The sequence below is a fragment of the Triturus cristatus genome, chromosome 4_2 (genome assembly GCF_964204655.1).
Source record: "Triturus cristatus chromosome 4_2, aTriCri1.1, whole genome shotgun sequence".
In the NCBI taxonomy this organism is placed as follows: Eukaryota; Metazoa; Chordata; class Amphibia; order Caudata; family Salamandridae; genus Triturus; species Triturus cristatus.
The window spans coordinates 422,159,393-423,312,825 of record NC_140586.1 but is presented as its reverse complement, the minus strand read 5'-3'; the positions used below and the strand labels follow the sequence as shown (position 1 = coordinate 423,312,825).

Below are 1,153,433 nucleotides of genomic sequence, written 5' to 3'. Positions count from 1 at the left end.
TTTGTTCCTGAATTATTCTCCCTACCATAAAGCCTTTCTGATCAATATTAATCAGGCTTGGTGCCAATTTTGCCAGTCTCCCTTCCAGAATGCCCATAAAGATCTTATAATCGGCATTCAGCAGGGAGATCGGGTGGTAGGAGTCAGCCATTAGGTGATCCTTTCCTGGCTTCAATATTAAAACAATCGTGGCCTCCTTCCAAGATCTGGGGATCGCCCCAGTGGAGCTATAAACTGAGATAAATAAAGTGTCAGTTTTCCTATATCCTCCTGATTAATAAGGCTCCTTTCCGCTTCAAGTTCAGATATTCTATTCTCCAAAGTCTGCATTTCCAAGACCTTAGTTCTATTCTTGGAGCTTATTAAGCTGTGTAACGAACCTCTCAGATTGGCCTTATAGGCGTCCCACACATATTCTATTGAAGTGGAGACTACATTGATGTTAAAAAATTCAAGAGAAAACTCTCTGGTTGACTGAATAATTCCTCAGTCTGGTAACATTGTTCTGTTCAGTGTCCATCTTGATTGTTGGACAGTTATTGTTTATGGAATATAAAAACAGAAGGGGGCATGATCAGATAAATGGCTCGGCAGTACAGATATACTGAGGAAGTTTTCTAAGATCTCTCTGTTTATCAGAACATAATCTATTCTGGAGGAATGATGGTATTTTTTACAGTAAAAAGTAAAACCCTGGGCACTCCCCATCTTAGCTCTCCAGAGATCTACCAGATTTTTATGTTTTGTAATAAGTTTTTCATGACCGTGCGGGAACGCGGGTTCCCTTTAACATGGCTCAGATTGGATCTATCACTTACAGGATCAAGCCGGATATTAAAATCCCCGCCTATTACCAGAGGAGGATTCACCCTAATCAGATTATCTTGTAGTTTAGCCAGAAAAGTTGGGTCATCTATATTGGGGCCGTAAAAGGATGAGCAAGTCATTTCTACCCCCTCGAAATCCAACTGGGCAATGATCCATCTGCCTGTTTGGTCTGTCTGAACTGATTTGATCATGCAGGGGACCCCTTTCTTTACCAGGATTGCAACCCTGCGACTATTTATTGATTGTTGAGAATGACAGAAACATTGTATCCAAGGAATTTTGGAGAAAATTGTCTGTGACTCTATTTGATTTAAATGGGTTTCTTGCAACAAGCAGACCCGTGCTGGTGACAGCTCTAGATATTTAAAAATCAGTCTCTGTCTCCTCGGGCATCTCAGGCCATTTAAGTTCCAGGAAATAAACTGAATACTACGATCCCCTTTCATTTTACCTTTCCACGGCCTGGACACCTTTTGCTGGCGTTGAATGGATATCCCTTATTAACAAGTGTGATGAGGAATATATTTTAACAATTTTTCTCCCACTTTGCACCCCACCCAGTGCTCCCCCTTCCCACGCCCCTCCCTTCCAGAACCTCTGTATCCCCTGAATCCCCCTACACCCTGAGGAACCCTCCCTTCCAATTGGCTTATCCCCCTCCCACGCCCCTCCCTTCCAGAACCTCTGTATCCCCTGAATCCCCCTACACCCTGAGGAACCCTCCCTTCCAATAGGTTTATGCCTATTCGGGCACTACTCCCCCGGGCTATAAACAGTTACATTACATCTATTAAGTATAAAAGACAGGAAACCAGGCTCTCAAGAAACCTCTTCATTCTTCCTTTACTCCCCTCCCTGTTTTCCATGCTGTATTTTAGCGATGAGGGAGTCTACTTCTTCTGTAGAGCGGATCATATACATGTGGTTATTCCACATCACTCGCAGTGTAGCGGGGAACCTCAGTTGGACTTTTGCCCCTAAACTGTTTAGCTCTGCCAGTCTTTTCCCCAACTGCCACTGTCATTCAGCCGTTATGTGCAAAATATCCGATCTAATGGAGAAAGAGAAGGGAGATAGATCTGAAAATGGGGACAAGATAACCCCTTCCTTTAGGGCAGAATCTGCTCTTTAACTGAGTATGATAGAAAATTTACCAATACTTTCCGGGGTTTCTGCCTTCCCAGGTTTCTTTGGGCCCTCTGGATTTCATAGTTAAGATCGATGTTAAGATGGTTCTTTAGAACTGTGCCTTTCAATAAGGTAATCAGAAACCCCTTTATATCCTCTACCTCCAAAGCTTCAGGAATATTTAAAAATTTAAAATTATTTTTCCTTGAGTGATTCTCCAAACTTTCAAGATCGTCTTTCAGTTCTTTATTTTGCGTAGATAGTTTCGCCAGCTGTGAAATGGCAGACTCAATCGCATTTTTCAACTTGGGGATTTCCTCTTCAATTGCCTCGGTCCTCGCAGTGACCTCTTCTAACCTCTGAGCAAGAGCCTCACATGATGTCCGAATAGCCACCTGGTTCGCCTCCGAGACTAGGAACCTGTTCGCCAGGTCAGCTTGATTCGCCTCGGACACTGTGAATCTACTTGTCATCTCATCTTTCATGGCCAAAAGGAGGTCAGCAAGGGAGTGTGTATTTGGTACTGAGGGATTCTGGGGTTTGAGAGGAGGGGTGTAAGGGTTTTGTTGCTCTGGTCATCAGAGCTGTTTGAAGCCTCCATTTGCACTGTAGCCTGCTCCTCTCCCTGCTCCTAACCGACCTTCTGTACCGGTTCTTGCTCAACCCAGCCCCTTCCCTCTCCTCGGACCTGATCTTGTTCCTGATCCTGAGCCTGGTCTGAGTCTCGATCTTGCTCCTTCTGTTTCCCCAACACTAAAAATCTATTAGTAAGACTAATTGCCGGGTGTACCTTCAGTTCCGAGTTAATTATTTTGACAAGTTCTGGAGGCTTAGAAATTTCACCAGGATTTGGGACAATGTTTTTATCTTGAGCTTCGCTATGCTCACTAAATTTGCCCCCAACTGCCTTCACTTTTAGAGCTTTAAGGGGAGGAGAGGGAGTGAGAGGTGGTACTGGAATCAGTATGGGATTGGGAGTGATATCTATACTGGGCTTAGGCATGCTTTTTGTCCCAGGTTGAGATGAAGGAGGGGACTTTGGTTCTGTAGAAGAATGAGACATAACCTGGTAAAAGGTTTTCAGTGACAGGGTGATTTTTGATTTAATATAAGTTGCTTTTTTGTCGCGAGGTTTTGCCTTACCCTTTTGAATTTTAGCTTCCACTGAGGTTACTAACCTACTGGTGCTCCCCCCCTGTTTATTCTGTCTTCCAGAGGTTCCGCCACAGGTGGAGTAACTCGCGAGGGTAGGACTGAATGCATGTTCACTGTGTTAGATGCCAGGTGAGCTGCCCTTGCATGCAGTGAGTAACTGCTCAGTTTGGGGGGGACGTTCCCTCCTAAAATACAGCACCCCTCTCCATACACTCAGGGAAACCTTCCCCCAAACTGTCCCCCACTGTTGTTGTCGGTATTCCTTTTATTCCTTTATTGACTTTTGGAGACAGAAACCTACTATCAGCTGTCACAATTACCGCTGTCCCCTGCACTAGGTTTCCTACAAGCAGAATATCCGGAGGAAACAAAGTGTCCTCACAAACCTCCCCGGGGTGACCCACCACGACAGGACCCCCCTACCTGCTCAGGAACCGGGCAAGAGACCTCCAGGCTGCACGTTCTTCCCCTCGCACTGCACAGCAACAGGGGGAAAAGCTAGCTACGTCTCCATACACTCGTGGCGATCCCCACCTCCAGCACAGCTTCCTCGCGGCAGCTCCGCCCCCGCCACCGCTGCCTGAGAATCCCAGGAATGCTAGAGCGTCGACCACCGACGGAACGTCCTGCGCTGACCGGAGCGATCCCCCTCGCATTCCAGATGCGGAGAGGGATAAACTGCACACAAACGTCGCTTTCTTGGAGGAAATATCCATACAGGGAAATAGTAAGTTATTAAAGCTGATTGGGAATACTTAGAGATGCTTATCTGAGCCTTGGTCTCCTGACGCCATTCGAAGCGCGGAGGAGTGAGCCCGTGGCCGTTTAAGCTGCGGCCGCCATGTTCCTCTCGAAGCAGAGGACCGCGAGGTTCCCCTTCAAACATCGGTATGGAACTCAACTCCACTTGCTCACGGTATAGAAGATTGTTTTGAAGCTTCCTTTAAGATACTTTACAGATATATCAAGCCCGCTAGCTTAAAGAAGAAACACTTTTTTGTGCTTAATAGGCTATATTATACTCCGGCCAAAATCGCCAAATTCTCTCCGGTGCCTTCTCCAACCTGCCCCAGGTGTAAATTAGATAATGCGGACGACATCCATATCTTTTTCGAATGTTCCGAGTTACCTTTTTTTTGGAAGAACGTGGGGGAATCTTTAACAGCTATCTTTGAAATCGATATAGAGATCGATCTCCACCTTGTGATCTTTGGTAAAAATGATTTAGTAAAGGGGGCGCTCCCGCAGACCCATAAGGGTTTATTGTTATATCTTATCATCCTGGCCAGGAGGGAGATCTGCATTAGATGGAAAGATCCGACCCCGCCGGACAGAGAAAGTTAGTTAAAAGCTGCGCTGAGGATGGCACGGCTAGAGCAAGATGGCAGAGGGGATATGCATGATAACATCTGGCTCTCATTGCTAACCTGGGGACAGAGCCTCCGATTAATTACCTGTTAAATTTTGGTGAATTAAGTGGGTCCTATGATTACACCAGACCTCAAACACGTGAGGAACGCTATGTCGGCCTAGACAAAAGCAGTTAGCCGAAGGGTGCTCAGGTTCAAAATAGTCGGCCTGTAAAACCTGCTAACGTCTTTGTTGAGATGAGGACAAAAAAAAAACAACTAGCCCTGAGCAATATAAACCTGTCTAATTGCTTGATTATGCTGGTAAACTCTATGGTTGAGTATTTCTGACCCACATTCAGGGTTGGGTTGGCTTGATAGCCATGCTCTCTGATATCCAGAATGAATTCAGGAAGGAAATTAGAATGGTGGACCAGGGTATACAATTATCGCTATACAAACTCTGTGAAGCGCTCTGATACCTTTGAGTCAAGTTTGCGCTATATAACACTCAATAAATAAATAAATAAATATCTGAAGCCTCTGAAATAGGACCACTTCCAGACGATTCCATGATACATGACTTTCACGAATTTAAAATCAGCTTTCATTCTAGTTGATAGGCATCATTTGTGGCATGCATTCATCCAGGGCCTGATTCACAAAGGGCCTCCGCACTTGTGTCGGAGACCCCGCAGTCATCATGGAGTCTCCGTGCTCGGGGCAGAATATTCACAATGAGAATTCTCTTTGTGAAGATTCCGCCCCGAATGCGAGATCTCCCCACGACTGGTACACCATTGGTACAGAGGCCCTTTGTGAATCAGGCCCTCAGTCTGCAGGGCCTAAACATTGCAGCAATACAGAACCTCCGCTAAGATACAACTCCTAGGTCCGGTATGGCCCATGCAGTTGGTGCTCTGAAAATTTTCCAATGAGGATCGGTGTGGGCCATGGGTCTGCGTCCTTGCCCCCCAAATGTTTCACCTTTTTTGAATGATGTTGGCACTAATCTGGAAGGATTTGCAATTAAAACATTCCGATACATTTGTCTGCTGCGCTATTTACATTGAGTGAATTGTCTGTGGAGTAATGTGCTACTTAACCAAAGGTTTCGCAGTGTACTGTATCAAGAAGCAGCTGATTATAAAAGTTTCTAAAAAAAATGATTATAAAATCAGTATCCAGCCTCAGAGAAATTTCTTTTGTTAATAACCAATTGCTGGAGTTAGTGGATTTAGGTATATTTCTCGACTTAATATGGGTTGAGCATGGTTTGATATTTTGAGCCAAACCGTCACTGCCGTGTTAAGGTGCAAGCAAGTGTATAGAATTAAAGCGGTGTCAACATTTATTTATGGGGTGGAGCCATGTAAATGTTAAGGTACTACAGAAAATGGAGAACAATTTCCTGAGATATGTTCTGTGTTTGGGATCTGGTACCCTCATAGTGGCTTTGTGCTTTGAATAGAGCATTTTACCCATTGCTGATGTCATTGTCTTTTGCCATATACTAGATTGGGTCCACTCTCATAGAATCCTAAAGCTGTACTCTGTCAGAGATCACTGTTAGAGGCTACAACCTGCAAGGGAGCAGTTACTATTTGTTGTATGTCCCATATTAAAGACACATTCAGGGCAATATGTGTTGGCTAACTCTGGGAATAATCCACTTTTATTCATTGAGATGTGATTAGTATAACCAAAGAGGAATTCTGATCCTCAAAACCATGGAAGCCTGCCAGAGTGCCAAAATTGACTTTATGGTGCCCTATCTCTAAGGATAATACTGATCTCAAAATGCACTTAAATAGGATTCACCCTGAAGAAAAGCACACTTTCTACACTAAGGGGTCGATTCCGATCCTGTATTTTTCTTTCCCGTACGACTCGTATCCGTAATTTTTCCCGTACGAATTGTACAAGTCCCGTCCCACCCGTGAAGTACGATTCGTGCGGGAAAAATACACACAGATCGGCCCGATCCGTACGGATTCGATTGGGAAAAGTTGTACGAGACGGACCCGGACACTTTTCCGTACGAATCAAAAAAATACAGTCCGAGCGTACAAGTACGATCCGGACCGGCTTTCCGATTTAGGATTCGTACGGAAAATGTCCCGTACATGGGGAATGACTTTACCCGCTACAAAGCAAACTTTCTACGACTCGTATCCCGGGAAAAGTAGTTCCCGGGGTGCGTGTCGTACAGGGGTATGAGTCGTACAGGCCCCCCCATGCATGTGTACGCACCTCACAACAACATCACGTATGTACGCACCTTACAACAACATCATCATTGCATATGTACAGTGCATACCCCAACATCGTGTATGTACGCACATCACAACAACATCATCCTGTATGTACGGTGCGTACCCCAACATCGCGTCTGTACACACAGCACAACAACATCATCGCGTATGTACGGTGCGTACCCCAACATCGTGTATGTACGCACCTCACAACAACATCATCGCATATGTATGGTACGTACCCCAACATCGTGTATGTACACACCCCACAACAACATCATCGCGTATGTACAGTGCGTACCCCAACATCATGTATGTACGCACCTCACAACAACATCGCGTATGTACACACCTTACAACAACATCATCGCATATGTACGGTGCGTACCCCAACATCGCATATGTACGCACCTCACAACAACATCATCGCGTATGTACGGTGTGTACCCCAACATCGCGTATGTACGCACATCACAACAACATCATCGCGTATGTACAGTGCGTAGCCCAACATCGCGTATGTACACACAGCACAACAACATCATCGCGTATGTACGGTGCGTACCCCAACATCGTGTATGTACGCACCTCACAACAACATCATCGCGTATGTACAGTGCGTACCCCAACATCGCGTATGTACACACCCCACAACAACATCGTGTATGTACGGTGCGTACGCCAACATCGCGTATGTACACACCTTACAACAACATCGCGTATGTACACACCTTACAACAACATCATCACGTATGTACGGTGCGTACCCCAACATCACGTATGTACGCACCTCACAACAACATCATCGCGTATGTAAGGTATGTACCCCAACATCGCGTATGTATGCACATCACAGCAACATCATCGCGTATGTACGGTGCGTACCACAACATCGCATATGTACGCACAGCACAACAACATCATCACGTATGTACGGTGCGTACCCCAACATCGCGTATGTACGCACCTCACAACAACATCATCGCGTATGTATTGTGCGTACCCCAACATCGCGTATGTATGCACCCCACAACAACATCATCGCATATGTACGGTGCGTACCCCAACATCGCGTATGTACGCACCTCACAACAACATCGCGTATGTACACACCTTACAACAACATCATCGCGTATGTATCCAACATCGCATATGTACGCACCTCACAACAACATCATCGTGTATGTACGCACCGTACATAGGCAATGTAAAACAGCACAAGGAGAGTCTATTCGACTCACACAACACCACAAAACACGTCTACAGTGCACAAAACATCGAAATGACTGACCTGGCCACATCCAAACAGGCAAACAGCGGGCCAAACTCACAACCACCCCTTATAACACACCCACCAACAATTCAAACTGAGGCCCACCCACAAATGGACCAATAAAAAGGGCCCACACACACAAACCATGAGCCTTTGCAACAGACTCACGGCATCTAGAGAGCACACTCCAACAACTGCACCCATCTACCTTAACATATACACCTTCACACAACCTCCTTCACACATACCCCCCTCTTCACATTCAGACACACAACTTCACATTCAGACCCACACACCCACAACCATCCACACCCTCACCCCACACCATGCCCACAGACGAGAATCCAAAGTTCACAAGGGAGGAGCTGGAGATCCTTGTCAATGAAGTCATCAGAGTCGAGCCACAGCTGTTTGGAACATTGGTCAGACAGACCAGCATAGCCGAAAAATCACGCCTGTGGCAGAGGATTGTCGATAGGGTGAATGCTGTTGCACCCATCAGAAGGACCAGGACTGAATGCCAAGCCAGGTGGTACGATCTGCGGAGGGCAGTCAAGCGAAAAATGAATGACGAATACGCCCAGAGCAACATCACTGGAGGTGGTGGGCCCCGCAGACCAGTACATTTCCATCCCTGGGAGGAGAAGGTGCTGGCCCTGCTTCCGCCGGTGGGAGTACATGGACTTCAAGGAGTTCCAGAGCCTGGTGAGTACACAAACAACTTATGTAACATGGGAGTAATGGCATCCACACCCCACCTACACAAAATGCATGAAACTACCTCCAAACACTCACTGGCCATAACCATAGTCAAAAACAACACCAATGCCACTAACATGTGTATGCCCCATTGAGAAAGCAAGGCCATGCTATGTCCCATGCTACACGAAGCACTAACCCAAGAATGGATGTCCGGTATGCTGGGAGGGTGGGTGTCACAAAACGCATTGTTGAACTCTAAATCAGACACAATTGCCCTCATCCCATATGGCCCAGGTACATACCCATGCACCATGCTCAATGCACAGGGACTGGGAAAGTACTGAGAAGATAGCTGACACTGGGCCCTGGTGTAGGCAGCACAAGGCCCTCCTGTGACCAGTGCAAACACAAACACCAAGACAACAAGGTCAGATATCTAGGACAGGAACTCACACTCACTGTCATGGCAGCATGCTCCATGGGGGTACAGCTACATCACCTGGGAGCCCCAGTGCAAAATCACACTACAGCCACCAGCAGGCCCTGTCACACACACCCCTTACACAAGCAGACACCCCCGGGACACGCAATGGATTTACCCACTGTCACAATGGACATGTAACACAACAAGATCAATACATAGCCGAAGAAGCATCCAAGCCAAAAATCAACAAGTCAAAGACTGAGGAACACGTATCAATCTGTCCCCCGCAACATACCCATCCACAAGTGAACATTGAGGAGAATGCTAGGCACATACAACTACCTGGAGGAACAGTGCCAACTAGAATGTGTATGAAACATGGATGTTGCATGAAACAGCATTAACATTGACTGTCTCTCACACACAGGGCAACGTGAGGAATCTCCCCCCAACAATGGGGGTGAAGAATCACAGCCCCAGGCTCAGGAGGAACCTGATCCCACCGGCAGCGACGCCTCTCAACACTCCGCGGATGACCCCAACCAACCTGGACCCTCTGCTGTCCAAGCCCCTGCAGCACCTCGTTCAGGAACATCTGTGCCAACCACCACCCCAATTCCTGCCACATCCCATGAGACACCGAGGAGCCCTGCCCGCAGTGAATAACTGAGCCAGTCTGACCATGAGGGACAAGGTTCGCCGGGCACCCAGGAGGAGGCAGACAACACCACCCCTGCCATCCCTTAGGGGTCCCGTAGACCCGATGTGCCCACAACGGCTGGCCAGGCTTGTGTGGGCAGGGGTGGTGGAAGTGAAGGCAGGCGGAGGCGAGAACCTGACCAGCCAGTTGAAGAGACCGGTATGTCACACATACACAACATCATGGAGGCATACTGGCGTGACACCAGGGAGATCAGCCAGGTAGTTGGGACACTCACAGAGATAAAGGGGACCATCACAGAGATGAAGAACCAGCAGGCCGAGCAACATGCCAGTCAACAAGAACACCAAGGACGGATGGAGGCAAGACTGGCTGAGCTCCTGGCGGTGCAAAGGGACACAAGCCATTCACTCTGTCGGATCGCAGACAACATGAGCAACCCTCCCTGTGCCACCAGGCGAAGACCACCACCAGCCACAGGGAGGGAGGAGGAGGAGGATTTGTCCGACGGAGCGTTCCAAACATCGTCAAGGCCTGCATCTGAGGGTCCCCTGAGGAAGGTGGGTCATCCACGGAAAAGACCATGAAAGGCAGTGGGCCATCCACATCACCTAGGTCACCTGGCCTGGCACCTGGCCTTCATGTGCAACAGCATCACCTCATTGACTGACATTCTCTGCCACATGGACTTGCTGGTCACAGTCTGACCAATGATGTCAAACACTGTGGTCTGGACTCTGCTGCTTTCAAATGCCAAGGATCCCACCTCCCCCTGGGATCATTGGATTCTATGGTCCCTGTATTGCACCTTTTTCTTGCAAAATCACGCCCCAGACCTATAATAAAAAAAATAATAATAATTTGATGTTGCAGTCATTTCGCTTGAGTCCACAACATAAGTGTGGGGATATGTCAAAGTATGCCTGAGTGTGGAACTAACTCCAGCCATGCATACACTGGGATCTGAGTCCGGTCGAGGACACACCTGGATCACAATGTATCATCAAATACAGACAAGGAGCCCAATACTCACCCGTGATGGCCTTAAGCTGCTGAGGGGGGGCTTGCAATACTGCTCGGACAGACCAATTTGGAAGAGTATCATGAAGGCGTAGAGGTCATGGGTCATGTGGAGGTGCCCGGGGAGGGAGTCCCAGGTCTGTTTGGCGAGGTGGGAGAACTATCTCCTGCATGCAGTTGTTCTGTGGATGTGATGAATGGTGGCCAGGGCAAGGTTGTCTGCACGGAGTTGGGCCAACGGGGTGTTGGATGACAGATGTCCAAGGTCGGTTTTTGGTCTGGGGTTGTGGACTGCCTCCTGAATGTGGGTGAGGAGTCTGAAGGTGATCCTGCAGCAGACAGTGAGCCATTGTAGCTATCTCAGGTGGACGGTGATGTGGCTGGGGCGGGGGATGTTGAAGATGAGGTGTGCGGATGCACCCTGGATGTGGAAAAGTTCTCCTGCAGTTTTGCTGTTGTACCTCCGTACAGGGCGTTGCTGTAGTTGACCCGGCTGGTGTCGTGGACCTTGGTGATGGTCTGTCTTGCCTTGGAGTGGATCTATCTGTGGATCATTTGCAGCATGCAGAGGGTGTTGCAGCATGAGGTACAGATGGTGTTGAGTTGCATGCTAATTGTGAGCGGTGAGTCCATGATGAACACCAGCTTGCGTGCGTGGTCACTGGGTGCTGGTGCAGTGCCCAGGCCGGTGGGACACAAGGAGTTGACCCAGCCGTAAGGGGACAATCCTCAGATGATGACCTCAGTCTTGTCCAAGTCCAGCCTCAGGTGGCTGATGTTCAGCCATTCGTCAACGGATCTCATGCCTTCTTGAAGGTTGGATCTGGCAATGGCTGGGTCTTTGGTGAGGGTGAGGAGCAGCTGGGTGTCAATGGCATACGAGATGATGATGAGGACGTGTTCGCATGTGATGGTGGAGAGGGGGGTCCTGGAGACATTGAAGATCGTCACGCTGAGAGATGAGCCCTGGGGCATGGGCCAGATGACCCCAGTGTACCACATGCAGAAGGGTGGAGGCCGACTCCCTGGGCCTTGCTGGTGATCTACTTGTTGATTTAATCCTGGGCCCTCCTCTGGATACCAGTGTTTTAGATGTGTGAGCTGACTGTTTGGTAGCACATGGTGTAGAATGCCGTTGAGAGGTCAAGGGGGGTGGTCTTACCATTGTTGAGCAGGGCAAAGTTGTCGTTGGTGGTGGCAATTATGACGGTTGCAGTGGTGTGATTACTGTGGAAGATGGTCTGGTGCCGGTTGCCTGGAGCTGTTTGCGTGGAGGAAGTTTGTCAGTTGCTCGTTGAGTGTCTTCCTGATGACATTTGCTGGGTAGGGAAGCAGGGTGATGTTCCAGGAGTTCCTGCGGTACTGCCGTCCACTGTGTAAGAAGGGCCTGGGTCTCTGCATGCCTCCAGCTCCCATGGAATGTGGCAATCTCAAAGGAGACATTCATGACGTGCTGGACGTGGGCTTCAAAGATGGGGAATGATGTGGTTGAGATGTTGTGTGGGAAGGGGCCTGATGGAGAGCCAGAGTGGATGGTGCACATGAGCCAGGTGGTGTATTTGCTGCTGACGGAAGTCCAGAACCTGAGGGGGGTTTGTCCCGCGGATAATGGTGCTGTCTGCCTCTGTGTGCCAAGGCCGTCGTGTATGTCCATGAGCTTGGAGTGGTAGAAAGTTGCAAGGGATTTGATCTGCCTTGCAAGGGTGGGGTGTCTTTTGGATGGAGAGCTGCTGTCAGTCCACTCACAATGCTGATGATCAACTTTATGTTGTGTGTTTTGGTGCATCGGCCCTATCTGAAGGATCTCCACTTGTCCTTGCTGATGATATGGTGATGGCTGTGTGTGGCGTTTTCCAGGGCTGTAAGGTAACTGATGGTTCTTTGTGTTGCAAGGTTTGCACAAGAGTCCGGCTAGATCTGTATGAGTCCAGTAGGTCTGCCTTGTCCCAGGTGGCTTAACTGTTGTTGTGCTTCACAGGAAAGTCCGTCAATGTGGCAAGATTGTTGGATCAGTTGCTGATCCAGTGTGTGAGGTTGTAAGGTGTTCCGGGGGTGTTGGTTCGAGTGTCCCACACAGCCTGTCTGTGGTGACTTACATCAAGCATCTTTGGGGGATCGGTAGCGGGGTGTGGGGCAGTGTGTTGCTTGTCGGAGACATGGATGCAAATGTTGATGGACCAATGATGGATGGTGGTGTGGTTCTCCTCCAGCAAGAAGTTACTGGCCCCCAGCCACATGTAGCCTGTGGAGGTGAGGGCGTGCGTGCAGATGTACGTGTTGATGGCTTTGAGGATTTGTGGATGTAGGCCTGGAGATCTGTAGATGAGAGTTACTCTGAGGGTTGCCAGGGGGTTGGTGCGAAACCGGATTTGTGACTCTGAGGTTGTACTTGTGAATAAATTGCAAGTCATCCGCCGGGATTGTTGGTGCCGTCCCTGCGGGTGATCTTGTATTCGTCAGAGATGGCAATGAAGAAGTTGTGTGCTGAGGATACTTTTATCCAGGTTACTGTCATGAAGGTGATGTGTGGGGCTGTTGTGTTGAGGAGGTAACAGAGTCCAATGGCGTGCTGGTGGATGGAGCGGGAGTGGAGTAGGAGGCACATGACCTGGTTGTTCTGACAGGGTCTAGTAGGTGGGGCAGCGCTGTGTAGGCAGTCGGAGTTGCACACTCAGCATGCAAAGGTGTCGTGTGTGCGCTTAGGGGTTGCCTGATAGCAGGCGGTTGCTTGTCTGGTGGACATTGCTTGGAGGGTGGCGGCAGCATGAGCCTGTTGTGTGACGTGGGTCATGCAAGGACCCGAGGGTCGTGCACTGTGCACCTTGCAGGCACAGACGGTCCTGCCTTTGGCAAGGCGTCGGCGTAACAGTGGCACAGACAAGCTGCTGGCTGCATTAAGAAAGGGTGGAGGGGGAAGGGAGGAGCATTTTGGAGGCGTGTGGGTTGCAGAATCAGGGCACTCGGTGGGGCGGTGCCGCAGGTGAGGCTGCAGCAGGCGGAAGGGGTGAGAAACTAGGCAAAAAGTAGCACACAGAGACAAGGAGGTCAAAAAGCCACCGTGCAACAGGTGTATGTAAAGGAAGGAGTGTCAGGTTACTCATGGGTCACTCCGAGAAAATGTATGAAGAATCAACAAAAATGACAGCTACAGGATCAGGCAACAAAATGCAGAGCTGCGCACAGGAGACACACTGTCAGCAGGCGTTGACGTCCCGTTGTGGGGAGCAACCTGCACAAATACATACACAACAAGGTACTTCATGCACAATAGAGATTATTAGCCATGAAGAAATGCATGCATGTTGCCGAAGTACACATACACTCATATGCTCAATCTTTGACAATTATGCCATAGATGACGCATGCAAACTGGCAAGAGATCTGCAGTGACAGAGATGAGGCATTTTGGATTGTGCTGAACACCTTTATTGCACAAACTCACACAAAGGGAAATGCATCCATACGAACAGACTCACAGGTCAGCTGACAGAACATGTGGGACATACGCTGGACCCCCCCTTCACAACACGGATGTTGTACATACCAATGAACTGGCACACAAGTTAAGGGGATGAACCAAACACATCCTGCTGCACACGGAGAGGCTGCAATTCACCATAGAGCCTGTTGTTGTGATGTCCCACACTATGTCCACCCGTAGCATCCTCAATGTTTCAGAGGCAAGGTTTACGCACATTGATTCCTTCATCAGATTCCACACTCCACTACAGATGACTGTCAAGAAGGGTGACTATCATGTCATGGGAGTGATGCTACATGTTATATGCTCCATGGTGAGAAGACATGTATGCATGGTACCACAACATGCACAGAAGCAGTCCCCACACATTCCCAACCCGTACCACCACCAAAAAGCCTTGCTGCAATCTTTACCCAAACTGACATTTCCACATGTCCGTGCATGGAATGCTGATTCAGCACACGTTGCAATCCTCATGAGGAATAGCAGGACGACAAAGATGACACGAGCAGACAACAGGCGCAAAAACCTGGGAATGACAGACACACAAGAAGTCACCTAAAACAAATCTCGCCGCAAACAAGGTCAGTTACAAAACATGGCAAAAACCAAAGGAAATGATGGACGGAGTGTTGAACATTGCAAGCACTCACCCCCAGTCAACTGATCTGGGTTTAATCCATCACCGTTCTTTAGCCCACTCTGCCACCGCAGTTCAGACATGGCCATATGCAAATCAGTCTGACCCTGTGCCTCATGGGAACAGTCCAGCCCGAACAGCCAAGCCATGTCTTCCCTGGACCGGAAACAAGCTTCCTAGGACCGGTTTCTGACATTTCAGCCGTCTTCAGCCAGGCTTGCTTGAATCCAGTGGCAAAGTGAGCAAGGGACTCACGTCTGAGCATACCCTGCCAACTTATGGCAAACACAGCAAAAACCAAAGGAAATGATGGACGGAGTGTTGAACATTGCAAGCACTCACCCCCAGTCAACTGATCTGGGTTTAATCCATCACCGTTCTTTAGCCCACTCTGCCATCCCAGTTCAGACATGGCCATATGCAAATCAGTCTGACCCTGTGCCTCATTGGAACAGTCCAGCCCGAACTGCCAAGCCATGTCTTCCCTGGACCGGAAACAAGCTTCCTAGGACCGGTTTCTGGCATTTCAGCCGTCTTCAGCCAGGCTTGCTTGAATCCAGTGGCAAAGTGAGCAAGGGACTCACGTCTGAGCATACCCTGCCAACTTATGGCGAACAAAGCAAAAACCAAAGGAAATGATGGACGGAGTGTTGAACATTGCAAGCACTCACCCCCAGTCAACTGATCTGGGTTTAATCCATCACCCTTCTTTAGCCCACTCTGCCACCCCAGTTCAGACATGGCCATATGCAAATCAGTCTGACCCTGTGCCTCATGGGAACAGTCCAGCCCGAACTGCCAAGCCATGTCTTCCCTGGACCGGAAACAAGCTTCCTAGGACCGGTTTCTGGCATTTCAGCCATCTTCAGCCAGGCTTGCTTGAATCCAGTGGCAAAGTGAGCAAGGGACTCACGTCTGAGCATACCCTGCCAACTTATGGCGAACAAAGCAAAAACCAAAGGAAATGATGGACGGAGTGTTGAACATTGCAGGCAACCCCCAGTTACAAAACATGAACAATGTTGGACACATGCAAATTTCAAATAAAGTCTCTCCGCAAAACTGTGTGGCATGCCATCATCACTCGAGTGACACATCAGTACACACATCAAAGTCACTTTGCATTCAGTCTGCTGGACACACACATTGCAACACATGCCACTCAATGCTACAAGCTTGCACAATCATACCCAGTGACTCACAATTATGAGAAGAAGTTGCGTATGAGCTGACTCCGGATATCATCCTCCTCCTCCTCATCACTTGCCTCGTGACCAAGCCCAGGATTCTCCACGGGTGGATGTTGCTGCTCATCAGGATCAAGGATGAGTGGCACTGCCTTCTCAATGGCCATGTTGTGCAGCATGCAGCACACAATGAAGATTTTGCACACCTTCTCCGGTGCATATGGGAGGGACCAGCCTGTCTTGTCAAGGCACTGGAATCAGCTCTTCAGGAGGCCAAATGTCCTCTCAATCACTCGCCTGGTCTGCCCGTGTGCATTGTTGTACCGGTGATCTGCGCTGTTCTTGGGTTGCGGAGAGGTGTCATTAGCCATGGCATGTTGGGATATCCAGAGTCCCCTTATCATGTAAATAAGTGGGTCAGGAGATGCTGTAAGAGCCAAAGATACCGTGACACACAGGACAAACAGAGTATACCCACCAACAAGACATGCTCGTTCGTTGTGCAGCCGCAGCATCATATGTGGCACCCTGCTACGCCTCATGATGTAGGCATCGTGTGCTGATCCTGGAAAACGTGCACAGACATGGGAAATCAGCATGTTAGCAAGACACACCACAAGGGCATTTATTGAGTGGTAATGTTTACGATTGCGATAGGCTTGTTCCTGTGCCTGTGGTGGTACCAAAGCCACATGTGTCCCATCAATGGACCCAATGACATGGGGCATCCCTCCCAGGGCATATAACTCACCCTTGACATCAGTCAACTCCTCAGGAGTAGGAAATTTGATGAATTCATCAAGGTGCTCCAACATGGCTGCCAAAACATCATGCAGGACACGGCTGAACATTGTCTGTGACATCCCACCAACATCAGCTATGGTCAATTGAAACGTACCTGTGGCAAAAAAATGTAGGGCTGCCATCACCTTCATCTTGGGGGTCAGCGCAGTAGGATACCTGTGTCACGGTTGGAGGTGTGGTGCCAGCTTGTCGGTCAAGTCCTCAATCAACTGTCGAGTGAATCTGTAACGTCGGATGCAGGCACGTTCCCTCATGGCAGCCAAGTCTGGCATTGGTCTTGGGACAGGCGGTGCCCTGCAAGACATTGTTAGGAATAATGAAGATTGAGAGTCTGCCAACATCAATGTCAATGAACATAGCACATGCTAAACTGCTACTAAACATCAGGTAACTATGGAGTCTGGTGTGTGCAATACATCCAGGACACATATGCCAGCTTGCTGGCACTCCTACGAAAAGCCAGATACACCTGTTGATTGTCAAGTCTACATGACATGCCCTGAAATGAGCTGGGGGCAAGTCTGAGTGAACAGCCAGAGATATCACCGGAGTGACACACATCCACATAGCTGCATTGGAACGATGTCATCTCATCCAGACAGTTGACTGCAAGGCACACGCACAGGTCACATGGAATGTCAAATGTACGTATGAAACACATTGCGATGAAGGGGTACACGTGACAACAAATAAACACAGCCATTCAGACAACGGTGACATGTATGCCTGGGAAAATATGATGTCCAATGCACACAGACCCTACAGCCGTGGGAATCCACATGTGGCATGGTGTGCGTAGATGTGTGCCATGCCCATCTCCACACAGACCCATGCTGGATGCACCAACAGCAGATGCAGTTGACGGAACACTAACAGCAAGCTCATGGGAACACATGACACACACCTGACATAGTCACATAGGGGCACGCTGATCGTGACATGTCAGTTGATAGAGTGTCCCTGTCCCTGGCATCAGGAGACAGGTGAGGGTGGTGATGACTGTGCCATCCCACTGCTGCTGTGCATGACCCAGTTGGACTACAGACACACATGTGGCAAGTGTCAAGGTGGTGTGTGCCACATAGTGCCCCATCACACATGACATGTGTACACAGGTCATCACACATCAATTGTGCAACTAGATGAGATGACCTGTGAAGCATCACTGGCTGACACACCTAGGGCCTGCACATGAAAGTATGTAATGACAAGTACTTGATGGACAACCTTGTGCGACTCGTAGCCCTCCATTCATTGCGTGTGTACGGTCCTTATCACTGTTCTACTGGTGCCATAGGGGTACGTGTGAAACGCACCGTACACCCGCATTCATTGCGTGTGTACGGTCCGTATCACTGTTCTACTGGTGCCATAGGGGTACGTGTGAAACGCACCGTACACCTGCATTCATTGCGTGTGTACGGTCCGTATCACTGTTCTACTGGTGCCGTACGGGTACGTGTGAAAGGGACCGTACACCCGCATTCATTGCGTGTGTACGGTCCGTATCACTGTTCTACTGGTGCCGTAGGGGTACGTGTGAAAGGGACCGTACACCCGCATTCATTGCGTGTGTACGGTCCGTATCACTGTTCTACTGGTGCCGTAGGGGTACGTGTGAAAGGGACCGTACACCCGCATTCATTGCATGTGTACGGTCCGTATCACTATTGTACTGGTGCCGTAGGGGTACGTTTGCAACGCACCGTACACGTCCACTTCTGTTGTTGCGGTATGCAGGGGTTGCTGGCCACGCCCCCCCAAGTGACCAGACCCTGGTGGTAATGTATCGGCTCCATATTATAGGTTTGGATTTGGGTATGGGGTATGTTTCCTGCCCCTCACCCCCACTCTGGCCCCCTGGTGTTGTTCTCACCTTCTGCGGCCTGTGCGTCGGGTCCGGTGCACCAGGTCGTAGGCTAGGAGGACCGGGATGACACGTACGATGGGGTTCATGGCGTGTACGTCGCGTACCGGGGCTCTGTTGCGTATCGGTTCGCGTAGGACTCTGCTTTTCCGGCTGTGTTTGGCTCCCGTAAAAAAAGACCCATACGGAGTGACGTAGGGACAAATCGTACTTGCTGGGCCGGAAACCACTGCTTGAATACGTCCGGACGTCGCGTACAAGCTGTTCCAGATCAGCATAGTTGGGTTTTTTTTACCCGTACGGTCTTTTGTACGAAACGTACGGAAATAGGCTTTCTGTACGAATCGTACTTCCTAGGTTGTATGGAAAGTTTACTGGGTACGAGTCGTACAGAGAAAACGATCCGTACAACGATTCGCACAGCCTTTTTCCAGGATTGGAATCAGCCCCTAAATGTAAGCTCAGAATTTAACCAATGAAAGGGTATAAAGTCAAATGGATCAAAGTAGAGGTTTTTGATGACCATTGTGATAGCAGTCTGGTGGAGAGAGAAACTATTTTTTACCAAATCAAAAAAGGGGGTTCATTGTTCCTGAGAGATAAAGATATGAGAAAGATATGTAAGTCCTGAACAGGACATTAAGGACAGTCAACAGGACAGTTTCTTGTTGCCCTCACAGACCCCTAGGGATGTCATGCTTCATCATCGGGCAGGTGGTCTATGGCACTTCTTCAGGACCAAAAAGGGTAATCAGCCTACCCCACACTTAATTCATTATGGACATTCCCCCTAATTGTTTATAGTTAAAATAATCGTCCAACCTAGAGAGGACGAGAAGAGAAAAAGTGACAAACAATGACAACATCAAGATTATTATGTTTCTGGCATAAGACCTACTTATTAACCAGAAGGTCCCTAATGGTGGACCACTGTGTTAATCAGGAGTTGGAATAGTTACCAGATTTAGAAACATATACACACATACACATAACGAGTGAGTCAATCATGTGTCAGCTTGTGTTAACATCCTTAAACATTTTGTGATGTTAATCATGTGTCAGCTTGTGTTTGACATCCTTTAACTATCTGTGATGCCACAGATTCATTTTGACTCCTTAATGCCCCGTGATGTGTGGCCAATGCATTTTACACACACTGCGTTCCTAAGATCACGCATCAATAGGTGAGATAGGGCATGCTGTAGCACTAGCGTGAATCGTCTGCATGTACCACATTCACGAATTATACAGCCTTATCTAATTAGAAGATATGCTATGCCTCATCAGTTTGGGTAGAGGTTGCGCATGGCTGATGTCTAAAACAAAGTCATAGAGAAAGGTGTGCTGTGAACAAGTCTATCTCAAATGCGGGGGATGCCGTCTGTCAGCTCTGGCCCCCATTCACTGGAAATAGTTGCCAGATGGAGTACTCACGTTTTAGAAGTAAGCCCTGTTCGCTATATCTACCCTCCTCCTCTGCTCGCCTGGATCAAGGCAGTGCGGGAGGGGCGGTCTGTTTATAAAGGAAATTAAAACAGGCAGCTGGCCCGTTTCCATGGTGTTTCCGGAAGACAGCAGCACACATGTCTGGCAGCCATCTTGGAGTGGTGTACATAGGGGCCAATTCCGATCCGGGTCGGAAGGGCACCGAACGCGATCCGGCTGGAAAAAGTTCGAGCCGTACGCGTGTTTTCCGCCCGACTCGTACAGCTGTACGAGCGAGCCAGTACGATGCGAGCTACATGAAAATCACCGACAAAGTTGTTTCCGGGTCCGAACCGCTCCGTACGTCTCGGTCGTAAGCTAACCATGGCGTGCAATGGATGTGATTCACGACCGAGCCAGTACGATGCACGCGTCGGACAGCCTGTGCGAGCCGGAGTGTCCGGCTCGCAAAAGCTCCTGGAGTTGGATTTCGGGGGTCCGCGTCGGACCCCCGACACCCGCAACCGTACAACTCGCACACAGGGGGAGACCCAAGGGTCTCCCCCACACAGGCATGCACGGCGTGGATGGCACCGACGCGTACCCACTGTAGGGGGCGCACTTGTTCGAGACGTACCCATTCAGTCAATGGGAGCACATGTACGCGTCGTACAACTGGCTCCCATTGACTTCTATGGGAGTCCGACCGAAGCGAGTCCGACAGCATACGTGCGCATCGTACTGGCTCGGTCGGACTGTAGGGGTCCGGTTCGGTCGGAAAACACTCCGGATCCGACTCAGTCGGAGTGCTTTCCGACCTGGATCGGAATCGGCCCCATAGTGTACACTCTCCATTTACTGATCGAATGTCAGAATGCTGAGTGGTATGGCGCTGCAGTCTAATTTTAAGTTACATTAAAATCCAAAATCATTTAATCATTTAAAGTGATGGTGTGGTTACACACGTTGGGTGATATTCAGCCACCTTATTAAAAAATAAAGGGAGCGTATGTGTCTTATAAAGTGTTGTATAGGCAAATGTATTACAAGCCCTAATTGTCAGGGAGATGTATCTACTAGCTACGGGAGTAATTACAGTTAAGGTTATTCCAAAGGAGGCTGATATGGCATAGTTGTGCCAGTTGGGTGGTTCATTAATGAAATAAGGGTTCTTGGATTAAGTAGGATTTAATATCACTAGCATACAGTTCAATCCTGGGTTTCTCATAATTTAAGCCTTTAGTGTTTGTATGAAGATGGAAAATATAGTGTTGTTTCCTTCTGAAGAGCGAGGTAGCATTCCACATTGGTCTGGCTTCCAAAATAGTCCATCTTAAATCCTCTGGTGAGTGCTTCAGCTCATTGAAATGTTTGCACTTTCTGGTTGTGCTGCACCCACATCGCATAGTGCTCTTATGTTCACCTATCCTGATTTTGATAGCCCTGGTTGCCATTCCTATGTAGTAGAGGTTACAAGAACATGTTACCAGATACACGCAGTTCTTTGTGTTACAGTTAGGAAGTTGTTACTGTGTCCACGTAAAGTTGGTGCCCAGCTTCAGTTCTTTTGAATGTTGGGTAGAAGAGCATGCACTGCAGGACCCACATCGGTAATGTCTGTTTACAGAAGGGAGTGCCCATAAAGTATTTTGTGCGGGGACCTTTTTGGTTTGCCGTGTGGTGTGTGCCAGATGATCTTTTAGGATTTGGGTTCTTTTAAATGCAAACCGGGGACGTGCTAGGTGCATACAACCTGCATTAAGGATGTCCCAATGTTATTGACTCCGTTGGACTGTGGAGTGAATGTGGTCACGCACGTGATAACGTCTTCAGTTGGTCTTGTGATGTGATGTTATCCTGAAGGGCATCCTGATTGTTGTCGCAGGCTCTTTTCTCAGCCTGTCTAATATCTTTCGTCAGATAGTTCTGAGCCAAGAGGTTTTTACTCAAGGCTTTGGCTTGCTTTTCATAATCTCCCAAGGAACTGCAGTTCCTACGTAGGCACAGGAATTGTCCAAAGGGGAGGTTCTCACATAGATCTTTGAGATGATGGCAGTCAAATGGGAGTAGACTGTTACAGTCTGTATTTTTCTTATGGTCTTCATGTAGAGTTGACCTTGGTTAATGGAGATCCAGAATTGGTATTTCCTTATCAGAGTGTGATCTAGTGAAATCCAAAAAGGGGTCCAGAGAATTAATCCATTCACTGAATTCATGACAGCTGATCTTGCCACCTTTCCAGAAGACAAGAATATCATCTATGTAGCGCTTCCATGTGATGGAAGGTGAGAATCTGTGCTGTGTTTCAGACTCGGCCATATACAAGCAGGCCAGACTTGGGTCAAATGTACTCCCAATTGACGTCCCTTGTGTTTGATGGTACAGCTGAGTTTTGCACTTAAAGAAGTTGTTTATCAGTGCCAGCATAGTACATTCCATGAGGAAGTCAACAGGTGTTGCAGTCGTTAGGGTGGCTGCTCTGAGACATGTGTCTATAACTTCAATTGTGGCATCCTGGGGATGTTTGTGTACAGTGCTTCTACATCGAGGGTCATCAAAATGTTGATCTCCTTCGAGTTGTCCATATTGGTGATCAGATTGAGGACATCTCTGGTGTCTTGCAAGATTGAGGGTATGTTCTGTAGCAGGGGACGAAGGGAATGGTCACAGAATTGGCTGAGTGGTTCCAAAAGTGATCCAATACCAGAAACAATTTGTCTTCCTGGAGATGGGTGAATGCCTTTATGTATTTTAAGTAATACATAAAAGTATAGTGTCTTTAGATATGTATCCACTAGAAATTCTGCTTCATGCTGGGAAATCCACTCCTGCGTCTCCGCTATCGTGACCATGGACTTAATGCGTGTCATCAAGGTGTAGGTAGGGTCTGTTTCCAATTTTTGGTAGTATCTCGTGTTCGCCAGCTGCCGGAAACACTCCTGATCATAGTCTATCGCGTTTGAAATCACTGTGGCCCCACCTTTGTCTGCTGGTTTTAAAAAGACCGTGGGGTCTTGTGTCAGGGCAGTAAGGGCTCAATGTAGTCTTGATTGTAAGTTGTCGTATGGTCTTGATGCTCCTAGTCTACTTGTTTCTTTTAATACAGCTTTCTCGAAATTAAGGATTTCACTCTGTGTCATTGCTGCAGTAGGGGTAAATCTCGATGGTGCTCTCAATCCAGAGTCCTGATGGTCAGGAGTTTCCTTGTCCTGGAAAAGAGATCACAGTCAGATTTTTCTGAGGAATTGATGTAGTTCCCCCGTTAATCTGAATTAATCTTCTGTTGGAGTTGGGACGAAGCCAAGACCTTTTTGTAAAACAGCTTCTTCATCATCTGTGAGAAATCAGTCCGAGAGGTTCACAATCAGTTATTTTCGTTGACAGTCTAACTTCTGGTTTGTCTTTGGGTTTCTGTCTCTTGCCAATGCACTTGCTTGTGATTGCCTATTCTTCTTACCCTGCCCCTGCTCCGGCCTCTGCCCCAAATGGTTGAGGGGTGGGTTGTTGGAAGAAGGGCTGTAATGATATCTGTGGTCCTGTGAATCCCGGGTACCACATTGTTGTGGGGCCTGAAAAAGGGGGGGCTTAATATCCATACATTGGAGGTGCTGAGAGTAGTCCTTGGTGGCTGCTCTTGCCTCCCCTCCAGCTGTCATTACTCAATTCACTATTTGAAGAGTGGTATGGCTTGCAGGATGATGTAGAGCCATCCTCAGAGGAGAGGTCACTCCCAGATGGTTGGAAGTCTTCTTTGGTGTATGGGAGAATATTTTCTTTATCAAAACTGATGTCCTTTTGTAGTTTTAATATTTTCTGTTGCATGATGTAATCCTTATGCTCATTAATGTCTAGATGTATGTCTGCCAAGTGTGACTTAAAACCTGAGATACTCATCCCTGTCTTAAATGCATTTTCGGTGATGTTAATCCTGATGATTAGCGCATCTGACAGGTGTTTGGCAGTATTAATAACTAAGACCAGTCACTCTTGTGTACACTTCCAGGCTATCTGGCTCCTTTCACATTTGAATATGATATCTTCCGAGAACAGCTGGGGTGCTGTGATCACTATTAGTCCATTCAGTGCTATATTAACCCAGAGATATGCTGTCGTTCTCGAACCATGGAGTGCAATCTTTTTACTTCATGCTCTTCTGCGCCAAGATAACATTTGTTTGTGGGAAATGGCTTGCCCCACTCTTTAAGCTATATTGTGGACCGTATCCTAATGCATTGGCATTGTACCATAAAACGGACCAATCAATGATCTATTATGCAATAGCTTTTCTATTCGGTCCACTAGGAGGGGTACTGGTAGACATAAGCAGTAGCGGCCCGTGGTGAGAGTGCTGCCGGGCGCTGACGTGGGTTGGGGGTGGCGCAGGGTGGGGGGTAATAAACTACGGATTACAGCCGATTAGTGGTAAGTAAACATATAAATAAATAAAACGAATTTCGTTGCGCGTGCTGCATCTCATTTGGCGATGCAGCGCACGCAACGAAATTTGTTCTATTTATTTATATGTGTACATACTTCTAATCGGCCATAATCCATAGTTTACTACCCCCCACCCTGCCCCTTCCCTGCCCCACATCAGCACCCGGCAGCACTCCCACCACGGGCCGCTACTGGACATAAGCAAAAGTAATAGTTTCCCTCCTTTCCTTCCTATTAGTAGAAACAGTAAACTTATTTATGCGTATTTCGACTTCATTTTACCTAGTGTTGACTGTGGGACTCCTGGTTTGTTGTTGGATTTCTGTCTCTTGCCAATGCACTTGCTTGTGATTGTCTCGTCTTCTTCCTTTGCCCTAACCCCGGTCTCTGCCCCAAAAAGGTTAAGGGGTGGGGTGTTGGAAGAAGGGTTAAAATGGTTGCTGCGGTCCAGGGAATCTCGGGTACCATATTGGTGTAGGGCTCGCAAAAGGAGGGGCTTGATATCCATACATTTGGAGGTGGTGGGAGGAGCCTTTGGTGGCTGTTCTTACTAACCCAGCTGTCATTACTCGATTCACTATTCGAAGAGCGGTATGTCTTGCGGGATGATGTAGAGCCTTCCTCAGAGGAAAGGTTACTCCCAGATGGTTAGAAGTCTTCTTTGTTGTATGGGAATATTTTTTCTTTATCAAATCTCCTGATGTCCTTTTGTAGTTTTGATATTTTCTGTTGCATGATGTAATCCTTATGCTCATTCATTTCTGCATTAATCTCTGGCAAACGTGACTTAAAAGCTGAGATACTTGTCCCTGTCTCAAGTGAATTTTCTGAAATGTTAATCCTGATGATTAGCACATCTGACAGGTGTTTGGCAGTATTAACGATTAAGACCAGCCACTTGGGTGTACACTTCCAGGCTATCTGGCCCCTTTCACGTTTGACTATTATATCTTCCGAGAACAGCCGGGGTGCTGTGGTCACTATTCGTCCATTTGGTGCAATATTGGCCCTGAGCTATTCTGTCATTACCACACCATGGAGTGCATGGAGTTACTTCATGATCTTCTGCTCCAAGACATTTGTTTGTGGGAAATGGCTTGACCCACTTCTAAAGCTTTATTGTGGACCAAAGTATCCTAATGCATTGGCATTGTGCCATAAGACTGACCAATCAATGATCTATTATGCAATGGTTTTTTATACTCGGTCCACTAGGAGGGCTACTGGTAGACATAAGTAAAAGTGATAGTTTTCCTCCTTTCCTTCCTGTTAGTAGAAACACTTAACTTATTTATGTGCTATTCGACTTCATTTTAACTAATGTTGACTGTGGGTCTTGATGCTTAAAAGGTTTCATCATTCTTCTGTACTTTATTTGTGTTTATTGTTATATATTTTCATTGTTAGGAAGAGTGGCTACCATAAGTGAAATATTTTAGCTAGCAAAAACTTTGGTAAGCAAACTTTTATTTTATTGATGTAACATATTTTAGATTCTATGTAAATGTTTGTCAATAGACGTATTTATATGGCTTGAGGGGACAGCAAAGTTAATAAAATGAAGAATACGATAACCTTAATTAAATATGGCACCTGTTGGTTCCACTCTCTTAGGACTCTTTTGGGCATATTTACAAGCCCTGTGTGCTACCGGAATGTCACATTTTGTGATGTTCCGGTGGTGCAAGGAGATAACCCATAAGCATTCTGCTGCACACATAGAAAGAGGAAAGTGACTCTTGCGAAGGTGTCCTTCCTGCAGAAAAACAATCAAAAACAATTGTGCGAACAACACAGACACCCTTGAACCATGGTGCAATGGTGCCTGCAGTGGTGCAAGGCAGCAAAATGTGCGCGTTCCTGTCCTTTCGATGGTGTAGGGCACCGCAAAAAAAGTGATATGCGATGCTGCCCTTTGCCAATTCCTCCTAGATATGCCCCTGATTTTACAATTTATTTCTTGCTTTTCTATTGTGTAAAAAAGTCCGTTTTGTACTGTGGCCCTCTTGTCCCTCGCAAAACGTGCAAAGAGCCCATTTTTATCTGCCTGTGGAGCAATGGAGCACTCCTGATCCCGCCCCGCAGGCCAGAAAAATGGGCACGTTCCAGGATCGCCCACACCTTTTGCTTCTCCTAAAAATAACTCTCATCCCAGCTTTCCACTGTTGTCAGGAGTAATGTCTAGTTTACCGGCATGTGCCATGCACCTCAGGTGCATGTTTAGCCTATCGCTGAACGGGCTTTACGTCCAGATTCCGGGGCAGGGTCTGGCAGAGTGGCCACATGTTCAGCAGACGTGAGCTCATGCAGTCGGAGGAAATGCTATTCACGGAAGAAGAATGCCATTGTTCAAATACTATTGTCTTTTATCTGAAATCGATTGCTTACTTTGTCATATTTGTTTCCTCCCAGACAAAAACATACATTTCTGTCAGCCCTTCGGTGACGAATAACACTATGACGAATGAGAGGCAAGGGACTGCTGAGCATCTTTGCTGACTCCGTTTCCGGGTTCATTTACATATTTCCAATGAAAACAGCGGGGCAGCACTGGATCATAGAGTTGATTATCTTTGTGCTAAATCTCTACATGCACGTTCTGGTGGTTCGCCCATCTGTTATTGTGACAGATCTGTGAACCGAGTGGGGGTAGTGCACCTAAAAAGAGTACAATCCAGAGCTGGAATTGGGGAAAACACTGGGGAACAATATGTGGTAACGAAAAGGGGTTACGTCACGAGGGTGGAGACACAAAAAATGGCAATAAGGACACATGTTACAATATATCAGTTATGTCTTAGTCAATTGGTCCCTTGGCATGCCCCTTCCTAATAGCGAGTCGCAAACCCTATTTTGCGAGTCAGCAAAAGGTTACCGGCTCGCAAAATAGGGTTTGTGTATGAGCAGACCAATTGTGATGTCGTAAAGGGGCCAATTTCCTGCTTGAGACCGCAAAATATGTCATACATCTGGCCCTCTGAGTAGTAGCACTATAAAAGTATTACATAAAACAAGTAATTAGTAAGTACTTCTTAAATTGTTATTTGTGCAATTACTCATACACAAAAATACACCTGATATTCTTACAGTGCATGCATATTTCTTACAACTGAAACAACAGGATTGTGTGTTTCTCTTTACCTGACTTGTGCGAAACCAGCAGTCATCAGTGATGTAATTTAACATGTCATGAACGATATAATATGTGAAGTCATATGCAGATCATGGTGAGGATAGCAAGTTGTAGTTAGCTCAGTTAGCTATAGTTGGTGAATTTCAGTGGTCTTTTTGGTTTTTAAAAGTTAGTTTTTAAATTATTATAACACTTAACCTTCTTTTTTTCAGTCAATTTCTACGGGTTTTGTTTTTTAACAAAAGCTAAAATCTTATTTCCTTATTCAACTATAAAGTTAAGTTTACCCTTTGCTTTTCCAGTGACTTTCTGAGGCTTTTTCCACCCAAAGTAAAACATAACGTTAACCTTTGTTATTTTCATTGAATTTCTGGGGGTTGTTTTGCTCATAAAGGTGCCAATTCCGATCCGGCAAAAAAAATTTGCGTACGACTCGTATCCGTATATTTTCACGTACGAATTGTACAAGTACCGTACAAACTGCGAAGTACGATTCGTACGTGAAAAATACATACGAATTGCGTCGGGAAAAGGGTACGAGAGGGAGCCGGAAATTTTTACGTCCGAATAGCGTCGGGGAAAAGTGTACGAGAGGGAGCCGGACATTTTTACGTGCAAATCGTAAAACATAAGTCAGACCGCGCAAGTACGATCTGTACCAGCCGTCCGAATACACAACCGCATGTAAAAGGCCCCGTACGGAGCGAACGCTGTAGCACACATGTACACGGGTAAACTTGTGCCTGGATACGAGTCGTACAGCCCCCCCTCCCCCTGCATATGTCAGCACCGTACCCCCGTATGTCAGCACCGTACTCCCCCCTCCGCACCGTACCCCAGGACCGTACACCAGCCCCGCACCTGTACGCGCCGCACCCCAGGCCCGTCTCCCAGCCCCGCACCTGTACGCACCGTACCCCAGGCCCATACCCCAGCCCCCCACCTGTAAGCGCCGCACTCCAGGCGCGTACCCTAGCCCTGTACCTGTACGCACCATACCCCAGGACCATACCCCAGCCCCGCACCTGTACGTGCCGCACCCCAGGCCCATCTCCCAGCCCCGTACCTGTACGCACCGTACTCCAGGACTGTACCCCAGCCCCCCACCTGTACGCGCCGCACCCCAGGCCCGTACCCCAGCCCCATACCTGTACGCACCGTAGCCCAGCCCGCACCTGTATGCACCATACCCCAGGCCCATCTCCCAGCCCCCCACCTGTACACGCAGCACCCCAGGCCCGTAACCCAGCCCCGTACCTCTACCAACCATACACCAACACCGTACCCCTGCCCCGCACCTGTACGCACCGTACCCCAACACCGTACCCCTGCCCCATACCTGTACGCACCGTACCCCAACACCGTACTCCAGCCCCCCACCTGTACACGCTGCACCCCAGGCTCGTACCCCAGCCCCGTACCTGTACGCACCGTACCCCAACACCGTACCCCAGCACCCTCACCCAGCATCGCGTATGTACGGACCTTACCTACGCGAAAAAGACTCGTACAGAACCAGGACACTGTAAAACAGCACAAGGAGGGTCAATTCGACTCGCACAACACCACAAAACACGTCTACATGACAAAATACATCTCAATGACTGACCTGGCACATCCAAACAGGCAAACAAAGGCCCTAAATCACAACCACCTCTTATAACACACCCACCAAAAATTCAAACCCAGCCACACCCGCAAATGGACCAATAAAAAGGGCCCACACACACAACCCATGAGCCTTTGCAACAGACCCACTGCTGCCAGACCCCACAGACAAACAACTGCACCTTACTTACACCTTAACTACACCTTAACTTACACACCTTCACACAACCTCCTTCACAAACACCCCCTCTTCACATTCACACACACACCGTCACATTCACACCCACACACCCACAACCATCCACACCCACACCCCACACCATGCCCACAGACAAGAATCCAAAGATCACAAGGGCGGAGCTGGACCTCCTTGTCAACGAAGTCATCAGAGTCGAGCCACAGCTGTTTGGAACATTGGTCAGACAGACCAGCATAGCCCAAAAAACAAGCCTGTGGCAGAGAATCGTCGATAAGGTGAATGCTGTTGCGCCCATCCGAAGGACCAGGCATGAATGCCAAGCCAGGTGGTACGATCTGCGTAGGGCAGTCAAGAGGAAAATGAACGAGGAATACGCCCAGAGTAACATCACTGGAGGTGGGCTGCCCCGCAGACCCGTACATTACCATCCCTGGGAGGAGAAGGTGATGGCTGCTGAGGGGGTGAATGCAATACTGTGCGGACAGACCTATTTGGAAGAGTATCATTAAGGCGTAGAGGTCATGCCTCATTCGGAGGTTCCCGGAGAGGGAGTCCCAGGTATGTGTTCCCAGGTGGGAGAACTATGTCCTGCATGCTGGAGTACGGGGGATCTGAAGAATGGTGGCCAGGTAAGGTTGGATGCACGGAGATGGCACTACGGGGTCTCGGATGACAGTGGTACAAGGTTGGTTTTTGGTCGGGGTTGTGGCCTGCCTCCTGAGTGTGGGTGGGGAGTCTGAAGGTCATCCTGCAGCACACAGTGATCCATTGCAGCTATCTCTGCTGGACGGTGATGTGGCTGGGCGTAGGATGTTGCAGCTGAGGTGTGCAGATGCAGCCTGGATGTGGACAATTTTCACGGGAGTTTGGATGTGGCTGCTCCGTAGATGAATGTTGTCGTGGACCTGGGGGATGGTCCGTCTTTCCTTGGAGTGGATCTATCTGGGGATCATGTGCATAATTCAGAGGGTGTTGCAGTCTGAGGCACAGATGCTGGTGATTAGCATGGCAAATGTGAGCAAGCAATCCATGATGCACACCATCTTGTGTGCGTGGACACTGGGTGCTTGTGCAGGGTTTTTGTGGGTGGGACACAAGCAGTTGACCCAGCTGTCAGGGGACAATCCTCAGATGTTGACCTCAGTCCTGTACAAGTCCAGCATCAGGTGGCTGCTGTTCTGCCATTCATCAATGGATCTCATGCAATCTTGAATATTGGAACTGGCAATGTGCGCGTCCTTGGTGAGGGTGAGGAGCACCTGGCTGTCAATGGCATACGAGTTGATGATGAGGTTGTGTGCGCATGTGATGGTGGAGAGGGGGGTCCTGGACACACTGTAGATTGACACGCTGAGAGATGATACCTGTGCCATGTGCCTGACAACGACACCATACTACATGCAGAAGCCTTGAGTCCCACTCCCATGGCCTTGCCGGGGTACAGAGCCGGTGGGGAGTAGGAGGGACATGACCTGGGGGGTGTGACAGGGCCTGGAAGGCGTGGCAGCGCTGTGTAGGCAGTCGGAGTTGCACACTCATCATGCAAAGGTGTTGTGTGTGCGCTTAGTGTATGCCTGAGAGCAGGCGGGAGATGTGTGGATGGACATTGCTTGGAGGGTGTCTGCAACATCAGACTGTAGTGTGATGTGGGTCATGCAAGGACTTGAGGGTCGTGCAATGTGCACTTTGCATGTGCAGACGGTCCAGCCTTTGGCACCGCGTGGCCGCAACTGTGGCACAGACAAGCTGATGACAGCCAAATGAATGGGTTGAGGGAGTAAGGGAGGAGCATCTTTGATGTGTGTGTGTTTCCAAATCAGGAAACTTCGTGTGCCCTTGCTGCAGTGGCTGCAACAGCAGGGTGGCATGTCCTGGGAACTATGCCACAATTTCCACACAAAGACTAGGATGTCAGAAAGGAATACTGCAACAGGTGTATGTAAAGGAAGGAGTGACCGGTTTTCAATGGCACACCCAGAGACAAAGGATGCACAATCACCAAAGATGACTGACACCGGATCATGAAACTGAAGGCCGAGCTGCGCACAGGAAACACACCCCAGAAGGTGTTGACGGCCCGTTGTGGGGACCAACATGCCAAAACACATACACAGCCATGGACTTCATGCACAATAGAGAATCAAATACATGAAGAACAGCATGCAGGTTGCTAATCTACACATAGACTCATATGCACAATCGTTGACAACCATGCCAGAGATGCCGCATGCACAGTGGCAAGAGACCTGCATTGACAGAGATGAGGCACCTTGGAGGGTGAAGAACACCTTTATTACTCAGGCTCACACCTATGGAAATGCATCAATATGAACAGACTCACAGGTCTTTTGGATGAACATGTGGGACCTACACTGGACACCCCCTTCGCACCACAGATGCTGTAAATCCATTGGACTGGCACACAAGTGAAGGGGGTGAGCCAAACATCCCCTGCTACACACGGAGAGGCTGCAATTTCCCATTGAGCCTCTTATGGGGAAGTCCTACACTATGTCCACCCGTAGCCTCCCGTATGTTTCCGAGGGAAGTTGTACACACATTGATGCCTTCATCACAATCCACAATCCCATAACAGATGACTGTCATGAAGTGTGACTATCAATTCATGTGAGTCATGCTACATGTCATGTGACCCATGGTGAATCGACATGTATGCATAGTAACAAAACCTGCACAGGAGCAGTGCCCACACATTCCAAACAACTACCACACCCAAAATGCCTTGCTGCAATCCTTACCCGAAGGAGACTTTTCACCATGTCCGTGCATGTAACGCTGATTCAGCACACGTTGCAATACTCATGAGGAATAGCAGGAGCACAACGATGCCACGAACAGACAGCATGCGCAACTACCTTGGGATGACAGACACACAAGAAGTCAGGAAAAAGATAGTCATCCGCATGCATGGTCATGTACTCCACATGACTAAGGTTGACACCATGCTAGTTGTCAATTGAGTGTGTCAGCTACAATGTGTGGAATGACATCAGCACTCGAGTGACACATCAGAACACAGCTCTAAGTCACTTAGAATACAGTCAGCTGGACACACACATTGCAACACATGCCACACAAGGCTCCAAGCGTGCACACTCAGACCCAGGGACTCACCATTATGAGAAGAAGTTGCATACGAGCTGACTCCGGATGTCCTCCTCCTCCTCCTCACTTGCCTTGTGACCAAGCCCGTCATCCTCCATGGGTGGATGTTCCTGCTCATCAGGATCCAGGATGAGTGGCACAGCTTTCTCCACTGCCATGTTGTGCAGCATGCAGCACACGAGGAAGATTTTGCAGACCTTCACCGGTGCATATGGGAGGGACCCGCCTGTCTTGTGGAGGCAACGGAATCGGCTCTTCAGGAGGCCAAACGTCCTCTCAATCACTCGCCTGGTCTGCCCATGGGCGTTGTTGTAACGGTGATCTGCAGCTGTTCTGGGGTTGCGGAGAAGAGTCACCAGCCATGGCATGTTGGGATAGCCAGAGTCCCCTACATGGAAACATCATGTGAAGAAGTGGGTCAGGAGATGCGGTAACATACAAAGATACCGCTAAATACTGGACAAACAGAGTTTACCCACCAACAAGACAGGCTTGTTCGTTGTGCAGCCGCAGCATCATTTGTTATGTTATTTTCATTTCATTTATACAGCGCACAGCTACTCGGAAGTGTCCCGGCGCTATAGACCGCTGGGGAACCCGTCCTGGCTATCCCTGTGAGATGGTCCCTTTCTGGGTATCTCCATGGTGAAACCAGGCATCCCCGGCGTCTGTGGGGGGCCGTTGTAGAGATGAGGCAAGCTTAATGCCCAGAGTTGCCGAGTGTGTTCCTGGTTAGAGTAGGTACCGAGGCGAGAATTATGAGTCCATTTTGACCCTGGTCCACGACCCTGCCGCGTCGGGAATTGAACCCTGGTCCCTGGCCGATTCTCTGCTTACGGATCTGCCACCTCTAACCAGTGAGCCACACCTCTCCGCACCCTGCTGCGCCTCATGATGTAGGCATCGTGTGCTGACCCTAGAAAACGTGCACAGACATGGGAAATCAGCATGTTAGCAAGACACACCACAAGGGCATTGATGGAGTGATAATGTTTACAGTTTCGATAGGCTACCTCCTGTGCCTGTGGTGGTACCAAAGCCACATGTGTCCCATCAATGGACCCAATTACATGGGGCATCCCTCCCAGGGCATAGAACTCATCCTTGATACCTGTCAACTGCTTACGAGTTGGAAAATGGATGAATTCATCCAGGTGCTCCAACATGGCTTCTAACACATCATGCAGGGCACGGCTGAACATGGTCTGGGACATGCCACCCACATCAGCTATGGTGAATTGAAACGTACCGGTGGCAAAGAAATGTAGGGCTGACATCACCTTCAACTTGGGGGTCAGTGCATTCGGATAACTGTGTCACGGTTGGAGGTGTGGTGCCAGCCTGTTTGTCAGGTCCTCAATTAACTATTGGGGGAATCTGTAACGGCGTATGCAGTCACGTTCCCTCATGGCACCCAAGTCTGGCATTGGTCGGGGGAGAGGCGGTGCCCTGCAGAAATTTGGAAGGAATAACGAAGATTGAGTACATTACTACACCAATGTCAATGAACTGAGCACATGTTCAACAGCTAATACACATATTCTACATACAGAGTCTGTTCTGTGCAATACATCCTGGAAACGTATGCCAGCCAGGTGATACTCCTACCAAGATCCAAACGTGGATTGTCAAGGTCTACATGACATGCCATGAAAGTAGCTGTGGGCCAGTGTGAGTGAACAGCCAGACACATTACAGGAGTGACATACATCCACATATGTGCATTTGAAGGATGTTATCTCATACAGACAGCTGGCAGCAAGCTAGATGCACAGGTCACATGTCATTGAAAAAGGACAGACCACACACCTTGCCATGAAGGGGTACATGTCAAAACTTATCACACAGACATTGAGACTACGCAGATATGTCCTCAGCTCGCAAGTCCCTGTTCGATGCATACAGACACACGTTACGTGTGATTCCACATGTGGCCTGGTGTGCGTAATAGTGTGCCATGGCCATCTACACACAGACACACGTTGGATGCAGCTACAGCAGATACAGTTGACGGAACACCAACAGCAAGCTCATGGGAACACATGACACACACATGACATATTTACATCGTGGCACGCTGGTAGTTAGATGTCAGGTGTCATCATCCGTGTACCTGGCATCAGGGGACAGTTGCGGGTGTGGGTGACTGTGCCATGCCAGTGATGCAGTGCTTGACAAGTTTGTACTACATGCACACATGTAAAAGGTGTGAAGGGGAAGTGTGCCACATAGTGCCCCATCACACATGACATGTGTACACAGGTCATCACACAACTATTGGGTTAAAACATGAGGAGACATGTGCCACATCACTGCCTGACACACCTAGGCCCTACACATGAAGGACTGCACTGACAATGACTTGATGTCCATCCTTGTGCGAGTCTGACACCTCCATTCCTTTCCTGTGCGCCTCCTATCACCAGTGTAAGCTGTGAAACGCACCGTACACACGCTCTGAGGGCGTGTGTACGGTCGTATCACTATATAGGGGTTGGGTAGGAGTACGCGTGTGTGTACGGACCGTACACACGTACGTGTACACACAGGTCCTATCCCTATGGTAGTGTTGCCGTAGGCGTACGTCATAGTGATACGGCCCGTACACGCGTGTGTAGGGGTCGTATCCCTATGGTAGTGTTGCCGTAGGCGTACGCCATAGTGATACGGCCCGTACACGTGTGTGTAGGGGTCGTATCCCTATGGGAGTGTTGCCGTAGGCGTACGCCATAGTGATATGGCCCGTACACGCGTGTGTAGGGGTCGTATCCCTATGGGAGTGTTGCCGTAGACGTACGCCATAGTGATACGGCCCGTACACGCGTGTGTAGGGGGAATGGCTTAGGTCTGTCATGCAGAGCATGATGTGGTTCATGTGTGCACTCCTCACTTGCATTGTGCTTACTGTGACATTCACTGCATGGTGCATAGCACATTCAGCATGGCTAATACTCTTGGCCATTCTTGTTCTATAGTCCTGAGGTGATTCAGTGTTCCCCCCGGTGTGACAGGTGACTGTACCCACAGATGTGTGTGAGTTTAGTGGAGCTGTGGTGAGAGTGACCAAATGATGTGTACGCCCCCTGGACATTGATGTGTGTGAATGTTCCTTGTCATGTGGGTGAGTGTCTATGTGGAGTGTTGCACCACAGCTGCATGGAGGAGGCAACTGCTCAATCCATCTGATGTAAGAAGTAAGCCGTGCTGTGTGTCTGACAAGCTGGGCTAGCCCCACACCTGTGACAGCCCCCAGGCAAGTGGCACATGTGCAGAGTGATGTTTGCATCCGCTGTTGCCACTGGCATGTGATTTATCTGTGCCTGTGTGCCTGTGTACTCTGCTGAAGTTGGGTCAGTGGCCTGGGGCATGTGACTGCTTGGAGGTGCTGTTCATCAGCCTTGTGTTGCTTGTGATGTACAGTGTGTGCCATGATCAGGGAGTGTGTTGCACCCCTCATGTCACCTGTGTACTTTCAATGCCATGTAGTGCATTGGGGCTTACACAGAGGCGAACTTCCCTATGACGAAGGTGCTATTAGTTAGCAGCATGCTATGCCCTGTTCAACAAATCAAAGATGTTCTAATGTGTGTCTCTGTGACATGGAGCAGGTGTAGTGATCTATTCTCACTTTGACATCCTGACAGGTAACCGCCTATGAGAAGGGGAAGATATGGAAGCGGGCCGTCAGGGCCGTGATCTCCGTGGAGGGTCGCAGTCAGCGCCTGGCCCAGGTGAGGAAACGCTGGCAGGACATCCGGTCCTGCTGGGGGACTCACCAGCACGAAAACACGGCGGGCGCCGGCGCCTGACCCACCAAATGAAGCGTGTCCTGGCGGTGGTCTTCCCTGACATGGATAGGCGGTTACAGGAGAAGCAGCAGCAGCAAGGGGGTAGGTACATGTGTGTCTGTTGTGTGTCACAAGGTTTGGAGGTGCTCAGTCGCATGGATACACTGCCAGGGTTTATATGTGCAGTGCATATCCTGTTGCCCCTAGTCAACCGCTGCTGTTCTTCCTCCCTTTCCCTCCTTGACATGTGTTCCCTGGTCTGTGTGTAATCACTATTGCACATGGTCATCTAGGCTGCAAGGTCATCATGGTGCACAATGCTTTCTGCATCATGTGTGGGGGTGGTCTGTGACATGTGTTGGTACCTTGCCTGTGCCCTGTCCTGTCCACTCATTTGGGGGTCCATAATTGTTGGCACTGTCCTGAGGCTCCACATAGGAGTGTGAGGTTTTAAATACACACCCTTGCAGCATGCATGACCAATCTAGTGGCCTCAGACATGATGTGCATGAGTGGGAGATATGCCCAGGGCCGGGACCAGTTACAGTCAGATCATTCCAGGACCATGGAGCAGTGTGCCCACTACTGTCCCATGAGACACCTGATCCTAGGAATCATGTGTGGCATCACACACTGTGGGCAGTCTCTGTGTGTTCAGCATAGTTTGGCCTCTGTGGCATTGTTCCCTGCCCTAATTTGTATTAACGTAAAGTGTGCTACATGTGTCCACTGTACAGGGTGACCCCATTAGGCTTGTGCATACTCACACTGGGCAGTGCCTGTGTGTCTATGTACAACTATCAGTTGATGGTTGTTTGTCACAGATATATGTGTGGTCAGCCTCACGAGGTGATGAGTACATTTAGGAGTTCTTGATTCCCCTTTAAGTAAACACAGATTGAGAGGTGTAACTACTTGCTCTGTCTCAATCACATTGTCTCATGTATGGGGGGTTTGTGCAGGAAAGGCATACATGTCAAAACCTTATGTCTCCTTGCCAGGTCTGACCTGTGTGTGCTAATTGTCTGGACTGACACTCAGCGTGCAGTGACCCAGACATGTTGTGCAGGGTGTCATGTTTGTGCTTTGCAGCATGTGTCAAAAGTTACAATACATGTTTCCAGCTTATCCATTATTGGCACCGGTGTGTGCTCCCGATGCTATGTGGTTTGGTCTGTGTGTGCTGACATCTGTGTCGACATTCTTCGTTCCTATCAGGGTGTCTCCTCAGTGCAGGTGCTCCTTATTCCAACACTATTTCAGGGCCATTAGATAATGCATTGTCCTGTGTCTGGACATGTGTGACAATCCACATGACAGGTAGTGTGTCAGATGTGTAGCCAACTGTGTTACATGGTACAGATGGCCATGTGACAGGTGGCATGTTTTAAGTTGTCAATCAAGAAGTCTTGTACCTTGGCACTCACTACACTTGTCAACATGACCCAATAGTTTCGATGCTTCACTTTGATTATTGTGAAGGGCAATAATGTGCCTGCATGACAGATGTCTTCCAAGGAAGTGCACAAGAAACCACCTTTACACTTTGGGGGAACACGCTGGCACATTTCAAACAAAGGCACAGTTCAGTCCAAAATTTGTTCTGGAATTATACATATCAATGTTCCCACAGTGTCTTTGCATTTGGGTTAGTCCTTGGTTGTTGCTGATGCCAACTTACCGGTGTCCAGTCATCTGGACCACCGTGGTGCCATGTATATGTACTTCCTGATACCACATTTCTTCTTAACAATGGCTTCTTGGCATCAGGCTGGAAGCTCATACAATGACTGTGTAAATGTAGTTTTGTGTGCACCTCCTTGTGTGACTTCTGATATTCATGCACATGTGTGTTCTGTCAATTGTGTAAAGTTTTGTGATTCCCAATGGATCAGAAAGTATTTATTTGGATTTTCTAAAGTACTCACAGGTCTATGAGTGTGGGGACACCTTCAGCATTGGTGTCTGTTATTTGGCATTGGGTGCACCAATACTGTTTCGTTCACAGTGAGCAAGGGGTGGCATGCCTTCATAGTCTGGCTGTGCTCCACTGTTCATAGACACTAGCTTCTCTGTATAATTAGATATCCAGTTATTTGCTGTTGTGTCCTGATTTTCATTATTTAAGGTGGCATGGTGGGTGAACCAACTGGGGAGTGCTGGACTTACATATGTGCGGAGTCATCTAGATGTTACTCATGATGCATTTCATGATCTGCACTGTGACCTATTATGTTTGGACTCATGTGTCAGATGTACACAGGTGACTGATTATTTCCTGTCTCTTCACCTTGCCCACAGCATCATCGGGGGACACCGAGGGAGACATCTGCACGGACGTGGAGGAGGGATCCAGCACCAGTGCCACCACTCCTGGCGAGTCGGAAGCATCAAGTGGCACGGAGGGCGAGGGGAGTGCGGCAGAGGACCTGGGTAGTACCAACACAGACTACGACGCTGATGGGTCTGAGGCTGAACTCCCTGAGGGGGCGGAGGCTGCTCCAACAGATGGCAGCAGCACTACAACTGTCACCGCCCCCTCCATTCCCATCACCGCCCTCCCAGTTGCTCCAGTCCCTTCTGTCCTTGTAGGGCACCAACGTGTCTCCTTCGTGCCAGGCACCGTACCCCCTGCCCCTGTCTCCCCTGCTGCCCTAACCGCCGAGTCTGTGGACATTCAGCAGCAGTTGCAGGTTGGGCAGACATCGATCCTGACTGTCCTCCATGGCCACACCACACTGCTGACACAGATGGTATCGTACATGGAGGGCATGTCATCAGCGATGTCTGACCAACAGATGTTGCTGAGGTCCATGGACTCGTCACTGACGGCAGCAGTGGGTCTCCTGCACTGCTTGGTCCCCCCACCTACCCCTGCACCATCCACACTTCCCACTCCCATGCCTGTCCCAAGCACACACATACATTCCCAGGCAGGCACCACACCAGACACAGCCAGCACACCAACAGGGAATGGCAAGCGCACACCACCAGTCACGCACACTCAGGTGGTAGAAGGCACACCCACTGGGTCTAGGGCACACAGGCAGACACGCAGCCACAGTCGGAGTTCGCATGCCTCACTCCCCAGTCCCTCCAATGTCACTCCCCTTGGCTCCCCTGCCCCACATTCTGAGAAGGAGGCCTACTTGGCTGTGCTGGGCCTCAGCCCCTCAGCCCCACAGCTTCACCATTGCACAAACGGGCAAGGCACTCCATGGGTAGGTGAGTTGAGTCCCCCCCTGTCCACCACCTCCCCCAGTAGCGCTGCAACCCATCCCTCCGCCCCCCCCTCCTTGAGGCCTGTGGTTCATTCGGGTGCAGGGGAGACGCTGGCAGAGCTTGCGGACGTGTGCAGCACCATACTAACCTCCACCTTTGCCGCTGCCCCACCACCTGTGGTGGAGTCGTCCGTCCCTGCACCCACAACACCTACCCTTCCCCCTCCTGTCCCTGCAGTGCCTGGTCCTTCCCCACATGATGCCCCCACCCCAGTCGATGAACCAGAGGTTTCGAATGTGCAGGCAAGCTAGGGGAGATGTGTGGACATGTGTTCCCCCCCCCAGGACATCGTATCTGGACTGGCCTATGGCCTTTGTACATAGTGTCCTTTTATACATTTTATTTTACTGCTGAATAAAGCATTTTGTTTTCCCTTTGAACACGATTGCTTTTCAGGTATTGATGTTGGTGCTGATGCTCCATGAGTTGAGGTGATGATCATGTGTTAGGTGTCTGGGAAATGTTGTAGTATGATGCTCATGGGGTGGACCCTGGTATCTGCGTGCCATCACAAGGTCTCTGCAAAGATTCTTTGCTCGTGTATGCTCTTTATGTTTGGAGACATTGTCCCAAGGAGTGTTCCTTCCTCTGTGGCACCTGACATCTTCCCTGCAGGGAGTTGCACAATTGTTGTGCTGCCCTGTGTCTACATTTCCTTGGTGGCTGACGGATCACTTCAACTAGGCCCATGCCTGCTCAGCAATGTCTCCGGCTACATCGTCTGTGCCATCCTTGGTAGTCACTGTACTTGTGTATAGAGTATGTTGCCATGCCTCCATGTGGAAATTGTCACTTTTCCACAATATGCATGTGTGTACTCCCAGCCTAGCACACAATTGGTACTTGTTCTGCAGGGTATTTGGTCACCTGACTGACAATTGTGGTCATTGTATCTGTGGGAAGTCCACCCTATTCCTTCCATGGGAGACAACTACTTGGTGGCTGTGCCAGCACCTGTACATTCCTATCAGTCCTGGAATGTGCGTGACAGTGTGTATTCCCTTTGGCTCTCTTAGTTTAGTAGGCTTTCACATAACTATGGAGTCTTGTGACATGTTCTCAGTGTGTGTATTGTGCTGCATCCGCCAGGGGTGGGTATGCATGTGTCATTTGTCCTCACACCCAAATGTGGTGTGTCATGCCGTGGGGGAAAGACGTCCATCCTCATGGGAGTGGGACACTGCTGTCAGTGATGTGTTGATATGGCACTCTCAACATTTTCACACATTGGGGATGCGTTCATGAACCCATTGAGTTGTGGTCATCTGAGGATGATGCACCCACCACTCATATGTCAGGACTATGCTGGGAATCCTCTGCACCCACCCCCATGTCTCTGTCCACTGCTGGTATTCCTCTGCACCCACCCCCATGTCTCTGTCCACTACTGGTGTTCCTCTGCACCCACCCCTCATATGTCTGGGCACTGCTGGGAGTGATAGGCACCCACCCCTCACATGTCTCTGTCCACTGCTGGTATTCCTCTGCACCCACCCCCATGTCTCTGTCCACTACTGGTGTTCCTCTGCACCCACCCCTCATATGTCTGGGCACTGCTGGGAGTGATAGGCACCCACCCCTCACATGTCTCTGTCCACTGCTGGGAGACCTGGGCACCCACCCCCATGTCTCTGTCCACTGCTGGGAGTGATAGGCACCCACCCCTCACATGTCTCTGTCCACTGCTGGGAGTCCTCTGCACCCACCCCATGTCTCTGTCCACTGCTGGTATTCCTCTGCACCCACCCCCATGTCTCTGTCCACTACTGGTGTTCCTCTGCACCCACCCCTCATATGTCTGGGCACTGCTGGGAGTGATAGGCACCCACCCCTCACATGTCTCTGTCCACTGCTGGGAGTCCTCTGCACCCACCCCCATGTCTCTGTCCACTGCTGGTATTCCTCTGCACCCACCCCCATGTCTCTGTCCACTACTGGTGTTCCTCTGCACCCACCCCTCATATGTCTGGGCACTGCTGGGAGTGATAGGCACCCACCCCTCACATGTCTCTGTCCACTGCTGGGAGTCCTCTGCACCCACCCCATGTCTCTGTCCACTGCTGGTATTCCTCTGCACCCACCCCCATGTCTCTGTCCACTACTGGTGTTCCTCTGCACCCACCCCTCATATGTCTGGGCACTGCTGGGAGTGATAGGCACCAACCTCTCACATGTCTCTGTCCACTGCTGGGAGTCCTCTGCACCCACCCCCATGTCTCTGTCCACTGCTGGTATTCCTCTGCACCCACCCCCATGTCTCTGTCCACTACTGGTGTTCCTCTGCACCCACCCCTCATATTTCTGGGCACTGCTGGGAGTGATAGGCACCCACCCCTCACATGTCTCTGTCCACTGCTGGGAGTCCTCTGCACCCACCCCCATGTCTCTGTCCACTGCTGGTATTCCTCTGCACCCACCCCCATGTCTATGTCCACTACTGGTGTTCCTCTGCACCCAGCCCTCATATGTCTGGGCACTGCTGAGAGTGATAGGCACCCACCCCTCATATGTCTCTGTCCACTGCTGGGAGTCCTGGGCACCCACCCCCACATCTCTGTCCACTGCTGGGAGTGATAGGCACCCACCCCTCACATGTCTCTGTCCACTGCTGGGAGTCCTCTGCACCCACCCCATGTCTCTGTCCACTGCTGGGAGTCCTCTGCAGCCACCCAGCCACCCACCCACCCCCTTGGTGCAGTACACTGCTGTCCTGTGCATACACACACACCAATATACAGCTCATATGCTGCACCAGGCCCTAAGCCAACATTTGTGGCGTGTGTACGCCTTGTATCCATTCTGTACTAGTGCCATAGGGGTACGGGTGAGACGGACCGTACCCCCACATTCATGGGGTGTACGAGCCGTACCCACACTCTGGGGGCGTGTGTACGGTCCGTACCACGCGTACCCCTACATCCCCACTCCAATGGTGGTACGGGCCGTACCCACGCTATGAGGGCGTGGGTACGGCGCGTACCCCTACATCGCCACTCCAATGGTGGTACGGACCGTACACATGCCCCCGTACCACCATTGGAGTGGGGATGTAGGGGTACGCGCCGTACCCATGCCCTCATAGCGTGGGTACGGCTCGTACCACCATTGGAGTGGGGATGTAGGGGTACGTGCCGTAACCACACCCCCAGAGTATGGGTATGGCCCGTACCACCATTATCATGGTGACGGGTACGCGTCCACGTCCACTTCCGTTGCACGTACCCCTACGTCACCACTCCAATGGTGGTACGGGCTGTACCCACGCTCTGAGGGCGTGGGTACGGCGCGTACCCCTACATCACCACTCCAATGGTGGTACGGGCCGTACCCACACTCTGGGGGCGTGGGTACGACGCATACCCCTACATCACCACTCCAATGGTGGTACGGGCCGTACCCACGCTATGGGGGCGTGGATACGGTCCGTACCACCATTGTCGTGGTGACGGGTGCGCGTCCACTTCCGTTGTGATGGTACTTAGGGGTTGGTGGACACGCCCCCCCCAAAGTGACCAGACCCTGGAGGTCATGTATGTACAGGACATATTAACATTTTTACTTGGGTGGGGGTTGAACTTGAAATATTTTCCACCCTCTACCCCAACAAACACCTCAACACACACATAAAAATAATTACAAAATTTCCATAATTAATTTAACATTATTAAATTATTATCAATTAACAACAACTTATTAATTAATTGAAATTAATTTACTTCCCACCCTTTACCACTATAAACCCCACAACTCACATCTCTAATTAATTACACAATTTCCATATTTAATTTTAAATTAATTAATTACCATTAATCAACAATTATTAATTAATTTTAAATTAATCACTTCACACCCTATTCCCCTATAAGCCCACAAACGACTCCTACATAATTGACACAATTAACATAATTACCAATTAATAATTATCAAACAATTAATAATTAATTAATCATAAATGAATTACCACAAACAACACTATACAATAGAAATAATATAAATATTAATAAATAAAAAATAATTAATTACTTTTATTAACATTAAATTACTTCCCACCCTATTCCCCTATAAACCCACAAGCCACCCCTAAAGAAATAACACAATTAACATAATTATCAATTAATTCATCAATAAAAATGAATTACCAATTAATAATTAATTACTAAAACATAATTATAAATACTAACAAATAAAACTTATTAATGACCCTATTATAATTAAATTACTTCCCACCCTATTCCCCTATAAACCCACAACCCGATCTTAAAAAAAAGAACACAATTACCTTAATTATCAATTAATTAAAATGAATAACCAATTAATAATTAATGTAAAAAGATTATTCTAAATACTAATAAATAAAATAATTAATACTTTACTATAATTAAATTACTTACCACCCTATTCCCCTATAAACCCACAACCCGCTCCTGAAAAAATAACACAATTAACATAATTATCAATTAATTAATAAAAAAAATAACAATTAATAATTAATTAAATAATTATTTATAAATACTAATAAATAAACATTATTAATTACCTTATTATAATTAAATTACTTCCCACCCTATTACCCTATACACCCACAACCAGCTACAGAACTAAAACATGTAATTAACATAATATTAATCACTTCTAAAAATTTCACACATACATTAAAAATAAAGAAATTTCTTTAACAAAAAAATTAGATCACATACTTTTAAAATACATACTAAATACATCACACTAATATAAAAATCGATATTATAAACAACAATATTTTTACTAATGATATTACTGACTTCGATATAAAAAAAACAGTATTTCTTACCTTACTGTCGATATTTTGGACCACGATATTCTTACAGTTGATATTCTTGTATCACGATATTATGGTAGTTCAATATTTGCAACTCGATATTCTGTCTGTGCACCAATGTATAGGTGAATTAATGGGTGTGTGAGTAGCTGTTGGGGTATGTGTGGGACTGTGAGTGGCTGCATGGGTTAGTGACTGGTTGTATGAGTAGCTTTAGGGGTGAGGGAGTGGTTGTGTGAGTGCCTGTATGAGTGAGTAAGTGATTAATGTATTCGTTCGTCTTTGATTTCTTCCCTGAGACCTCTGCGAAACAGGGTGACCACATTCGCTCAACCAAGATGGTTTCTGCTGCCAATTCACGAAAATGGGTAATGATGCCTAATGCATCTTGATTACCTTCTTGATGTCATGCAAGGTATCATTGGCAGAGGACTCAAGGTTGGAACTTTGTCTGAAGGGCTCTATGGATGAGTGAGAGGTTTTGTGAGTACTTGTATGGGTCTGTGAATGGGTATGTGAGTGGTTGTGTGGGTGTGTCAGTGGATGTATGAGAAGTTGTATAGGGGTGTGAGTGGGTGTGTGAGTGCTTCTGTGGATGATGTAATCTGTAATGTCATCAATGATGTCATTTAAGATGTCATTAGTGGTGTCATCCGCCATGTCACTGAACATGTCATGAGTGATGAAATATGTGAGGTCATGAGCAGTGCATTCTGGGGGCATAAGTTATAGCTAGCTCATGGATCTATAACTTCTGCATTTCACTGGTTTTGTACAAGTGAAATGTTAACCTAACTATAAAGTCTCTGTAACCTTTGTTTTTTTCTGTGAATTTCTAAGGTTTTTTAAATTCTATTTCCTAACTATAACATCCCTGTAATCTTTGTTTTTTCTATGCCTAGGTGTAAAATTCTGCTCTGCTCATGGAGTTTCCGGAATTCTGCAACTCTGTGTTCCAAGGAGAAAGTGGAGTTACCGATAAATCCACACTGCGCAACGGAAGGGAATTTTATTTTTCCATTGGCTCACTCGTCACGTCATTTCGAAAGCATGTGACTGTGGGGGACTTGCTTGTCACAACAATAGGGGCTCTTGGCCCCCAAAAACCCTCAGCTGCCAAGGGGAGTTCATCCACCAACCAGTAGTGTGCCAGGAGGCCCTTGGGCAGAGTGGTTGAGAAAGAGGGCGGGGTGCCCGACACAGTTTCAGCAATCCAGCTCTGGGGGACTTACTTGTCGCAACAATAGGGGTACTTGGCCACCAACGACCCTCTGCAGCCAAAAGAAGTTCATCTCCCAACCAGGAGGCCCTTGTGTAGAGTGGTTGAGAAAGAGGGTGGGCCTCCGACGACATCTCAGCAATCTGGCTGTAGGAGACTTACTTATCGCAACAATAGGAGTTCTTGGTCCCCAACGGCATAGTGTACCACCATAAAGGCATTTGCAGATTCGCTTCTATCAAGACCAGGATTAAGTCTGTTTCTAGGTAGGGTTGGAAAACACATCTAAAATGTAAAGAGGCGAAGGTGCAGGGATACCTCCATGGAGAAAATTTGTATCCCTCTGGAGATTACAAAATATTAAAGTGTGAATTTACTTATACATTCCATTTATACATGAAGAAATATACACAGGTACATTTTTTGTGTTGAATGGGTTACGTAAATGAGTTCTCTTGGTAATCTGCAATTGTTGCAGATTCTCTGGATTAGTGCAGGTATTTTTTGAGAATTCCAAAAAGCAGAATTGAACTCAAGAAAGGATCAAATTCTTGTAATTAGAGTCTACTGGTACTTCCCAGCAGGACTTCAATGCAATTAGTGGGAGTGCACTGCTACTTGTTTGCGGGTCTATAGGGCTTTTAATGAGAGAATATAAATATGTAGCAGCAGAACATCAATAGTTTTACTGGGTGAGCACTGGTAATTCTCAACAGGTCTACAATACTTTTAATTTGCTAGTAGTGGTACTTCTCATCAGGACTGTGATCAGGAAGAGTCTGATATTTTTAATCAGCTATAAGTGGTACTTTTGAACGAGACTAGAATGATGATAATGAAAGAGTAATACTACTTCTGCTGAGGACTCCAGAACCTTTAAAGCAGTTGTAATTGTACTTCTCAGAAGAACTGCAATTGATTTAATGGAAGATCATGTGTACCTTCCAGCAGAGCTCTTGTACGCTCTAGTGAGCAACTACAAATACTTGTCATCAGGCCACCATTAATTTTATTGGCAGGGGGTAGCAGACTGAAGCCTTCGGCGCAGGACAGTAAAGCACTTAATGGAGACTTTTAATACTTCTCCACAGGACTCCAATTCCTTTATTAGGCGAGTGTTGATAATAATCATTCAGCAATAGCCCTTCCATAATGGCTGAGGGGCCACGTCCCCGCACATTTTGAACACTAAGGGGTCTATTAGGATGGAGGGCGGTGGCCCCACCACGGTGCCTGCGGTGGCGGAAAACGCTTTTTTCTGCACGCCAGTAGCGGGCCTAATGCCCGCCATATTAGTATGGCCCAACACTGCCAATTTCCCGTCCGCCGCGGTGCGACGCGCACCGCCATCAAAGTGCACCCACCACCGCGGCAGTGGGAGCCAATGGAGACTAACCGCCGTGTGGAATGACATCCCGTCCACTGTACAAATCAGGGTGCCCAAAAAAGCCAATCACACCGCAGCGGAGAAACCGCACAACTAGAGACGGCAGAAGCTCGATAGCAGAGCGCGAATCCTGAGTCCCGGTCCCGACCGCAATGGATCCAGCTCTTCACGTCTTTCCGGTGCTGTACCTCACCAGCAACTCATGGACCATCACGGACGCCGCCGCAGGTATGCAACTACACAATCCCGCACACAACCACAACACACAACTCATGGGCTGATACAGGGTCCCTGGCCACACAAGACACCCTGGTGGGGACAGAAACACATACACAAGTGTACCCACACATGTCCTACCTACCACCAAGTCACCCCTCTGCAGCCAGGTCACACATCACCGCGATCCCAAGTAATGTCCCGGTCATGTCACCGCAGTGGTGAAGACAAGGGAAAACATGCGCACAATGCAGAAGGCAGGGCCAGCGCCAGGCATAGGAAGGGCATAAAGTACCCAGGGCCACACTGCCCCACTCCACACACTGCCCCCCCCACATGAATGGACATGCCATGTGCACCCTCCTGTGCACCCCCATGCCCAACACCAAGCTAGGTGAATCCACACCCTGCACCACACAACAAATGACTAGTGAGACAGCCACAGCAGGAGTGGCTGCAGAGGAACACACAGCACAGAAGGACGGGCCCAGGGCAACCCACACACCACAAAAACACCACATTCATGGCAAGAAAGCTGAGTACAAGCACAAAATGAACACACACACATACAATGAACAAACATCCTACTGGACACACAGCCTGCCAAGTCACACAGACATACCCCACACTGACACATAGCCACTTACACATACCACATGCCACCAGCAATGGAGCACAAAATACAGGAAAGCCAAAGTGAGGTGCACACAAATGGGAGGCCAAGGAGACAACCAACAAGCATGTGTACATCACATGCAAGAAAAGGAACAGAGAACAACACCCTCACCCCATCAAAGCACACATGGCTGACACAGTGAGTGAACTCAAACCACAGTCACCTCAGTGCAACAACTCAGGGACACAGCAAGGCAACCCATGTATAGGCACAGGGTTGAAAGGAAGGCCCTGAAGTCAAACTGTGAACAGCCACACATATGTACACAACAACTACACAGGAGTATGCCAGCAGCACAACACACAGGGCACACTGACACACTCCATGACTGTCAAACACAAGTAGGATTCTTCACACATACCCCCCTCACACCTGCAGCACACACCCCCAGTGTCAGACACACAGAAGGGTGTCAATAATGTCCAGTCAATACATGACAATACATGTCCCTCAAATCTTGAGGTGCAGGCAGGGAAACATGTAGAGTAGGGTACACCCCCCTTCACCCTAGGAAACAGCATGTTAGGCAGTGCATGACCCAACCCCACACTCTCAGGCACATACTGCATCAGACCGACTACATGTGTGCCCCCCTGCACTCTCACCCCCACTGTTGAAGACTTACCATGACATTTGGGGCACCATATAGCCTTGGGTACTGTGTGAGCACCTCGTCCACCAGGACCTCCAGCTCCTCGCTTGTGAAGGGACTGGCATGGATCTTCTCAGTCCTTGCCATCACTGTGGACATGAGACAGCAGCGGCGGCAGTGGGTGGTGAGCGGTCTCAGGCAGCAGTCCCTGGAGGCAGCAGCAGGTGAGGGGTCCCAGGCAGCAGTCCCTGGAGGCAGCAACAGGTGAGGGTTCTCAGGCAGCAGGCTCTGTGAGCAGTGTAAATGTGGGGTTCTCTCCCACACATATATAGCCCCTGGTGTTGTTTCAGTGGTCCTAACCTGCTGCAATTGGTGTTCCAGGTCAGCCTTTTTCAAATGCATCCAATGACCAGCTCTGCGATTTTCAAAATTGCATGATGCCACCGCGATAACGGATCCCATTGGCTGTAAGGGCACAGTCCATGGCGGTGATGCACCGCAGGGGCCATGTGGTTGCTACCGCAGTTTGGGTGCCATACAGTGACATGGTTGACCGGGATTTGGGTGGTGGAGCATGACAACCGGCATTTGGCAAAACATATGTATCCATCACTACCGCGCTTGTGTCCTGGGCATTGACGGTGACACACCGCAGGGGCAAGGCGATAGCTACCACGGTTTGGGTGCCATACAGTGACATGGGTGACCGGGATTTGGGTGGCGGAGCATGCCATCCACCATTTGGCAATACATATGTATCTATCACTACCGCGATTGTGTCCTGGGCATTGGCGGTGACACACCACAGGGGCCAGGCGATAGCCACCATGGTTTGAGTGCCATATAGTGACATGGGTGACCGGGATTTGGGTGGCGGAGCATGCCATCCACCATTTGGCAATGCATATGTATCTATTACTACCTCGATTGTGTCCTGGGCATTGGCGGTGACACACCGCAGGGGCCAGGTGGTAGCTACCGTGGTTTGGGTACCATACAGTGACATGGGTGACCGGGATTTGGGTGACGGGTGACTGTGACAGCACCAATAGACACATCATGCTGTGTCAATGGCCATCTGGCAGTCATCCACAGTGCATAGTGTCCCCATGGTTGATGGCACGTCATAGTGCACACAATGCCAATGTGCCATGTGCCCCACTGCTGACTACACATGCCATGTTTGTGTATGTGATTTCTTAGATTGGCATGTGCTCCCTCACATGTCATTTGTGATATTGATGGGCATGTACACAGGACAGTGTTGTTATTGTGTCCGTCAAAACATGAGATGATGTGCCCATCTCATGATGTATTACATTGATATGTGTCCACTTTCATCTCAACTAGGAGGACACCAAATCTGCATTGTCCCTTTACAGTGCTGGCAGACATGGAGAATGAGGGGATCATCTGGAAATTCCGTCTGGATAGAGCCACCCTACAGACCCTTTGTGCTCAGTTGGAGCCCCACCTGCAGCCTCGTAGAACATATCCAACAGCTTTCACCCCCACGTCTAAAGTGATGGCGGCCCTGCATTTTTTTGCCACTGGTTCGTTCCAGCACATGGTGTCTAGCGCCGGTGGGATGTCGCAACCATGTTCAGCATGGTTCTACGGGATGTCCCGTCCGCCATGATGATATACAAGGACACATATATCCATTTCCCCGGGGGGCAGGAATTGGCTGCTGTGAAGGAAGATTTGTATCCTCTTGGACACATCCCCCATGTTGTTGGTGCTATTGATTGCACCCATGCTGGGCTTGTACCACCACAGGCACGTGAGCACATCTACCGGAATCAGAAACATTTCCACTCCATAAATGTGCAGGTGGTGTGCCAGGCAGACATGATCAGCTCGCACATGTGTGCCAAATTTCCAGGCTCGGCCCATGACTCCTACATCCTTCGGAACAGCATTGTACCACAGCTGATGGCTAATCTCCTTCCCGAGCGTGCATGGATTGTGGGTGAGTATGCCTAGTCAAGTAGCGTGCTGTGTGTGTGTGACAGGCTGTCCTCTAACCCAGCAACATTGCAATGTGTATCTGTGTTTGTCACACATAGGTGACTCTGCATATCCCAACCGTCCTTGGTTACTGAGCCCACTGCGGAATCCCAGGACACCAGCTGATGTCCGCTACAATGATGCCCATGGGAGGACACGAGTCAACAAAAACTGGGTTTAGGCATACATCAGTAAGGACTAGCCTGAAAACATAAGTAACAAAAGAATTACCAGTACTGAGAAAAACTTTATTGTCCGCCTTTCTTTAGCGGAGGATTATATTGAATGGAAACAACATAAGCCTTTAAACTATTTTTTCATCTGTTTAATATATTTGTTTCTTCAATTATTTCGTACTGAATTTTATTTTTCAGTTTTTTAAATGTTTTTTTAAGAGGATAAGTTACAAGCATATAACTCAAGACAAACATTAGCTGTGAACATATAAAACTTTATCACTACAGACACACACAATATTTTTCAGATCTATTGTACCATACATTCATTCACATACCATACTGCGCAGTTTCACACATACACATTACCACACACCAATCGACAAATGTTTTAGATTCTTATAAGGAATATTTTCATAAGGGCCATAGAGGCATTTTTTATCAAAATTAAACAAAAAAATGCGAGTTTTTAAAGGGTTATTTTAAACTCTTTTGGCCCAAAAGCTATGGTCGACGCGTTTCAAGCCCCGTCTATTCTTGGGGCTCTCATCAGGACCTAGAAGCTAAAAAGACAGGGAAAAACTTAGTACTACTAAACACCTCTGCACTTTACATGCAACTATGCAACATGCCTATTTTTTACCTTTTTTCAAAAAGGGGGGAACATGACATCCAGGGTAGTCTTAAGACCTACGACAAAAAGGAACCAATTACAATGAGCACGGCTAGAACACTATTCGTACAGTCATGCATTCAGTTGGATTTTTCAAACGCACATGCTTACTTTATGTGTGTCTTGTCTCGTCTTGGAGGTATGATTATTTAGCTGTGAAGAACGGGAATGAGGGGATTAGTTTGGATGAAATCGCCGGTTGTCTGAAAATTAGAAAGCTGCACTTAGTAACTTACTGATTGCTGCTCGAAATCTCCTCGCTGGGAGTGGCGTATCGTAAGAGAATGTTTCTACTGATGCTGAAACAAAGAAATTCCGAAATCAACACCTACTTCTATGAACAGGATTCTTATGGTAGTTTGAAAAGAGGAGTACGAAGTACCTTCATATTTACAGCGGTCGCGACTCTTTAATGTCCGTGTCCACGTGAAATATCTACAACTTCGTTTCACTCTGTTGCTGCAAAAGGAGGGAGGGATACTTAGTGACACTCCGCGTACTGTTAGATTATTCTATGTTCAACTACAAAAGGATTCCCGCTTATTTACCTTAGAGTCTTGAAAACTTCTTTCCGCGGTGGAGACAAATCCTTCTGTGTTCCGCATTTAGACAGGAAGTCTCGTGAGATTTAAGAATCCAGCTCAGTAGTCCGAATATTCATGGGACTTGTAGTTCGAGTCTCGCGGACTCACGTTTTCTCTTATGGGATTTATAGTAGAGGACGCATTTTCATTTACACTAATGTTAAAGGTCGTAGTGAATATCTTCGAGGGGGATGACCATGGGATTAGCAGCGTAGGCAGGACCTTCCTTTATCTTAGGTTGTATATTTCGGAAAGTTCGTTCAAGCCATTCACAGCTGTATTGAATTTTATAATTAACAAGGCTTCTCTCCTTGACAATTTTATGTCAATATCTCCTCCTCTTGAATCCTGTTCTACTTTAGAGATCACCGTCCATTTGAGATCTTTGATCTGATGGTTGTGTGTTTTCCAGTGATTAACTAGTGGTGCGTTGGGTACATTCTTGTTAATTCTTGATTTGTGCTGGGAGATCCGGGCTCTGATTTCTTGACTTGTTTTTCCAATGTACAGTTGGTTACATGGACATCTTATTCCATAGATTACGGATCTACTTCTACAATTTGTGAAGGATTCGTGTTTCCAATGGATTGAACTATGAGTCAACAACGTCCCTTCTTCCGTCGAATCACAGCATAAGCAGGTCCCACATCTATGGTGGCCTGCTATTGGTGGAAGTCCTACATAATCTCTTAACGAGATTTGTTTGGTCGTTGGCATTGCTGCTCTTATCACTTGGTTCGCAATACTACGATCTTTTTTGAATGCAAAAAGTGGGTTTTCATTCAATGACTGATCCAGGTATTTGATCAGATGCCAGTTTTGATTGATTACTTTTTTTAGATTGTTGGAATTAGGACAGAAAGTGGAGACGCACACTATCCTTTCAGAAGGAGCCTTGACTTTCTTTTCCAACAGAGTTTCGCGTGGGGTCCACCATGCTCTTTTCATTGACTTTTTAAGTAATTTTTTGGGGTAGCCTCTTTTTTTTAAGTTGTCTAATAGCTTCCCAGTGTGATGTGTATATTCGTCTTTGTAGAAACAATTCCGTCTAATTCTAAGGAATTGAACAAAAGGAAGATTCTCTTTTAGATTCCTTGGGTGGCTACTTGAAAAATGTAATGCTTTATTGCGATCGGTTGGTTTTTTGAATAGTGTAGTGACCAGTCTATTTTCAGCTGGGTAGACCTCCACGTCTAAGAATGGAATTTTTATCTGGGAGTGGTTCATGCTGAATTTTATTTCTTGGGTTTGATTGTTTAGCCAGTTGAAGAATTGTTTTAAATTGTTTTCCGTACTTGTCCAAGTCATGAAGACGTCGTCAATATAGTGCATCCAATTGCCAATCCAGATGAAAAATGGATTGGCATTGTAGACAAATTTCTCTTCATACTTAGCCATAAACAGTATGGCTAATTCTGGGGCGAAAGGACAGCCCATTGCGACTCCTCGAATTTGGAAATAATAATCGCCATTAAAGTTGAAATAATTTTTCTTTAGGGCAAAACTAGCTAGTTCCATGATAAATTCTGTTGGCACTCTTGTTGGTCTTGGTCTGCTTTCCAGGAATTGATTAATCACTGCTAGACCTTCATCCTGGGGTATTTGAGTATAGAGGGAAACTACGTCTAGTGTCACTAGATAGTTTGTCTCCGCATTGAAAGAAAGTGGCTCCAATTTATTAATAAAATCTGTCGTGTCTTGCAGAAATGAGGGTACTTCCTGAATGAATGGTTTAAGGAAGTGATCTACAAATTTAGAGATGGGTTCTAACAATGAATCGCAGCCTGAGACAATAGGTCTACCTGGAGGTGTAGACTCATTTTTATGAATCTTTGGAAGAACATAAAACAATGGAGTCCGTGGATTTTTATTCTGTAGGAATTCAAGTTCTTTTTTATTCAGAAATCCTTGTTCAAAGCCTTTTTCCAACCATGGGAACAGAGTATTTTGTAACTCCACTGTTGGATCTTTGTTAATCTTTCGGTAACAGTTATTATCTTCTAGTTGTCTCATTACTTCAGAGGTATAGTCTGCACTATCCCACACAATGATTGATCCGCCTTTGTCGGCCTGTTTAATTATTATGGAAGTGTCTTTTTGGAGATTGGCTAAAGCTTGCATTTGGTTTTTTGTGGTGTTGAACCATGGGAGGACACGTCGTGTGTTGGAGCGCACCTTTGTTCTGCTGAAGTTACGTTTCCGATGCCTGGACAAGACCGGAGGTGCACTGATGTACTCGCCCGGGAAGGTGTGTCAGATTGTAGTGCCATGCTGCATGCTCCACAACCTAGCCATTCGCAAGGAGATCCCCCTGATCTAGGATGATGATGAGCAGCAAAGGCCCCCGCCTGCAAACCAACCTGTGTCCAGTGATGAGGACAGTGGAGAGTAGGAAGGTGTTGACCTGCGTCAACAGCTCATCACCCGCTACTTCACTTGAAGGTGAGTGACAATGTACAACGGATCCATTGTCTGATGATGTTGCTATTGTTGTGAAAGTGTATGTGGGCTTTGTGACTGCAGCCAGTTGTTGACTCAGTGGTGGCTGACAATGTTTCTTGAACAGGGCAGTTTTGTACTTCGACAGGATGTGTATGTCGGCACTTGTTGCCCATTGTGATGTGTGCATGTTGGATTATCTTGATGGTAGGTGTTGTGTGATGTCTGTGATGCCACACCAAGACTAGTGAATGTTGTTCTGTTGTGTTTTCCTTGGTGCCTTCAACCTTTCCTTGCCTACATACATTCCATACTCCTGGTACATTGTAATCATGTTGAAGACAGTACATCCTGGAATAAAGACGGAGCAGACACAACAACATGGGTGTAAGGATTTATTATTTACAATGGTGACATGTGAGGGGGTGAACATTTACATTGAGGTGATTAGTGGAGCAGTGAGTTGACAGTTGTGGTAAATGAAATAATCGAGTAGTCACAACATTTATGTGGTGACCCAGTCCAACAGACAGATACCATTTACAAGGCAGTGTGGGGAAGGACAGTCCAAAAAGTCAAAGCTATGGTGAAGAGGGTTGCCATAATGGCTGACTCCGTGACTGGCGTTTGGCAGGTGCTTTGCCTCCAGTTACTCCCAGGGGTTTCTTCGGACAGCCCCTTCATCTCTTGGCAGGGGGGGCCCTGCTGTAGGGCCAGTGGGGTCTGAGGACTTACCCCTTTCTGTGGCCGCAGGGGAGGATGGTGAACTGTCATCTTGCAGCCCACCAGAGGAAGGTGGAGGTGTTGGTTGTGGTGCAGGCCTGTCCCTCAGTACCGCCACTTGCTGGCCCAAGAGGTCCACAATTTGTCCCATGCAGGTGTTGATGGACCTCATCAGCAGGATGAGCTCACGGAACACTTCTTCCGACCGGCCCGTTCGTCCCTGGGCACGTTCATATGCCCCCAAGGACTCTGTTATTGTGGTCCAGGGATTGGGTCCCAGCCTCTTAGTGTCTGTGAGTGACCCTGCCCCTCCCACCTTCCCTGCTGCCAGAAACCTGTTGCCTCACCACTGAAGGCACCTGCATCCTCTCCCTGCCCTCCTCAGTCGGTGGGGTGGGGTGGTCATCCTCTGGGACAGGGGGGAGTGTTGCAGGCAGCACTTGTGGTGGTGGTGATGTTGGTGGTAGTGGTGATGGTGGTGGTGGAGGACGCACAGGCCGTGACAGCAGGGGCCTGCCGAGACATTGGTATTGTAGCAGATGTCGTGGGGGGACGATGGGGCCCTGGGTCCTGTTGCGCCCTGGCACACTGATCGAGCTCATCGTCCAGAGAATCCAGGGAGTCAACATCCGAGAGTCCATGTACCAGGGGGGAGACTGGCTCTTCAGGATGCTGGTGTTGTCCTCTGCAGTGAGTTCTTGGTCACCTGTGGGTCAGATGGGAGATGGTCATTGTAGTGCACCCCAAAAGCTTTGTGTTAGCTGAATATCATTCACTGTTTGTACACCACACAGTTGACTAATCATCACATTTTGTTCTATGTGCACTACTGTGCCTCCTGACATGATGCTGTGGTACAAGCATTACTTGTCCATGGTGTGAGTTGTCACTACCTACCATGCGCAATGTGCATTATTTGTGAGTACAGGGACATGTTGTCATCTAGGGAGTAGCGCAACAACAAATTTCGGTGAAGACTATTTTAGGCTTACTCTTCCCTGTCAGACATTACATCTGGGCATGGACTGGCCATTGTCATCTCCTGCATACCTTGGTCTTGTCATGTGCATATCTTGATTTGTACCACCAACCATGCTTTCTTGTTTCTCATTTGGTCCTTGCTGCTCTGGCCCCATGGCACTTACACATGGAATTCAGTGATGTGCATGATTGTGCCCAGACTTTCTTCTACATGTGCATTGGTGTGCCACACTTTGGTTGCTGTGACAGTTTCATTTGCTTATCTGTGTGTACACTGTGAGTGGCAATAGGATCAGTGTGTATGTGTGTGCAATGAGAGGGCTGTTATTGACATGTGGCACCATGCTTTTTGAGGAGAATGGCTGTGTGCACATACTGGCTACTTACCTGTTATGTTTTCACATTTAGCTTTGACCTGACACATCTGTGTGTGTGTGGTGTAGGCTTGCATCCTGCTCAGGGGTGTGACAAGCAAGCATGATATGTCTACCTACCTTTAGTTTGTTTGTAGTGATACAATGGCTGACACATGCAGCTGGGTGGGAGGGAATGTTCCATCGTGATGTCTGGGGGACGAGTCTGCTTGGGTGAGTTGTTGTTCAGGCATCACACCCCCAAACAGACCTCCCAAGACTGGAACTGCTTCTGGGTGTGGAGTGCTCTATCCTGCTTGTGTTGGGACAGGGCTGCCTGTTGGTAGTTGTAGTGCTGCCCCGCCCCCCCCCAAGACCTCACTGTGAAGATGGCTACCTACCTGTTAGATGACTATCAACAATGCAATGGCTGCAACATGCTTTTGGAAGGGGGTGGTGCTCCATCGTGCTCAGGTGTGGGACAGGGGGCATGGTGGGAGTACTAGTGCTGGACTCCCACCCCCAAACAGTACTACCTTGGTAACTGGCTAACTACCTGTTAGTTTGTTAGTAGTGGGACAATGGATTCCAACTGCTTCTGGGTGGGGGTGGTGCTCCATCATGCTCAAGGGTGGGACAGGGGGCCTTGTGGGAGTTGTAGTACAGTCTTCACACCCACAAACACCCCTTACTGTTAAGATGGCTACCCACCTGTTAGTTTGTTAGTAGTGGGACAATGGCTTCCTGATGCTTCTGGGTGGTGTGGAATGCTACATCCTGCTCTGGGGTGGGACAGGGGCGTGGTGGGAGTTGTGGTGCAGGCCTTCCACCCCCACACAGCCTTCATGGCAAGATGGCTACCTACCTGTTAGTTTGTTTGTGGTGAGCCAATGGATTCCAACTGCTTCTGGGTGTGGAGTGCTCCATCTTGCTGAGCTGTGGTACAAGGGGGCCTGGTGGAAGTTGTTGTGATGGCTGCCTGTGCACATGCCCCCATGGTGATGTTGCTAGCTATGTTTGGGGTAGATGTGAGTGAGTGAATGCTGGATCTGTGAGACATGTGTTGGGGAGTGTGTGGTGCATGTGAATATACTTGGGCCCAGGAGGTGTAGCTTTGTAGTTGTGCAAGACAGTACATAGCAGTGTGGTGGTAATCATTTGTTTGTACTTACCAGCCTCCACTCCCCCGGCTCTTCCTGTGAGACTCTCTGGATGCAGTATGTCAAGCACCTTCTCCTCCCATGCATTGAATGGTTTTGGTGGGATGGGAGGGCCACCGCCAGTCCCCTGAGCCAGCTCACGGTTCTTGCTCCTCTTCTGTTTGACAACCCTCTTCAGGTCATGCCACCGCTTCATGATTTCATTTTTTGAGCACGGGATGGTCCTACTGCATTGACCTTATCAACTATCCTCGCCCACATTTGTGCTCTTGTGGCTAATGGTGTCTGTTGGACCAGGCTACCAAACAGCTTTGTTTCCACTCCGACTATCTCATCTACTATAACTGTCAACTCACTCTCTGTGAATTTTGGAATTTTATGTGTGGCCATGGTGTGTGATGTGCAAAGGGGTTATGGGTGCAGGGGTGAAAGTGGTGGGGGTGATGTGTATGGCGTGTGATGGGCAGGGGGGTCAGAGGTGCAGGTGTGGAAGTGGTGGTGGTGCTGTGTGTGGTATGAGTAGTGCTGGTGTGTTGCTTTGCCTATCCTTTGTTCTCAGGGTTTGTGGCCTTCAATCTTGGAATGATGCAAAGGATTGTGGTCAGGGAAGGGGCTGGTTTTATACTGAGCTATGCGGGAGTGTCCAAATGGGGTATTACTGTCAGGTGTGTTGTGTAGGTTGTCCTGGGATTTGTATTTTTGTATTTGCCATGTGGTTGTGTCATTGGGGTGTGTTCTGTGTTTTTGGGGGCATGTTTGCTGTGTGCACTTTGTGGCCATATTTTGTGGCTACAAGAGCTCCACTGGCTGCCAATCAGAGAAAGGGTTCTTTTTAAGTCCCTCTGCTTAGTTTATAAAGCAACCCACGGGATGGGCCCGGTCCCTCGAGACAGCTGCGCTCCGCCAATGCTTGCTTGTTGGCACAACCCAGGTTCAAACAAACAAGGATGGGCGGGAGAGCCTTCAGTGTTGTGGGTACTGCTCGGATGTGGAACGAGCTCCCACAGGGGATTAGACAGACGAATTATCTAATGGAATTTAGAAAGAGCCTTAAGACCTGGCTCTTTCCAGCAGCCTGATGGCCCCTGATCGATCCCTCCCCTCAGCACTAGTGATTCCGTTTTGTCAGAGCGCCTGGATACCCGTAGGGTGACAGCTTGCGCTATACAAATAATAATACAATACAATACAATTTGTCACGGGGCGTCCGCAGCGGTGGCTGTGCTGCAGCTCTTCCACCGGCTCTCCCATTCATCACTGTTTGCGACCGCGGCAGTCGGAAACTGCGGAACGTACTGCGTGGGCATTGGGGTTATCCTAATTTGAATTGCGGGGTCTCCGATGTCCTGGCGGCGGTTTGATTGTTTAACGCTGTGAATGCAACAGCCACGGACGGGTTTTGGCCATCTCCGCCCGCTATGGGCGTTTTTTCTTGGCCTTGTTCAGCCACGGTCGGTGTTTTTTGGCAGTTGTTCCTAATTTGGACGCCGGATTTCCCACGGTGTCGGCGGGCGGTTGATTTCTGGATCCATGGCGGGCGGAAAACCACCCCGACCTTATAGGCCCCAAAGAGTGTTTGTCAGGGTGAGTAAATGTCATCCTGACTATTGGAACTGGTGGTCTCTAGTGGGCAATGGTTTGTACCTTTGCCCAAATTTGGACCCTTCTTTCTAATCAGGCTAAGGGGGACACCATTCTAAAATAAACTCCTGGTCACCCCCTTGGTAGCTTGGCACGAGCAGTCAGGCTTATCTCAGAGGCAATGTGTAAAGCATTTGCACATAACATATAGTACTACAGTAAAAAACTACAAAAGGACACCACACAAATTTTAGAAAAATAACCAATATTTATCTGTGCAAACAAGACCAAAACAATAAAAAGTCCAACATACAATAATCAAAATCTGTTCTCTGCAACAATAACCTTAAAAATGCAGCTCCTTGAAGTCAGTAGTTTTGTCTGGTGCTACTGTGGTGCTGAAAACAACCAAATCTAACTGGGTCGATCAACCGTCTCGGTGCGGACCAGTGTCGGTGTCAGAAGACATGTAAACAGTACCATGGTGGTGTGTTCCGGTAGCGGCGGTTGTAGAGGCTGCAGTTTGAGCAGAGCGGTGCGGCGAGCAGTGCCCTCAGATTGCCGTGCAGGCAGTGGCTTGGAGGCGGTCGTCCAACGGCATTCGGTGAGACCAGGGCTGCAGTGTGAAGCAGTGCGGGGCTTGTTACAGTGCTGGCGGTCAAGGTGCAAGTTTCGGCGGTGGTCGAGGATTGATGGTCGATGGAGCTGGCTTCGGTGGGTGGCGGCTGAGGTGTGGGACAGGGCGGTGTGTGTGTAGCTTACGAGCTGTGCCCCCAGACCATGGTGTAGATGGTGATGGTGATGTCAGCTGGCCACGGCATTGTCGGTGAGACCAGGGTGGCAGAGTGAAGCGAGGCGGTGCAGAGTGCAGTGCAGTGGTGGCAGTGGTCATCATCGTCGGTGAGACCAGGGTTGTTGTGCGAAGTGCGGCGCTGCCTTCCGGTCACGGAACCGCCGGAGGTCTTGGTGACGGCATCGGGTTGCGTTTTCCCTCTCGGACAAATGAGACACGTGGTCCCAGAGGTGGTACCCAGGGGTAAGTGAAGTCTTTGCTGTTCCTGAGACTTCGTGAACAGGAGGCAAGCTCTATCTCAAGCCCTTGGAGATACTCAGCAAAAAGTGAAAAAAAGTTCAGTTCATCCTTTCACTGCCCAAGGCAGAAGCAGCAACTGCAGGCCAACCCAGCAAAGCAACAAAACAGCAATGGGGCAGTACTCCTCCTGGTAGCCCTTCCATCTCTTCTCCTTGGCAGGTTCCTTGATCCCAGCGAGTTCTAAAATTCTGGGGTCTGGGCCCCAATATGTATACACAGTTTTTCTTTGTTCTTTTGGGTAGAGTGTATCTGTGCTCAGCCCAAACCAGTTCTATCCTCTCTCGTCCAGCTTCCTGGCAGGAGGTGGAGACAGCATTGTCCAAAGCAGACCAGGACCATTCAGTTGCAAGGAAATCTCCTCCCACTACTCTAAATGCAGCCCAGGTCTCTTCAGCCCAGCCCTGAACCACTATCCAGGAATTGCAGGATACAACTCAACCCCCCCCCCCAGTGGCTGTCTGAAGAGAATGCACATCAGCAGCCCATGTCACTCCAAAGCGAGAGAGTTAATCCACAACCCAGCAGAGGTACACAGGATGGCTAAGCAAGAAAATTCCCACTTTCTAAAAGTGGTATTTTCAAACACAGAATATAAAAGTCATCTTTACTAAAAGATACATTTCTACATTCTGAGTTCAGGCATACTAAACTTAATTCTCTATCTTGTCTCAGTGGGAAGATATACTCATAAGATGTTATAAGTAAACTCTTGTTCTATCCTATGGGACAGATAGCCTTTCAATAGTGAAAAACGAAATACACTGTATTTCACTATCAGACATGTCACCCATACCAGTACATGTCCTACCTTTCACATACACTGTGCACTGCCCATGGGGTACCTTGGGCCTACCTTAGGGGTGACTTACATGTAATAAAAGGGAAGGTTAGGCCTGGTAAGTGGATGCACTTGCCAAGTCGACATGGCAGTAAAAACTGCATCCAGACACTGCAGTGGCAGGGCTGAGAACCCTCTGAAAGTCTGCTTGTGTGGGTAGCACAATCAGTGCTGCAGGCCCACTAGCAGCATTTGATTTACAGGCCCTGGCACTCTCAGTGCACTTTGCTAGGGACTTACCGGTAAATCAAATCTGCCAATCATGGAAACACCAATCCATAGACATAATTTACCTGGAGAGCATATGCACCGTAGCACTGAATAGCAGTGGTAAAGTGCCAGGAATCATAAAACAGGGTCAAAAACCAAATAGTCTGGGTGTAAACCCGCTGAAAAAGCCAAGTCTAACTCTGACAGACACTCTTTATTTTCAAGTCACGCTAAATGTGTAGGCTCCTGGCTGCCTGAGTTGAACTTTGCTGTGCTGAGGATGTCACAGCTCCTGTGGGTGTGACATTCTCAGCTCGGCAAAGGTCCTCGAGGATCTCTCCCTTGTGATGAGGGGGGGCGTCAGTGATAGCCATGCACCTGGACACTTCAATTTTAATCCCTGAAGTGCCCAGGGCCAAGTGTCAATCACTGACATCTCATCACAGAGTGGATGGAGTCAGCAGTCTCTCTGACCCATCCTGTTCTGTGACAAGGTAGGGACTACGGCCTCCTCTCATTGGCTGACCTGCTGAGAGGAGGCAGCAGTCCCAATGCTCCTGGCACCTCTGAGGCCTCCCTCTCTGAGAGCTGCAGCAGAAAAGTGTTATGTTTTAATTGACTGTTTGCTGTGTGCGTGTATGTATGAATGTATGTGTATTTGTGAGTGGGTCTTGTGAATGGGTGTTGTGCATGTCTGCATGTGAATGCATTGGTAAAAGTGAGTGTGCATGTGTGTGTGGGCTTCCCTCTAAGCTGTACTTACAGGCCGCCACTAAAATCACCAGTATTTCATTACTTGTAACAGAAGAGTATTGGTACTTGGCAACCACATGCTAGTATATTTAATTAAAGAGGACTTGCACTTCTCTGTTTTCCTCAACATTTAAATGGAAGAGCATTCTCAGAAGGAGTGGGGTTCTAATATTTAAATAAAAGAATAGTCATACTTTTCAGTGGTACTTCAATACTTATAAGGGTATTAAATCACTGGAATTCTTAGCAGGAAACAGATGGCCCTATTTACAAACTGCACTACGGTCCAAAATATCACAAATTTGATGTAAATGTATTCCAGAAAAGCATTGGAGTACGTCTACCACCACATATGGCCACTAGCTAATACTGCAAAACACTTGCATGGAAAATAATGGAGCTAGGCCTTTAAAATAACATCACATGGGAAACAAGGTTAAAATACTAACAGTATTTAGACATTTTTATTTTATATATTCATAGTTTTAAATTAATAGTTTAATTATTCAATAAAAACATGAAATTATAATTTTTGTGTCTTAAAAAATTAAAAATCATTGACATTAATTAACCATAGCATTTAATTAAGGTGCCGATTCCGATCCTGTAAAACCCGGGAACGAATGGTCGTACGGAGCGTTTTCTTCGTCCGACTCGTACCCGGGAAAAACACCTTACAAACTCGCAAGTACGATTCGCACAGAAATACCATTTCCGTACGAGTCGTACAAAAGACCGACCGGCAAAAAAATACATACAAATCTGACTCTGGACGGCGCATACGCGACGTCCGGACGGAGTCAGGCAGCGTTTTACGGACCAGCAAGTACGATTCGTGCCTACGTCACTCCGCACGTAGCATTTTTTACGGGAGCCAAAAACTGCTGGGAAATTGAGGACGACGCAAAGAAGGAGCACCGGTACGCGATGGACAGCGACGGACCCCAACCTACGCGTCATCCCGGCCCTTATAGCCTACGACCTCGTGTTCAGAAACCGACGCAGACACCGCAGAAGGTCAGAACAACACCCAGGGGCAAAGGGGGGGGTGCAAGGGGCATGAAACATAACCCACACCCCACAAAAAATAATATATCCAGCACATTAATTACCTCCATGGTCTGGTCACTTCGGGGGGCGTGTCTACCAATCCCACGGCCCGCCACAACGGAAGAGGACGTGGACGCGTACCCGTCACCACCACAATGGTGGTACGGGATGTACCCACGCACCTCATAGCTTGGGTACGGTCCGTACCACCATTGCAGTGGTGATGTAGGGGTACGCGTGTATGGCCCGTACCCACGCCCCCAGAGCGTGGGTACGGTCCGTACACGCGTACCCCTACATCACCACTACAATGGTGGTACAGACCGTACCCACACCCCCCCAGAGCGTGGGTACGGGCCGTACCACGCATGCCCCTACGTCACCGCCACAATGGTGGTACGGCCTGTACCCACGCTCTGGGGGGCGTGGGTATGGGCCGTACCACGCGTACCCCTACGTCACTGCCACAATGGTGGTACGGCCCGTACCCACGCCCCCAGAGCGTGGGTACGGGCCGTACACGCGTACCCCTACATCACCACTGCAATGGTGGTACGGACCGTACCCACGCCCCCCAGAGCGTGGGTACGGGCCGTACCACGCGTACCCCTACGTCACTGCCACAATGGTGGTACGGCCCATACCCATGCTCCCCAGAGCGTGGGTACAGGCCGTACCACGCGTACCCCTACGTCACTGCCACTATGGTGGTACGGCCCGTACCCACGCCCCCAGAGCATGGGTACGGGCCGTACCACGCATACCCCTACAGCCCAATTACATGATGGATACAAGGCGTACACACGCCACGGATGTAGGTGTACGGCTTGGTGCAGCACATCAGCTGTAAATTGGGGGTGGTGTATGCCCAGGACAGCAGTGTACCACAGCAAGGGTGGGTGGGTGCAGAGGAATACCAGCAGTGGACAGGGACATGTGAGGGGTGGGTGCCCATCACTCCCAGCAGTGGACAGAGACATGGGGGTGGGTGCAGAGGACTCCCAGCAGTGGACAGAGACATGGGGGTGGGTGCAGAGGACTCCCAGCAGTGGACAGAGACATGGGGGTGGGTGCAGAGGACTCCCAGCAGTGCCCAGACATATGAGGAGTGGGTGGAGAGGACACCCAGCAGTGCCCAGACATATGAGGGGTGGGTGCATATCACTACCAGCAGTGGACAGACATATGAGGGTGGGTGCAGAGGACTCCCAGCAGTGCCCAGACATATGAGGGGTGGGTGCAGAGGACTCCCAGCAGTGGACAGAGACATGGGGGTGGGTGCAGAGGACTACCAGCAGTGGACTGACATATGAGCGGTGGGTGCAGAGGACTCCCAGCAGTGGACAGAGACATGGGGGTGGGTGCAGAGGACTCCCAGCAGTGGACAGATACATGGGGGTGGGTGCAGAGGAATACCACCAGTGGACAGGGACATGTGAGGGGTGGGTGCAGAGGACTCCCAGCAGTGGACAGAGACATGGGGGTGGGTGCAGAGGACTCACAGCAGTGGACTGACATATGAGGGGTGGGTGCAGAGGACTCCCAGCAGTGCCCAGACACATGAGAGGTGGGTGCATATCACTACCAGCAGTGGACAGACATATGAGGGGTGGGTGCAGAGGACTCCCAGCAGTGGACAGAGACATGGGGGTGGGTGCAGAGGACTCCCAGCAGTGGACAGAGACATGGGGTGGGTGCAGAGGAATACCACCAGTGGACAGGGACATGTGAGGGGTGGGTGCCCATCACTCCCAGCAGTGAACAGAGACATGGGGGTGGGTGCAGAGGACTCCCAGCAGTGGACAGAGAAATGGGGGTGGGTGCAGAGGAATACCAGCAGTGGACAGGGATATGTGAGGGGTGGGTGCCCATCACTCCCAGCAGTGGACAGAGACATGGGGGTGGGTGCAGAGGACTCGCAGCAGTGGACAGAGACATGGGGGTGGGTGCAGAGGACTCCCAGCAGTGGACAGAGACATGGGGGTGGGTGCAGAGAAATACCACCAGTGGACAGGGACATGTGAGGGGTGGGTGCCCATCACTCCTAGCAGTGGACAGAGACATGGGGGTGGGTGCAGAGGACTCCCAGCAGTGGACAGAGACATGGGTGTGGGTGCAGAGGAATACCAGCAGTGGACAGGGACATGTGAGGGGTGCATGCCCATCACTCCCAGCAGTGGACAGAGACATGGGGGTGGGTGCAGAGGACTCCCAGCAGTGAACAGAGACATGGGGGTGGGTGCAGAGGACGCCCAGCAGTGGACAGAGACATGGGGGTGGGTGCAGAGGACTCCCAGCAGTGGACAGAGACGTGGGGGTGGGTGCAGAGGAATAACACCTGTGGACATGGACATGTGAGGGGTGGGTGCCCATCACTCCCAGCAGTGGACAGAGACATGGGGGGCTGTACATCATTATCAGATGACCACAACTCCATGGGTGTATGTACGTATCCCTAACTTTGGACAATGATGATAGTGCCATAACAACACATCACTGACAGCAGTGTCCCACTCCCAGGAGGATGGCTGTCTTTCCCCCACTGCATGACATACCACATGTGGGTGTGAGGACAAATAACACATGCATACCCACCCCTGGCAGATGCAGCACAATACTCACACTGAGATCATGCCACAAGACTGTATAGTCATGTCACTGCCTAATAAACTAAGAGAGCCAAAGAGAACACACACTGTCACGCACATCCCAGGACTGATAGGAATGTTCAGGTGCTGGGTCAGCCACCAAGATTGTTGGACTTGGCCCTTCTGGCAGGTTCACCCCCGAGACTTTTTGCTTTTTATTGGTGACTTGGTGTAATGGATTTTGGTTTCTGCGCACTTTACCGCTGTGTCTCAGGGTAAAGTGCGTGCGTGTGTTGAGGTTGGCCTGCCCTCCCATAGGAATGCATGGGGGGATGTATGGGTCCCGGTAGTTCCTGATGCGTGGGGTGTGCAGGCCCGTGTTTGGTATGTGCGGACTCGTGGGAGTGAATGCTGCGCGTTGATGTGTGCGGCGTGCATGTACCTGGTGTGGAAGTGCCACTTCTAGAAGTGGGCACTTCAGTGTGCAGTCTGAAATGTGTGGCTTGTCTGGCGATTGGCTGGTGAGGTCAGGTGACGGACTAGGGAATTCCCCAGAGTCAGGAGGAGTCACCCAGTGGTGAATGGGGAGTTAGCATGTTAATGGCTGGGGAGGAGTGTACCTGGGTCCTGAATAGGACAGGGCTTCCCCCACACAATGCTGGCGCCGGCCCCTGTGGTGCGTCTAATGACCCTAGCCCTGCCAGTGAATAGGGAGAGGGGCTGAGCAAAACAAAGTGCTCAGGAACCTGTTGGAACTGGTTCGCCCCTCCCCTGCACCTTAGACAAAGCCTTGTACTGTATAAAAAGGGGCTGTGTCCCCTTACCTGTGTTCTCTTCCAGGATCCACTTGAGGGGGGGCCTGCTGCTGCTGGGCGCCAGGAGAGACCGCCACTGGGGACTGCCTCCCTGCTGGAGGGCCCTGTGAGCTGGCTCTGGGCCCAGCCTTTGCCCCCTGCTCTCTGAAGGACCTTTTTTGTTGCTGAACACTGCTTGTAGCGCCTGGGAGCGCTTTCTGGACTTTATAGCGCTGGGCGCGCTGTTTTCCTGGACTGACTGTCTCTCAGAGCCTGGGAGCGCTTTTAGGATCCTTGGTAGCGCTGCGAGCGCTGGCTCACCTTGTAGCGCTGTGAAGCGCTTTGATTCAGCTTGCGGGTGCCCACCCCGCTTATTTGCTTATGATTGCGGCGGGTGCCTACCCCGCCGAGGATTGCATTCACGGAGGGAGCCCACCCCTCTAATCACCGAGATCACCGCTGCAGCCCGGTTCGTGACCGGAAGTCAGGCAAGCCTGGGGGCGTGCCGCGGGACGGAAGCCTCGTTTTGAAGACAGGAAGCGGACGGGAGCCTACCCCGCGCTCCTGTGCAGCGAAGATCCAGGCGGGAGCCTACCCCGCGCTGGACGGAGGAAAGGAGTGCGAGAGGAGCTGGTGCGGAGGGGGCGCGAGGCACATTGTCGGTGCCTGCCCCTCCGCGTGACTAGAAGCCCCGGCGTGGAGAGCGGAGACGACGCGGGAGTCCCCGAGCAGCCCGGTGAGTGTTTAGCAGGGCTGGGGGACTCCGCGCATGTGCTGGGGGTGCGGGGGCAGTGATCGAGCCCCGGGAGGCTCCAAAAGTTGCCACAGCATGTCTCGAGCCCCGTGAGGCTCTAGGGGGGCCTTGTGTGTAAAGAGTCCCCCGTGTGGGACTCCAACGAACGGAGGCATTGTGGTGACTCGAGTCCCTGAGAGGGACTCCAACGAAGAGCGCAGTGAACGCTCCGACCTCGGGGGCATGTTGGTTCAGAGCCGTGAAGGCTCCCGGGGCATTGTTGTTTGAGCCCAGTGAGGCTCCAACGTTGTGCAGAGCCACGAGGGCTCTAGAGGGCATATCTTTAATGAACAGAGCCCAGAGAGGGTTCCAGAGGCACGCAGAGTGCCTGAAGTTCGTTTTCCAGCTGCCCAGCACTTAGTGGGCAGCTGCCACGTTTAGGTGGGGGACCATTCTTGTTTTAGTCTGCGCAGCTGGCGCAGCTCGACTGAACGCAGGGCGCCCTTGCCCCTACCAGGCCAGTTGGCCCAGGGACTGCCACAGGTGGTGGCTCATGTGGAGTCTTGCGCAATTGTTCCTACTTGCACCTCTGAATGTGTGTTGATGCATCATATGCCATTGCTTTTACACCTCTGAATGTTTTATGCATCATGTGTGTTCCTTCCTTGCACCTCTGAATGTGTTTTGATGCGTCATGTGCCATTGCTCTACACCTCTGAATGTTGTAGGCATCATGGGTAACGTTCTATTGCCCCTACAGGTATTGTGATACGTAGGTGGTTGTTGCTTTCTCCTAGTACAGGTGGTGCTAGTGAGGTTCTAGTTCCCTGCGTGACAGTCTCCTAAAGTAGTTAGGGTTACGTAGGTGGTACTTCCCCGATACCAGTAAGTACTGGTTGTGTGCTATACAGATTATTTTTGTGCTACAGTGATTTTATATATTTTGTGTGCTAAATATCTAAAAAGTGCTAATTCCTGACAGTGGTCCAGGTGGCCCTGTCTTGTACATAATCCCTTGTAAATTCTGCCCGTGCCTGTTGGCACATTGTAAAGTGTGTGTTTTTATCTAATGTGTTGTGTATAATACAAAGGTTATTTTTATAGAATACCTTGTGTGGAGTTTCCTTTGTGGTGGGCCTTGGGTGTTGTTGCTGGGTGCGCGCGCAAACGCTTTACACATCGCCTCAGAGATAAGCCTGACTGCTCGTGCCAAGCTACCAAGGGGGTGAGCAGGGGTTATCTTTGGCGTGTAACTTCCTTGCCCTGACTAGAGTGGTGGTTTCTGCCTGACTTTGGCGCAAGCCTTAGCCAACCAGAAATCCCAGGTCTAACATTGGTGATCAGCGGTGGGATTTTGACTTGCGTTTGCGCTGTACCGCAGCAGCGACTGGCTACACCACAAAACTCTGCATTAGATAAATCACATTTTAGGGATTATTGTTTTTGAAGTTCCTTTATTTCCCCTGAAGGTATCATTGTGTAATTGTGTCCAGTACATTTGTCCCCCGCCCTGCGCCCAGAGTTTGGTACCTGTGTCACGTGGTGGTCAGGTTGAGGGATCAGGGGTGGTAGAAACTGCCTTACCAGTCCGAGGGGAGGGTTGTGTGTGGATGGTGTGTGTGGCATTAGACAGTGAGTGTGAGTTCTCCAGGATAGAGAGCTCACTGAAACCTTTTGTGAATTGTGTACTCCTGTGTAGCTCCAACCCCCAGGTTCCTTGTGTTGAACTCTTCTCAGGAACGTCCGCCAAAATGGAGCCTGCTTTTAACTTCTGTAGTCTGTTTAGGTACAGTAGGTTGGAGCTGGTAAGGTTCTGTGAGGAGAGGGACATAGAGGTGGGTGAGTCAGATACCCAGTCCAAACTGAGGGACAACCTGATCCTTTGGCAAAAGGAGGAGTGGGAGCGAGAGCGCAGCGAGGAAGATAGGGCCCGGGCCGCACGCCGAGAGGGTGGTGGGTCTGAGGGGAGCCCTGAGGAATCTGAGGAGGAGGAAGGTTACCTGACAGGGACGCCAGTAGAGAGTGAAGACCCCATAGATAGGGAGTCCCTTGCTGGGTCCAGTGTCAGGAGCAGCACCCCATCCCTTTCCCTGTCCCCAGAGGAGTGGGTAGATAGGAGGGAAGAGAGGGAGCATCAGCTGGCCATGGAGAAGCTCAGGTTAGAGCATGCCTGGGGGATGGCGCAGCTGACTATAGAGGAGAAAAAGCTGGAGACCGAGAGGGTCTTAGCGCAGGAGAGGATGGCGGAGACTGAGAGGGCCTTCGCCAGGGAGAAATCAGCGCTGGAGAGTAGATTATCCCCTGCGCGCAGTCTTAGTTTTCTGGGCTCCCCAGGGAGGGTTGAGTCCAGTGGTGGCAGCGAGATAGATTTCAGTATAGGAAGTCCCAGTTCCCCCAGTCTGGTACCTAGTTCCCGAGAGGAAGAATGTAGGTTGAAATTCAGAAACAGTAGGAAGCTGTCTCACCAGACTTGGGACGAGTTTTTGGGTGAATGTGAGGAGGCACTGGACGATTGGGCGAGTCTTAACCCGAAACGCAGTTATTCCACCATGTATGGTCTGGTTGTCAAAGAGCAGATGCTCAGGAGTTGTTGTCCCGAGCTGCGCCAACACCTGTTGGAGTATGGGTTTGCTAGTCCAGGGGACCTTGCAGAGGAAGCAGACCGTTGGGAAAGGGCCCAAGGTTCGCTAGAGTCATTAGGGTGTGACTCCAAAAGTAGTGGTTCAGGGATCTTCCAGCCCAGCGTGGTGGAAGAGGCTCCGTGTAGCCCAGCTAGGTCCCAGTATAGCGAGGAGGGTGTAGGGGCTTACGGCCTGGCTCAGTGGAGCGGGAGTAAGTGGGTGACTGAGGGTCCCCAGACGTACGAAACCCTGCCTCAGGACTTGGGTGGTTTCATGAGGGAACACCAAGTTGGGGACCTAGGCTGTCCTGTTAGCCCATTTGAGGAGGATCACCTAGTGAGTAGAGGACCGGGAGCGCCTGTAAACAGGGCTCCTGTGGTTCTAGTGTCTGGCAGTACCGCTCCAGTAGGGAGGGTACAGAAGTCCAGCGAGAGGAGTGGCATGGGGCTGTGTTCCCCGGTGGAGGAGCCAGTGGGTCAGAGACCAGCCGGGAGGGCTGAGTCTCCTAGAAGTGACCATGGCGACTACACGTCTGGCCTGGGGGATCTTCGCGCACTGTCAGGTGGACAGGGGACGGGAGATCTGCGCCAGGCAGACGGTCATGCAACATATGAGGCATATGTTCCTCTCGGGGGGATGGTGTGTAAATCCCCAGAAGTCCTGGAGTGCCAGGCAATTATTCCACCGAAGGTTTTAGACCGGAGGTTGGAAGGCCAGGTTCAGGAGCAGCCTGACCTGAAGGGTCTGACTACTGTAACCAGTGTCCTGACCGGTTCTTCTTCCAGAGGGACCGCCCCAGTTGGTAGGGAGCAGGACTCTGGAAGGGGGTGCAGAGGGTGGGAGAGCCCACCTCTGACCCCGGTGCAACCTGAGGGGTTAAACCCTAGGTTGGTAGACCAGTTCTCAGGGAGGGGTCCTGAGCTGGTTGGTGAGTTATGTTACGGGGTCGCCTCTCAGAGGAAGAGAGGGCGGAACCCTAGGAGAAGAGGTAGGGGGAGGAGAGCCTCACCCGTGACTTTTAGTCAGTCTGAGGGTACGGACCCTAGGCTGGAGGATCAGTGGCAGTTTAGAACTGCCCTGATGAGGGGTAGAGTGGAAAATGGTCACTATGTGCCAGGGGTTACTACCCCCCACTCTGTGGTTAGGCAAGGACCAGTGGCGCCTAGGTGGTCTAGGGCCTGGTCCTGGCCACGGACAGCTGAGGAGTACCAGGGGGGTAGCCCAGTTGGTCCGCCGAGTTTTTTCAGAGGAAACCCTGTGAGTTCAGAGTGGCGTAAAACCGGAGAGTGTCCCTGCCGTTGCGGGCCTGCGTCCGTGTTTTATCGCCCCAAGCAGGGAAGACCATCACGGTGGTGATTGGTCTACCCTGCGTTTTGGCTGGAAGGGGGTCGTGTTGGACTTGGCCCTTCTGGCAGGTTCACCCCCGAGACTTTTTGCTTTTTATTGGTGACTTGGTGTAATGGATTTTGGTTTCTGCGCACTTTACCGCTGTGTCTCAGGGTAAAGTGCGTGCGTGTGTTGAGGTTGGCCTGCCCTCCCATAGGAATGCATGGGGGGATGTATGGGTCCCGGTAGTTCCTGATGCGTGGGGTGTGCAGGCCCGTGTTTGGTATGTGCGGACTCGTGGGAGTGAATGCTGCGCGTTGATGTGTGCGGCGTGCATGTACCTGGTGTGGAAGTGCCACTTCTAGAAGTGGGCACTTCAGTGTGCAGTCTGAAATGTGTGGCTTGTCTGGCGATTGGCTGGTGAGGTCAGGTGACGGACTAGGGAATTCCCCAGAGTCAGGAGGAGTCACCCAGTGGTGAATGGGGAGTTAGCATGTTAATGGCTGGGGAGGAGTGTACCTGGGTCCTGAATAGGACAGGGCTTCCCCCACACAATGCTGGCGCCGGCCCCTGTGGTGCGTCTAATGACCCTAGCCCTGCCAGTGAATAGGGAGAGGGGCTGAGCAAAACAAAGTGCTCAGGAACCTGTTGGAACTGGTTCGCCCCTCCCCTGCACCTTAGACAAAGCCTTGTACTGTATAAAAAGGGGCTGTGTCCCCTTACCTGTGTTCTCTTCCAGGATCCACTTGAGGGGGGGCCTGCTGCTGCTGGGCGCCAGGAGAGACCGCCACTGGGGACTGCCTCCCTGCTGGAGGGCCCTGTGAGCTGGCTCTGGGCCCAGCCTTTGCCCCCTGCTCTCTGAAGGACCTTTTTTGTTGCTGAACACTGCTTGTAGCGCCTGGGAGCGCTTTCTGGACTTTATAGCGCTGGGCGCGCTGTTTTCCTGGACTGACTGTCTCTCAGAGCCTGGGAGCGCTTTTAGGATCCTTGGTAGCGCTGCGAGCGCTGGCTCACCTTGTAGCGCTGTGAAGCGCTTTGATTCAGCTTGCGGGTGCCCACCCCGCTTATTTGCTTATGATTGCGGCGGGTGCCTACCCCGCCGAGGATTGCATTCACGGAGGGAGCCCACCCCTCTAATCACCGAGATCACCGCTGCAGCCCGGTTCGTGACCGGAAGTCAGGCAAGCCTGGGGGCGTGCCGCGGGACGGAAGCCTCGTTTTGAAGACAGGAAGCGGACGGGAGCCTACCCCGCGCTCCTGTGCAGCGAAGATCCAGGCGGGAGCCTACCCCGCGCTGGACGGTGGAAAGGAGTGCGAGAGGAGCTGGTGCGGAGGGGGCGCGAGGCACATTGTCGGTGCCTGCCCCTCTGCATGACTAGAAGCCCCGGCGTGGAGAGCGGAGACGACGCGGGAGTCCCCGAGCAGCCCGGTGAGTGTTTAGCAGGGCTGGGGGACTCCGCGCATGTGCTGGGGGTGCGGGGGCAGTGATCGAGCCCCGGGAGGCTCCAAAAGTTGCCACAGCATGTCTCGAGCCCCGTGAGGCTCTAGGGGGGCCTTGTGTGTAAAGAGTCCCCCGTGTGGGACTCCAACGAACGGAGGCATTGTGGTGACTCGAGTCCCTGAGAGGGACTCCAACGAAGAGCGCAGTGAACGCTCCGACCTCGGGGGCATGTTGGTTCAGAGCCGTGAAGGCTCCCGGGGCATTGTTGTTTGAGCCTAGTGAGGCTCCAACGTTGTGCAGAGCCACGAGGGCTCTAGAGGGCATATCTTTAATGAACAGAGCCCAGAGAGGGTTCCAGAGGCACGCAGAGTGCCTGAAGTTCGTTTTCCAGCTGCCCAGCACTTAGTGGGCAGCTGCCACATTTAGGTGGGGGACCATTCTTGTTTTAGTCTGCGCAGCTGGCGCAGCTCGACTGAACGCAGGGCGCCCTTGCCCCTACCAGGCCAGTTGGCCCAGGGACTGCCACAGGTGGTGGCTCATGTGGAGTCTTGCGCAATTGTTCCTACTTGCACCTCTGAATGTGTGTTGATGCATCATGTGCCATTGCTTTTACACCTCTGAATGTTTTATGCATCATGTGTGTTCCTTCCTTGCACCTCTGAATATGTTTTGATGCGTCATGTGCCATTGCTCTACACCTCTGAATGTTGTAGGCATCATGGGTAACGTTCTATTGCCCCTACAGGTACTGTGATACGTAGGTGGTTGTTGCTTTCTCCTAGTACAGGTGGTGCTAGTGAGGTTCTAGTTCCCTGCGTGACAGTCTCCTAAAGTAGTTAGGGTTACGTAGGTGGTACTTCCCCGATACCAGTAAGTACTGGTTGTGTGCTATACAGATTATTTTTGTGCTACAGTGATTTTATATATTTTGTGTGCTAAATATCTAAAAAGTGCTAATTCCTGACAGTGGTCCAGGTGGCCCTGTCTTGTACATAATCCCTTGTAAATTCTGCCCATGCCTGTTGGCACATTGTAAAGTGTGTATTTTTATCTAATGTGTTGTGTATAATACAAAGGTTATTTTTATAGAATACCTTGTGTGGAGTTTCCTTTGTGGTGGGCCTTGGGTGTTGTTGCTGGGTGCGCGCGCAAACGCTTTACACATCGCCTCAGAGATAAGCCTGACTGCTCGTGCCAAGCTACCAAGGGGGTGAGCAGGGGTTATCTTTGGCGTGTAACTTCCTTGCCCTGACTAGAGTGGTGGTTTCTGCCTGACTTTGGCGCAAGCCTTAGCCAACCAGAAATCCCAGGTCTAACAAAGATGTTGTCTGTCATGGAAGGAATAGGGTGGAGTTCCTACAGATACAATGCCCACAATTGTGAGTCAGGTGTTCAAATACCCAGCAGAACAAGTACCATATGTGTACTAGGCTGGGATTACACACATGCATTGTGCGGAAAAGGGACAATTTCTCCATGAAGGCATGGCAAAATACTCTATACACAAGTACAGTGAGTACCAAGGATGACACAGACGATGCAGCCGGAGACATTGCTGAGCAGGCATGGCCAGAGTTGAAGGGATCCATCACCAACAAAGGAAATGTAGACACAGGGCAACACAACAATTGTGCAACTCTCTGCCGGGGAGATGTCAGGTGCCACAGAGGAAGGAACACTCCTTGGGACAATGTCTCCAAACACAAAGAGCATACACGACAAAGAATCTTTGCAGAGACCTTGTGATGGCACGCAGATACCAGGTTCCACCCCATGAGCAGCAGACTACAACATTTCCCTGAAACATAACACATGCCCACAATCCCAACTCCTGTAGCATCAGCATCAACATCAATACCTGAAATGCAAGACTTTTAAAAAGAAAATGCTTTATTCAGCATGAAAATAATAATGTGTAAATGAGACTATTCACAAAGGCCAATGGCCAGTCCATATCATCAGTCCTTGGGGGGGACACATGGCCATGCGTCTCCCCTAGCTTGCCTGCACATCACAAGGCTGTGTCGTCGACAGGGGGGGGCATCATGTGAGGAAGGACCAGGCACCGCAGGGACAGGAGGGGGAAGGGTAGGTGTGGTGGGTGCAGGGACGGACGACTCCACCACAGGGGGTGGGGCAGCGCCAAAGGTGGAGGTGAGCTCGGCGCTGCACACTTCTGCCAGTTCTTCAAGCGTCTCCCCTGCACCCGGAGAAACAACAGGCCCCAAGGAGGGGGGGGGGGTCGGCGGGATGGGTTGCAGCGCTACTGGGGGAGGTGGTGGACAGGCTGGGGGACTTAACTCCCCTACCCGTGGAGTGCCTTGACTGTTTCCGGCCAGGTGAACTAGTGGGGCTGAGGCCCAGCCCAGCAAAGTAGGCCTCCTTCTCTGAATCTGGGGCAGGGGAGCCAAGGGGAGTGACATCGGAGGGACTGGGGAGTGAGTCATGTGGACGAGGACTGTGGCTGCGTGCCTGCCTGTGTGCCCCAGACCCAGTGGGTGTGCCTGCTTCCCCCTGAGTGTGCGTGTCAGGAGGTGTGCGCTTGCCCTTACATGGTGGTGTGCTGCTTGTATCTGGTGGGGTGCGTGTGTGTGGATGTCTTGGTGTGCTTGGGACAGGCATGGGTGTGGGACTTGTGGATGGGGCTGGGGTAGGGGGGGAGGCAGCGCTGCAGGTGACTCACTACTGCCGTCAGTGACGAGTCCAGGGACCTCAGCAACACCCGTTGGTCAGACATCGCTGATGACATGCCCTCCATGTACCACACCATCTGGGTCAGCAGTCTGGTGTGGCCATGGAGGACAGTCAGGATCGATGTCAGCCCAACTTGCAACTGCCGCTGAATGTCCACAAACTCGGCAGTGAGGGCAGCAGGGGGGACAGGGGCAGGGGGTGCGGTGCCTGGCACGAAGGAGACACGGTGTGGCCTAGCACGGACAGAAGGGACCCGAGCAAGTGGGAGGGCGGTGATGGGAATGGAGGGGGCAGCGAGAGATGTACTGCTGCTTTCAGCTTTGGGAGCAGCCTCCGCCCCCTCTGGGAGCTCAGTCTCGGACCCGTCTGCCTCGTAGTCAGTGTTGGTACTGGGCAGGTCCTCCACCTCCCTCCCCTCGCCCTCCGTGCCACTAGATTCCACCGACTCCTCAGCAGTGGTGGCACCACTGCTCGATCCCTCCTCCACGTCCATGCCGGTGTCTCCCTCGGTGTCCTCCGATGATGCTGTGGGCAAGGTGAAGAGACAGGAAAAATCAGTCACCTGTATACATCTGACACATGAGTCCAAACAAAATAGGCAACAGTGCTTATCAGGAAAGGCATCATGAGTAACATCTAGGATACTCCCCACATATGTAAGCCCTGCACTCCCTAGTTGGTTGACCCACCATGCCACTTGGAAACAATGACAATTAGGACACAACAGCAAATAACTTGAAATCACAAGGTCATGAGAAGCTAGTGTCTGGGATCAGTTGAGCACAGCAAGACTATGAAGGTATGCCACCTCTTGTTCACTGTGAACCAAACAGTATTGTCGCACCCAAGGCCAAATACCACATGCCAATGCAGAAGGTGTCCCCACACTCAGAGACCTGTGAGTACTTTTGACACCCCAAAGAAATACATTGTGACTCCTGGAGAATCACAACCCTTTACACATTGGACATGTCTAGCATGTGTGAATGTGGCACTCTGTGAACACAACACACATGTGTCTGTATAGCAGAAGTCACACAAGGAGGTGCACACCAAACTACATGTACACAGTCATTGAGCTGCCAGACTCATTCAAATCAGCCACTGTTAGGCAGAAATGGCGTATCAGTAAGTACATATACATGGCACCACGGTGGTCTGGATGACTTGACACTCGTAAGTTGGTATCTGCAACAACCAAGGACTAACCCAAATGCTACCACACTGTGGGAACATGTATATGTAGGAACTCCAAACAAGTTTTGTTCAAACTGTGCCTTACTTTAAAATGTGCCAGCGTGTCCCTGGAAAGTGTAAAGGTGGTGTCTTGTGCACTTCCTTGGGAGACATCTGTCATGCAGGCACATCATTGTCCTTCACATCAAAACAACAAGGTCAAGCATATGAAACATTGAGACATGTTGACAGGTGTAGTGAGTGCCAATCGACATTTTCTCTGAGTAACAACTTGAATAATGCCATTTGTCACATGGATATCGGTCACCTCATCACACAGTTGGCTACACATATGACCTACTGACTGTCATCTGGAATGGCACACATATCCACACCCAGGACAATGCATAAGCTAATGGGCCTGCAATTGTTTAGCAAAAAAGCCTAGCTGTACTGTGGGTTCCCCCTCATGGCAAGCCAGAATGTACCCACAGATGTCAGCACACAAAGTCACAACTGTGTAGCATCTGAACCACACACAGGTGCCAAAAATGTACAAGCAGGATACATGATTGTCAAAAACTGACACAGGCAATGAAACACGAACATTAAGCACTGGCCAACATCACGGGGGCACTGCACGATGACTTTCTGTACTGCAAATCATCACACACAAGTCAGAACTGGCAATGAAACATCAGGGTTGAACATGTACGCCCCTCCCGCACACACCCACCCATACCTGAGTCAATGTGACTGATACCGATCAAGAAGTGACACCTCTTATTCAGGGTTACAATAACTGTGCTTGAAAACTAGCTTCATTAACACGACATCACCTTGTAGGGCTGCCAAAACATATTGCTCACAAACAAACATCAACAGATTGTTGTGAATAGCCATACAGGCACTGCCCAGTGTGAGTATGCACAAGCAAACTGGTGTATCCCTGTCCAGTGGACAAATGTATCACACATGTGAAAACTACTACCTAGGCCAGGGAACATTGCATCAGAGGCAGAGCCATGCTGAACCCACAGTGAATGTGCACAGTGTTGGATGACACACATGAGTAGGAGGGCAGGCTGTGTCAGGGGACTGTAGTGGGCACACTGCTCCATGGTCCTGGAATGAGCTGACTGTTACAGGAGCAACCGTCCCGGCACTATGCATATATCCCACTCATGCACATCATGTCTGAGGCCACAACATTGGTAATGCATGGTGCAAGTCTGTTCATTTGAACCCTCACACTCCTATGTTGAGACTCAGCATCAGTGCCAACAATTATGCACCCCCAAATGACTGAACAGGACAGGCCACAGGCAGACCACCCCCACACATGATGCTGAAAGCAGTGTGCACCTTGATAAACTGGCAGCCTAGATGACCATGTGCAATAGTGATAACACACAGACTAAGTAACACATGTCAAGCAGGGGAAGGGAGGAAGAACAGCACAGGTTGACTTGGGGGAACAGGATATGCACTGCACATATATAGCCTGGCAGTGTATCCAGGCGACTGAGCAGCTACAAAAGCTGGCGACACACAACAAACACACATGTACCTACCCCCTTCCTGCTGCTCTAACTCCTGTATCCGCCTATCCAGGTCAGGGAAGACCACCGCCAGGACACGCTTCATCTGGTGGGTCAGGCGCCTGCGCCTGCCATGCTTGCGAGGAGCCTCCTCCTTCAGCATGACCCGGGCGATCCTCCGGGTCCAGCACCGGATGTCCTGCCATCTCTTCCTCACTTGTGGCAGGCGCCGACTGCGACCCTCCACCGATTGCACGGCCTTGACGGCATCCTTCCAGATCTTCCCCTTCTGGTAGGCGGTTACCTGTGTGGATGACAAAGTGGGACAACATCACTACACCTGCACCATGTCACAGAGACACACATTTGAACATCTTAGATGTGTTGAACAGGGCATAGTATGCTGGCAAGTAATAGCACCTTAGTCATAGGGACTTTTTCCACTGGGGACGCACCAATGCACTACATGGCATAAGTACACAGGTGGCATGAGGGGTGTGAAACAATCCCTGATCATGGCACACACTGTGCATCCCAAGCAACACAAGGCTGATGGACAGCACCGCAAAGCAGTCACATACCCCAGGCCACTGACGAAACCTCAGCAGAGTACACAGACACACACAGGCCCACATCAATCACCTGCAATTGGCAACAGCAGATGCAAATCTCACTCTACACATGTGCCACTTGCCAGGGGGGGTCACAGGTGTGGGGCTAGCTCAGCAAGTCAGACACACAGCACGGCTTACTTCACACATCAGATGGATTGAGCAGTTGCCTCATCCATGCAGCTGTGGTGCAACACTCCACATAGACACTCACCCACATGACAAGAAACATTCACACACATCAATGTCCAGGGGGCGTACACATCATTTGGACACTCTCACCACTCTCACCACAGCTCCACTCAACTCTCACACACATCTGTGGCTGCAGTCACCTGTCACACCGGGGTGACCACTGAATCACCGCAGGACAAGAGAACAAGAATGCCCAAGAGGATTAGGCTGGCTGAATGTGCCATGCACTATGCAGTGAATGTCAAAGTAAGCACCTGGACACAATGCCAGAAGTGACAGACACAATAAAGGTGCACAGGCAAAGGTAGTGGAGTCAGCACTCAGCTGCTCCCCTGGTCGACCATACAGCATGGGGTACCGTGGGAGGATCACATCCAGCAGGGCCTCGTTCTCCTCCTGGGTGAAAGGCTGGGCCCTCTCCACAGTCCTTGACATGGTGCCAGAGGGAGACAATACAGCAGCAGTGGTATCGACTGACATTTTGTGCAGGCAAATGCCCTCTCATGGGTTCTGCCTGCCTTATATCTGCCTTGCTGGCCTATTCCATTTACAGGAGTACAGAGTGATTGGTCAGACTCATTTGCATCCTACGTTTCCTCCAATCCCTTTAAACATACACCAGTGACAGCCTTCGCATCTTTCGATTTTGCAGCATCATGTCAAGTCAACAACCACTTTGCAACAATGTATAATGTGGCCAACTGCTTTTTCCAGACCACATGATGTTAAATTTTGAACTTGAATCTCGGTATCCATGACAACCAGCATGCATTTAGGCCCTAATACTTGTCCCTCATGTGTCCCCATTGTAATTCTTAAATCCCCACACAGGTACGGCTCGTTTCACACGTACCCCTAGGGCACCATCACTACAGTGATACGGCACGTACTCACGCGTGTACAGGCCATACATGCGTGAGTACGTGCCGATCACTATAGTTGTGTTACCGTAGGCCCTAGTGATACGGCACGTACTCACGCGTGTACGGCCCGTACACGCGTGAGTACGTGCCGATCACTATAGTTGGGGGTACCGTAGGGCCTAGTGATACGGCACGTACTCACGTGTGTACGGGCCGTACACGTGTGAGTACGTGCCGATCACTATAGTTGGGGGTACCGTAGGGCCTAGTGATACGGCACGTACTCACGCGTGTACGGCCTGTACACGCGTGAGTACGTGCCGATCACTATAGTTGGGGGTACCGTAGGGCCTAGTGATACGGCACGTACTCACGCGTGTACGGCCCGTACACACATGAGTACGTGCCGATCACTATAGTTGGGGGTACCGTAGGGCCTAGTGATATGGCACGTACTCAGGCGTGTACGGGCCGTACATGCGTGAGTACGTGCCGTATCACTCGGACCTACAGTAACACAACTATAGTGATAGGCACGTACTCACACGTGTACGGCAGGTACTCACGTGTGAGTACGGGCCGTACACACGCCCTCAGAGCGTGTGTACTGCGTTTCACAGCTTACACTGGTGATAGGAGGCGCACACAAAAGGAATGGAGGTGTCAGACTCGCACAAGGCTAGACATCAAGTCATTGTCAGTGCAGTCCTTCATGTGCAGGGCCTAGGTGTGTCAGGTAGTGATGTGGCACATGTCTCCTCATGTTGTGGCACAATAGATGTGTGATGAGCTGTTTACACATGCCATGTGTGATGGGGCACTATATGGCACACTTCTCCTTCACACTTTGCACATGTGTGCATGTACGACACACGTGTCAAGCACTGCATCACTGGTATGGCACAGTCAGCAACACCCGCAACTGTCCCCTGATGCCAGGTACACGGATAATTACACCTGACATGTGACTACCAGTGTGCCACGATGTGATTATGTCATGTGTGTGTCATGTGTTCCCATGAGCTTTCCGTTGTTGTTCCGTCAACTCCATCTGCTGTTGCAGCATCCAACATGTGTCTGTGTGCATATGTGCATGACACACATATACGCACACCATGCCACATGTGGACTCACACGTTACATGTCTCATGATGGTCCGAAGATGACTTCCTGACATGAGGAAACATCTGCGTTCTCTCAATGTCTATGTCATCAGTTTTTGACATGTACCCCTTCATGGAAATGTGTGTTATCTGTCCTTTTTCTGATGACATGTGACCTGTGCGTCTAGATTCCCGCCAGCTGTCTGTATGAGATGACATCCTTCAAATGATGATATGTGGATGTCTGTCACTCATGTAATGTGTCTGGCTTGTCACTTACACTGGCCCACAGCTATATTAATGGTATGTCACGTCAACATTGCCATGCAACTATTGTGGCTGGCTCTTCGTAGGAGTATCACCTGGCTGTCCTACGTGTCCTGGATGTATTGCGCAGCACAGACTCTGTATTAAGCAGATGTGTATTAGCTGTTGAACATGTGCTCACTTCAGTGACATTGGTGTGGTAATGTACTCACTCTTCGTTATTCCTTCCAAATCTCTGCAGGGCACCGCCTCTCCCCAGACGAATGCCAGACCTGGATGCCATTCGTGAACATGACTGCATACGCAGATACCGCTTCTCGCAAGAGTTGATAGAGGACTTGACCCGCCGGCTTGCACCACACCTCCAACCACAACACAGGTATCCTACAGCTCTGACCACCAAGAAGATGGTGATGGCAGCCCTTCATTTCTTTGCCACCGGTACGTTTCAATTGACCATAGCTGATGTCGGTGGCATGTCCCAGACAATGTTCAGCCGTGTCCTGCATGATGTTTTAGAAGCCATGTTGGTGCACCTGGATGAATTCATCCATTTTTCCACTCGTGAGCAGTTGACAGGTGTCAAGGGTGAGTTCTATGCCCTGGGAGGGATGCCTCATGTAATTGGGGCCATTGATGGGACACATGTGGCTTTGGTACCACCACAGGCACAGGAGGTAGCCTATAGAAACAGAAAACATTACCACTCCATTAATGCCCTTGTGGTGTGTCTTGCTAACATGCTGTTTTCCCATGTCTGTTCCCGTTTTCCAGGGTCCGCACACGATGCATACATCATGAGGCGTAGCAGGGTGCCAGAAATTATGCTGCAGCTGCACGCGGAACGAGCATGTCTTGTTGGTGGGTATACTCTGTTAGTCCTGTGTTTAGCGCTATCTTTGTATCTTACAGCATCTCCTGACCCACTTCTTCACATTATGTTTCCATGTAGGGGACTCTGGCTATCCCAACAAGCCATGGCTGATGACGCCTCTCCGCAACCCCAGAACAGCCACAGAACACCGGTACAACGACACCCATGGGCAGACGAGGCGCGTGATTGAGAGGACGTTTGGACTCCTGAAGAGAAGATTCCGGTGCCTCCACAAGACCGGCGGCGCCTTCCCATATGCCCTGGTGAAGGTCTGCAAAATCTTCATTGTGTGCTGCATGCTGCACAACATGGCAGTGGAGAAGGCCGTGCCACTCATCCTTGATCCGGATGAGCAGGATCATGCACGCGTGGAGGATGAAGGGCTCGGGCACGGGGCAAGTGAGGATGAGGATGAGGACATCCGGAGTCAGCTTATCCGCAACTTCTTCTCATGATGGTGAGTCCCTGTGTCTGAGTGTGCATGCTTTGAGCCTTGTGTGGCATGTGTTGCAAGGTCTGTGTCGAGCTGACTGTGTGCTAAGTGACTTGGAGGTGTGTTCTGATGTGTCATTCAAGTGATGATGTCATTCCACAATTTTTAGCTGGGACAAAAAATTCATTAAGGGCATGGTGACAACATCATTCCTGTAGAGTACATGTACATGTCTGCGGATTACTAGCTCTTCACTGACTTGTTGTGTGTCTGGCCTCCCCAGGTTCTTGCGGCTGTCGTCTGCTCATGTCATCATTGCCCTCCTGCTATTCCTCATGAGTATTGCAACGTGTGCTGGATCAGAGTTACATGCACAGACATGGTGAAAAGTCATTTGGGGTAAGGAGTGCAGCAAGGCATTTTGTGGGTGGTACGTGTTTGTGATATGTGGGGACTGCTCCTGTGCATGTTGTGTCACCATGCATACATGTCGACTCACCATGGGCCACATGACGTGTTGCATGGCTCCCATGAATTGATGGTCACACTTCCTGACACTCATCTGTAATGGTTTGTGGATTCTGATGAAGGCATCAATGTGTGTATAACGTCCCTCAGGAACATACGGGATGCTAATGGTGGACATAGTGTGGGACATCCCCATATGAGGCTCAATGGGGAATTGTAGACTCTCCGTGTGCAGCAAGGGGTGTTAGGCTCAACCCCTTGTGTGCCAGCTCAGTAGGATTTATCACATCTGTGTGTTGAAGGGGGTGTCCAGTGTAGGTCACACATGGTCAGCCAAATTACCTGTGAGTCAGTTCCAATTGATGCATTTCCCTTAGTGTGAGGCTGAGTAATAAAGGTGTTCGTCACACTCCAAGGTGCCTCATCTCTGTCAATGTAGGTCTCTTGCCACTTTGCATGCGGCATATCTGGCATAGTTGTGGAAGATTATGCATAGGAGTCCATGTGTAGTTTAGCAACATGCATGCAGTTGCTCATGGACTAGGCTCCCTATTGGGCATGAAGTACATGGTCGTGTATGTTTTTTGGCATGTTGGTCCACACAATGGGCCATCAACAGCTGCTGAGGGTGTGTCTCCTCTGCGCAGGTCGGCCTTCAGTTTCCTGATCCGGTGTCATGCTTCTTTGGTGATTGTGCATGCATTGTCTCTGGGTGTGTCATGTGACACTGGACACTCCTTACTTTACACACGCGCCTGTTGCAGTTGTCCTTCTGACATCCTAGTCTTTGTGTGCAAATTCTGTCATTTTGCAAGGAGATGCCGCCTGCTGCTGCGGCCCCTGCAGCAAGGGCCCACAGGGTATCCAGATTTGGCTACACACACGCCTCCAAGATGCTCTTCACTTCCTCCCTCCACCCATTCATTTGGCTGTCCTCAGCTTGTCTATGCCACTGTTGCCAAAGGCTGGACCATCAGCACATGCAAGGTGCACATTGCACCACCATCCTGTCCTTGCATAACCCACATCACACTACAGTCTGATGTATCAGCCACACTCCGAGCTATGTCCATCCGCACATCTAACGCCTGATGTCAGACATACCCTGGCCACACACACGACACCTTTGCATGCTGAGTGTGCAACTCCAACTGCCTACACTGCGCTGCCCTGCCTTCCAGGCCCTGTCACACCAACCAGGTCACGTCCCTAATACTCCCCACCGGCTCTGTAGCCCAGCAAGGGCATGGGAGTGGGACTCAAGGCTTCAGCATGTAGTATGGTGTCATCGTCTGGGACATGGCAGAGGTATCATCTCTCAGCATGTCAATCTACAGAGTGTCCAGGACCCCCTTCTCCACCATCACATGCGCACAGCACCTCATCATCAGCTCGTATGCCATTGACAGCCAGGTGCTCCTCACCCTCAACAAAAACACAGACATTGGCAGTTCCATCATTCAAGTATGCATGAGATCCATTGATGAATGGCTGAACACGAGCCACCTGAGGCTGGACTTGTACAGGACTGAGGTGATCATCTGAGCATTGTCCCCTTCCAGCTGGCTCAAGTGCCTGTGTCCCACCCGCAAGAGCCCTGCACAAGCACCCAGTGGCCACACACACAAGATGGTGTGCATCATGTTTGGCTCGCTCACATATGCCATGCTAGTCCACAGCATCTGTACCTCATGCTGCAATGCCCTCTGCATTATGCACATGATCCACAGATAGATCCACTCCAAGAAAAGACAGACCATCCCCCAGGTCCATGACAACATCCGTGTCAAATACTGCCCTGCCCTCCACGGAGCAAGTACATCCAAACTCCCAGGAAACTGGTCCACTTCCAGGGGGCATCTACACACCTCAGCTTCAACACCCTGCGCCCCAGCCACCTCACCGTCCACCATAGATAGCTGCAATGGATCACTGTCTGCTGGAGGATGACCTCCACACTCCCCACCCACACTCAGGAGGCAGCCCAAAACCCCGACCCCAAACCAACCTTGTACATCTGCCATCCTAGATCCCGTTGGGCCATCTCCGTGCATCCAACCTTGCCCTGGCCACCGTTCTTCAAATCCACCGTACTCTAGCATATAGGACATTGTTCTCCCACCTGGCCACACATACCTGGGACTCCCTCCCCGGGAACCTCCACATGAGCCATGACCTCTACGCCTTGATGATAATCTCCCAAATAGGTCTCTCCGCACAGTTTAGCAAGCACCCCCTCAGCAGCCAGAGGCCATCACAGGTGAGTGTTGTGCTCCATGCCTACATTGAATGATACCTTGTGACCCATGTGTGTCCTGTACCAGACTCTGATACCAGGGTATGGATGGCTGGAGTTAGTTCAACACTCAGGCATAGTTTGACATTTCCACACACATATGTCGTTGAATAATGCAAAATGACAGGAACGTCTCATGACCAAAGTGATATATTTATTTGCGGTGGGGTACGTGTTTTGGTAGATGAAATTAGGTGTTCTACCGGGGGAATAGAATCCAAAGTTCACAGGGGGAGATGGTATCCTTGGCATTGGAAGTCATCAGAGTCCAGGGCACAGTGTTGGTCATAATTGGTCAGACTGTGACCAGCAAGTCCATGTGGCAGAGAATGTCATTGGATGAGGTGCTGCTGTTGCGCCAGAGGGCCAGGTGCCAGGCCAGGTGACCTGGGAGATGTAGATGGTCCGCTGACTCTCACGGTCTTTTCCGTGGATGACCCACCTTCCTCCGGGGACCCTCAGATGCAGGCCTTGATGATGCTGGGGACGCTCCGTCAGACGAATACTCCTCCTCCTCCTACCTCCCTGTGTCTGGTGCTGGTCTACGCCTGGTGGCACAGGGAGGGTTGCCCATGCTTTGGGCGATCTGACGGAGTGATTGGCTCATGTCCCTGTGCACCGCCAGGAGCTCAGCCAGTCTTGCCTTGATCCGTCCTTGGTGTTGTTGATGACTGGCATGATGCTCGACCTGCAGGTTCTTTATCTCATTGAGGGTCCCCTGCATCTCGGAGAGTCTTGACACGACCTGGTTGATGCCTCTGGTGTCACGCCGGTATGAGTCCAGGATGTTGCGTATGTGTGACATACCGGTCTTCCGAGCTGGCTGGTCAGGTTCGCGCCTCCGCCTGCCTCCACTCCCACCACCCCTGCCCACTTGAGCCTGGCCTGCCCTTGTGGGCACATCGGGTCTACGGGACCCCTGAGGGATGGCATTTGCAGGGTTGCCTGCCTCCTCCTGGGTGCCTGGAGAACCTTGTCCCTCCTGGTAAGACTGGCTCTGTTGTTCAGTGTGAGCAGGGCTCCTGGGTGTGTCCTGTGATGTGGCAGGAATGGGGGTGGTGGTTGGCACAGATGTACCTGACGTAGGTGCTGCAGGGGCTTGGGCACCAGAGGGTCCAGGTTGGTCGGGGTCATCCACGGAGTGGTGAGAGTCGTCGCTGCCGGTGGGATCATCTTCACGCTGAGCCTGGGACTGTGATTGTTCCCCTCCATTGTTGGGGGGAGGTTGATGACGTTGCCCTGTGTGTGAGAGAGAGACAATGTTAATGCTGTTTCATGCCACATCCATGTTTCATACATATTCAAGTTGTCACAGTTCCTCCAGGTAGTTGGATGTGCCTAGCATTCCTCTCAATGTCCATTTGAGGATGGGTATGTTGCGGGGGACAGATTGGGATGTTCTCCTGAGTGTTTGACCTGTAGATTGTTGGCTCTGATGCTTATTTGGCTATGGATTGGTCTTGTTGTGTCACATGTCCATTGTGGGAGTGTGTAAATCTGTTGCCTGCCCCGGGGGTGTGTGCTTGTGTTAGGGGGGGGTTGTGACTGGGCCTGCTGTTGTGTGAAGTGTGAGTTGTCATTGGGTCTCCCAGGTGATGTGTCTATCCCCTCATGGTGCATGCTGGCATGACAGTGAGTGTGAGTTCCTGTGCTAGATACCTGTGCTTGTGGAGATGGTGTACAGTGGTCCCAGGAGGGCCTTGTGCTGCATACAGCAGGGCCAAGTGTCAGCTACCTTGTCAGTACTTTGCCAGTCCCTGTGCATTGTGCATGGGTATGTACCTATGCCATATGGGCTGAGGGCATTGGTGTCTGCGTCTCATTTTCACAATGTGTTGTGTGGGGCCCACCCTCCCAGCCTCCCGGACATCCAGTCTAGTGTTTGTGGTTGTTGTAGCCTTGGACATGGCCTTGCCTTGATTTGTGAAGGGTGCATGGAGACGTTAGTGGCATGATCGTGGTTTTTGAGGGTGGTTGTGTGCGGTGAGTGCTTGGGGGAAGTTGCGTGCATTTGGTGTATATGTGGTGTGGACCCCATTGCCCCATGTTACGTAAGTTGTTTGTGTACTCACCAGGCTCTGCGACTCCTTCGACTCCGTGTACTCCCACCGGCGGTAGCAGGGCCATCACCTTCTCCTCCCAGGGATGGTAGTGTACGGGTCTGCGGGGCGGCCCACCTCCAGTGATGTTACTCTGGGCATATTCTTCGTTCATTTTCCTCTTGACCGCCCTGCGCAGATCGTACCACCTGGCTTGGCATTCATGCCTGGTCCTTCGGATGGGTGCAACAGCATTCACCTTATCGACAATCCTCTGCCACATGGCAGATTTTTCAGCTATGCTGGTCTGTCTGACCAATGTTCCAAACAGCTGTGGCTCGACTCTGATGACTTTGTTGACAAGGAGGTCCAGCTCCGCCGTTGTGAACTTTGGATTCTTGTCTGTGGGCATGGTGTGGGGTGTGGGTGTGGGTGTGGGTGTGGATGGTTGTGGGTGTGTGGTTGTGAATGTGACGGTGTGTGTGTGAATGTGAAGGGGGGATGTTTGTGGAGGAGGTTGTGTGAAGGTGTGTGAGTGAAGGTGTAGTGAAGGTATGAGTAATGTGGAGTTGTTTCTCTGTGGGGTCTGGCAGCAGTGGGTCTGTTGCAAAGGCTCACGGGTTGTGTGTGTGGGCCCTTTTTATTGGTCCATTTTTGGGTGTGGTTGTGTTTGAATTTTGGTGGGTGTGTTATAAGAGGTGGTTGTGATTTGGGGCCTCTGTTTGCCTGTTTGGATGTGCCAGGTCAGTCATTGAGATGTATTTTGTCATGTTGACGTGTTTTGTGGTGTTGTGCGAGTCGAATTGACCCTGCTAGTGCTGTTTTACAGTGTCCAGGTTCTGTAAGAGTCTTTTTAGCGTAGGTACGATCCGTACATACGCGATGCTGGGTGAGGGTGCTGGGGTACGGTGTTGGAGTGCGGCACGTACATGCGGTGGGGGTATGGTGCGTACACGTGCGGCCCTGAGGTACAGCGCGTACATGCGGAGGTACGGCACGTACATGGGGGGGTTAGGCGCGTATATGCGGTGGGGGTACGGTGCGTACACGTGCGGGCCTGGGGTACGGCACGTACATGCGGAGGTATGGCGCGTACATGGGGGGTAAGGCACGTACATGCGGTGGGGGTAAGGTGCGTACACGTGCGGCCCTCGGGTACGGCGCGTACATGCGGAGGAACGGCGCGCACATGTGGGGGTATGGCGCGTACATGGGGGTGGGGAATGTGCGTACATGGGGGTATGGCGCGTACAGGTGCTGGGCTGGGGTACAGTGCGGACGGGGGGGTAAGGCGCATACATGGGGGGGTACGGCGCGTACATTGGGGGGGTACGGCGCGAACAGTTGCGGGGCTGGGGTACAGTGCGGAAAGGGTGGTGTACGATGCTGACATATTTGGGGGTGGGGGGGCTGTACGGCTCGTACACGGGCATGAGTTTACCCGTGTACATGTGTGCTACTGCGTTGGCTCCGTACGGGCTTTTTTACGTGCGATTGTGTATTCGGACGGACGGTCGGGATCGTACTTGCGCGCTCGGATTTGTGTTTTACGATTTGCACGTAAAAATGTCCGGCTCACTCTCGTACACTTTTCCCGACGATTTTCGGACGTAAAAACTTTCCGACGCACTCTCGGAGACTTTTCCCGACGCTATTCGTAGTTATTTTTCACGTACGAATCGTACTTGCCCGTGTGTACGGTACTTGTACGACTCGTACATAAAGAAATACGGATACGGGTCGTACGCAAATTATTTTTAACGGATTGGTATCGGCACCTAAATGTACTAAATATTAATTACAAAATAAAAATGCTAGGAAGGGTTGATTTTTTGTTCAGAATTAAATATTCATAAAATAAGTTAATATTTCAAATATGTTATTATATAATATACTTTAATTTTGGACACATAGGGGTCTATTAGGATGGCGGTCGGAAAACCACCCTGACCGCCATGGTAGCGGAAATCAACCGCCTGCCGGTACCGCGGCAAAACCGGCGGTTCGATTAGGGTCAACTGCCAAAACGAGGTGGAACGAGGCCACCAGAGACTGCCCGTAGCGGGCGGTGCAGGCGAAAATCCGTCTGCAGCGGTCAGATTCATGGCGGAATCACACCAAACCACCACCAGGACAGCGGAGAGACCGCACGGAAAATTAGGATATCCCCGATGTGACAGCGGTACGTTCCACTAATTCAAACCGCCGGGGTCGCAAACAGTGATGAATGGGAGAGCCGGCGGAAGGGCTGTAGCATAGCCATCAACACGGATGCTCGGTGAAAAAAATGGCAGCCGACAAAACAAATTCACAACAAGGCCTCCACATGCACACAGCAAACTAGCCCTGCCCCCAAAAACACCTAACACATCCCAATGACACATCCCCATGGCAAAATCAAAAATACAAATCCCAGCACAACCCACACAACACACCTGACAGCAATACTCCGGTTTGACACTCCCACATAGCTGAGCATAAAACCAGCCCTTCCCTGACCAGAATCCTTTGCAATAATCCACAACTGAAGGGCCCAACACCAGAGCACAAAGGAGAGGCACATCTGCACACATCACACCACCACAATAACACACACACCACCCACACCACCCCACCACCCCCACAACTGCACCTCAAATCATTAGCACATCACACACCATGACAACACAGAAAATGCCCAATTTCACAGAGAGTGAGTTGTCAGTCATGGCAGATGAGATAATTTGAGTAGAACCACAATTGTTTGATATCCTGGTCCAACAGACACCATTAGCCACAAGAGCACAAATGTGGGCAAGGATAGTCGACAAGGTCAATGCAGTAGGGACCACCCCGCGCTCCAAAAAGGAAATTATGAAGCAGTGGCATGACCTGAAGAGGGTTGTGAAAGAAAAGAGGAACAAGAACAGTGAGCTGGCTCAGAGGACTGGTGGTGGCCCTCCCATTGCACCCAAAACATTCACTGCATGGGAGGAGAAGGTGCTTGCCATACTGCATCCAGAGAGTCTCACAGGAATAGCGGGGGAAGTGCAGGCTGGTAAGGAAAAACAAATGTAAACCATTACTCTGCCATGTACTGCCTTGCACAACTACAAAGCTACACCTCCTAGGCCCAAGTACATTCATATGCACCACAAAACCCAACACAGGTACCACAGAGGTAACATCAACTCCATCTAAATCACCCCAAAGGTAGCCAGCAACATTCCCAGGGTTGCATGTGTACAGGCAGCCAGCACTACTACTCCCACCATGCCCCCTTGTTCCCCAGCCAATCAAGATGGAGCACTCCCTCCCACCCAGAAGCATGTGTCAGCCATTGTACAGTTCACCTCCACCTAACAGGTAGGTAGCCATCTTCCCAGGTTGTGCTGTTTGGGGGTGGGAGGCCTGCACAACAACCCCACCAGCCCCCCTTGTCCCAACCCTGAGTAGGATGGAGCACTCCCTCCCACCCAGAAGCATTTGGCAGCCATTGCATTGTTCACCTTCACCTAACAGATAGGTAGCCATCTTCACAGGAAGGAGTGTTTGGGGGTGGGAGGCCTGCACTACAACTCCCACTAGCCCCCTTTGTCCCAACACTTAGCAGGATGGAGCACTCCCTCCCACCCTGAAGCATGCGGCAGCCATTGCATTGTACATCCTTCACCTAACAGGTAGGTAGCCATATTATGCTCACTTGACCCACCCCTGAGCAGGATGGAGCACTCCCTCCCACCCAGAAGCATGTGGCAGCCATTGTATGGTTCACCTTCGCATACAAGGTAGGTAGCCATCTTAACAGGGAGGGGTGTGTGTGTGTGTGAGGTCAGCACAACAACTCCCAACAGTCCCCCTTGTACCACTTCAGAGCATGATGGAGCACTCTCTCCCACCCAGAAGCATGTGGCAACCATTGCATTGTTCACCTTCACCCAACAGGTAGGTAGCCATCTTCACAGGGAGGAGTGTTTGGGGGTGAGAGGCCTGCACTACAAGTCCCACAAGCCCCCTTGACCCAACCCTGAGCAGGATGTAGCACTCCACCACACCCAAAAGCATGTGGCAGCCATTGCATTGTTCACCTTCACCTAACAGGTAGGTAGCCATCTTATGCTCTCTTGTCCCACCCCTGAGCAGGATGGAGTACTCCCTCCCACCCAGAAGCATATGGCAGCCATTGTATTGTTCACTTCACCTAACAGGTAGGTAGCCATCTTAACAGTGAGGGTTGTGTGTGTGTGTGGGAAGCCAGAACAACAACTCCCAACTGTCCCCCTTTTACCACCTCTGAGAAGGATGGAGCACTCCCTCCCACCTCAACATCATGGCACGATGCACATCACTGTGCAGACATACAATGTGATAAATAGTTAACTGTGTGTTGATTAACCTGTACATAAGATTCATCGAACACCAAGCTTGAAGTGTGCATGTCAATGACCATTTCCCCTCTGTCCCACAGGTGACCAAGACCTGACTGCAGAGGACGACAACATCAACCTGCAGAGCCAGTCTCCACCCCCGGAACATGGACTCTCGGATGAGGATTCCCTGGACTTCGAGGACGCGGAGCTCGAAGCCGACACATCTGGTGAGCCAGGGCGCAACAGGTCCCAGGGCACCACTGTTCCCCCTACCACCTCTGCAGCAGCAACAACATCTACACTGACCCCTGCTGCAATGACCTGTGCGGCCTACACCACCACCACCACCACCAGTGCTGCCTGCAACACTCTCCCTGCCCCAGAGGATGACCACCCCACCAACTGAGGAGGGTAGGGAGAGTAGGCGGGTGCCTACAGTGGTGAGGCAACAGGTCTGTGGCAGCAGGGCAGGTGGGAGGGCAAGGGTCCGTGGAAGTCAACAGGACACTGGGACCGAAGCCCTGAACAACTTTACCAGAGACCTTGGGGCCTATGAACGGGCCCAGGGACGAACGGGCCGGGCTGAGGGAGATTCACGTGAGCTCCGCCTACTGCTGAGGTCCATCGACACCCGCATGGGCCAAATTGTGGACCTCCTGGGCCAGCTAGTGGCGGTTCTGAGGGACAGGCCTGCCGCACAACCAACACCTCTACCTCCCTCCGGTCGCCCACAGGATGACAGTTCCACATCCTCCCCTGTGGGAACGGAGAGGGGGGACTCCTCAGACCCCACTGGCCCTGCAGCAGAGGCCCCCCCTACCAAATGACCGAGGGGCCGTCCGAAGAAATGCGAGGGAGGAACCCATGGCAAAGCACCTGCCAAACGCCAGTCAAGGAGCCAGCCATTATGGCAACTCTCTTCCCTATTGCATTGACTTTGTTGACTGTCCTTCCCCACACCACCTTGTTAATGGCATCCGTCTGTTGGACTGGGTCACCACATCAATGTGGTGACGACTTGATTGTCTCATCTACCATCACTGACAACTCACAGCTTCACTATTCATCTTTATGTTTTAAATGTCCACTCCCCTGTCACATGTAACCATTGTAAATAGACACACCTTACACACATATGTTGTTGTGTCTGCTCCGTGTTTATTCCAGGATGTGCAGTCTTCACCATGATTACAATGTGCCTGGAGTATGGAATATTTGTAGGCAAGGAGAGGCAGAAGCAACCTAGGAAAACACAACAGAACAAATTCACTAGTCAGGTGGTGGCATCGCAGCCATCACACAACACTTGTCATCAGGGTACTCCAATCTGCAAAACATTACAATGAGCAACAGTACTGACATAAACATCCTGTATCTGTGCCAAACTACCCTGTCCCAGAAACATTGGCAGTCAGCACTGAGTCAACAACAGGCTGCAGTCACAAAGCTCACATACACCTTTCCAACAACAACGACATCAGTTGACAATGGCTCTGTTGTACATTGTCACTCACCTTCAAGTGAAGTAGTGGTTGATGAGCTGTTGACGCAGGTCAACACTTTCCTCCTCTCCACTATCTTCGTCACTGGACATGGGTTGGTTTGCAGGCGGGGGCCTTGGTTGCTCATCAGCATCCAGGAGCAGGGTGATTTCCTTGCGCAAGGCCAGGTTGTGGAGCATGCAGCATGCAACTGCAATCTGACACACCTTTTTGGGCGAGTACATCAGTGCACCTCCGGTCTTGTCCAGGCAGCGAAAATGTGACTTCAGGAGACCGAAAGTACGCTCCACCACACGACGTGTCCTCCCATGGGCATCATTGTAGCGAACTTCAGCTGGTGTCCTGGGATTTCGTAGTGGGCTCAGCAACCAAGGACAGTTGGGATATGCTAAATCACCCAGGAATGAGATACACAGAGCAACATTGTAATGTAACTGTGGCAGAGGACAGCATGTCACACACACAGCACGCTACCTGACTCTTTATACTCACCAACAATCCATGCATGCTCCGGAAGCAGTTTATCCATCAGTCGGGGCACAATGCTGTTACACATGATGTACAAGTCATGGGCCGAGCCTGGGAATTCGGCACAGACGTGTGAGATGATCATATCCACCTGGCACACCACTTGCACATTGATGGAATGGAAATGCTTCCTGTTCCTGTAGATGTGCTCACGTGCCTGTGGTAGAACCAGGCCAACATGTGTGCAGTCAATGGCACCAACAACATTGGGGATGTGCCCAAGTGCATAAAAATCTCCCTTCACAGCCCCCAATTCATGCCTCCTGGGGAAATGGATATATCTGTTCTTGTAGATCATCATAGCGGACAGGAAATCACGTAGTACCATGCTGAACATAGGTTGCGACATCCGACCTGCGCTGGACACAATGCACTGGAATGATCCAGAAGCAAACAAATGCAGGGCCGCCATCACCTTAGACATTGGTGTGAAAGCACTTGGATATGTCCTGCGAGGCTGCAGGTGGGCTCTAACATAGCACATATGTCTTTGAGGGTGGCTCGATCCAGACGGAATTTCCGTATGACCTCCTCATCCTCCATGTCTGCCAGCACTGTGAAGGGACTATGCACATTTGGTCTCCTCCTAGGTGAGATGAGAGTGGACACGTGTCAATACAATCCACCAGGAGATGTGTCCGACATCTTACGTTTTGACTAACACAACGCCAACAATGACTAGCATCACAGTGCAGCTTACAGCATGTTGGACCCGGCCTCGTGGCATGGTCCTTACCCCCGTGGATTGTGCCCGTTCCCCGCCCCGGCCTTCACGGGCCACCCTTCTGAACTGCACCGAGGCCCTTCCTCCTGAGCGGCACGAGGTAGCATACCCTTCGTGGCTCCGCCATCTTGTTGGCACCCACGTGACTCTGTGCACCAGCCAGCGCGACCCCGCTCAACCCGGCCTCGACCCCAGCGAAGCCCCGACATCGAGGCACCACGAACTGGCCAGGGGGTGCCGCAGGAACCATTCATCGCCCCCGGCGGAGGACAGTATCGATGGGACCCCCAACTGTCCTCCCCTCTCGAGGTGTGATCGCCCTGCAACTCCCTTGGGCCTGGCGCCTCTCCTGCTGGGCGTCTGGCCACCTCCACCCGGCCTCTCCGCCCCCACCGGGCGCCTGGGTCCGGACATCAAAGGGCTCCAGACCTATATCTGGGGCGACCCCGCCACAGATCGGCAGTTGTATCCCGGAGTCGAGAGCCCTGCTGATTGAATCGCGGCTGACCCTACGGAGAAGAACTCTTGTCGGAACCATCATGAGCCCTGCTGACTGAGTCGCGGCTCCTTCTTGTGAACACTTTGAACCCACCTGGAACATCGGAGCCCTGCTGACGCTGTCGCGGCCCAACCTCGCTGAAACCTCCCTCGGAGCCCTGCTGACGACGTCGCGGCTCGAGCTGAGCAGAAACCATCTTGAGAGCCCTGCTGATTGGATCGCGGCTCGCCACAAACTGTCCGCCAGAGCCCTGCTGACGCCGTCGCGGCTCGACCCCTCCGAGATCCGGAGGTCCTCCAGCTTGAGGATAAGAACTGGGCCCCAGGTACCCTCGTACCGCACTCCTGCCAAGGACTGTCCCGCTACCCCTACCCTTCCAAAGAGACACTACGACTTTTGGTGGATCCCTCGATCCCTTCGTGTAAATATTGACCTCGTAACCTTTTTATTGCTGATAAAGAATCGCTTGTCTTGAGACAACCTCCTTGAGTCCTGTGTGGTGGTGTTACTGTGCCAGTACGTGATAGGAGAAGGATCTCTCAGGAGACTTCTCGGCAGCGCTCGGCTACTTCATACAGTGTGAGGGCCCCCCTTGGTGGTCTCGCCGACTCCTCGGGGTCCGCCTTCCAACATTTGGTGGCCAGTGACGGGATCCGAGCCGAACGCAGTACGTACCAGCCAGTACCCACTAGCTACCCATCCAAACGTACAGTAATCATGAGCAGCCAGGAAAACAACGCGACAATGGAGTTCCAGCCCGAACGGCTGGAAGAATATACGCACAAAGAGTTAAAACAGTTCTGCAAAGACAAAGGCATTGCAACCACCGGCCTAAGTACCAAAGAGGACATGCAGAAAGCTCTGAGGACATGGCTGGAGGCCGGGGCAGGCCCCTCCCAGGAAGAAGGTCCCTTACCCCTGACTGAGACCTCATCAACCGCACGGACTCCGGCAACCGGAGGAAGAAAGAGCCTAGAAACCGGCCTCTCCGAAGAAGAAATACGAGAGCGGGAGAAGGTCCGGAACCACGAGCTAGAGCTCGCATGACTGCGGCTGGACGGCGAACTCCAGCTGGCGGAAAAGAAACTGGCCCTAGAACAGCTACGGCTTCAAGAGGAGATAGAGGAGAAGAGGCGACACCGGGAGTTGGAGGAAAAGAAACTGACCCTTGAGCACGAGCGCAGTCTCAAGGAGCTCGAAATCAAGGCCAAGAACGGAGGGACCAACGCCCCCAGTACTAGAGACACTCTACCGCCTGCCGAGACCAAGGTACATATCCCGAAAGAGGTCGTCAAGGAGTACTACAAGAATGACGACATCCAACAATGGTTCAAGGCCTACGAGGTGGCCATGACCTCTCATCGGGTGCCCCGAAAAGACTGGGGTGCGGGCCTGTGGGGGCGGTTCCTGAGTGAGGGTCGAGACACACTGCTCCAGCTACCGGAGGAGGTGATGACCTCCTACGATCACATGAAGGAGGCTCTGCTCACCCGCTACGGGCTAACCGCAGAAATGTACCGCCAGCAGTTCAGAGACTGCAAGAAAATCCCGGGCACCACCTGGGTGGAATATGTGGACTTTTTCAGTCGGGCCCTAGAAGGGTGGATCAGAGGTAGCAAAGTAGCCACCTACGGGCAGCTGGTCGACCTCATCGTGTGGGAACATCTCTCCAACAATTGCTTCGTGGAACTGAGACAGCACCTCCTCGACAGCAAAATGACCGACCCGCGAAAACGCGCCGTCGAGGCCGATCGATGGGTCAACTCCCGGGTCCCCCGGAACTCAATGGGGGAGTACCAGAGGAACCCCACCAGACCCCCCCGCCAACGCGGTGGAGGGGGAGGGCTGAACAGGAACCGAGACCCTCCCGCCGGGGCCCCCAGGAGTCCCCCTCGAGGGCCACAGCAGCAACAACTCTCCCCGAGCCTAGCCCGAAGGGGGGCGCCCCCGGTCAGATCCGGACCACGGCCATCAGTAACGTGCTACGGCTGCCAACAAACCGGACACTATGCCAGCGATCCGGTCTGCCCCCTGAACCGAAGAAACGGGGCCGGCGGGCTGCCGCCCTGGGAGAAGGAGAAGAGGAAGAGGAGACCCTCGACCAAGGGACCACTGAATGGGAGCTGGCAGCCATGTCCCTGGTCTGCCTGGGTAGCCGAGAAATGGTACCCTGCACCCCCATCCCAAGCAACACCCAGAAGTACCGGCAGCAGGTCACGGTCAATGGACAACGGGCCGAAGCCCTTCGTGACACCGGCGCCAGTGTCACCGTTGTCCGCTGCCACCTGGTGACCCCCGAACAGATCCTACCGAATGTGCTGTGTCCCGTCCGGACGGCCGACAACAGCGAAAGCCTGTGCCAGATGGCCCTGGTCCCCTTCGAGTGGGGAGGGGTGACGGGCCTGCTGAAGGTGACGGTACGCGACGACGCCCCCGTAGACTGCCTCCTGGGGAACGACTTGGAGAGTTGCCCCTGGGCTCAAGTAGAGCGACGAGAGCACCTCTGAATGCTGGGACTATCTGACTGGGCCTGTGCCATCACCTGGTCCATGACCGCCCGGGCCCCCCGCTCATCCTCGGCCTCCGGGGCCGCCCAGCCCGAGGGGCTCGCACCACCTCCCGCCAGCAGCGAGGGGGGCGGACACCGACCCTGGACCTAGTGAATCCTCCCCCGAAGAGATGGCTTCCCCGTGCGCCCTACCAGAGCTGACACAATGGCGACACGAAGGGGGCCCCACCCGGGAGCAGTTCCAACAAGAGCAGCAGTCCTGCCCCACTCTCGAAGGGGTCCGCCAACAAGCGTCCGCCCAAACCAACGGGGACTAGACCGGCACCCACTGGGTCTACTGGGCCGAGGGCCTGCTATACAGTGAGCAGAAAGTGGCAGAACTCGGGGCCAGCCGAGTGTTGGTGGTCCCCCTCCGCTTCCGGGAGTTCCTGCTCAACCTGGCACATGATGTGCCCCTCGCCGGACACTTGGGGCAAGACAAAACGTACAGCCGCTTGGTGACCCACTTCTACTGGCCTCGGATGCGGAGGGACGTGGACAACCACTGCCGGTCCTGCCAGACCTGCCAAGCCAGCGGGAAGACGGGGGGTCGGGTCAAGGCCCCCCTCCAACCCTTTCCAGCCGTCAGCACCCTGTTCGAACGGGTCGGAATCGATATCGTGGGGCCCCTGGACCCCCAGACCGCCCTGGGCCACCGCTTCATCCTGGTCCTCGTGGACCACGCCACCAGGTACCCGGAGGCGGTCCCGCTAAGAACTGTAACGGCCCCCGTGGTAGGCCGGGCCCTAATGGGGATCTTCTCCCGAGTGGGATTTCCCCGCGAAGTGGTGTGCGACAGAGGCACGAGCTTTATTTCCAGATACATGCGGTCCCTGTGGCAGCAGTGCGGGGTCACATACAAGTTCACGACCCCCTATCACCCTCAGGGGAACGGACTGGTTGAGCGGTTCAACAGAACATTAAAGGGAATGATCCAGGGCCTAGAAGAGCCCCTCAGGCGGAGATGGGATGTCCTGCTGCAGTGCCTCCTGTTTGCCTATCGGGAGGTCCCGCAAAAGTCCCTGGGGTTCAGCCCGTTTGAACTATTGTACGGACACCCGGTCCGCGGATCGCTCAGCCTGGTCAAAGAGAGCTGGGAGACGAAGCCCCAAGGCACCCCTCCTGACGTCTACCGATACCTCCTGACCCTCCGAAACCAGACCCGCAAGTTCCGAGCCCTGGCCGAAGCCAACCTCGAGGCCAGCCAGGAGGACATGAAGCGCTGGTACGATCGGAACTCCTCCACCATAGAATTCGAGCCAGGTCAGAAGGTATGGGTCATGGCCCCGGTTGAACCCGGCGCCCTCCAGGACAAGTGGACCGGGCCCTTCAAGGTAGTGGAGAAGAAAAGTCCCGTCACCTACCTGGTCGACCTGGAGTCCCCCCGGAACCCCCTCCGGGTCCTACATGCTAACAGGCTAAAACCCCACTTTGCTCGGACCGAACTGAGCCTGCTACTGGCGACCGACGAGGGGGGCGAGGACGACTCCGAGCCCCTGCCCGACCTCTTGCAGTCCAACGTCCATGATGGAACAATCGAGGGTGTCCAACTTGCCTCTTCCCTGACTCCGGAACAGCGCAACGACTGCCAGCAACTGCTGCAGGACTACGCAGCCCTCTTCTCCCTCACCCCGGGGGTGACCCACTGGTGCGTCCACGACGTCGACACCGGGGAGAGCCCCCCCGTGCGACACAGAGCCTACCGGGTACCCGACCGAGTGCGGGCATGCATCCAGGCCGAAGTAACGAAGATGCTGGCCCTCGGGGTCATCGAACCCTCCGACAGCCCGTGGGCCAGTCCTGTCGTCCTGGTGCCAAAGGCCGCAGCTCCCGGCCACCCCCCGGAGTTGCGATTCTGCGTGGACTACCGAGCCCTGAATGCAGTGACCAAGACGGACGCCCACCCTATACCCCGGGCCGACGAACTCATTGACCGCTTAGGGGCCGCTCGCTACTTGAGCACGCTGGACCTCACCGCCGGGTACTGGCAGATCCAGCTCACCCCCGGCGCCCAAGAAAGATCCGCCTTTTCGACCCCGGATGGGCAGTACCACTTTCGGGTGATGCCCTTCGGAATGAAGAACGCCCCGGCCACTTTTCAAAGACTGGTGAACAAGGTTTTGGCCGGGCTTGAGGCCTTCAGCGCGGCCTACCTAGATGACATTGCCGTGTACAGCAACCACTGGGCAGAGCACCTCCTTCACATTAAAGCCGTCCTGGCCGCCCTCCAGCGGGCCGGGCTCACAATCAAGGCCAGCAAATGCCAGATCGGCCACGGATCCGTGACCTACCTGGGCCATCAAGTGGGGAGCGGGCAGGTGGCCCCTCTCCAACCAAAAATAGATGCCATCCAGGCCTGGGAACCCCCCACTACCCAGACCGCTGTCCGGGCCTTCCTGGGTCTCACCGGATACTACCGGCGGTTTATCCGGGACTATGGGAGCATTGTTGGCCCCCTCACAGAGCTAACGTCCAAAAAGCAGCCCAAGAAGGTGCACTGGACACCCCGCTGCCAAGCAGCCTTCGACACCCTAAAGACCGCAATGTGTACTGCCCCGGTGCTACAGGCCCCTGACTACAATGGGGAGTTCGTGGTGCAGACGGACGCCTCCGAGTATTGGATCGGGGCCGTCCTGTCCCAGGCCGATGAAAAGGGGCTCGACCGACCAGTGGCCTTCATCAGCCGACGGCTACTGCCCCGGGAGCAACGATGGAGCACCATCGAGCGCGAGGCCTTCGCTGTGGTGTGGGCCCTTAAGAAACTCCGGCCCTACCTCTTCGGTACCCACTTCCGGGTCCAGACCGACCACCGGCCCCTGCGGTGGTTAATGCAAATGCGGGGCGAGAACCCCAAGCTGCTGCGGTGGTCCATCTCGCTACAAGGGATGGACTTTGACGTTGAACACCGGCCCGGCAATGACCACGCCAACGCCGACGGCCTGTCCCGCTTCTTCCGCCTTGACGAGGAGAATCCCCAAGGAGATGGGTGACTCTCCATGCCTTCGGCTGGGGGGGACGCCTGTTGGACCCGGCCTCGTGGCATGGTCCTTACCCCTGTGGATTGTGCCCGTTCCCCGCCCCGGCCTTCACGGGCCACCCTTCTGAACTGCACCGAGGCCCTTCCTCCTGAGCGGCACGAGGTCGCATACCCCTCGTGGCTCCGCCATCTTGTTGGCACCCACGTGACTCTGTGCACCAGCCAGCGAGACCCCGCTCAACCCGGCCTCGACCCCAGCGAAGCCCCGACATCGAGGCACCACGAACTGGCCAGGGGGTGCCGCAGGAACCATTCATCGCCCCCGGCGGAGGACAGTATCGATGGGACCCCCAACTGTCCTCCCCTCTCGAGGTGTGATCGCCCTGCAACTCCCTTGGGCCTGGCGCCTCTCCTGCTGGGCGTCTGGCCACCTCCACCCGGCCTCTCCGCCCCCACCGGGCGCCTGGGTCCGGACATCAAAGGGCTCCAGACCTATATCTGGGGCGACCCCGCCACAGATCTGCAGTTGTATCCCGGAGTCGAGAGCCCTGCTGATTGAATCGCGGCTGACCCTACGGAGAAGGACTCTTGTCGGAACCATCACGAGCCCTGCTGACTGCGTCGCGGCTCCTTCTTGTGAACACTTTGAAGCCACCTGGAACATCGGAGCCCTGCTGACGCTGTCGCGGCCCAACCTCGCTGAAACCTCCCTCGGAGCCCTGCTGACGACGTCGCGGCTCGAGCTGAGCAGAAACCATCTTGAGAGCCCTGCTGATTGGATCGCGGCTCGCCACGAACTGTCCGCCAGAGCCCTGCTGACGCCGTCGCGGCTCGACCCCTCCGAGATCCGGAGGTCCTCCAGCTTGAGGATAAGAACTGGGCCCCAGGTACCCTCGTACCGCACTCCTGCCAAGGACTGTCCCGCTACCCCTACCCTTCCAAAGAGACACTACGACTTTTGGTGGATCCCTCGATCCCTTCGTGTAAATATTGACCTCGTAACCTTTTTATTGCTGATAAAGAATCGCTTGTCTTGAGACAACCTCCTTGAGTCCTGTGTGGTGGTGTTACTGTGCTAGTACGTGATAGGAGAAGGATCTCTCAGGAGACTTCTCGGCAGCGCTCGGCTACTTCATACAGTGTGAGGGCCCCCCTTGGTGGTCTCGCCGACTCCTCGGGGTCCGTCTTCCAACACAGCACAACACACAAGTAGGGCACCTTCAGCTACAACATCCGTACACATGTCCAATTTTCACACAGCTAGCACCTCCTAAACAATATCAGACTATGTGAATGCCCAAAGGGAAATGGCCACATCTTGCATGATCAGTCCTGGGAGTAGTTCCTACAGCATATGTGTGAAACAGCAACACTACTGTCTCCTACCTAGTTGCTGTACCTGCCACACCTTCTTGCATAAGTCGAACCGGGCACACATCAACAACACAATGAGCCCAGTCTGTGCGTAAACAACAAGTCTGTGCATGAGCCACAAGTAGACAGTCAAATATGCACGATGGGTAGTGAGACATTCATCACTGTGACTTGCTCTGCCCTCTCAAACATTAACATGTGTACCCATGACAACACTGTTCTGTGTACATGCCCAGCAATATCACAAGTGACATGTGAGGGAGTTCATGCCAATGTTTAAAATCATATACACAAACAAGGCATGTGTAGTCATCAGTGGGGTAAATTTTACATTGGCATTGTGTGCACAATCATGTGCCATTAATCATGTTGCCACTGTGCACTGTTGAGAACTGCCCATTGGCCATTGACACAGCATGATGTGTCCACAGGTGCTGTCAAAGTGCTCCACCACTCAAATCACGGTCATTCTTAGCAATGTATGCCAGCCATATCATGGTAGCTACAGCCTGGCCCCTGCAGTGTGTCACTGCCAATTCCCAAGCCACAATCGCGGTAGTGATAGCGATAGGTGTATTGCCAAATGGCGGTTGGTATTCTCCGCCACCCAAATCATGGTCATTCTTAGCAATGTATGCCAGCCATATCGCGGTAGCTACCACCTGGCCCCTGCAGTGTGTCACCGCCAATGCCCAAGCCAAATCGCGGTAGTGATATGTGTATTGCCAAATGACGGTTGGCATGCTCCGCCACCCAAATCACGGTCATTCTTTGCAATGTATGCCAACCATATCGCGGAAGCTACCGCCTGGCCCCTGCTGTGTGTCACCGCCAATGCCCAAGCCACAATCGATGTAGTGATAGTGATATGTGTATTGTCAAATGGTGGTTGGCATGCTCCACCAGCCAAATCACGGTCATTCTTAGCAATGTATGCCAGCCATATCGCGTTAGCTTCCGCCTGGCCCCTGCGGTGTGTCACCGCCAATGCCCAAGCTACAATCGTGGTAGTGATAGTGATATGTGTATTGTCAAATGGCGGTTGGCATGCTCCGCCACCCATATCACGGTCATTCTTTGCAATGTATGCCAGCCATATCGTGGTAGCTAGCGCCTGGCCCCTGTGGTGTGTCACCGCCAATGCCCAAGCCACAATCACGGTAGTGATAGTGATATGTGTATTGCCAAATAGTGGTTGGCATGCTCCGCCACCCAAATCACGGTCATTCTTAGGAATGTATGCCAGCCATATCGCGGTAGCTACCGCCTGGCCCCTGTGGTGTGTCACCGCCATGGCCCATGCCCTTACAGCCAATAGGAACCACAATCACAGTAGACTAATGCAATTTTGAGAATTGCGGTAGGCGGGCTCCGCCACCGCGGGGCCGGTCATTGGATACAATTGAAAGATGCACGACCGCGGTAGCAAACGCCTGGCCCCTGTTAGTGTGTCACCGCCATGGCCCATGTCCTTACAGCCAATGGGAACTGCAATCGCGGTAGACTAATACAATTTTGAGAATCGCGGTAGGCATGATCCGCCACCACGGGGCCGTTTATTGTATGCAATTGAAAGTAGCGCCACCGCGGTAGCGAACGCCTGGCCCCTGCGGTGTGTCACCGCCATGGCCCATGCCCTACAGCCAATGGGAACCGCAATCACGGTAGACTAATGTAGGTTTGAAAATCGCAGTAGGCGTGCTCCGCCACCGCGGAGCTGGTCATTGGATGCATTTGATAAAGGCTGACCTGGAACACCAATTGCAGCAGCTTAGAACCACTGAAACTACCCCAGGGGGCTATATATGTGTGGGAGAGAGCTTCACATTTCTACAGCTCCCAGAGCCTGCTGCCGGATACCCCTCACCACCAACTGCTGCTGCTGCTGCTGTCTCCAGAGCCTGCTGCCTGACACCCCTCACCACCAACTGCGGCTGCTCCTGTCTCCAGAGCCTGCCGCCCGACACCCCTCACCACCAACTGCAGCTGCTGCTGTCTCCAGAGCCTGCTGCTTGACACCCCTCACCACCAGCTGCTGCTGCTGCTGTCTCCTGAGCCTGCTGCCTGACACCCCTCACCACCAGCTGCTGCTGCTGTCTCCTGAGCCTGCTGCCTGACACCCCTCAGCACCAACTGCTGCTGCTCCTGTCTCCAGAGCCTGCTGCCTGACACCCCTCACCACCAACTGCTGCTGCTGCTGTCTCCAGAGCCTGCTGCCTGACACCCCTTACCACCAACTGCTGCTGCTCCTGTCTCCTGGAAATAGTGATGGCGAGGACTGAGAAGATCCGGGCCAGTCCCTTCACCACCGAGGAACTGGAGGTCCTGGTGGATGAAGTGCTCACACAGTATTGGAGGCTATATGGTGCTCCAAATGTCATGGTAAGTGTTTCAGAGTGGAAGTGAGAGTGCAAGGGTGCACACATGACATTGATCTGCGTAGTATGTGCCTGAGAGTGTGGGGTTGTGCCACGCACTGCCTAGCATGCTGTCTCCAGGGGAAAGGGGTGTGTAGTCTATTTCACACATTTCCCTGCCTGCACATAACAATTGGAGGGACATGTATTGTCTTGTCAGCCATACAGTGACGCAGCAAGATGGTAATGCAGGAGTCAGGACATTAATTGCTGGTGTGAATGGATGTGTGGGTCCCTGATGTCCTTCACAGGCTCATCTGTGGCCTTAGCAAGGGTTTACATCCAGAGGGTACTGATGGAATTGTGTCTGACTCAAAATTTGCATCATGTATAGGTCAGCACTATGCTCAGGACGTTAATACCAGAGGGTGACACTCTTGGTGGTAATTTACCTATGACACAGTAGATTGTAGTACTTTTGTGCACAGCCCTTTCCATTTCCACCAGCATGTGTACTGACTGGCATGTGTAGGCACTGTTTACGCTCTCAATTTGTCCCATTATATGACATTTCTGATGCCCCACGTTGGACTTCAGTGTGATCCCACCTGGCCTGCACATTCACTGCCCAATCTGACAAGGACACATCACTGAATGTAAAGAGTGTAACATGTATGTTGTTTGCTAGACTATCCATGAAAGAGCCATCTCACCCTGTAGATTGCACACGACAGGCCTTGTGAGAAGGGTGTCACGGTCATTCTTAGCAATGTATGCCAGCCATATCGCGGTAGCTACCACCTGGCCCCTGCGGTGTGTCACTGCCAATGCCCAAGCCACAATCGCGGTAGTGATATGTGTATTGCCAAATGGCGGTTGGCATGCTCCGCCACCCAAATCACGGTCATTCTTTGCAATGTATGCCAACCATATCGCGGAAGCTACTGCCTGGCCCCTGCGGTGTGTCATCGCCAATGCCCAAGCCACAATCGAGGTAGTGATAGTGATATGTGTCTTGCCAAATGGTGGTTGGCATGCTCCACCAGCCAAATCACGGTCATTCTTAGCAATGTATGCCAGCCATATCGCGTTAGCTTCCGCCTGGCCCCTGCTGTGTGTCACCGCCAATGCCCAAGCTACAATCGCGGTAGTGATAGTGATATGTGTATTGTCAAATGGCGGTTGGCATGCTCCGCCACCCATATCATGGTCATTCTTTGCAATGTATGCCAGCCATATCGTGGTAGCTACCGCCTGGCCCCTGTGGTGTGTCACCGCCAATGCCCAAGCCACAATCACGGTAGTGATAGTGATATGTGTATTGCCAAATAGTGGTTGGCATGCTCCGCCACCCAAGTCACGGTCATTCTTAGGAATGTATGCCAGCCATATCGCGGTAGCTACCGCCTGGCCCCTGTGGTGTGTCACCGCCATGGCCCATGCCCTTACAGCCAATAGGAACCACAATCACAGTAGACTAATGCAATTTTGAGAATTGCGGTAGGCGTGCTCTGCCACCGCGGGGCCTGTCATTGGATGCAATTGAAAGATGCACGACCGCGGTAGCAACCGCCTGGCCCCTGCAGTGTGTCACCGCCATGGCCCATGTCCTTACAGCCAATGGGAACTGCAATCGCTGTAGACTAATACAATTTTGAGAATCGAGGTAGGCATGATCCGCCACCACGGGGCCGTTCATTGGATGCAATTGAAAGTAGCACGACCACGGTAGCGAACGCCTGGCCCCTGCGGTGTGTCAACGCCATGGCCCATGCCCTACAGCCAATGGGAACCGCAATCACGGTAGACTAATGTAATTTTGAAAATCGCAGTAGGCGTGCTCCCCCACCGCGGAGCTGGTCATTGGATGCATTTGATAAAGGCTGACCTGGAACACCAATTGCAGCAGCTTAGAACCACTGAAACTACCCCAGGGGGCTATATATGTGTGGGAGAGAGCCTCACATTTCTACAGCTCCCAGAGCCTGCTGCCGGATACCCCTCACCACCAACTGCTGCTGCTGCTGCTGTCTCCAGAGCCTGCTGCCTGACACCCCTCACCACCAACTGCTGCTGCTCCTGTCTCCAGAGCCTGCTGCCCGACACCCCTAACCACCAACTGCAGCTGCTGCTGTCTCCAGAGCCTGCTGCCTGACACCCCTCACCACCAGCTGCTGCTGCTGCTGTCTCCTGAGCCTGCTGCCTGACACCCCTCAGCACCAACTGCTGCTGCTCCTGTCTCCAGAGCCTGCTGCCTGACACCCCTCACCACCAACTGCTGCTGCTACTGTCTCCAGAGCCTGGTGCCTGACACCCCTTACCACCAACTGCTGCTGCTCCTGTCTCCTGGAAATAGTGATGGCGAGGACTGAGAAGATCCGGGCCAGTCCCTTCACCACCGAGGAGCTGGAGGTCCTGGTGGATGAAGTGCTCACACAGTATTGGAGGCTATATGGTGCTCCAAATGTCGTGGTAAGTGTTTCAGAGTGGAAGTGAGAGTGCAAGGGTGCACACATGACATTGATCTGCGTAGTGTGTGCCTGAGAGTGTGGGGTTGTGTCATGCACTGCCTAGCATGCTGTCTCCAGGGGAAAGGGGTGTGTAGTCTATTTCACACGTTTCCCTGCCTGCACATAAAAATTGGAGGGACATGTATTGTCTTGTCAGCCATACAGTGACGCAGCAAGATGGTAATGCAGGAGTCAGAACATTAATTGCTGGTGTGTATGGATGTGTGGGTCCCTGATGTCCTTCACAGGCTCATCTGTGGCCTTAGCAAGGGTTTACATCCAGAGGGTACTGATGGAATTGTGTCTGACTCAAAATTTGCATCATGTGTAGGTCAGCACTATGCTCAAGACTTTAATACCAGAGGGTGACACTCTTGGTGGTAATTTACCTATGACACAGTAGATTGTAGTACTTTTTTGCACAGCCCTTTCCATTTCCACCAGCATGTGTACTGACTGGCATGTGTAGGCACTGTTTACGTTCTCAATTTGTCCCATTATGTGACATTTCTGATGCCCCACGTTGGACCTCAGTGTGATCCCACCTGGCCTGCACAGTCACTGCCCAATCTGACAAGGACACATCACTGAATGTACAGAGTGTAACATGTATGTTGTTTGCTAGACTATCCATGAAAGAGCCATCTCACCCTGTAGATTGCACACGACAGGCCTTGTGAGAAGGGTGTGGGATTGTAAGATCATGTCCCTCAATGTGACATCCATGACACAGTGAGCCATTCACAGGGCAAGGGCATTGTTGGCTGTGCAGTGTTGGACACAGTGAGTCTGCCCCTAAACATATATTGAAATGTAATGTATGTCTTGATCACCCTCAAACTGGATAGTAAATTTGGGCAGCCTACACATAGCTTTCTATGCTGGCATCCTGTATGTGTATGAGATGGGCAGGTACTGTGTCCACCCTCATATCTGCATGCATTTTCGCATGATTGTCCCATGATAATTTACCATGTGAGATGCTGTATTGTCTCTGCTAGACATATCTGTGAAGTTGGGCTGAATTAGTATCATGCTCTTGTACTGAGAGATAGTGGTACATAACACTGTGTCACTGATTTTTACCCCTCTTGTCTCCCATGCCTGCAGCTCAAAGTCCACCAGCATACGGCCGTGTGGAGGGCCATTGCATGCAAGGTGAGGGCTCTGGGTGTCTCCAACCGACAGCGCACACACTGTCACAAGAGGTGGGATAACATCTGCCGGCTGAGCAAAAACGCGGCAGAGATGACGCTGGGGCTGCTCCCTCGGACTGGCAGGTTGGCGCGCAGGAGCATGACATCACTAATGACCCGCATCTTAGCTGTGACACAGCCTGAGCTGGATGTACGTTTTAAGGAGCATCAGCAGCAAGCTGAGGGTGAGTATTCTGGGAAGGGTGACTTTGGTTGTGAGTGGCTGCATGTGTTCACAGCCTGGGCCAGCGATGGGCTCTGTGTTGTTGGTAGTGTGATGCAGTGGCTTGTAAGTGGCCTCTGTGTTGGGTGCAGTTGTCATGCATTTGCCCTACCTGTACTTTCTTATGTGATTGGAGTAATGGTCCTTGACATTGCATTCTGAGTCATGGCCTTCTGGCATCGTCTGCATTGGGGTAGTCAGGGACATCCCATGGAAGGGAACGGCAGTGTGCATCATCTGAGTGTGCTTTCATCAATGTGTGCATTGTCTGATGTCAGAATTGTGAGGACTAGACATCTGACACCAATGTGCAACTGTAGTTGTGCCTGGTTACACAGAGCCACCGGCAGGCTATTTGGCTGTGTGGTCATCACATGGCTCACTTATGCCACGTTTGCATGATAACACGCAAAATTTGATTTTAGAATTGAGGTTGCACAATGTTACTGCACAGGGTGGTGTGCAACATGGGGATATCATCATCTTGTTGTGTGCTTTGCTTGCATATGATAGTTGTGTTGAGGCCACTGAACTGACCCTAAATCTCGGTCTCATGCAGCATCTCACTTGGGCACGGAAGGACATGGGATGGACACCAGTGGTGAGGCATCAAGCACGACTGCTACACACGAGCACAGTGAACCTGATGTGACCAACGCCTCGGAGGGGGACAGGAGTCTGCTTGAGGAATCACAGCCAGAGACACCAACCTCAATGTCATCTGACGCCAGCAGTGACACAACTATGTTGGCGGGCACAGGGAGCGGGAACTCTGCCTCCTCTTCCACCACACAGCATCCAGTGCCCACCCTTCCAGCTACTTCCACTATTGCTGCCTGTGTTCGCACCAGTAAGAAGGGAAGATTATCCTTCACCCCAGGCACCGCTGCCCCTGCCCCAGTCTCCCCTGCTGCCATCAGTGTTGAGTCTGTGGACCTTTTGCGCCAGCTGTGTGTGGGCCAGACAACTCTCATCAACGCCTTTCTAGACCACGACTAAAAGTTGGCACAGGTCATTGCTTTCATGGAGGGCATTCATTCAGATGTGGGTGGGCTACAACGGACTGTCCAGTCTTTGTCCTCTTGAGTGATGGCAGCCATTCAACTGACACAATCTCAGAGTCCAGCTCCAGTCCCTTTGGCCACCCCCCTGCCAGCGGCTAAATCTGACGATAGTGACCACACACCACAGACCTCAAGGTCAAGATACAGCACACGCAGCACACAACAGCAGCAGCCCAAGCAGTCCAGGGCGCAGATACCATCCCCCCAAAAAACTAAAGCCACCCCAGATCGCAAAAGCCCTTCAGGAGACACCCAGGGCCATAAAGCCAAGAAGCAGGCCTCAGGCTCACATGCCTCAGAGGCATCCCCAGCCAAGGACTATCCTGTCCCAAAAGCATCTCGCAATGACAAGCATACAGTTGCCCTGCCCGCTGAGAAGCTGGTGCCTGCTAAGAGTCCACATAAAAAGAGCTTCAAGTCAGATTCACCCACAACCTCAACTCCCAATCAGAGCCCTGTGAAGCAGGGAAAGGAGGGCACCGTAGGGGTACACCTGATAAACAGGGGATGGAGGGGCAAAGGCAAGGCCAGGCCAAGTGTACTGCTGGATCCAGCATGTCCCCAGAGGGAGGGCCACCGGCTGCACCTGATGCAGCTTTGGTGGAGAGTGTGCCTGTTGTGCCCGCCCCACTTACCACTCCTCCCAAGACAGGGAAGCCATTTAGAATCCCCAAGAAGTGGAAAGGTACCCCTCCACATTCTCCCACCCACACTGTATCTCATGGCAGCTTGACTCCACCTCCACATGCCACCACCCGGTCCAAGCAGCCCTCCGGCTTCCAAAGCCACTGATGCCTCTACCTCAGCTGGGCCTCTCTCTCCCCAGTCCAGTCCTCCAACTGTCCCGACACTCAGCCACCTCCCAGGCCGACTGACAGCCAAGTCTGAGTGGAAGTCCCCCTCACACACCTGTCTCTCCCACAGCAGTGCCTAGACTGCCCATTGTTACCGCCCTGACCGTGTTGCTGACCATGGCAGGGTACAGTCTCACCCATTCCCTGTGCAGGATCTCATGTACCTAATCTGCACTTTGTACTGGCCACTGGCCTTGATGTTCACTGCTGTTTGCCCATTCCCTGTGCAGCTTCTCATGTACCTACTCTGCAACTTGGACTGGCCACTGGCCTTGATGTTCATTGCTGTTTACCCATTCCCTGTGCAGCTTCTCATGTACCTACTCTGCACCTTGGACTGGCCGCTGGCCTTGATGTTCACTGCTGTTTGTCCATTCCCTGTGCAGGATCTCATGTACCTCATCTGCACCTTGGACTGGCCACTGGCCTTGATGTTCACTGTTGTTTGCCCATTTCTTGTGCAGCTTCTCATGTACCTCATCTGCACCTTGGACTGGCCACTGGCCTTGATGTTCACTGCTGTTTGCCCATTCCCTGTGCAAGATATTATGTACCTCATCTGCACCTTGGACTGGCCACCGGCCTTGATGTTCACTGCTGTTTGCCCATTCCCTGTGCAGCTTCTCATGTACCTCATCTGCACCTTGGAACAGGCCACTGGCCTTGATGTTCACTGCTGTTTGCCCATTCCCTGTTCAGGATCTCATGTACCTACTCTGCACTTTGTACTGGCCACTGGCCTTGATGTTCACTGCTGTTTGCCCATTCCCTGTGCAGCTTCTCATGTACCTACTCTGCACCTTGGACTGGCCACTGGCCTTGATGTTCACTGCTGTTTGCCTATTCATTGTGCAGGATCTCATGTACATACTCTGCACTTTGTACTGGCCACTGGCCTTGCTCTTGTCTACTTTTGGTGCCTATCTGTGTAATATGTGAATAAAGACAGTTACTCCTGTTGTCTGCTTTGTCAGTGTCCTTGCTAAATAAAGGGTTTTCTGTGTGGGTATGGTTTACTGTGACACATGCTCTGTATGCCACTTCAACATTGCCAATGGCTTGTTTCACTTTTTCAGGGTTTTCCAGAGGTGACAAGCACTTCAGTGATCAGTTGTGAAAGTGCATTCCTCTCTTTTCAAATAAACCTCATTACCCTCTCTCAGGCACCTGTATGTAAATGGTAGTTACCAAATGTAATGCAGGAAAGCGGTACTCAATGGTTCGTATCTGCCTAGGGCATAATGCTTCATACATGAACTGAACTTAAACAATGGAAATGGTAAGGTGATTAAACCATGGATAAGCCACACAGCTGAGTTCAATTCGGCCACAGAGAATGGTAAAGGTTCCAACTTTTCAATATGCAATAATGAGTATGTTGCATCCTTCATGGACATGAACTGTTGTTTATCAGTCAGGTTAAATGGCAGGAATAAAGATGAGGTGTTCATGTAGTCCCAAGGATCTTTCCCAGCCTTCAATGTTTGTAAAGTCCATGCAAACTGCATTATAGAACGCAGTTGTTTTTGACCATGGTATAAAACAGACATATCATCCTGAACAATATCCACAACAGACGAAACAATATTATCTAACGTGTAAATTCTGAAAGAAAGGGTGTTAATGCTATTATCGATGACAGCTAGTACTTTTTCTAAATTGACTTGATCAATAGCCCGTAATCTAGAAGCAGCTTCAATTTGAGATAATTTCCAAACTTCGTTGTAAACAGCATACACCCGTCTTTTGGACCTTCCACCCACAGGGCCTCTAACAAAATCATTTAAATCTACCTTGTCATGCAATTTTGATAAATGAAGTTTAAAAGATTCCAAGGTGGAATGTTGCAGCCAGGTTTGACATAACTTTCCTACAGAATAGGTAGTAACAGAATGGGAAGATTCAAACCGGGGGTCCACCCCTGTGTATAGCCGGGGTACAGACCCAGAAAATGATGTTGACAGGAATTTGAGTTTTTCTGCCATATTAACCACCCTTCAGGGTCTAGGTTGGAAATGTTGAAGGATGTATTAGTAATAAATGACTGCAATGCATCAAGGGACAGATCAGTGTGATTATCCCATCTTGGATAAGCGCCCAGATCAGGAATAGTAGGGGAATTCAATTTTTTTGAAGTAGCCAATCCAAAGCAGGTGGTTTGAAAAATGGTAGAATTCAAAAACAACATGTGGTTTGGGATAAGGCAAGCACGATGCAGAGCTTCCGTACCTTGTACCTGCCATGCTTTAGAACCCCAAACAGATTTAAGATCAATGGAATCTTTCCACAGCTCATAGCCCCCTATAGCTAATTCATCCATAAAGGACTTGGAATACAATAATTTAGTGTGGGTCAGTCTAACTTTGGAAGCTGACTCTGCAGCCATTTTAAAATAAAAGGCTTCAGGTTTAGATACAGTCAGTAAAATATGTAAATTTGTTCACTAGAGTTTTGGAGCTGCCTTCAGTGGGCGCTGGACAATGTTCCCATTGTGTAAAATTGACAATATTTCTAAATGTATTTGCTTTATGCAGAAAATCATTGCCACAGTGTTGATAGCAAAACAACTCTCCATAATTTGCTGTGTCTAAATACAAATCTTCAGCATCAAAAGCAGCATAATATTTCAAATCAGAAAAAAGAGCCTCTACGGCTTGGACATCCCAATCATCAGAGCATTTATTTTGTTTCACAACATCCCCCATAGAAACACAAAGCACATTTGGAACATTTATCACCTCTGTGGGACCATGAATTTGAAATTTGACAGCATACAATCCCATCCAACACAGGCCAGGCAGTATTATTCACAAAAGTCTGGTCCCTTGTCATGATGTGTGATGAGGAGTGAGGTGCTAAAGTTCCATCAATTAATCTAATTGTAGATCTTTCGGTGAGATAGTGTCCATCTACTAGACGAAAAAAGAGAACCACAAATCCAATAGACATAAATAAAAAAAATAGATATGAGCACCAGCCAAATGTAAGTCCAAGGGGGAATTAAAAAATGTCTTTTAAACCAAGCAGCAAAAATAGTAATTTTCGATGGGGCATTGAAAGTCATAGAGTTAGTGTCAAATGAAAAACGTGACTGGTCAACTGCACTTGATTGTAAACCAGGCAACGACACATCTGTGGGATAAGTATACTCAGTATCTTCAACTGGACCACCAGCCGGTGGAGGCAATAAAGGATTAGTAACTGTATGCATCTCGAGGGCAATGTCAGGCCTGTTGGTAGTCGCCGGAGCCAAAACTGAATTTCCAAGCATTGCTGGACAAGAGACCGCTGGAGTCATACTAAGAAGAATTGGCCACTCGTTGTAGTTTGACATTGTCAATGGAGATGTACCCGTTATCCTTGCAACCAGGAAGTGGAGGTAAAATGACTGTTCTTGTACCCTGCATGCCAAGCACTGGAACTGGAGCATGATAAGAGGGGCCAAACTCCTTCTTGTTCTCCACCTTCTCACAGACCAGGTCACCAACTCGCGGTAGCCAGCCCACCACCGGAATCTGAAGCGCAGCATCAGTTGTGGAGGGCAAGTGTTCCTTTGCAAGACTGTCTCTGGTCTCTTGTAGATTCTGTAATACAGCAGAGTGATCATCTATGTCAAAGGGTGCGGCCGACGCCGCCATGTCTACACCATCAAGGTCCGGGACAAACAGCTTTATGCCAAAGAGCATTTCTTATGGGGTCCGCCCACCCAGAGACCTTCTAGGGAGATTATTAAGTGCACACTGAACGCTATACAAATGGGCAAACCAGTTCCTGCCAGTACCTAAAACCCTAGCTGTCAGGGATTGCTTTAAGTCACGGTTCATTTGTTCCACAACACTATTGCCCTCAGGCCGGTATTGGCGACGAAAATTTGACCTGGACCCCAAAGATCTCCTGGCATCCTTGTACACCTTAGAGGCGAACGCTGGACCTTGGTCAGAATGGAGGGTACCACACGCAAAAATTCCCACAAAGACACGCAAATCCCTGATGACAGTTCGAGCATCAGCACTCCGTTGTGGCCAGACCCATAGAAAACGTGTGCATGAATCCACTGCAACTAAGATGTACTTATACGCAGTATCAGAGGAGAAAGGACTGCAGTGATCTAAATAAACACACCCAAGTAGTTTATTAGATATGTACAACTGTGTTTGTGGCGGACGCGCAGCAGTCGAAGGTTTAATCTGCTGGCAAATGTCACAATTAAGGACATAAGCACGGGTCTGTTTATACAATCCGCGCCACCAGTAACGTTGTTGTAAGATAGTAACAGTCGCCGAAATGCCGGCATGGGTAGAAGCCATACCTTTGTGAGCTGCTGTTATCAAAGAAAGTCTGCAGTCCGCGTTGGGAATCAATCTGTCACCAACGTCGTTAATTCTCACATAGGGAACGTTATCAGGACATAAATGATAAGAGTATTTAGAGGGGAAACCCCAAGGGTAATTATCACCCTTCTCTGTTGCAGCAATTGCTGCCAAGATGTCATCATCAATCTTACTTTTGGATCTTGTAACTGCTGTTACTAGATATGTTGCCACTGCTGTTTTCGCTGCTTCGTCAACTAAACTGATTCCAACAGCGTGGACGCCTACTCGCTGGTGCCCATGAGTATGAATTACATTCACGAGTGGCAGACGCTGTTTAAGTTCTGCGACTTGAACCCAAAGCATTTTATGCTTGATTGTGCTACCTTTGGAATCACGGTACCCATTTGAGACCAAAAGAATAAATTGTCTTTGAAAGACTGAACACAGTAAAAAGAGTCACTCACTATAAGAGTAGTAACTCGAGGATCAGCAAACTCCAGTGCAAGCACCAGAGCACGAAGCTCTGCCAACTGAGCCGCACAATCACCCAATGTCTGCGTATGCACGACATCAGATTTGAATTAAGCATTCACAAAAGTACCAGCCACAATTGTGCAGGCCGCCAAATAAGCATGCTTAGGTTCCGTCGCCGGTTGCACCGAACCGTCAGTGTAAATGGTACAGTGGTAATCCTCAAGCGGGCGCAAGGACAGAGGAGCTGGATGAACAAATTCATACTGCAAGTACTCCTGAGTCTGCAATGAGGCATCAAAGATGTAAGTGACATTCGGCGATGTCAAAGAAGTGGCCCATTGTATCCAACGCGGATGCAAAGCTTTAGAATTTGGTACACTGGCTTTCATTACTGCCTCTAGAGCAGGATACGGTGTGACAACCAACATGCGTTTCCCTTGCGACAGCGCTCTCTCTTTCAGAATCGCCATCTGCACTGCAGTCAAAACTTTTTCGACAGTGGAAAAGCGCATTTCAGCCGAAGTATACAAGTGAGACTTGTAAGCAATGGGGTCTGTGTCGCCCTCATTGAACGTTAAGTAGGTGAAACCCATCGCGCCAGGCACAATTCTTATTACCAGGTTTGTGTGGTTATCACGCGTCAGTAAGTATTTTGAAGCAAGAAGATCAGCCTGCAAAGATTGCAGGATAGCTGAATGTTCTGGCAGCCAGCTCGATTTGGAAAAAGTAGGTTGTACCAAGGCATATAGTGGCTTGATACGCTGGGCAAAATCGGCAATGTAAGTACGCCCAAAGTTCAAAAATCCCAGCAAAGACACTAGCTTTTTCAGAGTTGTCGGAGCACGCAAACATGCGCATTTCTCCAGGAAGTGAGGTGCTAAACCTCAACCTTCGTTGTTGAGTTCATAGCCCAAAAACAACACTGTATACTCTGCAATGTGTGATTTTGCAAAGTTAAATTTGTAACCGAAGTCCGCAAACATGACAATGATGCGGTCAACGCGACACAGATGCGGCCATAATTTGTCGTCTGTGAGATAAATATCATCAACATACGAGTACGCATCAGGGTCAATGCTCTCTAACAGAGAGACTACACGTGCAGCAAAGACACCAGGACTCTTTTTTTAGCCCACGTCTAATATTTTAAACTGTTTCTGTTTCCCGCCGGAAGTAAAGGCTGTCCATTGACTACTAATAGAGGACAGGTTATGGCTATAAAAGCCATTGGAGATGTCAAGTGTGGCCTTAAACCTTTTTCTCACAAGACTATCAACGAGGGCAGAACTGTGGATGTTTTGTACCGCACAGGTTCGACAATGAGAGTTCAAATGCCGATAATCCAAAACTAGGCGGTACGACCCATCAGGTTTGGTTACAGAAAAAAGAGGATTATTCATGGTTGACACACATGTTTCAATTACACCTTCTAATTCCAATTTTTCAAGGATGTCTGCGATGTGAGATCTAGCTTCACGGCGCATGGGATATTGGGGTTGTGGCTGGGGCATAGACCGTAATGGAATCTCATGACTTGGCGACAACTTATCCCTCCCAACCTGAGTACGGTACAACGCCGGAGCAAGTACCTCAGCCCACTCTTCTGCAAAGTTCTGAGCTTGCTCCTTTCTTTGGCATAGTGTGTGCAAAAGATAGGAGGATTACCTCCTCCCCTCTGGGAGCTGCCAAAACGAAAGCTGGGGGCCAGCTTACCTCTGCTAACAGAATCCAAATCTGTGTGGGTGGGAGATCCCTTCCCTTGGGTGTGAGCACTTTTAAAACGAAACAAAAAGTTTCTCCTGAGGAGTATTCAAATGATGTTCACATCAATCTTTGTTGATTAATCGTTAAAGGTTTTATTCATCATTTTATCCATGGTATACGAGTTCTTCTGCCATCTTGTAATTTCAGACGCAGCAAGCGTTCATGATTAAATGCTTCTAAACCCAATGCATTTCAGGTCCAATTTGACCCTTCTTCTGGGGTCTGCAATACATGAATAGCCAAAATCAGTATAAGTATTTCATCAACTCATAAATACAAACTTATAGTTTCAACCCAGTAAGTTTGATTACATAGGAACATGTTAAATAGTTATCACAAGTTAATGCAATTTCTTCACTCACTCATGAAATCAAGTCTGTAAAGTTCCACTACATGAATATGATAAGACATGACACATTGTATAGTTAAACCCAAATGCATAGTACTCAACATGTTTTTTGGGAATGCCCCATATAATCTGTCTAAACACATATACAATGAAACAAGCTTAAAAACGTTCCCCAAACATAAGTGCAATATTCACAGAAAAACAATGTTCACAGAAAAACAAAAACGGAAGGTTACGTAGTAACCCCGTAAGAAATAATGGGCGCTACTGTGATTTTCACAATCATGAACATGAGCGCTGGAGCTGGGAAAAATGCCTGATCATGTTTCAAAAACAGTATTCGTCATAATCTGCGGACATTCAAAGTTCCGTATGAAAGGGATATTTAACCGCTTTGCGGACGAAAATACAATGTCCGCGGAACACAACGTATCTTTGAAAAGATACATAGAATCGGAATACGATATTAGTCAATGACTGAAATTCCAACAAATATGCGGATATGGAAGCGCTGTTGCTATTACGAAAGATTTTTTAAGGGAGCCCTTTGACTATAAAGCAGATTTAACTAAAAACTAATATCCAGATTGAGAGAACACTTACGTTAGCTGCTGTAAGATCGAACGCGGGAAAAGTCTTCTCCGTTAGCCGTTATTCTCATGGCTTTGCTTGTTTACGTAGCAAACGTGAATTTGAAAGCGGGAAATCTTAAAGCAACAGTGGTCTGACAAGTGCTAAAGACCGCTATGAAACTACCTGGACCATAATGCTAGATTCTATGTTGGTTATAAAATGAAGTGCTCTCATGTCTCTATTCAGCAATAATATGTGAAACTGATGCAAATATTAATGCAAAAGAAAAGAAAAAAGGGGGGAACGCGATCGATGTCTATAAACTACCAATGTGCCCCGTTACGAATGTGCTAGACTAATTATAATATGTGCTAAGTATTTTTAGAATGGGACAAGAAATTAAATGCTACATGCAAGATTCTATCTGCTGGCCGCAAACAGGATTCCTGGGAGCATGTGTCCATCAATATAAATTCGAACTATGCTGGAAATCGAATGTTTCAGGTTAATTGCACCACATGATCCATAATACATTTCACAATGGCATAATATATGGGTAAACAGAGTATGTTAGTCATATGTATAGAATGAACAAGAACCACAATAAATCTTTTCTTTGACAAGAACATCCAAACAAAATAATTGTTTATGTTTGTATGTGAGTGAACTCATGAACATAAGTTCATGAAAAGCATGAAAGTTCAATCCGATCATTCATCCCGGACGGTTGCATAGATTGCAATTTCTTGATCCAAAAAAATTCAGCTTGTAATAATTGTTTTTGTGGATCCATAAAAGTACATGGCTGGACTACTTCTAAAATGGTGAATTTTAGTTGAGAGATTTGATGGTTGGATTCATTCCAATGAGCTGCCACTGTAGATTTCAGATTTTTTTGCCATCTGTTACTTTTATGTTCGGTAATGCGGACTTTTATTTTCCTTTCTGTAAGTCCAACATATGTTTTGCCACAGGGGCACTTAATTACATAAATGACGTTCTTAGTGTCACACGTGCTAGTATGTCGCAATGCAATTTTAGTGCCTTTCGTTGGATGAAAAAATTCATTACCCACGATCACATTGTTACAATGCGTGCAGTTCTCGCATCTTTGCATACCCTTACATTTCTGATGATTATCTACTTTTTTCTTTTTTGACAGAAAATCCTTAATGTTTTTGCCACGCTTAAAAGCAAATGTAATTTTCTCATCATATAGATTGTGTAAATCGGGTTCATTTTGTATCAGACTCCAATGTTTCATCATTGTGTTTTTGATTTTCTTTGCCTTCTTTGTTCTTATCTGCTAACAGCATGTCATATGTAGAGGTCATATGTTCCCAAAAAATCCCTTTTATGGTACGTTGTATGTCACCTTCAATTAAAAGGACTATGTCATATAGTCTGTCAGGGGGAACCACTCTAGTATCAGCAGTTTCTACAGTAATGAATGTGTCAGTTGCTGTCGCCTTCAGATATGGACGCAGTGCTTGCCGCACTATTATAACCTCCGCTGCGCTGTCTAGCAGCGTTAGTGCCCATGTCAGGTTCTGAAGCTGCGTTCTCACTATCTGTGGCATACCTCGCTGTTAGTGAAGCAACTTTCTTCTTCTGAAATGGGGGTCGTTGTCGTGCAAATTCGTCCTGCTTGCCTTTACCATCAGCTGGACAGGGCTGTTCACATCCTTGGGCGGCACCCCGACCATTGCCACGGTCTCCTCCACCAGACTGTGAGCCCGATGTTTCCTGTGAAGAACGAGGAGAACGTTGTTCAGGAACCTGAAATCTATCAGGAGACCTAATTCTAGTGCGATCGCTCAAGTCATATGTGCGTTCAGTAGTCGCTTGAACCGGTGACACGGGACGAGACTCCTTTTTCTGTTGCTGCTTCCCCTGTTTTTTAGTTTTCCAATTTTCTTTAGGAAAACTGAACAGTCGTCCTTAGAAGACGTCACCGTCTTAGTTGGCGGTTGCGTTGTTGTTTGAACAAAAGGCTTAACCCCTAAACTATTGCGGCCAATGTTCTTATAAGCCTCCGCAATAATCTTTGGTAACTGCCGGGGTTTATCGACGTCGGTGACAAGGTGCTGCGCATTCGAACCTTGAAAGTTAACCGCATCTCCCTTGATGTTAGCAAGGATTAGTGTGGCCACTACGTCAAACACGCTGACAAGCCTCATTCCTAACTCAACCGCCGCCTCTGGACCGTGTTGATCCTGAACACGCTTGATCACGGAGGGCAGTACAGCCATAGACGGCATGCCAAAGCACTTCGGAAACACTTTACCCCAGTTGTCACAATCAGCCACCTCTGGGACTAAGTCTTTCTGCAAACTAAAGGTGAGGATCCTGTGTTTTTCCACAGGAGTAGAATTCGGAAATATCGCTTCCAGCTGGTCAAATTTCTCAGCAAGCCAATAAGGCATATTGTCCTTATTCTGGAGGCGCTTGCCCATTACCGAATTAACCATGACCGGACTAAAAGTAATCCTGGCCGGGCCAGCTGGCTGCGCCACAACCCCAGGTGCCCCTACCTGGACATTGCGAGAGACTTATTGCACTAAAGCCCTATGTACCGTAAACAAGGCAGTATGGAGCTGACGTAAGTCATCTACTGGGGCTTGCAAATAACGTGGATGTGGTGTAAACCCGGCCAAGACTGGCCAAGTGGCCCCTGGAATGGACAAGGGACCCAAACGAACCGGTGTAACCGTGTGGGGGAGGGTGCCATTGAACCAAATACGATGCTGCCAAGCAGAAATGGGAATTTCCTGCGTCCTATACGGCGTGTAATTAGCCGGGACTGCCGTAGGAGTGTATGTGTGAAATGTATTATCATCCACATTCACCTCCGGCAAAGTAACCCAAGAGTAAAATAGCTCATAGTGATGTGATGCATCGGCACTCACTACAAAGATAATAGACATCCCATCATCAGGCACCCCGAACTGCATCAAATTGCGCCGGAGAGGTGCGCGACTATGCGCTGCAATAGCGACTTCAGCCATAAGGACACAGAGAAGAAAAACAATCTATATAAACAGTAGCACAAAAAAAGGTATAAGTTAAAATGAAACCTTTTTAATTATCAAGCTTGAGAGAACCTATATATTAATTATTTAGGTAGGTTTAAACCGTCACTCCCGTCAACCGAAAACAAGAGTGAAGGTATTGTGGACTAATATAAGCACTACTAAGGCGTCTCAATCATAAGACCAAAACGTTGGGTGCGCCATGTTGTGGGGATTCTGCTCATGCACAGAACTATGCACAGGAAACCAGGACCTCAGTGAATTGTGGTGTACCAAAAAACTCACCTCAGTACCCAGAACCCCTTATCCGACTAGCATCAGTGTCTCATTCGTTCTCCGTATCATTTCGAAGCTACCAATGATTAGACAACCCAGAACAAGCGACTTAGAATACTCTCAGGAAAGGTGAGAATCAGAAACACCTTTTTGTTATTATTCTCATATCAGTCCACAATAAGAATAATCACAGACACAGTAAAGTTTAAAATGTTTATTTTTAACAACGTGCTCTAAGGTGCAGTACTTTGGCTAATATAAGCAGGCAAATGATTAAAAGCAAAACCATCAGCATTGTTACAATACCATAGAAAATGAAGGTAGAAATCATATTACAAATGATAGTGGAAAACAAGTCCTATAATACTTTGTGAACCACCCTCCCTTCACTAGTAAACTAGTTTTATAAAACTAATAGAAGGTCTCTAGGCTTGAATGGGGAACCCCACACCTCAAAGATCAGCTTAGGTGAATCACATCACAGGATCAGCTCTGCTCTCTGTGTCTGGAAAGGTTTTTCTCCAAGTGTCTGAATCATGCATGCAAATGCAATATTAAAGGCACCCGAGTTTCAGATATTTGCAGCTGCGTGCGTGTTGTGTCTAGAGCGTGGGCCGATCAACCTGAATTCAACAGCATACATTGTTATTTGACCTTGATGGCTTCTGCACACAGTGTTCAGACTAAGGTCGCGGTGCACGTCTAGGGATGTGAACAACAGACCGTTCTCATGTGAAGAAAAAGCAAGCAAGCAGTTTTACTTGTAATAACAGCTACCTGCAGTGTCGTGTGCAAAAGCAGCAAAGTGGCGTTTTACATCTAAAGCGCTTATGCTAACATAGCAATGTGTCTATATAGAACCCCGTCTCCACTACAGCATGTGATGTACACATGCTTAGTGGTTAGCTCCTTGGCCTTCCATTTGTGTGCACCTCACATTAGCTTTCCTATTTGTTGTCCTCCATTGCTGCTGACATCTGGTCTGTGTATGTGACTGTGTGTCAGTGTGGGGTATGTCTGTGTGACTTGACAGGCTGTGTGTCCAGTTGAGTGATTGTTCAGATTCTGTATGAGTGTTCATTTTGTGTTTGGACTCAGTTTTCTTACCATGAGTGTTGTGTAGGTGTGGTGTGAGGGTTGCCCTGGCCCTGTGTTTCTGTGCTGTGTGTTCCTCTGCATCCCCACCTGCTGAGACTGTCTCCCTAGTTGTTTTGTGTGTGGGTTCACCTGGCTGGTTATTGTGCATGGGGGAGCACAGGAGAGGCACATGGCATGTCCCTTCATTTTTTGGGGGCCCTAATGTGTGGAGGGTGGAGGTGTGGCCCTATGATCTTTGTGCACTGCCCATGCCTGGCACTGGCCCTGCCTTCTGCATTGTGCGCATGTTTTCTGCGTCTTCACCGCTGCGGTGACGTCACTGGGACATTGCATCAATATCACGATTGGTGGGTGAACTGGTTGCGGAGGGGTGATTTGGTGACAGGTAGGACATGGATGGGGAAACTTGTGGATGTGTTCCTGTCCCCACCAGGGTGTCTGGTGTGGACAGGAACCCTATATCTGCCCATGAATTGTGTGTTGTTGTTGTGTGCGGAACTGTGTTATTGCATACCTGTGGCGGCTTCCGCGATGGTGCATAATTTACTGGTAGTGTATCAGGTACAGCACCGGGAAGACATGTAGAGCTGGATCCATTGTGGTCGGGACCGGGTGGAAGGGACCGGGAATCTGGTTTCGGACTCTGCAGTCTTGCTTCCGCCGTCTCTGGTTGGGTGGTTTCTCTGCTGCGGTGCGACTGGCTGTTTGGGACATCCTGATTTGTACAGTGAACGGGACGTCATTCCGCACGGCGGTGGGTCTCCATTGGCTCCCACTGCCGCGATGGCGGGTGGATTTTGATGGCAGTTTACGTCGCACCGCGGCGGACAGGATATGGGCTATGTTTGGCCATACTAATATGGCGGGCATCAGGACCGCTGCTGGCGTGCAGAAAATGGCATTTTCCGCCACCGCCAGCACCGCGGTGGTGCCTCCGCCCGCCATACTAATGGGCCCCATAATGTGCTGTAACATTTTATTTTGTTCGATCTTGGTTAAATATTTATTTTAAATTATTTTACAATTATATTTTACATTGTAAAATTCCAAATATGTTTTTTAAAGTAAACGTTATTAATTTTCCCTTTATTTTTCCATAGGAAGATCTCCGTCTGATAGCAGAGCTCTCCACCTACATGTAAGATGCTATTAGAAGTAAATTTGCCTTTGTGAACAGGCTGCAATGTGCTTAGTGGGAAAATACTAATACTAATGGTGAAACAGGATTCCCATGCACCCCAATGCAAGCAAGAAAAACTGTCCCACGTTTGGTATTAAAGACAGAAATAATTGGGGCAGAAGGACCCTTACAACCCTGAGACCTTGTACCACTACACCTGATCCACTAATGATAGCTAAACCCGTAATGTACCGAAGTGGGTATTAAAGTATGCATTATCAATATAGGGCATATTTGAGAGCCTTCTGGCTTCTGTTGACAAGGATTCTGTTGATGTGGTATTGTCTTGAGCAGTACTTGAAATGGAAAAACAAAAGTGCAGGTACACTGTAGCAGAGTACATGCTTGTTTCTGAGAAGTGATGGTACTCTCCAATTAAAAGCATAAAGACTTTCTTGTGGAGTGCCGGTACTCCACCTCTTATCTACAATGTTAATATAATTGGAACAGAAAATAGAGATAGCCCTCTTTGATCCGTGTACGGAGTTGTGAGTCTGGATTTAGAGTGTCACTGAAATATCTCATTGCGTTGCATGGTAATGTATACTTATGAGCAGAACCACTTCTCCAGCTCGAGGTGATTGAGGCCATGATAAAGCTCACGCGGCCCCACAGATGTCGTGGTGTGATTTCCTTAAGACGTCAGAGGAAGGCCTGGAAGGAAAAGAGATGAAAGCCAGTCGTTGTGGGAAAGAGCCATGTGCCGGAGAAACCAAGTGCCCCGAAGCAGGAAGCTGGGCTGATACAGATACCGCCCTCCAGGTTCCAGACTTCTTTCTAGTCATATCATTCTCCTGCTAAGTGTGCTTATAGCAGTTGCTTCTTTTTGATCTGTCCCCTGCTCTTTTTCTATCCTTTATTCGCAAATGGCACATGCCACACCTAATAAGCATTGGCAAAGCCAAAAGGTCTGGTCTTAGTAAACATGCATTTGTTTTTATTTATTTGTTCAAACATATACTGAGTGCAAAACAATGGCAAAAAAATAAAAGTAAATGAGTGACCCAGCAGCCCTAGCACTTTAGACATGGCTCTAATGTGCACTTCTTTACAGGAAGCTGTGCTCATGTCATTGTGTCCATCACAGTCCAAGAAGACCAATGGAAGAAGTTGGGTCGCCCATGAGGGGTGCCATGGAGGGTGGAAGCAAAATATGAATAACACTTGACTAAATCGATTGGTTAAAAGGGGCTGACCGAAAGTGCAAAACAGCAATGCCGAGATGTGTGCATTTTTAATAATTTTTTTTCTGCAAAACATGAGGTTTATGAGACAACTAGTGCTGTCTTCACGTCAGACCGAAAACAAGCATTGGCAAGGCCAATAGGTCTCCCCTACTCCAAAGCTATTGGCTGTGCCAATGTCTTTTAGCCATGTGTACAAAAGCGGGGCTGTGCAGCAAAGCTACAAGTACTGTTAAAAGAAAAGCGCTGAACGCATCATAGCACTTTCATTCTAACTTTACTTTTAGCCATGCTGCATAGCTGTGCTGCTGTACAACAAGTCTAAAAGACATTGGCAAAGCCAATAGCTTTCGCATGGGCAAGACCTATTGGCTTTGCCGATGATTGTATTTCATCTCGGACTGAGAGCTCATGTCCGAACTCCACCTGTTGCATGTTACATGTCTCTCTTTTACGTGTATAAGGATAATTCAGCTGCAACATTACTGAGCACCAAAGGCTAGCTGCCTCGGGCAACACATTTAAAAAGAGCGCTTTTCACTGCAAGTGACTATATACTTCGTTTTGCTTGCTTATTTTTAAAGCGGTAATGGCTTCTTCTGATAATAGGAAAATCACCCCATTTTACATCTTTTCTTTCTGAAACGGACACATTGTCATTGGTGCATCGCTGATGGGATGCAACAGTTTTCGACTGTGAAAGGGTTTTCCCTCGCCTTGACTCCAGATGCACTAACTGTCTGGGTGTGCCAGGTCACGTTGCTGGGTGTCCTAGCAGGGCCGGCTCTAGGGCGGTGCGATCGGTGCCACCGCACCGGGCACTGACTTGGGGTGGGGGCACCATCTTCATCGTTTTCAAAGCACCGGATGCCGAGTACTTTGTCCCCGCAATAAAAATGACAACTCAGTGATTAATGTTCTTCCTGGAGAGAGTCCGGAGCTTTGTCTACTGAAAGTTTTGACTGATCATAGGGCAGAGGGTTAACATGCCTGCTGCAAAGAGCGTATCCCATTAACATCACAAGGTGCATTTAATTTAAATAAGTCAATGGGTTACAGATTTTGTCTGAGATCCTTTTCTTACTTGCAGTTTATAAGTTAAACTCTTAATATAGAGCAGTGAGCTATTAACTGCCATCACAAGCTGCATGCAAACTACAAGGAAAAGATTAAAGCAATATATTTTTTGCACAGAGTTTCGTTGTCCTAATATTGCAAAAGGGGTTCATTTGTGTAGAAATCAATTATTTTTATTAAAGAAAACCCCTAACAATGGTGTTACAATTTAAATTCTGAATTTGTGCTTTTCCAGTCCAAGGACTCTTAAACTATACTGCCTACCAGTATGGATGAGTGACTCCTACCCCTTGTAGGCCTCTGTCTTATGTAACATTTCCTATATACTGATTTTCTCAGTGATGATTGATTGTCTCTGTGCAATGCATGCGTGATGTAAAGTTTTTTGACATCTTAAACTGGCATAAGTGGGGCTATAAAACAAAATGATTCTAAGAGACAGTGATTATGGAGGCTTGAGGGGCACTGTCAAATGGTGGTAGTGAGAGAATCTGTGGTAAAGGTGGTCATTGGGGGGGGCGCCAACAAACATTGTCACACAGGGCGCCACCAGTACTAAAGCCGGCCCTGTGTCCCAGATCACTTGGAAGGATGTGCCAGGGTACATAGCTGGTTCTGTGTGCCAAGTGGTGCGGGTGGGGCATGGACCACATGGTAGGCTGGGAGCAGTAGCGGCCAGCAACATAAAAATATGGTAGGGCGAAATGCCCCAAAACTCACCATATATTTGTTGAATCCAACCAATCCAGGAGCTGCAGTGCAGCTTCAGAATTGGTTGGAGCAGGCTCACCCAGTGCTCATTTTAAGGCTTGGGGCCTGTGGCTGCAATCCCTCGGCTGTTTTTTCAGTCCAAGGATATCAGGCTTTGAAGTGCACATGACAGATTGGGTGGCTGTAGACAGCCGGCCAATCTTTCATGTGCACTGTCAGGAGGCTGACGTAAGTGCAATTGCACTAATCAGCGCTGCCCCCTGCCCTTGCACTGAAGCAGCGCAAGCCCGCCACACATTATAAAATGGCAGTGGCGGCTCCTCGAGGGTGTGCTGCAGGGCGGTGGGGTGCGGCGGGGGAGCGGAGGGGCAGGGTGGGGACTAGTAAACTCTGGCTTATGGCCAATGGAGTTAAGTAAATAAATAAATAAATAAATAAAATTACATTACGCTCACTGCAATGCCAAATGGCGATGCAGCGCGCGCAAGGTAATTCATTTTGTTTATGTATTTATTTACTTCACTCAGTTCGGCCGTAAGCCGGAGTTTACTAGTGCCCACCCTGCCCCTCCCCTACTCTGCCCCGCTGCCCCGCAGCACTCCCTCGAGGAGCCGCCACTGTAAAACGGTATTTATTACCATTTTATGAATGTGTGTGCCTGCTGCGCTGGCAGCAGGCGGGGCGATGCTCCTCCGCTGGCTAGGAGTGAACTGCAACAGGCCAGTAATAAAAGCGCTATGACGTGGCCAGTGCTGGCCATGTCATAACAGTTTTTTTCTTATGGCGGGCAGGGGGGTACAGACAACGGAAGAGTGGGAACTATGAAGCAACACAAACAAGGGTGGGATGGGAGGAGAAGAAGAAGCAACACAGCTAGGTAGAGGGAGGGAAAGAAGCAACTGGGGTGAGAGAGCACGAAGCAACTTGGACAGGAAGAATAAAGAAAATAGTACCTGAGTCACAGTGAGCAGTGGATGGACAGAGGAAGAACACACTAATTAAAGAATATTACCAGTACTTAGTCCATGCTCCAAATGAATGAATAGGGAATGACATCAGCAAGTGTTGGCCAATTAGGAGCCAGAAAATAAAAGTGACAATGAAGGCCCTTGCAGTAAACAATATGTTTCACAGAGACAGCGCATGCGCTGTAGGCAGGTGAGACCTAATGAGTGTGTCCCAGCCCAAAGAAAAGGCACTCACCTCAAAATGCCCCACCCCCACCAACACTTTTCATTACCAGAGCACTCCATATGTCCAGTTGTGGCATTTCATTCAATAGCCTAACACATTCTAAGAGCTAGCCTTGATCCACTTCTATGCACTTGTGGCACAAACCCTGAACGAAATATCAGTGGTCAGCAAGGCCAAACTGCCTCAAGCCACCCATCACTGTCATCCAGGCCGGTGTCCAGCCATCAACACTCTGAATACTGGGACTTGCAGTTTTCCTTTGCAGTTATAAACAAGGGACTGAACTTCATAGGATCTGCGCAGGACTGGCGGGAAGCCCTCCTGCTGATTCGTGGACTTTGGCAATCCTCCACTAATGCCATCGTGTTTTTTGACAAACCCAGGTTTGTCGCGTGCGTCACGTGCGCACTTCATGTCCGCACAGTAATCAAGAGCTACGGAAGTGAGCGGCGATGAAATCACCACTTCCTCTTGCGCCGATGGAAGGAGAGGCATTCCTGCCTTTTAATTCCTTTGTCTTCGGGGCATTTTTGGTATTTCCTTCAGGAAAGCGTAGGTTATGACCTCGGGCCTTCCTCGACGAACAGGCTTCACTTTCCCACAGTCCTACGTACAAAGGAATGGAACGCTGCACACTGTAAAAGGTAATGCTGGCGGCTTAGCAGGCTGCGGGCCTCAGAGACCTGAAAAACGAATCTGCTAGCTAGGCAGCAGGGAAGGCAAGATGGCGGACATAAAAGTGCAGTATTATGGCAGCTTTACAGCAACGTGTGCTAAAGCAGCAAATCTGGTGACCTTGTACACAATGCCATCATATCTGTAACTCTCATACTTGGGGTTTTAAACCAAAATAAAACTTTAAAAAACACCAGCGAAATTCCAGTTCCCAATTGATTGCAAATTGTTTTTGCATGATGCAATTATGGAAGCTGCGTTTCTGACACAGGACGAAATACATTTTTAGAGAGTAAAAACAACAAGAGAATTTCAACAGGTTTAAAGAAAACTGAACTCAAACTCCTTAGTCCTTCAAGGGACAGCTGGAACCCCGAGTAAAAAAGGATATCGGCTTTGGTGATTTCCGAAAGATTGGTAGCAATAATAAAAATGAATGTTGGAAAGGTGGGATCCCTTTACATTTAAACAGATTGCAATGAAAAAATGTTACATGTTGGATACAAGTGGAACATCTCATACTTTCCCAGGATGTCTCTCACCTCTTTTATTAGAACTAGTAGCTCACACCTGGTTCGCACTTTAGTTAACTCAACCTGAGTAAAAAAAAAGGCTTGTGAAAATATTTTCCACAAAAGTCATTTTTGTTTCAATTATTAAAGTCACATGGTTGAAGGTCAAAGTCTCACAACAGATAGGAGTCGCAACGCTGTGGCATTTTCTTCAAAGCTGGCCGCACATGTACCTAATAGGAACCATTGGGTACTGTTCAACTTGAATTTCCACCAGAGTGTATTTAAAACAATCTGGTCAATATTGTATGTTTCTGTGATGAGCTCTGCTTAAAAAAAAAGATGTGCGGTGTGATTTTATAAAGCTTACAATTAGCAGGCATGTGCTTGGCTTTTGAGCAACAGTAGGGGTGATTCAAGCCACAAATTTTAGATGTTGGAATGGGATATATGACACTTTAAGAGATTTAAGGACAGTACAGTAGATAACCTCCTCTGCTCCAGATCTAACGTTTGCAGTGTATGCTTACAAATGATGTAAGGCCCTCACATCCCACAGACATGTGGTGTTTCATCAAAGACTTACCTTGTGAAATAGGAAGTTAGACTGCCTAATCGGTGCCTTGTGCACCGCATAACAGTGTAAGCGTGTTTTCCTGTTTACTGAAGTGGACTGACAGACCACAAGTTGTGTGTACACATTTGATGCACCCGCATACCAATTTATATATTCTCAAGCACCAAACCCATACTCTCAAAGAACTACATACCCACATTTTTATCCCAGCGGAGAGTCAAGATCACCCAAAATCCACAACTGATTAGTTCAATTAAAAATACAAAAATCAGTTTATTAAGGTTTAAAAGTCAATAATACTGTGTGCAAATTGAAGAGTACAAGTAAGGAACATTTAAATACTATTTTATAAACTAGAAAAAACAAACCTCATTTTAATTGCACTCAAAATACGGCTACAAAGGCAGTAATGCTTCTAGAAAAATGCATTCCTCTTCTTCATCAACAAACTGCGATTAAAAGATCCACCCTGAACACCAACGTCTCTGCCGCCTGCTCTCCTTATGCAGGGTGGGCATAGAGCTTGTCACAGGTGCATGCCCAGGGCCGTTCCACAGGTTTAAATAGGCAGTATTAAATAGAGTATTAACACTGACTCTGCAGCAAATACATTCAGAGAATAAAAACAGTACTTATGACAGAAAAGTATAAAATGCATTGACGTCGCTGAAATGCTGAACGACCGCCTGAAACACAGATTATGGTATAAGTGCTGAAAACTGTCTTGCAAAGTGTTAAGGCAAGTGCATTTAATAGGTCATCACAACTGCTAATTTATTGCTTTCCCTTCTCTAAAGAACTTCAGTTTTTCATTTGTGTTTCCACATCCCACCTAGTGGAGACTTAAAATGCCTGTTTAGTAAACCAGTGATAATAACAGCTTGAAATAACATTGCTTAATCATCTCTTCCCCCTTGCAGCCCTGCTCTTAGCAGCAAACAATGTCAAACCTCAGGGCACTGTCATTCATGCAAGGCAGCTGTCCACAGTGGCCTTGAGACACTGTTTGGTAGAAAACACTGCAGACCTCACAAACTGCTCAAAACTCAGGGCCTGGTTCACAGTACTTTCTTGCAGGAGTAGGTGTAATTTGCTCCTAAAAATTCAGGATTATGTCAGGAGTAAGTCAAGAGTAAGTCACACCTGCTCACAGACAAATCATTTTGAATCAGTTTGGACTCAGCGTACAAAGTTTAACAACTTCAAATGTTCTATGAGGGCAGTGAAACAACCCTCCCCTCTCACAATATCCGCGACATACATTCCCCAGATTTCATGTAAGGTTTCCTTAGTAGTGTATGAGATGCAGTTCTCAATATTTCGGGGCTATTTCTCAAAGATTTTCAGGGCTCACTTTTGACTTAAACCAGGAAAAATGAAGAATTGATGCATCTGTAAAGTATGCAGTATTCATATAAGTACAATGGATATATGGGTAAGTGTATTTGACATGCATATGCCTTCATTAAGAACTCTTCGTTTTGACAATGGCATATCAAAGCGGGTGTTCAGAGAGGAGTGTCAGTGAAAGGACATAGGAAATGCAATGCAGCTGCAATTACCACCCACAAAGGCGTAATTTACACCCACATGGAGTTGGTATCTGTGCAGCTGAAAGCGAGGGAAAGTGAACGTGTCAGTCCATTTTTCCAGGTTGTGTGAAAGAAGAGAGGCATTTCAGGAAAACAAACTGGGCATTGTGAAAATTCCACATTTTTCTGAAAACTAAGCTTGCAACATTGATGCACTGCGTGCACTACGTACATGTGCAATTAGGAAATCAACATACATACCCCTTGTGCAAGATTAGGGTGAAATGTAAATCGGGTGTGAAAGTTTGAACAAAACCTTTCACAAAGGCAGGCACTTAGTTCCAGTAATTTCATCAGAGATGGCATTTAAGATTGTCCAGCTCACTGCAGTTGCATTTGGGGGCGCTGTGGTGGACCATCCACATTCTTTCAATTGGACATCCCGTCCCATAGCGAACACCTCGAAATAAGAAATAATGTAAGCACAGCTGTAGCTGTACAGAGCTGGGACATACTGGCTGATTATGTGTTCACTGCAGCTCAGGCTTCCCATGGCCCTGGGGGGCAGCTGGTGAGCAACATGCCCTGGCAATTCCTGCTACCGATAGTCTCGCCCTTCGGGGGGGCTTTTCTGGTGGCTAAAACTTGCACTGCACAACTGCTGAGTAGCCACCTTTTAACCACCGCTGTTCACGGCTCTGAGCGCATCTGGAATATCTTCATACCCCTGTGCAGGGCTGCTTTCTTTCTCTTTTTAGAACTTTGCACATTTGAACATCACAACATTTGTAACATTTTAAAATAAATGATTGCACAAAGTTGTGGGATAAACGTCACCTGAACTGTGCACACTCCTAAAGGAAAAGAAGCTTATTTAAAAAAAAAAAAAGGATTTGCAGGAAAATGTACGTGAATACTCAAAAAGTAGGAAACTACACATTTGTTGATAAGTTATATAATGCATACTTTACAGCTACATCAGAACGTTTGTAAATCCCCCCTCAGTTGTCAAAGTGGAGTAAGTGCTGTTGGACAAGTGGAGAGTGGACTTGCATGAGAGGAAGAGACATACAGAGATGCACAGAGACATAGAGCCTCATTCAGAGTTTGGTGGACAGGTTACTCTGTCACAACTTGCCTGATATCCTATCCACCTTATTGCAAGTACCGTATGATGTAATGCACTTGTAATAAGGTAGACAGGATATCCGTCACATTCGTGACAGAGAACCCCATCCACCAACCTTCTAATCAGGCTCATTTTATGCCTTGTCGCAAGTCATGCATTCTACCTCCAACCACTCCTGGCTTTTTAGCCTGTGGCCCTTTACTTGGTGGGGCTTGTAAACTCATATTTAGAATGGGAAGAAGGAAACTATATGTCACAGGTTGCAAAAGTGGAGTCAGCCAAAAAGACAATACTGTTTCTTGGTGTTATACATGACATGGGGCCATGCACCAGTTATGAGTGTTAGAAGGAGCCAAGGATTTTGGATGCAGCGTCCAAAATGTTCATAATTGGACACAAACACCCGAAAATACCAGCAATGCAGAACATACATTTAAGCTGAAGTGCACCCCATATTGGAGTTCATGGAAAAGACTATTCCTATGCATATATGATAAGGGTGTTTCACTTTTCACGTCCTATGCAGTGGAGTCCAAGCCACTTTGTTGTGTTTGACATAGTGCACCATTTGGACAAGTGCCCTCCAATGTTTTCGATTTGGGGCCAACTCAGTCGCTGAAGGGAATTCCCACCAATCACAATACACAGTCCATTGAATGAGCAATTACATGGATGACTTTCACAGCTTCGTTGTTATCAACACTGGTGGTGGTTAAACACTGAGCAGTTTATCTGAACAATCCATAGCGAACAGTGATTGCCAAAGTTTCTAATGATGCCAACACTGTCCACAACCCAGTTCCAAGCAGATGGTATATGACCCATTGTGTGACACCACTAAATAATCTTTAGCATATGTGTGTTACTCCAGCAGAGTCTTAGAACTCTGTACCTATAAGCTTGGGTCAGTACAAAACTGGTGCTGGTTTCTACTGCAAAACTCCAGTCTTCCAAAACAAACTAATACTGTCCGCCACTGTCCTCCATTTCACATCCCTTGGCCACGAAGATGCATGGCATACCACTAAAGGCCATGCAGAGTCTTACTTCTTCCTTGGTGCAAGACTGAAAGGTTTCTCAGAGAAAATTGTTCCCCTCCAGGACACACTGTTCTTCTCTGTGAACTCTATCCCTTCCATACTTGCTTATCCATCCTTAACTTGAATGCTACATGTCCTGATACAGGCTATCATAGCATTCCTTGATTAAGCTGGTAGTTTTTCATAGAGCTTGCCCTAAAAAACTCTTCAGAGGTTTCAAGAGGATGAGGTCATATTGCCAGAAGACATGATAGTCTCATGGTGTCCCCCCTCCTCCTTCTGTGGATGGGAATTGTCTGATTTAGTCCGGCTGAACTCAACCCCTTTGATGATGGGCCTCTTGAATTTTGGCCCAGAGGTCAGGGCCGAGCAGTCGCAGGAGACCATCTTAATGAAGGCCCTCCTCATCTCCTTGTTAGTCAGTGTGTAGATGATAGGGTTGGTGGCAGAGTTCAGCACCGCCACAGCCAAGAAGTATTCTGCTTTGAACAGGACGCTGCAGGTCTTCACCTTGCAGCCCACATCCAACAGGAGCAAGATGAAAAGGGGCGACCAGCAAACGATGAAAGCGCTCAGGACGATTATCACAGTTTTTAACAGGGCAAGGGACTTTTCTGAGCTGCTGCTGGACTTGACAGAATTTTTCCTAAACGTAAGCCTGCGGCTCCTAGTCCTCACCATGTGGTAGATTCTGGCGTACAGAATGACGATGGACATGAGCAGCACGCTGAAGACGGTGGTGCAGGCCAGGAGGTAATGCTTGTGGTAGAGCGGGAGGACAGTGGAGCAATGGTGTAGGGCGTTGATGCAGTTCCAGCCCATGATGGGAAGCCCCCCAAGAATCAAGGCGACTATCCAACAGGCGCTTATCAGAAGGAAGGATCGGCAGCTGTTGCTTCCATTGTGGAGCTTCATTTTCAGCATGGTGATGTACCTCTCGATGGCGATGGCAAGGAGGCTAAAGACTGAAGCCGAAAGGGCTACGAACATGCTGCCTTCTCTTACCATCCACTGGGCCGGCGTCAGATTGTACGTGTTGTGCCCAGACAGCAAGATGTTGGCGGTGTAGACCGCGCCAGCCAGGAGGTCCGAGAGCGCCAGGTTCCCCATGAAGTAGTACATGGGCCGGTGGAACTTCTTGGTCCTCCAGATGGTGAGTAGGACTAGCACGTTCTCCAAGATGATGAAGGCGCAGACCAGGATGAAGAGCACAGATGTGGCCTTCACCCCACCTTCTTGGCTGTTCTGCTTCAGTTTGCCCGTATAGTTGTAATGCGTGGTGATGATGTCATAGTTGGTGTAGTCGCTGAGGCGGTTGGGGACCACTCTGACGGGTGGCACGTTCGTGGGCGCCATCGGAGCGGCGGTTCTCCACTCAGGCCACAAGGGGGCTCCCTCGAGCCACTGGTTCCACGGTACCGTTGCCTGGACGAGCTGCGCTGCTGGAGGACTGCTTCCAAAGAGCTGTCCCTCTTCCCGCCCTAAAAAGACAAGAAATTATTATGAGGAGACTCAAGAAAAGAGAGATTGAAAATGAATTCAGTACAAAGCTGCTATATAGGTCACGTTTCGGAAATTAGCGATATATAAATAACATGACTCAGCTTCAATCAGAAAATACAGCTCCACGGAAACACAAATCGAATTCACAGTACAATCTGAAATCACTGAATTATAGTAAAATCAAAAAATTCACAGGAGTTGGTTTTGCAGTAGCATCACGAAATTGCGGCGCCTGTTTTACCACCTGCCGCCCCAAAACGAACAGCGTACAGTATTGCGCGAAATAACAATTCTGTCTCAACCCACACCGAGAACTGACAACGCAACAGCCGTACGGGAATGTTGCTGCTGCTGCAGAATCCGAGTTTCACAAAAGTTCTGCAAGAGACAGTCACTTCGTTACAAGAAGCCCACAAAGGAGGCGCGCCCTGTCCGGTGCGGTGTGAAACACACACGCATACCACATTGAACGAGAAAGCTGGTGTCCCCTGCAGGCGCCCAGGCACGCCAGGTTTACCTTACCGGACGGGGAAATGTACCGTCCAGCAACGAAACCACCGGGCCTGCCCAGCCAGCAGCACACAAATATCAGGTGTGGGCCGGCGATGCATAATTATGAGGCTTAAGACGGTTTACAACCCCCGACATAGTCTAATAAATGCACGTGCATCATGTCGTTTAGAAAGGGCGAACTAAACACGAAGTTGTTCGACATCTACTCCCAAAGAGGAAAAGAAATCAACATTTGGTCAAAAAAGAGGCTGCGACTCACAGTGCAGAAAGACCCCAGAGTTGGACTGGCCTGTCAGGCATACTGGCAGTGCCAGAAGAGCTGCTCTGTCAGGTCACCGTGTTTGCCGTTTGCTGGCTGTCTCTTGGCATGTTATACGCTCCTGCGCCGATATCTACTGCTAATATCCCTGGTTTTGCCACAGCCATTGCCTGCTGCAAGCACAGATGCATCCAGCCCATCACAGCTTGCAAGACTCCTATACCGCGTCTTTACACGTTAAAAACCGTCCTGATTTCCAGAACGTGGGTCACTTCGTTTAGTTATCTGATGCGCTAATGGGGGCTACAATTACTTTAGTGCGCGGGACTAGTTTCTGCCCCTGTACGACCTCAGTATGACATCTCCTCCATGCCAAGCCCTCTCGGCTGTCTCACCTCTCAGTGCCAGGGATGCTCTGGGATGCTGCGCAGATAAAGTTACAAAGGCGGCTTCACCTCCCGGTGCCGATCTCTGCAGGAGATGCTCTCAGAAGCTGCCGGTTGGGGTGGGAGGGCTTCTCATCTCTTTCTTTTTCCCTGCGTCTCTCAGGTGCCTCAGCTGAAAGAGTTGGACCTATCAGGAGATGCTCACAGTAGCTGCCGGTAGGGATGACGGAAGGCTACCTGGTACCTCACTTCGCCCCGTCGGTGTGCACCGGGGATGATGCGCTCACAACTGCCGATAGAGATGCACAGACTGGTCCCGGGTGAATCGCCCCTCTGCACCGGTCCTTTCTGAAGAATGCTCTCAGAAGCTGCCGGTGGAGATACACTGCTGCTCTCTGTTCTGCCCCTGCTCTTCAGCCAGCCCAGAGCTCCCTGCAGCAGGGCGGGCTCTACTTTACGAACACGTTTCCTCCAGGGGGGCTCCACCCCCAGTTCCTATCTGCCCTCTCTCTATCCTCGCAACGTCCTCTGCGTTGTAGCTGAAAAGAGAACTTACCGCTGCTCAAGTGACGCGTAATCGGAGACCTTTATGCGCTTGTGTGTGGTGGCGCTGGGCTCGTTCTTCTGCTCCCTGTAGGGGTCGGGCACTCCACGGGCAGCGATGCCAGCTCGGCTCCCCCTGCACTGCCCTACTGCGTGCACGCACAGAGTGACTGCTGAAAGTTTGCTAGAGTACTGAAACGGAAAGGATGCCAGAGGAGTGTCTATGTGTCGAGAAATCTCGGCTCCCCTCTATGTCCCCTCTAGCCCCTCCCTCCTCTCTCTCATTCAGCGCTCAGCAGCAGTGATTCATGTTGGAAACCAAGACAAAGGGGCTGGGGCCCGGGGACGTTTTGTGATTTTGCCCCTAACGACCCATGGGAGCCGCGGGAAGTTTTAACCCTCGCTTGGATGCCGAAGAGCGTTTACACATTATTCCCACACGGCTCCTAGCTCCACTCCGCAGAGCCACCCCCTAAATCTGGGGGTCACTGTCAAGTTTACAGGAGACGAGGATTGGAAATTAGATTGAGGCCAGGGTGCTTCTGTCCTGTGCACACGTTGTGTTAGTCCGGCACGATGCTTAACAGACATGTGGTGCGGCGCAGCCCGGCACCTACCTTTCAGGGCCACTTTAACCCGAGGCTATGAGTGTATGTGAGATGGAATTTTCAGGTGCCCCTCGCCACATTCTGTTGGTTTTCTCTATCATCTAGAGGAACCATAAAAATGAGGGGACTTATTTATAAGCCCCTCGCGCTGCTGGTGCGGTCACTTTATGTGATGCATATTTACCAGGCAGCACTAAGCCACTTTTTTTTGGCTTAATGCTTAATATAATTCACGCTAACAGAGTTTTCTGCGTTAAAGGGGGGGTGCAATGGGTGTTGCTGGGGCGTTCCCAGCAACATCCATGGCATTTTGACACGGCCCCAGATTTACGAGAAATCGTAACTCTGAGACAGCATCAACAACGTTGTGCACCAGTGCTGGGGAAAAGAACAGGACTGTCTGAAAGATAAGGGTCATTCTTGCCCTTTTCTTTTGCACAGCAGGAAGGCCTGCGGCGCTACCCTATGGCGAAAACTCATAAGTGGTACACATGTAACCACACGCGGAGAGAATTAGGCTGTGACTGATAGATGTACTCGTCTTGAGATCTTTACAGATTTACATCCGCTTTACCTGGACCTTCGTACTACTCGGGATTAAACTGCTTCCCACACTTCTTTCATTGATCGCTTCCGGTCCGTTCGAGTGTTTTGACCTACTGGGTCGGAATTACAACCAGGTTTGAGGTCTGACATATTTGCCGTAGTAAGAGAAGCCCTGAAGAAGTCGGGGTTTTTTGTGCCCCATGACGAAACACGTGTTGGCTGGTTGGAACATCTGAACTCGTCATAAACAGAAAGACTGATTATACATCTTTACCTTGTGGTCCCTCATTTTCTTCAGATGTTTAGTTGTATGGATCTGTCTTGAAACAAATGCTATTACTCGTATCACACAGATTTTAACGTGTGCACAGTTTGTGTTCTGTTCATACAGTGGGCCGTGGCCCACCACCTGAGGGTTTAGGGGTTTTCTCCCTCTCCTGTGGCACCGTTTCAGATATATTTTGTTAACACTATACGTATAGACGTAAATAAAGAGAGCGCCCAGTAACAACCTGACAGAACAAATAACACCCCCCTTTTGTAAATTATCAAAACTTATAAAGGAGGTCCGAGATGTCAAATTGCATCTTATCAGGCAGTGGGGTCTCTAGAAGTGAATTTTAGGGGGTCACATACTAGGCCTGGGGGAAACAAATACAAGCGTTGATCGCAGGGAGAGAGAGAATGTGTGTGTATGTATGTATATATATTCACTGAAAGAAAACAAAGGTTAAAGTGATGTTACAGTTAGGTGTGATAATAAGATCTGATTTTTTTTAAACCTTAGAAATTCACGTAAAAAAATAAAGGCTAAATATACGTTATAGTTGGGTGAATATATCGGTACCACCATAACGTTTTGAACTAAAAAAAACACAGAAATTCACCAGCTCTAGTTAGCAGGGCTAACTATAACTTTCACCCCGACACGCACTGCTTATGATCTCACATATTACATAACTCAGGACATGTTCTGTGACATCATTAATGACATCGCTGATAACATCTCAAATGGTTTGCTTATAACCTTGAACACTGACAAATCTTCACAAGACTTTCCCCCAAAAATCTCATCTACCTCAGCTCCTTCCTCAAAAGTTTTTGGGTGAGCTGTGAAGCAGGGGCAGAGAAAAAGAGGGGGTCCCAAAGCACATTCTTCCCATTCCTTTTTCCATAGAAAAATTAGGCATGGCAACAGCCAAAACATCTGCCCACAGTTATACCACATTTGGCAGAAAGCAAGGTCTTGGTCTAGAAAACATGCTTTTTGTCATTTGTTGTATATCCATTCAGTAGTTTTGGAGAAATTAAGGCTAAAAACCTTTGTATATTTTATGCTGCGGAGGATCTTTCAGAGCTGATAGATATCAAGGTGAGATCTGATTGGTTGCCACCATATAAAAAAAGTTGTGGCGTCAGTCATCTTAGGACTCAGAGACTCAGTCCCCTGTACTAGATTGAAGAGAAAAACAAGCATTGAAAATGCAATAGGTCTCCTCTTTGATTAAGTTAAAGCCATTTGCTTTGCTAATGGTATTGTATAGCAAAGCAAACGGCTTTAACTTAATAAAAGGCAAGACCTATTGCATTTTCAATGCTTGTTAAAATGGTATCCCTACCACGTTTGTTATGTCGGCGGCGGTCCTTTCCATACAACATCCCCCCTTCATGGTGCAACACAACTGAATGCGATCCTAAATAGGTTTTGATGGCAAGGAGGGGCGATCCGGGTTGCACTCCACGCATGCACACAATCAACCTATTGCAGCGGCAGATATATATGCATATTGCTCTGCCTCTCATCTCCTGGTAGTTAACTAGTGGTGGTTTGGGTCTCAGTCTGATCCAGCGTACACAGTGGAGCGGCTGGCAATGACGGACACTGCCTTGCAGAAACTTCTTTAGCTGTCATGAAATGATGAAATTTAGCGTCATATGTAATGTATTTGCCGGGCTCTGCCCACTCTGTACCTTTAAAAATGAATAAAACTTGTAGTGAAAACACATTTTTTAGTTTGTCTACAGGTAATTTTAGCTGTTCACACATTGGATCCCACCACAAAGCACTTATCAAAATCACCTATACTTGGCTAACAATTTAAAAAGATCTGCGACAAGAGCTGGGAGCCACCCAGAGAAAATTGAACATCTTGGCTGGAAGAGTAGCAGACCCTATTACAAATCTTGCAATTTCCATTGGTGAGGGTCTAGAGTCCTGATCACTAAAATGTCAAACTGTAGCATAATGGGGTCTTTTAGTTAAGAACAAACACGCATAAGTATTCTCCATAGGGCTCATTATATTCTAGAGTATTTGGTGTGTAATGAGCTTATAATAATTCCCTCTCAATCTCAATTAGTGGTGGTGACAATATAATCATTGAAATTTTATCCAATTTATCAGGATAAGGATTCTAAGACAGCACAATCTCCGAGAACTCGCTTTTCTTACGGGAAAAGTAAATTAGTTGCCAATGAACAGAATATTACAGTTGTTTACATCTTGTTGCAGCAACAACAAGAAAAAACCCAAACTTCTGAGCAGCATTGCCATTTAGGCATGCGTTCAAAATGAACTCATAAGAGCTTAAACAAAAAAATGAATTGCCAAACTAATGTAGCATGAGCAAAGTGCCTCTGTGGAGTACTTTACAATTGCAAAACCACAAAGAAAATCACAAAATATTGACCTTTAGGATAACGGATATATTTCACCCTCTTTCACTCAATAGTTCCCACTACCTTATTTGTGAACTCTGGGAAAAGAATAGGTAAATTAAATTATGTTGGCTAAAATAAATGAATTAAATGTCAACTGTTCATTGTACTTGGACATAACTCATAGAAGGAACAGTTCTAGCGTGTCAGGGTCCGAATAAGAGAAACCCAAAGCAGGAGAGAAGTTCTTCATATTAGTCAAGGGTGGGCATGTGGACCAAAAAGATGACTTGAGGATGCCAAGACGGTCTAAAACAATTTGCGCGACTTATTTCCAAATATGCTGATGGCTTGGCTCATGTTACGGCTTTAGTGCCTAGCTAGCCAGAACCTTGGTTAGGCTCTGCTCACGTCTCCCTATATACTCGTCTGCTCGCTCAGCTCCTAAGGTTTAGTACTGCGACACATACAAAAATAGTTAAATGTCCGTTATTTTTAGTAGAGGTGGGTGAGCCACTGGAAGCTCGAGCCAGGCTCAAGTCTGAAGCATGGCACAGGCTCAGCTCGGAGTCCTGTTGGAGCCTCGAGCCTATATCAAGCTGCACTTTCATGTGGCTTCTGCCAGCCATGCTCGCTCTACCCTCATCCAGAAAGAGGTAAACAAAGCATTAACATATGAGGTACAAATGAGGGAAAAACAGACAACTTTTTGGTGCCTGATTGGTCCAAAGTAAAACCAGAAAACCTGCATTGATCGCTGCTTTCTGCTTAACTAAATTGTGTGATCTTGGGCAAATATTTTTTTTGACTGATCCTTCTTATTCTTCACTCTCACAAATGAAAGCGCCTACATATACATGCGTGTACAACACAAGCCGTACGAAAACGTAATGTGTTTGAACTAATAGAGAATAATGTCGCTCTATCTGTAAAAACGCTTCAGTCGCATTTATACACCTGTCAACACACAAAGACACTCGCGGAGACACGCACAAACACGCCGTCTGGATGAAACACCGTGCACGAATCGTCCCAGTGTCAAAAGAATAACTTCAAGTGAAACTGAAGACGAAGAACACAGCTACAACCAGCCTTTTCAGTCACCCACGCGTACAACTGAATCGCATTGAAGACATCTCAGGGGAAGTAAAGGGCCAGCAAACACCAATTTGTCGGTCTGGTTCAGAATCCAATTTGTAAACTAGTGTGCCTGATAAACAACCTACCATGCCAATCACTTAAGAGCATTTCGTTTTTTTTAAACACTATAATTATGATTTCCATGTATAACATACAATACAAACTTTACATAATGCACCGAGGCACTCCGGTTTATTTTCGCCAGACAAGAGACGTGGGTCAGAGGAAGACACGGGTAATTTGGGCAGGATCACACAACGCCGAGCAACACCAACCAACTTGCGAACCCGGATCTCTGGTTCCGAACAGTGCAGTTTAATTACCAAATTAATGTGCTCATAACCACACGAAACCAGACACACTGTATTTTTGGAAGACGCGAAAAGTGAGGGTCGTTGCGTAAATGAATTACTCAGGTCAAAGCTTCCTCATGCACCCTACTCACTGCCGGCCGACACGTTGCGTGGCCCTCAGCGACCAGAGACAAACCTTCCACTGAGTGACTGACAATAAACCTGCAAAGCACGTACACATATCCACTGGGTCCGTCCACACCAATAGTACAAAAAATCACAAAGTACATACTAGTTCACATAATACAGAAGCAAGTGGCCACCAAAACTGGGATCCGGACAGCGAACCTGTGGTGTGAGGCCGCGCTGTCAGGAGCAGCAGGAGGCAAGGTCGCGCAGATGAGGAGACTGACTGGCAGCAGCGGATTCAGAAACAGAGCATCAATGAAGTGAGACTTACCGGGGGCCCAGAGAGGAGTGTGCGACATCTCTCAGCTCTGCTAGGGTTCTGAGCAGGCAGCTTTAACACTCCGAGGCAGGGGTCACAAGGGGCATGTGCGGGAGATAGAAAATCGACCCGGCCAGTGCATGCTCACACCACCATGGGTTAGACACGCTGAGAGGGGGGCCCGTTCCAGCGAGCGTGCAGCACGCACCACACCATGTCACTGTTGCGCACAAGAGCAAATAGCGAGCGCTGATGGGCAGCACTGTATGTTATAGATCAGGCTAAAGAGTACCGAGATGACGCCGCAGAATAACAACCAGCAGTTGATGGCTTGGCTCGTGTTACGACTTTAAGTGCCTAGCTTGCCAGAACCTTAGCTAGACTCGGCTCGCGTCTCCCTATATATTCGTCTGCTCGCACATCACTATCAGAAATAGCAACGTAGGGTACACATCAGCCAAAAAGCTGCTATTATCCATCCCTGCCAAGAACACCCTACCCTCTGTCTTTCCTTACCCCTACGAGCGCTCTGTCCTCCAACAACTTCCTTTTACGGGCGATCACTGCCTTCAAAATGTCCATCATGGTGCTGCCAGCGAACAGCCAGACGTCTCACGACCCCTCTAAGCTCCCTTAACAACAAGACTGTAAACACCACGCGCCACCGCAGGGTTGTGCGCTGTGTACATGAAAGGACTGTGGTTTAGAACCCCTAGGGTGTTTGTTGCTTCTGTGCATTCGGGATGTTTCGGCCGTGAACACAGCAAGACGTCCTGCGAGCTCGGATTTGTGCCCTCACAGCAGCGGCGATCCTTTGAGTAAAATGCTTTCAACTCTTGCCAATTTATGAGTTTTGTCTCAGAAGAGAAAGGCTTCATAAACAACAATGTTTAGATCAGATTGTCTCATAACTACAGATGCACCGTGTTGTAATATAAATAGCTACATGGCTGGCCAAATGTTTGCAAAGGAAAACAAGAAGGCAGACTGAAAAGCGCTCGCCAGGCAGCCACGGTTTATTTTTGCATCGCGCTTTCAAAAGTGAGAGTGAGATGCAAAAATAAACACGCGGCGGAGCTTGTCTTTATGGGGCCATGTGTTTGAAACACATGGCCCCATAAAGATAAGAAAGCTTTTGCGACAGGAGGAAGGCAGACAAGCCCGTCCAAGTGGTCCGTCTGAAAAATGGAAAAGTCTACGTCACAAAGTGCTCTTTCCCAATGGCTGGCCACTGTTTAGCATAAACGGTGATGCCAGCCAATGGGAAAGAGGGGCGGGGCTTGAAGCCCTTTACAGAATTCCCTCAGAATCATTAAATCTCGCCGAGCGAGCTGCGCATGTGCGCAGCCACGCTACCCGAGACCTAAAAAGATAAAGAGGGCAGAGTAGAGATAACCTGCCCCTACCTATTTTTAGGTCGAGCCTAGCGCAGCGTGCATGCTCTGCTCTAGGAAATCAGCCTCTTGGAATCACTTCAGCTTTTCTACAAGCCCATGCGTGTGGTGCTCACAAGCTATTGGCCTTTGAATCTGGCTTCAGCATACAATTGGCCAAAGGCATGTGGATGTCCTAGCTTTTTGGGAAATGTTTACTCCCAGAGCGTTTTGCTCTCGGGAGCCAGCAGCGGCGCACAGGGGCCATCTGTTTTTAATTAGCAGTGGCACACAGTGTGCCATCTGTTTTGGGTCAGATTTCATAGGTAGTTTTTCATTTAGCTTTCACGCGGCCACGCTTGTTCGTTTACCTTTTGCGTGGCCGCGCTTGTTAAAACCTCCTCTCCTATTGTCCTTCTTTTTTCAATGGACGAACTGCTTGTATACCGGAATGCTGAGATAACCAACTCACGGCCTCTGAAAATGCCTGCCTTTTCTCTTCTCTGGCGTGTAAAATGTGCCTTATTTTTGTCGCCTCGCACACTGGCACTTAATTACAGTATCCGAGTATCGTTCGGTTGAATGTCGAGGTTTGTCTATGACTGCAGGGCAGCATGAACTTCAATCGCTGTAGGGGCTGCTCCGCTTTTCATCCTTACCAGGTCGGTAAACCAAGTGCTATTAACTCGCAGCAGTTCAAGACTGTGTCAGAAGCACGAGACGATGCAGTACATGACCGTCGTGGAGTTATTATTATTAAGCTCGTGCTTGCAGCATAGTGATGCGAGGGAAGGCTTTAATAGCATGAGACCTCAGCCTGTCCACTGATGCATTGTTTTTTCCAGTTTAACCCCTGGCTCTCCTGCTCCCGCCAGTGCCTACAAAAAGAGCTCCAAGACCAGCTTTGGGTCGAGTCCGCGCTATATAAAACTGCAAGAAAAGCTTTGTGTGTGTTCGAGGACACGTTGTACTTCATCGATGTCACTGAAATCGGACGGTGACGGTTCTGGTGAGGGGCTGGCCTATGGCTTACGAATAAGGAACGGAAGGGGGGAGAGGGGAGGGGGTTTTCAGAATGCGTTATGCAGCAGGGACTGCGGACTCCTGTGGTAGGGTGTCCACGGAAAGGTGGGTACAAACTTCTGGTGACAGCTGTTAAGTATACAAAAACCCCACAATTGGTGCTTGACTGCGGATCAATCAATATGCCTTTACAGGCTCGGACCGATGTCTGTACAGTGACTTGCGGCCGCTGTTTGAAAAACATGTGAGATCGCGTCTAATTGAATAAAGAATCCTTCTTCGGCCGTGTGTCATGGAAGGTAGCTTAACCAACAGAGCATTGCCTCTTGCATCTTACATCTTGCGGTGACCGTCCTCCAAATGCACGAGTTTCTCATCTGCTGTCACACCCTCCGTGTGCATCATCCGTATATTGCTTCTCCTTTCCGCCTTTCCATTCTCCCTCTCTTGTTCTTTTTAATGAGGGTTTTGTAGGTATTAGAGCTGCAGCCAGACAATGCCAGTATTGATCAAAACTCAATTTACAAAATGAGGCGTTTAAGAGCGTGCCATAACTGTTAGCATGGTTTAGGACTTGCTGCCGCTTTTCATTTGTATTTTTCGTCACCATCGGTGGCCTCCTCGAGTAAGCCACTGATGACAGCTTGTGGGCGGCACAGGTTTGACCCTGTCGTTGTATCGAAGCAGTTGTCATTTGCTTAGCATCATACATTCTTCATCGTACCATGCCAATTTTTGGGGGACAGGGCTTTTTTTGGCTACAATGATCACTGGCTGGTAACAGAGAGGACATTACATGGACCAGCCCCCAGGGAGCTCCCGGTCCTGAAAAATCAAGCAAAAGCTTATTTCTCCAACTGGGTATGTCTGTGCCTTCCATGCGGTGTGGGTTGACAGAACACAGAAGCAAATCTGCACATAGCAAACACCTGGTCCGATGCCTTCTAGCAGTTAATCAAGGTATCAATCAATTTCTGACATAACAATAATTATTACTAATGTGCTTGCATATTCATTTATTTGATGGCTTTTTTTGACAGCATATGAATTGTCTTCCACCATTGATTTACCCCAAACTTTAATATCCTAAATGGCTAATGTAATAGATAGTGTGCTGCCTGGCTAAAAACGTATAAGGTCCCAAAGGCGAGACCTATTGGCTATGCCAATGCTTGTTAACATGGCGAGGGGAGTGTGCAGCACCCCATATCAAGCCTGTGAATATGCCCAAGGGGCCTCATCCCCCAGTGCCAGTGTATTTTTGATGGGGAGGAGCCATTCTTGGAGTCCCTCTCCCGGAATACCGAATATGGGGACCCCATCCCCCAGAGCCCAACTGCTGTGTTCCGGAGACCCCATTCCCCAGTATACCAGCGTTCCCTGCCTGTGGAGTGTGGACATACCCTGCCGGCACTCTCCCCGGGAAGAGAACAGAACTTTCCTCCTGCCTAGGCACGATCAGTGAAAAATGCTGCTCTCACCCGGGCAGGAGCAAAGGAATGATGCTGGCTCAAACCAGCATCGAATATAGTGCTGGGTGGGGAGCCAGCTGGGGCCACGTGGCCTTTGGCCTTTGATTTAACAAAGAAAAGGAAATCTATACTTACCTTCATGATATTTCGCTAGCTGGTATTTTGGCTATGATATTATTTGTATTATTATTACTGTGATTACTCATCACAGGAAGTCCTTTCTACAAAGCTGAATGATTCCCCTGCTTTTTTTAATCTGTTCCATAGGGACAGGAATACGTTCATATTGTTCCAATAAGTAGTTTGAAATCTTTCTCTCTTCCCCCTCTGTCACTATATTTGGGGACAGCTTCACCACACAAAACCTATACACAGGGTTAAAGAGCTCCCCTAAAATTAGGGTTGCAGCCAACATTGGTACTCAAACCTGACTAATGTGATGAGGAGACTTTTGTGAATGTGGCTTTACTCTTGCGTTCAGGGGCTGCAGTGTCGAGATACCCAGGAGCTGAAATACTGCAGTACAGAGCAGCTGCTAGACACTTTGAAGACTGTGGAGGCAGACAAGGGAAAACACTTACCTTTTGGCATATTTTATTGGAGCTTAACAGCTCCCTGCATCTGCTAGTGCTGCTTGTTGTCTTCCCAGGGTCTTGATTCTAAAAGGGAAGTCCCTTGCCTAAAAAGTTGCAGGGGGCTTCAAATGGGCTCCCCACGTAGTCCGGTTCTGGGTTTTCATTTTCCTGCTCTTCCCTTTCCAATATGGGTAACTTTTTCTTTAGTTTCCATTAGGTTTCCCAGTCCATCATGGGGGATCGTCACATAGTGTTTTATAATTTCTTCTTCCTGTTTTCTCATTATATTAAGGTTCCAGTTTGGTTGGCAAGTGCATCACAATACAGCTGTGTTTCTTTGGCAGTACTTTGTTCTCGTCTTCTGCTGCTTGCTGGTTCTTGTGCTATGAGATAATTCTTCTGGGAATCTCTCCTGTGCTCTGGAATCCTCTAATCGCCTTTTGAAGTTCTTCATACAGCAAGGATGTTTCTTATGTCTATGTTTTTTCCTCCTGAAGACTGTGACACTTTTTAATAGGCACTTTTTTAAAAATCACATTTACCACCTGTGTGATTACATGGATGTATCAGGAATTAGTCACCTGTCCAAGTTCCAGCTTTGAACATTAACTCAGCATATAGTTGGGTTTTTAGTTGGCAGAGGTATGCACCCTGTCCAAGTAAGGACCACAACCCTAGTCAGGGTAAGTCAGATACACTATCTATATTTACCTCTGCTCACCCTCTGGTAGATTGGGACAGAACAGTCAGGCTTAACTTAAGAGGCAATGTGTAAAGTATTTTTGCAACACTTAAATAACAGTAACACAGTAAAAACACCACAAAACACTCCACACCAGTTTAGAAAAATAGAGAATATTAGTCTGAGTAAAGAAGGCCAAAATGACAAAAATCCAATAAGTAGAATTTCAGATATGAATAAAAAATAAATAAACTGCAATATAGTGCCTAAAAGTCAATAGCGCTTAGGGGTTACTTGAGGTTGCGTTGGACCAGGGTAAATCCAAAGTTTCTGCCCGACCTCAATGGAGGGCAGGCCGACTACAGAACCAACACAGGGCCCGCTGAAAAAGTACCTTGGATTGAGCAAGATTCAGTGGCGACGACTCAATGCATCGGTTCCGGTTCATGCAGTTAAGTCGATGTATTGAAGTCAAGACTCGCAATCAGGTCCCATGGAGTTGTTGAACCCCTTACGATGCAGACACTGTGTTGTTGTCAAGCATCGCAGCGGTGTTCTCAGATCGATGCTGCATCATCGTTGAACTTTGTAGATGGGTCCTGCATCGTCGTCGAGCTGCACAGGGATGTCGTCGGATTGGCTCTGCGTATGTGTCTAAGGACACTGTGTCAGTTCCTATCAGTGCAAAGTTGCCACTGTGTCAGTTTCTGCAGGAAAACATCTGCAGAACCCACTTTAAAGGCCCAGAACTGGATTGGAACCTCTTGACAGGATAGGACTCACAGTTGGCAGAGTCCAGCAGCTGAAGCAAAGTTGAAGGAAATCTTTGATGGCCCTGAGACTTCAAGAACAGGGGGCAGGCAAGCAAGCCCTTGGAGAAACATGGGTTCAAGGATGTAGAGAGCAAGTCCAGTCCTTCTCACTCCCAGTCAAGAAGCAGCGGGCCAGCACAGCTAGGCCGATAACAAAGTGGAATGGCATTCCCTCCTACAGCAGACAGCAGGCAAACACAGCAAAGCAGTTTTCAGGGAGGCAAGCGTTTCTAGCGCACAGCAGCTCTACTTTCTGGCAGAATGTCCATGGTTCTAGCAAAGTTCTGATTTGGTGGTGCCATGGATTCAGTACCTTTACCTAGTTATGCCTTTGAAGTGGAGAAGACTTCAAAGAGGCCTTTGAAGATAACAAGGTCCCTGCCTTTCCTGCCCTGTCTCCCGACTCACTACAGGGTGGTATGCAGATCTTTGAGTGGGGCAGGCACAGCCCTCTTCAGTTGCATGTGCCAGCTCCTCCCTCCTAATCTACCTCAAGAAGGTCAATTAGCCTGGTGATGGGCCATGGGGATGCAGATGTCACACCCCAGCTGCCTTTGTGTGATTGTCTGGATGGAATGCACAAAGCAAAGCGGTCACCCAACCCAGTTATGTTTTCAGAGACAGACAGAGGCACAGAATGTATAAAGTAAGAAAATAGCAACTTTCTAAAACTAAAAGAAACCTATGATGGACAGAATGCTGAACAATGCAAACATTCACCCCAGTCACAAAAATCTGGCTTTAATCCATTGTTCTTTTGCTCACCACACCACCCCAGTTTGGACCCAACCATATGCAAATCAGGATTGACCCTGCTACTCATGGGAACAGACCAGCCCGAACTGCCAAGCCGGGTCCTCCCTGGATCGGAAACAAGCGTCCTGGGACCGGTTTTGGGGCATCACTCCTTATCAGCAAGGCTGGCTTGAATCCAGTGGCGCAGTGAGTGTGGGACCCACGTCTGGGCATACCCTTGTTATGTTATGTTATGTTATGTTATACGACATTTATAGCGCGCACGGATACTCAGGAGTGTCCCGGCGCAGGAGCCAGTTGGAAGAAGACAGAGGGGCATGGGACGCGGCAGGATGTTAATTAAAAAGCAATGGTTTTTAACTGCTTTTTAAACAGCCTGAGGTCCTGGGTGTTTCTCAGATCATAAGCATTCCAGGCTTTGGCTGCCCTGAATGAAAGGGAGCTACCCCCTGTTCTAGCAAGGCGGTAGTGCAGGATGACGATGAGGCATTGTGCTGTGGAGCACAGATGTCTTTGAGGCACATAGAAGTTGAAACTCCTCCTAAAATAGGGGTGCCTAGCTTTTTATAAGGCACCATGGGCAAGAGTGAGGGCCTTAAACAGAAAATGCTGCCCCACCGGGAGCCAATGCAAATCCCGGAGATGTTGTGTTGTACTAGATCTGCCAGAAATGCCCAACAGCACTCTTGCTGCTGCATTCTGAACGGTCTGTAGATTTTTCAGCTGATAACCGGGAAGACCAATATATAACGCATTGGCGTAATCGACGCGCGACAGGATGAGGGCACGAGTCACTATTTTCTGCGCTGGTCTGGGCAGTAATGGCAGAAATTTTCTGATTAGCTTCAATGTGCCGAAGCATACTCCGGACAGATTTTTTATCTCTGAGGTCCTCACTGAACCAGACCCCCAGATTCTTCACTGGGCTCCCCGTTGAGTTAGGCATAAGGTAACCCGCAGGCCAAAGGTCCTCCCTGAAGTGCGGAGGGAAGGACCCATAAAGGAGTACCTCAGACTTGTCATCATTGCATTTAAGCTGACCCTCACACTTTGGGCGACACAAGCAAAAGGAAAAAATGCTCGACGGAATAATGAACAATGCAAACATTCACCCTCAGTCACAAATATCTGGGTTTAATCCATTGTTCTTTTGCTCACCACGCCACCCCAGTTTGGAACCAGCCAAATGCAAATCAGTCTTGACCCTGCTACTCAGAGGAACAGTCCAGCCCTAACTGCCAAGCCGGATCCTCCCTGGACTGGAAACAATCATCCTGGGACCAGTTTTGGGGCATCATCCTTAATCAGTCAGGCTAGATTGAATCCAGTGGTGCAGTGAGCACGGGACCCACGTCTGGGCATACCCATCCCACCTAGGGCAATACAAGCAAAAGGAACAAATGATGGATGGAATGCTGAACAATGCAAACATTCACCCACAGTCACAAAGATCTGTGTTTAATCCATCATTCTTTTGCTCACTGGCAGTTCTTGCTGGACTGTTCCAATGTGGAGCAGGGTGCAGACTGACTTGCATATGGCAGGGTTGAAACTGGAATGGCACGGGGAGCAAACAAATAATGGATTTAGGCCCAGATCTCTGTACTGGGGTGGACGATTGACATTCTTCAGCATTTTGTCCTTCAATTGTTCCTTTTGCAACTTTTTAAAAGTGGCATTTTCAGACTTGCAATTTAAAATCTGACTTCACCATAAGTTGTAATATTAAATTGTGAGTCAAGAATCACCAAACTCCAAATCTCTATCTTTTTCCAATTGGAAATTACACTTAAAAGATTGTTTAAGGCTCTCCCAATGTTAACCTGTGGGAGAGATAGTCCTTGCAGTAGTGAAAACAAATTTAACAGTTCTTCACTACCAGGACATGTAAAACTAAAAAGTACATGTCCTACATAGTAAATACATTGCACCCTGCCCACAGGGCTGCCTAGGGCCTGCCTTATGGGTGACATATGCAACAAAAGGGATGGTTTGAGCCTGGCAAGTATATGAACTTGCCAAGTCCAAATGGCAGTTTAAACTGCACACACAGGCTCTGTAGTGGCAGGCCTGAGCCATTTTTAAACGCCTACTGGAGTGAGTGGCACAATCAGTGCTGCAGGTCCAGTAGTAGCATTTAATATACAGGCCTTGGGCACATGAAGTGCGACTTACTAGGGACTTCCAAGTAAAATAATTATGCCAATTGTGGACAAGCCAATGTTACCATATTTTAGGAAGAAAGCACATGCACTTTAGCACTACTTAGCAGTGGTAAAGTGCCCAGAGTCCTAAAGCCACCAAAAACAAGGTCAGAAAAAAGGGACGAGGAGGGCCCTGCACTCAAGGCAGGGGCCTCGCACTCATCACTGGACCTCTGCAATGACTTACTTCAGTGCGAAGGTCCCACCATGAGCGCTGGCCGCCACACTACGACTATGGGGCCTACGACACAAGTGCTTTGTAAATCAGCACCCTAGATTTCAGCACTAGTTTTACTGGCCCCTGACTACAATAAAGAGTTTGTTGTCCAGACAGATACCTCAGAGCAAGGGATTGTGGCAGTATTGGCACAAGTAAATGAAGAGGACCAACGTCAATTAGTTGCCTTCATTAGGAGGCGACTACTACCCAAAGAGCAAAGATGGAGTGCCATTGAGAGGGGAGCCTTTGCTGTGGTCTAGTCCCTAAAGAAGCTGACACCATACCTGTTTGGTACTCACTTCCAGGTTCAAACAGACCAAAGACCTCACAGATGGCTCATGTGGATGTGGGGGGGAGAACCCTAACTTGTTGAGGTGGTCCATTTACCTACAGGAATGGACTTCACAGTGGAACAACAGAACTGGGACTTCCCATGCCAATGCAGATGGACTTTCCAGGTTTTTCCACTTAGATGATGAGGGCTACCAGGGCGTAGGTTAGTTGCCCATCACCTTTCGTCTGAGGGGGAGGGGCATGTAGGAAAGGCATCCTTTTTGCCTGATCACCCCCATTTTCTGACTGATGCTGGTGGCTACTGTAGGAAGCTGGCTCTGATACCAAAGTAAGGTATAGTGTGCACAAAGTTCAATGGATGCCCAAAGGCTCACAGAGGTAAAAGTAGATAATACCTTACTCTCTATTTGTGGTAGTGTGGGCGAGCAGTAAGGTTTATCAGAGGGTAGGGTTAAGAATTTATTGTACACACTCAGGCAAGAGATTATGTCACACACTCAAAAACTGAACTCAGACTAATTGTTGTAAAAATATTTCTTTTGTTGTCTTTTATTTTTAGAACCAAGCAGGACTTGGTACAGGTAAATAGAATGGTACTTTTCATGACAGATCGATCAATAAGCAAGCGGGATGATAATGACTTTTGTTACAGGTTTGTAAAATATTCAAATACAGTTGAAATTACTATTGGATTGCTTTTGATTACTTTTTAGAATATTTTTTTAGATTACTTTTTCTACTCAGTGTGATATTCCTTGATATCACACTGGGGCATTTTCTAGATAAAAGGTAAGAAAACAGTTTCCATAAAACAACAGTTTCTTATGTTAACATAGAAACACCCTCAACTCTCAAGTTTACAGTGGAAAACAGTCAATGTAATCCTATGGTGTAAAAATGAGGTTATCGGTTTGCAGGTAAGAAAACAGTCTTTAGGGTTCAGTTTCTGGGGATAGAACAAGGGTTCCCCCAGGGTCAAGCATGCACTCAAAAAGCACCCTCAGAGGCACTAGGGCAGTCGGGTGCAGAGTGCTGAGGCCCAATGTTAGCATATGGGGTTAGGGGGGCTATTGGTTGGTGGCTGCTCTCGAGCAGGCCACAAGGTTGAGGGAGCACAGCTCCTAGAGTTAAGCTTCGGGCAAAGGGGATCCATGGTAGCACACAAAGTATACCCATGGCAGCACCGGGGCAGCAAGGTGCAAGGTGCTGGATTGGTGTTGGGTGCCCTGTTGTTTTGAATGGGAGATCCCCTGTTGGAACAAATACTGCAGGTCCGGGCAAGGAGGCTTACTGGAGGTGACCAACAGTTGGAGAGGTAAATTGGGATGCTGGGGGTTGCCTCGACACCATCAGTTGGGCCACGTAAGGCCGTGGGGCATCGGATGCAGGGGTATCTTGAGGCCTCAGGTTTTCCTTACCAGCTCCTGTCACACTGTCACATTGGGGGACCCTCTAGATGGAGGCTGCAGGCATCGTGGAAGGGGTGAGGTAGGTCAAGGGTTACCAGGGCCCAAGTCAGGATCGTTGGTGAGACCTTCTTGTGGGGTTAGCCACTCAAACCCAGGCTGTGGGCGTCTGGTGCAAACTGGTGCAGACTCGCGGATTCGGCTGCAGCCAGAGTCTGGTTCTTGAGCAAGTCCAGTGCTCACGGGAGACAAAGTCTTTGTAGGGAAGGGAGGGCAGGTCCTCTGAGTTCTGGGGGGCTGGTGGCTGCAGGACATGCTGGGATTCCGCTAGAGCAAGTCTAGGTCGGGACAGGCCGGTAGGGCTGGGGCCAAAGAAGTTGGTGTTCTCTTCTTCCTTCTTCTTTTTCTTCTTGCTTGTTTGAGGAGGTAAGGTTCGGGGTTGCCGCTAAATACTAAATTTATGGGCATTTCTGGTAGTTACTGGTTGCGACCGATGGGTCCCTTCCTTGGGGTGAGTGCACCCCCTTTTATGCAACCCTCCAACGGGAGGGAGGGAGGCATAAGCCTCACTCTTGTTGGCTGGGTCCCCCCATCTTCAAGATAGCGGGGACTGAGAGTTGGGCTTCGCCTCGCCTCCCCCACCTGAGGGATGGGGTTGGCAAAGGTGCGCACACCTCTCCTCCTATCTTGGTTTTCCAGCTGTTTCTCCCTCCCACAGAGGGGGTTATAATTAATGGGGGCCATTCGCTGGGAGCAGCAAATGGCTGGGTCAGCTCACAAAGGCGGCAAGCCTTAGAAGCTTCCCCTTCGTGGACCCTGCCCATCCTGGGGAAGGAGGCTTGGCAACTCTACCCAGGATGTGCTTTATTGTCTGGGATGGCAGCTGGTGAGCAGTCAGTCAGCCAGGACACTAGAGGTATGTCATTTTTCAGGGGGCATCTCTAAGATGCCCTATGTGTACATTTGGCATTAAATCCCACACTGGCATCAGTGTGGGTTTAATGTGCTGAGAAGTTTGATACCAAACTTCTCAGATTTCATTAAAGTCACTGTAGGGGTACAGGGCTCATGCACCTGTACCCTCACCAGTGGTATAGTGCACCCTGCTAGAGAGGTGGCTTATCTGTGCCGTAGGCAGTGGATTGTAGGCATGGCACAAAGGCATGTGTGCCATGTCGACTCCTCACTTTTCTCTGCACCAAATCACGCAGCCTGCAAGTGTAATGTGTGCGTGTGTAGGTACAGGGCCTCTAAGAGTGGCACAATATTTGCTGCAGTCCTTAGAGGCCTTCTCTGGTCACGGTGCCCTTGGTACCCATAGTACCCTTTACCAGGGACTTACATGTGGCCAGGGTGGTGACAATTGGGGCTGCAAAGGTACAGTTTTAGGGAAAGAACATAGCTGGAACCCAGGGCACACTTAGTCAAAGAGCATCAACATCAGGGAAAAAGTGGGGGACAACTGTGCAAAAAGGAGCACTTTCCTACAATTACTGACTCTAAATGTGCCCTGGGCTCTGCTGACCAGGCCCAGGACCAGTGCTCTGTCATCAAAGGTACATGTTAAATGGCATAATTCTAATTGACAAAGTCAACCTACCTGTAAATCCCTAATATATGGTAGGGCACGTAGATTTGGAGACCCCAGTGGACTTAATGAACCTTCAGTGTGTAATCCTGTGGTGTCTGGTATCATTTTAAAGCCAGACCTACCTTGCAGGCTGGTTTTTCAAAATAAAACAATGTCCAAATTTGATTTTGGAATTAAAACTACTTTCAAAGTCCAAAACTACATATTTCTTACTTAGAAGTCACCCCTAAGGTCTACCCTAAGTGCTGCAGTGGTAGGGTGCCTTGTTACAAAAAGCAGGGACAGTATAAAAGATGTTTTATATGCCCTCATAAGGAAAAACAGCCAGAAGTCGCTTTTCCCTACTGTAGTGCTGATAGCCACTTAGGCTAACATGGGGAAGGCTTTATTAAATTTAATGAAGACTATCTTTGTATTGGAGCTAACTAGCAATACCATTCAAACAGTGATGGCCGGCACAGGTAAACGAGATGGGGCGGTGGGGTGGGGTGGGAGCAGGGGGAAGTCGACAGATGACAGAATAGGTATAATTAAATGAATAAATAACACCTATTCCATCGTCCGTCAGCTTCCCCTCTTCCACGCCCTACCCCGCCCCACCACGCTTACCTGTGTCGGCCCTGCTGATTTCAAAGTGTCACATTAATGGCCACATTGAATTCAACAACTTGCCAAGGGCAGATTTAACATAACTATTAAAGGAAAGTAGTTTTAGAACTTACTATCCAGACATTACCTAAAACAGCCCTGTAGCAGCCTCTTCTGATTGGTCAGCCTTTGAAAACCGGAGCCAAGCTGCTCCCTGAGTAGATGTGAAGGGCCCTGGACTGCAACAATACAAGCAGTAATTACAGCGCACAGCTGTGAGAGTATCACACAATATGGCGGAAAATCAAGGTCTTACCTTCTCTGAGAACGAGATCATTGAGTTACTTGCTGATCCTCCTTTTTCATTGGACATAAACATCTCTCAAACAATAGCACAAACCACTGACTGGGATGCACTAACCGAAAAGGAACGCAATAGGATTCGCACCATCTTACACGGTGTAATCCTTACCGAATATCTGCGCACCAACACAGCGCCCAGAGGTTTACTTGTAACCAATGTCCCCAGGATTTTCCTGGAAGATGCCACCTTCAGGAAAGACTGGGCGCAAATAGCGTGGCACTGCACTAGAGACTGGCTGGTGCTCATCATTAAAACCGCCAAACTTCTCTCATACGCCATGATCATCGAAATACAGGCCACCGAAACCCATTTTAAGACCACTATTACATCATACAAAAAATAGCTGGAAGAATCCAACAAGGAGCTTACGCAATACAAGGAATACCTCACTCAGGCAAAAATCAACAAATTCAGAAAGACCTGAAGAAATTCAGTTACACCAAGATCTACCCATACTCTGATGATAATTACACCGCCCCTCAAAGACAAGACAGATCGTCAGACACGTCAGGGGACAACACCTCCGTATCCAGCGATTCCAGCACAGGCTCGACTCGACAACAAAGAAATCGAGGACACACACAACGCTGGCAACAACCATGGGGGACACCACATCAGCACACCCCAAACTTCGGACCACCAGCCTTTACACACCCTCATCAGAACCCCTACTTTGGCTGGCCACCTATGTACCAACAGGCACCACAGGTCTTCTTTGGACTTTGGAGGCAGCCTTTTTTAGGCCAAGGCAGGCGACCCAGGGGCTGCAGGAGAAATCAGCAGCAAGTACATTGGTCGGACGAAGACGGCCCAATGAGCGCAGAGCGGACACCGTTAGAGACAACACAGGAACCCGAATCCCTAGTGTTCAACTTGTCCTCCACCCCTTTAACCACAATGGAAGAAAGAGTACTGAACAAAGGACTCTCCTTTGTTCCAACCAGACGAGTGGACAAATTCCACCTACACATGGAGTTGGCTGAGTTTTTTTGCAAATTGAAGCTCAAGGCCTTCTTAGAGAAGCAACAGCCATCTGACAACCTGGAGAACACGAACGAGACTGGTCTCCGACTCAAGTCTACTTTCACCCCCCCTCCCTCCAATATCCCAGTTGAAGTGTCAACATTTGAACAAGCAGTATACAATGAGGTAGATAAAGTACAACAACCAACAACTTTCAATAATCTCTCAAAACAAGAAAGAGAAGCTCTACAGAACCTCCAAGAAAACCCTAACATCACCATCAAACCGGCAGACAAAGGGGGAGGTATAGTCATCCAGGACAAGCGGGACTACACTGCAGAATGCCAAAGACTACTCGGAGATGCTTGCAACTACAGACGCCTCTCACAAGACCCAACCGAGGCCCTTCAAAACACCATCATGAACATGGTCCAGACAGCAGAGAACCACCATTACATCTCCAAACAGGAGGCCGACTACTCATGCAAGAAAAATCCCAGAGCACCGTATTGCTATACGGTGCCCAAAATCCATAAAGAAGCAAGTCCCCCACCCGGACGCCCCATAGTGTCCGGCATAAATTCACTACTGGAGCCACTCTCCAGGTTCTGTGACGTCTTCTTAAACCCGCTGGTACAGAAAGCATCAACCTACATCAAGGACACGAAACATCTATTATCGCTAATCAAGGACATGACATTTGATCACACCACACAATTGCTAGTGGGCCTAGACCTAGAGAGCCTCTATACGAGCCTTCCTCAAGATGCCACCCTGAGAGTCCTCGACGAGATGTTGACCAGATCACCCTGGGAATATTCCATCCCCAGAGAATTTGTCTTACAGTGTGCCACACTGGCCCTCAAAGAAAACTATTTTGAGTGTGAGGGTACCTACTACCTACAAACGAATGGTACCTCAATGGGCAGCGTTTTTGCCCCCAGTGTGGCAGGCCTTTACGTGTATCATTTCAAACTTACCCACATCCTCACTTGTGACAACCCATACAAAGACAACATACAGCTATGGCGTTGTTACATCGACGACATCCTGATGATATGGACAGGCACACAGGACTCCCTGACCCTCTTTCTCAACTGGCTTAATGAGCGTGACCCTTTCCTCCGGTTTACCAGCACTGCTAGCAACAAAAAACTACCATTTCTGGACCTAAACATAGAGGCAGTGGAGGGCACGCTAAAAACATCCACATACTACAAACCCACTGCCAGGAATTCACTGTTGCAGTTTGGGAGTTTCCACCCGCGCTCACTCAGGGAGAATCTCCCCTTTGGGCAATTTTGCGCATTAGACGAAGCTGCAGCTCCACTACCGACTATCACCAGCAATCAGCAGATCTGGCACTAAAACTCCAGGAATGTGTATACCCTGACAAGATAATAAAGAACACCAGAAAACGTGCTAGGAACCAGACCTGGGAAGCACTCTTGGAAGAAACCATACGACCAGAAACACCAACACCGTTGACCTGTGTCACAACATACAATGGCATTTCCAATCATGTAGCATAATAATACGCAAAAACTGGAGGATCCTTAACACCGGCACCAGGAACTGGACTCCACCCCTATTTGCCTACAAAAAAGCGAGTAGTCTGAAGGACCAACTGGTTTCTACCCGCCCCAAACCTGTGACACCTTCGCTCAAGAATACATTACACGCAGCTTGGGGCCTACCCCGTGTGGTCGGCCACTACCCCTGCAGTGACTGCAGTGTCTGCCACCTAACGGAACACAGCAAAACGCTGAATATGGAGCCCGGAAAAATCTGGCAACATTTGACACACACCAACTGTAATTCAACCAACTTAATATACCTCATCGAGTGTCCATGCAAACTCAGATACGTCGGCATGACCACAAGAAAAATACGAACCAGAATTGTGTAACATAGAAGTACGATCGTCTGTAAAAAGACTAACAGCAAGCTCATGGACCACTACTTACAAGTAGGCCGCACACCGAATGACATGCTCTGGACAGTCATTGAACAAATACCACCTAACCAGACCAACAACGAAAAAACGCTGCTCACTAAGGAGCAACGCTGGATTTACCGTTTTTCAACCCACATCGAAGGGCTGAATGACAATATACCCTGGAACAGCTTAAGTCGCTGAATGAACCTTACTAACATTGATCCTCCTAAACCTCGACACCAGCCTAGTGGGTCGACCACGCACCGTGCGTACATACATACACCTCACGCACTGCACCGATAGAATACAATGACCCTAATCGTGCCAAGACTAACAGACGACCCGCCATGACCCACAAAGTCATGACTGGTCTGTGAGCTGCAATATGCTGCCCACCTACACCATCTTAGTAGACTTCGTGAGTGCCCACACTCAATCAGATTACATACTCAACCACTAGCTTGAATCTAAACTAAAATAGCTAACACGTTGCATTCACATTACCCATATGGGATTGTCTCTACCACCAGGGGCCACTTGAGTTCCGGCCTTAGCAAACATACTGCAGATCTAAATAATCCAGGGCCAACGAACAATATACACGCACACCTAGCATTGTGGCTGGGTCTGCCACCCAGAACAGCTGCACGTACGTGCCCTTTGACAGCAGACGCGTTCCTTCCCCGCTATGCAACATGACGCTTATGTTCTCTTCACTACTATAGACACAGTCAGTATAAACATTGTGATTGTATCTGACATGCCCACTGCGTCAACACCTACGACAGCAGACGCGCTTTTCACTTTTCTTTCCCCGCAAATGAAGCATAACGTTTTTGACCTACTCCGGTCATTTGCACTTGACCACACTTAGATTATGATTATAACATAACTGTATTGATGAGCGTAGACACAGACAGCATGAGTGTTTCTTCTGTGTCTGTTCTTTCATTTTCCTTTACCAGACGCTACTCACATGAGAAGCTACGCCCCGACCACAACGGGATTCAGCTGTGAACCATAGAGCCTACTTAAACAGCACCGTAGCTCAGTCTCATTCTCGACGGAGCTCCAGGCGGGACACTATAGGTGCAGCAGCAGATCCGGTGACTACACCAAGTAAGTGGGAAACGGGAGAGCCTCGCAACGCGGTACCGCCACCGGGCTTCCCCCGAGTGAGCACACTTTACCGCTTGCTGAGAGCACCTATTTTCCCCATACCAGCACGCTAATTTCTAGTTCTCTGTACCCCTATAGAGTGGTTGAGTATCACAGATCCCCTCCGGAGACTCATGATGTTTGTGTTTTGTATTTAGGGAGTAAGCCCTCACTTTCTAATTTTAATTTCCCTAGCCTTGATCACCATTGCATCTCGCAAATTCCGCCCTCAGGTACTAGCACCATTACCGCATAATATGACTACCCGGCATTTTATCTCACCTACCGACACATTCCGCCCACGCACTATCGGTTTGAACCGCTCACATTTAGGCACCAGGTACCACTACCTTCATTTGTGTGCCTAAATCATGTGGCTCATGAATTATGTGTCTTTGTGTTTGTTCTTTCTCCACAGGTACAAACCGAGAGGAAAACCTCCTCTCAAATATACAGCACCTTAGCGAGTGCTTCACATAAGATGCTCACTACATGTTAACCCCTTGTTTCACCCCTTTACACATAGGTCCTGAAGAAAGCCAGTTTTTTTACCCCGAGGCCTGGCTGAAACTAGTTGACCACACAGGACGTGGGAGACCATAAGTCTCTCCAACCACGTCCAAAAGCCTTGTTTTTAATTCTGCCTGGGGCCTATTTAATAAATGAATGGACTGGGACCTCCAGGACACCTTCTTTTAACCCCACACAAATCACTTCACTGCACACTCACTTAACAAAACCTGCTCCGCTGTAATCAGGCGTCGTAGCACACCTGAGGCACACTCGGTGCCTCAGGTGGGGCCCGATGATGAAGCATGCCACCAACTAGGTTGGTGGGTGAGGGCCTTCCTAAAAAAACAAAAAGTTTTTTCCTAAAAAACAATTGTTCCTTTTTTTGAACTACCAGACACATAACCTTTCCAGGTAGCTAGCTCTTGTTGATTAAATATACTGCAACAATGCAGCCATTTGGTGGGAGGAGATTTGCTTCATGGAGAAGCCTGGGAGTGGAAATGAGGGGGCTGGTGAGATAAGCTGGACTTCGAAAGCAGGAGAACGGATGGCAAGGATCCAGGTCATCCCCACTTTCTTGAGACCCAGCCAGAAGGAAAAATACCTGTCTCATTAGATTAAGAAAGGGGATGGCAGGGGAGTATAGTTGGCCACACCATTGGATTGTGTTACACAGACACACATACCAAGGAGAGATTATCTTCATTTTGATTTTTCAGAGAACAAGGCATTCTGGGTCAAAAATAAACCACACTTTGCAGGAAGTGGTCATAGCAAAGAGAGTTAGCTTTAACCCTATTGGTTAGGGTGACCCCCTCCTGCCGCCCAGAATGGTGGATAAATATAGAAGACCTGCAGGAGCTTACCAAAGCACTGCCTGAAACAACAGAAAAGGAAGGACTGCCCCCGCTGAACCCCAGGAATTCACCATAGAGCCTGCACTATGAAAGAATGCACCTGCTGCACTCACAAGGCTCCACCAAGAAAATACTGTGCCTGTCTCAAAGGAGAAGGAGTGGACTCCCTGATCAGCAACAGGTACAACAAAGCTGGAAAAAGTAACCTGAAAAGTCAAAGAGAGGATTATCCCTTCTGAGCAGTTGCAAATGGATTTTCCTGAATGGCACAGGTTGGCCCCACTGAAATCTCCGGAACTCCTCACCATTGACGCTGAGGACACAGACTTCCAGAGGCTCACAGAGGCATCACACTACAGCAGGCCACCGTGGCTGAATCGAACTCCAGATCCGAAGAACTTGAGGACTCGTCTTCGAGAAAAAAGCTCCAAGAAAAAGATGAAGTCCATATGTGAACTTTTGACTGGGACCCAGCTCTCAGCCTATCGGACCCGTGCTCCATCGCAGTTGGCCTACAACTTTGACTTTACCTGGTCCAGCACAACCAGAAAGCCGCAATAGGCTCTTAAAGCATTTTGAACTAGAATACACAATTTTTGATTTAATCTTTAAAAATTCTTATCTCAAGTTCCTTACATTGGATTTTTGTTGATTTGGTGTAATTTTGAAGATAAAAGATATTCTCTATTTTTATAAATTGGTGTTGGATTATTATTGAGTTGTGTCTTTTACTATTTACTGTTTTTGTGGTATCAAATGAATTATACATACCTGTCTCCTAAATTAGTCTGACTGTTTGTTTGCTATGCTACTAACGATTGAGCAAGGATTCATTTGGTGGGACTTCACTGCACCTATTAGTGACCATGGTATAATACTAGCTGAGGGTGAACACCCCCACATACAAATAACCCACCTTCCTACAACCATGAACACTGGAACATGAGCTCTCGTATACTCTACAGGAACATGCTCAGCTTAGGATAATATTTGTTTTTCCTAGAACTATCATTCATAGTGAAGTTGGGTCTTGATGATCTCGGGAACTTTCCATCTGCTTCCTAACCTTAAGCGTACCCATGCTAATTCTCCTTAATTTTTAGCAGCCATGGCCTGTTCATATGGGCAAAGGGGCCACACCCCCTCACCTTTTTCTTGAGAAGAAGCAGGCCAGAGTTTTTAACTGTGCTGGAGCAAAGTCACCAAATGTGACGCAAACGTGTCAAAGTGTTGATTCGGTATTTACTTTGCTAGAAAGTTGCCTAAAAATAATGCAAAGTGGGGCTTTTTGCTACATTGCGCCATGAAGGTGGTGCATGGGCGTTCACATGCAACCACCCCCATGGCTTTTGACACAAAGCCATAGCAACTAACATTTGTATACATAGTTTTGCACCAAAAATATGCCTCCTTGAGTCAAGTGTAAAGTTTCAGAAAAGCTTCTCTTTCTCCAAACATTTCAAACTTTGGGGGATATTTATAAGGAAGTGGCGGAGCGTGTAGTTAGCCTCCCTGGCTTAATGACATGCTCCGCCACTTCAGAAACGCAAGGCTGCACCATATTTACAAGGATATGGTGCAGTCTTGCGTTTCCCCCTGCGATGAGCGCCAACCCTGGCACCCTTGCACCAGAGTGCAAGGGTGTCTGTGTGCACAGGAAGATTGTTTATGTGTAGGAAGGTGTCCCTTCCTGCACATAAACAATCCTAAAATGCAATTCTGTCACTTTCATGTGTGCTGCTTCTTGCAGCACACACGAAAGTGACAGAATTGCAGTTTTTTAAAAGGTTTGTTTATGTACAGGAAGGGACACCTTGGCATTTTGCTTTTTAAGGCAGCACACATGGAAAAAGTAAAAACGAGGAGAAATTATGCATTTCTCCTTGTTTCTCCAATTTAGGACCAGGGTTTTCCTGGTCTTAACTTTGGCGCTGACTCCTTTGTACGCCACCCTTGAACACAGGGGTCAGCGTCAAATACAATGGGTGTTGCGGTGGAACGCCCACCACAACACCCACTGAACGCCCCTTTCACGCTAACCATAGCCTGAAAGGGTGCCTTATGTAAAAGGCAGCGTTAAGTGTGGCTTAACACTGCCTTGTACATTAGGCGCAGTCCCTATCGCCACCACAACGTCATTATAGGTGACGTTATGATGGCGATAGGGGCTTGTACATATGCCCCTTTGTATGGGTGCTGTACTCTACAGCACATGTACAAAGTGGGAAAAGTTTAGAAAGTCTAAGCATAGTATTTTGTACCGGAAGGGCAGCCTTCGAATACAAAATCTATACCTTCGCAGTATATGTGAGGCCCTAGGCAGCTGAAGAAATGCCAGCGCTTGGGCAGAGAGCAGCCACGCCATACCTTAGAAGATAAGCCACTATCCTTCTCTCTGCTTTTCATGCAACATCTTATATAATAGTAAGTATCTCTCCCATTTAATGTATGAGCCTCAGAAGACGACGTATTTTTCATAAATAAAACGTAATTTCAGAAAATGTGTCCTGTATACATTTGCAGGTGTACTGCCTGTCTCTGTGGAAGCGCGTGAGCCGAGGGCTGCTGCCTCTTGTAAACAGAGAAACCACCTCCCGCGCTCGCATCAATCTCCATCAGTTATCTGGTTTCTGAACGACCACACCTACCCAGATGACTCAGATAACGGGCGTCGCTTACTGCCGCTCGTGCCTAGGACGCCTCGGGTTCCTTCAGAAGCCACCTTTTGCTAAATTAACCGTTAATAAAAACAGAGGCGTAAGACAAAACTCCACCACTACCCTGGCACGCTCATGTCTGCAAGTGGCATGTACGAGAAAATAGCCACTGACTTAAACGTATTTTGTTTTCTTCTTTTTTTTTCCATAGTCCTCATAACACCACCGTAAGCGGCTTAAAAGTATTTTGTCTTGCAGGGTGCCAAGGGCTCACACTGTTGCGTCATTTGTGTGGGAGTGGCCTCTCTGGCAGCCTGGAACTGCCAGATTGGCCAAAGTAGAAACGTCCATGTGCATAAAGTGGGTGAGCGCTTCTCTACTCCAATGAACGAACGTTTAACTGTTCATTCACTGCAATGGAAGCGTTTCTTTTATTTACTAATGAAAGGCTAAGCGATGGAATGGGAGGAGTTTGTGTAATGAATCCCCATTCCACTTCCTGTTGATGAGTCAAATTCTGGAAAGAGTACTCAATTAGATTCCATCTATGGTGCATGCACATCATGATACTACAATGTTAAAAGGTTCCAAAGTCACCAGAAGATCGAAATTGCAGAACGGGGCATAAGGAATGAGGTTAATTCTTGCCATCACTGTGATGTGGATATTTAGAATGTCTCCCTTATTTCTCTGGATACTGGCATGATACCATGCACACAGCCAACAGCTCTTTGGTTCAGTACAACTCATGCCTGCTGGATTGGCAGTAAGGGGCATCTGCATTTGTGTGTAAATCTAGTTGCTTCAGAAATGTGTGCAGTAGAAAGTATTCTGCAGCTGTTAAACATGATTGTGCACGCACAGACCCATCCTACGGTGCTGTCAATTGGCTCTTGAGCACTGGAGAAATGTGGGAACCTTTGTCACATGTAAAACCAGTGTATCGGTAAACAAAGGCCAAAATAAAATAGTTCTAGTTTCTTGTGTAGAATTCATTTCCAAGCATGAACGACACGAGGACCTCATTCAGTAACCAACATGTGTAAAAAATATGCAAAACAGGGGTACAACAACATGGGTGTCAATTCAGCAGTGTGTCAGAGGTTACGGAAGAGAGAACCACACCAAGTTTGATCCTCTGTCATAAACCTAAGCTCCTCAAAGCCTCATATTTTCCACTCATGGCTTAGATGAAAGATGGGGAGCGGAAGCTACTGCCAGAAAACACAACTCTTATAGATCTGTTTTTCATGTGTACCGTGGGCCGGGCCATTGCCCTTGTGGTGATAACACAAAGGCAGGTCTTACAATATAGAGGTGGCTGCACGCAGAGACCTGTGATGGTCTTCAAGGATGTGTATCAGTCACCATGGCTACACCAGAGATGTGACTGTACATATGAACGTTTTGGGATCTGAATACACATTTCTGCCAGTGGGTGACTGTACCACCCAAGATTGCTGCATGGAGAGTTTTGTGTGGTGCGGTTCACACACATGGAGCAGACGATGAGCCTCTGCCGGAAATCACCTGAAAAGTAAGGATATGGGGAGGTGGTTCCAGGCGGCCATTAGAGGCTACGCCTGCACGGTGAGCAGCCAAAATATCGAAAATAAAATATCTACCTACACTAATATCGAGTTTTAGATATCGAAGGGACAGAATATCGATGTCAATAATATCTATGGACAGAATATCGACCCTAAGGTAGGTATTTTAATATGGATGTTAGTAATATCGAAGTTAGTAATATCGATATCAAATATATCGATGTTACTAATATTGATGTTACTAATATCGATATTTATATTATTGTTATGTATTTTATTATGTATTTAATATGTATGTGTTATATGTTTTTTGTTAAGTGTTCTACTGGTTTTAAAATATATGTATACAATTTTTATATGTTAACAATGGTTTTTTAAGTCAATTTTGTGTTTTAGTACCATAGCGGGTTGTGGGTTTATAGGGGAATAGGGTGGGAAGTAATTTAATTATATGGAATTAATTATACATTTTTAGGAATTATAAATTAATTTTAATTAATTTTTGCGTTTAAGTTCTGTAGCGGGTTGTGGGTTTATCGGGGAATAGGGTGGGAAGTAATTTAATTATATGGAATTAATTATACATTTTTAGGAATTATAAATTCATTTTAATACATTTTTGCGTTTAAGTTCTGTAGCGGGTTGTGGGTTTATAGGGGAATAGGGTGGGAAGTAATTTAATTGTAATTAATTAATAATTTATTTTCATGTATTAGTATTGATAATTATATTATTGTTAATTAAGAATTAATTGGTAATTAATTTTTATTAATTGGCAATTAGTTTTAATTAGTTGATTAATTGATAATTATGTTAAGTGTATTATTTTATTAGTGGAGTGTGTTGTGCGTTTATAGGGGAATAGTGTTGGAAGTAATTGAAATCTAATTAAGTAATTATTCAATTTGTTGTTGGGTATTGATAATTAATTGGACAATAATTATTAATTGGTAAATATTTTAAATTATAATATTTTGGTTATGAAAAATAATTAATTGTTGATTAATCATTAATTGTGAATTAAATATAATTAAATATTATGCATTGATATTTCTAATTAATGTATTAATAAGTAATTATTAATTGGTAATTAATGTTTAATAGTTATTATTTTGGCGTATGAAAAATATTTAATAGTTCAATATTTTTTAATTGGTAATTAATGTTTCATAATTATTATTTTGCGGTATATATTTTTTAAAATTGTTAAATATATTTTAATTGGTATTTAATTTTTAATAATTCATATGTTTTTGGTTATTAAAAATATTTTATCATTTGATATTTATTATTTGGTAATTAATATTTATTAATTGTTATTTATTGGTATTTATTATTAATGTATTGTTAATGAATTATTCTTTGGTAGTTATGTTTGTAATAATTATTTATTGGTATTTGTAAATAATTTTGAGTTATTTAATAATTAAATCACTAATTATTTTAAATAATTATTTTATTTATAAGTATGTTATTTTTAACTTCTACGCTATCCAACACTTTCCCTACTGTTGCACTCTCTTGAGTTGGAATAGTAATTTTTACCCCTACGCTATCCAACACTTTCCCTACTGTTGCACTCTCTGGAGTGGGAATAGTAATTTTTACCCCTACGCTATCCAACACGTTCCCTTCTGTTGCACTCTCTGGAGTTGGAATAGTAATTTTTACCCCTTGGCTATCCAACACTTTCCCTACTGTTGCACTCTCTGGAGTTGGAATAGTAATTTTTACCCCTACACTATCCAACAGTTTCCCTACTGTTGCACTCTCTGGAGTGGGAATAGTAATTTTTACCCCTACGCTATCCAACACTTTCCCTACTGTTGCACTCTCTGGAGTTGGAATAGTAATTTTTACCCCTACGCTATCCAACACTTTCCCTACTGTTGCACTCTCTGGAGTTGGAAGAGTAATTTTTACCCCTACGCTATCCAACACTTTCCCTACTGTTGCACTCTCTGGAGTTGGAATAGTAATTTTGACCCTTACGCTATCCAACACTTTCCCTACTGTTGCACTCTCTGGAGTTGGAATAGTAATTTTTACCCCTACGCTATCCAACACTTTCCCTACTGTTGCACTCTCTGGAGTGGGAATAGTAATTTTTACCCCTTCGCTATCCAACACTTTCCCTACTGTTGCACTCTCTGGAGTGGGAATAGTAATTTTTACCCCTACGCTATCCAACACTTTCCCTACTGTTGCACTCTCTGGAGTGGGAATAGTGATTTTTACCCCTACGCTATCCAACACTTTCCCTACTGTTGCACTCTTTGGAGTTGGAATAGTCATTTTTACCCCTACGCTATCCAACACTTTCCTTACTGTTGCACTCCCTGGAGTGGGTATAGTAATTTATACCTGTACGTTATCCAACACTTTCCCTATTGTTACACTCCCTGGAGTGGAAATAGTAATTTTTAGTTCTACGCTATCCAACATTTTCCTTACTGTTGTTTTTTTGGAGCTGGAGTAGTAGTTTTATTGTCGGTGCTATTTAATATTTTTTGTATTATTTTAGCTAATGTAATATATAATTATTTTAACAATATTAAAATTAAATGTAATTTTTTAAATGTGTTATATATAATTATTTAATTTTTATTCATGTTATTGTTTTATGTGTATGATGTATTTGTAATTTATAATAATTTTAACAAGTTATAATTTATTAAAACAATTATTAAAACTTATTATTAAGTAAGTATATATATTATATATTATATGTATATGTTTAATTAATGTTTTATTAAATTATATATATAAATTATTAATTTTAAACATTATAAAATTTATTTAATTATGTTTATTTTATTTATAAGTATTATTTGGTTTATTTTACATATTTTTTTTAACTAAAAAATACTCTATATTTTTAATAACGATATTTTTGACATTCTATATTTTATTTTCGATATTTTTGTACTTACCATGTTGTAGATAGGATGTCGATATTCTTGTCATCGATATATTTGCTCCGATATTTTTGTAGGTCGATTTTTTGACCTTCGATATTTTGTCAGTGATTCGCCTGCACACTAGAGGTAGCTTTGCACAAAGACTCATTACTTCTGTGTACCTGATGCCCCAAAAGCATCCCTTTTGTCCTGGATGTGCTTTCCCTCAGAGCCTTGAGGCTTTGGGTCGTATGTGTGTGCCAGTGATTCAACATGTTTTCTGATGAAGGCAACACACTGACACTTACGGGCAGTGCCAACATGAGCAATAAAGATACGATTTCACCGTTATCATGGCTCCACACTGTGGCATTCATGAGGCTGGTCCTACACAAGCACCATATTACATGTACCCATATATACACCCTTGAGTTGGCTGTACACAGAAGCTTGTAAGAATCGTGGCTCCAGATAGCGATATGTGGTGTCTGGTCACATATTTACATCAAAGGAAGAATCTCCTCATGTTTGAGGCAGCACATAACATGTCATCCATACCTTACTGGCATTGAATCTCTGCTTCAGATGGCGATGTCTTTCCATTTCCCTTGTAATTGTCTCCCTTCTTCAGTGTTACACTACTCCCTGTTCCCTCTAGGGTTGTTACCTCTTTCAGTGTGTTATGTAGTGTTACATTGGGTTTATTTGTGTGGCACACCTGTCACCTGGGTCTCCTGTCAACTATAGAAGGGGATGTGCAGCACTGTCTGGGATCTATAGGAAGAGCCATCCTTTCCGTTTTTAGCAAATTCTAGGATGGAGCTGGTAGCTCTAATAAGGTTGGAGAGATCATTCCATGCTTTTGGGGCCAGGTAGGAAAAGGTGTTGCCCCAGAGCATGGCTCAGCGGATGCAGGGGGCATGCACGAGGAAAAGGCTGGCCGAGCGGAGGTGTTTGGTTAGAGTGTGGAACGGAATGTGGCTGTTGAGGTATGCTTGCCTTGATTGTGTAATGCCTTGTCAGTGTGTGTGAGGAGTTTGAAGAGAGCACGTTTTGGAGATAGGAAGCCAGTGGAGGCTGTTGATGTTTGGAGATGTGTGTGTAAAGTAATTGAGAGTGAGTCTGGCTGCTGTGTTCTGTATGACTTGGAGCCTCCTGGTGAATTGAGCGATGGTATGATGTAAAGGGCACTGCCATAGTTTAGTATGCTGGTGATTAGGGCTTGGGTGATGGATTTTCGGGTGACCAGCAGGAACAATCTGAAGTCTTTCCTGCAGAGCTTGAGGGTGTATAATCAGGTGGATGTGACCGTGTTGATTTGGTTGGACAGTGAGATTTGATTTTTGATCGTGATCTCAGGTTCCTGGCTGAGTTGGTTGGGGGTTATTGGTCCTAGCTCGAAGGGTCTAGGGGCCAAAGACCAGGGAAAGGTGCCTTTTCCACATATGACCACTTTCATCTTGTCGGTATTGAGTTTTTGACAGTTGTTATTCATCCAGTTCACAAACTCAGAAAGTTCACTGGCTGTCTGCAATTGTTTGTAGATAGGGTTTTGCGTCAAAAAGCATGGGTGGTTGCATGGGAACGCCCATGTATCACCCATGTAATGCCCCCTTGGTGCTGAGTAACGCAATCAATGCTTTGAGCTGCTTTGTGTTACTTGTAGGGCACTTTCCAACACGAAACAAGTTTTGCGCTGGAAAGCTAATTGGTAAAAAACATTTTGTGCTGGTTAGCGTCACCTTTGTAATGCTAACCCAGTGCAAAATGTTTGAAAATCTACTCCAATGTTTCGATGTGTCATCAGCTACAGAGCTATTCCAAGATGTCATTTGAAGTATCATACAGCCTGTCATGAAGTCTTTCAATTTCAATGATGACATATTGGTTTTTGGAGCTACATAGAGGGAGCATGACAAAGCTCTCATGCAAGTCTGGCAGGTGCTCGCTGATGCCTGTTTAAGTTTGAATGCCCAGAAATGTGAGTTCCATAAGACAAACTTAAAATTCTTTTCCATATCTTTTCTGATGGGGGCATGACACCCAATCCAGCTAGAGTGCGAGCCTTGCCAAGGTCCACTCCCCTGAAGATACTCCCATGTTACGTTCATTCCTTGGTATGGCCAGCTATTGCTCTAGATACATATGAGACTTTGCCACTGTATCTTTTCTTTAGTCACATGAATACAAGCAAAACTTCCAGAAAATCAAACAAGCTATTGAGAACGCTACTGAAATGGCATATTTTGATCCAAAGCTTCATACTGAGGTTGGTGTTGATGCTAGCCCTGTCTGGATGGGAGCCATCCTTACATAGCACAGGGGACACTCAAATGCTCAAAGACGTATTGTGGTGTATGCAAGCCGAAGATTGTCCCAGACTGAACGTGCTTATTCATAACCTGAGAAAGAAAGCTTAGCAGTGGTGTGAGCTTGTGAACATTTCCATGTATTTGTGTATGGGAAGCCATTCACAATTGTGACTGATCATCAAGCATTGGCAACCTAAAAGCAAAAATGTCTCCTCGCATTGAATTTGGGGCCTGTGAATACAAGAGTAAAATTACACCACTGTGCATCATCCAGGGAAAGATCAGAACTCTGCCAACTACTTCTCACAAGTGTCTCTACAATACCCTGGCACCCATTCTAAGACAGCTGAAGCGTACACACATTTCATAGTGAAATCAAGCACCCCAGCAGCAAATTTCATTGGAACAAATGATCACGGCCACAAATCAAGATAGTGACATGCTGAAAGTGAAAGACATTATTACCCATCAGTCTTGGTACCAGCACCACCTTCCTCTTACCAGTGACCGCGAATATCAAAAGTTTAAGTATGTCAAAGATGAACTGTCCATTACTCAGGTATTATTCTGAACGGTTCAAAAATTGTCATTCTAGGGAGTCTGAAACAACAGATAATTGAAGTGGCCCATGAAAGACATTGTGGAATTGTTGCCGCCCAACAAGCTCCCCAAAACCAAGTCTGGTTTCCACATCTCGATGAAAGAGTTGAAAGAGAAATAAAGGCCTGTCATCTTTGCAATTGCCTGTCATCAAAAAATGCCTCAACACCCGTTAAACATGTCAGAGTTGGGGGGCGTGGCTTGCACGGCAGAGCTAATGGCTGCCTGATTCCGTCGCTCCGTCTGATCGGAGAAAGAACACTGATCCCGGATGAGAAAATGAAGTGAGAGGGACACAGCGACTGAAAATATAACCATTGGAAGAGCCACTGCCAATGAGGATACCATCACGACGACCTCCGGTGCCCGAGGAAGGGGGTGCGCAACAGGGCACAGTGAATACTTACTAACTTAATGGTTACTGAGCCCATCGATCGAAGCGATTGAAGCACAAATCGAAAGTGAAAACTGCCGCTCGCCGGGGGGCCTGATTTTCAAAATGGCACCTGCCATGCAATGATCACAGATAAGGATCTCCCAACATACCAGCTCACACAAGTGACCGCATGGTTATGGTCATAATGGCAAGCTAGAACCCGTTCAGGCGACCCAACAAGGTACTGCTAGCTGGGCACCCTTTATCTTCTTGACGGCGCGAGGGTGCCCGCCTTATGCTTGACTCCAAAATGGCCGCTATGATATTCTGACTGCGCACTAAATCGGGGTACTTACAGCTGGCACAATCCTGGCTGGGAAATGGCTGTGGTCTAGCATTGCCAGAAGCATTCCCACACTGTAGCAGAGCGGTACGGGGGCTGGGTGTCGAAGCGGCGACTCGCAGAAAATCTGCAGGAAAGGCCGACAAGGGCCTAAACAACCAGAACACAACCAGGATACAACAACCATGATGCCCGTCGAGGGAAGATAACAGCAGGAAGGTATCTGGAGGGCCAGGAACACCAAAGAAATCCCAAAATCCCCAAAAAGAAAAAGAAATGGCAGACAGAGAATCCAGGCTACACCAACAACAACTAAAAAAGAGTAAGGGTGAGCCAGCAATTTCAGACTCCCGCTCAAAATGAAACCGGACATTAACGGCACCCTGGACATGATACTAAAAAAACTGGCGGATGTCCATGATCTAGGTAAATCCACAAAGCACACCACTGACGCTATTCAACTGGAAATAGCGTCCGTCAGGGCAGACCTAAACACAGTAAATAATAGGCTGGCAGCGACCGAGCAAAGAATCAGTGATATAGAGGATATCACCGCCAACTCAAGTCACGAGGTGAAGACGTTAACAAGACTTACCTCAATACTACGAAGACAAACAGCGGAGGTGGAAGACCAAAATCGACGGGGAAACATTTGCATACTGGGGGTCCCGGAGGGCGCGGAAGACCCAGCAGGCTCATGCTTAGCCTTCCTAGAGGATTGGATCTCTAAACTTACCAATGTGAAGTTTGACTGTCAGTTTGAACTGGACCGTGCGCACAGAGTACCCACCTTTAAATCCATGGCAAGACAAGCAGCCCGGCCCATTATCTGCAAACCACTGCGATCTCAGCACACGAATGCTATCCTTAATCATGCACGAAAAAATCATCAAATTATCTGGAATGGGCATAAGATCATTTTCACACAAGACTACTCTAAGCCTACCGTCAACACCAGGAAGGGATTTCTTGCCTTACGCGACAAACTTAGGAGCAAAACCATGCAGTTCTCCTTCGTTGGTCTCACAAAATTCAGGATATCTGATAGCGGTAGACAGCACTACTTCAACGACCCTTACGAGCTTGCGTCATTTCTGGAAGCCCCAACAGTTCACGACATGGAAGCTTCCCAATCCGCCTCTAGCAAAGAAGATCCTCTCCTGACCCGGGCACGGGGTGAAGAAGCAGCCAGCACTGCATTGGGCAGACTAAGTTCCTTAACCACTATTAATATTCACTATTAATAAGGGAAGCCTAACCACTATCTACCTCATTATCTACCTCATCTTAACAATCACCCTATGATGCTGTCATCACTACAAAGGAAGAATCTCAAATAGTTTATGGACCTTTACTCGTATCCTTTTACATATGTTACAATGTGAATTATGCCTCTGGACACCATAATTGGGATGTGTCAAACAAATATAGTATACTCATAAGGAGATCTACGATATAGTTTATTACAACAGTTGCTCTCCAAAGGACGGAATGACGATCCTGCTGTCGCACCTCCTACATACGAGGTTTGCAGGGATGTGAGGGACAGGAGGGGAGGGGAGGGCGGGGCGGGAGAGGGGAGTGGAGGGGGGGGGGAACCGCAAAGGGAGCCGAATGCTCTGTGTAGTGACTGGATATCCGCTTCGGGGTTTCTCAGTCTTTGCTTCCCATATTGCTTTCTCTATTTTCTAGCTTCTTTTCTCTTTTCCACCTCGCTTTCTTCTCTAAACGGTGTTTGGCACTCCTTGATGCACGGCCAATTAGTGAGTTTTGGCATGCAAGAACAGCCGGAAAAGCTTTTTAGACTGTATACAAGACACGTGAGAAATGCACCCGCACTATACCTAGTTGGAGGGGTAACGGTCATTTCTTTTCACCTTTTTCCCTCCTGGGTCTTGGCAGCGATTTTTTTTTTGGCTCCTTAAAGTTAGAATCGATGTATCTACCACATATTATCTTAACTGTTGGCCTCCAGTAACGCACTCACCCTGGCAACTGACCTCAACACAGTGTCCCTAAGTGTCAAAGGTCTTAATCACCCAATTAAGCGCCGGAAAATTCTGGACTACCTAGCCAAAACTAAAGGGGATATAATCCTACTACAGGAAACCAAGCTGTCTTCAGATGATGCCAAACTCATTAGAGGTAACTGGATCTCACAGATGGCTTGCTCGCCTGCAGATAAAAAGAAACGGGGGTAATTACTCTATTATCAAAAAGATCCAACATCTCTCTAGACTCCCAGTCTCACGATACGAGGGCAGACTCCTGGTTACACACCTGAGAAGGGGGGAGGAGCTAATACACGTAGCAAACATAAACAGCCCAACACTGATGACCCAACCTTTTGGTCTGAGGTGTCCTTCACGCTGGAAGGGTTCCCCCAAAATGAACTCATGGTAATAGCAGGGGATTTTAACATCCCATTAGACCACATAACGGATAGACAATCCACCTCCTAATACCACCCTACGAGCTCACACGCTGTACTCCAAAATATCTGCTCCAAATGTAACCTTAAGGACGCATGGCACCTCCAACACCCAGATACTAGAGACTACACCTTCCACTCTAATCCCCACAACTCATACACGAGGATAGATTATATCGTTATCTCTGGCTCCCACACACGACTAATCGAACACTCAGACAGAGCCCCAAGGCTAGTGTCGGATCATTCATGTATTAGCCTAAAATTGGCAGAGTTTCACAACGATTTGACAGCGATGTAATTTCGGACCCTGCTGACAAAAAAAAGATCGAGGAGGCTATAATAGACTATCTTAAGCATAACGACACTCTGGAGACTAGCACTAACATACTCTGGGATGCACTGAAAGCTACCATCAGGGCCACAATAATCGAAATCAAGACAAGAATCAACAAGAGTACCAATCGCAGATTAACCCAGCTGAAGCAGGAGATCAAAAAATTAGAACTGTCAAACGCTATGTCCTTAGAAGATAGCAAGCTCCTCGCTCTGCTAACACAAACAAAATATGAATACAACAAAATCCTAATTGAGAGGGCAGGTTTGTGGATTAATAAATATAAAGCTCTTAACCATGCGAAGCTAATAAGGCGTGGAAACTTCTTGTTCTCAAACACAAAAGGAACCAGTTTGTCATAACATCCATTAAAGACTCTAACAATAAAGCCCACACCAAACACAAGGACATCCTTAGGACCTTTAAAGAATTCTATCAGAAACTTTATAAAAAATGATCAGGCCCTCAACGTAGAAGAGTGTACCAAATACCTCAAACAACTCAGCTTACCGCAGCTGAACAGAGAGGAGACAACTAGGTTAGGACAAGAAATTAATTGCACAGAGATTGAAATGGCAGTTAAATCATTAAAAGACAACAAAGCCCCTGGCCCGGATGGGTTCACAGCCTCTTTCTACAAGACCTTCTTAAACCAGCTAAAACCAACCATGAAACAAGTCTTTAACCACACAGCATCTAAAGGGACCACGCCATACACTATGTCGGAAGCTAACATAATAGTCATTCCCAAAGAGGGGAAGGACCAGCTCCCACCGAAAAACTATAGACCTATATCCCTGATTAACGTAGACTGCAAAATATATGCTAAGATCTTAGCGGTCAGACTTAACTCTGCTCTCCCAAAGCTAATAATTAACTCCCAGGTTGGCTTCCTTCGTACTCGCATGTCTAACGATAACACTCGTCTACTGTGCCACATTCTAGAGAATGCTGTCATTAAGTCTGAATCTGCAGTAGCTATCACTTTAGACACCAAGAAGGCCTATGACAGGGTTTTGTGGGCTTTTTTGGAACGATGTATGCAATCCTTCAATCTAGGTGAGGGCTATATACGTATGGTTATGGCCCTCTATGGGAACCCATCAACCCGTATTTTTGTTAATGGTTCGCTGTCTGAGCCCTTCACATTGCAACAAGGTACTAGACAGGGTTGCCCACTATCCCCATCCTTATTTTTACTGGCATTGGAACCCCTTATCCAGGACATCAAAGCAAACTCTAAAATTAAGGGGGTGGATATCAATGGTGTACAAATAAATTAGCAGCTTACGCAGACGACATACTAGCAATAACAGAACAGCCTAGGGCATCAATTGCAGCAATATTCCGGCTTTTCAGGATATAAACTCAACAGAGAGAAATCAGAACTCAACCCAGTAAACATCCATTGCACGAGAGACATCCTGGGAGAGTCAGGGCTAACATGGCAAACATGCTATTTCAAATACTTAGGTATAGAGTTTGGTAGCAACTTAATAGATACACTACACCACAATGAGAAAACAATACTAGAAAAAATAAGGAAGCCCCTGGCCTCTTGGTCACCTAAATTCATTACATGGTGGGGCAGAATTGAAACTATTAAAATGATGATCACCACGATGGTTAACTACCTCATTAGAATGCTCCCGCTCCTTCTTACTGATGACTTCCACCGCAAACTAGATATCCTCATCTCTAAATTCCTCTGGCACGGGAAGAAAGAAAGGATCAGTATAAAGACTGGACAAAATGCTAGGAGGGGTTAACTTAGCGGATTTCAGACTATATCAGCTGGCTTTCCTGGCGAAATAAGGCTCATACTGGATCTTACCACCTACAGGCTACACCCCGGTCTGGCAAGAGGTGGAGAGGGCCATTCTCAATAACCTAAGCCCTCTTGCATTGCTAACAACAAATAGACTATACCCACATACCTCCAAGCCCATTTTTGAAAACACAAACATCGCACTGCTTAGGGTTGATAAGAATCTGAAAAACAGTATTAAGGGTTCTAAAATGGAATCACTCTGGGCCAATAGCAAGATACTATACAAAGGCAAAAGACTATCCCTTGACACATGGATTAAAAAAGTATCCTTTTCCCTTATCAACCAGAAAACTCCTCATATCCAGTCACATTCTCAGACCTTCAATCGAGATATAGTCTAGATGACATTGAATTCTATAACTTCCTGAAAATTAGAACGGCCCTTTCAAAATCCAAATTATACACCACCCAACCATCAATTTCACTGTTTGTGACAAACATTAACAAACTGGGCCACCAGGTCTCGCAGATTTACAAACTCCTCCGTCCAAAAACTTCTAAACTTAATGATAAGACTATAGCCTTTTGGGGGCAACTGTCTCCTGACCCACCAAATGAACAGGAATGGTCCGCACTATGGAGATCCGTCGCACGAAATAAGATCTCCCCTGTTTACTCCCAAACCAAATGCTGGCTTCTACGCAAGGCATTCTGGACCCCTGCCCGATTATTTACATTAGGGCTCCAAAATGATGCAACATGTTGGAACTGCAACCAAGAAACGGGGGACTTAGCCCATCTTATCTTTCATTGTTCATTACTTAAGTCGTTTTGGGACAACATTTTTGCCTTTGTAACAGGTTTGTTTAAGTGTACTATGGACAGAGAATACTTTAACCTACCCATGGCCTGTATAGACACCAACTTGAGAACTGACTCTGACAAAGATCTACTTGATCTGTTGCTAACATCTGCGGTAAAAATGGTTCTTGCCAGCTGGAAGCACATGAGGAAGACATCTTACAAAAGCTGGTAAACTGGATCATCCACCTCAGAGGGGCAGATAACATAGCTTTCCAAAACTCTCCATGGAGACCTTCATCCAGGATGATGTGGAACTCTTTGGACACGTATCTAGACTCTTACGAACCTCCATGAACTATGTGCCTACCATCGATCCATATCCTGTACCGTTATTGACGCACCACCTGTATAAATGTATTTAAGTGTACTAACCATTGTTACCTGTACTAGGCTGCTACACTATGATGGGCCTGCCAATATGTGACTGCTCTGGTGCCAACATATGCATAGAATGTTGGAAGTGATTGATACAGCTCGACTAGCCGTTGCTCTTCCTTCCCTTCTCTTCTTCTTTCTTTCCTTTTTCCCTTCTTTTGCCTGTCCTTTCGTCTTCTATTATTGATCAATAGGGTTAGTCTCATGCTAACCATATATGCGCAGTACCCTCACTTTATAACTATATATGTATAACTTTGCCGTGATATTTTATGCTAACCCTGCTACAAGCTTTCTGTCTGACCTCGTGAAAATAATAAAAAATGTAATAAAAAAAAAAAACATGTCAGAGTTGCCAATTCATGCATGGGAAAAATTGCAGTGGACTTCTTTGGTCCTCTTGAAAACGGACATCACTTGATAGTGACTGTTGATGAATATTACCGTTTCCCATTCATCGAAGATCTCTCATCTACCACTCGAGAACATGTCATTGAGAGATTAGACAGTATTTTAGCTACCTGGGGTGTTCCTGTCTTCTTAAAGTCTGACAGCGGCCCACTTTTTAACAGTTGAGAATTCAGAGACTTTCTCAATCATCTTAATGTGAAGCATCAGAAGAGCACCCCTCTTTGGCCACATGCTTGCATGCCTGTGCAGGATAATATTCTCTGAACCGGCTTGCTTACATTTCCACTTCGTAGGCATATTATCAACTACCTTGAACATTCTGTACAAGGGCTAAGTTCACTGCACAAATTGTTGTTGTTTGTTATTGTCTGTTCGTCAACAAAGCTATCACAATAGCATCAACAATAGCGGCCTGACTGGGACTTCGGCATGGCAACATGGGTGATGTTTATTATATAAACAACATCACTCCCTTGTTTAGGTAATAATAATACCGCCATTTATAGAGCGCAAACAGCTACCTCAAACAGAGGTGTCCCGGCGCTATAGCAGTGGGCTGCCCGCAGAGATGACACAACAGCAGAAAACCCTGAGAATATTAGCCTCGGCTGAAACTCCACGTTTTCACTACTTTCCTAAATAGTGGCTCTGATTCAATATGGTGAATGTTGTTAGGCAGGGGGTTCCAAAACTTGGTAGCCCCAACTGTGAAAAATCTACCGCCTAGTCGGACTTTCCTAACTCGTGGAGTACAGAGCAGATTTTGAGACTTGGACCTCAACAAACGATTCTGCTTGTAGCTGCATAACCGTTGTTTCAGGTAACTGGGGCAATTACCATGGATTGACCGGAACGCCAAAGTCAAGGCCTTAAACTCAATTATTCTTGCCACCGGCAACCAGTGGAGCTCTTTGATATGGGAAGAGATGTGATGACGAAATGGTACACGTCTAATCAGTCTCGTAGCCGCATTCTGTACCATCTGTAGTTTTTTGACTAGGTACACTGGCAGGACCAAATAAAGGGTGTTGGCATAGTCCAGCCTAGATGTCACTGTGGCATGGACTATGACTCGGCGGCAGGGGCGGCTGGTGACATTTGAAAGTGGCGGGGCGTAAAATGCTTGCAAAGGAAGCAAACGAAAGTGTGAGCAGTCGCGAGGGGGGTGGGTCAGGTGCAGGGGGGTGGGGGGGGGTCGCATGGGAGAATAGTGTTTGGGCTGAAGAGACGTGGATTGCAGTAAACAGCAATAGTGAGCATTGGAAAATATTTCTTAAAGGAAGTTAGAATTACGAGAGATAAGGAGATTTTGCTGGCATAGTGAAATGCTTGAATAAAATACCCTGTTTTCCCGTGCCAGGCCAGGCACACCTGGTTATCATGCACTAATGAGTACTCTACGTCGCAGTCCTTTTTCTTCAGAATGCTCTATCGTCCTGATAATAAGAGAGGGGGCCCAGCGGGGAATTGAGTTTTAAGTTCAGAAGAACAGAAAAATGTAATTTCCATTATAGCTTCTGCTCACACGTGGCTCAAGCAACCAACGCAAGCTTACCCAAATAACGGTTCATTTTCCCCAAATCCGAATAGCCAAGCGAACAGTTCCTGCCGCAGTTAACCATCTCGTTAACGTGACAGGTAAACGCCGTTTAGCGATCAGGGTTTGCGAACACCAGGTCAAATAACACGTACGAACATTGTTATATTTCGAAATACCAATGCTATTAATACGCCCATGTCTAACACTAAAGACACATTTTATAAACACTACAAACAAGCCTTATACATTTAAAATTAAGAGGAAAACTTACCTGACCGCCTCTGCTCCTGGTCCGCGTTGGCGCCTCTGCCCTCTTCGAACTGGAACAGCACGTCAGCACTGCGTGGCAACCCCTCAGCCAATCCTGGCGCTGCTGCAGCGCCAGGATTGGCTGAGGGCACAGCCTACTCCTCGCCCGCCGCCTGCCCATTAGGAGACCGAGGGGATCCTAATGGGCATGCGCAAGTCCGTGAAAACACAAGTGTGCATGACTGGGCACGGGCTAAAAATTAGCTCACCATGCCCACTCATGCGCACTTGTGCTGCAGTGCTGCCAGGTCTGACAATGCATGTCAGTCAACATGACGCGGGACCGCCCACGGTCCGACGTCATGCTGACTGACATGCATTGTCAGTTCTCCCCACCCTTGGTGTCTCTGAACTTAAGTAAACTAAGTTCAGAGACACCGAGGGAGCTGCGGGCGCGGGCGGGTGCACGGGGGGGCAACGCCCCAACACCCCAATGGACGAACCGCGCCTGCTCAGCGGCAATCCTCCGGCAGCATATGTAAAAATGTCCGCACATTTATTAGTTTGCTGAAACAGGAGGCTGTCACCTGCCGAATTTGGGGAGAGAAAGAAAGATCTTCCTCCCACTTCACTCCCACATTTTTTTCTATACCTACTGGGACGGGAGGTGACCCCATTTCCACCGGCCACCACAGATCTGATACTGGTGGCAAGTCCTTGCCGAAAAACAGCACTTCCGTTTTCTCAGCATTGAGTTTGAGTTTATTGTTATTCATCCATAGGGCAATGTCTTTCAGACAACCCTTAAAACTCTTGAAAGAGTCCTCTGACTGATCCTTAAAAGAAAACACCAGCTGGGTATCGTCGGCATATGATATTGCCTTCACTCCCCATTTGGCTATAAGTGAGAACAGCGGGGCCAGATATATATTAAAAAGAAGCGGACTCAACGCCGACCCCTGAGGTACTCCACACCATAAATGTTTAGGTTCAGACTGATGGGGTTGCACGGCAACATTCTGTGTGTGATTGTTGAGGAATTACTTCAGCCAGGCAAGGACTGCCACCCCCAATGCAGATGTCCTGGAGTCGCTGAACCAACATTAAATGGTCTACCATGTCAAACGCCGCCGATAAATCCAGGAGCACCAGCATCGCTGACGCCCCTGAATCTACCGACATTCTCACTGACTCTGTCACCTCTGATACAGCTGTCTCTGTACTAAAACCGGGCCGGAAACCAGATTGAGTATCAGGTAGAGTCAGTGGCAATCAGAGGTCACCCCATGCCAGAATTCCAGCTCAGCTCATTCCTGTTTACCTCTAACGAGGGATGCTGCCCAGCTCTCCACCAAGATGGGTACCCTTATGATACTTACTCACAGGTAATGGAGGAGTTAGATCACCCTACAGGGATTCTGGCAGATTCACCCACCCTGGGCACACTAGGCTAGGTAGTGTTAGGTAGGAGTACAATATATTACAGTACTTATATGCAAGCACACATTTTCTGTAGCAGCACAATGGTTGAGCTTCTCCATTCTCATCACTTTTTTCTGTTTCCTTCTATTGATTACTGCAGCGTATGTATTTTACTCAGGACTCACAATGCTTCAATATTGAAACTGCATGTTGTGCATTTCTTGTGTAACTCTTTAGGTATGCATGAGTAACCAAATGAAAAGATTCTATATCTGTTACCACAGTTCCTTGGGGGTCAGGGTTGTAATGCTATGAGGTTGCAAAATCCATTTGTTACCGTGTCAGGTTTGGGGCACAGCTTGTGTACTATAAGCTAGCAGAGCCAAGGCCAACATATCCTGATGGTGTGTGTGAAATCAGTCTTGCATAGTTCTGAAGTTTATGTTGTCCAACGAATGCACAGTTTTTACTGAGAAAGTATACGCAGTCCAATATGGTGCCACCAACATTCTAGCTTGGGTTCTTATTTAATGGATCACCAGAGTAGTTTTCTTTTGTGTACCCAAAGACCCCTACTCACCAACTAATTGGAGATGTCCATTGTGTTAGGGAAAAATCCTCCTCAGCTGAGTAAAGAACCCCTATGTAGTGGTTGTAAGTTGTTCAAGCTTGAACCTTTCAAAGGATCATACCATAGAGGTACCCTTTGTGAACTCCACATATTCATACGGCTGATGATGATGATGCAGAATTTAATTGAGTAAAGTTACTGTCAGACGAGAGGCAGTTCTGTTCTGGATTGCACAAAAAACAACCAGCTTGAAACACTGTTTTTCCCTATATGGGACCCCAAGAAAAACATAGAATTCTGACAATATGCTTGCCAATGTGGATGGCTCCCCCAGAGTCACTTGGGGTACAGTCTTTGCTGCAGTATATACCAGAACACATGGTACACCCTCATTAGCTGTTTTGCCAGAGGTTCTTAAACAGATCCAAAATGAGTACAGGGCAGCCCCTGCCTTGGATCTGGAGATGAAACTGATGAGCAACTTTGCTGCAGTATCCGCCATAACGTAAAGTAACATTATGGAGGAAGCAGCATCATTGGCTATACATCGATGACTCACAAAATTAGTTCCGGGAGGCCAGGAGCGTGGATTTCCTACACTTATTGAGGAAACCTATGCAACACTAAGTAGAGATCATTTGGGAGCCAGACCTAGCAAATCACAAATTAGGGGTAATTCTGAAAAGGATAACCTGAAGCAGGCATCAGAGTCTTCTACTAAGAAGAGGTGGGATAATAAGAAAAATAATGAAAAGACTAAAACAAGGGGTGGATCTCCTCAACAGGAGTCCACTGAAAAATGCTAGAATTTGCAAAACTGTGATAATATTAAAATGCCTGATAGGTATGAGGATACTGATACATGTTTCTCTCGTTCCTTTCAGGATTCATCCTGAAAGCGCTTGCAGAGAGGGGGAAGATCAGAGCACAGATCAGAGTAGTACGCAAAACCAAAGAAAGACTCACACAGCTCTTCTGATTCTATAAAACAGGAAGACAAACCCAAACAGTCCATGCCTCAATAAAAAAAGGTATCTGGCATTAAAGTCAAGCATGCCACAGATATTGAGGACATAGCTACTAAGTGGGGAGTGGGCTCTGACCATGCTGGACAGCGCAGCAGAAGTCACAATAGTTTCCCAGAATCTTATGGAGTGTCTGGTGGCAGCAGCAACAAGTGACTATATAAAGGTGGAAACACCAGATAGGAGACTGAGGGGCTAATTTACAAGCCCCTTGCACCACCAGTGCATCACTTTTAATATGGGAAAAAGTGATGTACCGGCGGCGAAGGGGCTTGTAATTAAGCCCCTAAGTATCTTGCATCAATTATATGAATTGCAACTCAAAATGGAGGGACATATACAATGTATCATAATTTCTCTTTTGGGAGAAATTGTCATTCGCCTATGACATTCTCTTGGCTGAAAAGGATTAGCCACCAAAGTTTATCATGGGTTGCCCCAAAGGAGAAACGGTAACTTTACCAGCTTTTTCTGACCTCATCCCAGACGCAGTTAATCACTCAAATGTCAAGGAGTGGGCCTTAGCGCAAGCTGCAGCGTTATATTGCAACCATGTGAGGTGGGATGATGGTTCCCCTTATCACATCATACCTGTGAGATCAACCCTACAACCACAAAAACAATACCCCATTAAACAGGCTAAAAAAGAAGGTTAAAGAGATTCCCACACAACTTGAATATCAAAGTGTAATAGAAAGTTGCACCTCCCCTATGAAAAATCCCTTGCTTCCAGTAATGAAATCAGACCATTCATATCATTTAGTGTTAGATTACAGATACTTGAACACCGCTACATGCACATTCTCTGTACAAAACATGCACAGTGCGGCACTAATGAATAACATAGTACAGAAAAAATACGAAACCACATTACGCATTTCCAATGGATTTTTCTGCCAAAATATAGCACCTGAAAGTAGGTAATTGACCACATTCAGTGCTCTGGGTTCTCAAAGCAGTTATTTTTATTGCCTTAAGGGTATACGGAAATCCCCGGGCTGTTTTCAGCACAGGTTACAGAACTTTTGCAAGATTTTAATGGCCAGGCATTGTCCTATGTCGATGACATATACCTAATGGATGATGACCTCTCAATTCACTTGACTAGAGTAGATCGCATAGTTTGGGGATTTGCTCACATTCGCTACAAATTTATTTTAAAAAAACCGAAAATAGCCTCTATCAGTATCCTGTTCTGGAATATGAGTTGTCAAGTGAAGTCAGAAGCCTTGCAACACATTTCTTACAAAAATATGCACTTCTCCAACCACCAAACAGATTAAAGAAACTCCAATCAATATTGGGTTTCCTAAATCTTGGAAGAACATACATTCCAGACTACGCTGAGTGGGGAAAACTATTCTAAGACTTTATACATCTAGAGTTTTCAAGCGCACATTGGACAACTGAACACGCACAAATCCTATGGTCAGTACAAGCTGATATGTTAGCTTAAAAACTCTTATACACATGTACTAACACTACAAACCTAGTGTTCCGTATAATTTTGAGTGTATCACTATACACCTATGTCACATTCAATGAAGGAGACACTGTACTTGTTGTATACAAATCACATTTATATACTAATGCAGAAATGAGTTTTGCACCAAAAGAAAAGATTCTGGCTGCAGTACAGACTGTTGTGGTGAGAGAGAGATCATTGGCTCAGGGGAAACGCATAAATGTTGTGACTCCAGTTCCAGCCTTAGAGGTTGTTACAAAGGCCAGCATTCCTAATGCAACACCTTTAAATCCACAATGGATACAATGGGCCAACTCACTGACAGCAACAGATGTAGATTACAGATTTGACTGCACACTACAAACACAGGCATATCTACAATATGAAAATGAACATCCTTAGCCTAATGAAGTCATGCCTCTTAATCTGTATAATTACATGATCTATGCTGATGAGTCTGTACAGCCTGCTGTAGGGACAAAGCACCAAAACTCTGCCGCGTGTGCAGCAGTTAAGATTTGTGTGCAGGTTGTTGAATTCCACCCTCATAAAACCTACATGCAGTCACTTGGTGATTGCATAGCACAGCTGGCTGAACTGAAAGCTCTAATTCTGGCACTTGAGAATATGGATCCCGGATTCCCCACACGTATTGTGTGTGATTCATATCATTGTGTCCAGTCTTATAACGGGTACTTACACTACTGGAGCCAGAATCGATTCAGAGATTCCAGAGGGCACATGATAAAGAACAAGCTGCTTTGGGAACAGGTGGCAAAACCAAAAGCATATTTGCCACAGACTCATGTGATTCACATTTTGAGTCATCAGCATGTAGGAATACATGTTGCAGGGAATTCCATAGCCGATGAAGCTGCAAAAGCAATAGTGCAAACTGCTGCAGATTACTCGTTCTAGCACGAGACCAGATGAAGACATCATGACTGCTTTCAACGCTATGCATGATTGCACCCACTTACGAAAAGGTTTTCCAACTAAAGTGTGCAAAACATTCCATTTGCTCATTTTCCTGGAGTGGGAAATAGAGTAATACCAAACTCAAATCACAGGTTAGGGTTAATCCTAGCAGCACATAAGGGAACTGCATCTGCACACGCAGGGGTGGCAGTTATAATTTCATTATTGCAGCAACGCGATTAGTGGCCAGCTTTATACAAAGGACTTCTTCCTCAAATGTTACATCTGCCAGCAGATGAAGGGTTCTACCACAGCGCATCCACCACAGACACCTGTATTGAACCCAGACAAGCTTCTGGCTTGTGTTTATCTGGACCACTGTGGCCCCTTACAATCAGATGGGGCTTACAAATACATCTTGGTAGCAGTGGATTCCTGCTCTTGATTCCTATGGGTTTGGCAACAGTGATCAGCTGATGCCGGAACTGTTATAAAAGACCTGCAAGTCTTCATCGGCACATATGCAGTAGCCACATTCAATTTGGACTAGGGTCTGGCCTTTGCCTCCAGGGCGTACAGAGATACCATGGGAAAATTGGATGTGACTGTGCGATACTCCTCTCCCTACCATCTCGAGGGAATCACAGTAGTGGAGAGGAAGAACTGTGACTTAAAGCAGTCTTTAACAGCTAGTGTATTAGGTTCAGGTTGCAGTTGGTTTAGCCACCTGTATGGGGTCCAGGGAGCCCTCAAAAATCTTCCTAGAAAATCCCTGGGTGGTAGGACTCCTTATGAGATCCTGTTCGGGGTTCAGATGTGGGTTCCAGAACCCGACAGTCCCAGCACAGTGGCAGTGAAAACACAGTTTGACATCAGTGAACATTTGGATGGTTTGAAGGAACTGAACAACTTCCGAAAAGTTCACAGTAACATCCAGCAGAAACGTTCTGCCACTGGTGAGTGAAAGAAGTTCCAGCAACTCCTGGTTGGATTCCAAACATCGTGGATCTGGCACAGGAGAAGATAGTGAACAAAAAGGAATTTGGGACATCCTACAGAGCACCTGTACCTGTCCTGACTGTTGAAGGTTCCATGACTGTACTTTTATCACCCCATTCTCACAGTAAACATAAGAGATTTGCGTCAATAGATCTCATCAAACAACATCATATGGCTGGTTATACACAGTAGGCCAAGAGGGCTCCTGGGTAGTTACCTGTCTCCTTTCACTACCCTACAGGAGGTCCAATTAAAAGCTGTGATGAAGCTTCTTCTCCCCGGCTGGGGACAGCTAACACTGAAGTAACACTTCTTCCAGTTATATCAACAAATACCATACATCAACATGTACGGAAACACAGATTCCACTTCTGCAAACAGACAAAGATGGTATCTACTGCAATGTACCAACATTAGAGTCAACTCCCAGTGCTACACAGCCTCCAGAGCTGCTTAAAAGTGATCCAACATCCTCCAGGTACTTCATCGACTTTGATGAGTTCTCTTTAGATTCGTCTGACCTCTACCGCCCCAAGGGATATGCCTTTGGATTACAGTTTTGTTACTTTCCCTCTACCTTTGGATTGGTTTTGTGACAGTCTTTTTCTTGCTTCCGAATGGACATTATATCCCGGAGTACTCTGCAGTTGAACTGGTGAACTTGTTTTTAACACCCCATCTTCATCACACAAAGTGCGAAGAGACCTTTCCCTGGTGAACATTTCTACTGTTCTGGCTCCTGATAGAATTGATTGGGATAAGGTATCATATGTGATATATTTGGACCGAATGAAACTCTTCAGATTCCATATGTATTGAGGATTTCCTTACATGCTGTTGTCACTCCTAGTACTAGCTCTGATGATTGGAACATTAATACAGTACATGAAATGCTAGATGATCTAGAGCATTCTACTGTTTTTAATACTGAAGAAGTGTATAATGGTAGTTCCAATTATGATGAAATGTTCTGTTTTCAACATTATGGTCACCATTTTTTGCATAAAAGAAGTATTCCACATTCATTATTTAATTACACACAATGGGAACACTGCCATGCACCACCAAGGGGTAGCTCAAAAACATTTGCACAGAAGTTTGGGTTTTTTCTGGTCACAATCCAGCTGACTTATGAGAGTCTTATTACTATAAAGTTACACTTGCAAAGGCAAAGAAAAATATGCTCACTGACATGAAGTTGATTTACTCTGCATCTTTTCTTTCACAGCTGTCGACACAAAAGTATGGTTTTTAGTGAGACACTGTTGATTTAAAATCTATTTGGGGAACTAGAGATTGGTAGGTTCAGGTAGAACAAGGCTTTATTTAGAGTATGCCTTATACCACACCAATTGATTTTCCTGAACAAAACTGTGCAGCAAACATCCTGTCTTGGCCTGGCCAAGATAAAAGATTTAAACACCAAACATTCCCACATTTGCACAATTTGCGGATTGGCAATGGTTCAAAAATTACATGAAGGAAACATTAGACAAAATGCTTCGCAATGGAACATACGATTCTTCACGTATCAGTCAAGAGGGATTATTAGTGTGGCTGTTAGACATCAATGGATGTAGGTAAACTTTTCTTGGCAACACCAGGGGGTTTAGGATCAATAGACCCGAACCGCGTTACATGCGGATACAACACTTGGGTGGGAACAACATACAGTGCTGGGAAGTTGTGCCTTGATTGCCTTAAACATTCAACATTCAACACTTGTCCTTTCTTTCTGATGGCAGGGTGCCTCAGGACCTTTTGCTAGGGCCTCGAAGACCACTTCAAAAGTGCTTTCTGTATGCTATACACAATGAAGCGTGTAAGGTTTCACAGCAGGAAGCTGCTGAGAAATGCGTGAAATTGACAAGGCAAATTTAGAAAGGGCTCTGGCAGTAGTTGACAATGGTATGACCAATGTATCCACTAGGACAGTGTTTCCCAAACTGGGGTCCGAGGACCCCCAGGGGTCTGTGGCTCATTCCCAGGGGGTCCACAGGCAGCAGTTTTAAAAGTACTGCAAAGTTCCTTGTAAAATTAGCAGTTTTCGAGCAACTATAAAAGTGTCAAGAAAATGCCAGTGATTAATGTACCTGCTGGAGAAAGATGAGTGTTTTGTCCAGTGGCAGCTTTGACTTTTCTAATGTGACACAGAGGGTTAATATGCCTACTGCAAAGAACGTGTACAATGCATTTTAAAAAAGAGTATTTTAAGTGCATAGGTCAGTGGGTTACTGATTTTGTCACAGAGATTCTTTTGTCACTGTGCAATTCATAAGGGACAATCGTAATCTAGCAGTGTCCTATAAACTGTCATCAAAGAGCTGCTTGCAAACTGCATGGTAAAAGTTAGCTACATATGTTTATTCCCAGTCTATCATTATCCTGATGCTGCTATGTTCCCACTTCCTGCACATGAACAATTTTGTAATGCCGTTTTGTCACTTCTATGTGTGCTGCCTAATGCAGCACACATGGAAGTTACAAAACGTCATTTTTATTAAAGATTGTTTATGTCCAGGAAGGTGGCCCTTCCTGCACATAAACAATCAAAGGTGTTTTGCTTTTTCTGTTGGAAAAAGCAAAAACGAGGAGAAATAAGGCATTTCTCCTCATTTCGCCAAGTTAAGACCAGATTTTTCATGGTCTTAATTTTGGTGCTGTCTCCTATTTAAGCTGACCTTGTAAATAGAGGGCAGCGTCAAAATCAATGGGTGCTGGAGTGAAACGCCCACTGCAACTCCCACTGCCCACCTTTTTCACGCTAAGCATTGCGTGAAAGGGGGCCTTATTTACAAGGCAGCGGTAAGCCACAATAAGTGGCCTAACTGTGCCTTGTAAATAAAGCGAAGCCCCTATTGCCACAGGAACGTCGCAAAAAGTGACGTTCCCATGGCGATAGAGACTTGTAAATATGCCCCTAAAATCCTTAGTAATTTGAGTATTTGTTTTGTGTGCACACGTGTGTTTATTTTTTTCGAATTACTGTTTTAATGTTTGAAATTTAAATCCTACAAATTGCTTAAGGGTCCCCGGCTTCCAGTGGGGACTCAATGGGGGTCCTCAGGAGTCAAAAGTTTGGGAACCACTGCACTAGGATATACTCTCTAGGTAACAATGTGTCATCTGCAATCGACATTATACAGAGTGACATGTCTTCTTTACAACATGGGCAGTCGCAGCTTAGATCTATCATGTTGTTAAATTGGACTCTACAGACACATCGTGCTGGTCGCGTTCCATGGAAACACCGTAACACCACTAGCTTGGTTTTACCTTACAACCTTACAAAACAACAAACCATCATGGCAAAGAACGACCCAACATACACTATGTTACACATAGAGAAGTTAGAAAAATTGCCATTCGCGGTTGCAGAAATACCTTCTACAGATTGGATAATCTACGGCTTTATTTCTCTGCCAATTTCGACATTTCACTTCCAATACTGCTTACAACACTATCAAGTGGGAAGATATAAATCGCTAGGAGAGGGGTATTTACCTGAGTCATGAATCTTACCTTTCAAATACCGGTGTAGGAATGGTGAAACTGAGGACTTTCTTAGAGAGACTGACTGCGAGAGTACCTTGGGACATTCGTTAGTTTGCAGGGAAGTTTTGCTTCATGGCTCATGTAATGCATCTATGGCAAACTTGTCATGTTATCTGAAGGGTTCTCCAGCTGCTGTGAATCGTCCAGTTTTCTGATTACTCTCTAATGGGAGTTATTTGTTGTTGAATGATCAAGGCTGCTGTGGGATGAAACCAGGAATTACCTATCGGGTGATGGTTCCTGCAGTCGTGACCTGTTGTACGCAAGTACTGTTTCCACCTTCCCGTATAGTTTAGGATGCAATACTTTGGCCTTTGATAAAGTTTTTGAATGTGCACCTTGATGCTTTAAGCAGACTGAAAGACTTATTGTTCCAGAAGGATGTGGCCTTAACATCTGCAAGGGAGACGTTTGATCTTCAAGTTGCAAGGTCTTCTGAGATACAGTCGCTACTCCACACTAATTTCACACACCATTTCGGAGAGCTTGTGCTCTGCATTTTTCACATGTCTAGTACTGCGGGGGTACCACACTTTTTTAAAACAATTGGCTCCTGGTTAGTTAGTACCATCCAGACAGTCTTCTGAGTTATTTCATCATTCATACACTCAGTGCTTGTAAGCATTTTTGGAGGCTTACCACTTGTCCTGTTCCTAGTTGTCGGGACTGTGCTTTTATTTTTTCTGCTCTGCAATGGATGTCTCATTACGAGGCGAAATTGGAATGGTACTACCACATGTACTCCTGTGTCATGAACTAATGATACAGTACTTTGGTGCACCCTTACTTCAGGAACTCAATGGCCACCGGTTCTTGTCCTTTCGGCCCATCTGACTACATTGCATGCAACCTGTATTCTGCTGTCTGCTGTGCACTTTTGAGGGTGCCCTGAGCATATACCTAGAAAAGCAACTGGTTCAATCTCCGAACATAGAACTGCTGTTGGGTCCCCTAAAGGCCCATTTGTACAGTTATCCGTTGCGCTTGCCGTTGCTTCTAAATGCATTCTATGAGCCTACCTGGTATTCTTCAGATCCTGGTGATCTGGATCCTGACTCGTTTTCTGTGGATTCCTTACTGACCGTTTCTCCATTGGCAGACGCTGAGGGGATGGACAGGGACATGTTAGTTCTATGGATCTGATACACTGGGTACCTCTGGGAACATTGCCTGCGGTTGCTGGGAACAGCAATGTTTTGTCTGCGCCTCGGAACACATAAACAATTTGGCAGTTTCGAGCTGTGGGACTTTTTAATTCAGCCATGTTTTTACCGTTCTAAATTGCTTTTAAACTGCACCTTATTATATTGATTTTAAAATAAAGAGCATAATGCTTTTTATTAGTTTAGGTTTCTATGCCTCCACATATATTTTTAGCATTATTTGTAGGAAGCTTTTTTAGTCATCTCACGTCCAAGGAGTGGGTGTCAGTTGGTCACATTTTAGGCCCGGATAGAAGCATCACCATTTTACATCCTTAGGTCTTTAAGTTGCCTTCTTTTCTAAAGCACAATGACATTTGACACACATTTGCTTGCGTGCTTGTGAAGGATAATATTCTCTGAACTGACTTGCTTACATTTCCACTTCGTAGGCATATTATCTAGTACCTTGAACGTTCTAAACAAGGGCTAAGTTCACTGGTTAATATTTTGTTGTTTGGTATTGTCCATTCGGCGATGGAGCTCTCACAATAGCACCAACAACAGCGGCCTGACTGAGACTTCAGCATGGCAACATGGGTAATGCTTATTATATAAATGAATCACGCCCTTTTTAGGTAGAGCAGCATTTCGCTGGCACTGACAGGTCGCCCCATGTTGGAATTTAAGTCCAGCTGATTCCTGTTTACCTGTTCTCCACCAAGACAGGCAGCCTGATGACACTTACCCACAAAGAACGGGGGAGTTAGATCACACTACATGGATTCTGACAGATTGACGCACCCTAAGCACACTGATATAGGTAGAGCTAGGTATGAGTGCAATACATTACAGTATTTATATGCAAGAAATTACTCTCTGTAACAGCAAAATGGTTAGCTGTTCACCTTCACCATTCTCATAATGATAATAACTTCTATTACTTATTACAGTGCACATATTTTACTTAAGACTCACAATGCTTCAATAAATATTGAAATTGCATGTAACCAAACGAAAAGGTTGTAGATCTGTTACCGCGATTACTTGGGAGTCAGGGTTGTCATGTTCTGAGGTTGCACAATCCATTTGTTACCTTGTCAGGTTTGAGGTATAGATGGGACACTGTGAGCTATCAGGACTGAGGCCAACATATCCTAATCATGGGCGTGGAATCAGTCTCGCACAGTTCTGAAATTTATGTTGTCCAACCAATGTTCAGTTTTGACTGAGAAAGTATAAGCAGTACCATTTTCTCTACCCCCTCACTCGACTACAGGTGAAAGCCCTGCAAATTTGATGTTCGGGAGAGACATGACAACCAAGTTGCTTCAATTGACGAACAGACGAGCAAATAGCGAGGAAGAAACACGCATTAAAGACTTGGATCATAAGAGAAAAATGAAGGCCGATGCAGGCATGAGTCAACATGCAAAAGATGTCACTTTCACTAGCGAAGATCGAGTGCTTGTTCGTCAGAATAAAAACACAAGTCTGATGCTCCTTCCGATGCTGAACCATTTCATGATGTGTCCAGCAAAGGACACATGGTGACTGCCCAGCGTCCTGGAAAGTCCATTACATGAGAGTCCTCGCATTTCCGACAAGTGACTCATCACTCGTCAGGCACAGATGTCATTGTAAAGCCTGAGTCCGAAAGGACAATTGAAGAACCCCTGACTGTTGCTGTTTCTCCATCACCAATGTCAGTCATGGACATTTCTGCCTGTCACCAGCTTCCGAAGACATGGTCATGACGTAATCCCCCTACTATTTGCAAAACAGAAAATCGATTTCTTAAGGTAACTAGTTCCTAACTATAACTACTCAGTGGTGACCACCACTGTGTAATATATATACATATATACATACATTTACACATACATAACACTTACATTCACACAACTATTAGTGAAGTGCAAAGTTCAGTTTCCGTATTTTTACCACAGCACAGTGAAACTGGCGGGAGAAAAACAGTTTACTGCCTTGCGAGTGCATGTAACAATGACTTTATATAGGAAACCAACTATGCTAAAAGTCAGGAAACTCTCAATATTATTTTACCTCAAGGGCATGAATGTAATACTTAAAAAAAAATATCTTGCATCTTCAGCGGGATCCGGCCCATTTTCTTTTTTTAAAATGAAGCACAGTCTCCTGCGCCTCGCTCATTATCCACCCTGGGGGTGCCAGGTCCTTGGGACACTTTTCTTATATAATGGAGGGGTGGCATACAGTTTTATAAATGGGGGGCTCTTAGACCCCCCCTAAGCCCTCAGGATTGCCACCTCCCCGGGTCTTCATCTATAGACTAAACGGGGCATGCTGACCCTTCGGCAGCCCTCAGGGGCCACCACCTCCCCGGAATATTTCAATTTACATAATGCTGGGGGTAGCAATGACTCCCCCCGCATCCCTGGGGACTGCTACCTCCCTGCGGCTTTCAATTCACATAATGCACGAGGGCTGCCTGGACCCCCCAAACTCTGGCGACCGCTACCTCCCCAGGGCTTCATCTAATAAACAGAATGGGGGGCCACATGGACCCTCCCACTGCCTTGGGGTTGCCACCGCACCGAGGGCTTTCTATTTACATAATACAGAGTGTACTCCCCACAGCTCCAGGGACTGGCATTCCCCGGGACATTAACCCAAAAAAATGCAGGGGCAATGTAGCACCCTTGCATCCCTGGGGACCACCACCTCCCCAAGGTTAAATCACACAATGGAGGGGGTATGGCCTTCGAAGACCTCTAAGCAATTGCGCTGTCTGGTACTTTCTGGAGGTAAGAGGTGGAGTTGTTGGTCCCCAAGGATGTCCTTGTGGGCCAACTCCTCCTCCTACTCCTCCTCCTGTTACCTTCAGTAAATCCCACACTGCGAGATTGCTGAGAGGTCTTAGTGGCCCACCTCCTTTCTTTACCACTCTACTAGTTGGTGCATGAAGTCCCCTTGGCTGCTGAGGGTCCTTGGGGGCCAGAAAGCCCACCTGGTACTTTCTATAAGTCCTACACAGTGGGATTCTCGAGAGCTGTTCAGAGGCCCCACCCGCTTTCTCCACTACTCTGCAAACGGCATTACTACTTAAAAAAAACATAAAAATTCACTGAAAAAAACAAAGATTACAGGGATGTTATAGTTGGGAATTTGCATTTAAACAACCTCAGAAATTCACTTAAAAAAACAGAGTTTACAGGGCCATTATAGTTAGGAAATGGAATACAAAAACTTAGAAATTCACTGAAAAAAACAAAGGTCAAAGAGAGGTTATAATTAGGCTCAGGTTCTACTCGTACAAAACCAGTGAAATTCAGCAGTTATAGTTAGCTGAGCTAACACTAACTCATGCTCCCACAATGCACTGCTTATGACCTCACATATTACATCACTCATGACATGGTCAGAGACATCACTGATGATATCACTGTTGACATCATCCACAAAATCACTAATGCATCCACTCACCTATACAGTCACTGACGCAAGCACATACTCACCCATACAGCCACCCTCACATTCACTCATTCACCCATACAGTCACTCATATACCCCATCACTCACCTGTACTGTTATTTCTTTTTTTTGCAGAGTTTTATATAGCGCAAACTTGACCTGAATCCAATCAGGTACCAGTTACGTTACATCAGGACACACATTCATTCTTTGTTAGGCACGGGGAGATTAAGTGATTTGCCCAGAATCACAGGATGTTCAGCGTCATAACCGTTAGGCCAACTCCTCTCCTATGTCTTTCACCTACCTAGTTAATCACCCATAAACCACTGACACATTCCCTCACCTTCACAGCATACAAACACTCACTCACCCATACAGCCCCTCAGACACATACATTCACTAACCCATACAGCCACTGACTCACCCCCTCACTTATCAATACAGGCAGTCACACACACCCTGACCCACCGACACAGTGACACAGACACCCATACAGGTACTAAGACAACCAATCAATCACACGTACAACCACTCAAGTGCCCATTCACACACCCATACAGCTACTTAGACACCAACTGAGAGGCTGATACTAACATTCACACAACCAGTCACTCATCCATACATTCCCTGAGGCACCTAATCGCTCTATTATACAGTCAGTCTTGCACCCACTGAATCATCCATGCAGGCACTCATACACCCATTGATTCACCAATACGCCTTGGTATATATATTTGACACTCAAACTTTTTTTAAACACTCACAGTCACTGGATGATGTCATCAGTGGTATCATCAGTGATGTCATTTGAGATGTCATCAGTGATGTCACTGACCATGTCATGAGTTATGTAATATGTGAGGTCATAAGCACTGCATTGCGGGGGCATGAGTTATAGTTATCTCAGACAACTATAAATGCTGAATTGCTCTGGTTTTGTACTAGTGAAATCTGAGACTAACTATAAAAACAATTACAAATATATACAATTAGAGCTCTTCAATGAGTCCTCAAAGTGCTTGGATCTGGTAGCACTGAAAGAAAATATTACAACCTCCATTTCAGTACTTATGGACTCAGTCCCTGTGTCCTGAAAATAAAAATAGAATAAGGTATAAGAGTTCGTGGTAAGGGAACCCTGACCCTTTGGACCTTGTGGGAGGCCCCAGTAGGGCCTCCCCTGGAGTTGAATTGAAAAAAAAGGTTTTGTGTTTGGGGCACCGCAATCCTGCAGTAGTGCTGCGGGTGCCAGCGCTGGGTCCTGGACTCCAGCAGGAGTCCCAGGGGAATCAACATGGCCCCTTGACTCCCACAAGAGTCCTGGGGATTGGTAAATGTTTCTTTAATTAAAAAAAAGGATTCTGGTGTCCGTTGGGGTAAGTGATGTTGGCCATCTGTGGGGGGTTGGATGCATTGCCTGGCCACAGGCCCGGTTCTGCAGCCAATCCCCCGCAGCTTAAGGCCAAAGACTATTCGATGCAGAGCGTTGGCAAAGTTAGGTATGGTAATAAAATCTTACTTTACATTTAAAAAAACTAGAAAATCACTGAGAGAACCTCAGTGTTAAAGTGATGTTATTGTTAGGTGAAAGGTTAAATTAAAACATAACATTTTAAACTAAAAAACACAGAAATTCATTAGCTAAATTTAAATAAAGTAACTATAGCTTGCACCCTCTTCGTGTGCTGCTTATGACCTCCCATATGATATCACTCATACCATGTCCTATAACATCATTGATAACATCACTGATGACATCTGAAACTATATGATGGAGGCGGGCAAAGAAAAGGGGGATTCTAAAACACATTTTCCCCATGCAGGTTCCCAAAGGAATTTTAAGAAGTCTTTTAGGAAAATAGCTGAACAGAGAAATTTGACAGAAAGCTAAATCCTTACTGTTCAAGTGTGCTTTTTATTTGGTGTAAATCTGTTCAGCTGTTTTCACAAACTTAAGGTTCAAACATTAGTGATATCTGGATGGTTGGTCCTGCAGGAGTCCTGCGGTACTCTATTGGTACTGCAAATTAAAAACATAGATCATTCTGATTGGCTGAGAGAGAAATTGTTTGCACTGGCCTCTGCAGTACCACATACCGATTTGTCCCGCAGTACTGAGGAATCTGATTGGTTAGCCACAACACAAACAGAGATGTTGCAGTCGTCCATACAGGACATGGGGACTTTAGAGGTTTGTAAATGATGCATCACATAGCTTTCAACATGTACAAATAAGTTTGCCTCCAGAGCTTACACTATCTCCATTATATGGACCCATATGTGTACAGTCAGTAATTGTATGCTGTATTTGACTATGGTGTTATCAGTGGTATCATCAAAAATATAATTTGAAATGTTATCAGTGATGTCATCAATTATGTCATTTAACATGTTAAGAGTGATGTAATATATGAGGTCATAAGTGATGCAAGGCGGGGACCACGTTATAGTTAGCTCAGTAAACAATAACTTCTGAATTTCAGTGTTTATTATTGTTTTAAAACATTAGTTTTTATGTTACTACAAGGTCTGACTATAGCGTCACCTTAACCTTTGGATATTTCACAAAACGAAAAAAAAAATATATATATATATATATATACATACATATATAACAGTTGCATGAACTGCAAAAACACGGAGCCCCCCCCCCCCCTAGCAGCTTGGACTGCCATTATGGTGTGTTATGCTGCATTGGGGAGAGAGGAGGTGATATTGTTCGCCTGATTAAGGAGTCAGGTGAGAGGCTTTTGGTCGTCCTGCTGGGCGCTTGAGCTGGAGTGTGGTCCTTATCCAGTAATCTGGGACATCACTTGATGTGAGGAGTGTCTTTGTCACTGTATGGACACCCTTCAGGACTACATCTACCAGCATGCTCCTGCCTGGCAGGCTGAAAGTGCGAGTGGTCAGCATACCACCCATTGGAGGAGGAGCGTGAGGACACCATAAAGGGAGCAGTTTTCTACTCACCTGCACCCCGTTTGACCATCACAGAGAGCGCGGAGCCCCGGGAACAGGCACTGATGAGAGCCATTTGAAGGCTTGAAACACGTCTGCCTTAGTGTTTCAAGGGACTGCCAGCACCATGCGCATTTTATTTCAATAAAGCCCTTGCTTTTAACTCCGGAGTGTGCCGTGCTCTTTCTTATCCTGGAGGAGGTGTTGGTTATATATATATATATTCACTGAAAAAAACATAGGTTTCACACACGTTATAGTTACGAATTAGCATTTAAAAAACCTTGCAAATTCACTTAAAAAACCATAGGTTTCACACGTTATAGTTAGCTGGACATTTCACTCGTAAAAAAACAATGAAATTCCCCCGTTATAGTTAGTGCAGGCAACTATAACTCACGCGACCGCAATCCTCTGCTGATGACGTCAGATATTACATCACTGTATTTAGACACTTATTTACCCATGTCTTCTTCCATTAACCCCTTCCCCACTCATGACGGAACCACTCCGTCATGAGCCACGGTCGCCGTGTGCTCATGACGGAGTGGTTCCGTCATGCTGCGGCCGTTGGCGGCCGCACCGCCCACGCGGCGCTAATTCCCCGCCTGTGCGGGCGATTAGCGCAGCGGGCGGAGTCATGACGGAACCACTCCGTCATGAGCACAGCTCAACCGCGGCTCATGACGGAGTGGTTCCGTCATGAGCACCGCGCCACCGCGCTGCCCCCAAACCCCCCCCAGCGCTGCGGCGGAATTCCCGCCGCAGCGAAAGGGTTAATCTTTAGCTATACATATATTACAAATATTTATTTTTCATAAAGACACATATGTCATCAGTGATGTAATATCTGACGTCATCAGCAGAGGATTGCGGTTACGAGTTATAGTTGCCTGCACTAACTATAACGGGGGAATTTCATTGGTTTTTTACGAGTGAAATGTCCAGCTAACTATAACATGTGTGAAACCTATGGTTTTTTAAGTGAATTTGCAAGGTTTTTTAAATGCTAATTCGTAACTATAACGTGTGTGAAACCTATGGTTTTTTCAGTGAATTTGTACGGTTTTTTAAATGCTAAGTTATTTATTTATGTTTTTTTTTTTTCAGGTTTTTCACCGTGCGCGCATTGTGAAATTATTATTTTTTTTTTTAAATCGCGAGGTGCGCGCACCATGCGTGGTCGGTGCACTTCGCGCACCGTGCACGTGCTGTGGGCGCTCGGTGCGCTTCGCGCACCGAGCACCCACGGGTCGTAGTGCGTGCCGTGCGCGCTGAGTGCGCGCACCTCGCGATTTTTAAAAAAAATTATTGTTTTTTTCTCCCTTGGGGGTCCTTCTGTGACCCCATGACCAAGGCTAGAGGGTCAGGAACTGTCCACTCTGCCCCCTTTTCACGTTCTCCACCTTTTTTTTCACCCCCTCAGACTGCGAGAGACAAAATGGCGGCCGACACTGCCTGGTTTCGACCGATTCGAATGTTTACCGACATCTAACAACCAATCAGAATTGCGCTCGTGCACGGCAGGGTGTGCGCACAGTGCGCGCACGGTGCGCGCGTATAGGTATTGATATGCTTTTAAATGCTATTTTCTCAGGAAATACTGAACAGATTTACACCAGACCTGCAAAAGGCACTTCCTTGACCTTATGGCTACCTCTCTGCCAAATTTCACGTAATTCTGTTCAGCCGTTCGGGCTGTAGCTGCGACTAAAGGTCCTATGGAAAAATGCATGGGGAAAACGTGTTTTGGGACCCCCCCTTTTTCTCGGCCCCCGCTTGACGAATCACCCCGAGACTTTCAGGGTAGGAGCTGAGCGGAGCGCCCCATTAGTTTTGAAAATTTCGCGAGGATTCGTCAACCGGCACCAAAGTTATTCAAAATAGAATTTTGAAATTTCCTATGGAAACTAGGTTGTAACTATAACTATCTACTGGCGACCGCCAGTAGATAATATATATATAGAGGATCGGAGACAAACCTTGCGACCGAGACAGCCTCCTATGAAGCAAGGGCAATCAGAACACGCCGCAATCGCAGTAGGAGGGAGAGGCGGAATAAATACCGCAAGAGGTTTCAACAGAGGGTACAGGGGAAAGAAATGGAGAAATCAACAATCATTCCAAACCAAACAGTAATTAATTTGACTCAAGAAAAATTAACCAATGCTGAAATCCAAATCCTTGGTTTAGGACTTTCATACTGTCCTACTAACAACTTTTCTTACAATCATACAAGAATTGATCTTTACAAATTTGTTAGAAAAATCAAACTCAGAAAATTCTATCAACTGAATAAAAAAGCCCCTGGACCCAAAATCACTCCTGTGAATAGAGTAGCTGGCGAGCCCCTGCAAGTCAATGATGTTCCGTTGCTTCAAACATTCTTTCACCTCTCTGACTCTGATTCTACAAATGATGAAGCTATGGCGACTCAAGATCAACTGCTCAACATGGGCATCATTAGTAACCAACCTGCCCCGAGTCCTTTTCGCCCCCCTTCCACTTTTTTACCTCTTATGCAAAAAGATGCAATTGACATTTTCAGTGAGAAAGTTATCGAAGAGCTGAAACAACTAAATCGAGGTATTAACTCTAGAACTAGAAGTCACAATTTCAAGAGTGTTCAATACTTTACTTTGATCAACAAATTGAAGCAAAAATGTGATATTATAATCAACAAAGCGGATAAAGGTGGCAATGTTGTCCTCTGGCATAAAGATCAATATTGTGCAGAAGCAATGCGCCATCTGAGTGATAACACTTGCTACCGCAAATCTTCACGACAAGAGTTACGACTTGTTCAAGAAACTATCACTAAACATTTATTACAATGAAAAAGACAAGGCTTTTTAACCAAGGATGAATTTATTTACTTAAAAGTAGACTTCCCAGTGAACCCTGTCTTATATTTTCTGCCTAAAGTTCACAAAAATATTGATCCTGTGCCTGGGAGACCTATAATACCAGCGCAGAAAAGTCTTCTTCAAATGATGTCCAAGTATGTGGATTATTTTCTTCAGCCTTTTGTTTTTGCCCTTCCTTCTTTTGTCAAAGACACTCCTGACTTTCTTAATAAAATCAAGAATATTTCATGGGAGCCAGATTACCTGCTAGTCGTGATGGATATTGAATCCTTATACACTAGTATCAACCACGCAGATGGTTTAGCAGCAGTGCAGTATTTTCTTGCGCAAAGAGATATTATTATGTGTGATCATAACAAAATGCTGCTAAAGATGATCGAACTATGCCTCTGCAATAATTTCTTTTTGTTTGGTACAGAGGTGTACCAGCAGCTGCGAGGTGTGGCTATGGGGGCTTGCTTCTCCCCCAGCTACTCATGTTTACATGTGGGCTGGTGGGAGGAGCATGTCCTCAGATTGCGCAATCAAGCCACATGGACTGCTAATGTGATGTACTTCTGGCGCTACATCGATGATATTTGTATGATTTGGAAGGGTGACAAACAAAGTGCGCTAGAATTTGTTGATTCCATCAATGTTAATAACCTAAATCTTAAATTCACTGCTACCATTGATAATGCTAAAGTGGAATTTCTGGATATGATTCTTTACGTTAGCAATGGCCAACTTCACACTAGACTACATCGGAAAACCACCGCAGGGAATTCCATTCTTCATGCGGATAGTGCTCATCCCCATCACACTATTCGGAGTATTCCCTATAGCGAATTCCTCAGGATTCGCCGAATCTGTAGTGAGGAATCAGAATGCCAAACTTGCCAATCAGAAGCCTATGCTCGTTTCCTCACTCGTGGTTATTCTAAAACAATTTTGGATTCTGCGCTTACCAAGTCCAATCTGTTACCTAGGGTAGATCTCCTTATTGTTAAAAAAGCACAAGTGACACCTTCTTCACAATCTAACGGTGAGACTGATTTAACCAACATCAGATTTGTTACCACTTACAGTCAGCAAGATAAACAAATTCGCAAAATGATTTATACACAGTGGCCTATTGTGCTCACTGACATGACACTTAAACCTATTTTGTCAGAATTGCCCGCGATTACTTTTAGACGGGCGCCCTCTATGAGGGATGCCCTTGTCAAATCCAGTCCTGAAGTCTCCCCCCAAAAAACTTGGTTGACTAAAAAAGGCTTTTATAAATGCAATTCCTGTCGTGTATGCACTTTTGCCACTAATAGCACTGATTATACTACTGCATTTGACAACAAGAAAGTACCAATTCGCGACTATCTCACGTGTCGTACAGAGTTTGCGATTTATAAACTGCGCTGTACTTGTGGCCTTGAGTACATTGGATGCACGAAGCTCCCTGTACATAAACAGATTTTACAACATGTCAGGGCTATTGTTAATTCAGACCCAAACTATCCTGTGGCGAGACATTTTAAAATGGTCCATGATAACAAACTTAAGGATCTAGAATACACTGTGTTAGGGGCTGTTCCTAATTCGGTGAGAGGAGGCAACCGTGAGAAAACCCTCCGCCAATTAGAGACTCATTTTATCATGTCCCTTGACACTAAGATGCCTTATGGCCTTAATAATAGTGAGGACTTACATAATTTCCTGTAATACGCCTCACCTTAGTCTACCCTGTCTGGACTCTTGCCCTGTCCTGTCTTAATTACGCTGTAGTTATTTTAAACTATGTATAACAGCTCACTTGTGCTAACTGTGTCATTTATTTTTACTTTTTATCTACCCTTTGAAATTCACTGAGAATTTTCTCTATGTACTCTGTGTTAGGTTCTCAATACCTACCTCCGTATATTTGTTCAGGCTTGAACAAATTTTGCTTATTGCCTCATTCTAACTACGTTAGCTATTAGCTTTTTATACTTTGCGCATTGCACTTTTTTGACTCCTTGGTGGCTTTTTTGCCATTTTGATAGACTTGACAGTTTCCTTTGTGAGAATTGTTTCTCTGTATTGCTGCTTCTACAACTATCTCTGTATATCAGATTTAGATTGGCAATGTTTATCCTTAGTACTGTATATTATATGTTCATTGGTATACCATCATGATATTCATTCATGTTATATGAGTTTTATCTGTCATCTTTTTAACAATATGCTCATTTGCACAGTGTCTTATAATTCCAACTGTTAATTTTATTGCTATATGTCAATTGTTATTGTCCATTGTGTTCATATTTATGTCCCTTTGGCACTATGCACTTGCCTTTGACTTAGCGGTATTTGCACAATTATTCTGATTTTTGGCACTGGCCTCAGATTCAGCAATATTTGCACAATAATTTTGACTCTTTGCACTTGCATCTTTTGCACTCAAAACAGCAACTTTGCTGATTTTACTACATTTCTGATGAAACTTGTCTGTGATTTTTAATGGTATTTTACAAAGTGCTATTTACTGTGTTTGTAAATAATATTTGCCATAATTATTTGTAACATCTTAGCAGCTTTAAAGTATTGGATTTCATTTAGTTGCTATTAACTACCAATACGGTGTTTATGGACTGTCGGTAGTTTCAAGGTTTGACACAACATGTATCAGGAGTCTGTTGTTTAGTTTCACGCACACATTAAGGTCTATTTCTAAAGTAATTTGTGCTTGTGTGTTAATTTATGCATGATTGTTCCCGAGCGCGTCATGTGATCAAGCTCGCGGATGCGAGCGAAACGCGTCATGGTGGACACTATGTCCGACGATTGCAATGGACTTATACTTGCCTTTGCCTAAATAAATAAATTCTTGCACCGATTCCGGATTCCTGTCTACACTTATCAGCGTGAGCACGTCGTAGAGGTTCCTGCCAGCGTTCTTCCCGCCTGTTGGCTGTCAGTCAGGCGGTGCTGGATTGGTTTTGTGATATATATATATATATATACACACACACACACATATATATATATATATATTCACTGAAAAGAACGATGGTTACAGGGACATTATAGTTAGAAATTCAGCAGTTATAGTTAGCTTAGCTAACTATGACTCGCACACCCACAATGCACTGCTTATGTCCTCACATATTAGATCACTCATGACATGGTCAGTGACATCACTGACAACATCACTCATGCCATCTCAAATGACATCACTGATGACACCGCTGATGGCATCATCCAGTGACTGTGAGTGTTATTAAAATGTTTATGAGTCTTAAATATATATACCAAGGTGTATTGATGAATCAGTGGGTGTATGAGTGCCTGTATGGATGATTCGGTGAGTGTGGGACTGACTGTATAAGTCAGTGATTAGGTGTCTCAGTGAATGTGTGGGTCACTGACTAGGTTGTGTGAATGTCTGTATCAGTCTGTCAGATGGTGACTAAGTGGCTGTATGGGTTGGTGAGTGGGTACGTGAGTGGCTGTATGGGTGATTCATTGGTTTTCTGAGTACCTGTCTGGGTGCATGAGTATCTGTGTGGGTAGGTGAGGGTGTGTGTCACTGCCTGTATAGATGAGTGAGTGGGTGAGTTACTGGCTGTATAGGTTAGTGAGTATGTAAGTGAAGGGCTGTATAAGTGTGTGTCGGTGAGCAAATGGATGTGTCAGGTCTATACGGTTGAGTAACTGGATATGTGAAAGGCAGTATAGCTGAGTATTGGAGTATATGAGTGACTGTATGTGTGAGTGAGGGATTGTGATAGTGGCTGTATGGGGTGCATGTGTGAGGGGCTGTATTGGTGAGTGAGTATATGTTAGTATCTGTACGAATAAGTGAGTGGGTGTTTGTATAACTGTATATGTAAAGTAAATGGCTGTGTGATTGACTCTATAGGTGAGTGAGTAGGTGAGTGAATATCTTTATGATTCACTGATGGTCTGTGAGTGGCTGTATGGGTGTATGAGTGGATATATCAGTTGCGGTATTAGTGAGTGAGTTGGTTTATGAGTGGCTGTATGGGTAACTGAGTAGATGTGTGTATAGATCTATGAATCAGTGAGTGGGTGTGTAAGTACTGGTATGGGTGTGTCAATGGTTTGGAGAATGTTAGTGTAAAAGTTGGAGTTGGTGTATGAAAGGTTATATTGGAGTGTGAGTGGGTATGTTAGAGATTCTATGGATGATGTCATGAGTGATGTCTATGGGAGGTCATAGGCAGTGCATTGCAGGGGCGCGAGTTATAGTTAGCTCAGTTAACTATAACTTCTAAGGTTTTTTTAATTCTATTTCCTAACTATAATACCCCTGTAACCTTTGTTTTTTCACTGAATGATCGTGCCTTTTCCATAAAGTGAAAACACAGTATTTTACACACTAGGAGTTTATTTCTATACACTTCAAACTCATGTTTTTCTAGTGTATTTCCAAAACAGCCATCTCTAAAACATATTTTCCTTTTTAGCGGTGACTCCGGAGATTGCAATGACGTCGGTAATCGTGATCCCTGCGGACACGTCGCGAAAGCGGAAAATAAAGCAGGCATTCAATAGCCACCCACAAATCCAAAAAAGTATAACTATATCATTAATTCTAACCATCACAGGAGATCACTCACTATATAAATAACTCTTTAAAAACATTTATCAAAATTTAAATATCTCTATAACAATGCGTACGAAAGATTCATTGATTTAAAAAAATATTTTCACTAATATTCGTGACGACATTGATAGTTGCGATATCCCCGCAATGGCACACGCAGGACCACACTGGTGATCATGGCGTCATCACGAATATCGCGCTCAATTAAAAAATTTATCTTGGACTCATAACTTGTGTCACTAACACCCCCATTTCTCAACCATGGCTTCAGAGTATCTCCACCTTGTCCTCTTATGTGGGCTTTCATACAAATTTTCAGCCCCGGGAACCGTTCCAGATATATAAAATGGTGGCCGCAACTTTCTATTCTAGTTGCATCCAGCCAATCAGAGCATTCCCGTTGGTGCGTGCATTCGCGATTCATTGTGAAACCACAGTGAAATATCTGCGGCCAGAGATATCACTATAATTCTAAACTTACATTTCTCAACAACTACTGAATGTATTTACACCAATCAGCAAAAGGCACTTCCTTGAACCGACATCTACATCCCTGCCAAAATTGATGTATGTCCGTTCAGCGGTTTGGGCTGTAGGTGTGGCTAAAGGTTCCTATGGGAATTAACATTACAAATGCGACCTTATTTCACACCACAAATTCTTGATCCCCACCGCATGGATCACTCCCAGACTTTCCATAACAATAGAACCTACTGTGACACTTTCTGGGGAACATTTCATGAAAGATTGGTCAAACGACGCCAAAGTTATAGGTAACTCAAAAAATGATTTTCCTATGGAAACTTGGGCCTAACTATAACTATATATATAACTATATACATTTATTTACATACAGACACACATATATATATTACCTTATTGACCCCAAACCCTAAATTAAAAAGACCCTTGCCACTCAACTACCCATATGCACCCTAAACCCTAAAAAAAACCCTTGCCACCAAAATACCCTTATCCAACCTTAACCCTAAAAAAACCCTTGCCACCCTAACACCCTTACCCAACCAAAACCTTAAAAATACCCTTACAACCCAAATAACCTTACCCACCCTAAACCCTTACAACACCTTCGCCGCCCAAATACACTTATATACCCTAAACCCTTAAAACACTGTGCCATCCAAATACCCTCACTAACCGTAAACCCTAAAAATTCCTTCACAACTCAATACCCACACTCACCCCTAAACACTGAAAACACCCTTACCCTAATTACCTACTGGTGGTCACCAGTAGGTAGTTATAGTTAGGACCAAGTTACTATAAGAAAATGGCAACATTGTATTTGCAATAACTTTGGCGCCGATTGATGAATCTTCGTGAAATTGTCAAAACTAATTCTTTGTTGAGATCAGCTCCTATGTTAAAAGTTTGGGGGTGATTTGTCAAGGGTGGGCCGAGAAAAAAGGGGGGTCCAAAAACGTGTTTTTTCAATGTTAATTTCCATAGGAAACTTTAGACACGGCTACAGGTCGAACGGGTGAACGGAATTACCCCAAATTTGGCAGGGAGAACGTTCTTGGTCTAGAAAGCACGCTTTTGTGTATTTGGTGTAAATCCGTTCAGTAGTTTTTGAGAAATATTGAAATTTACAGATATTCGATATTTGGGAATTCTGCCATCTGATTGGCTGAGGAGAACAAGTTACTTACCTTCGGTAACGCTTTTTCTGGTGGATACAGTATCTGCCTGTGGATTCCTCACCTTGTGAATATCCCCTGCGCCAGCATTCCACGGAACTTTTCTTTCCCAGCACTCCACGTCGACGTGGGCGACGTCACAATGCATCGGCTCCGCACGCGACTTCGTACGACGTCACCGGAGCCATAAGAAGCCCACGTCGGCGTGATGACGTCAGTTCCACCCATTTTTTCCGTGCCTTCGAGGCGAACAGGTGAACCAACGACAACTCCAAGTATACACCGTATACAGAATACCAATACATATACATAGCATACAAAGCAAAGGAATGCTAAACAAACAAGCATTTCCTACAAATGTCCAAGAAAGTATCAAAACATTCCAACAAGACCTCTTCCATGGTATACAAAGGTGGACAACGGGGAGGCGGGTGGGTCAGTGAGGAATCCACAGGCAGATACTGTATCCACCAGAAAAAGCGTTACCGAAGGTAAGTAACTTGTTCTTCTGATGGATACATCTGCCAGTGGATTCCTCACCTTGTGAATAGATTCCCACAGCAGTCCCCACTCCCGGAGGAGGGTGTCCACCTTCCTATACCAGAAAGTCTTGCAAGACAGAGCGCGCGAAGTGGCCCTCCCTCCTCATCTCTGAGTCCAAGCAATAATGCTTTGCGAAGGTATGGAGGGAGGCCCAAGTCGCGGCTTTACAAATGTCTGCCACAGGAACACCCCGGGCCAAAGCAGATGTAGATGACTTAGCTCTAGTTGAATGAGCTCTAATGCCCTCAGGAGGGGTCTTACCAGCCAGGGCGTAGCAGATCTTGATGGCAAGGATAATCCATCTCGACAACGTGCGCTTGTGCACCGCTCTCCCTTTGGAATGTCCAACATAACCCACGAAGAGCTGATCGTCCAGACGAAAGTCCTTCGTTCTGTCCAAGTAAAAGCTTACAGCTCTCTTTGGGTCCAGGCGATGAAGCCTTTCCTCCTCTTTGGAAGGATGAGGAAGAGAATAGAAAACAGGGTGAGTAATGGACTGCCCCAAATGAAACGGAGTGACAACTTTTGGCAGGAAAGCAGCCCTGGTCCTGAGAACCATCCGTTCAGCATGCAAGGTTAAAAACGGGGGTTTAGAACTAAGAGCTTGAAGCTCACTCACCCTCCTTGCCGAGGTTATGGCTACAAGAAAAACCACCTTAAAGGACAACAGCCTCAAAGGACAGCTATGTAGAGGCTCAAAAGGGGACCCCATCAGAAAGGTTAAAACAAGATTAAGGTCCCACTGAGGCATTACCAATGGAGAGGGAGGAAACATGTTTGTAAGGCCCTTGATAAACCTCAGAACAACCGGAGATTTAAAAAGTGACGGTTGATCTGGAAGGCATAGAAAAGCCGATAAGGCCGAAAGATAGCCCTTGACCGTGGCCACAGCACAGCCCTGCTGAGCCAGGGAAAGAGCAAACTGAAGCACATCAGAAAGATGGGTTTTTAAAGGGTCAATGGATCTCTCTCCACACCATTTAACAAACTTAGACCACCTGTAGGAGTAAATGGACTTGGTGGAGTGTCGCCTGGCCGATAAAATAACGTCCACCACGTCAGGCGGGAGAGAGAATGAACTCAGGTTGCCCCATTCAATCTCCAGGCATGAAGGTGTAAGCTGTGGAGGTGGGGGTGTAGAACCTGCCCCTCCGACTGCGAGAGGAGGTCTGCCCTCAGAGGGAGACGGAGCGGAGGGCACGAGGAGAGGTGGAGAAGATCTGTATACCACACCCTTCTTGGCCAATCCGGGGCGACCAATATGACTTGGGCCCGGTCTTGGCGAATCTTCCTCAGAACCCGAGGAATCAAGGGTATGGGAGGAAACGCGTAAAGGAGTTGTGAGCCCCAATTCAACTGAAACGCGTCCCCCAACGCCCCTTGCATCGGATACTGGAGACTGCAGAATGACGGGCAGTGCGTGTTCTCGAAAGTGGCAAACAGGTCCACCCGAGGAGACCCCCACGTCCGAAAGACGTGACGAACCACCTCTGGATGGAGCCTCCACTCGTGGTCAGCGGAGAACTGCCGACTGAGACTGTCCGCATGCACGTTCAACACCCCGGCCAGATGATTTGCTATCAGACAAATCCGATGGTCCTGAACCCAGGACCATACACGTAAGGCCTCTCTGCATAGACAAAGAGACCCCACTCCTCCCTGCTTGTTAACATACCACATCACGGTCGTGTTGTCTGTCAGGACTTGAATCGACTGACCGCGAAGGGATGGGAGGAAGGCCTTGAGCGCCAAACGAATCGCCCGCAATTCCAGAAGGTTGATGTGAAGCAACCTTTCCTCTGGAGACCAAAGTCCTTTGATCTCCATATCCCCCAAATGAGCACCCCACCCTAAAGTGGAGGCATCCGTTATCACTGTGGCCACCGATGGAGGTAGATGGAAGGGCTTTCCTTGTGACAGATTGCCCTTTACGCTCCACCAAGACAGATCCGCTGCAGCTTCTCTGGAGATCTTGATTGACTCCCTGAGATCCCCGTTGTGCTGATACCTCTGCTTGCGGAGACACCACTGGAGCGACCTCATGTGCCAGCGTGTGTGGTTGACCAACAGAATGCAGGAGGCAAACAGACCGAGCAGGCGAAGGACCTTCAGAACTGGAACAACCGCTCCACTGTGGAATAAAGGGACCATCTCCTGAATGTCGAGAATCCTTTGAGGAGGAGGGAATGCTCGACACACAGTAGTGTCCAGTACTGCCCCTATAAACAGGTTGCGTTGAGAGGGCACCAGGTGAGATTTGGGCACATTGATCGAAAAACCCAAGTCGAATAACAGCTGAGATGTCACCTGCAGATGACGCTGCACTATCTCTGTGGACTCTGCATTCAGAAGCCAGTCATCCAGGTAGGGGAAAACCGGGATAACCGACCTCCTGAGATGAGCAGCCACCACTGCCATCACCTTTGTGAAGACTCGAGGTGCGGTAGTAAGACCAAACGGGAGGACCGCAAACTGGTAATGTTGCGACCCAACCGTAAAACGGAGATACTTCCTGTGCGACTTCAGGATTGGGACATGGAAGTACGCGTCCTGTAAGTCGGCGACACCCTCCAGTCTCGTTGCTGCAATGCTTGAAGAACCTGCGCAAGGGTCAGCATCTTGAATTTCTCCTGTCTCAGGTGAAAATTCAAGATTCTGAGGTCCAGAATCAGACGCAATCTGCCGTCCTTTTTGGGAATCAGAAAATACCGGGAGTAGCATCCCTGACCCCTTTCCTGCTCCGGAACCACCTCTATTGTACCCTTCTGAAGCAAGGCTAGAACTTCTTTCTGCAGGAGAAGCAGATGGTCTTCTGAGCAATAACCTTGGCAAGGAGGGTAAGGGGGAGGAAACTCTCGAAAGGGAAGGGCGTACCCAGTCTCTACGAGGTTCAAAACCCAAAGGTCGGTTGTAACAGATTTCCAGCCCCGTAGAAAGTAGGACACCCGACCCCCCACAGGTCTTACATGATCCGGGATGGGGGATCTAGGGCTGCTTCCCTGAAGCCTCATTTGGAGCAGAGGAGGATGAGGAAGAAGAAGGGTTGCGTCCAGAACCTCTCCGACCCCTTTGCTTCCCTCTATAGGACCTATAGAGGGGATTCTGCTGCTGTTGTTGCTGCTGCTGTTGGGGCTGTCGGAAGGAGCGAAAGGATGTTCTTCCGAATCCCCTAGACTTTCGAAAAGCTGTACCCCTAGCAGGAGCCTGCAGACCCAAGGACTTTGCCGTCAATCTGCTGTCCTTAAATCATTGAAGGGCAGAGTCTGCCTTTTCCCCAAACAGTTTCTGTCCGTCGAATGGCAGATCAACCAACGTGGCCTGAACATCTGCTGTGAATCCAGAGGAACGGAGCCAAGCCTGCCTCCTTGCGGCTATAGACGACCCCATAATTCTCGCCACCGAGTCCGCCGTATCCAGGCCAGACTGGATCACCTGCCTGGCAGCCGCTTGAGTGTCCGCAACAACCTCCAAGAAGGACGACTTATCCCCCTCAGGCAACTTAGGGGCCAAAGATTTGATAGAGTCCATCAAGGCATGAACATAACGCCCCAGCAAGCATGTGGCATTAGATGATTTCAGCACCATACTTCCTGAGGAGAAGGACTTCTTGGCCGCCTGATCAACTTTCTTTGATTCCCTATCAGCCGGAGACTGAGGGAAAGCACCCGAAGCATGTTTTGAACATGAAGCCTGCACAACTAGGCTCTCCGGAGATGGATGCGTAGACAAAAAATCCGGATCTCCTGGTGCAACTCTGTACCTTCTTGCCACCTGTCTGCAAACTGCCGGAGATGAAAGAGGTTTCCTCCACACCTCCAACACCGGTTCCAAGATGGCCTCATTGAAAGGCAACAAAGGCTCCGAAGCTGACGTCGGAGAGTGCAACACCTCCGTAAGCAGGTTAGACTTGTACTCCACAGAGGGTAGCTGCAGATCTAACAACTCTGCGGCCTTCTTAATCACCACATGGTAGGGTGCCAATTCCTGTGGAGGAGAAGACCTTGCAGAAGTATGCTCCCACTCTGGGGTGGTATCCAAACCACTTGCTTCTTCTATCCCTTCAAACTCATCCGAAGAAGAGTCAACTTCACCTTCTTCCACCTCTGCTCGATATCTCCCTTCCTCCAATACCCTTTGGGCCTCCCATCTCGACCGGATCTGGGGAGCCGGCGTCGTCGACGTCGTACGCGGCGTCGGTGGAGCCAGAGGTACCGGAGTCAGAGGCGCCATAGGTGGAGTCGGCGGCGCCGGACGCGGCGTCGATGGAGTCGGCCTCGGCGTCGAGGAAGGCTCCGAAGACTGATGGTCCATCCGAGGTCGAGTCGGATCCCCAGCCGGCGCCGGAAACTGCCAAGAAGGTGCCATCGGCATAAAGGGCAGAAATGGGGCCGGAGCGCAATGCTGCGGCACCCCTAGCGTATACGCCATCGGACCCACGGGACCAGTTGGTGCTCCGGATGGGAAGGGCGCCCTATTAAAAATACCATACATGGCATTCAGAAAGCTTGAGGAATCTGCACCTGGAGCCGGGAATTGGGGATAAGGGACCGACCCTGTATCCCTTTGTGGAGTCACCGGCGTCGGCTCCGCAGTATCATCCACCGGAGCCGCAGAGTCATCCGGCACTGGAGCAGCCTCTTCCTGTTCTTGCTCATCCAAAGGAACATCAGACTCCACTTGACCCGGAGTCGAAGCCTTAGACGGAGCCGGTGACGGCGTCGGGGAACGAGCTGGAGCCTGCTTCGGCGAGGGAGACTTCGGAGACTTAGAAGGAGAAGGAGAAGGTGACAAGTCCTTGCTCCGACGTCGACGGGGCGAAGCTGACCTCGACTTCCTGGACTTCGAGGACCGACGCCGAGAAGAATGCTTCCTCTTCTTGTGGTGTTTCTTTGACTTCGACGGCCTCGAAGTCGATGACTCCTGCCTCGACTTCTCTTTTTTTCTCCCTCTCTTCTCCTCACCGATCTTTTTCATGAAGAGCTTAGTCTTCCTCTCCTTCAGCGCTTTAGGATTCATGCTCCTACAGCACCCGCATTCTTCCATATCGTGGTCTGAATAAAGGCACCATAAGCAGTCCTGATGCGGATCCGTCATGGACATCAGGCCTCCACATTCCCTACAGGGCTTAAAGCCCGACTTCCTCGTCGAAGACATACTGAATTTTACACAGTAACACAGCTAAACTACAAAGTAGCTATAGAGCACTGGAAAAAACCGTTGCGCGTCGACGGCCCCGAAAAAAGGGAACTGACGTCATCACGCCGACGTGGGCTTCTTATGGCTCCGGTGACGTCGTACGGAGTCGCGTGCGGAGCCGATGCATTGTGACGTTGCCCACGTCGACGTGGAGTGCTGGGAAAGAAAAGTTCCATGGAATGCTGGCGCAGGGGATATTCACAAGGTGAGGAATCCACTGGCAGATGTATCCATCAGAAATTACGAGCACGAGCTTGCTGCTGATTGGCTGTGAGCGCTGCGAGCATTTGCAACTAGGACGTGTTGGCCGCCATTTTGTTATTCCGTTGAAGCGAGTAAGGGGGAAAAAGGGGGAAAATGTGGGAAAGAGGAGGGTAGGAGCACTGTAACCTTTGTGGGGTGTTTAGGGTGTGCTATAGAAGGGGTGCGAAGTGAACTAATCATACCTACCCGTGTGAAAAGTTCTAGGCTATGAAAATTAAGTGAGGTATTGACTAGTGTGTGATGTTTCTAAGGTGAGCTTGTGCGCGACTCGAGGATTAAAGCGTGAGCTCACACTGTGTGTCTTATGCTGTAAAGTCATGTGCCCTGGCCGCTGTAGTACAGTTGTGGAAGTAGTGTCAGCATGTGTTTATACCTACTAGGATGAACTACTGACCCATAGTGGTGTGAGAGTCCTGGATACGGAAAATATGTGAGGTATTGTCTAGTTTCATGGAAGGAGGAAGTGTTGGCCGCCATTTTGTTATTCCGTTGAAGCGAGTAAGGGGAAAAAAGGGCAAAAAAGTGGGAAATAAGAGGATAGGAGCACTGTAACCTCTGTGGGGTGTTTAGGGTGTGCTATAGAGGGGGTGCAAAGTGAACTAATCATACCTACTGGTGTGAAAGTGCTAGGCTGCGAAAATTAAGTTTGGTATTGCCTAGATTGTGATGCTGCTAAGGTGAGGTGGTGCGGGACTCGGGGATTAGAGAGTAAGTCTAATTTGTGTGTCTTATGCTGTAAAGTCATGTGCCGGGGTACGGAAAATATGTGAGGTAGTGTGTAGAGTCTCATGCTGCTAAGCTGAGCTGCTGCCGGACTCGGGGATGAAAGCGTGAGTCAAAACTGTGTGTCATATACTGTGAAGTCATGTGCTCCGGCCGCTATGCCACATCTGTGCAAGTAGTGTCAGCATGTAGTTATAGCTACTTGGAGGAACTTTTGTTTCGAACATTGTAACTTGTGTATGGTGCTTAGGGGTTGTTATATAGGGAGTGTGAAGGTAAATTTGTGTGTATGAAATGAATTTGGTATTTGGAAAGTGGAAAGCACTGACTCCTATGGGTCTGATGGCGCTGGGGGTATAAGGTGAGGTGCTGCTGGAGTTGGGAATAAAGCTGATGAACTACTGATCCCTATTGAGAACTTTTAACGTGCACGTGCCGTTAAATGTTCGATAAAATGTTGCAAAAGTATATCGTTAGGTTAAAAAAAAAAATGATGAACTTTTAACCTGCAGGTGTCGTAGAAGGTTCCAGAAAGTGTGGTGATAAAATAGGTTGAACTTGTGACCTGTATGTGGCGCGGAAAAATAAGTAGCTTTTCGGAAGGAAAATTCAAAATTAACCAATGGAGGTAAGTTTTGGAATGTCGTTGAAGGAATGAAGTATTCTGATTTGTTCTTTACATGTATTTATGAGTGGAGCGACAGAGAAATTGTGCCATTCCTGGTTTCATTCTTGATGAAGTCGGAGCTTTACATGTACTATGTGAGAAAGAGAGAATTGTATGCGTGTGTCATTTGAAATCTGGATAACAACTACAAAGGTGAGTTAGAAATGAACAAGGTGTGTTATGTGTTTTATAGTATTGATTAAGTATTTGAGGTGATGTTTTTAATTTTGACAGTATTTATTATTTCAAAGTAATATAGTGTTAGTAAAGTGTGGTGTTTGATATTGGTTATGAAATATGCATAAAATTTGAGCTGTTATATAAGTATTTTATATATGTTTAGGAATTTTTCACAGAGAAGAAGTGTAGTTTGTCATCTTTATAGGACTGTAATGTTTTAAAAATGAGGTACAGCGTTAATTTGAGTTTGTAATGTATTTGGGGAGATAAAGAAAATGTCACACGTTTGCAACTGATACTTTTTGTGGAAATAGTGGGGTGGTAGGAGACGTATGTGTTATTAAGTTAAAAGCAATAAAACGAAATGCAGAAATGTTATGTGGGTAGGTTGTGGTCTTATTTTGTACACTGAGAGGTAGGTTTGAATGTAAGTCAGGGTAGGTTTTTGTACAGTGGGGCCGTGTACAGTGTTTGGAGATTAAATGGAGAGGAGATGGAGATAGGAAAAGTGATACGTTCCTTTTATATGTACGCATAGTTTGAATCATGTGATCCTAAGTTGAGATAAATATGAATATGGTTTCTGGTTTGCATTTAGGTATAGTGAATAGTTTTAGTAGTTTGTGACTAGTGAATAATAAAAATGTAGATATACTAAAATATATGGTAGTAAACATATTAATTATTGTCTGTTCTTATGGAATAGAAGTAGTTGGGGAGTGCATCTTTAGAAGAGATGTTTTATAAATGTGTGAGAGATAAAAAAAATGTAAATGTGCGGTATATTTTCTGTATGACTTTGTTGACATTAGAGAACTACATGTGATTATAAGTGATATTATTTGTCAGGCTGTGTCGCTGTGGCGGATATATGTAAGTGTTGAAGTGGTTCGTGTTTTATTGATGGTGAGCTTCACTATCCCTTTTGAGACACTCGTCAATTTGTTGATTCCATTTAATATCTTTAATATAGATACAGTAAAGGGACTGTATATCAAAAGTTTTGGGAATTAGAACTTTTTTTACTCTCCCCATGGCCTGCTATACACTCTACAGAGTGTTTAAACGACTTTCGTAACATAGATATCTAGCTAGTAAAGGTGGTGTAGTTCGACTGGGCCCATTTATAAACCGTGCTGTGGGATGGTCTATGTTTTACCCGCCAATTTGCATGTTTGAATACTTTTTGCTGATAAGTGTTCCGGCAGACACCTGTTAAAATTATTGTCGTATATGGGTATAGTGGCACTACTGGAAATGGTGGGGGTTTCTGTTTGATTTCGTACAGTTAAGCGAGGGCGGGGGTGGGTGTGGGGGTGGTGGTTATGTTGCTGATTGAAACACAGAATATAGTAACGTGCAGATGTCGAGCTACTAAAGGTGATCTAGTACCACTGGGAGCACTTATAAAGCTCCCTATGGCATGGGATATGTTTTAGTCACAAATTTGCATGTTTTAATACGTTTTGCTGATGAGCGTTTCTGGAAACATCTGTTGAAATTAAGCCTCTGTTTGGTTATAGTGGCGCTTCTACGTTTGCTGGGGCTCTTTCTTTTCTTGCGTAAAGTTAAGCAAGGGCGGGTGTTGAGGTGGTCTAGTGGCACTGTGACTACTTATAAACCGTCTTATGGTATGGTGTATGTTTGAGTTGCAAAATTGCAGGTTTTAATAGGTTTTGCTGATGAGCGTTCCGGCAGACACCTGGTGACATTAAGTCTATGTAGGCTATAGTGGCGGTAACGGGAGTGCTGGGGCTCGTTGTTTGATTTCGTAAGGTTAAGCAAGGGATGGGTGGGGGTGAGGGAGGTGCGTATGTTGCTGATTATAAGACGGATATTTGTAACGTGGGCATGTATTGTTACTAAAAGTAATGTAGTTTCACCGGGCCCATTTATAAACAGAGCTATGGGATGGTCTATGTTTTACCCGCCAATTTGCATGTTTGAATAGTTTTTACTGATAAGTGTTCCGGTAGACACATGTTAAAATTAAGCCTGTGTATGGGTATAGTGACGCTACTAGGAATGGTGGGGGTTTCTGTTTGATTTCGTACTGTTAACCAAGGGTGTGGGTGGGTGTGGGAGAGGTGGGTATGTTTCTGATTAAAACACAGAATTTAGTAATGTGCAGATGTCGAGCTACTGAAGGTGATGTAGTACCACTGGGAGCACTTATAAAGTGCCCTATGGCATGGTATATGTTTTACCCGCAAATTTGTATGTTTTAATACGCTTTGCTCATGAGCGTTCCGGTAGACGGTTGTTGAAATTAAGTTCTTGTATTGGTATAGTGTGTTTACTAGGTTTGGTGTGGCTCTTTCTTTAATTTTGGGAAGTTAAGGAAGGATGGGGAAGACGGTGGTGCAGTGGCAGTGTGCCCATTCATGAATCGCTTTATGGTATGGTATATGTTTTTCTGGCAAATTCCCATGTTTTAATACGTTTTGGTGATGATTGTTCCAGCAGACAGGTACAGAAATTACACAACATTTCTGTGGATAAGACATCTTCATGCTGATAGACACTCTTGTACTGTGGTAGAAGGCTGATAGAGTTGATGGAAAATTATGAAACTTGGTGCCATTGTAGATTATAATGGAAGGTTACACTGTTTGTTTGTTACTATGGTGTAGTTAGGGTTCTAAGTGGGAGAAAACAAAGTGGTGGTGCTCTAAAAGGGGGGGCAAAGCTCTTAAAGGGGTGTGGGCTATGCAAGTTGGGGCATGGTCTAAATCAAGATAAGTATCATTGTGTGCTTTAGAAAATCCTCTCCAATTATCGTAGGTTCAGAAAAAAACATTGTTTAAAGGATTTCCCTTTATTCTACAACATGGGTAACCTAGCGTGATGTCTCCAGTTCTCAGTAGTGAGCAAAATAAAGCATGCGTACATCGATGTGCATGCTGTCACTGCAGTGTAATACATGTTTTTTTTAAATTGACTATCTTTGAGAGGGCCGAAAATAGAGCCTGGTAGAGAGTCGTTTGGAGGCTGTCTGAAAATAAGTGCCGGTCCCCAGACCCGGCCCAATTAAAGCGCAGTATCCATGCATCCTAAGCACTGCGCCATTCAACAATCTTTCAATTGATGGATATATTCCTACTTATATATATACATAAATCTGTTTGTGCGCTTATCTATGAGCGCACTCACCTATAGTAAGCACTGTGCCATTCATGCAGCGATACGCCTATATATGCATAGATATATCTGTCCCAGAATCAATCCTAAGCATTTATCAGCCCATCCGTCTATCGTAAGTACTGGTCTTTGCATTCATTCATTCATTCTTCCATCCATCCATCCATCCATTGATACATTGATCTATGTATCTATCCATTGATGCATCTGGCCATGCATCCACTCGCCCTTTATTCAACTATACGTTTGTATTTCCGTGCATCGTCCACCCGATCTTAAATACAACGTATTATACTCATCCAGCTACCCTCTTAAGGCGTTGAAAAGGCTTGCGAAAAGCATTGACAGGCAGATTTTTTAAATAAAGAATAACAAAGCTTTGAGTTACTCTTTGTGGAGCATACTTCAACACCCTTCTCTGGTGGTGTTTTAAATAAAGGTACATCTAGCAAAAGAAATGTAAAGGAGCTTTTTAAGTGTAATACGTTAATTTAGAAACATAACGTTTTGTCGAGTTGTTTATAGGTACACTGTTTTAAAGTGGCCGTGACTGACAGATACTGAATACTTGTACTTCTTATATTTGAGAAAGTATACCAGAGAGCTAATTTGGGGTGGTGAGAACCTTGAGTTCTATATTTCCATGTGAAGTACAGTATAGGAATATAAAAGTAATTGGAAAGCTTTTATGTTTGAAATTAAAGAGGGAGTGTGAGGCAAAGTGTGTGTTTTCGAAGCACTAAAACAAGACCGTGTGTAAGGTGAGAGCAGGTTCGTGCTGGAGTTGCCTTGTTGTGGTCGTTTCCAGAGGCGCAACCAGAGGGAAATTTCGGGGGAGCCTAATTCTTTCAGCAATAGGCAGAGTGGGCATGTAGGGGTTGTAAAAAGGGGTGAAAAAGAATAGAGTCTCCTTTACAAAAAAATGATGTTTTGAAGACCGATGAAGTACTCTGGTGTGGGTCTGTGTGTGCGCCTGGGAAGCTGTGTCAGAGAGTCCGGGGCAATGAGCGTGGCGCACCTGGTGGTCTGTCTGCTAATCACCCCACGATGATGTTGGTGGTGCGTTGCAAAAAGAGAAGGGAAATACTGAGAGAAAATGGCTCTCTTTAAAGGATTTCCCTTCTCCTACAATGCGAGTCACTTGGCATGATTTCTGCACTTCTAAGTAGTGAGCAATGTGCATGCAGTGCAATAAAGACAAAAAACGGATTACGTTTGTGAGGTCAGGAAATAGAGCCCTATAAAGACCCATTTCGAGGCTCCCAAAAATAAAGTGCTGGTGGTCACATCCCCACAGACACCCCCTCCAGTTAAAGCGTGTAGTGTTATGTTTGCGAAGTTGTTGCTAAAATTGTTAGGTAATAATGGAAATTTGTATTTGTGCTGTTAGGTTGATAAAATCATTCTAAGTACATAGATTAAAATTTTTAAAAATACTATTTAGAAAGTTGTGTGTGGTGGGTTGCAGAGTAAGTGGTGTGGAGTGGTGGGGTATGGCGGAGAGGTGAAAAGTATGAGGTAGTGCAGTTATATATAAATTGTAAAGGAGTATGTAAATAATTAAATAAATACTTGCTGTATGTTCTATGGCACTACTTGTCAGCCTAGCGCTCATCTGTCGTGCTCCATCACGTTGCAGCACTGGGTCTGTAAGTTGTTAGTGGAAGTTTTGCAATTGTATGTCATTATTTTAACATAGTGAAGAAATTGGAAAAATAATTGAATCTATTTTTTGTTTTTCAGAAAATTATTTCGTTTGGATTGAAATTTGGAAATGCCTAGAAGAAGTGAAAAAAAAGAAAAGAGAAGAAAAATATATATTTGACGAAAAGGAAAGATCTTGAAGTAGAAAAAAATGCGACTAGTAGAGAAACTGTTTGTTTGAGTAAAAGCAAAAGACAATTATTGAAAAAAATATTACGAACATGTAATGAGATAAACATCACACAAAGCAAAAAGAAGAATTTTTCTAGTAAGGTGAAACAGAGTTCAATTTCAAATACGAGGAAAAGGAAAGATGATAATGAAATAGTATCTGGTACTCGGAGACAAAAACAATTTCAAGAAATTCGTCAGAGACTTTTTCAATCTAGAGTGATTCAGAATTTATTGAAAACATGCTGCAAATATAAAAGAAGAATGTTCCAATTCAAAGAGAAGCAGCGTATTGAAAGTATAGTGGATACTGCTTTCAATTTGAAACAGAAGTTGTTCATTTTGATTTTAAAGAGAATGAAAGAATTGGATAAAATAGTCAAAGTATTTAAAGACAAAAGTAGAAAAAAAAGACTTTTGTAAAATCTTTAGTGGACATTGGAGACATACTTCTAGTACTGAGCCTTTTTTTAATGAGGAAAGTTACTTCCAGGAAAATAATTTATCATTTGCAGTTGATACTGGAGGTCATTGCTATGAAGTTCAGGATGGTGTTCCTGTTCCAAAGGAGGAAATGGTTGGTAAAAGTGCAGAAGAGTTAATAGCTGAAGAAGTGCAAGGGAAACGTCCACGAGCTCCTGTGTATATGTGGAGTTGTAGTAGCATTTGTAGTATTCGACAGGAATCCATTGATATAATGCGAAATTTGCTACGAGAATATACTCAGAAAAGTATAAAACAGAAGATTAAGTTGTTACAAGGACTAGATCCATGTAATGTAAGAAAATATACTGAGAAGTATGGGCATTCTCTGGCTTATCTTTCAAGAAAAGTTTGTAAAAGTGTTTTTCATCATTTGAGGATGTTAGCAGTACACCATTCAGTAATGCGGAACTTGGTAAAGAAACTGTACTATGTAAAAAGTCCTGCATTAAGTTTAAGTGAACTGAATGGAAGTCTTTTATATGGTTCTTTATCAGATGTTCAAAATGCGATATTTTGGTTCAGAAGAGCAGTTCATAGAAAGTGAAAGTTTGACAATTACAGATGTTGGAGGAGATGAGAAAGTGATTAGCACTGATCAGTTTGAAGAAGAATTTGGAAAGTTTAATGTAGTGTCCTCTGAAATACCAAACTATGTTTGTGTTTGTTGTCGACGTACTCATTATAAAAGTCAAAGTAGGAATGTTGATTTGTATTTGAAAAGTGAAAAGGGGAACAATGGTAATTGGGAAGAATTTGTAACTTACTTGTTTCTTGAAGGTCGATTTGAGTTAGGTAGTGATCAAAGTATATGTAAATATTGTTACAACAAATTAGAAGAGAACAAAATGCCTGCTAGATCAGTGCATAATAAGTTGGAGTTAGTAGCTATTCCGCAGGAGCTGGCCAAATTGAATACATATGAGTTGGTTCTAATTCAATCTGTTCATCCTTTTCAAACTATAATTCGGATGGAGCCTAAAACAGGTAAACTGCCACCAACAGACTTGCAAAGAGGGCTGAAAGGAAGAGTGGTGTACTTACCTTTGGATTTTAAGAAAAACATTGAAACTGTTGCTGGAGAGAAAGAGGAAGATGAAGCAGTAGTTATTTTAGTAAACAGTGTACCTACAAAGAGTCGGAAAATATGGCAAGAATTTGTGGATGTTAATAAAGTTGAAAAGGCTACCTTATATCTTATAGAGAACAATATTTATTACAAAAATGTAAATGTGGATGAACAGGTAATACGTTTAGAAGATGATTTTGAAATTTCAAGTGGTCAAATAGAGAAAGTGGACAAGTCAAGGACTGAAGAGATTTCTGAACATTATACAATATGTCCTTTGCATTCAAAAGAAGTGACAGGAAGTAGCATTGAGTTATTTCAAATGAAAAAAGCACAGGGAGCTCCAACGAGTGTATGGGAGAAAAGCTTGGAAGCTCGTTGCTTTCCACAGTTGTTTCCTACTGGAGAAGGTGGACGATATGATGACCGACCTGTACAGATTCTAGCTTCAGAATATCGGTCAACAAGATTATATTCTGAAGATCCTAGATTCCGACAGTGCATTCCATACATATGTCACCTTTTGTTTGAAAGTGATCTGTCTTCTCTCTCGTATGCAGTGAATCATATACTTAAAACTGGAGTTCATGAATCACTTCTTTCTGCGAAAGAATTTGTGGAGAAAGTTCAAGAAACAGATGAAAATTTAAAAGCACAGTTAATCAATTTGATGGCATGTCAACATGGAACAAATGAGTATTGGTATCGTCGTCATGGAGAACTCAAGTGTATGTTACGGAACGTAGGTCCACCAACATGGTTTGTCACACTTAGCTGTGCAGAGTATGCATGGGAATATTTGCTTGAGTTTTTAAGAGAAGCGAATTCTAATATAAAAGATGTTCATATAAAGACTCCTGGTGAACTATGTTTATTGGATCCTGTAAATCTGTGCAGATATTTTAATCATAAGTTTCAAGCTATGATGTCTTTTATCTGTAATAAAAAGAATCCACCTCTTGGAGAAGTTACCGATTTCTTTTAGAGAAGGGAGTATCAAGCAAGAGGTGCACCTCATATACATATGCTAGTATGGATCAAGGATGCAACTAAATTTGGAAATGATTCTCTGATGAAACAGTATTGTCTTTCAACGAACAGTATGTGACATGTGAGATTCCAAGAGAAGGAGGAGATAGAAGCTTGAGACAGCAAGTTTTACGTTTCCAAAGTCACCGTTGTGGAAAGCATTGCAGAAGAAAATACAAGTCTAAAGGAAAATTTTACACCAAATGTTGGTTTGGTTTTCCCCGTCCAGTCATTTGTAAAGGAAGAGTAAATTCTTTTTTTTCTTCTGTGAGGCACACAATAACTCGGAAATCTCCAATGAGTACCTACAACTTAAAAAGAACAGAAGTGTCAAAGTATATCAATGACTACAATCCAGTCATTTTAAAAATGTGGAATGCGAACATGGACATCGATTATGTTGCGGATAACTCAATTGTTGTTGCACGTTATGTTACATCGTACATAACAAACTCTGAAAAAACAGAGATGAAACAAATGTGGGAAGAAATTGCACAAGAGAATAGTCTTAGCAAAAGATTGTACAGCTTTAGTTTGTAAATGCTTTCCCACCGAGAAATTGGATCCTATGATTGTTCAGACCGCTTGTGCTCTTCAAGTTTATATTCAAAGTCTCGAGGAATCATTTGGGTAAGTTTAGGTCTTGACTGCAAACGAAATAGTTTTGAAATCATTGGAAGAAATTGAACAATTAACAGTAAATAAGCCAGATAGTACATTCTTAAAACTAATATGTTGGACACATACTATCCGAAAAGGAGTCAACATCTGGAATAGCTATGTCTGTATGAAGTACTTCACCATTACAGCTTCAAAAGAAATGTTCAAAATAATTTAAAAGAAGGAAAGTTTGCAGTAGTTAGATGTCATGGTTGTTTAGTAAAACATGCAAAGGGTAATCTTATCAACCACAAGAATCTTAGTTGTGAAACTCCAGATAAGCGAGAATTTTACTATCTAACACTTCTGCAGCTGTTTAAACCATGGCGTAGCGAAAGTGAATTACTTGGAGAGTTTGACTGCTATGAAGATTCTTTTAATGCTTGTAAAGATAGCATTCGATATCCAATTTTCCCTACCTATTTAAAAATGTTGAATGATGAAGTTGAACAGGAAAAGACTATTATAGCTGAAATAGCTCATGAAAGTTCTCAAGATAGTCAAAGTAGTGGTCCATGTAGTCAAGATCCTCTTGGACAACCAATGCTGGAAAATGAAGCAGCGATTCCTATGCATGAAGTTGAAATTGCAATGCAACAAGCACACGAGGAGAATATAACATTGGAAAAGTTAGAACAAGTAAATATTGAACAGAAAGAAATATATGTGCAAGTGAGAGAACGGATAGAACATGGTTTGTTGCATGAAAAAAAAGAATGTCTGTGTTCATCTTTTAAACCTCTTCTGATGTACATCAGTGGTCAAGCTGGGACAGGTAAAAGTTTTTTAATTAAAGTTTTGACCAGTTATCTTCAAAAAACTACTGGTTCACATTTATGTTGTGTGGTAACAGCTCCAACTGGATTAGCTGCACACAATGTTAAAGGAGTTACTTTGCACAGATTATTGATGTTACCAGTGGAGCATGATAAGAAATTAGAATATCAGAAGTTGTCTGGAGAAGCTTCTTATGAAGTGTCAAGAGTGCTGAAGAAAATGAAACTTTTAATTATTGATGAGGTGAGCATGGTCTCAAACTTAATGCTTGCTTTTGTACACTTAAGAAGGCAACAGGTATTAAAAACAGATTAGGACATTCTCTTTGGGGAAAAACATTTAATTGTATTTGGAGACCTGCTACAACTAACCCCTGTAAAAGGAGAACCAGTGTTTAAAACTCTTCTACATGAAGACACTAAATAATCTACGGGAAGTATTGGAAATGTGAATCTGTGGTTACATTTTGAATATAAAGAACTCACTCAGAATATGTGACAAGCAAGAGATGAAGATTATGGAAATATTCTAAAAAATGTAACTTGTTTACAAATGAAAACACACCAGCAGAAGTAATGGACAAGAAAATGAAAGAAAAAAAGTCTATAGTTTGCTTAATGCCTACAGTGTAAGTGTGTTATACATTTAATACAGAGCTTATGAAATTGGAAAATCAAGAAATAGTTCACATTGGAGCTATTGATAAAATAGAGCATAAAGGAATAACAATTGTTCTTTCAGAAAAACTACAGACTAAATTGGATTCTTGAAAGTCAGTATCAAAAACTGCTGGCTTAGAAAAAAATGTAGATGTATGTTTAAACTGTTGGGTAATTTTGAAGCGTAATCTGAATGTAGAAGAAGGTTTAGTGAATGGAGCAATGGGGAAAGTTGTTGATTTTGTGAAATATCAAAATAGAAATGGAATTGAATTTTTGAAAGCTAAATTTGACCAGATTGCAGAGGTAAGACAGATTGCACGTTCTGCCACACGTTTTTTGCTTGTAAAAGACTTGTATGTTCGTAGAAAACAGTTTCCCTTCTGTTTAGCATATGCAATAACTATTCACAAATCACAAGGTTTAAGTGTAGATAATGATTTGGTAAATGTTGGAAAAACTGTTTTTAAAGAGGGAATGGTATATGTTGCATTATCTCGAGTTAGAACGTTGTCTGGTTTGTAATTAATTGATTTTGATGAGAACAAGGTTAGTGCTGATGTTAATTGTGTAAGAGAATATAATCGTTTGAGAAGGCTTTATGCTCCCCATTTAGGTGAATATCCTATTTATGAGAAACGTGTGGTGTGTTCAAAACGCAAATATGTTGAAGAGTTAACTATGGTTGAAAAGCAGAAAGAAAATCAACAGAAAAGAAAAGATGTAAAGAAGGAGAAAATACAAACAAGTGATGATGTTGTTGGATACCAATTAGAAAATGCTTCTGGTGTCAACTGCTATGGTAATGTCATTCTAAATGTTATATTTTAACTTGAAGATGTTTGTGGTCAAATTATGGAAAGTCAGGAAAAAACTTCATGTTCTGCCCTCTACACTTTATTTCAAGAATTGAGAACTGATAGCAGTAAGATTCATTCTGCTTCTGGTATTCGCCAACTGTTAGATACATGTACTGGATCTTTAACGTTCAGTGCTAATATACAGCAAGATGCACAAGAATTTCTGATGGTTATGCTTGGAGTACTAGAAGATGAAGGAATTCTGATTGAGAGTTTATTTGGACTCAGTTACAAATGGGAACATAAATGTGAAGAGTGTTTGTTAACATCAAGCACTAGAGTTGACAGAGAACGATTTTTATATTTAACAATACCTGACTGCAAATCTGTACCATTTTCCAAATTAGTAAAAGAAGCTGATCATGAGATGATGTGTTCTCGTTGTAAATCAAGAATGCTATCTGCATTATGCCTACAAAGATATGGAAAATATTTGATTATAATGCTGCAACGCTGTCGACCAAATGGAAGAAAAGTGCAAACCAAAATAATTTTTTTTGTTGCTAATCTTTTTCTGGAAGAACTTTTGCAACAGTTGCTATTGTTTTCCATGCTGGAAGTACTACTACAAGTGGACATTATACAGTTTATTTAAAGTGTAATAATGGTTGGAGTCACTGTAATGATACACACTTGGAAATGAAACCGAGATTGCCTTATGAATTACCCAACTCATACTTAATTTTTCTGAAACAAAGATTTTAGATACACTATTCAGCTTTAATGGGAAGGTGTATAGATCTTAAAGGAATTCATACTGGATGCTGTCAAAGCAAAATTTTTGATACATTATCTGGCTTATTGGGAAAATGTGCAGAGAAACTACGTAAGATCTTTAAGGAATTCATACTGGATGCTTTCAAAGGGAAATGTTTGATACATTATCTGGTGTATTGGGAAAATTGTGCAGAGAAACTACGTAAGATCTTTAAGGGATTCATACTGGATTATTTCAAAGCAAAACTTTTGATATATTATCTGGCATATTGGGAAAATGTGCAGAGAAACTACGTAAGATCTTGAAGGAATTCATACTGGATGCTTTCAAAGCGAAAGATTTTATACATTATCTGGCGTATTGGGAAAATTTGCAGACAATCTACAAAGTAAAGGTAAGCTTTGAACATTTGAAGTACTATTGGATGTGTTATTTGTGTTGATTTTGTATTATATTTGAGAGAATTAGTTTTTTTTTTTTTAAATAATGTAGTTGATTGTATTTTTCCCCCTACTCTTTATGATGAAACTACACTGGCATCACTGTGAATAGTGAAGTTAAGTAGTAGCTGATGACAGCAAAAAAAAGGGAGAAAAATTGTTATCTGAATGGTAAATTGTTTTGTATTATTTAAAAACTGATTGTAATTTGTGAAATGTATTACGTGACATAGTACTTTTGCAGTTTATTTTATGTAGTTGAAAAGTTTGTAAAAATAGTATTAATGACAAATATACAATAGAAGCTCGATATTTAAAAAACCTTTGAAATTCATTGAAAAAACCATAGGTTTCGAAGACGTTATACTTAGAAATTAGTATTTAAAAAACCTTTGAAATTCACTGAAAAAAACATAGATTTTACAGACGTTATAGTTAGGAATTCGCATTTAAAAAACCTTAGAAATTCACTAAAAAAACCATAGGTTTCAGGGATGTTATAGTTAGTTGGACATTTGACTCATATAAAACCAGAGAAATTCGCCTGTTATAGTTAGTTGAGCTAACTATAACTCACGCGCCCGCAATGCACTGCTGATGATGTCACATATTACATCACTCATGACATGGTCAGTGACATCACTGATGACATCTCAAATGACATCACTGATGAATATCACTCATGACATCATCCACATGACAATCTGATGCACATACTGATGCTCTAATATAAACTTTGATACACCCATTGTAAAATGCTGACTACTATTTTTGAAACCATACACAGAAGAATGCCATATACTACATAGCACTCACTATTTCCTAGGTCTACACACACATCCAGTCACTTATACATGTAATTACTCATCAATAGAGGACTATAATATGCACTCATACATCTATACATGCAGTCCCACGCTGCCACTCATCCATAGAGTTATTAACACGCCTAGTCAGTAATGCAAAGAATGAATCACATACCTATTTAATCATTGTTAGACCTGGCATCTTTGGTGTGGTTTCCCCTGACTTTTTTGCCTCTACCTCCTGTATTTTTGACGCTGTGCTGGATTTCGTTTTTGCTGGTTTAGATGCTTTGGGCACTATGCCACTGCTGATCAGTGTCAAAGTGCAAGTGCTCCCTAGGTAAATTGTTATTGTAATTGGTTATCCATGATTGGCATATTTGTGTTACCAGGAAGTCCCCAGTAAAGCGCACCAAGTGTGCCAGGGCTGGTGATTCAAATGCTACTAATGGGCCTGCAGCACTGATTGTGCCACCCACATGAGTAGCCCTACAATGGTGTCTCAGGCCTGCCACCATGGTGCCTGGGTGCAGTTGCTAACTGCCATACTGCCCTGACCAGTGTCCACAGTGGCCAGGCCTAACCCTTCCCTTTCTATACACATTGGACACCCCTATGGAAGGCCCTAGGTACCCCCCTGGGCAGGGTGCAGTGTATGTGAAAGGTAGAGCATGTACTAGTGTGGGTGACATGCTCTGGTAGTGAATTACAGCCATTTTTATTTTTCACTATTGCAAGGCTACCTGTTCTCCATAGGCCAGAATGGGCAGTTTGATTATTACATCTTAGAATCCTAAACTGACTCAGGGAACATGGTAGAAATTTGGGATTAGTATGCCTGAACACAGAATGATAAAATACATCTTTTAGTGAAGTTGGTTTTAACATTCTGTGTTTGAAAATACCACTTTTAGAAAGTAGGTATTTTCTTGTCTAACCATCCAAACCTGCCTTTGCTAGGCTATGTATTCCTTGTCTGGAGTTTGAGTGACAGGGGCTGGGGAATTCCAAAGGGCTGGGGAATTCCAGGGGGCTGGGGAATTCCCGGAGACAGGGTGAGCCAGCACAGGGCTGAATAGAGAGATCTGCATTCAGATGGGAGGGAGGAGTTGCACCTGGGACCTGAATAGGACAGTGCCTGCCCCCCACAGTGCTGGCTCCACCCCCTGTGGTACATCTGATGTCTCTGCCCTGTACTGTGAAAGGAGAGAAGGAATCATGTCAACAAAGTGCTCCAGGGCTGTGCTTTCCCTCCACAATGCTGGCTCCACCTCCTGTGGGGCGTCTGATGTTTCTGCCCTGCACTGTGAAAGGAAAGAAGGAGTCATGTAAACAGAGTGCTCCAGAACTGGTTCGGACTGGGCAAAGGTCCCTCTGCCCTCAAAGGACAAAGGATTTTGGGGTATAAATATTGGGACCCTGATCCCAAGAATTTAGATCATCCTGGAATCAAGAAAGAACCTCTGCCAAGGAGAAAGCTGGAAGATTGAAGATGAAGGACTGACCTGCTGTATGGCTGACCTGCAGTTGCTTTGCTGCCAAGGAGAGGGGAAGGACTTTGCTGTGTGCTGTGTCCCCTGGCTTGAAGGAATCTCCAATGGTCTGAATAGAGCTGGCCTCCTGTTAAGAAGTCCCAGGAACAAAAGGACTTCACCCCCAGCTTCCCCCTGAACTCTGCTGTGTGAGTTCTGCCCTTCCTAGAGTGCTTGATCCAATTGTGGGGCCTCTGGAAGTTGTGCCTGCTGTTGGGAAGCTGACCAAGAGAAAATAAGTAAAAGATCTACAACTTTTTCACGCACCACCGGCTTAGCGAGGAAATTTCCATCACCGCGAAGATCGTCGCAGCGCCTGTTGCCGCTGCAACATCAACGCAGCGTTCATCTTCGGAGCGCATCGCCCCCGAAGCGGGAAGATTCCCGTCACTGCGAGTATTGTCGCAGAGCCTGCCGCCGCTAAGTGAGATCGTCGCACCGCTCATTAGCGGGCCGCATTTCGTCGCTGCGAACATCGTCGCAGAGCCATTGAAGATCGTCGCACCGCTCGTTAGTGGGCCGTATTTCGTCGCTGCGAACATCGTCGCAGAACCATCGAAGATCGTCGCATCGTGCCTTTGCGAGTAAATTTCTATCGGAGAAGCTACGCCTTGGAATCCATACAAGTATCGCCTCACTCCCCATACAGACCGGATTCATCGCACACACCGGCTGCATGCAGCGGGGTTGTCGCATCGCCTCCCCAGGGTCTCAGGACTGACGCTGTTGCTTGTTTTTTGACGCCTGAGCGCCGCTAGGAACTTTTATCGCATCACCAGGTACTGTTGGCTAAAATCGACGCTAATGTGGATTATTTTGACGCAAAGATAAGAACTCTTTTGAAACCATATTCTTAAGCTGTGTATGTTGGATTTTTGTCATTTTGGTCTTGTGTAGTTTATATAAAAGTACTTTATTTATCTACACTGGTGTGGAGTCCATTTGTGGTGTTTTCACTGTGTTACTGTGAGTGGTGGTACAAATACTTTACACATTGCCTTTGATAAGCCTGTCTGCTCGTACCAAGCTACCAAGGGGGTGAGCAGGGGTTATCTCAAGAGTGTATCCCCTTACCCTGACTAGAAGCAAGGGTCCCTATTTGGACAGTGGTACCTACCCTTGCCAACTAGAGACCCCCAGATCTAACAATCATGTATACAGTTATACACACCTACTTCGTTATTTTTAGACATACCACATCACTTATTTATACAGATACTAACACATATTTACTGTCTTATACAATCACTGATAGAAGCAGACACTTATATATACACCCACTCTTGAAATTACTTAGTCTCACGTATACTCATTTATATACTCCAAAACTCACATATAGTGGCTTAAAACATATGTAGTTAGTCACAGATATGCCACTGAGACATTTATTCACTCACCAACACACCCATAGACACACTAACTCACCCATACAGCCCTTTCCAGATGCACCTTTTAATCCATACAACCACTGAATCACCCACACATACATCTATGCACAGACTCATACACCCACCCACCCACACAGACACTCAGGGACCCATACAGATAATCAGACAACAAATCAATAACCTATAAGACACTCATGTAGGTACTCAGCAACCCATGCAGTTGCTTACACACCAATGGAGAGACTAATTCAGACTTTTACACAGTTTAGTCACTAACCCATGCATTCAGTAAGACATGTTCAATCACTCACTTATACAGTCAGTCACACACATACAAAATAATTCCTTTAGGCACTTGTAAATGCATTCATTCTTCAATACACCTTGGCATATATATATAAAACATATTTACATTTTATAGAAACACACATTCACTGGATGATGTCATGAGTGATGTCATTTGAGATGTCATCAGTGATGTCATCAGTGATGTCACTGGCCATGTCATGAGTGATGTAATATGTGACATCATCGGCAGTGCATTGTGGGCGCGCGAGTTATAGTTAGCTCAACTAACTATGACAGGCGAATTTCTCTGGTTTTATATGAGTCAAATGTCCAACTAACTAGAACGTCCCTGAAACCTATGGTTTTTTCAGTGAATTTCTAAGGTTTTTTAAATGCTAATTCCTAACTATAACGTCTTTAAAACCTATAGTTTTTTCACTGAATAGATATATATAAATATATATCACTTTGCCGATACGTCATTTCAGTTCAAAGCTGAAGCGCACCAGCCAATTACAGTTTCCTTCCGTTTCACCTCTCCCCCCCCCCCTTAATTGTTATTACTTTCTGGCGCAGCCTGTTGCTGCTTGTATTTACTGCTGCAGCGAGCAATCTTTCACTGGCACCCGTTGTCCTTTACTGGCACCCATTGTGCTGGCTACAGAGGAAAGCAGCCTGTATTGAAAAAGATTTCAAGACCTTGATTATATACATTTTGTCAGATAGCGCTAAATGTTTATTGTAGCTAATATGGTGCCAAGGTTGTGTATGGACCTCATCTCAAGCGGTGATGAGGCAAGGGCCTCTCCTTCCCAATTCTCTGATGCCACTCCCATCCAGTGGTACCAGACGATTTCCAGTGGGTCCAGACAGATGTTTCTCAACGATAAAAAAACTTCAGCAGTTAAGTAGATTTTTCTAAAAACATTGCATGTTAGGTCACATTTCTATCATCATAGGTTTGAAAGTAGTTTGTTATCCCTTCCTCTGACTGACTTCGCTGGCCCTGACTGGTATTGCTGCACTATTATTTTTCCACAGCAGTTTCTGGTTTGCACGTGCCTCCATATCTGCCTGCTGCAGTAGTGTTCTATGTGACGCTTTGAACCATTTGTATCCTCGGCAGCAAGGGACTGTGAGATACTTTACAGTTTATTAAGCTAGCTGACATCATAATCACAAATGAAAGTACTAAATTATCAACTTTGTGATTACAAAACAGAAAGACAACAAACCCTCTGATGTATTAAAATATTTCCACATATTCCCACAACACTTCTCGCTGGCACACAAACTACCCCCCCCCCCCCCCCCAATCATGACTCAAGGAACACAAACAAAGCATAAAACTGACCCTTTATTCAACTTCTAAATTTATATGCAAAACAAGAATTATTTTTTCAACTATAACTATAAACATAATGCATCTCTACATAACAAATATTTTAGCTCATCTTGCGTTCCATCATATTATTTGTCCTTTTCCAGATGATGTCTTTCTGTAGCTTTTAGGTCAAGCTTTCATAGGAATTAAAAAAGGACCTCCTAGGCATCTTGTAATTGCTACAAAACATAAAAAATGGAGCATGTCTTGTGGAGACGTGCCGCGCAGCCACAGGGCAGCAAGATCTCGCCTTTCTTGCTCCCTCTGGGGTGGGCAAGGAGAAGATGGAATAAATCAAGACAAATCTGTTCAATAAAAAGGGGTAATGTGAGCTAGGGAGCCCTAAAAGGTTTTCCGAAGATTGTATCTTCGCACGCTAGGTTTCCTTAGCTTACATTCTTCCCTTTCCATCACCCTCAATCTAAAAAAGGATTCCTTTGTCCAGGGCAGGTCTTTTCTATTAATTATATCAGGAGTGCATCAGAGGTTGGGCATACCTAATTTCCTAAATCCATCCCGTATATAATTGAACCAGGGTGTATGGAGAGCACCATCTAGACCCAGACAATCCCTTAATATTGCCTTGTTAAGGCTATCCCCTTCACTTAACCAGATTTTTAGTCAGTAAAATAAGGGGTGAAAAGAAAGCAAATCTGTCAAGTAGGGCACACCCAATTCATTATGGACAATATAAGTAGCAGTGCCCTGTGGGACACATAACAGTCATCTCAGAAACTTATTTTCCACTGTTTGAAGCTCCTCATGGGGAGTGTAGCCCCAGATTTCACTACTGTAAATAACCTGAGATACACACCTGGATCTATAAATCTGTAGTTGGGCACCTATATAACAACAGATATTTTGTGTTCTATGATATTATTTGCCCTTTTTCAGATGATGTATTTCTGTCGTTTTTAGGTCGAGCTTTCCTAGGTGCGTGTTCAGCTTCAGCAGCCCATAGATGCTTGCATTTTATTGCAGCAAGGGACAACTTCCTGCACATAAACAATCATTCATGGTGTTTTGCTGTTTCTATATGTGCTGCACAATGCAGTACACATATAAACAGCAATAACGAGGAGAAATAAAGCATTTCTCTTTGTTTTGCCATGTTAAGACCAGGTTTTCCCTGGTCTTAATTTTGGTGCTGCCCCATATTTAGGCCACCCTTGTAAATATGGGGCAGCGTCAAAATCAATGGGTGTTGCGGCAGAACGCCAACTGCAACACCCATTTCACACCCCTTTTACGCTGAGTATTAGGCAAAGCCCCTACCACCACAGGAACGTCGTAAAAAGTGACGTTCTTGTGGCGATAGGGGCTTGTAAATATGCCACTAGGTTCCCCAATTCCAAAGTCAGCAGTTCTAGCTGTTATGCCACATCCTCTCCCCTATAAATAATAGAGCTAATTGCTTTTCCACTGCTTGTTTAGGATCACACACAAATGGAAAAGTCATAACATATTCACATAGGTTCCGCAAATTTTTGAATGGGTTTCCAAATACAAAAAACCCAATCCCAAATTGGGCGTCATGCGCAACGATGCATGTGTGATGATCTGCGTTGAGACACGTGTGCACCCTAATGCAAACAACAATTTTGGTGTGGATTATTACAAAAAAAAAGAAAAGCACCTATGAAGAAACGAAAAGCTCAACAGCAAATTCCTTGCCCTAAAATGGACATGATGGAGAAGGTGGTGGAGCAATGGTAGCACTGGTGGAGGAAAGTAAAGCCTGCCAAGTGGTGAGAGCAAAGGGAGCAATGGAGGAATAGTCGGTCCATTTATTAAATGAAAACAATGGAAAAAAAGCTAGGCAAGTGAAGCAATGTATGAGTGAGGTGGTAGAGGAGTGGAAGGAACACAAAGAGCAACGGGAAGCAGTACGCAGACTAGCAAGAAAATGCATTTACTCACATCCCATGGAGTGCTTAAAATAAAATAAAAAAGTAGCTCTCTGAACGCAAACAATGCCAAGAATGGAAGGATACTAGTCAACCAATCAGAACACTGGCCAGCAGAAATGCTCCTGAGAGGTGCAATTAAAACAAAAGGCAACATCTGACAAACAAATTATCCAGTACAATAGCTTCCATCCAAAAGCCCTTCGGGACAATCTACCGTATGGGCAGTTCCTGCGCACACGACTTAACTGCAGCAACCTGAATGACTTCCAACACCAGTCCTCTGAGCTCACAGCCCACATAGCCAGAAAAGAATATCCGATGAGGAACATAAAGACAGCCCAGAAAAGAGCTTGAAACAATAGCAGAGAGGCACTTCTAGAAGTACATCCCAAACCCATGTCGAATAACCTTACCCGTGTAACCACGTACACGCCTGAGTCCAACATAATCAGGAGGGTAATAAAAAAGCACTGGAGGATTCTTCAAATTGGCAAACTATCACCCAGCCCCCGAGATTCACTTTCAAAAGAACAGCAAATCTTATAGACATGCTGATCAACACCAGACCCAAACGGAGGGGCCCCAACAACAACTACAACTGTGGAAATTGCCCCTGGTGGTTGGCCACTACCCCTGCGGGCAATGCACAATCTGTCCACTTACCAGTGCAACCAAATCAGTGGCCCTGACTGATACACTCACATGGACACAAACTAAACACACCAACTGCAATACACGCAACTGCGTCTACCTCATCACCTGCCCCTGTCAACTCAAGTATGTGGGCATGACGACTCGTCCGGTGAAAACCAGGAAAACAGAGCACCGCAGTAACATCAGGTGGAAAAACACTAATACTAAGATGTGTGCCCATTTTACATCAATGAGCCACACAGCCAATGACTTACATTGGACCATCCTGGAGTCCCACCCTCAAATACATGAAGAAGTTCTTTTCAGGAGAGAGCAAAACTGGGTCTTCATGCTCGCATCCCATACTACAGGTCTGAACAATGACATCCCCTGGGTTGAGCTAAACTAACCAGGAGAATCAAGTCCTTCTCTTTTGTGTAGACAGTTAGGGGTTCCATCCACAAGCCACATGCTACAATCAGGAATTCACACAAGTCGGAGATAATGCACAACAACCAGATCAAGCATTCTTACCTCAAATTACCTTTGGCGCAACATCCCACAACACCGCATTTTTGCAATCCACATAACAAGCCTCTGATATATTACATCACTATTTCAGGTATCACTCGACAGACATTGGTAAGGCACAATTATATGAGTGCACATCCACAGAGAACCCATACTACTCAGGAGGAGCATGGTCTGCGCGAACCACATATTTTACAATTACCTGCATGCATATGAGCAACATCCCACAACACCGTATTGTTGTAACTCACTTACATAAAGCATGTCCTTTGCGTGTTCTACCTTACTAGCCTCTAATATACCGACATAGGGTTATAGGAGCAAGTCGTTGGTAATATACAACATCCTGTATAGACGTGTCCCAAAAATCCGCATTCGACAAGCGCAAACAGTGCCTCCGTATTAATGTATCACGACATTGCATTTCTGCGACCCACTCAACATGGGCACCTAAGTTTCCACACTAGATGTTTCCCCCACTGACAGGAAGTACATACATAAAGCCTGCCCAAGCACGTCCCAGTATGGGAAACAGAGCCGAGGTCCCATCCCCTTAATATTATGCTGAGGTGACCCCCCCGGGTCCTGGCCCCTCTAGGGGATCAAAAAGGGATACACAGGATAGCACTGATCCTGTCCTTTTTCACTCCACGGCGGGGAAACTGAACTCAAACTCTAAATGTACTCACAATTCCAGTACTTGCATCATCTCTTGATAAGGCTACAACTGACAAGTTGCAATCTGCAATATTTGCTCTTGAAGGGCTCATGAAAGATTCTATTCAACTTCTTTCAAACAGGCTTTCTGAGGTGGAAGTTATAGTTTCTGACAGTCCGCAGAAATAGATCCTAAGAGATGGGATGATAGTCCTAAACATACCAGGAGGCCCGGAAAGTGCCTCTAGAATTCCCCTAACAAATCGTTTTACACCTCTTAATGCTCTTGATGGGGAAGAACAACTCAATAAGGATTCCCTAAATTATCAATCTGGTACAGGGTGTACTCTTTTCTTGAATCAATTAGAATTTTAGGAAGATACAGATGTTTCTTCGGGTTGAACTTGATGTGCACTAACTGGTGGCTGGGTATACTGGTAGTTCTCGTTGTTCTTCACCAAACCCTCATAAGTCTACAGTGCAGGATAGAGTTACTGAGTTTTCCCATTTTGTAGTAAAGCGTCCTTATGCCATATTAACATTGTGTAATACCCAGGTAAATGATCTATCCTGGAATGCAGCTGATATAAAAAGCAACTTTCACAATCCAGAATGGCATAATGTGATTGATGAATATTCTATAATTTGTCTCCAGGAAACTTGGGTAACAGAGATCGTACATATAAATGGGTTGAAGGCAATTTTCACTCCACCGCTTTATTCTCTTGTGAGCAGACCCAAAGGTGGTTTATCTACTTTTATCTCCATTCTATTTCCTGGAACTGTAGTTAAGAGGAAGCTCACTTCCCACCACTTTCAGATGGTTACTCTAAGAGTAACAAAAGACTTCACAACATTGATTGCTAATTTTTATAACAATCTCCCTAGAGTGAATCTAATACATAGGTTAGATAATGAATTTGATTTTGGGGTCTGAGCATGGTGCAGAAAGTTATACCATATGAGCAGGGGACTTTAATGCTCATTTATGTCCTTTACCTGCCCAGTAGTTTTGTGGATTTAGGGATTACAATGGCTCTGCCCAGTCACACTTTACTCATGATTTATATGGTGAGGCGTTAAATTCGGTCTTTTCGAAAGATTATTTTGTGTTTGCAAACAAAATCTATCCTATGCCCCTGGCGTTTGAGCATACTTTTACAGGTAGAGGTACCGAGACAACCATTGATTTAATATTGGTAACACAAAGCATATATATATGTTTGACTAATTTTAAAACACACACAACATGTATTAGTGACCACAACCCACTCAGTGTAGCTTTTATCCACAATTGGAAGGGAGTTAGCCACATAACCACAGATCATGTGTAAGATATTGAGGTGGTGGAATGGATCGAATGGGGTGAGCATTAAGTGGTCTAGGGTTAATCCTGAGGAATTCCTGGCCGGTCTGATTCAGAAGAAAAATAGTATCTTTGAGATTTTTTTAGATGATAAAGCTACTTCATTTCAGTACTATCACCATGTTTATAAATATTTCAAAACATAGTAAGGACAGATTGACGTAACCAGGAATATGGGGTAAGTCGCCGCACCGGGGATTGTTTGATAGTAATTACACTAGGGCACATAGAGCACTGAAAAATACCCTAAATAATTACATCAGAGATAAAAGTGTGATTTCCCCACTGAGATGTGAATATATCACTATCCTAAAAGAAAGAAGAAAGGGCATTAAAGAAGAAACTTGATAAGCTCTTCTGAAAGCGAGCCACTTAAATGGCAGTGCGAACCTCTGAGAAGTTATTAATGGACCTTTCTTTAAAGATGTGGTTGCTCCTAGCTTAGAGTTCACGATTTGTCCTGATGATTGGGTACACCATTTCAGCAATATTTAGTGCCCCCCAAAAGACGAATTGGACTCTTTTGCTGGTAACAGCAATGATGCAACCAATTTAATACTAAGGGACCAAGCATTATTCCCAGAATTGTGCTTAGAAGAGGTGACCAATGCAATTAACATGAGCAACGGGGGAAGGCCCTAGGTCCTGATGGGATCCTGGATGACCTTTTTAACTCAAACTTGAATTTATGGGGCCCACTCCTTATGAATGTCCTTAGAGTGATTTGCAGATGTATAAAGATGGATACCTGGTTGAAGTCTCTAATCATGCCTATACTTTAGAAATTGAAGCCCAGGTGTTATTTCCCTATCTCCTTCTTAGATTCTCTCATTAAGGTGACCGTCAGAATCATTTTGGCCAGATCACATTCATGGGTAGAGGAACAATACCTACATTCTAACATTCAGTATGGGTTCTATAGAGGAGTTAGCACCAGCTACCAATGCTCCAAAGTGCAGCTATTAAATTGAAAGTATACCACATCTAAAAGAGGCTACTTTTATTTGGCATTTATAGACCTATCAAGAGCATTTGATTTTGTCAAACACTCTAAGTTGTGGCACTTGATGGGGGAGATGGGGTTTGATACTGCTACAGTTACTTTCGTTGGGGAATTTATTTGTGTATCACAGCTAAAATGTGATTCAGCAGGGATGGAGTTTTTTCTGCCAAGTTTGGCATCACAATGGAAGACAAGAAGGGTGCTTCCTTGCTCCATTTCTATTCACGCTATACATCCATAACCTAGAAGGGGTGTTGATTGAACGTGGCAGGGACATGCCACAGATTGGGTTCCTACCTGTTCAAGCCCTCCTGTATGCGGACGATGTTGTTCTTATGGCTCATACGCCAAAAGGCCTTCAGCAGCTCCTAGATGCATTTGTGGCTTTTACACTTGATCTTCATGTAAACAGACCTCCAAAGCATAGACCATTCAAGATGGGACCGGACCTAGTTCTTTCTCCTATTTAGGTGTTGTATTTGTTGTCAAGAGATAATGGAGACAATTGCTTACAGCTAGGAGTCAGCAAAAAGAGAATGCAGTAGCATCCCTTTTTCACTTTTCTTCAAAGCTTGGTATGAAGCTCCCAGATATATTATTGTCATTTATTCTTTGAATTGCATTTCAACTGCAACATATGGGGCTGGTGTTTGTGGCTATATAAACATAAAACCTCTGGAATCTGTAGAAAATTGTTGCCTGAGAAGATTGTTGGTGATCCCACCCTCTTGTGCTATGTCTGTTTGTCATGAAGATCTCGGTTTAACCCAACTTGTTGACTTAATATGGATCGCCCCACTTTTGTGGAGTCTGAAAGACTGTAAGGTGCTCTTTGGATAACCCCTGGCTCAAATTTATATGTACGCAAAGTGATAGACTGAATAGTCCACAATTTTGTACTGGCCCTGAATCATTTTTGAGTGGGAGCTGAAGTGACTTTAAGAAATTATGCCTTGCTCTTTTTGAGGGTGAGAGACTAATAGCTGTTTCTACCAAAGGCAGTGGTCAAGCACATTTAGCTACTTTAACAGTGGACAGGCTACAGCTGTAACTCGAGGACGTGACAAACAACCACCAAATATTTATTTTAACAAGACTTTAGCTAAGTCTGGTTTAAGGATTGCTCACATTTCTAAAACAAAATGATTGGGGTAAACGCAAACACCTTACCCATGTGATAGGTCTTCAAAGCAGAGATAATGATACATATCAAACCACTTCTAATAAAATATAATTTGAGGCATTGCAGGGAAGCTATATGGGTTATGCAGGAACTGGGTACACTTGAGGTTTGTACTGTGTTTCTGTCTTTTCTACTCCTAGCCTTGAAAACTCGAGGTAGTTTGGGAGCCTTAATGTAATCGATTTTAGGTTATTTTTATGTTTTATATTATGTATTTGAATGCACATTTTTAAAACTGCTTTTTAGGATTTGATCAATTTTAATATCTACTGGATTTATTATTGGTTTTAATGGCTCTTTTTTATGTGGATGTCTTGACTGTGTTTTTACTTTTGAGACTTTTAATCAAAACCAAATAAAGCTATTTTGAATTGAATTGACAGAAACAGGCCAAATACATAACCTGGTAAAGCCAAAATAGTGTCAATGTGGTCACAATTGTGGCCTATGCGTGTCCCACCCAATAGGCCCACCCACACATGAGGGTACTATTTTAAGCTGGAGACGTGTGGGAGCACTGGATGATAGGACTTTGCTATTTGTCTGAATGGCGGGAATTTTCGGATACAGAAAATTGAATGAATTGTGATTTTTTTCACTTATACTTAAAATGTGCAGGGTATTCTGTATATTAAAAATAATTCATGCAAGCTACATGGATTCCCCTGTGACTCTAGTATTCAGAAATATCTGGGGTTGGTAGCTTCCCTTGTCTGACAGTTAAACCAATGCCGAAATACTGCTGACTGCCCTAATGGAATCATCCCCATCACAATCATTCACTGGTGTTTGTATATAGTATGAATGTCTCTGATTTAAACCATACAAATACCACCCATGTCTAATAAATCTACACTCAGAAAACCTAGAGGAAGACATATTTGGATCATGTCTTGGAAGAGATCTGTTTCGTGTGAGGAAAACTGAAGAAAACTAGCATGTTTTGAGGAAATAAATATTGAAAATATGACAAATGTCTTGATCAGTGCACTGTCCGACCGTCTAGTCAGGGTCCAGGCAGCCTGATACTCAGTGATAAAAATCTTATGTCAACATACTAAATATATGTGGTTGCAGTATGTTTACGTACAGTCCAGGGATGAGACCTGGGGCATAAAACAGGCACCTTAAACCTGCATTTCTCTTGCAGCTGCTTTCCAGATTTCCAAACTGCACTGCACCCATTATATTGCCCAGGTGCACCAGGAACCCACAGAAACCCATACATGCTTGGCACTCCCATACTCTGGAAACCCAGAGGAACAAATATGGGGGTCGCGCCTTGGCAGGTATGTCTCCTTATGAGGGAGTCTGGAGCGAATTACCATATTTTTGGAAAAATGGCAAAAATCTGTCAAATGTCAAGTTGTGTGTGATCTCCCACCCTGCAGCTCGGGTGAGGAAGGTCTGGCACCCATCGATAAAAAACGTAGTATATGTTACAAATATATTGTTTTAGTATGTTTCCGTACATTCCTTGGATAATATCTGTGAAAAAAGACAGTTACATTAGACCAGGATTACGCATGCAGCTGGTTTCCAAATGTCCAAAATGTGCAACACCCATACTCAGTAAAACTTCGAAGCGTGGCTAGGTTGATCTTGCGCAAAATCAATGATTGTATGAGAAGAGCGGAAAAAATGCTCAAGGGAACAGAAAGGGAAACGGCCACCCACGTCCCAATACTCGTCTGGCACAGCAGGCACACAGAGGATAAGCACAAAGCAAGGTATCGTTCCCGAGCACAAACAAATAAGTATTAAACAAATTATATTAGTATTTCGAAGAAAATTCAGTCCATATATTCAGAAGATAATCTTCTTTATTCTCTCATTCATTCCTAAGGATCGCCCCTTGTGGTCATAACACAATGGTTTGTGATAACAGGTAAACATAGATGTTGCAGCCAACACGTGTTTCGTCTTGGGTAAATGGCCCAACGACTTCCTCAGGGCAAAGGCGATCTTTAAAAAAGCAACATGCCACACACTAGGTAAAACCTAAATGTGGTCCCATATAGTATGGGTTTAAATATAGAATGTATCCATCGTAAATCAAAAATGCAATATATGCAAGTATCTCAGTCAACAAATTAATCCAGTCGGCACATCTCGTGAAAGGTAAAATTGTATATCAGAAAACGGAGGGTACTCCGATCGTAAACGACGCCTAGTATTTGTGGCCAAATATTAGGCGTCGATTACGATCGCCTTTGCCCTGAGGAAGTCGTTGGGCCATTTACCCAAGACGAAACACGTGTTGGCTGCAACATCTATGTTTACCTGTTATCACGAACCATTGTGTTATGACCACAAGGGGAGATCCTGAGGAATGAATAAGAGAATAAAGAAGATTATCTTCTGAATATATGGACTGAATTTTCTTCGAAATACTAATATCCTTTGTTTAATACTTATTTGTCTGTGCTCGGGAACGATACCTTGCTTTGTACACCCATACTCAGATTTATTAATATTTGATGCAAGGCAGCGAAGCAACCAGTGTTGCTGCACTGCCTTGTGTCAATGGGAGAGAGAAACATTGTGCTATATCTACTAAGATATTGCACCTTTTTTCTTTCCCCCAGCCCAAGCGCATTTTGGGTGCCATGCACTAATGCACAATCCCTTGCACAATAGTGCAAGGATGTGCGCGTTCTTAAAAATATACAATTTGCACTGAAAGGGGGTCCTCCCAGTACAGAAAACATCCTTTAAGAATTTTCCAACTTTGTAGTTGTGCTGTACAATGAACACATGCAAATTTGAACAAATAAGGAGAAATGAAAACATTTCTCCTTATTTTTTCTTCTTAATCTGTTTATTGCGTTTTAACAAAATGTGAGCAGTTTGTATATTACATGATAATTGCATCTACGCAAACAGTGAGGCATTCGAGGAGCTAAGTAAGGTACTCTTTATAATAGCCACACTACATAACAGTCAGCATAAGGAAGATTTTAGCCACTGGTCAGCAGAAAATGCCTCAACAATGCATTTACAGTCGCAGGAATAGTACAATGCAGGATACCTTTACTGGCCCACTTATGGAGCCAAGCGTTTGTACTACAGAGAGGTGGATACACAATTCTTATTTCAAGTCACACAACAATTAACAGAAAAAGCCACCAACCCGCACTCCCCTGTCTGCTTAGCATTCCCGCCATGTGTGGTCAGGAGAACTCATGAACATATTGTTCAATATGTTCAGGTCAGAAACCTGGGTCATCGTGAATAGGGAAAGGCCGTTGCCTCATGACCATCATTTTGGCTAAGTTGGAGCATGTGCATTCCGGTAGGTTGTCCTGAGCATCTTTAGCAGGATATGTGTAGGTTTGTAGGTCAGCAAGGATAAATTCCCAATTGGCGGCGATTGGGAACTTGCACAATTCTAAGCTGTCCTCCCTGCGCAGCGCAATGCCCTCCACCTGGGCCTATAATTTAAGAAACTGCATTCAGGCACTAGAGTTGGCGATTCAGGCGAATTCCAATGTCTGGAAACTTTTCTCCTCATTATGCGTGCCTTGAACAGGTGTACTGTTTTGGAGTAATTGGGTGGTTGCATGAGAAGGCCCATGTACAACTCATGCAATGCCCCCTTGATGCAAAGTAGCAAACAGCACACATTTGTGTTACTTTGGGATACTTTCCAGCTCAAATCTAGATTTTCGTTGGATAGTAAATTCCACCCCAACACCTTGTAATGGGATTGCGTCACAATAGTGATGCAAACCCTTTGCAAAGCGTTAGTAAATCTGGGTCCCAGTTTATTGCCTGTGGTCACCTTGAACACATAGAAAAACCATACACATCTGATACCCCATGCTCAGGTGATTCAAAGGAATACATTTGAGCGTCTTGCCTCGACATGGATATGCTCGTATGCAAGGGAGACTGGAGGAATTTACCAGGTTATTCGAAAAAGAATGTTAAAATTCTGGAAAGGGCCAGGTTCAGCTTGATCTAGAAGCCAGCCAATTAGGGTGGGGGAAGTCTGGTACCCAGTGATAGAAACCCTAGAATGTGTAGATTATATGTTTGTTGAATGTTTCCATTAAGTCCTAAGGTGATATCTGTGACCAAAAGACAGGTACAATAAACTGCCATTTTTCTTGGAGCAGCTTTATAAATTGCCAAAATGCACTGTACATAGTTTATAGCCTGTGGGTACCCTACACTTATAGAACACCTATGCACGTCAGGCACCTCCACACCCAGTAGAATAAAGCTGGGGGAAACTGAAAGGAAGAACCATATCAAAGAAAAAAGGCAACAAATCAGACATGCAAAAAGTTCTGACTATTCTACTGACACTCAGTAAGGGCAAGAGAGATCTGGCTTGCACACATAGATTCCATAGGTTGTCCACAGTTAGAAAATATACAGGTTTTATGCTTTCTATGTAGTCCTGACCTGATATCTGTCACTAAATTAACAGTGCACCATAAATAGTGATACTGCTACAATTTCGTGATGTGTGTTAATATTACATAGTTGATAGTGCAGACTCCTTTCCCTAAGAAAGCTGACACATTCATATTGCTCAGCTTTGGATATTCATGGCAACTTTTCATTTGTTAATGATCCAGGAATTCATGTTTTTCCATTTGCAACAACATACTGATCATGTTTGTAAAAGTATCTCAACATATTTGATCATATCTTCAGGCTGCAATGAGATATTAATGATGGATCTGCACTGATACGTAGCCCTGCATAAAATGGTGGAAACTGACATATACTTTCTATAGGTGCACAAAGAATAAAGAACTGCATGCGGATGAACACCTTAAAGTCACCCCTAAAGGTGCAATGTAAGCCGATATGCCAGGAATGCGCACTGCATAAAAACAGAATAGACTAAATGTTAAATAAATGTATGTCCACAGAGTGAAAATTGTCAAAAGCTATTTGTCACTGTGTTGGGAAAACTTTGATTGCCCTGAGCAGACCTAATCGCGGCGTCTAAAGTCTGTTTTTAAAATTCAGCCTCGGATAACAGTGGAAAAAATGATTTTAAGTTATTTTCCACTTTAATGTAAAATGTAATTAAATATTAAAAGTAGACTTTTGGTACCTGTAGTGGAAAAGTGTGTTTTAAAAAGTACACCTTGTGCGGACTAAAAGCCACATACCATTTCTACTGGCTGTCATTCTTTCAGTGACTGTAATTAGCATCACAATTAGGTATGAAGTGTTCGTCTGATAGAGAATAATGCAGTCATTCTAAATCCAGGAAAACTGCTGAGCCCTTCTTTTACAAGAAAATCCTGATAGGGTCCTAAATAACAGAGGCTTTTTCCTCCACAGTTGTTGCCCAGAGAAGGAGGGAAGCTGTCTCCAGATCAGTAAGAGGGGTTGTTCTTCCATTTCCATAGAGGTAGATCTGGGAGAAGACTCGGAGCTCCTGAGAGTGGAGCCTTAGTAGAGGCATTTTAAGTGAGGGACTCTGGGAAAAGCTATAAGTAAGGGAAAAGAGGAAGTCCTGAAAAAGAGGTTTCACGGATGGGTGCAATGTAAGGGCATTGAGGGGTTTTATGGGTCATGGATGGGCAGAGTTTATGGCTGGTGAAGATTTTTAAGGTTAATTTATGGGAAGGCGGAACTCAAGGAGTTTAATTCTGCAGAATTTCGCTGAGTTACATAAAAAATCAGCATAATTACGCAGAGATCCAACCACCCCTAGCCTTGTCAAGGATCCAACACCCACCAACATATACACCACATGCTGTTCCTCCATTAGTGTTACACACTAAAAGAAAATAGGAACAAGGAATGCGCTTCTCAAATGCAAGGAACTTTCTGTTGCAAAAACAAGTTTATACTTTTGCATCTATCGACCCATCGTGACTAACCCTAGGCGCTGAACTCCGCTCGTGGAGTTTTCTGCACTCCTCAGAGCTCGCGGGGTTCAGAGTTTTTTACCTCGCTCATGCTTGTCAACATCAAGTTGGCGAGCAAGGAAAATACCCTCCTGGCTCGATGTTCCCTCACTCGTGGTCATCAACGTCTAGTTGGCGAGGAAAATGAACCTCCAAGCAAGATTTGTCAATGCGGGTGGTCGGATTTCTAAAATGTTGAGAAACCGTCCGTTTGCATTGGGAAAGCTGCCGCTCGGGTAGAAAATCTAAAAGTAAGCAGAGCCTTCTGCGCTGCGCATGTTGCCATTTACAATGATTTTCCAGAACGGGACAAACATCCATCACTAAAAATCACAGTGAACGGCATGACCCTAAAGTACTCCGCCGCTTGTGGAACTCCGCATTGCGCTGCTGAGTTTTTTGTCACTTTGTCACTTTTTTGTCACTTTGCGGAGTTCCGCTTAGCGGATCTCCGCAAACTCGGCCCAGGCTTAATCGTAACGGTAACTGGTGGAAGTGTTTCCTGAAAGTTACGAGGTAGGAAGGGGCACCATTATTATCACACGAGAGATGCCACACCAAGCTATTGAATGATTTTGGTGATGCCTACTGACTGTAAACATGGGCTGCGCAGGAAGTGGGAAAAGGAATAGTTACATTTTTACTACAACTATTTTGTGCTCTACCTAAGGCTCTAATGTGCCGGCCCCTCGCATTGCTGGTCGCAGGTAAAAGCAAAAAGAAGGCTCGTCACTGGTGATCAGAGATTGAGGGTCCTGTTCTGACAGGTCTACGTTTAAGCAGACATGCCTTCTGGATATCAATGTGCATCATATGGTACTTGCTCTATCACCTCAAACCTTGCAAAGTGCAGAGAAGCATGAGGCACTACACATAGTTGGAAGTCGACTCGCTTTCTAAACAGAGCCAGGGCTCAATCCCCAACCACAATAAGCTGCAATGAACTTGTTACATAAAGCAGATCAGAAAAAACACACATGGTTGCAGCCTCTCTCAAACAAAATTCAAGGATTGGTGATTAAATAGACAAAATGTATGCTTCTTGTTTGTATTTCATGACTTGGGGATCTTACTAACGAGGAGACAAACAGTTTTCTTGCACTATTGCAACAGAAATATAATGGGAATTCTCCCATAATACTGCAATCTGCACAATGAAGTTTTGGCACCATACACTATGAATTTTCCAATCCTGCCATGATGTTTTCCGATAGCCCTATAAAATAGAAGGCATCTTTGCAAATTGTACATTTTATCCTGTCACATCCATACCAGCTGAAGCCGTTTGAGTGTAGCTCCTAGAGTGACAGTAACCCAGGAGACTGGTCTAATTCATTCTTAAGGCATTGGCTATTAAGTCATCTGTATCCACCAAAGTCCATGGATTGAAGAATCTAGAGGTATGTGGTTACAAGGGATGCACTCTGTGTGTGCCAATATTAATTAATCTGTGCTTTAATTCATGCAAATCATTATTCACCTCCCCACCAGCCAACGATTGTAGCATCTACAGATGGTAAGATTTTTGGTAAGATACACTATAAAATTGAATAGTCATTCAGACAACCATTCACCCATTCATTGTCTGGGTCTGAACTTACCTGTACCTGCTAAAGCCCTTGTCATTCCTGTTGAAGAAGTGGGGCTCGGCCCCCACGGCTCATATGTCAGGGTACACTCACAGCAACAACTTCCCTTTGGGATATTTTTATAGCATACCATACTGCTCACTCCCACATTAAAACTGTCAATCATTCATCACAGAAATTGGTTAAAGCCAAAAAGTTACCAATATACAAATGTTTATTATATATATATCTATTTCATACATTAAAAATTGTTAAAACCTGTAATCTTGGCTATGATTGATAAACCTACAATGTACAGCAGTTCATTGCATATTATACATAAATTATAAAACAAGTAACAATCTACATTAACACATGAATCTGATTGTTACAACCACTATTTGTGTCGATTTCACCAATTCCTATATTTAAAATAAATAGAGGCAGGACAACACAGGACCGGAAAGCAACGCATTTCAGTGGTATCAAAAGGGTCCAACCACCTTCTTCAGGCTCAACAAATAATGTCTCCAAGCAGTCTTATCTAATTTAAAAAAATGTATATAAAAATATATATTACAAACAGACCACATTAAAGATTGTAGTTCCATATTTCAAACAATTACATATATTAATTCTAGTTAATAAGCATTAAAACAAATTCTTATTTTATAAAAAAACTAAATTAAAAAACATTTGCATCATGATAGATTTTTTGGCTTCAATCTAGTGATCGAGAACATGTATTCACAACTTACACACCAAACCTCATACATTTTCAGAGTATACATAGCTGCACATTCAACCCAAATCATGCTGCCTATATTCTGCGACAAGTAGCAATGGGGTAATACCCACCAAGAGCTAGGATTATTGGGTGTTGAAGTGAGGTGCTTGTTCCTCCACTCAACGTATCTTTTGGCTCCTCACAATGCTTCCAGAAGCAAGACTGTCATGTGTTCCTGATATCTCCCTTGTCTTTCTATAGAAGGATATCATTGATTATAAACCATTCCATTTGCGTATTTGTAAACATTTGCTATAAACATAGCTACAGACATATATGATTCACACCTTCACTGTAAAACAAGGGGGGACAGTCTATTTCATAACGACATTCATGTCTTCCACAGTGCTTCAAATTCTTCCATATAAACCTCCTGTCGTCTCTAATATCCGGACTGACAGGGAGTCGCCAAATAATAATGCCCTAAAAAATGCTAAATGGATATTTGTATACAAAGGCACTAATCAAGTTGTCTTACTACGGATTTATTTTCATTGTTCAATTTACCTGATTTATTTAAAAAAAATCTGAGGTTTCAGGATGGTTTGCCTCAGATTCAATATATCCAAGGGGCAGAGTTTTCACAACAGAAGTAATTCAGTGCCACTTGGACTTGCTGCAGAGTTTGTTGCCTGCAAAATTAACCGCCAATGGAATCTACTATTTCCTTATTGAAGCACAAAATCAATTCCGAGCGAAAGAATGCTAAGTTTTCTGCCTCTGTTTCATAATTAAAATCCTTCTAGGCTTTTCATATCTTCTGTCAATAAATAACGGGTGCGTGATGTTAAACGCTTGTTTCCTGTCAGTAACTGCCAAGTGCGTAATGCTAAGCATACAGAAAAAGAAAGCTCGTTTACTGCAAGCTAAAAACTGCGCCCGTGTACAATAAAAAAACGAATATTAAGGCTGCATCTAAGAATCTAAGCTATATGGCGCCCATAATCAAAATGCCAGCAGTTACTAAAAGCTATGCGTGGTAACGTCAGAACTTTAATGCACCTCAACTTCCTTCTCTCTTACCGTGACTAATCAGCCTCCTTGCATACTCCGTCCGCGATCAGTTTCCGGCTATGCTCCTATGTCCTATTTAAAGGGCTTCTCCCATTAAGAAGAGCGCGCCAAACTGTGTCAGAATAAACACAAAAATAGGACTATGCAAACAATGGGCCTTGGATACAGATTTTCCATGGCCACCATCTTAGAACAGTTGATATTTCAACTGGATTGCCTTTACGAAAATATCTGGCAAATCATTTTGTAAGTTGAATGCACATATTTATCTGCTTCTTGCTATAATTTCACTTCAATTATCATTTTAAACTACTCAAACCTTTTTATTCTAATTATCTTAGAACCCACAGCCATATCGATTAGGTTTTGTTTGGTTTGTATAAAAAAACTTTAACTAGTCGATATCTGCATTCTTGTGCCAAACATGCAGTCTGGCTGTACTTTTACTGAGGTATTTGAATACCGATTATCCTAGGTATCTTCGTCCGGGCAAGGTGTCAAATATACAGACAAAAATAACGAATAAGTCGGCAATTTTTTAGTAAACTTATATTAAATGGGTTTCTCCATACAATCAATTTTTATTTGGGAGCTTTCACAGCTCGTGTATAGTTAGCATCTATTCTAATTCATATTTATCAGCAATAACTAAAAAGACTGGGCATGACCTGTTTAAACAAGTCTCTCCCACTCTTCCCAGGAATTTAGACCCTGTCTGATAGTATTAAGGATTGATATATACCATTGCTCGTGGGCTTCTCTCTTTTCCTCCATATTGCCCCCTCTTCTATTCATATGCACTCTTTTCGCAGACTATAGGAAGCATGATTTGGGTTGAATGTGCAGTTACGTATACTCTGAAAATTGGATTAGCAATGTATGAGGCTTGGTGTGTAAGTTGTGAATACATATTCTCGATCACTAGGTTGAAGCCAAAAAATCTATTATGATACAAATGTTTTTTAATTTTGTGTTTTTTTTAAAATAAGAATTTGCTTCAATGCTTATTAACTAGAATGAATATATGTAATTGTTTGAACAATAGAAATACAATCTTTAACGTGGTCTGTTTGTAATATATATTTTTATATAAATTTTTTGAAATTAGATAAGACTGCTGGGAGACATTATTTGTTGAGCCTGAAGAAGGTGGACCCTTTTGATACCACCGAAACGCGTTGCTTTCTGGTCCTGTGTTGTCCTGACACTATTTATTTTAAATCTCGGAATTGGTGAAATCGACACTAATAGTGGTTGTAACAATTAGATTCATGTGTTAACGTAGATTGTGTTATTTGTTTTAGAATTTATGTATAATATGCAATGAACTGCTATAAATTGTAGGTTTATCAATTATAGGAAAGATTGCAGATTTTAACAATTTTTAATGTATGAAATAGATATATATAATAAACATTTGTATATTGGTAACTTTTTGGCTTTAACCAATTTCTGTGATGAATGATTGACAGTTTGAATGTGGGAGTGCGCAGTATGGTATGCTATAAAAATATCCCAAAGGGAAGTTGTTCTCGACTTATTGTCATTTGGTGTCCTGTCCCTTTGGTGAGTAGTACCCCTCTCTCTTTTTTTATAGACTCACAGCACTCCAGCAGGACGCATGTTCCCTCTTTTTCATCCCAATGATGAGGGCCTGGGGGAACCTCCGGCTCCCTGCCCTGTTGTAGAAGCTGGAGAGGGGCCCGGGCTCCCAGGGCTCCGGGTAGTCTGTCTCATCAGGGAGCTCCGAAGATGGGATCCGATCCAAAGGCATGTCCAGATGGAATGCGATCAAAAGGCATGCCCAGTGGAGGTCATTGCAGCAGGAGGCAAGTGGGCCGTCCCGCATGGCCCTTTGGGTCTTCAGGCTCCTGCAGTAGCACCCACGGGTGCAGGGATGCACAGGAACCCATACAAACAGTTAATTGCAGGGGAAAGGCATCCAAGCATGGTCAGAGTCAGACCTGGTGTGGTGCGGAGCGCTCCTCCTCGAGCAGGAGTTAGGCTGAGCGTGCGTACCTCTATTGTCACAGGCAAGCAAATCGGGCATGGAAACAAGAAGAAAACAAGCACATTTCACAATGACATATGCCTGTTTCATAAAGTGTAAAATCAAAATCAGGTGCATGCAGCTGCAGTACAACAAATACTAATATTAGCGGGTGGGTGCCGGTAAACTCTGCCACGTGGAAGTTGGTGGAGTTTTCGCCGACCTCCGTGCGCCAAGTGGAGTGACAAAGCTCTGGGAACTCCGCAGGCAAAGCTGAGTTTACTGCCCACTCCTAATTATGGGTAGCATCTGGGATGGTGACGAATTTTTAGGGTTCAGGATGTTGTGGTAAATAAAATCTTCTTTACCGGACTGAATTTCATACGGAATCTTAAAATAAAGTAAAATAGCTCAAAATAACAAGAGGCAGAATCCGTGGTATAAGAGGTTTTCTAAATGGGCTTTATTCCACTCAAAATGGCCGACTCGAGTCGCGGCCTTCAGGTTCCGTCACCACGAGGGTTCAGGAAGTGAAGTACAATACTTTATTGACAGACATGCATTTTTATAATAAGTACATTACAATGAAACGAATGTAGAAGGCGTAACATTTGATAAGAAAAGTGACAAAACAGGTACGTAATCGAAACTAGGCGTAATAAGGAATAAAAGAAACATGATTGGTTAGGATTATCAGACATAGGTGGATCTATAAGATAATACTTGGCATAGATGCGCGCGCAGCAGCATGACGTGTGAGTGACGTGCAACTAGGGGGTGAAGGGGACTTGACATTTAGCTCTATATGTGGAGACGAGAAGTCTGGGGGGTCAAGTCAACCTAATCCCAAATCATATCTAACATCCTATGTTTAGAGAACTATGTTATCCACAAGGAAGGACTCTCGGACAGAATCTATTCTATACTAACTGTGTGTGCGTGTACAAGCGTCTAAGTGTCTATATGAGATGCGAGGGGCAGAAAACTTTCCATGGCAGCAGGGCTATGAATCACTTGCAGGAGGACGGAAAGGCTGAGTCCTTTGCTTGTGAGCTAAAGGAAATGTTTACCTAAATCACTAGACAGGAATGCATCGGCAGAAGAGCAAGATAGATAATTCGAAGGTGAAATACAGCTTCTTGGCAGGCAGGCGAAAACTGGCCGAGGCAGGCACCGTTAGCTGCACAGGGAGTAGGACAAAGTTCATGGATACAGATGCGAGCTCAAGCTGAAGCTGTCAGAGACAGAGAGCAGGGAAAGGCTTTGAGGACAGAATCGGGCCTACTTGCCTGAACTGTAAAAATGGAGTAACTTAGCCATATAAAGTCGGTGGCCTTTCATACTTAGGAATCGAATATCCAGCCCATCGATGGCGGATCTGACAGAGAACATGTCGACGGTAGACACACATATGTTTGCGTCTTAGAAACTGGAACTGGAGGGAACATACATGTACTTGTAACATGCATATAGAACCGTTGGGGTCCAAGATAGGGGACATAACTGATCAGGAAAATCCACATTTCCACATTCCCTCCTTGTCCCCTACTTGCCCTTCAAGAGATATCAATCTTCATCATTCCATCGATTTGCTCATGGAGCATCATTTCTTCTTCCTTCTTCTTCCGGCATTTTGAACGAGAACTGTGATATGGAATGCAGGATGTGGCACACAGACCACAAATCGCTGGTCCACATTGCAGGCATAAACAACAACTGAAGAGCATAAGAAGGCCAATACCTAGGAAGGATAGAACTCTCCATCCCCAGGCTGATATCACACTCCAAAACCACCCGGACCACGTCCAAGTGCCTGGATTTTCGTGTATCTGGCTTACAATCTTATGAAGGCGTGTTATAGCTTTATATACAGATGGCGAATTTTCTGGTATGAATATGCAGCAGCTGGATCCGATGACCCTGCAAGCTCCGCCCCTATCGGCCAGGATGACGTCAAGGACAAGACGATTCTGGAGAACAACAATTCTCATCACTGATTGTTCCTCTGTCAGATTGCCTAGGGCGGCTATAGTCTCGTTTACTACAGCTTCAAGAGTCTTGGTGAGTCTGCGTATCAGCTTACTATTTGATATGGTACCTATATAGGGAAAGATACCTTTATTGAAATCTACATACTTGTCCCATGCCGTCTCAGTATAATCGACAACTGGGAGATCTCTACGCTCTCTTTTGTGTACTAAATGAACATTTCGATAATAATCAGGGGGAGCTAGGAAAACAGGTGGCAGAAGGAATGCTATGTAACAGGTACCATCCCAATCTAGAGGCAGACGCATATATGCCGTCTGACCACATATAAAGTAAGAATGGCGAGAAGCTCTAAATGAAGATTTACCTTGATCACTATATTCTACTGTAGTAACGCATTGGCTATGGCCCATGTGTATGGAACCAACTTTTCTTACACATAATTCACCCTTAACTGGAAATACTGACATAGTGGGCAGAATTAGTTCAACTTCGGATTTGACATTCAAAATCATAAGATTAGGCGTAAAATTACCTAATTTATACACTTCATTTTCTAAATCAGTTCCTGTTCTACTGGGGTGACCCTCCTTATTGGGGTGACAGACTTTGAATAAAACTAGATTCAGATTTCCCCATATCCAATGTTGTTGATAAACTGCTGTGTCTGGGTCTATGGAATTTAATAAACTAAACCATGCTCCACAGGAGCCATTGTGTGTGAACGGATGTGGAAAGAAAGGCATAACTCCTTTGTTATTCTGATAGGGAGGGAGTCGGCCACACACCCAACAATTGGTGGCATTACTAGTCTGATGGGAATGATGTAACATACTAATGAATGTGTTATTGCGCAGCGCAAGTCTATAGGACAACTCATGTGGGGGTAGGTCACTAAAAGAATGTTCATCAGTTATATTGAAAGCACGTTTAGAAACAGGATAATACACATGCAACAATATACTTGCAGTAACTATTAAAAAACTCAAGGAAAACAAAATTAATAAAGTCACAATACAGTGGCTACGCAGTAATTTACAATAAGCATGTCGTTTCATTATGATTCTGGACTCTACATCATTCAGACCTAAGGGATACATGTCGGGACAGATTCAACCGCTTCACCTTGGAGAGGACTTAAACAATCAAATCGTCCGACAGTTTGGATCTGGACCTGAGTTTCTGCTTATAGAGTTCGGTGCTACTGGCCTCAGCCAAGGGTAGCTTTGAGTCAATGGGGGAAGACACACGGGGAGTACTGTTTGTGTCAGGAGGAAGTCCATGAAATTTCTTGATATGGCTGGAATGCACCCAGCCTTTTCTCCCTTCGATCTTCACAGCTGTTCTGGTCGTCAGCAGGACCAACTTAGGAAGCCTCCACCTTGGCTCCAGTTGGGTTTTCCGATCGAAATTCCTGACGAGAACATAATCGCCGGGAATTACATCATGAGGTTTCACCTCGGTGTTGTCGGGAAAAGCTGCGACTACCTGTGAACGACAAGATTGTAGTGCAGACATCAAGGAAGCCAGGTAATCTGTCAGCATATTACAGTCAACATCAGTTATTTTACGGGGTATAGGCGTCCCCCACATATTCGGTGGTCTACCAAAGATCACCTCATAAGGGGATAGCCCTGTTCGAGAGTGTGCTACCATCCTCATGTAAAATAGCGCAACTGGTAAAGCTACTATCCAGTCCACACCTTTTTCCTGACATATTTTAGACAGTCTGATTTTTAAAAGTTGATTATGTCGTTCCACGAGACCTGCTGCCTCGGGGTGTCGGACACAGTGGAATTTCCACTGATATCCCAACAAAAGTGAGACATGTTTCATTAATTCGGATGAGAAAGGCTGACCGTTATCTGAATATACAACACGTGGTAAACCGTACCGTGGGAAGAATTCTCGAACTAGCTGCTTGGCAGTAGTCGGGGCAGTGTAATCTGATACGGGATACGCCTCTGTCCAACGGGAGAGAGCGCAGACAACTACGAGAACATATTTGAATCCTCGACAACGTTCCATCTGAATATAATCCATCTGGAGGACTTCAAAAGGATGGTCAGGAGGCTGAAATCCACCCTGCTCTACGGGAACACTCTTTCCTGGATTAAACTGACAACATATCATACAGGTACGAACTTTTTGTTTAGCTGCTGCTCGTAAATGTTTGTTGAACCAAATGTGCTGAATGCTGTCTAGCATAGCCTTCTCTCCTAAATGTGCTGGACTGTGAACTGTAGCTATAATGGCTTGAACCATGGAATCAGGGAGAAACCATACAGATTTCTCCTTCGTCATCCATCCTTGATCTGTCTGGATCCCTCCTAGTTCAGTCCACTTCTTTATTTCTTCTGCTGTGGCATGTGTCTGTATGTCAATTACGTCAAGTGCGGGATCCTTAATTGTCATACACTGTGTTGGTGTCTGAACTATTGGCTTTGTCATGTCTAATGTGCGATTCTGAGCAGTCTGTTTAGCTGTTCTGTCAGCTAAATCATTGCCTTGAGAAATGGTATCAGTAACCTTCGTGTGTGCTTTACATTTCATAATCGATATAGCAGTGGGTAGATGTATTGCGTCTAACAAAGCATGAATGAGGGGTCCGTGCTGAATGTGGGCACCATGGGAGGTTAAATAACCTCTCTCTCGCCACAGCACGCCGAAGTCGTGTACAACTCCGAATGCATAACGTGAGTCAGTGTATACATTAACTTTCTTATTTGTGGCTTGAATACAGGCTTGTGTTAGAGCAATAAGTTCTGCTGCTTGGGCTGACAAAGTATCTATACAATTTGTCTCAATAACTTTAGTGTCTGTTGTGACTGCATACGCGGCCACTAAATCTCCTGTACTTGTTCTCATGCACGATCCGTCTACATACAACGTCAGGTCTGGATCTAACAATGGAACGTCTGTCAAGTCTTGTCTAGGTTTCGTCTTTATTTCAATGATTTCAACACAATCATGAGCTAGTGGGTCTGTTCCAATTACAGGTAATAGTGTAGCAGGATTCAATGTATTACACCGTCGGATCTCTATGTGTGGTTGAAACAATGTCAGTTCATAACCGGTAAGTCTTGCTATGGTCAAGTGTTGTGTTTGTGTTCGGTTCACAAGAACCTCTACTGCATGTGGTACTTGTACTGTCAATGGATGTCCTAACACTATGGCATCGCTTTGTCTGATTGCTAAAGCTGTCGCTGCCACTGATTTCAGGCATGCAGGCAAAGCCTGAGCTACGGGATCTAATGTACTGGAAAAATAAGCACATGGCTTGCGTGATCCTGCTTGATCCTGAGTGAGTACTGACAAGGCAGTACCTTCGCGTTCTGTAACAAAGAGTGTAAAATGTTTGCTATAACATGGTGTTGCTAAAACCGGTGCTTGACATAAAGCTTTCTTTAAGCTTTCAAAAGCTTGTGTATGTTCCTGAGTCCAAGGGAGAACAGTCGATGTGGCTGCCTCCTGTGTGGTTAACTGAATGAGTGGTTTTGCTAGAAATGCGTACTGAGGGATCCACTGCCTACAATATGAAGTGAGGCCTATGAAAGCCCGCACCTCCTTTTGTGTCTGGGGTATTGACATGTTAGCAATTAACTGGATGCGATCTGGTGTAAGCTGCCTTCCCTCCTTGGACAGCGAGTGACCAAGATAAATAACTCGCTGGACACAGAATTGCAGCTTAGAAGGAGACACCTTGTGCCCCTTGTCGGCTAGAAAATGTAAAACTGTCAGAGAAGCTTTTTCACATTCTGGCTCGCTTCTCGCTGTGATCAGCAGATCATCGACATATTGAAGCAGTGCAGTATTGACTGGCATGTGGATACTGTCAAGTTCTCGTTTCAGTGCTTGGCTGTAGATGCTGGGGCTTTCTGTGAATCCTTGGGGAGCGCGTGAGAATTTAAAACTGCGCCCATTTAAACTGAATCCGAACAAGTATTGGCTTTCCGGATCTATTGGGACGCTGAAAAAGGCATTCTTGAGATCGATTACAGTAAAGAATGTTGCTTCGGAATCAATTGCTGTCAACAATGATGATATATCAGGGACCACAGGGAATTGTGGTACAATGCACGTGTTTAGTTCACGCAAATCAATAACCAATCGGTACACTGGTGGGGCAGTAGGATCAGTTCGTTTAAGAATCGGAATTATCGGTGAATTACATACATTGGAGTCTGTTTCTACAACTACTCCCTGGACAATCAGCTCATCAATGATTTTCAGCAAAGCCACTACAGCATCATGCGGTAACTTGTATTGTCGCATTCGTGGTAGTACCACTCCTGCTTTCAGTGTGACTCGATAGGGTGTAATGTTCATGCAGCCAACATCCGTAGGGCCTTGTGCCCATAGATGTACTGGTAAAGTCTGTAGTCGGGGATCCATGTCTCTAGACACATAGTGACCTTTAAAATCACGCAAAAACAACCTTACTCCTTCCGGAGAACAACATATTATGGCTCCTAGTGCTTTCAGAGTTTTAATTCCTAACAGATTTTCTGGGCATGATTTAGTAAGCAATAAATCTGTAGTTCGTGTCAAAGGTCCTATCGTAAGTGGTAGAGGCTGTGATACTTCATTAACAATAGGTTTTCCTGAAAAACCAAGGGAAACATTTTGAGAGCCTGAGAGGGGTGCCCCTGGAACTTCACTACGTTTTATGGTTGTTCGACTTGCCCCTGTATCGAGTAAGAATTTTCTATCTTGACCTAATAATTCACTATGTACATAAGGTCCTTCTTGATCTACAGGGATCTCGATAAGCGGTAAGTCAACTTCCCTCTCTAGGCTGGTTCATGCGTAACGCTGATACTCAGGGTATTCATACTGTGCAGTCTGATACATTTGTCGTGTTGTGGTTTGTGTGGTAGTAGCAGGCAACGGTGGTGCAGCTGGCACAAACTGTATGGGTTGCTGTGAGGCTGGCATGGACTGTCCATGCTGCATAGCTCCTTGTTCATTCTGATCTTGTCTAACTAATCGTGGTCTCTCCTTTGCAATGCCTGTAGCTATATTACGTTTCAGGACTGGACAATCGTGTACATAATGGCCCAGTTGTTTACAGTAATTGCAGGTTCCCTTTACAGGAACTGCAGAATCACCAGAATGTGTCACACCCTTTTTGTGACCATCTGCTGGTACTGTCTGAGAAACTAGCATTTTCATTTTTGTATCCTTCATGCGTCTATGCTCGTGTTCTTGTTCATCCCTAATTCTATTGTGATGATACTGTAACATTTGTAGCATTTGCGACGGAGTGTTACTTTGCCAGGTACTCTCGAATTTCAATATTCTATTCTTCACTGGAGGCAATGCATTTTCCACTAATTTTGTCACAAATAAATGTGGATATGAGTCACTACTTGCTTTTATACCACTATTTATACCAAAACATTTTTCAAATCGAGCATAATAATCGCTTGTGTCTTCATCTTGCTTTTGTTTGCAGGCTGTGATTGCACCCCAATCTTCCTTTTTTGTAGTTAATAAACGTGGCAGTACCTGTACTAGTAAACCTGGTAACAGTTTAACTTTATCCCCGAGCCCTGAACCTGCAGTTCGGCCCCTTTCTTCCTCTGCTAATGCTGTCCAGTCTATCTTTTGGTCTCCCACTTCCCACTCTTTTTCTTTCAATTTTTCATAAATGCCAGCAGGCAAAAGCACCTTTAATATCGTCATAATATCAGGAAAGGTGTACTCTCCCATCAGTAACATGTCTTTAATTTCTCGGTGGAAACCCGCTGGGTCTTTGTCATGACTAGGTACCACTTTTTTCATTTCTAATAATTCCATTTTTGATATGGGTGTGTAAACAAATACACGGTGAAACTCATTGTCTTCGCCTTTTATTGGGTGCACTTCTCGTAGGGGATTTTGTCTATCCATATAGTACGGCGCTCTTTCTCTGCGGGGCAGCGAGAGAGAATCCGGACTTACAAAAAGGACATACTGCTTACGTGACACTAATATCTCTTTAATTAGCTTGTTACTAGAACCTCTCCATCTGTTCGTGAGTAGTTCCGTTAATATATCAGGTAAAGGACCAGGGTCAGCATGTTGGCTCTTATATAATATGAGGAGTTGCTGAATCATATAGATTCCAGCTAAACGTTGTTCATCTGTACTGAGATTAAAAAACGTGTGTGCTACGGTCTCATCACCGTATTTTTCAGGACTGTCAATCCAGTGAACGGCTGATCTGGCTAATTCTTGCTCATCCATGGAATCGAGGAGGTGGTAACCCCTTCGTTCTCGTAGTATTTTATCTGCGGCTTGAAACGAATGTTCAGGAGACTTCAGATTTATTATAGGCGTCGGATACGTTCTGCTATTATTTGGGCATACTGAGTGTATGGGATCAGAAAAACATCTAGCATTATCACAGGATCCTCCTCTGCCTACATAGGCTATGGTCTCTGACTGTCTTGCGGAATTCCCTGATTCGGACACTTCATCTTGCTCAAACTCGTCTGTTCCCAATCTCTCTTCATGAATACGCTCTATTTCTTTACGGATTTTTCGGCACATGGCTATTATACAATTTTGCTTATCGTGTCTCCCTTCTGATATATTCTGACTCCATTTTGTAAGAATAAGCATTGCATTCGGGTCTACCCCCGGACGGTCTTGATTTCTGATCACACAGTTTATGAGGAAACGTAACAGTTCCCCCTGTATCTCTACTTTCTGGAATTCCATAGCTCTGTTAATACATCCTGGATCTCGTCCTGTTTGAACAAAATGATATATGTTATCTAGATGCGTAATCATCCCTGGTAACCTCGCTAAATACTCTGCGGCTCGCCTGATACGTAATGATGCCAGGACCATTTCATCCTCTTTACCAACCACCGGGTCATATCTACAATTTACAAGGAGTTCTTTAAGCGTACGTTCACTTACGAATTTAGGTGTACGTGAATGTGCTGACTCTTGAAAGACAAGTTTATTTATTCTGGGTGGTGTAAAGGTACTGCTAGCACCTCCCGTGGCCCCATCTGGGGCGTCGGGTGTGAATGGGTTCGTTGAACGTGACACAGCAACTATGGGTGTCGATACCTCTGTAGAGTCGACTGCGGAGACAGATGCGGAAACAGATGTGCTTGCCGAAGCTTGTGTCGGGACTTGCTGTTGCACGGGGACAGATACCTGATCCTGACGTTGAACCCCTACACCAGACGGTCTATGTGGTGCGGCGTTAGCATACTCGGGAGCTGCGTCGTCTAGATATGAGGAAAGAAAAACATCTTCTGCGGTTCTGGGATGCCCTTTTGGATGTACCTTAATTGGAAATAATGGGGGTGGCAAGTCTTTTGGCATCTCTGGAGCAGCCTTAGGTAGTCCTTCGGCTAGAAGGGGATACATACCATTCATAAGAGCATTTCTTTGTCTATTTACTTGTTCTGATTTCACTCGGATACCTTCCTCAATTAATAGATTTTCTTGAGCTTTATTTGAACTTTCTTTACTCCTCTCTTCTTGTCTACGTGCTTTTTCTGTTCGTCTATGAGATTCTTTACGCCATAACTCAACAGCGTCTTTCTGTGACTGTCTGACCTTTCTTTTCCATAACTCTTCCTCCACTTTCATGATGCACTCTGCATCCCAGGTTCCCGCTACGGGCCACCTTTGACTTTCCGGCAATCCCTTGGTATAATCTACCCATAGATCAAGAAACAATATGGCATCTAAGCCATGCTTATGGTACATAAAATGCCCTGGAGTGTCCCTAGGAGGAATAGGAACTGCTTCTTCAAGCACCCCTTTTCTGGTAGTAATCTGTCTTAACTTCGAGAAAAGCGGCATATTGACAACTGATCTGATACTTACTCTTGAATTTACTTAATACGAAAAACACAATAATGAACAGTGAACAATGAACAATCATTCATACCACAATATGCAAGACATTTAAACACTTTAAATATTGAACATTAAATATTTTAACAATGACCGACAATGATGACAGTCTGCCTAACTAATCACCACGCTGAATTCTTGACAATAACTGCATACTTCGGAATACTTGATATACTGCTAAACAGTACATATACACTGCTAAACAGTGCAGACCGGATTTGTGTACCCAAATCCGTCTTGACCGGCACAACCTATGTGCGCGTCAACACGCCTCCCCGGCGATGGTACTCACCGAGTAGCTCCTTGAAACGGAAGGCCTCAGAGAATGGACAGGACTCGATGACTGCGGACAGCGGACCCTCTGGACATCGGGATTACGAGAAACCTGGTGGGCCTCTGTATACCTCGGATCTTGCTCTCTCAGCTAGGCTCTGGTCGGGATACTTCGCACTTCTCACCGCCTCGTCTGGGTTGATCGCAGCCTCAGTCGCCCCCGCTTGACCGGAGGGAGCTTACAGGAAATCCTGCTGGTACGCGTTTATGGTCCGTCCAGCTGTGGCAGGAGACCGGGCCTGCAACGCACCGCCGGCGCGTGAGATGAGAAAGTGTCCCTATTCGGGCGCCATTATGTGGTAAATAAAATCTTCTTTACCGGACTGAATTTCATACGGAATCTTAAAATAAAGTAAAATAGCTCAAAATAACAAGAGGCAGAATCCGTGGTATAAGAGGTTTTCTAAATGGGCTTTATTCCACTCAAAATGGCCGACTCGAGTCGCGGCCTTCAGGTTCCGTCACCACGAGGGTTCAGGAAGTGAAGTACAATACTTTATTGACAGACATGCATTTTTATAATAAGTACATTACAATGAAACGAATGTAGAAGGCGTAACATTTGATAAGAAAAGTGACAAAACAGGTACGTAATCGAAACTAGGCGTAATAAGGAATAAAAGAAACATGATTGGTTAGGATTATCAGACATAGGTGGATCTATAAGATAATACTTGGCATAGATGCGCGCGCAGCAGCATGACGTGTGAGTGACGTGCAACTAGGGGGTGAAGGGGACTTGACATTTAGCTCTATATGTGGAGACGAGAAGTCTGGGGGGTCAAGTCAACCTAATCCCAAATCATATCTAACATCCTATGTTTAGAGAACTATGTTATCCACAAGGAAGGACTCTCGGACAGAATCTATTCTATACTAACTGTGTGTGCGTGTACAAGCGTCTAAGTGTCTATATGAGATGCGAGGGGCAGAAAACTTTCCATGGCAGCAGGGCTATGAATCACTTGCAGGAGGACGGAAAGGCTGAGTCCTTTGCTTGTGAGCTAAAGGAAATGTTTACCTAAATCACTAGACAGGAATGCATCGGCAGAAGAGCAAGATAGATAATTCGAAGGTGAAATACAGCTTCTTGGCAGGCAGGCGAAAACTGGCCGAGGCAGGCACCGTTAGCTGCACAGGGAGTAGGACAAAGTTCATGGATACAGATGCGAGCTCAAGCTGAAGCTGTCAGAGACAGAGAGCAGGGAAAGGCTTTGAGGACAGAATCGGGCCTACTTGCCTGAACTGTAAAAATGGAGTAACTTAGCCATATAAAGTCGGTGGCCTTTCATACTTAGGAATCGAATATCCAGCCCATCGATGGCGGATCTGACAGAGAACATGTCGACGGTAGACACACATATGTTTGCGTCTTAGAAACTGGAACTGGAGGGAACATACATGTACTTGTAACATGCATATAGAACCGTTGGGGTCCAAGATAGGGGACATAACTGATCAGGAAAATCCACATTTCCACAATGTGGTGGAGTTTAGGGTGGTGTGGGGTTTTACGGATTCAGAGAAGGGTTGATGTTTAGATGTAGAAAGGGGTTTTAGGGTGCAGGGCTGAATAGTTTAGGGTGATGAGGTGTTCTTATGGGTCATGGATGGCTGGTGTTTAAGGACAGTGAGGATTTCTTAGGGTTGAGGGATGGTTGGAGTTTGGGTGTGCTGAGATGTTTTAATGGGTATGGAGTGGGTGGGGTTTAGGCTTTGAAAGGGGGTTTTACGGTTCAGGAATGGGTGAAGTTAGGGGTACTTAGTGATTTTATGGCTCAGGGATGGTGGATGTGTTGTGTAGAAATAGCATTAAGGCTTCAGGGATGTGTGTAGTTTGGGTGTGGTGAGAGGTTTTAGGGGGCATTGACTGATGGTGTTTAGAGGTTGTGAGGGGTCAGAGATGGATGGTGTTTACATGTGGTGAATGCTCAGAGAATTAAAAGCATCCAAAGTAAGTGTTTGACAATCTCAACAATATAAATATGACATAATGTCCCCTGATGTAAAGCAATGAAATACATGTCTACAACAAAAACGTTTCTGAAAGTAAGAACTGAAACGATTGTATTTACACTTAAAAAAGAAGCATTCTAAGGCCAATCTATGAAAAGGTAAACGCCATTCATTCTTAAAATTTCCATTAACGAGTTTAGATTAAATGGTTTCCAGTAATGGTTCTCCATGAAATATTTTTTCTATGAAATCATATACAACTGGGACATCTGGTTGGTCTCCTATTTATAGCTACAAGACAACCAAAATGCATAGAACAGCCATCACGAACATCCATCAGGCCATTTGTGAGAGGAGTGCACTGATCCTTGAGAAAGCTCTGGGTGGAGATAGATCAAGTGCCTGGAAGCCCGCTGTGATGACAGAGGGACGTAAGAGAAACCTGCAGGGACTTTCCCAGAATCAAGATATATATGCCTTAGTCATTTTGTTTACTTTCCAGAGGAACACAGTAAGGCTCCAGGAGGAAGGCACAACCTGGCTGAAGTCAGATTAGGAAGAGGCACAGTGAGTTGAACACTTTTATGATCTGGAAGGAGAACACCCAATGAGTCAGCATAGTATGGAGGGGGGAAATAAATGTGGATCAATACAGAGCAGGGACTGAAAACCAGAATAAACAGGCATGGCAAATGACCTACCAGAGGCAGTAATCAGTGCTGGACCACAGTGGCAATAAACAGTGAAGAAAAGTGAGCCTAAACCACAAGCAAAACATCGAAAGGGATTTCCGAGACAAACCGTAAACAGAGTGGGTTCAGAAACACCAGAGTCAAGGTTTTGCAACATGAGCAAATACTTGAAGTTGTCAAGAAAAATGGATCTGAACAACCATGGAAGGGAACAAAGCTGCCATAATCACCTTGACACCAGGCAGTCAAAGCAGGCCCCAAGAAGACAGAGTAGAACAAACACTGATTGAGAACAGCATGGAGAAGCGAGAAAAGGTAATGCAATGCACCTGCAGGGTCATTTCCAACACTAAGTAAAGAAAGCTTCAAACACATGTATGGAAAGTTGAGAGCAAGGAACCAGTTACTTAGATATTGGTTGGAAAAGGGGAAAGAACAAGGTGGAAAGAGACTTAGCAGGTTGCTCATGTGGTGGAGGGTATAGGCTGTGATTCTGTTATGGACACCGGTAATGCAGCATTCAAGAGTGCAAGTAGAGAGATACAGCAATCAAAAGATAAACATGAACAAGACCAACAAGAAACTCGCAAACAAAGCAGAAGATCCCTCTGAGGTAGTTGTCAAACCCCTGGAAAAAGACAGCAAACAAGTACCAGAATGCAATACGGGAAGAGAACCAATGCACAGAACAGAGCAAGATATGGATTTGGTTCTGTTGAGATACAAAACCCTCTAAAAAGAGATGATAAGATGGAAACAGGATACTGAATGGAACCTCCTGGTGGCTGGACAGAAAAATCCTAAAAAGGAGGATAAAGTAGGACATTACAACAAATGAACGACTAAGCAATAAAAAGATGTATTGGCTAACATGTACTGAAAAGGGACAGGATAGCTTCCATAGCTGATACTGACCAGAACATTTTACAGCTAATCTATGGCCTAAGCACCAGGACACAAACACAGATGGAGCCTGGCTTGGGACATCTGATTTGGAACATAACACCATGTTCACCCAGCCATGGGCAAGTGTTCTGGAACTCTGCTCAGTTCGATGCTGCCTTTAAAGCTATCTATTACTCTTATTTACCATTTACACAGTCTTTCTAATATTTCAATGTATGCTCTCTGGTGCCCCCATTCTGTGGCAATACCGAGCTGCGGTTCATGTTAATCTTCAAAAAAATCTACATTACAGATAGTGCAAAACCAGGCGGTGCCTATCATTCTAATTATAAAGGTAACGATCAAAGAGGGAGCAAATTAGAGGCTGGGTAAGCTGAGCCATAAATGGAATATAAAAAACTCTGAAAAGTGCAGAAAGATGATTATGGAACAAGGTTTGAATATATTTCTCAGCTTCTAGCAGGCTGAGATTAGGACTAGCAGTCAAAAAGAATGTGGCCCACAAGCTGGTTTGTGTGGAATCCAAAAGGTGTAATATGTAGGGTTGAGCTTTCAACAAGACAAATGAATTTCCTGAATTACTGATCTGAAACGTGACATGTATTCCTAACTAACACTATTTCTCCATCAATGCAGGCAATTAACTACTCTATTTTAATTCTTAGTTTTAGAAACTTGGGGGAGGGTTTCAAGTATCCAACATGAATCACATGCACAAAAATCCAATGAATCTGCTGTCTATTAGTGGATTAACATATGTTTGGGTTCCAGAACCCAGGGGCGTAACACAAGCCTCTGAAGCCCGTGGCACAGGGGGCCCCCGCCTGCAGAGAGTCCCATTCAGACAAAGATCTCTGAATATCTGTCAGATAGGAGCATCTTATCCAGAGGCGGTCTCCACATACAAAAGGTAGTGGGGCGTGAGGGCACGGAAGGGGAGCGCAAATTTTTAAAAAGTTAGCTTAAGTTGCCAGCTGCGTCCCGCGTCGAGCCGGGTGCTTCTTCTTCCTTGCCCCAGCAGGCACTGTGGCTACATCAGACTCCCTGTCCAATCCCGGTGCTGCAGAGCAGTGCGGGGATTGGCCTGAGCAGGTTAGAAAGAGGCCCTGCTCAGACAAGGGAGTTTGTGGGGTTTCTCCAGCCCAGCTGCTTGGCGCAGCCGGGCTGGAGAAACCTAAGTGCGCATGTGTGAAAGCATGTGTGATTTAGTCAGCCTCCTACGCACCCCCCCCCCCCCCCATACCCCTGGCCCTCCCTGCACACGCTGGCTGAGCCAGCTGCTTAAAAATAAAACAATAATCAAATATCGTTTTATTTTTTAGCTGCTGGCTCTGCATGTGGGGCGACGGTCCTCTGCCATTGTGCAGGAGCCACCCCTGCCTTATCACATTCAGCGGGAGAGCCCCATCACGTTGCATTAAATCAGTGCCAGAACTGTACATTCAGGGTGCTTTAGTGTCTGCTTTTTCTGGTTTCTGTTGCTTTTTTAGTGGAAAAGAGTCAGCATGAAAGTAATTAATCAAAATTCGAATAATGTTGGCTGCATTTTAGAGGCTGTGCAGAAAAAAAAGCTAGAGAAAATATTTTATGCTGAATCGAAATGGTCGGAGCGTGACTGGACAGGCCAAAGTAAAAAAAAATTGTGTACAAACGTTTTTTTAACGAAAAACATGGTCACCTCCAAATTCTTAGAGAGCCAAAAGTATTCTTTGATAGTCAAAAGTATGAAGCAAGGACTACAGGGCATTTCAGACATAATTGTTGCATTGTATCTAAGTGAAATATCGAAGCAATTTATCAATTAGAAGCAAAGAGACAATAACGTAAAAACCGTTACATTCTGATCATTGTTGACTTTATCTGAAACGAAGTAATAGCAAAAACAGGGCTGCACTCAAGAAGTTTTCCATGGAACTTCAAACGTTTGCAATGACATTTGAAAGCCATGTACAGAAGGCATTTCAATCAAATATGAATAATACAACTGGTGTCATTGGAACCTAATGCTCCACCTGCAGAATAAAATGCGTGGTAAACAGCAGGCGCGAGATTAATTCACCCAGCATCCAACCCATGATGAGCTCATTCCAAACATTAACTTTACCAACTCATATTGCAGCATCTTCCAAATATAACATGGCGTCTCAGGGGAGAACTGTAACAATGAACGCCGCCTGGAAGGCAGGCCGGTTATTTCCACAGGAAAAGGAGACACTGCAAAAAAACCGAGAATATGTATGCACACCATGTCTTCTGGGCGTGCAGGCAATGACACGAACGTCTGCCTTTGCCTCTCTTTATGCAGTATTACAAATCATTCCTTCGAGGATCACGCAGCTGAAGGCACTTTGGCAATTTCAATATTGCTTAATAGAACAATTTGCTGTCCAGTATATATTTCATGCAATGGTTTGTCATTCCTTCAGTGTCAAATCAGTGTCGAGATGCTGAAAGACCAACTAATGTTTGCAGAATCAAACGAAGGGCGGACGGTGAACCCTTGATATACATTGTCGATAGTAGTGTCAAACTACCCATTCCACAAAGGGTAACTAAGATGAATTAGTTTTCGATTGATGTTCATAGAATCTAAATAATCCATATCTTTCTTCTTTAGATAAAAGTTGAAGACCTGAAAAAAGTAAAAGTGCTGTGCATTAATAATGTGCAAAGTCAAGAAATTATATAAAAATGCAGTATCAGGTCTGTAACAAATACATATGACTTATAACAAAAGTTCGATCTTTAGTGCAAACCCTATTTACCACACAAACTTCTACCACGCATATACCTTTACCATGCATGCCTTTACAAGGCAAATGTACATATTACGCAGTTAAGTATAAATCCTTTATAGAAATATGAACAAGTTACTTACCTTTGGTAACGCCTTATCTGGAAGAGACTATATCTAGCCGCATATTCCTTACCTTTGAATTTCCACAGGCATCAGATTGAATCCGGAAGATTTTTCATCAGCAGCACCCATGCACACTGGTAGGTGGCATAGATCAGCTCCATGTCTGTCGGTGGCGGCGGCAGCGCCGGAAGTGACATCATGGTACCTATGTGGGCACCATTCAGGCGCACTGACGTTTCTTTTCACGACTTTCCACTGCAAAAGCACAGAGCCATGAAGAACACTGACCACTGGTGTGTCGAAACTACGGCCCTGAATGGGGTCATCACTGTCCCTAGAAATCGGTTCCCAGAGCAGGGAGTACAGGTGGGTTGGTAAAGATTCTGCAGCTAGATATATTCTCTACCAGATAAGACGTTATCAAAGGCAAGTAACTTGTTCATCTGATAGAGACTTCTAACCGCAGATTCCTTGAATTTGATGAGGTACCCAAGCAATACCATTGCCGGAGGAGGGTCTGCAAACTCATTTCAAATGAGAAAGTCCTACAGCACCGAACAGGCAAAGTGCCCATCCCTGACGGTTCAGACCACAACGTTTGGTGAATGTGTGCAGTGAAGCCCATGTTGCTTCCTGGCAGATATCCAGGACTGGGACTCTGCATGCTAACGCAGTGGTGAGAGCTTTAACTCTGGTAAAATGAGATTGCAAACCTTCAGGAGGTTGCTTCTTGGCATGTGCGTAGCAGATTTTATTGCAGAGTATGACTCAATGAGAGGTGGTTTGCTTCTGCAGCTCCCCACTTTTCTTTTCGCCCACATACCCCATGGAGAGTTGGTTGTTCACCTGGAACTCTGGTGCAGGGTCAAGGTAGAACAACAATGCTTTTTTTGGGTCTATGCGGTGGAGTCACTCCTTTTCTTTAAAGGGATGTGCGGGGTGTAAAAAGTAGGCAGGGTGATTGATTGGCCTACAAGAAACAGTGTGACCACTTTGGCAGAAAAGAGGCCTGTGTGAGAAGCACCAGTTTGTCAGAATATATTGAACGATAAGGCGGATTAGATGATGAGGCCTGCAGTTCACTCACTCGATGGGCAGAAGTAATTGTCACCAGGAAGGCTGTTTTCAGTGTGAGAAGCTTGAGGGGACAATTGTTGAGAGGCTTGAAAGGAGCGCACATTAAAAAAGTCAAAACTAAATTAACGGCCCACTGAGGCATAATGAATGGTGAAGGAGGAAATAGATGAGTAAAACCTTTAAGAAACCTAGGGGGCTTGAACAAAGAGGGTTAGTCAGGCTACCGCAAGAAGGCAGAAATGGCAGATACATAGCTCTTAAGAGTGTCCAGAACAGCGGCCTACTGGGCAAGGAAAAGAATTAAGAGTAAGACTTCAGAAGGAGGAACAGAAAGAGGGTCAATTGTTTTTACTGCACACCATGCCATAAATTATTTCCAATGGCAGGCGTATAGAGTCTTGGGATGCCTGGCTACCAAGATGACGTTACAGACTTTGGGAGGATGTTGCAGTTGGGGTAGTGGCAGACTTACCAGACCGCTGGCCACTTGACCGTCGAGGTCTGAGGGTACGCGCCCTCATCCACATAGAGGCTGGGAAGCATGCGCAGTATGGTGGCTGGGTGGAAATTGGCGTGGCTGGAAGCCCCTTCCATAGCCACAAAAGTAGAGAAAGGCAGATGGGAGGGAAGGGGGTCTGCAGCGAGGCCCAAGGACCTGGCCATAACCCAAGAGTGCTTGAAGCGCTCGAGTACCAAGTCTGCCTTGTCTCCGAAGAGATGGTTCCCATCCAAGGGCATGTCCATAAGGGAAGGTTAGACATCGCCCGAAAAGCCAGTCGTCCTCAGCCAGGCATGGTGCCTAAAGGCTACTGTCATGGAAACAGCTCTGCCTAGCAATTCGGTTGTGTCAAGTTCACATTGAATTGTGAACTTTGCTGCATGTTTCCTGACGATGACAGCTTGAGAGAGTACGGCCCAGGCCTTTTCTGGGACCTGTGGCAGCACTTGTGCAACCTAATCCCATAGAGTGTGGGAATAATTGCCAAAAGAGGCATGCCGTGTTCATGGACTGCAATGTCAGGCTGGTGGAACAGAGTATTTTCCCAAATGAGTCCAACCTCTCGGATTTCCTATCCGGGGGAGCGGTAGGGAAGCGCCTTGGGAGGTTGAGGCTTGTACCACAAAGCTCTCAGGAGTAGGGTGTTGCCAGAGTAAATTTGGGTCCCCAAATGCAGGGGGATGGTGGCGGGCAATTGTCCTAGTCACAGAAGCCCCTGTGTTGGGTTTGCACCACGTACCCAAAAGGATATCACTGAGGGTGTCATTGATCGGGAGCAGGGGTTTCGGACGTGGAGACTCCCGGTTTCAGCACCTGTGTCAAGATGTTATTCTTGACTGCCACCGAGGGTAGCTGAAGTTTAAGGGCCTCAGACACCCTCCATAGCCACGGTAGGGGGAGAAAAAAGACCATCATTTGGAGATGTATTCAGGCCACTGGCTTAAACCAGTTCCCCACACCGGTCTATATTGTGTTCTTCCTTATAGGGTAGGTATTCTAAAGGGTCCAGCAATCCATCCTAGTTTTCCCTAAGGCCTAGCCCATAAGAATTAGGTTTTAGCTCAGATCTAAGCGACAAGGCTCCAGTCAGAGTCAGCATTGGGCGACAACCATCCAGCTCTGGCTCGGAGTCAGGGATAACACCATTGGTGGCGTCAGGAGTGTCAGCATCGGGACTGGAACTGGGGAAGGTCAAGATAGTATGAATGGCGCTAGTCCAGATCCAGGAAAAGATCCCTGGGAGCCTACTAGTGCCAGGGCCTGAGCTGCCGGTGCAGAACCAGATGGGGCCACTTCTGACTCTACGGGGTCCAAAGGCACATCGGAGGAGTCGTGCGGCCCCAATATGAGGTGAAGGACTGATAGAACTCCTTCAGGTGGGTGGGGGTCAGTCAGGCTCCCGGGAAGTCAGGGAGGCATGGAGTCGGACCAGGCGCTGGGGAACAAGGTCTAGAATGTTGATTCTCCATAGGACTTTGAATAGGATGATGTAGACTTCAGGCTCCGCAATAGTCCCAGGACCCTCCTGTCAAACAGGACCCCGACTTGCATGGAGTCACATGCCGGACCACCGTGAGCTTTACAGGACAGCTCCATCAAATTCTTTGGGTTTATGGCCCAACAATCGGAGTATAACTTTGAGTCATGGTCCTGCTCCAAAAACCACAGAGAGAGGAGGTGCAGGTCCATCACTGACATCGGGTGGTGACAGGCTCTGCAGTGCTTGAATCTCGTTTTGCACGATGACATGGACACACCAGGTGGAAAAATCGATGACAAACGTCGAAATAATACAGGTAAAAACTGACTGAGGGGTAGCCCTTCTCTCAGATCTCGCTGGCAGGCATGGAAGAAAAGAACTGACGTCAGTGGACTTGGATGGCGCCTATATATGTACAAGACGCCACTTCCGGCACGGACAGTGCCTACGATGGATGCAGAGCCGATCGACGCTACCTACTGGCTCGCAGGGGTACTGCTCTCAAAAAATCTTCTGAATCCAGTCTGACGCCTGGGGAAATTCAAAGATAAGGATCTGCACCTAGAAGTCTTTATCAGATACATTTTTTTTATATACACACATATATATGTATGTGTGTGTGTGTGTGTGTGTGTGTGTGTGTATATATATATATATATATATATATATATATATATAAAAAACACCTTACTAACCCAAACCCTAAACCCTACCCACCCATAACCCTAAAAATACCCTCGCCACCCAAATACCCCTACTCACCCTAAACCCTAAGAATTCTCTTGGCACCCTAATACCCTTACCCACACTGAACCCTAAAAATATCCTTGCCACCCAAATACCACTACTCACCCTAAACCCTAAAAATACCCTTCACACCCCAATTACCCCTATCCACCCAAAACCCTAAAAATACCCATAATACCCAAATACCCATACCCACCCTGAACTCAAAAATACACTTGTCACCCAAATACTCCTACCCACTCTAAACCATAAACATTCTCCTGCTACCCAAATATGCTTACCTACACTAAACCCTAAAAATACTTTTGCTACCCAAACACCCTTACCCACTCCAAACCCCATAAATACCCTTGCCACCCAAAAACCCCTGTCCACTTTAAAAATGCCCTTGCCAATCAATTACCCTTACCCACCATAAACCCTAAAAATACTTTTTTTTAATCTGCTTTTGTGTTTAATTTGTGATCTTCCTTCACTTTATTTATCTTATATAGCACTAAGTTATATGATGTTTCCGTTATCTTTGTGTGAGGGTATGTGTTGTTGCGTATATATCTAGTGGTTGTTCAACAGTGAACTTTTAGCTTTTTTTTATCTCTCCAGGCACGTCCTCCCATATTCTGACATCTGACCAGTGCGCCCTGAAGAAGGTGAGATCCACATTGGGGTCAATCACCGAAACATGCGTCGGTGCTGGAACTCTCCATCGGCAATAACATGTACCCTTTGTTATTCCTACCCATAGATGAATTGTTATCCTAAACACAAAGTGTTACATCAACTGATTAATCTGCTTTTGTGCTCAATTTGTGCATTGATCTTCCTTCACTGTATTTATCTTGTATAGCACTAAGTTATGTGATGTTTCCGTTATCTTTGTGTGAGAGTATATGACGATGCGTATAAATCTAGTGGTTGTTCAACAGTGAACCCTGAGTTTGTAGGACGTATGAGTATGTGTGGGTATGTTTCTGCTTGTTTGAACGAATGTTTGTGTGTGGGGTAGGATGTGCTTGGACTTGTCTTGATACGTTTTCTACTATGACTTGGTTATAACTAAAAAATCTAATGAATAAGTAAAATTTTGATATGTTTGGTACGTAAAGCGTTGTGCATCACATCTTGGAAGGCCAGTATTCTCAGACGTGTGGTTCTAAGCCGCTGGGACCCCCACCGTCCCGGGGCTTATTTTTAATAACGTGTAGGCCGCTCAGACTCCCCCAAATCATGGGGACAACCACCTCCCTGGGGCTATAAATAAATTGCCATAGGGGGCAGCGCGGATACCCAGAGTCCAAGTTAAATATAAAGTGGGGGCTGCACAGACACCGCACCCTGGGGACCACCACTTCACCGGGGCTTTCTTTTTTTGTAAAAGGAGGGGGTCATAGCTCCTGCCAAGCTACAGCAAGCACTCTCGTTCCAGTGGGCGGGAGCTATCAACAGTGCTTCTACCCACTGGAAGCGAAGGTTTCATCTTTTTAAATACCCACAGACATGCAGGCAGTGAAATAGATGTCACAATTGCTCCTGCATGCAGGGAGCTGCCTTTCCAGCAGCTACCTCTGTGCAGCAGCAATTCTGGCTCGTGCAGGAGGTGGGGAGCCTGCTGAAACCGCGGGGACCCTGAAGCTCTCCCCGCAGTCCCAAGAAACGAGCAGCAAGAGGCAAAATAAAGGTGAGTAATGAGAAAAAAGGACATAAAAAAGGTTAGCAAGGAGCAGAAAGAGGCAAGATATAGATGAGAAACGAGCAGAAAGAGGTAGAATAGTGGTCAGAGTCTAACAGAAAAAGGCAAAATAAAGGTCAGCAACGAGCAGAAAGGTCTGAAATGAGCAGTAAGAGTCAGAATAAAGGTGAGAAACGAGCAGTAAGAGGCAGAATAAATGACAGCAAAAAGCAGAAAGAGGCAAAATAAAGGAGAGAAACAATCAGAAAGAGGCAAATAGAGGTCAGAAATGAGCAGCAAGAGGCAAAAAAAAAGGTCAGAAACAAGCATAAAGAAGCAAAATAAAGGCAAGCAATGAGCATAAAGATGCAAAATAAAGGTGAAAAACGAGCAGCATGAGGCAAAATAAAAGTCAGAAACGAGTAGAAAGAGGAAAAATAGAGTTCCGAAACCAGCACCAAGAGACAAAATAAAGGTCAGAAACAAGCAGAAAAAGCAAATTAAAGGTCCACAATGAGCAGAAAGAGGCAAAATAGAGGTGTGAAATGGGCAGAAAGAGCAAAATAAAGATGAGAAACAAGCAGAAAGAGACAGAAGAAAGATAAGAAGGGAGCAGAAAGAGGCAGAATAAAGGTCGGAAATGAGCAGAAAGAGGCAAAATAAAGGTCAGTAATGATCAGAAAGGGGCAAAATACAGGTGTTAAATGAGCAGAAAGAGGCAAAATAAAAATGAGAAACGAGCAGAAAGAGGCAGAATAAAGGTCAGAAACTAGCAGAAAAGGCAAAAATAAAGGTCAGAAACGAGCAGAAAGAGACAGAATAAAGGTCAAAAGGGAACAAAAAAAGGCGGTATAGAGGTCAGAAACCAGCAGCAAGAGACATAATACAGGTCAGAAAGAGGCATAATAAAGGTCAGGAGCAAGTAGAAAGAGGCTAAATAAAGGGCAAAATGAGCAGAAAGAGGCAAAATAGAGGTCCAAAACTAGCAGCAAGAGGCAGAATGAAGGTCAGAAGCGAGCAGAAGGAGGCAAAATAATGGGCAGAATAAGAAGAAAGAGACAAAATAGAGGGCAGCTGCTTTTGTTTTAAGTATGCACGACGTATTTGTGATTATTGTGATGCCACTGTAAATATTATAAGGAATTAAAAAAACAATGTTTTGGGATGCAGCGTGGCTCTGATAAGAACCTTTGTATTCATTGTGTGTATATGACAGCTACACATAAGACCGGGTGCATAGTTTCAGGTTGCTGAGAAACACCCTGTTGCCTTCGTCTGTGAAGTGACCTCCATCACTTCTGCAGATTCCATGCATGTAATTGCAGGTTATTGTTGTAGATAGAGCCCATGTTATGATCTCTGAGAAATCCAGCCACAGGCTTATTAACATGTTTCCTGGATTTGTCAGGCCATTTCCATTTCTGCCTTTAGCACATATTGGAGTACACCAAGACAGTGTGAGGGAAAAGTGTCATAAATTGTGCAAAGCTATCCTTCATCAGGATTTCCAGTTTTACCTTAGACAGTGTGCCTGGCTCATTGACACCACTGTGCACAATCATGAGGTCAGAGGGTTGGGAATCAACAATGCTTTTAACCAAAGGCAGCAACTGATGCCACTTCAAGCCTCTCTGGCAAATCCAAGTAATGTCCACATTACTCAAACCCAATTCCCTGTCATTACCACTCTTTCTAGCAGCCTCTCTAGCCCAAAACACATGGCTGTGGCCCACAATCCACACTCTAGCAATTTTGAAGTGAAGCAGCAGTAGCAGACAGGAGAAAGCTTGAGCTGCTTAAGACCGTTTGGAAAATGAAAGGCAGTTAAAATGGAGGTGTGCTCCTGGTTTAAAAAAACATAGTTGATTGAATTCTGTGAATATGGAGGTGAATACAATTAGGTAGTATCATGAAAGCTTAAACTAGATCTATGATTGGCTGACCTAGATATGCTTTTTATTCTATAGAGTAAACAACACCTGCTGCAGGGTAATTTTTGACTACATTGGTCTTTCTAGAATGTGCTGCGAACTGCTGACCTACTGGTTCTAGTGGGTTGCTATGAAGACTGTGCTAAGAGCACATTGGTAGAAGGGCGTTAAAGAGAGAGTTCTCTGTTTTCAGAAATTAAAGGTATTAGACTGATGGGTTCTTAATAAAGATGTAATTTCCTAATGAGGGCTTGCTTATAAAGTGTACTCTAGTTTTAATGTCATAAAACTGGTATGTTAAATATGTTTTTGCGATTTTGTCACGATGCTCGCAAATAAATCGTGAATATGCACAATACCCAACCATATTGGGCTTCTTTGTAAAAGTATATGAAAGGTATCAACACATACTAACCATTCAGAAGTAGACTTACAAAACTAAAAAATGAAAGATATGTTTTTATTTGCTGCTTTCTGTACTATCAGAGAGTGCAAAGTTGAAGATGTTGCTCATTCTTATGGTTAGTTTTCATATTTCCTGAGTGTATTACATGCATCTAATAAGAGCTAAAAACTATTTCAACTAACACAATTTTCAGGTATGTGAAGTACATTGTTTTATGTGGAAACATTTGTTTTGGAAAAGGTATATGTGTATAAAAGGTATGAAATATTTAGAAAAGTTTTGAAACGTTATCAGATGATCTATCAGTGACAGTGTGAGTGCTTTTATTTATTTATAAATAGGTGAGTAAGATACTTTATGAGTGTGTGAGTATGTTACAGTTTGTGTAAGGTGGAGAGCAGCTGAGTGAGAAGTTAGTTCACAATGTGTTGCCCAGGAATTGAGTACTGTATTTCTGCTGTTTTACTGCATGCTGTAATTGCTGGAAACAAAACTGCTTGCTAAGTGCTAAAGCTATACTTAACAATGTATTAGAAGATGTGCAAAGTGTTACATGCTTATACATGATGTGCTACTCAGAACGAAAGGTTTTTTTTTAAATTCTGGAAGTTGTAGTCGTATTAATTCCATTTCAGAAGAGGGCTACAAGTCACAGAATTGAAAAGAAGAAACATGCACTGTAGGTGTACGTAATGCGTAAACCTGAGAAACTTCAGAGCTATGTTGAGATATCCATTAGGGTAGGTGTTGGTAAATTAGAGGCCAAGTCTGTCTGTCCTTAGATTGTAAGACATGCTTTTTAAACTAATACTAAGTCACATGTGTAGTATGAGAGTGGTAGGGATAGTTAAATATGCAGTGTTTAAACAAGGGTCAGACCTACTAGTGCAGAGCCTGTCTGTACTCTCACTGCCAGGTTCACTTGGCATGTAAAAGCAATTTGTCAAGTCTTAATTCCACATTTAATTACCCATTACTGACTTGTGAGATACGCAATAGGTATACCATAAAACATGGTGGGTTATGTTTAAAAGATTTAGATATATCCTTTTGAGTTTAAGTAAAATACTCATGCCCTTGCATTACCGTATGCAAAGCACTATTTATATTATACCACCCATAATACAACTGACATATATGTTCCGAAAGCATACAGCTTCTCTCTCACCCAGACACAGAGAGATAGAGGGAGTTATACATTCAACAACATACTCCGTAACTGCTTATGTATGCAGTACTGTCAAAGGCTGTTGAAGACACACCTACATACCTCTCTGAACTCTAACCCAATCAGTAGGGTATTTGTGAGGCCACTTACATACACATTTAGAGAGACATTGAGGTACCAAAACAGACAGTCACATACTGGCACATTTACTTACACATTTTATTGCACTGCTATAGGGAAATTCCTACACACACTCAGACATGTAGGCAAGTAGTGATACAACCTAATCATCCATCCAGACAGTCATTAAAACATGGGTTAGGCCTACTAGTGAAGACCCATACTATGCACTGTCACTGCCAGCTTCATTTGGCATGTAAAAGCTGTTTGTCAAGTCTTAAATCTATGTTTTAGTACACATAACTAACCTCTGAGGTGTGCTGTAAAGCAAGGTTGTTTTGTGCTCACAGGACTGGGAGATATCCTCTTGAATTTAGGTACATTACTTCTGTACTTGCAAACCCTTATGCCAAGCACTACATAGAGTATACCATCCATAATGGAACTGACATGCATGTTTCCAAACTATAGAGCCTCTCATTCAACCAGTCACAGAGCAACAGTGTGACTTATACATTCACTTACATACTTAGAAACGGCTTATGTATACAGCAGTATAAAAGGCAGTTGCAGAGATACATATATGCCTCTTTATTTCCTAACAGAGGCACTTAGGTATTCATCGAGCCAGTTATGTACAATTCAGAGAGTCATAGACTTACTAAAGCTGACAGTGAAATATCAGCATATTTACTTTAACATCTCATGGGAGTGTTCTATGTGGACTTCTATACTCACTCAGATATCTAAGCAAGTAGTGACACAAGTTTGTCATCCTTCCAGACAAATAGTTCTTTAAACATGGGTTTGGCCTACTAGTGCAAACCCTGTCTGTGCACTCTCACTCTCAGCTTGACTTGGCAAGTAAAAGACATTTGTAAAGTCTTAAATCCATATTTTAGAACACATAACTCACCTCTGAGATATGACTTAGGTATGGCATAAAGTATAGTGCTTTGTGCTTAAACGATCGAGAGAAGTCCTTTTGAGTTTTAGTAAATTACTCATGTATTTGTAGACTTCTATGCCAAGCACATCGAGTAAACCACCCATAATGCAACTGACATACATGTTTCCAAAGCATACAGCCTTTCTCTCACCCATACCCAGTCACAGAGCAATAGAGCTACTTATGCATTTACTCATATATTCAGTAACTGCTTATGTAAACAGCAACATACCCTTGTATTCCATTGCACGGGTTCTGATGTATTTGTCAGGCCACTTACATACATATTCAGAGACCTATATTTTAAAAAGACTACTGTTTATGGTAGTAGGTGAATACTTATTTAAAATGTGTATTCCCCTGGTAAATAATGAAAAGATAATTTTTGTTTTTTTGTTTTCAGGCATCATTTTCTATTTAATTACAGGCAGGTTCAATGCTAGTAAAACGTCAGAGAAGAAAGAAACAGAAGCAAGGATACTATCTCCTTACAACTAAGAAACAATAGGGGCAAAAAGAAGAGAAAATGACGAAAGAGAAAAGAGCGGCTTGTAATGAAACAAAGTTATTTCTTAAAATACTATGTGGAGAACTTTAAAGAGAGCAGAATCAAGTAAATAAAAAGCAAAGTTTGAGATCAACTATGAAAGGAGAAAAAGTACATAATATGAAGAGGAACAAATAAAATAAACATGGAGAGAGTTTAACCAGAGGAGAGAAGCAGTTTAAGGAAATCAGAATTTGAAATTTTTTTTAATTTCTTTTTATTTTGTAGATTTTTATATAGCAGGAACTAGACCAGAGTAATCGGATATCAGAGCGCTTTACATCAGCACCAGTTTCAATACAGATGGACACATTTATTTTTGTTAGGCACGGGGAGATTAAGTGATTTGCCCAGAATCACAGGATGTTGAGTGTTGTTGCCGAAACTTGAACCCGGTTCCCCAGCTTCGAGGTTGACTGCTCTAGCCGTAAGGCTACATCCTCTCCCAATCATTTATTAACAAATGAAAGTTCTTTTGGATGATACAGTGGAAGATGTTCAAAAGGTTTGTGATGATGTCCAGTTTTGTTTCGTTGGTGCAGGAGAGGAGTGTAGGCAACAGAATAACTTGATATCTGCAGGTGTATTAGGACAGGAGTCAAGTATTACTGTTGATAACTTTCAAGAAGAGATTAGGAAGTTTAACTCTGTCTGTTCAGAGAAACCGAACTGTGTTTGTACATGTTGTCAATGCAGTCACTACAAAAGTCAATCTCGTAATGTTAGTGTGTCTATAAAAACTGAAAAAGAGAATAGAGAATAGTGGCAAGAATTTGCAGCTTATTAATTTGTAGTGAAACGCTTTGATTGTTCCACACAACAAATTAAATATAAGTATTGGTATGTCAAGTTGGAGGATAATAAAATGCCCGCTAGAGCAGTCCACAAAAACTTAGAATTAGTTTCAATCCCACAAGAACGTCAAGACTTGAATGTTTATGAATCAATTCTAACACATTGTATACATCTATTGCAAGCTATTTTTCGTATGGAGCTCATGACAGGGATGTTACCTCTAACTGAGTTACAGAAAGTGAAGAGAGATTTGAAAGAAGCACTTATTAGTCTAGTCAATGGCGACCCTACCAAGAGTAAAAGAATATGGCAAGAGTTAGTGAATTTTCATAAAATAAAAAATAAACATTGTTATCTGGTAAAAAATAATACTTATTATAGAAATATACATCTTCTTCAAAATATATTACATATGGAGGATGACACTTCATCAAGATGTCAGATTGAAAAGGTGGATCAATCCAGATGAGATGAAATTTATGAATACTACAGTATTCATCCTCTGCATTCTACAGAGATTATGTGTGATGCTATTGATCTCTTTCAAATTAAAAAAGCAAAAGGAGCTCCCTTGAATGTGTTATAGACTCACTGTCTTCCACATCTGTTCCCTACTGAAGTAGGTGTTAGATATGATGACTGACCTGTACAAATGACCAGCAGCCGAGTACAGATAGGCTAGACTATATTGAGAAGATCCTAAATGTTACCAGTGTATACCCTATATATTTCATCTAGTATTTGAAAGTGACTGGTCATGGCTATCTCATGCAGAAACTCACATTCTCAAAACAGGAGTGGATCTACAAAATCTCTCAGCAAGAGAATATGTTGAGAAAGTTCAAGGAAAAGAGGAAAACTTAGAATACAACTTGATTAATATGATGGTGTGTCAACGTGTTACCAATGAGTACTGGTATCATTGTCATGGTGTGCTGAAATGCATGTTGCGCAACCTAGGAGCGTCTACTTCGTTTCTAACACTCAGTTGTGCTGAGTGTGCATGGGATGACCTCCTTGAATTGCTGCGAGAAGCAAACATGCGTATGTGTATACGCTCCTCATTTAGGCCAGTACCCTGCTTATGAGAAATGGATATTTTGTCCAAAGCAGAAGATTACAAAAGAGTGTATAGATGCTGAAGAAAAGAAAGAACACAAGGACAATCCAGAAGTTGTTAAGAAGCGAAACTGGAAAAGGATGCAGAGTGTAGGTTACCATTTAGAGAACTGTTCAGGTGTCAACTGCTTTGCAAATGTTGTTCTCAATGTACTATTTAATTTACCACATCTTGTGAATAAAATTCAACAAAAAAATAGATAAGAGATTGTGTTCTGCACTGTATCACTTGCTCCAACATTTACTGACTGACAGAACTGTGATACATTCTGCTTCAGGTATTCACGATCTTTAAGATATAGCTAGTAGATCAGAAATGTTTACTCTGAATAGTCAACATGACCATAAGATTATCTTATGGTTATGTTTGGAGTTTTAGAAGGAGAAAATGTAAATATTGATGGTTTATTTACACTGAGTAACCATGACTATTAAGATTGTGATTATTCATCTACCACTCAAATAAATTCTGAGCATTTTCACTATTTAACATTACCAGATTGCAAAACTGTGTCTTTTGATAAATTGTTAAAGAATGCTAACCAAAATATGACCTGCCCAAACTGAAAATCAGATGTTATGTCTATGTTAAGCCTAACAAGAACTTGAAAATACATTATAAAAATGTATCTTAAAGTAGTGCTACAACGATGCAGAGCAGATGGCTCAAAATGGGAAACTCAAATTACTAACTTCAAAACTGGACAAATATCAATTTCAGGAAGAACTTTTACTAATTCAGCTCTCATCTTTTTTGAAAGGAATGATTACAACCTCTGGACACTACACTGTCTATTTAAAGAGTGAAACTGGAGGGACGGAATGTCATGACTTCAACCTTAAATTCAAACCAAAACTTCCTTCCAACCTATTATCTTTTCCTTCTTCAACCAAAGTTCTAAGGAGGAATTGTGGAAAAAAAAATGGTTTATGGTGTTTCTTCTACGTGGATCTTTTAGACATTATTCGGCCTACTGGGTGTAATGGCTTTAAAATCTTCCAAATTCAGTAGTCCTTGTATCTTCCACAAATGAGTTAATACCACATCTAAATACTACACTATGTAATTATCTGAAAGTCTGAATCTGCATGGACATAATCCAATTACAGCAGCCTTAAGTTGAAAGCAAAAACTGCCTTGTAACTAAAAATGACCCCTTTTGTTTCATCAATTAAACCTCTCACATAACTACTCACTCTTCCATACATCTGCTAACACACTCACTCACCAATACAGCTACTCACACAACCATTCACTCACCCATACAACCACTCACTCTTCTATACAGCTACTCACATAGCCACTAACTCACCCGTACAACCACTAACAGTAGCACTCACTCACTCATACAATTACTCACATAGGAACACACTCACCCATACAGCCACTCACACACTTATTTACTCACCCATAAAGCCACTGACTCATCACTCACTCTCCAATATGGCCAATCACACACCCACTCACTAAAACAAACAGCTAATCACACAGGTACTAACTCACCCATACAGACACTCATACACCCTCTCAATCATACAAGCACAATCACTTACACATGCTTCTTCACTCATACAGCCACTCACACACCCACTTACTCATCTTTAAAGTTACTCAGACAGCCTCTCACTCACCCATACAGCCACTAACACATGTGCTCACTAACCCATGCAGCCACTGACACACCCACTCCCTCACCCATACAGCTACTCACACAACTTCACACTCTCCCATACAGCTGCTCACACACTCATCCATACCGCCACTCAGCCAGGCACTAACTCACCCATACAGCCATTCACACAACCACTCACTCTACCATACAGCCACGCACACAGTCACTCACTTACCATACAGCCAATCACACAGGTAATCACTTACCCAAACACATAACCATTTTCTCACCCATACGCCACTCACAGAACCACTCACTCTTCCATAAAGCAACTCACACAGCCACTTACTGAAGCAAACAGCCACTGACTCTGGCACTAACTCACCCATACAGCCACTCATGTGCCCTCTCACTCACTCATACAAGCACTCACACACTCATATATCCACTCACACACCAACTCCTTCACCCATACATTTACTCACACATCCTCTCACTCACCTACACAGCACACTTTATCTGTTTTTCACAATAAAAGGCAGTCAGATTCCCCCAAACCGTGTTGAAACTTATCCGCCCAACTCGGTCGATTCAATTCCAACTGAGCGATTAAGATGCTCGAGGTCAGAGAGGAACCGGTTCGGATAGTCTGAATCGGTTCCGACGGGCATTCGGCAACTCCAAGTCAGTCGCAGCTGAATCGTACAGCTCTACGGAATGCGTTTGCGACCGACAGATTACGATGTCACATTCGGACAGCCTTTCCAACTAGGTCTTCCTGACACGAAAAGGCTGTCAGAAACTGACTTTGGGAGCCCCCAGCAGGCCCCCCTTCATCCTGAGGCCTCAGGTTGAGGTCCGTGGGGGTACCCATGGAACAACCCTTTAAAACCATGCACAGTGCGGCAGGCACCATGGGGCCTGCCACAGTGTGCAAGATTTTCCTCAACCACCCCTTTTAGGTCGAGCTTTAGCGGCAGTGCATATGCACTGCAAGACTGCGGTAGTAGAGTATGGGAGACAAGCTGCCCCCACTCTCCGCCCATATTTTTCATTGGCTTCTGTCTTTGTCCTTCGTAAATGCTGGTGTGTGATTCCATAATAGGCTTGTTAGTCCCCCCTTTGTACGGCCATGATGTCATTGGTATCCTCCCATGGCTACTGGCCCCTTTAGTTCGTTGTTACATGGTGTGTGAACTATTTTCTGTTATGAGTTTCTCCTACAGCGCGCACAACAACGTGCCTAGCCGGGACAATGGCGTCGCCGAATTTCCAAGCGCTGCACTTTAATTTTATTTGCAGCTTCAAAGCTGCATCTGCTCCCCCTCCAGCTACCGATGTTCATCCCACGGCAAAAGCCTCTTCCAGCCATAGTGATCAGCCACTGAGGTGGGCTCCGACCTGCCCGCCTCCCCTCCTCTCCTGCAGCAGCTGATCAGCCACCCATGTGGCTGCCAGGAACCTGATGCAATGCATGTAGTTAAGCTGGGAACATGAAGGTAATGGCTGTCTCCTATTGCTCTGAAAATCCTGTGCAGTAGAGGATGTCTGTCTACCGCTGCTGCACATTCCTGTCCACAGTGCACACATGCCACCCTGCCCAGACCTGTGCAGATCTACCAGCCACACCTGGATCCGATGTCAGCAGCCGGGAGGGGGGGGCGTAAATGTTTTCAGTAAAAAAATACAAAGATAGCGGCGCTCTCTTACCTGAACTAGTGAGCCATTTTCCAAAGGTTGTGCTTTCCCGGTAGAGGTAATTAGAGAATAAGAGGGTCTGGAGCAGTGGCATATGCCCTCCGGTCCTGAGGTTCCGTAGCGATCTGAACCCGAGTATTCGGTATCATAGTACTGACACGATTTTAGTACCAATGAACCGCAAATGATCCATTTTATACATGACAGTATTTTCGCTTCGCAACGAGCTTGAATTCACTGAAGAATAGGGCATTCTGTTGTCAAGTCATGGCATCCATTTTAGATACAGCGTCCATTTTGTTTCTTGCCCTCACATAGTCAATGAACGGACGATGACCCCGGCAGGATCACCTTGTTAAGGACACGTAAGCTCGAGTCCCGAGAAAGGCTGACGCTACATGACTAGGCAGAATCAAGCTGCCTCCCTTGCCTGAGGCCTATCCTGCTATACTGGTTCTCGTGTCCATTGTCCTGACCGAGAGGCCGAAGACGATAGCCCTGCCCGTTTATGATCCATAAACACCTCTTATCCTGATTCTCAATCCTTGCACCTGGCTCTACTCCTCTCCTTCTGGGCTTTTACAATGGGGAGGTTACAATTTTTATGATGGGGAGGATCAGGTAGAGAATGGAGAAATGACAAGAGAATTTGATCGAATACCGAAAACCTACAACTAATCATTGTTTGATGTATATTTATTGTCTGTTTGGGATACCGGGTTGGGCATGAGAAATATTTGTGTAATGTTGCCTCAAGACATTTTTCGCGTATTTAAGAAACGACCCACTTAATGCAATTCGAACAGTCTCCTAGATTCTGCCTCTGTGTGGTTCCTATGACTTCTGTGTCCCTGCAGTAAATAAACCTTGGTCTTTGACGCCGCCATCGAGAAACCCGCGTCTCTGTTTATTTTGTGCACCGAGACAGGTGGAACTCAGGGGTCTTCGGGTGTTGTTTCCCTGACACCTCTGGACTCTTAAAAGTCCAGAACCTCAAATTGGCGCCCAACGTGGGGCGACGTCATCCGGTACCGGTCCAAAGCCTGAAAAGTTCGAGGAGCTTCGTGTGAAGATTCCGGAGGGAGGTACCCCGCTTCATCGATCCCTGCATGTCGTAAAAGTGGCCCGACGATCTCTTCCACGAGGGTTCCCGTTCCCAGACGGCTACAGAGGACCGCTGCCTTGGCTGTCGCCCTGTCTTGGACCCGAGGTGCAGACCTTAGTACGGCGAGACGTAGACGGGTTCTCCTTGGTGACGTCTTCCATATCTCAGTTAAGTATTAAGTGGATCGTGCTCAGTTTGGGTATTTGGATACGTTTGTTTTGGATTCATAGATTATCATTGGTTGCTCTTGTTAGGATAATCTTTGTCTTTGGTATTGGTTCATTTTGGTAGGCCTAAGTTCTCTGCGCATTTTTGGTTGGAATTTGTCTTCGTTAGTCATGACTAAAGGTAACAATTGTTTCTTGTCCTTGTTACGTTGCAACGGTTCCTCCGATTGGAACTCCTACATATGAGCTCTACTGTAAACATGGTGTGGGTCCTATTACATATAATGAAGTATGGGTCCGTTATACCAGAAAAGATGGTGTCCTTAGTTGGCCACCGCATGGTAGCTTTGAAAGTGAAATCCTAGACAATCTAGAGATGAAGTTGTTTAAGAGAAAAGCCCGGCCGGCAATGTTTGATTCTTTTCGCGTATGGCGTAAAGAAGCCAAACAGAGAGAAATTAGGAAAACAAAGAAAGAACAGAAGGAGAAAGAGTTGACATTAATGGAGTCTGCTAGGCAGCTGCATGTCAACGAGACTGAGAAAGCAATGGAGATGGCGAATAGAAAATATAATTTGGCAATTGATAAATGTTACCCTGTACTGCCATCTTGTCCTGCTAAGCCGATAGAGGACCTTGAAAAGGATCCTCTGTAGTCTTACCTGTTGAGCTCACCTCCACCGTATGCACAGGGTATTACAACGCCACAGTTACCACCTGTTGTACAGCCAGCTGCTGGTCAGCCTGGAATAGGTGCTCCACTTCCTTTGAATCCAGCTCCTGTCCTTCCCGTGATTAATGATCCCACGGCACCCGCTCTTCCTGGGTCGCCTATTCCGCCTTTGCCTGTCGTTTCGCATACTGCTTTACCTACTACTCCCACCCTCACTATATCATCTGCTTCAGCTGCCCTGTCCCCAAGCCCTGTCATTCTGACCCCGCTTTCCGTTCGTCGGAAGATAGCCGACTCTGTAACTAATATCTTAACTCCTCTCTACAGGTCTTTTATTGGGACCCCCGTTTCCGACTCTATACAGAGACGTAGCCAGCTTCCTGGTCCCCAGGAACAAGAAATGTTAGACTCGACAGCTCTTAGGTGGATGTCGAAGACTGCGAAGTATGATGTACAAAGGGTGTTAGACACCTTTATGCAATGGAACGAACCAACTCAACGTTACGTCTTTGACGTGATGTGTTCTCTTGTACGTGAAAAATGGGATGATGATGACTTAGATACTGTCCCCTCTGATTTGATAAATATTCAACAGAAATTCGCCGCAGGAATGGTGATAGGTTCAGAAGTAGGAAAAGCGATAGAACTGATTTTAGCATATAGAGATGATTCCCCTCTTCGAATGCCAAGGGACCATGATGGTTCACCGATAACTAGGAAAAGACGAGGTCAGTATCCGATGAGGGAAGTTCCGCCCATATGGCGCGAAGCAGTTGCCACTGATGGGGCCAATGGTATTGCAGCTGCTCCAGCTCAATTCCAGAGAGTGTGGATACACATCCCTTGGAAGCGAGCTGAAGTACTAGCAGTAAAACAAGCATTGCCAGACCCGCGTAAAAATCCTGCTGTTTATTATAAAGAGTTGACGCAAACAGTCCAAGCTTGTATCATTAATTTGGCAGATATTGAAATGCTATTTGGCAATGTAGTGCCACAGCCTATATGGGCCAAAATTCGGCAAGAGAACCACCCAGTCGCCCTAGGAGGTGATTGGCCAGCTATCGTAGCGGCAGATGCACAGCAAATTGGCGGAGCTAAACCTGAACCCCTGATTGCTGATTTACCTGGCAGAATAATTAATCTGATGAAAACGCTGATGCCAGCGTTACGAGTAAATTGGGATAAATTATCAGCATGCAAACAAAAGAAGGACGAAAGCGTCTCTGACTTCTTCACTAGATTTGAAGAGACCTTCGTAGACCACAGTGGACAAGATATGAGTACCGAGGGAGGTCAGAGGTTGTTTGTCGATAAGTTCGTGTTTAATTTACTACCTGAGCTTAGTAATAAGTTAAAGGATTCGGAAAGCGCATGGGCAGTATCGACGACAGCACAGATACTTGCAACTGCCCATTATTACGAGAATAGAGAGAAAGAAGAGAAGGAAAAGTCAGAAAAGAAAACAAAAGATTTAAAGACTAAAGTACTATTGCAGCAGGCTTATCCGCCTCGCTCGAATCAGTCAGATTTACAACAGCGACCCCAGTTTCAGCAGCAGTCGCAATTCCAGCAAGGGACGTCCCAAAGATTTAATTATGGATTTCCTCGACAACAGTTAGCATGGAATCAGTGTGCCTATTGTAAAAAGGAGGGTCATTATAAGAACGAGTGTCCAGTACTGCACCCACAGACCAGTGGTATCCCAGCTCAGAGAGGTAGTGTTGGGTCTATGCAAGCTTCTAGAGGTAGAGGACGTGGTACTATAATACCACAGGCCGATCGCTCATCAAATTATTTCGATCAGCAAAACGTACAACCTGCACAGCCAAGTAGATCTTCACAGTATCATGTTGAGGATTACTACGATCATAATGAACAGATTCAGAAAAGCGAGTACTAGGACAGCCACAGGCAAAGAGAGGGAGTAGTATCAGTTCCAGTTGATCAGAGTGGACCTTATGTCACAGTAGTTACATCAGGTGTGGTCGAACCGTTTCTGTTGGATACTGGTGCGGCAAAAAGTTCAATCATGCGTGCGAAACTCCCTGGCGCACCTTTGTCTGGCTTAACGAACACTTCAGTAGGTTTCTCAGGCGCCCCTGTTCACAATCCTGTGTCTAGTCCTTTATCTATCTCTGTTGGGCCATGCGAGCTAGAAGCACCCCTCATCCTAACAACAGGTTGTAATGAGAATTTGCTTGGTTTAGACCTATTGAAACGCCTGCATGCGACATTGTACTGTTCTCCTTCGGGAGTACAGCTCACATTAGGTAAAAGAGTCATCTCTCCAATGTACATGTCGATGGATAAGCTCCCACCGGAGCTGCGTTCTCTCCCTGATACTCTTTGGGCAACTGGTCCTAATGATGTAGGCCTTTTGGAAATTCCCCCGTATGTGGTAAGTCTAAAAGCGAATGTTAAATTCCCACGAATCCCACAGTATCGGATTTCAAATGAAGGTGAACAAGCACTCTTACTGATCGTAAAAGACTTAATACAGAAAGATGTGATAGAGGAAACGAGAGGAAATGTCTGCAATAGTCCAGTCTTGCCGATTTTGAAACGTACTGACCCTTCCAAACCTCCAATCTACAGATTTGTGATCGACCTCAGAGAGGTTAATAAAATTGTGATTCCGCAGTTTCCAGTGGTACCAGATATCACTGCATTATTGACTTTGATTCCTGCATCAGCCTCATGGTTTACGGTGATCGATTTGAAAAATGCATTTTTCAGCATTCCAATAGCAGAGGAAAGTAGAGACATTTTTGGTTTCTCCCTAGGAGGTCGCAGTTTCAGATTCAAACGCGCTCCACAAGGGTATTGTGAGAGCCCTTCAATTTATAGCCAAGCATTGAAAAGTCAATTAGATGCTCTTGTACTTCCTCCTGGTGTTGCTCTGATCCAATATGTAGATGATCTTTTTCTGGCTGCTGATGACAAGGAAACTTGCAAAACAGCTACAATTTCTTTATTACGTCATTTGTCAGACTTACATCACAAGGTGTCACCTTCTAAACTGCAATATTGTTGCCAAGAAGTGACCTACTTAGGTCATCTTTTGTCAAAGGAGGGAAGAAGGTTGACCCCAGAGAGAATCAAAGCAATTTCACAGATGACTGTACCAAGCACACAGAGAGAAGTGCGTGCGTTTTTGGGTATTACGTCATACTGCAGGCAATGGATCCCACATTTTTCTCTCATGGCAAAACCATTGGTAGCCCTGACTGGAAAAGGTGTTCCGAGCCCTTTGCCATGGTCTGATGAATGTCAACAGAGTTTCTCCGACTTACGTGATGCGCTGTGTTCAGCTCCTGTGTTGGGTACTCCTGACTACAGTAAGCCGTTTACACTATATGTCCATGAAAGAGAAGGTTGTGCATTAAGTGTATTAACGCAACAATTTGGTGACAAACAGCGGCCTTGTGCGTATTTCTCATCCACATTAGATCCGGTAGCCAGAGCATTGCCAAGTTGTTTAAGAGCTACAGCAGCAGCCGCAGTATCTATCCGACAGTCTGCTGGACTAGTCATGAACAACGTGTTAGTAGTCATGGTTCCACATGCTGTGGATACACTCATGAATCGAACGAAAACTCAGCACCTCACCAGTGCTAGATTATCGGGCTACGAGCTGACACTATTGGCAAGTCACATTCAGATCAAGCGATGCAACATATTGAATCCAGCAACGCTGTTGCCGACTACCCAGGAGTCGAGTGATTCAGAGCCCCATGATTGTTGTTTTAGAACTGAAGAAGAGACAAAAGGTCGGATTGATTTAAAAGATACTCCATTACTAGATCCGGATGGCACTTTATATGTCGATGGGTCTTGCTTTAAATTACAGAATGGTGATGTGACGGCCGCGTATGCAGTTACGACTTTGAGTACGATTGTGGAGACCGCAAGAGTGAGTCAGAATTCTGCCCAGGCTGCAGAATTAATTGCATTGACAAGAGCGTGTGTTTTAGCTGAGGGAAAGAGAGTGAATGTGTTTACTGATAGCCAATACGCCTTCGGCGTTGCACATAGCTTTGGACGTCTCTGGAAAGAAAGAGGTTTTCTCACGTCCCATGGAACTAAAATCCAACATGGACAGTTAGTCAGCGATCTATTGGAATCCCTGACCCTACCGAATGAAGTTGCGATTGTGAAGTGCAGTGCACATCGAAAGATTACGGATGATGTTGGCCGTGGGAATGCGTTTGCCGATGAGGTCGCCAAAGAGACGGCCAAGAACATGACGAGTCGGATGTACGTTGCAACGTCTGCGAGATGGATTGCTGAATCAGGAATGTGTGAGAATACGATTGACAGTGTGAAGGCAATCCAGAATGAAGCAACTGAAAATGAGAAGAATACATGGAGGGAGAAAACGGGTAAATTGGATTCGAGTGGATGTTGGATTGATCTGTCTGAACAGCAGCATTGGATGTTACCTGATGCGTATGTGCTTGCGGTAGTTACGATGGCGCACGGAGCGGCGCACATCAGTTCGAAAGGGATCTGTAAAATGTTAGCTCCAGTATGGAAGAATGATGGAATTACTAAGTGTGCGGAAAGAGTGGTGAAAAATTGCATGGTATGCCTGATGCATAATCCCGGCAAGGGAACCCCAACCCCAAGTGGTCATTTTGCTCCCCCTTCTTGTCCCTTTGAAGTGATTCAATTGGATTATATCCATATGGACAGGTGTAATAATCTTAAGTATGTCCTGGTGGTAGTCTGTGCCTTTTCAAGATGGGTAGAGGCATACCCATTGAAGGATAACACTGCTATGTCCACTGCCAAAATCCTCCTCAAAGAGTACTTCCCCATGTATGGTATGCCACGGATTGTTTGGTCGGATAATGGAAGTGAATTCGTAGGGAAAGTAATGAAGAGTGTGTGTGCGGGCCTGGGGATCGTCCAAAAATTTCACAGTGCGAATCACCCACAGTCAGCAGGTTTGGTTGAAGGGTACAATGGCACCCTGAAACTGAAACTTGCTAAAATTCAAGCTTCCACTGGTCTTTCCTGGCCAGATGCACTGCCTTTAGCTCTATTGTCCACCAGAGCGACTGTACACTCTCGAGTAGGGCTTAGCCCATATGAGATTGTGTTCGGTCGTCCTGCTAATGTTTGGGGAGTCCCTAGGCCAAAGGAATTCAAACACATTGAATACCCAATGTTGATTGATTATCTTTATGATCTGACTACTAAATTAAGCCTTATTCGTCAACAGGTATTTGAATCCTTGCCTAAATTACCAGAGAGTCCAGGCCACACGCTGAAACCAGGAGACCAGGTGGTGGTCCGAAATTTCGAACGGACTCGAAATCTGCAGCCAAGATTCGTGGGCCCGTACCAGGTGCTCCTGGCAACGAGAACTGCTGTACGACTAGCTGGCAAGAAGAACTGGGTACACGCTAGCCATACGAAACGTGTCCCTCTCCCACTCCCCTACGACAACTGGGTTAGACAGGGATTTGGTGTATCCGAGACAGAACCTGTTCCTAGGCCCATCCCTTTCAGTGATGCAGAGTATATGACGGACAAACAAACTGAAACGCAAAACTCTGACACTTCAGCAGGGACTGCTCTTTCAAACCCTGAACAGAGTGTTGTACAAAGTGAACATTTATCACCTATGGAATCGAACATTTCTGCACCTGAAGACCAGCTATTTCAAGACCAGACAAGACCTGGAAAGTACAGATATAATCTACGTTCTCATGTTTTGAACTAATGACATTACATAATTACCTTTCCGTTTGAAAAACTGCGTTGATCTTGTTGCATTCCGTTCAGTCAGGAAGTTTGCTTTTTATCTTTTGTTTTTACTGTTCTCTTACCTTGCCGTCTGGGTTACCGTAGGGTCGTAACGTGTGCCTTGTTTTAATTTGCAGGGAACCAGACACAAGGTCGGTTTCTTCTGTCTACTTTGGGAACTCCCAAGGTAAACAGAGGCAATTTTTAACAGGTACAAACCATCCGTTGCGAACGGTTGTAGAAGATGGAGCTTCCTGAACTACGACGGGTTAACGTCATAAATGTGCACAAGACCAAACTGTATGATATACTTTATAGCAAATGTTTCCTAATGCAATGTGCCCTGACACTTCTGATTGTTTTTATAACTCTGGTAGGCGGAATTATTTTTGGTATTCAATTAATCTTTGCACCTGTTATGTCTACAGTATCTCCCCATGTCTCTGTATCTCCGACTGTTGGTTCTATTCATTCTTTCCATCCTTTTCCTGCACACGAGCAAGCTCGACGCTCCGAATTTATAAATAACACTTTCATTCAGCTCTTGCACCAACATCAACTAGTGGTAAACACAACGAACTGTTGGGTATGTGGCTTGATACCACATACCATGAATAAGGGCATTCCCTATCTAGTTTTGCCCTTCAGTTATAATGGATCATTCTGGGCATTTCAGACCATGTTCGCTTATGCCCTAGAGACCTATCCTCCACGACCTCCGCGTTCCACTAGGTATAACTCCGCTAACAGAGCCTTGGTAAAGGGAATTACTGACATGGTTAGAGACGTCAATGACACTCCGTTTATTCCCAAGGATGAGTTGCGAGTTTACATGGGGTGGAACGTTACAGAATATGGCATTACTCTGGGTGAGAACAAACGCAAAAGCTCGACTCCGATCTGGGTCGTACCTCACCAAGGTCAAGTCTGCTTGCAAGGAAATGGGAGGAATCCGAAAGCTCGACTAGGGAAGAGTGACTGTATTGAAACATACGTTTTTCCGTCACAATCTTCCCCTGCATTTTTAGCCGCTAAGGGTACCTATTTTGTTTGTCAAGACAGAGCATATACATGGCTGCCCGCTGACTTCTCAGGCTCATGTTATATCGCTCAACTGTTACCTCCGACATACACTGCTGCACCGGACTATCACAACACGAGAGTTGTGAGAGGTGTTTTCAGTAAAGAAGATACTGCTGGCCAAGAAGCAGGAGACTTTTTCAAAGGTTACCTCCCGTTCTGGGGGCCTATGGTCAACAGTAGAAACCTACGTCAACTAACACGCGTAGTTGAATCCACCATTACCGAAACTGCGGGTGCCCTTAGTAACCTAACGGCTGAGCTTCAAGCGGATCGCCTCATGACGTTACAGAACCGTATGGTCCTTGACGTGTTACTTGCAGATCGAGGTGGGGTATGTAAGATGATCCAATCAAGTTGCTGCGTTTTTATCCCAGATAATGCGCCAACGGTTTACAAGGCCATCTCTAAGTTGCACAAAATCTCTGACTCCATTCATGTAGAGGAAGGTGACTGGTCACTAATGGGATGGTTCTGGAATCTGTTATCTGCGTGGGGATGGAAGGTCCTAATGGTCATTGGTGTTTCGTTGGTATTTTTATTTTCGTGCTGTCTCATCATTCAGTGTGGTCCTGCCTTATGTAGCGTTTGTGTTTCATCATGCGTAAGAAGACCACCTGTTTTTAGAGATGCGCCACGGGATAGAGTAATGCTACAACAACATATCAGTGACCTAATGAACATAGAAATGGACTCTGACATAGAGTAAGCTATTGCCTATGTAAGGGCAAAAGGACGGTCTGAGGTTCCGTAGCGATCTGAACCCGAGTATTCAGTATCATAGTACTGACACGATTTTAGTACCAATGAACCGCAAATGATCCATTTTATACATGACAGTATTTTCGCTTCGCAACGAGCTTGAATTCACTGAAGAATAGGGCATTCTGTTGTCAAGTCATGGCATCCATTTTAGATACAGCGTCCATTTTGTTTCTTGCCCTCACATAGTCAATGAACGGACGATGACCCCGGCAGGATCACCTTGTTAAGGACACGTAAGCTCGAGTCCCGAGAAAGGCTGACGCTACATGACTAGGCAGAATCAAGCTGCCTCCCTTGCCTGAGGCCTATCCTGCTATACTGGTTCTCGTGTCCATTGTCCTGACCGAGAGGCCGAAGACGATAGCCCTGCCCGTTTATGATCCATAAACACCTCTTATCCTGATTCTCAATCCTTGCACCTGGCTCTACTCCTCTCCTTCTGGGCTTTTACAATGGGGAGGTTACGATTTTTATGATGGGGAGGATCAGGTAGAGAATGGAGAAATGACAAGAGAATTTGATCGAATACCGAAAACCTACAACTAATCATTGTTTGATGTATATTTATTGTCTGTTTGGGATACCGGGTTGGGCAAGAGAAATATTCGTGTAATGTTGCCTCAAGACATTTTTCGTGTATTTAAGAAACGACCCACTTAATGCAATTCGAACAGTCTCCTAGATTCTGCCTCTGTGTGGTTCCTATGACTTCTGTGTCCCTGCAGTAAATAAACCTTGGTCTTTGACGCCGCCATCGAGAAACCCGCGTCTCTGTTTATTTTGTGCACCGAGACAGGTGGAACTCAGGGGTCTTCGGGTGTTGTTTCCCTGACACCTCTGGACTCTTAAAAGTCCAGAACCTCAGTCCCCCCCTTCCTTCCCAGCAAACCGGTAACTGTCCGGTACAGGCGCCTCGACGCATCATTTAATTGCATTGCGATAAGTATCGCTATCTGCGCATTCATTTACATTTTTGGTATTTACTAGTTTTTTGTTATCGGTAGGCTGAAATCCAATTTCCCCCCTCTTTCATTTTGTCTCAAGTACTACTTACATTCTCACTTCCCTGTTGGCTTAATGGATTTGCTTTGCCTCCATTACTAAAGAACGAGGGGCGTTAATTGTAATTTTCAATTATATGCCTGCCTAAAAACCACAAGCTGTTTTTTAGGTGCACATCCATCAACTGCACAGCAGGTGCAGTGGCACCGGTTTCCACGGGTGAGAGCGTCTCATTGGACCCAAATAGCTCTTACTCCCCAACTGGTGCGAGGCGTGCTGACCTATGAGCCCATGTTGCTTGTTTCCACTATGGCCCACAAACTCTTGCTTCACAACTGTTTTTCAATTTAACTATGTAGCGGGTAATTCCTAAAATGCCTTTTGAGAGGGGCCCAGTTGTACATTTAACCAAAGTGCCCTTCATTTGAATGACTCGGGGGACAAATACCAGTGTGCTCATGATACATAACCCTCTGAACACGAGCGCACTCTTTGGAACGTTTGCCTATACCCAGGGTCACTGCTATTATAAAGCAAGAGAAGACTAAACTCTATGGAATGGTTTACTAAACCAAGAAAAGGCGCATAATACAGTATGATGGATTTTGTTACCTCATCCTTTTGTAATTTTTATAACACAATATGGGCACAGGGTTCACCTCATTAGTATGCCCCTGCCCATACATGGAGATTACAGGAAGGGTCCCTGCACTGCTAACATGTACTACTAATCCTACAGAAAAATATATTGTTTGCTCCACTCCATTTCCTGTTCATTCATTATTCCATTGAGCAAAAGATTACTGGTCTAATGAATCCCCACTGTGCTTAATCTTGTGATAAAAGGTTCATGTTGTGGCAGGTTTACTCAGTCTGACATCCTTTCGAGGTTGATCAAATGAGTACCACTAAGTTAGTAACAATATATTTTGCACCTGCCTGTCACCACCCCTCGTTTAGGCCTGGCTCCCTTTCAGACACTTGCCCTCACAAATGTTCCACAAAGTACTAGACATGAACTTTAAGTACTATGTAACATCGGAAATGCTTCTCTTGAATCCAGTACTTTCCCAAATGATTGGAAAAAAGCTACAGTCATTTCCAGGGTTGACTTGGCCTACTAGGCAATCAAGCAGTGACTGGCTGCTCTGACAGGTCAGTGTGTGGGGTTGTTTGTTCCCTGTTTTATTGCCTGCTGTGCTCTGTTTTGACTTTCACTTTCTCTCTCTCATTCTTTCTTTCTTCACTCTACCTCTCATTTATGTATGAAAATAACTGTTTCTCTAGATACCTTCTCTCACTTTCTATCACTTTAGCACTCACGCACTCTGTCTCACATAAGTAAAAAAAACATTTCCATTACAGCACCAATAGCTGTAACTCTCAAAAAAATGCGAGACCTGTTGCATTGCTAATGCTTGTTTCAATGGGAGCCTGTGTTGTCAGTCGTAACATAGGCTCCCATTGAAGCCAATGGGAGACCTTCCAAATGGTGTTCAAAAGCATCGTAATTGGTCGTGTGAAACCACAGGACCGAATCCAACAAGGAATCAGGGGGTTTGCTTTCCGACCGACATCGGAATGAGGCCCTAAGTATGACAATCCGCAAAAATCACAGCACCGTTTGCACACCGACTCATATAACCATAAACTCCTTAACATACCCACCCAAAGATGCAAAGCAGCACTCACACTGCCATTCACAGACATACACAGGCTTTGACACAACCAGTGGCAAACCACATAGGCATTCACACAGTCACTCAAAGACCCACTCATGCACTCATAGACCACCTGAGATAGCCACCGTCACACTCATGCTTCCACTCACAGACTGACACAGACAATCATACACCAACTAACAGACCTACACAGGTGATCACACATCCACTGTGAAACATTACAGGTAACAGTTATGGAATTATGTTTTGAAAAACCATAGAAATTCACTGAAAAAAAGATTTCAGGGATATTTAAGTTAGGAAATAGAGTTTAAAAAACCTTAGAAATTCACTGCAAAAAACCAAAGGTTACAGGGACGTTATAGTTAGGCTCCCACTTAACTTGTACAGAACCAGTAAAATTCAGCAGTTATAGTTACCTGAGCTAATTATAACTTACGCCCCGCAATGCACTGCTAATGATCTCACATATTTCATCATTCATGACATGTTTAGTGATATCAAGTATGCAAGTTCTCTGCCCCATCTGGTTAAAGAACATCTGTCATGCCCATAGGTGATCTTTACTACATGTGGATCTGTCACTGTATATCCCTCAGCATACAGTCAGTTTGTGAGCATGTCTGTCACTGGGGTCACGTCCAAGAGCTTCCCATCTGTAGTATTCTCTAGATCATACCACCCAACTGCAAACTGGAGCTGTGCTTCCTGATAGTAGGTCTCCTTACAGGAACCCTAAGCTCCCCTGATTCATAGTTGCATTGTAGGGTGTCCATACTGAACCTACTACACTTTCTGCCCCACACCATAGCGATTGCAATCAACCGCCGCAAAAACACACGCAGTATGAGAAACAGGGAACACTGAAAGAGATACAGCAAAAGAACCAGCATTTTCAGGATTGCTATCCTGACGGCCACTGACAGGGGTAGGGACAACCAAAAGTAAACTCTGATTCTGAGATCTGTCAATAATCGTATCAAATTAAGGTATAGCCATTTTTGTTCATCATGTATAACTTCAACTCCCAAGTATTGGAATGAGTCCACCTCATGACATACAGGTATGTGACAGCAATGGTGTAGTTATGTTTAGGTCTGACTTTTCCACTGATAAGCTTTTTTTTGTTTTCTTAATAACTTTGGCAGCATTCGTGATTCTGCATGAAACTTTCAAAAAACAAAGTCACACAATTTTAGCTCAGTAGCACAAGTTCCATCCCACCTCACCAGATGCAGAGACTTGGTACCCATGTCATAAAAAATAAAAATAAAGAATCCATAGGACACCACAAGGAGCATCTAACCCAAGCCACAAGGTAGGGGATCCCAAAGGAACCCCCAGTTATTAAAAGAACTTATTTAGCTGTGAGCTCCCAGATGGCAAGGATGTATTTACTGCCCCCTTGAGCCTAGAGGTGCGCAAACCAAGTTCATATTAGGGGTCCCACAAGTCTGCAAGGGTTTTCAAAATTCAATAGCGGGGTCTGCGAACCCTTTAAAAATAAAATAAATGAAAAAATATACATGTATACATACATACGAAATGCGTCATGCCATTGTTTCAATAAATTAACTTTCATGGTTATTGAAGCAATGGCATGACGCGTTTCAGCAAGTGTGCCTTTATCAAATGCCTTTTACACAGTCAGTTCGCACCGACCATCTCTTTAAATGTTCTATCGTTCTCCCATTGGTGGAAGTTCAGCTGGGCCGGGTTTGTAATTAGAGCATCGCTGCAGTCTTCATCAACAAACTGCAGTTCCCAGCAAGCAACATTATGGCCAACTGGGTAAGTGTCTCAGATCGACCGCATTAAATCTCATAGTGAGTGCTGGTGGTTTTACAAAACGTGGTTGTGTGCAAACAAAAATGATCCCGGTGGCACTGCAGCAATTAATCTTTTCCTAGGCCCCCTTATATCCGGGCACAGAAACCCAAGTCCAGCATAACCGGAGACATCAATACAATGATCAAGTCTCTCTGTGTAGTCACAGATTGTGGCTGCACAGCAGTACCTTGCTTTCCTTGGATGCAGCAGTCCAGAGTTAATCCAATACCTTGGAATAGGGTAATTTCTTCTTGCCCATGATACTCCGGACACTTGTCGGACGGGTTACCCAGCGCGCCAAGGGCTAGCGCGTGAAACATTCACCAAAATGATCTCTTTACTCGGAAGCAACCGGAGGGACACAGCGGGGACACCAAGAAAGTTCATTTATTGAAGCAATGGCATGATGTGTTTTGGCGAGTGTGCCTTTATCAAATGTCTCTTACACCGGCAGTTCGCACCGACCATCTCTTTAAATGTTCTATCGTTCTCCCATTGGTGGAAGTCCAGCTGGTACGGGTTTGTTATTATAGCATAGCTGCAGCCTTCATCAACAAACTGCAGTTCCCAGCAAGCAACATTATGGCCAACTGGGTAAGTGTCTCACATCGGCCGCATTAAATCTCATAGTGAGCGCTGGTGGTTTTACAAAACGTGGCTGTGTACAAACAAAAATGATCCTAGTGTCACTGCAGCAATTAATCTTTTCCTTGGCCCCTTACGTCCGGCCACAGAAACCCAAGTCCAGCATAACCGGAGACATCAATACAATGATCATATCTCTCCGTGTAGTCACGGACTGCGGTTGCACAACAGTACCTTGCTTACCTTGGATGTGGCGGTCCAGAGTTAATCCAATACATTGGACTAGAGTCATTTTTTCTTGCCCATGATACTCCGGACACTTGTCGGGTGGGTCCCCCCACAGCGGGGACACCAAGAAAGTTCATTTATTGAAGCAATGGCATAATATATATATATATATATATATATATATATATATATATATATATTTATTTAATCCAAAATGGTTCAGTTGTACCTGGCTTCAGGTGCTACTCGACGGGTGCGTTGCCTCGCGGTTGAACCAAACCGCCAATATCCACCACATCACTCCCACAAAAGGAAGAAAGGTAGCACTCCAAACAGCTTTTGCATCGTTTTTAATCCTTCATGATTGCAAAACCACAAATCCCAACGCGTTTCAGTATACCATATACCTTGTTCACGGTTGTTGTTGCTCAATACATGTGAATTTTTTTGAAAATGTTCTTTTAATAAAGTAAATTGAAGGAAGTTCTCTGACATCATCTCCTGATGCCTCCCACCCATTCACCTTTTGGATTATGGGTGATGTAGTCATTTCTAAACCAATTGATTCTTTCTCTTATTTTGAGTGTTCATATTGATTCCATTATCATTGTGTTATTTAAAATAGTGTTTAATTTCCGTTATGTGACCCTCTTGTAGATCTTTTGAGTCCTTTGTTTAAAGCCCTCTGGTGGGCTTACGTTCATGATCCCTGATGGGTATTCTCATACGTTTTGAATGTCATGTTTCTGGCCCTCCAGTGGGCATGCCCCTTGCAAATCTTTATTTGTATTTATTATAACTCATTATATTTATGATTTCAAACTTGATTTGAGTCTGTATATAACGGGTCTCTCCTTTATCAGCATGGTTATTTTTGGTTCATACGTGTATATACAATTCTTCTGACTGATTCAACCCAAATGGAGTCATGGATCTCAAGTTTAGAATATGCCGAGATTCTTTTTGGCGCAATATTTTCTCCCCGTTTCCATCGCGCACATTCAATGGTACTGATTCAATACCATAACATTTCAAAGATTTCCAATTTGCATTGTGGTATGTTTCCATGTGCTTGGCTACTGCGTTATTTCTGTCTTTGTTTTTTGTGGCCCGTACATGTTCCAGTATTCGTTTTTTTAGCCCGCAAATGGTAGATCCCACGTATTTTAGTGGGCAAGGGCATTCTATGACATATACCGTGTATTGACTTTTGCACGTTATTAGGTTTTTAATTTGCCAAATTTTTTTATTTGCCTTTGTGACTTCCGTTGTTGGCTTAGCGATCTCACAAACTTTGCAATTATGACACTTTATGAATCCCATTGTGTGTAGCCATGTTTCTTTGGATTTCTTGGTTTTAAAATGGCTATGTACCAAACGATCTTTCAGATTTCTTGCTCTTCTGAAAGTTGTCACAGGGTGACCACCCATTTTGTCACCAATAGTTCCATCTAACTGGAGGATTTTCCAGTTTTTCTTCAAGATATGTACGATATCTTTTGATTCTTGGCTGTAGTCCATAATGAGTCTTATAGGTTCTTCTGTGATGCAATCTTTTTTATCCTTTGTGATTAAGCACTCTGCTCTAGTTTTTTGATTTGCTCTGCTCCAACATGTGTTTACCGTATTCTTGGGGTATTTTTTCTGCACAAATCTTTTAATCGTATTGACACCGTATTTTTTCCATTCTTTCTCCTCACTGCAGATTCTTCGCAGGCGGAGAAATTCTCCATATGGTATGCTGGATATTAGTGATGGCTGATGAAAACTGGTTGCTTCCAAGGTGGCATTAGTTGCAGTGTTTTTGCGATGTAACGTAGTTTCCAAACAACTGTTTTTTACGTAAATTTCCGCATCCAGGAAGACAACTCGTTCTCTGCTGAGATCATATGTAAATCTTAAATTAGGTGTACTGGTATTTAAGATTGCAAAGTACTCCTCATATATATATCAAGCTCACTGGGGATCCAAAGGTTTAAGTAGCACTCGAACTCGGCACGTTTTTCCCCCAATAAAAACATTTAATGGTATACACAGCTTTACTTCTTAGCCTTTCAAAGCATGCGACCGCAGCCTTACGCGTTTTGTGGCTTCACTTCGTCAGAGGCTGCAGCGGTCGAAAGAAGCATGCCGGAGAAATTCCTCCGTTCTAGTTAGCCCACAATGCACTGCTGATGATGTCACAAATTACATCATTCATGACATGGTCAGTGCCATTACTGATGACATCACTGATGACATCTCAAATGACAGCACTGATGACAACACTGATGACATCATCCAGTGAATGTGGTTTAGTTTGAAATTTAAATATGTATTATATATATATATACCAATCTGTATTGAAGATTGAGTGGATATATAACTGTCTGGATGGAGGATTTAGTAGATGTCTGAATGTCTGTTTAAGTGAGTAATTAAAAGTGTCTCACTTAATACATGGATTAGTAACTAAACTATGTGAATGTGTGCATCACTGTCTCTGTTGTTGTATAACATGCTGCATCAGTTGGTCACTAACTACATGAGTGTGTATATTAGTTATTGATTAGTTAGGTGAGTTTTTGTATGGGACATAGAGTTTGTGTGTGGTTGGATGGGGTGTGTGTAACTCTATGCATAGATGTGTGAAAGGTTGATTGACTAGGTGTATAGGTTTAAGAGTGCATGTGGAAACAGTTGTTTAGGAGACTGAGTGTATTTATTTGTGTGTTGGTGAGCGAATATATGTTTTTTAGTTGTACATCTTCAACAAAGTAAAAAATAAAAGACATTGTATGTGAGAGTTGGTGTATATAAATAAGTATATATAAGAGTCAGTGATTGTGAGAGTAACTATATGAATGAGTGTATAATTGTAATGGTGATTTTTTAACATATTAACTATGAGTTACTATGTGTTTGAATAAATGAGGTGTTGTGTGTATAATTGTGTAAGTGAGTAAATGTAAGTGTGATTAATGTTTTTCATGACTGAGTAGGATGACTGCACAACCGACTAAGATGACTGCTGATGTGTCAATGTCTACATATGTGTATAAGTGCATTTGATAGCGTTCTATTAATTAGTGACTGCATGCATAAGTGATTCTGTTATTGAATGGGTAGTTGTGTGTGTAGACTTAGGAATCAGTGAGTGGGTATGTAGTAACTGGTATTGGTGTGTCATTGGTTTCAAATATGGTACTCTGCTGTATCTTACAGTGAGTGATGAAAGGTTATACTAGTGTATTATGAGGTGTATCAGATTGTCACGTGGATGATGTCATCAGTGATGTCATTTGAGATGTCATCAGTGATGTTGTCAGTGATGTCACTGACCATGTCATGAATGATGTAATATGTGACAACATCAGCAGTGCATTTCTATGGTTTTGTATGAGTGAAATGTCCAGCTAACTATAACACCCCTGAAACCTATGGTTTTTTCTGTGAATTTCTAAGGTTTTTTAAATGCTAATTTCTAACTATACCATCTCTGAAACCTATGGTTTTTTTCAGCTTTTTTAAATGCTAATTTTTAAGTGTAATAGTAGTTATACCTATTTTTTTGTTACTGATTTTCTACAGTTTTTTAACTGTTTATTTATAAATATTTTACTCATTAAATAACATTATATATGTTTCTGAAAATTGCAAAAAATAAGAAAAATTAAAACAGTTTAATTTTTTTGTTTTATTTTTTTATTTTAATATATTTATATTTTTTTATTTTTTTATTTTTTTCCCCAATTTTTTTCGGAATCGCGCACCCAAAGCGTACACATCACGGTGGGTGCACGGATTCTAGCCACCATTTTAGAAACTTGGTGAAGGATTTGCGTACGGAGTGCGACGGCTGCGTGTTTTTCAGTTACATCATATACATTTAATATTACGTGATGTGCGCGATTGGTATGTGACCAGCCCGTGACTCCTGCTCCCGCGCATTCGCGACACATGTGCATTACGGTACGTGATGCTTGCGTGGTGGCGGGTCCCGCGTGACGTCGTATACGTGCTGGGGCGCGCTGGGTGCGCGACTCCTGTGAAATTTTTTTATGTTCTAAAATGATATGTATGTGTGTTTAATATACATATTAGGGCAAGAGACTATCTAAGATATTCATAAAAATTATATATTTGTACTTATAATAAACGTATATCATTTTTAAAATTATTTTCGCGAAGTTGCGTCGGATACGTGCTTCGTGAGCGCAGAGTGCGCGGATCCCATGTGACCTAAAAAAAAAAGATTTCATTGGTTCATAACATTTCCCACTGTAACTATTGAAGGACCCCACCCATTTTAATCATTCTTGTTGGAGCATCTTGAGAGAGACATCTCTTTTCCTACAAGAACCCTTTTTGCTTGTTTTTTTTGGTGTTTTAAAAAAAATATCAAACAAAATGGCATCTGGACAGCAGCAGTAGGAGGAAGTATCTTCTGAAGAAGAATTATTGCAGGAGGCACCACGTCCACAGAGGGCGGAATCTGTTGTGTGGAAATTCTTCACTTTTCCACCTGGAGAGAAGAAAGTAAATGCGAGAAAGTTTACGTGCAAAATTTGTGACTGAGTCCTGTCAAGAGGCAGTGAAAAAAATACTCTTGTGGCACTGCTTCTATGTACAAGCATCTCCGGACCACACATCCTGTCAATCTTGCTCGGGAGAAAATGAGGCGACCTGCTTTGAACCCCTCACCTGCTGTGGCAAGTACTTCTGGAGCGTCCTCAGGAACACCTGCAATGGACATTAGGCCAGAATTCGCCTTTCTCGAGCAACACTGCGTGAAGTGTAAGAAACTTATATGCTTCGGTGAGCAGTCGGTGGATGCAGTTTGTGCTGCCCAACGCAACCATCATTGTTAATTTTTTAGTTTTTTTAGTTTTTGGAATGATAAGTAATTCCAAATGTTTCCTGTTTTATTCGTTCTTTTTTTTGTTCATTTTTTGAAAAAACACCCAAAAAATACAAAATTGTTCAAAAAAATAAAAAAACTACAAAAGAAAAAAAGAAGAAAAAAAGTTCTTATCAGAACTACCTTATCTGGTTAAAGAAAGAACTATAATTGCAAGGTAATGTGTGAAAGTTTGGTTGAATATATGTAAACAGCATGATTGACTGAAAGAATGCATTAGTAGTGTATGGTGAATTTATAGGTGAAGATTTATGAAGAAGAACTGCAGCGTGACACTGCAAGCTCTTTAGCTGCACTGCACTGTGGCACTTCCGAAGCACAGGGATGTGACATATGTACATGAATATGTTGCAACTCTGTGCTTCCCTCTGCACTGTTGCACAAACTGCAGCCATGCGGTGACACAGGCACCCTTGCACCATGGTGCAAGGATGTCTGTGTCGTGTGGAGATTGTTTTTGTGCAGGAAGGGACACCTTCCTGCACAAAAACAATCAGTAAAGGCATTTTCCTCTTTCAATGTATGCTGTGGAATGCAGCATGCATTGAAAGAGGAAAAAATGAGGAGAAATGAAAACAATTCTCCTCGTTGCGCCTTGCTACACCAACTCTAGGATGGCGCAGCATTCACACACATCTCCAGATTTACGATTTCTCATAAATCTGGAGATGTGTCTTGTTCTATGGGTGTTGCGTGGGAACACCCACAGCAACACCTATGGGACGCCTCTTCAACGCAAAGTTCTGTGCATGAAGGGGTCGTATTTACAAGGAGAGGAAAAACCACGCAGGGTGGCTCTTCCTCTCCTTGTAAATATGAAGGAGTGCCTGGCGCCATCACTACATTACAAAACGTGACGTACTGATGGCACAGGGTGCTTGTAAATCTGCCGCATAAGTGCTTGGGTATTGGCAGACTGATACAAGAAGAACATAGTGCTGGATGGGTGATTGAAGAATTGCATGAGACTGACAGGAGGAATCCTACGCTGCATGGGTACTACTTCAGTATTTAATGGAGTGGACCAATAGTATGTATCTGCTTAGAGATTTGTAGGGATTATGCACAGAATACTTTATGTGTACTTGTTTTGGTGCCTAGGTCATTTTATAAGAATACCACCAGTAACTGGAATGATGACATTGCTGCAAACAGAGTGAACACTTCATTTATAAGTGCTTACGTATTGGTGGAGTGATAGGATAAGTAGATAGTGGTAGATAAGTGATTCCTACACTGCATGAGTACTAACTGGGTATTTAGAAGAGTGTATCAATAGTATGTAGCTAGTTAGAGGTCTGATTGGATAGTGCACAAAATATAATAGATGTACTTGTGTTAGTAGCTAGGCCATTCCATAAGTTCATGACTAGTAACTAGAATAATTACAGTATTACAAACAGAGTGTATAGTGAATTTATAAGTGCTTAGTATTGGTGGAGTAATAGGATACGTAGATAGTGCTGGATGGGTGATTGGAGAAATGCATGGGACAGACAGGAGGATTCCTACACTGCATAGGTACTAACTGGGTATTTAGAAGAGTGTATCAATAGTTTGTAGCTGGTTAGAGGTGTGCATGCATAGTGTACAAAATATTGTACCTGCACTTGTGTCTTTGACTACGCCATTCCTTAAGTATACGACTAATAACTGGAGTAATTTCAGTGTTGCAAAGAAAGCGCGTGCTGAATTTATAAGTGCTTAGGTATTGGTGGAGTGATACGATACGTAGATAGTGCTGGATGGGTGAATGGAGAAGTGCATGGGACAGACAGATGGCTTCCTAGACTGCATAGGTACTAACTGGGTATTTAGAAGAGCGTATCAATAGTATGTAGCTGGTTAGAGGTCTGCATGCATAGTGTACAAAATATTGTACCTGCACTTGTGTTAGTGGCTAGGCCATTCCTTAAGTATATGACTAATAACTGGAGTAATTTCAGTGCTGCAAAGAGAGTGCATGCTAAATTTATTAGTGCTTAGGTATTGGCAGAGTGATAGGATACGTAGGTAGTGCTGGATGGTTGAATGGAGAAGTGCATGGGACAGACAGAAGGATTCCTAGACTGCATAGGTACTAACTGAGTATTTAAAAGACTGTATCAAAGCTATGTAGCTGATTAGAGGTCTGCATGCATAGTGCACAGAATATTGTAGCTGTACTAGTATTGGTGTGTCTATGGTTTCGAGAATAGTAGTCTGTATTTTAGGGTGTGAGGAGGTGCATTAGATGATCACGTAGATGATGTCATCAGTGATGTCATTTGAGATGTCATCAGTGATGTCACTGACCATGTCATGAGTGATGTAATATGTGATGTCATCAGCAGTGCATTACTTTAATCCAAAAAGCTGGCAGCCATATTGGCCTGGTCAAAATGTGAAAATTCAAGAATTGATACAATAAAGAAAAGAAAACAAGTGTTAATATGCACACAATGTAATTTCAGCATATCTTGCCCCGTGACCGCCATACCTGTATGTTCGTCAACGTGACTTATTTATAATAAACATACTTAAAATTGCAAACATAAACAATGGACTAACTCTTTACTTTAAAGTGAAAGGCTATCGGCCATATTAATCTGGGCACGTTGCGTATTATAATGATTCTTACACAAAAGAAAAGGAAAAAAAGGGGTGTTAATATACACACACTATCCCTAAATAAAGTTCTAGCGATTATAGTTCTATTCCATTCACAGCTCATTTGAGATCTCATGAGTGATGTCATGAGTGATGTAACTGACCATGTCATGAATGATGCAATGTCTGAGGTCATTAGCAGTACATTGCGGGGGCATAAGTTGTAGTTAGCGCAGGTAACTATAACTGCTGAATTTCACTGGTTGTGTATGAGTGAAATCTGAGTCTAACTATACCGTCCCTGTAATCTTTGTTTTTTTCAGCAAATTTCTCGTTTTTTTTACGTTAAGTAAGATGCATTTCACAATGGATGGTGGGGTGTTGGAAGCAGGGCCTGGCATTGTGCTGCCCCACGCAAGCTTGCTGCTCCTGCCTTCCCTCCTCCTAGCAATCCATTGTCCAAGTCCATGTCCCTGCTCCCTTATTACAGCCCTGTGTGGCCGTTGTTCTGCCACTGGCCTTCTCTGAACAGTTAGCTTGCTGCCCCATCCACCTCCTCTCGATCCTCTGTTGTCTAAATCCATGGACTAGCCTCCTCCCTCCTGCCATGCATGGTCTGATGTGCTGCCACTGCCCTCCATTTAGCATGATTTACTAGTCCACTCCTCCTGCCCTCCATTGCCCAATTCTATGCCCCATTATTGACCTCCTGCTTACCCTCTGTGCTTAGCTTGCTGCCCCTATTGTCCGTCCCCCACCCTGCCGATGTCTTTGTGCATGCACCTGCTCCATCCTTTTTGCCCACCATGTTCCATGGACCTGCCACTCCTATCTACTCTGAGTGTTCTGTTGAGCTGCCACTCCCCTCCCACCTGGCTAGCATTGTCAAATGACTGTAACCTGTCCCTGCCACCTCAACCCTGCCTGTCCACATTCCATGCCCCTATCCCCTTCCTCCTGTCCTCCATGGTCAATTTTACTGCCACACCCTTCTGCCCTCCCTGGGCTGTTGTGCTGCAACTGCTCCTCCTGCCTGCCCGCGTGGTCTGTTGTGAGGCCCCTTCCCCTGAACTTTCTTGTCTGTGCCCAGGTCCTGACCCTCCCTTCTATCCTCCATGGTCCTTTGTGTGTGCCCCTGCACCCTCCTTCTTGCCCATCATAGCCATTGAGCTGCCACTAACCCTCCCGCTTGCCATGAATGGTCTTCTGTGCTGCCATGGCCCCTCCCACCTTCCCTGTGTGGTCAGCTAGCTACCCCTGACCCCCTCCCACCTTCCCTCCATGGTCTGTGTGTATGCCATCATAGTCTCACTGTTGCTCTCCATGGTGTGTCTTGCTTCTAGTGCCCATCCTGCCTGACCTCCATGGTCATCTTGCTGCTCCTGCCCTGCCCCCTTGCCCCCAGACCTCTGTTTCCACGTGCAGACCCCTATTCCCTCCCTCCTGGCTTGTCTGTTCCATTGTAATGCCCCTGAGCCGTCCCTCCTGCCCTTTATGGTCTGTTATGCTGCAGCTTTCTCTCCTGTCTGTCCATTATGGTCAGCTAGCTACCATTGCCTCTTTCCCCTCTGTTGTCCATGTGCATGTTCCTGTCCCCTCCCTATTGCTTTCTATGGATTGTAGAGGTGCCCTCCCGTCCCGCATGCCGTGAGTGGTGTATTGTGCTGCTGCAAACCCTGATGCCTGCCCTGTAGGGTCAGTTTGGTGCACCTCTTCATGTCCCTCCTGGCCTCTGTTATCCGAGTCCATGTCCGTATCCCAATTCCTCCTGCCTTCCATGATCCAATGTACCATACTTGCTAACATTTTGAACTTGGTAAGAGGGAGATTTTTAAAAAAAACTGGGGTATTGATTTTCCCCTTTGACTTACATTGAAAAAGAGGAGATTGTAGACAGGAGACAGATCAAATAAAGCCCATTTGAGCTTAAAAACATTGGACGTTTCCTGGCTGAATTGGGTCTGTTGGCATGTATGGTTGTACTACCACTGCCTCTTCCTTCTGCCCACAATGGTCTATTATATTGCCACAGCCTCTCTTGCCAGTCCTGTATTGTTGGTTTGTTGCCCCTGCCCCCCCTTTCCACTGCCCTCCATAGTCTGTTGTGCTGCCACTGCCCTTCCTGCCTGCCCAGTGTGGTCAAATTGTTGCCTCTGCACCCTCCTACCTGCCTTAAATTTTCAGAGTCCGTGCCCTTGGCCTCTGTCTCTCAACAGTATCTTAATGAACAACTAGATTGCTAACATTCTATATTTATTACAAAAGTGTGGAACGCCTGACGTCATCTTGATGTAACCAAAACTGTAATACCTAGAGCATTTCCTTTAGAAGTTACATATATGAGAGGGTCTTATTTGCATCAAAATTATGGTTAGTGCTCTAAAAAACTAAAATGAGGACATATTTTATGAGTTTTCAAAAAGCAACAAAGCAATTTTAAATTATTTGTTATCTTTATGTTTTTTTTATCCAGTTGACCACTTGATTAAATGTTGCACTTAGGGGAGAGGATGTGGTGTTACTTCCAGAGCTGCAGACTTTGCAACTGGGGAACCAGGATGGAGTTTCTGCTTCAGCTCGACATTCTGTGATTCTGGTCAAATCACTTAATCTCCCCATGTCTACAACCAAAATGAATTTGATCTTGTGTGATGTAACCAATGCTCATGTAAAGCACTCCAATACCTGACAAGTCTGCACTATATAAAACTGCAAATACACAAAAAATAAAAAGTGGTTTGCACACTTCTGTCATTGGGCTACATGTTGGCTACATCTGGGTGATATTTGTGCTACATTTGGACTCTTTTGTCTCTGGTGACCATCTTGGGAGACTTATTTGTTATGAAGTTTCCTAATTTCCTCCTTGACTACAGTCTCCTCAGTAGGAAATACTTTCAGTTTTTTACTTTGATTCCATCAAGAAGGCATTCAGATGTGTCATACATTTGCAATAAATTCAGAATGTTAGCACTCTAGTTGCTCATTAGATCACTGTAGTAAAGCTACTGCTCACCAGGGAAGTCTGCTGCTGGTATTGAAAGTGCATGTTTCAGTCTGCATATCAGAATTTTTAAATGAAATAGAAGAGGATTTGAGAAGTCACTCAAAATGTGCCCTACTTTTTCTTTCTGCAGCACTAATCATACTTTCTATGGCAAAATGAACCCCCTCATTTTGTTCCTTTTTAAATTAAATGTTTTAAGAGTTACCACTCAAGATGGCTTCAGGTGTGAAATACGTTTGTCAGAAGTAGGACTGTTAGCGCTCTAGTTGTTCTTTAGAACTCTCTGGGAAGCTGCAGTAGAACACAAAGGAATCAACTGACAGTCTCTGCCCTTGTTGGATGTACATGTTTTACTGAGAATGTCAGACTTCATTCTCACATGACTGAGAAAGATAATCTGAATTTACAGAAAATATGCTCTCAAACATGATTCATGATATCACAGCAGAAGGCTTTTTCACATGGTAAAATCCCCTTAGAACACACCACAATTCCTAAAATGAGTATGGTACCATAAACAAATGATTTATAATGTAACTAAAGTCTTAAAACCTTCTATTAACTGCAATGCTTTTTAATGAGGTGCTATCATGTATATTGGTCCCAAGATGGCTGCCAACACTTCTTGGATGAAGTTCTGACAGCCAATCAGATCTCACGATGAGATGTGTGGTTAGGCTCCGCCCAGATATATCTATCTTTTTAACTCTAATTTTCTCAGGAACTACTGAACGGATTTACACCATTTAAGCAAAAGGCACGAGTCTGAACTGAGGACTACCTCTTTGCCAAATTTGGTGTAATTCCTTTCAGCAGTTCGGGCTGTAGCTGCGTCAACAGGTCCTATAGGAAAATGCATGGGGAAAATGCATTTTGGGACCCCCTTTTTTCTCGGCCCCCGCTTGACGAATCACCGTGAGATTTTCAGGATAGGAGAGGACCGGAGCTGGCCAAAAGTTTGGAAAATTTTGCGAAGATTCGTCAATCAGCACCAACGTTATTCCAAATAGAATGTTGCGGATTTCCTATGGAAAATAGGTCCTAACTATAACTACCTACTGGCGACTGCCAGTAGGTGATATATATATATATATATATGACATATTTAAACCTTACAGAAACACACACTGGATGATGTCATCAGTGATGTAATTTGAGATGTCATCAGTGATGTCATTGACCATGTCATGAATGATGTAATATGTGACGTCATCAGCAGTGCATTGCGGGGGTGCGAGTTATAGTTAGCTCAACTAACTTCCACGGCTGAATTTCTCTGGTTTTGTACGACTGAAATGTCCAACTAACTATAACGTCCCTGAAACCTGTGGTTTTTTCAGTAAATTTCTAAGGTGTTTTAAATGCTAATTTCTAACTATAACGTCCCTGAAACCAACCTGTTTTTTTCAGAGAATACACACACATATATATATATATATATATGTTCCAAAAAAGCTCCGAGCTTTGAAGCAGCACTCCACAAGGGTGAGTTGAACACAACTTCTTTATTCATGAAAGCGGCGCGAAAATGACCCAATTAATCCTTTTCCCTGACGCGTTTCAGTGCTTCAAGCACCGTAATCATAGGGCGGCAGCTGGCAAAACATGAGATGGACTTCCACATCTATTACCCTATTGGCACTCACTTTCAGGTAGGCGATATGCCGGGAGTAGAGGTCCCAATTCTTCTATTCAGGTATAGTTATTTAATTGCCAGCGAAATTCTTCTGCCGATTTCCAGTCACATTTCATTCTTAGCAGCCCTCCGGTGGGCCTCAGGACATTTCAACCGCTTCCCATTTTGCAAAGCCCTTGTGCTGCGTGGAGGCTGCAGTAAGATAATCGGCCCCGCAGACCTTGTCCAGTTGAAGTGGCGGTGCTTGCTTCCACGGCCGGAGGCGCCGTGTAATTAATGTTCCAAAAAAGCTCCGAGCTTTGAAGCAGCACTCCACAAGGGTGAGTTGAACACAACTTCTTTATTCATGAAAGCGGCGCGAAAATGACCCAATTAATCCTTTTCCCTGACGCGTTTCAGTGCTTCAAGCACCGTAATCATAGGGCGGCAGCTGGCAAAACATGAGATGGACTTCCACATCTATTACCCTATTGGCACTCACTTTCAGGTAGGCGATATGCCGGGAGTAGAGGTCCCAATTCTTCTATTCAGGTATAGTCATTTAATTGCCAGCGAAATTCTTCTGCCGATTTCCAGTCACATTTCATTCTTAGCAGCCCTTCGGTGGGCCTCAGGACATTTCAACCGCTTCCCATTTTGCAAAGCCCTTGTGCTGCGTGGAGGCTGCAGTAAGATAATCAGCCCCGCAGACCTTGTCCAGTTGAAGTGGCGGTGCTTGGAAGCAAGCACCGCCACTTCAACCGCCGCCCTATGATTACTTCAAAGCTCGGAGCTTTTTTGGAACATATATATATATATATTCACTGAAAAAACCATAGGTTTCACACATGTTATAGTTAGGAATTAGCATTTAAAAAACCTAGCAAATTCACTTAAAAAACCATAGGTTTCACACATGTTATAGTTAGCTGGACATTTCCCTCGTAAAAAACCAATGAAATTCCCCCGTTATAGTTAGTAAAGGGAACTATAACTCACGCGACCGCAATCCACTGCTGATGACGTCAGATATTACATCACTGTATTTATTCACTTATTTACCCATTTTTATTTCCTTTAACCTTTAGCTATACATATTTAATAAATATTTATTTTACAGAAAGACACATATGTCATCAGTGATGTAATATCTGACAATGGCTAGGGGGTCAGGAACTGTCCACCCTGCCCCCTTTTCATGTTCTCCACCTTTATTTTTCACCTCCCTCGGACTGCGAGACAAAATGGCGGCCGACACTTCCTGGTTTCGACCGATTCGAATGTTTACTAAGATCTAACAACCAATCAGAATTGCGCTCGCGCACGGCAGGGTGCACTTACCGTACGCGCACGGTGCGCGCCTATAGATATATATATGCTTTTAAATGCTATTTTCTCAGAAACAGATTTACACCAGACCTGCAAAAGGCACATCCCTGACCTGAGGACTACCTCTCTGACAAATTTCAAGGTTGTCTGTTCAGTCGTTCGGGCTGTAGCGCGGACTAAAGGTCCTATGGGAAAATGCATGGGGAAAACGCGTTTTGGGATCCCCCCTTTTTCTCAGCCCCCGCTTGACGAATTCACCCGAGACTTTCAGGGAAGGAGCGGAGCGGAGCTGGGCGCCCCATTAGTTTTGAAAATTTCGCGAAGATTCGTCAATCGACCCAAAAGTTATTCCAAATAGAATGTTGCGGATTTCCTATGGAAACACGGTCCTAACTATCTACTGGCGACCGCCAGTAGATAAAATATATATATATATATATATATATATATATATATATATATATATATATATATATATATATATATATATATATATATATATATATACTGCAGATCCTCAAAAAAGTGAACAGCTCACAAACTAATTGGACAAGTAAAAAAAGAATCAAATTTTATACATTTAATGTTATGTTGCTCTAGGTTATGTTTTATGAACCTACAGACTGCATAGATACCCGAGTGCGACCTTGTGTTCCTGCCTGTAGCTGCAGTAAAAACACATGGATGTTTGTATGGTGAACAGGAAGGTTTCTAATTATTTCCTGGTCTGTCTAGAAGCATAAATAGAACAGGGAGGAAGTGGTAATTATGAAAGGAAGCCCTATTTTGAGGTATTTGGGCATTCCAGCTTTGATACCATAAGTAATGGCCTCACCTACTAGTATATTGAAAAACGTTTGAATTCAGAATTGGAGCAGCCTTTTCCAAACCACAACCTGTCTATTGTTAGTTCCACCATGAACTGCATTTGATGTGCATATATTTCTATCCTAAGGGAATGCACAGCTCAGGGACTGCTGCATCAATAAAAGTAACAAATGTGCCACTTGAAAGACATAATATAGTCTTATTCCTCATTATCAGCTGTTTGCGTGGGGCAAGAGCACACAATGTTCAGGGTTGGAAGAGTCATGACACTGGACCGCCAGCATGAGTCAGAGGTCCACAGACAAACATATTTTAGCCAGACTGGGGTCGGTTACCATCAAAATGTTCTTGAAGCGACTTCTGGCTCTTGAGTACCATTTACATTATGTTAACCCCATAAATAATAGATACAAATCATATAAATAACTTTTAACTCAAAGGATAGCACCCGGCTATCACCTTCATCCACTCTCAGACACTGGCAGGTCGGAAAAAACTAAATTAGGGGTGGACATCATGCACACATTATTAATGGAAGAGTGGTTAAAAGGTCCTCTGCTCTTAGTAGTCATGAACAAGTGTTGTCCTTTCCTAATTGTGTAAATGTTTCACAAATACATGCCCCTCAGTATGGCCAACTTTAGGTTTATTGGCAGTTCTATGGATATCGAGTCACCCAATAAGCCAACATGTTATGATCACAGAGCGCCTTTGCAGTGATCATCTTCCTCTGTTATTTACTGGCCCCCACCCACAACACTGTAGTAAGCAATGAGCTGGTAGATGTGGACTTACATATTTTCTAATGAGCCACTTTTCACAATTGTTTAGCATAGGCTCTCTAAGCCAGCATGGTATAAATTGGCTTCCAGTTATCTTCCTCCTACGTTATGTATTGACCACCACCCACAACACTGTAGCAAGCAATGAGCAGGTGGATGGGGACTCCGATTTTATAATAAGCCACCTTTCACAATTGTTTTATGTGTTTTGCATAAGCGCTTGAGCTCTGCATTGTTTATCAGTTTGGCTTTTGATACACTGTGCCAATATAGACCCATTTTTATATAGAAAAAACACCAGCAAAGACAGAATGTAAAGGTAATCTTGATGTAAAGACTCCTGGTGTACTGATCGTAATGCAACGACTCCAATGGAAAGGAATGCAAGGTAAAGATTGACAACCATCATGTCTGCTTTGTGGCAGAATTCTATTAGTTTTGATGGTGGAGCTGAAAAACTAGACTGAGGCTTACTCTAATTTCATGGAATAAGAGAGGGCAGTGTGTACAATATTTGAAAAACATTTTACCTATTGGCTTTGGTCCTGCTTGTAATGGGGCCACATACCTTGGTAAGATAGCTAAGATGATTTAGGCGAGTGATTGAAAGACCTGTGTGTAGACTTGGAAAAACAGATCTGAATCCCAGTAGAATCTAGTGTTTTATCCACAGTGGGCTGAATATTCGGATTGAAATTGAAACTAGCCGGCGCAATACACGTTACTAATGAATTAAGATGCTTATAACTCTAGAAGCAGTAAGCAGCCCTGGATCGGCACTATGGGCATGCGGTAATAAGGTATTTCGGCTGTCAAAAGCCTAAAATTTGCAAAATCACAGGTCTTGCAACTAAAAACCGCCTTTGCATAATGCTTGAAAGCCGCTTTGCAAGTAGCAATAGGACTTCTGAGACCCATTGATTAACACAAATGGGAAGGACGTGGAATGGCCGTCTCTCTTACATGTTATAGATGCAATGCTATGTATCAAGGTTCATGACTTCAGCTGCGGTCAAAAACCATTAGTTAGTTCCTGACGCCCACGTGAGAGTGGTAACTGATTTGCCAAGTGGAAGTGTTCCTCGTGGGATAGATTCTCCTTTGGAAATCATGTTGGTGGGCCTCGGGGGACAAATGTATCACCAGCAAAGGCTTCCTTTTTGTAGAGCACTTTTTAAAAGCATCCTGTGTCCTTGTAATAGGCCCTGGCCGGTTTCAAATATAATACACATTGCAGCAATGCAAATGCTAGAATGATGGATGGTCTGCAGTTGTAGTTGCAAAACGTCTCGTGCCTTTCAACCTGAATCTAAAAACTTTGAATTCCAGACTACACATCGAAATAGACTTCCATAATTATGAGCTGCTGTTTCTGAATTAATATCACAGCGTAGGGACTAGGACCACCTTACTGCTAATGAAGGATGTGGCTAGTCATTTTCCACTGACATTTCACAGCCTGTTCCTTGGTACCAGTGCATGAGTCTGCTCTTTTGGCGCGGCGCCAAGAAGGCCGATAATAGGTTTCTGGCCGCTTGGCAAGCATGAGACAAATCCTGCCTCTCGCTTGAGTTACAGGCCTTTGAATGGGTCACTTGCAGCACAATTTGTTCAGAAGAGAGAGTTTTACAGTCACTACAGGAACTACCCATACGGTCCCACGATAGAGGTTCACCATTTCTGTATACCTTAATGGGAAAATCAGCCATATCAAGCAGAACGTGAAACACGGGCTACGTGCCTCTCCCTTGAGAAAACGCTAGCCAAAAAGCGACCTGCAAAAAGCTGATGTGCATGGTTTTTATTACAATCCAGAGCACGTCTGCAGAGCATTAAGGACTGAACTCTCCAATTAGGCTTTTGCATCGAGTTTAATTTAGACTCTAGATTTTAATTTTAGAAGGTTCTTAAGTAAGTAGCTAGACACGAATACTCCCGCTTGTAGAGAACCTGCTAAAGCATGGATATATATTTATTTTTTTTATCACTATTTATATATATTTATAGTTACATGGTTTTATAGGCATTCATACCAAGAGTAATCAATTTTATATTTATATAATTTTATATTCTTGTATTTATGGATGTTTTAACTTTGATTGTATTTATATGTATACATTTTAGGTAGACAGAGTTGCAGATTAGAGATATGACTATTTGTGTTACCAAAGTGGTTCAAAGTATTCATTACAAAGGCTCTCATATTGTTAGCTTCAAATTGCTGATCCCAGATTCAGCTCTCAACAAAGCTCTCCATCATTCCACCCTCAGCCCGCTCAGGGAACCCCAGGAGGTGGATGTTATTGTGGTGCGACCTTCTCTCCACATTTCCACCTGGGTCTACAGGGCCCCACTTTTGGATGTTATAGTAGCCACTTGTTTTCTTAGTGAAGCTGGATTCTTCAGGATGTTTTCGGGGTCCGAGAGGAGCCGCTTAGAAACCCATCCTGTTGCCCATTTAGCATTTTGCATTGCCACACCCCCATGGAGACCTTAGACCTGTTAGATAGGCTAATTGAACCTCTGGCCCTAGAAAGTTGCACTATACATACATTTACATAATGTATTCATGGAATATCAGGAGTGTTCAATTGCTATTTCTATTAATTTATTAGCTACTTCAGCTATGGCTCCAGGTGGTCCTAACTCACTTTGGAATGCCAAGGTGTTCGCAGAAAATGGGATGTGACCTTGTGGCTGGTACCCAGGGATATAAAAATCTTCAGTGCCCTGTAAATAGTGAAATTAAACTAAAAATAGAATCACAGTCTTTCAATCGGATGAAAATCTTAATTGAAAATTGTCGTGCACTTATGAGGTGTACAGCGCAGCCAAAGCTTCGAATACTGTTTGCCTCTCCAGGTGCAATGAGGGAGGAGATTGCGAAGATCTAGCCTGAATGGAAAGAAACACATATTGTTTTTCATTTCTTTATTTTAGGCACTGTTTTATGTAGAGTATAGAGGCAGATCAGAGGACAAAGTATGTGTGGGGAAGGGTGGAATTCATGGATTGCTGGCATGTCTGTTGCAAGCTCAGTCACTCTTAAGCAACAGCAAATGGATATTTACTAACATGGTCAGACTGGCATATAGGGCAATCATGCAGTGCCTGAAGGACTGGTCTGACAGGCCAGTGTGTGGCCAGTTTTGTGGCCGTTTATGGACCTGCTTTATAGTCTATGTGGTGGGCTTTTACTATTGATGCAGGTAGCAAGCTCAAATCCACGCAAACTTTGTACCTTGCAAAATCACTTTTTAAGCGTGTCCAGTTCAAAACTGCCTTAATTTGCAAACATGGGCTACTTTTCAGCTATATTCTTTGCTAATGGGTGCCACTTTTATTTTAGTGCCAAAAAATAATTTGCTGTCCCAGTATGATTTTATTAACTACAGAGCAGTCAACTGTGGTGTAGCCCAATAACAGAACCAAACTGATGTTTCACGGCATTGCTAAATTAAAAAAAGTCTGCTACGAGATAGAGGTGTAGATGGAGCAAGTTCAGCTGGGAATAGCATTGCACGTGTAAGGTTTTGCTCTCAAAACATTTGTACCTTCACAGGTATTTGAAACGCTTGTTTCAAGTAGCTATCACAAACTGCGAACCGCCAAGGAGAACACAAATGACCAAAGGTTATAGATCAAAATACCAAACTGTAGGAAAGTCATCCTTTTTGCCTTAATAACCCCCATTTTTTTGACTGATACTCTGAAAGTACCCTGAGCTCTGCTAACCAGGCCCAGGGCCAGTGTTCTGTCCTTAAAAGGTATACAGTAATTGGTGTAGTTATACTTGTCCAAGACAACAACCTACCTGTAAGTCCCTGGGATATGGTAGGGCATGTAAGTTTAGAGTCCTTATCAGACTTAATGCACTTAAGTGTGCACTGCTGTGGTGTCTGGTGTCATTTTAAAGCCAGGCCTTGCAGGCTGGTTTTAAAATAAAAGTGTCCAAATTTGTCTTTAGAATCAAAAGTACTTCCAAACTACCTTTTTTTCATTACATATAAGTGACACCTAAGGTCTGCCGTGGGCGCCCCAAGGGAAGGGAGCCTTGTTATAAAAAGCAGGGACATTATTTAATATACGTTATATGCTCTGGAGAGGGAAAACTGCTAAAGTTGTTTTTTCCACATTGTAATGCTGCTAGCTCCATAGGCTAACATGAGAAGGCGTTATTAAACTTTAATAAAGTCTAACATTTGGTTGAAAGTAGCTAGCAATATAATTCAAAGTAGCAAAATAATAGTTACAATAAATCCAACAACTTGCAACGGTCGGATTTATTATAACTATTACAGGAAAGTCGTTTTAGAAATTACTATCCTGAAGTTACTTAAAACAGCACTGTAGCAGCCTATTCAGATTGGCCAGCGTCTGACATTCTGAGCCAAGCTGCTCCCTGAGTAGGTTTGAAGAGGCCTGTGGCTGTAACAATACAGCCATTTGGTGGGAGGAGATTTGCTTTCTGGTGAAGCTAGGGACAGGAAGGGGGCTGGGAGATAAACTAAACTTCAAAGGTAGAAGAACAGATGCCGCAGGACCCAGGCCAGCCCCTACATCCTTGGTCCCCAGCAGGATGGAAAGCCCCTTATTAGATTAGGAGAGGAACTGGAAGGGGAGTGTAGGGAAATGTTAGCCACACCTGTGGGTGGGTTAACCAGATCCGCACTCTAAGGAGAGAATTTCTTCATTTTGATTTTTGGAGAACTGTGTATTCTGGGACAAAAATATGCCACACTTCTCAGGAAGTGGTCATACCAGAGGGTGGCAACATGAACCCCATTGGTTGGGGTTTCCGTCCCTCTGGCCATCCCAGAATGGGGAATACATATGGTAGAGCTGCAGAAGCTACTCAGATTCATGCCTGAAGCATCTGGGGGTGAAGGACTGCCCTGCTGGACCCTTGGACTGTACCACAGAGGACTTCACTCAGAAGGACTACACCTGCTGTACTCTAAAAGGCTCCACACAAGAAGAACTGTGCCTCTCGCCAGGAACACCCATTCAAAAGACAACTCCAGCTGACCAGCTTCACCTCGATTTTCCTGGACTGATCAGGTGTATTTTGGGAGTTGTAATCCCGGACCCCATGAGGCAAACCAGAGCTTCTGAACCCTTTTCTGGTGCTGTTGGACCCTTCCCTACATCAAGGAACCTTCACAGAATAACTTATGAAACTTTGGGAACTTTGACCAAGTTTTGTGAAAAACCTCCAGAAGAAGACCGGCATCGATGAAACTCAACTCAGACTGACCATGCTGGTTTGCCCCACTGTAAGCTCCAGAGCAGTGGCTTAGCTAGACCTACTGCCACACGGGGAGGACCCTAAGTTTGCCGCGGGGTGCTGGTAAGACCGAGGTTTGGCGGCCGACAGACGACTTGTTCCAGGCGGCCGGGGAGGGCAGTCTGGCAGCCATGAGATGACTTGTTCTCGGGGGCGAGGGATGGTGGGAGTCAAAGGACAGGACTAGCTCACCTCTGCTGCCCCCAAAAACAGTGCCGCCCAGGGCGGACCACCCTAACCTAGCTCCGCCACTGCTCCAGAGCTCCTCACCATTGACGACAAAGACTTCCAGGGCTCACCATGGAATCGCGCTGCAGGAGACAGTAGCTGTTGACTCAAAATCCAAATCCGAAGAACTGATCATTCGACGTCGAGAGAAAAAGCTCCAAAGAAGTGACTAAGTCTGAAAGTAAAAACGTGACCAGGCTCAACCGCTCATCGTATCTGACCCATGCTCCTTTGTGGTTAGCCTGAAACTTTGACTTTGTCCCGGTAGATCACGACTAGATAGCTTCGGTTGGCTCTTTACATTTTTGATGCTAGAAAGCAAGATTTTTTAATTTAAATTGTAAAAATTCATATCTCTGGTTCCCAATATTGGAGTTTTGTTGTTTTGGTGTTATTTCAAATATAACAATATTCTCCTTTATTCTAAATTGGTGTTGTATTTGTATTGTGTTGTGTCTTTTACTTATTTACTCTTTTGGTGATTTTAAATGCTTTACATTCCTGTCTTCCAGGTTAAGCCTGACTGCTCATCCGTAAGCTACCAAGGGGTGAGCAAGGATTAGTTTACGGAGACTTGACTGGACCTTATTAGTGTTCGTGGTATTGTTACCAGCTGTAGGTACCTTCCTGCACCTACTAATAACCCACCTTCCAACACAAACAACTTAGGACATTGACCTGAAAGGGACTACCTCCGATCATAGAGATCCTAGAAATCATGGGGCTGTGGTAGCTCCCAGCGTCTTTTTATGTCTTCAAGAAATACATTATTAGAAGCTTAGGGGCTCAATCCCTACTGAAAGAACAAATGCCATCTCAAAGGGAGCACATTTATGGATTACTATTTATTCCTAAAAAACTTGGCACAACAGACTTATTTAGGCTTCAACTGGTCTTCCAACACAAAAACAGAACTAATACACTTGTGGTTGGGAGACTTTCCATCACTTGACTTCTGCCTAAAATGATTTGTAACTGGAAACAATAACCCCTGCAGAGGATGCAACCAAGCCCCCTGAAACTGTCACGTACATCATTTGTATCTGTTCAGCATTCCTGAACAAGCATCAACATCTTTTGCGCCATAGTTTCAAAATATTAGTAGTGTAAACATGCTGGCAAGCAGTAATTTCATGCTTTGATGGGGGAATTACAAGTCTAAATTTGCAGACCATTTAATTTGTGAGTGGTGTCGCAAAAGAAACTGCATCTAGAAACCCAGATGATGAAGCTAACTCACATAGTGGAAAACTGGTGGCTTCTCCCAGTACCACTATAGCTTTTAATCATGTGTCTTCCAGATGAACTTGATAGCCTAATAAGTGCTTTATTCCTATTGTGATCTTTTGTTAGCGACAATGATCACACCAATACACAAGACTTTTATAAAGATTTTAACTGTAATTTAATTACCAATTTTGTCAATGTATTTTATGCAATGGTTTTTAGTAACTAAGCCTACAAAAATTTAAATAAATAATTATCAAATATAGTAGCTTACTATAAGTAGCTGACAAGACGACATGGCACAATGGTCCTCATTACAAAAAACCTGATGAATTCCGCTAAGGGTGATAACTTCGGACATGTGCGGAATTCAAAGTTTCATGGCAAACCAGTACCCCAGCAATCCTCCGCTGATAATATCTCATTAGTTCCAACCTACCAAAATTTAACAAGTGAAAAGTATACACCAAATTCAGCATATTAAACACTGTTTTCAGGGCAAAACTCATGATAAAAACGGGATATTCATAAGCCTATGGTATCAGATTTTATCAGGTTTGATTAATAACATGCCCTCCTCCGCTGCCCTCGGAATTAGGGTCTTTTAAATTCAATCTGATAATTTATCAGAAGTTAGTGGATTAACATCAATACAGGAACAATGTAGGTTCATGAAGAAGGTGCATGTCTAGAAGTAGGTGCATGTTTTTATATATAGCTTGAATATACAGCTATTTTTATGGTACGAAGACGTTTAGTTAAGAATAGTAAATCTGTACCATAGCGTTATAGTGCACTGCTGAGGGCTATACCCATTGTTAAAGGCCTAACCCCGGGTTATAAGCTTGAGCTGCAGGTAAGGGCATATAACAAGGAAGAGGGACACTAACAATTGATATAGCCCGAGGCAGAAGTGCTATTAGGCTGTTAGAACATTCCACCCACTTTAGATATAATGTTCTACATTAAAAGGAAGAAAGAGAAAGAAAAACATTGACATTTTGAAGCAAAGGCTTATACCAGCCATTATAATCCCCGAGCCAATTTATTGTCTTCAATGGAGCTCCCAACAGTCCAATGTTCTAATTACCTTTATAAACTTACCTTCACCTTATGATGCTGGGCTATATTCTATATACGCTATTTTGACAAGATAACAAAACTTAACAAATAAGAATGCACACTCTGGTGTGACTTCTTAGGGCCTCATTATGATGTCGGTCCGAAAGGCTCCGAATGGCATTCAGATTTTCCTAACCCGTGTTGGAACCCATGTGTCCGACCAACGCAGAAACCTTTCCGACCGACCAATTACAATAGAATGTAAACAGTCGGTCGTTCCGAATTGGTTCCGACCAGCATTTGGAGAATTCGAGTCAGTCGGAGCTGAATCATACAGCTCAACAGTCCGCATTTCCGATCGACCAATTACGATGTCGGATTCCGACAGCCTTTCTGAATTGGTCTGTCCAACACGGATCGGCTGTTGGAAACTGACTTTGGGGACCCGTAGCAGGACCTCCTTCACCCGGAGACCTCCGGTTGGGTACCCATGGGTCCCCTCTTTCAACCATGCACAGTGTGGCAGGCACCAAGGGGTGCCCGCCATGGGGTGCAAGGTTGTCCACAACCACTGTATTCTCCAATGGGAGCCTGTGTTGTTGGTCGTAACACAGGCTGCCATTGAAGTCAAAGTCAATGGGAGTCCGACCGAACGGTGTTCGGAAACATCGTAATCGGTCGGTCGGACTCCCGGAACCTGAGTCGGTCAGAAACAATTCCAACAAGGAGTCGTAATGAGGCCCTAGGTCTTTTTAATCATACTTTTATATTGGGATGTTCATCCTGAGCAAATAAGAATACACACTCTGGTTTGACTACTAGGTCTTTTTAATCATACTTTTATATTGGGGTGTTCATCCTTCAAATTACAGAATTGAAGTAGGATCCACCAAGAGAAAATAATTCAACCGTTGTACCTGTCCAAAGAGACAAAGCACTTCCCTGGATAGAGGCACACACTCTACCTGACTGAAGTCCAATTATATAGAAGGGATCTATCCAGCTTCATTTTAATGGCAGACCTAAACATTTTAAACATTCAAAATAGCATCCTAAACATACCATCTAAGAGTATCTTCCTGTCTACAGTTATCACTTGGAAAATATAAAATTGAGTACATTAAAGCCTTTCAAATGCAACACGTTGTCATCATAAAAATAAGCAATGCTTAAATTGATCAGACGTTCAATTATTTGGAGCCCCCTGCCACTGGCACTGGCAAATACCAAGGCTGCATCATTTTGATTCCACCTCCAGTTTCTTTAAGCAGCCTACCATTGCTGTCTCTTTATTTCAGTCTTGCAGGTTTTTTTTTTATCATTGGGGTTTTCAATTGTTCTCTTCTTTCTTTCTCCAATTTCTGCCTTTATCTCTCCTGTCTGAGGACAAAATATTCTGGGCCACAAAAACGGCACCCACCATCTGGAACCACTGACACAAATTAAGCACGGAATGAATCAAAGCTGAAGTCATCCAATCGTGTAGCACAAGTGGACATTTGTAGGATTATAAACTCCCCAAAATGTACAAACATTATAATGACAGACAGCACTGGGGACTCTTTAACAGTGCTGTCTATAATATCACTTTTCTTCTAGAAACTGGGGTAAAGATTTGTCAAGGATTTGCACCACTGCAAAGTCACAAACAGTGATGCAAACTGGTGCAAAGTCTTTACAAAATGTATCCTTTCCAGTGCTACTTGTTGCCAAAAATAATGCAAATAGCACGTCATGCTGCTTTGTGTTATGAGGGAGTTCCATGGGTAGTACATAGGTGTTTCAAGGCAACCACCCATTGGTTTTGAAGCAAAGCGCTATCTGCTAACAAAAGTAGACAAGACTTTGCAGGTGTTAAAAAGATTTAATGTTTTCATTTTTCCAAATTTTTCTAGATTACATGTGTGCTGTACTGTACAGCACACATCCAATGTGACACAACTTTTAAAGTTACTCTCAGCATACATTTTCTAACTCTTCCAGTACAAAACCTATGCTAAAATTAACACACACCCTCGCACTGTGGTGCATGGGTGTGTGCCTGGTGCTGTGTTGCATGACATATTTGTAAATCTGCCCCTATGTTATTAAGCTAGTGCCCATAGCGGTGTGTAATCAAATATGCTGTAACGGGTCGGTCAAGTAATCTGTTTCCACAACAGCCTTCCTAGGGGTGGGTTGATTCAATTTAGTTTGAAAATTATACATGAATCTGTATACAGTGTTAAGAATTTGTGGTAGGCCACCGGACTCCTTGAACCTTTGTTTTTAGGAGTAAGCGTCAACATTAAGATGTGCTCAATAATCTATGAGTTGTAGTAAGCTAATAGACTTTATGGCACATGTCCTGCATTATACTCCCTTCCCACCCTCAGCCATGCCCTTCTCACCAGACCACATCCTAACCACACATCTACATTTCTCATGATAGAAAAGGAGTACATAACTGCATTTGGTGGTGATGGGTTCAAGATTAGGGTCAGGTAACTGTACATATGGCAGGCCACAGAAGATGAAAATAATGCCTGCAAAAGGAGAAATAAAATCTGCCTGGAGGTGTGATGAGTGACCTCAACAAGAAGAAATGGTTTATGGTTTGTTGTTTCCAGTCACGTTCTATGCATACCTGGATGTCACAGGCACTTTGACTATCTGTAGATCAGTCTTTGCTCACAGAATTATCAAGGTCCTGTGAATTGTGCGCAGCCGCGGAAGCTCTAATCTAAGTCTGACACCGCTGGGGTTTTCAAACCCACTGAACATTAACAAATAAGAACCAGAAGGTGCATGAAGGGCTACCTGCACATCTGCAAAAAGTCAGACAACCTCTATAAGTAATCTGGAGTTCTGCCAACCACAGTCCATGCAGGTAACAGCGGTTGGGCGGTGGGGCTGCGTGCAGGGTATTTCAAGGGACGATGCAGAGGGACAATTATTTATTTATTTAAATTTCCCTCTGCATTGTCCCTCGAAATCCCCCAGCACATGGCCCCACTGCTGTTACCTGCACAGATCGCAGCAGAGTTCCGCTATGACTGTGATTGAACGTAATACAGCTATTATGAGTTAATCCACATGGAATCAGGAGCATCTGTTGTAAACAGCTCTAGGGACTGTGTAAAATACACAATGAAGTTGACTAAAGCGGTATTCATGATTTGCAGTGCTTCACGATTCACTGGATTGTTTTATTGATAAAATATTTTAAATGTGTAATTGAAATTGGGCCATACTTTCAAGTGGCTTGCTTTGTGTACATCCTGGTTATGAGTATGCTTCTGATGATTATGATTTTTGTTTTCACAGAAAAAAGCTCTATTGCCACTTATAAATATCAAAAGTAACATGATTGCATGGTGCATGAGTAACACTGTTCATCACAGAATAATGACTGACTCGCTAGGGAAGTGAATAGAGAGATCTCACAGTTCTGAAAAAGGTCATTGACCCCAAGCGGCGTATCAAGATTGGCTGAAACATGTTGACATACATGGGAGCAACGGTAGGTTGATAATGCCTGGAGACAGTTTTAAATCCTGTCTGTGGAACCCGGGAATAAAAGATCATAAATGATGGGGCATCCCCAAGGCAGTTTAACCATTGAGGATCATATACCTTTCTTGAATGTAGACCTTCAAATATGCTTTTCAAGCTCCACCACTGTTGATGTTGACACAGGGAGTGATGAAGCATGTCAAGAAGGGATTCCACTAGAGGGTAGATAAGAATCTTTTTGTCAATCTTTATGTGTGAGATACTGGAAACTGGGAGACCGATTGATGATTAGCCACCTCTCACCTTCCTACGTGTTGTATTAGCCCCAAGCCAGTGCCACTGGCGCTTGAAATCCCCTTGCCAGTCAACACTGGCCCTCAGTATCCACCAGACCCTCCCCTTTGCCAATGTTAAAAGCTCGGCTGACCAATTTGTCTCTCTACTAGATTTTATAGTCCTCTGCTGACCCTGAGAGATTGTAAGACCTTTCTTCCAGTGCTCAGTTAAATTCCACCAGCCTTAGCTTAGGAACCCATATGCGAATACTGATTATACACCTGTCTCTTTGAGAGCTTTCCCAGTCCCCTGTGTCAGCATAGTAACTTTCAAGCTGGCCGTCAAACCTTCAGGCACCTTCCTTTTGTTAGTACTCAAAGTCTTCACCCCAGTCTTCACACCACCTTCACCACTGTTCCAATCCAATGCCAACTCTTCCGACCCTCGGACCTGTCAGCTGACTCTCAGAACCTATTTTTTTCAACCATTCTTATCGGCTTCTTAAAGCAACTTGACTAGCCCTTGATCACCTTTGCTGATCTTGGCATTCAGGCCCAGGGGGGGGGGGGCTCCTTCGCTAAGACGGACGAACATCGCCCCACTGTCTTTCAGCTCGGCAAAAAAAAGGAAAAATAAATTGGCAATAACGCAATGTTATTATGATTTTATTTTTCTGTGCTGGGGCAGTTTTATGGGGTGGGGCTGGGCTGTGCAGGGGGAGAAGTGGTGCCAACCTCCTAAGTGCGCATGAATGTTTGGCCGGCCCTCTGGGGCCGGCCAAACATTCATGTGCACTTTGCATATTCTCCACTCAGGCTGCATTACAGCCTGGGTGGAGAACATGCCCAGGCTCCCATTCCCCATCTGAGCGTCGAACCACAGCACTCAAACCAATCACAATGCTGCATTGCAGGTGTGTGATTGGGTTAGGGTAGCCTATCCTGCTTCCTGCTCCCTGTTCCAACAGAAGCCAGGAAGAGGACGGAAGAGAGGCGGTGACTGGCCAGCCAGCCAGCCGGCCTGCAGGTAAGTGAGTTTTAAAATTTATTTTTGTCTATCCCCTACCCTCCTTCCCCTCCCTGCTACTGATTCACGGGAGCAGCTGCAACTGTTCAGACATCCCTCCAACACACTATCAGCCTTCATATTGACCTGCCAGACCCCTAGTACTCACATTTGTGAGCTTTCACTCCCCATCTCCTATGGTTCTAGCCTCAAGTCTGTTCAGCCCTTTTCTAGGCCTTCCTCACCTCTGATCCCATTTGTTGCCCCTCCATGATCACAGAACCCATATTATGCTCCTCAAAGCCACACGATTGTCTAGAAAATATATTGTTTCGCTGTCTGATTCTTTTCTATTGGCCCTAAGAGTCCCTCTGTCAACCCTAGACCATTTTTGCATAATCTATGCTGTCCAAAGCTTTCTTCTTCAATACAACCCCACCATCCATCTTCACATTCCACTGACAGCCACAAGTTCCGCAGAACACACTTCCATTCTTTCCACTCTGAGCCTCTTTGCTGACCTTTGATACGCTTCTGCTTTATATGCAACTGCACTACCCTTCAACTTGCGCTTAGAGCTTCGCAGAACATTTGTTGTGTTGCAGCTACCAAACCTGGCCTTGATTCTCATTGCAAACTGAACTGTAATTACACCCTTTTGTTACTCAGAGACTCCCTGATTGCCATCTGGCCCATTTATCTAGAACTTTCCTGAACCTATCTTCTACTCGTCAGAGTCTTCTTCTGATCCTGAACACCTCTTTGCTGATTGTTAAAGACATTTCATCCCCTTTGTAAATCACCAACCATTTTGCTGACTTTAGCTATCTGATATTTTCAGACCATTTCTGGCATCTTTCAAAGACCCCCAACCCTTTCCACCCATCCACCCTTAGGCCCCCTCTGCCAAGTTTTCAGTCCTCTGCCTCCCTGATCCACCCTCAGACCACTATACCAGCATCAGGCAGCATCTTCTGTGACTCACAACTCAAGAGTGTGGGAGGCTTTTCTTCTCTTTGCGTGTTGTTAGCTTCCAGTCCGTACTTTCCATCAGTGCTTTAGATGGGCTGAAAAGGGTGGGTGAGTCTCTAGGAGTTGACATCATAAGAAACATGACTACGAACCATTTACAAGACAGATATCCTATTATGCATTGCCTAGAATCGCACAGATCTCTTATTGGTCCTTCAATGCCTCCTGGTCTTGGTCTTCTTCTTGGTTTTGTTCCAAGACCTCATTTTCAGCATTGATCTGGTCTTCATCCTGGCCCTTGTCTCACTAGCTCGTTTCACACTTGTACTGGTTTCTTGAATCCGGTACTACTGGTTCAAGTCCTTCCCGGCCCAGGTCAACCTAGCACTGCTCCATCCTGGCCCTTCCTTGCATTGGTTCTTCCTGGTCCCCTTTGTCCTGAGCCTACTGATTCTCCCAAATCTGTTCTTGAGGGCTTCTGGTTCCTGCTCAATCTGACCCTTCTTATCCTGAGCCTTCCGGGACTGACACTCCAAGTTCTCCCAGAGTAGATCATCCTAATCCTGGTTCCTGTCCTCTTGGTCCACCTAATACTGTGGCCACTGTTCCCAGTCCTCATTATTGTGTTCTCTTGGGCAGGGACATCTTGGTTCAGGTCCTCTGCCTTTGGTCCTCATGCTCTTCATTATCCTGGTCCTGTAACTCTAAGGGACTGGTCCTCCTACTCCACTTTGTAGTCCAGGTCCTGGTCTCTTTGAATCTGGTTTCTTGGGTCCTGGGTTGTGGTCCTGATCTTGATTATCCTAATCTTTCTAGTCTACCTAATCCTACTCGCTAGGCTTCCGGTACTTAATGTCCCTCATCTACCTGCTTCTGATCACCCTAGTCCTCCTGGTTCTCCTCTGTCTAGTCATAATTGTCTTGACCATGGTACCCCATGCTATGCTCCTTGTCATCCTGGTTCTGACCTAACTCTTTAGCTCAATCCTGATCATCCTTGTTCTGGTCATTTTGTTCCTTCTCATGGCTAACCTGGGCCTCGTCACCTAGCTTTGTCCTTCTGGCTCTCACCTTGGTCCTGATTCCCTTGAAATGGTCCTCCTTTTCTCCTCCCCTGATTGTTCCTAACACAGAAGTCAAGGCCTTGATCCTTCTGGGCATCGGTGCCTTGATCTACTTTGTCCCTGTTCTTGTAATCTCACAGTCATCCTTTCAGCTATGGCTGCCTAAGACTCTGCTCCTGGTCCTCCAGGTCCTGTTATCCTCACTCTGGTTTAGTCTACCTAGTCCTGATCTTCCTACTCCTAGTACTCACTGTAGGAGAGTGGGATCTGCTTCACATGGGTACCCCCACTTTTTGCTGGTGTTTCACTGTTTTTCGACCTTAGTCTGGCTGTGGCCCTGCTAATCAGGACCACAGCCTAGCTGCTTCCTCTCTAAAACGGTTTCCATGTACATTAGGTACATATCTAATTGGATTCTGGAGTGCCTTATAAGCCCCTAGTATATGGTATACCATGTACCTAGGGCATAGGTACCTCAGAGGTCTACCAGGGGCTGCAGCATATATTATATATATTATGCCACCCCTGGGAAGCACTCCAAAATGACACCACAAGTATGCTACTGCAGCCTGGGTAATGTTGTGCTTGCACCCCTTACTGTGGTATAGGCTACCTATATCACTGCCTTATACAGACACATATAAACCTATAAGCCACTCCTATAGCAGGCCTTGACAATCCTGAAGGCAGAGTGCTTGGTTTTATGTGAGAGGGTGCCCAAGCATGAGCTGAGCCCCTCTGCAGCTTTCGGAAATACCTCCTTATGGCTGTTCTGTGATACAGCCATACCATATACTCTTAAGTGCATTATGTCAAACGCTTTGGAATAACTACCCCCCCCCCGCCAGTCCTGGCGGCGGGGGTAGCATTCCACCCTTCTAGAGGGAGAGACATGTTCACACTGGCTAAACCCGGTAGGACTTTCCTGAGCCCTGGCATCACAAAATGGATGCCTCTGCCACAGACACGGGTCTGGCCTCCTGCTGCTGACCGAAACTCTGGCAGGGGAGGCCTGGACAATAGGTTTCCTGTCGAGGGGAAGTGTCCCCCCCTCCCCAGACAGGCTGATGTGTATTGGGGCTGGGCAGGAGCACTCTCTGGTGCTTTGAAGTCCTTTACTGGGGGCACACTTGGTGTCCATGTGCATACTCCAGTTCAAACCGGTTGCAGGGGCTACCTGCCCCTGCTCTGGCGCGAAACTGGACAAAGGAAATGGGTGTAACCACCCCTCTTTCCTGGCCCATCCATAGGTGGGGCCTTAGAGTTAGTCCATCCCCTAAACTCACTATAAGTATAGGAATCCAGTCTGTGGGACTTTAAATTACCCTGAACGAAACTCTGCAACATACATCCTGGACCTTCGACGTTCTTTCCTGACTAGAAGACTCAAGAAATCTCCCTTGGGGTCAAGGAGTGACTCCCCTGCTTGGCAGGCACCAAAGAAGCAACTGACTGGTCTGCAATTCTGAAGCTCCCGCCAGACACCGAAGTCTCTGCATCCCCAGAGGTGGATTTCCAGACTTTCCCGAGGCTACCCTGAGTCCACAGCAAAGCTGAGGCCCGTGGCTATTGTGGGTGACGTGGAACCGTGACCCCTGGACACCGTGAACTTTTGCAGCAACACTATCTTCCTGGTCCTCCTCGAAATTGTGCTTTGGGCTCCGAGTAGCCCCAGCCTTGAGCACCTCCTGCACCGAAGATTGTTGGCCTCCACTCCACGAGTGACCCGTGGGCCAGCTTCAAGTGCGATCGCTCGAGGCTCCTTCGTGATCACTAGCCCGTTGGCTAGCAGGTTCCCACAAAGGCGACTCCTTTTCTGATTGGGCTTACCTGGTTGCTCCAGACGTGCCCCGACTTACCTTCGCTGGGTGAGTCCCTCAGACCTTGCTGGTCTGCTCCACAGTCTTTTCTCTGAATTCCAGTGACTTGCCGTTGCCAAGGCTTGTTGGGTCCATTTTGGTCGCCGACACCGCAGCACTCGACAGACTTTGTTGGACAGCTCGAATCCAGCTCGTGGAATTCGTCTATGCCTCCTGGACCTCGTGGCTGAAGAGTCAAGACACCCATCAACTCACCTGAAGCACCCGACATCTGTGGGCATTAGTCCAGCCTGCCCTAGGTCACTGGCTAGTGACCCAGACTCCGTCCCCTCTGCTTTCAGGTTCCTTACATCCTAGATCCAGGCTTGGATCTCTTCGGACACTTCTCCTCTTCACAGCAGCAGCAGTTCTTTGCAGGCTTCCATTGAAATCGACGACGCGACCCGACACCAAAAGACACCTATGCACCTGGCTTCCCTGGGTGAGGTAACTCGAGTACTCCGGTGCTCTCATGGGTGCTAGCCCTAGAACTTCTTAAGTCCAAAAGGGTTTGGTCCAGACTCGATTAGAAGTGTCCCTAATCTTTAAATTTCCAACCGTGACATTGCCCATAGAAGATAATAGGAACCCGCGGTTTCGTTTTCACACAGCATACAGCTCCCGTGGGTCCCCTGTGTCACTACCTTGGGTGGTTCCTTGGGGTCCCAGCAATTCTAGAGGCAATAGGCCTAGTGCCTATAACAGTCGTGGTTCTTATACCACTTTTTTGGTATATGGTTTGGTACGCCCCTAGGACCCGAACGTGTATTTGTGCTTTTACTGATGCTTGATCACTTGTAACTTAAGTACTTCGAACTCCAGTCTCATAAAGAGACTAGAGAGGTGTGTGTTAACCTAAATACATATATTTTAAATATATACCTGGTGTGGTTGTCCTTTCATTTGATCATTCAAGAGATTATAGACTGGTAAAACAAGCTGCTTTACATACCTTCAATACTTAGTCTGAAGGCTGCTCTCCATAGCTACCACTAGGATAGCTTTCACATAAGGTTGTCTTTAACCATTCACCATAAGGGGTTGTTTGGACTGATACAACGTGCCACTAGAACTAGTGGACAGCATATATCAGGCCACCTTCTCACACTCACAGTCCTTGAACTTCATCCTCTTGCACCTAGTCCTCCTTATTGACGTATTGTAAAGCCTAGCTCTCTCGGCCCTGGTCCTTCCACCCCACCTTTTTCTGGCCCTTCCTGATCCTGTTGAACTTGGTCCCCCTTATCCTGTTCATTCAGGTCTTCCTCAGCCTGTTCATATAATTTCTGGGATCCTGGATTCTGGTCCTGCTGGTCTCCTTGGTCCAACTAGTGTCTCTTGTCTTAATCATCTTCAGCCTGGCCCTCTAATTCCTTTTCCCCATGGTATGGATTCCCTGCCGCCCCTTAGCCCTGTTCCTTGTCCTCTTGGTCCTTCTAGTAGAGCACCTATTAGTTCTGGCCCTCTTGGCCCTGAATATCTTAGTTTGGGCCCTACTAAGTCTGGTCATTTTAGTCAAGACCCTCTGGGCCATCGAGGTCCATTCCCTTAGTCTTCCTGGCTGTGGATTTCCTGGTCCTCCTGATTTTTCATCAACCTGGTCCTGCTACATAAGGGCTTGATCTTTCTGCTTCACTTGGTATTCTGAGCCTTAGTCGTGGTCACTCTGCCACTTGTAACTCTGTTATGAGTCTTCTTTGTCATGATCGATCTAGTCCTCCTTGATGTAGTCCTAGTCTTCCTGTATCCCTGGTGCAGTCCCCATTCCTTGCGTGTTTATTCTGGTTCCCTCATTTTCCTGGCCAAGGCCCTCATTTTCCTGCCCTTCTTAGTTCTCCTTGATCTGGTCCTGCTCCTCTGGCCATCCTGTTCCTTGTTCTCATGATTCTACGCCAATTGGTCATGGTCTTCCTTGTTCTGGTCCTCCTGGGCCTGACCATCCTGCCACCTTCTTGTTCTTGTCCTCTTGTGCTGGTTATCTTAAACCTTGTCTTATGGCAATCCTGGTCCTTTATGATCACTACAGTTTTGGTCCCTTCTGGTCCTGCTTCTATCTGGTCCATAGGGCCCAGGTGATCTTGTCCTGGCCCTCCTTATCTTGCATCTTTCAGTCCAGATCCCAATGTTCCCCATGGTCTCTTAAAGTAATGTTACTCTTGATGTGGGATGTTCTGGTCCTGCTTTCTCTTTTCCTTGTCTCTTGGTCAATCGAGGGCCTTCTGGTCATCAGGTATTCTGGACACTGGTCCTCCTGTTTGAAAGTCTTCTGTTACTGGCCCTTTTCACCCTCCGCACCCTAGTTGTGGTCTCCTAGTGCTTTTGGTCCTGCTCCACTCATATACCTAGTCACCTTGGTTTATCTAGTATTACTCCTCCTGCTCCTGGTCCTCCTGCTCCAAGAAGTCCTGTTCTTCTTAGTTCTGGTACTCCTTTGCCTGGTCCTCCTTGATTTATACTTTTGGTTGTAGTATGTATATATATGTATGTATGTATGTGTGTGTATATATATATATATATATTTATATATATCCACCAAAGGCTCGCAAAACTTCCTCGCAAGCACGAGCCACACTAATCCAATTTGGTTATCTGAAATTTATTACAGGGCAAACAAGACACGTTTCGAGCATATATATATTTATTTATTGTATTTCCATAGTGCAAAAATAGCCAAAAGGTAACTAGACACTGTATATGTTCAAAGTCTAGCTAAAAGTCAGTGAGTAATAGGAGTGTAAACAGAGTTGAGGAAGGTGAATACATTGTGCTGAGCATTCTTCAAAGAGGTGAGCCTTCAACTCTTTACTAAGTCGGAGCTGCTTTGTAGCGGTCTTGATGGGAATAGGGATGTTGTTCCAGATCCCGAGTGCATAGATGGAAAAGGCCTGTTGTCTTGTTTTTACGTTTTTTAACACTTCTTTGTCTGCAGTTTGATGCTGTCCTGGCTGCAGGTGTGCTGCGAATCACAGAGATGGTGAACTTGACTGCCATATGGTGGCAGTGATGGCTTTGTAAATGAAGCAGCTAGTTTCAAAGATGGTGAGGGATGGGAAGGGGGCAATAGAGTGCCATCAAGGATAGGGTGATGTGTTCATATTATTTCAGGCCCTGTATGCGACATGCTGGGCCTATGTGATGCCTCTAAGAAAAAGCTGGTACCAGGTAGTCCTTGATTTTTGTTAATGTTTTCTTTGAAGGAGAATTTGGTGTCCTGGCTGAATCCAAGTGATTTGGCATTAGGTGAGAGTTGGGGTCCGAAAATGTCAAGGTTCATGTTATTGAGCTAGATTTGTACTGTAATGTACTTGTTGTTCTTGGCAAATATGAATTCTTTCTTGGTTGGGTTGAGGTTCAGATAGGCGCATAACATCCCATTCTGGATGATGTGGAAGCAGTGCTTGAGGTGTTGGATGATTATAGCAGCGGAGACTTCCAAGTAGAGTTGTGTATTATCAGCATAGTGGTGAATCTTGATTCTGTTATCTAAAGGTTAACGGTGGCAGGGGACAATATGAAAACATATGGGACTCCAAATGTGAAAGTGATCTTTTGTGGATAGCCTTAGTTTCCCTATCCCCTCTAGTCACCTTACCCTATCCCTAGTTCTACCGGTCCTCTGGGCACCATGGTTTGCTTGTTCCGCCTTGTTTTTGGTCCTCTGACCCTGGTCCCCTCCGCCCTTATCCTCCTAATAGTGGTTTTTATGGGTCGTGTCCTTCTTATCCTGGTCCCCTGGGTGCTGGAACCATGGCCATGGTGCTTCTACTTCCTGTGATACTCTGGTCTATGTAGCCCTTGTCATCCTGGTTAAGGGTCCTACTGAGTCTGGCCCTCTTAGACCTTCTAACCCTGAGCCATCTGAGCCTGTACTTCCTAGTCCTTACTATTCCTCCTGGTTCTGCTGATCTAGGACCTCTTGATCAGGGTTGCCCTGTTCCTTCTCGGTTATGGTCTTCTCTGTACGGGTCCTTCTGCTTCTGGTCCCCTTGTCTTCCTTGATTTAATCTCTGTGGTCCTGGTCCTCCAATTCCTAGTCCTGCTTTCCCTTGTTCACCTAGCACTGGTCCTATTGGGTCTGCTACTTCTTGACTTAGTCCTCATCGTTCCTCTTGTCAGTGCTCTCATACATGCCTATCCATCTTCGTCTTGCTGGCTCAGGACATCGTGTTCCTCCTACCCATGGCCCTTCTGTGTTTTCTGGCTGGTGTCCTCCGAGTCCTGATCCCTCATTCCACATACTCATTGGGCTCGTGGTCATTCCCACCCAAGTGCTGGTATTCCTAATGCAGCTTCTCCATGTCCTGTTCCTCCTCGTCTGTTTACTCATAGTCCCCTCTGGCCTTGGTTACCCTGGTACTTGTGGATTAGGTCTGGTCCTTATTTCTTAGGAAAGGTGGAACCCTATATGAAGTCCAGAATGTCTCCTGCCCTCAAACATCATTCAAAAGGATGATTATGAACATTAAAAAAAAATTTTTACAAAAAATTGTGCATTCTCACAAGTGAAGAAAACATTTATATAAAATGCATTAATACCTACTCATACACTTACTTTCAAATACTTCACACACTTTTATGCACCCCAGTTACAATATGGCCACCACAAAGCCACAGCTAAAAGTCCCTTTGTTGTCCATGTCCACCTAAATAAAGTGCTCCTTCACACTATTTATCCTTGCACCGGTCAAGGAGTGCATTATCTCTGCTATTCAGCCAGCAGCCAGATAACTAGTGAAGGTTCATATATTCATCCAGCCTCTAGCTAAATAGCAGAGATATTGTTCTATTTTGCCCCAGCTCGATAAGCACAGATTATATACGATGTGGCCGGCAGCCAAATACATAGCCACTTTCATTTCAGCTGTGTGAGCCTCTTTCTGAAAATGTAAAAAATAATCTATATTGTTGGTATGATGCAGGCATGAATTATCAGACAATGTGTTATAAAATTCAACATTGTTCTGTACGGAGGGAGGGGGGCAAAATATGTGCTGCCCAGTGCCACAAAAATCCTTAAAATGACAATAAGTATTAAGCAAACATCTGAGTTATATATTCAGTTCTAAACAATTAATTTGCCAATTTGGACACTTAAGTTGCTGAACACATCACAAGCAGCAAACCTGCACTATGCCGATAGCAGTGCAGCAGAACGCAGACACGCGAGATCAAAAACAGCCTTTTCCGAAAGTCAGACAGGAAGCGGCTTGGCAAGCTGCCCACTGCTGAGAACCCCACCCTTCCACGTTCTGTTTACCTCTTCGGCTTTCCTGAGCTATTGTTTCGAATTTGCGACCATGCCCTCACTGATGACTGTGTTGTATAACAAACGTAGCAGATTGGATGCGCATTCGATGCAGGGGTGACGTGCAAAGGGGCTTTGGCAGTAAACGCTGTTGAGATAATTCTTCCACAAGAACATGTGGTGGGTGTGCACTAAAGACAATGGTAGCTTTGGTCAATGTGTGTAACTTCCGGTCACTCGGAGGCCGTATACAGCGTCAGTCTCTTTATCAGCGTGCACGGCCCGTGTACTTTGGATAACGGGATTCATGTCTTAAAGCTTGCAGCTTCCTTCCCACACTTTCTCACAACACCATATAATTATCTACACATAGAAACGTTAAAATGGAAGATTTTAAAAGCATAAAAAGGCAGATCCTTGAAATATCTGACTTCACTCCGGTCAGGTTCCTGGAGCAGTGTCAGCTCCACACTTCACATATAGTGTGCTCTTTATCCTCCCTATTTCCGCTCTTCTCGGCTCATTCTTTTACTTCCAACTTCAGACTCCATTCGTTGTCTGTGTATGCAAACCTTTGAAGACTGACTATGTATAGGCTCATTTTGATTTCAGGGGGTGAACCAGGTGAAATGGTGTGAGTCGGAAATGCCACAAAGTTAACTATGAGGTGCATAAATACTGAAACATTTGGACGTCATCGCCAGGGCTGTGATAAAATTGGCAGAGTATTAGGTGAAGCATGTGGAAACACCACATGCATCACTGCAGTGCATACACTAAAACTACTCGTGCAAAAACACAGGAAACCAGACCTTCACGCGAAGCCTCAAGAGGCCACAAAAGAGGAAGGCCTTCAATGTGTGAACCTTCCCTGCCCTGATTCTTCAACCATGGAGAGCTGTCTATCCAACCACGCACCACTGATGGGAGACAGGCAGGCAGAGAAGTAGAGGTCAGCGGATGTTGATTGAGGAGATTTTCAAGGGATGATTTCAAGAACAAAACACCCAGGTCCTCATTTATGAAAAGTGACGCATCGCTGCGTGAAAACAGCGATGCGTCACTTTTCATTGCGCCCTCCTTGCGACATGATGGATGCGTCATATTTACTGTATGACGCATCATGTTGCAAGTAATGACAGATACGTCAGTTTTACTGACGTATCTGTCGGCGCATAAATGACGCATTGCTGGGGTTGTGTCTAAAGCGTGACGCAATTTCAGCAATGCAGGGGAAGGCCTATGGATATAGCACTGCGTCAACTTTACGCCTGCCATGAGGCAGGCGTAAGGTTTTGACGCATTTGCGTCCTAGAAGTGACGCAGGGAAATCTCATAGATTTCACTGCGCCACTTCTACGAGGCTTACATGCGTGGGAATACCCCCCCTGCATACATTATACCTGACGCAGGTATAATGTAGCGCAGGGGTTTACAAAGTGCCACATTTGTTTAGATGCGTCACTTTGTAAATAGGGAGCAACAGGGGGCAGGGTTTACGCCGCCGATGCGTCACAAAAAGTGATGCAACGGCAGCGCAAAACTGACGCAAGGCCTCATAAATAAGGCCCCCAAAGTTTCAACATGTACTGCCCAGGGTTAGTGCAATGACAAATTCCCATGCACACTTGACACCCTCATGAAGTGGCAAAGGACCTTACCAGGCTGGTGTGAGGCAGATTAGAAAAACACAAGCTATAATTGGGCATTGGGGAGTGAAAATGCATTTAGTGTTTTTTTCTATGGCGAAAAGCAGTTTCCTATGGGAAGTAGCATTTAAAGTGCAAAACAATTGACCCCCCCCCCTCCCCTTTTACATTTTCTCCACTTGGAAAGATCTGCACGAAACCCGACATGTCAAAACTTTGGGAGTCATGGAACTTGATTACACAGTTTGGCGCAGATTCATGAAATGGTGCCATAGTTGTAAACAAACCAATAACATGTTTTCCTATGGAAGAAAATCTTAACCATAACTGCACAGTGGTTCTTGCCACATAAATAGAAGACTGAATTCGGATGGTCTCCTGACCATCACCACCCCTTAAAGTTAAACACTCCCCTGGCAGACATGCTCACCCTCCACACCTTACATTAGATTGGCACAGCAATGCAGAGAGCAAAGTGAATGGTCTTTGTTGGACCTGGCCCTTGTTGCAGGGTTATCCCAAAACGCTTTGCTTACTTGCTCATATTTTTTCTGACCTGTTATTGTTGGTTTTAGGACTCTGGGCACTTCACCACTGCTAACTAGTGCTAAAGTGCATATGCTCTCTGTCTAAATTGGATTTGTGATTGGTTTATCCATGATAGGCATATTTGATTTACTAGTAAGTGCACCAGATGTGCCCAGGGCCTGTAAATACTACTAGTGGGCCTGCATCACTGATTGTGTCACCCAAAAGTATCCCTACAAACATGTTTCAGACTTGCCACTGCAGTGTCTGTGTGTGCAGCTTTAAATTGCCATTTCATCCTCGCAAGTGCACCCACTTGCCAGGCCGAAACCTTCCCTTTTATTACATATGTCACCCCTAAGGTAGGCCCAAGGCCACCCCATGGGCAGGGTGCAGTGTATTTAAAAGGTAGAACATCTACTGGTGTGTTTTGCATTTCCTAATAGTGAAATGCTGCTAATTTAGTTTTTCACTATTGCAAGGACTATCTCTCCCATAGGGTAACATGTAATTTCCCATTGGGAGCTGATAGAGATTTTGAGTTTGGGGTCTCTGAACTCAAAATTTAAAAGTACATATTTTGATGAATTTGGTTTTTTAACTGCATGTTGAAAATGCCACTTTTAGAAGGTAGGTGTTTTCTTGTTTAACCATTCTGTGCTTATGCCTGTTTGTGGAATCCATGTCTGGGTTAGGATGAGAGTTGGGCTCTTGTGCATTCACTCTAGACAGTCACACCATGGGACCTGAGGTGTGCCTTGCATATCCTGTTGGGCCATCACCTGGCTGATGGGCCTTCCTGAGCTAGAGTGGTGGGAGGAGTTGTCAATGACACCTAAATAGGCCTGTGCCTGGCCTCACACAAAGCTGTCTCCACCCCCATGGTAGTGTGTCTGGAGCCAGGTCAGGGAAGGCAGGGTCTTGTGCACTACAAAGACTTTCCTTTCAAGTTCGCCTACTTCAAAGGTGGAAAGGGGTATATGTATTGGATCTCTGACTGTGATATCATCTGCATGCCTTTGTCATAGTGTATTGTATAGAACTTTTCATATTTGCCTCTGTCATGGTTCTAATGAGTGGAATGTGATAGCATTGAAATGAATCTTCAATGCTCCTCAACTCTATGGTGCTGGAATGTTGTGGTTTGAATGGAGAAGAATGAGTGGAGTGGAGTGTGAATTAGAATTCTCAGACATGAAACAAGAACTTAGGCTTGATTCCATCTGATCTCGAGCCACGTTTTTCTTTTTACCATTATTGTCTTGCCCTAGAGATCATTGTGTTTTCAGTGTTGTATTATCAATCACTATAGTGCTGAATCTACCAACTTGAATTTGAATGAAAAACTTTAATGAAGCAGTTTGATCAGCAATTGTGGAAAGCATCATTTGAATTCATTATATATATCTTTTTGCCACCACTATTTTGAATGTATACCGAGTATGAAAGTGAATGAATGAATGTAGGCACGTTTGGAGCGAGCATGGGAATTGATTCAACTATTGATCATGTGTAATGAGTAAGGTTTTTGTAGTGTTTTTAAGATAATAAAATATTTTTTATATATTTGTACATCTTGGTTCCTTCAATATATTTATTATCATATATTAAGACAATTGTTTGAGTTGCATTAGGACTTCACATTTAATTGAAAGGAGAAGTCAGGAGCAACTTGGAGAGGAGGCAAGTGTTGATGGCTGAGGTGTTTACTTGGATCCTAATAAATCTGTTGGTTAAACACCTCTACAAATCCTACTTCATTTTACTGACACTTTCAAATCAGAACACTTCTGGACTCAAGACATTCTGCCAGGAAGAAGAGTTGGATGCTGTAGGATGAACTGCCTGTTTCTTGTGCTGGCCTGCTCCTTGCCGCTTCTTTCCTGGGAGTGAAAGGATGGGACTTTGCTTTCTGTATCCTGCTTCCAAGGTTCTCCAAGGGTTTGTGTGTGCTTGACTCCTGTTAAGAAGTCTTAGGGCCATCAAAGACTTCACCTACCAGTGCCTGGACTCGTCTGCCTAGAGTCCTGACTAACCAAGTGGTGCAAAATACAGTTCCTGGGCCTTTGGAAGTAGAATCTAGAGAAAATCTATGCAACGACTCCCAGCGTCTGGTTTTACTGACACATCTCTACAAACTTGGATGCATCGCCACAGCCAGCACAGGAGCATTGTTACTGATCAGCGCATCGACCACGGCTTTCACCACAGGTCGAAGCTTTCTGATACAACGCGTTAGAAGAACCGTTGCAGCATGAGTTTCGAGCACCGGATCCCCGAAATCAGTGACGCACCGCTCCAACTCCGTTGAAGTCCCTGCTTCTTTGCTGTGGAATCGACATAGCGTGTTTTGAATTTTTGACGCACAGTACCCGATTTCTTCACTGATGTTGCCAGCAGTAAGGAACTGAGACCACATGTCCAGAGATCGATGCATCATCTCCCCTACCAGTAGGGAACCGACACTTCACCTCCTCTGTCTAGCTGTAAATAACCAACGCATCACACAGTAAGGAATTGATGCATCACTTCGCCTGGGAGTAAAGAACTGATGCATCGCTTTGTTTTTGTGGTGCCTCACCTGCCCAGCGCATGTTTCGTCTTTGAATATTGACGCATTCCAGGCACTTTGTGCTAAAAGCGATGCATCCATATGAACTACATTTGCTTAATCTTCAAAAAGTGATATCTTTACTTGTGTATGTTGGATTTTTGTAGTTTTGGTCTTGTTCTATTCAGATAAATACTGCCTATTGTTCTAGACTGGTGTGGACTCTGTTCGTGGTGTTTTCACTGTGTTACTGAGTGTGTGCATATACAAATGCTTTACCCATTGCCTCTGAGATAAACCTGACTGTTCATGCTGAGCTACCAAGGGGGTGAGCAAGGTTATCTTAGCTGGGTGACTTCCTTACCCTGACTAGAGAGAGGGTCCCTACTTGGACAGGGTGCGAACAACTGCAGACTAGAGACCCCATTTCTAACAGTCATGCAGAAGAAATTCTCTTCACACTATTTCAGAGGCACACAATCTAATGCATTGTTTCCCCTTTCTTCTTGCAGAGTTTCGCTGACAATTAAAGAGCTGCCAAGCGTCGACCTGTCTGATTCTGTCCCACTGTCCCATATAGGCACGGATGTTGTAGCTTTCCCATTCTTCTCTCATACTGCCCCCCTCACACCAGAAGTCTGCCCATTGTGCTGGAAGGCCGATGCAGTTGCCACATAGCAATGGATGTTCTTTGTTACTTCCTCCTCTCCCCCTCACAAACAGTCTCATTCATTTCCAGAAGCCTCAGAGAGTGCTGGAGCTCTGACACTGCAGGCAAGAGCCCTGTCTGCTCCAGAAAACATGTCCCAGTGATCCCACTCACATATGGTTGATCCTGCTTCATCTCACTCTGCTTTCAAACAGCCTTGCTCACCCGCAAAGGCACAAGCAAAGCAGGAGGACCAACTCTGGGTCGAGAAGAATTCAACTGTCCTGGCACACCAAACAAATAATAAAAACATGTCGGGTAGATGATTTAGTCATTCAGGCCATGACAAAACACATGAATTTGCACTTGTAGAGCTAGGGGTGTGATGGAGCAAGGTTTTGCATAAAAAGAAAATTGCTTGTATGCAATCCTCTCGAATAACCTGTAACACTATAATCAACCTTTCTGCAAGTACAAACGGTGCACCACCTTGTACATATTGTAACTAGGGGACGCTTTTGTATGTGCTTTACTAATGAATAACCAGAGTGTCCTAAAATGGCCGCCAAAACCGCGGGAACTCTTCTGCGCACATGTCTACTACATCTACGTAGTATGACGTTTTCTGTCGCTTGGGGGGAAATCTTTGCAGCTGCGCAATAGCTTCTAATATGGCCGTTTTAAAGTAACAAACTAATGCACATGCCGTGCTGAAACTAACCTATGCAAGTTTTACTAAGCTATTAATGCAAAAGATTTATTAAGTAAATGGGGTTAGAGTAGAAGTAAGTGGTATACAGTGAATTCATTTAATTTTGTATTCTAACATGTTCTTCTCTGACTTTATTAATAGTTCGTATTTGGGCCTTGGAGGGTGACCGCGTCTCTGTTTCCTTGTGGCTTATATGCATGCGTAAACGTCTGCTTGTTCTGAACAAGTGAAGTAAATGGACTGACTGCCAAACCCTAAGCCCATTAAGGACATGGGAAACCCAACTCTTGATCCTACGAGAGGAAGAGGATGCAACATTGTAAAATAGACTTAGCGATCCACATATGAAATGCTTGCGGGAATAAAGCTTGTGGGTATTAAAATTAAGGGGCGGAGAACTAGACAATAGACTAAAGAAAAATATTGGATTTAGTATGGTGTGATGTCCTCACCCCACTGCTTGGCCCAATCAAATTGTGGGTGAACATGGAATTGAAACATTTGGGGGTTGATCATACATTTAAATTGGGATAACAAAGGTAAGTTCTAGATAGTTAGACACACTTGACGCTGAGCTGCTATGCTGAGATGCTGCCCGATTTTGCTGCAATCTGACTGAAGAATCCAACACCAGGGAAAATTTGTGGAACAACCGAGGAGGCACATCTAGGAAGGGGTCCGGACGAGCCCGAGCCAGAGAGTGTAGCACCAGAGAGGGGTGTAACGCTGGCGTTACACTAGAAGAGGTCACCTTTCCCTGTCCTGAACCCGTCCTGAATCCTTGACTCTCTGATGTCGGGGTCCTCACACCAATTTAGGTAAATATAACTGTAGGGTTAATGCTCCGTAATTGCTCTCTGTTCTTTCTCTCCTCAGGTCCTGTCATTGCATGACTTTATTAATGCAAACTGATTATGTGCTAACTGTACTATTTTCCTGGTGGAGACTTCTGATATATCCATGTGTATCCTGAATTGACTCACAACATTATTAATTCAGATACATTTGTTTTAAACTCCTTCTGAGTCTGTGGTTCTTTAAATAAAAAGCATTGTTGTATTTCCTCTCTATTCTGATCTACTACTAGATCTATCGAATTGTTCATTTACTCAGGAGACAGGAATGGTAAGAATACTGGTGTAAAGGTTTCCTAGGGTAAAATAAAATTGATGACCAGTGGATATTTGCCAGCTCATTGCACGTATGAATGTATATGGGCCCAAATGAGTGTTGAGTGTATGAATGTGTAGAGCTGGTAAACTCTGCTGCATCAGGTGCAGCCATATTTCTGCAGACATCCCTTGGCTTTCTTACTACTTCTTCCTCTTATGGTCCATCCATCCCTCTCTCTTCCACTCGCCAAGTTAACAATTGAGAAGAGTGCACATAACTGATAGCATCTCTGCCAGTTGCAAGCCACACAGAGTAAAGCACCCTCTCATGAGCTGCGCATGGAGATGATATTCTGATTTTGTGGCGAGAGGGTCCAGTCACAAAATCTACTAACCTCTTCATGGTGTGACAAAGAGCAAAGCCATGACCTTGTACCCAGAAGCAGACATTTGGATGAGCTTATTGGTTGTTTTCATTTTAGATGCCTGACTTTGCAAACTTGTTGTGTGTATAAATATTGAACTTTGCGCAAGTACAACTGCTCACAGAGCTGGATGAAAAGTCTACTGATATTTTCACCACTTCCTTTATAGAAGTTCCACTATCTAAATACAAACAGAATTTCGTGACAGTACTATGAACTAAGAAGAGCCATTAGCCACCACTGAATTGACAAGAGACTGCAATTACAACCTACTGCTTGTGAGCTAATGGAGCTTTTGTTTGTGAACAGCTACAGTCACTGATATGCGATTCATTGGCAATGTTTACACGTCTTCATATCATGTTTCATTTTATTACGAGACACAACCATAAAATGATATCATATATTCACACTCACTACATAATCAGTTTAAAGGAAAGAGTATTTTACACATATTTTCATGGGAGACCTTCCCGGGAAATACAATTGCCTATTACTGGCCAGTTTGGGAGCCCTCTGCTACCCTCCTCATTGTGCAGAGTTTAATAGTGCATGAGAGTCCACTATAGATCCGGGAAGGCCAGATTTGTGTCCGCTTTTCAGGTCTTCCACAGAAGACACATTGCATACAGTTATTGTAAACATGGAGACGAGATAACCGCCTTTAGTTGTCAAAAACATCTAGCCTTTATCTTTAAATGTTCCAAACCAATGACCTTTCAATATCTTACCCATTCTAGACTAGGATGGTGCACATAGCAACGTTTGCATATGCGTTACACACAGTATATGATCTCACATCACAAATCAAGTTAGGTACTTTCATGGATTAAGTGGAATTATACTGGAAACTAGTTAGACCGAACATTAAATGTTAAACAGGGCTCATAACCGGTAAACCACGTTAGCCAATGAAAATTAACTTTGGAATGATAGCAACTCACTTAATGATATGTGGTATGTCAAATGTGGTAAAGTATGGTTAAGGGTGTTAGAAGTTAGGGGAAAAATACCTTTTAACAGAGCTCCAACAAGTGGTCATTGCAAAACTTTGTACTTAATGTTATAGGCCTGAGGCAATCAGAAAAAATTAAGCTGCCTTTGTGTAAAAAAAATTTTTAAAAAATTTCCACGATAAAGACAAATTGTTCGTAAAAGAGAATTGGGTAAAGTTACAAATGTGCATGTTGCAATTAAGTGCAAATCAGTCTTCAGTACGGCCATAGGATGCGTTACTAGGTGTTCCGAAATTGGGTAGCACAAGCTTGTAGTGTTACAAGTCCTTACTAGGCGCCCGATAAGTTAGTAGCCCAAGCCTGCAGTCTTACACGCTGTTATGAGGTGTCCCAATAGTAAAGAGGTCTTTGCTTTAGATGTAGCAAGAAATGGACTTTTAAGTTTATTGAAAAACAGGTTATGCAAGAGCATTTTTTTCAAACCATTGCAGCAACATCGAGTATCTGTCATCAGGACACTAAAAGGCATCAGACATGGAGAGAAACAGCAATGACAGGGTGAGAAAAAACTGGAAAGCTGCAAATCGAACCTGAACGGAAATGTTCCTACCCACAATCCTTTGGACACGAGCAGAATACATTTCAGACTTACTCTCTGAATAATGGGGGCGCAGAAATCTAGCCCAGAGCAGAGTAAGCAAGAAAGCTTTTTCAAGATAACACAGTTTATTATCCATTTGATCCAGAGATTCTCTGCATCGAACACTTGCTAGTTTTTTTCTCTTTGCCTTGACATTTGGCAACAGACGTTGCTCCAAGGCATTTTAAAAGACATTTTGATTGAGTTTTGTTTATTTCAGGGTAAGAGGGGAGTGAGTTAAGAATGGGTTTTGTCTTTGTCCTCAAAGAGAACAAGTGGCCAGACTTACACTCAATTTGGAGATTTGAATTTGGGCAAAATCCAGATAATGCATTCAATTTACCATAAATATATTTAACCATTGACAGGTATGTTGTTGATTAGTTATTGACTTATGTGGCGTTCACCCAAACAAGACTGAACCATTTGAAACAGGTGGGGAGAACCATCATAGTTCAAACCAGTATAATTAGGCGTGAAGAAGCCAGCGGACTGCGCAAAATGGTAATTTCCATGGTATGGGATATTATTTTGGAAGCCTTCAGGTCACTTGCACCGGCACCAGTCTCTGTAGCACAGTGTCAGTAGGAGCTCCTCCTAACCCAGGCCACCCCCCAGCGAACATAATGTAGCTTTGCATACAGACCTACGATCCAATAATACCTAGCGTACACATTCAAATTCATTATGAGATAGTGGGAGTAGCCACAGTGGCACATCGTCAAGATGGCGGAATAGGGTAGGTCCAGTTAGGGGAAGGGTGGGAGGGGTGGGGTTAGTTTAATTGCTTCATCTCATTTCTTCTCTTCTCAGTTCTTCATGTACTCCTGTAATACTATTAAAGTAGCCCATTTGATACTTTATATGTACAATATCGTCCAACAGAACTGACCAGCATGATTATATAACGTTGTATAAAATTAACGATGCCACAACTTGGACCCCGCAAGGGCTCCTTTAAATGTGATTGTATTGAGAAGTCTGATGCATCTATTATATATGCTTGTTTCATAATGGATGATAAATGTTAAAAACCTAATAAAATATGTTTAAAAAAAAATAGTTCAAACCAGTATATTGCATTCATATCTAGTCCAGTGGCGCTTAACCTGTGGTCGGTGAATGCTTGAGGAGCACGGGGGTCCTACTTAAAGGGTCTGCTACTGTTTGCAAAATGAAAAAGCAGAAGATTAATAACGTATATATACACAAAGAAGCAAAATGTAAAATTACGAGTTCTAAAACATTCTGTGAAGGTGAAGGAGTTTGAAAATGGATGCTAAAAACTAATAAGCTGGTATCCTTAAGTTAAATCGTGGAATCAGTGCAAGTACAGCAACCAGAATGTGGTATGGCTGCTTGGTGTCATTAGCGGAAGCCCTGGTAGTTCTTGACAAAAAACTGAAGCATGCATTTGAAGCAAAAAAGACAACGTGAGTAAGAGACGTGCTAGTGTCTAGCATAGCACTTTAGCTTGCAGAAATTATAATACATTTTGAAAAGCACCAACATTCCCATTGAAATAAAAAAAAAAATTGCATATTATTTGGTTTGTGAATTAAATGTTATCATAACTTGTGTATTTGTTCGATCTATACTTTTTCTGTATTTCTATGTTTTGATGTTCAAATTGTAGACATTTCTTAGGCTGGAGTCCCTGACTTCGAGTAGTGATTCAGCAGGGGTTCCCAGAAGTCAAAAGGTTGAGACTGATGCTCTAGAGCCGTCTATCTTTTGTTGCAAATGCATTAGTTGTATATGTATTGAGTAACTGCGCCCAGAACTCATAGGAGGAGCAGTGTGCCATCTTTGTTTGTCAATGACATTGCATTTATCATTTCATCCCCTTCATACGCCATGGAATGTTCAGCTAAGTCTCTAGTTTCTTGTTTTCCCCCCTCTTCTCACCTCTGAACTGTCTTCTTCCACAATGCTGATGAAGGGGGGAGCTGTGGCCTTCCATCTCTTCATTATAACCCTCTTAGCTATAAATCTGGCAAAATCAATAATTTGTCTTCAGCTTTGTGGGTTTTACTATGTTGCATGTGATTTCCCATTCCATAACAACTGTTAGAGAGTAAGTGGTTCCCTTCCAATAGCTATTTAACTAGGGACAGTCCTCGATGTATGTCGTTACAACGCACACTTTTACAACGCATGCACTTACAACGCATTTTTACAACGCAAAATCCATTACAACGCATTCCATTACGTAGCATGACACTACAACGCATTTTTAAAAACTACCTTTACAACGCATTCCATTACAACGCATACTACCTTTACAACGCATACCATTACAACGCATATTATTAAATTGCATTTAAGGTAAGTATTAGATAGTATAGGGGTAAAAATTACTTTTCTAACTCCAGGGGGTGCAACAGTAGGGTAAGTGTTGGATAGTATAGGGGTAAAAATTACTATTCTAACTCCAGGGGGTGCAACAGTAGGGTAAGTGTTGGATAGTATAGGGGTAAAAACTACTATTCTAACTCCAGGGGGTGCAACAGTAGGGTAAGTGTTGGATAGTATAGGGGTAAAAATTACTATTCTAACTCCAGAGGGTGCAACAGTAGGGTAAGTGTTGGATAGTATAGGGGTAAAAATTGCTATTCTAACTCCAGGGGGTGCAACAGTATGGTAAGTGTTGGATAGTATAGGGGTAAAAATTGCTATTCTAACTCCAGGGGGTGCAACAGTAGGGAAAGTGTTGGATAGTATAGGGGTAAAAATTACTATTCTAACTCCAGGGGGTGCAACAGTAGGGTAAGTGTTGGATAGTATAGGGGTAAAAATTGCTATTCTAGCTCCAGGGGGTGCAACAGTAAGTGTTGGATAGTGTAGTGTAATATTATGCGTTGTAATGGTATGCGTTGTAAAGGTAGTATGCGTTGTAATGGAATGCGTTGTAAAGGTAGTTTTTAAAAATGCGTTGTAGTGTCATGCTATGTAATGGAATCCGTTGTAATGGATTTTGCGTTGTAAAAAATGCGTTGTAAGTTTAGTGCGTTGTAAAAGTTGCGTTGTAAAGGTTGTTCCCCGACAGTCCTATATCATGTGCTCAAAACCAGCCTGTACTTCATGACATTGCAGACAATTCAAGAATGATCTGTTAAGTTTGCTAAATGTGAAGTAGGACCAGTTCAGCAGATTTTAATAAATATATTTAAACTTAGTATTGAAGGAAAGTTAATATGGGTAAGCTAGGATCCTTTTCCCTTGTTTGGAATGCCATAACCGAACTGTCAGCTTCCCATTTTTCTCTTGGGTCAATTTATAATATTTCTGCTTCAATTTGAATGGATCCTAAGACCTCAGATCCTGAGACAAACTGAATATGAGCCAGTTTTCAGGTAAATGCAAAAACTTTCTTGTTTCAATCTATCGTTTAGCTTTAGCTTACCTCATTGTTTAGTGCGGGGAAGCCCTCTAGGGTAGAATTGCGATCCAGAAATCCTTTTGAATAGAAGAGAATAGAATTTGTTGAGCCAGCTGAATAATCTCCTGTCATTCTCCATGGTGTGCAGGGCCAGCATCAATGTGTGTGCCTGAGGATCCTCGTCCGTGGTCAACCAGTTTGCTCTCATCTGTTTTGCCAGCCTCAGAAGGTTAGGAATTGGCTCTCTTGAAGCAAGTCAACCTACACTCTAAAAGATGTGGATTACCATCTCAATGCCTCCATCCTCTTAATGAGTCAAATCGTTCCTAGTATTGTGGCTGCTAACATAAATAATACCAAGTAGGGGGGTTGCAGGTGCATAAGGCACAACTTGTGTTTTTTTTTATATGTAAGCATTATTTAAGGTAATTTGCAGTTACCTGCACCCCTCATGTTTAGGGTGTAGGGGAGGAAGAGATTATTGAGTTGACCCCCCAAATATGGTGCATTATTAACCCTATCTTTTCCAACCAGTGTCCAAAGAGCCACTGAGCGCAGCATTGCAAACTGTGCAGCTAGATAATTCTGACCTAAGTCAAGTGCACCAACCTGGCTTGCTCTACAGGTGGCTTTAAATTTGCCCATGTCAATCTGTGCCTTTTAGTATTTCTTATTAATTCATACAATAGTGTGCCCAATTCTTTAAAGACCTAATTAGCAGGAGCATGAGGTCGAGAAATAAAAGCATCAGAGAGAGTATTACTATTTTCACAAGTGCTACTCTTCCGGCAATTTTAAAGGCAAGGTTTTCCATAATGCTATATGGCTCCTCAAGGTATTCACTACTTTACCTAAATTACCCTCTAGAGTATCCTCTTGTGTCCAGGAAACTCTGATCTTAAAAAACAGAATGTTGAGAGCTCTATTTATTTGTTCCCTCCCACAGCTCCAATCTCTGTCCACGTATACTTTGACTAATGTAATACAAGCATGTTTTTGGCCAGTTTACTCCCAATCCACATACCTTTCTAAATTCATGAAGTTCCTGTCTAGTACAGGCCATCTGAGCGGACACCTTTAATGAATAAAAGCAGTCCTTACCCCTTCTGATAATCACATGTCCTTAATTCGCACCACACCAAAAGCAATCTAGCTGCTAAAGGATCTATAGCAATGGCAAACAGCAGGAAGGACAGGGAACACCCCTGACGAGTGCCTCTGTGCACACTGAATTGAGCAAAGATGTACTATAAGATTTTGTGTATAAAAATTGTCTCTACTTAATCATTTGCTTACTAACGCTCAACCCAGCGAGGTCCCTGATCTTAAATTGCCAATTTAGAGTATTAAATGCTTTCTCAAATCAAGTACTAAGCCGAATGAGTGTGATCAGAGAGAAGTGTGGCTTCCATTATACGATATATGTGCCTGATATTCAGGAATGAGAGTATTAATGTTGCTCACAAGAAGGATGAATGACCTTTCTTAGATGCACCAAAGGTTGATGTCATAGGTAGGTATGTTAATAAGATCTTAACTTACCTAAAAAAAAAAAAAAAGAAATTCTCAGAAAACAAGGTTAAAGTGACGTCATTGCTAGGTTTTGAAATGAGATATGAACTTATGTTTAAAAAACAAAAAAACACTGACATTCGCCAGTTATAATTTAGTGAACTAACTATAACTTGTGCTTCCGTCATGCACTGCTTATGACCTCACATATTATATCACTCATGACATGATAAATGACATAATTGTTGACTTCAACCAATACATCCCAACAAGCCACAGTTGGGGTCGGTGGAGGACTTTGCCATCCACCTAGTTGGCTTCAGCCCCCTGTTGGCACCCAATCCCTCCCTGCGCACATTCTTCAGCATGCACAGTCTTCAGCCATGCTCCACACACAACCATCAGCTGTGCACAGTGGTGGATAATCCTTGCACCCAACTCACGGCAGGTGGCCAATCTTCACTGCACACAGCTATGGTCTGCACAATGACGTTGGCCACAGTGTCTGGTCTATGATCAGACCCTTGTCATTTTTTTACTGCTTTTTAAGTCATGCAGTACTGGTACTGTGGGACCAGAGGGTAGCCTTGCAAGTACTGTGGTACTGTTTGTTGGTACCACAGTACCCATGACCTAATGTGATGTACAGTGGAGAGACGTAGAGTGTAATTGCAGAGTGGAGTGGCATTCAATGAGGGAATGTAGACTGGAGTGGCGTACAGTGTAGTGGCATAGAGTGGAGTATTGTAGAGTAGAACACCGTAGAATGGAGTGTTCTAGAGTAAAGGGGGTAGAGAGTAGTGGGGTAGACTGTAGTGACGGCTGGTGTAATAGTATACTGTGGAGTGGCATAGAGTAGAGTGGAGTGGCCTACAGTGGAATATAGTTCAGTATAGTGGTGTAGAGTGAAATAACATTGAGTGTTACTGACGTACAGTGTAGTGACGTAGAATTGAGTTTCATATTGTGCAATAGCTTACACTAGAGTGGCGCAAAATGGAGTATCGTAAAGTGGAATAGGTTACAGTGTAGTAGAGTAGACTGGATTGGTGTAGACTGGACTGGCGTACAGTGGAGTGGTGTAGAATGGAATGATGTACAGTGTAATAGCGCATAGGTGGATTTTGGTAGAGTGGAGTGGTGTAAAGTGCAGTGGTGTAGACTGAAGAGGCATAGAGTGGAGTGTCACAGAGTGTAGTGAGGTGAAGAGGCTTAGAGTGCAGTGGCTTAGAATGGAATAGCATATATTAGAGTGAAGTAGAGTGGAGTGGCATAGAGTGGAATAGCATAGATTGCAGTGTCGCACACTGAAGTTGTGTACAGTTGAAGAGTGCAGAGTGTATTGGTGTATAGTGGAGTAGGGTAGACTGGAGTGTCGTACAGTTAAGCAACATACAGTGGAATGAGTACAGTGGAATGTTTTATAGAGCAGTGGTGTACACTGGAGTCTGTTACATTAGAGTGGGGTACTGAGGAAATATGAATTTTTATGGTCAATTGTGTCCCCTATCTAGACCCCAACGGCTCCATGTACATGCTACAAGTACATGTATGTTCCCTCCACTTCAAGCTATGAAGACGCAAATACAATTGTGTCCAACGTTAATATGTACTCTTTCATATCTGCCATGAATGGGCCAGATATTCCGTTCCTAAGTATGCCTTGCCACCGTCTTTATATGGTATACTTTTCACGTTTTCCAGCTCTGGCAAGGTAGGCCCTGAATTCTGCCATCGAGCTTTTTCTGCTTCTGCCTCTGAATGCTCCAGCCTGGACCGGCATATGTATCCATGAACTTTGTCTTACTTTCTGCGCGGCTAACGGTGCCTAAGCCCGGCCTGTTGCCTGCCAAAAACTGTATTTAGCCTTCAAGTTATCTGTTCCGCTCCTCAAGAAATGCATTCCTGTCTAAGTAGCTTAGGTAAACATCCCTCTAGCTGCAGAGCAAAGGGCCCGGCCTTACTGTCTCCGTGCAAGTAATTCATGACTCTCGTTACCATGGTAGGCCCATGCCCCCTCGCATCTCATGTAGACACTTAGACGCTTGTACACGCACTAGCAGTCAGTATAGAATAGGATCTGTCCGAGAAGACCTTTCTTTCCAGATAATATAGTTCCTTAGACACAAGATATTAGATATGAGTTAGGACTAGGTTGTCCTGACACCCCAGACTTCTGTCTCCTCATGTAGGGCTAAATGTCAAGTTCCCTTCACCCTCTAGTTACACGTCAATCACACGTCATGCGGCTGCGCGCGCATCCCTGTCATGTATTTTTGCTGACTTTGCAGGATTCTCTTATGGATCCACCCACTTGTGTCATCATCATCATAATGACGTTTTTTGTATACGCCTCTATGCACGCCTATTATAACGCCTCTTTTATTACGTATGTGTATTCTTATCAGCTGTTACGCCTCCTGCATCTGTCTTTACTGTAATGCACTTTAATATAAATATGACAACTTGTCAATAATGTATTGCTGATCCCTTCCTGAACCTTCGTGGTGACGGAACTCGATTGCCTGGTTCGAACCATCATTCCTTTGTAAGGAATAAATACCCTATTATACCCTCGAATACCACGGATTCTGCCTCTTATTTTTACTGAGTTATTCGTATTGTATTTTACCGCATAAATTAAGTCTAGGTAATTAAAATTTACCACACAATTGGCGCCCGAACAGGGACACCTCTCACACCCCACGCGCCGGAGGTGCGTTGCAGACCCGGTCTCCTGAAACACAGCCGGACGGACAATTACGCGTACCCGCAGGATTTCCTGTATCTCCCTCAGGCCAAGGGGGGCGACTGAGGCTGCGATCAACACCCAGACGAGGCGGTGAGGAGTGCGGAGAATCCCGACCAGAGCCTAGCTGAGAGAGCAAGATCCGAGGTATACAGAGGCCCACCAGATTCCGAAGTTCCGAAGTATCTAAGTCACGAGTCGAGTCCAGTCCAGTTTGGTCTAGTCCAGTCCAGACTTCCGAGGCCTTCCGTTCCGTGCTTCCCGGTGAGTACCGTTGCTGGGGACGCATCTAGACGTGCACATTAGTTTGTGCCGGTCAAGACGGGTCTGGGTACACAGACCTGGTCTGCACTGTTTTAGCAGTGTATCTGTACTGTTTAGCAGTACATACAGTATATTTAGTATTATGCAGTTAACTCGTTTTATTCTAATTATTATTGTTCGTTCTAAAAAGTTTTGATATGTTTTAAATGTCGTGGTATGAGTGATTGTTTGATCTTCATTGTTGTGTTTATTGTAATTATTGTATTCAAAAACCGAGTAAGAATTAAGTAACAAGGTTCAAGATGCCGTTATTTTCAAAATTAAGACAGATAAAAACTAGAAAAGGGATACTCGAGGAAGCTGTTCCTATCCCACCTAGGGACACTCCAGGGTACTTTATGTACCATAAACATGGCCTAGATGCCGTATTATATCTTGATCTATGGGTGGACTACATCAAGGATTTGGCAGAGAGTCAGAGATGGCCCGCTGCTGGAACATGGGATGCAGATTGCATCATGAGAATAGAAGAAGCGTTATGGAAAAAGAAAGCCAGACAGTCACAGAAAGATGCCATTGAACTATGGCGTAAAGAATCGCATAGGCGCACAGAGAAAGCGCTCAGAAAGGAAGAGAAAAGTAGGGAAGATTCAGAAAAGGCCCGAGAAAACATATTAATTAACGAAGGTACCCGAATAAAAACAGAACAAGTAGACAGACAACGAAACACTCTTATGAATGGTATGTATCCTCTTCTGGCCGAGGGTTTGCCTAAGGCCACTTTGGAGGTACCAGAAGATCTGCCACCTCCGTTACTCCCGATTAAAGTACATCCCAAGACCGCAAAAGACATTTTCCTTTCTTCCTATTTAGACGATGCAGCCCCCGAATATGCTAATGGTGTGCAGCCACGCACACCACCCGTTAACGACACTCAACCCCAAAATCAGCTGCACTCACCTCTGCAGCAACAAACTCCTACTCAAGTTCTAACAATTCCATCTGTTTCTACAGTCCTTCCTGCACCGACACTCTCTACCCTGCACCCAACAAATCCTTTTGGACTTGGCACCTCAGGGGGTGCGACAGGAGGTTTTTCCACGCCACCGCCAAACACTAGATTGACTTATAGGGATTTAGCATATCGACGCACACCCCAAAGAATATCAGACAGTATATTAAACGAGCCTCTTTCCGATTGTAGATATGATCCAGTGCCAGGAAAACACGACAGAATGTTGCTGTCTTCAGTACGTTTGCGACGAGCTGCAAACTATTTAATGACGTTACCAGGAATGGTTGAACATCTAGACAAAATATATCGCTTTATCCAATCAGGGCAAGGTCCTGAAAGTATTGCCGAAGCCATGGAATACCAGAAAGTAGACATACAAAAATTACTGTTACGCTTTTTTATAAACTATTTGATCAGAAATAGAGATAGCCCTGAGGTAGATCCGGAGGAAATGCAAGCACTTACCAAATGGGGTCAGAATATAACAGACGGGAGACATGATAAACAGAAGTGTATAGAAGCCATGTGCCGAAGGATCAGAAAAGAAGTAGAACGAATACATGAAAACAGAGTAGAAGCAGATAAAACTGAATCAGAGGAAGAGGAGGAGGAGGAGGAACAGTCAGAAATGAACACAGGACAATTTGAATTACCAGCTAAACAAATGATAGCTTATGTAGGAAAAGGAAGATCTTTTAATAAAACAATACGTCCGATACATCCAGAATGTAACAGAATTTTTCAAACAGTTATTACAAATTCAAGGACCCCTGAACACTTATTCCAGGCTACTGATAAATTACTTCGAGAACGAAGGGGGTACCATGTGCTCGATTCTATGGATGAACAAGAATTAGCCAGGTCAGCAGTACATTGGGCTGACAGCTCTGAAAAATATAGTGATGATGCGCTAGCACACACGTTTCTGAATCTCGCCCCAGACGAACAGCGTTTAGCTAGTATATACATGATACAACATCTCCTTATATTATATAAAGGCCAACACTCCGATCCTGGTCCCCTACCTGATATATTGATAGAACTACTCATGAATAAATGGAGAGGTTTAGGTACCGATCTAATTAAAGTAATTCTAGAATACAGACACAGATATAGTGCCTTTTTGGGCCCAGAACATGATCCAGCTCCTTCCATGGAGAGAAACCCGTATTACATAGACAGACAGAATCCCTTACGCGAAGTACACCCAGTCAGGAATGATGACAATACGTTTAGACGCGTGTTTGTGTACACGCCCATAACCAAAATAGAACTATTGGAAATGAAAAAATTAGTGCACAGCCATGACAAAGATCCAGCAGGTTTTCACCGTGAACTAAAGGACATGTTACTCATGGGTGATTATACCTATCCTGACATTATGAAAATATTGAAAGTATTATTGCCTGCCGGTATTTATGAGAAACTCAAGGAAAAAGAATGGGAGGTGGGAGACCAAAAGATTGATTGGACCGCATTAGAAACTGAAGAAAATAACCGAACTGCAGGCGTAGGGCTTGGGGACAAAACAAAAGCATTGCCAGGTCTATTAGTGCAAGTATTGCCACGTTTATTAACTACGAAAAAGGAAGATTGGGGAGCAATATCAGCCTGTAAACAGAAACCCGAGGAAGACACCAGTGATTTTTATTCCCGATTTGAAAAATGTTTTGGTATTAATAGCGGCCTGAAAGCAAATAGTGAGTCATATCCACACCTTTTTGTAACAAAACTAGTCGAGAATTCCCTGCCACAGGTTAAAAACAGAGTATTGAAAGTTGAGAGCACTTGGCAAGCTAACACTCCTTCACAAATGTTACAAATGTTACAGTATCACCAAAATAGAATTAGAGAAGAACAAGAACACGAACAAAGACGTATGAAAGACACGAAAATGAAAATGCTTGTCGCTCAGTCAGTTCCAGCTGACGGTCATAAAAAGGGTGCGACACAGTCCAGTAATTCAGCGGTTCCCGTTAAAGGGACATGCAACTATTGTAAACAGCCAGGTCATTATATAAACGATTGTGCAGTTCTGAAACATAATATCTCTACGGGTAAAACCAAGGAGAGACCACGTCCGCCTAGACAGGATCAGATCCAACAACAAGTACCTCAGAATATACAGCCTATGCAAACTGCACAACAGACCGTACCACAACAACAGCCACAGCCTATTGCCGCAACACAAAACACGACACAACAGATGTACCAGTATGCACAAAATGACTATCCAGAGTATCAGCGCTACACATGAAATAGCCTAGAGAGGGAAGTTGGCTTACCCCTTATTGAGGTTCCTGTAGATCAAGAGGGTCCTTATGTACAGAGTCAAGTATTAGGGAAAGACAGAAAGTTCCTACTCGACACAGGGGCAAGCAGAACAACTATAAGTCACGATGAAGTTCCAGGGGCACCCCTCTCAGGCTCACAAAATATTTCCCTTGGTTTTTCAGGAAAGCCTACTATTAACGAAGTATCGCAACCACTTGCATTTACAATTGGTCCATTGACACGGACTACAGATCTATTGCTTACGAAATCATGCCCAGAAAACTTGTTAGGTATTAAAACATTGAAAGCTCTAGGAGCTATAATATGTTGTTCTCCGGACGGAGTACGACTGTTTTTGCGTGACTTTAAAGGTCACTACGTGTCTAGAGACATGGATCACCGGTTACAGAATCTACCTGCACATTTATGGGCGCAAGGCCCCACTGATGTAGGTTGTATGCACATTACACCATATCGAGTCACACTCAAAGCAGGAGTGTTATTACCACGAATGCGACAATACAAATTACCTCCAGATGCTGTAGTGGCTTTACTGCAAATCATTGACGAGCTCATTGCACAAGGAGTGGTTGTAGAAACCGACTCCAATGTATGTAATTCTCCGATTATTCCGATTCTTAAACGAACTGATCCAGAAGCACCCCCAGTATATCGATTAGTTATTGATCTGCGAGAATTGAATAAATGCATTGTACCACAATATCCCGTGGTCCCGGATATTTCTTCATTACTGACAGCTATTGATTCAGAGGCAACGTTCTTTACTATAATTGACCTCAAGAACGCCTTCTTCAGCGTCCCAATCGATCCGGAAAGCCAATATTTGTTCGGATTCAGTTTAAATGGACGAAGTTTTAAATTCGCACGCGCACCTCAAGGATTTACAGAAAGTCCTAGCATCTACAGCCAAGCACTGAAAAGACAACTTGACAGTATCCACATGCCAGTTAACACTGCACTGCTTCAGTATGTCGATGATCTGCTGATCACCGCCCGAAGCGAACCCGAATGTGAAAAAGCATCACTGACGGTTTTACATTTTCTGGCCGACAAGGGGCACAAGGTGTCCCCTTCAAAGCTGCAATTTTGTGCCCAGCAAGTTGTGTACCTAGGGCACTTGCTGTCCAAATGGGGGAGACAGCTCACACCTGACCGCATCCAGTTAATTGTAAACATGCCACCACCCAAGACACAAAAGGAGGTACGGGCCTGCATAGGCCTCACTTCGTACTGCAGGCAGTGGATTCCCCAATATGCATTTTTAGCTAAACCACTCATTCAGTTGACAACCCAGGAGGCAGCGACATCGACTGTCCTCCCTTGGACTCCAGAACATACACAAGCTTTTGAAGACTTAAAGAAAGCTTTATGCCAAGCATCTGTTTTAGCGACACCATGTTACAGTAAGCCTTTTACACTCTTTGTTACAGAACGTGAAGGTACTGCTTTGTCAGTACTCACGCAGGAACAAGCAGGATCACACAAGCCATGTGCTTACTTTTCTAGCACGTTAGATCCCGTAGCTCAGGCTCTTCCTGCGTGCCTGAAATCAGTTGCAGCGACAGCTCTAGCAATCAGACAAAGCGATTCCATAGTATTAGGACATCAATTGACAGTACAAGTACCACACGCAGTAGAGGTTCTCTTGAACCGGACACAGACACAACACTTGACTATAGCACGACTGACAGGTTACGAACTCACATTGTTTCAGCCACACATAGAAATCAGACGTTGTAGTACATTAAATCATGCCACACTTTTGCCATTAAGTGGAACAGACCCACTGGCACATGATTGTATTGAAGTCATTACTATTACGACGAAACCCAGACAAGACTTGACAGATGTCCCATTACCAGATCCAGACCTGACACTTTATGTAGATGGTTCATGTATGAGAACAAGTACAGGAAAGTTAGTGGCCGCCTATGCAGTCACGACAGACACCGAAGTCATTGAAACAAATTGTATCGACACATTATCAGCTCAAGCAGCAGAGCTTATTGCTCTGACACAAGCCTGTATTCAAGCCAAGAATAGAAAAGTTAACATATACACAGATTCACGTTATGCTTTCGGAGTCGTACACTACTTCGGAGTCCTTTGGCGAGAGAGAGGTTATTTGACTTCTCACGGTGCCAACATTCAACACGGCCCCCTCATTCAAGCTCTATTAGATGCAATACATCTACCTACTTCAATATCTATCATGAAGTGCAAAGCTCATACAAAAGTCACCGATATCATTTCCCAGGGTAACGACCTGGCAGACCGAACAGCTAAGCAAACAGCACAGAATCAGACTCATACAACTGACTTGACAAAGACAATAGTTCCGACGCCGACACACTGCATGACAGTTAAGGATCCCGCTCTTGATGTAATCGACATACAGACACATGCTACACCAGAGGAAATAAAGAAATGGACTGAATTAGGAGGGATCCAAACCGATCAGGGATGGATGACGAAGGGAAAATCTATATGGTTTCTCCCCGACTCAATGGTTCAAGTTATCATTAACACAATACATAGTCCAGCACATCTAGGAGAAAAAGCCATGTTAGACAGTATTCAACACATTTAGTTCAACAAACACTTACGAGCTGCAGCCAAACAGAAAGTCCGAACTTGTATGATTTGTTGTCAGTTCAACCCAGGTAAAGGCGTACCTGTAGAGCAGGGTGGATTTCAACCTCCCGATCACCCTTTTGAAGTCCTCCAGATGGATTATATCCAGATGGAACGATGTCGAGGATTCAAATATGTCCTCGTAGTTGTATGCGCTCTTTCCCGTTGGACAGAGGCGTATCCCGTTTCAGATTACACTGCCCCGACTACTGCCAAACAATTAGTTCGTGAATTTTTCCCACGGTATGGTTTGCCCCGTATCGTGTACTCAGATAATGGCCAGCCGTTCTCATCCGAGCTAATGAAACACATTTCACTCTTGTTAGGCTATCAATGGAAATTCCATTGTGTTCGACATCCCGAGGCAGCAGGTCTCGTGGAACGTCATAATCAAACCCTGAAAATACGGCTTTCAAAAATCTGTAGGGAGAAAGGTGTCGACTGGATAGTAGCCTTACCGGTTGCACTATTTTACATGAGAATGGTAGCACATTCTCGCACAGGGCTATCCCCGTACGAGGTGGTCTTCGGTAGGCCACCAAATATGTGGGGGACGCCTATACCTCGTAAAATAACTGATGTTGATTGTAATATGCTGACAGATTACCTTGCTTCCTTGATGTCTGCACTACAATCTTGCCGTTCACAGGTAGCTGCAGCCTTTCCCGACAACACCGAGGTAAAGCCCCATGAAGTAGTTCCGGGAAATCTCGTTTTCGTCCGAAATTTCGACAGGAGGAGCCCGTTGGAGCCTCGCTGGCTACAACCGAAGCTGGTCCTCCTAACGACGAGGACAGCAGTGAAGGTGGAAGGTCGCAAGGGTTGGTTACACTCGAGTCATATCAAGAAATTTCATGGACTACCATCCGAACTGAACTCTCAGCCCTGCCCCCTTCCAGAGACTGATTCAAAACTCCCCCTGGTTGAACCGACCGAATCTCAGAACTATAAACTGAAACTAAGGTCTAGCAAGTCAGACAATTCGATTGTTTAAGTCCTCTCCAAGGTGAATCGGTTGAATTGAGTCTTTGACATGTATCCTCTAGACCGAATGAGAGAGAAAAATAGACAGAAACAGCTCAAGAAACATGCATACTGTAAATCACTTCATAGTCACTGTATAGTGACATTGTTGATTATGTTTTTTCTAAGTCTTTTTATTATTGCTGCAAGCATACTGTTACATATGTACTATCCTATTTTCAAGCGTGCTTACAATGTTACTGCCGAACATTCTTTTAGTGAACTACCTCCACATGAGTTGTCCTATAGATTTGCGCTGCGCAACAACACATTCATTAGTATGTTACACCATTTCCATCAAACTAGCAATGCTACAAATTGTTGGATATGTGGCCGACTCCCTCCCTATCAGAAATACAAAGGAGTCCTGCCTCTCTTTCCGTATCCGTTCACACACAATGGTTCCTGTGGAGCATGGTTTAGTTTGATTAACTCTTTAGATTCAAACACTGTAGTTTACCAGAGCAACTGGGTATGGGGAAACCTGAACTTAGTTTTGCTTAAAGCCTGTCATCCTAACAAGGAGGGACTTCCCAAAGGAACAGGAACTGACCTAGAAAATGAAGTATATGGATTAGGTAATTTTACACTTAACCTCATGATTCTAAATGTTGAATCTGAAGCTACACTAGTCTTGCCTGCTATGTCCGTATTACCAGTCAAAGGTGAATTATGTGTAAGAAAGAATGGTTCAGTACACCTGGGTCATAGTAAATGTACTACTGTGATCGAATTCAGTGATAAAGGCAAGTCTACATTTAGAGCTTCCCGTCACTCCTACTTCATCTGTGGTCACACCGCATATATACGCCTACCCCTAGATTGGGATGGTACCTGTTACATTGCATTCCTTCTGCCACCTGTTTTCCTAGCCCCTCCTGATTATCATAGAAATACCAATCTAGTACACCATAGACCCCAGAGAGATATCCCGATTGTTGATTACACCGAAACAGCATGGGAACAATATACAGACTTCAATAAAGGTCTCTTCCCTTACATAGGTGTTGTCTCAAACAGTAAACTGATACGTAGATTAACCAGAACCCTTGAAGCAGTAGTGAATGAAACTACCTCTGCCCTAGGCAACTTAACAGAGGAGCAGTCTGCGATGCGGATTGTTGTTCTCCAAAATCGTCTTGTCCTTGACGTCATCCTAGCAGATAGGGGCGGAGCTTGTAGGGTCATCGGATCAAGTTGCTGTGTTTTCATCCCAGAAAACGCGCCATCTGTATATAAAGCCATAACTCGTCTTCACAAGATTGCAAACCAGATACATCAGAATGCAGGCACCTGGACATGGTCCGGTTGGTTCTGGAGCGTGTTGTCAGCCTGGGGATGGAAAGTCCTATCCTTCCTAGGTATTGGCCTTCTCATAGTATTCAGTTGTTGTCTATGTCTACAATGTGGACCAGCGATTTGCGGCCTGTGTGCCACATCGTGTATTCCACGTTCAAGTTTTCATTCAAGATCCCGGAAGAAGAAAGAAGAGCAAATGATGTTACATGAACAGATTGATGGATTTCTGAAGATCGATATTTCATGAGGGTCCGTAGGGGACAAGGAGGGAATGAGGAAATATGAATTTTTATGGTCAATTGTGTCCCCTATCTAGACCCCAACGGCTCCATGTACATGCTACAAGTACATGTATGTTCCCTCCACTTCAAGCTATCAAGACGCAAATACAATTGTGTCCAACGTTAATATGTACTCTTTCATATCTGCCATGAATGGGCCAGATATTCCGTTCCTAAGTATGCCTTGCCACCGTCTTTATATGGTATACTTTTCACGTTTTCCAGCTCTGGCAAGGTAGGCCCTGAATTCTGCCATCGAGCTTTTTCTGCTTCTGCCTCTGAATGCTCCAGCCTGGACCGGCATCTGTATCCATGAACTTTGTCTTACTTTCTGCGCGGCTAACGGTGCCTAAGCCCGGCCTGTTGCCTGCCAAAAACTGTATTCAGCCTTCAAGTTATCTGTTCCGCTCCTCAAGAAATGCATTCCTGTCTAAGTAGCTTAGGTAAACATCTCTCTAGCTGCAGAGCAAAGGGCCCGGCCTTACTGTCTCCGTGCAAGTAATTCATGACTCTCGTTACCATGGTAGGCCCATGCCCCCTCGCATCTCATGTAGACACTTAGACGCTTGTACACGCACTAGCAGTCAGTATAGAATAGGATCTGTCCGAGAAGACCTTTCTTTCCAGATAATATAGTTCCTTAAACACAAGATATTAGATATGAGTTAGGACTAGGTTGTCCTGACACCCCAGACTTCTGTCTCCTCATGTAGGGCTAAATGTCAAGTTCCCTTCACCCTCTAGTTACACGTCAATCACACGTCATGCGGCTGCGCGCGCATCCCTGTCATGTATTTTTGCTGACTTTGCAGGATTCTCTTATGGATCCACCCACTTGTGTCATCATCATCATAATGACGTTTTTTGTATACGCCTCTATGCACGCCTATTATAACGCCTCTTTTATTACGTATGTGTATTCTTATCAGCTGTTACGCCTCCTGCATCTGTCTTTACTGTAATGCACTTTAATATAAATATGACAACTTGTCAATAATGTATTGCTGATCCCTTCCTGAACCTTCGTGGTGACGGAACTCGATTGCCTGGTTCGAACCATCATTCCTTTGTAAGGAATAAATACCCTATTATACCCTCGAATACCACGGATTCTGCCTCTTATTTTTACTGAGTTATTCGTATTGTATTTTACCGCATAAATTAAGTCTAGGTAATTAAAATTTACCACAGTACCGTGGAATAGCGTAGTGTGGAGTGGCATATATTATACTGCCATAGAATGGCGCGTTGTAGAGTGGACTGGTGTAGAGTAGATAGAGGTATAGTGTAGTGGTGTACATTGGAATAGCGTAGAGTGGAGAGGCGTATTCTGGAGTGCATACAGTGGAATAGCATACACTGCAGTGAGTGGAGTAGAGTGGAGTGGCATAGAGTGTAATAGTCTAGAGTGGAGTGGCATACAGTGGAGTAGCTTACAGTAGGGTGGTGTAGAGTGGAGTGAGGCACAGTGTAGTGGCATACAGTGGAATAGTGTAGACTGGAGTGGCATACAGTGTAGTGGAGTAGAGGTTAGTATTGTAGAGTGGAATACTGTAGAGTGGAGTGTTGTAGAGTGGAGCAGGGTAAAGTTTAGTGGGGTCGACTGAAGTGGTGTACAGTGTAAGAGTGTACTGTGTAGTGACCTCGAATAGAGAGTTGTAGAGTGGAGTTGCGTAGAGTGGAATGGCGTAGTGTGGAATGGTTTAGTGTGGAATGGCATACAGTGGAGTAGCCTACAGTGGAGTGCTATTGACTGGAATAGAATTGAGAGTTACTGGCGTAAAGTGTAGTGACGTAGAGTGATTGGCATGTAGTGAAATATCTTAGAGTAGAATGGCATAGAGTTGAGTGTCGTACAGTGGAATAGATTAGAGTGTAGTACAGTAGAGTGGGTTAGCATAGAGTAGAGTAATGTAGAGTGTAGTGCTAGAGAATGGAGTGATGTATAGTGTAACAGCATACAGTGGATTGTCAGTTTCATGGAGTGGCGTAAAGTGCAGTGATGTACAGACGAATAGTGTATAGTGCAGTGGTGTACACTGAAGTAGTGTACAGTGGAGTGTCAGAGTGGAATAGCGTAGAATGTAGTGTCTTAGAGTGGAGTTGTGTACAGAGGAATAGCGCAAAGTGGAAAGGCATACAGTGTATTGGCGTACACTAGAATGTCATATAATGGAATGGCGTAGAGTGTAAACTTATAGTGTAGTGGTGTAGAGTGGAGTGGGGAAGAGTGGAGGTGCATACAGTGGATTAGCGCTGAGAGGAGTTGTGTATAGTGGTGTGACATATGGTGGAGTGGCGTAGAGTGTAATAGCATAGAGTGTAGTAGTGTGCATTGGAGTGTGGTTATTGAAACAGACATAGTGTGAAAGCGTGTTAACGGATGTAGATGTAATGTGGCAGGAAAGTAGATTACTTGTTGTCAATGGTAATATTTGCTAGTATATGTGAATAGTGTAAGTAGTGTTAAAGTTATAATTTTGAAAATCCTTGGTTATATATTGTGCTGAAGTATACAGTGGTAAGTTTGCAGTATACTACTGTACATGTGCATGATGGGGAAGAATGTGATTGGCTAATGGCTGTGTTTACCAAGGGTAAAAGCAGCAATGTCAATTTTAGGATATTTTGTCAGTTTTCTCCGTTTCACTGCATTCTGGGTTAGGGTCTTAGATCTAGGTAAGTAGTAGATTTTGTTGTTGTTCCCTACCTATTACTACTTTATTAAAGTGTTAATATGTAGACTGTAACTTTTATAAAGGCAGTCATTAGCCAACCATATAATAACTTGTCATCACTATGTACTGTTGTACTTCCAGAAAATATTGTGGCATTTTGCAAAAATACAGTGACAAAAGATATCACTATTTTAAAATACCATATAACTTAACAATTACCCTACTTACCTGTAGCACCTTAACGATCATCTATGCACCATAATGTCTAATCCTGCGAAATTTCATGTAAATCCGTTCAGCCATTTTTGTCCTAAGCAAGATTCAAAGGTCTATGGAAAATGTATTGGTAGAAAATTTGTTTTTGGACTTCCCTTTTACCTTTGCACTGCTTGACCAATCTCCACCAAACTCTACATGCTCTGCCAATGTAGAGAAAGCAATAGGTCTGGAAAAGTTTGTGGAGATTTGTCAAATGGGCAAAGTTATTTGCGACCAGATTTCTGGAGAATTCGTATCCAAACTACAGAGTGGATACCACCACTCTATGTTTTATATATATATAGACAGCCAATGTGGTGGGACATGACATTTATGGGAGTGTGAAAAAACCCTTTAAACTGAAATCTACAGTTGTTCCTAATCTGCCTAGGGATTCGATTGATGTATTATTAGATTTGGTAATCACAGATTTAAAAGCACTGTCTATGTCATCCAGTGAGAAATTCTTCAAGGGTACCAATTAAAGAGAGAAGAGTATTTCAGAGTGGTGAATCAAATCAAATCTAGGAGTGACATCGTGGTCCGTCAATCAGACAAAGGGGGTAATATTGTCTTATGGCCGCTCAGTATGTATATCGTAGAGGCAAAATCATAGTTAAAGGACACAAAATGTTATCAGAGAGTCCCACAGAGCAACTTGGCTGAAGTAAAAAACAAATATCATAAGAACTTAGCCAGGTGGAGAGGAATAGGTCTAATCTCAAAAGAAGAATATGGGTATTGGAAGGTAGAGTATTCTATCATGCCAATACTATATCTGATTGCTAAGATTCACAAAGACCCAGTTAACCCCCCTGGAAGACACATAATTTCGGCAATAGGGACCATTTTTGAGGCAACTTCTTGCTACATAGATCACTTCTTAAAAGAATTTGTGAAGGGTCTTCCGTCCTATATTCAAGACACAAGTGATTTTTTAAGGAGGGTACAGAATTTGTTCTGGCATGATTCTTATCTCCTGATAACACTAGACATAGCCTCGCTTTATACAAACATTTCCTATAAAGATGGTCTTAGAGCCATGAGAGACTATTTGAACACGAGACCCACTGGCTTATACCAACACTCAGAAATGATACTTGAGATGGCTAGGCTGTGCCTTGAGCACAACTTTTTCTTGTTTGGCAAGGACACATACAAACAAGACAGGGGCACCTGCTCCACCCCAGTTATGCCAAACAACACAAGGGCTAGTGGGAGGAGCAGGTGCTCAAGATCAAACTATCTGTTGAATGGGGGAGAATGTGATCATCTAGACAAGATTTATAGATTACTTATTTATCCACTGGAAGGGTTCAAGAAATTCAACCAATAGGTTTGTTTGTGCATTGAATGATAACTCCTTGAATTTACAGTTCACTAGTACAATCAGTGATTTACAAGTTTGTTTTTTGGACCTAGAGGTATTGGTGAAGAATTAGAGAATTCACTCACCAACCCATAGAAAACCCACGGCAGGGAATTCCATTTTACATTCATGTAGTTTCCACCCACAGATACTCAAATACAGCATTCCTTATGCAGAGCATTTACACATGAAGAAAAACTGTAGCGAAATTTCTTCTTTGAGAGATGCCCAGATCAGACTGTCACAGAGATTCACAGAGAGAGGCTATTGTATTCAGGTGTTGAATCAAGCCTAAAGTAAGGTAGAGGACATCACAAGAGATTCATTATTATACCTAGAAAATACATTTAAAAATAAAAAAGACAAGGACGATGTGAGAATGATCACGGGGTACAATGCCTATCATGTCAAGGTGAGATATTCCATGAACAGACATTGGCACCTAGTAAAGAATGATCCCGTACTAGGTAGCATCACTCCACGCAAACCCCTTGTAACATTCAGAATTCCATAAGGAAGCAATTGGCAGTGTTCAGCCAGGAGGTATCAGAAACCGAGGGATAACTGAGAGCTAATCTGGGTTTCGTCAAATGTCACAAATGAAAGGCGTGCAAACATGGCATGAATAAGAAAGAGATGTAATCACCTTTGCTTCAAAATTTGTGGGAAATTCTCAGCTTCTTTAACTGTAGAAGTGATTTTGTTATTTACATCTTGCAAAGCTCTTGTCCAAAATTTTAAGTGGGGCGCACAATTCACATGGAGCATGTGAGAATACTCCAACACTTAAGGGCTGTGAAGAATAATGATAGCACATATCCCATTGCCAGAAACAGTAATGAGGTTCATGGTGGAAACATCAGTTAACTTTTTTACTTTGTTATCAACTCTGTCCATAAAAGCAGAAAAAGGGGAAATCGAGAATTGAAACTAAGACTGAGAAGAGATACATCGTAATGTTGAACATCAAGATTCTGCATGGTCTCAATTCAGAAGAAGACCTGTATGCCCACATTTAGAGGGAGCCTTCCTTGAGGCCGTATGGTTGTAGCAGGAAAGCGCAAACGAAAATGCAAATAATGATGATATTGAAGAAAAACATATGTATATCTAGGAATTTATACGTTAAGTCTTAGCGCATTTCATCTTAAAAGAGTCATAGGTAAGCACTTGCACTTCATAGAATAAGATAGGCCCATTTGATGAGAAAATATCAATAATGACTAGTGCCAGTCTCTAATAAGAGTATGTACAGAGGGATCTGATAGAAGCAGTAGTTTTGGTTTATGGTTTTCTGTTGATTTTCAATCAAGTACAAGTACTTTATTGTGACAGCAATAATTGCACATTTAAGCACATGCACTTTCATATAATTGTGAACTGTAAGATTTGATGGATTCAAACAAATCTCATATCAAATGGTATTTCTAAAGGAATATAGCACTTGCACTTTTTACCTTTTTGAGAAAAACACTGTTTGAGATTAGCAAATGTGCAACATCTGGAGACTGGATGTAATAGGATACACTAAATGATAGGGCATCGTATGAACATGTATTTTAACACTACAAACTTCTTTTATCTGTGCAATATTGAATGATATTTAATTTTATCTTAAGCACTTGCACTTTATGTTTAAGTAATGAGGCTGTGCAATAATGAATGACACTTCTTTTCTAGCACTTGCACTTTAACTTGTTTAATGAATGGAATTGTGCAATAATGAATCAGAAGGACACCGAGATATGTCATGTTAAAATTAAGTCAAAAATTGCATTGGATTTGACATTTGAGACTTAACATAATAAAATGGTAATAAAAAAGGAAAGCAATGAGAGAAATTAAAAACACTTAGATATTTATTTGCACTTTATGTATGTCAAAGAAGTATGTTCTCTCTGTCTATTGAAAATGTGACTAGCTACCTCTGACAAAACACATGGAAAAATGTTGCTGAGTGTGTGAGCAAGGCAGGAGATACTTCCGAAATATGTAACAGCGTGAAATAAAAAGTGCCGAAATTATACCAGCCTGCTGTGGAAAAATCTTGTGAAGTTTCTTCCTACAAATTCTGTGAAGAATAGCCAGAACACCAGGATGATTAAACATGTGCTTTAAATGGAGCTTGGGTGGAGGTGTTTTGACTCCTACCTTTTTAGGTTTCGCCTGCATAGTGCTTGATCTGTGCTTCTGAAATCTCTTGTAATCAAATGTAAATCTTAAAAGTGGTTTACAAACCACCCTTACTTTTCATTTGTTTGTCTGCATGCCTCTTTGTTTTCCTCAGTTCAGTTGGATGTAGCATACTATTTCCTGTTGCGTTTTGTGTGTTTTTCTCATCAGTGGAGCTCGCCCAAGTATTCCTTTTCAACTTTTCTTCCGCTTTCTTCGACCTACTTATTTCTTTGTGAACAAGCGTGTTTGGCGACTGCATGCGATGTTGTGCTTCTTACAGAATTTAAATATTTGTAATCATCTCATTATTGTGAGTGCAGTCCGTCTTCTCTTCTCCCAGTTGTCGCCCTCCTCCCTCGAGTGCCTGCAGAGGTGCCGTAAACGTAACACCTTGACATTACTTCATATTATCACTTAATCACCCCTTGCCTGCTAACATTTGTTGTTGGTTGTCCGTCCCCCCCACCATCACCTCCCGCCCCTCACTGCTTGCTCCTTCTCGTTGCTGTTCACAGATCCCCACCTCCGCTGACCCTGCTTTTCCCATTACTTTTTTTTTTATTGCAGTTTATATAGCACAAACACTACCTGAAAGTATTACACAAGGACACATTTATTTTTGTCGGCATAGGGAGATTAAGTGATTTCCCCAGAATCACAAGCTGTTGAGCCAATGCCGAGACTCGAACCCGGGTCCCCAGCTCCATAGTTGGCAGCTCTGGCCCTTAAGCCACGTTCTCTCCTCAACATGTTGTTTTAAAAATATCAATATAAAGGGGCTGTGCCACCCAATGAATCAAACAAGGACTATTCTCCATCTGTTATTGTTGGGAATAGCATGTGATACGGAATTTGGTAAAAATACAGAAATTCTTTCTTTTTACTGGATAGCCCCATTCAAATTGTACGTTTATGGCGGTTAACCATTAACCGTGAACAAATTCACACTATAGATCACATACCTTATTGAAACACATTTTTTTTATCTAAGCACAAACTGAATCTTATGAGTAGAATGTAATTTTCATTTCTGTGTTTTTTCAAATTGTGTTAAGTACAGGCAAATCACTTAATTTCCCCAGTGTCTAAACACAACAAGCAGTGGCAAAGCCAATAGGTTTCACTTGTGCAAAATCTATTGGTTCTGACAATGTTTTTAAAAACACTTGGCACAACGGCGCTGGCTGCTGTACAACAAGGCTCAATGTTTTTAAAAAATAAAACCTATCACGCGGTCCACGTTGACCGCGTCACAGTCCTTTCTTTGAAAATGTAAAACATGCTGCACAGCAGCTAGCACTGCAATGTAACATGTCAAAAAAAATTAACAAAACCAATAGATTTCAAATTGGCAAAAACCCATTGGTTTTGCCAATGATTGTTCTTTTTCTTCTCCCAGCTACAGCAGATGCTCTTTACTAATTGACTCTTGTCACAGTCACGCCCATGCGGTGATTGCGCCACAGCCCAATATGGCAGCACAGTCCAGACAGGAGTACAACAGAGGGGTCCTGCAAGTCGAGTACCACCGACAGAGGTGCTTGGAATGCTTTTAAGGTGTTCCCTGGGTCCCCAATCGATCAAAAATGTTTGGATTTCGGGAGTGGACCAGGATCTATTCTAAGTTCTTGGGTGGATCGCCCTGCCCCTTCCATCGACCACTTTGGATAGCATGACACAATTGTTTTTGACTAACAAGACTACGCTTCTCAGCCCATATGCACCTAGCGATATTTAAATTCAATGTCTTTAAAATCTTGTTAGTCAGATAAGGCAACGTCTGAAATTAAAAGGCATTGAAGAAAGATAGTAATTTTAGCGAATTTATCCTTACTGCTAACATAAACTAAACGAAAGGGAATTCCATGCTCTAAGTTGCTTGTGTATTTTGTCTAACCATATAATTGACCAATTATCCATGGCCAATAACCAATGATTTCTAAGGGACATTGTTATCACAATATTTCATTTCGTTAGGAAGAATGTCTGCATCAGATATTATCATTTTCACCAAAAGTGTTTTGTTAATTAATTTTGAACACGGCTAATGTTCTAAATTCCTTGGTCAAATCCAGGGTTTTAGCCACATTGACTAAATCGGGTCAAATGCAAGGCAACATCATCAGGATATAATTTTACTTTTGCCATTCCCTGCCTGGTGTATGGCTCTGTTTTTGACCCTCCCTCCTTAGTTTTTTTGGTAGAGGCTCAACAAAGAGAGCAAAACAAGGTGAGAGAGGGATTATTCCAGCGTCATGCCTTGTGCAAGATATGCCTTATCCCCATCCTATCGTGGATCAGTACTTTAGCCCAGGCCTGAGTATATATGAGGAAGTGGTGAAAAAGTAATATTTACCAGCAAGATAGTGAACCATTCTATTTATGCATTGTGGGCAGTTACATTGGAGCATTTGAGGTGAGCAGAAGACGTTCTTGTGAGCTTTTGCTGTGCCATGCATATTTAACAGTGGCAGTGTCTGTGGATGTAATTTAGTCCTATGTGAGACTTTTCAGAAGGAGAGGTTAGGACAAAACCTAAAACTGACATCTATGAGTCGCGTGGAAGTGTCAGGATATTCTAGCATCTTGTGTTTGTGTGGCTGAGCAATGTTGCAGCATGCATGATGTAACTAGGTGCATGTCACGAGGTGAAGTATGAGATGAGTTGGCGATCGGAAGGTAGAGTATGTTTATATTTAAATAGAAGGTTCTGTTTTGTTCTGTCATGGAAATGTCACCTGTTTAGTGAGATATTGACTAATCTGAGGTAGAGTGATGTTGGATCACTCAGATTATATGAGACTGGTGCTGGGTGTGCATAGACATCTAGTGTTTGGTTGTGTGACACTGAGTTGACATAAGATTTATTGTTGTAGGTTGTATGATGAATACTGTGCTGTGTTGTATGGTGTGTAGTGGTTGGGGGTCATCTTTATAGTATAATGCCATGAGATAGATGCATATTTGTAAAGCACACATTCCCCCAGAAAGATATCTTGGCCCTGAATAACAAATGTTTTCCCAACTTAATCATGCTAATTTTATTGACTTTGGACTGATGAAAGCTATAATTCGCTGCAGAGGGTAAATTAGTCCACCGAGACACCAGACCAGTCTGTGAAAGGTTAATATGTAGATGTCAAGAGGGAAGAAGAAACCTAAGGAAACATAGTCTAATATAATTCTGCTCTAAAAATTGAACCCAAAACAGTGTGACTCAATGGTGATAAAACTGAGGTTTTGATCTTCAGTAGCCAACCATCCATCTGGACCCACTCTTGGTGGCCAGAAATACTGGGTCAACGTCCCAACCCTGTCAGCTTTGCAACAAACCTTGGAGTTCTGGTGGACAACAATATGTTGATCAATATTCAGGTAAACAGGACGGTATCATTTTGCTTTTGGGTGATTAAGACTTTCAGGAAAGTGTTTCCTTTCCTCTCTTTTGCTGCACACAAACAGGCACCCTTGGCATTGATTATGTCCAGGTTGGATCACTGCAATGCGCTCTACCTGGACATTAACAAGACAGCTATAGCCAAGCTGAAGCTTGTCCGGAATGCAGCAGCTAGACTCATTCTTGATCTTTCTAAATCTTATTAAGTCTCTGCTATGACTCGTAATTTGCATTGGCTTCCGGTCAACAAAGGAATCACATTCAAATCTTTATGCATTGTCCACAAGCACTACACAATTCAGGTCCTGATGGAATTAAGAACCTATTCCAACAATACATGCCATCAAGATAGCTGCATTCTGCAGGGAACAATTTGCTGGTTATTCCTAAGTTCTGAAAGACAAGATGGGGAGGTAGAGCTTTTTCTGTGGCTGTATAAAAGCTCTGGGATACTCTTTCGTATTCCAATTCTGGAATGCAATCCCACCTTCCTTTTCTTAAGGTTTTAAAGACCTGGCTCTTTTCCTGTAAGGCCTCTTTTTAGGGCTGGCACCATGAAATTCTTCTCCCCCATCAGCAGACTAACCGTATTAGCGCCTTGATGTCTTCTGACATTTGTTCTCGCTCTACAAATCGCCAAGTCAAATCAAATTTTGTATGTTTTTGAGTATGTAGTAAAGCACCGTGGACTAGTAAGGTGTGGATATCGATGGTGGGGTACAGAGATGTGCAATGTTTCCGACGTATCTCTGTAAACCCTTCATGCTCTGTTGGGTCGCAGTGTTCTGTGCATCTCAATAAAAGTGTGTTATGTATGTTGTGTGCACACAACAGTGGCAGACTGTGCATTATAACAGCACCATCTAAAAATAATGGGAGCGCCTAGTCTTTCTGTTTTGAACCACAAGGTAACAAGTGTTACACAGTTGCTTACAACAGACGTGAGTCTATATATGTAAAGGACGCGTGTGTTTGCAATGTTTAGTCCATATTCGAGTTTTACACTATCTAGGTGACAGATAATGGTGCCTCCAGAACGTGGGAGCCCAGATAAACCAATTTTAACAATATTCATTAATTTGGGATGTTTTAAATAACACAATTTATGACAAAGTTGTGAATTTACAAAATGGGTAACTTTGTTTCTGCCAGCTAGTTTTCCTCTTTTCGTGTAAACAACCTATCTGGGTTTTTTTCGGTGTGCAGTGGGGGTACTTTCTTTTTGAGTTTCCAGAGATAGACATATGTTTGTCTGTTTAGAGCTGAAGTTAGCTCAGCTCATTACTTCTTCGGAAAGGAAACTATTTCCAGGACCTGAAGCTTTCCCTATGGTAAGCTGGGGACAGCAGTTGGAACCTAGCTCTTATGGTGCCCTTTGTTCTCCTGAGGACAGGGTACAGGTTAAAGCAACTTTACCCCAATACTTTGTAGTTAGCTGAATACCTCTGGTCATCAAAAAAACGAAACAGGTCACAAGGTATCCATAGAGTCACTTGTTGAGACAAGCAAGTGCATCGAGACAGATTCTGCTTTGTCCAAAGAAATCTGTGGGACTGGGAAACCCCCACAAAGTGCAGCCGTTTTAAGATAACCACTTACCTAGACTCATTCAGGGATTCCACAAACAAATCCTAAGCTCCTAGTTCTGATTTCCTCTGTAAAATTTCAGATTTTCTTTTGCACGTGGAATTACCATTACCACACAATGAAACTGCATGTGAATACTTTCAGAAATCAGCACATGGGCAAACATCATGCATATGCGCACAACCAAACCTCAGATTTCCAAGCCCAGTAGAGCACCTACTGCTCATTACAAGGAACTGGCACACCTTAGGGCACTCTTGCAGCTGTATTGTTACTCCCAAAATTTGCACCGGCAGCCATTTAGTTGCCAGACAACTTCTCAGAGAGCACCAGACAGGCTCCAGATCGTTGGAAATAATTTAGCAGCATTAGACACAGTGTAAAAACGAAGGAGAGGCTGTGTTTCTTTCGAATGTTTTGTACTGCTGAAACTAGAGTTGGGACTGGAACTCGGGCTCTCCATTAGTTTCATCCGTCCCATATGCTTCATTGTCATTATCGGGGGCTGGAACAGTGATTAATACTGATTCACTATTGGTGTGGGTGTCTACATCCTTACCTGGCATATTGAATAAGAGAAAGCTTCAGGGAGGAGGTCGGTGGAGTGTACCAACGCCAGCAACATATCAGACACGGATTGTTGCGCCTCCTAAACCCTCTAAACCCTCTAAAGCCTCTAAACCCTCTAAAGCCTATAAAGCCCATAAAGCCTCAAATATGGGGGAAAAAACACTGGTGATAACCTGAAGGTCAGGGAGGTTGAAGGAGGCAGAGGGGAAGGGTTTACCCTGGAAAAAGAACAAATTGCAAATAATGTCACCCTTAACAAGGAGAAAGGGGACGAAGCAGGTGAACTCTTACAGGGAGAGACATCGTGCTCATCGAACCCACAAGATCTTGAGAACATAGTAACTGAGCTGACATTCAACTAACAGACATAAGGGCCCTGAAACCAGAGGAATTAAAGCAAAGGAGAAAGAACTGGCAAAGGACTTAATCAATGATCTGGCAAGAAACGAGGCTAAGGAAAAAAGCAAAATTAAAGATAAAAATATGGAAAAAAAACTGGACAAACTAGAAAAACTGGAAAGAGAGAAGACTAAACGAAAGGAGAGAGGGAAAGAGAAAGAAAAGGAGAAAGAGGCTGCCAACACGAAGGTGAAAGGGTTTGAAGCAGTGGAAGATCCCAAATTGGAACTAATGGCTAAAAAAGCGCAGAGATTGCAAACGATAAAAAATTTAAAAGCAGCAGCAAAAAACACTGGCTTAATTGAACTATCACAACCAAGAATCTCTAATATATTTAGCCCTCTACATAAGGATTGCCAGAGTGATACCACTATGAATGCTGACTCAAATATAATCCAGGAAGAAACAAGGACATCTATAGAGATAGACGCGGTAACATCAGAGCAGAGAGAGAAAATGGAACAATGGGACCAAAAAAAAAAAAATCAGGAAATGGAGAAATTGATCCCCTTCCTGAACTCTCCTAATCTACAAAATCCTCCAACCGAGGAAGAAGTACACTCGCCCTTGGATGAAGACTCTGAATCAGAATTATACGAAACAGGGATGTCTATCTCTAGTGGCTCTAGTCAACTAAGTAATTCAAGAGATTCAAGCCCAAGTGCACGAAGGAGAGCCGTATCTCTGGAGATCTCCGGCCCCAATGATTCAAGGGTATCTAGCGAAATCAACATCAGGAAAAAAAAAAGTGGGGAGGGGAAAAAAAGGTCAAAGCACAAAAGAGAACGAAACGCGCTGAATGAGGAAACTACAGACCCTGGTAATAACACGGACTACGTCAGCAGTAGACCTAATCCCCCTCGAAGAAGCCCAAGGATTAAATCACCAGAAGAAATACCATGTCAAAACCCGGGGGCACAGGGAAACCAAGAAAAAATCATCGAACCATCGTTGACCCAGGTGCTCTCTTCAATAAAAGACTTCCACGAGGATGTGAAAAAAGAGAGCCAAAAGAACCGCATGGCCATTGAAAAATTACAAGGCGCTGTGAAGAAAGTGGGCAGTATCTGCTCCGAGATTTCAGAAAGAATGGCCAGCATAGAAACTCGTACTGAGAATCTTGAAATCGATGTTGTGACGCTTCAAAAAAAAGAGACAGAACAAGATGGAATAATAAGGGATCTCATGGCCAAGGTGGAGGATCATGAAAACAGATCCAGAAGAAATAATCTAAGGTTTCTTGGAATCCCGGAGAATTTTGAGGGAAGCGATGCCCGGGGAGCAATGATTAACATACTCAAAACATCATTTCCAGAGCTGGATGCCTGGGATATGGAAAGGGAAGTCCAGCGGGCTCATCGTTTTCCCCTAATACCATAAAAAACTCTAACAAGAAAAATCAATATCCAAGGGCAATATTGGTCTGTTTTGGGAACTTTATCCTCCGTGAAAAAATCTATGATCTTGCTAGACCTACCATCCAAAGAGAGCATAAGGGGTTTACATTTTTTGCCAGGCCAGACTTCGCTCATACCACAGTGGAGCGAAGATGGAAAATGCGTCAGCTAATTGAACCGTTTGAAAAAACCGGAGCAAAAGTTTTCCTCCAAAATCCGGCACGCTTAAAAATTATATTCAAAGGTGCAACAAGAAACTTTAACAGTGAAATACAGGCGGAGGACTATCTTCGGGAAATTTCAGAGACAGCCTCTCGAAAATCAGGGAAATAATCTAAATCGGATATAATTTGCAGTAAAAAAGAATATATAAGAGTAATTAAGTATTACAATTTGTATCTTGTAGAAGGTATACCGTGGGAAATTTGTGGAATTATAGTCTGAATGGCTCTAAGAATTTAAAAGTCTTAGGTAAAATAACCTTTGAAACAACTATAAAAGATAAGCATATTATTTATCTACATCACATTAGCCTAGTTCACAGGACCTGCTTGCGCAGATGTCACACTCCTGGACCAGATTGGCTCAGGTAACCTTCAAAAGTAGTGGTGGGTGGGGGGGGGAAAGGGGAAGGAGGGAGGTCGGACAGGTTAGACACAAAGGGTAGCAAATCTATTTAAAAAAGAAATAGGGAAATGTTAGCAGGGATTACAGGAAACCAGAACGTCTGGGATACAAAACATGACACCTTTATTTTTGCAGTATGGCTGGGATAAAAGTATTATCCCTGAATATTGGTGGTCTGAATGATCTTAAGAAAAGGCAAATTGTTGCTATTGGGTTACAAAACTGGGGAGCTAATGTTGTATGCATGCAGGAGACGCATATTGAAGGGTCCCAGTGCATGCTGTTAAATACACTAGGGTATAAATTGGTGTGTGCTACCTCACAAGGTGTTAAAAATCGGGGTGTTGCTATTCTGGCTAAAGGGAAGGGATTGATGTTCAAGAATTTCAAAGCTGATAAACTTGGCCGTTGGGCTATCACTGATTGCTGTTATGAAACTGGGAAAAAAATGACAATTTGTGCTATTTATGGGAGCAATAAAGATGACCCCGCGGTCTTCGATGAGGTCTCTAATGAATTATCACACTGGCCTCTTCCGGCTTTGATCTGTGGGGACTTCAATATAAACCTCCCGATCAACTGGTCCTTAAAAGATGACTGGGTTTATAAAGGACTTAAGCCTAAAGTATATCGCTCTTTTAAAGATATGTGTCCTTTCAAGTTCACTAATCAGGAACTCCCAAACTGTCAAATTGCCCCGGGTACCATCTGACCACAACCCTCTATTTTGCACATTAACTACTAGCTTAGCTAAATCAGAGCCTACTCTGTGGTCATTTGAAAAAGCATTACTGATTGACCCTCAGTATCGCATCCATATGAAAGATTGGATACCCACGTTTTTAGCAGAAAACATCAATAGTACATCAATAGATGTTGTTTGGGATACGTTGAAAGCAGGGGTCCGGGGCGAGACTATGTCATATTCATTCAGAGTAAACAGACGAGAGAAAGAGGAGTAACGTAGGCTACAGGATGAACTTATGTTAGCAGAAGTAGGACTGATTAGTGCTACTAATAACATAGACATATCCGGGGACATTTCTAGTACCTTAGCTCAAGTAGCAATCGCCAAGGCAGCAATTACTAATATATTTTCAGATAAGGCAATTCGGAAAGCCACGGCTCGAAAAGAATTAATATATGAAGTTAATGAGCAAGTGGGACATCAACTGGCAATGCGTTTACGACAACAGGCCAATGCTAATCTAATAAGGGAGATTGTAGATCCAGTGGAAGGCCAGCTAAAAGACTCAGAACAGATTAAGCAAGCATTTTGGCGGTTCTATAAAGAACTATATACGGACAATAGTAATGGAGACATCATAGAAATAGAAAGATATCTAGAGAACTGTGAAACCATAAAGCTTGAGGTAAACACACAGCTGGCTCTAGAGAAAACTCCAAACATGGAAGAGGTTTTGAGTGCAGTTAAGAGTCTCCCTAAAGGAAAGGCAACAGGACTGGACTGTATTCCATCAGAATTCTATAGCATATTTATAAAAGAAATTAAACATATATTTAGGGACTTAATTATACATATTTTCTCCGGGGGGGAACCTCCAGGCTCTTGGTCCAAAGCCAAAATTGTCATCTTTGCTAAAAAGGGGAAACCCCCAGAACAGCTAGGATCATATCGTCCAATAACCCTTATAAACGCTGATTCAAAAATATACTCCAAAATCTTGGCAAATCGAATAGCACCTATAATACATAAAGTTATCGTTAAAAGTCAGCATGGTTTTGTTCCTGGAAGGTCAACGATAAATCATATCCAGAGGGTCATTACACTTTTTGACGGAACAGAAACTGCCGGAGACCCTATGGCCTTGATACTTCTGGATGCAGAGAAGGCCTTTGATAGGGTCTCCTGGCAGTTTCTTTTGAAAGCTATGAAAACGGTGGGATTTCGAACTAAATTCATTCAGGCGTTACAAAAAATATATAATAATCCTAGGGCTGTTGTATCTGTCAATGGAAGTTTAACCAAGGAAATTGCAGTCTCCAGGGGAACTCGCCAGGGTTGTCCTTGTTCGCCATTGCTTTTTGCAATATATATTGATTCCTTCATTCGTTATTTGGAGGAAAACAATCTTATAACCCCCATTATATTACAGGGATATGCAACAAAAACATTAGCATATGCTGACGATATTGCTATAGTCACTGCCGACCCCGGAGTAGCAATGCTGACCATTGAGGCCGAAGCCAAGAAATTCGGGTTGGTCTCTGGCTATGCATTAAATCAAGGAAAAACACAAATTGTTCTAAATCAAAAATTACTGATGGATGATCCTAGGGTGGTGAAGGGAGCGACATATCTGGGTGTAACAATTTCTTCCAAACTAGAGGAAGTTGTGGACTTAAATCTTAAACCACTAATAAATACGATTCAAAAAGATCTACGACGGCTAGACAATCTCCACCTTTCTATTATTGGAAGAGCTAATGCAATTAAAATGGTGTACTTTCCAAAGATATTGTATCTATTCAGGGCAGTTTGCCTAGAAATCTCTAATCAGTGGTTTACAGTAATGGAACGTACTTTTTCTAGATTTGTATGGTCATATGCTCAACCCCGGCGGGCATATAAATATCTTACCCTTCCTAAGGACAGAGGAGGGTTAGCTCTCCCCAACTTAAGGAGATATTATTGGTTGTGTGTATTACTATACAGCAAGGAATTATTACAAAGTCAAAATAATACAGAGGAACATACGGCTTCAATCTTTCAGCTATTGGTGGGGAATTCCTGCTATGGCTATTTTTGGAAACATATACATGATAGTTATCAGAAAAAAGGTCAAATTTAAAACTCTCTTTAGCTGTTTTAAGGTTTGGAAGGCTGTAAAAAAAAGTACTAGGAATTGGACGATTTTCACACTACACCCCAGTATTAAATAACCCAATACTTCCACCAACTATCTTTAAAGATAACTGCGTTAATAAATGGTATAACTTGGGAATAACACAATTAGGGGATTTTTATACTAACCAGGGTATTAAATCTTTCGAAATTTTGAAGGGAGAATTTGGCTTAGATTGGCGGGACTTCTTTAAATATCTTCAGATTAGGGCCTTCCTAACTCACAAATCTGGACTAAAAACATTCTGGGAAGAATCTACTGTAGTAGAAACAGTTATACATTCCAGGAAACATTCGATTGGTGGAGTCTATGAGTTATTGTTGGACAAACTCCCTGACGATCTAGATAAAATGGCAATAAAGTGGCAAAGTAAACTCGATATATCTAAAGAAGGATTCTTAGACTCCTACCAGTTAGCACAAACGCTTCTTATCTCTACTAAACTTCTGGCACAATTTTATAAAACCTGTTTTTTTCTCTATTATACCCCTGACAAGATTGCAAAATGGGGAACTGGTATTGGGACTTGCTGTCCGAGATGCAATTTATTTAAAGCAAACTCCATCCATATCTTCGCTTCTTGCCCAGTGTTAATACCTCTGGTACAAGATATAGAGAGGTTTTTAACCTCTGTTCTTCATAGAAAGGTTGTCTTGTCACCAGAGGTATTGGTACTTGGGGTAGAAGATTCAGATAAATCTGAAAACGGTTATGAATTTATTTTTGTTGCTATGGGCGTTTGGCGTCTATGTCTAGCCTCGGCTTGGCTAGACCCGTTACCACCCACTTTCCAACAGTGGCTAGCTAGGCTTTTAGCGGTGCATAATATAGAGATAGCTATATATAAGCGGAAAGGCAAAAGGCGACGTGAAAGGGGCATGAATATCTGGACTCCTCTCACATCTTGGCGAGAGCAACAAATCTGATTTACTATCAATGGTACAATGTATCTATGCTATTGTTTTGATTGGGGGTTTCTTTTTCCCTGTGGAACATTGAATGTATTTTGCAAATTTCCTTTAATGCTTATTTAAATATGATAAACATAAAGTTCATGATATTAATGTACAGAATGTTTACCTGTCCGAGGGGGGGGAATAAATATGTTAAAACCAATAAAAAAAAATATTTAAAAAAAAAAGGAAATAATTTACACCTGCTCTTATCTGGTGGGGATTTTCTTTCACATGGCCTCTTGGTTTGCAGTGGACAATCCGGACGTAATAGCTGGCTTGTATTTTACTGCATGCCTTTTTACACATTTGATAAAATCACGTGGTAAAACTCATATATGGTAATTTTGCTACTGGTCCAAATACGTGTAGTAAAACGACCCGTGGAGTCAGAATAGACTAAGGCAATTTTAACAACAATTTCAGAACGATCAATGTGGTGACAGACCGAATTGATCAGAACAGGGATAGAAAAGTTATCGCGCTAACTCAGAAGAGTTCTGTTTTAATGATCTCATGCTGAACTTCCAAGTCTCAAACACCGAATCCGCTTTAAAGGTTTTTCTTTACACCTTACTCATCTAGGGCTCCAGCTGGTGCCTTTTGGATTCATTGACCAGGCTTCAAAACCAACAGCCAGAAAACACGCCTCAAAGGAACTTTGGATTGTAGAACAAAAATTGAGACCAACAGACTAGGAGAAACCCAATGCACACATCAACGGCTGCACATTTTGCTGTTGGCTTCTGAGTGCCTTCTGCTGTCTGGAGCACTTTCCTTAGTAAAAAGATACTTCTCCAAGGGTTCAGGTTTAACCAATCAAATATGCTCTGGAGATTGTCTTTGGCTGGGCCCCCATATAGTGACCTGAGCTCCACCATAGCTTCAGACGTTCAGGGTAAATTTTTTCCACGAGACGGACACCTTTGTTCTTATGTTAGTAAGTCATCATTGGAGGGTACATGGTAAGCCCCAAATGATTGACACCAATTTTGGCCTGGTAGTCCTCTTGTGACTTGCCCTGACATTTGAACCCAGCTCAACTGAGAAGGCCAATACTGACACCTCTCAACATTTATTTCTTTACATAGCTTTTAATTGGACCCTACAGTGAATGCTAATTATGGTCAATTCCCAAAACCCAGAAAACATATAACCCTAGGATCTTTGGTACAGTTAGGATGTTGAGCTTGGTCAGGTTAACAAAAGAGAGAGCCAAATGAAACCACAATGAGACTTTGTGACACCCTTTTCTGTAAATAGTTGGGTTTAACGTATTGCCGGAGCTCATATAGAGAGGAATTAAGCCGTCAATTTCTCGTCCACTTCTACTATGTTCATGAACAGTGTGTGGCTTTGAACACGTGTGTATGCACACAATAATGTGTTTGTATAATGGAAGCCTTTGGAACAGGGCCGGCTTTAGCACTGGTGGCGCCCTGTGCGACAATGTTTGTTGGCGCCCCCAACAAACTCCCTCACTACCATCCTTTAACAGTGCTCCCTCAAGTCTCCGTAACCCCTCTCACTGAGATATCATTTTTAATTAGTTAAATAGTGCCTCCTATACCAATGTAGGGTGTCAGAGCACTTTACATCACACACATATTACACAGAGACAATCAGTCAAAGGTGTGTAAATTAGTGTATAGGAAATGTTCCATAAGCCAGAATGTGAATCACATGCCATCCATACTGGTAGACATTTTAGTTTAAGAGTGCTTGGTCTGGGGGAGGAGCCTAGCGCGCAACCAAGATGGCTGCGTAGGCTTACGGCTCTCGAGGGCCCCCGCAACCTCCCACGTCTATCCTGACTTAATCCTGGTTTATTCGACGGGCGTTTGCAGATGAACTTGCGCTGAGGTGCCACCAGTTTTCCAAGTCTGGATCGGACGCCGGGAACCGGAATGGTTGCACTCCGAAGTTTGCGGCCTGCTCTCGCCTTGGTCCCGATCTCGAGCTGGTGAAGTGCCCGGGTACGAAGTGAACAACAGCGGCTGGTTGGGCTCGACCTGTCACGGACCCCGCACTTTCACTTTCGTTTTCAAGCTCGTTTTCTGATATCGGCTGAGAGACTTTGGTGTTTCAGAGGGGCGCGGACGGCGGAGTGTCTGGCCTGACTCTCGGACCATACATGGGCTTACTGTCGGCGACGGCTGTGTTCAATTGAATTAGCTACCCGGTCTCCTTTTCCTGGTGCGGGCGGGTGCCAACCTTGGTGGCCTCCGGACGATGGCGGCGAGACTAGACGGAGACAAGTCGAAACCCAAGTCAACTCGGAGGGGTGCCTATACCCAGGTCAATAATATGGATCGATATGCGCAGGCAAAGGGATCCCCTGGTAGCTCGCATAAATCGCCTGAGAGGTCTAAAGAGGTCTCAGACCCATCGTCAGAATTGACTTTGCTGGACGTCATGGGCGCCATTGAGGAGATGAAGACCGCTGTGGGTCAGCAGTTTGATACCTTGGCTCATAAATTGGACGCGGTCCTGATCGATGTGAATTTGGTCAGGGCAGACCTGTCCAAAACTAACGAGCGGGTCGACTCCTTGAGTCAAGCGGCGTCGAGTCTAACTGTTGACGTGGCCGCCTTGCAGACGGAGGTCCGTAAGTTGCGGCTAGCCAGTGATCTGACAGACCGTCAACTTGAGGACTCCGAGAGCAGGGCTAGACGGAACAATGTCCGTATCATTGGAGTGCCGGAAAGGTCGGAGGACTCTGCTGCGGATCTTTTTGTGGAGGATCTGGTGATCAATCGTCTCGCGCCCAAGGGACTGAGCAAGTTCTTTGCGGTGGAGCGGGCCCACAGGATTCCGGGTGGTGCGCCCAAAGTGGGTGCTCCCCCGCGGCCTATAATCGCCCGACTCTTTAACTTTCGGGATAGGGATGCTATCCTTCAGGCGTCGAGGGTGGCCGGGCCGCTGAAGTTTGAGAACTCTAATGTTAGCTTTTACCCGGACTTCACGCAAGCGGTCCAAAAACAACGGCTGGGATTTTTGGGCGTCAAACGGCACCTGAGGGACATGGAGCTGAAGTATGCGATGTTATTCCCGGCTAGGCTGCGGGTTGAGTTCCGGGGTCGCTCACACTTTTTCGACCGTCCGGAGGCGGTTGGAGACTGGTTGGATGCCCTGCCTCGGGGACAGGATCGAGACAGTCAGACGGCGGAGCGCGGACAGGATTTGGTGGAGCAGGCCTAGAACTTGGTTCCTGGTGATGGACTGGACTGGTGACGTTTTGTACCTTGGCTCAACTGGACCCTAGTTTGACACAATCTGCCCTCCAAATGCCTGGGGTTGTGGGGAGCTTATTGGGGTCCTTTCCTCCTTCTGGGGTTCTTTTTGTGGTATATGTTAGGGTGACAGGCACACTGCGAGTTGGGGGGGCTGTTTGGGCTCAAGCAGGGGTGCAGGGAGGGGGGAGTTGTGGTTTTGGGATTGTGGGGGAGGGGGGTTGTTGGGGATTGTTTGTTTGTTTCGCAAGGCAATGTGAAGTTCTCTGCTGATTTATCCGGTTTGTGCTTTCCGGGATGTGGGTATCATGCACGGGAGTGGGATGGGGGGTAGGGGATTGAGAATCCTTTTGTGGAATGTAAATGGACTGGGGGACAGGATCAAGCGTGGGGTGGTGTTGCAGTTTTTGAAACGGACTTCGCACGACATTGTTTTCCTGCAGGAGACACATTTGATTGGGAACTCCTTCCATGCCCTAAATAGGAGGGGCTATCGCCTTGCCGCTCACTCTGGTTTCACTTCTGGCTCTAGGGGAGTGGGCATTTTGGTTAGGGCCTCTCTCCCATTGGAGGTGGACGAGGTGCTTCACGATGATAGGGGGCGCTATGTGGCACTGGTGGGGAGATGGGAGGGTAGGACTGTTTCGCTCGTTGCTGTGTATGTGCCTCCGGGGTTACAGACGGCTACATTTGCTGATCTGGGGCGTTTGGTCCTGGGACTCCCTGGGGGGGTACTGGTGTTGGGGGGTGACTTTAATGCTGTTGTCTCCGGGTTGGAGGATCGTCACCCCCCCAGGGATCTCCCTAGGGCTCAGGCCTGGTTGGGTGGCTTTTTGGACACCTTGGGACTTGTAGATTGCTGGAGATTGATGCACCCGGGACAGGCGTATTATACCTTTCACTCGGGGGCCCATGGGAGTCTCTCGAGACTTGATTATATGCTCATGCCGGCGATCCAAGCTGGTATGATTGGGGAGGTGCGTCATTTAGCCCGTGGTATTTCTGACCATTCCCCTATATGGTTGCAACTGAAGGTTGTCCCTGGGGCAGAGGGGAGAGTAGCACCCGTTAGCCCTTGGTATATACGTAACCCTAAGATCCGCGTGGAACTGGTCAAGTCCACTGATCACTACTTCAATGATAATGTGGGGTCTGTGTCGTCGGCCGTCTCCCTATGGGAGGCTTATAAAGTGGTGATCAGGGGGCAGGCCTTGTCCCTTATCTCCCATGCTAAGAGGTGCGAGAGAGCAGAGGTGGCTCGCCTGGAAACTGAAATAGCTGAAATGGAGGAGGACTTGGAACGGGGAGTTACTGATGAGAAATTGCACGTTTACAGCCTCAAACAAGCAGATTATAGAACGCTAGTCACGGAAGCAGCTAAAGGGATGAGTAGAGAGCAGCAAGGACGACTGTATGATGTGGGGGATAAGGCCGGAAAGTTGATTGCTTGGTTGGATAAGAAGGAGAGAGCGAGCAGGGTGGTGCCCGTTGTGGAGAGAATGGATGGAGTGCGTGTGACTGACCCGGTGGAGATCGTTGACTGCTTCGCGGATTATTTCCGCGGGGTATACTCTCCGGTTTCTGTGCGTTCGGAGGAGGATTCTCATCTGTTGCTTAGAGATATTGCATTGCCAACCCTATCGGAGGCTGATGCAGCATTGATGGAGGCGAAGTTGTCGTCAGATGAGATCGCTCTGGCCGCTCGCTCGATCGCATCGGGTAAGGCTGTGGGTCCTAATGGTCTTCCCATCGAACTATATAAGTTGCATCCTGATAAGATAGCGCCGTATCTTCGGGACATGTTTTTCGCGGCACGTGCTGCAGGCTTCCTCCCCCCTGACCAACGCCTCGCCAACATAGTTGTGATACACAAAGAGGGGAAGCCGCGAGATCGTTGTGCCTCCTATCGGCCCATTTCGCTGTTGAACGCAGAACCCAAAATTCTGGCTAAGGTATTGGCTAATCGACTGGTTCAGGTCGTGGGCGACTTGATTCATCAGGATCAGTCCGGTTTCATACCCCATCGGAATACCGCTCTGAATTTGAGGCGGTTACACGGCGTGCTTGCTAGAGCGGAGTTTATACGTGAGCCGGCCATCTTGGCATCCTTAGATGCCACTATGGCGTTTGACACTTTGGAGTGGCCGTATATTTGGGCCGTGCTGGCGAAATTTGGGTTCGGCCCTGAGTTTATTGGTTGGGTAAAATTATTATATGCTGACCCACTGGCTCAGGTGGTGGTGAATGGTAGGGTGTCGGCTCCCTTCGCACTGGGGAGAGGTATGCGGCAGGGATGTCCGTTGTCACCCCTTCTCTTTGCACTTTCTTTGGAGCCTCTCGCCGCCTGGTTGCGTTGGGAGCCGTCGCTGCGAGGCATTCGATGGACGCCGGAGTTTGAAGACCGTGTCTCCCTTTACGCGGATGACATCCTTCTGTATCTCACCTCTCCCCGACAGTCTCTAATTGTATTGGTGGACGTATTGAATTCCTTTGGTCACAACTCTGGCCTGGTCATTAACTGGGCCAAGTCATGTGTTTACGTCCTCTCGGGCGAGGCCCCCCTCCTGCCACGGGATTGCCCCATCCAGATTGCTACACTGGGGTTCAAATATTTGGGAATCTTTATCTCTCCGGATCCAGCGGTCCGCTATGAGCGAAACCTTCTCCCTCCCCTCCAGCGATTAAAGGCCGACGTCGCGAGGTGGCCACGACTTCCGCTCTCGCCGCTCGGACGGGCGGCATTGTTTAAAATGATGTCGCTACCTTGCTTCTTGTATGCTTTGCAAAATACTCTAGATGTCGTGCCGGCCCGTTATTTCCGGGAGGTGGAGGGTCTTCAGCGTCAACTGTTTTGGGACGGGCAGCCGCGGATTGCTCTAGCCAAGTTGACGCTCCCTTGGTACGATGGGGGGGGGTCGCCCTCCCCGATATTAAACGATACTATTGGGCGTCTCAGTTGGCGGCGGTGAACCACGGGATATACGGTCCTGCCTTGAATCCGGCCTTCGAGATGGATAAATTTCTGCTCCCGGGTGGGGATTATAATAGGGCGCTGTACTCGGTGACCCCGGACACGCGGTTGACAGGACCCACGCAGGTTGCGGTACGTGTGTGGCACGCGGCGAATGCTGCAATGGGGTGGAGGGATCGCTTGACTCGGGCGACGCCGTTGTATGCCTCCGGGCGGCTGGGCTGTTTGTGGAGATCGAAAGGCTTTGAGAAATGGGATATGATTGGTATATGTAAGGTGGGTGATCTTTGGGCGAAGGGGTCTTTCAAAACGTTTGAAATGCTTAAAACTGAATATAAATTAAACGATAGAGAGTACTTCCGGTATGCACAAGTTTACCATGCGCTGTGTTCGGTTTTTCCGGACGTTGCTGCTATCCCCGAGTATTCCCCACTGGAGGATAGAGTGTTGGATGGCTACGTGCCCGACAGCACTATTTCTCTGATCTATAAGAAACTCATTAATGATCGCGCGGACTTGCTGCTCCGTCTGCGGGAGGCATGGATGGGCGATGGCCTGGAACTGGACGATGAGGACTGGGTTTCGGCGGTGGCCTCCCCGAAAGAGGTGGCGATCCCGGCCCGCTTACGATTTGTACAACTGAAGATCCTTCATAGAGTGTATGTCACGGGGCCCGGTCTGCTGCGTATGGGTTACTCGATGGATGGACTGTGTAAGCGTGGATGTGGCCTGCCGGGTACCTTTCTTCATATCTTATGGGAGTGTTCGGAGGTTGTGCGATTCTGGAATGGTATCCATACCGTAATGGAGGAGGTCACGCACGTCGCTCTGTTGCCAGAGGCTAGGAGGTGTTTGTTGAATGTCTGGGAACCGAATGATTGTAATGCGGCACAGACGCAGTGGGTGACTCTGGGGTACATGGTGGCTAAGCGTAACATTGCACAGCTATGGGGCTCCCCGAGGCCGCCCACGATCGAGGTATGGAAGGAGAATATGGACTGGTGTATGTTTAGGGAAAAGACGGTGTATGTGGCGAGAGGCAAGCCAGGGAAATGGACTAAGGTATGGGGTCCATGGAATTTATATCGTGGACGTATCTGCACCCCGCCTCTGCCATTAGAGGTCGATATTGCTTTGTCCCCCTAGCCACGCATTCTGCGGGATGGTATGAGGTGTGTTCCATGCTTTGTCTTCCCGTTGCCCCCCATTACCGCTTCCAGACAAGAACTGCTTTGGACACTGTACGTTGCTCCCCGTTCTGGGAAGGGCACGCTGCTATCTCGGACTCTCATTGCCTTGAGTGTGTTTTATATTTAATAGAAAATGAAACTGTTTTTTCCGATTGCTCCTGGCCTATGGCCACAGCCTGTTACATGCGCTCACGAACTGCCGGGAGCTTTGCCTCTGGTTCATTTGAATGTGTGGCGTTGCACTGCGGGCCCTCAGGCTCTATAGCGGCCGGCCCTGGTGGTTGTAGGCCCTTGTCTGTATTTTATTGTGTACCTACGGTTTCTAATAAAAAAAAAATTCAAAAAAAAGAGTGCTTGGTCTGAAGAAGCACAGAGTCAGAATCTTAAACATAACCCCATGGTTTGGGGTTAAATTTAATAATAAGGATTTTTTTTGTTTACCGAAATGAACCCTTTTTGAAACATTAGATTAATGAAAGACAGAGGAGAAAATTATAATGCTGTAATCTACACCTTGCAGTTTGCATCCAGCTCTTTTACAGTTATTAGCTCACTGTTCCACGTTAGGATTTTAACATATACACTGTTAGTAACAAAAGGATTTCTCTGAAAAAATTACTGACCTATTTAAACTATATGCACTTTCGGTTCTACATGGTACACATTCTTTGCAGCAGGCATATTAGCCCTCTGTGCTACCATAAAATGAGTTAAAACTTCCACTAGACAAAACTCCTTCTGGCTCCAGGAAGAACATTAATCACAGTAGTTATCTTGACATTTTTATTGTATGAAAATTGCCAGAGGCCAGCAATGCAGCAGCAGGTGCTTTAAAAGAACCATAAAATACTTCCAAGCAGGGCGCCCCCTTGAAGTGGCACTGGTCGCACCGCCGGCCCTGCTTTGCAATACACTTGCACATAGCTATGTCTTTGTTTTCATTGGCGTCTCTTTTCTATGGGTGGTGCATCTATCTTATTAGTAAACTACCTATGTATGTCAACGAGATAATGAACTCGTAATGTTAAAACTCGACTCAATTAAAAAGCTGAGTGTTTATAGTAAGAACACAAGGTAAGTGCATAATGAGTATTTGCAGGCTAAAGATTCACTCTAACATTTTGAGCCAAATTCACAGTCATCTTTTCAAAAAGTGGAAATCTACTCCTGTAGGTTTCCTCCTGAATTTGGTGGAGATTTCCAGCTTTTTGTAGATTCACAAAAGTCATTTGACTTAATTAGCAAAATCAGTAAATGTTATGGAATTTCGCGAGAACTCCCCCGATAGAATAATTTCTAAAATAAATTGTGCATTAGGTAGATAATCTGAATGAGTAGCACAGCGGAAATGTGTTTGCAAATTTAACTTTGTTTTTCTTTTTATCTACAAAGAGAAAATAGTTTTCCCTATCTTCACAACGTGATAAAATAAGGGCGTCTTGCGAGTTTTTTTCCCCAATGAAAAGCACCATTACTTCTATCCTTGATGGAGTAGTTTTCAATGTGCTCCTTAAGTCAGAAACACTTAAGTGAGTACTTGGGGTCTGATCACATAAAGAGAACAATGGAAGAGCTAATTTAAGGCGCAGTCTCAGCCACAGTTTTGGCCTCTCTGGTGTCCTAAATAGTTGAAGAGGGCAGCGTCATGTTCCCACCATAGTCAGTTGTAAGTAGCTGGTTGTCAAAGGAACTTTAAAGGAATGTGCTGCATTTCACTGAAAAAGCAGCAGTGCTTAGTGACATCTCTAAAACAATTACAGAGCACAGCAGAATAAAACATGACATAACGCAAAGAAAAATAACAACACAACACAAACATAGCAAGTATAACACATTATTCAAAACAGAACGGCACACAACAGTACAAGGATGCAATGAGGAAACACAAAACACAACAGCACAGAAAGCACCACCACAAAATTCAACACAATAAATATGCACAAATATCACATATCACCGGCACAAATCTGCTTTCGTAATATGGTGGTGAAAAGAATTTGCATCCAACACCACCTTATTTACCACTTAGGACATGAGGTAGTAGTTCTAGTCAATAATACTTTGTGATTCGGCCCCTACAAATGTCAAAGTTTATGAGTGTTTACTAAAGTCTGTTTGCCGCCCCCACCAACCACCACACCCCTGTCCTACTGTTTTCCCTCCCTGATGCCTACTTACTCTTGCAGAAGTCAACCAAATAGGTTTACTTTCCCAAATGAGTAAGTTGATTTGGGTTGATGAAAATCGACAAATACTAGTTTTGAGATTTTTTTAGAGTGTTCAGTGTTTGTCTGTTACTGACGCAAAACCCATAAGTTGCACCTAAGTAACAGGTGTCCAAACATGTACTTTATCAGACCCTTTGTGACCAAATACTGTGATCCAAGCCTCTTTCTAAAACCGGCAGCAGATCACACATTCATTTTCATAATATTTTCCTATCTACAATCAAAAAGACCTTTCTGTTAAAGCTACATGTTACACGACTGTACATATATATATTGTAAAGGGCTTACATGCCAATGACAACATAAACTGTAATCCTTATCGAGCTTCGCCAACCCTCATGGCAATCTACAGGAACCATTCATCAAAGTCATGTTGCTCTTAATATCTCGCGAAAAACAGGAAAATAACAGATATGAATGCGTTTTCCTGTTAAAGAAAACAGAGGGCAAGAAGTGTGCCCATAACTGATATGGAAAATACCGTTGTAACAGAATACATATTTTAGACAGTATCACGAAGTATGCAGGGTCGCCACTCTTGCGAAAAAACCAGCAAAGGTGCAAAACGCTGCTACTTATTCTTAGAATTCTCTGAGAACGTATTGGTGGAAGGGAAGAAAAGTATGAGAAACATTAATGTGGGGTTCATAGGCACCGAGCAACAGGTATGCACTGGGGCCTCCTTGCTATACAAACACTATGCAATTAGGTCTGTGTTTTGGCAACGTAGCTGTCAAACAGACCTGTTGCTAACAATACAGAGTAGGCACATTGGTTCTGCTACTTTCAGTCAATTTACTAATTAATTGAAAAACCTCAGTTATTCACCCCTTCAATGAAGCTGAAAGGAAACAAACAGGACCAAGAGTCTACACAGGAGCAGACTCGCTGCTTGCCCACTTTCTGCTCCTCAAATCCGGATAAACTATTGCATTTTTTGTACACAAAACTGCACATGTGCAACTTTTGTACACAAAACTGGACGTGTGCAACTACAATTCATGCACATATGCAAAATAGACCTATTCATTAGGGTAATAACCCTCCGTGAGGATTCCAAAGGCTGCACTTGCACAAATATGAACCGACCATTTCTTGCAAAGCAAGGATACACTCCCTTTCAATGGGGAGGAGTACCTTCCTCATGTCTGTGACCATGACATGGCTGTCGATTAGTAACAGCTAATGAATACCTACACCAAGGGTGTGTAAGCTCACTTCTGGCCCTCCATGGTAAACCAATTCAGACATTTATGTCTGGGAACCCTGTGAGACATATTAATTATACATACAGTTATGTCAATCAGATTTATGTTTGTGGGTGTTGCATGTACATGATGGGTTGGAATACCAATGTCTGGAGTTCCCCATGTATGTGTTTTGCCCCAAAGTCATGGATTGTCTTTAAGACACATGTAAGGCCTTGCCTCCATGTTATCCCTGTGAATGTCCCTGTGTAGCATACTACTCTCCCCCTATTTAAACAGGCCATACTAAAAAGTTATTCTTTCACTGTTTTGTAGCAATAAACTCTTCAATGGAGTAGGCAGGATCTACTTGTATTTGCACCACCAGTATGAGAAAGCTTAAGCAGGGTCAGCTGTTGCCTGCAAGAAGCAACACTTCGCAAAGGAATATTCGAAGGACATGGTGTAGGAAAGTGTCCCTTTTTGCATGGTTACCCCTTAACTTTTTGTCAGCTCACTGATGCTAACTTGACTGAGTGTGCCCTGGGTCCCTGCCAATCAGGTTTCCAGGGCCTGTGTTCTTTCCCGAAACTGTACCTTTGTTCCACAATTGGCACACCTCTGGGCCAAATGTAAGTCCCTTGTAACAGGTACCCCTGGTAGCAAAGGGCCTTGTGACCAGAGAAGGCCTCTGAGGGCTGCAACATATAATATGCCACCCTCAGAGACCCATCACCTTAACGCAAATACACTGCCATTGCAAGCTATGTGCCACGCCCAACCACACTGCCTGTGGCATGGGTAAGTCACTCCTCTAGCAGACCTCACAGCCCTAAGGCAGGGTGCACCATACTATAGGTGAGGGCATAGCTGCATGAGCAATATGCCCCTACAGTGTCTGCGCCATTCACAGACATTGTAAGTGCAGTGAAGTCATGTTGAGTACATGGGCTGGGAGGTTGTCAACACGAACTCCACAGCTCCATGACGGCTTTACTGAAGACTGAGAAGTTTGACATCAAACTTCTCAGCATAGTAAACCCACACTGATGCCAGAGATGGATTTATTATAAAATGCACACAGAGGGCATCTTAGAGATGCCCTCTGAAAAACGACCGACCTCTAGTGTATTGGCTGACTGGTCCCTGCCAGCCAGCCACCCACCACTAGACAGGTTTCTGACCTAATGGGGTGAGAGCCTTTGTACTCTCAGCGGTCAGAAACAAAGCCTGCTCTGGGTGGAGGTGTTTCACACCTGCCCTGTTAAGAACAGCAATACTTGGCGGTGAGCCTCAAAGGCTCTCCCCTTGTAATATGGTGATTTTGGCAGCTCCAACTAGGGGAGATGCCCGCCTCCTGGCCAAACCCAACATTTGGTGGCAGGACAGGTGGGAAAATTAGTAAGCAGAGTAGGAGTGTCCACCTTAGCCTGGCACACTCCAAGGGTCGTCAGGAACTGAGGTGAAACCCTCTCTTAGAAATTTTTCAACTTGATTTGGAGAATTAGGCCCAAAAGGGACAGGGATGTGCCTCTCTCCCCAAAGGGAGGGGGCACCCAAAGGGTGTAGGCACCCTAGGGGAGAGTAGCCATTGGCTACTGGCAGCTGACCTCAGTAACTCCCTTAAATGTAGTATTTAAGAGCTCCCCTTAACCTTGTTCATCAGATTTGACGGACCTAAAAAGGACTGCTGCAGGACCAGGAACTGCACCGCTGCAGAAAGAACCTGGCAAGAACCCTGCCGCCTGCAGCCGGTTCGACAACTGGACCTGCTGTCCTTCCAGAAACCCTGCCATGCCTCCAAGAAACTCTGGAGACCTTCCAGCCTTTAACCAATCTCCAAGAACCTCCCTGTGTGCTAAAGGCACTAGTCCCCGGTGTCCAATGGTACATAAACCGTAGTAGTTGAGGCCCGACACTTGCGCCGATGCAACTCAGTAGTACAAAAGGAACCCCAAGACTGCACAGGTAGAGGACCAACACTTGTGTTGAAGTGACTCTGCCCTACCGAAAGAAAGCACCGCAGCTGGATGGCCTCCACGGCCTAGAGGGACCCTCACAACCCAACAGCCCAGGCTGATCACAGCTCTGTTTCAGAGAGCATGTACCCTCCTCCAAGTGGCCCTTTCGGGCTCCTCCTGCCCCCTCCTACTTGACCGCGGCCTCTCCGAGACGGCTCAACCTCGGCGGAACTCTTCCATCCAATGTGCATCTCCACCCCCACCACCGCGGCTGATGGGCTGGTGGTGCCTCCCTTCGATCAACAGTGACTCACTGACAATAACCACGACAGTTCCGGCATTGGCGGCCTACTGAGACCCATTTACCCACATTGTTCTCTGGACCCCGAGAGCGGACCACCATTACTGGAGATACTGAACGCTGCACCCGGCTGCCCCAGTGTTACTGGTGGTGCAGTGCCCATCACAAACTCACCCTTGCCCAAAGACGGGCTAACCCTTGAAAGACTGGAAATGTAAGTCATGTAATTATCACTACGGTATAAACCCACACCCATTTAAGAATAGCTTCATATGCCCCCAAAGGAACAAAGGGAAGGCCAAAGTTCCTCACTTAAAAGTGAAGCCTACCCACATCTAATATGCCCAATTCCTATTATTTTTTTAAAAAAAATATATGGATAATTGATTCAGGTCAGTGTGAATCCAAGATTCTTGCTGACTGACTCTGCGTTTTAATTACCCATTCCTCATATCTAGGACTGACTGGTGATTTCCAGGTAAGTGGTAATTAACGTACGACCAAGCAGCAAGGCAATGAAAGCAAAGTGTTTTCCATATTGATTTTCTAAACTAAATCGATCTAGCAGGGTGACTTTTAGGGAAGCTGGAATAGCTTTCTGTATCGTCATACATACAGCCTGGAATATATCACTCCAAAATGCCAAAATACTGCAGGAACAATACATGTGTAGATAGTTCTTTCTAAACTACATTTAGGACAATTACCAGCTACAAAGGAGTACATTTTGTTCAGAGTCCACAGTGTAAGATATAGCAACTACATATTAAAAAACAACATACGAGAAAAATCTCTGAATAGATTACGTAGAATTGCTTTTATATGAGCATATAGAAAATAGTGGTGGTGTGGATTGATTTGCCAACATGAGATTATGGAAAGCTTTCACACGGGCGCCCTCATTAAAAACCCTTATTTTTGTTATTTCTAAATGAGACCATTTACCTATATTGCCTTCTGAAAAACTTGGTGATAAACGGTGACAATAACGTAAAGGTGTCCCTGCATGTATAATGCCGATTTTATATTTAGAAAAAATGTTGGGCCTCATTTTGATGTCGGTCGTAGGTTTTCCGACCGACACCTTCGATTTCACCTTCAACAGCCGTACTACAATGACGGTGGTCGGAAGCGAAACCAACCGGTCATTCCGGCTGGCTTCCAACATGCTTAAGGAGCCCGTCGGCCAGTCTGAATCGGCACGTAATCCCTTAAAGACGGCATTTCTGCCATCGTGATTATGATGTCGGCGTCCCGCAGGTTTTCACATGTTGGGCTTTCCGACATGAAAAGCCTGTCACAAAGCGGCTTTGGGGGATCTTAGTAGGGCCCCCTTCTCGCTGCGGCCTCTGGTTGGGGGCTGAGGGGCACCTGTAAATCCCTGGACCATGTGGCAAGCACCTTAAGGTGCCTGCCACTCGGTGCAGGGATTTACACAAACTCATATTTCACTATGGGAGCTTGTGCTGTGGGCGGTCGCAGCACAAGCTCCCATACAGAAATGGGAGTTATGCGACTGCACCATTTGCGGTCGCATTGTAATTTGGGGGGTTGAAACCGCCGACTTACGGTCAGTCAGTTCCAACACCGAAACGCTGTCCTGCCCAGCATTGTAATAAGGCCCTATATGTCTTATATTCCAGATATAATTCAATTACCTATACCTAACTTTCTTGGGAATTTTGGGAGTTGTGATATACCAAGACAGATCACGCATATCACAATTATTAAGCATAAGTGTGAGGACTGAGTTATCAAAGCTAAACATCCTAATGGAGAGACAGTGCAGTTTTAATCAAATAGATACCATATAATATTCCCAAAATTCAAGGAACTGAACTGCAAGAAATAGCCAAAAACAGAAATAAAATCAAGATAAAATTAACATTTTAATTAGAGATTTGTGGCCAGTAATGGAAAGCTGAAGAGCCTTCCATATTATAAGAAGGCTTAAATCTTTCCTCATTACAGGAATATAGTTGTTAAAAAAATATATATCTCCCGCATGTGTGAATATGGGACCCCTAGATATCTTTTCAGGCCAGCTCCATAATTTACTTTCAAGGCTAGTGGGAAAATTTCCGGAGTAGTGTTAAATAATAGGCACTCTTGCCAGGCTGAAATAAAATTGGTCGTACTAGGGGTCGGAAACCGTGCAATATCATCTGCATGCAACTTTATCTTAGAAATATGTTGGAAACGGGTAGCGTGGTGCAGAGCGGGCGGGCCAAACTCTGGAGGAAGTGTGCAAAGCATCCACGCAGTACACACAGGCGACACACAAGGCACACTACAAAAAGAGACACTACACCAGTTTAGGTAAAAACAACTTTTGTATTGTCCAAACACAGTATGTCAGGTAATCTCTACACTGCGCCAACTGGCGCTCGGTTCAAATTGACAGGGGGGGAATTATATACAGGGCAGGGCCAATCGGGCCCCTGCCGGAATCATTGCAACCTTCAGATAACATAAATGTACGTGCGGAATAAAGGGAAAGTCCATCAGCCTCAATCCTGCAATAGAATACCTCAGGGCATAACATTAGGCGAATGTCCGGAACACCTGTAATAAAAACATCCTGACATTCTCTTATGCATCACCAATATGAGTGACCCCTGGGCCTGAGGCAGAAATTAAGGTAGGCAGTGCATCAACACATCAAACCCTGGCATCTCAACACAGCGCTGCACATAGCAAGTAAACAGCGCTTACAATCCAGGGCATGTGAACATAGCGCTGCACATAACAATTGACTGGCGCTTCAAATCAGGGCCTTTAACATAGCGCGGCACATGGCAATGCAATAGCGCGTTAAAATAGTACATTTACCATAGCGCTGCACAAAGCACGGCGGTAGTGCGTTAAAACAGGGCATCTACCAATCATGAGTGCTTGAAATATGGCAGTTCAACATAGCACTTTAGAACAGGGCATCTGCACCTAGCGCTGTACCCGGGGGATCAATAGCGCATAGCCACTCAACAGGGCCTCGAAATATGGCCTCTGAGCAAAGCGCTACCCCCTTTCAAGTTAGCAGTCCCAGACAGTACAGTCACGGAACATGGGAGTCATTCCTCTGGGATTCTCCATACAAAGTTAGGCCCCAAACGTGAGATATGGGAGCCCCTCTCCAGGGACTCTTGAAGTAGCAGTGGCGTGGCCCACAAACAGACTAGACCAGCTGGCGCAGCACATCAGGGTATATCGACCCCTGGGACTCCTGGGCGCAACAATGCCTCCTGCTTCGTTGCCGCTGCCCTCTGTCAGACGGGGCAGCGGGGAGGACCAGTCCAGGCACTGGGGGCGGGCCCCGGCAATGTACCCCGACTTTACCCCCACCAACCATAGGCTGAGCCCCACTCACCGGGCTCACGGAGGGACTCCTCTGGCCACTTCTTGCAGTCGGTGTAGCGCGCTGGGCTCTCCTCAGCTCCTGGGAGCCCCGACCACAGCAGCGCTTCTTCCCGCCTCACCCGGGCCCCCTCCTGGGACCCGGGACTTCGAGTCCTCGGCTGGGGGAGGCGGGTAGGCTCCCGTCCTCCCTCTCGGCTCTCCCCGACGTCGCCCTTCACCCGGGTCCCTCTCCTGGGGCCCGGGACTTGATCATGGCCCGAGCGGGGCTCTCGTTGCTCTCGGGGTTCTCCTCCGACTCCGGAGGGCCCCCACCACGGAGCGAAGTCTCCGTCGGCCTCCGGGCTGCTTCCGAGCTTCCTGTAGGCCTGGGCTAAAATTTCGTTCCGTTCGCGGTAATTGCGATAATTTGACATTTTCGCGTTCCGCGGAGAGCGCGAAAATGTCAAAATTTCCGCTTTCCGCAGCTTGCCGATAATTTGTTTCTTGCTCGCGCTGTAAAATAATACATTTTCGCGCGCGCACGATCGCCTTACCTGAATCCCTGCGTTCGCCGACAAGTTTTCTTGATCCGGTCGCGTTCTCCATGAGATGTTGTATTGTTTTTAGCCATTTGCGCTGTCTCGCGACAGTTCGCGCCCGCAGTGACGTCATGCCTCGCGCGATCACGTCTTTCTTCTCGCGATCATGCACCGCGAGACAACTCAAAACAAGATGGCCGCACCCGCGAGCAACCAGATGGGTAAGTTGGCAACCCGCAACCACGCAGAAAATCTCACGAACATGCAGGAAAAAAACTTCCGCATCTTCGCGATATTTCCGCTTGTTTGCGATAATTTTAAACATTTTCGCGATAATTTGCGAAAGTGGATTTCTCAAATTCCGCCCACCCCTAGGTTCCTGCCGTCCGGCAGCCAATCCGTGCGCGGCTTTTGCGGGGCACGGCCGATGACGCGGCCGGAGTCCCTGTTGCTAGGCCCCGTACCGCCTCCTAGCAGCGCCCGGGCGGCGGCGGTGATCCCGGCCGGCGATGAGGGGTAGGCTCCCTCCAAATTCGTGATCCCAAGCGGGGCGGGCAATCTTCCAATGCGGTGTGGGCTCCCACTGTTGTAAATAGGCACCGGTGCAGTTGGCACCCGCGCAGAAGGGCACACATGCGGGGTGGGCTCCCGCTGGGCTCCTAATGAGGCTGGCATGCGGGGTAGGCTCCCGTTATATCTTTCAGCGCCCAGCTCTCCCTGGCCACACGCTCCTCACCTCCTTTGGGCCATGCTGTATAGCGCTTTGCAGGCGCTAGGCGGTCCCACCAGCTTTAGGGGCAGTGCACAGTCACTTCAAAGATAGCGCTCACCAAATATAGCGCTCTCCTTCCAGGGGCAGCTTGGATATAGCGCTCTCTCTCTGCAAGCAGCTTGTAAATAGCGTTCTCTGGTTCCTGCCCCTTGTTTGAGGGTTTCTGGAGGGGGGGGGGGGGAGTTGCGTTGGGGGCTGACGGTAGACTAACTAGTCTCCGCCGGTCACCCCTGGGTTCTCCTCTCGCCGGGCCAGATCAGTTGGCAGTTCAGGATCCCTCACTCACTTGAAAGGCAGCACCTAAGCCCTGTCACTTTCAGAGGCATAGGTCCCTGACTAACCCTACCGCCTAAGACTCCTGCGAAGGCTTCTCCAGGACGGCGTTGTCCCAACTATAGCTTTCCCTCGCCCTGGGGACAGTAGAGGGGGGGTAGGTAGGCTCTGGGCCCAGCACACAGGCCCATGTGGCGGTAACCCCTGGCAGCAGGTCCCCTCTCTCTCAGGTCCACCCTGTGACTGAGCACATGGCAGCCCAGCTCCGCCCTTTATACGCCCCTCACCCCACCTTCCAGACAGTGCCAGAAGCTTCTAGAAGCGTCTGGGGAAACTGGTTCTAACTGGCCTAGGGGGAGGGGTAGAGCACCCTGGGTGCCAGGCTTCCCTCCAAAAGCTGGGGTTGCTGGGAAATAACCACTAGACTGTTAACCCAGCTCAGTCAAACGGCGCAACCACACAGCTATGGCATCCATTTTAAAAGTTATATGTTTAAAATGGGGAAACTCAGTCTGTGTACTTTATCGCACAGCATTCAATCTTCGCATTTACACATCATGCGATTTCCCAGAAAAGCGAAACATTTAGGGAAAAAGGGCCAAGTCCAACAAAATACCAGGTAGGGGAGCTGAGACATATCTATTATGACAAATGTGCTGAGCCAATGGATCAATAAAAAAGGCAAATGACAAAGGATAGAGAGGATATACATGCCGGGTACCTCGCTTAAGAATTATTTGGCAAGCAGATAAGTTATTAATAATCAGCTGTGCAGTCCCCCCTTGGTTCAAGGCATTCATTGACCTCATGAGCAGAGAAGGTAATTGAAAATTACCCATCATTTGAAACAAACATCTTTTGCTCACAGAGTCCAAAGTGTTTTCAGTGTCCAGTAGGATAATGGCCACAGGTATTGCATCACCCGTAACCACATTGATAAACTCAGACATCAAATGGGGATTTGTATATAAACTCTGTGCACTAATAAGCCCATTTTGGTCTTTGGAGATAAGGAGAGGAGCAACAGTATTTATCTGATTGACAAATATTTTAACATAAATGGTGTTGTCAGAGTTTAAAAGTGTTATTGGCAGATCGTTCTGCCACCTCGCCGTCAAGTCCTGGAACACCCTCCCCATCCTCTTACGGCAGACCGAAGACCTACTCACCTTCAGAAGGCTACTCAAGACCTGGCTGTTCGAGCAGCATCCCCTGCCCAGCGCCTTGAGACCCTTACGGGTGAGTAGCGCGCTTTACAAATGTCTTGATTGATTGATTGATTGATTGATTGATTGATTGATATATTATGTAGGCTCAATCAGTGATTGCCTCCGTTTAGGAAAATTAATCAGTACCCTTCTTTGAAATGACTCAGGGACTTGTGTGGTAAATATTTCTCCTTTACCGGGACTGAATTTGGTACAGAAACATTATAAAATAGCTCAGTAAAATGAGAGGCAGAATCCGTGATATTAGAGTTTCGGAATGGGCTTTATTCCAATAAGCGATTATAATCGGATGCCTCAAGTTCCATCACCACGGGGGTTCAGGAAGTGAAGTACATACTTTATTGACAAGCAGTAACTTTTATAATACATACATTATAATGAAGTGAATACAGTAGGCGTAACAATTGATAAGGACATTGACGTTTGGTTTGCGTAACCGAAAATGGGTGTAATAATGAGTAAAAAGGAACATGATTGGTTGTGATGTCATGTATAGGTGGATCTATAAGATAATACTTGGCATGGATGCGCGCGCAGCAGTATGACGTGTAATTGACGTGTAACTAGGGGGTGACGGGGACTTGACATTTAGCTCTATATGTGGAGACGAGAAGTCTGGGAGGTCAAGTCGACCTAATCCCAAATCATATCTAACATCCTATGTTTAAAGAACTGTGTTATCCATAAAAGAAGGACTCTCGGACAGAATCTATTCTATACTGACTGTGCGTGTACAAGTGTCTAAGTGTCTACACTGAATGCGAGGGGGTAGGAATATTCCATGGTAACAAGGCTATGAATTACTTGCATGAGGACAGAGAAGATGGGTCTTTTTGCTTGGTAACTGGAAGAATGTTTACTTAAACTACTAGGCAGGAATGCATCGGCTGAGGGGGAAGCAGATAATTCGAAGGTGAAATACAGTTCTTGGCAGAGAGTAAGCTGATGTCAGGCTTCGTGAGCAGCGCAGAGAATGAGACAAAGTTCATGGTCACAGATGCAGGCTCGGGCTGGAGCTTTTAGAGGCAGAAGGCAAGAAGAGTTTGATGACAGAATCAGGGCCTACTTGCCTGGACTGAAAAGTGGCATAAGTGAACCATATAAAGCCGGTGGCCTTTCATATTTAAGAATGGAATATCCGGCCTATTCATGGCGGATCTGGCAGAGGACATGTTGACGGTGGACACGCATGTGTTTGCGTCATCAATACTGGAACTGGAGGGAACATACATGTACTTGCGACATACACATAGAACCGTTGGGGTCCAAGATAGGGGACATAACTGACCAGGAAAATCCATATTTCCACATTCCCTCCTTGTCCCCTACTTGCCCTTCAAGAGATATCAATCTTCATCAATCCATTGATCTGTTCATATAGCATCATTTGTTCTTCTTTCTTCTTCCGGGATCTTGAATGAAAATCTTGATGTGGGATACACGATGTGGCACACAGACCACAAATCGCTGGTCCACATTGTAGACATAGACAGCAACTGAATAGTATGAGAAGGCCAATACCTAGGAAGGAAAAAATTCTCCATCCCCAGGCTGATACCGTATTCCAAAACCAACTGGACCAAGTCCAAGTGCCTGGGTTCTGGTGTATCTGGCTTACAATCTTATGAAGGCGAGTGATGGCTTTATATACAGATGGCGAATTTTCTGGTATGAATATGCAACAGCTTGATCCGATGACCCTACAAGCTCCGCCCCTATCAGCCAGGATGACGTCAAGGACAAGACGATTTTGAAGCACAACAATCCGCATAGCAGACTGCTCTTCCGTTAAATTGCCTAAGGCGGAAATAGTCTCATTCACTACTGCTTCAAGGGTTCTAGTTAATCTACGTATCAGCTTACTATTAGTAACAGTACCTATATAGGGAAAGATGCCTTTATTAAAATCTACATACTTGTCCCATGCCGTCTCAGTGTAATCGACAATGGGGAGATCTCTCCGTTTTCTGTTGTGTACTAAATGAATATTTCTGTAATAATCAGGAGGAGCTAGGAAAACAGGTGGCAAAAGGAATGCAATGTAGCAGGTACCATCCCAATCTAGGGGTAGACGCATATATGCAGTCTGACCACATATGAAGTAGGAGTGGCGAGAAGCTCTGAATGAAGATTTGCCTTGGTCACTGAATTCTACGGTAGTAGTGCATTGACTGTGGCCCATATGTATGGAACCAACCTTTCTTACACATAATTCACCTTTTGCTGGGAATACTGACATGGTGGGTAAGACTAGCTCAACTTCGGATACGACATTTAGAATCATGAGATTAGGTGTAAAATTACCTAATCCATATACTTCATTTTCTAGATCAGTTCCTGTTCTTTTGGGGCGACCCTCCTTGTCAGGGTAACAGACTTTGAATAAAACTAGGTTCAGGTTTCCCCATATCCAATGGTCTTGGTAAACTGCTGTGTCTGAGTCTATGGAATTAATTAAACTAAACCATGCTCCACAGGAGCCATTATGTGTAAATGGATGTGGAAAGAAAGGCAGGACTCCTTCATAATTCTGGTAGGGAGGGAGTCGGCCACACACCCAACAATTGGTGGCGTTACTAGTCTGATGGGAATGATGTAACATACTAATGAAAGTGTTATTGCGCAGCGCAAGTCTATAAGACAATTCATGCGGAGGTAAGTCACTAAAAGAATGTTCAGCAGCAACATTATAAACATGTCTAGAAATAGGGTAATATATGTGCAACAACATACTTGTAATAATTATTAAAAGACTCAATAAAAACAAAATTAATAATGTCACTATGCAGTGGCTACGCAGTGATTTACAATACGCCTGTTGTTTCAACATTTTTCGGGTATTTTCTCTACTCAGGTCCAGGGGATACATGTCAGAGACAATTCAACCGCTTCACCTTGGGGAGGACTTAAACAATCAAATTGCTCGACTTGGTGGGCCTAAGCTTTAGTTTGTAATTTTCAGATTTGTTCGGTTCAACAAAAGGAAGCTTTGTATCAGTCTGTGAGGGAGTGCAGGGCACAATGTCTATATCCGAAGATAGTCCATGAAATTTCTTGATGTGGCTTGAATGAATCCAGCCCTTGCGGCCCTCGATCTTCACGGCTGTTCTTGTGGTCAACAGGACCAACTTGGGTGCTTTCCACCTGGGCTCCAGTTGAGTCTTTCGGTCGAAATTTCTCACAAAGACAAGATCCCCCGGAACCACGTCATGGGGTTTCACCTCAGTGTTGTCGGGAAAGGCTGCAGCTACCTGTGAACGAGAAGATTGTAGTGCAGACATCAAGGAAGCCAAGTAATCTGTCAGCATATTACAGTCAATATCAGTTATTTTGCGTGGTATAGGCGTCCCCCACATATTCGGTGGTCTACCGAAGATCACCTCATACGGGGATAGCCCTGTTCTAGAGTGTGCTACCATTCTCATGTAAAAAAGTGCAACTGGTAATGCTACTATCCAGTCGACCCCTTTCTCTCTGCATATTTTGGACAGTCTGATTTTCAGTGTCTGATTATGTCTTTCTACGAGACCTGCTGCCTCGGGATGTCGGACACAGTGGAATTTCCACTGATATCCTAGCAGAAGTGAAACGTGTTTCATTAATTCGGATGAGAACGGCTGGCCGTTATCTGAGTAGACAACACGTGGTAAACCGTATCGCGGGAAGAATTCTCGAACCAACTGTTTGGCAGTAGTCGGGGCAGTGTAATCTGAAACCGGGTACGCCTCTGTCCAACGGGACAGAGCGCAGACAACTACGAGAACATATTTGAATCCTCGACATCGTTCCATCTGGATATAATCCATCTGTAGGACTTCAAAAGGGTGATCAGGAGGATGAAATCCACCCTGTTCTACGGGAACACTTTTTCCTGGGTTGAACTGGCAACAGATCATACAGGTACGGACCTTTTGTTTTGCTGCTGCTCGTAAATGTTTATTGAACCAAATGTGTTGAATGCTGTCTAGCATAGCTTTTTCTCCTAGATGTGCCGGACTATGTATAGTGTTAATTACGACTTGGACCATTGAATCAGGAAGGAACCATACAGACATTTCCTTCATCATCCATCCTTGGTCCGTTTGGATCCCTCCTAACTCGGTCCATTTCTTTATTTCGTCTGGTGTAGCATGTGTCTGTATGTCAATTACGTCAAGAGTAGGATCTTTAACGGTCATACAATGTGTCGGTGTTGGGACTATTGTCTTTGTCATGTCGGGGGTCTGAGTTTGAGCAGTCAGTTTAGCTGTTCTGTCGGCTAGATCATTGCCTTGGGAAATGATATCAGTAACCTTCGTATGGGCCTTACATTTCATAATTGATATTTCAGTGGGTAGATGTATTGCATCTAATAATGCGTGAATGAGGGGTCCGTGCTGAATGTGGGCACCGTGGGAAGTTAAATAACCTCTCTCTCGCCACAGCACGCCGAAGTCATGTACAACTCCGAATGCATAACGTGAATCAGTGTATATGTTGACTTTTTTATTCGTGGCTTGAATACAGGCCTGTGTCAGAGCGATGAGCTCTGCGGCTTGAGCTGACAAAGTATTTATACGATTAGTTTCAATGACTTCAGTATCTGTTGTGACTGCATAAGCGGCTACTAACTCTCCTATACTTGTTCTCATGCATGAACCATCGACATAAAATGTCAAGTCTGGATCTGACAATGGAACATCGGTCAAGTCTTGTCTGGGTTTTGTCGTTACAGTAATAACTTCAATACAGTCATGGGCTAGTGGGTCTGTTCCGGTTACTGGCAAAAGTGTGGCAGGATTCAATGTGTTACAGCGTCTTATTTCTATATGTGGCTGAAACAGTGTAAGTTCATACCCTGTAAGTCGTGCTACGGTCAAGTGTTGTGTTTGCGTTCTATTTACAAGAACCTCTACTGCGTGGGGTACTTGAACTGTCAATGGATGTCCTAACACTATGGCATCGCTTTGTCTGATTGCTAAAGCTGTCGCTGCTACTGATTTCAGGCACGCAGGCAAAGCCTGAGCTACGGGATCTAATGTACTAGAGAAATAGGCACATGGTTTGTGTGCTCCTGCTTGTTCTTGTGTGAGTACTGACAAAGCAGTACCTTCGCGTTCTGTAACAAAGAGTGTAAACTGTTTTCTGTAACATGGTGTTGCTAAAACAGGTGCTTGACATAAAGCTTTCTTTAGGTTTTCAAAAGCTTGTGTATGTTCTTGAGTCCAAGGGAGAACAGTCGATGTGGCTGCCTCCTGTGTTGTTAATTGAATGAGTGGTTTTGCTAGAAATGCATACTGAGGGATCCACTGCCTACAATATGAAGTGAGGCCTATGAAAGCCCGTACCTCCTTTTGTGTCTTGGGTATTGGCATGTTAGCTATTAACTGAATACGGTCGGGTGTAAGCTGCCTTCCCTCCTTGTCCAGCGAGTGTCCAAGATAAACAACTTGCTGGACACAGAATTGCAGCTTAGAAGGGGACACCTTGTGCCCTTTTTCGGCCAGAAATTGTAAAACTGTCAGTGATGCTTTCTCACATTCAGGTTCGCTTCTTGCGGTAATCAGCAGATCATCGACATATTGAAGCAAAGCAGTGTTGACTGGCATGTGGATACTGTCAAGTTCTCGTTTCAGTGCTTGGCTATAGATGCTGGGGCTTTCTGTAAATCCTTGAGGTGCGCGTGTGAATTTAAAGCTACGTCCATTTAAACTAAATCCGAACAAATATTGGCTTTCCTGATCTATTGGGACGCTGAAAAAGGCGTTTTTGAGATCAATTACAGTAAAGAATGTCGCTTCGGAATCAATGGCTGTCAGTAATGACGAGATATCTGGGACCACAGGGAATTGTGGCACAATGCATTTGTTTAATTCGCGCAGATCAATAACCAATCGATATACTGGCGGCGCTGTAGGATCTGTTCGTTTAAGAATCGGTATTATCGGTGAATTACATATATTGGAGTCTGTTTCCACAACTACTCCTTGGGCAATGAGCTCGTCAATGATTTGTAGTAAAGCCACTACAGCATCTGGTGGTAACTTGTATTGTCGCATTCGTGGTAGCACCACTCCTGCCTTTAGTGTGACTCGATATGGTGTAATATTCATGCAACCAACATCAGTAGGGCCTTGTGCCCATAGGTGTGTAGGTAAAGTCAGCAGTCGGGGATCCATGTCTCTAGATACATAGTGACCTTTAAAATCACGTAAAAACAACCTTACTCCTTCCGGAGAACAACATATTATGGCTCCTAGGGCTTTCAACGTTTTTATTCCTAACAAGTTTTCTGGACATGATTTAGTAAGCAGTAAATCTGTAGTTCGGGTCAGAGGTCCTATCGTAAGTGGCAAAGGCTGTGACACTTCATTAACAATAGGTTTTCCTGAAAAACCAAGGGAAATATTCTGTGAGCCTGAGAGGGGTGCCCCTGGAACTTCACTACGTTTTATAGTTGTTCGACTTGCCCCTGTATCGAGTAAAAATTTTCTATCTTGACCTAATAATTTACTATGTACATAAGGTCCTTCTTGATCTACAGGAATCTCGATAAGGGGTAAGTCAACTTCCCTCTCTAGGCTTGTTCATGCGTAACGCTGATACTCGGGATATTCATACTGTGCGGTCTGATACATTTGTCGAGTTGTTGTCTGTGTGGCAGCAGCAGGCAACGGTGGTGCAGCTGGCACAAACTGTATTGGCTGTTGTGAGGCTGGCATGGCCTGGGCATGCTGCATAGCTCCTTGTTCATTCTGATCTTGTCTTAGTGGCCGTGATCTTTCTTGTGTTTTACCTATGGCGATATTATGTTTTAAAACTGGACAATCGTGTACGTAATGGCCTGGCTTTTTACAATAATTGCATGTCCCCTTTACAGGTCCTGCTGAATCGGAATGTGTCATACCCTTTTTATGTCCTTCAGCTGGAACTGTCTGGGAAACTAGCATTTTCATTTTCGTGTCTTTCATGCGTCTGTGTTCATGTTCTTGTTCCTCTTTAATTCTATTGTGGTGGTACTGTAACATTTGTAACATTTGTGTTGGAGTGTTACCTTGCCAGGTACTCTCGAATTTTAATACTCTATTCTTTACTGGGGGCAGAGCATTTTCTACTAATTTCGTTACAAACAGATGTGGATATGATTCGCTACTTGCTTTTATGCCACTATTTATACCAAAACATTTTTCAAATCGGGCATAGTAATCACTAGTGTCTTCATCTTGCTTCTGCTTACAGGCTGAAATTGTACCCCAATCTTCCTTTTTCGTAGTTAATAAACGTGGCAGTACCTGTACTAGTAGTCCTGGTAATGCCTTAGTTTTGTCCCCAAGCCCCGAACCTGGACCTCGGGCCCTTTCTTCTGCTTCTAATGCTGACCATTCTATCTTTTGATCACCTACCTCCCACTCTTTTTCCTTGAGTTTCTCATAAATGCCAGCAGGCATCAACACCTTTAATATTGTCATAATGTCGGGGTAGGTATACTCTCCCATGAGTAACATGTCTTTAATTTCTCGGTGAAAACCCGCTGGGTCTTTGTCATGGCTGGGTACCACTTTCTTCATTTCTAACAATTCTATTTTTGATATGGGCGTATATACAAATACGCGTTTAAACTCGTTGTCCTCACCCTTTATTGGGTGCACTTCTCGTAAGGGATTCTGTCTATCTATGTGATACGTAGTTTTTTCCTTGACAGACAATGGAACATGTTCTGAACATACAAAAAGAATATACTGCTTTCTTGATTCTAGAATTTCTTTAATTAATTCAGTACCTGGACCTCTCCATTTATTCATAAGTAATTCAGTCAGTATGTCAGGCAAGGGACCAGGGTCCGAATGCTGACTCCGATATAGTATAATGAGTTGTTGAATCATATAAATCCCAGCTAACCTTTGTTCATCTGGGGTAAGATTAAAAAATGTGCGTACTACTGTATCATCACTATATTTTCCGGGACTGTCCACCCAATGGACAGCTGCCCTGGCTAAATCTTGTTCATCCATAGAATCGAGGAAATGATAACCCCTTCGTTCTTGTAGTAGTTTGTCGGCGGTTTGGAACGAATGCTCGTTAGACCTTATGTTAATTATAGGTATTTGAAAATTTCTGTTATTATCTGGACATATCGGATGTATTGAGTCAGTGTGATATCTAGTCTTACTCCTATTACAAGATCTTCCTCTACCTACATAGGCTATGGTGTCCGACTGTCCTGTGGGCAGTCCTGACCCTTCTTCCTCGTTTTGTTCGAACTCGTCTACCTCTAATCGCTCTTCGTGTAGGCGTTCTATTTCTTTACGGATCTTTCGGCACATGGCTATTATACAGTTTTGTTTATCATGTCTCCCTTCCGATATATTCTGGCTCCATCTTGTAAGAATTTTCATGGCTTCCGGGTCTACCCCCGGTCGGTCTTGATTTCTGATCACACAGTTTATGAGGAAACGTAACAGTTCCCCCTGTATCTCTACTTTCTGGTATTCCATAGCTCTGTAAATACATTCTGGATCTCGCCCTGTTTGGACAAAATGATATATATTATCTAGATGCGCAGTCATTCCTGGTAACTTCGCTAAATACACTGCGGCTCGTCTGATACGCAATGATGCTAGGGTCATTTCGTCCTCCTTTCCAGGCACCGGGTCATATCTACAGTCTATAAGAAGTTCCTTAAGCGTACGGGTACTAAGGAGTTTGGGTGTACGTGAATGCGCTGACTCTTGAAAAGTAAGTTTATTTATTCTGGGTGGCGTAGAAAAGACATTGGCAGCTCCTCCCGCGGCCCCATCTGGGGCGTCGGGTGTAAAAGGATTCGTCGGACGTGACACAGCAACTACAGGTGTGGACACAGCCATAGAAGTAGCTGTAGGAGCGGATACAGAAACAGATGTGCTTGCCGGAACTTGTGACTCGATTTGTTGCTGTAGGGATACGGGTACTGGATCTTGGCGTTGAACCTCCCTGGTATGCGGTCTATGTAGGGCAGAGTTAGCATACTCGGGAGCTGCGTCATCTAAATATGAGGAAAGAAAAACATCTTCTGCGGTTCTAGGATGCCCCTTAGGATGTACCTTTATTGGGAACAATGGGGTTGGCAAGTCTTTTGGTGTCTCTGGAGTAGCCTTAGGTAATCCTTCGGCCAGGAGAGGATACATACCATTCATAAGGGCATTTCTTTGTCTGTCTACTTGTTCTGATTTTACTCGGATACCTTCCTCAATTAATAGATTCTCTCGAACTTTATTGGAATTCTCTTTACTCTTCTCCTCCTGTCTACGTGCTTTTTCTGTTCGTCTATGTGATTCTTTACGCCATAATTCAACGGCGTCTTTCTGTGACTGTCTGACTTTTCTTTTCCATAACTCTTCCTCGACTTTCATGATGCACTCTGCATCCCAGGTCCCCGCTGTGGGCCACCTTTGACTTTCTGGTAATCCCTTGGTATAGTCTACCCATAAATCAAGAAATAATATAGCGTCTAAGCCATGTTTGTGATACATAAAGTGCCCTGGAGTGTCCCTAGGAGGAATAGGGACGGCTTCTTCGAGAACCCCTTTTCTGGTAGTGATCTGTCTTAATTTCGAAAAGAGCGGCATATTGAGAACTGACCTTATACTTGATTTTGACCTGATACTTGAATTTGAACAGACTTAATACAATAAACACGATAATGAACAGTCATTCATACCACGATATTTAGAACATACTTAAACACTTTAAACATTTAACATTAAACCATTAACTGAAACAACAATGATGATCGTCTGCATAACTAATCACCAAGCTTAATTCTCGACAATAACTAGACAATAACTAGACACTTCGGAATACTTCGGAATACTTGATATACTGCTAAACAGTACAGATACACTGCTAAAACAGTGCAGACCGGATTTGTGTACCCAAACCCGTCTTGACCGGCACAACCTATGTGCACGTCAGAAATGCCTCCCCAGCAATGGTACTCACCGGGTAGCTTCGGAAACGGAAGGCCTCAGTAACTTGAACTTGAACCGGACCGGACTCGACTTGACTCGACTCGTCGGACACTGGGCTTGACTTCGGACTGGTGGGTCTCTGTATACCTCGGATCTTGCTCTCTCAGCTAGGCTCTGGTCGGGATACTTCGCACTTCTCACCGCCTCGTCTGGGTGTTGATTGCAGTCTCAGTCGCCCCCGCTTGACCGGAGGGAGATACAGGAAATCCTGCTGGTACGCGTTATTGTCCGTCCAGCTGTGGCAGGAGACCGGGCCTGCAACACACCGCCGGCGCGTGAGATGAGAAAGTGTCCCTGTTCGGGCGCCATCATGTGGTAAATATTTCTCCTTTACCGGGACTGAATTTGGTACAGAAACATTATAAAATAGCTCAGTAAAATGAGAGGCAGAATCCGTGATATTAGAGTTTCGGAATGGGCTTTATTCCAATAAGCGATTATAATCGGATGCCTCAAGTTCCATCACCACGGGGGTTCAGGAAGTGAAGTACATACTTTATTGACAAGCAGTAACTTTTATAATACATACATTATAATGAAGTGAATACAGTAGGCGTAACAATTGATAAGGACATTGACGTTTGGTTTGCGTAACCGAAAATGGGTGTAATAATGAGTAAAAAGGAACATGATTGGTTGTGATGTCATGTATAGGTGGATCTATAAGATAATACTTGGCATGGATGCGCGCGCAGCAGTATGACGTGTAATTGACGTGTAACTAGGGGGTGACGGGGACTTGACATTTAGCTCTATATGTGGAGACGAGAAGTCTGGGAGGTCAAGTCGACCTAATCCCAAATCATATCTAACATCCTATGTTTAAAGAACTGTGTTATCCATAAAAGAAGGACTCTCGGACAGAATCTATTCTATACTGACTGTGCGTGTACAAGTGTCTAAGTGTCTACACTGAATGCGAGGGGGTAGGAATATTCCATGGTAACAAGGCTATGAATTACTTGCATGAGGACAGAGAAGATGGGTCTTTTTGCTTGGTAACTGGAAGAATGTTTACTTAAACTACTAGGCAGGAATGCATCGGCTGAGGGGGAAGCAGATAATTCGAAGGTGAAATACAGTTCTTGGCAGAGAGTAAGCTGATGTCAGGCTTCGTGAGCAGCGCAGAGAATGAGACAAAGTTCATGGTCACAGATGCAGGCTCGGGCTGGAGCTTTTAGAGGCAGAAGGCAAGAAGAGTTTGATGACAGAATCAGGGCCTACTTGCCTGGACTGAAAAGTGGCATAAGTGAACCATATAAAGCCGGTGGCCTTTCATATTTAAGAATGGAATATCCGGCCTATTCATGGCGGATCTGGCAGAGGACATGTTGACGGTGGACACGCATGTGTTTGCGTCATCAATACTGGAACTGGAGGGAACATACATGTACTTGCGACATACACATAGAACCGTTGGGGTCCAAGATAGGGGACATAACTGACCAGGAAAATCCATATTTCCACACTTGTCCACTTCTTAATAGGTCATTAAAAAGGGTAGTCAAAGGCCCAATAGAGAGGGAGCAAACATTTTATAAAAGTTGGGGCCAAGGCAATCCTCTCCGAAGTCCTTAATACTTAGGAGCTGTTGTATGACTTCCTGCACGTCTTTCTCTAATATTGGACTACTAAAAAAGGCAGAGGTTTCAGATTTCAGAGAAGGACATTTTAACTCTTTAAGAAAATGATTGATGTACTCAAATCTCCTAGCTGTGCATCTTGATATAATCTAGTATAATAATCATAAAAAGGTTTTGTTTTGACAATCTTATCTGCTAATTGATTTGTACTAGGGTTGTTAATTTCATGTAATAACGTTTTGATTCTTCCCTTCTTTAGAACTCTAAGATAAAAATCAACCCAGAAACTACCCCGCCTAATAAACCTTATGTTGGAATGTCTAGTTGCTAACAATTTCCCTTTGGAGATAAAAATCCCGCACATTCTCCATAATCCCCAACCACTTTTTTAAGGAAATCTCAGATCAATTTGAGACCGTGGCATGATAAGTTACATCCACCCCCTTCTGTAAAGGTCAAATCTCTTTCCCTCTCTTTTTTAACCTTTACATTTTCATCAATATTACAACTCCTTTAACATTACTTTTGAAAGCCTCCCACACTACAGATTTTTCAGCTGTTAGTTCATTTTATATAAATAATTCAAATTTTTAACATTAATTGGATCAATAAGATATTCTTCCAAAACTTTGATCTTATCATTAACCTACCTATAAGTTCTAGTAGGTTATGGTGAAGGAGTAGCTGAGGATTAGTGCTGAATGGTTCGAAAATTCACTAGCACAATGTGAAATAGTTGTATGGAGAGAAAGGGTGTTCCTAAAAACATACTGATTCAAGAGGAAGAGTGACAATGTTTTGAATAATAAGTATAAGATTTAGTTGTTGTATTTGTTATCTCCATACATCGTAAATCCCTAAACAGGAACAGGTATCTTAAATATTTTTCTGTATGTCTCTTATGCTGGTTGGACGAATATAAGAAGGGGTCTTTTACCCGACCTCCCATCAAGATAATCTGCCTTGGCAGACTACACAGTTCCCATCCTAACGTTTGAGCTAGACTTGGATCATCATTCACCGGACCATAATTGGAGGCGAGGTTAATTCTCCAACCCCCAATTTCCACCAAGAGAATAGCCCAATGTGCCTCTTCATCTTTAATAAGGGGATTTTACTTCCTAGTTTTTTTTTTTAATTTAAATTGCAACAGCACTTTGAGAAACCTTAGCAGAAGAAAACAATCAGTTCCGCAGCCTATAGTTGTTCATCTTATCACTTTCCTTCTCCCAATTCAATGTGTCCCTTGCAGGAAAATAGTGTTTCAGTTAAATTACTTAATTGCAAAAATGGCATGTCTTTTCAGTTTATTATTGAGACTATTTGCTTTACAACTAATAAACATGAATTTCTCCTTAAATCAATTGCAATTTTAGTCATTGTAAACCTTCAGGATGTAGCAATGCTAAACTCATCGCAATCTTCATTGCTTCATTAATATCATTAAAGTCCTCTTCTTTTTTCCCTTTTCTCCCCTTTCCCCACCATCATTGCATGACCCACCTATCCCTCCAACCTGTGCCCTTCTTCTCCACCACTGGACCCTCCTAATTAATGTAAGCGCCCACCAGATGTGCCTCGCCCACGAAAACTCAGTCCATCCCCACCTAGCATACAACTGGTGCATTCGCTTTGCACATAGGGTGCCCCAATGTTCCACCCCTTATTCGCTGAACTTTTAGAACTGCATATTCTCAATAGTACCATCTTGGCCTCAGGCACATCTGAAAAGATATAAAATCTACCAGGTCATAGCACTTTCATTTTAGCAAGTTGGATAATCGATGTCTGAGCCCCATTCCCCTTAAATTCTGTGATCATTTGCTTAAATTCCCACCTTTGTCGAGAGTTTCAAAAAATATATCAGGGAAAATTTTTAGAGGAAAAGTCAGTCTAGCTACAGCATTAATAATTTCCAAATTTTTCCTCACTTTTTGGGTGACCCGACCAAGAGCAAATTGCACATCATGGTCCATTTTCAAGGTCCTCCATCTTCCCATTGACAGTTTTCATCTCTTTTTGAAGCTACACGATCACCTCAGACTGGGTAGTTTGTTTGTCTTTCAATGCCAAAACTCTCTGCTCAACTTCCTTACAGCAAGCATTCAGATCTTGCAGCCTTTTGTCTAACATTTCCAAATTTGACTCTGACTTGCCTGCCATCTCTACTTGGGTGGCTTTTAATTCCTGTTTTTCCATGATAAAAAGCTTCAACATCGAAATCACTTTGTCGCTGGAATCTCCAGACTTCTCCCAGAGATCTTGGCTACTAGGTACAGTTTGAGCCATATGTTGTACATGAGTCTTAGCAAGCTTCCCTACATCTGACATGATCTCAATACTCTTCAGAGAAGAGGAATGATCAGATTTGCTAGACAAGGAGAATGCTACATCATCCCTAGTCTTGTCGAGAGTTGTACCTTGCAGTGGGATTAAATCAGTCAATTCCTTCCTCAGGCTTCCAGTACTCCATGGATTCTGCTGAATCTCTTATACCTCCTTGGGCAAATATATTTTGTACGTTCTTGAAAAAAATTGGATTTTGTACACCAGAAATATGGTGGTCATTAAAGCTATCAAGAAGTACAGATTACCCAGCAGCTCCTTTCAAACCTTTCAAACCTTCACTGCCACCCACTATCTGAGCATTACATTCCACTGCACTTATGTTGACACTAGCCTCTGGCCACTCACCCAGCCCCCTCGCCTATCTCTGAGTTGCAACACGGCTGGGGGTTTCGCCTGTGAGAGTCTCAGTGCATTTCTCCATCGCAATAACTCACTGGACCCATCGCAATATGGGGGTCTTACTCAGTCTGTGGCCAGAGGAAACTTTGCACATTACCAGCGCCCGGATTTGCCTGGAAGCACCCTAGCACCCTCCCGCCGCCGCATTCACCAACCACGCGGCCGCTGTACGGAGAGGGGGACTCCAATCCCCAGGGTGCACAGCGTGAAAGGCGGAACTCGCCGGGACGTGAAACGCGCCAGGACGCGCTATTAATTGCAGCATAGCCCCGGTGGAGCGGGGGTCTTACTCAGTCTGTGGCCAGAGGAAACTTTGCACATTACCAGCGCCCGGATTTGCCTGGAAGCACCCTAGCACCCTCCCGCCGCCGCATTCACCAACCACGCGGCCGCTGTACGGAGAGGGGGACTCCAATCCCCAGGGTGCACAGCGTGAAAGGCGGAACTCGCCGGGACGTGAAACGCGCCAGGACGCGCTATTAATTGCAGCATAGCCCCGGTGGAGCGGGGGTCTTACTCAGTCTGTGGCCAGAGGAAACTTTGCACATTACCAGCGCCCGGATTTGCCTGGAAGCACCCTAGCACCCTCCCGCCGCCGCATTCACCAACCACGCGGCCGCTGTACGGAGAGGGGGACTCCAATCCCCAGGGTGCACAGCGTGAAAGGCGGAACTCGCCGGGACGTGAAACGCGCCAGGACGCGCTATTAATTGCAGCATAGCCCCCGCATCGCGGGAAGCGCGCGGGCAGCGCCGGGCTAAGCCCGGGACAAGGGCGGGACCGTCTGTGGCCGTCCGAGGCCGGTCGTGGCTGGGCTGGGGCCCTTCCCTAAGCAGTGAGTGCCGGTAAGTGGTTTCACATAGTACAATGAGTAATCATGCGAGTTGTACGTCTACCACGGCCCCTACTGCCCCTGTACGTGGGACCTATGATATGCTCACCTCCTCATTTGAGAATATGCTGGAGGATGCTGTAAACAGGGTCAATAAAGAAATAGAGAACACCGAGAGGAGACTTTCTATAGGTTACATACCATCACATCAACCATTGTCAGAGGGCCCATGTGATAACGGAACCGTGACCCCTGCGTCATTATTTCCTACTGTATTAATTAACAAACCAGTACACTGTGAAACTATTGTCGAGGCTCCCTCGATTACCGATGCTGTAATTACCATCCCCGACTCCCAGCAAAGCCCCAATGTCATTAACACCAATAACTCTGCAACAACATCAGAAAAGACTGTGGGGGAGAAAAGGAAGAGGGGTCCTGGTAAACCTACTAGAAGCAAGAGGAAACAGCCCCCTTGCAATAAACTACAACCGACGCCAATGAGTATGTGGTCACGAGGTGCTGATGACTCTGGCAGGGCACCCATTGACTGCATCGTGCATCCAGTAATCAGTACTCCTGTTCTCACTACAGTGGAAATGGCTCGTACTTCCACCCTTACACAAACCGAGCCTGCACTAAGGGATGGCCTATATGTAAGCCCGAATGGAAACCTAATCGACACCATAGTGGACTCTACTTTCAATCGATTGAAGGACCTAATGGTAAACCAGTTCAATACTATCTTTAAAAGACTTGATAGACTGGAAAGCATCATAAAAAATGAGGAAACAAAGAGAAAAGGGATTATGACAATAGAACAAACCAGAGGCGACAAGCTATTAAAATATCTGGATGCTCTCTACAAAAGAACCACAGAGGGTACCAGTAATAGTGTCTTGCCTGGACTAACCAGTGTGTGTAAAGAATGTACTGGGGGGGCTAATTTGAATCGACCACCAATAATTTCCATAAATAGTTCTGTGCCTAGTATGTTGCCATCAAAAAAGGCACATACCTCGAATAACCCCTCTGCTAATCCGGTATATTCTCCTATCGCACCAATTGTAACACCCACGCCAGGCCTTGCAAAACAACTTGACACTACCAACAGACCTATTTTAATCCCCCAGGTTATTAAAAGTACGGAAGTCACTCTTCAGTTGCCACCAGAAGCCTGTCCCTACGTAATAATACTAGTTGGCGTACCCCTCCTTAGACACAATCAGACAGAGTCCTGGGACGAGTTAAAAAATAAATGTCTGGACTGGTTGTGCAAACACAAGAGCGTTGGGTGGGAGATCGCAAATGACATCTTAATGGTTCGTAGGGTAGCCTGGGTGGGTCCCTCCACCAAACACATTACAGGCGATTGTATAATCGTATCCCTAAGGCTTCCCTCATTGGCAAAATGGTTGCTGAATGCCCCATTTGATCCGTTCTCTAGTTCCACAAATATTATTCTCGTACCATTGGGCTTCTTTTACAGACCACGAGCAAGGCCATATAATGATACTAATCTGGCACCCCAGTTATTTAATAGGTTTAGTACCTTATCTGACCTGGAGAACCAGGATTGACCTATATACAGTTCCACTATTATTGAAAAATCACAATTGAGCCATCTGTACGACAATCCTGATATAGTTGAATGCACCCCTACTGATAACCCCCAGGGATCGCGGCAGGTAGAATCAGTATTAGCCGCTCCCTCCGTGACCATTGCTTGTAAACCCCATGAACAAAACCTGAACATACTTAGCTGGAACATCGCAGGCTTAAAAGCTAAACTGACTTCAGATGAATGGGTCAATATGGTTAGTCGATTTAACATCTTGATGTTCCAAGAAACTTGGTGCACTAGCGGACTATTGCTCGAGGGATTTGTTTGTTATAATAAACTAGCACCAATCCCTGACTCCGGCAGACCAAGCGGGGGCTTATCCACATGGATAAAAATCACCGAAGGCAATAGCATAAAACCCATAGAGACTGACAGCGATAATATTCAGGCTATGATTTACACGCATGGAATCACGGTTTGTTTGAGACATTTTTACAATAACGACTTTATAACACTGCCTAACAAAAATTTTATTAGGTTATTTGAATTTATCGACATTTTAGTGCATGAAGAAAAATATGGTAAATTAGATGGCATTTGTCTGGGGGGAGACTTTAATGCCCACCTATATAACAGCATAGATACACCTGCCATGAGTAGTGCCGGGAAAACCCCCTGTAGAAGAGGGGAAGAATTGCACAACTATTTATCCATTTACGACTTAATTGATATAATGGCTAAAGTTGGTCACGATTCAGGCAATCCCCCACTGCCTACCTATAGAGGCCGCGGTTGTTCATCCACTATTGATTATATTTTCATTTCTGCTTCCCTCGAAAAAAATTTAGTGAAGGCTGAAGTTTTAGGTACCACTTATAGTGACCACAATCCAATTCTCACTACCATTAGATTTTTAAATAAATTTAGGAAACGTCAAGAAATAGGGGCAAAAGATCTGACAGTATCTACCGACAAGTTGAAAGTGATTTGGAGAGGGATAGACAATAATGCTTTACTGGCCCGTATTATAAAATCCCACCGCTCACTTATAGAGATGTGTCTGTCTAGCACCTGTCCTGGAACTGACATCATCCATGCTTTTACTATGCTGTGTGCCGGAATAAAATTAGAAATTTCGAAACCAGTTAAGACCCAAGGTAAGAACCCTAGATCGTTTGATGGCACCTGTTCTAGGGCAAATAGGTCTTTACGTGACGCATTAAAAGCTGAACCCAGGGATACGGCATTAGTGAAGCATCTGAGAGAGCGTTATAAGAATGCAACTAAAATACGCGCGGAGGCAGTGTTAAAGGAACGGTGGGATTCTCTCGCCTGCGCTGCAGCTCTCAAAGACGCAACGGGGTTTTGGAGAGAGGTGAAAGCACTTAGATCCACTGGATCAAATATCACCCCCATAGGATGTAATATATTGAGCAACGTATGGGAGGAGCACTTCTCAAAAATCTATTTAGCTGACACATCAAGCACTGACAGTCTTCCATCACCCTCCAATTTAACCATATCACTACTCGAAGTTGAAGACGCCATACATGAAAGTGCAGGGAATAAAGCCCCAGGCCCAGATGGCCTGTCAATTGATCTTATTAAATCTGAACCTGACCTTTGGGCCCCTCTTTTATGTAATGTTTTTAATAATTTGATTAATAGCTCCATCCCAGTAACCTGGACGACAAGTATAATAGTACCCATCTTCAAGAAAGGGGACAGATCCGACCCCTGCTGCTATCGCCCAATATCCTTGATCGATAACACCTTAAAGATCTTGGGCCGGGTTGTTTTTAATAAAATCAGGAACTGGGCAGAGGAGGAACAAATTTTAAACTGTTGCCAACTGGGTTTCAGGAGCCGCGTTGGCACAGTTGAACAGTGTCTAAACCTGAACCTTATATTAGGGAAATATACAGTAGCAAAAAAAGTACCCTTATATTTGGGTTTCATGGACCTAACTTCAGCGTTCGATTTTGTTAACCGCTCACGCCTATGGGAGATTCTTTTAAATTATGGGTTGGATGATGCACTTGTACACTTTTTGGCATATTTGCACAAAGACCTGAAAGCACGAGTGAGGATCAACAGTGAAGGGGAGGTCTCTAGGGATATTTTAATTGGCAGAGGGGTCCGACAAGGGTGTGTCTTGGCCCCTCTGCTTTTTATCCTTTATATCAATGAACTGAACAATTCCCTGACCAAACTAACTAGTGACGTACCAAAAATTAACGGTCAAATGTATCCTGCACTTCTATATGCAGATGATGCGGTCCTTATGGGCCGCACACCCAAAACATTACGTATTTTAATCTCCGGTTTCGTATCTTTTATGGAAGAGTTGGGATTACGCACGAATTTTAATAAATCATTTATAATGTCATGTGGACCCAAAAAATACAACACAAAGAACATAAGGATCGGAACTGATCTTCTAAAAAGCACGAGCACTTTTCCTTACCTTGGCCTAGTCTTTTCCGACACGGGCTCATGGAAATCGCACGTAGCAAGAGGCAGAAATAAATTAGGCATGTCAATTAATTCTATAACCAGCCTGCGACAACCTAAAAAGGCAGACATAGTGACCCCACTACTGCAGATCTACAGAACTCAGTGTTTGCCTACTGCGACCTATGGCTCTGAAGTTTGGGGGTTCGTGGACTGCAGTGGGATACAATCTGAAGAAAATAGATTCTGCAGAAGGTTACTTGGGGCACAAATTTCATCACCCACCTTATTATGCCACAAAGAATTGAATCTCCACTACGTAGAAGACTTTATTAAATCCCGTCCTGCATTATTCTGGCTGAAGATATGGTGCAACCCCGCTGCCATTTTAACTCAACGAATTATAACAGATTGCCTGAGATGTGATAGGGGTAAATATATACCCTGGCTTAACGCTGTTTATAAAAGTTTAGCCAGTATACATTTAGAACATAGCTTTTCCTTTCCCTCTGCTGCCGAAAACATAACCCTAAGATCAGCTAGGGATGCACTATATGATTTATATCGTACAGACAGAGCAAAGGCTGAGTTTAGCAAGCCATCTATTATTAGATATATGTCCATCCCAAGGATAGCAGGCACCAACCACTCCAAACCACAGGAGTACCTAAGAAAAAACATTGGGAGATGGAATAGGCGTTTGCTCTTCCGTCTTAGGGATAACAGTGTAAAATATTTGCTATGTTTCCCTATTGGCTTTAATAAAAATCTGGAGGAGACAGTTTGCCCATGCGGTGATGGCTGCAAACAAACCTTACCACATTTTTTGTTCTCCTGCAGATTTTATGTTAAGTACACTAAACAATATCTTATCCCCTATTTTAAGGCAAATGGGATAATCAATCACATTTCTGCATACGAAGAAATATTGCAACTGGGCAGCGAGGATATGATCTATCGTGTTGGCTTCTTTTTATCAGCAGCCGTTAAATCCCGAGCCTCCATGCTTACCCCTTGAAAAATGCCACTATATGTAAAGAATATAGGGAAAACTCTATTGGCTAGCTAAGAAATGTTTATTTTGCTTAAAGCTGGTTGTCACAAATTGTTTACTTGCATTATAATTATGTTTATGTGTCTGCCACCTTTGCACAGCAACGTTGAGGACAATCTTATGGTCTACCCAACATACATTATTGCCCATTTGCAATTTATTAACATCAGTATATATAGGGCTTCTTTCAGTACTCAATGACTAATCTGTTATTTATATTGTCGGAAGTCTATAAATTGCCTATTTTGCACAGTGCTCTAAAGTTTACATTTTGTATTTTTGCACACTAAAGAATGTTGATCATCGCACGAATTACTGGTCTAACCCACTCCCATTTTAAAAAAAAATTGGTTTTAAATTCATCTTATGCTCTTATTTTTAACTGTTTTTGTTTGAATGAGGATTGAATGTCATATATATATCGATAGTGATGTTGCACTTTTATGGATCATACTGTATCCGAATAAAGATAAAATTGAATTGAATTGAATTGAATTGAATATGGGTTCAGGGCAGATCATTGCACTGAGTTGGCTCTGTTGAAATCCACTGAGGAAATTAGAGAGGCCGTAGATGGAGGAGGCAGTGCAGTATTAATTTTATTAGACCTGTCCATGGCCTTTGACACGGTCCAGCATAAATTATTGATGGACCGGTTCTCTGAGATCGGTGTTAAAGGCCCAGCTTGGAAACTTTTACAATCTTTCCTAGCTGACAGGTCTCAAACTGTGGATCTGGATGGCAATTCATCTAAACCATTTACACTCCCTTGTGGGGTGCCACAGGGCTCTTCTCTTAGCCCAACTATTTTTAATATGTACGTGGCACCATTGGCAGTAGTTATTAGATCGTTTGGCTTTCAGCTCACCTCATACGCTGACGACATACAAATAGTGTTGTCGTTGACCAGGGAAGATGAGAAAGAAATTGGGGACCGTTTCCATGAATGCATGAGTGATATATCTCGCTGGATGTCTTCCAATTGCTTAAAGCTCAATTCCAACAAGGCCGAGTTCTTAAAGTTTGGGAATAATCCACAGGTGTGGACACCGGACTGGTGGCCGGAAGACCTGGGCTCCTGCCCTGTACCCACTAGGAAGGCCAAAAACCTTGGGGTATTAGTGGACAACAAACTCACTATGGGTGATCAAGTAAGCATGGTGACCTTAGCTTGCTTTATGATTCTTAGAATCATTAGGAAAATCAAGATCTTTCTGACCGAGAGCAATCTCAAGACAGTAGTCATGGCCCTCATAACGTCGCGTGTGGACTATTGTAACAGCCTATATTTGAATATACAAAAACAACATATGTATAGGCTCCAATTAGTCCAAAACGCAGCGGCCATACTGCTTTCCGGAACACCTAAATGTGTCTCTGTGAAAGGAGAGCTTAAGAAACTACATTGGCTTCCGATAAAACAAAGAGTTTGCTTCAAGGCACTCTGTATTGTTTTTAAGGCCATCAATGGAATTGGTCCTAAATCTCTTAAGCAAAAGTTTCATTGGTATGTACCTGGTAGAACGTTACGCTCTACCAGTACTAAACAAGTGCAAGTCCCCAACACAAAAAAAGTTAATTGGGGAGGCAGGAGCTTCACTCTTTGTGCCTTACGAACCTGGAATGAGCTTCCCTTTTTTCTTAAGACTGCCCCGGATCTTCTGTCATTTGGAAAGGGCTTGAAGACATGGCTCTTCTCGCAGTAGCAATCTTTCAGCTTCCCCAGGTTACCAGTACTTAGTGCCAGGACACCCAAGGGTAATCGCGCGCTCTACAAGTGCAAATAACATAACATAACCTAACAGTCCCCCACCAGCTATTCCCGTCTCAATAACCTCCGCAATTGTGCCACCACTTCTCAATGCTGTTAAAATATCCCTTTGGGGGCCTGATAAGGGTATAACCGGAGGGGGCGTGGCCTCAGGCCTAAGGGCTGAGTTTAGACTAAGGAGCTGCTTGGTTATGACCTTAGCTAAGGGATTTTCCAGAGGCCCTTTCCCTTTCCTTACTGGAGATCTTTTCTTAAGGGTTCGTACCTACTGTGTTGCAGCTGCTTCCCTTGCACCAAAGCAGGTAATAAATCTTCAAGCGTGGTTATGGCGAGAGAGCTGTAACACCGTCTCTATTCCTGATTGCATGTTTAATTATGACTTTGTTGAGAGACAAACAACCGCCTCTAGCTTCTAGCAATACATTTTTGACTCACATCAGCTAGCTTTCTTTTTCCCCCTGACGGAATGTGGCTTTACCAAGAGGAGAGAATGTAGTGCTGAGTACCGGAAGCCTTCAAGCTGCGGGATAGCTACTTATTAATACTAAATCTAGCTAGCATGGAGAATGGAGAGTGGAGAATCTACTTTCCCATTTTAGAGAGAATAGAGCAAGGAGTGTCCTCCACAGAAGTGTTGCTGAAGTCCTTTCTTTTTTCCTCATACTCCCTTTAGCCTCTTGCAAGTTGGTGACGCCCATAAAATAGAAGTCCCAACCCATCACCCTTACTCCACACAAACCATTTAGATCTTACCTCCACTTCCTAATAACCAGAAGACTCTCACAGCCAAAGGGAGATAGTGGGAGGTAAAGATCGGTTGCTGGGTGTTGGGGGCATGAGCACATCACAGATAAAGGGGGCCACAAGAGAGATCAAATAGATAGGAAGCATCTCTCAGTAGGCTATCCCGATTGATTATGACACTGCCAGAATTACCCAGTCCGCAAAATCTCCAATTTTCTTCTGAAATGCCAAGTTGCTAAATTCGTTTAGAAGTTGTGGTTGTCTAGGGACTTTCCCTAGTCTGGGCTTCTTATCAGAGGAAGACATTAAAGGGTTTTAGCAAACTCAAAGGACATTACCAATAGCATGTGGAAAGCCTATACCAGGACTGGTATTGTGATCGCTTGTGAGGAGTGTTCCTATACCATTCAAGATGTCAGGATTTCTCCCATAGTGCACAGATTCAAATGCGAAAATAGCAGCGACAGTTCCAGTCCATTCACTCATATAAACTGGACACTCTGGCAAAACTAGACAAAACAAAACATGCGCACTTTGCTTTTCAGGAATCCCAAACACTCAGACCACTATTCAGATACAAACATTTGAAGTTGTTATTCGATTGTACATTACTTCTGTAATCTCTTGTTTCTTCAAGACTACAAATAAAGATTTACTGGCCAAGTCACTCTAACAAGAAACCCAAATGATTCATATATACACAATCAATGTCAATATGCAGTGACTGATCTTAAAAATGTATTACAGTTTACTGTAGTGTAACGGACCAGTTGTAAGAAAAGTCTCAAACCTTGTTGTCTACAAAATATTGGTTGGGTCCCACGAAACATGGCGCCCATCATGCATTCCATTTATCATTGCCACATCGTCTTCGGTTAGCGTGAAACTGAACACCTATGAGAACGTACGTGCGGTGTGTTAGTAAATGTACACAAAATACATCTGTCTAAACAAATATTAAACAAACATTCATATGGCACAGAAAACACTGCTAACCTCTAGTACCTGTTTCTAGGGAGAACAAATTGAAGTACAGAGGTTTTGCATTTTACTGTTCTGTATTTCTGTTTAAATAGTAATTAATCATTCCCCAGTTATCACACCTTGTATGTTGAGAGTGAAACAAACAATCTTTTGTTTATAGATACATTTTCTTCCTCAATTAAATTGAATTGTGTGAAGCTTTAGAAATCCTCAGATAATAAAATATATTTAAATGGTCAATTTTATTTCTTCTTAGATATAACCGCACTATGTTGCCAGGTTTTCCAATCCATGAACCGCAAGAGTCAGGACTCAGTCAAGCATGCTGGAAACTGCAAGTCCCTGATGTGCTGTGCCTCCAAGAGTTTGAGTGTTCAAGGTGGTAACTGCCACATAGCACATTGAGGCAGATCCGAGGTTCTGTCAACCATGGCATCCCCCTTCAACCACCAAAGCAGGTTAAATATGTGTGCTTCAATAAAAAATGGCTACACCGGAAAAACCTGTTTTAAGTGCTTTACGATATTAATAAATACAAAAAGTGGACATGTCCCGTCATTTTGTTTACTTGGAAAGACTTTGAAAGTATTTTAATATATTATAGATTTTTGAAAATTCCAATCCACTGGCACTCAGCCGCATCAAAGCGCTTTGGGGGAAAAGAGGAGGAAGTCGGGGGGGGGTCATAAAATGGCAAATAAAGCCATCTGATAATAAAAGTTTAGAAATCAACTGTGTACCTTTAGAGGGCACAGTGTTGGATTCTTGTGACTTGATCCATCCTTCACTGCATTTTTCCGACTGAAGGAAAGGCCATGGTGTGTAGGGACTGATGCGCTGGCACTCGCGTCTAACCTGATGGGTGAGCATTGTCAATCACCAGGATCAAAAGGCGCACCCACCAAGATGGCAGGCATATACATAATATCAGCTTGAAAAACCTAAGACGGACTCTAGTTTGCGCCTTCATAATACAGCATGTAACATAACGTCCGTCTCAAATTCTGATTATCCTTTCCTGAGGTCAATTAATTAAAGTGTGCTTAAATTTCATAATGTTTCAAAAACGAAGAACTGTATGCTGCAGTAACTTCAAGAGTGGGCACCCTAAAAAAAGCCTAAACCTATGCTTCCAGAAACAATAAATAATATGTATATTAAGGTCTCAATTATATGTTAAATTTTGATGAATCAGTCAGCTAAGTCAAGATGAGTTTGTATATGTTTCCATTGGGCTCATTTAGAAGGACAAAAATGTGATGAAAGGAGTGCTTGAACTAATCATAACCACTGGCATTGCTTTGGGCAGCATTCCATTCCATTGTTTTATTCTCCTTAGTTGTGCCAATAAAGACAACAACAACCGTAATATAATTTGTTCTATGGACCTTCATACCAATGAGACAGAAATGTATCTGAGGTTGCTTGCATTCTAAATCTGGTGGGGCGTGTTTTAGCAGTTTGGGAAAAATTCTCCCCCTGCCCCATACTGGAGACTGCTTTGTATATGTTCAGTCCTTGTCTGTAAGTAGCAAAAGATGATGAAATGGAAAGCTCTGATGGCAACTGCGAATGATTAAAGACCGTTACCTTTTATTTTTCTCTGTAAGTCTTTCCTAAGAGACATGGTTAGCCTGGAAATTCTCATTACTCGTCTGGCTTAAATTAATCTCTGTTACAGTTGCAAATGCTATTTCTCAGACTATTTGCTCCCTTGAGGTAGTGCTAATTTGCCAATGCTTAATAAATCTAATACTAATAGGCTGAAATAATTCTATAGGGCATGAATCAAAGAAATGCAATTAGCTATAACGGTATAGCACAATAAGACTGCCATTGAAAACAAAATCCTAGAGCATATTCTATAGCATAGCCAACCAAGCTCTAGAAGCTCTTCCTCAAAATATGAACATCATGAATTTTGCAATATGTAGTATGATATAAGATACCTTTCAAACTGGGCACTTAGACTTAGGTGTACAGCAACAGAACCTTCACAAAAAGGCAAATCAAGATCTGTGCACAAGGCACAAAGATCTAGATGAAACCTTGTTTTTCACTGTCACCATACCTTGCTGCCCACTTTCACCAATACAGTGGCTTAGGGCTAGGGATATATAACCATATTTTACTGCTCCGTAAAAACAATTTTGCTGCATGCTGAACTAGCTGGAATAATTAAATGCACTTGATCTTGTATCCAAGATAGGTTTTGCATACCAAATCTAGTTGGAAAAAAAACCCATTTATTAACAGAAAAAAATTGAAATAAGCAGGCAAGGATTGGAAAAATGTGTGCCAGGAGCTTTGTTTTAAAGTAGTAAGAACATTCATGGTTTGCATTGTGCCAATGTATGTGGATGTGTACTCTCTCTAGTTTTTAATCACCTTCGCTGGCTTGGTGGACATGCTCATTAATTCAGACCAACATTGTGAGTCTGACAGCTGTGACCTAGACTGTTTCACAGGAATTTGCGACTTACTAAGATTCAATATGGGCAAATTCACCAACATCTACTCGGCATAATTCATAAGACCAAGACAAACTTGTTTAGCCAAATTCAGCATTACTTGATCTTTCTGCAATTATTTTGATTCAGGCGCCTAACAAATTTGGCAAAAGGTCAACCAAATTTTACTTATAAACCCATTCAGGGAGAGGAAGTAAGCAGTGCAGCATTTGTCATTTTCATTTCAGTTGTGAGGGGAGTGCATCCCCCTAGTACATGAGATTTTATTTGTGATTGGGATCTAGAAAGCTTTATCTGTCTGTCGCTGTCAGCATTGTAACCAATACTTTAAAATATACTTGGAGTGGGATTTGATTCAGCCCACTGCTCATGATTGGATTTTTTTTATTGTCTATTTCACTACCCTGCTCCTAATTTGATGGCTTTCCTCCCTATTCTTGTGTGTATTCTGGCCCCGGAAAAGTTTGACTTTAATCTGTTTTTGATTGGTTCATCGTGTCTGTTTCTGCTGGAATTGATTTTCCCTTTCCATATTTCTATAGCATTTGAATGTCAGCATTGGATGGGAGTACTTGGCTCCTCATGCTTCATGAAGCAGTGCCTCTTTCTCTGTGTCTCTCTCCCAACAGCGCCACCTCTCCAATCATACTCAATACCTCTCTATCTACCCTTCCTCCACACACTCAATCAATCAATAAGGAGTTAATAAGGAAGGGACAGTCCCCGTCCCTTCCAAGGACAAGTGGAAACACTTTCGGCACAGCGCTATCAGATGGCATGTTCGAGCCAAGCCATCTGGAAGTACCGAGCACCTTGGCCATCTGGGCACACACAATGCTTTCCAATGGTGTGTCCAGATGGCCTGGCTACCCTAGAAGTCCTGATGAGGGCTCATTCGCTTCCTCGAGCCCAGCCAGGGCTCCAGGAGGTCGGGTGCATCCTTGCCTTTGGTACCCTCTGTCACTCGGTGCGCACAGATTACAAGACAGGAGGGTAGCTTTCTTCTTTATTAATAAGGACAAGGGTACTCCAGACCCCCTTGCAGTCCAGAGTTTCTCAGCAAGTTACCAGATGGCTCAGGACCAGCAGGCCCTTGGGTAGGGCCCCTTCATCCTGGGCTACATCCTCAGGCCCGCCGCATGGCAAAGTGCACAGGATGGGGTCCCTCGGGCCAGGGGAGTCCTCCCCTATGTGTCCAGGTCCAGGAGCTCAAGCCGGGATCAAGAGCTCCAGCCAGGCCCAAGGGCCCTGCTGGATCCCAGGGTGGGCAGTCCCACCCTGGGCGCTATCTTCTGGCCTGCTGCACTGCCAAGGGCCCGGGACAGGGGCCCGGTTGGGAGGTCTCCTCCGATTTGTCGGCATGTTAAGGTGCCTGCAGGACCCGGGTCAGCAGTCCGTCAGGGGCCGACTCACTGCTCCGTGCCTGAGGGCCAGCCGGGGCTCTGACCATCTGGGCCGCAGAGTCCCCGTCCCCTCCAAGGACAAATGGAAGGCCTTTCATTAAGTGCGTCCTTCAAGCCCGGCCATCTGGACAAACTGAGTCTCTCTGCTATCTGGTCACAAGGAATGCCTTCCAATGGTGCGTCCAGTTGGCCGGGCTGCCCTGGAAGTCCTGATGAGGGCTCATTTGCTTCTTCGAGCCCAGTCAGGGCTCCAGGAGGTCAGTGTGTTTGGGCCTTTGGTCCGCTCTGTCACTTGATGCGCATGGATTACAAGAAAGGGGGGTTAGCCTTCCTCCGTATTATCAGGGACAGGGTACACCGGACCCCCTTGCGGTCCAGCAGTTCTTAGCTGGGTGCCGTTAGGGCCAAGGCTCGTCTGCCCGGTCCCCCAGGGGCCTGGCTCCACACCAGACTCCCAGCCCTGCCAGATGGGCCTTGGCTCTGAGCCTGCCTTCCCCGAGAGCAGGCAGGGACATGAAGGTGACATCCTGGTGCAGGGCGGCCTGTCCGGGGAGGGTCCGGCCAGCATTGTATACTCCGAGTGATTGGGCACGCTTGGTCCATTTATGGATGGACTGATTAGCCAGCCTGGGCTGTTGTTTCAAGCAATGAGCTTCCTCCCTGCCAGGGATCATCCATATCGAGGGCCTGCCATTTGCGGAGGACCTACCCAACACAGCGAAGGCTGAGAAGCCTTGGCAGCTTGCGCTTCCCAGTGGTTCGACCAGAGCGGAAGGGGTCAGGTGGTGCCAGGTCCCGGATGACGCCTGGCAGTCCAGGCACCAGCACGCCACACCATTGCCTCCTCCACCAAGCGCATTTCCACAGCAGCTCGGAATAACTGTTCCGTAGGATGTCCCTGCTGAGCAGGCTTGCAACGCTGTGTCTTGCTCAGGCTGCGCCTCGGTACGCATCTCCCTTCGGTGGAGAAAGCTGTGCCCATCGGTGCCTATGGGACTGCACCGGTTTCCCCAGCAAGCCCCTCAAGTGGGTGGGCTTGCCTATCAGGCTCCCGAGGGGTGCAAAGGTTGGTCCGGGGCAGGCGTGTGTCTCCCAATCCCATCCTGAATGATCCTGCCAGAAGCATATGCTTGCGTCAAAGATTAAGCCATGCCCGTGTACGTTCACAGGGCTTGTACAGTGAAACTGCAAATGGCTCAATAAATCAGTTATGGTTCCTTTGATCGTTCCATCTGTTGCTTGGATGACTGTGGTAATTCTAGAGCTAATACATGCCGACGAGCGCTGACCTCCTAAGATGCACGCATTTATCAGATCAAGACCAATCCAGGCTTGCACAGCCGCTTTGGTGACTCTAGATTACCTTGGGCCAGTCGTATGTCCCTGTTATGATGATGATACATTTGGATGATACTTTCTGTGCCTACCATGGTGACGATGGGTACCAGGGAATCAGGGTTTGATTCCGGAGAGGGATCCTGAGAAATGGCCACCACATCTAAGGAATGCAGCAGGTGCACACATTACCCACTCCCGACTCGGGGAGGTAGTGACAAAAAATAACAATAACAATTCTATTGAGGTCCTGTAATTGAAATGAGTACACTTTAAATCCTTTACTATGGATCCATTGGAGGGCAAGTCTGGTGCCAGCAGCCACGGTAATTCCAGCTCTGATAGCGTATATTAAAGTATCTGCAGCTAAAAAGCTCGTAGTTGGATCTTGAAATCAAGTTGACGGTCTGGCACGAGGTGAGCTACTGCCTGTCCCAGCTCCTGCCTCTCGGCGCCCCCTTGTTCCTCTTGAATGAGCGTCTTGGGGGTTCAAAGCGTTTACTTTGAAAAAATGAGTGTGTTCAAAGCAGGCCAGTTGCCTGAATACTTCAATTAGGAATAATGGAATAGGACTTCTGTTCTTATTTGTTGATTTATGGAACTGGGGCCATGATTAAGAGGTATGGCCGGGAGCATTCGTATTGTGCTGCTAGAGGTGAAATTATTGGACTGGTGCAAGATGAACCAAAGCGATAGCATTTACCAAGAATGTTTTCATTTATCAAGAAAGTCTGAGGTGCGAAGACGATCAGGTACCTTCGTAGTTCTGATCATGAACGATGCTGACTAGCAATCCGGCAGCATTATTCCCATGACCCAGTGAGCAGCTTCTGGGAAACCGAAGTCTTTGAGTTCCTGGGGGAATATGGTTGCAAAGCTGAAACTTAAAGGAATTGACAAAAGAGCACCACCAGCAGTGGAGGCTGCGGCCTAATTTGACTCAACATGGGAAATCTCGCCTGGACAGGGAAAGAATTGACAGATTGATAGCTCTTTCTCGATTCTATGCGTGGTGGTGCATTGCCAATCTTAGTTGGTGGAGCGATTTGTCTGGTTAATTCTGATAACGAACGAGACTCCTCCATGCTAACTAGTCATGCAAACCACAGCGGTCAGCACCCAAATATGTAAACTCAGTGATCACCGACCACGTAGAATCTAATAACCTTCTCCACCAGAGCCAGTCCGGCTTTAGACCTAATTTCAGCACAGATCGCTTTACTGGAAATCTCGGAGTCCCTAAAGGAAAAACTAGATAAAGGACGTAAAGCGGTGTTAATCCTTCTTGACCTATCTGCGGCTTTTGACACCATGCCCCATGACCAACTCCTGCATAGACTGCAGGAATGCGGCCTGGGAGGCACGGTGTTCAAGTGGTTCTCCTCCTTTTTGGAGGATAGACACCAAGAGGTCTGGTCCCCACCTTTTGCTGCTCCTATCCCCCCTCTGAAAGTGGGTGTTACACAGGGTTCCATCCTGAGCCCGACACTTTTTAATCTATACGTGACCCCCCTCAGCCCCTTGGTTGAAGCATGTGACGCAAAAATAATTTCTTATGCTGACGACACACAGCTTTTGTTCACATGTGAGAAGGGCGAGGATTTAATTGAGGAAAAGATAAAAAATTGCCTGACTGGAGTCTTTACCTGGCTTATACAAGATCAACTAAAAAGCAACCCTGAGAAATCTGAAACCATCTTCTTCGTTTCTCCATCTCGGGACGAGTGGAAAAAATGGTGGTCTTCTGACATGTCACCCCCCAATCTTCAGTTTTGGCCTCCTGAGAATGCTCAGGAAATTCCTGTGTGGTACGGGAGCACACTACATCAGAAAGAGAGTCCTTCACTATGTCCCCGGCAGAACCCTAAGATCAACTTCGCAACAGCAGGGGGTCGTTCCCAAATTTTCTCGCATCCGGACCGGCAGCCGCTCGTTTAAAGTTCAGGTTGCCCGTGCTTGGAACCTTTTGCCGGTGCTGCTCAGACAGGCGCCTGATCTACTGACTTTCAGGAAACTACTTAAAACCTGGCTGTTTCAACAACATCATTAGGTCTCCTCTTCTATGTATGATGGCAACAGACTAGCCTTAGGGTTCTCTTAGCACCGGGACACTCTTTTTGAGTAGCTGTGCGGTCTATAAGTATCTCATAATATAACATAACAAGTGGCATTCAGCAAAACGAGATTGAGAAATAACAGGGCTGTGATGCCTTAGATGTCTGGGGCTGTAGGCACACTACACTAAATGGATCGGCGTGTCTACCCTTCGCCAACTAGTGCAGGTAACCTGCTGAATCACATTCGTGATAGGGATTGGGGATTGCAATTATTTCCCATGAATGAGGAATTCCCAGTAAGTACAGGCCATAAGCTTGCATTAAGTTCCTGCTTTTGTACACAACACCCATCGTTACTATCGCCGTTGGATGCTTTAGTGAGGTGCTTGGATCGGCCCTGCCCACGTTGGCAACTGCCCTGGCGGAAAGCAGAGAAGACGATCAAACTTAACTATTTAGTGAAAGTAAAAGTTGTAACAAGGTTTCCGTAGGTGAACCTGCGAAAGGATCAGTAACAGCGGAGCGGCCCGAGTGACTGATGGTGCCAGCCCGAAATCCTCTGCTGTCTCCCAGATGGAAAACACAACATAGGCACAGGGCCCGGCCCTTTCCTCATGCGCCCTGGCCTGCAGAGTGATCTGCAGCCTCTGGGGTGCTTGGGTAAAGATCGGATTTGGGGGCATGGGGTGGGCTCCTCCACCCGGGAGGAACCTACTGACGTATGTGTGAGAGACAAGGGCAGCACATCCCTTTCAGAAACAGCACAATGGAAAGCACTCCCGAGATGGAACCCATGCTCACCCAGCATGACCCCGCAGGGGGAACCAAATGGCAGTGCCTTCCTGGGCTGGAACCACTACCGGAGGACCTGCCGCCTGGGTTCGCCAGCACCCGATCCAGGCCTGACCTGGTTTTGGGTGGCAGAGGAGAGGCCCTTCTCATGTGGCAAGGCAGCCATGATAAGAAGGAGCCAGGGCCACCAGGGGTCCCATGCCTCCTCTTGGGGCACGCGTACAGGATGGGAGGGAGCCACCCAGCACCTCCGACCAGATCAGGGGATGGACTACCCCCCAGCCCGCCTGCATGGCTCAGGTTTGCCACCCTAGCCAGGGGTTCTAGACGCTGCTGGTGTCGAGTCTGGTGGCAGATTTGGTCTATGTGCTTGGCTGAGGAGCCATTGGGGTATAGCTACCATCTGTGGGATAATGACTGATTGCCTCAAAGTCTGAATACCCCCTAAACCGTAATGATAGGGCAGTGTTGTGAAATCACATTGGCTTTGGATAGCTGGGTTCTTGGGTTATCACCGTTAGTGCATGCCATGTTAGTGGGGCACCTGGTGCTAAATCATTCGTAGATGACCTGATTCTGGTTCAGGGTTTCATAAGTAGAAGATCAGCTACCATGCTGCGATCTCTTGAAAGTTATTCTCTGAGCCAAGCTTTTGTGTCCGTCCATAGGCGACTGCCTCCACAAGGACATCCCTCTTCTTCCAGGCCTGTGGAAGGGACATGGAGGGGTTGCAGGCCCATGGGAGGCCCCTCCACCACGTGAAACTCGGCACGGGGCCTCCCCCTCCCACCATGCCATGCCGGCTGCAGAGTCAAGGGCACGATCCCTTGTAGGTCAGCAGGGCGACCAGATGGCTAGAGCCCACCTCAGAGTGCATGGCCACTCTTGTCAGCAGACCACCATGTGTTTGGGGCCTGGGGCCTAAGTTGCTCTGGTCGCCCCTGGCCATATGGTCACTGGGTCGTCCCAGGCCGTCTGGTCACCAGGCTGGCCTACCAGATGGACCGGCTGGCTGGTTGACCAGATGGCCAGCTTGCGGGGCTAACTCTGACTTTTGTCTCCCCCATGAAGAGGAAAATGGGCTTCCACGTCAGGCCAGTGGGGAGAGGGAAGCCCTCAGCAGATGCCTGGGCACGGTCTCCAATGGCAACGACTGTCAATGATGTCCCATGCCACCCAGGAGGTACAATTGGCAGGCCCATAGTAAGACTTACTGTTCTCCTAAGAACAAGTTGAGCCCGGAAAATGGGAAACGGGAAGTGGCAGGCCCTGGAAGCCCACTCCCCCCTTCTCCAGCAGGGAGGGAGGCCATGCTTGCTCCCTCAGTCACAGCTCCGGTGGGGCCTGGGATCCATGCACCAGGATTGAGCTCTGCAGGGTCAAAGAGTAGGAGGGCCTGGGTCTGTGAGCCCACTAGGGCCCTGTGTTCCCTTTCCTGACCTGCGGTGTCGTAAAGGGGATGCTGCCCCTGCATGGCCGGGTTCAAAGGATCTGTGCGGGGCTCCGTCCTCTTGCATGCTGCATCGCAAGGGGCCCAGGACGGGGGTCCCGTGGGCCAGGGTGGCTTCTACTGCTTGGCTGTGTTCAGAAGCACGGACCTGTGCCCCCATCTTGCAGCTCGCCACATGTCCAAGCACCCGGGATGGGGCTAGCAGGCCCAGGGAGGCCTACCCTGCGTGGCCGGGTTCAGAAGCTCTGGTAAGTGCGCCCCCACCCTGGGCTCTGTCATCCACAGGCTTCAGAAAATCATAATCATAAAAATGTTACCTGACCTGCAGTTTGGGTAACTTAAATACACTCCATATCTTGTGCCCATTTTGGAAATACATAGGTTTCCTTTTTCACTTTTTATACTTTATCAAATTCATTGGTGTATTCCTGGAACACAATGAAAAGCCATTGCAAAGTGCAGCTTAGTTATTGTCTCTGGGTTCCTAGGGTTCTTCGAGAACCAACAAACCTCATATATCCCTGCAACCAGAAGGACCCAGGGGACATAATGGTACATTGCTTTTGAAACTATGCCTTAGTTTGAAGAAGTTACAGGTGAAAACGTAGACACAAATGGCTGTTTTTTAAACTCAATGTCAATATTTATTTATTTCAGCTGACACTTTTCATAGGAGGAAAATCTTGAAGCATCTACACATATGACCATTTGCTGAGTTCAGAATGTTGTCTACTTTCAGTTATGTATGGCCTTCCGGGATCCACCATGGGTTTCACACCCACTTCTACCACTAACTGGAAGGAGGTTGAAAGCACATAACTTAGGAAAAATGGGTAATGTCTCAGTAAAATATCAAAACTGTGTTGAAAATGTTGGTTTTCTGATCCAAGTCTGCCTGTTTCTGAAAGCTGGCAAGATAGCGATTTTAGCACCGCAAACCCTTCCTTGATGCAATTTGCAGGGGGAAAAAAAGGTTCTTTCTTCTGCAGCACATGCTTCCCAAAAAAAACACATTCTGTGTATTTTGGATAATTTCTTGGTCCCCTCCAGGGTAATCGACAAACCCTGTGTACCTTTAGAATCCCCAGGATGTTGGAAAAAATTACGTCAATTTGGCATAAATAGCTTATGTGGACAAAAATGTATGAGGGCTTAAACACGAACTACCCCAAATAGCTATAAGGTTCAAAAATTACAATGGAATAATATAAAAATTTAGAACAAAACAAATAGATTAACAAAAATCCCTTAAATTATTCAGAAATTACAAAATCCTCAAAACAATACAATCCACGGATGTAAATCTTTATGGCTTAAGGTTTTTCATACCCACTGCTTTACAGTATGAATAACTCCTGCTGGTGAAGCCAGCAGATGTTGACCACTGAGGAAGTTTTCAATCAGGACAGATAGCCTGAAGTCAGATTGAAACAGGTGTGCAACCAATTCAAGCATGACTCACAAATGTCGAACTTGTGGCTCAAATATGTTAAAGCATTCAGTGAATGGAGGGAATTAGCTGCAGTCCTTAGTGGTCAAACTACAATGCAAGGACTGGTGACACAATGCGAGAACCGATGTAGATTGAGCCAACCTTTGGTCTGGAGCTTGAAGATTTGTCCAGATTGCAGCAAGAAGTCCACAAAGTGGCAACAGCAGCTGTGGTGGGAAAGCTCTGACTGGGCGAAGGCACTTTCTTGAGGCAGTAGGGCAATGCTGGTTCAATGGTGGGAGTTTCAAATCTGTTTTAACCAAACTTAATTCAAGGGCGGTTTTCATAACTAATTTAATTTCATGTAATTCTTTTTGTTCGGTGCTTCTACAGTCAGCAACCGCTTCTGGTGTTTACTGAAAAAGGGTCCTCCAGAAGATACGTTTTCATAAAAGATGCAGGTGCAAGCATCCCAGTAGACCATGCCAGGAAAATGGCATGCCCAGCTCTGGAACCAGGCCCTGGAAGCAGATATTTAAAAACAAGAGAAAACAAACTCTTCTAATGCTGTGCTTCCAGGTAACAGAAAGTTCTCTCATAGCAGACAGGTATGTGACCACTCCCTTTTTGCCCAAGTTCCTTTTGACTTGCCAGTGGACTGTACAAGGGGTTTTCATAGGTGCACTAAATTACCATTGGTAGGTGAGACGAACTCCTTAAACGGTTTGCACACATCCCATACCCACTTTTAACTAGCAGCACAAAGACTCCAATAGCCCCACAAACTAGTTCAGCCCAGCCCACTTCACATTAATTCCAATGGATTATCGTTTTACTGTTCCAAAATTACCTGCAGAGCTCAGTAGACAGAGAGTCTTTCAGACTCCCTCTTATGAAAGACTCCTGAGCGAGCAGGTCTATTCAGTCAGACATGGATGGTCACAGTCACTTTATTTCCTACTGTCGAGAGAGTGACAGAGAGAAATAGCAGGGAGAGAGAGAGAGCGAGATATAGAGAGAGAGAGAGAGAGCGAAAGAGAGAGAGAGAGAGAGAGAGAGATAGAAGAGAGTACTATCTCATGTCTTTAAAGGAAACTGAAATATGAAATAGTACACGTTTTTAGAAATAATATATTAGAATTAATATACTTTCAACTATATACAGAACACTTACTATAAGCCCACCAAAATACACTCAGGTCAAGGCTCAGGGTCTCATCAAGCACATTCAAACTATGTCCTTATGGTGAGAAGTTGTCCTATGTCACAGTTGTACTAGAATATGATATTACACAACATTAATAAGGCCACAGGGAATCTTTCGTTTAGTTTCCCGGAAGTGTTTACTTCAGACATTTCCACATACATACAAACAAATATAAAAATAAAAATAGATATGCAGATTTGGCCCTGCTGCTGGCTAAACGTAGGTCATTGATGGGGTGGAAGACTATAAATGATCCATTAAGCAAATACTGGTGTACTGGATGGGCTTTTGCTGGAAAAACGATTTTGCATATGTGAGATGAAATGCCTCTTTGATTCCCCTAGAGTTGAGATAGTGATTGCTGCTACCTCATTTCATAAGGAATTAGATAATAAATTGAGATCTGGGATGTGATGGAAAATATTAAAACAAAAATAATTGTACATGCTTGGAATGGCCTTGAAGATTCTTGATAGTTAACCACACCAATAGTTATGAGGAAAATAAAGCAAGAAATACAGTTTGTGCCTATGTGAAATAAGTGAGTAAATCAACCTAAGCCACATTGAAAGAAACAAAGTTGATAATTGCTTATCCCATTCTGTTACTGCATAGCAATAATTCAATATGGTACCCTCTGCTCTTACAAAACCCTTGCCTGAACCAACATCTTTCTCTCAAAAGGTTGATGTAGACAGCTGGCCCTTCACTCAGTCTTGTTTTGTTGATTACATTTGTGAGAAAGTGGGTTTGACCCTGGTTTCAAGTCAAGGACTTTTTGGTTTTGGACCATGCAGTTTTTAGTTCTCTGTTGCAAGTGAGTCTCACTAACAGAGTCTGGCTACCTGTGAGCTCAGGTAAAAAGGCTTAGAGTGCTAACTGCCCGCCTTTTAAAATAATTTTTGTGGTGGAGGGAAGAGGGAATGTTCTGTAACACTTTGGTGATGCTATTGTCACTTTAAAACAATAAAGATCTTTTTTTAAAATGTGTTGCTGCGTAGCTAAGCTAAGAGGCACTGCTTTAGTTTCATGAGATCATGTCTGCACTCGTGTAAGGGGATAGCGAGTGGGATTACTGTATAACGAAGCTGGGTACCTGCACACAGGTAATTAATTGATTGTGGCCTGTAATGTTCTTGAAATTTAAGTACAACAAAAAACAAGGTGATGGATGAAATGATTCAATTACTCTCAGTCATAGGAATAGCTCTGGGCCACATCCCAGTCCATAGTTTTTACCCCACTATGCCATCTCAGTTTGGACCCATCCATATGTAAATCAGTCTAACTTTGCTCCAATAGAAACAATCCAGCTCAAACTGCTAGGCTAGGTCATCCTTGAATTGGAAATAAAGAAACCAAAGAGAGGTTTCGCCCTAATTAGGCTTGTCAGTTGGGTATAGTTTTGAGTCCAGTGGCACAGTGAGCGCAGGGCCCACATCTGTGAATACCATGTCTGGCCATACCACTTAAGGCGTCAACTGCACAACAACAAGGTGATGGATGGAATGCTTGAATTAATGTCAGCCATTGGCAATCGCCCGGGTGGCATCCCAGTCCATTGTTTTTTGCCCACCAAGCCACCTCTGTTTGGACCCAGCCATACAAAAATCAGTCTGACCCTGCTCCAATAGGAACAGTCAAGCCCAAGCTGCCAGGCTAGGTCCTCACGGAACAGGAACACAAACAACCCAAGACCGGTTTTGCCCTGATTAGATCTCATCAGTTGGATATAGCTTGATTCCAGAGGCACTGTGAGCACTGGACCTACATCTGGGCATTTACCTGAATAGTCTGACAAGACAGGTAAAGATCTCTCAAAGGCCAGATCTATTAATGTTGTTTGTTAGAGCAGTGCCACTTTGCAAATCTACTTACTTGATGCCTCATAATGGAAATTGTGAAAGGTGTATTGTAACAGTCTACTGCCACAGCTAGCAAATAAAATGGGACTAAGAATATAAAAAAGAACAAGCATTGGCAAAGCAAATAAGTCTTGCCTATGCAAGATCTATTGGCTTTCTGAATGTTTTGGAAGTTAATTTAGAAAAAAGCACAACAATGCGGTCAAAGAGATCAATACGTCAAAGAGATCAATACGTCAGGTGAGACGTATTGCCAGTGTCAATGCTTATTTTTCCTAACAGAGTCAGTGTGCAAGTATATCTGGAAATCAGAAGTCCACAAAGAACCAGATGACTGCACATTAAAAGTGGGCTTTAGCAAGACAGTGAGCACTTGTGTACACATACACACAAGTGTATTCTCCCAGCATTCCTTCTCTGTAGAACAAGACCAGTCTTGAGCTCCTAGTTCTGTGTAACAGTACTCCAGAACATCTGGTGGTACTTAAAGTGAAAATTAGACTAATCTCATTTTAACCATGTGATTAGTCGACAACCCATGCAATCTCTTAGGGTGATGAACAAATCATAACCTAAGCTTTTTATTTAACGTGTTTGCAATTCAGAACCGAATACTGCAAAAGTTGGAACCTGTCTACCCTCCTTTGACATAGAACGATAGTTGTACCTAAACCAGAATCTGCCCTCAATGTCAGATGACCAGGAAAAGTATTCCTTCTGCTCAAACTCATCCATGCTGAAATGAATACCCTAGCATTAGTAATGGGGCGGGAGGGATGAGGCAACAAGCAGTGGGGTGGGATGGATGAATGAGGCAACTGGCAAAGGAGTGGGCGAAGGAGGGACAAGGGCAACAAGCCACGGGGTAACAAGCAATGGGAGCAAGGGATTACAACAACAAGCAAAGAGGGGAGATTAGCGAGAGAGATAAAACGAAAATGTTACTTACCCTGTAAGCATTGTTTGTGGTATGTAGAGGTGTAGATTCACAATCTGTGCATATATTCACCACCTATTGTTGGGTATGGACATGTACAACTTGTGTTTTTTTTAAAGAAGTATTTTCGAGTCACAAGACCTAGTAACTCCACCTATTGCTGGTATTGCGCATGGGCATAGGTGCCATTGTAAGAATGTTTTTTCCCTCAGGGAGGGTGAGATTAGAGATGGAGTATAGAGAATATAGTAATGATGACCATTTCAGGAAAGAAAATAAAGATAAGAGAAAAAATGGATATCTGCAACAACCTCAGGCAACCGGGAAGGAGGGTGGGCGCATGTGAATCTACAGCACTACATGTCATGAAGAGCTGCTTAGAGGGTTTCCATTCACGGCATGTGTAGCTGTAGATACACATGCTGTACATATACTATAAAGCAGTACTCCCAAAAATGGTGGCGTAGCCTGAGGGCATTGCAGAAGACTGGAAAAGTATAGGTAGGACAGCCTGACCAACTCTAGCATTCAGTCTGGTCAGGACATCCTCACTATAGTGTTTAGTAAAAAGTATGAGGGATGGTCCAGGTAGCAGCTTTACACATGCCAGCTAGTGGTATATTACCCAAGAAACTATTAAGAAAGTAAAGTGCCCCAGATTAGATTTTGGGAAGCGGGATAGGGGAATAACCAAAGTAAGATCAAAAGACCCTGCCTCCCCAAAATGATTGTTTGCCATTTTCTTTCCAATGGTATACTGTTGGAGGGCTCTATTAGGAAACAGTCCTGAGAAATATCGTGATACGGAACATAGAACATATGAAATCTCACATTTATGGCGATGTTCATCCAAATGTCACCCACCTGGCAGCCTGTTGTCCAAATGTCACCCACCTGGCAGCCTGTTGGGGCAGATTGTTGGAACTGTTTTGACAAAAATAATAGTCTTTTATATGGAGGATTGAGGTTAGGGATCAATAGTGCGTTTTGAAGTGTTACTCACAGTTTTCCATAATATGATGCAATCTGGAGCCTGGTCTCACAAGTAGTTAATTTTGAATCCCTGTCATGGTTATTAAGAGAGAAATAATATTGATAACTACGTTTGGATAAAATATTTAATATATAGGAACTTAGTGATTATATGATTAGTGACTTAGTGTCAATTTGAAAAAGAAAACATATTTTTTGTTAGACACTGTTGATGTACATATGTCTAAAAGATTTTATGGTATGGTATGAATAGGGATGTGTGAGGTATGAATGAATGGTTTTTTTCTTAAGAAGAGGGGTGACTCTGTGTAATAAGGGGAGACAGTGGTGAAATTGTATATTGTATTTTGTACAAAATAAGAATGATTGTAACTAAAAAAAGACATCTAATTGAATTGTGATAATGAAATTTTGTCTTAATAAATGAAACTTTATTTTATATATATATATATATATATATATACATATATATATGTGTATATATATATATATATAGAGAGAGAGATCTTTATAGTTATTCTGTTTGTTCAAAGTATGACACTATTAAATGGCGATATAGCAATTCATTAAATTTTGGTGAGGAGGGATCTTTTGGTCTCTCTTTGAATATCAGCCAAGAAAGCCATAAAAGCCCCTTTCTTCTGACTGGAATGAGGTCTGGGAGGAATTGGTAGGGTTGTTTTAGCTTTGGCATAACAAGTCTGTATGCACTTGACCAGCCAATGTGCAATACTTGCCTTGGAAAGAGCACGTCCCTTCTATGGCTTGGTGTAGGGCACAAATAGCTGTTGTTTCTTATGGAAAGGTTTTGTCCTGTCTATATAATGCATTAACATTCTTTTGACATCTAGAGTGTGCAGAGCATATTCTGCTACAGTCTGTGGGTGTGGACAGAAGACTGGCAGCTCAATTGCCTGGTTAAAGTGGGAGCTAGAAACTACATTAGAACAACTCTATCCTAATGTACCTCGAAGAAAGGTTCTTCCAAAGTAAGAGCGTGTATTTCACTTACTCGTCTTAGGGAAGCGATGACTACAAGAAAAGCCACCTTTCAGGACAAGAATTGCAGTGGGCAAGTGTGAAGTGGTTCAAAAGGAGTGCCCATGAGTCTATTGAGGACTATGTTAAGGTTCCAGGCAGAAGCAAGAGGCGTCAGGGTGGAATGACCCTTTTGAGGCCTTCCATGAACGCCTCAATGACTGGTATTCTAAATAATGAAAGATGTTGCCTATTCCGTATGTAGGCAGCTACAGCACCCAGGTGTAAATGTATAGAAGTGTAGGCGAGGCCACACTTCTGCAAGTGACGGAGGTAATAGATGATGTCTTGTACAGACACTGTGAGAGGATTGATAGTCTTAGGGAAACAATAGAGAACAAAACGTTTCCAACAGGCTCTGTAAAAGGCCCTGGTAATAGACCTATATTCACAAAAAATACTCTAGATAACCACTTGATGGTAGGTGGTGCTAATGAACCCAAGAGAGGGGTCAGAAAGACTGAGGGGAAAAGGAAATATTAAACACTCTCTAACAGAAGGTTGTGCCTAACCCAACCATGATTGTGGGGAATTTTTTTTTTTTCTTTTAGTTACCCTCACACACCCTAGTGGTGTCATGCTTCATCATTGGGTCACCCCGACCCCTAAAAGTCAGGGTGGGCTCAACCACAGTGTTGGGAGCTCTTATAATATGTAAATGACAGAGGGGGTTTAAATAAAATACCTCAGGCAGATCCCCAGTTTCCCTTTATTATTGGTTCTGTCTGGGTAATTAAAATGATTTAAAAATGCGTCTTTACTGGAGTTTTATGGTCCTAAGACCCTAGTGCCTGGTAGTAGACCTGCATGCCTTTTCGGGAATAGACATACATTCTTATGGTAGGTTAGGGTAACCAATCTCAATCTATGCCATAAGCTGAGAAGGGCCAGAGCCTACTCTCTGGAGACCCTGTTATGGGCCGACATTTAGCTCCAGTGGGCCAGCCAGGTTCGCTATCTGTTTTTAAATGATTGTGTGCAGCAACTGTCCGCAAATTAACTGTGGAACCTAAATTCAAGTCAAACGGCTTTTAAATTAAGTATTAAGAAACATATCCATCTTTGTTCCTATCACGCAGACAGAGCAACCCTAGCCAAACACAAGCACGCATGGACAGTTACTAATTTACTCGACCCGGCCTCTCCCTCCTCATATCTTGTTTGTACATACTCTCGGCACTCGAAACTAAGATTCATGACTCTCAAACTGGATGAGATGCTTTTTTGAAATATTTAGCCCGCTGGCGCCATTCAACAGAAGAAACCAAAGGCAGGGGCTGCGGCATGTCCGATGAATCCTTGAAGCATGTACTGTGGATCTGACCAGTGATGATGGGCACACTTAAATCAAGCCTCAGGACTGAGAGGAACAAACTAGGAGTCGAAATATCCATCTTGCATCTAAAAGGTTCAGGTCCCAAGGTGGCCTCCCATGAAGTCCAGCCTGACAGACAACTAGCTGCTACATCCAAGCCCAGGCTCCTTTTCAGAACTGTTGGATATAAACATATTGCTGCAATCCTTAGATGGCTTTTGAAAAATTATTGGAATTTTAGGCATATAACCCGTTTTTATACTATAGTCTGACAATTCTTAACATGGACTGTTTCCCCACATCGACAACTAATGGCAAATGTTCTGTTCCCTCTCAGATTCATTTATTGCAATTGTAATGCTGCTAGTACCATAAGGCACTTGAACATTAGCTTGATATTTTACGTATTTATCTAAAATGTGTTTTTATCACCAGTGATCTATTTTCCAATATGGATTTTCTTTTCTTGCACAGTTGTAAAAGTTTTAAAAAACTATATACAATAAAATAATGATTAGATATTATTCAGGTAGGTTAAGGTAAACAAACTCCAGGACCTCAGGAACCATTTTATATCGCAAGTTTGAGCTGCTGAGGGTTGAGGTGTCTGAAAGTGCTATTATTTTGTGGGAGAAGATCCAGCCTGTTGGGGAGCTTCTCGTGTGGAACTAGAGAGAGTTCTAGCAGTGTGGAATACCAAGGCTGCTGTGCTCAGGTTAGTGCCACTAAGATGAGCATAAGGGATGTCTGTCTGAGCCTCCTGACCACAAATGGAAGAAGTGAGAGAGGTGGAAAAGGGTAGGCAAATATCCATTACCAACTCATCCATAGTGCATTGCCCATGGACAGTGGGTGTGGTAGTCTGGCAATGAAGTTTTGGCATTTGGCATTTTTGGCAGCGGCGAACAGATCTGTCTGCGGGAACCCCTGGTGCTGAAAGTAGGGCCTGAGGGTGGACTTGTCGGTGTGACCTGCTGAACAGGCCTGCCAGATTGTTGTCTCCCCCCCTGGAATGTATTGAATGAGTAAATGTTATCTGTGATGTATCGCCCACCGCCAGATGCTCTGGGCTACACTGGACAACTGTGTTGAATATGTTACCCCTTGTTTCTGTAAGTAGAACATGACAGTCGTTTACATACCATGAAAGGAGAATTCCTATGAACACACTGCTCCAGTGCGTATTATGGTGCTGAGCTGATGGTTCTGTCTGTCTTGGGGCCCCTTGATTGTGTGTGACCCGGCATATTACTGAGTCTTGACACACCGCATATTATCGGCATTTTGATATTAGGACATAGCTGCTTACAAATGTTTTATATTATATACAAAGTGAGTCATCTGTCCTGTTTCCAGTTACATATAGCACACTGGTTATTTGCATTTGCCACAGATATAATGGCGCTTTATGGATGATGACTCAGAAGTCCATTGTACTGGACGAAACGCATTGGCTAGTCTACTCTACATGTTGCATGTTATGTTCATATCAATTTGTGATTAAAAACAAATAAAAAAAGAGGATTTGAAGAATACAACTCTGGATACAGACCTTGAAATTTGTTTTACTGTTTATGCAGTGGTGCACCAATTGCTCTTTTATGTTCAACAATGGCAGTTGTGTTGTCCATGCATAACAGGACTGCTTTGCCTCGGATGAGAGGGTGAAAAGCACGGTGAGTGAGCTGGATGGCCAGCAGCTCCTGGTGACTGATGTGAAAATTTTGTTGGGCAGGGGTCCACTGACCTTGAACATTGAGATGACTGAGATAGGCTCCCCAACCTGTGAGTAAGGTGTCTGTGGTGATGGTCTTTTGCAGAACTGGGTCCAGGAAGGGCTGCCCGTTGCAGGTTGTTTATGTTCCACCACTGCAGGGAATAATGTGTACAGACCCAAACAAACATTAGGTCCTCTAGATGACCCACAGCTTGAGACCACTGTACCACTAGGTACTCCTGTATTGGGCGCATGTGGAGCCTGCCATGAGGGACTATAACTATGCAAAAGGCCATCATGCCTAATTAATGCATCATAGTTCTGTTTGTCACCTGACAATTTGGCTGAAAAAGAGGTAGCATGTTTTAGAAGGCTTGTACTCTTGCTGGACTGGGGAAGCTTTTCCCACATGCACATAAAGCACAGCCCCAAGGAAAGGCTGTACTTGAAGCGACTGGAGGTGAGATTTGGTCAGATTGATGGTGAAGCTCAGACTGTGTAAGGTGTGTATTGTGGTCTGGGTGTGCGGTAGGCAGAGTTGGTGAATGGCGCTCTTGATTGTGGTAACCCCCACAACCTTAGGTATCTCCGATGTGCTGGGTGGATGGGTATGTGGAAGTAGGCATCCTTCAGATCTAGGTAAGTCATGAGGTCACCTTTCTGCAGTAATGGTATGACATCCTATACATTCACCCTGTAAAAGTGCTCTGACAGAATGTACTTATTGAGAGGCCTGTGATCTAAGATGGGCCTGAGACAGCCATCCTTCTTAGCAATAAGAAAGTAAATGGAATATACACCCATTAAGTGGTGTTGCAGTGGAACCGGCTCTATGGACCCTTTGTCGAGGGGAGACCCTGCGCTTCGTCATGAAGAAGTTGCAAAATGTTCTTCAGATAGTTTGTGTTGGCAAGGTTTTTTTTTGTTGGTGGTGTTTGTGTGAGTTCCAGACAATACACCTCCTGTATGATATCTAGAACCCAACAGTGTGAAGTGATTTCTGCCCAGCCAGGTAGAAACCCCTGTAATCTTCCCCTAACAGGTGTTGTGTTATTGGGGGAAATCGAAGAACATCACTGTTTGGGGGGGCTGTCCTTTTGGGGCTGCGCACTTGCCTCTACTTGCCTCCATGTATCCACCATTGAAATAACCCCACGAGGGGGATTGTTGCATCTAGTGAAGGTGGTTTCTGGCAATGTACTGCACTCACAAAACCATGCAACTCACTCTGAATTCACAAGAGCACTCCTCTCACCCAGCAGTTATACAAAGTGTTCGCTCTGCAATCACCCAGGCACACCACTCACCCTGCTCTGACAGACCTCTTATGCCGCACTCCTACATCTCTCACCCACCACAGGCATTTTATACAGCATCCTATACAATCACCCTGCCATCACCCACCTGGACACTCACCCTGCACTAACATTGCTAACCCTGCATGCCAGAGACCGCTCACCCTGAACTCAGACACTGCTCACAGACTTTTCTCGCAGCACTGACATGCATACCACCCAGCACAATTAATCTTTAGCCCTGAACTCATAGTCCACAATACACTTCTCACTCGGAACTCACACACCATTCATGCTGACAGTTTACCTTCCTGGCAGACGTCTTTCACCTGGCACATGTCTCTCACCGGCGTGCACACCTCTCACACTACATATTCAGCACTCAACCTGCACACACAAACTCACCTTGCACTCCTAGACTAGTCACATATCACTCTACTGCATAGACAACCACTTACTTTACACACAGACTGCTAATCATGCTCCTAAATTCAGCTTATCCTACACACACAACTTAGCTTGTACAATCTTACACCCATAACTCTACATACACAGCTCACCCCGCTTACTCATCCACCACAAACCCTGGTAAACAAATCTCGCTACTCAAGAAGAAGAACTTATAGTTAGCTACCCCTCAGCCCTTGCTCTACGTTATCTGATGTGCCCCCTCATAATGACCGGCCTCTGCAACATCACCATGCTACTAACCCATGAGGGAATTGCGGTGCTGCGGGTTGCTGCCTTACTTCTTGGGTATGCTTGCGAGTATTCTTGGATATGGGAGGGATTGTTTATGGAGTTCAAATTTTTCACTGTCTCCAGAGCGAGGGCAGGCGACTATTGGTACCAACTCTCCCACAGGAACTGTGGCACCCGTTTGGGGTGTGCTTGTGCACAAGGGCGGGTTCCTCACCACGCTGACGGCCCCAGGGGGTCAGGGAACTCACTGCTGAACTCCGTTCGGAGCAGCCACTTGTCCCCACAAGGACGCTAAGAGGCTGATGAAATTGCCCCCCAGGCCCCGGACTCACTGCAAAAAACACTGACACTGCCTGCAGGCAAAGAGTGCGACGCACCACAAGGACAGCGTGCCCCAGAGGGAGAACCGTTTAAAATCCACCCGGGAGGCCCGAGATCACCATGCTGCCCAGGAAACACCGGTATACTGATGGGAGAGGGGGGACCGGGACGCGGTCCGCCCCCAGTGGCGACATGGAAGGCCCCATGATAGAACATCCCCCACGCCAAGGGAGACCTAAAAAGGTGAGCATGTCAGCGGATGAAGCTATGATTGACAGGTAGCTAATGTACACAACAATGTTTTTGTTATCTCTTTCCGAAGTACACAAGCAGGACACAGATAGCTAATACAGGAAGGTGCTTCATGTTACTTTGCTACAAAACACTTAACATGTGAAGCAGTAAGGGCACCAAAGAAGAAAGCAAGGGCGGTTTTTTAACAATTCCTAATTGTGACACATAGGAAACCATTATGGCTGCTATCAGTACTGAAATTAACTTACAGAGTGAATAAAAGTTTACTCAATTTATTAACGAGCCTCAACCCAAACCTGCTAATGCTTTAGCTATCTACTGGTTAGAATAATAAAATGAGAAGGAATGAGCCCTTACCTGCCGCTCAGTCTCGGAGGCCATGTCTGTGTCCAGGGGAAAGCGAACGCACGCCATGCGCGCGTTCAGGGAGCTGAGACGTATGCGTGCACATCTCCTGTCCTGCGCACGTTGAGGGAGCCGAGCCCACGCACATCTGCTGTCCCTTGCGCTAACGCTGCCAGCCGTGCACAAGGGACATGTCCTGTCCCCCTTCGCCTACCAAACCGACAACAATGGGTCTCGCCAAGGCGAGCAGCGCATGCGCTGCTTCGCTAGGCGAGACCTAAAAAAGGACCTCTATGCAAGTGTATCTAGCAGAAGGACACCAATAAAGAAATCAATCACTACTTGGTACATGTTCCATCATAGGGACCAGAACATAAAGAGAAGAAAGAGAAACCGGCAGGCGCTGACCAATGAGAACTTAAGAGATGAGGGTGACAATGAAGCCAACCAATTGTAAGTAATGAGACATGAGAGAGAAGATGAAGTCAACCAATGGTAAGTAATGGGTGGGCTCTAAGCCTACTTTAAGTTTTCTTCCTTTTTTTTTGTTAACAAAAGAACTTGCAAACGACAGTGCATGGGCTGTCCCTTACGAAATCTAACATTTCCACAACAATAAAAGGATCTGCACACTAATAAGAGCTGACGGCACAGTCAAACAATAAAAATGCACATCTATTCCTCACACTTCCTCATCCATCACACCACCAAGCGCTACATCCCATAATATAATAACGGCACCTTGATGGTCAATATGCATGATAAGGAAACACTTTCCATAAAGAATCAGAGCAAAGACCACACCTTTGCAACCACACCCTAAACTGTGTAGTGTGCTATCCGTGTGGGTAAGCACTTCCTCGCCCCACATAGGGACATTAAGCAAAACAAATGCTACAATACAATACTATGCAGCGACCTTAAGCAGCCAGCTTACGGTGCCACCACAAGGGGATACCAGACTGTATTTACAGGCCTCGGGCATGGTCCTGTTGCAAGAGGACGAGGATGGCAAAATATAATTTGGCATCTGGTTCAATAAATCCTTGCATTGGAGCTGCTGGAGGGATAAGGTCAAAACCTGAACCAAACCACTCAAAGCTTCAAATTGTTTATGCTGAGATTGTCAAGGCACATTTAGAGGTGCAATACTTTGTAAAGGAATGTGAAAATTCAATCTCACCTCACAATTTTGCTCTATCCGTTTGGGTTTTGTGGATTTTGGAATAGTAACAACCCCATTCTGGAAAAAAAGGAAAACAAATGTGTATGTTACTTTACTGTACATGTTTGAAACTACATCTAATGACCATCAGTTACAAAGTATCTCTGAAGCACTCCTCAGTCACAAAACGGAAATTTATTTTCAAATTTTGAGACGTTTTCAACATTCATATTTTCTTCATTTAAAGAAGGAATATCCTGCCACAAGTTATTGAAAAACTGATGATACTTTATTCAAGAATCTTTTCGTAATTCTGAAATTAGGAACTCCCATTCGCCAAGTTATATCCCTAACACTTCTAATGCGAACATCGATGTTAGTTGATAATTCTAGCACTCCTGTCGTGAACCGCCAACTCTTTACGTCATTTCTTGGCTTGCTTTGTATATAACATTACAATGAAGGTCAAAACTGTCAATTGAAGGTCCTGTTCTTTCTGTTTTCCTGTTTATGGTGAGAATAGAAGCACAACGTATGACGTCTAGAAAAGTCCCGCACACTCCTATTGAGTGCCTGCTAAGTGAGTAGAGATTGTTTATATGCGTCACTCAATTGGAATGCTTCCTTAGTTTCCCTGAGAAACTGTGAAACTCTTTCTGACAGGCATTTCCACCAAACTTAGCAAAGTGCAGTTTACAATAAAAATTCTGGGCAGAGACTATTTTACTAAATATGGGAAAAGAAACGAGGAAAAGAGAGTAGAGTGGATAAAAATAAAAATAAAGAATTAGGTCAAAAGTAGGATCAGCCTTTTCACCAATGTTGCATTGTTCACACCCAGCTTTGTTTCTGATCATCCTCGTGTAACTACAGATTACAATCGGTGACCGAATTACAAATCTGGTTCACTTTCCCTGTATGAGCTTTGACGCACCTTTAACTAGGCATACCTGGCACACACATGTCTGCCCAAATTCTCCACAAATTGTGCAGATCTTGCGCAGGCGTGAACGCTGAGTTTGCACCTGCTCTGAGGAGAGCGTTACTGAAAGACAGGGATATGGTTTGAAATCACACCCAGTAGCGTCTCCTGGAGGGAGTGATGCAGGGCGGTGACGCAGGGTGAGAGGGGTAGGTGGGGTAGTAAACTCAGGATTATGGCTGAACGGAGGTAAGTATACAAATAAATAAATAAAACGAATTTCGTTCCACGCGCTGCATAATGAAATTTGTTTTATTTATTTATATGTATACTTACCTCCGTTCGGCCATAATCCAGAGTTCACTACCCCCCACCCTGCCCCTCCCCCGCCCTGCGTCACCGCCCGGCAGCATTTCCTCCAGGAGCCACTACTGATCACACCACCAAAGTACACTGGAGGTAAAACGGCTTCCTTCGGCTGCCCTTCATCTGTAATATGATGTGGAGGAAAAGGCAAATTATTTCCTCATTTGCATGGGATTATCACCACTGTTCCCTGGTTTTTGGGAACTTTGCTTCCTGTAGCACTGCCTTTGTGGTTGGAGCCCACTGACTTCCTCTCATGTGTAAATGAACGAGTTATTTACCTTTGGTAACAATGTATCTGTAAGATCATATATTAGTTATTGACTCCTTACCTTAGAATTACCCCCAGGCATCAGACTGGATCCGTAGAATTTTTTTTCAGCAATACCCCGGCAAGTCAGTAGGTGGCGTTGGTCAAATCTGCATCCATCGTTGGCATCGTGGTCGCCGGGATGACGTTGCGGTGCCTACTTGCATGCCGCCCCTGCGTGATGACACCAGTTCTGACACGACTTTCCACGCCAGAAGCGCAGAGCCATGAAAGACACTGAGCAATGGTGCGCCACACTAGGGCCCTATAAGGGAGTTTCTAACCCTAGAAGTCAGTTCGCAGAGCGGGAAGGATGGGTGGGGAGGTAAGGAAACTATAACTAACATATGTCTCTTACAGATACATTGTTACCAAAGGTAAGTAACTTGTTCATCGAAAGAGACTATTAGTTATAGATTCCTTACCTTAGAATAGATACCCCAGAAATACCAACCCCAGAGGAGGGTCTGCGGATCAAGGTCACACCATAAAAACCTGGAGGACAGAATGGGCAAAGTAGCCGTCTCTCCGGACATGACTATCCAGGCAGTAATGTCTGGTGAACGTGTGCATAGAAGCCCACGTGGCCGCCTGACAGATATCGATGAGTGGAACTCCCCGCGTCAAAGCAGTGGTTGCTGCTGTAGCTCTAGTGGAATGAGCGCGCAGTCCCACTGGAGGTTCCTTTTTAGCCAAAGCGTAACAAATCTTGATACAAAGGACTACCCATCTAGAGATTGTACACTTTTACACAGCCCGACCTTTTTTGACACCCACATAGCTAACAAAGAGTTGATCTCAACCCGAACATCTTTGTGCGGTCAAGGTAAAAAGACAACACATGTTTTGGGTCCAGACGGTGGAGTCTCTCCTCCTTCTTGGAAGGGTGCGGAGGCAGGAAAAAAATGGGGGTAGACTAAGAGTCTGCTCAATGTGAAAGGGGGTGACGACTTTAGGTAAGAACAAGGGTGTCGTTCGAAGCACCACCTTGTTCGGATGGACTGAAAAAAAAGGAGGCTTAGAAGAAAGAGCCTGAAGCTCACTCACTCTGCAAGCAGAGGTGATGGCAACGAGAAAGGCATTCTTCAGAGTGAGAAGTCTGAGAGGACAGTTATGAAGAGGCTCGAAGGGAGCACACATAAGGTAAGTCAAGACAAGATTCAAGTCCCACTGAGGCATTATGAAAGGAGATGGAGGAAAGAGATGAATAATGCCGTTAAAGAACTGACTTACAATAGGGGACTTGAACAAAGAGGGCTGATCTGGCAGCCGAAGAAAAGTAGAAATGGCCGTCAGGTAGCCTTTAAGAGTGCCCAGAGCAGAAACCTGCTGGGCCAAATAAAGAAGGAATAAACAAACCTCAGAAAGAGGGGCAGAAAGGGGATCCACAGCCTTTGCTGTGCACCATGCCACAGACTTATTCCATTGACAGGCGTATACTGTCTAAGTGGAGGGAAGCCTGGCGGCCAAGATGACGTTACAGACTTCAGGAGGAAGGTCAAAAGCTTTCATCTGTCGCCGCTCAATCTCCATGCAAGGAGGTGGAGCATGGACAGGTTCGGGTAGAGGACCGTCCCCTGCTGCTGCGACAGAAGATCCTCCCAAATGGACAGTCTGATCGGAGGATCGATGGCCATACTCAGGAGCTCGGGGTACCAGACTCTTCGTGCCTAGTCCAGTGCCACAAGAATGACTTGGGCCCGGTCGCCCTTGATCTTCTTGAGCACTTGAGGCAGAAGTGGTACAGGCGGAAAGGCGTACAGGAGGCTGCAGCTCCACTCGCAACGAAAAGCGTCGCAGAGCGAGTGCCGCCTTGGAAACTCCAATGCGCAGAATTGCTGACATAGCGCATTCTATTCGGTGGCGAACAGATCTAACTAAGGCTCTCCCCACAGCTGAAAAGAGATCTTGCACCACCTCTGAGTGAAGACTCCATTCGTGATCCAGCAGGCACCTGCGGCTGAGTGCGTCCACCCTGGCATTCAGAGAACCTGCCATGTGTTGAACCACCAGGGTAATGCCCTGATGTTCCAGCCATGTCCAAAGGTGATGACCCCACCCAGCCTTGCTTGTTGTAGTACCACATGGTGGTGGTGTTGTCGTGAACACCTGCAGTGCCTTCCCCTTGAGGGAGGGAAGTAATGCTTTCAGTGCCAAGCGAATCGCCTGGAGCTCCAACAGGTTGATACAGAGACCGGACTCTGCCGGAGACCAGACTCCTCTGATCTTCGCCTCCCCCAGGTGGCCAACCCATCCAGATGTGATGCATCGGTCACCACCATGAGGTCTGGTTGGGGAAGGGAGAGAGATCTGCCTCTCACGCAATCCTGGTTCGTTAACCACCACTGCAGTTGCTGTACAGTCCCCTCCGAGATCTGGATGTAGTCAGAAAGATTCCCCTGATGCTGCACCCACTGGAACTTCAGGTTCCACATGCCGTCTGGCTTGATCCACCAGCAGGATGCAGGAGGCCATGAGGCCCAGCAGCCTCAGGGTCATTCTCAGCAAAATCTGGGATAGCGGCTGAAATATCGGTATCATAGCCTGAATATCCTGGACTCGCTGCTCGGGAGGATAGGCCCGAAACTCCACTGTGTCCAGAACAGCTCTGATGAAAGGAGCGAGTGAGAGGGAGTCTGGTTTGACTTTGGCACGTTGATAGTGAACCCCAGCGAATGCAGGAGGTCTGCCGTAGTCTGGAGGTGGGAGATGACCGCCTGGGGCGAGCCCACCTTTAATAGCCAGTCGTCGAGATAGGGGAATACTGGAACCCCAGATCTACGCAGATGAGCTGTGACCACCTCCATCACTTTTGTGAACACCCAAGGGGCACTGGTAAGTAGGTAATGCTAGTGGGCTGGCAGGACAGGGATGTGAAAATAAGCGTCCTGCAGGTCCAAGGCTGCCATCCAGTCTCCAGGGTCGAGGTCAGACAGGACCTGAGCAGAGGTTGGCATTTTAAACGTATCCGTCTGGAGGAAGCAGTTGAGGGTCCTGAGGTCTAGGATAGGACACAGGCCTTTGTCCTTCTTGGGCACCAGAAAGTAGCGGGAATTGCAACCACGACCTACTTCTGGCGCATGTACCCTCTTGATAGCTTCTTTGACCAAGAGAGATGAGATTCCTGGTGGAAAAGCACCAAATGGTCCTCCGACATGCGATTGAGATATGGTGGCATGGAGAGAGGAGTAGTCTCGAAGGGGAGGGACTAGCCCCTTCGGACTATCAGTAAATCCCATCTGTCTGACGTGATGGATTCAATCACAAAGGAGCTAGAGAGGGAAAACGTGCCAGAACGCCCTCCAATCAACAATAGTTTCAACACAAAAAGTACTGGCACACTGTAGCATAAATTTATTTTTGTTCTGGAATAGGTGGAGGGAGTGTGCTTTATCACAAACCACCAACACTCATTTATATTGTATTATATGGAGACAACCCATCCAGAATGCTACAAAATTAAAAATTGAGTAAGTCAGAAAAGTCAGAATGAAAGAGAATGTGAAGTCAGTCCACAAAAAGATACACTCTACACAAACCCTCGATGATAAAGAGGTGAAAAAATGTGTAGAGAGAGAGAGAGTACCTCACGTGCGCACCACCAGAGGAGCTACTGGTTGGTTCTCACCAGCTTGCCCACGTTTATTTCATCATTGGCAACTCCCTCTCAAGAAAAAAGTGTGCAGTGTCCAGTGAAAAAACACATAACACAAGACGGTGTAGTGTAAAAACAGAGAGACACACAAACTGTGCAGACAAAGACAGTAAAAAATAATGAGGGTATATAGACTCTCAAATAATTGTTTTATTCTGGTTAGGAGTCTATCCCACTGCTTAAAAACACAGCATGTTGCATACCTTAGTAATGACGGCCAACATGTTTCATTGCCAATTGAATTTGTGGCAAATTCATCAGGGCAAGAAGGGGTCAAGGATCACCTTCTCTGGACACACACCTTTAAAACGGACTGACAAACTCAAGAAGACAAACATACAGCTTAATCAGTTCGGCGGGGGATGTATTCACCGTGCATCCTAGAAATGGTTAGGATTATGAGCTTAAATCCGTTACCTAGTTGGGGCTATGGGCCCACATACCAGCCACCAACCAGTCGCAGGGGCGTTCTAACCTCTTTACTATCGCCTTCCTGCTCTGCAAAGCACGACCGTAGTTGGTGCCTGCACCTGTAGAAAAAGTATATAGATCATATATACCTAATCTAACAAGGCACATTCCCTGCGCATTTATTGCTTCTCGATCTCTCATAGATGTTTCACCTAACGGGTTGAGAGTTCTGCTCAACCATGTACCCTTGCGGCGATTCACCCATTTATTTCTGATGCCTCACGACAGCACAACTCATTTCCAAATATTTCTACACAAATGAGCTGGCTTCGAAAACGACACCCCTCCTATTCGTGCCAGGCTTAAGAATAACCTCGGTTTTTACATACCACGACATCCACGCAACATCCGAGGGTGCAGACAGCCTTCTCTCAGTGGCTCGTGTAACCCCAGCTTACCCTGTAACTGTACACCCAGGCGGTACCTCAACACTGGAACAAATTACAGCGCGACTGTGTCCGTTTTCAAACCGGCTCTTGCCCCGTCTCGCGAGACTCCGCGGTTTCCCGGCTTGTATCAGTATGCTCATGGGAAATGCAGCGGCCATCTTAAAGTAGTCTTAGGTACTGGTTTCAGGTAGTACAGACCTTGTTGGAAAAATAATTTCCAACCACAAAACGGTTATTGAGTGCGTGCCATATGACTTTCCAACAAGCCCGCATCCAGCGGGTTAACACCCCATATGCAAAGGACATATTCCTGCTCCACATAAACATCAACCCTCGAGTGGGAAACCGGATCTCTACAAAAAGGTGAAAAACAGGGCAGCCATCTTACCAATGATAGGTATAGGAGGCAGTAACCAGTTCGAGTTTAATGAAATTAAGTGAACTTCAGACTGCAAAGTAGAGCGCACATACGGGTTCGAGGGCATGAGTTTGTGCACCATGAACATATTACACAAGGCCACCTCAACAATAAAAAGAGAGAGACTCGACCCGTAAGCCACCAAATGACCACATTGGAGAGAAGATATACCCCAAGTTGATCAATCGGATCATACAACTAGACTTTTCATGTGTGAGACTACACTTATTGTGCCACAAATAGAACATCAAGGATTGGTGCGGGTAGTGGGGTCATAATTCCATGGTGTTATACTCAGCTTATAAATGACCACCTATCTGCTCACTTTGTTCCACTCAATTTGGTCATTAAGACCAATGGTATCCCCCTTCTCTGAGTAGATCCAGCGGACCTCCTTCACAGCCAATCTTTTGTCTATTTCGCCAATGTCGCCACAAACTTTCTCCAGAATGACCCACTTTAAAGATCTAAAGTGATGTTGCTGGTCTCTGTAGTGTTGTACCAATCGTGTAGTGAGCTTGCCGGCTCTGATCGTGCTCAGATGTTCCTGTATGCGTACCTTTCTAGATGTAAGACCAATATAGTGTAGGCCGCATGGACATGTCAGTCTGTATATTACATGGCATGTATTGCAATTGGTAAACTGACGGAGGAACCAGGTTCTCCCACTACCTAGTGTAATTTCAGTTGTTTTCTCCGTCAGTCCACACACTGAGCAACTACCACAGGGATGATGTCCTGGGGGTAGGCTTACATTCTTCTGACCATGGACAGGTCTTGTATGCACCAGTCTGTCTTTCAGATTTTGCGTCCTTTTAAACGCGAATCTGGGCTGGGGCATCTGAAAGTCACTAGTTGATAACAATGACCAGTGTCGCTTGATTATTTGTCTGATCTTATTAGACAAAGGGTCAAATGTCAGAACTACTGGCAAGCTCTCCCTTGCTTCCTTTTTATTCCTCTCAAGCAATGCCTCCCGGGGTGTATTGTGAGCCCTTTTGCGAGCTCTAGTGATGATTCTCTTAGGGTAAGCACATTGTTCCAATTTCATGCTCAAAACCTCTGATTGATGTAAATAGTCAGTTGTTGAGGAACAATTTTTGTGATATCTCAGAAACTGGCCAACCGGGAGGTTATCCCTTAGAGCTCTAGGGTGGTACGACTGGTAGTGCAATAAGGAGTTTTTGTCAGTAGGCTTATGATGAACGCTGGTGCTAAGTCTATCATTAACCACAGTGATGTCAAGGTCAAGGTACGTTGCCGTCTCTCTACTGAACTGCCAGGTGAATTTTAAACAGGTGACGTGATGGATTGCCAGTGGAAGAGGTGATGGCAAATCCTGCCACCCACTGGCTGCTGATGGCCCTGAAAGGTCAGACTAGGAAGGTTTGGAGGCCCTTGCAGGGGGGTAAGGGTAGACTGGCCTGCCCGCTGGTTCCCAGACCAGCTTTGCTGGGTCCCACGTCAATGGCCACGCAGAGGCTGGGCTGCTTGCGTGGGCTGGTGGCGGTAGCTGGACTGGGTTGGACATGATGGAGTGACACTTGCGTAACCATGAAAGGGACACAGGGCAGACTGTGAGGGACGGGAGGGGTCAGCGAGGCTTAAGGATCTGGCCGTAGCCCGAGAATCCTTAAAAAGCTTGAGCGCCAAGCCCACCTTGTCACCAAAAAGGTGACAGCCATCGAAGGGCATGTCCAGCAAAGTTCCTTGGACATCCCCTGAAAAGCCAGTTGTCCTCAGCCAGGCCTAGCACTGAAGGGCTACCGACATGGCAATCGTTCTGCCCAGATAGTCAGCGGTGTCCAGTCCACAGCGGATTGTGAATTTTGCTGCAGCTCTCCCTTATGCCTCTGCCTGGGAGAGAATGGCCCGGGCCTCCTCCGGACACTGAGGCAGCACCGTCGCAACAATATCCCAGACTGTATGGGTATAGCCCAAGAGGCATGCAGTATTCACGGACCGCAGTTCCAAGCTGGAGGAAGAGAACATACGCTTCCCAAGATGATCCAGCTTCTTAGATTCCGTATTCCGGGGGTGCAGAAGTGAATGTGCCCTTGGAGGAGGAGGCTTGGACCACCAAGCTCTCGGGGAAGGGTCATTGGAGAGGAAAATGGGATCGCCCAGAGCAGGGGGGTGGTAGCGGGCAATCCTCCTTTCCACAGGAGCCCCTGTGCTGGGCTTGGACGAAGTGCCCAGAAGGACGTCTGTGAGGGCTTCATTGAAGGGCAATAAGGGTTCAGAGGAAGTTGCCGCCGGTTGAAGCACCTCTGTCAAGAGGTTAGTCCTGACTGCCACTGTAGGGTGCTCCAGGCCCAAAGCCTCAGCTGCCATATGTACCTCCACTGCATAAGACACTCCCTCCTCTGTAGCCACGATAGCAGGAGAAAGCATGCCAAGGTCTCGGGAGGTATCCAGACCACTGACATCACCCAATTCCTCTCTCCAGTCTGGCTAACTCAGCAGCTCTGTTAAAGGGTCTAGCAACCCACCCCCCCAGACCTCATTACCACCCTCAGGTCAATAGGGAACACCTGGGATGAACAAGCGCACAAAAGTACTCTCCAGCATCGGATTCGATATCGGCTGACGTCGATCTGGCTCTGGGTCCATCTCGGGGGCATGGTTGGCGCCGGGGGTAGTGTCGCCGGGAACGGCACCGGGGAAGGTCGAGTAAGGTCTATAGCATCGATCTGGATCCAGGCCTTGATCCATGGGACGCCATCGTACGCCCAGGGCCCCCAACAGGATCCATGGGGCTTGAAGGTGCGCCAACGGAGTCAGGCTGCCCAAAGATGGAATGGAGGGCTTCGTAAAATGCATGGAGCTGGGCAGGGCAAGCCCCGGCTCCCGGAAATGAGGGGAGGCGCGGAGTCATCCCTGAATCAGGCACCGGAGACAGAGCCTTAGAGCGACGACTTTCCGGTTCCCGCGTCAAGTCGGCCGACCGACGGGGGGGAAAGCGAAGAGCGATGGTGCTTATTTGCCTTTCTTATTATGCGAAGACTTGGACAAGGTGTTGTGTTTCCGCGACCGGTCTCAAGACATTCCCCTTGAGTAAGACTGGGAGGGACTCGTAGCTGACTGCCGGGCCTCCAAAGGCTTTCGGGACCGCTTCCGCAAAGACTTCGGATTCGCGGCTCGACAGTTGGAGCACGATTTTGGGTCGTTGTCGCGTTCCAGGCACCAGAGACACACGAGGTGTGGATCCGTCAGGGACATCAGTTTGTGCCAGGAGTCACAAGGCATGAATGCGGTCCGACGATGGGACATCCCTCACGCATGAAGACTTGAAAAAAGACGTCGACAAAAGTTTAGTCAAAAAATGACTAAGGGGCAAGCTCTCTCCGGATCTGCGCTAGGCTGGCGAGGAAAAAGAAAGAACTGAGGTCAGCACAGGGGTGGAGTCCAAGTAGGCACAGCGATTTGAAGAATCATAAATCACTCATACTATACACCGTTTTTTGACAAAGCCCCCAAAAAAGGGAAAGTGGTGCCAGTTTATTGAATTCCATACCCAGGATCAAGGGGTACACCTCCACAGCATGGATTTTAAAAAAATGAAGATTGGGTGAGGTGGAGAAATCTGAGTGCTCTGGCAACCATAACTGTTAAACAGCTCATTTGCATGGAGCCGCATCCCCATTCAGATAAGGTGAAACCCCTATTGCACCAGTGTGTAAATGTCTTATTGTGTTTAAATATTAGGTATAATTTTTAGTGCTATATTGATTTCATTTTGTTTTGCCAAAAGTGCTTAATAGCATGCTGTAAATGTGTGCTATAGAATTACAATGTTTGGTTAGGCAGTGATAGCTGAGGATACGAAGAAACTGTTCCCGCTCATGTTCCTTGAGGGTTTATTTACTCTTCAAATAAACTGGGAAGAAATGTACTATCTGGCTGCGTAGTTTCTTCTCAAGATATGCACAACCTTACGACAAACCCCTTATCATTGCAACAGTGCTCAGTGCGATTCATATTACAGAAGTAGCCACACAATCATCTGCGGTCCCTTATACGACATAAAAGTGCACTTGGGGTGCAAAATGCAGGCATTCTGCTGGGTTATATCCTCACAATATATCCGATCGATCTAGGCAGGAGCATAAGGAACTAATGCCTGGTTTACTTTCTCTTAATCTTCAATAATTTCCCATTATTAGAAATAGAGTTGCTGGTTGACTGTGGTGTGAGCCCTGGTGAAGCGGCAACCACAATCCTAATCAGGGTACGTGTTGGACCCGGACAATTTTTGCAGGCTTACCCCCAAACCTTTTGCCTTCCTACTTTCTGGCCATCTTTTTGTTGGCTTTAGGACGCTGGGCAAGTTTTCACTGCAGACCTGTGCTAAAGTGCATGTGCTCTGTGAAGAAAATAAAAATATAATAGCATTTGTTTTCTCCATGATTGGCATATCTGATTCACTGATAAATTCCTAGTACAGTGTACTACATGTGCTCAGGGCCTGTAAATCAAATGCTACTAGTTGGCTTACAGTATTGATTGTGCCACCCACAAGAGTAGCCCTTGAAACCTGTCTCAGGCCTGCCAATACAGAACCTGTGTGTGCATTTGTAAACTGCCATTTCGACCTGGCAAGTTCACCTACTTTCCAGGCCCAAACCTTCCATTTTATTACATATACGTCACCCCTAAGGTAGGCCTAGGGTAGCCCCATGGGCAGGGTGCAGTGTATTTAAAATTTAGGACATGTACTTTGGTGTTTTACATGTCTTGGTACTGAAATACTGCTAAATTCGTTTTTCACTACAGCATGGCATATCTCTCCTATAGGTTAGCATTGAAGCTGCCTTGTAACACTTTACACGTGTAACTTCCAATTGGGAAAAGATAGGAAGAATGAGTTTGATGTCTCTGGACTCACAATGTAAAACACATCTTTGAGTGAAGTTAGTTTTTAAACTGCAGGTCTAAAAATGCCACTTTTAGAAAGTTATATATCACGATGAGGTGTTATCCTGTTCTGGGCAGGGGGGGTTGGGATCACTAAACCTTTCAACAATTTAAGAATACCCCCTATACCATTGATCCTAAAATACTTTAAAGGCAGATACATTCCTTATTCGTATCTTAGTAAGTACAAAATGCATCAATGGTACAACATTGCATCCATATGAACCATTGAGCATCCGACATCAAATGGACAGTGCTTAGCTATGTAAAGGGCCAAAATATTTCAAGAACATTACTCAGGCTAGAGGCTAAAATGATTCCTCATCTCCGTTCAACCATAGAAGACCTGAATGAATTTCCAGAGATAGGACGCTGTCCCCTATAATCACATAGCCACAGGTGGTGACTTGATAAAGGGTACAAACTTAAGACAGCACCAGCACACAAGTATTTTTTCTGTATCCTTGTGAGAATAAGAGCTGTGAAGCTATATATGTAGCAGTGCTTATGCAAAATGCCACTATGCTGGTTTTGCATTGTATATAAAAGTGATATTGTCTGAAAATTATTATGATTCCGTGTTACACGTGCCCCCATAAAATGGTCTTGTTCCAAAGTAGATATGTGGGTCAGTACCACCATAAGGAAAAATGGTGTTTTGGTTATCCAAGATATGATCCCACTGAATTATACGACTCCCTGAAATGAAAAATTAGGAACAAACACCTCAATATAGAGCTGCTGGACTAGGGGTGCCCCGTCGCCCTAGTATCCTCAAATCCTTGCCCATGGAGGCACCCCAAATAACAAGGGAGATAAAGCCACCAGGTGCACACATAAATTGAGACCTCTTAATCATCCAATGAAAATGATCGACAGACTTGCCTCTTGGATGTCACTTTAGTTTAAATTTCAAACAATCACAACCGTGCAACCAAGTGAGGGTATGAATATAGATGAGCCATAACTTACATTCCACGGATACGAGCTGGTGTGGAGACAATGGGATTCGCCCATTAAAGTATACAGTTTCATAATTCATTTATGAATAATTGTTTGGCGTGACATTACAAATAGAGCCACTGTCTGGCCAGTCTGATGTATGCTTGAGCACTCGAAGCATGTGTACTCTCACTAAACCAGACGCAAACTATACCTCTCAGACCCCAAATGCGGTGGTATGACATTGAACCAATTGCCTTTATCCATCACAGCGAGGCAGCCTCAAAATCAATCAATGACAAAGTAAGAGCTACCCGAAAACAAGCATTGGCACAGTCAATAGGTCTCGCCTTTGGAACCTTACAGGTATTTAGCCAGAGATATTGGTCACAGGTGATACGAGGGAGACCAGTAATGTGCAAACATACCCCATCACATAAACATAGTTCATCTGTGGCTTATAAACAAAAAAGGGATCATGAAATGATCAATACCAAGCATCGCTCCAGGAGCTAAGGTGGGCACGAGCAGAAAGTGACTTACCGCCGAGAAGAAGGACGGGGTGAGTCAGGCCGCACATCATCTTGGCGGGGGTGACAGTTACTTCACAGGCTGCAAGGGTGCGGGCTGCTGCTGCAGTACTCTACGTGCTGTCACTGGGGTGTGTGCGCGCGTTCTTTCACTGGGAGTGAGGTACGGGGAGTAGCGAGGGGACAGGGCTGGCACAGGTCGGCGAGGGCCGTAGCTCTAATCACTTAGAAAATGTCACGCTGTCACAGGAGTGTGCGCGAGTTAATACTAGGCAAAGCTCTCGTGAGGGCAGAGGGTGGGGGATGACCCTTGGAAGATTTGTGTCACTTGTGAACTAGAGGTGTACTGGTCGTTGCTGCAGGCGTTCGCCCTGCTGTAAGCTCTGGCAGCAGGGCACGTGAGAGGCGTCTGGTGGAGCAGTTAGTGCGAGGCCTCCTAAATAGAATGGCCACTTGGAGGCAGGGGCAGGTGAACTCAGCGGGAGCTCGTGCAGAGCCTTCTGTACGTGAGGGGCTGCTCAGATCATCCTCTCGGTAGCCGTCTGCCTTTATAGAGCAGATAGAGTGCCGCCCACATGCAAGAAAGGGAGTTTCGCTTGTATTTCTCCTGCCACAGGAAGCGGACTGGCACAGGAGCAGGCATGCCGAGGCCTACGGCACCCGAGGGGAGAGTGGGAGCAGAGCAGTAGTTTCACAGTAAAGCTGATTTATGGTATCAGCTCAATTGTGTACCTTACCTGCTTCAGACCCACCCAGGTGCCGCCGCAGGAAACACCAGTGTGGTATCAGCAGGTCTCCCTGCCTGAAACTTGGTATTATAGCCCAAAACTCGGCTCTACTGTAGCGCAGCACGCTACCATGGACAAACAAGTGTGCTGCGAAACTGAAAGCGACTGTACTGTTTAATGAGTAACATGATACACAACAACAAGGGAGGAATACAGCTGCCAGCCTGCGCGCCGCTACTCGCTCCGGATACCCAAACGCCGTGGGAGTGAACGTTTAGAGAAAAGGCGGGACATGCACCCTTCTTTGGCCAATTGCGTGCTTTCATTATTAAAAGCCATACGCAAAGGCGAATGGAATATGCGGGAGTTGCCGGACCCACACAGAGAAGTCTCGGGGAAGTTTGGAGTGCTCACAAGAAGTCTCCCATAGAGCAGCGCATGCACGCTTCGCTAGGCTCGACCTAAATAGAATCCTTCTCCCATAGGGTGCGATAGGGAGATAAAGAACATGAGGTAAAGCAGTGGTTCCACAAGACGGGGCCTCTGGACATTTCAGCTTAATAAGTGATGCATTTATTTAACGATGCCAGGCCCGTCCATTGTAAACTTGAACACGAAATTTATGTTAATTTTGTAACCCAAATCTAAACTTTGGAGAGAGGATGTGGCCTAAGGGGAGAGGATGTGGCCTAACGGCTAGGGCGGTCAATCTCAAATCTGGGGAACCAGGTTGGAGTCTCGGCAATGACACTCAACCTCCTGCGATTCTGAGCAAATCACGTAATCTCCCCGTACCTTACAAAAATTCATGTGTCCTCGTGTAACGCAACTGGTGCTCATGTAAAGCGCTCTGATATCTTCGGGTCAAATTCGCACTATATAAAACTGTGAAAAAAAACCTACATTTCATAGACACCAGACTCGGTGGGATGACGCTAAACCAATCGGCTCTAATCATTATAGTGAGCTAGCCTCAAAATCAATCAATGACCAGATATGAGCGAGATGGGATAATGAAATTCCTCACCATTTTTTACCTTGTTCTTCTCTCTGCCAAATACATGCGGAAGGGCTCACGAATCGCCCCACGACAGGACATGCATACATGAGGTACGCTGAGCGTATGCTCAGAATAATCCGGCCACATAACATATTTGTAAATTTCATGTAATGGCACATACTGCTACCCAGCTGAAATAGGAAATTTTTCACTCTCTGGAACATAAGGGTTCATCAGCACAGGGAGCATGCAGTCACAGTAGGTGATACATAGGGGCATCTGACTTCTGCTTTATGTTGAAATATAAATAAAAAACGCCTGAGCGTTCCATTAAGCCTGGGGCATTGACGTTGCAAAAAGCTGGAAATCCTCATGCACATCAACCTGTTCACTCACACTAAAGTACCTCCGATTTGCGCATGGCCTGAGACAAAATTTCTACATTTCAACAACCTGCCCGTATTCACTGGGGACTTACCCCAGTTATGCATGATGTGTCACCTTAGTAAATTTGGCTTTTCCAGGTTTCATTGATTGTACCGCCTGGTTGCTGTTGAACTTCAGGTATACGCTAAGGTCACGTCTAACTAATTGCATTTGGTTCACCCCACGGTAGGCGCCATGTTCATTCATCACAAATGCACGTGTACAGCACCACTGGTGATAAAAGTGAGGCCCGAGACATGAACAATTACTTCACCATTAATCTCCTTTAAAGGACGGGAATCCCAACATGAAGAAATCTTTTTGCCTGTGTTGAGAAATAAGCACAGTCTTGAATAACAACAGGTATGACGCTTTCTTGAACGTGAATAACTAGGGAACATATTAGAAGAACAAGAAGATCTCAAGTCCCGAATGTCTTCCATCTGTCTTTTTCAAAGCTTGAACATTGCACGTGAACAAACGCAGAAGGTTCTGCGCTGGGTAGAGTCCACTCACCAGAATGGTGGTGTAATAATTTGATTGAAACATCCACCCCATCAATGCTATGTCCACAGTGTAAAGTCTTCCCTGAAAAACATATTTGTAATAAATCTCCGGTATGGAGAAGCTGGCACCTTGGGCATCCAAGAACACAGCTTATCCCTAGAACACACATGCTTTTTTAAGAGAATGACATTGTTATCCACTCTGTGTTTTTCTTTTTATACTTAGTATCCTACATAAACATTTCACTAGCCCTGATGAAGACCTTCAAACATTTATCAGGCCCAACAAGAAGGTCGAAATGCGTCATAATATGAATTCAAGTGGCCACGAGTCATTCTACTATCAAAAAAGAAAGAATGTATTTATAAAAACAGGCAAGGATAGTATTGATACCTCCATGAACTTATGAAGGATATCCGAACACAAAGGGGTCCTGTGGTACCATATGGACTGTATTATAGAGGGGAAAATATGTCCCCAAAGACTTAATAATATGTAACCGTTTTCAGTATCACATTCAAGGGCACCCCTTTTTCATATGCACTAGTTATGACCTGAGATGGCACAAAAGGATAAATGTACTGTTTCAACGTAATATTTGGATATTTTGTATGTATATGTTGTTATGGTGTTGAATCTAGAAGGATTTATAGGAATTGTATACAAATTGTTTTATGGAACGCCATTAAAAGTATCATGGGTGTCACTTTAAAAATGATAATGACATCAAGCGATGAACATAATTTATAACCAGACATGTCTTCTATATGTGGATGTATAATTTCATACTAATAACTGATACAAGGTAGCGGTGTGATTTAAAAAAAAAAACCTAAGGTAAAATAATACATAACAGTCATAAGATGGCAATGTACGAGTAAGGAACATATCTGACTTTAAAGTAGTTTAGGATCAACGGAATAGAGGATATTCTTATACTGTTAAAACACCTTTAGAAAGTTGGCATTTTCTTGCTTTACCCATTCTGTCCCTCTGCCTGTCCCTAGAATACATGTCTGGGTTTTATGACTGCTGGGCTTCGTCTTTTCACTCTAGACAGTCACACACCGAGGGAGCAGAGATGTGCCCTGCATATCCTGACGGACCATCACCAGGCTGATGTGCCTTCCTAAGCTAGAGTGGTGGGAGGAGCTGACACTTGCATCTGAATAGGGCTGTGCCTGTCCCCACACCAAGAGCTGCATACCCCCCGCAGTATGTCTTGAGCCAGGATCTTGTGCACTATAAAGACCTTTCTTTGAAGTCTCCCTACTTCAAAGGCTAAAATGGGCCAAATTACTGGACCTCCCACACCAAATAACCAAAACACTTATGGACTGGGGACATTCTGCCAGGAAGAAGAGCTATGGTGCTGCCAGGAGGGACTGCCACTTTGCTCCTTGCTTTGCTGTGTTGGCCTGCTGTCTGCTGCTTCTTGACTTGAAGTGCGAGGACTGGACTTACTCTCTATATCCTTCAATACCGGCCTGCCAGGGTCGGGAGGGCAGCACCGCTACGAGAGTGACAGTGGACCGCTGGTTTTTGATACACCGGAACCGGTATAGCGGGATGAAAGGCAGCGTGTATAAGAACTGGCAAGTACATTGGGGACACTATTTAAGTGTTTGGAGGCATTTGCTGTCAGCAGAGCTCACCATGGGTTTAATTTTAACGAACAGGACTACAAGTCCCAAGCAACTTTGAAGCAGCACAGCCCACTAGAGGGCGATATAAATGATAATGCGGGGCTTTGACTGTTTGTTTCTGCTTACAGCGCGTCAGCCCGTGATCAAGGAGCAAGGGCTCCGAAATGCGTAGGGCAAGACCAAGAACATTTCAGTGCAGCTGCCAGTTACTGCTCAGTAAAGAATTGCTTCAATCTGATATATATATACTATCTAATCCTTTATGGGTTCCGAGTAGCATGATACTCGCCGAAAAAAGCGCTTCAACACCTCATTAGGGGTAGCAAGCACTATATAAATGCAACCCTTTTTCCCTCTTCTATCCCTCCGTTATCCTTCTGAATCCAAATAACTGACTAACCTATCCACCACTCCAATTACTTTCATATTTCACTATACTAATTCAACACTAATCCTTCTTGGGTTCTGGAGTAGCATGCTACTCACCAAAAAAGTGCTTAGCTGCCTCGTCGGGGGTAGTAAGCGCTATATAAATGCAATTACAATACAATATATATAATATATATACACCTATGCATACATATATATATGTAGATACACACATATATGTGTATATATACACATGCACACATATATGTCAGCTATTTTAACTTTCATACTATGCACCAATGAACCTAATGCTTGCATCATACATGTAGCATTAACAACTGCCTCATTCTATTGTTTATACAAGGCATACAGGGAGCAGAACACATTGTCCTTGAATTGTAGAAATTGCACTGGAACGATCACTTACTTGAATGCTCCACCGGATACAGATTTGTGCTGGGGTTCTGTTGTACTTCTTGGCTAACTGAATGATAATAGGATGAGTCAGAGCTTCCCCCTTAGCCAATGGGCAATAGCCTTCAAAAACAATATTATTTTTTCGACAGTAGTCCACCAGCTCTTGGGGTCTTTGGAACGGGTGGTATTCAGCCTGGAATCAGGGAAAATAAACCATATCAGCATCTACATTATATGAATAGCGTATAACAAATTACGTTTTCATTGGAGCTGATACTTTTCTTTACATTTCATGCACATCACATCATAAGACGTCCATTGCATGTTTTTCTCTTCTATTTCGGTTAGTTTAGTACTTTTCGCTTCTGCCAGTTCCAAAGATTCATGCAGCCACCAGCTTGAAATATGAAACCAGATTAGGATTATTGCAACAATAATTCAGCAAAGTTTATTTTAATAACCCGATATGCTTCCCTTAAATAATCATTAGCAGTAGGATTGTTTATTTGTTAAAAAAAAAATGAAAATACTGCCGGATGGCCAATAGCAACCAATGAGCCAAGAGGCTGTTAGTTCTGAACTGTATGTGATGTATCAGTGATCTCACTCTAAAAAGGAATAGTGCACGAGTGAAGGTCGCCCCTATCACATCTCTATTTTTAAACAGATTTCTATTGAGCTCCTGTCATGTCTTTAGGTCGTTTAATCATTGCTGATGCATGCATTAGACCCGCCATACCACCATCGAACCCATCACTTCTCTCTAACCTCAGTACCTTGATATCATTCACTAGTTCCAATACAGATAGACCTTTAAGTCTCCCTCCTCACCCAGTAATCTTTCTCCAAAATAATTTTGCAATTCAAGGCACCTCTTTCGGCTCTCCAGTGAAACTGTTCCTTAAGACGCTGGCAAAATCATGGCTGTTTGAAGGGTATACTTCACCACAATGCCGTCATGTCAAATATAATCCCGTTTTTACTTACCATGCAAATCCTCTGCCAGATGGTCTCATGCACAAGAATGCTCACATGACCTCTTTCTCAACAGGTCCTACCGCATTATTCTTCTCAACTCTTATTCGCTACCTACCACTTTAACCAGTTTGCACCTCACCATACCAGACACCCAACCCAACCCAAACCCAAAATACCATCACACCACCACACTAGCATCACCATCTCTTGCATACAATCTACAGCTCACACTTACAACCATGTCACTCTCCTCTTCCACCCCTTGCAAAGCATCAAAATAACAAATAGCTAAACAATTAAGCCACCTGCGGGTGTTTAACAAAATCATAAATTGCTCCACAGAAAATACTCCCAACTCCTTTGCTAAGTGCCCTCTCAGCCCCACCTCATTTGAAAGAGGGTGCTCTAGCTTAAAATACAACGTATTTAGGTACGAAATATTAAAATTTGGCACCTTACACTATGGGCTGTGTTTAAACTTGTGGTGCACGGGCATTTGTTGTGTTCTGTTTACATACTTGTTCTACTTTGAAATGCGACTTTGAACTTATGGGGGCATAAGAAAACCTTAATACTGCACACTGGAAGCTGTGGTTCACTGCTTAGAAAAACAGTGGTGCCTTGGATCTCAGAGATGGTTCTGTCTGCCCCGGTTCGGAGAGGTCCATAAGGCAGTCAGAGGCTCCAGGGCCACAACTGTGGTGACTGAGGTTATTGTCTTTGGTGTCCTGGGTCCTGTCCCATTATGGCTGTGCTAACTGGGACAAGCACACCCATTCAGAACTAGACCCTCAGGGTAGTGAGGTTGAGAGGTGAAAGTTTTCTTAGGGAGGGATTGTGAGGGGTAGAGACTGAGAACTCAAGTAAACCAACAGATACAATAATTCACTATCAAGGTCAGTGCTTGTCTTAAGTAAAAGGTAAAAGAGAAGTAATTTATTAAAACAAAAAAACAAAATCCACACAGTGGTGAGATTTAAGCTACAGGTTCTGCAACATACACAAGGGATCTTAAGCCAGTTCTATAGTTCTTACGCCAACTACAGCAATCTTGTAGCATTGAATAGATAGTAGATATGAATCTGGAACAGGTGCAAGCTGACAATTAGGCTTGGACAAGCAGGGATTCCGATAGGTAATACTTAAATCCATTTGTTATACTTTTTGAAAAACTTTATTCGACAATTAAGTCATGAAAGTATCGTACATCAAGCAATTACATTAACATGGATTAAGGAGAAACAGCAATAAAATAAACTCAACACAAGATATTTACACTTAAACACCCTAGATTACGAAATATTCCATGATTACTAATCGATGCTAATTCCTAGACATCCAGTTCGATTAAAGCAATTCATTTTTAAACAACAATATTAACTCATCCACAACAAAAATTAATCGAAACCACAAAAAAACCAAGACTAAGGTTTTTACATGTGAGGATGGATGAGTAAATTTATATAAAATGATAAAAACATGACTACATTAGGGTGCCTTATCGTTGGTCGCTTTCACATTAGAGTGTCTATGCCGTATAGTCCAAGCCCACTTAATATATTTAGCCATTGCTATTGCAATTGTCGGGCTTGGATCAGAGCGCAAGATTCTTAGTGCCTCTTCATACCTTCGAATGCCTATAAGGCGACAGACAGGTAATACCCATTTGTTTCGAGGGTGCTCATAGAGGGGACAAAAGAAAATGAAATGACTAAGAGACTCAATCGTGTCTCTACATTTAGGACATTTATCCTGCGACCCATTAGTCCATTTGCACGTAAATGTACAAATGGGAAGGGTACCTATCCTAAACTGGAAATATAATTTACGATCGATTGGTTCTTCAATCATGCCCCAGAATTGTTCCTGCCCAGGAAGGGCCTTAATCTCTAGGTATCTAGCTGTTAGCTGGGATGTACTCCCCCTGGAAACAGATTCCATGACTACGAATTCCCAGTACTTAGCTTTGACAATATCTTTTGAAGGGAAAACCGTGTTTTGGGGATCATCCCATAGATTACTCCATCCCAGTCTGAAAAGTAGTGTTTTGATGGACTTCAGCCATTCTATTTTATGAAAGAGGTCCTTCTCCATTATTTCTTTTAATCCCAAAGCATAGTGCCTGAGTTCCTCAGTTGACCAAACCCTACGCCAATACAACAATGGTCGCAGATTAGCAGTGTCTTGCAAGGTTTTTAGACCGAGGTCCCAAAAGAGGGGTAACAGGGGAGTACTTTGTGGTACACCAACGATTTTACGTATAAACTCGCTCTCCATTGTATTCAGACGTTTGGGATTGTTACCATAGCCCCATAGCTCTGCACCATATAATGATGAGCTACGAATCTTCATTGAATAGATTTCTAGAAGTGGGCTTATTGGCTGCGAGTGCGAAGCTTTAAATCTTTTTATGAGAAAGCCTGTCTGCTGTTGGAACTTCAGAATTGACATGTCTAGTTGGCTTTTCCAGCACATATTCTTCTGTATCGTGACTCCCAGATATGTAAATGCGTCGACTTGTTCCAGAGGCGAGCCACCCATTACGATTTTACCACCAAACGGTTTATAGGATCTACACGGGTTAGGGCCGTTAAGAACCATAAACTTGGTCTTGGAAACATTTATTTCCAAACCACGGAGCAAGCAGAACTCTTCAAAGCGTCGGAGGGTGAGCTGCAGGCCACTCGGAGTTTTGGAAATCAGCAATGTATCGTCCGCGAACATGAGAACTGGGATACGAGTACCATTCATAGCCGGTGCATCCGAGGGGACCCGGGAGAGGAACTCAGCCACCCCGTTCACGAAGAGCGAGAACAAGGTCGGTGCCAGAACACAGCCCTGCCGAACTCCACGCTCCACGGGGAAAGACTCCGTTACCTCCCCCTGCCGCCCCCATCGGACCCGAGCAAAATTGTTCTCATGTAAGCGGACCACCAATGCCAACAACTCCGGCGCCATCCCCAACTCCTCCAATACCTTCCATAGCTTGCCTCGTGGGACTAGGTCGAAGGCCGCCCTTAGGTCAACAAACACAGCATATAGAACCCCTTTATCTAGAATGACTGTCCGCCAATAGAGGACGACAAACCTGAAGACCTGATCTATTGTGCTTGTTTTTGGACGAAACCCAGCCTGTAAAGGACTTAATATACTGTTATCTTCCATCCAGGTCTGAATTTTGCCCAAAACCAGTCGGCCCAGGATTTTTTGCATAGCATCTATTAGGCTTATGGGCCTATAGTTGCAAGCCAGCGATTTGTCCCCTTTTTTATATATCGGGACAATTTCGGCACCCTTCCAAGAATGAGGGATACTCATTCCCTGGGCTATGGCGTTAGCTAAATGAGTAATGTATGAACACCATCTTTTTCTATTGTGGAGAAATACATCGGCCGGGATACAATCCATGCCAGGTGCACGTCCCTGGGTAACCATGTCAAGCGCTGTGTCAACCTCCTCTGTGGTAAACACAGGGCTATTATAGAACGGCCTCTCCCTTTGGTGCATACTAGCATCCTCGATACCTTTACAATATTGTGACTTAAAGAAGTCTATCCAAGAACTCTGGGGTACATGGTTATGAGGACTGTCAATAATTTCGCCCCTCTTCCATTTAAAAATATCCCAGAATTGTTTCTGGTTTTTGTCTGCGCATGCTGCTTTTAATTCTTGCCACTCGCACTCATCCCAATCTTTTTTTGCTTTCCATAAGGTCTTTTTGTGTGCATTGCGAGCTATTTTAATCTTGCTCATATCCTTAGTTTTGAGGGCGAGACCCAAATTGCTGCGCGCATATTTGCAGGAGGCATTATACCAATCCTCCTGTTTGCGTTTAGGGGCTTGTTTTGCTTTAGAAGGTCTGCAAAAGCATGATTTCAACCTTGCTACTAGTTTTTCATATATAATCTCTTGTTCAACTAGAGGTTGACAATTGTTACCTATTGCCATGATTGATAACAACGCCTCTTCCACATAGGACTCGATGCTGCCTAAAAGATCAGGGTGCTCAACAACGTTACGCCATTTAAGGTGGCGTTCATCATTTGATAAAACGGCAGCTGGATCAATCATTTTTTCAAAACCATAAGTCTCCCTATCGCCCAATCCTAATTTAAAAGTTGCAACTAGCGGGTTATGATCACTTTCTATCCGTGTCTCAACCACCATATCCACAAGGGTATGCCACATCCTTAGGTGAACCAGGAGATAATCTATGTTGCTTGCCCTGATGCCATTATCATACGTTTTATTGCATGTCCTATCTGATATGGTTCTGCCGTTAGCCGCCCTCAATTGGTTGCTCAGGCAAAACCCATTCAGATACAGGGCCGCCTCAGTCCACTTGGTCACTGCCTTTGTCTCAAGCAGTGGAACACCCCACTTCAGATCCTCATCCTCTACTAGAAGCATATCTTGAGACCCTAGAGGCTCAAAATTTGTATTAAAATCACCCGCTATAAGTGGGAGCACATCGATGGGGTTAGATTCGACGAGAGTACTTAGTGCAGGCATCACCTCAGAAATTTTCCCACCAGGTAAGCCCCTTACGTATACATTGTATACGTTAATTTTGAGGTTTGGTGTACAAGTCAATCTAACTCCCAATATATCATTATTCTGGGTTAGAATAGATTGAATTTTACACCCTAGGCTTTGTTTGATCCAAATGGCCAAACCTCCTGATGGTCGTCCCTTAGATTTTTTGACCGCCGGGACATAAAAATTCAAATAGCCCAACATAAATACAGGCTCTGTTGACCATGTCTCCTGAAAAAGACAGATATCATGCTTGTTAATGAAGTCTGCCCACAGAGGAGAGAGAAGTTTAGAACCAATACCCGCAACATTCCAGGATAGAAACAGCACATGACCAGCGGGATTAATTCCGCCATTAACACTCCTATTTTTTAGTATAGGTAAAGGGACTACACCTTGTAAAAGGTTAGGGGCGCCCTCAATACTTAGATTTTCATATTGGAGTTCGCCTTGTAAACCTCCCTCACCAGCCCCTCCAATGTTAGCTTGATCATGAAACCTACTGGCATTAGTTCCATCAGCTATTCTAGGGAGATCCCATTGGCGTGTGCCCTGTACTTCCTCTATGACTACATGCAGTTTTTCATGATTGCCCGATGTCATCGGGGCCGCATATAGCATTTTATGTTTAGGATACACTCTACCCTTATTCAGTCAGTCGCAGTCCACTAGCCCAGAGAGCACATCGAATCTATTGATGGATCTTATGTCCTCGTAAGCGTTACCCCTCAACAGAGAGCCCCCGCAAATAAACCCACCTAGGGGCAGGGACATGGGTGCATAGAAAAATGACAATGGCATTGTGCGTATTAGGGGAGAAGGGTCGATTTGGGGCCAAGAACAGATATGTTCCACGCACCATCTATCCCTAAAGTTAATAACAACACAATCCCCCTTCAATGACTTAGGACTCCTACCCACCCAATTCACTCGCCTAGCATACAGGATTTCAGCTCGCATATGGGTCGGCAATGGTCGCTTATCATTGAGCCAAAAGGTACATTTGTTCTTTAAGTCCCCATAAGATTCTCTTGCTCCATCGGCCAAAGGTGGAACCCCCGTTAAGATCACCACATAAGGGGCGGCTTCCGGGGGCAGATGTAGATCAATTAGGGCCGATTAAGTTTGCGCAAGAGGTTGAACAAGTGGGGGTGGCTTGTCCCTTTTAGCTCTGCCTGTCCCAGGGCTATTTGTTACCACAGATGGAAGTGGATGGTCGGCTCTGGGTTGGTTACCAGGAGCTGGGGTGGGTTGAGATCCATTAGAATTAGTGGGATTGTTTTTCACAGTTGCATTATTATCAATGAGGTTGGTCTCGGTACAATGGCCTACTACACCAGGACATTCCTTTGGTACTCCCAAGCCTTGCCTGCCACCTCGGGGTTGGGCCGCTGCAAGTGAAAGTTCCATACATGTCAGTCTACTTTCAATCGAACCAAGCCTTTCATAAATCGGGTCACACAGATTCTTTACAATTCTTTCTAGTCTCTTCCAAAATATCTTTGGGTCTGATTCTGCCCCACACATAGACCCCGTAGATAATGATAGGTCTGGCCGCGTTTCAGTAGTTAATGGTTTAGGACATGGGGGTAAATCCCTCCTTATGGCAGGGGGAGGAACGTGGTCAATATTAGGCTTCTTCCCAACAACAATCTTTTGGTTTCCCCTGCGAGATTTTTTCGAAGTAGGGGCTACTTGTTGGTGATCAGATGCCGCTATTCTGTTGCTAGTAGAGCGGGTTTTGATACTTGATAGAGGCTTAGAAGTCGGGACCATATTTGCGCTGTTCGCGACATCAGCATTATCAACCAATATTTCGATCACAGGGGTCGGACACATCATGAGATCATCATTTTGCTCTTCCTCCAGAGGAGATATGCAGGTCATAGAATCCGACCTAACGGGCTGACCACAAGGTGGTGAACTTAGATTAGCCATACTTCCTAAAGAGGACCTCTTGTCACATAGGATATCTAAAGATAATCTTTTTTCAGTTAGTTCGATATCCTTTGCAAGCACTGATTGCACCCGAACCAGGAAGTTGTCCAATGTTCCCATTAGTGCTCCCCCAGTCGACTGTGTGGTAAAACCATCCCTTTTAGCAGACTTTTCCATCCTTCGATAATACTAGCAGCCACTTAACACGAATTCCCACAGCGTTACACACAAGGGCCTGATGCTTACCCTTTGTTGATTCTCTTTAGGAAATGCTTGTTAGGGGAAGGTCCCGTTCCGTTCTCGGTCGATCTCAGACGGGCTCAGACGGGCCCGCCCTTGGCCCGGGCTTCGCCCGGCGCGCGCCCGCGCGCGTCCCGCGATGCGTGGGCCGTGAGGAGTCTTATGGCGTCAGGGCGGGAGGGCGGGGGTACGGGAAGAGGCCACAGCTGTGTTAGATTACGGGGCTGCTGGTCCTCGCAGTCCCGTGTCCGTTGCTCTACCTCAGCACCCAGTCGCCTTTGAAGATGTTGTCAGTTCCCTCGATGTGGCAGCACTCGCCAGATCCTTGGTTTAAAAATTAATAAAAATGGCACACAAACAGGCTCCAGACACGAACGGCTCCCGCGAAGCGGGGGCCGTGAGGAGTCTTATGGCGTCAGGGCGGGAGGGCGGGAGTACGGGAAGAGGCCACAGCTGTGTTAGATTACGGGGCTGCTGGTCCTCGCAGTCCCGTGTCCGTTGCTCTACCTCAGCACCCAGTCGCCTTTGAAGATGTTGTCAGTTCCCTCGATGTGGCAGCACTCGCCAGATCCTTGGTTTAAAAATTAATAAAAATGGCACACAAACAGGCTCCAGACACGAATGGCACCCGCGAAGCGGGGGCCGTGAGGAGTCTTATGGCGTCAGGGCGGGAGGGCGGGAGTACGGGAAGAGGCCACAGCTGTGTTAGATTACGGGGCTGCTGGTCCTCGCAGTCCCGTGTCCGTTGCTCTACCTCAGCACCCAGTCGCCTTTGAAGATGTTGTCAGTTCCCTCGATGTGGCAGCACTCGCCAGATCCTTGGTTTAAAAATTAATAAAAATGGCACACAAACAGGCTCCAGACACGAACGGCACCAAGGAATTAGTTTGTTTGAGTGGCACCAGTCCTGTGGACGGGAACATGGCACACAAACGTAGCTCTACCCTGTCCCTCCATATCCTTGTGATCAGCGTTGCAAGTAAAGGGTTGTTAGCGCAGCCAAAATACGGATCAGAAAAAACATGGCAAATCTTTAAAGTAGCTTCTAAAATAAAGCCTGAAAGTGATTGACTATATCAAAGGGATGTTCCTGTCCCTGCGCTGCCTGCTGCATACACTCCATACAAAAGCAAGCAGAACCCCTGTTGAGCAGAAAGAGTTCACGTTGGCAATAGTTATTCTCCCAAATATGCTGGATTATCTTTCTGAGTTCAAGACACTGCCCCTTAGTCCTACACTTCAGGCCTCATGTCATCTGTTAGCTGAGATGCGGTTCCACATGGAGCTTGGTGGTGTTCCCTTCGCAGTCGCATTGTCATCATCTCAGCCAGTGGCCACGGGAACAGTGCAATAGCCGTCTCTTGGATATTGCCACCTGGGAAGAACAGTGTAGGAGGTCTCTGTAGTGGCACACTTCTGTGGCATAAGTGGACTCCAAGCCAGTGGGGGGGTTCTCTGCTACGGTTGTGTTGTTGAGCCTCTGAGAGCTACCAGCACAGCAGGGGCAATGGTAGAGCAGATCCCCTCCGGCAATATTGAAGTGATGCCGGACTGCATTCTGTCACCTGGCTGTTGCAATTCACCACCTTCACCACACAGAGAGGCCTGGTGACACGCACTGCTCGGATCTACATCAGATACACTCCAGGAAATCAACTTACTTCTTCTGGGTGCTCCACACTCTGGGACCATTCCAGGGTTTCTCCTCCTGGACCATCTCTCCTCCTGCAGAGCAGGCACATGCCTTCCGTCTTGGAGTAGGCATGCCCCCCACATTTTCCAGCAGGTTGAGCAAGCTTCAGGTGATGTCTCCTCTTTGAGATAGGCTATCAGACAGACACCAGCCTCGTATCACAGCAGTTCTTTGGATACACTCCAAAGTACTCCCTTACTTTGTAAAGAAGAACTTGGAAAGAGAACAGAGCAGATGGTTTTGGTTCCACCATCACACTGATTTTTCAGACAGGAAATGTTGATCGACTGTCAAAAATCCAGGAAAGGATTTAGAGCGATTCCTTTTAAAATGTTATTTTCTGGCAGCAGTGCAGACACAATCTTTGTTTCCAATGTGAAGGTACCCAAAGCTGGCTCCAAGCAGAAGTATCCAAAATATGAACACAATGGCGTGTGAAGAGCTGAAGCTGGCTCTGATCAGTCTTCCTGAAGTAGCAATCAGAGAAAAACAAAAGGGACAGGGTCTGCCTAGAAACTTTGTTACCTCTAAAAAGAGACTCTGATGACCTACTCTCTTCCTCTACCATCAATCAAATGGCAGTGCTCAGGAAGAAAAAATCCACAATCTCCTGCCAAAAGGTCCTCAAAATCTCTAATATTACCCTCGTTTCTGTAACCACACGGTTAAGTGTCTGAGAAAGTTGCACTTCAGCCTCCATCTTGGGCCATGTCAAACTAAGGATAGATCCCACTGGTCCAAGGAACCATACTCTCATAACAACACAGAATCTTAATATCCATACACACAGGATAAAAAAGTAAGGGGTTAAGTGTCACATGTAAGAGGAACTTTACATATCTAGGGTTGGTAGACACAAAATTCTGCCGGAACCAGCAAAAATAGCTGTTCAGTACTATAATCCACATAAACAGTATGCTGCCACCATCACTTTATGTCCAAAACACCTCTGACATGGCATGGACAGCAATAGACACTTTGTTTACTCTTCCTGGCCATAGAACGTGTTATGGACTTAAGGATCATCATGGATAGGCCTATGACTCAGCGCACACCCACTGGTTTAGCATGTTAGCTGGCCAAAGATAAAAATAGGATACCAGTTTCACATGTAGTTGAGTCACCCAGAGCAGTATTACACGCTTCTTTACCACATGGTATCATGTAAGCTGCAGACCACCTATCGCCACCAACATAACAAGATTGGTCTGTGGAAACATTGTAGCTGTAATAAGGCTTGTTGCATGCAAGCATTTTGATCTGTTCTCCTGTTTTACACCTACTTTATTTTGTTCTGGAACTCTTGGTTTCTTAAGAAGACCTTATTATTGCGCTCTGGGAGCTGTGGTTCACGGTTTGGAAGATCACTTGAGACCAGAGACCGAGTTATGCCTTCAATGCTGAAGGCAAGCATCAACCACACTTCGCACCACTCACCCATGCCTCAACAGAAAAGACAGTCTGCAACATTGCAGCTGTTTAAGAGATATAGGCTTATTGTGCAATCACCTATTTGCGCATAGTTCACAGTTTCAAACACCATGCTGCGGGAGACAGGGGTCTGGTTAACACTTGGATCCCTCCATTGTACCAGGCACAGTTTGCACTGTCAACTGTCACCATGTTAAAAAGAGAGTTACATGATGTGAGACAACGTCTCTAATTGTGCTAAGAACATCACATGCTAAGGCTGTTTGGTGCTGGGATGGTGTTATTCTAATGGTTTTAATTCATAATGGAAGCATGCTCTAAAAGGAAAACTGCAAAATGTTTTCTATATAAAACTATAAGACATGCTAAATAAATACTAGTTGAGGTTCCTAAAAAACCAAAATATACAAATTTCTTGTTGCTATCAAAACTAATTTGGATGAACATCTAAATAAAGAAAAGGCCAATGGGAACCTCAAAATTGTATTTGCCCATCAAATAGAATTAATGACCATTAATACTGTTAAGGATCTGAGATATTTTTATCTTCAGATCTTCAAACATAAAATGCCAGTAAACATAATTATACAGAGAGGAATGAAGTTTGCTCTGCTTGTTTTTGGAAGAATGTTTGTTTCCCCACAAATTTGTCCTAAAGCATGTATGGAATCTCTTAGCATAGTTCAATGTTTAAATATTGCTTTAGGTAATTAATATGGAAAAGAAAACTTCACTGAATGTTTCTTCAAACTCTTTTCAATCCAATTTCAAGAAAGCACAATGTTATCAAAGAATCAAAAGGACCAAAATATGGTGAACAACAGCATTCATTGGATTTGTTTGTACTCATTCTTGTGAAAGTTATGGGTCCCATCTTACATACTTCTGTAAAAGTTTAAAACTGACAATCTTTTAAATGTGGCAAGTAGATTACCATACTGCAACAATTAGTAATTTTGGAAGTCTCTATTATTCTGTGCTTTGCTTCTTCATGCTCCCAGGACAATAATGTTTGTGAGTGAAATTATGGTGAAATTCTAGATTAACTGACAAAAGTTGGCAAGAGTATTGACGGATCTTATTGGAACTGTTAAGAGTTGTCAGACTAGTGTACGAAGGACAGAAGAAGGGAGCTGCCATAGTAGATATATTACTGATGATCTAAAATGAAATATATTAATAGATTTAACATCTTCCTCTGATTTCTAATCTGAGGATTTGATAACCTTTAAATTACTTCTTAACGTAGATAGGTGTCAAGCCAATGTATTTTCTCCCTTTGTTTCAGACCTGGCCTTCATAAGTAATTAAATTAAGCAAACCAACAAAAATAGAAATCCACAGATTTATATTTCTTGTAAACCCTTGCTAATTGCTGGACTCAAAGAAAGTGTCTAGGTCATCAAAGGATGTAGAAGTTGCACTAATTATGCAAGGGGAACCATTTTTGTACAAAAAACGAAACTTTGCAATTCATCTAATGAAGCAATTAAGAAAATAGAAGTATCAAGGGGGCTAAAGACGCCTAAATTATCTATGCATCAAAGGTTACACGAAAGAAACATGTAGTAGTAAAATCGGAAAGTTGTTTCATGTCAGAAAAAGAGCTAAAAACGTAAGAGTATGAATCATAGCCATCACCTCCAATGCAGAATGTGATAACACAAGATGCAAAGGAGAGTTTAAGGGATGGTGGTGGGTCATCTAATCATGACATTAGGTCAAGAATAAAGGAACAGAGACTCTATATATTTGGTTTATGTTGGTGTAGTTCATAGAGGGAAAAACTGAGGAAATTAAGACCATTTAATCATCATAAATTATTATATTTTCCTGTATTCCTTCCTGGATAGTTGTTCTAGTCATGATTTAAAATTTGTAGCATATATGCCTTTGGTGATCAGAAATTGACTACATAAACTTTATTCTCTAAAGCTGTGCGTTCTGTGATAGTAAGTGCCACTAAATTGCTTAAATAGGGTCTATAAATATTTTCTTGTCATCTAGTCCTTAAAAGTAGTGGCTTTAAAAAAAGCTAATATCGTCTTACAAATCATACAGATCTGTCTTGTATTAAAGTGCATTATGGGTTGATAAGGTGAAATGGAAATGCTACCAGATGCAACAGGAGAAAAAAACAATGGTTTAGTTAGATCCAGCAGAAACATTTTAAAAATTGTTATCGATAACCCCATTAGGGAGAATGAGGACTTCAACAGAGAAATTGATGGATCTGGAATATATTTTCAAGTGTCTCCCGTCTTCTAATTCAGATGGTGTAATATTTTCAGTTTATTCCTAACAATCAAGAGCTTTTGTTTTGCCATTCAACACTGTTTTCCATGATTTTGGTACCACCCATATTTCTAGACACACTACGGGAAGCCTCCATAACAATAGGTTTGCACTTCAACTTGCCATTTGCCATCCTCACGAACTCTGAAATTTTGGTGGCATAATAATGTGGTAATATTTTGATACACTCCTCTCACTCTAAACAGATCTTTTGACCTTATAAAGACTGTCCACTAAAAAATCAATGTTTTGTTCAATGCAGAGCATCCTATCCAGAGTTGCTTTTCTCATAAGATTTGATGGTCCTCTCCATAATGCAAAATCAACCATGTTTTGTTTGTCAAATGTCTCTTGAAGCCAACTGGTCATCAATTTGTTCATTGGCAAGCAATCCTTCAGTAGCACATGAGGTCATACCCCATAGTGGTATGCATGGTATTATGGTAACACCAAACCTTTTCCTTAACTGCTTCTTGAGCAGTCAAACCCTGTAATAAAGCTAACTGAATAGTTTTGTTCTCCATTCAAGCATTTTATTAATTTGTGGGATATGTAAATCCACTGTTGGAAAACAACAGATTAAAAATGTCCTTAATAATGTTGGAAATTAACTGTATCACATGGTTTGAAACCAATGTCTTTCAGCAAACTGAGTAGTTTCTTTCAACATATGGTTGACTCAAGCATGCAATTATATTGTGGGCTATATAAAACCACCATCATGTGAAAAACACTAACAAATTAAAAATATTCCTTCATGCTGTTGAACTCAAACTGTATGCCATTTTCCAAAGCCAGAGTCTTTTGCACCCCCTGCCCCCAGTGCTCTATGCACATTGCTTTTGCTGCCAAGGCAGCCAGAGGGCCGTGGAAGGTCCTATCATTGACACCCTGACATTTGGGACAGAGGGTATTGGGGCCCCCAGGAAAGCCAGTTGGCATGGGGTCATTTGGTGTACTTGTGTGTACTGGTAGGGCGCAAGGCCATAAGGGAATGCATAATGCGGTTATGCTGAAGGTGATGCATGCACCCAGGAAGTGCTACTACGGTGCACTTCTAAATGTGATTTATACCAAATGTCATGCTATGATGTTTATGCCTAATGAGATTGCATAATGTGTTTATGCCTGATGTGATAATGCTGAATTCATTATTTTACTAGTAGTTACTGGTTGTGTTATTACGTGTGCTTTCTGATCGTTCTGACCGTGGTCCTATTGGCCCGGTCATGTATATAATCCCCTATAAATTATTACGTGGTGCCAGATGGCACAGTGTATATGTGTGATTATGATTCCAATGTGTTTTGGATAATACAAAGGCTATTTTTTATATAACCTTGTGTGGAGTTTCTTTTGTAGTGTGCCTAGTGTGTTGCTTCAGTGTGTGTGTGTTGAGCAAACGCTTTACACATTGCCTCTGGGATAAGCCTAACTGCTTGTGCCAAACTACCAAGGGGGTGAGCAGGGGTTATCTTCAGCATGTAACTCCCTTGCCCTGACTAGAGTGGTGGTTTCTGCCTGGCTTAGGCGCAAGCCCAAGCCAACCAGAAATCCCATTTCTAACAGGTCCTGATTGTAAAATGTTATCTGATGTCCAATACGGTTTTCGGCCTGGCCTTGGGACTGACGATCAATGTCTTAATCTGTATCTTTATCATTAATAGATATACAGTTGCTAAGCAAGGTGCTATACACTTGGCTTTTATGGACCTGACCTCAACTTTTGACAGGGTCAATAGGGAAAATGATGGGATATTATGCTGTGTCTTAGTGTGGAGACAAATATAGTCACTTTGTTGTGTGATCTTTATTTTAATTTTTCTGCTTCAGTCCGTTAAGGGCCTCCTGTGGAATGCACATTGAATAGGGGGGTTCGCCAAGGCTGTATCCTGGCACATTCCTATTCACCCTATACAATAATAACTTGGAGAAGGGCTCGGTAAGGGTGGTAGGGACATGCACCGGATTGGTTATCACTAGATTACCGTGCTGCTTTATGCAGACGGAGCTTTCCTTAATTTCAGGGCAGCTCTGGAATTGGAATGCTTGCTTAATTCTTTTGTGCAGTTCATGGATAGCCTTGACCTAAGCACCAATTATACCACATCACATGCAATAGTGATTGGTTCTTGGTTCACTAAATCCAGAAAAATTCAGGTCAAAGGTAATATTGTTAGTCATGAGTTTTGTCTGATTCATCGATAACCTGGTTCACCTTGGTATCTGGCAGATGCAATATGCTTGCCAGAAGCATTGCCTGTGTCTTTGATTTTTCCACCAGGTTGGGATATACATTTATTAAGGTCATGTTGATGTTTACAAAGTCAAGGGTATTAATATCACTGCTTATGGCAGCAACATTTGGAGCGTTGCCAATCTCTCAGTGTTAAATGTAATTGAGAACACATTTTTAAGAAGGCTTTAATGTCTCCTCAAAGTTCCTCATCTTATACTATTCATGTGTATCTTGGGTTAGGGTTTTTTACTGATGTTTTACCGATGAAAACTTTATTACTCTTGTTATCTGTTTGGTTAAGTCCTGTAAAAACCCTTAATCTGCTCATACTGAAGGATTGTTTGACCCTTGATTGTGCGTCAACCACTAACTAACCTTTGATATGCTAAACCATCATTGGCTTCTCTTGACTCAATTGAGACTTCATTTATTTCATCATTAGTTGGCTATCCCTAGAAGGAGTTAATTTGATTCAGCACTTACCCCATGTAGATGTGACAACATCTCCACCCAGAACACCATTATTATGTTTGTCCTTTTAATTAAAAAAACTACGTAAGTATTTTATTTTCACTTTGCTGGTTGGTAAGTATTTTAAAGAAATTCAACATGCTTTGTTTTATTTACAGTTACTATCTGACGTGCATACATGTTTTTATCTGGCTTGTTTTTCAATATGAGCATTCGAATTATGGAAATTGTTATGTGTTTGATGCGCTTTATTTTTTACTGTTGTCATTTATGGTTTTATTTGTTAAAATTGAATAAAGATTATATGATGATGATGATATAATACACATTTTATGAATTATAGAAGTCGTAGCTCACACAATAAACCAAGCTCTATGAACATTTAACCATTACTGTTCCTCACATATGTACCTTGTAGTTCAAGTACAGAGGGTGACTTCCCCCAAAAAAGAAAAATATGCGAATCATGCTCCAGTGGAAATCTTAAACATAAAATGAAGATCAATAATCATAGAACCACCCTGTTAAAGCAGTGCACAGTTTAAAAAAAATGAAATACTTAAAAAAGAATTATGGTAAAGGTATGAAACAATAGACTTGGTTGGATTCAATTGTAACTTAAATGTTTCAGGGCATTCAACAAACTATAGACACCATTTGAAAGCAATACCAAGTTCAAATACACCTGAAACCAAATGGAATACAAGTTTCATAGTGGCCCAACAACATATACCTTGCCTTTTGGATCTTGTCGAAACCATTTATAACCTTTTAAGGAGAGTGCTCACCCTGGTTGCAATACCTTCCTGGCACACACCGATGAGTGTATATGAGGGTAATCAATTAGTATTAATGAGAGTAGGATTGAAACTCCCAGACTGATGCAAGTCATGTATATCTATCTTCCAATATCCAAAAATATTGCAAATTTTAATTAGCACATTTGTCTACTTGTAGCAAGAGGAAAAACTATTGTGTTTCAACCACTAGACTTATAAAAATATATGCTTTTGTTGGAGGAGCAAATCATAGATATAGCCCTTTGAGGAAAAAGATTTCTGCAGCAGGACACATATGGCCCGAATCACAAAAGGACTTATAACTCATAAAATTAGAAGTGCGGATTCTTCACACTCGGGCCAGATTCTCTGCACTCCAGTACTCAGTGTGGAGATTTCACCATGAGTGAGGAGACTCGGCACTCATAACCTTATGAGTCATAAGTCCCTTTGTGAATTGGACCCATATTCTCCTAACAAAATAGCCACATAGAGAAACAAACAAATCACACACTTCATCTGCAGATGTCAATTCTTTGGGTGTCAAAGGTGAGATGTCTTAGACTTTGAAATTCCTGCAGAGCTTCCTCTTGTTTCTCAGTGTCTTTTGCAGCTCTACAGAAGTCAGAATGTTTTTCAACATTCTCTCAAGGGCAATGCTACAACTAGTTAGTGAAACAAAGAATTTAAAGTAAGCCATATATTCATATTTAGTGTGCATAAATAACAAGCTCTGTTAAATGCTAATGATGGAGCAAATTTCCTCACTTTGCAAACTAAGCCCATTTAACACGTACAATAAATGCTAATTTGTAGTAGGTATTGTATTAAAGCATTGTAAGCACACAATTGAAGTAACAAATGTCCTGACTTAAGTTAGCCTGACTACTGGTGCCATATTATATGTTGATTTTCCACGCTAAGGTTAAGAGGTCTGTTTTCGCTTTAAACTGTTGACCTGCAAAAGATGTTTATCTTTTCCCCTGCAGCTGCTGTAACTTTCCAAAAGCTTATTGTTAGCTAGTGAATAGGCGTTTACTAAGTATAAGAATATGTATAAGATAGTGAGGTTCTCACTGGGAGGAGAGAAGATGTCAGGAAATGCAACTCTTGGGAAGAACTGTCTGAACCACAAGAAGTGCACAGTGTAACATTTCAAGGACTCAATTCTGAGGTTCATTGTGAAGATGTGAGAAACTAAGGAATTTACCTGCTCCCAGAGTTTGCTGAAAATTGATTGGTTGTTGGGTACGAGGATTGTAATATTTATTACCAATGAATGCTTTGGAAAAATCATATTAGTGTGTGTTCCAAAGTTTTAAGGTAGAGCAAGACTGGATAGGAGATACACCTCTGATGACCTTCCCTCTCTCACCCAGAGATTTGGTATACCCACTGATTTATAGCTGAGAATACTTTCCAGGTTTGCAATTTTACTATTGCTTAACAGCAAGGTTTATTACTGATGCATTTTTATTCTCTCATTGGAATTCTTCCATTTGGGTTTCTGAAACTGACACCTTATCCTGCTATTGAAGAAACTGACTTTATATGCCAAAGTCTTTATCAATTTAGATTAGGGATTTCCTTTATGGAACACACTTGGGTGCCGATTCCGATCCTGGAGAACTTTTCCCCGTACGAATCGTATCCGGATTTTTTTCCGTACGAATCGTACAAGTACCGTACAAACTGGCAAGTACGATTCGTATGGGAAAAAATACATACGAATCGCATTGGGAAAATTCCCCGACACGTCCTCGGGTCGGGAAAAGTGTCCGACACGTCCCCGGACGATTTTCCTTACGAATCGTAAAACTGAAGTCCGAGCGCGCAAGTACGATCCGTCCCGTGCGTCCGATTGTACAACCGTATGGAAAAAACACCGTACGGAGCGAACTTCTATAGCAACCATGGAGACATGTGCCCGCATACGCACCGTCCCCCCCCAGCCCCCGTATGTACGCGCTGTCCCCCACCCGTGTATGTACGAGACGTACCCCCAACCGTGTATGTACACCCATGTATGTACGGGACGTACCCCCACCCGCGTATGTACGGTGCGGACCCCCACCCCACCCGTGTATGTACGGAGCGTACCCCCACCCGTGTATGTACACCCGTGTATGTATGAGACGTCCCCCCAGCCGTGTATGTACGGAGCGTACCCCCACCCGTGTATGTACACCCGTGTATGTACGAGACATCCCCCCACCCATGTATGTACGGAGCGTACCCCCACCCGTGTATGTACACCCGTGTATGTATGAGACGTCCCCCCACCCATGTATGTACGGAGCGTACCCCCACCCGTGTATGTACACCCGTGTTTGTACGAGACGTACCTCCACCCGTGTATGTACACCCGTGTATGTACGAGACGTACCCCCACCCGTGTATGTACACCAGTGTATGTACGAGACGTACCCCCCGTGTATGTACGGGACGTACCCCCACCTGCGTATGTACGGTGCGGACCCCCACCCCACCCGTGTATGTACGGAGCGTACCCCCACCCGTGTAAATACGGTGCAGACCCCCAGCGCTCGTACGTAAAAACATGCCTAACTCCGTCCGGACGTCACGTCCGCGGTGTCCCGGATCACATTTGTATGTATTTTACTGTCGGTCGGTGTTTTGTCCGACTCGTACGGAAATGGTGTTTCCGTACGAATCGTACTTGCAAGTTTGTAGCGTTTTTTTCCCGGGTACGAGTCGGACGGAGTAAACGCTCCGACCGACGGTTCGTACCCGGTTTTTCCAGGATCGAAATCGGCACCTTGGTGTATTCTTTCCATTTTATTTGTAATTCTCATTAATGTGGTATTTTATCTTGTTTTGAAATACCTACTAATGTAATATTTGAATCTGTAATTATAATGATGACTACATATTAATAGTTTCTGATTAAATAAATTGATTCAAATTAATTTGTTTATAAAACCCTGAAAGTCACAACTTATCTCTCTATTGATTCTTGTGAAGCCCCAAATGGACTTCACTGTTTATGGTGTTTGATGTAAATGATTGCTCCTTCTCAATTCTCCTTGTCGATGAACACAGGTCTATATGATCCAAAGGTGGGGGTTATTTAATGATTAAACTTGAAGATTGAGATACAAGAATATCTGCTCTGGCACTAATATTGACATAGCCCATCATAAGTCTTAGATCTTCATTATGAGTTGGCTAGGTTTTGGTGGGAGATACTGGGGGCTCTGGATCTATGTTAACAGCCAGTTTCACCACACCAACTTCTGGCCATTATGATTTTGTTCTCTGAAAAGGGGAAATACTGCTCGAACTCAGATGTTACCGGTTGATATAGCGGGCAGTTTTTTCCAATTTCAGTTAAAAAAAATCGCAGAGACTACTTCACATAGGTAAACTTAGACCTGACGTCTAAGTTTATACCTGCAGTTTAAGTTTAGACCTACAGTCCAACTTTAGACCTAAAGTTTAATTTTAGACCGAAAGTCTAAGCTTAGACCTAAGGTGTAGGGGCCTGATTCACAAAAGTAAACTTGAACCAAAAGTCTGAGTTTAGACCTAAATCCTAACTTTACTACTACTAAAGTTAGACTTTTGGTCTAAGTTAGAGTTTTGGTCTAATCTTAGACCAAAAGTCTAACTTTACTGCTACTTTTGGTCTAAGTTCACTTTTGTGAATCAGGCCCTAAGTTTAGACTTGAAGTTTAAGTTTAGACTTCTGGGTTAAAGTTAGACTTCAAGTCCAAACTTAGACTTTAGGTTTCAAGATAGACTTTAAATCTAAAATTAGACTTCAGGTCTAAACTTAGACTTTAGGTCTAAGTTTACCTTTGTGAATCGGGCCCACAGACTTTTTTCACCTGCTCTGAGCAGACATAAATTGTCAAGGGGAATTGTTGTGGAGAGGTGGAATAATAGAGGTGCATTGCATGCTTTTGCCTGTCGTGTGTAGACGGGGGTTGGGCAATTCAGTTGCCTGCAGCAATTGTAACAGGCCCAGTGTCTCAGGCCTGGAGATATCATGTTTGGAGTCCAGGCCAGATAATTCATTGCTTGGATACATCTGGGGATACTGGGGTAATTCACCCCACACACTGGGTGAAATACCCTCACTCAAAATGAGTATTTTAGTGTTTATTTAGCGTTTGGAGTAGCAGGAGAAATGTCTTGAAATGGTGATTCTCCCACCATGCCAAATGCACACATACCTTGCTCCATTCAGAGTTTGGGAAGCCACTGGGTAATTGCTGTCAGAGCCTCCACTAATAACCTTTAATGCAGAAGTATGTCAGCTGCAGGACCACTGGGACACAGTGAGGGTCATTCTGCCCTATTTAGAGCATGAACAACCATCACTCATGTCCATTATTTAAAGCACGGCTGCCACAGGCAGGGAAAAAGCGTAATGGACCTCACACACAGGAGAAAAGCTTCTTGCATGGGGAGCCATTAATGTTTTGGTTTTCAAGAAAAATACTCCTGCTTGGTTTCTTGAAAACAAAAAAGTGCCACGGCAGCAGTTTCCTTTGCAGCATTAAAAATATCCACCAGCCAGGTAGGGATATCAAAATATGACGTATATTCCTCCGCCAAGGGGATGGTATCATGATCTCTACCCATCTAGTGGTATGATGAACAAGGGTTAAATAAGGCTCTTAGATTGCAGGCAGTAACTACTGTTTGTCTTCCTTTTGAGTGCAACACAGGTGTGCAGCATGGACATGAAGAAAATGGGCACTTTGAGCTTGTAAATCTGCTTGTGGGAGTGGAGTTGGTGAAGGGTACCAATAGCCTCATTGCCTACATGCTTCTGCCAATTAATAACTGTTAACTGCCTAGTATCTTTATTATGCACAACAGACTTTGTCCAACAAATGTAGGCGGGCAATTAACAGTTGTTAATACACTGAACATGGCCCTCAGTAGTATCAGGGCTTTGCTAAGTAGCTGCACCCAAGTAACCAGGCGTTTCTGACCTCGACAGACTTTTGCGCGTTTGATTCTAAACAAGACATTTTTTGAAATCAGAACGAGGAACGATTTCCCCCGTCCATGCTCCTGTCATTAGAGATTTGGAAAACCAATTGTATCAACCAGAACGCCCTCACTACGATAAAACACAAGTATCGTGGGATTCTAAAACTCACGAAGGGTCTTTTTATGCAATAATTAACTGTCCTGAAGATGGTCTGACGGACTTCTGCCATCCAAGACCGAAACGTCGACTCCATCATCTAATTTCGCAATATCCGAAATATACAGTTGATTATTTTCTCAATAATGAGATAGGTCTCTGCTAAAACTGCACTGAAATAGATGTCTCTTGATGAAATATGGATTTGATGTAACCCGTTTTTCATGATTTATTGCTCAAACCAATGGTTCTTATGTACTCCTTTTTATTCTGATTTATACATAAAAAGATTTGTGTTCATTTCACAAAAAAAGAATTCCCGTGTGTGTACTCTTTATATTTGATGATTATTCTTGTTGATAAATTTACTTTTGGTGTAAAATTTGTTTAAATACACCCACCAAATAATTTGTTAAGAAATACAACCAAGTAATTACTTTGTCATAAACAAAATCCCTTGTCGGCACTTTTACCTTTTCAATTTATCCGCCCAAGCCCTCAAGGGTGTATTGGGTTTGCCCTCCATCTGGTTCTCTTCTCTTTCTACCCAAGTAACCACAGCAATACCTCACAATGATACCAAGGAGAACTAAGAGCAAATTGATGTAAAATAGATGTTCTCTGCAATTTGCTCCTATCTCTTCTCCTGCGTACAAAATAGCCCTTATTTATATAAACCCACACTATCCCTGCTGCCACATGGGTCATATTTGCTAATTATAGGCCATTTATAACACTGGGTTGCATTTGGGAATAGTGATACCAAGAATTAACCTCCGTTCTTAGAAGATTTTACAACAATAAAGCACTTCCTAGAATATTGAGTAACATATTTTAATGACTGTAACATTTCTGTACAATTACTGAACATTGCAGCAGTCAATACTGCTGATTTGGACATAGGAATTGTGAAAGCTCCACTGAAGACAATGAAATGGCTCAGGGCCAATAATGAATGGTACAGATGTTCTCAGTCAACGTCTTTTGGTTTCTCCCTTCTTAATTTAGAACATTCTACCTTTAATAGATGTAATGTTATAATAAATTATGGGCCTTCCACCTTAGGCAATACAGGTTGTTAAAGACTCTCACCTTTGTTAAGGCCAAACAGTTATTGTACTCTGCGTGACCTCTGTTTCTGTTTTAAAACGTTTGACTGATGAACGCTCCAGTGATGACAATGAAGTGGCTCAGTGCCCATAATGGCTGGTACAGTCCTTCTGCTTTAACATTCCAAAGCTCATCGTTGTACTTCTCCCTTTTTAACTTACATTCTACCTTTTTTCAATGGAATGCTTTAATATCATTACTGCCCGTTTGCCTCAGGCTACAGGTGCTGTTAAAGCTGTCGTGGGGCAGGTAAGCGCAGCCTGATATCACGATATGATAGCGCATGCAATATTATAGATAATGATGGGACACAACACTCATGGTCAGTGGTATGAGCGGGAAGGTCCCGAGCGACCCCGGCTCCTTTATTTATGATACATTGTGTGGTGGTGCTTCCGGGACAGGGATACTTCCTGATAAACTAGACCGCTAAATCCCATCTCAAATCAGTTCTTTTCTAACTTGTGTTAGAACAAGTCTACCATGCAAACTCAGCCAGTCTGTGGTTCAGTCGAGGGTTCGGTCTGAGATTATAACGACGTTGGTGATTACTTGAACCTCTGGTAGGGCTGACGGTTTCTCCTCCACTGACCACGACTTGAGGGTTGCACTCCACTTCGGGTGCTGATGGTACTTGACTCCATGTTATGTCATCGGTGATAATGTGCTCTGTCTCTCCAAGTGTGGTGTCGTTACGTGATGCATGTTCGGAGCCTTGTTGTTCAACACTTGCCACTGGTACTCTCTTAAACCATGAGATGTTTCTGGTTATTACTTCTCCGTTCGGCTCGACAGTCACGGCTGCCCCTTGGACTGTCGTCACAGTCTACAGCCCTGTCTCGTACGGAGTGCAGAATTTTCCTCCACTCCTATGATTCCTTATGAGGACCATACATCCTGGCGTCAGTACTCGGGTCTTTGCTCTCCTTCGGTGACTTGCTTTTTCGTTGTTCGCTGTTCTTCGGGTTTGGGTGCTTGCTGGGTTGTATGGCTCGGGCTCCCAGTTGTCAGCCCCTGGGAAGTTATCCCGTCGGGGCCCTGCCAGCATCAAGGACCATGGAGACCTCTGTGTTGTGCAGTGAGGTGTGCTGCGGTATTCTCGTAAGAATTTCTGCAACTCGATTTCTGGGTCAGTGTGTTCTGCTACCGCTATGCGTAAAATCTTATTCACTGTCCGCATAAAGCGCTCAACTTCTCCATTGGCTTGGGGCCACTGTGGTGTAATGTGGTGATGTTTTATCCCCAACTGGGTGAGGAAGTCTTTGAATTCGTTACCTTGGAACGGGGGACCGTTGTCTGTCTTGATCACATGCGGTAGACCAAATAATGCAAAGATTTTTGTCAACACTGGTTCCAGATGGTTAAATGCTGTGGATGGCAGGACTTCAACGCACGGATATTTAGTGTAGCTATCGACCAAAACCGCTGTGACCCTCCCATCTGGGAAGCTCCCGAAGTCAAGGCTCACCCATGACCAGGGTGATGGGGCAGGATCTTCAGTTATCACTGGAGCTGGTGCTTCTGCGTTTTCAGTGAGTTGGCATGCTCTGCAGTTCCTGACGACATTGTCTACAGCTTCCTTGAGCCCTGGGAACCACAGCTTTTCTCTCATCCGGGATTTCATCCTTCCTGTGCCTTGATGACCTTCGTGCGCTAATACGGTTGTGCGTCCTTGGAGGCTTTGAGGGATGACGATGCGTAACCCCCTCAGCAAGATGCCACACTCAGCGATGCTGAATTCATCCCGTATTCTCCATATTTATCCCAGTCGGGACCTGTCGACTTCATTCCATCCTTGGACGTCCTGGAGAAACCCTCCCAGGAGCCTTTCTGTATTGCGTCTTTCACCCTTTTGATAACCATGTCCGATTCCATGTGGGACTTGATTTCGTCAATTGAAATCGCTTGTGGGCATGACCACTGGGAGATCATGTTGAGGAACTCTTCTGTCTTCCGCTCATGATCAGAATCCGCCTCCGCGGGATGTGCCAGATGACGTGACAGGAAGTCAGCCGGGTTCTTGGCCCCGGGTCTGTATACCAGTTCCAGTTGATAGTGTTGGAGTTGTATCGCCCACCGCTCGATCCTGGGTGGGGGGATGAGGCGCAGTTCCTTTGAAGAGCGGGAGTAGTGGTTGATGGTCCGTCACTAATCTAAATGGATGACCACTGATATACAAGTGAAAATTGTTGCAGGCTCATTTTATGGCAAGCGCCTCTCATTCTATTTGAGAATAACGAGTCTCGGTCGCTGTCAGCGCCTTGCTAGCAAACGCCAGCGGAACCCAGGTTTCTGGCTCAGTCTCTTGAGTTAGTACAGCCCCTAACCCCACTGGGCTGGCATCCACTATCAGTTCCGTTGGCCGAGTCGTATTGAAGTATGCCATGGTTGTTCTTGCTAGTAGTGCTGACTTCACTTTCTGGAACGCTTCTTCTTCCACTTGAGTCCATCGCCAGGCAGAGTCTTTTTTCGTCAGATTATGTAGTGGTTCTGCAATCGTGGCAAGATTCGGGATGAACCTCCCGCAGTACGTCGCCATGCCCATGAAGCTTCTGACTTCCGAAGCCGTGGTGGGTGCTGGGGCAAGTTGAATCGCCTGTGATTTCCTGGGGTCCACTTTCACTCCGTCTCGACTGAAGACCTACCCAAAGAATTCGATGGACCTTTTGAAAAATTGGCATTTCTCCTTGCGGAGGGTCACTCCATGTTCCGCCAGACATTTTAGGGTTGCTCTGAGCCGACGATGATGATCTTCAAGTGTTGCTGGGTGAATTAAAATGTCATCACTGACATTGATGACTTCTTGAAGTCCCGACAGAACTTCTTTCACCGCGATCTGGAATATTTCAGCTGCTGAAGATATCCCGAAATTCAGTCTTTTATATTGTCGCAGACCTAGGTGCGTTGAAAACGTGATGATATATCTGCTTTCTTTGTCTAATTTCAGCTGGTGGTATCCAGCGTTTAAGTCCAGCTTAGAAAACCGCTGTGACCCGTTGAGGTCCGCTAGTATGTCGTCGACTGTAGGCATCACATGCCTCTCTCTCCTAATCGCTTGATTAGGCATCCTCATGTCGATGCAGATTCTAATTTTTTCTGGTTGTCGGGGCTTCTCGGCGATAACCATGGGAGACACCCACGGGTCGGGCCCGTCACCTTTTCTATAACACCCTGCTGCTCAAGCTTCACCAGCTCTTGTTCTACCAATAGCCTCAGGTGAAAAGGTATTATCAATGCCGTAGAGCGACAGGTTTTACAGCAGTGTCAATGTGTACCTCTATGGGTGGTCTTTTTATACTCCCTAAGCCTTCAAATAGCTGTGGGAACAGCTCCAGTATGTCCTCAGTTTGAAGTGTTTTCACTGCGTTCTCAAACCTGACCAGGCACAGATCTTCGGCAGTGTGACTCCCAATTAGTATGTCTGCTTCCCTGTCAACTATATGGAATGTTGTGGTGACCTCTTGGTCTTCTGACTTGACCTGCACATCTTTCCTTTCAGAGGAAGTGGAGTCTGGCTTCCGTACGTGAGGATCTTGACTTTGGATGGCATTAGTGCCGGCCTTGGATTTAGTGTTTGGTAGTGTTGACATCCCATGACATTCACTGATGCCCCTGTGTCAATGAGGGCTGTGACAGGTGCCCCGGCTATCTTGATAGCACACGTTGGTTGTGGACGACGTTTCCGCTTGAGATCATTTACGAACAACACGAAGTGGCATTCTTCTTCGCCCTCTGATGACGAGTCCTCCAAGTAGTGTCAACGGTGTGCTGTTGTAGTTGTTTATCTTTGGAGTGGCCGGTTCGTCTAGTGTGAGGTGCCTCACTTGTCTGGATGGTGGTTTACGCCCTGAGGTCCCTCTGTACCGAGTGCCTCCCCGGCACACACTCGCAAAGTGGTTGGGAATGCTGCATTTTGTGCAGGTCTTTCCTCTTGCCGGGCAGTTGTCTTTAGGGGTGCTCCTCCTTCCTGCAGTATCCGCACTGCGGTTGTCGTGAATTTCTATTGGGCCACCTTCCTTGTACTCCGCGAGTTGTCGCGCGAACAGCGTCTACTCGTTCTGTCTTGATGGTTACTGCTTGTTCGGTTGTTGAGTTGAGGGCGGCTTCCATGGCAGACGCAATCGAGCTAGGATCAGTATGTCTTCAAGAGATATACAAGGTTGTCGAAGGATGAGAGTCCGCAGAGTCTTGTTGCGGCATCCTTGGATGAGTTGCGCCCGTACTTCCTTCACCTGGTCATCCTCGGTACACGTGCTGGCTAACTCATGGAGGCAGGCGTGAAACGTGTCCATTGACTCCCCTTCCCTCTGTCGAGCCTGTCGGTGTTTGAAACGCTCATAATCAGGGTTGAGTTGAGGGTCAAAATGGGCATTTAATGCTCTGACAGCTGCATCGTAGTCCGTCTTTGGTCCTGTATTCGGTAAGTGTGCGAACAGCTTGTATATTTCGTCCCCCGCAAAGTACAACAGGAGTGATCTTTTTACAGCCCCATCTGTTTCTCTGGTGGCTATAAAGTAGTTGTCGAGACGGCCTATCCACACTTTCCATCTAGGTGACGCCGTTGCAGGGTCGATCAATTCACTAAATGGGGGAAGTGCGCTGACTTGTGAATGTAGATGAGGAGGTGGAGCTGCAGGGGCGACTGGCTGTTGTGCTGGCGCTGCTGCTGCCTGATCACCCATAGCTGGTGCTTATTTTGCTGTCCCTTCTAGTGTATTTTAGTTCTTGTGTGGTCACTGTGTTATTCTGGACGTTGCTGTCAGTTCCCTGTGTCACTTCTGGCTTTACTGGGGCGTTGCTGCCGCTGTTGCTCTGCTGTTTCTCTGCCCTGGAGCGTGCATTAGCCAGTGATTTGTTGTATGTTGCTCCTAACACTTATGTATTATTGTGGTTTCAAGTGTTTGTTGCCTCCTTTGCACTTTGAGGCTTGCATTTGCTAGGGCTTGTTTGTACTCTTGCATTTGCTAGGGCTTGTTTGCACTCTGCCCCTCTTTATTGTTCACTCGTGTTGAGTTAGCATAGCGCTAGCAATGCGCTCGTGTCCTTTAAATTTTTCCCTGCCTGGAGGCAGCAGGGAGCTAATGCGCATGCGCACGTTTATTTTAGTGATGCATGCTCGACCGGCTTGTGTCCCGTCTCTTGCTGGCTGTGCAAGCGGGCGCTGGGATCTCCACTTGCGCTCCGTTGCTGGTAACGCGGACAACGCGGGCAGCCTGGGTGCTTTGCTTTTACCGTCAGCAGGAGTCCTCCCTTAAGAGCGGGCGCGCTTTCCCCTCCGGCAGCAGCGTGCTCGTTTCCTTACCGGCAGAGTGCTTCAGTGGCAGGAAAGTTTCGGAGTCGTGGGCATGACATCATCCCACCCTCGTCGCCAGTGTCGTGGGGCAGGTAAGCGCATCCTGATATCACGATATGATAGCGCATGAAATATTATAGATAATGATGGGACACAACACTCAGTGGTATGAGCCGGAAAGTCCCGAGCGACCCCGGCTCCTTTATTTATGCTCTCTGGCCACGCCTGGCCAGAGAGTGATACATTATTTGGTGGTGCTTCCGGGACAGGGATGCTTCCTGATAAACTAGACCGCTACAAAAGCCACTCACCCTTGCTATATGCACTCTCCCACAGCTCGAGCTTATAACTTGGCTTCAGGGCTTTTAGCCACCCTTATTGCATTTGAAAGAGTGTATAATACATTACAATATTGGAAAGCTGAAAGATCCATTGACGCCAATACAGTGGAAGAGGGCCGATAATGGCTGGTATCGACTTCCTGCTCCAACATTCCAATACTTGTCTTTCTGTTTTGTTTCTTCCTTTTTAATTTGGAAAATGATACAACTGTTATAGCACTCAGCAGTGTGCTATAATGCTATATTACTTCAGTGTTTGGAATGTAGAGATATTTTTGCCGATTAAAATTATTAGATTGCTGGCACTAGCTCCTGTTGTTTACTAGAATTCTAGGATAAAGGAGCTGAAGCAAAGAAAGAACGTTGGCCTATTTCTTGGACCATATTGGTTGTGACGAGTGGCTAAATTAAATGATTGAGTAATACAATTCTAAAAAGTGCTAACAGCCCTAGTGCCCACAAACGGTCAAATATTTATATATGTTAAATGCACTTATCTTCATTATTCACCCTTTCTGCCAGTTTGGGCACATAATTTAAGGGTTGGCAATTGACATAATTTTACACACTCTCCCGCGGGCACTAATGCTTAATTTACACTCAGAATGGAATGCAGAGCATGGAACAGTGTTTTGCCTGTTAGGTTGGCACAGCTGAGAGCTAATCGGAGTGTGGGGTTCGGGCTGCGAGTGGGCTCCTGATTTGGTGGATTGCTGTGTGACCACTTAAAATTTTTTTTAGCTAAAGTGACAGTTCGTGTTGGAACCTCTTGTTTTAACTATTGACTTTAAAGGTCCTTTTACCTTGTTTTGTTCTGGTCTGTTCACCGGGAGCACTTCTCCCGGCTCCACCTCCTCTGGTGCGCGGTGCCCGTCCGTGCGAGCGGGCCCGCCCACCTATTTCCAGCGAGGTTAGTGCTCTAGTTTTCGCGCCTCTAATGCCTACATAGCTCACGCTGGCGCGAGCGCGCAGCGTGTGTTGGCACAGCTGAGAGCTAATCGGAGTGTGGGGTTCGGGCTGCGAGTGGGCTCCTGATTTGGTGGATTGCTGTGTGACCACTTGAAAAATTTTTTTAGCTAAAGGGACAGTTCGTGTTGGAACCTCTTGTTTTAACTATTGACACTGTTTAAAGACCCGGCTGACTTTAAAGTTCCTTTTACCTTGTTTTGTTCTGGTCTGTTCACCGGGAGCACTTCTCCCGGCTCCACCTCCTCTGGTGCGCGGTGCCCGTCCGTGCGAGCAGGCCCGCCCACCTATTTCCGGCGAGGTTAGCGCTCTAGTTTTCGCGCCTCTACTGCCTACATAGCTCACGCTGGCGCGAAGGCGCGCCAAAGGCAAGCCCGTCTGCGCCAGTATCGCGCCAGACGTCCTGCCCTTGGTCGCCAAGCACCCTCTGCATTATACTCGGGAGAGGTTGATGATGCTACAGGTGAGAAACATCATCCAATGGATTCCCCTATATGGGCATGAGGACATATGCAACTATCGGTGCCTGGGCTGTCACTACTCGGTGATCAGAGAGGCCAGTATTGTTGGAGGTGAGCTACTTACCGTCCCATGTAGGACTGGGGATAGAATAAGGGTGGGGGTGGATCGGAGACTGCTCCATACGACTCACAGGCCCGAGCATCTATCCCTACCTCACAGGCACACTTAGGTAATCACCTGTTAGGGATTCTCTTAAACGCACGTTCCGTGACTAAACATCATGTAGAACTGGAGCTGCTGCTAACGGCTCTTTCCCCAGACCTGGCTTTTATCACAGAAACGTGGACCAATGTGGCCTCCTGCCCAGATTGGAACTCGGCTCTGCCCCCAGGCTATGCGCTATACTGCCTGGATAGAAAGGACGGCAGAGGGGGCGGTTTAACTATCATCCATAGAGACCACCTGAAGTTACAGGTTGAGGTGGTTGAAAACTTGGACGCTGAAGCATTACAATTCAGTATTTTTTCTAAAGATATGACTGTCTCCCATGGGCTTTTAGTCTACAGACCGCCTGGACCACGGGCTGTCTTTTTGGGGGCCCTCCAAAAACATCTGGAGTCGTGTACTAAGTTCGAGCCTTATATCATTCTTCGGGACTTCAACTTTCATCTGGAGGTCAAGAATCTCTCGGACACTGCCAGATTGTTGGACAGTATGGAGGGATATGGTCTCAGGCAGTTGGTCTCCGACCCGACCCATATTGGGGGACATACGTTGGATGGTCTTTTTTCTAGCCATCCTGACCTTTTATATCTTGGGACAGAAGCTCTTCCGTGGACTGAACATCGGGTTGTGCTTTTTAGTGTTGGAGTTAAGACTAGACTTGGAGGGGGTCCGCAGAGACCTGCCAGAATTATGTTTAGGAGATGGAGTAGAATCACACATTCTTCCCTTCTTGAGACGCTGGGTACCCCCCCCTAGCCTGGACACTGATAATGACACAGCCACTGCGCAGTTTACGGATTGGATCATTAATGCTGTTAATCAGGTCGCTCCTCTCCAGGTAGCCACCCAGAACAGACGTTCGCCTGGTGCCCCTTGGTACGGCCCAGGGTTGAAACGTCTCAAGGTGGAATGTAGGCGGCAGGAACGGTTCTTGGCGAATTCCCAACAGACGAGCCAGTTCAGACCTGATCAGTTGTTCTGCCATCAGCTAGCCGATTTCTTTAAAAAAAAAGGTTACTACGATCTATGCTGATCTACTAAACACTGTAGGTCTCCCCCTTTCGAGATATCCAGCTGCAGCCTGTCAACTATCCCTCCCTTGTCCAGTGATCAGGTTGGGATTCTTTTGGGCTCTATAAAATCGGGAGCCGCATCAGACCCCTGTCCGCCTTATATTTTACTCCAGGCCGTTGACAAGGTCATACCTACTCTTACGGCTTTGATCAACCAAGTACTAGCCGCGGGACATTATCCAAGTATGTGGAAAACGGCGAGCATAAAACCCCTTTTGAAGAAATCCTCGCTTGACCCCGCAGAATTTTCTAGTTACCGTCCTATTTCCGGCCTTCCTCTAGTGGCTAAAATCGCCGAGAAGGCCATAAACCAGAGTCTGATGGAGTACCTCGATAAGAACGATATACTGGATAGGTCCCAGCACGGCTTCCGACCCAGACACTCCACGGAATCAGCTCTCATAACCACAGCCGAGGGGATTAGAGATGCAGTGGACGGTGGGGGGCGAGCGGTGCTTGTCCTTCTGGACCTGTCCGCTGCGTTCGATACCGTCAACCATGAGGTACTGCTCCAGCGTCTAAAAGGTGTTGGGATTGTGGACCGTGTGTGGGCACTATTGGCGTCCTTCTTAGATAATCGTACACAAAGCCTACAATGGTCCGGGTTACGTTCGGCCAATTTTTCCCTCCCGTGCGGAGTCCCGCAAGAGTCAGCGTTATCCCCGACCCTTTTTAACATCTATGTTAGACCTCTGGCTAGTTTGGTCAGACGTCATGGATTCACGCTGGTATCCTATGCGGATGATTCGCAGTTAGTAATATCAACTGTGGACCACCCCGACCAAACAGCGGCCAAGTTTCATGCTTGCCTTATTGACGTGATGGATTGGATGCGCCTGAGCTTTTTAAAGATCAACACTGAGAAGACGGAAGTGATGGAGTTTGGGAAGGGTCCTTCAATCTGGAACTCCCTCTGGTGGCCGGCGGCGGCTGGGCAATGCCCCCTCCCGGTCACTAGGGTAAGGAACCTGGGTGTGATTCTGGATGATAAATTGGATATGTCTGCCCAGATCAATAGCTTAACGTCATCATGTTTTTTTCTCCTAAAAATTCTGCGGAAAATTCTCCCATTTATCCCTCAGGCTCTCCAGAAGACTGTGATGGCCGCTTTGTTTATGTCCAGACTGGACTACTGCAATGCCATGTTTCTGGGGATGGATAAGTTTCAGGTGGGAAAGATCCAGTCCCTACAGAATGCTGCAGTTCGAGTCATTTTGAACCTACCTAGGGGTTGCCCTACCTCTGAAGGGAGGAAATCCCTGCACTGGCTTCCGGTCCAGCAGAGGATCGAGTTCAAGGCTCTCTGTTTGGTTCACCGGGCCCGTTTTGGGGGCGGCGCCAATGATGGAAGAGATAGATTCAAACCCTATCTCCCGCCTCGCACTTTGCGGTCTGCTAACCAAGGCCTTATCTGTACCTCCAGATACAAATTGGCTAGATGTGGTGGTCGCTCTTTTGGCAGGCGTGCAGCAAGATCGTGGAACCTCCAGCCTTTGGAGCTGCGACTTCAACCCGATCATGCCCTCTTCTGGAAAATGCTGAAGCATCGCCTATTTCAGGCCCAACTATAATTTTTGGTTTGCTCTCTTGCCTGACTACACACACCACAGCTCCAAGACACCTTCGGTATTAGAGCGCTCTACAAATTTCTTTATACTTTATACTTTATACAGGGAAAAGTGGTAACAGCCTTATTGCCTACAAGCCATTTAGTGCTAGTAACAGTAGTCCTCCAGAATTGGTCCTGGAGAGCCGGATTCATGCCAGATGTGTTGTATATCCCCATTTAGATAAATGTAGTTATCTTAAAAATCTGGCATGGATCAGGCCCTTCAGGTTACTTTGGAACCCCGTCTTAGAATATAGTGACGCTGTAAGCCACTGTTTTTTACTGTCCTTGAACCCCTTTGCAAAAACATACAAGACAATCAAATGACGAGTTATTGCCAAAGCAATAGTGCTGATTTGTTAGAAAAATAAATGTATAGGGCTTTATTTACAGTTTGAAGGATGCAGAGTGTCAGACTCAATTTGGAGGCCACCGGGTAGACCGGGGCTACTGGGACCTAATTGTGGTACAACTCTTTCCACACTTGTCTCTCAGGGTAGTGATCACAAGCAGTTTTAGGCTTCTCAGGCAGGTAGTGTGAGGCTGCACAAGCATAGAACCCAACAATGAACAAACAGACACAATAATGTCAATGTTCAGCCCAGTGCTTGTCTTTTTAGGAAACTTTCTAATCACTAAACAGTACTAAGCACTACACAATTTAGTACACTATACAGGGTAGATAGTCTGGTTATGATTCACCCTTGTGTTTCTAAACCTGTTGATTTCCCTCTTGCTGATCATACCTGGGTGACCGCTTCTTAGCTTGTCACCACAACAGTTAAGGCAGTGGCATGAACCGGGATCAGGTGCTGTGTCAATTACCCAGAAGTCAAATGCTCACTCAGTTCACATTTCTCAACGTTCTTAACCCAGGTGATAGCGTGGGTAATGTGTTTAGTCTCTTGTGCTCCTCCCAAGTGGATCTGGTGCTCTTGCCATCCTCATGCAGGAGTAGGTTCGCTGCAAGGAAAGACAGCCTCAGAGGTAGGTGAGGAGGCCATGCTTGGCCCTAATCTTCATATGGCTCAGTCCAGTGGTGAGAATCGGTCCTTACGCGTATGCACAGTTGTGGGCCAATCTGCTAACCCCAGCTGGGGTATTTGGCCAACTGAGGTACTGGGCTCGACCAGGCTAGTAGTGTTACTTCAGCACTTGTAGCCCCAAGTATGCTGGCACATTCACTGTGGAAGTTGTAGCCCCAGTTGGTCAGGTGCAGGCAGTGGCAGCCCCAACTGATGAAACTCGGGCAGCTTCAGCACCGACTCATACAGTTGCAGTCATGACTGGGCTGATTTCCTCACAAAGGCTTGAAGAAGTTCCTAGAGGGACCCCTGCAGCATCAATCCTTCTTGGTTAGGCTTTCAGGTAGTCTATTTCTCCTCAGTGTCTGTTAGTCACTGGACCCTGCTGGCTTCACCTCCCGGACAGTCTCTCCTCATGCAAGTCTTGGCAGACTCCATGCCTCTTTCAGCAGGCATGCAGGCTTTCTAGACAATGCATATCCTCAGCTCTTCCACCAAAAAGTGCAGTATTCAGGTGATGTCCCCTCATGTCTGGGAGACTGGCTGTCAGTAAGGTACCAGTCCTGGACATGCAGCGTTCTTCAAGTACTTTGTGAAGCTTGGAACTGGGACAAAGTGGGGCTATATGAGTCCCACATTTATGCCCATTTTATAGATAGGAGATCTGGATCCACTGTCTCCAACTTCAGAACCAGTTTTGGGTGGTTCTCTTTTTAGACGTCCTTCTCAGGCTGCTCTCCAGACACCTTTTATGTAAAAAGATGTTTCTCACTGCAGGTAGCACTATGGCTGTCTCAAAAGTGAAGCACCCACAACAAAGGAACAATTAAATCTGAGGTAGGTGCACCTGGCTATTTTAAGCCTCTCTGAAGCAGTAATAAGGGATAGATGAAATGGTAGATCTGAACTACAAACGTTCTCACTTAACTCAACAGAAACTGCAGTGACACACTTCATCTCCATCATCAAACAAAAGGTAGTGCTCAGGAAGAACTAATCTCGTAAATCAAACACATTGACCAGGTACGTTGTTATGATTAAAATAAATAGAACCTTAGACAATCTGTTCTAAAGTCCATGTGCTTTATTCAACTTTAGCTTGAGACTTTTTTGAGCAAAATAACACCCAGTCATTTCATGTCATGAGATGGGCAACACATCAGTTGGATACACATTATAAAAACATTCACATCAAAATACACATGAACACATGAAAACACCACACTTGTGATTAGACACTGTGTAAACAAATCAAAACCAAAACTAAATACAAAAAACATTCATGAACAATACAAATAGCCAGTCTTTATTTACACACTAGCACTAGGCGGACAACAACAAGTTTGGTACTCAGGTATACACCTTCTGTCCTGCCTGTCCATGAGTAATGGGAGTACACAATAACATTGGGCATTGTCTGAAGGGGAAAAAAACAGTTCAAACTAATTTCCTCAAGGCACGCCCTGTGTTGGATCACCCACACTCTAGAGCCAACGTGTTTCGAACCCCAGCTGGCTAAAGGGTTCTCCTCAGGACTGGAACTGGATCGTGAAGACTGATTGTAGACGTTGGATTGGTCAAAGGTCGACTATTACTGAGCTGGTAATCCTGCTATTGTATTGGTGAGGCTTCAAGGCCCCAGATGACACTCTCATTGAAAACTTCAGGGGACATTGCGTTTTATTTGAGGAACGATGTAATTCACTGTGTATGCAATCTTCTCACGGTCTGCCACTTCCAAGTTTGTGAAGGAAACAGATTCAGTTCTTCGGTGCAATTTCACTCAAAGCCTTGTTTGTGTGAAAGATGAAGACCATAATTCAAAGTGCCACGGAAAGGTGGGAGCGACCAGCAATACAATAGCAGGATATTTTTTTTTTTTAGTCAGTCACTTTCTGTTAACATGCTTCAGCTCTGAGTTTCCAATTAGTCAGAAAATATACAATACAATATCATGGGAGTGAAAGGTCAGATAATGGCACTTCTTTATTAATTTCTGTATGTTTTAATGTGTTTGTGTGATGCTACTTCTGCTACTCCATGTTGTTGATGAAATTATGCCACCACGTCAGCCGATAAAACGTATGTTTTATACGTACTCACATTTTTTACGTTTCACCCACACAGTGCTGGTAAGGTGCTTGTGAAATCTTTTGTGAAATCTACTTGTTTTTAATATAAATCTTAAAAGGGGTTTACATCCTGCCCCATGGATTTCCATTGGTCCCTGTGCTTGCCACTTATTTTTCCTCCATTTCTAGTGGCTGTAACATATTTTCCTGCATTTACCAATGCTTGTTACTCATCTGCTTCTCTTATCAGTTCACCGTAGCCAAACTACTGTTCACATCCACTTTGGTGAACTATTTTTTCATAAAGCTTTGTCCAGTTGCGGCTCGTTTGGAACGGGGGTGGTGGGGTGGGGGAAGGGACCGGGGAGGGGGCGGGGTGATTAAACAAAAATAAAAAACTTACCTTCTCTGCCTCACGCCTCTCCCACCACCGCACACCTCTCCTCCTCTGCTGGAAGCACCGGAAGCACTAGGCTTCCGTGCTCTCCCAGCCAATCACGACGCTGCAGGAACAGTCTCGTGATTGGCCTGAGCATCCTGTTTGGATGCTTAAGCATTACCTGGGGAGGCTGGGCATGTTCTCCATGGAGCGGTGTAACACAGCCCCATGGAGAACATGCCAAGTGCGCATGCCGGTTTGGCCGGCCCTAGAGGCCAAACCATCATGTGCATGTGTAAACCACTCTTCCCTTGCTCTGGCATCAGGGAGCCAGCCCCGCCCGACTCCTGAAAAAATAGGAAAAGTATAATAACGTCTTGTTATTATCATTTTCTTTTTTCACTGCTGCAATAGCAGTGAGGTGACGCTCCTCCGCCTTGGTGGAGGAGCCGCCACTGGTTTTGCTTCTTTCTGCTTTTTTGTCGTGCGTTTATATAGTGCAATTTATCACAATTTATTGTGCGTTTATATAGTGCAATTTATTACAAGGAGATATTAAGTGATTTGCCCAGAATCACAGGATGTTGCGCCGCTGAAACTTGAACCAGGATCTCCAGCTTCCGAGTCAGCAGCTCTGGCCGCTGCGCCACATTCTCTCCTCTTCCATGATACTTGTCAGGGAGCTCTTTCCTTCCTTACAATGTATTTTTTTTGTAAAGTTTCCCCTCTTTCTGCTTTTTTGGCTTGTGTGATTCTTTAAATTAAATTAGCAGATATATATCACATAGGCTAAACTGATTCATTACCAATGCTTGTTCCTCCTGCCTCCTATGTGTTTATCTCAGGGCTTTAAGTGGATTGGGTCCTGCCGGTGCTCAGCACCGGCAGTTCTAAAAAGCAGGTGCTGAGACGGGTCTTTATTGGGCTCTCCTTTTTTGCCCTCATCATCAAGGTGAACATAAATCTTAACTCTGCATCAGTACCACCCTTCACTGCCTTTGGTGTAACTGCAAAGGGGCTCATAGTTCTTTCACAGCCTCATCATTTCAGAATGGAATCATTTTCAATATTATATATGACGAAGCCATAGTTGTTGCTTATTTATTTTATGCAACAAACAACCATTGACAAAGCCATTAATCCTTGGCTTGTTGTAGATGTAATCTTACTTGTTGTTATTATATATCTGGATCGAATGACAGAAACAGCAAAATACAAGTCGGCACAGTATGCCAAGCACAGATTTTTAGAGTGTGTTTTTAAGCCACGCCCTTAATTGCATTCCCCCTTTGAGAGACCCCCCCAGTTTTTTCATCCCACTTAAAGCCCTGCTTTAACTCATATCGCCTGTGCTGCTTGGGTGCCAATTAACAGACTAGTCTGAGCACTAACTGCAGCCCGCATCTCAACCTCTTATCCCCAGACACTGTTTGCGATGCTACTACCTCTGACTGTTCCACCTGCATGCCAATCACATTAGATCAAACCACTATTAACTTTTCGTCATAATAGAGCCAATCTTTTATGTGGAGAAACTACACTAACAATGCAAAAATCTTACCTTCTTTTGCTAGAACTGTGCCATGTTCAGATGTAAACAAATGAGTAAGTTACAGAAAAGTTGAGTTCTGTCACTGAGACCTCATAGTTAAAATCTTTCAACTTGAATATCACAGATTAAATGAAATGGGCATTATTGAAATGACTACGCACTTGAGCATTTAAGTAAATGGAGGAAAAGATGACAACAGGGCACAAAAGCCATAAAATATTTTCCTCTACAATAGGGGAAAAGAAACATTTCCTGTTTAATCTCTGTAGCACATTGTGTGTGCAGAGTGAAACAATAGGCTGGCTTGTGTTCAATCTATACCAAGAACCACTGTGCCTCGAAGAGGCTGGGCTGAGTCACCCTGTGCCTTCTATGATCAAAATATGTGGAAAGAGTGAGGACAAGGTTCAAGGAGCAGACACATCCCCGAATGCAACCTCTGAGGTTTCTGTAACCTTTGAGGTTTCTGTAACCTCTGAGGTTTCTTCATTTCCGAACATTATGTTTATATATTTGCGTGTCATACGTGCTGAGATGGGGCATGCAGTGGAACATGAATTGGCTCCCAACTGAACGAGGAAATATTTTGATGGAATACAACACAAGCACTTCGGATGACAAACTGAGTGCATCGCAAACGTGACCAATTAAAAAAATGTTACAAAAATGTAATTCTAGATTTGAAGACGTGGCATATAGGGAGAAAAGCTTCTGTCTTGCATATAGTGAATTGAATCAAACAATAACAATCTACAGACATTGTCCATTTTAACTCTTTATCATCAACAGTAAAAATAAAAATAAAGTGTTGTTGTTTATTTTCATAGCACTATCAGGGGTGTAGCTTCGGTGGGTGGCGGGGGGGGGGGTATTTGTGTTGTGAAACCTCCCCCAAATAAATGCATTATTGGCATGGCAGTTGGGTCTGGGATCCCTGATTCAGGTCTGCTATATCTGTGTTGGTTTTTCTTACCGTCCTGATTTCCATAAGAGGTTTTAACTTGTCAATTTTATTCGATCTGTAACCTCAGTAGCTAGATATAGTTAGGACATAGTTTCCATAGGATAAGCGTTTTTTGATTTGCCAATGACTTTGGTGCCGTTTGTTGAATCTTCGCGAAATTTTCTAAATTAATGGCCCACTCATTTCAGCTGCTGTGCTGAACGTTTCGGGGTGATTCGTCAAGAGGGAGCCGAGAAAAAGGGAGGGTCTTAAAACGCCTTTTCTCTATGTTAATTTCCATTGGAAACTTTAGACACTGCTACAGCCTGAACTGCTAAACGGAATTACACCAAAGTTGGCAAAAAGGTAGCTCCTAGTCCAGAAAGCACTCTTTTTGTTCAATGGTGTAATCCGTTCAGTATTTCCAGAGAAATTTAAAGATTTCTCAAATATACAAAGGTGGCAGTGGTGGATCCACTAACCCTCCCAGTCTTGTGCCTGAGATCTGATTGGCTGCTGAGACTTCAAACCAGGAAGTGTTGGCAGCCGTCTTGTGACTCGGGTGAACCAAGGCACAAGCAATAACTTAAAAAAAAGAAAGAAAAGGGGCAGGGTAGAAACACCCTGACCCCCTAGGCCTGGGCCCAAAAAAGCAGTTACAAAAAAAAAAAAACTTGTTGGGTCACATTGGATCCGCGAATAACGAAGAAGAAAAAAATGAAGCGCGGGTTGCTACGCGTTATTTAATTAAGTCCCCGCATGGGACATGTCCCGGGGGAAATAAATAATAATGACGGAGGCCCAACTCCCTTTTATTTTAAAAAATGGGCCAGGTCCCAGGAGAAGGGGTCCCTGGGCCCAAAAGGGTCAAGGAAAGGGGGGCCAGGAAGCCCCCCCTTCCTTAAAAGACAAAAAAAAATCAAAAGCCGGCAACTCTTAGGAGGCCCTTTCTCCACTACTCTGCAAATGCGTCTCCTGGCATGCTCTTGGTTGGGGGGTTAAGTCCCCTTCGCTGCTGAGGGACTTTAGGTGTCAACTAGCCCACCTATAACCTCCAGTAGGCCCCACACAGTGGGATCGCTGAGGGGTGGACGGAGGCTACGCCCTTTTTCCCACCACTCTGCAAACATGCCTCGCGGTGCGCTGCTGGTGGGGCGATGAGGTCCCCTTGCCTCCTGAGGGCCTCAGGACTAAAGTGGACTTCTTCTCCCAAGCAGCAGTGCGCCAGGAGGCGCGTTTGCAGAGTGGTGGTGACATCATTAGTGATGTCACTGACCATGTCATAAATGATGTAATATGTGAGGTCATAAGCAGTGCATTGCGTGGGACCGAGTTATAGTTAAATTAGCTAACTATAACGGCTGAATTTCTCTGGTTTTGTAAAATCTGACCTAACTTTAACGTCCCTATAACCTTTGTTTCTTTAGTGAATATATATATATATATATTACCTACTGGCGGTCGCCAGTAGGTAGTTATAGTTAGGACCACGTTTCCATAGGAAAACCTCAACATTCTATTTTGAATAACTTTGGCGCCGGTCGACGAATCCTCGCGAATTTCTCAAAATAGGTGGGGCGCTACGCTCCGCTCCTACCCTGAAAGTCTCGGGGGGATCCGTCAAGCGGGGGCTGAGATAAAAGGGGGGTCCCAAAACGCGTTTTTCCCATGCATTTTTCCATAGGACCTTTAGAACGACCTACAGCCCGAACGGCTGAACAGAATTACTCAAAATTTGGCAGAGAGGTAGTCCTCAGGTCAAGGAAGTGCCTTTTGTAGGTTTGGTGTAAATCTGTTCAGTAGATTCTGAGAAAATAGCCTTTAAATCAATATATATATCTGAGCCCGCTTACGGTACGCTTACCGTACGCTTACGGTAAGCGTACGGTGGCGTGCGCGAGCGCGATTCTGATTGGCTCTTAGATCTTAGTAAACATTCGAATCGGCCGAAACCAGGAAGCGGCGGCCGCCATTTTGTGTATTTCACTCTGAAAAAAAAGAGTGAAAACAAAGTAAGGGGGCAATGAGGAGAGTTACAGACCCCCTAACAATTGTAAGGGGGTCAAAGAAGGACAGAAAAGTACAAAAAAAACATTTATTGATTTTAAAAAAAATCACGGGGTACGCGTACGGTAAGCTCACGGTAAGCGTACGGTAAAAAAAATAAAAATAAATAAATGAAAATCAGATTTAAGAGTTTAGAAATTAGGGAGCTCTAAAAAGAGCTGTTGTGTTTATGGAGTCATTTTTTTAGTGGTACTTACAAGTAAGTACCGATGCAGAGTCTAAGGTTCAAGAGGAAGACTCTGTTCCCTTCATCATTGAAGTGCACACCATCTCCTCTATAAATGTCTTGCATGTCGTAACGCAAGTTGTTGTGGTAAATGGCACCCATACCATAGTCACGGAGGAAAGCAGAAACAGATTTGTTGACGTGCTTTCTTGCTTTGTCAATCTGTGGACAGAAATGATTGGACCAGTTCCATTTTTGCCTTTGGCATATGTTGGAAAACACAAAGGCAGTTTTAGGGAAAAGTGTAAACAGTTGTGCAAAGGTGTCCTTCATAAGCATTTCCAGACCTACCCCAGTCAAAGTGCCTAGGTCATTGCCACCACAGTGCACTATTATGAGGTCAGGGTGTTGGATTTGCATGAAGGATTTCACCAATGGCATCAATTGGTGCCACTTTAACCCTCTCTGACCAATCCATTTAATGTCTACATTTGGCAAAGCAAGGTCTCTCACCATATCTGTTTTCTCTGCAAACTTTTCACTCCAGAAGACATAGCTGTGCCCTACAATCCACACTGTGAACATCTTCAAAGGAGAACTGGATGCACTCAGGAGGTGTCTTTCAGTAGAATGGCAATATGAAAATAAAGACAGTTTGGAAATGGAGGCATACATATTTTTTACAAAACAAAAAGAACTGATTGGCTGTTTCATACCATTCTAGAATAAAAAATAGGCTGTATGTGAAAATTAATAGAAGCATGTTTTGTATTGGTACAAAAAAATGTGTAACCAAAGAACAGTACTATGGATTTGCAGTTAGGTTTGAAAAGTCAAGCACTCTTGCTCTGTGGAATTGAAACATTGTGTGTCGAACTTCTGACCTAACTGCACACAGCAGTGTTCCATGAGCTGTTGCTATGGTAGCAGGCAGAAGTCAAGTTGGGGGAAGGGTACTAGGCAGAAGTCAAGTTGGGGGCAGGGTACTTTTGGAAAAGGGTTGGTTTTCAACCAATAGAAATGTGTCATTACATTTGAAAAAAAGGGGGAAGCACTGAGATTTGAAACTTACATGTATATGTGTGGAAAAATAGAGGGAAAGTTTGCCATTATCTGGTTCTGCTGAGAGGAGAGAGGTGTACAGAACAGAGATCCTGGCTCTGATAATCTGCTGTTTGAGTGACACATTTCTTTCACAACTAACTAAATTTAAAGGTGAGTTTACAGTTTGAGAGGGGATGTATGTGGTAACTTAAGAAATGAATAATAGAAATGGGAATTGTTTTTGTTGTAGTTACACATGGTGGATTCATAATGTGTCAGTCTGTAAAAGAGATTTTCACTTGGCCCGAAAAAAAAAGAGCAGTAAGTGTGCTTTCAAATTGGCAAAGAAATTTCGTTTTGGCACTTATGTGAAAACATGACTCTGTGTGCATAGAAGAATTATAGGCAGAAATGTATTGCGTCTTGCTCTGGTGATTTCACAGTTGCAGTAGATGGAAAAGAGGAGCGAATTTTTGGGGGAAGAAGCAGAGGCTTAGCACACACCCATGTGCTTGCCATGTATAGTCATGCACAGTAATTAGAAGCGGGTGGGGTTTTCAGGTTTAAGTCTGTAATGCAAATACATTCAGCATCACTAAGGCTGGTTGCCCCTGCTGGAGTGTAGGCAGTCACAGAGAATACACACGGTGGTGGTCTGAAAAAAAAACAGCTTGGACATGTGCATTTAAATAAATTTAAAAAAAAGGTTTCAGAATGTGTCAGTCTGTAAAAGTGATTTCAAAGTGTAAAAAGAGATTTTCACTTGGCCCGAAAAAAAAAGGAGCAGTAAGTGTGCTTTCAAATTGGCAAAGAAATTTCGTTTTGGCACTTATGTGAAAACATGACTCTGTGTGCATAGAAGAATTATAGGCAGAAATTTATTGCGTCTTGCTCTGGTGATTTCACAGTTGCAGTAGATGGAAAAGAGGAGCGAATTTTTGGGGGAAGAAGCAGAGGCTTAGCACACACCCATGTGCTTGCCATGTATAGTCATGCACAGTAATTAGAAGCGGGTGGGGTTTTCAGGTTTAAGTCTGTAATGCAAATACATTCAGCATCACTAAGGCTGGTTGCCCCTGCTGGAGTGTAGGCAGTCACAGAGAATACACACGGTGGTGGTCTGAAAAAAAAACAGCTTGGACATGTGCATTTAAATAAATTTAAAAAAAAGGTTTCAGAATGTGTCAGTCTGTAAAAGTGATTTCAAAGTGTAAAAAGAGATTTTCACTTGGCCCGAAAAAAAAAGGAGCAGTAAGTGTGCTTTCAAATTGGCAAAGAAATTTCGTTTTGGCACTTATGTGAAAACATGACTCTGTGTGCATAGAAGAATTATAGGCAGAAATTTATTGCGTCTTGCTCTGGTGATTTCACAGTTGCAGTAGATGGAAAAGAGGAGCGAATTTTTGGGGGAAGAAGCAGAGGCTTAGCACACACCCATGTGCTTGCCATGTATAGTCATGCACAGTAATTAGAAGCGAGTGGGGTTTTCAGGTTTAAGTCTGTAATGCAAATACATTCAGCATCACTAAGGCTGGTTGCCCCTGCTGGAGTGTAGGCAGTCACAGAGAATACACACGGTGGTGGTCTGAAAAAAAAACAGCTTGGACATGTGCATTTAAATAAATTTAAAAAAAAGGTTTCAGAATGTGTCAGTCTGTAAAAGTGATTTCAAAGTGTAAAAAGAGATTTTCACTTGGCCCGAAAAAAAAAGGAGCAGTAAGTGTGCTTTCAATTTGGCAAAGAAATTTCGTTTTGGCACTAATGTGAAAACATGACTCTGTGTCCATAGAAGAATTATAGGCAGAAATGTATTGCGTCTTGCTCTGGTGATTTCACAGTTGCAGTAGATGGAAAAGAGGAGCGAATTTTTGGGGGAAGAAGCAGAGGCTTAGCACACACCCATGTGCTTGCCATGTATAGTCATGCACAGTAATTAGAAGCGAGTGGGGTTTTCAGGTTTAAGTCTGTAATGCAAATACATTCAGCATCACTAAGGCTGGTTGCTCCTGCTGGAGTGTAGGCAGTCACAGAGAATACACACGGTGGTGGTCTGAAAAAAAAACAGCTTGGACATGTGCATTTAAATAAATTTTAAAAAAAAGGTTTCAGAATGTGTCAGTCTGTAAAAGTGATTTCAAAGTGTAAAAAGAGATTTTTACTTGGCCCAAAAAAAAAAGAGCAGTAAGTGTGCTTTCAATTTGGCAAAGAAATTTCGTTTTGGCACTAATGTGAAAACATGACTCTGTGTGCATAGAAGAATTATAGGCAGAAATGTATTGCGTCTTGCTCTGGTGATTTCACAGTTGCAGTAGATGGAAAAGAGGAGCGAATTTTTGGGGGAAGAAGCAGAGGCTTAGCACACACCCATGTGCTTGCCATGTATAGTCATGCACAGTAATTAGAAGCGAGTGGGGTTTTCAGGTTTAAGTCTGTAATGCAAATACATTCAGCATCACTAAGGCTGGTTGCCCCTGCTGGAGTGTAGGCAGTCACAGAGAATACACACGGTGGTGGTCTGAAAAAAAAACAGCTTCGACATGTGCATTTAAATAAATTTAAAAAAAAAGGTTTCAGAATGTGTCAGTCTGTAAAAGTGATTTCAAAGTGTAAAAAGAGATTTTCACTTGGCCCGAAAAAAAAAGGAGCAGTAAGTGTGCTTTCAAATTGGCAAAGAAATTTCGTTTTGGCACTTATGTGAAAACATGACTCTGTGTGCATAGAAGAATTATAGGCAGAAATGTATTGCGTCTTGCTCTGGTGATTTCACAGTTGCAGTAGATGGAAAAGAGGAGCGAATTTTTGGGGGAAGAAGCAGAGGCTTAGCACACACCCATGTGCTTGCCATGTATAGTCATGCACAGTAATTAGAAGCGAGTGGGGTTTTCAGGTTTAAGTCTGTAATGCAAATACATTCAGCATCACTAAGGCTGGTTGCCCCTGCTGGAGTGTAGGCAGTCACAGAGAATACACACGGTGGTGGTCTGAAAAAAAAACAGCTTGGACATGTGCATTTAAATAAATTTTAAAAAAAAGGTTTCAGAATGTGTCAGTCTGTAAAAGTGATTTCAAAGTGTAAAAAGAGATTTTCACTTGGCCCAAAAAAAAAAGAGCAGTAAGTGTGCTTTCAAATTGGCATAGAAATTTCGTTTTGGCACTTATGTGAAAACATGACTCTGTGTGCATAGAAGAATTATAGGCAGAAATGTATTGCGTCTTGCTCTGGTGATTTCACAGTTGCAGTAGATGGAAAAGAGGAGCGAATTTTTGGGGGAAGAAGCAGAGGCTTAGCACACACCCATGTGCTTGCCATGTATAGTCATGCACAGTAATTAGAAGCGAGTGGGGTTTTCAGGTTTAAGTCTGTAATGCAAATACATTCAGCATCACTAAGGCTGGTTGCTCCTGCTGGAGTGTAGGCAGTCACAGAGAATACACACGGTGGTGGTCTGAAAAAAAAACAGCTTGGACATGTGCATTTAAATAAATTTAAAAAAAAAGGTTTCAGAATGTGTCAGTCTGTAAAAGTGATTTCAAAGTGTAAAAAGAGATTTTCACTTGGCCCGAAAAAAAAAGAGCAGTAAGTGTGCTTTCAAATTGGCAAAGAAATTTCGTTTTGGCACTAATGTGAAAACATGACTCTGTGTGCATAGAAGAATTATAGGCAGAAATTTATTGCGTCTTGCTCTGGTGATTTCACAGTTGCAGTAGATGGAAAAGAGGAGCGAATTTTTGGGGGAAGAAGCAGAGGCTTAGCACACACCCATGTGCTTGCCATGTATAGTCATGCACAGTAATTAGAAGCGAGTGGGGTTTTCAGGTTTAAGTCTGTAATGCAAATACATTCAGCATCACTAAGGCTGGTGGCCCCTGCTGGAGTGTAGGCAGTCACAGAGAATACACACGGTGGTGATCTGAAAAAAAAAAAAAGCTTGGACATGTGCATTTAAATAAATTTTAAAAAAAGAGCAGTTTGTGTGCATTGAAAATGGCAAAGAAATTTCGTTTTGTGACTATTGTGAAAAGAAATGTAGTAATATATTTAAATACAATAAAGGATTTTTTTTTTAGTTTTTTTCAGGTATTGCTGAAGAACAGTGAACAAAATTTAAGATGCCTACAAAATCTCGAGTTCAAAAAACTCTAAAAAAAAAACTATATTTGAGGACAACTGGAGGACCAAAGTTAGTAGAAGATGCTGATGTTGGGAAAAAGAAAAAATCTTCTGGTAAGCAAAAAAGACAATTCCTAAACAAAATATTGAAAACAAACAAAAATGTACAAAATGTCTGTTCTCGGAAAAATGTAACAAAACCTACAGAACAGCAAAAAATTGAGGATTTAGTTAATGCAAATATACCTTCTGCAATTGAAAAGTTTAACATAAACAGAAAAACAGCATTTAAAGAGATACGTAGAAAAATGTTTCAGAGAAGAGTTATGTCCAATTTGATAAAGGATATAAAGAAATATAAGCAGAAGGCTAAATATTATAAGAGAAAAAAAGAAATTGAAGCCATTGCAGCAAAAGCATTAGAATTAAAAAGGAAACTATTCATATTAATTTTGAATAGGATGCGTACATTAGATAAAATGGTTAATGTACTGAAATCACAAAGCAAAAGCAAAAGAGTAGTGAACAGAACAAACTTTTGTAAAGTGTTTTTAGGAAAGTGGATGCATAGTTCAAGTAGTGAACCTTTTTTTAATGAAGAAAGCTATTTTCAAAGCAATAGTTTGCTGCATGCAGTTGACACCAGAGGTCGTTCATACGAAGTAAAAAACGGTTGCATAATGGAGAAGGAGATAATGGTTCCAAGAGATGAGGTACAAGTGATGGCAGATGAGGCAATGGGGAGACGTCCTAAAGCCCCAGTGTACACTTGGAATTGTAGTAGTATTTGCACTGTGCGTCAGGAATCTATTGACAGATTTCGAGAGTTTCTAAGAGAATATAGTAAAAAAAGTGTAAAACAAAAGATTAAGGTGCTTCAAAGTCTGGATCCATGCAGAGTGAGAGAGAATACTGGTTTGCAGGGTCATTCTCTTGCTTGTCTATCTAGAAAAGTGTGCAATAGTGTTTTCCATCATTTTAGGATGCTGGCTGTTCATCATACTGAAATAAGAAAGTTTGTGAGACGGTTGTATTTTGCCAAAAGTCCAGCAATAAAGTTAAATGAATTGAATAGGGCTCTGTTCCGAGGAACGGTATCAGATGTAGAGAAGGTTGTTGATGAAATTCAGTTTTGTTACTTTGGTCCTGAACAAAACAGTGCAGAGAAGGACACAATAAATGAGGCAGAAGTGGAAGAGAATGTAGAACCCTCTGTAAGTAACACATTTAATGATCACATAACAAAATTTGCAATAGTCTCTAATGAAAGACCAAATGTTACTTGTATTTGTTGCCGCAGAACTCATTATAGAAAACAAACTAGGAATGTTGATCTCTACAGAAAGAGTGAAAATGAAGATAATTATAAGTGGATGGATTTTGCCACATATATATTTCTTGAAAATTGTTTTGAATTGGGTGAAGATCAGCGTATTTGCAAATACTGCTACAACAAGTTAGAGGAAAATAGAATGCCGACCAGAGCTGTACATAATAATTTAGAATTGGATGCTATTCCTGCTGAACTTTCTGAATTAAATACATATGAGTCTATACTCATTCAATGTGTTCATCCGTTCCAGACCATAGTACGTATAGAGCCCAAAACTGGTAAATTACCTCCTTCAGATTTACTGAGAGGTTTAAAAGGTAGAGTGGTGTATTTGCCCTTGGATTTGAAAAAAAATATGGAAACTATTGATGCAGATACTTTGGAAACTGAACCATTAATTATTCTGGTTAATGGTGTCCCTACAAAGAATAAGAAGATTTGGCAGGAGCTGGTAGATGTGCGGAAAGTACAAAGAGCAAATTTGTATTTGAAAAAAAATAACAAATGGTATGAATCAATTTATATAGAAGAAGAAGAAGAAGAAGAAGATTTACAAGGAGACACAGAAACACCAACTGGACAAATTGAAAAAGTGGACAAGTCAAAGGAAGAAGAAATTTATGAACATTTTAGCATACATCCTCTCCATTCGAAAGAAGTTATGGGAGACAATATTGATCTCTTTCAGATGAAGAAAGCAAAAGGAAATCCTGTGAGTGTATGGGAGGAGAGCTTGGAAGCTCGATGTTTTCCCCAGCTGTTTCCTAAAGGAAAAGGAGGACGATACGATGAACGTCCGGAACAGATTCCAGCTTCTGAGTATCGGACTACAAGACTATATGCTGAAGATCCCAGATTTCGACAAAGTATCCCTTATTTGTTCCATCTTTTATTTGAAAGCGACTTGTCTGCACTGTCTTATGCAGTAAATCACATTTTAAAAAGTGGAGTACATTTACAAAATGTGTCTGCTAAGGATTTTATGGAGAAAGTGCAGCACCGAGATGATCATTTGGAAACACAACTGATCAATCTGATGGCTTGTCAGCGTGGGACAAATGAATATTGGTACCGACGCCATGGTGAACTAAAATGCATGTTACGCAACTTAGGAACACCAACATGGTTCCTTACCCTAAGCTGCGCCGAGTACGCTTGGGATGATTTACTGGATTTTCTACGAGAGGCCAATTCAAACATTGAAAACATCGAATACAAGACAGCAGGAGAACTGTGCTCATTGGATCCGGTTAATGTTTGCAGATATTTCAATCATAGATTTGAGGCTATGATGTCCTTCATCTGCAATAAAAAAAATCCACCCCTTGGAGAAGTAGTGGATTTCTTTTGGAGAAAAGAGTACCAGGCAAGAGGTGCTCCTCATATTCATATGCTGCTGTGGATCAAGGATGCCCCAAAGTTTGGAACAGATACTGATGAAGCAGTGTTATCTTACATTGAAGAATATGCAACATGTGCTATACCTAAAAACACAGAAGAGAACAAGTTAAAGGAGCAAGTTCTACGTTTCCAAAGTCATCGGTGTGGAAAATACTGTCGACGGAAATACAAGAGCAAAGAAAAATACTACACTAAATGTCGATTTGGATTTCCTAGACCTGTTCTTACAAATGGAAGAGTCAACAGTTTTATGTCAGCTGTGAGACATACTATCACAAGAAAATCACCTAAGAATACCTACAACCTTAAAAGAAAAGAAGAATCAAAAAATATAAATGACTACAACCCAGTCATTTTATCCATGTGGAACGCTAACATGGATATACAGTATGTTGCTGACAATTCCATTGCTGTTGCTCGATATGTAACGTCTTACATTACGAAATCAGAAAAAACAGAATTGAAGGAAATGTGGGAAGAGATTTCTCACGAGAAGACTGTCAGTAAGAAGCTGTACAGTTTTAGTTTGAAGATGTTATCGCATCGAGAAATTGGATCCTACGAATGTTCAGATAGGTTATCTTCTGCAAGTCTCTACTCGAAGTCAAGAAGAATAATTTGGGCAAGTTTAGGCCTTGCAGCAATGAGAAATCGGGTACTGAAATCTGTTGGAGAAATTGAATATTTGGCCGAGAATGACCCAGAAAGTACAGACATATTGAAAACAAACATGTTGGACACATATTATCCCAAGAGAAGTCATCATCTGGAGAACATGTGTCTCTATAAAGTGCTGCAGAACTACATTTATTCACGGAAAGCTGCAGAAGACATCAACAGTGGAAAATATAAAGTTGTTGGTGAAGAAGGATGTTTGGTGAAGCAAACCAAAGGAAGTTTGATAAATCACCGGAAGCTGAGTTGCGACACTACCGACAAGAAAGAATTTTACTACTTGGCTCTTTTACAGTTGTTTAAACCATGGCGTACAGAGGATGAACTACTGGGAGAATTCCAGAGCTATGAAGATTCTTTTAATGCTTGCAAAGACAGCATACAATGCAGTACATTCTCAACTTATCTGCAAATGTTAAATGAAGAAATTGAACAGGAAACTACAATTGCAGCAGAAATAGCTAGAGACAGTTCTCAGGACAGCCAAAGTTCAGGAACACACAGTCAAGATCCCCTAGGACAACCAATCGTTGAAAATGAAGCATCAATAGCCATGAATGAAGTGGAAACGGCTATGAATCTAGCTCAAGAAGAATTTATAGACTTAGAAAATTTGGAAAGACAACTGAATCAAGAGCAGCAACAAATTTATGAAGAGATCAGAAACAAAATTGATCACGGATTTCTACATATCAAAAAAGAGTGCTCATGCACATCATTTCATCCAATCAGGATGTATGTAAGCGGACAAGCTGGCACTGGAAAAAGTTTCCTAATTAAAGTCATCAGAAGCTACCTAAAGCAAAAAACGGATTCTACTTTGTCTTGTGTGGTTACTGCTCCAACTGGGTTAGCAGCATATAACATAAAAGGAATCACCTTACATCGTTTGCTAATGTTACCAGTGGAGCATGAGAACAAAATACAATTCAACAAGCTAACTGGAGAAGCATCCTTGGAAGTTTCACGAGTATTGAAGAAGATGCAAGTTCTCATTATTGATGAGGTGAGCATGGTATCAAACTTAATGCTTGCCTTTGTGCATTTAAGAATGCAGCAAATTTTGAAGACAGACTATGACGTGTTATTTGGTGGAAAACACGTCATAGTTTTTGGGGATCTTTTGCAACTTACTCCAGTTAAAGGACAACCAGTGTTTAATACTGTGACACATGAAGACACGAAGAAGTCATTGGGAAGCATTGGAAATACAAATATTTGGTCCTTCTTTGAGTACAAGGAACTTACAACTAATATGAGGCAAGCAAACGATGAAGAATATGGAAGTATTCTGAAAGATATCAGGATTGGACTACTCACAGATGTTGGGAAAAAAGCATTACAGAGTCGGCTGCTACATAATTTATTTCCAAAGGAAGAAATAGTTGCAGAGAAAATATACAAGAATATTGCAGAAAACAAAAGTGTCATCTGCTTAATGCCAACTCTACGTGAATGCTCAATATTTAATGAGGAGCTTTTGAAATTGGAAAAGGAAGACATCAGGAAATTGGAAGCAGTGGACAAAATTGAGGATGGAAGAATTACAGTCACAGTAACAGGCAAACTGAAAAATAAATTGGACTCACTAGAGAAGAACATCTCCAAAACAGCAGGATTAGAAAAAAATCTTTATGTTTGCATGAACTGTAGAGTGTTTTTAAGGAGAAATTTGGATGTTGAGAAAGGCTTAGTGAATGGAGCGATGGGAAGAGTTGTGGGTTTTATTAATTATCAGAAAAAAGAAGGAATTGAATGTTTACAGATAAAATTTGATCAGATAGAGGAAGTTAAAGACATTTGTCGTTGTTCAGTTCGTTTCATGCTTGTGAAAGACTTATATGTACGTAGGAAGCAGTTTCCGTTTTCACTAGCATATGCTGTAACTATCCACAAGTCTCAAGGATTGACTGTAGATTGTGCATTTGTGAACATTGGTTCAACTGTGTTCAAAGAAGGTATGGCATATGTAGCTTTGTCACGAGTCAAAACATTATCAGGTTTATTCATGATAGACTTTGATGACTCAAAAGTTAGTGCTGATACAAACTGTGTAAAGGAGTATAATAGATTAAGAAGAAGCTATGCTCCTCATTTAGGTCAGTATCCTGTGTTGGAGAAACGTGTAGTTTCTCGTAAAAGGAGAAATGAGAATATCTGTAATGAAGATGTAGAGAAGAGGAAAAAAAAGAGGAGTGATGTAATTGCAAGCAAAAAGAATAAGGAAAATGAAGAACAGGTTGTAGGATGTCATTTTGAAAATAGCTCTGGTGTCAACTGCTACGCTAATGTAGTGCTGAATGTTGCATTTTATCTGGAAAGTTTGCAAGAGCAGATAATAGTAAATCAGGGAAAAAGATTCTGTTCAGAGCTCAGTCTCCTTTTTCAAAAGCTGAGTAAAGATAAAACTCAAATAGAAAGTGCTACTGAAATTAGAAAACTTTTAGATGTATGTTCAGGACGAACACAGTTTTCTCAAAATGAACAGCAAGATGCACACGAATTTTTGATGTATTTTCTTCAGGTAGTGGAAGAAGAAGGAGTTCCCATTGACATTTTTTTTGGTCTCTCTTATAAATGGGAACATAGTTGTGATAATTGTTATAATATATGTGGCTCTATTGTTGATAATGAAAGGTTTATTTATTTGACATTGCCAGAGAGTAAAACAGTCACTTTTGCAAAATTAGTTAAAGATGCTAATCATAGCATGAAATGTGGTGAGTAATTCTGACATGTTTTCAACATTAATTTTAAGGGAATACGGACAGTATGTAATTTTAATGATGCAACGATGTAGAGCTGATGGATCAAAATTGGATACTTTAATAAAGAAGTTTACAGGACAGCAATTATCAATTTCAGGAAAAACTTTTGTAACTGTTGCAATAATTTTCCATGATGGACCTACTGTTACTTCTGGACATTACACAGTTTATCTAAAATGTGAAAAAGGCTGGACACTGTGTAATGATTCCAAATTGATTTTCAAACAACGTTTGCCTTTTGATTTAGCAAATTCCTATCTAATCTTCCTGAAACCTAAATTTTAGAGAGATTTGGCAAGATCTGGACAAAATAATTTTACCATTTTACTGGATTACCATTGCAATTTTGTAGAAAAAAGATTTTTAAAATTATCATTTGGCCTAAAGGAAAGATAACCAATTGTAATGTGGACTTTTTTAAATTTTAATGCAATTTTCAAAAACCAATAATTTAGAGATAATCGGTAACTTCTGCACATTTTAATTTATGGAATGCTATTGGACTGCCAGTGGAAATTTTTTCAAAAATGATTTAAAAAATTACTATTTGGCCATGTGGAAAAGTAAGCAATTCTATTGTGGACTAAATAAATTATTCAAAAAATTTTCGTGAACCAAAATGTTACAGAGAATTGGTGAGATCTGGACAGATTAAACTTTAGAATTTTAATGGTTTTCCCTTGGAAATTTATTCCAGGAAAAAAAAAAAAATACTATTTGGCCTAAAGGAAATAAAATCAGATGTATTTTGGAGTTATTTGAGATATAATATTGTGATTATACTTCTGAAACAAACATATCAGACGGTATTTTAAAGAAAAAAGTATTGTTTTTAGATGATATTTTTTTAGAATAATATGCATTTCTGTAATGATAAGTTTAAGTGAGAAGACATTCTGGGCTTTTTTAATACAATCTTTGTGATTGTTAATTTTTTTTGCCCGCTGTAAAATGATGAATGCAATTGCTTTCACAATTAATAGTGAAATGCAATATATTCTGACAACAGCAAAAATAAGGCAAAAATATTTTTTTAAAAAAAATGTAAATATGTGTATTGTATTATAAAATGGATAAAAAATATTAATACTTTTTTTTTTATTTTCAGATCGATATAGAAAATTTTCGGAAACTACAACCATTTTAAAAACTATTTTTAAAAAAAACAAATGAATAAATATTTTTTTGAGTGAGTATGGTAAGTTAAAAATAAAAATTGTAGTCTCTCAAGGACTTTGTAATGAGATAAATGATTTTTAGTGTTTTTTTTTAAAAAATAAAAAAAAGGTACGCTTACCGTACGCGTACGGTAAAAAAAAAAAAAAAAAGTTTTTAAAAAAAAAGAAAAAAAAAAGATGAAAGATAAGGTTGGCTCTTAAAAGAACCGTTGTGTTCATGCAGGGACAGAGGAAAGAAAGATTGGGAATATTAGACGGTACGACAAGTGTGCTGATCTATTTTACTGTTCACCAGGGAAACACTGGTCTCCCTATAAGTAATTAGATCGTGACAAGTGGCGCACCGTACTTCAACCCTCGCAAACCGAGGGTTAATTTCCAGAGGGCCAGCAAAAGGAGATTCTCCCCCCACAGATGAAGGGCTCACCTGACCTGCAGAAGAAGGAGTCTGCCCTGCAGATGATGGTCCAGGCTGAGCTGCTGTGGATGTACTGGCTCGTCTTTCTGAAGAGTTACCTCCAAAAAGATGACCATGTGTCCTTCTGTGTACTTCCTGGAGGTGTCTCTTCATGGTGTGATTCCCAAAGGAATACTTCCTGTTAGGATTACCTCTAGAAAGTACACGCTTACACAGCTTGCAAGTAACTAAGGGTGCATTCACCTTTTGCTGGCCTTCTGGAAAAGTAAAATACTCCCAAACGTAAGAAGGCTTTACTTTCCTCGCTCTCTGCCTCAAGACAGTGCTGCTGGTGCTAGCCTCACTCTCAGAAGAGCTCTGCTGTTCTGCCATCGTATCCCAAAGACAAACCAGCTCCTTCTCCCAAGGGATCACAAGCAGAAATGAGGGGAATGGGTGTGGTGTAGGAGAGTTCTAGAACTGAAAGTAGTTTCAACCAATCAAAAGTTGTGTTTCAAGATCACATGACCTACCGTACGCTTACGGTACGCTTACGGTACGCTTACGGCAAAAAGTACGCGTGCGCGTAAAAAAGACACGCGCTTGCGCGCATGCGCATAACAGTCATTTCCCGGCACTTCCGCGTAACGTGCGCGTGTTGCGTAAGCGCGCACGCGTCCCACGCGCAGTACGCGCGGCTACGCAAAGTACGTAACTATACGCAAGCAGCGTAGATAGATTACGGACGTTGCGTAAACCGTACGCTTACCGTGAGCTTACGGTACGCGTACTATAAAAAAAAAAAAAAAAAAAAAAAAAAAATCTGGAAATAAATTTTACTTGTTTATTTTAAAAAATTTATATAAAATAAATATTTAATGATTTTAAAAAATTAAGCATAGTCTTTATAAAAGGTAAGAAAATTAAATTAAAAATATGTTTGAAAAAAATGAAGAAAAAAAAAAAAAAATAGCATTTAAAAAACCTTGCAAATTCACTGAAAAAAACATGGGTTTCACACACGTTATAGTTAGGAATTAGCATTTAAAAAACCTTAGAAATTCACTGAAAAAACCATAGGTTTCACACACGTTATAGTTAGGAATTAGCATTTAAAAAACCTTAGAAATTCAGTGAAAAAACCATAGGTTTCACACACGTTATAGTTAGGAATTAGCATTTAAAAAACCTTAGAAATTCAGTGAAAAAACCATAGGTTTCACACATGTTATAGTTAGCTGGACATTTTACTCGTAAAAAACCAATGAAATTGCCCCGTTATAGTTAGTTCAGCTAACTATAACTCGCGCGCCCGCAATGCACTGCTGATGACGTCACATATTACATCACTCATGACATGGTCAGTGACATCACTCATGACATCACTGATGACATCTCAAATGACATCACTGATGACATCACTGTTGACATCATCCTTGTGATAGAGTGGCAGACCTCCTCTCACCTTAATATAAGCTTTGATACACACATTCAAAAATAGAGACTAAAAATTTCAAAACAATGGACATACCAATACCAGTTACAACAACCTCTTCAGTAATTCTAAGATCCACATACACATCCACTCATTCACCAACAGTCCTATACAGTCACTCATACATGTACTCAGTCATCATATGTACTCATACATCTATACATCCTGTTACACAATGCCACTCATCCATAGAGTTACTCACACACATAGTCACTCATGCTAATAAGGAATCAAACATACATTTACTTGCATATACAGTAATACACACACCACCATACTTACTTCTACGGAAACTTACACATACTTAGTCTTTTAAACAATCACTTATAGAAACACATACTTATTCATACAGGAACTCTTTCAATCTCTCCCTCTCACATATACTCACATATATAAACCAATAGTCACATATACTAGTTTAAAACATATGTAGTTACTCATAAAGACACTAGTGAGACAGTCATTCACTCACTAACACAACCATTCACACACTCATCCACCCATACAGTCCTGCACACATGCTGTCTTCAACACATACAAAGAGTGAATCACTCATTCATGCACCTATGCACTACATAATACCCCCCACCGAACCATACAGGCACTCAGACTGATACTCAAAAAAACAACTAATAACCTATATAGACACCCATGAAGCTACTCACCAACCCATGCAGCCACTTATACACAAAGTGAGAGACTGATACAGATATTTTCATATTTAAACATTACTCAGTAAGCCATGTATTCACTATGATACACTTAATCAGTCAGTAACACAATAAATTTTTCAAAAACAAAGCATCCATTTAGACACTTATATACCCATTTATTCTTCCATTGACCTTGAGATATACATATATAAAACATATTTAATTTTCAGAAAAACACACATTCACTGGATGATGTCATCAGTGATGTCATCAGTGATGTCATTTGAGATGTCATCAGTGATGTCATGAGTGATGTCACTGACCATGTCATGAGTGATGTAATATGTGACGTCATCAGCAGTGCATTGCGGGCGCGCGAGTTATAGTTAGCTGAACTAACTATAACGGGGCAATTTCATTGGTTTTTTACGAGTAAAATGTCCAGCTAACTATAACATGTGTGAAACCTATGGTTTTTTCACTGAATATATATATATATATGGATGTATGACGATTCAACGCAAACAAACACAACGCACACCACTACATCGCATTCATTACATCGCACACACCGTTACATAGCATGCATTCACCACGCAAACCACAACATCGCACAATGCCTTCACACGCATGCAAAAGACATTTACAACGCACACCAAGACCGCGCATTCCAGCACTCCGCCCGACACTCACGGCAAAACAGTACCGTACACTAACATAAACCCTAAGCCCTAACCCTAAAGCCTAAAACACGTACATACACGCCCCCTAACCCTAAGCCCTAACCCAAAAGCCTAAAACACTAGCCTATACGCCCCCTAACCCTAAGCCCTAACCCTAAAGCCTAAAACACTAGCATACACGCCTCCTAACCCTAAGCCCTAACCCTAAAGCCTAAAACAATCCCATATACAACAATTAACCCTAAGCCCTAAAACCTAAACCCCCCCCCCTCCACTGCACTACCCATAAACTACCCTAAACCCTAAAACAGCGTCGACCTTACCTGGTTCCAACGTTGTCTCCCCTGCCGCCCGTGTACCCGCGCCTGCGTTCTAACAGCGCCCGCGATGCAATGGCACCCGCGATGGAACGTCGTGTGTAGTGAACGCACGCGGCGTAACGTCGCGTGCGTTGTGATGGCATGCGATGTAAGCGCATGCGATGCGACGCATGCGTTGCGATGGGTGTTCCCCTATATATATAGATGTGTCAATGTTCTAAGAAGTAAATAAACTAATGGATACTTTGGATTTACTAAGTGTGGCGTATCTTTGTTTACAAAATTGAACTTGGACTTTTGATTCAGCACGCGCCTGTGCCCACTGCTATGCGCGCCGAGACTGAATCACATTGTTTGTAATATATATATATATATATTCATAAACCTTGGCATTAGTAGGCTTTGAAAGCTGTGCCAGTTTCAGGTTTCCAAACATACTACTGGCAATCAAATATATAACAGATGATGGGAAAATGCTTGAAAATAGTCTAACCACTACGAATTGCACAGGTTAGCATTCCAAATCTTTGCTTTTCACCCACTGTGCCACTCTAGACAGAGGGCCTGATTTAGGGATTGGTGTACGAAATAACGGTGAACAGGGTGGAGGAGGACTTTATGCCAGCCAACCTGCTATTACTCCACCTGCACAATTCAGAGATGTCCCCTGTCCCCACAGTCATCTCTATAAATTGTCAGGGACCGCCATCATGGGAGTTCCTGTCAATGTAGGAAAAGTTTGGCGGATGGCTCCAACAAACATGGCGGCCATCTGTCAAACTTTGCCAAAGTTTTCTATTTTTCAAACCAATTTCCTAATGCATTAGTTTGTTTTTGAAAAAACAACTAATGACCCGACACTATGGCAGCTATCTCCCATGGTATGTTATGTTATGTTAGGTTATATTGCATTTGTAAAGCGCGCTGTTACTCAAGAGTGTCCCGGCGCTGAGCGCAACTGGGGAACCCATCCTGGCTTTCCCTGTGAGATGATCCCTACTGGGAATCTCCAAGGTGAAGACAAGCATCCAAGGCGCTAGTGGGGCCGTAAGTAGAGATTAAGCAAGCTATTGTCCAGAGTTGCTGAGTGAGATCCATGATTAGAGAAGGCACCGAGAGAATTATCGTGTCCGCTGACCTTGGCCCAAGACCCTGCCGCGTCGGGAATCGAACCGTGGTCCCGGGCCGACTTCTGCTTACGGGTCTGCCGCCTCTAACCAGTGAGCCACACCAATCCACCATGGGGGTCATTATTAGTTTTTTTGCTGTCCCTCACTGCCAAGATATTCCTGGTGGTAAAGGACATTTACAAAACAGCCATCCGACCATCCACTAGTCCGCCAGGCCGTTTGAGGAAGTTTTACACCAACTGAGTAAATTTTAGTTCATCAGTATAAAACTTACTATTCAACAGAGTCAAAATCAGGTGGGTGGACCTGGAGTTTGCCAGGCAGGGTACTCTGTTGCCATTGTGACAGAGTACCCTGTCTACCAAACTCAAAATCAGCCCCAGAGGCCCATCAAATGCAAATCAGTACTACGGCCCTCATTGGATCAGTCCATACCAAGCTTTGCCATGCATTAGAAAATATGTTGATCCAGTACGCGAGAGATCGACTTACAATTTGGTAGCATTTGTTATGACTGATCTTTAACCAATTGAATCCTCTTTACTTTTGTCATTTTAATATGGTATGCTGTTTTTTTCTATCACAGTGCACTATCCTAGGGAGTGAACATCATTTCAGTCAGAGCCTGAGGTCCGTCAAGGTTTGCCAACAAGAGCTATGTGGGTAAGGTTCAATGCATTTAAACAAATTCTATCCCTCACTGGTAACTGGAGTAGTAACCGGAGTACTAGAAATGTATCAATTTAGTTTGCATGTTAGTTAGCTTGCTGCAGAATGCCACCTCATCTATAAGCATGTCTGCTCATAAAGCACTGCTACCATTACAAAAAAATAATAATAATCGAACCGATCCATTTTGTCCACTATGATAGGATTGCTCAAGCAGCTTTGTGTTCTTCTGAGAGTTGGGACTAAAGACGGCGTTAAGAGTTAAGCCAAATTCCTGTGTGTAATTCCACTCTACTGGATCATGAGTAGACCATTGTTACAGAATTACTGAAAGTCGCAACCGCAGGCCCAATTTTATTGGCTAGGAAACCTGGTGTTGCAGGAATGTCCACACACAAATCGTGCCCAGACCCCTTAGCTCGTGCTCAGCTGGACCATGTAATATACAAACTAAGTAATACATGACATAACTTACAAACGTTGCAAATGTATGGTATATGAAATGTATGATATAGTACATATATGGTACACCTGGCCAGTAAAATCGCTGTGGGACTGGGCTGCATTGCAGCCCAGACCCATTCCCTGTTCCCCATGTGAATCATATCCAAATGTGTCGGGACATTTATAGGCTCCCATTGCCCGTTAACCTTTTGCTCTTCCCTCAAACACCCCTTCAGCCTTACAACAGTCTCAGACACACATATATCACCCCCTCAAAGCAGGTTGCAAATGTGTGTATTAAACCCCATGGAAAAAGGAATACAATACAGACTACCACTGAATAAATCCAGGTCCACACAGTTATTCATCATTCTGAAGGGTAGAACACATAATAGGAATAAATATGTGCAAAAATACTGGTCAGATATGATAAATCAGGCCACTTAGAATCGCTGCACATATTTAGTCCTAATTCATAAACCAGGTTAAAGTAGTCAAACTCAGAGAAAATATGAGTATGTTTTGGTTTCAAAAGCTGCTGTTTGTGTTATAATATCAGAAGCTTCTCCTCCTAGGTTGTGTAGTCTACAAAAGCTCTAAACTTGTACAATAGATCTAAAAATGTCAACAGTCACTATGACCCTGGCTTTCTACTGCGCCTTAACTGCATAATTAAGTCAAATGTACTAACCCGACTTTGAATTAGCAAAGAAAGCACTGCACAATGTAGGTGCCTTTCAGCAAGCAAAGTTGCAATGCACAACATACAAAGTGCACTGCTATTCACAATTATCATTGTGAGTGACAAAGCACACACTGTAAGGATTTGTGAAACACAAGTGGATAGTGGAGGCAAAGTAGTGGTGCCCCCCCCCCCCCGGAAATCACAATAGAATGCTTGAGACAATGAATTGCAATGGTTGTCGACTGTGTAACGAAAGTTCACAAATGTATTACCAATGGGAAAAAGATAGAACACAAACTTCACAGGAGATACCAAACAATGAAAAGGAAAGAAATACAGAAATACTGGTATTTGATAAGCAACAGGATGGGGATGAGGTCTGACAGCCATAGATTGCAATTCAAGAGCACAATGAAAGGGGGCTGCAGCATGCTGAGTAACTTGAGACACCAGGCAGAAATTCAAGGGACGGAGCTGCAGATGAGTAAGGCACTGAAAGTCCAAGTACCACAGGCAGTGCTTGATGAGTACCGTTCATTTTTGTGGATAAGGATTTCTTTTTCATCATTAGACTTTGACCGAGCAAGAAGAAATGCAGAAAAGGAAGGGAAAACCATGGATATCAATATAAGAAAACAGGGAAAATGAGAGAAACTCGGGAAGAAACAGAACTTTCAAGAATGAGATGGAGAGACATAAAATGTTGGCTGATGGAAGAAAGAGAATTGAAATGGAAACAGTACTAGGCCACTTTGATATTCAGACTCTCAGTCAATTGGCAGAAACAGATTCAGGTTCCCAAGATAAACTCTGGGTCCCAGTATTTATTTTGATAAATTAAGCACTGACCATATTCACTGGATTGTACAAAGAGGGTATTAGAGGTAGTGGGAACTAAATGGGTAACAAGCATTTGCAATGCAATATGTCTCGCATTTACGTGAGTTTAATCTATTGGCATTATAAATGACAATGCCTTTTATTTAAGTTTTAAAAACGAAAACAAAAATAAAAGGCATTTTTATTTGTAATGTGAATCGCGCAAACTCAGGTAAATGCGAGACCTATTGCATTGCAAATGCTTGTTCAGCTTGGGTCCAGAAAGGGCCAATATAAGATATGAATGCAGATAGTTGTACTGGCGAGCACTAAGGCGTAACAGACAATGATTTACACGGAAATAAATGGTATTTTTAGCATTGCGCTACGGCATAAATGAGGCCAAACTGACCATTTAAACATTTAAAAACAGGCTGCAACGTATTAATTTGCAGTTAACACAAGTGGGGCACATCAGTTAAGAAGTAACCAATAGGAAGCATCACTAATCGATCTGTAGGAATATATATATATTTATATAAAAGCATACCCTGCACTAATGAAAGAAAAAGAAGTGCTACGATGCTACCTGTTGGCAGCATCATAGTGTAATTTTCTTTTTTTTACTTTCAGCGATACTGAGGATCATTTGTGTTGTTGTAAAACATGTCTGAAAAACTGACAAAGCCAATGCGTTGAGTAAGTGAGAGCTATTGGCTTTGACAATGCTTTTTTTTAAATCAATATGGCATTTTCTTGCATTCCCACTGTCTATCCCAAGCTGAAGAGAAGCACATTAACTCATGAGGCTTGTGCACTCTAAAAGCAGCTTGCTGCTCTCTCTTGTTTGTCCATTGAGATAGAGGGGGCTAAGAAACTCATGTCAGGGAGGGATAGGGACTCGGAAAGAGCTCTCTGTAATGAGCCAGCCTTGAGGTGCACAAAGACAATAGTGGGGGAGGATCTCGAAAACAGCTGAAGGGCAGGTGAAACACAGACTGAATGGGATAAGAAAGTATTTGCAGAATGTATGACGTTACAACGCATACATTCACAATGCAGTATTTTACATCACGTTCGTTACAACGCAAGTCGTTATAACGACTTGCGCTGGAGGGCGATGGACTTAGGAATAGTATGATTTACTATTCCAACTTCAGCCTACGTTACAGTAGGGAAGGTATTGGAATAGTAAATCATACTATTCCTTAGCTTAGAGCGCCATCCAGCGCAAGTCGTTGTAACGAGGTGAGTTGTAATGCCCACGTTTTAAACATACCGCGGTGTAACGACCGCATTGTGAAGGTGGCGAAACACAGGCCCCCGCAGCCCCCTCAGTGTCTTGGGGGAGGCAGTACTCTGGCGTGAGAGCGCCTGACTCCGGAGAGTGGGGAGAAGGGGGGGCTCCATGTACTCTGCAGGGGGGCGGGCCCTCAAGTTTCGTTAAGTTAATGGTCTTCCATTAGTGCATCCTGCAGAAAGCCTATCTGCAGTGACCCCTCTTACTAACTGTACCCACTTACCCCGACTGGAATCGTGATATGTCCAAACTCCCTTTTAGCAGTAACCCTCTGCACGAGCTCGCTAGAAACGACTAATACATTACATAGTGGACCAGACTTCACATTAACAAACCAATGCATTGATTGTGTAAACTTTAGTTTCAGTTTGACGCACACATTATATATCGAAACAATAATCTTTGCTGCCTGAAACATGGCAATTATCTTACAGTAAAAAACAAAACATTACAAATATCCACACAGGATACTTTTCTGTTCCTGACTTGTTGAAGATAAAGGTAGCATGTACCAGACCCCAATGACTGAATCCTCGTCAAGGTGTTTTATTACTTTGTAAAAAAAAGTCGTCGCCCTCCAGCACCCAGCCCCCAGGATGCATAACCCGGCATGCCACAAGCCGGGGGGAGATCCGGCCCCACCAACCAAAGTTATCTTCCGTTTTCAGGGTTCGAACCTCGACCTGGGCTTGTATCACTTAATCAGAAGCTGTTGCCATTGCGCGAATGAAGAAAAAAGTGCTTACCGACTAGTTAAACGATCCAGTCCGGATGGGCTGGCCAAAAAGGAGACAGGGCGGTAACAAAGAAGCCTTATTTTGAATCGGAAGCCAGCGTTTGGCATAAACGATGACTCCAGCCAATAGGAATGATGGGCAGGGCTTCAACTCCACTTCTGAAATCTCCTCGATTACAAGAAGCCTCGCTGAGCGAGCAGCGCATGCGCGCTGCAACGCAGGTCTGCACGCTGCAGTGCAGGTCTGCAAGACCTAAAAATGGCAAGATCAGAGAGAGAAATGCGCAGTTTTTTGGGAAAAGAGAAATATGTACCACTGTCAACCAGTACTGCTTCTTTTTACCAAACACTTAGGATTGTCTCCTCCACTAAGGCGGAGGAATGTCGCCCCACTGCCCTTTGAGCAGGAAAAACAAAATGATAATAACACACTTAGTATCTTTTTTTTCTCGCAGGTTCGGGCTGGGTTAGGGTGGGGTGGGGCTGGAGTACAGGGAGAGGAGTGGTTTGCACAGTCCAAGTGCGCATGACTGCTTGGCGGGCCGTCTCGGCTCGGCCAAACAGTCATGAACACTTTGCATGTACCCCACCAGGCTGCATTACTCAGCCTAGTGGGGAACATGCTCAGCCCCGCCAGTCCTCATCTGAGCGCAGAATCCACTGCGATCAGACCAATCATAATGCTGCATTGCAACATTGTGATTGGCTTAGGGGGGGCAATCACAATGCTGCATTGCAGTGTTGTAATTAGCTATTGAGTGCCTGGGTGTTTCCTGGTTCCAGGACTCACCGGAGAAGTGGAGGAGAGACGCGGCCGGTGGAAAAGGTAAGTAGTATTTTTTTTTTATATTGTCCAGGCAGACATATCAGAAAGCATGCATAAATGGAGAACAAGAGGCTCTGGAATATCTGTTGTCTAAGGACATTGCCTGCAAAGGAAATTCCTTGGGCAAGACATGGCGATTCACACATGATAATGGTCCTCGTCATTCTCGGAACCGTTGAAAGTGAAAAGGAAGTAGTTCAATCAGACCTCTTAGGATCATATGGCCTGATGTATTAATGCTATGTGCACTCACTAACCATTCAGTGTGTAAAACCAGCAGACCTTTCGAATGCAAATAGCAGAATTGAAATGTGCTAAAGGGGCATTGTGATTTCCAATTGGGTCTACATTGCAAATCCTTGCAATTTGCATAGAAGAGGGGGCATGAAAGCGTACTTCCCCAGCCGTGTGAATCACATTGATATTAATCAATGTTTTGCAACTGCTCTGAGATTGCAATGCATTGATTGGATACTGATGCTTTAAAGAGAATTGCATCGGTTTGCAAAGTGAAATCTGTTTGTGAGAGATGCTTACACTTTCTAGGGAGTGTAGGGATCCCCTGGAAGCCTACACCTCTGGTACAAGGCTCTAGTTAAGTTAGCTGTGTTCTGACATTTCCCATATGTGGGCAAGTCCCCTATGCCCTCAGAAAACACTACGGGTAGTTAGGTGAATCTGCAGATGGCATTACAGTAAATATAATTTTACACACATTATGTCTACTGGTTTAGCTGAGCAGAAGCCTAAACATATTGATATCATTTTACAATAAATGAAATCAGAATTGCTGATTTGTTTTCTTCAATCAGTCAGGTGAGCTGAAGGTCTGGTTTCAGCATTCCTAGGGGAACAGTCTATCAGTCAATTTTCAGTTCGACCTGATATGAATATTGATAGATGAACTGTTCCCTCTGACCACAGAGACCAAACAATCCTTTCCTGGTTCCTTTTCTCTCCCACATTATGCCTGTCGAAATAAGAAAAAGAAAAACAGGGAAAAAAAGGAGCACTTCTGATTCTACTTAGAGGATGACAGCTTTGGGCACCTAAGGAAGCAGAACGTTATCCAAAGGACTACTGCATGCTCCCTCTGCTGTTCCACTACATTATGCCACTTTCCTAAAGGAACAGGGGCTGCAATATTTTACATTTTGTAAATGGCAGTATAGGCACTGAAATCTGTAGTTCCTCACTACTGAATGTTTAGAACAATTTACTTAATATTTTGCGGCCCTGGTGCTCTTAGATTTAACATCAGCATTCAAAAATCTGAATTGACAAATTTTGCTTGAACACATAGAGACTGCTCCCAGCGTGTAGGATACATCAAAACATTTTTGTTGGACCTGGCCTCCATGGCAGGGTCACCAACAGATTGTTTGCCCTTTGTTACTGACCTCGTTTTTGCTGGCCTTAGGACTCTGTGCACATTACCACTGCTAACTAGTGCTAAAATGCTTATGCTCTTTCGTTACAACATTGAAAAATTGTCCTATGTCTGATTGGCACCATTAACTTACTTACAAGTCCCTGTTAAATGGTACTACATCTACCCAGTGCATGTACATTAAATGTTAGACCTGCCAGCCTTAGGGTAGTCTTCCCTAAACATTTGATTACATTGGATTGCCCTCAATTGGCATATTTAGTTTCCTTATAAGTCCCTAGTAAAGTGGTACCGGGCTTTAGAATAAAAATCTTAAGCAGGACTAGCCTGGTCCCTGTAAAATGCCCACGCTGCCTTCGTGGTCAGCCTGAACAAGTGACTTTCCCCTAGTCTAGTGCGACCAGATAACTGCGAGTGGTGCTTTCTGCTTCTTGGCCCTCTTTTCACTAACATATTTAAAATTCAATATCGCCGGTTCTACTATTTGATTTTTGTTGTTTTTCTAAATTGTTTTGGGATTTTCTTTGTGTAGTGTTTTTACTTCATTACTGTTTGTGTGCTGCTTAAATACTTCACACATTGCCTCTGAGTTCAGCCTGGCTGCTTTGCCAAGTTACCAGAGGGTTAGTAAGTACAGGTTAATTTAGTGACTTTTGAGGTTCACCCTGACAAAGATTGTTGTTGCTGCTTTCCCTTAAGCAGCAAGATCAGTCTTTCCCTGAAAGCTTTCACATTTACTGCACATCTATCAGATTCTAAAGATGCCCCTTGAACTTCAATGGCTGGAAGGTCAGATGCCTGTCAGCAGGACTGGCTTTAGTGCTGGTGGCGCCCAATGAGACAATCTTTGTTGGCTCCCCACTCCCCCAAAAACCTACTTCTCCACAAATTTTTGTCACTACCAAGCTGCTCCAGTGCCTCACATCTCTCCATAGCACCTCTCTCACATGCATTTCATTTGTTTTATTTTGATACTCATACCAGTGTAGGGTATCAAAGCACACACATTATACAGAGCCAATGAATCATACATTTGTAAATCAGTCTATAGGACATGTTACATAACATAATAAGGATAACAAGATGTAGGAGTCCCTTGTCACCAATTCTAGTAAGCAGTATATTTTACAAGAGTTTGATCTGGAGAAGCATAGACTCAGGATTTAAAACATATCACAGTTGTTGGAGATGGCTTTACTAATAAGAATGTATTTCTACTCAAATTAACTCTTTTTAGCAACATTAGGATAATGAAAGACTGGGGGGAAAACATAACATTCTAACCTATACTATGCAGTTTGCATGCTGGTCTTTGATGACCGTTCATAGCTCACTGTGCTATATTAGGGTTGTAACTTATGAAGTGCAAGTAACAAAAGGATCTCTATGACAAAAGCAGGGGAAACAACCTTTACAAAGCAGTCATTACATCGCAAAATCCCTTACATCACATGCCATTACAACGCAGCCATCAATCAATCAATCAGAGAAATTGTAAGCGCGCTACTCACCCGTGAGGGTCTCAAGGCTCTATAGCCATTTCAACGCATGTCACTACAACGAATGCCATTACAATGCATACCGTTACAATGCATAGTTTTTACCCATACACTATCTAACACTTACCCTACTGTTGCATTCACTGGAGTGGGAATAGTAATTTTAACCCCTACACTATCCAACACTTACCCTACTGTTGCTCTCACTGGAGTGCGAATAGTAATTTTCATCCCTACACTATCCAACACTTATCCTACTGCTACCCCCAAAAATTATCCGATGTAATGGTATGCATTGTAATGGCATGCGTTGTAAAAACATGCGTTGTAATGGATGTTGCGATGCAAAAACTGCGTTGTAAAGGCATGCATTGTAATTGTTTGCGTTGTAACATCATACGTTCCAAAAGCAATATTAACCCACCGAGCTATCTACAGAAAATACAGTTAGTTGATTTGTGTGGTACTCGTTCTTTGCAGCAGGCATATGAACCCTCTGGGCTGCTTTAGCATGGGTGAAAACTGCCACTTGACAAATTATCTCTATCCAGCAGGAGCATTAGTCACTAGAGTTATCTTGACATTTTTATTCCGGCCTGAAACTTGCTGGACACACAAGGAATTCTGTAGCGGATGCTTAACTTGTGTTACTTCTAAACACTGCGCCCCCCTCCCTCCCCCCCAGGACACTGTGGTGCCCACTGTTACCCCCTTCTCATTCCTTTAAGTGCACTGGTGACTGCACGGAGCAGAGGAATCCCCAAATAAACACAGGATGCTCTGAAGGCCATTCACAATTGACATTGATTATCTCATTATGACATATCTTCCTTGACAGTCTCTCAACATCTACATCATCAAGGAGTTAATATGTATAAAGACTATACCATTAGGGTAACACAGTTACCTCCTATACTGCGTATAATCACCACAATACTCAGTTTGAACTACTGTGTAATATGGCTTCATACCCTAGTTTAGGCTTGTTTATCGTTTTGATTTAATAATCTGCTAACAGCCCGATCAGCTATGGGACTGATTTTCCCATGCTTCCCCGAGGACGCGTGTTGTGTCACGCGCAGAAGCTTAAATGAGTATCTGATCCAGTGAACGGCTTCTACCTTGTTTCACGTAGACGCCACTGGCCTTGATGGGAGAGAAAGCGATAGCTACTTTGTTAAATTTTATTAAAAATAATGGACATTTATGCTATTGGTACTCGCACTTCTGCTCCGTTTCTCAACTCTGCTCTAGGGATGAGCAGTGATGCAGTATAGTACGATCGAGGGACAAGTCCTAAAAAATTAAGTGGGGGGGAGTAACCAGGTTAGGCAGTATGCAAGTGAAACCATGACGCTTGTCATCACAGTGCATGATGTCACGACGGGTGACATTGCACGTGACATCTCAGGAAGTGACCTAATTGGAAGTGACATCACAAGAAGCGACATCAGATATTACCCTCACACATATGTTTATCAGGTACATCATGAGTACATTTAAGCGTATTATGAGATTTAACAAATTAGATTTGGCTTTGGGGCTGTGCCAAAAAAGTGGCGCAATCCCAACGCAAAATCTGGGCATCAACTAATACAGTTATTTTTGTAAACACTGCCAAAAAGAAATTGGCAGCAAGGAGAAGTATGGTAGTAGATCTGTTATGTCTAATTAGTTGCAAAGTCTAAATTTTAAATTATTTGATTGACTTAAGGCATCTGCTGTGAAGGTAATAAGTAATAATTGTGAAATAACTCTGGTGGTTAATGCACTTGCTGGAAAGATCTATGTTTTGTAAAGTCCTAGATTTGAATCAAACTAGTAGAGAAAGTAAATGTGTCTCCTGTAAAGCACATCATCTAAAACGCAGATGGCATTTTTATTTTATGAAGGTAGTAAATTGGGTTCCTGCTTTTAACACAGAGATCCTTTTGTTACCTGAAGTTCATAAATGCCTTCTAAAGACGACAGTGAGGTATGAAGGACATGTGATTCCTACACCTTGCAACCCTCACTGTCTCATGTAACTCATCTTGTACATTGATTTACACTTGTCCATTATTTATTGTCAATGTATAATGTGTATGTTAGGTAAAGACACCCTGCATTGGGTCGCATAGCGCTATAAAAGGAATAAAATAGTGCTATTGTAATTGTTATTTGTGTATATACTGGAATAGACCAACACACCTGACATTCTTACAGTGCACGCAGGGGTGAACAAAGGCAAAAGCTGCCTCTCTTAAGTACTTGTGAAGATATAACAAGCTGTGTGCCTTTGTTTCCCCTCCGTGGCATTTACATTTAAGTGTGACGTTCCAGGCTGCCTCCAATTAGGATATTCAAACAAAAGGAGGCCTGATGGCCCCTTCACTTCGGCCCAGCTGGAGGTGAAACAAGCATTTACAATGCAATGGTCTCGGCATTGGTAAAGTTAGAGCTATTGGCATTGCTCATGACATTATTTTTGTTTATGTTTATGTTTTTGTTTTTAAAACATTTAAAGAAACGGCATTGTTATTTACAATGTCAATAGCTTAATCACTCTCCAATGCGAGACCTATTGCATTTGCACCCACACACAGATTAAGCTATTGACATTGTAAATAACAATGCCGTTTCTTTACATGTTTTAAAAACATAAACAAAAATAATGTCATGAGCAATTCCAATAGCTCTAACTTTAACAATGCCAAGACCGTTGCATTGTAAATGCTTGTTATAATGATCCCCACAATGCAGAGAAAAAAACTTGGATTGGAGCAGTTCATCATGCATGCATGGGAAGCTTGGCAGGGCAGAATTGACCCTGTTCTGTACCAGTGATTTGGGCAGTTTCTGTGTACACATAATCCCTGTATTTACAAAACTGTAACATGGTTTTTATGCGTGTCATGTCCTCTGCTATGAACTGTCATTAAGGGTGCAAGGCTGTTGTCCTGGGTTTGCATTTAAAATCTTTTGAATTGCATTCTGGGAGTTGTAGTCCTAGATCAGTTCACTGGATACAAGTGACTGCACAAACTTGGAAACGGTGATTTGTAAAAGAAAAGCCCTGGACTGCAGCAGCACGCCTTTGAATATACCCAGTCGCTCGGTATCCTTAATTTCCACATCTTTACCGCTGGCCCCATGTCCGGTGTGTGACTTTCAGCCATCCCGCGCTTTTCACTTCAGGCATTACAAAGAAGCATGCGTTGGTGCAGTTGTGTACCAGAACGGAAGTGGCTGATGGACACCATGTGAAGGGGGTGGCGGGGTTGGGGTGGGGACAGTGGTGCTGGAATAATCTTCAGAGTGGCTGTGCTGTCATCAATGTTATGTCAATCTGGGTAAATCATTTAATCTCCCCAAGCCCATTGACGGTGCATGGATACCCTCACGGGTGACAAGCCGCACTATATAAATCCACAAATGAATTATTTATTGAAATTACTTGGTTTGTGGTAAAAACAATTTGCAAAATGCATTTACAAGTATACAAACAAGTGTGCAGATTTTGTTGTGTGATAGGAAAAATGGATACAATGCAGCCTTCTCCTTTCACACTTTGCACCCCAGAAGGATTGTCACTTAGTTGCAAAATTCACTCACTGCAGTAAGAGAAAAGCACATACCAGTGGCAATGTTAAATAAAAAAGAATAAACAGCAGTTTGTGAGGAGACATTGTCTGACATTTTACATGTTTCTTTGAATGCACAGCAAATGTTACACGATTAATTCACCATGCAAAGCCAGGCCTCTCTATTAATCATTCACCTCAATCAAGTGTTACAAGGTTATTCTGAGGGGCAGTTGGCGACTGCCAGCCCTACCCTCGTATGCTGCCTCTGCCCTGTTCCAAGATGTGTTCTCCTTCCCCTGTGGCCCACCAAAGCCCTCCCTACCCTGCCACACCGCCCTCCCCATACCACCCACAGGAAGAACCCTCGCCACACCGCCCTCCCCATGCCACCCACAGCAAGAACAGCCTCAGCCTACCCAGTCACTTTTAATGCTGTGCCTTCACAGTCTCAGCTGTTGGTTTCGTAACCAGTTCTGTGGGGTCTGTAAGAGAGCATCGCGGGCTCGCACCCTCCCTTCACCCGCTCCCCCTCCTCCGTGTGCGCCCCCCCCTCCTGTCTCAGACGTGTATTCTCAGAATGCCTCGGTGCTGCCATTTCTGAGAAGAGCCGTCCTGCGGCGTGTGTTAATATGTGGCTGTGCTTGTGTGGGAAATCTCGGCGCGCCTCGCGTCCTCTGTCTCTTGGTCTGCACACTTGTGCTCGTGGCAGCTTCTGTCTCTGTGTACATCCCTGGCGACGGGTTGTGTGACCAGGAGTGTTATGTGTACCTTCTTGCACATGCGTCATTATTACGCGTCTCTTTACCTTTCTGCAAACGTTTGTGTGAGCAAGTGTGTGTGTCCATGCCTTCCGGTGTATGTTTGGGCCAGCGTGGAAGGGGGCGTCTTTCATAATATTTGTGTGTACGTTTTGTGTATGTTTGGGCCAGCGTGGAAGGGGGCGTCTTTCATAATATTTGTGTGTACGTTTTGTGTGCCTTCTGGCATATAGTTAAGAACGCTTATATATATTTGATTAATTTTAGTTCACCGTTGAGACACCGTTGAACAAGGCAGAGCAAAAGGCACACCCCTGCCTTTATCCGAGGTCAAGAAGAAATGCCTCGGAGAAAGGCAGCGGCATTTTCGGATTCGGGGGCGTGTTTGTCTTTTCTCTCCTCCAGCCATTGGCTGGAGGAGATAATTAATTAGACTTTCTGAAAAAAACACGCCCCCCGATCCGAAAAGGATGGGGCCTAAACGGAATGACGGACCTCTTCTCCAATGGCTGGCCAGCATTCAAGAGGCCAGCCAATGGAGAACAGGGGAGAAGAGGGGCGGGTTCAAGCCCCTCTTCTCCAAGTCATTAAATCTCGGATCGAGACTGCGCAAGCGCAGCCTTCGAGCCAAGACCTAAAAAGCTCCCTCGATGCGCTGCTGAACGTGTCCGGTGTCTGAAAATTACACCGGGACAAGTTCAGCATATTTCTGTGGGGCCTAACTTCTTGGCAGGGGGAACTGTGTCCACCCTGTGAAAAGAGTGGGTGGATGCTGTGTATCTGTGTGTACCCCCGACTTGTGCCCAGAGTGCGATAATGATTTGTGGGCCACACAATACATTCCTATGACGGCAGAGTTTCACACGAAGATCCCCCACCACCCACCCTCACCCCATGCAACCCACGGACAGCGATACAGGGATATGACTAAATAAGCAGAGGCGTCCCCTCGAATCGAATTGTAGCTAGGGCCAGACAATGGTTTGCACAACATTAACTACAGTTTACAAGCAGTTGTAGTCACAAATTAGGAGCAACAATTTTCTTAGGCCAAACATGGACACGATGAGGATAAACCATATGTGTAGACACGGCACTCCATGTATTTATTGACTTCACTCCGGAGAGAAGTTACGATCTTAAACTTACATTTTTTTATTGTTTTTACTCATTGGTCTGTATACCTATTACAGCCCTGATCCTTGACTCCGGCAATAAGATAGGGACAAACAAACCTAACACACAGCTTGCAGTGGTATTCATTTCACCAATTTGTGATTCACATGTGTTGTGGCACACTAAACAGCGTCTGAAAGCAATATGTGAGTCCTGTATGAGATCTAATGCTTGTCAGAAAGTGTACTTGCAGATGGCAGAGGAATAACCTTTACGGAACACACCTGACATAATTAAGCCGCAAGCAGATGCAGGTTGAGATTACAGTTGGTTTACTTTTTGCACTTTCTAGCAAAGAGGGCGACTCGTCCTGATGAATGCCACTGACACCTCCTAGTAGGGTTATTTTAGGCAGAAACGTCAACCTCCACAAGTGAATAGTGATTCCGCACATCATAGGGGACATAGTAAAGTATAACGCACCTACACAGGACATAGTTTGAAGTCACACACATTTTCCCCTTTGCACACTATGATCACATCCACAAACCCTTTTTGAGGTTGGCATACCTACATTCACACCCCAAAGCGAAACCCCCTGCAGCTCCCCATCAATGCAGTGGGTAGCAGCTTGCATGTTGATCATCTAGGTCGGTGCCAGAAAGGGCCAGGGGTAAAGCATGCCACCTATTAGGTGGGCTAGGGTCTTCGCCGAAAAACGGTGATGCACCCCATACTCACCGAACCCATATTTTGGTTTCAGTAGCATTCAGTTATTGTGTGTTATGATATAAAAGGAGGTTGTACTGAATGTCCTTGTGAATCCTTCATACCCTAATGTGTTTAGATGACTACAAATACAATAGAGATATAGAAAAAAGTCCACACGTTGAAGCCTGTATATTTATATGGCTGTATGTTCTTGAAAACAACAAAGGGTAATTGACAAACGCACGTAAGAGTTTGTGAATTAGTACAACAGCAGTAATACTTCACTGTCTGGCGCTCACATCTGTAAGGAGAAGGTAGGGAAACAGTGTGAGAAGTGAGGAAGCTGATGAAGCTGTGGTGCGGTGCCCTGAGTTGTAGCAGCAGTACTTCGTGCCAATCATGACCCCAAAGATGGCCTGGAGGGGACAGTACGTGGCGCCTCAGTGAGTGTCACTGTTGTGTGGTTGTTTCACTCTGAACTCCCATTGTGTGCCTCCCTGTCAGCTCCTCAGCCTAGGACTAGGAAAGGTGGAGCAGGCAATCAATATAGAAGCACAGGTCAATGGAAGGATATGAAGCACCTGAATATAGATAAGCTTGGGATAGGATTAGGCATGGGTAATGAGGAAAAAAATAAAGAAAATAAAGAAGACTGTTGACAATCTCCTTTCTAAGTCTAAGTAGGGTAAAATATAAGATAAACAACTGTTCCCTGGAAGGTTGAGCACAATCAAACATACGTGAAACACATAAAAATAATACATCCACTAATGATGTAAGAACTTTCTCTCCCCAACCATCTCAGGTAAAGACCGCCTTCTTACCTTTCAGCTGTATGGCTGCCAAAAGTCTCATACACCTACTCTGGGTGGTAGTTCTGTAAAAGGTGAGGCAACAACTAACTGTGTAAGCCAGTTTTGTGTCACTCCTCTGCTCTGCCTATCACCCCAAAACAAGAAATACCAGGCATGAGGCGACCACTGTGAGGCAGCGTTTATGGAAAGAACCCCCTGAGTTATCTAAAACCATGTTTAGTAACTCACCCACAGGTTGGTGGACCTTAATGGTGGCTCACTGTTTATCACCCACTTACAGCCAAGAAAGTAATTGTCCAGGTCTATCATCACCTCTCCATGCTCTTCATCTTGGTGTGAATCATAACAAGTGGCTCAACACAGAAAGCCTCAAAGAGGCGTTCCACCAGGGAAGAGATGAGGCCTTTTGCCAGGCCATCCAGCCCTTTGATCCAGTTGGTTTGGTCCTTCCGCTCAGACTGCGTGTCCTGAGCTTTCAGGGTCCCTCTTTTCTAGATTATGATGCCAGGTATCTTCCTAACATGCCAGACGTTGCAGGGCACAGTTCCACAAAACTGCCTCATGGTCTATGAACATTGCCCTATTCACTTTACAGGCACAAGCTTCTTTTACAAATTAAATGGATTCTTCATAATCTAGAATGCCAATGGCATCATATCTACGAAACTTCTTTTCAATCTAAAGGGAAAATGTTTAATTTATCTTTGCTGTAAATGGCCCTTTATGCAGTTTTACTCCAAACTTTTTGCCTTCCTCCCCCTCCTTTTCTGAACTTGTTTTTGTTGTCTCTAGGACTCTGAGCACTTTACCACTGCTGACCAGTGCCAAAGGGCATGTGCATCACTCCTAAAAAATGTGTATAGTTGGTGTATGCATGATTGGCATATTTAGTTAACTGATAAGTCTCTTGTAAAGCGGTATACCATATTCTAAGGCTCCCTGTTTTCCGTTTTTACTGAATCTTACAGATACAGACAGAAAACATTTACTTTCTTGTTTGTATTTATTTTTAAATGTGGATAAAAACGGAAATTGGGTTGCTTTCTGTCATGACTGCCAGGCCAATAGCGGTGTGGATAGATAGCTAAGAGGGTTAAAAAAAAAAGGAATTTTAGTGAAGGGGCTTTAACATCAGTAGATATGCACAAGGTTGATAATGAAATCTGCATATTTTCATATAAGTACATTGATTTATCTTTTGCGGGTGTTCACAGCATTGAAACCTGGAAGGCACTCATCGGTTAAATAAATGTGGAAATATACTAATTTCAGCTTCATTTTTCCACAAAACCCCCAAAAAATTAGCAAAAAATAAATATGGATAAATACAGATGGAAATATCAAAAAAAAAAAAATACCATAAAACCGGGAGCCCTAACCATATACCCACAGCCTGTAAATTAAATGCTACTAGTGGACTTGCAGCACAGATTGTGCCACCCACAGAAGCAGCCTTTCAAACCTCTCTCAGTCCTGCCACTGCAGTGCCTGTTTATGCAGTTTACTGCCACTTGAACTTAGCATTTAAAACTACTTGCCGAGCATTAAAATCTCAATTTATTACATATACCTCTGCCCCTAAGGTAGGCCTTAAGTAACCCTAAAGGCAGGGTGCTATGTAAGAAAAAGGTTGGGCATGTACTTTGTTTCTTACCATGTCCTGGGAGTGACAAACAGCCCATTTCGTTTTTCACTACTGTGAGGCCTGCTCCTCTCATAGTAATAATAATAATAATAATATTTATAAAGCGCATGGCTGTGTTTAACAGCGTGTCCCAGTGCTGTGAGAGAGGGGCCAGAAGGAAGAATATCAGCTGATATGTCTACCTAATTAAGGAGCTACCTTAAAGTCCATGCTAAAACATGTCGGAATAACCATGCTTAGAGCCTCCTTCAGAATAACGGCTCTGATGGCTCCATCCTCAGCTGGAGAGGCAGAGAATTCCAGGCCTTAGCAGCTAGGAAGGTAAAAGAATGGCCACCCCATTTAGCTTTCCTTACCGGCGGGACAGTGGCGTAATGAAACTTGAACGGACCCCAGTACATGGAGGGGCCCTCCTCCAGACTCACTTAGGAGCTCTCAGGCCAGGGTACCGTGCTGAGGGGGCCTCATCGAGCTCGGGGCCTTTGTTACACCACTGCTCTAGTTGGTTCCTGAGGATCTGAGATTACGGCTAGCTTTGTGGCAAGTCACCAAAGAGGTTACGTTTAGTGGACCACTGTCATTAAAGATTCCGTGGCTAAAGCCCATGGCTTTAAATAGAATTCTCTCTTTGAGTGGCAACCGGTGCAAACTAGTTAAGGCAGGCCTGGCAGAAGCACATCTAGGGAGATTTAGTACTTAGCGTGCCGCAGCATTTTGTACTCTCTTTTATGTCTGCAGTTTCGCTTACATTTGAGTAGTCCAACTGAGAGGTAACTGATGCCTGTAAAATGATTGTTCTGGTCGAGAGTAGAAGGACATCAAAGATCGTTTTTAGGATTTTTAGAGTGTTGAAACACTTTCCCGCCACAATGGCGGCTATCTGATATTCTAGAGATGAAGCTGGGTCCAGCCATACTCCCAGGTTCTTTAATTTGTCCTTCGGGACTGGGGTAGAGCCCATTACATCAGGCCACTAGGCCGATATTCAGATGGAAGAGCTTTTTCCCACAGTAAGAACCTCAGTTTTGTTGACATTTAATTTGAGGCAACTGTTGGTCATCCAGTTAGCCACCTCGATCAAGCGATTGTAAAGCCTCCCCATCTGTCTCCTGGGATAAGGTGTTATTAATTGAGTTTCGTCTGCATAGGACACAATAGTCACATTGTGACACTCAACAATTTCAGCCAGGGGACGCATATAGAGGTTAAATAACATAGGGCTCAAATTAGAGCCCTGCGGCACCTTATGGGACAGGGAGATCGGATTTGAGGAGTATAGTTTTCAAACCACTGAGAGATCCTGTAGTAAAGATGCCAACCTTGAATGCACTTTCAACCTGTAATTCTATGATTACACGCGAGCAGATGCTTTATGTTTTATATCTTTACATTGGTAATGAGAAATCATCTTTACTGGTAAAGTTGGATTTGGCATTACTAGCTTAGGAGGGCATTTCTCTGCGCTTAGCTCTTTGTGTGCCTTCCAGCCTATCTCCAATACATGTCTGGGTTTGGGTGACAGCTACACTTTGTGCATTCCCTTCAGACAGCCACAAACACAGGACATTCAGCTGCATCTGCATTCATCTGCATACTGATGGGTCTTCCTGGGCAGGGAGGAGGGACTGACACTTACGCTTCAATAAGTAGTGTCCTGCCCTCAAACCAAGTACTGAATAACCCCCCAGAGTTAGCCAGTCAGGCAGGACTGGGCTGAAAGGAGACCTGTACACATCTTGGACTTTGCTATGAAGTCACCTGCGCATCATCAACACTTGAGACACTTTTGGAACCTGTAACCAGATACCACTGGCTATACATCTGCACATTGCCAGAAGGACTGCTATGCTGCTTTGCTGTGTTGGCCTGCTGCTTACGGAGTGCTAAGCTGCAGGAGGGACTGCCACCTTTATTCTGTGCCGAAGCTCTAAGTGCTCTCCACGGACTGCCTTGCCCCTTGTTTCCAAAATCTCAGGGCCTTCTAAGATTTCATCTGAGTAAAGCTGCACAGGGAGTCTACCACTTGTGAGTGCGTCTGCTGTACTTGTGACAACATTCAGCATAGGTCAGACCTTCAACTTGCCTTATGAACCGAGTGACCATCCTGCTTTTACCACTGATGCCCCAGCACAGAGGAACATACTTCCAGCGTGACACCAATGCCACCAGAACATGATTGCCTACCTCTACATGAGATGGCAAAGCGTGCTGGCCACACACTCCAAACACGACTCGCGGTTCGACGGCCCACGTCACCTTGATGATCCAGGACTTGCCTGTTTCACCGCCCCAATTGCGGATCATTGCTGGGCAACGTCAGGCCCCGCCTCTCTTCCACCAATAGAGCCATAGAGCGACTCGTCAAAAAGACCAACTTTTTTTTTCACAGGAAACAGTACAGTGATTCTAGAGACCCGTGCGGTCCCAGCCTACGCAGCAGCGCGGGCGGCTCGAGACCATTGATAACTTGGGAGTATTATGCTGGAGCTCCTACCGTGAGGAAGTTCCTTTGTATTTCTTTCTTTCGTTATGTTATGTTAGCGAGTTTATAGAGCGCGACAGCTGCCTCGGCAAAGAGGCGTCCCGGCGCTAAGCAACAAAAAGAGCCGTATGCAAGTAACACCAAAGCTTACAAGAAGGGGAACAAAAATGTCTTAATAGCCTTCCTGAAATGAAAATAGTTGGAGAGCCCACGAATATGAGCCGGCAGAGAGTTCCACAGAATAGCAGCTCTGTTGCGAAACAAGCGCCCACCAGCTCTCACTCTTCTCACCCGGGGAACCACCACAAGCATTGTACCATAGATTGAAGTGATCGTGTAGGAGTATAAGGTAGATGAAGGTCAGACAGAATTTGTGGAGATGCCAATTTCAGGATTTCAAAGGCAATACACAGTGCCGTAAAACTCAATTCGCCTGGCCACAGGCAACCAATGAAGATGGCGAATTGCACTGGTCACTGAGCAAGTTCTACGCAAGCCCAAAAGAGATCTTACGGCCGCATTCTGGACTCTCTGTAGCCTCTGAACTTCGGATTTGTTTGCTCCTAGGTACAGCGAGCAGGCATAGTCCAACCTAGACAGAATCAGAGCCAGAATGATAGTCTGTCTGGTCGAGGCATCAAAGAATGCCAGAATAGGCTTGCGCCCACGCGGCAGGCCGAAACAAGTTCCTGCCACCCTTTTTGTCTGAGTCTGGAAGCTAAGTGAGCTATCCATCCAGACCCCGAGGTTCTTTACTACAGGTTTAGGGGTAGGAGCCACCCCCAAACTCTTAGGCCACCACAGTTCACTCCAGCAGTCATGGTTCCCTCCCACCAGCAACACCTCAGACTTGTTGGTATTCAGTTGAAGACAGTTGGCGGACATCCACTCGGCGATCACCGAGAGGTCGCCCCGAAATTTCCTGGCGTCCTGCTTGGGGTCACTCGAGAGAGCCACCACAAACTGAGTGTCATCGGCATAGGAAACCATGGTTAGCCCTCTGCTCCTGGCTACATCCGCCAGAGGCTGAACATAAAGATTAAAAAGCAGGGGGCTCAAGGACGAGCCCTGAGGTACCCCCTGGCCAATAGGAAAGACACCAGAAGCAAAAGGGGGAGCAACCACCTGAAACGTCCTATCCGCGAGAAAGGCGGACAGCCACCCAAGAGCCCGGCCAGTGACTCCAGCCTTAGATAGACGATTCAGAAGAATGGCATGGGACACGGTGTCAAACGCGGCGCTGAGATCCAAGAGGATTAGCGCCGACGTTTGCCCTGCGTCTAAGGCTGTCCACAGATGTTCAGTCACGGCCAGAAGTGCAGGTTCAGTGCTGTGGCCAGGTCGAAAACCATTTTGGGAAGGATCGAGTCTCTGGTTAACAGTAAGAAAGTCCATCAGAAGGGAGTTGACATAAGCCTTGGTGATCTTCGCAATCCAGGGTAGCAGGGGAATGGGACGGAAGCTATCAGCTTTATGAGGGTCTAGAGGTGATTTCTTAAGCAGTGGCAGAACCCTGGCCTGCTTCCAGGCCAAGGGCACGACCGCTGCGCGCAAGGACCCATTGATCACCATTTCCAAAGGATAGATGATAGTAGGTAACAGTTTTTTAAATTGGTCCGGCTTCAGAGGATCGGCCGGAGAACCCGACTTATTCTTGGAACAGAGTGTCAAAAGAACCTCTTGCGTTATAAGGGGAAAAGCTTCAAGAACACCATCAGTGAGGTTACAAGAGGTTTCAGGAGGACCTATGGAGGCCATGGGGAAGCTTTTATAGATGTCCTCAACCTTCTTAACAAAAAAGTTAGCCAGATCTTCGCACTGCGAGTCAGAGGTGATTACTGAACTTGCGGCATCCTTCTGAATTTTAAGCTCTGTTACTATAGAGAAGATGGTCTTTGTCAGATTTGAGCTCCCTCGGATCTGCTCAGCATTGAATACGGCACATTCAACATGAAGAGCCCTATGGTAGCGCTTGATAGCCGCACGATAGAGAACTTTAGCAGAAGGATCAAAATCCAGCCGCTAGGTTCTCTCCAGCTCCTTACAGATCTTACGTAGGGCCGCTAATTTCGCATTATACCAAGGATTGGATTTATTGCGTTGGTTCCTGGACAACCTAAAAGGAATAAGTGCATCCAGAGGCCGCGTGATCGAATTGGAAAAGGCGAAATAGGCCTCGTTGGGGTCAGCTGGAATAACCGGGGAGGTAGCTACAAGATGGCTTTGAAGGTGTTTCCAGCTCAATTTGTGCCAGGGGTGCTTAAAAGACGGGGTGCTAACTGGCTTGCACACTGGGAGGATGTCAACGATCACCATAGAGACTAGAAAGTGGTCAGACCAGCCCATAAGGACAGGAGCTAACACCATGAGGGAAGATATATTAGTAAAAACAGGATCGAGTAGATGTCCAGCTAGATGAGTGGGGCCTGAGACTCGTTGCTCGAGCTGACAGGCCGCCAAGTCAGCCAGAAAGGATAGCACAGTAGGATCGGAAACATTTTCTAGGTGTAGGTTAAGGTCGCCTATCACCGAAAAGTTGGAAGCATTAACTGCTAAGGTATTAACTGTTTCGGACAAAGCAGCTCGAAACTCTGTAGATGGACCCGGAGGCCGATAAATTAAAAGTCCTGACATAGTGTAGTTAGGATTAAAAGTAATTTTAAAAGAGGCACATTCACAACCAGTAACAATCTGTTGGGTAAAAGTACAAGGAAACCCAGCTTTAAAAATGATCGCGATACCTCCTCCTCTCGTAGGTCTATTAAGGGTATGAATCATGTAGCTCACCGGAAGAGCAAGTACCTTCTCCGTGACCGTATCCTCCGAGAGCCAGGTCTCCGTAAGAAATAGAACATCAGGGGACCTGTCCTCCAGGAGGCAACGAACATCAGCAAAGTGCTTGACTAAGGAGCGACAGTTAAGCAAACAGACAGTCGCAGAGGAGCAGGGATGAGGGTCATTGACTCCAATCGGGACTGAAGATGAGAAACCACATTATAAACACCCAAAAGGACCCTCCAAAGGATTCAGCCGGGGTTGTGAGCACTTCATCACCCACCTCCCAATTGCAAGCAGCTCAGGCTGAGAGTAAACATACCTAATTCCAACCGGACTAACAGCGTGCGTGTCCGGCAGCAGACCGGCACGGACGGGCGAAGACGGGCTTGCCTTTGGCGCACGTCCGCTGCGCGGCCGGGCACCTACGCTGTTTTTAACCATGCCCCCAGGAAGCGGAAGTGAGGGGAGGGGGGAGGAGCCACGTCCCTCAGCCGGGAATCGGCAACCTGCCAAACCCGGAACTGGGACCCGCAACCAGCAGAGTGCAGGAATACAGAGATGCGTGCAAGTAAGCCTCTTTAAAAATGTAAAAGGATGTAGGAGCGCATAAGCAAATGAACTTTAAAACAAACTAGTGCCACCAAAATCACTATTAAACAATATTTAAAAATAGCAGCCTTACGGTTTTGCTTGCAGCCCTCATGGAGCTACGCGGCCGGGCACCTGCGATGCTTTTAAACCATGCCCCCAGGAAGCGGAAGTGAGGGGAGGGGGGAGGAGCCACGTCCCTCAGCTGGGAATCGGCAACCTGCCAAACCCGGAACTGGGACCCGCAACCAACAGAGTGCAGGAATACAGAGATGCGTGCAAGTACGCCTCTTTAAAGATGTAAAAGGATGTAGGAGCGCTTAAGCAAATGAACTTTAAAACAAACTAGTGCCACCAAAATCACTATTAAACAATATTTAAAAATAGCAGCCTTACGGTTTTGCTTGCAGCCCTCTTGGAGCTATTACTGTAAAGGGCCTAAAAGAAGCAGATCTACTTATCACACTGTGATTTTACCCGCATATTCTGCACATATCCTGAAAAAGTATTGGTTGTATTTTTATTGTTTTGGTCTCGTATTGTTACCAATACAGAAAATTATTTTTAGAAACCAGTGTAAAGTCTTTTTGTGGTCGATTCATTGCATTACTGTGTGTGTGTATGTGTGTTGCACAAATGCTTTACACATTACCTCTTTTATGAAGCCTGCCTGCTCTGAGCCATGCTACCAGAGGTTGAGCACAGGTTATATGATTTGTGTATCTAGCTTACTCTGACTAGAGTGGAGGGTTCTGCCTGGCCAGAGCGTATGCCTTAGCCAATCAAAAACTCAATTTCTAACACTCTTCTACATGTACCATTGAAACTGCATATGCTGCCTTCTTTTCTCATATATTTTTATTGCTTCAAATATGGCCACTGCCATCATTTCTACGATAAACTAATTTAAGGATTTACCTACATCATTAGACCAGTTGGGATTGGTTTTAAATTGTAATCAAATATCATTTTTAGAACAATATCTGCTGTTACCTCATCACAAGTGATCCGAAGAACTAACTTGATTCCTTCATTTTGTTGGGGATCCTTCATCTACTAAACTAACAATTTCTTTGGCCTGCTTCCCCATCGTTGGTAATGATGGCTTATTTCATCTAGTATGAAATAGAAGATCCCCTGCCAATATTTTTCAGGCCAAGCTGCACCAAAGCCTTTTGTTCATGGACCTCACACAGATTAGATCGATACTTAATACCTCCCTATTATTGGAGCGAGCCACAGATAATTTCAAATCTGGCCGCTAAACTCCATTAGTGAAAAATTCACTCCCACATGCAAATGAGGAAACACCCTCTGGTGATAGCGCTGGTGCTAGACGTTCGCCAGCTCTATCTGTATTACAGAAAGGGCTGCACAAGCATCTGCGGCCCTTTCTGTGATGCCAAAGTGTCCCGGGGGCGCACATGCCCATTGTGCCCCAGGGGCACTTTGCATAATACAACCCAGCTACTCTATTCGAGGCACCTCCTGTGATCTTTCATTTGCAGAGTCCAAAAGCCTCCATCTTGTCACATCTACTTTTCAAGATTTACATGCTTCCCCTAGTACACCTTACTCAGTCTTTCAGGTTTGGTCATTTCTTGTATGCAAATGGCATGCACATTATATAAAAAAACTCTGATAACATTAACAGCTGCAAATCAAATTTGCTACTATCTTTGACCACAGTTCAAAAGTAAATGTGCTTTAGCCAACTCAAATTAAATGGTAACAAGACAAATTTTGCCTTTTTTTTTTTTAGAACTACCATTTTGGCAATAGTCCCTTGGCAACAAGCTGACCCCTGTCTTTAATGTGAAAATGTTAGTTGTCCTAATAGATTCATCTCTTACTATGACAAAACAAATCAACACAGTTGTCGGCTCATACGTTTTCCATCTTTGCACCATATATGGGAATCTTTCCATGAAGTACAAATCCTAGATACCTTTATTTCAGCGTGTCTTGAATCTTGTAATGCTATCTATTTAAATCTCCCCAGTCTGCCCTGCAAACGCTTCGACAGTGCAACACTATTCTGCCAGGATAGGGCTCAGGCTCAGGAGAAGGGATTATATTTCTCCAGCTCTCGTCTCCTTGTACTGGATTCTCATTAAAAAGACGATTATGTTTTAATCACCTTGCTTAGTGCAAAAGGCTTTAAATAACAAGAGAAAGTCATATTTACTACATCCTATAATTGGTAGAACCCCACACGCTCCTTAGGTGCCAGAGGCTTTCACTTCCTTAAAGTTCACAGACCTAAGGAAACAGTGGCTATGTGGTGGTTTACGCCTCTAAATGTAACTGAATGGAGCTCTCCTCCATCAGCCTCAGGATCGAAGCCCAATGGGCTGAAGTTTAGGAAGGCCTTAAGCTCTTTCCCCACCTTACAAATAATTTTATTAATCTTGTTGCAAAGAAATGCCTCTTTTTGCATTATCACTCCCACGGTTCTGGACTGATGCTGCTGGTTTTTTGACCCTCAAAGTGCACTGAGACCTGCCAAACAGACCTCAGTGCCAGTGCCCCGACCCTTAAAAAGGTATATGTCTAATTGGCTCAATCACAATTGGTATGAGTTAACTTACTTATAAGTCATTTATATGATACCCGGGGTGCCCAGGACCTGTATGTTTATTGTCTCTCAAGCAGCACTAATTGTGTCACCACAAGTGTGACAAGGCAAAGCATGACTCCCAGCCAGCCATTGCCACCTGACTGGTCAGTTTTTAAACTGCTAAAGCGACTTTGTCATTTGAACCAATGGCAAAGCCCAAACCTTCCTGTTTTATATTTATAAGCCCCCTCTTAAGCAGGCCTACTCAGCCCTAAAGGCAGGGTGCATTATATTTAGAAGATGGACATGTGTTTTGTTAACTTTACGTGTCCTGATAGTTAAAACATTGTTGTTTTTACTGTATAAAGGCAAGTAGCCCCATTGGTGACTATTAGAGTTACACTCTGACAACTTAACAGTACTAACTTCTAAGTGGGACTACTGAAGTTGGCACTTCAAGGTATCAAATAAATCATTATATTAAAACTGACTTGTTGCTCAAGTCGAATTTAATGTAAACTTTGTACAAATGGCATTTTTAGAAAGTTCAAACACACATAAGATGATGGAGGAATGCTTGCAATAGGGCTAACCACTGGCAATCGCTTGGGGTAGCATTCCAACCCATCATCCTTTTGCCCACTGTGCCACCTTAGTTTGGACCCAGCCATAGGCAAATCAGTCTTGACCCTGCTCCAATAGGAACAGTCTAGCCTGAACTGCCAGGCAAGGTGCTCCCTGAACTCGAGCACAAGCAACCCAAGACTGGATTCACACTGATTGGGACTCATCGGTCGAGTGCAGCTCGGTTCCAGTAGCACAGTGAGCATGGCACCCATGTCTGGACATACCCTTGGTACTTAAGGCAGTACATCAAGCACACAAACGATGATAGGATGAATGATTGCAGTAAGTCTAACCATTGAGACCTGTTACTGCCAGAGGACCAAAAAAAAAGCGAAGAAGCCTGCTACTTTCAGAGCCTAGCACCAAGAAGTCTGATTGCCGCTGGACACTGGGGTGCAGCCTTGGAGACAGAGGACCGACCCTCAAAAGTTGCACCTGAGTCTGCGGGACTAGGGAGAGTCATTGGAGTGGAGTTGGATCAACCAGTACAGAAGTTACTGCAAGTTAAAGGGAACCAGTGGTTTTGCTGTAAATGGAATCCAGTAGACCAGTGGCAACTGGTTTTGTGCTGAACTTCCTCCAGACTTCATTGGACATCAATTTCTGAAAGTCCCCCCACCTGAGCTCTTGGACCAAAGGGTAGCTACAGGAAAACCACAGACACATGGACAGGATCCTTGAGCAACTGCAGCATCCTGCATTCCTTGCACTAGGACCATTCCATTAACTTATATTGCGATTCACCCACAGAACCTGGAACTGGACTGGAAACGTCTTAGGCTAAGAAGTAACTGTTCAACTCGACCTAACTGGCTCCTAGGACTGTCTCTTTATCAGAATTGGACCCCACAAGAGTGTCTTTATAGCCATTCTCAAGTTACTTGTTGTGACTAACCCTGAACCGCGAATCACAGTAGATTACAAAGACGTATTCCATTAGTGAAAAGCAATGATTTCTTGTTTATTTGAACATTCATATTCCTCGAACACTTTGGTGAACTTTTTTTAATGAGGTGTCCAATTAAAGATGAAAATACAACCTATTTTTTATAAATTGGTGTTGGATTTGTATTGTGTTTGTTAGACCTGTTAGCTTTAGGGTGGTCTTTCCCCAACCTTGTGCCTGCCTCCCTCCATTTTTCTGTACACGTTTTTTCTGGCATTGGGACTCTGTGCACCTTACTACTGCTAGTCAGTACTAAAGTGCTTGTGCTCTCTCTCCTAAACATAGAAGCATTGGCTCATACCCAAATGGCTTATGTAAATTACTTATAAGCCCCTTTTAAAGTGCACTACATGTGCCCAGGGCTTGTAAAAGAAATGCTACTAGTGGGCCTGCAGCACGGATTGTGCCATCCACATATGTAGCCCCTCAACCATGTCTCAGACCTGCCACTGCAGTTCCTGTGTGTGTGCAGTTTAATGACTCTTCAACTTTGCATTTAAAACTAATTGCCAAGCCTTAAGCCTCTTTATTACATATAAGTCACCCCTAAGGAAGGCCCTTGGTAACCCAACGAGCAGTGCGCTATGTAAGTAAAAAGCAGGACATGTACTTCTATGTTTTACATGTCTTGACAGTGACATACAGCTAAATTTATTTTTCACTGCTGTGAGGTCTACTACTCTCATTGGCTAGAATTGGGAATTCCTTAAAATACCTTTAAGCTGTGATTCCTGATCAGAAAGGACTAGCTTTGTCATGTTTTCTATCTTTGGAAAGGTAATGACAAGTCTGCCTTACTGGTAAAGTCAGATTTAACATTACTATTTTAGAAGTGCCACTTTTAGAAAGTGGACATTTCTCTGCTCATACTGCTCTGTGTGCATTACAGCCTGTCTCTAATACACGTCTGGGCTAGGTGACAGATCCCTTTGTACATTCCTTCTAGACAGACACAGGATAGGGCTGGGTGTGATTTAGCAACCACCTGCACTCCTGTGCATTCCGTGTGGGTCTTACTGGGCAGATGAGAGGAAGGGGCTCACTCTTACCCTTTAAAAGGTAGTGGCTAGACCCTATACAAAGGACTGATAATCCCACACTGGTAGTCTCAAGTGAGGGCTGGGATTGAAAGGGATACTGGTGCACTTCAAACCACTCTTAAAAGTTTCCTTCACATCAAAGGCTTATTTGGATATAAGTATTGGGTTTCTGGCCCCATCAAATCAAACACTTCTGGACCTACACCGAACATCTGTCAGAAGAACTGTGGTGCTGCTCAAAGGACTCAACTAGAGTGCTTTTCTGGAAGGACTGCTACCTGCTTGTTGCCCTGTGTCCTGCTGCTCTCCGACTCTGCTGAAGGACAGCTAAACTCTGCCTTCCCTCCAAAGTGATCTCCAATGGCTTGTTAGTTTGCCTCCTGTTTCTATAGTCTCATGGACACAAAAGACTTCATGCAGTTCTGCCGTTGCAGCTGGACTCTGTCTTCTGAGAGTCCTACCCTTGCCTGAGGTGCTCCACCAAGATCTGGGCCTCAGAAGTGTGTTCTGCAGTTTATTTTCTGCCAAATTCGGCATGAAGCAATGCAAAGCCTCACAAAGCCTCGCCGCACAGCTGGCAGCTCTCTGAACCTACACCAACGTCTTCCCTACTTGGACAGGGTGCATGCCTCTGTTAACTAGAGACCCGATCTCTTACCGTGTTGCATTTTCTTATTCTTGAACTGTTTTGGTACTTCTTAATGGTTTACACTTGTTCCTTTGATGCAGCCAGACTGTTCTAAGCCACAACTACTAAGGACTGAGCTAAGGTTTTCCAAACAAACCTGACTGGAACGGATATAGAACAGTGACTTTGTTACACAGTGTGGTCACACAACCACAACATCTAGTAAACCACTTTCCTCATACTCATGCTCAAAGACATTAATAGCTTCAGGTATTTAGTCCTTTAGCCTTAAGATGCCAGTTGGGTGAATGCCACACTTTAAAAAACAGCTAACCTGCAGCTATCCGGCAGCCATGCAGGTGACTTCGCCATTAACTCACCATCATTCTTCCTTCCTGGAGAATATACAAATTACCTCTTTCCCAGGCCTCCTTGCTCAGAGCTTGCCCCGTGCTCAGCTATGAATTCGCCTGCTGCAGTCGCACGTCTCCCATATGCACGCTAACACAATCTGGTGATTGCTGAAACTGGTAAGAGGTTAATGCCTTTGGCTGTCTGCTGTATAGGTGACCATCACCGATTTGTTGAGATTATGACTAGACTAATCTTGCCAAATGAGTGACTTTTGGTTGTTTGGTTTGGTTATTTATTTAAAGGGTCCTAGATATTACAACCATTTAACATCTTCAAGGCGCAACAGGGAAGACCTACAAATCACTACTATAAATAGAATAAACACCCTCCTCCCAGAACATCATCTCATAATCCATTAACATGCGTCAGGTGCACAATCAACCATTTTAAGTAGAAAGGTAAGACTTTAAAACGTGTTACTGAAATAAACAGCAAGTGATGTCTCACAAGTATGATTGATTGATTGATTGCAAATTTATAAAGTATGCTGCTACCCAAGATCGAGTATCCTGGCACTGACCGGAAAGAGATTAACACTCATACAGCCTTAATAAAAATAAAATAAAGTAGTGCCAGAACAGATAAATTCTAAAATGTTTCCTAAAAGTCAGATATGAAGGGGAATACGGAAGCGACATTTCTGAATGCACTGGTCACAAATAAAAATTATAAAAAGAAGACCACCCAACTTGACTTTATAAATTTAGGAGATTTTGAGCAATACTGAGGCAGATGATCTCAGAGGACGTACACGAGAACAGCTCAGAATAGCGGTCTTACGCAAAAACTGTGAGCTTCACACATGCATCTTTTATTCATTGGGAGCCAGTGAAAGCCAGTGACTGCCAGGCAGGTGACAAAGTCTAAAATGGCATTATGATAAGAACAGAATTGGTGCATATATTGCATTAATAATAAGCTCTGCCATCAAAAAATCTGAGGTGTGAATATCTGGAGGGAAGCAGAGGTTGAAACATTGTTTTTTTTGTGGTTTTTTTATAATCGCTACCTCTCCACCCCTGGGGTCGGGGAAAACTTGTGTTAAGATGCCTAGCAGTATGGTGTAGGCTAAGGCAGGATTATCAGTTTCTTTTAACTAAGTTTCAAGATAAAGGCTATGTCAATATTACAGTCAGTCAAAAGTTTGTAGACCTCAGTTGCATGTTTTACTAGTGACCATACATTTAGCAATACGCGTTTCACAGGGGTTACAAAGGGTCTTGAGTAAGAGGCACAAGGCATAATCACTGGGCCATAAAATAGGATCCCAAAGCTCTTAAACCTTTCCAAGGTTTCTGTGCCTAAACTTGAACTATACCTGTTCAGAGAAAGAAAATAACTTATGGAGTAAGATAAAGGTAATGAACTTGCCTAAAGGAAAAGGGGCAGAGTTCTGTGCGCATCTGGTGTGCGGATGGGCTTGATATATTTGTTATAGGCAACATCTAAATCAAAGACACCTAAAGCACTAATCTCAATTCTTTCCCCAAAGTGGCTGATTCCTACCCACCAAGGTGTAGTCTTTCAGCTGTTAAGTGTGGCTCTGGTGGTCTTCTTACAACCGATATGAAAACAGAAAGCCACGCACAAAGTGATAACAAGCGCATCCAACCATTTACACGACTAAACTGCCAAGTATAAAATTGAGCCAATATCAAGATAGCAGCAGCAAGTTATTTTTAGTGTAGTTTTATTAAAAGGTTTTTATAAATGAAATCTTCAAAGCAGCAGCAACTACTTGCATCTCATGTAGTTTGCAATCAATCAGTTAGCTTCTAGGTAGATCATTTCAAAGTTCAACACTCACAATTTTCAGTCCTCCCCTTTCCCTGTTCCTACTTCTGAGTGTCACAATTTAAGCAAATGTGAGTGTGACCTACAACGTGGCTGCCTCGTCATAGTTCAGCGAGACTGCTGGGCCTTGATGAATATAGGACTGCTTTCACATGACAACAACTTTCATGTGGATCAATGTGGCTTTGTTGCAGGACTTCCCTGGCAGTACAAGTTTCTGGGTTATTATTTCAGATTAATACCCCTAAGTGATCGCTTGCTTAGCATTAGGGCACTCACAAAAAAATGTAACATCACATTACATTAAAGACCTAATATTACATTTCACGGAATCTTGGGTTTCTGGAAAACTTTTGTGTTTTCATTGCCCAGCAGGTTTCATGTTATTGTGTCAATTACTGTAAGTGCCTTAAGAACATATCCATTAAGATTCCACTGAGACAATTAAAACTCTCCCCTGTCCATTCAGCATCTGCAGGGCCTTTGGATGTGCCTCCGTGTTATGATTTGACAACGAACGTGAGACTTTTGTTCAGGGCACAAAACAATTTTGGCTGGTGCTATTACCTGTCTTTGATGGTAAATAAGGCAGTGTTTACTGCATATACCTTCCACCATCGTATTACAAAAGCAGATTTGTGGTGGTGGTAATGTGCAATTAGAGAAATTGTGCATATTTAACGAGATTGACTGCATTTGAATTACCACAAGGACACAACACAACAGTACAATAAGAAGCCACAATAACAGCAAAGCAGCACAACAAAACGATAAACCCCAACAAAATAGAGATAACATATCACAATGCACAACACATGGCAAAATAAAACAAAACAATGGCAACATAAACAAACAGCTCAACAATACAACTTACTGCTGGAATACAGCATACCAACACAAAACAATGACACACCCATACAAAATAGCACAACAACACACACTTGGAATTGTGTTGTGTTGGGTTCTGTTGTTGTTTATGTTGTGGTTGTGCTTTTATTCTGTTGTGTTGCTTTCTAGTGCATTGCAGTACAGTGGTAAAGTGCATTTTTGTGGTATTTGGTATGCTTTGCGTTGCGGTATTCCAATATGCTGCTATTCCGTGGTCAGTAGCACAGAATTACTTTGCATTTCATGGGAAACTGACTACATATTTTATTTTAGATGAAGAAACACTTGTCAATCACTTTCGGTTGCTACATTCAAGTAACTTGCTCCCTGCTCATGTGAAAAAAATCTCAAAAATGTTTCTACAATACTGGCTTTCTGTGATTCTCGTATCTGTTCACTCAACTCACCTGGTTAACATGGGGGATTATAGCACAGTCCTCCCTCAGCTGCTCCAGGTGAGTTATTTGAAAGTTGCTCACTCCGATGGCTCTGCAGATGCCTAGGTCAAAGAAAAATGGCACATTAATAAAACAATGCCATCACAATTAATTTCGTGCAACTTTCAAGAAGGTTCATCCAGCTTTCCAATTGGATGAGCCACACAGCACTCAGATTAAAATCTGGGGTAAGTGTTCTACTAGTCCAATACTTCATTCTTACTTGTGAATTATTTTGTGGGGAAAGGTGGTAAATTTTAATACATAACTTTCAACATGAGAGGAATGAAGTGTACTGAGTGGCTCGACATGGATTTCATTTAAAAAGTAAATGCATTATGGGATTTGTTATTCTGGTTCCCCTTAATTGGATTAAATTGCCTTTAATGGGTCTTCCAGACAAAACAGGCATGATCACTCCCTCCCCCTCAGACTGCCCTGCTCAGCCCCTTGGTACCCACAGGGGTGATTAGCCGCGCTCTACAAATTCACATAACGTAATTGCACCAAATTTCTAGATTAAAGTGGTTTGTAGAATTTGGACTAGACTGAAACATGGAGTCCCTGATGCCATGGAGGTCCACAGTAACTATACAAAGTGAGAAATCAAGCAAAAAAGTGAGTTTAGGCTCCACGTTCAACAGCCTCATAGGGTAGCGCCATTCCTTCGGTGGCTTGCAGGGTGAGGTTTTGCACACTGGCTGGGAGGGGGTGGGGCTCCCTGGTCCAGGCACACACAAAGATGCCTGCCAGCTCCATTCTGGGAAAAGCTAATGCAGTGTAAGCAACGCACAATGGGAATCAAAGAGAGGAAATGGCGTCCTGAATAGCCTGCCAAACAAACAAAAAAGTGGAACATTTGTGGAAGACTAATAGGGCGTGCATAATGCGGTGCAGGGACAGAGAGTACGAGGGAGCTGCCCAGGCTTCCAGCTTGAGGCGGGAGGCAATGCTCCTGCTCGCGTCACAAAACTATCACCATGGCCATCTGAAAAGGGGGTGTTGTTATCAAGCATGGCAGCAAAGGAACAGAACATCGACCACCTCGGTTTGTTTTTAGTTTGGGTAACGTGCTATCCTTAAAATAGTTCATGTCTGGCTAAATTATTCCTCCGCCCCTTACAGGATTTCCAAGTCACGAGCCACACGACAGCATATTGATTCATTATCGGTGGAGAACAAGCTCCCTCTTCTGTTCATTGGTACCACAGGAAGTGACGCAATATCAATGCCATTGACAACACTATATCCCTTTTTAACAACATCCAACAGTAATGAACGCCAAAAGCAACACTTTGGTGAGTAGAATTTGTAGTCTCACTGTTTCAAAGTTCCCAAGAATGGAAATGTAGAAATATGCCTAATTTGGAGAGAGAAAGGAGAACAATTTATAACGCCTCAATTTATTTATTTAGAGGTGCCCTAAAGAGGTACATCACCTTATTCACGTCAAATCACAAATGCTCCATACTTACATCTTTGCAGGGACGCTGATTGATCAGAAGGGCTAACAAAGAGTGGAGATTTCTGACTGGAGCATAGTGCCACCCCAGATTTTACAGGCAGCCAGGACCTTGCCCCAGAATGCTTTCTCACATAATGCAGAGTGCTCTGCGCTTGACCCTGAATACAACTGAGAGCTAGTGAGCTCGTCTAGGATGGTTTTGAAGTGGTCCTGGTCTCATATATGAAGGCACATTGTGGGCGTGGCTACCTGATTTTTTTCTCTTCCTATTATGGCGATGAGTTACTTTTTATGCAGGCCACTAAAGACTATTTTACAAAAGTCTACAGAGGCCTCAACCAGAACATGCATTAACTCAATATGATAATAAGGTTAGCTAGCAGAAAGAGTCTCCGCAGGGCAGACAATCTGAAGTTATTTTCCTTAACCACTGCATTAAATTACGTGAAAAAGCTGTGGTCGCAGATGAATGTGATTCCAAAGTTTCTGACCTGTTGGGATGGATGCCCAGATTAAGATGGCAGTTGAAAAGTAGTGAGTCTGAGCGAAGCCCTCCTCCCATTATGTTATTCAGATGAAGAAAACTTTTCTTCATCCAGAATTAGACACAGTCTAGGCAGCCTGAATTGCCTGCATGATTCCCCTTGCTGTCTGAGAGGGATAAAGCATCCTGCTATCAGCCCCATCCATGTGGAATTTTGCCTGGTGATGGCTCGTTACTTGAACTAGGTGAAGCTTGTAGACATTGAACAATACTGGGGAGCTGGATAACCCATCTGGAACTTCGGATGGAACTTTTAGAAGGATTAAAGAGAAGATCATATCCAAATGTGGTTGCTCAGATTGTGGAGAAATGGATGGATCCATTCAAGCTCTGACCCTAAACAATCCATTTATCAAGCCTGTTCAGCAAGAAGTGCGGCTATATTATAGGCAGCCCAGACTCCAAGCAGCATCAGGGCAGCAAACCAGCCTCCAACAAGAAAAGGCTCAAATGTATGCCAAAGCTGATTCTGTGCGTTGGAAAGGCCTGGAGTCATATTGTGAATGATTCAGGATGAGGTTTTGCTCCATGTAGTGCTGCAATGTTCTGATGAGTTCTGTATTTGCTTGGCTATAGAATGTTTGTGATTGGCCAGAAACTGGGCAACACTTGAGGGTCACTTTAAGGAGCGGGATATTATTATTATTATTATTATACATTTGTAAAGCGGGGCTATCACCCAACGGGCATCTTAGCGCTAGTAGTTCATCCGTAAAGAAGAGGGATTATTCGCTAGAGTTGGTATGTCCTTTTTGTTAGCCTTCTATTTCAGGGGTAGAGCCAGGTTTTCAGGTTCTTCCTGAAGCTCAACAAATTAGTGTTAGTTCTACGGGCGAAAAGAAGATTGTTCCAAAGTTGTGCACATTGTATCCAGAAGGTTCTACCACCCATTCCTGATTTTTTGATGGGGGGACTGGACAGGAGGGTAGCATGGGCTGATCTTAAGGTTCGTGAAGGCTTATACAGCTCAATTATTTGCTGAAGAGCTTTAGGTCCTGTGACATTTACTGCCCTATGTGTAATGCATAACGCCTTAAAGATGCTCCTTTCCTTTACTGGCAACCAGTGGCGTTTCTGTAGTGTTTCTGAGGCTGAGTCCCTTCTTCTCTTGTTTAGCGCTAGTTTGGTTGGCAGCACCTGGATCCTCTGGAGATAGTTTCGGGGCCGCACAGTAGCAGAGAGTTACAGTAGTCCAGTCTGCTTAAAACGTAAGCCTGTACCACAAGTTTCCTATAGGGCTCAGGGAGCAATGGGACTATTTTGTTTAAGTTTCTAAGGAGTCCCTGACAGGTTGCTACTGTTTTGTTGACATGGGTTTCCATTGAAATTTTATTTCGATTTGGATTCCCGAGTTATGTACTGTCTTTGTTGTATCTAAATCTGAACTATTCGCCCACAGCCATAAGTTTGCCAGAAGTTGCTGTTGTATGTTTGCTGGTGAGCAGCACAAAAAAAATGTCTTATCCCCATTGAATTTTAGGATATTATCATCTAACTTTTGGAACATCTCATTCAAACAGGAGTGGAAGTTATTTAGTTTGTTACGGTCAGATTTCTTCAAGGAAATTATCAATTGAGTGTTGTTACCCCAAAAGATTTTATCAGAGTATCAGTGGTCTTAGGTATACATTGAGCAATATAGGATTTAGCGCAGAACCCTGGGGGGCCCCATGGTCAATTTTCTTGTATTCTGATCTAAAAGGTGGGAGGGTTATTGCCTTTAGTCTGTCGGGGAGAGGTAGGACTCAAACCAATTGAACCCTTCAGGTGTGCGAGCAAGATTTGGTGGTTGACTGTGTCAAATGCGGGGGATAGGTCTAGTAGAATCAATACTGTTGTTCGACTGCCGTCAACTTAGGTTATTTCGTTGGTGGCCAAGATAAGTGCAATCTCTGTTCCATGGACTGGCTTAAAGCTCATTTGTCCTAGTTCTAACAGATTGTTGTCCTCAAGGAAGTCAGCTAGTATCTTACTAAGATATTTTTCGAGTATCTTGACTGGGAGAGGGAGCCTCGAGATAGGGCGGTAGTTGCTCGGTTCTTGGATATCAGCCAAAGCTTTTTTCAGGAGAGGGATCACCAGAGCCTTCTTCCAGGCTACTGGAACCCTCCCAGTAGCAAAAGATTGGTTACAGATTAGACGTAGAGTGGGGAGGAGTTCATTCGCTCTGTCTTTCCATAATCTTGTTGGAATGGGTTTCAAGGGGAGCCTTAAGAGCTTAATGAAACAAGATCTCTGGATTGTGTCCCTTCTAGCAGACTAGCTGTCTCTAAGCTTGCCACCCTGGACCAGTCTTGATTTAGGTTTAGCCTGTTGGTCCTGGTATCAAGTTTTTTGTTTTGATTACAAATGCCCTTGTTTTGTACACCTGCCATGATCTGTCATGGAAATAATCTGAGAGATTATTGTATAGTTTTATGCATTCAGGGGCGGTTAATTCTTTTACCAGGTCAATGAGCTTTCTTTGATTTAGTGGACACTTCGAGGATAGTACATGACAGGCAGGAGGCTCTGGTTTTCCTTATTTCTGTTTTAAATTCCCTATGGGCCAATTTTAGTAAGGCTTTGTCATTATCTATGTAGAATGTTCTCCATTGTCTCTCGAGTTTTATGCACTTTGATTTTACGTCTTTTTTAGGGTTTCTGTGAACCGTGGTGCTGAATTTCTAGGTTTATGTCTGATTGCTTTAAATGGGGATATCCTATCTAAGGTGCCTACAATGGACTTTTCGTAATTTAGTTTACTTCTACTGTGTCGGAGTCTAGAAAACAGGAGGCGGTGTCAAATATGGTTTCCTTGTCAAATTTCTTTAGATTAGCCCTGGGTCTTTTCATTGGTGGGTTTCTAGTAGATTTATTAACTTGAATTCCTTTGGTAGGTATTTTAGATTCAAATGTGACCAAGAAAGGGTCTGACCAACTAATGAGGATAATGTTTTTGAACTGTTACCATGCCTGTAGAAGCAAAAACTATGTCCACAATGTGTTTACCTACATGAGTGGGACCTTTAACCCAGAATTAGGCAATTAGAGTGGGACATTAAAAAGCTTGCTGTTGCATCCAGGAAAGGCTGGGCAAATTCCATAAACTAGCCTAGGGGTCTATAGCACAATAATCCAGCTAGAATAGCACCTTCCTTTTCTTTAATTGAGAAGCCAAGTATCTCTATTCCTTGATTTTGCTCTACCTCCAATTTTACTAAAGTCCATTTGTCCTTAAAGAGGATTGCAACTCCATCCCCTCTCTTTTTAGTTCTCGACTAGAACAGGGTTTCATAGCCTGGGGGGCATACACTTCCCAAGATAAACCCTGGTTCATGGGTAAGCCAGGATTCTGTGATAAAAAGCATGTCCAAATCATTAGAAGTTATTAGCAGGTTTAATCCGGCTGCGTGTTTCCCCATGGACTGGGTATTGAGCAGTTCACAAGATACAATATTGCTTCTTGTGTTATTGGTGCATTGTAGCTCCTTTGCGCTGCTTTTGTTATTAAAAGTGGCTGTCTATAAGGGCATAGTGATTGTCAGTGCTGTTAGGATTAGGTTTGAGCATCTCTTTACTAGTATAGGTAATTCTCTTCTTTCCTTGTGTGGGATGGGGTCTGAAACTAGCAGCATGGCTGGTGTTGGCTGCTTCTGGGACGCTGTCGACGCAGACGGGCTTGCCTTTGGTGCGCCTTGATTGCCGGATTCAAAGAAGCTGGAAATTTGCCAGTCTGGAGAGAAGTCTTGATACTGCAAGCGATGTCCAGCGAGATGGATAGAAGATGTTTTTTCATGAACGCAGGAAGCAGGGTTCCACTCAGAGACTGGAGGCTTGAAACCTTGAAGGCCTTTGCCTCTATCACTGTGAGTGGAATGCCTTACAGCTCCCACTCTTGTAAATGTCTGTTCCGTCCTCAATAACTCGGTCCTTAGACTTCATCATGTCCCGATCATGTGTGAGGGGTGTCTTTGTTGAATATCAAGTGTGTGGGTTTAAAATGGTCTGAATGGGCTGGTAAGTGCTGGAGTCCATTGGACTTCAAGAGAGTGTGCTGCACAAGGGTGGTCTCCACTGCGCAAGACTGACTTTGGGTCCAATTTAGAGTTTGGTGGACAGGGCACTTTGTCACAAATGCAATGGTATACAATGCCAGCCAAACCCTCGGTCTGCCAGCCTCATTTAGAGACAGGCAGACTTTATCTTGTCCATCATGGATCCCTGGTGGCTCCCTTGATGAAAAAAGTCCTCTAACAGCCTGATGGAGTAGAGGTCTTCGGAGGTAGGGCATTACACAGCACTCCCTACTTAGGGTGAACATTGTAATATTTTTTTTTTTCTGTCCATCACACCACGAAAAACCTGGCAGTAACGGGCAGACAAAAATAATAACCCTCGCATCCTAGGAGTGAGCTCCCAGGGTGTGGGGGTGGGGAGGATGAGTAATTTATTTTTTCTTCAAAAACTGTTGCTTTGGGAGCTTATTTCTGAAAAGCAAAAAAACTGAAAATGTTTGGCCAACAGCAGTCAGAACCAATGTCAGGGGTCCGTCACAATTTGATGGCGACTGCTTTCAATGTAGAGAGATGACATTTGGGCAGGAAGTAATCTCTATATTTGACAGACAGTAGTCTGTCAAGATGGCAGAGGTAATATTCTCCACCACTTTGATGGACTCAGTGCCACCAGTCAAACTCATAATCAGGCCCTTTGTCCTTTTGAACTTTCCAGCCCACAAATACAAGTCTCATGTCCCCTTCCAGACATGAGATGTGCAGGAGGGTGGAAGATCGAGCCTACCCATTCCAAGCCCATAGTACGGGGTTTCCCCTGAAAACGGTCTAAACATATTTGATATTTGAAAAGAAAAAAAAGCAGCAGCATGCAATCAAAGTCTCAAAATTGGAACAGCAAGCAATAAAAAGTTTTAAATGTTTGTATTTAGAGACAGAACATGCCAAGCCTGATGTAGGCAGCATTGAAACACTTCGCAAACAGCCAGGCGTGGAACAGAGGATTTTAGTAGGTTGCAGTTAGTTCTCCCCTGTCGGAGAGGACATGTTTTAGGACTATTCTGGATAGGTAAGGATAATTGATTGCTGTGCTTTGCACAATAATGAACATGTTGTAATTAGCTACGAAACCACATCACAGAAAAGTTCTGCCTGTTCTCATTTCCAACCCTGAGCAGTGGGTCTACACAAAGGTTTTTTGACTCACCTAAGTAAGGGGTAAAACAGTCCAATCAGAAATGACACTACTTTTTATCTGACATTGATCAGTATTTAGCTTCCATCCCTCCGCCTCCTTCTTTAGATGTTGACTTCTCTGCTTTAGAGTCTGATATTCAGATTAAAGATATTCTTACTGCTATTCAGTCACTTAAAAAGGGGAAGGCTCTAGGTCCTGACGGTTTTACCATAGAATTTTATACCCACTTTTCCAAATTACTTATCCCCAAACTACTTAATTTATTCCTGTTTTTTATATCTTCCCGAAAATCTGAAGGTTCTTTTCAAGAAGCTTTGATTTGTCTTCTTCCAAAAGAGGGTAAAGATCATACACTATGTAAAAACTACAGACCTATTTCTTTAATCAATCTAGACTATAAGATTTTTGCAAAGATTCTTGCGCTCCGTTTGGATAATATTTTACCTCATTTAATTGGCAAAGAACAATGTGGTTTCATTAAAGGTCGTCATCTCTCAGATAACACTCGCCTCTTTTTCAATGTCCTTAGGAAATCTCAATCCCATAAGTCTTCGTTAGCAGCCGTAGCTTTGGATGCTGAAAAAGCTTTTGACAGGGTTAATTGGCAGTTTATATTTTCGACTCTTACTTGGTTTGGTTTTGGCCCTAGATTTCTATCCTATATTTCTCTACTCTATTCTTTTCCGAGGTCGTTTATTTTAGCTAATGGCCTTGTTTCTTCTTCTTTCCCGCTTCTCCGTGGTGTCAGACAAGGTTGTCCTCTTTCTCCTCTTTTATTTATTTTGACTTTAGAACCCTTTTTATCTAAAATCCGGATGAACAACAATATCACTGGCTTCCCTTATGGTGATAAACACTTAAAAATCTCGGCGTACGCTGATGATATTCTTTTATTTCTATCTAACCCTCAGACCTCTCTACCGGTTTTCTTTCAGAAGTTTCTTCTTTTTCTTCTGTTTCCGGATACAAACTTGATGTAGATAAATGTGAAATTCTTCCATTAAATAAATATTGTTTTCATGCTGATTTTGTATCTTCTTCTTTCCACTGGAACCCTACCAAAATTAAATACTTAGGTTTATGGTTCACTCCTTCTATTAAGGAAACTGTATCACTCAATCTTAAGAACCTCCAATCAACTTTAATTAGTTCCACAACACGATGGCATCCCTTGTTTTTATCTTGGTGGGGTAGATTGGATTCTGTAAAAATGATGTTGGTCCCTATAATCTTATTTTTCTTATCTAATCTGCCTGTTAACATCCCTAAATCCTGTTACAAACAAATATATACTATTTTATCAACATTTTTGTGGCAGAACAAAAAATCTAGGATGTTTTTTTCCAAACTTAAACAACCTAAAAATTTGGGTGGGGTTAATTTCCCTGATTTTGCATTATACCATACTTCCTTCTTTCTTAAGAATTCCTCTTCCTTATTATCTCAAAATACGACTGATTTGTTATCATTACCTCTGTGGGTAGATATTGAATCCTCATTCATTTACCCTCTCTCATTTGATGACTTTTTATCCATATCGAATACTCCTCAGAAATTCTCCCTTCCCATTCTTAAGCATACTCGTAAAACTCTTCATCCTCTTATACTAGATGGTTTAGATGATCGTACCCATTTCTTGCAATCACCGATTTGGTATAATACTCGTATTAAGATCAAAAATCGGACTCTTTTTTGGAAAGAATGGTTCAATCTTGGTCTTAAATGGACTCATGCACTTTTCATGGGCGATACTTGCATTCATTTCCGTATATTGCAACGACGTTTCTCTCTTCCCTCCTCATTTCTTTCAATTATTGACCTTAGCTGCCCAAAGTTCCTATGATAAACTCGTGACTCCCTCCACACAGATCATTTCTTCTCCTGTTACGATTTCATTCTTGAAATCGAACCCCTCAGCCTCTCAAATTTACAATAAATTGAGACACACTAGTCAGACTCGAGACAAATCTGCAGTTGAAACTAATTGGGAATCCGATTTAAGCACTTCCTTTTCCACGTCAGTATGGGATAACATTTGGACTAAGATAAGGAGATCTTCTAGGGCAGCAAATACTACACAAACATTATTTTTTATATATAATAGACTATTAATTACTCCAGCCAAATTACATCAGATTAATCCTCTCTCTCTCTCTACTTGTTGGTCATGTCCGGCTCCTGTTGCAGACCTTAAACATATGTTGTTTACTTGCCCAGTCATTCATCAATTTTGGATTAAAGTTTGGCAGCAAATTAACAAAATATTTCACACGCATATCCCCTTTTCTTTCTCTCATATTTTTCTAGGTAGTGTTGCGGAAGTTTGGCCCCCATCCACTTCCCTTAATACTCTTATTATTGACTTACTCATTGCTGTTGCCTTTCAACAGATCACTAAGTCGTGGAAAAATGCTTCTAATGTTTCTTTTCAAGCCTGGTGGTATGGCGTTTGTTATAATCATAGGTTAGATAGAGCTTATGTTTACCCGATTACTCTGGCTATTAAACGTGACTTGTTGTGGCTTCCTGTTACCAATTTTTTAGATTTATCTGCTCAATCATTACCATCCCATGTTCCAGCCATAGAAGAAGTTTCCAAGCCTCCTTAAATTAAGGTTACTTCCATTAAGGTAACTTAAATGTTGTTCTATTTTATATATACTCTCAATATATAAGTGAATTTGTGGTAGTGAGTTCATTACGATGTACCTGTTATATTTGGTGTATAATACTGTTCTATGGTATTGTTATAGGATTTACATATATTTTTCTTTTTCTCTCCCTCCCCCCTTCTTCTCCCCTCTTTTCTTTTTCTTCTTTCCTTATTATATATAGCCTATTTTCTATTAGTATTGCTTCTATATGCTAGATTGTATTATTGATGTATCTACTGCTTATATTCAATAAACTTTCTTTAAACTAAAAAAAAAACAAAAAAGAAAAAAAAAAGAAATGACACTACTCTGTGGAGGTGGTTTGTGTGATGTTATCCCCACCAAAAGAGAGGTTACCTTGCCCATTTTGAGTCCCATCCCCATGGACAGGGAAAGATCCTCACTAAATTCTTGCATGTCTTGAGGAGAAACACCCAAAGCCTAATGAAAGAACTACAGAGAAAAGACCGGCAAAATGTTGGGTTTACATATGGAAGTGGTATTTATTCTTCTACCGCTTCCATAACGCTAGTTATGCATGTGGCTCTGGTGGAAGCAGGGGGCAGGACCACATTTCATGCAACTATAGCTATGCTAATCAGTCACAGATGAACTGTGTGTCATGCCAGTGAAGGATTCGGGCAACATATTGCTCACCACCCTTGTCCCATCCATAATTGAGAAGGGGCTCCTCCTGGCAGGCAGTTACCATAATAACAGCTCTGTGAGAGCCAATCAAAGATTCCATAAAAAGGCCTCTAGAAGTTTAAACCAAAGAGATAAAGGCATCCTGATGTGGGTTCAGGACATACTTTTAATTTAACTTCACTTTCCTTAACAAGTCATTATGATTTTCCTTATCTGTCTTCTGAGTTTTAATGTTATTTCATGGTAATGCCACAGTACAGAAAGGAAAATGACTAACCAGCCGGAAGGATACAGCACAATTATCCTGCAATAGCCTTTGAATGGAAAAACCTCTTGATAACAAACATTGTCACACTAAAGGCCATTTAACAGAAGCCAAATTCTAATAGATGAGTACATAAATTACACATTGTGGGAGGATGCAGGTATGAGGATTTCACCTTGTGTTATGTGGTAGATAAGCGCTGGGTGCAGGAAACAGTACATATACAAACTGGAGGGATGGACTCAGATTACTCCCTGGATTTCCATATTTCGTTATGTAGGTGTAGACAAGCATTAAACATTAAGAAAGATATACAGGAAGAATGATCTATTCAATATTCAATGTGAGAAGCGCCCCAAAAAGGGCACAAGCTATAGACCACAAATTGATGTGTGTCATAGGTGTCACGGTTCACTCCCTGTGCTCTCGTTCCCACCACCAGGGGGCCGAATTGTGGGGTTTTCCAGTATTCTAATATGCGTCCAGACACTCTCCTGTATGCATATCCTGACTTCCAGGCATTTGGACATCATTTAGGAATTGACATCCATTCCCAATCATGCCGGGTTTTGTGGAAGCAAATCTGCTCATGCTGGAAACTCCATTAACTTTAATCCCCAGCTCACTGCTTTGTCTCCACCCCTGCAGGCCAAGGATGGGTGGAGGAATTCAGCTCGCCTGTGGCTGGCTGCTGCTAGCCTGCTCACACCTGATGCGCATGAGTACTATGAGCTCTTTTAAGCACCAGCTTCCTTCAGCCCAGTGTTGGTCATTGTAACTGTTTTCCGGTGAGACCAATCCTTGTTTCCTGAGCTTTTGATATTCCTTGATTCCTGAGCTATAGTTAATCCTTGTTCCTTGATTCCTGAGCTATAGCTATTCCTTGTGCCTGAATTAGCACTGCCTGCAGTGCTACCTTGTTTCCCGAGTTCCTGAGCTATAGTTATTCTTTGTTCCTGTTCCTGGGCTTCAGCTATTTCTTGTTCCTGATTTGCACTGCTTGCAGTGCTCTCTTGACTCCTTGTTTCCTGAGATGTAGCTATTTCCTGTTTCCTTGAGCCAGTACTGCAGGCAGTGCTTCCTTGCCTCCTGAAGCTTTAGTAATTCTCTGTTCCTGAACCAGCACTGCCTGCAGTGCTACCTTGACTCCTGAAGCTTTAGCAATTTCCCTGTTCCTGAACTAGCACTGCTTGCAGTGCTACCTTGACACCTGAGGCTTTAGTAATTCCCTGTTCCTGAACTAGCACTGCCTGCAATGCTACCTTGACTCCTGAAGCCTTAGTAATTCCCTGTTCCTGAACTAGCACTGCCTGCAATGCTACCTTGACTCCTGAGCCTTAGCTCAATTCTTGCTCCTGCCCCAGCAATGCCGTCTATGCTACTTTGTTTTCTTGATTCCTGGAATTGCACTATTCTAGTATACCCTTGTAGCCTCCTCTTCTGTATATCCTTTTCCAGTCCCTGCCTTTCTTCCCATTTCCTTGGTTCCAGTTCTAGTTTGCTGTCTTTCTATTCTGCTGTCTTGCTTCTGTTACCTTGTATGTGTGTTACCTGCTTTCTGCCAAGTGTGCCCTGTGATTTCCTTCCTTTCCTGTTGAGCACTCCTCCTTGCCAGCTCCTGGTCTATTGTGCTTGTGTTTTGCTGTTACTGCCTTGAGTGTTCCTGTTTGATGGCTAGGATCCGTGGGCACAGCTGACTACCTAGGTGGTGTTTCTTGTTCACTGTGAGTATTGTCTTTGAGTTACAGTTATAACATGACCATAGGTATACGCTCCACAGACCCTGCCTTTGCATACATATCCTATATGTGGATATTTTCAGTCAGGAACTTACTGAGCTTCAGTCTTATCGTGTGGAGCTCCTGAGTGCTTTACCACACATTCCCTTTATTATCAATGTTGAATTATATATATGTCTTGCACGTCCGTCCTGGGTGTAGTTAGCCTGAATGCTAAATTGCCTTGTGTGCCCTTCCTCTCTGAGTCTTAGCCATTTTGTTCACTGCACAGGCTTCCCCTCTGGATCCCTTTTTCTCCTCTGACTCCCTGTGTGATCCTGGGCAGCTCGGTACTACTCTTTCTGTAAACGGTACGTATTCTACCCAGTCCCCAGTCCTTGCTCAAGTCCCTGAATGTGTTCCTGACATAGTCCCGGCAGTCCCTGACAGAGGCACTTTGCAGGCTCCCTGCACCCCAGCTGTAGACTATCAAACATTCTTCTACTGCTTCCACATACTTTATGCTTGTTAGGAATTCACAAAGCTTTCTAAGGATATGCCTGGCAAGCTGCCTCTCTCACAGATTTCTAGGAGCATTTCTGTGAAATCTTTGTGACTTCAGTTTACGCTGAAGGTGCTGCTATGTAAACAATGCATAACTGTACACAGGGTGCAATTTGCACATGTCAAATGACAGTGTCTTTGTGTAATAACAATTTTTTCTTAATTTGTTTTCTTTACAATAAATATTTTTCTCTATGTAGAAATCCATTCTTCTACACCTTCATGGCAGTTGGGTCTGTTCCATTCTAATTTCATCCTGGAAAGCAATTTAGTCTAACCCTTGGCAGAAATAAATATCAAACCATATCCAGAGAGATATAGGGGTTTGAGGGAATTCTGTGAATGACCACAAACTGACAGATTTGTGGGCTTTCACAATCTTTCATGTGGTAACACACCTTGTGATGCCTACTCACTACCCCTTGTGTGAGATTTACAGCCACTGAACATTATGGGTGTGTGTCTGTGCGTGTGTAGTACAATTCTGGGGGAGTAAATGGATTTATGTGTGCAAGGCATCCCCTTGTGAATATCGCCCACTTGTAAAACTATTCATTAGTGCTCATAATGTAGATTTGCCAGATCAAATAGCTCAGTCAATCGGCCGCTCCCCCATCCTCTTTTCGAAGCACTGTATAGCTTTTGTAGCTCCTACTTCTCCTTCCCATTATTAAGCTGCAAACACAGTTCCAATATCTGTTCCATGCCCAATTGTCTAGGCTAAAATCTTGACTCCATCCCATATTACACTAATCTGCCCTTTGTGATTGTGATTAGTGAAAGAGCCAGCCATTGAGTATCTTCCTATTCTCGTGATATTATCACATGGGGACAATTATCTGCCTGAGATCAGGATAAAAGCCACCCACTGGGTACCTTCTTACACTTGTGATCACATTATGTTTTACAATAATCTGCCCTGAGATCAGCGCAAGAGCTCGTCAATGAACATCTTCCTATTCTGTTGCTCCCAACATATGAGAAAATAATCAGTCCAGCACCAGTGACGAGTTACGAAGTCGACAGAGGAGGCCTGGGGTGACATTCTCACCACCAATAAATTCTAACTTTAAGAAGTGTATTCATAGGTTTCTTTTTTCAGTATCCAAATTCGCTGTGATCTAAAATGTAGGCAATCAATAAAGGTCAGATTTCTTGTCCTTTCAAGTCAAAGAAACTAAACATGATATTTAATCAGAGAGCTTGATTTGAAGTGCTTTTGAAGTAAAAAGCCTTATATAATGAAATTCCAGCGAGCTTGACTACCCCTTTAAACAAATCTTTCTTTAAACTAGTTGTATTGCATGATGGTAGACACAAAGGGGTCTATTATAATGGCCGGCGGATCGCCACCGCCCGTATGGCGGTGGCGATCCGCCCGCCATTATCCACCACCCGCATGAAATTTACACCCTGCCTGATTATGTTAGCGGGGGTACCGCGGCAGACGGGAAGACCGTACGCCGCTTTTCCGCCCTGTCGATGAGTCGACCGGGTGGAGAAGGTTTGAATATGGTGGCGGTGTCTGTTAGACACCGCCATCCAAATTACTATGCATGCAGGGATCAGCCTTTCCGTGGCGGAAATGCATTACAGATTTCGCAGTTGGGGGCCCGTTGCGGGCCCCCAGGATGTTGGGGGTGCACATGGGGGGTACCTATGGTACCCCCTGAATTTGCATGCACAACGTGGCAGGCACCACGCGGTGCCTGCCACGTTGTGCATGCAAATGCACAGTGTGCAGCCACTGCATTGTGGCGGGTGGTGCTGTGTGCAAGGATGTGTGTGGATGGGGGATGCCAACGCCACCGTGGCAGTGGCATCCCAATTGCTGGTGCGGGACTGCCGCACCACTGGCGGCGGTTGCAGTACCGCGAGGGTGTCCTAATAGGCCCCAAAGAGAGGCACCAGTATCCCTGAGAGTAGGGCATTGTTGGCTCCAGTCTGTGACCCAGTGGCCTCTGGTTCTATTCTGCTGTGTCATTTGAGCACATGCAACTATCTGGAACACAAGCATTTTTTGTTAGTCTTCATTTTGTAGTATAACCAACAATGACTATAAGTTTGTGTAAGTCATGCTAAAAGTGTTTTTCCCAAAAACGGCTACTACAATTGTATCTGTAGTAAACTTTTTTTTGTGATGCGTTTCTGAATTTAACTTTTCATAACACATGAACACAACAGCTATAAAAGTTGTCCTCACAAAGTACTCCACTCTAAGCACAAATACTAGACTACATAAGATCCCAAAAGAAACAGAAAGATCATTAAAAAAACATAAGGAACACCAGAGCCACCTCGCTTAACCAAGCACAGTTTAAACAATGTCTGAGGTAGCCTCCCTACACATAACAAACCCCACCAGACAAATGGATTTCGCCACATGCCCCAATCATTCAATCCCAAAATCTAATCAGGAATGCAGGCACTTCAAGCACCATTCCAACCGAACGGACAAAAGAAGCAATGTCACGTGAGAGGGAAGACAGTTAACGTTAACATGGACTCAAAAAGGGACCCCATACCTCATTGTATACATGGATTTGATCTTGAACCTCACAAATATGGCGTTCAATGTAGCCAACCAGTACACTGACAAAATATCAACACCCAAAATATCCCCATACAAAAATATTGTGACCAAAATATCGATGTCAAAAATATCTACATCCTATACTTATAATGGGAAGTACAAAAATATCGAGAGAAAAAATATCAATGCCATAAATATAGTTGAAATTATAAAAAAAAATTACAACTATATATATATTCACTTAAAAATCCATAGGTTTCACACATGTTATAGTTAGGTGGATATTTCACTCGTAAAAAACCAATGAAATTCCTCCGTTATAGTTAATTCAGATAACTATAACTCGCGCGCCCGCAATCCTCTGCTCATGACGTCACATATTACATCACTCATGACATGGTCAGTTGCATCACTCTTGACATCACTTATGACATCATCCTTGTGATAGAGTGGCGGTCGCGCGAGTTGTAGTTATCTGAATTAACTATAACGGGGGAATTTCATTGGTTTTTTACGAGTGAAATATCCACCTAACTATAACATGTGTGACACCTATGGTTTTTTAAGTGAATTTGCAAGGTTTTTTAAATGCTAATTCCTAACTATAAAGTGTGTGAAACCTTTGGTTTTTTCAGTGAATTTGTACTGTTTTTTAAATGCTAAGTTATGTATGTATTATCATATTTTTTATATATTTATTTTACAATAAACTACGTATTGAAATTGTTTTTTAATTTTTTTTATGGTTTTTCACCATGCGCGCACCCCCGAGATTTAAAAAAAATATATTTTATGATTTTTTCTGCCTTCGGGGTCCTTCAGGGACCCCCTGACAAAGGCTAGGGGGTCAGGAACTCTCTACCCTGCCCCTTTTCACATTTGCCACCTTCCTTTTCCACTCTCGCACTGAAAACAAACAAACTGGTGGCCGACACTGCCTGATTTCGACCGATTCGAACGTTGACTGACATGTAACAACCAATCAGAATTAGGCTCGCGCACGTAAGGGTGTGTGCACGGTGCGCGCACGGTGCGCGGCTATAGATATGTATGTGCTTTTAACTGCAATTTTCTCAGGAACTACTGAACAGAATGACTCCATATATGCAAAAGGCCCATCCCTGACCTGAGGACTACCTCTCTGCCAAATTTCAAGTAATTCTTTTCAGCCGTTCGGGCTGTACCTTCGACTAAAGGTCCTATGGGAAAATGCATGGGGAAAACGTGTTTTGGGACCCCCCTTTTTTCTCGGCCCCCGCTTGACGAATACCCCCGAGACTTTCAGGGTAGGAGCTGAGCGGAGCGCCCCATTAGTTTAGAAAATTTCGCGAAGATTCATCAACCGGCGCCAAAGTTATTCAAAATAGAATTTTGAGATTTACTATGGAAAAACGGTCCTAACTATAACTATCTACTGGCGACCGAGTGAAATATCCACCTAACTATAACATGTGTGAAACCTATGGTTTTTTAAGTGAATATATATATATATACCAATAACATGAAATCTATTTAAAAAAATATATATTATAAATTAAGACATTGAACTCTTTAAGAATCTTTAATCTTAGATTTCCCACTCCAGTGAGTGCAACAGTAGGGAAAGTGTTGGATAGCGGATGGGTAGAAATTACTATTCCCATCCAATGAGTGCAACAGTAGGAAAAGTGTTGGAAAACGGAGGGGTGAAAATGACTATTCCCACTCCAGTAAGTGCAACAGCAGGAAAAGTGTTGGATAGCGGAGGGATATAATTTACTATTCTCACTCCAGTGAGTGCAACAGTAGGGAAAGTGTTGGAAAGCGGGGGGGGGGGGGGGGGGGTAAAATGTACTATTTTCAGTCAGGTCAATTCAATATTAAAAACAAACAAAATATCATCAACAAAATAAAAATAGTAAATTAAAAAAATATAGAAATATGATAAAAATAAACATATATTTAATATTTAATAAAACATATCAATATGTTAAATACATATCACACATACCTACAAATATTATATTACATAAAATAATTTTTATTTAGAAATTATTTATTAACAAAAACATTTATTATTACATAAATTTAGTTTATTTATGTCCTACCCCTATAACACCACACAACTTACAACCCACATCGGGGGAAAAAAATTATTAGCATCATTAAGGTAATTTTCAATTAAACAAATATTATTAATTAAAAAGCAAATAAAAACACATTAAAAAAATTGCAAGAAAAACCAGCAATAAATATTCCAGCATAGCATAGCAGTCATAAGGTGTCCTCATGCTACAAATACAAGGGAGAATGGATATGTAATACATGGTAGCGCAGAATCCCGCACAGCGCACACAGCCCCTAATGTAAGATGCTCTTATCCCATCTGCCCCAACCATTTGCCACAAACCTTGCGGTGTTTAGCCGGACACCCTCTGGCCTCAAACATCTGCCTCTCCTGCACCGCGCACCAGTCCACCCCTCTGCGCCATTTCGTTATGCTAGGCAGGATAGGAATTATCCAATTAGCAGCAATGTCCCTCTTGGTCACCATCATGGCTGTATTGAGGAATTGTTTGTTGGATCTGGATCCATCTAGGCCGTCCGTGATTCCCAGGAGCACATTTAATGGAGTGTGTGGAACCTCCCAGCCCAGGACCTCTGTAAGCTCCTTTTCTATGGAGTCCCAATATAGCGCAATGATGGGGCAGGCCCCCACCATATGAAAAAAATCAGCTTGATCGTGTGCGCAGCGTGTACATGATGCGGTTGGTTTCAGATCTGCGCCATAAAGGCGTTTCGGTGTTAAGTAGACAGTGTGTAGATAGTACAACTGGACCAGACGGAGTCTGACTGATGTGGTGACTGTTTTGGGTGCCATCAGTGCGTCCCTCCAGTCTTCCTCTTCAAGAGATCCAATCCATCCCTCCCATTGGTCTCTAAGCCGGTCTAGTGTGTTTGTAGTGTTTTTGGTTAGGGAGAGTTATATAAGAGAAATCCCTCCCTTGTCCAGGTTGCCTGTCATAGTTTGCGCTTCAGGGGGGCTATACTCTGGTAGTCAGGTGCCATTTGAAATGTGTATGTGGAGGGCATGGCGTAGTTGCAGGTACTTATACAATTGTGAGGAGTGGAGGGAATCTCGGGTCTGGAGATCCTGAAAAGTGCGTATGTGGTCTCCTGTCCACACATCGCCAAGCTGTGATATACTAATAAGGTCCCAGGCTCGGAAGACCTTCAGGTTGCTGACCTCTCGGAGCCAGGTACCCTGCCAAAGTGGTGCATGGTGGGTCAGTTTGCTCGTCCATTGGGTATGGCGCAGAGAGGTGCGCCAAGCCAGAAGGACCACCTGCATTACCATTGGTAACGTGTTGGGAATAGGACCCCCATACATCAACGCTTGAATCTTGGGTAGGCCCAGGCCATTCCGCTCTACTCTATATGCCAGGTCAGACCAGCCTCCGTTAAACCAGTCGTGCAATGTTAGTAGGCGAGTTGCCAGATAGTACAAGTACAGATTGGACATGCCCATGCCCCCATCGAAGGATGGAATGCGGCGTTGGGACAGAGCCATACAAGGCCTCCACCCACCCCAAAGAAATTTAGTGGTCAGACTGTCGAGTTCTCTAAACCATGCCCATGTGAAATGAAATGGGGTATTTTGGATCACATAAAGGAACCTGGGGAGTATCATCATTTTGAAGAGACCGACTCTTCCCAGGGGGTTAAGTGGTAGTGTCTGCCACTTGTGAAGATCGACACGGGCTCTTTTCACCAGCGGGGTAACGTTAAGTGACCAAGCGAGATCAGGGAGCAGGGCCACCCATATTCCCAGATGTTTGAAAGATCGTCTTCTGATAGGTATTGTGGATTACCAATCAAAGCAATCTCTTGACATATGGAGAGGGACCAGGAAGGACTTACTGGGGTTTAGCTGCAGACTAGAGACTTGTCCGAAGAGGTGCAGTGCTTGGAGGCAGTGGGGGCCATACTGGGTCGGTTCGGCTAAAAAGAGTAAGACAATCTGCATAGAGGGCGATTTTGTCTTCTTCAGAGCGTGATCATCTCCAGCCTTGAATAAGCGTATCAGTCCGTATACGGCATACCAATGGCTCCATCGCCAAGGCGAACAGGAGCAGTAAGAGGGGGCATCCCTGCCTCGTTCCCCGCTTAATGGGGAATAGCTCCGAAAGTGCCCCGTTGATCAGTACCAGCGCTTGCGGTAGGGAGTATAATATTTTGACCAGGTTGCCGAAGTGTAGGCCTATGCCTATCTCCAGCAGTACGTCTTCCAGGTAGTGCCAGTCTACGGAATCAACTGCTTCTCGAAATCGATGAGGAGAAGTGCCAGGTAGGGAGTTAGTGATTAGCGGTTTGCTAAGGCTAGGGGAAGACGCCTGAGGCAGTGTCTAGTTCCAAAAGATGGCATAAACCCACATTGGTCGGGATTGACCAATTTCAAAAGATAGGGCCTCAATCGGTTCACTAGGACCGAGGCAAATATTTTAACCTCCATGTTTCTGAGGGAGATTGTGCGGTATTCAGCGCAGTTTGGTGAGGGAGGCTGTGCTTTGGGGATCACCACAATGGTGGCGGCATCTGTCTCTGGTGGAAACGAGCCGTTCTCGACCGCTTCGAAGTATATGTCCAAGAGATGCTGAACTAGTATGTCACGGTATGCAGCGTAGTATTCAGTTTGGTCGAGGCGAGGGAGGTGAAGGTGTTCCTGGCTGATCAGCTGTGAGAGGGAGAGTTTGAGGTGTCATTCTGAGTAGAGTTTAGAATAGTAAGCGGTGAAGGCCTGAGCCATTACAGGAGGTGAACGATGAATTGTACGTTGTGAGTCCTTGATCTCTGGGATTATGCGACTAGCCATCGGGTATGTGGCCAGTCTGTATAGGAGTTTCCCACTTTGGTCCCCCCATCTGTACACCCTAGCTACAGAGGATCTCCATAGTTGCTTAGCAGCCTCCACAGACATTTGCTTGATTTTGTCTCTTAAGTGCATGAGTTGTCTGTCTTGTGTGCTTCCCTGTTGTCCAGGCATGTGGCTCTCAAGGAGGGTTGCCCGGGCCTCCAAGAGAGTGATTTGGGTATCTTTGGGTAGGCATTTGATTTTGAGTTGACCTTTGGCAAGGCCACGAATAGTGGCCTTGCCTGCCTCCCATAAGGTACCTGAGGAGGAGACAGAGCCCTGGTTGGTGAGGAAAAACGTTCGGAGCTCTGTTCCCACAGCTTTTTTGAAGTCTTTGTCTTGGAGGAACCATCCAATCATCCTCCACACTGGGCAAAGTATGTCAGGGGGATCTCCTACTCTCACAAATACAGGTGGGTGATCAGACAAGCCTCTGGGAATGATAGCAATACTTCTGAGTTTTTGACAATCTATTGCAGGCATAAAGATGTGGTCGATCTGAGCGTGGGTATGGTGGGCTGCAGAGGTATGGGTGTATTGTTTACTTTGAGGGTGCCACTTTCTCCAGGTGTTGCAGACACCTAGGTTGCTTGCCCAGTTTGTGAGGAGTTTAGCGTGGGTGGATCTTGTGGTGGATGGGGCACTGGTGTTGTCAAGGTCTGGGTGCAGAACCACATTAAAGTCGCCTCCAACTACTGTCAAACCTGGAGGTAAAGAGGCGATAAGGTCTGTGGTGCGTTTTAGGGTCGGGGTGAGCAGTGATGGGGAGAGTATATGGAGACTAAACTGAGAGTGTTTCCTCCTATTGATCCTCTGAGGGCCCAGAAACATCCCTGAGGGTCGCCTGTGGCCGTTGTGAGTACAAAGGGAAGGTTGCGCCGCATGAGGATTGCTACGCCTCTCGAACCCCGGCGAGCCCCGAGTGCCAAACCCTGTCGTAGCCATGTCGTGCCAGGAAGAGGCAGTTGTTACCCATAAGATGGGTTTCTTGAAGCAATAGTATGTCAGCTGCTTGGCGTTGGGCATATCGCAGGATTGCGGACCATTTAATTCTATTTAGCAGCCCATTGACATTCCAAGAGAGTATGCAAACTGAGTCCCCGTCGTTACCTGTGTTTTTCACGGTGGATAAGGGTGTAGACCCCTCCTTTATAAGGATATTTATCGCTGCAATGCGAAGGAACCATCAATTGCAGGGAGAATTGTCAATTTGAAGATAGCCCCTGCGGTGCGTCTCTGGGTGGTCTGCAGTGAGCCGAAGAGTTCATTCCAAGAGTGCTGGACTTCGAGAAAGGTCCGATTCTGCTAAGTCTATATGGGGGTTTTTGGACAAGGTGTTTCCCAGTTCCAGGTGGGTCATGGAGCCAGATCGCTGGAGAGAGTGGGAGTCGCTCAGCGGTAATGGATCTCGAGGGCGCAGTCCGAGGGTTGCAGGTGAGTACGATCTGGCTCTGTACATTCCCCATCCGCTGCAGGAGTGTGTGCGCCTTCCACTTGGCTTGGGCCCCGGTGGATGAAGCCTGGGTCTTTGAGCTTAATGGTCGTTCTTCAGTCAACCATGTCCAGGCCGCCTCCAGGGAATCAAAGAAAATAGTTTTTTGTTTTGGAACACCACACAAATTTGAGCTGGGAGAAGCAACCTGCATTCGAGGTCCAGATCACACAGCTTTTGCTTCACTTCAACGAACAACTGTCTTTGGGTCTGGACCTCACGTGTATAGTCGGGGAAGATCATTATTGGTAGACCTTGGAATGAGAGAGACTTTTGGTTGCGGGCTCCATTTAGGATGGAGTCTCTATCTTTAAAATTGAGGATCCTAGCGATGATGGGTCTGTGTGGTGCTCCAGGTGGGGGTCTAGGGGCCAGGGAGAGGTGAGCCAGCTCAATCGCGAACCATGCGGAGCGAGAGTCTTTAGGCAACCAGGATTTTATCCACTGCTCAATAAAGTTGCCCGTATGGTCTTGCTCTGAGCCCTCCGGGAATCCCACTAGGTGGAAGTTGTTGCGCCTTGACCTGTTTTCGGCATCCTCTGACCTCTTCTGCAGCTCCTTGGTGTGGGTTTGCAGACGGGCGACCTATTCCTTTAGTTGGTGAACGTTGTCTTCGACTGTAGAAATGCGGGACTCTGCCTCCGTGATCCAGGCCGTAACATTCCGGAGGTCTTGACGAAGGAGAGCCATGTCGACCCTGACCTCACCAATTTTGTTTCTGACCGAGGATTGTGAGGTGCTGATTGCTTGTGGAATTGTGCAGAGGTCTGCTCCAGTGGGACTGCATTTTTCTGTGGGTCCGCCCGTAGCCCCTGAGTCGTTTGTCGTATATTGATCCATTCTGGTCTGTGTTGGGGGAAGCGTGGGTCCTCGATCTTTCCCATGGCAGCGGCGGTTTACCCAGTCCAACTGTGTCAGTGTCTGATACCTCAAGGTGTGGCTCGGGTCGGCCAGAGAGGAGAGGGGAGGCGCCCTTGGCAGCCTCAGACTTTGGGTGGAAGAGAGGAGCAGCAGGCTCGCCGATCAGAAGTCCGCCCAGTTGGGTCTAGCGGGTGGCGGCACAGAGGCACTGTGGTTAACGATTATCAAAGCTCAGTTTAGTTTGGGGCTCAGCTCCCCCAAGGGCCCCAGGGGTATTTCTATTCCCTCAGCAGGGTCAATGAATCGTGCACTAGGCATTACAAAGGCACAGGGTCAAAGGCGAGCTGGGCCAGCGTGCAATGAGGTCTCCAGTCAGTGGTATGCTTTCTCGAATCAAATCAGCCCCACTGCATAGCCCCGGATAACCTGCTAGTCTCCCCATGAGGGGCGGGAGATCGGGGAAGAGTGGCCCAGGGGGGCATCTGTGCCCACAGCGAGATGGAAGGCTTAGGAGTTACAGCTTTAATAAAGGCCTTAGGAACAACTAATCTAGCCGATGGGCACCACAGGGGGAGGAGGAAGGATCACATCTCCCCTGGCACCAACTCCCGTTCAACCGCTCACCGGGCGTCTGAGAGGGCGATGGAAGCTCAGCCTTCAATTGCCGGATCACTGCTGCGGTCTCCTCCTTTCTTCAGATAGGGCCCCCGATCTCTATCTGCTAGAACGCCATCAACTCCCTGGCTGCATCCGATCCATGGGGCCCAGTCTTCACAGTTTACCTATCAGGCCCTCGTCAGGCCCCATCACAGCAGGCACACCGGTGGAGGCCGTCGTAGCTCCGATTGTAGGGCCTAGGCTCCAGGCCGCTAGGTTCGCCTCAGATCTTTATTTTCTGTCGGGTCTCCCAACTGCAGGGCGCCCCCGGGTCTCCGACAGGTCTTGAACCTGTGTCATTTGCCACCAAGCCCACTCAGGAAGCAGAGATCAGGCTGTAACGGGTCGCGGCGGCAACCCCCAGCTCACTCCAAAGCGGGGTACAATCAGGATTCCAGCCCCACCTCGGCCCCTCGCCAGTGCCACGCTACAGGGAAGCCGCGGCTATCTTCAGATTGCCTTTCAGCTGCCGTAGTGCATGCCTCCGGCTTCGGTCACGTCGGAACAGGTCTCATCTCCGCACCCGGTATACAGGTCCAGCATGGGTCAGGAGGCTACAGTCCCAGCGGCTCCGGCATACGTGCACCTCAGGCGGCCACCTCGCACGCCACCAGTCAGGCCCCGGGAACTCAGCCAGATGGCCCCGCCATCATCCCACGCAGGCAGCCAGGTCCGGACCTCAGTAGACGGGGTCCCCAACTCCTCAGCAGTCTCACGTTCAGCTGGATCGTCTGGCACCGCTCCGCAGGGTATCCACAGTCTTAGGATCGTAGCAGGTACAGTGATGGTTAGGAATGGCTGAGCGGATGATGGAGGGGTCCAGAGCACTCTCAGAGTGCGACCGCCATCTTGACGCTACAAACCACGTGCCCAAAGCACATAAAATGTAATTAACTTCCCACCCTTTACACCTATAATCCCCACAACCCACACCTAAAATTAAACTGTAAAAATAAAATATATACACAATTAAAAACCTTTTCAATTAAATAACTAATAGTATTTAACAACTAATTATAAAGTTAGTAAAATTAACTTACTCCCCCTTCACCCCTATAAACCCAAAACCCACACAAAAAATAATTAAACAATTACACAAATTAATTGTCAATTAATTCATTATTACTAATTATCAACTAATCATTAATTCATTACATATAAATTACTTCCCACCCTTTACCCCTATAAACATCATAACCTGCACTGAAAACGAATTACACAATTACCATAATTAATTAATTAATAATGATTAACTAATTAATTAAAAATAAATAACTTTCCACCCTTGACACCCATAAACCCCACAACCCACACCTAAAATGTACCCCAAAAAATTAAAAACACAATTAACATTATAAAATCTCAACTAAAAAAATTATTCATAAATAAATATATTCATTAATTTATTATAATCAAATTACTTCCCACCCTATTCCCCTATAAACCCACAATCCGCTATGAACTTAAAAAATGCAAAATTTAATTAAACTAAAATTAATAACTACAAAAAATTTAACACATATTAAAAAACATAAACAATACTTAAACAAAAAATACATCACATACATTCAAAATATATACTAAAATACATAATACTAATTAAATAATCGATACTTTAAACAACTATATTTTTGCAAACGATTTTAATGACTTCTATATTTTTTACATCGATATTTCTTACCTTAAAGTCGATATTTTTTACCACGATATTCTTCCTGTCGATATTTCTGTGTCATGGTATTTAAAACTCGATATTAATGTAAGTGGACACTTCCAACTCGATATTTTGATTGAATACCATAACCAACTGGTAAAGCTCAGCGGACCACCATAAGGCCGTCAACATCCATCTGGGCCAATAGGAGCTTGTATCATTCAAGGGGACACAGCCATGTTACAAGCCCAGTTTGTCTGACTCCTCAAAGAAAATAAATAAAAAATAAAACCAATTGAGTGTAGCGTCTCCCATACAGAGCACCTGTTGGTATCTAGTGTAGGGCATGACCATTATATATGGCACAAGTTACATGCAACATCCAGACACCTCCAGGATACTGTGCTAGGAACCAAATGTGCCATAAATTATTTGAATGGAGACCAATACAAATTATGGAGGATTTTGAAATAAGCGTACTTTAAGCGCGCTTCTCTGAGTGAGTGATCGCAATACCCTAAAATTTCCTTCCAGTCACCCTCTGAGTATGCTACCTTCAACCGCTCTTGCCAGAAGGATCTAGCTACAAAGTCATATTAGTTAAGATTGTCAATGAGTATTTGGTAAATACTGGAGAAACTTCCCCTGGTAAAGCCCCATAGTCCGAGGTGGTCTAGAATCAGCGAAGCCGAGAGTTGAATAGGAAGTCCAAGCTTACCTCTCAAGCAATGCTGTACTTGTCAATACCAGCAGAGCTGCGACTGGGGCAGCGAGAAATCAGATTTTAACATCTCAAAGGAATTAAATGAATCCCCATCAAGAAGGGCTCCAATTGTTTTGATTCCCAGATCTTTCCAGAGAGCCCATGGAGTAAACTTTCAAAACTAGTAAAGGTCCTTTTCCCAGTTCTAAAAATTATTAATTTGTAAATTATCAAACAGAATGGTAGTTAGTCTTGGATCTCATTGTAGATGTACAAAGATTTGACAATTAGGGCATCATTACCATCCCGACGTGAAGAGGGACCATTAGGATGCGCCCGCCACAGTGGCAGGCGCATCCCGCATATGTAACATTGCGGCGGGCAGTGCTGAAAGCACCGCCAGCCGCAATGCTAAAAATGCATGTCATAAATTCCAATGCACAACGTGACAGGCACCGCATGGTGCCTGCCACGTTGTCTATTGAAATGGAGGGGGGTACCATAGGTACCCCCCATGTGCACCCCCCACCCTCCAGAGTCCCTGGGGGCCCACAATGGGCCCCCGCAAGCAATTCCCACATGCCTTTCCATGGCGGCAAGGCATGTTTTCGCACCCACAGATACCGCCACCATATTAAACTCTTTTCCGCCCGGTCGACTTGTTGACCGGGTGGAAAACCGGCAGACGGTCTTTCCGTCCGCCGCGGTCCCCCCCCGCCATAGTAATATGGCGGGGGGGAAATGGGTGGCGGGCGGGGACGCATCTCGGGCGGTGGCGATCCCCCCGAGATCCTAATGGGCCTCTTAGTACTCAAATCTTATAGACACCAAGGAAATGGTAAAAATTGGCCAAAGAAAAAAATGCACTAAAGGAGAAAAAATCCCCAGTTTTCAACCAAAGTAGTTCAAACTGGTAATATAGTGAGCACACAACAAAAATTAGACATTTTAGACCATAACCCATTTTAAGGATATCGATTTTTGGTGAGCAAGCAAAACATTTTACACAAAGGAATAAAAGCATTTCATTTTCAGGCCCAAAAAGTTTATTTCAAGGATGAGCGTCAGCATTCTTGAGTCCATAAACAAACTAGTAGCATTCTGTGAAACAGCGGTCAAATATTGATGCAATGCAAGATGCAAGTGTAAATGGGATCGAAAGAGGTAGGACACCAGCCCCTGAACCTTCGTACTCCAGACCCACTTGCTTCAGCCAGTGCTTCTCATTTATCTCGAGCTGTCATTGTTCATTGGGTCATTCTGGTGAAGGGCCTTGTGTTTCCATGCTTTGTGAAGGTTGGCAACACAAAGCCCTCCATTGTGAAGTGCTCCATTGCATCCATGGTTTTGTCTGCACTGTCTAAATCAGAGGTACCCTATTTTGGTACTCGAAGACATGCTGAAGGCCTGATTTTCAAGATATTCACATGGGATACATTCATATAACATAGAAAAATAGAAATCATTTATATATGCGTAATCTGAGGGTATTATGAACATTTTCCGGGGTTCCAGAAGGAGAGGGGTGGCAAGTCGCAATGCAATTACATTTTTAAGTCTGGTTGCCTACTTAGTGGGTGTGAGATAATTTTACCTTCACAAAAACATACAGTCTTACAACTTCTCATATTTTGCAGATACGAATTCCCTGAACATGAAATTACTAAGTGTTTCTCGAGGATTTCTTACGGATGACTCATCGTAGAGCAGAAACTTGTCATGTAACGATTTCCTCCTCCAGGATGTCCCACCCACAGGTCATGTTTGAGCAGGAAATTTTCATAGAAGGCTTTCCTGCTCCATGATATCCCATGGATGGGAAATCCAGGAGCAAGTTATCTGCCTGCCTCCTGAATCAGGACACCACATTAGATAAGCTAGGGAGGACTTCAGGACATTCATTTGGGGTTGGGGGTTGAGATGCCACCTGGATGTGGGGCTGTACAGCTGGATTACACCTGGTGTAGGGTGGATTTTGGGTGTCGCATAACAATGCATTCAGACTTCCCTAGGTAAGGGATGGGCAACTGGAGTTCGCATGGGAGTGTGACTGGCAATGGGACTTTGAGACGGTAAATATTTTGCACCTTCTCACTCCCTATTATATTGTGCTTTAGACCTCACATCTCTAGTGTCAACTTAAAAGAACAAATGTTGTCATCCTCCATGCATGAAATGCTGAGTCACCGTACCAACATTCAAATCTTTTTCCTTCAAGTTGCACGTAGATTTCTTCAATGGCTAAATTAGTATACTGAGCTACCTACGCCTTGATCAAATAACTGTAGCAGGTAAAGGCTTTAATATGCAGTGGTTGCATTAATGTGGATGCTACGTTTGACATGAGCGAAATGTAGTGTTATTGATAAGGTACTTGGGTCACTCCACATATGACGGTGACAACGGCCTGGGGAATCCAGAGTGTACATTTTTCTGAAATTGTTTGGGGATATAGCTGAAAGTCACATTTCATATGATCAAAAAGACTAGTTCCAGCTGAAGTTAAACAATTGTAGTGAACCAAAAAAACACACTGGAATTTAGATAAAGAAAAGTTATGGTAAACCACCACCTTATCCCTGGTGGTACATCACATCCGCCTAATGCCTGCGCCTGTGCCTTTCAGCAGCGCAACTGATCACAGTCATGCGGCAAGTGGTAATCGAACAACAAAAGATCAGGCCCCTAAAATATAAGCCAGGCAACGGTTGCTGTCCCCAGAAAAAGGCATAAATAAAAATAATCTGACAGAGTAACATTGTTTAACTACAATAGGGTTTCTTATCTTTCTGAAGCAGGGCTGGGTAGTTTTTTCAGAACATGCACCACTCCATAAGCAGACACTGTCTTAAGTTCTGAAACATTTCTGTAGTAAAATATGCATGGCTGATGTTGCTAAAGTGTATGTAAGGGTCACTAAAGGTCAGCTCCCCCCAATGCAAGGCATGGCTTGGACCCAGACAGCAGCGAATTCTCTTTTGATGAGAGATCAACTGGGAGTAAGTAGAGCTCTTGAAAACAATCCATGCCACACAATGGGCCATGTCTCTGTGCCAAGAAAACATGCTGGAAGCTCAACAGAAAGCAATTATGCTCAAGGCTTTAAGTAGACGTTAAATGAAAGCTAGAGGGATATTAAGCATGAACAAGGCATTCTAATCATGTACGTGAAAACTACAAGGGTCAATACACCTTCGGACAATGTGCGCACTACATAACAGTAGGTAAACAGCTGGAAGGTAGAGTGCACACTGCAGGCATTTCAATGAAACTGCATATCACAGGTACAAAGGACAGGAACAAGAGTTTAATCCCTGCTAAGTGAATGCATGGCATCGCATTGGACCATAAACCATTATTTTTGTGTTTCAAGACATTTTAATGCGTGTTGCATGCTTTATAAACGGCCGAAATCTATATTAATATCAATACTAATATAGTATTATTGTATGAAAAATAAAACCGCGAAAAGTCACGCAACACAAATTGTTTGTATTTTAAATGTGTTGGAATTAAGACATTCGAAGTGAAACCTTACACGAGCAGTCTGAAGCTTTCAATTGCTCCAAGTAAGAGAAAAGTAACTAAGACACAATTTACAAAATGTATTACCACAATTTACATCGTGGCACCCATGCATAAGAAGAGGGCGGGTGAAAAAGTTTCAGTTCATCTATGCCACTGCCAATGAGTCTGAGCGCATTCCATTCTACTGTTTTGTAACTCAGCTCTGCCATTACAGATAGGGATCAACCACAGCATATCAGTCTTGGCCCACACAAAAAGAGGAGAGTTCAGGAAAAAACTGTGAGGCCACGCCCCCTCCGCAAAAACAACACAAGCAACACCAGTTACGATCTGAACTTGACATGCCTCATCATTAAGCCTATTTTGGCAGAGCAATCTCGAGAATAGGATTGCCAAATTGTATTACTATGCAGTGCTACATCTTCACAAAGACCAGTCATAGGCAAATTAGCTTTGGTACTGCTCCACTAGGAACTGCCATGGCTGGTCTGTTCCTGTTGTAGCTAGAGTAATCTTGATTACCCTGTGGCTGGTGAAAAACAATGGACTGGAATTCAGCCTGCGCGATTGCCAGGGGCTGAAATTAATGTAGGCATCCCTTCCACCACCTTGTTGTTTCTGATGAAAAAGTGAGGCAATGCGCAATACAGTACAAACAGTCTAAATAAATAAATTACACATACATTTCCAAAGTGAGTCCTCTTCACTCATCCATATATACCTGTTCTCTCATCCCACCCTGGTCATTCAAAGGAGACCTTGCAACTTCACCAACTCTCCCATGACCAGGCGCTGCGGCCAACCTTATGCCATGAACAGTGGGGGGTGGCCACAGGCTATTGCTGCACTGAACCCAACCTGCTGAGGGCAGCCAATCACCACTGTGCATGGCCTTCAGAAGTGCACAGCTGGGGGTGGTCGCAGGGAGGAGCCTGGCCCAGCTGGCGGCCAACCCTCGCTGCACACAGGCCTTGGCTGCAGGGCCCTGTTTATGGCTAGGCCCTACAGCCAACTCACCATAGACTGGACCTTATATTTAATACAGACACCCACTTTGTTTGATTTGTTTTGGTGGTTGTCAAAATAACCCTTTTTTTTGTTTGTTTTATTTTTTTGTTTTTGGGTAGGTAGAGGTTATGTTTCTGTTCTTTTATAGTTTTTTTACTTTTCGTTTTACAGCTGTAGTTGAAAAAGGCCACTTTGAAACTAGTATTTTTTACAGATGGTATTTCTTCTCCTCTCCCAGTTTTTATTCTGCTCTACAACACCTAAGTGGACTCGCACTCCATGCAATATAAAGTGAAAACCTTCAGAAGTAGGCTGACCTTCTCTTCTTGTCAGGGCAGCATCCCACCTGGCATGCTTGGCAGAGGGCCATTCTCTTCTCTCTCTTCTTTTGATCTCTGCCACTGGCACTTCAAATACTCCTTCTCATACTTCGACCTGAGGTTACATTACATGATCAATCTCCCAAAGGAGTACAGTCCTCAGTGGACTCAGTTGAGTTTCCGCTCGCATACCTTGCAGGTGAACACCCAGGATTTTAGTTTCTTTTCACCTGAGAGACGGGGGAAGACCTCCATATGATAGAGACCCTTCTCAACTTCTCCTGCTCCACTCTTTCTATAATGCAAACTACCTCCTTATCCGAAGTAGGACTTGCAGATGCTGATGATGGTCCTAACAGACCAGGCTTGGTTTTCTCTACCATCTTCAGTCTGAGCACTCTCCCTATCTCACAAGTATTCAGGCCTACTGCTCTTTTCGAAATGGGCCAGGGAAAAGGTGCTTTGTGTTTATGTGGGGAAAGTTGGGTTTTTTAATTGTATCAGGAACCCCAATTGTGTCTGTAATCCATGGTCTATTTTTCAAAGCATCGGAACTGAAACAGCCAAATGGTGCAGTTAGTCCATAGAATTTAACAACTAGACCAAGGACTCGAAATGCTAAAGTTGACATTTACAACTAGACCAAGGAATATTGGTGCCATATTAGGTGTTCTGAGTCAGCGGCCTACTTGTAGATACCAAGGACAAGGCCAGGGTTCTCGGCCTTGAAAAATAGACTGCAGACCACCATTTCCCACAGAATTCTTTTTTGGTGAGGTTTTGAGGGGGTTCATTGACTGTCCCCTCCGAGGCCCTGAGGCTCAGGGTGCTCTGACCCTATGCCCTTTTGTGTTCCTTTTTCTTTTTTGGGATATAGGGGCCAAACCCAACATCTTGTAATGGCAGCCAAAAGAAAAAAATGCTGATTGTGTACCAGATAGGCGACAGGAGCAAAAAGCTCACTCATGTATTGGGAGGCCTTTACTTTTTAATTTTAGTCCGCGGATGGTTCACGAGCCTGCTCGCTGACTGACCACAGGTCTGATCTCTGACTGTCCACCGACTAAAACAGCTAAAATAGACAAAGGTATTAACCCTTGAAATCCCACTGGGCAGCTTTATTAAATGCTAATTTCTCAAAAATTACTGAATGGGTTCACACCAAACCAACAAAAATAAACGTTCATAGTAATATTCTACTTTCATGCCAAATTTGGTGTAATCTGTTCAGCAATTTTGGCTATAAGTGCAAGCAAAATGTCCTATAGGAGCTATGATGGAAAATTACATCATAATCTGAGAGCACTTTTCAAAGGCACACTTAGAAAAGAATTCTCTTATGGACCCTCTCGAAAAAGAACTTGATTTGAATAGCATTCAAGATACAATAGCCATACCACTAATTAGTTACTGACTAGATTGTGTCCAACTAGATCGTGGGTACCAAAAAGGATTATTATAGATATTTTACATTTAAAGGGCTCAGTGAAAATTGTGTGTCACACTCAGGGTCACTGAAATTATGCAATTGCGGCCACAGCGATATTGACATATATATAAATTGGCCACTTTTGCCGCATAGTCCATCATCTACTGCATATTCTGCAGATTTTAACTAAAAAAGGTTCAAAAGATACTGACAAGTGCAGCAACACGTGTTGCTTCACAATGGAAGGCTGTTTGAAAAGATTCATTGGTTGCTTATTGCTATATTTGGCTGTTAAAATGAGGTACAACCAATGCCCAGATAGTGATGACAAGTGTAAAAATGACAAAATAACAAAGTAATACTATCAGAACATGTGCCGCTTTACACTACATAATTTGCCTTTTCTTGTTACATAATGTACTATGTCCTAGCCCACATGCTGTTAAACCTTGACACCGCTGATTTAGGACTTTCACTTGATAAGGCTATGACCATTCCACCTAGGATTGGCCGCATTACGCTGCATAATTTGCCTATTCTTGCTGCATAGCTTCTCAACCCTGCCGCATAATTTGGCTTTCCCGTGCAGCATAATTCCAGTGGCCTTGGTCAGTAAGGGAGGTGGAGGCTCAAGCACTCAGGGCCAAGATTATCCCCCTTTTATCAAACGGGATTTAGAAAATACTTGTCTACGTAGCACATGCACGGCAGCCCTGTTTTATTTGGTTGACCACGCCCTTTGACCATCCAGGATACCCTTATTTGCATGTGTGGCAGATTATTCAACGGCATACGGATTGGGGAATTTCTTCCACCCTACTGCGAGCAATTATCTCACTCTCTACAAATACATAGGTCTACATCACAACTGGTAGGGAGAATTTAGCAGCCACACATCAAATTACAACCAATCGGGGCTTTAAACAAGGCTGCATCCTATGTCCTAGTCCCATGCTGTTAAACCTTTACAATTGCTCATTAAGGATGCTCACTTGATAAGGCTATGACCATTCCACTTAAGTTTGGCCACATTACTCCACATAGTTTGACTTTTCTTGTCGCATAATTTACTCAACCCTGCCACATAACTTGGCTCTCCCATGCTGCATAATTCCAGTGGCCCTGGTCAGTAAAGGAGCTGGAGGCTTGAGCACTCAGGGCCAAGATTATCCCCTGTTATCAAACAGGATTTAGAAAACACTCGTCTATGTAGACCACTGCCTTCGACCATCCAGGATGCCCTTATTTGCATGTTTTGTAGATTATTCGACGGCTAGCAGATTGGGGAATTTCTTCCACCCTACTGAGAGCAATTATCTCGCTCTCTACAAATAAATAGGTCTGCATACAAACTGGAAGGGAGAATTTAGCCACACATCAAATTACAATCAATCGGGGCTTAAAACAAGACTGCACCTTATATCCTAGCCCCCATGTTGTTAACCCTTTACAGTGCTGATTTAGGACGCTCAGTTCATAAGGCTATGACCATTCCACCTAGGATTGGCCCAAGCAGACTCCCAATAATTAAAAATGCGGATGACTTGCTGATTCTCAGTCATACAAAAGTAGGAATGCAACCGGCTATCCACACATTAAACAGATACAACGAAGGCAACAAACTGGTGGTCAATGTCAATAAAACTAATGTAATGACCTTCAGGAGGTATAAGAATAAAACAAAGTTCTGATGGAAGTTAGGACGTTTAACCTTCTCATAGAGAACAAGCTACTATCACCTAGGTGTGCTTCTCAGACACTGACAGGGCCAGATTCAGATAAAACATACAGGCAGGAAGTCTGCTGGAGTCATAGTCGCCCTATCTAAAACAAACTCTCATCTTTTTGCACCCTCAGCTGAAGTCATTACTCAAGTTACACTCGCCCAGGCTAATACCTACACTCTCATATGGCCACCAAGCTGATCCATGGAGGCTCACTTCTACTTTAGATAGATTACAATGAAGATTATTCCATCTCCCAAAAGACACCCGCCACTCATTAATTTGGCCTAACTGAGCTAGGCATCCTTTCTTAAATATTATTGTTCAATACAACAAGCAAAACTGAACACTCTGAAGACTGCCTTACAAAAGGTCTTCTCTAAGTCAGACAATCATTGGTCACAGTATTTAAACAGACGGTCACAGATTTAAACATGGAGGCGGACACCTTAGCCGCCACATTAATACCGCATTCAGCTGTAAAAACCATACTGACCAAACAGGCCCGATCTCTCTCAAGGCTAGCAGACCTCAACTCGGTCCAGGCTTGCAGCTATCCTGTGTCAATCGCAAAATCTTACAAGGAAATGGAAATTCAATCCTATTTAAAAGCTGCACTCAGTCAAGGATTCACCTACTTTGCTGCTTCACAGATTTTAGGTCTCGCCTAGCGTTGCTTTGCGAGGCATGCAGTATACACTATAGTGTGGAAGCTTTGTGGAAGCTCCGCCCACTCTCCGGACCATCTTCTTCATTGGCTTAGGTTATAAATGCTGCCTTCCAGTTGGTTTTAAGCTTGTTAGTCCCTTCCCGTGAACGCCATGTCAGTCATTTGTATCCTTCCATGGCTACTGGCCCCTTTACTGCACAGACTACTTTCTTCCCATGCCTCCCCCCTTCCTCCCGCAGTCCGATGCCTTCTCGCCCCCCCTTCGTGATATGTTGCCTGCACGCATTCGCGAGTCCTATTGCATTGCCTTGACAATGCTTCTTTCTGTTTAAAGTACTGTCTCCAAGACCAAACAAAACCAAAAGTCAGCCCAGCACTGCTGCGTTTGAGCTCTGACCGCCCCTGGCCACGCCCACACTCCAAACCCTGGAGATGGCAGAGTCCTATGCTGCAGCGAAAGTTAATATAGTGAACGCGGATGTCCTGCCTTGCCAATGCTTGTTTCTGTTTAAAGCACTGACTCCAAGACAAACAAAACTGTGTAAACAGTTTAAGACGTAATTTGACAGTTTTGAACGCATCGACATCAGGGTGTAAACATTTAATTTATCTGCGAAATGGCTGGCGGTCACTTTGTATCAGTTTACTAACTCAAGATGGCCACGCGCTGTACATGCCGAAAAGATGAAAGTCAGCCCAACACTGCTGCGTTTGAGTTCTGACCCCCCCCCCCCCCCCCCGGGGCCACGCCCACACTCCAACCGCTGGAGAGGGCAGAGTCCTATGCTGCAGCAAGAGTTAATATAGTGAACGTGGGCGTCCCACAGCTGGACTGTACGGATGGTGGAGCGAAGGAAAGAATGGACAGAGAGAGCGCACCTTCCTGACAGCAAGTGAGTGTTATTAGTGTATAGCACAGGCATACTAATGCAATCCGAGTCACGAGCTACTTAAGAGAATGTATGACGACGGAGTTGGTGTTGGAAAGCATAGAGTGCCAGTAATTTACGGCGTAACTAATTATGAGCACTATGAAATCATCCCGAGTGCCCAGTGCTATTAAAGGCCAATTTCTCAATAAGTTTACAAACAAACAAAAACTGTAGTCCAGAGACAACTTAGTGATAGGTGACCACCAATAACCCTACACAAGGGAACAGTCACAGGCTGTGGGTTTTTTCTTTCGCGACATTGGTTACAGGCCTAATTTACAAATCACCTAATCCTCATGTGCCAAAAAAAGTGCATGACGTTTGACTCTTTGTAAAATGCTGTAATGCTCACTAATGCATTTAGCACCAGTGTTAATGTTTTTGCTGTTAGGGTACTCTGGAGTGACTTTTATGTCAGGGAAAAATAATTTTCCTAAAACAAAAGTGTCGAACACCATCATTGTCATTCCTAGCGCTCTTTACATATAGAGGTTTTATTCTGTTAGTGCGCTTGAGTATATTACCCTCCGTTTTCCAGGTTGGCCACCATCTCGATTTTAACTCATCCATCAAATATGCGCTTGTGCCGTCACTTTCATTGTTTACTTTCACTTAAGTGTATTTAACACATGGGCTGCTTTTAACCATTTGTCAGACAGCAGGCAGGGCAGGCAACAGCTTGTCATGCACAACACCCCCCCCCCCCGCACAACACGCCCCTCCAGTAACTCACCGAGTTAATGAAGGTCAGCAGAGTGACTCTGACACAGCAAGTCATGACTACATTGTAAAGTTGTGTTCAGAATCCGGGGCTTCTACACTACAGTGTGAAAACCAATATACTGACTGACAAAAAAGACAATGGATGTTAGGTGAGACGTTGGCATCACCGAAGATGGGGGTTTCTCCTCCAACACACAGGATCAGCTGACAGAAGGGAACAAAGGATACATCACCATGCCTGACACATCTCTGTGTGTTTACTTGTTTTTATTCATCCTTTTAAGCATTTTCTATCCCTCCACTATCCTTCTCAATCCAAATATTCTGACTAACATGTCTACCACCCAAATTACTTTCATATTTTTCGCTACACTAATTCACCAGTAATCTCTTATGGGTTCCAAAGCAGCTTGCTACTCACCGAGAAAAAAAACTTTTCAAAAACGTCAACCCCCCCATCAGGGGTAGCAGGCACTATATACCTAATGTACTGCATAGCTAAATTCTTATAAGGTCCCAAAAGCGAAACCGTTTGCATTGCAAATGCTTGTTTTCATGCAGGACGCACTTTACAGACATTCTAGTGAACTTGGCCTACTTAGGCAAGTGTATCGATTTAATTTCCATTTCCATCAATCGGTGAGTGCAGGCCGCAGGCACATTTTGATCAAGGTTGCGTCTTCCCTGATTATCACACGCTTCTTTTATGGTTTTATTTGCTTTTTTTTTTTGTGTTCAAAATATTTTATTGAAATTTTATAATGAACAGCAACAACATAAACATACAAAAAAGAGTAATAATAAACTAAAATATCTAGTACAATGCGTATAAAAACATTATCGAATTCATTTCAATAGAAAAGAAAATAGTCATATTCATATAAACTTAAAAGGAGGGGGGGAAGGGAAACATCTAATACCAAATTATTGTGTAAGCAATAAATAGAGCTACTATGACATGGTAAATAATATAAAAATCGTAAACAGCATTACAATACATAAATATACCCCTAAGATGCAAAATAGATATCAACAGGAATCCAAAAAGAATGATAGGAAATAGGATTATGATTAACCCCAGACAAAGATAATTGAGCACCTCTTCTTGTAAAGATAACCTAAGACCACCAAGCATGAACTGATAACTTAGAAACATCTTTCCAACAAAAGGTAATAGATTTTAACGCAGCAGAAATCAAAAAATCAAAAAGCCTACATTCAAGATTACTTAGAGATTGTGATAATGTAACTGATTTGCAAATTAACATTTTATAAGATAAGTCTTCCTGGATATTTAACAACTTCTTAATAACATCCCAAACTTCTTTCCAGAATTTTGCAATTAAAGGACAATCAAAAAGCATATGTCGGAACGAACCAGGATGTAATTTACAATGCCAACAAGTGTCATCCTGAAGGAGTTTAGCCTGAAATAAACGTAATGGAGTCCATAAAGAATTAAATAAAATATAGGAATTGGTTTGATAAAGTGAGACAGGTAACCAACCAGAAATATTTCTAATCCATATAATTTTCCATGAATCATTAGACAATGTAAGTGAAAGTTCATTATTCAAGAAGGTTGCAATCATCGTTATGTTACTTCCTAGAGTGTTAGATAATTTTTTATATAAAATGGAAACACCATTAGCTTTCAACGATATAGTTTGAATATACACGGATAGGTCAGCTGTAACACTAGTCGGAATAGCTTGTGGAAAGGAATCTAAAATTGAATTAATTAAATATCCATATTTAATAAGATCAGATTGAGTTAAACCAAACCTTGTTTGTAGATCCTCAAACGGTATAAAGGCATTATTGGAATAAATGTCTCCAAGATAAAAAATACCCGCTTTAATCCATGAAAACCAAAATCTAATGTTCCTATTTAATTTAATGATATTGCTATACCATAATGATAATTCAACAGTGTTATACATGGGATATAGAAAAATGGAATCTAGATCATTAAAAACCATTTTAGTGGATTTGAGAATGATAGATTTATGAAAAAATGAGGAGTTGTTAGACATAGTTACCAGAGTTGGTAATGGGAACGGCTTTAAAATAGATTTTTCAATTTGGAGCCAAGAAGGTGGATTATGTAAAGGAGAATGAATAAACCATATGGCACTTTGTTTTAAAATAAAAGCTTTGTGATAAAGAAAAAAATCTGGGATACCAAATCCAGCATTACATTTAGACATTTTTAATTTTTTATAACTAATGCGAGGTGATTTGTTATTCCAAAGAAATTTGGAGAGAAGTTTATCAATATCTTTATAAAATATTTTAATGGGAACTGAGTAGGAATCATGGAAAGAGTATAAAAAAAATTTGGAGCAATATTCATTTTAATAGATTCCAGTCTACCCCACCAGGAAAGATGTAGTGATGCCCATTTAGACGTTTTATCTTTAATATAATCTAAGACAAAATTACAGTTTAAAGTCATTGTAGATTTTATGGATGAGGAAAATAAAATACCAAGATATTTTAATTTAGTCTTTTGCCAAACAATTTCATTCATAGGTATCATATCAGGAGTACAATAAATGTTTAAAGGGAAAAATTCAGTTTTATTAGTGTTTAATTTGTAACCAGACACCATAGAATATTTTGTTATAATCTCTAATAAAGAAGGAAATGAGGATAAGGGGTCATTAATAAACAAAAGTACATCATCAGCATACGCTAAAGTTTTAATAATAATCTCATTAATAATAATTCCTTTAATGTTATCACATTTTCTTATAGCTGTAAGGAAGGGTTCAATGCCAATTAAAAACAATAGCGGGGAAAGGGGACATCCTTGTCTAGTACCTCTAAATAGGGAAAATTGATTTGAAACTTGGCCATTAATAAAAAGACGAGCAGTAGGAGCACAATATAGAGCTGAAATCATACGAATAAAATTATCACCAAAGTTAAATGATGATACAGCATGAAATAAAAATTGCCAATGCAATTTATCAAAGGCTTTTTCAGCATCCAGAGCCATAATTCCTGCAGGAGTAGTTAACGTATGACCCTGTTCAATGACATGTAATAAAGTTCTCGTATTATTTGCAGAGTGTCTATTTTTCATAAAACCAGATTGATCCGAATGTATAATAGAATCTAGTACAGGGGATAATCGTGTGGCTAATATTTTGGCATATAATTTACAATCCTGATTAATTAAAGAGATAGGGCGATAATTAGATACAAGGGTGGGGTCTTTATCAGGTTTGGGATGAACGATAATTAAAGCTTCAGTAAAGGATCCTGAAGTAATTCCCGTAGAGCCAAATGTTGTAAAAAGTTGAAATAATAAGGGTAAAAGATGGGATTGAAACTCTTTATAAAACTCCGCCGGGATACCATCAGGACCCGGAGATTTGCTTTTTTTAAGAGATTTTATAGCGACTAAAATTTCATCCTTAGTAATTGGAGAGTCAAGCCCCATTTTATCTGATGGAGAAATTTTAGGTAGACCACATGAAGATAAAAAAGAATCAACTAAAGAGTCATTATGAAAATCAGGTTTATCATATAACTTGGAGTAAAAATCCAAAAATTCATTCACAATATCTTTATGAGATATAGCATTTTTACCATTGGATCTGTGAATAGAAGTGATTTGAGTTTTATCTTTTTTGATACGCAAGTAATTCGCTAACAATCTTCCAGATCTGTTTGCATTAAAACTAAATTTAGCTTTGGCCTTAGAAATCTGAACGCCAGCTCTTTTACTAAGAATTGTATTAAATTCATATCGAAGCTTTTGCAACTTACTTCTATATTGAGGGTCATTAGACGAAATAAAAAGTAATTCATTTTCCGCTATTTGCTTTTCTAGCTTTTTAATACTGGCATTAAAAATCTTATTTTCGTGAGCCATAATAGAAATAGTAACCCCTCTAATATAAGCTTTAAAAGCATCCCATCTATTAACCAATGAGGTAGTACCTTCAGGATTAAATTGAAAAAAATCATGAATGGCAGAGAGGAGCTTTGGTTTATTAAGTTCATTGAGAGCTATACCAGAATTCATTCTCCATCTAGGCTGGTTAGTAAAGGTGGAATTTAAATTTAAAATACAAGAAACCATAGCATGGTCAGAGACGTCAATGTTGCCAATCCTAGGGTTACTAACACAGTTGATCAGCTGCTTCGAAACTAATATGTATCGATCCTAGAATGAGAATTATGTGGGTTAGAAAAAAAAGTAAAACATTTTTCTGTAGGGAAGTGTAAACGCCAAATATCAACTAACTTTGTGGTTTGAAGAAATAATCTAAAAGCAAAATAAACCTTAGGGGGGTGGAATTTAGTACTAGATAATCTATCTAATAAAGGATCAGATATGACATTAAAATCACCTGCAACAATTAAAGGTACATTACCAATTTTTACAACCTCCGTTGAAAGAGTAGACCAAAAAACAGGGTCATCTGCAGTAGGGCCATAAACATTTAATAAAAATAAGATAGAATCATGAACTTTAACCTTAACAATTAAATATCTGCCATCCGTATCTGTAATTTTGCTCAAAACTTGGCAATGCGCTTTTTTCGCACATAATATAGCTACACCATTTTTCTTGCCATTAGCAGGAGAAGAAACAATATTGTAAACCCATTTTTTCTTCATATAGTTTAAAATGTTATCATCTATATGAGTTTCTTGTATAAAACAAAAATCAGCTTTGCAACTACCCAAATAATCCAAAATTTTTGTACGTTTCACAGGATGGCGTAAACCTTTAACATTCAATGACACTACTTTAATATTAGCCATGACAAAATAAAAAGGAGAGAAGGATTAGAAAGAAGAAGGTCAGAAAAAGACACAAATGTGAAGAAGAAAGTAGCTCCAGAACACACAAAAGGGAATGGAAGAAATAAAATATAGCAAAAAAGACAAACAAAATACATAAATATGAACATTGGGACGCACACACGCTTTACAAGCATGGCCAGAACCGCTGGAGCCCAAAATATTATGAGTTATATAACTCTGTCAAAGAAGATCATACAGGAAAAAATCAAGTGGTAGGACCCTGAGTGTCCATAGTTTGCTGTATTTGTAGATCCAGAAATTGTCGCAGATCTTCAGGACGCTGAAAGGATTTTGAAAAATTATCTTTCCAAATGTGCATAGTTGAAGGGTCAAAAAGGCCATATTGGTATCCAAGGCTTCTCAATCGTGGGCGAAGATCAGTAAATCCCTTACGCGTTGCAACAGTTTCCTTGGCAAAATCTTGATGAATAAAGATTTTGTGACCATTGACCAACAATGAAGGAATTTCTCTAGCTGCTTTTCTGATCATAACCAAATGATGATGACGGAGAACTTTAAATATCATTTGTCTAGGCTTGGTATGTTGAGGATTGCGACGTGAAGGAATTCTGTGAGCCTTATCAATTTCAAATTTTTCTGGAAATTTGACGTTTAAAAGACCAGGAATTAAGTTCTCTAAGTATAGTCGACAGTTAGAACCCTCAACCTCTTCTGGTAAATTAAATATGCGAAGGTTGTATTGTCTATTGCGATTTTCCATGTCCAAAAGTTGTGAGCACAGAGGAGATATTTTCGCCACAAGTGGAGTAAAAGCGTCGACTTTAACTTTATTGTCCTGTATTTTAATTGAGTTGTCTGAGATTTTCATCGACATACTCGCCATTTCCTTTCATACATTTTTTATTTCAGTCGCAATAGTTTCTGTATTCGCACGAAGAGCCTGAATTTCCTCCAAAATTAAAGAAAGCGAAGGTTCAGATGACTCCACCACTTTTGATTTTATTGGGGGCGGTGAAATCTGCTGTTTTCTTTTATTGTTGAGGGGATTTTTATTATCCATTTTTGAGAAAAATAATGAAATTTGAATAAAAATGAAGAAATTATGAGTAAAAAGAGCGAAAAGATGCAAAGCAATCCTCAAAAATACTGGTGCAGCAGCTAAACTGGACTAGGGGAGTGGCTAGGCCCAAGCCAGGCCCTTTCCTGAAGTATGCTCCGCCCCCCTGACAGACTAACCAGGCAGTACCTCAATGCAGAGCTCGGAGCAGGAACCAGGGAGCCAGAAACACGACTTCCCACGATCAAAACGGCCCGAAAACGCTTCACAATGCTGGTAAGCCTATAGTGTTAGCAGCGACCTCCTTTTAAGCACAATTCTGACAGAGAATCGTCGTTTTAAATGAAAAAACGGGAGAAAACGCGGAGGAGCTCACCTCCATCTTGAATCGCGCGCTCGCGCGTCTCCGGTTTTATTTGCTTTTAAACACCTCTTGCTTGTACTTTGTGTAATTATGGACATTTCACTATATGTTTTATTAGGGTTTTAATTGTTTCGTGCAATGAGATTGTTTGATGGTGGTTTTATCCTTCTTTTATGTGCATGTACCAATTTTAATTAATTGACATTAAAATATTCATTCATTCATTCATTCAGAGGCCCAGGTCATACTCATGTGAGGGGTACAGTGTGTGAAATTGTCCTCCCATACAAAGAAAAGTCAGAAAATATTAATATGAAAACTATCAGTGTGGTTAAGCCAAAATATTAGGCTTATTTAAATGATATGATTCTTAAAGCGACACTTACCAAAATTGTAACAGCTATATAATTCTCCATTACATCAGTCTGGGATAAGAGGTTATACCGCAAAGTTGCAACAACAAAGTAAATATATGCCTATAGTTATACATAAAGTTGATATTAGGAATACCAGCAATTGGTTAGAACATGGAAAATCTAACCTAGAATAGTTAGATCTGGAAAAGCTGGCATAAGCATTTATTCAGCTGTGATGGAAAAGTTAGAGAAACTTTTCCGCATGTATACGGATGTTGTCCTTTGTATCATCATTTTAAGAAAACAACTTGCTGTCTTTGTCTTTCCAAAGGATTAAAGTGAATTTAGTACTGATGTAAGTAATCTCTGTGTATCTACTACTACTGTGCTCCTGTTTAATATTGTGTGAAAAAGGATGTCTTGATTTTGGAAGAACTGGTGACATATGTGACCAGAACAACCAGATTGTGTCTTGTTTCTGGAGACGTTTTATTAACATCAAAATGGCATTGAATTTAGAAGTTTAATGTTGGGTTGATTGTATTGTACTTGTTTTTAATATTTTTAATTGCGCTGTGTAATGTGCTTGTATGAATTGATGAGTGAAGGTTGTTTCATTGTAAAGGTATTTTGCTGAACAATAAAGGTTTTTTAGACAAACTAAACCAGAATTTGGAAAAGTGAGCTACAGCATAGTATTAAAATTGCAAGGTAGTGTTAATCAAAACTGATAAACTAAGAAGAAAAAACTAGTTTCCCACAGACCTGTGGCTGTTTTTCAACCGAGTTGTTTGAAATTGTTATGATCTCTGAGAAGTTCACCTTCAGTGCCCTAGCCTGAGACTGTCTTCGGCTCTTCCTTCCTGACACAAACACAGTGTCTGTCTGGTTATTTTCATGTGCGTTTCCTTTTTATGCCATCACTTCATGAACCCAGCTGGTAAATGTGTGAAAAGAGTTTCACAGGTAAACGCCCAAGCAGGGTAAACTAGGGCATCGACGATCTGTTATTCAAGGCCTTTTCCTGGACACGTCATGCATTTTCATGTATGAATGGCTAAGGTCCTGATATGTCATTATCATTTTTAAAGCGCTACATTATGGCAGGGCCGAAGCAAATTTCCTTAAACTTAAGCTATCAAAACAATTCTAAACTTACCCATATAGACCTTAGTCCAATCTTACTGCATCTGCTCCTCTTCGACAGTTCCAATAGAAGTAAATCGTTTCTGTGAATCAGCCACTTGTTTGACCAATGTCCACCCACTGGTTGTCACCTATAGTACATTTTAAAACCACCGAGTAGTTTTACAATTTTCTTCATACAACTACTGTTGCTCATATCATAATTGTAATTACCATTGCGAAGCCTGTCTGGCAGCTGTAATAATCACATTTTCAATTTAGGGAGCTATACCACCTTCCTCAAATCAGAAGTCGTCCTGACCGTACTAAAAAATACGCGTTTCCGAGCAGATGACTATTTTTTGGACTATCTTCTCCCATTCTTCTATAAAAACTCTTGAAAGTTTCGTTTTTAATGGACTCATCACCTTATTTACTACACATATTCTGCTAACCAAACCCCATTGTATGATAGGAGCACAAATGGTTTTACCACACGTACCTTTACCACGAAAAATCGTGGTATAGGCATGAATAAAAGGGGCTGAGTGCCTAAGGTCACCACTACCTCGACTCCCCCCCCGACCACCCCCTCACTCCTGCCTACCCGTGCTGTACCTTTAACTACCCCAACCCCTTCCACTGTCCTAATACCTACCCTGACCTCCCAACACTAAAAACTACCCAACTACCCGCTCCCCTCCCACTGCCCAAAGTGCTAAAACCCTACACTACCCCAATGCCCTTGCACCCTGCCGTCCCTTAAACTACCCCAACCCTTTTTACTGCCCTAAAACCTACCAACCCCCAACTACCCATTCCCCCTCCTACTGCCCTAAGGCCTAAGACCTAAACTACACTGCCCCCAAACTGTCCCTTAACTTACCCCAACTACCCATTCCCCTCCCACTGCCCTAAGGCCAAAAACCCTACACTACCCCGACCCCCCCTGGGCCCCCACCGTCCCTTAAACTACCCCAAGTCTTTCCAGTGCCCGAAAACATACCGACCCCCTCCCAGCTCTAAAATCTACCCCAACTACCCATTCCCCTCCAACTGCCCTAAGGCCTAAAACCCTATACTACCCTGCCCCCACACTGTCCCTTAAATGATCCAACCCCTTCCACTGCCCTAAAACTTACCCCGATTCCCCTGGCCTAAAACCTAACCTAACTACCAATTCCTCTTCGACTTCCATAAGGCCTAAAACCCTGCCCCCTAAATTACACTACCCCGACACCCCACGCTATCCCTTTAACTACCTGTAACCCTTCCACTACCCTAAAACCTACCCTCCACCCTAAAAACGAACCCAACTACACATTTCCCACCCACTGCCCTAGGACCTAAAACCATGCAACCTAACTCACAGTGCCCCGACCCCCCTTTCCCCATGCGTTGTCCCTTAAACTACCACAACCCATCCACTTCCATAAAACCTGGCCCAACCCTCTCCCAGCCTTTAAAAAAAAAAACAACCCCACCTACCTCACTGTGGCATCTTCCGGGCTCCTTCTTCCTGCATCTAGAGCGGGCACTTCCTTATGCGTGGTTAAGGCATGTGTGGTATACCTGGCGTAGTCGGAACACTCGTGGTTCAAAATGCGGAGTCCTGACTGTTTTCCGCTAAACCCCTTTCAATTAGAATGCAGGGTGTTGAACTCTACTGACAATGCCTTTTAAACTGTTAATTGCCCCCACGACTGGCCAAGCTAACCAACCTTAGCTCTAAGGGATCGGCTTCCAAATCAGTCTCATCCAATATCTCCAATATGATCAATCTTCTCAGCAACTTGGTACTGCTCACTTTCAAACCCTGAAGCCCAGCGCCCCTGCTGGCTAATATCCCTCCATGCTCAGTACTGGGCCCTCTTCTCCCCCACTTTACACCTCGTCTCGTCTAAAATATATCACTTCATCATTTCCTACTTGCAGATACAGATTTTAAAATGCTTTCCATCTATCTGCACCTGGATGGTGGTTAACTCACTGATGTTTAATTCACCCAAAACTGATAAAATTTACTTTACTGGTAATTCAGCTCCTGTGGTATGGTAAGGGAACTCTTACTATATCCATTCCCCCAAGTTATCAAAGCTACACCATTCTCATGAAGAAACCCTAGGGTACATTTCAATACTTAAACACATAGGCATAGAAACATTCATAGACAACACTATCCCAGCAGCCAGGTTTTAATGACCAAATATTCAGAAAATACGCTCCAACAATTCCTTACAGACGGCCAAGACTCATCTCCCCTCCCTGTTTCTTCGCCCCTCGAGGACCGCATACTCGACGGTCACGTTCCCGATAGTACTATCTCTTTGATCTATAAAAAATTGATCAATAATCGGGCTGACCTCTTGGTGCGTCTACGGGAGGCATGGACGGGGGATGGGGTTGAGTTGGACGACGAGGACTGGCAGTCCGCGCTGTCATCTCCTAAGGAGGTTGCCATCCCGGCCCGTCTCCGTTTGGTCCAGCTTAAGATCCTCCATCGCGTTTACGTGACGGGTCCCCGATTGGTCTCGATGGGGTTTTCTGAGGGAGGGCTCTGTAAGCGTGGCTGTGGGCACAGTGCCACCTTTCTCCACATCCTGTGGGAGTGCCGCGAGGTGGTGAAATACTGGCGTCAGGTGCATGAGGTTATGAGCCGAGTCACCGGGGTCTCGCTGTTGCCGGAGGTGCGTCGTTGTGTTCTGAATGTGTGGGAGCCCAATGATTATAACGCGGCCCAGACTCGGTGGGCGGCCCTGGGGAACATGATAGCAAAGAGGGACATAGCGCAGCTTTGGGGTTCGCAGCGGCCCCCCACCGTGTCTGTCTGGAAGGAGAACATGGACTGGTGCATGTTCAGGGAAAAGACTGTGTATGTGGCTCGTGGTAAACCCGGGGCTTGGAGCAGAATTTGGGGGCAGTGGAATGTGTATCGTGGAATTATTTGTGCTCCCCCCCTGGTGGAAACGTCTGAGGTAGCCTTGTCCCCCTGATCCTTGATGGTTCCTTAATTATCTGGCACATCTGAGTATAGTTTTGGTATTCCCGTTTCTCCTCCCCACCCCTACCTCTTTGTTCCCCTTCTTCTTGACTGCCATCGGGTGGTCGGATATGGAAGTGCCCCTGCTGTGGCCCGACGCCCATCTCATGTTTTCTTGCCTCGCTTTTGTTTTAAGTTGTTATTTATGTTAAAAGGGTGTATCCTGATTTCCTTTATGTGCAGTCTGATCTTCTGTAGGGTGCGGAGCCCCGGTGGGCCAGTCATTGTGTTTGCACTATTTGAACTTTTACCTACTAGCGGCCGGCCCAGGTGGTTGTAGGCCCGTGCTTGTAACCTTCTTTCTGCACAATAAAAATTTTCAAAAAAAAAAAAGACTCATCTCCCCATTCGTACTTAGCAAACTTAGCTACTGTAACTCTCTCGTTACATGTCTCCCATTATTCGAAATAAAATTCTAAATCTAGTGCTTTCAACAAAAACCTCCGACCTGCAACAACAATATGGGGCAGGTAGGCTCCCGTCCTCTCTCAGTACACCCGTACCTTCTTCCAAATGAAATTTGCTCTGTCACTGTACGTGCACACTGTAAAACTGCTCTCAGTGAACACCTTACCCTACAAAAACCACCTGATCTGCAACATGCACACATAAATCACTGCCAATGGACATATGTTAAATGTATATATTTTCCCTCATTGTTCATCATCCTCCATATCCAACTCCTATATCGATCTACACACTCAAACAGCTAAGATGTCCAATGTAATCTAAAACTCTGATTTCACCTTTATTAACGATACTAACTGTATGTCAATATACTATACACCAATACTGTTCTCATGAACACATTTTCTGTTCAATATGTAATTGCCACTGACAAATAAATACATGGGAAAAAACAACATTAGAGAAGGACATATTTTATACCACAATCTACCTTTGCCAGGGGTTCAACTATCTTACAACTTCGGGGGGCCCACACTTTGAATAATGGGGGCAGAGAATATGCACAACGTGGGTCAAAATGTCTTGTTTACTGTTGTTGTATGTCAAATAATATGGGGAGCATTTTTCTGGACAATATGTGGACACCGGTGCATTTTAAAGCATACTGGGTCAATAACATTAGTCTCAATTTAAAAACTTTTAGTGGGATTTAAGGGTTCTCTATCAAGGAATTTTAGCAGAATGAACGGTGAATGCTACATTTGAATGCACATTGTGTCAGTAAACCAAGTAGGATGTGGAATTTCAGGAACAATAAATGGCAAATAGTGCATTACAAAACGCCCTGGGCCAGTTGAATTGGTCTTAACAAATACAAAATATTTAGGCATACTTTCACAAAGGAGATTTTTGAAAATTTGTAGCAAATGGTGCAGTTTAAATTCATTTGTTTTATCACTGTTCTGTTCTTAGCACATTCCTCAGCACACAATGCCTTTATGTTAGAATACCAGCCAATTAGAAGCAACCACTCTCTTGCTATCCCTTGGAAGGATGACTTATGCCCAGGCACTGTAACTCAGAAAATAGTGAGTCTATATTCAGTGGTAGCGCATGGTAATCGTGGGTTCCAACTCCCATCAAGTGTGCATTGTTTTGACACTTGGCTAGCACCATTGCCTGAAATGCATTTATCATTTGGAAAGATTTTGGCTTTAACAGGCAGCACCTGGAGTGTGGAAAGTGAGCATAAAGTGCGATTATCAATGGCGCCTCTCACACCAATTAGACTTAACTAGGATATCAACGGGTAAGCTTTGTTAGGTCATTTCCTAGCATGGTTTTGGGGTCCGTTAATACAGTGGTACGGTCAGAAATTAACCCTTGTTCAAAAGTTCTTTGGTTCAAACTCCTTATTTTCCAGCTAGACTGAAGAGTCAGTGAGAGTCTGTTGAGGAACTCAAGGTGGGTGAAGGGGTCAACCGTGAATTGCCATTTGTGGTGAAAGAGTGTTTCGTGTCACTTCCACTTTGCTATTTTGGTCATTTGAATTCCATGGCAGCACAGAATCAATACCTAAGCAAGTATGTCATACATGAATATTATTATCAGGAAAGTTTTGAATAAAAATATTTTCAAGAAATATGCAGCAACAGTTCATGAAGAAAAAAAAAGGTTACAACTTAAAATCGAACTTCTGTGTAAATTAACTAAATATTTTATAGATGGTGTAGTGCATATGTTTAATTGGAATCCTTGTGTTGGGTAAAAGGATCATGAAATATGACGTCTTGGGGTAATGTTCAGTAGAAGCATAAAAATGTGTTTATAGAACAATAGCAGGCAGGCTTCTAACACCAAGGATGTGTGTTAAGTCAGAACATTTAAGAAAACAGTTTTGGTAAAGATTACTAAGGAGCACTGCTCCTCCTCTTTAACTAACCCATGCGCTCCCACTCCCTAAACAATTGTAAAGAGACCTCATCCCTAACCTTTATGTCCTCTCTGCCCTCCCAGGATCTCAGTTATTCCTCCAAAACTCCATCTTCAGAGAGGGGTACGCAGTGAAATGTTACTGTTAGGAGGAGGCACATGCAAGGTCATCCCTTAGATACTGCAGGGCGGCAGAGCAGTTTCCTACCTTAGAGGCACACTAGGACCTACCTTAGCATTGAATAATAATATACCATGATGTACAAAGCACTGTCACTATCTGTCAACCTTAACTCCCCCTCGACTCCCCGTATCTCCCTTTCTTCGCTCTCTACCTGTTCTAAGATGCCTAAGGCTGGTTGCCTATAAATCACTGCTCCCCATCCAGTGAGATCCCAATATCATGGACAATAACTGCTTCATACACAAGCCTCCTTTCTCATTCACTCTGAATTGCCCATGCATTATCTTTCCCATTCCCCTTGTGCTGTTAGGTGATCTTAGGACAGCTTAAAAAACTATACAAGTAACAACACATCTTAAGACAGAGACAACAACTGAAGTCCATTCGTTCTAAAATTATAAGTTAACCGTTTCTTTACTCAGAACTTAAAATTTCCCTTGGTTTTTTGTCATTTTCTCCGTGTCTCTATTTCTAGGCTTCATTCAGTCTGCATCCTCATACTGGTAAAGGGAATCAAATCTAACTGGTGAGCTGCAAGTGATATTTACATCAAAAGAAGATAGCACAAAGTAGGAACCTTTGCCACCCAACTGGAAGGATGCTTGCCACTGTAAGGTCACCATGTTTCCTGCCACCAGTCCTTGCACAGCTGCGTGGCTTTTTGGATGGCGAGACTCACAGGCCTAGAGTTCGTCAATGCCACGGCTACCTCTTTGGCAGTGCTGCTCCAAAAGCGTGATAGTTGGAAGGTTTTTAATGTGGACAAGGGCACATATTTTAATGCAGTACTTTTAAAACGTTTTATGCTGAGCCACACTTGAGTTAAAAATATTTTGAGACAACCTCCCCCTACACCCCCCTCCTCCCCTGCCCCATGATGTAGCCTGCTAAGATGGTAAACAGTGAACATATATTACTGTAGATGTTTCACATTCAAATTTTAGGGTACTTGATTGGACTAAAATCAAAGTTAGGAGTACAAACATTATATTTTCTGATACATTACCCTACTCCACCCTCCAAACATGTAAAAAGCTGGGACAGCATTTCCAAAACCACCAGCTAGGCCAATTGCAAACCCCAGTGAAATTCATGGAACTTTTTTTTTCATTTCACATATCCTTTTACAGCAGATGTTTCAGAAAGTAAAAAGTGATGGGTAGAATGCTTGAATTATATAAGTCACTTGTAATTACTTGGGACCATGTTCCAGTCCATTGTTTTACTTCTTTTTTGTAGCTCACCATGCAATCTCAGACAGGAATGAGAACGCCTTAGTCCTGCTTAAATAAGAGTAGTCTAGGCCAAACCAGGCTAAGAACCCTATTAATGGGAACACAAGTAACCCTAAACCAGTTACGACCTTTTAAGGCCTTGGCAGTAGGATGCAGCATGAGTCCTATAGCACATTCAGCATAGGATACATGTAGCGCCGGGACACCTCTTTGGAGGTAGCTGTTCGTGCTCAATAAATGACTGTATTATTATTATTTTTTTTTTTTTTTTTTTTTTATTAAACATCTTGCACAGCATTACAGCAATCTTCCATCTTTGTATCATACAAACTGAGGTGTTACAGCACCAACATTAGCATCACAGTACTTCTTATCGTGCCCTCCTTTTCGTTCCATCTTTGGCAGTCTTACAGTTTGATCATCATCACCCCCCCATGCGTGCTCCACCTACGTCGCTGAGTCACTCTCATCTGAGTTCGATCCATCAGGCGGAGGGGGTTCACAGATATTTCCACTATATTTATTCCAGCCTCCCAAACCTTTTCCCACTTTTTAGGACACCTCCGGTGAATGTACACTGACTTTTCTGCCACCATTGTCGTATCCATGTCTTTACACCATTGAACTAGTGTGGGGCAGTTTCTGGATCCCCACCGCTGGGCAATGTTACGCTTGGCGATCGTCATGCCCAGAGTCACCCAGTCTTGAGCCACCGCATTTAAGTCTGTAGGTTCCCAGATATTGAGCAGGCAACATCTCGGGCTTGGGAGTGTCCCAATCTGCGTGACCTGGGACAACGTACGCATTACCGCCGTCCAGAACTGCACTATTTTAGGGCATAGCCAGATGGTGTGGTAAAATGTGCCCTCTTCCCCGCACTGCCGGAGACAGAGCGATGTGTCCGCCCGATGTATTTTATGTAGAAGTTGTCTAGTGTAATAAGTGCGATGCAGGATTTTTAATTGGACTAGTCTCAGTCTTGATGGGATTGCAGCTTCTCTAGGGGAGGCTAGAGCCTCCCGCCAGTCCGCCTCATCAATCTCGCCCAATTCGCGTTCCCATTTTACCTTAAGCGCTACCATAGGGTCATGTCGGTTATTAACTATTTTCTTGTATGTCAATGAGATTGCTCTCTTACGGAGGTGGTCCGTCATGAGTCTGTCCTCCAGTGGAGAGGCCTCTTCAGGCCTCATGCCTCGCGGTAATAGGGACTGCAACGCATGCCTAACCTGCAGGTATCGGAAAAATTCTGTCTTGGCCATATCATAAGTGGCCTGAACATGAGCAAAGGAGACCACCTCACCCTGCCGCCACAGGTCCCCCACTTTGGAAATGCCAATTTGATCCCAACCATGAAATCCCTTCGTAATTCCCAACAGTCCTAGTCGTTTGGTCTCCCATAATGGCATCGCTAGTGTGACGACACCGTCCCATCCTAGTGTGTGTTGCGCCGCATACCATATTTGCAGTGTGTGTCGTGTGGGCCCTGTAATACTACTCTGTGTCTTTTTATTGTATAGAGCACCCATTAACCCCGAATGTTCTAGAAGGTGTCTGTCTAACCTGAATGCGGGGTCGTCATGTGGGATATGTAGCCACTGATTGATTGCGACCAATTAAGACGCCCAATAATAGATCTTCAGGTCCGGGAGGGCTATTCCGCCATCATACCAGCTGCTGGTGAGTTTCTGTTTATCTATTCGAGGCGGTTTCCCATCCCATAGCAGCGACGTCACTTCCGCATTTACTGCTGTGAAGTACGTCTCTGGGACCCGGAATGGCGTATTTTGTAATGCATATAAAAACCGGGGGAGCGCCATCATTTTAAATAAGGCTGCCCGCCCTAAAGTGTTAAGGGTAATGTACGCCAATACTTAATGTCTTTTTTAAACCGCGCCAGGGGCTGGGTCAGGTTCTTATCCATGAACAGCACATTATCATGTGTCACAAAGAAAATATTTAAAGCCCTCTGTGACTATTTGCAGTGGACAACCTCTTGGGAGCCTCGGCGGGGGGCCGTGTAGTATATACAGTAATGACTTTCCCCAGTTGATGGTATATCCTGACATCTGACCGTACGCGGCACAGATATCTAGAAGACAATTGATGGACCATGCAGGGGACGTTAAGTATAATAGTATATCATCCGCATATAGTGAAATGCGATCTTCCCATCCGGCGACCCACCTCAATCCCCATATGCTTAAGGACCGCAAATAAAAAGGGCCATTCCACTAGGTCAAAGGCCATCTTTGCATCTAGCGATAGTATGACTGCGTCTTCTCCTATAGTTGATTTACGCTCTATTACTCCGTGCAGTCTTCTAATATTTAGTGCTGTGTTGCGGTTGGGCATAAATACAGATTGGTCTGGATGGATTATAGCAGCGAGATGCGGCTGCATCCTTGATGCTAGTGTCTTTGCAAGTATTTTTGCCTCCGCATTAAGGAGGGAAATCGGTCTATACGATCCGCATTTATGCGCCGGTTTTCTGGCCTTATGTATCGCCACTATAGTGGCCAGTCGTTGCTCTTTGGGCAGGATTCCTCTATCTAAGCTTTCAGTGTACATGGCGAGGAGGTGGGACGCCAACTGTGGACTTGCCAATTTATAGCATTCCACTGGGATTCCATTGGGCCCTAGTGCCTTTCCTGTATGTAGTGCCCTAATGGCTTGTGCCAATTCCTCCGACGTAATATCCGCCTCGAGGGCAGTAATGGCATCTCCGTCTAGCGATGGCATACGGATATCCCGCAGGAATGCTAAGTGTTCTTCCTCTATCTCTGTGGCCATCGGTGTATATACTTCCTCATAATGCTGCGCTTGCGCCTCTGCGATTTGCTGCGGCGCCGTCACCAACGCCCCATCCCTAGCTTCTATCCGGGTTATCCAGTTACTCGCTCTTTCCCGCTTACCAAGCCAGGCCAGGAGTCGTCCCGCCCTATCCCCATGCTCATAGATTACATGTTTCGTCCTCGTCAGTTTATTTATGGCCTCTTCTCGTGTGTATGCCCTATATTCCTGCTGCGCCATATGTAAGGTATGTAACGTGTCATCAGTTGTGTCTGCCACTAGGGCCGTTTCCGCCCTTGAGAGTTCTGCCTCTAAACCATCAATGTGCTTCCGGTGATCTCTCCGCTGCCCCACTATCAGTGACATGGCCTGTCCGCGAAGCACTGTCTTAAACGCCTCCCACAACGTTATCGATGAGGTAACTGATCCTGAATTTTCCTCAAAATACCTTTTTGTCGTCCTAAGGAGGCCCTTTCGTATTGTACGGCTCTGAAGGTATCCTGTCCTGATGGGGAACAGTCTTCGGGTCCTCGGAGTGAATGCGGCATATGTGATGAGAATCGGTGAGTGGTCTGATATACCTCTAGGTAGATGTCTAATATCTGCCATACTCAGCATCCCTGTCGCTAATGTAAAGATGTAGTCTATTCTAGAGAGACTACGGTGTACCCCCGAATGGAAGGTGTATTGCCTTTCACTTGGGTGTCTAGCCCTCCATGCGTCAAGCAGCCCAAGCGCTTCAACAAATTCCTGTAATCTATTACTTGGGCTACTTGGATCTCTAGGGGGGTGTTGATCCATAGTTGTATCCATAACGGCATTAAAATCCCCACCAAGTATCAATTCCCCGTCCGGAAGGGCCAGCAGGAAGTTCCCCAGATCTGTGAATGCAGGCTGTTGCAGCGCCAGGGGTATGTATACTGACACAATGTTGTATATTCTACCATCCCATTGGCCCGTGATGGCCGCAAACCTACCCTGATCGTCTCTATGTGTCGCAGTTACTGTCAGAGGGAAGCAATTATTGAGGAGGATACCTACCCCACGTGAGCCTGAAGTAAATTCGGAGTGCACTGCCATTTTGAACCCCCATCGATCTAGTGCTTTGACTGCCGTGCCCTGTAGATGCGACTCCTGAAGGAGTGCCACTGCCGGGCTCCTTCGTCGGAGGAACTGCAACACCAGCCCCAGTTTAATTTTGTCTCCCAACCCGTTTACATTCCAGGACACAACAGTCAATGGGGGCCCTTTTGTTTGAGCATCTTGTACCCTTGGTGTGCTGCTACCGTCATTTTGGTTTCTATCCGTCATCTCGATGTTGAACTAGTACTGTGCCTTGTGCTATCTCTGGCTTACCTATCACTCTACAGTCCGTCTTCGCCTTTATGGCTGCTGTGCAAAAAATTGTCGCTACGAAACAAAAAACCCCCGTCAATCCAAACTTAAACTGCTCCCGCCCCTTCGCCCCCCTCCCTGCCTCCCTGCCTAGCGGATGTGAAACTACCCGCCTCCCCAACTTAGCAGAGTGCTTGAATTTCCTACCCATGAACCTACGTGCAAGGGGGAAAAAGTCCCCCTCGGCTCACCTTATAAAGAGTTTTATGAGTCTGTGGTGCACAGTCTATGTCCAGTGTAATTCGCCCATCGGGCCCTGTAGATTATACATCACCATCAGCAGGGGTCCTCGCCTCTCGTTGCTGGATCTGTTGTCACAGCCCACCGTCCGCTGCTTTGCACCATCTCTGTAGGTCATCTCCTTGACTTCAACGCAGAAGCACACCCAGGCTCTACAAGTGTTCAAGACTGTGGCCCTGCCTCTGGGTCTAGGGGTTACCCCTCAAAGTCTCACTCCGCGTCGTTGCCAGATCTTTCTCTGACAGCCAGGCCTACCCCTTCTGCTTGCTCTTCCTGCTGGGCCAGCTGTCCGGGCTGTCGCTGTCCTTTCTTCTCCCGTGCGCCCTTGTCTCTAGCTGGGCGCCAACCTTCCAGCCATTCTTGCGCCTCCTTTTTTGTGGCAAAGAACCAGCTTTTGCCCTCCGCTTCCACCCGTAACTTCACCGGGTAGAGCATTGAGTATTTTAGTTCTCTACTGCGAAGTTCACGCTTGACCTCCGTGAAGGTGCGTCTCTTCTTTGTGACGGCGTCCGTATAGTCAGGATAGAAGGTTACCACGCTGTTGTCCACTCGAATCGGTGGTCCCACTCGGGCGGCTTGTAAGATTGCGTCTCTATCTCGAAAGTTGAATATCCTTGCCAAGATCGGTCTCGGGGGAGCGCCCGGCCTTGGACGACCGCCCGGCACCCGATGTGCTCTCTCTACCGAGAAAAATCTCGAGAGTCTGCGGGGCTTTAGCTGGTCCTGGATCAGCTCCTCTACAAACAGATCAAGCGCCGGTCCTGTAACACTCTCTGGCACCCCATCCAGACACACGGTTTTCCGTCTAGCGCGCCCTTCTTGGTCATCGAGCTTTTCCATCATCTGCTTGTTAGCTAATTCAAGCTGGTGGACCTGCCGCTGGAGAGTCTTCGTATCAACTGAGAGGACCGCCATTGTGGCCTCAACTTCCGCCATCCTCGTTCCCATTTTCGAAATGGCAGCCCTTAGTAGCGTCACATCACAGGAAATGGTACCTATTGGAGGCCTGCATCTGCTGCAGGGTGACCATCACATCACGGAGCGTGATTTCTTTTTGTTCTTCTCCAGTTGGGTCCTGCAGGGCTCCTGGCGCCTCCTCCGATCCGCAATGCCGATCTTTGGCGGTGGCGTACTTGTCGATGCGGTTACTTTGGACCGTTTTGGGGCCTCTGCCACTCATGGCGTCGCAAATAACAACGTGGGTGAGCTCTGCACCGTCAACCCACAGCCGGCGTCACACCCCGTCCACCGCCAGTCGCCTTCTGTTACTCCGGTCCCAGCCTTGGGTAGAATAGAAATACCCCAATCAGCATCCGTCGCGGGTGCGCAGCACTTCGCGGGGGGTTGGGCCCGAGCCCTAGCCGCGACCTCCGGGGCCCGCCACCTTTCCGCCTCTGTGGCCTCTACAGATCTTCTCTCTCCAGCACTTATATATTGGTAAATCTTCAGGGCAAAAATGTCTCACACCTGTCCCTTTCCTCTTTGTCTCGGTGCACCTACTTCTCCTTTATTTTTCTTTTCTCACTCCAGGACCACCTCTTTCTGGCGTGGGGTCTTCTTATCCCACGACGGGGGTCGCGCCAGGCCTCTCCGATCCACGTAAGGCTCCCCGCCTCTGGGCCTTCTAATTGATTCTCCCACAAGGTCTTCTTTCTATGAGCCCATGTCACCTCTCCACATCAAGCGCAAGCCTCGAGGCCCCCCCGCGCACCGTTCCTTCCCTCCGTTACCCGCGAGTTGCAGCGTCCTCGCCCGGCGCTCCCTCCGCCAGAGCTCCCTTCTTTTTCTCGGCCGCGGCCGCTACTCCGCTCCCCGGCTTCTCCGCCGAGGTTAGGCCTCCACTGAGTATTCGGTCTGCCGGCGATTTCTGCGCATGCCGCGATTGTCGGTCTCGGCAACCGTCGCCGCCAGCGGTGCTATTCCTCCTTCTCTGTTTTTGAGCCACAAACTGCAGGATTGTTGTCCGGATTTTCAGGGGTTACCTCGGCGCCCTCGGGAGACTCCTTAGGATGCGGCCATTTTCTGCGGTCGCAGACCACGCCCCCTATTATTATTAATATTATTATTATACAGATCTGGGCACACACACCGCTGTTTGAGTATCAGACCAAAGAAAACAAAAAAGGGATGGGTGGATTGCTTGAATTAACCTCAGCCACTGGTAATTACTCAGAGTTGCAGTCTAATCCATTGCTTTTAGCCCACCATGTGCCCTCAGACAGGAACCTGCGATATCCAAATCAGTCTAGGTACTCATCCAATTTTGAATCACTGCAAATGACGAGGGCTGTCCCTAACTAAGTGGTATCCATTCTATCAATCTCAGAAAGATGAAAGTTTGAGACACCCCTAATGGAATTCAACATTTATGCAGGTTGTGTGTAGATGTCTGCAGTTGGCCCAAAAATGGTCCATATTACTAATGATATACAGTTGCCTATAATGTGCACTAAACAGAAAGGAGAATGCTTATTTCCTTTGTGTCAAGATGCAATATATCCTTTGTGCACTTTATTTTAAATAGTGTTGCTTAATATCAATGTCTTTACAACAGCATGAAAATATAAGACAAAATGCTAATATAATGTATGTTATACTTTCATATACTAGGCTAACTGTAAACCTTTATCAAAGGCAACATTTTTCTGGCATGGCACTGTATCTCTTAACTCCCATTTGATGGGTACTTATTCTAAGTCTTTGGTTGGAGTAAAAGTGCTGCTCGTAACCCTGCTGTTATTTGTTGGCGAGTGTGCAATGCAATAATTGCAGGTTTGGCTCATTTCACCTGTTTAGCGAGTCACAATTCTTTATTATTGACATGAAACAATCAAGTAATATAATGATAACATGCCGTTGTATTTCCTGAAACAGGAAGGCAGCAGAGATTGTATAAAGCAAAAAAGAGACATAGAGAAATACTATGTTGTTGTGGCTGAAGTTCAGGCCAGCAGCTCCAGCCCAGCCAGCCCAGGTCAGCGAACCCGACGGGGGTGGTTAAAGCCCTCTCAGCCCAACAGTAGTTGCACGCCTGGCCTTTGCTGGTACAAGTGCAAGTCTTTCTTCAACCAAACATGGCGATTCATGTCAGCCATATCGTTTTTTCTGTATGCATCGTCGGGCATTACATGATACATTTTCAACCACTTGCTCTTTTTCAAACCTTGATACCTTTCTAGTCTTCCTCTAGCACTATTTGGCTCTCCTATTTACTCTCGCATTCCATATTACTGTACCTCACCACCCTTGTGTCTGAAGCTGACACTGTGTTTTATCTATTTTATTGCAGTTCGGGCTGGACTGTTCCCATGGTGAACATGGTCAAGACTGATTTGCATATGGCTAGGTCCAAACAGGGGTGGCATGGGGAGGAAACAATTCAATAGATATATGCCCGCATCTCTTTACTGGAGGAGAGTTTTCCATTGTTCAGCATTCCGTCCATCAATTGTTCTTTTTGCATTTGTCACCCCAAGTGACAAATGCAAGAGCAGGGTCAAGACTGATTTGCATTTGGCTGGGTCAACCTAGAATGGCGTGGTGAGCAAAGAATTGATGAACTTAGGCCCAGATCTCTGTACTGGGGGTGAATGTTTGACATTCTTCAGCATCCCGTCCATCAATTGTTCTTTTTGCAATCTAAAGTTAGTGTTTATTAAATGTAATAAGGTAACCGAATGTTAGTCAATGGGAGAGATAGGCCTTACAATAGTGAAAAACGACTTTAGGTGTTGTTCACTGCCAGGATATGTAAAACTGAAGTACACATGGCCTACTTTTTAAATACCATGCATCCTGAACTATGAGCCTTTATGGCCTAACTTAGGGGTAAATTATAAAAATTAAAAAGTAAGGTTTAAGCCTGGCACAACGTATATTTTGCCAGGTCGATATGGCAGTTTAAAACGGTCCACAAAGGCTGCAGTGGTAGGCCCGAGACATGTGTTAAACATGCTACGTTAGTGGGTGGCACCAGGAGTGCTGCAGGCCCACTAGTAGAATTCATTTACAGGCCCTCTGTACAGGTAGGAAATTTACTAGAGTAAATAAAATGTGCTAATTCAATGTAGTCCAAATTTTACCATGTTTGAGGGAGAGGGCACAAGCACTTTAGCACTGGTTAGCAGTGGTAAAGTGCACAGTATCTAATGCCAACAGAATTGAGTTCAGGCAACACAAGGTGGGAAGGCAAAAAGTTTGGGGGAATACCACACCAAGGATGTCAGGTCTAACACTTAGTCATTAACTTTACACCAATGCCTTCTCAGTTCGCATCACCTCCAAGAAATAGGCAGCTGCCTCACAGTGTGTAAATACCTGATGATGTTGAGCCAAGCAGACTTCTAAAGGGATAGGGTCAGTCCTGAAGAAATCAACTGTTTGTACAATGCAGTTTCTGCCTCAGTGTTTGAAATGGCCCTTTCTAGGGTGCTTTCCCTCAACTTTTTGCTTTTATCCCTCCCAGTTTTCCACTGATCTATGTGCTAGCCATAGGACTTTGAGCGCTTTTGACGTTGCCGTTCAGTTCCAATGGTGATTAGTGTATATATGATTGGCTGAACTGAGCTAACTATGAGCCCCTTGTCTAGGAGTAAGACATATTTCTAGGGCATGTGCCACCCACGGAGGTAGCTCTTCAAACGAGCCACAGATTTGCCATGATGGGGCATGTGTGTCCAGATTAATGTTACAAGGCTTGGCATTTAAAAAACTACTTGCCAAGGTTCTGCATGTCTCTCGCTATATCAGAGCATTCTCTGGGGACAGGGTGCAGGATCGGTTAGAGGTAGGGCATGTGCACGTTTGCGCTACATGCTCTGTTAGTGAATGGCACCGGATGGTGTGTTCAGCATGGTAGGGCCTGCTTCTCACATTGGATTGACATGAGGGATCAGTGGAAAGGATATTGAGCTGTATTTCCTACGTGCAGAAGAGTAGCAGTATAGTGTTTGATATCGATGAGTTAGTAATGGCTAATCCTCTCGGCTGGTGCGAGTAGATTCAACATTACTACAGTGGAAATACCACCTTGAAAAAGTGGGCACTTCTGTGCTCGTGGCTCTGTGTGCCTGTCTCTTATCCACAGCTGGGTGCATGGGGCAACAGCTACATCAGTGTATTCCTGATTGGACAGCCATAAACTAGAGGCTCAAGGGAAACTGCAGACCTCTGACTCTGAGGGGACTTCCTAAGGTGGTTAAGAGGGGGTGGAACTTCAAGGGGCAGGGTCTTGGCTCCACTATTATTGATCAAGCCTCCCTGGGTGGTTGGATGGCACACAGGACAACATTTAGAGATAGTACATGCATTTTCAAAGGTGGTCTTTTGAACTGATCTCATCATCAAAGGCCACTGTGGGTCTAACTACTTGGATTCTGCCCTCAAGAGTTAGAGACGCTTTGGAGATTGGAACCCTACTACACTGGTTTGACGTTTGGACAATCGACAAGAGGAACTATTGGGGCAGGAGGGACTGCAACTGGATTATCAGCAGACTTGTGGTGGCCTGGTACTTGTCATGCTCTAGGAAGGAAACTATCACTTGGTGGATTTTGCCTGGATATTGCATACCTGCAGCTAATTGCCAACTGTTGTGCCCCGGGTCTCTAAACACTCTCCAAGGGTTGGTTGGCTCGTCTCTTGTCCACGAGATCCCAGGGACATGAAAGGATCTCCCAGCTTCCACAACATCATAAGGACCATGCAAGGTCCGATGGAAATGGGTGGAAGTGATCGTCGGTGGAGACAAGGACTATACCAGCATGTGCGGTAATCACACTGTGCCGAGGAGTGGGCTCGTAACGATCAGCGGCCCACCTGGGGGTGCCATAGCATGAGAAGTTCAAAGTGTGAGTGAGAAGTTTGCTGAGTCCGAGGGACCCAAGCTTACAACCGGAAACCTGTGCTAGCACGCACTCCGTAGCATGAGGTATCCGTGGGGTGTTTGGGGAAGTTCGCCGAGTCCGTGGGACCTGAGCTGGCAGCCTAGAATGTGTCCGACCTCCAGATAGGGAGAACGACAATGCCTGACATAGCGGCCTCGGTCTGAGGTTGCTGATTCCATCTCCCCGGACCCACACCACAAAGTACTCTGTTGTTGAGAATACCATGACTGGACCCAAGGGGTCTAGTTGTGCCTTGTGTGCACCCACGGCTGGCTGCCTGGAGTAACTGCAGCTCGCACCTACACCGGAGGGGAAACAATTCTCCAAAAGGAAGCGTGCCAGTTTCTGGTGTCACTGTCTTTTGCCTACGGGAGACAGTGATCCCGCACACGTGAAGGTGCTGCTGGGTGCCGGAGAACCTAATCTGGATGGACTTAAACATGTAACTTTTTTCTCCCACTTTAGGTGGTCCCGTCAAGCTAATCAAAGTGTTGCCAGCGGGTGCAATGTGTAATCTTGGTTGGTGTTGTTTGAGTGGCTGAGGGACTGGATCACGAGGCGTAGTCAGAACCTGTGATTTCCTGACCATTTCAACTATATGGGGTATGCGATATTGGGAATGTTGTAGTTTATGCTAATGTGTTAGCAGGGAAGTGGAATACCTCTGAATAGCCTACATATGTGTTTCTGTCGCTTTTAATGTGGACGAGATTGCTTGGATTGTCAACACCTCGGGGAAGTAGGCACCTGGGTTGATGGTGCTTAACAGGCTGAGGGGATAATGGGTCAAGTGAATACCTATGACTAGTACATATATGTTCATGCTGTTCTGCTGTTAATGAAAGTGTTTGAGAATTGCATATAACTGTAAAGTATATATTTAGTGTGTGTCGTTTTGATTTCAATGTGTGTGTGTGTGATACAAAGACCAGTGTTTTCACATATAGTAGTGAGTCTTTTTGTTGCGTACAGTGTTGTTATGAGGGTGGTGGTTGTGCCAATACTTTACACTTCGGCCCTGAGGATAAGCCTGACTGCTCTGTGCCAAGCTACTCAAGGGTGAATACAGGTTATCAGATAAGTGTATCCTACTCATCCTATCTAGGACATTGGGTTCTGCCTAGCTTCTATGCATCCCAGCCAGCTAGAAAATGCTGGGTCTAACACAAATTTTCTGCCTGATATCTATATATATTTAGGAAATATCCGTATTTGCTATTGATAGTCATCCCTCACTTGTTATTTATCTCCTTCAGGACCCTTTCTTTGTCATTGCCCGTTCTGCAACAAGCACCACTCCCTTACATGCCATGACTTATCAAGCAATATGCTTTCAAGAATTAAAGTCAGGTCAGGAGCACCTACACTTACAAAAATCAGTCTATCACATAGAAGGAATCCTCATCTGAAGAGTGTCATGAAATGCTCAGGAAGGTGGCATTTGTGAACGGCAATGCATCTTTCACATTTTCAAGCCAAGCTTCCGTTTAAAGCACCGCAGAGAAGACATTTGTCTTAAATTCAAAAAGGAAGAACTTTTCTCCTTCAATTTAGTCACTGAAGGCTTAAGTGCCAAGATCTGCTTCTCTATTCTCTGTGCCTTATTTTAAGCTTTGTAAAGTTGCTTGTCCAAGGCATTTACTGCTTCCTCAATGGATAGAACTCTTTATTCAGTGCTAGAGGTGGTCTATTCACAATCACATAGTGGTGTCGAAATCAAAGCCTCCTTCTCCAATGTGCCTTCAATGTTCTTGTCCTCTGTATTCTCTGGTGTCTCCTTCGCTCCACACCAAGATGATTGTCTGAGGTCAAGAAGTTCTTCCTTTTCCTTTCTTTGTCGCACTTTGTCTTTCTCAGTGCGCAAGTTGGTGTAGATCGCCAGTTCACAGTGCACAAACGGAGGCGAATAGTGGAAGTGGAGTACATTTCAGGATACAGGTCTTCCATGGAGGTAAGAATTGGCGCGGGACACTGCAGAAGATCCTTCATTCCGCCTGCTAGACCAAGATTCCATCGGCCCTGTTGGCTTCAACTCCCTGTAGTCTCTCATACCACGGCTCATGGATGCACAGCAGGTGACCTTCAGGTGTTCTGGTGCACACCCAGGATCTCAAACAGGTGGGTGCAGTCCCGTTAGAGTCTCAGGGCTCAATGGTCAAACCCTTCCACTCCACGCAACACATCCCCAGCTGGGCCTTTAAGCTGCTCAGTCAAGGGCTGGGCCACCAGCATCTTGGAACACAGCACATCACAGTGGGATTACGATGCTCACCGCCCTTGCAGTCACTCTCTCATCTCATTCTTTCCAACGCAGACTTCAGTCAAGCAGGCCCTCTCCTCTGCTTTGTTTTTTTTCGGTATGCTGCTCGGATGTCTAAAACTGCCTTACAGGGCTCCAGAAGATGGAGATTCACCAGACCTCGGAACAGACAGGTCCACTGGGAGCCAGGTTAACTCTGCTCAATATCCCTGCTTTCTACAAAGGCGTGGCTCGTGTATCCCTCGTTATCCTATCACTTTCTTTCCAATTGTAGCATACCCATCTATCTACCTGCATAGTACCTTTTTCCTGTTCGCCCTCAGCTTGTACAGAGCCCTGTATATGCCCAATTTTTGTGGCACACAACTGTGCAATACCGTCATTGTTTGTTCATATTTTCCAGCTGAAAGATCTTCTTCTCATTCTAGTTTATTTCCTAATTTATGAAACAATTATGTCTTACGGGGTTGTAACTGACTCGCTCATACATTTTGCACCTTTCCCATGCTTTAATAAAACTTTACAAACATGAATAAACGTAAAATGAAAAATACAAGCGTATTTATGAATCCCTGCAAATTCGGGAGGTCATTTCTAAAACCTAAACAGTCGCATTTAAAATAAAACACATATAGTCACATAAATAGAGGCCATAACTTGCGGCGAGAAGGGATTGCTGCTTTGTGAAAGCCACATCTTAGGATGAGCATCACTGTGGGTAAAGACAGAACCACCGTCTCAAATGAAGGAATCGAAAGCCTGCCAGTGTGTGTAGACATACAGGTATTATGTGATATGGGTCTTACTAAATTATAAATATTGGAAGATATTGTAAATTCGCAGTAAAACTGACACACATATGATCTTGAAGGAACTTTGATTTATTCCATAATTAATTGCAGTAAACATAGCATGGCATAATGCCATGTAACACATCTGGGCACGAGCAACACGGCAACATGTCTGCTTTCTGCTACTGGGCCCCACCCCTTCCCTTCTGCCTCACCTGTCCGTAGAGCCCTCGCAATCTAAAAGGGGTCGTACTAACAGGTCAGGACCATACTTGCAGATGACAAACTCTGTAAACACCACAGACATTCCAGGCCAAACGAGCTCCACGTTTTTGGCAAAATGTACCCTGTTGCAGTGAAATAGCAAAAAGTCAAATTTACAAATAAATGTGTAAATATACATATTGCAGTTTTATACCTCCGATCTGCAATGATGTCTACATTTCTGGTGACTCTTCAATCCTGTACGATCCCTGAAAATGTACATTTCTGGGTGTGAATCCAGCACTGCATGCAAGCTCAGGTAGATTCTTGACAGCAGAAATGTGTGCATGGTTGAAGTGTGCACATGCTGATTTTTTTCCCACCAACGAATAAAGTTTCCTTTGTTGAGAGACATCTCCCTACTAAGGGCCTGATTAGAGGAGTATCCCACAGGAGTTTGTCCTCCTATTTACATATACTTCAAGAAAAAGAAAGTCCAGCCGTTTAATGTGTGACAACACCCTGCAGGTGGAGAAAAAGGGCTAGGCTTATTTTTATATAACCCTCACCCACCTGGGATGCCTCTTGATGGCATGCTTCATCATAGGGTTCCTCCTGTTCCACTACGGAACGAGGCATGCTGCGACATGCGAGTTATAAAGGAGCATTGAATGGTATGCTCTTAGCAATGAAAAGAATAGGAGTAGGAGTTTTTGTTTTTAATTTAGGGCCTTATTACAAGTTTGGCGGTTGTTGTTTGACCACAGCGAGCTCGCCGGTCAGACTGCTATGTTATTAGATTGACCATGGTCGAACTGCCGAGACCACCAGCACACAACCTATTGCCGGGGTCACGGTCCAGGAAAAGCATCTGCCATAGGGCAGTATGAGGAGTCTCACTGCTGTCCGAATTATGAGTTGGCTTTCAGATGAGCCATCCACGGCGGTTGGACCACCGTCTTCAGGTCGGCGGAAATGACGGATCTGGGGTACATACTAACCCCTTTCCTGTTCTTCCTGGCAGAGGTTGACGTGGATCCCTTTCTCCAGCTTCCCCCATCACAGCAGCATCTTCACCCCGAGGAATACGACCCTGTTTGAGGCGATCTACAGGTTAGTCCTTTTTGTACCATACACACATTGCCTGGACCGCCCACATACGGGTCCGACTCTGGCAATGGGTAGGTGGTATCTTTCCACATGTATCATGCGTATGTGTGCATTCGCCACATATACAGCCGAAATGCTCACACAGGCATCGATATATAAGGAAAACCATTCCTCACTGCCGCAAGACTGCCACAGCCACACGATGGGTACCACGGTCATCTCGTAATATGTCATTCGGAAGACCGTCGGCACTGCGTTCTTCTAGAGGTCGTGGCATTTAGCGGTTGGACCACCAGGTATAATCAGGCCAATAGTGAATGGTTAAAAATAGCTGCCTGGTAGGAGAGCAACGTTTTAATATGTACTCCAGAAAGTATGGTTAAAAAATGGGGAGAGAAGTCGAAAGTATTGGTTAGAATGCCCCTTTCTTTCTATAGGTCTACATATTTCAAGCCAATCCCCATCGCTTTTCTTCAGGACTAAGGATTTAACTCCCTGATTCCACTTCTAAGTCAGCAGGTTTGAAGCAAAGTGACTGCATACACTCTGCATACTAATAAAAAGTTATCACCTATTTGGTGTTACTGCTTGACAACAAAAATAAAGCAAAACCTTTGCTTCAGAGGTCCTCCGGTGGCAAGGCTAGCCTGTAGTTACACTTTATCTAAGGCGTCTCCATGGTCAAATCACCTATAGGAACTGCACCGGGCCTGCATATTCATATATGCAGGCTCGGTGCAGTTCTAATAGGTGATTTGTGTCACTTTGCGTAAAATCTACTGATTTAGGAGTGGAACTGCGACTGCATATGTCAACTGGGGGTTTAAAACTTTGAATTATCCAGTAACACACATTTACACCATTATAACAGATGAGGTGATTTGACCAGAATTACACTATTTCCAGTCAAGTGCCACTGTGCATTCAAAACAAGGCCCCCAGGTTGACGTAGTCACTACACCACATCTTCTTCCTTAGTTGATGTACAAAAATAATTCATTAAAAAAGGTTGAGTTGAAAATGCTCCAAAAGTTCACCTTCACCATTTCTTGCGAACACTTATATTCTTGCGATATTTTCCCATAGGCAATATGCTTTGTTCTCCATACTGTCTATTCGCTACTATGACACGAAAGCGACAAGATTGCAAATTACAACTATAAGGCCAGTTACAGTTTTGAGCTGCAGGTTGAATATCTTTAAAAAATGCAAGCACATGTCAAGGCCAAATTTGCACTCAGTCACATTTTGTTTTTCTATCAACAAAAGGAGGTTAGCTAAAGATGCCAAACTTTGAATGTGCACATGCGGCACCAGAAAATCACAATGATAAATAATGTCAGCCATGTTTATGAAGGAGCTAAAGTTGTGGAAAAATCATCTTTTTATAGTGGGTATCAACAGCACAAGACACTGCTTCAGGATCAATTGAAAACATGAGAAAGCTATTGGAAACTGCTACTTCGGGCTCACCATACGACCCCTGCCCGCTTAGTATAACTAAATTATCCGCAGAAGTCATTGCATCTAAACTAACACCGATTTACCAAGCCATGTGTGAAACAGGCATCTTTCTAAATAGTTGGAAAAAGTAGCTTTGATTCCACTTTTTAAAAAACCATCACTAGACAAAAATGAACCAAGCAACTATCGGACAATTTCACGCCTCCCACTACCAGCTAAAATAGCAGACTTTTTTTGATTGACCAGTTGGTCACCTTTGTTGAGTCTAACATACTCTCAGATACGACCAAATTTGGCTTCTGAAAGGGCCATAGTACGGAGACAGCTTTACTCAAGGCATCTGAAGAGATCAGGCAAGTCCTGGGTCAAGGAAAAGGGGCAGCCCTCATCCTGCTTGATCTCTCGGCAGCTTTTCATACTGTTAATCATGAACTACTATTAAGCCAATTAGCAACATGCGGGGTCACAGGCATGGCTTTGAACTTGATAAAATCCTATCTAACAAATCGGGAGCAAGTTGTAAAACTGGAGAACTTTGCTTCCCGTCCTTTTTCTCTTCCATGCGGAGTTCCGCAGCGATCCTCGCTAAGCCCTACTCTTTTTAACATTTATGTCTCCCCACTAACAGATTTAATAAGGAGCTTTGGATTCTCCCTTATATCCTATGCTGATGACACTCAAATTGGTGTTTCCATAGAAAAAAATAATGTAAACACAGAAATTAGATTTTTGTCCATGGATGGCTGGACAATAATTGCCTCAAGCTAAATGCCGGAAAAACAGATGTCTTACTCTTTGGACCACAACTGACCTTTTGGAGCACATCAGCCTGGCCAGTTATCCTGGGCCCTATCCCCCTTCCAGTGGAAAAGGCTTGTAAACTGGGCATGATCATTGACAATAAGCTCAACTTTACAGATCATGAAAATAAACTATCTCCATCCACTTTAAACTCTTTGAGAATAATTAAGAAAGTTCTGCCTTTTATACCTGCTAATCTGCAGAAGACGTTAATCACTTCACTGATCTTGTCCAAAATAGACTATTGTAATAGTCTGCTTCTGACTACTCACAAGTACAATGTAAATAAACTTTAGGTCCTCCAAAATGCTGCGGCTAGACTATTGCTGAAAATTCCTAAATCTGGCTCAGTGTCAAAGAATCCCCTTTAAGGTGCTTTGTCTAGCTTACAAGGTATTTTATGAACTTGGTCCTGACTTTTTGAACCAGAGCTTTAAACAGTGTCTCCCTACTTGAAATCTTCGCTCAGCAAATGCAAAACTATTAGTAGTACCTAGATTTAAACAGGTACAATGGGGTGGAAAAAGCATTGTACTTGAAGCATCCAAAACATGGAATATACTGCCCCTCTGCTTAAAAACAGCACTTAGTCTTTTTGCTTTTGGAAAAGCTGTAAAGACTTGGCTATTCAGGTACAGGTAACTCTTAGACAGTCCTCGGATACTTGCAGCCGAAACTGCCAGCGCTTAGACACCTTTGGGTAGTAATGCGCACTACATATCCAGCTAACATAAATTGAGAGGTATGAGGATAACCAAATGGAGACCTGGACATAAACAGATGTATGTGGGAAGGTCTAAGCATGCCCATGGACCGGCTGCCACCCCTGACATCGGGATGCTGTAGCTCCAGCTGGTGGACAAGACCTGCACCACCAGCTAGTGAGGTGCTCATGTTCCTCCACATGAACAGATACCTGATGATTTCTTGCCGGAGGATGGATGTAATAGCTTGCAGTCTAGTGGAACGTTTACACCTTTGACGTTTTGTCTGCTGATGGAACTATGATTGGAGTATGAGGGTGCTGAAGGAAATCCCTCCTCCTGTTCCCTATAAGTTCACATGTTCTCACAGGCTTTATGCTTCACACATCCATCCACTCATTTTGGGGTTTGCCTGCTGCAACCAAGACAAGCAAACAACAAAGAACTATTATTAATAAAGGGGGCTCAATGTTGGGGCCACTGCAGGAGAAGGAGAGTGGTGCCCAATGGCAGTTCTCGCAATTGTGTGTCAAAAGGCAAACTTTCTTCAGGAGCCAGAAAGCAGACATCAAAGCCTGTGAAAACATGAGCCTGAAAAAGTCCAATGAATTCTAGACACAGCTCTAATTATTATACCATGGAGGGCAGGGTACAAGTCAACAGTACACGCGGGTAGACGGAGGCCATCCACTATTTTCACAGGGTGAACACTGTTGAGCCTGCCAAGAAGCTGGGCCACACTAAAATATGCTGAACTCATCCTGGTTGAATTTTCCGACACCGGGATACATTCAGTGGCACAGCTTATTTTAAATTCCAGCTGGTCCCAAAACAACAGCCGAATTTAAGGGGGCATCGGGCCATCAGGCCTCCTTTTGTTTGAGTAGCATGGCTAGGAGCTATCTGGAGCCTCACACCTAGATGCAAACACAGTTGAGGGGAAACAAAGGTACACAGCTTGCTATCATTTCATAGGTCCTTAAGAGAGGCCTGGTTTTGACTTTGTTCAGTCCCTGTGTATACGACATATGCCTGCACTGTAAGAATGTCAAATGTGTTGGTCTGTCCCAGTACATACACAAATTAAATACCCCTATTTTGTTTTATTTTTTCATAGCACTACTCACCCGAATGCAGTGTGTTAGAGTGCTCTACATCATACGTGCACAATACATTTACAATAAATCATGCAAGTGTGTACATCAATGCACAGGATGTGTTACATAAAACAGAGAGAGGTGCAAGGTGTGGGAGTCGCATTTTCATCATAGCTCACTGTGCTATATTAGAAGCATTACAATTTATCAACTGCAAGTCACAAAAGGATCTCTGTATTCAAAGCAGAAACCCGCTTACCTATCTACGTAAAATAAAAATCTGCCATCTGTATGTTTCTTGCTGTGCGTTACAGGACACATTAATCCTCTATACTACTTTGATTCAAAATTGGGACTAGAGAAAACACAGATCTCTCCAGCAAGTGCGATTTATCTTACCGTTATTATTATTCCCAGAGATTTCCTGGACACAAAGTAGAGGTGGCAGAGCCCACAAATTAACAGGGCGAGCCGAGCCATCAGTGAGACTAGAGTCTGGTCAGCTCATAGAGCCCGTGCATGAGCCAAGCCCTGAAAAATTTTTACTATGTAAATCACACAACAAACATCACTTAAAATATATCAACTCTTCCAAATTAAAAAAAAAAAGTGTATTTCTTTAACATGTGGTAGCTTTGACATGAATACAGCACATTATGGCACTGCACGAGAAGCATTTCCTAAAAGCCAATGTAAACCCTTATGTGGCCCCGATTATTATAGAACAACATTGTGGTTTAATAAATCAAACACAATAGGTTTTTGTACAGCTGGTAATCTGAAGTCGCATGTTTGAAGGCAGTGGGGTGAAGCTGATATGATTGGTCACAGACAATATGTTGTTAAGAATGTAACTAAGCTTATGAAATAATTGTACTGGGAATGTGTTATATGTTTTGTCCTCCTCGGACTATCACTATGCCAAAAACGGGACTGTGCTGACATGGTCAATTGAATATGCTCTTCCAGTGTTTAAAGGATGTATAAGGTCATGTCTGTTATGGTATACCTCCAGTATTGCAATTGGCAGCCATGGAATACTATCTGCAAATTATACATCAGTACATAAAATGAAATAAACAAAAATATATATACATATTGCACCCCATGAGCATCCCTACAGTAGTGCACATGTACCGCCCTACCCAAACTGAGCTTTGTAGCAATCAAAGGCAGAGGAGCACAGTGGGGGGCTGCTCTCCCCTGCTGCCATTTTACAGACTGATAGAGTAACTGTGTGGCATGACAGGCAGCGGGCAACATTTTGCCCAGAGGCTGCCTGTTGGACCATCTTTTAAAAATCCTTCCCAAACTACTAAGTGCTGGTGCCACCCACCATCAACCACCGAAAAAACGAACTGTCCCGATCCCCTATTTACCCATATCACTATGTATGTTCTTTTTAGCCAGTATTGGAATTTTTAGAAGCAAAACTACATGCGCTCCCCTAGAGAATGCAAGATGCTGTTGGTAAAGAAATCCTGTAATGCCCAATAGACACTGAATCATTGAAATACCATTTAAAAAAAAGAGGGGAAATGTTTTCCCCTTTTTGGGCATTCATATAGCGCTTGCTACCGCTTGTCATGGCTAATAAGTGCTATATAAATGAAATTACACGCAATCTAATCAAGGCCACTGGAATTATGTGAATGTGCAGCTGCAGTGTATTTCACATGATTATGGATCCCCATGAATATGCCACATAATTCATCTGCTGCATAATCTGCAGATTTTACCCCACAAAAAATTTTTCTAGTTCTAACGGTTCACAAGTTACTAATAACACAGCAACACATATTGCCGAGCAGTGGAAGGCCCTTTGCAAAAGTTGACTGGTCACCTTTCTGTTGCTTTTGGTTTTGTTTGAGTGTTAAACTGGTACTAATGAGGTGCAACCTATGCCCAAACAGTGATAACAAGTGTAAAAAAGGCAAAATAGTGAAGTAATACGATAAAAAAATTATGCCAAATTGTGCCACATAATTTGCATTTTCTTGCCACACAATTTGGTCAACACTGCCGCATAATTTGGCATTCTCTAGCCGCATAATTCCAGTTGCCCTTCATACAATTTGTCATCGGTCCCGTCTTTACTTGAAAGGTCTGAGGTTAACAGCCAGGTTGGGGGCAGGGCAAAGATCCTTTTGAAGGCAGGTGATGCATTGGTCATTACAGTGTTAATGAGCAATCATTGCTTGTCCTTTAAAAGAATGAAGAATGCTAAAGCCAGGGCCCCCACCATGGTATCTGTGAACTAGCATATTATAAATCAATGGTGACCTCAACCGCTGCCGCGAAGACACAAGAATTGTAATAAGTCTCTGAAAAGAAAAGAAAATGTTTTCTCCAACGCCTGCTTCCCAAGCAGTGCTCTGCCCAAGTTTCCCCAGAGACAGGACCCATGAAGCTCCAGCCTGGTCTACGGCACACGATGGAGGGGGAAATCTGAAGCCCTTTTAGCCCAATTGGCGTTGCGCGCCTGAGTCCTCAGGAGCATGAACGGTTGAGTGGATGGGCTATGTCCATGGGGTCAAACACAAAGCCCTGCAGTGTATGCAATAGTCCACTGAGCTTTCATACATGGTATTCTTAGTGTAGCGGTCAGCACCATTTAATTGTATTATTTAATAAATTGTAGTGGGTGACTGGAAAAGATACATTTTTTTATTAAGATTTGGTCAACTAGAAAATTCTCAGTAATGTTACATCAGTATAAGGGATGCTAACCCAAGTATAATATAAAACTTTAGAGTTGTTATTGCATAATTGCATATAGCTGGTTTAAAAATAAAAGCTACCAGAATAGCTCTGCCGGCATTATGTTCTTCCCCATCCAACAAGGATGGAGTTGGCTCTTGAACTTTTTCTCAGTTGATTAGCGCACAAAAGGACAACATGCTCGAGGGCTGGATTAAGGCACAAGGAGATAAAGGGATTTGTGCAGGATCAGAAGGACCAAGGACAGGATTAAACCCGGGCATCCCTGTTTAAAGATCCGCAGTTCAGTAATTGATGCATCACGACTTGCTGAAAACTTCTGTGATGTTTGATCTCACACCATGATAAACTACACGAAAATAATAGTTTTGGTACTTTGGTATGGCCGCAGAATGCCACGCTGAACCTATGACAGTAAGTGCCATATGTATCAAAGGGTTTTAACCATTCTGTGTCTATGGGAAAATGTGTTCATGCATATGGGCCTAAAACCTGAGCAGATGTAAACCTTAAGCAACTCCAGACCACTCCAGTCTTATTAGAGACTATTCTGAGCCATTTTCGTGATGCAATTTACATTTTTATATAGCTGTGATCGTTGTATAAACACAAAAAAGGCAGACCTTTGTCATAGAGTTCTTCCATAGCTCGCCAGGTCTCCGCTCTTGCTTCACGACTGCTTTTCCCAGGTATTTGTGCATCAGGCCAGTGCATCAAATACAGATCTAAAATAGAAAAAATAACTATTAAAAAACAGCAATTGGTGCACCAGAAATCTAGGTTCTGCTTGCTTTTTCCCCCTTTTATACTCCTTGCAAAATCCATAGGGAAAAATAGAAACATTGCTAGCTCTCCTTAAGTGAAGTCAGAACTTTCAAAATTCTATGTAAAGCACTATACATTTCTCAGGCAAGAACTGGATATGTAACATATTGTCTGTGTCTCCAAGTTTTTACATACACTTGTTCGGCACATGGAAATGTTCCGCAGCCTGGTCATACCAGATTCTACATTTGTATGACATTATTCGAGACGTGCCTTTGGCATGTGTCCCATGGAGTCTATTTAAACAAGGTTATCAATTTTTAAAACAAATATCATCAATGTTATCAACATCACAAATTAGACATATCGTGAAGTAGATGCGATAAGTGCACTATCTCTCAGAAACATAATAGTGCAAACGTCTTTGATCTGCACCACCAGGAGTGCTTGACAGCTTCTTATGTAGAAATTTGGCAAACGCTTGCTACATGTTCAATACATTGTCCTTGGATGACGCGACCCGTTCTCACCAAACAGCATACACCTGCTTGACAGGTCTGGCAGTCAATACCCGCATACAAAGCAGCATCCACAGGTTTAAAAATTCCCCCTACAGATCCACGGCAATTATTGATTTTTTTTTAGGTTTTTGCAGTTGATACAGTCATTTTGAAAATCATTTAGCTATAACCACAATTGGCAGAAATGATGCTTAACATCAGGACACTACCTTATCTACCAGATGCATACATTCAGCCATTAAGGCATCAGACTTTTCGAATCTTTATATTTTTGTCTAGCAAGACAATACCCCTGATGCAGAGCATGGAACCGGGAGTAGTGGTTGAAACAGTCGACCTGCTATAGGTGTCATGCAAGATGACACCAAAGTTACAGCCAAATTGAATAGCCATACGGTGCAGTGAGGCAAGAACTGCGTAAAAGATAACCTTGCTATGGCTGTGCCAGTCTAATGTCCATTTGCCCTGCTTCCTCATTCTCTGCTGAGGGTAGCCTGGGTGCCTCACAGAACCCTTCTACAACTGCCAGAATACTCCATTACAGGTTAATACAAGCTGTTGCATTTTCCACTGTGGGTTGCTGGCATGGAAGATGGCTGCTGTTGAAACTCGCTGGTATTGTTGTAGAAGAGAATGATGAGCTACTTAAGCCAAAACCCCATTTGTTGACTGGGCCACACTGGTGGAGGTTCATGCGGCATGGGGCTCCCTGGCTCTAGTAGGGTCACCTACGGGCTGACGCCTACCAGGATGTCTGGATTTTCTGTTCAATTATTTGATTTGGTTTGGCATTTGTAAAGTGCACTAACGCCAAAAGTGTTTTTGGCAATAAGAGTACCTTCATAAACAGGAAAAAGACTGAAGAGTAGAACACAATTAATGGGACAAAAAGGCTTTCCTGCAGGCTAACAACCATGGGATCTGTTTCAAGTATAGGAGGCTGTCTCTGCAGTTTTGCTTCCAGGAATCTGAAGGAGCAGCTTCCCATGCGGGACTTATTTATTGCAGGAATTCTCAGGAGGCTCAAGACTTCCGAATTAAGTGGTTTAGATGTATATGTGCATGGAAGAGTGATGCAAGACAAAACTGCTCTGGATGGTAGTAAAATGTATGTATAGGTTCATATGATTTTAAACTGACTATGTTGCTCCAGCGCAAGCCAGTGAAGCTGTCTGTGGGTAGCTGAAACCTGAATACACCTTTTAAAGTGATAAAGGAGGCGAACCGCCTGGAGCTTCTGATAGTTAACCTCAGTAAGGCCTAGATAGAGGCTGCTAAGGAATACATTTTAGACGAAAATCGAGCAGAGAAAATGGTGGTGTTCAACTTTTTTTCCAGGATGATGGAAGCAGTGCACGTCTGAACATTTGGGGTGGGTGAAAAATTCTGTTCCATTGGCGGAATTTTGGTGACTCCGAGTTAGAGTTCTGGTCGAATTCCACCAATAGCCATGTGGCAGATTTGTTCTCGTGCGCGCACCAAAACAGTTAGTTGCCGAGCATGAGCAAGATTTGGCGTACCCTTGGGCAGGTTTCGGTCGCTAGGACATCCAGTGAGATTTTTCCAACATGGGCGGTTGCGGTAAGAAGGCTGCCACGCAATTAGAAAATCTACTCAGCAGCAGCAAAATCAATTTGAATAGCTGCACCCTCTGGTGCATCATGTGGTGCCGTTCGCGCGGATTTATCAGCACAAAACACGCTTCCATCGCTAAATACCAGCGTGAGCAGCGCAACGTGTGTATTTCCACGCATTGGCTGAATTCCATGGAATTTTATTGAGATGTTTTGATACTCTGCGGAATTCAGCCAAGGCAAATTCCATGGCTAATGAGTATGCAAAGGGTGCAATAACTAGCACTACAGTTGGAGTTTATCTGTGGTATAATTGCTAACTCTCGATTCAGAATTACTCCCAAGGGTTTTGCCTTTGGTACGGGAAAATCATGAGACCCGACATAGGGTACCTTGTTCCTGACTAAAAGTAGCAGCAGCCCCATCATAATGGCATTCAATTTAAAAGAACTGAATGCCATCCACTATTGAATGGCCCAAAGACAATCACGAAAAAAAGGAGACGCTGAATAACAATTTGCATATAAATCATATAAGAAGGTTGTGTTTGCAAATAAATGTGGGTTCCAAAGGATAGATATTTCTCTGTAATGAATCAAAGTGATTTTCCATTTGGCACAAGTTGTAGTATGGCCAGTTGTAAATTGGTGGATCTAGTCTTCGATAAGTTCATGCTGTGAACCCCCATTTAGGTGACCGCATCACATTTAACATTGTTGCTTTCGTCAGTAGATGACTCAGCATGAAAGTGAAGGAGAACCATTTTGTAGCACTCGAGCATACTTGATGTACTACATTGAACCAGCATCCTTCATCTTCTACGCAAACTCACAGGATCTCTCTTTGCATTCAGATAACACAAGCCACTCGAAGTAAACCCACAGGGCAACAGGCCCACTAGGTGTTAGCTCCACAGTGCACTGTCAGCATCAATGCTGCTTGTTGGGGCTGTCATGGCATTAGAAGAGGGCGATAGAAGATTTTGTAGGTTCGACAATGAGCCGCAAACAGAGGGAGGGACGTTGTTACCAATAGGACGGGACAGGGAGAAAGTCCGCATGGACAATGGAACATTGAGACACACATATTGGGACATGGACACAATACACGAGGCAGGGAGACATGGACAATAGGAAGCAGAAATACAGTCAACAGGCTAGGGAGACACTGGCTTCAATATAAATAACAATGTCCACCCAGATAGGGAGACACATCATATGAGATAAGAGATGAAGCCATTTTGACAAAGCGTCATGGCCTTTAGGGTAGGCAGGAAGTTTTCTATTTATTAGAATGTTCAGTGTAGGCCCTTTTACCATGGACACTAACAGTAGAAGAAAGTAACTGAAGTGCATAAATATATTCATAATTAAATATATTCTAAGTTTTGCATGAATGCTAGTAGCACGGGTCAGAGCAGAATGCTCCCAAACCAAGGCTATCCCGAGACTTAAGACAATAAAAATGTAACAGACATGTTTGAGAAGAGGCCATAGTCCATAACTACACCATCCCTATATTGGAATTAAATGAATTAAATAGTATTCTGTAAAGACTAATCTTCTGAAGGAAGCTCAAGGTCTGAAAATATCCTTGTGTGTGCAAAGGTACATCAGTTCGGTGGACTGAAAATTAAATTTACGAGTCACTTAATGGTGTATTCTTCACTTCTTGCCACAAGATTGTAATCTATGTGTGATACGAAGAACCATAGTGGAGAAGTAGGATAAGGCATTAATGAGCATTTTTCTTGAATAAACAGAGACCCGCCAACTGTGAATACAGAGGTCAACAGCTCGGTGAATGTTTTAAACATTATATTGCAATCTTGAGTAATATGCATGAGGTAATAAGGCACACTATGCATGCATTGATCAGCACTGGGATTTATTTGCCCTCATTCACAATGTCATAAGAACAATATACCATTAACTGCCACATTTGGAAAATCCTGATGTGATCACTGTAGATGAAAAGAAAACCCTTATCTGACTGCCACACACGTCCCCAACCAGGTTATTCAACTTTTGTGCTTTGGCTTAAAGTTTATTTTGTGGTTTAAAAAACATCTGTGCTAAATCTTCTGAAGTATTCTAGTTAATGCGTAAAAAATGCTTTCTTCAGATCCCCAGTATACTAGGCAGGACTGGACATTATTTCCTCTGCTGCCCACCCTTTTTAATAAGCCATACAACGAATCATCAAATAATAGGTAACTTTAGATGTCAATAAACACATACATTCCCCACAGATGTTTAAGGCGACACATTTGTGATTTAATCCACACACCCAGATGTGATCATTAGTGCTTCTATGATGCTTAGATTAACATAGTTAAATAAATATTTAAAAAACAGAACGAACAATGTAGGCAAAAGAGTGATCTCTCCCAGAAATCGACTACTTAGTAGTGAAAGTCCACGGCCATGTTATTGAGCCAACTATGGTAAATATGCCACAAATTTCCTAAACATTTTACAAAAGGCTTACTAGTTGATTTTGAAAAAAACTGAACAGATATGCAAACAGAAAAAGGTACCAGCTACTTCATAAAGAAAGCAAGAGAAAGAGGTAGATCAGTGGCCCATCAATCGTAACATGAGGCGTTGCTTGGAAAGGTTGGTTTGCAGCTACAGACGTGAAGATGGGTGGGTCCTGCTGATGTGTACTGCAAGAATCTACGACGTTATTCTGCCGCCTTTTTCCCCGCTTGGAATCACAACGTGGTCGTTACGACAACGCGTTGTTATTCCGCATACCATTACTCCGCAAGTCGGAACAACGACTTACGGAGGGGGGGCGCTGGATGTTGGAATAGTATAATTTTCTATTCCAACTCCAGTCTGTGCGGATACTAGAGAAGGTGTTGGATTTTAAATCCAACACCTCCTCCCCTTCCCTCCGCAAGTCGTTCATCCGACTTGCGGAGTAATGGTATGCGGAATCACAACGCGGTCGTTGTAACGACCGCGTTGTGATTCCAAGTGGGAAAAAGGTTTCGGCGTAAACATTGTTTACCGTACTGCAATGGAGTTCCAGAACCTCTGTGCACTGTAGAAGGACTGAATCTCATCTTATCGGTACTGCACTCTCTGTCCCCCCACCTTAGTGATGCTGCGGATGTTTTGAATATGATGTGTTCAGTAGTGTAAGCCAATGGAGGTCTCTTAGTCTAGATGCGAGTTTGTCCTACTTCCATAGACCTTTGATTAAGGGGTCACACCATGAAGGATGCTCTTGCATATGATATGACGTGTATACCAACTGCCAAGGAAACTCCGTCATCTAAATTGGACATCACTAGCTCAACTAGATTGAGTCTAAAATCTATTTCAGTTTGAAAGCCCTTTACTTAGGGCATCAGAGACAGTTAATGCCAGGAGGCTTTTCTTCTGCATACAATATCAGCCTCAAAGCTCAGTCTGGCATCCATCTGGACACCTAGCAATGTAGTGCTGTTTGCAATCTGTAGAGTGAAGCATTTCAATTGGCTGCCGAGAGTCAACCTTATACTTGCTATAGCCACAACACTGCTCTAAACACGGAAGAGCTGAAGACACACCTATGTATAAACACTACATCATGATGCTGTAAGAGGCCACAAACAATCTACCCCTCCTGTCGCTCAACGCCTGTGTCTTTGCTTTGGCTCCTGAATAGCACTTCTCTGCGCTTGGCTAGGTTCATGCTATACAAATAGCATACACATACATACATACATACATTTGGTGATGAGCACAGATGCAGTTTTTGTAGGGCTGAGCTTGCAGGAGGCCTTTGATATCGATGTATCGTTTGTGGCAGAACAGCCTTTCAGGTAAGCTATGCTGTGAACAGGGGGAGACCTCCAGGGAGGGTCTCACCTATAGGATGCACTGGTCCCGGCATAGGATAACGGGATACTGACCAAACTGATTTCCTTTTCCTGATGAAGTGTGTCGTTTACAATTTATTTAAGCTTACACGTTTCAGAAAAAGAAGATGCGTTGTCTCCCTTTTAATTGTGTCACAAACACTATGTATTGTAAAAATGTGTGTAATTACAAAAGACTGAATTTCAAGATGTGGAGGGCGGGGAGGTGCGGGTGCCATTGTTTGCCATACCCTTGTCCTCGGTTTCACGAGAATCTCTTTTGAACAGTTGTTATTTTTACTCTGAGGGTACAGATAGATCAGCGTGATTTACAAGGGCATTTACAGTTCGGAACAGACTATCTTACAGGATAACAGACAGGCACATAAACAGGAACACCAAAGAACTGATTATCTGACATCTGCGTCACTCCCGACCACACTTTTTTGGTGTCTCCTTTAGTTTGTTTATGGACAGGTTTGGCAGCCCTCTGACAGACTCAACATATAGATCTAAACTGTGTAAAGGCATTTTCTTTCTACAGAAAAATGTCTTACATCTGCGTTGCAATTAAAAAACCGCATCTGTAAACATTCACTCTCGGAACTACCGTTATTTACTGACATAATGTACGTCTCCAGTCTCGACTTTCTACACGTCACCATGATTTATGGCAACTAGTGCACAATTACGACTTACAAAGTCTTATTATACTCGAGAAGAATCAACAGTTCAGACATTCTCTCTACTCCTTCCACGTGTATGCCCCGCTCTAGGGACAGCCCAAGTACCAAAGGTAGAGAAACTGGGCACCGGGAGAGAGGATTTCTACACTTTTTCAACAATATCAAAATGACTCCGGAGGTCAAATGAAGCCAAACTGAACAAACAGCTCAACATTCGTCTTCTTCCACAATGTTATTGTGCGCCAGGACTTCTCGAATAATCAAACCTGCCATGATATGGATCCCACTGGCCCCGACCCTGGCCCTAGCTCTGAGCAGGGGTAGGCGCAGCAGCGGGAGTTGCCGAGTTTTGATCTGGAGAGGCGAGAACAGAACTGACTCAATTGTAATGTTAATGTTCTTTTTGAACTGTAATAAAATAGTATTTACTTGCTATTCTAGGTAATGCACTGACCTGAGCATTCTTCAAGAGCTCGAAACGCCACAGAAGGGCTCTCCCAGAAGCCGATTGGCTCCTGACCCTCATGTGAGAGAGCTCTTTGACAGTTACTAGGACAGGAGTGAAAGCCATGTATGTGCAAGCCTTTCAGGGATTGGTCAAGGTTTGGTGGGAAAGCTCCTGTATATCAATTCCATCCTCTAAGCAGCAATGGTAGAAGTTTGACCGAGAGATAGTCACGCACTTTGTACATCTCTTGGCAACTACAGATGAAATCCCCTGTGCCTGTCCAATGGCGGAGAAGCTCATACCACACTGGTGTGCTACGCGCAGTCCTACGATTCTGCACCCATCAGCTCTGCAGGTGTCTGCGAGATCTAAATTCGTCACCAACCTCAACACAGGTTCGACCAAGGTTCTTGAGAAAAGGCCAATGGTTCACACGCCTCTACTGATTACCTATCAGATCCCAGAGAGGATTGTCAAGGCCCCTAACACCTGAATCAGAAATCAAGACTGAGATTAGATAATGACGCTGATTTCTTTGCTATTATGGGTGCCCGGCCAAACCGCTGTCCTAGCTTGGACCCATCATTTTATTACTGGCACCACATCTGACCTGTGTATCCCGCAGTCTTAAGTACAGTGTCAATCAGCTTTGCACACTTCATTGTACTAATGCAGTACCCTGAGTACTTCCCCTAATCTGTATTCTGTTTGGGTGCACCTGCCAAAATCTTTTCCAAACTACTAGAACAGAGGCTCCGGCCCTTAACTTGCCAGTGCAACAGTGGGGCTATCCCAGTAAATATTACTCTTTGAGGCACTAAACTCCAGGTCTTTAGGTCCTTTGTAGGCTACTTTACTCCTTTTCAGGGGAACACCACACATAAGCAATATACGGTATTTCCACCACTGTAATCACTATAATTACGTAAACTCTTGAAATCTGAGTTACAGTAAAGAAAGTTTGTCACATACACTTTATGAACAGTACAAGAGATTGCTCTCATTGAGTGTTGCAAGCAACAAGAAGATCAGTATGACAACAAGGCCTAAAAAAGATACAAAAATAGTGGAACAAAATTTCTGAGACTGTTTTATTAAAAAAACCACAGCAACAACAACAACCACCAACGTTCAGCATAGGACCTTCCCCCTTATGTGTCAGGGGCCAGGATCCTGCATTCAAGGTGTGATCAGTTCTGCATGAAACTTGAATCTTATTGCTTGGCCACTGAATCTAAGAGAAAGCTAAGGTGTTCATTGCCAGTGAGACAGAAATGGTTAGGAGTGGTAAAAATTATTTTTTACTAGTAATCAACTTAATGCCCATATACACAGGAAGATGCATTTGTAATGCCAGGTGTTGGACCTGACATCCTTGGCGTGGTTTGCCTTCGATATTCCAGTTTTGCTGGCCTTAAGACTCTGTTAACCAGTGCTAAAGAGCTTGTGCTCTCTCCCTAAAACATTGTAACATTGGCTTACACCCAATTGGCACATTTAATTTACCTGTTAAGCCCCTAGTAAAGTGGTGCTATCTGTACCAAGGGCCTGTAAATTAAATGAAACTCCTGAGCCTGCAGAACTACTGATTGTGCCATCTGCTTAAGCAGCCTTTAAACATGTCTCAGGCATGCCATTGCAGCCTCTGTGAGTTGTCTTAAACAGCTTTTTCAACTTGGCAACGTAAACCTTTTCAAAGGCCCAAACCTTCCTTTTTAGGTCAAGCCTAGAGTCAGCATGCATGCACTGCTCTGCAAGGCATGCTGTAATCCCTCAGTGGAGTTTCAACATGCCTACCACTTTTTAATTGGTTGCTTGGTCTGACGTTTCAACTCCATTGATTTCATTGGTTAACAGTGCGCATTTGCCCAGCCTGATGGCTGCTTTGTTAACACCCTTGTGACTGGCCCTGCTACGTGGATCATTTCATTACTGGCCATATGTTTTTTTTCACTGCACTACTTTAGTCTTGCCAGGCTCGGGTTGCGAGTAGCAAGGTTAGGGATGGCAGGTAACACCTGAGAGTTCCTTGATGCATCTCAGTGTTGCTCTGGCACACTGTCGGCTCATGTGGCATGGCACGAGTGCTTTCAGGGCTGTGTGTGCAGCTCTGCAGAGGGAGGGAGCTCCGCAGACAGCAAAACAAGCCTCCATGCTTTGAGCCGAGAGCGTGAGTGAACCCACCTCGTGTTTACAGTGCAGGGCTGTGCTAGCGTCTGCCTCATTTAGAAAGTTATGCAGAGCCATATGTTCAGGTTTACTATGTGTTTCAGGGCAGGGCTTCGTGTGGTGGAGAAAATGGAGCATTTAAAAGGAGTGTGAGATGACCTTGTGAAATAACTGCTACTTTTAGATCAGCGTCTGAAATGTATGTGAACAGGGAAACACAATTTCGAGAACCATTCCCTCCACTTACAGTAACATTTGTGATAAAATACACAAGTCAGTGAACCTTTAAAGACTGGTTTCAAGCTCTGGACAGATGTGACCACTTTAAGTGCCTGAATCCAGCAGTCAACCGCAACTTGGTGCAGAGTTGCACCCTGTGTGCAACGTATATAATAACTTTAGATCATTTTAGCTGGAAGCTGATATTATTTTTCTAAAAACTGTAAATTATGCATCAGATAATGGATTATGTGAAAAATGTGGGAAATCTATATTTTACACCGAAAAAGCCCACTACCACAGGATCACGTTTTTCAAGTGCCCTCCCAACTATAGCGTAAGAGGGATTTCCAGGTAAAATTACCTCAATGGGGATTTTTCAGCCATGAGCTCAGAAATTCTGATTTTAGTGTCTTGTTTTCAAGTATTCTGTTCACAAGGAACTTTTATTTACTCTGGACCATGTTCTAGCGGCTCATTTTGCGATATTTGTTCTTCTTCAAAATTTGCCTTTTTTGCCTTGGGGTCATATACACTTGTATGTGCCAAAACCCATATGCTGCACCCGGATGTTATATAAACAAGTTTAGACTAGTTAACTGCAATTTATATAAGGAATAATAGTTTGACGCTCTCACAGTTTACTTATGTCTGTGGTTGCACCATCCCTGGTAGCCTTTGTGGATCATATCAAATATATGACTCAGTAACTCGCTTTGTGTTTGTCGTTTTACCGATTTGTGTTTCTTCAGTATTTTAGATTTACCCTGCTGTGAAACATATGTTTAGTCTTCAGTTTCTGGTGTTTTGTGCTGTGCTTAATTGTGCAAATAAATGAGTGGGCCCAAAGCTTTTCATAGCATTTAGTGCCACTACTGTGTACTGCAGCTTCTGAATACCTAGACTACCTGATTTTGATTACCCCTTTTGCTTCTTTTACTACCACCTAGCTTCTCTTCTTTATTTCACTTGGCTTTTTTTTTTTAATTCCCTTGTTTCTTCTTTTTACGGTTATCCTTTTCCTCCTCCTGTCTCTATTTTCTGTCTTGCTCTGGATTTTCATCAACAAAGTTGCATAATGAAAAAAGTCAAGGTCATCAAAAGCGAGTGTCGGGGCCCACCACCTGCAGCCATGAGCACAGATTAAGCTGTGGTAAGCCTTATTGCTAGCTTCTACTTTTGAGTAAGACACAGAGAACAAAAGGGGGCAGGCAGTGGGAGGATACCCAGCTTCACGAGGACATTGTTGATATACTGTTGCACTACTGAGAATGAATTTTGCACGACTAAGCTCTGCTCATGTGAACCAGGTACCCTGAGTACGTGTGTGAGACCAGCACTGACACTACTGAAATGGTTTGTACCAAGTAATTACTCAGAGGTCTCGAACAAAGAGCGTTTGTGCCAAAGCAAAGTGTTGACTGTGCTCTTGGTCTCATATTTTCCATTGTGTGGTTTGCAGTTGAACCCAGCATCTGGGATTAATAGTTTTTGAGGTAGGTACAAAGTTACAGTTACACTGTAAACAACAGTAAATGTTCTAGCATCCAAGATAATATGCTGCATAGCTAAAAATGTATAAGGTCCCAAAGGCGAGACCGTTTGCATTGCAAATGCTTGTTAATATTTATAAGTCACCCCTAGGTTAGGCCCTAAGCAGCCTATAGGGCAGTGTGCAGTGTATTTGAAAAGTTGGATATGTGCTTTTAACTTTTACATGTCCTGGTACTGAAAAACTCTTAAAATCGTTTTTCACTACTGCCTCACTTACCTCTTCCATGGGATAACATTGGGTTACCTTATTACATTTAAAAGTGATAACTTTTCATTAGAAGCAGGTAGGAATCTTGAGTTTGGTGTCTAAATGTTATTATTAAAAACCCACTTTAATAGTAAAATTACATTTTAAGTCACAATTCTGAAAATTACACTTTTAGAAAGTTGTCATCTATTTGGTGAATGCATCCTACTCCTGGGTCACATGACTAGGTGAAGCTGGCAGTTGATATTTGTGTATTGCTACCAGACAGTGAGAAAAAGGAGTAATAGGTGTTGGCCGGATGTGTCATCTCTGTCAGGATGAGAGAGAGGTGCTGTCACCTACCACACTTGCACATCACAAAGTGTTTCAAGCTAGTCTTTCGTACCCCTAGGCAAGCTGGGGCCACGGCAGGGAGGGAGGAAGCTCCAGACATGTCATGGGGTGGAAACCTCTAGAAACATCGCCTACTTTAAAGGTGGCACCAGGTATAAATATTGGCCCCTCAATCTAACTGTTCAGTACACTCCTGGACTTGTGGATACTTCAGAAGAAGGATACCTTGCTATCCTGCTGCCCTGCTTGCTAAGAAAGGAGACTAGATCTGCACCCTTGATCCCAGACTGAAGTAACACCAAAGGTCTGCTGCCTGACCTTCTGTTCTAAGCCACAGGGACATAACAGGCTCCAGAGTCCCCCTCCAGCAAATGTCCAGCTGACCTGCAGCCTCGAGTAGCAAATGAACCTGCCAAGGCCCTTCTGGACTCTGCTGGAGTGAGTTCCTGATCCCCAAGTGGTGCCTGTCAGGTCCTGGTCCCTTGGTGTGGCATCAGTTGAATTCTCCCTGAAGTTTTGGGCTCTTCGCAACCTTGAATGGGCTTATTAGTGCCAAGATCTTGCTGCAAACGCGAATCTCCGGTGACCTTTGCACTACAGCGACCACTGGCCAAGCGAGATCTGCACTTCGCGCTACAGCATTGATGGCCCGTGGTGAACACCAATGTAAAGCCTAAGGAATGATGTTCCCCAATGCCCAACAGGATCTTCACACTACAGCAATGAACATCCACGATGCCTGGCCTGCTCTTCGCGCTACAGCCACAACCATTAGTGACGGTCTCCCAGCTTCTGGCAGCCCCCTCCATTGTGAGCTGGACTTTTTGAGCTGGATTTTGAGAAAGTAACTTTTTCAGCTGGACTAGCCTGGTCCCCGTATTCGACTCACACACCATTGTGGTGGACCTGAGCTTGTGACTTTCACCCAGTCTCACACAACCTCATAACCGCAAGTGGCGTGTTGTTCTTTTAGGCGCTAAAAGGCTGCAACCTTTAAAATTGCAAATCCCCTATTTTACTGATTGAATTTTTGTAGTTTTGGTCTTAAATGATTTATTACATTTCACTCACTCTGAATTGGTGTAGGATTTTTCTTGTGTTGTGTTTTAACTTTATGACTGCTTGAAGAGCTGCATAAATATGTTACACATTGCCTCTAAGTTGAGCCTGACTGTGTTTGTGCCAAGCTACCAGAGGGTTAATCTCAGGTTAATTTGGGGTTTGCTTGTAGCTACTACCTGATAAGGATTGTGGTTGATGCTTTAGTAGGATTTCACCCTCCTCAACCAGTAACACAATTTCTTACACTGTAGTATTACGTAGTAATGCATATCATGTCCAGGCAACACACAGGTTGTCTCAAGCTTGTTGCTAGAGTTTGTGTGTATGAATGACTGGATGAAACAGAGCTTTTTATGGCTATTCTTTGAAACATAGTCAGCTTTTTAAATACTTGGTCAAATAAAGATGATCATGATTTAGCCGTGTCTTTTGACACTGTATTTAATCAGATGCGGAAAGTTTGCAAGCTTTACAGCTACATCTTAGTTCTTGGATGCTATTGAAGGCGGATTTTCACTTTGTGTACATATTTGGGATCCTTAAACAATTAGTTGTTATACAATGAATCATATGCACCTTCAGAGAGGCACGCCATCCACCATTTTTTTGCCTAATCCAGCAGCCTTCCACAAATCTAATTCGCATTGTAATGTGCTGATCCCAAAAGTATGCACCAACATGCAGCAATGTGATCCCCAGGAATTATTTGCACATGCAGCCACACTCTGTGCTCTCGCTAGGGAAGACACTAGAACTCTCTCTCTTCAGTTGGAGTACCGTGTGTTCTCAGATGGAAAAGTGAGCATGTACATTTGGGATAAAGATGAGTTCTTGATATATTATACAATTCAGCTCTTCTGGGGTTGTCTACATTTCTATTTCATTCAAATAATGGCTAACACAATAAAGTATGTCTCCAGGCACCATTTGGGAATCCTGACACGGGACTTTGAGCATAACACTGTAACTGAAACTATTTCACTCATCCTCCAATTAAAGAGCTAATAAGTAATTAATATTCTGGCCTACCTTTGCACTCCGTTCTTTCCAGTCCCCATTTCTCCAGTCCCATTTCTCATATAGCTGACTCCCTTGCTGCCTTCTCCTTCTTATAGTTCACCTTCGGATAACACTTCTATCCCTCAAGTGGTCATCTCCTAATGGTTTTTCTGCTGTAGTATAGATGGATGCCTCCTACCGTACAACCATTATTCACCTGTTTCCCTTCCATCTGTATATCTTGCACTTTCTTCAGTGCCTCTTCCATGGGTCACACCCTCCCTCTGGCTCACACGCTCTAAACATGTGTGGCATCTACCAATCCTGAATTCCCTCCAGTAGACCCCTTGCCGATGATCCAGTCATACCCATTGGTCCGCTTGTCTGTTGATGCTTAGTTTGCCATGATCATTGCTTTTTCCAGGTCAGCCACCCTGCAATTAGTAGTCTCCTTCATAGGCGTTTCCATTTGTATCTGCTGCTGTCCAATTATCCCTATCTGGGTCATGCCCACCCACACCAGTAATCTCTGAGTAAGTGTGAGTCCCAAGCCTAGGGTCTAGTCTTGTCCTAAGCATAGTGATCCATTCCTCTGGACAGCATCACCTTACAATCAGCAATTCCCTTTAAACGGTGCTTCACCCAGTCCCAACTTTTTTCAGCAACATTAACTCAGGTTCAGACTCCTCACCCTAACCTGTGCTCTTCACTGCCAGTGTCCAGGCCTATTTGTAGTGGTTGAATGTGGTGTTTCCTCTTGTTCCAGTATCCTTTTGGATATCCCCTAGCTTTAAATTAGTGCTGTTTGAGATACTGGATGTACTTTTTCATTATAATGCTAAATTTACTGTCTAGCTATGTAGTGTTTTTGGGGAATTTTCCAGTTATGAAACAGAGTTTTTCATTGTCTATTATTTTAAGGAAGTCTTTATTTTTCTTCAAAAATGTGTGTGTGTGTGTGTGTGTGTGTGTGTGTGCTTCATGAATCCATTTGTATTCAGGACAGTGTAAGAGAAATAGTTATGAGGGCTTCAGCCATGCACAACTCAGTGCCAGACATTTGCCCATCTGTTGTGCACCATAGCATTACACTGCACGGCAAGTGTAGGTGGAGAAATGCCAGGGAGGGGTGAGGACAAGTTGTCAGGATGAGAGAAGCGAGTTACTGGGCTTATCTTCTTTTGAATTTCCTGCATAGTTTCTGACACTACATCCTCTAGTTCTAACTATATTTGAATTTAGAAATATTGAATATGCTTTTTTCCGTTATTCAGAATTTAATTACAGATAACAATACAAAAACAGGTTGAAGACCCCATAGGTCTGAAGCGTCCCTGCTGCTCTTCTTGCTGGATTCAATAGGCTCTATAAATGTCATCATTACCAGAAAATTAGATTTCAACAAATGTGTTTCAAGGTCCAGGTGTTCAGTGTTAAACCACAGAAAAGCTCACCTATACTTATTGATAGTGTTCTCCCGCTCAATTGTCCATAGAGCCAGAGAAAGTGGGTTTCTCAAAAGCTAACCAGATAATTCAGATTTATTCAGTGCTCATCAAAGGACGATAGCTCCTTGAATGTCATGGACCAATTTGCCCAAATAATGATTTACCATTCTGAACGCAAGATTGGAAAAGAGTTTCCATTCTGGTTTAACGAAGAGCTCAGTCTATACAATTCACATTTACTTGGTTATTTTCTTCAAGATTAAGGAAATAAAAGATTTTGCTGAAGGAGGGGAATTTCATGACAGTTCATCTAAGGCTGAATTATGAGGGGTTGCTGCAAAAGTAGGTTTGCTTAAATAAACAGCTCATATATGGCCAGCAGGAGGATTTCCTGACAGTGCAGTTGAAGTTGGCATCATAGTGTACCATGGTACCAAAGTAGCACGCGCAGTACTCATGAGCCATGTTATTAAAAATCAGAGTGAAATTTCTGCCTTAATCCTACTCGGTCTTTCTGCTGCTTTGGATGCTGTGTCTCATTCAGTCCTTACTACTAGACTGCATGAGATCAGTCTTACTTGGAAAGCCCTAGTGGCCTACTTCCAGTCTTCGGAAGCATTTCTTGGCAACCACTTTACCACCTATTTATTCAACCTTTACATTTGTTTCTTCTGAGGTTCCCCAAGGTTCTTCCTTGAGACCTACCTCCGTTAATATCTATGTGGCCTTACTGCCAAAGCTTATTAAATCATTTGCCCTTGAATTCATGACCAGCGCCCAAAAACACTTGTAGACAAAATCAATTGGACAACTGCATACAGTGTATGTGCAGCGCGCCAAAGCAAGCCATTTAAATATTAAAATGCAGAGACTGACACTGTTGCTTTAGCAAACGTGTCTTATGTTATCAAGCGAGATACAAGTGAAATATAGCCGTGCATTGCACGGAGAAGGGCAAAATGATTTCTAGAGCCTTAAAGCGGTCTACAGGTAGAGCCTAGGTTGTGCATCGGTGTAGATGGCTTGGTTACATGAGAACCCAAGTTAAAAAATGCAGTAGAATTTGGCAAAAGAGAATAGATGGATACTGACTGAATACAGTGATGCTGAAACTAGATTCATTGTTACGTTTCCTTATCAAAATCCCCATATTAGGTGCCTACTTCATCTTTTAGCACACAGGACCGTGATTCAGGAATGGATTTGAGGCATATGGAGAAGTAGGTATTTTTCCAAAGTGCCCTTGCTGAGGGAATACATGTTTCTGGATTTTTTAGTTTTCGAGAATCACATATTTAATTAAATTAAATCCATGCAAGACCTGAAAAGGAGAACATAAAACATTCAATATTCTGGGTACTGCACAGTCCTGGTCAAAACTGTAGGGGTTTTCAACGACAATTTAAAGGAGGTGCGGTCAAACAGGGCACTATCCACTTACTTAATCTCAGTGTGCGCAGGAGCCCAAGTGAGCTAATTGGTAACTACAAGGAGCAGCCATAGTTAATGGATTCTCAATGGCAGAGAGAACATCTATGTCACCTGAAAAGTATTAATGAAAATATATGCTAGACAACAATAAGCTATTACAGTAAAAAAACAATACATGTTTCAAGCTCTCATTCCACAAGTTGAAGGACTCCCTGGCATGTTTAGATCCCAAGACATTAATATCTGCCCTACAAATGAGTTGAGTTACAATCAGATTTTCGATAATTATCAAAAATAAAAATATTAGGTATTGCACAGTGTAGAAGTCCCCAAACACTAATTATCTGTGACAAAAGGCAACGGGACAGCCCCAGTAAACGTCATTTTGAGAAAGTGATACTTCATTTTGCAAAAGCACAGTATCGGAGGTGGGCTGTTGAAAGAGGCTAATATACACTTTTAATAGTTTTAGAGCCCACTGTGAAGCTTTCGCATGTTTTAGGGCTGAGCCACAGATGCTGGGCCCCATGCAAAAAGGTTAATTAAACAAATAAAAAATGAGGACACTGGGAAAAGGGTTCTCTAAACTCACTATGTCTACCACACAACAATGTACAACAGGAGCTTTTACACACAACAGAACCCATGCCTACTATACAACCATTCTTACTAAACCCCAGGGGAGGTTAAAGAAACAAAACGGCAGAACTCATTTTGCAGAATTTACAAGTCCTGGGAGGAACAGCGATAATATAAAAAGTGTATTTTGGGCACAAGGCTGGTAACCTGCATCTTCACTCTGTTGAGGACAACACTTCTCTCTCTGCTTTTATGGACGATTGTTCACATGTTGATATTTTAATTGGAAAGCCTTTGGATGTTTTTGTTGGTGTCTATGGACTCCTGGACACGCGAGTGCTATACCCTTGGATTGGTTTACCTTGTGGCAAGTAAATGGAAATTAGGTGCCTCATGCGTGAAGCAAGCTTTTTATCATCAAAGAGAACACTGCTCTGAGCAATTCAGAGTCAGTGTGAGTGGTAATTATGCAACATATAAATGCAAAAATATATATATAAAAAATAAAAATGTATTGTGTAATATTATGGACAAAAACTGGTGGGTCCAGGAGCTTTTTCCTAACTCTAAATCCACTGTCACATAATTGAGTTCCGTCAGTGAGACATTTCATTTACCCTTCAATCATCCATCCATCCTTTCACTCAGCCACCCAACCTTTCATTTCTCCATCCATCCATTCACCCTTTCACTCATCCATCGGTCCACCACCTTCATCCAGCCATCCATCATCCATCCATCCATCCACTCGTCCATCCATCCAATCTTTTGCTCATCCATCAATCCTTTCACTCCATCCATCAATCCATCCATCCATCCATCCATCCAGGCAGCTTTTCGCTCCATCTATCCATTCACTCAAACCACCCATCCATTTCCCCTTTCACTCATCCATCCATCCTTTCACTCACTCATCCACCTATACTTCCATCCATCCATCCATCCTCCCTTTCTCCCATCCATCCTCCCTTTCACCCATCCATCCATCCATCCACTCACCCTCTCCCAACCTTTAATGTTAAATACGAGCCTTGTCTGCCGAGCTGCAGACAGAAGAGGCCCATCATGAACCCTACTTCCGCGGTAGCTGCTAAAGCAGAGGTTGACTAAGCCCCTGATGCGCAGCACCAGACCTATGCCTCGTGACCAGTTTTCGACCTCACAGTCTGACCTGAAGTACATCTATCACCCTTGTGAAGTGCTATTTAAATAACACGTTGCAGAGGTTGAGCCCAGGAAGTATAGGAACTACTCTGCTGGATCTAATGAAAGGCATGTAGGTGCATATCGGTCTGCAAAGCTTGGGGTGTGTCTCATCTATTATCATGGTGGAGAACTTGCTTTTTTTGTGAATCACTCGTCTGTGTGAACAAATTTGTCAAGACTTCGGCAGTAGACACACCTGGTGCATACATTTATTTAAATGGAAAATCTTTCGGTGTATTGTTGTGGCTGGACACAAGGTAAAAACAAACGACTATAAACTACATTTTGTGACATACAAGTGGGTTATGTTATGTTATGTTATGTTATGCACTTTTGTATTGCGCACAGCTGCCCCAGCTAAGGGGCGTCCTGGCGCATGGCAGGCAAAGTGCAACAGAAAGCAGAAAACACAACACCGAAAAGGAACTAATTAAAAAGAAACGTTTTCAACGCCTTGCGAAAGGCCAAGAGGTCAGTCCGAAGCCGCAAGTCTACTAGGAGGGAATTCCAGAGTTCGGCCGCCCTCACCCTAAAAGAGCGACCACCAGCCCGACACAACCTGTAACGGGGGACCAGCGCAAGCGCATGGCTTCCCGATCTCAAAGCGCGGGAAGGAACATACCACGACAGGAGGTCAGCAAGAATTGGCGGACCTACTCCCCTCAAGATCTTAAACGCCAGACACAACACCTTGAACTGGATGCGTGATTTGATGGGGAGCCAGTGCAAGGATCTCAAGACGCCTGAAACAGAGCTCCTTCGGGGTAGGCCTACGATGGCTCTAGCCGCAGCGTTCTGTACTCGTTGAAGGCGGGTAGTTCTATGCTATTAATCACCTGGTGATTTGCATGCCATCTTTTCATTGCCTTTTGGGTCTCCCAGGAACTACAAATGGACCTGTCTGCGCAAGGCAGGCCTCCACTGGAGTGAGTCCCTAGTCCTCAACAGGTGCCTTCCAAGGTCCTGGTCCCTTGGCTGGCTTCAGAGTGTACTCCTCCTAAAGAAAAGGTGAAAATCCAGAACTTTGGGCTCTTCCCGACCAAGCCCATTCAAGTCAAGGTGTTGATGACTGCCAACGCAAAGTTCCGGTGAGACCTGCTCTTCAGGACCACAGCGACCATCAGTGACGACCCCCAACACAGAGCTACAGTAACGACTATCTGCAACACCCAACCCGCTCTTCATGCTACACCGATGACTGTCTGTGATGCCTGACCTGCTCTTCACACTACAGAGATGACAGTCCGCAATGTTCAGCCTCCTCCAACATGAACGGAACTCTTTGCACCGGACTGTGAAGGTAACTTTTCAGCAGAACTTACCTGGTCCCTATATCCAATGCGCACTCCATCACGGTTGGCCGGAACTTCTGATTTTCCCCCAGTCGATTGAAACGAGAAGACTGTGAGTAGTGCTAACTGCTTTTGCAAGCTATTTTCACTTAAAATGTTGAAATTAAATGTCTCCGGTTCTCCGGATTGTATTTTTGTTCTTTTGGTATCATTCATTTAGGAAAATTTACTCTATCTTTATTAAATTTGTGAGGGATTTTTCTTGTGTTGTATATTCACTGTATTACTGTTTGTCTGCTACATAAATACATTACACATTACCTCTAATTTAAGCCTTACTGCTTTTGTGGCAAGCTACCAGAGGGTTGAGCACTGGTTAATGTAATGACCTTTGTGGTTCACCCTGACAAGGATTGTGGCTGTTACCTGAGAGTGAACCTGCCCCCCTTAACCAATAACTCAAATCCTTAACATTCTGGTGCTAGAATGACTATTATTTCACTGGGTGGATACAAACTACTTTGCATTGGCAGATTCTTACTTTCTCCTGATATCACCATATGGCCTTTGAAGGGAGAAATTTGAGTAGATGCGATATTTTTGGGCAGAAATTCAGTTCAAAGGTAGAAAAATAAAAATAAAGATTTGCATGGTGAATTAAAGGATATGTTGTAGAATGGTAGCATCAAGCAGACTTTATGAATGTGACTTGTATTAAAAAAAAAAAGTTTAATAAGAAATTGGGCAAGCTGAAGGATTTCACGCACACCTTCAAGTGAAAGAAACATACTGTGCCCATTAAACATAAATCGAGACATTTTCCACACAGTGTTGGAGGGGAACTTGCCAGGATCCTGCAGGGCATGCAAGAAGAAGATATAGAAGAACCAGTGGATGCTTTGTTGTTGCCTATTGTTATGGCTAAAAATAAAATGGGTGATTTGCATCTTTGCATTTATTTAAAATGCCTCAACAATACCATTTGTGTTGAGAACGTCACTTCTCTCACAGACTGAACACTTGATCACAACAGTTAGGCAGGCCAAGTGGTTTATCAAGCTGGAACAACATGCAGTGAACTGTCAAGTAGAACTTGACAAAGAATGCTGCCTTCTGACAGCCTTCATAACCGCTGATGGTTCATTCCAGTTTTGTCATATGCCATTTGATTTGGCTTCAGAAACGTTGGCCTTTCGAAGATTGATGTAATTATTGATCTTCAGGGACTTGAAATATGTTGTTGTGTTCTAAGACGATATTCTGATTTTGAGAGAGACAAAGTATGAAGGTGATGCACGATGATGCAGTAGACAAGGTACTGTCTATCTTGTTGGTAGAAAGATAAAAACAGGGCCACTGGAATTATGTGTCATGGGAGGGCCAGGTTGTGCAGCAAGGTTGATGAAAATGATGTGCAAAAACCCGAATTATGTGGCATGATGCTGCATATTTGGTGATAGTATTACGTCATTATTGTGCCATTTTTAACACCTGTTAACACTGCCTGGACATAGGCTGCACCTCGTTTGTACTGCAACACCCAAATCTAGCATTAAGCAATAAAAAAGTGACCAGTCAACCTGTGCGCAGGGCCTTCCACTGTGATGCAACACATGTTGCTGTGTTTTTTGCAAATTTTGAACCATTTAGGCTAGAAATATTTTTTTTGTCAACAACTGCAAATTATGCAGCAGATAATAGATTATTTGGAAAAGTGGCAAAACCATTGTCATGGCTCTTCATTCTACAGATAAGGAAAAATCACACTAAATTTTAGGCCTATCTGAATTGTTTTCAAAATTTCTTAATGATTATTCAGGGCTAAGTGAGTTTCTCCACCATTTACTGTGAAAGAACACTCAATTTGTGTGGAATGATGCTTGACAATCAGGTTTTGATGAAAGCAAGCAATGTCTACCGACAGCACTCACTCGTCAACCATACATTGAAGATCACAGGACACTAGTTACAGTGAGCGCTAGATATACTGGGTTGGGGCAGTGTTGTCTTAATGGGATGGCACAGGTGAAGTTAACATTGTTTTTACATCAAGATCACTGAAAGAGGTTTGGTGTAGCTACTCTTATAGCCAAGCTTACTGATTTAGAGTTGGTATTCTGACGTAGAGATGAATGGTAGGTAGAAACGTGGAAGAGCAGTTCTAGTGTTGGAAGGTCTAGGGCTGGTATCTTAGAGCTAGCCTAAAAAAATAATCAAGCAGGTGAACTATAGCCATTTTACAAATTTGTGGATGAGCTATGCGTACAAAATGGTATCTTGGTTCACCGAGACAAATTGGTGTACACTGGGAGACTTGAAACTGCTCACAGTGGACATTTGGTCATAAGCTTTATCAAATATAGCAGAACACTGTTTAAGGGGACCGGGATGGAGGGTGAGGTTGCAAGTCTGGTGAAGGAATCTGTCCAATCCAATGTGAGTGATATTTACTTGATTACAGCTGTGTCCGTTCCATCCCCATGTGTGGTTTGGCACAAGTTAGGGGGGCATTTAGTAATTTCCTATTTTATCCAGACACCTTATATACCTTATGGTCATGGATGATCATCTGTTTATATGGGTTGAAGCAAAAGGGGTTACTGAACCCACTACCCAAAATGTCATCAGATTTTCCCAGGATATTTTGCCCATGAAAGTATGTGTAAAGAAATCTTAACCATAATTTTGTATAATTTACTTCAGAGGCAAGGGAAGGTTTTCTTAGCAAGTGCAGGTTCAACATTTAAGGACACCTGTCTATCACCCGCAAGCTAATGGTAAGTTTGAAAGGTGCAATAAAGTGCTTGCAGAGTGCATTCAAAGTGAGTAGAGAGCTGGCATTGAATGTGTTGAAGCTATTAAGGATTTACTATGGGCATATAGGACTGCACCACTCTCAATGGCATGGCAATCCCTATTTGAATTCATGTGAGGGCAACAGGGGTTTTCAATGCTATGTCCTTTCAAGGTGATCAAGATCATGGATAAAAAATGGGAGTTTAGTAAATGGTGCAAATTGGCCAAACAAGTGAATTATAAGAAGGATGTCATTAATAGTAATGATAAGATGTCAAGTGAGTCTGAGTCTGCAAATTCTCATATACAACTGAGTGCAGATTAAGGATCCACTTCTATTAAGGAAGGATTTATCCCAATTCAGAGAACCCACACAAGTGTTCGAGAAAAGAGGTAATGCAGCCAGAATGATGAATCACTGGTGGTGGAATGTTACCTGGGATGCCCATGTGCAATCAGGATATGGCATGGATGGCAATAGGAGTGTGAACCTATCCCAGCTTTCATTTGAGTCTTCTGAGCTTGACAGAACCTGCTATGGAGGCCAATACAAGACAAGATTGCATCATTTCTTCTCCTTGCTACAGCTTCAATGTCAACAACTTTCTGCAGACTGAAGTATCAGTGACTGTTGTATTAAATGTTTTTTTCGGAATTCTGTGGAAATTGTTGGGTTAATAATTTATACAATGTTTTATTTCATGGAATTTTTTCAATTTCATCTTTTTATGTTCCATATTACATAATTAAACTATATGCTGTTTGGAAATGAGGGAGATGTGAGGTATTCTAAACTGCACTTTAACTTATGTCAGGATGGATCTAGTGAGTGTTTTCTTATGGAGTATCAATCAAGAAATTTGTATAGCGCACTACTCACCCGTGAGGGTCTCAAGGCACTGAGGGGAGAAGGGGGGGGGGGGTCAGCAGCTACTGGTCAAACAGCCAGGTCTTGAGGCGTCTCCTGAAGGTTAGTAGGTGTGGCGCAGGTGGGCGGGTAGGGTGTTCCAAGTCTTTGCGGCGAGGTGGAAGAATGATCTGCCGCCGGTGGTCGTTCGGCGGATGCGTGGGACGGTGGCTAGGGGGAGGTAGGCGGAGCAGAGCTCGCGGTTCGGGGTGTAGAAGGACAGTCGTTCGTTGAGGTATGCTGGTCCGGCGTTGTGGAGTGCTTTGTGGGCGTGGGTGAGGAGTTTGAAGGTGATCCTCTTGTTGACCGGGAGCCAATGCATGTCTCTTAGGTGGGTGGTGATGTGGCGGGGGAGTCCGAGGATGAGGCATGCAGAGGCGTTCTGTATGCGTTGAAGTCTCTTCTGGAGTGTGGTCGTGGTTCCTGCATAGAGGGCGTTGCCATAGTCCAGCCTGCTGCTGACAAGTGCTTGGGTGACCGTTCTCCTGGTTTCGGTGGGGATCCATCTGTAGATCTTGCGGAGCATTCGGAGGGTGTTGAAGCAGGCGGAGGAAACAGTGTTGACTTGCTGGGTCATAGAGAGCATTGAGTCCAGAATGAACCCCAGGTTGCGTGCGTGGTTTGTGGGTGTCGGGCCGCTCCCAGCGCGGCCGGCCAATAGGAGCCGTCCCATGCTGAGGGGGTGGGATGGATGGTTGAGGGCCGTGTGTCCCATGCTCAATGTCAGCTCAGCCTGAACCCCCTCTGTGTATGCAGGTACTTCTGTCTTATAATAAATATTGGGCAAAGCATTCAGGATAGACCATCTTCCTTGGTGACTGACACCATATATCAATTATTTATGAACAGTTACAGACACCTACTGCACTGAAGAAAGCACAATGTCCATGTTTTTTGTTTAATAACTCCAAAAAGGCTGAATGAAAATTCACCAATCCAAGGTATGGCGTGGTATGATGCAAAGGCTGCTCAGTGTCTGCAAAGTTTGTTTGATATTCATTCAGTGTTCTTTTAAGTTTCTTGTGACAAAATTTGCCTATGCTGAATTTCAAGGTATTTGTAAAAAAATATGCATTTCCGACGTCGAACCTCGCATTGAGGCCAGCAGTCTCTTCGGAACCGCTGTTATGTGATGCAGGCCGTCACATCACATTTCCCTCTTTGACTACATCCTCGATGCGGGACTAGGCATCGGAGCCTCACAGCTCCTCGGAACCACAGTTGCAAGACGAAACAATGAGGCAGGATCTCACAACACTCCACAAAACATGATTTAAGGTAATTTGTCCAGGTGGCCTAATCTGGGTCCCTGTATCTGGCCCTTGCTCCATCATGGTCGGCATGAACTTGTGTTATTGTCCCAGTCTGGCGTGACCAGAAAACCACAGTTGGCATTTTGTGCTTCTTGCCACTATTTTTACTTAAAACATTGAAATTGCATATCTCCGGTTCTACTGAATGGAGTTTTGTTGTTTTTGTCTCAAATAATTTACTACAATTTACTCTTTTTTTTCTGGATTGCTGTGGGATTTTTTTGTGTTGCGTTTTCACTTTATTACTGTTTGAAGCCCTGCATAAATACTTTACACATTGCCTCTAAATGAAGCCTGACTGATTTTGTGTCAAGCTACCAGAGGTTAATTTGGGGTTTGCTTGTGTCTCACCCTCAGAGATTGTGGTTGCTGCTTGCATAGGGTTTCATCCCCCTCAACCAGTAACCCATTTTCTAACTAGGTGGGAGAACAGATTATACTGAATAAGGAGAATTGATAGTTAATGTTACACCTGTCAAGTTTTAGAGAATCTAGTGGTGTTTATCGGATTACCACAATGATATACCTCTGGTCCCAAAGTTGAGTGCCATGGTTATACCCACATACTATATAACTTGACTGTAAGCATTAACTGGTGTGATGAAGTGTACAAAGATCAGAAAGCAGCTCCTTGTTGACTTGCTTAAGCAAGATATATGCCCTATAATTCCTTTGAAGGAAAAACATCAGGTAATATAGAAAACAATTAGGTCACTATTATTCTTAATGCATGGTGGACTAGAAATATCTTTATATTCTCAGAAAAAAATGTAATGTTACACTTTGAGGCTATCAATGTAACAAGATGTGATTTTTTTAAAAACACGTTTGTAGGCATTTGCAAATTAATTTATAAAAGAAACTCAGCTACATTTATAATGTAATAAGGTATATGCATTATCTAAGTTTGCAGCTGGCTATATACACTTCCTTTCTGTCTGATCCTTCGACTGTTGTAGCTAAATATCTACAGTACTTCTCTTTTGCCTGATTTTATGAGCACCATTTTGACCACACTATAGCACATAAAACCAACTAAAATTAGAGGAAAGTTTGAGGAAGTGAGTGTGACCCATGACATGCAGCTTAAATAGAGGTTGCATTTTTCTGATTAATGTGTCACACATGGCGAAAAAGCATACAGATGTTAACTAAAAAGTAGCACCAATGATGAAGTGTCAACTTCTTGCAAGAATATTCTGCTAGACGGTAACTGAGAAACAGGATCCACGTGTAGTGGGAGATGGAGGATCCTATCCACCCACAAACAGGTGTTGATGAAGACATGTCTGGTTTAGTAGTCAGAGCAGGATTTTGGATGCCTACTTATAAACAGAAAAATGCATATATGACTTCTCTGAGACGAAGGACCTAATTCACAAAGGTAAATGTACACCTTTGTGCAACTTTACTACTTTTACTACATGCAGAGTTTTATGATTTTACACTGTCTGTACTTATGTGTGCAGAGTTCTCCACACCCGGAGACCCCGTAGTCGGGAATCTAAGTTTGTGAATACCAAAAAGTGGAAATTTTACACAAAAATGCAAGTTGAGCTTTCATCAGACCCAAAGGGCCAGATTTATCAAGGGCTTGCGTTGCTCTTGTGTCACATTGGGAAGGATTTCCATGGGTGAGGGTGGTTCTTGCCACGCATTCAACCATGGTTTTTGCGCATTCCCAGATTTACTAGCACTAGCAAACTTGGAAATGCGTAAAAATGGTACACCTCTCCAGGTTAGGTGTAACAAGGAGAATTATATTTATTTCTTCTAGTGTTTTCTCTTTCTACCTGGCTGCATTCTGCAGCATACATAGATTCTTTTTATGCAGGAAGATGTCCCTTCCTGTACAAAAACAATCTTGGCTTTGAAGCAGGGACCCCTGCAGCATGGTGCAAGGGTGCCTGCGTAGGCACTTGGCAGCCACATGTGCACCAGGGCAGAGGGAGAGCAGAAATGTGTGATATCTTTGTAGATAACGCACATTCCTACCATCTCCATTTGACGCAGCTCAGAAAGTTGTCTTGTTGCATTGCTTTGTGCCAAATATTAGTACCTCTGCCCCTAAGGGCCTGATTATGAGCCTGGTGGTCTGAGAACTGCCAGTCTGAGAACTGCCAGACTTGTGGTGGCGCGACGGTGGCGGATCAGCCATCGCCGCACCAGCGGTGCGACCGCTCTATTACGTGTTAGGCAGTCAGACTGCCAACTTGGCCAGGGAACCACCATTGCCTGGCATTGAAGCGGCAGTCAGAGGCCGCAATATCCTTGGCGGGACCGCCATGGTACCGCCAAGCATATATTACGAGTTTCCTCTCCTCCAGGGTTTACATGGAGGTTCTTGTAAACCTTGGAGGAAAGAAAACAAAGGAAACCCTACAGGCCCCCCCTATTCCCTTAATCACATGTGGATGGATACAGTGGGTATAACATGTGCCCCCCCCTGTGTGCATGCACATAGGTTCCTGCATGGCATGGACATTTCAGTCCATGCCGTGCAGGAACCTTGTAGTACGGCCCATTGCGGTACCTTTTTCAAAGCCACCCAGGCCTTCAAAAGAGACACTGCAATGGGACCGCCACGCCAACGGCAACATTCAGCAGACTAAAAAGTCGTAATCGGGCTTAAGTGCTGTGCATGACATCAGAGCTTGCCTGTTTCTCCACTCTGCAATCCTTCTACCAAATAAACTGACAATAAGCAGACCATTTTCCCACAGAAAAAGCACAAGAGGTCCTAAGGTCGTTGGCAAAAAGTCTTCCATCTATTGGCAGTATTATAAGTCCTTGTATTATGTACCTGCCTGGAACATTTGGAGCTGATTTGCTTTGCACTATTTTATTGAACAAACGCCAATAATCAATTCATCCATTAAATCACTGTATATTCTAATTTATTACGATGACTGTAGTACCAGATAGTAGCAGGACGTGGCATGCGGTTAAGTCTGGGGACAAGAAATAGATTTCAAGATACCACCATGAAGGAAACAAATCAACAAAGACCCTGCAGAACAGTCACACGAAGACACAGGGAGCTGTGTTTCGATGGTAGAATAAATAAGTCCAGCCATCTCTACCTTTAACCGAGCTATATTCACTGTTACAACATGAAGTCGAGACAATTCAGTGATAACTCAAAATCTTGCATCCATAGTCAAACCACATTTAGATTTATCACCTTCCAACAGATACAATTCTGAACAATCTGAAGAGCAGTACAGTGCTTTCTTTTCACATCCCCAATGAGTCGTATCTTGCATTCAATTTACCCATTTTGATTGGAAACATAGGAGGAATCAAAAGATGAGCCTTCTTTGGATTTTTTGTCTGGATGAGATCCTGTAAATTGGTTCAAGTTTAATGGATGCTGATTGAGTCTCAAATGTACAGACAATCCATATTATTGTTAGAAAACCTCCCCTGCTTGGGTTAGTTTCGAAAGAGAACCATTGCACAGAGGCTATTCCCCACATGCAAGCCCACAGAATGAGTCTATTTCACAATAGTTTCCCCGAGAGCCCAGCATCAAGGACTTCTGTGAAGGAATGTGAACGGTTCATCTAGCCCACACAGTGCTAAATCAGCTGAGGAAAGTTAACACATATCTCCCCTTCCTTCTAATCCCCAAACCACGTCATCAGTGAAAACTGGGAACACATGAAGAAAGGCCCATGCTCACAAGCAGCACATAAAGAGTCACCCATGTATATAGACACCCCAAGGGCACACAAACCTTTCCTACTTCCTCCTTAAGTAAGGCTTGTTGCGTGAGCTATGGCAATGTTAGCATCAACACCACAGAGGTACACATGTAGACCGACATAGGAGCCAAGGAGCTGGTCTCAATTCATGCATGACATCTTTAATTAGTCCCTATTCTTACCCAACAGTATTATGCGCACTTGAATTATTAGACTCATAATTTCAATTAAAAAGGTCAAAGTCTGGGCATGCAAAGTTCTATAGGCTATGACCTGCAAAAAAAGTCACACATAATAAGGGTTCACTTAGCAGCTACGACAAAAAACAGCACTGATATAATATAATACTTGCAATATCATTGGTAGCAGGATATAGCTCTCAGTCTGTCAGACAGACTTTTTGGACGCTGAAGCACTCGCCCAATTTGAAATTTAGATGGTAGGACTATGGACTGAATTAAAATCATTGGATCTCTCCTCTGGAAATTGATGTGCGTTTTCTGGTTCTAAGTAGTAAGGCAGTTTACTTGGTAAGGAATTGATTTAGGAGGTTTTTGTTACTTGAAGATCACACACTTGTGCTAGTCTTTGCTTGTGTGCATGTGAGTGCAGATAATGCTCATTTCAGAGCTACGTAGTGCCAAAGCTTAAGTTGTCTGAAACGTTCCTTCACCCTTGATGTTTAGTAACAGGCACACTTGGCTCCATCCAAAGAGGTCTTTTAAATTCTGCGTTCATAATGTGGAGAAAAAAAATGTTTTTGTAAACCCCTTTACAGTAGTGCTCTCAACTGTCTAGCAATGTATTTAATAAATACTACACTGTTTTGAACAATGGTTTTAAGTAACATACATTTTATAATTCTCCTCTACTTTTTTATTCCATTTATTAATAGTTGTTCTATACAGCATGTACTTAACTCACATGGATCTATATAGCATGTAATTAACTCACATGGATTTCAAGATACTCTACTTGGTGGGGTGATGTTTTTAGGTACTGAACGTCCTGTCTCGTGTTCGTATTATCTGAACATGTATGTTGGCCCAACTGAGTGGATACAAACTATTTTAAAACGTAATTGAGGCCATTCCTCTGAAATAACAGTAATTAGGCAAACCGCTGGAAATATATTATCCCCAGTTACAATAAAAGAATAGTGCAAAACAAATCATGCACACGGCTATCTGCACACCGGGGAATAAAGCAGCACAGACTGCGCTGCATACTTCCGTGTTGCTGTCTGACATATGAGAGGCAGCGTTTGTAACATAAATCTTTTGGAAGTATACGTACAATTCAATCTTTTATATTTTCAGTAGCTCTGTTAGTGTGCATACCTCAGAATGTGCACACCAAAAGAGCTGGTTCTGTTTGCACACAAAACCTCCTTCTGGTACTGTGGAGGGCATCCATATTCATTGTTCTTTATGGGAGAGTGATTAGTTTGAATGCCCAGATTGAGCATGTATGTATGATTATGATATTTCTATAGCAAGAACCGAGCCAAAAAGTAGCGGAGTGCGCTACAGTTTCAAGCGCATATACAAAAAATGATAGGAGAGGTAGCTGGGTTATGGACGGTTAATGCATTGTGATGTAGTGATTTTTAAAGAGGTCCGTCTACAACTCTTTCCTAAATTGGAGCGGCGTTCGGGCAGTCCTGATGAATATGAGGATGCTGTTCCAGATGCTCAGGTCATAGTCCGTAGCATTATTGTGTCCCAGTAGTGGGTGTGCTAAGAACCACCAGAATTGGGTTGTTGATTCAGAGGGGTGAAACAACAACCACAATCCTTGTCAGGGTGAACCACAAAAAGTCACTAAATTAACTTGTGGTTAATCCTCTTGTAGTTTGGCGCAAAAGCAGTTAAACGTAACTCAGAGGCAATGTGTAAGTATTTATGCAGCACACAAACTGTAAGAAACTGAAAACACAACAGAAGAAAAATCCCACACCAATTTAGAAAAACAGTAAATTTTAATAAATTAGAATGATAAAAATCCAATAAATAAAACCAGAGTTCAGAATTTTGAATGTTTCAAAAGAGAAAAATAGCATTAAAAGATCAAAGCGCTAACTGCAGACATCTAGTCGCATGAGACCGGCGAAAAGTTGGAAATTATGGCTGACTGCGATGTAGAGCAGGTTTGGATACACAAAATGGGCTGGGCCCAGTCTTTGCTTATCTTTGGACTTAGAAGAAATTTTGAAGAAAAATGTCAGAGAAGATAAAGTTCAGAGAGCCAAAAAGGGGGCATCGTCATCAGGGAACCTCAGGACGAAGTCACAGGGAAGGTTTCTATGTTCCGACTTAGTCTCTTGTTTGTAAATTGAAAATCTCCAGCTGGACGAAGCTGCAGGCTGTAGCCGATGAGAGCCCAGCAAAGCCTGATACCCCTTCTGCGAGGAGCCGCTGAACTGGATTTGCTGCTGCATTGAATGACATAGTAGGAGCTACCGTGAAGTCAGGCCGACCGGTGATGTTCCTTGGGCAGATTGATGAGCAGGTTAGTCCCAGTCTCCACTCGCTTCTGAGGCACTTTTTGGCTGAAAATATTCCGCACCCTAGGTTATGGATTTGAGCTACCTGGGCACATTTAACATCACTTCAAAAGGGTCAGCACTGGAGGGGCACCACTTAGAGGGTCAGGATCCACTCAAGTTGGGGCAAGATGCAAGTTCAAGATGGTTGGAGCCTTTTCTGTTCCTGAGGGTTTGATCAAGAGGTTAGCCAAGTAGCCCTTGAAGTCACTCTGGAAGTCCTAATTTCAAGCAGAAAAGCAGGTCTCGAGCAGCAGGGTAGCTCTCTGAGGGCACAAGGCAGGCTTCAGGAAGCAAGGCAGTCCTCTTGGTGCAGCAGGGCAGTCTTCTGAAGTACACAGCAGGCCACAGGCAGCCGAGCAGTCCTCAGAGAGTCCCCTCACAGGTCCAGAAGTAAACTGAAGAGTGGGTCTGAGGCTCCTAATTTTATACCTAATGCCAGTCTTGAAATGGAAGAAACCTCTAGAGTTTTTTCCTCACAGAAGTGTCTGGACTTTCCTGCCTCCATGCCCTTGTCCCAAACTGCCTGGAGTCACAAACGGGTTTTGTGAAGTTCTTTATGCATGAGCTGAGGCAGTTGATTTGAAGTGCAAGTAGAACTGTGCACAGCTTTGCCCTTTCATCCTGTTAAGATGGCCCATCCTGCCAATCCCCTGTTCCTCTATTGTGTGGCTGCCAGGGAGGTAAACACAAAGGCCAAATACCAACACCTAGGCATGTGACCAAGGTGAAATGGTAACATTCTAACAGTGGCATTTTCAGAATTGTGACTAAGGGCCTGATTACGATGGCTGAAGGCCCACCACTTCCAGCCATGCGGTGGCGGGCCCTCCGCCATAGGAAAGCAATTTTCCTCCTGCCATATTACGATGGCGGGGAATCGCTTTAGTACTATGGCGGTCGTAAAGACCGCCCGACACCGTTTCGCCACAGGCAATCGTTCCCATTGCCTGGCGGAGCGGTAGCATGTGTAGAATGGTGGCGTGCCTAGCAGGCACCGTCTGCCATATTACGATGCTGGCTGCAGCCAGCCTTTCAGTGGTGTCTAAACTGCCATTGAAAGGCTTGCGGAGAATGCATTTGGGGGCCCGTTGCCAGTGGCTGTGCGTCCATTAGGGCGCTGGGGCGTTGACCCACAAGCTGCGACCGCAGCTCCCTTGGCGGCTCTGTCTGAAGGGGTTGGCGGTCCAACATTATGCTGACTGACATGCATTGTCAGACTCAGCAGGCCCGGGGGTGGCGCGGAGCGCACAGCAGGCAGCAGCACAAGTGCGCGTGTTGGGTTTAGGGCGGAGAATTGTTCCGACCAGCCCAGTCATGCGCACTAGTGTTTGCTCTGGCTGGCGGCTGCACATTAGGAGAGCGAGGGTTGATCAACGCCGCAACCCTCGGTCTCCTAATGGGCGGCAGGGCGGCGAGTATCTCTGCTAAGCCAATCCTGGCGCTGCTGGAGCAGCATCAGTATTGGCTGAGAGGGGTTGCCAGTGACGCCCCCTTCATTTTAGGCCGGTGGAACCATACGTGCAGGAGGCTCGGTAACACAGGAGCCCCGGGGATCTCACCTGCCGGCAGCGATGTGGTTCCATCCTGGGGGCCCTTTGTTTGGCTCCAAATTGCAAAATATTCCTTCTATAATATGCTGATGCGAATTCCAAGAAATCACGAGTGAGAACGTTTGTTGAATGCACTCGAGTCGAAGCGAAAACGTTACGCAATGTTAGTTAATTCTATCCGCCCGAAACCTGCAAATATTTGTTCTATCCTGCGGACCGCAGTCTGCCCTGCAGGCCCGGTGGAGCGGCTGGACTTTCCTCGGTTCATTATGGAAACGCTGCAAGGTAAAACTGGTGACACCAAAGGCCACAGTCAGTGTATTGTGGAGTTGACATTTTGGAAGGTTCGGACATGCCCACATGTTCGCCACCTGGGACCCAGCTCGGACCAGCGGGGGCTGCTGGGAATCCCGTGGCCCGGCCTGCACCACTGGGTGTTCGCGGTGCTGCTCTGCATCCTGAGCGGGGCACATGGTTGCGCCTGCCCGGCATCTTGCCGCAGTGTCGGGGACCTAGTGGACTGCAGTCGGAGGAGGTTAGCACAAGTACCCGATGGACTGCCTGGATGGACCGTGCAACTGTGAGTATCTAGTGGGTTGCCGGGGCAGTTGTCATTGCGAAGGTGCGCAGTCGTCAGTATTTCGAGACAGACCCGGGACTGCTGTATCCGATGGCAGAGGGTAGCTGGGAGTATACCAGGAGCTGCAGTAAGCACCTGATGGGGTGGCAGGGCAGCTGTGAGTATGGCGGGGGCCGTTGGCGTGAGGTGTTGTATCTGATGGGGCGAGGGTTGCTGTCGTCAAGGCCGGTGGATGTTAGTTGAGTATCTAAGGTTAGTGGACAGGTACGTCTCAGCGGTGGTAGCTGCATGGAAGAGGCGGACTTAAGGCCTTGTGAGTATCCGAGGTGAGACTGGGGCTGTTGGAAGTATCTGAGGAACCATATGCGAGTGTCTTCTTGAGAGAGTACACTTGGTAGTAGCCAAGGGAGCTGCGAGGCAGCATGGTTTGGGAACGTCCAGGGGTTCGGACGGACCCTAGGAAAGGCCTTGTTGGAGTCTTGATTATGTCTGTGGGTTTATGTGTGGTACATGGGCTGAAAAGTGAGAGGGTACCACCCAGCTGTATCTTATGTATGGGTGGCTTACCTCGAGTGTCAGACGTGTGTTGCATACTTTAACTGCCTTCTCTGTTTACACACATCTACCTACCTCCATGTGTAAGCGCCATAGTCCCCTTGTCTTGTGTGTGTAGGAGTGAAAAGGCACTTGCATTATTCAAGTAGGCATTCCCGGGAGTGGTGGAGGGGCGCTTTAGAGTTGGGAGCTGAAAGAGGCTGAGCACACAGTTTTTCTATTTGTTTTTAAATGGGTATTGTGGATCTCAAAGGGTAGTTTCTTTCTGACCTTATTTGACACTGTTGTGATTGCACCTTTTATTGCTTGCAGCTTTATCTTAGCTGGTGGCTCGGCTGGAAGAAAGTCTGCAGCTTGCTATTATGAAGTATATTGTAACCACGAAATGAGTGAAATTATGTGTTTTTTTTCGGAGAGGCCCAAAGTCACTTAACTGACTTACATTTTAGTTCACTACTGATTTTGTGGTGAGGGGAGAATGGAAGTAAAATCATGTTTGAAACTACTGCTTTAAAAAAAAAAAAATCTTCTCAAGGCTCTGATGGGTGATGTACTAAGGTGAAATGGTTCTGTATGTTACTGAAATACACTTTTTAAACTTGGAAGAGATTATAATTTTTACATTTTTGCTGCAAGATGTCTTTGAAAAGGTGTTTCTAAAGTTAGTGCAGGATAACCTAGTTGCATCTTTCTTTAATTTCAGTTAACCTTTACATAAAGGCTTGCCTGTTTATTTAACTAATTTTTCAATATTGGTGCTGAGTCGAAGACTCAGAGTGGTTGACACCTTCCTGCGTTCTCAAATTTGCTTGAAAATGCACCATTTGCCCACTCTTTTTTCAGCCAGCAGCACCCGCCGCAATGGTAAAGATGCTAGATGCGACCGCCACGGTGGTGGTCGCATCATGATTCTACAAGCGGAACCGCTGCCCACAGGCGGGCGGTCCCAAGCACCACCACAATGGCGGGCGGACTCAAGTCCACCCGCCGCCGTAATGACCCCTTCAAAGTTCAACTTTATCTGTAAATAGGACTTTAACCCCTTCAGTGCCCATGACGAGCTGGACTCGTCATGGGCCGCGGTGGCGCTGTGCCCATGACGAGTCCAGCTCGTCATAGACCCCGCCCGCTAATTCAACGGCCGGCACAGGGCGGGGAAAGGGGCGGGCACTGAAGGGGTTAAATTACAATTATTTACACACCAAACATGACATTTCCGCCTGCTCCCAAACAAACGTTATCACTTATTATATGTAATAATGCAGCCCAATTTTATCCTGTGGGAGAGGCAGGCCTCACAGCAGTGAAAAACAAATTTGTGAGTTTTTCACTACTGGAAAAGGTAGAACTAAAATCTACATGTACCAGTTTTTAAATGAACTGTACCTTCCCCTATGGGTTGTTTAGGGCCTACCCTAAGAGTGACATATCTATTGAAAAGGGAGTTTTAGTGCTGGCATGGGGTTTATTTTAGCAGGTCAAATTGGTAGTTTAAAACTGCACACAGGCTGCAATGGCATGAGACACATTTTAAGGGGATACTTAAGCGGGTGGCACAATAAGTGCTACAGGTCCAGAAATAACATTTAATTTACCGGCTCTGGGTATATAGTAAACCACTTAACTAAGGACTTCCAATAAAGTTTTATATTTCAATCAGATGTAAGCCAATGTTACCATGTTTTAGGGAGTAATTAGCAGTGGTAAAGTGCACAGAGCCCTAAGGCTAACAAAAACGAATTCAGCAAAACAGGAGGGGAGAAGACAAAAGGTTTGGGGGAAGACCAACTTAATGCTGACAGGTATAACACTGAGCTTGTCTGTAACATAAGCGGGAATGCTGGCCATGATGACTTTGAAGGAGTTGGTCTTGAAGTTGATGGGGCAGCACGGGAAACCAATGGAGTTCCATCAGGATGAGGGTGATCTGGTCATATTTCTTCAGAGCCTGGATGAGACATGCTGCGAAATCTAGGAGGCCCTTAAAGGTTACCAGGGTAGAGTATGGATGGCCATGGAGCAGGGTCTATTCAGGATTGGTATTTACACCAGTCCAGTTTGGAAGGTAACCAGCTGCCATTGGTGCCAAAATATGTTGCATGCCACTATCAAATGACTGTTGTCTTCCATACTTAATAACAATGACTACTTAGTTGCTAAATGGCACATGCCACCTTTCATGAAGTCGCATCTTTAGTCTTTAAAACTGTCTTCTGTGGGTACTTCATGCATTTGCTAAAGGAGTGAAGAGGAATTTCAAGGCAGAATGGTTTTTGTAGATACGATTAATTAGAGGAGGCTACTGAGAACTTAAAGTCACACATTTTGCACCTAATTCTAGCGCTTGCAAAGAGCACCAAGGCATGTTGGAAAGAAAATGTTATTGGAGATAAAATAAAATTTCCAGGTTGATTAACTGTTGTAATCTCGGAGTTGTATGGAGTCCTGGCTATGTCATGGAATGTAGTGATGCATGCCTTCTCATGAATCACTCATTCCATAGCTGGGTATCCTGCTGTACAGTTGGTGCTGTACCGTTATGCTATATTTTGAAAAAACTCTTCACTTCTAACCAGCGTGAGGGCATCTTAAATTTAACACTGGCGACGAGTAGCTCTTGCCTGATTGGGGACAGCCATCTTCAGCACCGACTCCCCTGCCTGCTAATTGGACTTTTTAATACTTCAAGTACTTTCCTGGTCTGTGCTCGCTGACTTTCAAATAAGGAGGCTGTGATTTCATCATTACAAAATACTGTGAGTTAGTTTTATTTTTCTGCCTTCTTTCAAACGTTTTATACACTCGGGAGGCTGCTTTGTGGGACTCGCGAGGCTCACCTGCTCAACTGCAGCATCTGCCACATCACGAGCGATGTCCTCTTGCGCTTTACCTCCATCTAAGTAGTGTTCTACTGCAACGCACCTTGAAACGCACATCACACTCCAGCACGTATTCACGCTGTCACTACGCAGCGTGCGGCCATTTTTGATCAATTTCAATCGACGCTGGAACACAAATTGAAATGCACGCCGCATTGAAGGAAAAAAAAAAGGAAAAAACTGACAACTTTTATTTCACGTTAGTCAACGAGCACTCATTAGAGTTAATGCACGCCGCATTTCTCCCACATTTCGACGATTAAGACTCGTCACTATGGACTGCACAATTCCTGACAGATCACCACGCAGTTTTAGTACACGGTGAGAGTGGGCACTTTTGCATAACTATTGTGTTTAATCTGCTTCAAGTACAGCAGTAATTGTGTTTTGCTTCTCTTTGAATTGTCAACGATTTTTCTACAGAGGTTAGGACTGTCAAGTTTGGATTTTTAACTACTGGCAATTCATTGATTGGATTTTTTTTTTCAATATGCTTCTACTTTAATGTTTCAAACTGACTTATTGTTTCGTCAAGTAGTACCATGGCTGCCACAACAAGTATGTCCCAGCCCCCGGTTTTCCTATCAGAGAAGGGCGAACCCTTCCTGGAAGTGATGGGGAAATGTATTTGACTTTTACATTGTAGCAATTGGTGGAGAGAAATTTTCAGCATTTAGAAAACAAGCTATTCTTCTGCACAATTTAGGTGTAGAGGGAAGGAATATCTACTATAGTATGGACCTCATTCCTGTTGATAATGGTGACGGAGAGTCACCTGATGTTTACGAGATGTCTATGACTATGTTGGAGAAGTATTTTGGTCCCCGCATTAATGTTGTCCTAGAAAGGCACAAGTTTTTTAACAGGGTCCAAGGTCCAGCTGAACGGGTAGAGAGTTATTTTGCCTCCCTTAAAACTTTAGCATGGACTTGTGAATTTGGCGAGCTTTCTGACTCCCTAGTCATGGATCAATTGGTGAGGTGCACCAACAGCACCCGAGTTCAGGAGAAACGTTTGTCAAAGAGCCCTTCGTTGGAGGAAGCTGTCTCCATTGTAGAGGTTATGGAGAACACCTCTACTTGAGTGAAAGAGATGAGAAAAAAACGTGAAGATAAAAAGGAAGGGCAAAGTGATGTTCATGCTCTAGTGGATTATGATGTTTTAGAGGCTAGTGACAATGTAGCCAACGTTTCACCTGGTGATAAGCAAAAGGCTTCGTAGAAAGATACATGCATGCGGGGTTCTCTCAAAGGAACAGCAACGAAAATAGACCGTGAAGGTCGTTCTTTGAATGGTAGAAGCAATGCCAGCGACAAAGCCCCAGGGAAGTTTCCTAAACCTAAGTGTTTTAGGTGTGGAAGTTTCTCACATTTTTCCAATTATCATCATTGCTATGCCAGAGAGTCAGTGTGTAACAAGTGTGGTGTCAAAGGACATTATGCTTGAGTTTGTAAGTCATCTACCAAAGCTTGTAACCCAGAAAAAGGACCAGAGATTGTGCATAGTGTACTCCTAAGTATCAGTGATATGGATTGTGAAGTTGATGCAGGGAAAATAACTATCCCTGAGTGCAACATCTTGGTAGACGGTCATGACTTTGTTGTGTTGGCTGACTCTAGTTCGCCTTTCACCATGGTCGGCAACAAGCAATGGGATGAGGTTGTGGGGTTGGAAAGTATGATATTATCACCACCTGACATAAATCCAGTCAGTTATGGTGGTGCAAAAATCAATGTCCTTGGATATGTTGAAGCCTGTATTCAGTTAAAAAATAGACGTACTGTGGGAAAAGTCTACGTAGCTGAGAGAGGGAACAAGGTAGTGAATACTTCGGAAGGTTTCCTGAAGTTTTTGCGGATACCTTGGGTTGCCTCAAGGGGTTTGAGCACCAAATTGTTCTCAAAGAAAGAGCTGCACCCTGTGTGCACAAAGTGAGAAAGGTGCCTAATATGATGATGGGACCTTTGGAAAATGAGCTCAAAAGTCTGTTAAGTTTGGGAGTTATTGAGGAAATTGAAGCCTCAGAATGGTTGCCCCTCATTGTTTTAGCCCCAAAAGATGGTGGAACCAGCGTCAGGATGTGTGTAGACTTGAGGGGTTTAAACGAATGGATTTGGGTAGCTCGGCAACCTCTGCCCAATATTTCAGAGTCCCTTAGCATGCTCAAAGGTGCCCGGATTTTCAGCGTGTTAGACCTGTCATCCGCTTACCACCAGTTTCCTCTACACAAGAATTCAAGGCATCATACATCCTTCGTGACACCTCTGGGAGCTTACCGCTTCCTGAGAATGCCTTTTGGGTTGGCATCGGCATGTTTCCAGAGGGTCACAAAGTAGGTCTTGGAAGAACTACCCAACATCATGTTCTACCAAGATGACATCTTGGTCTATGGTAAGAGTGAAGCAGAACATAGTGAGACATAAACCAGTGTTTTGGTGAGGTTGAAAGAGAGGGGACTTAATGTGAAAAAGCAAAAATGTCGCATTGGGTTGGAATCAGTTACATATTTGGGACATGTGATCTCAGGAGAAGGGATCCAACCTAAGTTAGAACTTGCAGAAAGTATTGTAAAAGCTCCCACACCTAAGGATACGGAACAGGTGAGGTCATTTTGGGGACTTGCGGAGTTCTACTCCAAGATTGTGCAAGGATTTGCTAGTGTGACTGAACCCATCAGGAATTTGCTTAAAAAGGGTACGCACTTCATGTGGTCTGATGACTGCCAGAGAGAGTTTGATAACATCAAATCTGAAATTGAGAAGATGTCTACTTTAGGGCATTTTGATGTCTACCGGAAAACCATATTAACTACTGATGCCAGTCTCAAGTGATTGGGGGCGGTGCTCTCTCAAGTTGTGGATGGGGAGGAGAGAGCAGTCGCTTTTGCCTCGAGGGCTCCAGGGACGCTGAGGTCAACTACTCGTGTATTGAGAGAGAGGCCTTGAGTGTGTTTTGGTCTGTGCAACACTTCAAGTTTTATCTTTGGGGCATTCCATTTTTGGTTCCCACAGATCATCGTCCTTTAGTCCAAATCTTTTCGTATCGTCACAGTGAACATATCACACCAAGACTCAGACACTGGAGTGAAGGTCTCCAGGAATATAATTTTCATGTACAGTATATACCTGGCTCTAGTAACAAGTCTGCTGATTGTCTCTCTCGGTTGCCTGTTGAGTGTGCACAGAATGATGCTGAAATTAAAAGTGTATGTTGGGTTGTTGAGCCAGCTCTTTCCAGTGGAGAATGGTTGGATGGTGTAAAGGAAGACAAAATTCTTTCTTCTCTTAAGATGTGGACAAGTAAAGGGTGGCCTGACTATAAAGTTTTAGAGCAAGAAATGAAAGCATATTGGGTTGTGAGAGATGAGTTGTCGTTTTATTGCGGCAATCTTAGGAGAGGAGACAGAGTGATTCCACCAGTTGAATTCAGGGACAGAATAATTAACATAGCTCATGAGGGTCACTTGGGAAGAAGTCTCACCAAAGCTCGGGTGAGAGAGAGATACTGGTGGCCAGAAATGGATCATATGATTGAAAATGTGGTTAAGGATTGTGTCTCATGTGCCTCCAGTAATAAGTCTCCTATTCCAAATCATGTGCCCTTATCTCCTGTAGAGGTTCCTGATGTGGTGTGGTGTGGTCGAAATTGGGCTTAGATATCGTAGGTCCTTTTGAACTATTGCCTTCCTACAAACGTTTTGTTCTTTTGTTAGTGGACTACACTTCCAAGTGGGTGGTCACCAAATGTGTGTCCACTGTGAACACAAGAACTGTTATTGATTTCCTTAGAGATGTATTTGTTTCTGAGGGTGAGCCTAAATTTTGGGTTACAGACAATGGGGTGCAATTGGTGTCCCATGAGATGTTCAAGTTTATTAAAGATCTTAACATAATTCATCAAAAAACGGCCTTATATACACCGCCGGCCAATGGATTGACTGAAAGGATGAACCGGGTTGTCAAAGGTTGTGCTCAGCGTGCTCTTGAGTCTAGGTTGTCCTTCAGCAGTGTCTTGAGAGATACGTGGTGGGCACACCGGACTACTCCTAATGTAGTCACGCAAAAGTCCCCTTTTGAAGCTTTTGAAGGATGTTTCAAAGTTAAACCCGTCTTGGTTGCCTGCATATATTGATGTGGGTATGTCTGTTGAAGTGAGGCGTTCCAGAATTTCTGCATATCAGCAAAAATACAAATTGGATTATGATTCTAAGATGCGTGGGAAAAGCAAAAATTGGTGTCTTGGTGTTAAGGTTATGGTGAAAAGCCCAAAACATGCTCATAAAGGGAATTCCAGTTTCATTGGTCCATTCACAATTGTTGCCATCAAGAAGAATGTTGTGAAAGTTGACACAGGTTGCATGTGGAGCATATCTAGGCTGGTCAGATATACTGGAAAATCCTCAAATGTTTCTGCACCATATGAGAGTAGTATGTCTGATGGTTATGACACCGTGAGTAAAGGTACTTGCAGCAGAAAAGTTGATGCTCCCTCTGGTAGGTGTAGAAATCTGCCTGTGAAGTACAAAGATTGTCTTATATTGATGCTATGGTTCTCTGTGCTATGTTTCTTTTGCAGGATCTTTGGTGTAGCTAAAAGACGATGATCATTACTTATATTTATGCAATGTTTCTGTTATGACATGTTTCTTTTCAGGATTTCTTTAATTTCTGGTTTCCTGTATTGCAATCTTCATATTTCTGTTTTCTTTGTTAATTGTTCTTTCTTTATTGAAAGAGGGATGTGTTGTAATCTTGGAGATGTATGGAGTCCTGGCCATGTCATGGATTGTAGTGATGCATGCCTTCTCATGAATCACTCATTCCAGAGCTGGGTATCCTACTGTACAGTTGGTGCTGTACCGTTATGCTATATCTTGAATAAACTCTTCACTTCTAACCAGCGTGAAGGCATCTTAAATTTAACATTAACATAAACCAAATTGTCTTCAGAAAAACAGTCATGGTTGTGCAATGTCCATCTTGTTTATAGTTTTGACCATAAGAATGCTGGCAGGCCTTTGGAGAAATGTGTGTGTTGCTACAGATAAAAGGTTAATATCCAACATAAAAGTGATTAAGCCTTATGCAGGAAACATCATTCCAAATCTGGTAATAGTAATCTCTTAAATTTCAGAACCTACATTTTGTAATAAACTTTGGACTGAAACGAAATAGGTTCAAGTAAAAAAAATTAAGGAGATAATTTTTGTACAAGTAGATACACAAAGAGGTTTGGGAGAAATGTTGTTTGGTGGAGATTACTTACATGTAACCTCTCAATTCAACTCTTGCTCCTTCTAGTGAAAAACCCGACATTTGCAGAAGAGATTTCTGGATTCACATAGTGCTTTCTTTACCCGTCTTTTACTCCTTGAGACAGCCAATAGAATATAATTAAAAGGACTGTACAACTTCGCACTCCACCGAAGCCTAGAATCTATAAATGTACCCCCAAATCGCACTTACAACTTCAAAACACTGGTTTACCTAATACCCTTGGATATACAACAATCGCTAAAGAAACCACTAGGCTGTGTGAATGCTTAACACAAACAATAATATCAATAAAACATAATGAAATGTATCACTGATAGGTCAAACATCACCTGCTAAAATTTCATGGGTTCCAAGAATGTAGCAAGTTTACGTCAATTACCGTATATGTTTTACCGAAATTTTAATACTTCATTGTCAACTCTCACTTACGCAAAAGAAAATGGGTTTGGGATTACCAGAGGTGTGAGCTTCATATAAACTCTCAGTTTGCTGCATTTCAAGCCCTCATTTCTCCCAGGTACAGCATATTCTGTATTTTGATAGCGTTCAGATATTATATACCCTTGCTAGTTCTCTCAAGCTCACTTGGTTTTTGGATAAACATATGAAACTTCTTTCTTTATTTTTGACAATTTCTTTGTGGGAAGTTGTAATTGAGTTAAGGGTGTGTTCACCTGAAAACCCAGAAACTCTAGGTTTTGCAAAGGGGTCATAATCGATTTCTCTAAAATGATGATGAAACCAAGACTCTGTAAGAGATCCACAGCCCAATTCATGTGAGTTAGGAGTTCCTCCTGGCTCTGAGACATCAGCAAGATGTCGTCTAGATAGATAATCAGGGGAACTCCTCTTCTCCTTAAGGAGGTAACTACAGGCCTCAGGACCTTGGTGAAACACCAAGTGGCTGAGGATAGCCTGAAGGGAAGACAGCGAAACTGGTATGTTGTATTCCTCCATACAAACCTTAGGTATTTCTGAGAATCTGGATCCATAGGGATTGTAAAGTATGCGTCTTTGAGATCTAGTTTTATGAGCCAATCTCCCTCTTGGAGAAGATCTCGCAGAAGGTGTATACCCTCCATTTTGAAGTGTCTGTACACAAGGAAGGTGTTTAATTCCTTTAGATTTATTACGAGGCGCCAGCCTTTTTCTTTCTTTTTCACCAGAAAGATTGTGCTCCCAAAACCCTGACCAGTGTTTGAAACGATGCGAATCGCACCTTTGTCTAACATTTGGCTCACTTCTGCATCTACTAGAAATGACTGTTCCTGGTCTAGGGAAAGTTCTCTGGGTTGTTTGGTCTGATAAGGAATAGTAATAAAGTCTATTTTGAAGCCTTTTACAGTCTCTAGGACCCAAGCATCGTTGGTTATAGAGGACCAACTGTGACTGAAAAGGGAGAGTCTTCCCCCTACCTTTGGGAGGGAAGAACCAGGAGGAGGAGGGGACCTTACCTTGTCCTTTACTTTGGAATCTTCCACGGTTGTTTCCGCCTCGTGTTCGACAGTTGCGGCCCAGCTGGGGGAAGAAGCTGTTATCCCCCCGGTAGTATCTTGAATAACCACGTTGGTTTTGTTGATAATAGGACCTGTTATATCCGCGGCTGGCAGCCGGTCCTCCCCTGGCAGCCCTTCCAAAAAACCTGCCTCCGAACATACGTCTCATGTTTGTTTGGGCTCTGTTTAATGCAGAGAATGTGGAGACGTATTTACCAAGTGTCTTAGTAAAGGTCTCTCCAAAGAGAAGACCGTTCGGGTCTCCTTGAACGTCTTTGTTTGCTAAATCTCCCAATGTTGGGTTCATACGCATTAAAATCGCTCTTCGCCTTTCGGAGGTTAGATTGGAGTTAGCATTTCCGAGAAGGCAGATAGCACGTTGGCTCCAACCCCGTAGGAGTTCAGTGTCAACCGGAGTCCCATTCATGGAGGACTCCTCAGCTAGGTCCAAGATCCTGGCAAGGGGACCAAGTGTGTCTAACAGCTTGTCTTGACACTGCTTAAGGCAGCGTTCCAGGCCCTTGCGGGGATCTCTGCCAGTTTTGAATAAGAATTACAAGACCGGAGGCTACATTATGCAATAACTTTTATTGCTGCTCAAGATATGCAGCCCTTTAAAGTGTAACAATTACATCATAAATAAAAACATTCCATACAGCCTAACAAAGTGCCATGGCAACCAGTTATCTTCCTCTTTTATTCGCTGCTCATGGACAGTTAAGAACAACTTCTTCCTATCTCCCATATTTGATGTATTTTGATGTAAATGAATGATCTAATCTTACTATGTTTTGACAGTTTCTTTGGTTTGGTAAGTAACCTTATACTTCTTGATTACGCCTATTACACAATTTTACCTTTTTCAGGTAAGTTTCTTTCTTTTACTCACCCTTCCAATTTATGGTTGGGTTCTTTCTTTTCCTTCCCCTTTTATTTATGCTTAAAGTTAAAGTCATTATGAGAATAATTTGTTTACCCTGAGACATCCGCTTTTAACATCACGGAGATTAACTATTAACGTGAACCATCTCTAACGGATGATAGACACACTTTAACTTCAGCAGGTCTACCTCCGCTTCCCGCTGATACGGAGATTATCTCTCCGATCGCTTTTGCCCTTTCCCTCATGCAATTTTAATATTGTTTATCCTCAAATAGGATTTACCTCGCGCTGTTCCCTCTCCGGAGCGCAACTGATCCGAACGCGCGCTGCCCTTCCGGGTTGAGGAAATGTGACCCGCTCACAAAAATGAGCGGGATCTATGCTTTCGACGCCTGCCTTTGGGACCCGCAAGGAAAAATTTACAGCCTGTGAGGCTAACAGAGGGTCTGTTTTCGGCTCGGGCTGTGCGTCTCCATGCCAACGCACAGCGCAGAGCTAACGGATAGACTGTTTTATCTCATTCTCTGCGAAAGTGACCGCCTTGAGGATATTTAAGGACTTTTAAAGGAATTTTAAGTCCTTGCTAGGATTATATAATTTTTCTTACACTAACCAAAAAAAAAAAAGGGGGGGAAATATCTGAGAATAACATTGAGGGTATTAGTGACATAACCCTCATAGAGAACTCTCTAATGAGTCTCTTTGAAAGACAACTAAAATCCTCCTTAAAGGAGGCAGTTGAAGAAGCTCTGATTAAAAGAAAAAGAGATATCCCTGAAGACAACACAGTTTCTTCGGATGAGGAGGATCCTATCCCTAAATAAGACGGTAAGGTCTTAAAGAAGAGGAAACATCTTGAGACTCAGGGTAGCCTTCGCGCTACAAGCGACCAAGTCCTATTTATGGGTAGCCCACGCGCTACAAATGAACCAGGTGTCCCGAGCGGCACAAAGAGAATGAGCGACCTTCATGGCGAAAAAAATATAGGTGCCCTTCGTGGCACAATAAGACAAGGTGTCCTTCACGGCACCAGAGATGTCATCCCCTATGATGATGATTATTTGTCCCCTATTGATGACACTGATGAGGCTGACGAATAAATTTTTGATCCATTAGAAAAACTTGATGACCTACTCGATGAGGATTTAAATCAACCCACCCACTCAGGCTCCATTAAGGACCCATTAGGGGTGGAGATGTTTAACCCCTCAAAAATACTTCATCCTAGAGGCTCTGACTGGTTGCCCCTTGACCACGTAGCCAAATTTATTAAGGTTTGGATCAGAAAGCCCCGTGAGAGGGACTCACGAAACCTAATGAGGTCTGAATGCCCTAGATCCTCTTATTGACCTTCCTTTTCACAACTGGAAGGGACCCTCGTAAGGGACTCGAACGCTACCTTAAGCAGTGTCAAGATAAGTTGCTTTCACACGTTAGGCCCTCTTGCCAGAATTCTGGACCTCGCAGAGGAGTCCTCTATGAATGGTACTCCAGTTGACACCGAACTCTTAAGAGGATGGAGTCAACGTACCCTATGCCTCCTCGGTAATGCCAATGCTAGTCTTACGTCAGAAAGGCGAAGAGGTATTCTGATGCGAATGAACCCTAAATTGGGGGGCCTAGCTAATAAAGACATTGAGGGAGACCCTAATGGACTTCTCTTTGGCGAGTCCTTTATTAAGATACTTGGCAAATACGTGTCCACCTTCTCTGCATTCAATAAAGCCCAAAGTTATATGAGACAAATCTTTGGGGGTAGATTTTTTGGAAGGGTTGGCAGGGCAGGACCGGCTGCCAGCCGAGGGTACAACAGGTCCTCCTTCTATCAACAGAACCAGCGTGGCTATGGAAGATACTTCCGAGGGAACAACTCTTTCTTCCCTCAGAGAGGCCGCAACTACCGTACTCGAGGAGGTGGAATAAACCGCGGAAGATTCCAAGGACAAGGAAATCAAGGTAACAACTCCTCCTTTTGGTTCTTTCCTCCCAAAGGTAGGGGGAAGACTTTCTATTTTCAGCCAAAATTGGTTGTCAATAACAAACGATGCATGGGTACTAGAGACTGTAAAAGGTTTCAAAATAGACTTCGTTGCTACTCCTTACCAGACCTCGCTTCCCAGAGAACTTATTCCGGACCAGAATCAATCCGCTCTGGTCGACGAAGAGGTTCGTCAAATGTTAGACAAAGGGGCAATTTTCATTGTCTCATACACTGGCCCTGGCTTTGTGAGCACAATATTTCTCGTGAAGAAAAAAGACAAGGGTTGGCATCCCGTAATAAATCTAAAGCTTCTGAACTCGTTTCTTGTGTACAGACACTTCAAGATGGAGGATATCCATCTTCTGAGAGACATCCTCCAAGAGAAAGATTGGCTCATAAAACTAGATCTCAAAGATGCATATTTTACAATCCTTATGGATACGGAATCTTAGAAATATCTAAGGTTTGTATGGAAGGGCGTGACCTATCAATTTCGTTGTCTTCCCTTCGGTCTCTCCTCGGCACCTTGGTGTTTCACCAAGATCCTGAGACCGGTTGTGGCATCTCTAAGGAGAAGAGGAGTCCATTTGATTATCTATCTGGACGATATCTTATTGATGTCTCAAAGCCAGGATGAACTACTAGTCCACATGAAATGGACTGTGGAACTTTTAGAGAGTTTAGGATTCATCATCAATGTAGAAAAATCTGTCATGACTCCTTAACAAAATCTGGAGTTTCTAGGCTTTCAAGTAAATACATCTTCAGCCCTGTTGCAACTCCCCTGAACAAAATTATCAAAAATAAAGAACGAGGTCTCTTATGTTTTGTCCAAAGATTTGGTGAGTTTGAGCGAACTAGCAAGAGTAGTAGGTCTCTTATCTTCATCCATTCAAGCGATTTCACCAGGACCGCTTCACTACAGAGCCCTACAGAGATTAAAATCCGCGGGACTGAAGAAAGGTCTTTGGTATTCAGACCACATTCCCCTGTCTCCGGAGGCTCGAGCCGACCTCCTTTGGTGGCGGAACAACCTAGACAGTTGGAATGGGAAAGCGATATTCGGAAATACGCCGGATCACATTTTGGAATCAGACGCGAGCAATTTAGGCTGGGGTGCCAGATTAGGAATGTTAGAAACAGGTGGGAAATGGTCCCAAGAAGAACTCACTTCACATATAAATTGTTTAGAGATGATGGCGAGCTTGAACGTTCTCATGAGTTTCAAGTCAATTCTGAAAAACAGTGTAGTCCTGATCAAACTGGACAATTTTACAGCCGTCTCTTACATCGCCCGTTTGAGGGGAGCAAGATCTATGATTCTGGCAAATCTAGCCAAGAAGATTTGGTACTTTTGCTGGAGTCAGAAAATAATACTGAGAGCAGAATTCATTCCGGGCCATCTAAACACAAGGGCGGATTGGAATTCAAGATTCCTGAGAGACTCAAGAGATTGGAAAGTGAATCCTCTAGTTTTCCAGAGAATTCAAGATTTATGGGGCCCATTCGAAATAGATCTATTTGCCAGGCTCCAGGAACAAGGAGAAGATATACCGGTGCATAGAAAAGATGGTGTGGTTGGTGCATGGAACAGTATATGGATCCCGAGGAGGCACCTGTAGTAGAAATAGCAAACTTCTTAGCGGATCTTTTTAATTTAGGTCTATGTTATAGAACAGTGAATTGCTATAGATCAACAATTTCTGCAGGACATTCTTTGTTAAACGATTTTTCTATTGGTACCGACCCCTTGATTCGAAGAGTAATGAAGGGTATAAGACTGAAACGTCCTCCTAAACCCAAATATAATTCCTTATGGAACGTAAACCTGGTTTTCGATCTTTTCTAATCCTGGCCAGACAATTGTTTCCTTACACGGAAACAGTTATCCATTAAACTAGCTACTTTACTTTGTGTTATATCTTTTAGGAGAGTGTCCGATGTTAAGGCGTTAGAAATATGTAACAGGTTTTACTCACCAGATGGAGTATTGTTCGAAATATGGAAAAGGACCAAGACCATGTCTGAGAACATTTTCTACCCTAATTTTTTGGATTTTCCCAAACTATGTGTGGTTAGTTGCATGAAGGTATACAAACAGGAAATGCGTATTTTTAGACCTTACAACGAAAAACAATTATTAATTTATTTTGTCAAACCCTATAAAGCAGTCTCTTCTGCTACAATTTCTAGATGGGTAAGAACAGTGATGTTTGAAGCGGGAATAGATTTGTCCAAGTTCGGCGCACACTCCTTGTGTGGCGCTATGGCCAGTAAAGTATTTTGGGGTGGGGGATCCCTTGCTGATATTCTGAAAGCAGCAGATTGGTCAAATGCCTCAACTTTTGTAAAAGGTTATCTTAAACATGGAGAACATGTAAGCAATGTCGCATTGAAAAGCTTTGAACTTGCATAATGTAGCCTCCGGTCTTGTCATGAAATTATGATTCTCCAATTATCATACAGAGAGAATCTTGATTTCATTAAAGACAACGGAGGCTGATATTATCCCGCTCACCACTCCCTGGTGGATGTTTTGTTAAAATATGTATTTTATGATTGATTGCTTACTCTTGTTATTAATGTCTTTTGCATTTAATCTTTTGTCCTTTACAGGAACAAGTATTACTTTTTTACTTTTCTTTTCAGATTCAGCTTCCTTATAAGCTTTTTAATATCATGGAAGAAGTTGAAGCTACAGTTACTTTTCATCGCAGCTATAAGAGGAAGATAACTGGTTGCCATGGCACTTTGTTATGTTGGATGGAATGTTTTTATTTATGATGTAATTGTTACACTTTAAAGGGCTGCATATCTTGAGCAGCAATAAAAGTTATTGCATACTGTCAGCCTCCGTTGTCTTTAAGGAAATCAAGATTCTCTCTATATAATTGGAGAATCGTCATTCCCAGCTGGCTCTTACCCGTTAAGTGCCAGGCCACACATAAATATAATAATGGCATGAGAGGCTGGTATTATTCATTTTCAATGTATACTGACTTAATAAACACAGTAGTGCGCATCTCAAAATTAAATACAGCGCCACTGTGTGGTGAACTGTCAGTAGAGTTGGTGCTGACAATTAAGTGCCAGTACCAAGCACCAAAAGCTGCCGGCTCAAATTAAGCACTGCTCTTACCCATTTGGAAAGGAAGAGGAGCAATTTAGTCATAAGTCCAAGAGAGCATGGCTTTTACCAGGGAAATGCTGGTCAAAGGAAAAACTTGACAGGACCTGTCAAAGCTGTGTTGCAATAAGTGGTTAGAAAAGTGGTGTTTAAAGGTTTTCAGCCCAATTTAACGTAGAAAAGAGGGAGGGTTCCTATTAGCTTGCACTGTGGTTCATAAGCTTACACCATAAGCTAGAGCAATACATAATTTGCTTAGAATATTACCTGTTCTCACTTATCAACCACAGGGACATGTAAGAGACACTTCAGGAAGTCTCTGAGAAAGTTGAAAACAGCGTGACCTCATAGTATTTATTTTGGTACAGTTGATGAAGTACACTTTTTGTGCCCCAGGCTCTTTTCTGTGATATGCTGATGTTCAATAGTTCATGAGTGTCCGAGATCACCTTTGAGCCTCATGACTCCCTTGACTGTAAGGATATGTCAAAGATTTTGTTGCAGCCAAACCTCATTTTACCTTCCATAATTTCTGGCTACTAAAATAGGACCCGGTGTTCCCGCATTCAGTAACAAATGAGCCAAAGAACACAGGGCCACTCGAGATCAGGCAAAGTGGTATCCCACCTCGGGATACCAGTCCACCTGAAGCGTAATCAGGCCTATGGTATTTAAAACACATAATTGGTAACAGGTAATATGGTCCCATATTGCCATCTTAGGGTTCTGATGACATTTACAAACCACTCAACGTTGGGCACGGTGCTCACTAACCTATTTGTGTTGGTTTGAATGGTGTGGCTGTGAACCACAGTGCTCATATTTTGCCAGGTGAGTGGATGAATTGTGAACTTCAGAAAACCAGGAAAGGGCAAGAAGCACAGAATTTTTTTCTGTTTCTCGTCTTGTGATATGATCCACCCACCTCTTGGAACACTTCAAATGTGATGAGGTCTGTCACTCATAGTGCTGCATATCATGGGATGTATAATTTTAGGAGTGATGTTTATGCCTAACAAAGTCTGTGTTTATCAAAACCTCCTTGCCCTTTTAAAAATAGGTGTAATGTCCTGAAAGCATAGAGAAAAGCCTGCACTTCTGACATCCAGGGCCAATCGCTGTGACTTTTTTAAGGATGCAAAGTCCCTTTATGTCAACGTGGGAGAGCAAAAACCTTGGTTTACGAGTGAAAATTCGCATTTTCATTTGCCAACTAATTTACAAAGGCAAAGTAAGTGCCTGACCCACAATAATACACCACTATGGTGTAGTATTAACTACCTACAAGCATCTCATTTGGGCAAGGTGTAACTGGGTAAGGCATTATTTCCAAAGTAGGTAAACAGTCTATCATGCAAACCTATACTATTCATACACATTTGTACTGTAGAGCACATCTCAACCCATGAACAGGACAGAGATTTTGGCCCCAGGCGTTTTACCAATATATTGCAAATTGACTCTTGCAGGCTTAATTCTGCAGTAGTACATTTCAGGATTTGGAATTCGCAAAAGATTTTTGGAGTATTCCAAGGAACCTAAAACAGTTTAGTTTGACAGGCGCAGCCCTGGATTTAATTTGTGAATTGTGAGTTGTCCTTTGTGAAGTTCTTTTCACATGTGTAAATGTAACATCTTTACATTTACCCATGCATAAACACGTCACATTGACGTGCCTACACTTTAAAACATATAATTTTTTTCAGTGTGGAAAATATACCTGAACGTCCCTCACCCATTCTGAGAGCTCCCCTCCCGATTGCCATCGTGGATAGATAATTATTCATTCAACGGACTGGAGTAAATATTTAACTATGTCCATGGTGGTCACGTGCCTTACGAATGTTTATTAATATACACAAATTTGCACATTTGAGGGTGTAAATCTACTTCGAAGGGCAGCCATGTCCTGGATCGCTCACTTCTCTTTAATTTGAGAAGATTTGTTCACAATCAAATATTACACCTTCCTTATATCACAGGTAAATAAATCTGAATATATGCCATACATTTATAAATGTAACCCAAGACTAGGCCCCACCTAAGCCGAACTTAGGTGTGAAAATGTCTTAATAAAAGGGATCCTTACTCCCTTCAAAGGCGCGAATACCTCTGTACCCAGAAAGGGAACGGGGAAGAGCACAGTCCTCAAATTTGGAGTGAAAATATGAAAACATGTTAAAGTGCAACTGCACTACTCCAAGGAAATAAAACAAGCATAAGTGCACACCAATTAGAATTACACATGCAAACATGCCTTTGATTGGGAGGAACTTAAAACTGACAGAACAATTCAATAACTACTTCTGGGAAATTGCAACTATCACAGATTACTGGAGTAGCAAAGGAATTTTATTTGAATTCTAAATAAGTCATTCATTTGCATAGGTGTCATCCCCTGGCAGTAAATTTCTGAGTTTTCTAAAACAAAATCGTCCCCTTTATCAATTAAACCATAACAGGACATCTGTTTGACAAATTCCACTGAAAATGTATCACCTTAATGTAATGGTTTCTCAACACAAACTTTCTAGTACTCTTACCAAATACAATATTAAACAACATAACACAACAGAATCATAACATTTGTAGGTACCCTACAATGAGCTCTTTTATCTTTAATTGGAAGCCTGTAAAATTCGACTTCTGTCTATTGATTGATGGAAATCAACAAATTTAAATAAACTATAGAAAAAGTTTAAAGGAGCGTCAATAAACTCCAAACAAACTTCAGACAAGTATCGTGGGAGTATCGTGATCTGTAATATGCTTCTCGCAGTCAATTATTTGCTTAATTTTACTTTAGATAGTAAATGCATTGCATGAGTAATGAAAATATACCTATGTAGTCAACGCCAAGCCGTTCGCGTGACTCTTGGCAGGCCTGCAGTGTCTTTTCGTAACCATAGTCTCCAGGCCAGAGCTTTGTTGTTATCCAGAGGTCCTGTCGTGGGACACCGCTTTCTCCGATGGCTTCCTTGAGGTGAGACTCACAGCCATAGCGCTTTGCGGTATCAATATGGCGGATGCCACACTTTTGAAGAGCATACACAACAGCTTCATGAGAGTAGCCGCCTTGATGGGATGTTCCTAAAGAATAAAGCAAGATGTACCAATGAGTCCCTGCAGCCGTCTTAATACTTTTCTGTTTATAATACTTATCTGAGGTACTATGAACTGTTAAACTGGAGTAAATAAAATGTTTCACATAATAATATGGCCATTGTAAACGTCTCACAGACTAAATGCATATTTGTACTATTTTAATCTAAAAAACAACTTTGAGCCTTCCTTTGTATGACTGGGTGCGAAGCAGTGCTTAACTTGAGCAGGTGGTTTCAGTGTGGACCACTAGCACTTATTATTGGGGACTGGCACCTATTTTTCTGCATTATATATTTAAGGAGCGCAAGAGAAGAAAAAACACACAGATTGGAAAAACGGTGGAAGACAGAGACGGCCAAACCATCACAAAGGGAGAAAGCCGGAACATAGAAGAGTGACATAAAGGTGCAGGGAGTGTGTGGTAGTGGATTAAAGAGGCCATTCGGTGGATTTAAGACTACCAGCTTTGGCATTATGTGTGCTGATGTTAAATTTCCCCAGCCGAACACTTAGGAGCAGATCTTCAGGTACCATGCTCTTTCTTTTACAAATTAAGCACTGCCACGAACTGAGAGCTGCCCAATTTGTCACCAATTACTCCTTGAACCAGAGTTTTCTTGGTCAGGTGGGTCAAAACGAACTGCACATAAAGCCCGATATCTGTCTGTTTCCCTGGTTTTTCTGCAGTAGGAATTTAGCTGTTTCTGTTTGCCTAGTTTCGCTCTGTAATCACATTGAATAAATGGGAGAATTTCACCCGCTTTTCAATTTGCCAAATTCTAATCCCATAGTAGTTATCATGCTTGTGACGCATTCAGTAATACCTAATAATAATTTACGTAAAACAGTAATATAGCCATATTGATGGCTGCCAAGAGCCACGGTGGTTGTTAAAGGCCCTGAACCAGTTCTAGGCCAGAGCTGCAGGTGAGGGCCTATAATGAGGGAGAGGGCCCTTAACAACCAGTCTAGCCTGAGGCATAATGGCTATGATAAGGCTATTAGACATTCCACCCACCGAAGGTAAAATGCACTCAATTAGAAAGGGAGAAACAGACAGACACACAGTGGAATGTTGGAGCAGAAAGTTTATACCAGCCATTGCAAGCCCAGAGCTACTTCACTGTGTCCAACAGAGCACTTGACATTCCAATGTTCTAACACAAATTAACCCCCCTTTGTCAAGTTTCTCTTAATCCATATTGACATCCAGTTATCTGTCCCATTATGGATTGATTGTGAAAACATTTTAGTTGATAAGTGTTTTTAATGTTATTTGTGCTTTTTGCTGTTATATTTTCTGAAATTTCTCTTGTATATTTCATTTAATTTCAATATGGCTTCAATTTGTCATTTTATTGACATTTTATGCATTTGCTCTGTGGTTTCACAAAAGAAAGAACTACCAGGAGTGTTAATTCATTCACTCACCGTCCAGCCTATCTTTTATAAATTCTTTAATAAAGGTAGACCTCACGCTGGCCCCACATTTAAAATAAGTTCATTAGGGTTATCCAGTTTGTTGGTGAGGGGTGTTAATTCATCACCTTTGCTGAGTATCAATAACTCTGAGCCTGTGTCATTAACAGAGATTCCTCATTCTCCTCCGAGGTTTTCCTTGGAGATTTTGACTGCTTTAAGCATTAGAAATCTCCTGGGGAAATGTGAAGGATCAGTGGCGTTTCTGCAGACCTCTCAATTCCCAATGGGGCCAATAACCAGCCTAATCAGAAGTTCCAAGCAAATGGTATTACTGCTCTTAATGCTTTGAAGCAACCTGCATCATCACAGAAAATTGCCTGATGGTTTGTTCCAGGAAGACATTTGCTTTAACATTACTGTTCAAAGGAAGGGTATTTTTTTATGTATTTGTGCATTTCATGTATTTATCAGTGCCCCTATACAGTGCTAAAAGTAATGTCCCGACACAAATGCAGAGCACTATTTAAGGATTTGGAGTATATACATCTTGTTTTCAAGGATGTCCTTTTGCTGGGTGGCTAAAATGGAAGGCATACTCCAGCTGTTAATGCCCACATACATAGTTTGCTCATTTATATGAGCATGTGCCGATAAAGAGCCACGGGCAGGCTCGTAAAGATTTTGCTATGAGTAAGTATGACCTGCTTGTGCCGTACTCCTGTCTTACTCATGGAATTCAGGGGGAAGCCTCTAGTACTCACAGAGTTAGGGCCTAATTACGATCTTGGCAGACAGGGTTACACCATCACAAATGTGACAGATATCCCATCCGCCAAACTACAATTCCATTATATCCTATGAAACTTGTAATATGGCGGAAGATATAGCCATCACGTTCGTGACAAAGTATTCCATCCGCCAAGATCGTAATCAGGCCCTCATTCAGAAAATTCTTTGTAAATTGTGCACCAATTGTAGATAGACATAGTTTACCTAGCCACTTACGGTATTTCTACACCCCAATACCAGAAATCTATTAATAAATAGAAAATACTGGCAGTGAGATTTAACCGAAGACCGCATACCCAAAGATAATTGCCTATGGAGATAGTTAGGGTTTCTTTATCATAGAATAAGCACTAACATGTGTTAAATGTGAAGCTAAACAACACGGAATAGAAAAACCTTTATAGAAATAAAATCAAGAAAGATTAGCTTCCATTATTTATGTTAATGAGGAGATGTTTCAACTTTTAGTAAAGACGTTTTTTAAAGATTATTTGAAGGATAACGAGAGCAAGTCTATTGATTACACATACAGAGAGTGTTTCAGTGATGCAATCTTGGCGAAAGATGGGCCAGAAGCTATGTTGAGAAAAGAAGGGGAAAATTATCAGAAAGAATTGGGACGCACATTTTAGGTGTATGGGCATAGATAGGCAGAGTCTAAAAAGATAAAATCAACACAACTGTGGGAGGTGGATTAAATAACTTTGAACACGGAACTAAGACATAATGGAAACTTTTAATTGGACACTTGTACATAGTGTGAACTAGATCCTATCAGGTGGCAACAGACAGTCTTTCTGCCTCCTTAAGGACAATATTGGTGAGTTCTTGCCCAAGAGGGGAGAAAACCCACTAGACACCAGGGATTAGAGTCCAAAAAAGAATGGAGTGTTATGTTAGCCTGTCTTGGCATCTGCCTTTATTCCCAGGAAGGGGATAACTTTTCTATCACCTGTGTGAGGTACAATGACGGAGGTGGGAACCCCTTTTCCGCTGGGCCAATAATGACAATCGAAATTTTGCCATGCTTGCCATGGTTATGGCTGAAGTATTCAGCCAAGTCCTCAAGAAATGCCCGCTTCTACATACTGCACAGAGCCTGACACACTTCCAGGAAGATAAACAAGTTCTTTCAGGAAGATGATGGGAAACGTCTGAGATGTGGAGAGGTGGGTGCGGAATTACTCAACATGGTGTGGACATGCCCTGAATTGCAGGGCTTTTGAGAAGACGTAACAACCACTATTGGGGAGACAATATATCGACCAATCTTGCCCACTCCTGCTCACTGCCTATTGGGATTGTTCCCATACAATGCTAAGAATTGGGTTACCAGTCGATTTCAGGACCAAGCACTAGCCCTTGCAAAGCGGGAGATATCGAGACATTGGAAATCCCCAGAGAGACCGAAAAGCCTCACTAGGAGGGCCGAATGAGAAAATGGGAAAACTGTGAGGGGAGGGTTCTTCTCTGGAATGCCAAGAAAGGGATTGGGGCACTGGAGCGGGATCGCGCCTGGGAGGCCCTGTCTAATAGCCTAAAAGAGCCTGATCTAACCTCAGGAGAGATGACCCGAGGCCCCCACGGGGAACCCCAGAGCCACAGGTAGAGGGGGAGGAAGACGTAGGACTGTAGAGAAGAACCGCTACCACGACTGTCACCGACTATTGTGGATGTGTTAACTGCTGATAAAATGGTGCTCTTCATTGTAATGACTGATTTCTCCTCCACGACGATCTTCATGAGAGGAGTGCCTGTCCCTAAAATGGCACCCGTGACTCTGCTTTTTTCACTTTCAATCAGGGTTATGGCCATCTAACAATGCTGTAATATTGATATCGGGCAATTCACTTCTCTATTACTCCAAGCTGGGGGACTCTTTCATCTACACTATCACTTTTCTTAGTAGACCAGCCTGCAAAGTTTTTGCCATACCCCTGAAATGGAAACCGAAGTATGCGCCGAGTGATCTTCGACCAGCTGAGGAGAGATGAGTACAGGATAGCTGGAGGTTGAGGCGGGCAGCGTTCCCTAATACCACCGGGACTGGTGTGGCTGTTGGAACATTGATGATGCCCTCTGGCAGAATCCTTATATGTTATTTTGACCGCAGTGCCCGAGCAACATGGCCGATGCCTGATGGAGCTGTTCTGGCAGCTATGGAGGAGATTGACTTTGGCTCACCCCCTTAGCTGTCACCTACCCAGCCGCACATTGTTTTTCCTCGTCTCTCCACTGTGTTTTACTTTCCCTCCCCCGCCTCCTCCCCCGTGATCCTGCGGATGGCTCCCTTTTCCAGCCCTACATAACCTTGTTTGTTTTTCTCCTACACCCCTGTCTCCAACCCTCACCCCCCACCCTCCCTCATGCTCCAGATAACTTGTATATGTTTTTATTCTATGCTATGGCAACTGATGTAACTTTGTGCAACTTGTTATCATGTAAAGCGCTCTGATACCTACGGGCCTAGCCAGCGCTATATAAAACTTTTCAAATAAATAAAAATCCCAACACTGGAAAATGACAGAGAAGGGACCTGATGAGGGAGGGGGGGAGGTTAGGTCATGACGACCAATTTAATCTGGGACTACCACAAATATGGAATGACTGTTGGAATCTGCTAGGAGGGGTGGGAGGGAGGGAGTTGATTGTTGAAGTTAATAAAGTAATGTATAGTAACAATGGGGATCTGCAAAATTAGGTATGGAAATAGAATAGGTATGAAGTTGATTTGTACGCTGACAATCACTATTGAAAAATGTACATAGGTATGCAACGAAATGTATGTCAAATATGATACTTGAAACCCCAATAAAAGATGTTTTTAAAAAATGGCTGAAGTATTCAAGTGTTATGCCCGAGAGGATAAAAAAATGCTATTTAGGCTTCAGTGGTAGGTCTTGATGCCAGATGAAACCAGCCCCCATCCCATTTTCATTTAAAAAATTAAAATACCTGGGCCAGATTTAAACTTCAGACATACTGTGCCTGTCTGCACCATGGTGCACCTGCAATTAGGAGCCCACCAAGGCACTCTGAGACAGTTTGCCCAATTAAGAAAAAAAGGCCTGCTGTCCTCAGTGCACGTGCAAACTCTAACAATTTGCGCCAGCACTGAGGAGAGGGAATTAGTTAAACACATAACCAAATTTGAAACTGTGGCTCCACCCTTCACTGGAAGTGGACTAGCCTCTCTTTGGAGAGAAGGATGCTTAGGGGTCGCAAAGCCACCTTGCTAATGGTCAACTTCGGAGGTCGCACTGACTGTGTGCCTGTTGCATGGTCAGTGCATCTCCCAAAAGGTGTTTTGCCTCTGCACCCTAGTTTATTATACAAAATAAGTGCAATAGCAAGGTTTTCCCTCATTGGCGTGGCATAACATTCCCATGCAAATGAGGGAAGTCCTCCCCAACCCCCTTGAGTGCATCAGTGCAAAATGTGCACCAGCCTCATTCATAATGCAGAAAGTGGTTCACAAGCATCCCTGCCTCCATCTACAATACCAAATGCCCATGTAGGCAAGGAATATTCATAAATGTTGGGTACAACCCGGACGCTTTCTGTAATACAGTCCTGAATGTCTAGCGCACTATCTGCTCACCCAGAGAGCGCAGATTCGAGGCAACCCTCCAATCTGCCCCATGGGGGAAGGTTTAGACTTTCGGGGCTTTAAGGATTGGAGCTGCAACCCAATGCCAGGAAGGCCTGTCCCCACCCTATTATTTTTTTTAATTATTTTTCCCTGGTGCCTAGTAGGCTTTCTGGCCACCCAGGGAGGTCAGATTGGGGGTAAATCCTCCAATCAAACCCCCGGAGGAGAGAAAGACTGTTGCAAATTCAGGGGTGAAGGCATTACCCAATGAAACGACGAGCCAGTTTCCACCTCATATTTCTATGGTACCTAGTGCCTTTCTACCCACCCACAGGAAGTGGAGATTGGAGGTAAATCCTCCAATCTGCTCCCATGGGGCAGAGGGGCTGTTTGAGCTTTAGGGATGGGGGTGCGGGTCGATCCCAGAACAACATGCAGTATTATTTAGTGGTTTGAGTATGTGTTGTTATACAAATATGTTGTGCTTGCGGTTGCTACTTATGGGTAAAACACTGTGAAGGCATACGCATGGCATTTGGTGTGTGAGGTGTGGTTTGCATGTCTACCCATAAAGAATTTTAGTGGTTTTTCGGTTTAAATTCATAAGCATAACTCTATTTTACTTGTGCTTTTTATGGTGAATTTCTGAGGGTTTTTAAACATACACTGAGAAGTTATAACAAAAGCTAAGAATAACTTCATGGTACATGCTTTTTAAGTAATAAAAAAAAAATGTATTAGGATATATCAAATCCAACAGTTGGGCTCAGGTCCTGGCACCCAAAACCTCTGTGGCCAGCCAAACCCCCCTGTGCACAAGCCTTTGTGGAGGCGAAGTGTAAACTAGGTACTTTTGTGGGTGGGGAGGGTGCTTCAGAGACACCAGTTTGGGATAACCACACTCACAAAGATCTGTGGGTGTTTATTGTACATCCAACCCTGCTGCATATAAAGCAAGGACCTACCAGTCTGATTTGGTTCGTGGACCCTAAGCCAGAGTTTGTGAATCCAAGAGTGGGTCCGAAGTGGGTCCAGGAGCTCATAATGGAGGTTTACAGACCCAAGCCAGGGTTTGTGGACCTTAGAACCATGTTGGGATCTGCAAGTCCTGAGGAAAAATATAGTTTTTTCTTCTAAGAAAGGGTTTCAGGTCCATCTGACCCTGGAGGCAGAGGATGCTCTTGCTGCTCCCTGCAACTGATTTTTCTAAGCTGTGGTCAGCCAATTAGAAACGTTGGTTCTACACACTAAGGGGCTCATTATGATGTTGTGACGTTCGCCACCGCCGAACCGGCAGTGGCGACCATCATGATATCATAACGAGTGAAACCCCCGCCATATTACAATGGCGGGGGGTTAAGTGGCGGACGCAAATTGCGTCCACCGCTTTTCCGTCGGTCGGCAATCGTTACGATTGCCGGCCGGGCGGAATTGGCCCCTAATATGGTGGCAGTACCTAGCAGGCACCGCCATCCATATTAGGAGGGTGTGTTGGGAAGGCCTTTCCATGGCGGCTTTACCACCATGGAAAGGCTGGCGGGGATGTTCTTTGGGGAGCCTATGCGGGCCCCCAGGGGTGGAGGGTGCACTTGGGGGGTACCCATGGTACCTCCCCTCCATTTGCATGCACAAGGTGGCAGGCACCACACGGAGCCTGCCACGTTGTGCATGCAAATGCACAACATGCCATTTTGGCATTGTGGCGGGTGCTTCTATAAGCAGCACCCGCCACAATGTCAAATATGCAGGATGCGACTGCCAGAAAGAGGTCCCCTTATCAAATCAGATGTACTTATTTGTTTAATTTAATCCATGAATGGTCTACGAAACCAGGTTCACAGATCATCCACAAACTGCCGGTCCAGATATTATTACATATTTATTATTATTTTTTTTTTGTTTTTTTTTTTAAACCGTTTATTACAAAGTTCAAAGAATATACAAAGATGGGCCTACAACCTTCAGGCCGGCCGCTAGCAAACAAGAGGAGCATAAGATACACACAGTAGAACGCAGGCAGCGGTAAAGGGAAACATACAGGAGTTAGCCGCGTTGATGGCCACACCATACGGACCCCACATGACGGTTTCTTTTAAACATAAATAACAACAAACAAAATCCAACCACAAGGCAACGCACGATCGAAAACAGCAGCATGTGCTCCCCTAGAAGGGGGACCCTACCAAACCATAGGAGTATCAAGGGGGGGGGGGAGAAGGTCAGAACAGGGACTGGGTGGACTCAGTGCCCGTTACCGGAGAGCTAAACCGGCTAAGGGGATGGGGCAGGCGACGGATCGGGCAATAACGGCGGGGCGCAGATTCCACCACGGTAGGCGTTCCAGGGGCCCCACACTTTCACCCATGTCCCAGGCTTACCTCTCGCTACATACACCACCTTTTCCCTAAACATGCACCAGTCCATATTTTCCTTCCAGGCCGAAACAGTCGGGGGCCTCTGGGAACCCCACAGTTGAGCAATATCGCGCTTGGCCACCATATATCCCAGAGTCACCCACCACGTCTGTGGCGCCGAATAGTCGGTTGGTTCCCACACGTTCAACAGGCATCTCCTCGCTTCGGGCAGCAGCGACACACGCGTAACCACCCGCAGGACCTCATGCACACCACGCCAGAATCGCTCCACCTCTGGGCATTCCCACAAAATATGAAGAAAGGTCCCCAAAGAACCACACCCACGCTTACACAACCCGTCCACAGCATAGCCCATACGCAATAGCCTTGGCCCCTTTATGTAGACCCTATGGAGTATCTTGAGCTGGACGAAGCGAAGGCGGGCCGGTATGGCCACCTCTTTCGGGGAGGCCACCGCAGAGACCCAGTCCTCGTTGTCCAGCTCCAATCCATCGGCAACCCAAGCCTCGCGAAGGTCAAGCAGCAATCCCACGCGGTCATTGATCAGTTTTTTATAGATTAACGAGATCGTGCTTTCCGGTACATGTCCATCCAGCACTCTATCTTCCAGAGGGGAGTACTCCGGGATGGAGGCAACGTCCGGGAAGGCGGAGCATAGTGCATGACGGATCTGCATATACCGAAAGTACTCCCTGTCTTGCAACTGGAATTCCGTCTGCAACATCCCGAACGTTTTGAATCCCCCCCTCGTCCAGAAATCCCCCACCCTGCTAATGCCTATCATGTCCCACTTCTCGAAGCCCTTCGAGGTCCACAGGGAGCCCAACTGCTCAGATGCGTACAGTGGTGACGCCCGGGTCAAACGATCCTTCCACCCCATCGCTACATTAGCCGCGTGCCACACTCGTACCATGACACGCGTGGGGCCCGTAAGACGTGCGTCGAGCGAGCTGGAGTAGAGCGCTCGATTATAGTCACCACCCGGCAGTAGCATCTTATCCATTTCAAAGGCCGGGTTTAGGGCGGGCCCGTATAGGCCGTGATTAATCGCAGCCAGCTGGGAGGCCCAATAATACCGTTTAATATCCGGGAGGGCAATCCCCCCGTCATACCACGGGAGCGTCAGCTTCGCCAGTGCGATACGCGGTCTCCCGTCCCAGAACAGGCGGCGTTGCAAGCTCTCCACCTCGCGGAAGTAGCGCGCCGGGACGAGGTCCATTGTATTCTGCAGAGCGTACAGGAAACGCGGCAGCGACATCATCTTAAACAATGCCGCCCGGCCGAGCGGCGAGAGCGGCAAACGCCGCCAACGCGCGACATCCTCCTTCAGGCGCTGGAGGGGGGGCAGCAGGTTTCGACCATACCGGGCCTCCGCGTCTAGGGTGATGAAGATACCCAGGTACCTAAATCCCTGCGGGGCGATCTGGATAGGACAGCCCCGCGGAAGGATAGGAGCCTCCCCAGAGAGAACATACACGCACGATTTAGCCCAGTTGATGACAAGGCCGGAGTTACGACCAAATGAGTGCAATACATCAACCAGTACTATCAGCGATTTACGTGGGGAAGCCAGGTACAGGAGAATATCGTCCGCATATAGAGACACGCGGTCCTCATACTCGGGGGTCCAGCGGAGACCACGAATAGAAGGTTCCCACCGCAGCCACTCCGCCAGGGGCTCCAGGGCAAGCGCAAAAAGAAGCGGCGATAACGGGCAGCCCTGCCGCGTGCCCCTGCCCAACTCAAATGGAGCCGACACTCTGCCGTTCACAACCACCTGTGCCAGTGGGCCAGAGTACAACAATTTAACCCAGCTGATAAACCCTGGGCCAAACCCAAATTTCGCGAGCGTCGCCCAAATATATGGCCATTCGAGTGTGTCAAACGCCATAGTGGCGTCCAAGGATGCCAAGATGGCCAGCTCCCGTATGAACGGGACACGTGCGAGCACCCCATGCAAACGCCGCAGGTTAAGCGCTGTGTTACGGTGGGGAATAAAGCCGGACTGGTCCTGGTGGACCAAGTCACACACCACACCGACCAGCCAATTGGCCAGAACCTTGGCGAGAATTTTGGGCTCCGCATTCAATAACGAAATGGGCCGATAGGATGTAACCCGGTCCCGTGGCCTCCCCTCCTTGTGGATAACCACGATGGTAGCCAGACGCTGGTCTAGCGGGAGGGAACCCACCGAGTGGGCCGCAAGGAACATAGCACAGAGATGCAGCGCCAGCGTATCCGGCCGTAGCTTATACAACTCGATGGGAAGACCATTAGGACCCATGGCCTTGCCGGAAGCGACCGAGCGTATGGCGAGGGCAATTTCTTCGGAGGTTGGAGCGGCGTCCAACAACACTCTGTCCTCCTCAGAAAGGGAAGGCAGCGCGATATCTCTGAGCAGGGCATGGGAATCCTCTTCAGAGCGGGAAGACACTGGGGAATATACCCCACGGAAATAGTCTGCGAAGCAGGAGACAATTTCCTCCGGTTCAGTGACACACACACCATTCGGTTTCTCAATCAACGGGACAACACGACTCGCTCTCTCTTTTTTATCCAGCCACGCAATCAATTTACCAGCCTTATCACCCACATCATACAGTCTCCCCTGTTGCTCTCTACTGAGGCCCCTGGCCGCCTCCGTGACGAGGGCCTTATAGGCCGCTTGCTTGAGTTGGAGAACATGTAATTTATCCTCCGTCACCCCACGTTCTAGATCCCCCTCCAACTCGGTTATCTCAGCTTCCACACGGGTCACCTCCTCCCGCTCGCGCCTCCGGGAGTGGGAAATAAGGGACAGGGCTTCTCCTCGGAGTACTGTCTTGAACGCCTCCCATAGTGAGACCGCCGATGACACAGACCCCACATTCTCGTCAAAATAGCGCTTAAGGGATTTAATCAGCTCTGCGCGAATGGTGGGGTCACGCAGATACCAGGGATTGATCGGGGCCACTCTACCCTCTCCCCTCGGCAAAACATCAAAGTGCAACAAGAGCGGGGAGTGGTCCGAAATACCTCGTGCCAAATGGCGCACTTCTCCCACCCTCCCTACATAAGCCGCTGGGACCAGGACATAATCTAGCCGTGAGAGACTACCATGGGCCCCTGAATGGAAGGTGTACTGTAGCTGCGTGGGATGTTTTAGTCGCCAACAATCCACCAGCCCCAGGGTATCCAAGAGGCCAGATAACCACTCTTGGGCCCGGGGGAGATCCCTAGGGGGGTGACGATCCACAGTTCCGGAAACTACAGCATTAAAATCCCCCCCCACCACTAGAATCCCCTCCGGAAGGCCAAGGAGGAGGTGCCCCAGGTCCGCAAAGGTGGTCGTCTGCAGCCCCGGTGGGACATATACTGACACAAAAACGACCACTCTGCCCTCCAATCTGCCCACCAAAACCGTGTAACGTCCCCTATCGTCATGGCGCACCTCATCAATCTCCAACGGGAGCGAGTTTTTAACCATAATACCCACACCCCTTGAACCGGACGTGAAGCCCGCATGGGCCACAAGGCGGTAGCCCCGTCGATACATAGCGCAAAAGGAGTTGCCAATGAGGTGCGTCTCCTGCAGAAAAACTATATCGGGCGAAGTTCGCTTCAAGAACTGCAGGACCACGCCTCGTTTTATCCTGTCCCCCAGTCCATTAACATTCCAGGACAACAAACTCAGTCCCCTACCCCCCATCGTAAACAGAAGTCATCACTCGCCCCCCAGAGAGCACTGTAGGAATAACACAAAGATACGTTTGCCTTGTGGTGTAAACGAACAACACCCCACCCCAACCCACCCATTCCAACAAAACTCCCCCCACCCTGCACCCCTGCATGAGCCCGGACAGCCCCCCCAACTTGCAGTGTGCCTGTCGCCCCTATAAAAAGAAACTAGCTAGACCCCCTAGAGGAGGAAAGAGTACCCCTTCTAGACCCCACACAACCTCCATGGGAGGGGAATGTACAAAGACAGACGCTTGATTGAAAGTAGCATCGTATTCGTCCAGAGTGAGGCCCAATATTGACCCCTCAGTCCCGATCCAGTGGGCCGCCTCCTCCCGCCGCCCCCCCCCGCCATCTCGATCACGATCCCCAGACAGAGTGTCCAGCCAGTCCCCGGCCGCTTCGGGACGATCAAAAAAGTGCGTGCGACCATCCACCTCCACTCGCAGCTTGGCCGGGAAGAGCATGGCGTACTTTAAGTTCAGGTCCCGGAGTCGGCGTTTAACGCCGAGGAAGCTCAGTCTTTGCTTCTGGACCGCTTGGGTGAAATCAGGGTAAAAGTTCACCTCCATATTGTCCAACTTAACTGGCCCATGTAGTCTGGAAGCTTGCAGGATAGCGTCTCTGTCCCGAAAGTAAAAAATCCGGGCAATGAGAGGTCGCGGAGGGGCTCCGACCTTCGGCCTTCCCCCGGGAACCCTGTGGGCCCTCTCCACAGCGAAAAATTTACTCAGGCCCCGAGGCTGGAGATGGGTAGCGATCAGGTCCTCCACAAATAGATCCGCCGCCGCTTCCTCCCGTCCCTCGGGTACTCCGATGATTCGGATGTTATTCCTCCGGGCCCGACTCTCGGAATCCTCGAGGCGCCGATCCATAAGTGCGCTCGCCTGACTTAGCCGGCGTACCTCCAGTTGTAGTGCCGCCACCTCAGTCGTAAGACCCGATGCGGTGTGGGCCAAAGAGTCAACTCGATCGTTGGTCTTGGAAAGATCGGCCCTCACCAGGCCAACGTCTACAAGGATCGCATCGATCTTCTGTGCCAGGGTGTCGAACCGCTGGCCCACCGAGGCCTTCATCTCGGAAATGGCGCCCATGACGTCGTAGAGAGTCAGATCCGTGGGCAAGTCCGGGGCATCAGAAGGGCCCTCAGGGGACTTGTGCGGTCCGCCGGGAGATCCCCTCTGGAGGGTATAGCGGTCCATGCTGTTGGCCGGATGGACGGTGCCACGTCGGGTCGACTTGGTCTTTGACCGATCCCCATCTTGTTTCGTGGCCATCTCCGCTGGTCCCACAATCGAACCAGCAACGCCGTAGAGGGCAGGCAATCAGGGCCACGAGCTCCGGGGGGGCCACCCCAGATCGGCAGGGTGGGCCACAGCAGGCAGGCAGGCCGGGTCCCCCAGCGAGGCCACACCAACACAAAAGGCTCCGCGATCTCACTTGCAGAAACGGCGAGAAAGCGAAAGCGAAAGTGCAGGGTACGCGACTCGCCAGGCCCGGCCCGCCGATGTTGTTCACTTTGCCACTGGGTCACCCCCAACGCAAATCCGGGGTTCGGCGAGAAGAAGGCCGCAAACCTCAATCGGTGCTCACTCCGGCACCAGAGGTCCAATTCGAAAACGGAAAACGGGTTCCACCTCAGCTCAGGCTCACCAACACAGTCCCCTCAATCGAGGCAGGATGAATTCAGGATAAATGTAGGAGGTTGCGGAGGTCCTCGGGAGCCTCGCACCTACGCGGCCATCTTGGTTGCGCGCTAGGCTCCTCCTATTATTACATATTTTACCCTTTCAATCTCAGCCCAAAATACGTTTTAAACACTAATTTCCATAAACTTATACTGAACTTGACAACAAACCAAACAAAGGTATTTCCTTGAGTAAAGTTGCACATTCGTAACAAATTTGGTGTAAGTCTTTTCAGCATTCATTTGTGGGAAGGACTGCAAAGAATACTATGCCACTTAAAATGGGAAAAGTAATTTTTTGCCCCACCCATCCCCAAAGGATCTGCATTTACCTTGTCATGTCAAACCCAAATTGGATACATTTTTGGGGACCATTTCTTGCATTACATAATCATAACTAAACTGTTGCAATTGTTGACTATCTAATATATAGTGTATGTGCTGATGCGCAGTGTTATATGCAGTTTGTTTGCCAATTGAGAGGTGAAGCATAGAGTGGTGCATGAGGCCCCTTCCTTTTATATAAATAGCATATTAAACTGCATCTGCATATATGGTGTATGCCATGACATGTTTGTGTGTCTACTTAACAGATACCAGGAGGCAAGAAGTTAAACTTGTGTGAAGTTATTGTGATATGCAAACTGTCAGGCAGTAAAGAGGATGCTTCTCATGCCAGTTTGGCCCTACAGTAGTAATAAAGTGGGCTTTGACATTTGAACTGCAGAGATAAATAGACAGATAGACAGATAGATAGACAGACAACAGACAGACAGACAACAGACAGACAGACAGACAGACAGACAGACAGACAGACAGACAGACAGACAGACAGACAGACAGACAGACAGACAGATAGATAGATAGATAGATAGATAGATAGATAGATAGATAGATAGATAGATAGATAGATAGATAGATAGATAGATAGATAGATATTTTTCTAGAGTTCCACATGAGTCTTGTATTACCACAAGTTCTCACCAAATTTCTATCACTGTTGTATTAAAAGGACATGTGGTGGTTTTATTCTAAACAAGTATGTGAACATAAGGATGTATACTAAGTCGGCCATTAACATAGGAAAAGTATATGCCATATATTAAGAATCAATGTTGTGTTAAAAAATTACTAATTAGAAAATATGAAGCCAATGTTTGTGGGTCCTTTGATTTCTTGGAAAAGACAGCAATGTTTGCATTCTTTGAGGACTCATGAATGCTGTTAGTTTCTATAATTTCCAGCAGTATTAATAATACTAGAAAAAACATTTACGAAACTCACAAATTTCAATCTCACATGGGCATTTTCCACTGGGTAAACTTCTACATCTTTCCTTAGCTTCCCCTCTGGTAATAAAACTGTCAACATTCTAGCCTGGTTTTCAGTAAACTTAAGTAGTAAAATAGAGTCTAGGTAATGTTGGAATTGAGTCGGAATATGGTTATTGTCTCCTGTATAGAGTATCTATTAGTATTCACAGCCCACCTACTGATCCTCTGCATTATGGTATATTGGTATACAGGTTGCCTTCACATATAAAACATATAAATTCCATCTTTCTTTGCATCTAAGTGCTATAAAGCCCAAAGGATTATACTGTACATGCCATTCAGTATAGTGAACCCCAGCATTACAGCAATACTGAGTTGGTTATGGTGACACGCCATTGATCAAGGATCTAATCCTGATCTGTTTATAACGATAAGTTATGATAAAATGCAATAGGCCTGGCTTAGTTATGAAAGCATATGCTAAAGCCAACAGGTCTTTAAGAGCTCATTGTTATCACATGGAGTTAAGGTATTTTGTTGTAGGGAATCTCACAAACTATCATAGTAGGCAAAAGTTATAGGACTGACTTATTAACTCAAAAAATCATATGTTAAAGTCAATAGTTCTTTAAGGGTATAGTGTTATTTCCCTTTCTTAAAGAATGTAGACAAGCACTGTGTTATATGGATATTCACAGACACCTGTAGTAGGCAAGGGTTTTAGTGCTGGTTTCATTATTTGACAAACTCTGTGAGCAAAAGGTTTACATTTTGATAATCTGTGTTAACCATCTTAAAAGAGGGTTGCATATTGTTTCGCAAACTGTAATTTGGCGTATATTTATATTTTCTCCTGGATATATGCCTGAGCATGGGAATACTTATGCAGAAAAAAGTGGGACTGAGTTGGTTATAGTGATAAGTCCTTGCTAAGGCAATTGGGCTGATTGTGTCAAAGGGAAAAATTATGTCAGATGCCATAGGTCTGATATGTTTATTATGCAAAGGTATGACAAAGGCAATAAGATATTGTGAAACGCATTGTTAAAAGCCAATCGGCCTATAATGGTGGATCGTCATTACAGTGTTTTAAAGGAAGTATGCCGATATTTTTGCTACATTAAACCCCACAGATTACCACAGTTGGCAGGGGTTTTGGTGTTGTTAAACCCACACACAAGGCATGGAGATTTCATCATCTAATGGGATAATCTATGTTAGGGACTTCACAAGGAGGTTGCATATTTGTCATTTTATAACTGTGTGCCTCATGGTTGCCAGCTTATATGCACTAAATTTGGCCTGGGTGGAGCTTGTGGAGTTTCACTCCGTTAAGTTACCAAAAACTCCGCCAAATTCCACGGAGTTCCTTGAGTGGGGGAGTATTGCTCCGCCACCCATAATGAAGTCAGTTTGGACACCGAGAGTGGTTGGGGGCCCAGAACCCCTCCTGTAACCACTAGTAAGTACCAATTTCTCAACCACTCTGCAAACACGCCTTCTGGCGCTCTACTGGCTGGGGGATGAGGTTCCCTCGGCTGCAGAGTGTCACTGGATATTGAACACTTGACAGAGACTGTAGACGTAAGGGGTGACCCATCATGGGATTCACACTATATAAAGATTGCTTACAACAGTGGCTTTCAATTGATAAAAATAAAGGTCTTCTTTCAAAAAAGAAAGGCCAGGGGAATGCCTCCACAGAGACTGTTCTGCAATAGTAGTGGTGAACAGTGAGTGCAAAAACTAATAAAAAGGAGCTAGAACTAGCGAAGGATTGGCCCACAACTTATAGTCAATGTTTACTAGAATTAAGTAACTAAGTGCAAACTGAATTGCATTTTTTGTGACTATGGCAACAGAGTGGTTTTTCAACAGCTGCAGCATACATGGTTAAAGCAATACCAAATACCACTACTTCTAAAAAGGCTGCTGCTCTGCTGTGTATTTGGGGGAGCCACTAAGTGAATATTGACATAAATCATTTAAAGAAACTGTTTTCGCCTGCAAACCTCAGGGCCTTTATGTCAAAACTGGGTGAAGGAGCAGACAGTGAGCAAATAATTAGTAGAACATTGACTGAGGAGGAGATTGTGTTGTTTACTTAAGAAGAAAGGAAACAACGGAGAGTGGATGCAAATAGTGAATTTAATTCCTGAATCACAGGTAGGACTAGGGTCCCAAAGAAGGCACTTTCAGAACATCGGTCCTGAATGGGCACCTATCAGTTGGAGGGGACATACCACATGCTTTTGAAACACCAGCCCAAACATCCACTTTTTGTCTGAGGGAGTATTTAGGATTGAGTGAAGAAGAGAAAAACGAGAAGGAGGAATGCGAGCAGTTGGCACATCTGAGGAAGAAGGCAGACAAGATCCAAGAAGAGGTGAACACTGAAATGGAGGAAATACAATGCTCCATTAATAAACTCCAGGATAAGATAGATAAGAGGGAATGGCTGATACATACACGGTCAGTAAAGGTAAAGGATGAGAACTCATATACTAAATAAATACTACTGAACACTAAAATAACTACACCAAAGAAAGTGTTAGGGGGACAGCCATGTTAAAGCAATGGAACCCATGGAAGCAACTCAGATGACTAAGGCCGCACCTGACCCACTCACCACCAGTGTGAAATATTATGAATGGCTTTAAAAAATATGCATTGCCTATACATCCCTCCCTCAAGATGTAGAAATGCTACTAAAATAGGATAAGGTAGCAGATGGTCTTTGGTAAAATGTGTGTTCCAAATTCCACAGGAAAGAGATTGGACAATACTTTAAATTCGTCTATCAGGGACACTATTAATGGCATAGCAGTCAAACATGGTGATTTTTCTCAAGCATTGGACCATGCGGAGAGAGAGAGATTGGACACACTGCAGAAATTAGAGCCCAGTACTTTATGATGAAGGTATCAGACACACCTGAGGAGAATCCCATGTTTCCAATTAAGGTAGGAGGTAAAAAGATTGATTTCCTAATAGACAGTGGCGCAACCCTATCAGCAGTAAGAAACAAGTTGGGTGATAGTAGTGGTGAAACAGTCACTACTATAGCAGTAAATTGAATGATGATGCATGAAGAACTGTCAGAACCACTACCAGTTTCTGTTGATGACTTCACACTGACCCATCAGTTCCTCCTGTCACCAGATGCACCCATCACTTTGCTGGGTAGAGACCCCCCTGTAATATGCATGCAACATTATATTTTTCACAAAATTGGATTTACTTACTAGTACCTGATGACAGGTTAGAATTGGTTAATAGAGCACTTACTGCTTGCAAATGAAGTAAGGATTCTGTGTTATGTGCACCGCCTGTCTTGTATCTCTCTCCATCACGTTACCAATGGACTCCGTTACACAGAGATCTTTATGATAAAATGTTTCAAAAACTGTTTAAATACAGCTGTGATAGTGAGAGTGATTTGGTCACTCATTTAGTGCAGTTGACATTAGTACCTGGGTCTATACACTGTACAGCAGCCTTTGTCACAGGGCCAGAGCCTGAATGGTACACCTACATGGCAGAGAAACATTTGTATTGGGCTTTGGGGTTGCTTGAGCACACATTATATGTAGGAAAAGACGGTGTGCAGTGAACACTGAGCTGGGACCACAGAAAGAGGATATTTCAAGTGCCAGCATCTGAACCGAACGTGTCTATAGCTGTAGCAGCAGATTACTACCCTAAACATTTGGGCACCATGGTCAAGCACCTTCAGGACCTACCAAGAACTAAGGATTTTACATTTCCTTTGGGAATTATGTCTGTGTTGGGAGATGGAGAAGGGTGGTGTTGGACATTGCCTATGCTCAGAAATGACAGGGCTCAGTTTTTGACAAGCTTGAAGGGAATAAGGCTTTACAGCTGACTAAAAATAAAGTACTAGAGCAAGTGATCTCAGAGGTTTGGGCAAAACACAAAAATCAGGCAGGATTATTCAAAACATATCCTCCCCAAATGTGACACTTAAAGAAAATGCTGAATTACCTTATATGTGTTAGTATAGACTGTCACCTCAAGGAGAGGAGGGAATAAAACATGTGATTGAATTTCTGTTACAAAAGACCTCTAAAGGGCAATACTGGGCAGTATACGTCCATGTAGGGTTTATGACAGATAAACAACACTGTGTTTCCCTTAGCACCTATTGGTTGGTGCCTGCCACCAATACTATATCTTCTTCTACACCTGTAGAGGCAGAGTACTTTTCGGTCATAGATCTCTCCTATGTATTTTCCAGCATTGGAGTCCATCCAGAGAGTGACTACCTTGTTGCCCTTACAATAAAAGATATGTAATACATTTTCACAAGATTCACTGAGAGCCCCACGGTCTATGCGCAGGCAGTGAAAAGAGACCTGGACAACCTACACCTGTGAGTAACGTCACCTTGCACTACACTGATGATCTCCTTGTGGCATCTCCATCACTTGAGGCCTGTGAAAAAGACACTGTAGCTCTGCTGAACCCCCTCCAGGGAAGATGACACAAAGCCTTATTGTCAAAATGGCAGCGGTGCCAAAAAGAGGTGACTTACCTGGGTTGTGTGGCATTCAAAGGTACATGCCACATATCAAAATGATTCAGAGCATGCAGCCCCCATTCCACCAAATAAGGAATGCTGTCCTTCCTGGGGATGATGAACTACTGCCACCAGTGGATCCCTGAGCACAGATTCTATGATGACATCCTGCGACAATGTACACTAAAAAGAAGCTCCCAACAGCATTGTATGGATTAATGCACTTGCAGACTGTTTCAAGAAACTGAAAGAGACATTGTGTACTGTGCCAGCCCTGGGGCTGCCTGACTACAAACTGCCCTTCCATCTCTATGTGTCGGAGCAAAATGGCATTGCTAATGGTGGGCTGACACAGCAGTATGGCTCAGGAAAAAGACCTGTGGCATACTACTCTGTGACTTTGCCTGCAGCAGTGACTGGGCATCTGGCTTGTTTGTGATCAGTGGCTACAGCAGCTGTGATGCTAGAAAGGATGATTCCCATTGTGTTGGACTACCCTTGTATTGTTTATGTGCTATATTTGGTACCGTTGTTGTTTTAATCTGCTAAGCACAATAAAATAAATCCCTTTTGTCACTATTCACCCCTACACAATCATAATCTTTCACTTTGTTTTTAAACACAGGACCCTTCAGAGTTTTACTAGCCCTTCTAATAATGACACTGAACACTGTTATTTTGTAAAGGCATCTTATTTATTCAAACCAGGAAACTGCAGACAAATTGCAAATGGACCATTTCTAGAGAAGCTTTTTGAAAACGCAGCTCTCATACAGCTCTCTGATTTCCTCGACCCACAAAATTCTCTCTGACAAACCATCTGTTTTCATCCACAGAAGAAGGCCCAAATCAATGTTAATTGCAATGTGAGATGGCCTAAAGAACATTTTATACTTCAACAGCCTGGCGGCCTTCCTCCAACTTGTCATCAGCATTCACCAACACTGACTATCAACTAATGCTCCAAAGACTAACACTAAGTCTAAGGAACAGCAATTATTTTGTATTATGAACTAACTGGCCAAAAAGATGTAAGTATGTATGTATGTGTATATGTATGTATATGTGTTTCAGTAGTGCAGACCTAGCCAAAGGCAGAAGGGTGTTGCGCAGGATCCAAATACTCATGCATTCTTCTTTCTGATGGACTCAATTTACCTACCAGGTTGCTGTCCCTCAGGCTCAAGGATCACCACTCCCAAATATCACTGCCACTTTCAAGCTTACTTTCTACACCTGCACTGATGACACCCAGATAATCATAAAGCCAGAATCACATCCGATAGACACCTAAAACCTTAGGCAAGACTTGCCTCAATTCAAAATCAGATATTCTATCTTGTAGAGTGTGATAAAAATATAACTGCTTGCCATTTGGTCTAAAGAAGTAGGAGTATGCCATGCACTTCTACACAAGTAAAGAACTGCACTTCTTACCTTGAGAATCATAGGCAGGATCTTCTTCCACCTGGGATTCTTGCAAGGGACTCTGGACTCTAAGCTCTATTCCTGTCGCATCTCCAATATACTAAAGGGCTTTATATTTAACATGTAAAACATCCAATCAGCAAATTACATTGGATTCAGAATAATGCAGCGAGATGACTACTAAACGTGAGGAGGTGTAATCATATGACCCTTGTCCTTAAGGCCTGGCGCTAGCTCACTGTGGATAGAAGCAATTGATTCGAAGCTATCTCCATCACCCACCAAGCAATTCAGAGAAGAGGACCCATCTTTCTACAACCAAAACTCAGACTTTACTGCCAACGCAAGAATCACACAGACACTATAGTTCTGCTTTTGAATACCCCTCATCATACAGGAAGGCCATGCTCAGCAGGTGACTATGCTCTGCACAAATGCAAACTATAGAGTATACTCCCAAAGAAAGTATGGATAGTCAGGAACCACCTAGAGTAAAGGCGGGCTATAAAGACCAGGCTTTTCCCTGAAACATAATGCCATCTGGACGGTTCCCAGAAGACCTACTGATCTGTATAAGAAAGCTGCAATCTTCCCACCTCCTTCCGTACATTTCTCACATGAAAAGCAATGGAACCCACCTGATGTAGCACAATAAATGAACACTTCCAAGCCTCAAGCATGACACCAGGTAAGGCCTCTACCAAACAGTGCTGCAACTAACACTCTTTGGCCATGTACAACAAACGGAGCAGGTATTGATTCATCCACATGGAAAATGCTTAGGGGCTTTGCAAGGGGTAAGAAAGTGCTATATAAATCCCATTACAATCAGCAAATATTGTGTTTCTTGCCTGTTCACACTCCCACGGTGCATGTAGTTACTAACTGCTGATGTCATCAGCCTGGCTCTGGTACAGAAAGCGGCTCTTGGTGTATTTTATGATAAAGAATTCCACCCATGGGAGTGACAGTAAGGTAACACCACTTTCTGAAAGGTGCCACTTTTCGCCTGTTTAGAGCAACTTGGCCCTACTCTTTTGCTCTGTACCATTCTGTGACTAGAGCAGTAAACTAATCTGCACACAGTTGAACAGTGGGCCTGTGCTCGCTCACGAGGTCTAATTGTCCACAGAATGGAGTCCTGACCTTCAACTGTATTATTTTACTGCAGCTGCTTATTGACAATTGCTTCGACTAAATTGTCTAATTATACATTACTGACACTTAAGTGCAGCAACGGGGACGTTTGGAAAGAAGACAATTTTAACCCAGACAACCTTATTAGCATTAGAATTTACTCACATGGTAAGGGAGGTTTTGGAAAAATGTCCATGTAAAACTCCATTTTATAGCCGAAGCAAATCTCTCTGCAGTCTGTGAGAGCCTTTCACCAAGTGCTTAATTTAGGCTGGTGCCTGCAGGTGGAGCCCTCTGGCACTCATTTGTGGAAACAAGCATTTATTTTTCCACATCAGATTTTGACATGGAGTAAGAGAGAAAAAAAGCACACAAGGAGGAAAGTAGTAGGAAGAGAAAGATGAGAAAAAATGTGACAAAGGGGAAAAAAAGACTCAAAAGAAGCCTGCCAGAGAGAGGTAAAGGGACAGCAAGTGTATGGTGGTGGATTGAAGAGTCATGAGGTGAATTCAAGAGTATGCCACCATTAGGCGCCGGCTGTGAGCCTCTAAGAAAAACTTTGAGCCCCAGCACTTATTCTTTTAAAAATTAGGCACTGATTTGACCACATGAAACAGCACTGATTTTGGCCTCGTTCCATAGCCCTTATAGAGGCCAGGCCTTGATAAAGAGGTAATTATGCTTTTTGGAACAGACGTTGTTTGGCCGCTGCTTGTTTCGCTGCTGCCAATGCTCAGGCATGGTCTGTTGACTTCTGGGACACAAGAGCTGTGTAAATCTTGCAAGGCTGTTTGCTGAGTGGGGCACAGCACAAGGAGATGGTTTGCTCAAGTGTTGAACATGGACTCTTTCAGGGTGCAGAAGTCTCCACTTTGTATCTTTCTGAAATTTTAAAGTGACTATAGTGATTACAATACACATCCTCGCCGGGAAGGGGGGGAGCAAAGAGTGTCACATCTAGATTCATCTCGTGCATCTGGTTGGACTCGGTCTCTCTTCTGGTCACATTCTCATTGACTTTCTTTTTTGTTTTCCTCAGCAACCAGCACTCTAAAGTGGCTCGGTGACGTATTACTTTAAAAATACATTTTACACGGGCGGAAATGGAGCACATGCATTCGCCATTTGTAACACATGTGCAATAGGCAATGGAAAGATTTCCACCTGGTCAAACAAGGGTCCAACTTGAACTGACACAGTTTGTCCTGTGTGTATTTATAATGCATAATGCTGTCAATGAACCTGGTTTGATCTTTATGCTATATATATAAATATACATAAGTAATCGATATCTAGTACACGTTTTTCTATGATTTCACAATTTGTGTCGCCTTTTTTGCCATGAACAAATGTTTACGAAACAGATGAGAGAAAAAACTGTTTGACCCGTTTGCTGCTCACGAGCAGCAAAAATGGCCCAAAATTAAATTGCCTTATTTTGTATTTGAATCAATTTAGATATATTACATTTTGACTGCTAGACTTTTAAACTGAAGCCACTAACTGCTTGTGAAAATGTATTAAAATCAATTGAGTGAATGTTCGCATAGGTATACCCTTTCATTTTGGGTGAAAAACAGTGGGATTCACAGATACCGAAGTATAGAAAGCAGTTATTTATTTATTTTACTGGTGTTATTTTTAAGTTCAGACTTAGCACTAAAAGGCAAGGAACTTGATGCATGCAGCACAAGGATTGGATGGGAGCCAGTCCCAGGGGCTGCTGGGACCCAGGAAGAGGAGAGGCAGCGAGCGCGACGCAAATCTTGAGGTGGCCGGCGGCAAAATATATGTTTATTTTATTATTTATAATTGTATTTCTAAACCCCTCCACGCGACGCCTCCCACTCGGCCCCACCCGCCCCCAACACCCTCTGTTTTTGGCAGCCACCGCTGATCCCAATATCTCCTCTCATTGTCTGTTAACCGCTCAACTTGTAACATAATAGCTGGTCATTATGGGAGTCAAAAACCACCCCTGGCCATAGTTCCTGAGTCTAAGATGGATTCCTATAAGTTTGCAAAAGCCCAGATTAGTTTATAATGCTGGCGTTTGACAGCCTGCGCCTTTGTGGTTCCCGTTCATGCACATAGGGAAAGCGAGAACAAGAGCATATACCGGAGCAGAATGAACCACACTCAGTCATCCCTCCCCTCGGCTGAGGGATTGGACCCCATCCATAACAAAGATTCCAGTACTCATCAGAGCTGGACTGGGAACCAGCACCTTTCCCTATGTCTCCTTGCGCAATACCTCTCTTTCCATTCATTTTCTTACCTCTCTCTCCCTTTAATCCCTCTTTGATCGCTTTCTCCCTTCCTACATCTTCCATCCCTCTCTTGAAGCCTTCCCTGGACTGCTGCAAATAACCTCTGGGAGTTGGCACAATATGCACATCACTTGATATACCATATTAATAAAGTGGCACATTACACAAAACTGAGAAAGGTATAATGCACACAATCCCCCTGAACACTATTATTATGAAAAAAGCACATCGCCCTACTGGTGAAATGAACTTACTGGAGTAAACACTTAAGGTGTGGTCTATATTGGCCACCCTATGCAGAACTGAATAAACATACTCACCCCGCATATGACTAAGAGAAAACCCTAGATTGGAGGTGGGATGCGAATCGTTGGCAATAGTCAGATTAGAAATGAAACAGCTAGACAATGGTGATTAATATGACACAAATTAATACATAACACTACAAGCACTGGAAGACCAAGCAGTAGTACCCCGCTAGATATTTTCTTTTATCATAAACTACGGCGAGTCATCAAGAAATTAGATCCAGATGTACCAGATCAGCCAAAACAATGGCAACGACTCACCATAATTGCCACAAACCATATATCATGCAGACTAGTCACTAAGATGTACAAAAAATCTCTTAATAGTCTCACGGTTAGGGATGCCAAAGCCCAAGAGAAATGGTCAATACAGGTGGGGATATATCACATGAAATCTGGTAGACACAGACTCATCCACTTCAAATTCATACACAGAGCATATCGCATGCTACACATCCTAGACTCCCAAATACAGCTGAATGCGCACAATGCAGAGCACCGGATGCAAGATTCCTACATCTCGTCTGGTTGGGGCCAAATATATTGACATACTGGGAACAGGTTTGATTGATAGTACTGGAAATGACTGGAGTCCACCTACAGGCAATACTGTAAATTTAACTCCTGGGGTATTTAAAAGAAGCTGATAAACAATACAGGAAATATACTGCACTGGCCCTACTATTAAGCAAACGTAGAGCAGGTATGAACTGGGGACAAACGACAACTCCCATGGTGGGCATTGGGCTGAAAGTTCTTTCACAGTCTAATGCGAAGGATGAAGTATTGTCACACTAATGGCAAGCAAATCCAGACCAAAGGACATTTAGGCTCCCCTCAGAAAGTACTTGGCTGACTGATAGCCTGAAGTATCATCCAATGGAGAAGAAAGCGATAATATGGAGCAATCCGCTATATGTTGAGAAAAGGAGAATTATAATGAATTATGTAATGATATGTGTTGCGTGATAGAACTGGTGCCGCCAGGAAGCACGATCGTTTCTCAACTCAAAAAGACATGGGGAACACACACACGTGTTCTGCCCGTTCTTGACAATCGTTTTGACCTATTACTTTACCGCATTTTGGTTTGACATCTACTTCGCAGAACTTTAATTGACTTTCATTTGGACTCTTATTCATCCCCTACTCACGGCACTATTTCGTTGCGATATTAGAACCAAGCCCACCACATCAGATCCATTTTTCATCATTCATGACGTGCACTGACTGCCAGGTTGGAATTATTACCGGCTTTCCAAATACATTACACTACCAAGACTCCTTGCAGACTAAGTTTGCTGTCTTATAAATTCTACTTTTCAATTGTGTACCCAGCCGGGTTTGGAATTATCACCGGTTTTGGGACTTTACTACGTTCACGCAACTTTCTACAGTCCTGAAGAGTTGTGGGATAACTTTTCCCTGACGAAACACGTGTCGGCTGGTTGCGTTTCTCAAAAGAATAAAGAATATCCAGTATCAATCAAGAACTCTGTACATATTGCTTAGGTCTACTGTTGTATCTACTTGTTTCATTTTGTATGTGTGCACAGGATATAGCTATATAGTTCCACACTCTGCAGGAAGCGGTCAGACCTTGGGGCAGTACCCTACACCCCATTGGACAGGAGTGACCTCCTGCTTAACCCAGAGAGCTTGGAATAAGTATCCGAGAGTGGCAGAGCCTCTCAGATATGCTGCTTAAAACCTAAGAAAGCAAGATGGGCCATGCTGAGAAGTTTGCTGTGCATTTCCTAAGGCCTGCACTTTGGAGATTGCACCTTCTGCACCATCTGGACCTACAGTCATGTGGACTACCTTGCTGTAAAAGGACTAAAGAGTGGAGGTCGGACTTTCATAGGTTTGACTGGGAGCTCGTGGCAGGACAATCCGGCGAACCCTCAACAAATCCGGACTGGCTGAGAGCTACGAGAGACCCCGGAAAGGAAAGCTCCAGAAACTTTTTCAAGTCCGAAGGTAAAAACTTTGACGAGACCTACTGCGAAGGGTAGTACCGCAGGGCTCCATCGCGGTCGGCCTGAAACTTTGACTTTGACCCGGTCTATCATGACCAGATGTCCCGATAAGGCACTATAGTGTTGGTGTTGGATTTTTATTGTGCATTGTGTCTTAATTATTTACTGAATTGGTGTTTTAAAAAGTTTTACATACCTGTCTTTGAAGTTAAGCCTGCCTGCTCACAGCCAAGCTACCAAGGGTTGAGCATGGGAATACTTTTCTAAGACCTATTCTGAGCCCTATTCGGTATCAGTGGCCTTATTGTCAGCGGCAGATATATATTTGCCCCTGTTAATAATCCACTTTCCAACAATATGTTAGTGATTTGTATTTCCAGGTGGTTTATCAGGTATTGTTGTGATGGGATCAGAGAACATTGTAGCAAATGTACTACCTATTTCCCAGAAAATTTAAACAAAGTTGAAGAAAGAAAACTTCAGGAAGATGGAGAAAGTGACAGAGGCAGAGAGAGCGACCCTAGCCTTCTAAATCCATCTTCCCCGGGCTCCAGCCCACATTGAAAATGACCAGTGAAATAAAATGGCTGTCCCGTGATGCTTACTCTCCTTAGACACCACATGATATAGGCACCAGTCAATCCAATATTCACCATCACTAGTCAAAGGGAGAGCCAGACCTCTATTGGAAAATATCCCTATCAGACAAAGAGTCCCAACTGGTAGCAAGGAGATATGCTGCGATCATAAAAGCATCAACATAAATAAATAAATACGCTTCCCACCAAGTTGGTATGGATGACACTTCTTTTTTGTAATACAATGCATGCAGCAGTTTAGTGAGGTAAATTCTCACTGTATATGTCTGTGTCTTCTCTACAGGTCTGTCGTCTAGTAGTCCCCTGAGTTATGTTGTTTTATTGATAAGGTGCTATTATTTGCCATCTAAATGGTACTCTCATCAAACCCAGCATAATGAAAGCATGAGTAAGGTCAATAGGGATTAAAATCTGTGACTTTCAGTTTGTACAGGCGTCTCGGAGGTACATTCACCTCATGCCTTGCCTAACCCATAAATAAGTGATATGTTTACGCAATGGTCCTGGCTACCAGCACAGAGCCAGAAAAATATGATACTCAATACCAGACACCAGGTTGCAGTACAGGGACTTGTTCAACTGTGTTTCATGCATAGGTGGAACAACTTTGAAACTGATGGATATCAGATTGCTTGGCCCTATTATTGCACCCATACCCTAGTTTGCAAATCAAATACACACTCTTAGTGTGTGCCTGCGCATCTTCATAGGGCATTCTCTGCCATTTTCCACTTCTACCAGACTGGTGTATTTCCTTACATGAATCCAAATGAGCATCACGAAATGCATAAGACAGTGTTTGTCCCTAATGGGAGAACAGACCTTCAGAGGCCAGTCAGTGCCTAGCTGGTGGCATTAAACTGGACACTTAAACAAATTAAAGATGGATTGCAACACACTTAATACTTTCAAGAAGGCTGCCACATTTTGTGATGCAAAGTGATGATACAATGCGGCAACCATCTTGAAAGTATAAAATCATTGTTTCAACACTTTGTAGATGGCCGCTGGGCTGTCTGTCATGGTGAGTCTGACAATGTGGCAGCCATCTTCAAAGTACAAAAAAAGACAGTTTTCTATACTTTTCAATTTAGAAGACTATGTTTAACATGGCTGGTTGCTGCTTTCATCTTTGCCAATGTTGGTGCATTTTAAAAGTATAAGGTTTTGGTGACAACAACAGCAGTAGCTGCCACAGAGTGGGAAAAGGGTTGCAGGGGAGGTGAGAGAAAAAAGGGGAAAAGGAAAACCGGGCACGGGAAAATGCTGCAGGGCACCATCAATTCCCATCTGGCTGGTGCATTCCAGGAAGGAGTAGTGGGAGGGAGGGGGTTGGAAGAGACTGGGTGCAGGAGGTTTGGAGCTGTATGACAACATTCAAGGCATCAGCACGACTGTCATTCAGCTCCTGATGTCCTAAAGAGGACCACTAGTAGGGAAGGCAGGAGAAGGGAAATGGGTTGGAAGAGCCGGGGAAAAGCACAAGCACTCTCTCAAGCATGGAGTGCTAAATAAGGAATGAAATTGGAAGGAAAATGAAAAGTAGTTCCATGATGATGTTATTAAAAGGAAACACCTTATCCAATCAAAAGCCAGGGTAAAGAAGAAATGCTCCAGGAGCAAGACAAACCCAAGGTTAGGGAGGGAAATCACCCAGTAAAGAGCAGAAAACTGATATAGATAGATAGCCAATTAGCAAGGTACATTCAAGCTCACTTTGTGTTGTACTGTCGACAGCTCTGTCTGTAACGATCAGCTGAAGCTAGTTGCAGCAAAACTACAAAAATGTAGATTTTGCTTTACCTTTAAATGGGGTTTCAGTTTATCCCGTATTCAAAATCCTGTCGGACTGCTGGACTGCACAATAACTGGACCGTTTCTTGAACTTCAGGTAGTGCATGTTTTTAATTAATGGAAGGTTTGTTTGTGCATTTTCAAGTTACCAAAATGTACGCCTTGTGTAAATAATAGCAAAAGCTTCAAAAGAGTCAGAAAGGTTGGAAAGCTGTCGGTGGATAGGTCTAAGGGGAGGAATGCCTTGAACCAATCAAACATTGTTCTGGTCATTAATAGATCCACTCGCCCCAATCGTATTTGCCAGTCACATTTCCTACGTGCTAACTAAGCCGTTTCCTTTACTCTGGAAACAAGTTACATGGGCCCTGGCAAATTCATTGGATTGTACGTGTTCTTTCCTGTCACTTGACCTATTGCTTCACATGTTAAACTAAATAATTATTCTCGTGTTCCTTAAATAGATTTTAACATCCATAGTGAACCTATGTGACATACAATACGGGAAGGATTTAATATATATTTAAAACGTGAAATACTATATTTAGATCACAAGTCAAATGTTTGAAGAGTTCAACTTAATCCACATTTAATAAAACAAAGACTTCGGCTTTGCAAAGTGTTTTACAAGGCAAGAGAATATCATCCTTCTCTGTTCTTTTTCCCCTTTTCTGCCGCCTTCTTTCCTTTTACAAAGCGAGAGAGAGAGAGAGATCTCAAACCGGAACTGGCAAACTGAAGAGAAAGCCACAACGTGTGATCCAGGGAGACATTTCATAAGCCGGACTGCCGAGCGCACTCAATGAGACGCCTTCACGGACTGGGTGCCAAACTGTGAAGCCCTTTCTTCCAACCCACACTTTCCCACCGATGGGGGAACCATTTCTCATTAACAACCAAATTGTTTTCAGATGCTATGCTATGGGCTGTTGCCTTGGCAACCCTTCGGCAAAAGACGGCGGCTTTCTTCCATAGAAATCTCCAGCAGTGAAAAGGCAGATTTTCTGGCATAAATCAAATCCGATTTCTAAGGTTCGCTAAACCCTTTCTCTTGCGGATAATGTTTTGTGAGTAGATCTTAGCAGTTAATAGCGCACAAAAGGTTGCTGGTGTGAACCAGTTTTAAATGATTTTCATGATTCTGTCTTTCGTGGCTGAATAGAAAGAACTCGCAGTGCTAGTGGCACCTTTCTGGAACAATACCTGCACAGCAAAAAAAACATTACTGTGAAGCAGCTAGGGCACATCAAAAAAGATCTCCACGGATACTTGCAAGTTCTGTGCATCACAGATTTAATTACATTTAAAAATAGACTTTTTCTGAAGGTGCCCAGGACATCTGCGTATAATTCAATAATGATTGGTAAAGTGGTGGTATTCAAAGACTTGAGCCCAGAGCCGACTACACACCGAGGGCCCTGGAGCAAGGAATGCTAAGGACAGGGCCTGGACACAAAGCCTTCTGGAAACAGCCAAAGATGGAGACCAATGGCCCCTGTCTTGCAGGAGTGGTTTAAGAGGCTTAAAGGAAAGCGGGATGCTTTACGAAAAGAAAAAATGAAAAGATTTCCTTTAATTTTTTCATAGCAGGCAGTGGTCCGCGGGACCACTGCCTGCTCCTAAAAGTGGTTTTAAAAACATTCACTGAGAGGCAGGGGCCCCTTGTGGACCCCTTCCCATTTGCGAATGGGTTACCACCTACTTGAAGTAGGTGGTAAAATGTAAATGTTAATAGACCGCATTTTGGTTGGAAAACATTCATACATACCAAAACGATTCGGTATTAGGAAGGGACGCCCTAAACATGCCCCTTCCTAATACCGAATCGATAACCCAAATTACGATTCGGTAACAGGTTACTAAATACAAATTTGGGTTTGATACATGTGAAAAGCCTTTTTTGCACTCGCAAAAGTGCAGATTCTGTGAATCGGCCCGTTTGTGATCTCAAAAAGGCTTCATACATATGACCCATGATCTGATGCAACCATCCTGTCGACATAAGAAAATAATATCAGGAGTTTAAGTATGACATGTTGTATTCACACCTCCACGCTTTTAGGTATGGCCTAGAAACAGCTTTAGCCCCTCACCAGCCTCATGTTTTCCAAAGAAATTATAATAAAATGCAGAGCTATATATACATGGAGGGGCATTTGGTCAGCTCTCTCCACCCATTGGTCTGTGCAAGTATAATTCCCATTTTGCTTTCACCCACCACTGCATACATCCACACACCCACGCTCCCAATAAATGTAACAATAATCAGCTCATGGATTCTTATCTCAACCCCAGTTCACTGGTCAAGCACCAACTCAAGTTTTTCCATCTACTTGACTCTGAATCCCCGGATGTTACTCTTAACAGAAACTTGGTTTACTGATTAATCCAACCCAGACATCTTAGCAGTTCTTCCAGAAAGCTACTACTTACTAACAGACCCAGAGGTAAAAAAGGAGGAGGGGTAGCAGTGGCTATCAAGAGACATCTTACCTTCTCTAGACTTGTCTCTATATATGTCCCAACGGTCAACAGCATACTAATCAAACTAGACTCACCAACTTCCCAATTGATATGCGCCCTCCTGTACAGTCCCCTAGGTCAGATGGAACAGTTTATTCAACTTCTAGCAGATTCCATTTCTCTGCTAGTTATCGAACACACTAAAATACTGCTCATTGGAGACTTCAACTATTGGGCGGACGAGGATATCGGTGGACAAACATCTACTGATCTGACTAACACACTGAGCAGCCTAAACTTCGAACAACATGTGTTCATATCTACATATGTCAAAGGTCACACATTAAACCAGGTCTGGTCCACAAACGTAACTATGTCTATTCTCACTGTCTCTCCTTGTGTATGGTCGGACCACCACTTAATTAAATTCTCATTGACTGGCTTGACCCTACTGAGCCCCCCCCCTCCATGCTTTGGATTTTTTTACCAGCAATTGGAAGCAAATAGACCTCGATGCATTCTGTGATTCATTGGCACTCTCCTTACCTAACCCTCCTAAGAGCTTAGATAAATACGAGGAGGCAATATCTGACTGGGTAACAGTAGCCAGCAACACGCATGCTCCTCTTCGCAAACCCAAACAAGGTCAACACCAGGAGGCGTCCAAATAGTATTCAGAAGAGTTCAAATCAGCCAAACCCGAACTCCGCAGAGGAGATCGCATATGGCGGAACAATTAACTCACCTAAAAAAAAAAGGAAATCTACACCCAACGCCTAAAGCATATAAAAATCAATCATGCAATCCAAATATTCCTTTTTCTCAAACAGAATTTTAAATTCTGTGAATAAAACAAAGGAGATTTTTAGAATTTTCACAGAATTATCTAACCCTGACAGAGTAACCCTACCTATCGTTCGTACTCAAAACTTATTTGACACCCTGAATTCCTTATTAACGGACAGATTAAGGTGACTTCTCAATGCAACCCTATTAGAAGATAGAAATCACGCCACACTCTTGGTCCTTTCCTCCATCAGCAAGGATCGCCTTGTGGATCTACTGGCCAAAGTAAAAAACGGGACCCCGAAAGACAGATGTCCTCCCAGGAACAAAAAAACAATATTTTTCCTCTTTCCTGACCCAGCCAGCTCCTTCCTCAACCTGTCCTTGAGTCAAGTAAGTTTTTCTGACACCTTCAAAGAGGCTGTAGTGATCCTGCTTCAATAGAAGTCTGGTGAAGACCCTTTGGTCCTGAAATCTACTGCCCCATTTCTTTACTATCCTATCTAGCAAAGGTATTAGAGGCCCATGTCACTCAGCATCTCAGCTCCTTCTTAAAAGATAGAATATTTTACCTTCGAAGCCATTATCCAAGTCATCATTGCCTTAGTCATCGCCCGGATAGACTACGCAAACTCATTCTACATGGGTTTCCCAATAGGCCTCAACCACAGATTAAAAATACCACAGAACCAGGCAGCCAGGCTTCTTTTTCAACAACCCAGATACTACCATATTAACCCACTGATGATAAAACTACATTGCCTCCTAGTAGCTCAGAGGGCCCTCTTCAAAACCGGATGTTTTACTTTTAGATCCCTTCATGGCAAAAGCCTAGCCTTTATATCTTCAAGAATTCAGAATTACACCTCTAGTCGAAACCTAAGGTCCACCCACTTGAATCTCCTGACTATCCCAAAATTCAATAGAAAAATGTTGTGCGGTGCTAGATTCTCTGTGATTGCCCCCCGCACATGGAACTCTTTTCCCCTTGACATTAGATCGCACCCATCTATGCGAGATTCAGGCAACCCCTAAAACATGGCTCTTTAAACAAGCATATGACTAACCCCCGGATAGCGTTACGCATCCCTGGTTCCTAAGCGTCAAGAAACCTATCTAGTGTATGTGAGCTGTACAAATACCTAGCAGCATAACATAACATCATAGGCAGCAGTTATATGCGGAGAGAGATAGGTCCGGGGTGCTTTTAGCTCGGCTAATCAAATCAGAGACTGCTTCTGATCCGGTCTTGCAGCTCATAGATAGTAACAGGATTCTGTTGCATACCCGGGAGGCGATTGTGCGAACATTTGCGGCACACTTGGGACAAACGTGCTCCGCGGAGGTCCGTCCTGGACCTCTCGCATTTCAGGACTTCTTTTCAGCTATTGAGCTTCCCTCACTGGGTGAGTCGGAGACGGAGACTTTGGGGGCGCCCCCCCCCCCCACACGGGAAGAACTGTTGTTGCAAATTCACCAGCTCAAAAATGTGAAATGTCCCGGGAGCGATGGTCTCCCGGCCGAGTTTTATAAGACTTTTGCTGGTGACTTGGTTGACTATCTTCTAGCAGTATATATGGAGGCCTTCGAGACAGGGACACTACCCAACACTTTGATGGATGCCTTGGTCTCCATGATTATTAAACCAGACAGGAACCCCCACTTCCCGGCTCTTACCGCCCTATCTCTCTCCTCAATATTGATATGAAGGTTTTGAGTGGAGTGTTGGCGGCCCAGCTCTTACCACAAATGACCCAGCTGGTACATCCTGACCAGTCTGGGTTCATCCCAACCCGCAATAAAACACATAATTTGCGCCGTCTGGCGCATTTTTGGCATGCACCGGAACTTGAGGGCTCGGCCTGGGCGCTATGTCTCCTAGATTTCCGTCAGGTCATCGACACGGTTGAATGGGACTATGTTTGGTGGGTTCTGGCTCGGCTGAAAATTGGAGATTCGTATATGAGGTGGGTGAGGCTGCTCTATTCTGATCCGACCGCCCGGGTTTGACTCCATAACCAGGTGTCCGATAAGTTAGTGCTCCAGCACGGTACGCAGCAGGGTTGTCCCCCTGTCGCCGCCCCTTTTTGCGTTAGAAATGGCGCCACTGGCGGCTGTCCTTCGCCAACGAATGGAGTGCTGGGGGTCCGGGTGGGTGATACAACTCATGTTGTGTCAATGTATGCAGACGACACGATGGTCTACCTCACTCAACTTGAAGTGGCGGTCCCGGAGCTTCTTCGGGAACTTGCTTGATTTCGTCTGCTTTCTGGACTCTGTCTTAACCAGGGGAACTCCAAACGTTTCCCCATGGGTAACCTGAGAGGGGTGAGTCTAGACGATCTGCCGGAAGTGGGGATGGATTGGGTTACTGACTCGGTCCGATACCTCGGGGTCCGGCTGGCGCATACCCATGATGTATACCACAACCTGAATGTGGGGCAGTGCATAGAGGGGATTAAAAATTCCATCAGGTTCTGGAGTGATCTCCCGTTGTCACTGATGGGGCGGATTTCATTGATCAAAATGGTGGTTTTTCCACATTGTCTGTATGTTTTGCAGAGCTCGCTTTAGCGTGTCCCATGGGTGTACTTCACACAATTGGATCGCTTACTGGTGGACTTGCTGTGGGGATGTAAACGTAAACGAGTGAAGCTTGCTACCCTGCAGAGAACTTGGGAACAGGGAGGCTTAGAGGTCCCCAGATTCGCATATTATTATATTGTGACACAATTACAGCATGCGGTACACTGGCTGGATGATGGCGACAATTGGGAGAAACGGCTGTTGAGGGGGACCCATGGAGAGACCCCCCTACCGGAACTCCTTATGTTGAGATCGAAGGTCCCAGTGCACCTTCTGTATATTATTAGACTGGTGGTTGCTATATGGGAATACACGGTCCGCAACGTGGTGAAGAGAGCCCCGTATGCTCTGGAGCCCCCACTATGGGCGGTTACACCGTTTAGGAATGTCGGCCAGCATATGTCCATCACTCGATGGACAACGGGAGGCTATGATACGATGGGAGACTTGTACCTGAATCAGCGGTTTCTCACTAGAGAGGAGGCTTAGTCAGTTTTTAATTTAGGTCGCGGACAATACCTCCAATACGCTAAGATTTCTGCGATAGCGCGTAAGGTGTGGCCGACATTTCCCAAGAAGCCGCCCATATCTAATACCCTTCGGACTCTGGTCACGATGGTCGAGGGCCGCCGATTGGTAACTCATATTCATAGGGCGTTGAGGGACAACTTTGAGGTGGCTCCATTGCCAATACAGGGCAAGTGGGATGAACTCCTTGAGACGCCTCTGACGGAGACTGAGTGGAAAAAGGTGCATATAGAGGTCAAACAAATTAGCTCTAATGTGCGGTTCAAACTACTTCAATATAACATTGTTCACCAAACATACCTGACCCCATATACACTACACAGAATATACTCTGACAGGTCCTCTGAGTGCCCCAGGTGTGGATATGCTGATGCCAGGTTTCTTCATATGGTATGGGATTGCCCTATGGTGACCGCCTTTTGGGAGGCGTTATTGGATCATTTGAAACAAGTAACGGGGTGGTCAATTCAACGCTCAAGTAGGCAGGTACTTCTGGGACTTATCTCTAGGCCCAAGGGCAAGAAACTTTCAAGACGATTTTTGCAGCTAGGTTTAGTGTTGGCAAAAAGGTGGGTGGCGATTCATTGGATGAGTGCGCAGCCACCCACACTAAAGAACTGGGCCAGGCACCTGGTTTAGTGGGCAACGGCGGAGGTAGTTCATATGAGACGAGTCCGAAGAGACGACAAATTAGAAGATGACGTGAGTGCATGGCACGGAATGATTTGGGAGGTCCCGCTTCGGGATGAGGTTGTTGCCTCCCCCTCACAGAACACTGAGGGGACCCTGGGGGTGCAATCTGAGCACGATGACAGGGTAGGTACATCGCTCGGGTGGCTTAAGGGGCATTTGGTGAAATTGAGTCATCGCACTGGTTCCGTACTGATTTTCATGATATATAGGTGATGGGAGGGGTGTATCTAGTTGACCCTGTGGGGTGGGGAGGGAGGGAGTTCTTTGCATGGGTGTTTGATGCTGTTCTTTTAGATCCTATTATTTAGGGTGATGTACAGTATATGGCATCGGATAGTTGCTGTTTCTACAAAATGACACTGTATTGCATTGTCCTTGATTTGTATACTGAGAATATTTGTTTTATGACTGTGGGAATTATGATTGTAACATGCTGTGTTGCTTTGTGCACGAACAAGTTAAACTAAAAATATTTTTTTTTCAAACATCATAGGCAGCAGTTCAGCCACAGGCTGGCTTCACCGTAAGTGATGACATTTTGTTCTTGTACATGTGTTTATCCACCTAAGTAATAGTCAACTTCAGTGCCAGTCCTGGTAGGCTAATCACTCCTTTCATTTCTGCCTTAATTTTTATAAAAAAAACATTCTTCAATTTTTTTGCAATGGGTATTTTTTTACGTACTTTTTTAAAAATGTGCATGCCACTTTTAACCAGCTTAATTTTGTTGTAATGTTTACACTTTTAATATCTGTTACATGGTGGCACAACCAGTGCTGCAGCACTTGGGGGGTGGGAGGGCACTCTGCCTTACATGCCCTCAGTACCCTTGGTACCATATACAAGGGGCTTTTAAGTAAGCCAGCATATACCAAGTGGGTGTAGTCAATTCAGCATATAGTTTGCAAGGTGTGAGAATACTGGTCTAGTTAGCAGCCGCGGCTCGTGCAGGATAGAGCGGTGGGGTGGTGGGGCCGGTTGGGGGTGGATTTCAACAGATGACGATGAGGGGAAATTAAATAAATAATTTTCCCTTGTCTGTCGAAATCCCCCCCAACCTGCCCCACTGCTCTTACCTGTACGAGTCGCGGCTGCTAGTTAGCAGGCCCCACTGCACTCAGTTTCCTGTGAACTATTGGTTTTGGTGACAATTCCAGTAGACCAGTAAGAAATGGATTCTAAAGTGTTCCGTAATAAAAGAGTTCTTGGAAACGTAATTAACTGCTGACAAGAAATTTCCAGTTGGATTCAGCTGCATTTTGGAACTGGTTAATGGTGCCTAAATATGTTTATTTGTATTGACTGGATATTTGTGCAACTAGTATAACTACTCTTGTTTTTTCTAATGGAACCATATAGCCCAGTGACCAAACCAGAGGGCCAGATATACTAAGCAATTGCTCCAGTTTGATATTTGCAACTGTTAAAATGCTTTTTCTTATGTACTAATCTTTGTGAGTTAGAAATGTTTTTCTGACTCCTAGTATGGGATTGTGAATGGATGTCGATTTGGTATCTGGAAGGGGAGTGTTGTACATATCCCTTTAGAATACCAAATCAGTATCTTATGTATCAATGTTTGCCGACTGAACTTTGGTAGCAATAAATTGATATTTTACAGACACCTCAAATAAGGTGGTAATGCATTTGCAAACGGGTAGGGGTTCACTTAGACCCCCATCCTCTTTGCGAATGAAAATAAATGTTTGTTGAAGGTCCAGGGGATCACTACTAACTCTTAAACAAACAAAAATAAATGCACATTTTTTTAAAAACATAGTACCATTTTCTTCAAGGAAAATGGCCTGCATTTTTTAAAACTGTTTGTTTTATTAAAAAGCAATCACAGAGCCTGTAGTCAGCTGGCCCCAGCACGGCATCTTCTCTGCAATGGATTCATCGTAATGAGTCGCAGTTTGCCACATAAGTCATTAACATTCATGAAGTAGAATTTTAATAATTCTTTACTGGTTACAAGTATACTGGTCAAAATGTGACCAGTATTTTGCAACCAGCATATAGAACATCTGGCCTAGAGATATCAACTTAAATATGCAGGTTATGAATAGCTTATTTAGTACCTAATGTACTATTATTCCATTTGCAAAAAGTGGTCGCAAATTGCACATCATCTTTTTGCAAATGGAATAGAATTTTGTGAACCGACCTATGTACTAATAGCTAGATTCACAAAATACCGAATCACAGGGAGTCGCAGAACAACCTGCCTAATTAATATTCATTAGGCTGGTCACAACTTGCAACACCCTGCGATTGGCCACAATATCAGGGATGGGGGCCGGCAAGAGATAGCAGACCACCTTATCTGTGACTGTGCTTAAATAAAGAAAACGGTTTTAAAAATTCTGCCAATTTTCTTATAGGAAACAAGAAAGTGCTTAAAAACTGTTTTTTTCCCCAAAAAGTTTCAATCAAAGTTGGCAGTGGTCCTGTCGACCACCCCCAACTCAGCCTGAAGTTATGTTCATGATTCACAAAGGTGAAGTGGTCCAAAGAGGACCTCTTCCCCTTTGCAAATCAGTTACAACTCCAACTTGGGAGTTTAGTGAGCGATCACGATCACAAAACATTGATACATCAGGGTCAGAATTGCTATTTGGAAAGTACACCAAAAACCCCCTTCTTCCAAATGGCCATAATGAAATAATTTCTAAACCCATTTAGCGAGTCAGAGAGCCATTTCTGAATCGCTTAAAGAGTTTAGAACATTTGAAAAAGGGTGTTAGCGTTTGTTCGATTTACCAAATTCAAGGGTTTCCAAACGTAAAAACCCATTGCATGAGACCTTTTGTCCTGTTTTTGCTTAGTATTCCACTCCTGGAATACATTATGGCCCTGAATTTACTAACAGAACTTGACTAACATGGGTTACCTTCAGATGTCGAACAAAAATCCAGGTGCTGAAACATAATGATAGATAGATAGATAGATGGATAGATGGATAGATGGATAGATGGATAGATGGATAGATGGATAGATGGATAGATGGATAGATGGATGGATGGATGGATGGATGGATGGATGGATGGATGGATGGATGGATGGATGGATGGATGGATGGATGGATAGATGGATAGATGGATAGATGGATAGATAGATGGATAGATAGATGGATAGATAGATGGATAGATAGATGGATAGATAGATAGATGGATGGATGGATGGATACTGTTTTCTCTGAAGAATATCTGCCTTTAATTTGTAAACCATTTACTGTGATATTAGAGTGAAAGATACATAATAAAAAATTAAAATTTACTATTTTTAAGTAAAATTAGCATGGAATAATTTGAGTCACATTTGCGTAAAAGTCCCTCACTGGGAGCCATGGATGTTTGTAAAGATTCTTGGAACAGCAATGAAAGAGAGCAGTTGTGATAGGATGTCAGAACACAAAATGTATTGTATTCATATACACATTAAAGGGCAGGGTACATTTCAGATCACTTGCGTTGCATGCTAGAGTGTGTGGGTCCTTATGAAAGTAAAAAGGCATCATTTTTTACTAACTCCTGAAAACAATCCTGTTGCAGAGGCTTCATGTAGTGTGGAGAGTAGCCGCCCATCACTAGGGGCACTGGGAAGCCACAGCTGCCCTCGACAAACGGTTATACCTCAAGAATTCTGCTTCAATCGCGAGTCTAGACTGTCCAGGAAACCATAAATAATCTGAGGTTTTATCTGCTCACCAAAAATGCAAATGAAGCATGCCCTACTCAGCTGTCAAATGGCTAGACGGACTCTCGCCGCCTCGGCTTTAACTGGCTGTAAATAGCATCACATTAATTACGTGGAATGAAGTGAAATAAAAATGGAAATTAAGGATGAAAGAAAAAAGCACCTGGGAGCAAAAGTGGTAAACACAATTTAATGTTGGGTTATGAGGAGAGTTTTCACAGATGTGACTTTAAATTTTCAGGACTGGCATGTGATGTGGTATGCAAATGACTTCCTTTTGTTCATTAATCATGGGGAACTGATCACGTCTTCTTGTTTTCAGTGGCTGTGTGAACGCGGGCAATAGGAATTCCGCTTCAACATCTGCAAGTCGCTTCCTGTAATTAGGTTCACATTTGTGTCGCGTGAAACGCATTCTGATACTGTGAATGCCAATATATTTCAGCTCATTGTGTGTCATAAAACAATTGCAATTTAGCAGTCATCTTTGCCAAAATGGCAACGCACTGTAACATGCTGTTATTCTTCAGCTTAATGAAAGATGTCATTTTATCTGGTGTAGATTTGGGAGCGGGTTGCCATGTGTTGTTGATCAGCCATGTTTAAATTAAATATTGGCCCTGTGAGTTAAAGGCAATAGTCATCAATTACGGATTGAGATCGCTTAAAGTGGTTTTAATAATCGCTTAAAGTGGTTTTAATATACGTTCGTGCGCTAAAATCGAATAAGGATAAGTGGGCGTGCTCTCTGATTCCTAAAGGTCCCTTGGTGTTGTATACATTGAAACTGGCTTGCTCCATGCTCTGAGTGCCCCCCAGGGCCGGACTGGGAATTGAAAGCAGCCCTGGCAAATTTTGCCAGACCAGCCCCCGACCGGCACGTCGCGAGCGAGCGCGCCCGACCGCCACTAGGGGGGAAATTTTGGAAAACGACAGACCAAAATGGTGAATTTGACAGCACATTTTTCATTACATATTCAAATTGTATCAACTTTCAAAGCACAGTAAATAGTAGATGATGAAATTAAACAACATCAGGACGAGGGAGAGAGAGAGAGGGAGAGAGAGAGGGGGGGAGAGAGAGAGAGAGGGGGAGAGAGTGACAGAGAGCGAGAGAGGGACAGGTATAGAGAGAGATTGAGAGGGATAAATAGAGAGCGCGTGAGGGAGCCAGAGAGAGGGATAGAGAAATAGAGAGAGAGGGATAGAGAGAGAGAGGGAGGGAGGGAGGGAGGGAGGGAGGGACGGAGCAAGAGAGGGAGAGAGAGAAAGGGAGAGAGAGGGGGCGAGGGAGAGAGTGGGAGGGAGGGAGAAGGAGGGTGAAAGAGAGGGGGCGCGAGAGAAAGAGACAGAGTGGGAGAGGGAAAGAGAGGGAGAGAGGCTGTGCAGTCAGCAGTCTTATACATCCCTCTCAATTCCAACAGTGCCGCTCTAGAGTATGTACAAAATGAGGGCTCACCTGACTTCAATCTACCAGGGGTTTGAGCACTGTGCATGGCCCGGGCGCAGACGGGCTTGCCTTAGGCGCACTTCCTGCACTGTAAATATAGGGCACCACCTATGGAGCTAAATCTTTTTAGCTCTGTTTAAGTGCATTCTCCGGACACCGTTAATGGTCGGCTTACCGATAAATACTAACAATTACCAGGCTCTACGTTCCCAAAACCTATTCTTAATGGACGGCCTACTAATGTTCCAAAATGTAGTGTGTTGCCAAGCAGGAAACCTGTTTGATATCTAGATCAGGGTCTGTTTCCTTTTACTGTGAACACTCAATCTGGCTCAACTCTGGGAGGAGGGAGAGACAAGAAAGGGGAGATGAGTCTATTGCAGTCACGCTTACATAGCAAACGCTGAATAAACTGCGTTCTGTTCTATGAATTAGATGATCAAGGCGCAACCAATTAGGTTGCATGGATGTGAAAAGATTATCAGGTAGCTGTTACAGTACATATATCAATGAAACTGGATAGGCAAGTACAGATTAGTTGGATCAGGCTGTACCGTTCTTCGAGAACCCGATTTCTGGTCAGAGATAAAAGTGGGAAGTAGAACTTTATATTCATCTTGCCACAATCCATGAAATTAAGATTTCTACTGTGCAATTGGTTTTAAAGCATATGCTGTAAAAAAACTTCGTACTCCTGCATTTGTATTAATCCTTTCCAAGTGGTGTCTAGTAATTCTCTTTCTGTGAAGCCTTATGAATGTCTTTGGTTTTGTAGGAAGATATGGTCAATGTATCAACATGTTGCTGTTATCCATTTGTGTTAAAATACAATAGTAAACAGTACTAAATGTAATAATCTCCTGTCTGTCTCTTGCAGAAAATATAAATCCTGACATCAACACTGTAAATATATCAGTTTAAACAGAAAGCAGCTGAGGAAGAGTAGTTGAACACGTGTAAAAGATGCACATGTCTCAAATCTAGCCTGTTTGTGTAATACAGTACAACCTTGTAATATAGTCCCATATTGTTATCAAGTGGTACTGCCGAGACCGTAAACCAAGGGGCCAAAGGCCAAGAAGTCTGGAACTGTAAAAACAAGCATTTGCAATGCAATAAGTCTTGCATTTGTGAGAGTTTAAGCAATTGGCATTGTAAATGACAATTCCTTTTATTTATATTTTAAAAACTAAAACATAAATAAAAGGTATTGTTATTTACAATATCAATAGCTCAAACTCGTGTAAATGCGAGACCTATTGCATTGCAAATGCTTGTCATAAGCACGCGCACGTCTGAGCAAAATATCCAGTCGGGGTGGGCGGGGACGAAGGGAGACAGGGCAGACACCAACTCAATCTGTAGAAAAAGGACTAACATAATGCAATCAATACATGCCTAATAAGATCAACGGTTTCATGTTACTGTGATCAACGCGTGATATAATGCAATCAAAACCTTTGTCAGTGTGAGCAAGGTCAGACATAATGCTTCATATGACTGTCAATAAGGCCTGCTGTAATGTAATCAGCAGTTTCATATCACTGGGAGTAAGGCCTGATCTAATGTAATCAGCAGTTTCATATCACTGGGAGTGAGGCCAGATAGAATGCAATCAGCAGTTTCCTATCCCTGAGAGTAAGGCCTGATCTAATGCAATCCGCAGTTTCCTATACCTAAGAGTAAGGCCTGATCTAATGCAGTCAGCAGTTTCCTATCCCTAAGAGTAAGGCCTGACAAAATGCAATCAGCAATTTTATATCATGGGGAGTAAGGCCTGATCTAATGCAATCAGCAGTTTCCTATCCCAAAGAGTAAGGCCTGATCTAATGCAATCAGCAGTTTCCTATCCCATGAGCAAGGGCTAATCTAATGCAATCAGCAGTTTTATATCACTGGGAGTAAGGCCTGATCTAATGCAATCAGCAGTTTCCTATCCCTAAGAGTAAGGCCTGATCTAATGCAGTCAGCAGTTTCCTATCCCTAAGAGTAAGGCCCGACAAAATGTAATCAGCAGTTTCAGATCACTGGGAGTAGGGCCTGATATAATGTAATCAACAGTTTCCTATCCCAAAGAGTAAGGCCTGATCTAATGCAATCAGCAGTTTCCTATCCCATGAGTAAGGCCTGATCTAATGCAATTAGCAGTTTTATATCACTGGGAGTAAGGTCTGATCTAATGCAGTCAGCAGTTTCCTATCCCTAAGAGTAAGGCCTGATCTAATGCAGTCGCAAAAAGAACTATTGATGGACAGAATGCAGAACAATGTCATACATTCACCCGACTACAGAGATCTGGACCTAAATCCATATTTTTTTTGCTCACCATGCCATTCCAGTTTGGACCCAGCCATATGCAAATCAGTCTTGACCCTGTGCCCAATGGGAACAGGCCAGCCCGAATTGCCAGGCCAGGTCCTCCCTGAACTGAAAACAAGCATCCTAGGAACGGTTTCGGTGTTTCACCCCCCTTCAGCCAGGATAGCTTGATTCCAGTGGCATGGAGAGCACGGGACTCACGTCTGAGCATACCCGTCCCACTTGGGGTGACAAATGCAAAAAGTACTATTGATGGACAGAATCCAGAACAATGTCATACATTCACCCCAGTACAGAGATCTGGGCCTAAATCCATTGTTTTTTTGCTCACCATGCCATTCCAGTTTGGACCCAGCCATATGCAAATCAGTCTTGACCCTGTGCCCAATGGGAACAGGCCAGCCCGAACTGCCAGGCCAGGTCCTCCCTGGACTGAAAACAAGCATCCTAGGACCGGTTTCGGGGTTCCACCCCTCTTCAGCCAGGATAGCTTGATTCCAGTGGCATGGAGAGTACGGGACTCATGTCTGAGCAAACCCGTCCCACTCGGGGTGACAAATGCTAAAATAACTATTGATGGACAGAATGAAGAACAATGACATACATTCACCCCAGTACAGAGATCTGGGCCAAATCCATCGTTTTTTTGCTCACCATGCCATTCTAGTTCCAGAAGGGGCAGCAGTCACTTGAGTGGCACTTTCTGGGATACAGATAGCACTGGCGGACACACAGCGATAGCACTATCATTAGAGGGCTTTCCTTCATTTGCATGGGGTAGGGACCCCATGCAAATGAAGGAATCACTTTGCCTTTGTGCCTGTGCCGTATTACTGATGTGGGTGCAGAGTCGAACATGCCTTTAGGAGGCGCACTTTGAGTTCACTGCATAAAGTTGGTGCACTTTGAGTGCGCCTTCTAAATGCTGCTCTATAAAGGGATATAAGGGGATCCTATGGACCCCCCATACATCCCCTTACAGGGGGGTGCGGTCACTCACTGCACCCACTTGCAATGGGATCTCTAATCCCTTTTACAACTGCAGGCAGGTTGCCATCTGTACAGGGAAACAAGGAGCAGCTTTTGCACTGACCTGGGGCAGCGCAACTTTGGGGCTGCACCGAGGGCAGTGCATTCTTCCTGATAGGGCGCACTTTCTATGTTTGCACCACGGGCACCTGTAATACAGGCCCTGATGTTCTATTTTGCAGCCACAAAACAGGATGTGTAGCGTGTATACCGACTCGGTTGCGAATGGGATTTCAGTTTGCAATTTAAATTATGTGCTAATAGTTTGCGATGCAAATTGTTCATTCACAGGGGTCACAAAAGGACCTATCTAAGAAAAAGTCATTTGGTCGCAATTTGTGATCCAACGTGATTGGCTGAGAGTGCTGGGAAGGAGGCCTGCAAGAGACAGCAGAGGTCGATAATTGCCTCTATATTCTCAAGAAGGAAACTTTTTTCTTTTCAAAACCAGTCAATTTCATTAAAGTGACAGGTGCTGTACTGCTTTAAAAAAAAATCAATTTGGGATCACACCAGGAGGAAGATGCAGTGCTCTACTGTGCCACTGTATGCTCCACTCAAGGTTGCTGATACAATCACAAAAGGGTTCTGTCCCAACAGGACAACTTCCCCTTTTCCCAACACAGCTAGTGAGCTGATACTTAATCAGTAGTTTGGGACTAGAGTTGCCGATACTTATTCAGTAGTTTGGGACTTCAGTAGTTTGGGACTAGAGTTGCCGATACTTAATCAATAGTTTGGGACTTCAGTAGTTTGGGACTAGAGTTGCCGATACTTAATCAGTAGTTTGGGACTTCAGTAGTTTGGGACTACAGTTGCCGATACTTAATCAGTAGTTTGGGACTTCAGTAGTTTGGGACTAGAGTTGCCGATACTTAATCAGTAGTTTGGGACTTCAGTAGTTTGGGACTACAGTTGCCGATACTTAATCAGTAGTTTGGGACTTCAGTAGTTTGGGACTACAGTTGCCGATACTTAATCAGTATTTTGGGACTACAGTTACCGTCATAAGCCATTCCTGCTCTCTTTTACGAATCACAAATAGGAGAGGAGAGTGCCTTTTTCACACCCTCAGCTGTTTGCCCTTCTTAATGGATCACAAAAGACCTTTTACAAGTTAGGAAGAAGTTTCTGCCTCGCAAAAAGAATTTGATATTTTTTTTTAAAAAGTGCTGTCCTCTTGCAAACTCTGTGCTCTTATGATCCCCAGGCATGACTCGCTTTTTTTCCAATTACAATTTTTGAATACTTATTATCATTTATTTAATATCTGGAACTTTCTAAGTTCATAGCCTCTGGAAGCCCTTCCAAATTGGAAAGAGATGGGGCTGTGCCAATTTGCGGTCACAACAAGCTACTTCTCTCAATGCCGATACTCAGAACCCTGCTTTTCGATGTAGCTTAATGACTCAATGCCAAAGCCAAAATATTGATACCGTTGTAGCTCAATATCATAAAAGATCTGTACTGAAGTTGGATATTAAACATCCAAGATGCAAAACCACCCAAATACCAAATGTAAATGACTCTTTGAGATCAGCCCACAGGGTTATCTGATGCTTCCATCAAATGGTTTGGTATTGTGTCTACTAAAATGCACCTTGAGGGTTCAATGGAGTAGTGAGCAGTGAAACAGCTCCTTTCACCTGCAACTTGTTATAGTATACGATATGTATAGAAGAAATTCTATAGATGCCTTTCGAACAACATCCATTTCCACGGCACGCACAATCCCTAAATCATTAAAAGGTGGATGAAACTGAGGTCACTCTGCTTAAAATCCAAACAAAAGAGTGGCTTACCGTTGTTATCTTTTCACACATTGTGAAGTCACGGAACAAAAAAAACATACAAATTTGCATTCATTGTTTTGAATCCTGAAACTCTCCTGGGGAAGAACCAGGGTATCACCCTTGAGTCCGGTCTCAGACCAGGGATCCTCAAGTGAACCCGGCTGCACTGCCAGTTTGTTCTGTCTACCAAGCCTTGGTGAAAATATGACACAGACTGTTAGCTCTTGGACCTACTCTGAACAGCGCTGTACTAAATCCTAACGTTATATGTTATTCCCTCTTTCTATGTCTCTGGCAATCCAAGACATCAGTTGTATTGCCTTATCAATCATCACCAATAAACAAAATGAAAAGAACCAAATCTTGCACAGAGAATAAACATAACCCTCCTACAGCTACAGCAGTAAATAATGTCCACAAAATGTCTCAGGAAGGTTTAAATACAGAATTTTCTTCAAAAACACACAACATGGACGTGTATTAAAAAATAACTACTATCATTCAAGGGATAGTTAGTAATCTATTCATCAATGTTCATAATAGGCCTACAGGGCTGGTTCCATAACAGGTAGAAACATAATGGCAATTAAAGTAAGTGGAAGCACCTTCCATTGTGCAGTGTACAGTGATGATGGCCTAGGCTCCCACCACTGACACAATCGCATTGGAGGTGCTCCGAACCATTACTACCAGTATGAGGTCACGTTTGCATGGTGGTACAGCATGCGTGGCTGCCCAATGTCTTTGAGACCTGCTGGCATCTGATGTTTCAAAAGGACGCCAAGGAATGGGCCCCAAAGGTCAGCCTCCCAAGTGGTTTACCTCTCAGCCAACTCTACCCAGCAGAGTCATTTTCACTTGACAGTTTAGTAGGTTGCTGGGTGGAAATAGCTGTGCAGGTGAGAAAACGGTTCATTTGCACCTCCTCCCTTCAACGCAAGTGTCTTTAATCGAAGGGGTTCCACAGAAGGTCCATGATGGCGGGGGTCTGCCAGTATTTCAGAAACAACACTGACTATATAATGATATCCATTTAGATTCATTTTATGTGAAATTTTTATGGGGGTAGTCTGAAAATCTGACATGGATGTGGCCATTGTGGCCAAATATTGCTACCACCTTCATTAATACCTCTAAGACTTAACATTGCTACCTGATTGAAGCATTTACTGACCATCGAAGTTAGTGGCATGCTTTGGGTATTAAAAGCCAATATTTCTGGTCTTCCTCTTAATCAGGCAAAGGAGCACAGAATACTTATTTTGTTTCTATGAACATTTTTAATTTGGAATCCACAAGGATATTCTTTGCCATTTAAGGAAGCTCTCCCCACAACGAACTATGGGCCGATTTCCAAGGAATGTTTTTAAAAAAAGCAAAACCCAGCTTAAATCAAGCCTTCTTACCTAGCTTATAACAGTCTTAGAAAAGTGTTAGAACTCCTTAACATCTTAGTAAATTCTGTCCTAATTTATGTTTCACAAGGCCAATTTTCAACACTTTTGAATAAGCATGTTCACAAAAGTTTAAAAAATAATAGCTGTAACCTAATTAAGGCCCTCATTATGATGATGGTCGGACTGCAACCAATAGCCTGTCGGTTTCGGTCCGATCGGCACCTACTGCTGCATTAAGATGCACGGCAGTCAGAGGTAGCATGCGAAGGGACTGACCGACGATTCCGAGCCCATCCGACAATCGCTCGGAAAGTAATCCGCTTCAATGGGGTGGTGCCTGCTCATGCACCGCCGTAGTTATTATGATGCTCCTTTCAGGCAGCCTTTCAACGGTGGTCTGACCGCCATTGCAAGGAAGTCAGAAACCGACTTTGGGGGCCCCTACCAGGGCCCATGTCCCTCTGCGGCCTCCGCTATGAGGCCTGGGGGGGGGACAACTATGGTGCCCCCCCCACACTGCCATACCTCATGTATGACACACAGTGCATAGATGCTTGTAAACATAAATTTTTCCAAAACGGGTTGTGCTGTGGCCCTTTTCTGGCCGTTCCATAAGCTGCAATGGAAAAATGGATGTTACCGACCACCGCATGGGTAGTCGCATCCTAATTCGCTGGATGGAACCGTCGACTACTAATCAGTCGGTTTCCATTCCGACACGATGCCGGTCGGACACTCATCTGACCGACATCATAATCAGGGCCTAAGAGTGCCTAATTTGAGGTATGTGTGTAACTTAATAAACATTTATCTTTCTTGTTAAGTGTCACTTCATAGGGGCTGCAACAGAGGGGTGGTATTGTCGTGTGGTACCTACTAATCTGTAGGATGTGCGCATTGTTTGGACGGCATAAACTAAGGGCTTGGTGCCTAGACTGGTTCTAGACACCTCCACAGGATATATAGGCCTATAGACCAGCTAGCTCGAAGTGCCACCAGAAGCCCCTCCTAATCTTAACAGGGAGCGAATGGACTCTGGCAACCACTGAACATGACAACCCTGATCACTCAGGGATAGTGGAAACAGTTCAGAATCTTTCGCTCAGTCACTCATGCTTACTTTCAATCAGAGAAGTATACAGAATACACAGTGGGACATTTTCAATATATTTATTGAACCAACGTTATTCTTGTATAAAATACATGTGCTGCAATGCATGCTTACTTTCAATCAGAGAAGTATACAGAATACACAGTGGGACATTTTCAATATATTTATTGAACCAACGTTATTCTTGTATAAAATACATGTGCTGCAATGATTAGGAGATAGAAGCAAATAAAGGAGATTACAAGCACCAAAAGAGTGAACAGTAGGTACATTTCTACCATGGTGCTGAAGCAATGGATATATGCAGGCATATATGCAAAACGGCAATCTAACGTACTCCTACGATGCGGACCCTACACTAAGTGTACCTAGTGTGTATGGGTTTAGAACCAAGAATCCCCACAAGCGACAATCCAATATCATTACCTGATAGGAGAGAGTGAAGAACTGCGTCTTGGTCTCGAGTTGGACACCCCTCATTGGAATTTCAGTCCGGTGCGTGATGATTTCGCAGCATGCAGGGAATTTCAGTGTCAGCAGAAACGCCTCCTCTACCAATCCATCTGGATGCTATTATTTATAATAAAAGACAGCCTTCACAGTATTCATGTTAGATCAGTGATGTTATGGATATGTAGATAGCGCTGTCACCCCGTGGATGAAGATAGGACTACTTTTGTACCCAGTGCTTAGAGAGGCCTAGTACATGATGTTCAAGGCATCGTGATAATGTTGTGAGAAGCTAGATATTTAAATAAAGTAGTTTCAGGGAAACAAATCCAACATTGTCCTGCATGCAAATGTGTGCAAAAGCTGAAATGTTGTCTTCTAGGGCAATGTAAGAAATAAGCTGCTTCGCTACATGGGCCTAACTTTGGAATAAAAGAGTTTGGGAAATCTCAAGTCTGGTACACATCCACTCAGCTGCAACTTTTTTGCTATTCAAAGACATTACTAAATAAATGTCTTTGTCATATCTGTAAATTGCAAGATGGATCCAGACATAACTGCTGCAGATACTGTGAAGATCATTACCAATCACCACAGTTATCACAGAGAGTTGGGGCTGAGAGAAAAAAGGACTTTCAAAGTTCATTTGACAATGTATACATTTCTTAAATCTAAACTGGTGTACTTTGTGCACACATTTGAAACACACATCTAGTGGCTCTAAAACCTTGGTAGCTTCTCTTTTTGTGCACTTCATTCAGACACAAGTGTGCCTTAACCAGTTGTAAGTTCCCTAGTTAGGGGAGGAACAGTTAATGACTGTACATATCAAGCCAAACTTCAGAACAGGCGTTGGTGCAATTTAAAAAAGTTCAAAGTTCCACCTCTCATCATGAATTGACCTCGAGTCCCTGCCCTCTAGCTGTGCAGAACAGCAAGAAGGAGATGGCTGTTGTGGGGTATTTACCAAGCCCAGTAAATACCAAAAGTCTCATAATAATACAGCAGGAGAAACGGTCTTACCAAGCCAGGCTGCTAAGTCAACCACAAACTGATGCACACTGCAAGCAGATCAAAGACATCTTTACAAACGACCGAAAGAGCGTCGCTTCCAGTGGGTTTTAACCATATGACAGAGCTTGTAAACGAGCGCTTAGCAGGAGGTTCCTCTGAGAAGCCCCTAACAGTGAACACATCTTGGATGAGCGGGTTTCAAGTGTAACTTCTAAGGTTCCTTTCCGCCTGACCTTTTTCCACCCATGGCATTCTTCAGCTAGACAGACCCCCCCTTCCTTGCCATGGCTGCCTTCAAATGTCACCTCTTTTCAAACAGGGCTTCGCAGACTGTCCAACATGATGAATACAGATAGTTCCATTGAAGTGAAAAAGAATCAGTGGGCTAAGACCAAATGTGCGGCAAGCTGTGCCGCTGCTGCTGAACGTGCTGGAAAAAAACACAGGGCGGCTGAAAGAGCTGTACTGACCCACAGCAGTGAAGCCAAGGCCGAACAAAAGCAGATCTCTGCTGCACAAAGGGTGGTGCCCTTGGCAGCTCAAGCACGGCTTGAGAGAGCCATGATGGAATACCTGCGAGCCACATAGAGTGAAGCATACGAATTTAGTAGAATTAACGTAATAAAAGTCTGGAAAATGATTGGTGTAGTGTGTTTGTTCAGGTCTGACTTTTTAGGCACATTTGGCTGTCTCGCCAGTCAATTGTTTTTCCAAAGAAAATACGTATATAATACATATACATAGAGTTTCTTTTGAACAAAGGGCTTGATTTATAGGTTAGTTAAATTATCGTCGGCATTTTACTTCTGCCGCTACTCGGCATATAGCATCGGACAATGGATCAGCCCACCTTACCCACTGGCTCCTTTCACTTTGAGTGGCTGCACAAAACCTGTGCACACTGTTCACATCCACCAAAAAGTAGTTCCTTTCTCTTAAGTGACAAGCCTAGGTTTGTTATTTGAAAAAATATCATTAGTAGCACGGTCACATTAGTAAATATTACATTTTAATTTTTTACTGTAAACATATGGTGACTATGTTTAGGTGCCAGCATGTTTATATTCTGTTAATATTTGTGAAATGTGCTTGCATTAAAAAATGTAACCATCGCACCAGCCTGCTGAAGAAAAACCTAAGGGCTTTGCCAATTAATATTTCACTTGTTATCCTTTTTAATCCCTGCTTTAGAGTATATATGTCTTTGTCTTCAGAGAATAGGGAAACTCCTTTTGGTAATAAGTTGTCATGGAAATATGTTTAATGTGTTGATCTAGCCTTCATGTTAAGAAAAGAACATCATAGTTTTGTAGTTCTATTCTATTAAAAATATAACCTAGAAAAGAAATTCAAACTAATTGTAAACCAGCGTAATCTCTTTATAATGCTAACTCTAAAGCAAGTGAAAACATAAAATTTCACTTTCAAATCAGAAAGCCCCTTAGTCTTAACCTAAAATGTGTCCAATCAGGTAGAGAAGAAAGATGTTGCACAATAATGCAAGAGAAATAATCCTGCTGCAGAGCACAGCACATTTGCTGCAGGTTTGGGCGGTACCATATGTTGCTGCTGAATAGCTAAAGCAGGAGCCACAGAGTCACACCAGGCGCTGTATCAAGCAAACAGTTTCTATAGGTGGTTCTGCAATTTGATGGCAGTATTTTCCCCATCACATACACAGATTGGTGTTGTCAGTATTTCCATTAACATTGACAGAGCTCAATCTGATCTAGATATGTTTTATGGAAACCTATCTCTTGTGGTTAACCAAAAAATGTGGCTTGATTGCAGCCCAAAAAAGCATCGCTTAGCAACAGATTACCAAGTATGTCGCACACTCTCACACTCACACGTGTTCACATAAAGACAGCTCCTGCGTGTACAATCAACCTCTGGCAGCAGCAGGGTTTTCATTATAAAAATATATGCCCAGTTGTAGTTTTCTAATGTAGGCAAGAGGCCAACAGTAAATTGAACTCTAAAAAGAATCCATCTAAATTCTTCACTACAGTTATGAATGAATGCTTGGATTAAGCCCATAGCGCACATCAATCTCTCTCTGTCATATATAACAGATAAAACATGTGTGTTTAGCAATATAGTCTCAACCACTTTACATGTTCTGAATCAAGTTTGACACTCATAGAATATGTAAGCTTTCTCTACAAAGCTTAACAGTCGAATGACCCATTGGAGTGGCCAATAGTTAGGTAGTTTTTGCGATTGCTGTGTTTCGTTTCAGGAGAGGGGTAGTGATTGCTTGTTTCAGTAAGTCAGGCCCTGCACCTTGTTGTAGCAATGTGTTCATGAGGACCAGTTCTTATGGAGACAGCAACATGAGTAGAGTCTCTAATGTAGATAGGTGGGTAGGCCATTTGTGACGTTGACTTTAAGGGTATTTGGTAAACTGATAAGAGAAGATTTTTTATGGTATTGTGGGTTATTAAAAATGTAAGTTCAGCTATTGGCCGGGCTTGTGGTACCTCGTAATGAAACCTCTTATGTTTTCACTTTTATGGTTAATATTTCCAAGTACACCTTTTGTAGAGCTGCCGTGATGGCACTAGCCTTCTAGGCATTCAGGTTCAGTCACAGGGCAGACATTTTCAAGAGCAAAGTCATCTGTTTCTCTGCTTCTTAGACCAGTGATGGAAAATGTGACTTCATGGCACCTTCCTTTACCACTTGTGTGGACAAAGAAGCAAACTTTGTTTATTTTATTTATTTTTATGTAGCTATTGCCCTAGATAGAGCAAACAGCACTTGATCATGTTTCAGGGCACTGAACCTGAAAGTCAACCATATATTGACTGTGTCATCATACGAAGAACATTTGTGATGGAATTTTACAAGGGTAGTAATGTTCAGCAACGCCATATATATAAATTAAAGAGAACATAGAAAAATTTCACGATGCATGTTGCAGAAGAAAAAGGTTGGTGCGTAAACAGCCACCGTGAGTCAATCCACCCAGGGTCCTCATCGGACCCCTGCTCCAACCACGTCTACTCTAGAGGACTGCAATGCATCAACACCTTCGAACATCCATTATAAATAACTTCATCTCTACCCCGACCTGCAACTGTCCTTACAATGCTGAATAAACCCTCTGCACACCCCTCAATGCTTGCCAACTACAGACTGATCTCCCTGCTACCATTTGATCCAAGGTCTTAGAGAAAATCATCCACAGGCACCTCACCAAATACCCCAATGGCCTCCAACTCCTCATCATGACTCATTCTGATTTCAGACCCAACCACAACATGGAAACTGCCCTCACCGCTGCCATGGAGGACATTCGTGTGATTCTGGACAGAGGAGCTACATGACCCTCACCCTCCAGGACCTCTCAGCAGCATTTGACATGGTCTCCCAGCCCATCCTCATTCAACACCTACACAACATCAGAATCAAAGAACACAGACTTAAATGGGTCTGCTCCTTCCTTACTGGAAGGATCCAGTAGATCAGCCTGGCATGGTACACCTTGGATGCCCGTGACCTCATCTGCAAAGTTCTGCATGGATCTTCCCTGAGCCCAACCCTTTTCAAAGCATACATGATCCCTCTAGGCAGTGCCATCTGCTCTCACCACAGCAACATCCTCTCCTATGCCGACTACACGCAATTCATTCACTCCCCCAATGCCGAGATCAAATTCAATGCCTGCATGGCTGAGATTGTCCACTGAATGAAGAACAACTGTCCAAAGCTGAACACCGTCAAGACTGAAGTTGTAATTTGGAGAAGAAGCACTCCGCCGTTGGACTCCACCTGGTGGCCAACAGAACTAGGATTAACCCCCACCACCCACGCCAAGAGCCTCAGGATCATCTTTGTGAGCAAACTTGACATGACTGCCCAAGACAATGCCATTACAACTTCATGCTTCCATACCCTGAAGATGCTGCGGAAGATTTTCAAAAGGCTACCAATCAGCACCCGGAAAACAGTCACATACACCCTGGTCACAAGCAAGCTGGCCAATGAGATAATACCTCTATGCTGGGATTAACAAAAAACTCACCAGAAAGTTGCAGACTATTCAGAACTCAGCAGCAACAATCACTCTCAACCTCCCATGCTGCACCCACATCACACCACACCTGAAGGAGTTCCACTGGCTCCCCATGCACAAATGAACACAATTCAAGTACCTCAACCACACTTTCAAGGCACTACATAACACTACCCGAGCATATCTCAACAATCGCATCTGCTTTCACAAACCTTGCAGACACCTCCGCTTGTCTGGCCTGCTACTTGTACACATCCCACACATACAGAACACCAGAACTGGCAGTCAAGTCCTCTCCTACATTGCACCTAAAGCATGGAACAACCTGCTCTATACATAAGAGCCTCACTTCCTGAATTTCAAGAAAAGCTGAAGACCTGGCTTTTCGAGCACTCCCACTATGCCCTATGTCTGCTAAGTGCCAAGATACTCTCCTGGGTGATAGTGCATTCTACGGATTTGCATAACATGGCATAACCTAACACAGCAACTATAGCATAGCATAACATAACATATAAATAATCAATAAAACAAGGAAAATGCCGGTGAAGGAACAAAATCAGGTACGAAACTTACCATTTCAGGAAGGTTACACAATTACATCTTTTTACCAACAAACAACTGATTATTGCCTAGAACACATTCAGTTCAGAGGAGGGGTAAAGCATGAAACTCTACACATCCTTATTTCAGAGTACTGAGCACCATAACATGAAAAACAAAAGGTCAATCATATATAGCCTGTAGCAGAATTTAGTCATACCTGCCATATAAATATATTGTAGAAGTGGTTAGTTTGAGCCACTGGTTACTGGTGTGGCCCACGGCACTCATCTTTGGAGATCGGCACTTATTTTCCCTCATCAGACCGTGTTACACCTGGCATCCTTGGCGTGGTTTTCCACCTAAATTTTTGCCTTCAGAACTCCTGTTTTGCTGACTTCATTTTTTCTGACTTTAGGACTCTGCGCAAATAACTCTGCTAACCAGTGCTAAAGTGCTTGTGGTTTCTTCCTGGGCATATTTCATTTATTTGCAAGACCCTAGTAAAGTGGCACTACCTGTGCCCAGGACCTGTATATCAAAAGCTACCAATGGCCCTGTAGCACTAATTGTGCCACCCAAACCATGTAGCACTTCCAACATGCCTCAGGCCTGCAACTGAAGCCTGTGTCTGTGCCGTTTTGAAACTGCCATTTTGACTCAGCAAAGTAAACCCTTTGCCAGACCAAAAACGTACTTTTTAGTACACATATGTAACCCCTAGGGTAGGTGCTGAAAAGCCAAAGGTTAAGCTGCAATGTAGTTAAAAAGTAAGACATGTACTTTTAAGTTTTACATGTCCTGGTAGTAAAAAACTTGTAAATTCACTTTTCACTACTGCAAGGCCTACCTCTACCATAGGATAGCATTGGAGTAGCCTTATTACATTTTATAAGTGTCATTTCCAAATGGGAACAGTTAACTTGTTCATGTTTGGTGGCTCTGGATTTTTAATGAAAAATCCTAACTTATGATAAAGTCCGATTGTAAATACAATTTTGAAAGTTGGCATTTTCTTGCCTTAGCCATTTGGTGCCTGCAACCTGTTTGGTGTCACATGACTGGGGTAGTTGACAGATGGGTTTTGTGCATTTCTCGTAGACAGCCACACACAATGGGGAGCTTAGGTGTGACTGAATGGGCCAACACTTGCAGGATGGGAGAGAGGAGCTCGGCACAGCCCCACTTACACTGAATAGGCTGTGTATTTCCTCCACACAAAGGGATGCACACCCCTTGTAGTTAGTCTGGAGCAAGTGCAGGGACAGCAGGAAGCTTGCAGACTTCAAACAGAAACCCTTAGAAGCATCTTCCCACTTCAAAGGAAGGCCCAGATATAAATATTGGACATTAGACACAAACTCTTCAATACACTTCATGGACCTCTGGATACTTTGCCAGGAAGGAGGACTGCTGTGCTGCTGAAAGGACTGCCACTCTGCTATACTGCTGCTCTGAAGGACTTCTGCACCACTGTGCAAATCTGCAAACCCTTTTGCCTGGGCGAGAAGGATGGACCTCCATCCCTTGAACCAGAACTAAGAGTGACTCCAAGGGCTAGTTGGCTGGCCTCCTGATCTCAAGACTCAGGAACACAAAAGGCTTCCAAAAACCTTGCACTTGCACTCAGCCATCCATGATTTTATCCTGCCAAGTGGTTCCACCCCAGTCCTGGACCCATGGAAGTCGGCTTAAGGTGCACTGCAGCCTGTGTGGTTTCAGCAGAACTGACTCTTTTCCTCTGCACAACATCACTGGCACCAGATTTTGCATCACAAGCTCTGTCTACAGGATCCTCGGTAATTACATAGGCCCTCGTATCACAGCCTTGCCACATCTTTGAACCTACACATCACTACAGCTGTGTGATGCATCTTCAATGCAGATCCTCGCGACACTCGGCAAACCAGGATTTACGGTACTTTGTTCAGCAGGCCTAACCGTGTTCCCTGTAGCTGGCCTGTGCTCCATCGTGGTCAGCCTAAACCTGCGACTTTGTCCTGTTCTGGCGTGACCAGATATCCACAGTTGGCGCTTTATGCTTTTTAGCACTATTTTTATTACAATCTTTAAATTGAATATCTACGGTTCTCCGGATTGGATTTTTTTTGTTTTAGTCTTGTAATATTTTCACTAAATAAGTATGGGATCCTTTTTGTGTGGTGTTTTTCACTTTATTACTGTTTGAAGAATTGCACAAATACTTTACACATTGCAGCTGAGTTAAGGCTGACTGTGCTGTGACAATTTACCAGAGAGTTGAGCACAGATTAATTTGGGATTGACTTGCGCCACACTCTGACAAGGACTGTGGTTGCTGCTTAACCAGGGCTCACTCTCCAGTCAACCAACGGCCCAATTTCTTACAGACATTGATCGAGTTCAAGAGAGAAAAACACACAAAGCTGAAATACAGAGGAGGAGAAACATGGAAAAATCTTCACAAAGGGAGAAAGCAGGAACCTGCAAGAGTGAGATAAAGGGATAGGGAGTATCTGGTAGTGAATTAAAGAGGCATGAGGTGGATTTAGAGCTACACAGAATTGGTATTTGATTGCACTAGCCTTAGGCTTCTGAAAAAAGCTTTTAAAAAACCAGCACTCATTCTTTTACAAATTAAGCACTGGATGATAGTTAACGATGAAAAAAGGCAGACAGGTAGATAAGATACAAGGGAATCAACTTAACTTTAAAACAATTGGATGCATAGTCAGTATACAAGGAGTTTTTGGTCATGCTTAAACTGGATAGAGGGTCTGTCACGATTTTCAGCCACATCTCCACACTGTGATATTCCTAATGTGTGAGTAAGTGGTAGTGCCACCATCACAAGACTATGCTAAAATAGCCTAGTGATGAGATGTGGGGAGGTGCATAAAGAAAGGTGGGTGGGACTCAAATCTACTTTGCGTTCTCAGTTGTGCTGTAAGGTGTGTGTCTTGGGCATTCGCAGATTTATTTACAAATCCTGAGTGAATCTTTGTTTCTGTTATGGGGCACAAGTTGTGGCACTTTAACTACTGTCTATAGGACTTTGGAACAGGGCCAACCTCCCAAAAATTCCCATGGTTCTAGCAAGATAAAAGGCACTGTGCCTTTGATACGTTTACTGTTAACAATAATGTACCTGTTGCTTAAGGGATTCTTGTGTACAGTTTCATTTTTTTTTAGAATGGTACAAGTTAAGTGAAATCCATGTAAAGGAAAAAAATTTAAGCAATTTGAATTGCTGTAAGAGAAGATCCTAACAGTGGTCATGTTCTGTTTAGTATAAAAGATTCATCACCCGTGAGGGACTGCAGAACACCCAAAAACAGGACAAGATGAACTGTGTGACTGCAACCTGATAACATCTCTTGTGAGCTTTCTCACATATCCTTATCCCTCTTCCTCCTCTTCATCGTCAGTATGGAGTACAGCCTTAGAACTGTTCTGCACTATCCACAGGGAAGGAGACTGGCTGGTTCCACGTCATTCCTGAAGCAATATTTAGATCTAAAGTTCAGAGATCTCTGTAACCTGACAGGTTTTGGAAAGCAAACTGTGAACAGCATTTGAAAGCTAATCAACCAAAACTGATTCTGAAGCATGAGACATTTGGTCTACATCCACTGTCTGGAAAATGTGTATGAAATTGGAGTTCAAACCACCCCACTTTGATCTAGTCCCAGGTGCTTCTTGACTTAGGAAGGGAGTGCTCACCATTTTACTCGAAAAGCTACTTTGTATCCAGGGCTGGGGTCTGTCTGACAGCTGACATCACCTGAAGTCATCGTTTTACCCTGGAAAATCTAATTACCTGCTTAAAAAACCTAGAATCTTGCCTGTCAGCAGAGAGAGAGGGAAGGAGTGTACCTGGCCAGCAGCAGACAACATGCTGCCAGAGAAGAGGCTTAGCATGTTTCCAGTACAAGAAGCACCCAGAGGAAATGGACAATATCAAGAGAACAATCCAGGAGTTTATTGTGCTATGAAGGGACCATTTCCAAGCTCGATGTGCAGTTCTTGAAGAACTGGAAGTAGTACTATCTGATGCATCAAGTCTGAATCACCATGAAGCCTGCCTTTGGCAAAGTGACTGGAACTGCTGCTGCCAACGAGGAGAGAGAGACGCAATCGCGACCAGCAGGAATTCCCAAAACAGCCCGTAGACTACAACTGCCCCCAATTCCATGAGAATATTCATCAATATGCAAAAAACACAATACGTTCGCACATCAGTACATGAACCAAAGTAGGGGGGGGGTGTAGTGATAAGCCGCTGTAATGACTGTCCATAAACTGGTGCTCTATATCTATGGTACAATCACCCCACCACCAAGGGTGACATGCCTGGCCTGGAACAAAAAGGTCTCAGAACGGAAAGCTTATAGAGAAAGAGTACTGAAGAACACATATAAATTCAGTCTGCATGATCTGCGAGTCCAAGTACAAATTCCAAGATGTAAGGGTGATCAAGAATTGTTATTATTCTCCAAATGTCTCCAAAATCTTTGTTCATGGTACAAATCAAAAGAAAAAGCAGCCAACACGTGTTTCGTAACAAGGACATTTTCAAGGCCGGAACTTTGTAAAAAGTAGTAAACTTCCAACAAAAAGTATTCAAATTAAGCCTGTGCTGAGATCTGTACAGATTTCACTCTCCTGGAATGGAATCCCACATAAAATCTATCTGAACTGTTGGCAAATGAAAGAAGCAGCCACCACAACAGAAGCTGGCAGGGCCAGATCTAAGGCAGTGCGATCGGTGCCACCGCACCTGGCAGCTGGCTTGGGGTGGGGGTGTCCTTTTTGCTAGTAAATTAATATTTCAAAAGCACCTGCTGCCCTGTTCTTGGCCTCGAGCAATTTTCAGGCAAAGAAAAGAGACCGAAGGTTTGTCTAGTGAACGTTTTGACTCATCCTAAGGTAGGCAGAGGGCTAAGGGTTAAAATGCCTGCTGTTAAGAACGTGTACCATGCAGATCACAAAGTGCATATAATGTAAATAGGTCAGTGGAATACTGCATCTGTAAAAGAGCTCTTTTTGTTACTTGTAGTTTATAAGTCAAAATCCTAATATAGAACATTGAACTATTAATAGTCATCAAAGAGCTGCATGCAAACCGCAAGGTGTAGGCTTTTTCGCACAGTCTTTCATTATCCTAATCTTCCCAAAAGGATTCACTTGGGTAAAAAATAATTCTTATTAATAAAGAGAACCCCCTAACAATGGTGTTACGTTTTAAATTCTGAATTTGTGCTTTTCCAGAATAAGGACTCTTATTGCCTACCATGTCATTCCTACACTACGCCTTGTATTCCTGTCTGATGTAACATTTCCTATACACCGATTTATACACATAGGATTGTCTCTGTGCAATGTGTGTGTGATGTAAATTGCTTTGACACCTTATGAGTGGTGCTATGAAACTAAATGAATCCGAGAGAGTGGTTATGGAGACTTGAGGGGCACTCTTAAAGGGTGCTAGTGAGGGAATCCGTGGCAGAGGTGGCCACGGTGGGGGCGCCAACAAACATTGTCGCACAGGGCGCCACCAGTGTTAAAGCCGGCCCTGGAAGCTGGCTTGCAAGTAAATTGTTCAATACGTGCCAATTATGTGAGCGGGCCCTGATACGCCTGTCGAGTAGTGTTCTTCTGTAGAAGATTCACCCTGCAAGCTGCAACCCTCACACCCTTGGGGCAAGTCTGCAAATGACCCTGGAGTGCTGCTACTTCAGAAGGACTGATGCTGCTGAGTAAACTGCCTTCCCTGAGCCTGCTTGTGAAAATCGTTGTGTGCACAGCAGCCGCTGCAGTAATCGGCAAAGAAGTTACGGCCTGACTAAAGGCGCACCCCCTCAAGCCAGTTTCAATGTCTGGACACCTGATGATCATAACTGTGCCTGGGGATGAAGGAGACCGAGGTGCCAGGCAAGATGGGCCACACTTCCGGCTCAAAAGCAACGAAAGGTATAAAACTGCATTTCTGCATTGACTTGTGGGACTTTCTGAGCAACCATCACCTGAGCCAAATCCCCAACTACACCCATACAATAGAGGGAACTGCAATAGCAAGGGGCACAATTACTGCAGGAGACACTACTATTACTGGGAAGATGGAAGATTAGCGGTGCGTCATTGTTGACACACAAGTAAGATGCCCTTATTAGACTGTGCAGTGTGTAGTTCAGCTCTGAGTTTAAAAGCACTATGTTTTTCATAAAGAACAGCATTGGGATGGGCATAACCTTATTGTGTAGATCATTTCACTATTTAGTTCTGAGCTCCCGTGTGCCCTACACAACCTCTCTGAGAAGCCTGTGACTGCTTACCGACCACTACCCTGAAATTTAAAAATGTTTTGTCAATCTTAAATGCCTCTACATGGGTAATACATACCCCCATGCCCCTGACACCATGGTTATGGTACTAATAATAGGTCTGTCTAATGCCACATGATTAATCAGTCAAATGTCAGCTTTGAATATATTTTGGAAATTGAACCACTTTCCACCCAAGGTCAGCGTATGAGTGCCTTGAATACACACTCTCAACTTTATTATACCTAAATTAATTCAGCCAAGCAAAAGCTACTAATTTACTAGGCTGGCTGCAAACAGGAGAGTTACTTCCAGGTAGCTCGAGAGCTACAATTAGCTCACGAGCTACCCACTGCAGAAGCCTGGATTTAGCCAATAGCCTTACCTTATATATTGTGATGACCCTTTAACAAAGCTGATAGATCTGTTTTATTTACAGTGATACTCCCTTGCATTGTGATGTGCTGTCTGGTATAGGTGTGTGTGGGGGGGTAGTACTGTGATTTTGAGGTATTGTGATGTACTGTCTGGTATAGGTGTGGGGGTGGTGCTGTGATTTTGCGGCACATGACCAGGATAGAGGTCAAAAGTGATTATACAATGTCATCTTTGGTATATTTAATCTGTCTTGTATATATATACTTGTAAATTAGTGTATATAATATAAATCTCATTATATCCTATTGGATTTATATTTCGGCTGACATGATATCCACCATTGTTGTGATGGAGTAACCCGTCCACCAAGATCTAAATCAGGCACTGCCAATTTAGTCAGCCTAAAAGTGACTCATGCTCCACCTCCCTCCAGCTTCAATGCAAAACTTTGGTAACTGATGGAAAAAATGTTTTTTTCAAGCAACTCGTTAATGTGCATCCTTTTGAGTCTATCGAACATAAGAGTACTAAGTACAAAAGCACAACAGAAGCAGCTTTCTAAAAACTGCAGGATGAACTGTACAAATGTGATATTGTGAGAGGATGTTCGTATTTCTTTCTACAGTTGAATAAAGCGAGGAGGCATAATGTCAAGCGAGTTCAAAAAAATGTTTTCATCACTTAATATGAAATAGAAAATAATGCACTCTTTCACCCCTACATTTTGACTAGGAGGCGTTATTCCTGGAACCTTACAGGCTGCCTGCTGTTACTATGAAGCCAGGACATGTAATGAGGTGCAAAGCATATTGCCCTCATTTTAAATGTAGTAATGTTAGTTTAGAGTACAGGACAGTAAATGGCGCTGGTGTCATTGTTCAGAGGTGTCATCTGGTTCACTGGTTCCCGCTTGCACACTCTTGATTCTCGATCATGTTCATGCCCATCCACAACCCCCATCTTCCGGGTCAGATTCATGTGTTCAGAGCTGCAGCGGCGTGACTGCGGGACCAACACCGAAACAGCAACGCTGCTGGAGTTTGCAGTAGGAGGTGGCTGGTGTTTTGTTGGAAGTTGCTCAGAGAATTCTGGAGATGGGGAAGTGAGAATCCCACCAGGAGTAAGAGACCAGAGGAGCCGATGAGAGCAATTCATTTGCCAGAGTGCGCGGAGGGCGTGGAGTGGTTGGTGTCCACAGTGGACATCCGAGCGGGAGCTATTCTCGCCAACGCTCGCCCACACATCCTGCACGATCCTGGCTTGGTGAAGCCAGGATGGACTAGTGCAACCCTTGTATTATCCAGGTCAGTGAGGAGAGCAGACAGGTGAGCATGCGAGACACCTCACTTGTTGTCCCCTTGTGAAAAATCACCGCTACCAGCTTTCAGTCTTATTCCTCAATACTGCGTGAGCCTGCATCAAGTTCCTCCTGCCTCAGGAATGTGAAATGTATGTGAAGGGCACACATTTATACAGTTACTCCCAACTCCAGCCTAAGTACACCTCAGACTGGCACATTGACAAGTTATCTCAGAAGTTCTTAGATGTTTTTTAGGAGCCATCTCAGGTTGTGGGCAGAGACTGCGATCACAAGAAATACGAGTGTTGCATGTATTTGTTTCCCCTTCCCTTTTCTAGCGCTGGCTGTTAAGCAGCTATCTGAGTACGCTCGCCCACCAACCATCCCATGGAGTGTGAGCTAGAGTCACCAGGATTAGTAAGGCTGTCCTTTCATTATCAGCTATTCAGCAGCTCTCGTGACCATCTGTAAGCCAGAATTATCTTACCCAATCTAGTCACTCTTGTCACCTCAGGATTCATTTCAGCGTCTCGTATCTCAAGTCTCCCGATAACTGAGACCTTTTAGCCTCAACCCTCACTCCCGAAAAAGAAGAGTTCTGGTGGCAGTAGAGATGCAGGCTGCTACATATGTCAGTGGGATACCTATTGGGATTCCTGCTTGCAAAATCCTCAAAGCTCTAGCCCACAGGCTTTTGAGCTGAGGCTGCAACTGTGTCCAGCTCTCTGGACATGTCTAGCGAGCCAGAAGGTGCGGCAGGGCGGGCCAGCAATATACACGCTAAGGGGTCAATCCTATGCAACCTGGAGGTAACAACTTAGGAAATACATGGAAAGTAGAGCGAGTGGATCCTAGCAAACAAGTCCAGATCTATTTTACACTGGGAGAAGGTGGCATGGTGGCAGCTACAGGACGCGCTAGGGGGAAACGCCAGCATCAATTGATTCAGTTCCAGGGGGCTACTACCTTTCCGAAACTACTCACTCAATCTAGGCCTCATCTCCCCTTATATTAACATGACAAAAGAAGTAAGGGAAGAGTCCAAAAATCAAGATGAACACCAGAGGACAAAAACCAGCTGGAGCCACAGCCCGAACCCATGAACCAATAGCGGCCAGTGAAGAGATCTTGACCGGGCACAGCACGATCACTAATCAACCTAGGACTGGTAGGTCCAAGTGCCTTGAGACCCTCACGGGTAAGTAGCTGCGCTTTACAAACTCCCTGATTGATTTATTGATTGATAGGGGGGCCACGAAAAAACAAGATCGCTCATCGATCAATCAAGTCCTGGGTTGGGATGCAACATTCAACAAGCTCTCCATAAACCTCAATAGTTTCTGTAACACCAGGGAATGGTACTATCCTAGCCTTAAATGAAAATCAAATCGTATTTACAGCCCAGATACATGCCTTCCCTCCCCCCACCCCCCAGCAGAGTTACAGTTACCTCTACCTGATGTCTCTTTTGGGCAATCTGTTTATGGTAGAGAAGAAATCTCTGGAGGGAACTCTACCCCAATTTCAGACACTGATGCAAAGGACTTTATGGGGGCCTCACTAAATGGCTTGAATATAACGAATATCCTGACCAGCTCAAACAAGGAGGTCCAAGTCAGCCAAGTACTAACACATACATTGCAACAGCAGTTAGGATACAACAAAACCTCTCTAGAAATAAGCCTAGGCCTAGATTACATAAATCAAGGTACAACTGGGGCATGTAATTGGAACCAGCACTCCTCAATCCAGAAGAGACCTGAATGGGACTATGTGGTCACACCGACCTATCCAGTTCTAGCCGCCATGAGCGCCATTAGTAATACCCTAACCAAAATGACAGATACCTTGGTGGAACAGTCCATCTCAATGGCCTATCAAACCACATTACTAAAGGAGATTCTCGTAATATTACAATCACAGAAAGAAACTTACAGAGATCACCTATTACATGGTATTTCCTCAAGAGAAATGATGGCCAAAAACTCATGAGCTCCTGCGCATTGACGACATCATTGATCTATTAAGACTGCTACCTTACAAATGCAAAGAGCTATTGGGGGGACTCCCATACAAACACAAATGTTACCCCAGATAGCAAAACTATAACAATGATCAATCAGGTCACTTTCGGATTACTAATGGGCAGGAGCCCTGATTCAGAGAACATCGACAAGAGTTCACGGAACCACAGCTTAGATGACACTGACACAATACCAACATCCACAAGTCCACAAAGTCATCTAGGCATGCAAGTCCAACTGTCTCAGAATCAAATGAACAAGAAAATCTAATTTCTAAAGCACTCTCTAAAATGTAAGGAAACGAAGAACACCCAACCCCCTTTAACACCTACGTAAGTAAATGGCACCCGATGAAAGCACCCAAATTAAAAAAATAACTTGGTTTCCAAAATGTGCAGACAGGCTGTCCACAACCAGTCCAGGACCAAACAAATTACCCCATATTAGGGAACATTTCAATCAAAAAGACCACACAAGCAACACAATGAACACAACTCACCGAGGCTGATAAGGGGAAAATCGGAGATTACTCTCTTACTTCTGCTGGAACTTCTACAATCAGTAACACAATCCCAATTAAAACAAACCACCCTCCTGACTGAAGGGCAGTGGCAATGTCCATAATGGATCCGAAGACCTGTACCATCACTAAGACTACCATGACATCAAAGACCGCAATAACCGGAATCCGGGGAATGATCAAGAAAAGGGGAAAGAAATTCTTAAGATTACGAAAGGAATATCGTAAATATTAAAGACACTCTGAAATCGACAAGAAGAAAATGTGACACTGAATCCACTGAGCAGTAATGGGGATCCTGCCCCTCAAGAGCAGTCGGTATACTTGAACAGCATGCATCCGTGATGTGGAATGGTCAATCAGATGTGGGCACAGGGGCGACTACCATTCTTGGAAGGCAGACCCTTAGGCAACTCTCCCAGGAACTCAATTATTCCAGTAACACTCATTTTTGAGAGATAGATAGTTGCTTGCAAAACAATCTTTATCCAGATTATGATTCCAAAGGCCCTTTCATGTCCTGAATCATCATAATATTCTCAGTCTCCTGCATCCAGTTCAGCAAGAAAAATGAGGAAAAAAAATCTTTAAAACTCACATTTCACTTGTAGTACATTAAACTCTTAATTAGAATTTAAAAAAATGAAATATATCCAGCAATTCATGTAAAGAAATAATAGTAACATTGTCAGTGTGTTATCACATGAAAATGACTAAGGTTAAATATGGTCTACTACCACAACATTTTAACATGCATATATATGTAAATTATTCTCAAAATGTATTTTACTAAAATAGTTTTAGCTTTGTTATAATGTTTATGATGTCTACAATAACTACTGCAAATGTCACCTATGCAGCTAGTCCTCCGAACCCTTTGCACCACATTCTCTTTATGATGCATTACAATGACAGGCAATAGAAATGCTAATTAAGTCAAAAAGGAGGGGAAGTAATGGTATGGGCTTTTATAATAAGGTCCAGCATACATGCCCAGAAGACTATATTAGAACACTGAGTATGAAGTTCCTATCAGAAAACAAAAATTGACATGTACTAACTGTATGGTTGAACCCAATGAAACATAGGAGAGTGATCTCCTTACTGGAAAAAGACCCTCACACACCTGACAAGTAGGTGTCTTGCTTCAGTAGAAATGCTAAGTCACATCATTAGAATTGCATTATTTTGTCAGTAAAGGCATTTTAAATACTTTCCTTTGTAAGTAATCTATTACACATTATTAGTAAACATTAAAATCTTTTGCATTCATTTTTATCTTTTTCTATAGGTTTCAAGCACTCGTTTACAGTGCTGTTTCCCATTTCTGTGTCGTTTTTCTCAACATGTGCAAAGTGCAAATTTAGGTTTCTATGTCTAAATCCGTAAATACGTCGAAAATAGATTTATCTGAATTTCAGCTTCATTATATACATAATCCCTCTAGCCTGCATCACCTGCTATCACGACATCAACATACTCTCCTATGCCGACGGCACACAACTCATTCACTCCCTCATGGACAAGATGCCCGGTACGCGGGCCAAGTTCAATGCCTGCATGTCTGAAATCGCCCATTTGATGAAAGACTAACTATCCAAAGCTGAACACAGACAAGAGTGAAATTGTGATACTCAGAAGGAACAACTTCAATGTGGGGCTCTACAGGTGGATAGCAGAGCTAAGACCGATAGCCACCATCCATGCCATGAGGCTCAGGATCGTAATTGACAGCAAACTCAACATCACTGCCCACTATCACCACCTCATGCTTCCATACTCCGAAGATGCTGAGGAAGATTTTTAATTTACTCCCGATCAGTACCCAGAAAACTGTCACACACACCCTAGTAACAAGCAAGCTGGACAATGGGACAGCTCTCTATGCTGGGACCAACAAAAAATTCAACAGAAGGCTACAGACCATTCAGAACTTGGCAGCCAGAATCACTCTTAAACTCCCATGCCGCACTCACATCACACCACAACTGAAGGAGATCCACTGGCTCCCCATACACAAACGAACACAATTCAAACACCTCACCCACACTGACAACGCACTACATAATACTGGCTCTGCATATCTCAACAATTGCATCTGCTTTCAGAAACCTTCGATTATCCGGACTGCTACTTGCACACATATGGAAAACCAGATCCAGCAGTCAAGCCGACTCTGACATTGCTTTTAAAGCATAGAACACCCTGCCACTACCCATAAGAGACTCCTTCTCACTTCTTGAAGTCTGCGAGAAGCTGAAGACCTGGCTTTTCGAGTCGTCTCACTAGCCCCAAGGTCTGACTAGGATCACATCAGCTCATTGTCAGGATATCCCCCTGGGTGATGGTCAAATCTACAGATCAGCATAACAGAACATGATAACATAACAGACGAATAATCAATAAAATAAGGAAAATGGAACAAAATGAGGCAAGAAGCTCTCCATTTCAGAAAGGTTAAACTATTATATTTTTTTGCCAACAATAAATTAAATATTGCCTATAACACATTCAGTTAACAGCAGAGATAACACTTTAAGAGCCACACACCCTTATGTCAGAGTACTGAGTACTGCAAAACGAAAAACAAAAGGTCAATCATTTATTGACTGTGGCAGAGTTTGGTCACACCTGCCATATAAAAAGATGGTAGCGGTGCTAAATATTGGCTACTAGTTGCTGGTGGGGCCACTAGTATTGGGTACCTCCAGCTATTTTTCCTCATCAGACATTGCTCGAGAGCAAGAGAGAGAAAACACACAAAGCTGAAAGACGGAAGAAGAGGAAGATGGAAAAACTGTCACAAAGGGAGAAAGCAAGAGCCTGCAGGAGTGAGATAAAGGGAAAGGGAGTATCTGGCAGTAAATCAAAGTGACATGAGGTAGATACACAGCCTTGGTATTCAGGGCACAGGCATTTAATTGCACCAGTTGTGGGCTTCTGAGCCGAGCTTCAGACACTAACCCTTATTCTTTTACAAATTAAGCACTAGATAGTTAATGTTGAATAAAAGGCAGACAATTAAATAATATACAAGGGAAACAACTTCTCTTTGAATATAAGATGCATAGTCAGTATACAAAGAGTTTTTGGTCATGCGTAAACTGGATGGAGGGTCTGTCACTATTTTCAGCAGCATCTCCACCACACAGTGATAGTCCTAATGTTTGAGTAAGTGGTAGTTCCACTCTCGGACTCTTAAACATGGTAGCAATGGGATGTGTAGGGGGGGGCACAAAGAACGGTGGCTGGAACTCAGCTCTGCTTCTCCTTCTAAGTTGAGCTGTAACAAGTGTCTCTTGGGCATTCCCAGGGTTATTTTCAAATCCTGAGTGAGCCTTTGTTTCGGTAAGAGGCCTCGAGTTGTGGAGTTCAAAATAGTGTCTACAGGTCTTTGAAACAGGATCCGTCTCACGGCACTTCCCACGTTTCTAGCATGATCAAGGCACTGTACGATTGGAACGTTGCTAGAGTGATTCTTGTGTATTTTTTCATTTTGTTTTAGAATGATACCAATTAAGTGAATTCCATGTACAAGAAAAATACACAAGCAATTTAAATTGATGTAAGAGAGCAGATCGTATCAGTATTCGTGTTATGTTTAGTATAAAAGAACCATCACTCATAAGAGACTGCAGAATACCCAAAACAGCCTTTATTGGACAATATGCACTGTGTCACTACAACCTGATAACATCTCTTTTTCCCATATCCCTCTTCCTCCTCTTCATCCTAGCATGGAGTACCACCTTGGACATGTCCAGCACTGCCGACAGGGAAGGCGACTGGGGGGTTTCCCGTCATTCCACAGGGCAATATTTGGATCTACAGGTTCGAGAGAACTGAAACCCGACCGAGTCTAAAGAGCAGCTGTGAATAGCATTTGAAAGCTAGCCATCCAAAAAGCATGGGACTGTGGGCCTATATACCCCGTCTGGAAAATGTGTATAAAATTGGGGTCCAAACCACCCCACTTTGATCCCGCCCCAGGTTCTTCTTGACTTAGGAAGGAATCCTCCCCATTTTACTTGAAAAGCCACTGTGGAACCAGGGATGGCGTCTGTCTGAAAGCCAGTCTCCGCACAGATAAACGGACATCACCCGAAGTCAACATTCTCTCCTGGAAATGCTGATGATCTGCCGAAAGAACATCGAATCTCGCCTGTCTGATGGAGGGGGAAGGAGTGTGCCTAGCCCCGCAGCAGGCACCATGGTCCCGGAGAAGAGGCATAGCATGTTACCAGCATAGGAAACACCCAGAGAAAGCTGGCAACGGCTAGAGGGCAATCCAGGAGTCTCTCGTGTTACTAAGGGACCACCCCAGTCTCAATGTGCAGTTCTTGAAGACCTGGAAGTAAGACAATGTGAAGCGTCCAGTCTGACTCGTCAGCCTGCCTTGGGCCAAGTGACTGGTGCTGTGCCACCAACGAGGAGGGAGATGCAATCGCCAACAGCAAAGAGACTGTAAACAGCCGGTGGCCATGACTGCCTGATACCACCAGAAGATTCGTCTTGCAAGCTGGAACCCTCAGAAGCTGTGCCAGTCTGCCAATGACCCTGGAGTGCTGCTGCATCCGAGGACGGATGTTGCTGAGTAAAACTGCCTCCCTGGGCCTGCTTGGGGAAACCGGTGGGTGCACAGCAGCCGCTGCAGTAGCAGGCAGGGAAGGAGTTCACTGCCTGACCACAGGAGCACTGCCCAAGCCTGTTTCTAGGTCTGGGCAGCTGCTGATCATAACTGGTAAGTGCAGAGTTGAACTGAGCCTGGGGATGAAAGAGACTGAGGTACCAGGTAAGATCAGCCACACTTCTGGCCTGAATGCAGCTAGAGGCATTGAGCTCGGTTTCTGCATTCACTTGTGAGCCTTTTTGCGCAAACGTAGCCTGAGCCTAATCCTTAACTACACCCATTCACTAGAGGGCACCTCAGTAGCAGTAACACCATTACTGCAGAAGACACTGCTATCGCTGGGAAGCAGGAAGGTGTGTAGTGTGATGTGCTAATTTAACTGTATAATATGCAGTTCAGCTACTAGTGTAAAAGCACTTTCTTTCTCATAAAGATCAGAATTGGGATTGACATCACGTTATTGCGCCTGTTGTTTCAGTATAGAGTTCGGAGCTCCTGTGTGCCCTACAGATCATCTCTGAGAAGCCTGTGACTGCTTGCCTGCCACTACCCTGAAAGTCAAGTGCAGAAAGGGTGGTCTTTGGCTCAGTTTGCAGATCCACAGCAGGTTGGACCCCAGTACACCTGTGGCAAACGACCTCAACCACTACAGTTGGGATCCAGTAGACGCTACATGTCCTTTGGAACAATTCAGAGGGATCTGACACTTAGCGGGCAGCCTTTAGCAGGCAAATACTACTACCGGCAAATATGCACACACTAATAATATATGTAGATCCACAGAGGCAGGCAAGAGTAATACAAATAACCACACAAGCAACACATACTGGCAAACTTGCAGACTACACTTAAGACATTGACTGTTGCTTACTAAAATCCCTGAATTTCAGTCAAAATCAAGGCTTTCCAGGTCCAAATCAAATGCACCCTATTATGAATGATAATCTCCCACCCCTATCAGCGACGATGAAAGGATGAACCCAATGTGAAAATGCTACACAACCTTCCTTTCATTGATTTTGGTGTTTTTCAGATGAAGCCACAATGTTTTCTACCCCTGTGATGACAATAGCATCCTCTTAGTTCTGCCCCAATGGAGAAAATGAATCTCCCAAAAAGTGCCCCCTTCCCTGTTACTTCTGTGTGTGTGCAAATTCCCCCCTCGTGCTGACTGCTGATAAACAGTATCTTGAGCTGAGGTCAATTATGCCGTGAGAGAAGCTTCCCCTTGTTGCAAAATGGGTTCCGCCTATTTGGAGCACCCAGATTTTTTTGTTTTTTGATTACTTGTTTTTGGACTTTTCACTGTCAGTGATTCTCACTATGTGTCCCGACCCCCGGTAATCACATGGTAAACAAACTGCACACATTTACTGCCAGGGTTCATCTTTTAAGATAAGGCTGCTGCAAAGCAACTTGGGTAAGGGACATTTGGCTGGTTACACATGTGAGCACGTGGGAGCTTCCCGTATGAGACTACCACTGTGTGCAGCCCAGTAACTGCGTACAGGTAGTCTGGCGCAGAGGAGACTCTGCAAGGGTAGATGGCAATGTGGAATTGGCCTTATTATAGTAATGAGCACTCATAGGTACAGTCAGTATGATTTACTGCTTTGTCCGCAGGGGCACTTCATTATACATATGGGGGAAATCTCACTTAGAGTGCAGTTACGCTTCCTTTAGGCCTACATAGTCCCATGAGGTATGAAACAGGGCTCGAAAATGTGCGCCCAGCAGTTCATATACATAGGTCCCAAGATCATACATGTACACTTTATGGGGCATCCAGAATTTTTGTATTTCCTTGTTTCAGATTAGGATCAGTGCCCAGGCCCTTTGTCACCCTGCTGGGCCAAGTTAATTACATTTCTGCCCAATAGAGAGAAAACAGGCCTCCCCACTGAAAAGGAGTAATTAACAGTCCTTTCTTTAACTCCTGAGGAGAAAGGGGTGGGGAAGGGAATCTGCATCTGTTAATTAGCTGTAACACTGTAACAGGGCTGAGGACAGCACAGGCTCACTGAAGAGGAGACAAGACAACTAGAGCCAACACAAGGGGGAGTTCCTCTTCGGGGTTATGGAGGGTAAAGCCCCAGCAGTGATGTCAGCAAGAGGCGGAGCTGAGTCTCCCAGAGGAGATGTGATCAGTGACAAACAAAGAGAAAAGGGGCCCTGAGACGGGGTCCGACTGACAGTGGCCTTTGCTCCTGCTCCCCGTGCCTGGGGAGAGAGGGGTGGACACCGCACACAAAGCACCTTACCTACATGGAGTTGGCAGGGCAGAAAGTCGGCTGCCAGCTCACGCGCAGTGAAAGGTGGACGCTGACCAGGCTGGGAGCTAACAGGGGCAGCTGAAGGTGGACTACCCTTGCTGCCCCTGAGATGAATGCATGTTGGGGTGCCCAGATAGGGCCGGGAACCCCAAAGAAATGAAAAATGAAACAAAAAACACAAAAGCACAACTACGGCGCTCTCCCTGACACAGCAGGAGAGCAGCTAATAAAATATTTACTACTCCTTCAGCTGTAGTGGGCCATAATACGTTAGGAAAAGCTTGTTACCATATTTTTCCTTGCCATGTGGTGGTCCAAGGATGGCCGAGGCACCACCAATATTAAAAATAAAGTGTGGGAGGTGGTCTACAGGAGGGCAGCAGACCACCTCCCTTGAAAAACAAGAAACGTAAAAACTGACCCTATGTTTTCGGGGTCTATCAAAATTATGTACCCTCCAGGATTTTCATCATTTTTTTAAGCACTCCAAAGGCTGGAGCTTTTGCTCTACAGCTGGAACCGTAGCAACCTCTAAGGGCTAAATCTTTGGTTGCATTTAATGTGCCTTGAAGGTGTTTAGAAAAGAAAATACAGATACATGTTATGGTATTTTTGATGCTTTACTAATGTTCAATGTTAAAATGTTCTATTGACAATGTTTTATTGATATTAACGAGTGCATTGAAACATGACTAATGACTATGGTGTAATGTTGAGCATTTTTAACATATGGCTGTTTGCCCATTTACTTATGCACCTTTGATTACGCCAATAGCCTTACCATATATATTGTGATGACCCTTTGACAAAGAATGTCATCGTTTGTATTTTCAATCTGTGTTGTGTATATATTTGTGAATAAGTTCATAGTATTCATCTGTGTGTGTGTAATAAATGTGCTTTTCCTTTTTGTACAGAAAAAGCACTGACTTGAAAATCATTTATTGAGTGTTATTATTGCATGCTAGTGAATGGTGATTACTAGACCACAGTCCCTCCCCGGAGTAGGCCTTGATTTACTCTGCTTTGCGATCCTGCGAACCATCGGGAGCTTAGTTGCCAGTAAAGGGGAAATTGTGGACCTATTATTTGCACATGCCTCACTTCCTGTACAACTAATAACCACATTTCCTACACTCCACTTGTGTGGATCTGCACCCATTAACTCTGCTGCCATTTCTGCTGGAAGGAGAGGATTAACTTCTGATTTAACATTCTTATCAATGGTCTTTTCGCTGGAATGCATGGAATTGGAAGGAAGTAGGTGCCCAGTAGTCCGTGTTATGTGGTACAACCAGTCCTTAGATTTTAGACGATTGCACCAGTGTTGGACTGATCTGTTGGACACTCTGGGCCTGATTTGGATCTTGGCGGACAGGTCACTCCGTGATAACGGTGACAGATACTCCGTACCCCAAAATATAAATCCCATTATATCCTATTGGATTTATATTTTGGCGGACATGATATCCACCATTGTTGTGATGGAGTAACCCGTCCGTCAGAATCTAAATCAGGCCCTCTGTCTTTCTGGCACTGCCAATTAAGCCTAAAAGTGGCACATGCTCCACCTCCCTCCAGCTTCAATGCAAAACTTTGGTAACTGATGGAAAAAAATGCTTTTTTCAAGCAACTCGTTAATGTGAATCCTTTTGATTCTGTCCAACATAAGAGTACTAAGTACAAAAGCACACCGGAAGCAGCTTTCTAAAAACTGCAGGATGAACTGTACAAAGGTGATATTGTGAGAGGATGTTCGCATCTCTTCCTAAAGATGAATAAAGAGAGGAAGCATGATGTCAAGCGAGTTCAAAATTGTTTTCTCCATCATTTGATATGAATCAGTAAATAATGCACTCTTAGACCTCTACATGTAGTCTAGGATGCGTTTTTCCTGGAAACTAACAGGCTGCCTGCTGTTACTATGACGCCAGGACACGTAATGAGGCGCAAAGCACATTGCCCTCGTTTTAAACGCAGTAATTTTAGTTTAGAGTGCAAATCGCGCTGCTGTCATTGTTCGCAAGTGTAATCTGGTTAATTGGAAACCTATTCTACTTCTTATTATTGAAAATGCCTAATTTACAAACGAACAGCTGTGCCAAAACTCCCTGCACACCAAACTCGTTTCCTCCTAAGTATCCATTTTCTATGTAGTGGTAAACCCCTAGAACTCTGCTGCAAAGTTGCCCTATTCTGTGGCTAAGAATACATGTCAGGTGATAAGGAACTGCAGATATCTTAGCACATGGGCAGCAATTAGGGGAGCCAAGGCAGGAACTACTCCCTCTTGCCCGCCATTTGCCGCCCTTGGCGCTACCCTTGTTGCCATTGGTCTTAGAGGTCAAGATGGCAGAGGCAAAGAGAGAACGTAAACAAGGATCACCTTGAGTCCTGTTTCTGTTGATTGGATCCCGCTCTTTTCTCCTCCTTCCGTACCTCGTCAGCAAATAGGAACACGCAATAATAAAGTCAACAGGTCTGGCCTTGATAGGCTGCTAATTTGTTTTCTATAATTATTTATTTCTTTTGTACAAATACTGTTGGCATTAAAAATAAAAATTGTAACATAGAAGACTTTTTAAGATGCTGTGCATTTGTTTGCAAAAAGAATAGTAAAAAAAGATTCATTGCATAATATAGTACATTACAAAAACATAAAAAATGTAATTAAAGCTGAAATTAAAGCAGAGATTGGCCTACTGGGTCTACTGCTTAGGTGGGCTACTTTTTGAGAGGATATACTCCATACGCCTAAGCAAAATGTCATCACTTACAGTAAAGAAAGCCAATGGCTGAAGTGGACCAGCCAGTTAAGCTGTGGAAGACAGACGCAAAAAGGAAATGACAGTTGGACAGACTAGGTAATGGCTGTTATGGATGCCCGTGCATCCATGTTGGCCATCGTAGGATGCATTTCTAATCTATGAATAAATCCTTTAAAGTTGGTTGCCTTAGGAGTGTGTACATCCATAGCAGCTATCCAACAGAAAAAGCTTGCAAAGCCAGTGGTTTTCACTTCTGAGGCCTACTAGATTTGTTTTGAACCATGTGACTGAAAAACAATACGATTTCTGGTGTGCAAAAGTAAAGAATTCTTTCAAATATTAAATCAACTAAAATGCTCCCTTACAGTCATCTGCTGTAAATGTTGAATCATTTATGATAGCACAGCAAGCAAGTCACAGCTGACAAACAGTTGAGAAAAAAACCCAAAGAATTTCACTGATTCAACATTTTCTTTTAAAGATTTTCCGGCCTGGAAGTGGAAGCCCACAGTGGAAATCCGTATAATAACAAGCAACTATGGAATTGAATGGATTTAGGGAAATCTAATATTATAACACATGTTCCAGCATATTATGATTAAATAAGGTACCGTCAGATAATTTGCCTTGATCTATTGATAAATTCCACAACTCCAAAGTCCTCTTGGACAGCTAGTACGTCCCTTCTCCCTCTCCCAAGTTATGTGCGCAATCTTGAATTGTCTTAACTCCCTGACTAGACATTTGTCCCTCTTGCACTGTGTTCCATTGCTCCTGGGCTTGGTTCTCACTATAGAAATACCTACACTTGCATAAACATGCAATGTTCTCTACTTCAAACTATTTTTGTTGTAATCCATAAATTTTGGTTTCCTTCACCCAACTCTACTTCTTCATAAATTCTAAAACATCTGGTCAAACAAATCCTAGGAACTTACTACACAGAACATCTCCCACCAATTGCATGGTTGGTCCTAGAGTAAGACCATTCTAAGCAATCATCTGAACTGTTACCAACAGAGTATCCCAAACTGACCGACGAACACTGTGCACTAACACTGGCTGTCCTGTAAAGGCGAGAAAAGAATATTTTTGGCAAGCCACAGACCTGCAACTGTAAGGTTAGTTTTGAACAGTCCAAGACACAAAATGTTGAAGACTACAAGAGGCTGTGGTGTGTTTACCAAGCCTCAGATCACAGTGGAGATAAAGAATCTAAAATTCAATATGGAAAAAGGAGGCTACAAACACATATACATGAGTCCTCATTATAGCTCACGGCAATGGGCATGAATCTACTGAAATCTACTTCCCCGCCACAAAAGGTCATCTGTGTCACTCCTCCTATTCCGCAGAAAGCTTTAGACCTGGCTCTTCCATTAACTCCAGGCAAGCCCCATGCCCAACCACTGGCAAACACCTGGATACCCTCATAGTTGGCTAGTACACAAAGAAAATCTACGTAGCATAGCAAAGAGGTTGCTGAACTGTGTCTGCAATCCTGGGGACACTGACCACAGGGAACAGATCACAAAAGCAGCTGCTGAAAAAGAAAATTGTTACAGTAGTGACAAGATTCTCCTCTATCCAAATTGTACTCTTAAAACCACGTAATCCCACCCTGTTCTTCTACCTTCCAGGAAGTCGTTCATTGTGGTAGAGATAACAGTTGACATGTAGATCTACAGCTAAGTTACAAAACAATATGTAGATAAAAATCATAAACATAACAAGGTGCTGATGACCTGCCGACCTAGAAAAAGTGTTCACTGTGTGAGTGTACTGTGTGCGTCTTAGTGAGGGCACAGGGCCATGGACAGTGTGGCTTTGAACCCACTGCTCTAACTTAAAAGCTTCAGTCACCCTCCCCACAGCAATGCGGAACTCATCTGGCTCCACCTCCCATGTCCTGGGATTGTTTTAACTGATGGTTAGCTGTGTAGAGCATCCACACCTGAGCTGCAAATTTCCTACCTGCAAGGGGTTTCCAACTCACTGTGTGTTTGCCTCTTCACTACATGGTCCTGCATAGAGAAGGAAACCACATGTCACACAACGGCACCATGTGATTCACATTCCTGGTACAGGCAGCTAGCAAGTTGTGAGGACTAAGAGATCCCAAGCCTCGTGGAATTAAATAGATACAATTACTTTATTGGCCAGATACCTCTAATGTGCAGATAATTGTGTTAGAATGTAGCATCTGGCTCACTCAGCATAATGTTCTGTCTCAATTGTTGTAAAACGCAAGGAATGGATGCAGGATGAGAAGTGGGAATATGATAGTTTATTGTTGTAGGTGCACTTCAACACCTCATTACAGCAGTATCCATGGGTCAGTACACGAGCCACTCCAAACCGGTCTTCTCTGACCCTCAACCTCAACATTTTGCCATCCCCACTAATATCCCCACCCCCACCAAGTTCTGAGAGCATCATAATTTTACTGAAAAGCAGTGGATGAAGAGCAGCTTAGAGTGGAGCTGCCACACCGCTCCCTAATAAAGGGGGTTAAACATTGTAAAGGGGAGATTGGTTTGTTCCAATGCATAGAAGGTTTAGTGCTATTCTTCAGCCACTTCCCAAATAAGTGGAGCTAAAATAGTATCATGTCATTCTTTAAGTGAAAAAATAAATACTGGGATGTTTAAAGAAAATGTTTTAAGGGTTGGATGAGAAAGCGAACTGCTCTGTTGGACTCGCAGACATTTTTCTATTGTGCAATATTTTTGAATTGGAGGAAAAAAGGAGACTTCTCAGACAGCAGCCTACTTTGTGCCTCATGGCCCGGATCTGAAGCTACAATCTGGATATAGTAAATTAAGATCAAGCGGGGTAACTGAGGGGGGGCGTGGTCTGCCGCTCTGCGAAATGACTGCCACTTAGGTGAGCTCCACCGGCCGAGATGATATCCTACAAAACTCCGCACAACTGATGAGTACTCACTGTGCTAAACTATCCCACTTCATAGCTTAGGGTGTGCAGCTCCCATCAAGCCAACGCTCATCGCTGGAGGTGCTCCGGGAATAGCGGTGTGAGTCCGGATCTGCTACGGCCTGAGACTGCTGGGCGGTGACAACGCAGGCGGCCAGCTGTGGCGAAAATCGAGACCGTGGCGCCGGGACTGCGGTGGGTCCTGGCTCTCCCCGACACAGCCTTCGGTGCACTTAGCCGCTCAACTGCCGGGCAGACAGATATCCAGGTGACACCGGACAATTGGCGGAAACTGCAGGGGGCGGTACATGCTCTGCACACACCCCCGAACGGTTGTCCAGACGGCGGGCAGTTGGCGGGGGAGCATTGAATGAAAGTGGTGTGGCGTTGGTGGGCTGATTACACCGGCGTCGAGGCTTCTGGAGAGGAGCGCGACCTTCAAAAGTGAGTTTGCTGGGGTACGCGTCACCGCATTGGCGAGACCGGGGAAGGACTTAATTTCACAGTGCGTGCTGCTGCAGCACGGCCTGGCATGTAACTGAGACCTAGTCGTGGATTTCAAACATCGCCGACAGCGTTTATCTGTTGATAGCACCTGCGGTTCAGACTGCCCTGGGGGAGTGAGCTGGACTGGACCTGATCCCTCTGGTGGGCCTCCTGACGATGCTGACAGCCTAATATACATATATAGGAATAACTGGTGGCACTTTGCCTACTGGAGTGGACCGAGCTGCGCTAGTAGAGTGAACAAAACCACCCCATAGAGTCTGTAGAGGAATAACATCCCCCTCCCCCTAAGGGCCTGCCACACCTTATCACTAGGCTATTTCCACACCTGGTGGGGTTGAGGCGGCTGAAAACAAACTGTCATACTTGCACAGACCAGTAAAGTGGCACACTTCAGTGCGGAGGGACTTACCAGTGGTTTGCCCGGCTGCCCTGCCAGATCTCAATCCCTGCATGGCTGGGGTACAGGCGACACCCAGCTCCTCCCCTCTTTGGTGGGCAGGTATCTGGTGGGTATATCCGGTCTGGGCATCACCGGCGGGCTTCGAAACTGATTGGGGGCGCATACGAGACGATTTTGTGGCATGGGTTGAGGCATGGGTAAACAAGACGCCAAGCACCCGAAGCTGACCTTCGACCAACGGCGGACCACGAGACTCACTGAGCACGAGCAGGTGCGGAGCGCCCACCAGACCACCACGCGGAGGACCAGGGGGAGGATTTACGTACTCTAATGTTGGAGATGAGGTCCAGTCTTCGGAACATTGACACTAAACTTGACGCGCTAACTTCCCAATTGGACGTGGTTAAATCGCAGGTGGAAACGCACAAGACTAGGCTGGATGTGCTGGAAAATCGTGTCTCAGGTTTCCATGACTTCCAAATGAAGACAAAGGAACAAATCCTCCAGATGGACAAAGTGCCTGGGGTAATCCGTGCCAAAAGCGAAGATTTGGAGGCCAGGTCTCGCCGAAGTAACCTCCATATCACTGGGATACCGGAGACAACAGCGATTGCAAAGATGGAGACCTACGTAGCAGAGATGCTCCACGAACTGTTTGACCCACACCTCTCTTCAGTCTTCGCCGTGGAGAGCACATCGTGCTCTGGGCCCTAAACCACCTGTCGGGGCTGCCTCCAGACCCATTCTGGCCAAAATCCTGAACTATCAAGATCGAGACAAGGTCCTACGCTTAGCCTGAGGTAAGGGGACGATTACATATGGAGGCAACAACATATCCTTTTACCCAGACTTTACTCCAGCTGTACAGGCGGCAAGGCGGGAGTTCCTTCAGGTTAAACGTCTACTCTTGCAGTCCCAGATCCCGTACGCACTTCTTTATCCCGCCAAACTCAAGGTCACATATGACGGATCTGCTCACTTCTTTATGGACGCAAAATCTGCTCTTAAATTTGCGAAACATGTCGGCGGACAGGCATCCAGACAATGTCCCAAGGGATCAGCGGCTGCAGAGACCAATTTAAGTGACAACGACTGAAATCGCCCATAACCCTGAGATTCTTCGGGGTTGTGCTAAGATGTCGCCAGTTGGCGTGGTTTGGTTTGTTATTGTTGGAATTGGGGGGTGGGGTATACCTATGTTCATGCTATGATGGCTCTAGAATCTGCTGCACTGACATATATGTTCCTTGATTCTACGTGTATTATGACTGCTCCAGCAGACTATGGTATTTATCTGTGACCAATTAACTCCTTATCAACTTGTTATTCACGAGATAGCTGCATACCCTCTATATGGTCATTGGTGGTATTGGGTGTTTGGTTTACATTATTACAAGACACTTGGTGAGTCTCACCGAAAAGCTCTCGGCCAACCTGAGCAATCGGGGGAGTATGCCGACGGTACTACGTTCCAATGGGAGGGCTCCCACTAGTAGTTGTGGTTGTTACACTGTTTGGGATGGGTGTTCTGCAACCTGATTGGGGGGTTGGAGTGGGAGGTGGGGTGGACTTGTTTTGTTGTTTGCCAGGTCTATGCTTTTCAATTTCCATATTGATTACCATGTGAAGCCCTATATGCTAATATGTTTCGCTGCACTATATAGACGCTGACACCCTATGACTTCTTTAAATCTGCTCACCTGGAACATTCGTGGGTTGAATGATGGTAGGAAAGCCAGATTAGTGCACTCCTATTTGCTTCAACACCACATTGACGTTTGCATGTTGCAAGAGACACATCTTAGTCTTCCCTCGTCTCCCAGATTGAGACATAGCAGATGGGGATTGATCTACTCCTCTATTTATTCAAGTTACTGTAGAGGGGTGGCTGTGCTGATCAGGCGGGGTCTGAACTGGAAAGCGGGTGCTATACAACTAGACCCACAAGGTAGATACACAATAATACAGGGCACACTGGGTGGTAATCCAATGGTGTTAGTCGCAGTATACGGCCCCAACACTGACTCCCCCGAGTTTTTTCAATCTCTATGGGCCAAGGTGAAAGCAACAAACTGTGACACCATTATCTGGGGCGGAGACTTTAATGCCATTCTTGATGATGTACTTGACAGGAAAGGGTTTCTCGTACACTACATCCACCAGCCAGCGCTACACTACGAGCCATAGTGTCTGACGGGGACATAGTGGAAATTTGGAGACATACACACCCGATGATTCAGGAAGTGACCTGTATTTCAGAACATCATAGAGCATGGTCAAGATTAGATTACTGGTTAGTTTCCCGCGATGTGGCTATGTGGGCGAGGGAGACCCTACACCTTCCCCGGTCTTTATCGGATCATGCACCCTGTCGTCTGCGCTTGAAATTACCGAATTCCATTCCACGGATGTTCACCTGGAGACTGCCGCAAAACGCCCTATTGGACGACGCTTTTAAGGAGGAAATCAGGGGAGACTTAAAGGATTATATTTCTTTCAACAGGGGCACTGTGGACACTATGGTTACACTGTGGGAAGCCTTTAAAACTGTGGTTAGAGGGAACTGTATAGCCCGACAGGAGGGGGGATGAAGGCCATCTGGGGGACCCTTGCTTGACTTGAAAAACAAATCAGGGAACTAGAATCCCAATTCTACTCCTCTGGGAATCCCAACACGCTGGCAACACTGAAGGGAAAATTACTCGAGTTTGAGGAAGAGGCACAAAGGGAAGTTACGTTTCTAGGTAAATACGCCCAGGCTAGGAGACATGGAGAGGGAGATAGGCCGGGAAGAACACTGGTGGTAGTGCTTTGCGCTCCTCGGTCTTCAGCCTTCATTACTGAGTTGAAAACCACAGACCAATCGGTCATTAGAGGTCAGAGAGCCATATTAGATGAGTTCTCTGGTTTTTATTCTAACCTCTACACTACTACACAGGGTTCCAGCCAAGAAGGCCTGTTGCCTTTTCTTGATTCCCTGCTCTGGTTGAGTCAATGGCACAGGGATTATCTTGATTTTCCATTCAGGGTGGGGGATGTGGCACAGGTCATAAGAAGTCTGCCATCCAACAAAGCCCCCGGCTCCGATGGGCTAACTACTTCCTTTTATAAAACCTATGTTGAGGAACTAGCGCTACATTTGTATGAGCTGTTTGTAAAGCCTGTGAGTCTGGAATCCTCCCGCCATCAATGCGTGAAGCGATAATAATTACCCTGTTAAAACCTGGGAAGCCGGAGGACGTGTTAGATTCCTATAGGCCACTATCCTTAATAAATGTAGACGTAAAAATCTTTGCAAAACAGATTGCAAATAGGCTACAACCTCTGCTCCCACTGGTTGCTCGTCCGGATCAATCAGGCTTTATTCCTGGGCGAGCAACATCTCAAAATCTCAGAACTTTGTTTTCAGTATTACATTATGTGCATCCCGAGGTACAAGCGGCAGTAGTATTTCTAGACGTCACGAAAGCTTTCGATACTTTGGAGTGGCCATACCTGTTTGCAATCCTTGGGCGTATGGGCTTTAGTCCGTTATTTATAAATTTAATACATTTACTCTACACGCAGCCACTGGCGCGCGTGAAGGTGAATGGTCTCCTTTCTGAGCCATTTAGCATTTCTCGTGGTACGAGGCAGGGATGCCCACTGTCCCCTCTGCTATTCAAGATTGCGATGGAGCCACTCGCAGCGCGTATCCTGCAACATCATACCGATAAGGGGTTGGTTTCAGTGCGCGTAGTCTTTTAATCTCATTATATGCCGATGACGTTACTTTGTATGTGTTTGATCCGGCGTCCAACCTGGACCCGCTGCTAAGGGAATTTGTTAAATTTGGAGGCCTTTCCAGCATCTCGATCAACTGGGCTAAATCTGTTATTTTCCCTCTGACGGACAACACTGTCCAATGCCCACCTGAGTTCCCTCTTCATTGGACGGTAGAAGCTGTGAAGTATTTAGGCATATGGATTAGCAGAGATGTGCAGGTGTTATGGAATATGAATTACGGTAGTGCCATAACCTGGCTGGAAGACAAGATCACTGCATGGGCTGGGCTTCCGCTCTCTTTAGCCGGGAGAATAGCATTGGTTAAGATGGTGGTATTATCCAAATTCTTTTATTTATTTGTTAATCTCCCCCTAGTCCTTACACAAGCCTTTTTTAAAACCTTGCTGTCACTACTGATCTCCCTGGTGTGGGCGGGTGGACAGGCGAGAATCTCATGGGATCTTTTGACACTTCCTTTATGTCAGGGTGGATTGGAGGCCCCAGACATGCAATTGTATGCATGGAGCGCAGAAGCTCAGTTTTTACACTATTGGGTACACCCTACTCCATTTCAGCCACACGTAGCTGTTGAGGAGGCCATCGCAGTGCCCCTCCCTCTGTGGGTCACCCTGTTTCAGACATACAAACGCCCACGGGACGACATAGACACAGTGGAGACCCTACGCTGGGCCTGGAACGAGTTGCGGAAGAGAGCTGGCGCTTCTATCCTATACGTCCCGGCTGTGCCTCTGGCACATAATCCAATGCTCTTTTCCGCAGGCGACGGTATTGGTAGAGAACTGGCACACAAACTGAATGTACATACTTTCGTAGACCTCTATCCAGAAGGTTCGTTCCGACCTCCCCCGACAGCTGTGAGGGATAGGCAGGTTGCGTTCTCTGAATTATTTGCATATCACAAACTCAGGGCAGCGTGTCGGCCTCTAGATGATACCTTTCCAGATGCCCCGCCCACCCTAAGCGCTTTAGAAAATGTACTCTAATCCGCATCCCCTTGCCGACTCATCACCAGGATATATAATCACATGCAGACATCAGCACCTCTGACGAAACCTCGGGCACTGCTGGTGTGGAATGTAGACCTCCAGCCACCGCTAACGGAAGACCAATGGTTGTGTTGCTGCAACCAACTCACGGCACTCTCCCCTAATTACAAACTTAGCTTAATCCATTTTAAATTCCTACACAGATTTTATAGGACGCCTACCAGTTTATGCCATATAGGGCTCAAAGACGACGAAAGTTGCTGGAGATGCGGCGTTGCTCCTGCTGGTTTCTTGCAAGTTGCATGGGAATGCCCGAGATTGGAAAGGTATTGGTCCGATGTTTTCCAAATTATCCATCAAATAACTGGGCTGACTGAGGATCCCAATCCCATACAGGGGCTGTTAGGGTATGTAAAGGATACACCTGCTAAGTTTCGAAAACTGCCTGCTTTACTACTTCTTTTTGCTAAAAGACGGGTTGCCATTCACTGGGGAAGTAAGCAGGTTCCTTCTAAAGATAATTGGATTAAAGATGTAACCTTTGATCACTCACAATTGACCACTTTATGGGAGTTGATGCCTTCCGTATCTCGACCCAAGGATATTTGGGAACCATTTGCGGCATGGGCCCACGAACATCAAGAGTCGACTGTAGACACAGGAGTAACTTGAAGGGGGGAACGAGATTGAAGGTGGGTAGTCATTGGTGGGGTAGGCAAACTTGTGATTGTACAGTGTTATCGTGGCTTCCCTGCGAGTTATTTAACTGATGGATGAAATTTGCCCGGCAGCAAACCAGAGTGAGGTCCTTTTGCGTTCATCCTTCATAACCGAATGTATCTATTTTTTGGTATAGTGATTGTACGAGGGAGCGAGTATACATATAAGTATAATCGTAATTTACATAATTGTGGTGTGTAATGTTGACTCTGTATGGATCAAGCAATAGACTGGATGTTCTTTTTTTTTTCTTTGTTGTTATTTTTTATTTTTTTGTTATTTTAGTATTGTTTTCATGCTTTGCTAAATGCCAATAAATAAATAAAAAAAAGCGGGGTAACTGAAACTTGTCTTAATGTATTCATATAGGTGTATATCACTCACAGGCAACTTCATGGTGCTTTCATACAAATAAATACTACAGTACTATGAGGTGCTATTAATATTGACATTTTGCTACAACAGTTTTTTCCTAAAACATGATGCAGTCAATGTTTAAAAGAAGATCAGTGGGAAGATTATGTCAATAACTCAAAGAGAAGCTATTATTGAAGACTAAGACCAGGCCACATACCTGAAATTGTCAAACTTCGCAAATCATTGACTTTTAGTAATGTTAGAGCTGTTGCATCTGATCAAGTTTGTAGTGCACCCTTACAGATGAAGAATATTTGCGCCTTCATCCACAAGTGATATCCAATCTAAACATGGATTCTTCTTTTTTAGTACCCAGTGGAGGGGGTGCACAGCGGGTTTAATATGCTTAATTTGGAGTTCGTTAGGAAAGCCCCTCAAGATGTAAAAAAGATATTGAACTACAGACTAAATTAGCAATCATTTCCTGTCCACACTATTGCACTAGAAGATTATGAATTCCCCCCGATTTTTTCCAATTGTTTTGACTTTTGTTGCAGTGCATATTTTAGGATACACCTTTACACATCACAATTACATAACACAAATGTGCACTTAGCACATGTTTCTCGAGTGGTCTAATGATATCAAAATAAGTGTTGTGCTTGACATTATTACTAAAAGTGTATTCAATGTATGATTAGAGAATTTACTTATACTGTGTGCTTTAACTGTATCAAAGATATTTTCTTTGAAAACTTGGTGAATAAACCATCCTTACTTAGTAGACATGACCTCACTATAAAAACACAATTGATTTACATAAGGTGTGCCTTAATATACTAAATAACATTTACTGTTTATATAATTGAATAGAACCCATCGTCACCTACGTAGAATGTGATTACTCTAAAAATGACATACGTTTATGTAATATGTGCGCTAATGTTATACATATATTTCACTTAAATGTAGTTCTTAGACACATTTATATGTATAACTTTAAGATTTACTGTATGCCAAATGTGATATGAATCTAATGTACTGACATTTTATATTCACATGTGTTTAAATGTGCACACACATATCAAATGTACACCATTGTGTTAATACTTTAAGTTGCCTTGAGCAGGCCTGTTCCCCATGCTGCATAAATACTGTTTTACATTTTCTGCTAACAAGACTTTTCTTGCAGGTACTCACACGCATTGTTAGTTTGAGACTAGATACATTACTGTACTAGTGACAGAAGGCGAAAGCCTGAGAAGAAGACCTTGACGAAAGAGCATGGTGAGCCAGAGTGTCAACTGAAAGGTCTATTCAACAACGTTACACCTAACCGGAGTGAGAAAGGAATGTGTCGATCCCATGTCCGGTGAGGGATACGTTGTGAATGTTACAGTCTGCAACGTGAGAATATAGAAAGACAATGGACCCCTGATGATGCGAATGGAGAGATGTTACCTGAACAATTTTATTGTTAATAATTTGAGTATACACTGTCTGAGGTTACCACACTTTCCCCTGGACTTTGTGAGATTTAGACCTCTAAGCTTCCCTTGATTCATCCCTGAGTGTGGTTTGGCTAACACTTACATCCCTGACCCAAGAAGAGATTTAACCGAGCTTTTCCAATGCTGACACCTTCCTACTAATTTTCCTGCTCTGTGCTATTTTCCTTTATGGAATTTCCTGGTTTTTGAGATTCTTTAGGCTCTAGACCCATCGTCTTAGCTTGCACTCTAATTTAGACTTACTAATGCATAGATGAGAAACCCTACGACTCTTCTCTGAGCATCAGATTCTTTGTTAAACTTTTGTATTGTTGTGACTGAACTCCTTGTTTGCTTGATACTGGCCCTCTTAAACATCTTTAGGTGTGTAGGCTTCCCATGGTAATTCTGTATCTCTATAGCATGGTGCTAAGAGGCGTGTACCTTAACATGATTGTTAATTTGTAATTAATCTTCTTAAACATAGTTACTGATTGTTAATCCTTATTGTGTAGCCAAATGGGTAGTGTAATTGAATTGAAATTGATTCATGTAATTTTAACTTCCATCACCTATAAGTCCGGCAAAATGGTCCATTGGAGGGCCAATGGTAAGTAAGTGGGCCCAGAGCTCTGGATCAATTTGGTAGCAGTGGATGGTTCTCCACTGACATGAGGGAGTTAGGGTGTCCTATTTAGAAAATGCCCAAGCCCAGTCCAAACCCCAAAAGCCCATGGTTCGGTCGGAGGATTGATGGAGTTCCAGCGGTTTGGTAATGAATTGTAGCAGCGAAGGAGTGTTAGAAATAGTAGGGTTGCACGCTGCAATTGCTTATGATTAGATTGTGGTATTTTGTAGTGGCTGTGAGGTGTTCTGCAGAAATGATTTAAGTTGATGTGTGAATGTGGCGCTTGATGTAGAGAAATTGAAGTGTTTATCGGGTCTGTTGTGACCTAAGATCCCAGGATAGAGAGACTAAAATTCAAGTTGTCAGTGTAGGAGACACTGTGTGTAGTTGTCTGCTGTGTAGTGGTGCTGGTTGTGAGACATTGTCAACAGCATTAATGAGATGGAGACTTTATCTTTGTGTGATTGTAAGGTGTGGTTGGTGCATAAAGAAGAACTGTATCAATCCAAGTAAGATCCCACTGGTCGAGGTTTCTCTTGAAGTGAGTGTAAGGATAGGTTGGAAAGTGTTGTTCTAAACTGTTTTTTGTGTTAGTGAAAATCATTAATTTCTTTAGAGGGGCAGACAGTTAGTTGTTGAAATTGCTGCTTTTGTTTGTGTGTAAAGTGCTGAGAGAAAAACTGTAAAGGACGGCGAGCAGCTGCAAGGAGTGAGATTAACACTGCAGTGTGCCGCGCTGGTATAGGCTGGTTGGTGTAGAGCCACACTGGTTCTGGTTGGCTGCGTTGTGGAGAGGCTCACTGGTATTGGTTGTCATCTCTGAACAGAGAATTGTGGATAAAAATTGTTTCCTTTTTTGAACTAAAGTAATTTGTGAACATTGCATATTTTGATCGAAATGTTTTTTTTTTAAAGCATTACAAAACCTAGTGAAGGGAAATGTAACTGTGCCAGTTAGAAGGGGGGAAGAGGCACCGTACGACGGTATGCCAGGTCATACTATGGTGATAGACGTGGGTCTACACATGTGGTTGGCTCGCACATTTCCTCGTTATGGCACATTTAATTTGAGAATTATTGAAGATTTGAGGAGGCCGCTGTATGACATGAAATCACCTCCTAGTCCTACACAATACAAAGCTCTTAATGGTTGGGAACATACAGCACATCTTAGGCAGAGAGAGAAAGATTTCAAGGAATGATCAAACAGGCCATCTGCATTTGTGCGGATGCTACATGGAATGCAGAACAGAAATCTTGGAGAACTGATATGATTGAGGGAGCTAGATTATATCCTGCATTAACAAGTGCAGAATAAGGGAAAAGTAATCACAAGGATAAGAAAATGAGGAAAAGGGTGGAACAATGAGAATTCGATCTGAATTAGTAGAGTGCAGCTGAAAAAGTAGTCTATGAGAGTCAGGGATGCCCACAGAAGTGGGAAAAGGTCTGTGGATGGTGGGTGGAATACAGGTGTTTTTAGGGTTCTATGGGAGCGGGATTGGAAGGGAGGGATGTGAACTCCCCCACTAAGTTCTCATTATTCTGTAAGGAGATTTATACCTGCAACTGGGGCATAGCCCATTTCCCATACTAGGTGTGCTGGATGTAAGTGAAGTATTGCTGTATACTATACACTCCGTTGCTCAGATTGTCAGCGTATCACTGCTTTTTGCAACTGCGAAAATGTTTATTAAAAAGAAATACAAAAATAAAAAAATTTAAAAAGAGACGATACAGAGAATATAGCGGACGATAGTGATAGTGATTCAAATGAGGACTTTATAACTGAATTACTGTTGAACAGTTCACTTCCATTCAATGCAACTCAAACTGGATGAGCAAGTAATGTACATAGAGGTGTGACTTTTGATGTGCCTACGGCACCAGTAAATATGAATCCAAATTTAATGGGAGAGAATTCAGGCATGACAGCAATTCAAATTCACTTGTCCTAAATTCTCCAGGTGCGCTGACCATTCCTGTCTCACTTGGTCCTGTAGTTCCTTTGTATAAACCTGGACTGACAGGAAATACTACACATACTTTGGCTATGCCTACTGAAACAAATGCTATTGCTTGCAACTTGGTGGACCTGATGATGAGACCAGTTCTTCAGACTCTATGGTTCCGATACAAGGGGATACCCATGTGCAGCAAGTGTAGACCCAACATTAAATCAGACAGGATTTGACTCAACTAGGAGATTTTCTCAGAGATCACCACCCTTTTCTCATGCCTAGAACAAATCAGCATACAAATGTGAACTACAGCACTCCTAGGACAGAGGAGCCTATAGGAACACCAACATCTGACATGTCACTTTTGAACTCACCACCTAATGGGAATAGTGCTTCCTTTAGAGGAGAAATAATTCTCAATACCCCAGCAGAACAACCAGGTCTTACAGCCTGAGAATTTGATGATTGTCTCAGAGGTATAGACACCCTGACTGGTAGTGGAAATCCAAGAACGAATGAAAGAAATGTTCAGGTTCCAGAAAGAGAAATGGATGTGGCTAAATTGAAAGTTGAATTGGAAGAAATGATAATTGGACCTCTTGATTTGTTTCAATTAAATCCTTTCTGAGTGTTTGAGCTATTGTTCTCCAGTGTAAAGATATTACTAAGCGTGCAGGACAGGCTCATGACAGATTATCTGAATAAGCTCAACGATATGGAATTCACTTGCAAAAATCCAAAGCTTTAAAGAAAAGTTATAGTTTAAGCTTCAGTGACTGGTATTTCGCAAACATAAGACTGCCTGGAAAGAAAGGACAGATCAAGGAATTGATTTCCTATGTTTGAAAGTGGAGTGAATTAGATAGATGGGAAGGTAGATGGGCAAAGAAAAAGGAACCAAGGAAAGTCAGGCTAAAACTGCCTCTATCAGTAACAGAGGAGAAGGATGAGGATACACATATGTTTCCCATGAGAGAAGTGCCTAATAGAGGTTATAACCATATAGATTGGAGCAGGATTGTTGAATCATTCACAAATTATTTTCCGAATTTGAGAACCCACTGGAATGCAACAGACAAGTTGATCAATTTGTAAAGATCTCAAAGGTTTTGGGGAATGATGTGAATACATTGTTTGAAATTGTGGTTCTTGGTAACTTGTGGGTTGAAAGGGAGAGGTGTGGTGCAGCGGCCAGAGTGGCTGTCTCTGGAGCACGGGCCTCGCAGCAGCTCAGCTCTACACCCTGTGACTCTGGGCAATAGCTCACTTAATCTCCCCGATGCCCCCTAGTGCCTTGGAACCCCTAGGGGTGATTAGTTCACGCTTTACAAATATCGGATACATACATATGTAAAGTTGCTGTGGATTGGCCCGAGGAGGAGCTGGCGGGACATCCTGTATCACATGCTCCATTCCCAGTGGTAATAAAAAAGTAAGATCAGGTGACTACATTTTTTTAAATCAAAGATATCTCCCAAAGAGATAGATTGGGTCAAGATTGACAGAGCAACTCAAGAGTCCAAAAGTCAATGCATGCTTACTATGAGAGACTGTTGCAGGCATTCAAACAGGTCATTGGGACACAGACTATTGAGGCAAAATACATGGTACATTTTTTGTACAGATCAGTGCTTAATTTGAGCCAGTGGTTTCCGGTGCTAAGCTTACTCATCAACACTGGTGCTTTTCATGAGCACCAGTTAAGGACACATTTATTTATGGTAGGCTTGGGGAGATTACGTGATTTGCCCAGGATGCTGAGCCAACACCAAGACTTGAACCTGGTTCCCCAGCTCCTAAGTCGGCAGCTCTGATCATTGTGCCACATCCTCTCCCCACTTTGACAGTTAGTAGTTGGTTCTGTTTTAGGCAGCAATAACAGGAGAAATGGGCTGGTGCAAGCTGCCTCCTGACTTCTTTTTTTACATATTAACCACAGGTACAGATTTGTGTATGGATTGAAGCCATGAAACGGCAGCATTTGAGTTGTTGGCAGAGCAAGCCCACTGATGAGATATTGAGATAGGTCAAATATTGCAGCAACAAATTGGAGATAAACATGGTCAAAATCAGCAGTTTGTTGATAAAGCTGGTCCCATGCAGGGGATATATCAGCAGGGAGTTCCGATGATGCAAGGTGAAAATGTATTCCAACCACAAATTAGAGGGTATGGTGTCCAAATTGATCGGGGTACAGGGATTTGTGGCAACTTTAAAGAAATCAAATTTGTGCCACATTTACTGAAGGTTAGGGCATTGGAACCGCAAATGTCAATTTAATAATGGTAACATGGCTAATGGGAATCAGCTTCAGAATGGTTGCCATGTGCAATCTCAAGGGAATATTATGGTTCAGACACAGCAAGCACACAGACTAAGGGTTCAGAATCCCAATGTACCTCAAGCTCAGGTAATGCAGGTTCCACATGTCTCAATGCCACAACAAATGCAAATATCCAGAGATAAGATGCAAATCAAGTTCCCAAATGTAAACACCAATCCTTCTGTGAATCAGGGTAAGTCTCAACAGTACTTTATTATATAAACGATGATTATAGCTCAGACCTGTCACAATGATGGGGCCTGAGAGGGGAGGAGGATTGCGTACGTGCCACAACCTTAGAGGAAGAACAGAGTGGTCCATTTGTGGATGGCGAGGTAAATGGGAATCCTGTTTTGCTTCTCATTGACAGTGGTGCTACCCACTCCACTGTGAAAACAGCAACCTGCCCTTCTCAGGACAAAAAATCCAAATTGTAGGAGTTGCAAATAAAGAAATGTATCATTCACTTCAGAAGGGGTACCTGTCAAAATAGCGTCCTTTGAGGAGAATCACCAATTTGTTTTGTGTGATTCAAGTCCTGTAAATCTGCTTGAACAAGATCTCTTGTGCAAGCTGAATTGTTCCATTTACTATACACAAATGGTATTGAGTTTCAAGCTCATGATGAAGACATTGCCTTTAAACTTGTTAGGCAGAGATAAGAAACCGGATTGCACCCTATATTGATAAAAGGCGATTGGCCACCAAAGCTAAAAGACACAGTGTCACCTGAAGTCTGGGGTTTTTCAGGGAAAGAAATAGGTCTCATCAAAGGTGTTGAACCATTCCGCATAACAGTGAAGTCTAATGCGGAGTACCCAAGAACCCCACAATACAATCTGGACCCTGAAACTATTGCTGGGATTACTCCTGTGATTGACTCAATGATTGAGCATGTCATTCTTAAGGAGATGATGGGGAGTCCATGTAACTCGCCCATCATTGGTTTTCAGAAATCCAATGGCAAGAAGCGCTCAGTGCAGGATTCGAAGAAGGTTAGCTCCATTGTTGTTTCTTGTTGTCCTGTGGTACCGAATCCAGCTGTGACTTTGTTTCAGATTCCATTTGAGGCAGAGTGGTCTTTCCTATACCGTTGCATGAGGATAGCCAATTTCTGTTCGCATTTCGGTTCGGCAGCCTTGTTTTGGCATGGTGTTGAGTCCCAAAAGGTTATACGGAAAGTCCATACATTTTCAATCAGATACTCAAAAATAATCTGGGGTCTCTGGTGATGCCCTATCACTCATTCCTAATCCAATATATTGACGACCTATTGGTGGCATCAAATATACAGGAGTTTTGCAAACAAGACACAATTGCTCTGTTGAACCACTTAGCTGAGGATGGACATAAAGTGTCCCCAACCAAATTACAGTACTGTAAGCAGTAAGTCCTGTACCTAGGGCATCACATTGAGAAAGAAGTGAGGAACGTGTCAAAAGAGAGAATTTCAGCGATTCTGAAAATGAATCCGCCAACAACTCAGAAAGAAATCAGGATGTTTTTGGGAATGGTGGGCTGCTGTCGACAGTGGATTCCAACTTTTCTCTGATGGCCAAGCCTTTACAGAGGCTAAAACACAAGGATCTTTCAGATCCGGTACCATGGGATTACAGCTGCATGCATGCCTTCTCAGAGCTGAGAGAATGTCTCTCCCATGCCCTGGCACTAGGAATACCTTATTATAATAAATGTTTTGTTTTGTTTTGCAGTGAGAGGGAAGCCTGAGCTCTCTGAGTGCTAGCCCAAATGCACGGGAATGCTGGCAGACCTGTTACCGATTTTTATGCCACACTTGATCCAGTAGCTGCTGCTTTGCCAGGCCGTCTTAAAACTGTGACTTCCACAGGTGTCAGTATTGAGCAGTGCGAGAGCATTGTCATGGGTCATGCTTTGATGGTTTTTGTCCCCCATTCTGTTGAGGTCTTATTAACTTGCACCAGTACCTGACCAACAGTTGTCTCACTAAGTATGAGCAAGTCAAACTGGGCGCTGAAAATGTTACTTTGAAGAGATGTACTATACTTAATCCTGATACCCCTTTGCCCATACCTGGAAATTATACTATTGACGGTGAAGTTGAGCATGACTGTCTTGATGTTACTGAACTATGCACCAAGCCAAGACCTGACATACATGATGTGCCACTACCTGAATCCAATTATACGCTATTTGTTGATGGCTTCTGCTTATGAGACCATGATGGAAACCTGAGAGCTGCCTACGCAATCTGTACTGTCTCAGTTGTGGTTGAAGCCTCCTGGCGAATTTTCAGCACAAGTGGCCGAATTGATTGCTCTTACTAGAGACTGCTGGTTTTCAGATCAGCTGAGAGTCACCATTTTCACTAATAGTAAGTATGGCCTTGGTGTCATTCACGATGTTCACTTTGGTCCCAACATGGATTTATGACTTCTTAGGGGTCACCAAAACACAATGGCAAGAGTGTCCATAATCTGTTAAAGGCTTTACAGTTACCTGCCCAGAGTGCAGTTGTGATTCAGCACCAATTATGTGACAGAGATCAATAGGTATGCTGATGAGACCGTCAGATACTGTGCTTTGAATGTTTGCTCATTTAATGAGTAATATCACAATGAAAAATCAGATGCCACGAATGGCAATCTGTTGTTGACTGCAGTTGATACTTGGAGGAAGTTAAGAGGTTACAGGAAGAGGAGCCAGAAACAGAACACCAAGGCTGCTTTAGAGCTGGTTGTGTAAAAAAAAAACGAGGATGACATTTGGGTTTCAGGAGATGGAAGACCTGTGTTGCCAGATAGCTTGTTACCTCCAGTGGTGAGACATTATCATGGACCTGCACATATAGAGAGAGACGCCATGGTGTGCTTGTTCAGACAAACATGGTTTAACCCCAGGTTCAGACTGATAGCTGAATGACTGTGTCACAGAAGTATTGTGTGCCAACAGCAGAATGTAGGCAGAAGAACAACAGTAACAATGAGTCAACTAGAGAGATCAGGAGGTCCCTTCAACAGGATGCAAGTGGACTTTATTGAGCTGTCTGCAACAGGTTCAGATCTGTTCTGGTGATTGTGTGCATCTATTCACGTTGGTTTGAAGATTACCTGACCAGGAGAAATGATAGTCCCACAGTGGCTAAGTTGCTGTTGAGGGAATAAATAACAAGTTTCAGTTTCCCAGCTTGTGAACATTACAGATTACATGATTCTTGATTACAGCAAAGGACTGGCTGATGTGGTGCCTTCTTTGTTTCACCAGGTTGGAAAGGCTACAGCCCCGCCTTAACAAGAGTAGTGCCATGACCTCAGTCACAGCTACAGGGTTATAGTGAAGAAGCATGTGCGCAAGTCGTGCTTGGAGCCTCGTGGCGTGGCTCGTACCAGGTTATAGAGTTCACTACAACAGCTGTGAAGTGCGGAGCTCTCCCCAACTGGATACACACTGCTCATATTTGCAGACTCCCTTGCCCCCTTGAGGATATAACAGCACCTTTCCCTGATGTGCCAGTCTTTACAGTGAGACAAAGGGAGCAGGTTAGTCAAGCTGTCGGGGATCAGCAAGAAGCTGGGACAGCACCTGTTCGCAATGAGGGGGGTCTGAGGGAGTCAACAGTTGAAGACGGTACAGAAGGGTCCCATCCTGTAGTGTTGACTGCTACAGATTGAGAACCTGGCGAAGGGCCTAGTAGAGTACCAACGTGAGATGTACCCGGAGACCAGTGGCCAAGGAAACAGGAGAGAAGGAGATGCAGTTTATCTGAAATGTATGTGCCTCACACTATTCCAGAAGATACTGAAGGATCTGGCCTGAGTGAAAGTGATGAACAAGAGCCAACAATAAGGAGTTCTAGAGTACCCTGTTGAAGGTACTCCTCACCTGACTTGACATATTTCGCTATCAATGATTGGGAGAGAGCATTTTGCACCTTTTGCTATAACAATTTGCACCCAATTGAGCCTCCTTGAACTGAACTTTGTGGCTAAACTGAGCTTTGAAATTGCATTGCCAATAAACAGACTGGGTCAATTTATTGTGGATGTGATCATTTGTGAGTTTGAACTGTGCTTTTATTAGAGAAAGAACTTAATAGATTTGCCCAAACTACAAAGAAGAGTACTAAGACCAGAGTCTGCTGAAGGAGCATAAGGTTGTCCCTTACAAGAACACCAAGTAGGGCTAAGGAAGTCTCACGAAGATCATTGGACATATTTGACCATAAGAGACATTTCAACTTTGCTATGCTATTGGCACAAGGGGAAACTAACTAAAAGGATTGCTCTGAAATATTCAATATAAATGGTCTGATTTCAGAAGAACCTATGGAGACTAGTAGACATTGACACTTATGTGTAGGAGTATTTGTCATAGTGACATTAGTACTAATAGCTTTGCTTGTCATATATTGAGTTTACCGATTGCACAGCCAAACTCAGATGTGGAGGTTCCTTCAATCTTATTCAGCGAATAGACAACAGGTAATCATTGGAGTGATGTTTATTCAACATTGTTGTTTGAAATTAAATTCAAATTCCTTCCAAATGATTGTTGTTCAAACCTGATGGTAGTTCAAACCCAATGCATTTCGGGCAAACCCTGTGTCAGGGGGAATTATGTCGCAGTTCCGACATTCAAAAAGTATCCCGTGATGGAAGACCATGACTTTCTAATGTCGGAACAGCGACATAATTTGAACTAAAATAACATGAACTACCATCGGGTTTGAACAACAATCCTTTGGACGGAATTAGAATTTGATTTCAAACAACAATGTTGAATAAACATCACTCTAATAATTCCCTGTTGTCTATTCACTGAATGAGGTTAGGGAACTTCCACATCGGAGTTTGGCTGTGAAATCGGGGGACGTTACCCGGCTGGATAAAGCTTCCTATTTTCATTGAATCTATATGCTGGTTGATCAGAAAGCGATACACTGGTCGTACGCAGAATATCAGTTTAAACTGTTGAACTACAGACCACGGTATTGGTGTGCATTTACTACTATTACAATATTGAGTTTACCCCATCCTTCACATGTAGAGGAGTTTAGTCCCTCTCAAACACCACTTCCTACTGAAAATTATGTATCTGCAATAGATGAGAAAGATTTACATTTCGATGCATCCAGAGGAGATTATTCTTTGAATGTTTATTCACAATTGCTTTAACCCCTTCAGTGCCCATGATGAGATAGTCTCGTCATGGAGCGCGGTTGCGCTGTGCCCATGACGAGACTATCTCGTCATGAACCGCGCCCGCTAATGAAAGGCCCGGCACAGGGCGGGGAAAGGGCGGGGCACTGAAGAGGTTAAGAATATGTTGACACAGTGGATGCTAGGGATTGCTGCGTTTACATGCAATTACCTGCGACAGTTGCTGAGGGGATGACATATCACCACCTCCCCTTGACATATAGAGTTACCTGTAGCTTATTGCTGAGCTTATTTTATGGAAAGGGTCATCTTCAATATTATTACTAAAATCTTGACTTTTTTTAAACAAGGTCCTGTGTTGAAGCACTTGAATCGTCGGCCTGATGTTAAAAACACTGAGATAATGAGACATTTCTTCAGACACACCATGACTTTAGACACTACTGATGCACACAGACACACTTTAGCATGTTCCTTAACAAGTGTAGAAAAGAAATTCATAGATTCAGTAGAAGACAGACAAAGAGGTATTATAGCTAAAGCAACAAATCATTCACAAGTACCCCAATGGGTTAAAGAAAAAAGTGAACAATATATTAGTGGGAAATATGGCAACATTCGCTTTAGATTGGCAACAAAAAGAAATGATGTATATTTATTAGGAAATCGGCAAATTACACAAATTTCTTAGGTGATAGTAAATGTGATCATATTTTTGACTCTGTAGGAAATTGGGGATTATACTTAGATGGACAAGATCCTGTTTTTCCTGGAGTTTAGTATATCTGTGGGAAAATGCATTTTACTTGTTACCCATGAGATGGTATGGAACATGTTATATGGGAATAGTTTTACCGAAGATTTATCATGTGGTACAAATTGTTGACCCCATAGGGGAACAACATTAGAGTACAAAGAGATGTGCTGGTGCTAGTGAAATTTTAGCTTTGATACCATCTGTAAGAGTGATACTTAACTCACACAAGGTTAGAAAGCTTTCTACTGTAGTTGATAAGTTATCTACTAGTACAGCTGGAGGATTTTTTGTTATAGCTACTGAAATGGTTGCTATCAAAGCTATGGTTTTGCAGAATTGACTTGCATTAGACATCTTTCTCACAAAGAAAGGGAGTCAGATGTTAAAAGTTCAACAATGTAGCACTTACATTCCTCACGGACGTAAGGACTTGAAGAAATTCATAAAGAGCACTACTGACTTAAAGTAAGATTTGAAAGGGTTAGAAGCAACAGGTGCTTGGGAAGCAATAGGGAAAGGGTTGTCTGCTATAGGCAGATGGTTAGGAAACTTAGGCAGTGGAATTGTTAGAAGCATTTTAAAACCTTTAGTTAAATTTGCTCTTTGTGGATTATTCTTGTTTGTAATCTATAAGGGACATAAATGCACACCACTGAAAAAGGAGTGAAGAGAAATAGAAAAGATGTAGAACAAGAAGATAGACAGAGCAAATATTATAATGACATGAAGTTTCTGGAGGATTCCAGGAGAAAGATGATGAAAACAACTACATAGTGATTTGTTCATCTAATAAGACATTGATGTGGTGGCTAGATTCACCATCAGAGGGGGGATTAGTGCAGCAAAACTTTTAGGCTACATCTTTACACGTCACAACTACATAACATGAACGTGCACTTAGCTCGTTTTTAGTGTGATCTAACGATATTAAAATAAGTGTTGCACTTGACATTATTACTAAAGCGCATTTACTGTAGGATTAGTGAATCTACTTATACAGCGTACCTTAATTGTATTAAAGATATATTCTTTGAAGACTTGGTGAATAAACCATCCTTACTTAGTAGACATGTACTCAATATAAAAAAAGAAATCCATTTACATGATGTGTGCCTTAATACACTAAATGACCTTTACTGTTTATATAATTTACTAGAAACCATTTAACCAATGTAGAATGTGATTACTCTAGAAACTACAAAAATGTATGTAATATTTGCACTAATGTTATATGTATTTCATTTAAATGTAGTTCCTAGACATTTATAAATATACCTTTAAGATTTACTGTACGTCACATGTAATATGAATCTAATGTACTGACATTTTATATTTACTTGTGTTTAGACATTCACACACATATTAAATGTGCACCATTGTGTTAATATTTTAAGTTGCCTTGAGTAGGCCTGTTCCCCGTGCTGCATAAAACGGTTTTACATTTTCTGCTAACCTGACTTTTCTTGCAGATACTCACATGCATTGTTAGTTTGAGAATAGATACATTACTGTACTGATGATAGCAGGCGAACGCCTCGAAGACCTTGACGAAACAACATGGAGAGCCATAGTGTCACCTGAAAGGCCTAATCAGCAATGTTACAACTTACCCAGAGTGAGAAAGGACGATGCCTTTCCCATGACCAGTGTGATATACTTTGCAAATGTTGCAGTCTGCAATGTGAGAATTGAGAAAGACAATAGGCACCTGATGATGCGAACGGAGGAGTGTTACTTGGTCGATTTTAGTGTGAATAATTTGAGCCTACGCTGTCAGACATTACCACACTTTTCCCTGGACTTTGAGAGGTTTAGACCTCTATTTCTTCCCAGAGTGTGTCTTAGGCTAACACTTACTTCCCTGAATCAAGAAGACTCTTGACCAAGCTTCTGCAATCTTGACACCTTCCTACTTAATTCTCCTGCTCTGTAATATTTTCCTTTATGGAATTTCCTGATTTTTTAGATTATTTGGGCTCTAGAACTCTTAGCTTGAACTCTAATTTAGACTTACTCATGCATTGATGAGAAAAACTGAGACTCTTCTTTGAGCATCAGTTACTTTTGTTAATCTTTTGTATTGCTGTGACTAAACTTCTGTAGGAGGGAAGGCTTCCGAGTGGTTAATCTGTATCTTTATAGGATGGTGCTAAGAGTCCTGTACCTTAAATTGATTGTTAATTTGTGATAAATCTTCTTAACCACAGTTACAGGTTCCTGGTCCTTATTGTGTAATCAAATGGGTTACATTGTTAATTGAAACCGATTGATGCAAAGTTAATTGCCATCACCTCTCAGTCGGGGAAAAGGGTCCATTTAAGAACCAATGTAAATAACTTGGGCCTAGAGCGCTGGATTACCTAAATAAAAAAAGTGAGGTGGAAGATGGAGGGACCAGGCTTTTGCCTCTTAGAAACAGAGGCCACTGCCTTCTTGGAATTGAGGACACGTAGGATGTATGACTCGGACTGGCCAAAACCAAATGTCTTAGGCCTTGGTAATGCCACACTATGGTAGAAGAGAGTGTAGCTCTGTGAAAGAAAACCTTAGGACTGGTACATCAAGGGGTTGAAATCTGTACTAAGAATAGCAACTGGGAACACAAGCCTTGTAGAAGCAGGTGAATCTATAGTCTACTGAAATGTGAAGAAGTCAAAAAAATAAATTTATATTATTCAAGGTGGAAGTCTCATTACGTATAGAAAATAACCATATGAAAACTGATGAATATCAGAGTTTTAACATTGCATTCACCCGCCACTGGATGAATGGCGACCTAAAACTTAAGCTATGAGTTTATCTTCTGTCTTAATGAAAACACTATCTGTGGGAAAGTGCCCTCTTTCTACATGGTTGACCCCACTTTTTGTTGAACTGCTGATGTACTTTGACTGAGTGTGCCCTGGGCTCCTGCCAATCAGGTATCCAGGGCCTATGTTCCTTCCCTAAAACTGCATTGAAGACCAAACCCAATTGGCACACTCTCTGGCCACAGGTCAGCCCTGGTGAATGGTACCAGAGGTAGCCAGGGAACTGTGACCAGGGAAGGCCTCTAAGGGCTGCAGCACTTATTGTGCCACCCTTAGAGGCCCTGTACCTTTACACTAGCACACTGCCTTTGAAGACTGCTTGTTTTGGTGCAGAACTAAGTGAAGAGTCGACATGGCACATATCCCTGTGTGCCATGCCTACAACCCACTGCCCTGGCTGGCATAGATCAGCCACCCCTCTAGCTGGGTGCAATATACAAGTGGTGAGGGTACAGGTGCATGAGCCCTGTACCCCTACTGTGTCTAAGCCAATTCTTAGACATTGTAACTGCAGTAATGCCATTAATAGTTTATGGTGCTGAGAGTTTGTCATTACGAACTCCACAGAAACATAATGACTTGACTGAAAACTGAGAAGTTTGGTATCAAACTTCTCAGCACATTAAACCCACACAGATGCAAGAGTGGGATTTAATAAAAAATGCACACAGAGGGCATCTTAGAGATGCCCCCTGAAAAATGACCTAACGCTAGTGTCCAAGCTGAGTGGCTGCTTCCCAGCTACCACCACCAGACATGTTTCTGAACCCCTGGGTCGAGAGCCTGCTGCTCTCAGGGGCCTGAAACAATGCACATCCTGGGACGAGGTACCAAGCCTCCTCCCCCAGCATGGGCAGGGTCCACGAAGGGGAAGCTTCAAAGGCTTGCTGCCTTTGTGAGCTTCCCCAGGCCTTTTGCTGCTTCCAGCAACTGGCCCCCACCGGTTCTGACCCCCACTTGGGCGCGAGAACCGGCGGGAAAACCAAGCGAGGAAGGGAGGTGTGTCCATCTTTGCCAACGACACCCCTCAGCTGGGGGACGCGAGGTGAAGCATAACTCTCATTCCCCACCATCTTGCAGATGGGGGACCCAGCCACCCAGATTGAGGAATATGCACCCTCCCACTGTAGGGTGGCATAATAGGGGTGTACCCACCCCAAGGAAGGTACCCATCGGTCCCAACCTTTTACCTACCTGTAATGCCCCTAAATCTAGTATTTAGGGGAACGCCTGCACCTTGCCTCCTCAGACAAGAAAGGACTAAAAGAATAAGAAGGACAGAATAGCCGTGCCACAGCTAAGATAACGAGAACGCCAACTGACTTGGCCCCAGCCCTACCGGCCTATCTCCACCTCGAACCTGCAGAAGCAAAACTCCAGTGTGTCCTGAGGTGAGCAACCTCAAGAACCCCGAGGACCTGCCCCGCCTTCCAAAGAACAGACTTTGTCTCCAATGAACAACGGATTTGTTCACTGACGGACTCCAGCTCCGGCAAAATCCACAAGTCTGCACCACTCTGCACCAATCGCCCTCAGCCCGAGTTAGAGTGGCCCAGCACCATGAGGAGGTCTTCCCAGTGATCCTGACCCGAGATCCATAGATCCCTGACCTGCCTCAATCCTCCAGCTGACGCCTGCAGCCTCAATCCGGACGGTCCCCCCAACCGCGACCAGGAGCTGGTAAGATCAGACCCTAAAAGACACCCTTGCACCAGACGCCCCACCGCCTTGGGTGGCCCAACCGATTGGTGCCTAGCCAACCCCCAGCATCCCAACTTACCTCTCCAAGTGGTGGTCGCTCCCAGAAGACCTTCGTCTCCGAGCCTGCAGTGTGTTTGCATACCGGAGACTCCCCACTGAAAGTAACAGGGCACCCGACGACAAACCAGCATCCTCCACCCAGCCGCCCTAGTGCCGCTGAGGGTGTACCTTTCGTGCTAAATTGAACTCCCGATTGCCCTGAGCTAAAGTCCAGGAGCTTTGCGCCCACAACCTTGTGGCCTGCTCTTGAGCAGCCACCAACCAGAGGCCCCCTATTGGATAACATTGGGCCTCTGTACCGGCCGCCCTAGTGCTGCTGAGGGTGCTTTGAAAGTGCATCCTCGACCCAGGGAGACCCCTGAGTCTAACCCCAGAAAACCAACTCCCACAACAAAGTACTTACCTGTTTATTGATAACTCTATTTCCTCCTATAGGATAACATTGAATGTTTTCTATGAAAAAGTTTCTGTTAAGTTTGGAGTTGGAAAATCTATCAAAGTCTATATAACTGTGTACAAATAACCAAAACGCATTTACTTACCTATTTACAGGAAATGTCCCAGTGCAGTATCCAGGTATACTACACTGTGTAAGAAAAGTAATCTACATGACATCCTATTGAAAAGTCATTATAAAGTATATGTACAGTATTTTTAAGGTATTGCATTTCCAGTAATTCAACTGTAACCAAACCAAAGTATATATGCAACTGCAATTCAAACTGTATTGTTACTGCCAAGCCTACATCACTTACCTGTGCCAGGCTTGCTTGGTTCTAAGAAATAAATATAACTACATAATATTTGTATACAAACAAAATTGGTCTGAGTTCAGTCTTTGAGTGTGTGACAGTCATTTGCTGATTGAGTGTGTACAACAAATGCTTAACACTACCCTCTGATAAAGCCTTACTGCTCACCCACATTACCACAAATAGAGAGTAAAGTGCTATCTACTTTTACCTCTGCCTACCTTTGGGGTTCTACTGGACTCTGTGCACACTATACCTCACTTTGGTATAGTATATACAGAGCCAGCTTCCTACACTGTCATATTTAAGAAACAAATGGAAAAGAGTTACTAAATTATACCACACCCATTTCTTGACTTCATTTTTAAATGCAGCTGCTATTTTGCTGCTCCTTGAAACTCCAGTATTTCCTAGTAACTGAACAAACATTCCCTGGGTCAAGTAGATGTTTCTTATGTGAAACATGGATCTGCAAATCTGGAGAAAATGAGCTCAGTCACTATTCAAAGCAGTGAACTAAGTCTGACACCACAGAGCCATCTCTTAGCCATGCCTTGTTTCTAACCAGGGTATAGCACTGAACAGATGTTCCTCTCGGCCCTGGTACAACCAACATGAAAGCGATTTCTGTCAGTTCAATATGTAATACAAAGTATTATTATTATTGTTATTAATATGTAAATTATTCTAATATTTCTTAAAAAATAGCTTTTCCTTCGTGCATCCCATTTTCAATCCTAAAACTTTAGAATACCTCTTGTAACAGGGATGCTTACATCAGTCTAAGCAAATAAAAGACATCATTTTATTTGATAACTTTTATATCTGTTTTCCAAGAGAGTCAAGTACAAGATGAATGATCTTTGATGCTACGAGGGAATTCTACCTGGAATTTAATGATAGCTTATTCCTGAATATCACTCATAATCACTCCTCCTCGGTTTTGGATTTCCATGCCGCCCTTCCTGTTCTGCATTCAGATAGACTGTATTTAATAATTTGGAAATATATTTTGTCTTGACCCTACCACCATATCCTTGAGTAGTTACTTCAATCCAACATGTTGCTTCTTATTGTCCGGTTATGTTTAGTCTTTAGCACTTGAACAACTAGACTTGCATCATTGGTGTAAACAACTGTCTGGCGGCAGCGAGAGGGTATACATGTATTATTCGCACTGAAATAAGCATACCGTTGGGTGCAAAGTCCTAAGCAACGAGGTAGGAATAAAGGAAGACAGAATCAAGTATGCATCCTCAAATACAAACGCATGATGTGAACAAAATGGACGTGAGTACGGAGCCTCTGAACGCTATAAAAAAAAAAAAATTGAGCAAACCGCACAGCCTATTTTAAATGTTTTTCGTGATATTATTTTTAGATAGTATCACAAAAAATAATGTGGATAGTTTTTTGTGATATTGTAGGCGAGCACTTGCCGTCTTTCACTTTTTTGATTTTGGTTGTGTTTTTTAAGTAAAGAAGGCATAAAATCAACACAACATTTAATTCTACTCAAACGGATATTTTACAACGAACGCCATTTTCAATTCTGGTAACACTCTTTTAACTATAGCAGACGCCATTGGAGTGGTAGTCCACGAAATGGGGCCAGCCAGTGAGCTGCTGTGCTGCCCAATAAGGCCCCATCACATCTGGCCATTTGCCCACACAGTAGGTGGAACTTTTCAGCCAATGCTGTCATTGTACAGGATGTTGGGGACATTACTCTGGAAACCAAGCTGTGCAGGGATGCTCCTGTCACTGGTGCCAGCCTCTTGTGGCTTGGTACAGCAGCATCTCTGTATAAACATGATATGTGGCTACTTGTGCCGTAATGGTGGTGGTGATAATAATGCATTTGTTTAGACTTGGATAAAAGTGAGAACCTGCCACCTTCTTTCGCACTGCTGCATTGCTGTGACCTAGGCTCTTGGAATCGTGAGGACCCTATACAATGTTCTACCTTCACGGTACCAGTGCTGTAGGTTGTTCATCACACTTGCGACACCACATGAATATGTGGTGGAAATGTTACCACTCATCACTGCCCCCTGGCACTATGAGCATTCCAGAGTTTCAAGAGCATCTGCTGAAGCTTATCCCTAATAGGCCCATGAAAAAACCTACAACCAAAATGCTGACAGCTAATTCAACGCCCTTGTTGGCTACCCCAATGTCTGTTTCTACTACTGGTCAAGTCCCTGATCCCAAAAATGTTTACTGCTGATACTTTGTAGCATCGACAAAAGAAAAACAAACAAAAAAAGCAGGCACACAGCCACGGCCTTCCATAGGTGTGCACTTGCGTCACCACACATGCACCATGCCTACTGAATGATGCAATGACCATATTATTAGGTTTCTAATTAACGATCCAAGATGGCAAGCACCACTTGGATCGTTAATTAAAAAAAAAATGCATTTTCAGTGGTGCTAGAACACATTTCTTACAGCGGAGGGGTCCTGTAACAGGAGCTGTTTGAAGGACAGCGAGAGGTACCAGAACAATGAAGCTGTGCGTATAGGTGTGGAAGTTTCGTAGGGGAAAAAACCCAAGAGAGGAAGCAGCATATGAAAGCAAGAGCAACATGGAGCTCTGGGAGTGAATACTTGGCAGGGTAGAAGCACACCAGGGAGAGAGCTGGAAAACACATGCAGTTTCAGGGAGTGTTCTACCAAGAATAAAAAAGTAGCTCCCTAAAAGAGAGCCGTGAAGGATACAAGTCGTTCAATCAAAAGGATGGTAAAGAGGCTGTGCTCCAGGGGACTGACAAACACAAGAAGAAAAGCCATTGAAAAAAAATTAAGCAAGTGAGACCAGGCAAATCAAGCCAAATGCGAGCACAATCTAATAAGAGACACCTAAAATAGTTTGGGTAGCAATAATTAACCCGACGACTTCCTTCCTTTTTTGTGGACTTGATTAGGGCGCAGGAGGGGATATTCAGTAACTGGGGCGAATTAGAGGGGGATAAAAGTAAGAAAGTGGTATTGAACTTAATTCTTTTATTTTTTACAGTTATTTAGGAACACCGTAGTTGTGCTTCTTTTACAGCTTGCTTTAAAATTGACTTTTTAATTTGTTAACTGAATTCTTTTGTAGGTTTATTTTCTTTGTTCTTCTGTTCATTTCCTTTCATTCTGTGTTTTTGTTGTACATGTTGTGGTTATTTTTGGATTGTTATTTTGATTTCTTTACTTTATTTATGTACACTTTTGGCCCACCGGCTTTTCAGAAATATGTTAAATACAACTAGGACATGGACCCGGAAAAAAAACCCAAGAGAAAACAAAGTAAAAAAGCAAAGCGAGTTAACTAAACAATGGCATGAAGGCTCCTCTATGGAGTGTTGCATTTGATTTGATAAAATTAAGTGACAGAACAACAATGACAAAATGCAGAATGTCATAATTAAACCTGCGGATAAAGGGGGAGCAACGGTGATCCTACCAATCGAGATGTACAGAAATGAATGTATGAGATTACTTAATGACCAACGGAATTATTCACGATTACAGAGAGATCCAACTGGGAGCCTGAAACGAGAAATACAAGAGATGGTCTCGGAAGCAGCACAAGAGGGATGGATTACCAAGACAGAAGAAATCTTCTTACAAGAACCTGACCCAAAAATTCCATATTTTTACATCCTCCCAAAAGTGCACAAAGACATACATCCACCGCCAGGCAGACCGATTGTGTCAGGCATTGGTTCGGCACTCGAACCATTGTCAAAATTTGCCGACCATTTCTTACGGCCAATGGTACAGAGAATGCCCTCATACCTTAAAGACACACAAGACATCTTATTGAAACTTCAAACTTTGAGCTTCAGTCCTACCACCGACTACCTAATGACATTAGACGTGGAAGCATTGTATACCAGTATTCCACAAGAGGCCTCACTTAGGGTGATCGAAAATCTGCTGGGTCTGGAAAACTGGTCATCTATAACACCCATAAAATTTGTGGTCCAATGTGTACGATTAGCCCTAACAAGAAATTACTTTGAATTTGAAGGGGAGTATTTCCTACAAACCCATGGCACTTCAATGGGGATGACCTGCGCTCCCAGCGTAGCATGCCTGTATGTACATGACTTCGAAACACGCTTCATCTATAGTGACTCCAACCCGTACCAATCTAACTTGGGAGTATGGAGAAGATTCATAGACGATATCTTCATAGTCTGGAAAGGAGATGCCGACAAAGCAAAAGAATTTCTGACATGGCTGAACAACAGGGATGAATTTTTGAAATTCACAATGACCCTTACAAAAGACTCCATCACATTTTTGGATCTGAAAATCTGGCCTGCGGAGGGGACACTGAAAACAGAAGTGTTCTACAAACCCACAGACGCCAACAATCTCCTCAGATATGACAGCTTCCACCCTAAAGCGCTGCGAGACAACTTGCCAGTAGGCCAATTCCTACGACTTAGGAGGAATTGCACTGAAAAAACAAATTATGAAATCCACGCCAAAAAACTAACACAAAAATTGAAGACAAAGTGCTATCCTACCAAACTGATCAAACAAGCATATAAAAGGGCAAAAAATTGCAACAGAGAAGGGCTCTTGGAACCAAAAAGGAAAGTGGACGATAAGAAACTGGTATGCGTGACCACCTATGGAACAGATTCCAACAATGTAAAGAATATAGTTCTACGACATTGGAGAACACTGAACTCTGGGGGACTTAAACTTGAGAAACCATTGTTTGCATTTAAGAGAGGAAAATCAATCAAGGATTCTGTTGTACATACCCGACCAAAAAAGAAACAAGGCAGAACAGGCCAACAGAGCACACTCTGGAATCTACCAGAGGTAACTGGACACCACCCGTGCGGATCATGTAGTGTATGCAAATTAACAACACAGAGTAAAACAATCGACGTTGGCCTTAAAACACCATGGGAACAAAGGTCCTTCAGCAATTGCAACAGCCACAATGTGGTCTACCTAATGACGTGCATCTGCAACAAAATATACATCGGGATGACCACACGTAAGGTCAAGATCAGGATCAACGAGCACCGCAGTACATTCAGTACAAAACAATCACGAAAATGATGAGACACTTCCAAACGCTGAGACACAGTGAAGATGACTTTACTTGGACTATAATTGAGAGATTACCAAATAGCTGCAACGAAAAACAATTGCTAAAACTAGAGCAGAGGTGGATCTATCGTTTGTCAAGCACAACATCAGGCCTCAACGAGGAAATTCCATGGTGTTCGATGACGTAGATCTGTCTCATAACCTACATAGCTCTGAATATGGCAATCAAAAGCAGATCTATCACCTGTTTTTAAACAATAAGAGGAAAGTACGAAAAAATTCCGCAGGAATGTTTTCATAAAAGAATATATATATCCCTTAAACATGGCTAACAGAAGTAGGAGATAGGAGGCGATGTTCTGGTTAGACAAAAAAGCCTCCAGGATATATACCAACAAAACATTGGGGTACAATATCAGACATCGATATATGGAATGGTGGAATAAAAGGGAACAACCCCATGAGAGTTGGGCATTTGGCAACAAACGTACAAGAAAAATAGATTGATCTACTGATTACAATAATCTGCTGTGAGTAGATATACGATAATCAAGTGGGGCCGCCTACGTCAAATCCACAAACACGGGTCGTTAGGCGAGACATGCTACTTCCCAAAAAAACAGCGAAATGGTAGCGCAACACTGAAAGCGATTATTATAAAAATACTTATGCGAGGAATTAACAAAAAAATTCTTTTAAAAAATTTTGTAAAAAACAAATCCTTCGCCGTAAGGGGGATCGAACACGGCGCACCAGATAGGAAAGAACTACATTTCCCACAAGTCTTGTAGTTCAGCCTCATTCCGAACAGCTGGGATTACGCTAAGTGACGTTAGAGAGACGAGTCAGAACCGCCCTCCAATCAGGCTCGTGCACCTGCGGTTAAAAGCTGACAGCACCGTATTCACATCCCCGACGGCAGACGGTGTGGTTGACTAGGTGCAACGGCGGTGCGGCGTCCTTGATGAAGTAAGTGACAACGAGGGAACTCTGTGTAATTATGACGCTCCTTGCCCCACACGATCTGTTATGAAAGCAGGGATGCCCAGAGAGTCTCTTAATTGTCCCTACCTGTTAAGACTAAATAATTTTTTTAAAAAAACGACTAACTATAACAAAATGGGCCCTAAAACTAAACAAGTATAAGAGGGGATACGTTCACCCTGTCAATACTCATGTTGAAGAATTGAGCAGAAACGCTGATACGGAAGTAGAATAAGAATGAAGACCTTCCTGTATAAAATTCTTAACACGCGAACAAAGATAAAAACGCGGTAATTAGGTTCCGAAAACTAGAATAAAGTAGAGTACGAGAAGTATATTAATAGACCGGTTTAGAACAGGATAACAGTTGCTTTTATCTACCTCTGATGCAGTGTTTGACTACAGGACAGCACCTGAACACACGAGATCTGCATGATGCCAGTAGGCATAGGGCAGTAGGTGAGCACATGTAGTTCTGAATAGCACACTGGATGAAAGAGATATACACGATCCCAACGCATGGTGATATATTTAAAATACACAAATAAAAGAATGGGTGTCAAAGTAGAGAGTTAAAGGATTGGTGACTGCAAAAAACTACCTAGCCACAATCCTTTTCACTCATAATCAAACACAAGCAGTATGATGATCACGGTGTGTGGTGTATAGATGTGGATGTGATGTGGCGGTGAGCAAACGGAAATGAAAAATGTATTACACCAAGCCCTTAAATATAGAGCACATAGTCAGGTGGTACACTATCACTACAACTAAAAATCAAAGACTACGAGCACAAGACGGGCTGTAGACTGATTATGTTGTGGTATCGTCAAAGAAATTCATGTTATTTTTGTATTCCATTTCAATAGAAAAATTCTACTGAAGTCGGAAGGTACATATGGACAGGTGAGTGCATTAGGCCTCACGTACGAATGAGTTGCATGTAAGCACATGTACAGCTAAATCGCAGGGACCTTATAGTATAAGAAAAAGAAAGATATCGCCCTGACGAAGGCCCCCAGACCCGATTGGGCTACAAGACGGGCCGAAACATGTTGGCACATGGTTGAGGGTACAATTGAACAAATCGAGTTCAAAGAAACCCCGACAAAAAGTTTTTATTGATATCATGAGTGCCCAAGAATAAAGGATTCAAAATAGGGTACACTCATAGGTATTTTTAATTTGATCTGGTTCCCTGCCTAACCAGTGGTTCATTTATCTAAGAACTCCCAGCATATCTTTGGTTGAGTCCGCCCAGAGAGTACCACCTTCTCTGGGTGTGGAGTAATTGCCTATGATGAAGCATGTCACTATTATGTGAGTGAGGCTTTTACTTCAATATCTTTGATATTCCACCTGTCAAGTAGATAGTTGAATAACATCCTGACACTACTCTGAATCTGGTAGTTCGCCAATTCAATAGTGGTTGCTTTTTGTGAAATAAAGTTACTCTGGGAGAACGCAACCACGTTGTTTATTCTCTCACTCTCTGTTTGTGATAAAAGAACAACAATGTTCACAGGCGGTGTTCATTGATATACTCGGCCACAATCCATTGAATATGCTGATGGTAAAATACTGTTCTCTTTATTTGAATGGAAAGCCTGGGGATGTCTAAATGTTTTACTTCGGCAGTAGTCTAAAAATTAGACTGTTAATGAGAAATAATTGAGAGTGTAAGGGGATAGTTTGGGGATAGTGAGTAATCGATGCTGGTCCTGATTTCTGCATCGTCGAACTCGCATGAATCTCAGGTCAATGCAGACTCTTGTACGACTTTCCACATCACACTCGAACACCACGTTTCTTCAAAACCACCGAAACTCCATAGGGATTTCCAGAGATTTGTGGGTCATCTTTGGAGAAGTTCACACAAACTTAATTTACTTACAGGTAATTTCTTTTAAACAAATTCAATAATCGAAGATCCCCGCACCCTTAATAGTACCCAATGCTACTCGTTTTCTTAACAAATAAAGATTATGCAGAACATTCTGAGGCACTTTTATATATTGTTCAGATTCACACACAAAATGGTACAAAAAAGATCCGGGCACACGTTTTTACAAGCCAGCCCAACACGCTACATCGGATAAAAACATGGGGTTCTTTTCAAGGAACATTATGCACATTCAACAGGTCATGCTCTGAACGTTCTTCACCATCAATAGTTTTTAACCTTTTAGGTCTTGGTGGACCAGCTGCCTTACAGCTGTGGTGTTGGGGGCGCTGCTTCCGCTGGCCCAACAGTGGTTGACCCACAATAATTAAAGTTTGCAACTTTCTCGGTGGCCTTTTCCACCAAACTTCCTCCTGCCTCTGTGGAAAGAACTGTTTCAGTGAAAAAAGTCTCAGCAAATTCGCCATGACATGGTGGCATTAAGGACCTGTCAGCACTATTTGTTTACGGCCATAGAGGGAGTCACCCTTTAAAAAATAAAATACAAATATCCCTGATCCACAGGAAGACGTCTTTCTTGTCCATGATCTATGCATACATAACAAGGAAGACCACAGACATAAACAACTCCAATCAGCAGACAAGGTACTGGGAGGATGACCCTAAATAGGGAGGTCATTATAATGCCATGCCTATTAGCAGTGCTAAACATAGACGTTTTTTCCAAAGAGGGATGTAGTGGTGGCTCGGCTATCAAGAAAACCACGACCCCAGTGAATGCACGAGGTGGGCAAATTCTAAAAGAAATAATGATGGACGGAATGTTGAACAACTCAAACTTTATCCCCAGTCACAGATTTGGGTTTAATCCATAGTTATTTTGTTCACCATGCCACCCCAGTTTGGACCCAGACATTTGCAAATCAGTCTCGACCCTGCTCTCCATGGGAACAGTCTAGCCCGAACTGCCAGGCCAGGTCCTCCCTGGATCGGAAGCAAGCATCTTCGAACTGGTTTCGGGGTATCACCCCTCATCTGTCAAGCTAGCTTAAATCCAGTGGCACAGTGAGCACTGTACCCACGTCTGGGCATACCCCTGCCACTTAGGGTGACAAAAGCAAAAATAACAAATGATGGTCGGTATGCTGAACAAATCAAACATTCACCCCCAGTCATATTCCAGGATGAAGTTTCTTTACTGGTACTGGTCTTCTCTACTACTTCACAAGTATGAGCTGATACCTAATGACCAATGCCAGAGAAGTCTTCCTCAACACTACAATATTATCCCCATCTTAGGACACTGTAATACCATACAAAGCTATGGGAATGCAATATGAAAGTCTCTGCCTCGCATGTCCTCTATTCACATCGCCTCATTCTTGTCACTGGTTCTGATGCTCGATGTGGAGGACTTCTGTGACCTTTCTGTCCATCACCGCAGGTGGCTAGTAACATCTGATGCTCAATGTGGAGGACTTCTGTGACTTTTCTGTCCATCACCGCAGGCGGCTAGTAACATCTGCTGCTCGATGTGGAGGACTTCTGTGACTTTTCAGTCCATCACCGCAGGCGGCTAGTAACATCTGCTGCTCGATGTGGAGGACTTCTGTGACCTTTCTGTCCATCACCGCAGGCGGCTAGTAACATCTGATGCTTGATGTGGAGGACTTCTGTAACCTTTCTGTCCATCACCGCAGGCGGCTAGTAACATCTGATGCTCGATGTGGAGGACTTCTGTGACCTTTCTGTCCATCACCGCAGGCGGCTAGTAACATCTGCTGCTCGATGTGGAGGACTTCTGTGACCTTTCTGTCCATCACCACAGGTGGCTAGTAACATCTGTTAGCAGCAGGCACAATGTGCATACTTAGGCACTAGAGTCCGCAAACTTTACCAACACTGAATCAATGGCTTAATGAAATAATTAGGAACGCCAATAATATTCGCATAATATACAGGACTTTAGATATGTTAACCAATTTTGATCCAATATGGGGACGATTGCCTAACCAGATATCCACCTATAAATGATTTGCCTAACTGTGCTTTGTTGGTACTGTTCAAATGTGTTCCATCTTGATCTCATTACTTTCTTTCTTTTATCTCCCTCTTTCAATGGACTTCTCTTACCACCAACCAATCACATGGTTTAATTGTAGATTACTACTTTTAATTTTATTTTAATCATGTCAATGCATCACCAGCAAAATGTGTGTTGCCCAAGGCTCTAGTCCTTTACGGAATTGTGGTATTGGTTACCCTTGCAGCTGTGTCCTAGAACTACTGTTATTGCTGTTGTTACTGATGTTGTGGCTAGTCCATACGTTAATCCAATTAAGTATCAATTGCCATCTTACCTATCACAAATGTGGTTAAAATGCTCGCAACTCATGGTCTTTAGTCCCTTATATTTTATTGCCATTGGTGATTTACACTGGTCTGCAGCATGTAATGATATTATCTTGCCTTGTAACCATTATCCTCCCATCCACCTCCTCCCATCCTATCCTCTATTTAAATCAATAAAGATAAAAAAAAAGAACTTTATTTTTAACTAACCAGATTGTGTTTATTAAGTTAATAGGGGCCAACTTCACTCACAAATTAATAACCAGTTGCTGACACTCCTATTTGTGGTGGCAGTCCCATTCTCCATCCACATCTTAATGAGGGTCGTTATCTTGCATTGGCAGAATAAGAAGAACATTTTTAAACATGATCATTTCTGAGCCCAGTGTAAAACAGTTGTGATACAAAAATCAACCCTATTGAACACACTCTTGTAATAAAGATTATGCCTCTTTCAATTTACACATCCAGTTTTTGTTTTAAAATTGCTTTTTAGTTTCAGGTTTACCCTTTGTTCACACTAGAGTCTGAGCATGCACTCCTTTCAGCTAGGAAACATCTTTGATGCTTGTTTCTTGCCCTCTGCTTGCCATTTCTTGCCCTCTTTTTGCCTTGTTTTCTCTTTTCTTGCCCTCTGTTTTGCTTTTTTCTGCTTGTTTCTTGCCCCTTTTGTTTCTGTCTTCTCTGCTTATTTCATGCCCTCTTTTTGCCTTTCCTGCTCATTTCTTGCCCTCTTTTTGATTTTCTGCACATTTCTTGCCTTCTGCTTTGCTTTTTCTGCCCTTCTTTTGCCCTCTTCCTGCCAGTTCTCTCCTCCCGCCACCCAGCACCCGTCCCTCCCCCTAGGACACCCTCCCCGTCAGACTTCTTTGAAAATCCAGGCCTTGAGTTTCTTTCTGGAGACATTGCACCTCAGCGCCCCCTAGCGGTGACAGTGCTGCACTCTACAAATGCTGATTGATTGACCCACCAAATGAATCAGGGGATCCATGCTTGCATTAAGGCTTTTAGCAACGTTGTTACACCACTGCCAAGAAGTATTCAAAAATCATATGGACATTTTAAGTTACAGTGCTATTTCGCTGCATGGGGAGTTTAAGACCCTATTTCGAAATACCCCACAGGACGTTGTGATAAATAGCACCAATCACGAGTGTTGCTCTAAACATGGGACATATCACAGGCCCATAGAGCTTTCCGCACCAAAATCTGCATGCCTCGGTATTCATTTGGCATTTTATACCCAGTAAATTTCCGCATGTTTGAACTGCCAAAATGCATTTGCTGAAAACTGCAGTGGTGCATTGTTTGCCGCCAAAATCATACTTTCAATATGTAATGGAACGAGCATTACTGTGCATAATGGAATTGACCGGGTCACTCATGGAAGGATTAATGAGAAAGTCACAGAGGATGTGGCTAGGAGAGTACATGTGTGAGCAGCTCAACAATGTGGGATGGATGGATGGAGGATTGGCTGGATGGGGTAGTGCATGTTTTAATGCAGACAGGTTATGCAAAGTCACAAATGGAGGACTCAGAAAGCAATAGTGACAATGTTATAACAAGTCAAAAGGTTAACATTATTAATTCATATGCATGCCAAATAAAATAAACAATCTAAAAGTAAAAATGCAAATATTTCCTGGAATGAGTGCAGGAGATCAATGGTCAAGTATTGACCGTGCTTGTCAGGTAGATGTGTTGATGGCTTCCATGTAAGCAGCAAGAGTGGTGTAGGTATCCATGTCACCTCAATGGTGGAGAAGGCATCCGTGGGCACTTGCTCCTCCTACAGCTGTTGCAGTTGCTCCGAACCTTCACAGACCACACACAAGAGCTCCTTCACAGTCATGGGTTAGGTGGGTTACAGACCAGCAACTCTGATGCTGCCTTCTTAGTAAATCCCCTGTGTGCTGCTGCAGAGGGTACAGGAGACAGTTTACTCTTCGTTGAAGGCTCTTAATGCTGCTGCATGCCATGAACCCATACCTCCTCTCGACTAGTAAATGCAGCACCTTCACTGCTGAATGATTAAAGTGCAGGCCCATAGCAACACAGTCTGCTGCACCAACTGCAATTTTTAACCCACTTTTTCTTGATCTACATATTCAAATCTTCTCACTCATTGACTGACTGGATACGCACTTATTTATCCAGTCTTTTCACCTGGTGATTTACAAAAAAGATCTCCGGTAAAGTGCCCACTCGAGGGGCCCGTCAGGCATTGCAGTGCCAGTCGAAGGTGGAACAAAGCCCGATGATGAAGCGTGCCACCCTCTGGTGGGTGAGGGCAATTGTTCCTAAGAGCACACGCTCCCAGTAACCTGTCATATGCTCTAAAAAGAGTTTTTCTAGAGTAACGTACTGAACAGTATACTTTGTTAAGTAGATAAAGCATTTATGCAGCACTTCAAACAGTATAAAGTGAAAATACAAAACAAGAAAAATCTTACGCCAATTTTAAAAATATAGTGCATTCTAATACATAAAACAAGGGCAAAATGACAAAAATCCAATCAGCAGAACCAAAGATATGCAATTTGAAAGATTTCAAAGAAAATGGTGCCAAAATGCACAACACGCCAATTGTGGATATCTGGTTGTGCCGGACCAGGACAAAGTCACAAGTTCAAGTGCACCACAGTTGAGCAAGGGCTGGCTACAGCGATCCAGTTAGACCTACTGAACAAGAGAACCTTAAATCCTGGTTGTGGAGTGTTGCAAGCTACTGCATCGAGGATGTGTCACACAGCTGAGGCGATGCATCGGTTCCAAGAGCCTGTGGAGCTTTGATGCGAAGTCCTACGTCATCAACAAGGATCTCATCGACTAGGGCTTGTGATGAGAAGTCTAGCGTAGAGGATGCATCATGCAGTCGAGGCAATGTGTTGGTTTTTAACAGCTGTGATGCTGCAATGACAGAACCTGCATTGTTGTCGAGGCTGCCATCAACAAGAGATTTGAGATGCAAGGGTCCGCGTTGTTGAAGCTTTGCAGAGTGGTGGTTCCGATGCAGTCTGAAAGGTTGATGCCGAGTCTTTGCGCCGAAGGAATCCCAGCAGCAAAGGTGATGCATAAGTTCTGCTCTGGATTGCGACACACAGCTGAGAGGATGCATCAGTTCTGCTGAATCTACAGTTAGACTGGCAGAGCACCCTCAGGCCCAATTCCAAGGATCCAAGACTGGGGTGGCAATACTTGGTAGGGTACAACTCACAGATAAAAAAGTCCAGGAGCTCAGTTCACGGTTGTTGGAGCCTTCTGTTCCTTAGACATTAGTCAGGAGGCCAGCCAACTAGCCCCTGGATTCACCTTGGGGTCCTGAGTTCAACAGATGCAGTTCCAGTCCTTCTCACCTAGGCAAGAGGGCACAGGCAGCAGGTCAACACTGCAGGGCAGCAGTCCAGAAGAGTGGAAGTCCTGTCAGTAGCACATCAGTCCTTCTACCTGAAAGAGTAATGTCACATGTCCAGATGTGTACTGAAAATTTGGTATCTGGGGTTCAATATCTATACCTAGGCCTTCCTTTGAAGTGGAGGATGCTTCTAAAGGTTTCCACCTCCCACCACCCAAGGTGTTAGGCATCCCCTTCCTCCATGGCCTGGCACCAGCCTATCTTTGGTGACAATTGACTAGTGACACCCTTTTGTGATAGTGTTCAGGCAGAGCCTCTGTGATGTGCAAGTGTGGTAGGTGATTCTCATGCGTTGGCTGGACACAGGCAACGTCCCTCTGGGCACACCTCTTCAAGCGAAAGCTTAAAATGTGTTTAAACCATCTGAGCGCAACATTGAGTGAGGATGCAGTGAATACTTAAAGTCAAAATGTTTATTGGTCACTGATTTTTTCAAAGTGCTTCATGCGCTTTAAATGCAATGATGATGATATTATATATACTCCATATCATCTGGTTATCATGGTCCCAATGCATTTCGGGCCCATCTGGCCCTTCATCAGGGGAATCTAAACAAAGAGATACACATATATAACTAAACATTTGCAATGAGAGGTTACGCCATAAAACAAAAGCCAATAGAGGACCCTGCCAATGAGTTTACAGGTAGTGCCAAGATACTATGGTGGCCACATTGTCATGTGCTACAATAAATAAATAAACACAATGAAAAACGGAAGAAAACGTACCATGTGGAGCGAGGGTGTGTTGCTCGAATCGCAGTGGTTAGAAAACATACGACATGCGTTGCCAACAGTAGAAAAAGAAGTGAACCCAAACAAGGCCGTGTTCAGAGCTCGCTAAAAGTGCTCCGGTTAGAGCAAGCATTTACCTTGTGCTGGTGGTTCAGCTGAACCACCAGCACAAGGTAAATGCTTGCTCTAACCGGAGCACTCGCGCGTTTAGTTGTTTGCACTTATCAATGTCACTCGTTTCACTTTTCCGCCTGAAGTTTGTATATGATTTATTTTCACATGGCGCATAGTAGTTGCAAATGCCTTTTTCCGTTCGTCCCCCCCGCATTTTTAGCGAGCTCTGAACACGGCCTTGTTTGGGTTCACTTCTTTTTCTACTGTTGGCAACGCATGTCGTATGTTTTCTAACCACTGCGATTCGAGCAACACACCCTCGCTCCACATGGTACGTTTTCTTCCGTTTTTCATTGTGTTTATTTATTTATTGTAGCACATGACAATGTGGCCACCATAGTATCTTGGCACTACCTGTAAACTCATTGGCAGGGTCCTCTATTGGCTTTTGTTTTATGGCGTAACCTCTCATTGCAAATGTTTAGTTATATATGTGTATCTCTTTGTTTAGATTCCCTGATGAAGGGCCAGATGGGCCCGAAATGCATTGGGACCATGATAACCAGATGATATGGAGTATATATAATATCATCATCATTGCATTTAAAGCGCATGAAGCACTTTGAAAAAATCAGTGACCAATAAACATTTTGACTTTAAGTATTCACTGCATCCTCACTCAATGTTGCGCTCAGATGGTTTAAACACGTTTTAAGCTTTCGCTTGAAGAGGTGTGCCTAGAGGGACGTTGCCTGTGTCCAGCCAACGCATGAGAATCACTTTGTCTTTTCACACTCCCAGGGTTATGAGAGTGATACCTCAGTGGCACCCGACAAATTCTTCACTTTTTCCACTTGCCCGGTCTGTGCATGACCCAACCATTCCATGGATCTTCAAGTGTGGTAGGTGACAGCTCCTCCCCTTGTTAACTCAGAGTAGCCCATCCTGCCAACACCGATCTTCTCTTTGTCTCGCTGTCTGAGAGCTTTACACAAAGACCGACTGCAAGCTACACCTAGCCATGTGATCCAGGATCAGGCTTCAGGCACCAAATGGTTAGTACAAGGAAATGCAAACTTTTGAAAAGTAGCATTTTCAGAATTGTGATTACATATCTGGCTTTACCATTAAAGTGGGCTTTTAATTATAATTCTTTAGACACCAAATTCAACTTGTCTACCTGCTCCAAATTGAAAGTTATAGTATATTAAATGTAATAAGGTAACTACAATGTTACCTCATGGGAGAGATAGGTCTTGCACTGTGAAAAATGACTTTAGGAGTTTTTCACTGCAAGGACATGTAAAACTTAAAAGTACATGCCCTACTTTTCAGTGAGTATGAGAGAGCCATGGTGAGTAAGAATGATAAAGTAAGAGTAAGTGCAAGTCAGTGCGAGTGACTACGTGTTATTAAGTGTAAGAATGGCCAATAATGTGTGAGTGTAAGAATGAGTGCATGAGAGTGAGAAAGAATGAGTGCAAGTGAGTGAGAATGACTGAATAAGAGTGAGTAGGTGAGTAGGTGAGAGTGAGTTTGAGTTAGTGAATGTAACTTAGCATGAGTGAGAATGTGGTGTTATGCTTGCAAGTCTGGTGTTAACCCTGGCAAAATACTGATCTTGACATACCATCCTGGTGTCAATTATGAACAGATAGGGACCTGGCATACTAGATATAATACTTGATATATATGATATCAATGGCAAAAGGCAGACACGTGCATGCCAGAGGTAATTATTGGCAAAATATTAGCGCATTGGACGGGATTCTTCTTCATAAAGGAGGGCAGCTGTGGCATTAAGGAGGGGGGCAAACATGACAAAATGCTGACCCTATCGTACTAGAGGTAAATTTTGAAATAAGGGTCCTCTATGGTACATACATAACATTAATAGTAAAATTTTGGGAGTGGCATATTATATGTAATTATTGGCATAAGGGGTCACCCAATCCACATGGGGGCACCAGTGGCAAAATGCTGGCCCTTGCACAATGGACGTTATCTTTGGCATATGGGGCACCCTTGGCACATTTTTAAAAAACAAAAAGGGGTTAATCCTTTGTGGAACGTCAAGTTCAATTGGCTTGGCGCACCATGAAAGGACTACATGTCTAATTTCGAGTTTGGTGGACGGGTTACTCCATCATAAACGTGACGGATTTCCAGGCCATCCTATTACAAGTGCATTATATCCAATGGCACTTGTAAGACAGAAGATTGGATATATGTCAAGTTTGGAACAGAGTAACCTGTCCCCGGAACTCTAAATCTGTTTTTTATATAGTTAACAAGTGCCCTTTCAAAGCCCCTGGGTTTTTGGCAGGTTCATCTAAAAAAGTTTGCTTTAAAATGCCCTATTTGACCTAGTTTTTCAAAATTGTTTTTTGGGAGAACTCCTTACCCCTGAACCCATTCAAAAGAGCTTTGGTTCATTCACTTTGCTCAGTTCAATTTAGGCCAAGTATTGTATTACACCCCACCACTTTCAAAGATTAGGTGAGCACCCTAATAAAGGTGTATCTAAAAGAGGCATTTGTATTGCATTTTTATATTAATGACACCGTTGTAATGTAACTTCAGTAATGTCAATTACTGCAATATCATCTGGGTTAAGGTCAAGTGACATCACTTCCTGGAAAGATTCAGTGTCAAAGCTCATATGATGTCACTTCCTTTAATGTCAATAAGGTCGAAGAGTGTGTGATGTCACTTCCGCTATCCCTGGCATTTTGTTGAATCAACGTCAATGGTGCCTACTGGCGGTTCTGTAAAGACAACTGGTATGAACATGTGGATGTAGGAGTGGACATATTTGTCTCTTGCACTCTAGCTTCCCTTGGTGAGCTCAAATGTAATTAAGCAAAATGCTCCCCCCCCCCACTGCCAAACATCGAATGACCATTCTTTGATGATCTAACAACTGAATAACACTGCCAGCAAAGCTAAATTCTGAAGTAGTTTGAGCCATTTTTCTGTGTATATTAACATTGGGCTTAGAATGGCACTTCAACAAATCAATGGCTGAAGGGTTCCATTCCAACGACTGTGTATATGTAGTGTTATTATTTTAGGTTATTATTTATGCATTAGAATTTTTCATGACTTCACGAGACGGACAAAACGGCTTACCCTGACTTGATTCCAGACCCATAATTAGATGAAAAATGTCTGGGGATCCCTCTGAACTTTGAGTGCCCTCCTGAAAGACCTTTTTCCTCAAGAACAGTGTCTTTGATGTAAACATTAATTTCCATGTACAGTATATTAGTGACAAAGAGAAAAATCATTATTTTTACTCTGAATAGCAATTAAATATCTAGAGTTTTTGTTTCCTGCCTTAGACAAAAGCCCTTTGAAAGTCCTTCTCATGGGCATATTAGGACCACCAGAAAAACACTAAGACATCTTTAACAGCTGAATACAGCAGTCAAGAGGTGAAGAGGGACCAATTAACTTTTTCAAAGTGTCTGGTGATCTGCAGCAAAGCACCACATTCGCAGCATTGGTACTACCTTTGATTATTGAAATCGGCAAATTATTCAGTGTAGTTTGGCAAGTGCTCCTTGAACAATAGATGCATAATGGAATGCAACAGCTGTGGTATTGCGTCGGTCCAGTGGGCCTTACGAAATGTAAAGAAATTGATTAAGGGATTGACTGGCCAAGCAACTTTAAGCAATAAGGGGAAGCCACCGGTAAAGATGGGGACACAGGTGTAATGTTTTTGTTGGTATAATCTGTGTTGTGCTGCTCTATCTGTTAGGTGATTTACTATGGCAGAGATATTTTTTATATTAAGAGTTTTTAATTAATATCAACAATAACATGTAACACACAAGTTTCTTGATTGTGTATTATTTGCGTTTTGACTGACTATAGCCAAGGTAGGCCTGTACTTTAAAATGACTAACATCTGGTTAACATTTAGCTTCAAATGACATTTCTTCCTTTATTCCAGGACAAGCGGACTTCTCACGTACCACTTGGATGTGCCCTTGGCTTCACGTAAAAGAATGCCCTCACAAGCTAATGCAGTGAATGAATGAATAAATAGATTTTTTATTGTGTGATTACTTAAAACCATTAGGATATACAAAATTAAAACATGTACAACAACAAAACCAAATGCACCACTTAAACAATGTAAATTAAATCAAGTCCGAGTTCTTGTGTTGTTTTTCGTTTTCCCAAAGGATTCTTCTTTATTTAATAGAAAGTTTTACAATTTTAAAAGCAACATTCAAAACAGCCAGAACAGCCGACGCGTTTCGTCCACCAATGGACTTCTTCAGGGCTGCAACAGATGTATACAGAAACGTGTTGTAAATATTTAACAAAAGGACAAGACACACATAGATACAACATAATAATACCAAAGATTCCATGAATATACCAAATATAAACAGACATATGTTTTGATACCCAAAAGGTTGTTTTAAACACACACAAACACAATTTTATCATGTTCCAATTAAAACAATTTAAGACAAGGTTTCTAAGTTTCAAGGATGAAACAAAAATTCATATTTAAATATGCCACATCAAATGATAATTGGTCTAACTATTTAGGTCAAGCCTACAGTTAGTGAATTTATCAACCAAATGTTAGAGCACTCCTCCCGAAATGTTTCACCCAGAGCCTGAGTAGGTAAATACTAACCAAGTTAGCTTAAAGGGTGACCACAGGAAAGGGGAAGAGGGAAGAGAAAGGAATCAAAACGAACTTCTAATAAAAGGCAAAGAGATGAATTGCATGGAAGTGACACGTGATGATGAAGAGGGAGAAGGGAGGGAAGGGGGTTGTAGGGGGGAAAAGGTCAATACAAAAAGTGACGCCATAGTGACTCAAAGAAAGAGATAAAACAAGAACAAAGAAAAAGGAGATGTATACACACCAAGAAAGTATCTAGAACGTAGAGTAAGTGATGTCTTCACGTTCTATTCATCATGTTTCGAATCCCTCACAAATTCAGGTATCCAGAGTAACGTAGTCAGTGGTAGATGTTTCTAAAGAAGCAAAGATAATACATAACGTCCCAGATAATATCTCAGGCCTTATTAATAAATCAAAAAGCTAGTCCAAAATAATGGTGAATGGGATAATACTCACTTCATTTATAGCTAAAAATTCAGAAAGGCCAAGTGATGAATTGAAGAACCCACATCAGGTTGAGGCAAGAATAAAGACGATCTGTGTCAAAAAATTCATTCAGAATATGGAGCAGCTGAAGAATAGTAAAGATACCTGAAGCGGAGGACAAAATGTATATATCCAAATGTAACCATGGTACTACTCATAATAGTGAAAGAATAAATTGGTCTTTTTTAATGAAGTGACTGTTGCTCCACAAAGCAGGTGGTGGCAATTGATAAAACAGTGTTTTTAAAAAAACTGCTGTGGTGCTCAACCCAGCAGTATTGAGTGAAAACACCAAAAACAGTCTATGGTAAATAGTGATAGTAATTGAATTAAACTAGCTCAAGTGCGCAAGCGCAGCACGAAGACCTGCATAAATACTAGATGTGAATCTTCTTGACATATTTAAATCAAAAGATACAAGCAAGCTCGTGTCCACAGAAAGATAATTCACTACGTTAAGTATAAATTAAACCATTCCAGTGCGTTCGTGCAGCGCCAAAACCTGTAGAATACTGGATGTGAAAGCTCATAATATATTGCTTAATGAGTACAGGATCACTCGTGTTCACAAGGGATAATTTCCTATATACAACATTATAACCCATTAATCCAAGGAAGTTCAATGCTCAAAGCCTCTAAAACGGTGTGCTTGGTAATGTACAAGCACTTACTTGAGTCCGTATCTCCGCGAAAGGGTCAGAAATCCACCCGTCCTGTCAGGCAGCCACACGACCTCCAAAGAGAAAGTCCCGTATTTGTAGTCCATTTAACAGGGTGACTACAAATACGGGTACGGGTACATTACCAAGCACACCGTTTTAGAGGCTTTGAGCATTGAACTTCCTTGGATTAATGGGTTATAATGTTGTATATAGGAAATTATCCCTTGTGAACACGAGTGATCCTGTACTCATTAAGCAATATATTATGAGCTTTCACATCCAGTATTCTACAGGTTTTGGCGCTGCACGAACGCACTGGAATGGTTTAATTTATACTTAACGTAGTGAATTATCTTTCTGTGGACACGAGCTTGCTTGTATCTTTTGATTTAAATATGTCAAGAAGATTCACATCTAGTATTTATGCAGGTCTTCGTGCTGCGCTTGCGCACTTGAGCTAGTTTAATTCAATTACTATCACTATTTACCATAGACTGTTTTTGGTGTTTTCACTCAATACTGCTGGGTTGAGCACCACAGCAGTTTTTTTAAAAACACTGTTTTATCAATTGCCACCACCTGCTTTGTGGAGCAACAGTCACTTCATTAAAAAAGACCAATTTATTCTTTCACTATTATGAGTAGTACCATGGTTACATTTGGATATATACATTTTGTCCTCCGCTTCAGGTATCTTTACTATTCTTCAGCTGCTCCATATTCTGAATGAATTTTTTGACACAGATCGTCTTTATTCTTGCCTCAACCTGATGTGGGTTCTTCAATTCATCACTTGGCCTTTCTGAATTTTTAGCTATAAATGAAGTGAGTATTATCCCATTCACCATTATTTTGGACTAGCTTTTTGATTTATTAATAAGGCCTGAGATATTATCTGGGACGTTATGTATTATCTTTGCTTCTTTAGAAACATCTACCACTGACTACGTTACTCTGGATACCTGAATTTGTGAGGGATTCGAAACATGATGAATAGAACGTGAAGACATCACTTACTCTACATTCTAGATACTTTCTTGGTGTGTATACATCTCCTTTTTCTTTGTTCTTGTTTTATCTCTTTCTTTGAGTCACTATGGCGTCACTTTTTGTATTGACCTTTTCCCCCCTACAACCCCCTTCCCTCCCTTCTCCCTCTTCATCATCATGTGTCACTTCCATGCAATTCATCTCTTTGCCTTTTATTAGAAGTTCGTTTTGATTCCTTTCTCTTCCCTCTTTCCCATTCCTGTGGTCACCCTTTAAGCTAACTTGGTTAGTATTTACCTACTCAGGCTCTGGGTGAAACATTTCGGGAGGAGTGCTCTAACATTTGGTTGATAAATTCACTAACTGTAGGCTTGACCTAAATAGTTAGACCAATTATCATTTGATGTGGCATATTTAAATATGAATTTTTGTTTCATCCTTGAAACTTAGAAACCTTGTCTTAAATTGTTTTAATTGGAACATGATAAAATTGTGTTTGTGTGTGTTTAAAACAACCTTTTGGGTATCAAAACATATGTCTGTTTATATTTGGTATATTCATGGAATCTTTGGTATTATTATGTTGTATCTATGTGTGTCTTGTCCTTTTGTTAAATATTTACAACACGTTTCTGTATACATCTGTTGCAGCCCTGAAGAAGTCCATTGGTGGACGAAACGCGTCGGCTGTTCTGGCTGTTTTGAATGTTGTTTTTAAAATTGTAAAACTTTCTATTAAATAAAAAGAATCCTTTGGGAAAACGAAAAACAACACAAGAACTCGGACTTGATTTAATTTACATTGTTTAAGTGGTGCATTTGGTTTTGTTGTTGTACATGTATTTTCCAGTCATTGGAACGACATTGTGCTGGCGGGTGTCTACCAAATTTGCACACTTGGGGTGAATTGATTATATCACCAACATTTATTTTGAGTGACTTTAAATCCGGTGCTGCTCTAGAGGGCTACCGCTAGCTTTGCGTTCAGTTGTTTATACAAAATTAAAACATGTAGCAAAAAGATTGGAGTCATAAGAAGTGAAAGTTAAAAACTCCTAGTGTTTAGACCCATTCCATCAAGGAGATGTGTGGACAGCCGGCATTAACATAATAATTAAATCATTAATACAAAATTGATGCTCGATGCAGCCCCTTGATCAAAACGACTGTTCAGGAATGAAGAGCGCCCTCCCTGGGCTCATCAGGCTGTTTGTCAGTCTCTGCCTGAGCTAACTTGTCTTTCAAAAGTGTCTGAGTATGATGTACAAATTTACCAAAGTTGGTCATATTCTTCACAATGTCCAGGGAGAAGAGCTGGCAAATGGCCTCCTTTGCATTGCGGGTAGTATGGGTCTGAGGTGGATTGGACGGTCTTGCCGCAAGGCTGGGCAACATAACACAATATGTACCAGGGACTCCCCAAGTTAATGCAGTGGACCGGCAAAGTATGACTTGGTCCAATGTATCTTTCAATGTCGGAGATAAGTTTGAAGGTGTTTTTTAAGAAGCCTCATTGTGAAGCAGCTTGAGAAAATAACAAGCTTATTTATCTACTATCTGACTTTTGGATTACTTTGAACTATATATTGATTAATACAGTCATGAATTGATCATTGAATAATAACTAACTTGATGATTTGAATTCATTCATTCATTTAATCTATATTTCGGTCGACTTGACCATAAAAGAATACATTATACAACATTTTAAAAAGAACGAAGGATACAGTGATAGTTTCCAGGTGGTTGTCCAACATTAAAACAATCATTTGGTTAGTAAAAGCTTAATACATTTAGTACGACTATGCCACATTGCCGTTAAAAATTTTGAGACTGCAAACACAGTTGAGGCAGAGAGGTCTCTTTTTAAAATCCTGTATGCCGGAAGGTAGGTCCTGAAGCCCAGGTTTTTGAGGAGTGGGACCAGCCAGTACTGTCTTGCTCTTCTATATGCCGGGCAAAAAAATATTATGTGTAAGTCACACTCCCTCGGATGATTTGAATGTGTACCTCTGCTAATCTTTTAATAAACGTTAATGGTTTGAAATTTAGCCATTCATTATATTTCTTGTACTTCTGTATCTTCCTTGCACAGCCTTAATGTGCGTCACAGAAAGTATTGAATGTTAATGTTTAGCATTGTTTGGAAATAAAGATTCATCAGAGAGCGCTTCACGGGCCCTGAATTTGCACCAGAAAGTGTACTAGAAAACGCTCCAACAGTACATCTCTTTGTAATTTAAGTGACACTCATCGTCATCAAAGTACTTTATTTCAGTCATGTGACCATAAAAGTGGAAGTGCAAATTAATAAATTAAATATATGGGAAATAGCAGCCATAGTTGATACACAGTCCCATTGTTTGATAAAACATCTAGTTAGTCTATTGTAAAATAATCTGTTAGGGCAGTAGCACTAAAAGCAACAAAAACCTCAATTTAAATGACACTCAAGGAAGTCAGTAATGATCCAGTAGAATATCACGAAATGTTATGAAAGGGTTGGTGGTCTTTAGAACTTTTCATTTTACTGTGTTTTCTTTGGCTGTCCTCCCATCCTCTTTCCATCTATGCAGTATCCACTCATCAGGCTTTTATCTAGGTAACTTGGCAATTTTCCTACATAGTCTTATGGTAATGCTGCACTATCCTTCGCAACTAAGTGATTCTTTTTTTTAAAATGTTTGAAACCCTATTAATAAGGTTCACATAAAGAATTAAAAAAGGAAAATCTTACTGGACTATTAACGTAAATTGTACCTCGACGAAGGAAGAGCTGGATAATTATTTGTCTTGGTGTGCATTTTGTGGTTGTGTGTCATTGCTGTCGCACCTTTTCACATGTGCAGACAAACTGTGTTACTGTAGGGAACCAAAGGCAGGTAGAATGCAATAATTAGTGCTTGTCGTCGAACTATGCAGAGCAGCTACTTGAGCAACAGGGTAGTTAATAAGGTGGTTCAGGAAGCCAGCATCATTTGTGAGATCGGCGGATGAACTGTGGAAATTAGTCATGCACCTCCCAAGGGGTATGATTAAAATCCTACCTAGCTCTCGGATCCGTCTTTTAATTAGGGTATTAGAGAATGTTACCAAGTAGGAAGAGAAATGGCTGCATTCACTGTGACAGGACAGAAACCTCCTTCTATTGACAAAGAGGTTTAAAACAAAACCTTACCTTTTGGAGTGGATGGCACCTGCATACATCCTCGATGCACCTTAACGAACAATTCCGTCTCATTGCCAAACTGAAATAGTAATTCATTCATAAAGGGCATTTACATGGAGCACAATGGCGTTATGTCCACCATAAAATTTAATATGACCGGCAGCGGTGCATCAACGTGTTGAGCTATCCTCACCACAAATAGTTCCTGAAGCAAGGGAACATGGTCATAGCTAAATCTGTAGACATTAAAATCCGGATAAGTCGATAGAATCTCTGTTTTAAGAAATAAATATCATAAAAATGTGTGATTATTTACTCATTGCATTTGCCCCATGGCACAAAATCATTTATGCCGACGAGGTTTGTGTTGGTATGACTACTGCATGACTTAACCACATGTGCAAACAATGGGATCCTGTTATTAAACCACAAGGGTATAAGAAAGATGAAGTATGCAAAACTTAACAAATGTCAATACAAGAGTACCTTGATGTTTAAGGAGTCTTAACCTTGAAAGGTATGTGACGGGCCGACTGGGGAAGACCAGCATGAGTGCCCCGGGGGCACTTCAACGAGGTGACTGGTGCTGACTCTTGCGACGGAAGAAGGGCGGAGCCAAAAGGGATACGTAAACCCGGAAGCAGAGACATCGGGAGAGAGACGCAAGGAGGACGAGGAGTTCTAGAGAGAGCAAGGGAAAAGAGAAAACGAACATCAGGAAACTGCGGAGTCCACGAAGGAAGCCAGCCGGGCGGAGGTTCGAGGAGACGATGACGCGACGGAACCAAGGGCCAAGACGAACCCCGAGGAAGGCGCTCCGGACAAGGCAACCGGGACCCCGTCATCGGGCTCCGGTTTCAGGCGAGTACCGGGGAAGACGGGGCGGTCACTGTTTGGGTGGTGGCAGACGGAGTCCGGCTTTTCAGGATTATAAGGGGACCGGGTGGAGGCAGCCGGGACGGCCAGTAGAGGAGTCTTAAATCCTCGTGTGTGCATGGGAGCAGGTTAACAAACAGAATAAGCGCCGCAGAGCGTAGGGAAGACCTCACTCGTCTCCAATGGGAGTTCCCTGATGAAAGGGCCCAGGGACGTGAATCGGGTGGGTCAATACCGAGAGGACGAGAAACGCCAATCCCGCAGGGTAACCCAGGGAAAAGACAATCCCAGGGAGGGGGAATCGACAAGAGTAGGGAGATAAAACCGCACTGATGCAGGAACGCTAATCGCCTCTCCTTTTCTGTTTTACCGAGGGGGACGTCCAGCGAGGCTAGTCGCGAGAAGAAAACCCGAACAGAGACCGAGAAACCTACAGACCCTGCCGCGAAGAGACCACAACGACGAGCCAACCCTTGCCCAAGAAGGACAGCTACCCTATCGATTTCCTTTTGTCCACTGCCAATAAAAGCCTGTATAACATAACCCCCCGGCTTTGTCCTCTGTGGAGCGTGACAGTAATAATCCGTTCCACGATGGCGACTGATGCGATAGTAAGGACACATACTCACGAATGCGTTGTGAGGCATGCTCTCTTGAGCATCGCGCTGTTTGGTGGCAATGTTTAACTTACTGTTATAGCGTGGCAGGTAGTGATGTCAAAATGGTAAATTTATGTTAAAAAATGTAAAAACAAAGTGCGCACCAGCACAAAAAATGAGAGTGAGAGGCCCGACTGTATTTTGCTGCTGCCCATACGTACATGTGCGCGCATGTGTGTGTGTGTGTGTGTATGAAAAAACTTAGGTCACAGGGATGTTATAGTTAAGATTCTGATTTCACCCATACAAAATCAGTGAATTTCTGCAGTTATAGTTACCTGAGCTAACTATAACTTACACCCCCACAAAGCACTGCTTATAGCTTCACATATTACATCATTCATGACATGGTCAGTAACATCACTGATGACATCTCAAATGGCATCACTGATAACATCATCCAGTAACTGAGTGTTTTCTAAAGGTTTAGAGTGTTAAACATTTATACCAAGGAACTACAAAAGTTAAAATAGTATACTTTCTGTACTACTAATGAGTGATTCAATTTTTTTACATAAATTATGTGTCAGTGGGTGTCGGAGTTGCTGTATAGGTGTGTGAGTGGGTGTGTGAGTGCTGTATGGGTGTCTACATGGGTGTGTGAGTAGCTGTGTGGGTGACTGTGGCTAGGTGAGTGACTGTATTAGTGAGTCAGTGGGTGCCAGTGGCTGTATAGGTGAGTGAGTAGCTGTGTGACTGGTTGTATGGGTGGTTGAGTGGGTGTGTAAGTGACAGTATAGGTGAGTGAAAGACACAGAATTGATGGACAGAATGCAAAAATCAAAACATTCACCCCCAGTCAAGAGATCTGGGTTAAATCCATCATTCTTTTGCTTACTATGCCACTCCAGTTTAGACCTGGCCATTTGCAAATCAGTATTGACCCTGTGTCTCATGGGAACAGTCCAGCCCGAACTGTCAAGCCAGGTCCTCCCTGGACTGGAAACAAGCATCCTAGGACCGGTTTTGGGGTTTTACCAAGGTTTAGAGTGTTAAACATATATACAAAAGTTAAAATAGCATACTTTCTGTACTACTAATGAGTGATTCAATTTTTTTACATAAATTATGTGTCAGTGGGTATCGGAGTTGATGTATAGGTGTGTGAGTGCTGTATGGATGTCTACATGGGTGTGTGAGTAGCTGTGTGGGTGACTAGGTGGCTATGTGAGTGACTGTATTGGTGAGTCAGTGGCTGTAAAGGTGAGTGAGTAGCTGTGTGACTGGTTGTATGGGTGGTTGAGTGGGTGTGTAAGTGACTGTATAGGTGAGTGAGTGGGTGTCTGAATGGCCATATGAGTGAGTGACTGGCTGTGTAAGTAGCTGTATGGGTGAGTGGGTGGCTGTTTGAGTGGTTGTTTGGTTGAGTGTCAGTCTTAATGAATGGATGTATGGGTGAGTGAGCAGAATTTTGAGAGCTTGTATGGATATGTGAGTGGGTGTGTTTGTGGGTGCGAGTTCTTGTATGGGTGAGCGAGCGGCTGTTTTAAGAGGTTGTATGGGTGAATGAGTGAGTGTGCAAGTGGCTGTATAAGTTATATAAGTGGTGCTGAGTAGCTGTATGGGTGAGTGTGTGGCTATGTGGCCGACTGTACGGATGAGTGACTGGTTGTATGAGTGGCTGTGTGGGTGAGTGAATGGTTGTGTGAGTGGCTGCACAAAGGAGTGAGTAGGTGAATGTATGAGTACTGGTATGGGTCTGTGAGTGGGTATGTGGTGGTTGTATGGGTGTACGAGAGGTTCTATGGGATGTGAGTGGGTGTGTCGGGGCGTAAGTTATAGTTAGTTCAGCTAACTATAACTGCTGAATGTCACTGGTTTTGTCAGAGTGAAATCTGGGCCTAACTATAACGTCCCTGTAAACTTTGTTTTTTCCAGGGAATTTCCATGTTTTTTAGGTTGAGCCTGGGCAGCGCATGCACTGCTCTGCGATGCATGCTGTACTCAGTTATGGACTTGGAGCTCCACCCATCTTTTCCATTCGCTCCGGTTACTGTCCTTTCTAAATGGTTGCTTCTGATTCATTAATAGGCTTGTTAATCCCTCCTTAGTAACGCCTTGTCTGCATTTGTAACCTCCCATAAGGACTGGACCTTTTACTTGTGTGGTTACACAAGTGTTGTGCTTTCCTGCAACAGCCGTGTGCCTTTCTTTCTTTATTTTCCCAGCGCGGTCCGCATTCAATAGAGCGGCCACGCATCTTTCTTTCTTTATGTTTCCAGCGCGGTCCGCTTTGAATAGAGTGGCCGCACTCCTTTCTTTATCTAATAAATGTTTTTTTTCTGCGTCCCATGCATAGTTTTCACTTTAATATCAGCCAGGCGGGGGAGGAGCCTAGCGCGCAACCAAGATGGCCGCGTAGGTGCGAGGCTCCCGAGGACCTCCGCGACCTCCTGAATTAATCCTGGCGATATCCTGTCCTTGTTGAGGGGACTGTGTTGGGGAACCGGAGCTGAGGCGCCACCCGTTTTTTGGGCTCGAATCGGACCCCGGACGCCGGTGGGAGCATCGATCGAAGGTTGTGGCCTTCTCCTCGCCGGCCCCCCGGATTGGAGTAGTGGGGCGATCCGGGGACAAAGTGAATAACAGCGGCGAACGGGGCTGGGCGACTGGCGTACCCCGCACTTTCACTTTCGCTTTTGCGCCCTCCTAGCTCTCAAGCAGGGTCGGACTGCGGAGCGGGGTGTGGTGGTGTGGCTTTGTCCAGGAGCCCGGCTGACCCGCCGGCGGTGGGTTGACCCGCGGTTCGGTGGTCGCCCCTGCCCCCCCCCTGGCACCCGTGACTGGGTATAGCGGCCCGTTTGGGGTGCTTGGTACGACGGTGGACGAGCCAGCATGTCCACCAAACAAGATGGCGACCGGGCGAAGGTGAAGACGACCCGCCGTGGCACGGCGCACCAGGCCAACAGTATGGACCGCTACACGCTCCAGAAGGGTTCTCCGGAGACATCGCGTGCATCCCCGGTGGGCCCGACGGAGTCATCCGCTCATCCGGTGGATCTGACCCTCCGGGACGTCATGGGCGCCATCGCAGAGATGAAGGCCTCGGTGGACCAGCGTTTCGACACCTTAGCGCAAAAAATAGACTCGGTCCTGGTGGATGTGAGCCTTGTGAGGGCAGACTTGTCCAAAACAAACGACCGAGTCGACTCCCTGGCCCACACCACGACGAGCCTCACGACAGACGTGGTGGCCCTCCAGAAGGAGGTGCGCCGGCTTGGCCAGGCGAGCGCCCTGATGGACCGGCGACTGGAGGACTCCGAGGGTCGGGCCCGGAGGAATAATGTCCGTATTGTGGGGGTGCCGGAGGGACGAGAGGCGGAGGCAGCGGATCTTTTCGTGGAAGAGTTGATCCTGACCCATCTCCAGCCCCGAGGGCTGAGTAAGCTTTTTGCGGTGGAGCGTGCTCACCGGGTCCCCGGGGGCAGACCTAAGACTGGTGCCCCGCCGCGGCCTCTCATTGCCCGGATTTTTAATTTCCGGGACAGAGATGCTATCCTCCAGACCTCCAGACAACAGGGCCCGGTCAAGCTTGACAACATGGAGGTACATTTCTACCCAGACTTTACCCCGGCGGTCCAGAAGCAGCGGCAGAGCTTTCTTGGTGTTAAACGTCGCCTGAGGGACCTGAACCTCAAGTACTCAATGCTCTTTCCAGCTAAGCTGAGGGTAGAGGTGGATGGTCGCACGCACTTCTTCGACCGGCCCGAGGCGGCTGGGGACTGGCTGGACACTCTGCCTGGAGATCGGGGCCGGGGGGGCGGGGGGTGCGCGGCTGGCGAGGAGGGCCCGCCGGAGCAGATTTGAGGGGTGACTGCATAGGCCTTGCTCTGGACGTTGTTCCTTCACCATTTATTGATTGTGTATTTTTCCCTCCTATGGAGGTCGTGCGGGGTCTGTTGGGGGCTTCCCTCCTCCTCTGGGGGACTAGTTAGTATTTTAGCTATGGGGCGACAGGCACACTGCACTTTGGGGGGGCTGTCTGGGCTCATGCAGGGGTGCAGGGAGGGGGGAGTTTTGTTGGGACCGGGGGGTGGGGGGGGTGTGTTGTTTGTCAGCACCGCAGGGCAAACCCGCTACTATGTTGTTGTTTTTAGGATGCTCGATGGGGGACGACCGATTGTTTCGACGTATGATGGGGGTAGGGATTTGGCTGTGTTGTCATGGAATGTTAACGGCCTGGGGGATAGGATTAAGCGTGGTGTGGTCCTGCAGTACTTAAAACGTATTTCACCAGATGTTGTCTTCCTGCAGGAGACGCACCTTATAGGTAACTCCTTTCATGCAATGAACCGGCGGGGATATCGTCTGGCGGCCCATTCTGGCTTCACCTCGGGCTCGCGGGGGGTGGGTATTATGATCAAGAACTCGCTCCCGTTGGAGATTGATGAGGTGCGCCATGATGAGAGGGGACGCTACACGGTTCTGGTGGGAAGAATGGAGGGTAGAGTGTTTATCTTTATATCGGTGTACGTCCCGCCTGGGTTACAAGCCACCACATTTGCGGACCTGGGGCGCCTCCTTCTGGACCTTCCGAGTGGCCTGCTGGTGGTTGGAGGGGATTTTAATGCGGTGGCCTCTGGGTCTATGGATCGCCATCCCCCTAGGGACCTCCCCCGGGCACAGGCGTGGCTGCCCGGCCTTCTGGACACGCTTGGCCTGGTGGATTGCTGGCGATTAAAGCATCCTGCATTGCGACAGTACACCTTCCACTCGGGTGCCCATGGTAGCCTCTCGCGGCTTGATTACATCCTTGTCCCGGCGGCCCACGCAGGGAGGGTGGGGGAGGTGCGCCATCTGGCGCGGGGTATCTCAGACCACTCCCCATTGTTGTTGCACCTCGATGTCTTCCCGAGGGGGGATGGCAGGGTTGCCCCAATCAATGCATGGTATTTGCGCGACCCCACCATTCGTGCCGATTTGATCAAATCCCTACAGCGATATTTCGATGAGAATGTGGGGTCGGTCTCTTCGGCCATCTCCCTGTGGGAGGCTTTCAAAGTAGTCCTTAGAGGGGAGGCCCTCTCCTTTATCTCCCATGCCCGGCGGCGCGAGCGGGAGGAGGTGACCCGGGTAGAGGCCGAGATTGCAGAACTGGAGGATGCCCTGGGAAGCGGGGTAACAGACGACAAGTTGCATGTTCTACACCTAAAGCAGGCGGCCTATCGGGCCCTCGTCACGGAGGCGGCCAGGGGCCTCAGTAGAGAGCAGCAGGGGCGATTGTATGATGTGGGTGATAAGGCTGGCAAATTGATTGCGTGGTTGGATAAGAGGGAGAGAGCGAGCCGTGTGGTGCCTTTGATTGAGAGTGTTGATGGTGCGTGTGTCACTGAGCCGGAAGCCATTGTCTCCTGCTTCGCGGATTATTTCCGCGAAGTCTACTCCCCGGTTTCCCCCTGCTCGGAGGCAGACTCCCATGCCCTGCTTCGGGACATCGCACTGCCCTCCCTAGCGGTGGAGGACAGGGATTCGCTGGATGCCCCTCCCACTTCGGACGAAATTGCCTTGGCTATTCGCTCGGTTGCATCCGGCAAGGCCATGGGCCCCAATGGTATTCCCATCGAGCTCTACAAGCTACGCCCGGATGTGTTGGCGCCTCACCTGCGCGCGATGTTCCTGGCGGCCCACTCGCGGGGTTCCCTCCCGCCGGACCAGCGTCTAGCCACAATTGTGGTGATCCACAAGGAGGGGAGGCCCCGTGAACGGGTCACATCCTATAGGCCGATTTCGCTTTTGAACGCGGAGCCCAAAATCCTCGCCAAGGTGTTGGCCAACAGGTTGGTTGGCGTGGTAGGCGATTTGGTCCACCAGGACCAATCTGGCTTTATACCGCACCGCAACACGGCGCTCAATCTGCGGCGCTTGCACGGGGTGCTCGCGCGTGTCCCATTTGTGCGGGAGCCGGCCATCTTGGCGTCCTTGGACGCCACCATGGCGTTCGATACGCTTGAATGGCCATACATCTGGGCGATGCTGGCAAAATTCGGGTTTGGCCCGGGTTTCATTAGCTGGGTCAAATTGCTATATTCGGGCCCATTGGCGCAGGTGGTAGTGAATGGGCGAGTCTCGGCCCCATTCGCGCTGGGGAGGGGTACGCGACAGGGCTGCCCCCTGTCGCCTCTCCTGTTTGCTCTGGCCCTGGAGCCCCTGGCGGAGTGGCTGCGGTGGCACCCTTCTATCCGTGGTCTCCGCTGGACCCCCGAGCATGAGGACCGTGTGTCCCTCTATGCTGACGATATCCTTCTGTATCTCGCCTCCCCGCGTAAGTCACTGATCGTCCTGGTTGATGTTTTGCGTTCATTCGGTCGCAACTCAGGCCTGGTCATCAACTGGGCGAAATCCTGTGTATATGTGCTTTCCGGGGAGGCTCCGGCCTTACCACGGGATTGTCCGATCCAGATTGCCTCCCAAGGTTTTCGGTACCTGGGTATCTATATCACTCTTGACCCGGAGGCCCGCTATGAGCGGAATTTGTTACCCCCCCTCCGGCGTTTGAGGGAGGACGTGGTGCGCTGGCGGCGTCTGCCGCTCTCGCCGCTCGGCCGAGCGGCCTTGTTTAAAATGATGTCCCTGCCACGCTTCCTCTACGCCCTCCAGAATACTATGGACTTGGTCCCGGCACGCTATTTCCGTGAGGTGGAGGGCCTCCAGCGGCGCCTGTTCTGGGACGGGAGGCCGCGCATTGCTCTGGCTAAATTGACGCTCCCGTGGTACGATGGGGGGGTCGCCCTCCCTGACATTAAACGGTATTACTGGGCCTCCCAGCTAGCTGCAATTAATCATGGCCTTTACGGGCCCGCCTTGAACCCGGCATTTGAGATGGATAAGATGCTCCTGCCCGGTGGCGATTACAATCGAGCGCTCTACGCGGGCGCGCCCGACTCCCGTTTGACGGGACCGACGCGTGTCATGGTGCGTGTCTGGCACGCGGCTAATGCAGCTATGGGGTGGAAGGACCGTTTGACCCGGGCATCACCGCTGTATGCGTCTGAGAGGTTGGGCTCCCTGTGGACGTCGAAGGGCTTCGAGAAGTGGGACACGATCGGAATCAGCACGGTGGGAGATCTCTGGACGAGGGGGGGATTCAAAACTTTTGAGACGCTGCAGGCGGAGTTCCAGCTGCGGGGCAGTGAGTACTTTCGGTACCTACAGGTCCGGCATGCGCTGGGCTCCGTCTTCCCGGATGTCGCATCCATTCCGGAGTCTTCCCCCCTGGAGGACAGAGTCCTAGATGGCCATGTCCCGGACAGCACGATCTCCCTCATATACAAAAAACTGATCAACGATAGATCGTGCCTGCTGACCAATCTCCGCGAGGCTTGGGTTGCCGACGGGCTGGAGCTGGACGATGAGGATTGGATTTCCGCGGTGGCCTCTCCGAAAGAGGTGGCCATCCCGGCTCGCCTTCGTTTCGTCCAGCTCAAGATCCTTCACCGGGTTTACGTGACGGGGCCAAGGCTTCTGCGTATGGGTTTTGCTGGTGACGGAATGTGTAAGCGTGGCTGTGGTGCGTTGGCAACTTTCATGCATATACTGTGGGAGTGCCCGAAGGTGGAGCGATTCTGGCGTGGTGTGCATGAGGTCCTGCGTGTGGTGACGCGTGTTGCGCTGCTGCCTGAAGCGAGGAGATGCTTGCTGAATGTATGGGAACCGAATGACTATTCGGTCCCGCAGACGCGGTGGGTGACTCTGGGATATATGATAGCCAAGCGCGACATTGCTCAATTGTGGGGATCCCAGAGGCCCCCTGCGGTGTCGGCCTGGAAAGAGCATATGGATTGGTGTATGTTTCGTGAAAAGGTGGTGTATGTGGCGAGAGGTAAGCCTGGGGCGTGGGTGAAACTCTGGGGCCCCTGGAACGCCTACCGCGGGGGTATTTGTGAGCCACCACTGCTGCCGGCTGCCTCGCCTGATCCATCTCCCTAGATGGCCCCCCTCCCTCAGCCGCGGGCGCGCGGTCCCCCAGTCCCTGATCTATTCCCATTCCCCCCTCCAGAGTTCTGCTACTGGTTTGGATCCCCCACTTATGGAGCACGTGCTGTTATTTTGGATCGCGGGTTGCCTTGCGGGTGTGGTTTTTTGGTGTTGTTTTGTTTTAAGAAAAGGGAACCGTACTGTGGGCTTGGAGCTGTGTGGCCTGCACCATTGATTACTCCTGTTTCACTGCTCTGCACTGCCTAGAGACTTTTGCTGTATGTGTGCAATATGTTTTTGTCATTCTAGCGGCCGGCCGGATGGTTGTAGGCCCATACCTGTAACTTTTACGAACTGCAATAAACGGTTTCAAAAAAAAAAAAAAAAAAAAATAAATAATATCAGCCAGGCACCTTTCTTTACATGAGCCGAATCAAAATAAATGGCCGACATTAAAGTGAAAGTGCAACATGGGGCGCTTTTACAAAAAAAAATATTTGTTTATCAACTTGACAAACAAATGCTTGGCTGACATAAAGTGACAGCGCCGCATGGGCGCTTTGACAAACATGCATTTGCAATGCTTATAGGTCTCACATTTACAAGAGTTTCGTAATTGCAAGACCTACTGCATTACAAACGCTTGTTTAATGTTGTTTTCCAACTATAACGTCCTTGTCACCTTTGGCTTTTTAAGTGAATTTCTAAGGCTTTTTTAATTTTAGTTTCTTAACTGTAACCAGTAATCTTTAACAGTGAGTGTGTGAGTGAGTGCATGAGTGTCTCAGTAGGTCTGTGAGTGGGTGTGAGAGTGTATGAGTGAGTGTGTCACTGGGTGCATGTGTGTCTGAGTGGGTCTGGGAGTGGATTCATGAGTCTGCTAGTTTTTCTGCACTCTCATGCTCGTATTTCTGCTCTCCGTTTTGCACTCTTCTGCTCTCTTTTGCTTTTTTTGCACATTTTTCTGCCCACATTTGTTTGCATTTACTGCATGTTTCTCTGCTCTCTGTTTTGACTTTTCTGCTCGATTTTCTGCTTGTTTTTTTGCCCTCTGGTTTTCACTGGGGAGGGGGACCAATTTAAGCACTGGGGACCCCATCCCTCAGGTCCCAGCCACAATTTAATAGGAGAGGGGTGCTGCACGGCCCCCTCCCTGGGCCAATTTTGACCTCTGGGACCCCACCCCCTGGGACGTGGCCATGTCTGCTGCATGCCCTGGAGTCTACCCAATGTGCAATTGGACCATGTAGGGAGCCTCAAGGCACCTGCAGTCCCAGCCGTTTCCCTGCCTCCTGCGGGTGCAGGCATTGCACACAGAAAGCTGCTAAAAATGCAGCTACCTGTGTGCAGGAGCAAGCGTATTTGGCCACAGGGACTAACCGATTTGATCATATCACAACAATTTGGTTTTCCATAAACTGGCCATCTATTGAAAGGAGATCGCTGTTTAAAGTTGCATGCCTAACTCATTCACTCTGACCAATCTCATTAACTAGCTAAGAAGAATACGTTCCTTACCTTCGGTAACTCTCTTTCTGGTAGAGACTGTCTAACCACAGATTCCTCACCTCCTAACCTTCTGAAGGTAATAGACAGGAATTGGAAACGTTTGAGCAGTACCTCGGAGTGCCAGTAGGTGGTGCCCCGCAGGGCTCCCCACTGGTGCGGTTCCGCTCTGGAAATGATGCGCAGGGCCTATAGAGGCACCACTCCCGCTCACTGATGTCATTTGCTTTCGAGGCTATCAGCATCCCCAGATCATAGAGCCCCAGCGGGGTCCCTCTGGATCCCCACCACCACATCTAGGGGGTCAGGGTATTCCTACCCTGCCTCCTTTTCTATATTTTGTATGCTTTTTGTGGTATTTAGCTGAAGCGGAGTCCCAAGATGTCTGCAAACACTTCCAAGTTGAAGTGTTGGCAACATATTAGATTACAGCCCGGGGACTGTTGGATCCGCAGAGGATCTGCACCCTTAGATATACAAATGTATATGTCAGTTAAAATCTCTAAAACTACTGAACTGATTCACATCAAATTACCAAAAGGCACTTCTCTGGACCAAGAGCTTTTTTTTTGCCAAATTCGGTGTAATTCCGTCCAGCGGTTCGGGCTGTAGCCCTGTTCAAAAACCTATGGGAACTAACAAGGAGAAAACACATTTTGGGACAACCCAAAGCAGTACATGGTAATATGAGGTCTTGTTGGCCCCTAAGGGCCCTCAGCAGCCAAGGAGACTTCATCCCCCACCCAGCAGCGTGCCAGAAGGCGCCTTTGCAAAGTGGTGGAGAAAGGGGGCAGGGTCTCTGTGATTTGCAGGCCTTTTTCCCCCTATTGTTTAGGAAGGGGAGTTGTGTGGCCCCCCATTCCCTGGACAATTTTGGGCCCCAGGGACCCATATTAATTATATTTTATTTTTTTAATGTGGAGAGGGTCCAGAGTGGCCTCCCACCCTGGTCCAAATTTGTCCTTGGGGACACCATCCCCTGGAGCCTGGCCTCTCAGTTGGGGACCGCAGGGGAGCCTGAAGGCCCCCACGGTCCCTGCCAGCTCCCCGACTCATGCGGGAGCCAGCACTGCATTGGACAAAGGGAGCTGCAAACATGCAGCTTCCTCTGTCCAAAAGCAATTTTGCTCCGCTTTCATAAAGCGGAGCAGTGTTTGCTATTGCTTGGCAGGAGCAGTGCTCGCACCAAGCCATAGCAAACTGCAATGTCCCGGGGTGGGCACCCTGGGACATTGCTGGAGCCCGCTCTGGAGGGTGGCAGTCCCAAAGGCTCCTGGAGGAGGGGCCACGCGGCCCCCATCCTTTGATCACATTTGCCCCGGGGAGCCACCCATGCATTATTAATGACTATAGCCTTGGGGAGATGGCGTCCCCGGGGATGAGTGTGGTGTCATGACCGCCCCACGCATTATTAATGAATAATGAATATAGCCCCAAGGAGGTGGTGGTCGCCTGGGTTGCAGGAGGCCCACGGGGGCCTCCCATCAATATTTCTTATAGCCCCGGGACCTGATTAAACGAAGCACGGGAAGGCAGCTTTGTTTAATACATTTTCAGCAGGATTTGGAACACCACAATTGCTGCCGTTTTTTAAATTTTTTAATGCTTTTTTGGCCCAGGGGAAACCTGTGGGACACCCCCAAGAGGCCTAAGGGGTCAGGGTGTTTCTACCCTGCCCCCTTTTCTTTTTTTAAATTTTTTTGTGACTTGGTTCAACTGAGTCTCAAGATGTCTGCCAACACTTTCTGGTTTGAAGTGTTGGCAGTCAATCAGATCTCAGGCACGAGATTGGGAGGGGTCACAGATCAGCCACGGCCACAGTTGTGTATCTGAGACATATTTAAATTTCTCAGGAACTACTGAACGAATTTACATCATTTAACAAAAATGGAGCTTTCTGGACCAAGAGCTACCATTTTGCCAAATTTGGTGTAATTCCTTTCAGAAGTTCGGGCTGCAGCTATGTCTAAAGTTTCCTATGGAAATTAACATGTGGAAAAAGCTTAAGGGATGACCCCAAAATTTTCAAGACAGCAGCTTAAGTAGGTGTCAAACTAGATTCGAAAATTTTGTGAAGATTCTTCAAATGACACCAAAGTTTTTGACAAATGAAAAATAGCTATTTAATAGAAACTGGATCCTAACTAGAACTACCTAGTGGCGACCGCCAGAAGGTAATACATATACTTACATATATATGTATGCGTATATATATATATTCACTGAAAAAACCATAGGTTTCAGACATGTTATAGTTAGCGGAAATTTTACTGATAAAAAACCAATGAAATTCCCCCGTTATAGTTAGTGCAGGCAACTATAACTCACGCGACCGCAATCCTCTGCTGATGCTAATACTGTTTTTAGACACTTATTTGCCCATGTCTTCTTCCATAAATTTTTAGCTATACATATATTACAAATATTTTTTTTTCATAAAGACACATATGTCATCAGCAGAAGATTGCGGTCGCGTGAGTTATAGTTGCCTGCACTAACTATAACGGGGGAATTTCATTGGTTTTTTATCAGTAAAATTTCCGCTAACTATAACATGTCTGAAACCTATGGTTTTTTCAGTGAATTTGCAAGGTTTTTTAAATGCTAATTCCTAACTATAACGTGTGTGAAACCTATGGTTTTTTCAGTGAATTTGTACGGTTTTTTAAATGCTAAGTTACTTTACGCCATTCGTGGCGTGCACGCCCACTTAACGCAGTTCGTTCCGTGCGCGCACGGTGCGCTTCGCGCACCGTGCGCGCACAGTGAGCACGCAGTGCGCTTCGCGCACCGCGCGCCCACTTTACGCAGTTAGTGCCGTACACGCAAGGTGGGCACGCAGTGCGCTACGCGCACCACGTGCCCACGTTACGCACCGTGCACATGGAGGACATATTATGCGCTTCCTTGTGATAGGTAATCTGTTAAATTTAATTTGTAAGTGATGACAATAATATGCCATGCACAGAGAGTGTTTTTTTTTTTTTTTATTAAAAATTTTAGCGTAAGCGCACCGTACGCGTACGGTAAGCGTAATCGGCGAAATTTTCAAAAAATAAAAATTTACCGTTTTTGGCCTTGGGGGATCTTTGAGGACTCAACTAACATGGCTATGTGCATGGGCGATGTCTAAACAGACCCTTTATATGTTTTTTGCCTTTGTTTACAGCCCCCCCCTCAGAGTGCGAGAGAGAAAATGGCGGCCGCCGCTTCCTGGTTTCGACCGATTCGAATGTTTACTTAGATGTAACAGCCAATCAGAATCGCGCTCGCGCACGCCACCGTACGCGCACGGTAAGCTTACGGTAAGCGTACCGTAAGCTGGCTCAGATATATATATTGATTTAAAGGCTATTTTCTCAGAATCTACTGAACAGATTTACACCAAACCTACAAAAGGCACTTCCTTGACCTGAGGACTACCTCTCTGCCAAATTTCTAGTAATTCTGTTCAGCCGTTCGGGCTGTAGCCCTGTCTAAAGGTCCTATGGAAAAATGCATGGGAAAAACGCGTTTTGGGACCCCCCTTTTATCTCAGCCCCCGCTTGACGAATCCCCCCGAGACTTTCAGGGTAGGAGCGGAGTGTAGCGCCCCACCTATTTTGAGAAATTCGCGAGGATTCGTCGACCGGCGCCAAAGTTATTCAAAATAGAATGTTGCGGATTTCCTATGGAAACAGGGTCCTAACTATAACTACCTACTGGCGACCGCCAGTAGGTAAGATATATATATATATATATATATATATATATATATATATATATATTATCTACTGGCGAGTTAGGACCGTGTTTCCATAGGAAATCTGGAAATTCTATTTTGAATAACTTTGGCGCAGGTTGACGAATCTTCGCGAATTTTTCAAAACTAATGGGGCGCTCCGCTCAGCTCCTACCCTGAAAGTCTCGGGGGGATTCGTCAAGCGGGGGCCGAGAAAAAAGGGGGGTCCCAAAACGCGTTTTCCCCATGCATTTTCCCATAGGGGACCTTTAGTCGAAGGTACAGCCCGAACGGCTGAACAGAATTATTTGAAATTTGGCAGAGAGGTAGTCCTCAGGTCAGGGATGTGCCTTTTGCATATATGGAGTCAATCTGTTCAGTAGTTCCAGAGAAAATTGCATTAAAAAGCACATACATATCTATAGCCGCGCACCGTGCGCGCACCGTGCGCGCACGGTGCGCGCACCCTAACGTGCGCGAGCGTAATTCTGATTGGTGGTTACATGTTAGTCAATGTTCGAATCGGTCGAAATCAGGAAGTGTCGGCCGCCATTTTGTTTGTTTTCAGTGCGAGAGTAGAAAAGGAAGGTGGCGAACGTGAAAAGAGGGCAGGGTAGAGAGTTCCTGACCCCCTAGCCTTGGTCAGGGGGTCCCTGAAGGACCCCGAAGGCAGAAAAAAACATTAAAACATTTTTTTTTTTTAAATCGCGGGCACGGTGAAAAACCATTAAAAAAAACCATTTTTAATACGTGGTTTATTGAAAAATAAATATATAAAAAAATTAATAATACGTACATAACTTAGCATTTTAAAAAACCATACAAATTCACTGAAAAAACCATAGGTTTCACACACGGTATAGTTAGGAATTAGCATTTAAAAAACCTTGCAAATTCACGTAAAAAACCATAGGTTTCACACATGTTATAGTTAGGTGGATATTTCACTCGTAAAAAACCAATGAAATTCCCCCTTTATAGTTAGTTGAGATAACTATAACTCGCGCGACCGCCACTCTATCACAAGGATGATGTCATCAGTGATGTCATGAGTGATGCCACTGACCATGTCATGAATGATGTAATATACGACGTCATGAGCAGAGGATTGCGGGTGCGCGAGTTATAGTTATCTCAACTAACTATAACGGGGGAATTTCATTGGTTTTTTACGAGTGAAATATCCACCTAACTATAACATGTGTGAAACCTATGGTTTTTTAAGAGAATTTGCAAGGTTTTTTAAATGCTAATTCCTAACTATAACGTGTGTGAAACCTATGATTTTTTCAGTGAATATATATATATATATATATATTCCACAAAGTCGCTCAGACACGAGGCCGCACACCACAGCAGCTGGCATGTGGAGTTTCATTTGCACTTTTTTTATATATATCCCTCCAAAACAAAATGTCCAAAATTATAATGACTGTAACCAGACCCACTGGAGGGATATATATAAAAAAATGTGCAAATGAAACTCCACATACCAGCATGCACTGAAATGAACTTTAATTAGAAGGCTTACCGGAAGCAGGTTTCACAAGCATGCGGGGTAGGGTGGAGTCACATATCTGAAATGGCTACAGCATTCTGCCTCAGAAGAAGAAGCATGGAAGGCTTCGAAACGCGTCAGGCAACAGGACCCCATGACGGGATGAGATAACCGCTTGTTGTGCAAATAAAGGTTGATGCCTTACCTGCTGTGGTGTGCGGCCTCGTGTCTGAGCGACTTTGTGGAATATATATATATATATATATATATATATTCACTGAAAAAACCATAGGTTTCACACACGTTATAGTTAGGAATTAGCATTTAAAAAACCTTGCAAATTCACTTAAAAAACCATAGGTTTCACACATGTTATAGTTAGCTGGACATTTCACTCGTGAAAAACCATTGAAATTCCCTCGTTATAGTTAGTGCAGGCAACTATAACTCACGCGACCGCAATCCTCTGCTGATGACGTCAGATATTACATCACTGTATTTAGACACTTATTTACCCATGTCTTCTTCCATTAATTTTTAGCTATACATATATTACAAATATTTTTGTTTCAGAAAGACACATATGTCATCAGTGATGTAATATCTGACGTCATCAGCAGAGGATTGCGGTCGCGTGACTTATAGTTGCCTGCACTAACTATAACGGGGGAATTTCAATGGTTTTTCACGAGTGAAATGTCCAGCTAACTATAACATGTGTGAAACCTATGGTTTTTTAAGTGAATTTGCAATTTTTTAAATGCTAATTCCTAACTATAACGTTTGTGAAACCTATGGTTTTTTCAGTGAATTTGTACGGTTTTTTAAATGCTAAGTTATGTATTTTTTTTTTTTTTTGTTAAGGTTTTTCACCGTGCGCGCACGTTACGCAGTTCGCAGAATTTTTCCGTTTCTACCGTACGCGCACGCTACGCGTACTCCGCGATTTTTCGCAAAAAAATTAAAGGAAATTTTGACCCTTGGGGGTCTTTCTGGGACCCCCTGACAAAGGCCAGGGGGTCAGGAACTGTCCACCCTGCCCCCTTTTCACGTTCTCCACCTTTGTTTTTCACCCCCTCAGACAGCAAGAGACAAAATGGCGGCCGACACTTCCTGGTTTCGACCGATTCGAATGTTTACTAAGATCTAACAACCAATCAAAATCATAAGTTTTACCGTACGCGTACGGTGCGCGCTTATAGATATATATATGCTTTTAAATGCTATTTTCTCAGGAAATACTGAACAGATTTACACCAGACCTGCAAAAGGCACATCCCTGACCTGAGGACTACCTCTCTGCCAAATTGCAAGTAATTCTGTTCAGCCGTTCGGGCTGTAGCTTGGACTAACGGTCCTATGGAAAAATGCATGGGGAAAACGCGTTTTGGGACCCCCCTTTTTCTCAGCCCCCGCTTGACGAATCCCCCCGAGACTTTCAAGGAAGGAGCGGAGCGGAGCGCCCCACCTATTTTGAAAATTTCGCGAGGATTCGTCAATCGGCGCCAAAGTTATTCCACATAGGATCGTGTTTCCATAGGAAATCCGCAACATTCTAACTATAACTATCTACTGGCGACCGCCAGTAGATTATATATATATATATATATATATATATATATATATATATATATATATATATATATATATATATTTTTTAAATGTGGGAAATGTAAAGCCTGTAATACCAGTAAAAATGTCAAAACTTATCCCTTACCCACAGGGAAGACTGGTATTATCAAGAAATTCATGAATTGCCAATCTGATTTTTGTGTGTATGTGATCAGATGTCCATGTGCGAAATTGTATGTTGGGAGTACGATCTTTCCTGTGAAGAAGCGCATTCTTGAACATCTTAGAGCAATTAAGAATGTTGATTTGAACTACTCAACTGCTAGACACTGGTTGAAATACCATAACAAGGATGTTAATTGTTTTTCATTCTTTGGAATTGACAGGGTGCCGGCAAACCCCAGAGGGGGTGACCGTGAGAAACAATTAAGAATTCTGGAGTCACAGTATATCATCCTCCTTGAGTCCAAGAACCCCTTTGGCCTGAATGAAGATGAAGAACTTTTTGTTCATATTGGATGAGCTATTCTTTGGTGTCAATACCTACTCCGCATTGATTTGAAAAATGTGAAAAAAATGTGAATTTCTCCATGCTGGCGGTTGTCGGTTGGGTGCCCTCTGCCGTCTCTTGCTGCATCGATAACCTTATTTTGGATATTTTTGAACTGGTCATATCACTTTGATTTCTGTTTTGATACGTGGCCATTTAAATTTGATTTTTGAGGGTGTTTTTGATATATTGCCACTGGGCAACACTATATTTAGTCAATCGTAATCCAAATTAAATTTTGTAAATACTCCCTCGTTAAAATGTCAAAACAAGAAAAATTGCACTTGCGTTTGAAAGTTTTTGAGAAATATCTTTGTTTGCTTTACTTATGACGAATTATCTGTAAGTCCTATTTCTGTTACCATGTTTTGACTTTGCAGACACCATGGTCCTTTCTTTATGTTTGGCAAATACACTAGAAATGGTGGATTAGTGATTTGATTCCATGGCTAGTGAAGAAGAGCGTCTGCTCGAAACGCGTCGCCATTAAACTTTCTTTAAACAACGAGCCTTGGAGTGCGAGTTTTCCTTCTCTGGAAGCAGTTTGTGGAGTTTTCCGTGAATATATATATTTATATATATATATATATATTCACTGAAAAAAAACATAGGTTTCAGGCACGTTATAGTTAGAAATAAGCATTTAAAAAACCTTAGAAATTCACTGAAAAAAACATAGGTTTCAGGGACGTTTTAGTTACTTGGACATTTGATTCATATAAAACCAGAGAAATTTGCCCGTTATAGTTAGTTGAGCTAACTATAACTCGCGCGCCCGCAATGCACTGGTGATGACGTCACATATTACATCACTCATGACATGGTCAGTGACATCACTGATGACATCTCAAATGACATCACTGATGACATCATCCACGTGATAGTCTGACACGCCTCCTCACACTCTAATATAACCTTTGATACACGTACTCTAAAATACAGACTACCATTTTCGAAACCATAGACACACCAATAGCAGATACTAGATACCCATCCACTGATTCCTATCTATATATTGTGAGATAGACATACACTCATACAGTCACTCATACATGCTGTCACTCATCATTACATCAGCATAATATCCACTCAAACACCTATACATACATTCACACACTGCTACTGATCCATTGAGTTACTCACACATCTACTCAGTCATGCCAAAAATCAATCACACACCCATGTACTCACCTATGCAGATATATACACACCACCTGACTTATTTATACACACACCACCTCCCTTATTTATATAGATACTAACACATACTTACTCTCTTATACAATCACTAATACAAGTACACATTCATGTATGTAGACACTCTTGCAATCACTCTCTCTCACGTATAGTCAATTATACAACCCAACACTCACATATATTGTCTAAAAACATATATAGTTACTCACATATATACAACTGAGACATCAATTCACTACTCAACACACCTGTACACACAGTCAGCTACCCATACAGCCCTTTCGAGATGTACTTTTGAATCTATACAACCAGTGAATCAGCCATTCAGACATGAGTGATGTCACTGACCATTTCATGAGTGATGTAATATGTGACATCATCACCAGTGCATTGCGGGCGCGCGAGTTATAGTTAACTCAACTAACTATAACGGGCGAATTTCGCTGGTTTTATATGAGTCAAATGTCCAAGTAACTATAATGTCCCTGAAACCTACGTTTTTTTCAGTGACCTTCTAAGGTTTTTTAAATGCTAATTTCTAACTATAACATCCCTGAAACCTATGTATTTTCAGTGAATTTCTAAGGTTTTTTTAAATGCTAATTTCTAACTATAACGTGCCAGAAACCTATGATTTTTTCAGTGAATTATAATGTTTTTTTAATGCTAACTTCTAATTATAATGTTCATTTAACCTATAGTTTTTTCCAACACCCAAGAAGGACACAACACCCACTGCCACAACCCTCAGGACCTCCCCCTTACAACCCCTCTCCCTACTACCACCAAGGCAGTGTAGAACAGGACAGCGAACCCTCCAAAAACGGCATGGTCCCTTAGCCATATAATAGCTCAATGTTGGGAAATGTGGCAATCGTTTCATCAGTAAATTAGATTCTTTTTTTAAATACTAATTTCTAACTTTAATCTTCCTGAGACCTATGTTTTTTTGTGAATTTCAAAGGTTATTTAAATACTAATTTCTAATTATAAAGTTCATAAAACCTATGTTTTTCTCGGTAATTTTGAAAAAAAATTGATATTTTGTAACTTTAATATCCTAAAAATAGTTTTTGTATTTTTTTTATTTATTATTTAATGTCTTCTTGTTTTTTAAATATTAAACAACTACATACAGTATGAAAGGGAGCCCAGCCCAGAGCCACATCTGAAGACCAACACATGTCATAGACCTACTGATCAAGCAGCTTCCACACCCAAGAACGTCACAACACCTACCACCACCCCCAGGAACTCCCCCTTTACCACAGAGGCAGCGCAGAACAAGACAGCAAACTTTCTGAAAACGGCATGGCCCCTCAGCCACACAATAGCTGAATATTGGGACAGGTGTGAACAAACTATATGTGAAGGAAGCAATTCACCCATGAATAACAATGCCCACAATGCAAAGTGTAGCGGTGATGTGCTGGACACATCTCAGTATGCAGAACACACACCTCTCCATGTGCACAAATACTACTGGTGCTGGTAGTGTTGTGAACAGTGGACCCAACCATGTTACGTCAAACACTAGGGACGATCTCAGTCATGTAGCTGAATCGTCCCCCCCTGTAAGCATAAGCGTAACCGGAGTGGGCTGGTCCAACGAACGCCACTTCAGCGTAGGAGTGTGAATAAATAGGCCAGGGCTCTGGCGTGGTTCACTTGTGAACTGTGAAAACCAACGACTGTGCCAGAGCGGCTGGCCTCACCCTCCCACGAGGCTTCCGCCATGACCGCGGGTCTCCTCAACACAGGCCCCCTGCGAACCCAGCGGCACAGCACCGCAGACTTATGTCTGTACAGACTACTGCCTTCGATCTACACTGCGGACAACAGGCCTCACAATTCATATGGAGTAGCAATTGCAGATGACGCAGTGCAGTACACAAGATACATTGCTCCCAGTGCAGACCACGCATCATCGCAGGGTGCGCGCACGCGGAGTACTTCAGGTGCCACTAACTCAGTGCACCACAAGTCATCGCCACGTGGTCTTAATGGGGCAGAATTCAATAGACAAAAGACATTGGTCCGAGTGCGGCCCTCCCGGACAACGCATCATCGCAGGGTACATACACGCTGAGCGCCAAAGATACAACTAACTCAGTGCACCACAAGTCATCACCACGTGGCCTTACTGAGGCAGAATTCAATAGACAAAAGACATTGGTCCGAGTGCGGCCCTCCCGGACAACACATCATCACAGGGTACATACACACTGAGCGCCAAATGTACTACTAACTCAGTGCACCACAAGTCATCGACATGTCGCCTTACTGAGGCAGAATTCAATAGACAAAAGACATTGGCCAGAGTGCAGCCCTCCCGGACAACGCATCATCGTAGGGTACGTACATGCTGAGCACCAAAGGTCCTACTAACTCAGTGCACCATAAGTCATCGACACTTCGCCTTACTGAGGTAGAATTCAATAGACAAAAGACATTGGCCCGAGTGAGGCCCGCTCGGACCACGCATCATCGCAGGGTGCACACACGCGGAGTGCTTCTGGTGCCACTAACTCACAGCACTACAAGTCATTGCCACGTGGACTTATTCAAGCAGAATTCAACGCAAGCCGCAACACATGGTGCCACTAACCCTGTTCAACACAAGCCGGCGACACGTGGTGCCACTAACCCTGTTCAACACAAGCCGATCCCACATGTGGAACTGTGTCCTGAGACCTGAATGGCAGTGACTCCAAGTCCGTGGCAGCAACCACAGCAGCATACTCCCTTTGATTAGTTAGGCATATTTCCATATGCAAGGCCGGCGACACGTGGTGCCACTAACCCTGTTCAACACAAGCCGATCCCACATTTGGAACTGTGTCCTGATTCCTGACTGGCAGTAACCTCAACTTTGTGGCAGCGACCACAGCAGTATACTCCCTTCGATTAGTGACGCATATTTGCATATGGAAGGCCGGCAACACATGGTGCAACTGAACCTAAACTACGCAGGCCGGTGAGGCCACTAACCTATGCATTTGGCTGTGGGCCCTTGTCAACCGCTACCTCCGGCCCACACTGCGGTCAGCAGGGCTCACAATTCAGATACAGTCGCGATTGCAGATGACGCAGTAGGCAAGAGATATAGCTTCCACTGTGGCCCATCCGCACCAAGCAGCATCACAGGCTCATACACTTCAACAGTGTATTCTATACATATTTCATCTTTTCATGATACACCCACACTGCGGTCAGTAGGGCTCACAATTAAAATTAAATCTTGATTCATTAATTACAGAGTCCACTAGGCAAGTAACTATTACATGCCTAAACCATACATAATATCCTTTTAGTATCCTTGCTTCAAGAACTTTTTTTATATCAGTTAATGCTTTAGTACAATCAACAAATTCATCTTCAAGTGCAAACAAACACTCAATAACAGTCTACACTGAGGGCACCAGAGCTCGCAATTGGAATTTTTGACACGTGGTGCCACTAACCCTGTTCAACACAAGCCGTGACACGTGGTGCCATTAACCCTGTTCAACACAAGCCGATCCCACATGTGGAACTGTGTCCTGAGTCCTGAATGGCAGTGACCCCAACTTCGTAGCAGCGACCACAGCACCAGACTCACTTTGATCAGTCAGGCATATTTCCATATGCAAGGCCGGCGACACGTGGTGCCACTAACCCTGTTCAATACAAGCCGATCTCACATGTGGAACTGTGTCCTGAGTCCTGAATGACAGCAACCCCAACTTCGTGGCAGCGACCACAGCACCAGACTCCCTTCAGTTTTATTTGTGGTTGTTTTGTTTAAATAAAGTGTTTTATAAGTAAATCTATACATGACTAAGATTCTTGTCTGTCCAACCGCACAGGGACAATTCTGGGCCCAAGAAGGTTGTTGGGGGTATGTTGGTAATGTGGAAAGAGGGTGCGTTACCTGCTGATGTGGGGAGAGGCACCGTGAAAGTGGTATCTCTCACAGAAAGAACTCCGGTATGTTTTCAGAAATGCCTTGGACAGATGCCAGCTGACAGACTGAATCACAAAATGGCGTTTCAATGCTTATGTAGTGAGACTTATGAACAGTTCACACCCAGGCTCGCAGAAGGACAACTGCGGCCCGTCCGGTCGACTCATAGATGCAGTACTACGAGCCGTCCGCTCCCAAAGGAACAGCAGCGTAGTAGCTCGCAGAGGTACAGGCACAGAGGTACAGGCACAGCAGCGTACTAGCTCGCAAAGGTAGAGAGCTGCGAGCCGACGGACTGGCTTCTACCGCTATAGCTGCGAAGTGGTGATGTTGGAAAGAGGGAGCGTGAAAGGGTTATCTCGAACAGAATAGATCACCAAACACCCAAAGAAGTAAGTGGGTCAATCGATTTCATGTGGGAGCGTTATCAAGCGCATCGTGATATTTATGGACTTACTTTGACTTCCATGGAGCAATTGATTGACCCACTTACTTCTTTGGGTGTTTGGTGATCTATTCTGTTCGACATGGATAACAACTAATTCCGTGTTGTATTGTACTAGAATTGATGACATCTTTATACAGCCTTTTTGCGAAATTTTTGAACCTATCTTGACTTGGACGTCGCCATTTCAATCTAGTATTTGACTTTTTAGCCTTGAGAAAGTCACAGTACGCATAAGTACGGACGAAATACGTGTTGGCTGTTGAGAATTTTTTTTGCGAATTGGGACACAAGGTCGATGAACTATTAAAAAGAATAGGTTTTGTGAAGATTTGAACTCCATTTGATTTATTTTATGGAAATTTTGGAGCACTCTGGATTTGTTAAAGGACACTGAGTATATTACTACTCCAACTATTGTCTTCATAACAGGAGTTTGATTTATAACTGTTCACAACTTTAGAATGGGTGTGCGTTAATAGCTGTTTTCCTTCATTAATGATTCTGGATAAGCTGTCTTTTCAACTTACCAACGGCACTCCTGGGTAGTGAGAGCCTACAGCTTCCTCAGCACCCCGCTATACTTATAGCATTTATATACCGAATACGCCAATAACTGTTTTCTAATTACCTCGTTGTTGCTTATGAGGTGCGGTTTTTTCCAAATGTTTTGGAACACTACTACCCTCTTGTGTTATATGTATGTTATTTGGTGGTGTCGACCATGGTGTTAAATTTTGGGGCAGTTATCGCGAGAATACTGCTGATATCTGCTGTTTGCACCAGCTTCTGAATAGTGTGTTAGATTTATCTCAACTGTAGTTGTATTAAAGTGCTGATAATGAGATGCAGAGTAGGCGTTTCCGTGCAAAAACACACAAGGTGCACCTTTGCGATTTATTCTAAATACTAAAATCCTTTATTGAATTGCACTGTGGTAGTGGGTACATTTACAGTGTAGACACAAAATCAATGAAGAAATCTCATTGTATTTATATTGATTGGGAATAGTGGGTCAGGCGCTGGATCTTGACGGGATACACTGCCCAGTTAATTTATTTTTCTGTACACGAAAAAACCACATCACAACTTTCACAACGAATGGCAAAAACTACGATGTGATACAAATTCCGTCGATAAGCCGCGTTAGCACCAGAGATTTTACACCTGCTTTCTGCTGGTGTTAAGCAGGACGACTACCCGCAGCATGAAAAGGAACACAGCCAAGAGCCACACCTGAACACCCACAGGTGCCATAGAGTCAATGAGCATGATACACGGATACCCATGAGGGCCATAACACTCATCGCAACAACCCCAGGGCCGCCAACGCCCCTCCAACCCGCATCTGAGCAAGTATGTCCGTGTGGTCATTGTGTTAGCATAATAGGCACGGGTCCTGCAACATCACAGTGCGCTGTCTTCAGCGGACTGTACCATGTCACCTCAGCATTGGCAGTGAGCCTGGAAATGTGGCTACGCACGCATCCTCCTGCATGCACAAGCGGCAAAGGGAACGGGGTGTCTCACACATGTCCATGTGCAAGCAGTGCGGTAAGTGTGTCTCTGTGTTCTGCTGTGGCCACCACAAGGGCCGCAGCAGTCGATGTTGTAAAGTGGCATGCACCACCTCCAAACGGTAGTGTCACGGTGTGATTGGAATGCCGCAGGACATGCGCGAATACGCATTACAAAGGTGTGCACGGGATACAACAGCGCAGCGCACAAAAGTGTGGGGGCTCGTGGGAGGGAGGAGCAGCTGTTTGGCAACGAAACACAAAGTGAACCCACCCATGTACCACGTGCTGGGCATCTCATCCATGATGACCGGGGTCGCAGATATCCCACAACACCCACGACCGGCCTTTGTACACATCCTGTATGAATGCACCTGGAGAAGTTACTGTAAGGATGAAAGGTTCTTTGTCTGAGCTATCTTGCGCTAACACATCTGCTGCTCCGAGAAGGAACTTGCAGGTGGCCAGCCCCCGCTGACAGATCCGATAATATTTGCATCTGTCTCCCACACTACCCACTGCCTTATTTGAGAACAACGAGTGGACATCCCACACACAAAAGTCCTTCATCGTAGTTAGCGTGTGTGAAATGGCCTTCACACGTACTCACACCACAACCCTACCCTACACCCCTTGCATACAGACCCGGCTCATTGCACCAAGCTGTGCCATTTCATCCACAAGACTGGCACACGGCAAGCCAGTGCAACTACAAGCAGATCCACTGATGCACAGCAGGGCATCCCAAACACAAAGTCGACTCCATTCTCTTCCACCTATACCTTGCACGTCTACTGCATGTCCTGGGTGCACTGGCTTTTTTCAGTGCTGCAGATCACTTACCAGCACCATATACAAGTTACCGTGTTCCAAACAGAACTTGCTCCTACTACGTATAAAATATTGCTGACACTACTTGGACAGGTGTGGCACAGCGCCCAGAGCATATGACTTCACAGCAAAGGACACACAGTTTGGGCTCACGGTTTCATCCCCGAGTCCAGCAGCAGCTCAATTTAGCAGCATGACACTCTAGGCAATACCTCACTTAATTGCCGTACCCCGCACTTTCAGACTGGTAGGGGTCAGTAGTTCAGCGCCTTTATCCCCGAGACCTACAGCAGCTCAGCTTATGCCCCCAGCCCATCAGACCCGTATGAGTGAGTAGTTTGCACTTTACAAATACCGAATTGATTTGATACGTGCAAATTTACCTTCGCACTCACTGTATAACACCCCCTAAACACCATACACAACTTACAATGTTCGAAACAAAAGTTCCTCCGACTAGGTATAACTACATGCTGACACTACATGCACAGATGTGGCACAGCGGCCAGAGCATATGACTTCGCAGCATATGACACACAGTTTGGGCTCACGTGTTAATCCCCGAGTCCCGCAGCAGCTCACCTAAGCAGCATCAGACTCTAGGCAATACCTCACTTAATTTCCATAGCCCAGCACTTTCAGACCGGTAGGGATGAGTAGTTCGCTTCGCACCCCTGTATAGTACATCCTAAACACCCCACAGAGGTTACAGTGCTCCTACCCTCCTCTTTCCTACTTTTTTCACCCTTTTTTCCCCTTACTCGCTTCAACAGAATCACAAAATGGCTGCCAACACTTCCTAGTTGCAACCACTCGCACCCAATAAGCAGCAAGCTTGTGCACGTAACGCCTCAGACAATCAGATGGCAGAATTCCCAAATATCGATATCTGTAAATTTCGATATTTCTCCAAAACTGCTGAATGGATTTACACCAAATAAACAAAAGCATGCTTTCTAGACCAAGACCCTTCTCCCTGCCAATAGGTAATATATATATATATATTTTTTTCTCCAAACACCCTTGCGCTCAAGAATGCACTCGACAATGCTCTCGCCCTTCGGGTATTGTTAGCCTTGCTGCAGCACACTGTCTCTCTGTCCAAACTTTGCAATCATGCTCGACGCGTTTCAAGGCATTCGCCTCTTAAACATGATCTTCACACAAAGGCACGGAAGTCTCAACTGTTTGATCACTTCATTTTTATTGTTAAATAAAACAGCCCTCAGTGGGCGTGGTTTGCAGTAAACGCCAAATAGCATGATGGTAATTGCCTGAACCGCCTCTGAAAGATGCTGCCGTCTACCAAAGGATAGTGGGTTATACAAACTCATGGCATGCTTTGATTTCATTGCTGCCTGCGGAGCGAACTTGGCGATACATCCAGAGGCTTGGCGAGGGTGACACCATGCGCAGGAATATTGTGGCTGCCCATGTGGGGCTAAGATCGAAGAGAGGACGAACACATATTATGTGTGTTGCTATGGAAGTGAAGACAAGCATTTGGAATTTCCATCACGCAAACTATTGTGACATCAAAGTCGAGGGGAATGACTCGAAGTATCATCTATACTTCACCTCACTAACATGGCAGCCGTATTGCACGAACTATTCTGCAGTCCTTTCTTGTTTGCCACCATTTTTCAAACTACCAATGAGGAGCAGGCATTCTCTATTTGAAAAACGAACACTGTGCATGGTGATGATTACACTTGAAGGACTGAAGAAAGCTACATGCTGAAACGCGTCTGCTTACAACAAGAGTATTTTAATTATCCCGGGAGTGCCTTATGCGTGCTAGACTTGCATGCACTGGAGCTGTATATATATATATATATATATACATACATATATACACACACACATATATATATATATATATATATATATACCTTCGCCACTGCAATCCATCAGTTAGATTGACAAAGCCGACCCGATATCAGTGCAAGTTTCTTTATTGTAAACCCATTTTGTCCGCCATGACAGGTTTCAGCCTCACAAGAGGCCTTGATCACATGACGCTTTCAAGAGGAAGTGCAAAATTTAAAGTGCTGGGTGCAATGAGTGGTGTCACGTGGTCAATAGTCATAGAAGAATCAAGATGATAGCAGAAAACAAGTAAATTTTTTCACATAAAAAACATAGGATGTTGAGCATGTTTCATGTTTATATATATAATAATTTCCACCACTCAAATTACTTTCATATTTCACTATACAAATTCACCACTAATCCTTTATGGGTTTTGGAATAGCGTGCTAACCGCCGAGAAAGCAATTTGACGCTTCGTCAGGGGTAAAAAGCAATATATAAATGGAATTACAATACAAAACAATTTACAGCATCAAAATCCAAAGGATACAGTAAATACCCTAAACTTTTCCCTTGTTATATTTTGGCTTGGTCTGCTAAAATGTAACAACGTTTTAGGTATTTAATGCATCCAATAATTATCGGATGCGTAAAGTACAGCCAAATTCATAATTCCGACCCTTCCGCAAACAGGGTTTTAAGCAGCGATCGGAAAACAACGTCCCACTAATAATCAGGTCCTATGTATAGGTTATGTAGCGGAAATAATAGATCTGCCAACAGAAACGTAAATCTGCCTTTAGCTGAAACGAAGATTAGAAACAAAATTCTTAAACTCATGTAGAAATAACAAAATAAATATCGCGCACAGGAAATAGCTTTTCTAGCATGTGTGGAAGATACTCAATTTTGCTGGTGAACACAATGAGTGGAACAGCTTGTTCCATAGGTTAGGGGCCATAGACAGAATGAATGGAACTGGGTTTGTCTACATGGAGGAGGGCCTTAGCAGCAGTAGGGAGCTGGCGCGAGGCTGTTCATGCCACAAAGAGAGGTAAACAGAGGCAAGGCAACCAACTTTTTTAAACACAGTGCAGATGATGAATGAAAATGATGAATGAAGAGTAAGAAGAACAATTTTTTCAAGAAGCATGATTATAAAAAAGGCTGGATAATTTGCATCCAAGCAATCTTGACTCAGACTTAAAATACATTTTGGAAGATGTGGAGCACACCAGTATGTCTGGCTTAATGAAAATAGGGAAAAAACACAGCAGTGCTAAAAATGGCATCTTTCTCTAATGTCCTTTGAATCCATTGATCACATGATTGCTTGAAAGGCTAAATAAAATGGCCATGTTGTCATGGACAGTGGTTGGAGTACTTCCCGAATGATTGTTCACGGAGACTTCATCTGGGTAACCTATCTGTTTCTGTCTTCAATATAGGTGAACATGTATTGTAAGCCGTTATGTGGCATTAACATAAATAAGGGCATGTCTTTCTATAATTCATGATACAAAATGATCTATTCAAGATTAATGGGAAAAGAGGATTCCTCGAATTTAAGGGATAACAGCCACACAATAAAATATAGGTTTTCCAATTGTTGACCAGGTCAACATTAAAATATGACAAAGCACATTCCGATCTGTTCCTAGAAGTTGTTCTCCAAGTTTTAACCAGTTGACATCACTTTTTCTTTTGTGAACACTCTCTTGATGTCACACTCCTTCCTCTCCGTGCCTCGCCTGACTCACCAGACGCTAAGACGAGAGCGCTGATGGAGTGGTTAGCCGGATGGTGGAAACGGAACGAGAACCAAACGGGAATTAGGACTACAATTCCCATGATCCCTGCACTTCCGCCACCAAGCCCGATCACATGATCCATGCACTTCCGCCACCAAGTCCGATCACATGGGACGAAACCGGAAGAGGTAAACCTTGAAAACGCCGTTTCGGCGTTTCACTCGTTGCTGATTATTCTCCCGTTGCAGCAGAGATCCCCGACGTCTGCAGTTCGCCCGTGTAGGGTAAGGGTGCACATGCACCATCTGGATTATTGAGAGCCGCTGCTCTCGATATTGTTCTTACAAAGGCTTCGTACTCTTGCATAGACTTCCTTGTGAGGCGAGAGAGACCTTATCTTGCTCTTCCTTGCTGAGTGATTACTTGGTCACCTAACTACTTTATGTTCATGTGTGTTATTGTTTCGCATTCCTTGTGCACAGTTCCTGGGTGATTTAGGTGATTAGTGGAACCTGTTTATATTCACCCTGAAAACATTATCCAACGGTTGACAGTAAAATAAAAGCAACGGAGTTGAAAGAAGCATTTTAACTCCGGACTATTGTTTATTAACAGGGGGCCATGAGGCGGCAGTCTGCTCATCCCCTGTGAAGTGAAGCAAGTCAACCTTTGTGGTGTGTATGATAAGGAGCACAAATAGAGTGTTGCGGGTTGCTGGGTTACGGAGTGTGAGGAGGTGTTTTCATGTTGCCTTCCTTTTTCTTTCTAGAATTCTCTAGACCATTCAGAACAGGGTATTGCGTGATTGGGATCCAGGATGAGTGCACCTGGAGAAAACGTTGTTTAAGTTTGTTTGCAGGTACGCAGTCTTCCTCTAGAGTGAGTTGAACAAGCATATTAAAGAACAGGCTAATGTGTTTAGTGTCTTTCACTTTCAGATCTCCCTCCCAGCTGTTCCCATCCTTTCCTTCCCCCGCTTGACCATCCCACTCACCTGTGCTTTAATAGCAGTCAGGGTTGGGGCTGTCGAGAGGTGGACCCCTTTTTGCATCGTTCCGCTCCCGAGGAATCTTCGAGTCAACAGAATAATCAGCCCACGTATTGACTTCCTCCTGGGCGGGTCGATGCAAAACATGGCCACATTAGATGAAGTTGTAGGGGCATTAGCCTTAGTACAGCAAGAACTAGCCACTTCTCGAGCCGAAACCGCAGCCTTAAGACAGAAGGTTGAAGGAATGCAACGCAACCCCTTTGATGCAGGTATGGGGCGGTTTCCTTCAGCCTCAACCGCACCATTCAGTGTAGAACTGCCTACGCCTATTCCCCTTGCAGCTCCTGAAAGGTTTTCAGGAGATGCCCATAAGGTGCAAGTATTTATCACACAAATCCTGCTACACTTTTCGTGTAAACCCAAGGCCTTTCCTTCCAATCAATCTAGAGTAGCCTTCACCATTTCCTATTTGAACGGTGATGCCGCACAGTGGGCTGTTCCCTTGGTGCGGCGCGATGATCCACTTTTGTATGACTGGGATGCATTTCGAGAAGAATTTGAACGGGTGTTTGACCGCAGGGCTGCCACCTTTACAGCTGAACGTGAACTGCTAGAATTAAGACAGGGGAATAAAGAATTAGTTGTGTATATCAACGCCTTTCAACGATTAATTGCAGAGACAGAGTGGCCCGAGAATAATCAACGCGCGTTGTTTTATCAGGGTCTTAAAGATGAATTAAAGGACGCCTTGGCTACGATAGACCCACAACCCACCTCTTGCAAGGCTCTTATTGAACTAACCCAGAGGTTAGACCACAGATTGGCAGATCGTAGGGTGGATAAAAGGAGAGGAGAGAAAACCTCATTTCGGTTTGACCGAGCTAGACCAGCTCCTGGCGGATATAACACTACTTCGGAACCTATGGAAATAGGGTCAGTTCGAGCCTCTCTTACCATAGAAGAAAAAGAGCAGAGACGCAAGAATGGGCTGTGCTTATATTGCGGAAAGAAAGGGCATTATGTGAGGGAGTGTTTGGCTAAACCTCCAGGAAGGGATAGAGAGGTCTTATCCCGTAGGAGTGGAGACAATCTAAAGACGGAAAACTTCAAGGCTCAAGAAGACAAGAAGGGAGGTTCTTGGGCATAATGGAGATCCCTTCCGTACAAAACGTTGAGGACAGTTCGACATCCCATTTTCATGTGTCATTACACCTCCATTTGGGAGAACAGACAACCCCCCTTAAGGCCATGGTAGATTCGGGGGCAACTGGTCTTTTTATAGACAAGGACTTAGCTCACGCTTTGAAATTACGACTAATACCTAAGGCAGAACCCGAAATTGTGTTGACGGTAGATGGGCGACAATTGGTTTCTGGTCCCATTCGATATTGTACGGAAAACCTAGAGATATCCTGGGAAGAACAACATTGGGAAACACTTTGTTTCAATGTGATAAAGGCACCCCAGTACGGTATCATATTGGGTCTTCCCTGGCTCCGGAAACATAATCCGATAATCGATTGGGAGAAAGAGACAATTGAATTTAATTCACCCTACTGCGTAGAACACTGTAGTTCTAATCGACAGAGCACAATGAAAGGGTCCTCTCGAACGCACATGATAGCCACTGCTGAGGAGAAAAACGTTCGTTTACCTTCACCCTACCACGACCTCCGGGACGTGTTTGACGAAGACCAAGCCAATATTTTACCACCGCATCGTAGTTACGACTGCCAAATTGATCTGGTTCCCGGGGCTGTGGTGCCATGTGGAAGAATCTATGCGCTCACCGAACCAGAAAATGAGCATTTACGACACTATCTAGACACATATTTAGATAACGGGTTTATAAGACCATCCAAATCACCCGCTGCATCTCCCCTCTTTTTTATTCCTAAAGCCAATCGGGAACTCAGGGCCTGTGTGGATTTTAGGGCGTTGAATAACATCACCATCAAGAATCGCTACCCTCTGCCCCTCATTCCGGTGTTGTTAGACCAAGTACGCCGAGCGGTAATATATACCCGCCTGGATTTGAAAGGCGCTTACCATTTGGTAAGAATGCGTGCTGGGGACGAGTGGAAGACGGCCTTCCGCACAAGATATGGCTTATTTGAGTACTGTGTGATGCCATACGGCCTATGCAACGCCCCAGCCGCTTTTCAGTTCTTCTTGACCGACGTCTTGCGTGAGTTCCTTGATGTTACAGTCATTATTTATATTGACGACATCTTAATATACTCTGAGAAAGAAGAAACCCACGTAGAAGACGTTCGAGCGGTTCTGCTCACGCTACGAAAACATCGCTTATTTTGTAAAATAAGCAAATGTGAATTCCACGTGAGGAAGGTGGAATTCCTAGGAATCATTCTGTCGGCTGAAGGACAAGAGATGGCAGCACGGAAAATCCAAGCTGTGTTAGATTGGCTACCCCCAAAAGGAGTAAAAGAGCTGCAGTGTTTTCTGGGGTTTGCCAATTTTTACAGACGTTTTATCCAGCAATTCTCGCAAGTGGCGGCGCCTCTAACCAGACTACTGAAGAAGAACGTTCCTTATGTGTGGACCGAGGAAGCCCAGAAGGCATTCACAGTGTTAAAAACCGCCTTCACCACTGCACCTATTCTTGCCCACCCTGACAGCGACATACCCTACGTAGTGGAGGCAGATGCTTCGGATGTGGCCATTGGAGCCATTTTATCACAACGAAACAAAATGAACGGGCAATTACATCCGGTGGCCTATATGTCCCGAAAATTAAACACGGCGGAAACCCACTACACCATAGCAGAAAAAGAACTCCTTGCTATCAAAGACGCCTTTACAGAATGGAGACATCATCTAATGGGAGCAAGACATACAGTAACGGTATATACAGACCATCGTAACCTGCAATTTATGAAGTCGGCTCGGTTACTCACTCCGCGTCAACTACGATGGATGTTGTTCTTTGCGGAGTTCGACTTTGTAGTTACCTATAGACCAGGGGTGGAGAATAGGAAGGCAGACGCCTTATCTCGTCGTGACAATTCCCTTGCTGAGAACAAGCAGGGGCCACAGGCCATCATTCCTTCCACAAAAATTGTGGGTGTCATACAAACAGAAAACTTCCTAAACCAAGTAAAACAGGCCATTAAAAAGCCCTCTTGGAAAACCTGGATGAAAGACAATACAGACTGGCACTTAAAAGACGGTCTTCCCATGCGCCAGCATCAACTGTTAATACCTGTCCCTGCACTAAGAAAAACTGTCTTCGCCTGGTGCCATGAAGACCCATGCGCAGGACATACAGGCTTGGAAAAAACGATGGAAAAAATTCAGCGCCACTTTTGGTGGCCCAAGATTAAACAAGACATCACAAAAAGAATCCAAGAATGCGTAGTGTGCTGTCAGGCCAAGGCAGACCATAGAAAACCGCAAGGATTGCTACAGCCATTACCCTCTCCAGAAGAACCTTGGGAATACATATCAATGGACTTTATAGTCAGTTTACCAAAGGATAAAGGCTGTACCACCATTTTAGTGGTTGTGGATAACCTAACTAAGTTGGGTCACTTCATAGCATGCGCTGACTTGCCCTCCTCATCCCAACTGGCAACCTTGCTACTCACTAATATCGTGCGTCTTCATGGGATACCCAAGGTCATTATTACGGATAGGGGTCCTCAATTTACCAGCAAATTTTGGAAAACCTGGTGCTCGACCCTTCACATAGCAAACAACACCTCCACGGCCTTCCACCCACAGACAGACGGTCAAACAGAACGTCTAAACCAATCCTTAAAGAAGTACTTACGCTGCTACGTGGATCAAACAACGGACGAATGGGTGGACCTTCTGTGGTTAGCTGAAGTGGCCTACAACGATGCTCAGCATAGTTCCAACAAAATGACACCCTTTTTCTGTACCTATGGATTTCATCCACGCTTTCTTCCCATAGGGAAACCTCAGTATAATGAGAAAATACCGAGTGTTCAGGAAAGAGTAACAGAAATGCAAAAAACTCTGAAAACCGCCAGAAGTAATCTACAAAAAACCAAGGAACAATACAAAAAACAAGCCGACAAGCATCGTAGACCAGGTCCCACCTATAAGAAGGGTGACTATGTGTGGTTGTCCACAAGGAATTTCAGGTTTCGCAAATACAGTGTATTCAATCCACGATACGTGGGTCCGTATCGCATAGTGAAAAAGATTAATCCAGTGGCGTTCAAACTCGCCTTACCCACACACATGCGGATCCATCCGGTTTTTCACGTTTCCCTTCTAAAACCCTCGGCCAAACCACCTCGACAACCAAAGTCTCCGGCAATAATAGATGGACAACCGGAATACGAGGTAAAGAGGATACTAGACTCCAAGTGGAGACGCAAATCCCTGTGGTACCTTTTGGCTTGGAAGAATTATGGACCTGAAGAAAACTCCTGGGAGCCAGCAAACAACGTGCATGCCCCTCGTTTGATACATCTATTTCATAAAAAGAACCCTGGTAAACCTGGCCCTCAAAGAGGGGCCCCGAAGAAAGGATGTGCTGTCACACTCCTTCCTCTCCGTGCCTCGCCTGACTCACCAGACGCTAAGACGAGAGCGCTGATGGAGTGGTTAGCCGGATGGTGGAAACGGAACGAGAACCAAACGGGAATTAGGACTACAATTCCCATGATCCCTGCACTTCCGCCACCAAGCCCGATCACATGATCCATGCACTTCCGCCACCAAGTCCGATCACATGGGACGAAACCGGAAGAGGTAAACCTTGAAAACGCCGTTTCGGCGTTTCACTCGTTGCTGATTATTCTCCCGTTGCAGCAGAGATCCCCGACGTCTGCAGTTCGCCCGTGTAGGGTAAGGGTGCACATGCACCATCTGGATTATTGAGAGCCGCTGCTCTCGATATTGTTCTTACAAAGGCTTCGTACTCTTGCATAGACTTCCTTGTGAGGCGAGAGAGACCTTATCTTGCTCTTCCTTGCTGAGTGATTACTTGGTCACCTAACTACTTTATGTTCATGTGTGTTATTGTTTCGCATTCCTTGTGCACAGTTCCTGGGTGATTTAGGTGATTAGTGGAACCTGTTTATATTCACCCTGAAAACATTATCCAACGGTTGACAGTAAAATAAAAGCAACGGAGTTGAAAGAAGCATTTTAACTCCGGACTATTGTTTATTAACAGGGGGCCATGAGGCGGCAGTCTGCTCATCCCCTGTGAAGTGAAGCAAGTCAACCTTTGTGGTGTGTATGATAAGGAGCACAAATAGAGTGTTGCGGGTTGCTGGGTTACGGAGTGTGAGGAGGTGTTTTCATGTTGCCTTCCTTTTTCTTTCTAGAATTCTCTAGACCATTCAGAACAGGGTATTGCGTGATTGGGATCCAGGATGAGTGCACCTGGAGAAAACGTTGTTTAAGTTTGTTTGCAGGTACGCAGTCTTCCTCTAGAGTGAGTTGAACAAGCATATTAAAGAACAGGCTAATGTGTTTAGTGTCTTTCACTTTCAGATCTCCCTCCCAGCTGTTCCCATCCTTTCCTTCCCCCGCTTGACCATCCCACTCACCTGTGCTTTAATAGCAGTCAGGGTTGGGGCTGTCGAGAGGTGGACCCCTTTTTGCATCGTTCCGCTCCCGAGGAATCTTCGAGTCAACACTTGAACCCATATTGAAAGGTCGAGTATCTATGTAGCAATCACCTTCAAGCATGGTCCCCCAAATTAATAAACTATAGAAAAGTAACAATTTCAAAGTATATGTCCGATACCAAACATCTGATTAGATCTTAAGGAAAGACATAGCAATAATAATTTAGGTAGCACTTGGGGCCAAATTGGGCAACGGAATGTCCTGTATCTAGCAATGGTAAAAATCTGAAGATGATCCAGAATGTACGAACCATGGATATCACCAGAACCTCGAAACTCAATGACATTAACCACCCACAGACGCCCACTCATGTCTTGTATGGGCGCCACCTGCTGCACAAGGCAGCCAGAAGTGTGAAAACTCATCAATTCAGATGGTACCAGTACAACCAAAGAAGTTAATGTTAGTCTAGTTTTAACTTCTCTCCTACCCTGAAGTGCAAACATTCTGTCACATGTGAGCTGCAGTATTGTGCTACTGTTAAAAGGTTAACTATTATGCTTCCGACAATTCATTTTACCACAGATCACGGATACTTCCGGGTAGCTGTGCACTTTACAAATACTGGATTTACTTACAGGCAGCCGAGCCTACCTACAAAATACAGTGTGGATGGTACAATATCAACACAGTGTGATTCATTTCAGCACATCTTTTATCAAAGCTCATTAACACTGCAGGAAGAAACTGTAATACATTTATTACATGATACACTTAGTGGACACTGAATTCGGAACCACCATTCTCCCTGCACTTGTCACCATAACCTCTCTACTTCACATACTTCTCTGCCCATCTGCTTCCTTTACATCAAACAAGCATTTGCACTGCAATAGATTTCATATTTACGAGAGTTTGAGCTATTGACATTGTAAATGACAATGCCTTTTATTTATGTGTTGTTTTTAAAACAGATAAACAAAAAGGCATTGTCATTTACAATGCCAATAGCTTAAACTCCCGCAAATGCGAGACCTATTCCATTACAAATGCGTGCTATAAATTGTTTTTCTTATGCATTAGGAAAGAGCGTGTTCTGCCTGCAAGAGCAGGACGGACAAAGCTATTTTAGAAAATAGCGCTCGGAGGCTGTAATTAAAGCCTACCGAGTAACAACACACGTAACAGACGTAACAGGAGGTGTCGCCATGGGAGATTACAAAGTGAGACAAGGCGGTACTAAGGAGGGACTACTAAGCCTTTTGACCAATGAACAGCCACAGTTTACAGTGGACAATGACACAAGGCAATGAAAAATGTGGGCAGAGTGTGGGCGGAGCTTCAAGTCCCTATGTCAATACAGCATGTGCTGCCCAGGCTCGACCTAAAAAAGGAAAGCGGTGAGCAAGCCAGACCAGAGCTGGCCCAGGACGTGACTTGGCTCTAAAACCAAAGCACGAGCCAAGCCATCCAAAGATTCAGCATGAAAATCATACAGCAAATGTCCAGTCAATACAGTAGGTTTTTTCTTGAACACCTTTCGCTTCAGTACGTTAGATCATATCAATGCATTGGTGGCTGTTAAAACTATAGTTTTTAATCATGAACTTTTTCCTCAGAGCCATGACAACAATGCCATGAGGGAACAGGAGGTCAATTTATGTGCACTGTGTAAATAGATAATATTGTGTATATATGTGCAGCAACACGATTGTCGATAAAACCATACTTAAATGAGGTGTTTACACAGCACACAGCCTAAACAGTATTTCTTCAAGGTGGTCTCAGATTTGAGGCTTAATTAAAGAAAAAACAATCTGAAATAAAGTTATTTGTGAGCATAGAAGCCTGGACTTGAAACCAGTTTTCTAGTGATGTAATGTGCAAGTTATGTTACTGGATGAAAATTTCATTCTCTCTCCCTTTTACTGGCAAAGGCTTTTTGTTCCTTTATTTCTTGACCTAAAATAGTACTTTCTTACCCTAAATTAGTAAACTATGTTCAATATATGCAAGTACCATAGGTTAATTTAATCTGACTCCAGTTATGTGTGAAATGTTAAAATGTTGGCTTTCGAGAACAACATTATGGGATGCAAGAGACATATTAATATCCCCTGACTTAAACAGTAAAGATGAAGGCGGTGCGCACCTCAATAGCACCCAAGGACCGTAATTTCTCTGATTAATAAACATCTTTATGCAGGCCTTCATTGAGACACATGTGATATGAAGCTCAACTCCACTTGAGACACAGACAGCAGAAAAGTACCATTTTAGATGTTGTGCACTCTGGGTCTTTTCTACTGGCTTTTACGCCTTTTAAAACGCTGTGGGGGACAGGGGGGAGTAGTGCCTGTAATGCTTTAGTAAGTTATGTTTGGCTCTCTAGTCCACAAGGGAGAAGAGCTGAGCCAGAGCCACTCATTCAGGTGGCTTTGCTTGGCTAGCGCACCGCAAAATAAAATAACTTATAAAAAGCTTTACAATTGATAATAACCATGTACAGGACTGTAAGGGTTAAGGCCTTAATACACATGCAGTAATACACAGACACGGTGGTATAGAATATGGAACTGGCCCAGGGCACGTGTGCCCGGCCCCTTTTATGAGCAGGGTCACCTGACCAGTGACACCAGTGATGTATGGGTGCAGTGGCAACTCCTCCGCTAAGGCAGAGGAGCGTCGCCCCACTGCCATAAAACAGGAACAAAAGGGAAAAAACAAAATGATAATAACGTAACGTTAATATCATTTTATTTTGTCCTCCAGCTGTGGCAGCTTTGCTTGAGGGGCGGAGCGGGTCTGCAGAGCAGGGGAGGAGTGGTAGAACCCTCCTAAGTACACAATTACTGTTTGGCAGGCCCTTTTCAGCTGTCGAAAACAGTCATGCGCACTTTCCCTGTTCCCCATGCAGGCTGCATTACAGCTTGCAGGGAGAACATGCCAACCCCTCCTGTCCCTGACTGAATGCCGTGTCACGGCGCTCAGACCAATCACTACGCTGCTTTTCTGCGTTGTGATTGGTCAGGGGAGCCTGGCTGTGACGGAATCCAAGACGGGGGAGAGCAGGAGCGGAGACATGGGACTCAGCGGCAAGGTAAGTGTATTTTTCTATTTTATTTTATAATTTGCCCGGTGTGCCCCCCCACCCCCCCACCCCCGCTCTTCCTCATCGACCCCGCCCGCAACCCACAAGTGTAGAAGCCAGCTCTCAAGGAGTGGCTGGTGGAAACATAGTATTTTATAAAGACTAGAACATGACCAGCAGGTTACTACAAGGACCAATATATAACATCAATGTATAAATGGTTAGCAGTCAACAAGGGAATGTTTTTCGCAAGTTCTAAATAAAAATGCCAATGTCAGCATTTGGAGCAATATCATAGATAACTCCGAGGGCCCTCGTGCTATCCATGGTGTCACTCTGAAGTTCTCAGTAAAAAACTTCCCAGGTATTTGCAACTATCACTCTTCAATTCTACATATTACAACTAATTTCGGATTACAATAGCATACATGGATTATACACATGAAATTAAATGGCAAGCAAAAATTGTAGGACAAAGGCAAGGAACAATTGCGGCGAACCTTCTAATCGAGGCGCCCTGTAAAATTATGGGAAAACGCTTTATGGAAATGATTCCATTCATGTAACCATGGCAACAACGTTTTACCCCACACACCAATCACATCAGAGCAGACGAGGGGTTAACATATTCGTCTAAGGTGAAGTGTAACCCTGACACCTAGATTTGATAATTGCAGGGCTCGTCTGTGAGATAATTGCCTTCACGACAAATCCGAAGTGATGCGAGCGACAAGAGAAAAGAGATCTTTTTGATGCATCTGTTTGCTTTTTATCCGTTGTTCGACTATTATTTTACCCCTAACTCCCCATTCTCTCTCTCGCCTCTTAATCAGCCAGAGTAAATTATTATTCTGCCAGTAGTAGCAGAGAATCGCCGACAGTATTCCAAGGGTTTTTGTAGGTATAGTTAACATGTAGAAGGATAGTTCTAATATGGAAGGTTTATTGCGCACAAAATACGAGACTGCCAAAGGACATTAGAGGGACGCATCATGCTTCGAACACACCATTATAACCGATGGGTATCAGGCAAATTGCTCCATAGAGGGCAAACTAGAAACAACAGCTTTTCAACCACGCAAGCCCAGGAGCTCACAACACTTCCTAACCTCACCGGAGTATGGAAGGAAACGCTAGATAAAAAATACAACTGGACCATACAGTAGCCGCTGTAGGCATGGCAGGATGTGCTTAATTTGAGCTGGTGGTTGTCAGTGGCCGTTTCTAAGGACCAGCACTTATTTTTCAGTATGAGGCATTTACCGATAGCAAGAGAGAGGAAAAAAAACACACAAAATGTACAGACGAAGGAAGAGAAAGTAGAGAAAACGGTCACAAAGGGAGAAAGCAGGAACCTACAGGGGTGAAATAAAGAGGAAGGGCGTGTCTGGTAGTGGATTAAAGAGGCCTGAGGGGAATTGAAGAATACACAGCTATAGTATACAGCCTGCTGACGTAATTGCATTAGCAGGGTGCTGCTGAACAGAGCTTTGAGCACCAGCACCCATTTACAAATTAAGCATTGTTCGTGGAGGTATAGAAAGCAGTATATAAATACCAATAACATAGAATACAACATGGGGGCGTAGCTTGGCAGCCGACAATGGCGGTCGCGTGAGCGAATAGCTCCGCACCGACCGTCCATCTATTAGGGAAAAAAACGCTGTTTCCGGTTAGCGGCCGTGCTCGGTAGCACAACCGGAGTGCCCCTGGTGTCCCGCTGCCCCCGCTAATGATATTCTGAAGACAGCAGTGTAGCGCGGCGGGGCCAAGGGAAACTAGGCCGCTGCAGCACGTGAATTAAAGTACAACACTAGTACTTTTGCTTTCATGGCCGGAAGACCCCGAGCGGTCTTCCGCCGTTTATTTATCCCCTCGGGACGAGCCCGCCCGAGGGGTGTATGCATGCGTGCAAAGTGGCTACATTGTAGGGGAGAGCCAGAGTGGCTCTCTACATCCCTACTTTCTTTTAGTAACAAATTATATGGTTCCACCAGTTCATGGAGACGTATATAGAAAGTCTTTCAGTCTTTGACTTGGCGCAGGGTTCAGCCGGAGACCATACTTCTGGCTCCGGGAGCTAGAACTGACCACTGGGCTGGACGAAACATCCGGGGATGACTCCAACGATTCAGCAGAATAGGCTGACCCAGCCACGGGAACGCTACCCTCGCTCACACTTCTGGACTCCCGTGGCGATGGACTCACTGTACCTGGTGAGGCAGGTGGGGAGAGACTTGGGGTTGTTTCCGGATGATCGAGTTCTTCTTGACCAGACCCTTTCTCGCCCGTCTTCTTGAAGCTATACACATTTCTCGTGACGGAGTGCTGTCCTCTCCGAACGGTGACCATGGTCCCTTGAATGCCCACGACGGTCCACACCTCCGTCTCGTAGGGCGTCCGGAACTTCCAACCGGGGTGTCGGTCTTTGATCACCACTCGGTCTCCCACTTTTAGCTCGGGTTGTTGTGCCCGGCGGGCCTCGCTGGCCTTGCGGTTTGTCATCTCCCTTCTGTTCTGAACCACTTCGTTGCTCCGAAGGTTCCCACATCGGGTCCGACGGAATGCTGTCTCGCGGGGGCCGCTTGAACAGCAGATGAGACGGGGCACACTTGGTGGTACTGTGAGGCGTCTGTTGATAGGCGCCAAGGAATTGGTCTAGAGCTGTCTCAGCGTCTTCACCTTGGTCTACGGTGATGCGCAGCGCTCGGTTCAGTGTCCGCATCAGACGTTCCACCTCCCCATTGGCTTGAGGCCACAGCGGGGTGATCTTCCGATGACGAATCGCCTTGCTCTCGAGGTACTCCTGGAATTCCCGGCCCTGAAACTGCGGGCCGTTGTCTGACTTGACCTCCTCGGGTAACCCCATCATAGCAAATATCTTGTCAAGAACTCGCTTCACGTGAGTGAACGCGGTGGCCGCTACCACTTCCACAATAGGGAATTTCGAAAACGAGTCAACCATGACCATGATGTGACGTCCATCTGGGAAGCTCCCAAAATCCAGACTGACTTTTGCCCAGGGGGTCTCACTAGGCTCTTCAGTGATCACCGGCGCCGGATCTCCTCCTGTGATTGTGCAGGCATTGTTCTGTCTCACCATCTTTTCCACCATGGAGTCCATTGCGGGAAACCAGACCTTGTTTCGCAGCCTTGCCTATGTCTTGGCCATCCCTGGTGGCCGACGTGCCAGTGTGAGAATTCGCTTCTGCAGCCTTTCTGGAATTACGATCAGGTGTCCCCTCAGAACCACTCCCTGATCCCCCACAATGTGTTTGTGACGTACGTGCCAGAGCTGTTGTCGGGCGTGGCTGATTTCTGTATGGAGAGGGCGGGCTCCATCCATAAAGTGTGCCCATCCGTTGGTGTCCAGGGCCGCCTTCACCCGTGACAGTGTCTCATCTTCTTTCGTAGCACGGCCGATATACTGGAGTGTCATGGCTGTGGAGCACGCACCTTGCGACACCCTCCTCACGAATGCCTCAGCGTTGCATGTGCCCGTTGACGGATCTGGAGGTGCCGTGCACTCTGGGTGGCGGGACAAGTAGTCAGCTGGGTTGTGGTCACCGGGACGCAACACAATCTTGAAGTTTTAAGACTGCAGCTGTACTGCCCATCGCTCGATCCTCGGGGGCGCCAATCTGGATGAGCCTGCGAAGAGCGGGAGTAAAGGCTTGTGGTCGATCACTACCTGGAACTCTTGGCCACATAGGTAGAGGTGAAAGTGTTGACACGCCCACTTGATGGCCAGGGCCTCCCTCTCAATCTGGGCATACCTTGTCTCCGTGTCGGTAAGGGCCTTGCTGGCGTATGCTACTGGTCTCCAGACTTCAGGGCCGTGTTCCTGAAGGAGGATCGCTCCCAGACCCACTGGGCTGGCGTCAACGATCAGTTCAGCACGCCGCCCCGGATGGAAGTAGGCCATTACTGTCTTGTCAAGCAGCCCTGCCTTGATGTCGTTGAATGCCTTGTGGACGATCCCAGTCCACTCCCACACTTGTGATCATTGCATGTGAGGGCCCGGAGCGGCTCCGACATGGCAGCAAGGTTTGGAATAAAGCACCCACAATAGGTGGCTATGCCGAGAAAACTCCTTACTTCTGTGGGGTTCTTCGGAGTGCTGGCTGTTCGGATGGCTGCAGCCTTCTTGGGATCTACTAGTAGTCCCTCTCGGTTGAAGGTATATCCAAAGAAATCAACGGATTCTTGGTAGAAGGAGCATTTGGACTTGTGTAGGGTCAACCCGCAGTCTTCTAATCTCTTCAGGGTGGCCCGGAGAGGAGTTTGATGATCCTCCAACGTGTCTGAGAATACCAAGATATCCTCACTGAGGTTAATCACGCCCTGCAGCCCTGACAGTGTCTCTCTGATGGCATTTTGGAAGACTTCGGCTGCCGACGACACCCCGAAGCTGAGCCTCTTATACCTTCGGAGTCCAACGTGCGTCGAGGAGGTGGTAATATACCTGCTTTCGGGTTCCAGTTCCAGCTGATGATACCCGGCGTTTAAGTCCAGTTTGGAGAACCATTTGGCCCCGTTTCAATCAGCCACTATATCATCCATGGTGGGGGTAACGGCCGTGTTTATTAGCCTCATATCCACACAGAGTCGGATGGCTCCAGTCTGATTGGGTTTGGGAGCCACGACCAGCAGGGACACCCAGGAGGTGGGGCAGAGACCTTCTCAATCACGTCCAGATCTTCAAGCTTTCTCAGCTCTTCTTCCACCTGCGGGCGAAGATTGAACGGCACTTTCCGGTGCCTGAGGGCGACTGGTCTCACAGAGGGGCCAATGTGGAGTTTGAATTTCTTGCCCTTGAGTTTTCCTAGTCCTGTGAATAGAGCTGGGAACTCCTTCAGAATGGCTTCGGCGTGTGAATCATGGACCTGGTTGGCAAAAAAGATGAGTCCCAAGTCTTCCGCTGTGTGGCAGCTGAGCAGGGTCCCTTTTCGGTCCTCGGTGATGTGGAACCTGGTATCGGTGGTGTATTTTCCGCTGGCGACCTTGGCCTGGATGACTCCTCGGAGAGGACGTGAATCAGTCCCTCCGTAGGTGTAGATCCGGGCCCTCGAGGGTGCAAGTGGGGGCCATGGTGACAGGCGGTCATATTGCTCTGAGTCCATCACGTTGACAGAGGCGCCAGTGTCAATGAGGGCCTGGACAGCTGTGCCCTCCACTGAGCCGGAGCACATTGGAGGTGGTCTTCGGCAATGGTCCGTCCTGCTGACGTATGACACCACAAACACCTCATCGTCATCATCTTCAAACACCGGATATCGTTCCTCTTGCTGAGCCTCCGACGTTGATGGCAGATCATCAGGGGAGATCAAGCGAACACGCTGTGACATGAGCCTTGGCTTCGACGGAGTCTGCCGGAACCGTCTGCCGCAGCACACTTTGGCATAGTGATTGAGCCTCCCGCAGCGGGAGCATGTCTTCCCCTTCGCCCCACAGACGACTGTTGCCGAGTGGTCTTCCCCACAGTATCCACACTGCCCTCCTGGTGGCGGTCTTGGAGCTGGACGAGCTGTGTTGGGGCACCTTTGGTTTGCCTCGACCCTCTCTTCTTTGATTGGGGGGTGTCTGGTTCCATGTGAGGCGGCAACTGGCGTGTGTAAAGCAGCCTCCATTTCCTCAACTCGGACGTCCGACAGCTCGTGGGAGCGGGCCAGGACAAGGATCTCGTCCACCGAGATTCCCGGTTGATGAAGGATCAGTTTCTTCAGGAGTTTGGAGGGGCACCCTAGCATTATCTGGTCCCGTATCTCCTCCCGGTTATCCGTGAAGGTGCATGTGCTGGCCAGCCGGCGCAGCCGTGAGTAAAACATATCGACGGACTCAGAGTCCATCTTGTGAGAAAGTGGCTCTGTATATACTGTTCCCTAATAGGTACAGGGTGTACAGAGTCCACAGTCCCCCAGAGGCTGATAGAGGTCAAAGTTAGGTATGACCTTACTCTCAAAAGTGGTAGCTTGGTCGAGCAGTAAGGCAGTACCAGAGGACAGTGTAAAGCATTTATTGTACACACTCAGTCAGCAAATGGTTTCACACACTCAATAACTGAACTCTAGGCCAATGGTTTGTATATATAAAATATATGCTTGTTTTATTTTTAGAACCACAAAGGGGGGTAAAAATATACTTTCTCAGAATGAGAGGTTGAATATAAATACTTTTGTCTTAAGCAATAAATTTGTGTAAACAGTCACAGTTGGTTGCAATAAACAATCCTATTTCCTAAACATAACAATGCATTGAGCTCAATGGTAAATTCAGGTTATTTGTAATAAATTACTTTTCAGATTACTTTTGGAATTCCAGGTCTGGCTCCTAGATCCAGCCTTGGGTCAGTATTCAGAATCAAGTGATGAAAGTCGACTTAATAACTGTAATGATTTTTAAATAATATTTAGCTATTTCAAAAGTTAGCACTTAGAAAATATTTCAAAGAAAACATTCAATGGATCTCTATGGCAAGAAATTCAAATTGCAGGTAGAGGTACCTAGACCCAGGACTGGGGTCCTTATCAAAAACAGGTAAGTAATTTTGTTTGCAGAAATGGTACGATTTTAAAAGAATATTTCAAATTTGCAAAAATAGACACTTGGAAGAAATTTCACAGAAAAGCAGACAATGGTTTCCTATGGGAGAAAAATGAGTTAGAGGTAAGTATAGTTGTGGACACTTTTCAGAGTCAGGGCTGGGCACCAAGATCCAGCACTGGGAGCTCACCTAGGAGCAGGTGAGTAAATTCGTTTTTGTCACTTGGCTGATTGAATATTTGCAGTTTTGAAAAGTTCACACTTAGAAGATTTTTGAAGAAAAAGCCAGTCAATGTTACCCTATGAGGAAAATGAAGTTAGCGGTTTAAGGGTAAGTACTCGACTGGCAGAGTTGAAATTCCGGGCATAGACTCAGGGGTCCCCCAGTGTCAGGTAGGTACAGTTGGTTCACCCTCAGCGGTTTCAGGACGGCCGGGTGCAGAGAGAGTTAGGCCCAATGTTAGGATGTATGTCGTTACAACGCACACTTTTACAACGCATGCACTTACAACGCATTTTTACAACGCAAAATCCATTACAACGCACTACACTTACAACGCATGACACTACAACGCATTTTTAAAAACTACCTTTACAACGCATACCATTACAACGCATAATATTAAATTGCATTTAAGGTAAGTATTAGATAGTATAGGGGTAAAAATTACTTTTCTAACTCCAGGGGGTGCAACAGTAGGGTAAGTGTTGGATAGTATAGGGGTAAAAATTACTATTCTAACTCCAGGGGGTGCAACAGTAGGGTAAGTGTTGGATAGTATAGGGGTAAAAATTGCTATTCTAACTCCAGGGGGTGCAACAGTAGGGTAAGTGTTGGATAGTATAGGGGTAAAAATTACTATTCTAACTCCAGGGGGTGCAACAGTAGGGTAAGTGTTGGATAGTATAGGGGTAAAAATTACTATTCTAACTCCAGGGGGTGCAACAGTAGGGTAAGTGTTGGATAGTATAGGGGTAAAAATTACTATTCTAACTCCAGGGGGTGCAACAGTAGGGTAAGTGTTGGATAGTATAGGGGTAAAAATTACTATTCTAACTCCAGGGGGTGCAACAGTGGGTTAAGTGTTGGATAGTATAGGGGTAAAAATTGCTATTCTAACTCCAGGGGGTGCAACAGTAGGGTAAGTGTTGGATAGTGTAGTGTAATATTATGCGTTGTAATGGTACGCGTTGTAATGGAATGCGTTGTAAAGGTAGTTTTTAAAAATGCGTTGTAGTGTCATGCGTTGTAAGTGTACTGCGTTGTAATGGATTTTGCGTTGTAAAAAATGCGTTGTAAGTGTAGTGCGTTGTAAAAGTTGCGTTGTAAAGGTTGTTCCCCCCAATGTTATCCTATGAGGGATAGGGGGGCCTTGGTTGGTGGCTGCTGTCTGGCAAGCCACGCGGCTGTGGGAGCTGGGCTCCTGGTCACTTACTCAGGGCAAGTGGGGAAGTAAGTTAGTGTAGAGAGTGCACTGCCAGGGCCACTCGGGCGGCTGGGTGCAGGGTGCTTTTGAGCCTTCGGGCGCTCAATGGAAATCAATGGGAATGTTCCGGTTTGGAAAAAGGCTGCAGGCTCGGGGACGAGGAGGTTTCAGGTGCCACCACCACTTCGAGAGGTAAGTTGGGTAGTTGTAGGTTAGGTGGGTACCCCGGGATTGGGCACAGGGGGCCGCAGGGCGCCGGGTGCAGGGGTGCCTTTTGACGTCGGGAATCTTACCCTCTGGTTGATCGCGGTTGGGGTGGCACTCGGTTCTGAGGCTGCAGGCTTCCTTCGGGATGTCGAGGGGGGTCCTTGGGTGCCGGACTCGGGGTCACAGTCGCCGTGGGGTCGTCCTCAGGGTCTTGGTCCACTCCGGCACTGGCCAGGCTTGGCTGGTGCAGAGTGTGTTGGGTCCGCGGTTCCGGGCTGGTGCCAGGGGTTAAAAATAGGTTTCTTGAGTAGAGCCTCTACTCATGGGAGTCCCAGGGGCTTAGAGCCAAAAGGTAGCCAGGTCCTCCGGGGTTGGTGAGGTTGCTGGCCACGAGAGATGCCGCGCTGGTGCAGGTTCGAGAGTCGACAGGCCGGTAGGGCTGGGGCCAAAGCAGTTGGTGTCTTCTTCTCTTTTTAGCAGTTGCAGGGCAGGTCCTTGTTCTTCTTGCTCTTCTTGTAGTTTTCTATCTGGAATCTGAGGAAGGAAGGTTCAGGGTGCCCCTAAATACTAGATTTAGGGGCGTTACAGGTAGGTGAAGGCCAGGGACCAATGGGTCCTTGTCCTGGGGTGGGTACACCCCCTATCCTGCCTCTCTCCTGTGGGAGGGGGGCAGTAGCCTAATCCTGATAGGGTAGGGCCTCCCATCTTCAAGATGGCGAGAGCCCGGAGATGTGCTTCACCTCGCCTCCCCCACCTGAGGGGTGGGGTGGGCAGGCTGGCACATCCCCTGTCCTTGTATGGGGTTTCCGGCCAAGCTTCCCGCCAGAGTGGGGGGTTGCAGTGGCCTGGGGAAACTGCAAATGGCGGCCTGCCTTTGAAGCTTCCCTTTGCTCATCCTGGGGGAGGAGATTTCTCACCTCACCCAGGATGTGCATTGTTGCAGGCCCGGGAGAGCAGGGGCTCTCCCACCCAGGGGTCCAGCAACGTGTCTGCTGTGTGGCAGCCTAGGCAGCCTCAGAGCAGACGTGGATTGTAAGTTAGCTGTAAGGGGGCATCTCTAAGATGCCCTCTGGGGTGCTTAGTACATTAAATCCTACACTGGCATCAGTGTGGGTTCAATGTGCTGAGAAGTTTGATACCAAACTTCCAAGGCTTCAGTGTTGCCAATATGGTGCTGTGGAGCTTGTGTTTGACAAGCTCTCAGCACCATGTACTCTTAAATGACAGCACTGCACTTACAGTGCCCAGGAATGGACCCGGGTACTGTAGGGGCACAGGGCTCCTGCTCCTGTGCCCACACCATAGGCGTAATGCACCCAGCTAGAGGGGTGGCTGACATATGCCTTGGCAGTGTAGGTGATGGGCATGGTACACAGTGATGTGTGCCATGTCGACTCTTTGTTTTGTCCTGCACCCAGACACTCAGCCTGCAAGGGCAGTGTGTGTGTAAGGGTACAGGGCCTCTGAGGGTGGCACAATGAGTGCTGCAGCCCTTAGAGGCCTTCCCTGGCCACAAGGCCCTGGGTACCTAGGGTACCATTTACTAGGGGCTGACATGTGGCTAGGGTTTGCCAATTTGGAGTTTGTGTGGTTTAAGGAAGGAACATAGGCCCTGGGCACCTGATTGGCAGGAACCCAGGGTACACTCAATCGAAGTACATTCAGCAATTTAGCAAAAAGTGGGGGCATACCGTGCAAGAAAGATGGCACTTTCTCACACATCTGTGATGCCCTCCGGAACTTCTCAAAGTCGGGGGTTGAGTTGGGGGTCAAAGTGCCTGTCATAGATTTCCGAACCTCCGTAGTAGATGAGAAGCGACAGTTTCACGGTGCCATCGGTCTCCCTTGTCCCTTTGAAGTAGTGGTTGAGCCGTCCAAACCACGCTTTCCATCGTGGCGCAGCCGTGGCAGGGTCTGAGGCTTCACTGAATGGTGGCAGAGGTGCCACGGCCGTGTGGCTATGTCCGGCGGGCGGTGCATTGGCACCTCTGTCTGGATTGCTTCCGCCAGCTTGGGGACTGGCAGCGCCAGGTGTGGGTGGGTTGCTCATGGCAACCGTGCATCAGTACACCGGTGTGAGGGTGTGATTTGGGCGCTGAGGACCTGTGGGTGGGCGTGCGCACTAGTGCTTGGCCATGCACGATGGACTGTCTTTTGGCTCTGATGGCACAGCAATGCTCTTGGGCGCTGACTGTGGCGATGATATCTCCTCGGCGCGCAAGCCGGGAATCCAACCGGGTGCTAAAACCTTTGTGTGTGCTGGTGAGCCTTGCTGGGATCCCAGTATGCCCTTCTTCCTCTTCCTTTGCCAATGGTTTTATTTTTCGTTATTTTTCCTCTTTTATTAATTTTTTTGTTTTTCCTACTCCTTCCTGAAGGGTGTGAAGAAGACTGTGGGGTCCCGCCCTCTCACACACCCATTGTCCCTCGTGTTCTCAGCAGGTGCAGGCAGCAAGCTGGGCAGCCTCAGATTCGGGGCCTTGCAGCAGGAAGGTGTTGGGACTTAGCACTCGGCCCAGATGCAGACAGACGTCGATGGGGCTGAAGGCAGGAAGAAACGGCCATACGCTAGTACAGCCTGTGCAGGGGAGCAGGAGAGCCTGATCACACTACCACGGGGCACACAGCGGGGGGAACCTCGCGCGGCGGACACTCACCCAGGTAAACAGGCGCAGAACGCGCCGCCGGCTGAACGTGCTCCCGGTGGACAGGGAGACGCGTGGGCGGGCGCGAGCACAGCGGTACTTCTCCGACAGGCAGGCAATGCCGACGTTTTACCAGCCCCACGGATACCGCAGGCAGTTGCCGTTTTATCGGCAGATGTAGCAGGGCGATGCGGGTGGGCTCCGCAATCTCCCAGCAGATTGTCAAGTGGGTGGCAGAGACACGCATGGGGTGCGACCGGCCTCTTCGCCAATGTAGCGCGGTGGGGCCAAGGGAAACTAGGCCGCTGCTGCGCATGAATTAAAGTACGACACTAGTACTTTTGCTTTCATGTCCGGAAGAGCCCGAGCGGTCTTCCGCCGTTTATTTATCCCCTCGGGACGAGCCCGCCCAAGGGGTGTATGCATGCGTGCAAAGTGGCTACATTGTAGGGGAGAGCCCGAGTGGCTCTCTACAAGAAGGACTGGGCCTACACACTGCTACTGAGGTCTGCGTAGCTGCCGGACGATACCCGCGGAGACGGCAGGCAGATGAACCGGGGGGCTGGGCCGAGACTGGGTCCCGGCTCAGCAATCTGGAGGAGGTGCGCTACACCAGGCCAGAGTGGGGGGACGCGGACGCAGACCCAGAGGCATCATTTCTGCACCAACGGGGATCGAGTGCGGGCTGAGATGACATGGGCAGTTAGAAGAGCGGTGCCCGGAGCTGCAAGCAAACCTAGACCTCCCCTGGGGGCACTTTGTTGACTCATGGCTGAGCAGACCCGTGGGACAGCCCGCTTGGTGGTCTGAGCTGAGCTTCTCCGGTGCCCTACCGGCAGTGAGGGACTGTTCATGGTGCAGGCGCTCCAACTCCTCTGATTCTCGGTCCCCTTTGCTAACAGGGCTGGAACTGGTGGACAGTGAGAGATTGTGGGGGGCGTGCTGGGCCCGGTCCTACCACTCCCCTTCTCCCCCTTCTTTTTTGACATTGAACTGGCGGGCCATATTGGAAGAGGCTCGCGGGCCATTGGAAAACCAGTGTGCCCTGATGCCTTGGGGCGACCATTGATGTGTAGCTGGACATGGCCGAGCTACGTGTGCCTCAGGATATTGGAGACCCCTGGCCCAGACCCCTACTGAGAAACATTGCCCGGCTGTGGGAAGTTAGATCTTGGGCCAGACCAGGAGGGATATAGCGCAGATGTCTGGGGCCTGCGGTGTGCCACCCCCAAGACTTGTGGATCTAGTGTTGTCAGAGAATGCCTGCATGCCCCCGGATGATGAAGGGGGTTTATACATGGAGCGGAGGGTGCATGGTGTATGGCGCTAAGGTGATCCACGGATACGCCCCGGACTCTCACCGGGGAAAAGTGGATTGTGTCGCGACCGACCCCAAGGAGTGTGTTCCACATTAGGTGACACCACTGCGCCCCTCAGAGGTTAGGGGTTATATGCCCGGGGACTCTACCAGCTGTTCCTACAGTGCCTGGCTTTGTGGTGTTTGGACCGAGGAGCATTTGGGCTGCACTAGGGCACTGACGGCCTTGTGGTGCAGCCATGGGCAAACCCAGAGGGAAGGCCCAGGAGTCTGCCCCGGAGCTGGGAGAGGGCCAGAGGGGGCCAACTAGAACTGCCCCGGAGATGCAAGGAATGGAAGATCCTGTGCAGCAGCAGTTAGCGAAGATCCTGGAGGCAATTCCGGACACTAAGGAGACACTGCACCTAGATATCAGCACAGTGTCTGTGGGACTGGGACTCCTGCGTGCTGAACATCAAAAACTTAGTGACCGGGTGAAGGTGGTGGAATCCTCCCTTGGGGAACTGTCCTCGGCCCACTAGGCAACGATTAAGCAAATGGTGGACCTCACCAACAGGGTCAAACTACTTGAACGTAGAGCGGAGGACAGTGAAGGGCACAACCGGAGGAAAAACATTTGCGTCCTGGGTCTCCCGGAAGGAATTGAAAATGGAGACATGATGTCCTACCTTGAGCCCTGGCTGTGCACAGTTGTAGCTCCGGAGGGATTAATGCAATTTTATACTCTGGAGAGAGCACACCGGGTCCCGGCGAGGCCGCCAGCGCCGGGCTGTCTCCCGAGACCGGTGGTGGCCAAATTGCTGCATTACAGGGACAGGGACATACTACTCCAGAGAGCTCGCTCCAATGGTGCAATTGAGGTTAACAGCAAAGTCTCAATATTCCCAGATTATACCCTTGAAGTACAACAGTATCGAGCCTCCTTTCTGGAGGTCAAGAGGGTGTTGAGAGCGGAAGGTCGCCAATACTCTCTTATTTTCCCTGCCTGGCTTCGCATCATCGAGAATGGCAAGACACACTTTTGTGATACTGCCTCTGCGGCTTGGGATTGGCTGGAAGAGTAGAGGACTGGGGTGCCTTGGACGGCGCAAGAGCAGGTGCCACCTCATCAGACCCGGCGATCTGGAAAATGATCTAGGAGAAGGCTGCAGCGGAACGCCCCAAAGAAGCAGAGCCATTTGCAAACGGAGCGCGAACGGGCGGCGGCAGAGATGATGCAAGACAACAAGCAACAGTCTGAGGTGGCCTCGCGCTCGCTGAGGGGCACAGGGGGGATTGGACACAGACTCTTCTAATGTGGACAGTTTAATTTTGCCAGAGGTCACCCCGCGATCAGCTGATGAGATCATTTAGAGGGGAATGCCAGGTGGAGTGGACCTGCTTGTGGAGTTTGGGCTTCGGGAGGTGGCAGGGCCGCACAAGAACAGTAAGGTAACACGGTTCAGGTTTGATTACAGAGACGGTCGGTGCTCCGCCACGTCCTTTTGGTATACTACCTAAACACTTGAGTCTTTTGCCTGGGTCACGACCCCCCCTTGTAGGACCATACCAAAGGTGGTTTTGGCCACGACGGACTGTACATGATGTGGAGGGTTTGGTTGGGTGGCCATTGCCATGCTGCTCTGGGGATGGGGAGTTTGTCCATGTTGGGATCTGTTAATTCCTTTTTGCTCTTCACTCTTTTTGCTTTGGTTTCTTTTCGGCATAAGACCAGTCTTGTCCATGAGGTGTGCGCTGTGTTATATCTTTGGCCAGGGAGGTGGAGGGGGGGCCAAGGGGGAGGCTATATTGGTAATTGGCTGCACAACCACAGACGCTGAAATTTCTTACGTGGAATATTAGGGGGTTGGGATCCATGTCTAAGCGCCATAGTATTCATAATTATATTAAAGGGTGGGGGGTCCATATAGCCTTCCTGCAGGAAACTCATTTGCTCCAAAAGGAGGTGGAGAGGCAACGTAGACGATGGAGGGGGCAAGTGCATGCCACGTCTTTCTCGGCCTACGCCCGGGGGGCTTTAATTTGGATTCGAGCGGGAGTGCCTTTTGAACTTATATGATCTGTTATAGATAAAGAGGGCAGGTTTGGCTTTCTATTGGGGAGGCTGTATGGCAGGGAGGTTACTCTGGGCTGTGTGTATGCTCCCAGTCAGGACCAATTAGCCTATATGGCTGACATATCGACTCGTATGGCAAACATGATGGTAGCTAGTACTTATAGGTGGGGATTTCAATGGGGTAATCCCCCAACCTTAGTGACTCTTTCACACATACAGAATATTTGGGCCGCACCCGGTCTGATCATAGTCCATTGTAGTTGACGTTCCACCGACATGGAAACAGACCCCCAATACCAACATGGCGCCTCACTCCAGGGTCCCTTGAGGATGTTCTCTTTGCTGACGCCCTACAATCCTTAATTTGTGACTACTTTATTGATAATGAGCGGCCGGCCTCTACTGCTTTGATTGAATGGGAATCATTTAAGGTGATGGTGCGGGGATATTTCATGGGGCAAACTGTGGGGGTACGTAGGGAACTACACCGCAAACTGATAGAACAGGAGGGAGAAATACGGGAGTTGGATAATCTCCAAGGGCGCGACACCCGGGCTCGTACATGCCTCTTTGATAAACGCAAGCATTACACCTCCACAAAGGAACGGTTTAAGTCCCATGATTACAAGTCTTATATGGATAGGGTACTAGGAGAGGAGGGATGGGCTGGTCGCTTGTTTTCCTGGCTGGTCCGGCCAGAGACACAGGGGTCCCCAATTATGTGCATACGGAGGTTAGATGGTGTGACCCTAAAAGATCGAAGCAATATCAATACACTGTTTAGGGATTGCTATAAATCCCTGTATTCTGCCCCCCCGGGCCCATTCCAGTATAGCTGTTGAGGCTTTTTTTAGAGCTGCTCGGTCTTCATACACTAGACGAGAAGACGAGTGCGGACCTAGGTGGGCCGGTTGCCCTGGAAGAGGTGCACGGCGCTATAGCCACTATGGCTAATGGGAAGAATCCCGGCCCAGATGGTTTGCCGAGGGAATTCTATAAGAAATATGGAAGTGAATTAGCACCACGGCTGGTGACGCTGTATGCAAATCCCTTCAGACGGGTTGCCTGCCAGATAATACGCACAATGCGTTGGTGGTCCAGTTTCCTAAGACGACGTCCCTGCACGCTGAAGTGACAGAATTTAGGTGCCTCTCCATGCGCAACACTGATTTTAAGATCCTTAGCATCCTCGGGTGTTGTATTATTTTGCCAATATGCCAGTGCTATTGCCCACGGCATGGTTTCGTAACATGGACTCCCTGGTGAGAGACCTGGTATGGGGGGATGGCAGGCGCAGAGTGCCACTTTCGATATCGAAACGCCCTATCGATGCGGGATGTTTGGGAGTTCCTGACTTCGAGCTGTACTTGCTCGCGGCCCAAATGCAATGGCTGGCCCAATGGCTGGAAGGTGTGAATGTAGACGGAACCTTTGTAACAGAACCTGGCCAGACACAGAGTCCTAATGCATGCGACAAGAGTTCCCTACACTACTGTATTACAGACTACGTCATTGCAATGCTGGAGGCGCTGCCTCAGGAGAATACCCAACACTCCGAAATACTCCCCAGAGCGGCCCCTGGTAGGACTGCCTCACGGCGAACCACAACAGGTCATGACTGCAGAGCAATTGGCCCCTTGGGCGGCAGTGGGACTTGAAACCGCGGGAGACTTATAAAGAGAAGATTTTACTTCCCTTTGCAGAGTTGGTGGAGGGGTATGGATTACCCGCGGGTCATGTCTTAGTATATGAGACGCTGCAGAGGACGTTTGCTCAGCTGTGGGGCCGGAATAGGGAGGAACCAGAAACACATGCCGTGCTGCATTCCCTGATTACCTTGGGCACAGCGAGACACCAAATTAAATGGTTCTATGTGTCCTTGCGCAAGGCCTCACTGACCCCCTTGACCCGGAGATGTGAAAAATGGGAAACTCATTTAGAGAGGGACCTCACAGACGCAGAATGGGGGAGGATCATGGCATCCCCTAAGAAAGTAGCAATGAGCACACGGTTGAAGTATATACGATTCAATTATGTGCACATGACGTATTTAACTCTGCATCGGATTTTTGTAATTTTTGGGGGAGTACTAAGGCGTTGCCCGAGATGTACCTGGGAGGACACAGATTTCCTTCATATGACCTGGGCATGTGGGGTCGCGCAGGCATTTTGGCACGTAGTACTCCCATCGCTCAATGCTACACTAGACCGTGTGCTTCCTCGCACTGTGGCTGTCTGTCTGCTGGGACTCTTCCCTAGGCCACCCAAACGTAAAGCTGGAAATAGATTAATAGATTTGGCCCTGGCGTTAGCAAGACGGCGCATAGCAATCACACGGAAAGCACCTGCGGAACCGCAGGTCGCTGTGCGACGAAGGAAGGTAACGGCGTGGGCTGGGGCAGAGGAGAGAGCGATACGTAGGGAAGAGTTGAGAGGTATGCGACTGCGTCCGACAGCAGATCAATGGAGAGACATATTACATGCCTGGGACCACCCAGAAACCCCAGGCACCACGAGCTGAGACAGTGAGACCCCCCTCCCCTGGATTCGGGAGGGAATGACTGAATGGAGTGGATTCTTCCACCCTCTCTTCATCCTCCCCCTTTCCTTCTCTTCCACCTCCCCCAATCACGGGGGCTGGGTTCGTTAAGTGAGAATGACTGGTGGGGCGGGCGGTTTTTCCCTCCACCTGCCCCTGCCCCCCTTCCTTTCCCCTTCCGTCCCCTTACCCCCCTTGCCCGGGCACTAACTGAGAATTACGGCACACTATGCACATATAGTGCCCTACTAGACACTGACAGGCAGCTATCTTCCTAGTTTTTAAATCCCCGTTTGACGTGTTTTTTCTCCTTATTATGGCCATAGGGTCATGAAGTGGTGGAGACTCCGTCTACCCAGACATAAACGCGTTACATGTTTCCGAGAATGTGCGCTTATATGGGACCAGGGAGGCAGAGGAGCAGGCACATAAAGTGAGGGTCCTGGAATGCCCGAATGGGGTACCTCTAACTGTTGGTATACATAGTTGCTGGCCCAGTCAAGTGCTGAAATGACTATGTTCCGGAGGTTATGGCTACTATACTGACCTTTCTAATACTTTTTCTCCAAGAACGATTGTATCCTGCATGTTATGGATACTGTAATATGGAGATAATACTAATAATGTTTGTGGATTACTGTATGACAAAATGTTAATAAACACGTTTACTGGTGGGTCCTAGTAATTCTGGAATTGGTACATGATGGAAATTACAAGCTTTTGTGGAATAACATGCAGAATCAGCTTTCTTATGCTGATTCGAGCATGTTTTAGGAAGTATTTCACCCATAGATTTTGTCCGCTTGCAGTAGTTGAAACCTCTGGTTGGAACAGCGCAAAGCTGTGGTAATCAAGAAGAATTTATAATTCCGTTTGGGCCGGTAAAATAAGTTACCACCTGCATCAGCATTCTCAGGCCACTTGTAACGAGGGCCAATGTAAGGTATTTGCAGACTTTACATTACCTTCTTGTCTGTCTTCCCGTCCCATTCCTTACACATGAGTAGTTTGCCTGCTCCAAAGCAGAGGTCAAAATATTTCCCCCAATATGGCACTGCCTACCCAGCATGTCACTAGGACATACTATTCTTTTCTTTCTGCAGCCCAGGACACCTCTAAACATCCTGCTAGTCTCCCCACTATCGGCGCTGACTGTCCTATGATTACAGCACCTCTGGTAAATGGTGTGAGGGGATGCGACCAGCTGCAGATCTCGGCAATGGGAAGAAACTGCCCTGTTTGCTTCACAGCCTACATCCGCTTTCGGAGTGACACGCTGCAGTGGAGGCGTGGCTCCTGACTTAGCTGGGCCTTATGTCTCCTTGCTGCGGGCCACACGGAGGCTGTATCGGGCTTTAGCTCCGGCCCTGGAGGGCAATACGGAGTAGCTGGCAGGGCCCCCACCAACAGTGGAGAAGTAGAGGACGGACCGCGCAGAGAGGCTCCTTCAGTCCAAATGTCTGGCTGGTGGGGGCACGCTGAACACGTCTGCAACAGGCAGTGGAGATTGACTGGTGATGCTCGAGGGGCTTCAGTCTGTCCAGCCTGGTCCCGGTACATCAAAGCCTAGGAAACCTGCCCCACACATTATCACCCATCTCTGGGCCTGACTCTGATCCCAACCCCCATTCACCTGCATTGGTTGTTGCACATCGCAACCTGGTTAGAGACGGAGCAGATATCTGCCATGGAGCAGCCTAATTGCACTGGTCATCTCTTCTCCCCACCTCTTTTTGTGCAGCTTCACTGAACTAGTGAGTGTTGTGACTGACCCGGCCTCCCCTCCAGCGGCTAGTACTCAACTCCCTGGGTTTAATGGGCCTCTGCACCTGGCCTGCATATTTCGCTGCCCTCAGTAGTTTGAATAGGAGCATTTGGATGGCCATGACACGCTCCTTGATTTGCCATGGCTCACCTCTACTGCAGTATCTCCTTGACCTTGCTGTACAGCGGATTTGCTGCTACCCATTCAACTGTACCCTTTGCTTTGACTGCGACCACAAACCTCAATAACAGTCCGTGTATGTACAGACCTTTCTGCCCCAAGGCACGCCTGCCCTCTGGCTGGCCCCATGATTTGCCCCAAGCACGGCAAGCCTGTCACGACCACATCAGACACTGGTGGCTCTGAAGAAGAGGACTGCAGAATGCATCGATGGAGTTAATGTTTTTGGACCACTCACAAAAGTTAAAAGAGATCTTGCAAATGGTCTTAGGCATTAAATCTTCCCTGGAGCCTAAAATTGATTCCCTGGAAAGTTGAAGGACTGGGTAGAGGACTCAAAAGCTACATTGGTTGCACTAAGACCTGCGGTAGCTGAGGCGGACGCTCATATCAACGCCCTGCATGAAGAGATACGATATCTTAGGAAACGGGTCGATGATCATGAAGGCCGCTCCCGCCAAAACAATGCAAGAGTAGTGGGACTTCCAGGAAGAACTGAGTGCCTCATCCTGGTACTTTGTCTTGAGGAGTGGCTCTCACAGACTGTGTGGGGGAGTAAAATATTGACTTTGTTCTCAGTGAGGTGGGCACATAAAGTTTCTGGTAGGGCGCCTCCCCCGGTACAACACTGAGACCGGTGGTGGCTCGCTTCTTCAATCATAGGGACAAAGACCATATATAGCAGGTGGCGCCGGTGAGGAGGCCCACCCAGGATGGTGAATAATTAATCTGTGAACATTTTCCCTGATTACACTGTGGACATGCAAAGACTCAGGGGCTCGTTTTCGGAGGTGAAGCTGTAACTCTACAAACTAGATATAAAATATGCCTTACAGTTCCCTGCCACTCTAAAGATAATACAAGAGGGACACACCACCATCTGTGTAACGCTGGATGAAGTATGGACATGGTTAGATGGCTGCGAGGTCGCCACACCACCCATAGAGGAGGGGGCCCCGGGCGCTGGCAAGTGCAGAGGTGATGTTGGCCCAGGGCAGGAAACAGAGGGCAGGCCCCACAAAGGAACAGGAGGGCTAGGAGAGGGCTCAAGCGGTAGCAGTGGCCGAACGGCATAACACCCCCCACCCCAATTGGATTAGGGGCTGAACGACACTGTTTCGGATCATGACCTTGCCCTAGCATATGTCTTGCTGCAGAAGAGGCTGGATATCACTCCTTTAACGACGGAGGATTTTTTATGAATCGTTTCTCCTAGCTAGTTGCTGGATTGCCCACTCTGTCTTCTGAAGCCTGCTCCTAACAGATGAGGGATGTTCTGGTTGAACTTATTGTATGTGTATGTGCTGTTATGTTTCCCTATGGCTGGTTGTGCACCCCTTCCCCCAGATACTGGCTGTGAACGGGCCAAGGGCTGCTTTTGTGGATGACACATAGCTGCTGCATCACGTTCAGCCTTTATTTGTGTCATTGGTAACACCCCACATTCAACTGTTGCATGAAGAAGTCCTTTTGAATTTGAATGATGCTGGCCCATTGGTGCACTAGTCTGGGAGAAAGTGTTGGGAAGTTGTGTACATTTCTCTCAGTTTCTTGCTATTCTTTGGGTTCTTTCATCTGATGTGCATAGGGACGGGATCGGTTGGGAGGGGGAGGGGGAGCGTGGACAGTGATACATTGTGAGGGTTGGAATTGCACATTATTGATTATGCTGGTCACTGATACCTTGGCTGTGACACATTACCAGCTTATGATTTAGAATGTTCAAGGCATGGCCAGCTATGTTAAAAGGTACCGCATTCATCAATATATGTGGAGGCAGGAAGTACACATTGAACTCCTCCAGGAGACCCATCTCTTCTCTCGTGCCCTGGAGGGGGTGAGTAGAAGGTGGTGGGGTACAGTACTAGGCACCACATATTCCAGTTATGAAAGGGGGTGGTGATATGGGTTGCTCCTGGAGTTCCTCTCGTGGTTTTGTTTACCAAAACTGACCCGGATGGGAGGTATGTAGTACTGGAGGGCCTACTAGATGGGTTTTCTGTCTCCTTCATCTCTTTGTATGCACCCAGCTCGAACCAGGCATCATTCCTTAACTCATTAACCCCTGGCTTACTGACTGACACGCTGGCTCCGTGCTACTGGGAGGGGGGGGGGAGAGATTACAACTGTGTCCAAGATGTGGAGTTAGACTTCTCCCGTACACCGGTACACCTCTCCCTGGCTAGAAACCTTCAGCACTGTGTGGCCCACTCCCAGGTGAGAAGGACTAACGAAGCTTACATCTGCTATGCAGTGAATATTCATACAACTCCAGCTTGCATGATCTCCACACCAGGATTGACCTACTTTATTGTAGCCCTGTAGCACTATCGAGGGTGACATGGGCTGAATACCTTGGGCGGACCTCATCAGACCACTGCCCACTCAAGCTCTTCTGATCTTGGGGTCAGGGGAAATCTTGCAAACCTATATGGTGCCTGCCAGCGAAAGCCCGGCAGGATGCAGCGTTTTGAGCAACTCTCTCTGAACACATAGATTTGTACTTTGCTGAGAATTAATGTTCCGCTTCGGAAGCCCAGATGTTATGTCATGTTAAAAGGATTTAGTCAACACAAACAATTAACCGTAGGTATGAAGGTACTAAGCCCAGAGAAGAGATCGAGAGGAAAGTGTACTTAAGGAACAGCCATGTTTTTAGGTTTATCACGAACTGAGGAAGATATGGGATTACCAGAATGGAAAGAGGAAGTGCATTCCATTCCTTGGCAGTTGAGACAACAAAGTTATGGCCTCCCCAGTTGGTTCTCCTGAAACTGTTCATCACAAGTCTTCAGGACCCAAAGGCCTGCAGGCATCTTCCCGGGAAGTACTATTGGAAAGCATGCCTGAGGAACTCCGGACCGACCCCATGCATGGCGGTATTGTCATGGCAAAGGATCAAATGCAATGCATTCAAAGTGGTCCTCGGAGGACTGGCAATCAAAATGGTCTATGGCTCCAAATTGATCTTGCATCGTGAGCTGCAGGGCTTGGAGGCAGAGATTAGGGCATATGAGTTACTGCTCCCTACGGAAATGGCAACTGCTCCCCTGTTGGCACAAGCAAGGCTTGCGCATGCTACCGCTTTACAGGACCTAGGAGCTCTGGATAACCGGGAGTACATGGCTCGGAGGCATGTAGAATGGAACAAGGTGGGCAGACTCCTGGCATGGTTGGTCCACTCTGACTCTTCTAGAGAACCCATCTCGGCCATCCGAGAGGGGACTGGCACAATTGTTAACATGCAGGAATTGATCAACCTTGCTTTCTGCACCCACTATAGCACTCTATATGCGACTTCAGTTAAGGAAGACACCTAGGTGTCGCAAACGTTCCTTGATCCGCTGCAGCTCTCATGGATGCCGGCATCTCACAGTGCGGACTTGGAAGCTCGCACTTACAGGTGACGAATCCTCCAGGGCAAATCTCCCAGAGAGACTCCCTGGGACATTTACCTAGATAGCAAAAAGGCATACGACACCCTGGGGTGGGAGTATTTGATGGCAGTCCTCTGAAAGTGGGAGCGGGACCGCGCTTCCTGACCTGGGTCTCGCTGCATTATAACACACCGCTGACCCGGGTAAAGGCGGGCGCCACATCGGCAGGGGGCACTTGACAGGGCTGTCCTCTATAACGATCATCTTCTCACTAGCCATGGAGCCCCTGGCTTGTGCACTCTGGGACAGGGCTTTGGACTGGGTTATCTGAATTGAGGATAGATGGCACACCATCTTCCTCTATGCCGATGACACACTAGTATACCTCCAGAATGATGCAGATAATATCTCACACCTTACAGAGCTCCTCCAGCACTTTGTAGAAGCATCCGGCCACAGGATAAACTGCGACAAATCCCATCTTTTCCTCCTGATGGCGACTATGGAAGTCCACAGGAGGGGACTCCCCAGCACTCCCCTTTTGTGAAGTTATGACTCCTTCAAATAGTGCTGGAACACTTACAACACCAAATGTCACATGTGTACCCCCTATGCAACTGACCTTCCCCTGTTGGGGATGCCAGGCTACGCTACACGCCATTTTCGGCAGGAAGTTACCCAATGGACAGAGGGGTGCCTCACTACATTGAGGGACCTCTTCGGTGACATGATCCTGTACACATTTGAGGGTCTAATGGAGGCCTACGTCATCCCCCTAGGCTACTTCCTGATTTATGCAGCACTCACATGACACTGGCACCAGGTCTGCCACACACTTCTTGCAAAAATTACTTATGCATGGGAGGGCTAGGCGAGCCATTACTTGCTTGTAGAGCATCTTGCACATCTTGCGCACAGACAATACCAAATCATTGCATACACTCAAAACGTACTGGGAAACAATGCTGAGCATACCCCTAGCGGATAGACAATGGGAACAATGCATAGGGGTGACTAAAATATATCTCCACTAACACTAGACTAAAATACACTCAGTTTAATTACGTGCATCACACTCACCTTACCCCGAAATGGATAGCACAGATGTATCGAGTGCAGGAGATACACTGAGGTGGCTCCTCCATCAGTACATATTGAGTTGAGATGCGCACACATATTTTGGAGGTTTTGGGAAACCGTCTAAAAAAGGATGCACTAAATTGTATTCTTGGCCTTGCTATGTGCACTCAAGAGCATAAACCTCTCGCCCTTACTTTTTACATAAGCAATTGAACCCCTAGCAGTGACACTTCGAGATCAGGGGTTGCCTGAGGCATACCTTTAGGGGATAGGACTCATAGCGTATCGCTCTATGCTGACAACATTACTTTATTTTAGAGACAAATATACTATTTCTACTACCATGGCCCTGACATTGAACACATTTGTCATCCTTTCTAGGTTGAGGTTTAATTGGTCCATATCATGTCTGTTCCCCTTTACGGCGATGGTCCCTCACCCACATTTTCTTCTGAATGGGATACAGGTGGATTGGCAACCTAGCACGTTTCGTTACCTTGGAGTGCGAGTTTATCATAACCTCTTTGACCGTAACGCTTCCCGCATGGTGACCGCCCTGCGCTCCCAGGTGTCCTTCTGATGTATGCTGCCTCTCTCGGTCATGGGATGCATGGTGCTCCTGAAAATGGTGGTCCTTCCACAGCTTTTGTAATATTTCACTAACCGTCCCCTCTATATCCCTGCATTGTTTTTCCGTTCCTTTACTAGCCAGGTGAGGGAACTCACTTGGAACAAGTCCAGATGTAGGTTGGCACTGGCGAAATTGCATTTACCAACAGATCAGGGTGACCTTGCTGTGCAGCAGTTTGAAGAATATTATCTGACCTCACAAATCCAGTGGATTGCTCAGTGGTTGGCGGGTTGGAACTTAGCAGATACGGAAACAATCTGACCTGCGTGGGACTTGCCAGCCATCCTACATCTGTTTCACCCATGTACAAAGCCATTGACGCCCGACACCTTACTGCTAAGGCTGGCGTATCGATGTTATTGGCAGTGTCTCCTTCTCACCCGTCCTGTGATCCCTTACACACCAGCATCGCCGATACTTGGTACACCCAAGGGTGGCAGACTCACTGCACTGGCAGAATTGGCTGCATGTCACGCCGCTGGTATACTCACCCTGGGGGGATCTCTATTGAGATGGATTCCTAGTCCCAAACAAGACGCTGGTAGAGGAGAATGGTTTGCCTACTGGTCAATATCTGTTATATAACTCTATGATCACATCCTTAGGTAGTAAGTGGGGAGTCACGACCCCCGAGTGTCCAACCCATCTTGTTCTACAATGTCTCCATGCTATGGGGACCGACAGACACTTAGTTCATTGGTTTGCTGCTGTTTTGAGGATGCACACTGCCCCGCCACTCAGCGCTTTACGTCGGCACTGGGAAGTTGATTTCCAACCCCCCCTTCATGGAAAAGGAATGAGCATCCTTGTTGGAATGCCTTGTAAATATACCACAAAACTCCCGATTTAGGCTTATTCAACTTTATATCATGCACAGAGCTTACCTCTCCCAAGACAAAATTAACTGCTATCACAACCGAACTGATGCTGCGTTGTCTCAGATGCCAACTGATTGATGTTGACATACTTCATATGCTATGGGCTTGTCTACACTTAATCAGTTATTGGTTGGGTGTTGTATCCTATTTGTACTCCTGCACTGGGCACCAGGACCTGCACACACGGGAGATACGTATTTTGGGTCTCTACCATAGGCATAAAAAACACAAAGCTAATTCTGGGTTTCATAGTGGCCAAATGCCTTATCACTCGACGCTGGAAGTCGCCTGAACCCCCACAACTGATAGCTTCGCGCGCACTGCTCACAAGGGCACAAGATGAAATTGTCGTCCTGCACAGATAAGACAATCATGGCTTACGTACATATCCCAATACCACCTACTGGGACACCATTCTGAGTGCCCTTCAGATGGATATACACACTGATACGACAGATCTTACAAAACCATCTTAGGAGGGCACAGTTCGCTTATTCACCATCCCTGTCAGTACTTTATCATCTGTTACCGTGTGTCAGAAATTCCTTGCAGACGCACCATGGGAGGCTAATATATTTGTGCACGAAGCGATGGACTCCTGAATACTGAGGTTTTGCTATGCTCAGGGTGGGAGAGCGCTGGTTCTCCATAAGTGTAGCATACTGAGTTGTTGCTCTTACATTGTTCGTTGTTACTTATTGTTTTCTATACATTAATCTGTATTGATTTTTCCTGTTGGCAGTCATACCATCCAACGGTGTTGGTCACCAATCAGGCTCCTTTCATTATTTCCCAATCTATTTCTTGGCTGAGTATTTTGGAACGGTTGGTGTCTACTGAGGACTGTACATAGACTTCCCTTCCTCGCTCTGTGAAATATGCCTTCTACCTCTTGTTGGTACCTGCTTCTCTTTTGCTTTGATTATTGTATGTACTTTCGTTTGTACTATATGCTGGAAAAACCCCATAATAAATCGATTTGTTTTATACTTCTAAGATTGTCAGATACATCACCAAGGTAACTGCAACTGTATGTACATTGTACGCTCACTGGAGGCACTTTATACACAACTGTACTATTACACATTCCATGCCCGGTCTAAATACAAGCTCTCTCTGACACTGTGATTGTGCGATGTTAACTGTTTGTCAGAAGTATGTGTGCTCTTTCAAATTCCAATAGAGACTTTTTTTTAAAGAGTCAATGAGGCCACCAGTAGGCCACCTTTTGTTTACTTGCTAACGGGGTCTAGTCTATCCTGAATGTTGGGGGTCAACAACACAGCCTAACGAATGGTCATGAGGATTATATTTTCCACTTAAGCATTCCATATATGATTGTTAGCTAGTTGTAATTAATATTAGGACACAGCTGTTTGTTTTGTTCTTATCACAAGGGCGAGGTCTACTCAACTCTTTAAAAAATTAACAGACTTCCACATAACTGGACCTTTTATTAGCTCGGGGGGGGGGGGGGGGGGGTTGTTGATGGGGGCAACAAGGGGTGACAGTGCGTGCATGTCTGTGTGTTCACCAATGCATAGCTGCTTTTGCAAAGACTTACAATACATGAACAAATGATGATCTCTCAGCAGAAGAGTCTGTCCTTGCAGATGGGATCCAATGTGAGTAAGAACGTTCCATGCCTTCCCCTTTAACATATGTTTTGTAGAGGTCTAGCTTTGTTTGAGTACCTAATGCGTATCTGGGAAGCCTAAGTCAGATCCTTCCTCTTTGGCCTCAACCACCATCTACACTGATTGACATTCCAATCAAACTTTGAATGAAACTTAATGAATGAATGGAGCTGTATCTCTACTTGAACTTTTTGAATGTCTAACAAGCATTTGCAGTCCGCTGTTTCACAGGCTATGGGCTTGAAAAGGAAACACTGCAGGCCAGAGATTGGAGAAGTGTGTTCCAAGACCATGCCCCTGTTTATCCCCCAGAATGTGACCAAGCATGTTAATGGAGCTTCTACTTGCAGTTTCCTGCTGATTAAGAAGACCTCAATGAAGCCCCAGGAGCAGTTCACATATTTAAAGTCGCCCCAAACCTGTAGTGATCCATAAGTAAATATAGTTTCCAACTACCACCAGTGGTGATCATGGTTAGAAATATTATTGGTAGTGATTACTGATTATTTCCCCTTAAAAGGTCACATAGATCCTCAGGGCAGCACAATAGAATATTTCACCCATTATGGGCCACTCAGTGATTTTACCCACCTTAAGCTCCTACCTGTGACACAGAGAAAGTGAAATGCCACTGGCCAGTTTAAGTATATCAGCTCTTGAATAGTTCCTTGTAGCACCATTCCATCAACATTAGTTCAACAATGGCTCTGTGGAAAGAGGAGCCTGGAACAACAGCATCTGTAAGAAACCCTGTAAGAAAGCCCTAGTGCTCCTACTCTTTGTGACTATCCCATTTGGGGAATTTAACTGGACTGGCTCAGCTCACAGCAGGAACACTAGCACACTGAGCTGCGCATGGCTCAGCTGGCACCTACTGTAGCACCAAGCTTTTTAGTAACTAATTCAGAGATTGGTCACTGTGCAAAACACACATTGACTTTGTGACTTTTTAATGATTTGCAATAATTTACCCATAGGAGAACATTACCTTGTGGATATACAATTTATTTTTAACTTTGCTTTCTAAGCTCTGCAATCTTTTCACTGGTAATTTCCAGTCTCTCGCAAAACTTCTAATTAGATTTGATTTCTGTATATCTCTGTTTTCAGAATGTTGTATATAACGTTGTGTTGAGTTATATAAAAAAAAACACCGACTGCAGTGGCAGCTGACTTTCATTGTGTTTGATTAGGTGTTTCATACTGTACCAGGAGGCAAACAATCAACCACTTCCAAGAGTGATACTTGACCACTGGAGAATATAAGGCAAACAAGCATTGACATAGCCAATAGGACTCGCCTTTGGGACCTTATAAGTGTTTTACCAGAGCTACTGGTTTTGCTAATGTTTGTAGGCTATGTTGTAGGGTATTGTGGCTGCTGTGCAGCATGTTGATAAGTTGTTATAAAAAAAAGTGTTATAAGCATTTGTGTTGCTTTATATATCATCAAGAATACATTGTGTGCAATTGAACAACCGTATTAAAAGATTTTTTTTAATAAAGAATGTTTTCTATATTTTTTGTCTTTGCGATAGTGGCAACTTATTTCTGCCTATTGTAATGCTTGTTTGTTATAGTTTTATTTTGTTATGGAGGAAACGTCGTGATATGCCTTGGGCAGAATCAGTGACATTTCAGCATTTCCAGTGTCTGATGTATAGGCTCTGACTGTGACAGTCGCATAGGAGGCTCAACTCTGAAAGTCCTACAGAGCAGGGGCAGCGTCAGCAGCATGCCAGGTGCATGACTGCAGACCCAAAGGATAGTAGTAAAGTAATTTCTACTTTGTAAATTGTGCAGTAGTTGCAAGAACAGTAATACATTTAATAAATCTTAATGGCACAATGTAAAGAAAATATAATAATGCATCAAAAGCTTGCTGTTTCTCTGCTGTGGTTAAGGATCTAATGGATTTCAACTTCCGCATAAACCAATCTCTCTCTTTTATAATAATAAACCCTTTGCTGAGATCAACAAAGACTGCGTGACCTTGCAAAAAAACCATACTAAAACTAGCAGAAATGACGGGCATTCACCCATGCCCACTGGAGATTTTTAAACATCGCCATCCCCTTTAAAGTGTGAGGCTAGAGGAATGTAGGCTGGGTAAAGAAACATCGGGTCCGATTCACAGAACTAACTTAAGACAAAATCCTAAACTTACTACTTTTGGTATTCACAGAAGTTAGGATTTTGTCTTAAGTTTGTCTTAAAACAAACTTAAGACAGACTTAAGACAGACTTAAGACAGACTTAAGACAGACTTAAGACAAACTTAAGACAGACTTAAGACAGACTTAAGACAGACTTAAGACAGACTTAAGACAGACTTAAGACAGACTTAAGACAGACATAAGACAAAATCTTAACTTAAGTCTGTCTTAAGTCTGTCTTAAGTCTGTCTTAAGTTTGTCTTAAGTCTGTCTTAAGTCTGTCTTAAGTTTGTCTTAAGTCTGTCTTAAGTCTGTCTTAAGTTTGTCTTAAGACAAACTTAAGACAAAATCCTAACTTCTGTGAATACCAAAAGTAGTAAGTTTAGGATTTTGTCTTAAGTTAGTTCTGTGAATCGGCCCCATTGACTCCATGTAAAGCAGTCGACCCAGAGTGGGGTTGTTTGTGTTTGTAGGAATGCTGCAGGTGCCTCATTCGGTCGACAGGGCTCCATAGGGTAAGAAGTGCAGCCCTCCTGGATGATGAAAGAGAGAAAGTTAAAACATTGCCAGCAAACCAAGTGAGAGGTTCAAGCCCCCAACGTGGGCTGGACGCTGGCAGCAAACTCTCAAGAAGGGATAAGCCCCTGCCGTGGGAGATGCCATTCTAACACTGTGAATTTTAGGAAGCCACAGTGCCAGTAACGAAGGTCAGAAGCACCTGTTCTAACCGTAGCAGGCAGGCGAACTCCAGGTGCTGATGCCCTGAGCTAAACCAAACCAAAACAATAATGCGCCCACAAACACATACATTAACAACAGCGTAAGCAAACCTCTAAACAAAGTATACTATATTCATAAAAACATTCAAGAAAATAATATTACATGAGTAAAAGCAGTAATAATGTGATTCTGGGGAAATTACTTAATCTCCCTGTGCCTACCAAATAATGAATGTGTCCTTATGAAATGTAACTGGTGCTTGGATCGAGTTTGCGCAGTATAAACCCTACCAAACAAAATCCATAATGAGACCCCGAGAGGACTGGTCGAATAAACTGTCAAACATTTGATTTGATGAATATCATGTGCACTCTCTCAAAAGTGAGGAAAATATAGTGATGAAGGGCCTCACTCAAGGGGGGCGCGAGTGATGGCGGCGCTCGAGTGAGGCTCCGGGGCGGTGCCGAGAGACAAGCCGGTTCCTGTTTGTCAATCCTGGAGACGAACGGCTGAAGGAGCGTCGGAACATGCCCTGATTCCACCCGACATCGATGGAAGTCTTTTCATGCCGCCGCGACGTTATCATCGGCGCTTGTGAGTTCTGACAGGATTTTCTCGGCTGCAGCCGCCATCTTAGGTTCGCCGAGTGACGCGCGTTGTGTTGTCAATATTGCACCGTTAGTTTAGCGCTATGAGTGCACGACACCATACACTCTTAGTGGGCTCATAATTTACCCTCTTGACTGCTTCTCCTTCTTCGCACCGAATTTCTGCATTGTTCGCCTTCTATTTGGAGCGCTTGTCATTTATATAGCGCCAACAACAATGTTCCTTCATGAAGCGCCCTTATTTCCTATGACTGCTATTGAGCTGTTTTTCAAGTCCTGATACTATCAGCGTCCTATGCGGATTACTTTCTGTCTTCTCTGCAAGTAGTGAATTTTTTTTTTTAATGCGACGACTGTTTACACCCGAGTACTATGGAGATGGTTGCATTCCCTTCATGACGTATTCAACTACCCTCGTACTCCTGCTGTGCTCTATCTTGGGCTGTCTTCGTTTTAGCTTCCTGTGACCTCTACTGTGTCAACCATTCCACGGCTTTGTCACATGGGTAGACTCAAGTCAATGTCGCATCCGCCTCGTCTGCCCAAACCTCAGATTGTGAAGAACTCCAAGGTTTTCTCTGCTTTTTCACAATTGGAAGATTCTCTTAACTCGTCTGGCTCAGATACACCAATGCATCCTTCCAGGCACTCGCAGGATAATTCTAAATCTAACACGAAGAGGCTTAAGTCGAACTCCCTCTCACCCCCAAAGCATTCGGGACCAGTATCCATGGAGTTATTGTTAGAAGAAATAAGATCCTTGCGTCCTTTCATGGAAGAGACTAATATTAAGCTCCAGGTTCTTACGGATAATTGGTCGCAAATGGAAACGAGGGTAACATCGATTGAAAAATCTGTTCAGTCGTTCCAAGAGACATCCTCTGTTGTCTCAAACCTGAAGTCTCAAGTCTCGGATCTTCAACAACAAGTGGAGCAGTTGGAAAACAGAAACAGACGCAACAATCTTCGTATTTATGGCCTAGTTGAAGGACTCGAGGGGTCTGACCCAATCGCTTTCTTCAAGTCGTTTCTCCCCAAGCTCCTTCATCTGTCACAGGACAAGGCCCTCAACATTCAACGTGCTCATAGACTGGGTCGGCCATCTTCTTCTGCTTCTTCCTCACAGAGGCCCAGAGGGGTCATCATCTACTTTTTGGAATATACAGATCTCTTGATGGTATTGGCGGCGGCCAAATCCTCTCCGATTCTGACTTGGTCTGGCTCGTCCCTGTTCTTTGCACAGGATTATGCTAAGGCCACCGCCAATCGTCGCAAGGTTTTTCTAAGTTTAAGAGAAGACCTACGTGCAATGGGAGCATGATACAGCCTTTATCACCCGTGTTTATTCAAAGTTACCTATAATAATAAGACTACAACCTACGAAGATCCAGTGCGCTTACAAAGCTTCATCAATGCGCACAAATCATCTACCATGGATGCCTCCGGACCATCATCCTCTGCTTCTGGTTGACTAGTGCTTTTATGACTCTCTTATGGCTGTTGCTTTTTCTTTTTTTTTATCCTGTTCTTTTTCAGAGACTTTCTCTTGGTTGCAGTTAACCTGAGTTCTTCTGATTCTCCGGCTATCCACTTTGCCGGTGCTTTATTGTTTATGCATGATGGCTGTCCCTTGTTCTACTTGTTAGTCATGATTTCAACATAATCTCCTGGTATGTCTTAATCCTTTGCTCTTCTTTTTCGTCTTACAGGATTTTTTTTCGTGTTTAATGATGTCTCCCGGTCCCTGCTTCGTTGCTCCTGGATGTGCTGCCTCACCCATGTGGTTCCTTCCCTCCTCCACCCTTTCTCGCACCCTTCCTTTGTAGGTATGTTCTTTCTTTATTCCCTCATTTGTCTTCCCTGTACATCCGATGATTTTTCCTTCTATTTCTCCCTCTTTTCTCTTCCCTTGTTCTTATTTTTGTCCACATGTTTCTATCTTGTCTTCCTACCTCTGATCGGAACCTTTTGCTTGTGTAAGAGTTGCAGTCCCTATCTCTCTAGGTACATTTGTCTCTCAACTGCTTCCTTATTTCTGGCTTTCTGTTTAACTTTATACTGTTTCCTTATATTCTTCTTTTTTTGCTAGTGTGCATGCTCTTGTTTACCCTCTTCTTTTCTTCTACTTCAGCATATCTACACTGGTTTTTCTTCTTTCTTTATGTCTTCTCTCCTTTTCATGGGTTTTTCATTCATTAGTCATGTTTTCCACATTCTTTGTGGAAATGTTAATGTTATGTCATTAAATATATTGTCATGGAATGTGAAGGGTATTAATTCCCCGATTAAACGTCAAAGGATTTTGTGACATCTAGCCAAATTGAACGTTGATATTGCATTCCTCCAAGAAACGCATTTAACTGATGTAGAATCTGTTAAGCTCAAACGTGGATGGGTGGGCGAACTCTTTTATTCGCAGGGTGATGGCAAACGGAACGGTGTGGCAATCCTTTGTCGCAAGTCTCTCCCCTTTCAGGTTCTTACCCAAGAATCTGATGCTTTTGGTAGGTGGGTTTATGCCAAGCTATCACTCAGAGGTGTTCCAATCTCTCTCCTTAGTGTTTATGGCCCTACCACGGGTGAACCTTCATTTTGGGCTGATTTCTCTCCACTCCTAACTAAATTTATGGACTACAATTTTATTCTGGCGGGGGATTGTAATCAACCTCTTGATCCCTTTATTGATAGGATATCCAAGACCCCCTATATTCCTAACAATCCTCACAAGCTGTTTAGTCATGCTATTTCGCAGCATAAGTTAGTAGACTCTTGGCGTCTTTGCAATCCAAAACTACGGGAGTACACTTTTTATTCTCCCTGTCATCGCTCCCAGTCACGACTAGACTATGTCTTTGTCTCCCACAACCTTGCTCAATCACTTTTACACTCCGAGATAGGCCCGATACTGCTTTCAGATCATGCTCCTGTTCTTACAAGTGTTGATGTATTCCCTAAGATTGCTGGCCCCAGAAGATGGCGATTTAATAACTCTCTCCTTGCTGACCCCAAGTTTACAGCTACCTTCACCTCCTTTTTTGATGAATTTTTTCTGATTAATGATAACACCGCTCTCCCGGAACATACTATCTGGGATGCTTTTAAAGCAGCAGCACGTGACTTTATTATTAGTTACGTTGCGACCAAACGCAAAACTGCTCGACGGTTCACCAAAAACCTCCTTTCAGACATTAAGAGATTGGAACATGCATATTTCACCTCCCATTCTGCTGATAGCTTGACAGCCCTTGTTGCGGCAAAAATGGAATTTAATGAGAAATCTACGGAGGATGCCTCTTTGTATTTGTTGAAGTCCACTGCTAAATTTTATGGGGGAAGGAACAAAGCAGGGAAGCTCTTAGCTAATTATTTGAAGATTAAACATAATAAGTTAAATATTGAATCTGTTTATGACTCTGATGACAACTTGAAACATATGGATGTTGATATTCTTGCTGAGTTTTCACGTTTCTACAAGACTTTGTACACATCTGAAACTCAACCCTCTCCCAACTCCCTTGCTCGTTTTTTCTCCACCATTCACACACCATCCAATTTCCCCCTTGACCTTTCCTCTTTAGAATCTGACGTCACACAAAAGGAATTGCTCACTGCATTGCAACATCTCAAACTCAATAAGACTCCTGGTCCTGACGGTTTTACCGTCGAATTTTACCTTCACTTTTCTAAGTTGTTGATTCCACGATTGCATTCCCTTCTTCATACCTTTCTTGCCCAAGGTGCTTCCTCAGGGACGTTTTCAGATGCTCATATTTGTTTAATACCTAAACCTGGGAAGAACGTAAAATATTGCAAAAATTATAGGCCTATATCTTTAGTCAATATTGACTACAAACTTTTCGCTAAAGCATTGGCGGTCCGACTGGATCACCTTCTCCCCGATCTTCTAGGTGAAGAGCAATCCGGGTTTGTTAAGGGCCGACATATTACGGACAACACTAGACTTTTATTCAACATCCTGTCAAAGTCCTCCCGTTGTCAGCACTCACTTGCAGCGATTGCCCTTGACGCCGAAAAGGCGTTTGATCGGGTTGAGTGGCGCTATCTTTTTCACACCCTTACTTGGTTTGGTTTTGGCCCTAGATTTATTTCTTTAGTTTCCCTGTTATACTCACACCCCAGAGCTGCAGAATTTGCGAATGGTCAAATTTCTTCTTATTTTCGCCAGGGTTGCCCTCTTTCCCCCTTTCTCTTCAACCTTGCTTTAGAACCTTTTCTGTCCAGATTGCGTCAGAATCCCGCTATTCATGGTTTCCAGGTTGCAGACTTTCATATTAAACTCGCTGCTTATGCAGATGATATTTTACTTTTTCTTTCCAACCCCGCAGAATCTATCCCTGCTTTTCTGGACGAAGTCCGAAACTATTCCTCTATCTCTGGGTATAAGCTTAATCATGATAAGTGTGAGATCCTACCCTTGACCAAATTCACTTTCAAACAAGAATTTAGTGACTCTCAGTTTACTTGGTGTCCCTCTCATATTAAATATCTGGCATTATATATCACCTCCTCCATTCCAGACACTGTCTCTTTATGCATGTCCAAGTGCGCACAAAAAATTGCGGACCTCACTGCAAGGTGGCATCCTTTATACCTGTCCTGGTGGGGTCGTCTTGATACTATTAAAATGATGATCTTCCCCATTATTCTCTATACGTTATCCAATATTCCAGTATCCATCCCAACGAAGTTCTTTAATAAGATTAACTAAACGTTATCCTCATTTTTGTGGAACTAAAAAAAAAACAGAATGTCTCTTGCCAGACTTATCCGTCCTGCTTCTGAGGGTGGTGTCAACTTTCCTGACTTTCCTGCATATCAGAAGGCCTTTTTGTTACGTCAAGCTTCCCTCTGGCTGCAAGATCCCACCTCCCCTTGTCCTTTGTGGATTAAGGTTGAACGTACTCTCCTTTCTCCGTTTTCTTTTGCAGAATATCTTGCTTTTTCCCGTAAATCCTCTTCGATTCCTACTCCTATCCACAAGTATACCCTCAAGCTCTTATCTGCTGCCCCTGGTCCCCCTACGACCGTCGCTGATTTCCTCTCTTCCACCATTTGGCATAATAAATATCTTTTAATTGGTCGTAAGCCCTTTTACTGGAAATCTTGGAGAATCCGAGGTTTGATTTGGATCTCGCAGCTCTTCTCTGGCTCCACCTTTTTTTCCTTTCCTGATCTCCGTTCTTCTTTTGGCTTACCCTTATCCTTTATCCCCAAATATCTTTTACTTAAAGCTGCTGTCCTGGAGGTTTATGAGCAGCTCTCAGGTTCTCCTCCTCCCCTTGTTCCACACGTCCCTATTTCTCAACTTCACTCTCACCTCCGCAATACCCCCAAAGCCTCTCTCATCTATAAATACCTTCACACACATGAGTTGCTCAGACCTAAATCCAAGGCTGAACATCAGTGGGAAATTGATCTCGGAACAGATTGGCCGATATCTCTATGGGATAAGATATGGGCAAAACTCCGTAAAACCTCCAGAGCGGCCTCCCTGACACAGTCCTTATTTTTTATTTACAACAGATTACTTCATACTCCTTCTACATTAAACAAGCGATTTCCAAATACCCCAGACACATGCTGGTCGTGTGGATCCCCCAATGCTACCTTACTTCACATGATATTTCTTTGTAAGCATGTGCATGATTTTTGGTTACAGGTGTGGGCTCAAGTCAATGTTATTTTTCATACCTGTATTCCTTTTTCTCTCACTCACCTTTTTTTGGGTAGTTTATCTCCTAGCTGGGATAATGTAGACATGTATGTTCGCATCGTTGATTTGTTATTGGCTGTAGCCTTTCAGCAGATTACTGTTAATTGGAAAAATACGTCCAATATTTCTTTCAAAGCGTGGTGGTATAATGTCTGTCACAATCATAGACTCGATAATGCCTTTGTTTTTCCTATTCAATTAGCAACTAGACGTGCAGACCTATGGCTCCCCATTACGCTATATTTAGATAACTGTGTTGCCCGTTCTTTTCGTCCAACGCCTGCTCAACAAGAAGTTCCTAAACCCCCATGATACCCTTTCCACATTCAAGATTTTCTAGCATACTGTTTTGTTTTTATTCTTCTTGTGGTTAGCTGTTTAGCTCATGATTGATGTACCTTCTATGCTTCTTTTCAAATGCCCATGATCATTGTTTTGTTGTAATTTCTCTCTTAAATATTGCATTTTGTTATCCCCTCCTTTCCCTTTTCCCCCCCACTTCCCTCTTCCTTCCCCCTCTTAGCTGATGCTATGTATTGATTCTCCCTTTTTCATTGCCTAATAAAAATTTCATTGAACTTAAAAAAAAAAAAAGGGCCTCACTCAAGGGCTGACCGTATGCAGCTTAGAGCTCTGAAGTCCGTGAGGTCTGAGAGCTCAAATTGTCTCTTCAGCAAGCTTGAATACTCTGAGTTCACAGCTCAAAGATTTGCTACAGCAGAAATGATGGGGTGTGACATAGCAAACTATCTGCTATTGAGGGAATGACAGAGCAGACTTCTGGTACTCAAATAGACGAAGGAGGCTGGACTCTGAGCAAGGGAGGGTTTAAAGGGTAAGAGGCTGAGTGGAGAGAGTATATGTCTTTCGAGTTCCTCTACCTCAGTCAGTCCTGATTCATTAGCCAACAACGTTGAGCACGCTGATAATTGTTGTTCAGAATGTTAAATTACAGAATATGTGCATTTAAGTCACAAGTTGCTAAGTGAAAAATCCATGCTGGCTGAAGGCCACCCTAATCACATAGGACCACTAGACAGTTAAGTGTGCTGAGAAAGGAAACAACAATACACAGCATCTGTAAACTAAAGACTAGTAAGTGTGGTTGTGCAGATTAAGTCTAGGAAAGGATAATCTGTTCATTCACTGGTAAAGCAGCGATTATTTGTAAAAAATATATTGCAATACAAAGGTGCAGATCACCTTGTCTCACGCTTAATTTTATAAAGGATTCTCAAGCAGGAGCGTGCGATGAGTCCTACGGGGGATCCGCCGCTTTTTCTGTGCCATAAGTGCAGGGTTTTGTTGCCGTGTAGTTCCCACTAATCCGTAGAACCTGCAAGTTTGTTGGACAACATAAACTTTGGGTGAGGTGCCTAGACTGATTCCGAGCACCCAGGCAGGATATGTTGGCCTAGAGACCAGCTAACCCACAGTGCCACCGTAAGCCCCCTAACCTTACCAGGGAGCAAATGGTTCCTGCAACCACTGAACATGACAAGCCTGACCCCTCAGGGATTGTGGAAACAGAAAAGAACCTTTCGCGTAGTCACTTGTGCTTTTGTGTGCTCAAAGAAATATACAGACTACACAGTGGAACGTTTTCAATATATTTATTGAACCAACGTTATTCTGGTATAGAATACATGTGCTGCGATAATCAGTAGACAGAAGCGGATGAAAGTGATTGAAAACACTAAAAGAGTAAATAGTAGATACAGTTCTACCATGGGGGTAAAACAGTGTATATATGCAGGCAGTAATCAGGCGTACTCCTACTATGCAGACACTAATCTGAGTGTACCTAGAGTGTATGTAGGTGTGAAGCCAAGAATCCCCCCAAATGACGATCCACCTGTCTTTGTCATGAACTGGACACCCCCTCACAAGATGTCAGACCGCTGTGTGGTGAAGTCTCAGCATGCAGGGACCCTCGGTGTCAGCTGAAGTGCCTCCTCCCCTAATCTATTGGGATGCTCTTTATTTATAATAGAAAGCAGCCTTGCGATGTGCGTATAGATTAGTGATGTTATGAATATGTAGATAGCCTGTCGCTTGGTAGAAGAAGATAGAACGACATTTGTACATAGAGCGTAGAAGGGCCTTGTACATGATGTGCGAGGCATCGTGATAAGGTTGTGTGAAGCTAGATGTGTAAAAGTTGCTTCAGAGAAACTAATCCAACATTGTCGTGCATGTAAATATGTGCAAAAGGTCACTGCAGAAATGTTATTGTGAAAAATACGGCAATGTAAGGAAATGATCTGCTTCGCTGCATGGATATAACCCGGGCACATACATCGTGCTCTCCTGTTAGTGGTAATACCCTCAAGCCAGTCTCTAATTCTGCTCGTCCCATGTTTCAACACCTTGCCAAGTCTGGGTACAGAGAGACATGCTGAGTACTGAAGACAAAGAAGACGGACAAGCGTCTTACTCTTAGTACAGATGCCACCATCTTGGGGCGTGTCTACCTTTCACTTTCCCCTTCAGAGCAACAGTGAAAGAAATATCACGCTGACAAGAAAGTACGTCCTGATTAATGCATGTTTATTTTAGATGACTATCTTTAGCACATCCATACAATACATTAAGTAAACAAAGTTAATTACACTTGATGAAGTTAAACACCTTGAATTCAGGGTGTGTGACAGTATATACATGATCAAATTGCAGTCTTTTAGTGGCATTTAAAAAGTCTGCCACTAGTTCAGTTCTTACAACGTCTTAAAATGTTAACAGCACACTGGGCACTGTCGTGGTCATCCCTTTTTCTTTTCCAGAGCTGGTTGGGTTTTCATGCGGCTACTCCTAGTTCTAATAACGAGTGAACTAGAGTGCTGATTTGCCTTTTACAATCTTTCCGCAGTTGCGTCATGCAGCTTCACAAAACAGATTTAACATCATTCACTTTCTCTGCAGCAATCTGAATTTGAGCAAGAAAAGGGTTTTGTCTCTCCTGTTTTCCTTTGTAGCTTTGGATTACTACCTTTTTTAGCATCCGCGTAGGAATTTCTGTAAAATAACTTGTACCTACTCCAAACAAGTACTAGACAAGCCTGGTGGAGGTGTGCCAGCTAAAGCAGCTGCACGCCTTTATTTTCTGAACATGGTGCCCAAAGTAACCAAAACACAAACATGGATCCCAAAGTAAATAAAAAACAAGAGAGCATGGCGGCCGTGAAAGGTCAAGCATGGCAAATAAAGCAGCTGCGAACCTTTCATCAAACCAGCACACCAAGCAAACAAGTAAATAAAACACAAACACTTAACATGAGCAGAGGCCGGCCGACAAAAAAAAGTGCTCTCAAAGTATCCTAAATAACCTGAAGATTAAGAGCACATGTAACAGGGGCAGTCCTCAGGGGAGAATCGAAAAGTTCAATAGGAGGGACTACTAAGCGTATTCACTAAACAAAAGCCGGCATTTACAGATGGGCGGTGCTTGAAGCCCATATTCTAGGTACAGCATGTCTCAAAGAGAGTGTGCACACGTGCATGTGCTGCCTAGGCGAGACCTAAAAATGTCTCTTGGTATAATAAGCTTATGCTGTTCACTAAAGATATGCATCTGTCTCCTGTCTCATATCTTCATTCTCACATTTAGAGGGTTCAAAAATGGCCTGCTGCTCCAGGCAGGGGATCCACAACATCTTTCTGCTCTCATCACCCTTTGAGAGGAAATTAAATTACTAACACCTGTGCAATCGTCTTTTAGGTTAGAGGAATTAATATCTCCTTCTCCATCCCACCATCATAAAACTTATGACTTTTTAATAAAAGGTAAACAACTTCATAGGAAGCCAGGAGCTCAATAGATATCTTAGACAAAAAGGAAAAAAAGAGAGTAACAATAATAGGTACCTACTGCTACAAATGTTCATCTGCATTCCAACTGCATTCCAACATACAGCTTTACAAATGTTCCTCAGATTCTTCTACACTTTTATTGTTTTTGTATTGTGTATTAAGTAAGGGCACATTTTCTAGGACCACAAAGATGGAAAGCTAGGAAATCCCCTCATTCATGTGCAATTTCTTTTTGCACTTCCATCATTGGAGATTTTCCATGAAACAGTGGTTTTCTAAGCCCACTGTTTGGATTAGCTTTAATGAATGTGTGCAGATCTGTGAGTAGTTTGAGATGTTCAATTTGTTTATCAAATAGAAAGGAAGGATACCATTAAGAGGTACTCAAACATTTTAACAATTTAGTATTTAGTGGCCCAGCTGCTTCTTTTCTATGTTACAAACAAATTGCTGGTTACTTGAAGGGAAAGAGTACATTGGGTCCCAACTAAACAATGAGAAATTGTTAAGCCTTACTGCCTATATCGTCCTTGTTGTCACTAGATTTGACTGGTTCAAAATGCTGTGGGGACTTCTTCCAGTCAAGATAATTACTTCCTGGATTCCATTTATCATATAAAGCAGGTCATTCTTGGTAATTTGTAGATGCTGCCCACAAACCTGATCTTTTTGTTTAGTGTGATATTCACGTGTTTGTGGAGAAATAGATACCCAACCCATGCTTTGCTTATGTAATAGATTTTCACCTCCTCCACAAAATACACATACAGCACAAGAGATGCTAAGGTTTTTATGAAGAGGTGGAAGTATCTGAAAATCCTCAATGCATATGTCTCAGAAATGGATGTTGCCTCACCCACACATTGTGGAATGCCGCATCATTGGGGACCTAACCACACTGAGGATTACCAAATACTCACAATCAACCTCTCCATTTGAGACAGCCTTGTTTAAAATGCACTGACATTTATCGGGTCACGAGGGTAAGCAGAGTGGCAGCTCAATCCAGAAAAATGGTGCTGGAGGAATGCTTGGGGAACAGGGTGTGGAACTATAAAATATGCTGATCAAGCTGAGAAGATCAAAAACGTCACCAGCAGGTAGAGGCAAAACCTTCATCTTTGAATGCATAGCGGTGCCCGAATTCTGCCCAGTGTGCTTAATCAGGGCACACATGTAGATATGGTCTTCTGGTGGTCCCACCCATTTTATACACAAGGATGGCAGATTCTTGAGCAGGTTCCAGTTTTTTCATGATAATGTGCAAGGTGCTGTGAAGACCTAACAGCCACTTACTTCAGAACGCATACGTTTGGGATAGGGGCAGCAAGACGAGCAACAACGCATGGCTTGCAGAAGGAAGACATAATGAAAGCGTTCAGATGGGAGTTAAATACTTAACGAAGCTATGTCAGATCTGCTTTGTGCTGATGAGCAACTTTACTTTGAAATAGGAGAATCAGTAGAGCAGAAGACAGTGTGGTAGAGTGCATGCTTACAAATCGCAAGCCAAGAAGCAGACAGAGGGCAGAAGAAGTATAAAGACATATGCCTGTCAAACACCCACAAATGGTGGTTTGGCAGAACTGCGAGGAGCTGGGAGCAGCTAGTGCCAATACTTTCCAGCACTTAGGGGGCCCAGCACAGACCCAACGTGCTAGTAGTTCACCGGGTTGGGGGGAGATGAAACGACCTCACAGTGCTTGGTATAGGCCAGCTGTTGGCAGCCATGAGGTGGAACCTAAATACCATAGCTAGGATGTTGGAGCTCACCAGCATCATATGGAGCTGAGTTGATACCTATATTCCAATGGAGGGGTGCAAAGAAGCATGGGGAAGTTGAGAAGTTTAGGATAAAGCGCAGCTTTGCAATGAACAACCATTCAAGTGTTTGGTTTGGAATTCATATGTCTCAGGCTACTACTTGTAAGATGAAGTAGACATTCTTCTTCTTAACATCACAGGGGCATTAGAGCTCGGAGATGGCTCCAAGGTTACGGGCTAATGGTGGATGTCCACCCCTGGACAGCGAGGAATAGGGTGGATGGTCATTTTACAAGGGCAAGGCACCCCTACTGTAAGCAAGGGAGTGCTCTCTGACCCAGTGGACCTTGAGATGCCAAATGGCAGGGTCCCCAGGGTGTGAATGGAGAAGGGTAAGACACATTTGTGGCATGACACTGGACAGAACTGGTCATTAAGGGGAGTTTTAATATGACAGTTATATCAACTGACGCACTAAATTCCCTCAGCGACATTTCTTTCCAGTAATATGTTTGCACAAAGTTTTTAAGTGGAGTATGAACTAATATAGGTCTAGATTAACATCCCTAACTCCATTTTCTGCAACAACCTACTCAGTGCACACTCATGATGTGGTCCATTTATATCATACATGAAGTAACAGTCTGTTCCGCTCGAACACCCAATGTTCAGTGCAATATTGGCCTATACCCTTTCTTCAAACAAATAAATCACGTGCTCTGTGATGGTGGGGATAATGCCCAAGTGCTTCATCTCAGATAGGTATTCAACAGAAGTATTCTAAATCTTATAACATTACCGATTGTTCTATGCCAAAGTGTGTGTAATTTTCTCTAGAAGAAGCTTGCGATAGATTGTGAATCTAGTGCATAATATTTACATCTTTATTTGTGTTCAGAGAAGATACTTAACCAAAACCAGGATGCAAAGGGCTACATTTGTGCTGTAAAGTAAAGTAACATTGAAGAGGCTTCTTGACAATAAGGGAGTAGTTTACAAGTTTAAAGCACTCGGAATATGAAATCTGTTGCAGCTCTTATGAGTCTTTAAACTTTAAAAAGAAAAACCTTTATTCATTGGGGTTTGGCATGGCAAGTTTCAGTGCACATTCATCAACTGGGGACAAAACAAATAACAAGCATTTGCAATGCAAAAGGTCTCGCAGTTACACGAGTTAAAGCTATTGGCATTGTAAATGACAATGCCAATAGGCATTGTTATTTGCAATGTCAATAGCACAAACTCGCATAAATGCGAGACCTAATGCATTGCAAATGCTTGTTTAGCTTAGGTGTTTTTTAAGCCACGCCCCTTTGAGAGACCCCCCAGTTTTTTATCCCACTTAAAGCCCCGAGGTCACCAGAAGGAAATCGTCAATTTGACCAATTATAATTCAGTCAAAAGAGATAACGGAGGATAGGTCTGGGGTCAAGCAAAACATAATGTTCTATTAGTTCAGACTCCATGGTTAGCTCTCGAGGAAATGGCAACGCCAAGTCTCCGTGCTGCTCGGCTCCTCCTCATGGAAAGTCAGAGATTGTCTACACTCTGCAATAAACAAGAACAGTGTTCCCTTCGAGTCCTTACTGTTTGGACAGTGTACTTTGTGATACAATACCTCTTTGGGTGCTTTTGCTTGTTAAATTATGTGCTCAAATATTAATACAGCGAAAGAAAAGAAAATGCAGTGCTTAAAGGTGAATGGGTGCATCGTGTGGGGGGGAGGGGTGGTGAAGTGATGCAGGGAGCCATGTGCAGAGAAGGAAATAGAGTGTGTAGGAGGAACGAGAGGAAGTATGAAATATGCATATGGATTGTTCACAAAAACTTTCGGAGAAAAATAATGCAAATGTCTCACAGGTAAGATTCAGATGTATGTAGCGTGAAGGGCGTTATTTGGATGCAATAACAGAACATTCGGAAACAGGCAATCGAAAACTAGTCAGGTGGCAGGTTGTGTGAAACATAAGATTTTTACGTTTTAAGCCACGCTCTTAATGAACTGGGCCGCTCGCTCATCGTCACATCTTAGAAAGGATTCATAGACTCACATCCACCGTTTTCATCCCACTTAAAACTCTGTATGAGGCTTCCTTTACCCGAGGTTGCTTTCTCTGAATGAGCACACAAAAAGTGTGGGCACGGCTGAAGTGTTTCGCTGTCGAAAACTGTGGAAAGTATGCATAGTTCACTGAAGCAGTCCCGGATCCGGCTCAGTAACAGTAACCGGATCCAGTTGGAATCACCCTAATTTCAAGCGCTCGCTAAACACATTTTTTGGGCACATTTATATAGCTCGCACTCGACCCGAAGGTATTGGAGCGCTTTACATTTGAAGCAGTTACTTACATTACACAGGGACACGTTTATTTGCTCGAGACTAGAACCCGGTTCCCTTTTCTAAGTTGGCAGCTCTGGCGGTACGCAGTTGCAATTAAATATTGGTAAAGAAGGGGGCTATATCAAATACCAAAATTGATGTAGGAGGGAAATCAAATTTCTTTTGAAAGTGGCTGGCTGTAAAAAAAAAAATCCTAATGTGCGAGATGAAGGAAAACAAAACAGCCCACCAGAAAGTGAAACCCTTTTAGTGAAAGACCAGCCTAGTTTACGTCGCGCATGCTCAGAAATCCTGGGAAACGTTTGTGGTAAGAGAAAACAAGAAAAACAAGCCCGGCGGGGCATGCCGCGCGCGCACTTGGGGGCGGGGGAGCGCATTCCAGGCGGGGGAGCGAACCCTTTGAAGTGCTCCCAAAAAGCGGAGTGCGTGGCGGCACCAAGTGCGTGTTGTGCGCGTGCTAGCAATGCAATCCGCTTTTTGGGAGCACTTTGAAATGCCCTTTTACAATAGTCTCGCTTTGCGATCGCTTACGCGATAGCAAGGCAAGACCTAAAAATAGTGATGTTTCCCATTTTAATCTTCACAGGAAGCTGTTGACAGAGATAAAAAATAGCAGAACAGAATTACACCAAACTTGGCCAGAAAGTAGAACTTTGCTCAAGAAGTACCTTTCCTTAGTATGGTGTAAATCCATTCAGTAGTTTTTGAGAAATTAGCATTAGAAAAGTGGCTTTGTAGGCCTCAAATTGAGCCAGCCTGTCAATCAAGATTTGGAGTATAGACTTATATGGACCTTTAGTTCATAGATCCAGTATGAACCTAGATTCACAAAAAATCTAAGAGATTCAAATTTAAATAAATCAAATGCAATTGGACAAAAAGCTTTTTCTCCGATAGTCCATCTAGCCCTGCAATCCCAAAGCTGGGTTTGCTGACCCAAAGCTCCCTGACCACAATTTAAACAAAGATATTGAAGCTGTCATTACGGGGACTCAGTCCTGGCCTCCAGCAAGCAAATTAAGGTATATAATGGGTAGAGGAAGCATCCTCGACCTGTTGGCTAAGGCAGAGAACTCCACAGCAAACTACCCATGTTATTTATTTATTTAAAAATTACAATTTCGCCACCAGGTTTGCAGACCATGAGGCTGGGTTTGCGGTCATCCTCAGAACAGCCCCTGTAGTTTACGAACCATTAGTAAGAGCTCCCAGAGCCTTTTTGAATGTTTGGTGTGCGAGTTATGGTTTGCATAGGTAGGTGTTGCACAAGTTATGGCTTGTGGTCCTAACCAAAACCTATGAATTTCTGGGGGTTCTGGGATCTATCTATCTATCTATCTATCTATCTATCTATCTATCTATCTATCTATCTATCATATTTTTATGTACCTTAAATATATCATTGTAACAAATGAATAAAGAAAGATATGAGGATTTAAACCATGACTCTGTGTTGTGCAGAATTTGGGTGATAATTACAGCACCTGGTAAGGACTGATTCCCTGGTTTGGTTTATTTACCAGACGATAATTTTCTGAGTTCCCCACCTCAGAATGAGACATAACAAGTGGAATTAGTATTTACTGCACCGAGTACTTCATGTTTAGCATTTATTTATGACCATTCTCCCCTACTACATTTCCCCAGGTTTTCTTTGTGGTGAAATCGGACAAGGGGCAACGGTGGAGCATGGTGATAGATACAGACTTCTGATTCTGAGCGGTGCACAGATTTCCATATGAGCTATGACCGAAATGAAAAACACAGCTTGGAATCAGGACCCAAGAAACAAGTCTGTAAATTATAGACACTGGGATAGTTTATGTTAACAGACATTTGTCAATCTCTGAGTTGTGATTATTATGCCCCAATAGTGCTCTAGGGTTCAAGTGAATTGTACTGCATTTTAATTGCACTTCTATACGGTTTAATTCTCCTTACAAGATGCTGAAGCTCGCTGCTCTGTGAGAGTGCTTTGGATTGAGTGTTTGTCACACTTCTTACAGAGGTTGTTTATATGTTGTGCATGGTGATCAGAGTTGTGCTCTTGCCATGTATTGATGCTGCTGTTATACAAGGACTTAAAAGCAACAAGGAATGAAGAATAGGTGCGCTTGACCGATTTTAATGTTTGTGTGCATGGATAGAAGTGAACGAGTGCATTTGGCCTATGTTTGGAATAGTATGATTTGAGATGAAACGTTCTATCCTTCAGAGCTGCAAAGAACGTGATTCAAGCAGTTAACAGGCATGGAAATGTAGCCAATTACCCCCAAAGCAGCTTCCGAGGAAAGAAAGTGCCAGATACACTTCACAGTTCGTCCAAACCTACTGCACTTTAGAGGTGGAGGGCTTTTGTGTGACTGGAGCACTGTCAGCCAATGGCAGTCGTGCCCCTCGAATTTAATAATTTTTAGGATATTTGCTTCACATGGGCTTTTTCGGCAATGATCTTGTGTTTAGGAGGGAAAATGCCTTTATCACTGCCAGCGAGGACTTCACAAACGAAATCCTGGCAGCGATAAATGAGTTGCTACTGCGTATTTCTCAGCCATAAGGACAGTAAAGGTGCAGAAGTTTGGGGTAGGAGTTAGGCAAAGCAGGGCATGGGTAAACTTGCAAGTTTGTGAATGCCCAAAAACGCATATATTCTGAACCTTGTGCAAGACCAATAGCGAAGCACTCAGAAAAGTCCACAGCAATATAAATCCGTTCAATTAAGTGATGAGGCAAAGTTGTGATTAAATTCCGTGTGGTTTATTTCTTACACAATGTTGTACATTCTTTAGGTAAATTCTTGATATCCAAATTCAGAAAGGCAGCCGACACGTGTTTCGTCAAAAAGACTATCTCAAGGCTGAAATAAGAGGTAGAATGGAGAAAATGAAGATCGAGCGCGGCGCAATATGGTGCCTCATATTAGAAATTGGGATAAAAAATATGTGATGTAAAATGCAATCAATAAAGAAGCCATAAGGCTCCAGCAATCCTCAAACAGTGTGGCTGCACAGATTTAAGTGTGCACACTCTTCCGACGTTTTTGCTGCTCGTGTACAGTGATTTTGCTGCTTCCGTACAGGCTTATCAAGGCCAGTCACAGCACTTTCTTTACTTACACAATGGGGCAGTGAGAGCCCTAGGAATATGTCACATGATATTTGCACACATACACCTGGAAGCCACCATTTGGCACAGCGCTCCGGGTGTATGGCTGGGAATCTTTATAAATTCAAAAATATGGTAAATCTGCACCCATTCATATGAGTGCTGTTATGGGTGCAGATTAAGGACCTCTTTTGTGATCAGGCCCTTGCATATATAAACGAGTTAATTGTAGCTATCCATACATCGCCCTCCCCGTGGGAGTTAACTTCTTAACTCTTTATTTAAATGTTTGCAACCTTTGTAAAGTTTGTTTCATCTTCATGATGCTTGAGTTTCATGAAGGATAACCAAAGAGGTTGAAAGAGGGTTCCAAGTGTGCTGAACCCTAAGTTAATTACCATAGGGCATTCATCTATAACAAAAACTGCTGGATGAATTTTCACCAAACTTGAATGAGGCGAAGCAGCTTAATTGACCTTCCAGCCTATTTTGTGGGCTTTGTGAAACTCTATTCAAAGACTTTTGCAAAGAAGCCAAAAAAGTAGTCAAATGAGGTCAAAAACTCTTAACAGATGTGCTGCCATCTTGGAATTGGTGAGTCTGACAAGCAAGAAAGATGGAAAAAATCCTTTTGTCCAATGTAGATATGTGGATACTCAGTAATATCCATAAATCCAGGAATTCTTATCAGCTGGCTGTATCTCAACATTTTTGTTCTGGTGGCCATTACAGGATGTCAGTCACTGATGCCTGTATCCTGAAGTAAACTGGGGTGGCATTAGTAAAGGGCAGGAAGAGCATCCACTGACCTCACAGAAGAAGTATAGGACCAAGAGTGACAGATATTGCCCTTTACCAATAAAAATGCCCATAATTTTGACATAATGATCATGGAGTCAAAGAAAGTTTTGCATATTTCACATGTCAACAATTTGCATTGAATTCACAATGCCACCCCGCCAGTTTTAAAAAAATACAAATTAAATCAACATTATTTTTAATAGCAGTGAGTCCTGGAAAAAACAGAATTTAGGTGCTACCACACCAGGCCAAAAGACAGGACACATGGGGTGGGCAAAGAGCGCAACTTGTGTGGGCGGTGCAGGGTATGACATTAGACCATCTTTTGCATACCAAGTTTGCTGCTCAAAGCCAAAGGCCATGTGCACATGTTCTGGGTAGGAAAGGGCATAGCCTGCATCTAGAGCTCACTGGACACAGCTGAATGCATGCTCAGCTGGTTTGAGGAGATGGGTTGGGTAATCGACATGGCCAAGCTCTGTGACCAGAGGCTGCTGTTCACGGCCAAAGGTTTTACACTTCTGGGTTGGGTTGGATAACACTAGGTGGAGCCTAAAGAAAAACCCTGCTGTGCGCTGCCAGTGGCCCCACATACATAATTGTTTGGGATGCGGTAGGACAAAGTACTTGCCACTATCCAGGATCTAAACAAAACAACGCTGCACAATGCCAATGGTTATGCGCAGCAGATTTAGCTGGGCTGAGGGTTGAAGTAGTGTGCAGTGGAGCTAAGCTGAATGTGGTAGGGATGTTTGCTTTATATAATAAAACAAATCACTGAAAAAAATGCTTAAAGTAAGTTTTAGTTACCTTTGTTTATATAAAATTAACATTGGTTTATAAACAATTCAGATTTTTTAATTTAAAAAAAACTTTATTTAAAGTGCTGTTATAGTTGCATGCAAAACTTGAATAGTATTGGAATTCCCCAGTTATAGTGCACTACAAAAACTATAACACTTAACCTTGCCATACACGGCTTATGAACTAACAAAAACACATCTCGAATGACACCATTGAAGACACTACTGATGATTTTCAGAACAATAGCTTAAAACCACAGAAACCTTTTGATTCACATTATGTGCACAACCCCCAATGGGGACATAGGCCACTGCACATGACTGTTGGCTGTGCACCACAGAGATTGAGCTTAGCCCTTATCCACTGTGCACAGTCGTCAGATTTATATAGCATAGTTTCAGCATAGGGCTTGGCCCCTTGGCTTGTACCCTTGGCCAGGCCCAGCCCCATCCTTAATGTGGTCATCATCTCTGAATATGCATGACCTTTGACCCAGAAGTGAATTGATTAGGCCCAGGCCTGGTTTTTGACCAGTGCCTGTATCCAGCCCTTAGACAGGCCCCACGTCAAGCTATTGTGTAAACATACCTCACTGAACAAGGTTTCAACCATATGCAACATGCCATTTTTTTCTCCTTAATCCCCAAAATGGGCATGTGCACAGGCGACTACCCCCCCATGCCATCAAAATTGTGGTCAAAGCTGATGTTAATGAACGTGTCATCTTTGACTTCATCAATGAGGTAATGTGTGAAGCCAATTAATGATGACATCTGACATACTGATGTGTGAAGTTAAGAAGAGTGCATGCTGTTGCAGGAACTGTTGCACATCTTTCTGTAGCTGGGAGGTTTCAGTGATTTTCAGGTTGTGCTTTACAACTATAACTGTATACTGAAATACTGGAGATCTGCGGAAGTGTCCAATCATGATTAATGATGGTCTGAAATGCTAGGAGTACCAGCTTGTGAATGGATCATTCATAGATTGAATGATACGATGGAGGTTTTTAGATCATTTGGGATACCTTCCTAAGATTTTCTACAGTGTAAAGGTACTCTACCTCCAAGCCCCATGTGTCTGTAACAGAAGCACTGGCTATCTTGTGAGTTTTCAGTGCACCACCACCAGAGATCATTGCAGTCTAACTAGACTTGCTGAACTGGTGCACTCCTATAGCAGCTAATGTAAGTTTTGGTATCATTGTGTTCTATGATGGTGTGTGGGACCATTTCTTTACGGGGCTATTTTACCTAGCTCGTTGAAACTTCACTTCTTTACTTCTCATTCCCACCGACCACCCTACTGGCATCACCCGGAGTCTACAATATTTACTATTTACCCTACTTTCGCTACCTCTAGTGAGGAACTCTTAGAGGGGGCTGTGGGGGAACCCGCTGCACCTGTATTCCATGCACTGAACGTGTGCATTGAGAATTATTACTTCATGTCATGCTGCTGACATTTATTCATGGATTGATTTGGAAATGCCAATAAAGAATTACTTTTTTAAAAAAAACTCGCTATTTGCAGTTTGTATTGGATCATTAATCTAATTAATCTTATGAAAGCTAAATACAACTTATCTTTGATACAGATTTTTTTTTTTAATTACCTTCATGTAAGTATGCTTACATATATTGACAATGAAAAACTATGGTTATTACAACGTAACATAAGTTTAAAAGACCTCACAGATTCACATTTAAACTGCAGTTATAGTTGCGAACTGAAACAGAAATTCACACGTTAGCTCCACAATCGCACAACATCTATGCAAACTATAATTCGCACACCAATGGAGGTCCAAAAAAGGCCCTTATGTCTATGTAGATTCATCGACCTTGAAGTAGGGTTTGCTAACAGGAGAGGGACCATTGCTCCAAGAGAACTTGCTGGGAGTTTGAAGGTCAAGAGACAGGGTTTGTGGACCTTGGAGCAGCGAACCCCGCAACACAAATTCGTTTTTTTTGTTGTTTTTTTTTAACTTAAGGGGCCTCTTTGGGGCCTGCTCACCTTGATGCCTGCCAATAAGAAGGCTTTGGGTCTTTAGACCCAAACACAGGTTTGCGGATCCTCAGTGGACAACGGGAGAAAAAAGCTCCCTTGTCCAATCAGAATTTTTTTTTTTTATCTGGGTCCACAGAAAAACAATGGACCATCGAGGACTAAAGGTTCAGACATCTCTAACTTCTTAACCCTTTTAAACCCACCAAAAACAATTATTTTAAACGGTCTTGAAAACCACTGAATGGACTTACACAAAGTAAGCAAAGACACTCGCTTGAATAAAGTTCAACTATCGTACTAGTTTGGTATATGTCTGTTCAATTTATTTTTACCTGTATTGAAGAGAAAAGATTCCTATGGAAATTAAAATGGGAAAAGTCCCTTTTTCAACCCCTCATATTTTCATCCCACTTTTTTTAAATGTATTTATTGTACTTATAGTGCGCAACATTCATCCAAAGGGACATCACAGTGCTAGGAAAGCAAAAGCCTGTTTGAAAGGTGTTTAGTTACATGAGACATCATCAATTGGATTTGAGACAGCCAGCCCCTAGGCGTCAGTAATTGAGTCCTGAGAATAGCCACGTTATCAGCTTCTTCCTGAACCTCCTATGATCGGCAGTGAGGCAAAGCTCTAAAGGGAGTTTATTCCAGTGTGTAGTGTAATGAAGTGCAGACACTGGATAAATGGATTAGACAGGTGAGACTTTATTATTAAACCCCATCCATCGGAGACTTGAGCCAACAGTGTTTGTAAGAACCCCACACGCTCAACGCTCCATGCTGGAACATGGAACCAGGCCACATCACACTTCATCCTCATTACATTTGAAATATACTTAAAGTAGAAATAACACACATATTTCTTACTACATATGAAATACAACACTGTAGGATTCCCAAAATCTTTCCTCCCTTTCTTATAAACTTGCTGTAAAACTCTGCCATCCCCAAGAACGAGGCCAGCTCTTCCTTCGAACACGGTTCCTTAAGATTTGCAATTGTATCTACCAACTCTTTCTTCGGTTTTACACCACTCCCGGATATGTGGTGACCAAGATAATCTACCTCAGTCACTCCAAATCTACATTTGTCAAGACGTAGAGTCAAACCAGCTTTAAGTAGTCTCTCTAACACTTTCGCTACTCTACCAACCATGTTCTTCAATGCTCTTACCATAAATCAATAGATCATCCTGATAACACCTGACACCCGAAATTCCCTTGACCACATCACGCATAATCCTATAAAACACGGAGGCCGCTGAAACTAATCCAAAAGGCATCCTTAAAAACTTAAATGCTCCCATAGGAGTAATCAAACCAGTCAGCTCCTGTGACCTCTTATCTAGGTGATATGCTGAAGCGAAGTCTAGAGTACTGAAATAACATGCACCATCCAGTGTCTACACCATCTCATCTATATTTGGTAGCGGAAATTTGTCCACAGCAACTTCCTTATTGAGTGCACGTAGATCTACACATAGGCAAATCTCATTGTTACACTTTCTCGCCACCACTATGGGAGCCAACCACTTTGTCGCTTACACAGGCTCAATCACACTAGAATCAAGTCATCTGTTCATTTCTTTTTGTACAGACTCTTGCACACTCTGTGAAATCCTCCTCACTTTTGCTGCAATTGGCTTTGCACCCAGCTTCAGCTTAATCCTGTGACTGTAGTCCTTCAAACGCCCCAATATATTCTTGAATAATTCTTCAAACTTTTTCACATACCTATTCTCAACATTCTCTACTGACTGCACCTGCACAGGAGGATTACCATTGGGATCGAAGATAATGCCAATACGTGCCTGGTGTGTCCAACTCAGTAAGTTATCTCCTTTCTCTGCCACGTAAATCTTAGCATCAGAAAATATACCATTGCACTCCACACAAGTCTGAAAGTATCCCAACATTCCTATGGGAGTTCCCCATAACCTGTCGGCCTTACATCAGTTTTCAGTAATTTTACTTTGTTTATAAAATTTCTCTCAAAGACATCTGTAGAAATAAATGTGAGGTGAGAGCAAAAGTTGAACTTCATTTTTATCTTTACATCTCCTACCTTTGCCCACTCTGAAGGATGTTCCACACCACACTCCTCATTCACCTGAAAACTGACTTATTTCACTTAATTTCTGACATCTCTTTTGTTGCGAAAACGGCAGTTCTTTGAAAAGTGACCTCTTTTCCCAAAATAGTTACAAACCACACTGAGAGCAGGACAAACACTAGCATTTGCTTTGTGACCAACTTTGCTTCTTCCCCACTCGTTTCTTTTCTCTTCCTCCCCACACTTGTTATTAACTGTGCTAGTCTTATGTACTGCATTACACACAATCTCTTAGCCTTTTTCTGCAGAAATAGTAGGTTTCCCCACCTTGCTCAATTCACTCACACATTTCAACATGTGCTCAACTCGTTTTGCAATAACCATGACTTCATTCAAAGGTGGTTTGTCTTTTATCCAGAGCTACTCTCTTATCTTGTCACTGCAGCATTTTAACACAAACTGATCACGTATTCTCCCTTCCACTAGTTCCCCGAATTTGCAACTTGACGCTAACTTCCTGAGAGCAGTCACAAACTCCTCAACTGTTTCTTCTTTCCCTGGCTCCCTTAAACCAAACTAATATCGTTCCATGATGGTACACATTTTAGCCAGATAATGTACAACTAATTGCTTAATACATACTTCATATTCATTTAACCCTCTTTGACTCGCAGGGCTTAATGGAGGCAAATTCTCTAACACCTACTGCCCCTCGCCACCTAAACAGTGGAGCAAAAGTGACCATTTCCTCTCTGCACTCAAATTTGTTCCACAAACCCTTGCATAATTCTCAAATATCTTCTTCCACTTCTGCCACTTCACCGGTGGCTCCCCAGGAATTGTCAGAAAAAAAAGGTGGTGCAGTTACATTTTGCACTTTTTTTTTTTTTTAATTAAAGTTAACTTTTTTTTTTTTAGAATATAACTCACTTCACCGCTAATTTCTACTTTTTCCCTGAAATACTTTTTTTCTTTTGAGTTCCTAATTCTTGAACAGACAACTCCAGAAGACCAAAATTACTGAACAAGGAACATAAAGGTGTGCTTTTCACCGTGCTGACAAGCCTGCTACCGATTATTGTCTTAACTTTCCAAACCACTGTAGAACCTGTCAATTTTCACCATTTCCATGAATTTTCATGTTGAAATACGGCATTTTCTCAGTATTCGCCTTTAAATGGCTGCCGCCGTCACTACACAAACATTTGTCCTTTTTTCTTAGGGAGATAGAGCTTGTTTTCCTCATGCTGCCAAAAGTTCCACTAGGTCTCTTTTTTTTTACAGCCGGTAGAGCTCACTTCACGCAACCTGGACGAACACTTTACCTGACGTGAACCGCAGGCGAGCTCTGCGTTTCAGCAGACACAGCCTCTCCACCGCTTGCCCTTCCGTTGCCCCTCTCTCCCCGAGTCTTACATTTTGCGCGCGCACAACGCCCCCTGTGATCCGCTTCCAAGTTGAGCAGTTTCCACTTCCACAGCGACGCTGCTCCTCCTCGTTTCCCTTTCTCTGTGCTTCACCTTCTTGCTCCGTTCTTCTTTCCTGCCTCCCAATGTTGGGGTTGATTAATCCTTCCACCACACGCGATCGTAGCCAGTGTAATGAAGTGGAGACACTGGATAAATGGATTATACAGGTGAGAATTTATTATTAAACCCCATCCATCGGAGACTTGAGTCAACAGTTTTTGTATGAACCTCACACGCTCAACGCTCCATGCTGGAACATGGAACCAGGCCACATCACAGTAGCCGCCAGATAAGAGCGCGGTTACATGATTTCAGATATCGCAAGGGAACATAGAATCCGAATTTGTCCTGCAAGATTCTGGGTCCAAGTTTGAATAAAGCTCTATGCGCATAGAACAATAGTTTGAACTTGGCCTTTGTCTCAAAGGCAGCCAGTGAAGCTCCTTGAAGCTTAGCTGTGCTTGTTCCGAACCAATTTGACTGCTGCATTCTGGATTACTTGCAGACGAGAGCATAAATAGTCGGCCATGCCAACATTAAGCACATTCCCATAGTCTAATTTGCTGGTCAATAAGGCCTGTGTAATTGATTTTCTACAGTTCAAAGAGATCCATATGAAAAAACTACTTAATAATTTTAACATGGCAAATCATTTACCACACAATACTCAAACATGATCTTGCATGGTTAGAGCATTATCTACCGGGAATCCCACATTTTTCACAACCCGTTTGGGCTCAGGAACGGTACCCAGTGACGGGGGCCACCAGATTGCGTCCGAGACTAGGTGTGCTCTTCCCAAGAGTAGAATCTCGTATTTCTCTGCGTTTAACTTCAGTCAGTGATCTGACAGCCAATTTGCAGTTTCTGAGAACAATTGCTCAAATTTCTTTTAGTGTCCTCCAATCTTTCCTCTATGGCTATCAGCAACTGTGTATCCTCAGTGTAGGACCAGATATTGAAACCCCATTCATGCCGATCATGGCCAAGGGGGAGTGTAATCATTGAAAAGAGTTGGGCTCAGAGAGGCTCCCTGCGGAACACCACAAGTTATTTTTTAGGGTTGGAGGAGAAGGTGCCCATTTGTACTCAAAGTTCTATTGAGCAAAAATGAGCTAAACCAATGAATGGTTATACTTAACTATGCCAATCCCAAATAAGAGATACTTTTTTGGAAACGTTTGTGCTGATTCATCAAACAGTACCAAAGGTAGTCAGTAAAAATGCTTTTCAATGGAATCTTTGACCTAACAATAACCACAGAGGCTCTGTTGTTGTCTCCATACCATATATAGGTTACATGTGTTGGTTCTTTTATTTCACCAAAGTGGTTATTGCGATACCCATTATGCAGAGGGACACTTTGTTAATTCATGGATGCTACATCATTCGTGTGAAATATCGGTTCATCCTGTGGGAGGTCTAGTGTCAGAAAAATTAAATCTAATGATATATAACAATTGAAAAGGTTATTAGGCCGGGTAGTGCCCTTTCACCATCATTGTCTGAGTCAGCTGTAACACCCTTTTTGTTAATCATGTGGCGTGTTCTTTAAAAGGGAGATGGAGGGAGATGCGCGAGCGCGCGATTCAAGATGGCCGCCGCATGAGAGTCTACGCGCGTTTACGGCCCGTTTTTGTCATTTAAACGCCGATTTCTGTCAGAAAAGTGCCCTGGAGGAGGTTGTTGTGTTTATGAAGGTCTTACCTGCACTGTGGAGCAATTTCAGTCGTTTTTGCTCGGTGGAAGTGGGTTTTTTCACTGCCTGGTTCCTGCTCCCTGCACAGCATTCAGGTACAGCCAGGCTTTCAGTCAAGGGGGTGGAGCAAGCTTGTAGGAAAGGGCCTGGCTTGGGCCTAACCACTCCCCCAGTCCATTTTAGCTGCTGCACCAGTCATTCCTTGGTGTTTTCCACAGCTTTCATTTCCTCCTTCGTTATTTTGTGTCTGCAATTATATTTTTGACTCTTTTTCACTTTAAAATGGAAAATAAGAGTTCTGTTAATAAAAGGAGGCAGCAAGTTTCTCCTCCTCCTGCTAAATCAAAAGTAGTGGAGTCTTCTGAACCTTCACTGTCTTTAATATTGGAGGAAATTCAGGCACTTCGAGTCAATACAGATACCATTGCATCTGAAGTAAAAAATGTGCGTAAAGATATGGCCACCCTGTCAATGAAAATATCAGATAATTCCATCAAAATAAACGATAATAAGGTCAAACTGGACTCATTTACTCCATTGGTGGCAAACATTTCTTATAGTTATTTATCTATTCATATACTGCTTCACTCGCATTGTGTGACTATACAATGAACATTATACCCTGAGAAACCAGGCAATTTGTTTGAGCTTCTGGTATACTGTTTGTTACCTTGGTCTACTGTTAACTTAGCAGTCGTGCTAAGTTAACAGTAGTTTTATTTACACGCTTCATTTACGCAATTTACCTTACTACCATACAACTGGGGAACTAGGCTCCCAAATGTTCCTGATTTGTTGTTAATTTTCCATGAGTGAGTTTATATCGGTGTGCTGGGGGGAGGTGGGGGCAGGAGACGAAGAGAGAGATCCTTGTGTGAGACAGGTGGAACATGGTAAAGGGAGAGACGCATAAAAGGAGCCTTCAAATGCTATTGACCGCCTAACAGTATTATGGTGTTAACTTCACTGGCATGGACATTAAAGAGCTCAACTCTCTGGCCAAATGGCACAATTTGTGAAAATATATTTTGAACTGGAGACACAATATAGTGGCACTACAAAAGGCACACCTCAACCATAGCGAAGACCACAGATTACGCCATAAAGCATATCCTATGTTTCATCAGTCTTCTGATCCCACCAAACATAATGGGGTTGTCCTACTCTTCCACTCACCTCTCAAGTTTCAACCATTAGGCAGCAAATCTGACAAAGAGGGGAAAATAATAATGATGAACGTGGAACTACTGGGCAGGATGTGCACAATAGCATCGATCCACACCCCAAACTCAGCACAAGCTACCTTTCTCCACTCATTCCTCACTCTTTTGGATCCAGAATTAGATAGCACCCACCCACAACATACCATTAGAGGAAGCTTCACTAAAGCTCTAAAACTATCCATTCAATTTATGGGGTTAATAGATGTTTGGCGGACAATGCAACCTACCACCAGAGATTACACTTTCTTCTCACACTCACATCACTCCTATTCAGGGCCTGACTACAAGTGTATCAGCCAATCACTGGAACATGTCATTATGGCAAACAATTTCCATCCTATTGCATTATTAGACCACGCCTCAGTAGAGCTAACACTTGCCTAGTTAGCCGCCACACCTAAACTCCATCAATGGTTCTTCTCAGGGTCTCTCACCAGAGGTCGCCTCTTCTGGGACGAAATGCGCAAACCAACAGGGATTTTTTCCAACTAAATGACCCTCATGATACTAACCTGTCCACTTTGTGGGATGCCTTTAAGGTGGTTTTCGAGGAAAGTATAGTCCCCTTTTTATTGACATTAACCAAATAAAAACCAAAGATTGACTTGCTCTTGAAACAGAGCTCCGAACAGCAGAGGGTGGCCCATAAGAATACTCCTACCCTTGTACTGCAGAGAGAGGTCATGGCTCTGAGAAGAAAACTAAATATGATATACACGAATGAAACAGCATTTACTTTGCAGCGCCTTAAACACATGACATATGATCAGGGGAATAAGGTGGGCACTCATTCGGCATGACAGTTACAGGTCAAACACGAGAAAGACTATATCAGTTGAGAAAGACTATATCAGTCATATCAACAAAGAGACTGAGGAAGATAAGGCGAATGCCTTCTGTGATTTCTACAAAACTCTATACACGTCTGAGGCACCGGGCGAAGAGGCACAGCTTGCATATTTGAGGGGGGATTGAGTTACCCCTAGTGGCAGTTGATCAAAATGAAGGGCCAGATGGGTTTACATCCCAATTCTATAAAAACCTTTATCTCTGAATTAATACCTCATCTCACTCTCCACTAGAATGGTTACTCCCTCGATGAGCGAAGAGCAGCTGACAGTCATCACTAAACCAGGGAAGGACACTCATCACTGTGCTTTTTATAGGTCTATAACCCTACTTAATCTAGAAGTAAAAATGTAAACTAAGATACTGGCTACTTTACTGGAAGTAAATCAGGTTTTATTCAGGGGAGACAAACACATGATAACCTAAGGAGGGTGATCCACCTGGTTGAAAAAGGCTACCAAAAAACGGATCCCAGCAATACTTCTGGCGTTAGACAATGAAAAAGCCTTCGACTGGGTGGACTGATCCTCCCTCTTTCACACTCTCTGCAAATTCAGCATTAGCGAATGTTTCATAGCCATGTCCAAGCAAACTATGCAAATCTATTTTCACGGGTGTCGGTTAACAGAGTTGGCTCAGATTTCTTTAAACTAGATTGTCGCATGAGTCAAGGGTTTCCACTTTCACCACTCTAATTTGCTCTTAGTATAGAACCCCTTGCTGCCAAAATGAGAACCACACGCGTGATTAGAGGCAACCCCTTCGGCTCTGTAGACCACAAAATCTCGCTATATGCGGATGATGTGTTACTCTCTCTTACCACCCCTTCCACGTTTAACAGAAATTAGCACACTATGAAACTGTGGCAGGTTACCGCATAAATCTCCACAGATCTTTCCTTCTAAATTTGACCGTGCCAACGCCAGAGATGGAGCAACTTGTAAGCTTGACTCCCTGTCATTGGGAAAAGAAGAATATCACATATCTGGGGATTAAAATAACCCCCAAGGTCTCTGACCTATACTGCGCTAAATACCAAACTCAATGTAGACCTTAATTGATGGGCACGCATGTATTTATCGTGGCCAGGGCATATCAATGCAATTAAAATTAGAGTCTTGCCACTGATTCTATATCTCTTCCAAGGCCTCCTGTTAGATTTGGGGGTCTCTAGTTGGCAGAGGTAGGTACCATTGACCAAATAGGGATGCTTGCGTCTAGTCAGGGTACACTCCTAAAATAACCCCTGCTCACCCCCTTGGTAGCTTGGCACGAGCAGACAGGCTTATCTCAGAGGCAGTGTGTAAAGCATTTGTGAACACATACAGTAATCAAGTGACAACACTACAGATGGAAACCACACAAGTTTTAAACAAAAAAATAAGTATCCTTTACATATACTTATCACAAGACCACAAATTACAAAAATCCACAATACTGTACTTAAAATGGTAGAATTAGCTTAGTTCTCTTTAGATGTTAAAATGCGACACTTTGAGTTCAATGTACCTTTGGATGCGTAACGCTATACAACGAAAGTGTTGCAGGGAAGGTGATGCGTCAGTTCCTTACACGCAGGAACGGTGATGCGTCAGATTCTTACTGCGCTTCCGTGGCGATGCGGCCCGCAACACCGTGATGCGATGATGATCCGGTGCAATGAAGCAAAGATGGCGTCTTCTTCTTGATGCAACACGATGCATGCACGCCCGACGGTGGTGCACCGACTCAACGATTCTTCTGAGCCGCGACAGACCCTGCGACACGCTTCTCCTGTGATGCGAGACGCTTCGACGAGGCGATGCGACAGCTACAGTGGCGACACCCTTGTTCAGTAATGCAACGACAGCGGCTGCGGTGGCGACACGCTTCTCCAGTGATGCGGGACGCTTCTGCGAATGCGATGCAACAGCTACAACGGCGACACCCTTGTCCAGTGATGTGACGACAGCAGCAGCTGCGGCGACACGCTTCTTCCTTGTGAGTCGCGCTTCCAGCTCCTTGCGACACGCAGTCCCTCAGAAAGCCCAACACAACTGCAGGCACTTCCAAAGAACTCTTGGGAAGCTGGTTGGTGAACTCTGTTATCCCTGAGACTTCAGCAGGAGGCAAGCTCTTGCTCAAGCCCTTGGAGATCCTTCACAAGTTGATCAAAGTACACACAAAGTTCCTCTCTGCTCTCTTTGGCAGTTAGGCAACCACTGCAAGCCAATCACTAAAGCTTAGAGATAGCCTCTCCTCAGTCTCTCTGGTTCCTCTCCTCAGAAAAGGTTTGTTCTTGTTTCCCAAAAGTGATCTAAAGTTCTTGGGTTTGGGTCCCAATAGTTATACTCAGTTTCTCTTTGTTCTCTGAAGGCAGAGAAGCCTTTACCTAGTCCAAACCACTTCTGGTCAGTCCTGGAGCACTCTGTTTACATGACTCCTTCTTTCCTTTCAAAGTGCAGGGCAGAGACATCAGACGCACCACAGGAGGTGGAGCCAGCATTGTGGAGGGAAGGCACAGCCCTATTCAGGTCCCAGGTGCAACTCCTCCCACCCATCTACATGCAGATCACTCTATTCAGCCCTGTGCTGACTCACCCTGTCTTTTGGAATCCCCAGCCCCTGTCACTCAGACTCCAGACAAAGAATACGCAACCTAGCAGAGGCAGGCTTAGATGGTTAGACAAGAAAATAACTACTTTCTAAAAGTTGTATTTTCAAACACAGAATGTTAAAACCAACTTCACTAAAAGATGAGTTTCTACCTAGTTCCCTGAGTCAGTTAGGAATATAAGATGTAATAATCAAACTGCCCATTCTGGCCTATGGGGAACAGGTGGCCTTGCAATAGTGAAAAACGAAAATGGCTGTAATTCACTATTAGGACATGCCACACACATCAGGGCATGTCCTACCTTATACTTACAATGCACCCTGCCCTTGGGCCTAACATAGGGGTGTCTGATATGAAAAAAGGTAAGGTTTAGGGACTGGCAAGTGGGTGCACATGCCCAGTCAACATGGCAGTACCAGACTGCACACAGGCTCTGCAATGGCAGACCTGAGACACACTTTTACAGGCTGCTTCTGTGGGTGGCACAACCAGTGCTGCAAGCCCACCAGCAGCATTTGGTTTACAATCCCTGGGCACCCCTGGTGCACTGCACTAGGGTCTGACAGGTACACCAAACCAGCCAATCATGGGATCACTAATCCATACATCAATTTACCATGGGGAGAGCATATGCACTTTAGCACTTATCAGCAGTGGTAAAGTGCCCAGAGTCATAAAACAGCCAACAACAGGGTCAGAAAAAATACAGGAGGAAGGTAAAAAGTTCAGAGATGACCCTGCAAAAAGGGCCAAGTCCAACACCTCCCAATCGAGCTGCACTGGGACTCAAGTGACATGCTTCATATGGCAAGACCATAGAGCCCTTCTTCCCTATAAACTACTGCAGCCAAAGAAAGAGGCAGACGGCCTGATAATACCTGATTTTCTCCTATAGCATAAGGCAGCACAGCTGAGAGTAATATCCGAGTGGATTTTGAGGGAATCAGACAAACATTGGCTCCATAGAAATAGATGCAAAAACAACAGTTGATGGACAGAATGCAGAACAATGTCATACATTCACCCCAGTACAGAGATCTGGGCCTAAATCCATCGTGTTTTGCTCACCATGCCATTCCAGTTTGAACCCAGCCATATGCACATCAGTGTTGACCATGTGCCTCATGGGAACAGTCCAGCCCGAACTGTCAAGCCAGGTCCTCCCTGGACTGGAAACAAGCATCTTAGGACCGGTTTTGGGGTTTCACCCCTCTTCAGCCAGGAAAGGTTGATTCCAGTGGCATGGAGAGCACGGTACCCACGTCTGGGCATACCCGTCCCACTCGGGGTGACAAATGCAAAAACAACAGTTGATGGACAGAATGCATAACAATGTCATACATTCACCCCAGTACAGAGCTCTGGGCCTAAACCGGTCCTAGGATGCTTGTTTCTGGTCCAGGGAGGACTTGGCTTGGCAGTTTGGACTAGACTGTTCCCATGAGGCACAGGGTCAAGACTGATTTGCATATGGCCAGGTCTAAACTGGGGTGGCATGGTGGGCAAAAGAATGATGGATTTAACCCAGATCTCTTGATAGGGGGTGAATGTGTTGATTTGTTCTGCATTCCGTCCATCAATTGTGTGTCTTTTGCCATAGAGATAGAGCAGAGATTGGTCGCTAAGAGTGGAACATATTATTGAAGCCGAAAGTAGATCGACCTCCTAACGTATACTCAAGCACACCTGCCTGAACGACCCTTAAATTGTGAGACTCCATGAATCGGATGGTCAGATGAGCTACCTTCCCCTCCCCCTGCACTCCTATTCACTTTAATCCTGTGTTCCCTTCTGCACTCACACAAGGCCCCTTTAACCTATGGAGAGAAGGGGGATACCGCACAGTTTCCGACCTGGTCCATGGTTGGGACATTCTTACCTTTGAGAACTGCCAGTGGGACTTTGGCTTGCCTACCTCGGAGAGATATAACCATACTCAAGTGAACCACTCGGTTCACCATCCAGATATGCAACTCGCAGCTACCAGAGATCTTTCGCCCATTAAAAAAATGTATCCACAAAGCGGGAGGAGCTGAGGGCACTATCCCTTTCCTTTATGCTCATTTACTCAAATCCTTCCACATGACCAAACCACGACATATACAATTCTGGGGTTCTTAAAGACACAATACCAGATAAACACTGGCAGAAGCTATGGAGGGACATCCCCAGATGTAACCACTACCTGGGGATTAGGGAGGCTTATTATAAAATTCAGTTTGATTGGTATCTCTACTCCACCAAACTCAAAGAAATCTAACCCAACACATCTGACTCATGCTGGGGAGAGTGTGGGTTATTTGATGGCTTTCGACACATTTGTTGGGATTGTCCGATCATTCCACCATTCTAGTCAGATATCATGATGCAAATTAAAACCTAATGGGTTACCAGCTTCCATCTATGCCGGGGTTTGATCTGTTGGATTTGCGAGATGAGACTCTCAAGCATCAAACCTTCAGCGACCGTGCCATTATGTGGCTGTGTTTAGGAACAGATAAGACAGCCTTGGCGGCAGCTTGACAGAGTGCCACAGCACCCTCACACTCGTAATGATACGCAAGACTATGGCAAGCCCTGACAATGGAAAGACCAGCAAACATTTTAGTGGATAACTATACAGATTTTTAATATCAATGAGGTCCTTTAGTCACTTTCCTGGGAGAAGGTCTTCCATTCACCACCTTTCCCACTCACACAAGAGCACTTCACTTCAATCAAATCTGACCCTCTCGAAGAAATTGATAGTCACTTCTTGGAGACATGTGATTACTCTTTCGAAGTCCTCTGATGGCTGACTCGTTTCCCACCCATCACACTCAACAAGCTTTCATCACACTCACTCACGGTTTATTGTTCGGGATCATTAGGGGAGGGGATACGTCGGGCAATGGAAATATTCAATGTAACACTAACTTGTTGGCAGAGATGTATTTGACTTCGCTAAATGCAATGAAGATGTTACAGTTATCTGCAACTGACTGTACCATTAGCTTTACATGTTTGATGTCTTCTTCAGGCATCACTGTATCTGTATGGTAATGTGCCCTACCACAATTCAAGAAAGAAAGTTTGACCAAAAGAAACCTATTTCTAGCTTTACTTTTCTGAGTCAGGGGCAACTATTAGAGAGATAACATGCAAACAAGGTAATGTAGCATTAGTCCTCGCTGCTATAAAAGTACAGGGAGAGAGAGAGAGAGATAGAGAGAGAGAGAGGGCGACTGTGTGTGTCTATACAAGTTAATATGTAGCATGTTTTCAGAGGTGTGTCTCACTGTAAAAACTATGCTACATAGATTTTTCCATGAATGACATCTAACTTTGGAAATTATCCCTTTTCAGCAGTCATTGCCTCCCAGGGTGTTACATGGTGACCGAGGGAATGCCTAAGCACTCATGCATGGAAGCAGGCCCTCGGAACTGGTAAGGCTTGGATTTTGTAACCCATGCCAGCCATGCAACCCCTTCTTACATTTTCCGATCAGTTTGCCAATGATTGGATACTGAGTGTTGGCTTGCTTACACTGGAAAGGATAACTTCTATATATTGCAGTGCACACCTTAATATTCGAGGTACCCTATGTTAGCAGAAGTAGGACATTTCCGAGTTACATACAGAAATGTTTGACATTGAGCCATGGATAAAGCCTAAAAGAATTCACACTTAATCTTGATATGTATGGTTGCAAGTCAAAAATGATTACAAGCATACTAAGAGGGAAAGTAATAGCCCCTCAATCAATCTCTGAAGTCTAGGAGGACATGTAGGGTTAAAAGTCCTTGAAACGGTGTCCATGTGGCGGCTAAGGCAGAGGGGAGTCGCCCCACTGCTTTAAAGCAGTGCATTGGAAGCCAAAGGCAAGCCAGTCTGTGGCTGTCCGCAATGCGGCCGCGACCAGCGCCAGGGACCCTGGTCCTCTGACCCGCCTCTGCTACAAGTCCAGCGCCCTCCACGTTCTCAACCCTGGACACAACAACTGCCAGCTCTTGACACCGAACACCACCCAACGTCCTGTCTATACTGCTGCCGCACCTTTACCCACCTTCGTACCCCAACAGCATCTCCCAGCCTACCGGACATCACCGCTCATAAACCACTCAACTGCAGCCTCCTCAACGTATGTTCCCTACACAAGCACGCCATAGAAAACTAGGACCTTCTCAACATCTCCTCGCCAAACGTCGCCTTCCTCATGGAAAACTGGGCCAACACCAACTCTGCACCCAACATTAACAGCGCCATTCCTGAACGATACAAGATCTTGCACAAGGACCGCCCCATCCATCTAGGAAGCGGCATCGCCGTCATTTACAAAAGCACCCTTCGCATGACCACCGTCCCGGATGACACAACGACCTTCATGGAGCACCTCCACTTCCAGATCCAGACCAACCCTAAAACGACTCTCCGCGGAAGCCTCATCTACAGGCCGCCTGGCCCCCGCACGCCCCCTTTACTGACACCATTGACGACCTTATTGAACCCCACAGACTACATCCCACTCAGAGACCTAAACCAACCTGGACAACCATGACTCCTCAAACACCGCCTCCCTCCTGAAGAACCTTGCCAACATAGGACTGTAACATGAGTCACCGCCCCCATGCACACAGCAGGATACACACTTAATCCCTGAAGTAAACAGGATCTCTTACAGCCACACCTTGTTACTCCTTTGCCCAGATCACCACTGCATCCACTTCTCCTTCAGAAAAAGACACCGTACACAAGGACGCCCACCGCCTCCCAAACAGACGCTGGAACAAACTCGCCAAAGACCAGCTCACCTCTGCCCTCATCAGCAACCCACCACCAACTACGCCAGATGCAAACACCGCAGCACGCAACCTCCACCGACGGATCGCAAACTGTGTCGACACACTTGCCCCACTCAAGAAAGCAACCAGAAGACACATCAAGAAAGCAAGCTGGTTCACTCCTGCACTCCAAGAATTTCAGACGCTCCTGTAGATGACTCGAAAAGACTTGAAGGAACAACAAAACTCCGGTAACACACACTGCCTACAAAACAGCCACCACCGCACACCACCACCTCATCAAATCCACAAGGAAGAAATCCCTCCAAGACAGAATCCTCACCAACGGTTACAACACCAAAGAGCTCTTCTCCATTATCAAGGAATTTGTCAAACCCTGCAGCAAAATAACAGATGTCCCACACTCCCAAGACCTCGGCAACAGATTCAGCACTTTCTTCCACCATAATATTAAGATGATCTACGACAACTTCGACAACAAAGACCTCCTCACTGCTCCAGCTCCCCATCCATGCAATGCCACCCACCAGACCCTGCTCAATTGGACCCTGCTCACGATAGAAAACACCTTGAAAACCATAAAAAGCAACCCCTCCATAGCACCCTTGGACCCCTGTCCCACCACATCTTCCACAGAGCCGCCTCTGCCATCGCACCCAAACTACGTCCAATGATCAACTACTCCTTCAAGACCGCCACCTTCCCTGGTGACTGGAAACCCACCAAAGTCAACCCCCTTCTGAAGAAACCCTTCGCTCACCCAAAGGACCTCAAGAACCCCAGGCCCATCTCCCTGCTTCCATTCGCAGCCAAGGTCATCAAAAAGGCTGTCAACACCCAGCTATCAAGCTTCATCGAAGCTAACAACATCCTGGACATCTCCCAATCTGGATTCCACAGCAACCACAACACCGAGACCACCCTACTCACCGCCACCGACGACATCCACTCTCTTCATAACCTGGACCTCTCAGCTGCGTCTCCCACCACACCATAGCCACCAGACTCCATGACGCCGGCATCACCGGCAAGGCCCTCGATTGGATACGCTCCTTCCTCACCGGCAGAACTCAGCAGAGACTCCCTCCCTACCTCTTGGAACCAACTGTGGAGTGCCCCAGGGCTCCTCCCTCAGCCCCACACTCTTCTACATCTAAATGGCCCCCCACGGACTCAACATAGTCTCCTCGCTGATGACACTCAGCTGATTCTCTCCCTCACCAACAAACCCAACATCATCAAACACAACTTCTAAGAAGGGATGAAAGCAGTCGCCACCTAGATAAAGAACAGCTGCCTGAAACTCAACTCTGAGAAAACAGAAGTCCTCATCCTTGGCTCCACCCCTCCGCATGGGATGACTTCTGGTGGCCCTCTGCCTTCGGACCCCCAGAGACCACGGAGGTAACCTCGGCATCATACTAGACTCATCGCTCACAATAAACCGCCAGATCAACGGTGTATCCTCGACCTGCTTCAATGCCCTCCGCATGCTTCGAAAGGCGTTCAGCTGGATCCCATCCGACTCCGAAAAAAACTGTAACACACACACTAATCAGCAGCAGACTGGACTACGGCAACGCAGTCTACACCGGAATTAACAAGAAACTCCTTTGCAAAGTCAAGACTGTCCAGAACGCCGCAGCCACACTGATCCTCAACATCCTCCATCGCAGTGACATCACCGAACACCACCGCAATCTCCACTCTCCCAGTCGAAAGAAGAGTAACCTTTAAACTCCTCACCCACACATACAAGGCCCTCTAAAAGACGGGACCCACAAACCTGAACAACCACCTCTCCTTCCACGCACCCAAAAGACACCTCTGATCAGCCGAACTCTCTCTGGCCACCGTCCCATGTATCTACAAGACCAGAATGGCAGGAAAGTCCTTCTCCTACCCCACAGCCTAAGCCTGGAACGACCTCCCCCTCCTGATTCGGCAATCTCCCATATTGCCCCAGTTCAGGAAGGACCTCAAGACCTGGCTCTTCGGATGACCCCAGCCCTCCATAGAGTGGACCCCCATCTCCTGATCACCTTGAGACACTCACGGGTGAGTGGTTGCGCTTTACCAACCCTGATTGATTCAATGGAAAAAATAAACAGAAGTTATTATCATTTTATTTTTTGTATTCCAGTTCCCGCCAGGTTATGGCAGTGCGAGGCTGGGGTCCCGTGACATCGGGGAGGAGGAGTGGCTGCTGCTGCACCTAAACTGCACATGACTGTCTGGCAGGCCATCTTGGGCCGGCCAAACTGTCATGCGCACTTTGCATTACCGCCTGGATAGAGAACAAGCCCAGGCTCCCTTTCCCTCTCCGAGCGCTGAACCACAGTGCTCAGACCAATCACAACACTGCTATCAGCAGCCCCGTGATTAGTCAGGGGAGGCTGGAAGCCTGGGTAGTTCCTGTTCCGGTTTCCTGCGAGGAAAGGTGGTGGCTGGAGATGGTGACCAGCAGGTAAGTTTTCTTTATTTTTAATTTCCTAACCCCCCCCCCCCCCCACCTTCCCCTGCCCCCCGCCACCGTCCCCAAACAGCCGCCACTGCTGGAAGCAAATGTCTCACTTAAAATATCCAAACCTGGAATAGTTTCACCTGAAACTGGTTGCCCTGGAGATATGCAACACTAAAAGAGACATGCACTTTGAGTTCATTAGTTCCCTTCAAAGGTGTGGGTTTAACTTTCTGACCTCAGGAATGGCTATGAGCTGTCCCCTCCAGTAGATCATTTATTTACCTTTTACTCTTGGAGCTCTGCACATCCATGTGCAGGAAGGCAAGGACCAGTGGCAAGAATCTTGGCTGCATCCCTTTTAGATGAATGGACTGTACCTCATGGGCTAAGGAGAAAACTCTGCTGAAGAACCCAAAGGCCGGACTGCCTTTGGAAAAAAAGTCTCTCTGTGTTCAACTATAGCCCCAAGTAATGACCAGTGGCTCAGAGTAATGCGAGCATTGCACCCATCACTTTTTTTGTTTTTCAAAGTGAGATTTCCCAAGAATGATGGTTATGCCTGGACGTGGGACCCATGCTCAAAGTACGAAAAGGATTCAAGTTGCACCTCAACGATGAGGCCCAACAAGACAGAAACCGGTCTGCCATTGTTTGTGGTCCCATCTAGATGGAGGCGGCAGTTCAGGGGTGACCGTTGCTAATGTAAGAATACTAAGTCTGCTTTCCTTCTCTGGAGTGGCAGAGTTGCCAAAAAATGATGGGATGGAATATGGGCCTGAATATGGCTGAGATTGATTCAAGGTTTTTTTTGGTTTTTCTAAGTGAGTCTCTAGAAGCCAGCAAAGTCCCTCTGTTGTTTCTGAATAGCCACTTGTCCATGCGGGACTGATGACTCCAGGAGGCCCTTGTGCCTACATTCACCACATCACTGTTCTTTAAGAAATACTAAATGGCTCTGTGAGGCCTGTAAGCCACGCACTCCATTATCATAGGTGGGGTTCCAGCTCGTGGACTGCTGTACTATTGCCCTTTTTTGATGGTGTATCTGGGCTAGATTGTAAATTTTCGTTGTTTGGGTTGAAATCCAAGTGATACGAATAAATCCGATTAGTGTTTGTATTTTTTATTATTGGTCACTGTAAACGAAAGGATGGCACAGCCAACACGTGTTTCGCCCCCTAATTGGCCATCAGGCCTGGGGCTTCCTCAGGGCTGTACATATACAATGTAAATCCAAGTATAATAGAGACAAGGTGCGGCGGGTCATGTGTAAATCATGTATGTAATAGTTGGTGATAGGAATTAGAGACGCATAACGTTAGATGGGAGGGAAAGTAGATATGGGAAGAGAGAGTGAAGGTAAGGTGAGAAGGGGATCAGGGTATGTGTGCGACAGGTTAGTACAGGTAAGTAAAGCAATGTGTGTGGCGTGTTTAAGGAGCGGAAATGTGTGGGTGAGGGAGACAGAAATAAAGTCAAAAAATGGTAAATACAGAGTATAGTCGTTTTAGTGAAGAAAGATAAAAGATGTGTTTAGAATGTTGAGAGTAGAACATGAGAAGTAGGTATATTTTGTGGAGAGGGTTTAACATTTTACAGTTCAATAGTACATTTTACAAGTTTATAAGCAGTTCCCAGTGTATGATTGCGATAAATAACGCATAGTATCAATTACATTGTTTAGATTCGACGATAACCGATCATATGTGGAAAATTATACAAGGCATTGTAGGTCAGAAAGGAGCAGAGTGATCAATTTAAGTCAACAGTAATCATTGTATGTCATTAAGCGTATCAATTGTTTGAAATGACGCGATCGTAAGACGTGTAAAGTATTTTTTAGAAAGATATACATTCGGCAATACGGGTATAATGTTGAAAACAAGGCACGGTGTCATTGTAAACAGAAATAAGATAAAAATATATTTACAGTGAGAATTGTAAGGGTCACATCAAGGTTGCCGGTTCAGGCATGAGATAAGGGAAGAAAGGTTTGGCATTAGTCAAGTTCTTAGAGAGAGTGTTGAAGACGGTGTTTGGCGCCAAAAAAGTGAATCAGTGACTTTGTGTCGTTGAAGGTACCGGCGCGTCATGGGTCACAGGGACAAATCTTATAATTATTTTTGAAAAAGATCTGTCAACGGAAGGAGTGGTATGTGGTTCCAATAAAGTGACTTCGTGCGGTGTCAGGTACCGGCGCGTCATGCATCACAAGTTCTAGTCATATATTATTGAGGAAGATTGATACAGTGACATATGAATTACATAACAGTGAAAAATCGTCAATTTTACGATCTCTATCAAGGAGGTAATCACAAGAAAATAATAGTGGAACTATCGCCGAGTGAAAGCGGTGCTCTTAGATTTTCTATACACTGTAGGTAGTCAAGGCCACACGTAGAAGCTAGTCTGTGCGAGTTCCGAACAGTGTTGAGAGTGATAAGGACATACGCATGCTCCAAACGATAAGGTGAGCAGGTTCGATTGGATAATTAAGTAGGTTCAGGGATTCCTTACCGGATTTTCAAGTAAAAAGGTTATTTTGTGCGGCGGTTTGTAAACCGAAGATTTCTAAAAGAGGAGAAAACACATGGGGGAACAAGCAAAGAAACGTATAAGCTGGAGGCAGTCAGGTCATGCTGGGTGGCGGGGCGGGGGAGGTGGGAGCGTGGGTCGGTGTCTCTTACCTCTGGTCTCGGCTTATGCCAGGTGCTGTTGGTGTCCTTGTTGTGGTGGTAATGACTGCTCATGGTAGCGAGCTATAAACAAGATTACGCTACCGACTCGGTATAAAAACAACAAACACCACAAATACTTCAACCATGGGAGGTTCCCAACAATTTGGACGCCAACAGACGCCAACAATAGGCGTCACTACGAGATCCAGGAAAAAGGAGATGGAAAGAAGGACATAACACCACTAAATCTTGTTAAAAATCTGTCCCATATCCAACTATCCAACCAAGAAGCCAACATTCTCAACAAAGGATTATCCTTCTGCCCAACGGCCCCATGGAACCTAACCAGAACACGAATAGATCTGTTCAAATTCATCCGCAGATTGAAATTGAAAGTGTTCTTTGCGGACCAATACATGAGACATGAGCCCACTGTCACAACAATAACATCTGAACTATCGATCCAGGAGCTCGAACATGTAGACCTACTGACCCACCTCAGCGAGACAAACGACGACCCAGACTCACTAACCAGAACAGCACTTGAACTAGGAATCGACACAAACCTCTCAATTGACAGTAAACTAACTAAAAAATCAACCTTCTTACCACAACTACCCGCAGGCAACAGCATTGATGCTTTCCATCTAGCAGTCATGCGTGATTTGGAATACGAACACACTAAATACCGCAAAAAATCTAAATACCTCCCACAAAACATCACACAGGAAGAAAGAAAAGCCATCACAAATCTTAAGGAAAGAAAAGACCTTATTATCAAAGAGGCTGACAAAGGTGGAAACCCAGTGACACTCCACATTGACGACTACATCCAAGAGGCAAACAGACAACTTGCCGACACGGCATGCTATGAACTCCTTACCACAGACCCTACAAAAGACATACTAAAATCAATTACAACTATGCTGAACAAATGGTACACCTCTGGACTTATCTCACAATCTGAAAAACTTTTTCTGTACATTACACATCCAACTATGCCAACACTATACCTCCTCCCAAAGATCCATAAAGGCACCTACCCTCCACCCGGCAGACCCATCATAGCAGGCATCAACTCACCATGCTCCAGGCTTGGTGAATATGTGGACAGAAAATTACAAGGTCTCATGAAGGAGATTCCATCCTTCATCCAAGACACTAAGGACATTCTAGACAAATTACAAAACATCATCTGGGAACCGGACTTCATACTGGTTTGTATAGATATTGTCAGTCTCTATACATCTATCAAACATGAAGACGGACTCAATGCGGTACAACAATCATTATGGACACAATCGGCTAACCTCCTAGAGAGCAACAAAATGACCTTGGAAATGCTCAACTTCTGCTTGAAAAATAATGTTTTCAGTTTCAATGGAAGGATATACCGACAAATACGCGGTACGGCCATGGGAGCCAAATTTGCGCCGCCGTACGCTTGCATCCTAATGAGCCATGTGGAAAAATTCTGGCTATGGGACCCTGAATTCACTGAATACACCGCCCATATCGTAATGTGGCGACGCTATATAGATGACATTCTCTGTATCTGGCAAGGAGATGAGACATTGCTCAAAAGATTCTTGAAGCAACTAGACGCAAACCCATGGGGAATCAAAACAACCCATACCTTCTCCAAGGAAGAGATTAACTTTTTGGATGTGACTCTCTATGTCAAAGACAATACCCTACACAGTAAACTCTATCGGAAGGAAACAGCTGCCAATTCCATTCTACGCGCAGATAGCTTCCACCCACGACACAACATAAGAAACATCCCTAAGGGAGAATTACTAAGAACACGCAGAAACTGCAGTGAGGACGAGGTCTTCAAGACGAAAGGAGAAGAACTGGTGTCTAGACTCACACAACGAGGATATGAACAATCAATGCTTAAAAACACAATGACTACAGTTGCCAAAATAGAAAGAAAACAGATGTTCAAACAAAACAAAGCAGAAGCAAAAAAGAAAGATTCAGCTATACGCTTCATAACGGATTACAACAATGGACATCACCAAATCAGACAAAGCCTCAAGAAACATTGGCACTTGTTACAACAGACACCAAACCTTACTCAGGATCTAAAAACATACCCTGAAATAACATTCAGACGCGCCCCTAATCTGAAGAATATGCTGTGTAAATCAGAATTTGTGGACAAACGAAACATGGTCTCCACATTCCTGGACAGACCTCCAGGATTCCACACCTGCAGAAATTGCAACATTTGCAAACTAAGCAGCAACAAAACAACAAGAGTCGAATTAACGGAAGGACGAGAATTCTTTATAAAAGAATGGATTGACTGCAACAGCAAATTCTGTGTCTATGTTATAATTTGTCCCTGCAACCTTCCGTACATCGGCAGTACAATCAGACCTCTACGGACCAGGATTCAGGAACATTACCGCAATATCCATAAGTACCACTCAGGCCACCCACTCACTGAACACTTCGAAGACTATCACCCTCACAAAAAAGACTTCCGCTTTTTTGGTTTGGAGATTGTACACCAAACTAAAAGAGGGGGAGACCGTGAACTCAAACTACGAAGACGCGAAAGTGAACTGATAATGAACTATAGAACCACAAATCTGGGGCTCAATAAGGATGCGGAAATGCATATTTGGTTGGGAGATGAATAGATGCTCCAAAAAACTGCTCCGACCGCGCCCTGCTTTACCCAAAGATAACACTACCTGCCGCTGTCAACAACTCTCAACCGAGGTTCCCCCTTTTGCAACCAGGGAACAGCAACGTACCCTCTTGTTACATGTAACTCTTCCAAAATACGTCTAAAACATGTGCACATACCAGATGGCAAACCTCCTGACCACTGGGCGTTTCTGTGTGAAATCAACATAATTATGCCCTTCATATTTTGATTTTATGATTTTGCTTTTCAGATATCAACTGATAAAATGTGCTGTAAATATGATATTCTTACATATGTCTCAATGTATAAACATGCCTGACACACTATTTTTCTTTCCTCCGGTGTCAACCATCCTCATACTTATACCGACATAATTTTTCCTTTTTACAACCTTCCTCATATTTGTATCAACATTTTTTCACCGCCCTCTCACTCCTTTTACAATTGACGATCATTATTCCAATTCCGCGCAACCCCCTGGTAAATCCCCAATCCAACATGGCGCCCAGCGAAAGCATTTTGCCACTTCCGGGTTACGAACCGGAAGCTCTCACACACGACTCTTGTTTATAGCTCGCTACCATGAGCAGTCATTACCACCACAACAAGGACACCAACAGCACCTGGCATAAGCCGAGACCAGAGGTAAGAGACACCGACCCACGCTCCCACCTCCCCCGCCCCGCCACCCAGCATGACCTGACTGCCTCCAGCTTATACGTTTCTTTGCTTGTTCCCCCATGTGTTTTCTCCTCTTTTAGAAATCTTCGGTTTACAAACCGCCGCACAAAATAACCTTTTTACTTGAAAATCCGGTAAGGAATCCCTGAACCTACTTAATTATCCAATCGAACCTGCTCACCTTATCGTTTGGAGCATGCGTATGTCCTTATCACTCTCAACACTGTTCGGAACTCGCACAGACTAGCTTCTACGTGTGGCCTTGACTACCTACAGTGTATAGAAAATCTAAGAGCACCGCTTTCACTCGGCGATAGTTCCACTATTATTTTCTTGTGATTACCTCCTTGATAGAGATCGTAAAATTGACGATTTTTCACTGTTATGTAATTCATATGTCACTGTATCAATCTTCCTCAATAATATATGACTAGAACTTGTGATGCATGACGCGCCGGTACCTGACACCGCACGAAGTCACTTTATTGGAACCACATACCACTCCTTCCGTTGACAGATCTTTTTCAAAAATAATTATAAGATTTGTCCCTGTGACCCATGACGCGCCGGTACCTTCAACGACACAAAGTCACTGATTCACTTTTTTGGCGCCAAACACCGTCTTCAACACTCTCTCTAAGAACTTGACTAATGCCAAACCTTTCTTCCCTTATCTCATGCCTGAACCGGCAACCTTGATGTGACCCTTACAATTCTCACTGTAAATATATTTTTATCTTATTTCTGTTTACAATGACACCGTGCCTTGTTTTCAACATTATACCCGTATTGCCGAATGTATATCTTTCTAAAAAATACTTTACACGTCTTACGATCGCGTCATTTCAAACAATTGATACGCTTAATGACATACAATGATTACTGTTGACTTAAATTGATCACTCTGCTCCTTTCTGACCTACAATGCCTTGTATAATTTTCCACATATGATCGGTTATCGTCGAATCTAAACAATGTAATTGATACTATGCGTTATTTATCGCAATCATACACTGGGAACTGCTTATAAACTTGTAAAATGTACTATTGAACTGTAAAATGTTAAACCCTCTCCACAAAATATACCTACTTCTCATGTTCTACTCTCAACATTCTAAACACATCTTTTATCTTTCTTCACTAAAACGACTATACTCTGTATTTACCATTTTTTGACTTTATTTCTGTCTCCCTCACCCACACATTTCCGCTCCTTAAACACGCCACACACATTGCTTTACTTACCTGTACTAACCTGTCGCACACATACCCTGATCCCCTTCTCACCTTACCTTCACTCTCTCTTCCCATATCTACTTTCCCTCCCATCTAACGTTATGCGTCTCTAATTCCTATCACCAACTATTACATACATGATTTACACATGACCCGCCGCACCTTGTCTCTATTATACTTGGATTTACATTGTATATGTACAGCCCTGAGGAAGCCCCAGGCCTGATGGCCAATTAGGGGGCGAAACACGTGTTGGCTGTGCCATCCTTTCGTTTACAGTGACCAATAATAAAAAATACAAACACTAATCGGATTTATTCGTATCACTTGGATTTCAACCCAAACAACGAAAATTTACAATCTAGCCCAGATACACCATCAAAAAACTTGTTTCATTTTAGGGGGAAAGGGGTATCTCCCCCTGTCTCTGGGCAAGAACCAGTACACAAAGCCTACTCGCTTATTAAATGATGAGTAAGGGATGAGGATCTTTTTCCCCTCACATTCATGTACTATTGCCCTTGCCTGGGTATCCCCACCCATTGAAAGTCCCCGTTGACTTCTGCTGCACTTTTAGAACTGCCTACCTTCCCCTGCACAGCTCACATCCCAACTCAGATTACAACTGGACAAAGCCGGTTTAATAGCGCACACTCAGTACACAGCTCTAGTGTTGCTGCCCAGAGGCAATCAACCATGACTGTGAACAGATTTCTAAATGTGCAGTAAGAATGCCCACAGAGAAGACCCTTATGCTTGGATATTAGATAGAATTAGTCCTACTACGTTTAAACCCGCGTAACTGTGTATAAAGCATCGACATGCAGGTAACTGAGATTGCTTTTCAGAAGTATGATTAATGACATAACACATTCTTACTGTAATATGCTTCAAAACGAATACCACTGCTTGAACATGATATGCATTGAGCGTGATACATGTGATGCCTGAACCAGATATTTACGCCACAACACTCTCCATTTTTAGGTCTCGCCTGACCCAGCGCATGCGCTGGTCTGGCGAGTCTTTTTGAGAGGGCTCCAAAAGTGCTACCAGGCCAGCCTAGAGCTACAGTGCAAGTGCGCGGTCGCGCGCGCGCGCGCGCGCCTCGCTTGACCGCAATAACTCTCACTTTCGGGGCAGCATGGCCGCTTTGATGTTTACCGCGATTACTTTCGCGGCCGCCTGGCCGCTTGTTTAAATTGCGCTGTCTCCCTTATGAGGAACTATTTTTATTGAATACTATGTGTGGTTCAACAATCGCATAATTAAAAGACCGCGTTGAATTTCACTGTTCAAACTGTGTACCCAGTGTGGTTGCTCAGTTGCATGAGCCTCTGTTTATAAACAACCTTACTCTAAATATTTAATCGTCACTCAAAATCTGAGGTTTTCGGTGAGAAGCCTATCCTGTGGAACGCCATGGACACCCGTGGGGATTTGACCTACCTGGTGTTCTTTAAATTGAATGGTGAACCTTTGCTCTTTTGAATTATCATTCCTTATTGCCGTTGTATGCACTTGCATGTTAAGCTGTTCCTTTAGATCTAACCATCGGTGCTTGTGTGAGGCTTTTTGAGGACCAAAATTCTTTTAGAAGGGAGAAAGGTGTTCCGTGTGATGGGTAAAAGTGTTACCTCTCCCTGAATATCCTACATTTTCTGAAATATACAGCACTCTATGCCACTATATTGGCAGTGCTTTAAATGGGAAAAAATATGTGCCGGTACTCATTAAATTGAGGGAGGGGCGTGGCTAGTGGGCGGGGTTAGAGGCGGAGTTAGACATGATACATGTTGTCCTCGCATTGTCCTGGATAGTGGTCTCACACTTTCCATATGTGCAGATTACCAACTAAAACCCTGAATGAGTCAAGCCATCAACAGTACTTTTAGCACTTTCAGGCTAATAATTATTGTGCTCTAGGACGAGAGAGACTCTGGCACTTACACCAGTTGCGCAACAGAACAAAACATGTGAGAAATGTATCAATTCAAACAAAATGTGTTAACTTCTAATACAAAATGAAGGTGAAACACCAAATGTTCATGTTTTCTTGTTTTGTAATATTTGCAGCATCCTCATATCATAATATTTCTAATGTACCTACTTGGTTGCATCTGGCGGAATCCTTAAATATTCAAGTGTGCACACACACAAGCATTTCTTTTCAAATACCTCCTGATTCTGTTCCTCTCAAACACACACTCTCTGTTTACACATCTCTAAGCTCGAGATCCCTCTCGTACTCATCTCTCTACCGTTAGTAGCTAATTCTGTTCCACTCTCGTTACCCCAACTGCATCCTATCACTCTCTCTCATCACTGTTTCTATTTCTAATATGCCCTCTCCGCGCCTCTCTACCTCTTTCCATAACCGTCTGGATGTCTTTCATATCTCTGTACGCGCTTACCCTTTCTGCCTCTACCTTTTCCTACTTTAAATTCTCTGCTCCTTCCCCCTCACTCTTCACCTTCACACACCCCCATTTACCCCCCTCTCCCCTAGGCAGAAGACCCTACGGCCGGAGAGCTTGCACTGGCAGGCAGTGAACACTGCAGGGTTCCGAGTATGTCACAGTCCAGCAGGGTAGAGGTCAGAGGGAAGAACAATACTGGCCTCCAATGGGATGGTTAGTGACCTTCCCCACCTCGCCTGTGCACCAGGGAGGCTTTAAGCCATCTTCATCACCTCATCCCCGCCCATCTTGGACTCAATGTCCCAGCGGGCGGGGTGGAATCTCAGGGACAAGTGAGTCATGAAAAAGACAGTCAGACTCCAGTGGGGGGCCAAGGGGTGAAAATGGCCCATTCCTCCACAGACCCAGCATCGATGCCTGGCGCCATCTGGGTAGGAAGGGAGCAGAGGTCCTCTTGCCCCTGCGCAGGCCTCCAGGCAAATATTACATACGGCAATGCTCAACATGCTGCCAAACAAACGGCACGCAGCTGGCCCTCAGGCTCCAGTCCAGTGCCCGCCTTATTAATCCGACCCCTAGTACCAGTACTCTCTTTGACAGTGGAGAAGTGCTGGTACTCGGCTCGGTAAATTTAAGAAGTGCCGGTACTCAGTACCGGTGAGTACCGGCCCATTTAAAGCACTGTATATTGGTCAACTTTGTGCAAGGTAAGCACTCTTTTCTGCAATATCTTTATTTTCAATTACTCAGTCAGGATTTTATTGGACCCTAAGCATTCTTGGCTCCACCCTTTTCACAATATCTAGAATAAGACCGGCATCCAGTGTCACTGTGGGTCTTGGAGCATGGCGGGAGTAAAAATGTGTTACCAAACCACTTTATTTTCAGCTGAATTAATTTACATGCCTTCCAAATGCTGTGCTGACTACTGAGCTGCCCCTGGTTTAAATATCAAAGCATACTGTTTTTACACTAGTAGTAAATAGTGCCCTAAATCCATCTGCTAGTTTCTGCATCCCTTAGAAATGTTATGCCACAAATGTTAGGTACTCTATTCATCTTGACGAATTTGGGAATGTGGATAGTATGTAATTTGTTGTTTGCGGTTGCACTATGTTTTCAAATCTAAATGCGGGAAATAAGTTCAATTTTGTACACTTTTTGCTGCAATGTGAAGCATGTTTTAGGTCGGAAAAACTAGTCCGATCAACATCAGTGATATCTTGCTGGCTCTTTTTTAAGGATATCTGCCTTTAACAATTATATGATGTGAAATGGCACTGTTTCCAACCATACATGCATTCTGTAAAGGTACTCAACATGGCTGCAGTTGTGAATGTTTCCTAGTCCATGAGCTATGTCAATTTGCATGTGGGTAAAATCATGGGGAGGCACGTGGGTGTACTAGATTGTTGAACCATCTTTGTTGGGTTATGAGTTTATTAGTATTACTATGGATACGTCTAAAAAAATGAATTTTTCCCTAAAATCTGAAAACAATCGCACCACATTATGAGAAATCTTCGTTTTTTCCAAACGTACTTCTGAACTTGGCCCTTGTCACGTTTTTTTTTTCTTTTTTGCTACAGAGCATTTTTTTAGAACAGACATTATTTACCCATTTTAAATGAAGGGTCAGTGGGTGCACAACTAAAAAAAAACTGAAGTTGAGATCTAGCTCCATTGTAAGCTGTGGTGGTGGTCTTCATTGCTGCAAAGATAGGAAGAATACTGCTGACACTGGAGGAGTTCTCCACTTTGCTTGACCCACTCAGCCATGTTCACATGGTAATGTGCTCCATGCTAATATAGTCCACCCTCTTTTAATCTGGTCTTATCAAGCCGGTTTTAGGACAAGCACTCAGATTTAGGTTTTCCTGTAGTCTGTTCTGGGGTGGACTAGAGTGTCCCCAAGAAACCTGCTGCAGTCGAGTTAAGGCATGATATCCAGTGGGGTCAATGGTCCAGGGTTCATATTGGTCACTTGTGGGTTGGGGATCAGAGTAAACTCCCTCTTCATGGGTATTTAAGGGATTCCACACAGCCCTTCCATCCAGTAGTGTGAATTCTGCTTGCAATATTTAGTGATGTGCTGAGGGAAAGTGGCCTTTCCGGGTAGTTAATGGACACATTTTTATCACCCACTCCTCCCCACCAAAGTCTATCTAGGATACTGTAGTATGGCTTATTGCATGTTCAATATTTTTAGTATTTTTTTGCGTTTGTTTTAGAGTTATGTTATCAGCATTTGTAAAGAATGTGTCTACCATTTCTATGGCCCCACTGAGCTATGAGAGTCTGGGGAGCAGCCTGTTCTGTACGGGATGGAATTTTTCCTCAGCTAAGTGTTTAGTTAGTGAGGTTTGGTTGCTCAATCAGTTGTTAGTATTGGTTACATTTAAAACACAAACTATGCTTGAAAATCTCCTTAGAGTTACTATGTGTAGGTCAGGCCCTCCAGCAATACGCGAAATCAACCGCAAAATCGGCTAAGGAGCGTAATTTTAAAATTTTGGCTGCAAAAAAAAGGCTTTCCAGAAGACCTCAAAAAAATCGTAACTTCTTATTGGCTGTACACACACATCACTATGTGCCGCCGTACAGCGGTAATAGCTGCTTCTTCCTGCCACATACAGCTTGCCCGAACTGACTCTGGACCAGACAAGCTGATACTAAACCCACTGTATGACTTGTCGCAGACTAAGCTCGACCTATGACACAGAATCCTCATTTACAGCCCTGATGCTTTTGGATCTGGATGAAGGTGGAGCGTGACCCTATTCTGCCTGCTAGTGTTTCGCCATGCAACAGTTGATGTTGTTGTACCAAGGATATTGTGCTGCATAACTAAATACTTATAAGGTCCCAAAAGCGAGACCTATTGACTATGCCAATGCTTGATAAGACCTGGACATCACGGTCTAGCAAGCATTGGCAATGCCAATAGGTCTGGTTTTAAAGGCATGTTTATGGTAATGTGAAGAATTACAAATAAATAGCATGGGAATTAATATCTATTTGGGTAAAGCAAAGAAGTATAGCATAATATTAGCGGGGGTTAAAAGGTTAGGTGACTGTTGCACTGCCAAGAGTGATCTAAAAATCTAGGTTAATGACTACCCTCCTTCCATCTGTGCTGCTGCAAGAGAAAGACAAACATCACTAACTATGTAGTTATCTAAGACACTTTTACAGCATTATCATGTAACGTGTGTGCCTCTGAATGTTCAACCTCAGCAAGTTGGATAAATAAACAAAATGTTCACAGTAGTGTGGAGGTCAAGTACTTTTATGTAGAAGCACACAATCTCTATGCAATCAAAATACCTACTCCTGGCTGCCAACATGTGGGTGGAGCCAAATTCCCTCTATTGATGCTCACATAATTGTCTGGTAGCAGCTGCGCCCCCAAGCAAGGCCATAAAAAGGTAGCAATTAAGTTTTCTTACACTAGTATCTAATGTTTTAATTTTACAGGGACAGTGGCAACATCTGTTGTTTTACTGCTGCTGTGCTGTGCAAACACCAGAGAACTGGCGTGGCAAATACACCTTTTCGATAAAAAAAATCACTGTATTCTATTCACAAAATTACACCAATCTATTTCTTTAAATACTTTTTAGAATATAAAATTAAATCTACAAAAGTTCAAAACATAATGATTACTGCACAATATCCACGTAATGTAACAGCTAACACAAGTCATATGGTATCAATATATATATACAAACACCCAAAGGGGAGACAGTGTAACTGGCTATATACTGGGGTATCTTAAATTACTTCATCATTTCCAGTACTGTTTACAGGAACATCTGACTCTCTTGCCAAGTTGTGACAAGTCGACTTTTCAGAACCCCATTAATCCCAGGAAGTGTTCCTTAGGCACTGTTTTTAGCCATATCAGAGTTGACATTGCATATAAAACCGTTACCTACTGCATTTGTGGTGTTTTTATTTATATTTGTAACATCATTATATGATGTTTAAAAGAGTTTTTAAGAGATATGCTGATTTAATTTTGTATCCAGGTCCACAAGCTGTACAATGCATTGAATCTAACTTTGAGGGCAGAACTAAACGCTATGCACGGGAAAACTGACTGTTCTGGTCCTCCACATTTAAACTTCTATGCATATGGTGATGCGATTGAAAACTATTGGATAGAGGGCCACTATTTATGCCCAACAGTTAGATGTCTGATCAGTGAGTTGACAACCACTTGTATTGGTCTGCTGGAAATCAACAACAAATATGAGCTAATGAAGTGAACAAAGTTTATGAGGCAGTCAAACATGTACCACGGCACTCCAGAAGAGTTATACTCAAGACAAAATAAGCACTAGCAAAGCTAACACGCCTAGCTTGTATTTAGAGGTATAAGCCAGGCCTTCTGGCTTTGACAAAGATGCCAGTTGTACTGAATTTGTATTACAGCTGTGACTCTGCAGTAAGACAGGGGAACCGCCAGGCGGGATAAACCTTATTCAGCAGCTCAGCCACAGAATGTGGTTGCATTGGACACCAAGGAGCAGTTCCTCTAATTGCAACCATTAGAGAAACTGTGCTGTAGCATCCCTAGCAATTCATTTATTTTGCTGTAAAGTCTACAGTGTCTTTCAATGCAAAACAGTTTTAAAGTTTTGATTTTTGCATACATGTTTGAGATAATGAAATGAACGAGATATAAGTGTGATGAAGGAGTGCACTTTGCTGATGTAAAATAGTCCCTCATGAATGCCAATGGAAACACTTCCTAGGACGGACAAGGATATCCCAAAGCAGCCAGTAGGATGAAACTAACATACAGCTAATCAAAGATTTGATTTACGGTGTTTTAAGCCAATTACAGAATGGGAGTCACCCAAGAAAGGCTGCTGACCCAAAGCCTACTCCATATCAAACGCAACAGGTTATTAAAAGCAGATAGATGAACAATGTCAAAAGCCTTATGAATCTGCGTGCCATTAAACTGGCAACAAGACCCACATCATAGTTGTTAGCCACATTGCTCTTCATGAAAAACAAGTGAGCAGGAAAATATACATCTACTTTGATATGTGCCAGACAAACATGGCAATACAAAGCAAATGACATATGGTGCCTTGGCATCAATCGAAGAGACGGGTTGCCTATTTAATAAACCAAGGGTCTTCTGAATCTGACCTGAATCTCAAAATGGGTAACCATCTATCGGAGTCTGGTGCCAATTAACATGACCTACGCCTTTTGCGACACAACTTGAATGTTACTGCTGCAGGAGAAAACATTTTAGAATATACACGAAGCTGAGGCATTTTACATGAAAATTAGAAAAGCATTTGGCCACATTTAACAATGCATAAGTTACACTAATGAAGGTTATACTTGTTTTGGTAAAAGTAGAAAGAACACAATGAGACTTTAGACCGTGTCTATCAAACTCTTGATGATGAGCACCTGACGGGAAGGAGTGAAGAGTAAGTATTGCATAATGCATCTCAAGTTCTATTGTTATGCATTTCCATAAAAACTAAGTAATTCACTGCATAGCAAAATCTTGGGGCTCATATCGCCTTCAGTGCAGGATTACATTGTGCCTCTTGTGACATTCCTGGTCTTGGGAATGACTGCATTGGAAGTGAACAGGACTTGGTACAAGGTAAATACCATTGATGGTTGTAGGACTTGGTACAAGGTAAATACCATTGATGGTTGTTAGTAAACAAAAAATCTGGCTTTTTTTCTGGTCCCAAGAGTGACAGACAACATTTGAAAAAGCTATGGGCAGTCTTGCAATTACAGAACATACGGCTGATATACTGCTGTGTAAAGGTCTAGTGGTGGGTGTCAATCCTGTGAGATTAGAACATCCTCGGGCATACAACAAGCCAGGGCATCTATCTGACACCAAGAGTGGTCCGACTCTTAGGCCCAAAGCGAAAGTCTGCAACTATGTGGGTATGCAAGCAACGCCATATTTATTCCTGCATGGGAAACAACATACTTTATGAGAGACCATCACATAACTTGTTCAAATCTGTAGGAAACAGAAAGATGAATAATCAGGATAATAGAAGTATAATATGTCACCATATTATTTAGAAGTAGTTAAACAAGACACAATTTCACAGACTTCGTGCCGACACGTGCATAATCAAACCCAATGCCATCAGTCTGACTGGCTTACCGATGTGTTGGGTTTTATTTTTAACACCCTTGCCTTAAATTTGGCATATAGTCAATTCCATTTTGGAAAAGGTGAATAAGTATTTTTATCTGGGTCTTGTGGTGGATAATAGTTTGGCCTCCAAGTCGTATTACAACGTCTGATTTTCCACAGTTTGTGTTTACCCTCCTGTTCGGGAGAGCCCAATGGCGCATCTTTCACTTCCACCTATTTACAGGGCGGCGAGGGCAGGCCTCTATTGCAAAAACCCAGACATGGGCATACAGGGGCAGATTCTCTGTAGAAAAATAAAAAGGTGTACTTTATAACATCACAACTTGGTTTTAGAAAGTGTTCCAAAACCAAACATTCCAATCAGAATTCAAAGTTTTATTATGGATCAAAAATATGTATTAATTGTGGGACATTTTGCCAAGGCAAATCATTCCAAAACAGGTTTTATGTGGCTTGTTAACTAGAAACCAGCTTAACTCGCTGTGGTAATTTGACTGCCCAGTGCCAAAATCTCTTATTCGAGATAATGTTGTTACAATTTAATCCTGTGATGGGTTCTGTCAACTCACAAAACCTCTCATAAAAGGTATTTAGATCGTTTTACATGTTTAATCCTTTACGAGACACACCCAAGTATTTAGTAGTACTTCACAGGACCATAATCTTAGCTTAGGTCTCAATGAAGGTCACAGAAAAGTGAAATAATTGAGGGTCGGTGGTAAATTACCTACATATGGGGACTGCTACTGGCTTCCATGTACCTCGTCCAAATGTATTCTTCAGAAGTACACACTGATTCTAGTAATGCGGAAGAAGGCATGCACTGTAACTACTAACTGATTGAAATGTTTTATGCAGCCATTGCTGCTCAATAATAAAGAGTCTAGTACTTTTTAAGGAGTTTAGTAGCGAGATGTCTAGAGCAACAACATAACTACTCTGTTCTGATTTATTTTGAGATCACAAAATGTTCTTGTTCTACTTAGTTCTTGTTAGACGGCGACCTCAGAGGAGCCCGGAAAGGGGGTCCTGGCTACCCTGAGACCCACCCTCAAAGTATCGTAGCCGGGCACTGGCGGGAGACTCCTCAGGAGGAGGAATCCCGTATCGAGGATCGTACTTCTGGCACTACACGACACAGAAACACCACACCGTGAGTTCTTAGGAATCACTCTTTATCAAACAGGTTAGCACTGCAAATATGTACAAGGAGAGCGCGGGCTCAATGAGTCTCGGAAGGGATAGGGGGTAGCGGGACAGTCTCTGGTAAGGTTCAAGGCAAGGACGTACCCGGCGCACAGCTCACAATCCTCGAGCTGGGGGGTAGGCTTGTTGTCGTTGGGGTCCGGCGGGATCAGTGGAGTCGGTGGAAGCCGCGAGTCACTCAGCGGGCTCAGGTACAGTTCGGAGGTCTTACGATCTTCAGGGAGCCGCGAGTCACTCAGCAGGGCTCAAGTACAAGTTCGGGGGTCTTACGATCTTCGGGGAGCCGCGAGTCACTCAGCAGGGCTCAGGTACAAGTTCGGAGGTCTTACGATCTTCAGGGAGCCGCGAGTCACTCAGCAGGGCTCAGGTACAGTTCGGAGGTCTTACGATCTTCAGGGAGCCGCGAGTCACTCAGCAGGGCTCAGGGGGTTCTAAGTTCCAGGAGCAGGCTCTCGTTGTTCCAGCGTCGAATCTGCCGGACAGTCTCAGAGCACCCCTTGTTATAGGTCGACCCCTCTTTGATGTCCGGAGTCTGTGCAGGCAGGGGTCTTGTCACCTGGGGGTCGCTTGTCGGGGTTTCCTGCCATTGTCTTTTGATCCTCTCAGGGCCGGGTCGGGAGGAGTCCCAGACACCCAGCAGGCGTGGAGCCAGCTCTCAGGGAGGCCGGAGGGCCGATCGAAACTCATCGTCCCAGGGGAGTTCAGAGGTGCGATAGAACTGCTCCTCCCTCTCTCATCCCCTGGCAAGCGTGGTGTCCTCCAGCCGGAGTGGCGCCGCTAGGCCCGGGTCGCGCTGGGGCCGGGCGGCCATCTTGGTGCATGAAGTGGGCACGCGGGCCCGGGGTGGCCGAAGGGAGAGAGGCCATGGACGAGGATGTCCGGGTCGGGTGCGTGTGTTCTGGTGAAAAGGATCGGCTAGGCCGTGGGCTCGGGGCTGCATGTACCAGGTTAGGTGGTGCGGGGACAAGTAGAGCCATGCTACGAGGCCGGGTCCAACACGCGTCCCCCCCAGCTGAAAGCCGGAGAGAACTGCCCATCATCTTGGGGGGTTCTCTTCGCTGAGGCGGAAGAACCGGGAGAGGCCGTCAGCGTTGGCGTGGTCCGTACCAGGGCGATGTTCTACGGTGAAATCCATCCCCTGGAGGGAGATTGACCACCGCAGTAGCTTGGGGTTTTCTCCTCGCATCTGCATGAGCCATCGCAAGGGCCGATGGTCGGTTTGGACTTTGAAATGGGTGCCGAACAGGTAGGGGCGTAGTTTCTTGAGTGCCCAGACCACGGCAAAGGCTTCGCGCTCAATGGTGCTCCATCTCTGTTCTCTGGGCAACAGCCGCCGGCCGAGGAAGGCGATGGGCTGGTCTAGGCCTTGGTCATTCACCTGGGACAGGACGGCCCCAATGCCATGCTCGGAGGCATCGGTTTGGACTACAAACTCCTTGGAGTAGTCGGGAGCCTGGAGGACGGGGGCAGTACACATGGCCTTCTTTAGGGCATCGAACGCCTCCTGGCAGGCAGTCGTCCACTGCACCTTCTTTGGCTGTTTTTGGATGTGAGTTCTGTGAGGGGGCCGACAAGACTGCCATACCCCCGGATGAATCTTCGGTAGTAGCCAGTGAGGCCCAGAAAGGCTCGGACCTCCGTTTGGGTGGTGGGGGGTTCCCAGGCCAATATGGCGTCGATCTTCGGCTGTAGAGGGGCGACCTGGCCACTCCCGACCTGGTGCCCCAGGTAGACTACTGATCCTTGCCCAATTTGGCACTTGCTGGCTTTTACTGTGAGGCCTGCCTGGCGCAGGGCGGTTAGCACCCTCCGGAGGTGCTGGAGGTGCTCACTCCATTCGGAACTGAAAACGGCGATGTCATCTAGATAGGCCGCGCTGAACTGTTCCAGCCCGGCCAGGACTCTATTCACCAGTCGCTGGAAGGTGGCCGGGGCATTTTTCATTCCGAAGGGCATTACGCGGAAGCGGTAATGCCCATCTGGGGTGGAGAAGGCAGACCGCTCCTTGGCTCCCTCGGTGAGCGCAATCTGCCAGTATCCGCAGGTGAGGTCGAATGTGCTGAGGAACCGGGCTGCCCCGAGTCGGTCAATGAGCTCGTCGGCCCGTGGAATGGGGTGGGCATCGGCTCGGGTGACGTCATTGAGCCCCCGGTAGTCCACACAGAATCAGTGCTCGGGGGCGACACCGGGGGCCGCTGCCTTCGGGACCAGGACCACGGGGCTGGCCCAGGGACTGTCAGATGGCTCGATTACCCCCATGGTCAACATCTTCGAGACTTCAGCTTGAATGCAGGACCGGACCCGGTCAGGGACCCGGTATGCTCGGTGTCGCACCGGCGGGCTGTCCCCGGTGTCCACGTCATGGACACACCAGTCGGTGACTCGGGGGATCAGGGAGAAGAGGTCGGCAAATTGTCCTAGGAGCTGGCGGCAGTCCTCTTGTTGCTGGGCAGTGAGAGCTGGGGAGAGGTTCACTCCTTCCACGGAGCCATCCTGTTCCTTGACACACAGGAGGTCCGGGAGGGGATCGGACTCATCTTCGGCCCCGTCATCGGTGGCCAGCAGGAGGCTCAGTTCTGTCCGCACGAAGTGAGGCTTGAGGCGGTTCACGTGAAGGACCCGAAGGGGATCCCGAGGCGACTGGACGTCCACCAAGTATGTGACTTGACTCTTCCGCTCAATCACTTTGTAGGGCCCGGTCCACCTGTCCTGGAGGGCGCCTGGCTTCACGGGGGCCATGACCCATACTTGTTGGCCCGGCTGGAACTCGACCAGAGTGGCATTCTGGTCGTACCAGCGCTTCATCTCTTCTTGGCTTGCCTCTAGGTTGGCCTCGGCCAGTGCTCGGAACTTCCTGGTCTGGTTCCGGAGGGTCAGAACATATTGGAACACATCTCGTGGGGTGGTCTGGGGTGCCGCCTCCCACCCTTCCTTAACCAAACTGAGGGGACCTCGGACGGGGTGTCCATAGAGCAACTCAAACGGGCTGAACCCTAGGGACTTCTGGGGGACTTCTCGGTAAGCGAACAAGAGGCAGGGGAGCAGGACGTCCCACTTACGCCGGAGGGGCTCTTCTAGGCCGGTGATCATCCCTTTCAGAGTCCTGTTAAACCTCTCTACTAGGCCGTTCCCTTGGGGATGGTACGGGGTGGTGAACTTATAGGACACTCCACATTGTTGCCACAGGGACGTCATGTACTTCGAGATAAAATTAGTGCCGCGATCGCTCACGACCTCGCGGGGAAAACCCACCCGGGAAAAGATCCCCATCAGGGCCCGGCCCACCACGGGGGCCATGACGGTGCGTAGGGGGATAGCCTCAGGGTATCGGGTGGCGTGATCCACTAGGACCAGGATGAAACGGTGACCTTGGGAGGTGGGGGGGTCCAGGGGCCCCACGATGTCGATCCCGACTCGTTCGAAGGGGGTACTGACGACCGGGAAGGGTTGGAGGGGAGCCTTGCGCTTCCCCCCACTCTTCCCACTCGCTTGGCACGTGGGACAGGACTTGCAGTGGGCTTCTACAGCTGCTCTCATTCTAGGCCAGTAAAAATGGGTCACGAGACGGCTGTAGGTCTTGTCTTGACCCAGGTGGCCGGCGAGGGGGACGTCGTGGGCTAAGCCCAGGAGGAAGTCTCGGAAGCGGAGGGGTACCACCAGCACCCGTCCGGATCCCAGCTCCACCGACTTCTGCTCACTGTACAAAATGTTATTTTCCCAATAAATTCGGTGCGTTCCAGTTTGGTCGCCTGCGGCTTGGCCCTCGGCCTGGCGCCGCAGTCCGACCAGGGAAGGACAAGTGGCTTGCTCCCGGCAAAATTCCTCCCGGGTGGGCCCGCCCTCGTGGCGCCATTGGGCCAATTCGGGTAGATCGCCTAACTCGGGGACCGGGGCGGTGTCGGACGGTGAGGGTTCGTCGCTGGCGACTGGCCCTTCCGATGGGGGGACGGGAGGACCCTCGGGGGTTACTGTTCTGACTTCCTCGGTCGGGGCGTCTTCGACTTCTCCCAGGGGGGGAAGTCGAGCTGACATAGATCGGGTGGTGGCGCACACCCACTCGGGGAGCCCCATCATTCCTAGGTGGGCCTTGCGCTCGACGTGCTTCCAGGGAGAACTCTCCAGGTCGTTCCCTAAGAGGCAGTCGACCGGCTGGGAGGTTCTTACGGCAACCCTCAGTTTACCTGTCACCCCACCCCACTCAAACGGCACCAGGGCTACCTGACACATACTCTCTCTATTATCGGCGGAAATTACCGGGCAAAAGACGTTGGGGAGGATCTGCTCCTCGGGGACTAAGTGCCTGAGGACACCGGTGATGCTGGCCCCGGTGTCCCGCAGGGCCTCTATTTGGTGGCCATTGATCTTGACGAGCTGCCCGTATTTCTTCGTGTTGGAGGGCAGGAGGCTACCAGGGACCATCTCCCTATCTCCCAGGGATACTAGGGCCATAGCTGCGGGTTCCCACTCCCCGGTTTCCTCAACCTCCTCCCCCAGAGCTATGTTGGCTATCTGTCTTGCAGGGGTGATTTGGGTGGCCATGGGGCACTCTGGGTCATTGGCGTAGTGCCCGGGCTTCTGGCAACGAAAGCAAGTGACTGTTACCCGGTGTCCCCGTCTCCCGGGGGGTCCCGTTACTGGTGGGGGGGGTGCTGGAAAAGGTGGAGGTTGGGTCTTCGGGGGGCTAAGCTGGGACTCTCGCTGCCCTCCCTGGTTCCCTCCTCCTCTCTGGCGGGGTGGTCCCTGACTGGCTCGGGGGTATTCTCCTACCATGCCCCAGGGGACCCGGGTGTTGGTCCAGCGGTCTGCTTCCACCGCCAGCTTCCTGGGATCGGTGAGTTTGCTGTCAAGCAGATGCTGGCGTAGTTCCACAAAGCAGTTCGCAGCCAGGTGTTCCCACAACATGAGGTTGGTGAGTTCCTCAAGGGTGGTGACTTTGCTGCCCTTGATCCACCCATCGAAGGCCCGACTGAAAAAGTTTACATATTCCACCCAGGTGGTGCCCGGGATTTTCCTGCAGTCCCGGAATCGCTGACGGTACATCTCGGGGGTGAGACCGTACCTTGTGAGTAGAGCCTCTTTCATGTGGCTGTAGGAGGTCTGCAGAGAGAGGGGTAGGTCGAGCAGGGTGTCTCTTCCTTCGCTCAGAAACCGTCCCCACAACCCCGCCCCCCAGTCCTTCTGCGGGGCCCGATGGGAGGTCATGGCGACCTCGTAGGCCCTGAACCATTGTTGAATGTCATCGTTTTTATAATATTCTTTGACCACGTCCTTGGGGATGTGGACCTTCTGCTCCGCTGGGGAGGCCGCCTCTCGGTTTTCCGGGGGCCTCCCTTCCTCGCTCCTGGCCTTGAGTTCGATTTCCTTCAAGCTGCGTTCGTGCTCTAGTTGGAGCTTCCTTCCTTCGTGTTCCCGTTGGAGCTTCTTCTCTTCTAGCTCGCCTTGCACGCGCATTTGCTCTACTGCTAGCTTTTTTTCCGCTAACTTTAATTCGCCTTCGATTTTGAGTTTGGCTAACTCGAGTTCGTGATTGCGGCTTCTCTCTCTGTCCGCGAGTTCTTCCGGGGATAGGCCCCCGTCTGGTACGATGCCTCGCACCTGATTGCTGCGGCTTTCGCCTTGGGGGGGTTCGGCTTCGTCGGGGCGCTCCCCCGTGCCTTCCGGGCGGGAGGCCCCGGCATCCACCCAAGCTTTCAGTGCTTTCTGTAAATCTTCTTTGGTGTTGAGACCGGTGGTAGCGATTTTAAGTTCTTTGCAGAATTGCTTTAGTTCTTTGTGCGTGTATTCTTCTAGTTGTTCCACCTGGAACACCCTGTTGGCGTTGGTTTCTGCGGGGATCATGACGTTTCCTTCTGCCATCTTTGTCGGTAGTGCGTCCGTCGTTCACGGTACGATCTTCAGGTGATGGGCCCGAATCCCGTCGCTTGCCACCAATGTTAGACGGCGACCTCAGAGGAGCCCGGAAAGGGGGTCCTGGCTACCCTGAGACCCACCCTCAAAGTATCGTAGCCGGGCACTGGCGGGAGACTCCTCAGGAGGAGGAATCCCGTATCGAGGATCGTACTTCTGGCACTACACGACACAGAAACACCACACCGTGCGTTCTTAGGAATCACTCTTTATCAAACAGGTTAGCACTGCAAATATGTACAAGGAGAGCGCGGGCTCAATGAGTCTCGGATGGGATAGGAGGTAGCGGGACAGTCTCTGGTAAGGTTCAAGGCAAGGACGTACCCGGCGCACAGCTCACAATCCTCGAGCTGGGGGGTAGGCTTGTTGTCGTTGGGGTCCGGCGGGACCAGTGGAGTCGGTGGAAGCCGCGAGTCACTCAGCGGGTTCAGGTACAGTTCGGAGGTCTTACGATCTTCAGGGAGCCGCGAGTCACTCAGCAGGGCTCAAGTACAAGTTCGGGGGTCTTACGATCTTCGGGGAGCCGCGAGTCACTCAGCAGGGCTCAGGTACAAGTTCGGAGGTCTTACGATCTTCAGGGAGCCGCGAGTCACTCAGCAGGGCTCAGGTACAGTTCGGAGGTCTTACGATCTTCAGGGAGCCGCGAGTCACTCAGCAGGGCTCAGGGGGTTCTAAGTTCCAGGAGCCGCGACCGCGTCAGCAGGCTCTCGTTGTTCCAGCGTCGAATCTGCCGGACAGTCTCAGAGCACCCCTTGTTATAGGTCGACCCCTCTTTGATGTCCGGAGTCTGTGCAGGCAGGGGTCTTGTCACCTGGGGGTCGCTTGTCGGGGTTTCCTGCCATTGTCTTTTGATCCTCTCAGGGCCGGGTCGGGAGGAGTCCCAGACACCCAGCAGGCGTGGAGCCAGCTCTCAGGGAGGCCGGAGGGCCGATCGAAACTCATCGTCCCAGGGGAGTTCAGAGGTGCGATAGAACTGCTCCTCCCTCTCTCATCCCCTGGCAAGCGTGGTGTCCTCCAGCCGGAGTGGCGCCGCTAGGCCCGGGTCGCGCTGGGGCCGGGCGGCCATCTTGGTGCATGAAGTGGGCACGCGGGCCCGGGGTGGCCGAAGGGAGAGAGGCCATGGACGAGGATGTCCGGGTCGGGTGCGTGTGTTCTGGTGAAAAGGATCGGCTAGTCAAGTCAAGTCAAGTCATAGAATTTGTATAGCGCACTACGTACCCAGAGGGTTTCAAGGCGCTTAGGAAGGGGAGGAGGGTTATTTGTCAAATATCCACGTTTTAAGCTGCTTTCTGAACGCTAGGTGGTTCTGGGTGAGGCGAAGGTAGGCGGGGAGTGAGTTCCATGTTTTAGCAGCCAGGTATGCAAAGGATCTGCCTCCCATGGTGGTCTTGTTGATGCGAGGTATAGTGGCGAGGGCTTGGCTGGAAGATCGTAGTTGGCGGGAGGGGGTGTAGAAGGACAGTCGAGAGTTGAGGCAATCTGGTCCGATGTCGTAGAGTGATTTGTGTGCGTGGGTAAGCAGTCGGAAGGTGATCCTCTTATTGACGGGTAGCCAGTGGAGGTCTTTAAGGTGATCAGAGATGTGTTCGTTGCGAGGGATGTCTAATATGAGCCTGGCTGATGCGTTTTGGATTCGTTGGAGTTTCTTCTGGAGCTTTGCGGTAGTACCCGCGTAGAGGGTGTTTCCGTAGTCCAGTCGGCTCGTGACAAGAGCGTGGGTAACTGTTTTCCTTGTTTCGAGGGGGATCCAGCGAAATGTTTTTCTGAGCATGCGAAGAATGTTGAAGCAGGAAGAGGATACGGCGCTGACTTGTCTGTTCATTGAGAGTGAAGAATCCAGGATGACGCCTAGGTTCCGTGCGTGGTCTGTCGGGATGGGTGCTTTTCCGAGGGCTTCAGGCCACCAGGAATCGTCCCATGCAGAGGGGGATGTACCTAAGATGAGGACTTCAGTTTTGTCTGAGTTCAGTTTCAGACGGCTTTGTTTCATCCATTCGGCAACTTCTTTCATTCCTTCGTGTAGGTTAGTTTTGGCGGTGCTAGGGTCATTGGTGAGAGAAAGGATTAGTTGAGTGTCGTCCGCGTAGGAGATGATGTTGAGGTTGTGTCGGCGTGCGATGGCCGCGAGGGGGCTCATGTATACGTTGAAGAGGGTGGGACTGAGTGAGGATCCTTGAGGGACGCCGCAGATGACTTCAGAGGCCTCGGACTTGAATGGAGGAAGGCGGACTCTCTGGGTTCTTCCGGTGAGGAACGAGGTGATCCATTCAAGTGCTTTTCCTTGGATTCCGATGTTATTGAGGCGTTGTAGAAGGGTGCTGTGGCAGACTGTATCGAATGCTGCAGAGAGGTCGAGGAGGATGAGGGCGACTGTGTCTCCGTTGTCCAGTAGAGTTCGAATGTCGTCTGTTGCTGCGATGAGGGCGGTCTCAGTGCTGTGTTTGGCTCGGAAGCCGGACTGTGAGGAGTCGAGGGATTTGTTGGCTTCGAGGAAAGCGGCGAGCTGGTTGTTGACGGCTTTCTCGATGACTTTGGCCGGGAATGGAAGAAGCGAGATGGGGCGGTAATTTTTGAGTTCGGTGGGGTCCGCTGTTGGTTTTTTCAGAAGGGCAGTGAGTTCGGCGTGTTTCCAGTCTTCTGGGAAGGTAGCGGAGTTGAAGGAGCAGTTGATGACGTCTCGGAGGTGCGGTGCTATGACGGAGTCTGCTTTGTTGAAGATGTGGTGAGGGCATGGGTCTGTGGGGGATCCTGAGTGGATGGAATTCATCAGGCGGATGGTGTCCTCAGTGGAGATTGGGTTCCAAGCGTTAAGGGTGTTCACGGGGGGAAGGTGGTCAGCAGATGGTAGGGTGGGTTGGTTTCCGGGTTGGTTGTCAAAGCTGTTGTGGATGTCTGCAATCTTGTTGTGGAAAAAAGAGGCTAGGGAGTCGCAGAGGGTTTGAGAGGGGGTGATGTCGTTGGAGTTGGCCGAGGGATTGGAAAATTCCTTGACGATGTTGAAAAGTTCCTTGCTGTTGTGGGCGTTGTTGTCAAGTCGATCCTTGAAAGCTGTTTTCTTGGCTTTTCGGATCAGTTGGTGGTGGGTGCGGGTGGTGCTTTTGAAGGCGTCCTTGGTGCTGGTGGTTGGGTCTTTTTTCCAGGCCTTTTCAAGGGAGCGGCAGAGTTTCTTGGACTTCTTGAGATCATCGTTGAACCATGAGGCTTTCTTGCTGCCAGGTTTGCTTTGACGTTTTTTCAGTGGAGCTAAGGTGTCGGCGGTGTTGGATAACCATAGGGTGAGGTTGGCGGCGGCTTCGTTGGCGTTAGAAGAGAGGGCTGGGGAGTTTCGAAGGAGCGATGCGGAGATTTGGTCCGTGGTGATTTTGTTCCAGTTTCTTTGCAGGGTAGGTTGGGAGTGGATGATGGGTTTCGGCTTGTTGTAGATGAAGTGAACGCAGCTGTGGTCGGTCCAGAGGAGATCCGTAGTGTGGCAGAAGGAGATATGATTGCTGGATGTGAAGATGGGGTCGAGTGTGTGACCTGCGATGTGGGTGGGGGAAGTGACTAGTTGTTTAAGTCCGAGGTTGGCGAGGTTGTCCACGAGGGTGGAGGTGTTGTGGTCGTTGGTCTTTTCAAGGTGAAAGTTGAGGTCTCCCAGAAGGATGTAATCTTTGGAGGGGAGCGCGTGTGGGGTGATGAAGTCCGTGATGTCTTCACTGAATTTTGCGCGGGGTCCTGGTGGTCTGTAGAGGAGAGTGCCTCTGAGTGTTGTTTTGGGGTCGATGTGGATCTGGAAGTGAAGATGTTCGGAGTTGGCGAGATTGACGTCAGAGCTGGTTGAGATGCGGATAGATTTCTTGTGGACGATGGCGATTCCTCCTCCTGTGTGGCTGGTACGGTCTTTGCGGGTGATCTTATAGTCTTCAGGGATGGCAATGGTGATGTCTGGTGCGGAGGAAGCATTCATCCATGTTTCCGTAAGGAAGGCGATGTCCGGGGAAATGGTGTCTAGTAGATTCCATAGGTCAATGGCATGCCTATGGACCGATCGGGTGTTGAGAAGGATGCATTGTAGGTGGTTGGGGTCGGGAATCTGTGGTGTGGACGTAGCAGAGATGTTGTCGGTGCCGCTGAATTTGCAGGAGTAGCAGGAGAAAGCGCCATGGGTGTGTCCAGGAGCGGCAAGGACGCAGTTGGGGGCGCGACCGGGGTCGAGGGCTAGGAGGGAGGCGGCATCGTAGGTAATGCGGGAGGGCTGGGCAGCTCGAGGGGCAGGGGGTCTGGCGCTGGGCGCGGTCCAGGCGCGGACGGGCGTAGACGGGCTTACCTTTGGCGCACCTTCGGCGCGGGTTGGGCGCGGGTTGGGCGCGGACGCTGCGCGTGGACGCTGCGCGCGGGAACTACTGTCATATATGGATAGGGGAGGGGCGAGGGCGGCTCAGCTGGGAGGCGTGGCGGGCTCAGGGGAACACAACAACAGCAGGATCAAAATGGAGGGGAGGTCAGAGCAGGGCGCCGGGGGAAATCACACACAACAATGCAATCAAAGCAATGTAAGCGCTGTGGGATAATAGCGCTATGAAATTACGAAGCTTACTAAAAATGGAGCTATGCAGATATCACAACTTGGTTACAATGCAGCAATACGATACCACGCTGTGAGGAGCAGCGAGGGGAGCGATCACTCAAGGCGGAAGCAGCGAGTGAATCACAGCGCTGCGAGGTTTGGGGAATGCTTTTGGGTGCTTGTGGGAGGGCGGCTCAGCTGGGAGGCGTGGCGGGCTCAGGGGAACACAACAACAGCAGGATCAAAATGGAGGGGAGGTCAGAGCAGGGCGCCGGGGGAAATCACACACAACAATGCAATCAAAGCAATGTAAGCGCTGTGGGATAATAGCGCTATGAAATTACGAAGCTTACTAAAAATGGAGCTATGCAGATATCACAACTTGGTTACAATGCAGCAATACGATACCACGCTGTGAGGAGCAGCGAGGGGAGCGATCACTCAAGGCGGAAGCAGCGAGTGAATCACAGCGCTGCGAGGTTTGGGGAATGCTTTTGGGTGCTTGTGGGAGGGCGGCTCAGCTGGGAGGCGTGGCGGGCTCAGGGGAACACAACAACAGCAGGATCAAAATGGAGGGGAGGTCAGAGCAGGGCGCCGGGGGAAATCACACACAACAATGCAATCAAAGCAATGTAAGCGCTGTGGGATAATAGCGCTATGAAATTACGAAGCTTACTAAAAATGGAGCTATGCAGATATCACAACTTGGTTACAATGCAGCAATACGATACCACGCTGTGAGGAGCAGCGAGGGGAGCGATCACTCAAGGCGGAAGCAGCGAGTGGCTAGGCCGTGGGCTCGGGGCTGCAGGTACCAGGTTAGGTGGTGCGGGGACAAGTAGAGCCATGCTACGAGGCCGGGTCCAACAGTTCTGTTCTAGTAAGGTTATGTTCGTGGTCAACAATTCAGAACAGACTAAGACGGTGTTTAGAGCAGGCTGACTACCAGAAGACAGTTTTCATATACTTTTATATTCCAATTACCCAATTGCTCTGGTTTTTCCCCAGTCAACAGGGCCGGACTGGGAACAAAAACCGGCCCTGGAAAACTGCTCAGCCGCCCCCCCCCCCTCTCCCCCGGGGTGAGGGGGAGTGCAGCCGAGCAGTTTGCGAGGGCTGGTTTTGGCCGATTTTGATACCGATTTTGCCAACCCCCGGCAACAAAAACGGCTCCCAGGGGCCCAAAACTGGCCCCCACCCTAACGGCCTACCGGGGAAATTCCCAGTGCCCGTATGGCCAGTCCAGCCCTGCCAGTCAATATGTGTTCTGTTCTGTCTTGATCAGTGCTTTAAGTGCGATTAAAAAGATGAGAAGACTCTAAAAGGGGTGTGGCCACAGAGATGTCAAGATGAATCCTCTCCAAGCAGTGTGGTCTACATAGTTAGGGTTGTTGCTTAAACCATCTAAACTATAAGCCTGGGAATCCTTACCAGTGTTTGGGTGCCTCCCTGGGAGTTTTCTGTTATGGCGTTCAGACATATCACACAACAGACCCATACCTGAAACAAACCATGCCTGCTGGCTTTGCCAATGCATGTTTGAAGTGTCAGATGAATGGATGAAAACAATGACTCTTTGTGAATAATTAAAATCGAAAAGGTTTCAATTTCTGAAAATATTCGACAGCCCTAAACATTAACAAGATCAGTGGAAGGTGTAGTGGTCTAAGGAGTGCCTCAATCACTTTTGTGCTCGTGCACACTGCTTTCTTCTGCTGTCTCTCACTCGGTTATTTTCTAAAATCCCGCATCTGCATATTTCACACTTTCCCACAATAAACCCATATGCGACCATTGCTCTGTAGCAGAGAGGCCAATGATTGAATGTGCATGTAGTCTGTACACATTTATGACCCCATTGACAGGCACTGCGTGAGACCCGCACTTACGTCTCCCTCCACTTCAGAACTTCCAATCTTGCACGCTAATAAACATTTATGCACAACCTGAATTCACTTACACTCCTTGAGGCAACTCAGTTCAAAGAATCCACTACAGAAGAGTCATGTGTTGCATGAAAAAACTACACAACGGGTTGGAAAAAGCAAATATTATTTAGGGAATACAAGATGGACTAAAACATGTGAAACATAAACAGTGATTGCATCTCTTACAGTGAATACCTTACGAGTTTTATTTCTACAAACATTGTTAAAGAATCAATGTGTTTTTGTCAGTAAAGTTAATTACATGAATGTAAGGTTTGCTAGGGAGCCCCTTCACAGTCAGACCCAGCCCACTTAAAGTAGTGGTCTTGTAACACTGTGCCTTGTGTTACAAAGTTTCCTTGCAACTTAATGTCCCCTTTTCCTGTAAAGCTTGTGATTCTCTGTTCACGTGAAATGTTGAAGGGCTATCCAGTTCGGTGGGTGGGAATCTGGTGTAATCCAACAAAGATGGGCGTGTGACCTTGGACTCTGAAGTGAGGACAGCTTAAGAGCTGTCACTCTGTCATATCTGTGAGTGTGAGTGCCATAGGCTACGTGCCACATGACAGATGTGCTTCCTTCCAGATGTGACAAACATACAACAGAATCCCAGAACTGCGTAACAAGCCATGAATCACTCGCAGTGAGTAAAACTTGGCAGTCAGAGCGGGCATTCTGTTTGAGATCAGCTCGTTCTGGAAGGTGGCGAGAGGTTGAAGTTCATACAGAAAGCTTTAATGGAAGTATCCAGGAAAAAGTGGATCACTTCCAGTTTGGGAGGCCACTTGATTTTTCCTGCTGAAGTTCAAAATCTCATAATATAAATATAACAGGAAGCTCTGCTAAACTCCATGTTGTTTCCAAAGCATATTATTACCTGGTGAAGGGTAAGATTTTTTATCTAAAAGCTCGCATGATGTATACTGAATTAATCTGTACATTACATTAGATTAGATTTTATTTAAGTTTTTGGCTTCAAGCCTTTCAGTATAAAAAGAAAACACCCATAAATCCAAAAATGGAAGCAGCATAACATATTCTTACATCCATACTGTCTAGTCTCAACTGAGTCAAAACAGTGTTAAAATATTTTGTTGCAGTAGGCCTCATTTTGAGTAGGGTACTAAATCCTGGGTTAATACTGTGATGGGATCATGACATTACCACACTCTGGAAATGAGGTACTACCCCTTTACCCCAAGCTTTAGAATGCAAGCACAGAGAAATGAAAATACCACCCTGCTACAGCAGACAATATACCCTGAAGGTCTGCCCTTGGCAACCACCAGTCACTGGCTAGTAATAATCATTCACTCTATTGTTGTAGGGTAATGTAGTACTAAAGCATTCCTCCAAATGTGTGGGAGAGGGCAAAATGTGCAGTATCCCCTTACCAGACATTTCTGCAGCATTTCAAATTAACATGCAAATACGCTTTCCAAACATTCCCAATCACACCCTATTTTTAGGTCTCGCTGAGTCAGCGCATGCGCTGCTCCGCGAGACATGTAGGCAGTGGCTTTTGGAAATGCTTCCAATGGCTGTTGCAGGCCACCAGCTTTCGGTTATGCGCACAAGCGCACGTGCCTCGCTCCGCCCCTGCAATCAACGCTGCTGCGCGCGCATCCCTCGCGTACTGAGCACAGAGCGCGTCATCGCGATCACTTTCGCTTTCACCGCAATCGCGATGACTCGCTTTCACGGCCGCGCGGCGTTACTTTTACGGCCGCGCGGCCAATGCTTGTTTCCTCCGCTCATTGTGTTTTAGTGTGTGGGATGCAATGGTTACTATGCTGTGCGTGCGAGTTTAAATTTTACAAGTTTTAACACAGCTGCATTCAAATAAATAAATACAAAGACAGTGCCTGTGGACCTAGAGGTGTCTACTCTTACTATTACTTTGCAGCGGCTATGAGGCTCCAGATCTGGCGTTAGCTCACAGGCCTTTTGGTTTTTGAGCAGGGAAGGGTGTGACATTTCCCAGGGAAGGGTGTGACATTTCCCAGTTGAGGTAGCTACTAGATGCAATTACATATTCTCATTTTGAACTAACAAAAATCATAGCTATACCGAAAACGCACTGGACAAAAGTACATTTAGAAATACCTAATTCAGATAGGTCGTCATTGTGAATACAGTATTTCAATCCGTGTGAACACGCATTGGTAAACCGGTATAGTTTAAAATGTGAATGCTGTATTCATTATATACATTTTAATACACTCATAACATGCGCCATCCCGTTTATTTTCCCTGTACACGAAGCATGTCCTATTTGAGTGATAGGAGCAAGATGGGATTTATGTTATCCAGAGTGGAGTGTTTGTCTCTGCGCTACATTTGTAGGCTTGGGAAACAGTATCACACACGTAAATTTACTGCATTAGTAAAGGAATCCCTTTTGTTGCCAGCATCAATGTGTCTGGAGTCACGGGTGCATGGTTATATAGCTCCAGGGGCATTTCATCATTTTTAAAGGGACCAAAAAGTTCAACTTTCAGGCAGTAGATTCATGTAAACTACACCAACTAATGTCGAAATCATTTTGCTGATGAGGGTGATGCAGCTATGCTGAGCTTGTTGGACGTTTTCGGTTGCATTCGACACTCTGGATCTTGACCTAGTTTTGGATCCACTTTGACCAGTATGTTGTGAGAGGTAAATCACTTATTTGCAATAACATACCTTGTTCAACAGGAGCCTCAACTTCTCCTTTCGTAGTATAATCTATGCCTGCTACTTGTCCATGAGCTTCTAGAGTCGTTTGTTGTAGGATTTCATAAATAACCTAATACCAAAACTCAAGGGGGATTTATAGTCCGACTTAACTTTCTTTCATGTAATTTGTAGGGAAGTCCAGGTACGGATGAGGACCAATTGGCTGAGCCCTAATATTGCCAAAACAGAGCTTTTGTATGTACAATGCAACACAAGTCAGTGATAGTTTCTAAAATATATTTTTTATTTCTAGCAGACCAATATGACATCCTGACAGTCTCAATTTAATGACAACAAGTCTTGACACAAACATATCTATGGCACTGAAGGCCAATGTAAAAGTGAGTTCCACTTCCTAGTATCTAATGGTGCTGAGACTGGTTTAACCTTTTCTAACCGAAATCCATTTAGACCCGATTACTAGTTATATGGGGCCAACTTAGACTATCCTACAGTCTTGCAGGTAGGTATGCTACAATATGTTTTGAATAGACTGCAAGTGCTTCAGAAACAAGTGGCTAATGTTAAGAATGTCTGCAAGTTAGTGCGTGTGCTTGATATCCAGAGGGAACTTTGGCTTCCAGAGAAAGCAGGCTAAAATTTCTAATTTTGACTCACCGGGCACTTTGCATTGTCTCATTTGCAATAAAGAAGTTGAAAGTAGTCTTCCTAAATCTTTGACATCTGAGAGCAAGTTTTTATTAATGGTATCTACCATTAAGAGTAAGCGGTGTGGAAGTAAGAACTTTTGCTACCAAGCACCTGCCCTATGAAATATTATTCCAAGGATGAGTAATTTATAGTTCTATTATTTATCAGGTGGATGACCTTTCTCAATTTTCATAACTAATGTGTTGGAATTGAAAGACTGTGTCATTGATTGATTTGATTTGGTAATTGCTCTTATAGTAGACATTTAATGAATGTCATAATTGTTCCTTCTAAACTGTTTGCCCAGTGAAGGCCATAGCTGTTTAATGCATGTGGAGGCAAAACTATGATGCTGAATGTTTTGACAACATAAATTGGCCACATGTGAGGAATCAACTGGTCCGGATTGTGCAGGGGTTTTAAATTGTTGGTTGTTAGATTTAGGTTTCTGTATGGTGTTGGCTGTGTATGGGTCCACTGGCTCTGCTTTGAATGTCTCAAATTCTCAGCCGAGTATCAATGAAGAAAGCCTGAATACCACCACCAGATCAGAACAGGATATTTCAAACGCCAGCACAGGAATTTGACTGTTGCTTTTCAACTAAAGGCTTGCTTATTTTACCAGCTCTGGTACACTAATGCCATGGCATGACCTACAAATAAGGCCACAAATTGACACTTAGGGAACTTGAGCACAGTGAAGGGACTCAGGAAGGCCTAAGCAAAACATCTTCTGCAAACAATTATTCAGTGACTGCAGCAACTCCCAAATACATTTTAAAATATGCATTGGCATAGCCAATAGGTCTCGCCTTTAGGTCCTTATAAGTGTTTAGTTATCCAGCACAATATCCTTGGTGCAACAACATCAACTGTTGCACGGTTAAACACTTATAAGGTTCCAAAGGCGAGACCTATTGGATATGCCAATGCTTGTTCCACTTTGTAAATTACCAGCTTACAAAGATTATCTAGCTATCCATTCATTTTTTCTACCACCTTTACATGAAAGGGTTAAAATGTTACTAGGATGAGGTGGATGACTGGGTTCAAGTTGAGTTGAATGCTGCACCCCTACACGCTCGTTCTTACCCAGGGGTGGGAGAGCACCAGTAGTGTAGAACAGGAGCCAAAGGCACTCCTACAGGCATGGAAAGGGGCCCATCTACTGCAACTCTGAGCAGTAAAAGCATGCAGAACTGGGGTGCAACCCCTTAAAAATAAAGCCTATGGCACCAGCGATACCTACGCCCCTAGAGAGCACTGCACGTCTGCACCATCACACATCTGACATCAGGAAGCAAAGTGGACTCCAGTGTCCCCTTAGCTGCTATCTATAGTATGTTATTCCCGTGCTGTGTGTGTTATGCTATGTTGTTGCTATTGTGTGTGGTGTAGATACTGTCTTAAGTTGTCTGTTATGTAGCTGATGGTTATGTTATTTTGCTGCTATGTGATGTAACTGCATGTTTGGCTTATTTATGTATCTATTTAGCACAACTTGGGTATTTCCTATGATGCGCATACAACCATTTCAGGATTCACATGACAATTTCCCTTCAATCCATGGATTGCCCACCTCTACTAGCACTAAAATGAAAAGTTGGGTTTTCAGGATTTCAGCAATAACCAGGATTCCACACCTCCACCCCATACATAGATGCTAATTAAGAGATGCAATAGAGGAGGGGTAGCTGCTATCCCCATGCCCCTGCTTGCCACCCCCGTCCCAGATATCCTCGTAACGACCTCTGGTTGTCAATCAACTTTTCTATCTACTATTCAGACTATTTTACAAGTTTTGAAAGTTACACTAAGTAAAATGAAAACTGGGATACCATCAGTGATAAGTGGATTTTTAATTCACAAAATTTAAACTATACCTGTAGTGTGTACCCGTCAGCAAGTACGTACTTGCCAGCTCATTGCTTTCATATATGCAGCTCTACATATACTCAACGCCTTACAGTAAAATGCGAAATAATCTCACAGTATTAGATAAACTGCAAAAAAAGGGCTGGCGTATTCATCTAATAATATTAGGGATTTGTGTGGAGTTATTTTCTGGTTCTATGTTTAAACTGTTTTTACAATTTACAAGACTATTACACTTTTAGAACAATTACCAGGTGCTTTCTTTTTTTCACCCATCCGCAATATGGAATTCATCTTGAGTTAACTAGACACATGCCGTGATTTCCATGTGGCAGGAGGACGATGTGATCCAGAGGGAGCCCTAACAAGCTTTTGTAAAGGAATCATACTAGGCTCCAAAATCCACTTCTAAACAAAAAAAAATGAAAGAGACTCACAGATCAGCATAAGCAATCCAGAAAAGCCTGTCCTCCTCCTTTGAATTGGTGCACGAGTACAAATCTCTAATAACCTTGACAACTGATTAGTTGGAATCAAAACCTTTTGTCATGCCCCCTAAGAATTCACCAAACCTTTGTCCTGAAGAGAACCCCAAACAAAGTGTGGGTTCGAAACGCGTAGACCAGGATCCATAGGGGATCCTAGTTCAACCAGTATCAATATGGACGTATAAATTAATTTGTCTAAAGAAACTATTGAAAGCCCATATTAGATACATCTGGACCCTTTATACGTTCCAGTACTAAGAGCACTTTCTGTGAATGCAATGCTCTGGTCTTGTAAAATCTTGGATTGGTGAAGATTCAATTTTAGCCTAGTTGATGTATACATTTTGCGTTATCACAATGTATTTTTGATTTATCTTTTCATATTTCACGCATGTTTTTCAAATATTTTTCACTGTATATCCATCGAGTTGAATGTGGATTGTGCTTTTTTTTATTTCTTTTTTTTTTTTTTAATCGCACCAAATTGAACGTTTAAAAAACGTTTGTGTTTAATCATTACTAAAACAAATTTGAGGTCATGATTATTGAGTAAAATGTACCTCATGTATAAGTAAAGATGTGTTTAAATCTCACAAACACCTAGTTTTGTTTTGTGTGTACAAGTGATTACAACCAAGTCACTCGGACTACGACACCATCTGCCCCTTCACTTATTGTTACTCACAAAATCGTCTTTCAAAACAACAACGCACCTGTTGTATTCAGATGCAAAGGCCAGAACCAGCCAGTAGAAGAGAGCGGCACACATGGAAAATAAAAGTGGTCATTTTAAGTCAGTGCTTCGTTACCAGACACTATATGCCCATTTAAAGCGCTGTTTTAAGTAAAACATCTATCTACAAATTTCTTGAAGTCACTCTAAAAAATCCATCCAATGTTATTGCAAAATAAGACAGAAAAGAGCAATTCTTTCCCTGCAACGTCACACGTAGCTTGATGAAAAGAAGCTGTTACCCTGTACTATGATTGGGGTGCTGAGGAATGTTCCTCCTAAATTTAAAGAGGAGGTGAGCGAGGCAAAAATAAAAAGGGAGAGTCCGCTTTTAGGGTCTGTGCATTGAAAATATTTTGCATGGAAATAATGCTACAAGCATCATGTTAGAATATGGTATGACGTCTTCAATATTCAAAAAAGGATATTTCTTCAACCTATGAAAATGTTTCACCTTACTACCTTAGACTATACCTCTGCATTGTGAAGTATTTATTAACCCCTTCGCCGCGGCACAAATTCCGCCGCGGCGCTGGGGGGGGGTCGAGGTCAGCGCGGCGCTTCCATGCTCATGACGGAACCACTCCCTCATGAGCCACGGCGCGCTGTGCTCATGACGGAGTGGTTCCGTCATGACTGCGCCCACTTGCATTGATCGCCCGCACAGGCGGGGAATCAGTGCCGCGTGGGCAGAGCGGCCGCCAATGGCCGCAGCATGACGGAACCACTCCGTCATGAGCACACGGCGCCCGTGGCTCATGACGGAGTGGTTCCGTCATGAGCAGGGAACGGGTTAAAATTTATAGTGTTCAACAGAAACGGAGAAATATCCCTGTCGCCGCTGTGATGACAATGCTATTCCTGAAGTAAGAGGCAAGTCAGTTGTTATCTAGTTGTTAGCCTAGATTCTTATTATACACAGAGCAATATTATAGTTGATTAAATCAAACACGAGAGAGGTTTTGGTACAGCACATACCTTGAACCTACATATTTGAAGGTGCAATGGTACATAGGTGCTGGAAGTAGTGCTGCAAGGGGTACTGCAGCACCCCCAGAAATAACTGTGCTGGAGTTCAGAAGATGAAAGAGTAACAAAGATGCCTTTAAATGTTGTCTTTATCTGGTCATGTTTCTGTGCTTTTAAAGACAGAAGTCAAATGTCACGCTATGTCTTCTGACAAATTGCTGCTTATTCTTTAACCATGGGAATTGGTGTTTTACTTTTCATTCTCTTACTACGCCCTAAGAGGATTTTGTAAAGTGAAGTATGTAAACACGCTGCTGCAATACAGAGTGTGTGAAAGGAAAGGCTGTAGGTTATTTGCAAATGAAAATTATTCACTGAAACTCGATATTCCACACATTGTTGTTTTATCAATACAACTGTAAGTTGGTGCAAATTTAGAGGCCATTTAAATGCAAATGTGCTCCTTTGTAAATGGCAGTGCACTACCACACCATGCTTTAGAAATATATGCACCAACGGCTACATACTACATCATTAATCTCCTACTGAATACGCATGGGTTATTTGCTATACTTGTTCTATGCGTGATGCTGGAATCAGTGACATAACATTGATGGCAGCACCTGGGCCGGACTGGGCGGTTCCCCAGTGGGCCGCCAGGGTGGGGGCTGGTTTTGGCCTCCTGGGGGGCTGGCTTTGGGCCTTGGGGTGAACGTTTGTGTCACGGGGACATCAATATCGACCCCCTGTAACAAAATCGGCAGAAGCCGGCCCTAACAAACAGCTCGCCTGCACCGCCCTGCCCCCCTCCCCCCCTTCTGGGGGCCAGCCGAGCCGTTTGCCAGGGCCGGTTTCAGTTCCCAGTCCGGCCCTGGGCAACATCCCCATTTTCAAAATAGTTCCAGCACCACTGCTATGGTATTTGATAATGAACAAAAAGGAGGCTGTATGACAAAGTATTTGTCTAGGATCACACAATTTGGTCAAGCAGGGAAGCATCTCAGATTTTCCAGTTTCATGCTGTGCAATTCAGCCACTAGGTGGGTATCTCTTTCCAACATCAAAGGTTAATGCTTTGTCCTTGTGTTTTAGGCAGGGAGATTAAGGCATGGATGAAAGGCAGAATCTACATTTTATTTTTGCTTCTTTCGCAGAACAGGAACACACCTTGCCCATGGACATAACAGTTCTTCATAACAGACACAGACTACTTTACACATGCTTTTTATGACACAGCAAGATTTCTGTGAGCTACAGGATGCAGAGCCGTGACCGGGATTCCAACCTGGTTCCCCATGTTACATGGTGGGCAGCTGTAATCACCAGAGGTGGGTGAGCCACTTAAGGCTCAAACAAAGGGATCTGGCTAAACTCAAGGTCCTCTTGGAACCTCGAACCCAAAACGCACCGAGCTTTCATGTGGCTTCTGCCTGCCACCCTTGTGCACAATGTTTAAGACAAAACATTAATATTTGTGGTAAAAAGGAGAGACAAATAGATACCCATTTAGTAGCTGATTTGTACAAAGCAAAACCTGAAAATCTGGGAATAATCCCAGCTGAACCAAACTGTGTGATTTTAGGCAAACATATGTTGTTTCACGATGTCCCTTTTTCTTATTTACCTCTCAATTTATCTATAATGTGACTTATTAATATCAAAGATGTTGCATGTTAGAGAAATGTATTTTTAAAAACTTTTTGAAGAGACTTAATCATATTTTAAGTGAAACCTTGGAATAACCATGGACTCCAAGCTATCGATGAATGCCCAAGTGGACAAACTAGCAAGATCACGCTTTGTTACTGTAAAACCTCTGCAACTAATCTTCCCCTATTCGGGATTTCCACAAAGTCCAAGCTACCATCTTCCTTGTTCTGTCCAAACTCGATTACGCCAATAGCCTCTACCACGGATCACCTTTAACTACTATGAAAAGACTACAACAGATTCAGAACTCGGCTGCCATGCTACTCTTGCATATCAAACCGCGAAATCACATCTCCCCTGCCTTGAAAGCCCTGCATTGGTTACCGGTTGCCAGAAGATCCACGTTCAAGCTGCTTTGTATCACCCACAAAGCTAATACATGGAATGGGACCGCTCTTCATCAGGAATAAAATCTTCAAACACATTCATCATAGGAACCTCCGCTATAGAGTGGCACCTCGCCTCAAAATCCCAAGATAAAAGAAAAAAATCCATGGGTGGCACATCCTTCTCTGTTCAAGCAGCTACATTTTGGAACGCTTTACCCTCGAATATAAGATCCACAGATAACCACATTATCATCAGAAGACTACTCAAGAATTGGCTTCTCCCCACATAAGCACCATACGCAAACAGAAATATATAGCATATCCCTCTGTATATAAGCATTTATTTGTACTATAGATATGTACCTATATATGTGTATTGCTGTTTATAAACATGTAGAATAATTATGGGTTTTTTAAAATATTTTTTACAAAAATTATTTTTTAAAGTACAACACTTGAAAACGAGGGTTTATTGAACGCATCTATAATCTACTTATACTTACTTCCTTTAAGCATCTATATACCTTCCACATAATTGGATCTATATATTAATTTCTTTCTTCTAATTTAGCATATCCAATGCACTAACCTATTTCTCACCCTGTACCTCTCTCAATATATCTTTTACCTCAACTCTCTGACTCATCTCAAACCTCTGTCTACTATTCTTTCCAATGCACTACCCTATTTCTCCCCCTATACCTCTATCAATATATCCTCTACATCCACTCTCTCATTCATCTCAAATCCCATACCACTACTATGATCCCCAAAATAGCCCTTTCTAGACTCTCTCCTACTCTACCCCTCCTTGCACCATCTGACACCTCTTTTACTATACTGATCCCCCAAAACAAGCCTTTCTAAAACTCTTCCTTCTGACTCTTCCTCTCCACATCTCTTTTTACTCATCCCAAGCCTCCCTTTACTGCAATGACGTGAAAAAAACAAAAATGCAAAAAGTCTAAATCCTTCACTCTTCTATCCCTCCACTATCCTTCTCAATCAAAATAACAGACTAACATGTCCACTTCTCACATTTCATATTTCACTATACTAATTCACCACTAATCCTTTATGGGATCCAGAGTAGCGTGCTAGTCGCTGAAAAAAGCGCTTCAACACCTCAGGGGTAGCAAGCACTATATAAATGCAAACCTTTTTTCCCTCTTCTATCCCTCTGCCATCCTTCTCAATCCACATAACTGACTAATATCCATCACTCAAATTACTTTCATATTTCACTATACTAATTCACCACTAATCCTTTATGGGTTCCGCAGTAGCGTGCAACTTGCCAAAAAAGCGCTTGAACACCCAATCAGGGGTAACAAGCGTTATATATATATATATATATATATATATATATATATATATATATATATATATATATATATATATATATATATATATATATATGCAAACCTTTGTCCCTCTTCTATCCCTCTGCTATCCTTCTCAATCCAAATAACTAATTAATATCCACCACTCAAATTACTTTCATATTTTACTATACTAATTCACCACTAATCCTTATGGGTTCCGGAGTAGCGTGCTACTCACCAAAAAAGCGCTTCAACACCCCATCAGGGCTAACAAACGCTATATGAATGCAAACCTTTTTCCCTCTTCTATCCCTCCGTTATCCTTCTCAATCCAAATAACTGATTAATATCCACCACTCAAATTCCTTTCATATTTCACTATACTAATTCACCACTAATCCTTATGGGTTCCGGAGTAGCGTGCTCCTCGCCAATAAAGTGCTTCAACACCCCATTAGGGGTAACAAGCGCTATATAAATGCAAACCATTTTCCCCTCTTCTATCCCTTTGCTATCCTTCTCAATTCAAATAACTGACTAATATCCTCCACTCAAATTACTGTCATTTTTCACTATACTAATTCACCACTAATCCTTTATGGGTTCCAGAGAAGCGTGCGACTCGCCGAAAAATGCGCTTCAACACCCCATTGGGGTAACAAGCCCTATATAAATGCAAACTTTTTTCTGCCCTGCCAAGTGTCACACATCTTGTGTGACACTAATGCATTTTAAGTTACATTATCACGTTACCGCAAGTGAAATGATTGTCACGCAAATCAGCGTACTTAAAAGCTAAGTGTATTACCGATTTCTATGGTTTGTAGAGTCTGATATTTCGTACGGTTACAGAAACACAAAGCAGACGGGGCACAGCAGCCTATGCGAGTTCTGCTATGCTTTGATGGTTCACCCTGATTGGACGGTGTTTTTCTTGTGTTACGTAGGTAGGCTGACCTGCCAACCTCCCCCGGCACTAACTGGTCCTTATAGTATGCGTGTGCGTGCAGCCGTATGGCCTGCTCAACACAGCAAAGTTTACTAGTGCCAGGTGGCCCATGAGGTGTTAGTGCTGCTAAAGGAAGAAGTTCAGCAGCGGCCTCGCTTCTGCCGGGGACTGAAAGGCTCCAGTCGGCGCAGGCAGAAAGTTTTCAATTTCAAAATCTTTTTGCAACCAGCCCAGGCCACCGGGAATTACTGCAACCAGAATTAAATTGAAGGACAAGGGAGTCCTCCTTGACACATGCCCCCCTCCTTCCCCTGCTGGAGGGGGGCGGGGAGGGGAGGGAGTGTTCTCCAGGGGCTATTACAATAAGAGAATGTGCAGAGGGCCTGTAGGCTCTGAACACTGAAGTGTGGTGAGTATTTCACATTTGATTTCTGAACACTTTTTAAGTTAAAAGAGCGAAAACTTAGTGCTATACTACAGCGCTTCCCCTATTCACCTGTAAATTTTGCCTAAAAAAAGAGAAACATTCGAAGATTAAATTGTCGATCCTGCGTTGATTTGTTTCTGTCTGTGCTAAAATGGACTTCTAGTTTAAACAAAGAACGATCAATAAGAGTTTCTGGTAAAGGATCAGAACATACATTGTTCACACTTTCGCTCTCACTGTTGCAGGGGCCTAAAGGAGCTGGGATCAGCTACTGTAGTTATTACAAGGAGATCGGGTTGACTGGGATTCGAGGTTGTTCCGATAGGCAGGTATAAAACAGATGTTGAACAGTAGAAGAGACACACACAGCTGACATGGGGCAAAATAAGCTGTGAGGCAGGGTACCATTCTCCCTAATCAATCTGTTCCGAAGAGGCAAAGTAATGTTTAACTGTGAATTAACTACAACTTGAAACAGATGTAGAAAATTCAGACCATTCTCTGAAAAAAAGCATGCTGTTCCTGCCTTAAAAAAAATCACAAACTACTGCTGCAGATTAGATGCAACGCAGCACTATATGGTATGCGGAGAGGAGCGTCAGAATCATCTGTCACTGTGCTAGCCTGCCCTCTTCGGACTGGCAACTGTCTCCAGCCCACCACAGCACTGCCCACAGTCTAAGCAGCTGTCTGCTGTGAGAGTGAGTCCGCAGACAGCAGCTACAGTGCATAGGCCGGCAGCAGAAGTTATTTTCCCACTGCTGACTCAATTGTTAAGTCAAAGAGATCATGGGGTTTAATGTTCCTCCTGGGAAAGATCAGAGATTTTCCCAGTGCAAGTTGACTCACCAGTAGCGCAAAGGGTTAATGTGCCTGCTGCAAAGAAGGTGCATCATGCATATCACATAACCTAATGTTGTTAAATGGGATTACCTTGGTTAGAAATGTATTCTTATTAGCAAACCCAGCCCCAACTACTGTGGTACTTTCAGTCCTCAGTTTGTGCATCTCCAGATCAAACACTTAAAATATACTGCACAGTTACACAATTATTTTACTGTAAAATCAGCTCACAAGGATACTAGATGAGTGCCCTTCCAAATATGTTTCCCTTGTCTTCATTGCTTGATTTTGCTTGCGAGAAAGTGTCACTCATAATCGTTGAATGTCACACATAATTACACTGAAATCAATAAAATGTCACATATAGCAATCTGGAACCTTGGCAGCTATGCTTTCTCCACTCTTCGATCCCTCCCTCCGCTATCCTTCTCAATTCAAATAACTGACTAATATCCACCCTCAAATTACTTACATATTTCACTATACTAATTCAACACTAATCCTTTATGGGTTCCGGAGTAGCGTGCTACTCGCCGAAAACGCGCTTTGAAGCCTCGTCAGTGGTAGTAAGCGCTATATAAATGCATGCCAAATATTTCCAGGGCTCGGCTTGTGCAAGGGCTCTTAGAGACGAGCCAGTACCTTGGCTCGGCTCTCCCAGTTACTGTGGTGGATCGTCAACCTCTAGTAAACACTAATCCTCATAACCTCCCCGAAAAACTCGATTCGTTTTGGGATCCGGGATCCAGAATCAAAGAGAGCCTCGAGCTGAGAGGAGCATGCAGCTCGCGCTTTCAGCTGCTCATCAATCTCCGATTTAACCGCTCACATAACAGAAGAGAAGGTGGTGCACCGAATAAAGCTGCAGACTCGGGAGATAAAGATCCGGGTTCGAGTCTCAGGTAGTCTTCTCACGGATGAAAAATGTATGAATTCGATTTAAACACAACAAGGAGTTTAAAAAAAATCTATTAATTCAATTGAAACAGAACTAAGAATTTTAATGTATAACTTAGCAAACTGGATCTAATTTCTGTTCGATTAATAGGTCTAGAATGATCTAGCTGTCGATTTTCCTTGCATGCCAATAAATGAACCGCATTGTTTTGAAAACATTCTAAATTCCCTTTAAATACATTTCTGTTAGACGAACTGCCGTTGAAAGAAAACAAAGCGCATTACGTGCAGGATAATAACTTTTTTTGGATTACAAACAACCCTTTTATTTTCTCCCAGATGATCGTTTGTTCAGATTTTATGGGCTCTCTTAGCTCTGCGAGAGGGAATCCTCGTGTGGTTGCATTTCATTTCACGAGTGCAGAAGCAGCGGTCTGTTACAAACTGCGTGTCAGTGCTGTTTTTTACACGTTCATACATCCCAGGTTTACAACGGCACGCATGCCACAGAGCGCACTGGATTTCGGGCGGAAGCCATCCTTCGGCGGGTGTTGTGATAAACATATAAACAGCAACAACAGAAGGGCTAGAGGGGAAGAGTCCCTGCCCACTAGGATTAGTTGCTTGCGTCACTTACCCAACCCTAGCATGGGGATTCTGAGGCCATTGGCGAGCGCAGTAGTGGGGCAACGGAAGTCCTTGGAAACAACCCTTGATGTCATGATGGGGACAGCGGGAACGGGACACACACCGAGCTAGCGAACTCTCAAACTTCCCACGGTATTCGGTATCACCGGAAGTCAAAGGGAGGCGCTGATACGGTTCCGTATCCGGTGGGAATAGTTTCTTCAAATGTCTGCTTTCCCCCTTCGGTCTGCAAAATTAAATCAGAGGTCGCATAGACTTTGTTCCTTAAGTATGTAAAGAGTTAATGAGTCACTTCGTTTGTGACATGGATTTAGGTAGATAGGTAATGTATAAATAAAGCTGTATAACTGGAGAGCATGGTTAAGCAAAAACAAGAGGTTGTTTGTTCTGAAACTCGTATAAAGCGGACTATGTTCTTGGGCTACATTAAAATAAACAAGCATTTGCAATGCAATAGGTCTCGTTTTTGGGAGAGTTCGAGCTATTGGCATTGTAAATGATAATGAATTGTATCTATCTGTTTGCCTTTGGGACCTTTTAAGTGTTTAGCCAATGCAGCACATTATCCATAACTTTTGCACACACGCACAGATCAGGAGGTGCACTGCAGACAGAGTATTGCTGACGTTTTAGGTCTCGCCTACGCAGCGCGCATGCGCTGCATAGGGAGAGACCTTTAGAAATCGGTCCGGTTTTGCAGGCAAAAACGTGGACGCGTTGCATTGCTTTGAACGTGCTCGTTTGGCGATTTCCTTGCGGGAGTGAGCGGCGCCATCTGGTAGCAATTATCACGCTCGCTCCTGCAAGGGAAACGCTGCCTGCTCTCGGCCGCACTTCTCCCACACCCTACTTGCGCGAGGCGCGCCTGCTTGTTTAGCTTACCTGGATTTGTAGCGTGCAGTTTATGTGATTTTTGGGCCAGTTTATCCAGGACCACACAACTGTTAAGACATTTTATATAACGTAAACATGACCCTAACGTACGGTTTCGCTTTATGGGGTTTCGACGTTGCCAGGCGCTGTATTTTGTTGTGCCGAGCCTGTGTTCTATGTGTTTCTGCTTTACCATGAGTGCATAATATTCTTTCTGTGGAGTAAGTTATTTTTTTCAGGGACTGTTACTGTGCTAGGCAAACCTAGAAAGGGCTTTTCTTTCTTCCGCACCAATTTATGTGCATGGATAAAAAAATGGGACTACAGAAGTCCTTCCTAGCAAAAGCCCTATTTTGTGCTTCCGGTTCTGTGATTTAATTGCAGTGCCTTGGGGCTTGTCACTACAAAGCTGTCAGTCATATGTGTCATTTTAAGAACTTTGGGGGCCCGGGGACGAGCGTATTGTTCGGAACAGCTTTGAATTTATCATCCGATGCCAGCTCTTTCATGCCCTCGTTGGCCAGGTCACTGACAGCGCACAGGCAACTGGTCCACATTCTAAAGTTGTTACATCTAACATTCCGGGATAGCGTTGTGTGTTTTCAATATTGTATCACAGTAGCAGCTCACAAATATTACTCCAAATGATATTTGACACCCTCCCATTTCATCTCATATGTGAGTCCTGTTTTGAACTTAAACCTTTTATGGATGTTGCATGAAACATAAACACAGCATTTCTCTGCAAAATGTCTGCATTCGACTCTCACACAGAGCTCACATTAAACAATAAATTAAAGAAAACTGTATTTGAAACAATCAGTTTAAGAATTATTCAAGGTTATGGGGCAAGACTCTGCAGTACAGAGTTGGCTCTAGCAGGGCCCCCCACCCCTGAAAGGTTGGGGCCCTGGGACAAAACCCACTTTGCCCATTCCTTGAAACGTCTCTGATATCTGTGTGTCCACATGGCACAGGATTCTGCAGCTCTGCGTGCTCTTCATGCTAGAGTTTATGTGCATATTTTGTCGTCATTATTTCTGAGCACTGCAGTGCTGTTTCCGTTCTAGTCAGTGCTTTAAATGGGCTGGTACTTCCCGCTATGGAGTACTGGCACTTTTTTATTTTGAGGAGAGTACTCTTCTCAAGAGAGACGTAATACCTTTAATTGGAGCGTACCGGCCCTTCTCAGAAACAAGCAGGTACTCTGGTACAGAGTACCTGCACTTCTATTTTTCCATTTCAAGCACTGAATCTAGTGTGTGCAAGTTCTGAAGCAAGCAAAATGTATTATTTCATGATATTATGTGTTACCATGCATGCAGAGGGTCAATGTTTTGTCCCCAGCCTGACAACTGCACATAATGTGAGACCAGCTCAGAAGATGTGCACCAACCACCCTAGATGTATGTGGTGTAAAAGAGGCAGGTCAAACGTGCTCATCTCTGAACTGGGACGTGTAGGTGCCAAAATCCTTTATATTTACTCCTTCGCACAGCCATGCTGGGGCGTCAGGTGTGCGCAGTGTGGGATCACAGAAGCTGCATCTTAACAACAGATGCCGGTCTTAGAGCAGAATATAACATCCTTTAAAATTAAATACAAATAAAACTTCTAGTGTATCATGACTTACGAAAATGGGGAATGGGGCAAAGAGACTTGCATATAACATCAGTACAGTTCATAGTCTCTGAGTCTAACTTGCCATATCAACAGATAAACAGCCAGGACAACGCAATGAGCAACAGCACCCTTGGGACATCAGACTGACCTTGTATGCCAGTAATCACTTCCGGTGTAAAGGTTTGGATTGGAAGTGAAAGGAGAAAAAGGGAACAGCTGAACTCATGCTAGACAGTGAGTTACAGTTCGAGAGACAAGCTCTGCTAGAAGTGAAGGAATGAGTACTAGAGAAGATTTAACATAAAGAAAAGTAGCAAAGGTCATCCTCCATGAGTACCTGCCACCCTTCCAGCCATGCCGTGTTCCTGCTGGGTGATGTCAGAAAAGGAGATCCTTGATATGTGAAGAAGAAGAGAGAGACCCCTTTAACCAAACCAGGGGAATAGGGCACTACTTCAATGTAGAAGTGAAAATCCCTTGGTGGAATAATATATACAAACACTTCATACAGAGCTCAGGCACACAAAACGGATATATAGCCTATACACTACACCAGTATAACCTGACAAATCTCTGACACTACAGAAAAGGAGATCCAACAAGTGATGCAAAATTTGCACCGGACATGGATGTTCGTTATGAGTAGCCTGCAAAATTAGCCTCTCAATAGTAGACCCTTAAACCCCTGGATTATCTTCTTTAAGAACCCAGCCTAGCGTGGAAGGCACTGGGTGGGGTGATGAGGACTGCAATACTTAGGAGTCCAAAAGAAGGAGGGCAAAAAGTCCAAAGGTCGGGCTGTCAACAGATCACAAAAGAGGCTCTTCACCCTGACCCGAGCAGCCATTTCTAAGGATTTCGAAAGCAAACAAAGTGAGCACAAGATTTCCTAAAGGAAAACAAAATCATTCAAAAACATAGGACCATTTCAGGGTTTACAGCATAACAGCGTGGGATCTTGGAGAACACAGATGTGATCTCACGATATTGAGTCTGCTATTTCAGAGTCAGGCAAGGACCACTAATTCAATGGAATGGCCAGTTAAAGGACTGGCTGTATTAAGAGCAACTATAGAAAGATACAATGCAATGAGCAACGGATGCAAAGGAAAAGAAACTGCTGAAATTGTAAACAATATCAAATAGGGAACATCTACAACTACAAGTCTTTATTCTGAACTGTACCGGCATCTATAGAGCAGTCTTAGATGATGCCAATTTTGTTGGCTACTTCAAGTGCATCGTAGTCTGGAGCTGGACGCACATATGCCATCTTCTCGCTGTCAGACCTGATCAGTGTGTTGACCTTGGCAACATCAATATCATAAAGCTCCTTAACTGCCTGTTTTATATGGTGCTTGTTAGCCTTGACATCAACAATGAAGACCAGCGTGTTATCTTCAGTCTTCTTCATGGCAGACCCTGTGGTAATCGGGAACTTAATGATTGCATAATGTTCAAGTTTGTTCCTACTAGGAGCACTCTTCCTGAGATACTTTGATTGCCTCCTTAACCTCAAGGTCCTCGGCCTCCTGAAAGTGGGGGCTGTCCTAATTTTCTTCTTCTTGTGACTGTGAACCCCCTTAAGAACAGCCTTTTTAGCTTCCAAAGCCTTGGACTTTGCTTTGGTTTTAACAGGGACAACTTCCTTCTTGGCCTTCGGTGCCATGTTGGGGGTGAAAGTCGATAGAAAAATATTGTGGAATTAAAAGTGAAAAGAAAACAAAAGTGAAACACAAGTGATGTGACCAGGACAAAAGAAGGAGGGCAAAAAGTCGGAAGAAATCAAGGAAGAAGAGCACCGTGAATATGTATGTTGCAAGAACACATGTAGAACATGAAACAGTCTGGGGCCAATATGCAATCTCACAATACATAAATCATAAGTAAAGGAGACTGGGACTGAGCGCCAAGGTGCAGCAATTGTGACAAGGGACACAAATTTGGAGAACAGGAACTAGAAACGTATGAGAATAGCATATGCTGAGCAGTGACGTCATGAAACTTGAAGAGGCCCCTATGCAAAGTACATGGAGCTCCACCTCCCCCGATTACAGTCAGGAGCTCTCAGACCAGGAGCGAAAAGAAAAAGTCCTTTGGACAAAGTTACGTAGTCTACGTGCTTGACAGACTATTACACTTAAGACCTATCCGAAACCTCACTCACTCTTACTAGAGATGATTAGACCATATATAGTCAACAAATGAATAAAAAACAATAAAATAATATAAACAAACCAAGATATACAAAAAATAAATTTATTCACAAAGTCACAAATAAAAAAGACCAGTGCAATCATAAACATAATATTTGACAATACTCACATAAACAATTCATAATTACAATGAATTAGCAAAAGACGTGAACAATAAATACTAAACGAGAGAGAGTATAAAACAGACAAACGGCATATGTCTTTTAAAATTTCTCAGACCAGGAGCCGCTGCCCATGCACAGTGCCAGAGGGCCCCCCCTGGAGCTCAGGGGCCCTCGTGCCATGGGGCTGCGGGAGCTAATGTTATGCCACTGAGGCTGAGCCTGATGGAGAAGGCATAGATTTAGAGCTGCAGCAGACACTGTGTATCCAGATGCCTACACATTGCCCTTAAGATACACAGCCCATAACAACAGAGGCTTCGAGTTCAACAAACCATGATTAACCGCTTCTAACTGGACATTGACGTCAGGACTGATCCAGAAGGGATTGGAATGAAAAAAGGGAAAAGGAGGTGTCCAGGCATGGCATGTTGGAAGATAGAGAGTGCCATGTTGTGGGACCTGGACACCCATGCTAAGAAATGAGTAAACACAAACAGTTGTGATACTGGTAACTGGCCTAGAGTACGTGCACCCGGCCCCTTTAATTAGCAGGGTCACCTGACCGGTGACGCCTGTGATGGATGGGTGTGGGGTGAGCAAACGCTAGTATGAGTCCAGCAGGACTCCACATCCCTCCCAAACTCTATTGAAAATAAACAAAAAAGTCCAACCTGTGGAAAAGAATAAAAACATAACAAACCACTATTGAGTCTCTTCAGGCAGTTTAAAGGACAGGATGAGTGGACAGGTGCAGCTGGGAGCACCCAGCATCACAGCACGCATCCGTAGTTTGACCAGATTACTCTGGGCACGAAATGCAGTATGAATTGAGTCCAGATCTCACAGTCACATGTCTGTGGGGTTACAGTTCATCTGGGTGGTCCTGCCTGGTCTCATGGTGTTGGGGGTCTATGTAAGAGCTCAACTTGGGGGTGCATCAGTAGAATTGGTGGAGTCCACTGCAGAGGTTCCTTTGCAGGCGCCCGTGAGGCCCGGTGCCTGTCAGTGGAGCAGCTTTGACTCTTCTCTCGTGCTGGAATTTCATCGCACAGAAACTCCCTTGATGCCCTTTCAGCTTGGTTGCCACAGTACCACGTGGGTTGTGTGGGGCCTCACATAGGCTGCACAAAGGGGATGCTGCGGAACCACCAGCAGGGCCACAGCCATGTTGCTCATGTAACCACAAGGGTAGGTGATACAATGATTGGGTGTGCTTTCTTCAGCAGGACTCAGGTGCGCATGGGGTCTAACATTTACTCTATGGATGATTAGTCTCCCATGGCACCGTCTCCGGATGCTTCGCAGTCATAAGGCTCCACTCTGGTGGTGCAGAGCTTCCACGGTTGTTCTGGTGATGCACATGGCAATGATGACGATTTTATAATTTGGCAAGTTGGACTATAGATGACGATGTCTTGCTTGGAGTGAGGATGACTGGAGAAACTTTGGAGCCACTTGGGGTTCTTCTTCTTCTTTGGCATGTGCAGGTGCTAGCAAGGATGCCATATCTCTCAAACAGCCGGTGACAGGTGTCTGGACGGTTGCAATGTGAAGTATGGGGCAGATACACAGTTCACTCTTCCTGGTGAGTTACAATTGGTCCTCCCACGGAGTGGTCTCCAGTGATGTCACTGCACCCCACTGGCTGTCTTGTGTTGATGGATTCACTCTCCAGTAGGGGCACGAGTCCTCAGTCTTGTTGCTCTTTTTCCTTTCTCCTGCACACTTGTCGTTGTCAGGGATCTTCCGTGGGATGGGTCTGTCACCTTTCTCTTCTTCCTTCTTATTTGCGATGTGGCATTGTGTCAGTCTCTTCTCTTCACCAACTTTTTCTCATGATGTGGCATCGTGCCACTCTCTTCTTCCCGTCTTCAACTCTCTCACGATGTGGCATCGTGCCACTCTCTTCTGCCACTCTCTTCTGCTCTTCAGACCAGGCCTCTGGCTGTGACGTTCACTTCACATGGACCTTCCTGGTCGCGTTGTGTTCATAGGACTGTTTCTCTTCCTTACCATGGACCTCTCACAGGTCCTGTCCTGTCAGTAGTACTTGACTCTTCTCTCTTCCTCGTGGAGCTCTCGCAGGTCCTGTCCCTTTCTCAGGGATCTCCTTGGTGCTCCACTCCCTGTAAGGAGGGTCATCTTCTATCCACCTTCACTCAAGGGTGTAGTGCTTGCGCTTCAAGGCTGCGCCATCGCAGCGCTTAGTCCTGCTTAAGTTCAGGCGTGCTTTGCAGATTCAGTCACTCCGTGTGAAATTCACTAGGACGTGCTAACTGTGGCCATTTGGTGCTGGGGTGGCCAGCTGGTGAGGCCCCTGTTGTGCGGCATTGCTTCTTTTTCTCAGAGGGCTCTCTCTCTCCAGGGATCCTGCCCGTGCGGTCCGATTTCCAGGTGCGGCCCTCATTGCACCTCTGATCTTGTGCTCTCGGTCTCTCACCTTTGCAGAGTGGGTTCTCTGGAGCTGGTGCCCTGACAGGCAGTGCTGGGGCTAGTGGATGGTCTATCTGTGGGTGCGTCTTGCTTGCGGTGGTGCTGTTCACCACCAGGGGCGTGCTACGCTGTCTTTTCACATGCAATGGTGACAGACTGCCTGTGTGGGGAATTTTGCTTCTCGCCATGTGGCCTCTGCTCTCTGGCCCATATGCATTCTTCTTTCATGTTGCTGTAGTTACAAAGTTATGTGCGGTGCTAGTTGGCGTCACAGTCACTTTAAACACAGACTGCGACAGCCTTACTGACACTGCGGGCCATGCTGCCTAGTTGCTTTGTGCTTTGGCTGCCTTTGGTTACTCGTGGCTGGACATGTCTTGGCTGGGGAGCTTTGGGCCTCCTGGGCTCTTTGGGGGTACACAGTCTCTCCCCTCCGGCAAGGACATGTAGCCCACATAGATGTGTGGAGCTTTCTTGATAGTCTCCGTCTTGTGGTGACAAAGCCACTTGGGGGCTCCTCTCCACCTTCACGGCATTTTATAACAAGCATTACAAATGCAATAGGTCTCGCCTTTCATTAAGTTAAAGCCATTTGCTTTGCTATACAATACCATTAGCAAAGCAAATGGCTTTAACTTAATCAAAGGCAAGACCTATTGCATTTTCAATGTTTTTTTTTTTTTTTGCTTTTGCAATGTTGGCAACTTCTTCCTGGCTGCTCTAATGCTTGTTTGTTCTAGTTTTTATTTTGTTTATGTGAGGGGAGGCAAATGAGCAATGGGAGGGTGGAGGTTGGGAAATGGTACTTGAATTACAACACGAGCAGCATACAGACACTAGGGGAGAATCAACAGATGCCACATTCCTAGGGCGGAATGGGGCACATTAGAAACTGTGTGGATAGGGTCTGAAATATGTATAAAATAATCTATTTAGAAGCGTTGAGCCCAGAGATAGAGAATGAAACACTGAGGTAAGAAAGAGGGTGTGTGTAGGGGGAAGAAATAAACAGATGAGAAAAACAGACTTCGTATGAGAGGAGAGCAATAGTATACAAATAATGATACCCACAGGAAGGAACAAGCATTTACAATGCAATGGTCTCGGCATTGTTAAAGTTAAAGCTATTGGCATTGCTCATGACATTATTTTTGTTTATGTTTTTGTTTTTAAAACATTTAAAGTAATGACATTGGTATTTACAGTGTCAATAGCTTAATCACTCTCAAATGCGAGAGCTATTGCATTTGCACCCACACACAGAGCCACACACCCAAAGCCACCCACACACAGAGCCACCCACACAGAGCCACTCACATAGAGCAACCCACACACAAATAGAGCCACCCATAGAGCCAACTACACACACACACAGAGTTACCCACACACAGACAGACCCACCACGCATAGAGCCACCTACAAAAAAAGCCACCCACACACACAAAGCCACACACACAGAGCCACCCACACACACACAGACCCTCCCCCACACACACAGAGCCACCCCCCACACACAAAGAGCCACACACACACAGAGCCACCCCCCCCACACACACACAGAGCCACCCCCACACACACAGAGCCACCCCCACACACACACAGAGCCACCAGTGACCAATATACGAATCTCGTTGCCATTCATCAAAATGACCAACAGCCCCACGTGATCGGCCTGCCCGACAGTAACCCACTTATAGCCGTGCGTGCGTGCGAGCAAAAAGAAGCCTAGTCAGTGAAGTCGCGTGGATCAAATTGATGCTTCCGGCAGAACCGCGCTGACTGGCTAATCCCTGCGAGCCTGCATAAGCTAGCCTCGCGCGGGGCTGCGTGATAATCACTTCCAGCGGGTTCCGCTGAGAGGGCATCATGGATCCATGCGAAGCGCGCTGTGGGGAGCGGCGTGATGCCAGCAGAGGCTGCGCAGCTCCGCACACACCGGCCATTATCACCCGTAACTCACAGTACCTGTAACGGGGAACACCGCACGGTGTCTCGTCCCAGCCTCTCTGCAGCTCCATGATACATTAAAAATACTAAATGGCAACATGGGCGGCTGCAGCCCGTGTGTGTCTGGGACATTCACAGCTTCCTGTGAGATTCCGGGTGTGAAGGCGCGGTGTCACACTTGGAACCCCGGAGGGCTACGGGAGGACTTCTCACTGGGCGGGCGGCAGACAGGAAGTCACTGAAGACCGCACTGTTGGATTCGGTGTTGGGGGAGGAGGGGAGGGGGCGGGAATCGGAGATTGGTACGCCATATGTGACCGAAACCATCATCTCTGCCCCCTGCAGCTCTCGAGACCTCCGCGTGGCAAGAGTCACCCGGGGCATTTCTGCAGCACAGAGGCAGATTAAGTAAAGCCAGTTGGTGAACCACCGATTGAGTGAAATATTACAAAACATCCTTTTGACAAAGAAAAGGCAGAAACGAATAAAAACGGAAAGTTCGCTGGCAAAAGACTTTCTTTTGGATTCGAAAGATTTAAAAATGGAAGCGACAGACACACGTACCCGGACCACTAAAGCTCATAAGAAAGAAGGTGACGCCGGGTCTCTGTCGGGCCGTCTCACAGACAGGAGGCCTGGGCGACGGGTGCACCTCACAGCATGCAAAGCAGGTGTGAATCCGAGCTCCAGGCGAAAACATGTCGAAATATACGAGCCGTCTTTTCCCTCAGCAGCCGAACACAGGAGCCGAGAGCAGGGGGAGAGGACGAGCACACCACTGCCTTTCTCCGAGCTTAATGCCTCAGAGAAACGCAGCGTCGTTTTGGGATTCGGGGGCGTGTTTTTCTTTCTCAAACATGCCCAGAGAAAGAATCGAAAAAAAACGCCACCGAATCGCAAAAAAAAGGGGCTTGTTTGGAGAGACAAGCCTCTTCTCCAATGGCTGACCAGCATTTAAGAGGCCAGCCAATGGAGAAGAGGAGAGAAGAGAGGCGGGTTCAAGCCCCTCTTCTCCAATTCATTAAATCTCGCGAGCGAGACTGCGCAAGCGCAACCTTTGCTAGCCGAGACCTAAAAAGGGTGACAGAGAAAGAGAAACAAGAGCGAGAGAGTGCAAGAAATTGTGTGTATGTGCTTGAGAGAGAGGTAGTGGCGGTGCTGTCGCTGGTGCTGAGGTGGTGCTGCACTGGGCCTGATTGATGCTGAGGTGGTGCTGTGCTGGAGTTATGGTAGTGCTCAGGTGGTGCTACGGTGGTCCTGATGAAGTCATGCTGAGTGATGCTGACTGGTGCTGAAGTGGTGCTGCCCTGATGCTGAGGTGGTGCTGCAGTGGTGCGGAGTTGGTGCTGAGGTGGTGTTGCACTGGTGCTGAGGTGGTGCTGCTCTGATGCTGCGGTGGTGCTCAGGAGGTGCTGTGCTGTTTCTGAGTAATGATGAGGTGCCGCTGAGTGTTGCATAAGTAGTGCTGCCATGGTGCTGAGGTGGTGTTGCACTGATGCTGAGGTGGTGCTGCCGTGGTGCTCAGGGAGTATTAGAGTGGTGCTGAGTGATGTTGAGGTGTTGCTCAGGTGGAGCTGCACTGTTGCTGAGTGATGCTAATGTGGTGCTTCCCACCCTTGAACATTCGTACAGGTTATCGATGAAGCAATTTTGTAGAGAACTCATAAACTTATCCCTTTTGATGAGAATGAGTGTCTGAGTGTGGAACCTCAGCTCAGATGGCCACACCAGCAGAGACTTTCTAGGACAAAAAAATAAATTGTGCTGCACTCCTTATGCCTCACCTGCAACAAGCACTGCAGTGGGCGCCGGACGTAGGTAATGATGTCAACATGCACAGTACACTCAAAGCATCTGAATGCACAGCCTACAGATATTAGCTGGTTAACCAGGGGCCATTCTATCCAGCTCAACAAAGGCAGCACTAGGCATCCGTAATCTTGATCAAGTTAAATTTAGACCCTGGACTCCACAGATTAAACAGGCAGGTGGTTGAGAAAAACTAGTGTGGCTGCTACACTGTATGGCTAAAAGGTATTAGTGTAAAGGGGAATGGAGTGAAATGTTCTAATGTTGAGTAGAGTGGAGTGGTGTATTGTAGAGGGGTGTGGTGTAGAGTGGCGTGGCATAGTATGGAGTGCAGTTGCGTGGAGCGGCGTTGTGTAGAGTGGTATGAAGTGGAATTGTGTGGAGTGGCATTGCGTAGAGTTGCATGGCGTGGAGCAGCATCGAGTGGTGTGGTGTGCATTTGCATGGAGTGGCATTGCTTAGAGTGGAGTGGCGTCAAATGGAGTGCAGTTGTATGGAGTGGCAGGCATAGAGTGGAGTGCAGTTGCATGGAGTAGTATTGTGTAAAGCATAGTGGTATTGCATAGAGTTTTATTGGTGTGGCGTAGAGTAGATTGAAGATGTCTGGAAGGGCATGGTGTTGTGTAAGGCAGAGTTGCGTTGCATAGAGCGGAGTGGCATTGTGTACAGCGTGTGCACTGGTGGCTGTTTCTACACATTATTAATGATAATATTGCACCAAAAACTCTAAGCTGAAATCCAAGATTCAATATATTCTCTACGGAATATATGCGCTCCAAAGTCTACTATGGAAAGAAATTCGCACATACGGAAAAGAACATCAACTGGCCAAGACCATACCATTTTATAGAGGTGAGAAGCAGTGACCAGAAACTATGAAGTGGAAACAAGACCTTGCAGTCCAGGTATTTGTCAACCACAGCATTCATTAGTGAAAGTGGTCGGCTCTTAAGAAAAACGTTTTGCCCCTGCAATTTTTGAATAATAATTTAGGGACCGGATAAATATACAAATCAAAATATCACCAAGTCAAGAAAATTGGATTACGTTGTTTAAATTTTCCATCATTGTTGCCCCAACCCATCCAAGAAATCTAAACTAAACAGAACATTTATCAAAATGCTGAGCTACCAATTTGCTGCAAACCACAGTCACTGCTTGGTGCAGACAGTAATTTAGGAAAGTGAAAGAGGCATGCCCATGAAACTTAATGAAATATTTAGCACTGCCTGATCTTAAGCTAACAGGTCCTATCAGCAGGTTGTTATGCAACACAACAAATACCACTGCATGCAGCAAGACGTGAAAGAAATTTAAGAAGGTTACCTTCTTTAAACATGGTCAAACATGTAATATTGAAAATGTATAATGCTCTTTGTAGGATTAGCGTGGAGAATCTATGCAATGTTCTGGTTAATACAATATCACACAAAATAAAAAAACAGGCTTTGAAGGACAGCGTTAGAATTTGCATTAAGTTATAGCCACAGTGATATTTTGCCAACTCTGGCGTGGCAGGCCATTACGATCCTTGGCAAAGCCAATAGGTCGTGATACATTAAAGAAGATTCCTGAACGTTAGCTATTGTGGAAAACTGTCTTCCATCTGTCTGGATAAAAGAAATATCGACAAAACGATCTCATTGGGTGTGTTTTTTTTATGTAGCTGCTCAGAGATAAACCATTCTGAAGTGGAAGTTGTAGATGCTGTTCAGAGATGAGTTTCCCACCAGCTGCATGCCCTCTTCTATATTCACCCAAAAGAAACTAAGATCTGGTTTCCTGTCAAATAATTACACTGGCACCAGAAACAGGAACCTCAATCAGCGCACCACAAACATGTCTGGTAACAAAAAAAGTAAAACGATTTTGCGTTAACAACCTCTCCCCAACTAAACATGCGCTCAAGCTTAGTTTAATTAAGAATGTGTGTAAACAACAATCTATTTTGACAATTATTAGTTTAACAGTGGGCAATGAGGAGAAGAATGTCACCTATGGGTTTGCACCCTATTGTACAGCTTGGTACTTGTTTTCTATGCACATATGATAATAGCTGATTTAAACTTGTATATATGTTCAAGAATGGGAAACTAAACACAAAAGTAATTATTAACTAATAGGAAAGCAACAGCACATGTTATGAAACCGAAAAAATCAGTTTGAGGATGGCACAACAGCAATCTCTTTTGCAGAGATCCGAGGTGCTATTATGATGGCATAAAGTGCTATACAGCTGACCTGCTGCTGATGACGTCCTCCGATGAAGAGGAGTAGGGCGGGAAACGGCCACTACAACGCGGTCGTTTCCACGCATAACAGTAACCACGCATGCATTACAACGCATGCGTGGTTACCACGAAAAGCCTTTACCACGCATACCTTTACTACGAGATACGTAGTAAAGGCATGTGTGCTAAAGGTAATATTAAAAAAGGGGGGTTGGAGGGGGTCTCCCCCCCCACAAAAAAACCCAAAGCTTATTCCATCGATGTGAAATACAACCAGGGCGGGAAACAGCCACTACAACGCGGTCGTTTTCACGCATAACAGTAACCACGCATGCATTACAACGCATGCGTGGTTACCACGAAAAGCCTTTACCACGCATACCTTTACTACGAGATACGTAGTAAAGGCATGTGTGCTAAAGGTAATATTAAAAAAGGGGGGTTGGGGGGGGTCTCCCCCCCCACAAAAAAACCCAAAGCTTATTCCATCGATGTGAAGGCAATCGGCGTCGTACCGTCGTTAGAGGAAAGGGAAAGACACTTCCGCTTCCTCTTTACGACCTGCGACGCAGATCGGAAGAGCTTCCAGAGAAGAGAGGACGTAGCGAGGTAAGGGGGAATATAGTTTAAGTAATTAATTAGGGGGACGTGTAGCGAAGGGGAAAATTTAAGGGTTTGTAGGTGGGGGAATCGCACAGGGAACCATTTTTAATGTTGAGGGGAGGGGAATTTATTAGAAGAAAAAGGGGCGTGGGGGTCGCACAAGGGTATTATTAAAAAAAAAAAAGAACATTTACCACGAAAATGCCTTTACCGATATGCGTGGTAAATGCATTTTCGTGGTAAGTGTTATTCGTGGTAACGGCATTCGCGTTGTAACGCATGCGTAGTAAAGGCATGCGTTGCAACGGAATGCGTTGTAATGACATACAACCAGAAGGGCACATTCTCTGTTACACAGGGCTGCCTGTTAGTGGAGTTGGCAGACTTGAAGAGACACATTAAGGGGTCCAGTTAAAAGAGCAACCGGCAGAGTTAACTCAAGATGGAGCTTAATTCAAGACGGAGCTCCAAAACGTGCAGAGCTTCATCAAGTCGGGAGGCGCCGAATCAAAATGACAAAGCAGCACACACAGACACGAGACTGAGTGTGCTGAGAGGAACGCATGTGGGAGCAAAGTACTAAAAACCAAACTCATGCTATGTACATAACTAGTCTCTCTGCTCAAACTCACACATTTCATTGAGGCGAGAGACACTGGGGTGGCAAGAAAGAGAGTTGACTCTGCTATGTATAGAACTCAATGCAGCAATGCGCTGTTACATACATTACCTCTTTGTCCGTCTTCCTGTCCAAGCCTTTGACTCCATGCCAGGCGAGCCCTTCTCCTGCGGAACAGAATGTCACATAGCACAACAAAACATAAGTGCCCAAAGATGGCCGCCAAACTTCCGTTAGGCAGGAAATGAGGAAATATACATGACCACTTTCTGATCTTTCTTCCTGCCGTGATGGAGCTCTTATCTGCCCATCGATATCTCAGATAAGTTTTACATTTTTTTAATAATTACTGTCTGTAACTTCTTATTTTTTTACTCCTCCTTGAGACTTGCTTTAGCAGTCTCCTGTTCTAGCTGTCCGTCGCCTTTCAGAGCAGGTAGCAGGTGCCTCCTACAAAGGTGCAGCTCTTGTAACATGGCGGAAGGAGTGACAGATGGGATGGGAGCACAAGGAGGAGTGGCAGGGTCTGCAATGCCTCATGCCTTCATACAAGCAAGACTTCTACAAGCCCAATCCTCCTTAAAAGGAAGCCCAAACCAAACAAATACTCTACCAAAAAAAGCCCAACTGACATTGGACAACAAAAAGCTCAAAAAAGCTAAAAAAAATACAAGCAACAGTGCGGGAGGCATGGCGCCGGAGGCAGCAGTAACACAAATGTGGCATTAAGAAGAGGTGGGAGGAAGGAATGCTATATTTAAATGTAAGCAGCTTTAGCGCTGAAGCTGAACATAGGCAAACAGTAACAGAGCAGGAAACTAAGAAAAAAATAGGAATATATGATGTTACGACGCATACCATTACAATGCATACTTTTACAACGCGGATTTTACAACATGACTACCATTACAACGCATATTTTTACAATGCAAGCCATAGAAAGTGCCATTTCACCCCAACTATTACAGCGCATACCAATACAACAAATACCATTACAACACATAATAATGATAGTATGTAAAACGTGCACAGAAATTATTTGACACCTATTTTATTTAAAAAAACTGTGGGCATTCATCAGCAAAACCAGCATATACATAGAAAGCATAAAACGTGATGTCATTCCACTATTTCCACTACAATATCCTAGCCATCATTTACTCTAAAAAATGGTGTCCTTCCACCATTTCCATTACATTGAGATTTGATTTGATTTGATTTTTGGTTCTGTATAGCGCTCGAATGCCCGGAGGCTTCTTGGCGCTACAGGGAGTTTGGTTGCTGCCGATTACTAGCGTGTGAACATTCAGGTTATTATTAACTTGCGAAAGGCTAGGATTTCCTTATAGCCACCGGTAGGCCGTTCCACAGCGTAGCTGCTTTTAGGAGAAAGCTCCTTCCACCCCAGGTAGCACGTTTTGCTCTTGGAAGAGATAACAGCATTGCGTCTGAAGATTTGAGCTTTCTGTCTAGGGAATACCTGGCAAATTTTGCACGAAAGTAGGACCTAAGTTATGCAGTGCTTTAAAGGTTATGCAGAAGGTCTTAAACTCTAAACATTTTGCTATAAGTAGCCAATGCAGATTGACCAGTGCTTGATCCGCCGACTTATGTTTCGGAATTCCGGAATGAAGTCGCGCTGCCGCATTTTACAGTGTTTGAAGTTTGTGTAACGACTTTTTCCAGATGCCGATAAAGAGAGCATTTCCATAGTCCAACTTGGCCAAAATCAGGGAAGTGACAACTGTTTTTTGATGTTCACTCAGAATGTCTGGACAGATCTTCTTTAGTGTATAAAAAACATAAGAATAAAGTGCTTTTTCTTGATGGTCAAAGTGGAGTTTATTATAGGCCTGGGCGGTAAATTCCGTTCCGCTCACGGAATTTGGGCAATTTCGCATTCCACGGAGAACGCGGAATTGCCCAAAATTCCGCAATCCGCAGCTTTGCGGATTTTTTTGCTTGTTTGCGCTTTTAAAATGCATGTTCGCGAGATATTTCTGCCCGAGCACGCAAACAGCTTTCCTCGATCAGGAAAAAAGCATTGCGAACGGGCGAACAAGAAATTCCGCATGTTCGCGGAACTTTTGCGTGCTCGCGGAGATTTATTTACTGTTTCGCGAAGCTTTGCGTAGCGCGACTACGTGAATTCTGCCCACCCCTAGTTTATTATCGAAAATAACTCCCAAGTTACTTCCGTTCTGTACTGGCGTTGGTAAGGGTTCCCTATTCTGAGGCCACCAAATTGGCGACCAAAGGGATCTATTGTTTCCGAATAATAGGACCTCTGTTTTACCGGCGTTTAATTTTAGGCAATTTGTTTTCATCCAATGATCTGTTTGGGCCATACAGGAGCTGAATCCCACTTCTTCCTGCTCTTTGGAGATTGACACCACAATTTGGGTGTCATCGGCATAGGACACTACTAAAAAGCCAAGGGACTTTATCAGTTTGACCAAGGGGGTGACATACAGGTTGAAGAGGGTGGGGCTCAATGAAGAGCCCTGCAGAACCCCACAGGGCAAGCTGAACTGTTTTGACATAAGATTGCCCAAGGTTACATGGTTTGTTCTGTCAGTTAGAAAGTCTTTAAGTAGAGTCAGAGCTACACCTCTTATTCCCAACTCCATTAGTCGGTTGATCAAAATGGTGTGGTCGACCATGTCAAAGGCCACCGCTGAGAGATCGAGTAGGATCAGGACGGCTTGACCACCACTATCCATGATCCACCTGAGTTCTTCTGAGGCAGTAAGCAAGGCTGTTTCTGTGCTGTGAGCCTTTCTAAAACCATCTTGGGAGGGTCCAGCAAATTGTTACTGTCAATACAAGCCATCAGTTCGTTATTTAGGGTTTTTTCTGGTAGTTTGGCCGGGAAGGGAAGTCAAGAGGTGGGCCTATAACTACTCGGTTTCTGGGGTTAAGATTGCTTTTTTTCAGTAGGGGCAGGATAGATGCCGCCTTCCTTTCGTAGGGAATATGTTCTGTACTGATCACTTTATTCAGGATTTTTGTTAGGTGTTCTTCAAAAGCCAAGGGGGCTACAATTGTTGGGGGGCAAGGGTCTAACGGGGACCCTGATTTGCATGACATGATAAGTTTCAGAACCTGCTCTTTGTTAAGGGAAGATAATCTATTCAAAATTGTAGGGGAGTTTGCTCCCAGATATCCAGCTCTACTATTGGGCGGCGCAGCTGAAGGTGGTTAACCAGTGGCTCCATGCGCCACAGTCTGACCCGGAATTCAAAGCAGACAGAGATATACTGGGCGAGAGGGGTATGCTGTCGCCCTTATATGATGCTAGACTAGCCCCGAAGTTGATCGGCCCTCTGAGGCAGACTGTGTCTGTCTGGCATGCGGCGCAGGCCCGGCTGGGGTGGCGGGGGGTCCTGACGCAACTAACACCTCTCTGGGATGCCAAGCAGCTGGGACGACTGAGGGATAGCAAGGGCTTCGACGCTTGGGACAATATCGGGATCTCGGTGCTAGGAGATATGTGGCAAAAGGGGGCGGTCGTCCAGTTTGCACTCTTGCAACAGCAATATGAGCTGGCTCCTTCGGAGTGGTTCAGATATCTTCAGATTAAACATGCCCTGGTCGCGCAGCTGGCCCCTGGGGCGGAGGTTCCGGAGGCGTACCCATTGGAGGACAGGCTGTTGACGGAGTACATGCCAAAGAAGGCTACGTCCTTCACGTACCGCAAACTTATCAACAACATGCCGGACCCCATGGGGCCCTTGCGGGAGAAGTGGGCCGTTGAAATCGGCGGCTTCGATGACCCGGAATGGCGTGAGGCACTGGCCTCGCCGCGCGAGGCGGGTATACCTTCGCGGCTGGTGCAGCTTCGCATTTTGCATCGCTCATATTACACCAGGTGCTTACTACATAAAATGGGCAGAGCAATACACCCCTTCTGCTTGCGGGGTTGTGGGGAGGAAGGAACCTTTTATCACACTATCTGGGAGTGCCCTGTCATCCAAGACTTCTGGAAGCGAGTGATGCGGACATAGCCCAAAAATGGGGAGCCGTGGGGGTGCCCTTACTGACCGCATGGAGAGGAGATATGGATGTAGCCATGTTCGCAGAGCGATCAGCATTTATTAGGCGGGGCTGCCCCCGCAAATGGGACAAGGTATTGGGGCCCTGGAACAGATTCAGAGGAGGAATATGCGTCCCGCTGCCATTGTCCCATGAGGACTCCTCGGACTCGGACGATTGAGGTGGACTGCAGGGTCGAGGGGCGGTGGGTTGATACCGGCTGTGTTAGCATACCTGAAATGGGGTTTACTTCTATACTGTTTGTTGGGGTGCTGGTATATCAAATGATCTGTGCACATTGTTTATTCAAGTGTCTTGCTGTTTTTGCCTATCATGAAAACAATAAAAATTATATATTTTTTTTTAAATTGTAGGGGAGTTGTTCATTGGGCATAGATTCTTCGCTGTGATTTAATGTGAAGGAATCAAAGACCTCAGTGACTTTACTTTGAAAGAAACTTGCGAGAATATCACAGAAAGTCTTATTTGCTGTACCATCAGTTTTTGTGATCATTTTTCATAATTTTGTTATCGTGCTAAACAGTTCTTTAGCTGAATTTTCTGTTAGGAGAATTTTTTTCAGTGAAGTATTTTGTTTTCTTTCTTTGTATAAGAGTTTTGTTTTTGGCAATGGCTTTTTTGTAGGTTTCTCTATCTAGAGGATCATACTTGGATCTCCATACTCGCTCTAGTTTCCTGCATATTCGTATCTATGTGTGGCTGTTTCAACATCATCATCAGCTACGTTTATTGTGGGAAGCGTATCTAGCAGGGTCTTTTCAAGCTCGTCTGTGTTTATTTTGCCCCAAGGTCTGAATTTGTGGGACCCTGAGGATGATGCCATAGCTGCTTTTTGTGGTTGTAATGGGCTGATGGAGAAAAACACAGCCTTATAGTGTGACCATAACAGGGGAAGAGTTTTTCTTACTTCCAGGTATGAATTGTTTATGAAAATCCTGTCCAGTGCGTGACCTGCTGTATGAGTGGGGCCCTCAATTCTCTGGTCCAGTCCCAGAGTCTCCACGAGCGCCAACATTTGGATGGTATCATTGTCCTTTCTATTTTCTAGGTGGAAATTAAAGTCTCCCAGTACCAGGTAATCCAAGCTAGTAACACCGTGCTCTATCAGGGTGCTTACGCTGGAAAGAAATATCTCCCTTGGCCCCGGGGGGGGGGGGGGGGGGCGATTCAATAATGTTCCATTTAATGAATAGTTTTTGGTTAAATCAATTTGAAAGGCGATGTTTTCGCAATTTGCAACATTAGGGCCTGGAGTGTACTTTACAGTCATTGAACCTCTAATGATAATGGCTAATCCCCCACCTCTTTTTAACTTCCTGTCAGCGTGCATCATTTTGTAACCTGAGAGTATGGCTTCAATCAGGTCTGGGCCTGAAGCTTCATCTGTCCATGTTTCTGTAATAAATATTATGTCTGTCTTCATGAGTGTCAGCATGGAGCACAAGTTCGTGTCTATGCTTGACTAGGGGCCTGGCATTAATTAAACAACATTTAAAAAGCTTGCCTTTCTGTGTGCCTTCTTTTGTCTTGTGTTCCCTATTCTTAAATTGCCTGATTGGTAGCTCCGTGAGGGATAGCTTGCATGTGGGGAAAGTGGTTAAGTTTAGGTTGCGGTCCGGTTCTGACATAGAGCAGCTTGGGTGCTTACCTACTGCTCCCAGTGCTCGAAGCTCTCCACTTGTGTAATGTATTGAGTGTCTCCTTCCTGGGGTAAATTGGGCAGGGGTTTAGGCCCTCAGCGCGATCTGGGCACGGAAGGGTGCAGATGGGCTTGCCTTTGGCGCGTCAGTGGCATGTCCGCTGCGTGGAACCGACAGGCTGCTCATAACTAGCCCTCCCTTTCCCACCACTAGCACGCTGACTGCGATGGCGGACCTGCTCTTACTTATGGGTACCGTCATCGTCACATGCAAATAGTCAAAGTGCAATGTGCAATATGCAATTCAATAAAATTCAGTCCAGGAAAGCTTAAAACTTTAAAAGCTTTAAAAACTGAGCAATTTTAAAATGCTATAATCGCGATCAGAGCACACGATCACGAGCAGGCTTACAGTCTCCCTGGAGCTGGTGCCGAGACAGCGCTCACCATCCATAACCACCATCTACCCATAATGGCTACCATTCTGAATGGAAACGTAAAAAACAACATTTTACACACAACATAAAAAATGCACATTCTGTCAGGTTCTGCATCACGCGGAAAAATAGATTCCAAAACATATTTTCTTTTAAATTTTTGTTAGCACTAAACAAATGTATAAATTGAGCAGACTACCATTTTGTGTTCAGTGGTACACTGACTTCCCAGGTAACCACACGCCTCTATAGTGGAGGAAAAATTGTGAGAGCTTCAACATGACACACTGCCATCTATTGACTGAAGTAAGTACAAGTTTATGTTTTAACCAAAACACATTTACATCCAAAATAAATATTTGTCAAACATAAAGTTACTTTTTACAATATCATAATTTAACAGATCTTTGACATACAGATAGAGCCAAACAGCAAAACATTACTCATCTACTATCAAAAGTAAGTGAACATTTTACATAAATCTGATTTATTAAGCCCCAAACAAACATTTCAATATTATTTTTTTAATACATTCACAGACTTTAAACAGAGACATACAGCTATCAATTTTGAAATAAATCTCTGAAGAAATCCATCAGTAAGTTTACTCTATAGTATTTCTTTAACCCCAAAAAATAAAAACCTTTGAATTCGCAAATCAATAATATATAAATTCTGTAAGATACTAATAAGTAGTGTAAGGCAAAATATCAATTCTACCTGCACAGAGTGTTTGCCTCAGGTAAGGTGTTGGTCAGTGTTGGGGGGGGGAAACTATTCCAATTCTGTCAGGTGTTTCCCTCAGGAAATGAGTTGGTCATTGTTGGGAGGCAAAAGTACTATTCAAACTCCGCCATGTTTTACATCAGGAAAGGTGCTGGTCAGTGGTGGTGGAGCAAAAATAGTATTGTAACTCCGCAGGGTGCTTGACTCAGAGAAGATACTGTTCAGTGGAGGGTAGCAAGATAATTATTATAATTCCGCAAAGTGCTTCCCTCAGAAAAAGTCCTGGTCAGTTTTGGGGTAAAAATCACTATTCTAACTCTACTATGTGCTTGCCTCAGGAAGATACTGGTCAGTTGGTCAGTTGGGGGGGGGGGCATAATTAATATTCTAACTCCACACATTGCATGCCTCATGGAAGGTGCTAGTCAGTGGTAGGGAGCACACTTACTATTCAAACCCCACAGGGTTCTTACCTCAGGAAACGTGATTATTCTAACTCTGCAGGGTGCTTGCCTCAGGGAAGGTGCTAGTCAGTGGTGTGAATCAAAATCACTATTTTAATTCCGCAAGGTGCTAGCCTCAGGAAAGGTGCTTGTTAGTGTAGGGGGCAAAATCAATATTCTGACTCCACTTTGTGCTTGCCTCTAGAAAGATACTGGTCAGTGGTGGGGTGCATAATTAATATTCTAACTCCAGACAGCGGTTGCCTCAGGGAAGGTGCTGGTCTGTGGTGGGCGCAAAATTACTATTCTGACTCCGCTAGGAGTTTGCCACAGGGAAGGTGCTGGTCAGTGATGAGGCGCAACACTTACTACTCTAACTCCACAGAGTGCTTGCCTCAGGGTTCTGGTCAGTTGTAAGGAGCAAAATCACAATTTTGACTCCACAGGGTGCTTGCCTCAGGAAAGGTGCTGGTCAGTGGTTGGGGGTATAATTAATATTCTAACTTCACTGGGTACTTAACTCAGGGAAGGTGCTGGTCATTGGTGGGGGGCAAACTTACTATTTAAACTCTGCAGGGTGCTTACCTCAGGGAAGGTGCTGGTCAGTAGTGGGGGAAACACCTTCTATTCTAACTCCGCAGGGTGCTTGCCTCAGAGAAAGTGGTGGGGGGCAGAATAAATATTCTAACTCCGCAGGGTGCTTGCCTCAGAGAAAGTGGTGGGGGGCAGAATAAATATTCTAACTCCACAGGGTGCTTGCCTCATAAAATGTGCTGGTCATTTCTTGCTTTATTAAATATAAACATTAAAAAACAGAATAAATACAGTGATTATACTTTTTCCCCCCGCTTCAATAGACTCCATATAAAATCAATACAATCAAATAAATCAAATGGACTACAAAACATCTTCTCAAGCACTTGTTCAACAAGCAGAAGGCCTTTTACATGTAAAATATGTGAAAACCTAGGGGTCTATTAGGATGGCGGGCGGATGGCCACCGCCGGGCTGGCGGTGGCAACCGCCGGACAGGCAGCGGACATCCGCCTGAAATCGCAACCCTGAAAACCGCGGGTCCCATTAGCATGGCGGTGACGACCGTGGCGGTGAGAATCTCCGCCCGCCACTTTTCCACCAGTACCAGTCCGCACGCATGCCTAGCGGGTGGAACTGGACCGCCACAATGATGCCGGTGTAGGGCCAGGCTTCGCCGGCATGATTATGATGCCGGCGGTAGCCAGCCTTTCCGCGGTGGTGTAACCACCATGGAAAGGCATGCGGAGAATGTCTCCGGGGGCCCATTGCCAGCCCCCAATGTGTTGGGTGGTGTGTGGGTACACTGGGGAGTACCCATGGTACCCCCCTACATATCCCTGTACCAGGTGGCAGGCACTGTGCAGTGCCTGCCACGCAGTGCAGTGACATGCATGACATGTTCCTTTTCACACCGCTGCGGTGCTGCTGGCAGCAGCAACCGCCGCAATGTTAATCGCCAGAATCCGACCGCCGCGGTCGGATTTCGACTGCGATGCATCCTAATTGGACCGGCGGTCCTTGTGGGAGGTCTTTTCCTGCTACCATGGTGGTCAGGGAGATTTTCTGACCGCCATCCTAATAGGCCCCCTAATGTTGCAACCAAAACTAACCAAAACATTTCTTTACAGAAAACCAAGAGTCAAGCAAACATAAATAATTAAAATTCTACTTTTCCTTTCAGACCTACCCAACATCACCCAGAAGGGAGAAAAGGAAATCAGAAAAAACAGCTGAAGATATCAAACTGCACCAGCAAAGGACAAACTACCAAACAAAGCAGCCTGACTAAGGTGAGGCATACTCCCTTAACTATATGAAATGCCTCTGTATCTTTTAACAGGAATCAACAACAAACCATATTAGAAAATCAATGCTGGCAAAATCTAAACCCAACAATGTAATGAAGAAGATGTTCTTCAACAACTCAATAAAGAACCAATCAACTATTAACCATTTTTTTCAGTTTGTAATCAATAAACAATTTCATGTTGCAAAAGCACATAATAACAGAAAAACATTGTAATTACAGTGGAACAACTGATGGAAGCTGATTTGAGATGTTCATCATTGACCTTGTAGCGCCACCTACGCAGTCATGACTCCTCACATAGGACTCCATGTGAATTTATCCACGGGCACAAGAGTCTGAGATTACTAACAACCCTAAGAGATTAACTACTGTTTTAACGTGTTTTAAGACTATTATTTTTGTAGAATTGTCCTGAAGAAGGCGGAGACCGATTTGATAAGCTGCCAAAACACAGCGTCGACACTTGTTTTTAAGTACTTGCAAAATGTGAATAAAGGTTGTAGATTGCTTATGTGGTAGAGATCTTTATGCAAAAAGAAAAACGTTTTGCGTGAATTAGCATTTGTATTGTATTTATACTTGTGCATTTGTATGTTTTATCATAGTAGGATAATGTAACTTATGCTGATACATATTACTATTTTTATTACGTACAAGCATTTTATGTATGTATTGATATAGAATTTTACAATAAAAACAAATTCAATATAGGAAACAGAACCATGTATGTTTTTTAGATTGATATTCTCCCTGGTTTGCTTCTGGTACAGTGCATTTTGTTTGTCTACAGGTTGACAAAAAAACGATTTAGCACAAAAGGGATCCTTTTGTTTTTAGACTGTTACTAATGAAACCTTTCTTTTGCAAGACAACAAAAACCCTCAGAAAAGAATACTAATCTTTAGCACACCCCATAACCTTGTAAAATTGGAGACTAGTGATAGTTGGATGATGGATGGGACGTTTAAAACCACACCCCATCCATTCACCCAAATATACACTTTTCACGCCTACATTAATAACACTGTAGTTCCCTTAGTGTACAGTTTACTCCCTGATAAGGAAACCTCAACTTACACTGAATTGTTAACAGTGCTAAAATGTAAAACACAAAACAAAAGTCCTAGAAAAGTGATAATTGATTTCGAATTATCAATGATTAACACCATAACGAAATGTATCCTGAAATCCAAATTCAAGGATGCTTTTTTCATTTTTTACAGGTGTATTGGCAAAAAGGTAAAAAACATCCTTAGTTGAGTATTACATATCAGACAGTAAACTGCAATTTAAGTTTAAAAAACGAATTGCCTTGTGCTTTGTTCCTCCTGACTGTGTGGATGAATACTACCCATCAATAACTGAATCTGACTATTTTACTATAGATGAAAATAAATTGGGCGCCCTACTAAATTACTTTGAGGACAAATGGATTGGCCTTCTAAGCAGGTGGGGACACAGGAGGAATCTAAGGTTTCCTGTGAAGTGGTGGACCTGTTATACGACCTGCTTAGAGGGAGGAGCAAAGACCAATAATGCCATAGAGGGATGGCACAACTCCTTCAATAAATCAATCAGAAAACCTCACTCAAACTTTTATCTTCTTGGAAATTTTGAAAGAGCGAAGTTTCCAAGAAATGAGAATAGCGCAATCATTGACTGGTAGTCTGAACCCACGAATTTCCAAAAGAACAAAAGAAATGTCAGAGAGACTATTGGGACAAATGCAACCGTTTTTTATTGATGGTGGCTTCAGACTACCTAGACAATTTTGCACACATACTTCATTTCTAACCATCACTAACACCTATTCTATCTTACTTGCCTTTTGTGCAAATTGAAAAAATTAAATTTGGCATTTTTCAATTTTTTTCTCCAAATCCATCAAAAAAATGTTGGGCTTTCTACCTTCAATTGTCTTCTTTCTCCGACTCTTCTTCTTTCGTAAAATTCTAAAGTTCACCAACAGTCGGCAGCTCACGAAATATCCACTATTCAATCCAAAGTCCGTGCAAAACTATCAAAAGAGACACAGATTGGCATGTCCATATTTTACAGTAAACACCCTCCTGCACAATAAAGGGGTCATTATGATGGCGGAAGGCCTGCCACAAACAGCGATGCGGTGGCGGGCCTTCCGCCATCGGACAGCGATTTTTTTCCCCGCCACATTAAGATGGCGGGGGGATCCAGACTGTGACCGTGGCGGACGCAAAGACCGTCCGCCACGGAACCGCCACAGGCAATTGGTACGATTGCCTGGCGGATGGTCCAGTTAATCTAAAATGTTGGTGGTGCCAGACAAGCACCGTCTGCCAAATTATGATGCTGGCTACAGCCAGCCTGTCCATGGCAGCGAAACTGCCATGGAAAGGCTGGTGGGGATTTGTTTCGGGGGCCTGTTGCGGGGCCCCCCTTGTGTTGGAGGGATGGGTTGGTGCACTGGCTACATTTCACAGCACTATGTGGCAGGCACCTTGTGGTGCCTGCCACGTAGTGCAATGAAATGCACAACCTGCTTTTTTTGGGATCGCAGCGGGTGCTGTGGTCAGCAGCGCCTCCGCAATGTTAAATAGCAAGATGCGACCGCCATGGTGGCGGTTGCATCCTAATTTGTAGTGCGGGACCACCGCATGCATGACGGGTGGTCCCAATCCCCATAGTGTGTAAACAAAAAATTGCATCCCCAAAAAAAATTCCGATAAAAGGTACTAAAAAACACAACAAGAAATCCATTGTTGCAATCCTCTCCCCATCGATTTTCTGTCCAAAGTATTTCAAAAGTCAAAGATCCAAACTTTAACACCCAGAAAAAATCATGCATTAAGTTAAAATCCATTAGCAAAAATTCCAAATTGGCCAAAACATCCATTCGGCCATCCATGCCATCTGTGTTGTCCATAATTCCAGGTGCTCGAACATCCATGAATACGCTATTCTTTTTTTTTTAAAAACGCAACGCACAAAAAAGTTAAAAAAAATATTGCTTTCTTTACACATTGGCGTAAAAAAAGTATTAATAATTCTATCCACATACTTTCTTTTTTTAAACGAAAAGTGTGTAAAAAAAAAAGCAATCAACCTGACGTGGGCCTACAACTGCTACCTGTATAGGAATGAAAATGTGGTTAAAAAATACAAAACATACTTCCAAATACTAATATCTATCTAACTAGCTCCCTCCTCTCTCCTTACAATAAACTATGCCACCCACAATCTCTATTAAATAAATAAAAATTTTCTTACCTGACTGCAGCTTTTCTTTTTATTACGATCTTGACCACGACGCTTGACCGACTGTAAAAACAACCGCACAGCAGCGTACATTATTTGTAAAAGTGAAAAGAAACAAGGACAATTTAACCTATTCACTTCAATGGAAAAACATGGGAAATATCTAAAAACATATGTTACATTTTGTTTTATGTACTCCTTTGTAAAAGTTATTTAAAAAAAATAATACATAATTTAATGTTTATATTAATGTAAAAAAGCTCAAATTCAGTGTTATATATCTTTTTAAATAAAAAACTCTTTTTATTAGATACTTTTATGTGTCCTGCAAATGGACAAAACGACGGCGGACTGTGAAAGCCGCACTTCACTTCTACGTTCCTTGTGTGATAATGTCTTACAGTAATCAATGGGAGTGTGCACAACAAATCCTGCACCTGCCTTCGTTGGGTGCAAACTGCAACGCAGACCAAGAAATTGATTATTTAGGAATGGTGCACCACTGAACTTTCTTTTCCAAAAGATATTATGTACGGACAATGTCCTTTTATGTGTCCTATTTATTTATTTTATTTATTAATTATAAATAAATGTATCTTTATTATTACCTCGTTTAATGTTTTTGAAAAATATTTGAAGTGTAAAAATAACCATTTTTATCTTTGTTTGAATATTTTATTAATTTATTATGTGGCAACTATTCTTTCATTATAAATGATGTTTTTAAAATACTACTCACCCCTACCCAAAAAATCTATTTCTGTATCATGACATGCCTGATTGTAGATGTTAAATCCTTATAATTTTGTATTTTAATTATTAAAAATATTTTTTAATTAATTTTATAAAATTGAATTACTAAACAAGTATTCTTATTAATACTGGGGTATTAATTCACTCCCTCACCCAAAACCCTTATTTCCCTTGCATCCTGTGCCAGTGAAAGGATGGCACACCCTCATAAGTATTATTTTTATTATTATTAAATTATCTAAAAAATAATATTAAATGTAATATGTATTAATACCCATGTATTAAAATGTATACTCAAGTATTAATACACTTCCCCCACCCAACACCCCTATATCCCTTGCATCCCATGCCAGAAAAAGGGTGTCACACTCTCATAAGTATTATTTTTAATTATTATTAAATTATTTCAAAATAGTATTACATTTAATATGTGTTATTACCTAGGTATTACAATTTATAGCCGAGTATTAATACGCTCCCCCACCCAAAACTCCTAATTCCCTTGCATCCCATGCCAGCGAAAGGGTGTCACACCCCCATAAGTATTATTTTAAAATATTATTATATCACTTAACAATAATAATAAATGTAATATGTATTATTCCTCAGGAATTAAAAATTAATATCTGAGTATTAATACACTCCCCCACCCAAAACCCCTAATTCCCTTGCATTCCATGCCAGAGAAGCAGTGTCACAACTTCATAAGTATTATTTTTAAATATTATGAAATCACTTAAAAAGAATATTAAATGTGTTGTGTAATAATACCCAGGTATTAAAATTAATACTAATGCACTCCCCCACTCAAAACCCCTATTCCCCCTGCATCCCACTCACAGAATAAGAATTAAACCCTCTAATTAAAAACAATACCAATATTACTATTAATTGTAATACTACTATAGATTATTTGATAGTTCTTACCTAAACACTTACCTTAATTCTCGATGTAATAGCATGTGTTGTAAAAGCATATGCGTTGTAATGGCATGTGTTGTAATAGCATGCTTTGTAATGGCACTTTCGTTTCGATGACTGCGTTGTAACGGGGCATTATGATGTAATGCCTGTGTTGTAATAGATGTTTCCCAGGAAATAGTCCCCCAAAGAACAGATAAAGAACCATAGCGGAATGAGACAGTACTTAGGACCTGATTAGGATAGTGGTGATCTTTAGCCCGCCCACCACCCTAACGGACACGGGACCGCCCAACAGGATGTCGGCGGACCCAACATAGGCATTGCGATGTGACCGCCACCACGGCTGTCCCAATACCTATATTTTGTATTGCGGCGTGTGCTGCTGGTTGCAGCACACGACGCAAGACAAAAAGAGGACGCTGGACATATCCTTCCACTACTATGCAGGCACCATGCGGTGCCTGCCACATGGTGCAGGGATATGTTGGGGGGCTCCATATGTGCCACCCCAGAACCACAGCTCAGGGCCAGGGGGAAGGGGGGCCCGCTACAGGCCCCCAAAGTCCCTTTCCGCCTGCCTTGTCACAGCGGGTTAACCGCCGCTGACAGACAGGTGTAAACGAATATCATAATCCCTATGGCGGTGCCTGGCAGGCACCGCCACCATTCCAAGGATAGCTGGGGGTCCAACAGGCCATCGGAATCATTTCGCCTTTCGGACCCTTGGAGGTCGTTCATTCCGACCGCCACACATCCGCCGGCCATTGTTATATGGCAGCTGTAAACTTGGTTACAATAGCGGGGAGACTGCCGCTGAAAGCCTGTCGGTGGCGGTCTCCCCACCATCGTAATCAGGTCCTTAGTCCCTGCTCTGTGGGTGGAATGGAAGAGAGAAGGTGGGAAATAGAGGGAGGACTGCCTACTAGCAAGCAGGGATTTTTAAAGGACACTGAAACAAACAAATCAAAAGCAGAGGGATGGCTTTAAGCCCACAAGAGAAGTATACTAAAGGGTACAAGAAGTTGTACGCTTACGCTCGACCTAAAAAACTGAATGAGCCTTTCTTGGTTGGAAACAAAAAAGCATAGGGTGAAGACAATGACTCGAGTCACACTACACAGCAAGCCTGCACCAAGAAGGCACTGCAACACAACAAATCCAAAATACAGCGCTATTAAGACACAGCAGCAATATAACATTTATGAGATATGCAAGAATATACAAATGTTGAATCGACCTTTGTATCAGTTTTTTCATGCAATTCACTGTCTGCAGCTAATTTGCTGCTGCAAAAATATTGAGAGAGTGCAGCTAAAATGCAAATACATTGGCAGTGGGTGCCCCTCTCCTCAATAAATTGCATGCAGCAGTGGAAACTATTTCTTTAAGATACCTGTACTTCTTTTTCTGAGTTATGTTCTGCAGACAGCAATTTCTTGATGAATGAACACAAAGTCCCATTCAACTCTGTGTACACTTCTGAACGCCATATTGATATTCTCCCATTATTTTACTGTGCTGCTGTTTTGCTGTGGTGTTTTTTTGGTTGCGGATTCCTGCATTATGTGCTGCTGAATTGTGCCTGTGTATTTTTGAGTTGTTGCTTTGTGTTCTTATACTATAGCACTGTTTTGTAATGTGTTGTTTTGCAATGTTGTTGATCCTTTTTTAGGTCTTGCCTGAGACAGTGCGCATGCACTGTCACTTGCAAGACATTTTATTTACTTAAAGCCCATTGCTTACCATTCATTGACTTCATTGTCATTCCTATTTGCTGCCTCCCAATTGGCCGCGCATGCTGGTTCCTCTTCCTCTTCTTTCATTTAGAGCATGGACAAAGTACTGATTGCTTCATTTTGATTAGTGTCCTTGCCCCAGCGGCCTACGGTTGGTGGCAGATGGGGTACCTAGGGTACCTCCCTGTAATACCATGCACTGTGTGACAGGCACCATGAGGTTTTATACGAACCCCCATTTCTCTACAGGAGCCTGTATTACGGGCAATATATGACCGTAACACAAACTCCCATAGAGAAAAGTGAGTATGCGACCGAACAGTATTCGGTCGCATCGTAATCAGGCTGTCAGAACCGCCGGCCGGAGGTCGGTCGGTTCCAAGAAGGTGTCGGTTGACCGACATCGTAATAAGCCCCTAAATGTTAACAGATAATACTAATCACTATAGGATAAAAATGGGTTAACAAGGTGCCTCCTTGGGCAATTCTTGCATAGAAGTCAAAGCATCCTAAACATTACCTATTCATGATATTGAATGACCTGGGCTGAGTTTATTGTGCAAAACTGTAATAATATTTGGGCCAAAAAGGCTAGACTGCTATGAACTTCTTTTTGCCATGGGATATCTATACCCTTCTCAGGTTGGTGCATACTTTGAACAATTACAGATAAAATTGTTAACATTGGTAAAAAAATAGGTTTACTAAGTGCCTCCCTCTGCAAGCATTACATAGCAGTCAAACATCTCAGTCATTATCTATTCATGCAACAGGAAGACCTGGGTCAAGATTAGTGTCTTTGCCTCCACGGCCTACAGTTGGTGGCCGAGGGGTTACCTAGGGTACCTCCCTGTAATACCATGCACTGTGTGGCAGGCACCATGGGGTGCTGGTCACAGGGTGCAGGGTTTTACAGGCACGGCCATTTCTCCATAGGAGCCTGTATTACGGGCGATATACGACCGTAACACAAGCTCCCAAAGAGAAAAGTGAGTATGTGACCGAACAGTGTTCGGTCGCATCGTAATCGGGCGGTGGGAACCGCTGTCCGGAGGTACAGGGCAGGGATCAGCATGTCTTAATGTTTGATGACCATCAAAGCGTTCAAACGGGCGCTGCATTTGATTTTGTCTTCAAGGAAAGATTGTATTCTGCAGCCCTGTTAGTTCCCCTTTTGATGGCATCATAATGCACACTTACCGCCCATGTTTCTGTTAGACATAACTGTTTGATCAAAGTATTCAAGTATTCATAATGTTCCAAGTACTGGTCGCTTTGGAGGGCTGGCCATAAGGCTCTATTTAAGGTGTCTTGGACTTGTTGCTGTTGCTCTTCTGGCCAGGTCTAACCTGGGGTGGCATGGTGAGCAAAAGAATGATGGATTTAACCCAGATCTTTTGACTGAGGGTGAATGTTTCGATTTGTTCAGCATTCCGTTCATCAATTGTGTATCCTTTGCTTTCTCGCCCTCAGTGCGCCGGGTATGCCCAGACGTGGGTCCCGGACTGACTGTGCCACTGGAATCAAGCTATCCTGGCTGATGAGAGCTGAAAGCCCGAAACCGGTCCTAGGATGCTTGTTTCTGGTCCAGGGAGGACCTGGCTTGGCAGTTCGGTCTGGACTGTTCCCATGAGGCACAGGGTCAAGGCTGATTTGCATATGGCCAGGTCTAAACTGGGGTGGCATGGTGAGCAGGAGAATGATGGATTTAACCCAGATCTTTTGACTGGGGGTAGTGTTTCAATTTGTACAGCATTCCGTCCATCAATTGTGCATCTTTTGCTCTTCTGGCTAGGACTTGCTTAGTGAGATAAAACTCAAGGCACATTTGTGCTGTATATGAGTTCTGGGGCAAATTCCGGTTGAATACTTGCCTGTAGGTATTGATCTGCTTTCTATCCACTGTTGCCACGTCCAACCCTCTCATCGCCACAGTAGCATAAGTGGTAGTTGGTAAAAATTTGGCACAGATGACTGTTAAGAGTGGTTTAAAAGATGGCCCACCCAATGTTTTTGCCAAGGTGGTAAAGGAGTGGATTAGTGCAAACCTCTTCTTCTCTGTGTATGGTTTTTGCTGCACAAGGGTTCCCCATGAATCAAAATATAGCCCCAGATATTTATAGTTAGCTACTATCTTCAGATGGAAGTCATTCAAAACCACTGATGCAGCGTGTCCTGGTCGACTGCAGACGGACATTGATTTGGTTTTGGTCACGTTTATCTCCAAGTGGTTGATTGTTGTGTAATGTGCAAGGACATTCTTTGAAGGTCTACTTTGGTTAGACTAAATAGCACAATGTCATCTGCATATGACAGTTGGTTAAGACGAAGGGGGCCCAGGTGGGGGGGATGGGGATTTTCCTGATCCAGGGCAGGTGAGAGGTCTGCTTTAAAAAGAGTAAAAAGTTGGGGCTAACAGGCAACCCTGCTTTAAACCTTGGTGAGTTGGAATCTTTCTGGATACACTTGTGCCATCGCCAATTTTTATTTGGATCCAGGTTTCTGAATACAGGGAATGGATCGCTCTTGACAGAGTGTTAGGTAGACCCCACCTGTTCAACTTGTTCCACAAAAACTCTGTTTACAAAGTCAAACCCTACTTTAAATTCTATAAAGCATAGATGTGGGTTTTTCTTGAACTGCTTACATTGGTCGATCAGGAAGGCAGTTGCTAAAATGTTTGTTGTGGTACCAACTTCTTTAAAAAAATTAGTCTGGTTTAGGGGGATAATGTTATTTTGTTTGACCAGACCGTTAAGTCTGCAAGTAGCAAGGACGCATTGAGTTTGGCATCTGAATCGAAGAGGGCAATAAGCCTGTAGTTGGCAGGGTTTGTCCTCTTGTCTCCTTTGCATATTGGATTTATGATGGGGCCTCACCAACTTTCTGGTATACCCCACATAGCTGAACTTCCTTGAATAGGGAAGCCAGTACCCCTGACCAAAATGTGATGTCTTCTTTGAAGATGGAAAGAAAAACAAAGAGGAGAGTAGAGAGGTACCACTCAACGAGTGGTGGAGGTGGATACTTCCTCCCAGTAAAGCGTACATAAACAAAAGGATCCACCCGCAGGTACAGTAAATCAAGAGTCTCCCGTTTATACAATATGTATCCCACGGTCGTGGAGAATACACATCAGTTGTTAAAATACCCCTCACACACCAAAAGGGCCCTTGGTGTCATGCTTCATCATAGGGGTCTTCCCGCCCCTCTACGGGACGGGGCGTGCTACAACCTACGTATGCGTGGGAGCACTGTTCTTAATGAGACTACTATGTGTAGTGCAGGGGTGTGCAAGGAAGGGTCAGGAGTGGATAGAGAGTGATTTAAAAAATACCTGGCTCTCAGGACTAGGAAAATTTATTCTGCCGTCTAAGCTGGTATTAGTAAAAAGGTGGGGGGGAGGAGGGTGTATGCCTCAATGAGCTAGGCCTCCTGGTGTCGACATGTTTCGAAGCTTCCCCATGCTTCTTCGTCAGGACCTTAAGGATCCCTTCCTACGACGCACTGTGATGTGTTAAAAATCAAAATAGTGAGTGAAAGAAATCAGAATGGAAGTAAATAGCCTCCAAAAGTTGGTAATGCCCCAATGGGTCTTAGATACTCCTATTAACTTGCTGCAAAAAGAACAGTATCCTCATGAGCTCAAATACCGAGTGGTAGGAGTGCCAAATAGGCTGCGCCTCCAAGGAACAATGTCCTACCCAAATAACCACCCCGGTCGGCTCCGTCGAGGGGCGGGAAGACCCCTATGATGAAGCATGACACCAAGGGCCCTTTTGGTGTGTGAGGGGTATTTTAACAACTGATGTGTATTCTCCACGACCGTGGGATACATATTGTATAAACGGGAGACTCTTGATTTACTGTACCTGCGGGTGGATCCTTTTCTTTGAAGATGGCACACAGTAGGCCATTTGGCCATGGTGCACCTTCTCAATGCCCCTTAAGGAGTACTTTTCGGGCTTGGGCTGGGGTGTAGATGGTTTCCTCCCTAGTTAGAGTTGAGGTTGCGATTACTGGCCGTCTTCCCAATTGATTGCATTTAGGGTGTCCAGCACTTGAGGATTGTTGATTTACAGAAAATTCTGTGATATTTGAGTTGTTTGTTATTCTTGCTTCGGAATTAGGGTTGTTTATGGCTTCCCAGAATTTCCTTGGGTTACTCAGGCTAGCATCGAATATTTTATTATCAAGATTATAGAAGCAAGATTACATAAATACATTAAATAAGGATAAATCCAGCAGTTAGATCATAAATAGAATTCATCATATAATTGGTGCAACAGAATAATACATTACGGGCATCTTAACAAATAGGATGGCCATAATTACCATATTTGGCCTTCAACAATCGATACAACCCCAACCCATACCCTTTATCCTTAACAGGCTTTATCAGGCAGATACTATCTACTTATACAATGATACTCAGCTCAAAAAGAGCCCCCAGATCCGCCTCCCTTTAGTTTTCACCTTCTTCTCCTTTCGCTCATAAAGTGCTTTTTCTAAATTGCAAACATATAGAAAGCTCCCCATCCATTGCTGAAATGTTGGGGGTAAAGGATCAAGTCAGGAGGAAGCAACACAAAGCGTAAAAACTGCCATCACTATAACAATTAGCTCGACTCCAACACCTATATTAAATTCATCAACACCCAAAAATATAAGCTGCGGTGATGGGGATACATTCACCTTGAGCACTTCCCCTAAAAAGCTGCAATTTCTAAGCTGACTGACTTTAGACAAGGGCATGATGAGAACATGTGGACCAGGTCAGCGCTGGGTTCACAACATCTAGGACAGCAGGTCCATGCCAGCCCGCCCCATTTAGCAATTTTGGTGGATGTTATATATAGATCGAAAATCATTTTATAGTGTTGCGTTTGCAGGTTGGATGAGCATAAAATTGACACCCCCCCCCATTTCCAATGATTTTGAAAAAACAGAATTTACCAAGACTAGCTTCGCCCGCCATTTTTAGTCATGTCTTTTCCAAATCATCTGCGATCCCTTCCAAAAGGCACCCATATATTTGTAAAATTGAATAACTAGTTCCCTTTGGTAAAATCGCCACCATAGGAATTCTAGATAAACCTGATAATCCCCCAACCTTTTTCAATAAGAAATCCCTCAACTGTAAAAAAAAAAATTTAATCTCAGGTCCCGATGTTAAATCTACCCCTAACCTTTTCAAATGATGACAATTGATTTCCTGTAAGCAAATCGCCGATCCTACTGAAGCCCCTTTGTTCCAATTTGGCTAAACAATTGTCATGGAATATTCTGGGCTGTTGACTGTTCCGCAACAGCGGAATGTACCAGCTATACCTGCCAATCCCCAGTTTTTTCTGTATGTCCGTCCTATTCCAGAATGCAGCCGTCAGAGTCTTAAACCGCTTCCTTTTATAGCAACTCTGCTCAAAAATCTTTAACAGACGGCCCTTGGCAGCTGCCCCAATCGGTAGATCATAAATCGACGGAACACAACTTGCATTCCCTTCCTCAGTTACCTTATTACTGAAAAAGGGGTAATAGAATTGCAAAGCTTGCCGCTAAATAACATAGTTTAATATTGGGGAGTGCCAAGCCTCCCCTATCCCGGAGTAAGCACAAAAATGTATTTGCCCTTCTGATTTTCTCGTGTGCCCAGATAAATCTGGCCACCGTTTTTCAATTAATTTAACCAAGGATTATCAACCTCCAGTGGGATTGTGTGTGAAACATACAATGATTTCGAAGGAAGATCATTTTTTATAAGATTACATCTCCCCCATTTTGACAGATTTAGATTATCCCAGTTAATAAAATCCATCTTAGTTTTTCCAATAATAGGGGTAAGATTTATTTTGCCTAAGCGCTCCACTTTCACTGTAATACTAACTCCCAGATAAGTAGCCTGCTCTACTATACGGCTATCATTGGCCCACGTGTGTCTAGTTATCACTAACTGCGTTTTTGCTTTATTTAGCAAAAACCCAGAATAACTACCAAACTCCTAAATTTATCCTTTCTATGGCGTGGACAGCAGTATCTGGATCACTGGTAACTATTGCAACATCATCAGCATCGCCAGTATTTTCATATCCCACCCATGCAGGCTAATCAGCAAGATGTCCATAGAGGCTTCCAATCTCCTAAGAAGGGGATCTATGTGTAAAGTGAATAACAAAGGGGAGGCCAGACAGCCCTGCCTCGTTCCCCTCTCTATCAGAAAAGGTTCAGACTCAACTCCTATTATCTGTAATCAGGCTAGGGAACTAGAGTACATCACCTGAATTACTTGGATGAAAAGGCCCACCCAAGCAACTGAAGTCCATTGCCTTCCAAAGGTACTCCCACAACACCCTGTCGAAAGCCTTCTCGGCATCCAACAGGGTGACACCCATGGGTTCCTCTAGGACTTCGGTGGCATCAAACAATAATATTACATGAGGTACCTGAACCGAGGTCCCTCTCCCTGGGATAAACCCATGCGGTCTAACTGAGACTAGTCTGTGTATAATGCCAGCAAGTCTACTGGCAAAGATTTTGGAATAGAGTTTAACAACACAGTTTAATAATGTGATTGGTCTATAAGAGCCCAGAGCCACAGGGTCCTTATCTTTTTAAAACAAAAAAATGATTAAGATTGCGGCACCCAGGATCCTGGGGATGTGCCCCATTTCTAACATGCCTAAAACCTCCAGCATTTCCTGGAGAAGTACTACAGAACAAAACCTTATAGAATTCCAGTGGTTTAGAATCCATTCCCACCACCTTCCCAGATGGGAGATCATGGAGGGCCACTTGGAAATCTTCTGGTGAAAAATCTGCCCCTAAAATTGACCACTCCTCCTGGGTAGCTTTGTCAAACGTCACCAGGTCCAAATATAACTCTAAATCCTCATGGCGTGCTATGGAAGAGGCTTTATAAAAGTCGGCATAGAATTCACGGAATGCTTCTCTAACTTCAGCAGTTACCAAATTGCCTTGCATATTCCTGATCTCATTAATATGCCCTGCTGCCTTACTTTGACCTAACTGCTAATATTTACCCCACCCGTCCATCCCATAACATTCCTGGTCTCTGGCCACGAATTTCCCGACGATCTTCTCAGCTGTAAATTAGTTCAAACGTGCCTAAGTTATAGATAGTCGGTTCAGCATGGCTCCAACCAATTCTGCTTCCAAAACTCCCAGCTTTTGATAAAGTTCTTTGGTCCGACCCAAATTGTGCCTCTGTTTTGCGATACTGAACCTAAGGGTTTCCCCCCGTATACTGGCCTTTAAAGGAGTCCCAAACCATCCGGGAGAGGAGCTACCTTTGTTGAGTTAAAAAAACTCTGGAATTCAGCCCTTCATATGACTTATTTACTCTGGGTCCGACAGAAGAGCCCTCTCTAAGGTCCATCTTCTGAGCACACTTCTCAGGCCATTAAGTGGGAGTTCCAAAATGATAAGGTTATGGTCTGACATTAGTCTTGGAAAAAGTTCTACCTGGGCACCCCAGATAAATAATGGTGAGACCAAAAATGAATCCAGCCTTGCAAATTTACCATGGGGGACTGAAAAGTAGGTGTACCCAGCATCAGGCGCTTTCAGGCTGGGCCTGACACCAACTAAGCCTATATCCTTTACTGGATTCCCGAAAGATCTATATGATTGCGGTTTGTGTTCAACATGGCACGCTTCATTACCTCCTTGCCCTCCGCTCGACCCATTTAAATTAAAGTCCCCACAAACTATTTATACGGCAAAGGCCAGGATGGTAATTCGATTGCTAGAAATATAAGCAGCCCGGGTTCATCTACAACAGGGGCATATGTCGAGCAAAGCGTAAAGGACCCACTACCAACTTTACACTCAATAATTGACCATCTCCCATATCTATCCACAGCCTTCTGACCAAGGATAACAGTATTTCCTTTAACTAATATGGCCACCCCTTTAGTCCTGGTATCCTGTGTTGTGAGGCAAACTACATTCAACTCAAAGGAGTTCAGCAGAGCACTATCACCACAGGCAATATGGGTCTCTTGCAAGCAGTAAGCATCCGCTCTTAAAAATTTCTTCTTGTACCCTTCTTCTTTTAAACTTATCATTCAACCCACAAATATTCATGGTAGCGATACGAAGCTTAGCCATTCACCACAAATGTTGTTCAATCCACATGCACTGACCCCCATAATTTAACAGGGCCCGTACAGGGACACCAGGCCCCTAAATCAGATTGTAGGGTTCTCAGAATATCATATCCATCATAAACTGACACCACATTAATCCAACAGAGTTTACAATAATGCCGCAACCTTTTTATCCATGCTGCAAATAGACAGCCTTACTGCAACATACTTCTTGCTTTTTCCATGCAATGATTCTTTCCCCCACTCTGACCCCCTAAACCCTCCCTCAAAAATCTCCTCCCAACCTGCACCTGCCAACCTCGGGCCCACCTCCCCCCACCACTGGAGACAACCAGACTCAACCAGGGTATGTGTGATGGAGACCGGTGTCAGGCGCCGCCAGCCCCACCCTCCTCACACACCCTCCTCCACCCACCCACACCAAAAGACAAAAATATATCTTTTGCTCACCCACCAGGCGGACTATGAATATTCCAGGAGCCCATCTATCAAAACTAGCTGGTTATTCCAGAGAGAACACAGCCAAGACAATGATTTACAAAGATTTACACATTTTTTACAGAAACCCCATTGAGCTATACACTATCTTTACCGGCTGACAAGCCACACAGGTACTCTCTAGCTTGAATCAAAGAGGTTAAAAACTTAATAGACCCACTGACTATGGTTTTTAATCTAGCTGGTGCCAGCAAATAGGCTTTAAAACCTGCTTCCTGAAAGGCCTTAATTAATTGCGGAAGGTACCACCAGTGCTCCACCGTTGTATGACAAACATGTGGGCGGACAAAAAAGGAGGACTCCCTGTATCTCCATCTCGCCTCAGGGCCGGCTTTTTCAAAAATAGCTTGTTGATGCAAAAAATGACCAAATAAAACCAGTAGAGCTCTTGGCTGCCTTTGTTCTCTATTACCCTGGGTAAACCTATGCCAGACTAAAGGGAATCGATGAACCCTCTGTACTTCTGACTCCCAATTCCAGCCTGACACTTCAGGAAAAGCGCTCCTAAGAAGGTCCAGCATATAGATCGGATATCATCCCCTTCCAAACCTTCCACAAGCCAAGGAAGCAGAGATAGGATAGGATAGGATAATCATTTGTAGAGCGCAACGAATGCCGGAGCGTCTTGGCGCTGGTAGGGAGTGAGGAAAAAGACGTCATATTCATCAGCAAGTCTCATTAAAGAGCCATGTTTTTAACCGTTTTCTGAAAGCTGGATGGTTGCCAATTGATTTCATAGAGCAGGGAAGCTTATTTCAAAGACCAGCGGCACGGAAAGAAAAGGCTCTGCCACCCCATCTGACTTTACGCATACGATTTATCTTGATAAGGCTTTGTGTAGTGGACCTTAAGACCCGGCCGGGTGAGTAAGGAATAAAAAGCTTCTGAACATCCTTGGCTCCTCCTCCAAATATAGCCTTGTGTACTAAGCATATGGCCTTAAATTCTATACGCTGCTGGATCGGGAGCCAGTGTAGTGTTTTAATTCCACCAGAGATAGATTGGTCTCTGGGGACAGCTATCAGAAGTCTTGCAGCAGCATTTTGCAAAGTCTGCAGCCTCTTCATCTGGGACTTATTTATACCTAACAGCAAGGCGTTGCAGTAGTCAAGTCTCGATAATACGAGGGCCACCACCACCGTCTTGCGAAGGTCAGGTTCGATGAAAGGAAAGATCTTCCGCAGAGTCCTTATTAAAAAGGAACATGATGAGGCAAGGTTGCTGACGTGTGCTGAGAAATTGAGCTGACTATCAAAGAGCACACCCAGGTTCCTGACTTTATACACAGGACAAGGGCACTCCCCCGCCTCCACCGGCCACCAAGATCCATTCCACACGGAGCTGCCCTGGCCAAACTCCATAATCTCCGTCTTTTCCGTGTTGATTTTCAGGAAATTCTCCCGCATCCAGCGCATAATCTCAGACAGGCAGCTGTGAAAATTGGAAGCCACATTGCTCGATTGTTCCACAGTCGAGACTATGAGGTGGGAATCGTCGGCATAGGAGATTATGGTAAAACCATATTTCCTGATAAACTTGGCCAGGGGGGCTACATATATGTTAAAAAGCGTTGGAGTTAAGGCAGAACCCTGCGGTACCCCCTCAAGGTAGATGGAAAGTGTTAGACTGCAAACCATCCCATAGCAAACTCTGCTCCCTACCTTCCAAAAAAGAGGAAAGGAGGGACAGAGCGGTTCCCCGCACACCCATCTCCTGAAGCCTCCGCCTCAGCACCGTGTGGTTAACAGTATCGAAGGCAGCTGACAAATCTAGCATCACCAGAACTGCCCTGCCACCGCTGTCCACTATACCACGAATTTTCTCCGCTGCCACCAGGAGTGCTGACTCCGTGGAGTGCTGAGCGCGGAAACCGTGCTGAGAGGGGTCAAGCAGATCACGGGAAAACAGATATTCTGTTAAAACCCGGTTTAACTCCCTCTCCATGACCTTGGCCGCCATAGGAAGTGCAGCAATCGGACAGTAGTTCTTTAAGATATGAGGATCCAAAGTAGTTTTTTTTAACAATGGTCTAATTATTGCCCTCTTCCAACTTAAAGGATAACTACCAGACTCGATTATTTGATTAATTAACGGGGACAGCTCTCCTGCAATAACCTCTGCCGCACGATGAAATACTGATGGAGGACATCAATCCAAAGGTGATCCTGATTTTAATAAGGTAATCAGCTTACACGTTTCCTCCACCGAGATGGGGGGAAAGTTACTGAGGCAAGTGTTGTCCTTAGGACTAGCTTCCCGCTCCTGGCCACAGCACTCCGAGCTGGTAGAAGAGCTCCTGAGGTCGTTGTAAATTGTCTGGACCTTATCCTGAAAGTACACAGCCAATTTTTGGCATGTTGCTAAGTCAGGCCGATATGTGCTATCTTGCGGGGGCTTAGAGAGAGCAGACATGGTCTTGAAGAGCTCCTTAGCCAAATTACCGGCTTCCCTGATCTTGATGGCAAAAAAAGTGCTTTTAGCTGCGATTATTGCTAACCTATAGGCTGAAAGAGCACGATTGTAATGTTCTTTACCTTCAGCACTATAGTCCCTTCTCCACAGACGCTCTGCCCTCCTACAGAAGTCCTTCTGGGCCTTAAGCTCTTTATTGTACCATGGTGCGGACGGTTCAGTTCTCCTGGCGCCGAGCAGCTTCTCAGGTGCTACCCTATCCACCGCAGCCGCCAGCCATCCGTTGAAGAACAAAGCAGCCTCCGAAGAGTCTTTGCTATGGGTGAGACACACACTTCCCGGAGCAGAGCGGAGATTGTCCGTGGTCACCTGAGACCACGGTCTAATCTTCTGCTTGCCTAGTCTGGGGCCCTGAGGACAAGCTGGTGCTCCATTCACAATATTAAAATGAACGGCCCTGTGGTCAGACCAAGGAAGAATCATAGTATTAGTTATTTCCAGGTTCATATTGTTGGTGAAAATTCCATCTAAGGTGTGGCCCAGGCTGTGAGTCGAGCTCTTAACTACTTGATTAAAATCCAGTGCTGCTAAATTTTCAATTAGTATGGCCACTTCTGACTGATCCGTAAGCTCTAGATAGTAGTTGAAATCACCCAGGATCATGAAAGAATGGTGATCCATCCGAGATTCTAAGCATTGCATGAGCTTTACGGGAAAAGTGGCCTTGGGCCCAGGTGGACAATAGACTAGTACTCCTTGACATTTGTGGGAGTTCCCTGCATATATGGTAAAAGAGAGAGCTTCCGCGGGAAGGTCTAGGTGTGTCTCCGTACGAATTTTTAGATGTGTTGCATATGCAATAGCTATCCCTCCCCCCCTTTTGCCTATTCTGTCCTGGGAAGTAACCACATACCCACTAGGTAATGCAGTATTCCAGTCTGGACCAGACGAATTATCCGTCCAGGTGTCGGTTAAAAAAATTACATCAGGTGCGCTTTGATCAATCAGGTCATGAATCTGATAACTATGTTTGTGCAGGGAACGTACATTTACCAAATTGCAACTTAGCGCTTGTGGTATTTTGGTTCTTGTTATACTATGTGCATCCGCTGGGCACTTACTCGCTGCCTCTGCTATGTACTGGCTGTTCATCACCCTATACAATCCTGCCCCTGTGTGATGCCCCTCATTCTCGAAGTCGCATCTGGCGCAGGACCCGAGCTCTGAAAGTTCCCCACATGGGTCCCAATCCTGGGGCCTACATGGTGCTCTATCCAAAGCCAGCAGCTCACCTCTGCTGTAAAGATGGGTGTGGGCAGGGGCAAAGGTCCCGGCGCTGGGCGCTGATCGGGCGCGGACGGGCGCAGACGGGCTTGCCTTTGGCGCGCCCTCGACGCACCTCCGGCGCGCCCGCTGCGCGCGCCCGCTGCATGGTCGGCCCAGCGACACTTTTAAATGAATTGGCCACACCCACCCTGCTGACGTGTCAAGCCCTGGTGCAATGCGGACCCGCCTCAACCGGGTCCGCTTGGGTCGAGTAGAAAAAGATGCCAGAAAGGGAAAACCCCAGCAGAATACACCACCAGTACGTAAATTAAAATAAATTAAAACCTTACATACAGAACTGTGCAAATTATACTAAGTGCAATGTGCGTTTAGGCGGCAGATTACAACTGACTGTTCCGCCCTTAAAAACAGCACAAGAAAGGTTAAAAAGAATGCAGTCCGTGTTTAAAATGTCACCGCTATGGCAACCAAGCTTTCAAATAACATTAAAACAAAGGTGAGGGAGCGGCTAAGAAATGCAACGAAAGATTATTCCGTCTCTTCCACAACACATCAGTCAGTTGAGCGTCATGTGACTTAACTTGTTCCTTCACCGTTAAAATGTCAGTTTCAACAGCCATAGTCCTGTCCTCTACACACCTGAGCTTCTCCCCAGTCTTGGAGCAGACCTTGCAAATCTTCCTTATAGCGCCTTTGAGCTTTCTTATAGCCTGCCTAGCCTTTTTACCATCTACACGGGTCTCAGCCCGATGCTCTTTAATTGTCTCCAAGATCAGACCAAGAGAAGGGCTTGGGACCTCGCCTCCCCACAACCTGCGAGACTGGGGATTACAACTTTACAGAGGCTGCTAGTGCTTCTGGTGCCCCCAATATCCTGGTTTGTGGGTAATCCCATTTTAACCCAGCTGAAGGTTTATCTCTATTTTTACGGGAGTCTGTATTACCTTTAGATGTTTTCCGGTACTTTTGATGCTGAAGGGCTGTTTCCGGAGCTTTCGGAGTGCTAGAACCTGAAAAAGAGGAAAGAGGAGCCTCGCTAAAGCAGAAGTTAGAGTCTTCTGAGCCTGAGCCGTCCGTAAGGAAAAATTATTTATCTGTCCCTTCCATTGGAGCATCCGCTGAGTCCCAGACCACTCACTCTGTGTTATGTTCAAGTCCGCCCCCGGCTCTTCCTAGTGTACCAGACCAAAGTGAAAGCATGGAATTCGTTCTAGGAGCTTCCATGGGGCCTCTCCTGTAGCCTTTCAGTAGGGTTGCTAGCCACCTCTCCTGGGCCTCCCTACACACTTGCATGGGTTGTCCCTGAGCACCTGACCTTACTGCTTTCTCAACCACCTCAGTCTCCTCCTGCAGCTCCAGAGTTCCCCCACACGAATCAGCTGCAATCTGACCTAAGCATAGATCACCTTCTCCCCTATCAAGCACCTTAGAGGTTTCCTGGAGGGCCGGACACACTGCTTTATTTTTAACTGAAAAGAACTCAGTGATTGCAGGCTGTGGGGTTTCTTTGCAGGGACAGAAATCTACTTCTGGAGCAGAGAGCGTAATGGCTTTTTTCACTGTGCTTATTGACAGATCTGGCAGGTTCCTCCTTCCTGCTCCCAAACTTTCAAGCCAGTTTTTAGCAGGTCGAGAGTCTATCTGCTTACCTGCACCGTTGCCTGATTGTTCCTAAGAAGGCTCCTGTCTTGCCCCCAGTACTGGTGCAGCAGCCCGCGCTGCGACAGGCAAAGCATCTCCCTTCTCCCGCAATGTTTTTGCAGCTTTAAGGGCCATGTGGAAGACCACACATGACCAAACAGCATCTGCTCCATGGTCGGAAACCACACCAGAGATCCTCCTGGCAAGGTCTGCCCACTTACTGAGCATGATGTTGCACGTCCGATTTAGCCAAGCTGGGAGCCCGTCCGAAGTTCTGGGAAAATCCTTTGCGGCTCCTCCGGAGCTAACACACCGCTGCTCTCCGATCATGCCTCGCAGGTGCCCTGACCAATCTGCGCGACGGCAGATGGAAGACGTACCCATGCTCCAGTTGGAAGGTGAGGTGAGGTGAGGTGAGCCGTAAGGGAGCTTGGTAATGGCACTCCTAAGCGGTCGCTGTCTTGTCTCCTGGTCCTGCTCCCCAGCAATGTGGTTCCAAAGCCTACCCAAGCATCGATTTGATGATCCATGGTGTATATACTGTGAATCATTAACTTTTTGACTAGAGATATGAGGTTTGCTATGGATTCATTTGACAATCACAATTGTTTTAGGTTGGTTGTGGTAGTCACACCAGTTTTTACAGGGGCCAGTGCATGGATACGTGGAGTTATTCCTAACAACAGGAGCTGGCATGAGTGATCACTGAGTGTTGTATATTTTATTGAGATGTCCTTGACCAAGGGAATCAATGGCAGAGAGACTATTGTGCAATCAATCGTTGATCATGAATTGGGACCATGGTATGTGTAATTAGGTGGAGTGTCATCAGCAAATCTTCCATTTAGGACCCCCATTCTTAGGAATTCCAGCGTCATGACAAATGTTTCTCCATTAAAATCTCAACGCTTAGCTTTTGAGTTGACATGGACCAGTACATTCCAAAATGTATTATTAGTATTGAGTATGTCTTCATCCTCTATGGTATGAATAAGGTTTGAGAGGAAGTCACCCATCAATATTATGTCCCATGTAGGTTGATCTTGCTTGTAACTGTATATCCTGGTTGTTATTTTTTCTCTTAAGTCTTTTTTTGTTGTTGATACGTTGCGATGAATGTAGACTTTGAATAATAGAACAGGAGGTCTGTCATCCTGCGTCCAGTTACTGAGTTTAATAATTTGAAGGCAAGGGCATAATTGGGGTAGCTCGTCTATTATGGACTGAGCAATACGTAGACAGTGATGCACCCTCTGGGTCTTCCATAGTGTTTGGATTTTGTTGCACTAGTTTGGTATAGCATAAAGCCTTCTACTGGAAGATCCACCACTGACCAGGTTTCTTGGAGCGCAATTATATCTATGTTTGCCCAGTTCTTAGGAGAAGAACTGTCTTGAAGCAGCGGTTTTGCTGCTGCAATTTTCCAAGATAGAAGGCGCATTACTGTATGCTCAGATGATGGCACATCTGCGTGATTAATTAATGTGAAGCCAGGTGCGTTTGGGGATGCGGGGATCCAATCCCATTGAGAACCAAGTTGGTTCGTCAAAACCTTTTTTGGGCTTAGGTCTTCAGATTGGTTGATGGAAAAGCTTAATGCTCCACTCATTACTGATTCGTCGTTTTTTTGCTGTTTAGGACTGGGAGACTTTTTGTAGGAGATGAAATGGATACCTAGGAGGTTGGTACCTTTTGAACGTATTAACCCAACTTTCAAAGACCTCTACAGAGGAAAAAAGCAACTCCACTGTTTCATTTGATTTCCAAGTTGTTAAAGTAGTTCCAGGTCCTAAAGGGTTGTCGGGTGCCAGGAATTCTACTGCTAATAGATCTGTTGAGGTTATGTCTTTTAGTTCAGGGATCTCCCCAAGTAGCCATGTGATGTTTCCTTTGTTGAGGATGTCCTGTTAATCGTGGGTAATGTATTCTGGTCCAAAGAGTTTATTATACTCACCCTCAGTTTTGGTGGAGGGTTCCTGTGCATGAAGAATTTTTATAGGCTTACTTGTGGATGTTTTTGCTCGCGTGGTGGCGTCTGGGTTCAGTAATGGGCCACTTTGATTCCCTACAGAGTTGTCATTTTTTCTCGCGTTTTATGGACCTTTATTTCCAGCAAAGAGGATACCTTTTATGGGGCTTGGTTTGGCCCTTAGCGTGGGTGGGGGTTTTAGTGACATGGTTCGATCATGGGCATTGGTGACGATGGATACTAGATGCAGGTTAGGTGTATATGTGCTTGATCTGTTATTTTCCCCGTAACCGTGTAGTCTGTTGTTTGAGGGGGTGATTTATCTGGGCCTTCCGGTTGAGTGGCGAGATGATTTAGATTTGGGTCTTTATTTGGTGAGCTCTTTCATTGCCTATCGCCTTGTTTTGTGTGATCTCAGGATGGGTCGCCCCTGTGTTGTGTGTGTTTCACTCCCCTGGCTATTGATGCATATGTACGGGCGCGAGTGACTCGTGTTGTTTAGTCCTGCGGTTGTGATGTTCCGTTGCTATAGTGACTTTTATTTGACGCCTGAGTTTCCTCCTGCCTATAAGATTGCCATTTAGTGTTATCCTTTCGAGGGGCAGGTGACAGATGGATGAATTAGTGGAAGCGCTACCTACATCCACTATGATATTTTGTCTAAATATGCTGGGAATACCTGAATGGAGTATAGCCCAGGGTGAAAAAGAGTAATTGGGCACTGAAATATTGACCCAATCCAGCAAGATAAAAGGCAAGAAGGCGGGGAAACCAACTTCTGAGCAGCCACAAGGTCAGGTACCCTCTCCTCAGGAAGAAGGCCTGTATGCCCTAGAGTGAACTGAGCCCAAGGAACCTGGGCCTTACACGGCAGAGCTCTTAGGCCCACGGGGATCCTCTAGGGAAGAGCTGTGCCAGGGACAGAAAATATGTCCCACTCTAGAGAGCTTGAGGCATCAAGCGTCTGCACAAGAAAAGGGACATGTCAGTGGCTCCCATAGGATCCATTGGGAGGAGACCATCCATTGTATCCTGAGGCCAAAGATCCCAAACCTGGTGCCACTAAGAGATTGGTAGTGCCTCAGCAATACAGTGAGTTCTTACTCTCATTTGCCCATGACATCCTTCCTGCTGGAGTAGGCTGGCCGCACACTTCTACTGTCCCAACATGTCCCAGAAGGTGAAGGAGCTTTGCAACTCATGTGTTACCTGTCAAGCCAGTGACAAGACAGGTAACCAACAAAGGGCCTCCTTAACCCCTTCAGTGCCCATGACGAGATAGTCTCGTCATGGAGCGCAGTTGCGCTGTGCCCATGACGAGACTATCTCGTCATGAACCCCGCCCGCTAATGAAACGCCCGGCACAGGGCGTGGAAAGGGCGGGGCACTGAAGGGGTTAATTCCACTCCTAATGGTTGGGGCTCCCTTTGAAAGGATAGTGATTAACATACTTGGTCACCTTGACCCTCCAACAGCATCAGTAAACAGATTTATACATGTGGTAGAGAATCATGGCACTATATATCCTGAATCAATTCCACTTAGGACTGTCACTGCTCCTGCAGTTGCCAGAGCTCTTAGTTAGTAACTTCATGTCTGGCTACCTAAAAGCCATGTGGGCTGAGTAGGGGTAAAATACACGTTTACCACCCTATATTACTCAAAAAGCAATGGTCTAGTTAAGAGATTCAACAAGACCATGAAAGGTATGATCATGAAACTTGGAAGCAATTCCTTTTAGTTTAGGTACCCTCACACACCCTAGTGGTGTCATGCTTCATCATCGGGTCACCCCGACGCCTAAAAGTCGGGGTGGGCTCGACCACAGTGTTGGGAGCTCTTTGAAGAAATTACAGACCAGGGAGGCTATAAGATAAAAAACCTCAGGCAGATCCCCAGTTTCCCTTTATTTTTGGGTCTGTCTGGGTTGATTAAAATTAATAAGAGTAGGGGTATATATAGGAGTGTTATGGTCCTATGACCCTAGTGCCAACATGTTTCAGTCCAGTTATGGCCGTTAAGGTCCAGGACTTTCTTCAGGGCAAAAGAGGCCACCCTGGGATTCAGAAGGGGGAATTCCCTATTCTGTTTTATTGAGGACAAGGGTAGAGTAGCTACTCCTTGTATGAGTGACTGATCTATTAATCTGTCTTGCGTCGTAAATCCATCTGTAAAAGAGAACACAAAGAAACACATATCCAACTTATACAGATACCAGATATTACAGAAAGATCAATAGGGATCCTACACAACGGATAAAAACTACTATCATGACATTAACAGCAGATGCCTTAAAGAGTGGATCACGAAAAAGGAATATGAATTTCTGAATCAGGAAAATCCTAGAACTTCTTTGTTCTACACCATTCCTAAAATACACAAAGGGAAGACCCCTCCTCCTGGGAGACCCATTGTCTCAGGGATTGGTTCTATTTTAGAACCATTGTCAAAATATACAGATTGGTTTCTACGCCCCTTGGTGAAGAAGATAAAATCGTATGTCCAAGACACCAAACACCTTTTCAATCTTCTGACACAAGTAGAATACAATCCAGTAGATAATTTTTTGGTATGTTTGGACGTGGAAGCTCTATACACAAACATACCTCAGGCGGAAAGTATTAGAATAATCCAAGAGATCCTTAGACAAGAGGAGTGGCTGTGGGCAGCACCTATTGAGTGGGTGATCACCCTTATACATCTGGCACTGACAGAAAACTTTTTTACCTTTGAAGATCAATTATATCTACAAATACATGGTACATCAATGGGGAGCACATTCGCCCCAAGTTTGGCCTGCCTGTACGTCAGTTATTTTGAAGACCGACACATATGGACTCATAATCCTTTCAGTAGAAATATCTGTAAATGGTACAGGTATATTGATGATGTCCTGATGATCTGGAGAGGTGATCTAGTGAGTCTTGAAAATTTTAAAACATGGATTAACTCGCTGAACCCGCACCTTCATTTCACTATGAGTGTGAATAAAGAAAGCATTTCATTTTTGGATGTTACATTCACAGCTAAAGATGGTACTCTTGAAAGCTCCCTGTATACTAAACCTACGGACAGGAACAGTTTATTAAGATTCGACAGTGCCCATCCGCGATCCTTAAGAGAGAATCTCCCAGTAGGCCAATTCTTGAGGATACGCAGAAACTGTTCCAACATCCAGACATACAAAAAAGAGGCAGCTATTCTAAGTAACAAACTCCAACAAAAAATGTACCCTAACAAGATCATAGAAAGAGCAAACAAAAGAGCTAGTAATACACCACGGGAAGCTCTTTTAGAAACATATACAAAAGAGCAACCAGACCAACTTATATGTGTAACAACATATAACTCCTCGTCTAATGACCTGAAAAAAATAACAAACAAGAAGTGGTCAATATTGACATCTAATAGGTTATCATTTGAGAAACCTATGTTCTCATTTAGAAAAAATTCTAATTTGAGGAACGCCCTGGTACATACCAACACCTTTACACCTAAACCAACTAATCAGCAGACATTATGGGGTTTACCGCCTGTTGTAGGACATTACCCGTGTGGATCATGTGTAGCCTGCCCATTTACTGAACACACCAAAACATTGGATTTGGGCTTAAACTCTCCATGGGAACAGAGGTCACATACAAACTGTAACTCTGAATCCGTGATTTATATGATAAAATGCCCGTGTGAACTGATGTATATAGGTATGACTAGTCGTAAGATCAAAGTTCGCATCAGCGAACATAGAAGCACCATACGTAGAGCAGTCACAGCGACTAGGCTTACAGCCCATTATCATGAAAAAAACCATAAGGATACAGAGCTGAAGTGGACCGTACTGGAAAAGGTCACAATCACGGGGAACTTACAGCAAAAACTCTTAGAGCGTGAACAACGATGGGTTTATCGCTTGAAGACCTATGACAAGGGTCTCAATGATTACATACCCTGGAACCAACTGAACAGGTAGATGTAGTATATCCCTCTTCATGACCACTGTATGTACTTTGAGTAGTGACCTTTAAACATGTGGGAGTCCACCACACGTTATTATCCCTCTTTGGAGACTATGTTTCACTTACTATCATCATTTACAAACCCTAACATTCATGACATACATATATCACACTCCTTTAAGGGTTCACTATCATCTATGCTTGAGATATCCATAGGTAAATATTACACCTACCGTATTTCCCCGTAGTGACATCTTTGTCTTCTAGTGTAAATAATACTCTCAATACCCAAAAAAAACCTCTTTTAATAAAAGATGAAATCAGGAAGAACGACTAGCGATGACCATGTACTCTAACAGTCAGTAGTTATATCGCTATCATTACGTTTATATACTACATCTCCCAGCAGTCTATGGGACTGGTGACTACAATCTCCCACGATCCTGATTGGACTATGTACACACGCTTGTGATCACGTGTCCTTCAATAACTACACGTAACGTAAGGGTATGAGCTCCAGATATGGACACTACATTCTATGTATCCTTATAAAAACGGGTGTTAATGTGAATAAACAGATCAAATATAATACATGTTTCGTACTTGTTGGTTACGTTACTTTACGGTTTCCATACTTATGTACTCGCGCTTCTATTTACTGACGTCACGGGTCACAGAGTGTGATTGACCTATCCCGTTCATTTCTCTATCTGGTAACGTCATTGATCACATGCCCACTGTGACCAATCCAGCTCTTCGCTTAACCAATACGGAAGTATAAACTTACCGATCCCCGTAACATGGCGCGAAACGCCGGGGATCGGGTCCAAGTAGGTTGGCAAGCGGAGCAGGACTCTTGACGAAGTAAGTTTGAGATTTTAGGACTACTAGCTCAGAATACGGACCCCTATTGGAGAAGGAATCAGCTGTAAATACATTCTGTCTCTGATGCCCTAATACGGTAATTTTCAATTTCCTTCTCTTCATATTCATTCTCTGGGGTCCATGTTAGGGTGTGACTACAGAGCTACTCCATTAGCCCTTCCATCCCCTGAGAAACGACTATCATCCGAAGTCCGGGTAAGAAAGTATGCAGGTGTGAGTGATACTTTCACAGTTACCCATAGGTTTTAATTGTCACGCATGCTTTTAATTTCTGTGTTGAATCACAGATACGGTGAGAATGATGTGTGTGGGAGGATTCTACGAGAGTTTCTTTTCATTGATAGTATCCACTAATTGGCGACTGGTATCAGGTAGAATGCGAGCAAATTCGCCACCGCACAATATATCTGACACGCCGATTAATTGTGTACAGATACAATGTTTGAGTGGCACATATGTGGATATAGCTGCACACTACTATGCCTTTTTGACCACCTGGCACGTATATGATGTGGCTTTGTATTCCAAGCACGAATTTGAGACACTTCATTTTGGAAACACCTTTATGAAAACCGATCTGTATAAGTTGGATATGTGTTTCTTTGTGTTCTCTTTTACAGATGGATTTACGACGCAAGACAGATTAATAGATCAGTCACTCATACAAGGAGTAGCTACTCTACCCTTGTCCTCAATAAAACAGAATAGGGAATTCCCCCTTCTGAATCCCAGGGTGGCCTCTTTTGCCCTGAAGAAAGTCCTGGACCTTAACGGCCATAACTGGACTGAAACATGTTGGCACTAGGGTCATAGGACCATAACACTCCTATATATACCCCTACTCTTATTAATTTTAATCAACCCAGACAGACCCAAAAATAAAGGGAAACTGGGGATCTGCCTGAGGTTTTGTATCTTATAGCCTCCCTGGTCTGTAATTTCTTCAAAGAGCTCCCAACACTGTGGTCGAGCCCACCCCGACTTTTAGGCGTCGGGGTGACCCGATGATGAAGCATGACACCACTAGGGTGTGTGAGGGTACCTAAACTAAAAGGAATTGCTTCCTTGCTCACCTAGTGGTGATGTTATAAGTTCCCTTGTTCTTCATATCATTCCATCTACGTGTGACAATAATGACCATTGAATGGTTAGTTGGAGTAAAATTATTTGTGTAACTGTTTATACTGGGAGGTGTTACTCTGACCTATAATCCTCTCTACCCTTTGGGCATGAGAAAACACTTTTCTCAATAGCCTTTGTATACATATGATCATGAAACTCCCTGAAAAGCTCAGATGAAGATGGGATGTCCTTTTGCCATGCCTGCTTTTCATCTACAAAAAAGTGCCACAGAAAGGAGTGGGCTTTAGTCCCTTTGAACGTCTGTTTAGTCATGCTGTGAGGGGAATACTATATTTATTGAAGGAAGGCTGGGAGAGCCCTCTCAAAGAGCCCAAGCTAGATACTGTAGACTATGTGCTTGGCCTACACTCAAGAATGGCTGAGCACATGGGTAAAGTAACCAAAACCCTTGAGTCAAGCCAAGAGCACCAGAAGCTCTCGTATGACCAAAAGGTTGCACTGGTGGAGTTTTAACCAGGCAGAAGGTCTGGGTGTTGGAGCGTGTGGTTCCTAGGGCCCTCCAGGACAAATGGAGTGGTCCCTACCCTATCCTTGAGAGGAAAGATGAGGTTGCCTTCTTGGTTGACCTAGGCACTTGCAGGAGCCCTCACAGGGTCCTCCATGTAAAATGGCTAAAGCTTTTCTATGACAGGGCTGATGTGGCCATGCTGCTGGGCACTGATGAGGATCAGGAAGAAGAGAGTGAACGTCTCCCTGTCCTCCCCTTCCACAGTCCTAAAGATGGGTCAGTTGAAGGAGTTGTCTTCTCAGACATCCTCTATGTCCAGCAGCAAGCTGACTGCAGGCAAGTTCTGAGGCAGTATGCTGGGCTCTTTTCCCTAACACAGGTCAGATGACCTGGTGTGCCCATGATGTAGACACTGAAGACAGTACACCTGTCAAAAACAAAATATACAGACAGTCTGACCAAGCTAAGGAAAGCATCAGAGTGGAAGTCAGCAAGATGGCTGGAGTTAGGGGTGAGTGAACCCTGTGACAGTCCCTGGGCTAGCCCAGTGGTCTTAGTCCCCAAGCCTCTTTCCAAGGGTGGTTAAACAGAGCTGAGGTTTTGTGTGGACTATAGAGGTCGCAATGCTGTCACCAAGGAAGATGCACACCCTATTCCAAGAGCTGATGAATTAATTTACAGGTTCGGGGCTGCTAAATTTATCAGCACTTTTGTTTCAGCATCAGGGTACTGGCAGATTGGTCTGATCCCAGGAGTAAAAGATAAACTAGCATATTCAACCCCAGATGGACATTACCAGTTTTCTGTAATGCAATTTGGATTAAAGAATGCCCCTACCACCTTCCTACGGTTGGTGAACAAAAGCCTTGCTGAGTTGGAGTCTTTTACTGCAGCATTTCTTGATGATATTGCTGTCTATATCTCCATTTGGTAGGATCACCAGAACCACCTTGGCAAGGTTATTGAGGCTCTGCAGAGTGCAGGCCCCACTATCCAGGCAAGCAAGTGCCATATAGGGCAGGGATCTGTTGTATACTTGGGCCACCTTGTAGGTAAAGGCCAAGTTCATCCCTTACAGCCCAAGATCCAAATAATTGTGGAACCTAACCCAAGTCTGGGCATTCTCTGGCTTGACTGGGTATTGCAGGAGGTTTGTGAAGGGATATTGGTACGATTGTGGCACTCCTCAAAGAGTTGACCTCTAAGAAGCAACCAAAGAAGGTAAACTGGAAGGTGGGCTGTTGAAAGGCTTTTTGATACTCTGAAGGAAGTAATGTGCTCAGCACACATTTTAAAAGTTCCAAATTATTCTAAGCAGTTCATAGTGCAGACTGATGCCTCTGAACATATGATAGGAGCCGTCCCTTCCCAGACCAGCGATGATGGCCATTACCAGCCTATTGCTTTCATTAGTAGGAGCTTGCTCCCCAGAGAACTGTGTTATAGTGCCATTGAGAGGGAAGCCTTAGCTGTGGTTTGGTCACTGAAGAAGCTGAGGTCATACCTGTTTGGTACTCACTTCCTTGTACAAACTGACCACAGGCCTCTCAGATGGCTGATGCAAATGAAAGGTAAAAACCCCAAACTGTTGAGGTGGTCCATCTCCCTACAGGGAATGGACTTTACAATTGAGCACAGATATGAGACTGACCATGCCAAAGCAGATGGCGTTTCCAGGTTTTTCCACTCAGAAGATGAAGAATCCCTTGGGAAACGTTAGTCTCATTCTCTTTTTTGGGGTGGGGTTGTGTAGGAAAGTGCCCCTTTTTGACATGGTCACCCCCACTTTTTGCCTGGTATTTGATGCAATTGTTTCTGAAAAGCACTGGGTTCCTGCTATTCAGCTCCCCAGTGCCAGTGTTCTTTCCCTAAAAACAAGGTAACTGTTCAATTGTTCCCCATTTGGCAAGACCTTTAGTACCTATGTAAGTCCCTAGTAAATGGTACCCCTGGTACCTAGGGCATGGGTACTAAAGAGGGTCCCTAAGCGCAGCAGCATGTATCATGCCACCTTAAAGGACCCACCACCAAGATCATGCAGACTGCTATTGCAGGCTGCGTAAAATGTTGGAAACAATTGTGAAAACACAACATGGCACACACCCTGGGTGCCATGCCCACAGACAGTAAGTCACCCCTACAGTAGGCCTTATAGCCCTAAGACAGGGTGCATTATATTACATGTGAGGACATATTTGCATGAGTAGATATGCCCCTGTGCTGTCTAGTTCAATTACTGTATAATACCAGTGAACAGTGAGGTCATATTAAGTATATTTATTGGGCAATGGTCATTATGAGTTGCCCAGCTGCACCCCCAGCTACACAATGGCTTTACTGAAACCCAGGGGCAGCTCCTCCATTAAGTTGGAGGAGCATCACCGCACTAACCAAATTACCACTAGCTATGGGAAAATGAAAAGGTAATAAAGTTAATATATTACCATTTTATTTTTCGAAACCTTGTCCAAGCCGAGCGTCAGGACGGATGGCGGAGCTTTCTGATTTATGCTGCTGCCAATCAGGCAGTAGCAGAAAGCAGTGATGGGCAGGGCACTTTAAGTTTAAAGCGTGCATGTCCCTTTGCCCGGCCATCTTGCGACCCCCAGCCAGACATGTGCAGTTTAAACCTCTCTAACCCAGCTGTCTTGGAAAGCTGGGTTAGACACCGCATAGTGCTCCAGGTACAGTGTTCTTCTGTTCTCCCACAGGTCCAGAAGTGTTCAGAAGTGGGTGTCTGGAAGGGCCACATTTATGCCTGGCACTAGCCGGTGGTGGGAGTTATTCTTGTCCTGGGCATGTCCCAACCAATGTGGTAAATGCTCCATAGGCCAACACTACACATTTGGGCATTTTCAATATGGCAAAAGTTTTCGGCCACACTAAACTTGGGCTTTGAGGGCTGGGAGTGTGTGTGGGGAGGGTACTATTGTAATCCTGGTGTCTTCCCACATCTAACACTAAAATGCAGTTTGAAGCAGCCACTGTACTCACATTGAACCCAGAGACAAAAGTCTGGTGGGACAAAAGCAGGATTCTTCAGCAACTAGACAGTGGCTACACAAGAATTGTCTTGGTATCCAGTTTTCTTCCCTTTCAAGTGTGCCCCAACTGTTATATATGAACCCATCAGAACTGTCAAGCAGCATTTGACACGCAAGCAGGATTTGACATTGTAGTTTAAAAAGGATGCACACAGCCCGCACTCTGCATATTCGGAGGATTTCAGAGGAGTCAGCTCTCTCCATTCATGTCAGCCAATTGTTTGCTCCTGGGAGGCATTTCACACCTATTCAAGGCTAGTTATTGGCTGAAAAAAGCTAGAAAGCCAATGCAAATTAAACTTCAGGCAGTGAAAAGGTAACTTTCCACAAGTTACCTTTCCTTAATATTTATTAAAAATTGGACTTCACTATTGAATTGGATTATTAATAACTATTAAAATGATTGTTTAATTGATTTACTAGCTGGTTCCATTCCTAAAATACTGTATTTGTATATTAATCTATATTTTGATATTCTACATAAAAGAGCTTGGCCTACCACAGAGGAAATTGTTTTTGCATAATAGTCACTGTAAGGACATGTTAACATTACATTTCTACATGTCCTACTTTTAAATACCATGCACCGTTGGCTGGTTGTGTTTGGACTATTGCTTGGCTGGCGGTGTGTGTAAACTGGCCTTTGGCTGGTGGTGTGTATGGCTGGCAGTGAGTGTGGACTATCGCTTGGCTGGTGGTTTGTGAAGACAGGCGCTTAGCTGGCAGTGTGAATGGACTGGTGCTTGGCTGGCAGTATACATGGACAGGCAGTGTGTTGGTGGCTGGTAGTGAGTTTATATGGACTTACTTGAGGTATGTTTGTCAGTTGTCTGATGTTTGGGTGCTTCGTGGTGTGATTGGTGTGTTAGTCCTGTTAGTGTATGAGAGTGATGGGCTTTTGAATGGTGCTATTTGTAAATGTAAGTGTTGTATTATGTTGGGGCCGGGCCGTCAAAGATTTCCTACCACCCAGCGTTTACTAAGGTCTCACAATATAAATGCTACCTCACTTATGTGAGTGGACCAAATTCCCCCGAAAGGGATGGGCCCAAAGCGTATTGTGGTGATATCAAAATTATTTATCACAAAACTTCACAAGCCACACCTCACTGGACTCTCTTGGGTGTCAGTTTTCAGACATACCTGGGTTTGGTAGGTTTCCCTAAATGGCCTCAGAATCTGGGACCAAAAACGTAGGTGCTCCCCTTGCTAAACCGGGTTGTTTTGTGATAGATTATTCTGATGTCTCCACAGTACATTTTGGGCCATTCCCTGTTTCAGGCACTTAGCCCACCCACACAAGCGGACACCGTTTGTCTCAGGAGACTTGTGTAAATGCTGGGTGGTAGGACATTTGTGGCTGCCTGCAGATTCTAGGACTTTAACTCACAGAAATGCAAGGAAAATTTGTTTTTAGGCAAAGTTTGAGCTTTGCAGGGTATTCTGGTGAGAGCCACGCAAGTCACCACATGCTGGACTCCCCTGGGTGTCTAATTTTCAAAACTGTGCCGGTTTGGTAGGTTTGCCTAGTTGATGGTTGAGCTGGGCCCAAAATCCACAGCTATCCACATTGTTTTTCAGTGGAAAAATGTTATGTGTCTACATTATGTTTGGTGCCCCTTCTTGTCACAGGCACTTGGTCTACCCACACAAGTGAGGCACCGTTTTTTGCGGGAGACTTGGGGAAATGCTGGGTGGTAGGAAAGTTGTGGTTGCCTGCAGATTCCAGGACCTTTCCTCACAGAAATGCAAGGAAAACTTGTTTTTTAGGCAAAGTTTTACCTTTGCAGGGGATTCTGGGCCAAAAAAAGAACCTGGTAAGAGCAACGCAAGTCCACCCTCCCAGGACTCCCTCAGGTATCTAGTTTAAAAATATGTGCTGGCTTAGTAGGTCTCCCTAGGTGCCAGCCGAGCTGGGGCCCAAAATCCACACCTACCCACATTGCAAAAAGCACATTGTTTTTCAGTGGAAATATGTGATGTGTCTACGGTTCGTTTGGCGCAATTTCGTGTCGCGGGCACTTGGCCTACCCGCTTAAGTGAGACACTGTTTTTCTTGGAAGACTTGAACAAATGCTGGGTGGTAGGGCATTTGTGGCTACCTGCAGATTCCAGGACTTTTCCTCACAGAAATGCAAGGAAAATGTGTTTTTTAGGAAAAGTTTGAACTTTGCAGAGGATTCAGGTTAGAAAATCCTGGCAAAAGTCACACAAGTCACCCCACCCTGGACTCCCCCAAATGTCTACTTTAAAAAAAAGCCACCTTGTAAGAAAACATGCATTCTGCTAGGTGAAACATGATGTGTCCCAGGTCTCATGTTGGGGTGTTTTGTGATGCAGGCGCATGGCCCAACCACACAAGTGGGGTACCCTTTTTATCGGGAGACAAGTGGTAATACAGAATAGTAGAATATGTTTTATTACCAAATGAATATCTCCAAGTGTTTGCCTTTCAAATGTAAGAAAATATGTGTAACGCATAAGACATTTTACAAAATGCCCTCTGAAACACATGGGTACACATAAATCCAGGAAGAACAAACATCCACTGCCCCTAAACTCAGTATCTGGTGTATATTTCAGAAATACAGAGTTTTTCATCATACCCTTTTTCCATTCTTTATAATTTACCATGGAAATTGCTGTATAGTTGGTACACAATGAAAAACCATTGTAAGGAGCAGCTCGCTTTTTGTCGCTGGGTACCTCGGGGTCTTGAAGACCCAACAAGCCCTATATATCACTGCAACCAGAATGATCCAGCGGACACAATGGTATAGTGCTTTAGAAAATCTGCCTTAGTAAAAAGAAGTTACAGATGAAAATGTAGACACAAATGGCTGTTTTCAACTCAATATCAATATTTTTTTATTTCAACTGGTATTTTTGTATAGAAAAAGCTTGAAGGATCTATACAAATGACCCCTTGCTGAATTCAGAATTGTGTCTAGTTTTCAGAAATGTTAAGCTGTACAGGATCCATAATGGGTTTCTTACCCATTTCTACCACTAACTGGAAGGAGGTTGAAAGCACAAAAATAGAAAAAATGGTCTATCTCCCAGTAAAATGCCAAAACTGAGTTGAAAAATGTGGTTTTCTGATTCAAGTCTGCCTGTTCCTGAAAACTGGGAAGATTGTGATTTTAGCATTGCAAACCCATCATTGCTGCTAATTGCAGGACAGAAAACAGACGCTTTCTTCTGCAGCACTTTGCCTTTTCTCCCCAAAAACCTCAAAATAGCTATATTTTGGCTAATTTCTCAGCCCTCTCCAGGGGTATCCACAAACCCTGGGTTCCTTTAGATTCTAAAGGATGATAGAAAATAAAGACGCAAATTGGGCGTGTAAAGCTTGTGGACTAAAAGTTATGGAGGCCTAAGTGCCAACTACCCTGAATAGCCAAAAAAAGGCTTAGCACTGGGGTGAAAAGACCTAGCAGCAAAGGGGTAAAAATTAATACTAATCTGTGTAGTTGGTTACCACACATAAAAGGAACATATGCATCTATGCATGAGTTTATGCATGCTGATTTTTCAACATTATAATTTGTGAATCATAACTGGATTCCTATAACATTGATAGGGATACACTCTACATTTTATACCATTTTTATTTTACCAGGAAAATCCATGGACAAAACATCTGACTAGTTCTTTCCCTTAGGTCATTTCATTTCTACAGTTGATCCCTAACAATAGGAAGAGCTCTGTCAGGAAAGTTAAGCCCATTCAGATGGACCAATATCATAGATGAGGGACTCAATGATGAAGCATGCCACAAAGCATTGGTAAGAGTCCTTGTAAAATCCTAGATGGGAGTCTTTTGCAGGGCAATTATATTTGTGTAGGGTTTTCACCCTACTGACCCATAAATCAGTATCCCTTACATAATACAGTGCATAGATGAGCTTCCAGAAGAGGTTTTGTTCAATCCTTTCGTCTCTGTCAAATTTTATAATATATAACATATTCAAGGTTGCTTTAAACAACACCTTGTTTGCACATGTTAACCATAGCTCTGCAGGCCGTACCACTTCTAAAACATTTAGCCTTACTCGTGTGCTTGGCATCGCTAAGCAAGGATTCAGAAGTAGCTAGCCCAGTGTCTGTAAGTTGACATATTTGTGTCTTTTCTGAACGTCTTCTGCACCTTTCTCATGAGAATGCTGTACACCGGCTGTGATATCATAGTTTTAGTACCTGTCTCATGTTTTCCTTTAGTGATGTTATGCAAAAAGGCTAATAGAAAGTCCATATTTGCGTGGGCGGGGTAAGCATCAGATTATCAAACCTATGAGGGGAAACCTTGTTGCTTTGCATTGTGACATCACACTTTGCTTATTTTTGCTTAATAAGATTGCTCAGGCTTCACAGACTTAAAGAAGGCATTTGAGTAGATTATGTTTCAATAAATCTGCCACATTGACCAGGAACTGCATACACTCAGCTGAGGGGGGGGGGGGGGGGGCGGGAGCTGTACCGGACTTCATACGACAACCCTAGGCGCCAAGGTAAGGATGAGATTGGTCCAGGGATCAGAGGTGGTGGAATGCCAAGCAATCAACCCTCCGATAATATCAGACAATGATATCATGAATACATTTATGAAATGTAAAGTCTGATCATCTTTTTTTCTCTTTGGCATTTTTTAAATTAACTTGAGAGTGTCATCTTGGTAGGTGACAACAAGTTGAACAGGTTTGGGTGGGTAGGTATGGGGGATTTCCAGGATTTAGGAGTGTGAAAGTAATTCTTGGGGTAGAGCAAGTGGGCTCCTCAAGAGAATCATAAAGGACAAGATGAGCAGGAGTGCCAGGATCAGTCTCTGAGATTGAAATTCCTTTTTGTAATTTTTTCAAGATTTATTTACAGAAGATTTGGTGGTGGGGGAGACCAAATCTTGAATTTTCTTCAAAACTCGGAAATACTGTTCTCACAGGGGGCGTCTAATGATGACATGAATGTCACCTTTTGCCCTAAAAAAGTTTTTTTACTTATCAGTAGCTTAAAAAAATGGAAAGCAGCCGGCACAGATTCTCCCCCCAACAAAATGTACATGATTCTAAAGGAAGAACTGACACCTATTTTGTCACAGCTTTTTAACTCAGCTTTTTTGCATAGACAGCATCTCCTGCTTTCTTGGGACGAGGCCACTATAAATATAATTCTCAAACAAAACAAAGACCCAAAGCTGCGAGTCCTACAGACCTATCCCCCTCCTAAACTGTGACTATAAAATGTATAAGCAGAATTTAACCAAGCGGTTCGAAAAGGTGGTGGGTACTTTGATTCATACTGATCAGAAAGGCTTTATTAAAGGAAGGCAACTATGGGCCAGATGTCGGTGGCTAAATACCGGTCGGTAACGGCGAAATTCGGTAAATTTCAGCATTACTGGCCGGTATTTAGCCATGTGCGATGTAGGTAAGGAATCGGTAAATAAGGAATTGGTAAATACCGATTCCTTATTGCTCTTGCATGCAATGTAAGAAGCACTGAAAACAGTGCACCTCAGCCTTAAGGAATCAGTATTTACCACCAACTTCAAGTTGGTGGTAATTAGCGATTTCCTTACAAAAAGCACTTTTTTGCTTTTTTTAATGTGCCACGTGGCACACATCCATGCCCTTAAGGCATGTATGTGCGCCACATGTGCACATTTCAGGGGTGCAACAGGGTGTCCTTCGGACACCCGGGCACCCTTGAAATACCTCCCGCTATTAACGATTCGGTAATACCGAATCGCTAATAGTGAATGTCTTCACATTCATTCCTATGGGCCTCCAAGCCCATAGACATGAATGGGTAGGTATTCCTTATTACCGGATCTCAATTACTGATTCGGTATTAAGGAATATTAAGGATTCGGCATTTTTTACCGAATCTTTACCTACATAAGAAATACCGATTTCTTAATACCGAATCGGTAAAATTCGGTATTAAGGAATCGGTATTTCACATTTACACATGAAAGAGTCTTTCTGATCTAGCACCCCTGGGACCTCTGCAAGCTTCGCAGCTGAGTTCAGATAATTCCAAATGCAAGAGGTTCAGTGTGCATGACAGGAAGATGCCAAGTTCTTGCCACACTCCATGAGAAAAGTTAGAGAAATAACTGGATGGTCCTTCCTTACCATTCTCCCCTTTTATCTTCCACCTCCTAACAGGAAGTAATAGAAGTAAGGAATGAAGGCAAGAAAGTCTTAATAGGAAGAGCTCATGCCAAATGGGACTCCTGCCCAGGCAATGTACCTCTAATATTGAAAAAGCACATGCGGATATATGGAAGAGTGGGTAGGACTCACTACAAAGGATGGATCACTTTAATCTAGAGCACTTAAATAATTTCAGAAGACTAAAAGATCATAAAAAAGATGGATGTAGGGCTATGACCAGTCTTCTTGTATTGGTACAAGGAAGAAAATAAATGAAAACATGAGACACAGATGCAAGGAATAAAACAAACCCGTGGAGATTCTGATTGCAAATCACTTTTGCAGGACATGGTTAGGACTCGTATCCCTACTTCCCTGTCTCGTCTTTAGTTATTTCCCTATATCACTCCAGACAAACAGGAGCAAGAAAAAGAGAAGGAAAGGGATATTTTAGATGACCTACATTTCCTTGTTCTGGTGGGAGATGCTGGGGATACACTAGTGGGAGCACCCGGACACGGAACAGCACAGGTTGCTCAGCCAGCAATGGGGTGACAGGAAAACAATGTGCACATGAATGGCGAAGTGAGTGGTCAAAAGGATCAGACTTTCATTTTAAACACTGCATACTGTCATTTAATGCATCGCCATCAGCCACGCTGCCAGTCAGGAATCTCCCACCTGGCAGCGCAGCTGATAGCAATGCATTACATGATAGTACGCAGTGTACACAACAAGAGGATAATTCCACGATATCGCATGCTCTCAGTTACTTTCAGTTCCGTACAGGGTCAATGATGTGCATCAACCTCATGGGGCTCGGCGTCTGGCTGCTACCCATACTGCTGGCCCATGAGATAGGGCACTTGAGAGAAAGCTCCACAATGAATGACATGTAGCTTTCTTCTAGTTATATTGATATAGGTAATCCCCTAGTTGTCCTTCTCCCTTTGGCAGGGTATTTGGGACTAGGCGAAAGAGTTACCCATGCTACATGACCCCATTCAATCTAGCTAACATTAAGAAACAAATACCTACCATTTGTTGCAACCTCCCAAAATTATCTGAGGAACTTCAACTGTATTTATATATTATAAAGCCAGTTGGGCTAGAGTGAATCAAATGTTGCAGCTAGTAGTACCAGGTGAGGGTAGAGCCCACTGATGGGCAAAAGTAGCAGGCCTCATCAGGTCCTCCAAATGTGGTTTCCATAACCATGGCAACAGAATATTTGTTAAACGGTAATGTATGTATGCCCAGTAAAGAACGAAATCAAGAACTGTAAGCGAAACAAATGAGAGTCACCTGTAGATTATTTTGATCCATTAAAGGGTGCGTTTAAAAAAAACACTCTGGTGTTAGTTGGTCTGTAAAGCAAGCTCAGGAGGCTGTAGGTGCTGCTTTGTTCATGGACGAATACCAGTGGTCCAGGAACAATTGCACACCATCTGTATCGGTTGACGAACAAAGAGTCTGACTAAGTTTGTTAATGTCGCCAATGATTGTGTGGCAGTACTCATCAATTCAGTGGGCATTTCCAATACAAGGGCATCTAACCATATTACCATCCCATTTGATCTTATTTACCCTGTGTCCCATAATTAACTCACATGCGTTCCTGCCAAGCTTCACTTTGCCTGAAAACCTGCGAGATAGAGATTTATTATGCAAACTGAATCGTACCGTCTATTGTACCAATCATGGTATTTGCTTAAATAGCTTAAATATACCCAAGATAAATGAGAAAGAAGTGTGGGCAATTATATGTGAATCTAAAGGCAGTGTTGAGAAATTTTAGTAATCAGCAGAAATTAGTCTGTTAATGAAATATTTGATCAGGATCCCTACACTCTATGATTTAGCTTGAGTTGTCTTTGCTGAAACCATCAACGTTGAAATTACCTGTATGAATAAACTAACTTACGTTCTACTGTACCCTCTATGCCCGGAAGCTGAAGCAGGGATTCAACCTGTCACCACAGCCTTAATAAAGAACAAGGGCTTAGTGCCCCCTGTTAGAGTATGTAATACTCTAATACGCCCTATCAAAAAACTGTGTAAGGATGCTTGCCATTTCAAAAAAAGATCTGTGTGCAATAAATAATGTTGTAATACTAAATTCCCGTACGGTATCCAACCCTGCTACTATTTTGTCATTTATCCCCGACACTGCCAAATGGTTTACTATTGTTGATCTTTGCTCTGCTTTCTTCTCCATTTCCCATACAGGAGGACAGTTAATTCCTTCTTTATGTTCCAGTTTTCTGGGGAGCAATTATTGTGGTGTTGACCCCCACAGAGCTCCTCCAAGTCACTATCTATCTTCTTCCATGCCCTCAAGTGGGACCTGGATACCCTCGTCTTGAAGGTTCTACATTGGCTCAATATGCAAATGATTTGTTCCTTGCTTCTGACACTCTAGACTAATGCAAGGTTGATTCACTGTGCCTTCTCAGCAAATTTGCTAAGAAATGGCGTAAGGCCTCAAGGGAGAAATTACAATTGGAGTGTAAAGGGGCAAAACCAGGCACCCAACATTGCACTTTGGTATCATGGATGTGCTCATTTTGGAGAGGACAGCATGATTCGACCCACTTATTTGAAGTCTTCTTTCCTTTTATCACCAAGCAATATTGCTATTCTATTGCCACTTGTCAAGCCCACAATGTTAGGAAGGGGATTAAGACTGACCCTCTGCATACCCTTCTCCATGGTGGCCCTTCGTTCATCTATAGATGAACTTCAGTCAAATGCCAAGGTGTTGCTCCTATGCCTATGTTCTTGTGATTGTGTGTATGTTCTCAGGCTGGGTTGAGGAATACCACTACATGCATTTGGACACTATCATGGCAGCCACAAGATTGGTCAGGGATTTCATACTTAGGGGTCTATTAGGATGGCGGACCGCCTGCGATCGTAGCCCTTAACACTGCCAGTCCCATTAGCATGGCAGTGACGACTGCGGCGGTGAGAATCTCCGCCCGCCACTTTTCCGCCGGTACCAGTCCGCACGCATGCCTAGCAGGCAGAACTAGACCGCCACAATGATTCCGGTGCAGGGCCAGGCTCCGCCGGCATGATTATGATGCAGGCGGTAGCCAGCCTTTCCGCGGAGGAGGAACCGCCTTGGAAAAGCATGCGGAGAATGTCCCCGGGGGCCCATTGCGGGCCCCCAATGTGTTGGGGGTGTGTGGGTGAACTGTGGTGTACCCATGGTACCCCCCCTACATGTCCCTGTACCAGGTGGCAGGCACTGTGCAGTGCCTGCCACGCAGTGCAGTGACATGCATGACATGCTCCTTTTCACACCGCGGCGGTGCTGCTGGCAGCAGCAACCGCCGCACTGTTAATCACCAGAATCCAACCGCCGCGGTCGGATTTAGACTGCGGAGAATCCTAATTGGACCGGCGGTTATGCCGCGGTCCTTGTGGGTGGTCTTTTCCCACTACCATGGCGGTCAGGGAGAATTTCCAATCGCCATCCTAATAGGCCCCTTAGTTTGGGAACCCCTGGTGGCAATTGAGTGACAGAGGAATCCTCTTTTTCTTTTCTATAGTGCAGGAAGTCTGCAAGGCTTTGGGCAGTAGACAACACTTTCACTGCACCTATGACTGTCACATACTATGTATGTGACAACAAGGCATATGCATTGTTGCCAATAGACTGGCCTAGATCCTGTTACCTAATGGATGCAGTGCTAGTTTTCTAACATACCTTTAGAATCCTATTTTTGAAGCAGACTGGTTAGAGAAATATCCAAGACTACAAGTTTTTAGCTATTATTTTCACAAAGTATAGAAATGGTATCACCATTTATGACTTTTGTTGCAAAGACTTAGGAAGAAGGAGCAACCATTAGTGGCCTTCTCTGGTGCTTATCTCAGACCAGTTAGAAGCACAGAGAACTGTAATCCTGCTAAATATTTAAGCCTGGGCGGAGTTTACAGAGTTGCTCTACGCGGAACTCCACGAAGTGGGAAAGAAACTCTGCCATGCTACGCGGAGCTCCACAAGCTGCGGAGTGCGATAGGAATATTCAGTTTGCGGTGATTTGCGGTGCCGGATGCTTGTCCGCACTGTGCAATCATCGCGAACGGCACCATGCACAGCACATGTGGGTGCTGCTTTCCTTTCTGCCGTTCAAGTAGATTTTTACTCGAGCTGCAGCTTTCTCAGTGCGAATAGACAGTTTTTCAGCACGAGCGGTCGCAAGCATATGTGACCACTCGCAATCTGAAATCAACCCCCCACGTTGAGAAATCTCGCCGGAAGGTGGATTTTCCTCGCTCGCGCTTGCCAACTTGACATTGACAAACGCGAGCGAGGAAAAAAACTCCGCTACGTGGAGCAGTGTTTTTCGGAATTCCACAAGCTCCACACAACGCCGAGTGCGGAAAACTCCACGAGCGGAGCGGAGTTCACCGCCCAGGGTTATAAATCTTATGGCTTTGGATGTTGTCCTTAGTGCTAATGCTAGACTTTGTGCCATTATGGAGACAGGATTTTGCTCTTATATACTATGCCACTGATTATGAGTATCGGTGCTATTTATTACACCCGATAAATACCGATACCAGGGGGTTATGTTATTTATTGGTGCAATAAATAGCACCTATTACAAGTTTCTGGGGAATAACCTATAGATGTTGGTGTTTAACGCACCAAAATCCATATGATGTATTAAATACTGTTAGCTTTTCACCATCAAATTTAATCAGTTTTGACCTATCAAAATTTAATGAAGGTTGAGGTATTTAATGTATTCGATAATTATTGTATGTGTTAAATATCTTCCAACTTGTAATTATGACCTGTGTGTAAACAGGGATTTATGCATGGGTCGTCCACAGACTGACTCGTTATCAGGTCCTCAATGCCTCACCTAGTGCTCATTAGTCAATAGATAATATCAGGGAAAGTGTGAAGGTCTTACTGAAAATACACAATGGGTTTGATTTATATGGATGAAGTATCTGGTCCTTGTTGAAAGGCTCTTTTGTGGATGAGGTTTGAAGATAAGTGAAATACTATTTGCAGCTTTTGTTCTCCTCATTCTTATTTACATATTTATACAAGCCAGTACCTGTGCTATTCAACACTTCATCAACAATAAAGGTTCATCGCTGTTCTTCCCACTATTCCTGAAGGTGATGATTGCACTAATACCAATTTTGATTATGACTATATAATTCCATATATTGTAATCATGTAGAATTAACCCAACAATTCCACAAGATAAAGCAGAATTCGATGACAAGAGTAACTCTGCATTTGGTGCTAGTTTCATAGTGAAAGTGAGCAAGGGACCCACGTCTGGGCATACCCTGCCAACTTAGGGCGAACAAAGTAAAACCAAAGATCAGTTGACTGGGGGTGAGTGCTTGCAATGTTCAACACTCCGTCCATCATCCCCTTTGGTTTTGCTTTGTTTGCCCTAAGTTGGCAGGGTATGCCCAGACGTGGGTCCCTTGCTCACTTTGCCACTGGATTCAAGCTAGCCTAGTTGATGACGGCTGATTAGCCAGAAACCGGTCCCAGGATGCTTGTTTCTGGTCCAGGGAAGACATGGCTTGGCAGTTCGGGCTGGACTGTTGCCATGAGGCACAGGGTCAGACTGATTTGCATATGGCCATGTCTGAACTGGGGTGGCGGAGTGAGCTAAAGAATGATGATGGATTAAACCCAGATCAGTTGACTGGGGGTGAGGGCTTGCAATGTTCAACACTCCGTCCATCATCACGTTTGGTTTTGCTTTGTTCGCCCTAAGTTGGCTGGGTATGCCCAGACGTGGGTCCCGTGCCCACTTTTCCACTGGATTCAAGCAAGCCTGGCTGATGACGGCTGATTAGCCAGAAACCGGTCCCAGGATGCTTGTTTCCGGTCCAGGGATGACATGGCTTGGCAGTTCAGGCTGGACTGTTCCCATGACGCACAGGGTCAGACTGATTTGCATATGGCCATGTCTGAACTAGGGTAGCGGAGTGAGCTAAAGAATGATGATGGATTAAACCCAGATCAGTTGACTGGGGGTGAGTGCTTGCAATGTTCAACACTCCGTCCATCATCCCCTTTGGTTTTGCTTTGTTCGCCCTAAGTTGGCAGGGTATGCCCAGACGTGGGTCCCTTGCTCGCTTTGCCACTGGATTCAAGCTAGCCTGGCTGATGACTGCTGATTAGCCAGAAACCGGTCCCAGGATGCTTGTTTCCGGCCCAGGGAAGACATGGCTTGGCAGTTCAGACTTGACTGTTCCCATGAGGCACAGGGTCAGACTGATTTGCATATGGCCATGTCTGAACTGGGGTGGCGGAGTGAGCTAAAGAATGATGATGGATTAAACCCAGATCAGATGACCAGGGGTGAATGCTTGCAATGTTCAACACTCCGTCCATCATCCCCTATATTTCTATATTTCCTTAATACACAACTAGCGGTAATGGTACCAATATTAGTTGCATTGGGACTCACGGAAACACGACAATGGTATCAGGTGTGTCCCCGGTGCAGTGGGAGTCTGTTCACCTGACACCACGGTGTCGCCGTTGAGGTACAGGGTTGTTCCCAGCACCATCATGATCCCCAGGATAAGAATATAGGGCCACCGCCGGCCCCACGTGGAGCGGCAGAGGTCACTGGCAGAGCCCACCATGGGCTGCAGTATGAAGACCAAAACAGGGCTGATGAACCAGACCAGGCTGTAGAGGCTCCGCGGCAGGCCCACGCTAAGCAACACGGGCAGGACGTAAGTAATGGTGGGTGGTGGTGGGAGGCAAACTCTGCTACGTGGTGGAATCTGATTTGTTTGCTGAACTCCATGCTCTGTGCAGAGCGCGGAGTCACAAACTTCTGCAAACTCTATCAGCAGAGGGGGCGCTACGTGGTGCGCACATGGGATGGCCGCACTGTAGTGAGGCTCCCGCATCCCAGAGACATTCTCCTAGAATTACCCTGCTCTGCACTGCGGAAGAAGACTGCACCAGCAGTAAAATGCTCGCATTACCTTAATGAGGACTCGCTGCAAGTTTGAAAAAAATTGCGCCGAGGGACCCGGAGTTACACGGCAGGGAAGTCTAGCCGAGACGCGATGGTGGAACTCGGAGGCGAGCTGAGACGGCTGCTGGATGAACTTTAGCCCGCGGCTGCACACGTGGGAGTAGGCCGTGAAGCGCGGCTGTGATTAAGGCGGAGATAAAACTCGAACAACAGAGCGGGAAGGTCGGGAACAACTGGCGGATATCCCGGCAGGGCACAGGCAACCACGAATCGGGAACAAGTGTGGCGTTGAGGACATTATAGGCCTAGCGGTGAGTGCCGGCTAGCAGAGGCCTCAGCTGGGGACTGCAGCCGAATGCCTGCTGGAGGGCAGCGATAAACGAGTGAAGGGGAGAGGAAGAGCGGATGCGTTTGCCCCCCCTGCTGAGTCAGACAATATGCAGATACTGGGATCTGATGGGGGCAAGAATGAAAATGGAACTATGAGGAGAGAGACTGCTGCGGGGGCTGAGCTACACGCGTCCTAAGGCCCTGGCTACAACCATAAGCGCCTGGCGAACTGTAGGGTGAAGGATACTCTATCACCAAGGAAAGATAGATTACTGTGCAATAAGGCTAACAAGCTATTATACGCAGAGGAGGCGGCTGATAGCTAAACAGGTGGAGCGCATTGCTGGGTGGGCACTATAGGATCAGTGCTTCCCCCAGCATCTTTTGCGAGGGCTTTGAGATGGCGACCCGGCTGGACCGCTGAGCGGAGCTGACATTGCGGTGGCTGATGGCCTGCCCCGCTTCCAGGATACAGTGAGCGCAGCTAACCTGGTGGGAGAGTGAAGACGACATCCTGAGATCGGCATGGTAATTGGGTTCAGAGTGACAGTTTGATTAGCGGAGTGGTGAGGAAACTGCGTGTTGGCAAAGGAGGAGGTGACAAAATGCCGGAACGGGAGAAACACGCTTGCAGCATGGAGCGGCTGAGCTTTGAGAGAAGAAAGGACAGACAAGCAAGTGGCGAGGAGGGTCATATCTAATACTCGGCCTGCAAGACCACTACAGCGGCACTATGGGCAAACCTGACGCCAAGCAGCCGAAACTGAATTTTGAAGCGACGAGGCGTGGAGGTCAAACTCTAGAGGCAGGTTAACCTCAGGAGGGGCAGAAAGAGGTAAATGAGGGCGCCTAATGCCAGCTGCGGACACTCAGAACATTCTTCAGGAGATCCGGCAAGGTTTTGCCACTGTGGTCGAGAAGGTGGACCATATGTCGACCAGAATGGACGCTATAGTACACAAACTAGAGGGGCATGAGGAACGGCTCCAAGAAGCTGAAAAGCGCATATCAGAAACGGAAGATGCGACCACCAGGCACAACACGCAACTTGCTCAGATGGATAATCTATTACGTGTTATTGCTGCAAAGAATGAGGATTTGGATGTGCGCAGTCGGCGCAATAATGTCCGCATACTGGGTATTCCGGAATCCACCAACGTTGGGAAGATGGAGATATATGTAGAGAAGCTGCTGTTGTCCACCGTCTGCGCGGAGGTGTTCTCTAGCAAGTTCATAGTGGCGCGTGCCCACCGATCATTGGGACCCAGGCCGAAGCCGGGAGCTAGTCCGCGTCCAATCATTGCGAGACTGTTGAACTACAGGGACCGTGATGTGGCTCTACGGGCCGCCAGAGGGAAACAGTCCATGGTATATGACGGGAATACCTTTACGATATACCCTGATTTTACGCCTCTGGTGCAAGAGGAGAGGCGTAAGTTTATGGACGTCAAGGCTAAACTGCGTAAGGCGCAAATAAGTTATGCACTACTATACCCAGCGCGGCTAAGAGTGACACCCCAAGATAAGCAACACTTCTTCACCGCACCGAATCAGGTGGAAGACTTCCTTAAACAAGTGAAAAAAGCGTTGCGTAATGGTGGAGGACGATCGTCGTCACAACACTCAGAGACAGAGAGAGCCGACGAAGAAGCGCCGTGAACTGCCACCAAGGGGCCCAGCTGGGTTTACTTGGATTCGAGACTATACTACTGAGGTTCAGTATTGTTATGGGTTGAGAGCAAATGTTGAGCAAATAACATGACCCACCGGGTCAGGAGTCCGTGATGGTATGGGGCTCGCTGTCCTTTTTTTAAAATTGTAAAGCCCCAGAGCCTGCATGCTGCAGGAGCTGTTCGTGGGCTCAGGAGTCTTCTCGGGGTGCCTTGGGGCTGGCTCCAGGGTCCGAGGGGCTCTGCGGGCAATGTCCGCGCTTTTTTTAATGTAAAAACTACTCCCCCCTCCTCCCCCGAGCCCGCTTGCTGGTGGCGCTGCTCGGGGGCCTTGGGGCTGGCTGCATGGTCTGTTGCCGCGCTTTTTTTATGTAAAAAATAACCCCGAGCCCGCTTGCTGGCTGCATGGTCCGTTGCCGCGCTTTTTTAATGTAAAAAATAACCCCGAGCCCGCTTGCTGGTAGCGCTGCTCCGGGGGGTCTTGGTGTTGGTCTCTAGGGGTCCGTGTGGCCTTGCGGCTGATTGCCGCGCTTTTTTTTTCTTCAAAAAATACCCCTGAGCCCGCTTGCTGGTGGCGCTGCTCGGGGGCCTTGTGGCATGCTCCTGGGGTCCGCGGGCCTCAGGGACCCTGCTGCAGCGTTTCTTTTTTTTTTTTAAATACCCCCGAGCCCGCTTGCTGGTGGCGCTGCACGGGGGCCTTGTGGCTGGCCCCTGGAGTCCGCGGGCCTCAGGGACCCTGCTGCAGCATTTCTTTTTTTTTTAAATACACCGAGCCCGCTTGCTGGTGGCGCTGCTCGGGGGCCTTGTGGCTGGCTCCTGGGGTCTGCGGGCCTCAGGGACCCTCCTGCAGCGTTTTTTTTTTTTTTTAAAACACCCCCGAGCCCGCTTGCTGGGGGCGCTGCTCGGGGGTCTTGGTGATGGCTCATGTGGTCCGCGGGGCGCATGGCCCCACTTGCCGCGCTTTTTTTTTTTTTAAAAACACCCCCGAGCCCGCTTGATGGTGGCGCTGCTCGGGGGTCTTGGTGATGGGTCCGCGGGCCTCAGGGACTCTACTGCTGCGTTTTTTTTTTTTCAATACCCCCGAGCCCGCTTGGGGGTTCTGGGGCGGGCTCCGGATCGTAGGCATGGCTGCTTATGGCTTCCTGCTTCTCCTCCGGGTCTGATGTGCAAGGCCCGCCCCTTCAGTGATGTCACCAGCGAGTCACTAAAGGGGCGTGCCTTGCACATCAGAGGGGTGTGTGTGTGTGTGTGTGTGTGTGTGTGTGTGCGTGCGTGCGTGTGTGTGTGTGTGTGTGTGACCCCAAGGTGTCAGAGCGCTTCACAATAGGAACAGTAATGATACATGAGGAGAAAATTTACAGGTGAGCATGTTACAAGAGCAAACGTTACGTTACATGCGGCAATTGTGCAAGTATCAAGAGCAAACAAAATACAAAAGGTCGCAAATAATACGTTACAAAAAGGTAAAGTGACATGTGCAGGTTACAAAAGCATACAAAGTACACGTAGAGGTCAAAAATTGCAATAAATGGCACACTCAAAACACTAAAACTTACGTTACATGCGGCAGTGGTGGCCATTGTATGCTAAGGTTAGCCCCAATGCCGGCGCTATTAAAGTACAGGCTTCTGCGCTGCACAGGCAGCCATTTTTTTAATATGTGTTTTAGAGCACCACATGTAGCGCTTTTTTATAGTTTTTTAAATGTGGGTTGTGGCATCCTCCTAACAGCTTTTTTAAATGCCTACATGAATTGTTTGAAGTTGTAATACATTGTTTAAGAAAAGGCGTGTTTTAAAACAGTTGTTTTTGATTTAATCCAGATGCAAGACCCTGCAAAAACAGACGTTATCTATGTGCCCCAGGTGCTGGACACCCCTGAAATAACTATCAACGCCGGAGAATTGACAGACCAGCAGACAGTTATATATATTTAGAGTTGTGTAGTTCTACGTAGTTTTGTACACAAATCTCTCAGAAGTTCTGTTTTTTCTAATGGGGTTTTCATGTATGTATGATTTTACAGCTTATGATCCAGACCTACAACAAGTTCTTCAAGATCTTATAGTGTACTTCGATGCTCAAGGAGCTATGAGCAATGTGCAAAACACTACCGTTCCTACATGTAAATAAAAAAAGCCGCAGTTAGTTAAACTGTCTAAGACGCTGGGAGCTGGGGTAGGCAAAAGGCCTGACCAGGGGTGTATAGGGTACCTCCGCAGAAAGATGTCTAAGGCTGGGTATTATTTTTTCTTTACAGGGGCCCCAGTGTTATGCACGGACGGCGCCGAGGTACAAGAGACTGCGCAACGTTCAAAAGAAAGACCTTTGAAGAGGAAAGCTTTAACGTGTAAAGGGGGACCTACGCCGAAGAAAGGAGCTGCAAAAAGACCTCTAGCAGGTGTGTTTTTACAAAAGGGTGTGAGAAGTACTAGCGGTGTTACAGACTCTCAGCCAGAGGGTCCAGCGGCTTGTAGCAACGACTGTATAAAAAGATGGCTGTCTAGAAAATTAGAATGGTGGTCCAGCCATTAAGGGACATAACAGCGACCATCCAGAACAACAGATCCGCCGCAAAAGGCGTGAGTAGGCGTGTACGCCAGGAGAAAATCTCTACATACTACACCCCTTCCAACACGATGAACAATCCTATAGAAAAATCTCTCATGCCCGGGGGTGGGGTCAGCACTGTAGGCGTGTTTACAAATCCAGATAACATAGGGCAGGGTCTGTGTAAAAACAGTACAGCTGGTCTGAGCCCTCTCAGGGTATCAAAAGGGAAAGGTGTCTCAAGCATGGCACCCCTTAAGAAGAAACATCGGGACTCAGAGTACCGCCCCTACCCTTTAAAACGTGAGAAGTCCACCATTGTATTCACAGAGCCCCAAACCGAACCCTTAAACCTCATGAAGAAGGAGCAGGTGCCCCCAGAGGTCCCGGCAAGGCCCTCAAGCCCTGAGAAGAACCCACTGAGTCCTGAGCCACAATCAAAGCCCTTAGACCTATCCGTAAAAAGGGGGGCTAAACCCCTGAATGCTGTCTATACACCCCTGATCTCCAAGGAGGTGGTAGTTGTACCGCAGGGTGTAGAAGAGCTGGCACCTCCACAGCCCCCTAAAACAGCACGCCTCTAAAGAAAATATCTTAAGCTGAAGCCGGGGGTCCCGAAGCTACAGATAGCGCCGCCCCTGAACAACCCTATTACACCGCAGGAGCCAGTCTGTGTCCTGAAACCCCAGACAGTTTCAAATAAGCTAACGGTTCGTGTAGAGGTGCACGCCCCGGCTCAGACCCCAAAGCAGACTATAAGCGTTCAGGACCAGCCTAGGGTCTCAAAATGTGATAATACGCAACACTTAGGAGGACCTTATAACGGGAGCAGCAACGTTCTCAATGCGTTGGTGGGCCTGGTAGACAGCGTAGGTAGAAACACAGAAGCGGGGCACAAGGATGCTTCGAACAGCGGGGGGTTACAGAGCCCTGGGAACCTGGCACCACACCAGCCCCGCATCTAGCGTAAGCCCCACAATGCCCATAGCAATATGTGGGGATAACAATACCGCCTTGGACCAGTGGTCATTGCCGCTTATTGCACACCCCTGGGGTACTTATCCGCTCATGGACACACCAGGGCGTTCGCAATGGGTCCCTATTTCTAAAACACTACAGGCACAGGCTTTACAGAAAGGGGCTAAGGCGGTTAGCAGTAAAGAGGGGCATGCAGTGTTACAGCCATTTATAAGGCCGCGCAAGGTGGCCCCCACTAATCAGATGCAAGACGATTCTATAAACACACATGCGGTCTTGGGGGCGCATGTAAAAGAGATGCAGATGGCGGTTAGAAAACTAAAACGCCAGGCGAACGCCGCTAAATTAAAATTGGGGCTGGGGATTACCAGTAACATATTCAAGAGGGCGGCCCAACAGAAGGTCGTGCAAAGGGTTGCTATGTGTAAAAAAGTGATCATCCAGACGTGTCAGGCGGCTGTGGCAGACATATGTGGTATAAGGGCGTGACTATGGCAGAGCCAACCCCTAAAGAGTCCCCTGGCCTGTGGTGCTCATAAGAGGCCCCAGAAATGAAAATATAACAGTAAGGTGCAGAGGTTACTGACAAAGTCCTTACGCTTCATACAACTGCTGAAGCAGCGGCCACCTGTTTCCTTAGACCCCTCAAACAAGACACCCTTGTTTCCCTAGAACCCTTCAAACAAGGTACCATAGTTTCAAGACCAACGCCTGAAACACCGCCTGAAATGACTTAACGCAGCACCACACACCCTCCAATACATAGGGGCAGGAGCTAACATACCGAGGGACGGCCATTTGAAGGGGGTAGGGGTTAGAGCGTTAAAACTACAACCCTCTGAAAATTCAGAAGGACCTAGGGGTGGATCGGTAGCGGAGGCCTCCCTGAACAAGACGTACACCGCCACAAACCAACCTGTTCAGATCGGCTGGGGCCTGGATCCTAGAAAAGCCTGGGCCTGTAAAAAAAAACAAAAGTGGGTTAATAGTGCAAAGCAGCGTAGGCTTTTAATACGTAAGCTGAAGAAGACTAGAATATGCGCTACCCGGAGGTTTACAAGGACCCCCGAGACATGTCACGACCTGAACCCACAAAATGACACACCAGAGAACAACGGCGTAAGTCACACTCCTGATGATGAGGGTTCAGAGCCCTTGTTTTTAGAGAGTGTTAGAAGTTACAGGCGCAATGTAGAGAGGTTTAACGCCTTAGAACACTATGAGGAGTTTAGATTTGTTAACCTACACCAAATAACATCATCCGATCATGGGGTTCTAGCTATACGTCAGGCTGTGCAGGAGCTCATAGAAAGGTTGTTACGCGATGTGGGTCCTAATGACTTTTTCCAACTCCGCTTCCAGGGGCAGGGTTTTGACAGGCCTTTGTTCACCAGGAGGAAGGCCCGAGATGTGTTTGACGCTGTGCAATTTTTAGAAAACCTCTCCAAGCTTTTACAGAGTAAGGCTGAACTAGTCGCCTATGGCACTTTTAGAGTCATAGCCCTCATTGTATGGGGGCGTGAGGGGGGTGTTTCCAGACCTTTAAAGATCATACTATACAGTCAGATAATTGGTAAGAAACAACGGTGGCTGCTCAACTTTAACAGCGACGCAGCCAATACATGTCTGGCGGCCAGCATCGTGGGGCTGTTGATGGATCGCAAGACCCCTGACGCTGTCATCATGTCTAGAGCGGCTGAAGCCCATGAGGTTCTTGAAATACCTCCTGACCGCATGGTCGGCTTTGGTGACATAGGTCTTTTTGAGAACTATTTCGCTGTGACTGTGAAAGTTCTTTATCACAACGGCTCCTGGCAGTACTTTACAACCGGGGAACGTGTGAGAAACAAGACGGTATATGTCCTACACAATGAAAATCATTTTTACTGAATCTTGAACCTTAAAGGTTTTCTGGGGGTTAAGTATGTGTGCGCCCATTGTGACCATATGTACAACAATAGAACATATCACCAGTGTGAAATGCATTGTAAGAGGGACGGGTGCATAGAAGACACTACCCTGAAGGTAAGGTGTGGCACGTGTAGGATGTTTTGTCGCACGCAAGATTGCTTAAGCATCCACAAGAAATCTTTTAACTGCATCCCTCAAACGGATTGCTGCGAGTGTGGTCGGTATGTGGCCATGGATCACAAGTGCAAAGGCATGATATGCCCCCGGTGCCATGTGTCTTTCAAGGCCAGCACCAACCATCAGTGTTACATGGTTAAAGGGATTCCCCATACCAAGACCGAAGACTATATAGTGTTTGATATAGAGTGCACACAAGAGACGGGGGTACACCAACCTAACTATATTTACGCACACCACCTAACTTCCGACGCTAGCTGGGAGTTTGAAGGGCGAACGTGTGTTGGTGATTTCCTCAGCACTTTCATTCAAACCAAATTCCAAGGGTATACCATGCTCGCCCACAACTCGAAAGCCTACGACTCCTTCTTTATTCTGCAAAACATGATTCGTGAAAAGATAAAGTTGAACTCATAACCCACGGTTCTAAACTGATGCTGATGACGGTATGCCCTTTACAAATACGGTTCATAGACACCCTGAATTTCCTACCCATGAAATTGAGCCAGCTGCCGAAGGCCTTTGGGTTCCCAGGGTGTAAAGGTTATTTTCCACACTTTTTTAACACCTGGGCTAACCAGAATTATGTGGGGCCCATGCCGCCTCCTGCCAGCTACGGGGTTGAATACATGATGCCTGATGAGAAAGAGAGCTTTCTACAATGGTACTCTGAAAACCGTGAAAAGGAGTTTCAGTTTCAAACAGAGTTGAAAGCTTATTGTCAGGCTGATGTAATGATCCTGCGGCAAGCTTGTAACCTCTTCAGAGATGCTGTGGTGTCTATGACTAAAAAAGGCAAGGTCTTGAAACCTAAGACAATGACTAAGAAAGTCAAGGCCTTGAAATCCAAGACCCTAACTAAAAAGGGTCTGGCCGTGAAATCCCAAACCCCTAAAATGCTAGAAGCGGTCGAATACATAGACCCGTTTCAAAACGTCACTCTGGCCTCCATGTGTATGTTCATCTACAAGCACATGTTTTTGAGGCCCGAAACTATCGCTCTAGTACCGCCAGACCTCTATAACGGTAAACAGAAACGTTATTCAACCCCATCTATCCAATGGCTCATGCATTTCTCTGAGAAGAAAGACATACAAATTCAGCATGCCTTACAGGGTGGTGAATACCGCCTGGGTCCCTATCACCTGGACGGGTACTCTGTAATTAAGGGCGTGCCGACGGCCTTTGAATTCAACGGCTGTTTTTACCACGGCTGCCCCAAGTGTTACAAACCCCACGAGTATAACAAAATGCTGGGTGCCACATTTGAACACTTATACAGACGTACTTTGACAAAGGCCCGGTATGTTGAAAAGCGGGGCTTTGCTATGAGAGTTCTTTGGGAGCACGAGTGGCTAGACATGTTAAAAACCGACACTGACCTCCGCTCTTTTATTAAGACTCGTGATTTACCCAAACCTCTGGAGCCCCGCGGTGCCTTATTCGGGGGTCGTACAAATGCCATACAGCTGTACAAGGCCGCTGGTGAGGGTGAGACAATACACTACTATGATTTCACCAGTCTGTACCCTTTTGTGAACAAAATGAAGTTGTACCCCTTGGGGCACCCCACAATCATCTATAGAGATTTTAAGCCCCTAACCGAATACTTTGGGCTGGTCAAATGCGAAATCTATCCTCCTACGCAGCTTTACTTTACGGTATTACGATGCAGAGTCGGTGGTAAGCTGCTGTTCCCTCTCTGTCGAACATGTGCGATGTTTAAAGAGGTTGGCGTTTGCAGCCACACCGAAGAACAAAGGATGCTCACAGGGACTTGGTGTAGCATCGAGGTACAGGCTACCTTAGAGAAAGGGTACAGGCTCGATAGAGTACACGAAGTGTGGCATTTTAAGAACACCACAACACAACTCTTTGCACCCTACATTAATTTGTTTCTCAGAGACAAACAGGAGGCCTCAGGGTATCCAGAATGGTGTACTAGTCAGGATGCAAAACAGAAATACATCGCTGACTACTACGCTCACGAGGGTATCCGTTTACGCCCCCATCTGATAGAGGTCAACCCTGTACGCAGTCAGTTAGCCAAACTCTGTCTCAACTCCTTATGGGGAACATTTGCACAGCGCACGAACCTGTCAAATACTACCTTAATAACAGATCCTGATGAACTGTTCAAGTACCTGTTTGCTCCATGCTACGAAGTTTCCAGCTGTGAGTTTATCGATGACGATACCGCGGCTTTGTGTTGGAAATACACCCAAGAGTACCCCACAACGAGTAACAACATAAACATTTTCATAGCCTGCTTCACGACAGCCCACGCCCGTCTAGAGCTTTACGGGGTTATAGATAAGCTCCAGGATCGCTGCTTGTATCATGATACAGACTCTGTGATTTTTCTGAGCAAACCGGGGAATGAAGACCCTCCTCTAGGGGATTATCTGGGTAATCTGACCAGCGAGCTAGATAAGGATGAGTATATATTAGAATATACGTCCTCAGGACCTAAGACATACAGTTACCGTACAAACAAGAACAAAGTGTGTATGAAGGTCAAAGGGATAACATTAAATGTCAGCAACACCCTAAAAATCAATTTTGATAGTTTGAAAAATCTGGTGCATGAATACGCTACCGCAGCCGATTCTGAGAATGCTAAAACCATAGTCGTGAACCAGCCCTGCATAGTCAGATCCAAAAGGAAGTGGGAAATTACAACCCAGCCCCTACATAAAACATTGCGAGTTGTTTTTGATAAAAGAGTCCTGACTGCTGACTATAAAACACTGCCTTATGGTTATTAGGCCCATTAGAGAGACAGCCTCCATATCATGGACACCCGGTTGCAACATCCGTTCTCCTGCATGCTAGCAGGGCCCTCAAACTGTGGTAAAAGCTACTTTATAAAAAAGCTCCTAGAAAATGCCGGCTCTGTTTTATCCCAAACCCCTAACAACATTGTGTGGCTTTATTCATGCTGGCAGCCTCTTTATACAGACTTGGCTCGGAGGTTCCACCCTATCAAATTTATAGAGGGTATACCGGATAACCTCAACGATGATGAGCTACTGCCCCCGACCCTTGTAAATATGATAATTGTCGATGACCTTATGCGTGAGGGTGGTGATCATCCGGAATTAGAGAGAGCTTTTACTCAATATTCGCATCATCGCAATCTAAGCATCTGCTACATTATGCAGAACTTGTTTTACAAGGGAAAGAACAGTCGGTCTATAGCTCTCAACGCTTCATACCTTGTTTTATTTAAAAACCCCCGTGACAAACAACAAATATCCGTCATAGCTAAACAGATGTACCCCGGCAACACACACTTCTTCATGGAGGCCTTTAACGACGCTACATCAAAACCCCACGGGTACCTGTTGGTAGACTTAAAAAATGAAACTCTAGAAGACTATAGACTGAGGGCTGATATTTTTCCCCCCGACCTACCGGTAGTTTACACCCCAATGCCCAAGACCCGGACCTATAAAAAGCAGCACTGATGCCTTTTAGAGCCATTTACAGACCCACCCTTATAACACACAGTGTTGACCATGTCTGCCCGCATACGCCGCAATTTAGCTCTCCTGAAAATGCTTGCTACATCCAGCCCCCAACACAGAAAGGCCATCCTGGGCGCCGCTTCTGACGATTTAGTGTCTGCCATTTCAGAAATAGCCCTAAACACCCTCAAAGGCAACGTCCCTATATCAAAGCATCAGTTACAGGTGTTGAAGAAGAAGAGGGGTCTTATCAGGAAGCTCAGTAATAAAAGGGCCTCGCTCATCACCAAGAAGAAACTGGTGAAACAGTCTGGGGGTTTTATAGGTAACTTGCTGGGCATAGCTATACCTGTAGTTACAAGCCTCCTCTCGGGACTGTGATGGAGCATGCCACAAAAATGTATCTGGTTCCTAGGCAGCAAATGGAGCATATGGGGTCTTCCTCGGACAATGCCTGGGATATCCGTAGAAATGAGACTCTACGCCTGGAAAATGAAATTTAAGAAATTTTGAGCAGGACCGATCTAAATCCCTACGACAAGACTAACCTTTACACCACCACTCTCAAAAAATTCTTAAATTACTACACCCAGTGGAATACCGAGAAAAACAAGCTGACTCTATGTACCCCAGACTCTGAACAAGCAACAGCTCCAGCCAACGCCCCGCAGCCCCTGCAGCCGCCTCCCGATCTTGCAACATCCTCAGATACCTTTGTTGTCGATCTCTTAAAAAATATAAGCCAGAGGCACAGAGGGGCTGCGCAGATGGTAATCAGTAAACTCGCAGCTTCTAAAGACCTAACCTCTTGGAATGAGCGAGGTGAATTTCTCTACAAGGGACAACCGGTTGCAGGGTCGCACATGTACGATCTAGTCAAAGGTCTCACGCACCCCAAAATCCTAACGCCTCAAAATGCACTTCGTGGTTGGGATCAGTTTCTGCAAGCCGCTGCTGAACTCAATATACACTCCACGCTCGTTGAGAATAATGAACACCGGCGACTGCTAGAAAATTTGAAGGACATCCTACTACCATCGCCTATAAATTCTGACGTTCGAAGGCTATCCCCTAAATGGTCGACCCCTGCACCTGCGGTGCCACTTCGCAAAAAGACAGTGCCCAAACCCCTCACGTGGATTACGCCTTGATGGTTCTATAGACTTTTTGAATAATTGTGTGTATTATGTGTATAAACGTGTCTGGGTTTTTTTCTTCATAGGTTTCTTCAATAAAGTTTGTGAAAATAACGACCCACCTACCAACCTGTTTGTAATAAACACGAGTTAGAACTTTTCAATCTGTCTCAGTCGTCTTTTAAAACATTTAAGGTGCATGTATATTGAAATACGGAGTCTGAATACATGTTTTTTTAAAAGTATAATGTCTTTATTTTACACGTTCAACATTAAGCACACAACTGTTATAAACCCTTACAGTTTTGACAAGCTGCATATTCGGTTTTCACAGGTCTGACCGACGCCCTTGTGTTTTCTTTTACATATTTCACAACTATACTGTCATTGTTAACAAGATCCCTTGAATATAGATTTAAGAAATTTCTAAACGAAACACCCTCTGACATTTTACTGATAAAATAAATACAGTGTTCCCCGCATGTGATGGCCATGGAATCCTGCACCCTCAGCTTGTTATACTCCACCACAGCTGCAGCTTTTTTCACAAACTTGAATATTGGCTGTGTATAGATACTGTGGTCAGGGAACTCTGCTGTACTGTCAAACACTGTAACCTTGTCCCTAGCTATAAACAAGGCGGCCCGATGTGTCCCACCCTTGTCATGAGGGTCTGTGTTAAAGACTAGGGTGCTCGGTCTTTCTGACCCTATTTCGGTTGGTAACCCGTCGCTAGGGAAAACCCCTAAAAAGTATTTCCTAGCGTATTTATGCTTGTTTAAGAAGTCACGTATCGGGGAGAAGCCTAGCGCGCAACCAAGATGGCCGCGTAGGTGCGAGGCTCCCGAGGACCTCCGCGACCTCCTATCACTATCCTGAACATATCCTGTCCCAGATGAGGGGACTGTGTTGGTGAGCCCGAGCTGAGGTGGCGCCCGTTTTCCGCTTCCAAATCGGACCTCGGACACCGACTTTACCACCGATCGAGGTTTGCGGCCTTCTCCTAGCCGAACCCCGGATTTGCGTTGTGGGGCGATCCAGTGACGAAGTGAATAACAGCGGCGGGCAGGGCTTGGTGACTCGCGGAACCCGCACTTTCACTTTCGCTTTCGTACCCTCCTGGCTGTCTATGCGAGGTTGGGTCACGGGGCTTTGTGTGTTGGTGTGGCCTCTCTGGGGGGCCCCGCCTGCCCGCCGACTGTGATCCGCCCCGCAGATCTGGGGTGGCACCCCCCCGGAGCCCGTGGACCGGCTTGCCTGCCCTTCACGACGTGGCTGGTGCGATCGGGAGACTGGGACCATGGCCACGAAACAAGATGGCGATCGGGCAAAGGTAAAATCGACCCGGCGTGGCGCAGCCCAGCAGTCCAACAGCATGGATCGCTATACCCTCCAGAAGGGATCTCCTGAGGTGCCCCGCAAGTCCCCTGAGGGCCCTACTGATGCCCCCGATTTGCCCACGGATCTGACTCTGCGGGATGTCATGGGCGCCATCGCCGAGATGAAGGCCTCTGTGGGCCAGCGTTTTGACACACTGGCGCAGAAGATCGACTCGGTCCTCGTAGATGTTGGCCTGATAAGGGCCGATCTCTCCAAGACCAACGACCGAGTTGATTCTTTGGCCCACACCGCATCGGGCCTTACGACAGATGTGGCGGACCTGCAAACGGAGGTGCGCCGGCTTGCTCGGGCGAGTGCGCTGATGGATCGTCGCCTGGAGGACTCCGAGAGTCGGGCCCGGCGTAACAACATCCGTATCATCGGGGTGCCTGAGGGACGTGAGGAAGCGGCGGCGGACCTTTTCGTGGAAGACCTGATCGTCAACCATCTCCAGCCACGGGGGCTGAGTAAATTCTTTGCTGTGGAGAGAGCCCACAGGGTTCCCGGGGGAAGGCCTAAGGTCGGAGCCGCTCCGAGACCTCTCATCGCCCGGATTTTTAATTTTCGGGACAGAGACGCTATCCTGCAATCCTCCAGACTACAGGGACCGATTAGACTTGATAATATGGATATTAATTTTTATCCTGATTTCACCCCTGCGGTCCAGAAGCAGAGACTGAGCTTCCTTGGTGTCAAGCGCCGTCTTCGGGACCTAAACATCAAGTACGCCATGCTCTTCCCAGCTAAGCTGCGAGTGGAGGTGGAAGGTCGCACACACTTTTTTGATCGTCCCGAAGCGGCCGGGGACTGGCTGGACACTCTGTCTGGAGATCGGGATCGGGGTGGCGGGGGGGGGAGCGGCCGGGGGAGAGGGCTCGCCGGATCAAGACTGAGGGACTAATATTAGGCCTCGCTCGGGACAAAAATGATGCCACTTTTGACTATACGTCGGATTGCTTAATTTCCCCTCCTATGGAGGTTGTGTGGGGTCTCTTGGGGGTTCTCCCTCCTCCTCTGGGGGTCTAGTTAGTTTAGCTATCTATGGGGCGACAGTCACACTGCACATTGGGGGGGCTGTCTGGGCTCATGCAGGGGTGCAGGGAGGGGGGAGTTTTGTTGGGGTGGGTGGGTAGGGATGGGGCGTTGTTTGTTATTCTCACAAGGCAACCCTTTTTTTGTGTAGGCTCTACTGTGCTCTCGGGGGGACGAATGATGGTCTTTGTGTATGATGGGGGGTAGGGAATTGACTTTGTTGTCTTGGAACGTTAATGGACTGGGGGACAGGATCAAACGAGGTGTGGTCCTACAGTATCTGAAGCGACTCTCGCCTGATGTGGTCTTCCTGCAGGAGACACACCTTATTGGCTATTCCTTCTGCGCCATGAATCGGCGTGGTTACCGCCTTGTGGCCCACTCGGGCTTCACGTCAGGCTCGAGGGGTGTGGGTATCATGGTAAAGAACTCGCTCCCGTTAGAAATTGATGAGGTGCTCCATGATGACAGGGGACGTTACACTGTCTTGGTGGGGAGAATGGAGGGCAAAGTGGTTGTCTTTGTGTCAGTATACGTCCCACCGGGGTTGCAGTCGACCACCTTTGCAGATCTGGGGCGCCTCCTCCTTGGCCTTCCGGGGGGGCTTCTGGTGGTAGGGGGGATTTCAACGTGGTGGTCTCTGGAACTGTGGATCGTCACCCCCCTAGGGACCTCCCCCGGGCACAGGCGTGGCTATCCGGCCTCTTGGATACACTGGGATTGGTGGACTGCTGGTGCTTAAAACATCCCACACAGTTGCAATACACTTTCCACTCGGGGGACCATGGTAGTCTCTCACGGCTTGATTATGTCCTTGTCCCGGCGGCCCATGTCGGAAGGGTGGGGGAGGTGCGCCATTTGGCACGGGGTATCTCGGACCACTCCCCGCTATTGTTGCATGTTGATGTCTTTCCGAGGGCTGAGAGCAGGGTGGTCCCAATCAATTCCTGGTACCTGCGCGACCCCACCATTCGCGCTGACTTGATTAAATCCCTCCAGCGCTATTTTGAGGAGAACGTGGGGTCAGTGCCTTCAGCTATCTCCCTATGGGAGGCCTTCAAAACAGTACTTAGAGGGGAGGCCCTATCCCTTATTTCCCACGCCCGGAGGTGTGAGCGGGAGGAGGTGACCCGGGTGGAGGCTGAAATAGCGGAGCTGGAAGGTAATCTAGAAGATGGGGTGACGGACGCTGCACTACATGTCCTTCAGCTCAAGCAGGCGGCTTATAGGGCCCTCGTTACGGAGGCGGCCAGGGGCCTTAGTAGAGAGCAACAGGGGCGGTTGTATGATGTGGGTGATAAGGCTGGTAAACTGATAGCGTGGTTGGATAAAAAGGAAAGAGCGAATCGTGTGGTCCCGCTGATTGAGAAAACGAATGGTGTGTGTGTAACTGAACCAGAAGAAATTGTCTCCTGCTTCGCGGAGTATTTCCGCGAGGTGTATTCCCCGGTCTCTTCTTGCTCGGAAGAGGATTCCCGTGCCCTGCTCAGAGATATCGCATTGCCTTCCCTGTCCGGGGAGGACAGGGTGTTGCTGGACGCCACTCCCACCTCCGACGAAATCGCCCTCGCCATACGCTCGGTCGCTTCTGGCAAGGCCATGGGCCCGAATGGTATCCCTATCGAGCTATATAAGCTGCGACCGGATACATTGGCGCCTCACCTCCGCGAAATGTTCCTTGCGGCCCACTCAGTGGGCTCCCTCCCGCTTGACCAGCGTCTGGCTACAATCGTGGTGATCCACAAGGAAGGGAGACCTCGGGATCGGGTTACTTCTTATCGGCCTATCTCACTACTGAATGCGGAGCCCAAAATTCTCGCTAAGGTACTCGCCAATCGACTGGTCGGTGTGGTGGGAGATCTGGTTCATCAGGACCAGTCTGGCTTCATCCCCCATCGCAATACAGCCCTTAATCTGCGGCGTTTGCATGGGGTGCTTGCGCGCGTCCCATTCATACGGGAACCGGCCATTTTGGCGTCCTTAGACGCCACCATGGCGTTTGATACGCTTGAGTGGCCATACATCTGGGCGATGCTTGCTAAGTTCGGGTTTGGCCCAGGATTCATCAGTTGGGTCAAATTGCTGTATGCGGGCCCATTGGCACAGGTGGTCGTGAACGGAAGAGTATCGGCCCCGTTCGAGCTGGGCCGGGGCACGCGGCAGGGTTGTCCCCTGTCGCCGCTTCTCTTTGCGCTTGCCTTGGAGCCCCTGGCGGAGTGGCTGCGGTGGGAGCCTTCCATCCGTGGTCTCCGTTGGACCCCCGAGTATGAGGATCGCGTATCCCTATACGCTGATGACATCCTTCTGTACCTCGCCTCCCCACGCAAATCACTTATAGTCCTAGTTGATGTCTTACACTCGTTTGGTCGTAACTCCGGTCTCGTCATCAACTGGGCTAAATCGTGTGTGTATGTTCTCTCTGGGGAGGCTCCTATTCTCCCGCGGGGCTGTCCGATCCAGATCGCCCCGCAGGGATTTCGGTACCTGGGTGTCTTCATTACTCTGGACCCGGAGGCCCGGTATGAACGGAATTTGCTTCCCCCCCTCCAGCGTCTGCGGGTAGATGTCGCACGCTGGCGGCGCCTGCCGCTTTCGCCGCTCGGCCGGGCGGCATTGTTCAAGATGATGTCTCTGCCGCGTTTTCTGTACGCTTTGCAGAACACTATGGACTTGGTCCCGGCGCGCTACTTCCGCGAGGTGGAGAGTCTGCAACGCCGCCTGTTCTGGGACGGGAGGCCGCGCATTGCTCTGGCTAAGCTGACGCTCCCATGGTTTGACGGGGGGATCGCCCTCCCGGATATTAAACGGTACTATTGGGCCTCCCAGCTCGCTGCCATTAACCATGGCCTCTACGGGCCCGCCTTAAACCCGGCTTTTGAAATGGACAAGATGCTCCTGCCAGGTGGCGACTATAATCGAGCGCTCTACTCTAGCGCGCCCGACGCTCGTCTGACGGGCCCCACGCGTGTCATGGTGCAAGTCTGGCACGCGGCCAATGCAGCTATGGGGTGGAAGGATCGTTTGACCCGGGCATCACCACTATACGCGTCTGAGCGGTTAGGTTCCCTGTGGACCTCTAAGGGCTTTGAGAAGTGGGACATAATAGGTATCAGTAAAGTGGGGGATCTTTGGACGAGGGGAGGATTTAAAACGTTCGATATGCTGCAGACGGAATTTCAGTTGCAGGGCAGTGAATACTTCCGGTATTTGCAGGTCCGTCATGCGCTGGGTTCCGTCTTCACGGACGTTGCCTCCATCCCGGAATATTCCCCCCTGGAAGATAGAGTGCTGGATGGGCACGTCCCGGACAGCACGATCTCACTTATATACAAAAAGCTGATAAACGACCGCTCGGGCCTGTTGACTGCCCTTCGTGCGGCTTGGGTTGCCGACGGGCTGGAGTTGGACGACGAGGACTGGACCTCCGCGGTGGCCTCCCCGAAGGAGGTGGCCATACCGGCTCGCCTTCGCTTCGTCCAGCTCAAGATACTCCACCGGGTCTACATGACGGGGCCAAAGCTTCTGCGTATGGGCTATGCCGGAGATGGGTTATGTAAGCGTGGGTGTGGTGCTTTGGGGACCTTTATGCATATTTTGTGGGAGTGCCCGGAGGTAGAGGGGTTCTGGCGTGGTGTACATGAGGTGCTGCGTCTGGTTACGCATGTGGCGCTGCTGCCTGAAGCGAGAAGATGCCTGTTGAATGTGTGGGAACCGTCTGATTACTCAGCGCCGCAGACGTGGTGGGTGACTCTGGGATATATGGTAGCCAAGCGTGATATTGCTCAACTGTGGGGATCCCAGAGGCCCCCGACGGTCTCGGCCTGGAAAGAACACATGGACTGGTGCATGTTTCGCGAAAAAGTGGTGTATGTGGCGAGGGGTAAGCCTGGGACATGGGTGAAAGTATGGGGCCCCTGGAACGCCTACCGAGGGGGTATCTGCGCGCCACCGCTGCTGCCTGATCCCTCGCCAGCCCCATCCCCTTAGCCGACTCATTCCCCCGCTGCCGGGCATTGGGTTCCCCCAGTCCTCGCTTTGCTCTCTTCCCCCTCTTCACACTTCTGTGTATAGTTGGGATCCCCCCTCTTGGGGAGCACGTGCTGCTATTTTTGATTGTGGGTTGTCTTGTGGGTGTGGTTTTAATTTTTGTTGTTCTTAATTTAAAATGAAACCGCATAATGGGGCCTGGATGATGTGGTTTTCGACATTGTTATCTATTGAGAAATGCTCCTCCTGTAATACCATGTGCTCCATGAATATATGTCGTATGTTCCTACTATTGCTAGCGGCCGGCCGGAAGGTTGTGGGCCCATACTTGTATACTTTTAAGACCTGTAATAAACGGTTTAAAAAAAAAAAAAAGAAGTCACATATCTGCACAGTGTCCATTTCACAAATGTTTTAAAGATAGTCGAACAAAATCTGTCTGGCGTGGTTGATCTGAATGATGCTGTTGAATACCGAGAATACGACCATGTTCACATTTGTCCTCAGCGGCTCTGCGAAACGTATTTCAGCTTTTAGATTCCCGTTTTTTACCAGGTTGTAGTGATCGCCATCTTTCATGTCGGGTGTTAGGTCGAATGCGAACAGCGTGTATCCTCTCCCATAACCTTCTTGTGACACGGCCACACCACAGTCCCTTTGATGCTTCCCGGTTATCGAAACCAACCCTTGATATTCCCTGACGTAGTTGGCGGTTGTAACACTGGGTGTGTAGGGTTTTGCAGGAATCACATTGCCCTCGTGGACCAACGCCGCGTAGTTGATACTGTAGTGTTTAAAATTGAAGGGGTTTGAGGCATAGGTGCCGCTAAAAGCTGTATTGTCCACAAAGCCGATGATGATGAGTTTGGGTAGCTGCCCCAGAAATAAATGTTGCTGCTGTGTTAAGCGGGTTCCTGCCGGTATACTGAATACCTTCAGAGATACTCTTTCCACAGCGCACTTGGCGTTGGATATTTGTAAAGCTTCGGTGTGCGCTAACCTGACGCTCTGAGACACTTTCACTCGCTTTACAAACAGGCTCGTGGACAGGATGCTCAGCTTGTAGTGTTCCGCATCCCCACTGATGAGGCAGAATGAGTCCTTGTTGCAATTGAGCTTGAGCTTAAGATCAATTCGTTGATGAGCAGTTTATATTGGAAGAAGATGTCTGAATGTATGCGACCCAGGAGGTCAAAGGTACGACTACCTGCTGCCTGCCCCGCTCTTTTTATAAAACCCTTATCGGCTCCATCCAGAGCTGTGATTTCAAACTGACCGAATGTATCCCCTGTGAAACAGACCCGCTGAAAGTTGCGTGTCAAGGGCGTCGCTACTGTAATTTAGAATGCTCTCGATGTAGGCTCTGTAGGCGTACATGTTATCGTTCTGGGTGATGAGTCGATCACCCAAGGTGATGTCCACTTGATTAAACAGGGTAGCTAGCGGGTAAGCGATCGTTGACACTTTAGCGTCGTTGTCAATGTCGGTCCCATCGGCTTTTACGATTTTACACATAAGATGTAGCAGCGTGTTGTTGAGATCCAAATACATATCCATGGACCCTGACACAAAATACTCTATGGGGGCCAATGGCGTCAATGCTGCTGAAGGTGATACCTCCATGAAGAAGCAGTTTTCGATGCTTGTCTGCGTGGGTTTTAGAGTAAACAAGTCTAACTCTGATTTGGCGCACTCTCCTGATCCACAATGTACGAAGGCCATAGTGCTGTTTACGAGGCTTTAAAAAATATTTACTTTAGAGCCGTTTTGCTTCTTGGCAGCTCTCTTCCTTCTTGTCACTCTTCTTTTCTGAGTGCGTTTTGAAGAGCTCCTCCTTTTTTTATAGGGGACCGGAGGGCCCCTGCGTCTGGAAACCCCACGTTCCCTTTTGACACTCGCGCGTGGCTTATACATCAGCCCCGCTCCTTCTTGCGGCTGTTTGTTCATGCGCTCTGCAACCGCCGATGTAACAGACCCCACCATATCCTGGGCAATGCTCGTGGCGGCCGTCTTAACATAAGGTTTTGCAATTTCATAGCCTCTTCTCAGGAAAGGCATAGCTCTTCTAAACAGACTCCTAAAGAATCCTCCTAATCCAGCCCCGTACATAACAGGTGAACCTTGAAAGTACGGGGGTCCTCCATAACCGGCTTGACTTCTGTAATAGTCCCTGTACATGGACGGGTCCCCGTATGTTTTCATAACCACCATTCCTGCTGCTTAATATCCCCTGTCGTGTCTAGGCCTTAAATGAAGCTTAACAATAACTTTCCCGTATTTAAAGGCCACCGGCTCAGACTGATCATCGTAGATCATAATTGGAATAGTGTCAAAATGTTTTTTAGAAACAGCGACGTAGTCAGGTTTGTTAAATTGTATGTTGACCATCGTATTATTATCACCCTGTACATGAACCCATCTTAACAGCGGCGAGTAACTATCCCCGATCCTCTGAGCCTCTACAATATCACCATACACATAGAGCGTGTAGAACCCCCCATTAATATCGGGGCACGTGTGATCTTGTTCCACCGGACTTTTCACATGTTGTACTGTACCTAAAACCCTTCTTAATTTACCGGAGCAGTTAAACATGGTGTTGCGATTTATGGATTTAAGAAACACCTTCCTTCTAACGTTATCTAGCACCAGATGAATATTCGGATGTGGTTCTATGGCAGCTATGGATTTGTTGATGGCTTCGACAACGCTTGAAACGCTTGGGTAGTAGCCGTAAGGGAAGGCTACGTGTATGCCCTCGGGGTTCTGTTCACGCTTGATGTGAAACTTGGTTTCGGCCACTGTAAATGTATTCCATGTTCTAGGGTACTGGATTTCTGTTAGGGCAACCTCCCAGTCCCCTTTCAAGTCCACAGGCTTAGCCAATTTGACGGTGTAATTAGAAATCTGATTGTTGGGGAACATGCCCTTAGAAGCGTTGGATGGTAAGGTTATATAAAAGGGCTTTGTCTCCATCGTATCAGCTGCTTTGAGCTCACACACCCTTCAGGGATCTGGCCAACACCCAACTGTTAAATTTCTCAGGCCATCCCCGCCATTTGACATATGCCTGGCTCTTAGCACCGCTACCTTTCCTTTTCAGAACCTTTTCAACCCTGTACACACGGTTCGGATCATCGGGCACCTTTTGTAACTCTTCCTTGTAAAAACCCCCAGACACCGTTTCCCCATCATAGTCCTTTAACCTGTAAATATACAGCCCTTCCTTAAGCTCCACACTTTCCACTATAAATATTTCATCGCTAAAAGTCTGTTGGTAACCCTTCGTGAAGACCCCTTTCAATTTTGAAATCCTTACGTGATCCCCTTTTTTAACAAGAAGCTTCTTCACCTTTGTATCGAAATTGCGACCATACACATTTCTCCAAACAGTTAACGAATCACTAGGGGTTACATCTTCGGGTGCCCTTTTGATGGTCCTCTGATAACTGGCATTATATACAGCTAAAAAAGCCTGTAGAACATCCACGTATCTGTAGGTGTTGTGCGCCGTAAAATACCTCCACATCTTAGACTTTAAAGTTCTGTTAAACCGTTCTACAACAGCTGCTTTTACCTCTGTGTGTGTTACAAAATGTTGAACATTGTGTTGTTTTAATAATTTCTGAAATGCCTTGTTTAAGAATTCTTTTCCGGCGTCTGTTTGTAGTTTTTGAGGAATACGCCCCTTATCGAAGATGGCTTTAAAAGCGGTTGTGACGCTAGCCCCACTTTTATCACGAAGCGCCTCTGCGTAGGCGTGCTTGGCAACAAATCTATGACGGTTAATATATAACAAGAGCCGTTGTTATGTTTTGCTATATCTTGAAGACTTATTATGTCCGCTTGCCATTGATAATCTATTTGCGCATTAACGATTGTCAGGCGTCTCTTAAAATGTCTTCTGGACGGTTTATGGAGGGAATACGCCTCCTCGCCTGATAACCACATCTTCACAACTTCTCTGCTTACCGACTCCTTTTCACCCACAGCCCTTCTATATAGAGCTTCGGCGCTCCCCAAACTGCCAACTCCCCTAGTATCATAATAAAGTTTTCTTAACAGGCCCCCCTGCATGTTATCAGCCGTTACACACCATGCAATGAATGACGCTTGTTTTGTGTAAGAACATTTTCTTAAAAAATAAAGAATATTAGCAAAATCATAGACAATGGTTTCATATCTTTTCACATTCTGCATAGTAAGTACGGCTTAACACAGAGCCACCCTTTTGGTTTAACACTCTACTAGTTTGTTCTAAATACACGCTCTCATGTAACGTTACATAAGACCTTGTTTCAAACAATCTTCGGGGGCCAAAGACCCTGCTTGTCTATTTTTTTTATACAGATTACACATACGCCTTGCTATGAGTCTTTCTATCATCCTTCTATTGAAAGCAGTGTCCATTCACTGCATAACGGTTAGTTTTAAGCTCGGGTCAAAGGCGTATCGGATCTCATTGAGTGCCACTGTCAAGATCCTCAGCATATCAGGGTGGACATATTTCTTTTCATTGTACAACCCATACACAACCCGTAGCAGTTTATACACCTTGTAAGGGTCTAACAAAGTACAAATATATCGTATTGTTCTTGTTCTGTATGATTCACACAAGCATTCGTGCGCCGCCTGCTGAGGATCTCTGATTTGATTACCTTGACAAAGGCTGTAATAGTCACGTTTGACACAGTTTAGTACCACCGACGCGACAAAAGCCTTAACTGCCTGCCTGTCGTCGTAGGTCAATCTTCCTTTTCACTCGCGTCGGAGCCGCCTTCACACTTATCGCAGCCATCACGGTTTTGACATGTGGAACTTTCAGCTTGTTTTGAACACCACAGACAATTGAAAATTACATTGCTCGCTTTTGAAGGCTGCCACTCTGACGCAGGCCTTTTTGAGGTTTCTCTCTAGGTTCAAAAGACGAAAGAATGACAATACGTTAGTTTGAAGAAATAAAATACATCATTTTTGTAACTACCTGCTCATAACATTTTCCTACTAACCTCTGCATTTTCAACGGCCTCTGCGGCGGCTCTGAAATCTTGCGAGTCTCAAATGTCCTGCGAGGACCCATCATCTTCGGCGCTTGTCCCAGGCTGTTGCAGATCGGCCTTCTCTGCAGCCGTATTCTCATGAAGGGCCATGTCTTCATAGACGGGTGTGTTAGGAGGTGTTACAGCCTCTTTACCATAGTGCATTATGAAGTAGGTGCATCCAGCGGGTTTTGCTCTCTAGGGGTCAAAAGAAGAAAGAATGACAATACGTTAGTTGAAGAAATAAAATACATCATTTTTGTAACTTCCTGTTCATAACATTTTCCTACTAACCTCTGCATTTTCACAGCCCTCTGCGGCGGCTCTGAAATCTTGCGAGTCGTTAATGTCCTGCGAGGCCCCAACATCTTCGACGCTTGTCCCAGGCTGTTGCAGACCGGCCTTCTCAGCAGCCGTATTCTCCTGAAGGTCCATGTCTTCATAGACGGGTGTGTTAGGAGGTGCTACAACTTCTTCATCTTCCTCCATGTCCACTGAACTAAGGCCAGCAAGCACACTGCCACTACATGAGCCCTCACTTTCGCTGCTGTCGCACTTAACCGGGGCCATCCTGCATACGTAATCCTTGAGCCTCAGTTCTTCCAGAGGCCTACACAGGCCGTTGCCAAAACCAGTAACGTCGCAGCCCATATCCCTAGGTGTTTCTTGTTGAGCATTCTCGTCCATTACCAGGGGGGTTAAGCTGCGGTAATATCTATTGATAATGGCCTGGGAGCCATCCAACACACGTCTTTTCACGAACAGGTTGTATCTCTTCATTTTGGCTGTGGGCACCTTTTCGTATTCAAACGTCTGCTTGCTGTACACGGCTCTTGCCACAGGCTTATATGTATTCTAAGAAACCACAACCTCTAAAAGAGGCGTACACCTCTACAACACAACACGGACACGTGGCCTCAGGACTGCTCCACAGCTGTTCAACCACCAGCTGTCTGCAACCCCCCAGTTTTAAACATGCCCAGACATTTCCCTCCTACAGGCACGCACTTTTCTGCGCACTTTTAAACATATACACACATACCTCTGTTTTTGCAACCAGACCTGTCACTTTTGGGACTAGCCCTACATGTCACCCCCTTTTAAAACCATAGTTATTGCGGCCAGCAGTTTGCGCCCAGACCTGTCACTTTTGGGACCAGGATTTTGCACCAGACCTGTCATTTTTGCGACTAGCAGTTTGCGGCCAGACCTGTCACTTTTGGGACCAGGATTTTGCGCTTGATGAGTGGTATCCCTACCTACTACTGCTGTGTCAACAAGACCACCACAGGCCTTCAATAATCTACAGCCTGGAAAATGGAGCATGTTAAAGTTTACCAAAGCACTCCTTGGCTTGAAATTAATTTCAACATGGGCACTTCACTTGTAAAAATGCTTTGCACTAGGTGCAGTTTAGTTGCACACAGTTAAAAATATATATTTTTAAAGCACTCGCTGGGTAATACAAATTTTAAATAATGGTTTACAGACATTGCTTTCTGTTGCAGGCCGGGACCCCTTGGCAATAACAATATGTTACTATTCCCTACAGTGCTAACCAAGATTTACTTTGGTGAATTTCTGATTACACACACATCTGCTGTGGTTCCATTTGAGCTTTGATAGCATAAAAGATGCATTTCCCATTGATTAGTTTATCCTTTATTCATTGGAGGGTGTGTGTTGTATTTAGTATGCAGTTACCTGAAGTTGAAAGGCCAGCAAAACAGTTTCATAATATGTTGTTCTCTTTAGCCATTGCTCTGAGGATCACCGTTCCCCAACTTTTTTTTTTTTTAAAGACATCAACTGCTCCCTGCGGAGGCAACACACATAAAGAAAAAGCTTATTTTAATGGGTGATGTTCAGATATCAGCACATTGGATGCTGGCATATTTAAACCGACACTTATAATAGGAAATGCCAAACTATACTGTGATATAGACTTTTAGGTAAATATCAAGAACCGGCTAAAGCATATGGCAAGGAGAAATGTGGTATTTACTATGCTTTCTTTGGGTGCAGCAGGTGACACAAGCTGTCCCATTTGTTTTGAACATTTTCAGTTTTCGATTTGCTGCTTTATATCTGAAGGCAATAAAAGGGCACGTGACAGCGAGTGTGATCAGTGACTTGCAAATATATTTGTTATATTTGTTCATATGGCACACAAATGTATTTTTAAAAATGGGGAAGCTATAAAACAGCACTACCCACCACAATGGTCTGAAGAAACTCAGAGTAGAAACACAATTTGAGTCGCCTAAGATACTTTGAACCCTAAGCCGCCCTACTGCTCCTGTGATAATACCCACATCAAAATAGGCCAATTGTGTGTTCAGCGACAGGGACCAATCGGCTGAACTGGAGCCCATTCCTGTGATTTCAGAGGCCACACCTGCAACACCACTCTGGCATACACTTACCAGGCACAATACAGTTTACCAGTGCTGCCCCATGAGGGATGACTGTGATTGTGGTTCCTATATGCCCAAGCTTGTATTAGGAAACACAAAGTGCATTTCAAAGATGCTAGTGTAAGGAGTGCAGGTCTAGATGGTGTCACGTTTGAATTCAAAATCTGGTGGTGTAAAACAACACAGGTCAGACTAATGTTCCTTATGTAAATGTTTCCTTTGACAGGGCCCGCATTTGGTGGCAATCACTGCAGGGCTGGGCAAGCCTTATATTAGGGTCGAGCCTGCGCTAGCACATGTGCTCTCACTTGCGAGACACTATTATTTACAGACAGGGCTTGGAGCTCATCCGTTGGCTTCACTTTTACTTTCATTTGCAGCCTCCTAAATTGCCAGTGCAGGCAAAACGTCACTTCTGAACCTTTCTGTGGAGCAGAGACCAAGCAAAGATTGATTCAAGTTAATCAGTGCCCTTCAGCTGCTCCTAACTTGAGTGAGGTACTATTTCTATTTTTTGCCCCTCCTGCCCACTCCCTCTGCCTGCTACTTCCTCCCCAGAGCTTTTTTCTTGTTTCTTGTGCATGCTTCAGAGTCATGTCCTGAGCAGAAGGGTGCTTGATTTCATTGGACAGCGGCCCTCTCATACCTTGGACTGCATCTCAGAAAGACAAACAAGCCTCTCTTTGAAATCTGCTTTTAACTTCAATGAAACAAAGTAAGAGGGAAGTGGTTTCAGTACATTAAATCAGTGTGTTTCCTGCCACTAGTGGCTTCACTGGTGCATATTCTGTAGCAAATCAATCCATCTCCTCAATTTCACTCTGTCCTCTTTTTCTTGTTGTACTGAAGTCCAGCTTTATTAGCTCATTATTTTCTACCCTCTAACGTTGTTTTTATTTCTGTTGAGATTGGGATGAGGTCAGTAAAGTTTCTGGTGCGAGCTGTGGGCTCGCCTGCTTCCCCCCTGATCCAGACCTCCCTGTGAGGTCATTGCCAGATCTGCAGTGCATGGCGCTCCCTGTTGTTTTGCTCGCATCTTCACATTTAAGTGTACAGTATTTCAGTGTTTAATATTGAAGCAATTGCCTGTTTTTTTAAAAAGTAGATTGAGAATCAGAAAGACAATTACTATTTAAATCTCGCAAGGATATGGGTTTTGGACATTATGATGGACTAAATTCTGCGAGATATTGTTTTAAAAGTTATTCCCTATTTATCTATGATCTATGTTCATAATTGAGTCCTTTTATAAGAATAATTGTTTTTTATCTGCTGTGTTTGCTTTTGTGATTTTACTTGTATAAAATCAAATAAAGCTTATTCTGATTCAGTGTTTAATATTTTTTTTGTGCTTTGCAATGCAAAGATGAAATCAGTCTCTGGAGTCAAGACTTATAAGTCCAGTTGCACTCTCATGCCGTTGCATGGATGCCACACTAACACTTGTTTTAGTCTGTGTTTTCCTTCAAAACACACTTGTTTTCAAGTCCCATGGTTAGAATGCTCCTTCGGCCTCAGAAAAGCATGTCCATTAAAAAATAGAATTATATCCTTTTCCTCTACGTTATAGGTAGATGCAGCTAATGCCTGTGTTGTTGTCATGTTTTTGTAAGTTGCTGTATTATCAACCGGCCTGCTTGCTTGAATAGCAGTGGGTTATTCTGTCACCACTCTTCATAGTGCTTGGCTAGTTCTATGCACAAGTGGGATATTCTGTAAGTGCTCTATGTAGTGCTTGGTTCATTCTTCAATGCCCTTTCCAGTGCTTGATTCATTCTTTGAACAAGCAGATTACTCTGTCTCTGCTATTTATAGTACTTGGTTGATTACTTGTGCAAGCTTATTATGCTGTCAGTGCTCTTTGTACTGTGTTGTCTAACAGAGGAGTGCCATGAGAGTAAGTGCATGGCATATTTTGTGAGGTTTTGGTGACTACCTACCAGTTGGTCTTTCCTATGTGCGAGGCCACAGCATTCCAATCCTGTGCCTCAACGCTCCTGCCCTCTGCTTCAGTTTCTAGGTGCTCTTCTCATCAATGTGTGGCTCAGCTCAGGTGCATTCACTTCATATTGCATTAGTTTGTAGCTACTCAAAATGTTTTTTTAATATAACAGCTGCCAGCCAGGTTAATGTACCAAAAGACTTGTTTATTCTCCTAATTCAGAGATGAATAAAGTATAGTAAGATGTACTTCACATCGTAAAATGGTTTATCTTCTCAAAGCATTATTTTTTGAGCTTGTATTTAATTAAAATATTAATCACAGAGCGCTTGTGCTCCAAGCAGCCATTCAAAATTCAGCAACCATTCTTACTCCTGCCTTTGTCCTGCAGAATAGCTAAAATGACGAGGAACTGCAAGGGTGTCCAATGTAGATCCAAGAAACCCATATTCATTCCTGGTTTTCTAGTTGTCCACATAAAAAATGTACTTACATTGGTATGAAAGACCACTCATGTAATTGGTCAGTGGTTAGCTTATCCTTTGACTATGGTGTGAATCCGGCCCAGCTGGACCTATGTTGAGCATGCCTGTATGCCCCATTCTTAAAGACAAACCAGTTCAACACAGCAGCTTCACTGCCTGGCAACCTACCATTCTAACGCGCCTCTTGCATTATGTTGCTTGTTCCATCCCTACCAGGAGAAAAAAGTGCTAGGACGTAACTAGCACTGGCAGTACCATAGAGCTTTTTATCTCCTTGAGCCACGCTGCTGTTAGGGTGACCAAGTGGCATGGGTGCAAATTCAGGACGGTGAGTATAAAAATTCAGGACGAAGGGTCAAAATTCAGGGCAAAAATTCAGGACAGAAGGTCAAAATTCAGGACAAAAATTGGCAACAAAAAGTACGTTTTATAGACACATCAGAGAAGGTCGCACAATAGTATACAAGTAGGTGAATAGGCAACCAACATAAGTACAAGTCAAAATACGTTTATATTGGGTTGAGACACCGTGCACCTCACGTTTTTCAGTATTCGTGCAACTTTGAGCAACTGTGCTGGTCTTTTTGTGGTATTTCATATGATTTAAGAATACTGACGCTCTAGGTAATGGCAAAGCTAGCACTTTTTAGCCAACGGTGTTTATGAAAAATAAAACAATTGATAACAGCATCCTCCTGCAATGCAATGAAACTTTTACAAAGATCTTCTTAGAATCGACCTTGCACCATTTCCCCAAAGAATTCCACTTACAGTACTCCAGTAAATCAAAACCTTTTGTTTGCTCTCTTTCATCCTAATTGCGGAGACATCGCGCTGCTATACTACCTTGATCTTGAAGCTATTTTGGCCAGTGAGATTTGCTGAAACTTTCAGTGATAGGATAACTTAAGCAAAGATTAATGCAAGAAGCAAAAGTTGGTAGTAGTTTTACATGCAACTGTGAAATGGCATGCAAACTATAAAATGGATATGCAGCTCATGGGGCAGACAAATATATTGAAGCCACAGGTAGAGAAATGGCACTGGATGGTGAAACATTTTTTGCATTACAATTTTAGATGCAAAACTAAATATGTAAAGAACGCAGTCCTTCTGTAAACAGATAGCATCTCAGATGTTTCAAAAATTGTGTATGTGTCCTAATCTGTTATGCTTGTGACTTGCTTTCAAAACAATGGAGCTTTTTGTGTTGCTTCCCTTAGTATAAAACATCTGTGAGACAGATACCTTCTTACATTCACGCTCACAACATATCACTGCATTGCCTCATTTAAAGTTGGACATCCAAACCGAGAAACTCAAGATAGCCACATGAAGCAAGTCAGGGAGATGAATGAAGTGTGGGGGGGGGAGGGGGGCATGGGCAGTGAGCAAATATAACAAACATTTCGATTTCGAGATAAGCTCCTGCATTTGCAGTTTTTTTTGTTTGTTTTTTACAGCAGGAAGAAGAAATATTGCACTTCAGGAAGCGTAACATGAACTCTAGCAATTAACACCCATTTCACATCCAAGCAGCCTTTACATGCGCAGATTAACTACTTGCCCCACTTTCACTTCTTTGAAGCAGCCCGGCCCCCTGGCTGCCCCTCCCGCTGAAGCACTTTGCCGCTGACCGCGGCCCCCACAGGGGGCCAATCGGCGGTCGGCGCCTTAGTGCCCCCGGGGCACTGGTCACCCCTCCCCACCACCTCCAATAGGGAGGGGGCGGGGACGCCGACCGGAGCCCCCCTCCTTGGGCTGGCCGGAAGTGACGCGCAATGCGTGTCACTTCCGGGTCTTGGTGTGAGGGGGAGGCTATTTAGCCTTCCCCCACCCTCCTGGCGACCTCTTTGTCGCCCACCTCGCCATTATTCTCACCGTGGTTATTCCGGTGTAGTCTCAAATCCACCGATAGTTCATTGTTAAGCTGATTTACCGGACACCGGTCCGTCTTCCAGACCGCCTCATGGCGCCCGAGTTAAATCTTGGACCATGTAGGTTGCAATTATTCAATACAGCTTCTGTCTGGGCAATCAACCCGTAAAATGGTTTATCTTCTCAAAGCATTATTTTTTGAGCTTGTATTTAATTAAAATATTAATCACAGAGCGCTTGTGCTCCAAGCAGCCATTCAAAATTCAGCAACCATTCTTACTCCTGCCTTTGTCCTGCAGAATAGCTAAAATGACGAGGAACTGCAAGGGTGTCCAATGTAGATCCAAGAAACCCATATTCATTCCTGGTTTTCTAGTTGTCCACATAAAAAATGTACTTACATTGGTATGAAAGACCACTCATGTAATTGGTCAGTGGTTAGCTTATCCTTTGACTATGGTGTGAATCCGGCCCAGCTGGACCTATGTTGAGCATGCCTGTATGCCCCATTCTTAAAGACAAACCAGTTCAACACAGCAGCTTCACTGCCTGGCAACCTACCATTCTAACGCGCCTCTTGCATTATGTTGCTTGTTCCATCCCTACCAGGAGAAAAAAGTGCTAGGACGTAACTAGCACTGGCAGTACCATAGAGCTTTTTATCTCCTTGAGCCACGCTGCTGTTAGGGTGACCAAGTGGCATGGGTGCAAATTCAGGACGGTGAGTATAAAAATTCAGGACGAAGGGTCAAAATTCAGGGCAAAAATTCAGGACAGAAGGTCAAAATTCAGGACAAAAATTGGCAACAAAAAGTACGTTTTATAGACACATCAGAGAAGGTCGCACAATAGTATACAAGTAGGTGAATAGGCAACCAACATAAGTACAAGTCAAAATACGTTTATATTGGGTTGAGACACCGTGCACCTCACGTTTTTCAGTATTCGTGCAACTTTGAGCAACTGTGCTGGTCTTTTTGTGGTATTTCATATGATTTAAGAATACTGACGCTCTAGGTAATGGCAAAGCTAGCACTTTTTAGCCAACGGTGTTTATGAAAAATAAAACAATTGATAACAGCATCCTCCTGCAATGCAATGAAACTTTTACAAAGATCTTCTTAGAATCGACCTTGCACCATTTCCCCAAAGAATTCCACTTACAGTACTCCAGTAAATCAAAACCTTTTGTTTGCTCTCTTTCATCCTAATTGCGGAGACATCGCGCTGCTATACTACCTTGATCTTGAAGCTATTTTGGCCAGTGAGATTTGCTGAAACTTTCAGTGATAGGATAACTTAAGCAAAGATTAATGCAAGAAGCAAAAGTTGGTAGTAGTTTTACATGCAACTGTGAAATGGCATGCAAACTATAAAATGGATATGCAGCTCATGGGGCAGACAAATATATTGAAGCCACAGGTAGAGAAATGGCACTGGATGGTGAAACATTTTTTGCATTACAATTTTAGATGCAAAACTAAATATGTAAAGAACGCAGTCCTTCTGTAAACAGATAGCATCTCAGATGTTTCAAAAATTGTGTATGTGTCCTAATCTGTTATGCTTGTGACTTGCTTTCAAAACAATGGAGCTTTTTGTGTTGCTTCCCTTAGTATAAAACATCTGTGAGACAGATACCTTCTTACATTCACGCTCACAACATATCACTGCATTGCCTCATTTAAAGTTGGACATCCAAACCGAGAAACTCAAGATAGCCACATGAAGCAAGTCAGGGAGATGAATGAAGTGTGGGGGGGGGGAGGGGGGCATGGGCAGTGAGCAAATATAACAAACATTTCGATTTCGAGATAAGCTCCTGCATTTGCAGTTTTTTTTGTTTGTTTTTTACAGCAGGAAGAAGAAATATTGCACTTCAGGAAGCGTAACATGAACTCTAGCAATTAACACCCATTTCACATCCAAGCAGCCTTTACATGCGCAGATTAACTACTTGCCCCACTTTCACTTCTTTGAAGCAGCCCGGCCCCCTGGCTGCCCCTCCCGCTGAAGCACTTTGCCGCTGACCGCGGCCCCCACAGGGGGCCAATCGGCGGTCGGCGCCTTAGTGCCCCCGGGGCACTGGTCACCCCTCCCCACCACCTCCAATAGGGAGGGGGCGGGGACGCCGACCGGAGCCCCCCTCCTTGGGCTGGCCGGAAGTGACGCGCAATGCGTGTCACTTCCGGGTCTTGGTGTGAGGGGGAGGCTATTTAGCCTTCCCCCACCCTCCTGGCGACCTCTTTGTCGCCCACCTCGCCATTATTCTCACCGTGGTTATTCCGGTGTAGTCTCAAATCCACCGATAGTTCATTGTTAAGCTGATTTACCGGACACCGGTCCGTCTTCCAGACCGCCTCATGGCGCCCGAGTTAAATCTTGGACCATGTAGGTTGCAATTATTCAATACAACTTCTGTCTGGGCAATCAACCCGATCGGGTTGCAAATGACCACTCAGTTGGTCATTGTTTCCCAGGACCCCCGCCCCAGCATCCGTGCAGGTCAGTGGGAATAAGAGGGGCCTCTAGAGAGCGCCCTGGGGGGTGTCAGGCAGAGAACATTAGCATGGGACTACCCGCATGCCACGTTACTTAGCTTAACATTGGCCGACTGGCGTCACGGTGCCCGCAGCACTGAAGGGAAACACCTAGGCTAACCCACAAGCCTCGTCAAGCCACCGGCACTGGGGGTTGTAGGGGTAGTGTGATCTTGAAATATACATTTAGAGCCCATGTGAGAAGACGCACAACACCAGCCTGCAGCACACTGAGCTGGGCACCATAACCAGAGTTAGGCCTGCAGGAGGAGTAGCTGAAGGGACCATATAGAAATAGGTCCAGATGTACTTTGGGGGGCATTCCCTTTCAACCAAAGACAGATTTCGGGATGCTTCAATGAAGACCATCCACCCGCGCTTTAGCCAGGGCGGCTCGTGGGTGGTATAGTTGTTATATAGCAAGTGTGCGGTCGCTCAAAACGTTTGGTAAACTCCACGTAGAGCCTCATGGCGTCAGGGCATTATTGACATGCAGCATTCGCAACATTCAGAATAGGGCCGGTACTTGCATCAAAGTTACGGTTAGTTCCCATGGACTTGTCTGCCCCCAAGGTTATCCTCTAGGGGTTAGAACTCGCGACTAAGGGGGCATCTCCTGCTTCGGTGTCACAAATAAGCGATAGCTACGCTGGGCTGTTACCATGCAGGTCCTGCCACCACTGGGTCCCCCCTCAGGCGATGGGATCAATCTAGGTGGGACCACGAAGTCTACGGTTCTTGGGAAGCTTCCAGCGGTAGGGCATTTAGCAACAGATAAAGTATCAGCGTGTGGGTAACAGACATCTGCTCCCCAGCAGCACCGTGCCCTGGGAGCACGCGCGTTGCCCTACTCTGAGGCCTACCCATAAGGGGGCCGAGTAGCAAAACAAGTAAATAGGTTCCATAGCTGGGTGAAACCACCATCATTTGGAGATAGGCCCAGGCAAAATAGGGCTTTTCTTAATGTCTAAAGGACCATTGCGGTTGGGGGGTATCCCCCAACGGAATCACTGGTCGCGTACTGCAGCTGCAGGAGACTGGGATCCTGGTTTACGGACACTTTTACCGCGCTCAGGGGGCGCTGCCAGCCAACATATGGTGCTGCTGTCCCAATAACTGGGGGGTCAGCGGGGCAAACACAAGGGGACATTATGTCAATAGAACATTTGTCACGCCCAGGGTGCACGAAATCTCTACTTCAACGGAGCAGGAATTTGGCACCACTGGGGATGCTCTGTGTTAGTGGGGGGGGCACCCCCCTGCCACCCTACTACTGGGGAGCATGATGGGAGGGGCGAAGTAGGACTTAGTCAATCCTCAATGATTGAACTTTACAGACAGCGCGCAATGCTTAAGCCAGACCGATTCCCGAAGCTGGTATGCCTAGGGGGTTTCATCACTGAGGGATCTGTAGGGGCATAATTCCCATAAGAAATAAGGGATGGTGGGCAGGGGCAAGAGTCGCCCCTTGCCCATGGTCACGCGCGGGCAGCTAGGAGCACTCCTGTGCTCCAGGTTTAGCAATCAGAGGGGACTGGCCAAAGGTTAAGTAAAACCCTTCTCGCCATAATAGCCAAAGAGGGCAGGCCCAGAATTGTGAAGAGGTGTAACCTTCCCGCAGGGGGGCGAATAGTTCTTGGCACTTCTTCGCAGGCCCAACGGGTCCTTGATTTCAGCAGACCCTATCCGATTAGGATGGCGTCTCGGGCTTTGGGGACATAGATGAGGCCATCTACAACACCAGGAGCTATAGCTCACTGGTAAGTCTTCTGCCTGTGGATATAAGGGATCTCACAGGGTTTGAGTCCTGCTAGCGCTGTCACACTGTCATGAGGTGGCAGAATTTCAAACTCTTCTTTCTGCAAGGATGGTTCCCTTCCAGCTAGTTGCAGGAAGCCCTAGATAGGAGAGTTTGCAGGTAAGACTATAGCGGGTTGGTGGGGGGCCCTGGCTGCGACGGTGAGCCGCCTCCAGGGCTGTGGCGGAGTTACAGGGTGATCTGGAAGCAGGCCGGTACAAAGGGTACCTCTACGCGGCACCATAGGGGGTGCCTGAGCCAAAACTGAGGAGCCTCATGGGAGGGTCCCGGAAGCCGTGTCGGCGCCCCACTAGTCCTGCGGGCGGTTGTGGGCCTGAACAACCGGGGGCTTGCTAAGCGACGCTTCGCCCCGAGAGGGGGGGCGTGAGCAGAAGTTACCAACGGCACGTGATCGTAGAAAGAATCACCTGGATGGCAGCAACGGCGGGCATCGCTCCCGCGCTGCCCGGCTCATCAGGCAGGCAGGCGACCCAGTTGGTTGCCTGCCCTTGGATCGCCCGTAAGATAACCCACCCATTACATATTCTGGAATTATGTAATAAAACTGCAGCATTGTTACCCAACACCAACTGTCTTGTGTGTGTCATTTGGGTAACCTACTATGGAGGAGGGGGGACAGCGGGCTGCCCCTGGGGGTACTATACAGGAGACTCCCTCCCTTTTGCTGAGCCATCTCAACTTCTGAATACTTGTCCTTTAGCACCAAGGCTAAAATTACAGACAAATGCCGTCCGTGGAAACTTCCTTCACGGACACCGGACATTATGGTAAATACACGAACAGTCTGTGACATTTACGGACGGTTGGTCACCCTAGCTGCTGTACAACATGGCTAAAAGACGTTGACAAAAAATAAATAGGTATCACATAGGGAACACCTATTGGCTTTGCCAGTGCTTGTTCCATTGGTCCTTTCCCCAGTGAGCTGAAGCCATTGGATACTGGTTTTGTAAACCCAGGGCTGCTGCTGGTGGTGCCTGTCACTTTCCTCAGCTCTCCAACGCAGCAAGCACAGGGGGGCTTTTAGAGAAAGGGGAGAAAGAGATAAGAGTGAGAGAATGGATGGAAAGAGTTAGGCGGGGAGAGGAGGAGAGAGGAAGGTAGCGGTGCTGATTTGAGCACTTTTGCCAGGGCTAGTTTTCGCTCCCGAGTGAGTCGCTTTCTTCCCTATTATGAGGATTCTTGCAAAACTCCTGCCTGCTATAGAGACGGGTTAAAGTTTTCCTTTCAAATGCACTGGAAGTGGTGGGTACTGAAACACTGTTGCCAAAAACATATTGTGACTAGTTATACTCTTTAACCCGTCTTTAAAAAAATACATTGTTGCTAGCTAAATCTGTTCACCGCTTTACTCCGCCCGTCCCAGTTTGCATTTTAAATTGCTGCTGGGCTGCTATTTTAGAAAAGTTATGTTAAACGGAATACTGCGCGTGCGTGTTAGGCTCCTACCTAAGAAGCACAGAAATAGGGGGATCACAAAAAAACGGAACGGCGCAAGTCAGCACAATGTCGCAAAAAGCCGTACGGCAAGTTTCAGCGCGACGGCATGGAGTAGAGCCGGGCTGGCAGTGTCAACACAGACAGCTATTAGTCTCATACTGGGCTCTGTGTACTGGCGCCCATCCCATACTATTTCAGATCCCAGGGTACACTCCTCACTGCGGGGCACGCGCTGCTCCCCGCTGACACCAGTATGCTCTACCTCGTGGGCTTGGGTCTGGGCGACGCTACAGACATCACAGTTAAAGGGCTGGAGGTGATCAAGCAGTGCAGCCGGGTCTACCTGGATTCCTACACATCCGTCCTCACTGTGGGCAAGGAGGCTGGGGGCAAGGAGGCTCTGGTAGGTCTGTGCACTGAAACCTGCTATAGGGGAACAACGTGTTTGCTAGTTTACAGTTAGGCGCTACGTGTTCTACTGTCCTGTGAAGCACGCATAGGCGCTGTGTACCTCCGAGTACGGAATACAAGTAAACAGTATATTATCCCCACAATATATAAACCCAATCAAAAGTCCATTTCAATTGCAGATGTTTATCAACATAAAACCTATATTCCCTTTAGGTAATGATTCTTACGTAAAAGTTTCTTATCGCTTTAAGTTAATGGAGCTCGTTTTATTCTCGCAACACACCTCTCCATGTCTAAGCACAACCCTGGCTTTCTTCACAGACCCGCGCCTGCAGCATGTGCTGTATTCACTTCCACGCAAAGCTCAGCAGCTTCTTCTAGGTCCAGGTTGTGCTAGGGAAGAAGGGTGACAGAAAGTTACTTTTCCTTTCTCTGTGCCTCCTGGCACGTTTAACTGCCGCTGTTCACATTGTTGGGGAGCAACAGTGTCTTTTGCCAGTATGTCAAACACTGCTATTTTTAACCCATCAGCAGTGAGATGCTGTGATTAGCGTCTGAAAGGCTGTCTCTGCCCTCTCACCCACTGGACTGTTTAATCCCTGTTTGCTCACAGGAAAAAAAGGCAGAAAACCAGGAACGAAATTTTATTTTCTATTTCACTACTCTGAGCTTTGCCACTGCAACATTGGGCTCCATCTGCCATTTGTAATTTTTTTAGCCAACAGCGTGTTGCATTGCAAGGCTTGCAGTTTTGCTTTGAACAGATTAATTATAGTTCAAAATCCTAATATGCATAGTGTTGTTGACTAAAATAGCAGAACGGGTTTGAGATATTACATATGATATAGACCCACTTGTAAACTATGGTTCAAAATTTTACAAATCTGCCTACTCCATTTCAAAATCTGCTTGTTTCATGCCTGAAACACCAAGCGTCACAACGTAATGAAAGTGCAACATGAACATCAGTGCAACCTACCCTAACACAAACAATACGTAAAGGACGGGGGACAGATGCAGAAGGAGCATAACACAATTCTCTCATACGTGCATGGCAAGCACAACTGAGTGGTCTTTATTAGAATTAGTGAAGCACACCCTTCGGTTGTGACAGTCTTATTACTGACTGAAATTACTTTTCTTGTTTCTCCTATGTAAGACTTTTTATTTTTAGAGCTGGAGCAACATTATGGCGATAAAAACGCATACAAAAGAGAGTATAGTGCAGTGTGCATTCTGATTTGAATTATTTCTAGGTGCTCACAAATATGAAGATCAAGGAAAAGGAGGCAGAGGGAAGAAAAGTTACTGTCCATGGTTACACAGTTTGGTCAAGCTGTGAAGCTGTGATTGAAACTAGAGTTTCTTGGTCAGGGCCCACTAACTAGTTTTTTGAGTCCAGCAAATGCTTTTGATTGGGCTAAGCATGTTATGCAAGTCCTTTGTTTTTTTTATATGATTTGGCAACAGCAGTAGAAACACCCTTCTTCAGAGAACAGCTACACCTGGAGCAGAAACAGTACAAACATTCCCCCTTCAGAGGGCAGGTATAGCTAGGATACCATCAGCACAAACGTTTCCTTCACAGTGCAAGTGTCCCTCCTTCTGAGGATGGGTATAGCTAGGGTACCATCAGCTCAAGTTTTTCCCATCACAAAACTGGTACAAATTGGGCAGCAGCAGTGCAAGCTTTACTTTCTGAAAGAACAGGGACTGCACGACACTAGGAGAGCAAGCTTTGCTCTCTCGCAGAAGGCAACACGCGCAAAGTTCCATTTTGCGAAGAAGAAATCCAACAGGACACACTCTTAGAAGCTTTGATCACTCACAGAACATGTACAGTTGAGGCATGAGTGACATGTAGGTTACAGACAGATTCCTGGAGCCGGTGGCTTACTCAATGAGAGGAATGTATTGGTAGATCAATGAGTGATTGTGCGAGTGCTGACACCATTCTGTTTTAGGTGATATTCCAAGTGAGCCTTGTGATAGTCCTGCTGCTGTGACTAGGAGACCTGCTGTTAGCGTTGCTTCTTTGTCATTCCATGTATGCTAAGTGGAAAGGCAAGTAGTGAGGGCAGCTGGAAAGACCTGCAAGCTAACTGGGTGGTTCTGGGGAGAAGGCAGAACCAGTACACAATCAGACTGGAAATGAAAAGCTCACAAAAGAAGGGAACATTGTGCCTCCATTTGCATCCAGGTTCAGGAACAACCGCTCCATATCCATGACTGCTGCCTCAACCCGTGTTCGATTTAGGGAATAGTGAATACAAGCCTATTTAATTAACACTATACAACATCATAGTAGCACTGCGCCTACCATTCTCAGAACCTAGCTACCTCTTCAGTAACTCGTTGACTGCATCTTTGCCCCGCCACTGTAGTGCTGCCTTTTGCCAAAGAGCACACAATCCAACTACATACCCCAAAGGCTGTTCATGTTACACCACTACTGAAAATGGCCAAAACAAGTTCCTGTGACCCAGGAGAAAAGGTCAATGGAAGTGTTCTTGGTGTGATAGAAATAATCACATGAGGACATACTTATTTTTACTTTTGTCTTTTATTTGCAAAATGTTAAAGGGGTTACATTAAACCATGTTTTTAAGAGTTGTGTTGCACAAGGTCATGATGGAGAGCATACTGCCTCTTTTGTCCAGTGCAGTATGCATGCACATGTTAAAAATTAGTGGTGGACATTACAGGATGATTGGCAGCCTGTAACAGTGTGTAGGACTGGTTTGTTATAACACTGGGTGTATAGTAGGGGAAAAACGTGAGACAATCCAGTCGGGTACTGTGGCTTGAACATGATTATGAATGTACTGTGTTTTGCATGAGAGAGCTACAACTTGAGAGAAACTGACCATTGATCATACAATTGTGGTGTGACCTGCAGAGGCAAAACTTCAGTTCTATATTGAATGGTGAAAGACTGGGATAATTCAGACACAAGTTTAGTGCCACAATCTTTTCAGAATTATCTTGCGAGACAACTTTTGAGCACAGTGTTGTGAAGGTCTTTGCTGGTTACGGTCACCAAGGCCTTTGTGGATAACATAGAATCCGGGGGAGGTGTGCATATTTATGGTTAGATGGTTAGGGTGTGGATGTTGGGGGGGGGGGGAGGGAGGGGGGAGTGGTTGTCTTTGTATCTATCATCACAACCAATTCTTGTTCATTTTGTTACTTGAGATTTTTTTGTGTTATTTTGGAAGGCGTACACACTGTACTTGCGCGAAAGTGTTGTTTTGAGTGTGGTGTAGAGATATGCAGGATAGACCCATTCAGAGTGGAGGCAGCTGCATATCTGCCAGCTTGAACAAAAATATCACCGTGTGAGGAGGAGGTGGGGCATGGGAGGGGGCGGGGCCGTGTGTCAGAAGTGCCTGAGAGGCACTTTTGAACCCCACCCTGCCCCCAAGCCCCCTCCTAAAAGAAAAAAAGCATGCTCAGCCTGATGCCGATGGCCTGGGGTATTTTCACACCCCTTAATGGACATCGGCAGTGCAAAGCCTCGGAAAACGATCTGGAAAACCACTTTTTACAGTGATTGTCGGCTCCTTTTTCCCTGCCACCGTGTGGTATCGGCTCCTCACCTGATTACCTTGTGATGGGAGCTGAAATTGTTTTTCACAGGGTGGCACTGTGTGAGTTGGCAGGTATGCAGCTGAATATTTTTACTGGACAGCATCTTTGGAAGTGATAGCAAAAAGGGGGTTAACTTACAATATAGATCCTGCGCTTCTCTACCCACTAAACCAGTAACCCTTCTGGCATATACTTTTCGAAAATACAATGGGTTTCTCTGGGGAGCTGAAGTACTACATAGAAATACGTGAACTGTGATTTTATTAATCCTTTTTTAACACATGTAAAGCATGACTTTCTTAAGGTCCAATCATAAAATCATCCTATCATGACACAGAACATAAAAAGATGGTGACTCTTAAATACTAACAATCCTACTCAGCAACACGCTTCGCAGCTATGATGCAGCTCTCTCAGGGCTATATGATAGCATGTAATGAAATCACTTCCCTTTTCCTTAAGATTCTATTTTCCTCCTCTAGATTATTTGTTCTAAGTATAGAAAGTCATCTTATCACACTTCAAGTGATGGGTAGTCATAATTTAAGCTCTGCATGCCACCATGGATAACTTTTCAATACTACCAGGCCTGGTGCTATTGACAAACAATACATGATGACATACAGAGTTCAAATGAAAAGCCATATAGAGCAGGTTGTATATGCAACATTCGAGGAAAAGAGATAGCTGTTGCAATGATACATACGAACAATCATTAAGAATGAAATAATAATGTGTATGAGTATCCATCATTGAACTTGTGATACATTTATAGTCTATATTTAGAGCGATTAATCTAGATGAAGAATTACGCTAACAGGTCAAACAATAAAAAGGAAAGTGATTGCAATATGTACTACTATATAGCTCTGAGGAAGCGGCATCATAGCCACGAAGCACGTGCACCTTGTGAGAATTAGCTGTACTGTGGAATAATGGCCCTTCTATAACAACTATGAAGTAAACCTTCAAGAGCAGAGTATGATTGTTAATATGCAAGAGTCTCCATCTTTATATGGAATGTGTCATGATAGGATGATTTTATGAATGGACCTCAAGAGAATCATGCTGTTTATGTGTAGTACAATCAGCGTTTACGTATTTCTGTGTTTTGCTTCACCTTCCCTACTGAGATCCATTGTAAACTTTGGAAGTGAAACCAGGACTTATTTGCATATTTAATAGCTATCCCGACAACATTTGAGTTAATGGATGTCGATAGGGGGGATGACATTATAGGTGTGATTAGGTGTCATCACTTATTGGCAAAGATCATTTTCCTGTTGATTACTGAGGGTTACTCCGAGTAACTTTATGTAAATATTTGGCAACTTTAGTGGAAATACTGAGCATTCAGAGATGCCACAAGGATTAGGGTTAGACAGGAATCTGGATGGATCCATTTCAACATAATGATGCACTGAGCTATAAACTATGCAAGAGAGTGCTACCTAGATGAATTGCCATTGGTTATGATTAATTCAAGCATTTCCATTCTCTTTTTTCCACTCACACTATGAGACCGGGAACTACAGGACAAGGATCGTGTAAAACCACATGAAGGCTTGTCATAAACAATGATGACTTGGCGTGTAACAGGCCATTAGTCAGGAGATGTTCGCATAGACAACATTTGAGCTATTCATCAGCTAACCATGTGATTGGTATGGGTGTCAAATGCATGCCAAGAACACCTGCAATCAGTATGTGTGATTTACAGGCCTTATGAACATGTGATGTGTTAATAGGATAAAGAATCAAATGTTATGCTTCACACTACCATGTGCTCCAAAAGTACATCTTCTGCTAAAATCTGAAAATATTTCTCTTGCACATTGGCATTGCAGTGAATAGCTGCCACCATGTGTATGCTGTTAACACGATGGCTCATACAAACAGTACACCATGCAGTATTCACAATATGTAGGGTAGAAACAGTGCAATGCACAACTTTCTGCGTGACTGAGCATGTGTGATGTAATTTGTACGGCATGTGTGAAATTAAAGGCTTAATGTTACTTTTATTAGTTACAGTTTTGCAATGAATGATACTTGCATCTTTAGGTCTCGCGCCTAGCGTTGCACTGCGCAACGGTGCTCGTGCAGCGCGAGACCTTTAGTAGATGAAAAAACAGGGATTTGATGCTGATCTAGGAATGGCACACGCACGAGCGTGTGCCTTTCCTTCTGTTGCACGTTATTGGCCTTTGTGTGCGTGCTTTTTTGAAAGCCAGCACGCAATAGGCCAAAGGCGGGCGCATTGCTCTGCCCACGACCTATTGGTGTCTATTACGCGCTTGGTACGCGTAATAGACACCAATAGGCCATGTGGTTTCAATTATCGTGCCCAGACACGGGCACGATAAGTGAAAGCACATGGCTCGCAGTGGCGCGTGCACACCATTCGCGGGAGTGTTTTTTTTTTTTTTTATCTGAAGGAGCCTCAGTACCAGCCCCTTGTTAGTTTCTGTGGGTGAGAACGAGTTATCACCAGAGACAATGTGATAGTGTACTGTAACCCCTGCCCCCGTGTTCAGAGTGTATTGGAGGACGTGGAGCGAGGGTGTGGACTGCAGGAACGGTATATAAAGCAGCCGAGCTCCACAGACTGCACTGGACATGGTGCTTTGGAGAGGGGCGGGGCTGTGAACGCCTCAGCTTATTTCTTACTCACAGACCTGCATCTCAGTGTGAGGTTGAAGGAACCCCCCATTTTAATTCGGATACCGCTTTTGTGTGCGCTTTACACATTTTCCATGGTAGCAGGCAGCACTCGCACCCAAGAGTTTTTTATCCCAGAGGGTCCGGCACAGATCAGAGTCCGCATTACACCCAGGGAAAGGAATCCATCTTTGTGCCTTATAACAGCGCAGCTGCCGTAACCAGGGGGCCGTTGGGGCTTTCATCCGTCTCGCCGTCGTCTCTGGTGCACTAGTAAATAGTGATTCCCTCTCACAGTTCGGCAATGGGGGCCCCCCGAAGAGCGTGTGCTCACAGAAGACCTGAAGCTTGTGGCCGTGAAAGGGGCCTGCACCCAGTGTTCAACGTGCAAAAGGACTGTCTGCGCGCTGCCAGGTGAGCCAATGCCCTCCCTCCCCCGCAACACTCAGTGCCAACTTTTCACATTCACCCCTGCACTACCACTGGCAGACACGCAGCACTAGTGCACAGCACACCTTGCAACAGGACAGTTTTGTTTAAGGAGAGCAGGCTGCCAGGAGTTCTCCTGGTTTGTAGGGTTTTTAGTGGGCTTGTTTATTTTTTATATCCACCCCTAAGGGTCCCCCAAATTCTCTGTTGTTCCACAGTTCACTACCCACTCCTCCCCCTATGTTGACTTCTCCCCCACACGTGCCATACTGATCATATCGCAGATTGGTACGTGCATGGTGTGTGCATATTTTGTGTTTACTTGGTGGGTTGTGTCACTTGCAAACGTTGTTACATAATTATGTGAAATAAAACTTATGGAAAGGGCGTCATTATTTAAACGTTTGTTTCTTGGATGTGTGTGCTGTCGCTATGGGTACTTTTTGCTGAGGGGGGGGGGGCAGGTGTGGAGCGGAGCCTGCAGGTATAGAGTGGGGGAGGGGTGTCGGGCAGCATTTGGTGGTGGCTGACTTGGGTGTTGGCCCCGCATTCGGTGGCGCGGGTGGAGAGCTTTTGAGGGGGGCTTGGAACCCCAGTACTTAGTATTTTACACATTAAGCACTGCTAAGAAGGCATAAATAGTTTACACTAAAAGTGCATGTACATTGAAGATGAAGGCACTCAAGTGAGGCCAAGAGATGGGGATAGTTGAAATGAAGAGAACTGTAAAGGCTTATTTAGAGCACTTAACAATGGATATCTTTGATCTATAATTGGTGTGCACACTCTCCGATAGAAAATTTGGTGATGGCGTGCTACTGTCTAAATACCAGATCCGTTTTAACATTTCATTTGATAGAGACAGCAGTGTGAGAGACAGCAGTGTGTGCCCTAGAGAGAGCATAGTCTGTAACAGAGACAGCAGTGTGAGAGACAGCAGTGTGTGCCCTAGAGAGAGCATGTTGTGTGAGAGACAGCAGTGTGAGACAGTAGTGTGAGTAGGAAAGACAGCAGTGTGTGTGACACATCAGTATGCGAGGCAGCACTGTGAGAGGCAGCAGTGTGAGAGACAGCAGTGTGAGAGACAGCAGTGTGTGTAAGAAAGACAGAAGTGTGAGAGAGACAGCAGTGTGTGTAAGAAAGACAGAAGTGTGAGAGAGACAGCAGTGTGTGTGTGAGACAGTAGTGTGAGAGACAGCAGTGTGTGTGTGTCCTAGGGAGAGCATGGTGTGTGAGAGAGACAGCAGTGTGAGAGACAGCAGTGTGAGAGACAGCAGTGTGTGAGAGTGTGTGTGAGACAGCAGTGTGTGAGAGTGTGTGAGACAGCAGTGTGTGAGTGTGTGAGACAGCAGTGTGAGAGAGTGTGTGAGACAGCAGTGTGTGTAAGAGAGACAGCAGTGTGTGTAAGAGAGACAGCAGTGTGTGTAAGAGAGACAGCAGTGTGTGTAAGAGAGACAGCAGTGTGTGCAAGAGAGACAGCAGTGTGTGTAAGAGAGACAGCAGTGTGTGTGTCCTAGAGAGAGCATGGTGTGTAAGAGACAGCAGTGTGTGAGACAGCACTGTGTGTAGGAAAGACAGTAGTGTGTGAGAGACAGCAGTGTGTGTGAGGCAGCAGTGTGTGAGACAGCAGTGTGAAAGAGACAGCAGTGTGAGAGAGTGTGAGAGACAGCAGTGTGAGACAGCAGTGTGAGAGAGTGTGTGAGACAGCAGTGAGAGAGTGTGTGAGAGTGTGTGTGAGACAGCAGTGAGAGAGTGTGTGTGAGAGTGTGTGTGAGACAGCAGTGTGTGAGACAGCAGTGTGAGAGAGTGTGTGAGACAGCAGTGTGAGAGAGTGTGAGACAGCAGTGTGTGAGAGACAGTGTGTGAGAGACAGCAGTGTGTGTAAGAAAGACAGAAGTGTGAGAGAGACAGCAGTGTGTGTAAGAAAGACAGAAGTGTGAGAGAGACAGCAGTGTGTGTGTGAGACAGTAGTGTGAGAGACAGCAGTGTGTGTGTGTCCTAGGGAGAGCATGGTGTGTGAGAGAGACAGCAGTGTGAGAGACAGCAGTGTGAGAGACAGCAGTGTGTGAGAGTGTGTGTGAGACAGCAGTGTGTGAGAGTGTGTGAGACAGCAGTGTGTGAGTGTGTGAGACAGCAGTGTGAGAGAGTGTGTGAGACAGCAGTGTGTGTAAGAGAGACAGCAGTGTGTGTAAGAGAGACAGCAGTGTGTGTAAGAGAGACAGCAGTGTGTGCAAGAGAGACAGCAGTGTGTGCAAGAGAGACAGCAGTGTGTGTAAGAGAGACAGCAGTGTGTGTGTCCTAGAGAGAGCATGGTGTGTAAGAGACAGCAGTGTGTGAGACAGCACTGTGTGTAGGAAAGACAGTAGTGTGTGAGAGACAGCAGTGTGTGTGAGGCAGCAGTGTGTGAGACAGCAGTGTGAAAGAGACAGCAGTGTGAGAGAGTGTGAGAGACAGCAGTGTGAGACAGCAGTGTGAGAGAGTGTGTGAGACAGCAGTGAGAGAGTGTGTGAGTGTGTGTGAGACAGCAGTGAGAGAGTGTGTGTGAGAGTGTGTGTGAGACAGCAGTGTGTGAGACAGCAGTGTGAGAGAGTGTGTGAGACAGCAGTGTGAGAGAGTGTGAGACAGCAGTGTGTGAGAGACAGTGTGTGAGAGACAGCAGTGTGAGAGAGTGTGTGAGACAGTGTGTGTGTGAGACAGCAGTGTGAAAGAGTGTGTGAGAGACAGCAGTGTGTGAGACAGCAGTGTGTGAGACAGCAGTGTGTGAGAGACAGCAGTGTGTGAGAGACAGCAGTGTGTGAGAGACAGCAGTGTGTGTGAGAGACAGCAGTGTGTGAGAGACAGCAGTGTGTGAGAGACAGCAGTGTGTGTGAGACAGCAGTGTGTGTGAGACAGCAGTGTGTGTGAGACAGCAGTGTGTGTAAGAAAGACAGCAGTGTGTGTGAGACAGCAGTGTGTGTGAGAGAGACAGCAGTGTGTGAGAGACAGCAGTGTGTGAGAGACAGCAGTGTGTGTGTCCTAGAGAGAGCATGGTGTGTAAGAGACAGCAGTGTGTGAGACAGCACTGTGTGTAGGAAAGACAGCAGTGTGTGTGAGACAGCAGTGTGTGTGAGACAGCAGTGTGTGTGAGACAGCAGTGTGTGTGAGACAGCAGTGTGTGTGAGAGACAGCAGTGTGTGTGAGAGACAGCAGTGTGTGAGAGACAGCAGTGTGTGTGTCCTAGAGAGAGCATGGTGTGTAAGAGACAGCAGTGTGTGAGACAGCACTGTGTGTAGGAAAGACAGCAGTGTGTGAGACAGCAGTGTGTGTGAGACAGCAGTGTGTGTGAGACAGCAGTGTGTGTGAGACAGCAGTGTGTGTGAGACAGCAGTGTGTGTGAGACAGCAGTGTGTGTGAGACAGCAGTGTGTGAGAGACAGCAGTGTGAGAGAGTGTTTGAGACAGCAGTGTGAAACAGTGTGTGAGAGACAGCAGTGTGTGAGACAGCAGTGTGTGAGACAGCAGTGTGTGAGACAGCAGTGTGTGTAAGAGAGACAGCAGTGTGTGTGTCCTAGAGAGAGCATGGCGTGTGAGAGACAGCACTATGTGTGTGAGACAGCACTGTGTGTGTGTGAGACAGCACTGTGTGTGTGTGAGACAGCACTGTGTGTGTGAGACAGCAGTGTGTGTGTCCTAGAGAGAGCATGGTGTGTAAGAGACAGCAGTGTGTGAGACAGCACTGTGTGTAGGAAAGACAGCAGTGTGTGTGAGACAGCAGTGTGTGTGAGACAGCAGTGTGTGTGTGACAGCAGTGTGTATGTGACAGCAGTGTGAGTGAGACAGCAGTGTGAGTGAGGCAGCAGTGTGAGTGAGGCAGCAGTGTGAGTGAGGCAGCAGTGTGAGAGACAGCAGTGTGAGAGACAGCAGTGTGTGAGAGTGTGTGTGAGACAGCAGTGTGTGAGAGTGTGTGAGACAGCAGTGTGTGAGTGTGTGAGACAGCAGTGTGTGAGTGTGTGAGACAGCAGTGTGAGAGAGTGTGTGAGACAGCAGTGTGTGTAAGAGAGACAGCAGTGTGTGTAAGAGAGACAGCAGTGTGTGTAAGAGAGACAGCAGTGTGTGCAAGAGAGACAGCAGTGTGTGTAAGAGAGACAGCAGTGTGTGTGTCCTAGAGAGAGCATGGTGTGTAAGAGACAGCAGTGTGTGAGACAGCACTGTGTGTAGGAAAGACAGTAGTGTGTGAGAGACAGCAGTGTGTGTGAGGCAGCAGTGTGTGAGACAGCAGTGTGAAAGAGACAGCAGTGTGAGAGAGTGTGAGAGACAGCAGTGTGAGACAGCAGTGTGAGAGAGTGTGTGAGACAGCAGTGAGAGAGTGTGTGAGAGTGTGTGTGAGACAGCAGTGAGAGAGTGTGTGTGAGAGTGTGTGTGAGACAGCAGTGTGTGAGACAGCAGTGTGAGAGAGTGTGTGAGACAGCAGTGTGAGAGAGTGTGAGACAGCAGTGTGTGAGAGACAGTGTGTGAGAGACAGCAGTGTGAGAGAGTGTGTGAGACAGTGTGTGTGTGAGACAGCAGTGTGAAAGAGTGTGTGAGAGACAGCAGTGTGTGAGACAGCAGTGTGTGAGACAGCAGTGTGTGAGAGACAGCAGTGTGTGAGAGACAGCAGTGTGTGAGAGACAGCAGTGTGTGTGAGAGACAGCAGTGTGTGAGAGACAGCAGTGTGTGAGAGACAGCAGTGTGTGTGAGACAGCAGTGTGTGTGAGACAGCAGTGTGTGTGAGACAGCAGTGTGTGTAAGAAAGACAGCAGTGTGTGTGAGACAGCAGTGTGTGTGAGAGAGACAGCAGTGTGTGAGAGACAGCAGTGTGTGAGAGACAGCAGTGTGTGTGTCCTAGAGAGAGCATGGTGTGTAAGAGACAGCAGTGTGTGAGACAGCACTGTGTGTAGGAAAGACAGCAGTGTGTGTGAGACAGCAGTGTGTGTGAGACAGCAGTGTGTGTGAGACAGCAGTGTGTGTGAGACAGCAGTGTGTGTGAGAGACAGCAGTGTGTGAGAGACAGCAGTGTGTGTGTCCTAGAGAGAGCATGGTGTGTAAGAGACAGCAGTGTGTGAGACAGCACTGTGTGTAGGAAAGACAGCAGTGTGTGAGACAGCAGTGTGTGTGAGACAGCAGTGTGTGTGAGACAGCAGTGTGTGTGAGACAGCAGTGTGTGTGAGACAGCAGTGTGTGTGAGACAGCAGTGTGTGTGAGACAGCAGTGTGTGAGAGACAGCAGTGTGAGAGAGTGTTTGAGACAGCAGTGTGAAACAGTGTGTGAGAGACAGCAGTGTGTGAGACAGCAGTGTGTGAGACAGCAGTGTGTGAGACAGCAGTGTGTGTAAGAGAGACAGCAGTGTGTGTGTCCTAGAGAGAGCATGGCGTGTAAGAGACAGCACTATGTGTGTGAGACAGCACTGTGTGTGTGTGAGACAGCACTGTGTGTGTGTGAGACAGCACTGTGTGTGTGAGACAGCAGTGTGTGTGTCCTAGAGAGAGCATGGTGTGTAAGAGACAGCAGTGTGTGAGACAGCACTGTGTGTAGGAAAGACAGCAGTGTGTGTGAGACAGCAGTGTGTGTGTGACAGCAGTGTGTATGTGACAGCAGTGTGTATGTGACAGCAGTGTGAGTGAGACAGCAGTGTGAGTGAGACAGCAGTGTGAGTGAGGCAGCAGTGTGAGTGAGGCAGCAGTGTGAGAGACAGCAGTGTGAGAGACAGCAGTGTGTGTAAGAAAGGCAGCAGTGTGAGAGAGACAACAGTGTGTGTGAGAGAGACAGCAATGTGAGAGATAACAGTGTGTGTGTCCTAGGGAGAGCATGGTGTGTGAGAGAGACAGCAGTGTGAGAGAGACAGCAGTGTGAGAGAGACAGCAGTGTGTGAGACAGCGCTGTGTGAGAGACAGCAGTGTGTGTAACTAAGACAGCAGTGTGTGTAACTAAGACAGCAGTGTGTGTGTGTGAGAGACAGCAGTGTGTGTGAGAGACAGCAGTGTGAGAGACAGCAGTGTGTGTGTCCTAGGGAGAGCATGGTGTGTGAGAGAGACAGCAGTGTGAGAGACAGCAGTGTGAGATAGCACTGTGTGTGTGAGACAGCAGTGTGAGAGACAGCAGTGTTTGTAAGAGAGACAGCAGTGTGTGTAAGGGAGAAAGCAGTGTGTGAGCATAGCATAACAAAACACAACAAAGCATAGCATAACAAAATATAGCATAGCATTACAAAAACACACAATATACTTTTTAGAAAAGAAAAACAATATAAACAAGCATTTGCAATGCAATAGGTCTCACATTATTAAAGTTTGAGCTATTGGCATTGCTAAATAATGCAACACCAATAGCTCAAACTTTAATAATGCGAGACCTATTACATTGCAAATGCTTGTTACAATAGCTTCTAAAATTAAAACAGTTAGTGAAAGTTGTGCTGGGGTTCAGTTGATCCACCAGTTTGCAATATATTATTCTCTTTCACCAAATGAATGAAAAGTAGCCAATAAAAGAGTATTATTATTGCCCTAGACATTGTTGACTGTACTTATGGTTCAATTATGTTTTATAGACTGTGACTATGCTTCTGATGTGTAAAGCCATTTTGTGATTGCAAACCATGTGATTCACAAAATCACAGTCTGAAAAGCCTTTCCGTATCGCAGTTAGGAGGGCGTACGAAAGGGGCATCCCCTCTTAGTTAATAGTTGCAGCGGTATCTATCAATGGTTTAGGGCTAACACCTTGGCGGGGTTGTGGGAACAGGCAGTTTTGAGATTCTGAAAGGCCTCCCAACCATACCTCGGGTCCAGTGCTTTGACCATTAAAAGTGTAATGTTAGATTGGCTATACCCAATTGCCATAATTTTACTTACTTATAAGTCTCTTATATATGGTACCAGAGTGTCCCACCAGGGCTGCAGCACTGATTGTGCCACCCTGGATGTGACAACATGAAAACATGTCTCCCAGCGTGCCACTGCAGACTGGCTGAGCAGTTGTAAATTGCTAACTCGGCTAACTAATGACAAAGCTGAAACCTCCCTCCTTCTTTAATAACAATAAACCACTTCTACAGCAGGCCTATCGAGTCCTAAGGCTGGGTGTTATATATTAAATAGTAGGGCATGTATTTGTATATGTTCTAGCAATAAAAAACCCACATTGTCGTTTTTACTGCAGAAACGTTACTAGCCCCATTGGCAAGTATTGGGTTCAGGGCTGGACTGGGAACCGTAACCGGCCCTGGCAAACTGCTGGTTTAGCTTCATTGTATAGGCACCCTAGGTACGAGACTACCTTGTTCATTACTAATAATAATAATAGAGTCAAAAGGCCCCTGATTTTAGCCGATCCGACTGCATTCCCTAAAATATATTCTGAGGTGGAGCAGACTCTCATAGATCTGAGTATTTCTACCATTGGGACAAAGGATATTATGACCATATTTTGTAAATTGACCACAAACATAAGATCTCTCTTTTATAAACAATGCAATCGACCGAAGAGGAAAACAGCCCCCTGATTCACCGATGCCTGTAAAAAAGCCAGGGATGACTTAATTGATGCGGTGAAACTGAAATCTTCCATAGACGTAAAAAACGGCATGAAGTCATACAAACTGGCACAAAATAAGGAAAAAAGGGACTGGGAGTCTGAAAAGTAGAGTATGCTTTTAGAAGCCGCAAAATAAAAGAATAGCCAACTTTTTTGGCATCTTTTATCAAAGGGGTCACCTAATCTGGAAACGGAAACAGATTTCCATATACAGCCCTGTTAGACCTGGCACCTTGGCGTGAGTTTCCCTTCCACTTTTTGCTGATGTGCCTCATTGTGTTTTGTTGGTGTTAGCTGCTCAGGGCACTGTGCCACTGCTAATCAGTGCCACAGTGCAAGTGCTCCCTTTTGAAAAGTGTATACATTGATTGGTGTCCATGTTTGGCTTATTTGGTTTACTATCAGCCCCTAGTAAAGTGTACCAGGAGTGCCAGGGCTTGTAAATTTCAAATGCTGCTGGTGAGCTTGCAGCACTGGTTGTGCCACCCACAGAAGCGGCCTAGTAAAATGTGTCTAGGGTCTGCCACTGCAGAACCTGCGCGCGGTCTGGTACTGTCGCGCCGACTGCGCAAGTGCACCCACTTGCCAGTCCCTAAACCTTCCCTTAACTACATATTAGTCACCCCTCTGGTAGGCCCAAGGGCAGGGTGCATTGTAGGCATAAGGTAGGACATGCCCTGATGTGTGTGGCATGTCCTAATAGTGAATTACAGCCATTTTCGTTTTTCACTATTGAAGGCTACCTGCTCTCCATAGGCCAGAATGGGCTGCTGGAATTACTACACGCTGTAATCCCAGTGGGCTCGTTGAGCATGGTAGAAAGTCATATTTAGTATGCCTGAACTCAGAATAATAAAATACTTCTTTTAGTAAAGTTTATTTTAATATCCTGCGTTTGTAAATACTACTTTTAGAAAGTTAGTATTTACTGACCTGGCCATTTCAGTCCGCCTCTGCGCTGTGTGTGTTCTGCCTAGTAACAGGGAAGGAGCAGGGCTGGGGAATTCCAGGAGACAGGCTGGCTGCCAGGTGGTGGGTAGAGAGATTACACCAGGATGGGTGGGAGGAGTACACCTTTGACTCTGAATAGACCTGTGCTCTGCCAGCACAAAGCCGGCTCCGCCCCCTGTGGAGCGGCTGATGTCTCTGCCCTGCTGCTGAAAGGAAAGAGCAGAGTCACCACAACAAAGTGCTCCAAAACTGGACTGAGCCAGGCCCAGGCCCCCTGGTGACAAAGAACAAAGGAATTGGGCTTTAAAAGAAGGAGCCCTGCTCCTAAGAAATCAGATCCTGTTTGCGCCAAGACGAATCTCTGCCTGAAGGAGAAGGACCTGGAGAAGCTGAAGGAGGAATACTGTCTCTCTGCCTGAGAGACAGGCCTGCAGTGGGTGCCTGTCTGCTGGAAGGAGAGGAAAAGACTACAGAAAAAGACTTTGATTCAACTTGGGCTTTTAAACAATCTCCAAGGGCTTGCTAGTGAACTTGCCCCCGGATGGGTGCTACCTTTCCCCCAGAAGAGGAGAAGTGGCTGGAAGTGATACCGAGACGCTGACTCCCAGAGAACCTGTGTGCCTCTTCCCCTTTCCCAGCACCGCGACATCTGCCACCTGGGGCTACCACGAGGACCTGTCTACCTGGTCCCAGTACCGCAAGTACCTGCCCCTCCGAGCCGTAGCTCGCACCGTAAGGAAAGGAACCTGAGCGTCTGTGCACCGAGCCTTGGCGACCCCGCGCTGCCGAGATCACCGCAAGGACCTGCGACATACTGGTGATCTACTGAGAAGCTGACAGCGCGACGCGCTGAAAAGATTGCCCCCGAGCTGCCTCTCCTGCTTCTACCCGTGATTGTGTGGCCGAGACCGTCCTGAGCCCCCCACGAAGCACCGCCGCCCACTGGAGAAGAGGGACGACACCGTGACGTGGGACGCTCCTGCGAGGACCCCTGAAGCTGCTGCGATTGTCTTGACCCAAGAACTGAGGTACTGTGTGTGAACGCGCTGAAGTACAACCCGTCCGCTGCCTTGTTCGGGCCGTACTAGCGCTGTGGACCTGATACGCGACGAACGCGTATGTTGTGAACTTGTGTACGTCTCAAAATCCATGGTTCGCATCGTCCCAACGAAGGTACGGCCCGTCCCGCTCTAAATACATTGCCGGTGCTCACCCGAGAAGCGTGGTCTTTGGCAAGAGGCGTACCGGACGTGTACGAAGCGTACCAACGAAGGTACGGTCCGTACGGTTCACGTCCCGAGTACGCGTGCTCACGCGAGAAGCGTGAGCTTTGGCAAGTGACGTCCAAAACCTGGTACGAAGCGTACGCAAGGCGCTACAAAGCGCACAGAACCCCTAAGAAGCCTATTTTAAGTACAATTTTGCCATTTTAAGAACTGTGGACTGCCTGAAAGCAATTACAAGTAACTGGAACATTATTTAAGGCAAGAGAACTGTATTTTGACAACCTGCCTAAAGAAATCTTTTATATAAAGAACTTTTATTTTCATATAAATACAGCCTTGTGTCTTTGTGTGGTGGGGTGGTGATTATTGTGTGGGATACCTTGAATGCTTAACCTAATGCCCTCTGGAAATCTAGCCTGACTGCTCGCGCAACGTTACCTAGAGGGTGAGCAGGGGCTATTTTAAAGAGGTAATCCTACGCCCTGACTTAGAGGAAAGGGTCCCTGCTTGTCGCAAGTGCATACCGGCGCCAACCAGAGACCCCGGATTCTAACATTGGTGGCAGCGGTGAGGATTTACGGATTGGCGTTCTTGGTGTCTGCGCAGTGATTACTAACCATTGCACAGTAGACAGTCCAGTAGCTTGAACCACAGAACTTTTTATTATTAATTTCGCTTGCCAAGTAAAGAAGATCCCTTGCGTTTGAAGCCATGCCGGGCTCAAACAGCACAACATCTGAAGCCTCTGGAATGGAATTGGAATGGGATGAATCAAAGCTGGAAAACTACACAAAACCCCAACTCCAGCACTTCTGCAAGAAGTTCAAGGTTCCACGCAGAGGATGCACGAACAAAGCAGATTTCAAAATGGCACTGAGAGCCTGGATGGAATCAAGGGGTGCAGCTGAGGATATTGTACCTGAGGAAGTTGACCTAGTGGAGCCAGCGGAGAGCATCCACAGTGCTGGCAGAGGTCTGTCGCCAGAGGAGCTGGCAGACAGACAGGCCGCAAGAGAGCAAGAGGTCACTTTGGCAAAACAGAAATTAAATGGTCAATTGGAGCTAGAAAGCAAAAAGCTGGCTCTAGAAGAAAAGAAAATGGCTCTTGAAGAAAAAAAGATTCTGATGGAGCACGACGCCAGAATGAGGGAACTGGCGATAAAAGAGAAAAGTTTGGACAACACTCCCTCTGGTGGCAGCGCAACACCGGTGCAGGTAAAGTCAAGGGTGTACATACCAAAAGATGTAGTTAGAGAGTTCTTCAAGAATGATGACATAGGGCAATGGTTCCGGGCCTATGAGGTAGCCATGTCCTCCCACCGGGTCCCTGAGAGAGATTGGGGAGCGGGGTTGTGGGGACGGTTCTTCAGTGAGGGGCGGGACACACTTTTAGACTTGCCCTTTGACATGCAGAATTCTTACCCCCACATGAAAGAAGCTTTAATGACCAGATATGGGCTAACTCCTGAATTGTATAGACCGAGGTTCAGGGGGTGCACCAAGATTGCGGGGAGTACGTATGTGGAGTATGTGACCTTTTTCTGCAGAGCACTGGATGGCTGGGTGAAGGGTAGCAAAGTTGATGATTACCAAGGTCTCTTTGATTTAATTGCATGGGAGCACTTGTCGCTTAATTGTTTTCCTGAGCTACGCCAACACCTGATAGATAGCAAGCTGACTAACCATAGGAAGCTTGCTGAGGAGGCGGACCACTGGGTCAGCACCAGGGTCCACAAGGGTCAAGTGGGAGACTCCGCCAAGGGTGGGCAGGGTCCCCAGCAGAAGAGTGGGGGGGACAGGGGAAAACAGAAAGGGTTCCAAAAAGGCCCCCAAAGTAATCCCCAAGGGAACCAGCAGAAAGGTTCTCAGCCTCCCCCACCCCCGAAGCCGACAGGGGCCCCGACAGGTAAACCTGTTCCCAAGGGGCCCCCTCAATGTTATAAATGTGGTGAGCTAGGTCACTTTGCCAAGTGTCGCCAGTATGTAAAACCTGCACCCACTGGTGCTCTACCGAAGCAAGTGGCTACAGTAGCCTTTGGGGAGGAGGTAGAAGTCCCAGGTGGGTGGGACCCCGTCCAGATGACCTTAGTCTCACTAGGAGACAGTGAGATGGTCCCCCAAGCCAACTTGCCCTCTAACACTAAGAAATATGGGCAAGTGGTGACCGTCAATGGGAAGAAGGTAGAGGCTCTTAGAGACACAGGAGCCAGCGTGACTGCAGTTCGGCAGCACCTGGTATCTCAAGAGCAGGTCGTACCCCATGCCTATTGTCGGGTTGTCAATGCTGACAACACAGAGAGTCATTGTCCAATGGCTCAAGTTCCCTTTGAGTGGGCGGGGGTTTCTGGTACTCTGCAAGTCGCTGTGAGAACTGCCATGCCTGTAGACTGTCTCCTAGGGAATGACTTGGAGAGCTCCCCTTGGGAAAAGGTGGAGAAGACAGCCCATCTGCAGATGGTGGGTTTACCTGATTGGGCGTGCGTGACCACCCGGTCAATGGCAGCCAGTAGGGGTGTTGAAGGGACCCTGGAGCCTGAGGGAGGGCCCAGGAACTGGCCTTAGAGAGAGGGCAAGGGAGGCACGGGAAACCGGCTCCTGAAGTTCCCACGGCCCAGGAGGAAGCAGACCTTGAGGGGGATGCCCTGGAGCCTACCGGGGAACAGATAGCCGAACTGGGGGACCTGCCTGAGCTGACCCATTGGCAGCAAGAAGGAGGCCCCTCCAGGGAGGGATTCTGCAGGGAGCAGAAAGAGTGCCCCTCTCTAGAGGGGATGCGGCAGCAGGCTGCAGCCCAGGCCAATGGTGATCAGTCCGGTACTCACTTAATCTACTGGGAGAACGACTTCCTGTACTCAGAGCCTAAGGTTGCTGAACCTGGGTCAGCCCGTGCGCTGGTGGTACCCCAGAAGTTCAGAGCCTTCCTACTGGGGCTGGCTCACAACGTTCCGTTAACAGGGCATTTGGGGCAGGACAAGACCTTTGAGAGGCTTGTCACCCACTTCTATTGGCCCCAAATGCGCAGGAGTTCTGACACTCACTGCAGGACATGCCAGACTTGCCAGGCAAGTGGCAAGAGTGGAAGGAAGCTGAAAGCTCCACTCCAACCTTTCCCTGTGGTCAGTACCCCATTCCAGCGAGTGGGGATTGACATTGTGGGGCCACTGGAACCCAAGACAGCCATGGGCAACAGGTTTATCCTGGTCTTGGTGGACCATGCCACCCGGTACCCTGAAGCTATCCCTCTGAGGACAGTGACGGCCCCCGTGGTGGGACGGGCACTGATGGGAATTTTCTCACGAGTAGGATTCCCTCTAGAGATGGTGTCTGACAGGGGGACCAATTTCATATCGAAATATATGAAATCCCTTTGGCAAGAGTGTGGTGTGACATACAAGTTCACCACCCCTTACCATCCCCAAGGAAACGGGTTCGTTGAGAGATTCAACCGAACCCTAAAGGGCATGATTATGGGTCTTGAGGAATCCATGAGGCGTAAGTGGGACGTCCTCTTACCATGCCTTCTCTTTGCGTACTGTGAGGTGCCACAAAAGTCTCTGGGGTTCAGTCCCTTTGAGCTTTTGTATGGCCACCCAGTACGAGGACCTCTTAGTCTGGTCAAGAAAGGCTGGGAGCAATCTCCCAGGAAACCTCCCCAGAATGTATTTAGTTACATGCTGGCCTTCAGGAACCAGACTAGGCGTGTCAGGCAACTTGCTGAGGCAAATCTGGAAGCCAGCCAGGAGGAAATGAAGCGGTGGTACGACCAGAATGCCACTCTGGTTGAGCTTCAACCTGGTCAAAAGGTATGGGTCCTGGCCCCTGTGGAGCCTTGTGCACTCCAGGACAAGTGGACAGGACCCTTTGAGATTGTGGAGTGCAAGAGTTCTGTCACCTACTTGGTGAACTTGCAGTCTCCTAGGAACCCCTTAAGGGTCCTACATGTCAATCGCCTCAAGGCCCACTTGGAGAGGTCCGAAGTGGGCATGCTCTTGGCCACCGATGATGGGACGGAGGAGGAGTCAGAACCTCTTCCTGACCTCTTGGTAGCCTCAGAGCAAGACGGGTCAGTGGATGGAGTTAACCTCTCACCCACCCTGACCCCTGAGCAACAGGATGACTGCCGCCAGCTGCTGGGGCAGTTTCCTGACCTGTTCTCCCTGGTTCCTGGTATCACAGATTGGTGCGTTCATGATGTGGATACAGGAGACAGCTTACCTGTGAAGCACAAAGCTTACAGGGTAACTGACAGGTTCAGAGCCTGCATCAAAGAGGAGGTCTCAAAGATGCTTGCTTTAGGGGTGGTTGAGTCCTCCAGCAGTCCTTGGGCCAGCCCAGTGGTCTTGGTCCCAAAGGCTGCAGCGCCGGGTGCCACACCCGAACTCCGATTCTGTGTGGACTACCGAGGACTCAATTCAGTCACGAAGACTGACGCTCACCCCATCCCCAGAGCTGATGGGCTCATCGATCGGTTAGGGGCTGCACGGTACCTCAGCACGTTTGATCTAACGTCTGGGTACTGGCAGATCGCCTTAATGGATGGGGCCAAAGAGAGGTCCGCATTCTCCACACCAGATGGGCATTTCCAGTTCCGGGTTATGCCATTTGGGATGAAGAATGCCCCTGCCACCTTCCAGAGGTTGGTCAACCAGGTGTTGGCTGGACTGACCGAGTTCAGCGCAGCATACCTGGATGACCTCGCAGTGTTCAGTGGCACATGGAAAGAACACCTGCAACATCTCTGGGAAGTGTTGATGGCACTGCGCAAGGCAGGCCTCACGATCAAGGCAAGCAAGTGTCAGATCGGGCAGGGGTCCGTGGTGTACTTGGGACACCAGGTGGGGAGCGGCCAGGTGGCGCCCCTACAACCCAAGATAGAAACCATCCTGGCTTGGGAGCCCCAGAAGACCCAGACGGAGGTCTTTGACACCCTGAAGACTGCCATGTGCACGGCGCCTGTGCTCTTGGCTCCTGACTTCTCCAAAGAATTCCTAGTGCAGACAGACGCATCAGAGCATGGTGTAGGGGCTGTTCTCTCACAGATGACTGAGGAGGGCTGGGACCAACCTGTAGCCTTCATAAGTAGGAGGTTACTTCCACGTGAACAAAGGTGGAGTACGATAGAGCGAGAAGCATTTGCTGTGGTCTGGGCGCTGAAGAAGCTGAGGCCCTACTTGTTTGGGACTCACTTCCGGGTTCAGACCGACCACAGGCCCCTCAGATGGTTGATGCAAATGAGGGGTGAAAACCCAAAACTGTTGAGGTGGTCCATCTCCCTACAGGGTATGGACTTTACAGTGGAGCATCGCCCTGGCACAGATCACGCCAATGCTGACGGTCTGTCCAGGTTTTTCCGCCTTAGTGAAGAGTAACTACCTGGGGTAGGGTAGTTCCCCCCACATTTCAGCTGAAGGGGACACGTGTTAGACCTGGCACCTTGGCGTGAGTTTCCCTTCCACTTTTTGCTGATGTGCCTCATTGTGTTTTGTTGGTGTTAGCTGCTCAGGGCACTGTGCCACTGCTAATCAGTGCCACAGTGCAAGTGCTCCCTTTTGAAAAGTGTATACATTGATTGGTGTCCATGTTTGGCTTATTTGGTTTACTATCAGCCCCTAGTAAAGTGCACCAGGAGTGCCAGGGCTTGTAAATACAAATGCTGCTGGTGGGCTTGAAGCACTGGTTGTGCCACCCACAGAAGCGGCCTAGTAAAATGTGTCTAGGGTCTGCCACTGCAGAAACTGTGCGCGGTCTGGCGCCGACTGCGCAAGTGCACCCACTTGCCAGTCCCTAAACCTTCCCTTAACTACATATTGGTCACCCATCTGGTAGGCCCAAGGGCAGGGTGCATTGTAGGCATAAGGTAGGACAAGCCCTGATGTGTGTGGCATGTCCTGATAGTGAATTACAGCCATTTTCGTTTTTCACTATTGAAGGCTACCTGCTCTCCATAGGCCAGAATGGGCTGCTGGAATTACTACACGCTGTAATCCCAGTGGACTCATAGAGCATGGTAGAAAGTCATATTTAGTATGCCTGAACTCAGAATAATAAAATACTTCTTTTAGTAAAGTTTATTTTAATATCCTGCGTTTGTAAATACTACTTTTAGAAAGTTAGTATTTACTGACCTGGCCATTTCAGTCCGCCTCTGCGCTGTGTGTGTGTGTGTTCTGCCTAGTAACAGGGAAGGAGCAGGGCTGGGGAATTCCAGGAGACAGGCTGGCTGCCAGGTGGTGGGTAGAGAGATTACACCAGGATGGGTGGGAGGAGTACACCTTTGACTCTGAATAGACCTGTGCTCTGCCAGCACAAAGCCGGCTCCGCCCCCTGTGGAGCGGCTGATGTCTCTGCCCTGCTGCTGAAAGGAAAGAGCAGAGTCACCACAACAAAGTGCTCCAAAACTGGACTGAGCCAGGCCCAGGCCCCCTGGCGACAAAGAACAAAGGAATTGGGCTTTAAAAGAAGGAGCCCTGCTCCTAAGAAATCAGATCCTGTTTATGCCAAGACGAACCTCTGCCTGAAGGAGAAAGACCTGGAGAAGCTGAAGGAGGAATACTGTCTCTCTGCCTGAGAGACTGGCCTGCAGTGGGTGCCTGTCTGCTGGAAGGAGAGGAAAAGACTACAGAAAAAGACTTTGATTCAACTTGGGCTTTTAAAAATCTCCAAGGGCTTGCTAGTGAACTTGCCCCCTGATGGGCGCTACCTTTCCCCCAGAAGAGGAGAAGTGGCTGGAAGCGATACCGAGACGCTGACTCCCAAAGAACTTGTGTGCCTCTCCCCCTTTCCCAGCACCGCGACATCTGCCACCTGGGGCTACCACGAGCACCGCGAGGACCTGTCTACCTGGTCCCAGTACTGCAAGTACCTGCCCCTCCGAGCCGTAGCTCGCACCGTAAGGAAAGGAACCTGAGCGTCTGTGCACCGAGCCTTGGCGACCCCGCGCCGCCGAGATCACCGCAAGGACCTGCGACATACTGGTGATCTACTGAGAAGCTGACAGCGCGACGCGCTGAAAAGATTGCCCCCGAGCTGCCCCTCCTGCTTCTACCCGTGATTGTGTGGCCGAGACCGTCCTGAGCCCCCCACGAAGCACCGGCGCCCACTGGAGAAGAGGGACGACACCGTGACGTGGGACGCTCCTGCGAGGACCCCTGAAGCTGCTGCGATCGTTTTGACCCAAGAACTGAGGTACTGTGTGTGAACGCGCTGAAGTACGACCCGTCCGCTGCCTTGTTCGGGCCGTACTAGCACTGTGGACCTGATACGCGACGAACGCGTATGTTGTGAACTTGTGTACGTCTCAAAATCCATGGTTCGCATCGTCCCAACGAAGGTACGGCCCGTCCCGCTCTAAATAAATTGCCGGTGCTCACCCGAGAAGCGTGGTCTTTGGCAAGAGGCGTACCGGACGTGTACGACGCGTACCAACGAAGGTACGGTCCGTACGGTTCACGTCCAGAGTACGCGTGCTCACGCGAGAAGCGTGAGCTTTGGCAAGTGACGTCCAAAACCTCGTACGAAGCGTACGCAAGGCGCTACGAAGCGCACAGAACCCCTAAGAAGCCTATTTTAAGTACAATTTTGCCATTTTAAGAACTGTGGACTGCCTGAAAGCAATTACAAGTAACTGGAACATTATTTAAGACAAGAGAACTGTATTTTGACAACCTGCCTAAAGAAATCCTTTATATAATTAACTTTTATTTTCATATAAATACAGCCTTGTGTGGTGATTATTGTGTGGGATACCTTGAATGCTTAACCTAATGCCCCCTGGAAATCAAGCCTGACAACTCGCGCCACGTTACCTAGAGGGTGAGCAGGGGTTATTTTTAAAGAGGTAATCCTACGCCCTGACTTAGAGGAAAGGGTCCCTGCTTGTCGCAAGTGCATACCTGCGCCAACCAGAGACCCCGGATTCTAACAAGCCCCATGTGTGGGAGGAATATTTCGGGCAACTATTTGCAGGCCAGGGGCTCCCACCTGATCCAGACACATATAAGAATTTTCCTGGCCTAGTAGCATCTGATGAAGATAACATCACACTAGATGATACTAATTTGGCCATAAATGTGTTGCAGAGTGGGAAAGCACCGGGCCTTGACAAGCTTCTGGGAGACTTGTTTAAAGCCGAACCCATCATATGGGGTCCTCTGCTCCAAAAAGTTTATAACACCATCTTGTCTGGGGGAGCAACCCCAGAATCTTGGTGGGGCGCCGAAATGATTCCCATCCACAAAAAGGGTGATAAAGGGTCGGCTGGGAATTATAGGCCCATTAGCCTAATAGACGTCCCCCAAAAAATCTTTTGTAAAATCATTTTGACCAGAATCCAAAATTGGATTAAGGAAAATAATGTCTTGTCCAATTTACAGGCAAGATCTAGGGCCTCCATAAGTAGTATTGACCAAGTTTTTAGATTCATCTTGTTAATATGGAAAGAAGTTACCATCAGAGGAGGCCATTTGTATGTAGTATTTGTGGACTTAACCCCTTCGCTGCCAGGCCTTTTCCCCTCCTGTGCCATGCCCTTTTTTGGCTATTTGGGGTAGTGCGCGCTGAGGCCCCTGTAACTTTTTGACCACATAAGATATCCACGCCAAATTTGCGTCCTTTTCTTCCAACATCATGGAGATTCTAAAGGTACTCAGGGTTTGTGGATTCTCCTAGAGGGGTCACAGAAATTAGCCAAAATACAGCAAAATATTGGTTTTTTTTCGGAAAAATGGGAAAAACGGGCTGCAAATGAAAGCATCTGGGTTTTTCCCTGCAAATGTTATCAAAAAAGGGTTTGTGGGGTTGAAATCACCATTTCCCCAGCTTTTCGGGGATACCTGACTTTTGTCAGAAACCCAACATTTTTTACACAGTTTTGGCATTTTTCTGGGACATAGCCTATTTTTGCTATTTTTTGTGCTTTTGACCTCCTTCCAGTTAATGGCAGAAATGGGAACAAAAGCAATAATGGATCCTGGAAAGCTATACATTTTCGAGAAGAAGACAAAATTCTGAATTCAGCAAGGGGTCATTTGTGTAGATCCATCAAGGTTTTTTTATAGAAACTAACAGTTAAATATAGGATAAATTGAAAATTAGTTGAAAAAAACAGCCTTTTGTGTTAACGTTTTCACCTGTAACTTCTTCTAATTATGACAGCTCTTTGAAAGCAATATACCATTACATCTGCTGGACATTACTGGTTGTGGGGATACATAGGACTTGTAGGTTCACCAAGAACCCGACGAACCCAGAGCCAAAAACTGAGCAGCAACTTGCAATGGTTTTTTATTATGTACCAGGTATATAGTAATTATTCTGTAAAAATGTGTACATGGAAAAATCGGTATGAAAGACACCTATGTATTTCTGAAATGGGAACAAAATATAGAGTTTAGAAACAGTAGATATTTGCACATTTCTGAAATTGGGAATACTCATACTAGCATGAGAATTATCAGTCATGTTTTAGAATGACTTCTTTTTTACACAATATCAGCAATAGATAATAACAGTTCCTTTACAAATCTGAATAACCCTAAGTCTCCCGATAAAAATGGTACCTCACTTGTGTGGGTAGGCATAGTGCCCGCGACAGGAAACGGCGCAAAACGCAACGTGGTCACAACTCAATATCGCTGTGAAAATTTACCCTTTTTTGGCAAAGTGCCTAGCTCTAGTTTTTGAACCCTAGCTCTGCGGGCACCTTGGGAAACCTAGCAAACCTATACATTTTTTAAAACTAGACACCCAGGGTAATCCAGGATGGGGTGACTTGACTGCCTCCCACCAGGGTCTGTTACCCAGAATCCCTTGCAAACCTAAAAAATTGTCAAAAAAAACATATTTTCCCCACATTTCTGTGGTGGAAAGTTCCGGAATCTGCGTGGATCCACAAATTTCCACCCACCCTGCGTTCCCCAAAGTCTTACGAGAAAAACGGTACCTCACTTGTGTGGGTCGGCCTAGTGCCCGCGAAAGGAAACGGCGCAAAACGCAACGTGGTCACACCTCAATTTCCAAGTGAAAAATGACCCTTTTTTGGCAAAATGTCTAGCTGTAGTTTTTGAACCCTAGCTCTGCGGGCACCTTGGGAAACCTAGCAAACCTATACATTTTTGAAAACTAGACACCCAGGGGAATCCAGGATGGGGTGACTTGACTGCCTCCCACCAGGGTCTGTTACCCAGAATCCCTTGCAAACCTAAAAAATTGTCAAAATAACACATTTTCCCCACATTTCTGTGGTGTTGCGTTCCCCCGGGTGGAGACTCGGGGGAACGCTGGGTGGTAGAAAATTTGTGTCAGCCCGGTGATGCCACAACTTTCCCCTACAAAAATGTGTGAAAAAGGTGATTTTTTTTCAGCTAAATTTAAGGTTTGCACGGCATTCTGGGTAAGGAAACGTTGGGGGATCCACGCAAGCCATACCTCCCTGGAATCCCCCGGGTGTCTAGTTTTCAGAAATGTGTGGGTTTGGTAGGTTTCTCTAGGTGGCCGCCGAGCACCGGGCCAAAAACCCAAGTGACCCCCCTTGCAAAACCAGGTCGTTTTGAGTTAGGCAAATTTCATGTCGCCTCTCTACGTTTTGGGCCCTTGCCTGTCGCGGGTACTTGGGCCTCCCACACGAGTGAGGCACCGTTTTTATCAGGAGACCCGGGGGGATGCTGGGTGGTAGAAAATTTGTGTCAGCCCAGTGATGCCACAACTTTCCCCCACAAAAATGTGTGAAAAAGGTGATTTTTTTCAGCTAAATTTGAGGTTTGCAGGGCATTCTGGGAAAGGAAACGTGGGGGATCCACGCAAGCCATACCTCCCTGGAATCCCCCGGGTGTCTAGTTTTCAGAAATGTGTGGGTTTGGTAGGTTTCCCTAGATGGCCGCCAAGCCCAGGGCCAAAAACTCATGGGACCCCCTTTGCAAAACCAGGTTGTTTTGTGATAGGTAATTTTAATTTCTCCTCAATAGGTCAATTATTTTTTGTGGTGGTGGGGGCATTGGTATGACCATTTTGGGCAGCCCCCACGCATAAAAAAAGCCGGCGTACTCGCTGGAGCCTAGTGGGCTTTCTGCCCCCCTAGGGGGCAGATCAGGGGCCACTGCCACCATCTGCCCTCCCGGGGGGGGCAGAAAGATTGGAATTTCTCTGGGGATGGGGTGGGGTATTGTCATGCCCATTTTGGGGAGCCCCTACCCCTACACTAATAAAACAAAAAAATCCATGGTTTCTAGTGGGCATTCTGCCCCCCCGGGGGGCCAGATTGGGGGCTACAGCTCCCATCTGCCTCCTGGGGGGCAGAAAGACTGTCATTTTTGTGGGGGGGAGGGTGGGGGCATTTGCGTGCCCGTTGGTTTTTAGTGGGCTTTCTGCCTCCCCCGAAGGGGCAGATTAGGGGCCAATGCCCCATCTGCCCCCCCGGGTGGGGCAGAAAGACTGTAGTAATTGGGGGGTGGGGTGGGGGCATGGGCCTGCCCGTTTTGGGCAGCTCCCACCCCTATTTTTTTTTTTTTTTTTATTTCCCTGGTGTCTAGAGGGCTTTCTGCCCCCCCCGGGGGGGCAGATTGGGGGCCAATGCCCCATCTGCCCCCCAGGGGGGGCAGAAAGGCTGTAATGGTGGTGGGTGGGTGGGGGCATTGGCGTGCCCATCGCGGGCAGCCCCCACCCCTATTTTTTTTTATATATTTCCCTGGTGTCTAGAGGGCTTTTTGCCCCCCTGGGGGGGCAGATTGGGGGCCAATGCCCCATCTGCCCCCCAGGGGGGGCAGAAAGGCTGTAATGGTGGTGGGTGGGTGGGGGCATTGGCGTGCCCGCCGCGGGCAGCCCCCACCCTAAAAAAAAACTAAAAACTAATCCCTGGTTTTTAGTGGGCTTTCTGCCCCCCCGAAGGGGCAGATTAGGGGCTAATGCCCCATCTGCCTCCCGGGGGGGCAGAAAGACTGTAGTAATTGGGTGTGGGGTGGGGGCATGGGCCTGCCCGTTTTGGGCAGCCCCCACCCCTAATTTGTATTTTTGAAAAAAATCCCTGGTGTCTAGTGGGCTTTTTGCCCCCCCAGGGGGGCAGATTGGGGGCTACTGCCCCCATCTGCCCACCCAGGGGGGGCAAAAAGACTAAATTTGGCCAAAATTCTTTGGGGGGAGCAAAGGCCCTTGCCCAAGGGGCCGTACCCCCTCCCTGGTGTCTAGTGGGTGGATCCCTGCTTGGGGATCGCCCTCCTGTGGCGATCCCCAAGCAGGGATCCACTGGGGAGGGGTACCATTGGAAAGGGGAGATTCTCCCCTTTCCAACGATACCCCTCCCGTCTTTCTACGTGCTCAGGGGGCTGGGATAGCCCCCTGAGCACGTAGAAAGTGAAACTGAAATGAGCCTCTTGGCTCATTTCAGTTTCACTTTCACAGTAATGACGTTGGCGCGAAGTGCGCGCCGATCGTCATTACAGTGAAAGGGGGGGGGCCTCGGGAGCTGGGGAAGCTCTTCCCCAGCTCCCGAGGCTATTTTGGCAGAAAGGGAATCCCTCTGGTGCCCGCACCAGAGGGATTCCCTAGGGTATGCCTCATGACGAGCTGGACTCGTCATGGGCACAGCGCGACGAGTCCAGCTCGTCATGGGCATACAAGGGGTTAAAGACGGCCTTTGACTCTATTGATCGGTCTCAACTTTGGTTAGCACTGAGTGACTTAGCACTACCAGCTTATCTACTTAGACTCCTGATTCGGCTACATCATGACACTTATGCCAAGGTCAGGTGGAATATCGATTGCAGTCTGACCAGCGACATAGCAGTCCAGAAAGGCATTTACCAAGGTTGCGTCCTTGCCCCTACATTATTTACCCTCTACATCAATCGTCTAATAGGAGAACTCTAGAACTGTGGTGACGATCCCCTGAAACCGGCCTGCAATGTAGTGCCTTGTCTGCTTTTCGCAGACCACACACTGCTTATTGCCAGAACACCTTGAGGAATCCAAAATCTTCTGAACAAATTTGCTAAAGTCTGCAAAGAAAAGGGCTTAGAAATAAACTGCTCCAAAACCAAATACATGATTTTTAATCCCTACAAATCTAACAAGGGCAAACTCGTGCTGGGCACGCAAATTTTGGAGCAGGTTAAGTCCTTTGATTATTTGGGCGTCCGTATCAGCGACAGGCTGGTATGGACTCCGCATCTTGAAAAGAGTACATTGACCCTTCAGCATGTTGATTGTGCCATAGTATGCAGGGCTAGGGCGTCCCCCTACCGGCCAATTTCCTCTATTTTAGAACTCCATAGGGCAAAAGGTCTAGGAGCGGCCCTATATGGGGCGAGTTATGGGGGCTGGAAAATCTTAACAGACTTAACCCTTGCCGAAAACAAATTCATCAGAGCCATTATGAACCTGCCAGTGAATACTCCCCTCCTGCCGCTAAGACTTAATCTTGGTTTAAAACCTATAGACCACTTCGCTATTCTCAGATCACTCTTATTCTGGATAAGGGTATGGACAAGCAACACACAGGTCCAGTTGAAGGAGGCCATGAGCGAGCTGATGGCCTTGCACAAGCAAACAGGCCGCATTAAGTGGTTCAGCAAGATCAAGGCCTGGTTTTTGAAAATTGGGTTAGGGCAGCTCTGGGAGGTACCTGGGTCCATCACCAAATCTATGGTCCCCCTCGTTAAAAAAAGATTTTGGGAACTAATGGCTTGAAAGTGTAGAACGAACTGCATATGGCACTTTAACTGCGAGGTTCTTACATTTTAAATTTTAAAGGCGGTTTTGGCGTTGAAATGTTTCTGGATGACATTGACCCACCCCAGGTGCGAGCTCTGTACGTTCAATTTAGATACGGAGCGCTTCCTCTAAATGCAAGAGGAAGTACCTGGGGAAATGTGTCTGTTAATCCATTGTGCCCCATATGCCACATTTTTCCTGAGACCCCAGAGCCCTTCCTTTTTTGTTGCCCCTTCTATGCTGACCTCAGGAAAACCTGGATAGCTCCTGTTTGTCGCAGTTTATCTTTTAATTGTCCCTTGGAAGCCATGCGTATTTTTAGATCAGATACCAAAAGTTGGCTAGTGTTTGCTATTTCAAGATTTTTACTGTTTGCCTGGTGGAAGAGGTCAAAAATGGGTAAACTTGTCTCCGAACCCTAGACTTGTTAATTTAATTTTAACTTGGCCCTATGGTATGATCTAGAGTATTGTTTTTTTATATTGGATGAATTATGAGTCTGTTTTATCCTACTGAACATTTTTAATGAACTTTTTTAATGTATTTTAATTGTTTTATTCTGATGTACTGTATTTAAGATGTGAATGATCATATTGTTGATCGAATAAAGTATAATAATAATAATAGTAGGGCATGTATTTTTATATATCCTAGCAATAAAAAAACACAAATTGTCGTTTTTACTGCAGAAACGTTACTAGCCCCATTGACAAGTATTGGGTTCAGGGCTGGACTGGGAACTGAAACCGGTCCTGGTAAACTGCTCGGCCGGCCCCCCTGGGGGCTGAGGGGGTGCAGCTGAGCTCTTTGTAAGTGCCAGTTTCTGCCGATTTTGTTACCGGGGGCCAATATTGCAGGCCCCCGGTAACAAAAACGGCCATCCAGGGCCCCAAAACCGCCCTCTCCCTGGTGGCCCACAGGGGAAACGCTCTGTCTCCGCTACTGCCAGTCTGGCCCTGACTGGGTTACACGCTGACAACTCAGCTGTTCTAACCTTTGAATGGAACTACTAAAGTTGGTATCACATTAAACCAGGCTTGATGCCCAAGTTGAATTTAATGTAACTTCTAAGTACATGTAACTTTTAGAAAGTTGCCACTCAGTTGCCCACGCTTTCCAGTGGTCACTCGTAGATGCTGACCACAAGAGAGCTTTTTGCCCTCCTGTGGAGAAGTGTGAATGACTTCCAGGTGTAAGAACAATAGAGGCGTGTTGTTGGAAGAGGTGTCACCTCTCCCTGGCAGGAAGCCACAGAGGGTGTGAATCAAAAGGGCGAGTTTCAAAGAGAAAGCCGCCTGTGAAGGGCAAATGATGGGCACATACGGAAGGAGCTGCTCTTTTGTTGAGGTAGGCAGGTTTCTGTCAGGGACAGAGAGGGTAGATCAGTTGCCAAACCTTTCTTTCTGTGGGCGTGTAGACCTCAGGTAGCCAAACCTCTAGGGTGGCCACCAAGCTCCATACACCGAGAGAGGGGTTTTGCCATCTTGGAAGTGGGCAGAATAGTGCACCATGGGATAGCTAGATGCCACACTTCTCAGGCAGTCACCACCAAGCGTGGAGGGTCCCAGCAGCCCATTGTCTAGTAACTGCTAGCTCCTTTGAAGGCATTTTCTGGGCATAAATATGGCACCCTTGACACCCAGACCTCAGATCATATCTGGACTGGAAACAGGACCAAAGAAGAACTGCCCTGCTTGTCTCTGGACCCGGCAAGAAAGGTTGTACAAACAGCTGGACTGTACCTGCTAATCCTTGGGCTGACAGAGAGGACTGTACCTGTGATGCCTGGCTCATGGAAAAGTCGCTCCCAAGCTCAATACAGAAGAGGTGAACTCCAGTCAGTTGGCTGACCACGTGTTACAGCACCAGAGCCACAAAAGCTGAAGAAGCCTGTTGCTGTCAGCCAGTAACCACAATCGCATGATCGCCACTGACTGCTGACGTTCAGCCCAGAGAACTGAGACCCACTGCTCAAAAGTTGCGTCTGAGTCTGCTGGACCTGGGAGAGTTGTTGGAGTACAATTTGGTCACCCAGCATGGACAGTAGCCTTCACCCAAGGGACCGTTGGTTCTGCTGTGACCGGAGAACAGTAGTCAAGTGGCAACAGGACTTTTTCTGGACCAAAGAGGACTTCGAAGGACATCGACCGTGTGGTCAAAATCACCCTACCTGGCTGTGGACTGAGGAACAGCCAAAGGAAGACCACCGTCGACCACTAAGCATCCTTATCATCTTACAGCATCTTCAGCTTCCTGTATCCCTGGCATCAGGAACTACTCCATTCAAACCTTTGTTGGGTCACCCCCAGTGCCTTGCACTGGACTTGAGACTGCTTTGGTTCCAAGGTAACTGTCCTACTACTCCTCATTGAGGATCTTACAGTGGCCATAAAGCCCACCTAGTGCTTACCACTGGTCGGCAATATTGTCACTCTCATTTGCTTGCTTCTTAATCATATCCTTGCATTGTCCGTTTTGCGTCTGCCCCTCCTGTGGAGCAAATCCTCTTTATTTGTGTCATTCCACTGTTTAGTTTCATGGAACTACTTTTTACCTTCTTCTTAAGCACTCTGAGCGTGCATGTGTTTTCCAGCTGTCTCCTTCCTGTGCTTCTCTTCCCCCTCTCATGTTTCTGTTTCTTCCCTCTCTCTTTTGACCATGCACTTCTCCTCCCTGCACTCCACATTTTTTTTATCTCGCCTATATGCTTCCCATCCACACTCCATGTTGCTTCCCTCACCACACTCTCCATGTTGCTTCTTCCACAAGCTTTTTAAAAAAAGCACTTTTTACCTACTTTTTAAAATATATATTTCAATGATCCATCTCAGATTGGTAAAGAAAAATAAAGGCACCTGTATCATTTTGTAGGCCTGGGCATGCATCACGACGCATGTGCATCCCTACAAAATGCTCTGGCCACATATTAACACCTTTCCTCCCCCTCTTGAGCCATGCTGCACAGGATCGGTGATGCTATGCAGCATAACTAAAAACCATTGAGAAAGCCAATAGGCCTCAACGGTGAGTTCTGTTGGCTTTGCCAATGCTTGTTCATTTCTGCTGTCTGAATCTACTCGAGGCTCCTACATATCGGAATCACGGAGCTTCTCCTATTATCCACAGACGCAATCCACCCCTGACACTGGTTCACCTCTGATCAAGCCATGTCACGACTTTACACCTCACCTACATTAGATCTCTCTTTTGCCCACGCCCCCACCCTCCCAAGACACCAGATTCCTCACCACATAAATAATAATTATGGCCACACCTAGGTCTCCTCCATGCAGTGCGTGTTTGTCTGCCTGACCTAAACATGTTCCGATTCTCCTTTAAGTGAAAGCTCGCAGCACCAATTTTCCTCTACTGCTTTCTTGCCATTGGTGCTGTAGTGCTAGTCAGAATTTCTTGCATGCCTACCATTAACTGCTAAGGTAGGTATTGTTGTACTAAGAAAAACAAAAAGTTATCAGTCGGGGTTCGAATTACTGTCAACCGCTGGTAACAATTCTGGACCCCATCCTACTCCAGTGTATTTTGCCCATCGTGTTACTTGACACTGATCCCAGCCATCTGCAAATCAGTAAATCAGTCCTGGTTCTTTTCCAGTAGGGGCAGCCCAGCTCAAATCCCCAGACCAGGTCCTCTTCAGACAGCAATAAAAGCAACCCCAGAGCTGTCTCTTCCTTTGGTCCTCGTCCGTGAAGTACAACTTGAGGTCAAAAGCACATTGAGTAAAAGACCCCTTCCAGGCATACCTGTTGCACCTAGGCAACAAGTTTCACCTAGAAAAACATAACCAATCAGTGGGATTCATCTCAGTCACAATTACTTGTTGCCACATTCAAAACAATAATTTTATTATCTACCGTGCCACCAAGACAGAGACCAGCCTTTTGCCCTAGACTGACATTTTCTCCTGAATGTAGGGATGCTCTTCTACACTACACACTTCCTAGGTTATTATTGATATGTACTACCCCGCCCTTAAAATCAACCTAAATGTTGCACAGCTGTTGCATAAAGGTGCATGCATAGCGATGAATCCAGTGACTTACCTATCATTTCTAAAGCCACACTTGTTGGGGACCACCCTAAAGAATGTCACAGAATGGAACCTACAATACTGTATGTCCATCCATTGGTTACGTTAGGCTGTTTGATTTTGTCAGGTTAGCAGACATTTGTTAAGTGTCTAGTTTAGTATTGGATTGTGTTGGATAATATGAAGGAACAATTGTTGCACTACTGTTGTTTACTACAGATTTTAAAACCTAAGGCAATTTCTAATATTGATTCCTATTGAGGACATGTGAAAAGTGATAAGTATTAGAGTTTTACTAAATAAGGGGAAATGGAAATGTTGCTATCTGATTGAAAATGGTTGGGCAAGCGACTAACTTTCTGCAGTATACCATGATAGGTGACTCTAGAACAGGAAGGGTCTGTGGCTTAGAATGGAACATCGTGAGTGTTCATTGACCTACCTGTTTTATTGAGTGTTTATTGAAGGTAGTACAGACATCAAACATAGTTATTACAGATGTAATATTTCTCCTTCTGATAGAACAATTAAATCACATATTATGCTCTCAGTGCACAACACGGCTTGCCAGTGGTGAACAAAGTAGATGTAGAGTCATAGTATGGTCCCAGGGCCACAGGGGCCCATTCCGGGGCACCTGTTGTAGAGTGGGGTGCCCAGGGTGGTGTCCATCATAGGAGAAGTTGCATGATGACAAGGTATAGATACAAAAGTCTCTGGAATCCAATTCGGCTCTAGTAGCCCATAACAGATGGGACCTCCCTGAGGCCATATAACGGATGAAAGGAGCCCCTATGTCTGTGGATCTTGAGGGTGCAGGCATCAAGGACCAGTACATCTCCAACCATACTTGGAAAAAGGAGGCATCACAAAGTCAGCTTTGGATTGTGGGGGACACTTCTCGCCCCCCCCCTCCAACCCCGCAGTGTATCTCACCCTCTATTTACCCAACAGTAATAGTATTGCCACAAGATTCCGAACCCCTGGAGGCACGGGCCTGCCGAAGCCCAGGAGGGCCACCACTGGAATTTTGGGAACAGTCAAGCCTTAGATCTCCACTAAGCAGGCATGTACTTCCGTCCAGTACCTGGCCACCCGGAGCATAGCCACACCTGGTGTAAGAAGTCTGCTCCATCAGCCCCACACCTGGCATAAAAGGGGTTACTCAGTAAACCCATCGTGTGTAGTTGTACGGGTGTGTAGGACAGCTGGTGTAAATATTTATTAGGAATAATGCGCAGACTCTAGTTAGGAGACAGCACCCTTTTGGGATCAACAATATTTCCATTGATCTTCTGATATTTCTGCGCCCAAGGTGATCTGACAAGTCGGTTGCACCCTTGGCACAGTGATGGGTGACTTGTCCTGGGTGGTTGAATACAGCAGAGTAATCCACTTTCTGGGTGAGGGCGAGCCAATACACAGACAAAGCCGCGAGGCTAAGGGGTACCTGTGGGTAGTCTCTGTGTGTTTCTCTGCAGGCGCTTCACAAGCAATAGGAAATAAAAATGTCTAGGAGTGTGTAGTCCGCACTTGCCATGATGATCTGTAGTGTGAGCCCCATCCCATCAGGGAATAGATTGCCCAGTATGGAGAAGCCCATGTGCTGCAGTCATCTGCTGACTTGAGTGTCCATGGTGAGCGGCAATGATGGATTATGTGCCAACAGCAGTTCTCGTGAATACATGAAGGGTAGGTCAGCCCTGCGCTGGAGTGTATTCATGCCCATATTGTGCACTGGGCCATATCAATGTCATCTGTGGGGTGCTTCGGGAGCTAGCATATCACCGTCACCAGCTGACAGTGGTTTGCGATGTCCTCCTTGATTGCAACATGTGGTTGAAATGCCTTAGGGCATAGCCAGTGGTGGGCGAACCGTGCCTGTGCACATTAGTAATGGAGCTCAAATCACCGTCCTCCTTGCGCAAATGGCACCGTGAGCACTTCCCATTTCAGTCTCCTTTATTTACCAGCCCAGGCCAAGTAGATCAATAAGGATTCAAGGGGAAGGAAGAAAGTAATTGGTATCTTGATAAAGAGGCAGAGAAACTTGGAGAGGATCATGATTTTGCAATGGCAATCCTGCTAGCCATAGACCGGGCAATCAAGTCCACAAAGGGACATGCTCAACTAGCCCCAGGTCATTGCCCTACCATAGATTTCACGCCAGAGCTTGTCCATGTCTCTCTAACCCAATTGTCCAGGTCTAAACCATAGTTCTGACTGATGGCAGCGTCAAGATGACAGACTTGTCCCACTTAATATGGATGCCGGTGAGCTCACCAAATCTGAGAAACTCTCTCAATAGTGGCCCCAGGTTTTGGGTGGGGTTTTGAACATATCTGATCACATCGTCAGCCTACATTGAAACAATGAGTCTATGGCAGGGTAGTTTAGCCCCCTTTTCACATGCTGCTGCCAGAGGCTGGCCACAAGTGGCTCTTCTGCTATGGCAATAGGGTGGGGGACATGGGGCAGCCCTGCAGGTTTCCTCTGCTTATGGGGAATGGGGCATAAATTGTGCCATTGACTCGCAGCCACGCAGTTGGTTCTTTGTAGAAGAGTCGAATCCTCTGGAGGAAGGATGGGCTACTTTGAGTCCTGTGCAGCAGGTGGAATAGGTAGGCCCAGTCCAGAGAATCAACCACTTTTTTATGTCTAAAAAGACCGCCGTCCCATTGAACTGCAGAATTAGAGAGTGGAGGAGTGCAAATAGGATCCCCAAATTATCAGCTGTAGGTAGATCTGCCGGATACGAACCTGGACTGATTTGGGTGAACGATATGTCGAAGTAAAAGGAGTAAACTGGTTCCCAGTAGCTTAGCGATAATCTTATCGATGTTTGTCATTGAAAGGGATCGATATGTCTTACATTTGGTAGGGGGTTTGTTGGGTTTAAGCAGGGTGACTGTATGGACCTCTGTTACAAATGGTGTTTCTGCTTGGCTGGGGTATGCACCTAAGCCATGCAGATCCCCCGACTCTAGTCAGGGCAAGGGAGTTCCACACCCAAAATAACCCCTGCTCACCTCCTTGGTAGCTTGGCAGAGCAGTCAGGCTTATCCCAGAGGCAATATGTAAAGCATTTGTGCAACACACACTCACACCAGTGACATAATAAATACACCTCAAAAAAGCCTCCACACGATTTTATAAAAACATATCTCATGTATTGTTTAGAACACATAGACCGTAGTCACACTAAACCATTCTGCCAACTAGGGAATGGTCATAACATCATAGGTAGTGCAATAAAGTAAATGCTTAGATGTTGCACACATCATGAAAATAAAATAATTGTGCATTTTATACAGTCACCTATGTTACTCCTTATCCTGGGTGTGCAAGGCATATACAAACATCTCACCATGAACATGACATGTAGAACGTAATGAAAGACAAATACCTAAATTCTAAGCACTGTGCATCTTATGCCCACACTGGAGCAATTATCGTTATCCTGGGTAGGGTGATAATCAACAGTGACATAACTCACAACCCCCGTGAATGCTCATGGCATGAAAAATGCAGCAGTAAGATATAGGAGGCAGGAATAGTAGGCATAGGAACAAAGCTCCTAAATCAGAAAAATGGGTCAGAATAAATACAAGAGGAAGGCAAAAGGTTTGGGAGCAACCCTGCAAAAAGGGCCAGGTCCAACAGCCTCTCTGAGCGATTCCGGTAGATGATTGTATGTTCTGGCTTCCTCATACATGTCACGTAATCGTGGGGCCAGTATCTGGGCATATGTTTTGTAGAATTGGGTTGTGAGACCGTCCAGCGTCCTATCTCTGGACATGCTGCAGATAACCTGAACCGTATCCTTGTTATCGAGGGAGAAATCTAGTAACTGCTGCTGCGCCTTATTTAGCTGAGCAATTGTTTTGAGTCTTGGTAGGCTGGGATGGCTTCAGAAGGCGCTGCCACAGTATACTGATACAGGGCAGAGTAGTAATTCATCATAGTCAGACTGATATCAGTGGTGGAGCAGTGGACTGAGCCATCCTCTTTCTTCACCTAAGTTATAGAAGAACTGCTCCAGTTATGCTTAAGCAAAGAGGCTATGGTCTTACTCGAGCGGCTCCCCTCCCTTTATTGCTGGGCCTGGGCATCCTTGTGCAGGAAGTGTTTCTCCCAGTCAGCCATCTCTGTGTACTCGGAGATGGTTTCCTAGATCTGTGCCAAAATTATGCTGTCACCGGTGGTGGCATACAGAGTCTCAAGGCCGTGAAGGACCACTTCCAAATGGGTCATATGGGTCAGAAGGGCTTGCAAAACTCTAAATTGTTTGGAAATACCTTTGCCTCTTATGCCTTGAAGGCTTCCCAGAGCACTCTTGGTGAGGAGACTGTGTTCATTGAGTGGGCAAAGCTCGACAATGCTAGTTTGAATATCTGACAGGAAGGCAGCATCACCAAGGGCGTTAGGGTATAGTCTCCAGGAGAAAGGGCAAATCCCCTCACCTGCCACCTGGAATGTGAGCGTCACTGGTGTCTGGTCCGACAGAATGTGGGGCAAGTGCTCCATCTGCTGCACCCACTCGGCCGTGTCCCTAGGAAGGAGCCTATAGCTGGTGCTCGACCAGGCACCATGAAAGGTTCGAGACTCAGGTGCTCGCCTTATCATCAGGGTGCCTATCCCGTCCAATGTCCAGTAGGTCATTATCCTCTGTGAGGGTCTGTGCATTGGTGTGACCATCTAGCTGAGTGGGATTTGTCCATGGGCAGGTCTAAGACAACATTGACGTTTCCTCCCCATATAATAGATGATGGACTAAAGCCCATGATCCTGTGCCATATATCGGGGAACAGCGCAGGGCAGTCCAAATTGGTCACTTTCTAGCCTCTCATAATTCCATGCAGAATGACAAACCTGCCCTCTCTATTACATATGGAGTGGAGATTGAGATACTGCATTCCCTTCCGAATATCCACTGCCATCCCCCTGACATAGGCAGAGTAGATGGCTACATGCACTTTGCCAATCCATCCCACCCTCATCTTTAATTTACTATATTCGGTGAGGTGTAGTTCCTACAGTAGCCCTATATCTACTCTGATATAGAGCGTGAGGAATGCAAGGAGTTGCCAACCCTTGCGGAGGTCTTCAGGCCTCGAACATTGTAGGTCATTAAATTGGTATCCATCCTCACAGGATCCCAGTTGAAATCTCGTAAGGGCACCATTGACAATTGGATGGTTATTCTGATGCACTGGTGCAACTGCATTGGCAAGGATGTGGACATGTAGGCGAGTGTGTGTGTGTTTGTAAGGAAAGTGTGGCGAAAGACTCACTCTTTGCTCTAGTTGACCCAGTCAATTATCATGTTTATCAAGCTTCACGCTCATTCGGTCTAGTCTGAGCATTAGGGTATCAACGTTTGAGTCAATTGTGCGCAAGCTTTAAGCATTTCATTAAGCAGATGCTTGATATCAGAGTCATTGCCAGCCTCTTCTGTATTATTGTCCAGGGGCTGGCTGCTCTCGCACTTGCCATCCGCCTCCCACACCGGCCTCCTCGCAGTTAAGGAAAGCTTGGCATGTTGGTTGGTTTTACCCATCTTGCGGTGCAGTAAACGGCGACTGGCTGTGATCGCTGTGCATTTACCTAGGTTGCCTTGTCATCCTCTGCTCTCAGCCCCCTCGGGCCTCCAGCAAAGATGAGGTTCCGCCTTGCCCTAGTTAGCGCAGCTGGGTGCATGAGCAGACCCAGCGGTTACCCCAGTACTCTGATTGGGAAGGAGGAGGGTGGGTCGCAGCAAGCGGTTAGCCCCTTTGGTTGGCAGGTATCGGGATTTTATGAGTCGGCCCTGGGCCCCATGCAGGTGCAGCAGCTGTTAATCGGCTTATTCATCACCCCACAGGTGAAATGCGTTTGGCAGATTAGCTAGTGGGGCTCATGTTAGCAAGCAGCTACAATCGGTGGTCACCATGTAAAATATGAGGTGGGACGCACCCCCACGGGTCCTCGCTCCTCCTCTCCTCATGCGCTGTGGTGGTGGTGCACACCCCAGATGGTCCAAAAAGCCTCCACGGCAAAGTCTTAGGTGTTAGCCACTGAAACCTCTGACAGCTGCACCACCCAAGTAACTGCAATCCGGTCCCATCAGCTCCTGCGGCCCGCATAGCACTACCAGCATAGGACCTTCGACAGTGCGTCCCAACCGGAAGTGCTTACCCGGCTCCAGAGGTTCCTCCAATTCTCCAGCCCAGCACCTGTTGTCACTCTGGACCATGCCATCTTCAGCAGAGACAACAAGACGGTTGCACAGGCCGTGGAGCACTGCATAGTGCGCGATAGGTCGCAGGGCCAAGTTCCTGTCTCTCACCATTGATACAGTCCCAGCTTCTCTCAGGCAGCTAGTCTGATGATCGGGGTGGGGTGGTCAGAGCATCCCCCAGTACCAGACAGCTCAATCCTCCACTCCTGAAAGGATAAATGGAGGATTAGCTTCTCCGGCCAGCAGAGCCTCACTACAGTGCGGCCATCTTGCAGCCATCTTGCAACCTGGCTCTTTAGCACCCCCTCATTGACCTTCCTTGTATGTATTCAGGTCTTGTGTGTTAATTGCTGTTTGCACGGAGGTCAAGACCTCAAACACAATGCCTGCTCTCACCATCAGCACTGTTACCGTTTGGTATTACAAACTTTTTTTTTTTTTGAGAATGTTGGAGACTTAGGATTACATTTATTAAATTAAATTGATCATCAATTTTTTTTTGTGACATTTTAACTTTTGTAATGGAGAGAATTCTACCACCTTATTGTTAATATGGAATAATATAAACCCATCCATTGTCCATATCACCATACTTGGCTCTTCATATCAATCCCCCAAACATGAAGATAGTTAAAAAACAAAAGAAGAAATATCCCCGTCCTATAAGCACTCTAAAATGGTGATGCACAGAGAATTTATTTCATTCTATTTTGGTCTTTGTCTTCACCACCATGTCCAAGAAGAACAAGGGTGCACTTATTTGCATAAAGGTGGGTGGCTTTTCTCCTCTTGAACCTGTATGGCACACATCTGTCTGGATTCTTGGCAGATGCCTTTCTTTGCAGTGCCACGGGGAGTTCCTGTAAAACATTTCTCATATTTTGTGTTATAATCCATTAGAGTGGGAGGAGCAGAATCACTTCCTGACACAAATAATGTCCTGGGTGATTACAGCTATGAGAAACCTGCCTCGGCATCTGTTTAAGAGATTATCAACGTCCATGAACCAGGAGTACGATTATCCACATTTCTGCTCTTCTCAGAAATGACCTTTAGCCATAATTAGCCTGATATTTTCCACCAGAAAGGTCCCAACATATCTCCTAGATTATTTCCTTTAACTCAGTGGACAGACCTCTAATTGTGACATTCTCTGCTTTTGTGTGTCTTATGACACATGAGGGTCAACAATTATGCGGAGAAGGGACTGTGCCAGAGGTTTGTGACAGGTTACATGATGAGATGGTGTGCATGTAGGGTGTGGAGAACAGATACCCAAAATGGTTGTGCAGGAAGTATGGAGAAATATATGGTCTGACGCTGATGATGGCCTGATGGTATACTGCCCAGGAGTGAGCAGGCTCCAGATTTCCACAAATAGAAGAATAGATGTGGGAATAGATTTCTATATATCCACTGAGAAATCTGTTTATGAGTGGTGGCATGTCCAAAAAATTGGAAAAAGGTCCGGGCTCCTTGGAGAGATTGTTAAATATATGGATGGTGAGAAGAACGATGAGTAAGTGGCTAGGACCCTGCGGTACGCATATGACCACATCATGCTTTTTTTAATCTGCCCTGTTATGTTGATGGGAACTGTTGTACTGTAGTGCTGGTCCCAAATACATGATACTCTACATGTCCCATCAGATCTTTTCTGTGTTATTTTTTGGTTGTTTTTTTGTATGTCTACTCACATGAAAACAGAAAAATGGGAACTAGAAATGTTTACAGAAAGTCGTTCTAGGAATTTCTCAAAGCCCCTTTCCATAATTGTATTTCTTTAATTGTAGTTCTTCTTCTCTAAGGAGAGATCACTTAACATGACTGCATCAAGTTATCTTACAGAATCCAATTCACCACAGGTGTGCCTAGGACACTCAAAGCTATTCTACGATGGATTTTCTATCACAGAAGAGCCATTCATACATCACTAATTCACCACTTGTTCACCTACCGTTTTGCAGACTTAACTTGGCAAGTTTCCAAAGTAAATAATAGACAACAGACCTTAACGCTGACAGAGTTGTCACCTGTTTTTAATTAACACTCTGACTGCCCTTGAAGGGTTACAGTGTCATACCACAGTCCCTTTGATTAGTTCTCAACTAGCTTTTAATTGACACTCTGACATGCCATTGAAGGATTGTCGCGCCGTCCCACAGTCCCATTGCTTGGTTCTAGAGTTCCCGAGTTCTGCTTTCAATGGAACCTCTGACAGGCCATTGGAGGATTGTTGCATTGCTCCACAGTCCCATTGCTTGGTCCTAGAGTTCCGGAGGTCTGCTTTCAATGGACACGCTGACTGGCCATTGAAGGATTGTTGTGCCGCCCCACAGTCCCATTGCTTGGTTCCAGAGTTCGGCAGGTCTGCTTTCAATGGACACTCTGACTGGCCATTGAAGGATTGTCGCGCCACTCCACAGTCCCATTGCTTGGTTCTAGAGTTCCCGTGTTCTGCTTTCAATAGGCCCTCTGATAGGCCATTGAAGGATTGTCGCGCCGCTCCACAGTCCCATTTCTTGGTTCTAGAGTTCCCGAGTTCTGCTTTCAATGGACACTCTGACTGACCATTGAGGGATTGTCGCGCCGCTCCACAGTCCCATTGCTTGGTTCTAGAGTTCCCGAGTTCTGCTTTCAATGGACATTCTTGACAGGCTATTGAAGGATTGTCGCGTCGCCCCACAGTCCCATTGCTTGGTTCTAGAGTTCCGGAGTTCTGCTTTCAATAGACCCTCTGACAGGCCATTGAAGGATTGTCGCGCCACTCCACAGTCCCATTGCTTGGTTCTAGAGTTACCGAGTTCTGCTTTCAATAGACCCTCTGACAGGCCATTGAAGGATTGTCGCGCCACCCCACAGTCCCATTGCTTGGTTCTAGAGTTACCGAGTTCTGCTTTCAATAGACCCTCTGACAGGGTATTGAAGGATTGTCACGCCACCCCACAGTCCCATTGCTTGGTTCCAGAGTTCCGCAGGTCTGCTTTCAATGGACACTCTGACTGGCCATTGAAGGATTGTCGCGCCACCCCACAGTCCCATTGCTTGGTTCTAGAGTTCCGGAGTTCTGCTTTCAATAGACCCTCTGACAGGCTATTGAAGGATTGTCGCGCCGCCCCACAGTCCCATTGCTTGGTTCTAGAGTTCCCGAGTTCTGCTTTCAATAGACCCTCTGACAGGCTATTGAAGGATTGTCGCGCCGCCCCACAGTCCCATTTCCTGGTCCTAGAGTTCCCGAGTTCTGCTTTCAATGGACACTCTGACTGACCATTGAAGGATTGTCGCGCCGCTCCACAGTCCCATTTCTTGGTTCTAGAGTTCCCGAGTTCTGCTTTCAATGGACACTCTGACTGGCCATTGAAGGATTGTCGCGCTGCCCCACAGTCCCATTGCTTGGTTCTAAAGTTCCGGAGTTCTGCTTTCTATGGACCCTCTGACTGGCCACTGAAGCATTGCTATGCTGTGCCACAGTCCCTTTGAGTGGTTTTCGAGTACTCAAGTTTTATTTTTCATTGACACTCTGACTGGCATTGAAGGACTGCCGTGCCACAACAGTCCCATCGAGTACCAGAGTTCTGTGGAGTTGCTGAACAGAGTTTATTTGCTTTGACCTCAAACTTCACCTCGTTACGTCCGATTGAGGGTTCTCTACGAGGTTCCGAAGTGCTTCTCCACCCTCGTTGTCTCTGGCCAGTGTCCAGATGAATCATGAGACCAGTTGTCCAAATCCCAAAAGTTTAATATTAAAACAGCAGGCATTTAAATGAGGTAACTGCTTTTGAGTCACATTGCGTGTGAACAGACGCCAGGTCACCAGCATGTTTAATTGCCCAATTGAAAGACATAAGTTCATTAAAAAATAGAAGACTTGCTCGTTTTTTATCCTCTAGATGTGGAAATGACTTTTTGAGTTCCCGGCAGTGTACGCGTGCTATTTTTGGTCTGGGATAGCTGAGATGTGGTTTGTGAATCCCAAACAGTATTTGAAAAGATTAGAGGACCAACAAAGTTCCGGAAAGCCCTTTTATGATTCAGCAAAGCAGTGATGCAAGAGAATGCTTGTTTTCTTTTCATGAAAAGAAACCTGACCACTGACGTCAATATTACCCACACTGCACTTATCAAAAGTCAAATTTCTGATGAGCGTGCTCTGTACAAGATGCTACAAGAGTACATTTATGGGAACATGGGAGCAGTTTATTCCCAGCAATGGTGTTAACATTCGAAACCTTTTCGACTGAAGGTATTTTCTCTCTTTATTTTCGCCACTGTTTTTTTTTGTAAACCTAACAATTAGCAGCGAAACTGCAGTTTTATATTTTTAAATTTTTTTACAGTATGCAGCATAAGCGTGGCCCACTTGCATTAGAGTATTTTACTTGAGTTCCATATCAGGCTATACAAGGTCAGATTAATTTTTATTTATGTACATTTTTTAAGGCATGGCTAGGATACCCAGAATCACAATTTTCTAAGCTGACGATAGGACTCGAACCTGTTTCCCTAGTTCCAAAGTCAGCGGTATACCTACTTGTGCAAACATAACCTTTCCAACAAGCCTATTCAATATTCTTATAATTATTATCACTTTTACGGTTCTGATGCTACATATTGAAAATAAGTCTACCAGGGGCTTCATATCTTTTTGTGTGTTTTTCGGAGAACTGCCAGCTTTATATATTGTCTGTGCCACTTTTGCACTCCATTATTGCGGGTTTAACCACCACCACCTTTCTTTTTCATGGCGTGGCTTTGCTATTTACAATATTTTCGTTGGTTGGCCACGGTACTTTGCCTGCTACAAATGAACAGGCCTTAACCACAGTGGCTGCCGACACAAATAAAACGTGGTGGAACGGGTGGCGGGGGCTGGGAGGAGCACGGGCGAAGTGCAATACGGAAGGGGGTTAATAATAAATATATAAAATGTACCTGATTCTGCCAGCCACCCCGCGCCGCGGTGGTCCTCTGCTTCCTGCTCCCAGCAGTTCCTGGGACAGAATCAGAGACTCCCCATCGAATCCCTGCGCTGCTCTCATGCTATTACCAAGCTTGAGAGCAGTGCGGGGATTGGCCTGAGTGGGCTGTTTTAACACTCGCTCAGGCACAGGGAGTCTGTGCTGTTTCTCTGCCCCGGCTGTGCAATACAGCTGAGTTGGAGAAACCTAAGTGCACATTTGTGTTTGACCGCCCTAAGTCAGCCGGCCAAACCGACATGCACATTAGCAGTGCACATCACCCCGTCCCATCTGTCATGGCTCAACCCCACCCCTTCCTACCCATGCTTGCTCAGCCAGCAGCTGAAAAATAAAACTATAATAAAATATTGTTTTATTTTTCAGCTGCTGGCTCTGAGCCAGTGGAGGGGATGCTTCTTCACTACTGTGGGGGCGCCGCCGCTGCTTAACCACCCTGCAACACATTTCATTTTCCGTTCCTAAAAATCCAAGCTCTACGCACACATGAACTTAAACTGAACTGGACATTTTATAGGAAACTCAAATCAGAAATTTTGTTAGTCATAGAATTTATGTTCTCTTCTAATATTAGAACATTGGGATGTTGCGAGCACCTCTTTACAGACGTGCTCGCAACATCCCAATGGAGGGCCAATAATGACTGGTTTAGAACTTCTGCTCCAATATTACAGTGTTTGTCTTATTGATGTAAGTTTATATTTAGAACAGCCGGCCCTCAGTGTTCTAAGTAAAATGTTCTATACCAATAATTTGTATTTGGGTTTACCAGCATACCTATATCAACACTTGCAAATAATTAAGAACTCCGCCTCTCGCTTAATCTTGAAGATACCTCTACGAATTCAGGTGTAATGCTCCTACGGCAGCTTCAGTTGGCTCCCTGTTATCGATAGGATGCAATTTAAGGCTCTCATTTTTGCCTTTACAGCCTTTATGCAAAATGTCTCCTCTATACGAGGAGGAGATTTAAGCCAAGTCAGGTCCCTGAAATCTAATAACCCAAACTTTTTCAACTGCCTCGCATTTGTAAGGCCAGAAGAAGTGGCAGATCTTTTATCTTTCCCGCTTCCATGCTGTGGAATCCTCCATCTCTTAGTTTGTGGTGTAGCCCCTCTGAAGTTGTCTTTAGAAAGAATCTTAAAACTTAGCTTTTTGACTCCTGTCTAGAGGGCGTTTAAGCCCATGTCTATCAGTCCTTCTCAATTCTGACCTCTACTGCTAGCGCCGGATGTCTTTTCGGAGGCAGCTGTGCGCTGTACTAGCAGCTTGTATTGTATTATTGTATTATAACTACTTATTCGACCTTGTTAACCGGTCCTCAAAAGAATGACAACTTGAGACCACCCTCATGTGGACTATCATTAAATTCTTACTAAACACATAATCCATCACCATCACGTACAGATAAATTGGTAACGAACATATTTATTCAAACTCCTGGAAAAACTTTTGTATTCCAACTTCAGATGCTTCTCACCAGTCCCAGCCGCCTTAGCCTAGTTTCCCCTCTGGGTCTGGAACCAGAATAGCTGTTTTCAGACTTCAATCTGCTGCTTGAACTAGCTGGCTAGGATAAGACATGCCTCCTTGGGCTGAAGTGTGGTAGAAATTAAAAATACATTATTACTCATTCATAGAACCAGAGATCAGCCAGTTGAAAAAATCAATTTTAAGGGTATAATTAGCTTGTCAGATTGCAACCTTAAAATATTTGCCATAAGATAGATGTTGAAAGCGTTGTTTATTTGGAAGTCTGCCTCAACTCTTTTCTCACCAACTATTTTTCTCTGCATTACACACCTTCATCTTTCCTTCTCATTGTTTCAAATCTCTAAACCTATATGTTTTGGTTCCCTCTTTCTTCATCTCCTCTCACTCTTTACATCTCCTATGCCTTTGCTTTCTTTCACTTTTGGCTATAGATTTGTTTGTGATTCACCCTTGCACTCTTTTCCCAAACATTAGCGATCTAACAGAGTATTGACATGTTCACCACATATAGTTTAGACTATGGTAGTTGGGTCTGTAAAGTTTGTAGGATATTTATCAGTGTCTCATTCTAAAAGATTGGCTTAAGAGTGAATTAGGAGAGATTTAGTGGCAGCCTTTCTTCCAAGGTTGTATTCTACAATTCAAACATTTTACAGCTTGAGACTTGGAGTGTGAATAGGCATCCCCTTTCTGGGAGCTTACTTCACCTCAATGTACTCTTATTTATGTTCTGAATAAAGTACCAGTGTTCTAAACACTTTAAATATTGCCCCATCCCGCAGCTGAATTGATTTGAACGTTTGATTTCGGTGTTTTGAAATTGATATTTTAAAATTTTGTTTGGGTTCTTTTAAAACTCATACCGATTTGAGAGGTGAAATCAGGCCTTCATTTAGATTGAAATGGAAAGGTGTGTGGAGAAAGGCTTGCTTCGTACACAAAAACTAATACTGCTAGGCCGGCCGTGCACTCCATTAACCCCTGCACTTTGCCCACTCCCCAACTTCCCAACATTGTATTCCTTATCATAAATAAGTCAATGTACACTCTTGTCTTGTGGTGGTCATTTTGTTGGTCGCAGTTTTATTAGGAATACACATGTGTATATATATATATATTGCATACCTTTGCGTATCGTGCCATAAATCATTATTGGTGAACTGCAGTGGCGGCTCCCCCATTGGGACGTGGGGGCATCGCCCCACTGCTTTCTCGCAGTGCGAGAAGGCAGAAACATAAATGGTAATAACTACCATTTTATGTTTCTGCCTTCTCGCAATGCGAGAAAGCAGAAGTTCCTGGTTGGGGGTGGGCGGTCCTGCTCCAGGGCAGGGGGGAGTGGCTTGCCCACTGTTGTGAATACTGACTGTTTGGTCGGCCCCAGGGCCGATCAAACAGTCAGTATGTACAACAGGGCAAACCACTCCCCCCCCCCCCCCCCTGCCCTGGAGCAGGACCGCCCACTTTCCCTTTATCTCTATGTAGGCTGCTGTGCAGCAGCCTACATAGAGAAAATGGCCCTGGTGGGGCGTGCTCCAATGCGCCTCACCACTTGTGATTGGTGGAGCCTGGAGGGGAGGGAAGCTGCCTTTGCTCATGTGACGTCTAACGAGAGCTGCTGCAGGCAGTGAAAACGTAGGACGGCAGGAGCGGGAGCCGGGACCGGGGACCCATCCAGAAGCGGGACGGTAAGTTAAGTTGTATGTAATAAAAAAAAATTATTAAACGAACACCTCCCGCCTCCCCCCGTGACAACCCCATTTCCACCCCCCCCACCCGCCCATTATGCGGCTGCAACTGGTGGTATCATTATATTCTTTTGACTTCAAAACTGATCTCACTATTTAGAGTCCATTATTAGGTAATAAATGTGATTGACTGCGCTCCATTACTGGATCACTTGAGATCTTCTCTCGCTGCCGTTACAAGCCGTTGCGCTACTGACAAGCTCATCCGTTTGAAATGTGAGAAAAGTTGAATGAGGACGGTTGGCTTCCGTTACAGTTGAATTTCCCTCTTCAGCAGCAGCCCGCCGTGCAGTGGCGTGCGAGAAGACGAGGGTCTGCTTTGGCAAGCGCTGAAAGGTGGGCTCGCAAGCCCGAAACATCGATACCGTTTTTCTGGAACCCAACAGGTGGCTAGTCAACATTTCTGTAACTGTAGCTGGCCATATTTTGTGTTCAGAATAGTTTATTGAAATTTGTTGTTCTTCTACAACTAATAAAGACAATACATAAAATATTATTTAGCAAAAATACCTAAATAACAATGTATATCTTAATTCACAGCTGAGGGAAACATGGCGGCCGCAGGTTAGGCGGCTCGCACGTCAGATCTGACCTTCCTGAGCCTCCGTCGGGTGTCGCAGCTACCGGTGTCTCTATTGCGGAATGGAGGTGTTTGCAGCCTCTGAATCATGTCCGTGCTGAGCCCACGAGTGGTTTCGCTCTTCCTGCTGCCCAGTGTTTTGATCATCTGATGGTTTTTCTTTGTTTTACATGGTAAGGAGGGGCTCGCCGAAGCAGTTCTGCGCGGAGTGCCTTTGATATAATCGGAGCTGCAGTGGAGAAAAGCACGGATGCGGATATGTCCAGGCAAGATAAAATCTGACTTTCTCTGTGGAGCGGGCCGGCCTGGTTGTGGTTTGGGGGGGTGAAGCAGCGAGCATACAAAATAGCGATGCAATTTCTCCCCTTTCCAGTCACTGGGTGTGCTCGGGCTCTGAGTGTGGCAGTCTTTTTGGCTCCTTTTTTCCCCGTGGACTCACCTGGTATTTTTGATTTCTGATTTCAATTGGAGCTCCAGGTTGGGGAAAAGTTCGGAGGTGGGTATGTTTGGGCAAGTTAAAGGCTGACCTTCACGGGCTCTGAATGTGACAGTCTTTTGGCTCTTTTTCCTCGTGGACCAATTTGGTATTTTTCTTCTCTCTCTTTTTTTTTTTTTTTTTTTTTTTGAACTGTGGGTAATTAAACATCTAAATCGCTGGGGGAGAGGATGGCTACACCAGATTAAGCGGACTAGGTGGTTCTGCGGGTTAGTCTCCTGTCTTTGCCTTCGCTTCTGAAAATTTTCCGCATCTCAGTGGAATGAAGCCACAAGTACTGTATACCTGCGAACAACGGGATTCGCTTTAATACTTTTTTCCTTTCTCTACAATTTCCTCTATTATACAATTTGATGGAGAAAAGATTATAAGGAGGGGAAATATGGCCTCGGAAGTTTTTCCGTGTTAAAACACGGTCCAGTCTTTTGGGGTTTTGTCCTCTTCTGCGTAAGGGGCGGCAAACCCAGCATTTGACGGGCGCTGATGTGTGACATTTCCAGCCTGAAGCTCTCCCCCGCCTCTACCTTGCGGTGGAAGCGGGCAGCCGTGGAGCTCAGGCGGGGACGCAGGGCGGCGGCTCGCGGGCTCCTGAGGGGGAGTTGCCGGGGTCAGCAAGGTGAAGGGCACCTCCGGGATCCGGAAGAAGAAGACACGGTGCGCACAGAAGTAAAGAAGGCCGGGGAGTTGGAAGGTGCTGCCGACGTCCCTTGTTTCCCCACTGACTACAAAGGAGTGAGCAGTAAGGAGGAGGGACGGGTAGAGGAATCGGGGACGCCAAGGTCCAAAAAACCCATTGGCGGTGCATCATCAATTAGGGGGGGCAAAACCAGAAAGAGGGGGAGAGGCCCCACGTGCAGCGCCTTGGGGGGTAAGCAAGGCGGCAATCTTAAGACCCCCCAACAGGTTACTTCTTCAGCCTCAAAGGCATCTGAAGCACCTGTAGAAAATAGAGGCAAAGCGACTATATTCCTCAAAAGCAACGCCACCTCCCAGTCAGTTGGAAGGGAAGGGAAAAGGGAGATACGTAAAAATACCATTCGTATAACCCCTTCGCTGCTTTCATATTTCAGGGTGCGGCCTCAAATTCTGGGCATCCAACTTGGCCCAGAGGCTGTCAGCGATATTGCGGGAAATTTGGAAAGACCTATGAGTAATAATAATAAGGCAGATTCCTCTCGCAGTGAAGATATATCTGGCTTGACTGTGCCTCTTGGATCCAGACCAGTAATAGATGTTCTAGTGGAGGGCACGATGTCCTTACCGGACCCCGGGAAACTTGGCCCCCCTGCGGTCCACAATGTGGAAGTTACGGGGACTACTAACGCCACCAATGGCGACTCCATTGGGGAGGGGGTCGATCGTGGAGGTGCTCTGGAGATGCTCTTGAACACTATGAGGGAGGAGATAAGGTGTGGATTTGTGGAATCAAAAAAGAACCAAAACGATATTAGGGCCGTTTGTGAGACTCTTGAGAAGAAGGTCGACGGTCTTTCTGAAAGAACAGAGCACCTGGAAGACTCAGTAGGGCGTTTGGAATCCAGCCTGGAGTCAGCAGAGTCTAAGATCAAGTCTCTATTAAAGGAAAGTGATGTCATGAAGGAGAGAGTGGAGTCCCTAGAAAATTACTCTAGAAGGAATAACATCCGCTTATTAAAAGTACCAGAGGGGAAGGAGGGTAATGACATCAAGGCATTTGTGGTGACCCTAATAAAAAACTCCCTCAACCTTGATGAGACGGTGGAGAGTCTCGGGAGGGACATTCAGAGGGTTCACAGAGATCCTTTCTGCCTCAACCCCGGGAGAGTGAAACCTAGAAAGATACTGGTGAATTTTCTCACCTATTCCCTCAAGGAAAAAATTCTTAATTTAGCTCTTAAAGCGAAGTCAGTGACGGCTTCTGGCTTCTCTTTTGAGATTCGTTCAGATCTGTCTAAAACCACCTTAGACAGACAGTGGGAGCTAGGCCAAAAAATGTATAAGTTCAGAGCAGTAGGGGCAACGGTGCAGATGAGATTCCCCGCCTTCCTGAGGGTGATGCACAACAATAAAATGTATAATATACGATCCCCTCAGGAGGCAGACGAGCCAATTGCCTCCATAAGCCAGCACTCCTGAGAAGGGAGATTGATTGGGCTTCCAAGTCGAGTTGCTCTCTTTCTTACCTTCCTCTCCTCCTTTTTCCAGGCTCCAGGCCCACAGGTTTTGCCCCCGGGACAAAAACTCTTAAAAAGGCTCAGTCGGGCAATGTCATCTGGTTAACTGTGGTCTTTGCTCTGGGGAATATATCAATTTGAGTATGAGATATTTAAGATTAATGGGGGTGGTGACCAGAGAAGATAACTTAAATAAGGGTCAGGGAGAGAAAGGGGGGAGTGGATTACAGCAAGTTAAGAAGGAAGCGAGAATGGGGGAGAAAAAGGTAAAAGAATATGTAGAAAAATCAATTGAAGGGGAAGGAGAAGGGGAGAGAGGAGGAAAAAAAGGGAAAAAAAAGAAATAAATACAAAATAAAAAAAAGAATATTTCACTAAGGTTGGGAAAAGAGGGAAAGGGGGACAATAAAGTTGAAAAAGAAAAAGGGGAAAAAAAGAAGAGAACATTGAGGGAGGGAAAAGAGAAAGAGGGGAAATTTGTTTTTTATAAAAGGGGGTCATTAAATATGATAAGTTAATTTGGGTAGCAATAGCTGAGGGGCTTCTTCCCTCCCTCTGATTCCAGCGCGTCATCATGTCCTCCCCCGTGCCCTCCCCGTAATTTTTTTTTGCCTTGGCAACTAATTAGACTATGAGACATATATGAAACATCTGTGGTGGATATGGCCAGATCATGCAGCCAACGTAACCTCTCTTTTTGGAACTTGCTGGTCCAGTGGAAATAAAAGGTTCTGTTGAGTTTCCGGGGGGGGGGGGGGGTTTTGTGGTTTTTTTTCCCCCCCGGGTCCAATGATTATGCCATCATACTCCAGGTGCCTTGGTGGTTCCCTCTAAAAGGCTTATTAAGTCTTGATGGAGTAGAGAAGGGTCGATGTGCCCTCTCATCCCTCTCCTTCTTCCCACAATAACATCCCAGAGAGCGTCTTTCGCCGGTCTATACGTCTTTGGTGTCTAGCTCTGGGATAAAATCAGTACCTAGTTCCAGACGACATCTAAGGTGAATTGGCGCTTCTTTCTTTTTTTGGGATCGTGGGGGCAGGCAAATGAGGACAAAAAAAAAAAAATGTACATCTTAATTACAGTAGGTAGTACGAGAATACATATTCAAAAGATATATAAGGGGAGAAGGGGAGGAAGGGGACAAATATAACAGTTAATGCTTAAGATACAAACAGAGCTATTATATTTCCTAATAAAAATAATCAGGTTAAGAACAAATCTGAATTAAACTCATTTATACAGCGTTAAGAGGATAAATATACATCAACAGGTATCCAAAAAGATTGAGAAGATAAAGAATTGTGGGTAATCCCATTCATGGATAATTGAGCACCTCTTCTAGAAAAAATAATCAAAGACCACCAAGCATTAACAGATAGTAAAGATACATCTTTCCAACAAAAAGTAATGGATTTTAAAGCAGCTGAGATAAGAAAATTGAAAAGTTTGCATTCTAAATCCAGTAAATTTTGTGATAAAACAGCAGATTTACAAATTATTAATTGAAATGAAACATCAATTTGAAGTTTAAAGATCTTTTTTATGACATCCCAAACTTCAGACCAAAATTTGAAAACCAGAGGACAATCGAAAAGCATATGTTGTAATGTACCAGGATGTAATTTACAATGCCAACAATCAGAAGAAGGTAAAAGTTTAGCCTTGAATAAACGTGATGGAGTCCATAAACGATTGTAGAGGAATAAGAATTAGTTTGGTAGATTGAAACAGGGAGCCACCCAGATATACTACTAAGCCAAATATCTTTCCACGTGTCTGTAGATAAAGAAAGTGAAAGTTCACTGTTCCAAAAAGTGGAAATCATCTCTATATTGCTACCTAGAGTGTCTGATAATTTTTTATATAAAATAGAAACCCCATGAGATGATTTTGAAACTGTTTGAAGATAAATTGCTAAATCAGCTGTAATATAGAAGGAATGACATTGGAGAAGGAATCTAAAATTGAATTGCACAAATATTGATACTTAATAAAGTCAGACTTAAATAAACCAAATCTTGTTTGTAACGATTCAAAAGAAATAAAAGAATTATTGGAATAAAAATCTTTAAGATAAAAAATACCAGCCTTAATCCATGAAAACCAAAAACTGGCCATATTTTGAAGCTCTCTGGACACAGACGGTGGCATGCCAGCTATGACTGGGCCTTTGATTCGACGCGGCGGTGTCGGGTATTGGCACGACACTCGTTAAACTCTGGGTGCGCTGCACATTGTTGTGTCGTTTGTAGTTGGACTTGTTTAGGCGCCAGCATTTGGTATTGGGCGCAACATGGCTTATTGCACGTTCTAGGACCACCAATACCCCGACAGGACAGCCTTGGGAGTAGCGATGCTTTCTGAGCTGGTTTAGGAAATGATCTCAAAACACAATTGTGTTCAAACAAACCAGGTTTTAAGGCAGAGACGAGAGAATGTGTGTGTTTTTGTCTGTGTATAAGTAAAAATCCAGTGTGAAATCCGAAAGACACCTCACAGTTTGACACTTCTAGGCAGCATCTACCTCTTTAGAGAGCCCAATGGGGGATTCGTTCACGTTCCTTTTAAAAAAAAAAAAAATCAAATAGCACACTGTGTTGTGATGGTGGAACAAATTTGCTTAAAAATGCACTATTTGCCCACTCTTTTTAAAAAATATTCCCGGGGGTGAACTTCCAAGAACCCTCCTTATGACAGTCAGGCTCACTGCGTTCACTCGCCACAGGGACACTCACCCCCAAACATTTACGCCCTACCATTTCCAAATGTCACCAGCCGCCACTGGTGAACTGTCATATTTGCATCATGCCTTATTTGCATCTCATCATACACTGCATTTGCATAGAACACATGTACATTGCCCAATAGCAGGTTAGCCTGACAGTTCGTTTGTATAGGTTATTTGCAGCTTGGTCGTTTGGTTGGGTTTTCTTTCTCTTGTAGTGTAGCTTCAGTCCCGGAGTTAGGCCACAACTCGCTACCTTGTCTGACTCTTATTGTGCCCTGCCATCCGGCGGGGGCTGGGCAGCGAGCGCCGTCTCCGTTTGCTACCCCCTTGTGGTAGGCCAACTCACCCAGCCGTAAGGCAACCCAAGGTGAGTGGTCCTACACACCGCCCTTAGGCCAACTCACCCAGCCGTAAGGCATCCCAAGGTGAGTGGTCCTATTCTGGCACACCGCCCTCCAGTACCAACCATTATCCCCGTAGTTTCTCCCTTCCTTCCGTCCTAGGCCCTTTCATCTAACACCTGCTAAAGCCATCGCGCCTCACAGGTTGTCCCAGAAGACTTCCATGCCCTTCTCAGACAGGTGCGCTCATTCTTTCGCATAAAACTCGGGGCGACCCGTGTGGATGAGCCCGTGCCTAACTGTTTCAAAGCCGTTGGTTCTGTAGAACTTGCTCACCGTGAGGTTCCGCTTTTTCTGGGAGTTCTCAACCGCTTTCTGCGATTGGACCCCGTGCCATTCGCTTCTGCTGATCAGCTCTGACCAAATGATGGCAGTGCCCCCAAAAACCTTGCCTGCTTCTGATAAGTCTCTCTGTATATCCTTCAGAAGATCTTTCCTCCCTCGCCTAGCCAGGTCGTTCCGCCCCCCAAATACACGATTAAAATATCCGGGTGCCATGCCGCCTCCGCCTGTAGTTTTGCGGGGGTCGCCAGCAGCTGTTCCCATTTCATTCCCGGTTGGCCAAACCACCGTATGCAGGTGTCCACTGGCCATCCTTCTTGTTGTGTCCCTTCTGCTGCCACCAGGCTTGCATCTGCGTTATGAACTAATGGCCCACCACCCACACCAAGCGTAGTCTCCGTCCTGCCGGAGTAAGGATAACATGTCACTCTGCTTCTTGGTTGAGAAAAACGCCACCCCCCGCCGGTTCCGTGGTTTATAACAACTGGGGCCTTACGTAGGTCCGGTATGCCCATGATCGCCATCTGCCCACAGCCTGTTTTCCGGCCTCAGTCATCCCATGTTGTGCGGCCGTCGTGGTGGCCCCGATCCTGAATGATTGAGACCCGAAACCTGACTGTGGCAGCCCTGCTTTACTGAGTGAGAGGCGCATGATCGCGGTGAACTGGAATCTGCTAAGGTGTGTGCTGTCTCTGTGCTTGAATAGGGGCCCTTCACCGACTGGTCCCAATGTCATGAAGGTGAGCAAGCAGCACACTGCGCAGCAGTTCCGGTCCTCAATGCACCGCATCCTCACTACTGCCCCTCGGCCGGTTTGATCTGTCTTAGATCGCCTCAGTAGGATCTCCACTTACCCTGTTTTAGGTGTGACATCGCCTGCCTGTCGGAAGCGTGTCGCTGGACCTGCCCTTGAAGGTGCTACTAACTCACTAATGCGGAAAGCCCTGAAGAAAGCGGATGGAAAATGCTGCCCTAAACATGAGGTGCTCGAAGTCGTCCCTCGTGATGCCCTGTAGTGTTCCCAACAACGCGCCAAGCTTGGAGTAGTCTATTGGGTGCCTGTTATCCCTCCTTGCGCCTTCTGTGCGCTTCCACCCCTTCATAGCTGCCTTAATGTAGTGCGTTGCCACGGGGTCCATCCCTGTCTCTAGCTTGGCATAGTATGCCACGGCCGCCAGGTGTGCTTGCGTCCATGACCTGGATTTCTGGGAGTTAAATGCCCACTGTATGAATCGTTCTGCTGCTCTGCAGAGACTGTATGCCCCCTACCTGCATTTTCGTGCCGATGTACGTTTAGTATCTCCTAGCGGCTTCCGGGGCAAGGGCTTGGCTGACCAACTCAGATAAATCTACCCCACCAGGTCCCACAGCTGGCCTGGGAAAGGGGTAATTTCCTGCTCTGCGCAAGGTGCCAGCTCCCTGAACTTTTCGATCCGTGCCCTGGAGAGGGCGTCTGCAACTTCGTTGTCCACCCCTGGTACGTGGCGTGCTCTCAGGTCTATGTTGCCTTCCATATGCAATTTAACCAATCTGCGTATTAATCGTAGTGTATCTGGGCACCTGGCCATTCCTTTGTTAATCGCTTGCACTACCCCTTTGTTATCGGACCATAGTGTCAGCTTCATGTTTTGCAGTTGTTGTTTCCAGACTGTGAGTGCAACTATGATGGGAAATAGCTCCAAGAAGGTGATGTTGCTGGTTATGCCCGCCCTGTACCAGCTGCCAGGCCACTGCCCTGCACACCATTTCTTGCCCAGGATAGCCCCAAAAGCCGTGCTGCCGGACGCGTCTGTGTACAGCGCGATCTGTTTGCTAGTCACCCAGCCTTCCCTCCAGATCAGTAATCCATTAAAGTCTGACAGGAATGTATCCCATATCATTAGGTCTTTCTTGACTTCTGTCCTTAGCCTAACTTGGTGATGCTTATGGGTGACCTCACTTGTTAATCGGGTCAGACGCGTGGCGAATGCCTTGTCTGCTGGGATTACCCTGGCAGCAAAGTTAAGCTTGCCTATGAGTCTCTGGAGGTCCCTCAGTGTAGCCTTCTCACGCCCGCAGAGGCTCCTAATTTCTTCCCTGAAATCTTTCACCTTCTCTGGTGCGAACCTGGACGTCCCGGCGACCGAGTCTAGCTCTATTCCCAGGAACGTGATTTTTGTTGCCGGGCCCACTGTCTTTTCTGCTGAAAGGGGGGGATCCCTAGCTCCCCTGTCAAATCTACAAAGGCAGCCAGGGTGTTGCTGCACACGGCTGATGCCGCGGGACCCGTAAAAAGGAAATCGTCCAAATAGTGGAGCTTCCCACCCGCAGGATGCCTAACGTGTAGGGCTCATTCGATAAAGGTGCTAAATAATTCAAAATAGGCACATGATACCGAGCACCCCATCGGCATTGCTTTGTCGAAATAGAGGTCTCCCTCCCATTGGAAATGTAACAGATGAAAGCTCGCGGGGTGAACCTGGAGTAAGCAAAAGGCAGACTCGATGTCCGCCTTTGCCATGAGGGCCCCCCCGGCCTGTTGCTCTAAATAGGTCGATAGCATAGTCTGTCGTAGCATAGTTCACCGAGCATACCTCTGTGCTGATCCCATCGTTGGCCGAAGTACCATCAGGGAATGACAGGTGTTGAATTGGCCGGTATTGGCCTTGCTCTTTTTTGGGGACTACCCTAGCGGAGAGATCACCAGCTCCTTGCTCATGTGAGCGGGGAGAGGAGCTCTATTCTAACCAAAACCCTCTCCCTCTCTATTTTTGCTGTCACCACCCCTGGGTGTTGTATCACTGATTTTAGGTTTCTGGCGCTGCCAGGCGGGAGGGGACCTGTAAACGAGATGGGGAAACCTTCTTCAAAACCGTGAACTAGAATCTCAGCGTCCGACTTGTGGTAACTGTTGGCTAGCTTGCGCAACAGGTGCGTGTTGATGGGGGACCGTGCTAGCCTGTAACTTTGGAACCCTGTTGTCCCCCGTGTCTGACTCACTGCTTCTTTTTCTCTTTCTTGTACCCTTTGTGATCCTTCCTACGTATGCCCCCTGCTGCTGGGTGGCCTCCTCTGCAAGAGGAGCATGTATGCTGGAATTTGCACGATGCTCCATAGGTACATTCGTTAGTTTTGAATTTCCAGCAGATAGCTGGTGTCCCGTTGTTGTGGGGGACTTTGCTGCTGGTGGCTTGGCCCTTCCCTGGCTTCCTCCAGCATGTGGGGTTGCAGCCAGTCGCTCCCGTGGACCTCCGATGCTGCCCGGATCTTCCGCAACAGGTCGTTAAGATCCTCCTGCTGTCTTTTGCTCCCCTTCTTTGCCATCCCTTGTGCTGGCCTGGTGGCTTGCTGATGCTGGTGCCCCTTAATTGGCCCAAGGCGGGGTGCTGCCGCCGCGATATGCACCAACAAAAAACACATGTTTTGTGCCCCTTTTAATTGGCTGTTGGCAGGCTGAAGATTGTGCCCTGGCGTGCACGCTGAGGCCACGCGGGTTGCCCTTTTTTTTTTTTTTTAATTTGTCCTGGCGGGGTGCTGCCGCCGACTAATGCACCAACGTTGTCCAAGATGCCCCTTCGCCTGTGTGACTTCATGTGGCAGGCTTTATTGGTAGCGTGGCCCCTTTAATTGCCGGTCGCCGCCCCTCGTGCTCGCTCTACGTCAGTGCGGGCATGTACCACCAGCTGTTGTCTGGAGCCCGCGCCAGCCCCTTCCCTCCTTGCGGGGGACCCGTACCTCGCTCACGATGCGCTCTGATGCGGTCCTGAGCAGCGCCACTACAAAGGGCGAGGAGAGAACAAAGGCGATGTGGGGACTCACCGAGGACGGCTCTCGTCACGCCGCCCCAGGTCTCTGTTGTATGCTGGTCGATATAGGTGCCACTCATCCGCGCCCCTCGCTGCCCCCGCGTACAAGAATTGGCCTGAATGTCGAGCTGGTTGCTGCTGCAGACACTGTGGATGTCTCTGCTTTTGGCTCGGTTGCCGGGTTCTGCTGGCGGTGATTCCATGCTGTGGAAAAAGAAAACCCCGGACGCTTCTCCCGCTGCCCGGGCGATGCACTCTGGGGCGGGGGCTAGACTGAAGCCTTTGCTGCCACCTCTTCCGCTAGCTCTGTTGGGACCAAGTCGGTGATGTGATCCTCACGTAGTCGGGAACCGGGGCGGGCACCCGTGCTTCTCTTCCCTGAGCTCCAATGGGCTCCCGATCCGCTGCGTCGTGATGCAGCACGGCGATGCCCCGGACTGGACAGAGGCCTCCGCACGATCCTCCTTAGGTGAGCCGAAAAGATTTTCATCCGTGATAGAAAAGGTCCTCGCCGCCGCTGCTCCCCCCGCTCCGACAGATAGGAGCTTACCTGGGGGAGCCCTCTCGCAGCCATCGCACACCAACACAACCTCAACATCATCTCCTACGCCGACGACACCCAGCTGATCCTCTCCCTCACCAACGACCCCGCCACTGCCAGAGCCAGCCTACATGAAGGGATGAAAGACGTCGCTGAATGGATGAAGAACAGCCGCTTAAAACTGAACTCAGACAAGACGGAAGTCCTCATCCTGGGATCAGCCCCCTCCGCCTGGGACGACTCCTGGTGGCCCCCTGCCCTGGGCACCAATCCCAAGCCAACGGACCACGCACGCAACCTGGGCTTCATCCTGGACTCCTCCCTCTCGATGACCAGACAAGTCAACGCCGTCTCTTCATCATGCTTGAACACCCTGCGCATGCTACGTAAGATCTTCTGCTGGATCCCCACCGAAACCAGAAAGACGGTCACCCAGGCACTCGTCACCAGCCGACTGGACTACGGAAACACCCTCTACGCCGGAACCACAGCCAAACTACAGAAAAGACTCCAGCGCATACAGAACGCCTCCGCACGACTCGTCCTGGACATCCCCCGACACAACCACATCTCCGGCCACCTGAGAGACCTGCACTGGCTCCCCGTCAGCAAGAGGATCATGTTCAGACTCCTCACCCACGCACACAAGGCCCTCCACGACCTGGGCCCCAAGTACCTCAACAACCGCCTGACCTTCTACACGCCCACCCGCCAGCTACGATCGACCAGCCTCGCCCTCGCCACCGTACCACGCATTCACAGAACCACCGCCGGAGGAAGATCCTTCTCCTACCTGGCCGCCAAGACATGGAACTCCCTCCCCTTCTGCCTTCGAACGACACAGGACCATCGCTCCTTCAGAAAGCAACTCGAGACCTGGCTATTCGAGCAGTAACGGACCCCTCCCCCCCCCAGCGCCTTGAGACTCTTCCGGGTGAGTAGCGCGCTTTACAAATGTATTGATTGATTGATTGATTGAGCAGTGCTTATATCCCTTACCTGGGGGAGCAGTGCTTATATCCCCCCACCAGCGCTTTCCCGCCTTGTCCTTGGGCTTCCCCTATTGGGGGGTTTGTACGGCACTGGGGCCCCCATTGGCCGGGGGGGGGCAGGCGCCTCTGTGGTGGTCGCTGCCGGGGGGGGGGTGTGCGGGAGTTTTCTACTTCGGGCCGACTAGGCGCCGTGAGCCGGTTATGTCCGGGGGCTCGGCATTGGTTATGGTACCAGCCCTCGAGGCCTCTGCACTTGTGAATTTAAAGTTTATTATTGTTCTCTTCGCAAGGTTTTCCCCAAATGGGAAAAGAAAAGTGCCGGTACTCACCAAATTTATTGTGATGGGTCTTGAGGGTCTCGTAGGGGTGAGTCTGGGGGGGCGTGGCTTCGAGGCAGGTATTTAAGTGCTCTAGTGTCCTTCGGCCAAGTTTCTTCATATGTGCACGTCGTAATTGGTGTTTTTTGCAACTTTATATTGTGCGAACTTGGCCCGAGGGCATTAAAGCTTTTTACTTGAGAAGCAGAAGTGTTACATGAAAACATATTTTTTTTGTTTTTATGGTAGGGGAAGATCACTCAGAATAACAGGATGTTGAGCAGAAGCTGGGATTTCAGGTCTCTGTGCCATAAAACAAAATAAAGTATACTTTTGTGTAGAACTTGCACTACTCATTTAAAGTGCTTTAATACCCTCCTGCCAAGTGTGCGCTATATATAACTGCAAAAAAGTACTTATTGCGGACTGTAAATATGAGCTGAACTTGGCCACAGGCGTTGTGCGCTCTGACAGTGTATTCCAGCGCTGCAGCCTTACACTCTAACTGACAACGCAAAAGTTCCAATGTGGGTAGCTCTGTCCGACAGGCCATATCTCCTTACTCCTGACACGCTGTCAGTCAGAGTGTAAGGCTGCAGCAGCAACCTAGCACTGGAATACGCTCACTGTTGACTGTCAGAGTGCCTCACAGACACGCTCCCCCTGAATGTATTCAGCAGCTCCTACGCTGCATAAAATCCCATACCCCAGAACCCGACCCCAGCTTGCCTCTAGGAGTACCGGTACTCTCTTGACACAAGGAGGAGTTCCGGTACTCCAGGGGAGAAAACTGAGAAGTGCCGGTACTCAGTACCGCTGAGTACCGGCCCATTTAAAGCATTGGTTTTCCCTCAATTCCTTCTCAAGCATATGGGCCAAAATATTTAACTGAAGGGTTTGCCTCTTTTCTTCTTTCTGGCCAGCTTGTTCTCTTTCAGCAATAGATGGGTATTCCAGGTGATCAGTGCCATTCATACACCCACACTTCCTCGCAGAAGGCCAGGTCCTCATCAATTTCCGTTAGCTTCTCCTCTCTCCTCCCTCTCAAGTATTATGAAAGCCACCAATGCGCTGCATTTTGTACTCAGCCGGAAAAGCTACTGAAAGCGTTGTGTAGTATTCTTGTCTCACACTGCCTCCAGACACGTGACGTAACGTTCCACATGGAACATTTAGTTAATGATGACAGTTGGTGGCGAGCTGAGCAAGGTGCCGGTGTGACAGCCACTCATGGTGGTTTCTCGCATGATCTAGAATAAAAAACACATGTATTATATTAGTCTCAGTGTCTCCTTTACTACATCATTTTGGTGACGACTAGTAGTAAGGAAACCACTCCTCTGACACCGAACCTATGTGTGCGAATACTGCCAGAGGCATCATCTGTTCACCCTAACTAAAGTCTTCTCTGCGGTGTGAGAGGACTGAAAGCGACGTGAGGTGGGTGCAGCATTGTGCGTATCTCTCCCCTGTCAGAGAGCACAGTGCACAACTGCAAGCACCGAGACGAATACAGCAAGCTGCATGGAGCAGCGTGAGGTGGGTGCTGTATTATATGATGCTTGTTTCCGGTCTAGGGAGGACCCGGCTTGGCAGTTCGGGCTGCATTGCTCCCATGAGGAGCAGGGTCAAGACTGATTTGCCTATGGCTAGGTCCAAACTGGGGTGGCGTAGTGAGCAAAAGAACATGAATTTAACCCAGGTCTCTTGACTGGGGGTGAATTTTTGATTAATTCAGCATTCTGTCCATCATTTGTTACCACAGCACTTTTCTATCTAAGTGGGATGGGTATTCCCAGACTTGGGTCCCTTTCTCACTGTGCCACTGGATTTAAGCTAGCATGGTGATGAGGGGTGTTACCCCAAAACCAGTCCCAGGATGCAGGTGTGTGTTGGGATAAGTTTTGAGCACAATTTTAAGTGGTAGTTCCTCAGCTGTTGTTTTTCTTGTAAACATTGTATTTATTTCCTTTTAGTGGTAAATCTAAACATGCAATCTGTGAGTCCTCCTCCACCATTTCTAGACACCCACCCATACCTTGGAGACAATGGTTTGATGCGTTCGAGATGTACTTAGGAGCCATAGGGGTGTCGAGATTTAGACCTGAACGTAAAAAATACTGATTACTTCATTCCATTGGATTTGAGTACAAGTCCATTTTTAAGCATCTGCCAGACTTAGAAATAGTGGAACGCCAGGAACTGTGAAAAAAGGTTAGTGTTGGGATGGAATGTTAGTTGAGAGTTCCCTCTGTGGAACTCTGAATGGTACAGAGGAACGGGGATTCGCGAGGGCGGTAGTTGCTGCCGGGCGGGGTTACATAAAGTTGTGTTCAAGCACTCACCGCCTGTTGTACCACCTAGTTTGATGGTACCCAGACATATGTTTTTCAAAAGGGTACAGAATCCCAATGAATATGTTGACTCGTATATTTCATCCTTACGCAAATTGGTTGCTGAGTGCCAATTCGAAAATTTCAGTGACCAGCTGATTTGCGACCATTTCATTAGTCACTGTTCAGTTAAGAATATATGGTAAAAATTACTAACTTTAGGAAACCCAACATTAATAGCCGCTATTAGGATTGCCAAAGTATTGAAACATCTTTCAAATATACAAAGGAATTAGAGAATAAAGGCAGTGAACAGGTGGCGCCCGTAAGAGACAAAGAAGAGAGTCAGAAGGGGAAAACATTTCCACAGTCTTGTGTTTCAAATCAGTCCAGCTCATTTTTCAAACAAACAAATATTTGTTTCAGATGTGGAAAGTCACAGCAAGAATGGGAGACCATGTCCTGTCTGGAATGTATTGTGTAGACTTTTTTAAAAGAATTTGGAATTTTGCCAAAGTGTGTCAAGCCCCAAAACGTGAAAAAGTCAAAGCTACTATTGTGTCTGATAAAAGGTGTTGCGAGTCTGATCAGCTGGTAAACGAAATGCAAGATATAGTGTTAGTTGTAGCAGAAGGTGATGTGTTATGAGGTGATCCGTGTGAATGCGTAGACCCGTTTGTGGATATTCAAGTTGGGGATAAACAGTTAAGATTGCTTGTTGAGCAAGGATGCCTAGATTCACTCAAGAGTTGTTTCAAAGTACATGGACTGACAAAATGTTATTGCCCGCTGACTGTTCTCCTGTATCATACGAAGGAAGGAGAATGGGACTGTTAGGATTTTTTGAAGATGTATTATTTTTTAAAGGGAGGCATATACATGGAAAGACATGTCACTGCAAAAGGGTTGAACATCTGCACAGTATTACCACACATTGATGGACAGCTTAATGCGCAGCAGTTGGCAGTACCTTTTTCTGTTCCTTCTCAGCATAGTAATATATAACTGTTCCAGGTTTAAGGTTTCTTTAGCACAGTTTGTCCTGAGTCTTTAGTGGTTCAGAGTGCATGGGTGTCTCTTACAATAGAAACTTAAGGGTTTAGTATCGACTTATTGTCTGCTGAGGAGTGTTAGGACCTTGATTTGGCAATGCAATCACAGACACAAGGGGGAATAGAGACACTGCTTAAGAAAAGCAATCTAAATGGGATAGAAGGGCAAAGTTTTACATCAAGGCCCTAGGGTGATGTTCCCATTTTCTGTGTTGGAAACTCATTTTGTTACATGTAACGCTTTTTATTTCAGTCCCTTTGCAGCCAGAGTCTACAGTAGATCAGGTTTCCTCACCCCACACTAACACAGTAATTTGACTCCTTTTCAGATCCTATTTCACTCTAATTTCTAACCCCAAATTTCACAATGCTCGGACAATAGTTTTTCAATAAGACACTATGAACAACATTCAGACTGGGGTTTGGGAGTTTAGGGATTACAAGATTTGTTTATTAGAGAATGTATAGACTTTGTACTGATAATACTGCGTGTTTTCATATTTTTAAATCTACTAAAATCATCTGTTAATGACTATTTAACAGCCCCCCCCCGTTTTTGTTACACCCCAGAGTCCTAGAGCACTTCACAAACCGTTTAGATTGTTCTGTTAGAACCTATGCAAACACCAGACAAATTGAACACACCCATACTTAATCACTTGCCTGTTTGCTGATACTCATGGTCCACACGATTCATGGAGAAAATGCCTGACAGTGCAGCCGTGAGCTTCATAGGGTCATGCATTGCTCTCTTCCTGGCACTTCTGTCATGTATATGCCAGAGGTCAGCATGGCAGCCTGTGCACAGAGTCGGCAGCCTTTCTCCTTAACAAAGAGGCTGTGAAAGTAGATAGCATATACACTGATATTCTGCTATAAATGTATGCAATTTAGTTATGAGGTACTGATAATTTAACTGAAGGTGCACAATCCAACGGAGAATGCCATCTGCTTGGATACCAACTGCTTGTCCAGGGTAGTGAGAGTGACACGCTGTAGGAATTCTAGTCTCATGCAGAGGTTGAAGTGCATGGGATTTGTGGGGACTGACCGGCTCATAATTTTTTAATTTAATAAAAACAGTTCCTCTACTTTTTAGGTCGAGCTTAGAGTCAGCGCGCATGCTGTGCTCTGCGAGGCATGCTGTATTGCAGTATGTACTTGTAGCCCCACCCACTCTCCGCCCATATTTTTCATTAGCTTGTGTCATTTTCCTTTGTAAATGTTGGCTTCTAATTGGTTAATAGGCTTGTTAGTCCCTCCTTAGTACCGCCTTGTCTTCATTTGTAACCCCCCATGAGGACTGGCCCTTTTACTTCAGTTGTTACACGTATGTTTTAATTAGAGCCTGGGAGCACTATTTTCTTAATTGACTTTCTTCTGCCTGCTACACGCTTGCGCTCTCTCACAAAACGCTTTTTTTAAATTTAGGCAGCACGTCTGCCTCAGATGGGATAATGGTGGACGTGCTTTTCTTTTACCTGAACATGAGCGCGCTTGTTTTGTTATAGTGGATTGACAGCAGTCCATTGATGTTACCTCGGCCTTATGAGATTAAACATATAATTGCTCATATTTCAAGCAGCTGTTTACTGTTCGCTTATGTAGTTTATGATTCTCACTAGGGACCTCTAGGAGCAACTTGTGGTACTGCACCTAGACATGCAGTGCTGGTGCCTTGCTCACTAGGGACCTCTAGGAGCAGCTTGCGGTAATGCCCTGAGACATACAATGCTGGTTCCTGGCTCACTACACAAGCATTTGCAATGCACTAAGTCTCACATTACTGAAAGTATGAGCTATTGGCATTGCATCATTATTTGCAATCCAATACCTCAAACTATCAGTAATGCGAGACCTATTGCATTGCAAATGCTTGTTGTTAAAAGTCAATGGTTGTGGAACGAATGCTGTATACGGTTAGATCCTGCTGACCAAGACATAGCATAAGCCACAAACTCTTCCCTCTTTTGGTCTAAAGGCATCATATCTGACTGGTCAAAACGACTTGTCTGACCTCCGCCATGTCTTATCCAGAGTACCCAAGCATCACAGCTGTCACCTGCCTCTTTACTGCTTGCCCCTACCCACATTTGAAGTTCTGTATTTTTTTTTTTTTTTAACAATGACTTTGCCTACCACGATCGTGACAGACATCTCTAACCTTACAAATTACCGAAATAAAGATCAGTGCCTATCTACCTTGAAATATGACAAAGCAAATTAGGGCATTGGATTAATTAATGGAGTGAAGAAAATGGTAAAAACTATGTTCACTTGCAGTTACAATTAATGAAAAGGAGATGCAATAAAAAAGTAAAAGTAAAACTCTGAAAAATAATCGGAAAACATTATTAGGAATAGAAACCTTTACAGGTTCGAAAATGTATTAAAACAAACAGGGCTGCTTTATGCAAAAACAGTACTGAAATAAATAGAATTTTAGTGTATAGGAAAAACAGTGCAGCACCCTGGGTCTGGGATTGGGAAGTAGAGAAATGTATAAGGGGTCTGTTTAGCATAAGTTGTGCATGTTCTCACATATGTTTTTTTTCTTTCTATTTGCACCCACACAAACAAAGAATTCTATCTATTTACGTTTAAAAATGACTTTACAAAAACACACATGATATGAGCAAGGGACATATGTATACATATACAAGGCCATAGGAAAACACACGTCAGCACGTTGAATAACTTGCACTTTTATGGTCGCCTAAATTCAATAAACCTTTTCAGAAAAGAATAAGACGTTTGTGAAACAAACAAAAAAACTATAAGTGTCAGTGATACAAAAAGGGTTGAGAGAGACGCCTCTGAGGTTTGTGGTTTTCTGTGTGGTGAAGAAGCTAGGTGCAGCTTTTGTGTTTCTGTTTTTAGATACTACACAGCTGCCCACAACCTCGAGAGGCTTGTCTAAATGATGGATTAGTGCACACTGATATTAGGTTGGACTTTTCAAATCCCCAACCTTATTATAAATGCAAAGGGTGAGCACATTTGTGTCTGTGTTTTTGTGTGCAGCTTAATCAGCATGCCCTTCCTTCATGCACGACCCAGAGGTCAGAACCGGAGGACATGGCTACAAGATGATAGACCCGTTTAATTCTGAAAAATAATCATGGAACCATATTCAGAGATTTGATTCCTATTTCCTTTACAAAATAATATTGTGACAGCCAGGAGCATATGCTAGACTCATGACAGATTCCCCAAAAAGTAATTTTCAGACATACAAAAAAAATCCAGATCATACTTTACTGACACATTCCGGTTGGCTGAGGCGATACCTTAGCCTGGCAGAACCTTCCTCTCCTGCCAGGGGCGAATGATTACACACAATGTATATAACCTGCGCTCACCCTTGGGTAGCTTGGCACTGAGCAGCCAGGCTTATCACAGAGGCAATGTGTAAAGCATTGGCACAGCACTCACACATGATAAATACACTGAGTTTTACAAAAGAGACTTCATAGGTGATTGTATGTAAACAATGTTTGTATTCAACACACATATTAATCAACATGAACATCAATTCTTTCTGGGCATAAATCACACTCTGAATTATTAGTAGCAGGACTAGGCTCAACCGTGTTAAGATTACAACAATAACATGCACTCTCGGGACAGAACCAATTCTAACACCCCCAGCACCCTTATGCGGTGCAACACATTGGCAACACCAGGCCCACCCTAACAATTCTTATAATTCAGTACCACACAGTTATAGGGTGCACCCCGGGTCACAACAATAACAAAAATATGTACATGCAGGGAATTATAACACTTTTTAGCAGCACCACAGGCCGAGGAAGTGTGGGTAAAACCAATGTCAACCGTGGTTTTCTTCTGGCAAGAAATCAACATGTAAAGCAGTACCACCGGCCAGTGTCATGAATCACATTCAGTGTGCAAACTGTCCCTTCCACACACACCCACTCCGCACTGATACACGGTGCTATGGATTTCAGGCAGGTCCGTATGGTAGGGACTTGCCCACATACACTCTCAGCACCCAAATGTGGTGCAACTGATACCCAGTATGTCAACTGATAAAACACATCAGACCTCGTGGCCCAAGCCTCCCTCCAGCTCACCCCAACTGTCCTGCGCCCACAGATGGAAGATAACCAACCATGCTCCCTCTGGATACTAGTCACACTTTGTCAGTGTTCCAGGGAAGCAGGTGGGGATAGGTAGCAGGACTAATTAGGAGGTAGTCGTCAAAGGGGGTTGGCAGCCACTCGAAGTTCACCCACAGGATGTGGAGCAGAAGTGGGCTGAGGGTAATAGTCGGTCAGTTACAAGGCTTCCACAAGGGTATTCCGGCACCAGCCCAGTTAATGCAAAGCACGGGGGTCACGCAGTCTCTTGACACACTTCCAATCACTCTCGGAAGCGTTCCTCCAGCCCAGTTAATCACTCTCGCCAGCCAAACCTGCGCCGAGTAATGCTACCTGGCAACACAATGTCGTCGGGGGCCGGGTGAGAAGAGGGCAGTTGGCCCGCTGTGCTGAGGGCCAAAAGGGAACAATCAATGATGGAGAATGAAGCAGGGGAGCCCCTTGGAAGAAGGGGGCACCCTGCCAGGTACACATTGATCAGACTTGTACCCTGGCGATTTGAGCACAACGTCTGGTGCGTGGTGATTCGGGTCCCACCAGACCGCTCCAGTCACACTCATTGGAGAGATGCAAATTCTGTACCTTCCTGGAAATGTGCGTTGAAGTAGGTTGCACACATAGGTGCAAGTGCAGCAATGCCTAAGAAGGTAAAATAAGGCACTAAAACGGTTATGCTTCCACCTCCAAGGGTCGCAATCTGTGAATTGGCCACCACATGCAATGAGCATGCAGTCGGCATGTCGCATGACAGAGATGCAGCACGATCGACGAAGCTGGCCAGTCAGGGTCTTTCAGCGGGTGAATCCGCTCACCACCAAGACGGTTATGCTTTTCGAGGTCCCCACGATGCAGGGAGCCACATGCCTTAGATGCAGGCAAGACTTATCAGGCTCCGCACAACGCAATCCTATTTCCAGGCCCTAATCTTAATTCCACGCTCACGTTGCACTACCAGTATGTATCCATCAGATTATGTGGGCACTCAAGAAGGCACCACTCTCCAAGTATCACAGGTACACGGTGTTTGTCCCTCATAGGAGATCTTCGATGTCCCTGCGATCTCTGAAAGACAGGGGGCAAGACAATAAGCTCTTGAAGAGCACACTTCAGGGTGCCACACAGCAGCAGGTAGTAAGCCCAGGCCAGCCACTATTTAGGAAGGGTGCACAGTCCCTTTCAATGGCAGTAATCCTCTGTGTGCACAACAGATTTCTCTGGCAGCGTGCACCACGCAATTCCAGGTCCCCACAAGTGTATCTCTACCCTGCTGAAGCATGGCACCAGTAGTTATACTGAAATGTGCCTTTGAAGTTGGGGGTGGCTCAGAGAGTTTCCCTTTGAATCCCAGATATCTCCCCTAAATTTCAGTCCTGTCTGCCATGAGGCTGCAGAATGCAGATCTTAATCTTTTGTGAGGCCATGATCTGGCTCCAGAAGCCAAGTGTCAAAACCTCTTCCTCCAATCTGTCCAGCCAGTCCCACAAATGGCAGAGGTATGTCAGTCCAGTTGAATGTCCTATGTTTTATAGCTGTCGCTGGGGAATGCCCAGATGTTCTACTCCAGCATTCAATATGGACTGGAGCCAAGCATAAAAGCACACAAAGAGTTTTAGTGCAGAGAAAGCCCCCTCACCCCACTTTCTAGAAGGGGCATTTCGAAGATAGTAATAACAAATCCACCTTTACCACTGAAAGGGTTTGTCAATGTGAATCCAAGGATAGGAAACATTATGAGGCTACTACACTGCAATCCACTATTGCAGCCTGAAGTAATATCAACCATCTCCGCATGTTAGCCGATGGGACGAGCAAACCTCATAGGTAGCGAAAACGCACCTGGGTATTACTCACTACCTGGGCAGGGAACATACATGTGTCCCTGCCCTGCCTTTCACCTACCACTCACTTCACCCCTTAAGATGTGGCCATGGGGTGCTCTGGTGGTAGTGTAAGTGCCTCTCAAGCTGGCTAGGGTTTTTTTTTTTAAGTCATCAAGTTGCCCAAAGCCAGAATTAAGTTTCTTTTGAAACAAGACTGTCCTCATCACCACAGCTCTTCTCCATTGGGGTTAGTGGAGGGTCACAGTCGGTGGAGGGGAATGCTGAGGGAGTCATAGAGCACTGTAGGGTGACCTCTGGTAACGATAAGATAGAGTAGGAGGAGTGGGAAAAGAGTAGGGATCAGTGCCGGGTTACAGTAAGTGAGGAGCTCAGTGCAAAACTCTATTTTGGGTCTAGAGATCTCAGCTACTCATTCAGCTTCTATGATGGACAAAATGTTAATATTACAAAATAAAATTACTAGGTTTGCTGGAAGTATCGTGATGAACAATGACCTTTAAAAAAGACCAACAGGACCAGTTACAGATCATTGCGGGTGAATTAAAACATGTTCAGGACCACATGCTTTCTATAATAAGACCCATAGAAAGCAATAACCAAGATATGGAAATTTCAGCTGATTTGGATCCAGAAGAGGAAACCTCCTGGTCTGCTGGATTACTGAGTTTGTTTGTCTCCAGACGCCCTATGCCTTTAAGAAATTAGGGGAACCAACTATGTATGTGCAATATATACTGCATACAAAAAGAGTGATGAAGGTTGCGGAGAAAGGGCAGAAAAGGAAACATTGGAAACTAAAGGATGTAGATTTAGGTAGAGAGGATAACAAATTAGTAAAAGAGCCAATAAAGTATCTCCAACGATTCTAAAAATGGGGGAGTTAAAGGGTGAAGGATCAGGCACTCGATGTAGAAGAAGGGAAGTTACCCTACATCCCCGAAGTAACAAGGAGGACGGTATTGGTAAACGGGTGGGTGCATTAAGCAGAAAGGGAAATCTAGGGGACGGAGGAGGAAGAGAGGAAAATGGAAGTATTGGGTAGCAGGGGTAAGGACATAGTAGGACCCTTAGAATCAGAAAGCAGGGATGGGTGTCATCTCTGACTTTATTGTGAACATCCCAAAATGGGAAGGGTGACAAAAAAATGAGATGGCACCCCCCTAAATGAGACCAGGCTATTATTCTCATTTTCTAAATATGCTAGCCGGAAAGAAATAGGAACAAAGGACCTCAGGCAAGTGGTCTTTATGCAAAATAATAAGGGATATTAAATCACGAAGGTCTTGTTGTGTAAAATCAAAAATTATAAAAGTGTAGAAGGAGGTGGTAAAAGAAGGGATTAGGCTAGTCCCAGAATTAGAGAGCAGTGTTAGAGAAAACTGCTTGAAGTAAAAGAAACAAAAAATGTAAGAGAGTTTTGGAAATTAGCACAAGAAGGGTCAGGAAAAACAGAGGACGATGAAGTGTGTGGTGGAAGAAGCCGCATGGGAGGATTATTTGGAGGAAATATATAGGAAAAGAGTGAAGCCAATAGCAAAAAGTGCAGAGACTTGGTTAGAGGTAGATGAGGATATTGGGTTCCAATTTACAATATGTAATCTCAGATGCGTTATAGCGAACTAGACCCTGACTAGAGCAGCTGGACCCGATAACTTCCCTGCCATTATAATAAAAACTCTGCCAGAGTGGTGGGCATTGCTCATGTCCCAGACGTTTTGGGATATATTCGATAGAGGTCAGATCCCCAATAATTTGAGAGGTGCAATTAACAGACCCATCCATAAAGAGGGAGCTATAAAAGCCCCCAAGAATTATAGGTTGATTAACCGCCTAAATGTGGGAGAAAAAGTATTCACAAAAATTATTTCGGGAACGCTGAATCTGCCGAACTGAATCACATTGTGCCCCCAGAACAGGGGGGGCTTCAAGGAATGTCATTCCACGGTTGATCATTGGTTTGCTGTCTGGTCCATAGTGTGGAAATCTGTCGAGCAGAGGAGTAATCTATTATGCTGTTTCGTAGATTTCTGGGCGGTGTTTGATTTGGTGGACGGGTATTGTTTATAGGAACTTTTGGTAAAATATGACCTTCCAAAGGGCCTCTTAATGCTAATTTAGGAGCTGCACAGGTGTAATCGGGCTCAGGTTATTATGGACCCAGAGGGAACCTTGACACAGAAAATTCCAATTAATAACGTGCAATGGCAGGGGTGTGGACTGGCCCCCTTACTTTTTTCTTTAATTTTAGCCAATCTGCTTAATGCCTTGGCGGCAGCAAGGGATGCCAGCAACTAAATAAATGACAAACATATAATATGCAGATGACCTTGTAATTTTAGATCAAACAGAGATAGGCTTGCAAAGGAAGCTGGATGTGTTGGTTGAAAACGGTTACCAAATAAAACTAGTGGTGAATATGAATAAAACTAAGGTGTTGTGCTTTGGTAAGAAGGGAAAAAAAGTTCAGATGGTGTTTAGGTCCCACCAAGTTGGAAATAGTCAATGAATATAAGTATTTAGGCATTTTGTTGATTAGGTCCTTGAAATGGAGTACCCATATTGAAGCTCTGAAGGCTAGGGCTCTAGCCTCGGTCAGCAGATTGAAAAAATTAAATAAAGACTATGGAGACATTTCAAATAGGTGGGTTCTAAAAGCTTACGTGGCTATGATACACCCGCTATTTCAATAAGGTCCGGAGCTGTAATAGATTAGTGGCAAAATCAGGTGGGTGCAGAGGAGGGGAAATGTTTAAAGAGCTTGCTGTCCCTACCTGGATCTGCTGTGATTCATGCAGTAAGAACAGAGACCGGTGTGATAGCTTGGAATATACTGGCACAAATGGCGCAAATAAGATATCGGCAAAGATTGAGGGTAGAATTGAAAGTCTCCCAGTTATGTTAAAATGAGATTCAGCAAAGTGAATTAAAATGGGCAAAAGGTGGAAGGAAAAATCTGGTGGCGGTATGTAAGGATATTAAAGTTAAGTTGTGCCCACAGAATTTCCAAATAGAGGTCTCAAATAGAGAGTTAAGGGCATTAGGTAAAGAACTGTCTCATGAATATAATTAGCACTACTTTAGGGGGAAAGACATCAGTACAATTCATGCTAAAATCTTGGCAGAATGAAGCATGGTTTCTGTGTGTAGATGTTCTACCAAATTGCAGGATTAGGTGTGAATTGTTAAGAATAAGGAATGGAATCAACCCTGTTATATCAATGACAAGTTAAAAATCAAAAATTATACAACCTGAAGAGAACACAAAATCCGATTTATTGCACATTTTAGTGGATTGTCTAAAAGTTTTATCCCAGTGGATATTGATTTTTACTACCAATATTTTTGAAATATGGTATTAAGAGCTGTGGCAATCTATAGAACTTTTAACGGATATGTGTTTTTTGGATATAGCATGCACCATTGGGTGGTTTATGATTGAAGTTAAAAAAGGTCCTTTAGGTGCAAATAAAAGTGAGGTTTTAGGTAATTTATGTTAATGAACTGCTGATTGTGCAATAAGGTCCAGATGCTAATACAATGGAGCATGTTTTAAGTTGATTTGATTTTAACAGGATTTTAATAGGTGAATTATAACTGTGTTAAAATATGTTTGCAAATGTGAGAATACATATACATAAGGTGATCATGTTTGTATTTGGTGGTTTGTAAAGGCCAAGCGGTCAAAATAAACATTATTTTGACTGACTATGTTTAAAGCACTTTTATCCGATTCGCTCTTACATAGCAAAAAAAAAAACAACAGTAAAACAAAAGATATAAATGAATAAAAAGTATAGTTTGCAACTTGCTTTTTTGTTTTTACTGGGAAGTAGCATCATTTTGTTTTTAACACTTCTAATTGCATAATTCAAAATTGTACTATGTTTCATTGAAAAGAATTCAGTGCAGTGGTACTGTGGAAGGCAGCACTTCAATTTATGTTATTGTTTATATTTTCAACAGATAGTCCAAGAACAGTTATCAGCACATCTTAAACACATCTCCAAGGAAGGCACTAAGCAAATGTAATCATAGGGGTTAACCCTTTACCCCAACTCTGCAATCTTAACCTTATGTCCTTAACATCATATGTTTACCATTTATGTTTAACCTACACCTTAGAGCCAAGATGGCCGCGCCGAGGTAGAGCTCCGTGCTACCTGACCCCTCACATCCGATCTTCCTCCGTTGCTGCCGTCCTGGCTGCAATCCGCTTCCCGCCACTTGCAGCGGAGTTGTAGCCCTACCCTCGCTGCGACTTTTGGCTGCCTCCGAGCCTTGGGGACCGAGCTTTGCCGCCTGCAGGAGTCACCGCGGCGGGGGCGCGCACTCGGCCGGTTCCTCGGCCGGCGGCGCCTGCTACGAGCGCCCGCGGCGCTACACGAGGGGCGCGGGCCTCTGTCTACTGGCGGCTGTCCGGAGGCGGGAGAGGCCCGCGGAGAGGCATATCGGCCTGTGACACACCGCGGGTGAGTGGGGGGGGGGGCGCGACAGACCCCCAGCGCCTCCCCGGACCTTCCCCGGCCGCGGGGCCCTGATCGGCGGGCGGATCGGCCCGAGTAGTAGTGGGAGCTCGTGGGGCTGGGCCCGGATCAGTGATTGCCGCCACCCGCCATATTGTCGCACCCTGGCCTGTGAACCGGTGCATCCTCCGGAGGACTGCCTTCCTCTGCCCCCCCCCGGCCCCCCTGCTGCGAGCGTATGGTGGTGATTGCTGCTGGCGAGGTCCCCCGTGGGGGCTCGGCCCCCCCCCCCCGGATCTTGTGGAAGGCCCCCGCGCATCGGGCTCCGGTGCTCGCGGCGGCGACCTGACGGGGGGGCGACGCTGAACTGGTTCCGCCTGGTGCCGACTGCTGGAGGGCTGCTGCCGAGGGGGCCCCTCTGCCCATTGCCCCTCGTCCCACCTGCCTGGCGAGGTGGCCCACGGACCTGCGGTGGGCTGGAAGGGGGCGCCCTGTGACCTCTGCGTCCCGGGAGCGGGGGCAGTAGCGGTGCTCCGAGCTGCTGGACTGGCCCTGCGGCTTGCCCGGGGACCTCCTTCTGGGACTGCACGGGACGCGGAGCGGTGCTCGCCCGGCCCCGGCCTCGGAGGGCGCGACGCGTTGACCCACCATGGGTAAGGACAAAGGCCCTAAGCAGCTGGCAACATCCCATCAAACGAAGATTGACCGCTTCGCGACACCGGACCCCCCGGGTGCCGGCGGAGGGGAGGCGCCCGCCCCCAACAAGGACTTGGCCACCATCCTACACGCGATCGATGCCTCTCGCACCTCGTTGGAGGGGATGGTCGGGGAGGTGAAGATAGATGTTGCGCTTCTGAGGCAGGATCTCCGCAACGCCACGGCCCGCATCACGGAGGCCGAATCGCGGATCTCCGCGACGGAGGATGACATCCATCAATTACAAGACCAGGTCCGGGAGCTCACGACCCACTCCAAGGAACTACACAGGCGGGCGGAGGATGCCGAAAATCGCGCCCGCCGCAACAACCTTCGCTTGGTGGGCTTCCCGGAGGGGGTCGAGTCGGGCCGGGCCGACGACTTCCTGGAGGCCTGGTTTAAATCCTGGATGCCGGCGGGCAGCTTGTCAACCTGGTTCGTGGTGGAGAGGGCGCACCGGTCGCTGGCGTCCAAGCCTCCGGTGGGGGCCCCCCCGCGCCCCTTTATTCTTCGGATCCTTAACTTCAGGGACAGAGACGCCATTCTGCGGGAGGCTCGGGTGAGCGGCAAACTGGCCTATGACAATCACACCATTATGATTTTCCCAGACTACACCCGGGAGGTCCAGGAGCAGCGCCGTTCATACACGGAGGTGAAGCAGAAGCTGCGCTCCCTGGGCCTTCAGTACCAGCTCCAGTTCCCGGCCCGCCTCCGTCTTGTCTTTCAGGGTAAGACGCTGTTCTTTGACACCCCCAGGGCGGCCTGGACATGGATTTCCGAGGAGCGGCCTCTGCGGCAGCCGGGCGGGGGGCCGCCCGTTGCAGGGCCCGGGTGCCCCGTTGCGGCTGGGTCCCAGCGGCCACGGCGCGGGAAGCGCACACGCTCCCGGCAGCGGCGAGGTGCCGCGGTCCTCAAGGCCCGGTCTGTGAGCGCCTCTGGCAGACCGATGAGGGACTCCTCCGCCTCTTCTGAAGCCTCCTCCCGGGCAGCCGGGGGATCCCGGCGCCGAGCATCACCTGGCCCGACCGGATCTCCGACCCCCCTCAACACGCACATTGACTCATCAGACCTTTCTCGCAGTCCAGCCATATGACTTTTTTCTTTGTTTCTTGCAGTTGCGGGGAAGGTAACAGCCTTGCCCGAGGGCGGGGGTAGGGGGCTCCGCATTCTTGCGCTCCCCAGTGCCAGCCCAGGTCCGCACAATGTAATCCGTACTTCAGGAGGGGTCCACTACGCTCTTTATACCCGAGCACCTGAGCTTGGGGTCTTGTGACTGTTGGTTCCGTTCGGGCGACAGATGCTTCTGGTTTTGAAGTGTAGGGTGGGGGGTGGGGGGTTGGGGTTGGGGGTTTGTTTGGGGTTTCTCTTCGCGAGACTGTTTAGTTTGGGTTTGCACTGTTATTTACTGAGCCTTTCACACAGCGCTGCGCGGCGCGAGGCGTCGCGTCCCTTCACTCAGCTCCATTTGCGCGCTCTGCGGTCGCTCACCCTCCGCCACCGTCCGCTCGCTTCCCCCGGTGGGGGCTCCATGGTCCTTCAGGGGCCTGCACGCTCCGTGCCCCCTTTGCTGACACCCGGGTTCAAGGGTATCCCCCCGGTGCCCCCCGCCTGCCCTCTCCCCGGCGCGCTCCATTCCCACTGCTGCCATGGCTGATTTAGCCCCCAAAGCCCAGGTGCGCATCCTGTCCTGGAATGTGAACGGCCTGCTGGACCGGCTTAAGCGCACTGCTGTCCTCAAATACGCCCAGCGCGCGGGTGCGGACGTGCTCCTGCTTCAGGAAACCCACCTCCTCGGAGAAAACTGTCCCTTTTTGGCGCGCTTCGGATTCGACCGTGTGTGGCACTCCGGGTTCTCGCGCGGGTCGCGGGGGGTTGCGGTCCTCCTGCGCCGTTCCTTCCCTTTTGTGTTGGCCCGAGTGGTCCATGACTCCCAGGGGAGGGGGGTTGCGATTAGCGGCGTGCTCGAGGGCCGGCCACTCAGCCTCCTGTCACTTTACGTGCCGTCCACGGGGCTGTCCTCGGCCTTATCTCTGACCGCGTCCTGGCTAGCGGCTTTTCCACCTGGTACTGTTGTTCTCGGAGGAGACTTTAACGCCGTCTCGGCCCCGCACCTTGACTCTTCGGGTCCGGTCTCGGACTCCCGCGCGGCGCGGGCGAAGCAGCTGGCCGGGTGGGCGGAGGCACAGGGCCTCTGTGATGTGTGGCGGCTCTGGCACCCACGCACGCGACAGTATACCCACACCTCGGCCGCCCACCACACTCAGGCACGCATCGACGCGATCTTTGTCCCCTCGGCCGACTGTCTGGGTATCCAAGACGTCCGCATCCTTCCCCGGGGGATATCCGACCACTCTCCGCTTTTGCTGGGTTTGGGCCCCCCACCTTACGGTGCTCGCCAAATGTGGCGTTTTAATGCGTGGTTCCTGCAAGACAAGACGCTCCGTAAGGAAGTGGGGACCGCGCTGGCACTCTATTTTGGCGACAACGACGGATCGGTCTCCTCGGCGGGCACCCTCTGGGAGGCTTGTAAGGCCACGGTTAGGGGGGTTGCTAAGGCACAGGTGATGAAACACCGCCTGGCGCAGCTGCAGCAGCTCACAGCCTGCGAGGCTCAGGCGCTGCGCCTGGAGCAATCCGTCTCTGACTCTGCCGACCCGGCCGAGACCCGGCAGCTACGGCTCCTACGTGAGGAGATTCGTCAGCGGTCGCTTGACGCAGCTAAACTTCTTTGGCAATCTTCGGTGGCGCGGGTATACGGCTGGGGCGACAAAAACGGGGCGCTTCTACACCGGCTGGCCACGTACCCCAGGGCATCACGCATCATCCCGGCGGTGACCGACTCGGGTGGCGCGCTTCAGTCTTCATCCGTGGCTATAGCGGACGCTTTCGCTCAGTACTACTCACAACTCTACCGGGCACGGGCATCGGATCTGTCTTTGGCTTCCTTGCTCGCCGCTGGTGCCCTAAGCCTTCCCCGGCTGGGGCCGAGTGATTGGGAGAGCCTGGAGGCTCCCATCTCCCCTGAGGAGATCGGAGACGCGATAGGGCGCACGTCCGCCGGGAAGACCCCCGGCCCGGACGGGTTCCCGCAGGAGTTTTACGCCACCTACAAGGAGCACTTGGTTCCACGGCTGGGTGCCCTGTACGTGGAGGCGGTTGAGAGAGGCTCCTTCCCCCCAGAGGCCGACATTGCCACAATTGTGGTCCTGCCTAAATCCATTCCGCCGCCCAGTGACAGGTCGGCCTACCGGCCGATCTCTCTGATCAATACCGATATCAAACTATATGCCGCGGTCCTAGCCCAGCGGCTCCGGCCCTTCCTATCGCGTTTGGTGCACCCGGACCAATGTGGCTTCATGCCGGATCGAGGCACTCGCCATTGCCTCCGCCGCCTCCATGTGGCTCTGGCGCACCGCCACCGCCTATCTCCATACCTCACTCTCCTGCTGGCCGACTTCGAGAAAGCCTTCGATTCAGTGGGGTGGCCCTACCTGTTCGACGTCTTGGCTCATATGGGTTTTGGTCCCAAGTTTGTTGGGATGGTGCGGGTTCTGTATGCGCGCCCTCGCGCCAGAGTGTTGGTTAATGGGGCACTGTCAGGAGCGTTCCGGATCGGCCGGGGCACGCGGCAGGGGTGCCCGCTCTCACCCCTCCTTTTCGCGCTCGCAATGGAGCCCCTTGCCGCCCTAATCAGAGCGGATCCTCTCATTCGGGGATGGGAGTGGCCGGGCCTCGAGGAGGACAGGATCGCCCTCTATGCGGACGATGTCCTGCTGTACCTTGGTGACCCAGCGCGCTCGGGTCCTCGGGCTCTCCACATTTTGAGCCGCTTTGCCCGCGCCTCTGGCCTCCGCCTCAACTCGCACAAGTCGGTCCTCGTGCCTCTTCATCCCTCCCGCGAATGCTTCGATTGGCAGACCACGATTCCCCTCCGCCGACTGTCCTTCAAATACCTGGGCATCTGGGTCTCCCTCCTCCCGGAATTGAGCTGGGCACTCAACGTGGCCCCTTTAGTCAAAAAAGCCAAAGCAGACCTCACTCGGTGGCACTCGCTCCCGCTGAACCCCCTGGGGCGCGTGGCGCTCTACAAAATGATGATCCTCCCTCGGTTTCTGTATGTATTGCAGAACACCCCGGTGTCCTTTCCGAGGTCGTGGTTCCGCGAGTTGGACGGGATGGCCACCAGGTTCCTCTGGGGTGGTGGAAGGCCGAGGCTGGCCTTGCCGATCTGCCGCCTCCCCACCTTTGATGGGGGGCTTGGTATGACCAACCTCTACCTTTATTACCTGGCCACCCGGCTTCTGGTCATCCACGACTGGTTTGGGGGGGGATGGTCCGATCCGGCCTACAGGGTGGAGCTGGAAGCCCTGGGTCTCTCCAGCGTTCAGGACCGCATGTACGGCGCCCCGGTTCCCACCTCCTGCCCCGACATCACTAGGGCGGTTTTCCTGGCTTGGCGGGCTGCGCTCCGCCACACCGGATGGACCAGGACATTGACGCGCGCCACCCCTCTCTGGCATGGGACATGGTTGCGGGAGGTTGTGGGGCTGGAGGGCTTCGGACCATGGGATTTGCTAGGTATCTCCCAGCTGGGGGACGTGTGGCGGGGGGGGCGCATGTGCTCATACTTAGAACTGCGGGCGCGCTTTTCTCTCCACTCGTCCCAATTCTATAGATACCTCCAATTGCGACACGCCATACGGGCACACACCCCGCTGGACATCCGGCTGCCGGACCATAGCCCCCCAGAAGCTCAGGTTCTGATGGGTAACCTAGGGAAGGGAGGCATATCCAGAATATATCGTTCCCTTGTTAACAATACCCCTGTGCCCCGGGAGGGTCTGAGGGAGCGATGGGAGGAATGGGTGGGTCCCTTGGACGAGATCGACTGGCGGGACGCCCTTATGGCCCCCAGGCTGGTGACGGCCTCCGCCAAGCTGAGGCTCATCCAAATCTATTATCTGCATACGGCGTACCTTACACCAGCGCGCATGCGCCGTGCGGGTCTTTCCACCGACGCAGCCTGCCCTCGCTGTGGCTTTGACCAGGCCGACTTCATCCATATGGTATGGTCATGCCCGGAACTGGAGGGGTACTGGCGTAGCATTGAAACTGACTTGACGGATGTCCTGGGGTGGGAGGTGCCACACGACCCTAAACATATCCTATTGGGTATCACTGATGGCCTGGACGGCACCCGCGCTGAAAAATTGTTCCTTATGACAGCGCTAATGGTGGCAAAGCGGGACATTGCGGCAGCCTGGAAACAGCCGCAGCCGCCCAGTCTGACCAGGTGGAGCGCGGGAGTGGACTGGTGTGCGGCGCAAGAGCGGACTCTTTACCAAGCTCGGGGCTGCCACAAAAAATATCGTAGGGTGTGGGGGAAATGGTTAGGAAATGTAGTGTGATCTGGTGGAGCGGGGTGGGGGCGGGGGGGGGGTGGTCCGGGGGGGGGGGGGCTGAGAGGGGGAATGATTCCCAGATGGGACTACTGTATATTGTTGGTCTGAAAGGCTCACTGTTTTTTGTTGCACAAAACAATAAAAACTTGTTTATCAAAAAAAAAAAAAAACCTACACCTTAACCATATAACTTTAATGTCATATCCTTAAACTATTTACCTCATGCCATCAGCCATCTACCCATAGGCCTATACACCAAACTCAACCCAATGTCTTTACCCCTATATTAATCCCCTGAACCCAACCCTAACCCCACAGTTTACCGTCTATGCCCTTAAACCCATACTTCTAAAATGTTACCCCTTTCCCCATCACACCTGTACTCCAAAACAATACCCCTAAATGCCTAATCCCATACCCTCAACACCTATACCCTTAGCCCCTAAACCCTTATCTCTAGTGTCTTAACCCTTAACACTACACCTTTAGCTCTATAACCTTTGCACCTAAACCCTTAACTCTGTAGACTAAACTCTTAATCCTGTATGCTAACCCCATATGCATAACCTGTGTACCTTTAACACAAAGAAATTCACTTTAAACGCTTAAACGTATGCCGTAATACTTTACCCAATCCCGCAAACCCTTAACCAATAATTCTTAATCATTTACCCATATTTCAAAGCCCTCGTCCTCTAACCTCCTGTCTCTTCACCCTTTTCACACTGTCTGTATTTACTTCAGTATATTTTGAGAACAACACCTATGGGAAGTGTTCCCTTTTCCCAGTTTTAATTTTTATAACTAATTATTGGGAGGTGTTATTTTTAGAAGTGTTATGGTTGACGTTTTGAGGTAATACCCAATGGATGATTTGAATGCAGCAGTCCAGCAGAACCAGTGATTATTGGAGAGTCTTCAAGTGATAATAATGCAGGTACAGGTAAAGAGATGGAAGAGCAGTGTATAGATAAATGCCATGAGAGTAATGGTACAGAAAGATAAACAAAAGGAGAAACTGGAAGAGGCCAAGATAGAGGGAAACAAAGGGTGAAATTAAGATGAAGGTGGAGATACAAGAGAGAGGATACAGAGGGGAAGTGAAAAAGAAAAGGGACCAATGTTGTGCTTTGTTAAGAATCAAAGTTGCTTGGTGATCTGTGCTGCTGCAGTCAAGGCTGATGATAGGAAGATTTTGTGAAGTGATGGAGACTATAGGTCAGTCGTGGCCGGCATGACAAATAATTAAACTTACCGTCACCTCTGGTCCTGCGTCGCATCTCCTTCTATCTCTGCTCCGAGTCCCAGGAAGCAGGCAGCCTCCCTCTCCTCCCCTAAGCCAATCGCAACGCTGCAATGTCAGCCTTGTGATTGGCCAGAATGCTGACCGCACAGGCATCTACGTGGAGGCCTATTTCTCCATGCAGGCTGCATGCAGCCTATATGATGGAGAAAATAGGAGAGTGCGTATGACTGGTTTGGTCGGCCATGGGGCCGACCAAACAGTCAGTGCCCACAACAGTGGGCAAGCCACTCCTGCCCTGCCCTGCAGCAGAACCTCCCGCCCAGAACCAAACCCTTCTTTCTGCTTTCTTGCAGCGTGAGAAGCAGAAACATAAAATGAATACCATTTTATGTTTCTGCTTCTTGCACTGGGACAAAGCTGTAGGGCGACGCAGTGGGGCGACGCTCCTCCGCCCCTATGGAGGAGCCGCCCCCGCTATAGGTAAAACAAGCTGTGGGAATAATGAAAGAATGAAGGATTGTTGATGAAGAGGGCATTTTGAAGCAGAGTTAGTAACTAAAATGTACAGGCTCGACCCGTGGGGAAAATAAGGAGCAGAAAAGGGGAGAGGTGGATGAAGTGTAACCTCCAGGTTATGGGCAGAGGACCAGAGCTGGGTGCCGTAAGACACCTGGAGATGGGAGAGGGGAGAAGGCAAAGGAAAATTTGAGTTTTGGTTTGGGGTAATCTTTTGGTTTAATTTGTGTTTGAAGACCACAAATGTAGCTAGAAAGCTGAGAAGGGAAGGAGTCATTGAAGAAGGGATGCCGATTTTATGACAGTCATATGGCAAGCAATTCAAAAAGGTAATCACTGCTAGGTTGATTGCATAACTTTTCATATACTGAACTGGATTTTCCATTTTTAATTGTGAACATTGACTTTTTCAATAGAAGTTTTTTTCCTTACAGGAGTAGTTGGATGTATGAGAATTATTCCCTGAAACGTTCATGTCGAACTTTACAGCTACCTATCTAACTAAGCATATGTACTTCATTACTTCAAAATATGAATGGCTTTTGTTGGCCATGCATGAATAGCATGATATCTGAATTGCAAACTTCCCAATAAGGAATCAAATCAGAACCTCTCTTTCTGCTTGCTTTAATTCTTTTTGTACAACCTACCACTGTAGTTCTTGGTTTTGTTATTAAGTCACAGCAACTGTTCATGTCTGAGGTGTTGTCCTTGAGGCAGCCAGAGTGTTCCCAGAATTACTTCAGACCATCCATCTACTAAGCCTTTATCTATGCCAGTTTCGGATTGGTTCATCCTATATCAAGCTTTTAAGTGTATGGTAAAGCTCAAACCATTTGCAGCAGCCCAGCTTTCTAAACTTTCCAGTGTAGTACTGATTGGCTAGTCCTCATCATTTGTAAATATGTAAATTAACACTGGCCCTAGAACCAATCACTGAAACCCTCCAATCTTTACTAAGCTTACAGGGTTCCATTTATCATTGCCCTTTTTCTGAGAGAACTTCAAATGCCGAAAAAAAATTTGTTGACCAAATCGTTTGAAATATTGCTACTCAACTAGTGTGAAATCAATACTTCGTGTCTGTATATTTCAACTAACAAAAATGAAAATGGACATAAAATTTCACATATATATATAAAATATTTGGTTTGCTTTGTTAAATCTCCTAAAAGTCAACACTGTCACAGTTCAGGAATATAGAATGACACACATTACATAAGCTACGTTGAGACTGATAATTCCTGTAACCTAGGCTCTTCCTGTTCCAATAGTTATCAATCCATAACCCAGTTTTCTTAGAGGCTGGCCATTTGTTGGTCCCCTTAGGGACTCCTGTAAGGGGACAGCAGCTAGATGGAGCTACCTGAAGATGTCTCACAGGACCAGGCATATTCTTGAACTCCCTCTGCCTCCACTGCATCACTTGGGGGACCTTTGGAAAGTGTAGAGTCAGTCCACATAAATTCTTGTAATTCTACCCTCGCCTGAGCTATCAAATGGGAAACCGCCTATAATAATAAATGGTGTTGATCTGGCTCTCTAGTTCCCTGGGGAGGTCGTGTGAGTGAGGTGATTGCAAGCAGTGGTGAGTAGATCTTCTCCTCTGTTGCACCTGAGTAGGAGCAGAGAGAGGGTGAACGCAGGCTGCGCCTTCTGATCTCGACCATCTAGATTGTCACATCATCAGACCTTGATGTAGGCAACAGGAACGCTCACATATAGGTATTTATTTATCGAAATGTCCAGGCTGAGCTATTATGATGTGATTGCGTAGGCAAAAAATGATGCCGTCGCTTGTCTACATAGGGTGATCCATACATCATCTAAAGCAACTAAAGTAACTTTAGGGTGATACTGTTCACCCCACACTTCCTGTGTTTTGTGTTTCATAGTTAATGCAGCACCCTAAGCTTGTGAAGATTTGGTTTGGTTGTACTGGGTTCACATCTTGTGCTCAAACTTAATAAATGCCTGGGATGAACTCCAGCTTGGTGAAATATGATAGTAAGTGAATGTGTATGGGCAATGGCATTACAAATGTCTTGACAGCAACCAAAAAGATGGACACGTTCTCCTTCTGTTCTATCCACAGGAAGAGTTTTACGGCAAAGAGTTGATTCTGGCGGACCGCGAAACTGTGGAGCAAGAAGCAGATGATATTTTGAAAGGTGCTGGTGATTCCGATGTTGCATTCCTGGTGGTTGGCGATCCGTTTGGGTGAGGACAGATCTCATTCTGGTCTATGTTTCTTTAACAATGTCTGTATTTTTCTCCATCACCTCTGCTCTTCTGAAATATTTGCCATGTCTTTCTTGCTTTTTACATTCTCGTTTCTGAAAACTAAGGGCCAGATGTACCCCAATGGCTTTAACCATCCTTTAGCTATGGGAAGTAGGAATAAGCATTAATGGTGCTGTGTCGTTTGTGGCACAGCAGGACTGCCCAACAGCTGAGCGGGTATTTTCAAAGAGGGCTGGTGCATGTGGTGTTGAGGTCTTGTCCTGAAGTATTGCTAGAAAACCTCTCTATGGGAGCCCCAGGGCGGCAGGCGATTTTTGGATGTTAGTTACACTTTTGTTCATTACTGCTGATTAGTGCAAGACTCAACACAGTACGATCCCCCGAGGTCTGCGTTGTAACATAAACTCTCAAGGGTCCAGTTCTGTGATTGAATGAGTTTATACCAGATAAGACGGCCTGCTACTCTACACATAAATAATGACTCAAGAAATTCCTACAAACAAGGTTTTGATTATTATGCTCGTGGCAGGGAGTCCTTACCTTCTACCACTTTGGGGTTTTTTTGGCCTGTGCTAATGAAACCTGAAAGTCCTACTGTATAATGGTGCTGTGCTATTTGTGTGTCGGTCACATCTAGCCTGGGCAGGAGCTATCCGGGCATTTTCTGCGGGGCTGGAAGATGTAGGTGGGTTCATGCATCACAGGGCTGCTGTAGGGTTTTCATATGGGAGATCAGGGACTGCCAGGATTTTAGAATGCTTAATAAGTGGGACCACAACATTCCCCTTTCCTGTAATGTGGTATTCATTGTTGCTGGTGTCCTACTCTTACCTTCGATCCTCTAATCAATCGTGATTGCAGGGTAGGCCATGGCTGTTTACAGCAGCCATCCAGAGTAGAGAGAAACGCAGATCTCTCTGCTCAGCTCTGCATCTCTACTAATCAACAAAAACAGGAATTCTAGAACATTTGTTAGATGGTTCCCGCTGGGGTTTTGCAGTCTATTGTGACATCTTCACCGGACAGGCCCTTCAAGGATTGAATAGTTGGTGGCTTGGCCAGAGGGGTGAGTCTCAGCAAGAATTCAACATCTCCCAGCAGCCTCTGCACCTAGCTTACTCATGTTCCTCCTAGTTTCCACAGCACCAGGAACACCTTAAGGATTTGGGGGTCCCTGGGCTGAACATAATTTGGGGCCCCCTGCTTGAAACAACTCTGAATTTATTATTCATTTTCAGCTCATTCAAGCCCTCGGCAACTATGGTCTGATCGTTGACAACCCTCTTTGTTGGCCCCCCAAACTTTTAAGGGGACCCCAGTCTTTCAAACCCTTTGAATATTCATGAGATATTGGAGACGTGGGAACCCCTTTTCATATTGTGCAGGGGGCCCCATCAATTTTGCTCTGTGCCACTGTCTGGGATTGTGGTGAAAGCTTAATGATGGGACCCCTAGAAAGGTAGGGGGGCCTGGGCCAGCGCCCACTTTGCCTATGCTTTAAAATATCTCTGCAGAGCACTCGGGGGAGGAAGAATAAGAGGAGAAGCAGGAGGACCAGTGGCAGGTCTCTGGCATGTAAGGACACAAGTTCTGATTGTTTCAAATGTTCTGTCCCAGAAGGTTTGATGAGTTACTAGGTGGAACAGCAACCACATTATGTTCTTGCACAGGATTTAAGGTCAAAGGTAATTTTTTTTCGGTCAATAAAAACCATAATATGTTGCACAAATAAAAACATTTGAAAAAATACTAATATATTGTGAGTCGATTTTCAACATTTTAATTTAAACGTCACATAAGTTCATATCACCCGCCATAGCACCCGAACTAGGCCGGACCATAAACGCCTCCTTCGAATCCGGCATCTTCCCCGATGACTGGAAGCGGGCAGAGGTCAAGCCCCTCCTCAAGAAACCCTCGGCCGACCCGACGGACCTGAAAAACTACTGGCCCATCTCTCTCCTTCCCTTCGCTGCCAAAGTCACCGAGAGATTCGTCAACGCCCAGCTGACCACCTTACTGAAGAGAACGCCATCCTCGACTCCTCCCAATCCGGATTTCGCAGCAACCACAGCACCGAGACCGCCCTCCTCTCCTCCACCGATGACATCTGCATGCTACTCGACCAGGGCCACACCACGGCCCTCATCCTACTGGACCTCTCCGCAGCCTTCGACACGTCTCACCCCGCACTCTCGCAGCCAGACTCCACGACGCCCGTATACGAGAAACTGCCCTTGACTGGATACGCTCCTTTCTCACCGGCAGAACCCAAGGAATCAGACTCCCAACCTTCCTCCTCAAACCCACAGAGATCAATTGCAGAGTACCCCAAGGATCCTTGCTCAGCCCCACGCTCTTCAACATCTACAAGGCCCCCCTCGCCGCCATCTTCAGACAGCATGGGCTCAGCATAGTATCCTACGCCGACGACAACAAGCTCATCCTCTCCCTCACGAAGAACCCCAAAGACACCAGACTCAGCTTCCAGGAAGGAATGAAAGACGTCGCAGCCTGGATGAACAACAGCTGCCTGAAGCTCAACTTGGAGAAGACTGAGGTCCTCATCCTTGGACCCTCCTCCACCACCTGGGACAACACCTGGTGCCCCTCCGCCCTCAGAAACCCACCCATTCCATCAGACCACCCCTGAAACCTCAGCATCATCCTAGACTCCTCCCTCACCATGACCCGCCAGATCAATGCCGTCACCTCCACCTGCTTCAACTCCCTCCGCAAGACCTTCAAGTGGATCTCCCCCGAATGCAGAAAGACCGTCAGCCACGCACTTATAACCAGAAGACTGGACTACAGTAACGCCCTCTACACTGGATTCAACAGAACCCTTCTACACAAGTTCCAAACCATCCAGGACACCGCAGCCAGACTCGTCCTCGGAACCCCACGACAAAAGCACATGACCCAGCACCTACGAGACCTCCACTGGCTCTCCGTCGAGAAGAGAGTAACCTTCAAGCTACTCACACACGCTTACAAATCCCTCCACAATATCGAACCCAAATACCTCAACAAAAGAGTCTCCTTCCACGTACCCAAAAGGAACCTCCGCTCCGCTGACCTCGCCCTGGCAGAGACCCCACACATCCGCAGAACCAGAGCAGGCGGAAGAGCCTTCTACGTCACAGCAAAGACCTGGAACGAGCTCCTAGTCAGCGTCCGGCCCTCCCCTACTCTGTGCACCTTCAGGAAGAACCTCAAGACCTGGCTCTTTGCCTGACACGGAGCTGCTCCCCCAACCCCAAGCGCCTTGAGACCCTCATGGGTGATTAGAGCACTTTATAAACCCCTGATTGATTGATTGATATGGTACTCTGTTTGAATAAATTTACTATAAAACCATCTTTACAATACATTCATCAGCCTTTTACAGTCAGTAGCTGTTCTGCTTTGAGGTAAAAAAATTAAAAAACGTATGCACAGGATTTAGAGTCGGGGCTATTTCTTTGGGCATAGGCTTTTCAATTGGCGGTCTTTCCAGTGGGGCAGTGTTTTCTAGCACGTGCCTTTTCTCCAGTAGCGTAGGCGGGTGCCACAGGATAAAACACTGTGCGACTCTGCTTTGAATTTAGTCTTCTATCGATACCAGATTTTTCTCACAAACATCTTCTGAAGTTATCTCTTCTCCTTTCAAATCATCCACAAAATGTGTAGCTTTTTTGCAAACATATGTTACAAATTTTATTATTAAACACACTATTTTCCCTCAGGTTGTCCAAATTGTTCTTGGGCTGAGACCCCACATCAAAGCTTCCTAAATATTATCGTACTTAACATACCGGTGAACTGGGTGCAATGTGGATTCTGTATAGTTTTATTATTTCATTTTTTATGCTACACCTGTTTTTGGATCCGAGCCCATCTCCGTTTTCTAATTCCTGCTCAGCAGACATCCTTCTGGGTGGGGTTAGATGTGACCGAGATACGAGTATAAAAAGCCGCTGTTTGCTCTTCATGGTCTTCTAGATTTCACTCGAGATCGGAGCTCTTTAATCCAGAGCTGATTTAACAATTAAAGAGTAGCAGCTTTTTGACAAACAGTATGGTCGGTCTACTAAACAATTTTTGTTTAAAGAATTGAGGATTTGCTGCCTTTTCTGTAACTGGCAAACTATTTTTAAAAGTAGATATTTCTAAATCTACTGATCATACCCCTCTCATTCATGGACTCGACGAGCAAAACGCCATTTTATAATAACTGTTACTGTTCTGTAGCAGTTAAACAGTTACAACCGCAGCGTTCCCGTTTCTAAGCACTGTAATTACAGGTATTGCGGTTTACCAGTCTAATTACTTCATTTTTCGACCTCCGAATGATGAAAGGCGGGGTGGAACATGTTGCGATTGTAACTTCTGATCTACTAGTGACTAATGGACGTCCCTGGCCAATGCTTATCTCACTGAGCCATCTTGCTCGCTTTTTTTTATTACGCATGCGCGTATACTTTACATATCAATAACACATACACATAAATCCTGTTATTAATTATTGCGCTCGGATCATTTGGTTGTTTTTTGCCCAAATGTACTATGCTATGTTTTCAGTGCATAGAAGTTCTGTGATTTGTGCTAGATTGCTGCTCGTATTAATTAAGATTTACAAACCAGGCCCCCTTCTTGGCTTTTGTTACGCTCCTTTAATTTCATTTAGGATGCCTTTATATGCCTCTTCCTATATATTTGTTTCTGTCTCCAGAGACCCGAGTTACGATTTGTACGGCTCGTTCAAGGTCGCCTACCAAGACCCCCATTAGGCGCCCCGTTCCCCAAGGGAGCCCAGTCAAGGCTCATTACCGGAAGCAAGCCCTCGCGACGCACAGCCTCAACAATGACTCCGTCTGTAATGTCACGCCACGCTGGACGGGGTTTGTTGTCATCGGTGGGGGCCAAGGATACGTGCCTGTGGTTAAGAGTATGACGACAAAGGAGAGCGTGCGTGCGCGCGGGACCTCGGCCCATCCGAAATGCATTATATTTAATCACAGCTCTGGTACCCAGCTGCGGAGTGTGACATCTAATCTCAAGTGTATTAAGAGTGAACGCCATCAAAATTTCATAGTGACGGCTCAATGACATTGAAGAAGGCCCATTAGGAGGAATTGCGTTCCACATCAGCGTCTTTCGACTTCATTGATAGAGTAGTCCGTACGTGCATTACGTCTTCACGTCCAGCACAGGTGTGGGCCTGAAGGACCCACGTGCTGCCTTTGTGTGGAAGGTGTGCAGTAATCTCCTGCAGTCCTGACTTGACTTTGAGTGTTACTTTTGTGTGGCTATTGTAGCATGCGTCTTCATTTTTAGGTCTCGGCTGCGAAAGCTGCGCTTGCGCAGTCTCGCTCCGAGATTTAATGACTTTGAGTGACTTTGAGAAGAGGGGCTTGCACCCGCCCCTCTTCTCTCCTGTTCTCCATTGGCTGGCCTCTTAAATGCTGGCCAGCCACTGGAGAAGAGGTCCAGTCACTCCGTTGAAGCCCCGTCCTTTTCGGATCGGGGGGCGTGTTTTTTCGTTGCTTTTCGCAGGGCGTGTTTTTCTCTCCTCCAGCCAATGGCAAGAGGAGAGAAAAAGAAACACGCCCCCGAATCCGAAACCGAGGCTGCGTTTCTCCGAGGCAGTTCTTCTCTGCCTCGGAGAAAGGCGGTGGTGTCCCGGCGTTGCTCCCTCACCTGATCTCCTTGTTTAGGACTTGTTACTGGAGCTGTGAACAGAAGATTAATTATGTTGACGGTTTCTAGAGAGATGTAGAGTGCAGGCCGTTCATTACATTCGGAAATAAAAAGAATGGGAGGATAAAGGAATCTTAATTGGCACGAGGCGCCGCTCCACGCATGAATACTCCATCAGCTCGCGCCACGATCGGGGTCGCAGATCTGGAGGGCCCGGCGAGCCTGGCAGCAAGGGGGTGCAGACCTGAGACCACTCTATAAGGGGGGCTCAGCTGACATTTTCCTTTATTTCAAGGGAGGGAAAATAATAATACATTTGAAGGGGAGGCGGGTGTGTCTTGGAGCCCCTGGCGCGCGTCGTGGGCTGGCAGGGACAGATTAATTGGTGCCTGCCAGCCGCGTGTGTGCCAGCGCGCGGCGGCGGAGCAGCGAGTGACGCAAAGATGGGCGAATAATTGGGCCTTTTATGTAAGCCGTAAATGCAAAACTCCCTCCCTCTCAATCTCCCTGTCCCTCCTCGCCCCTTCTCCGGGGCCCTCCGCTCTCCGCTTCGGTGCGCACTCCCTTCCTCTCGTCGCATTTCTTCCCCTTCCGCTCTAATTCGCTTCCTCTCCACACGTCTTCTCTCACGCATGCACTTTCACGGGCTCTCCTCTCCGCACATGCCTCCTCTTCGCTCTTCTACTCTCCCAGGTGCGCATCCCTTGTCTCCCATATACTTTCCTGCACGCGCAGTCCTCTCCCCAGCTACATTACCTTCTAAACTCGACGTCTCTCCCACAAGCACAGCTATTCCTCCCCCGCTCCACTTCGATTCCCTTTCTAACCTCTGCTTCTGCCCCACGTGTTCATTCCTTCTCCCCGCTTCTCTCCACATGGCCATTCACTACTTCAGTCGCTCGGTGTCTTCCATATGCAGTCTTTTCGTCACTGTATTGCTTTTACGAGTGCCGATGTCCTCTGGCTTCCAACGCCTCTCTCACCTACACATGCCCCTCTTCTTGTATCGCAGGGGGGGGCAGCTCTCCTCCGTACCTCACTCGCTCCTTTTACATTCCCTCTACTTCTCGTCTACGGACACGTGTCCTTCTTCTACTTCTCCACCACCACAGTATGTGTCTCCACTCCCCCTTGGCACTGGAGAGACTGAAACACATCCTGTGTCATTATGGACACAGTTTCCCGTCCTGTACTTTTGTGTGACCACACTATGCATTCTGGGGGTTGTAGTCCTGCTTTGCTTCCATTAGACTAACACAGCTGAAAACAATGATTTGTAGATGAAAAAATTAATGACGGGAGTGACTCTAGTCCCACTAAACCTTGGAAGTGATTATTCACACACACCCATGCATGCACGTATGCAAACACACACACACACTCTCTCAAAAGGTGCACTGCCTTCTCACAAACACATGTTTGTAAAACAGGTTCTTTAACCCAGCACGCCATCTTACTGGCATAAAACCTCTGATCAGCTGAACTCTGCTGCAAACACTTAACCTCCTGAGCTATCTCACTGCTACTGAAGCTTGTCACCGGAAAGTGATGAAGATGTCAAAGGCCTTGTTCAGGTCTGGGCAGAGGCATTGCTTCCATGCTAGTCAGGACCCTTCTGCTGCCTGCCATTCCCACATCCACTGGTGGTAATTGTTCTCAACTAATGACATCTCTGAATGGCTGTTTTGTGGAAACAGCACCTGGTGGAGACTCCCCAGCTGTGGAGAATTCTGGGCCTACAGGCAGTGCAGCAGAGACATCCTGGGGCAGTCTCAAGGGATTTATTGCGCTTCACCAGGCCATGAGGGCTACAAGGCACCATGTCAACCCCAAGGGTTACCTTCTCTGGGGGCACAAGTACCTCCCCCACTCCCAGCAAAAGGAGAAACCTCTCCTGCATGCCAGTTGTATCTCTGAGGACATTTCTGGGATTCCCCCTTTGTCAGCTGGTGTTTGTGCATAACATGGCTTCTGGGTCGAGGTTTGGTTGGCCACTGGCAAAGACAGGGATACCACCACCTGATTGGCGCTAGCCGGCCTCTGCCTTCTAGGTGGCACCCGTGTGGTAATATCTTGCTGATGGGACTCTAATGCTACTCAAACCTGATGTTTAAACCATGGTAATATTTTCGCAGATACCTTAGTGCTTAGATGTACTATAAAGTCTTCCAAATTGTTGGTTATTTAATGTTTTCTCCCCCTGATGCCTCTGACCCCCTCTCCCCACAACCCCCTATGCTTCCAATGCCTCTTATACCATCCTCGTCCCACACTTGTATCATGTTTTCTAATTGGGGGCACCTTTGTGAGTGCCGGGAAAATATGAGACTCGCACCCCTCTAATCGTATTGAGCAGAATACACCCCCCCCCACTCATCTCAACTCCCTCATGAACATTCTGATGTAGTGACGTCCGCCCTCTTCCTTCTCTC

General features: G+C 45.2%; 3 protein-coding genes and 2 pseudogenes across 8 annotated transcripts in view; 2 read left to right on the top strand and 3 right to left on the bottom strand.

The window, feature by feature from the left end:
• Positions 1 to 129,289: 129,289 nt before the first annotated feature.
• On the bottom strand, positions 129,290 to 136,143 carry S1PR1 (sphingosine-1-phosphate receptor 1). Of its 3 annotated transcripts, none has more exons than XM_085601910.1 (2): positions 135,960 to 136,143; positions 129,290 to 134,223 (listed from the first exon to the last, which is right to left on the bottom strand). In XM_085601910.1, exon 2 carries the CDS (start codon positions 134,096 to 134,098, stop codon positions 132,959 to 132,961), a length of 1,140 nt encoding a protein of 379 aa, XP_085458036.1. In that variant the 5' UTR covers positions 134,099 to 134,223; positions 135,960 to 136,143; the 3' UTR covers positions 129,290 to 132,958. The 3 variants fall into 3 exon arrangements, with proteins under 3 accessions (XP_085458036.1, XP_085458037.1, XP_085458038.1); XM_085601911.1 differs by lacking the exon at positions 135,960 to 136,143 and adding an exon at positions 135,413 to 135,931; XM_085601912.1 differs by lacking the exon at positions 135,960 to 136,143 and adding an exon at positions 135,641 to 135,931.
• Positions 136,144 to 264,558: 128,415 nt separating this feature from the next.
• LOC146834519 (putative oxidoreductase ZK1290.5) lies at positions 264,559 to 955,348 on the bottom strand. 3 transcript variants are annotated; one of them, XR_014960632.1, is made up of 9 exons: positions 955,122 to 955,348; positions 677,313 to 677,561; positions 625,150 to 625,251; positions 552,367 to 552,458; positions 462,050 to 462,232; positions 444,045 to 444,104; positions 419,738 to 419,841; positions 345,667 to 345,719; positions 264,559 to 265,352 (listed from the first exon to the last, which is right to left on the bottom strand). XR_014960632.1 is itself a non-coding variant. In XM_085601909.1 (8 exons), exons 1-7 carry the CDS (start codon positions 955,204 to 955,206, stop codon positions 419,746 to 419,748), a joined length of 867 nt encoding a protein of 288 aa, XP_085458035.1. In that variant the 5' UTR covers positions 955,207 to 955,348; the 3' UTR covers positions 264,559 to 265,352; positions 419,738 to 419,745. The 3 variants fall into 3 exon arrangements, 2 of the variants coding, with proteins under 2 accessions (XP_085458035.1, XP_085458034.1); XM_085601909.1 differs by lacking the exon at positions 345,667 to 345,719; XM_085601908.1 differs by lacking the exons at positions 345,667 to 345,719; positions 419,738 to 419,841.
• LOC146834520 (18S ribosomal RNA) lies at positions 424,906 to 427,711 on the top strand (annotated as a pseudogene).
• A 3,484-nt stretch (positions 955,349 to 958,832) lies between the features above and the next one.
• Positions 958,833 to 959,297, bottom strand: LOC146834518 (large ribosomal subunit protein uL23 pseudogene; annotated as a pseudogene).
• Positions 959,298 to 1,060,169: 100,872 nt separating this feature from the next.
• Positions 1,060,170 to 1,153,433, top strand: part of DPH5 (diphthamide biosynthesis 5) — a 344,961-nt gene continuing 251,697 nt past the window's right edge. Inside the window, exons 1-2 of one of the 2 annotated variants that reach the window (XM_085601905.1) lie at positions 1,060,170 to 1,060,524; positions 1,145,171 to 1,145,295. In XM_085601905.1, coding sequence (XP_085458031.1) covers positions 1,060,375 to 1,060,524; positions 1,145,171 to 1,145,295 — 275 coding nt within the window. In that variant the 5' untranslated portion in view covers positions 1,060,170 to 1,060,374. The remainder of the gene's footprint in view (positions 1,060,525 to 1,145,170; positions 1,145,296 to 1,153,433) is intronic. The other variant, XM_085601906.1, reaches the window with a different exon arrangement.

Excerpts from the sequence above, each read along its gene's own strand:
- LOC146834519 (XM_085601908.1), bottom strand. The coding sequence starts at position 955,206 with ATGACATCAAGGGTTGTTTCCAAGGACTTCCGTTGCCCCACTACTGCG. Across the intron at positions 625,252-677,312 it reads GCTTGGCGTTGACTACATAG|ATCTGTATTTGATGCACTGG; the intron begins GTATATTTTCAT and ends TTTCTATTTTAG. Across the intron at positions 552,459-625,149 it reads GGAAGAACTCTATGACAAAG|GCATCTGCAGAGCCATCGGA; the intron begins GTCTGCCTTTTT and ends TCTTTGACCTAG.
- S1PR1 (XM_085601910.1), bottom strand. The coding sequence starts at position 134,098 with ATGGCGCCCACGAACGTGCCACCCGTCAGAGTGGTCCCCAACCGCCTC.